Source organism: Triturus cristatus, chromosome 5_1 (assembly GCF_964204655.1).
Source record: "Triturus cristatus chromosome 5_1, aTriCri1.1, whole genome shotgun sequence".
In the NCBI taxonomy this organism is placed as follows: domain Eukaryota; kingdom Metazoa; phylum Chordata; class Amphibia; order Caudata; family Salamandridae; genus Triturus; species Triturus cristatus.
The window spans coordinates 463,212,270-464,365,702 of record NC_140587.1 but is presented as its reverse complement, the minus strand read 5'-3'; the positions used below and the strand labels follow the sequence as shown (position 1 = coordinate 464,365,702).

Genomic DNA, 1,153,433 nt, shown 5'->3' with positions numbered 1-1,153,433 from the left:
TCCGGGGATCCGGAGTGGACGCTGTTCATGATCTTGATGGTGTTGTCGTCGTTGATGTTGGTCCAGGAGATCAGGCGGTTGGTGCGGGTGGTGGTCGTGGGAGCGGGTGGTTGCCGGAGTGGTGACGGTGCTGAAGCTGTTGTGGATATCTGCGATCTTGCGATGGAAGAAGGTGGCCAGTGAGACGCACAGGTCTTGTGAGGGTGGGATGTTGTTGGTGTTGGAGCTGGGGTTGGAGAGTTCCTTCACGATGTTGAAGAGTTCTTTGCTGTTGTGTGCGTTGTTGTCTAGGCGGTCTTTGAAGGGGGTCCTTTTGGCAGATCTGATGAGGTGGTGGTGTCTGTGGGTGGCGTTCTTGTGGGCGGTGTAGCTTTGCAGTGTTCGTTCACGGATCCAGGTTTTTTCGAGTTTTCAGCAGGTTCGCTTGGAGGCCTGGAGGTCTTCGGTGAACCAGCTGGCTTTCTTGTTAGTGTGGGTGTTGGAGGGCTTCTTGAGGGGTGCGAGGGTGTTGGCGCAGTCGTTGATCCACTGTTTGAGGTTGCGATCGGCGGTGTCGGGGTCGGTCGGATCTGCGGGTGGGTTCTGGGCGAGGGAGGTGGAAAGCTGGTCTTCGGTGACTTTGCTCCAGCAGCGACGCTGCATCTGTTGGGTGCGGTGGTGTGTGGTGGGTTTCCTGAAGGTGAAGTGGATGCAGCGGTGGTCGGTCTAGTGGGGTTCGGTGGTGTGGTTGAAGGAGACGTGGGAGCTTGCGGAGAAGATGGGGTCAAGCGTGTGGCTGGAGGAGTGGGTGGGTGTAATGACAAGTTGTCTGAGTCCGAGGTTGGCGATCAGGATGGAGGAGTTGGTGTTGTTGTTCTCGAGGTGGAAGTTCAGGTCCCCGAGGAGGATGTAGTCCGTGGAGGCGAGGGCGTGTGTGCTGATGAAGTCGGTGATGGAGTCGCTGAACTGTGCTCGTGGTCTGGGGGGTCTGTAGATGAGGGTTCCTCTGAGGGTGGTGTTGGGATCGGTGTGGATCGGGAAGTGCAGGTGTTCGGCAGTGCTGAGGGTGTCGTCGGTGTTGGTTGAGACTTTGAGAGTGTTCCTGTGGACGATGGCGATTCCTCCTCCTACTCCATTGGTGCGGTCCCTGCGGGTGATTTTATAGTCTTCCGGGATGGCTATGGCGATGTCGGGTGCCGAGGAGGGGTTCAGCCAGGTCTCCGTCAGGAAGGTGACGTCTGGGGTTTTGGAGTCCAGAAGATCCCAGAGTTCCACGGCGTGTTTGCGTGTGGAGCGGGTGTTGAGAAGGATGGTTGGGTTCTTTGGTAGGTGGGTTGGCGGGCCAGATGCTGGTGAAGCTGCAGTTCCGGCAGGAGAAGGGTTCTTGGGTGCGCTTCGGGGCTGCCAGGCAGCAGGTGCGTGATCGTCTGGCGTTGAGTGCGTGGAGAGAGCTGGAGTCGTAGCAGAGGCGGTCATCGTGGCGTTCACGGGGGCCAGGGGTTCTGGCGCCGGGCGCAGTCCAGGTGCGGACGGGCACAGACGGGCTTGCCTTAGGCATGTCTACGGCGCACCAGCGTCCGCCATATATGGGGAGGAGGGAGGGAGGAGCAGCTGGGAGGTGGGAGGCGGGAGGTGGGGGCAGCGAATGGACAGCCAGGGGGCGGGGCCGTAGGAGATGCAGCGGCGAGAACAGGAGCGGTGGATGGCACGGGGGCAAGGGCACAGAATCACGGGGGCATAGAAGAAAAACGGGATACAGATCACGGGGCAGAGAGGAAAAACGGGACACAGATCATGGGGCACAGAAGAAAGCGGGACACAGATCATGGGGTACAGAAGAAAACGGGACACAGATCACGGGGCACAGAAGAAAACGGGACACAGATCATGGGGCACAGAAGGAAACAGGACACAGATCACGGAGCAGAGATCACGGGCCACAGAAGAAAATGGGGCACAGAAGAAAACGGGGCACAGATCACAGGGCACAGAAGAAAACGGGGCACAGATCAAGGGGGAACGAATCACGGGCACAGAAGAAAACGGGACACAGATCACGGGGCACAGAAGAAAACGGGACGCAGAGCTTACCTAGCAGCAGCAGCTGGGGCAGGGACAGGACGCACAGGCGGTGCTGTGCGGAGAGGGAGCGACCTACCTAACGAGGTCAAGGGTCGCTATGGTCCTATGATTACACCAAGCCACCAACAATGGGGCAGGTCTGGGCTAGGGTACAGACCAAAGCGAATGCAGTAGCCGTGGGGTGTACAGGTCGGAAGGGCGGCTTTTAAAGAATTGCAGACATATTTTTGGTGAGATGAGGACTAAAAAGGTTTTTTGAAAAAGAGATGGCATACTCCAACCCCTAAAAGGATGAGGAAGCTGTACCACAGTTCAGTCAATGTGGAAGACTGGGAGACATCAATGTATGGGATCTTGAATGTACTGCTCTATGTGATTTGGGTTTCTGGGTGTGCAAGTAGAGGTTGAGTAGATTGGTTGGCAAATCCCCATAACACTGAGTGGTGGAGATAAGGACGAGGTTTTGAAAAATATTATGGCTGCTCTGGATGTGGGAGATTAGAGCATGGATGAAAGAAGTAGACGGCCAATGAAAGAGGCTGATGAAGGAACAGAGAGAAAACAGCAGGCAGAATAATGTGGAAAAAATATGTGCATGAGTGCAATGGAAAATAAGAATCCTGCTAACTTGAATGCTGTGTCTTGTTTCCCTGTGTGTTTGCTTTTAATTGTTTCTTCTTTCCATTTATTGTGCATTTTTGCTTCTTGTAGCTGTTGGGGATTGGCGAGCCTATAGCTAAATGCCGCTGGCCTTTTATTTATACACTTGTTCACGTCACAGACCTACTGGAGTGTCAATGCTTACCTTTCTTGGGCTTGCGGAAGGGAGAACAAATCTTATGTTTTTTTCCCCTACAAACCAGACCAATTTTATTAATGGAGGGAATTACATATACCCCAAAGTTATTGATAATAAAAAGCGTCAACTTGGAATTAAGAGTTAATAAATCATCCAGAACCTTGACAGGACTCTTCACCTCTGCCTTTCTCGTCACTAATCCTAGACAAGACAAGAGTTGCAACTCCTTTGGAATTATGATATGGGCAGCTGCAAAGGCCTTTTATCTCGCATCCCCAGACTCCGATGGCCTGCAAATATTGGCTCTAATTGGAGGCGTTTGAAACAAAAAACATTTTTAGAACAGGACTCATTTAGAATCTGCTTTAGCTGATTTCTCGGGGAATGCTTTATCATTACCAATACAGTTACATAATGCGAAGACGGTGATAAATACGGGTTGGTGTCAGAATCAACAGCAGGGCCTCATGCTGACAGATGGTACCCTAGCACACACAGCTTGCACCTGAATAAAATCATCTGTCACATCCTGTCAAATATAGGCAAATAAAACACCCCAAAATATAACAGATATTGGCTTTGGGGAACTAAAAGCTTTAATGCAGATTTTCCACAGCTGTGTTGGGAACAAAATCATGATTTTATTAAAGACAGGAGGCAAATATTATGAGGGCAGTAAAGGAATAAATGCATAAAAATATTGGCCTCCCTGCCTTGATTTTTTGAAGGGCTCTGTTACTTTTCGGCGACACCAGAATGCTACTCCCAGAACTATATGCCTTCAACAAACTGGGAGTCCTTCCTCCATGATGAAGTGCTTTCCATTTCCTGGAGGAGAAAAGACACACGTTGGAGTTCGACTTTTACCCGGCATGACAGCAGGTATGCCGTCACTGTGTTACTATGAATATCACTGTGAGTGACAAGTAGATAAATCGTATCGGAGCCTAAACAAGGTCTGCTGGTTCTAGCCACACGACCTAATCAAAGATTTGTGAATAATTCGAGTACAATCAGGTAAAACGCGAATAGCAAAGGCCTAGGCTGGGAAACGCCTGAAGGGTGTTCCACAATGAGCACTTGCGGAGAAATTGAAAGGTTGGGTCCAAAAGGACAGACTTGATGTTTCAGAAGGCACAGGACTATGAAGGGGGAAAGACATTTAAACAGGCCTCGCTGCTTGATTGAACTGGCGGCACGTGCCGACCTTCGAGGTGATACCTGGGGTTAAAGGCGGAGTTAAAAGCCAGCTAACCCTGTGCTGGGTGTCACAGATGCATGCTTGTGTAGGTGTCCTAAAATGCTGTGACCTGACAAGTCTGAACGCGAGCCTCACGGTTAACATGTGGTTTGTGTTATTACAAATATAAACAAAAGGTGAAAATGAACCCGATTGGAAATATTTAGTCTCTTAAACACTCAGCTATTCAAAACTACATTTTTTCACATATTCCTTCTACTTACAGTTTGTTCGTTGTCATTTCCACACCACGCTGTTTCTCAATGCTTTCTTGCTCTGCGTTATTCTGTCTTGTATCTTGAAGTTGTCCTGGCGAAGTCTCCCAAGACTCTCTTTAGGCCTAGGTCATCATTTCATTGTGATGTCCTGAAGTGCCGTCAAATCACGTTTCAGCACGTCGCATCATAATGAAACAGTGCTTCTACCAAGAGGATCCTGGGAAGTACGGCTTCATTCGAATCCAACCACGTCAAAACAATAAAAAAAATGCTACATTTGTATTCCCAAACTGGGACTGTGAGGGTACAAATTGTGATGCACGTTAGCCGTGTGTGATCCATCAGTGCATAACGCATTCACTGCAGGGACCTGAGCTGACCTCATTTCCACAGGATTCCGAAGGACCACTCAGGCTTTCATCCTCCTGAGGTTAAAACGAGAACCCTAGAGTCGAGTAAAATAAACATCATTTTTACCACTAGGATACCCAAGGGGCGAACATACACATAAACTTCTGTCATGTAATGTTTACATTGTGTTATTTTTTAAAATGTATTCTTTTTAAGCTGTAACAGTGAAAGTCGATCAGGTAAACCTTACTGGTAGCTATATATTTTTGAGTGATTTTTACAGTGTATATGATTGATGGTGTACTAGTATCAGGCCACACTAAGCTTATACACTTGGGTACACAATCTGTATTTTACACAGTACATCATAACTATTTTTATTCTAGCGAAACAGAGCTGCCTCATTACCCAGGCCTATCTTGGGGGTCACTTCAGAACATAAGCAAGATAATGATAGCAATTCCATTGTGTCCAACCTGTTGGGATCTTGTTTAGTATTGAGTGGGAGGTTGGCTGGAGTTAGAATGTGGGGATTGTTGATGCTGGAAATGGAATACATGCCTTTGAACAAGGGCTACTGATCCAGCGGTGAACCAGCATCAGATACTCCAATACCATATACTCACGTGGGCCCATAAACACACATACACACACCTTGGCTAGTAAACCCGCTGGAGTCAAAGTTTGAGTTGTTTCTTACTTCAAGATTAGTTACCAGTCATTCTTAACTAATCTCTCACTGATCAAAAAGTTATTTCCTCTGGTCAATGGACCATTAGTTGAACTAGTTGATGGTGAAATTACATGAATTATTTCTCTTTATAATGAAATGACCACAGACTCGTGAAAATTTTAAAAGCTTTATCTAAATTAATTTCATGTGAACCATTCAAAGTACAGCACAGTCTCCGTCACTCATAGGAAGGAAGATTCAATTAATCTGTCAATCAACAAATAATCATACTCAAACAATGATGTTGCTCAGAAAAGAGAGGATAGAGAGAGGGAAAAGCACATCTGCACATTCCCGAAAATATATTTACCAAGAATGGTGTGAAAACCAGCCCCCTGGCCAAGGAGCTGCGAAGGGTCCCCCGGGAAAGATCAGGCGACAAAAGCTTCAGGACAGGAATCAGAACAGGATAGATGACCTCTCTAACACCGACGCTTGCGTAGCACCCCTCTCTGACACTCTCTCCCTACTTGAGATTTTTTCCGCGATCTTCTTCTAAATTAATTAAGTTTAGATGGATAGTTCTGCAATCGATTCTTCATTAGCATTCGCTTGTCATTCTAACAGCATCCCAAGCTCAGCAGCAAAACTCTGTCTCTGTCTCACTAAGTAACTAAAAACTACCTCAATTATACTCTTTGGTTTTCAGATACCACCCATTAATGTTTCAATATCACAGAATAACTAACTCTGATTGGACAGGCAAGAGGGGATGATCATCACACCATGCTTATTTTTCAATCTAGTCTTTTAGTCTATTGTTCAAAGAACCCACCCCTTAATTTTTATTCATAAATCTTTATTTCCCACCCGTATTCACATCTTATCAGACACAAAAGTATAAATTTCATATGTTCTCATTAATTTCAGAGGTTTTCGGACTGTTTCCCAGGGTATGTATCCTTTGCGACCTTGGACTGTGTTCAAGAGTCACATCGCTTCTTCCGGCTCGCTTACACCACGCATGTGCAGAGATCATGTGGGTTATGGACTCCAGACTCGCACGAGAGGCCCAAATGCATACTAATAGAAAAGTCAAAGAGACAAATATTAATTTCAAAATAAAATTGTTTCACTGTATACCACCTATCTCTACTCTAATCCCATTTACTTATAAATGCTTTCTCCGCATTTGCATTAGTAAAACAGCTTGGTTTAGTTCCAGCAGAGCAGATGCTTAGCATGTGAGCTTTTCAAGCAACCATTTTAAAAGCGTCTGCGCAGGCGCAAGAAATTCCCTCCAAGTGACAGCTCGTCATACTGTGTAGATGCAGTTGACGCATGCGCAATACGGTTTTCCCCGTTTAGCAGCCATTTTAGAATTTCACTCGAGTTACTTGTTAGTAAGACACTTAGGCAAGCTTCTCTATCTTATATGTCAGATTGTGATGCGTATTATTTTACACAATACATAGTTAATACAAGGTTATGAGTTAAATTAGAGTATTGCTTCTGAGCAAGTCTCTTTTCTACGAGTCCTTGCTCCATCAATCTCCTCTCTGATGGCATTTTTGAGCCAACACAAAATCACCCATCCCAACCAGATGGCAACTTTAGCACATCCTAATTCCCTTTCCATTCTTTTCGTTCTTGTCCTCATATTTAATTTTCAAATCTTTTATCTTTTGATATAATTCTCCTTTTATCTCCTCCAGCTGTATCTCTTCATATTTACTTTTCTTTTCTTTCCTTTTCCATTTATTTCATATTTCTTCCCCTTTTTGCAACATTCGCACCATATCATTATTGTTAAGACTATTATTGTTATACCAACTAAAGGAAATAATATTTGACCTATAATACCTTTCCCAAGATTAGTAAACCAAGTCCCTATTGAAGAAGCACTTTTTGTTAATCTCTCCCATACACTGTCAACTTCCAGTGGTTTCAATTCTTCTTGAAGTTTCGTAATATTCTTAATATATCCTTTAATTTATGTGCTTTTATCTGGTATGTAGGTGCAACAATGTTGCACTTTCAACATTTTACAGACTCCACCTTCTTTTGCTAATAATATATCAAACGCAAGTCGATTTTGCAAAACCATAGACCTAATTGCAACCATTTCTGTATTAATCTTCAAGAAACCTCCAGCAGTATCAGTCGATAGACGAACAACTACTGTTGACAATTGACAAGTTCTATGCAAATTCAGAATGACTCCCACTGAAGGTATCAATGCACCAAATATGTCACCTATTATTTCTGAAAAACAAGCTCTTTTTCTTCGTGTTAGTTCATTAGTGTTTTCATTGCTTCCAGTGATTCTTTTTATGTGATACATTTTGGGAAATACAATCCCAAGGTAGCAACTACCTTATCACCGTGCCGGCAGCTTATAATAAGCATTATTCCCAAATATGTAGTAAACACCAGGAAATACTGGATCTGTTCCTCCTTTTAGTCCCCAACCGCCCAGAATTAGGAAGTTAAGTTCACATTCACTGGAACCAATAAATACATTGTTATAGTCTGTTTTTAATCTATGAATGCAGGTTTTCCCTGTCTTTACAAAGTCTAGGGACATCGCAGCATGAGTCTTGCCACCTGTTAGACCTGTCTGCTTCTGAGAGTCCCCTCACACCATGATTTATTTTGTTCCCCCGTGCCTCCTAAAATTTGTCGCTTTTTATTTGTCTACCAGGACCTTTCTGCTCACCAAGTTCCTGGCACCTATGTACAAGGCGCCTGACGGAACCGGTGGCATTACACACTGAGGTTGTCAACCCTATAATGGTGGACACCATTGTCCCCTATGAGAGTGACTCCCATTGGAGTCCTTCTGACCTCTGACCCTTTGGAGGTTTTGGCGCACTTTGTGTAACCTGCAAACCTGACAGGAATCCCCTCAGAAGTTACAAGTACACAAAATGGCTGCCTTAGGAAGCCCCGTATGGTGGCTCCTAATGACCAAAAAGACACCTTGGAAGGGCCATGTCATTGACACAGCCAGGGAAGGTTCTAGAACCTTCTGGCTAGTGCTGGCACCCCAGGGCACTGGCTATAAAAGGCCCAGTCCATGACGGCCATGATGAGAAAAAGTGGAGAAGAGAAGAAACATAGAAGAGGACTTGACACCAGATTGACACCTGCCCTGTTCCCCCCCCTGAGGCAGCTGATAGCGCAGGCAGAAGTACAGCCGAGGTTGTTGGCGTGGACCCTGACTGGCGTTCCAGTCAGAAGCGCGAGCAGTGACCTCTCGCCTTCAGCGCCTGGCCAGCGAGTGCCCAATTGCCCCTCAGAGACTTTGGCCATAGTTAGAGCCTCCCCGCCTCCCCCAGTGGTGAGATCGCGACTGCGACCCTTGACAGGGCCCCTTCAACTTAAGGGCCTCCTGGCGGGCGTTCGGACGTCTCCGAACCCACCGCCGTCGAAGCGCTGATCGTGGACAGAAGGTGAGGTGCTGCGCTGGGGCGGGGAAAGGCTGGCCTTCATTTGGGCGAGAGTACGTCTCTGCCCTGCCCGAGTGACTTGGGGACTGTTGTTGTGGGCGGGAGCCCCCCCCCGTGAGTGAGATCGGAGGGAGGATCGCGGAGCCCCTGGAACCCCCCTTCGCCCTTGGGAGAAGGGCCATACCGACTGGAGCGCTTACCGGCGCAGCTAAAGTGAGGTGGGACCGTCTCTTCCCCTGAAGTTGCCGCATTGTTCCGGGACTGAGGTACGGCTCCAATTTTGAACTGTGCGCGCAGGTAGTTTGACCCCTCCGGCAGCCCTTTCAACGGTCTGAGGACTCGTGAACTGAAGCCGCCTTCGGAGACCCCGCCTGCGTTGACAGAAGCGCACAGACTCCTCCGGCCGCAGTAGTATTAAACCGGCTGGCCGCGGAGTGTAATTGCCGTAGTCATTGTATGTCTTTATCTTCCAGATACACGCGCAATATGCTTAAGTGCAACTAAAGGATTATCACGAGTATCTTGTGCCCAGAGAGCCCGAACCCGTGAACACTTCAAAAACTGTAAGAGCGCGCATTCCGCATTAAATGGCAATCTAAATGTGTTTACCCTGAAAGTGATTAATTGGTGGCAGCGATACCAGTATGACCCTGAGATATTTATGTGAAACGATCGGTATCTAACTTGCTATGCAACTGTGATGTTTTGCTGATATTTATTCCAGTCATTGCTGATATTTATTCCAAATGTATTGAATCCTGATATTTATCCAGTATATTTATTTATTAGAGTCCAACCATTTATTCCTACGCAACCAGTACACAGCTAATCAAACCCATGTAAGAAAGGTGAATGTGATTAACTAATTGAACTTCTTCCAACCCAGAGAACTTTTACATAAACGAAACGTATTTATCTATAACAGTGGTGTGGTGTCCTTCTTTTTATGTGGTGTGCAGGGAGTTATTATTTGGTCATAGCCGGCTTAACACAACAGCCTTCTACCGCCTTGTCACTCGAGCCAAGCTACCCCCCTTTGTGCTGGGCTTGCCCATCGCAGGTCCAACATAAAATTGGTGGCAGCGGTTGGGATTACGAGCCGTGCTGTTGTGAACCTCATAATAATTCAGTGTGCATCACAGGTACACACCCGGAGTATTCTCCCAGCGGCCTTCTAATTCTGTGATTTTGTTTTTTTTAAATTCTTTCCTGGAGGTGGGTGGAGGTGATCCTCAGAGTAAGTTCTTATCTTCATAACCTACTTCGGGGTGGTGGTCCACACTTTCAACTGACAAAAATGGAATTCAAAATGTCAGAGCTGGAGACCTATACTGTGGCACAGCTCAGGGAGTTCTGTCAGGAAAGGGAAGTGTTCGTTAGGCGAGGAGCCAAGAGAGAGGAGCTCCGTACTAGTCTGCGAGCCTGGGTGGAAGCACACACGGAGGGAACGGTAGAGGAGGAGGAATCAGACAGGGAAACTGTCATGGAGATGATTACAGAATGTCCCCTGGGGGTGGGTGCGATGTCTATCAGCCCCAAGGTAGCCTCACGGGAGGGCAGTAGTGTGTCATCAAGAGGGTTATCAGAAACCGAGTTAGCCGACAGAAGAGAGGAAAGACAGTTAAGGTGGGAGTTGGCCAAGCTGGAGATGGAAGGGAGGAGGATGGAACATGAGTTCAAGTTACGAGAACTCGACCTCAAGACCATTAACAATACTCCGGGGGGTGTCGAGTCCAAGGAAATTGCCAGGGAGCCCAGGCCCCATTTACCAAAGGACGTAGTCGCCAGTTATTCCGCTGGGGACGACATAGCCAAGTGGCTGGCAACCTATGAGGTCTCCTTAAGAGCCCATGGGATCCATGAGAAGCACTGGGGTGGTGGATTATACCGGTACATGCCTCCGACAGGAAGGGATGCCCTATTGGCCCTAGACCGGGAGGAACAGGTAGACTACCCCGCCATGAAGGTGGCACTCATTAGGAAGTTTGGGTTGACCCCGGAGAAATACCGGCAAAGGTTTAGGGGTAGCCACAAGCTGAGCTCACAAAATTGGGTTGACTTCCTGGATTTTGCCAAGAAAGCCCTGGAAGGGTGGGTCCAAGGTAGTGAGGTGGAGGACTATCAAGGGTTGTATGACTTAATCCTCAAGGAGCATCTACTCGAGAAATGCCTTCCCGAGCTGAGGCAACACCTGGTAGACAGCAAACTTACTTGCCCCCGTAAGCTTGCTGAGGAGGCGGACATTTGGGCAAGTACCCAAGTGTCCACGAAGGGGACTGGAGGAGATTCTCAGAAGTCCGGACAGGGCGCTCCCCTAAGGAAAGAGGGGGGAGATAACAAGAAACAGGAGTTCTCCAAAGGCCCCCAAAATAACTTTAAGGGGAAAAACACCTTTTCCAACTCTAAGGCTAACCCGCAGAAGAACCCTAACCCTGGCCAGAGTCAGCAGCCAAGGGTTGTCCATTGCTTTGAGTGCGGTGGTATTGGACATTACAAAGGAGACCTGAAATGCCCAAAGAGACCACCCCCTCCCGCTGGAGGAAAGGCCCCGGGAGTCGCTAGTGTAGCGCTCGGGGAGGAGATGCCCTTAAGTGAGGGAAGGGAGTGGGCGGGAGTCACCTTAGTGTCCCTGGGTGATCGGGAGATGGTTCCAAAGATCCAGGTGCCCTCGAATACTACCAAGTATGGGCAGTGGGTCACCATCAATGGCCATAGAGGGGAAGCTCTGAGAGATACAAGAGCCAGTACGACTATGGTAAGGAGTCATCTGGTGTCCTCGGATCAGGTGGTTCCGGGCGTACTTCATCCAGCCGCACTGGCTGACGGCAGAATGGGCCACTATCCTGTGGCCGAGGTTCCCTTTGAGTGGGGAAGGGTTGCAGGTCCACTTCGAGTCGCCGTAAGCCCCGCCGTGCCAGTCGATTGTTTGCTGGGCATTGATATGGAGCACAGTGCTTGGAAGGAGGTGGAATACCGGACTCATTCGGAGATGCTGGGTACACCTGATTGGGCCTGTGTGAGTACCAGGTCGGCGACTGCTCGGGAGGAGAAGTCGCAGGGGTCGGAGTCTGGAACAATGGCCCACTCCGTAGCTGCTGATGAGGGAGCATGCCGAGGACAGGAGGAGCCTGCCTCGACGTCCGTGCCCCGTGAGATGGATAGGCCACCTACGGAGATGGACCCGGAGTCCACGGAGGAGGACATGGTTCCGTTGGAGAACTTACCTATCCCCGCTGATTGGCGAGTGGAGGGAGGTCCGTCCAGGGAGGAACTGAGCAGGGGACAAAGGGAATGTCCCACCCTCAAGGGTCTGAGGCAACAGGCTGAAGCCCAAGCAGCGGGTAACGAGTCTGGGAACTATTGTATTTACTGGGAGGATGGCCTCCTCTACAGTGAACCCAGGGCGCCAGTGCACGGATTGTCACGGGCCCTGGTAGTCCCACAGTGTTACCGAGCCTTCCTGTTAGAGTTGGCTCATGAGATTCCCTTGGCAGGACACTTGGGTCAGGACAAGACCTTTGCCAGGCTTGTCCCCCACTTTTATTGGCCTCGAATGAGGGTGGCGTCCGACACATATTGTCGGTCGTGTGTGTCATACCAAGCCAGTGGGAAAACAGGGACGAAGCTGAAGGCTCCCCTGGAACCACTTCCCGTCGTTGGCACCCCCTTTGAAAGGGTGGGCATCGACATTGCTGGGCCCTTAGATCCACCGACAACATCCGGTCACAGGTTTATCCTGGTACTGGTGGATCATGCCACAAGGTATCCAGAGGCAATTCCTCTGAGAACCATCACTGCACCGGTGGTGGCAAAGGCCCTGATGGGGATCTTTACCCGAGTGGGTTTCCCCAAGGAAGTTGTGTCTGATAGGGGGACCAACTTCATGTCAGCATACATGCGGGCAATGTGGAAGGAGTGTGGAGTGACCTACCGGTTCACCACTCCTTTTCACCCACAGGCCAATGGCCTTGTGGAAAGGTTCAACAAGACGTTGAAGGGTATGATCAGAAGTCTACCCGAAAGCCTGCGGAGGAAATGCGACGTCCTCCTACCCTGCTTACTTTTTTCCTACAGGGAAGTGCCACAGAATGGAGTGGGCTTTAGCCCCTTCGAGCTTCTGTATGGGCACCCTGTACGTGGACCTCTCAGCCTGGTGAGGGACTCATGGGAAAAGTCTCCCCGGAAAGTTCCCCAGGACGTGGTGAGCTATATGCTGGCCTTCCGGAGCCAAATGGCTAAGTTGTGGAAGAAAGCTTCTGACAACTTGGAAGCCAGCCAGGCAGTGATAAAAGCGTGGTATGACCACAACGCTGACCCAGTGGAGCTGGAGCCTGGACAGAAGGTGTGGGTGATGGAACCGGGAGAGCTAAGCGCTCTTCAGGACCGTTGGACAGGCCCATATGAGGTATTGGAAAAGATGGGCAAGTCTACCTACCTGGTGGACGTCAAGACCCCACGGCATCCACGTCGGGTGCTGCATGCCAATCGCCTCAAGCCCCACTATGAGAGGCCCGAAGTCATGTTGATCCTGGTGACTGATGGATCGGAGGAAGAGGACACTGAGCCTCTCCCCGACCTGTTGGCGTCTCAAGAAAAGGATGGGTCATTGGAGGGAGTGAAACTCTCACCATCCCTAACTCCGGAGCAGCAGGAGGAATGCCGCCAGGTCCTGGGGTCATTCTCTCCTCTGTTCTCCCTTGTCCCGGGTAAGACCCATCTGTGTGTTCATGACGTGGACACCGGCGACAGCCCACCTGTGAAATCTAAGTCTTACCGGCTGTCGGACAAGGTGAAGGCCAGCATCCGAAGTGAAGTAGCTAAGATGCTGGAGCTCGGAGTTATTGAACCTTCAAGTAGCCCTTGGTCTAGCCCGGTGGTTTTAGTTCCTAAAGCTGCACCACCTGGCACCACGCCAGAATTGCGATTCTGCGTGGACTATCGAGGACTTAATTCGGTCACGAAGACCAATGCTCATCCGATCCCTCGGGCGGATGAACTAATTGACCGGTTGGGAGCTGCCCAATATCTGAGTACCATTGACCTCACAGCAGGGTACTGGCAGATTCCTATGACTGGTGGAGCGAGGGAAAGGTCAGCCTTCTCCACACATGATGGACACTACCAGTTCTGTGTGATGCCCTTTGGGCTCAAGAACGCTCCTGCAACCTTCCAGCGGCTGGTGAACATGATCCTCACTGGGAAGGAATCCTTCTCTGCTGCTTACCTTGACGACATTGCTGTCTTCAGTAGCAGTTGGGAGGATCACTTGCAGCACCTGCAAGACGTTCTCCAGGCCCTGGAACAAGCTGGTCTGACGATCAAGGCCAGCAAGTGTCAGATTGGGCAGGGGTCGGTGGTGTACTTAGGTCACTTGGTGGGCCGGGGAACGGTGCAACCCCTTCAGGCAAAGATTGAGGCAATCGTGGCCTGGGAACCCCCCAAGACCCAGACTGAGGTCCGAGCCTTCCTGGGCCTCACAGGTTACTACAGACGGTTCGTGAAGGGGTATGGCACTATCGTGGCTCCCCTTACTGAACTCACGGCCAAGAAGCAACCCAGGAGAGTCATCTGGACCGAGGCTTGCCAACGAGCCTTCGACACTCTGAAACAGGCATTGTGCAACGCTCCAGTTTTGAAGGCTCCAGACTTCTCGAAGGAATTCATTGTCCAGACAGACGCATCCGACATTGGCATTGGGGCGGTGCTATCGCAACTCAATGAAGAGGGTCTGGATCAGCCCGTGATCTTCCTGTCAGGGAGACTACTTCCCCGGGAACAGAGATGGAGTACCATTGAGCGGGAAGCCTTTGCCGTGGTCTGGGCACTGAAGAAGCTGCGACCATACCTGTTTGGTTCGCACTTCCTGGTTCAGACAGACCACGGACCCCTTCGTTGGCTCATGCAGATGAAGGGGGAAAACCCAAAACTGTTGAGGTGGTCTATCTCCCTACAGGGAATGGACTTTCGGGTGGAACATCAGCCCGGAGCTGACCACCCCAATGCAGACGGTCTCTCCAGGTATTTCCGCCTTAGTGTTGAGGACTCCCAAGGGGTTGGGTAGCTCTCCCCACTTTCAGCTGGGGGGGACGCGTGTTAGACCTGTCTGCTTCTGAGAGTCCCCTCACACCATGATTTATTTTGTTCCCCCGTGCCTCCTAAAATTTGTCGCTTTTTATTTGTCTACCAGGACCTTTTTGTGTGTTGTCCCATGGGGTTAGATGCTCCTTGACGCTCAGTTGCTCACCAAGTTCCTGGCACCTATGTACAAGGCGCCTGACGGAACCGGTGGCATTACACACTGAGGTTGTCAACCCTAAAATGGTGGACACCATTGTTCCCTATGAGAGTGACTCCTATTGGAGTCCTTCTGACCTCTGACCCTTTGGAGGTTTTGGCGCACTTTGTGTAACCTGCAAACCTGACAGGAATCCCCTCAGAAGTTACAAGTACACAAAATGGCTGCCTTAGGAAGCCCCGTATGGTGGCTCCTAATGACCAAAAAGACACCTTGGAAGGGCCATGTCATTGACACAGCCAGGGAAGGTTCTAGAACCTTCTGGCTCGTGCTGGCACCCCAGGGCACTGGCTATAAAAGGCCCAGTCCCTGGCGGCCATGATGAGAAAAGTGGAGAAGAGAAGAAACATAGAAGAGGAGTTGACACCAGATTGACACCTGCCCTGTTCCCCCCCCCTGAGGCAGCTGATAGCGCAGGCAGAAGTACAGCCGAGGTTGTTGGCGTGGACCCTGACTGGCGTTCCAGTCAGAAGCGCGAGCAGTGACCTCTCGCCTTCAGCGCCTGGCCAGCGAGTGCTCAATTGCCCCTCAGAGACTTTGGCCATAGTTAGAGCCTCCCCGCCTCCCCCAGTGGTGAGATCGCGACTGCGACCCTTGACAGGGCCCCTTCAACTTAAGTGCCTCCTGGCGGGCGTTCGGACGTCTCCGAACCCACCGCCGTCGAAGCGCTGATCGTGGACAGAAGGTGAGGTGCTGCGCTGGGGCGGGGAAAGGCTGGCCTTCATTTGGGCGAGAGTACGGTCTCTGCCCTGCCCGAGTGACTTGGGGACTGTTGTTGTGGGCGGGAGCCCCCCCCCGTGAGTGAGATCGGAGGGAGGATCGCGGAGCCCCTGGAACCCCCCTTCGCCCTTGGGAGAAGGGCCATACCGACTGGAGCGCTTACCGGCGCAGCTAAAGTGAGGTGGGACCGTCTCTTCCCCTGAAGTTGCCGCATTGTTCCGGGACTGAGGTGCGGCTCCAATTTTGAACTGTGCGCGCAGGTAGTTTGACCCCTCCGGCAGCCCGTTCAACGGTCTGAGGACTCGTGACCTGAAGCCGCCTTCGGAGACCCCGCCTGCGTTGACAGAAGCGCACAGACTCCTCCGGCCGCAGTAGTATTAAACCGGCTGGCCGCGGAGTGTAGTCATTGTATGTCTTTATCTTCCAGATACACGCGCAATATGCTTAAGTGCAACTAAAGGATTATCACGAGTATCTTTTGCCCAGAGAGCCCGAACCCGTGAACACTTCAAAAACTTAAATGGCAATCTAAATGTGTTTACCCTGAAAGTGATTAATTGGTGGCAGCGATACCAGTATGACCCTGAGATATTTATGTGAAACGATCGGTATCTAACTTGCTATGCAACTGTGATGTTTTGCTGATATTTATTCCAGTCATTGCTGATATTTATTCCAAATGTATTGAATCCTGATATTTATCCAGTATATTTATTTATTAGAGTCCAACCATTTATTCCTACGCAACCAGTACACAGCTAATCAAACCCATGTAAGAAAGGTGAATGTGATTAACTAATTGAACTTCTTCCAACCCAGAGAACTTTTACATAAACAAAACGTATTTATCTATAACAGTGGTGTGGTGTCCTTCTTTTTATGTGGTGTGCAGGGAGTTATTATTTGGTCATAGCCGGCTTAACACAACAGCCTTCTACCGCCTTGTCACTCGAGCCAAGCTACCCCCCTTTGTGCTGGGCTTGCCCATCGCAGGTCCAACACCACCTGTATAAATTCCCTCTTTCTCAGCCCTTAGTGGAATATGGGTTTTCTGTTCATTTGCCTTCCATTGGAAATCCTGTCTCCTTTCTTCAACTAAATTCAAAAACACTTTCTCTTCTTCACGTAATGAACATGTTAGGTTGTTCTTGTGTGCCTTTACTATATCTATTGACTTTATTGTTAAGAAAAATTCACCCATAAACTGTGCATCTAGACTACTATGCACTGGATTCATATTCTTTTGAATAGGAATTTCTGGAAACACTACATCTAAGTTCGAATAATAATACTGAAGTTTCCCTGTTCTATAAAATAGACTTGTCAGTATGCTATATGAAATACCATATGTTAACAGTAAATGGTGATATGTGACTCCTTCTGCTACTGAAGCTGGTAATTTCATACAGCGTAACAATCACTAATCTCCATTGTGTCTACATACTGAAACAATAATTTTGTAAATACATTTAAAGAAGTGTCATTATTTGTCACTGTGTGATGTAAATCTTTCTCATCATGATGCTTCTAACTCTACTCTATCTCCTTTCAGGTTAGCTGTCTTTTCATTAGTGTCTGTGTCATTCTTCTTGTCTGTTATCATAAGATAAGGAATTGCTACTGTTAAAAATAGCCACACTATGACCACTAATAAAATACTACATATGCAAACCCTACAACATTTCTTTATACAATTTCGTGTTGGTCTTCCAGCAACCCTGTCTTCAGCCATTTTAATCTAAGAAGATTTCTCTTCTTTTCTTTACTTTACTTTATGAATTTTATTTCTTTGTTACTTCAAGGAGGCCTCCCTTCTCTTCGTCAATCTGTTCTGCATTTACTTCTTCATCAGTTTCTTCATTTAAATCTAGATTCTCGAAGACTTCAAGCATCACATAGGTCCATTCAGGACCCTTGAACATATTGTTCAAGATTCTCAGTCTTTGGCTTCTTCAACTGTTTTTCACAGTTGACTGCCCAGACTGACTAGTAACCTCATTCACTTGTTCAGGATTTTCACTTGTTGTCCTCAAATGATATTTTAAACTTTTGACTCCACCTGGCCAGTTATCACCTTTTCTGAGCCTTTTAGCTTGCACTGCACTTTCACCTTCTTTGTCTCTTTCAAGAGCTCTTTTATTTTCGTTACGTTGTGGCACAATCTGATTTTCTTTTCTTTCAGAGTCACTCTCTATTTGTCCCTGTTCAGGTCTTTTTATTGTGGCTTCATCTGCCTGAACTTGTTCTTCTTCCACTATCTGTTCCTGTTCGGGCCTTATTTCAAATTGTTCTTCTTCCACCCAAACTTGTTCTTCTTCTCCTAACTGGTCCTGTTCAGGTCTAACTACAATTTGTTCTTCTGCGGCCTGAACGTGTTCTTCTATACCTGCCTGTCCCTACTGAGGCTCTTTTGTCTGTTTGCTTGCCTGAGTACATTTTTCTTTCCGTGTCTGGTCCTGCTCAGGGTCTCCAGTAGCTTTATTCACCCTTTCCTGAGCCTGTTCTTCTACACCTATCTGGTCCTCTCTAGTTTCCTGTCTTTCTAATCTTGTTCTGCTTTTTGTTTGAATAATCGCCTCAGGTATGTCAACCACTGGTATCCAGTCCTCCTGACTTGTGCTCGGTTGTTCTTTGTCAGCCTCTTCAGAATCTGTTACTCTAGATTCTTCGGCTACACAACCTTCAGCAGCCTCAACTGTTTGAGTCAGTTGCGGTCTCTCTTCATCAGGGGCTGGAACCCTCTTTGTATGGCTGGCATGAATCCAATTGGGCAAACCTGCACACATCACTGCTGTAGTAGTGAACAATATAACCTGCCGTGGATCATCCCACCTTGGTGCAAGGCACAACTCTCTGGTGAGATTCTTTACCACCACCCAGTCTCCAGGATTCAAATCATGTGCTTGATCCGGCTGCCTGGCAACTGTGTCTTCTACAACTTGGTGAGAGACAGAATGCACTAGGTCAGCCAATCCTTTGCAATAGTCTAATACCAGATCATCAGATATATTCAGCAATTTATGTCCTGGTATAAATGCTTGTCTCATTGCTCTTCCCATGAGAATTTCATGAGGACTCACTCCTGTGTTTCTGTCAGGAATACTTCTGAGTCCCATCAGTACAAGAGGCAATGCATCTGGCCAACTCAGTGATATGGATTTGCTAATCTTGACTTGATTGTGCCATTCTATTGCTCCACTACTCCAGAAGCCTCTGGGCGGTATGCACAGTGCAGTTTCTGTTCAATTTTGAATGCTTCACAGATTAACCAAATAATTTCATTATTAAAATGAGGTCCTCTATCTGATTCCAAAGTTACTGGAAAACCGAAGCGCGGAATCAACTCTCTCAACAATAATTTCGCAACTGTTATACTTTCATTTCTCCTAGTAGGATATGCCTCCATTCACCGTGAAAACAAACATACTATGACAAGGACGTATTTCATTCCCCTACATGGTGGTAAAGATATAAAATCTAGTTGCAATCTTATGAATTATCCTTCTGCCTTTCTGATTTTTCCCCAACTGACCACTGTTTTCCTGCCTGAATTTATTTGTTGACAAATTAAACATCACTGGCAAAGACTTTCAGCTACTACCCTCAAACCTTGGATTATACCAATCTTGTCTGAAAAGTCTGATCATGGCGTCTCTGCCTACATGAGTGTCTCCATGATACATTCTGGCCATTTGTGAGAGCAAGCAGTCTGGCATGACTGGTCGGCCATCAGGATAAACCCATACATCATCTTCTGTCCTCCTCTAACAACCTGACTTTATCCAGTTCTCCTTTTCACTCACTTCCACCTCATCCTGCAATTGTTTCACCCCATCCCATGTGTCAAAAGCTGAGAATAGCATAAGTTGGCAGCTGATTCCACATGCTTCAACCTTTTTGTTTATTGCCGTATTATTTCTTGCACAGTATTAAGTAATCTGGTCAGCTTATCGATTACCAGCCGCCACATAGTCATTTCCTGACTGGTCAGCAGCACACTTGACCACTGCTAGTTCTTTTGGCAATTGTATTGCTTCCAAGAGTTAATTCACAAAATTCCCATTTCTTATAGGAGATCCTGAAGAAGTCAGAAATCCCCTCTGCATCCAAAGCTGGCCAAAGTCATGCACAACCCCGTAACCATATTGGCTATCCGTAAATATGGTCACTTTCCAATTCTTCCCAATTTTGCATGCTTTTATTAAAGCTATAAATTCGGCTACTGACCTGACTCCCGGTAAACAGGATGCTTCAATGACCCCGGATATCTTGCAAACAGCATAAGCTGCACTCAGTCATCCTCCTTCGAGTCTTAAGCAAGAGCCATCGACAAAAAATTCATGCTCGGGCTCTTTCAGAGGCTCTTCCTGTATATCAGGATGGGGCTTAGTGCACAATTATGTCACGTCTAAGCAATCATGATCTACTTCATCTTTCACTTCTTCACAACGTGCATCTGGTATTAGAGTAGCAGGATTCACCATGGTGCACCTAATCATTGTCATATTATCTGCTCCCAGAATTATTCTTTCGTACTTAATCATCCGACTAGGGGTAAGATGCTGTGTTCGAGTTCTTGTTAAAAGAATCTTGACTGAATGTGGAACATAAACTTTCACCGGATGTCCCATCACAATTGACTCACTTTGCTCCAGACTCATACAGGTAGCAGCTACTGCTTTTAAACAGCCTGGTAATGCTGAAGCCACAGGATCCAAGGTAGCAGAGAAATATGCTACTGGACGTCGGCTTAATCCATGTCTCTGGGTTAAGACTGAAAGTGAACAACCCTCTCTCTCACACCAGAACAGTGTAAATTATTCTGTATAGTCAAACATACCTAGAGCTGGGGCCTCACATAAACAATTTCACAGCTTTACAAATGCTTCCACGCTTTCATCATCCCAAACTATTGGATCTTTCACTCTCTTTCATGTCATCTGAATCAATGGTTTTGCTAATAAGGAAAAACCTACAATCCACTGTCTACAGTATCCCACCACTCCAAGAAACATTCTGATCTCTCTTTGGGTCTGTGGTGACTGCATTTGCTTTATTATTTTAATTCTTTCAGGGGTCACTTTCCTCACTCCCCTTTCTATCTGGTGACCCAAGTACTTGACTCCTGTGCGGCAAAATTGCAATTTTTCTGGTGACACCTTGTGTCCTCCGTCAGCCAAATGATTCAGTAATGCAATTGAATCAGTAACACAGTCATCTCGGGATTTCGATGCTACAAGTAAGTCATCGATATACTGCACTAGAAATTAATTTCTGGGCATAACTAGCTTCTCGACACTTTTTCAGTTTACACTTGAGGAACTCGGTTCCATGCCAAAATACGATCAATCAATCAATTACTGTAAACAAGCCTGCATTCCAGGGTATCTGTTACAGAATCACTGCTGGATTTGGCACTACCGGACAACAAGGCACTACAATTTTGTTAATTTTTCTCAGATCCTGTACTATCCAGTACTTTCCACTAGGCTTTTTATGACCTATTATAGGTGAATTACAAGGACTGTTAATTATTTCTTTTAAGATGCCTTGTTTAATCATTCGATCAATCTCAGAAGCTACTCCTGCTTTGACTTCGGGACTCATTTTATATTGTCGGGTGTTGGGGTAAACTGCAACTTCTTTCACAGTCACTTTCACTGGGTCTACATTTGCCATTAGTCCTATTTCTTTTCCAGTGAAATCCCATACTTCTGGATTCACAGTTGTTCTTAGCTCTTCTGGAAAGTCATCTTTAGTCATTAAAGAATACATTTCATCTACCTCTATGCCTTGTTTAGCTAACATTATTTTATATACCATATCTTCATCAGGGGTTTGAAGAGCAACATCATCCGGTGTACAATAAATTGTGCAGTTCATTTTGCACAGCAGATCTTTTCCTATCAAATTCACTTGACTGGAGTCGCACACCACAAATTTGTGCAAGTCTTTAAAATTTCCGATGTGCACCTCCATAGGTTCTGTAATTGGGGTTCTAATCTGCTTATTTGAAACACCTACTACTTGGATGGCTTCTCCTGAGAGGGGTAGGTTTGGGATGTCTGCTGTTCTCACAGTAGAACGGGTAGCACCAGTATCCAACAGAAAAGTGATATAATTACCTTCCACCTTCCCATCAATAAATGGACCTGACTGATCTACCGGCAAGGATGTGCCAAGTACGCACTCCTCTTCCTCCCCCCTCAGGCACCGTCATTGTTCATGCTCACTGTCACTATTATTTTGCAAAAGGTATTGTGATATCACAGAATTTTTCTTACCACTTCTTTGAAATCCGGTGTCCTAACTGTCCGTTGGCTGGTTCACAAAATTTGGCATAGGGGAAGGTGGCACCTGACACTGCTGATTAACTACCTGCTGCAGTTGATTCATAAGTACCTCATTCTGCATCTGTGGATTTAAATTTTGGTTTGGCCCATTATTATTCAGAATATTCTTACACTCGTTTTTTCAATGTCCAAGCTTTCCGCACCCATGACAAAGAAACTTCTTCTTTGCATCCTCTCTATTCATTCATCCTATTAATTTACCACCACTCACTGCATTATCACTCTTGCCCTGTTCTTTCATCTGACTATCAGTCTGACTATTTAATTTAAGTTCCTATTGTTCTGCCAATTTTACTTGTGCCCACATAATTTTCTCTTTAAACTTTTTATGCCTGGCCTCAATGTCATCGCTACTGTACTTGGCGTACTTTAAAATATCATCAATGGGCTTTCCCTGCCAGCACAACATGTGCTGTTGGATCATGTGACTAATTTCTGGTTTCAGACCGTACACAAACCGATACACAAAATGACCCATATCCTTATCTCCAATGTTCTCAAAGCCACTATACTGTTTAAACACCTGCAACAAACGCTCATAATACGCATTAACGGATTCATTCGGCTCTTGGGTGGTTCTATCTATTTTCACCCAATCTGTTTGTTTAGGAGAAATGTTCCCTTTCAAGAAAGTAATTACTTGGTGATATTTCTTTATCACATCATCTGAGGGCGCTCCTGTTTTCGAGTCTCTTGGATATTCATCACTAGGCCAATCAACTGTGATCTTACATTCTGTCCATAAATCAGCAGGTACTTCTATGTCAAACAGACCATCCAAGTCTTTCAACAAAACCTTTGAAACCTTCACAAACCTTTCAACCTGTTTGTACCATTCAACTGGTTTCTCTCTCAACTTAGGGAAATCGTTTGTTATATTATGTTATGTTATGTTATGTTATGTTAGGTAAACTTGTATAGCGCGCAGCTGCCCCAGCGAAGGGGCGTCCCGGCGCTGGTAGCAGTGTCAGTAGAGAGCAGGGGCTAGACCGTAGGAAACAAGTGAGTTTTGATGGCCTTACGGAAGGTTAACAGGCAATCTAAGCGGCAAATCTGAACAGGAAGAGAGTTCCACAATTTAGCTGCAAGACAGCCTCCCGCTCTGAGGCAATTCAACCGGGGGACCATAGCCAGAAATTGCTCAGCGGAGCGTAGCTGGCGTGCGGGAACATAGGGGACCAACAAATTAGATAAAATCTCAGGGGACGAGAGTTTTAGTATTTTGAAGGTCAGACAAAGTGCCTTGAATTCGATCCTCTTAGGAACGGGTAGCCAGTGAAGGCGCTGCAAAGCACCCGACGTAGAGCAGATTCTTGGGAGCCTGAGCAGGACTCGAGTGGCTGCATTCTGGACTCGCTGAAGGCGATTTCCTTCCGCCTTACTGGCGCCTAGCATCAGTGAGTTAGTATAGTCCAGTCTGGACAAAATAGTTGCCTGTACTATCAACTGGCATGTGGCTGGGTCAAAGAAACCCAACATGGGCCTCAGACCCCGTAGAAGTCCGAAGCAGCTACCAGCGATCTTTTTGGTATGCTCCTGGAACCCAAGAGTGGAGTCGAGCCAGATCCCTAAGTTCTTTACCACCGGCTTAGGGGTGGGGGTGCTGCCCAAGGACGCCGGCCACCACTGCGTACTCCAGAGCCCCTTGTCGTTCCCCACCAACAGCACTTCTGGCTTGTTGGCGTTAAGTTGAAGGCAGTTGGTGGTCATCCAGCGTGCGACCGCCTCTAGCCCGTTCCGGAACTGCGTGGCGCCCCGAGAATGGTCGTCGGAGAGGGCCACCACCAGCTGCATGTCATCAGCATACGAAACCATGGTCAGGCCATGGTCCCGGGCCACTCCCGCCAGGGGTTGGACGTAGAGGTTAAACAGAACCGGGCTTAGTGCCGAGCCCTGGGAAACCCCCTGCTTGATGGAATGGGTGAGAGAGAGGAAGCGGGGGCAAAGACCTGGAAAGCTCTGTCAGACAGAAAGGAATGGAACCAATCCAGTGCCAGACTGACCACCTCCGCCTCCTCTAGGCGATGCAGGAGGATCTGATGGGAGACCGTGTCAAACGCGGCGCTGAGATCGAGCAGTATCAGAGCCGCAGTTTGTCCCTCATCCAGAATGATCCGCAGATGTTCACTCATCGCTAAAAGCGCAGTCTCGGTACTGTGACCGGGACGGAAACCATTCTGAGAGCGGTCTAAGGTACCGCTGTTGTTCAAAAAGCCTGAAAGGACGTAATTGGTGTGGGCCTCAGCAATTTTAGCCACCCACGACAAAAGATGTAGGTCGAAAATTTTCCGGCTTAGTAGGGTCCAGTGAGGGTTTTTTCAGCAAGGGGACCACTCTTGCTTGCTTCCATGGAGAAGGCACCACCGCCGTGTTGAAAAAGGAATTGATCATCTGACATAAGGGAGTGAGAAGTATCGGTAAGCAGTCTCTAAATTGGGCAGGCCTTGTGGGATCCAGAGGGGAACCTGATTTGACCTTCGTGCTCAATGTAAGAAGCTCGTCCTGGGAGATAGGGGGTGTTGCTGCCAAGGTAGCAGTGGGAGGAGAAGCTAATGGAGCCGCAAGGTCCATGGGGCATATGGGGAAGGATTTATAGATGGCTTCTACCTTCTGAACAAAGAAGGTGGCCTGATCCTCGCATTGCTGCCCAGACGTGATCATCGAAGTGGGGGGATGTTTCCTGTTTTTAAAGTCGTTGAGTATTTGAAAAATGCTTTTCACAGGGTTTTTGCTGGACTTAATCTCGTTAGTGAGGTAGGTCACTCGTGCCAGATGTATGGCCTTGTGGTATCGTTTAATCTCGTCCTGGTACAACTTTTTAGCCCCAAGGTTGTATTCCTTTCTCCAGGCCCGTTCTACCTTTTCGCATGTGCTACGCAAGGCATATTTGTAAATGACAAAATATCTTGTTGACTTCATGGAACATGAACATATCCACCACCAGGTACCTCTCTCATGGGACACAATCTTTCTACTTTCCCTGACTCTTTCAACATATATGCAGTAGACGCCTCCTTTGCCTGTACTTCCTCCTTTTTCTTTGTCAACCTGATTCTCCACTTGTCTATGTCTTTCCATTTTTGCAAAATGTTTATCAACTCCATTACTTGTAAATTCTTTCCGGACACATTCATATTTTCTAAATCTTTGTCAGTGAATTCCACTCGATATGGTTTCTGTAGTACTTTTGATCTCCCTATGTCTATCCCCATCTCCAAAGCCAGTTCTGTCAATTTTCATGAAACAACCTCGCATTCCTGGTTATACTCCTACATATAAACAACAACTCTTCTTCATTATAAGTGTTTATTCTCTCTATTCCCACATTTCCAGCTACCATTTCTTCCAATTCCAATTTCAATTTGTAAATATCTAAAATCTTTGGGGGTGAGCTTTGTTTCTCTATTCCCTGTGCCCATCTCTCCAGATCTTCTGGAGTTACCGCTGTTGCACTTCTGATTCCTGAGGATGTCACTGACCTTCATTCTTTTGAACTACTAGGTGTAACTCTTTTTGGGGTTTCATTTACCTGTTCCCTTATTGGCAGATCCATTAATGAAATTACTGAATCGCACTCATTGGCTTGATCATCAGTTATTACAATTTCTTTTCTAGGGTTTATTCAAAGAAGTGGTCTGACCAATACCAGCACGGGCTTTCGATGTCGTCAGTTCTGCTCCTCCCTACTGACCCCTCCTTTACAATTCCGCGTCAGTCACACACCTGCTGTGTTAACCTATCCCAGCATGGCTCTCTGTGACGTCTGTGCAACTCCGGCGACTGACCCCTCCTTCACAAGGTAATATGATAACTTTAATTCTTAATATTTTGCATTAATTAATTCTTCATTAGTAACAACATGAAAACATTCGCTACTCTGCCTGTTCCACTAAAAACCAAAAGGATAGATTAATTCTTTATACTGTGAGTAAAACCTTCCGCTTACTCTTCATACACTGCGAGTAAAACCTTCTGTTTAACCTTCATTGAAGCTGAAGAGAATCTGTTACTCCTTCAGTATTACCCTTTCTAGGTGATATAAGACCAAAGTTTCACTAGCGAACCCTTTTTGCTACCATTCACACTCACTTTTATACAAAATAGTTCCTAATTTAACACTGCCAGCCCTGCGTAGCTTCTCAGAGCTATTCCAACAGACAAGTCCACTCACTGCAGTGTGTCTTCTATCACCACCCTCTATTTATTCCCCAGGAATTTTCCAGACAACATAAAACTAGACGCTAACTCTGTTTGTTAGACATCAATCAATATATCATTAATCAATAGTTATCACCAAACTAGTCAATAATAACCATAACGCTGCTACCAGAAAACTGATCCAGCGGTGAACCAGCAACAGATACTCCAATACCATATACTCACCTTGGCCCATAAAGACACATACACACACCTCGGCTAGTAAACGCGCTGGAGTCAAAGTTTGAGTTGCTTCTTACTTTAAGATTAGTTACCTGTCATTCTTAACTAATCACTAACTGATCAAAAAGTTCTTTCCTCTGGTCAATGGAACATTAGTTGAACTAGTTGATGGTGAAATTACATGAATCATTTCTCTTTATAATGAAATGACCACAGACTCGGGAAAATTTTAAAAGCTTTATCTAAATTAATTTCATGTGATCCATTCAAAGTACAGCACAGTCTCTATCACTCATAGGAAGGAAGATTCAATTAATCATCACTCAACAAATAATCATACTCAAACAATGACGTTGCTCAGAAAAGAGAGGATAGAGAGAGAAAAAAGCACATCTGCACATTCCCGAAAATATATTTACCACGAATGGTGTGAAAACCAGCCCCCTGGCCAAGGAGCTGGGAAGGGTCCCCCGGGAAAGATCAGGCGACAAAGGCTTCAGGACAGGAATCAGGACAGGATAGATGACCTCGCTAACACCGACGCTTGCGTAGCACCCCTCTCTGACACTCTCTTCCTCTTCGAGATTTTTTCTGCGATCTTCTTCTAAATTAAGTTTAGATATATAGTTCTGCAATCGATTCTTCATTAGCATTCGATCGTCAATCCCATAGCATCCCGAGCTCTGCAGCAAAACTCCATTTCCGGATCACTAACTAACTAAAAACGACCTCAATTATACCCTTTGGTTTTCAGATACCACCCATTAATGTTTCAATATCACAGAATTACTAACTCTGATTGGACAGGCAAGGGGGGATGATCATCACACCATGCTTATTTTTCTTTTTTGATTTCAAAAGAATTTATTTTTTAAAAGATTAGATACAAACATAATATACAGGCAAGAATGATACAATTGATAACAGCTAAAATATATAAAATGTTAGGTTGATAATAACCAATAAAAATATATCTAAACATTCATTATTCTGAAAGTATCAGAGACATACGTCAATTGAGGAGGAAGCAATGAAAAACCGGGAGAAGTAATTATCAAAAGTATCATCATTAGATATTAAACTGGGGATAAGAGGAAAGAAAGGAAAAAAGCAAAGATAGAGAAGAGACAGGATAGAGAAGAGGAGAGACAAGACAAAGGGAGAGAAAAGAGAGGGATTTCCAAAGGATTCACCGAACACTCAAGACAACATTAAATAGACAAATCAAAGGGATATTGATCCACCAACCCCTCTGAGGCCAATTGCATGTACGTATCTAGCGCCAACCACACACCAGAAGATATAGACGGAGAAAGATGAGCATGCTCAACTGAAGTATGAGCACTACGTAGGAAAGAAACCCATGCCCACCAAGTATGATAAGAGACTGAAGAAAAAGATTTCCACTCCATGAGAATTACTTTGACTGCAACGGTTAGTAAAAGATCCAACAGTTGTACCTCCATGGAGTCTAGAGGCAATGGGACCGAGGCCGCCAGCGGGCCTAAAAGGACTAACGGAAATGAAAGTTGGAACTTAATATTAAAGATAAGCATGAGGTGTTTATGAATTAAACCCCAAAAGGGTTGGAGAAGAGAACAATCAAAGAACATATGCTGAAAATCGCCTGGTGCAAGACCACAACTCCAACATAAATTATCTTCCTTAAGATTTAACGAATACAAACGAGTGGGAGTCCAGTGAAGAAGATTAATAGAGAAAAACTTAGACTGCATTAAAGAAGGGGCAATTTTATTACGAAGAGAAAGCCTACCAATATCCTGCCAAGTGTCTGAAGAGATATGATCGGTAACATCATGTTCGAAATGATGAAGCCATTTTTGCTGTGTAACAGTTTGAGAGGGAAGTGTCGAGGACGATAAAAATTTATAAATCCTAGATGCTACATGACCAGATCTAACCCATAACTGAAAAAGCGTAATCGTAGGGGAAGAAGGATGCAGATGTACTTTAGCAAGTGCTACTTTTATCTTAAGGAAGGTATAGAAATCTATATTAGATAAAGAGAAAAGTTGAGCCAGGGAAGAGAAAGGGAGAGGATCATTGTTGGAATCATATAAATGTTTAACAAGTGAGATACCTTTCCCCGACCAATAAGACACCAAGTCTGGATCGATAGTAATTTTAATTTTGGAATTCCGCCAAATAGATGACCATCTAGTTTTATGTAATGGAATCGCCACTCTCTTATCAACCTTGCGAACCGCAGCAATAGTGTCTAGAATAATAGATCTAGAAAATGGAATAGAAAGGGTATTTGTGGTTAAGAAAGAGGCAGTCGGAAGAGGAGAGGCCAATTCCTGTTCTATTAGCAACCAAGCCGGAACATGCATAGAGGGAGAGGAAAACCAGAGCGCCCCCTGGGAGGCCAAAAAAGCAGACTGATATTTCCCCCAATCAGGAAGATTACAACCTCCCATATCATAGGATTTTCTCAAGAATTTATAGGCAATTCTAGCCCTTTTGTCATTCCATAAGAATTTGGAAGTAATTAAATCAAGTTCATGAAAGAAGGCATCAGAGAGCTGAACTGGAAGCATAGAGGAAACAAAATTAATAATAGGTGTTATCATCATTTTAAGAGTTTGGAGTCGGCCCCACCAAGAAATATGTTTCGGAGACCAATTTTCTAGAAGATGTCGTACCTTAAGAATAGTTTGTGATTCATTATATGTAACAGTGGCATAAAGAGTGGAACAAAAATAAATACCCAAATATTTTAATTGCTTAGATTGCCACTTAAAACCAGCCGAACCCATATGAGAGGAAAAACAGTAAGCATTTAATGGGAACATCTCGGTCTTATCCTTGTTCAGGGTATACCCTGAAACCGTTGAGAAAATAGAAATTGTATCAGAAATAGCAGGGATGGCGCGTGCAATATCTTCTGAAAAAATGAGAACGTCATCAGCCTAAGCAGCTGTTTTAATCTGATGAGATCCAAAAGAAAAACCCCTAATGTCTGGATGAACATCAATCATTCTGAGAAGAGGATCAATGGACAGCAAAAATAAAAGAGGGGACAAAGGGCAACCTTGTCTCGTACCCTGGCGGAGGTTAAAAAAGGATGACGTAGCTCCATTCACTCTTATGTTAGCTCGAGGCCTGGAATACAGAGACATAACCATACGGATAAAGGAATCACCAAGGTTGTGCGCACATAAAACGGCTCGTAAAAAAGGCCACGAAACCTTATCAAAGGCCTTTTCAGCGTCAAGAGCCAAGGCCGCTGCTGGAAGATTAGATCGCTTGGCGGCCCCGAGAATGTGACAGAAAGTACGAATATTATCACGTGCAAGACGGCCCTTCACAAAACCTGTCTGAGAAGGATGAACCAATTGAGGGATAAAGGATTCTAAGCGTTTAGCCAAAATTTTAGCAAAAATCTTAGCTTCCATGTTAAGAAGGGAAATAGGGCGAAACTTTTTGGGGTCTGAATGATCTTTCCCTTCTTTGGGGATTACTACAATAGTAGCATCAGCAGCAGAACCAGACACCGAGCCATCCTTAATAAAAGCATCAAAGACCAGTTGAAGTTTCGGAACAAGCACGGAGAGAAAAGTCTTATAAAACAAAATAGGATAGCCATCAGGGCCCGGAGCCTTACCAGAAGGAGTAGCTTTAATCGCGGAAATGTTCTCATCAGAGGTAATCGGGCAATTCAAAGAATTATTATCTTCCTCCGAAACAGCTTTCAAAGGAACCGTCTTCAAGAATTCCTGACAACGTTCAAAAGAAGCCTGAGTAGAGGGCGTATATAAATTATTATAGAAGTCGCGAAAGACCTCAAGAATTTCTGCAGTCTGGAATTTTTTCGTACCAAGATGGTCAGTAATAGAAGAGATTTGGGAGGATTTATAAGAAGATTCCTGGAACTTCAATGTAGCTGCAAGAATCTTACCCGCACGATTTTTTAACAACAACTTCTTAGATTTTTGAGCCTGAAGGCCAATATGAGCTCTCTTAGTAACTATGGTATTGTACGTGTATTTTAAGTTTTTAATAGATTGTAAATATGACTTATATATAGAATTGCGAAAAAGAGATTCCTGACGTTTAATCTCATCTGCTAAATCCGTGAGTTCCTTCTTAATGGCAGCATTCCTCCTTGACATACACTGAATAACCTGACCACGGAAAGTGCATTTGAAAGAATCCCAGAGAACCACAGGAGAACTAATTGATCCAACATTCTCAAGGAAAAACGTCTCAATCTCATTAGAAAATTCTCGAATCAGGGAGTCATCATGTAAAATTTCTGTATTTAGTCTCCAAGATCGAGACCTTGCTCTGGGGGCAAAAGACATTAGCGTGAACGTCACCGCAGCATGGTCTGAAACTAAAATGGGATGGATAAGCGGGGAAGAGGCAGATTGAACAAGCGAGGAGTGAACCAAAAGGTAATCAATGCGTGAAAAGGACGAATGAGGAGACGAAAAAAAGGAGAAATCACTGCCAGTGGGATTATGAAGACGCCACACGTCCTGGAGATGTGTCAGAGAGCACATATTAATCAGTTGTTTATGTGCTTGAGGGGGACGAAAGGTAAAGGCAGAATTCCTATCCAAAATAGGATCCATTGGTAAATTAAAGTCTCCCCCTACAACAAGATTGCCAGAGTGAGGAGTATTATTTAGCTTTTTGGAGATTACTTTCCAAAAAGACGGATCATCTTTGTTAGGGGCATAAATGTTCATAACAAAGAGAACAGCATTACCATCGGATATCTTAGAAAGTAGCCAACGACCCTCTGTATCCTGTTCAGAGGAAACAATAGATAATCCAGATCGTTTAGAAACTAAAGTAATTACCCCATTACGTTTACCACACGCATCTGAACACGCAACATCAGAAACCCATTCTTTCTTTAGAAACGACGCCTCCTTCACAGAGACCTTTGTCTCTTGAAAAAGGACAATATCCGAAGACAGGGATTTGCAGTAGTCTAAAATTTTTGACCTCTTGACTGGGTGATTTAATCCTTTAACATTAAGGGAGAGTATATTCAAACCAGACATAGAGCTAGCCTCAGGAAACAAGGATATGGCATATATAATATATGAAGTACAACTTCCAAAAAGACACGCCTCCAGACACTAGACAACAACACGAAACAAGGAGAATCCAAGGAGGAAATCCGAAAAGAAAAGGAAAAAGAAGAGGAAAAAGAAAGCAAGAAAATAGATAGAGCAGGAGAGATAAGAGCCCAAAAGGAAGGTCTGAAAAAGACCAAATTCATATCAGGGGGAGCATGGGAAAAAGAGCAAGGAAACCAACAGGAGGAATAAAACTCATCAGCATATATAACCCCAGACCAATACATAGCTGATTATGTGTAATTAAAAAGAGGAACCATCTAAAGGAGATAAACAGCACTTCATAATAATAAACTAAAAATACAATTCAATAAGAGCTAGTGAAAAACGAATCAAAACAACACTATAATTATAACCAAGCCAGAGTAGACATCATCAAGAGCAGAAAAGAAAAAAGAAAAAGAAATACAATACAAAGAATATTATATGGTACTTTATGAAAAGAAGATAAAAAAGAGAAAAGTGAAACATAGTAGAGAACGGAATGTAGTAAAGATAAGTATAACAGTCAATGAAGCTCTATGGCAAATAATTAAGATAAACGAGATTATATATCAGTATGTAAACTCTATAAATAAGCTTGTAAATAACTGACCACTGAAACATAGAATCCGTTACAACTAATGTAACTAAGAAAGGCGATAATGTCGTAGATATATGAGCATGAAAATAAAGAAGCATGAGCCCAACCAACACAGTGCAACGCTATACCTCCAATCTAGTGGAAGAAGACAATTAATAATAATTCTTAAACAGTCAATGATATAACAATAAGAAATATATAGACACTAATTATACAGAAAGAAAGATTATCTCTAATAACAGCAATTAATACTTATCTAAAAAGAATACTATGACTCAAATACATAACCAAACAATATACCAAAACACTAATAAACAATGGCGTACTCCAGATAAACGAGACAACCGAAGACGAAGATCAGACAGAAAGACCATAAACGAAAAAAAGAAGACCAAATCATACACACAAATTTGAAGAAAATTAAGAAGCCCTACAATGGGCGAAGAAACGGACCCGGACCAATATAGAAATGCACATTGGGGATGAGAAGAGTAATAAGGACGACAAGTGAACATAAGTGAAATAGAACCATCAAGAAATACTACCACGAAAAATTGGACGAATCATACGGTAGGACTGACGACAATAAAAGGCCACTACATTATAACGATAGGAATGAAAAACATAAGACAACAACAGCACGTCCAGAACATTGGACATTAGGACCACCACGCAGATCTAAGAGAGGGTAAACCTAATAGACCTGGCAAAGACAAAAACTCATTGCATTATGTATAGTCATATCAGGTGCCAGAGGAGCCAGGATCCAGCGAGGTCTCCATTTGAAGTTCCATATGCGATTCCAACTGATTATCCAGAAACGAGGCCAAATCAGCAGGTTCATCAAAGATTCTGGAGCGCCCTTTGAAAGTAATACGGAATTTTGAAGGGCCAGCAAAAGAGAAGGGAATATTCATCTCGGCTAAACGCTTCCGGAGATTAAGAAAGCCCTTTCTCCTAATGACCGTGTCTCTGGCAAAGTCTTGAGAAATTGAAATGCGATGGCCATTCCATGAGACAACTCTAACCTTCCGCATATGAGCCAGAATTTGCTCAGTGTGTTGATGGCGCAGTGGCTTGAAAATGATCGCTCTAGGTTGCGTAGCAGACTTAGGACGAAATGTGGGAACACGGTGTGCACGTTCCAGTTCAAAATCCCTTTGGAAAGAAATTTGCAGTGTGGAAGGAATCCATTGATAAAGGAAATCAATCATAGAAGATGCATCTTTCTCAACATCCTCCGGAAGACCAAAAATGCGCAGATTAGACCTGCGGTTACGATCTTCTTGCTCAGTAAGGTCTTTCCGCAAAGCTGCCATTGAACGCTCTAACTGTGAGAGAGATCTAGATTGCTTTTGCATGGAGTCCTCTGCGCCACTAATACGTGCTTCTGTGTCCGAAACACGAAGAGAAAGGGCCTTGAAGTCATTCCTGATGGCTAGCACCTCTACTTGCAGTAAATCTGTGTTAGTCTTGGTAGATTGCGCAATTTCATAGACCTCATTAAGGCGCGTCAGGATAGACTCAAGAGTGGCGCTAGGGTCCTTTTGCGCAGATTCAGGTGTAGGGGATAACTGTTTGGACCTTTTAAGAGACGCTTTAGAGTCTTTTGCGTCCTTAGCATTTGGTGACGGGCCCATATTCGCAGCCATAGAGTACACCACCTCAGCAGGAGCAAAAAAAAGGAAACAAGCAAAAATAGAGAGCGCGCTCACATCAAGAGAACGATAATAATGGCTTCTTCCAGGGCAGAGAAAGGAACCACCTCACAAAAATATCATGCCCTACAGATATCAAAAACGGCACCTTCCAACAACCAGAAACAGCCACGAAGTATGGAAATATCAGTCACCGAGACCTCCTAAGAGGGCGATGGCGGTGCGCTGACTAGAAATATGACAGTAGGAAACCAAACAATATGGTCATAACAGGCAGCAAAGCAGCAGGAGGAAATAATAAAAAAACAGTATAAATGTAGGAAATGTGAGCAACTTCACCAGTTCTTGTCAGTCCTTATTCATGGCAAATCCGTAGCAGTGACGGCGTCGTGCTGAGGAGAGAAAACATCCCACTCTTGAGAGAGACAAAATGGCGGCCGCTCGCAAAAACACCGAGCGCCACCTAAAAACGCCCGAAATATGGTCACCGGCAGCCTCAAAGATCAGGAAACGTCTCTCATTACATGCTTGGCAGCTTCATATCCATGAGGCCACCTTCACAAATGACCGGGGCAATCCGAGGCGACAGCAAACCTCCGTCGGCGCTTGCTCCAGCGCAGAGCTCAAGCACAAACCGCCATCTCGCAGCGGCGTGCAAGCCACGCCCCCCAACACCATGCTTATTTTTCAATCTAGACTTTCAGTCTATTGTTCAAAGATCCCACCCCTTAATTTGTATTCATAAATCTTTATTTCCCACCCGTATTTACATCTTATCAGACACAAAAGTATAAATTTCATATGTTCCCTTTAATTTCAGAGGTCTTCGGACTGTTTCCCAGGGTATGTATCCTTTGCGAACTTGGACTGTGTTCAAGAGTCACATCACTTCTTCCGGCTCGCTTACACCACGCATGTGCGGAGATCATGTGGGTTATGGACGCCAGACTGTCACAAGAGGCCCAAATGCATACTAATAGGAATGTCAGAGACAAATATTAATTTCAAAGTAAATGGTTTTACTGTATACCACCTATCTCTAGTCTAATCCCATTTACTTATAAATGCTTTCCCCCCATTTGCATTAGTAAAACAGCTTGGTTTAGTTCCAGCAGAGCAGATGCTTAGCATGTGAGCTTTTCAAGCAGTCATTTTAAAAGCGTCTGCGCAGGCGTAAGAAATGTCCCTCCATGCGACAGCTCATCATACTGCGTAGATGCAGTTGACGCATGCGCAATACAGTTTCCCCGGTTTAGCGGCCATTTTAGAATTTCACTCAAGTTACTTGTTAGTAAGACACGTAGGCAAGCTACTCTATCTTATATGTCAGATTGTGATGCGTATTTTTTTACACAATACATAGTTAATACAAGGTTATGAGTTAAATGAGAGTATTGCTTCCGAGCAAGTCTCTTTTCTACGAGTCCTTGCTCCATCACTAGGCAGGTACTGTGAGCCTGTGTTCCTGCCAGTCTGTTATAGGAGATACTGAAGAATAAATTACTTACTTCAGGAGTTTTGCCGTGAAGAATATCTTTTTACAACCCTTGATAATCCTTTGATGGCAATGAGGCCTTAGATAGACTACTTTCTCAGCAAACATGCAGCAGTCCATATTAGAACACCATTGAGCAAATTGTGGAGGCATGAGGGGCTAGTCACAAAGGTAACTTACAATTGTGAGTTAATTACCTGTGTAAATTTACTCTTACACCTTTTAGTAATTTTACTGCCGAAGGATATTCACAATTTGAAAGTGTAAAGTTACTCAAAAGTGTATACTTACATGTCTTTACCCCCTGAGATAAGGAGTGGCTCTAAATGTACGCGTGTAAGTTTCAACTGCCAAAAAGGAGCAGTAGTAAGTCCAGCACTACCCATGGCCAACTACTGATACTGCAAAACCCTTCCATAAAAAACAATGGAGATGGGAACTTACAATAGAACCTCACCACCCCCAAGGAAGTAATGCTAATTTATTTTGACTTTGTATATTTATATATATATATATATATATATATATATATATTATATATATAATGAACAAACGCCCTGAAGCTTTACAGAGCGCACTCCGCAGCGAGCCTGCCTTCCGGCCTTCTCTGACACCTCGTTTTCACAATCAGGAGTGATTAGGTTGCCTGACGCGTTTCAAGACCTTAAGTCTTTTCCTCAGAGGCAGCTTCTGACACGTAAGTACGAGGTACTCCCATTTATTCAAAATATGCACAACACATGATTGCTGTTGGCCCTCAGTGGGCTGTACCCAATTTAAAAATCGAGGCAATGCATGATGGACTTAGTAGTCCTGAATGAGAGTAAAAAACAGTATTCCCAAGGTTGGTTCCGTACTCAAGTTCATTAAAAAGTCAAATTAATTTCCTTAGTAGGAAGGCAGGCTAGCTGCCGAGTGCGCTCTGTAAAGCTTCAGGGCGTTTGTTCATAATAATATTTATATATATATAGATATATATATCCAAACGGCCAAAGTCAATAACGTGTGCTCTCAGTAAAACGGACCACACAACAATCCAGGATTCCAAGGGTGTTTAATCACAACACGTTTCAGCTTACAAAGAAGCCTTGTTCACGTGATAAAACAGTGCACAAACACATGACTAATAAAGCTTATGGCAGTTGACATGAACAAAGGACAAGGAAGGCAGACACTGCAGTCTAGTAAAGGAGAGCGGCAGACATATTGGAGTGGTAAGTAGCTCCTGGGTACTGCAACTGATTAACATTGCGCGACTGAGATGTGAATGCACAGACAGTACGGCATTAATAATTGAACTCGAAATCGTTATGTGGTTGAAGGATATTCCCGACATGAAGTTCAAATAAAAGTGATCATGAGTGATAGCATAATGCGAGTACATGAACAGCTGCAATAGTCTAATATACTCATACCATAGTAAGTGTGAGTCGCTATATGATAACGTATTCATAAGCTGGACTGCCCCTACTATCACAATGGAAATACTAGTGTTCAACAATGTCAGACACAAATTAATAAAGTAAATAAAGGCACGTGCCTAATCTAAAACATGATGTACACAAGTCTGGCTATCAAAATGTGGAGAATTCATTATCAACATTAGCAGTGCAAAATGTCTCATAGACATAGTGGGCAAGTGCCCATATATATTGTTATCTGTAATCTGACACAACAAAAATATTTGAACTCCACAGACGTCATGTCATACGTGCTCACAACCGCTGATCAGTCTCACAGGAGAAATATTTCACTATACTGTTTAGGTCTCGCCTGACCCAGCGCATGCGCTGGTCTGGCGAGACTTATTGAGAGGGCTCCAAAAAGTGCTACCAGGCCAGCCTAGAGCTACAGTGCATGTGCGCGGGCGCGCGCGCCGCACTTCACCGCAATTACTTTCACTTTCGCGGCGCTTTGATGTTTGATCGCGATCGCAATCACTTCCGCGGCCGCACGGCCACTTGTTTAATCAGTCTTGTGTCTTAATAATGCATCACGGTCATGAACAGTAGTATTGTCACTCATATAGAGATTCTTGTGATTCTTTTCTTAAGTAGACCTTTTTTTTGGACCTCAGTGACTTGCCATATGTTGCAATTTACATCATGTGGTTGGATGCCCCCGTTTTTCAAACCCTTCTGTTAAAACGTTTGCATTTGTGAGTACTGCATAGTGATGTAGAGATACCCACATAGCGCCTCAATGTAGCCTAAAGTTGTTGCAGCACATGGTAAGACTTGAAGGTTTTGGAACACATTACATTATCACCATTTACATTAAACAAGTCCACCTTAATTATTTTCTTCATAGGCACCTCTCTTGGCAAAGATTCCATTCAGTGAGTGTGCTCCGCTCTGCTGGTCGTGATACTATTCATTTATGACTATGCACCCTGGCACATGATGGATTTGGTTGCAGGATTTTAAAATATTATCATAAATAGCCTATGGCTTTGCTATTAAGACAGTGTGTTAAATAACACGTGTGTGGCCAGAGTTCAGCCTATTTCAAACCTTGTGAGAGTGCGAGCAGTTCTGTGAAAGAATGAAATGCGACGTGTCACTGGGGTGAGAGTTAGCAGTGTGCCTTTCTCGGCCAGCACAGGCTCACGCTGAGGGTGGTCATCCCAGCTCCCAGTTCAAGCAAATCTCCAGGTGTTCTCGCCGCTGTGTGAAAGGCTGTGCAATGCTTTGTTTAACTGGTGCTTGTAAAGAAAACTGACATGGAGCTGATTGAGGCCCTATTAGCAGCTCTGGTATGCGAGGCTTTGAAGTAAACAAGCATTTGCAATGCAATAGGTCTCGCATTTACGCGAGTTTGAGCTATAGGCATTGTAAATGACAATGCATTTTATTTATGTTTCAAAAATCAAAACATAAATAAAAGGCATTGTCATTTACAATGTCAATAGCTCAAACTCGCGTAAATGCGAGACCTGTTGCATTGCAAATGCTTGTTTTAATCTGTATTAAGTTTTATATGTCTTATATTTCTTTTTACTTTGCTTACAGGAGGAAAGGAAGGTGCCCAGGCACTGGCACCCACTCTTCACGGGCAACCTACCCTTTCACCTTATCATCACTGATCACTTTGACTGATCGGCGTTTGTGAGCACGTAGTACTAGTAGTTTGCGACACAGTGGCCTGTGCATTAAGACCTCTCCACTGGGTGTGGGGTTTTGTGTAAAACTGATGTTTGCATTAAAACCTCTTTCCAGGTAGACAAATGGTGTTGTTGTGGTTTGAAGTAGACTAGCCTGTATAGTTAGATGTCTTACTTTGGTCATTAGTGTTTAGAATAATTTTTAGAAGAGACAGTACTATCCCCTGAGAACTCTCTCCTGGGTGATAAGTGAGTGTAGTAGTTGATAAGGTTAGAGTGAGCTCTTACCTGTCTCCTTTTCTAATTTTAAAAATATGTAAATGGTATTTTATTAAGTATATTGAAGTTTACTTTACTGGATGATGTCATCAGTGATGCCACTGACCACGTCATGAGTGATGTAACATGTGAGGGAATAAGCAGTGCATTACAGGGTATGTAAAGAGTAGCTAGCTCAGGTAACTTTAACTGCTGAATTTCTATAGTTTTGTGTGTATAAAATCTGAACCTAACTATAATGTCCCGGTAGCATTTGGCTTTTTCATTGAATTTCTATTGCAGCCTTTGTTTTTTTCAGTGAATTCTGCATTTTTTAAATGCTATTTCCTCACTATTGCTTCCTAGTAAAAAAAATATTTTAATGAGTGTTACAGTTTTTTAAATGTAAATTGTACTACAATTTGATCCGTAAGTTCAATTTGGGAATATACATTTTCACAAGTTTATAAATACATTTTATTCACACATTCATTCTTATAATATATTTCAAAACTAAAAATTAAGATAAGGTAACTTATACGGTCATTCTTTAAGTGAGCATACATTCAATACTAAAACAATAACATATTTAATACAAACATATGCAATGACAATTTCTATAGTGTATCACTGCCTGTGTGTGGGTTTGTGAGTGGCTGTGTGAGTGACTGAGTGGCTGTATGGGTGTGCGAGTGGTTGTGTGGGTGTGCGAGTGCTGTGTGCGTCTGTGAGTGGGTGTGTGAGTGGTTTTGTGGGTCTGTGAGTGGGTGTGTGAATAGCTTAATGGTTGTGTGAGTGTGTGAGTGGCTGTATGGGTCAGTGAGTGGGTGTGTAATTGGTTTTGTGGGTCTGTCAGTGGCTGTATAGGAGTGTGAGTGGTTGTGTGAGTGTGTACGTGAGTGTGTGAGTATGTAAGTGGGTTTATGTGTTTTTTAATTGGTGTCTGGATCCGCAAATCCAGTCAAATTCACCTAAGTCTGTGAAGATCCGTGCAGATCCGCTGATTGCCATGCACTAAAAAAACATTTTTGCACAATTTCTTTCCCTGAGGGATCCCTCACAGACCCCTCAATCAGTCTCATGTGGTCAGGCTGCCTCTACCTCTATCACCTTTACATTTTATTTTCCACCCTGGGAGCCGTGTCCCAATGCACAAAATGATGGCCGCAACTTTCCTCTCAGGTTGTGGTCGACCAATCACGGCATTGCTGTTCGAGCGTAGATCAGCAGATCCGCCTTGGTAGATCCGTGTCTCTAGTTATACATAAACCTTTTTACTTTGATAACTCCAAAACTACTGAACAGATTTACACCCAATTACCAAAAAAACTCTTTCTGGACCAAGATCTTGCTTTCTGCTAAATCTGGTGTAATTTCGTTCAGCTGTTTGGGCTGTAGTCATGTCTAAAATGCCTATGGGAATTTGCATGAGTAAAACGCATTGTGGGACCCCCTTTTTCTCGGCTCCTGCTTGATGGATCACCCCAAAATTTCCATACAGCAGCTAGCTGAAGTGACTGCTGAACTAGTTTTCAAAATTGCATGAAGATTCGTCAAACTATGCCTAAGTTATTGGCTAAACAAAAAATGCTTTTCATATGTTAAATAGGTCCTAGCTAAAACAAAGGTGCGGACCACGCCGTGGAGTTCAGATATAGTGCTTTATTACATTAATCTGTGCATCAAATGTAAAAGCAAGTGCCCAGCCTGACGCGTTTTGACCGCGTTACGGCGGTCTTGATCACGTGACGCGCTGGACCAATAAACATCATTAAATAGTGATACAACCCATTGCAACCCTGTGGGAACACACCTATTAGTAATAGACATGGACAACATACTTCGAGGGCTCCTCTTCTCGTAATATAACAACAGAAGCTCAACTGTTTTTCTTAATTAATGATATTGAAAAAGAATAAATTATGTAGTGCAATGGATTGATCTAATAACACAAATACAGAATTGAGAACATATTGTCAAAGTGACCATATCATAATGTTCTTTTATACATATTGCATTAATAAACCATATAAATGTTACACCTCAAAGTACAAGTATGCTATCACTAAAATCCATAAAGTGCTGTGAAGATAAAGTGCAAGAAAAGAAAAGAAATTCAATAGATGTGCAAATGTCAACATTAATTCCTGTACGTTGTAATAGAATATATAAAACAGTCGCTTGCTGCATGTCCTGACATACAATGAATAAAGTGCAAGTGCACAATAAAATTACTGATAGAAAACTAGGGTGATCAAAGTTGAACCACATAACCACTAAATAGTAGCTATATTACATAAACTTCTCACTATTATGGATAAAGTGCAAGTGCACAGTAAACTAATGACAGTTACATAATTAGATATCACAAGATGATAAAAAGTCTTCTCATTGCGAAACGTTAATATTAACAAATGAGGATAAAACCAGTCTTAAAGCCCTCCTAAACCAAGTAAAACTAGGGAAACAGCATATGACACTACAAAAAATGGCATCCAAACTAAAAGACTGTACCTAGAAAACCATCTTATAAAAAATAACGAAGATCTTCTCCTGTGTTCAAACCATTTGGCATCTTGGTATCTAGTAGCATAATAAATTCAGATTCTAGCTCCCAAAGTATTTTTTTTTTATTGCCACCCCTGATGGATTTGGGTACTGAACCAACCACATAGTAACACAGATCATTGATGTTGTTATTATGGACAAGTTTCAGGTGACGAACTACTGGGTAATTTGGATCTGAATTCACAACTGCTCGTAAGTGTTGGAGTATTCTATTAAAAACTTGAAGTTTAGGGGCGTGGCTGGCAGCCAAGCAAAATAGCCGCAGCCTAACGGAGCTCCGTTAGTGAGGAAGCCCTCGCCACGCATCCTGAAACGAATCCTGATTGCAGAACGGCCGAGCGAGTGGGGAAATGCATCGGAAGCCGAGCGCTACTGTTTGAGGCATCCCGGGTCGGCCGGCGACTTGTGAAGCCTCAGAAACAGCGGTGAAGACTTGGCGGCCTGCGAAGCACAGCGGCCCTGCGGCCTGCAGTGTGCCGGTTCCCCGAGTGACGTCGGTGTCTGAAGTGCGGGCACGACGCTGAGGTCCGTGAGGACGGCCGAGGGAGCCTATGTGCCCCGACATTGCTCCGATCACTGGAAGGGCGGTGTGTGGTGCGGTGACACTCCGGTGGGGGCCCAGCGAAACTGGGTGAGACGCCGAGAGCATACACATGCCGCGGGATTAAGCCAGCCGGACCCACCTTCAATGCCTGCCTGTGCCGCCGGAGCCCTTTGCGAGCAACGGCTGCAGCGACTGCTCCTGGCCGAGTACTTTTGACCACGGATGCCTCTCAACAACACTGGAGAGGTAACCTACAGGGCCCTGGAGACGGCGCGGGCGGAGAAAACAGATGCGAGGCCCCCTGGCGGGGTTTAAGCTACATCCACAACCCAGCACATAACGGAGGTACTACGATTGCCTCCCCTGACTGCTACACACCTCAGCTCCATTGCCAATACTGGCCCCGCTACCTTATCTGCTTGCCCAATGAGACTTGCTGGTTACCTGGGGGCCTGACAGACTTCAGCATCGGGTCAGGGGGCGAGAAACCCGAAAGGCCATGCGTAACACACAAAAACTCGGCAGGCAGCGGTGAGTACCACCGCCCCCTTCCCCCTCCTCTTCTAAAATCTAGAAAGGGGGCAGACGATGGGCCAAGATGGCGGGGCGGGGCCCACGTGGGGGCTCGGCTGGGAAGCTCGATAAATTTGCATACGCCAAAGACCAGGGAGAAAAGCAACAGGACACACCCGCCCATGTAGAGACTCCAGCACAGCAGGGTCCGGACGCAGTTACACTCGCAGACATCATGGCTGCCCTGTAGCAAGTTCAATCCTCAATAGGCGCGATTTCCATGGACATTTCCTTAATCCGTGCCGATTTCGCTAAGCTCTCTGGGAGACTAACTGAAGTTGAATCCACGGCGCAGGTACTCGTGACTGACACAACAGTGCTTCAGCACCAGGTGCGTCAATTGGAACTGGATAATAAGCAAATACTGGCCAAACTGGACGACCAGGAAGGCCAGTGCACTAAAGGGTGAGGGTGAGGGTGGTTCTGTTGCAAAGACTTGTGGGACATGTAGTCACTGAGGTTAGAAGGGAGGAACCTATTTCTGAACCTAAGGGAGAATCCAACTAGGGAGTGTGTAATTGGATGAAAGTGCAAATTGATAGAAGCAGCTGTGATTGGTCTAATCAGTATTGAGGAAGAGTTTAAATTGTGAGCTCACGTGATATCTGGTTTAAACGGCAGTTATGAAGAAAGGAGAACACAGTTGTGAGGAGTAACCTTGGAACACGAGCAGGTAATTCTTTTCAACAAACGGAAATGAGGGAGGTTATTATTTCAGCTTCATTTATATTTTGGTTCACGAAAAGGGTTAGAGTTCAGTTTAGTACGAGGATAATACAGAGAATACAGGGTAATTTGAGAGTTTATTCATGCGGGTAAAACGGCAGGTTTAGCATCGAGGAAGGAGTGGGGGTGGTCTCCGCATGCAGTTAACTCTTGAGACGCTTACAATACCATGAGAGCACCGGGTTTGAATTAGGTAGTGTTACGTTTAGGACATCATTTCTGCTATTGTTGAAAGCATTCATGAATATTTACTATAGTGTTGAAGTACAAACAATTAACATGTTTTTTTTTCATATTGTAACAGCTCCCCCTGACGAAGGGTTTTAAAATAGACCCGAAATGCATTGGGATTAACAAGTTTTGTAGCTGCAAAACGTGAATTCTTGTTCCTACGTGACGTAGTAAGAGGCCTGGATTGGCACAACTGCCTCATATGAAGAATATGGGACTTTGGGCAGTATTATTGTGAATAAGAAAAGTCGAGTTGGATGAACTTTGGAGAAATATGGAATAAAAATATTGAATATGGAAAAGTTGTAAGTCACCTCTTTTGAAGCTGTGCGATTGGTTTTGCAACATAAACTTGCTGCAATTGCTCTTTCTGTAAATCACGTGCAATGAGGCGAGGCACGTTTCCAGTCTGCACGCAAACAGGATTAAATTGGAGAACAGAAAAAAATGGACAAACAATGGTGTGCAACTGCTTCACTTTAGTGCACAGACAATACTATTGGCCAGTTCTTATATAGGATCTTACGTACATGTCTCTCCTGTTGACTATATGTAGTGATCAATCTCACTGCATTTAGTTGTCCACAACTCTGGACATTGGTGGTAGTTTGAATCGAGGATGCACTGGTGGTAATAGTAGCTAGATCTTCTTCCCTGTTTTGATTATTGGCTCTGTTTAAAGCCACCTTAAAATCTTTGGTTTTGTAGCCCCTAGTGCTAAAACGTTGGAAGGCTTCTGACTGGCACTTGACTAAGTCAGCATCTGCGCTACAAATTCGCCGGATTCTTAGAAACTCTCCACAGGGGATTCTCCGAATGAGATGTTTGGGGTGGGAACTACTTGTGTGGAGTACAGAATTTCCGGCAGTTGTTTTTCTATAGAGTTTAGTTTGGATGGAATTACCTTCTATGTACAACTCTACATCTAAAAACTGCACTCACTCACTGTTTATATTAGCTGTAAAATTTTAATTGTTGTTGTTAACGGCATAGATGAATTGACTGGCCGATTCACTAGTTACTCTCCATATTAAACAAATGCTGTCAATAAACCTCCACCAATGGAGTACATGTGCATCATACATATCTTTGTGGACGGTCCTGTGGACATGCTCCTCCCACCAGCCAACGTGTAAACACGCATAGCTGGGAGGAAAGCATGCCCCCATCACCACCCCTCGTAACTTCTGGTAAATCTCTTTATTGAACATAAAGTAATTACTGGTGAGACATATCTCAATCATTCTTAAAATCATCTTGTTGTGCTCATAAAAATGAATACTGCGCTTATCCAAATACTCTCCTACTGCTTTCATGACATCTGAATATATATATATATATATATATATATATATATATATATATATATATATATATATATATATATTCACTGAAAAAACCATAGGTTTCACACATGTTATAGTTAGCTGGACATTTTACTGATAAAAAACCAATGAAATTCCCCCGTTATAGTTACTGTAGGCAACTATAACTCATGCGACCGCAATCCTCTGCCGATGCTAATACTGTATTTAGACACTTATTTGCCCATGTCTTCTTCCATTAAATTTTAGCTATACATATATTACAAATATTTTTTTTTCATAAAGACACATATGTCATCAGCAGAGGATTACGGTCGCGTGAGTTATAGTTGCCTACAGTAACTATAACGGGGGAATTTCATTGGTTTTTTATCAGTAAAATGTCCAGCTAACTATAACATGTGTGAAACCTATGGTTTTTTCAGTGAATTTGCAAGGTTTTTTAAATGCTAATTCCTAACTATAACGTGTGTGAAACCTATGGTTTTTTCAGTGAATTTGTACGGTTTTTTAAATGCTAAGTTACTTTACGCCATTTGTGCCGTGCGCGCCCACTTAACGCAGTTCGTTCCGTGCGCGCACGGTGCGCTTCGCGCACCGTGCGCGCACAGTGAGCACGCGGTGCGCTTCGCGCACCGCGTGCCCACGTTACGCTACATGGGCCATGAACGCACCATGCGCTTCGCGCACCGTGCGCACATGGTGGAAATATGATGAGCATCGCTGTGATATTTAAAATATGTGTTATTTTTATCTCTAATAAGCCATGCTCAAAAGGTGCCCTTCGGGCACCTTTTGCACACGGGGTGGGGAGAGTGTGGATATTTTATTATTTTTTTTTTTAATTTTTTACCGTACGCAAGCGTAGTCGGCGAAATTTGCGAAAAAATTAAAATTGCCTTTTTTCCCTTGGGGGGTCGTTGGGGAATCCATGGACATGGCTAGGTGCTTGGGAGCTGTCTAAACAGCCCCTTTACATGTTTTGGGGCTTTGTTTTTCCACCCCCTGTCAGAGTGCGAGAGAGAAAATGGCGGCCGCCGCTTCCTGGTTTCGACCGATTCGAATATTTACTAAGATCTAAGGGCCAATCAGAATCGTGCTCGCGCACGCCACTGTACGCGTACGGTAAGCGCACCGTAAGCGCACCGTAAGCTGGCTCAGATATATATATTGATTTAAAGGCTATTTTCTCAGAATCTACTGAACAGATTTACACCAAACCTACAAAAGGCACTTCCTTGACTTGAGGACTACCTCTCTGCCAAATTTCAAGTAATTCTGTTCAGCCGTTCGGGCTGTAGCTGTGTCTAAAGGTCCTATGGAAAAATGCATGGGAAAAACGCGTTTTGGGACCCCCCTTTTATCTCAGCCCCCGCTTGATGAATCCCCCCGAGACTTTCAGGATAGAAGCAGAGCGTAGCGCCCCACCTATTTTGAAAAATTCGCGAGGATTCGTCAACCGGCGCCAAAGTTATTCAAAATAGAATGTTGCGGATTTCCTATGGAAACGTGGTCCTAACTATAACTACCTACTGGCGACCGCCAGTAGGTAATATATATATATATATATATATATATATATATATTTATATATTCACACATACACAGGATTAGGCTTATATGTTATCAGCCTCGTGTTTGTTGTATTGGCTGGGTCACTAATATTTCCCTAGTTATGCCAAGCCATTCACTTATTCCCCATAATTTAGAAAGCTGTTGGGCCTGCGGTCGGATGATGGCATTACAGCATCTCCCCTCCAACAATCAGTCTTTGTTTTCTAGCTCTCCCAAATTTCAGGTCTCTTTATACCCTTCTCCTAATGATTCTCCATGGAGAGTGGAGGAGAATTTGTTGTGCAATCGTTCATATCTGCACTGTACAGATCAAACTATGATACACATTTGAAAGACAGCCAAATGTACTCAACTTTCCATCATTTGAAATGTGTTCTATGCAAAACCATAGGGGTTTACAATGTTACTGTGAGGTTTGAGATGGAAAAGGATACGTATGGGGGATTCCAATACTAATATCCAACACTACACCCGGAGATAGTGGCATGGTTCTGAGTTCCAGGAGCAGAGCACAAGCTCTTGACTGAGAGAAAATGGGAGAAAGGGTTAGAGAAGCACAGTCAGAGTCATCAGTGGTATAATACTAGCTAAAATGAGTAGTTCTTCAGACTCACATCTACGGGTACAAACCCTCCCAGTACCATGTAGATTAAAGGACATAGGCCATGGTTAATAAAAGGTGGAACCACTTCCAGCCACACATTTATTTACAAATGAGTGAAGTTTCCAATGGACTAGAACAGTCTTTTGCATTCATAAATATGCATTCTTCTTAAAAAAACAATGCATTGAATATGGAATTTCCCTTGCCTATTTTAAGAATCAGTTCCCTAGCGGTGTCTGCCATCCAGCATCTTTCTTAATGAAACATTCTTCTAATTGTATGATATTGTAATAAATCGATGCTTCAACCATATAATATGTGATTTTTCATAAGGAATGGAAGACAATAATTCAAACACCTGTACTTAAACCCTATTATAGAATCTCACTTACTTAGCAGTTTTAGATGAGCATTCAAATTTTATAAACAAAATATTTAAACATCATCAACTAGGTTCCATGGAACGTTTTGCAAATGTAGTTAGTGTAGAGAAGCCACCAATGTAAATATAGTTTTAAACAGTTCCTGTTCATGTCTTCAAAGCATCAAAAGCAATCAGTCATATCTGAAATTGAATACATTTGCTTCACTACCATTTTTAAATCAGTTAATCACATTAAATGTTCACCTAATTTTTTCTGCATCTATTTGTTATGTTATGTGAATTTGTAGAGCACGGCTCTATCATCTGTGAGGGTATCCAGGTGCTGAGCAGAGCAGGCCAGAGTGGGGGAGGAGGCAATCATGCCTGTTTCGTCTGGAAGAGCCATATCTTAAGGTTCCTTCGGAAGTCCATGAGGGAGGGGAGACTCTGATGTGTTTCGGGAGGTCTTGGTTGTGAGGTATGAGAAGTAGTGTCCTCCGCTTCTGGTCTTCTTGATGCAAGGGAAGTGTGATCTGGCCTGGGATGCAGATTAAAGGTGTCTGATAAGTTGGTAGAAGTTGAGGCAGTGGTTGAAGTAAGCTGGAGCGGTGTTGTGGAGAGCTTTGTAGACGTCGGTTGAACTTACATCTTTCCTGGACTGGGAGCCAGTGGAGAGATGTGGTTATTTCACAGGATGTTCAGGATGAGTCTGGCGGTGGCGTTCTGGGTCGTTTGGAGTCTGTGTAGGAAATGGGCTGGGATTCCAATGTAGAGGACATTTCCATAATAAAGTTTACTTGTGATAAGAACCTGGGTTATCATTTGTCTGGAGTTCAGTAGGATTCACTTGATAATCTTGCGTAGGATTTGCAGGATGTGGAAGCATGATAAGGGGATGACATTGATCTGACTGCTCATGGAGAGTGTGGTGTCCGGGAGGATCCTGAGGTTAGTTGCATGACCCGCAGGGGTGGGCCAAGTTCGGAGGGCCACCGAGAGGCATCCTTGGGGGAGGGGTTGTTGCCAAAGATTAGGACTTGGGGTGTTGTCTGTGTTGAGCTGGAGGCAGTTGTTTTTAATCCAAGCAGCGATGTTGCTGATGCAATTGGCAATGTTTGCTTTCGTGGTGCTGGTTGAGTAAGGAGAGGTTCAGCTGTGTGTCATTGGTGTAGGATACTATGTTGATGCCATGGGCTCTGACGATGTCTGCGAGGGGCATCATGTAGACATTGAAGAGTGTTGGGCTGAGCTACGATCCTTTAGGGACTCTGTCAATGAGTTTTCGGTTCTGAGGTATAGGAGAGAAGTCTAACTTGTTGAGTTCTGTCTGTGAGGTAGGAGCATATCCACTTGAGCACCGGTCGGCAGATACCCAAGAGCTCAAGTTTCCTGCTGAGTGACTTGTGGGAGACCGTATCAAAAGCTATGCGGATGTCAAGGTGGATGAGTGCGGTCATTTCTCTTTGGTTGAGAATGCTTCTGATGTGATCAGTGGCCGCAATGAGGCTGTCTCTGTGCTGTGTTTTTTTTTTTTAACAGAGTTTTATATATCGCAAACTTGACCCGAATCGGGTATCAGAGCGCTTTACATAGCACCAGTTGCATTACATGAGGACACATTCATTTTTGCTAGGCACGGGGAGATTAAGTGATTTGCCCTGAATCACAGGCTGTTCAGTGTCATTGGCGAGACGCAAACCCAGTTCCCCAGATTCAAGGTCGACCACCCTAGCCGTTAGGCCAACTCCTTTCCCATGGTTAGTGCGAAAGCCTGACTGAGAGCGGTTTAGGAGTTGATGGAGTTCTAGGTGGTCTGCAAGTTGGGTATTGAAGGATTTCTCCCTGACTTTAGCTAGAAAAGACAGGCACAAGATGAGTCTATAGTTGCTGAGAGTGTTGCGATCCGCTGTTGGTTTCTTTAATGAGACGCTGACTTCTGAATTTTTTCAGCACAATAGGAAGATGGCGGTGGTTATGACAATAGTGGTGAACACGGAGGAAATGATTCTTCCATGGTTTTATATGAAGTTGGGGCATATGCCAGAGGGGGCATCTGAGTGGATGGTTTTCATCAGGGCAGTGGTTCTTTGTTCAAGAGGTGCATCTAGTTGCTTAGCTGTTGTTTGGCCATGAAGGAGGTGTCTGGCTGGTCGAGGGAGTTCATATTGGGATGCAGTGATTCGAATCTGTTGGAGATCTTGGCAATCTTCTGTTTGAAGGCGTTTGAGAGGTCATTGCAGAGGGCTTGGGATGGGTTGATATTGTTGTTGTCAGTTGCAGGAGAACTTCTTGACAATGTTGAAGAGCTCTTTGCCGTTGTTGGAGCTGGCTTTGAGTCTGAGAGTTAGGGGCTTTCCCTTTGCGTCTCGTAGGTGTTGGCGGTAGAGGTTGAGGGTGAATTTGTATGTGGATTTTGCTGTGGTGTTTTCGGGGAGTCTCCATTTTCTCTCAAAATGTTTGCAGTGGCACTTGGACTCCCTGAGGTCATTCGTGTACCAGCTGGGTCATTTTGTTTGTCTAATTTGTGGTGGGAGCAGTGCAATTGGTGCAGTTGGTGAGCCATATATTGAAGAGCTTTATGTTGACATTGAGGTAACAAGTGTGGTTGGGTGGCTGTTTCTGTAGGGTCTTGATCCAGTTTTCTTTGGATATTATGCCACAGTGTCTTGATAGGGCTTTGCGTTTTAGTGGTGGGGTGGCTTGGTGGACTGGTATCTTGAAATGTATGATGTAGTGGTTGTATCATGTGAATGGGGTTGTGTGGGTGGTGGTGATCCTATTTTTGGAGGAGAAAATAGGATTGAGGGTGTAGCTGGCTGTGTGGGTTGGTCCTTGGATGAGCTGGCTGAGTCTGAGGTTGCCGAGGCAGTTGAGTAGGGCTGGGAAGTTAGGGTCTGTGGTGTCTTCCAGGTGGAATTTGAGGACCCAGAGGAAGATGTAGTTTGTAGATCTGATAGAGAGGGGGGCAATGAAGTCTGCGATGTGGTTACAGAATTCCACTAAGGGGCCCAAGGGATGGTAGACGAGGGTTCCCTCAAGGGTGCTGTTGATGGCTGTTTGTATTTTGAAGAGTAGGGTCCATGAGGTTGGTGTCCGTGGAGGTTGTGCAGTCAATCATGTTTTTAAAAATGATCGCAAGCCCTCCCCCTGGTTTGTGGTTTCAGTACTGGAATATGATTTTGTAGGAGGGATGGCTGCGGCAATATCCTGGTTGGAGGCTGGATTGAGCCATGGTTTGGGCAGGAAGAGAAGTTCGGATGTGTTGCTGTTGAGGAGGTCCCAGATTTCAGTAAAGTGTTTTCTTAGTGATCAGACGTTGTGGTGCATGGCAGACAGATTGTGTGGGGTGGTGGGGGTGGCGTACATCTGTTGTTTGGAGATGGTGGTGTGGGCACCTGAGGTGTCGCAGATGAAGTAGCAATGAGTGCAGGAAAAGGGGCCTACCGTGGTGCTGATGAATGCACGGCAGCAGCATGTTTGCCAGTGTGTGTTCAGTTCGCTGAAGACGGCGGGAGAGCAGTGGCGGTGTTCATTGGCTCAGGTGGTGGCTGTGGTTGTGGTGTTGCATTGGATTGTCGTGGGGCCACAGTTCCCGGCACTGGGCGTAGTCCACGCGCAGATGGGCTTGCCTTTAGGCATACCTTAAGCATGCCAGTGGTGCGTCGGCTGCATGATCTCGGTGCAGCCTGCATTAGGTTGGTCCTGGGGTGGGCTGGGCTTCTGTTGGTGGAAAGAACGGAAAGCAGGAAAAATCCAGGCTGGAAAACCCAGGCAAGGACAGTTTCACTTGGTCAAAAGGCGGCAACTAGTTCAGGCTGGAACAAGCAGGAACTGGAGGTCACTGGCAAATGGCAAGCTAGTTGCCTATGTGCCTACTAATGCGGTCGCATTGCGACCTGCATGAAGTAGGTCCTGCGGTGGGCAGGGCTTCTGTTGGTGGGAAGAATGGTAAGTGGGAAAAACCCGGGTGGGAAATCCCTGGCAACAGCGGTGTCACTTCATCCAAAGGCAGCAACTGGATCAGGCTGGAACAAACAAGAACTGTAGGCCACTGGCAAGCTAGGTGCCCAGGTGTCTACTATTATGGTTCTGCTGCGAACTGCATTAAGTAGGTCCTGGGATGGGCAGGTCTTCTGTTGACGGAAAGATTTGTGAGGGGGAACAACCCGGGCAAGAAAAACGGGCAGTGGCGGTGTCACTTAGTCAAATGGCAGCAACTGGATCTGGCTGGAACAAGCAGCAACTGGAGGCCACTGGCAAGTGGCAATCTACGTGCCCAGGTGCATACTAATGCAGTCCCACATTTAGTAGGTCCTGGGGTGGGTGTGGTTTCTGTTGGTGGGAAGAACGGTGAGTGGACAAAACCTGTGAGGTAAACAACCCAGGCATCGGCGGTTTAACTTGGTCAATAGCGGCAACTGGATGAGACTGGAGCAAGCAGGAACTGGAGGCCATTGACAAGTGGTAAGCTAGGTACCCAGGTGCCTACTAATGTGGTCAGACTGTGGCCTGCATTAAGTAGCTCCTAGGGTGGCCAGAACTTCTGTTGGCAGGAAGAACGGCGGGAAAAACCCATGCAGGAAAACTTGGTCAAAAGGCACCAACTGGATCAGGCTGGAACAAGAGTGAACTAGAGGCCACTGGCAAGGGGAAAACTAGGCGACTATGTCTCTTTTCTATTCAACAGCTTCTGGAGGAGATTTATGTATTATAGTTGTAGCAGTTAATTCAATAAAACCACATTTCATAACTTTCTGTCGCTTTGCATCTTTAAGAAAAATATAAATATTCCATTCTTTTTGCACTATGTATATGTGTTGAAAAATCATTCACACACTCTTGACTAAGTTTACCTATACAATCAAGCTGCACTCTGTTATACCTGTGAATTGCTTTACTAGCCTAAGGCCTTGCTGCTCCTTTATCAAATTGCTTATATTATATATTTGTTTGTGAACTTCAAACAAATGTTCACCAACATTTTTTAAAGTGCCAATATTAACCAACATTTGTACTTCATCATTATTCATTGCTCTTCACCAATTCTAATTTGGGAAATGAGAATAATTTTCTTTTGGTATAAAAGGTATTAGCAATTCATCAGTGCTAGAAAACAAGCTTGTTTCCTGTTGAATTAAATAATTTAAAAATACTTAATATTCTGGAAAATAATATGCTGGAAGCAAAGGATATGACTCCTTGAATCCGCCAAAGTTCTGTTACCCATACCAATTTTGCTGGTATAGTTGCATTCCAAGCTGAATACCATTTCTCTTCCAGGGGATCCTCATCAATAGTCATAAGCTCTGAATATTTCCGCCCATGTGCGGGGACCACTGAGTCATACAAAAAAAAAATATATATATATATTATTGTTCCACAAAATATGACAATACAGCCTTAATAGAAACAAGGCTAGACAATGCTTCCATAACTTGCATTTGCATTAATAAACATATAGTCTGTTTTTAATTCTCTTACATACATTTATAGGAAGAAAAAACAGGAAAGGAAAGAGGCACTCATACTCTCTTTTTTAATTGAACCAGCTGCATGTAATAGGACAGGCGCTGTTAGCCCATAGGCTGCATTGGAAAAGCACATAACAGCATATCAAATGGAAGAACTGGTGCCCTGCCTTTAAAGCAGCCATGAGCCCTAGCCTCCCATCATGCCTCATGGGTGACAGTTAGGTAAGTTGTTCTTTCTGGCTCCTTCAGTCAGGACCCTGAAGCTTCAGCTCTTACTTTTTTGTCAAAGCTTTTTCTTAAAACCTTGGTAGTTCCTTTTCACTTGATGTCTTACACCGATTGGAGTGAGGAGCTACCATTTTGTGACAACATTTTGGCTTTTTTTCTGTCAAAAGATGCCTTACCTGTTTGATCCTTGCCTTTCTTGTGGCAAAAAAAGGCTAAAACAGACACCCACTCTGTCCGTATAATGTCTCACAGACACACATGTTCCTGAGACCTGCCAGCATTGCAAGATCCTTTCCAAGCTTACTCTCAAGGATAGAGAGAGGATCCACCTGTATGGTCTCTTAGAGAGACAAAGGTTCACTGCATCCAGAGGAAGATCTCACTCGAGGCATAAGAAAAGGATAACCAGATCTACCTCCAGAAGTAAGATCCCTGTCTGTTCTCCTTTAATGTCGCACTCCGCGTCGAAAATGCCTCCAGCAGCGAAGAGAAGCAGGCTGGCATCGCATGGCTCACCGTCGACATTTCCACCGCAGTCAACTGTGTTGAAAATGACGGCAGAGCACCGCTTGTCGTCGAAGCCTACATCGTCGAAGTAAGCGGTAAGATCGATGTCTTCCGATCGTCGGCGTTCACTGTTGACACAAGACAGATCATCACGACGGCAATCGGCATCGGACCAACAATCTCCGGTGACGTCAACCCGGCGACATTTAATGTCGCAGAGTCGATCTCCGTTTGCGTCAACACAACGACGCTTAATGGTGAGGCATAGGTCTCCATTGGCGTCAACACAGAGACGCTCAACATTGAGACGAAGTTCTCTGTTGACGTCAACCCAGCAGGGTTCAACTTTGAGGCCCCTGTCCACGTTGACGTCATCGCGATGAGGATCAACGTCAAGACATCAGTCTCCATCGACGTCGTCTGAACGATGCGTGATGTTGAGGCATCAGTCTCCATCTGTAACACCACGGCCGACATCGAAGCACCAGTCTCCATCGGTGACACCACGTTTGACATTGAGAATTTGCACCCCATCAACGTCTTCCCAGCAACGTTAAATGCTGGCTCAAGGTGTGCCTCAGGTATAGTGGCGCTCAAAGTCGAGACACTCTGGGTCGATAGGACAGCGCTCCCCACCAGCATCTCCATGACGCTCAACATCCAAGCATTTAACGTCAAAAAAACACTCAGGGGCATATTATCAAGCATGGTGTTAAAATTATTGGCGCTTTAGCGGCAGAAAACTGCAGCTAAAGCTGTGATAATGGGCTTGATAATATGCCGCAGAGAATTCCCATAGAAGCCCATGTTGACACCAGAACATGGGCTTCTACTGGAATTCTCTGCGGCATATTATCAACTCCATTATCGCCGCTTTAGCTCAATGGTTACTCCATATTCGTGGCATATGCAGCCGAGGATAGGTTTCACATCAAGATCGTCAACACAGGTGCCACTGTTGTCATCAAACAGTTCCTTTTCACCGTCTCCTAACAGGCAAACAAAGATGGCGACGCTGCAAGACAACTCGACGATAAGGCCTGCCGCACAACAATAGCAAAGGGTGTAGAGATCCCCCGCTCCGAAGCTTCTGTGAACCTGTCTCCCAGATGGTTGTTACCAGTGTAGTGTAGTCCCAAAAGGACCCTGTCATGCAGGACCTACGACGTTTACGGATAACATATACTGTGGGTCTGGTGGCAGACTAACTCTGTACACCCTCGCCACATATGTTAGCCTATGGTTTGCATTAGCTAGCTCACAGTGCCACTAGACTCTCCTGCTATCAGAGAGATTCGTTTTTGGCAACCTGAGAACACAATAACCTCAGACTCGTGGAAACAATATATTACTTTTCACCCAGTCACTCGTGCTTGCTTGTTTTGCTCTCAGAGAGATACATAGAAGAAACAGTTGAGCGGTTTCACAATAAGAGTTTATTGTACCTTTGTTCTTCTCATGTAAGATATATGTGCTGCTATAACTGTAATACAGTAGCAGAGAAATAGAAGCAGCAGTACAGTGAATAAAAGTAGTATTGTTCTACCATTGTGTAATAGTTATGAACAGATACATGAATATAGAATGCATTTTATAAAATAAAGTGCGCACTCCTAAGATGCCTGACTAGATGTACCTAAGTTTACCTAGTAGGTGCTATAGAACCTAAGCCTGAGAGCCTAAGAGCCAAGAATCCCACTAGGCTTTCAGTCGAACCCCATTACCTTAATAGTGAAAGTGTGGGACTTCGTCCTGGACTTGAGCTGGACACCCCGCAAGGTATCGTCAGACCACTGTCAGCTGGAGTGATGGCATGCCTGAGCTGCAGCGTTTCTGGTCAGTGTGTTGGCCTCGAAGTCTCGGGTTCCTCCTGCCTTCTGATAGCAAGAGGTGCTGTATTTATACAGTCTATAAATGTGTGTTACCCATTGTTCAGTATGAGGATGACGTCGGGGATTAAACCTTGTGCGTTGATGGGAGAAGTGAAGTGTACCTACTGGAGAGTGTACTCATCAATTATTCGTATGCGCTAAGGATGACGTCTTAGCAATATCGATTGGGAAAAAAACACCCTCAGCATGGAACCAGGTTTAGTCCATAAAAGGCTACAGTCCTTATAAGGCGTTATGTCCATAAAAGGCATTCTGTCCTTATTTGGAGTTATGTCCTTATAAGGCTTGTTCATATGAAATAACGGGCGCTGATGTAGGGAAAGTGTTCGATGTTCCCGGACCTATAGTAGGGTACCGATATGAAATATAACACCCACTCCACCTTATATTTAATAATAATAATACACGTTTCTTGAAACACACAGGTATAACAGTGTCAGTGCATATAATTATCAAGCAATCAATTAAAATGTTTCTAAAAACGTTAAAAGCCGCTTAAAAACAGTTTAAAAAAAAAAAAATTAAAAAAATTTCAGGTAATGTTTGAAAAATGATGTAAATTTCCGCAAATCACAGTCCTAAATGAGTTCAATTACACAAGTTGAACTACTGTAAGCATTGTTAGAAGGCTATGCTTTGGAAAGTGTCAATTTGCAAAAGTTATTTTGAAAATAGAACGGGAAGGAAAAGGTTCCATAGTTGTTCCCAGCACACGGTGAGCCAGATTCAGATTAGAAGTCCTGGCTGGGAGACATAACATTATTGCTGCCTGCTATAGCAGGGGACAAACATTGAAGTACTTCACATAGCACGTCAAGTGTGCATAGATGTAACTCCTCCTGTCCAGTAGCTGGTGTGTACACTTGCGTTACCGGATTCAAAACCTCGGTGTCAATGCCGGAGCTGAAATTTTTTTTTTTTTTTTTTTTTAAACCTTTATTACAAAAGTCAAAAGAGTTACAAAAATGGGCCTACAACCTTCGGGCCGGCCGCTAGCAAACGATAAGAGCATAGAATACAAGTGGGAAACACACGCTGCAGCGTGAGAGAGATCACAGGAGTTGGAAAGAAAAAACATTGGCGGCCACACCGTCCGGACCCCCCAGATGGCGGTTCCATTTTTATGTAAGAAAGAACAAACAAATCCACAAGGCAGCAAGAAATCGAAGCAGCAGTATGCGCTCCCCCGGGGAGGACCCTACCGATACACAGGAAAAGCGGGGGGGGACAGGCCAGAGCGGAGACAAAGTGGACTCCGTACCCAGAACCAAGGAGACAAGGAGACTAGGGAGACGGGGCCAGTGCCAGTTCAGGCGTCAGCGGCGGGGTACAAATTCCGCCATGGTAGGAGTTCCAGGGGTCCCACACTTTCACCCATTTCCCAGGCTTACCTCTCGCGACATACACCACTTTTTCCCGAAACATACACCAATCCATGTTGTCCTTCCATACCGAGATCGTTGGCGACCTCTGGGAGCCCCACAGTTGCGCTATGTCACGCTTTGCCACCATATAGCCCAGAGTCACCCACCACGTCTGCGGCACTGAGTAATCAGTCGGCTCCCACACATTTAGCAGACACCTCCTCGCCTCAGGAAGCAGCGGCACATGTGTGACCGCCCGCAACACCGCATGCACACCACGCCAGAATCGCGCCACCCCCGGACATTCCCACAAAATATGGACGAAGGTCCCTAATGAACCACACCCACGCTTACACAACCCATCCACGGAATATCCCATACGCATCAGACCCGGCCCCGTAACATAGACCCTATGGAGTATTTTGAGCTGGACGAAGCGAAGGCGGGCCGGTATGGCCACCTCTTTCGGGGAGGCCACCGCAGACACCCAGTCCTCGTCGTCCAGCTACAAGCCATCGGCGACCCACGCCTCACGAAGGCTAGTCAACAGTCCCGAGCGATCGTTGATAAGCTTTTTGTAAATCAAGGAAATCGTGCCATCCGGCACATGCCCATCTAGCACTCTATCTTCCAGAGGGGAGTACTCCGGGATGGAGGCAACATCCGGGAATACGGAGACCAGCGCGTGACGGACCTGTAGATATCGAAAGTACTCCCTGTCCTGCAACTGGAATTCCGTCTGCAGCACATCGAATGTTTTGAATCCCCCCCTCGTCCAGAGATCGCCCACCCTGCTGATGCCTATCATGTCCCACTTCTCAAAGCCCTTCGAGGTCCACAGGGAGCCCAGCCGCTCAGAGGCATACAGTGGCGTCGCCCGGGTCAATCGATCCTTCCACCCCATCGCCAAGTTTGCCGCGTGCCACACCCGTACCATGACCCGCGTAGGGCCCGTCAGACACGCGTCGAGCGATCGAGAATAAAGCGCCCGATTGTAGTCACCACCCGGCAGTAATAGTTTATCCATCTCAAAGGCCGGGTTTAGAGCGGGCCCGTAAAGGCCGTGATTTATCGCGGCCAGCTGGGAGGCCCAGTAGTACCGTTTGATGTCTGGGAGGGCGACCCCCCCGTCATACCACGGGAGTGTCAGCTTCGCAAGGGCGATACGCGGCCTCCCATCCCAGAATAGTTGGCGCTGCAAACTCTCTACCTCGCGAAAGTAGCGCGCCGGGACAAGATCCATCGTGTTCTGTAAAGCATATTGGAAACGTGGCAGCGACATCATCTTAAACAATGCCGCACGGCCAAGCGTCGAGAGCGGCAAGCGCCTCCAACGCGCCACGTCCTCCTTCAGGCGCTGGAGGGGGGGGAGCAAATTTTGTTTATATCGGGCCTCAGCATCCAGGGTAATAAAGATACCCAGGTACTTAAATCCCTGCGAGGCGACCTGGATAGGGCAGCCCCGCGGTAGGATAGGAGTCTCCCCGGACAGGACATACACACAGGATTTAGCCCAGTTGATGACTAGGCCAGAATTACGGCCAAAGGAATGCAAAACATCCACTAATACAATCAGCGATTTACGCGGGGAAGCAAGGTATAAAAGGATATCATCTGCGTAAAGAGATACGCGATCCTCATACTCAGGGGTCCAACGGAGACCACGAATGGAAGGCTCCCACCGCAGCCACTCCGCCAGGGGCTCCAAGGCAAGCGCGCAGAGGTGCGGCGACAGCAGGCAGCCCTGCCGCGTACCCCTGCCCAGCTCAAACGGAACCGACACTCTACCGTTCACCACCACCTGCGCCAGAGGTCCGGAGTATAACAGTTTCACCCAGCCAATGAATCCCGGGCCAAAACCAAACTTCGCCAGCATCGCCCAAATATATGGCCACTCAAGCGTGTCGAACGCCATAGTGGCGTCCAAGGACGCCAAAATGGCTGGCTCTCGTATGAACGGGACCCGCGCGAGCACCCCGTGCAGACGCCGCAGATTAAGCGCGGTGTTGCGATGAGGGATAAAGCCGGACTGGTCCTGGTGAATCAGATCGCACACCACGCTAACCAGCCGATTAGCCAGCACCTTGGCGAGAATTTTGGGCTCCGCATTCAACAGAGAAATGGGCCTGTAGGACGTGACCCGATCCCGCGGCCTCCCCTCCTTATGAATAACCACGATAGTGGCCAGACGCTGATCCAGCCGGAGGGAGCCCGCCGAACGGGCCGCGAGGAAATAGTGCGGAGATGTGGCGCCAGCGTATCCGGTCGCAGCTTGTACAATTCGATGGGAAGGCCATTAGGACCCATGGCCTTGCCGGAAGCGACCGAACGTATGGCGAGGGCAATCTCCTCAGATGTAGGGGCGGCATCCAACGACACTTTATCCTCTTCCGAAAGGGAAGGCAGCGCAATGTCCCTGAGCAGAGCATGGGAATCCTCTTCCGAGCGGGAAGATACCGGGGAATACACCGACGGAAATAGTCTGCGAAGCAATCAACAATTTCACCCGGATCAGTGACACACACACCATCCAATTTCTCAATCGACGGGACAACTCGACTCGCTCTCTCCTTTTTATCCAGCCACGCAAGCAATTTACCAGCCTTATCACCCACATCATACAGTCTCCCATGCTGCTCTCTACTGAGGCCCCTGGCTGCCTCCGTGACGAGGGCCTTATAATCCGCTTGCTTGAGTCGGAGAGCATGTAATTTGCCATCCGTCACCCCACATTCCAGATCACCCTCCAATTCAGTTATCTCAGTTTCAATACGGGTCACCTCCTCCCGCCCGCGCCTCCGGGAATGGGAAATGAGGGACAGGGCCTCCCCCCCGGATTACCGTCTTAAACGCCTCCCACAGAGAGACCGCAGACGATACAGACCCCGCATTATCTTCAAAATACCGCTCCAGAAGGGGCGGAGCTTGGCTCTTGAAGAACATGGCCGCCTGAGCCCGGAGCTCCTCCGCACCGACACTTAATCCGTCATTTATCCTGTCACCCTTCAACACACACCTACTTCTACACGGCTAATTCTGGGTCCGAAAGCCTCGGCGCCCGGGATCTGAAGCCTGGGGCCCCCGAAACCCCCCCGTTCCTGGGCAGCGGAGCAGAGAGGCGAGCGGAGGGCTAGGCCCCACATCCCCGAGGTGTGCTGGACAGGGGGCGTGGCTGCGTCACCCTGCGTGCGGCTGGGCTCCACTAAGACGTGCCGGTCTCTGGAGCGGACGCGACGAGACTCGCCCGGCCCTCGGCTGCCTGGCATCGGAGCGTTGGCGGAGCGCTTCGGGTCCGGTGGAGATCGGGACGTCCCCTCGGGGCGGACCAGGGACCGGACCCGTCCGACAGCGGTGAGGAGGAGTGGGCCTCCGCGTCCAACCGCCTGCGCCCCGGCCAGACTTGACATCCTGAAGGGGCAGCGTGAGGCGGTGGCTGCGCCTACAACTTGGAGGTCAGTGTGCGCGTTGACGGCGGAGCCCCCTGAACGGCTCCGGCTCGCATGGGTGGATTCGCCGCGGCCCCTGCGGCCTGCTGAGGAGAGAGGACGCGCCTGACCGGGTCGTGCTGGCCCCCGGGCGACGCTCCCTTCGCACCACCTGCTGAGGCCTGAGACACTGACCTACTGGACGTCGCCCTGGGGCCTGGTGCTGCCTCCCCCTGACTCCTGTGCTGCCAGGTTGGGGGGGCGCTCGCGCTGGGATCCGGCCTGAACAGTGTCTCCCCTGGGACTGCGGGCCCTTGGACGCCGCGAGCGGCGGCTGTCGCGCCTTACCTGTACATTGACCATCCGGTGACCTGTTGGTTAACGGCTTCACGGCCCTGGTGCTTTGGGGGCCTGGTGCTGCTTCCCGGCTCTGGTGCTTCCTGGCGTCGGGTCTGGCGGTGCATCTCTGTGACCACCCTACACGCGGGACACGTCCGGGCGCGTCCTCGGTGCTTGCCTGGCGCCATGGGAGGGAAAGGCCACCGCGGTGGGGCGCAGGCCAAACTGGACAAATTTGCATTCCTACCGGATCGGAAGCAGTCCCCCCCCCTCCGACAAACCTGTGGAGTTTACCCTGGCGGACGTCATGGCCACATTGACGCAGATGCAGGCTTCCATCGGTACGATCTCCACGGATGTGGCGCTACTCCGAGCAGATGTCGCCAAAATCAACTCAAGACTTAAAGAGGTCGAGGCCACCGCGACGACCCTCACGCAGGACTCGGCGGACCACCACAAGCGCATACAGACCCTGGAACTGACGCAAAAGCAATTGCTGGCCAAACTGGAGGACCAGGAAGGACGGTCCCGACGCAACAACGTGCGGGTCGTTGGTGTGCCGGAGAGTGAACGCGGCCCGGCATTAGACCTCTTCGTGGAAAAACTGATTACTGACCAACTCCAGCCTCGTGGGCTCTCCAAGTTCTTCTCGGTGGAACGGGCCCACCGGGTGCCGGGCGGGAGGCCTCGGCCGGGGGCCCCCCCGCGCCCGATTCTGGCCCGCATTTTCAACTTCCGTGACCGCGATGCAATCCTCCAGGCGGCGCGTACGGCCCCCCCACTGCGGGTGGGAAACAGTACGGTCACCCTATATCCGGACTATACAGCGACGGTGGTGCGACAGCGGAGAGACTTTATGGCGGTCAAGGCGGACCTCCGCTCTCGAGAGCTTAAATACTCGATGTTATTTCCTGCAAAGCTCCGAGTGGAGGCGGAGGGGCGCACTTGGTTCTTTGCATCGCCAGCGGAGGCCTCGGAGTGGTTGGAAGGATGGCGTCCTGCTAAATCGAGGGGCAGGGGGGAGCATGCCCCTGGCGGCCTCTCAGCCTCTTCCGGGGACTTGGGTGTCGAGGAGTCGGGGGCAGGAAATGAAACGCCGTGAAACATGAAGGTATGGAGACGATCGGACTTGCTGTCACCCGGCGATCTGCGGCCTTGATGCTCCAGACGGCCCAAGGGGGCCTTAACTTTGCAGGAGGCTACGAACTCGGGGCCCCCGGCTAGTATCGGACATTTGACTGCTTGAAGGGACAAGCCTCTGGTGTGGGGATCGGCAGCTGAACAGTGAGCGGTTTTCCCCCCACACGCACGTAACCAGTTCATGGGAACTAAGCACTCTGCTGAGTTGGGGTGGCGGGTAGTTTTAAATCCGCATGGCAGGGAGGCAGGGAGGGGGGAGGAGGGAAGGGGATTTTGCTGTTATGTTGAATTGTGTTTTAGTTCAGGTTCACCTACCACTCACGGGCACTTCAGGCTGACTAGGCGAGCACAGGGGCACAGGGGTGGCATACTACAGTGGACTATCTCTATATCCCACCCTGTAGATGGCATCACATAGCTCTCCCCACGTAACCATTGACACAATGCCCGGCGTCCCTACTCAGCAGCGACGTCCCTCCTTTGCGGTCCTATCCTGGAACGTCAACGGTTTAGGGGACAAGATTAAACGTGGGCTGGTGCTACAATACCTCAAGCGTAGGGGGCCCGCGGTGGCACTCTTACAAGAAACGCACCTGGTGGGTTCTGCCACCAAGGCCCTGGATAGGCTTGGATTCAAGATGGCGACACACTCAGAGTTCACGACAGGTTCCAGAGGGGTGGGCATACTGATTAACAAACGTTTCCCCCTAATCCTTCTAGACTCCCGTAGGGACGAATATGGCCGCTTTGCAGCACTCACCTGCCAATGGGAGGGGAAGGTGTACAACCTAGTGACCGTCTACATCCCCCCTACACTGCACCAGGTCTCCTTTAGGGCACTGGGTGAATTCCTGTTGGCACTCCCGCATGGGGAACTTATCATAGGTGGGGACTTCAACGCAACCATGGATCATACACTTGACAGGTCGTCACACAGGGCACACGGGGGGGACACCTCCATTCTTACCGAATTCGCCGCCGCGCTAGGCCTGGTAGACACTTGGAGAGAATATAGGCCCAATGAGAGACAATACACCTTTCTTTCTGGCGCACACCGCACCCTTTCGCGCATAGACTACATCTTCACTTCGCCTGCCGGGTTCACTGGGGTGACCGAGGTGTCGCACCTCCCCAGGGGCATCTCGGATCACTCGCCTGTGGTTGTAACGTTTGCGACCAACGACCCGTGTAAACGCACTATGTTTCCGGTCCATCCCGGGTACCTCAAAATCCCTAAAATCAATAAGGCTCTCAAAACCGCGACCAAGCACTATTTCGCCGACAATGCTGACTCCGTCAGAAGCTCGGCAACCCTCTGGGAAGCCTTCAAAACTGTCCTCCGTGGGCAGGCCATCTCCGTCATCTCTGATCACAAGAACACCCAGCGGCAGGCGGTGCTAGAGCTGGAGCGTTCGGTAACCGAGGCCGAAACGTCCCATACACAACAAGGGGATGAGGATTCGGCGCATACACTCCGCATGGCGCAGCAGGAGTATAGGTCCCATCTATGGGAGGCAGCGCGTGCTCGGCAGGTGGCAACCCAACACACAGTCTATGAACTTGGGGACAAGGCGGGAAAACTGCTTGCATGGCTTGAGAGGGGGGACCGAGCGTCGCGATGGGTGGCTCGGATCCGGCTCAACGAGGGGGAATTTACTTCGGACCCTCAGCGTATAGCGGAGGCGTTCGCGGCCCACTACCAATCCGTTTATACGCCTGAGGCCTCCTCTACCGTGGCAGAAAATGAGCTATTCCTTCGGGACATCGTGATGCCGCGATTGACTTCCTCCGAAACAGAGGCCCTCGAGGCGGACCTGACAGACGACGAGATAACGCTGGCAATCTTGTCCCTTCGCACAGGGAAGGCGCTGGGGCCCAACGGGCTCCCGATCGAGTTCTATAAGCACAACTCCTCCCTAGTAGTCCCGCACCTGCGGGCCATGTTTAGGGATTGTCTATCTAGGGGGACCCTCCCCCTGGATCAGAGGATGGCTACAATAGTGGCGATCCCGAAACCCAACAAACCGGCGCACGAGTGCTCCTCTTATCGCCCGATTTCGCTGCTCAACGCCGAGGCTAAGATCCTGGCAAAGTTGCTGGCAACACGACTGCAGCCCTACCTCTCCACCCTAATCCACCCTGACCAGTCAGGCTTTATGCCGCACCGGAACACCGCTCTAAACCTACGGCGTCTGCATAGCATTCTTGCTTGCCGCTCCACGATAGAGGAGGATGCGGCCATACTCTCGTTAGATGCTCGGATGGCGTTTGACAGGGTGGAGTGGCCTTTCCTGTTCGCCGTTCTCCGCCACATGGGGCTTGGCCCCAAGATCTGCGCGTGGATTCAGCTTCTGTACACCCAGCCGCTTGCGCAGGTGGTGGTAAACGGCCGTGTCTCTGACCCCTTCCCTCTGGGGCGGGGGACAAGGCAGGGGTGCCCCCTTTCCCCTCTCCTCTTTGCCATGGCTCTCGAGCCCTTGGCGGCATGGGTGCGCCAGGATCCGGTGATCCGTGGCCTCAAATGGAGGCCAGACTGGGAGGATCGGATCTCCCTTTATGCAGATGATGTACTACTCTATCTGGCCTCGCCTGCGCGCTCTATCGCCTGTCTCCTCGACATATGTGAGTCATACGGGCGACGGTCGGGCTACGAAATCAACTGGGAGAAATCCATCTTATATATGCTCCGAGGCCCCCACGCCTCGGCCCCCGAGGGGATGCAATATTCTCGTGGCCCGGGAAGGATTCAAATATCTAGGGATATATGTTACTACAGAACGGGATAAATTTGTGGCCGAAAACCTAATGAAGCCCCTCCAACGGCTTCGTACTGATGTCAAGCACTGGCGAGCCCTGCCCCTGACCTTGCTTGGAAGGGCCTCGCTCTTTAAGATGCTCGCTCTCCCTAGATTCCTCTATGCGCTACAGAATACCCCCTTCCCGGTGGCGCCCTCTTATTTCACGGCTGTGAATGCGGAGATCACCCGTCTCCTTTGGGAGGACAGGGCACCTCGGATTGCGCTCCATAAGCTCACCAGTGGCTGGTACGTCGGGGGAATAGCCCTCCCAGATATTAAAACCTACTACTGGGCCTCGCACCTCATGATCATAAATCAGTGGCTCCATGTACCAAGCGACGACCCTGCCTACCGTATGGATAGGCAACTGCTGGCTCCGGGGGGGGTGCTAGGAGCCCTCTATAACCCTAGAAGAGGTCGTGTCCAGGCAGGGCCCGCAGCACACACCCTACAGATATGGTTTGCGGCACAGCGTGCGATGGGTTGGGCAGGTAGGATCACCCAGGCAACGCCACTATGGGACGCTAAACTGCTTGGGCTGCTGCGTACCACCAAGGGATTCCATCAGTGGGATCTAATTGGCATTTCGAGGGTAGGGGACCTTTGGCGCCGGGGGGAGGTGATCACCTTTTCCCAACTCCAGGCAGAATACGATTTGGCCAACACCGAACATTTCCGCTATTTGCAAATTCACCATGCACTTCGGACGGCGATTCCACTCGGGACTCGACTCCCTGAGTCATCGCCCTTGGAGGACCGGCTCCTCACTGAACATCTGATTCAAAAAGCGACGTCCCTAACATACCGGAAAATAATCAATAATCGCCCTGACCCCTTTTTGGTCCTTAAGGGGAAATGGGAGGCAGAACTTGGAGACCTTGACGATACTGACTGGCAGGCCGCGCTATCATCCCCCAGGGAGGTGGGCATATCGTCCAAATTAAGGCTAGTCCAGCTCAAAATTCTGCACCGCACATACTATACCCGTACACTTCTATTCAAATTACAGCGGACGGAATCCCCACTATGCCTCAGGAACTGTGGTCACGAAGGAACCTTCCTCCACACCCTCTGGGACTGCCCCGTCATAGCGCTTTACTGGAAGGGGGTGTTCCGTACTCTCTCCCAGGTGACCAAAATCCCCACCCTGCCTGAACCTCGGCTCTGCCTTCTTAACGTCTGGGAGCAGACCGACCACGTAAGAGTGGCCCAGCTCTGGGTGACATTGGGGCTCATGCTCGCAAAACGTAACATAGCCCAGCGATGGGGTTCCGGACAGGCACCGACCCTGGCACACTGGATCCGAGACATGGACCTTGTAATGGTGACGGAAAAAGCGGTATATGTACACAGAGGGTGCCCAAAGAAATGGTCCCAGGTGTGGGGTGGCTGGAATGTTTATAGGGGGAACATTTGCGAGCCCCCACCCGATGCACCAGAATCTGACCTCAGCGACCATGACTAGCTGCCCTGTCTCGCACATTGAGTGGGGATGGAGACTAATGTGTTTGGCCCTTTGCTTGCCTATTTATATTTGTACTGCTAGTGCTGACTTGCCAAGATGTATTCAAATCTGCTTTGTCCTAAGCCTTACACTGAAAGAGTGGTTTTTATTTTCTGTTTTGTTGAATAAACCAATAAAAAGATTTCAAAAAAAAAAAAATACCGCTCCAGAGATTTAACCAAATCTGCGCGAATTGAGGGGTCACGCAGATACCAGGGATTGACCGGGACCACCCTCCCCTCCCCCCTCGGGACAATGTCGAAGTGCAGCAGGAGCGGGGAGTGGTCCGAAATACCCCGCGCCAAATGTCGTACCTCCCCAACCCTCCCCGCCTGTGCCGCTGGCATCAGAACATAATCAAGCCTTGATAGACTGCCATGAGCCCCGGAATGAAAGGTGTACTGTATCTGCGTAGGGTGTTTCAGCCGCCAACAATCCACCAGCCCCAATGTATCCAAGAGGCCGGACAGCCACGCTTGGGCACGGGGGAGATCCCTAGGAGGGTGACGGTCCTCAATACCGGAAACTACAGCGTTAAAATCTCCCCCAACCACTAGAATCCCCTCCGGAAGGCCAAGGAGGAGGCGTCCCAGATCAGCGAAAGTAGTTGTTTGCAACCCTGGCGGTACATAAACAGAAACTAAAACAATCACTCTACCCTCCAATCTACCCACCAGAGCCGTGTATCGTCCCCTGTCATCGTGGAACACCTCATCCGTTTCAAACGGGAGCGAAGTTTTAACCATAATTCCCACGCCCCTCGAACCAGAGGTGAATCCCGAGTGGGCTATAAGGCGATAGCCCCGTCTATTCATAGCACGAAAGGAGTTTCCAATGAGGTGCGTTTCCTGCAGAAATACTATATCGGGAGAAATACGTTTTAAAAACTGCAGGACCACACCCCATTTTATCCTGTCCCCAGTCCATTGACATTCCAGGACAAAAGACTCAGTCCCCTACCCCCCATCATAGCCGAAATCGAGCCATCTCCCCCCAGGGAGCACTGTAGAAGTAGCACAACAATACATCTGCCTTGTGGTACAAATAAACAATACCCAACCCCAACCCAACAGCCCCAACAAAACTCCCCCCTCCCTGCACCCCTGCATGAGCCCAAACAGCCCCCCCAACTTGCAGTGTGCCTGTCGCCCCTATGTAAATGGAACTACTAAGACCCCCTAGAGGAGGAGGGAGAACCCCCTCGAGACCCAGCACAACCTCCCATGGAGGGGAAACAAGGCACAATAGGCAAAAGACCCTAAGCGTGGCCAAAAGTGACATCATCCGGGGTGAGCCACGGCGTCAGCACCTCAGACCCGGTCCGGTGAGCGATCACCTCCCGTCGCCCCCCCCCCATCCCGACCATGTCCCCCAGTCAAAGTGTCCAACCAGTCCCCGGCCATGTCAGGACGGTCAAAAAAGTGAGTGCGACCATCCGCCTCCACCCGCAGCCTGGCCGGGAAGAGCATGGCATATTTTAGGTTCATGTCCCGAAGCCGCCGCTTGACACCCAGGAAACTCAATCTCTGCTTCTGGACCGCCTGCGTGAAGTCAGGATAAAAGTTCACCTCCATGTTTTCCAGCCTAATCGGCCCTTGCAGTCTGGAAGCTTGCAGAATCGCATCCCTGTCCCGAAAGTTAAAAATACGGGCAATAAGAGGCCGCGGAGGGGCTCCGACCTTCGGCCTGCCTCCGGGAACTCTATGGGCCCTCTCCACCGCAAAGAATTTACTCAGCCCCTTAGGCTGGAGATGGGTAGAGATCAGGTCCTCCACAAAGAGATCCGCCGCCGACTCCTCCCGTCCCTCAGGCACTCCAATAATGCGGATATTATTCCTCCGGGCCCTGCTCTCGGAGTCCTCCAGGCGCTGATCCAGGAGCGCACTTGCCTGACGGAGCCGATGCACCTCCGTCTGAAGGGCCGCTACCTCAGTCGTGAGGCCCGACGCGGTGTGGGCCAAAGAGTCGACCCGGTCATTTGTCTTAGAGAGATCGGCTCTAACAAGGTTGACATCGACGAGGACCGCGTCGAGTTTATGTGCCAAGGTGTCGAATTGCTGGCCCACTGAGGTCTTCATCTCAGCAATGGCGCCCATAACATCCTGCAAAGTCAGATCCGCAGGCAAATCCGGGGCATCCGAGGGGCACTCGGAGGACCTGTGCGATCCGCCGGGAGACCCCTTCGGGAGGGTGTAGCGGTCCATAATGTTGGCCTGATGCGCGGTGCCACGCCGGGTAGACTTGGCCTTCAACCGATCCCCTTCCTGCTTCGTGGCCATCGTCATGTGGCTCACGACCTCACCAGGTACGCAGTGGAGAGCAAGCAATCAATCAAGGCCGAGAGCCCCGGGGGTCACCCCAGGACGGCAGAGCGGGCCACCGCAGGCAGGCAGGCAGGGTCTCCCAGCGAGGCCACCCCAACACAAAGAAACGCCGTAATCCCACTTGCGATGACGGCAAGGGGAGTCAAAAGCGAAAGTGAAAGTGCGGGGTACGCGACTCGCCAGGCCCAGCCCGCCGTTGTTGTTCACTTCGCCACTGGGTTACCCCCAAACTCGAATCCGGGGTCAGGAGGGAAGTAGGCCGCAAACTTCAGTCGGTGCTCACCCCGGCACCCGGGGTCCGATTCAAAAACGGAAAACGGGTACCACCTCGGCTCAGGCTCACCGACACAGTCCCCTCAACCGATGCAGGATGAAGACAGGATAAATGTAGGAGGTTGCGGAGGTCCTCGGGAGCCTCGCACCTACGCGGCCATCTTGGTTGCGCACTAGGCTCCTCCCTCCGGAGCTGAAATTTAATTCAGTCGTGAAAGGCACCTTCGGCTCCTCAAGGAAGGCATGCGTCAAGATGGGAATACGCTGGGGACTAAGTCGAGCATGGGACCACAAGGGCTCCAGCCTGGAGTCTAAGTCTGCTGGCGTCTCTGTCAGAGGGGTCAGACAGATGTCCAACTCGCATGCGCAAAACAGGCATAGGAAAACAGGTACGATGCAGTCTTCAAAGACTGGTCTGAAGGATAAGAACCAAGAAGCACTTAGCTCCCTTAGGCGAGTTGCACCTAGATGCTGTATCATGCGCTCACGGTAATGTCTTTCCAGGAGAGCTTTCGCAATCTCGCTGGCGGATGGTCCGTCCATTGCGCATAACGATAATCAGGATTCCAGCTACAGCAAGCAGGATCAGAGGTAGACCCCCGAAAATGCTTCCAAACACGGAGTGTATGAAGTTAGGTATAACTCTGAGGATAGTCTGGAATGTGCTAAGGAATCCGGACCCTATGGTCTTAAATAGGTGAATAATGCCACTCGTATCAGACATGTTAAAGATACGGCCCACCATTTCTACGAAATGTAGGGGACAATTAGTTCGAATTAGCGCCTGTATCTCATTCGAGGTCCTTGCAACCTGAAGTTCAAAGGTTTCTCAAGCGGAGGTCAGCGGCACGGTTTGCTGTAAAAGCATGGCTTTCATTCTGCTCAAAGTATCAAACTGTATATACGAAACATTCAGTGAACACCATACTAGCGCCTCCCTGGCTGTATTGTCGGAGGGAACAATACTTGCATACAGCAAGTAACACTGGTGTTCACGGTGACCAGATAGGCAATGCCTGGAAGCATGCCACAGCAACATTGATTTTTCAGCATCAAGTAACTCCCATTCGAACGTAACTTGAACACTGGCATTATCACGGCAGCTGGTGTTCCTTTCATGTGGCAAGACAGATTAGAAACTGAACCATTACAGGCTCCGTGCAAAACAGTATCTTGGCATATGAGAGAACCGCTTAAAGCGTTCTTGCAGTTAGTACCACTAATAAATACTTATCGATTCCCACACCGCCATCATAACTTATATGGTAACTTCCAGGATTTCTTAATGTATTGTTTACCCAGCCTTTCATATGTGCCTGCCTGCCTTTGTTCAAGGCAATAGTGAAACTGGAATGTAGTGACCGGGAGAGTGATTTGGCCATGGATAAGCCACTCAGTTGATGGAGATTTGGCTACTGTAAATGGAAGCCTGTCCAATTTTTCAATTTGCAACATTGTATATTTAGCTCCCCTTTGTGCTATCTCAATCTGTGTATCAGTTAGATTGTACTCTGAAAACAGAGGCGTACTGTTTATAAAACGCCAAGGCACAAGGGCTGCACACAAAGATTGTAGCGTCCAGCTCAATACCATAATTGAACCATAATAGAACATAACTGAGATTGGCTGTGTTGTAATATGACTAAATCCTGTTCCAGTATGTCAATAGCAGAAGATACAATGTTGCCCAATGAATATACTCTTGTAACGTCCTGGCTTTCTCGGGGTTGGGACAAACAGACAACGGACCAGAGAAAGGGAGGTTAAGGAGGATTTAATAAACAGATAAACAACTACAGACAACAAAGAATACCGGTACTGGAATCACCAGTTAAAGTACGATACCCATTCACAGCTCTTCTAACCGTCCTCCGCATGCACACCAGTCCCGGTATGCTCCAACGGAGGGCACAGTGCTAAGCAGTGGCCGACAATGCCACTCGACCGCTGTGAAGGGTAGTTCCAAGGTTGTGGAATATACGGGGGGCACGTGGGAGTCACCCGGCCGGGCTCTCTACCACCTGGGAACAGCCGCTCTACCAGTTTCCCCAGAGTACTGCCACAACACAAAGACGCTGGGAACACCTCCTAGTGTGCGTCTCTTGTATCCGGGTTTAAGTGATGATACCCAAGGTGGTGCAGAGAATGGATGGGAGCAGCCGCTCTACCTATCCCAGTTCTCCTACGAGTGTCGATGGCTAAGATGCAGAAACACCTCCTGGATAGCGTCTTAGCTCTAAGCGTGTGTTCACCCAAGTAACGAGGGTTGGGAGCTTCGGCTCGCACCAACCTCGATTTCTCCAAATTGTCAGGCCGTTGGGAGCTTCGGCTCTACCAACGGTACTTGTGCCCAATGACGTTGAATACGGCTCTCAGAACGGGACAGGACACGGGCAGGAAGCACACGCCAGCACCTCTCCTCCGCTCCTTAGAATGTTCCTTCCGCCGCTCCACTCTCCAACGGGTCCGTGTACCTCAACCAGGTACTCCGGCAAAGATCAGAATATCCGACGCCGAGTCCCAGTGATCTTCTCCTTAAGTAGTACTCTCGGCGTTGTATAACATGAAAACTAGGCGTTACCCTTGGTGTTATGTAACCAGAACTCTTGAGTTGCATAACATGCAAACTAGGCGTTACCCTTGGTGTTATATAACCAGAACTCTTGAGTTCCATGAGGCAATTGTTGCCGGAGGGCATTCTGGGAGTTGTAGTCCGCTCTCCTCCAAGCGCACCAGGTTCACGGAAGTGGCATCGTGGGAGGTAATCCATGTGCGGGAGGGGATTCCTGACAGTACATCCCCCTCCCATCAGCGCCCCCCATCAGGACCAGCACAGGAAGGATATCGACGATGGAACGACAATACCAGACGAGGAGCGTGAACCCCCGCCGCAGGTTCCCATGACTGCTCCTCGGGTCCGTACCCCTTCCATGCCACCAGATACCATAGTTTGCCCCTGCGCCACTTGGAATCCAAGATACCAGCCACCTCGTACTCCACCTCCGAATCCACAGTCACCGACACCGGCGTACGAGGCCTCACCGCGTTCGCGGGTTTCAAGAGGGAAACGTGGAACACGGGATGGATCCGCAGGGACTGGGGCAGGCACACTTTCACGTTCACCGGGCTGATGCATCGAAGGATCCTATATGGGCCCATGAAGCGGGGATGGAACACACTACTTTTCTTGAATCTCATGTGCCGTGTAGAGACCCAGACGTAATCTCCAGGTTTGTAGACCGGTCCAGGCCTTCTCCTCCTATCAGAAAAGGCTTTATACGTGGCTTTAGCCCCCTCCAGGGCAACTCGAGAACTCATCAAGGCCTCCTTGATGCGGGCCATCCTCTTGGCTGTTGTCGGCAATCTGTCTTCCCTGACCGGGTGCAGAAACGGCAAGAACCGGGGATGATGGCCGTATTTACTATAAAAAGGGGAGGCCTTGGTGGAACAATGTGTGGCGTTGTTGTACGCGATTTCCGCGATCCAAAGTAGGTCCACCCACTCATCCTTCCCTTGCTCTACAAAACAACGTAGATATTGTTTGAGCGACTGGTTCAGGTGCTCCGTCTGGCCGTCCGTCTGCGGGTGATAACTCGTGGACATGGCAGACTTGACGTGTAACGCCGAACACCAAGTTTTCCAGAAGTGCGACGTGAACTGAGACCCCCTGTCCGACACGATCACGTTGGGTAGGCCATGTAGTCTCACTACATTCTTCAATAACAACGACGCCAGCTCTCCTGCCGAAGGTACCTGTTTGCAAGCGAGGAAGTGCCCCATCTTCGTGAGATAGTCCACCACCACCAGTATGGCCGTCTTTCCTTGATCCTTTGGTAGCCCGACAATGAAGTCCAAGGATATGTTTTCCCAGGGTTTGGTCGGTGTAGGAAGGGGTTGGAGGAGTCCTTGCGCTCTTCTGTGGTCCGATTTCATGGATGCGCAAACGGTACATGATGAACACCAATTCCGGACGTCTGTTCTCATGGCAGGCCACCAGAACTGCCGTCCTAGGCTCGCTACTGTCTTTTCGACACCCAGATGGCCGGCACAGGGAGACACGTGGCACCAGGTGAAGGCCTGTTTTCGAAGCCTAGGCGTGGGTAACAACATACATCGTCCTTTCACCGGAATCCCGTCCTTCATCTGCCACTCCTTGTGACTGTGAAGCCACCTCCGCCACATGAAGGTATGGGTCCCCTTCTGGACCCCCCTGAGGAACGTCTGTGGTTGAATCACCCCTATCACAACTCCTGGAGGGATGATGGAATGTTCGGCAACCGGCTGCGGATCCCTGGCATTCGATTGCCTCGAAAGCGCGTCCGCTTTCCTGTTCTCCGTACCGGGTCGGTATGTGATGTGGAAATTGAAACCGGAGAAAAAGATCATCCACCTCATTTGACGGGGAGATAAATGCCGCGCCGCCGTCAGAAACTGGAGGTTTCTGTGGTCCGTATACACTGTAACCACGTGTCTGGCCCCCATTAACAAATGCCTCCACTCAGCAAATGCGTCCTTTATTGCGAGTAGTTCCTTCTCCGCAATATGGTAATTGCGTTCCGCGTCGTTCAATTTACGAGACATGTACGCCACAGGATGGAGCAAACCCGACACCTCATTCCTCTGAGATAGAATGGCACCCAGCGCCACATCAGAGGCGTCCGCTTCTACCACATAGGGTAATTCCGGATTCGAGTGAGCTAGCACCGGGGCGGTGCTGAAGGCCTTCTTGAGGGCCACAAATGCTTTTTGTGCTTCCGGTCCCCACACGAACTCCTGAGACTTCCTTAGTAGTTGCGTGATCGGGGCAACCAAGCCAGAAAACCCCTCAATAAAACGCCTATAAAAGTTGGCGAAGCCTATGAAGCTCTGGACTTCCTTTACTCCTCGGGGCACCGGCCACTCCTCCACCGCTCTGATCTTGCGTTCCGCCATCTCCTGTCCGTTGGGGCTCAGCATCACCCCAAGGAATTCCACTGATGTGACGTGGAAGTCACATTTGCTGAGTTTGCAGTATAGCATGTTTTCCCTCAGTTTTTTGAGAACCGCGGATACGTGCTGTACGTGTTCTTCCTCTGAGTTGGAGTAGATGAGTATGTCGTCTATATAAACGACCACGTAGATATCCAATACCTCCCGGAACACCTCATTGAGGAAGTATTGGAAGGCGGCAGGGGCGTTGCATAGTCCGAACGGCATGACGAGGTACTCAAAGAGCCCGAACCTGGTCTTAAAGGCGGTTTTCCATTCGTCGCCGTCCCTCATGCGCACTAGATGGTATGCCCCCTTGAGATCAAGCTTTGTGTATATTTGGGCCTTTTTTACCTGTTCCAGGAGAACGCTTATGAGAGGCAAGGGGTACCGGTTTTTTATGGTTATCGCGTTCAAGGCCCTAAAGTCCACGCAGGCCCTCAATTCGCCATTTGCTTTTGGGATGAAAAAGAAAGGCGATGCGGCAGGGGATTTCGACGGCCTGATGAACCCCAGCCCTAGTAACTTATCCAAATATCCCCGTAGATGTACATTTTCGGGTTCTGTGAGCGCATACAGTCTGCCGCTTGGAACGCTAGCCCCTGGAACCAGGTCGATTTGGCAGTCGAACGGTCTATGTGGAGGGAGCACCTCCGCTCGGATTTCATCGAAGACGTCCCCGAAACTGTGATACACTCTGGGCAGCTTTGCGGCCTTTTCTGCTGCCGTGGCGACAGAGTGCCCTTCGCCTACCTCACCTACGTGGGGGTCCTGCCGCATGCCGCACCATTGTTCACAAAACGGGGAAGTCATCTCAATGTGATGCATAGGCCAATCCACCGTTGGGTTATGTTTTTGGAGGCAGGGTAGACCCAATATGACCCCGTACTGCGGGGCTCTGATTATGCTAAAATCGATACGTTCGTTATGCAGTTTTCCGAACCTCACCGGTACTTCTCCAGTGTGCTGTCCGATAGGTCCGGTCACCAGACTTCTCCCATCCACTGCATACACCTCCTCTGGTATCTGTTTGGGAAGGAGAGTGAGACCCAGTCTCCGTGCTTCATTGTAGTCCATGAACATGCCCGTGGCTCCTGAATCAACCATGGCTACCACAGGTATCCACTGGTCCTGCACTCCTACGTGTAAGGTAATAAACAAATGTCTTCGCCCTTTTTGATTCGGGCTCAACATGGAAGGGATGTGGGTGTGACTCCAAGATGCCCCTTCCCTAGACCCGGAGTCCCTCAGTTTTCCGCCGGTGCGTCCACCACTGCTGTCACCGTTTTGTTCGCTCGGTATCGTGAGGTCTTTGGCTTGGCTGGACACTCGCGTACATAGTGCCCCTTTTTTCCGTAGTAAAGGCAAAGGCCTTGCTTGCGGCGTGATTCTTTTTCAGTGGCTGTAAGGCTCGCCCTTATAGCTCCTATGTCCATGGGTTCTGTCCTGGTGGAGGAGTTGGTCTCAGGGCCACCCATCGAAACATACGATGGCAGCGCTTTCCCTTTCCTCTTGTGATCGCCCTTTCTTTCGTTCAATCTATGGTCCAGCCGTAGCACCAGGTTGATCAAGCCCTCACATGTCTTGGGTTGGGGGTCGATTTGTGCTACCACATCTTTGAGCTCTTCGCTCAAGCCCTGGTGAAACAGCGCGGTTTGTTTGGCTATGGGCCACTTGGTTTCGGCCACTAACCGTCGAAAAGCATTAAGGTACTGCACCAGATCATTGTTGCCTTGCCTCAGCTCCAACATCTCTCGATCGGCAGTATACGAGTCCGCCCTTCGATCAAACACCTTCAAGAATTCCTCGCGGAAGGCTCCCCAATCACATAGGATAGGGTCATCCCTGCTCACCAGTGGGACTGCCCATTGCGCCGCGTTCCCAGCAAGATACGAGATCAGAAAGGCCACTCTGGCTTGGCTGGTCGGAAAGGCCTTTGGTTTGCAGGACAGATGCAGTGCTACTTGAGTGAGGAATACCTGCACTGTGTTGGGGTCTCCGCTGTACCTCTCTGGTGTCGCCAAAGGAATGGCTACGGGCATCTCTACCACAACCGCAGGAGCCGTGGCCGTGTGAGAGGCCCCCGCCTGTAGCGGATCGTTCTGCAGAGCGTCCAGTCTAGCCTTAACGTCTGCTGTTTCCTTTCTGGAAGCGGTGAGCTCGATTTGCATCGCGGCTAAGACGGCCAACACATCCTCAATCGTGGCCATGTCGTTCGCCCAACCAGGAGATAGTTATGGAAGAGGTTGGATATTATGTAACGTCCTGGCTTTCTCGGGGTTGGGACAAACAGACAACGGACCAGAGAAAGGGAGGTTAAGGAGGATTTAATAAACAGATAAACAACTACAGACAACAAAGAATACCGGTACTGGAATCACCAGTTAAAGTACGATACCCATTCACAGCTCTTCTAACCGTCCTCCGCATGCACACCGGTCCCGGTATGCTCCAACGGAGGGCACAGTGCTAAGCAGTGGCCGACAATGCCACTCGACCGCTGTGAAGGGTAGTTCCAAGTTCGTGGAATATACGGGGGGCACGTGGGAGTCACCCGGCCGGGCTCTCTACCACCTGGGAACAGCCGCTCTACCAGTTTCCCCCAGAGTACTGCCACAACACAAAGACGCTGGGAACACCTCCTAGTGTGCGTCTCTTGTATCCGGGTTTAAGTGATGATACCCAAGGTGGTGCAGAGAATGGATGGGAGCAGCCGCTCTACCTATCCCAGTTCTTCTACGAGTGTCGATGGCTAAGACGCAGAAACACCTCCTGGATAGCGTCTTAGCTCTAAGCGTGTGTTCACCCAAGTAACGAGGGTTGGGAGCTTCGGCTCGCACCAACCTCGATTTCTCCAAATTGTCAGGCCGTTGGGAGCTTCGGCTCTACCAACGATACTTGTGCCCAATGACGTTGAATACGGCTCTCAGAACGGGACAGGACACGGGCAGGAAGCACACGCCAGCACCTCTCCTCCGCTCCTTAGAATGTTCCTTCCGCCGCTCCACTCTCCAACGGGTCCGTGTACCTCAACCAGGTACTCCGGCAAAGATCAGAATATCCGACGCCGAGTCCCAGTGATCTTCTCCTTAAGTAGTACTCTCGGCGTTGTATAACATGAAAACTAGGCGTTACACTTGGTGTTATGTAACCAGAACTCTTGAGTTGCATAACATGCAAACTAGGCGTTACCCTTGGTGTTATGTAACCAGAACTCTTGAGTTCCATGAGGCAATTGTTGCCGGAGGGCATTCTGGGAGTTGTAGTCCGCTCTCCTCCAAGCGCACCAGGTTCACAGAAGTGGCATCGTGGGAGGGAATCCATGTGCGGGAGGGGATTCCTGACAACTCTGGAGGTCAAAGTAGTTGTAAACCCATTATCCACCACAGCAAAAGCTTTTTCTAAGTTTATACGGTCTATTTCCCGTATTCTTTCTGCAGCTTCTTGTTGGGAAATCTTCCAGATTTCATTATAGGCAGCATAAATGCCTGCATATATGAAACGTTCTTGACGTTGTTTCCTAGGTCCTAGCAAAAAGTCCCTAGGATCCATGTCTAGGTTTCTAGCCATTGTAGGCACAACTTCCCAACACTATAAGATGTCACTAGCCCTGGATGTTCTCGCTGTACATAACGTGGGTCTGGCCTATGCATATTGAGTCCCTCGGTGATGTGCAGGAACCTTTTATGACATGTGTTTGTATATAAGGGCCAAACCACGCACTCCTTCCAGTTGGGATCTGTTCTATTGTATGTCATCAAGTGTTGCCCCTTCCCTTTCAGAAGAATTCTGCCCACCATTGTGTGGTGTTGGAAACTTTGAAGTGTTCAGTTCCTTCATCTTGGCTATTCCTAGACAGGATGTTTGTTGCACAGTGTCATTTAAAAAGATTATCTGCTGTGGAATGAGGCAAGCTCTAAACAGTGCCTCTGTACCCTGGACTTGCCAGTCCTTTGAACCCCAAATCGATTTTGTGCCATAGGTCGAAACCCTGTTCAGACAATTGGGCCAAAAAGGAAGCAGAGTAAATCTGTTAAGTGTTTGTTGGCATAATTTTCAGTGCTGATTCTGGTGCAACCTTATAATAAAATGAGGCTGGATCTGTGATGTTAAAACCCTGAAAAGTATGCAAATGTTTGTGAGCTACTCTTCAGTGGTGGTGGGCAATGTTCCACTGTTGGTACTCAACCACATTCCTAGGTGAAATGGACTTGTGTAGGAAGTGATGGCCATAATGCTGATAGCAGTACCATTTTTCATAATCCGATGAACCACCTAACATTTCATTGTTAGAAAATGCAGCAGTTTTCTCTAAATCAGATAACATGTTATTAACTGTTTCAGTGTCAGTTTCATAGCGTTGTTGCTTAGTCCTTCATTTCTTACAGGTGGCTCTTCAAACATGATGAGTCTCTCTGTCTGAACTTCTTGAATTGTAGCTAGAGGAGGACGTCTGCTACATCGGAGTCCACTGGGCCTATTGTTCAGTATTGGCCACATAGTGTGGTTTGAATAAGTCAATTGAGACAAATCTTTTCTCCTTTTTTCCAGCAAGAGGCGGGAGTACCACAATTCTTGTTCCATGCACTGCAAGGGCTGGTACAGGTTTTCTGTAAGAAGGTCCAAATTCCTTTTTATCTGCAATGTTCTCTCTGACCAGATCCCTGACTTTTGGGATCCAGACAGGTCTTGCAGTGACTACCTTGACTTCCTCAGTGGCGGTCTACTTTAGATGGACATTGCTTTGTTTTGTCCTGGATTCTTTCAAATCCTGTAAAACAGCCAAACAATCATGGATGTTAAATGGTTTTTCTTCCTCCACTGTGCCTTCACAATCAAGATCAAATACCCACATTCGTGTCCCAAAGAGGACCTCATATGGAGTGACTCCCCTAGTGAGTTTCTTGGCTGGTTATTTAATGCCCGCTGAACCCCATACAGGTGTGTGAGCCAACTACCGCCCTTGCCTAATACCCTTGCTGTTAAAGATTGCTTTAAGTCCCGTTTTTTTCTCTCCAATTTCCCTCAGGATGATATGGAGATGAGAACCGCAATGCATCGCCCATTCCTTCCATGGCCTCTTTGTAAGCCCGAGAGCTGAACGCAGGGCCGCGGTCAGAGTGTAACGTGCTGACTGCGTATGTACTGATAAAGACTTGCAAATCTTTGATAACAGTTCGAACGTCAGCAGAACGCTGAGGCCAAATCCATAGGAATCTCGAGCAGGAATCCACTGCCACCATGATATACCTGTAAGCCCCATCTGTTAGTAAGGGGCTGCAGTGGTCCAAGTACATACATGCGAGAGGTTTGTCTGACTTTAGTAATGGCGTCTGTGCCGGGCGTGCAACCGTGGACCCCTTCATCTGCTGGCAGATGTCGGATTTGAAGACATGGGGCGGATTTACAAGCCCCTTGTGCCACTTTTGCATAATTTTTAACATGGGATAAGTGACATAAGGGCGGCGCAAGGGGCTTGTAAATAAGCCCCATAGTCTTTAGTTTGCTCAGTTAACCCTGGTCACCAATAGTGCTGTTTCAGTAAAGAAATAGTAGCCAAAACTCCTGTGTGCACAGAGCCCAAACCCTCGTGTGCAGCTAGTATTAATCCTGGCCTATGATCCATATTTGGTATTACTCGGTCCCCCACTCCAGGAATTTGAACATATGGAATGTTTTGTGCATCTAACTTGTAGGAGTATTTGAGTGGAAACTTTTTAGGTACTGCTGTGCTGCCTTTGCGTGATGCAATCACATCTATCATTATTTCTCCGTCTATTCTCGTTTGTGAACGAGTCAGCACAGACACGGAAACTGAGCAAACAGCCCCATTTGCGGCTTTATCAGCCAATGAATTCCCTTCAACGTGAACGCCATCACGTTGATGACTCAGTGTATGGATCACGCGAGTCCTTGGTAGTTTGGTTTTCAATTCCGCTACCTTTTCCCATAGCAGTTTATTCTTAAATGTGCCTCCTTTTGCATCTTTAAATCCGTTCTGTTCCCAATGTTGTAAGTACTCATTGTACGACTGTACACAGTAAAAAGAATCACACACGATAAGTGTGAGGAATTCGTGATCCGTATTTTTCAGTGCAAGTATTAGTGCTTTTAATTCTGACAACTGAGCCATGCAGTCTCATAGAGATTGCGTCTTTGTGCAGCTAGGATGCAATTTGCCATCATACATGCGACCTTTAACGATTGCACACGCTGAAAAATATTTCTGCTTACTCCCTATGACAGGTTGCGCAGATCCATCAGTATAGATAATATATTCATATTGCTCAAGAGGCAAGATTTCATTTGATAGAGGATATGATATTCTTGTTCATATTGCAGGAATGCTTGAGTTTTTAAACACGGATCAAATCTGTACTCAACATCTGTTGCAATAAGAGAATTAGCCCATTGTATCCACCTCGGATGTAACGCTTTCGCATTTGGGATGCTGGCCTTTGTGACAGCTTCTAAAGCTGGTACTGGGGTTACGACAATGATGCGCTTCCCCTGAGCCAGTTCTCTTTCTCTAGCCACCGCAGTCTGAACTGCGGTCAAGATTTTTTCTGTTGAAGTGAAACGCATTTCTGCATTTGTGTACAGGTGTGATTTGTATGCAATTGGTACAGTTTTCCCCTCATTTAAAAGTTTAATGTGTGTACCCGCATTGACCCGCTATGATTCTGATCACTAAGTGGTGTATGTTTACGCGTGTTTGTAAATGTTTGGAAGTCATCATGTCTTCCTGGATTAAGCGAAGAATATTGGTATGTTCTTGTGTCCAGTCCCTGGCTGAAAAGTCAGGTTTTATTAATTCATAGAAAGGTTTTACCCTTTGTGTGTAATCTAAAATATATGCCCTGCCGAAATTTAGAAATCCCAGTATTGATTGTAGATTTTTTAATGATTTTGGAGGTTGGAGCAGCGCACACTTCTCTAAAAAGTTAGCTGCCAGACTTTTGCCTTCACTTGACAGCTCAAACCCCAAAAATAGGACATTGAGGTGGGCTATTTTCGACTTTTTAAAGTTGAACTGTAGGAAAGTGGCTCTGTATATACTGTTCCCAAATAGGTACAGTGTGTACAGAGTCCACAGTCCCCAGAGGTTTGGCAGAGACTAAAGTTAGATATAACCTTACTCTCTAAAGTGGTACCTTGGTCGAGCAGTAAGGCAGTATCAGAGGACAGTGTAAAGCATTTGATGTACACACTCAGTCAGCAAATGGTCTCACACACTCAAGAACTGAACTCTAGGCCAATGGTTTGTACATAAAAATATATGGTTGCTTTATTTTAGAACCAACAAGAGGTATCAAAATATACTTTCTCAGAATGAGATGCTTTAGTTAAATGATTTGCAATAGGCAATTGACTTTTGAATGCATTAGTTACAGTTTGTTGCAATAGGCAACACAATTTCAAACACAATAATACATTGAGCTCAATGGGAACTATAAGTTAAATGCAATTGATTGCTTTCAGGATTACTTTTCTAACTCGAGGACTGGATCCTAGATTCAGTCCTGGGACAGTTCTTGGAAACAAGTGAGTAAATACGTTTTAGTTACTGTTGTGATTTATAAGCAATATTTTGGTATTTTAAAAGTTGACACAGAAACTTTTTCTAATCAAATTACCAATGTTATCCTATGGGAGGAAATTCACTTAGCAGGTAAGTGGGGTTATGTTTACTTTTTCGGGTTCAGTGTTGGATAATGGATCCAGCACTAGTATACCATCTGTAAGCAGTTGATAGAATGTGTTTAGGTTATACAGGCGATTTTTAACGAATATTTGTAAGTCTGCAAAATCGACAGAAGAAATTTCACAGAAAAACAGTCAATGGTTTCCTATGGGAGAAAGTTCAAGTTACCGGTAAAGTATGTTCTTGTTACTTTTGTAATCCAGTGCTGGGCTCCTAGGCTCAGTACTGGGACATCTATCTAAAACAGGTAAGTAATTACGTTTTCACAGTTGGTACGATTTTTAAAGAAATATTTGTAGTTTGCAAAAATCGACACTTAGAAGCAATTTCACAGAAAAACAGTCAGTGGTTTCCTATGGAGGAAAATTTAGTTAGTGGTAAGTATGGTTTGTAATTACTTTTCAGGGTCAGTGCTGGGCACCAAGATCCAGCACTGGGATCTCTCCTCATAGCAGGTGATTATTTCCGTTTTCGTTACTCGGTTGATTTTAGGTGAATGTTTTAAAGTTTAGTAACTCCACACTTAGAAGAAATTTCAAGTGAAACCAGTCAATGTTACCCTATGGAAGAAAAGTGAGTTATCGGCTTTTGGGTTAGTACTCAACTGGCAGAGTTAAGGTTCTGGGCAAAGACTCAGGGGTCTCCCAGGGTCAGGTAAGTACAGCTGTTACACCCTCAGCGGCACAGGGCCAGCCGGGTGCAGAGTGAGTTAGGCCCAATGTTATCCTATGGAAGGCAGGGGGCCCTTGGTTGGTGGCTGCTGGCTAGCATGCCACACAGCTGTGGGAGCCGGGCTCCTGGTCACTTGCTCAGGGCAAATGGGGAAGTAGGTAGGAGTAGAGGTTGCACAGCCAGGGGCACTCGGGCGGCTGGGTGCAGGGTGCTTTTGAGCCGTTGGGCGCTCAGTGGATTGCAAAGGAGAAGCTCAAGAATGAACAAAAGCTGCAAGCTCGGGACGAAGATTCTTCAGGTGCGACCACCACTTCGAGAGGTAAGATGGGTAGTTGGAGGATAGGTAGGTACCCAGGAGTTGGGCACAGGGGGACACAGGGCGCCGGGTGCAGGGGTTCCTTTTGGTATCAGGAAATCTTAACCTCTGTTGATTGCGGTTTGGGGGGGTTCCTGGTTCTGAGGCTGCAGGCGTCGTCAGGAGCATCGAGGTGGGTCCTTGGGTGTCGGATTCGGGATCACAGTCGCCGGGGGGGCGTCCTCGTGGTCTTGGTCCACTCCAGCACAGGCCCGGCTTGGCAGGTGCAGAGTGTGCAGGGTTCGCGGTTCCTGGCTGATGCCAGGGGTCAGTTACTTGCTTTGAGCAGTGCCACTGCTCGTGGGAGTCCCAGATGCTCAGAGTGACAAGTTAGCCAGGTCCTCCAGGGTTTGTGAGGTTGCTGGCCACGGGAGATGCCGAGATTTAGCAGGAGCAGGTTCGAGGGTCGAAAGGCCGGTAGGGCTGGGGCCAAAGCAGTTGGTGTCTTCCTCTTGTTAGCAGCTGCACGGCAGGTCTTCTTTCTTCTTGATCTTCTTTGCTGTTTCGGAATCTGGATCGAAGGAAGGTAGGTTCAGGGTGCCCCTAAATACTAGATTTAGGGGCGTTACACGTAGGTAAAGGGCAGGGACCAATGGGTCCTTGCCATGGGGTGGGTACACCCCCTATCCTGCCACTCTCCTGTGGGAGGGGGCAGTGGCCTAGTCCTGATTGGGCAGGGCAGAGCCCGGAGATGTGCTTCACCTCGCCTCCCCCATCTGAGGGGTGGGGTTGGCAGAGGCTGGCACACCCCCTTTCCTTCCTTGGGGTTTCCGGACAGTCTTCCCACCAGAGTGGGGGTCAGAACCGGTAGGGGCCAATTGCTGAGTACAGCAAGTGGTCTGGAGAAGCTCACAAAGGTGGTATGCCTTTGAAGCTTCCCCTGCCCATCCTGGGGAAGGAGACCTAGCACCTCGCCCAGGATGTGAATTGTTGCAGGCCCAGGAGAGCGGATGGCTCTCTACCCAGGGGTCCAGCAACATGTCTGCTGTGTGGCAGCCTAGGCAGCCCCTCAGACCAGACGTGGATTGTAGGTTAGGTTTCAGGGGGCATCTCTCAGATACCCTCTGTCGTGCATTGTACATTAAATCCCACACTGGCATCAGTGCGGGTTTAATGTGCCGAGAAGTTTGATATCAAACTTCTCAGTCTTCAGTGCAGCCATCATGGTGCTGTGGAGTTCGTGTTGACGAGTTCCCAGCACCATATACTCTTTTAATGGCAGCACTGCAATTACAGTGCCCAGGAATGGACCTGGGTACTGTAGGGGCACAGGGCTCATGCACCTGTGTCCACACCATTGGCATAGGGCACCCAGCTATAGGCGTGGCTGATGTATGCCAGGGCAGTGTGTGTTGTGGGCATGGCACACAGGGATGTGTGCCTTGTCCACTCTCTGTTTAGTTCTGCACTCAGACATTCAGCCTGCAAAGGCAGTGTGTGTGTGTGTGTAAGGGTACAGGGTCTCTAAGGGTGGCACAATAGGTGCTGCAGCCCTTAGGGGTCTTCTCTGGTCACAGTGCCCTGGGTACCTATGGTACCATTTACCAGGGGCTAACCTGTGGCCAGAGATGCCAATTGGGTTTAGGCTGTCATGCATTTTTAGGGAAGGAACACAGGCCCTGGGCACCTGATTGGCAGGAGCCCAGGGCACACTCCAAGTACATCAGCAATTCAGCAGAAAGTGGGGGCATACATGCAAGAAAGATGACACTTTCTTACATGAACTTATAGCCTTCTGCGGCAAATCCCATAATAACGGTGCTTACCCTGGTTAAGTGTTTTATTAAGTTGTCGTCAGTCAGATAAATATCATCCACATAGGACAACGCTTCTTCGTCAAAATTTTGAAGTAATTCTGTTACTCTTGCTGAAAATACACCTGGGCTATTTTTATACCCTTGTGCTAAACAACAGAATTGTCTTTGAGACCCCAACGCACTGAAGGCGGTCAGATATCTGCTTTCAGGCGCTATATTTTGGCAGAAAAATCCATTTGAGATATCAAGAGTGGTTTTGTATTTTTTGCGCACAATGTTATTCATTAATGCGGCACTATGTGCATTTTGGACAGCAAATGTCTTTGTGCATGAGTTTAAATGTCTGTAATCTAAAACTAGACGATATGTGTTGTCCAGTTTAGAGACAGGAAGCAAAGGATTGTTCATTGGTGAGGTACATTTTTCAATGACCCCTGGTGCTCAAGTTGACCTAAGATCTCCATGACCTGTTTTTTAGCTTCTTGCTTTATCGAGTATTGCCTTTGAGCTGTAAGTGAAACTTTTAACGGGATCACATGGTAGGTTGAGTTCTCATCCCACCCTGCGTGAATTTTGTACAGTGCTGGAGCTTGGGCTACTGCCCACTCCTCTGCATAAGCATGTTTTAAATGAACGGGTACAAAGTCGGAATAAGCAGGAAAAATTATTTCTTCTCCCCGGGGCACTCTTTTACGAATGCAGGCGGCCAATCTTGTTCTGCTAACAGGATGTCATAACCAGACGTTAGTTTCTTCCAAAAAAGACTTTTTACTTTCCTGGGCTTGTCCCCCTCCAGCCGGAGTGTTACTTCATATAACTTATGTGGGACGCTCACCCTTGTTTCCACTGTGATGTAATCATTCAACTCCGCTGTCACCAGAAATTCCTTCAGGTTCAGGCAAGCTTTTGTTACTTTGGCCGCACTGTATAGCATCGTCAGAGCCCATTCCCCGTTCAGAAGTTGTGTCCTCAGAATAATTCTGGGCATGTTTGATTTTCAGACCAGCAACTATCTTTTTCTAAAATTGAGGTTTTGGATTTTGTTTCTCTTCTTTTTTAGAAGTAAAGTCTTGGGCGCGCTGCTTGTCTCTGGACTGTGTGCACTCCTCTCTGTGTTCTGACCATCCTTCTCTTTCGGAGTCTTTCTTTGAACCCTGAAAGGAACGTGTATCAGTATCCTGATACCTGTCAGGTTTCTTAATATTATTCCTAAGGTTGTACATCTTTTCAGAGGGCTCCCTTTGGGGAGACCTACCTCGGGAATGAGATGTCTTGTCTTTAAAATTTTCTTTTTTATTATCCCACTTCTTTTTTGAAGAATTTGTTGTTTGTTTAAAAGTGTCCTTTTCCGGACTGCACTGTAGTTGAGCTTTTGAAGCTTTTCCCCCCAAACTATCTCTGCCTAATTCTGCATATGCAGTTTCTATTATTTGGGGTAGTTCATTCTCCTGTTCTAATGGTGTGAACTCCCTTAGGCATTGGCGGATTGCCACTGATGCTGCTTCCCCTTTAATGTTAGCTAGTATAATGGCTGATACCTGTTCGTAGTTATTTAATAACTTCATCCCTAAGTTTCGGGCAGGTTCTGCTCCATAGTCGTTTTGTATTTGTCTTAATACATCTGGCACTACTGCTAGTGAAGGAATACCATGTGTCCTGGTATATATGGCAGCAAAGACTGTACCTCATGAAGTGCAGCCCTCAAACTGTTGTGTTATCCCCATGGGCAAACAGATTGTTAACATTCTGTGTTTTTCAAATGGTTTTGTATTTGGAAATACTGCTTCTAACTGGGTTATTTTCTGAGTTACCCAGAAAGGAATTTGTTCACGTTTTGTGGGCACCTTGCCCATTACCGCTTGTAATGTTTGTGGAGTAATTTTAGTCCCCGAGCTCTGTGGAGGAGCTGCTGTAGTTGTAATTACTGTGGATTAGACCGCAAGTGTCCTCAAGACAAAGTTTGTCATGTTTCTGTAGAGTTTTATAAACTCTTTGTGCTGAACAAGTAGTTCATATTGTGGTATTGTGTCAGTGTCTGGATGTGGTGCATAGGTCACTAATATCGGCCATGTTGCTCCTGGAATCCCTAAAGGACCAAGCCTTGCTCTTGTTCTTATGTGGGGTAGGGCGCCATTAAACCAGAAAATATGTTCCTGGAAAGTAAGCGGAATGTCCTCAAAATGAGTGTAGACCGCTGGAATGTCATCATGTAAGTAATAATGAAAAGTTTTTGTTACAGCATCTGCTGCTGGGAATATAACCCATGAGTAGAATACCTCTGTTTTTAAATCTTTGTGCGCCTCTATCACGAATATTACTACACCTCCTCTGGGTAGTAACCCATGTTTGAGTAGTTTAACTGTTAAGGTTTGTCTTACTTTGGGTGCAATTTGTACTGCATCTGCATCAACCTCATTAGTTTGATTAGTTCCTTGATTTAAGACTCCTTCTTGGTCACACATCGTGTATAAGGCACGGAATTATTTAAAGGATTTATGCAAAGGTTTTATGCACAATTTTGGGAATATTTCCTTCAAGCTTGATTAACCAACAGCCAATAAATATAGTGTCTCGCCTACTCAGCTGTGGCGAAGTTTTTCCCACTTACTCCAGACGTCTCTGGGTTTTGTAAGTAGGGTCTCTGAGAAAAAGACCAAGCACGACTGGGTTACTCAGATTCTACTGTTGAGTAAGTGCGCCTTTAATATACCACGTTGGACGCCATGTAGTGTAGTCCCAAAAGTACCCTGTCATGCAGGACCTACGACGTTTACAGATAACATATACTGTGGGTCTGGTGGCAGACTAACTCCGTACACCCCGCCGCACATGTTAGCCTGTTGTTTGCATTAGCTAGCTCGCAGTGCCACTAGACTCTCCTGCTATCAGAGAGATTAGTTTTCAGCAACCTCAGAACACAATAACCTCAGACTCGTGAAAACAATATATTACTTTTCACCCAGTCACTTGTGCTTGCTTGTTTTGCTCTTGGAGAGAAACATAGAAGAAACGGTCGTGCGTTTTCACAATAAGAGTTTATTGTACCTTTGTTCTTCTCATGAAAGATATATGTGCTGCTATAACTGTAATAAAGTAGCAGAGAAATAGAAGCAGCAGTACAGTGAATAAAAAAATAGTATTGTTCTACCATTGTGTAATAGTCATGAACAGATAAAAGAATATAGAATGCATTTATAAAATAAAGTGCGTACTCCTAAGATGCCTGACAAGATGTACCTAAGTGTACCTAGTATGTGAGTAGGTGCTATAGAGCCTAAGCCTGAGAGCCTAAGAGCCTAGAATCCCACTAGGCTTTCAGTCGAAACCCATTACCTGAATAATGAAAGTGTGGGACTTCGTCCTGGACTTGAGCAAGGGATCGCCAGACCACAGTCAGCTGGAGTGATGGCTTGCCTGAGCTGCAGCGTCTCTGGTCAGTGTGTCGGCCTCAAAGTCTCGGGTTCCTCCTGCCTTCTGATAGCAAGAGGTGCTGTATTTATACAGTCTATGTACGTGTGTTACCCATTGTTCAGTATGAGGATAACGGGGATTAAACCTTGTGCGTCGATGGGAGAGGTGAAGTGTACCTCCTGGAGAGTGTACTCATCAATTATTCATATACGCTAAGGATGACGTCTTAGCAATATCGATTGGGAAAAACCCACCCTCTGCATGGAACTAGGTGAAAGGTTTAGTCCATAAAAGGCTACGGTCCTTATAAGGCGTTATGTCCATACAAGGCATTCTATCCTTATTTGGAGTTATGTCCTTATATGGCTCGTTCATATGAAATAACGGGCGCTGATGTAGGGAAAGTGTATGATGTTCCCTGGACCTATAGGAGGGTACCGATATGAAATATAACACCAGTACGTCACTGGCAGAATCCTTCCACTGCCCAAGTAGAGCAACATCTGGACTACTTGAGTCCTCTCCACGGTTCACCTCTGGCTCAGTTGGCACAGCCTGTAGCACTCTCTCCTACAATTTCTCCCAGAGGTCGGGAATGTGCTCATAGAGCAAGTGCTCCCCCACGAATGCCACGGCCAAAGACACCGGCACGTAGACATCGTACACTACCAAGGCATGGATCTCCTACGTTGGTCCTCCTCCAAGCATTGAGACTACTTTCCCATTCTGACGGACAGCCCACCTTCAAGGATCTCTCCAGTAGATGATTCAACACCTTCCACAAAGTGTTGGCTAGAGGGGCGCATAAATTGAATATTGATATGCCCACTGCTCAGGCAACATCCTCAGTCATTTTTGAGACTCTACACCAAATGTCAGCTGCAAGACCACTACTACCTTTCATTCCTGGGCTCCTTCAGCCGGGGATGGACACCTTCGTCATGTCGGCATCACTCAAGTCAGCCCCTGCAAGGATCTTGAAAAAATGCAAGCCACCAGAACAAGACCCACTGTTCTTGAGGGTAGATCCTCCACCAGATTCCATGATCATTGCAGCAGCAAAGAAGACACATGCAGTGGCATCCTCTTCTACTGTTCCACCAGATAAGGAGAGCAGATCCCAAGCCTCTTGGGGGAGAAAAGTGTTTGGCACCTCTGCTTCCTTCTTTTTATTTTTTATTTATTTATTTATTTATTTTTAGGTAGATTTAGATTTTATCAGTAAATTTTCATAAGAGTAAATACATCAATATCACGCATTTATACTGAGGAGTGAAGAAAAATCAAATGTATATCTTCTGTGCCATCAATTACCAAACCTCTAAAAGAAGACTTCAGGAAAAGAGGTGAACCATATCAGCTCAAAGGTACTCTCCCATGAGAGAAAGATGTCCGGGAATAGAGCACAGCGTATTCATCAGCCAGAGAAAAGCCAATAGAGTCCGCAAGAAACTATTGATTTGTCTCTCAGTCCGCAAAGTGCAAGATGAAAAAGCCAACTCGAGTCTCTCCGCCACACACTGTATATTTCTTAAGTTCCGGGGTGACACCTCCTGGATCACCTCATCTGATCACACCACTTAGTCCATTGGTCAATTCATATAGGGCGATTGTCATGTAACATTAAGAAGACACATTTAGTGGCAAAAAGGTGGTGATCCTCACGTAATTAGTGGCAAAAAGTAGTGATCCTCACATCCAACCATCTGAAAAAGTTTTTTTTTTTTTTTTTTTTTTAAAGTTTCCAAAACCTTTATTCAGCATGAACACGAGATACACAGCCCCACGCCTACAACCATCCTGTGGCCGGCAGCTTGGCACGAAACTGAAAGTGAACGTGAACACAGCTGCCTGCCTGCAACCCTCAAGGGGCCGGCTGCGGCATAGGAAATAATAAAGACAGTACAACATCATGAAAGACCATATCTCATCACCAACTGAACCTTTTGCATTGAATGATCTACCCACAGGAATATGCCTAATTGTAGCGAGGCAACCTATAGTCACGTGCAGACCTCTGCTTCCTTCTTGAAGGTGTTCAGTGCTCCAGCCGTTTTTGGGATGCTATGATAGGTCCCTATGGGATTCCCTGGAGAGATTCAAGGACAAGTTGCCCAAAGAAGAACGGCACAACTTTGAAGAAGTTCTCCAAAAAGGAGGCTTAGTGGCGAACCAAATGATTAGTGTGGCAGCAGATGGTGCAACTCTGGCGGCACATGCTTACGCACACAGAATATGTGTTAGACATTCGTCCTGGCTCCGACTTACTGCACTGAAGCCGGAAGCTCAGCAACGTATTTTGAACCTGCTTTTTACTGGAAATTCTTTCTTTGGATCCCATACAGATGATGAAATGGCCAAGATGAAGGCGGAACTCGACACTCTGAAAGTGGTGGGCCTTGAAGATAGGAAAGATTTCCATTATAGGTACAGGCCATACGATCACAGGCCTTTTCATCAGAGGGTTCAAGTCCCTCGTCCTGGTGAACAAGCAAGGAGAGACCCGATCTCGCCCCCTATCCCTGGAGGCTCAAGTGATTTGGCTCCTGGCCAGATGACTCTCCATTACTGTGGTTCACCTGCCAGGAGATCAAACACAAACAAGCAGACTCCATAAGTCATCACTTCGAAGATCATCAAGACTGGGTTCTGCAAAACGAGGTTGTGGCAGACCTTGTTTAGGGAATGGGCAGCCGCGTATCGATCTCTTTGCGAACGAGACCAACAAAAAATGCCAACACTTCGCCTCAAGCTATTACCGGCCAGGGACAAAGGGGAATGCCTTTTTGATCGATTAGACAGGGGACTTTTTGTACGCTCTTCCACTACTTCCTCTCATTCTGAAAGTCATAACCAAGATCTACCACTCCAGAGCGAGGAGGATCCTGATCGTTCCGGACTGGCCATGGCAAGGGTGCTACCCGGACCTCCTACACCTCTCAGAGCGTCCACACAGGAGGCTTCTGTGCTGGCCAGATCTCCTCTCCAAACTGAATGGGAGAACACATCATCCCAACCTTCCCTCACTGAACTTGGCTGCACGGCTCCTGAGTTCCTTCAGTATGGCCATCAAGGACTTCCTCAGGAGTGCATGAACATTCTAAAAGAATAGAAGAGACCTTCGACTCGACGCTCTTGATGCTTTTGAATGGATACAATTCTACATGTGGTGTGTGCACAAAGGGTTGCATCCGGCTGAAGGGCAAAAAGGAGGTAATCTTTCCATATCTCCTGCACTTGGCCAATTCAGGTTTGCAGGTGCTTCCATCATAGTACACCTTGCAGCCATTACGGCGTATAGAAAGACACCCTTCCAACCATCGTTCTTCCACCATCCAGTTCTTAAGGGTTTTTTGCAAGGGTTAAACAAAGTCGTTACTCCAGGTTGTTTCCCTTCTCCTCTCTGGCAGCTCAATCTGGTCCTCCCTAAGCTCATGGGTCCTCCCTTTGGGCCGATTCACAAAGCGACCCTGCAACATCTCACATGGAAGGCTGCTATCTCACTAGCAATCACCTCTGCTCGTAGGGTGAGCGAGATTCAAGCTCTCTGCTCTAAAGAGCCATGCACAGTTTTTCACAGCAACAGGGTAGTAATGGGAACTCACCCTGCTTTTCTGTCTAAGGTGGTGTCTGACTTTCACATTAATCAGACCATTTCACTTCACACTTTCTTTCCTAATTCCACCACATCAGCTGAAAGGTCTCTCCATTCTTTAGACCTTAAAAGAGTATTGAAATTCTACTTAGACAAGACTAAGGCCATTAGAAAATCTGATCAATTATTTGTTAATTACTGTTTCATTCGAACAGGTTTTCCAGACTCAAAATGTTCCATTTCCAGATGGATAGTTTCATGTATCAACCTAGTTTACCAGTTTTCCAAAAACCTCCTTGTGGCTACATCCAAGGCTCCCTCCACAAGGGAAAAAGCAGCTACAGTGGCCTTGCTGAACAATGTCCACCATCTCTGAGATCTGTAAAGCAGACACTTGGAGGTTGGTATAAACATACACAAGACACTGGTGTCTCGATTCAGATAGAAGAGCAGACACTCAAGTAGGCCAGGCCTCTTTGAGACACTTATTTCAATGCTGAGAACAGTAGCTCTTGTTTCTTAATCATTTGTCCACAGAGGTAGGGAATGGGCTTGCTTGCGATTTAGTGCTTATGACTATTGATGAGGATCCTGTGGAATCCAGACAGTACTCCATGGATTAGCACCATCCTTACCTTCTTTCTCCAGATATCTGAACAAACATGGAGGGACCCGATCCAGCTCCCGATCCCTGGAGTCTCAAGCAATTTGGCTCCTGGACAGACGACTCTCCATTTCAGCAGTTCACCTGCCAGGAGAACAAAACACACAAGCAGACTCCCTAAGTTGTTACTTCAAAGATCATCAAGACTGGGTTCTGCACGACAAGGCTGTGGCAGAACTTTTCACCTTTTGATGCACTGCCCGTAGCTCCAGCTTCCAGGGGATCTTCCTCAATAGCCATAAGCACCGAATCGAATAGCAAGCCCATCCCCTACCTCTGTACAAATTTTTAAAGCAAAAATACGATAAAGTGCATATTAACAAGGATGGTCAAGATATTATCAATGCTTTGCCAGTGAGCTTAGTCTCTGTAAATTAAATGAGTCCTGCTTGTCTTGGAAAAAGTACTATTTCCAGTGCTTTAAAAGTGTCCTTCTTGCAAAGTATGTAGTAAAGCAACCAGAAATCACCAGAAATCACCAGAAATCTCCAGGTGAAAAAACATATAGAGGGAGGCTGACTAGACCTGGTCACCATGGCTACAGCTTGTGGAGGAACACAGGGAAACTTCATAGCCACCTTGTTTGCAGGTAAGAGCTCTCATAAAGCCAGTTATTCTCTGCAGCATCCACATGGCAGAAGGTGGTACCCAGAAGAAATCAAACCTGGGCAAAAGCTTCTCAGCCAGACACTGGCTTCCCTGAAGCCCCATGCCTGTTCAGGAAGGTATGAAAAAAATCAATAAAATAAGTCGGGCCCATGTACCAAGAAAGCAAACACCTATGAGTGTTAACATATTTCATAGGCTTCATATTCTGGGCCACCATTTTCTAAGGCAAGAGGGGGTGTAGAAAACCTATGATGGTAAGGATCTGGTAAATGAGGCTTCATCCTCCATGAAGATGGTATACAGAGATGAAAGTTATGGGTTTCACTTGCTTATGTAAGGGAAAAGGTCCAAAATAGCATGTTCTCAATTGCAATGTTAGCTGATGAGTAGATAAGAAACAGGAAGATGTGTGTACCAATTGACCATTGTGGCTTTACTGTAGCATCTGAACTATGGCTTTAAGCTCTGCTTAATTTTCTCTGTCTGCCCATTGGAATGTATATGGTATCAGGATGACAGTGCCTGATCAATGCCTGATGTAAACAAAAAGGGTCTTCGGGAACTGAGAGAAGTACAGTGATCGTCAGTCTGAAATGATGGCATGCAGTCAGAATATATCAGACAGAAAGAGTGTCCCCTGGCAGAAAGCTGATGCTGTGGTTTTGAAAGGAGTAAAATAAGACATTTTTATAAAAGTGCTAGAGTCAGGATGATCATGTTAAAGCCGGTATATGGTGGTGTATACAGAATGAAATACGTAAATATTGCTTTGGTGTATGGGGATCAGCCTTAAATATCCACTCAGCTTGAAGGATAATCATTTGCCTTGGGAAATTACAGGCCATGCTATTAAGGGGTGAAAATATGTAGGGGGCACACCATGTGCCTCCCTGCATGCACACCCATGCACAGAGGCAACAGGGGGCCCTGTAGGGCCACCTTAGTCTCCTCACCGCCACCCTCTTCATGGCAAGCTCACCACCATGATAAGGGTATCAGTAAGAAAACTCATAATATGCTTGATGGTGCCGCAGTGCCACCACCAGCATAATACAGCCTCACACTGCTGTACCACCACAGTGGGATCAGGGATCCCCGGCGGTTGCAGCGGTCTTGTGGCGGTCCCACCTTCCTTATTGTAATACGGTGGGTGGACTACCAGTCTGGTGGTCCAGGGAACGCCGAACTTGTAATTAGGTTTTTAGACACCATCCTTTCCTGTTCAATAATCTAGTACTTCTGTTGATCGAAAAATAATATATTGTATAATAAATGTGCAGCATTAGCGTGTAGACTTTAATGAATATTAAATGTGTTTAAATGTAAAAATGGTAGTAGGCAACCATATTTACGCATATTAGGCCTCAATAGCTAAAGCAACTCTGCCTGAAAAGCTGACTTGACTAGAAACGCTTAATGTGCATAAAATGTTTATTTGTTGACCTTTTCATGAGCATGTTTTTTCATCATAAATAACATTTGCATAAATTGGTTTTCATATATTTCCACAGAATATTTCAACTTACACAAAGATCTATGTTAACAAATGATTACAAATTAGTTTTAATGGGGTAATGAAGAGTTCATGTATGAAGATGCAGCATTTTTAAATAATATGAATGGTTGCTGTGCTAAATGTTTTTTCGTTATATTGATCTATTAACTGCTACATAGACCAGTGTTAAGAGACTTGATATATTTGAAGGTTAGATATGTAGTTTATACGTGTAAAAGTAGACCTGAATGGGAAAATTACCCACATGAACTTAGAATTTATACAACTTAGTTACAAAATTAGCATTGCTGTCTGTGAACTATTGTATTCCTGTGAGAAGACGAGTGATCCTATTCTGAAAAGAGCATTGAGACCAGATTGGCTAATGGGAGACGGAAGGAGCAACATGTTGCAAAGCTTCAAGAAATATGTAGACTATAATAGTACGTGTTCCTTGAGCAGACCCACACTTCTCCATTTTACCCAGACCCAGAACTTATGCCACATTGCCTTGAGACTCTACTGAGTTTCTTGATCCTTTCTTTATGGAAAGTTCTGCTTTCAATTCTTTTTGATCAATTGAGCTGACTAAAATGCTGAAAATTTGTACATCTCTCACACTCTCTCGAACTAGAAACCTTTATGGGTGCCTGGCTCCTTTTGCTCTGATTCTTAAAAATAGGGATTCTTTCCTTTATGGAACGTGCTTATTGGATTTTACTGTGCCTTATTGCTTCATTATTGACGTCTAAGATTCTAATGACTAAGATTTATGACCTAATAAAGATGATTTACTAAAACATTTTATTAATAAACCCCTTGAACTCTTACCAAACTTTCTATATTGATTGATAATAGATTAGGGATTGTGAATATAAATTATGTGATGCATACCTCTTGATGTTCTGTAAAACAACCGCAAAGATCAATAGACCTCAGATGAAAATAGAACAGGAATGAACCCTCCTTATGATAAACTGAGATTCTTTAAATTGAGAGACGATTCCCACTCCAGCACTTCTTATCCTGCTGCTAATGTGATTGAACCTGCTAAGACTTTTTCTGAATTCAGTCGTAATAATGGGAGTTAACCCTTAAAATCATAAATTCTGTCAAGTACATTTGCCAGACAATCCCTGCCTAGCCTAAACATTTCATCTGATGGCAACTACAGCTACTCCATTTGTATGAAAATTTGCGAATTCTACACTTTTGTCAGGCACTTTTCCTACAGATTGGGAAAGGGCATGCATTGCCCCTCAATAGAAGAAACCATTCTTCAATGCTTTTTTTTTTTTTAGTTAAAGACCCATCTTGCTGAAAAAGTAGGCAGCATTCAAATCTCTCAGATTGGCACAGCTAACTCTCTGCATAATTCAGTACAAGAAGGGTTCAACTGCCTTCAACAAATGGAGGTGGTGCCTGTTGCAGATCAGAGCCCATGGTGCTAGAATCGGGCACCATTGCAATTCTTATCCTCATGACATCTATGAAGCCTAGTTATTTGATTCATTCTTTTTTGATTAATTCATATTGTTACTCTTTTAACGACATACGATACAGCTTATTCCTCAGATTCACACGCAAATGATTCTCTTGTTAGCATAGCACATTTTTTTCAATTTATACTCAAGCTCGCAATGATTTTTTGGGTCGCTCATTTCTTCTTTAACATGGAATGCACAGAGGGCCTCCACACACTGGGAGACGTTTCCAGCATCCCCTTGGGTACCAAGGCCATGAGTCTCATGAGGGTGTAAAACTGCACTTACCTAGCCCGGCCAAAGTTGACATCGTTTCTCATGCTATCGAAACCCACAAAGCTAGCAGCTTCAAGCATGGTATGGACGGTTCTGGGTTTAGTTCTTTGGCGGCCAGGTATAACTTCTTAACTGAAGGATGAGCACGGATTGAATAACCTGGCTCATGAGCTTTAGGGCAGATGGGGAGCCGACCTTTGCCCAGCGTGGTCTGGAAGTCGAGGTACGAGAATTTCAATAATGACCGAGTCCTGCAACTTACAGCTTGTCCATCTTCACAGAAATAATAAGCAATTGGTATCCACGTACCTAATCTGCACGCTTGAGGCAGACAGTTCAGAAAGTCTGTTTTTTTCAGCCAAATGAAAAAGCCGAACAAATCTCACCACAAATCAAAGTGAAGCAGGTCGCATCATAATTGGGCCCACGCAGCTCCACTTCCTGCTTAGTGAAACCTCAATGCGCTCTTCTCCAAACCCCTCCTACACGGAGACACTTCAGTGTTGCATCTCTAGGTGGAGCGTTCGGGCATTGCTCCATTCCCTCCCAGTTTGAATCTAAAACTGTGTGCTGCACAGCCGCCATCTCTCGCTGTGTACAAATATACACAAACTATGCTTGTTTTGACCGGTGAGGCGCACTCGGTCACCTTGACGTGCTCTAATTGTGTATTTCAAGCGTTTCTGAGAAAAGCTCCATGTAAGAGGTGGGCCTTTAAATGGGCGTCACACCTTTCTAACGAAGGACTGTCCGGCAACAGTCTTGCCAATGGCAAGGCCCAGTGTCGTATTCTCAGTGTGAAAGGCAGTGCAGAGCCCAACCGCCCCTCCTTGCAATCACACTGGAGATCTGGTAAGCTCAGGCGTTGGGCAGGGAGAGAGCTGAATGCCTGGAGACTGCATGGAGCATCAGCGAACACATCTAATCGGTGAACAGACAGGCAGCAAAATGAAGGCACAAAACTCTCAAATGGTGTGTACCTGCATGAGGGGGAGAGCACGTGCGTGTATGAGCACTTGTGCTAGCTGGCTCAGGGCCTTGGCATCTTTGGTGGGAAATCCTGGCATGTTGGAGCCATCATCACAGAATGGTTCCCCCCGAGTGAAACACTGGCACTGACACATACGTTGTAGTTCATCACATTTTGGGACCCACCATTAGAAGGATGATGCACATTCTGGGTTGGATAATAGGCCAGGCATGTCGCCTGATATTCTTTGCATTTTGATCCACACATAGTGTACAAGTGGCAATGCTGAGTGTTTTGGGGAATCTATGGCGATATGGGGCACATTGTTGGTAAAAGGCTGGGCCAGCACACTGGTGGCAATTACTAGAATTTGTGGACCACACATGACATATTGCTGGTAAATCAGGTGCAGCGTAGGGCCCTTGATTGGACCTAGCAATGGATTCCTATTCTCATATGCAGACTGTAACAGGACACATCTGATCCTATTAAACAAACAGAGCACCAGTGAATGTTTTACTTTATTTATAAATGTATAGCGCGCACTATCCTGGCGCAGGTACCTCTATTTAGACAAAGAACATACTGCTGTTGAGAGAAAGCCAGATCAGTGAAAACTACTAACACCAGGTGTTTATGGCATTCCTAAAGTGCAGTTGGTCAGCTGCAGATCTTGAAATGGATGGTAATTTATTGCTGAGCGCTCTGACCATAAAAGTTCGAGCGCCCTTCTTGTTTCCTGAACTTTGGCAATGCAGATGAGATTTGCAGTTGCCGGACGAAGGTTCCTCCTTGGAACATATCCTTTTAATCTTCTTTGCAGGAGCAAAGATCCCTTGCCCTGAGGCGCTTTAAAAGCTATGCAAAGAGATTTAAAGGCTATCCTTTGTTTTATGGGAAACAAGCGAAGTTCCTTCATAGCACTGCAGGAAAACGATATACTTGGCCTGTTTAGTGCCAATTTAACAGCTGCTGCTTGAACTCGATAGAATCTATTTATCGGATAGTCCAGTATTGTCAGCAACAAGGCCTTGCAGTAGTCAAGCCTACTTAATATCACACTTCGTAAAATCAACGTTCTAGCTTGAAAGGGCAGGGGCAGCAGGAGTTTCCTTAGACTCCAGAGAAATGCAAAGCAGGTAGCAACAAATGTATTTAAATGGTTTTCCAAGGATAGCTTATTGTCAAAGATGACCCCTAAGTTGCAAACCGTCTCTGAGAGTCTTAGCTCGTCATCATTTGTCAGCGACCAGAAATTCAAAGGAAGTTTCATGGGGGCTCTGTTATCTGAGCATCACAGAAACTCAGTTTTGTCCCCATTAATTTGTAAGGAATTCTTGTCTAGCCAATTGACAATGTCGCTTATCAAATTGTGGAAGACGTTTTGAGCATCAGACTTTTTGCTTTCAATAGACAAAATTAATTGTGTGTCAGTGGCATAGTTGACAAGCCTGATGTTATTGGATTGAATACGTGATGTTAGAGGCCTCATATAAATATTAAAAAGAATTGGGTTCAGTGCAGATCCTTGTGGGACTCCTTGTTCGACATTTTTTAAATCAGAGCAGTAAGGGGGTAGGGAAACTGCTTGGCATCGATCTGACAGATATGAGCACACTCAGTCCTGTAACACTAACTCCATTCATAGCTAGTCATGCCAGTAATGTTTTGTGATTAACCATGTCGAAAGCGGCTGACAGGTCGTATAATATTAGAAGAGCTGATTGACTGCAATCCATTGACTGCAATCCATCCTCACCTGGAATTTATCCAAATCCAATAGTAGTGGAGCTTTCTCACTAAATCATTTGTCTCAAGAATAGCTGGGTAATGTTAGTTTGCTTTTAGTTTAGTTTGTGGCTTTGTTGAGCGCATCATTCAACCCCAAAGTATCATGGAGCTAAAATCACCTCTACTCTAAGAAGCCATCTCAACTAGATACAGATACACTAAAAACAAGCATTGGCAGAGCCAATAGGTCTCGCCTTTGTCACCGGAAATAAGCAAGTTGACAGGTAGTCATGCAGATTTCCAGAGGTGCAGTACTGGATAATGAATGGATACTGTTTGCTCCGACTGGTGCAACCACCTGCTTGCATGTCAGGAGTGGGAGGGACAGGTGGCCAACGACAGTCAGCTTTAGGGTTAGGATATGCCGAGGGTCTAGGCCTGGAACCTCGGGGACACAAGCAGGAAGGAAGAGTCAAATGGTCATACATGAAACAAATGTGACCATCAGTCTGAGGGCATGCGAAGGAAAAAGATCACTTCACCCAAGGTTGCAAAAATGCTTGCACCTGTGTGGGCCAGGGTCAAATACCCAGGATTCAGTTAAATCGGACTTGAAGGCTGGGAAATTCACTCCGGAGGATGCCTCTTCTACTATAGCGAGTACGCTGCCGGCGCGTGGGGTCCGACACTATCCCTGCTTCACCTGGTCACCTTGGGTTACCCACCCCCAGAGGCACTATTCTTTAAACCAAATGACTCTTTTGCAATCCCCCGAACATTGAAAGCCTCCAGAATTCAGGCTTGTTCAGCTCCGACCCTCGGCCGGCATACCTATCGATGCACCATGTTCCTGTGTTATCAGCACAGGAACTCCAAATGCGCTCAGCCAACATGCTCCTGGAGCCAGCTCGGGCAGGCGGTCACAATGCACCTATCGCGCAATCTGCTCATAGAAAAACAAAATCAGATGGCACAGAATTGTCAGGATTTCCATAAAAGAGCATTTCTGCATATCCTTATTACTGGGATCGTGGTAAAAAAACAAGCACGAGCGCCTCGTGCTGAAAGATGAGGAGGCAGCAGGGGGAGGGGAGAGAGGAGGGGGTCTGCGTCTGTTTCCTTGCGGGAGCGAGCAGGAACCATCTGTTAATTACAAACAGATGGTTTCAAAGCTCGCTCCCGCAAGGGAATCGCCAAACGTGCACGCTTTGCCATTGAAAGCTGTTAGGTTTTAAAATTATTTGTGCTTGTTCAAATCACAACCTTCAAAACTGTTGTGGAATGCAACAGCAGCTTCCTGAACATCACAAGAGATCATCAGAACAATCTGGGAATTGTTGGCACATAAGAACAAATCATAACAACATAATTGGATAAGGATTCCAATAGAACCATGTAATTAGTTTACAACAGAGAGGACAAGATTGATCACTGGAGGACACTACAGTACAGGAATTGAACTGCAGAGGAAACAGAAGAGCGAGAGATACTTGAAGCACTCTATGAAATTAGAAACTATTGAGCCAGAAGACAGTACATCCCCTGATTCCAGTCTCCCAAAGATGCTTTAAAAGAACATCATGGTGAACGGTATCAAACACCCCAAATAAATCTCCTGAAACATATGACGATCAATAACCTAAGAAGCTTCTCACTAAATACAATTTGTAATATATAGATGTGCCTCCTACTACATAGTGATAAAAAGTACAGCAGCTCCTATCAAGTAGATGAGATCAGATGAAATGTTTCCTAGCATCATAACTTAAAATCTCACTTCAAAAAGGTTGATAATTTCACAGCCCATTAAATAATTTAAAGATAGTTGCAGAAACTTGAACATAATGAATAGTTCATAAGAAGTAAACATTTTTTAACCAATAATGCATAGAATAAATATTCAAATCCACTTCCACTGAGGTCACATTTATGATATACCAAAGGGTCAAGATGGTTCACTCTCCCACCACCTAGATCACGGCATTCCCAGTCACATCTACTTTTGTCAACACATTATGTGATTTCCAACAGTCAAACACTTCATGGGTACACAGACTGGGTGCGGTTCAGTTTTGTGTACTGAGGTTTGTTAAAATGGATATTCAGATTGTATTTTCACATACCTGACACTGTACTGTGATAGCCACCAGTCAATGCTTGCGATGAGACAGGCCTATGATGAGATGATCCGCGTGCCATGGTCACTATACCACTGCTGTAGTCCATATATGGCAAATTCCCCATGGACAAATAATCAATTACCAATTTATCACAGCTGATGGTTGTTTGCATATTTAATAACTGTTTCATTGGAACTAACATGTTATGCATACTACTATACAGCAAGAAAGTGTATCACAAAAATAGAAAACGTTAATAAATAGATTTAAACAAAAAAAAAAAAAAGGGTCAAGTTGGTTGCCTCAATCCCAATCAGGTTTGTTTCTCTTGAGACTTCAGATCTTGTGGTGAATTATCCAAATCAGGAGATGACAATCTTTTTACTCTAGTCTCAAGTGTATAATATCCTCTGCGTATCAGAAGTGGAACAACGCTGGAGAGGCACGGACTTAAGGAACAGACTTATTGACTATGGCTTATCTGCGATGTCACCTACTTCAATTGACCCCAGTCAAGTATCCTCTCTTAGGCTCATAGCAGATGAGGCATATTGTTGATGTTCCTGTGCAAGCAATGGGAAAAATGTTGGTCCAGGCATAATGGTTGCAATTCTTTTTAGTGGTGTAGCAAAGGTGCCACTGTGTCAGGAGTCTGGTGCTGGATGCCAGCAACCAGCTCTTTGCCTCCTGCAAGCCTAGATGCCTGTAGCATAATAATGTAATAAGCACTAGATATTGACTGGGGAACAATAGAAAAATGGGTAGGAATGGTAGAAACATTGATCCTAGTGGAACACTCACCAAGGCCCCTCAGGCAATACACCATTGCTGCAGAATAGAGGAGGTGTTCACTTCCCAGCAGGAAAACTTCCAATACAAAAGCTCCAGGGAAACTGAGGAAACGGCTTACAAAATAAAAGGTGAAATGCAGGTAAGACTGGGTGTTATGTTATGGTGACTTATAAAGCGCACGGCTGCCCCAGCGAAGGGGCGTCCCGGCGCTGAAAACCGAAAACTGTACAGCTTGTAGCAAACAAGACAGTTTATAACAGAGGGAAGAGGAATGTTTTCACAGCTTTACGGAAAGGCAGATAGGACTTTATACTGCGGATAGAAGTGGGGCACGCATTCCAGAGTTTCAAGGCCAGCCCACGGAAGGAGCGCCCTCCAGCACGGACCCCCCTCACCCTAGGGACAGACACAAGATTCTGTCCCATAGAACGAAGTTGGCGGGAGGGGATGTGAAAAGTGTGCAATATTGGCTAGAATAGATGGCGATGAGAAATTAAGAATGCAAAGGGCCTTGAACTCTAGACGCTTGGCCAAGGCAGCCAATGAAGGCGACGGATTGCATTAGAAGGAGGAGAGCTCGAGCCGCTGTATTCTGGACCCTTTGTAGTCTGACAATCTCAGACTGGTTGACCCCCAGATAGAGGGAGCTGGCATAGTCCAGTCTTGACAAAATCAAGGCCTGGACGATAACCTGTCTGATTGGGGGATCGAAAATGCCCAGCAGAGGTTTGAGCCCCAGCAATAGCCCAAAACAAGTCCCTGCCACCTTCTTGGTTAAATTCGAAAGCAAAGGGCGATATCAATTCAAACCCCTAGGTTTTTTACCACCTGTTTAGGGACAGGTGCCGGCCCCAGCGTGGCAGGTCACCAGTGCTCGCTCCACATCTCCGAGTCTCTCCCCACCAGCAGTACCTCAGACTTGGAGACAGTTGGCAGCCATCCACTCCGAGACAGCCTCAAGATCGCTATGGAACTTACAAGCGACTCGAGTAATGTCATCGGAGAGTGTGACTACCAACTGAGTATCGTCCTCATACGATACTACCATGCGCCCTCTGTTCTTAGCCACCATTGCCAGTGGTTGAACATACAGATTGAAAAGGGTAGGGCTCAAAGCCGAGCCCTGCGGTACCCCCTGCTTGGTGGCATAAACTCTGGAAACAAAGGGAGAGGCAGCAACCTGGAAGGTCCTCCTGGAAAGAACGGAGGCAAACCAGCCCAGGGTGGCACCCGCTATTCCCACCTCCTCCAGGTGCCTCAACAGGACCTGGTGGCAAACCGTGTCGAACGCGGCACTGAGGTCGAGCAGAATCAGTGCCGAAGTACAACCCTCATCCAGGGCCCATCTCAGATGTTCGGTGACAGCAAGAAGGGCAGATTCCGTGCTGTGACTAGAACGAAAATCATTCTGAGAGGGGTCTAGTATGTTATTTTTCTCCAGATACTCCGTCAAGATGGTATTGACGTAGACCTCAGAGATTTTAGAGACCCAGGGCTGGAGGGAGATGGGGCAGAAACTCTCCGGTTTGGCCGCATCCATGTTAGGAGGTTTTTTAAGCAGGTGGACCACCCAAGCATGTTTCCAAGTGCTCGGTACAACAGCCATTGAGAGAGATAAGTTAATCACATGGCTCAACAGAGGAATGAGCACAGGTAAAATTTTCATCGCATAGACCGGCTTAAGAGGATCGAACGGGGAACCAGACTTGACTTTACTACATAACACAGACAGCATCTCTTGGGAGATGGCAGGGAAAGTAGTGTAAGAAGTAGGAGGCCGAGCCACGGGGACAGAACCTGACACGACCAGAGGGAAGGATTTATAGATCTTCTCCACAAAGAAGGAGGCAAGAGCATCGCAAGAGCATCGCATTGCTCGTCAGATGATATTGAAGTAGCAGTCAGGGCTGTTGATGATTTCAGCTGTTTCAGTATCAAAAAGATACTTTTAGATTGATTTGCACTGCACTTGATCTCCTCCGCATAGTAAGTGGCCTGTTCCGACTGGATAGACCTATGATATAGGGCTTCTTCAGGTTAGGGTCATAGTTCCTTCTCCGTGCTCTCTCCAACCTCTTACACTCTATGCGCATGGAGGCGAGCTTAGCATTGTACCAAGGACTAGATTTGGTACTGCGACTATTAGACCAGTTTACTGGAATAAGAGTCAAGAGAAGGTGTAGTTTCTTTTCTGTAACTCCAGTTCTGTAGTAGGGGTATCTCTGTTATAGTCATAATCTAGTGAATAGTCCCGCCCATGTGCGTGGACCCCGGAGCAATAAAAATAATCTCTTAAGTTGTCAAGCCATGCAGACCTGCATCTACACTTAAGAGAGAATTTCAAAGACAGATAATGCAGCCTATATCCACAGGCTACACTGTCCAGTACTTCAACTAGAAAATTCCACCAACGTCCACAAACAGCACTGCCTGCCCAGCTTTTTCCACAGAGAAAAACCTGCCTCTACCAGCAAACGCCTCTGGAATGATAGAGAGGGAGGAATGGACAGACAAGCCCCATAGGCTGCCATTATGTGGCTCAGAACAGGATACTGTGCCTTTAAGAAAACTTTCCAGAACTTTTCCAGTATCCCAGAATGCACAGCAGGTTCCTTTTACTTTCAGTTCTTTTTGAAGGCGTAGCACGCCAGACCTGTAGCATTCCTTACATTAACATTTATCTCTCCACCGGGGAGTAGGGCGGGCGCTTATGACTATAACAGAGATACCTCTACTACAGAACTGGAGTTACAGAAAATAAACTACTCCTTCTGTAGTAGGGGATCTCTGTGTATAGTCATAATCTAGTGAATAGAATGGCAAGCCCATCCCCACACCAAAACGGCGGTGGAGAAGACTACAAAATAATACCACTACTGTGCGAACAAATTTCGCAGCGAAGCCTGCCCAACCTGAGCATCTGCCCTGGCATCCGTGTCCAGACAGTAATGCTCAGCAAAGGTATGGACCGACTTCCAAGTGGCCGCCTTGCAGATTTCTGCAATCGGAACATTACGCAGCAAAGCAGTCGTGGCCGCTTTGCCCCTGGTGGAATGAGCCTTAGGTTTACCCCCTAAGGTCTTATTAGCCTTTTGGTAACATAATTGTATACAGGACACAATCCACCGAGAGATGGACTGTTTGGAGGTAGCAAGACCGGTCCGGACTGATCCATAATTGATAAACAATTGGTCTGACCTACGAATATCTTTGGTCTTATCAAGATAAAACTTCAACACCCTCCTAACGTCCAGGGAATGTAGAGACCTTTCCGCTGGAGAAGAGGGATTCTGAAAAAACGTAGGTAAAGTTATGGTCTGGTTGACATGAAAATCAGATATAACCTTAGGAAGAAATTTAGGGTGAGTACGCATAACAACCTTAGCAGCATGAAATACCCTATAAGGTTCTTGGCAACACAACGCCTGAAGTTCACTCACCCTGCGGGCCGATGTAGTGGCCACTAGGAACGCCGCCTTCCAAGACAGGTGCTGCAACGAAGCCTTGTGAATAGGTTCAAAAGGCTCCCTCATCAATCTGGACAGCACCACATTCAATTCCCAGGAAGGCGCGGGACGTCTGACAGGAGGGAACACTTTCTTCAAGCCTTCCAAAAAATCCTTGATCACAGGGATCTGGAAAAAGGAAGTCTGTGAAGGGCATTTCCTGTAAGCAGTCAGAGCAGCGAGATGAACCTTAATGGAATGGAAATTAAGGCCAGACTGCGCCAAATGCAAAAGGTACGGAAGGATGACATCTTCTTTACATGTCGTCGGGTCCAAGTTCTTGGACTTGCACCAAATGCAGAATCGCTTCCACTTGTAAGCATAGGACGTCCTAGTGGAAGGTCGCTTAGCCTCCTTCAGTATATCCCTACAATCTGCTAGTAGATTCAAATGGCCATATTGCACTATCTCAGGAGCCATGCCGCCAAACCCAAAGACGAGAGGTTGGGGTGCACCAACCGCCCCCCGAACTTCGTGAGAAGGTCCGGCCTGCACAGCAGCCGTATGTGAGGAAGGAGAGACCGGTGAAGCAGGTCTGTGAACCACCACTGTCTGGGCCATTCCGGGGCAATCAGGATCATCCGCGCCCCGGACCGGGACAGCTTGATGAGCACCGCCGGAATCAGGGGAATGGGTGGAAAAGCGTACAGAAAGCTGTTCGACCAGTCGATCCATAGTGCATTCCCCAGCGTCCCCCGCTGGTAGTACCTGGATGCAAAGTCTCGGCATTTGCTGTTTTCGGCGGTGGCAAACAGATCTACGTCTCGAGTCCCCCACCTTGCGAAGACGTCCCCTAGTACTTCGTCGTTTATGACGCATTCATGGTTTTCCTGAATCCGTCTGCTCAGTGCGTCCGCCTGAACATTCTGCACACCTGGCAGATGCGTGACCGTAATCGTCAGTCCTCGGACCAGAAGCCAGTGCCAGATCGACTGCGCCTCCTGCGACAGAGTGCGTGATCTCAACCCCCCCCTGCTTGTTGAGGTAATACATCGTGGTTGTATTGTCCGTCTGTACCAGCAGCGAGTTGGTCTGGAAGGACGGATGGAAGGCCTTCAATGCCAAGTAAACGGCTCTGAGTTCCAAGAAATTGATGTGGTACGTCGACTCCAATGGGGACCACTTTCCTTGTATCTGTAAGTCTCCGGAATGCGCTCCCCAGCCCTGGAGAGACGCATCCGTCACGATCCTTTTCGTGGGAATGTCCTTGTGGAAGGGAACCCCCTGAGGAGATTTTCCGCCGAACACCACCACTTCAGCGACTGAAGAGCATGCAGAGACAGCCGTATCTTGTCGTCCCAAGAACCTGTCCTCTGATCCCACTGATCCTCCAAGCACTCCTGCAGTGGTCTCATGTGCAGCCGTGCGTGAGGAGTGAGGAAGATACATGAGGCCATCGATCCCAGCAGCGAAGACACCTTCCTCACTGTCGTCGATGGGGCGATCATAAGAGCCTGAGCCTTCCGAAGGAGTGATAACCGTCTCTCCTCCGAAGGAGACACGCTTGCTAACAGCGTATTGATGGAGGCCCCCCAAGTACTGTATGCACTGGACCGGAGTCGGGACAGACTTGGACATATTGACGTGCAACCCCAGCCTGTTCAAGAGAACGCACGTCTTCCGGAAGTGCGCTTGTGCTTCCGAGAAGGAGGCGGCCTTGATCAACCAATCGTCCAGGTACGGGTAGACAAACACCTTGTTCCTCCGCAGGTGTGCGGCTACCACCGCCATGCACTTCGAGAAGGTCCTGGGCGCAGACTTTAGCCCGAATGGCAGTACTGTGTATTGATAATGATTGGCGCCGACTTGGAACCGCAGGAACTTCCTGTGCTTCCCTGCAATGGGCACATGGAAGTACGCATCCTGTAGGTCTATGGCACAGAGCCAGTCTCCCCATTGCAGCTGTGGGTAAATCTGATGCAACGATAGCATGCGGAATTTCTCTCTGCGAATCCATTTGTTTGCTTGCCGCAAATCCAGAATGGGCCTGAACTCGTTCTTGTCCTTCTTGCGAACCAGGAAGAACCGAGAGTACAGACCTCTTCCCCTTTGAGACAGAGGTACGTCTTCCACCGCCTTCTTCCTCAACAGGATGTCTGCTGTGAGAAGTTGGCCTGATGTATGAGGTCACTAGTTCTAGTGTACACCTTATATCAGTCCAAACAACCCTTATGGTGATTGGTTGTAAAGTCAACCTTATAGACCAGCTATCCTAGTGGTAGCATGGACAAGAGCAGTCTTAGGCTAAACTCTGAATGGCATGTGAAGCCAGCTGTGATACCATATATAATCCCTTGAATACCAAATGAAAGGACACCACAACAGATATATATATAAAATAAAGTGTATTTATTCTAGTCAAACCCTCAGCACTCTTTATGAGATTAGAGGTAAGTACAACACAGTCTTATTCAAGCATACATTTAGTCACACAGGTAAGTAATACAGTTAGGCCCTAGGGGCCACACAAACCATATACTAAAGAAGTGGTATAAGGACCACTGTTACGGAAATAGGATAGGCCTAGGCCTAGGGAATCGCTGGGGCTACACTACACTAGCAACAGTTAGGAAGTGGGAGGCCCACGGGATTCAGGTGCAGAGTGGAAACACTCACGCGTAATGCGTAAAAGTCGATAGAATTACTAGCAGTTAGAAATTAACAGTTTAAGGACACTTCTGAAGCAGCTAGAGAGTCAAGACTCGGAAACTAGACCCTAGGATAGTCACTACCCTTGTGAGCACCGAAGTACCCAAGTTACCTAGCCCACGGGCTGCGGATGCATAGGTGTGAACTTGCGTCGGGTTTCGTCGTGGACTTCTATGGAAGCCTGAAGGAAAGTTGCTGACAGGCAGTCAGTGAAGAGTGTCCGGTGGATCCCAAGGCTGGGATCAAGAAGAGGAGAAGGGACAGAGTCAAGGTCACTAGCCAGTGACCACGTGGAACCAGGAAGGAACCAGGCGATGTCGTGAAGATTGCAGGTGAAAGGTGAAGCTTGTCGCTGCAGCCACGGCTACCAGGAGACGTTGAGGACGACCAGGACCAGGAGGCGAGCTGTCCCACGAAGGCTCTTGCTGTCGGCGGCGTCGAAGTCGAACTAGGACTCACCAAGCCTTGGCAAGCGGAACCCACGAAGAACGGAGGACTTGCTTCTGGAGGAGACCAGGAAGGTCTGGGGTGCTTCTCTTTTGCAAAGAAGCGGGAGCCAGTCTGGAGGAGCCGAACCAGCGGTGAAGATTTCAAGGTGTGTCGTCACAAAGGCCGCTAGCCAACGGGCAAGCAACCGGACAGACGCGCCAAGCAGGAAAATGCAGAAGGGCCCCACGCAGGACTCGTGGAGTGTGGGGGGCTGATCTTCAGTGCAGATGGTGCTTGGGGTTGGGGCTTCTCAATCCCCGGTGCACAACTTCGAGGGTGCCTCAGAAGCTGCGCTGGAAGATACTCGCCACTTTTCCCAGGTAGCCGGTCCCACGTCTCTCGTCGCCTCCACGGATCTCAGCTCGGCTGTGGATGTGGATCAGGGTCGGAGAAGTCTGGAAGTCAAGGCTCTGGTCGGGCTCTGCAGTCGGTCCCTCGTAGAACTTCAGCAAAGCAAAGGGTAGTCTCTTGATGGTGCCTGTTTGCACAGGGTAGCCACTCCTTGGCCACAAGGGAGATTCTTCAGTCTTCTTCTTTCGTCGAATGTCGAAGGTCCAGAGTTTCTGTTCAAGTTGCAGGTTCAGGATAATCTAATCTCCTGGGGCCCAGCTACCACTCTTATACTAATCTGGGGGGCTGGGTTACCTGCTAGGTCACGCCTTATGGGTGGGACCTGGGAGGGGGGTGGTTACACCCCCTTCCCTTTGTCCAGTTTCGCGCCAGGACTGGGGCTGGAGTGCCCCAGCACCGGTTTGAACTAGACTATGCATGGGACACCTTGTGTGCCCCAGGCATGTCTCATTCCTTTCAACCCTCCCTGCCCCAATACACTAAAGTCTGTCTGGGGAGGTGCTAGCACCTCCCCAAGCAGGAAACCTATTGTCCAAGCCTCCCTTGCCGGGATCACTCCCAGCAGCAGGAGGTCAGACTCGTGTCTGTGGCAGCAGCATCCATTTTGTGATGCTGGGGCTCTGGTTAACTTTAACCGGGGTAACTAGGTTACAACATGTCTTCTCCCTCTAGAAGGGAGGGATAATATCCTCATCCCCAGAAATGGGATGGGGGTATTATTCCAAAGTGTTAGACACCTTACACGACATGTTTTGATAAAGCCAAACCATAGTTACCATAACCGTTTAAGATTATAAGGCACTTTAAGAGTATATGGTAGGCTATATCATAGAACAGCTATAAGGACATGGTTCCGAAAGCTGCAGACAGGCTCAGCTCATGCTAGAGCACCATCTCACATGTTACCAAGCACTCTGCCTCCAGGATTGTTAAGGCCTGCCATAGGAGTGGCTGATAGGTACACATGTGTCTATATGTAAGTTAGGTATAGGAATACTACACCTAAGCAAGGAGTGATTAAATGACCTTGCCCCAGCTGAGTGATCAGCCAGTTGTGTCATAATGGAAGGCCAGGCCAGGGGTGGCATAATACATGCTGCAGCCCCTGGTAGGCCTAGGGTACACCTATGCCCTGGGTACCTAAGGTACACTGTACAGGGGCTAACAAGGTGATCCTATCCAAATGGGTTATGCACCTAAAGTACATAGTATCAATTTAGAGAGAGAACAGCAGGGCTGTGGGTCTGATTAGCAGGCCCACAGCCACATCTAAGTCGAAAACCAGTAAAGCAAAAGCAAAAAGTGGGGGTGAACATAGAAAGCAGACCCTACTCTCCTACACAACCCCCCCCCCCCCCCAAAACTTAGGGACATTAAACTAACCTTGACCAGTTGAGTCTTCATGTTCTAAGTGGAAATATCTGGAGAGTCCATCTGCATTGGCATGGTCAGTCCCAGGTCTATGTTCCACTGTGAAGTCCATCCCCTGTAGGGAAATGGACAACCTAAGAAGTTTGGGATTTTCACCCTTCATCTGATTTAGCCACAAGAGGGGCTTATGGTCTGTCTGAATCTTGAAGTGAGTGCCAAACAAGTATGGCCTCAGCTTCTTCAGGGCCCAAACCACAGCAAAGGCCTCCCTCTCAATAGCTGACCAACGTTTCTCTCTAGGGGTCAGCCTTCTACTTATAAAAGAAATGGGCTGGTCTTGACCATCTATATTAAGTTGTGAAAGAACAGCTCCCACACCTAACTCAGAAGCATCTGTCTGGACAATGAACTCTTTGGAGTAGTCTGGACTTTTCAGAATAGGTGCACTGCACATGACCTGCTTCAGGTCATCAAATGCTTTTTGACAGCTTACTGTCCACTGAACTTTCTTTGGTATTTTCTTGGAGGTTAAGTCATTAAGTGGTGTCACAATGGACCCATAGTTCTTAACAAACTTTCTGTAGTACCCAGTCAGGCCCAAGAAAGCTCTGACCTGAGTCTGGGTAGTTGGAGGAGTCCAGTCCTTTATGGTCTGGATCTTGCTCTCCAGTGGTTGAACCTGACCCCCACCAACTAGGTGGCCCAGGTATACAACCTTGCTCTGCCCTATCTGGCACTTAGTGGCCTTGATTGTGAGGCCTGCCTTTTGCAGGGCCTCTAAAACATTCCTCAGGTGGACCAGGTGATCCTCCCAGGTGGAGCTAAAGACAGCAATATCATCAAGATAAGCTGCACAATAATCATCCAACCCAGTAAGGACTTGATTCACCAACATTTGGAAAGTGGCAGGTGCATTCTTCAAACCAAAGGGCATTACCACAAATTGATAATGTCCTCCTGGGGTCGAGAAAGCAGTTTTGGCCTTTGCATTCTCAGCTAGTCTGATTTGCCAGTAGCCTGCTGTCAGGTCAAATGTGCTCAAAATCTTAGCAGCTGCCAGTCTGTCAAGGAGCTCATCTGCCCTAGGTATTGGGTGGGCATCTGTCCTAGTGACAGCATTGAGACCTCTGTAATCCACGCAAAACCTCATCTCTCTCTTACCATCTTGGGTGTGAGGTTTTGGCACAAGAGCTACAGGACTAGCCCAAGGGCTCTCTGAAGGTTCAATGACTCCCAACTCCAACATCTTTTGTACCTCAACTTTTATGCAGTCCCTGACATGGTCAGGTTGCCTGTAGATTTTACTCTTCACAGGCAGACTGTCACCTGTGTCCACCTCATGGGTGCACCAGTTTGTCTGACTTGGGGTCAGAGAGAACATATGTCTGTAGGATTGCAGAACCTGCCTGCAGTCCTGTTGCTGATGGACAGTGAGGCTGTCAGAAAAGACCACACCATCAACTTAGCCAACATCAGGGTTCTGAGTCAACATGTCTGGGAGAGGGTCACTCTCATCCTCCTGCCCCTCATCTGTAGCCATGAGTAAGCCCATGTCTGCCCTGTCAACATATGCCTTTAATCTGTTGACATGAAGCACCCTGTGGGGGCTTCTGGGAGTGCCAATGTCCACCAAGTAGGTGACTTCTCCCTTTTTCTCAACAATAGTGTGGGGTCCAGACCACTTGTCTTGGAGTGCTGCTGGGGCCACTGGCTCAAACACCCACACTTTCTGCCCTGGCTGGTAAACAGTCAGCACAGCCTTTTGGTCATGCCAAGCTTTTTGGAGTTCTTGGCTTGCCTCAAGGTTTTTAGAAGCCTTCTTCATATACTCTGCCATCCTGGAGCGGAGACCAAGTACATAATCCACTATATCAAGTTTGGGTTGTCTGAGAGGTCTCTCCCATCCTTCCCTTACTAAACATAGGGGTCCTCTTACAGGATGCCCAAACAAAAGCTCAAAAGGGCTGTAGCCAACCCCCTTTTGTGGGACCTTTCTGTAAGCAAACAGAAGGCAGGGTAAAAGGATGTCCCATCTTCGCCTAAGCTTGTCTGGTAAACCTTTTATCATTCCCTTTAGGTTCTTGTTGAATCTCTCAACAAGCCCATTGCACTGTGGGTGATAGGGTGTGGTGAACTTGTAGTTCACACCACACTCCTTCCACATTGCAGTCAAGTATCCTGACATGAAGTTGGCACCTCTGTCAGAAATGACCTCCTTTGGAAAGCCCACTCTGGAGAATACTCCAAGTAGGGCCCTTGCCACAACAGGAGCTGTTGTGGTCCTCAGGGGAATAGCTTCTGGATACCTGGTGGCATGGTCCACTATCACCAGTATAAATCTGTGCCCAGATGCTGTTTGTGGGTCCATTGGTCCTACAATATCTATGCCCACTCTTTCAAAGGGAACCCCCCCACCACAGGTAGTGGTATGAGGGGGGCCTTTGTGGTGCCACCTGATTTGCCACTGGCTTGGCAGGTGACACAGGAGCGACAAAACTCCTTGGTATCTTCTGACATATGGGGCCAGTGAAAGTGAGGGACAAGCCTGTCCCAAATCTTGTTCTGGCCTAAGTGTCCTGCAAGGGGAATATCATGGGCCAAGGTAAGAAGGAAGCCTCTGAACTTCAGTGGTATGACCAACCTCCTGGATGCACCAGGCTTGGGGTCTCTAGCCTCTGAATACAGTAGCCCTTCATCCCAATACACTCTATGGGTACCTTGAGCATTCCCTGCAGCCTCAGCAGCAGCCTGCTGTCTGAGGGGTTCAAGAGAGGGGCAGTCTAATTGAGCCTGCCTCAGATCTGCCCTTGAAGGTCCCCCTGTCCCAAGAAACTCAACCTGATCAGGTTCAAGTTCTTCTAGGACAGTTCCTTCAGGGCTCTCAGAATCATCCTCCTGGGAGGGCTGATCCACAACCTGAGGCAGGGGGGAAGGCACAGCCTTAACCCTACTGCTCTTTCTCTTGGGTTGTGACTGGTCCATAGTTTCAGGATCCAGCACTTGTTCAGTGGTGCACTTTTTGGCCTGTGACCTGGTCACAGCAAGGACATGTGCATCTATCCCCAGCATTTCTGCATGGGTCCTATACTCCACTTCAGACCAAACTGAAGTTTCACGATCATTGCGCAGTAAACACTCTACAGGAAGGTCTGAACTAACAACAACTTTCTTGAGGCCAGTTACCCCTCCCCAGGAGAAGTTAACAATAGCCACACTATGGGAGGTAGTGGCATTGCTAGCGTTGGTCACTAGGTAATTCTCACCTAGTATGATCTGTCCAGGGTCCACAAAGGCAGGTGTCACCATTGTGACACTAGCCCCAGTGTCCCTGTAGGCCTGAGCCATTCTTTGGTTGATAAAATGAGTCTGTCTGTACTTGCCCAGGTTACTGGGGCCTACAGTAGAGGACAAAGCTAAGTCCCCATCACAGATCAGAACAGCCTGAGTAGGTATCCTAACTAGGCCAGAATCCTCCTCAGTTCCCAGGGTTAACCCTACTACACCCTTTTGCTGGGAACCACCACTTACAGCTGGACTAGGGGGTACAGTTGCCTTAGGGGCAATGGTGACTGGGGGCTTATCCTTTTTGGTGCTCTCACTAAACCAATGTGAGTTTGACTTACAATAGTTGCACCATGGTTTCTTTTGGCCATCTTTCTTTTTATCCTTTTTGGGACCACCCTCCCCCTGAGCCTTTTGGGGGCCTGGTGAAGACTTCTGGTCTTTTTGTTTCTGATCATTACCCTTCTGGTCTGCCTTTTTCTGATCACCGCCCTGGTTCTGGTTTTTCTGCTTAACTCTAGTCCTGACCCATCTATCTGCCTTCTTTCCCAATTCTTGGGGAGAAGTCAGATCAGAATCAATCAGGTGTTGATGCAGTAGCTGGTTTTGACAGTTGTTAAGGATTTGTTCTCTCATGATCAAATTATACAATCCTGTATAGTCCTTAACCTTACTTCCTACTAGCCAGCCTTCCAGAGCCTTAGTGGCACAATCTACAAAGTCAGTCCAGTCCTGAGTCTGTGTCTTCTGGGTATCCCTGAACAACAACCTGTATTGTTCAGTGGTTAGGCCAAACCCATCAATTAGAGCACTCTTCAGGACAGTGTAATTGTCTGCATCCTCATCACTAACTGTGAGGAGCTTGTCTCTACCCTTCTCAGAGAAGGAGAGTCACAAGATAGCTGCCCACTGACTTTGGGGTACCTGCTGTACTTTGCAAGCTCTCTCCAAAGCAGTTATCCATTTGTGGATGTCATCCCCACACTTGTAGGGAGGGACAATCTTGCTCAGGTTTCTATGATCATAGTGCCTGTCTCTATCCTTAGGGATATTGCTGCCACCAGTGGGTTCTGACCCACTTAACGTTTGCTCTCTAGCCAGAGCAAGCTTCTCCTTGGCAAGGGCACGTTCTTCCCTCTGAATCCTCAGATTAGCTTCCCTCATTCTGGCTTCATGCTCCTTTCTCTCAGGGGAAGTCATTCCCCTGTGAGAAGAAGCATTAGAGATGCTAGAGACATGGGACTGGATGCATTCCCTTGAAGGGGATCTGTCTCTCCTGCTTCTCTGGTTAAGCCCACTTGGGGGTCTGTATGGGGGGGACCCCATGCAAACTCCCATGTAAGCTTAGGTTAGCCTGGCTAAGTCTTCCTACTTGGCCCTGGCTGTCTACCTCTTCATCTGAAGTCCCATCTGACTCATCTGTGGTGGGTAGACCCTCCTTTGTACCTAGGGTACTGGCCTGAGAGGCCCTAAAAGTATCATACTCCTCTAGGAGTTGTACTAGCTGAAGGAGGGTAGGGTTTGCACCCTGTTTTAACTTTCTGGAGGTACACAATTGTCTCATCTCCTGAAAAGTTAGGGTATCATATCTAGAGGGGGTCTTCTTCAGACCTGCCCCTCCTGAGAGAGCATCTACTTGATCTCCTCCCAGAGACATGATCTAGTGAGGGTGTGGTGTGTGCACCTACCTACACTAGTAGTTTCTACTAAACCTCTCTGGTAGTTGTAGTCAGGGTGTGTTACTCCCTTCAACCTACAACCACTAAGTCCAGTAGGACTTAAGTATTATAATCTATGTTATATGTACCTAAACAATATCTGTGTGATCTTTCAATTTAGTATCTCAAGATTACAATGGTGTTACAACAGCAAGCTCAGATCCCAACCGCTGCTCACCAATGTGAGAAGTTGGCCTGATGTATGATGTCACTAGTTCTAGTGTACACCTTATATCAGTCCAAACAACCCTTATGGCGATTGGTTGTAAAGTCAACCTTATAGACCAGCTATCCTAGTGGTAGCATGGACAAGAGCAGTCTTAGGCTAAACTCTGAATGGCATGTGAAGCCAGCTGTGATACCATATATAATCCCTTGAATACCAAATGAAAGCACACCACAACAGATCTATATATAAAATAAAGTGTATTTTTTCTAGTCAAACCCTCAGCACTGTTTATGAGATTAGAGGTAAGTACAACACAGTCTTATTCAAGCATACATTAAGTCACACAGGTAAGTAATACAGTTAGACCCTAGGGGCCACGCAAACCATATACTAAAGAAGTGGTATAAGGACCACTGTTACGGAAATAGGATAGGCCTAGGCCTAGGGAATCGCTGGGGCTACACTACACTAGCAACAGTTAGGAAGTGGGAGGCCCACGGGATTCAGGTGCAGAGTGGAAACACTCACGCGTAATGCGTAAAAGTCGCAGTTAGAAATTAACAGTTTAAGGACACTTCTGAAGCAGCTAGAGAGTCGAGACTCGGAAACTAGACCCTAGGATAGTCACTACCCTTGTGAGCACCGACGTACCCAAGTTACCTAGCCCACGGGCTGCGGGTGCATAGGTGTGAACTTGCGTCGGGTTTCGTCGTGGACTTCTATGGATGCCTGAAGGAAAGTTGCTGACAGGCAGTCAGTGAAGAGTGTCCGGTGGATCCCAAGGCTGGGATCAAGAAGAGAGGATACCTGCAAGCAGAAGGGACAGAGTCAAGGTCACTAGCCAGTGACCACGTGGAACCAGGAAGGAGCCAGGCAATGTCGTGAAGATTGCAGGTGAAAGGTGAAGCGTGTCGCTGCAGCCACGGGTAGCAGGAGACGTCGAGGACGACCAGGACCAGGAGGCGAGCTGTCCCACGAAGGCTCTTGCTGTCGGCGGTGTCGAAGTCGAACTAGGACTCACCAAGCCTTGGCAAGCGGAACCCACGAAGAACAGAGGATTTGCTTCTGGAGCAGACCAGGAAGGTCTGGGGTGCTTCTCTTTTGCAAAGAAGCGGGAGCCAGTCTGGAGGAGCCGAACCAACGGTGAAGATTTCAAGGTGTGTCGTCACAAAGGCCGCTAGCCAACGAGCAAGCAACCGGACAGACGCGGCAAGCAGGAAAATGCAGAAGGGCCCCACGCAGGACTCGTGGAGTGTGGGGGGCTGATCTTCGGTGCAGATGGTGCTTGGGATTGGGGCTTCTCAATCCCCGGTGCACAACTTCGAGGGTGCCTCAGAAGCTGCGCTGGAAGATACTCGCCACTTTTCCCAGGTAGCCGGTCCCACGTCTCTCGTCGCCTCCACGGATCTCAGCTCGGCTGTGGATGTGGATCAGGGTCGGAGAAGTCTGGAAGTCAAGGCTCTGGTCGGGCTCTGCAGTCGGTCCCTCGTAGAACTTCAGCAAAGCAAAGGGTAGTCTCTTGATGGTGCCTGTTTGCACAGGGTAGCCACTCCTTGGCCACAAGGGAGATTCTTCAGTCTTCTTCTTTCGTCGAATGTCGAAGGTCCAGAGTTTCTGTTCAAGTTGCAGGTTCAGGATAATCTAATCTCCTGGGGCCCAGCTACCACTCTTATACTAATCTGGGGGGCTGGGTTACCTGCTAGGTCACGCCTTATGGGTGGGACCTGGGAGGGGGGTGGTTACACCCCCTTCCCTTTGTCCAGTTTCGCGCCAGGACTGGGGCTGGAGTGCCCCAGCACCGGTTTGAACTGGACTATGCATGGGACACCTTGTGTGCCCCAGGCATGTCTCATTCCTTTCAACCCTCCCTGCCCCAATACACTAAAGTCTGTCTGGGGAGGTGCTAGCACCTCCCCAAGCAGGAAACCTATTGTCCAAGCCTCCCTTGCCGGGATCACTCCCAGCAGCAGGAGGTCAGACTCGTGTCTGTGGCAGCAGCATCCATTTTGTGATGCTGGGGCTCTGGTTAACTTTAACCGGGTAAGTAGGTTACAACATGTCTTCTCCCTCTAGAAGGGAGGGATAATATCCTCATCCCCAGAAATGGGATGGGGGTATTATTCCAAAGTGTTAGACACCTTACACGACATGTTTTGATAAAGCCAAACCATAGTTACCATAACCGTTTAAGATTATAAGGCACTTTAAGAGTATATGGTAGGCTATATCATAGAACAGCTATAAGGACATGGTTCCGAAAGCTGCAGACAGGCTCAGCTCATGCTAGAGCACCATCTCACATGTTACCAAGCACTCTGCCTCCAGGATTGTTAAGGCCTGCCATAGGAGTGGCTGATAGGTACACATGTGTCTATATGTAAGTTAGGTATAGGAATACTACACCTAAGCAAGGAGTGATTACACGACCTTGCCCCAGCTGAGTGATCAGCCAGTTGTGTCATAATGGAAGGCCAGGCCAGGGGTGGCATAATACATGCTGCAGCCCCTGGTAGGCCTAGGGTACACCTATGCCCTGGGTACCTAAGGTACACTGTACAGGGGCCAACAAGGTGATCCTATCCAAATGGGTTATGCACCTAAAGTACATAGTATCAATTTAGAGAGAGAACAGCAGGGCTGTGGGTCTGATTAGCAGGCCCACAGCCACATCTAAGTCGAAAACCAGTAAAGCAAAATCAAAAAGTGGGGGTGAACATAGAAAGCAGACGCTACTCTCTTACATCTGCCTCCGCCTGGAGCTCTCGCAGTTGATACTGTGAGCTTACCGGCGGAATCGCTGGAGGCGGGCTGATGAACCGAAGACTGTATCCATTGCAAACAATATTCAGCACCCACTTGTCCTGAGTAATTTTTCTCCACTCTGCCAGAAAAAATTGAACGCTTCCCCCCACTGGAGTGGGTAACGGTTGCAGGGGAAGTAAACGCTCAGGGCCGAGACCCAGCCTGGCCCTTGGTCGCTGTAGCGGACTGCTGGCCTCCTCTACCCTTCTGGCGCTTCTGGAAGGGTTTGCGGAACTGCTGCTGCTGTTGTTGCTGCTGTCCCGAGGCCTGCCCACGCCCTCTTCCTGCCGCCCCGAACCGTCTCTGGAACGGGTGCTTTTTCCTCTCAGGCTTCTCTAACCCGACAGCCGTCAGGGTCTCTGCCTCCGTCTTCATGCGGGCCATTTCGTCGTCCGCATGCTTGCCGAACAGGGTCTCCCCCGAGAACGGCAGGTTGGACACTCTTTGCTGTGCCTCCGGTTTGAGTGAGGTCAGGCGAAGCCAAGCGTGACGCCGTTGGTTGATGCCATGACAATAGCCATGTGCTGCTAACAGAGACACATCGGCCGCCGCGCTGATGATCTGATTCGACACCAGCATCCCCTCACGCAAAGTCTCCAGAAAGTCCTCCTTCTTGTCGCGAGGCAGCAGCTCCGCGTACTGCTGGAGAGACTCCCACAGGGCACGGTCGTAGCGCCCCAACAGAGCCCCGGCACTTGCCGCCTTCATGGTGGTAGAAGCCGTCCCACAGACCTTTCTGCCCGCCGAATCTAGCCAACGGCTACCCTTATCAGGCAGCACTGTCGAGGAAGGAGTGGTCGCATGCTGCTTCCTTGCCGTCACAATGACCGAGTCCGGTTTCGGGTCCATCCTCAGAAAGGTCGGGTCCGATTCCGGCGCCCGATACTTCTTCAGGAGCCTAGAGGGGGCTGGTTTCGTTACCGCCGGAGTGAGGAACAACTCCGTAGCGGGCTCCACCAATCCCGGCACTAGTGGCAGCAGGGGGCGAGACAGGTGCTTCTGGTGCAGCGTCTCGAAGATCACGGACGTCGTAGGTGTTGGCACCGTCACCGTGATCCCTAGTTTGGCAGCACCCCTCAGTAGCACCTCCTGGAAGGAGACTATATCGTCGACAGGCGATACTCCCGTCCTTGGCGAGTCCGACAGCGTCGGCGAGTAGTCCCTGATAGACGATTGGGTGCGGGATCTGGCGCTGCGCCTCCTGCGGCATCGCCCAGATGTCGATGATGCCCGTCCACGGCTCGGTGACCTTCCTCTCCGTCCGGAGCGGGAGCGCGATCTGCACGTCTGCGGCCGCTTCGGCGTCCTCTTCGGTGGCGTCGGATACCGAGGCAACGACACCGACCGTGGCGGGGCCACAGGTGGGCCCGACGGTGTATGAGGCGGAATGTTATGCGGTGGAGGAGGAGGAGGAGGCGGCGGTGGTGGTGGTGGTGGTGGTGGCGGACCGTATCAAAGGCCGCAGATCGATCTAGTAAAATCAATGCCGCCTTTCCACCCCTGTGAACCACCATTCTCAATTCTTCAGATACTGCTACAAGAGCCGATTCGGTACAGTGGTTTCCTCTGAAACCATACTGTGAGGAATCGAGAAGCTGGTTAGCATAAAAAAAATATATAACATTTCCTGATTTATAGCCCTTTCTGATATCTCCGCAGGAAGGGGAAGGCGAGATATAGGCCTGTAACTTCACACATCTTTCGGGTCCAATGAAGATTTTTTCACAAAATGCAGAATGAAGGCTTTTGTCCAGATAGCTGATAACTGTCCTGTGGCCAATATCTTATTTAGTAGATCTGTAAGCAGACCGGCTACTGATATAGAGTTCTCATGTAGGACCTGAGTGGGGCAGGGGACTTGGTGGAGTTAATGAGATGAATCACCTTTTCTTTAGTAAATATGCTACATTTTCCAAATTTTATAGAGTCTGGGCAATTGTGGATTTGTAGGGTGTCAAAACCCTCTACGGGCCAAAACACCTCCTGCACAAAAGGTCTTCTGGTTTTGATTGAAATCCTGGAAGATAAGATTGTCTTTGGCCTGAAAGAACTCTGCCAACTTTTTGCAGAAAGATTGGTCGGGGTTGAAAGTGCTGCCATTACTAAAATTAGAAAAGGACTTAACAGTTTTGAATAGTTTTCTGGTGGTATCCTTAGCTGAACTTATCTTTTCAGTGAAGTATTTGGACTTTTCTGCAATGATTAGTGCCTCATACTCCATAAGAAACCTTTTATATTTAGACTGTTTTTTCAGGGCAGTACTCTTTCCTCCATCAGCGCTCTTGGAGTCTACATTTCTGTTTCAAAGCTTTTAATTCTTGTGAGTACCAAGGGGCAGATTGATTTTTCCTATGGCACTTTATTAGTTTTTCTGGCACCAGTCTGAGAACTGCAGATTCTAACCAATGTGTACAATTCACTGCAGCAGTTTCCACGTTATCTGGGACTGGGTTTGAACTGGAGAGAATACCATTTAACTCATCAAAATTGAGGTTTTTCCAGGGACGGCATTTAAAGGTTCTGGATATATTTGTGCAGGGGCCCTTATTAGCTGGAACATTAAGTGAGAGAAAAATAGCCTTATGGTTAGGCCATACTATTGGCAAAACCTTATCTAAACTCAGATCATGATGGTTAGTAAATACTCCATCAAGTGTATGATTTACCTGGAGAGTGGGTTCCTTTATGATCTGTGCAAGATTGAAACTATTTAAGTTATCCACCAGATGATCAGTGTCAGGGTTGTTTTTTAAGCTCTAAATAGAAATTAAAATTGCCCATACTCGTAAAATTTGTAAAGTCAACACAGGATTTCATGTAATCCACTATCTTTTGGATAAAATTACCCCCAGGGCCTGGTGGTCGGTAAATAAGAAGGCCATGAAATGAACATGTATTATTCAGTTTCAAATTGAATCCAAGTGCTCCACATTCAAGTGAGTAGATGGCTGGAACATTGCTGTAATGTATTTGTGATAAACTATAAAATGCACATTTTCCATGGGTTTACCTAGGGAGCAAATGGGTCAGCTGTAGGATCCATATTAAGGGCCTAGCAAACTGTGAGGAACTTTCATGGTGGAATCCAGAAGCTTAGCCTCTTGCCTTCGGTAAGCCTATGTTTGGTGCCTAGTAAAATAAGTACTGGATACCTAACTCAGGTGGGGAATAGGAAAGAAGGGGCATGAAAGGGAGAAACACTGGTTCTGGAAAAATACTCTCCGAAACCCCTAAGGCAATACACCATAGCTGTAAACTACGGGAGGGTGTCAACAACAGCATAATTAAGTTCCACAGGAGGTATTACCAGCGCAAAGTAAATTAAGAATGGGTGAATCAGGAAGGCCCTGCAGGACATCCAATACACAAGCTTCAAGAAAACCAAGGGAATTGTTTATGACTAAGTTTCCCAGTGTTTACTGATATTTACATTTTAAAAGCATAATAATACAGAAGATTGGGCTTTCCAAGTGACTATCCACACCTTTGTTCACGATTTCTAGGCCAATAGATGTGCATACTGGCAGCATTCGGTGGTAAAAAAAATAGGATGAGATTTGCTTATCTGATTGCGCATCTCAACATATGCTTGTGCTAAAATGCTAATTTTTGCATGTGGGTGGACAGTTTTATTATATTTGACATTTTAATGTGCTAAAACCCGACTGGTGCCAAAGGATGAGTACACATTTATGTTTTCAATAATGTTGAAAATATGCAAGTTCTGACTTCATTTATTCACAAAACACTAAATAAATAAATATGAATAAATACCAACGAAATGGCTGAACTATAAATATTGATAAATAGAGACGGAAATGTTGCAAAAATAAATACCATGAAACTGGTAGCTCTAGTTAGGACTAAACGTTTAACGCCAGAAAGTCTGGTGCAAATTGAGAAAAGAGGCAGCAGATCTCAGCAAGATGCACAGTTGCAGTAACCGTGCAGTACTTCACCCTGCATTTGATATTTGCTCTGGAAGTCTTAACATGGAAGTTCACCACATGGAAAGGTGGCACTATCTTGGTTGGGAGAAAGTGGATTGCCTTGTAAACACCGCCATCATGGAACAGGCAAATTCCAATTTATGCATGCTGCTATAGGAAAATCTTATACTGGTGTGTTCATGTGGACAGATGTCCACATTTTTAACTAACCCTAGCAGTCAGTCCATAAGCAGTAATCTTTGCACTGTAGATGAAGGTGGTTTGCACCAAGGAGGACAGGGCTGGTGATGAGTACCCATGGTCGACTCAGGTGTTGTGCTGAGTACCAGACAGGATACACCGGCCCTCATGCAGGAAGGAAACCTGGCTCTGCTGCTCGGTTTGGTTCCTCATTGGGAATTATGGCTTGCAGGTTCCTGTGCCCAGCATCAGATTTCTGCTCTTCTCTTGCCATGGAGCTTCTGAGTTGCCAGCTAAGGAAGAACGGTAAGTAAAATAAGCATTTGCAATGCAATCAGTTTCGCCTTTGAGACCTTATATGTATTTAGCTGTGCAGCACATTAGCCTGGGTGCTGAAACATCTACTGTTCTTTACCATGGAGGGAAAGTAAGCACCAAACTGCATGACACGCCAGGTATGGTAACACATGGAGAGAAATATTGCCTTTCAGCGGTAAATGGTATAGTCCAAAGCTCTGTTTTTAATATCAAATCAGGGCTTTCGGTGGTCAGATCACTGAAAATACAAGATTTAAAAAAATAATAATATTGTCTACGGGTGCTCCTGAAAGACAATTTCTATGGACTGGAATCTAGAGAATGCTAAAGCGATACTGGTATTTTACTGACCTCTGCTTGCCGGTTTTTATCAAGAAAGTTAAATACAGGCAATTGCCAGAATTTTTTTTTTTAAATAAAGTCCCGCAGCAGAAAGCAATTCTGATATTTTACGGACCTCTGCTGGTTGTTTTCTATCAAGACAATTAACTAGAGGCAGTGAACAGACAAAAGTCCTTAAGCGGAAGCAGACAAGTCCTAGGGCTGATCTCCATAGCCCACAAAGTACATACACGTATAAATATATACTAAAGTATATAAGTATATACTAAAGTATATACAAGAGGTATATACTAAAGGTCTCGAATGCTTGACCTAAAAATTATTCAGTGTTGTTTTTCTGTGCATGTGTGAGTGAAAGTGTGTTTGTGAGTGGAGAGAGAGTATGTGATTGAGTGAGTGTGCATTAGATTTTTGTGTTCGAAAGTGTCAAAGATAATTAAGGTGTGCGAATCAATGATTTAGTGAGAGTCAGTATGAATAAGTGAAAGTGAGGGAGTAAGTAAAGCAGAATGAGTGAGAACAAGTGAGTGAGGAAATTATTGTGAGAAAAAGCAGGAGTGAGTCAGGGGTGCCACATTCAATGGAGGAGAAAGTGCAGTTGCACCAGGGCACATAGGGCCCCAGTGCACTGCACCTGCTGCTATTAAAGCAGAACTGTACCCCAGGAGTTCAAATCAGGCCCATGTGCACCAGCTGATTGTGAGAGTCCGCGATTGTGAAAGTGTGAGTGTGTGCAAGTGCACTTGTGGGAGAGAAACCGTAAGTGTGAGTGTATGGATACATTTGTGTGTGAAGACACCAAAGGCAAATTTGAAAACAATGAGGTAAAGCAGTGGCAAGTATTATACCCGCCACTTTCAGGGATCACCAGCCGCCACTGTTGAATTACCAACATTTAAAAGTGTGCTTCTAAGTCTTGCAACTTCTCTGCATCTGTTCACTGGTTACATTGTTTAGACCTTGAGATAGGGCAAGCTACCCACAATAAGGAGAACCAGGATTACGTTTGGGAGACTAGGCACCTCACTCTCCATGAATAACTATCCAATTTCATTATGTTCTGCTACTCTGTGTTAATCTTATACACTCTCTCACACCACTAAAAGGCCAATGACTTCTTCACCTATGTCACAAATTATTTCTAGACCACTAGTGTAGGCAACTACTGCTGAGCAATATTGAACGTACATTTCATAGGCTCGCACATTTGGAGTTTTTAAATTAAACCATGCACAAAATACACAAATCATTACTTCTGAATAACAATCTTTATTAGTCATGTTTAAAAGATACATTGGGTTCCTTATCCAGCATCTATGTTTGAACATTTATCATTGGACAAAGACACTGAAAGTTTATTAGTATTCTTGTGCTCAGAATCTTTAAAAGGAAGCATATAATGCTGTCACAAATGAGGATAATTTAAAATTATCTTATTTATCCCTGCACATTCTAAATGCATTATGCTACTTTCCGATTATATAATAAGCGCCTTTTAAAGTGTCTCTGTGGTACATTTAACAAATGGATGGCAACACTATCCACCGGTCTTTCAAGAACTCCCCCCTCCATCCAGTCCTTGTGAAATCACAAGAAAAGTCAAATTCATCATCAATTTGGTATTCACAATTAAACTCACTGAACATGTCTTTTCATAGTTGAGTTGAGATGGAATGTAGAAAGTGTCTATTTATATCTGATAGTCGCCAATGCCACTGACAAGCACAGGTCACAGCAGCACATTTCCCATATTGCATCCAACAGTCCAATTACAAGCCCATCTCTAACAAAAGACTGCCCAAACTTGTTTTAATATAAAATTAGGTCATATCAAATGGTTGCTTTAGAAACCTTTACTTTATCCCCTTCAGCCGTGGCTCTCCGTAGAACAACTTCTGGATGTAGCTTGGTAGAAAGATGCTTATATGGATTTCTCTAAAAAAGGACCTTCACCCAAGGGTATTCTAATAAGGCCCTGATCATCATCTTCAGGCTACCCACAGTGGAAATGATGCTTGGTTCTATTTCCTGAAGTTATACTGATTCAGGTGTGTTGTTTTCTAACCAGCATAATCGAAAGCGTACATACACCTTCTCAAATGATGTCTTCCAGCCGTTGTACGAGTCTTGCAAGTACACTTGAAACTTTAAATAAGGTTGCGGTGATCTTAGGTCAAAGATAACATAAGCATTTCAAACAAAATGCGTATTGCTTAGAATTTAATGCAAGCTACTTCAATAAAACTCACAGTTGCGAAGCCATTGTAGAAATACTGACACGCAGGTAGATCTCAAAACAATAAAAAGGAAAGGTAAGATAGAATATACACAGAACTTAATTGTAGCAAACAAGTATGACACATGTAAACATAGCCTCAGTGTTTGTAGGTTTGGAAACTAGCAGCAAAACAAACTATTTGCATATAATGTAGTGCAATGAGCATTTGTTCTTAAAGACAACATTTTTACGTTTTCCTCTGCTGACCTTTCTTCTTATATGCCTCCAACAGAAACTTGTTAGCGGAATATTTTTTTTAATGTCCATTCAGCACCTTCCAGAATCTCTATACTTCAGCATCACTTGTTATAAAGTACAACTATAAACAAGTCTATGCAAAGCTGTGCTCTGGATAGCTGACTTTTATGGCTCCCCAGTAACATGCGCGAATAAGGCAGACCACACCGAAAAGATAAGCAATCGCCCAAGAAACATATGTTGCATGAAAGCGCCGTGCAAACTCCTGTGTTCCAACCTGCAAAAAACACAAGATGATGGCTAGATGTTAGCAAACAGATTTGACGTCACAGAACATGAAAACACGGATTACAAATCTCAGACCTTCATATACCGAGGCAAGTTCCCTTGCATTATTACAACACAATTTGAATATCTGCCCACACATTACTAAGTCAATTAAAACACCCCCCTTATCAAAGTAGTGTTCCACCACAATCAAAGACGTGATAACCTTCTTTGTAGACATTCTGAATACAGCCCAAAACTCACAAGCGGAATGCATGATGCTCCAGACTACTTGGGAGAGCTTTCACCAACACAGCTAGCCATATTCTGGCTCTAGGCTTCGTCCACAATACCAATTCAGGGGTACGACTCCAGGCCCAGATAAAACATTCAGTGACCGCTGTTCCACAAGAAATACTATCCTGACATGACCCATTTAGACCTCATCCTATTCAGGTCCATGAAAAAGTAATAATCAGTTCTCAATGTTATAACACACAGTACAGTTCCTTCGTTGAGTACCAATGAACTCAAACCCACAGTGGATCCATTTGATGGTTTACATTGAGCTATTTCTACTGATCTATGGGCCCTAATGAAGACCAGAAGGATGCAATGAAGATCAAAGCACTGCAACCTGCTGCTAAGTTATGCTCCGCAACAAGAGCTCAAGGTAAGACTTCGCAATCCCTGGGTTACGTTTTTAAACATGAACCTCCTTGAAGATTCAGTCCAGGAGCATAACGCGGGCCGCCTCAGTGTGGCTGATGTCATAGGATATCCCTGCCCTACTGGTGCTCCACGGCCAGCTCTGCACTTTCTGGCAGGAACCTTTTCTTTAATTAACAATGCAGGGCATAAAGCCAGCTGGTGCCACAACTGAATGGAATTTTGTTGCTAGTGAAAAGGAACTGATCCTTGTGAAAAGGCCCCATCCGGGTCTCTAACTTTAACTAGGCACCAGGTCGGGCGGCACAACTGAGCCGTAATGAAGAGAAGTAGAAGTGAGATGGGAAATACAAGGGAGACGAGAAACAAAGGACAGGAGAGAGACTGAGGAAACATGAAACCTGGTACGTATGATACTTGTGAAAGGGGCACATGTTAAAGAGACATAGCTGTGAAAGAGCAATCGGAGAGTGACGACAAGACAGGTTATACATATATAAATAATGTAAGAGCAAAGAAAGATGACTGAGTAATTGTTGGTGGACACAGACCAGCAGTATTGTACCCATCATTCATACAGCAGGTGTGGTGACAGGAGGTTTCAGCAGTGAGGGCTCTACTGCTCCCCAAGGATGATTTTCTTTTTTGAACACCCAAATGAAGGGAATGGGCTCATATACCTGGATTATATTAGGGGCAATTGCACCATGGTGGGCCACAGTGGAAGAGATGAGAAACTATGGCAGGAAAGAGAGCAGTGAGATGTGGATGAGAGCATGCATGAGGAGAGGCCAAGTGACAGCAAGGACAAGGGCTTTGTGACCGACAGCGCAGTAGAACAAGTCTGACATATAAGACAGAAGAGGAAAAACAGATATAGGGAGACCAAGGGGAAAGTGACACGAGAGAGGAGATAAACAGTGCTGAGTTAGTAGGCACATTCTCTTACAAATGCCGTAAATAATGAATATTTTATCTTGCATGGTACTATGGACAAAATGATCTACTTCTGTTCGATAACAAAATGATGATCATGTTATAGTATATGATTGGTGCATATTCAATGTCCAAATGGTTGCTGTGTTCTTTAGAGGTTTGACGTCATTTTATTTGAACATTAAGATTCCCATGAGGGCTGCCCATGTTACATGTGCTCTTACTCTGCAGATTATTTAGGATACTGTGAGAGCACTCTTTTTTGTTCGCCTCCGGACGTGCAGCTGCTCCTCTTGCCTTTCGATTTCCAGAGTGACTGAAAACAGGCCTGTAAATCTTGTCACTGCGCTACTTTCATGTTTCGTTTTATTAGTTTCCTGCTTGTGGTAGCCTAAAGGCATAGTTCTAATGTGAGCATGCGTTTGTGAGCCCTTTTTAAAATTACTTTTTTTTTTTACTAAAGAGAAGGAAGCGTGAGTAGCTGTTTGGATTGCACAAACTTTTTATAGGATTTTGAATGCTGCGCGGCTTTTATTTTATCAGTACAGCACCCGCTTCAGGGACAACGCGCTTCAGGTTATCGTCTTCTTTCCTTACCAGCGCTGCGGAGGAGGGGCATGGCTGCTAAATTTACATTCTTCCTCACCACTGCAAGGAGCAGCCCCAGGGAACACGACCACCTCTGCCTTTCGTAGGCGAGTAGTGCCTCACCCCTGCAGAGAAGGCTCTGGCAGGCGGGACAGGGAAAGCAAAGACATGGGAGTTTGTCCTGGTTTGTTTCACCAGCCGTAGATGGCAGGAACTCCTTTGGAACGCACACTTATGAGTTCCGAAGCAGTGCCAGCCATCTTGTTTTTTTATGAAGCTTGTTTCACTCAGAGTTTAGCAGCAGTGAGTGTGTGTGCACAGCACGCTGGCAGACCGAGGCATCCACTCTTCTGCCCACACCTTCCGGACTGGTACAGAAGGGTTAGTTGAGATTAGTTTGATCCCCTCTGAATGTGGGCCCCTGAAGTTTAATTTACATCAAGAGTTTCTCTACTTGGCCCAGAGGCCTCCTTCCTCACTACGGTATGTGACAGAAAACCTCCCTGGTTATAGTTTGTGCCAGCTGGGGTTGCAGTGGTTGATGATAGCTTTTATTTAGGATCCTTAGTGCCTTGTCAGTGGCTCGGGGTGCAGCAGTCAGCTGACCATTCAGGTTTCAGGGAAAGTTAAACGCTGCACTTCAGATAATAAAAAAACATTTGTTTTGTTTTTCTAACTTTCTCGCTGTATAAAGACACCGCTGAAGGGCTCTGTCTGGAGTTTTATGGGGAAATATTTATAATGTACACTGGAGACAGTGGGAGTTCTACCCATTTTTGCTGCCATAAAAATCAAAGAGGTTTATTATTGTATTTACAAAATAATTCAGAAATACTAGCCTACCACGATTTCAGTTCATTTTTTATTTTTAAAGAAAAAACCTCTATTTGGACATAAGTGGCTGTGGGAAATGTTGAGGAAAAATGTGTAAATATTTATTCAGTTGTCACTTGCAGCATCAGTTTGTGTGCAGCCACCGGAAGGTACAGGCCCTTTTTGTGGTGACATTTGTCTCTTTAGAAAATGAATCAGTGTACTTTAGGTCTCGCCTACGCAGCGCGCATATGCTGCACAGGAAAAAAGACCTTTTGAAATCGATTTGATGGCAAAACGTGCACGCATTACATTGCTTTGAATGGCAACGCGTGCATGTTTGGCGATTCCCTTGCGGGAGCGAGCGGCACCGTATGTTAGTGTTGTAGTGACTGGTTGTGTGCTAGGTGTAATTTTGTGCAACAGTAATTTTATTTCCTATGTTCCAAGTACTATGTTCTAAGAGTGCTAATTCCGGACAACGGTCCATGTGGCCCTGTCCCCTGTACATATAATCCCTTGTAAATTCTGCCCGTGCCTGTTGGCACATTGTAGAGTGTGTGTTTTTATCTAATGTGTTGTGTATAATACAAAGGCTATTTTTATAGAATACCTTGAGTGGAGTTTCCTTTGTGGTGGGCCTTGGGTGTTGTTGCTGGGTGCGCGCGCAAACGCTTTACACATCGCCTCAGAGATAAGCCTGACTGCTCGTGCCAAGCTACCAAGGGGGTGAGCAGGGGTTATCTTTGGCGTGTAACTTCCTTGCCCTGACTAGAGTGGTGGTTTCTGCCTGACTTTGGCGCAAGCCTTAGCCAACCAGAAATCCCATTTCTAACAGTTAGCAATTATCGCGCTCGCTCCCGCAAGGTAAACGCTGCGTGTCCCTGCTCTCGGCCGCACTCTCCCCACCCCCTACTTGCGCGAGGCGCGCATGCTTGTTTATTTGTGTTGACAGCTTCTGGGATGAGGAGTTTTCTCGCTGAAATGTGTTACATCTGAATAAATGTATCCTAGAGTGTGGTCATTTCTTGCCTGCTAGAGGTATCTAATGCAGTTATGACAGGTTTGGCAACTACCCCAGCTCCCTCCCTACTCATATTTACGCCGTCGGAGGTAGAGTCCAGCTTTGCTCATGTTGTGCTGGATCAAGGGATTTGCGGGACTTCCACCATCCCTACAGGGTGGCACAGCAAGGAAACTATCGAGCCGATTGAGCGCAACTTTTCGTCTAGTCGGAGAACGAATTGGAAAGTGCAGTCTCTTGCTTAATTATCTACACAGAGTTATGTGAAAGTGTTACAATTAGGCATGAATCCCATAGCGACCCACATTCACGGCAACGCCGTGGCAGAAAGAGTTAAGTGGAGCTGCAGAAGTGAACAACACGGTTTGAAAAACTGATTTGGATATACATAATCAAGGACACTAACAAACAATGGAAGGAAGCAAAGAAAGACGTTTTCAATGACAATTAAGGCACAATAAGAGCACAGAGCAACAAAGCATTCATAACAGACTACCATGACCTTTAAAAAGAAACTGACCACCCTGGAGAGACTTATGAGAAGAGAGATAAAATACATGTTTGGAGATCTCATCTCTTGAGAACTATTTAAAAGTCAACAGGGTCCATAGAGCACCTTTTATGTTTGATTGTTTGGGTGTCTTGCCTACTTTATGACATCTTTTTCTGTTTTTAAGTCTCCTAATGAAAAGTGTTTTATTTGGGGCCGTAGTTCCTTATCTTATTAATCATTGTTTTGGATGTGATAGTCCAGGGGGCTCAATTTAGCTACAGCAGGACTACAAATCCCAGAATGCACTGATTTAGTAAAGGGAAGCTTAGGGCAGGAAAGACCGTCTGTAGGGTTGCTGGTCAGCGCACATGGCGACCTATAAAATAACCACACAGATGCCGTGACTGCTATAGTGGTCACTCATTAACCACGCCCGCTTCCCGGGCTACTTATTTCTTACTTAAGGCTGTGTGCCAGACGATACTTTGACACACGCACAAGGGGTCCAACCAACTATCACTCCTGTGCGTGTGGTGCCGTCTAAATTACCGCAACACTACATTCCTCCCATGCCATGTAAAAATAATATAATAACCATAAAGAATATCGAACATTTCAAACCTCTGTATACTAGTGCATCCGCATTCGAAACATTTCAACAGTTCCCATTCAGGATTACTCACGACCTCAGCACCTTCACCCACCTCAAATCAACTACAGACAACATCCTTGGCTGTCGCTGTGTTCAGTTGGACCAGTTAATCCAGACCTGTCAGCACTACAGCTCCTGGAATACATTACCTAGTTAATGAAAGGGAGTCGTGCAGTGCTGGTTGCACGGAGCTACGTGGCAGGAAATATTCAAATATTTCTGGTTAATGCCTGAATATAGTGCTTCGGTTTATTCAGCCTCAGGGTACTTACCATCCAAGCGTGTTTGTGTGTGTGTGTGTTATTTAGCAGCAAACCGCTTTCTTTTCTATCGGGAGTGGTTGCTTTCCCCTGCTGGAATTGTTCTCGGCGACGCACCCCTTGACAAGTGCCTCACGTTCCACAGTTAAAGAAGATGACATTACTCTGCTGTCGTAGACTGCATCCCTTCAGCGGTGCTAGGTGTTGGAGACGTCGCACAAGTTTGACCTGTTTACACTCCACTTGACCCAGGTGTGTAGGAACAGATAACGCGCGGGAGATCCTGCTGGGTTTGGCCCAGAGGCAGGAAGTGTCCATCTCGTGGCTGGAGGCCGTGCTGTCGGATCCAGGGTGTGGAGGGGAGTGAAGTTGGCTTGGTGTAAGGGGATTAGCAGGCCCTTCACTCATGGCCCATCAATCAGGCTTCGGTTCCTCGCTCCACTGCGCACCAGCATTCCTCAACACGTGCCACGGGCCCCTCTTTGTTAGGTTAATACAAGGGCACGTTAACTTTGCTTTAGGCGCGGGCAGATTAAGTGACTTGCCCAGGATCACAGGGTGTTAAACCAACGTCGGGACTCCAACCCGGTTCCAAAAGCGGCAGATGTAGCCCTTAAGCCACATCTCATCCCCTCCCTTTTCCTGTTAAGCTCTCAATTTGCACACTATTCTCCCCCTTTCACCTGCAAGCTTCACCCATCCCAAAGCACTTAATCGCCACTAACTAAACACTTAAAAGGTCCCAAAGGCGAGACCTATTGGCTATGCCAATGCTTGTTTTAATTAGTTTTGTGCTAGTGCAAAACATGTGCCAGTGGCTAGAACTCCGTGATGAAACTTCATCTCTGCTCACTCAGTGTAGCAACTTGTGCGACCCTACTTGCTTACATTTCTTATCTGCTTAATCCAGAAACTCTCACAAAGCAGGTTATTCACCTTATTGAGCACGGTGTAAAACTTAACCTTGGCTTCAGTCCATCAATGTTGTCAGCTGTTGAATTTATCACCACAGGAATTTAGAGGTTTGGATGTGGCACTGCTTTCCAGGTCAGTTTGCTATGTTATGTTCTAAGTTAGGTGTATTATGTAATAGGACAGCGTGATTCTGCAGAAAATACCCCCACCCGGGTTAAAATGTAATTATAATGTAAAATAAACACATGCAATGTAAATTGTGTACTGTCTGGCAGTTTTTGGACTACACATTATTTTATTCTCGGCACACACAACTACACTAAGCACCTGGCTGCTCTTCGTAGCAGACCCATGCTATATAAAATACCTAGGATAAGTACTTTATGATGCTGTAGTCCGTATACACAGGGCCACTGAAATTATGCCGCAGGATGGGGCCAAATTATGCGGCAAGGTTGAATAAATTATGTAGCAAGAAAAGGCAAATTATACAGCACAATGTAGCACATTGTTTAATAGTATTATGTCATTTTGTACTTTTTACCCTGGGCATTGGGTGCCAGTTTAATACCCAAATAAAGCAATAAGCAACAGAACGGTAACCAGTCAACCTTTGCAAACGACCTTGCACTGTGCAGTAACGTGCCACTGTGTTTTGGTAACTTTTAAACCATTTGAGCTAGAAAAAAACTTTTTTGTGGAACTCTTCAGATTATGCATCAGCTGATGGATTATGAAGCAAAGGCGGCAAATCTATAATTATGTAAAAATCGCTGCGGCCACTCAATCACATAATTACTGCAGCCCTACATATAAATCATGCAGCTAGTTCCAGATTGTGTTCTGGGATGTATGCAGTCTCAGGTCATATGTTCTGCTTTAGGTGAAGGCGCTGCCTGCTATAGAAGGTTCTAATTAGTTAATGTCCAGAAGCATAGTCTGGAATGGTTAAAGGGGCTCTGGGTGCACTCCCTGAACCCCTTGTGCTATGGGTTCTTTAAGCGGACAGCAGACTCTGGAAACGGAATATGGAGTGAATAATTCTAGGTGCAGCTCTGAATCGGAATATGTAGGTTAGTCTAGAACCACAGCACTTTAATGCTTAATATTTCAACTGTAAATCCTGTTCACATGCACTGGCACAGTGAGAGGGCCATCTAGAACCTAGTCAAGGTAGTTCAGCAGTGTAATGTTCTAGACCCCATGTGTGTTCTGAGTAGTAAGTTGATTGGTCTAGAACCTTGCGCTGAAGAATAACATGTTTGAGCTACCCAGCCGTTCCGTTCATCCAAAGAGCCAGGTCTTGAGATCCTTCCTGAATGTGTTCAGGGATGGGGCGCACCGGATGTTGATTGGGAGCTCGTTCCATGTTTTGGCCGCAATGTAGGAGAAGGATCTTCCCCCTCCTTTGGCTCTGTGGATGAGTGGGGTTTCGGCGAGGATGAGGTTGGCGGAGCGGATGTTTCTATAGGGTACGTGGAGGGTGATTCTGTCGTTGAGGTATTGGGGTCTGGTGTTGTGTAGGCATTTGTTGGCATGGGTGAGCATCTTGAAAGTGACTCTTCTCGATGGGGAGCCAGTGGAGATTCCGTAGGTGTTGGCTGATGAGCTCGTGCCGGGAGATGCCGAAGATGAGTCTGGCGGCGGTGTTCTGTATCGTCTGGAGCTTGCAGAGTAGGGACTTGTTTATGCCGGCGTAGAGGGCATTTCCATAGTCCAGTCTGCTGGTGATGAGTGCGTGGGTGACTGTCTTCCTTGACTCGGGGGGATCCATTTGAAAGTCTTACCGAGGATGCGGAGGGTGTTGAAACAGCTGGAGGCAACGAAGTTGACCTGTCGGTTCAAGAAGAGGGAGGATTCAAGTACGATGCCGAGGTTTCTGGCGTGGTCTGTGAGGGTCAGGGGACTGCCGAGGGTGGCGGGCCATCAGGTGCTGTTCCATGCCGATGGGGTGGTTCCGAGGACTTCAGTCTTTTTTGAGTTAAGCTTTAGGCAGCTGTTGCTTATCCAGGCTGCAACGTCTTGCATTCCTTCCTGGAAGTTGAGTCTGGTAGTGGTAAGGTCCTTAGTGAGGGAGAGGAACTGTGTAGTGCATCAATTCCTCTAGAACTGTGGAGCAGGATATTTGTGCTCTCGATCCCAGTGTGTTGTGGCACAGCAAATCCAGTGGTCCAGAAAAGTGTACTGGAACCCAGAATGTTCCAGTATTAGGAGAAGCTTTGTTTTACCTCCCTGCCCTGAAGTGAGCTGTGAGTGACGTGTATATGTGGCTGCACATTTCATTTTACACAAAGGCCAAACCATTCTTTTCATTAAACAGATAACTTACACTGAGAGCACTAATCACCCTAACAGTTGTAGTAATACTTGATGGTGCCCATGTTAACCCCTTCGCCACGGGGGTAATTCCCCCTTGGCACAGGGGGGCGGCGTGCAGCGCCGCGGTGCTCGTGCCGAGCCCAGCACGTCATGAGGCACAGTGGAGCTGTGCTCATGACGAGCTGTGCTTGTCACGACTCCGCCCACTGATTGATTCTCCAGCACAGGCGGGGAATCAATCGCGTGCGGGCGGAGCACAGCCGTTATGACGAGCCTAGCTCGTCATGAGCACAGCTCCACTGTGCCTCATGACGAGCTGGGCTCATCATGAGCATGCAAGAGGTTAACATACCATGAAGGATGAATGGTTATTTTTTGTTGAGAATCTGGTCTGAGCTGTACAGGTGCATCCTGGTAGAGGATACATTAACCTCCTAAGCTATCCCACCAGCTTCAGTTAGACGGAGAACTTGCCTGAAAAGCAGGAATTGTGCAGTGAATGCGGAGGCAGGAACAGAGTGCCCATGTTAAATCATTCATTTATTCATTCTGCTAAGAAAACTACTATTCGCCAGAGCTGTTGACTTATGGACAACCGCTTTTTAGGTTGAGCCAAAACATCTATTGTAGTTTTACAGTCGGTTTAAAAACTGCCCAGTAATTACCATTGGTTAGCTTTATTGTTACTCATTTGCTTGCTTCTTATTCAATGGATGGTCTTCATCTTCAGGGGGGTTTCCCTCCCCAGGAGGATAGCCTCTTTACAATCCTTTTAATGGCAAAGCACACAGGGTAATATGCTGCATGGCTAAGCACTTATAAGGCCTGAGAGGCGAGATGTATTGGCTATGCCAATGCTTGTTTAAAAGGTACCATAAGAAAGAAGTTTAGTTTTGGTGAGAGCATCTTACCTCCGATAATTGTAAGGCAGGCCCATACATCCTTTTGGAATATGACCCTCTGTATCTTCAACCAGCACTGCCTTTCCTTAGGAGTGTAATTGAATAAATTGCAAGTACATTATTTTGGAATAATGAGATTGGTGTTGTAAAAGTAACATTTTAGTGCTGCCCAGTTATTTAATGTTATACTATGAAAATTGTGTGCTTTCTTTGTCCAGAACATTATAAAAAGCCATGCTTTTTGAGAAACAGTCAACTATTCTGCAGACTTCTGCTCCGCCCTTTCATCCCGCCAGTGATGGCTCATCCAGGCACATCTAAACTTTCTATTGTGTGTGGCTGTCAAGGAGGAAGACACAAAGTCCAACTGTTAGCTATACCAAGTCAGGTGACCCATAGACAAGTTGCAGGCACTTAAATGCGTAGGGCAGTACACAGCCAACTTTCTAAAAGTGGCATTTTCAAAATTCTAATTTGCAATCCGACTTCACTAACAGAGAGGATTTTTCATTACAATTCCCAAAACACCAAACATAAACTGGTTACTTACTCCCATTTCCAAATTATCACCTATTAGATGTATTAAGGTAATTATCACTAGGTGTGGAAGAAGTAGGCCTTACAGTAGCGAAAAATTAATTTAGTTTTAGGAGAGCAACAGGACATGAAAAACTAAAACATGCATGTCCCACTTTTTAAATACACAGCACCCTGTCATCTGGTCTGTCCAGGGCCTACCCTAGGGGTGACTTAAATGTATTAAAAAAGGAAGGTTAGGGCCTGGCAAAAGGTTTATTTTGCCAGTTCGAAATGGTGGTTTAAAACTGCACACACTGGCTGCAATGGCAGACCTGAGATATGTTTGCAGGGTTACTTAAGTGGGAGGCACAATTAGTGCTGCATGCCCACTAACAACATCTAATTTACAGGCCCTGGATACAGGTAGTGCCACTTTACTAGGGACTTACAAGTGCATTAAATAGGTCAATTGGGTATAAGCCAGTTCTACCAGGTTTTAAGGAGAGATCACAAGCACTTTATCACTGGGAAATTGTGCAGAGTCCTAAAAGCACACAAAATGGGTCCAGAAAACAGAAGGGTGGAGAGACAAAGTTTAGGGATGACCCTGCAGAAAGAGCCAAAAGTCCAACAACTATTATTTGAATACGTCTGCATATACTGAGAACTGGAAAGCCTTGTTGTGCAAGTTTCTTTACTGGTTTTTACGAAGAGTTAAAGCTCTGGATTCTCCCTTACTTGCCTCTGTAATTAATTAGGGAAGGAGCTTTGACATCTATATATACACTTCCTTTGTGAAGAGTTATCTGTTTCTACGACCTTCATAGTATTGGTGGGTGAAGTTGAAAACCTCTGGACTTTAAATTTGTTTTTAAACTGTACTACTTGGTGAAGTTAAAAGTAACTAAATAACAGGCGATTTTGCACTACAGTGAAAACATTTCTGCTGCCACACTGGGCAGTGTGGCAGCAAACCCGTTTTCTACTGCTGAAAGTCCCGAAGTGGGACTTCTGTTAGAGAGATAAAATGAATGCGCAGCGACCACTTGATGACCATTTTGTTTCCCTTTTACCTCTCAAGTGATGGTAGGAATTCACAATTCAACACAGCCCAATGTCCTGTACATTTTGGGTGGGACACTGCTTCAGGGAGTCAGGGTAAAAGAAGGAAAGCTACGCCTACCTCAGGCACATGTGAGGAATTGAATACTTCTTTGTTAAGTGCAAACTTTCTTTCCAGAATTCACCAGACTATGTTGGTGTAATTAAAACCTCTCCTACCATAGTAGTTTTGGGAGCAATTGCTTTTTAGGCTCCTCCATGAGACGGAAGAGCATAATTGTACTAAAAGCAGTATCAGCCCATGGGGTGCACCAGTGCATCGCCCCAATGACATCCATACAAGACTTCTCAATAGCTATTAAATTAAAAAAATAACAAACTGTTGGAGTTTTTGCTTTCACATACCCTTTGCATGTATAATTGGTGAGGAGGCATGTAAGAAAAGTTTTCTTCAAAGCATTCCTTTCACTTGCCTCAGTCAGCTAAAGTAGTCTGTATGCAGCTTGTCCATCTTTCCTTATAGGCCCATTCAGAAGTTGGTATAGAGCATTAATAGGAACAAGAAGAGACAAAAAGTATGCTCTAGCCATATCTCAGCATCTGATTGGGCAATTTGAACCAAAGAGAGAGACAAGCTTGTGGATCTGGACTGGACAAGCAGGAGCTGTCCTTGATGACCGCTTATGCTTGTTCCTGCTTCTACATTGATTTTAGGATAGATTGTGTAATTGTTTCCCCCATTGCATATCTGCACAGGAAGGGACATCTCTGGATGTTCCATCATTTATCTGTACAGGAAGTGAGATCACTGGATTTCCCAGCCTTCATCCGCACAGGAAGGGGCATCACTGGTTTCCTGCCCACAGTATCCTGCACACCTCCCAGGACTTATTCAATGGACGGTGCAGCACGGACACGCAGCGGTCACGAGCAGCGGGTGAGCTACTGGCACTCCAAAGGCAAGCCCATCTGTGCCCATTTTACCTGGACTGCACCCAGTGCCAGGAACAATGGTTTGCCCTCTACCTACTAATACACTGCTGCACTCCTCCATGCTCCTAACCCTGGCCGCCAACTGCTGCACAGCTGCCACACACGGAGGAAGTGTTCACATGTTCCTCCTGCAATTTCACATTCACTCTCCCACACCCGTGACTCCTGCACCAACAGCACCCAGCCCCCTACTCGCTCACTCTCACATAAACTACCAGCTGCCACACATGGAGGAAGTGTTCACATGTGCCTCCTGCAATTTCTCATTCACTCTCCCACACCCATGACTCTTGCACCAAAGGCACCCAGCCCCCTACTCGCTCACTCTCACAGACCTGCTCATACAGACCAAACACCACCCAAAACACATGCCACACCCACATGCATTCTACTCAACACCCACTCGCTCACTAAACACACCAGAGATATGGGACCTACTGCAGAACCACACTCTGGACCTGCTCTTTCTAATGGAAACTTGGGTAAACCCAACCTCTGCACAGGATATTGCTACAGCCATCCCTGCCATCTACAAGATTGTTAGGCAAGACTGTTCACACAAGCCCATCGGTAAGGTTACCATTATATTAGAAAATGCCATTAGCTGCACCACCTACAAGGGCACCCCCACCAGCTACCTGGAATACCTCACGTTCAAGATGCACTTCATAGCCAACTTCCCCCTGGGTGGAACCCTTGTATAAAGACAACCAGGAACTCGCACCAATTTCGCCAGCAACTTAATGGACTTCATCCCACCCCTCATCATCAAAACCAGCACCTTCATCTTCCTCAAAGACCTTAACTTTCAACTAGAAAACCAGACTGACCCAAATTCTATGGCTCTTCTAGAAAACCTCGGAATCCATGGTCTCACTCAGCACGTTACCAAACCCATCCACACCGCCGGACACCTATTGCACCCAATTTTCTCCTCAATGAGCAACATCAAAGTCATGAAGCCTGCAACTATGACTGGGACAGACCCCCCTAATCAGTTTTGCATTACTCATTTCGCACCATCACAGACCTACCACCACTAAAACTGCCCGCCGCAGCTGGAAGAGCATCCCCAAAGAGAAGTGGGCTTCTGCCTTCTCTGAGCACCCGCCTAAGAACACCAGTGACTTGCTCAAAGTCATCCTCAAACCTCAACTGCTGGATCATTGCATATGCAAACAGCCTGGCTCCCCTCAAGTGTATCCCAAAGGCAAGAGGCCAACCACAGTACAGCTGCTACACATAGGAACTCAGGCTGATGAAATGCCATTTCAAGGAAATGGTGAACAAGTCAAGGCACCATAGATAAAGACATCTTCATATTGGCTCTATGCCATGACTGCCAGCAGATATGGGACACCAAGAGCACAGCTCTTGCAGATCGCATCAAATCCAGCACTAACAGCAGCAAGGAAATCTTTGCCATCATCAAAGATTTCATCAGACACCTCTACCACCTCCAGCATCATCACCCTCTCACAAGAACACTGCAACAAGCTTTCGGAATTCTTCTGTAAGAAAATCCCTTCCATATACAGCAACATCGAACCCTCAACCGTACCCCATTACTGACGCAACCGAACTTTCATAAAGACCATCCACTCGGAGGATCCATATGACCCTTGCCCCATCACATCCTTCAAAGCACTCCTTCCAATCAATGAAGCATTAAAACCCCATCCTTACTGCCTCCATCGACTCAGCCAGATTCCCAGACCCCCAGAACTATGCTGCCGTCATGCCAAACCATATGCTGACCATGTCACTCTTTCCAACTACAGACTCATCTCTCTTCTACCATACCCGGCAAAGGTGTTAAAGAAACTAATGAACCGACTCCTCACCAACCACCTCAGCAACCTCACAGTCCGGATTCAGGCCCGACTACAGTACAGAAGCAGCACTCATTGCCACCACAGATGACATCTGCATGATCCTTGACAGAGGAGGCATGGCAGCCCTCATTCTCCTGTACCTCTCTGAAGCCATTGACATGGTCTCACCCCCATCCTCACCAGGTGCCGGCACAAGATTAGCATCCATGGACCCGCTCTCCAGTGGATCTCCTCCTTCTTAACAGATAGAACACATGCTATCAGTCTGACACCTTACTCTTCAGAAGCCCGCAAAGTCATCTTCTGAGGTGGCTCAAGGTTCTTCACACAGCCCCAACCTTTTCAACGCTCCTTCCAGCCAACATCATCCATTACCATAACATCAACATCCTCTCCTACTCAGACGACACACAACTCATACTTTCCCTCTCAGGCACCAGAAACATGTTCACCGCCTGCATAACCGAAGTGGCTAATTGGATCAAGGCCAATTGTCTCAAACTGAACACTGACAAGACAAAAGTGGTGATCTTTGGCAAGAACACCTCACCATCGGACTGCTGACTGGATGAACACAGACCCAGACCCAGCGCCAAGAACCGCGCAATAATCATCTACAGCAAACTGGACATGACTGCACAAGTCAACGTTATTACTGCATTCTGCTTCCACACCCTGAAGATACTGAGGAAGGTTTTCAAATGGCTCCCAAGCAACTCATACCCTAGTTGTTATCAAGCTGTACTATGGGAACACCCTCTATGTCTGGATCACCAAGCGACTCACCAGAAGACTACAAACCATCCAGAGCTTGGCAGCCAGATTCATCCTCAACCTCCCACAAAGAACTTGCATCACACACCTCAGGGAGCTCCACTGGCTCCCGATACACAAACATGCTCAATTGAAACTCCTCATGAACACATTCAAGGTACTATACAACTCAAGTTACATTTCCTTCCAACAACCACAGAGACACCTCCGCTCCGCAGGACTCCTATTCGCACACATCCCTCACATACAAAGAACCAGGTTAGGAGAGCATGTGATCTCTTACATTGCATCTTGAACACCGTATTACCTCCCACCCCCATCAGAGCTTCCTTCTCTCCTTGAAATTCTCAGGAAGCTGAAGACCTGGCTTTTCAATTAATCAACCTACCAGAGGCAGGGCTAGGCACACGCGCGCACACATACACCTGCTCAGCACCAGGATACTCTTGTGGGTGATAGTGTGCCTTACAAATACACATAACATAACCGGAGAGCAGGCGATCAGCCAGTATCGTATGCAGGTAATCGCTACTGCTTCTGTGTTGAAAGTTGTTTTGGGAGTTGTGAAAAGAGCAGGTGTGTGTGTCTGACTGTAGATATAATGAGTTAAAGGGTGTTTATTTGTAGGACTGGAGGGGTAATGCTCCCTAGAACAAACTATAATCCCTACTTATATTAGATATCAGGAGAGGTGCCAGGTTAGCAGCGGCTCATCAAGAAAGTTCAACTGGCACATGAAATGTAGGCATCCCAAGAATGGCATACAGTTAAGGGGTTTCCCTCAAATGTCTATTCTATTTCTGGCCTCTGCAGGTTGGGCAATGTTAGACCTGGCATCTTTTAGTGGGTTTCCCCTGTCTTTTTGCTTCCTGACCTCCTGTTTTTGATGGTGTTTGCTGGTTCAGTGTCTCTACACACTTTTGTACTGCTGTTAAGTGCTGCAGTGCAAGTGCTGCAACTGTAAATTGGGTTATGATTAGGTCTCCATGATTAGCGTATTTGATTTACTAGTAAGTCTCTAGTACAGTGCACTGTGTGTGCCAGGGGCCTGTAAGTCAAATGCTACTAGTGGGCCTGCAGCACTGCTTGTGCCACGCACACAAGTAGCCTTTCCAATGTGTCTCAGACCTGCCACTGCAATGTTTGCGCGCAGTTTCTAACTGCCATGTCAACATTTTCTTACATGAAAGCCCCCCCTCAGGTAGGCCCAAGATAGCCCTGTGGGCAGGGTGCAGTGTATGTCAAAGTTAGGACATGTGCTGGTGTGTTCTACATGTCCTGATAGTGAAATACAGCCAAGCTCGTGTTTCACTATTGCAAGGCTATCTGTCCCATAGGTTAAGATGGGAGCTGCCTTGTAACATCTTATAAGCGTAACTTTCCATTGGGACAAGATAGAGAGATGGAGTTTAGGCTTCCCGAACTCAGAAAATTAAAAACAATACATCTTTTAGTGAAGATGCTTTTTATATTGTGCGTTTTAAAATGCAATTTTTAGAAATTTTTAGAAAGTGGGCCTTTTCTTGCTTAACCATCCTATGTGCCTCTGCCTGTTTGTGTATCCACCTTCAGGGTCGAAAATGACCGGATCTGGGGATGTGCATTCCCGCTAGACAGACACAAGGGGGAGGTTGAGCTGTTTTTCCTGGCTGACTCGTTGCCAGGCTGAATAGACCTGGCTGCATTTAAAGTAGTGGGAGGAGTTGATGCTTGCACCTGAATGGACAGTGGCTGCCTCTCACAAAGCTGTCTCCACCCACTTGGTGGTGGTAATCACAGACTCTTTAATCAGCTCAGGACTCATGCAAGTTATCATATTTTGCAGCCAAGAATACAAGCACAACAAATAAATGAACTCAGGACTCAAAGACTCTATATATCAGATCAAGGGGCTGAAACTACACAACAAATCTGCAACTAAATTATGGGGCATGCACTCAATTGATTCTATCTCCCTCCTGGAGTGAGCATTGCCTGAGCCAGGCAGGACCGGTTTATGTATGCCAGAGGAACTTTGTTTTTACCAACTTCAAAAATAAATGTGGTATAAATATTGGGGCCCTGACCCAAGGACTTTAGAACTCTTTGGGATTAAGGAATGCTTTACACATTGCCTCTGATATAAACCTGACTGCTTGGGCCAAGCTACCAAGGGGGTGAGCAGGAGTCATTTGAGAAGTGTAACTCCTTTATCCTGACTAGGAAGAAGGGTCCCCAACTTGGACAGGGTAACAACCTGCCAACTAAAGACCCCCATTTCGAACATGCAAGATATAGTTTTTCTGGAAAATATCTTAAACCAGCCTTATACTTCAAAAGAAACAACGTAGGGGTTGACATACGAGATACAATAAACTTGGAAGAAATCTCTTTAGCAAACAAATGGACCTACAGGATTGCCATGACATGACAGCTGTATTCCACTACTTGCGCAGGATCATACTGAACAATAACCATATTCCATCACCCACAAAGGTAATTATGGACATCAGATAACTCCAGCTTATACCTACCCAAGTAGCGGTAGTAAATATATACAAGTTTATTTAGACTTAATTATAAAATATTAAACCACATCTGTCAACAAAACAGATGAAGTCACTTAAAACCCTAAAAATTACATTAAATCAATCTAGCACTATATTGCCAGTGCCACTGCACATGTTGCATCAAAAAAAGCGCATATCGTCTAAAAACAACTTTTGGAGTCTAACCAGGTTTAAAAATTGGTACTGTATTCAAAAGTAATGATTATCAATCAAAGTGTGTACACTCTTACAGCACACCTTCAATCCCCGCCCACAATTCCAATCATCATTCAAGAACTCGTTCCTGTTCTTTCTGCATACGTAAACTAGATTTTGCCCTATTCAGAATTTCAATATTGCACAGGTATTAATGCATCAGGTAACTTAGAGAGACAGGGTATGCAGTTCAATTTTGCCAAGACTCTCTTAAGTAATCTGTTGATATATTTTGGATTAGATAACAAATATCTAACCCTGGATTACACTGAAGTCCTTTCTTTTAATTCTTTTTAGATAAAGAAAAGGGATCCTCAAATTTGAAATATTGTATGTTTAAATATTTGGCCAATCTATGAAGACTGTGCCTTATCTCTTTTGCCCAGTACTGTTCACTCTGACAGATTTCCTTTGGACAGAATGTTGACACCTGACATATAAGCTATTAATGACATGTGCCAAAATTGCACTCCTTTCTGGTCGAAATACTATTCCAAGAGTTCAGCCTTATATCTACTCTACGTACTTGTACACGGCTCCAGGGGAAAGTCCTAAACGTTTTTTCAGGCATTTACCTTCCAACTTCCCTCAGTTAGGATTAGAACCTCATTCTTATACAGGATTTGAGGTAAGACCATTACTCTATAAGCGGTATGTACTGGTTCCATAGAAGGGACACCGTAATCCCTCTCAACTTCTTTAGCTCCCACTGATGTCAGAGCTCAGGTTTTTATGATGTCTAAGTGCAGCTGCCAATTCAATCTATTATTAAAAGTCATTCCGAGATATTTGCATGAGGAGGTTTCATCAACCTTAATTTTCCCTACTGACCAAATGTTCCCTACTGTCAAAATGTAGTTTTTGTTTAATTGCTGGCCTCACAGAATTGATGAAATGCAGAGTTTCCTCAGCAGGGCGTCTTGGGTCACCTCCAAGATAACCAATAGTAAGCTATAACCAATAGTAAGCTTGGTATGTGTGCCCCCCCCAATTTGTGGAGAGTACGAGTAAGTGCTTCGTAAAATCTAAGGTAGGTTTGCAAGATACAAGGGATGTGCTAAGACACACCCCTGCCATAAGCTACTCTATTGAAATTGTTAAAACTAATGATCCATTTGTATCTAATTCCACGTTTGTCCAGTTCTCATGGTGTAATTCCATCAGCGCCACTAAAAGAATTCTTGGTATGTTCATGCTTTTTTAATTTAGCCCAAAGGATTACACGGTCACTTGTCCACGGAAAGGAAATCAACGAAGCAGCAGAAGAAGCTGCCTCGAGTTTCTATTACTTTCGGACCCATGACTCTCAGGCTATAGCAATGATCCATTGTTGACTGCCCCTCTTTGAACCTTTCTTGCTTGATTCGCGCAAGATCACCACAATCTACCCAGTCTTTCATATACAGCCGTATTAACTTTGCAAAGATTTTAGAGCCTACATATAGTAAACTAATTAAATGATAATTTTGGGGGTCTGCTGGATAGTCTTTCTTTAAAATTAGCTTTAGTTATAACCCCTTTCCAGCTTGGCGGAAAACATCCGCTTTAGGGTATTGTCTTAAATATTTCAGCAAACAATCTGCACCACCAATCTATATTTGATTTTATAATAATCGCTGGCAGGTGATCAGGTCCAGCTGCCTTTGATAACTTTAACGAGATTACCTTTTTTGTCCCATTTCTGGTCATGTGTGATAAAAATTCCTTGTCTGACCTAAACCACCAACTCTGGGGAGGCCTCACCTTATCTGCATATATCTCAGTCAAGTATCTTACACAATCTTCTTCCGGAACCACATAGATAAGTGAAAACCTTTTATTGTTAGCTCCTTTCTGGACCAGTTCCCTGAATATATTTTATCCTTTGTTGGCCAACAAATCTATCACTTCCTCCCAATTTAATCACTAGTAGTACATCTTGTTATTTATTAATGAAAGATATTGCGATCTAGTTTTGTGAATTGCCTAATACCAATCCTCCTTTGGTATTTTCCCTTTCTTTTAGTAAGCTTCTTCAGTTTTTTAAACCCCTGCACTGGTAATTAAACCAATTATGTTATTTGCGAATTTGTGGGCTCTTTTTAAATCCAATAACATGTTGATTATACTATGTCCCTGCCAAGCAGTCTACTACTTTCTTTATTTTAGCTGCTCACCACAAATTCTATCACCTTGATTAATGTCACTGCTAACTAGACTCTATGAACTTTCACGTGGGCTAAAGTGCTAGTTGCTAGACATCTAAGCTCATTACCCTACACTTGGCATAAGTAACTATCGGGGGTATCACTTGTTCACACGGTCTTATTGTCGAGTTTGGAGCCACTGTCAGAAGCCAAAATTCACTCCAAGAACCTGAAAAATGGTACACTACTCAAACAAATCATTGTTGAATAAATATATAGTTGTCAGAACCCCTTTCAGGCCACAGGTAAAAGCTACCTGATTTACATCTAGGGTTGTTATTGCTCAAAGCGATGGGCAGCTATTAAAGGCTTATAGTGGGTGTAATCTATTTAGAGGGTTCCATTTTTTTGTTTTTTTCCCTTTCTTGATAATGACAAAAAATAGAGAGAAACTATTTACAGCTGCTTTAAGGTTTACCTTTGTACCTTCTGATCATTTCGTGCAGTCTTTTAATAGGAAGGTTCATTCTTGATGCTACTTAAAGCAGGAGAAATGCTAAGCTTTATTCTTGACCCCCTCCTCTTCCTTACCAGATTGGTCTACCCTTTTGCTGCTCCTTTACTAAGGGCTGTAGAAATGTGGGTAACACCGTCCCCTTCATAGTATCTTCAGTTTGCAGGCCTAATCTTTCTTCTATCCCTGAAACACCGGACACTAAGGGGGGTGGGGGGGGGGGTCGAAGATGTCCTTTCTATTCCTCGTTTCTGAAGGATGGCTCAACCCCCCTTAAGTCTAACTTTCGGGATTGGCCTCCCCTCCCAACAATGCCTGAAGCATCTACTACCAAAAAGGTTTCATCTCCAATAATTAATATTTCACCTTTTCTTTTTATCAGGATTGGGACTTTGGAGAGGAAGACTGAAGGGGTCGCTGCTGTTCTTCCTCCTCTTTACAGTCCCTGGTTTCTTTTCCTTCTACTTCTACGGTTATCATGCATCTAACTAACAGGGGCGTGCTGGAACTCATTAAACTAAGAACTTTGGTAAATCTTTTTAAGAGGGTAGTCTGTGTTTCCATACCCTCACTGTTTACTACTACCAATGCTTTCAGAATGTCCTGTAAACATGTTTGCATGGGAGGAGTATTTTGATCACTTTGGAAGAGAGTACAGAGATGGTCTCTAAGTTATAGGATACTTGTTACTTGGCAGTTTCCGTGTACCAAACAATTGGGGTTTTCCAGGTTTTTCGAGCTGACTGAGTCTTGGGGACCCATTTCGTTGGGCAGAGCCTTCTCCACTGCGACTAGTTATGACTTTTGTACTAGGGCTTTGCTGCATTATTTGCGTGAAGCAAGGAAGAGATGATAAACGTGGAGTTGGCAGTCCAAAAATTAATCAGAAGATTGATTCAGTATTTCCTCTTCAACCTTATGAATCAGGGGATATTGTTAGAAGGCTTCTTCCTCCATTTGCTGAGCGGAGCCGATGACATGCCCCCCCCCCCTTTTTTCCCCCTTACTGTTTCCCTATACATTTTCCTATTGAGGTTGCTACATCTACAGCGGGCAAAGGATTTTGTATAGATTCAACCGACATGGGGTGAGTTTATAGATGTTTGGGCAGTTTGTCCACTTTTTCCTCCTCTGTTTGGACCCATAGGTTGCTGCCTTGTCTCTTTCCCATTTTTCCCTCCTCCTGTGCACTTTGATCCTCTAGCGTCTCGTCTTGGTCCCGCGCATCTACATACCTGTAGGCAGGACACGTATGGCAGAAACACTGTATATTCTCTGACAGCACCTCTGGTCTGGAGAGCGAGACTCTTCTTGAGGGTCTGTACTTTTACCTGAAATCAGAAGACTAGTAGGAGAATAAAAGTGTGGCAACAGAGACTCCCTCAATGTACCACCACAGCCGCTGCCTCCACCCTTTGGTCCTTTGTGGCCTTTAAAAAGATCTTGTGATCATGAAATAATTTTCCTTATATTCTAACTAGTCAGTAAGATAATTGTTGCCATTTTCTGAGGCCCACTTTCTCTGGCAGTCCTCCAGTGGCACTACCACCAACATGGGGGTGCCCAAGTGGTCCTGTACTGCAGGTGCCATCAACCTGCTACACTCCCCAATTAGGGCTGTCTCAGTTTCAAAGCACCAGCCTCAAATTCACAAGGGCATGCCTAGATGCAATTGCCGATATCACAAGCAAGTGAAGCAGAACCAAAAAACAACAGTGGCCATATTAAATATAGTGCCCCGGGGGCCCAACGGGCATTTGCGCCTGCTTTGCGCACCCCGTGTGGCAATTTGGCATTACAGAAAGGGCCGCACAGAGCCCTCTCTGTAACAGCAATAGCGCTGGTGCACATAATGGGCCATCACTGTCTTTAAGGGGCAAGCCTTCATTTGCATGGGGGCGTGCCCCATGCAAATGAGGGAATCCTTTTGCATCTGCGCCGTATTACCGGGGCGGGTGCAGAGGCAAAGAAGCTCTGAGAAGGCGCACTGACAGTGTGCCATTTTGAAAGGTGGTGCACTGTCAGACACAGAGCACCTTTAAATCAGCTGCTACGGATTTCAGGTGAATACACTGCCCTCAGGGCTCCCTGTGTTCGCGGCTGCCCTGGGGGCAGCGTTTTCATTGTAATAGGTTTTTTTTTCAGTGTTTGTGCACAATTTTAAAGGTGCAACAAGCGCAAACAATGAAACTGCGCCTATGCCATAATACAGCCCCAGATTTTCTTCCTGGTCTCTGCACCTTGTTTAAAATCCCGATCCAATCCAAAGTCTGTTGGGGGTGTGGCATCGCTTAGGAGGAGGCTGCCCTGGGGGCAGCGTTTTCATTGTAATAGGTTTTTTTTCAGTGTTTGTGAACAATTTTAAAGGTGCAACAAGCGCAAACAATGAAAATGCGCCTATGCCATAATACAGCCCCAGATTTTCTTGCTGGTCTCTGCACCTTGTTTAAAATCCCGATCCAATCCAAAGTCTGTTGGGGGTGTGGCATCGCTTAGGAGGAGGCAAAGTGGCAAGTCTAAAGTCGGATCAGCTGAAAAGCCAAAAGATGAGTGGGCATGAGCACAGCATGCACAACAGAGAGGGAGGCGTTTCACACACTATGCTTAAGAGAATGGTGGCCTGGCATCAAGATGATGCTAGGAAGGAACTAATGGTGACCATACTTGACATATTGGTACGTTCTGAAAATGTGTGACTATCTCAGCTATAATAGTGCCTCTGACTTAATCGTGCCATCACGGACATTGTAGATATTCTTTAAAATAGGTATATGACGATCCATTGCTCAACGGTGGCCCTGGCATTATTGGTGCCAATCCATGAAATGGTGAAAGCGATTTTGCAATGGCATAGCATGGCCCTGTAATGATGATCCAAATATTGACATATTGTGGATATATTATCATGGCTGTACCTGGCTCGTTGGTGGAGGAAATCAATGGGACATAATTGATGTCTCTGTTATTTGATGATAATAAATTGGCATTAAAGTCAGGATGTGCCCAGGAGTGGCATTGGTCGAACAAGAGAGTAATTGATGAACATGGCAAGCTGATGCTTGGAGTCCTAACATGCCCCTACTAAAAACGAATACCTATTACTTTGAGACAAAAATACGTTCTGGAAAATTAAGTTAACAAACTTTTATTTTGGGAAATTGGGCATATTTATCCCAAATAAAAAATCTCAATTAGAATGAAAAATTGCAAGATGGTGGTTGGCGAAGAAATTATTGCATTTCTGAAATCCATGTAAGACGGATACTTGCGTGGTAATTCACACTGAGTTTTGGAGTCTTACTCATGATCTAGATTCCCAAGTAACAGAGGGCCCTTACTGATTTGATTGTTATTTCCTAACACGCATATAGGCATCTCATCATCCGTGCTGATAAAGCTTTTTTAGATCATCACAGCTCGCCCCAGTATCTGAGCATGTAAGAATGGTGTCTGTTTTCTGGTTTAGTATGGTCTCAGTAGATTAGGGGTAGAACTACTGCATGGCCCTCTGAGAGTTTTCAAGACTATTAGCTAAGGCCTGCAACAGTGTGAATATACTTGTAGATGTCAGAAAAATTAAATCTAACTATAGATGTGAAAGTGGCTTTATACAGTTTGAAAAATTAAAGTTGTTGTGGAATGTCATGCCCAGATGTTTTAACTACTTGCATTACCTATCGGCATAAGTCCATTTTTAAGCAAACTATGCTGAAAAAGAAATGTTTAGCCACCATTTTTTTAGGTTTCACCTGCACAGCGCTTACGCTGTGCTTGTGAAATCTCTTGTATTTAATATATCTTAAAAGGAGGCTCTTACCAGTTCTCGTTGCCAAACTACTGTGTTCATTCATTTTTGTGAGGAACCTTTTTTTTGTTATCTTCCCCTGGCTGCACACATTTACAATACTTCTACTAAAGTTGCTCACACTGTTTATGCCCCATTTACTGTAAAGATAAGATCTCTTCCCACGGAAAAGGCAGCAGGCAGACAGCTTCCAACAGTATGGTAGAAGGTTTGCTTTTTAGGTCGAGGACTACCGGTCTGCCGAAGGCAGAACCGGAAGTCGAGATTTAATGTTTCCTAGAGTGGCTCCTTAGCCCGCCTCTCTTTTTGCCTCTCCTCCATTGGCTGGCTTCCTAAACGGAGGCCCGCCATTGGAGGAGAGAGCCGTCCCTCCAAATAGGCTCCGTCTTTTTCAGATTCGGGGGCGTGTTCCTTGCTGTTCTTTCCACTTTTTAGCCACGCCCTTTTAGAACAGCAGGAACACGCCCCCGAATCCGAAAAAGTTTCGGAGCTTCCATCCGCCATTGTTTTGCTGTCCTCTGGCCGTGAGGATCTTCGTGCTGTTGTGAGTATAGTTGGCGGCGCTGCCCTTCGATGAGCAGGGATCCGCACCGTGCCTTGGACGCCTTTCCCCCTTGTTAGACTCTCTCTGTAGGTGGGGCCCCTTACAGCTAGTAATCACTCCCGACATGAGACATAGCGTGTGCGAACACCATGTCACTCGGACAGCACCACTGACTGAGCGGTGCCTTGCAGCTTTGCGCAAAAAGGTCGCGAATCCGAATTAACTCATTGGTTCGATTGGAGACTCACCCTGTGAACAGCCTTGAAGCACACACAATGGTCTGCACCGATTGTTTCACCGAAGTGTCACGCTTGGAGCATTAGTTGTTTTAATAGCCCCGTTGGCTTTAACGGAGGCTCGCACCGGGGAATCGCCGTCATTATGACAAAAATATCTGGCCTCTAAATTCATCTAGGGATATAGACAAAAGTTTCGAGGCGTGCGTATCCTTGCTATGTGTTTTAGCTACCCAAGGCCAGGGGGGAGGGGTGGGGGCTGGCTTGAGGAGGGAGGGGGCTGGTGAACCTGTTGAACTGCTGAGTTTGAAACCAGAGAGCACGAAAGCCGAGTCCGGCTCTCAATCCGGAACAAAGGTTGTTTTCGGGTAGAAACCCCTCTTCGGGACCACACAGAGGTAAGGACACTCGCGCCCGGGGCTCTTAATAATTGCACATGTATTCGGACCTGTACAGCCACGCTGTTAGGATGTTTTGCGTTCTCAGTGCTTGGCGTGGTTTATTCCATTCAGTAGGAATGTGGTTCTCTCTCTCTCCTTTTAGTTGTTTTTAATTATCGTATGTGTTTTTAAACTACCATGGACGTTGTTTGCTCTGTACAAATGGTGGTGGGCTGTGTTAACCTGTTGGGTAGCAGAGACATGAAAGATTTGGTTGGTGTAGTTGATAAGGTTCGAGTCTCGGCGATGACTCCACATCCTGTGATTTTGGGCAAATTATTTAATCTCCCTGTGCCTACCAAAAATGAATGTATCTGTGTGTAATGAGATTGCTGCTCGTGTAAAGCGCTCCAATACCTCCGGATCGAGTTCGCGCTATATAAAACTGAAGAAAAAACTCCCTTGCATGCATTAACTAAAACTCTCAATGAGTGCGCGCAGTTTTGGGTCGCTTTCTTGCCCTTTCGGTGATACTAGAACATACATGCCAACATCTTAAAACTAGCAAGAGGCACATTTTGGAGAAAAAAAATCGAGTTCAGCATTGTTTCTCGGCGCTTTGGCGGTATGTCAGAACACCGAGGCTAATAATATAGACATGTATTGACCCCCACGAGATCGACGACTATTATATGGTTCGGATCACCATACTTGTGGAGTGAAGAGTCACTATTTTACCTCTCCGGTGAGGGAGTGGCCGCCTGGCCATTGGAAGGATGACGTGCGTCAGCCTCTGCTCCCCAGAGAGTCTCTGTACCCCCAGCCAGCCTCTGTAGATGCAGTACCCAGCCAGTCAGCACGTCCCTGCACCCTCAGCCAATCTCAGCGCTACCAGTCTCTGTACCCAGCCAGTCTCTGTACCCTGCCAATCTTTGTATTCGAACCAGTGACCGCATTCCCGGCCAATTCTCGTAGCCACAGCCCTGCGATTCTTCAGCACAAATATAATGAAGTCCATGTTCTCCACTTTAGAACACAATTAAAAAGTAAATGTAAGTACTGTAACACTTATTTGTATTCGTGAATGAGCTCAGAGCAAATGCACTTTCAACTACTTCTCTCTCTAAAAAGATCACTACCTCACTCTCTCACTCCCTCACTCTCTATATCACAACTTCACTCTCTCTCTCTAACTCACTACATAACTCACTCACTCTCTATCTCTCTACCTCACTCTTTCTATCTCACTAACTCACTTTCACTGTCTCTTTCACTACCTCTCTCTATCTCACTACATCACAACACCACTCTGCTTACATCTCACTACCTCACAACATCCCTCTCCCTCACTACATCACTGTTTCACTACCTCACTCTCTCTCACTACATAACTCTCTCTACCTCACTACTCCACTCTATCTCACTACCTCACTATCTCACAACTTCTCTCTCTCAAAACATCACTACCTCACTCTCTAGCTCACACCCTCACAACTTCACTCTCTCACTCACTACCTCAATCACTCTCTATCTCACTACCTCACTCTTTCTATCTCACTAACTCACTTTCACTCTCTCTTTCACTACCTCTCTCTCTATCTCACTACATCACAACATCACTCTATGCTTATATATCACTACCTCACAACATCCCTCTCCCTCACTACCTCACTCTCTCTATCTCACTACCTCACTCTCTATCTACCTCACTCTCTATCTCACTACCTCACTCTCTATCTACCTCACTCTCTCTCACTACCTCACTCTCTATTTCAATACCTCACTCTCTCTCTCTATCTCACTACCTCACTCTCTCTCTGCTAATGCAATAGGTATCACATATGCAAAAAAAGCTAATGCCAATAGAAATGACAATGCCATTTATTTAGGGATACAAAAATGATTAAAAAATAATGAGCAATACCAATAGCTCTACCTATAATATTGCCGAGACCATTGCATTGTAAATGCTTGTTATTACTTAGTTGTGTAAAGCAGATGCTTTAGCCTTAGAATGTTTGTGGCATTTCCTATTTATGCCTCAGTACCTTTCTTTGCTTTTGTAGGCGTTATCGGATTGATTTTTCAACTTAATGTATTTGGTCATTATGATCAAATTCTAAATGTTGCAAGAAACACTGCAAGTTAAAAATAAAGCTAATATACAAGAGCTATGCTATATTTGAGTACTTAACAGGCAGCCACAAGTGCAGTTACCTTGCAAACAGGGTCATGATTTGAATGGTGCAGCAGGTGCAGTAGCACCGGGCCCAAAAGTTGTCAGAACTCCTCTAAACACATAACACTACTATAATTGGCTACTAAACAGGCAGTCACAATTGCTGTTAAAAGGGACTTGTGTTGAATGGTGCAGCGGCACCGGGCTAAAAGCTCTAGGCGCCCCAATGAACACCTAATATTGATATTATTTAATACTAAACAGGCAATCACAATTGCAGTTACCTTGCTGACAACAAGGTAATGATTAAAATGGTGGTGCAGGAGGTGCAGTGGCACTGGGCCCAGAAGTTGTCAGAATTCTTCTAAACACCTAATATTGCTATACGTTAGTACTGTACAGGCAGACAAAATTGCAGTTTTCTTGCACTTAAAAGGGGCTTGATTTGAATGGTGCAGTGGCAGCGGGGCCAAAAGCTTTAGGGACCCCATTAAATGCAGAATATTGCTAAATGTTACTACTAAACAGGCAGTCACAAGTGCAGTTATCTAGCAGGCACTAAACCCATGATTTCAATGGTGCTGTAGGTGCAGTGGCACCAGGGTTGAAAGTTGTCAGAACTACTCTAAACATGACATACTGCTAGATTTAACTACTAAATAAGCAGTTACAGCATGCTACAACCTACAACAATAAACAGTGTATTATTAATCACATAGGTGAAACTCACCAGTAAGGTTTCAGATAGACAAGATGTTCCATGACCATAATGGCAACAATTGATGACCTACCTTCCCTTTACCTTACAACGGTCACTAGGCAGCAACACCACTCATTAAATGATCTTCAACAAAGTACAGTGAAACATATTGCTCAAGCACTTAGAACTGCGGATGACGATCTCATGGATTGTGCTAGACTGCTAGGTTAGTAGTCATAAGCCTAGGTACCTAAAGGGCAACATGGCAGTTTGTATACTAAGAATTGCTTCTTGTCCCTGAAATCTTCACAAACAAGATACTGCTGCAAGCTCACTGAAGACAAATCCCTACTTTGTACCTTTTTTGGCTTATACTGGGTTAAGGTCTGACAGGAAAGGCATACCCTCGAGGGGATGAATAGCACATAATAGAAAGTCCATTCAGTTGTGTTACTTTGAAAAATAATCTTGACATTGTTTTTTCTCTTAGGGTCACCAGGTTAGAATAAATACAATAACCATGCAGTTATAAACATAAGCAAGAATGGTACTTTGAGGTCAGCGTGTGAGTGCACTTGTTCTCTAAACGTGTATCATGAAATTGTTTACCTACAGTTAACTAGTCCAACATGGTCCTGCTAAGCTGACGCAGGAAACGCCCCAGTGACAGGAAGCTAATTGTCATATATGGGCTGCAGTGTATAATTGCTTCACCAACCTAAATGATTACATGGTGTGATACCATTATGTCCTGGCTAGACTGCAGTTATAAACCATTGAAGTAGCACATGTCAAAGAAAGGTCTTTAGCATGTAGAAAAAACCTTTCACATTAGTAAATTTCCCCCAAGTGTGCCATATACCAGTCCACAGGCTTGGTGCTTAGGGGTGTACAACAGTGTGACATGCTACTACCAAGTGTGCTGTATCAGTCCACAGAACTTGGTGCTGAGGTTAATAGAAGAGTGACATACTACATATTAAAGAAGAGAATTATCCCACAATGAAAAGTTACTCAAAGCTGTATAGTCCAAGTTACATTTTTTCCTGAGCAGGCTTCATTACAGATTTACGAAAGCTTTGCATGGGAAAAATGGTACACCCTTACTTAAAAGTCTGTTTTTACTTTTTGAGAAAAATTAAATTCAGTGGTGAAAGTAGATTCTAGATTAGTGTAACTGAAATATAACTTTTAAAAAGTGTACTTTGTGTCACCCGAGAGCAAACTGGAATTAAAAACTATGTGTAGGTCTTCCTTCACTCCAGGCCTCCAGTGATGCATTTTCCTCTTAATTAAACATGACCTGCTATCCTCTTGGAGGACAATACAGCCACCTTTAAGTGCAGAAAGGCGGAGGTGGCGATTGGCTGTTTAGGTCTCACCTACAATGTGCATGCGCTGTGCTGCAAGACGTATTGTTTACAATTTAGTGGGCTTACAGCCTGCCCACAGTATACCATTAGTTGTTTTGGTCGTCACTCTCAGTTGCAATCTTTCGATTCCTTAGCTCTCATAGGCTTCCTTTAATTTATATTGTTGGCTCCTCCCTTGAGTATGGGCCAAGTTCATGTGTTCTTCCTCATTTTTGTTATTTTTCCTCTTTTTGGGAAGCACTATTTTTTAAATTTTATAAGCGTATTAGTATTATTCCTAGACGTACAATGTGCTTTCCTGCTTTTAACATATCCATATGGCTTCTTATTTATGTTGCTTTCACTCCATCTGTAGTCTCAATTGATGCTTTAGATACTTACACCCACAACTATACTATGTCACTACACACTATGCCACGCCACTCCTCCCCACACCACTCCTTTCCAACCACTCCTCCCCATTGCACTCTACACCACTCAACGCCACTCCATGCTACTCCACTTAATGCCACTCTACGTCACTATTCACCACAACACTACACGCCACTCTGCTCCACTTTACGGTACTCCACTCTACACCACTGCACTCTATGCCACTCCACTCGACCTGACTCTATGCCACCCCACACAATGAAAGCCCACAGAAGGAAGGGGTGTGTGTCTCAGCCTTCCCCACGGTCACAATGGAATCACTATCAGTAATACTAGGCAAAGTCAAATCAGGTTCCCCTTTGTACCCAGCACCACCCATTATCCTGCAGCATGGAGCTTCCGAGATCTTTCCCACAATGCTTAGGCTCCTCAATCTCTTTACACCGGAACAGTTGCCTGGGCTTGGAAACAATCAGTGGTCAAGCCTCTGTTAAAAAAAATCTAATCTTGACCCCCCCCCCTTGTGCCCGGGAAATATAGATGCATCTCCTTGCTCCCAGTCATAGGGATGTTTCTGGAAAAACGCATCAAGCAAACGCTCTCTCTATATCTGGAGAAATCTTCTCGGTCCTGCGCAGACCGGTTTCTTTCCTCAGCGCAGCACGGAAACCACAATATTAGCAGTAATGGAAGAGTTGAAATCTTTCCTAGACAAAGGAGGTGCTACTGCTATCATTCTCCTCGACTGGAGCGGTGTTTGATACAGTTGATCATGAAACACTGATGAGTTACGTTGGAATAAAGGATGGTGCACTGAACTGGCTATCCTCATTTTTGACAGAAAGGTCCTTTCAAATTTGGGGTCCACCATGCTATTCTGATGTCCTCCCTCTAAACTGCGGGCTTCAGCAGGGCTCAGTATTGAGCCACACACTTTTTAATATCTATCTGCACCCTTTGGCAGACATAGTGAGGGAATTTGGAGTGCCAATTCCTATGCAGATGACACTCAATTGGTAGTCTCTCTGGCTCCAGGAGCAGGTTCACAACAACTACTAACCCCATGCTTGGAAAAAGTAGCAAGCTGGATGGCAAACTGCTCACTCAAGATAAGCAGACAAAACAGAGTTGATGCTGCTAGGAAACAAACCTGCCATTCCCTGCCTCTTGCATAAGGAGTTTAGGCATGAGGTTAGATAGTTCGCCATCTATTGAGGCCCAGGTTAAAAAACATACAACAACCTGTTTCGGCTTGAGCAGAATTTTGAAGAAAAACTTAGACCTGCTGCTCCCCACAATCCAGGTGGTCAGTGGTCCAAGCGTTGATTCTTTCCCGTCTTGACTAGAGGAACTCTCTTTAACTGGGCTCACCTAAATATATTATCAAGAGATTCCAGGTGGCCCAGAACATGGCTGCAAGGATCATTTTCAGACTTTCCAAATATGAATTGGTAAAAAATGCAAGGGCCTCCCTGCACTGGTTACCAGTGGAAGAGAGAGTCACATTTAAGGCACTCTATTTGGCACACAGGGTAATCAATCTCAAAGGGCCTCCTTTGATCAGCAATCTCCTGGTCTCTTACACCCCTAGCTGAACCTTAAGGTCCTCCAAAGCACGGCATCTAAAAGTGCCGCAAATACGAAGGAGCAGATGGGGAAGCAGATCCTTCTCGTACTCGATACCAAAGCTGGGAACTTAATGCCCCATGAGCGGAGAATGGAAGCCTTCAAGTAGCTACATGCTACATAAATTAGCATAGCACATAATGCCACTCTAACCTATGACAATCCACACCACTGCACTCAGCTCCTTGCCACTCTACTCCACACCACTTCACACAATGCCACTTTACGCCACTTCACTCTAATACGCTCTCCTATGCCACTCTTATAGCCATGTTAAACAGCAGCCACGCTGCTGGACAACACGGCTGAAAGACACTGGCAAAGCCAATAGCTCCGACATGGGCAAGCCCTATTGGCTAAGCCAATGGCTGTTTTCTCTCAGGGCCTGGAATGAGCATACTAATTAGGTGTGAGCTGTTGGCAGCCTAGAGAGAAATAGACAGCAAAATATCGAGTTCACATTGGTCTAATTGAATTCTTCACAGCAGGTTACAGAGTCCTCCAAGATGTGTACCCTACTGCCAATGGAGGGATGTTAATGGCAAGCAAGGGAAATGCCCTGTTGTAAATGGTCCACTGAACTATTTCAAGGCAAATACCAACTTCCTCGACCTCAGGGCCTTCTGCATACCCCAGCCAAAGGATGGAAGACCCATTGGGGCAAGTGGGCATCCCTAGCATGACCAAGTGGTACCAGCCCTGAAGAAAACACAGCAACTGAAGTTCAAAAACACGTCTGGTAACAGTTTTCTATACACATAATGCAGCCAGGACGGCTTCAGTGCAGCAGAAGGCACAGAAGACTGCTCTCCTTTTAGGCAGATTTTCACAATGGAGTGGTTCAGGTGAGTTTTTTTAATGGGTAAACCAAATGAGCGGTTTGTGATGCGGTCGAGCCAATCTTAATCACATTCCTGGATCCCCACTGTCAGTTCAAAACTATCAAGATTCTAAGTATTCAAATACTAGGATAGTAGCCCTCTGGCTCAGCAGCGTGGAGCACCTCTTTTCTTTGCAACTCCAACTCTGGCCAGCCCATCCAACTAAACTTTGACAGAAATCTCATCCTTTGGTAAAGGCCTTCTTTTGTGCTCGGCTTGGAGGTTTCCTTGTATAAATGGGAAAGCCACTACAAAAGGTATCAGGAAACCCAGATAACACACTTGGTAGTAATTGTTTAGTTCTTCTGCTCTGCATTGAATGTCCAGTCTTTTGAAAGAATAGACGGCACATGTCCACCGAGCTCACAACCTCTATAGACAACAAAAAAATCTGAGTTCATGATCATTGTTTTAATACCAATTTACATATATCCAGTGATATCAGCTTTGAAGCGGTTATTGACTAAATATTAGAAATTAAATGTTGACCATTTACAAAGTAAGCTCCAGTAACAAGGCTGCTGGGAACCATATAGTTCTAGATCTACTTGTTCCCATTATGCGGTGAAACTATTTCTTTCATCCTGCGCCCTTTCTCTTTATTCTGTGTAATTACATAAAGATATGTGCACAGCATATTGCCTTATCAAAGTCATTGATAAAGTGATTGATATGGGAACATAGAAAACAACAGATAGAGCACACATGGCTGGGGTCCTTTACAGAGCTACAACCACTGGACTGCTCAAAGTACCAGGAACAGGAAATCATGGTCAAAATATGAGCTCTTTATACAAACTATAGCACAAGTAACCACCAACAAAGCAGACAAGAGTACAGGCGCTTTTTCCGAAGCAAGGGTGCTCTCACCGTTAGGCCAATGCCGATGAAGATGCAGATTATCCCAATTGTAATGTAGGCACAACAGCGTCTGCGAGGAAGGGCACTACCAACGGAGGAGCTGCAGAAGGAAGAGGGTTTGTTTAGTAAATACAATTGAAACAATCAAATATACCACCAAATTCAGAAGCCCAATGTAATGAGACGTCCAGGATGCTTTGTCTTGAGATAAAGCAGGATGTTAAAAACATCTGTATTTCTATATATCACCATCTTGTTAGGAGGCTGCAATGCACCAAATGTAAGGCTAACCATCTTGCTAATATGAACGGGGAAAAAATGGCGGGCAAGAGTATTTTACTGTGGGGAAAAAGTTAAGCAAAGCACTGCTTTGCTAACCTCTAAGAATTCAAAGCTGGTATTTGGTGCCAATTTTGGTTTTTGATTAATAATAATATTACTAATTAGCCCGAAGGGATCCCAATGTCAAGTTCAATAGGGTACCAGCAGGATCACTGTCAGGGCATTAGTATTAAAAACGTTGTTTACATGTTTGCCCTGTACAGGCCCCAATGGAAGAAGGCACGTGGGCCTGTATCAGCTAAGGAGGACTAAACATTGAAAGAGTTACAGGTAGATAGAGTATGTTGCTGTGATTTACATCTTGTGAGCAAAACCAGGAGGATGTGCCAGGCTTGCATTACACAATTATCATAGTTTAATCACAAAAGCAAAATTTAAAATAAGCAGAAAGAAACATGCTAAATATTCTGAGGTAAACAAAACTGTTGAAATACCTCTGCGTGACCTTAAATCTTATGTCCATATATACCGGGCAGTGTTTACATTCCAACTGTCCTGTCAAAGGTATCACTTAAATCAAACTTTGAATATATCATTTTTCATCCGAGTACAAACCGATACGGTATTCGTAATGACGGCTGAAGCAGATGTTTCTAGTGTATGACAGCTGAAGCAGATGTTTCTAGTGTATGACAATACACGTTTACTTTTAAATTGTGGATATGGCGTCAAGAAGGAAGGATTTAAGTCACAAATAAATCTATGAGATTTTGGATTTTAATTATTTAGGACCTTGGACAAATATACTCTTAGGCAGTGTTAGCACTAAAGATTTTACACTAAGTAAAGATAGTCAGATTAAAGGCAAGGCACAAATCATACCTCCACAAAGGTTTAGTCAAGGAAAGTGAACATTTGCAGTTAAATCAAGGTAGCACCATAAGGATTTTTCCTGCAACAAACAATACAAGACAAATAGGCTCCAGGTCGTACTCAAATGTACAGCAAAATTAGAAAGAAAATCCGATTTCTTTCTTTGGAGAATCACAATAGTATCCAAAATGAAACCGATTCTAAACTGGCCATGGAATTTATTCATGACACAAGCATTTAGACAATCGCATGCATTTCTAGAGTTACTCATGAAGGTTTTGTAGCTGATGGTCTTAGACATTTGTTGAGGGATCTAAGTATCTTCTCCTAGATAATAGCAAGCGGACTTCACAAAGTGATTAAACTAAATCAGTTAAACTTCCTATTGACTTAAAAATCATAGCATAAGCAATCACTGTTTGGACAATTTAAAAAGAGCAGCATTAGATAAAGGCATACCCGTACTTGTACTGACGTTTACTTGACAAGCGGAGGGTTCACAGCGGCAATGCTAGTATGCAGTGCTCAGGCATTATGTTGACATCAGTGTTGTTTGAAGGTGAATTGCAAGAGCAAATGTGCAATACAGGCACACGCCTCACCTTGACAACAAGCATCACTGATGGGGATCACAGCGGCCAAGCGGTCAGCAGGTGCACAGGTTTTAGTGATCTTAGTGGTCTCAGTGATGCTGAAGGGGGATGACAGTTTAAAAGCGAAAAGCAGGCACATTGGCCTTAGTTAACAGGGGGCAGGGGGGAGGGAAATATCAACCGCAACGAATGATGCATGCACACAGGCCAAAAGACGAGATTAGTGTCACTTAATATAGGTTCTTCTTAGGCAATGCTGGGGTGCAGGCACATGGACGTCACACCAACCTCAGCACTGCTCGCAGTAGGATTGCACAAGACACAGTGGTAGTGAAAAACACAAGCTATGAAAAGGGATGGAGGTGGCTCACAATGGAAGTCACTGGTCGAGCGGTCAGTGGTTTGCAGGCTTCCAATCACTACAGGTCAGGAGCGTCCGTTCTCCTCAAAGCAGCACTTTGAAACACCATATGTGTATAACTATACCCAAGCCTCCACAATTGTTAGAAAGTGCCTCTTTTGACATGGTTAGCCCCCTCACTTTTTGCCTGGAAAATTATGTAGTTTCGATTGTAGTGAACAGGGTCCAGACCACCCAGGTCCCCTGTGCCAGTGCTTCTTCACTAAAACTGTTCCCCAATTGGCAACTTCAGCCTCCTGTAAGTCCCTAGTAAATGGTACCTAGGGGATTGGGAACTGAAGAGGGTCCCTTAGGGACCCCTCACCAAGGCCATGCCACTGCCCTTGCAGCTGTCATGCCCTGCTGCAGTGAAAAACAACAAAGACGACATGACACACTATGTGCAATGCCAACAAGCACTGCCTAAAGTATAAGTAAGTCGCCTCTCTAGAAGGCCACACAGCCCTAAGACAGGGTGCACTATATCAAGTGTGGGCATATCTGCATGAGCAGACATGCCCCTACAATACTTATGTCTATTCTTAGATATTGTAAGTGCTAGGGTGGAAAGAAGTGAAGACTTCGTATGGTGAGTTACTTCTTTATTAGGCAGCAGGACACACGGACATACACAATGCCAGCTCCCTCCTTCTCTCTCCTTCTCAACCGTCTTCCCCTCAGCTTCTGGAACTCCCGTCGAACCTCCACGCGAAGGTTCCATGTGGAACTCCACATCTAGAACCTAACACATCTTTCCCCTATACAGTTTAAAACAAATTACATACATACATGTTTCCCTAAAACAGCATAGCAAACCAAACTCTAACATGTCACATTGTTCATTAATACATTTCATAATCACGAAATTTGCAAGGCAATTTTGTTGACCTGGACGAACACTACCGAAGATGGGAATCTATAGATGTACTAGTTTGGCTAGAATCAGTAACAGGCCAATTGACACAAGATGAGTTACAGTGGTTAGAAACAGAAATCTTGCCCTTATTCCACCACCTTTCATCTTCCAATTGTACTGCACTCTTATTCGTTCTCACCACAAGTTGAGGTTGAGAAAACTTAGATGAACCTTTGGGTAAAATTCTAGAACATTTAACACGCACCCAATCTCCCACTTTAACATTCAGCTGTCTAGTGCTAGATTGAACACACTTCTTTTGAGCATCATGTCTTTTCTTATCAACCTCTTGCAATTTTGTTATAGGCACACTAAATACCCCCATCCATCCTCTCAATATTTTAGAAGAGGGAATTCGACCCCTGAGTAAAACAAAAGGAGAAACTCCTGTATCCGAGTTCAGAGTAGAGCGTACAGCCCATAACAGATTCTTAAGTTCTTTTTTACAATCAAGACCGCTAGCCTTAGAGAGTTGAATGTTGTCCTTAATCACCCTATTAAACCTTTCCACCAGGCCATTACTCCTAGGGTGATAAAGCGAAGTCTTGGTATGTTTTATGTCAATGAATTTTAAAAACTCCTCAAACTCCGAGGAGGTAAACTGGCCGCCATTGTCAGAAACAATTTCATCAGGAACACCGTCTCTTGCAAAAAGGAACTCTAAGAACTCTATAATACAAGAAGATGTGGGAACCTTCACAAACTTTAATTCTGGCCAACGGCTGTAATAATCCATGACCACGATACCATACTCTGACACACCATGATCCGACAACTTTAAGGGACCTATGAGATCAATGGCCAATTTGGACCATGGTTTTGAAGGAACTTCTACAGCCTGAACCGGACTGGGGACAGTAATTTAAGTTTTGTCACTGACAACACACTGCATACAATCCCTGACAAAATGTTCAACATCTTTGTCAAGGCCCGGCCACCAGAATTGCTCCCTAATCCTTCTTTTCATAGCACGCATCCCTATATGTCCTTCATGAGCCAGGGTAAGAACCTTATTCCTCATTGCTGTTGGAACTACCAGAGAAGTGGAACGAAATAACCAACCATTAATGATTGACAGCTCATCAAAAACATGTTTGAATTTACCAATAGAATCACAAAGAGATAATCCATTATTCCATCCAGTGTGAATCGTGTTCATTACCTCCTTGATGTCCACATCACTGGCATAAGCCTCTCTCCATTCTTCTTGTGAAATTGCACTACATGGATTAAAAATGGCAAAGCAAAATACATCACCTTCCTCCACCTCTTCTACTTCTTTTATGTTCTCACTATTTGGCAACCTAGACAGGCAATCTGCCACTATATTTTTTTTTCCTGGAACGTACTCCACATCAAAATTATGTTCCAACAATCTATATTGCCATTTTGCAATACGGGGTGTTGCCCTCTCCCCTCCTTTCGTGGTGAAGAGTTGTACTAAAGGCTTGTGATCAACCCTCACCATAAATTTAGAACCCCACAAATAGTGCTTAAAGTGAACAATTCCCCACCAACAAGCTAAAGCTTCGCGCTCTATTACCGAGTATGTTCCTTCTGCACCCTTAAGGCTTCTTGAAGCAAAGGCTACAACATCCTCCCTTCCGTCCCTGCGTTGCATCAACACAGCGCCAAGACCTTTCTGACTGGCATCTGTCATTAATATGGTCCTATCATTAATGTCAAAAGGTTTCAGAGGAATAGCATGAGCAACCTCATGTTTAATCATCTGAAATTCCTTGTTGCATTCCTCACACCATTTGAAAAGTACACTTTTCTTAAGAAGATTCCTCATGTGAAAAGTTTTAGATGAGCAATTAGGAACGAACCTAGCATAAAACTCGATGAGTCCCATGAAAGATCTTAATTGATCCTTGTCAATTGGAATACTGAAGTTTTCTATGGCTTTGATTAGGCTATCCTTTGGTTCAATCCCTTTATCAGATAACCTATACCCCAAATAATCCACAGAAGCTACGTCCATTTTACATTTGCTCACACTTAAGGTAACACCTTTTTCTTTTAGAGTATTGAGTACCTTAGACAACGTCTCATCATGTTGTCTTTGATCCGAACCATAAACCAAAACGTCATCCTGAAACGCCATCACCCCAGGAATGTTCTTGAACATACTTTCGACGATTCTTTGGAAAACCGCCGAAGAGGATGCAAGACCGAATGGCATACGTTTAAATTGGAACAATCCTTCAGGGGTGAGGAAAGCAGTGTAATGCCGCGAATCAGGATGCAACTCAACCTGGTGGTAGGCTGAGGTCATGTCTAACAAACTGAACTTTTTCCCATTTTTGAGGGTGCTGGTCATTTCAGTAATGTTTGGTAAGGGATGCTGATCTATCCAAATGTTTCGGTTTAATTCTCGAAGGTCCACACACATGCGAAGAGAACCATTGGCCTTACGCGCCAAAACTATGGGGAAACCCAATCCGAAGATTCTATGGACTCGATGACATCACTCGCGCAGAGTTTGTCAAGTTCTTTTTTGAGAGCTTCACGTAGAGCCAATGGTACTCTCCGAACTTTATGCACCACAGGTTTGCTTCCCTCAATTAGCTTAATTCTGTGTTTGAAACCTTTAATTAACCCTAGTTTATCATTAAAAATCTCAGGATGAGTATTCACCCATGTTTCATCCGTGAGTGCATGTACCAGAACTAAGTCTTTTTTTTAATATTACTTGTTCAGGGTCATTTGGATCTAACACAATTCCCAGATTACCTTGGTCTTTCCAACTCAAAAGACATGTGTCATCTTTAGCAACATACACGATTGTACTAGCATTATTACGCTTAAAACATAAGTTAGCATCAAATTCACCTATAACATTTATGTTTTTACCACCATACGCTATAGGTTTTACTAACGAATGTCTCAAAACATGGCCTTTAGCTTCGAACAGTTCTTCCCAAATTTTGACTGAAATTAAAGTAAATGGAGATCCAGAATCGGCTAGTACTTTGATGTTGACATCATTTACAGTTAGCATACATGTGGGTCGTTTAGCCTCTGACTCAATTATAGCAATGACATCAGCATTTTGGGCATCAAACAGTGTACAAATCTGTTCTTCTTCACTAGAAGACGATGTGTCCGAGGATTGTTCAATGTTCATGACTTTTTTAGTGGATGACGTGTTGGGTAGGCTCAAAGACATCTTGCTATTGGATCTGCAAGCACTTGCAAAATGTCCCTTCTTTTGACACTTGCTGCAGATTTTATTGAGAGCAGGACAAAACTTGGATTGCCCAGGTGGGAACTGCTCCCGCAACGGTAACACTCCCAACGTTTATTAGCTCTGGAATTTTTCTCAGTGTTGCGTTGTCCATCCTTTTTCTCTTTGCGTCTATCTTTTGAGAAGGAATTTGGTTTGGTTTTTAGTGAAGAGACTGCTTGCGCTTGACCCTCTGAACTAGTTATGGACATTTGTTCTAAATGAGAAGAAGTAATTTCAATCCTTGTGGCTATTTCGAGCGCCTTCTGTAGGGACAAATTAGGTTTGTTTAAAAGGGCTTCTTGAACCTTTTTACTATTGGTCTTTTCTACCAACTGGTCCCTAATCATCTCTTCTTCAACATTTTTGTAATCACACGATTCTGCTAAAATACGCAAAGCGCCAACATAAGTAGTAGCAGATTCACCAGAAAGTTGAGCTCTTTTCCTGAATTTATGTCTTTCTAGTGTTATGTTCTTGCATGCTTTGAACCATTATCTAAAGATTTAATAGCAGTAGAATAAGGATCTTCCGCACCATGAGCTTCATCTCCGCTTCCTTCGTCTGCGCTTAAAAAAACTACCACTTTTGTAGTATGTTTAAGAATGGTGCGACCTTCAGATCCAAGACAGTGCCTTAAAATCGAAAATTTCCTCTTTTGTGTAAAGGAATCGCCATCAAGAGCGTCAAGATATGCCTCAAAGCTTTCTTTCCATTTCTCCCAGTCTAATTCAGGAGAAGATGAGCTTGGAGAAAACGCTGGAGGGGCAGATATAGATTGTTGCATTTTTAGTGGCAGCTGTTTGCGTGAGCAATTAAAATGGTTAAAACGATAAAGGAAAATGGTTGGGAACTAAACTTGGTAGTTTTGTTGGCAATACTGTTTATTTATCCTTTTCCTTCCTTATTTCATTGTTACAAATTGAAGTGTGTAGATTCTTCAATATATCAGCGTGCGCATCGCTGTATTACAAATGCACTATTGCCCGTATACAGTTTAAGAGGTTGGCTTCAGCGTGCGTTGCTAAGCAACGAGTAAACGCGCTGGAAGTTCCGGTTTAAGCGTGTGCGTCATGCGTCATACGCAGAGATCGAGGAGGGGCGCGCGGTGCTGCACGCGATGAATCGCTCGCTTCCTTTATTGCCGCCACATACCTCAAAGTTGTGGAAATACACACCGCTACAAGGATCAATGTTGTCCGGATGCTTCAGACGTCGTGGGACACTCGGAAGCCGCTTATCTTGAAGATCTCCAGGGCTCCGTCGTCCAAAGCTCTCTCGTTGCACGCATGGACGTCCTGCTGGCCAATCGTCGCCAGTGAAAAGAAGTGAAGACTTCGTATGGTGAGTTACTTCTTTATTAGGCAGCAGGACACACGGACATACACAATGCCAGCTCCCTCCTTCTCTCTCCTTCTCAACCGTCTTCCCCTCAGCTTCTGGAACTCCCGTCGAACCTCCACGCGAAGGATCCACGTGGAACTCCACATCTAGAACCTAACACTAGGGCAGCCATAGAAAGTACATGGGCTGGAAACCCGACAACTTGCGTTCCCCAGCACCATGATGGCTTCTCTGAACCCAGGAGTGTTTGGTATCAAACAACTCCCCTTAATAAAGCCAAACTGATGTCAGTGTTGGCTTTATTAAACCATGTACTCAGAGGGCACCTCAAAGGTACCCCCTGAAACTCTGATGTGGTCTCTGACTGACTTTGGGTAGCCTGCCACCACCAGACAGGTTTCTAGACCCCTGGGTCGAGAGCCTCTGCTCTCTGTGGCCAAAAACAAAGCACATCCTGGGCGGAGGGGTCACATCTACTTCCCCAGGATGGGCACTGTACTCAAGAGGGAAGTTTCAAAGGCCTGACACCTTTGTAATGCAATCCCAGCCTCTGCTGCTAGCAACAGATGGCATCCCCAGGTTCAAACTCCCACTTTTGGCAGGAGAACTGGTGCAGGGGTGAAGTAAAGTACATTTCTCAGTGCTGGCCATGTTGAAGATGGTGGGACTTATCCAATCAGGGCTAGGGCTCACACAGGATGGGGGCATAATAGTGGGTTTAGCCAACCTAATACTCCCCTGTAACGCCCCTAAATATAGTACTTAGGTGGCTCCCCCAGACCCTGAACCTAGTTCCGGTCGACCTAAGACGAGAAAGGAAGATGACGACTCCATGCATAGAAGACAAAATACACCCACTGACTTGGCCCCAGCCCTACCGGCCTGCCTGAAGCTTCTAAGACACTGCAAAGAAAACTACCCCTGCCCTATACCCAGCAACGTACACAACCCAGAGGAGCACTGCCTGCCTTCGAAAAAGCCCAAGAAACCAAGACAAAGGACTCTGGTGCTCTCCGCTCTGCACCCGATGACTCCGGCCTGAGTCCAGGTGGCCCACCGGTCCAGTAAAGGTTCCCCAAGAGATCCTGAGTCAGAGTCCAACGCTGGCCGACCCCTCCTGGACTTCACAATGACCCCTGCACTTCACAATGACCCCTGCTGCGTAAATCCGAAGCCTACCTCCAACTGTGACCGGCTCTGATAAGAGAAACCCAATGTCAAAGGAAACCTCTGCACCTGCAGCCCCTGGGCCTTGAAGAGCTCAACCGATGGTATCTGGCGACCCACTACATTCCAACTTACTCTGCTGTCGCTGGTGTTCTTTGTGCAGCCTCCGGTTGGACGCCTGCAGCCCGTTTCCAAAACAGAGTTTCTACATTCACTTGCATTGGGCACCCGGCAACGTGTTTGCACCCTGCACCCGGCCATTCCTGTGCCGCAGGTGGTGAATATTTGCTGCTGCCTTGTGCCCCTTCCCTGTGCTTGCCTAAGTCTCCGAAGCTTGAGCCCAGCAGCCGCTTTATTTACCTGCAAGCAGCGTGTCTTCAAGCACCCCTAATCTCCATTGATTAATATTTGGCCCTAACACCAGATTTGACCGCTGCACCTAGCTGCCCCTGTGCCGCTGGTGGTGCAGTGTTTGTGCTTACCTGAACCTTGCCCTCTGCTGCGAAGGCTGCAACTGTAAGTTGTGTGCTTACCTGCAAAGGCACATTATTGTTTTCCTCCCATAGGTTAACACTGCAAAGACTGAAAATTGCACTTTCAACTTTTGAAACTGAAAATATTTTTTATTTAAAAACTTATTTGCTTTTTTGAAAGTTTTGTGGTCCTAGTAAATAAATATACCAAAGTACTATTGTTATAAATTGGTCCCCGATTTATTCATTGAGTGTGTCTCATTTATTGCCACTGTGAATACAACAAATGCATTAACACAACCCTCTGATAAGCCTAACTGCACTACCACAACAAGCAACAAGCATTTGCAATGAAATAGGTCTCGCATTTATAAAACTCTCATAAATGGGAGACCTACTGCATTTCAAATGCTTGTTTGCCTATGTGGCGTTTTCTCTTTAATATCGGCCGCGCCGCTTTCCTTAGACGAGACGCGTCTAAAGAAATTGGCGAGGCCAACATTAAAGTTAAAGCGCAGCCCGGGCGCTTTAATAAAAAAAATTTAAAAGCATTTGTTCGTCAAGTTGATAAACAATTTTTTTTTTGCCAAGTTGACAAATAATTTTTTTTTGTAAAGGCACCTCATGCCACGCCTTCACTTTAATGTCCGCCACGCCAATTTCATTAGAGACGGCTCATGTAAAGAAAGGTGCTTGGCTGATGTTAAAGTAAAAGCGCCGCATGGGGTGCTTTAAAGCATTTAATAAATAAAGAAAGAAGCGGGCAGATCTATTGAAAGTAGATATCGCTGGACAAATAAAGAAAGAAAGGCGCGCAGCCATTGCAGGAAAGCTCGTCGTGTCTGGAGTAGGACAAAATAATGAAAGAAAATAGTTCTCACAGACTAAATAAACATACCGTGTAACCACACAAGTAAAAGGTCCAGTCCTTATGGAAGGTTACAAATGCAGACAAGGCGTTACTAAGGAGGGACTAACAAGCTTATTAATGAATCAGAAGCAACCATTTAGAAAGGACAGTAACAGGAGCCAATTGAAAACATGGGCAGAGAGTGGGCAGAGCTCCAAGTTCATACCTGAGTACAGAATGCCTGCAGAGCAGCGCATGCACTGACCAGAAATAGAGCATCTATTTAGTCTCTGTACAACCTCTTGAGAACTTCTGGACTCACTACACACTATACCTCTTTTCGGTAGAGTATATGGTGAGCCAGTGTCTCACAACCACGCAAAAACGGACAGAAGTGCAATAGCTTAGTTCAAAACCCCTAATCAGAGGTCTGTGTGAGTGCTTAATTTGTAAAAAAGTAAGTGCCAGGGCCCTCACCAGGAGGTCTCTGCAGCTTGCACCACCCATCGCCCCTGTCATCGGTGCCAATGATGGTACCAAAACAACTACAAACCATCTCTCTCGCCTGCAAGAGCGACAGTTCAGATTATTCTAGATCCGCAAAGCTAAAGGAATGGCTGTGGAGGAAGGAATCATTTATTTTTTATGTAGATTTTATTCATAAACAACCGTTGTTCTGCTCATCTTTAAAATAAGATGAGCAGCGCCACCATGTGGCGACTGTCATAAGTGTGGTGTTGACAATTAAGTGCTGGTGCCGAGCACCGTAAACCACCGGCTCAAATTAAGCACAACACAGTACCTGTATGCATCCCTCACAATGCTGATGGCAAATAATTTTATCATATACATTCCATTCTGTCCCTTCGGAGAGCGATATGTCCAAGACTTATTTAACTCCATTCAAGGCACTGCTCCCTCTCTCCTTCTGCACCAAGAAACAATACAATAATCATTTAATAGCATAACAAAATATAAAGTGCTTATAACACAGTGGGAGAATGGGTGATCGGACGACACATATACAAATTATTTGCAGGAGCTCTGAGGGCATCATCACACCTCAGTGAGAAAACAGTCTGACAGTAGTGAGAGGAAGGAATGGGTCTATTTAGCCACTCCATAAAGTGCAAGTGTTTCAACCAATGAGATAGGATGCTGCAGAAAAAGCCACGTTTTCCAAACTTGCACCTGCAACAAAGCACCAAATGCACACACACATGTACTGTCAACACGTGCTGGCGGAAGGCCTTACGGCTGAAGCAACTGAAAGCAGATGCTCACGGGGAGCTTATCAATGGGTACCAGGGATACACCAATATCTAGCAGCCAGAAAGGTGAAAGAAACTCCGACATCACAGTAGAACACCCATAGGGTGCAGGAATCAACGTTTTCAGTATGCAACAGAGATATAGCGGGATAGCCATGCATCTGTGGCTCCTACACAGCCTCCCCCCACATCCCAGTACACCCCAAATCTACGTTTTCAACTTGCCACCATCGCTGCTAGGATACACCTCAATTTTAAGCCAGGGAACCTACACCGAAGGAATCTGCATCTTCATCACTGCTGACCAGGCACATTGCTGCTTCTGCTTCCTGCGGTCACCTCCACTGGTCCCTGGAGCAGCAGCTGTGCATCACACACATGCAGCCGCCGCCAGAGGCTGTGCGCACATAGAGTGGGATGCCAGAGCCACCTTAGCTTCCCGGATCCTGCAGCAGTCTCCCTCTGCCTTCCCTACCCAAGGCATGGCCGAGTGCACAATGTGGCCACTGTGCTGCTACCTGTCCTTACTTTCCCAGTCACAGTTTGCCTTATGCTACCTTTGGCTCATGACGGTATCCTGGCGCATTGGTGCATGGAGGAGTCAGGTGAGGAGTCTGGATATTAGAATCAGAGCTGCACTGAAAATCACTTGGACCATCGAAGAGGAGACAATGTATCTATGCTCTCTGGCTTCTGGAGGTACAATGCAGGCATTGGTACAATTCTGGGCAATGATGCCAGTGACTAAAAACCAGACCTCACAGTTTTTCTACTTTGCTCTGAGCTTTGCAAACCTGATGAAGTGCTGCATACCACCCAGGACCTGCAGCACTATGCATCAAAAGGTTGGGTGATAAATGACAGGACTTATCACCACAGTTCCTTGAAATGAGCCAATGACACAGAATACAGCTTGAGTTGAGAGCTTCATGTGTGGTGAGACTGCAGCACGGGTGTGGGTGCACGGTTCAAGGTGGCACATACTGGCCAGGGTGTCGTGAGCGCTCATCCAATCAATAACATCTTAGGCTGCTGCTCTGCAGGCATGATGACAATAAATCACACAAGAATGGTACATATGGTTCTTCCCCCTCTTCATCTTCATTTTTTTTAAGTTCCATCTTCCTGATGCGTCACAGCAAGAGCCTTGTAAGCCCTACTTTGCTGCAATTCAAGATATTTTGCGGGGGCTTGTAGCGTTAGTACCAAGTACTGGTTAAGGTCATATAAACAACCCCGTTTCTAATTACTTGAATAACAAGGAAATGAGGTCTCATAACTTATTTTATCCAAAGATGCCCATTAAACCTAAACACGTCGTATGGCAAGATTAATAAATCAGTTGCTGAACTACAAAACCTTTGCAGCTGCTGTGAATGCAACAACTAATTAATAACACGGGCCAACAACGAGAAAACAAAGTTTCAAAGCACTCGGCCACGAACACAGAGTAAATGAACTAATATGGCAAAAAGTGCGACCCAAAGAAATGGCCCAATAAATTCAGAAAAAGGCAAAGCCTGCATCGGGTCCTCGGTACCCTTTGACACGGTTTAATCTTATTGCCTGCTTTATTTGAAAGTCCCAAAGCGCTGGAAGTGTGAATACAACACGTCTACTCGTTCAGTTTGCAGAGTTAGTGGACACGTTAAGCATCTTTGAAACAGTGTGAAAATGCAATACGGCTGGAAACAAACTCCAATCGATGTATATGTGTAAAATGCATCGCATTCAGAGCATAGTTTCCCGATTTCGAGACAGTCAATTGAGTATCATGTTCCGCGGTTTTGTATACTTTGATCTAACATTAGAATGACTCTTTCATGTCGGCTCTGCGGTTCACATTCATGGCCTCAAATCGTCGATTAAGCCTTAATTCCCTCCACATTCACAAGGTCTGAAGACAGCCCTCGTGATTGAGATTCGAGAATTAACGCTGCGAGCGCTCGCGTGATCAGCGTATGGCGTGCTCAAACATTCCTTGGTAAAGGCGCGGCGGTGCTTTATTCACGCTGCCCGTCGACACGCTTTAAGGATGTCCCTCACGCCAACAATTCCCATCCCTCCTATGACCAATATCTGATGCTATAAAAAAAAAATCCAAAGCAGTAATGTCAAAAAGACTCAATGTTATTTATGGCTCTGGTACAGAGAAACGAGAGTGAGTGGCTGGATTCTGAATCGAGTAATTCACTGCTCCAACGTTAACCACTGTTGCTACATCATAAAGCAGTGGTCTTCAAACGTTGTTCTGTCAAGCCCCCCCCCCCCCCTCCCCCGAGCAAGATGTTTGGGGGTCTGCCCCCCTCAAACATATGAAAGTGCAGATTGAGACAAGGGTAAGAAGGCTAACTAAATCAGCAGTATATAGGGAATTCCACTGGGCAAAAGCTTCATCCAGGTTCTCTTACCAAAGCCTTATTCAGGCCTTCTCTGCAAAGCACCATCCTGACCTATACTCACAACATCCTATCCTGAAAGCCCTGCAAATTTGCACCCATACCATAATTGCCAAGCTTTCAGAATGCTTATGTGTGGCATTCCCATGGTTTCAGTGTGCTTAGGAGTGACATTCAACGACCAAATGTACGACACTTAGAGGAAGACTTTCCCATGACCAAAAACAAGCAATGAAGCGCATGGAAACAGCTAGATATCAGAAATTACACACTTTTAAGCAATGAGAAGCATTCAAAAGTTCTAGAAACTGTAAAAAAAAAAAAAACATTTGCAATGGAAGTTCACTAACCGACTACCCCTTAGTGACCTGGCCAATACAAAAATTAGCAGAACTGCCAGACACCAGCACTTTTTCCCCTTATGTGAACATACTTTAAACAGTAATAAGAAGAATACCCTCTAAAATGCGTTCTGGAGCTCTCTTAATACCGGACTGATAATAAAAGTAAACAAAGACTAAATAGCCATGGTAAACACGTATACAGATGTGTATATGTAAAGTTCTATTTAAGCATCCTGTTCAGGCATCTGCAGAATTTTGAAACCTGAAAATATCACCAGTATTTCTCCCTGGGAAGGGTGTCAACCCTACTGTCTGCTTAAAAGAACAACACAGCAGATAGTGACGAAGCCCACTGCAGGACCCAGGAGTGGCCACCTTCTAAAGACAGATGCTCGCCTGGGAAACAAGTCTGTATGCTGCCCTCAACACGAGGCGGAGGTGAAAAGGACCATTTCTAACCCGACTGTGGCCTCTGCTAGTGAGGAGAAAAATCTGCCTGGAGCCTGAAAAGATCCTCCAAAACATGGTCCTCGGTGTCATTTAGAGCGACCTCCTCCGAAGAATGCAAATGGTCGAATGTGGCATGAAAAAAAATGCCACCCCCCACATGCTGGCTAATGAAACTGAAATACTAAACACTTATGTATTACTAAAATACAACAGAAACCCATGCTTGAATTGTAAAACATCCACAGGCCATGTGTCACCTCTAAATCAAAGTGAGGGGCAGGTGCACTGTGACCATCCGCAGGTCTTTGCTACCTTATACATTTCCGAGGCTGTACCTGCTCTTCCTTACACAAGTCCAAGTCATTCTCAGGAAATGCCACCTGCCTTTAAAAAGAAGACCAAAGATGCACAATGACTGAGAAATGGTACAAAATGCACCAATGAGAACCACTAGTGCTTATGTTCTGGGGCTTCTGCTCGTCACTGGTGCCCCCCCTCCCTCAAGATGACTCCACCCCCCCCCCCCAGGGGCCTACAGTTTGAAGACCACTGTCATAAGGCATTCCAGGATCTTCTGGCTGGCTTCCATCCTGTCAGAGCAGTGCTGGAAAGCCGGGAGCACAGCTCCTGGAGGAGGGGGCACAGAGTGGTGGGAGTGGGTGGCAGGAGGTCATGTACTTTTGTCTTAAAATTTGGGACAGGGAGGACAGCCCATCGTATGCATGGTTCTCTATCACTCCTCTGCTCCTGGATTTAGGGGGCATACAAACAAAATTATAGATGGGTAAAAGGTGAATTATGGGGCTCTGAGTGACACCACCGACAACTCGAGCTTCGTTCTCTATCTGACGTCATGCAGAACCACTCGGAGAAAATAATTCCTGTAATTCACGGTTAGTCATCTATAATCCTTGTTGCTGTGCACGATTCTCATGGAGAGCCATTAGTGTGAGTGACTGGATTCTAAATCTTCTTATTCACTGCTGATGAATTAGAGAAATGGTGGGAAACAGAACTGGTTACCTCCTGATGCTACATCATAAACGCATACCCAGGCTGCTCTGGCAATGTCTCTGAGAGCATGTCATAGCAGATCCTGAAACCAGGGAGCACAGCTTCTGTGACAGAGGGCACAGAGTGGGCGGGTGGATAACAGGCGGCCAGGCATGTTTTTGTACATTTTGGACACAGATGAGAGACCATGCTATGTGTGGGTCCTCCATTACTAAACTACTCCGGCACAATAGTTGAACTCTGTGGAAGATGATTTTGGGGGCTATACATACCATAAAAATAGTTGATGGGTAAAAAGAATCACTGGAATGTTTTTGGCTTCAGGGTTCTAAGTGACATCAGACAACTTGACCGTCGCTCTCATTGTCTATTTGATTGATATCGCTTAGATCCCCCTTGGTGAAAAACATTCCATTAACTCAGTTATGCATTTATAAATTCTATATGTTATTATTTGAAATGTAAAAGATCCCACTTTCACCTGGATGAAGGTAAAAATCAACATTTTATACTTTTATTCTTCACAAAAGAGCAATGCAACATAGAATAAAATACAGTTCAACAAGGATGTGTGAATCACGCATACACAAAGTATCACCCATTTCACAATGTTATATTGTATGCAGTTGATGATGCATCCAACCTACTAGATCACAAACTGAAGAGAGTTCTATTAATGTAAACAAAAAACGCATTAGCAATACAAACAGGTCCACCCTCTAACTGAAAGTGCCTCTTCAGAGACAGGGGCGAGTTTAGGCACTCAAATAACTCACTGTACATGAACCTTGTTACTCATTGTAGCACACGTCGATCCATTAATATATCAGTGGATTCTTGAAGTCACCCACTAATAAATCTGCAGTAAAACATACACACACACACACACACTCAACAAGCAGAAGCAACACAAATTAAAAATGTAAGCATAGGAAAATGAAAGAAATGCTGCAGCCTAAATGTGGCTTGCATATCTTGCAATACCAAAGAAAAAATTAAATATAACAGAGGGAGGTTACCTTAGAATGGTATTGTACATAGTGTAACAATCCCCCTTTAAAGCCCTATTGGCTTTCAGGTATGCTTTCACAATAAATAGGAGGAATATTGCCTTTGTTGTAACTTTTCACACTAAACCAACCATACTTATGGCATCCAGCATGAATGGGGTTATTGAACCAATCTGGTGTATACATTTGGTTATTGGCTTACCACAATAACCAACTCAAGTCTATTATACTCAGCTAAGATTTCCCAGGGGGCAAGCATCAGGTATACAGTCATAACACTGCAAATTGGTCCAAAATTAAATTTGTCTGCCCAATTTAGGCTTCCCCCTAAAAGGTCCTTACAAGGATTACCACGGTGAAAATCTACACCCTCCAGTAGTTGGCAGAGTGTTCGGAACCTTAGACCAAACCCTTTGCCTACTATGGTAACTGGTAAGAATCGATGTAACAAAAAAAAGGTGAGTACAGGCCTTAAACAAGCACAATAACAATCCACCCTGAAAAGACCATGGCCTTTAACGTACACCTTTCCCAGAAAATAAGTCCGGTCTGCTGCCTTTGTTGTAACATTTCTTAAAAACCAGATCAACTTGATCATTAGCCCGTCACAATAACCTAACCGGGCCTATTGCATTGAACATTAGCTTTCTTACTAGGCAAAAAGTGCAGCACAAGCATTTGTTTTTTCAGTGGAAGCACACAACTTCTGTCCATCAAAAGCATGTTGAGAGGGAGAACGTGGCCGGAGCATCTTTCAATACTGCTTCTTAAAGGCCCCTTCAGCCAATGGGCTATTTAGATCAGCCTCTTTCAGACACTGGCTTAAGACATTGTCATGCACCAGGTTAGAGAAGCATTTTAATAATCAACGTCATGCTATTCGTTGATTGGCTGTATCCTTCCTGCTCCTAGATAGTGCTTGCACTACAATGCTAGATCGACTTTTCACTGAATCATCACACTTTTTCTCACATTCAATTATTTATCTCATGCAAGCAGTGTATGCAAAAACTAATACTTTTTTCACTACAGCAGGATTTTTAGTTTATTTTTTGTCAGTAACGTGCACCAGAAGGAAGGAGAACTGCACGTGTATACACGTTTGCATTAAGTGTACATGCTCCTGCTACGAACTTTTGATCTCAGGAAATTGATGTCCTTGTTAAACAAGAGGGAAGCAGGCTTTGGAACAACTGCACTTACATTGCGTGGGTAAAGCACCTATCATATGATCGAGTACTTTTACATTTCATTATCAACAGCAACAAAGCTACAGCATAATTTGAAATACAAGTACTGTAAGCCATGTTAGTTACAAATAGCACAATAGATGTATTGGGAGTGCACAATGATTTCTGATAATTGTTGTGCCATAAGGAACACTTCAAGGTTCTTTTTCCATCAGAGTCGTATTCCATTGCTGCTTAATAACTTTCGCATTTTATCGCTTAAGTTAAACTTCTGCTTTTTTTTTTAATCAAACGTGAGAGAAGCAACGAGAAGGTGCACTTAATTGTGCGATGTGTAGTTGCTGCCATAGTGAACATCTGCTCTCCGATGATGAACCAAAAGGTCTTATGCCTTTAAACAAGAGAGAAGCAGGTTTTGCAGAAGGGGCGCTCACATGGCTCTCATCCCATACCAGATATTGCCTCTGCACATAAATGCATAATATTTAGTCATCAGTTATTTTTGTAATACCATTTTCCTTACCACTTTAATTTTCACTTTGAACAACAATTAGCAACAAAGATTTTCTGTGGTAAGCAATAACTATATTTCAAAAAAGATGAGGCAATGCTTTGGAGGGTGCGAACAAGGCTAAATTCAAAAGGAGAGGGACCTGCAAGTAAGTGACACTTTTACACCACCCGGAAATGTGCATAACTCACAGCGTGAAAGCATCCCATGGTTTACATTCATCAAAAGATTCAGGAGAGGGACCTGCAAGTAAGTGACACTTTCCCACTACCCGGAAATGTGCATAACTCACTGCGTGAAAGCATCCATTGGTTTACATTCATCAAAAGATTCAGGAGAGGGACCTGCAAGTAAGTGACACTTTCCCACTACCCGGAAATGTGCATAACTCACAGCGTGAAAGCATCCATTGGTTTACATTCATCAAAAGATTCAGGAGAGGGACCTGCAAGTAAGTGACACTTTCCCACTACCCGGAAATGTGCATAACTCACAGCGTGAAAGCATCCATTGGTTTACATTCATCAAAAGATTCAGGAGAGGGACCTGCAAGTAAGTGACACTTTCACACCACCCAGAAATGTGCATAACTCACAGCGTGAAAGCATCCCATGGTTTACATTCATCAAAAGATTCAGGAGAGGGACCTGCAAGTAAGTGACACTTTTACACCACCCGGAAATGTGCATTACTCACAGCGTGAAAGCATCCCATGGTTTAATTTCATCAAAAGATTCAGGAGAGGGACCTGCAAGTAAGTGACACTTTCACACCACCCGGAAATGTGTATAACTCACAGCGTGAAAGCATCCCATGGTTTACATTCATCAAAAGATTCAGGAGAGGGACCTGCAAGTAAGTGACACTTTCACACCACCCGGAAATGTGCATAACTCACAGTGTGAAAGCATCCCATGGTTTACATTCATCAAAAGATTCAGGAGAGGGACCTGCAAGTAAGTGACACTTTCCCACTACCCGGAAATGTGCATAACTCACAGCGTGAAAGCATCCATTGGTTTACATTCATCAAAAGATTCAGGAGAGGGACCTGCAAGTAAGTGACACTTTCCCACTACCCGGAAATGTGCATAACTCACAGCGTGAAAGCATCCATTGGTTTACATTCATCAAAAGATTCAGGAGAGGGACCTGCAAGTAAGTGACACTTTCACACCACCCGGAAATGTGCATAACTCACTGCGTGAAAGCATCCCATGGTTTACATTCATCAAAAGATTCAGTGGCTCAACAGCTGTCCACAGTTCCTGGTGCTTGATCCCCTTCATGGTGTCTCACTCACAAAATATCCAGTGCGTCTTTGTCTAATACTGCCTGAAAATGTAAATGACTTAGCTATCTCTGAAAACAAGCATTGAGAAAATCAACCGGTCTGGCTTTGATGCACAAACTTGCATTACAAGGACAAGCCCTATAAAAGGAGGTCCTACCACTCAAGTGGGTGGAGAGTAAGGGACCTGCTGACTCCATGAGACTGCGTCCTTCTACCCGCGTGGTTGGTGGATGCATAAAAATAGTCGTGTCAATCATTTAGATATGATGGAGGACATGGAGGGCACATTCACACTGGTTACCCCTACAGCATCAGTGGGGCATGCATGCATATCAGCCATACAATAGAGAAACTCTGGTCATGCTCACTCATCTGATAAATGAAACCTACACAGAGTATTTCTTCTTTTTATACTATTGAGTTTTTATGCCCTCCCTTCATTGAGATGCATTCAATTCTAAGCTCAAAAGTCAACTTCAAAGTTCCAGCATACGGACAGTTTTTCTAGATTCACAAGAGAACTTCGACTCAGCAACTCTCGTTCGGGTGTGCATGCCAGGTCACACAGACATCAGAAGTACTTACTGTATTCTGAACAGAAGTACTTACTGAATGCCAGAAGATCACTGTGCCAAAAACAAAGGAGGATGGTCGAAGAAAAATCAAACACGTTTGTATTTCTCCGACAGATAAGTGGCCTATGCGATTCAGGCGCAATGACCAGATATTTCGTCATAAATAAATAAGTTCACAAGAAGTTATATAGCACATATAGAGCGATATCTCAAACATTTTTAACCAACGAGACAGCTATAAAAAAAAAAAGCACCTCAGGAAAATGGCTGACACTTTACATTTTTGCAAAAAAATAAACCGGCGTCCATAACATTTACACAGTTTTAAAATATACTTACACTTTCCTGCAGTGAGGACATTTTGCCAATGTGTTGAATCTCAACTCCATCCACTGCAAAAAAGAAAACACGGAGCATTAACTATACTATTAAAAATACTGGCGCTCTCAAGTTCGATATCTGTCACTACTTTCTACTGTTTGTGGCAATTTTCATGCTCTTCATGTAGTGGAGCTGTGCTATAAAGGCAAGGATATTTAGAGAGGTCTTCCATACTGTCACCAACATTGTATGTGGAAGAACAAACCAAGGCACAGGGCATCACATGCCAGAATGCTCCTATGTGAGGATGTATCTTTCAAAGAAAAAAAAGTGACTTACCTTCCGTAACGATGTATCTGTAAGAGACATGGGTTAGTTGTAGATTCCTTACCGTAGAATTTTCCCCAGGCTTCAGACTGGATCCGTAGATTTTTCTTAGCAGTACCCATGCACGTCGGTAGGTGGCACCGGACGGCTCTGCTTCCATCGTCGGCGTCATAGTCGCTGTGATGATGTTGCGGTGCCTACTTGGATGCCACCCCTGTGCGCTGACGTCAGTTCTGACAACCTTCCAGACCAGAAGTGCAGAGCCATGAAAGACACTGATCACTGGTGCGCCACAACTAGGGACCTGTAAGGGAATCCCTGTCCTTAGAAGTCAGTTCGCATAACAGGGTGGATGGGTGGAGCGGTACGGAATCTAACCTATGTCTCTTACAGATGCATTGTTACTGAAGGTAAGTAACTTGTTCATCTGAAAGAGACGGTTAGTTGTAGATACCTTACCTTAGAATAGATGCCCCAGCAATACAATCCCCGGAGGACAGTCTGCAAACCAATACACACCAGAAAGTCCTGGAGGACCAAACGGACAAAACAGCCGTCCCTCCGGACTTGGCTGTCCAGGCAGTAATATCTAGTGTGCAGAGATGCCCACATTGCCGCCTGGCATATATCAAGGAGTGGGACACCACATGCCAATGCAGTGGTTGCCTCTGTAGCCCTAGTGGAATGAGCATGCAGCCTTACTATGCGTAGCAGATTTTTATGCAAAGGACGACCCATCGAGAGATGTTACATTTTTGAACAGCCCAGCCTTTTTTGGCACCTACATATCCAATGAAGAGTTGATCATCCACCCGCAAATATTTGGTGCGGTCAAGGTAGAACGACAGCGCACGTTTAGGGTTCAGATGGTGGAGTCTCGCTTCCTTAGAAGGTTGCAGATGTGGGAAAAGGATGGGCAAAGTGATCGATTGTCCTACATTAAATTGTGTAACCACTTTAGGAAGGAACGAAGGCCTTGTCCTAAGCACCACTTTATCCAGATGCACAGAGAAGAAGGGGTTTGGAAGATAGAGCCTGAAGCTCACTCACCCTGCGAGCAGAGGTGATAGCGACAAGGAAAGCAATTCTCAGAGTGAGGAAACTGAGAGGGCAGTTGTGAAGAGGCTCGAAGGGAGCACACATAAGATATGTTAGCACAAGAGGCAAGTCCCACTGGGGCATTATGAAAGGAGATGGAGCAAAAATATGAGTAATGCCCTTAAAGAAACTATTTACAATAGGGAACTGAATAAGGATGGCTGATCTGGCAGTCGAAGAAAAGCAGAAATAGCAGCAAGATAGCTTTTGAGAGTGCCCAGAGCAGAACCCTGCCGGGCCAAAGAAAGTATGTACATGAGGACATCTGAAAGAGGGGCAGAAAGGGGATCCACAGTCTTTGCTGTGCGCCATGCCACAAACTTGTTCCATCTACAGGCATATACCGATTTAGTGGAGGGACGCTGGCTGGCAAGAGGACATTACAGACTTCGGGAGTAGGGTTAAAAGCTGTCATCTGTCGCTGCTCTATCTCCCCGCAAGGTGGTGGAGACTGGACAGGCTCGGGTGAAGGACTGACCCCTCCTGAAGCGACACAAGATCCTCCTGAAGGGGCAGTCTGATCAGAGGATTGATGGCCATGCTCAGGAGCTCTGGGTACCAGACTCTTCGAGCCCAGTCCGGAGTCACAAGAATAACTTGGGCTCGATTGCGCTTGATCTTCTTGAGCACTCAGGGCAAAAGTGGTAGAGGCAGAAAGGCGTTCAGGAGGCTGGAGTTCCACTCGTGCCGAAAGGCATTGTCGAGTGAGTGCTGCCTTGGAAACTCCGTACAGAAAAGCAGTTGGTCTTAACGGTTCTTCAAGTTAAGTATCACTTAGTGCCCGATATCACAAAAAACACACAATTACATTGATATTAAGCTTGTTTATATAGAATATTAATAAATCATTTACTAGACACATTAATTCATGTGACACAGATGCTCCACAGTGAGTGGAAAGTCAGTGTGGATAAGAGTGCTCTTGAGTAGATAAGAGAAGAATAAGAATTACAAGTAAAAATTTGAACAGAGTAAATAATGATTTCAAATAAAGACAGGCTGAGAATGATTTTCTTAAATCAAATTTTCGGACGCAAGACGCTCTGGTTGCAATCCTCTAATCAAGGATAAATAAAGCAGATTAAATCGGATTTTCAGAATTGACGTTCCAAGTCCATAATTATTTCTGCCTACGAACCAAAGAGATCATGTGGCACATCATCGACCTGGACCCTGATGAGGCCCTCTCCATCTTTCTCATTGAAGCTACCTAGCCCAAACCCAAGCTCGTCCCACAAGTAACTCTAGAGTGGGTTCAAGATTGCTTCCTTCTTGTCCTGAGGAAGCCCCCACTGGAAGGTTCTATTGGCCCTCCCTTCCTTCGGGCTCGAAATGTCGAAATTTTAACCCCATTGACCTGGAGTGAAAAAACGTCTCCACATGTAGATAAACACAGCATTCAAAAAGTGTATCAGATGACATGTGGAAAATTTGATTAAGAATATCACCCTCAGCCGGTCTTTATTTGAAATCATTGTTTACACTGTACATAATTTCACATGTTATTCTTATCTTATCTATTCATCAGCCCGGAGCTCCAGCAGGTTTATATGGAGCCCAGACTCTGCCGGAGACCAGACACCTCTGATCTCTGCCTCTCCCAGTTGGCCACCCCATCCCAAGAGTGAAGCATCTGTCACAACCGTTAGATGGTTGGGGAAGGAAGAGGGATTTGCCTCTGACACAAGCTTGGTTCGTTAGCCACCACTGCAGTTGTTGTGCAGTTCCCTCCGAGATCTTAACTTAGTCAGAAAGATTCCCCTGATGCTGCGCCCGCTGGAACTTTAGGTCCCACTGTAGAGCCCGCATATGCCAGCTGGCATGATCCACCAGCAGAATGCAGGAGGCCATGAGGCCCAAAAGCCTCAGGGTCATTCTCACCGAAATCTGGGATAGAGGTTGAAACATCGGTATCATAGCCCAAATATCCTGGACTCGGTGCTCGGGAGGATAGGCCCGAGACTGCACTGAGTCCAGAACAGCTCAGATGAAAGGGAGTGTCCGAGAGGGAGTCAGGTGTGACTTTGGCACATATATAGTGAACCCCAGAGAGTGCAGGTGGTCCGCCATAGTCTGGAGGTGCGAGAAGACCGCCTGGGGCGAGCCCGCCTTCAACAGCCAGTCATCGAGATAGGGGGGAAGACTGGAGCTCCTCATCTGCGCAGATGAGCTGCGACCACTGGCATTACTTTCATGAACACCCAAGGGGCACTGGTAAGGCCAAATGGGAGCATGGGGAACTGAAAGTGCTCGTGGCCCACCGTGAACCGTAGATAGCGTCTGTGTGCTGGTGGGACGGGAATATGGAAATAGACATCCTGCACGTCCAATGCAACCATCCAGTCTCCGGGAGTCGAGGGCGGACAGGACCTGAGCCAACGTGAGCATTTTGAACTTCTCCTTCCAGAGGAAGCAGTTGAGGGCCCTGAGGTCTAGAATAGGACGCATGCCGTTGCCCTTTTTGGGCACCAGAAAGTAGCGGGAATAACAACCCCGATCTACTTGTGGAGCAGGTACCCTCTCTATAGCCCCCTTGGCCAAGAGAGCTGAGACTTCCTGGTGGAGAAGCGCCAAATGATCCACCGACATGTGATCGAAAGAGGGAGGGATGGGTAGTCTCGAAGGGGAGGGAGTAGCCTCTTTGGACAATTTGCAAAAACCACCTGTACGATGTGATGGATTACCAGTGGGGGAGGGGATGGTGAATCCTGCCTCCCATTTGCCTTTGATGGGCCTGAAACGTCAGACTAGGAAGGTTTGGTGGCTGCGGTGGGAGGTGAGGGGGAGGGTGGACTGGTTCCTCGCTGGCTCCCAGACCCACAAGATCGCTGGGTCCCATGTCCGTGGCCACGTAGATGCTGTGCAGCTTGCGTGAACCAGTGGCTAGGCTGGGCATTGTTGGGCACCCCTTCCGTAGCCAGGGGAGGGATGAAAAGCAGATTGCAGTGGACGAGAAGGCGCAGCAAGGCCCAAAGATCTGTCCGTAGTCCGAGAATCTTTAAAGCGCTCCAGCGCCGAGTCTGCTTTGTCACCAAAAAGACGACTGCCATCAAAGGACATTTCCATTAAGCTTGACTGGACATCCCCCGAAAATCCAGATGTCCTCAACCAGGCGTAGCTCCCGCCATGGCAATCGTTCTGCCCAGTGAGTCGTGGTATCCAGTTCACATCTTAACGTGAATTTGGCTGCGTCTCTCCCATCTGCCCCTGCCTGGGAGAGAATGGCCCGGGCCTCCTCCGGGCAATGAGGCAGCATCTGTGAAACCGTATCCCAGATGGTATTGGATTATCGGCCCAAGTTGCACGTGGTATTCACGGACCGCAGTGCCAAGCTGGAGGAAGAGAACATGCACTTCCCAAGATGGTCCAGCTTCTTGGATTTCCTATCTGGAGAGGCAGAAGGGAATGTGCCCTTTGAAGAAGAGGCTTGGACCACCGAGCTCTCGGGGGAATGGTGTTGGGTTAAGAACACTGGCTTGCTCAGGGCCGGGCGGTGGTGGCAGGCAATCGTCCTCTCCACAGGAGCCCCTGGTGCCCATGAGAACATTGGTGAGGGCTTTGTTAAAGGGCACTAGGGGTTCAGAAGTGGACGCCGCAGGCTGTAGCACATCAGTCAGGAGGTTAGACCTGACTGCCACTGAAGGGAGCTCAAGGACCAAGACCTGGGCCACCCTGTGCACCACCACAGCATAGGACGCTCCCTCCTCCGTAGCCACGGCAGGGGGAGGAAGCAAGCCAGTGTCTGGAGAAGTGTCCAGACCACTGGCATCACCCAGGTTCTCTCACCAGTCCGGTTCTTCCAGCTATTCAGTTAACGGTCCAGCGACCCCTCCCAGCCCTCATCACCACCCTCTGGTCGATATGGAACACCAGGGATGAACAGAGGAACAAAGGTACCATCTAGCATCAGTTCCGACGTCAGTCGACGTTGGTCCGGCTCGGGGTCCAACTCGGGGATGAGGACAGCACTGGCTAGGGGCACGACCAGTGTCAGGGAAGATCAAGTGAGATCGACAGGCTTGGATCTGCGGAGGCTTGGATCTGCGGGGGCCTGCCTTGACCGGAGCCACAAGCATCGAAGGCCTGGGCCCCAAAACTGCTCTGTTGGTGACAAAGGAGCGCTGGCGGAGTGGAGCTGCCCAAAGACGAGGTCAAAGGCCTCGTAAAACTGACGGAGTTGGGCAGGGGACACTCCGGCTCCTGGAAATTGGGGTGAGGCACGGAGTCGTCCCTTAATCAGGCTCCGGAGACAGAGCCTTTGAGTGATGACACCCTAAAGCCCGCAATGGGGCAGCCAACCGATGAGGAGAAACTGAAGAGCACTTGTGCTTCTTCGCCTTCTTCTTGTGTTTGGACTTATCCGAAAACATCAACGACTTAAGAGTGCAACGAAGAGTGGGGGCTCCGAGAACGGCCTTGTGACCTTCCTCTTGAACGAGCCCTTGAATGACACGGAGCTGACCACCAAGCCTCCAGTAACAGTCAGCGCACGACTTCGGGCTCTAGATACCACAGGCACACGAGGTCGACAAAATGTAAAAAAAAGCTAGACGAAAAAGCAGCTAAGGGGTAGCTCTCTCTAGATCTGTGCTGGGCTGTCGTGGAGAAAAAAAAAAAAAAAAAAGAACTGACCTCGGCGCGCAGGGGCGGCGTCTAGGTAGGCACCGGAACATTACCCCAGCGATCACGCCGGCAGATGCAGAGTCCACCGACACCACCTACCGAAGCACAGGGGTACTGCTAAGAAAAATCTCTGGATCCAGTCTGACGCCTGGGGGAAATTCTAAGGTAAGGAATCTACAACTAACTGTCACTTTCAGATAATACTGATCAATAATTTAACAATCCTGTGATCAACAAAACAAGTAGGATAAAAATACCTTAAATCCTGGTTACTCGGTATCAAAGTGCGAAAAAGACGCTTGGGGAAATAACCCATTCGGTATGACAATCAATTACAAGCCAATATAATAACTAACTGCAATGGTATCTAGAATATCAATTAAGTTGCAACTCGCCAGAGTGTACTCCCATCATGTTCGTCTTGGCATAGAGGTGACCACAGATGTGGGTGCCTTGCACACACAGAGGGTAAAAGAGTTTAAATAAACAGGAATCTCAAGAGATGGTAAAATTGAGGGAAAACTGGTACCAGCACTTTGAAGTTAGACAAAAATGCATAAGCATTACCAAAACCTTGCAAAACTGCTACAAGAATCTGTCAAGCAAGATACACTGGGCTTAAAGTTTCTAACCAGGAGGAAAACTCAAACAGCAGTTGGCGGGATATGGGGGTTCCTCCCATGGCCACCCAAGACACATTTGTTTAAGTGCATCACTGGTGGCAAAAGTCCTAGAAACCACCTTATACGTAGGCAGGATATTCCTGGGTCCCTGTGTTTGGAGAATGGGATCACTACTCATGTCTCCAGGGAGTTCCACACTTCTGGGGTGCCCAGGAGGTGATGTTTATGCTGGGGGTGGTAGGACTGTCAAGATGTTTCTCTGGGTCTGCCCACCACCAATACCTCCACTGGTACATTTAGCTAACTGCTACCTCAAAAAGAGCCTGTGGCTCTCTCTAGTCAATAGTCTATGTGCCTTGCCTTTCTCAGTGACTGCCAGCATCAATGGAAGCTCTGAGAAGACATGCAGGATTGCACTCCAGTCCCTTGTTGTGGTCTCCAGATACCATAAGTAGATTGTAATATGAGAGGCAATTATTTAGCAAACGCAACAATTTGAAGGACACAGTGCTGAAACTTTTCAACCACTCATCCCCAGTCAAGAGATCTGGGTTTAGTCCATCGTTCTTTTGCTCAGTATGCCATCCCAGTTCGGACCCAGCCATATGCAAATCAGTCTTGACCCTGCTCCTCATGGGAACAGTCAAGCCCGAACTACCAGGAATTATGTATTCTGGCATTCCAGATAAGGGCACAGTTTAGTATCCAATGTTGAGCGTAGGACAGATTTACATTTATATTACAGGTAAATACCAACAGAATGATGGTACAATAAACTGTGTGTATTGGTTTATGGCTGTACAATCCTGGTTTGTTTAATAAAAGATCAACAAAGGTATACAGGTCAGCAAAATGCTTACATAGGAAGATGGTGGTGCGAGCGATAGAAAATGGGCAGACTTCTAACCCACCTTCTACAGGGCTTTGGAGAATTGAGAGATGAAGGGGAATGTTGGTTGTGCTCAGGCCACCTACTGTCCATCTCTTTTGTCAGCTCCGGCTCAGTACATTTCTGGGGCTCACAGCCGATTTCTCCAAGTGCCATCAGTGGCTCTGTCTAAGATGCTGTCAGCAACCAACAAGTAAATAAACCAGAAAGGTAAGCGACAATAACTCAATATTTAAAAGATAATGACAATGGCACAATGCACGTGAACATCTCTTGGAATTTACTTACAGCTCTTATTAGAGGTAAATGAGATCAATTTCAGCTAGAAGGAATAGGCAGAGGAAAGAAAAAAGAAAGGAAAGAACTTGATACAAAATTGTAGGAATTAGAAAACTGGCAGAAGATAGTAGCAGACAGGCCTTAAGTCAAAAATTACAACCAGTATTTTTGCAAACAGAAAAGATTAACAACCGACCTATGTACCAATAGGTGGGTTCTTAAAAATTTGAATTGTAGTGTGTCGCAATCCCACCTAACACATGAATGAGGTAGGTTAGAAATTGTGACTCACCTACAATTGGAGGCAATCGCAGGGATGGTGGATTGCTGGAGTTAGCAGACCATCATGTCTTTGATTACTTTTCAATACAGTAAACTTTTTTTTTTTTAAATCCAGTCTTTTTTCTTTAAAGGAAACAGGAGCGCGTTTAAAAAGAAGAGTTTACTTTTTTTGTTTAAGAGCTGGCAGTGCTCTCGTTGACCAGTGCCTATTCTTCAACAAACTTATTTTTTTTTTTTTTTCACAAAGGGAAAGGTGTCACAAGGGGGCCCCTTCTCTTTTGGAAATGCATTAACACCTCCTTTAACCTTTAAGATGTTGGTAAAATATCAATGTTTTGCGACCCGATTTCAGTTACAAAACACGATTCAGCATTTGGAAGGGATGCCTACAACACGCCGTTTAGAATATCGAACCGAAATTCAGCCACAATCTCATTTTCAGAGTTGTAAAAACATTTCAGACTCCTGAAAAGGGACTTGTACATAAGTAAAAGCATTTTAACAGTTGTAAACAACGAATTGGAGCATTTGTGAATGTTAGCACATCTGGCCCTAAATGACTACCTCACAAGGTCCAATATCCATACACTCAAAAAGGCAATCCAATCAATCCACTTTATTCGAATAATTAAAATCATAAAAGTACAAAACAACAACTACAGTCATAAACAGATACACCAATAAATACCAATATTAAAATCAGGCAAAAATATATCATTTAAAAAAGATTATTTCATAACCATAAGGCCAAAGATAACTAGAAATGCAGGATTACTATTATGTCTCAGCAAACCATATACTAACATATTTAAAAAAAAAAAAAATACTATTCTAGGAAATCAATTATACCAGTAAAATTATCCAAATAGGCAAATGCCGATTGCCTAGACCAACCTACCAAACTGGAAGAAGTCATCTCTAGCACCGTCAAAGTTCATGCAAACAATGCCCCCTGCCAGGGTGGCTTCATGCCTCTATCAACCTATTTCTGTGGGCGAAAGAACAACACTGATACAACCAAGATAATCAACTTTGGTCAGTAAGCTAAAAAAAAAAAAGCAGTGTCACTGGCGAATTAAAAATAACAAAGGGTTTCTTCCAACAAATACCTCGGTCACACTATGCCCCAGAAACAGGCAATCAAACAGTCTACCTGGTCATTGAATATCCCTTTTATGAGACTGTTAAAACTACTAAACGGGGCAGATTGGGCAAATTATGTAAAGTCATCAATTGTAAATTGACCCTGACTTTGCAGTATGGCATGGTGGACTAATATCCAATACAGGTCATATCAGTATATATTTCACTTACCAGATGCAACATCTCAAGCGGAACTTCATTTAGAGTGTACCTAAACAAGAGTTCAGCTAATGGTCCAAGCCAGATACCTCTCCTATTGCTCCAATCTGAACACAAACAGGGACTTTATAAAACACCTCACAAGACTGTATCATGAAAGGATTTTCTCCACGGAAATAGTTTTTGGAGTTATTGTGTGATCTAGAAGCCAAAGAACATTTGAATAGTACCCTTCCATGCAAGCTAACATTTGAACTATTGAACAAGCAGGTGAAGCTTCTATCAGGCATGCTGGACAGAAAAGAATTCAGAAATACGTCTCCCTCCAAATAGGCACTTGCACTTTACAGCACTACCAACATCACAGAATATTTGAGGCAACCATGGTTGCTGGAGTTGAAAAAGGCACCCAATGCTCAATAGATTTGGTCTGATACCAAGGGCTCACTGGTACGGCAGATTGAAGAGCGCTCCGTATAGGTTCTGTAAGTTATGTATGGTTGCATCTGAATCCTTAACTCTTATTGTATGCATCTGTCCCAAACTTCTGGAGTCAACAATATGTTTGCTCAAGCCTATATTTAGATCACTAAAGTTTCATACATGTGCCCTGGCTGTGGAGTCCTGTCCGACGGTTGACTCGGATCAGCTCACAGCAAGGGTTTTGAGGTTCATGAAGCAGGTAATCAAAGCATAGAATGACCAAGTCCCCACTGAACAGCTGGGTGAAGTGAGGAGCTTGACTGGAGGTCTGTGCTGTGGAGGATGTGGCATGAAATAAGCCAGCAGTCCTTCAACGAAAGATGACTTTAATCCGCTGTTTTCAAGCCTTACTGCACTTGTGATTCTTGCTTGACTTTCACTATAGGACAGATCATGGCACATCCACTATGGCTTTTGATACAGTTACTCTCATCGTTTTAGTCGCAGCTTTATTTTCTGCGCTAATATCTTTTGATATTAACGGTATTGGAACCAGTTTAGTTTATGAAGCAGATAAGACTTCTGCCCAAGTATGCAATTTTAATGGATGTTTTTAATTATGAGTTCTTACAGAGATTGTAGTGTGGAGAGTAATTGGTACATATTACGGGCAAAGGGTTTCAAAGGCGGGGATCACACGGAAGGTACGTGGGTTGCGCAAGCCCATTATTTAGTTTCTCAAAAACATAGCTAAGCTGCAATACTTAACATTTTTAGGACCAAATGTTGGATATACTTGAATAATGGCCATTGACTAAATGGTTCCACTAGTACTGAGGCCAAACTGCACGGTGCTAGTCGCAGACTTTAGAATATTGTTTTTTTGTAAATCTCAGCTATGATTTTTTGGTGTTTTATTAATGATTTGTAACGATTTAAAGAAATCTGACAATAAATACATTCAATTTCTATCTCATTTTGTTTCTCAACTACTAACCTTTACATCATTTGTAAAAATCTGCCACAAGCACACATATCATTGCCGAACCTTTGATACCCTCCCTCCAACAGCATTGTTTGGACAATCGCATTTGTAATTCACCTGTCATTGCTACTTTAACATCCCATTCTATCGCTATCGTACCACAGGCAACGTAAACTGCCCTAAATTGTACGTTCTTTACTTGTAATGAATCAATCAACTCGCTCATTATTTGTGCCCTGGATGATGTTGTTATGCTCTTGGTAATTTTATAAAGTAACTTAGAAACCTTATCCCAGAATAAACTCAGTTTAGAAAAATCAGCAATTGTATTTTTACTTGATGGATTTCCGTATCAAAATGCAAGGTAGATCTAAAGGTAATTAAATACTGAACTTGGGACAGATTCAAGCAGTCAGTTAATTTAGCACCCAAAGTGGTGTATGATAATCAGAAGTAGGTTAGAATTTCAAGTTAATAGAACACAGCCTGACATCTGGAATTATTCTCTCAAGATTTCACTGAAATATGTTTTTAATGATTGGTTAGGTTGAAAGAGCTGGGACATTTTGGTTGCAACAGCATAGCATCTTAGAAACCCACTAAACTGAGGACAAAGAGCACAGCAGAAAAATATGATGGGTAAGAAAAGGATTATAATAAATGTTTTTAAAGGCAGATTGCATACAAATTATACTAACGTTACTGGATGGTGTTGATAGGTCGTCGATTATTCGTTTCTTAACCTATGTGTCTGGCATAAGTGTCACATACTCTCCAGCATTAAAATGCTACTGCTATTGGGGTGGTGGATATGATTGGTCAGAGAGCAAAAGTAGTTGGAACACTTAATTTGAGAAAGAATTACACAATTCATTGGGAACTCTCTATCCAAAAACATTTTGGGCTTGTCTTAGGTTTGAAAGTAAAATTCTCAGAAATGAATGAATAGGATCATCAATACTATTACTGTTAAAATTGTTAGAATTACATAAGTCTTGGCTGCCATAATGTGCTACGAAAATATATTGGGAGAACCTAGATATTAGACGTAGAATTCCATCTATCCCAAATAACATTAATGTGGATACTACATTCGGAAAAGAACATATGAATTCTGAATAAATACGAAACATTCTCGGCAGCAGGGCTGTACAATAAATACAACTGAAATGTGGATCTTCCTGATTCACAAACACTATCAAACCATGTTTTGTTACTATGGGCGGCGTATAAATAAACAGCAAGTTTCTAAAAACTGTTGTTCATACTGCTGCCAGGAATTCACAGAGGTATTGGAAATTGGTCTCTGAAGACAAGGGAGACTACAGTAATTTCTGGACATTAATGCTTCAGTATAGTGAAGCCTTCTACCTTTGGACATATCTAGTTTTGGTTATTGTGGAAAATACTTTGAATACTGAGATGGGGGAAATATTTCATGAGCGGAGTCGTAATGGTGCTGCAGGTTCAACCTTTATTTGTAATGCCATGATTAAATCTGCCCCAACTGGTGGGGCAAAGACTTGGATTGAATGGTGGTGGCGATTTAGAAGTGGAGCCGTTGCAAGGCAAGCATCTTACATTTGATATTGATCTTCCATTCAATGAATACATCACTAGGAAACGTTTGACAGCCAAGTACCAGCTCTACCTCCTGACCAAAGTAAATCTGTTTCTTCCAGAAACCAATTACAAAACAACTGTGCAAGACTTGATACGTTCCCTCCTGGATGGATGAAACAGTGCTCAATGAGCCCCCACCCTAGCAACCCTGAAACGCATCCTACATATGGTTGCATGTCTTGTTAAGGGTCTAAACTAGTTCAAACACTTCTTTACAACATTGAAGGAAGTACACTTGCTCATTCTCCAGCCCTGTATCCTCTTCAAGGCCAGCTGCAACACCAAAACAATCCCACACTATTCCTCAACATGCCTGGACAAGAAACTACCCACCTATGGAGATAGCACTTCCCCAGGATATCATCAAACTGGAAACCAAATAATGCAAGAACTAAACCAAACAGTAAAATATTAGTCCTTGAGCCCAGAATGTGGATTAATAATACTAATTAAATTATAATAGGAGAATCTGCCATTCAGAAATAAACTGAAAACATCACTTCAAGTTGCATTGCCCTTGGAGCACTAGAACTCCCTATTACCTAGCAAAAGCAAACAACTGAATCATTCTTTGGGCTCTTGCCTGTGTTCAATAATCACTGAATATGTCATGAGTGATGTAATATGTGAGGTAATAAGCAGTGCTTTACAGGGCGTAAGTTATAGCAAGCTCAGGTACCTATAACTCCTAAATTTCTACGGTTTTGTGCTTGTGAAATCTGCACCCAACTAGAACATCGGTTTGACCTTTGTTTTTTCCAGTGAATTTCGAAGATTTTAAAATTGTATTTCCTAACTGTAACCTTTGAGAGCAGGTGCGCAAGTAGCTGTATGGGTCAGTTAGTGAGTGGGTGGGTGGGTGGGTAGGTGGGTGGCAGTATGGGCCAGTGAATGGGTGTGTGAGTGGCTGTATGGGTCTGTGAGTGGTTGTGGGAGTGGTTTTGTGGGTGCAAGTGGTTGTATTGGTCTGTGAGTGGGTGTGTCACTGGATGTATGGGTTTGTGAGTGGTTGTGAGAGTAGATGAATGGGTTGGGGACTGGGGGCTTGAGTGGCCGTATTTGTCTATGACTGGGTGTGTTTGTGTCGGTATAGGTGTATGAGTGGGTATGTGAGTAGCTGTGTGTGAGTGGGTATACAAAGTCACTGAAAAATCCAAGGGTTATAGGGACGTTATAGTAAGGATATAGAATTTAAAAAGAACAAATTCACTGAAAAAACCCAAAGATTACAGGGACGTTATAGTTAGGCTGACATTTCACTCGTACAAAACCACAGAAATTCAGCAGTTATAGTTACCTCAGCTAACTATAACTCATGCCCCCGCAATGCACTGCATATGACCTCACATATTACATCACTCATTACATGGTCACTGACATCACTCCTGACCTCTAAAATGACACCACTGATGACAACTTCCAGTGAGTAAGTGTTTTCCAAAATGTATTTCGTGTTTTATATAGATATTAAAGTAAGTGGCTAAAGGAGTGGTTGTATGGTTGTTGTCAGTGGGTGTGTATAGGGAGTATAGAGGAGTGAGTGGGTATGTGAGAGACTGTAAACATGAGTGAATGGGTGTGTAGGAGTTTTTGTATGTGTGAGCGACTGGTGGGTGAGTAGGTGTGTGAGTATGTGTATGGCTTAGTGAGTATCTGTGTATGTGGCTGCAATGGAGAATGAGTAGGGGAATGAGTGGGTGTGTGTGAGATTGAATCGATGTGTCAGTGGCTGTAATGTTGAATGCGCAGGTGCATAACGGAATGTGTGAGTGAACACTTATGTAAGTGTCTCTATGGTTGAGTGAGCAGGAATAGGAGTGGCTGTATGGGTATGTGAATGGGTGTGTACGTGGATATATGGGTGACTGAGTGGCTGTGCGAATGACTATGGTGAGTTAATGGATATGTAAGTGGCTGTATAGGCAGGTGAATACAGGTGTTGGTATATGTATAAGGTAGTTGGTGTGTGAGTAAATGTATGAGTGAGTCAACAGCTGTGTGAGTGACTGTATGGGTGAGCGAATAGGTGTGTCAGTACATGTATGAGTAAGCGAATCAGTGTGCGAGTTGTAGTTTGGGTGTATGACTGGGCGTTTAAGTGTCTGTGTGCATAACTAGATGTCCGAGTACCTGTATTGGTGACTGTGTAGGTGCATCAATAGTTATAAATGTGACTTACTGGTTGCATTAGTGGCTGTATGGGCGATGTTGGACTTGGCCCTTTTTGCAGCGTCATCCCAGAATTTTTTGCCTTCCTCCTGTATTGTTTCTGACCCGTTTGTGTTAGTTTTATGACTCTGTCCACTGCTGATCAGTGCTAAAGTGCATATGCTTTCTTTGTAAATTACTGTTATGGATTGGTTTTTCCATGATTGGCTATTTGATTTACTAGCCAGTCCCTAGTACTGTGGAAATGTACCTTTTTAGGGGTACACTGGTGCAGGGTCACCCTTTTGTCCACGGGTCCAGAGACCAACAAAATAGAGATCAGCACAGGAGTAGGAATAAATAACAAGTTTATTAATCATTCATGAGTGGGACCACATCCACAAAGCACTCTCAAGTGCTGCATGAGGTAGTACACTGAAGTCACAGAACACAGGTCTTTTATACAGGTTTTCTACACTGTAAGCATGTGAACAGAAATGAGAAGAACAAGTTTTAGATATAGTTATCAGCAAACAAGGGAAGATGAATAACCACCTGGTCAGCAAAGTGGGAGGGGGAGCAGAAATGCTTATGGCAGCAGTAAATGGTCGACCGTTAACATCTATGACCAGGTGCACTGACAGCTACAAACCCTCAGCACATACATTGCTTTTAGCCGAGTCAGGAGGTCAACAAAAACACAAGCAGAGTGGAAAGACTAGCAGCAGAGGACGGGAGAATTACGAAGCAAAAATGGCTGTAGCTTATGCGAAGTAAAATATTACACATTTCCACAGTACAGTGCAGCATGTGTGCCCAGGGCCTGTAAATCAAATGCTGCTAGTCGGCTGCAGCACTGATTGTGCCACCCACAGATGCAGCCTTAAAAATGTAACTCTGGCCTGCCATTACAGAGCCTGTGTGCAGTCTGGGACTTCCATGTCGACTTGGCAAGTGCACACGCTTGCCAGTCCCTAAACCTTCTCTTTTCTACATATTAGTCACCCCTAAGGTAGGCCCAGGTACCCCTGAGGGCAAGGTGCTTGTATGTGAAAGGTAGGACATGCCCCGATGTGTGTGGCATGTCCTGATAGTGAAATACTGCCAATTTCACTATTGCAAGGCTACCTATTCCCATAGGACAGAATTGGGAGTTTAGTATGCCTGAACTCAGAATGTTAAAGTGCATCTTTTAGTGAGGGTGATTTTTACATTCTGTGTTTGAAAATACCACGTTTAGAAAGTAGGTATTTTCTTGCCTAACCATCCAGTGTGCCTCTGCTAGGTTTGTGTATTGCAAGTCTGGCTTTTGGATGGCAGGGGCTGGGGAGGGGCAGCGGCTTCAGAAGTTTGAGGAGTCAGGGATAGGCTGAATATTCCTGGTCTGCATTTCGAGTGGTGGGAGGGGTAACACCTGCACCTAAATAGGGCTGTGTCTGCCTTCCAGAAGGACGGCTCCGCCCGTGTGGTGTGTCTGGAGCCAGGGCTCACAGTGACAATGGAGGTTTTTGTGGACTTGCAAAGTCCTCCACAGAACTGGTTTTGCTGGGTACAGACACTCTCTGCCTTCAGAGAACAAAGGATTTTTGGGTATAAAAAGAGGAGCCCAGACCCCAAACTTTTAGATCACTTCTGGGAAATCAAGAGGAACCTTAGCCAAGGAGAAGAGCCAGATAAGCTTAGGAGGAATATTGCCCCTATGCTGTTTGCCGTCTGGGGTTGGCCTGCAGTGGCTGCTTGCTGCCAAGGAAAGGAAAAAAGGACTTTGCTGATTGCTTTGTCATCTTGAGGAAGATCTCCAAGGGCTTGAAACTGAGCTTGCCTCCTGTTATGATGTCTCAGGGACACAAAGACTTCTCCACCTGCTCCCCTGAATTTCCTTGCTGGGAATTCCAACCTGCAAAGAGGTGCCTGCTGCTGTTTAGGACCTCTGGAGACTGGTTGTCGCTGGGAGCTGGAAAATCGATGCAACATCAAAGAAGTGTGACTCATCCGTACCGGTTTCCGACGCATTGCCGAAGTAACCGTCGCAGCGCCTGCCGCGGCACGAGAAATCGCTTCATGGCGCATCAGGTGCAGCGATCACCGCAGTCCGAGATTGCCGCACCGATTCCGATGCAAACCTGCTGTGTGGCTGCACCAAACCACGCATCATACCGGATCGACGCATCGCATCGAGGCGCCAAGACTGTCACATCATTGGCGGCCGCAGTAAGAAACAGACACATCAACTCTCCATGTAGTAAACAATCAACGCATCACCTTCCCTGCGGCCATTTTGTTTGTGTTGCGTGACGCATCCAAGGTACTTTGTGAGAAAAGTGTCGCATTTACAACTTGCATTGAACTGAACTATTTCTACCATTTGAAAGCCTTATCTTTAATACTGTAGTGTGGATTTTTGTCGTTTAGTCTAGTTTTGGTTTGGTTTAAAGATAACTTATTTTTCTGAACTAGTGGGGTGTCCATTTGTAGTGTTTTCACTGTATTACTGTATGTATTTTACACACTGCCTCTGAGATAAGGCTGTCTACTCATGCCAAGCTACCAAGGGGGGATAGCAGGGGTTATTTTAGCAGTGTATCCCCCTTACCCAGACTAGAAGCAAGGGTCCCTATTTGGACAAAGGTATCTACCTCTGCCAACTAGAGACACCCAGGCGAGTTGATGTGGGAGTGCTTCTTTGGACCAGTGAGTAGGTGTGTAATTGTTTGTATGGGTCTCTGAATGCATATGAGTGGTTGTGCGGGATTGGGTGTATGAGATCTTGTATTAGGAATGTAAGTGGATATCGGAGTAGTTCTGTGGATGAGGTCATCAGTGATGTTATTTGAGATGTCATGAGTGATGTAATATGTGAAGTCCTAAGCAGAGCATTGGGGGGCAGGAGTTCTAGTTAGCTGAGGTGGCTATAACTGCTGAATATCCGTGGTTTTGTACGAGTGAAATCTTAGCTTAACTAGAACGTCCCTGTAACATTTGTTTTTTTAGTGAATATATCACCATGTCCAATTTGTGGTAAAGTACAATGATGTAATACTACGCATTGTACAGGTCAATGCTTTGAAAATATGCGTAGTATAGGCATGCATGGTAATGGCAATTTATTTAGGAAAGAGTACAGGCTAGCAGGCAGAGTAATATAGCAGCAGAAAGCCGGGTAACAGAGACCCCTTAATGCATGAGAAATAGGATCAGCTACAAACTGCCATTCAAAACAAGTGTTTATTCCTGTGATTGACTTGGATTACCTACCAGAAAGGTATTTCCACAGTGTCCGCACACTACTCTGGTACCTTCCGGCTCAACTGGCAGGGCCGACTGTGCTGGCTGTTCCTCAGGAATAAGTACCACTGGGCCAAGGTTAATGATGCGTCTGCTGTGGAGAAAGCATTTAAATCATTCTTTCCAACTTACTGGAGATGCATTGAACAGCGGAAGCAGAGATGGAAGCAAATGGCATTTGTATAAACTAAATTTAGCTCAGACACCACCATGCACACATTTGTACAATTTCAGCATTAGCAGCTTTTACAAAAAGTAAATAATGCAGTAGCAGCCCCAAAAAAAGAAATCAGCCATTCTGCCTCCTTCCGGAAACTAATACTAATGCAGACCTTAAGACAGCAAGGATGAGGGAATGGCCAAAAGAGGTCCTTATATAATGAATGAAAGATGACAGAGAATATACTTTAGATCCACCGCCTTTGGCACATACCAGTTAGGTCTTGGGCATCCTATTCGCCGTGACGTATCCTTACAGATGAGTAGACAATTACAAGGACAGCGGACGTATTTCTTGCCTGGAGGTGGGTTTTTGATGGGCTGTAACAAGAGAAAGCATAGAGGTAAATTAAAATAATACTGCATTTTCCACTGCCAAAGAACCCTGATAGACTACTATGAATCGGAAAATATTGCACCACAAAAGAACTTGTGTTTTTTTATAATTGGAGTGATGCTGGTGATTTGGTGTGGTGTGACCCAAGGTCCATGGTCTAAGTGACAAGGCATATGCTCTGATACAAGACGGAATCTGTTCAAACTCAAAGAAAATTAGTAAGGAGATTGTTGTATTTGAAAGATACTCTCGTAAGGCAGGGGTCAGGCAGCCAGTTGATGTATATTAACAAGTTGTAGGTTTATTGAAGAAGATATAGCTTAGGTTACTGGGTTACAAGTTACATGGTAAAAACCGCACCAGGAGCAGAATCCTCATTCCTCAGCCCACTGTTTCTAACTGACACTCCTCCAGGCACTCATCAACATTCCACAACATCACACACTGACTGAGCAGTAGGGAACAGAGAATCTAAGGAGAGGATGCATTACAACTAACAGCAGGTTATAACATCTCCTTCCTACAGAAAAATAATAAAAATACAATAGGAAACATAAGATAGAAAACAATACAAGTCATATAAAGGATTCCAACCCTATAAATTATTCAGACTGGTCAAATAACAAAATCTTCACCACTTGCCCTCCTGCCGTGCACACTCGCTGGACCGGGGACATACAGTTAGCGCACCCTCTACTGCACACTTGCATATTGGCAGGACTAAGTAAATACATGCCAGGAGCAGGGAAATACACACGCCATCTACTGCCCACACATTGGAGAAACATACTACAAGCTCCCCCCTCTACTGCATACATTGCAGGCCCAGGGAACAAAAACACCCTATGCTGCATACTGTTGTAGGCTTAGGGACTAGCACTACACATCCACCCCCTACTGCATACTCATGCAGGACCAGGGATAACCACACTAACATGTCTCCTACTGTGCACCCTCGCAGGACCCAGGTCACATTTCGTACACTTACCCACTACAGCATACTCTTCCAGCACCAGGGATAATTACACTACAACATACCTTCTATTGCGCATCCTTGCAGCAACAAGGTCACAATTAATTCACACGCCCTCTACTGCGCAACCATCCACAGGACCAGGGACACAAAACACAGACTCAGCCATACCCCACCAGGAGCAGCGTTCTCACTTTTCAGCCCACTCACTCTGACTGACACTCCTACAGGCACTCACCAACACTCCCCGACATCACACACTAGCTGAGTAGCAGGGAATAGAGGATCTTTAGAGAGGATGCATTACAACTAACAGCTGGCTATAACAGAGACACTTCAGCATTTTCTCAGACATCCACAAATTCATTAATAAAGAAAATATTTCGATGAAAGTATTGCAACTGAAAATCGGATGGTATTAATAAGGAGAACCAGAAATATAGGATGGACAATAACGAAATGTGACCTAAAATTTCTAATTAGGCAGCTGCTCATCCACTTATTCTAGTGACTTTACAGATCCCTTTAATAGTGGGTTCTTATATAAAATTTTACAGGGTGACAAAAGAGAACAATTATTTCCCTATCCAGTAAAGCGAATGCTAAATTAAAGAAGCGAGAAGTGAAATTTAAAATCAGAACAGCGTGATGCCTATCGACTACCTGTTTGATTAGTGCTTTGAAGTTGTTTATCAGTTTGTCTAGTTCTTTACCTCGCAGTGTTACCACTGGTTGTCTGAAAACAAGATCCTTGCTAGAGGTGAATATATTCTAGAGTAGGTCACATATGCATCAGTAATGGGGTTGTAACAACACCACTTTGCACTAATACAAAAAATATAATCAAACTACAGAATCCATTTGCGCTATTTCAGCAGTTTCTGTAATTTGGAATGCAGTCAAACGGCACATGCTCCAAAATAATGTTTAACTCCAGGGCTTAATATTTTAAACAGATTATAATCTATTACAAGACGTTTGCTCAATTATGTTGAGCTTTTCCAGATTCCACTTTTAAAAGATGGCTAATCAAGGATAAGGATTTCTTTATTAATCCAGTTACTGATGGGGTGTTTGCGCACAACTGTGCTGGTGCGTTTGATTGTTTAAACGCATGTACCTTGGTAGTCTCTGTGCATTCGTGCGAAGAATGATTTTTTTAGCATGTTCAGGGCTAGGTTTTGGCACATACCAACCATTACAAAATGTGCTCAATATTTTGTTAGTTTGCACAATATTTTGTGTTTATTTTGCCCCCCCCGTTGTCTGTGCTTGGTATATTTGAAGCAGGTTAGAGTTCTAGTTTCCTTGGCTCTCTACACGCCCCCTGCCTGTACAGAGGGCTTCATACAGGATGCAGCTGCATGTCTGTACATCAGACATGCGCAACAGACATGCTAAAGGCAAGCTGGTCTGCGCCCAGTCGCACTAGGACCTCAGAGATGCTAAAGGCAAGCTTATCTGCGACCATTCGCACTAGGACCTCAGACATGCTAAAGGCAAGCTCGTCTGCGCCCATTCGCACTAGGACCTCAGACATGCTAAAGGCAAGCTTATCTGCGACCATTCGCACTAGGACCTCAGACATGCTAAAGGCAAGCTGGTCTGCGCCCAGTCGCACTAGGACCTCAGACATGCTAAAGCAAGCTGGTCTGCACCCATTCGCACTAGAACCTCGCCCAGTGACACCCCTTACCCAACCTCCCCAAGCCCCCAGTTGGCAGGATTCAGATCCGCTTCGGGACTCCAAACAAGAGCTCCTCTACCTACACCCTCCGGGTAAGTGCACACTCTTGGCAGACTCACTACTGAGTAAACAGTTCATTAGCCAATCCTGCTCTCAAGCGTTTTTCCCCCCCCCCTAGCTACTAGAGCTTTCCCTGGGGTTCTTAAGTGCACAGCCCCCAAGAAAGATAAGCTTTTCAGCTTTTATCTGATTACCGCCAGGTCCCGCCCTAAACACGAACAAGAGATCTGCGATCTCATTGCAAAGTTAAATTCTGGCACCTTTGTTCTTACTGAGACCTGGCTTAAAGATTGCTCTGCCACAACCATCACAGAGGTGGCTCCCAATGCTTTTGCTTTCTCAATACTGCTTTTCAAATCATAAGGAGAGAAATAGAAGAGCCTTGGCTATCATTTTATTTTTAAAAAAAGTCTATTCTTGTTCCATCACTACTATCTGCGAAATTGAATGCAGGGGCACTACATTGATCACTTACATTAAACCCCAATTTCACTGTTGGGTTCCTTGATATCTCGTGTCATTCACTAAAGATTTAATTGACTCATTAGCACCATTCTTTGTTAATACCTTCAACTTCACAATTCTAGGAGATTTCAATGCCCATGATGATGAATCTGCTGGCCCTGCTAACCAATTTCTTGACAAACTATCTGCACTCCATCTAACCCAAGTAGTCAAGTGTACCTCAGACAGAGCAGGTCATATTGTAGCTCTTATTTTTACCAATGAAGGAAATCTCAGCTGCTCTATTCCCATATCATGTCGTTGGACTGATCATATGGCAGTCCGTTTTACTATCCAGCTTCCAGCCACAATAGGCAACACATTACAACACCACAGCACGCAGAGCCTGGCATCAACTTCATGAGACACAATTCAACTCAGTGTTGGACACTAATCACTTGCAGCTAACATTTGAGACAGATGTTAAATTGCATCAAGATTTGGCATTTATGTGCCCTCGATATTGTCCCCTTGAAAAACAAGAAAAGTTTATTTAAATCTAAGCCAGCCAGAAGCTGCCCGTGCAGGTAAGAGTGGTTAGGGGAACTTGACAGACAACGACGAGGAAAAATAAAAATAAAAATGAATTCTTCCTCATCTGTTGAGTCCCCAACCCACCACGCCCCACCGCCCTTACCTGGACGGGCCACTCCTAAAACCAGCTCTCTGGTTTAATTCCAGTTCACTACCTTTAAAAAAAATATGCTGCCAACTTGAAAAAATAATGTCACTCTACCTTTAGTGAGGCAGATAAATATTTCCCTGAGCTGTGAGATTCTCAAGAAGTGCAATTCACGGACTTTATTGTTAAAAAAAAATGTCTTGCTATTCAGAATTCATTTTCTTCCACTAAGGAAACTAGCCTTGGTTTGACTAGTATGCAACCTAATGCAACCTAATGATGTCCTCATAAACTTCCTTTGCATCCCATATTCAGTAATGCTTATTCTCATGACGAAATGCACCTTTGGATCCATGCCCTCCCTCTAGCCTCAATCTAGGTAGTAGCACGATTTCCCCACTCTGTGCCAGATTTTGAACTCTTTAATTTCTCAGCCTCCTTACCAGATGCCTGGAAATTAGCTTATTTTACACCAACTCTCAAAGTGTTACGCTGATTCTAATATCCCAGAGAATTAGAGATCCATCTCTTTGCTTCTAGCACCAGTCAAGATACTGGAAATGCACAAATTGTCAACTTTCACAGTTTCTAGAAATCAATAATCTACTGGATCCATCACAATTTGGCTTCTGTGATGCTCACAGCACTGAATCCATCCTCACAGCATCTGAAGATCTCAAGCATATAATGGACAATGGTGGAACTACTGTTCTTGTTTTGTTGCATCTGTCAGCAGTATTCAATACCATATCCCACACCCTAAGCCTGGGCGGAGTTCGCGGAGTTACGCAATGCCAAACTCTGTGAATTGAAAAAAAAACTCCGCTAGGCGGAGCTCCGGAAGCAGCAGAGTGCATTAGATTAATGCCGCTCGCTGTGATTTTCAGTGCCGGGTGTTTGTCCACACTGTTCAATCATCACGAATGTCACCATGCACAGCACAAGCAGGCGCTGCTTCCTTTTTGCCGCTTGAGTAGATTTTTTTACCCGAGGTTTCTCAACGTGAATGGACGGTTTCTCAACGTGAGCGGTCGGGAGCACACGTGACCACTCACATTAAGAAATCTCGCCGCCCGCATTAAGAAATCTCGCCGCAAGGTTAATTTTCCACGCTCGCGTAACTGGACATTGATGATTGCGAACGAGGAAAAATCTTGCCAGGAGGTGGATTTTTCTCGCTCACCAACTTGATGTTGACGAGCGAGGAAAAGAAACTCTGCTCAAGTTTTTTGGAACTTCGCAAGCTCAGTGTAACATGGAGTGCGGAAAACTCCGCAAACTCCACGAGCAGAGCGTAGTTCACCGCCCAAGGTTAATTCTAATACAGAGGCTAGCAGATATAGAGATGGGCAAGGGCTGCCCTTGCATGCATTTCCAAAGTACACACCAATAGGTCTCAATCAGTGCATCTCTCTCCTTTATCCTCGGACACTACTACAATGGACTGTGAAGTATAACAGGGGTCATTTTTGGAGTCCACACTCTAACATCTATATGACCCCTCTAACAGCTCTGGTCCAGGGCTTTGGTTTTGAGGTGATATCTTTTGCGGGCGACAAGCAACTGATTTTTTCTTTTACAAACAACCAGAGCTCTACTCAACTTATGTTCTGGCAATGTCTAATATCAGTATGAAAATGGATGAATGAAAATCATTGCAGGCTGAACTCTGATAAAACAGAACTGCTGATATTTGGAAAAATAAAAAAAAACTAGGCTGATTCCTGGTCTCCTTCGGAGCTCGGTTCTTCCACATCTCCGGCCGAAGTAGTCCGGAATCTAGGAGTCAAATTTTACAAACTCTCGTTTAAACATCAGATTATTAAAAAGTCACCTCTACTTGTTTTGGTCTGCTAAAAATTCCCCACAAGGCATGAACATTCCTACCTTTTGCAACTAGGGAAACGGTTACCATGGATTCATAAATCCTAGACCATTCCCTTTACCTTGGTTTACCCTAAAAACGCATACCTAAACTTCAATTAGTGCAGAACTCGACAGCTAGATTATTACCTTATATTACCAGGCACTGTTCTATTTCAACTAACCTGAAGACCCTTCAAGGCTTCCAGTACTAAAGAGAATACAATTCAAGACTCTCTCCCCCATTCATAGAACAGTCCACCTACCGCTCAGGCATCCCGAGACTTCAAGACTTTAAGTTTCATATTCCAGCTAGATCTATAAGACCTGCTACTGCTTTTATAATTCTCCTTCCCAAGCTTTATACAGTCTGGCTTGGAGGATGAAGGGCTGCACTAGCAGGTGCTAAATTCTGGAACACCCTCCCTCCCTCTCCCTCACCCTCAGTGAATGGCAGACCACACTTATTTCTTAAAATTGTGTTTTAAAACATGGCTTTCTAACACCTAAGCCTTCACATGCTCTTCACTCTTCTCCCTTTCCTCCCCAGTCTGTTACTTTGATCTTACATTTCATTTTATTTGGAGATAAAAGCACCTTAAGACTCTTTCGAACATAAGTTGCGCTTTATAAATACAAATTCAATATTTTGTTGTATTTCTCAAGCTGACAAACCTAAAATTCAGAACATTAACTACTGCAAATGAACCAAATGAGGCCCTGAAGGACTGGAGCCCTAGGAAATACAGCCTGAATGATCAATTATGTACTAATAGCACACATCACTAAAGTGTGACAGAATCTTTGTTCATGGTAGACAGTTGATTACCAAACTCAATACGATAGGAAAGTTATAAGAATTATCCTTTTCTACTGCTGTATGACCTATTGAATCTACTGATGCAAGCCAGGCCTCCCTAGTTCAGACCGGTTGGGCAGTACATGCTGAGCCTGATGTTTAGTAATTATTTCACAATTTATTTACAAATTGTTTTTATTTCTCTTCCGTTTCCCTCACGCAGAAACATATCGGTCCAAGACTTGACCGCGTACTGGGTTCTTCTGGGTCTCCAGATTCTGGTTGTACCGGGTGGCATATATGGGTTCTCCATTGGGTCAGAGTGCCCACAGGTGACAAACTAGATGCAGTGCTTTAGGAAAATTAGAAAGCCACTGAAAGTGAAAAGCTGGATTAAAGTCACCGGTTTTGGTCAGAAGAATTACATGTGGGCTCTATGGAACTTACCAAAATGATATATTTACACATCTACACATCCTAAGGTTTTCAGCGTTGAGTGCCAGAGACCTCCACTTCCTTGGCTTGCCAAGCGATTGCACTGAACATGGCATTTGTCAGATTTTTAGCGTTTGTCCCCAAAACATGATGATTCCTTCCAGTGCGCCTTGTGAGGAACATATCCCTTCCAAAGCTTGAACCTCTTCTTGGTTTGTCTGGGTCTCTTGACCACAGAGGTACCAAATATTTGTTTTTTCTACTGGTTCAGGGTGCACACAGCATTAAGTTGCTGGCAGTGATAAGGATAATTTTGAAAGCAACTGAAAGCAAAATGCAAAATGCTAGTTTAGAGTACTTGTGGTCACAGGTGTGACCCCGATCCCACCCCACCCAGCTACATTGAAACATTCCACAACCATATATTTTTAACATCTACACATCCTAAAATTTCTATCACTTTGTGGCAGAAATTCCTTGCCTTGATACTGGTCAGCTGAACACATTGAACATGAGGTTTGCATTTTTTTTTTTTTAAATGCAATTGCCTCCAGTTTACCTCATTCAGGAGAATGTCCCCGCTAAGGAATGGCCCAAATCTGGGCTCCTTTTAGTCTCCTAGAAGTACCAGACTCGCATGGGCATTTCAATGGGTTTTTTGAACGGATCGAGACACTACCATCAACAAATGTATCTGATTGGGGAGCTTCCATTGGGTATGTCTGCAGTATTTGGGATGGGGCTTGGCCTGAAATCAGTGAAACCAACCAACAATGGACATTAATTAAAAGTAGAGGCCCGGGGAAATCCAAGGTGATGTGGCTCGTCTGAATCCCAGCACATTTGATTATCGAGAATGCCTTGCAAATATTGACGTATGGATGAACAATTTCTTCACTTTTTTGAGACCAAAAAACTCCAGAACATCTGGCAAATGGCAAACGTCCGTCCATCTAACATTCCTACACTTCTCCTGATAAAAACAGTAGCCGACGTGTCGGAGGGAAGGCTTATGCTAGGAATAGGAATATGCCAAAATGTTTAAGTTATTTATTTAAAAGGTTTTATACAGTGCTCTTTCCACCAGATTGGCATTAAGGCGCTTTACAGATAGAAACGAGAGCAACATATATCAGTATAATAGTGCAAAAGGTAATATGTTACTTTACCAGACACTATGAAGAGTCAAAACATAGTGATGCAACTGGGGTGTGGGGAAGAAAACGAGAGGGAAGATGAGTAATCAGGGAGGTGGGCAGGATACACAGGGTGTAAGAATAAGGTGAAACATACTGTTAAGCACCACAAGCTTTAGGAGGAGCTAGTTTATAGTACTAGATCCGAATTAAAAACCTTTAGAATATTTCCTCGGTCAAAGTATGGATTATGAACAGTTCCTGTAATAGAGAGGCGAAGGCATTGGACCTGGATCATCAAGATAGAATCTTAATGGGCACGTTTTTAGTCCTTTTCCTGAAAGTCAAAATGTTCTGTGCTGTTCTCAGGTGAACATTTAGAGAGTTCCAAAAGCTAGCGGTGGCAAGGTAGGATTTGAATTTCATTATTTGCAGGATTAGAAAGCTCTTACTTCTTGAATGTCATGAGCCGTCTGAGATGGTCAGGAGGTCCTCTAGGTTGTATCTGGGTGTGCCATGATATAGTGCTTTGTAGGTCAGACAGCATATTTTGAACAGGACTCTTTCTAGTAGGAGCCAATGGAGTGCTTTCAATATTGGAAAGAAGTGGTCAAACATTTTAGGCTCTGTGATGAAGCATGCTATGGAGCAAAAACAGCTTTTAACAGGGATAGGCTGGAAACCAGTAAGCCAGCTAGTGTGGCCCCTCCAGAGTCTTTTCTGGATATTTAAAGAGTGGAAAGCAGTTCTGAGTTGACTGTAGGGGTTACATTTTCTTTAGCAAAAGTAGGCGGAAGTTAGCTCATTGTGCCAACTTGTTCAAGTGGTGACAGTGAATGATGAGTCAGCGGTGAGTACTAGTGATACGACGCTCGAGTTATGTGTTGGGACAAATTCAGCTTGTTCATTGTCCAACTGAATTTTGGCAAGACACCTGGGGGTAACAACTTAACGACAAAATTATTAAAGAAGCACAGGGATATATTATCACCCAGATTGTTGGCAATGTATGAGAAAAGTGGATGGCTCCCTCAACTGACAAGAGAAACAGAGTGAGGACCCCTATAAAAGCTCAATACGGACATTAAATAAAGTGTATACTTATAGCTATTCATATTCCAGTGTCCCTAGTGCATTAGAACCAATGTGGGTATACGCCATAGAGAAACTGGACAGACCTCACATACATGGTGGATGTGATGGGAAAGACAGCTCACAGGGAGAAAGACTTGGCCATGGCCAGTGTCATTAGAACCCGAATAGGCATTTGACACCATCAGCGGGACATATATTTTTAGAGTACTTCATAAAATGGGGCCTGGTCCTTTATTTGTGGGATGGCTCTGATTGCTGAATTGTAATTGTGGAGTGAAAGGGAGAAAAAACTAGTGCTCTCTGATTAATGATATGTGCTTTGACTATGCTAGATTCTGACTATTAGTAGAGTGCATGTTCACCAGTGGTTTCTTGGCACTTACACAAACATCACCGACCGAGAACACAAACCTATATTACTTGCTATCATAAGTCAGTTTGAATTACCAAGTTTTCAGCAGTTTGCATAAGGTCCCGAACCCCAACTCCTACGGAATTTTATTGGGAAGGGCACCACGGAAAAACCTCGTCCTCTGGATCTGTCTTTGCTGAAATTTGGGACAACAAGATGGCTTGCCTCTGCTGATCTCAGGCTGTGGGACAGTATATACCTCAAATTCTCTCCACTAAAAAAGTGGTAGCAGTCTGATTCAAACTTTTAAACACCATACAACATACCTAAGAACACACAATAGAAATCTTGGTTTCCAACATATGGAGAGAAATGATAGGCTTGGGAAGATGAGTGGGTGAGGTCTTCATGCTGATAAGCTGGTTTTCCTGATTGACCTTTCACAATCTACAGACGATGTGTTAAATGTAGTAAGGCATGGTAACTAAGAATGAATTGGGATAAACCAATACTATACACTTTATGGCATGAACCTGAAGCTGGGTCATCACCTATAAAAATGGAAGCTAGGATCATTTTGCATTCTGGGGATCTGGATAACTTCACAAATTTATAAAACTTGATAGAATTGGGGATAACTCTACCATGGCCATTTATGAGTAGGATCATTTCAGCTAAGATGATGGCTCTGCCTAGATGCTTATATGCGTTTCACAGCTGCATGTGCCCAATGTAGCGTCCCCTAATAGGGTCCATCCCCCTTAGCACTGCTAAGACCCCAATGTCCTGGGGTTGTTCGGTTTTCAAGTTTTCAACATAAATAAAACAAAGAATGCTTCTCTGTGGATAAGCGATATTTATTCATTATCTGCCTTCTTCAGATTTAGTTCAACACATCGCTTAATTTCAGCAATGATATGTAAATCAGATTACACTGCTAGATACACCCATTCCTCCTTCCTCCATGCCGATGCATTTCGGGCAACGAGCCCTTCGTCAAGGGTTAGTTGGAGAGTACGTGAATCTTCCAGCGCTACGGAGCGGTCTGGTATGGTATGGTGAAACAGCTGCATGTGCACAAATACTAGCGGAACATTCTGTGAGTTTGATGGCTTGCTGAGATGTCCACTGTGGGGTGAGGCGAAGATTAAGTAGGTACATGGCTACTGACTTTATTTCTATTATATACAATAAAAACAGTTTGAAGACGTGCCCACCTCAACTCCACTCTGCATTATCATTACGGTACACAACAGTGCATGTCCCTATCTAAAAATTGTTGGATAAATAGGTCTTTCGTATTTTTATTTCCACTCTAGGCTTAAGCAGGATACGAACAGCCATTCGTTTTAAACATAGTCTCTCTGTCCCTACAAGTATGAGGTGCATGCTTTCCAGTGCCCGAACACCATTTCTATGCTTTAGACTTTGTTCAGTGCTGTACAATTTAAAAATCACATTTGCCACCTCCACGTGCACACTTCTACATAGAGCTGCACCCTCCAATCTAACTACTCTATATTCTGCTTCCAATTATTCCCTCTCTCATGCAAGATAAGATTTTAATTCCATCACAAACGTCTTATCTCGCAGCCTCAAAATTTCCTAAGAGCTACATCTTGAATAAAATCGAAGCGAAAAACTAATGTTATGCTTTGAAGGACTTGTCCAGCCAGGAAAGGTATATTTTAAGCTACTCCCTCACAAACGTGATTCAAGGATGTCCTCTTTAAACTCACAGCATAGTTGAGAAAAGGCAGCTTGTTGTCACAATCATGATCAAGCCGTGAAATGGGATTCAAAGGCGGCACTACTTGTTATGATTGATATGGCAGCATCACAATTCCTTGGCTATTCCCTGAACCCTCGAATAGAAAGTCAATGTGGGTGAAGGGGCACTACAGTTACCATTAAGGCACCACACCATCTTTAAACAGCGTCAAAAACATTACAATGCTAGACTGAGAGACACTACCACTTTCAGAAAACATTTTAAAGGTAGACATTCTCCTCAGGACCCGACAACAATCCTTGTGGAGTCCATGGGTTAATATTAAAAGACCCTTTATAAAGGAGCAACGTACTGTGAAATGTGACTTATTACCTTTGCATACCTGAGACTACTGCACTCATGTTCCCTTGCACATGATAACCCTGCCTGAAGGAAGGGCTTGTCTCCGATGTTTTGTAAACTCTTTCGCATCTTGGCTCCCGAGATGAGAAAGGGTTGTATGTCGGAATAAAACATGCCTTTAGCACGCATGAGTTATTTTGCAGTCTTGACTGACAACAAATACGTCTTTACCACGCATTCCATTACCATGCGTATTGTATGACGACATCCCTTAGGGAAAGCACTGGACTTTGGAGCAGTATAATTTACTATTCCAACTCTAATCTGCACAACAGTAGGAAAAGCGTTGGACTTTAAACTCCAACACTGCTTTACCTAAGGCATGTCCTTGGAACAATATGCATGGTAAAGGAATGTGTGGTAAAGACGCATTCGTTGTAAAGCCTTGGTTGTAACCACAGAGCGCAGTTCGCACCACGTTGTAAATGCGGTTTCCCAAGATAAAGTGTTGATTAGCTTGCTTAGTCGAAAAAGCTTACCATATTATAACTATCCGAAGATTGCCTTCTTCCTTTCTCATGATCTCAGACTTAGGCACCTATGTACTCCCTTTATGGTAAGAGGTGCTGTGGTCTTCATTGGAAGTGACTTGTACATTTTTATAATTCTATACCTTGTCTTTGCCTGTGGAGCTCGCACCCAAAGGTTTGATAGGGCACACCGTGGCCAATCAAATTAGTGATCACAGATATTTTTCTTTTGTTAAAAAACCCTTTCAGACTTCAACTGGCATCTGTGTATATTTTCTTTAACAGTCCTTTTGCATTGATGTTGTTAAGTACCGGCACCTGACTGAATGCGGGGAGCATAGTGCGACCCCAGGTGCTACAAACAAAGCAGAGGTCTTTTTTTGGGGGGGTGGGAGGGGTTGGGGGGGGGGGGGGTCACATGGCTGGCAATAGCCTGAAAAGTAAATCTCTGACCATGTCAGGCAGTGCTAGTGTACACTTGCAATTGTATGTGTGGTTATTGACTGTATAGAAATTAATATTATCTGCTGGTTAAGTGTTGATGGGATAAACTAGATCTGGATAGGAGCAAGGGAAGTACCAGGATAGCAGAAGTTAGAAGAGTGTGTGTAATCAACACCATAAAGAAGGGGGCTCTAGAAGTGTGAGGCGAGCGTGGGGGAGGCAAGGGGTGCTTAGTACCATTAGCATAGACCCTAGCAAATGAGTATATGAATAAAAGAGGTGCCCTGGAACTTCTGCAAGCCCAAAAAGCCTGCGACGGCAGAGGGGGTTCGGAACACAAAAGGTGGGTCAGAAATAATTCCCTCTCCCTCCCTCAAGAAGAAATGATAGGGAGCGCTGTTAGACTCACCTTTACTCTTCTTACCCTTCACTTCATGGCATGAACTGTTGCACAAGGGTAGCAGACACTTAACTGTGTATGAGGGAATTCAGGGAATTGGGCAGAAAAATCCAAGGATGAAAAATCCCCAGTAAAAGGGACTCCATGAGATATACCAACCGTATGGAGAAAGTATGTGCAAGTGTAATGAAGATTGGGTAGGTGCAGCAGCTCTGAGGATAAAGAGCATTTTACAGAAGGAGGTGACTTTGACATTGAGCGCTTGAATCCCCTTAAGAAACATTTAAAGGATCCGAAACATAAATCCAAGAACAATGGGCACCCATTTGAAAATTAGTAGGAAGACATGAATCTGAGGTGCAGCCATTTTAAAACACCCATGAGGAAACATCTATCAAACTAGTAAATTGAGGAACAGGGTAAGGACTTGTAGCCCAACTGCAACGCCTACTACTAATGTTCCCCCTAATCACCAGTTAAAACTCAGAGGCGGTAGAAGACAAGGAGGAGAACATATTCAATATTCTGATCTTCCCTATACCAGTGAGAGATGCCAACTACTTTGGCAGTGGATAGAAGTGCAAGTCCAAAAATGAATGGGAAACAACTAGACTGTCTATTGTACGCCGATGACTTAGTGATCCTAGACCAGACAGAGATGGGCCTACAGAGAAATTTAAATGCATTTAGTGAATATTGTGTGACAAAGCAATTAACTGTAAATATGGATAAAACCAAAATGCTGTGTTTTGGAAAGAGAGACCTGAGGTGTTACTTGGGCCCACCCAAATTGGAAATTGTATAAATATCTCATTGTTTGGTTTGACAAGTCTCTAAAGTGGTACACGCATCAGGAGGCCCAGAAAGCCAGAGCCCAAACATCAGTGTGTGGGATGAAAAAATGTACCCGCATTTATGGGGATATGTCCCACAGACCACTGATAAACCACTGATAAAAGCCTATAATGCTATGATACCCCCTCAACTACAATATGGAGCAGAAGTCCTCTGCTTAAGGGGTAAATGCAGTTGGGATATCGAGGAAGGGGAATGCATAGAACCCCTAATGTCATTACCAGGCTCATCTATGATCCAGGCAATTAGATTAGATCTGGGTATGACTTCATGAAATGTACAGGTGCAAGTGGCTCTATTAAGATTCGGGAAAAGATTGGGTACAAGAGAAGCCATGAAAGTGTCACAATGGTGTAAGAATGAGTCTCAGCATAGTGACACAAAGTGGGCCAAAGAGGTCAGAAAGAAACTGTTTACGGTCAGTGAACATCTAAATGTGAGAATTGATCAGCAGACTCTACAAATAGAAGTAACAGAGAGTGAACTCAGAAGTCTAGAGAAGGAGTCGTCTAGGATGGAAGACATGGGGTATATGAGAAAGAATCTGTGAAATTCATGATGAATAGTTGGGTGAAAGAAATTTGGTACCCCTATCTGGATATATTACCTAATCAATGGCTCAGATCAGAAGTATTAAGAATGAGAATCGGCATTAATCTTTGCATGACTAATGGGAGAACAAAAACAGAAATGATGCAACCGGACGGTAAATGTACATGTAGATTGGGCACAAAATGTGATATCTTACATATTTAATGGACTGCCCAAAATTGTTAGCTTTGCGAAACAGATTTTACATCCCATCTTTTTAAAATATGGTGCAGATTTGCATGCACAAGCTATTGAACTTCTTACAGATATGCCATACCTTGAAATAGCAATAGTCATTGCGAAGTATATGAAGGCTGTAAAACAATTTTTTATGTAATAGGAAATAGATGGTTGAAAGGTAGGATAGATGTTATGATGGATATGGATTTTAGTTAACTTTTACCTGACATATAGCTTTTATAAATATATTTTAGAAAAGGAATTTTTTGGCTGTTGAAAGATTTATGTTTATGTATAGGCGTGTCTATTGCTTATGTAAGGAGTATTGTGTAACTTTGAAAGGAAGCATAAGAAAATCTAACTATTATAATGGCGTTTGTGGATGAATTTGTATTGATTTTAGAAACTTTTACATAGAATGATGTGTTTTTATGTTGTTTAAAAGACCAATGGTCTAAATAAACGTTACTTTTGACTGACTGACAGTGAGAGATGCCTCAGTGTGCACCACAAGGCGTGCCTCAGGATGAAGCAGTATCCATCAATGGGCCTTCAGAAGGGGACAGACAAATCCAGTGCAGGTACTGCAGCACACAACAGTGTGACTGATAAAAGGAAATGTGCACAATGAGAAACGTACTACATCACACTTGCCACCCTCAAAGCAGTCTCACTCCGCATCCTACCATTTTGAAGTAAGGCATCAGAGTGGCTGGGCTTTAAGACCGACTATCACTCAAGAGAGTTCAAGAACATCCTCATGGAGAAGAGAAATTGAAAGAACACCTCAACTAGCCCAGGATACTCATTGACTAGTGGGGAGGACAGTGATCACACCAATGGTATTGGCCATTTACAAACAGATGCCCTTCTGCCAGACAAGAAAACCCAAGCAAAGGGGTATGAGGTTTGGTAACTGTACAGGTCCCTTGGTCTCCAGCTGACCTACTGCATATCAAATAACAGTGACAACTCAAAAGGTCAGTCAATTGCAGACTGCTTCTGAGTGTTATATACCCAACTATGCAGATGTCAATAAACTGTTATTATGCCAAGTGAAAGATCGATTGTTAGACAAGGTCAATTGGCCACAACAAGCACGCGATGATGAATTATCTCTTATTGCTCCAAGAGGTTGTGATAAACTGGCCTGGTAGATGCTGTCCACTTATGTAAGTGGGCACCTTGCACCAGTCCATACAACCCTTATGGTGATTTAAGAGGTCTCAAACAACCTTAGAAAGCAATCAAAGTGGTAGCTGTGGAGAGCAGACTTCAGGCTTAGTCTTGAAGGAGTGTAAAGCAGCTTCTTTTAGCAGAATGCAATCTTATAGTATAGATTAATTGAAAAAGAATCACACAAAGTAGTTATAAAATATGTATTTATTATATAACACTATCTAGTATATTACAGTATCTCCTACACAGAGATAGACACAAAGCACACCACAATACTTTAGCTAAGAAATCACAGTAAATAGCACTAATACACACTGAGCCCCGGGGGGGGGGGGGGGGGCGGAGGGGGGAAAGGGCCATCACATATACTAAGAAAGTGTTATAAGAACCACGACTCGAGTCAAGACAATGTCAAGAGGATGTAGAATTGCCACCCAAAGTAAGTAGATAGGGAACCCACGTAGAGCATGTGCAGTGTGTGAACACGACCGCGTGCTCCGTACAAGTCTATGCGCAAGTCGCGATTGAAATTTAAAGATTAGGGACCCTTCCCAGTGGACCCTGAAGAAACCCAGTGGAAGACAGAAGTTTGGAGAGCCACTCCACCCGTGGATACTGTGGTACCCAAGTTACCTACCCCAGGGGTGCTGTGTGCAATAGGTGTGAAGTGGCATCAGAAACCACTGTCAAACCCAATGGAGGACTTCAGGAAAGTGCCGCTGCTGGAAAAGGAGAAAATGTCCGGAGGAATCCAAACGTGGATTCTTGAAGAGGAGTACCTGAAAGCAGAGGGGACAGTGTCTATTCACTCAGGGGTGACCAGGAGACTTGGAAGACTGATGCGCTCCGATGTTGGGTGCTTGAGGGAAGAGGATGGTGACCTTGACACTGCAGCTGCGAGGACCAGGCGATGCTTAGGACAACCAACTGCAACCCACAAAGGAAGTCAAGAAGGTGCACGGTTCAGACCAGCAAGGTCCAGGAGACTCACCACGAGCAGGGGAGAGAGGGCAGGCCCCGAGCAATCAGGGGGGGCCAAGGAAAACAAAGGTGACCCTCAACATACTCCGCCACAAAGGAGTGAAATCGAATGCTCTGAATTGGCTGCATTCCTTCTTGAGTAACCGCACCCAGACTGTACATTTGGGCCAATCTCAGTCCAGCCCTACCTCCAATGACTGCGGGGTCCCTCAGGGCGCATCGCTGAGCCCCACCCTCTTCAATGTTTATATGTCATCTTTGGCTGACATTGGAAGAAAGTGGGGCATCGGCATGTGCTCATACTCAGACGATACGCAGTTAGTGGTGGCCCTAAACGAAAAACCTGAAATTATTAAAACTAAATTACAAGGCGGTCTTGCAGAAATGGCTCAATGGATGCACTCCCACTGCCTGAAGCTAAACGCTGGAAAATCGGAGATTCTCTTATTCGGGGGAGCCAAGCGAATCTGGGACGCCACGTGGTGGCCTCCCACGTTGGGCATGGCTCCTACCCCCAAACAACACGCTAGGAATCTGGGAATTATCATGGATGATGAGCTATCCATGAAAGATCATGTGCGATCCCTCTGTGGCAAGGGTTTCGCCATCTTGAAACTTCTAATGAGGCTATTTCCATGGATACCGTTGAACTGCAGACGCTCAGTCACCCAAGCCCTACTGGTCAGTCGTCTTGATTACGGGAATGCGCTATTTGTAGGGATGAATGAACACCTTTTTTCTCGCCTACAGGTACTGCAAAATGCGGCCGCCAAACTGATTTGCGATAAAGGCAAGTTAGACTCGGCATCAGAATGCCTGAAAACCCTTCATTGGCTCCCTGTGCGCCAGAGGGCCACATTCAAACTTCTCTGTCATGCCCACAGAGCCCTGCACAAGACCGGTCCTATCATGCTCCAGGACAAAATGGAATTCTACGTACCTACCAGGAACCTACGCTCCACTCTATCAGCACTAGCAAGGACGAAACGCATATATAAAGCCAGAACGGGCGGCCGCTCCTTTTCTTACTTAGCGGCCAAGAGATGGAACGAGCTTCCAGATGACCTCAGACATACCACCAATTATCTCCTGTTCCGTAAAAAGCTGAAAACACACCTTTTTCCCTCTTCCTACTAATATCCTTCTGTTATAACGATCAGCTGTGTCCATCTGGCTTAAGCGCCGTGATATCCCTCGGGATGAGTGTTGCGCTCTACAAATACCATAAATAAATAAATAAATAAATAAATAAATAAATAAATGGACCCACAGGCCAAAAGGCACAGGAGTCGCGAGAGGACCTCATGCAGCTCACAAAAAGTGGCAGGCCACGATGCACACTATGCGGTGTGGGTGAAGATTCTGGTCACTGGAGGTGCTCGAGGTTGCGACTACTTGGAGCCCGAAGATCTTTTTGCAAAGATATCAACAAGCCTTTGTAACTGCAAAGGGGACGGGGTACCCAGGTGTTTGGTTATTGCAACCCAAACAAGGACTACTGGCCTCAATCTTGGTAAGAGGGTAGAGCAGGCCTCAGGACCTGAGGAAAACCACCACCTGTGTTGTAGAGCCCATGGAGTCCGGAGGAGCTCGGGATCTGCAGGCCGGTCGTCTTCGTTGCGGTGCCCGAGAATGCAGGGGAGTGACTCCTTCACTCCAAGGGAAATTACTTTGGTTGTCCTTGATGCTTCACAGTCCTTGGAAGGTTCCTGTATGATGCACAGGCACAGACGATGCAGCAGACTGGAAGAGAGATGAAGTCAGGCCCAAACTAATTCCAGCGTGCCCAGACGGTAGAAGTGCAGAGGTTTCAGTTCTGAATCTTATCCTATGACAAAACTAGGGACCTACACCAAGGTAAGCCCTTACGTACCCTGGGGAAAGGGTTAGGAAGATTCAGGGGGCCCTCCCAGGGGAGGTTCTGGACACGGGGGAGGTTATTCCCATGTTCTTTGTCCAGTTTTGCACCAGAGCTGGATCAAACGGCTCCCAGGACTGTTTTGAACTGGACTATGCACAGGGACACAAAATGTGCCCCTCATGCAGACTTTCAGGTGCTGGCAAGCGCACCCACCCAGCCTAATACACTAAATCCTACCTTGGAGGTGGTCACACCTCCCTGTGTCAGGATGCCTATTAATCTGTCTTCTCCTGCTTGAGCTTGGCTCAGCAGCAGGAGGAGGGCAGAAATAGGTCTCTGGTTGGCAGCAACCATTTTGTGCTGTTCGGGACAAGAAGGCAGGTACCGGGAACACTGAGAGCCTAACGGTGGGCTCTTCCAATGCTTGGAATCATACCTCCTACACCGTTTATGGTGTGTAGGTATGATTCCAACATGTTTGATATCAAACATGATAGGATTAATTGCAGCCATTTTCAAGATGGTTATCATACCACTACGCGGTGCCCCTCTATATAGTACATGGCTGCATCACGGACAACCCGGTATAATGGACTCCGTAGGCTGCAGAGGAACCCTCTCACTTAGAACCAAGCACCCTGCCCTCAGGATTGTAAAGGCCTGCTATAGGGGTGACTTATAGGTTTTAAGTGGAGTGACCCTTAGATATAGTAAATCTATATCTTTACTTGCAAAGGCAGCAATGCCAGGCCTGTAGTTCAGTTTTGAATGGTCTCTCAGGGGTGGCATAATACATGCTGCAGCCCATGGGAGACCTCTGGGGTATCTATGCCCTGGGTACATGGGTACCATATACTAAGGACTGACAAGGGTACCCCAGTATCCAATCTGGAATGTACCCAAATACTGAACACAATAGTTGCGGGAGAAAGCAGATAGACTGGGGTCCTGATTAGCAGGATCCCAGTCAGACTAGTCAAAAACAGCATCACATCAAGCAAAAAGTGGGGGTAACCATAAGAAGCAGATCCTACTTTCCTATAGAGGTACATACCTCAATACTGTCATTGATGTATGTCTTGTGAAAAACAGTTGGACCTAGAGTAATGAATGCAAACAGAATAAAGTTGAAACTTCAATGGATTCCCTTAATAGGTTGAAAGATGTGTTTGATTGTATTCTGGTATCTCTAATGCTACAGAAACCAGTTGGAGTGGCATTTGTCCAACAATTATTGCCGAAGATACAGAAGCATCTGTATATCATGTGCATACAGTGGCAAACTGAAAGCCTTTTTGAGTTGGATTCAGTTGAAAACGATTGTATTACCATACAAGAAAGAAAGAATCTACTGAATTTGAGGTGCCTTTAAAATACGCAATATTTCCAACAATGATCTTAGGGCGTGGCAGAGGAGTAATTCTAAGGCAAAATAACTAAGGTGGGCAGGGAAGTGGGAGGCCCGCATGAAGCCAGGGGCAGGGAAAGTTATTCCACCTGCTGGTTCCTTCTGTTTATATTGTGGGCACTTGGGTCATTGGAAATGGGATCGCCCTACTTACCTCAGAGTTCACATGATCAGCCTAAAAACTGAATTTACACACTTAGCAAAACCAAAACCCCAACTTTCAGGGCAACCTAAGGGAACCCGACTGCTTTGTAAAAATCTAATCCTTGTATATTAGGGTGGGCTATATGTATGATGTGCTGTTAACAGAAAGCCAACCTTATGCCCTATTAATGCCAGCATGTCTGCATTGAAAACCTACAAATTTCCTTCACTCTCTCTATTGGGAGAAATGATGGATGAAGCTGGCAATTCCAACATGTTTTACTGAGGCGCTCTCTCTCTCTGGGTCCAATTACTGCTTGACTGCTAGGTTCTGGACTGGTCTGAGGTTTCTGTATTGACTTTGGTGATGCGTGATGTTAGCACGATTAGTTGAGGTGGTCGTGTCGTCACCTATGCCGAGAAACGTGAGCACGAGCCCTCAAGAAAGGTCACAAGGGAGGCAAAACCACATAAGAAAGCCTCCAGAGGTGGATGATGACTCCAGGACTGAGAACAGAAGAATATGGAATCAGGATATTGCAGGAAACGTGCAGAAAATTCTTGAATCGAATGAAAGTCATGAGGAAAAAACACTGTGGGACAAAAATCTGGAGCAAGGAGCAAAGAAAGTGAAGTACAATACTATAGACTATGTTGCTCCACACCTTGCCCTGAATTCAACAGCCTTTTATACTAAAGAAACAAGGAGTTACATCACAGGAAATACAGGAGCCATCTTGGATTGGGAAACAGCCTTAAGAACCCCCTGTGCTCAACACCTTGATTTGAGAATGATGATGTAGTCTAGCTCCATTTCTTCCTAGGGAAATACAGTACAGACACAGCATCAAGGAGGATTCCAGAAAGTAAGTATATAGCTTCCTAAAAAATTAAGCTTTAACAAACACTTTCTGCTCCTAAAATGTTCCACGTATCTGTTTAGGTTTTTAGGGGGGGAAAGCTGCACATATTCTGGACACCAGAATGCCATTACGGCATTTGTTGTATCCTCGAGGCACACCAACATGCATTCCTCTTAAGCAAAACCTCCCCAGCGAAACTACAAGGGAGGGGTCTCTTATGTAAATTGAAATGTACAGTGTATTTTACTTGTGATGGTGTCTACCTTTATGTGGTGCTTGGAAACGAGAATGCTATTCTGGCAATCTTGTGTGAAAACAAAGGATGATGCAGCAAATTCTGGCAGTCTTGCAAGAAAACAATGGATGATGTGGTAAATCTTTCAACGCCATCAATGTCTGATGTGCTTAATCATGTTCCAGTTATTATATGGTCTAAAAGCTTAATGCTGTGGGTTGTGTAATAACTGCTGAACCTGTGAGAATTAGGGTGAACCCTATGAAGAAGTGCCCACAATGCTGCACTGTGTGTTATTCCCCAAGGCAAAGGCAGGGATCTGTCCAGTTACTGCTGCTGTATGTAAATAAGGGGTTTTAGTGCCACTGTGTGCATTTCTAATACTCCAATTGTGATTATAACAAAAACTTATCAAAGAAACGTATTATTTGTGCAAGAATTACATTCCATAAATGCTGTGGTATTGCCAAGTATTCGAATTGTACCAAACCCCGCTACCATCTTATCATATATACCAACAACCACCGCATGGTTTATTGTTGTCAATATATTCAGGCTCTGATTTCTTCTCCATCCAGTAGATACATTTCAGCTTTCTCATTTTCTGGGTGCTAACTCATGTGGCCTCGTGTCCTACAGGGGTATATAGAGTCAAATCCTATCATTTCACAGGCTGTTGTGTAAGATCTGAACATCGTCAAACTCTAGGAAGGATCTACGGTAGTTCACTAAGCTGATGGCTTGTTAATTGTTTCTGATATACTGGGCTAATTCAAGGCTGAGTCCCAGTAACTGCTCACTGAACTGGACAAAATGGGGCAGAAAGGGTCTAAAGAAAAGGTACAATTCTGCTTACTTAGTCTTCGATATTAAGGCCATGACATCTCAGCAAGAGGGTGACTGGTGTCAGCAGACTACATTGAAGTCGTGCATGACCTACACAGAACCGTTACCATCTCACAGCTAACCACTCTTTTGGGGATTGTGTGATATTGTCGCCAATGGATTTTAGTATATAGTAATATGGTCAAGCCATTGCCAGGTTTAGTTAAGAACAATAACTTTAAACTATTTTCCTGGTCAACAGAGGCAGGTCAAGCATTTGTAACTTTTAATCAAGCATGTTCTCCCTACCTGCTTAGGGTTACCTGATTATTTATTGTTCTTGGTATAGCACACAACTCGCTCCAAATTGAGTTATCTCTGCATTTGCATTTGAGAAAGGGGAGTTGTGTCAAAACATTCATGTTTCTAACATCCTAAAAAACCTGGAAATCAGGGCAGGTACAAATATGAACAGGCCATTCATTCTAATGATAGAGGTTCAAGTATGAAAAAGACCTGCCTCCCAATCTGGCCAAGCGGATGCGAGAGATCTGCAGATTTTTTTTTATTAGAAGGCCTTAACTGTCTAGGAGGCTGTACTATGGAGTTGCCCATGATAGCAGATCCAGGTCATGTATTTACTGGTTTGCTTCCTTCTTCCACACTATTGCCCATCCGTATAGCCATTCCTGTGCCAATTGCCAAGCCAACAACATTACAAAGAGTAACAAAACCTGCCCCTGTCCACCATCCTCCATGGAGGCCGTTCATCCATAATGAAATTGATTCAATTAAAATGCCTCAATGTTGCTCTTATATCTATGCTCTGGTGCTAGTAAGCATGTTTTCAAGATGGACTGCATCATACCCATTCACTTGAGCCACTTCAACCACTTAACAAGATACTGCTTAGAGACGTTACATTTACACATAAATACTCTTCGTTTATGGAGTGAGAGGAACACTCCTTTTGTGCGGTTTGTGGTTCAAGAATTATGAGCAGGTCTAGGAATCAAACAACACTTTCATTGCGCTTACCTCCCAGAGTCTTCAGGGAGAGTTGAAAGGTTTAGTAGGACTCTAAAAATCAAGACAGCTAAGACATATAGTGAGACAGGGCTTAATGGGCCGAGGCTCAATCCTTGACAACACCGTGTTCCTGTTCCTGCACGTAACATGGTAGGTTTGTACCACATATGTTGCTTCGTCCTGACACCGTTTTCTTTTTTTTGATATTACACGACTGACAAGGAACGGAACTTGTCAGGCTGCTGGGGCCATGGGCGGTACAGGGGCTAAAAATAGAGGGGTTTCTTGACTTTCCCTCGATTATGTTTGGCACTTCATCTTCATAGACCCATTATTTTTAGAATTATTTTTGGCTTTATTCTCATTTTTATCGATCAAGCAATAGCATACCTAGAGTTTGAGGTTCTAACTTTGGTTTGTTAAATACTTAGCAGCATGGGTATAACCCTCACAATCTGCTTTTTGTTCTAGGCTCACATCTTATACCCTATTGTCAAACTACATAGGGTAACGGAATGGGCCCCATGTAAGATGCCTTTACCTCTTGCTTATAGGAGTGGAACTGTTGATTTCATCTGCTTTGGCCCACCTTAGTTGTGTGTGACCAGACCAATCTCTATATGTGGACGTATTTTGGAAGTCCGGTATCTGCTAATAAGACTTAGCCTTTTTCATTCAATCTAAGTGAGTATCACGTATTGGTTTAGATACTCCTATATGCTCTACAATTACATAAATATATGTTCCACGAGTACTGAGATACATCATTCTTTTCTCTGTTCAAATAGAACTAATACAGAGTGATCCAGTTGTCTGTTCTACAGCCATATCCATATGTTGATCATACAAATTTACTACGGATATTTTTGACGCCATAAGTTAGGAGCACCTCGCATTTGGTGGGTAACAGAAATTGCCCTTTATTAGGGCTCTTGTTATTCTCTAGGTTTCCATTGTACCTGCACATTTGTCTGTGGATATGCATGAACCACGTCTATGCTCACACGGCTCCTTCGAGCTTAAGGAGTTTCAATTGCCATTCACCTCTTTCCTGTTATTTTTGCTGATCTTGCCTATTTTTTGTTATCTTTGCTGATCTCTGACTTTTTCCTTGTAAGTCCTTTCTTCTCGCCCTCTCTCTGGTCTAGTTTTGGAGCATTGTTTACCTGTTCGGGGGCACTTACCTCCCTCTTAGACTTTTCATCAAAATTAACTTTTCAGATGAGGAGCGTCATAGTGTCTCATACCACACAGTAATGACATGAACTTGGATCTTAACTTTTAGTGTATTTTTTTATATGTATTGTCTTAAGTGGGAGTCCTTTCCTGCTCCCAATTCGGAACGGTCTATTTTTTTTTTTTTAAACTCCCATCAGGGGTACTCTCATTCTGGAGCCATATCTGTGATAGCCTAAGATCATATGCCTAGTTACCAAAGAACTAGTATAGATCATGTTACCCTAATATTGTTATACCAGCCATTAGACATACTGAAGCCAAACGTTCTCTCTGTAAGAGACAGTCCAGGGAAGTTTCACAGACTGCTCACTTCTTTGCTATTCTGTTCCCTTGTTACTGAGTAGCACGATCGATCACTAAGATCCATGAGGTTGTCAAAGTATTAGAGGAGGTACCAAACGCAATGCCATAAATCTAAAGTGATTTCTGATCAGCTGGAGACTCAAAGACCTGTAATTTTACAAAACACAATGGTGCAATCATAGTTGCCGAATTTTGTATTTTCATTCCACATTTTCTCTAGGCATGCATGAAAGTATTGAGCAAATATGTAAAAGCATTAACAACTTACCCAAGATAAAGGACTGGATGGGTTCTGAAGGATGGAGTATTCGGTCTAGGTTGAAAAGTATTTTTGGAGACCGGGGGAATGAAGATTTTTTAATTTGTGTTGGTCATCTTTGTCATCCTTAAATTGAATTAGATAATCTTTTTATTCTGTTCTGCCTCCATTAACAGTCTTATAAGAGGCACTGGTACATATCCATATTACCCCCGGAAAACGTTGGATGACTATGTTGGAATGGACTTTAAATAGGATTATGGTTCTTTAGAATGTTTTAAATCGGATAGGGAACTAGGGGTTAATTTTTTAATAGTCATTGATGTGGCTTAATCTGTGCTAATAAATAGCCCAAGAGAGGAATTGTGAGATATGAATTATTGCTTTAGCATAACTGTAACTACTGAAGACATGTTATCTTGCTCATGCTAGCGAGGCTTAAAAGAAATTCCCATCTCAGACATTAAACCTCTCCTTTGCATCCAGACGGTTTCTTGATTTGCTTGCTCAACTGCAAAAGTTTACATTGTTATAAGTATCCGAATGTTGTCTTCTTCCTTTCACAGAAATTTCCATAGGCACTAGTGTACACCCTTTGGTTTTAAAAGACATGTGATCTTCATTGGACACTTGTGTGTGCCTTGCTTGTGCAGCTCATTCCATAATGGCTTGCGGGAGGACCCCTCCCCCCCCCTAGTCTACTGAATCTGTGATTCACAGATATTCATTTTTTGTTGGTTTATAAACCTGTTAAAAAGATAACGGCACAGAAAACGGAGATTGTTCCAAGTACACTTTAATGGCCATCCAACTCTCCCTGACAACTGTCAACATTCCATAACAAGCACCAGCGGAACATACAGAGGTAAGGGGAAAGGAAAGGGGTGGTGTAGAGTACCAAGTGAAACAGAGAGATTACAACACATCTCCCTTATTTACCAACAGAAAACACATTGCATTTCGCAATCTTGTCACCGCTCCAATATGGTCCGTTTTCAAGGAGGACCACATTTCTGAATGTTTTTGCTATGCGACAGGGAGGGTAGAACTTGCTTGGAATGTGTGGCCCCTTTATATTCTTCTTCACCTGCACCACATCCCCTACCCTCCATCCTGGGGCTTTGACTCAGTTCTTTTGGTCATACCAAACCTTGTATTCAGCTTGGTGCAGTTCACTTTTTGGCTAGCTTCTACAGAATTGGGATTTGCCACTCTGCCCCCTTCCAACCAACTGGGGTTAAATTTAGTACAGGGTTCTCTTCTCCTGAGGGACACAAAGGGGGAAATACCTGTTACTAGATTAGGGGAGGTGTGGTATGCCCACAAACAATCCTGCAGGGATGATTCTATGTCCCAATCATTGGTAGAGGCTAGCTGAATGTTTTCTTTAATGAGCCTGTTTGCCCTCTCTACTAGACCATTGGCCTTGCGGCAGTACAGGGCGGTCTTCTCATGTTTGATGTTCAGTTTGGCTAAAAAGTCAATCATATGCTGCGACGTAAACTGTACTCGATTGTCATTGGCAAGGGAGGATGGTATGCCCTCCTTCGCAAAAACATCTTTGAGAAAGTCAAGAACGGCACCAGTGTTGGTGCGATGCACAAACTTGTATGAGATCCAATGGGAAGTGTAGTCGACTAAGACTAGCATGAACCTTTTCTGGATACCTAAATTGTCCATTGGTCTAATGACATCCCTGGCTAGCTTGCTCCAAGGCTTAAGAGGTACTTTAAATGGGGATAAGCGTGCCTTCCTCACAGTTTTGGTTTCGTCACTCCTGGCACAGCTTACACAATCCTTTACCACTTGCTCTACCATAGCATCCATTCTTGGGAACCAAGACTTCTCCCTCACCCTTTGTTTAGTAACGCTGTGCCCCAAAAGCCCCTCGTGTGCTAGTTCCACTATTCTGTTTCTAAGGCTTACAGGTGGTACGATCCTATTCTGACAGAATACTCTGTTCCCTATTGTGCTTAATTCATATCGGACTTCCCAGAAGTCCCTGAGACTATCCTCTAGTTCGCTGCACTTGCTGGGCCAGCCTTCTTTCATTACCACCTTAAGTTTGTGTAAGTGTTTGTCTTCCATTCCTTTTTCCCATTCCTCCTCCGTTAGTGCTGGTTCATCCACCACCATGATGGGGCTGTCTAATATTTCTTTGGTTTGTTCATTTTGCACCGGAGCTCTCGACAGATAGTCAGCACTTTTGTTTTCCTCACCAGGTACATACTCAACTCTAAAGTTGAAATTCTCCATGAAATTCTCCATGAAGTTGTCAAAGTATTATAGGAGGTACCATCTTCCTATTCAGGGACTGCAGTTTTCCGTAAAGATGTAAATAAGAGTCTTATGGTCTGTCCGAAAAGTAAAATTCAACCCCCACAGGAAAAACTTTAAATGCTTTACTGCCCAGAAACATGCCAATGCCTCTTTTTCAACTACGGAGTAATTACTTACCATCTTAGAAAGGCACCTGAAAGCAAACGCAATTATTTTTTCTCCCTTCCCATCTCTTTGTGATAGGGTGGCCCCTAGTCCTTTTTTTGACGCATCGGTGGTAAGTATTGTCTTTTTGTTAGGGTCAAAAGTGCCTAAAGCAGGTGAGTGCAATATCTCTTCCTTCAACTTTTCTACTGTGCACTTGTGCTGGTCATGCCATTCAAAATCTTTTTTTTTTTTTTTTAGCAATTCACGTAGAGGATCACACTTAGATGCAAAATCCTTGACTAACTTGGCCATGTATTCCATGAGACCAAGGAAAGACTTTAGTTTGTCCTTATTTTGAGGGTAGAGAACATCCTTGACAGCTCTAAGCGAGTTGTCTCTTGGTCTAAACCCTTCCTCAGAAATTGTATGGCCAAGGTAGTCGACTGAAGTCACTCTATTTTGGCACTTAGACTTCTGCACCGTCAACCCTGCTTCCATCAGCTTCCTGAATACAAGTCCAAGGGTGCGGTCATGGTCTTCCACAGAACGACCGTACACCAGAATATCATCATGAAAGCACATAGTATGCTCCACATCTTTTAGGATCTGGTGCATGATTTTCTGGAATACCACCACGGTGGATGCCAGCCCAAACGGCATCCTCTTGAACATGAAAGCTCCTTGGGGGTAATGAAAGCAGTGAGGGGCCTTGAGTCAGGGTGCAGGTCTACCTGATGGTAAGCCATAGACAAATCGATGACACTAAAGAATTTGGCCTTACCCATGGTGCTGAGCATCTTGTTTATGTTGGGGAGTGGGTACCTCTCAACCCAGATATTCTTGTTGAGGCTTCGTAAGTCCACACACAACCAGATGCCCTCCCCACTAGCCTTGGCTGCGATTACGACTGGCACCAACCATTCGGACATGTCTATAGGTTGTATGACCCCCATTGTGCACAATCTTTTCAACTCTCTCTCCAAAGGCTCTTTCATTTAGTGTGGTACTGGACGCAACTTGTGTACAACTGGTTTAGCATTGACTTGGAGTTTAATTCTGTGTTGGTACTCGCGAAGGAGTCCTAACCATCTTCGAACAGTTTGGGGAACTCATCACAGATGTTGGTGCTGAGGAAATTCCGATCTGTGAGCAAGACCTGTTCTTCCATGTTTGGGTTAAGGATAATGCCCAGCTCTTTTTGGTGCTGCCACCCGAACAAATTAGATCCTGTCTCCACAAAGTACACTTAGCCTACGGTGTTTCTTCCCTTGAATTCGATTTGCATCTCTTTCATACCTACAAGGGGTATAGGTTATTTGTTATAAATAGTGGGAAAAACGTCAGGTTTCTGCAAAGCTTTGCTTCCCTGGTCGTCAATGCACTTGAAATCTCTACAGTTCAATAATGTAAAAGGAGAGTATGAGTCAGCAAACATGGTAATGATTTTGTTGTCCAACTTAACTTCGCACTTTGGATAAATTAAATTTACAGTACCAGTGTTTTCTTTAATTTGGAAAATGTACTCTCTCTCACTGGACACGACATATTTTACTTCTTTACTCATGGTGCCCTCTACACTCACACCTTCTCCGTGATGAGGTTCACCTTCTCTGCATACCCTTGCAAAATGTCCCCTCCTATTGCCTTTCTTACAAGTTACACTCCAAGCTGGGCAATGGATGTTAGCAAGATGGTTACTGCTCCCACACCCATAACATCTGTAGTTTCTTTCAATCCCAGGGAGCTTCTGCATGTAATTCATACTTTGCACCTTATTTACTTCATAGATCGCCACTTCCTCTTGGATATTTGCTACCACATCTGCTGTGGACTTCATCTTTTATACATTTCGCGGTGTGTTCTACTGATTTGGCAATACTAACAGCTTCATGAAGGCTGGGATTCTTTGCTAACAGTTTTTCTTGGATGTGTGGGTCGTTAGTGCACCGTACTAATTGGTCTCTAATCAATGAGGCTGTCAGATTGCCAAATTCACAGAGTTTGGTGAGACCCCTCAATGCTGCAAAATAGTTTGTAACCGACTCTTGCTTACCCTGGGACCTGCTGAAATATTTGTCTCTCTCCAACACTACATTTATTTTGTCCCCAAAGTGTGTTTCTAACTTTGTCATGGTAGTGGCAAAATCATCCATACCTTCCACTGCCTCACCATTGGGGTTTTCTGTCTCAGGCAACGTTTCATCAATTTTGCGCCCCTAAACACCCAAATTGTGAAGGAGAATGTGCTGTTTGCGCATGGCAGTAAACCGTTCACCACCAATGGCAATCAGGTACGAGTCGAAAAGTTTGACCCACTCCTTCCAGCATATTTCTGGTTCTCCTATTTCATTTAGAAAAAGGGGTGGCTGGCTCATACTTGCCGCAAACATCATGGTACGATAAGATTTACCCCGCAGCAAAAATGATGGAAAAAAAATAGTTTTGGGGACAGAGGTGCAGGATATACTGTATGATGGAAAAGTTGCCTTCTAGTGGCCCAAAAATGAGATAAAATGATAAGGATGCAGTGTAACTTGCACAAAAGAATGCTAGTTCTAAATAGTCAAATGATAACCCATGAGCCAGTTTAAGAGGGGTGCACACGGTCTCTCAAAAACACAAAGTCAATAGTCTTAATCCATTGAAAAAAATAAAATACTGCAGTTACTCACACGTATCCTAGTCCATGAGCATAGGTATTAACTCACCACCCATTTGTAGATAAAACTGCCCCTGCAATACTTCTAATTATTTTGAAAAGGAAGGAGGTTCATCACAGAAGTGTGCGCACACTTCGCGGAGCAATTACCTCCTATTCCTGACTTATGAAGGCTTTACTTTGCCTATTCCTATGGCAACCATCCTCGTATGACACGTCAGGGAGACTCAGCAAAGCACACCCCCGGAAAGCGGTAGCATGCATCTGCGCATGTTCAGGGGAGAAGTGTCTTCAGACGGCGCCTGCTCGCACCCGCTTCCAAAGTTGACTCCAACGCCGGTCTGACTGGAACTCTCGTCAAACTTGACTTCAAGCGTGCATCGTTCCACTTCCTCACCTCACATATGCTGCAAGACTTGCTCTGCTCTTGCTGCTGACAGGAAAGTCCGCTTCCACAGTTGCCTCACACACGATGGCTCACCTCATCAAGAATGTGACTCGAGAACAGCATACCACAGGACGCCTCCCCTGAATTGCGCGAAGACACCCCATGATCGACAGGCAACCACGGAGTATCGCAATGAAAGATTTTCCGCTGATGCCAAAGTCGTTACTTGAGCGGACTGTGCAACCCTTGGATAATCTAGTTAAAGGTTGGGAAAATATCTTACTTTCCGGTATCAAGGTTCTTCCGATATCCGTTTGCGTCAGTTGTCCGATGTCACGTAGGATACAATTCATGGATGCTACATCTCATAATATGCAATTTTGGAAATACCTACGTCTTCCACGTATTACTTCTTCACGAACGTGAATGGAGCGAGCACTCGGAGGAGAGATGACCACAACTGCCTCCTACTCAGCAACTCGTCGCCAGTGTTAAAAAGATAAAGGCACAGGAAACTGAGATGGTTTCAAGTACACTTTAATGGCCATCCAACTCTCCTCAACAACTGACAACTGTCAACATTCTATAACAAGCTCCAGCAGAACATACCAAGGAAAGGGGGTGGTGGAGCGTACCAAGTGAACCTGAGAGATTACAACAAAACCCTTTCAAACTTTGAATGGCATATGTCCAGGTTTTCTTTAACAGAACCAATTGCAAAATGAACACATTCTTATATACAAAAATGCAGTGCAAATGTGCCCTGAAAGTGTTGGGAAATGTGATTACTGTTTAGCGATGTTACAATGGATAAATTAAGAGGTTCCATACATTAAGTCTAAGCTTCAACCACTTGGGTGACAAGTAGGTAAAGGAAGTACACCAATTAGCTATGAAATAAGTCCAGGCCTTAGTGGGGCCTAAGTTCAATGTAAGAGATAGACTAATGCAAAAGGATGGGTAATGTACAAAGGGCACTGCAAACAATAGGTGCATGGGTAAAGAGTAGCACAAGTCAAACTCAACCAATGGAGGATGGAAGACTAAAATTAGAGACGGTGGGAAATGTGACCCATTAAAGTTATATTCTGCCAACAATGAAAGAAACCCATCTACACAAACACATCAGTATTATAATAAGAGTCCGTCATGAGATGCTATTCGCTTTTATTCTGACTAATACAGTTGTTAAAGTAGAAAAAAGGAATCCAGGGCTCACTCGGAAATAAAGTATCACACTAGTTCTGTAATAATTTAAAAATAAAGGGATTAAGGATAATTGAGAGGGAAATGGGCAATAAGTACTAGAACATCAATCCGAGAAGATTGTGTCATGATAATTCTTAAGGACGTATGGTAAACAAGCAGAATACCGGGTCACCCGACTAATCTTCAACCCAACCGTCCAGGACTGAAAGCTACCTTGCTGAATACCTTTGAGTACGAAAAGCTTATAGCTGACTGTCAGTTGAATTAGGCCATCAGTGATGTCATCAATGACAATGTGTGATGAATTATGTAATGTTATATGCAGTGCACGAAGGGGACACACGTTAACGTAAGATCAGTAAACTATAACTGGCAAATTTCATTTCTTTTTTAAACAGTTATTTTATTATTACAATGTTCAACTAGAACGTCATCTTAACCTTTGTTTTTTCAGTGAGAAAAAAAAATATATATATAGCGCCACTAGGTAGTTCTAGTTCGGTCTTCTCTTCCATAGAAAGAGTGTTTTTGGTTTGCTAAAAACCTTGGCCCCATTTGACGAATATTCACAAAACTTTCCAAAAACAAAAAAGTACATCCACCTCAGCTTCTACCGAAGAAAATGGGGAGGGGGCTATGCGGCCCCCTGATTGAGCAATTAAAGGCCTCAGGAAGCCCACCCCGGGGTTGGTTACTTTAAGGGAGGGGGGCCGTGTGCACCCACCCACCTGAGCCATTAATGGGCTCAGGTTTCCCATCACCCGGGGCCAGCTCAGTAGCTAAACATCGGGAATACCCTCCTCCAGCATATAGTGGTTTCCCTGATTGCAGCGGCATGGTGAGGGAAACCTGCGTTTGTTCTCGCTTGATGGGAGCATTTTTGAAACTCCAGCCAAGCAGGAGCAAACACCAACTCTGCATCCAGAAGGTAGGAACTTTGAAAATGCTCCCACCTGCTGAGAGCAGAACTTTGATCTGTTACCCTGATGCACTGAAGTGGGCAGGGAACAGATCAAAAGATTGCTCCCACCCAGAGGGAGTGGCATTAAAAGTTGCTCCCTTAGAGTGGGCAAAAGGATGGTTCCCGCTGTGAGGAGCCTGCTGGGGCCGCTGTGTCCTTTGGGCACTCCCGGTGACCCCCGAGTGTACAGTGGGTGCCCTGGGTGGGCACCAGGTCACCCACCTTTAAATTGTGAGTGCCCCCAAAGATGGGGTCCCCAGGCCAAATTCGGCCTGGAGAGGGGAGCTATGTGCCCCCCATCCCTCTAAAAAGTATGCCGGGCCCCTAGGGGCTAGGGTTCTCAGGGCCAAAATCAGCCTGAAGAGGTGACTGCATGCCCCTCCTCCTGATAATCATGCGGGGCCCTGGAGGATGGAGTTCTCAGGGCCTGAATGAATTGGCCAGGGGAAGGTGCGGGGGTCATGTGTGCCCCCTCCCCTTTAAAGGAGTGGCCCTGGGGGGATAGGATTCCCAAGGCTTAATGAGACTCATAGAGGGGGGCATCCCTTTAATTAAAAAAAGACCCTAGGGATAGAGTCTCCAGAGCCAGGCCCTGTGGCCAATTCCGCACCGCGCATGGCTGAAAGACATGTGCAGGGTGGGGTTGGCTGCCTTTATGGGAGTTAGCCAAAGGGCCTGGCCTGCAGCCAACCCCTCCTCTGCACACGGCCAAAAACCATGTGCAGCATCAGGTTGGCTGCATGTGGGGGGTTGGCCACAGGGACAGGCCTGCAGCCAACCACCCGCTGCACCCGCCCTTTGACATTTGAGAGGTCATGAGTGATGACATAAATTATGTCATAGAACATGTCATGAGTGAGATCATAAACAGTGTATGGTTGGGGTGCAAGTTATAGTTAATGCTGCTAAATATAACAAGGGCCACTGGAAACATGCGATTGCATTGCTGCAGTAATTTTCGCATAATTATAGATTTATCGCATTGGTCACATAATCCATCATCTGCCGCTAAATCTACAGATTTTAACAAAAAAATGTATTTGTTTCGTACTCAAACTGTACAATAGTTACAAGAAAAATGTGATGGCACGTGTTGCTGCTCAGGTGGAAATGCCCTTTGCAAAGGTTGGACTGCACACCTTTCAGTTGCTAATTGCTATATTTGTATGTTAAACTGGTACTAATGCTCAGAGAGTGTTACCAAGATTAAAAATGATGAAACAAAGAAGTACTACTATTACAAAATGTGCCGCATTATGCCTGTTAGACCTGGCATCATTGGTGTGGGTTACCCCTGTATTGTTACCTTTGCCTCCTGTATTTTTGTTGGACTTCGTTTTTGCTGGTGTAGATGCTTTGGCAACTTTGCCACTGCTGTTCAGTGCCAAAGTGCAAGTGCTCCTTGTAAATTGTTATGGATTGGCAATTACATGTTTGGCATATTTAAATTACGGGTCAGTACCTAGTATAGTGCACTGTGTGGACCCAGGGCCTGAATCAAACGCGGCTAGTGGGCCTGCAGCACTGATTGTGCCACCCACCTAAACAGCCGGTTAATGTAACTCAGACCTGCCACTGCGATGTCTGTGTGCAGTTTGGTACTGCCATGTCAACCTGGCAAGTGCACCCACTTGCCAGGACCTAACCTTCCCTTTTCTTACATGTTAGTCACCTCTAAGGTAGGCCCAAGGTACCCCTGTGGGCAGGGTGCAGTGTATATGAAAGTTAGGACATGCCCTGAAGTGTGTGGCATGTCCTGATAGTGAAATACTGCCAATTTTGTTTTTCACTATTGTAAGGCTATCTGTCCCCATAGGATAGACTGGGGAGTTTGCTTATAACATCTTATTACTATTACTGCCCATGGGAACAAGATCGGAAAATAAAGTTTGATATGCCTGAACTCAGAATGTTAAGCTGCATCTTTTAGTGAGGGTGATTTTTACATTCTGGGTTTGACAATACCACTTTCAGAAAGTAGGTATTTTCTTGCCTAACCATCCAGTGTGCCTCTGCTAGGTTGTGTATTGACTGTCCGGCTTTGGAGTGACAGGGGATGTGCATTCTGTTCACACAGCCACTTGGGGAGGGTTAGGGGTGTCCTGCCTTTCCAGGGCGACTCAGGGCTGGGATGAATAGACCTGAGCTGCATTCAGAGTGGGGGGGAGGAGATTTATTTCACACCTGAATGGGCCTGGAATGCAGAGGACATGCGGTCTCCACCTCCTGCCAGGAAGCTGCACCAGGGAGGACAGAACTGGTTTTGGCTGGGCAAAGAGCTTGTCTGCCACAGAGAACAAAGTATGTTGGACTATTAAAAAGAGGGGCCCAGACCCCAGACTTTTAGATCACTTCTGGGAATCAAGAGGAACCTTAGCCAAAGAGAAGAGATGGAGAAACTGAGGAGATGTACTGCCCCTTTTCTGTGTGCGGTTTGGGGTTGGCCTGCAGTGGCTGTTTCTGCCAAGGAAAGGACAAGGACTTTGCTGTGTGCGGTGTCCTCTGCTTGAGGAAGATCTCCAAGGGCTTGAAGTAGAGCTTACCTCCTGTTCTGAAGTCTCAGGGACACAAAGACTTCACCCCCGGCTCCCCTGAACTTCCTTGCTGGGAGTTCTGACCTGCCATGAGGTGCCTGTATCTGTTTTGGGCCTTCGTAGGTTGTTCTGGCTGTTAGGAGCTAGAAAAACGTGACGCATCCGTACCAGTTTCCGACGCATCGCAGAAGAAACCGTCGCAGCACCTGCCTGTGGCTCGAGAAATCACTGCATGCTGCATCGGGTGCACTGATCTCCGAAGTCAGAGATCACCGCACCGATTCCGACTCAAGTCCTGCTGTGTGGCTGCAAGAACCCACACATCATCCTGGATCATCATATCGAGGTGCTAAGTCTGCCGCATTGATGGGGGATGCAGTAAGAAACGACGCATCACTTCCCCACACAGTAAGAAACGGACGCATCACCCACCCTGCGCAGCAGTAAGGAACCGACACATCACCTACCCCGAAGCAAGGAACCGACGCATCATCTTCCCTGCGTGTAAGGAACCGACGCATCACCTTCCCTGTGACCCTTTTTGTTTGTGTGCGCGACACATCCATGGTACTTTGTGTGAAAAGTGTTGCATCTGCAATTTGCTTTGAACTGAGCTATTTCTACCATTTGAAAGTCATTTGTATTACTATATTGTGGATTTTTGTCGTTTTGGTCTGGTTTAGATCAAGATTACTTATTTTTCTAAATTGGTGAGGTGTCCATTTGTAGTGTTTTTACTGTATTACTGTATGTGTTCACAAATGTTTTACACATTGCCTCTGAGAGAAGCCTGTCTGCTAGTGCCACGCGACCAAGGGGGTGAGCAGGGGTTATTTTAGAAGTGTATCCCCCTTACCCTGACTAGGGCGAAGGGTCTCTATTTGGACAAAGGTACCTACCTCTGCCAACTAGCAACCCCCATTTCTAACAATGCAGCATAGTTTGGGTTTTGTTGCCACATAATTTACTCAAGTGTTTATGAAGGACAAGGGTACCCCTTATGCGAACCTGGGGTGATACAATGTGGAAGAAAACAATGGTTCGGGATGGCCTAAGAAGGTCCAGTGCAAAGAGAAACCCTTAGGAGGGCGGATGATTTTGTATAGGTTCAAAGACTCATACGGGAGAATAATACTTAATATAGAGAAACAGGGGACAGGAAAGGTCAATATATGACACTTATTTATTGTACATAGGTTGAATTCAAGTGCTCACATATTTAGTGACAAAAAGCGTGACATGCAGGTGAGGGTGGACTTTTTAAAAAGGAGCATCGCATTGGCAACAATAGAGAACCATTTTTTCTTGGTTAAATCAGTACAAAAAAGGTTCAAGTTGCGTAAGGTCGACGACGTTTCGAACTCAATTATTTGAGTTCATCTTCAGGACAAATGTGAGCATATGAACTTGAGCATATGGGAGGTTAAGTAATGGGGTTGTCGTCATTTAAGGTTCTCGCGGGGGGTGGAGCGGGTCCTGGATGCGTGCAGCTGCGCGTACCTGCACGCATCCAGGACCCGCTCCACCCCCCGCGAGAACCCCATTGACTGAACCGTGTGCCGCCTGTAATGAATTAATTTCCCGGCACCGGAACCCCGCCTCCATACATTGAGCAGGTTGGACTAAGTCCGTTACTCCAACAACTGGTTTCTATCGAGACATTCACTGCAGATTAATTTCTCGGCACCGGAACCCCGCCTCCATACATTGAGCAGGTTGGACTAAGTCTGTAACTCCAGCCACTGGTTCCTATCGAGACATTCACTGCTGTGGCGAGCACACCGTTGCATCTTCCTTAAATGACGACAACCCCATTACTTAACCTCCCATATGCTCAAGTTCATATGCTCACATTTGTCCTGAAGATGAACTCAAAAAATTGAGTTCGAAACGTCATCGACCTTACGCAACTTGAACCTTTTTTGTACTGATTTAACCAAGAAAAAATGGTTCTCTATTGTTGCCAATGCGATGCTCCTTTTTAAAAAGTCCACCCTCACCTGCATGTCACGCTTTTTGTCACTAAATATGTGAGCACTTGAATTCAACCTATGTACAATAAATAAGTGTCATATATTGACCTTTCCTGTGCCCTGTTTCTCTATATTAAGTATTATTCTCCCGTATGAGTCTTTGAACCTATACAAAATCATCCGCCCTCCTAAGGGTTTCTCTTTGCACTGGACCTTCTTAGGCCATCCCGAACCATTGTTTTCTTCAACATAATTTACTCAATCCTGCTGCACAGTTTCAGTGGCCGGACTATCATTGCTGAATTTCTGTGGTTTTTTTTGTTCAAAACTTTAATGTGGTCACTGACAAAGTCACATAGCTATAACATTACTTTAACCTTTGGTTTTTCAGTGAATTTCAAGTTTTTTTATTTTACTTAAAACAGATCTTTATATCACACCTAAATAGAATGTATCGCTTACTGGCGCCAATAGGTAGTTCTAGTGAGGATCTAGTTTCCATAGGAAAAGAGTTTTTTTTACTTGCTTATAACTTTGGTGCAGTTTGACAAATCTTCACAAAAAATTCCCAAAAAAAGTGACCTCCTGATTCTAGTCATGCATGGAAAGTTTTGGGGTGATCTGTCAGGCGGGGCCGAGAACAAGGGGGAGGTAAAAAAGAAGTACGTTTCCCATGTGAATTCTCATAGAGAGTTTAGATATGACTACAGCCCGAACTGGTGAATGGAATTACACCAAATTTAGCAGAAAGCTAACTCTTGGTCCAGAAAGAGATTTTTGGGGATTTGTTTTAAATCTGTTCAGTAGTTTTTAAGATATTGAAGGAAAAACAAATATAGATATCTAGAGGAAGGGACCCTCCATGAATCTAACAGATCTCGTGCAGAGATCTGATAGGCTGCCAACACTTCTACCAGGAAGTGTTGGAAGTCATTTAAGGACTCTGACTCAGCAAGTCCCAAACAAAAAGGTTAAAAGGAATACCCTGACCCCCGAGGCCTGGTGCAGGAGTCCCCAGGGACCCTGCACAGGAAAAAAGCTTTTTTTTTAAAAACTTTTTCGCTGCAATTTCTTTTTTAAATAAACACATGGCAAAGATTTGTGTATTCCTGCAAACAAAAAAAGAAAATCAAGTGCGGTCTGCAGTCCTTGTTTGAATTTGAACCCCCGGGTGAGCCAGCTCCCGAGAACTTCTTGTTATATATTTAGTTATATATTTAGTGGGGAGAGGACGCATGTGACCCCCATTCACCATGGCCTATCTTGGCCCCGGGGACTGCGCCCACCCTGGGGTTTCATTAATAAATTGGAGGGGCCTGCGTAACCCCCCTCCATTGCCCCTAAGGGCTAAGGGGACCACCATCTCCCTGGGGCAGGCCCTAAAAAAACAAATTTGGGGGGCCCACCCCTGGGACATAGCAGCATGCGTTCACTAGGCTGGAGCTTTGAGAGCTCAAGCTAAGCAAAAGCAAACAGTAAGTCCACTCCCAATGGGCGGGAGCAGGAAAAATGCATCCACTCACTGGGAGTGGACATTTAATTTGTTTTCCTGTTGGCTGTCAAGCAGGCAGGAAAACAGATTAAATTATTGCTCCCACATGCAGAAAGCAACATTTTTGGCTGCTCCCTGCATGCGGGAGCAATGCTGGCTCCTGTTGGAGGCAGGGACCATAGGGGCATTGATGCTCCCCCCGCAGTCACCAGCACTGCACACGTTGTGCTCTGGGTGAGCTCCAGGGCATCCAGGATCAAGTGGCCAGGCCCTGTGGGATGGGGGGGTCCCAGGAGCCAAAATCGGCCCCCTCCCCTTCATAAAAGCACAAATCAACCCTACTTCTTGGGTTTGGGGAAGGCAAAACAAGTGTTTTCTCTTCCGTATTCCATGTTGAAAAACGAGCTGAAATCCTTAATAGAGGTGAATGCATCATTGATCTATTGGAGCACAATCTGATCTATTGTTACTATGACAAGAGGTTTCTTTCTTGTCTCCTGGTGAGAGCAGAGTCGAGGGTTCTCACTTTTAATTATCCTGAGCATGCAAATGCCCAAAATCATCTGCAAGCTCTGTCCGTTTGGTCCCACCCAGTTTTCCTTAGTAGTAAGCAAAGGTCTTCCCGCCTTTTCCCATGTTGATGGATAGCTTAACCAAAGGTCCCCCCCCAAGCGTGTTTCACGCCGATTTCGGTGATGCATTCTTAATGTAGAGGAATACGAGGACATCTCCACCAAACAAATAAGCTCTTATTTCATAAAGTTAAGATGAAGTACCCTTGCTTGGTGGTGATTCCCCTCTTTGTAGTATGGTTGTCTTATCTAGCAAGGATTCATGCTATCATAGATTTGTGGATCAAGACGCACAAGAATCACACTGCCGAAAGTACATGCATACAAGGTCACTGGAGACATTTCCTTGTGGTCCATTACGCAGCTGTAGTATAGACTATGCACTAGATATTACCCAAAGAGATAGCACTTACTAATTAATCAGTAGAAAGTATTCCAGTTGGGTACACATTTTGTGCAAAACTGTGGACTCTTGTTGGATAAAGGAGCAGGTGAGGTTCCGTGTTATACTCCATACAACTCTGAAGTTCACCAGTGATAGTTATCTCTGGTAACCATAATTCATGCCCTAAAGTGACTATAACTTGCGCCCATGCCATGCTGTGCTAATTTCCCAACATATTACATCACTCAAGACATGTTTTATGACCTCACTGGTAACATCACTGCAATATTTGAAATTACATCATTGATGACAAGATTGTGCCCACAGCCTACATTTCGTCAGGCTATGGTACTGTCTCCGAATCATTGTCTGTATTGCTCACCTGGTGCTTTGGGCCTAACCCTCGTAATGCAGACCTGAACGGACTGCCTGATGTGCATTACTAGGCACTGATCAGTGAGACAATTGGCCTGATCAAGACAAACTTTATCTATGCTTGTGTGAATATCACCACTGGTGCAAAGGTGAATAATTTGCTGTACGGCAATTCCTCCTTTATCAATCTGAGGAGGATTTATTATATAAGCTTAGAGTGCCTATACTCTTACTCTTTCTTCTGTAGCCATGCATAGGTGCTTTTACACACGGATGGTGACATGGTCAGAGCAATCTTTGCCATCTGTAAACACCGCCACAACACTCCCAAACTTCCACAATGCACTCACAGACTTCCTGTATGCACCCACACAAGCACTTAATTCTTAAGCATGCTATCATTGCTTTTCACTTCAAACTAGTGCTGCAACAAAAAGCTCTGGTTCTCTCACATGACACCAAACACTATCCATATAAACCCCATGTCAGACACATACTACCACCAACACCACCCTCATGGCATAGCATATATTTACAGTAGGGAAATGGGCCACTTCCATGCTGTGCAATAAAAATGCCATTACAATACAGTACAATACAATTATATGTTAAGTTCTTTTCAATTACAAATTGTTAAACTGGTTTAGTGATCCCTGGCAAATCACTCCTGGGGCAAGTAAAATATGGAAGCAAGCTTATAGAAGTCGTGCTTGGAAGAGAACAGGAGAGTCATATGAAACTTGTACTGTACAGAAATGCATTTCAATCTTTAGCACAGACAGAAAAGAGTCGTATTTAGAAAAGATCCCCAAGACAAAAGTTTAGAAAATATCCCCAAGACAAAAGATAGACTTCTGACTGCCAAGTTACTCATCAACTCATTTCCATTGCCAAGTTAACAGGGAAGGTGGCAAAGGAATAATGAACCACTTTTGTAAACTATATTGCCATCACCTATTTGGCCTCATAGCTGTCTCGACTTGCTGGCTATCATCATGCATGCCCTCTAACCAAGCTGGCCAGATGGATAAGACCAGCTATAGCTGCAACATTCTAGGTCTTTGGACATTTTTGGAACTCTCAACGCTTTACCAAGTTACATCGTCATTGATAGAGGAACACACCAACAGCATTGATCTTGTTTGCTGACTGTATTACCATTCCTCCTCCAACAAGACTTTGCATTCTACTCTTACGGACCCAGGTCCTGCTTGTACGACCCGTAGGACATCGGATACGCAGTCCCGGTTATCTGTGGCGCTTTAAAACACCCATATCAATAAACAAATCTCTATAAATAGGCCCTTGTGGTTTCCCAAGAAAATAAGATATTATACTTCTGGTTTGTGCAGGTTATAGAAATATTCAAAACAAATGTATTACTCCCAATAATCAAAAAGAACGAAATTAAATATTTTAAGTCGGGGCTCCAATTTCTCATAACCATTGCATTAGGAGAAGCACTTTGTTATGTGACGAATGTTCCAGGAGAGATCCTGCCACCAGATCCCACGAACCTCAAAAGTAAGCATAATTGAGGATTTCCAATAATCTCCAAGGAGAATACCTTAAATACAAAGACTAAGCCTACTGCATCACAGGAGGAATAAGAGGTTTCTCCTGCTACCCCCATGAGCCAATAGGGGTGTCTGTATATATTTGAGTTATATTTTACAGATTGTAGATTGCTAATGCGTGGAGAGTACATACATTGTTGTGAGTGGATAGTAATCCTATACATAGTCTCCTCTGCCTGCTGTATGTTTTCTGACAATGCCACCCCACCACCGTGGACCACTCAAAATTCACAAAGTTCTTTGCTTAAGGCAAGGTGTGGGCAATGGGCATAGTAACATACAAAAATATTAGTGGAACAGCCCATAAACTTTTTCAAGAAAGGTCAAGAAATCCACAAATTCACAATACAGTGTATCAGCGACATTGATGCCTGTGTTCTGGTACTGTCCCCATCACAATAGTGTTGTGCTTTCTTCAGATCCATTTCTCGGATCCATTTTCTACAATAAATGGAGGCATTCTCCGAACTTAACATAGCACCTTCAGTCATCACCTTTTCCAAATCACTGGACTGCATCGACGACCAACACCTAACTATGCATTATCAGGTCAGGAATAGGTATTCTTCCAACAACTTATACTGAAGTGGTGAGTTTTTCAACTTTCTGAACTTACTGTAGTGTTCGACACAGATATTCAGGTAAGCTAATGTAAGATGGAACAAACATCTTTCACACGAACTACAAACATGACACTTCTGATGTTTACCAGCGCAAAGAGGGGGTACACTCACCGTTGCTTCATTGCACATCGTGCACTTGACGACATGCTGATGTAGCTTCCCATCCAAGTTGATAAGAGCCTGGCACACGCGGCAGTTCACAACGGGGACACCATTTGCATCTGGACTAATAATGGCTGTATAAGGAGGCGGCAATTCAGCTGCAAAGACAATAATATTTTACATTAAAAACTAAAATAAAAATTCACACTTTGCAGAATCGCATTATTTGTTAAAGAAAATACATAGCTGTTTTAAAGGTTTGAAGCATAATTCTGTAAAATGTGCCAATACTGGAAGGTTAAATATCATCAAAGATTAAAAACACACGAATCATCTACGTCAACGTATTTGGTAGTGCGAGTCATGATGCTTGGTGAAAAGCACTTCTCAATTTCCGTTTATGAGGAGGAAGAAAAGTTTGACTCTGTGCCAGTGGTCTTTTCTTTCGAAATGCACTGTAAGGCAGCTCTCAGGTGCCCCACACAGGAGTGAAACAATGGCCCACGGGGCTCCTCTGTCATGGTGGGCCCCACAGACAGGCCAGCCAGACTGGAAGCAACAGCTGCTCCAAGTATTCACATTTCGCGTGCCAACATGCAACCGCGAGAAGGCGTGACAGGTAACCACTGCGGGGTCTCTGGGCGGCAGCAGGGGAGCGCAAACAGGTTTAAAACAGGGCGACCTCACCTATTCCGCCCAACTCTGTTGGCTGGCCTGCCTGTGACGCCTGCTGACGTGACCCGCCCAGCAAGGGGGCCAGAGGACTAGCGGTGGTCGAGTCTGTTAACATCCAGCATGCAAAATTCTTTGTTCAAATAATGGTCTATCTAAACAACATTCTGTTTAAGGCTCATCACGTGCCAGGTGTTTTCAATAACACAGTCGATGCATTCATCGTCTTGTCTCAAATTGCAAGACTTTTGGAGTTTCCATCTGAGGGGAGATGGAACCCACGCACTTTCCAGGACGTCTACGATATCTTGGAGTCCATCTCTCCTGGATCTAATCTCAGTCAGCATGGAGTGCTTTAAATGGGGAAAAATAGGTGCAGGTACTCATTAAAATAGAGGTGTATCAAGTGGGCGGGGCTAAGGGCAAAATAACATCATACATAGAGACTTCTGTACCAGTTGCAGCACATATTAAAACACATGACAAATGAGTTTATGCCAAAAAACACAGATTAACTCATAATACAAAATGAAAATCATGATGGCACTTTCTTCCGAATGGTCGCTGCGCACCTGATTGACAGTGCAGGGTCTGTCTAGAGACCCTGCCCTGTTAATCACAGCGTGGCACAAACCCTCTCACTCCCCCCTGCAGTTTGGGGACAATGAAATGGGCGCTGCTGGAATCTTCACCAGCAAATCTGTAAAAGGATACTTCAGCCAAGTTAATTACACGCTCCTCGGAGGCAGAGCGGCCTCTGCCCTGCACTGGAGCAGAGAAACCGAGACTGCCGTGCCCTGGATGAGGGTACCGGTACTCTCCCTGGCTACAGAGAAGTGCCGGTACTGACGGCAAAAAAAATCGCAAGTGCCGGTACTCAGTACCGGTCCATTTAAAGCACTGCTCCTAAAACAAAGAGGCCATACCATAAGGATTTTCAATGTTTTCTGACACACTGCATGCCGGTTGTGTGAGAACAGTTTGACAACAATTGAGTTTTACTGAACATATGCAGGTGGAGGGTAGATGAGTGACTTTTGCCAGACGCCACATCTTGGCAGTGGCATTCTTCGCACAGCTTGGGAGAAAGACTCCAACCCCTTCCAATCCTTTTAAGATTAGAAAGGCTCTTAGAGGGTGGGAAAGGAGCGAAGGGGCACCCCCACACTGGAGAAGTCCCATTGACAGACAGATTAGAAAATACTGGGGGTCCTGCACATGGTGTGCATGTCAGATTATAAACCCACGTTGTTCACCAGGGCATTCTTGCTTGCATTTTATGGGGCATTCAGGGTTTCAGAAATAGTGGCTAGGTCCAAGCAGGACTTTCAAGGGTCCTCCTTGGACACATCTCCTGATTGGGAGGGACCTGATCTTCACAGTATCTGGTACTACCACAAACTAGCTAGGAAGAGGGTGAACAAATTATTCTTAGGAAGGCAGATGGCATTTCGGGATGCCCAGCCACTGTAGTTGCCAATAATTAGCTATACTGTCCCTGGTATCTGCCACAACTCTACATGCTACCACTATCTTGAGGGGGATGGTAAGTTCGCCTTGTAAATAAAAGTTGTAATTGGTGCTGTATGGGCCTGTGGGGAGGTCCACCATGACAAAACAGTCATGATCATTTCTGCAGGATGTTGTGCAATGCGTAAATAGATGTGGGTAGAGGACTAGATGCATTGTTATGAAATGTTGTGTTTACAATGTTAATACGGCCTGAGGAGTTTTTCTATAGCCGAAAAAGGCAGTGAGTCTTAGTTCATTATTGCAAGCCTACTCTCTCATGTCTGGGGAGGCCAAACTTTGAACAATACTAGTTGGCGATGCAGCTATAGTGGCCTGCGAGATGGCTGGCAGGAAGGCAGACTGACAAAGTGGGCAGGATGCTGGCCTAGATGTTCATCACCTAACTGAAGCTCCACCCTCTCAAGACAGAATTCCTGTTATTTGCCAAGAACAACAAATAATATAAAGTACAAACCTCGTACAATGAGATGAAACTTGATGGCATCGAACCCCAATTTCCACCTAATGTCAAGTCACTTGGATTCTCCCTGGGCACCAACCTTACTCTCAAGGAGCACACTGCCAAAAGAAAAAGCAAAGATGACCTGGTACCAGATGTCTCTTCTTTCTTCCACAAAGACTTCAGAACTGATTTTCAAGTTCTCATACTTCTGTATCTGGATGGTAGTAATACCCTGTACCTAGGCCTCCTAGACTCCACACTAGCAGCCCTTTTAGAGGCATCCTACATGCCACAGCAGGTTTCATCCATGGCCTGAAGAAATATGGTAACATCACACCCATCTTGATGGAACTTCACTGGCTACCCTTGCTGACCTGCACATCTATAAAAAGCTGCTGCATCATTTTCAAAGCTATCACGACCAGTACCCCTTCTTATCTTGCAAGCAAACTCACCATCTCTGGTTTTTCTCAATACACCCACAACCAGGACAACATCAGACTCGAGACTAAAAACTAAGAAAAAAGATAAACAAAACAAGAGGTCTTTTACATCTATGCACCCAGGATCTGGACCACCCCAATGCTGCATATTTATCAGCACTACCCGAATGCTGCTCCAATTTAGGAAAGAGCTGAAGACTCACCTAACTACACCACAATGCATTAACCATCCACAACATAAAAGGTGTACTTGTAAAGCACACACTCACCCAGAAGGGCCTCTTGGCTCTGAATAACAGATGCTTATTATTACTCAACTCAGTGGTACTCATTTTATCGACGTCAGAAGGGTGAAAGACTGAGTGGACCCTCTGGGATTTGAACCGTTGACCATGAGTTCAAACACAGGCCCTTACAGTAGATGCATTAGTTCACTTAGCCACCAGACCCAGGTTCTTCTCCTATAACTGGAAGACTTGAAGCTTGTCTATGACCATGTACACCACTCCACTGCCTTTTGGATAGGTTTGCACTATAGAAATGCCATATGCACATACATATATACAATACAACTGACCAAGATTGTCAGGCTCTTTAGGTCTTCATACCTTTCCGAATGCAGAGAGAGGAAAAGATAGTACATAGACATAATGAGAGAATGCTCCAAAGAAAAGGAGCATTTTTTTCAACACTCTGTAGAATTACATTTACTCCAACCACCTTGTATGTGCAATTTTGCGTTTGCTGGAGGTGCATTAAGCAGTGAGGCTACTTTTGTTCTGCCCTAGAATTGGCCATACTTACTGGAAGCTACTAAGCTGGGTCATCGAACCCTGAATTACCCAAATGTTTTAGGTAATTTAACCAACATCCTAATTGAGCTAATCTCTTACGTTACACAATTTGCACTCAACCACGGCGGCACCACGGTATATTACAACAGAAATAATTTAGATTATAGTAACATAAAAATAACAAATGCATGCATGTGTTAATCTTTGTGCCAGTACCTTCCAAATGTTTGATACTTCAAACTTCTGTTTGCCATTTTAAAAACAGCTGCATACGTTTTGTTTTACAGTTATTACCGTCCTGCGTTTCCTCCCTTGCTGCGAGAGAGGTTGGTCCACACAGTTCCAAGTACTATTGGTTTAGAGGTTACATGTTCCTAAATGACAGAGGAAAGGGCTATGTGACTGAAATATCTTTTGAACACTAAGTAGCCACTTTAATTAGCATACATCTGGGCCCTTCATTTCTTCAGTTTTCCCGGTTCCAGGTCACAACACCAAGTTTAGGAGGGCTCCTCTGTACCCCAGTTGGACCATTTCAGCAAGAGGCCATATTTTTCTGACCTCGTTTCAAGGTCCAGATTTAAGAGCATAACTGGTTGGACAAAGACAGGATAGTCTGCATAATCAATTCAATCATCTCACATACCAGAAGAAGATCATTGATTCAAAGGCGGCTCTTTTACTCTTTGAAAATTATTTTGTGCTTTTGTTACCAATTTTGAGAGCTTCTAGGAACTAGACCACAGGGAGTAAGGTGCATCCTCTACTAGAGGGGTCCTAATGAGATACCAATAAAGGTTGACATCCAAATTGCATCATAAATGTCCACACAATGGAAGTTTTGCAGACCTCTTTCAAGCAGAGACCTGCAGTTTGTGGGGACCTCAAAGGTCTGTCAATGTTGTTGAGAGATTATTCCCGAGACTGTAAAAGGAGAGGTCCATGTCAAGGTGTGTTCTATGTGGAACAAGCCTTTCTGCAAACTGCTGTGCTCCTGTGCCTTTTAGCGGTTACACAGGAATCCTTAGGGACACGGAGGGCTGGCAGACTTTCAGGTCATGAAAAAGAAATAGATGTGTAAAGTGATGCTCGTGATTCTACTAATGACAAGTAACGGTGCTCCATGTAATCCACTGCAAAGGTCAAATTGGTCAGATTTAGCTACTACTTGCAAGTGCACACTCAGGAAGCAATGCCAGAAAAACTACTTATTTAGGTAAAATAGAACAACAGAATTGTAGCAGGTCAAAAACGAATAAAGCCCACGTGCAGTAGACACCACCAAAGATTAAACAAAGGTCCATCAAAAGCACGGCGACATAGGGAGTTCTTGCACTGCAGTTCCCTTGGTGGGATCATGCAATAGAAACTAGAATTGATGTCTGTCAATGGTACTTAAAGTTCCATTTTTTATTAGCGTAGTTACTTAAAACCAATACTACAAAATGTATAAACTATAAACTATAAAGAAATTTCCTTGTAAGTTATGTTATAGAATTTTTTTTTTTTTTTTTTTTAAAAGACTTTGATTAAAACAGTTGCACGTTCCATTGTAGTTTATAATTAGCAGTTCATTTGCTTCATGACTGCATCGTAATTAAGGCGTTTTCTTCCCCACCTGCCTCAGAAACTTTACCAGGCGGCAAATCAGCTGGGGTCCTCTGGTGCAAAGTAGGCCAGCACAGCTGGTCTCTGTGTACGGATGCCTCTTTGGTTTAAGAATGGTTTTTAAAGTTTTTTCGTTCAGCATTCAGTTCTTTGCAAGTGCAGAGTAGATGCAACATGTCCTCCTGTGCTGTGCCACATAAACGGCAGGTGGAGCCAGTTTGGGTCTTCAGCCAATGCGGAAAGTGCTTTGTGCATGGTAGCAGACCTTGTTGATACTTCCCAAATTGGATTTTGGGAGATCTAGCATACCCCAGGGCTAAATATTTTTGAGCAGCAGGAGTGGGATAGGTGTTCAGAGTCATCCAGCCATGTGACCTTTTTGATAAGTATGCTATATCCTCAACCCATGATAAAAGTTACGGATTTCCATACTAATTTTTTGAAAAGGCAGTGATTGGTAGGTGTTTCCCAGAGCTCGGTTAGGCCCAGGCTGGTCTGACTTGTTTGTAGATATTTTGCAGCTGGTGATGATGCTTGCTGTTGTAACTCGGACCACAAGTGCCAGTTGAGAGTTCCTGGTCCAGATTTTCGTACCTTGTTCCAAAAAATGACATATGCTCCTTGTCAAGCCAGGGTCTGCTTTTGGACACCAAACTCTAGCCTGATTTGTGCAGGCGAGGCGTATTTAGGCAAGCCAAAGATGATTCGATACGCTGTTACAACCGTGATGTCCTGTAGTTTAGAGTCCCTGCCCCTCTGTGCCTCCCTGCCGTAGGTTATTGTTGGTAAGAGTTTTGCCCATTTGACTGACTAATGGGAGGGGCGATGGGCCGCTCAATTTGGAGTAGAGATTTCTAATTGAAACTGCCAAATAGATCTGTCAGGAGTTACATTTTTTCCTGCAATGCAATTATTTTTATTACTTGTGATTGATTGCAGTCTTTGTAGCTTGAACTTGTAAAATACCTGGCAGGACAGTTTAAACTCTAAACACATTGTACAGAGGAAACAAGTCTGCCTGAAACAAAATCTCTGCCAGAGTACAATTTGAGGGAGGTCCACTAACAGGTTACTACTACTAAAACACTTACGCCCTAAAAAGTAGCATTGCAAGCAGTTTTTGATAATCTTTGCAATTGGCCGTACCGGTCACTTGCCTTTTAAATTCTCTTGTTCTCAGTTGTAGTATTTTACTGCCGCCAGCTCAGTTTAAAACTAATGCCATAGATGTAATTTTAAATTTTTCCGTAAACTCGAACGTCTGTTTTTATATTCTCAATGCTAGATTTGTTTTTTAAAATCATAGGGCATTTGTTTCTTCTTGAGAAAATCTTCTACTCGCTCTAAAGATAAAGGATAACAAAAATATACATATATTTACTCTTTTTTCTTCTAAAAGTAGAACTACATTTTTTATTTTGGCAACATATGAATTGTTAGCGTGACCCATGCATCAGTCCGTTGTGGTTTACAACATTTGCTTTGCTATGATAAATTCAAATCGAATGTTTTCTCAGGTAGGTCAAAGAGGCAGCTATGATCTTCCTACTGCTGCTTGCGAAATCTGACCATCAGTTACATCGCTGAAAGTTTATTTGACAATGTGATAACGTGGAACCTGCCTTTATGGACAGCCACAGCCTAGAAAACATGCAAACAATAATCATAACTTTATGAGAAGTTACAGTCTAATATGAGAAGCACCACTGGCGAGATGACAAACAGCTTTGTACAGTGGAAATCACCACAGATTATTGAAGCATACCCTAATATCAATGCAAGCAAAAGGGAATATTTAAGAAATACTCCCAAATTGTAGGCTACTGAAGTGTAATATCGATAGCGGACTGTGTTAACTGTTCTCTGTTGTCAAGAAAACAATACAAAATTGGATTAATGAAAAAAAAGAACTACTCCAATGCATATTGGAAGTACAGTGGTGCCCTGGTGAAGCGCACCCTCAATTCCGAATTTTTGCATCACTCACCAATTTGGATGGAACAGTGGTGGGTATTACAATATTTTAAACTGTGATTTCCACTGGAAAAGTATTTACTTTGGACACAATCAGCTACGGTACCTTTAATGTGTCTTTTGGGCATGCAGTTTTTTTTATAGAAACATGCATGGTGTGCTTCTGTGGGGAAAATGTTCATGAGTAATGTGCCAGATGCAAAAGTAGCATTATTGTTTTCATGAACTCTTCAGAACTGTATGTAAACTTTTTTTTAAAAACATTAACAAGCTTACCATACCCACCATTTTGGCCGAACTTTTAAAAAGCTTAAACATGGTCATGGCAGGAGAATACCCACAAATACATCTAGAGTGAGATAGGCGCTCTGCCTATGCTCACTCAAGTGCAATAAATAACTAGACAATAATATTTACCAGGGCTGCGTTTCACTTCTTGTCCAGCTATGTAATCGGGTATTTGCACCTGACCAAATTGGGAATGTGTTATTAAAAGATTACCCTGGAAACTCCTAAAACCGCTACATCTTTGAAATGATTTAATAAGGTGTCTGTAAATTTTTCTTCTTCAATTCAAAATTTCCAATAGTTTAAGGCAACTTACTTCAGGAATAATCGTTATATACAATTATCAAGTACACATAATTCTACATAAAAACATAGTATTACTTTGAAGCTGGGCCCATTTTGTTAGCAAACTGCGAGAAAAACAAAATAAATGGAAACCTGAGGAATGTATACAAAATGTAGTGATGGGTCGCCAAGAATTTGTGCTTTTTAATAGAGCTTTTCAATGCAAACAATATTATTCCCGTTAGATAAATCCAAAGAGACAAGTTAAGATTTTAGGAATTCATTTCATCCTATCATTCCTTTCTCTATTAAATACATCAACGTATTTATCCCCTTTTTATTTTGCAAAGGTTCATTCTTTTTATCAGTGTTGTCTCGGCAAACGCTTGTTGTGATGTCCAAGTAAAAAGAATTGTCAAATCTCTGCAAGCATTAAAACATGAATACAAATGTTGGCCTATACTTTTTACCCCTTTCCTCCTACATATTGCATACATTCAAACAGTGTCAGGTTATGCCTCAAGTTTCTCTTAGTCAAAGTATCAGTTAAGATATATCCTAACAGCGATGTTGGGACTGTTCAATAATTAATTAAATAAGCATAGCTTGAAGTTGTTCACTATCACCCTGAAGGTGCAGGACTTCACCAGTGGGACTACACTTCCAACACGGCAACCTGACAATTTATTAGGTTTCCCTTAAGCCAGTGCATGCACGGTCTGTTGCAAGGCATGTTATCTTACAGTGGCCTTAGAGTCTGTCCATTGCTCACCATTAGTTGGTTTAATTGTCACTCTCCTTTGCTTGCTTATTTGCCAGCTTCTGTAGATTATCCTTCCTCGTCTTCGGTTTGTTCCTACCCTGTAGCTTGGATACTCTGCACACGTCTTTCCACTGCTCATTTTTCAGGCCCTACTTTTTTCTGCATGTTTAAGAGCTCTTTGACAGTGTGTGTGTTTTCCAGCTGTCTCCTCATGTAGTTCTCCCCCTGCTTGTTCCTCTCTCACCATTCCTTAGTTGCAGTGAATCATTCCTTCGTGCCCATCTTCCCGTCCGATTGCTCCCCCACCACTCTCTTGTCCATTTGCTTTCCCAGGCACTCCTGCCAACACTCCGTTGTTCATGTGTTTCCACATTCGCAACCACACGCAATCCATTGTACATGTGCTACATCAACCCGAGCACCCAACCTCAGTTGTCAGCATGTTTCCTCAACCCCGCCTGCCCTCCGTGGTCAGCTTGCTGCCCCAGGCCACCCTCTCTTGTCAGCTTACTTCCCCATCCTCCCCTGCCCACTCTCCATTGTCAGCTAGCTTCCCCATTCCCTCACACTCCCCCTCCATTGTCAGCTTGCTGCACCATTCCCTCAGACCCACCCTCCATGGTCAGCTTGTGTCACCACCCCATTTTACTCACCCAACCTCCGTTGTCCGCTCACTTCCCTACTCCCACCCACACTTTGTGGTCAGCGTACTGCCTCAACACCTCCCACTCACCTCCATTGTCAACTTGTTTACCACGCCCCTCCGGTTCATTCTCCATTGTCAGCTTACTTCCCAAGCCCCTCCCATCCACCACCTGTTGTCGGTTTTCCTCCCTGCCCCTACTGCCTTGACTTGGTGTCCTTGTGTTTTTCCATTGGCTCGAGCTTGTCCTATTCCCCCACCCACATCTTTCTTTGCCACCCTCCATGTTGTCTCGTCCCCAAACCACTCCCCATTTTCATTTACATTTTTTAAAAGTGCAGTAACGCTGGTCAAGTCATATAGCTATTTAAATATTATTTTTAGGCATGCTGCACAGCATTCGCACTGCTGTACAGCATGGCTAAAATAATTGCCAAAATCAATAGCTCTCATAGGAGAGACTACTGGCTTTGCCAAGTTTATTAAGCAGTTACAAATGGAAAATCTTACACCTGCTATGTAGTTATACGACATGGTCCTCATTATTTACCATGGCTACGATGTAAATGGCGTATGACTGTTTTGCATAGATCAACAATCTGGGCTGAGGTCATCATTGTAGTAGGTACACTTAAAATATGCTGGCATAGACCTATGATTGTCCTCTCTGTAAATGACAAAAAATAAAGTTGCTGAAACCAGTTCTGATGGCTCCTTTTTAGTCACATCTGTAACTTTCACCATGATTGAAATTCACCAAATTGAGGAAACCAACCCAGTGAATGTTTTTCTTAGTGAAAATTCTGAAATGCAGTTTGCTTTGCCCCATTACATTTTTTGCCAGTCATCCGGACCTTTCCATCCTCTTTTTTCGGGGCGGGGTGGGGGAATATTCCATCTCCATGTTCCCGTTTAAACTAACCCTGTCTGCCTCTCGCTTCCTCAGATTATTCCCTTATTCGACATAACTCGCTAGTCAGTGTCTTTCTATTGTGGGTTCTGTTACAACTTCCCCCCATATTTTTAATCGTACACTTTAAGTTTTAAAATAAATAAATAAATCCTCTCTCCCTCCCCTGTCATGGCAGTGAGGCTCTTGACCGCTTTCTTCCCCTGCATTTATATGTCCCGGCTCGACACCTTTCACTTTTTTTTCTGCACTTAACATGAAGAGGCAAAAGGACGCAAGGTAAGTGGGGACGCTCACCTGATACACTCTCTGCCGTGAGGGGAACGGCTCGATCCTTCCTTTCCTGTAGTCACCAAAGGCCACGCCGTGAGGGAAACGGCTACAGTTTGGGAAAACTACAATCCCCAGCAGGCTCAGCGAGGTGCTAGCGGACCGCGTCAGACCAGCGCCAGGGGGCTACAAAGAGCGCTCAACCCTCACGCAGTGCGGGACGCTCACCTGATACACTCTCAGCCGTGAGGGGAACGGCTCGATCCTTCCTTTTCTGTAGTCAACAAAGGCCACGCCGTGAGGGAAACGGCTACAGTTTGGGAAAACTACAATCCCCAGCAGGCTCAGCGAGGCGCTAGCGGAACGCGTCAGACCAGTGCCAGGGGGCTACAAAGAGCGCTCAACCCTCCCGCAGCGCGGGACGCTCACCTGATACACTCTCAGCCATGAGGGGAACGGCTCGATCCTTCCTTTCCTGTAGTCACCAAAGGCCACGCCGTGAGGGAAACGGCTACAGTTTGGGAAAACTATAATCCCCAGCAGGCTCAGCGAGGCGCTAGCGGAACGAGTCAGACCAGCGCCAGGGGGCTACAAAGAGCGCTCAACCCTCCCGCAGCGCGGGACGCGCGCGGGCTAAGCCCGGGCAAAGGGCGGGCCGTCTACGGCCGTCCGAGACAGGAGGAGGCTGGGCCGGGCCATCCCCCTAAACAGTGTCCGGGGGTCAGTTTGACTTTGTACTATTTACTCATGTGGTAAATTCATGTGTTTTAGTGTTTCTGACATAACCAGTCAAACCCCTTCTTAACGTCGCTGTTTAATTTCAAGTATTTGCTTTAGTGGTAACTAGTTGTGATATTTACAAGGAAGATTTTGTGTGCATGCTCCTTGTGATTAAATCATGGGGAAACATTGTAAGCCCATTACCGTACGCCCAATGACTAGGCAATTAGCTACTTCGAACCCGCCGCTCCAGAGCCTCACAGCCATTGATAAAATGCTCCAGAAAACTATTGGGGTGGTGGCTTCTGCAATTGAAAACACTGAAAGGCGGCTGTCAATCACCCCTGCCATTCCCACTGCACCGTCCTTAGACGACTGTTCTGTAGATTTAGTAATTCAGGATGATGTGGAAACTATGTCGTTTATGTTGCCTTCCTTTACACATTTACCATGTGCCCAGATTCCACTTGATGAGAATGTGCCAGTAGAGGCTGCTTTGTTTACATCCTCGATGGTATCTCCAGTGGCACTTAAACCGGGAGCACGGCCAAAGAAAAAGAAGCTTGCTAAAAAAACGGTTAAAACTACAACGCCATCTTTATCTATTCCCGGTCATCTGGACACTGTTCCCCGTCCAGTAACCTCGGGTCCGCCATTGTGGGCTACCCATTTAATAATTGATCTACAGGCACACATAAAGCAGACTTTAAATGCTCATTTTAAATCTCTGTCGACTAGGATCGACAGATTAGTAACACTGATTAATAATAAAGGTGTAGGGAAAACTCAGTTAAATTCTGCTCCGCGAGATCCTGGTAGGTTGGGGGGCTTGGGTACATCTGACATGACTAGTAAAGCCACCCCACGGGTTCCTTGTACTTCTCAACCTATAAAACAAGACCCAGTTCAGCTGCCTACGATGATGCCAACTCAACCCCCAAATGCTCCTGATCCATCTTCCTGTCTTAACCTGCCCCGAGTTGCTACTGGTCTGGCCCCCTGTGAACAACCTCCTATCCTAAAGGCTCTTGGAACACGGAGTCTGGGGGCGGGTAGGCCTCAAGTTAACCCGCTTGTGAATTTTGGTAAAAAGGCTTTGGTCAAATCTCCTTCCTACCCGCAGTTACCCGCGTAGCTTCATCATACGTGGTGGTGCTTACGGGAGTACCTCCATTGTCTAGTGATGGGGGGAATCTTACTATGAATTAAAAAATAAAGTTATTTATTGGCTAAGTAATCATAGACCTCTGAATGGAGTAGGTTTGGGGGAGATTTTGTTTGTGCGGAGAGTTTGCTGGTTGGGGACTAGACCCAAAGGTATTTGTGGGGATTGTGTTAAAATTAATTTCAGGGACCCGAGAGTAGTTGGTCATATACTGGATCATGGAGGGTCGACTAAAGTAGGCTCTATTAACACCTGTCACTTGGGGTACTTTTATATGCATCCTCGTATTCTAAGGCCCTCGGAACGATCCTATTTCCATCAAGATAGCCAGGAATACGATTATAATATTCCGGTCGCTAATTCATTTAATGCACTTAGTTCTGTGGATTGACCACCACCATTGAGGCACGTTGAAGGAAGGGCCATGAATATGAAAGGGGGTCAGGCAATGGATGGCTGTAGTTCGGAGGTGGGTCTTCACAATTTGGTAAATGGAACTAGGTTAGGAGCAACAGTTATTCCTTTATCCCCCCAAAGTAACAGCCCAGTACGAGGGATAATAGAGTCAGGTACTCTAGACTTAATAGCATCTCCCTTTTCTGTTGCCTGTGAATTTTCTGAGGACTGTCCTTCTTAAGCAGCGACACGTAGATCCTTAGTAGGATCTTGGAATGTGGCTGGACTGGGGTCTAAACTCCCCAATCCAGAGTGGGGAGAGCTTATGGACAGCTACGATATATGTTTGTTTCAGGAAACTTGGCTTCGGTCCATCCCAGTGAGGGTAGGTTATGCGTCCTTCCATGCACCAGCGGTTCAAGGAGTTAGGGGAAGACCTTCGGGGGGATTGGCCATCTGGGTTGCCTCTCATCTTGGGTGTTCAGTTAAGACCATAGACACTCAGTGCCCAGATATCTTACGTTTAGTGCTCAACTTTTTTGCTGGCTACTCGTTGGTAGTACTTAATGTCTACTTGCGTCCCTATCCCCGCCAGTTGGGCTTATCGATTTTGGGTGCCTTAGACGTTCTTCTACACTCTCTTCCCCCAACGTCCCACAAAATGATAGGTGCTGATCTTAATTGTCATTTTGAACCCCTTCTTGGGATCCCTTCAGTGACCTCGGATGAGGATGAAAACTGTAAAATCCCAGACTGTATTATGTACCCGGAAAAACGTTTATTGCCTTTGGCCCTTGAGATTAATAAGTTAACTATTTTACATTCTCTTAGGGCCTGTAATGGCAGACTTCTTCTTGATGTCCCGGGTTCACATACTTTTAATAGACCTGGAAATTGTTCAACAATTGATTATATTCTGGTAAATGTGGAATTCTGGGGCTATCTGGGAGCCTTCTCTGTCATCCCTAGGGTTGACAGTGATCATAATTTACTGACACTAGAACTAGCAAATAATATCGGGGGTCGTAGTGTTTTTAGGGGTTTAGTAACTACTAGCAGTGTGAATTTGGTTCTAGCGGCAGGTGGCAGACGCATTAGGTGGGCAAAAATTGCGACAGAAGAGGCTAAGCTAGCGGAATTATACCGCCATGTTGCCTATTCTCTAGCAGAGGTCTCCCACCTCTTGAGTCTTAATGGAGATTCCTCCCAGCATTATCTCCTGGGCCTGCAGTCTATTCACAATAAACTCCTTAGTTCCATGGCCGGTTATTTTTACAGTACCACCACACAGAGGCCAAGGACAACTAAGAACGATCACTGGTATAACAAAAGCTGTAGGTTGACTAAGAGTGCTTTGATTAGGGAAGTAAAGTTGGGCACCCAGTCAAGTATCAGATCTGCGAGGGATAATTATAAAAACCTGATGAAGGAGGCAAAATCCGAGTGGGAGGACTCGAGGTGGTCAAGTATTAAGCTAGCCCTAGAAGCCCGAGATTTCAGGGTATTCTGGAATCTTGTTCAAGCTGGTTCGGCAGAAAGTCCATCCGCAATCATTCCCAATCTTAGCGAAGAGGTGTGGCTAGAGCACTTTAAGCCCCTCTATTCGCTTAGTAATTCCGATTGTGGAATAGACTTAGTAACCCAAACAAACGCTATTGCTATGGCTTACTCGGAATATGTGGACTCGGAGCCGAACCTGCACCCTTTTGGAAATCGAGCTGGCTCTCAGTAGCTTATCATTGGGGAAAGCTCCGGGCCTTGATAGGATCACAGGTGATTTATATCGAAGTGAACAAAAAATCTGGGCTCCTTACATCTGGGTCTATTTTAATGCTATTTTGCAGGGCCTCGAGATTCCCCAAACTTGGTTAGGAGCTGAAATTATACCTATCCACAAAAACTCTTCCCCCTTGGACCCGGCTAACTATCGCCCTATAAGCTTGTAGATGTTTTACAGAAACTGTTTGCCCGCATGCTTTTAACAAGATTACAGAGTTGGATGGAGGAATATCACATCCTAACTTCTCTTCAAACGGGCTTTCGAGCAAAAGTTTCCACTACTGACCAACTGTTCAGATTACAGTTGGTCTACTGGAAGATGGTTTCTATTGGAGCCGGCAATTTATACCTGATTTTCGTGGACCTTCGGTCCGCGTTTGACATGGTCCAAAGGGAGAAGCTCTGGGCGTTACTATTGGAGATGGGCGCCCCCCCTTATTTGTGTCATCTATTTAAGCGAATGCATGATGGAACATATGCAAGGGTGAGATACGGGAGAAGTGGGGAAATTTCGGGTCCATTCCCGGTTGAAAAGGGTGTGAGGCAGGGGTGTGTTTTGGCTCCAACATTATTTTCTCTTTTCATCAATGGGCTGATAGATCATTTATTGTGTGCTAGTAATCTGGATTCCCCAAGGTTAGCGGGGCGAAAGATACCTGCCCTAATGTTCGCGGATGACACGCTTTGTCAAAATCTTTTATGGGCATCCAGCGTACACTAGAGGCATTCTGCTCCTTTTGTAAACTAAGGAACCTGTAATTGAACCTACCCAAAACTAAATTCATGGTCTTCAGCTCTAGTTCAGCCAACTGTCCTCATCCCCAGATGGAAGGTATAGTGCTAGACCGAGTTTCTACATTTGATTATTTGGGGGTAACTCTTAATGACAAAATGAAATGGGAGTCTCATTTGGCGAAGGCCAATTTGAAGTTGACACAATCCGTGGGGGGTATTTTGAAGGTTTTTAATAACACTTCATCTAAACCCTTGGGCCCCCCTATGGAAATCTACAAATCCCAAGCAAGAGGGGGTGCGATATATGGTGCAGAGCTTTGGGGCCATTGTAGTATTGCCTCTCTAATTTTAACCGAGAACAGCTTTATTAGGCGGCTTTTGAAACTACCCATGAGTACCCCCTTAACCCCCCTGAGATGGGATTTAGGTCTGGTTCCTATTGAAGAGATTGCCCCAAATCGTCCACTCCTGTATTGGAGATGTCTCTGGTTGTGATCTATAGGCAGGACCTCAGTGATCTCTTGTCAAGAGGGAATACGGGGAAAATCCCATGGCTAATGCACATTAAGAACCTTTGCTATGCCTTAGGTAAGGGGGACCTGTGGACGACACCAGAGGAGTCCTGTGTTTTACAGACCAAGAAATCATTGAGCGCAGCTCTTCAGCATTATCGAATGGAAATATTATTAAATTCTTCCTTGGGTAGGCTTACTAACACCTTTTTGGACATTAAGATCAGTCCCCACTTTGAATTTTTTTGGATGTTATCCAGCCTTCACTGGCCAAGAAATTATATATCCAGTTCAGACATGGTTCTCTTCTTCTGAGGGCTTTAACTCATAGGTGGTCTAGCGCGCTCTGTCCAACGAGTTTTTGTCCAGATACTTGTGAGACAGAGTTGCATGTTGTGCTCTTTTGCCCTCTTTACATCAAGGCAAGAGTAAAATGGATTATCCAACTCTGTACGTCTAGGGGTCTCAGGGATTATCAGGAGGCATTTAGAATCCTCAAATACGATACTACCCCCATGATAGTGTTTGCGATGGCTAGATTTCTCCTTTCCATGTGGTATTCAATGTGTACAAAACAAAAAATTGACAGGCCATAATTTGCTCCTACTGAGGTGAATTTAGCGTTGTAGCGAAAGCGTTTTTAGTTATGAGATTTGTCCAAGGATGGGATGCTGTTTTACGTGTTTACATCCTCATTGATATTACTTGTCCTTTTTAATAATGTATTTAATTGTGTCTTAAAATGCTCATTTAACCTCTAAAACATGTTTTTAATTCTTGATGGATTGAATTACATTTAAATGTTCATCTTTTATTAATTTTATTGTAATATGTTTATGTCTTTTTATGGTATTATACCGAAATAAAAGTTTTTTGACTGACTGACTGTTAAGTGGCTGTGCTCTTCTGCCCCTCCCTTTAGTTTTTAGGTCTCGCCTGAGCCAGCGCTTTAGCGCTGCTCTGGCGAGAGCTAAAGAAAACGGGGATTTGGAAGTGCAAACGAGTGCTTTCCAGGCCCCCAACTACAGTGCATGTGCGCCGGGCGCGCACCATTTGGCAGCCTTCGTGTACATTTCGCGGGCGCTTTGATGTTCTCAGTGAGCCGCGCGGCCACTGAGAACATCAAAGCGCCCGCGAAATTGCTCACCATATGCCAGCCCCTCGTCAAGGCAGGAGTGCGGGGAGCTGGATTCCTTAGAGCGAAATGGTCCTTCACCGCGACTTTTATATTCCTGATTTTCACTTTTAATTTGCTTTTAATATTTATTTTATTTCCACGCTTAATGTATAGTGACTCGTTTTAGGCTTTCAATACAGCGCTGGCGTGGTTGTGGAAGTCTTAATTGTTTTTAACGGTGACATATCGTCGTGAACACACTCTGTCCGTGATGGGGAGACATGGGGTAACGGGGGAGCCCCCTTCACATATAAACCATCTATCTGCTGCCTGAACTTTTGGGGTCAACAAAGGCTTGAAGCTTAACGTAGGCAACGGCCAGACAAAACGTACCTTTATTTGTAGCACTTTGTTGAGGACGGTGTTCTTGGTCAATTGTATCAGTGTTGTGATAGTTCTATTGTCTAGGTACAAGGGATGTGTTTGGGGATTACATCTCTTCTCACTACCCTAAACTGCTATCAGACATAGCCCCCCACCCTGTTTGCCCTTGAACGATGTTTATGTTCTTCGCATCACAATGACAGGACCCCCCCCCCCCCCACCCCCCCCCCCTGCTTCTTTAGGAGAACTGGGCCTAGAGGGGGTGCGAATCTTTACAAAACAGGTAATCTAGTTTGGAGCGGCGATAAGACTTCAAACACCCCTGTGCCTCCGCCCATCTCTTCTGTTTCATGTCTAGTGCTACCCTTTGTCCTTGCCGCCCCTCCCTCCTCTTTGTTTCCGACGCCCCCTCCTCACGGGGTACCCTTGTCCTCCCTGTTCCAATCCCTGATCCGGCTGGCAGGGGGTCCTCTTACAGTTTCACTTGCTGGTTTGTTCCAGCGACCCCTACTAACCCCTCCTTTAGTGCAAAATTCAGCGACCAGTTGCACGTGTGTGTTTTTTTTCACCACTGTTTTAATTGGACGAAAAGGGTGTTTATGGTAGGAATCTTGTACAAGAGACTTGGCTAATTTAGAGAATGGCTTAAACCATCTCAACTAAAATCCTGACCAGTATTTCAATGCATCGTTGTGACCTTTCCCTTACTGCTGCCAGACATATCACACTACAGCAACCCTATGCCTGAAACAAGCCAGACCCATTGGCTTTGCCAGTTCTTGTAAGATGTATCAGGTAAATGAATAACCAGAGTGATTATGTTGTGAATACTCATCATTGAAAGTGTTTAAATTCTGCAAATGAGACCTTGTATTAAACTTCGCTAAGGTCTGTAAAAAGGGTGGTGGCATTTGGGGTGGTGCACACGCCCCGGCTCTCCCTATTGCACCACTTGTCTTCTTCAGTGTCTCACCCTGTTAGACATGTGTACCTGTTTTTTTCGCACATCTTTCTGCTTGTTTCTCATTTCCCCACAAATACGATTGGCACATAGGCAGCCATCATAGATTGAATGAGCATATAGTTTGCACAGCTGTATTATATTAAGCACTGTGGGAAACGTGCGCTGCTTTCTGCCTCCGCTCCCAGAACTCCCCATCCTGGCCTGTGAACGCCCACCTACCACCTAAATTCACTCAGACACCAAAAGGCGATTCAGTTCAAAGTATGTATGTACTGAAAGAGTCATATGTTTATTGAACAACAATACAGGAAGGCAACCTTTTGTAAAACAGCAAATACTCCAGGACAATGCAAGATTAAGTAAAATATAAACGGGGATTGCATTGCTGTAATCAAATTAAACATGATTTGTAAAGCGCGGCTAATCACCCATGGGTGTCTCCAGGCGCTGTATTAAATACCTTAAGGGTTTTCAGTCAATAGTTGGGAAAAGGATCAGTGCTTTTCTTAGTAAAGTTAGAGGCGTGGGTGTATATATAGAGCTCCAGGGAATCGTTGTCTGTTTTTAATTATTGCCAGGTGTGAAACCCTACAGGACCCGCCCCACCTAAAACATGCAGTTTGGAGGTAAACTCAGAAGTGATGGGTGTGATCTTTTCAAACGTCTCAGCCATTCCAGGCTGTATTCCGGCCCAGTGTCTCTCACCCACCATGACATGTCAGACACAGACCCCCATATGCAAATCTTGAGCAACTTTTAACATGAAGAGATCTGGTCTGCAAACAAACATTCAGTGTATGGTTAGTGTTTTTGTCCTCAGTCGGTTTCATTACACGTGCCGTTTTTTAGGTCTCGCCTGAGCCAGCGCTTTAGCGCTGCTCTGGCGAGAGCTATAGAAAACGGGGATTTGGAAGTGCAAACGAGTGCTTTTCAGGCCCCCAACTACAGTGCATGTGCGCCGGGCGTGCGCACCATTTGGCAGCCTGCGTGTACATTTCGCAGGCGCTTTGATGTTCTCAGTGAGCCGCGCGGCCACTGAGAACATCAAAGCGCCCGCGAAAGTGCTCACCATATGCCAGCCCCTCCCTTATCCCACTTCCTGCTTGTTTAGCGAGCAGTAAGTCGAAGGCCGTTTTAGAGGTAAGGAATTTTAGGAATGAGATCAGCAAACAACATTTCTCTACTCAGGCCACTGTCCACTTTCCTTAGTGAAATTGACAGTGTGTCTGTCTGATCTCTCTACAACATGTAGCTGATTAGTGTTAATAGACTAACATCGCAACGTCTTTTCAACAAACAGTTTAAAGTATGACAGTCTTAAAAATGCATCTAGCATGTTTTCAGTTTGTTGTAATATTTTTTAAGCATAGCTTTCCAGTTACTCTCACTGTGAAAGTATGACCTTTATTTGTTATGCCAAAAGAAAACAGTGTGTCCGTGGCATTTACAAAGTATTTTTAATACTTGGTTCTGCAGACCAATCGCCATGGCTTGTGTGGTTTTTAGCCTTGAATTTTTAGTCGACAGGCCTAAGCCCATGTCTTGTATACCTGTACGTGTATTTATATTTTTAAACGTCCCCGCATGCTTAGCGATGACTGTAGAGAATTAACTAAATGTTTTTTCTCCAGGGGCAAACACTACAGGCCTTTATTTGCGTAGCAGGCATCTATTTCAGAAGTGTGTTGTTATGGACAACGATCAAAACAATTTGTATTCCATAATTTTGAAATATACAACATGTCCGTCAGATTACCTGCCCTGCGAGCGCATATTTGGCAAAAGCAGATAAGTGTGTAGTGAATCATTTTTTTTTGTAACGGAGTTTTATATAGCGCGAACTTGATCCGGTATCGGAGCGCTTAACATAACACCAGTTGCGTTACATGAGGACACATTAATTTTTCTGTTCGGCACGGGGAGATTAGGTGATTTGCCCAGAATCACAGGATGTTCAGCGTCGTTGCCGCGACTCAAACCCGGTTCCCCAGATTCGCGGTCGACCGCCCTAGCCTCTCTTCATGTCGGGGGCACAGCAAAGAGTTACATTTCAAAGATTCTTTGTACACACATCTGCTAACAGTAGGCAAATTTGTTCCATCCAAATAGAAAGCAGAACATGACAGAGCAAGAATTACATAGAATTGTATGTTTCTTTGGAAGGACTGAATTTAGGGATCCAACTGAGCATGTTCTTGAACTTTGTATTCTGCTGTCACAGCGGGTGACTGGCAGACAGTTTTTCCAACGTTTCTAATTAAAAAAAACATTTGCAATGCAACAGGTCTCACATTTCTGCGAGTTTGAGCTATTGGCATTGTAAATGACAATGCCTTTCATTTATGTTTTGGTTTTTTGAAACATAAATAAAACGCATTGTCATTTACAATGCCAATAGCTTAAACTCGCGTAAATGCGAGACCTATTGCATTGCAAATGCTTGTTTTGTTTTTTCCACTTTCATGGAACGACAACCCTTTTAGCCCTTCTTTCCCCCCCCCATTTGTGATAAAAAAATAAGGCGTATCTTTTTTGATGAGGTTTGTCTGCCAGGTTTTGTCAAGGTGGAGTTCTCCATGAGAAGAAATCATCAAATTGAGAAAGTTCCACCTATGACACAGATTTCTGACAATTACCGAATTCTCAGCCCTCCCTTTAACCCACAAGTGCAACTATGATTTTCATAGTTTCCCGGGAAAATACTCTGTTAGCTTTAACCCTGTAACCACACCATTCACATAGAGAAATATCGGCTGTTCTACACTTAATTTTACTGTGACATTTCAGGTATATTCATTCAATTTAACAATATTTCACTTTATTTATGCGCCCTTTTTCGCTCACGTGTGAAGACTTCCCTTTAACTACTTTACATGCAAAAAGTAGAGGCTGCTGAATGTCTCGAACTATCTAAACCATTCAAGGCACTGTAAAGGTTTGCGAGTTCACAAAATCTGTGATGCCAGCTTTCCCAGGGGCACCCACTAGGTGAACAGCGGAAACGTTTTCACACTTGGTGGAAGTTCTGTAGGCGCAAATGGCATTTTTGTGGGAAACAAACGTTCCACAAATTTTAACAATTAAGAACTGGGGGTTTTGTGTACATAGTGCAGGGGTTACGTGCATCCAACAAATAGTACTGCATATCAGCCATAAATGGGAATTGTTCAAACAGGAAACCCAAGATGTAAAAGTAATCCCATCGTTCCGATATCACTACATATTGTCATACTTGGCACCTTTCTTCATCTGTCTGTTCTTCAGTTTGTAACTGGGACTGCTTACAAACGAGAGAATACTGGAGTGGACAACTTTAGTTAAAAAAAAGCTCTCATACCAATTTAGCACTTGCACTTTACAATCCCACAGATGTGTTGCAATACCTGAAGCAATCCTGGCCACTAGAGATAAAAAGACAATTTGAGCGTTTCCGATTTGGTCTGATTCCACTGATAGACGTTTGGTATGGCAGAATAAGGAGCGAATTGGATCGAGCATGCTGCCTATGTGGGACTAACCCCGAATCATTACCTCACATGGTCTTTATTTGCCCTAATACTTTAAGTTGCGAAAATTCTGACTTAGGCCACTATTGATATCTTTAAATATTTGCACTTGTAATGTGGTGGTGGCATTATGTCTGAAGGTGAATCGGGCCAGCTTTTATCACAGTTTCTAAAGTTGTCCACTAAATAGCTGGGTATCCAGGACGCGGATAGGTCTTCAGAGGGCGCTGATCTTCAAGGACCATGCAGAAAAGAAGCAGCTAACCCCTCTTTCTCAACACGCTTTTCCACCCCCATTTTATCTCCTTGTGATAGAGAGGCACCTAATTCTACTCCGGAGGCATCAGTTTGCAATATGACTCGCTTAGAGTAATCCGGGGTGCACAAGACAGGATCCGGTGTGACAGCACTTTGGAACATCTTGAAGACTTCGAATACTCTTTGGGAAGGTTGCTTTAATTCCTATTGTTTTGTAGTAAATCCATTAAGGGGGTTGCCAAGTGAGAGAACTGGGGAATTAATCTTAGATAATATCCTAACCAACCCTAAAAAAGCCTTGAGGTCTCAGTTTTTGGAAAAGAGACTTGTAGGATAGATGAAACGTTTTCAGCACGGGGTTGGATTGGTTCTTTCCAAGCAATAACCCAAGGTTTTAACTTGTTTAGCAACAAAATGACTCTTTGCTTGATTTACTTTGAGTCCTACTGTCTCTAACGCTGTAAGACAGCTCGCAGATGTCCAACATGTTTCTCCCAGGTTGGGCTGCAGATGATCATATCAATATATGGTGCTGCATAGGTATTTTGGGGCCACAAGACTGTTTTCATCATTCTTTGAAACGTAGCAGGGGCCCCATGCAACCATGATGGCAACACAGCAAAGTGATATAGCCCACCTGGAGTGGAAAAAGCAGTTTTCACTTTATCTTCAGGGTTGAGAGGGATTTGCTAGGACTCTTTATACTAGTCTAGGGTACTAACACACACACACTGTGCTGGCCCTAATCTTTTAAGAATTTCATTGGTGTGGGGTAATGGATACGTGTCGAATTTTAAAATTAAAGTCAATGCAAAAATGGATGGTACCGTCTGGTTTTGGGACCAGTACTATAGGGGAGTTCCATTCACTTAGAGATGGCTCTATTACCCCCATTGTTAACATCATTTGTACCTCTTCCTCAATGGCTTGGCAACGGGACTCAGGGATCCTATAAGGTTTAAGTCATACCTTCTTCCCTGGTTCTGTAACAATCTGTTGGATTACATTCGGTCTTCCTGGAGCTGTGGAAAAAATGCCTAGACAGGATTCCAATAGTTATGTCAATTCCAGTTTTATTTTCCCCATCTTGTTCTGTGTCTATGCATTTTAGATCTGGTTTCCCGATTCCTTTCCCAAAATAGAGAGAACCGGAAGGGGTCCCTCCCATTTTTTAAGCTAATTCACATGGTATACTTGTGACTCTTTTTGGAAGTATTGACTTCGAACTTAAAGGTCACTGTGGTCACTTGTTCTATAATTTTGTAAGGACTATGCCACTGATTTAATATCTTCTGGTCAGAGGTGGGTAACAATAACAAAATGTAGTCTCCTACTGAAAAGGCCCAGTGTTTGGGCTTTTTTTTTTTTTTTTTTTTTTTAAATCGTATTGCCCTTTTTGTACCGGTTATTCCTGCTCTAGATTGAGCCTCATCTCACTAATCTCATTCAAACAGGTTCTCAAATTGTTGCCATATTCTATGAGAGGTTTAGAGTAGTCGTTCTATTGTTCCCAATCAATCAAGACATTTGTAAAGCGCGCTACTCACCCGGAGGGTCTCAAGGCGCTAGGGGGAGGGGGGTCCGCTACTGCTCGAACAGCCAGGTCTTGAGTTGCTTCCTGAAGGAGAGGTGGTCTTGGGTCAGGCGGAGGTGGATGGGGAGGGAGTTCCAAGTCTTGGCTGCCAGGTAGGAGAAGGATCTTCCTCCCATGGTGGCTCTTCGGATGCATGGAACGGTGGCGAGGGCGTGGCTGGTCGATCGTAGCTGGCGTGTGGGAGTGTAGAAGGTCAGGCGGTTGTTGAGGTATCTGGGGCCCAGGTCATGGAGGGCCTTGTGTGCGTGGGTGAGGAGTCGGAACGTGATTCTCTTGCTGACGGGGAGCCAGTGCAGGTCTCTCAGGTGACCGGAGATGTGGCTGTGTCGGGGGATGTCAAGGATGAGTCGTGCGGAGGCGTTCTGGATGCGTTGGAGTCTGTTCCGTAGTTTGGCTGTGGTTCCGGTGTAGAGGGTGTTTCCGTAGTCCAGTCGGCTGGTGACGAGAGCCTGGGTGACCGTCTTTCTGGTTTCGGTGGGGATCCATCGGAAGATCTTTCGGAGCATGCGTAAGATGTTGAAACATGATGATGAGACGGCGTTGACTTCTCTGGTCATCGAGAGGGAGGAGTCCAGGATGAAGCTCAGGTTGCGTGCGTGGTCCGTAGGTTTGGGTGCGCTGCTCAGGGCGGGGGGCCACCAGGAGTCGTCCCAGGCGAAGGGTGATGATCCCAGGATGAGGACTTCCATCTTGTCTGAGTTCAGTTTCAGGCGGCTGTTCATCATCCACTCGGCTACGTCTTTCATCCCTTCGTGTAGGTTGGTTCTGGCGGTGGCTGGGTCATTGGTGAGGGAGAGGATCAGCTGAGTGTCGTCGGCGTAGGAGATGATGTTGAGGTTGTGTTGGCGTGCGATGGCTGCGAGGGGGCTCATGTAGACGTTGAAGAGGGTGGGGCTGAGTGATGGTCCTTGCGGGACGCCGCAGATGACTTCGGTGGCCTCGGATCTGAACGGGGGGAGGCGGACTCTCTGGGTTCTTCCGGCGAGGAACAAGATGATCCAATCTACAGCCCTCTCTTGGATTCCGATGTTGCTGAGGCGCTGTGCTAGGGTGCGGTGGCAGACAGTGTTGAACGCTGCGGAGAGGTCCAGGAGGATGAGGGCCGCTGTTTCCCCGTTGTCGAGCAGGGCTCGGATGTCGTCAGTGGCTGCGATGAGGGCAGACACCTCTCCAACTATATCCAATAAGGTGCGAGGTTTCGGACCAAATAATAAGTAGAACTGGAAAAATCCACTACTACTCTGCACTTTACACCAGAAGACGATCAAAGCCAACGGTAGCATCTGCTCCCACTTTCTTGCATCTAAATTAAAGAGTTTTTTTTAGTGTCTTCAAGGTGGCATTATATTCCTCAACTAGGCCATCAATTTGGGGACGATAGGCGGCTGTTCTAATGCGCTTGACTCCTAACTGTTTATACACTTGTTTCAAAAGCTTAGAGGTGAAGGGTCAACACTGATCTGTCAATATCTCTCAAGGGTAACCTACCGGAGAAAAGATTTCTATCATGGCCTTAGCTCTTTGAACAATATTGGGTTGTCTTAGAGGAACGGTCTCCGGTACCAGGTAGCATAATCTACCATAACTAAAACAAATCGGTATCCACTTCCAAAGGGAACTAATGGACCTAAAATATCAACCCTACCCGGGAAAAGGGTTAGTCTATAAAAAGTAATAGTTGCAAAAGGAGCTCTGAGAGAATGATACTGACTGTTCTTTTGGCAAATGGGGAAGTCTCTGCAATATATTTTTACCCAACTATAAATACCCAGCCACTAAAACCCCTCGGGGATAGCCTTTTCAGTTCTCTCGGAGTGGAACCTGGTTCTTGAAGGGTTAGGGAATTAGTAACAGTATGGGGGGCGTTTTCCTTCCCTTCCTGTATAGCAACTGCTCATGTTTAAAGAACTGGGGACCAATGGCCTGGAGATCCTTTTCGGCATTGGCTCTAGCCCAAACTTCACGGAAAAAGGGTCTTCTCTTTGCGCTGTCTTAAAGCTTCTATCAAACTACCAGATCTTCTCTTCTGTATATGTAGACAAGACGCTCTGCCCTTCTTGATGATCAGACCTTCTTTAGCTCTTGCTCTTCTTGTTGGAGGGAGGCCATTCTCCATCCCCCCCTGATGGTGAGCATCCTTTCACCAAGAATCCAGATCCTTTCCCAAATTCGCTAACTGGGTATCCTAATTTAGGCTAATCAGTTCCCACAATAAATGGCTCCGGTAACTTCGAGACTAATACTACTTGAAGGAGTACTGTGCTCCCTCCCCGACGTTGAAGATCTATTTTACAACAGGATATGTTTCCTGATCCCCATGGACACACTGAATGGTTACTACTCCTGTTGGTTCAGGTGGTTCTCCCGGAATAAGGTGTAGTCTCATTATGCTTTGCTTACAAGCAGTTCACTTTCATCAAACAATGATAGGGTGTTTGGGCTCCATGGCACGTGTATAATAAATGTTTGTTAGTCAAAATTCCATTGGTTCCACCTTCTGAGGACACTGCTGTGCTACATGTCCGATTACCCCCCAATTAAAACACTGCGGACCTGTTGAGCTAGTGCCTGATCTTTGATGTTATGAAATTTCCAGTGTCCCAGGGGTTTGTTGGGTGGTTCAGTTGTTCGTCCATGGAAACTCACAACCTCCTCTATGTTCCTGGGCTCGATTATAAGCTCATGCGATTTCTACATCGGTTTTCAGGGTTAAGTGGATAAGATGCCTTACCCACGCAGGGATGTGGAATTCCTATAGCCCAACGCCCGAGATATATTGTTTGGGATCAAGGGCAACAAGTTTACATGTGCACTTTGTACTCCGGGCACGTAGGCCCAACGTCCTACAGCACAAACCCTTTGGCTGCCATTTTACAGTACCACAATTCGGATCAGAGAAAGACATTGCCTGCAGTTAAGGTAATATTTGTGCCCAAGTGTTAATGCTGTTCAAACTCGTATTTATGGTTCATTAATGCAAAGCCTTTATTATTAAGGTGAGCACTCTAAGTAAATGTTGTGAGCTCAGACTGCACTACCGACAGTGGTTCCAGTACAAAAATGTGTACACCCGTTTTCAAAGTTTAGCAATATGAGGCTAGGTATAATGCTTCCAGAATGCTCTCTGATTAGATGCAAATTGAGGATTCTTTGCTTTCAAAACAAAATTCACAAAAAAAAGGAAAAACCATTTCGCTAAACCACTGTCAAATTTTAGGTACCGTCTCTTTGCAGCATCATTTAGTAAAATGTGTTGATGTTTGATAGCATTTCCTAAAAATATTTATAATAGAAAATCAGTGTAAGCAGTTTTAATAAGATTATGGGAAACATAAAAATAAACCAGCATTGGTAAAGCCAGTAGGTCTGAAATTGTTGGTCGGCCTTTTGGTTTTGCCAATGCGTGACTTGTTTTGGCATGGTTTTTGTAAAACCTCATTAGTGTGGGAGCTACCGTGCCCTCACCATTATAACAAAAATTGGCAAAAGCAAAAATTGTTTTGGTTTCAAAAAGCACACATTGCTATAGTAGTTCCTGGCACTGAACAAATGAATGTGTTGATCTGCTCCTTGTGAAAAAACAGAATGCTGTCAATCACAGTGTAGCTAGCCGATAGACAGAGTGAACTTTAATGAACACAACAGGCCATAGGTAACACCAGACCTAATTAGGGGACCAATTATTAAATAAAGTCTCAAAAAGCGCACCCATGTCCTTGCATTAGGTGCAGATATACAGCTTTCGGGAATTCACAAGACGTAACAGAAGTAGGCCAATAAATAGTACTCCTAGAGTTTTAGGAGTTTTCATGCGGTACTATGAGCAAGGCGAACCAACATTTACTGTACTGAGTAGACTCAGTCTCTATATTGTGACGTTTTGTTGACCTAATGCAAAGTTCAACTAAACTTGTAGGAACCGTATAACATCATGCCATCAACGTTCTAGTTTTTTTTTTTTTATCTAGTTAATGTGTCTACCGAGTAGTATTATTTTGTGTGCCCAACGCTCCTTTCCATGGAGATGTTCGTGGTGATAAGGGTTTATACTCTTTATTTAAATAGGAAGCACTTATTTATTGCTGTAGGCTGATCAAGCTTTGTCTTTTTAAAAGGATAGTTTTTCCTTTCTTTGAATTCTAATCATTAAATATGGTTCAAGCGGTGTTTATTCCTATTAATTGCAGATTAGCAATAATTAATTATTTGACTAGATAAGGGGTCGCCAACAGCCGTGGAGATGTTACCTTTGTGATTCAGGCTCATGAAGCATACAAATACTAAAATGTTATTATTTTTCTGCAGTTGATGCAAATTCACTAACGTTGCACATATATGAGAAGGCTGTTCCAGCAGCATATAGTCCTTATGAGTATTTAGGAATACCATTAACTTAAAAGTAACATCACAATTGGTTCCAAGGTGCCCTTTCCACACATGCTCCAAAATGTTAGACTTGGCCCTCAGTAACGAAGGGGCTACCTGCCCATTCTTAGCAGGCTATACAGCTTTCCCACAAACACATGCATTAAACCAGCAACAGATGCTTGCTCTATTGAACCATTTGATTAGATTATATAGACTTCTGATGCAGTACATTATGCATACCTTAACTACTGCTACAGTAAGAGCTCCCAAAGCTGGATTGGCACATTTTAGATGCGTCTGCAAATAGTCCAGTTATTATGAATGCCATTATGGGTAAAATCCCAGCCAAAAGTAATGAAATTGTGTTTTGGATAGCACAAAAAAACTAATCAGCTAGATGCAGTTTCCTCTCCCCATATGTAACTCCAAGATAAATGCAGAATGCTCAATATGTTTGTCACTTGGTGTGGTTCCCCTAGTTGAGGAGTGTAATACATGGGGTACTGTGTTTGCTTGCCTCTACCCCATTACACACGGTACTCCAATTGCTATTTTGTCTGAAGTTGTTGCACAGATCCAAACTGAATATGGAGCAGCCCTGTGAACTAGATTTGGGGATGAAACTCATTGGCAACTTTGCCACAGTGTCTTCAATTATTTTAAGGGATATCAGCGGGGAGGCAGCTTCTTTGGCGGTATTTCAACGGCTTGCTTTAGTTCCTGTTGTGGATCAGGAACGCGAACTGCCTATAATTTCTGAAACCTGTACAGGTAGGGATAGTTTGGGAACCAGGGCTAACAGGCCCCCACTTACAAGCAAGTCAAAAGCCAAAAATACAAAGCAAACACCAGAGTCCTGCAAAACGCTGGGATAAAAATAAAGAAAAGACTAGAGGTAAAATACTGACTGGATCGCCGCAACTGTGATAAAAGTATAGACTGATAGGTATCAGTATTCTGAGCCACATCTTCTCATTCAGACGGAGAGTGAGATATATCTCTATATATATATATATATATACACACATATACACACACACACACATATATATATACACATATCAAGGTGATCGCAGACAGGAGGAGCATGTGAAACCAAAGATGGACTCGCAGTGCTCCTCTGACGTCAGTATAAAAAAGGAAGATAAACTTTCACAAGAAAAAAAAAGCGCAATTTAAAAAGAAGAAAGTAGCAGGAATATCTGGTAATAATGCTACAAAGTCTCAGAACTTTCTTCATGACATGAGTGAGAACTCTTTGCAAGAGCACAGCAGAGATCACAAAAGTTCACTAGTTTCTGGTGGCGAGAATGACTGATACATATGTGCAAGTTCGAAACTCCAGATCAGTGGCCTATGCTTTGGAATGGGCTCTTGCATAAACCCTAGCTTTGTATCATAAACAGGAGGGTTGGGTTAAGGATTCACTTTATCATGTTATACCTATAAAGTCCAAACACACAGGTGCAAGCACCACATCCTATTAAACATGAAGCTAAACAGGAGATTCTATTACATTAAGAATATTAAGGTGTGATTGAGCTTAGTCTACCCTATGAATAATACTTCATTTCAGTGCATAAACCTGATCATTCTTATCATATTGTCTTAGACTATAGACATTTAAACACATGGACTTTTGGTGTACAGAATTTCCACAGCGTGGGCTTGATAACTAACAGTTTGCAAAAAATACAAAATCTACTTTGGACATTTCAAATTTTTTTTTTGTCACAATATAGCACTTGAAGTATGGAATCTGACTGCTTTCTCAACAATGGGAGTACAACAACGATTTTGTTGACACTCTCAGGGCTATAGGAACAGTCCAGGTCTGTTTCCAGTCCGAATAATGTCAATTTTACAAAAAAAAATAATCCCCCCCCCCAAAAAAAAAAAAAAGGTCAACTCAAGCATGGTTTACGTTGAAGATATTTACGTCACGGACAAGGTTTTAAATGCACACTTAGCAAGGGTGGTTCGTAATATTCTGGATTCGTTGAAAGTGGCTATAAATTTAATTTAAAAAAAAAAACATATCTAAAATTGCCTCTCTCAATGTCCTCTTTTTAGGATATGAACTACTGAGGCTGGCACCACATTTCTTGGAGAAAGAACTTTATTGCAACCACCGAATACGTGTAAAAAGCTTCAATCGCTTTTACGTTTTTCAAATTTTGGTAGAATGCATTTATTTATTGAGTTTTGTATAGCCAAGCTTGACCCAAGGCTATCAGAGCACTTTACAAAGATATCACAGCAGCAACATGAGATACATGTGGAGTAAATAAAAATGCATAGTGACAGTATATACACGTAGAATACAATATGTAGACAAAATAGTTCAGAGGTAGTTAAGATAAGGTGTTACATAGTTGGGGAAGAGTAGACTCACAAAGCTAGCACAGCAGCAATTACAAGAGTTACATATGGATTAAATAAATATACATGGTAGCTTAATGTAGAAAAATACAATTTACAATAGGATATGCAAATGACAGTTCAGGGGTGGGTAGGGTGCTACGGAGTTGGTGAGAGTAGAAGAACAGTTAACCCCCACCCGAGGTAGTGATTCTCAAGTTTTGGAGGGTGTGAGGTAGGAGCCTCAGGCCAGTCAGATGATTTAGGGGGGAGGGTTTAGGTATTTACTGAGAAAAATAAGTTTACGTTATATTCCAAGTGAGGGAATGATCGATTGACACCTAAACCCAGTGGCAGAGAGTTCAAGATTCTAGGAGCATTCCCAGAGAAGGAGCAGGTGCGAGATTTCCCTTTTTTGAATTTGGGCGGAATCAGGAGTAGAGTGTTAGAGCTTCGTAGAGGTCTCTTCTGGCCGGCTTTTGACAGTTTGTTTGCGAGGTAGAGTGTTTTTTCAGTGTAGAGATCTTTGTGGGTAATGAAGGCAGTTTTTAGTATACATCTTGCCTCGATTGGTAGCCAGTTGAGTTTGAGGGTGGGAGCGATGCGGTAAGAGCACCTCTCCCTCAAAAGTAGTCTGGACGCAGTGTGGTGTGTAGCTTTCAAAGGTATGATGTGTGCTTTTGGAGCGCCCATGATCATAGCATTACCATAGTACAACTTGGAAAGGACCAAGGATTGCATTGCAGTCTTTAGGTCTTCTGGGGGATGAAGGGTTTCACCTTTTTTATTTTTAAGGTGCTTCAACGTGTAGAAGGCACTTCTAGCTGAGGCAATAATATGCTCTTTTATGTTTAGGTTTCCGTCATGTGTAATCCCTAGAGATATGACAGGGTTAGAAATGGGCAGTTTGCAATTTAATGCAGAGAGGTTGTCGAGCCAGACAGCAGCGGGGAAGGACTTTTCTTTCGGTTGGATGAAGAGGAGTTCGGTTTTATTGGGGTTGAGCTTAAGGTGGTTGTTTGTCAGCCAGGACTGTACCGTGGAGAGAGTGCTGTTTAGGAGCTGGATATCTTTAGTTGACAAACTTTTAATGTAGAGCTGGGTGTCATCAGCATAGAGATGGAAGGCAATCCTTACCAGATTATGCACAACGGGTTAGATCACAGTACAATTTAATAAGTCCTAAATTTTCTACTAAAGATTGGACTACTGAAAATACTAACATTCTCCACAATTTACAAGCAGACATGCTTGAATATAAACACTTACATACTCGTGTAAACTCTAATAATTTAGTAATACGCATAATTGCAGGTTTTAGCGATTACACGTTTTATTCAATGAAGGAGAAACAGCACTGATTGCATATAAATCACACTTGTATTCCAATGTGGAAATGCGTTTCGAATCTACAGAAAAAGTTTGACTGCAGTTCAAACAGCTGTATTGAAGAAACAACCATTGGCACAGGGGAATCATATCATTTTTGTGTCTCTTGTTCTGGCTTTAGAAGCCTTCACTAAGGCCAGCAAGCATCCCTAATGCAAAAGCCTTACATCCTAAATGGATCCAGTGGGACATTTCAGGGTTCAAAAAAATCATAAAAATGTTACTGGACCTGTAGGTCTATTAAATTGAATAATCTACTAGACCCAACTGTAAAGTACTTGACAGGTGGCAGCTCAAAGTTGCTTTGCCCCAGGCTCATGTGATACACACATTGGCTGATAGAGCTGCTAAGGTGGCTGTTTATGTGGCTGCGATTACTCGTTCGCATGCGAGGATAGATGATAAGGTTATGGCTGCGGTCACTGCCTCAGCTAGTGGTGAGCTCCTACCCAAAGGCTATTCAGCTAAGAAATCCTTTTTGTTAAGTCCTCAAAATGATCCCTTTGCCTGCATTCCTCGAGTGATACCCAACCGGGACTGCAGGTTAGAGTTAGTGAGGATTTGGCATCTGCTCATGCTGGTGTGGCTGCAACAGTTTCTTTATTACAGAAACAATACTGGGGTTGGTGTCTCTATCGACAGACCAAAAATTATGTCCTTTGCTGTGACATTTGTCAACAAATTAAATGTTCCACCTTTGTACGCCCACCGCAGACACTACTTTTAGTCTCAAATAAGACATTACAATGTGTCTATTTCGATAATTGCAGACCGCTTCATAGGGATGGTTCCTTTAACTAAACCGTTGTGTCTGTGGAGTCTTGTTCTCCATTTTTCTTGTTCTCCATTTTTATGGGTGTGGCCACAGTGATCAGCTGATGCTCTGTTATGAAAGATTTGCAAGTCTTTATCAGTATATATGCAGTATTCCACTCTGACCAGGGTCCAGCGTTTTCCTTTAAGGCATACCGGGATACTATGGGCACCCTGAGTGTTGCCGTGCATTATTTTGCCCACTATCATACTGAGGGAAATTCAATAATGGAATGGAAGAACTAGGACTTAAAGCAGTCCTTAACAGCTAGAGTATTAGGATCTGGTTGTAGTTGGATCCATCACATGTGTTGGGTGTAGAGAGCATTAAATAATCTGCCTAGACAATTGTTGGGTGGTTGTACTCCATGAGGAATTCTCTTTAGGGCTCCAATGCTTGTTCCAGTTCTTGACAACTCTGGTGCAGTTGTGCTCTTTGACATGAATGTCTTATAGGAAATACAAGACTTCCAAGATGAACACTCCAATTTAAGTCTTAAACAGTTTGTCACTGATAAAGTGAAGTTGGAACCAGTGGCTTCTGGCTGGATTTCTAAAGTTTGGGGATCTAGTTCAAGAGAAGACTAGAGATATAAAAAATAAAAATTGGCCCGTCCTACAGTGCACCAGTGCCTGTTCTTGCCATTCAAGGTCCTTGAACTGCGATTTTGACACAGGTTTGCTGGTTGTATACAAAAATTACATTTCAATTGATTTGATCAAACTACACCATGAGGCCAGTCCTCAATAGTAGGCCACTAGGGTTTCTATGTAGTTGCTTGTCATTTCTCACTACCCTAAAAGAGATAACTCTACCTGCAATAAGTAGACCTAATCTTGGTGTCCCTGGCTGGGGACTTTAGATGCTGAACTTTCAATCATCCAGACTGATGATGAAAAAACACAGGATGCATTTCTGACACGAGTTTGCCATTTTCTTCTGCTGCTCCTTGCACTGAAGTTGTATATTACCAACCGCCTTTCGAAGCTTCGACCTGCTCTCCTTAGCTTGATGACGTCCCCGTTTTTGCTCAGACTGCCACTGGTCATTTTGTCAACACTGATGATTTTTATTTCGACTCTACACATTCATCCTAGAGTGGTGTGCATGGACTATTCCTTTGGCTGAAACAGACTTGACGGATTCCTTCTAGGTCCTTTTGCTGGATTTTTCTCACATTATTTCTTCCTGACCTTTGGATTACATTTTGGACAGTTCTTTCTATCGCTCAATGGTCACCATCTCCCTAATCATGTTGCTCCAGAACTGGTAGATAAGGTGCCCACTCCCCATTCTTCTTCACATAAGGTCCAAAGTCTTGTCCCTAGTGAACATTACAGCATTCCCTGCCCATGATGGTAGTAAGATTCCCCATGGCATTTTTGGTCCTACAAAAACATTGCAAATTCCTTATGTATTTAAAGTTGCTATGGACGATATAATTAGACCAGGTTCCTATTCTGATTAGTGGGAAGTTATGACTGTTACTAATGTGATCTCTGAACTTGAATCATATACAGTATTTAAAACTAGGATTTGCATTTGAATTCTGCAAATTGTGGTGAATCCTTTGGTTATCATTATGCCCATAATTTGTTTTACACAAAGCTAGTACTCCACGTGTTTTTAATTGTACGCAGTGGGAACACTGTTCAACACCACCTGTGTGTCGTTCCAATACATATTTTAAAAAGTTCCCTTATTTAGCCAGTCATGTTACTACAGACTCGGTTTCATACTATTATAATCTTATGTCTGAGAAAAATATGCTGACGCAAATAAAATTGATTTATTCGTATTTGTTTATTGCACAGCTTTCCCTACAGGGTTATGAGTACTGGAAAAATACTGAGCTGAAATCTATTTAGGGAACACGTGATTGGCAGGTCCAAGGCAGTGATGCTTTATTTAGAGCATGTCCGATTCCCCAGCAAATGATCTTTTAAAACAAAATATTACAACAGACTACATGTCTTGGGTTTAGCAAGGCTAAGAATTTAAATACACCAAGCATTCCCTCTATTGGTAGGTTTGATAACTGGCAACAGTTGGTACATTTAACAGAAGAGCAAATTAATGAAATGGTGCAGAACGGCAAGTACTATACTTCACTTATTGACTCAAATGGGTGGTTATTACGGGCAGTTGATACCAATGACTGTAATGTTAGTTTTTTAACTATACCCAGGAGTTTAAATCAAACAGTCCAGACCCGGGTATATTCACTCACAACACGTGTGGTAGTTACTAAGCATAGTGTGAGTAAACTCTGCCAACAATAGTTAGAACACTTATTATAAGCAGTTAAACACCACTTATCACTCCTTTCTGACAATATAGATTTACAGGATTTTCTGTCGTGTCCCAGATCTCCTTGTTCTAAATCATTTATATATGTCAGGTATAACGAAATTTGGAAAATTTCCCAACAAGAAGCTGCTGAACGTTTGAGACAGATTGATAGAGAAAATCTAGAAAAAGCTTTGGCTATCGATAAAAATGGATGACCAAATTGTCAACTCATATTTATTCATTGAATAATATTTCATCGGCATTCAATATTGTTCAAAATGATATCTATGCTTCAATGTCGCCAGAATCAGTTAAGATTGATTTTACAACGGAGTTGGACTTTCCAAGTTTTACAATCGAACTAAGTGAACAACTGAACTGTTTTTACCTTATAATCTGATGCGCATGCAAACAAGAACGGCAAAAAAAGAAGCCACTTATCCCATGCTTAATATAGAATGTTAAGAAAGTGCATTTTTCGGTTGTTGAAATACCATCTGCTATTTGGCTTATTCATGGATTTTATTTCTCTCCCAATTTCCACGGTTTATTTCACATCTTGTCATTTTTAAGTAGGCAAGTAAGAGGAGATAGGTGCACATTTTTTGAAAACTTTTTTACATGAAACTTGGTTTCTCCTCCATTAGTGCAGATGCATACACAAGAATAAAGGGGCCTTTGTTAGTTTAGGTGAAGGTGTTACTAGTTTGAGTCACTTGGTTTGTAAGGAAATTAAGCTTCATAGAGTTGGTAAAGTGTCAATGGTCAGTTTAGCGTGTTATTTGAAAGGGGTTCCATTTACATTGATCAAAATTGTTGCTTTCTAATGGAAGCTATTTAATTTTGAATGATCAGGGTTGTTGTGGGATGAAACCAGGTGTCCCTTAAGTGGTCACTCTTTCCAAGATTGTAATTTGCTATATGCATATTTTTATAAACTCCCACACATATAAAATAAGCTTTGATAAGTTGAGCAGACTGAATGGCTAGTTGTTTCAAAGAGATGTGGCTCTTACATCTGCTCGAGAAACGTTTGCTCTCCAACTTGCTGGTTCCTTTTTTTCAAGCGTTTTTGGAGGCATTCCAATAGTGTTATTGCCCCTTGTTGCTATATTGGTTCCATTTTTGTTACTCCAAAATGGATGTCCCACGATGAGGCCAAATGGAAATGGAACAACCACACGTACTTCTGTGTCATGAACGCATGATACAATAAATTAGAGTCGATATTACTGGAGCCAAAAGGTCATTGGTCTCTGTCCTTCTGGCCTGCACGATTGCAGAGTGCAGCCTGCGTTTCATGCTCTATGGTGCTCATTCGAGTGTGCTCTCAATTTTTTGCCTTGCTACGCACAAAGAAGAGGAGAGGGCGCTGGATGGAATTAATATCCCAGGGACTAGATCTATCCTGCAATCATACTATCAATGTGGGGGAAAACTGACTCGCTTTTTTGTTTACCAAACACTTACTGATCATCTTTACACCATTCCAGAAGAGTATTAATGCAATAATTCTGAGATTCAGCACTTCTTGAAGTGCTAACTCTTTTACACAATGTTTCTTACAAAAATCCAAATTCATTAGTATCAACTGTGCTGCCCATTGACTTGGGGACTGTGCTGCCATTGGCTTGGGGAGTGTTAGCCAAGGCATTTCCAATATAAGCCTACATTGTGGTGCATCGATTAAACCAAATCTAGTGTGTTCAAAATGATACTCACCAATTCTCAAAATTACTGGCCAAATATGGTAGCGAGCTGGTCCCGACGTCACAGAGGTTCCGTCTGCTGCTTTTACTTGCTCCGGTATGTCTTTCATGATACAGGGAATTCGCAACTGTCAAATTTCTGAACGATAAAATTCAGAGTGGCCCAAGAATGTAACAAAGCAGGAACATCAAGTACCTGACCACCTGCTAACTGAACGTGGACGCGAATGTTCAAATAAACTACAGAACTTTGTTGGGTATTGGCTAACACCACAGATCTGAGGGAAAGGCCTTTCTTGGATAAGGGACCTCATTCTTATTCGAGAGAACTAGTTAGCCGAATCTTCCTTGATATTGGAACCAGTTCACACCACTGCCTGATTGTTACTTTGTTACTTTGGCTCTTGCGCGACAATCTTTTATAAAATTCCCTTTTTCCTACAGTACATTCACAATTTTAGTCTTCTCTTTTCTCGCTCTTCTGTGGTCAAAGGATGTCATATTTCATTAACGTGAATTACCACTTCAAAATGTGAGCTTTTGCTCCATTTTTCTATTACAGGTTTGTTTGGTTGTATCACAATCACCTTACAGTCTGATTGAGGTCCATCTCCTTTTTGTTCAAACAATCTCTGATCAAGTTGTACAGTTAACTCTATCAACTCCTCACCATTACCTGACGATTCACAACTTGTGCCAACAAATCTTTCAGTCCACTCCTTAGTCCTTGATAGAAAAGGGAAGCTCTCTTTCCAAGAAGAGAATATTGGTTTTCCTGCCAAATAGTTTTGTCATTAATTTCTTCACATAAGTTAGTTAAATTATATAGAATCGGGTCATCTCTTTCAATTATGGGAATGTATAAACTAGCAGCATTTCCACCCCTGTAGAACACCACAAAGTTGTCTTGGTCTGTTTATTGAGGAACGCCAGTGGTTTACATGAAACGTGAAGCTTACATTGATCAATAAATCTGGTAGTAGTTTGTACGGTAGAGGGATAAGCATATTAAGACGCTGCACCCTGAACTCCAACCCTAGAAGGAAAAATGAGTAGTTGTGTGAGTAGACAATGTTTCAGAATCTACCAAGGGAGGAGGCAAAGTCCAAGGTTTTAGAGTTACTCCAGCTCTCTCACTACCCGTCTCAGTTTTATTTTGACAGGACAAACCTGCCACTTCTCTCCGAATTGACCCAATGGTAATGGTTTCCAAGATAGTAATTAAAACTCGGTTGGTGTCCATCGCTCAGGCTGAGAAGATCAACTTGGGCTAGGCAATCTGTCAGATACCACAATTTCTGAACAGAAAGTAACCAACCTGTGATAAACAGCCCGGCAGGAGCGATGCACAACGCTTGTCCTTCCTCACCCCCTGATGCTCAACCAAGCGAGTTGCACACAAAGCATTCATTCTGGAGGAACACCAAGGGAAATGGGACAAAATAAGAAAATAACCAACCTTTGACTGTATGACAGTTTCCTTGTATCACCCTTGAGGCTTGTTTGTCATCTGCTTCTCCTAAAGTCTTCTCTCTGGTCTCCTAGACCTCTGTCCTGCCAGATTTGGTCGCCCAACCTGGGTCACAGTAGTCAAACTAACTGTTCCAACTTTTCAAAGTTTCAAAAGATTTTGCTTGTTTGCAGTTGTATTTAAATGTTTTAATGGAGTCTAAAATCTGTATCGCTGGAACCGTCCAGTAGATTTTGCTCATCAAGGACACTACAAATTCATAACAAGCATTTGCAATGCAATAGGTCTCGCATTTACACGAGTTTCAGCTATTGACATTGCAAATAACAATACCATTTATTTTTGTTTTCAGGTTTAAAACATAAACAAAAGGCATTGTCATTTACAATGCCAATAGCTTAAACTCGCGTAAATGCGAGACCTATTGCATTGCAAATGCTTGTTTGTACTGCAGTGAGGGGTCACTCAAACATTGAAATGCAACACATAAGCACATAGAAAACATGGAAATGTCACACTTCAGCAAATTTAAACTTGGCAGCTATGCACTCACTGGCAGGGTTGGGGGGCGGGACCTGAAAGAACAATAAAAAATAGTTACCTAAACAAAGGATACAAATTAGCCAATTTAAAGGCTGGTTAAAGAGGCTGTTCTGGGAGAGGGGCAAACACAAGAGAAAGGAAAGCAATCGAGTAAGAAGCAAGCATATGAGTGAGAATACAGCAAACCAATTGTGAACAATGGTTGTACTCTAAGCCCACTATAAGTGTTTGGTAGGGTCCACAAGAGACTTTCGCCTACACAAAAGCTGTCTGGTAGGCAAATCCTGTGAAGGACATCACCGCACCCATTGTAAAAAATTATATTTTAGCAAACTGTGCTCGAAACACTCACCTTAATGCCGCCGCAGTTGTTTATGAATCATCAGTCTGCAGTGGTTTATGGATCATAATTGGGGATAGATCTCAAGCGAAGAACCGAATGACTTCCAACTCTGCTTTAGAATATTGTGCCATGCGACTACACTAAAGAGGAATGCTGGATTCGAACCATGCTGCCTCAACCGAGGCTTGATAAGCACGGAAGCAGAAGGAAAATTGAGGCGCAAAAGGTTGTTCCAAAGAGGTGTGACCCGCACAAACTGTATCAAACTGAGGCTTGAAGCGCTGACACTCAGCTTCCGGTCGAGGAAAAGTGATTCAGTCTGTAAACTGTGACTTTGGTCCTTTAAAATACGATACATGGTATAGAGATTTGGCCATAACCAAGTTCAGTCTAAGACGTGCACTTGTTTACTCTAGGTGCCGCGGTTTCAGAAGAAGGCCCAGGCGCAATAGACTTGCCTCAGACTGCTGCTAGACAGTGTCCGTTTGGCCCGTAGTTTTGGTTCCAAGACGGTGGCTGTCTGATTGAGCCATGTCTGATGAGGTGGCGAATTCAGGAGCTCGCGGGCGGCTTGCCAGGATCACAAGACTGATGGCAGAGTGTGGGCCAGAGGTGGGACTTTATAATATTTCACGGTAGGGATGCGAGGTGGCTGGTACGAACGGAGGGGGTTGCACTGGGAAATCGCCCACAGTGCCACCTGAGAAGTGTAAGTGTTAACACGCAGTCGTCTGATGTTGCTTAACGACGATGTGTAGTTGCTAGGCGCTGCCGTCTTCCGCCTCATAGTGAGGCGCTAAAGTAGTGTTATGATGCCTGTAATTGAGAACGAGCACACTGTGCCTCTCGAAATAACGTCCCCAAATACGCCGCACTTTATATAAATTAAGTACAAAATATGCTCTCAGGCCCCCTGTTTATAAAGGGGGGGAAATACATTTAACGGTTTGCAGAGAAAGTACAAACAATATATAACACGCACCGATTATTTTTGGCAAACATGACTGGAAACAAAAGACCTGGTCAGTGAAAGACTACTAAATTGATCAAGCCCACGAGATCGCTCCTTTTACCGCCAGTAATTTCCTATCTTTCTATGATATGGTAATTTTTATTTTCTTATACGCGGTTACACGTGTGGTAAACTTTACTTGATTCACAAAGTAAGACTTTAGGCAGTAACTGCATTAAGCTGTAAAGTAATATGCGTAGCATAAGTATTACTTTTGTCAAGATGTATTCCTCAAAAGCACCATCCATAAGGTCCTCCTTCTCCTGTCTCGTTGCTGCAACTGCCTGGTGACAATACCATGATTGCACAGCATCAGTGACATATAATATGCAATACATTGTGCGCAATGACAGATTCATTGGAGAGCACGAGATAGCACAGGCACTAGCGCGTGCTATGAGATATGCGCCTTGGAGTGTAATATGCACAGGGCAGTGTTGTGTAACCTAACTAGTCTCTAAAGTTGTAATATAAAATATGTGCTGGGGAGTGCAACGTTGCATATGCACTGTGACGAAGACATGGTTCCCAGATTGTAATATGTATGGCATAGCACTGTGCGTTATAACATAGGCATCGAGGAAGGCACGTTAGATGGGGCAATATAACCCGTGCGAAGGCAAGTGTGGCATGACATATTAACGGGGTGGTGTTACAGTGCACCTGGGCTAGAGAGTGTCATAGCATACGCACTAGCTGGTGGAATACAACACAGAGGTGTGTGGCACTCGGTGGGCACTGGTGGGTGTAACACAGCATTGGGCTCAGCCAGGAGCACGCTGTGACTCAAGTGAGGTTTGTCTCCTTTCCAGAGAGTAAAATAAAAAGTATTACACATCCGGCGGTGGATGTGTGTTTTATTAACCGTGAGGGGGGTTTCTTGCATAGTTTGGTCAAATTTTTGTCAAATCCCCTTTGAATGGCTTGGTGTGCATGTGTATTAATTGTGCCCGTCAATAGCTACCCATGTTTGTATAAATATTTGTAAACTGTTTATTATTTTCTTGCTCAAGGCATATACATTTCGGACATAATTGAGCAAATACATATAATCATTACCTTTGCATTGATGAACATTGTGGCACTTGTTACTATAAAATCGCAAACATTTCTTTAAACTGGCAAGTGTCCTCATATTACATTTCCAACTCTCCTCCGTTTTCATTGTCTGAGTCCTCCTCTACTTCAATCTCAGGGGGTTCACAAATATTTCCCCTGTATTTATTCCATGTCCCCCATATCTTAATCCATTTCCCGGGGCAACCCCTATTTACAAATACTGCTTTCTCTGCCACCATAGCCAAATCAAGATCCCTACACCAGACTGCCAATGACGGTGTCTTTCGCTCCCCACTTTTGTGCGATGTTGCGCTTTGCCACCATTATCCCCATTGTTGCCCACTCCTGTGCAGGGCGGGTGAGGTCATTTGGCTCCCACACATTTAGAATGCATCTTCTAGGCTCGGGCGCCAGTGATATTTCCACCACTTGTGAGATAGTCCTCATCACTTTTACCCAATATTCTGCTATCCTGGGACATTCCCACAGGATATGGAGGAAAGTGCCCTCCTCCCCACAACTTCTCAGGCAATACGGATGTGGTGCCGACCCTATTGTGTGTAGGACACATCTAGTGTAATAAGCTCTATGCAGGATTTTTAATTGTACCAGTTTAAGTCTGGACGGTATAAACACCTCCCGCGGGGATGCTAGTGTCTCTCGCCATTCATATTCGTCGAAATCGCCCACCTCTCGTGTCCATTTTTCCCTGAGCGCCCCGTGAGGGTCCGGGAGGTTGTTCACTATCTTTCTATATGTGAAGGAAATGGCTCGTTTATACATGCAATCTGTCAAAAGCCTATCCTCCAGGGGGGTGGCTTCAGGGACATCTGTGCCCGGCGGAATGGCCGCCCGCAGCGCATGTCTAATCTGCAGGTACCTAAAGCGTTCAGAGGGCGCCAGGTCATAATGCGCCCCAAGATGCTCGAACGTGGCTACCCCTCCCTTATGCCACATGTCACCCACTGTAGATATTCCAATTGCATCCCACTTCATGTTTGTATAAATAAACGACAAGGGTGTCTACTTGGAGAGGACCCACCGGCGGGGGCGCCGGGATTAGGCACGGTAGGGCGTCAGACACATCAGAGCTTCACTAGCGGTGTAAATACATTCCACGTGGATTCATTGTATGCATAGTCGCCTTTGAATGAATATCACGCAAATCGTCATGGTGATAGGTACATACGGTTTGTCTAGCATGTCCTAGGTGTTTCTATAGATATATATCTTTTTTAAAATAATAAAAAACAGAGGCCGGTCCCGGGTGAATGGGGTCCCTGGGGCCATAAGTGGCCTGAGGAGGGGGGCAACGTAGCCCCCCTCCTAAAGAATGAAAAAAAAAAAAAAAAAAAAAAAAAAAAGGAGGCCATGACCCGGGGGTTGGGGTCCCCGGGGCCGATTTAGGCCTTGGGAGGGCCACACTTATTTTTTTCAACAAAATAAATTAGGGTGCAGGCCCTGGGGGATGGGGTCCCCAGGGCCAATAAGTTAGAAAGAGAAGGGGGGCCACACACAGCCCTACTTCTTAAAAAAATTAAATAAATAAAAGGCCGGCATCGCGCAGGAGGCCATGCCCCTTTCCTTGCAGCACTCTGCAAACGCGCCCCCTGGCCAGTTGTAAGTTGGGGAATTAATTCCCCTTCAATACTGAGGGTCCCTGAGGGCCAACTAGCCCAACAGGTATCTCCAGTGTGCGCCAGGGAGCTGCGTTGCAGACAGGTGGTCCAGGCCATGCCCCTTTTTACACCTCTATGCAACGCAGCTCTGTGGCGATTACCGGAGGTACCTAGTGGGCTAGTTGGACCCTAGGGACCCTCAGGATTCAAGGGGACTTAATCTCCCAACTAAAAGCGGCCACAGGGCGTGTTTATACAGTGGTGAAGGGAGGGGACGGGGCTTGAGGTGACGTGTGCTAACAAGCCCTGTGGCGCATTTTAAGTTGGGGAAATAATTCCCTTTCAATCCTGAGGGACCCTGGGGGCCAACTAGCCCACAAGGTGCTACCAGTAAGAACCACTGCTCTGCATTGCAGAGAGGTGGTGCAGGCTGTGCCCCTTTTTACACCTCTCTGCAATGGCGCTTACTGGACGTACCTAGTGGGCTATTTTGCCCCTAGGGACCCTCAGGATTCAAGGGGACTTAATCTCCCAACTTAAAAAATGGCCACAGGGCGTGATTACACAGTGGGGAAGGGAGGGGACGGGGCCTGAGGTGGCGTGTGCAAACACGCCCTGTGGCGCGTTTTAAGAGGCAGTTTTAATCCCCTGCCCTATTATATACTAGGGGCTTACATAGGAGGTCATGCTAATCACAGGGGGACCCCAACGCATAGTGTACCCTAGTGTATGTAGGTGTTTTCACTATATTCTGAGTGTCTTTTAACATAGCACTGGCTCTAGAACTGGTTAGTCAGACTCAGTTACCACCAGTATCCGTCTGAAAAAGTTGAGGGTACAGGATGATTTTGCAACAAGGCTTCTTTCTGCTCTTCTGTTTGTTCTTTCTGCACGTTATCCTTCTTCCTGCACTTTTCTTCGTCTGAGGACTTCTGTGGCTTCTTTCTGCATTTCTTTTTTTTCCTTTCTGTGCGTTTTTTCTTCTTTCTTCACATGTCCTATCTCTGTAGGCATAGTTAGAAATTAGCATTTAAAAAATCTTTGAAATTCACTGAAAAAACCATAGGTTTCAGGTACGTTATAGTTAGGAATTAGCATTTAAAAAATCTTTGAAATTCACAGAAAAAACCATAGGTTTCAGGTACGTTATAGTTAGGAATTAGCATTTAAAAAATCTTTGAAATTCACAGAAAAAAAAAAACATAGGTTTCAGGGGCGTTCTAGTTAGCTGGACTTTTCACTCGTACAAAACCATTGAAATTCCCCCGTTATAGTTAGTTCAGCTAACTATAACTCGTGCGCCCGCAATGCACTTGTTGTAATTTACATTGTGCTTATTTGAGTGTGTATCTCTTTATGTGTGGCATGCGCTGAGTTTACTTTCAGGTATTGTTCTATGTTCTAATGTAGAACTGATGATGTAGTATTCCAGTGAGAGACTGAGTTGTTGTAGGAGTCTGGAGCTGGGAGGAATTCTGCCGTGCTGCTTCAATTAAAGCCTTTCAAGCCAACATTCATGCTTGTTGAATTTAATATTGGCGACGAGTTAAAGTCTCTCCAGTCAGAGAAGGCACGGGAACGGAGAGCAGAAGAATCCACGAAGGAATTTTGAAATAAAAAATAAATAAAAAAATAAAAAAAGAAGATAGCGTATTACAAGACGCAAGTAACATCGTTCTGGAGGGGGAGCTATCGGAAGGAAGAAGATTTACTGTGGAGAGATTCGCGAGGGAAGAGGCGAAACCACAAGAATAAATCGATTCAATTTCAAAAAATACATCTTGGTAACGTACCTCAAGAAGGAGAGAACGCTCGGGAGGAACGTTCGGCGTATCCAAGCACCGAGGAGGCGAGCGGAAGAGATGAGTACGTGTGGGAGCGTGTTTCAACAACGTCAGTACGTGAACGCATGGAACGTGTTGACAGAGCGTTACTAGGTTACGGGAAGAGAGGTGGGAGCTGTGCGTGGAAACCTTGTATGAGGGAAAGGAAGGAAGTGTACAAGGTGGGAATTCTTCCAATTCTTCAAATGCTCAAATGGCAGATTTTTTTTTTGGGGCCAGTGTTAACTGTGGTCATTCATTTCAGACTGTAACCAGAGTATGTAAGACGATCTACTGGTCTTATTTCAAGAAAGTATATTGCAGAAATCAAAAGAGTAAAGATAATAATTTTTTTAATTACGCTCCACTTATTTTCAAGGTTGTAAGAACAGTGGTAGCAGTTATTAAGTTTTTTTTTTTGGTGTCAAGTCATCTTAAGAAAAAAAAAAAAAAGGAAAAAAATAAATAATTTCAAGTGTTGTTAGGAAAATGCAGTTCGACCCTCCTGCAAAGTTTCTACAAAGTAAGGGAGATCCACCCCTACCTTGGTCAAGGTGGAAAGAAGAGTTTTTGACTTACATGAAGGCAATTGATGGAGAACGGATGGGGGCAGAGAGGAAAAAAAGCATTCTACTACATTGCTTAGGATCGGAAGGTCAAGACATTTTTAGAGCTCTTCCACAAATTACCGCACAAGTGGGGGAAGAGAATTTGAATGTGTACAATGAGGCTTTACAGAGTCTAGAAAAACGCTTCATGCCAACAACGAGTATTGCTTTGAACAGGTTCAAGTTCTATACTAGGGCGCAAAAGGAGGAGGAATCCTTCGATTACTTTTTAACGTCTCTAAGATCCTTATGTGTACATTGCAAATTTGGGGCTATGGCAGATGAAATGGTTCGGGATCAGATCATCGTGCATGTAAAGAACAAGAAAGTGCAAGAAAATATTTGGGTGATGGGAGATCCTAGTTTGACAGAAGCAATAGCTAATGCGAAGGCAGTGGAACAATCTGAAAGTTGGATGCAAACTATTAGGCAAAGTACTAAGAAGGGTGAATGCGTAGAAGAAGTGTGTGCTTTAAAAAATAATTCTGGGAGCAATACGCAGTCTGAAAAGGACGGAATGGAAATAGTGCAAAAGAGAGTTGTAAATAATAGATACAATGGTGGGAGTCCATTTAGAAGTAATGTGAACATGGGAGGACAAAATATGTGTTTCAGATGTGGGAGTAGGTCACATTTTGCATCATTTGCAGGTTGTCCGGCTATTAATAGACAGTGTAGGAAGTGTGGAAGAATGGGTCATTTTAGTATAGTTTGCAGGGAGATAAGGCGAAATAGTGCTTCAACATCTGCGTCTGGTTCTATCTCGACCATTAGTGGTACAGATATAGTGCATAGTGAGGAAGGAAAAGAAGAGACTGGTGTTAACAATGAATGTGAAAGAGGATTTGTTGTTTCCATCGTTAATTATGGTTCAGTAGGAGAGAAGGAAATACGTTTGGAGGCTCCAAAATGTATAGTAGAGGTTTTGGGTGTTGAGTTTCACCTTATGGCCGATTCTGGTTCGCCATGGACTATAATTTCGAGAGATTACTTTTTGGAAAAATTGAAAGATGTATGCTTTGGAAAAGTTCTACATGCAAACAACGTTTTTGCTGAAAGTTTTGATGGCACAAGGATTGATATGGAAGGGTATTTTAAAGTTTCTTTACAGTTCAAGAGCAGAGTTGCAGAGATTAAGTTATACATCGCTGTGAAGGGTGTAAATGTGTTAGGATGGCGTGACCAGTGGAAGTTAGGCATAATGTTAAACCCACGAGCTGTGGATCCTGTCATTTTAGGGGACAAATGTGAAATAGAACATTGCTGTTTTGGACCCAAATGTAAGAATGGGAAATTTGGTAAACAAATTTAAGAAGGTGTTCTGTGAAAATTTAGGAAGATTTAAAGATTTCGAACACAAGATCATTCTAAAACCTAATGCACGTCCAGTGGTACAAAAGTTAAGAGGGGTACCCATTAATGTGAGAGATGAGCTCAGGGAAAAACAACTTACGGATGAGGGAATTATTGAAGAAATCGAATCTTCGGAATGGGTTTCACCCATTGTTTTAGTACGCAAAGCTGATAAAAATTTGAGGGTATGTGTTGATCTCAGATTGCTTAATTTTAACATGGTGATCGATTGCCATCCTCTTCCAAACATAAACGAGATGGTGTCTATGTTGTAAGGAGCAAATGTTTTTTCAACTTTGGACCTGCGCTCTGCATATCATCAGATCTGTCTGTCTGAAGAGTCAAGAAATCTAACGGCATTCATTACCCCACAAGGTCTTTTTCGTTACACCAGAATGCAGTTTGGATTAGCTTCAGCGGCATCGGTTTTTCAAAGGGTGATGTTCAGAATGTTTAGAGATATCGATCATTATGTAAAGTGTTTTCAGGATGAGATCTTGGTTTTTTCGAAAAATGATGAAGAACATGATGCACATCTTAAGGAAGTTTGCAGTAAGTTGGAAATGAATGGTCTTACGCTCAAAGAAAGTAAATGCAAATTGTACAAGAAATCTGTAGAGTATTTAGGGCATACATTATCAGGCAATGGGGTTGTTCCAAAGAAGTCAAATGTGGATGCTATTATCAATGCTCCGGCACCCACAAACAAGGAACAATTATTGAGTTTTGCTGGTATGTGCGAGTATTATAGTAAGTTTGTTAAGAATTTTGCAAACAAAATGGAACCGTTGAGAGAGCTACTTAGGAAGAATGCTGAATATATGTGGAGTGGTACCCAACAAAGAGCGTTTGAAAACATCAAGCAAGATATAGTGCAAGCACCTACTTTGAAGCCCTTTTGTGTTAAGGAAGAATGCATCATAACTGTGGATGCAAGTTTGTATGGTATTGGGGGTGTACTATCGCAGAGGCACGGAAGGGAAGAGTGGAATGTGGCTTTTGCCTCAAGAACACTCAATGAGTCTGAGAGAAAGTACGCTGTGATTGAGAGAGAATTATTGGCGTGCGTTTGGGGCATTGAACATTTTAAATTGTATGTGTGGGGTAGCAAGTTTACGTTAAGAACGGACCATAAGCCTTTAGTCAACATTCTTTCATCTGGTGGAGGGTGGAATTCCACTGATAGAATTGCTAGGCTTTCTTCAAGGCTTCAAGAGTACAATTTTAAGACCGAATATGTGCCAGGGAAGAAAAATGTTACAGCTGACTTTTTGTCAAGACTACCGTGTGGTAGTAGTGGTGTGAATGTGGTGAAAGAGGCTGATTTTGTGCTTCAGATTAATGATGTTATCCCAGCACAATTGCAGGATATTAGTGAGGAGTTTTGGAAAGAGAGTGTGTGTGTAAGGATGAGGATTTGTTGGAGGTCAAGAAATTTGTGATGGAAGGTTGGCCTAATAAGCGTCAGATCAGATCTGAGTTATTGTCTTTTTTCAAGGTTGCAGATGAACTTTATGTGGAAGGAGACTTTATTTTCAAGAATTCAAAATGTATTCCTCCTAAGGGGATGCGGGATATTATCCTTAAAATTGCACACAAAACACATCCTGGAATTTCCTCAATGAAACGTCTGGTAAGGAATTTGTTTTGGTGGCCAGGTATTGACAGATTTATTGATGGTATAGTCAGAGAATGCGAGCTTTGTGTGTCTAGTGAAAGAATGTTGAGCGTTAGGACCCTACCTTTAAGAATGGTGGATTGGCCAAAGGTACCTTGGCAAAGGTTAGCTTTGATATTTCTGGTCCTTTTAATATGCTTCCTGAAAAGTGCAGGTTTGCTTTGGTGTTGGTGGATTACCATTCTAAATGGCCGGAGGTAAAGTTTGTGAATAGAACAACAACAGAAATTGTGGTAAATTTCTTAAAGGAAACGTTTGCACGTGAAGGTTGCCCTTCTTATCTTGTCACAGACAACGGTGTGCAGTTTAAGTCTTCTGAGATGAGGAATTTTGTTGGAGAGTGTGGTATAAAGCATATTTTCACATCCCTTTATGGGCCGCATGAAAATGGACAAGTTGAAAGGTTCAACAGAGTTTTGAAGGAGTTTGTGGTGGATTCAGTAAACTTTGGGGAAGATTGGTTAAACAGAGTTAGAGAAAAATTATGGCTTTACAGAATCACTCCTCATACCACTACAGAGGTTAGTCCGTTCAAATTGTTGAAAGGAAGGGAGCCAGCATCAAAGATCTGTCCGTGGTGGTTTAGAGAGAAGTGCACGAAAATAGACTCAGACAGTGTTTGTGTTGATGACATTTCTTTGAAAGTAATGAACAAACAAGGAAAGACTTGTGCGTGGTTTGATAAAAAATGGAAAACTCAAACACCATCATTTATAGTGGACGATTGGGTCAGGATCAAGAAACCTGGTATTCTTTGCAAGGGGTCTAGTAAATTTGGGAAAGCTATACAAATTAAAAGAGTTTTTAGGAATTCTGGAGCTACCCAAGATGGGAAGGTTTGGAATGTCAGAAGAGTTGCAAAGTGTCCTACCAGTGTAAGCAGGAATTTTTCCAATCAGGTTTCTGGTGATACGCTTCGTGACAATGAGTACAATGTTGGGGTTTCTTGTGAACCTAACAATGTGGGTGGAAAGAATCCTGTTGGGCCTAAGGTCAGAACATCAAGCCGCGTAAAATATTTTCCTAAAAAATTGAATGACTATATTTAGTTGCTGGCATTGTGTTTTGTTTGTTTTATCCTTTTTGCTTTTATTTTAGTTTTTTTAATTTTATTTGTTTAGGTTTCCTTTGTGTTTGTTTTGTTTAAAGGAGGGGGATGTGTTGTAATTTACATTGTGCTTATTTGAGTGTGTATCTCTTTATGTGTGGCATGCGCTGTGTTTACTTTCAGGTATTGTTCTATGTTCTAATGTAGAACTGATGATGTAGTATTCCAGTGAGAGACTGAGTTGTTGTAGGAGTCTGGAGCTGGGAGGAAGTCTGCCGTGCTGCTTCAATTAAAGCCTTTCAAGCCAACATTCATGCTTGTTGAATTTAATAGCACTGCTGATGACATCACATATTACATCACTCATGACATGGTCAGTGACATCACTCATGACATCACTGATGACATCATCCTTGTGATAGAGTGGCAGACCTCCTCTCCCCCTAATATAACCTTTGATATACACATTCAAAAATAGAACTAAAATTTTCAAAACAATGGACATACCAATACCAGTTACAACAACCTATTCAGTAATTCTAAGATCCACATACACATCCACTCATTCACCAACAGTCCTATACAGTCACTCATACATGTACTCAATCATATGTACTCATACACCGACACATCCAGTTACACAACGCCACTCATCCATAGAGTTACTCACACACATAGTCACTCATGCTAATAAAGAATCAAACATCCATTTACTTGCATATACAGTTATACACACACCACCACACTTACTTCTACAGAAACTTACACATACTTAGTCTTTTAAACAATCACTTATAGAAACACATACTTATTCATACAGGAACTCTTTCAATCTCTCACTCTCACATATACACCAATAGAGTCATATACTAGTTTAAAACATATGTAGTTACTCATAAAGACACTATTGAGACAGTCATTCACTCACTAACACACCGATGCACACACTCATCCACCCATACAGTCCTGCACACATGCTGTCTTCAATACATACAAACAGTGAGTCACTCATTCATGCACCTATGCACTACGTAATACCCCCACCGAACCATACAGTCACTCATACTGATACTCAAAAAACCAACTAATAACCTATATAGATACTCATGTAGCTACTCACCATCCCATGCAGCCACTTGTACACAAAGTGAGAGACTGATAGATACTTACATATTTAAACATTACTCACTAAGCTATGTATTCACGAAGATACAATTAATCAGTCAGTTATACAATCAATTTTTCCAAAAACAAATCATCCATTTAGACACTTATATACCCATTTATTCTTCCATGGACCTTGAGATATACATATATAAAACATATGTAATTTTCAGAAAAACACATTCACTGTATGATGTCATCAGTGATGTCATGAGTGATGTCACTGACCAGGTCATGAGTGATGTAATATGTGACGTCATCAGCAGTGCATTGCGGGCACGCAAGTTATAGTTAGCTGAACTAACTATAAACGGGGTAATTTCAATGGTTTTGTACGAGTGAAAAGTCCAGCTAACTAGAACGCCCCTGAAACCTATGGTTTTTTCAGTGAACATTATATATATATATATATATATATTATTTTATCTACTGGCGGTCGCCAGTAGATAGTTATGGTTAGGATCGCGTTTCCATAGGAAATCCGCAACATTCTATTTGGAATAACTTTGGCGCCGATTGACAAATCCTCGCGAAATTTTCAAAATAGGTGGGGTGCTCTGCTCCTTCCCTGAAAGTCTCGGGGGGATTCGTCAAGCGGGGGCTGAGAAAAAGGGGGGGTCCCAAAACGCGTTTTCCCCATGCATTTTTCCATAGGACCTTTAGTCCAAGCTACAGCCCGAACGGCTGAACAGAATTACTTGAAATTTGGCAGAGAGGTAGTCCTCGGGTCAGGGATGTGCCTTGTGCAGGTCTGGTGTAAATCTGTTCAGTATTTCCTGAGAAAATAGCATTTAAAAGCATATATATATATATCTATAAGCGCGCATGGTGAAAAACCTTAAAAAAAAAAAAAAACATCTTGGCATTTAAAAAACCGTACAAATTCACTGAAAAAACCATAGGTTTCACACATGTTATAGTTAGCTGGACATTTCACTCGTGAAAAACCATTGAAATTCCCCCGTTATAGTTAGTGTAGGCAACTATAACTCACGCGACCGCAATCCTCTGCTGATGACGTCCGATATTACATCACTGATGACATATGTGTCTTTCTGAAAAAAAAATATTTGTAATATATGTATAGCTAAAAATTAATGGAAGAAGACATGGGTAAATAAGTGTCTAAATACAGTGATGTAATATCTGACGTCATCAGCAGAGGATTGCGGTCGCGTGAGTTATAGTTGCCTGCACTAACTATAACGGGGGAATTTCAATGGTTTTTCACGAGTGAAATGTCCAGCTAACTATAACGTGTGAAACCTATGGTTTTTCACATAGGAATCATTGTAAACTTGGTACCCAATAGTAATCTATGTAATCCATGAAGAATAAATCCTACATTACCGACATGCTATATCTGCAAAAAGTTATTAAGGTGATCTTAATACAAACATGTAAATGGTGCATTACAAGCTTCACAGAACAGCGTAATAATATGCAAAGTAATATTGCACAGAAAGTAACACCTATGACAAGCATCGAGATTAAAGTGTCAAAACAGTAGCAATCTCAAATAGTGCTATCATACGTAGGTCTCCGTGTGTTTAAATTTACTGTTAAGCGGGACCACTCACGAGAAATATCTGAAAGTACCTCATGATCAGAAGGAAAGGGCTTCTTTCTGAAACAGCGGCATGTTGAACGCACGCCATACTTAATTATATATATATACACACACACACACACACACACATATACACCAGAAATACAAACCGCTTCCATTCGTAAGAGTGCCGTACGTAAGCGCCATCTTGAAGTAACAAGTCAACAAATATTAACCCATAATCATATTATTTACGTATACTTGCCATCCAAGAGAACCAATATTCGCCCCTTGAACGGGCTATCACAGAAGAATTCAGACATGTTGTGCGTAAGCGCCGTACCGGAAGTGCAAATATTTTCATTCATGAGCGAACTATCACAGAAGAATTCAAAACATGGCGTACATAGGCACCATCTTGAATTTCTTAAATTAACAATTACTAGCCAGGAACTATGTCAATACAAGTAATAAACACAAACCTACATTAACATAATAAATATTCATTACATTCAAAATGGCACATCTCTTACATGCCATTATCAAGATCTAAAAAATCTGCAGTACAGTCATTCATGGTAAAAATCGAACGAAATACGAAAGTTTGCACGAATTGTGTTCATGGACACCATGTTTAAAAGTCCAAATAACTACGTATACATACAAACATTAGCATTATAATTAACACCATTACCTATTTGTAATCCGGAGTGTATTTGCAAGTTCCATCAAAAGGATTCAACCATGTACACAGGTTTCTGATGGTAGCCTGTTCATCTAATCGCAAATTCTCAAACCTACTCCCAATAAGGTCAGCATCATTTATTACTATATTACAGCCTTAGGATACCAATGTAGAGGCATATTTTATTAGCATCAGGTTACATATGTTGATAGATGGTGTAAGGTACCAAGGGTGTGTGTTAGCATGAAAGTAAGGGTAGAGAGCATGCACTTAAGTGCCCAAGAAGTATTGGCATTCATTATCCATGTTGATAATTGGAATTAAGGATGTCAAGTACAATGACTCGTAGGTATCAAATAAGCACACATATTGATTGCATGACCAAATATGTTGTATGTTATTATCTGCAAGTGTGGAAAAATGTATGTTGGGAGCATAAGCGCCCACTGAAGGAACGTATTGCGGAACATTTCAGAGCTTTCAAAAATCTGGATGATAGATATCCTATTGGAGCGAAGGAACGTGTAGTACATAGTAAGCAATGGTCCTTCAAATTTCATGGTTTAGAATCTGTAATGCCTGATGTGAGGGGTGGAAACCAGGAACTCAAACCGAGATTGCGGTTTCAAAACATAGTAAAATAAAATACAAAAGGAACTTAGCCCGTTCTACTGGGAAAGCCTGATAAAAGGTTCTCGGTATCCCATTGAAGCCTGCAGAATCTGATGCCACGGACATCTAGATAGTTTAACTGATCACATAGACATCAATAAGCCTATCGTCATAAACCAGTCCCAATAGTACCGGATTACAGATTCTTTAAAAATGTGTACACCAAATCAAGCCAGTTTGCTGCAAAGTGCAGGAAACTTTAGAAACCCGTACCAGTTAAGGAAGCAACACGGGATAAAAAAAAAAAAAAAAAAAAAAGATTGCCTATTGCTACGGTTCAGGGTATCATGAAACAGTTTTCAATTAACAAAACAACATATTAAAACACATTAGATTTAAAATTAGATCCTACCAGCAAAGGAACATTCATTAATTTAGATTTCTTTAAAACCTATTTACGTTCACTATTTTTTGGGAAAGATCCAATCGCCTCCCTGCTGCTTTAGTCCATCTACTGTTGGAATACTCATGCAAAGAGTTAAGATTGGATCATGGTCAAAGTAGATATATCACCGTGTCAGTAAAACCACGGTACCATAGTCAGCTGTCAATATTGTCATATAACAAAATTGTGTTAAAACCCCAGGTGGGTCACCTGATACACAACCATTCATGACTGCCAGAATTAACACCCAACAGCCCAATCAATTAGGGGCCTGCTTCTCCTATCCAAATAAATAGAGTACCTGTTAGTCAATACCCCAAATGTAATCTAAATCAACCAGTGCCGATCGTGAAGAACTGATAGTACTCAGATGGAACATACCAGCAACCCCCCTACAAGAAGGTGATAATCAAAACATACATTTATATGAACCTGGTACATCGATTCTTTTAGAGAAAACTGGTGCAATCCCCCAATTAAAATCAAAAGCAACTGGGAAAAATGTAAAGAGAGAAACAAAATTCAGTGTTGTAGCAAACCATGAGATCATAGACATCAGATGGGTGACATAGCTTCAAAAAGACTACCAAAAAAAGTTACTAAGAAAATCCTCAAATTACTGGGGAAAAAATGTTCCTTATTGAAACTGATATAACACACCCACTATATATAGGTCTAAAGACTTGGAGCTCAATCCTCCCACTCAATGTTTTCAAACAGATTAGGTTACAGTTCCTCCTTCAGGGAATAAGGGGGTGGGTTGTTATAAGATAATAGTAAAGCAGGTCAGAAAAAGGAGTAGAGTACTTTGGGATAAAGAGGATATGTTGATTGTCCCAATACATTCAATTCTCTACATGCAACAATTGCCGCCCCATGACCTAAGCCCAAATTTTTAAGTTTTGTTTTACTCCACTGCTACAAGGAGAGTCATTAGTGCCATGGACTTGAAACCGGTAGAGTAGTTTAAACCCAACATTTACTCCTGGGATTTTCACCATGCACTAGTCGCTTTTTCTTATGCTGTCGTTTGCACCACAATTCAGCAGTTTTTAGATTATTTTTTCCACCACATTATTCTTGATGTAAGCTGGTCCTCTTCTATTAGAGGCAGGGGTATGTGGTTTAAAATCCTCATACCCACACACAAGCTTCCAGAGATCAGTAAGGCACAAGCCAGTTGTGGGTGACTTTCAATGGTATGCAAAGAAAGACAGATACATAATAGTAACTTAAATCAGGATATAGGATAACTAACACACTACATACTTGTGGCAGACCTATCAGTGGAGGTTTACTACCCATGAGAAGTTAATTCTTTTGTCTTGAAATATCGCAGGATTTGAAAGTTGTGTAGTTAAAATTAGAAATTGAAAGTTGTGTAAATTGTTGCATCTTTCTGATGCAAATGTTTTTGTATACAACAAATATGGTTAGTTAACAATTTTGATCTTTCAAACTTTGTAATCTATTATAATGCATCAATACCATGAAGGAATGAATATGCCAAGAATGGATTAGCTGCACGGTTTGATAAAAATGTCAGCTGGATTTTTCAAAGACTAAAGTTAAAATCAGTACTTTCACAAAAAAATGAATTTGCTTTGACTACCTTAGGTTTAAATTCCCCATTTCTTTTCAATATATATTCTCCCCCGGGGGAGAAACTCAGATTCCATTTTTGCTGAGACAAAGCTCACTGTATTTAGTCTAATGAATTTGTATAGTAACTGTCCCATTAAAATCGCAGACAATTTTAATGGTCTTGTCTCTTCACCTCTGCAGGAAATCCGCCTTTTTGCGTGGTCACCCCGGATTTTTCACCTTTTACTGGACGCTATATTTTTGCCGGCTTTAGAACTCTGTGCACAGTGTACCCCTGCTAACCAGTAGTATAGTGCCAGTGCACCACTTTTAAACATGGTTGATTTGGCATACTTCTAATTAGTATACTTAACTTGCCTACAAGTCCATAGTTTATGGTACATAATGTACCCCAGGGCTTGGAAGTTAAATGTCACTAGTGACCTGCAATATTGATTGAGCCAACCACTTAAATGGCAGTGCAAACAGGCTTCTGGCCTACCACAGTAGTCTGACTGTAACAGTACAAACCTTGCTCTGTCTGCTGTCAAAGTAAATCCCTTGTTGCTAGGTAACCTCCCTCCTCTTTAAATATAGGTATGTCACCCCTATATTGGCCGGTGACCCACTAGGTAGGCTGCATGGTATTTAAATGTAGGACATGTAGAAAATTGATGTTACCATGGCCCTACAGGACAAGCCCATAAAAGCTATTTTCACTGTGGCAGGCCTAGCTGTCTTATGTAGAAAACCAGAGTACAGATGAAAGTACTAATACTGCATCTCTGGAATGGGACTAGCTAGAAAAATAATGAAACAACAATTATCGTTCTTTAAAAATCAAACAATTGTGAAGTCGGATTTGTAAAGAATATCAAGGAAAAGTAACTTTTAGAAAGTTATCTTTTACCTATCCGAATTGTCAGAAGGCTAATTAGCATAAGCCACTGCCAGTTCTCAGCCTGTGATCAGCCTTTAGTAAGTATGTGATAAATGTGTGAAATACCTCCCAGGAACAAACAGGCTGACTTGAATGGGCAGAAATGACTCCTCTAAACTCACAAGAATATTCTGGGTGGGAGCTCTGGGCATTCTTTTTGACACAATAGTGTCAAATCTTGCTTGACAGCTCTTTTGATCCACATGTAACATATAAGGCACAGTTGAAATAGAGAGAACAGGATGCCAAGGCAATTCTTGTAGATCTCCTGTCTGGTTTAGGGACCTGGTTTAGGGACCCAGTTTATGTCCTACCAGATTATTGTCTCTGGGTTTGTTGTGGGTAAAGTGCCTGCCTCAAACTGAATTTCCGTTTTAGATGTGGGTGGACAGTAGAACTGCCATAGTACACTCCCCACATACCCCCCTCCCGCAAGCCCAAGTTTAGTCTGGCTGAAGCCTTTCACCACCTTAAAAATATCCTGACCTATGTCATTTTGGGCATGTTTGTAGTAAAGCAAACAGGAACTGCTGAAAAAGTGAGTAGGTTACCCTACGACATTTTACTCCATTGGTTAGGGAGGGACCAGCAGTCACCCCACTCACAAGCTTGTGGCAGTCATATATTTATAGCCTCCTAAAGTACCCTCTTCAGTACACTTTCTAGACCTGCGAAAGATCATAAGAGGGATGGACCTGCTATGTGTGATCTGGGAGGAGCCCTAAAGGACTGGGCCTGCTCCTTCTTGCTCCCAGGACAAATAAGTGGACTGAAAGGGACAGTTGGCTGGCCTACTGTGTGGCTAGAGCAGAAGTCTTCAAACATTCTTATGCTGTGCCCCCCCCCCCCCAATCCCCAGTGAAAATAAAAATCCACCGGGCCCCCCTCAAACATTTTCACAATTATTCTAATAAACTGGCACGGTTTAAATAGGTCTATACTAATTTAAACATTGCATTTTAAAAAGGCAACAGAACGCAAGTGCAATCAAATACTTATCATACTATTCTGTTCAGGCATATCATACTATTCTGTTCAGGCAGGCCTTACTAACTGCAAAAGTATCTGCAGTATGATTAATAGAAACAGGGGTGGGGGTTTTGAAGATTATTTGGAGTGCCTTCCCTTTTGACATCTTCTCCCAGCCAGGGTACAAATGACAAAAGATTCTACAATCACGCCGCGCAGTTCGTTAGGACTGTATCGAGTTTGGGTTAAGCCCTCCCTCTGCAATTTATGGACAAGTATTTAGAGCTTTGGACCTCGTTCAAAGATGGCCGCCGAGTTTACCGGACTAGCCCATTACGTTTGAAGTCTCGCGGGATCGCGAGATTTCGTCTCCTCACGAAGCGCGTCTTGCCGCGCACTTCAATTTGACCATAGTCGTGTGAGGGAGCTTTAGCTCACGCTCCTCACAAAGAACTTTGATATTTGGAAGAAACAGTTTGTCTCCACAGAACATTAGTCTGTGGTTGGAGACACATCTCTGAGATGATTGTAGACTCAAAGTCTGAGTGAGAGAAATAATCTTAGTCAGTTGGAGAACTGAACCAGAGTCGCGGAAGAAAGAAGAAGAGATACCAGAGTTCCAGAGTAACTTCCGTATTTCCAGGGTACTTCGTCCTCCGGTAGGCTTACCGTTGAGCAGGGGGTCCGCCTGGAGACCAGCAGCAGTCACGGTGAGAGTGTTCATTCAGTATCTCAAGTAGCAGAATCGGAGAGACAGTTGTTCCAGATCATTTGCCACTCTGCAGAACTTTGCTTCACCTCAAGCTCTGACTCCCCTTCCCGCCCTCAGCGCTTTTCCTTGAACTTTCCCTTCCTCTGTCTATCCTTCCCTGTCCCTTTTTGCGCGTTTACTAAGAGCAAGGGAGCCTCGAGACTTCACTGCAACTATCCTTCCAAGCAGTTAAGACTTGTAGCGGAAGAAAGAACTACAGGTTCTCAAAACAGCAGTTACAAACTGTCAAATCTGTTAAGACCATAGTCAGGTAAGAAAGAGAAGCAGAGTAATGATATGGTGGAATTCTGAAGGAAGTAAGTGAAGAGTAACCTAGTGTATTTCTGTGCTTATACAGGTTAATAGAAAGCCGTGAACCTGAACAACATCGAACAATATAAAGAGAGGCAATACTCAAGCAAAAGATCTGGTAGGAGAAAGGCTCAGATAGTGAGAGAGCGAGGAGCTAGAAATGTTAAGTAGGTAGAGAAGGTATTGAAAGGTATTTTGTCTCCTTCTGTGCATTAGGTCTCCCTGAAATCCCGCTGAAGATTGAGGAGGGAGCCAGGCCAGCTCGAGTGTCTCTTTCTCTGTCCAATTCCCCTTTCCCCCTGCCTGGAGCAGCTGAATTAACGCAGTGAGCTCTGGGAGGAGGGCATTGGGAACTTATCTTCATTCTGCCTCCGTGGAGAGTTTCCGTTTGGCCTTCCTGACAGATTGAAGTGCCCACGAGTTTCCTTCACCTGGGCAGAATGGCGGAAGGATTCAGTTTAAAGGCCTTAGGGGATATGTTGGAGGGGATTCAGAGGGAATTAGGCACCCTAAGTGATGAAAATAAGAGTTTAAGGCAGGAGGTTATGGCTTCAAGACAGGAGACACTGTTATTGTCCCAGAGAGTTAGTGAGATATCCTCAGGGGGAACCTCCGCTCAAACCTTTCCTAGTGATGCACAAACAAAACAAGATCCACGCACTGTAGCTCAGGTTGTACACTCCGTGTCCCCCATCATTCCTTTGGCCCCCCCCGAAAGATATTGTGGAGACCCTCAGAAAGCGCAGCTCTTTCTCACCCAATGTTCCTTACATTTTATGTGTCGTGCCAATTTATTCCCAGATGCTCAATCACGAGTGGCTTTTATTTTGTCCTATTTGGGAGGGGATGCTGCAAATTGGGCCATGCCATTAGTATCTCGGGACGATCCTTTTTTATATAATTTAGAACAATTCAAGACAGAATTTCTCAGAATCTTTGACAGACGTCGAGTCTCCCAGGCTACAGATAATGAACTTTTAGAACTGCGTCAAGGTAATAAGGATCTTATCTCTTACTTAACTCAGTTCAATAAACTATTGGTGGAGACCAATTGGCCAGAGGAGAAGAGATCAGCTTTGTTTTACCGAGGCCTACGTGATGATATCAAAGATACCTTAGCACAGATTCCAAAGCGACCTATCGAATTTTCGGAGCTGGTGGATTTAGTTCTTGAAATCGATTTTCGCAGCGCAGAGAGAAGGGGCGAAAGGAAGACGAAGGACTTTCGCTGGAATTATCCCCGCTTTGACCGAATGAAGACAGAACCCAGTAAGTCAACTGGTGGAACGGCAGAAAGTGAACCAATGCAGATTGGGTCTGTTCGTGGCCCTTTGAGTAAGGAAGAGAAGGATCAAAGAAGACTGAAGAAACTATGCATGTATTGTGGAGGATCTGGGCATTTTGTGAGAGAGTGTCCGAAGAGGCCGAAGACCCCAAATCCGGGAAACTCCCAAAACCATCTGTAGGCGGAGTCGCTCAGATGGCGAAGGAGAAAAATCAGACTCCAAGTGATCACCAGATTTCGAACACTCTTCAGACTCGGGCGCCACATTTAACCTTACAGATGAAATTAAGATTTAGGAGGCAAGAGCGGCAAGGAGTGACAATAATGATCGATTCAGGTGCCACTGGCAATTTTTGCGATATAAAATTTGCCAAGAAGATGGGAATCCAGGCTATGCGTAAGGAGCGGAAGGAATCAGTCCGGGCTGTAGATGGTACTAACCTCTCATCAGGTCCGATCACCCATCACACCGAAATGGTGGAATTAATTCAGTCCAATGGTCATAGTGAGGCCTTACAGTTCAACCTGATTGATGCCCCGCAGTTTCAGATAATTTTGGGACTTCCTTGGCTGACCCTGCATAATCCTACCATCGATTGGGAAGATCGAACCATCGAGATGGATTCCGTCTATTGTGCTGACCATTGTTTTTCCTCTGAGAGCGAGCCTCCCGAACCCTCTTTGGCCACCTTGCTGTCTTTTAGTGGAGAGTCTATTGGAGTAATAAACACCATGAAAATTCCAGCGGAGTATCTAGAATTCCAAGAAGTCTTCAGTGAACAGGAGGCCGAGAAACTCCCTCCACATCGTTCCTACGACTGCACCATCGACCTGGAACCTGGGGCAGCATTACCTTGTAGTAGGGTTTATGCGTTAACTGAAGCGGAGAACTGCTATCTGAAAGAATACCTAGATCGTTACTTGGCTAACGGATTCATTCGACCATCACAGTCCCCAGTGTCTTCGCCACTATTTTTCATTCCGAAGAAGGAGGGGTCTCTGAGAACCTGCATTGATTATCGAGCAATCAATCGGGTAACGGTCAAGAACCGCTACCCTTTGCCTCTAATTTCAGTCCTCCTAGATCAGATAAAGGACGCTAAGATATTCACGAAATTGGATCTTCGAGGGGCCTATCATCTCATCCGAATGAAAGAAGGCCATGAATGGAAGACTGCTTTTAGGACGAAGTACGGACTATTTGAGTATCAAGTCATGCCTTTTGGCTTGTGTAACGCTCCCGCAGCCTTCCAGCATTTCATCAACGATATTATGGGAGATTTGGTGGATCGGATCGCAGTGATCTATTTGGATGACATCTTGATATACTCCACTGATCCAAGAGAACATTCAAATCATGTAAAGGCAGTCCTGGAGAGATTGCGCAAGCATCAACTCTTTGTAAAACTGGAGAAATGCGCCTTCAATGTGCAAACTGTGGAATTCCTAGGTTTCGTGTTATCTCCAGGAGGAATCACCATGGAAGCAAAGAAGGTGCAAGCGGTGGTCGACTGGCCGTCACCAAAGGATGTGAAAGAGATTCAGAGATTCTTAGGATTCGCTAATTTCTATCGGCGATTCATCCAGGGATTCTCGCAGAAGATCATTCCAATTACCAGATTGCTGAAGAAAGGTGTGAAGTTCCACTGGACTGTGGAGGCTGAACAAGCTTTCGAGTTTCTCAAGACGAGTTTCACCACTGCTCCCATCCTGCTTCATGCGGACCCTACAGAACCTTTCTTTGTGGAAGCTGATGCTTCTGATCAAGCAATTGGTGGAATTTTGTCTCAACGACACAAGTCAACTGGGCAACTACATCCAGTGGCCTATCATTCTCGGAAACTGAATTCAGCTGAAGTAAACTACACCATCGCGGAAAAAGAGCTGCTGGCTGTGAAAGACGCCTTTGTCGAATGGAGACATCATTTGTTAGGGGCCAGACACACCGTTACCGTGTTTACAGACCACAAAAATCTTCAATTTCTAAGATCTGCAAGAACGTTGACTCCCCGTCAACTACGATGGTCTCTATACTTTGCAGATTTTGACTTTGTGATAACTTATCGACCAGGAAACAAGAATGGGAAGGCGGATGCCTTGTCCCGGATTCAAACCGAAGACACCGAACATTCTGTGACTCCGCAACCCATAATTCCTGAATCCAAGATTGTGTGTTCCATTTCTGAAGCCCATTATCAAGAAGCAATCCGGGAGCTAATGTCTGAAGCTGAGATGGCTGAGTGGGCCAGTCAAGAAGAGGGTCGGCAAGTAATTAATTCCTTGCCTTATCAAGACGGGGCTTTATACCTTCCTACTAAGGAGATTCAAGAACAAGTTTTAAAAGACTGCCATGATCGGCCGTTGGCTGGCCACAAGGGAGCTATGAAGACCATTGATCTGGTCCAGAGATACTTTTGGTGGCCAAATATGAATTCTCAAATTAAAAAATATGTAGAGTCTTGTGAGATCTGTGCCCGGGGAAAAGCTAGTAGGCAGGCACCACAGGGGTTGTTACAGCCTTTGCCCACACCACCGCATCCGTGGCACACCATCACCTTAGACTTAATAGTAGACCTCCCACTGAGTAAGGGTTACAACACCATCTTAGTAATTGTAGACACCTTCACCAAGATGAGTCACTTCATTCCAGTCAAAGGGATCCCTTCAGCTTCTGAATTAGCTCGCCTTTTCAGGGAAAACATCGTAAGGGTCCATGGAGTTCCCAAGATAGTGATTTCAGATCGGGGACCCAATTTGTGTCACACTTTTGGAAGGCATTCATGAAGGGAATGGGAGTGGAGGTCAGACTATCTACTAGCTATCACCCTGAGACCGATGGTCAGACCGAGCGAGTGAACCAAGAGCTTGAACAGTATTTGCGCTTGTTTCTCTTAGATCAGGGAGGTGACTGGCCAGATTTACTATGGATGGCTGAGTTTGCGCATAACAATGCCAAGCATGCTTCCACAGGGTATTCTCCCTTCTATCTAAACTCTGGGTTACATCCTAATCCCTTTAGTAATCAGGGAGATTTTGGAGTTCCAGCAGTCAGTGATTTATTCACAGATCTGAGTAGGGCTCGTAAATCTGCAGAATCCAACTTACACCAGGCTAAGGCAGGCTACAAAAAACAGGCAGACAAACATAGAAGGAAGACACCACAGTATCAAGTTGGAGAGTCAGTATGGTTGTCTTCAAGGCATCTTAGGTTAAAGGGAAATAGGAAGTTCCAACCTCGCTTCATAGGTCCCTTTGTCATCGAACAAATTCAGGGTCCGGTCACTGTCAAATTGAAATTACCTGCTCAGTTAGGAATTCATCCAGTGTTTCACGTATCCCTTCTAAAGAAGACAGCTCCTAACCTCAGACTAAACAGGCCTCCCCCCCCAGTGAGGGTTGACAAACATTTAGAATATGAGGTAAAGGGAGTGCTAGATTCCAAGAGGAGCAAAGGAACCCTACATTATTTAGTGGATTGGAAGGGGTTTGGTCCTGAGGAAAGGTCATGGGAACCCGCAAAGAATGTACATGCTCCTAAGCTAATTAGACGATTTCATGCACAACATCCCCTGAAACCAAGACCGATGGATCGGTCTTTGAGAGGGGGTACTGTCAGGATGGGGCTGAATGCTACAATCACGCCGCGCAGTTCGTTAGGACTGTATCGAGTTTGGGTTAAGTCCTCCCTCTGCAATTTATGGACAAGTATTTAGAGCTTTGGACCTCGTTCAAAGATGGCCGCCGAGTTTACCGGACTAGCCCATTACGTTTGAAGTCTCGCGGGATCGCGAGATTTCGTCTCCTCACGAAGCGCGTCTTGCCGCGCACTTCAATTTGACCATAGTCGTGTGAGGGAGCTTTAGCTCACGCTCCTCACAAAGAACTTTGATATTTGGAAGAAACAGTTTGTCTCCACAGAACATTAGTCTGTGGTTGGAGACACATCTCTGAGATGATTGTAGACTCAAAGTCTGAGTGAGAGAAATAATCTTAGTCAGTTGGAGAACTGAACCAGAGTCGCGGAAGAAAGAAGAAGAGATACCAGAGTTCCAGAGTAACTTCCGTATTTCCAGGGTACTTCGTCCTCCGGTAGGCTTACCGTTGAGCAGGGGGTCCGCCTGGAGACCAGCAGCAGTCACGGTGAGAGTGTTCATTCAGTATCTCAAGTAGCAGAATCGGAGAGACAGTTGTTCCAGATCATTTGCCACTCTGCAGAACTTTGCTTCACCTCAAGCTCTGACTCCCCTTCCCGCCCTCAGCGCTTTTCCTTGAACTTTCCCTTCCTCTGTCTATCCTTCCCTGTCCCTTTTTGCGCGTTTACTAAGAGCAAGGGAGCCTCGAGACTTCACTGCAACTATCCTTCCAAGCAGTTAAGACTTGTAGCGGAAGAAAGAACTACAGGTTCTCAAAACAGCAGTTACAAACTGTCAAATCTGTTAAGACCATAGTCAGGTAAGAAAGAGAAGCAGAGTAATGATATGGTGGAATTCTGAAGGAAGTAAGTGAAGAGTAACCTAGTGTATTTCTGTGCTTATACAGGTTAATAGAAAGCCGTGAACCTGAACAACATCGAACAATATAAAGAGAGGCAATACTCAAGCAAAAGATCTGGTAGGAGAAAGGCTCAGATAGTGAGAGAGCGAGGAGCTAGAAATGTTAAGTAGGTAGAGAAGGTATTGAAAGGTATTTTGTCTCCTTCTGTGCATTAGGTCTCCCTGAAATCCCGCTGAAGATTGAGGAGGGAGCCAGGCCAGCTCGAGTGTCTCTTTCTCTGTCCAATTCCCCTTTCCCCCTGCCTGGAGCAGCTGAATTAACGCAGTGAGCTCTGGGAGGAGGGCATTGGGAACTTATCTTCATTCTGCCTCCGTGGAGAGTTTCCGTTTGGCCTTCCTGACACCCATTGCGGAGCGTATTACTGCCGCTCATTTTTTTCTGCTGAAAACAAAGCACTTTTTTCAACATAATGCTTCTTTCGGCCAGAGCATGGCGCCCCACCTGGGATCACTTGATGCCCCCCTGGGGGAGCTCGCCCCCCAGTCTGAAGACCCCTGGACTAGAGGGAGACAACAAGCTGCAAGAGGTCTTTCCCTGGAAGACGTCAGCTGTTCAGTGGCAACTGGACAAGAACTGGACCCTGCTGCAGGCCTCTGCCTGATACCCTGCAATTCTTTAAGTGCCTCCGCTGAGGTGCTTGGGGCTTTCAAAGTGCACTCCTGTGGAAAATGGGATTTAAAGAACCAAGTCAGAAAGTAAAATCTTTAACCAAGACAAATTTGGTTGGTGTATCTGTCAACATCAATCAACACGATATAATTACACACCATGATAAATGCAGGCCCGACCCTGGCAATACAAATAAATGCAATGTTGATGTATGCCATAAAATGAGCCAGCATAACAATGCCAATACCAGTAGAAACAATGTCATTGTATGCCTCAATATATGCACGCACAACAATGTCAATATCAGTAAAGACAATTTCAATGTACGCCATGAAAACTGTACGCATAATACTGAGGATGTTGGTAAAAATAATATCCATGACTGCCATATTAATTGTACACATTTGCACAAACTCAAATGATTGCTGTCAGATTCACTCACGGTGACCTACCCATCAACCCAGAGTAAGAGATACATTAGTGAGACAGGCCCTGCAACCCAAAGCCAAGCGTACCGAATGACCGGTCACAGGTGGGATTACACTTACCTAAAGACAAACGCACACCCAGTGTTAAAAATGGGGAGTCTCTAGCTGGCAGAGGTAGGTACCTTTGCCCAAATAGGGACCCTTGCTTCTAGTGAGGGTAACACACTTTAGATAACTCCTGCTCACCCCCTTGGTAGCTTGGCACGAGCAGACAGGCTTATCCCAAAGGCAATGGATAAAGTTAAAGTATCTGTACCAACACTCACAATGATATAGTGAAAACACCACAAATTGACACCACACCAGTTTAGAAAAATAAAATATCTTTATCTACACTTGGATAAAATTTAAAAAATCCAACATACACATTTAAAAATACGACTCAAAAGGTTTCAAGAACTTGTACCATAGAAAACTATGAATGCGTGACTTTTACAAAATCACCTGTAGTTGCGTCAAAATTCACAAGGCAATGGGGCGTGTCCTGCAGCCAAGGAAGATGGCCGCACACTAGGAGAGCTGCGCTAGCAGATCACAGCAAATCACCCAACATCCGGCATCATCCGAAATTACAAGGACACCTACCGGCTCGTGCTGTAGAGGAGAAGTGGCGGGCAGCAGTCGGAGTCGTCCGGAACCGACCACGAGAGTCCTGCAGCGGTTGTTTGGTGGCCCGGGCTGTGCATCCTGCAGTGGGGAAATGGCGTCCGCCGCCTCGGAGTGCTGTTACTAAGTGAGCGTGAATGGTGGCAAGGACTGGGTTGATGCACCGCTGAGGAGTGCTGCGAGTGGGTATCGGCCCGTGTGGTTGTGGAGCTTTGGCGATCCTTTGCTGCGAGCACCAGGAGCGGAGTACAAGTGTTGCCCGGCCGTTGGTCTGACTGCCCGGGCTGCGATTCCTGCGGGGAGAAAATGGTGCCCGCCGCTACGGAGCTCCACTGATAGCACAGACCGCGATCGGCAGCGGGGCCCGGTGAGCTGTGAGCGGGCGGCTGCGGCACGACTGACGCCAAAGAGTTCCGTTGACAGGGGGGGGGGGGGCTGAGGCTAGCTCAGAGGAGAGCCCCGTGGGCGCGAGACTTGGGCGGTCCTGGTGGCTGCGGAACGCCGAAGGACTGGGGCTTGCTAGCGTACCTGTGGCACGGAGAGACAGCGACGAGCCAGGCGCAGGAGGGATAGGACCGCCGGGTCTGGTGGAACTGAGGCCCAACGGTGAGCAGTGTCTGATGCGGTCAGATTGGGGCGAAGAGTGGCAGCAGCGACAGCGGGGCCTGGAGTGACGGGCCTGGCCGGGGCCTCGGCGCCCTCAGACCCTGTGAGTGTGAGGCCGGTTGTGATCGCCCCCAGCCTGGGGTGAGTGGAGCATGGGAGGCACCCCCCAGTATTGTCTCCATGTTGACTTGGGCCCTACCCTGGTCGGGTGCGCACCCTGAGAGTGCAGCGGGTTTGCGCCTGACGCCTGTGGAGTGCCGCAGAGGGAGCTGGGGCCTGTCCAGCGGGCATCCCTGAGTTCCCATATGACCCATATTGGACTGGACTGGAATTGCGCTGCGGGGCTCAGTGAAGGGCAGCATTGTCACTGGCGGTTTGGGACAGAGGAGGAGTTCAACAAGCGGTGTACACCCAGGCATCGGGGGGCCCTGGCGGCGACTGGGCCGGACGTGCAATCCAGCCTGTGGGGAGTGAGGGCGAGGCACTAGACGCAGCCGGGAAAACGCTGCGGGCTGCTCAGACATTACTTGAACTAGGAGCCTGTCGTGAGACCGGGGGTTTCCTCCTGACCTGGGAGCCAGACGCGGCCAGGGCGCCGGCCACACAACAAGAGGTTAGAGTGCACTGTGGGCAGCGGGGGGAGTCCTGGCGGCCCGGACGACCGGTGGACCGCTTCGACTGCTCCGGCAGGGCTTCAGTCATGAGATGCAACAGGCTGACAGTGCAAGGCCAAACAAATCAAATCGACAAGTACACTGACGCAATGGGCAGAGAGGAGGGCCACCATGGAGCGAGCCAGCAAAGCGGGGCGGAGGATGACGGGCCTGACCCCTCGCTTAGAGACATCATGATGGCCATAAAGGACATGCGCGGCACTATGGAACCCAAGTTGGACTCCGTCACGGAAGAGGTCAACTTGCTCCGTGCAGACTTCAGAAAGATGTCAGAAAAAGTGGCGGAGGCGGAGAGCGGCATTGGAAGCCTACAGACCAAAATGAAGAGGCTTGAGGAGCAGGTCACCTCACTTACCAAAAATCAAACTAACATTGTGGCACGTCTGGAAGATCAAGAAGGTCGGGCATGACGCAATAATATCCGCATCGTGGGGGTCCCGGAGGGCCCGTCCGCAGACTGCTTCGTGGAGAACCTGATCCGTAAACATCTGAAGCCGAAACATCTCTCTAACTTCTTCTCGGTGGAAAGGGCCCACCGTGCGTGTGGGGGGGCGGGGGGGTGGGTGGCCCCAAGCCTGCCCCCCCCACGCACCATTATTGCCCGGATCCAGAACTATAGGGATCGAGACGCCATCCTGCAGGCATTGCGAGTGTCCGGATATTTGCAGTTGGAGAACGCTACCATTCGTTTCTTCCCAGACTTCACATTGCACGTTCAACGGGCTGCGCAGATCCTTCGAGGGGGTCAAGAGAGCCCTTCGAGACCAAGGAGTGAAATATATGATGTTGTACCCGGCGCAACTTAAAATCCGGGACGGCGAGAAGGCATATTTCTTTGATTCCCCGGCAGAGGCGAATGACTGGATGGAGGCCTGTCGGACCATGGGCCGTCAGAGTGGTCCACGACTATCAACTAATAATCGCATTGGCCAAGAAGTCCAGAATAAACGCACGCCACCACGAGAAACCTGAGAGCGAGCAGACTCCAATAAAGTGACTATTGTAGTGAAGGGTTGCACGGGGCGCTTGCTCAGTGAAGAGTGGGGGGGAAGCATGCTACCTGGGTCCTGGTATTTCCCAGAGTGCTGGGCAGGTCGCTCCGAGACTGTGGGCCTATTCAAAGTTGCAAGGTTGAGGCCTAATAGTTTTCACCTATGCAGGCAGAACAGCACAGCATTAAGTGTTGGGGAGGGGGCTGGGCCTCGAGTGGAGAGGAGCGGTCCTTTGAGTTGCTCCGACATTGGGGTGTGCACTCCGGCAATCAAGTAGGACTCTTTCTGCGAACTGCAGGCTTACGTTCCCTCGTTTGGTTGACATGGGGATGATGGGGCGACAGGCACTCTTCGAGTTTCATTGGTGGGTGGTTGGGGGCCCACTTAGCAGGGAGGCAGGTTTGGACTGGGGAGGGGGAGTTTATATTTAGCTCATGGTGACTCACATTCAAATGTATGGTTGTTTCATCAGGGGGTCATGCAAGGGATGAGGATAGATCCGAGATATCATGGGACCATGTACGGGAATGGGTGATCAGGTACAGATAAGGATGTGGACGTGGAACGTTAATGGTTTGGGCAATAGGGTTAAAAGGACATTGGTGCTACAGCACGTGAAGTGCCACTCCCCAGATGTAGTGCTCCTACAGGAGACACATCTTCGGGAGAACAGGTGCAAGGCCTTAGAATGATTGGGTTACAGGATGGTGGCCCACTCGGGGTTCACGTCCGGATCCAGGGGAGTGGGGATTCTCGTCCACAACACCCTGCCTGTGGTCATCACTGGCACATGGACGGAGGACTCGGGGTATGTGGCGTCTGTGGCAGCTAGAGGGGAGAGACGAATAATTGTTCTTAGCTCGTGTTATATTCCACCTGACCTGCATGCCCGATGTTTAAAAAACTGGGTTCACACTTGACGGACCTTCCCCAGGGAACACTCGTACCGGGGGGTGGGGGGGGGGGGTGACACACAAATGCGGTCATGGATGCCGAATTCGATCGCTTAGGGGTGAGGCAGCAAAATAAGGGAAAATGGGCCCAAGGGACTTAGTTACAGCAATGGGTCATAGTGACATATGGCGCACGCATCACCCCTCCCAAAGGCACTACACATTCTACTCCGCCAGACATGGATCCTTTTCCAGATTAAATCACATTTTCACGCGGGGAGACCAGCTGGGGGATTTTGCGGAACCCTGCATTATGGCCCGGGTAATCTCCGACCACTCCCCGGTGGGTGTGGTCCTCAAAGGGGCAACAACCGTCATGGCGGCCTTCCCTAGGATAGATCCATGGCGCCTTAGAGATGACTCCATAACAGACAAGTTTAGAGAATGTTCTCAACAATACTTTGCTGAGAACCAGGGCTCGTTGACTCCCAGCTAACACTGTGGGAAGCGTATAAAACGGTCCTGAGGGGCCAGGCCCAAGCGCTGATTGGGGCCCAGAAGAAGGAGGAATTGCTACAGATTCGGCAACTGGAAAAGGAAAATCGAGGATCTGGAATGACGGGCCTACGAGACTCCCTCGGCCACAATCTCGCCCTTAAGCAAAAGGAACTTCAGTCGCTGGCTGAAGGTGAGGCCCGAGCCTACTCCCTCGCCACGCAGCATTGGATTTACGACGCGGGAGACAAGTGCATGAAACTGCTGGCGTGGCTCGAACGCCGAGATAGGGAGCGACCCTGGGTGGCGGAGGTGAGGGATGGGACGAGGTCCTTGGCGATTACCGGTGTTGCCATAGCGGAGGCCTTCGCGTCGTACTATGAGGGGGTCTACTCACCGGTCTGCACCAGGACGGAGCTGGACTGCGAGGAGTTCCTACGCGACTTCGCGTTGCCCACACTGTCTCCGGAACAAACAGACCGCCTTGAGTCCGATCTCACGGGGGCGGAGCTGGGTGAAGCCCTCCACTCCCTTCAGGCAGGGAAAGCGCAGTGTCCCAAAGGGCTCCCTGTGGAAATATACAAGAGACAAGCCAGCGTGGTCATTGACCCTCTATGGCAAATGTTCCTCGAGGCCCGGGAAGTGGGGAAGCTCCCGCCGGATCAGCGAGAAGCTACGATTGTTGTCATCCATAAGACTGGGAAACCAGCTGACCAGTGTTCTTCATACCAGCTTATCTCGCTGCTCAATGTGGAGGCCAAGGTTTTGGCCAAAGCCTTGGCGACGAGGCTAATGTCGGTCCTACCAGACCTGATCCATGTAGACCAGTCAGGTTTCATGCCCCATAGGAGCACTCGGTACAATTGGAGACGGCTATATGGGGTCCTGTACATGACTGAGGCGGTGGGTAACGCTCAAACGGCCTTGATGGCACTAGAAGCCTCAATGGCCTTCGATAGTATCGAATGGCCATATCTATTCATGGTTCTCTAGAGGCTGGGCTTTGGCCCAGTTTTCTGTAGCTGGGTGCGATTGTTGTAAGAACAGCCGATAGCGAGGGGGAGGGTTAATGGAGAGAGGTCCCGAGCATTTCCCCTGGGCAGGGGGACCAGGCATAGATGTCACCTCTTCTTTTCGCCTTGGCTCTCGAGCCGCTTGCACACTGGATCAGGGGGGACAGGTCTCTCTGGGGCCTGGCGCTCAACGATGATTGGGAGGAGCGTATATCTTTATACGCAGATGATATCGTCCTATATATGGCCAGACCCTACCACACGATAGCGCAGGCTTCATCTTTTTGACATGTTTGGTAGCTACTTTGGCTACACAATCAATTGGGCCAAATTCCTCATTTATCTCCTCTCGGGCCCGCCACCAAGGATCCAGAGATGCTGTTCGGCCTCGATAGTGACAGATGGATTCAGGTATCTAGGGGTGTATGTCACCAGGGACAGGGCGGAGATTTTCACCAAAAATCTTGAACCCCATTTGGCGCGGCTGGCATCTGACGTGACCCACTGGAGGTCCTTGCCTTTGTCCCTAATTGGGGTGCTGCGCTATTCAAAATGTTGGCACTGCCGAGACTCCTGTACGTCTTGCAAAATACACCGTACCTGGTTCCAAGCGGGGTGTTTAGACGTATATCTCAGGCTGTGCAAACGTTGCTATGGGAGGGTGGAAGCCCGAGAATAGTGATGCAAAAGCTTACGAGAGGAGTGTACGACGGGGGGCTGGCCCTCCCGGATGTCCAATTGTACTATTGGGCCTCCCAGCTGCAAGTGGTTAATGATTGGGTTTATGCGCCGAAATCTGAACCAGCTTAATCGAGTTGATAGGTATGTTATTTTGCAAGCCATTCGTCTACTCGCGAAGGTTGCGCGGGGATTTGCCCTTGCACACGGGGGTGGTACTCCAATGCTGGCGGGAGGCCAATACATTTCTGGGGTGGGCAGGAACCCTAACAGGTAGGACCCCCCTACGGCTAGGGGATCACCTAACAGAAGTTAAGGGGCTCGTAGGCTTCAAGGGCTGGAAATTAATTTAGATTTAATACCTGGGTGACGTATGATAAAGAGATGCCCCTAGATCCTTCGAATATCTCAAACAAGAATACCAATTACACGACTCTCAGCATTATCATTACCTTCGCCTCATACACGCCCTGTGCTCTCACATACACCCAGACACTTCCATTCCAGAATATTCTTCCATGGAGGACAGGCTCCTTCTTGATCCCATCCTTGGTAGGCCAACGTCCACTATCTACCGTAAACTCATAATTAATATGCCTGACCCGCTGGTGTCCCTGAGGGAGAGATGGGAGGGAGATATCGGCCACCTTGGGGACGAAGACTGGCAGGACGCCCTGCAAAACCCTCGCGAAAATGCTATTCGGATAAGGTTCTGCCTCGTACAACTAAAAATTTTGCACTGGGTGTATTACCTGCGAACTAATCTATTCGCATCGGGTAAGAGCTTGTCCCCATTATGTGCGAGGGGATGCCAGGGGGAGGGGACATTCTACCATATGCTCTGGGAATGCCCGAACATAGTACCCTTTGGGTCAAAAGTAGCAAGCACAATGGCGGCAGTGGTGGGTTCACCGGTCCCGGTGGAGCCTAAGTGGCTTCTACTCATGATCAAAGGACCCACAGATTGGTCCAGATATCACGAGATCTGGTTGGCAATGGCAGCCGGTGTGGCGAAGCGCAATATTGCCAGTTGCTGTGGGGGTGCAGGCGCCCCCACAATGGGACCAGTGGCTCAGAGATCTGGACTGGTGTCAGAGGGCAGAGGAATCCATATACAAGTCCAGGGGCTGCGTGAAAAAATGGAAGAAGATATGGGGGCCTTGGCGGAGGTATTGAGCAGCATGGGGTGGGAAGGGGGGGTGGGGGTCAAGTGTAATCACACTATTGTACTGTCATGATGGCTTGCAACTGTACCATGCACGGAGGTTATCCTTCATGTCTTGTGAACACTGTTGTATACTGAATGAAAACATGAGCAAAGTTAGTAAAAAGATTTATAAAAAATAAAAAAAAATAAAAAAAATTCACAAGGCAAAAAAACCAGCAGACTGAAGAAGCGTCGAAAGCAAAGAGATGTGTCAGTTCCTGAAACCTCGGGGAGGCGATGCGACAGTTCTGCTGCATGCAGGAGAAGTGATGCCTCGATTCTTTGTAATGGTTACGGCTCGCATTTGATGCGTCGGGAAAACTTGTCACACATGGATGATGCGTAGAAATCCGGTTTTCTTCAGCCGCGACCCCTCGATGCCTTGATTCTTGCAGCAGCGACAGGCGCTGTGTGGGTTTTCATAGCAGCACAGCATTGCGTGGAAATTCTTCTCGCACCGTGGAGATGCATCAGAAAAACAGCTGCAATATGAGCGATGCTTCATTTTTGTAGTTCAAGTTCCTTCTCTCTTCTAACTACCAAACAGCAGTAACAACATCCAGAGGTCCAATACTGGCACAGGCCCCTCCTGGCAGGTCAGAACTCACAGCAGCAGAGTTAAGGGGAGCTGGGGTGAAGTTTTTGTGTCCCTGAGACTTCAGAAGAGGAGGCCAGGACACAGGCCCTTGGAGATCTCCTTCAAGCATGGGACATAGCACACAGCAAAGTCCTTCTCCTTTCCTTGGCAGCAACAGCAGGCCAACCCCACACAGAACACAGCAAAGGGACAGTACTTCTTCTTAGTCTCTCCAGCTCTTCTACTTGGCAAAGGCTCCCCTTGAATTCCAGGGATGATCTAAAGTTCAGGGGTTTTAGGTCTAATCCTTATACCCCAAAATGTAGGTGTTCTCTTTGTGCAAGGGTCTCTGAGCCCAGTCCAAACCAGTTCTATCCTCTTGTGCAGCTGCCCGACAGGAGGTGGAGACAGTATTGTGTAAGGTAGACAGGCCCTTTTCAGGTGCAAGGGAAATCTCCTCCCACCACTCTAGATGCAGACCGGGCCTATTCAGGTGCTAGTGAAAACTCCTCCCCCTACTCTGAATGCAGCACAGGTCTATTGAGCCCAGCCCTGACTCATTCAGGAAAGGCAGGACACACATCAACTCCCTGGTGGCTGTCTCGGAGAAAGCACCTCCCCCACCCGTCACTCCACAACCAGAAGGTCATTACACTAACAGGCAGAGGCACACAGAATGGTTAAACAAGAAAATGCCTACTTCTAAAAGTGGCATTTTCAAACACACAATTTAAAAACCATCTTTATTAAAAGATGTGTTATTAAATTCTGAGTTCAGAGAGGCTAAACTTTATTTCTCCATCTTTTCCCAATGGGAAGTTATATTAATGAGATGTTATAAATAAGCTCCCATTCTATCCTATGGGGCAAGATAGCCTTTCCATAGTGAAAAACAAATTTGGCAGTATTTCACTATCAAGACAAGTAACACACACAGTAGATGTCCTACATTTCACATACACTGCACCCTGCCCAAGAGGGTACCTTGGGCCCACCATAGGGGTGCCTTACATGTAGAAAAAGTGAAGGTTAGGGCCTGGCAAGTGGGTGCACTTGCCAAGTCGACATGGCAGTTACCAACTGGGCACAGACACTGCGGTAGCAGGTCTGAGTTACCTTTTCAGAGTTACTCATGTGGGTGACACAATCAGTGCTGCAGGCCCACTAGTAGCATTTGATTTACAGGCCCTGACACACTTCAGTGCACTTTACTAGGGACATACCAGTAAATCAAATATGCCAATCAGGGAGAACCAATTGTAACAACAATTTGCACAGAGAGCATATGCACTTTAGCACCGATTAGCAATGGTAAAGTGCCCAGAGTCCTATAGCTAACAGCCACAGGCCAGGAAAAAAAAAAAAAAGAGGAGAAAGGAGCAAAAGGTTTGGAGATAACCCCGCAAAAAGGGCAAAGCCCATGCAAGAAGCACTGGGAAAACCGTGCTGAAACTCCCATTGGGAATCCTGAACATTTGGGAATCAAATGACCTTACAGACATAGAACAACAGTTCACCACCCTGGGATACACCCTGGTTAAAAGAGCTGCAGACAAGCCGTTGCTGATTGGTTGGGTGCCAGAAATGGATAAATGTATGGTAGCTGAGAAAAGTCTACAAAACAAGAGGTTGCCCTAAGAAGTGGGATAGAAAATGAGGGGCCTCGAACGCCTATCGGGGAGAACTGTGCATTTCACCAACTGTAGAACTTGAAATGACACAAAGGAAATCCATGAAAATGTAATACCCGACTGTATTGTTGCATATTATACAGCATTTTCAATGACGAACTGTATATCATGATATCTGTACATGACAAATGTTCCAATTATCAATAAAATTTTTTACCCAAAAGAAAAAAAGGGGGCAAAGTCCAACACCCAGGGAAAACCCTTATCAATCCCACAGATAGGAAGTTACAATACAAACAGATCTGAGGAAATTGGCCCCATTAAAACAGGTTTGGCCAAAGGTGCGCGTTCCCAAAATACTACAAAGATAGATGCAACATACTGTTAGGAACACTCAGCTAATCAGGACACAGCATACACAACACATGTAGTGATCACACACTCCTCACATCGAACATCCGGACACATACACACCGGTCCATAATAGCTCTTTTTGAGGTCTAGAGCTACCTGCATCCCCCTTATCAGATGGGTATACTTATTGTTTAGGACAAGACCAAGAATACCAGATTTTTTTTTGTACCTCACGAACTGTATAAAATGGTCAGCCAAAACTTCTGTACAATGAGAGACTTTCTTCTGATGCAACTCTGTTGATACTCTTCCAGCCGCTGCTTTTAAACCAACTTGCTCCTGTTTTGCCAAACGCCTCGTCTTTTCATTTTTCAAGGAAAATTCATATCCAACCCACACTCCATAGCGGTCAGCCACTAATTGCACCTAGGTCTCGGTTTACCATGACCATTGACTAAAATTTTCTTTATGCTTTTTGCCTTCATCTATATTCAAAACTTGAAATTCCATATTTCCTGTTTCCCTTACTGGATTTTTGTTGTTTTGGTGTCATTTTGTTTATTAACTTTGAATCAGTTTTTCAAATTCATTTTTGAGTTGTTATGGTTTGCCATTTTGACTATTACTGTTTTTTGGCATTTTGACTTCATTACTGCCTTGGTGCTGCATAAATACTTTACACATTGCCCTAAATTAAGCCTGTCGGCTCTGACTTTGAGAGTTCACCCTGACAAGGGTGGTGATCCTTCTTTGAAGTGGGTACTCGCCCGCCCTAAATAATATTCCAATTTCCTACATCCTCTGTATACAAAATAAAGAAGAACTAACAAACCTTTTAACATTAACCCCTTCAGTGCCACGCCCTTTCCCCCTCCTGTGCCGGGCGTTTCCTTAGTGGGCGGGTTTCATGACGAGATAGTCTCGTCATGGGCACAGCGCGACCGTGCTCCATGTCGAGACTATCTCGTCATGGGCACAGAAGAGTTCAAGAATAATGGATCTCCGTATTTGTGGGCGAGAAGGGTGGATACACAGTGCTGATAGCTGCTCTTTACAAGAAAATGATTTAAAATATGTTAACTTCCCTTTAGCCAAAGCAGATCCAGCACATGCTCGGAGGTACACTTTGCATAACATCCCAATAGCTACTTAAGTACTAAGGGCATAATAAGCTGACAAAGATCTTGAAATGCACTACAACCTATTGGTCATTTTCGGGAAGCTGAATAGGTTTGAATAATGGGTTGGTGTGATCTTTAAAGATGTATATCTGAGAGGGTATAGAAATAAACATCAACCTATGTATGATAGGACTACAGCAAAGACTATTTACGTCCTACACCATGCAAACCTTTTTTACAGTATCTTAAACCTAAAGAGTTTGCTTGCTGCTAAATATTTATGTCCATATTCAGACCATATCTAAATCACAAAGTCTGTTCGCCAGCATGAAATGCACTGCAAAATGTGTTAGACAGGTGAGACCTTAATGGATTTAAGTTACAAAGTGAAAAGCCGATGATGTAGCCTTACAATACATAAAATACAGATAGATTATAAGAGCTGGCCTGATTGACTGCCTCCCCAGCCCCCTCCCTTAAAAACAAAACAAAAAAACACTGCCTTCAGTGATCACAGTACATCACAAAATAGGATGATTGCAAAGGGAAGACATGTCCAGTGCGTAAACTGCAACTTTAAAGAAACATCGTTTGTTCTGCATGATCAAAGATTCTTCTCAGGTATAAACTGATATTGAGTTGAGACATGTGCCCAGGTATAGGTTATAAACCAGTCAATTACACCTTTGCTCACCACTTACCTTCTCATAAAAGATTTTTTTTTTATTTGTAGGCCATGTGAAAGGATTTTTGACACGTCTTACAAGAGACATTTAAGAATTTCAGAATGGTGGCCAAAAACAGTAAGATGTGTTATGCATATTTCATGTTGCACGAGGTGGTACCTCCCGATATAGGAAACCTTGTTGCCTTAAATTTTCTGCCGATGAAATAAAGTGAACTGCCAAAGACTTTTGGTTTTCCAGGTTACCTGCCATACTTTAACACCTCTAAGAATCAAAACTATGTTGCTTATGTTGCATAGCCCAAACAATACAGTGTAGATTTCATGACGCCTTGTGAGAGCAAGCATTTGCAATGTAATAGGTCTCGCAATTGCGAGATTTTGAGCTATTAGCTTTGTAAATGACAATGCCTTTTATTTATGTGTTTAAAAAACCTGCAATAATAAAAGGCATGGTCATTTACAATACCAATAGGTCAAGGTTTCTAAAATGTGATACCTATTGCATCGCAAATGCTTGTTGTTTTCAAGTGCCTCATGCTGCGCTTTCATGTTAAGAGGCCACGCCCCTTTCTTTAGACGAACCGTGTCCAAAGAAAGGTCCACGGCCGCTATTAAAGTGAAAGCACGGTATGTAGCACTTTTACCAAAAAAAGCATTTGTTTGACAAGTTGACAAACAAATGCTTTTTTTTTGTAAAAGCGGGCATGGCGCGCTGAATGTTGCAGGAAGCATATAGTGCCTGCAGCAGGAGAAATGAATTAAAGAAAATAGTACTGAGACTAAATAAAACCTACCGTGTAACAACCGAAGTAAAAGGGCCAGTCCTCATGGGAGGTTACAAATGAAGACAAGGTGGTACTAAGGAGGGACTAACAAGCCTATAAACTAATCAGAAGCCAGCATTTACAAAGTAAAATGAAACAAGCCAATGACAAATATGGGCGGAGAGTGGGCGGGGCTTCAAATCCATATTCCAATACAGCATGCCTCGCAGTACAGCGCATGCGCTGCCCAGGCTCCACCTAAAAATTTATTTTTGAAATAGTTTGACGAAAGCAGTCAAGACCTTTAATCTCCAAGCAGAGTAAAAGCTTATTACCAAGTTGGTTCTTTTATCTTTAGAAAACCTTGATGCCTATTGAGAGATGGGGGGGTATCACCTAAAGTGATTGCTAAGTTTAGAATCAGTCTCCGTCACAGTTTTGGGCTGATTGGTATCCTAAATAGTTGAAGAGAGTGACCAGATCTACTTTACTACCTTAAACTGTGTTAAATGGTTGCTTGCCATGGGAACTTCATTGTAATGTGCCGCTATCCAGTAAAAATATTGCAGGATTTGTTGCTGTATCTAAAGTAAACAACAGAATACACTTAAAAAGTAGCAGAGCATCTCTCAACAAAATAGTCAAAGCAGAATGCAACACAACTGATGTTGCTTCAATACAACAAAATCACCCTGCAATAACGACATACAAAAACCCACTACACAAAAAGCAACAGAACACATCACCACCACAACAAAATAAATGTTTCCAAGTGTACTTGACGCACATTACCACTTCCATAATCCCATTTTCATAATACAGTGGGAATAACTGTTTGAAGTACTACCTTAACCTACCACAAAGGACATAAAATTACTCAAGCCAAAATTGCTTTGCGAGAGGCCCGGGATTTTGGAACTGACAAGGAAAGTAACTATTCTTCACCAGAACCTCAGAGATGGTAAAATGCATTTACTGCACAGAATCCCCTTCAGTTTGCGAGCTGGCTTGATTGTGAATGGCTGCTTGAAACCACGTTTCAACAACTTGTACATCCATAGTTCCAGTCAATTTGTATAGAGACAAAAAAAGAGATTTCTACACTATTCATTCAGTCCCCGATGCTCATCTCTGAATAAGAAAACACCGTTATTCAGCTCGCCTTATATCCTGAAGAACATCACGTCTGAAAGCGTTTCCTGGATGGGTGTGCATTAATTGTCTGAGTTCTAACAGCCATTGGATTTACCATTTGATTTCACCAGAAAAGGCACCCTATGCTAAAAGTCCAACGTATTCAACAGCCTGCTAGGCGGCAGCTTGTGCTACAGCCATGGTGGACTTTGATAAAGGCGCAATTTGGTGAGAACTATGGTATTATTAATTGATTTGCTAGAGAAGCTCAAATAAAGTGGGATCTCATCTGTTTGATTAAGATCAAGGATTTGAATCAAAAGCAGCTTACATTGCAACCCTACACTCTTTCCTACTCCCTGCTGACGAGAGGCAACTACCTCGAAACACGTGTCCAGGGATGGCTAACGCTATTCACACTTGCACTCACGACACGAGCATAGGTGTATCCGCCGACGCTGACTACAGGGACCACAGTTCTTTGGGGTAACACGCAGGTAGGTCAGCAGTGTGCGACCATTTTGATGTAACTAAGATCAAGGATTTGCTAGAGTTACTTGAGTTCTGTGATGTCTTATATAGGTGCTGTATGAATGTTATATAGTAGTACTAGTCTGTGGCCAAGAAAGAAAAATTCTGTACTTTGATTTCAACGGGCCGCATACACATGACGCTCTTCAACAAGTGAGTTGAAGGAAATCTAATGTCTCCCATGTTGTATATGTGCTGAAAGTAAACATACTAATGTGTATGGGCAGTGATAAGAAATGGTCCATCGCTTGATGTAGCACACAGGTACAGTCAGTGCTTGAAATGGAAAAATAGAAGTGCAGGTACTCTGTAGCAGAGTACCTGCTTGTTTCTGAGAAGTGCCGGTACTCTCCGATGAAAAGTATAGCATTTCTCTTGAGAAGTGCCGGTACTCTCCCTCTTAAAATAAAAAAATGCTGGTACTCCGTACCAGACAGTACCGGCCCATTTAAAGCACTGGGTACAGTTGGACGTAGAGAAAGGTTACAAGAGTGGAACCCAGAAAATATGGCAGTTGAATACAATATGCCCGGACTCTCTTAACCCTTTACCTGCAGAGGATACCTTCCCCACCCCCACTTTGCCCTTTTTAGGGTTCGCCTGCAGATAGCCTGTGCGCTTTCTGCCAGGGAAATCTCTTGTAGAATAAAATATTAAAGGGGGCTTAGCGCCCACCAATTACATACCAGTGATTGACCAGCATGTCTCTCTCATTTCCTTGCTTCTTATTGGTCAGCGGCTCCCTACTTCCTCCTGGGCTTTGAGTTTCTGTCCCTGCAGTAGAGCATAGATCAACTACAGTTTCCTCTCTGCAGCCTGTCCCTTCCACTGGCCGCACAGCTTCCTGAGGAACTTCTTTTTTACTTTTAGACCTGTGCTCTCCAAGAGTGAATGGATCTGCAGTCCGTCTGCACTCCCCCCCCCCCCCCCCCCCCACTGTCCGTGCTTTTCCTGACTTCCTCACGCCATCTGTAGTCTTGCCTATACCTCCATCCTCCAACCCTCTTGTGTTGCTTGGCTGTTCTGCCCTAGTTCTCTCCCTCTTCCCCCCCGCTGTTTAACCCCCATGGTTCCACTGCCATTTCAGTCCATCACAAACAAAAAAATGAACAAAGCCAAATAGCTCTCACAGAGCCATTTGCCTTTGTTAATGTCTTTACAGATGTTGCACAACAGCATGGGCTGCTGTGCAACATTGCTTAAAGTAAACAAAAAAAAGTGCTACAATGAGGCAAACATTTGCCATGCCATTGCTCTCCTTTTTATTTACTTTAAGCCATGTTGCATAGCAACCCACATTGCTGTACTAACATGTTAAAAAAAAATCGAAAAGGGCCAACAGGTCTCACATATTTGAAACTTAATGGCAGCCGCTTCTTTGAAGTGAAATAGGTCTCACATTTACAAGAGTTTGAGCTATTGGCATTGTAAATGGCAATGCCTTTAATTCATGTGTTAATTATCAAAACGGATAAAAGGCATTGTCATTTACAATGCCAATAGCTTAAACTATCGCAAACGCGAGACCTATTACAGTGCATATGCTTGTTTTTATATTTGGGACAGTTCACACCAATCTTCATGATTTGATTTCAGCTAATGGTATCCAGGCCAAATGTTCATCCTGTTTTCCCCACCTGTTGGGGATTGTAAAGGTATCCTAGATTTGTGGCTTCCACCATAGAGAACACAGCTAATTACTTTGCCTGCAGGTACAAAGTTCACCAATAGGTTATTGTACTGACAGAATGAGGCAACCCCATCCAAATAAACAGGCACGCTGCTGCAAATCCCCAAAGAGTACAAGGCTATCTTTTCCAGGGAGACAGAATTAGGACAGAACACAACACATTAAGAGCAATTTCAGCTTTGCTATGACATTTGAACAAAATAGTTGGAACAAACTCAGGACCCAGGTGAAGAATCGCCTTGTCTGGGAAGACTTGAATCTAGGGAACCTGGAAGATCAAAGCTCCCAAATCTCCTAACCTTCGGCAGAGAAGACGTGGATCAGAAAAATAGTCTTACAGTAGAGAAATTTAAGCGAAGCCTTATCCAGAGGCTCGAAATATGCTCCCTGAAACCCAGAAAGAACTAGAAGAAGGTTCCAAGGAGAACTCCGTGGGTCAACAGAACTCCCTTATGGTGAAAGGACATGGAAAGGCTTAAATACTGTGGAAAATATCCCAACGTTCGCTACTGGTTGCCGAATGAGTCTTCAAAGTGGAAGGAGACAAACCGCAGAAAGGGTATTCTTGAAGGAACTGAAGGACAAAAGCAGGGTCACATTCCCAGAGGAATAACCTTTCTACTCTAAACCAGTTCTGAAAGGAGGCCCGTGGTGATTACAGGCCTTAAGAGTAGACAACCTCCTGGAAACATGAATAGCTGTGGCCACAACTTCAGATAACCCCTGGTTCTAAAACCCTACCCCTCTAGACCAAAATCCAAGCCAGGCATCTAAAATGACTTGCTTTGCTGTCCATAAAAGATTTGAGTCTTCTGACTATCTTAGACACAATAGCCAGCGAAAAAGCCAGTGGTTGTAAGTTGCACTTAGATTTTGTTGTAGAATTTCAAGAAGCTTCAGAAGAGGATTCCCAAAAGTATAGCCTCTAAAAACAACTGGCACCACTTCTAGGCAGAACTTGTGCAAGAAATGCTGAGTCCGCCTGAAACTTCTAGTAAATGATGTGATTATAAAATAAGGCCAAATGATGTGCTAGTAGCCCAAACCAAGATGGCTGCCATGCATGATCAGAGAGATTAAGAAGCACATGAACACCTCCCCTGTTTCGATCCACCTAAGGGGGCAGTGAACTACAGATGGTTGCAGAGGAAGCTCTGTTCGAAACAGTAACCTTACCCCGGCCCGGCTCCAGCAGGAACCTAGAGGCAGACTTCCTCTGGCACTGCAACAAGTCTCAAAACCCGCAGACTGCCAACAAAGCCCAGCCCTCGAGGGAAGAAGACCCCATTATAGTACAAAACAAGGGTCTGAAAAGTAGACAGAAAAAATAATAATAATAAAGCAGAAGAAGGCTGAATAGACTATGGACCCTTAGATAAGGTGGCATATGTGGGATAACTGCTATTCTTTTGCGTTTGTACTGCTATAAGGGTGTCTACAAGGAGGGGGTCCTCCAACCTAACGAAGGAGACTACGGAGAGAAACGAGGAGGTAAAGTGTATGTAGCTACCCAGTCAACTTTCTTTAGAAAATGTATCACAGAACGTACTTATCTGTGTGTTTGTCCAATTCTGGTTTCTTTTCTCTGCCCAAAGCAATATTTTTTATTAAAATGTGTGTTTAGTAACTTTGCACATTTTCGTTTTTCATTGTTTTGTTTTCGTTTCATTCATTTATTGTCAAAACATTCTGATCAAACTAACCATTTCCTTAAGTAGTGTTAGGAAGTTCAAAAAATATAATCGCCTACTTTATATTTATTTTAAAACATGTTTTGAGCGTAAAATGCTTTTACGACTAGAGAACACTATAAAAGCCTACCCTGACCATCTACACACTTCTTACAGCCCGATTCCTGCACACTGCAGGTGGGATAGTTGATTAATCTGTGTGCTTCCACCTATTGGTACTCGGATAGCAAGGTCACATGCAACGCACTGCATGGTTGAATGGTATGACAAGCGAGTGTAGTTTTACTCCTTGGAACCGGAATGTTGGGGCACCCCTGCAGTATCGCTTACGACACATTTCATTGTAGAATGTGTAAAACTACAAGTGTGGTTTAACCCACTGGCAGAATCAACGTCACTACCTTTCCATTGCTTCGTGGGATGGGTTGAAGGGCAAATTTGGTTTGAGACTTTGGCACTCGGTATTGGGGTCACTTTTGCTATGCCATTTCCTGCCACGTCACTTCCGATGTAGGCCTTAGAAGGGGTTCATGGGGGCGGTCACTTCTAAGTCGAGTCTTCTCAGATCTGCCATACCACAGAAAATTGGTGCAGTTCCCTGTCACAAGTTGAAAATCACATGAACTTTTGAGTTTGTTCAAAGACAACTTATATGTGCAAAACATTCAGGTGCAACGTGTGTGCCAGAGTTTAAAGTTGCGGTGCACTGGCAACAAGGCCATAAATTGTTCACTACACAGTGCTCCATGGTTCATAAAAATTCACGGTATATGCTCACTAAAAAAAGTGTCAACTACAACATTATTACATTCTAGTCAACCATGCAGCTCTACAACTGGAGGAGATTTATCACCATTTGAAGGGAACTGTGTACTCCTACACTGCTAACTGGTAGGCTCATTGATGGACTAATGCTTTAAGAGTACCAGGCCCTAGAATTGACTAAGTTTGCTAACTGCATCATTGGTTATGGAAGGAAAAGCAACGCTTTCACTTAAAGAAGGAATTTGTATCCTGCATACAAGGCATTGGCTTCCTCTGCGCTCGGGTCTCTGAACAGATTTAATAAAGCACAGGATCCCGACAGTCGCAGAAACAAAAAAGTTTGTTGTCATGACACGTGATGAGCTACTTGTCCCCCGGCAAATGAATGACTCGGTGCAGGGAGTACAAACAACTCGGGGAATGCTAAAACCAACCACCATGCAAAAGACAGGGCAAGAATTGGTGTCTGCGGTTAGAAGAGGCAATGAATGAATTCTTTATCCATGAAAGGATTGTGCCACAAACATACTTTAAAGTAGTATGCTGTTTTAGCCACACGTTTCTCCTGGAAGTTACATAAGTGGTCATATTTAAAGATCACGACACGTTACTCAAAAAGGATACCTTTTTATGTCTTCCTACCTTTTTATGTCTTTTCTCCGAAAAACCATATTGCCACTTAAAGGCTGAACTGAATATTTAGAACTTTTTTGGCCTCATAAAGAACGGCCTTTCTCCGAAGTAGAATAAACGTGGCTTATGGGTTGTGTCGATCAAATAATTTGCTTTGTTTTACCTACTGACACGTGCAACTACAACCTGTACATTACATCGTACGGGATCTTCCAGAACAAGCAAACGGTGCCGTTCGTTACAGCCTCATAACTGGGCTACTTTGTAATAGGGATGTGTTTCCGAATAGTTGTGCAAATGAACACAACATGAGTGGTTGTGGGGTCGGGGCAGGGTAATAATATAAACAATAGGGTGCAAGGGTGGTATTCCACGCTTTGCAAATGAGTGGCTATAGACGCCTGAATACAGTAACTATAGCTCATCGTGCATGGTTCATGAATTTCGATACCTTTGAAAATACACCGATGACTAATGCTTTCTCAAGGGCTGCCCAATAACCCTATCTGTAGGCTTGACAGCTGGGTGCAAGATTACAGGAACGTCGCCCCATTAAAGCCCTCCTTATCTGCCATATTTCTGGACGAGGACAAAGCCTGGGACACACACAATGGGCAGCTTCTGCAGGCAAGCAGTGTTGCGGGATCTACCGGGGCAGGCTCTCCGCCCAGATCTCAAGTTGAGAGTGCGGGAAGTAGGCTATTGTAGTAGGGGAGGTTCCTCTTGTCTGGACGCCGGCTGGAGCAAGAAGAGGGCGGCCTTACCTCGGAGGTTGTTGTCGTCGATGTACGGCGGGGCGGTGGGAGTCACGTTGCCCGAGCTGGATGCGGACAGCAGCGGCGAGCGCTCGTCCACCCCGTCGGCAGCCATGACTGCTGCAGCAGCAGCTGAGCCTGCTCTGTCGAAGGGGGAGGGGCGGAGGCAGGACCGGGAAACAGCCTCAATCTTTAAGGTATTCTATCACAAGGGCAGCGGGAGATTTTGGGGGAGGCCTGGCCGAAGAGGGACTCCCGGGACAGCCCTGGTAGAGGAAACCGGAGGAGGATCACACGCTCCCCTCGTGTGTCACAAGGTCACGGAGTGAGACGTAAACACAGAGGGCAGGCGACAGGCATGGGAAAACCGAGCCCTCCGGCTCTGCGACAACGATGCGCGGGGTGGGCGAGCGCGGCGCCTCCACTCCCAATAACGCGGGGTTAAATACGAGTACATGTATTACTTGTCATTTGATGTGACATCTGGTGTGGAGTACGGGTTGCCCTTGGACTCCTATACAGAGAGAGGGGTGTAAAGGAGGCGAACTACACCTGCGTCCTACCGTCTGCTCCGATGAGCCACAGCCTCGACGCCTGGTTTCACATTTTGGCGGAGAGGTACAGCCAGGGCTTGAAGTGGGCCGGGTCCTTTATGCACTAGCAGTTCTTAAAAGCAGGTGCTGTTGATACGAGACCCTATCGGGCTCTCCGTTTTGCCCTCACTATCAGGAGGAAAAACAAATCTGGACTCTACAGCAGTACCATCCTTCACAGTCTATGATGTAACTTCAAAGAGATTATAGTGCTTTCATTCTCACCATTTCAGAACTGAAGCATTTTCAATAATATATACAATGAAGCCATAGTTGTTGCTTATTTATTTTATGCAACAAATAAACGTTGACAAAGTCAATAATCCTTGCTTGTTGTAGATGTAATGTTACTTGTATTATGTCTGGATGCAATGACAGAAGCAGCAAAATACCACTGGGGCGGCACACTATGGTAAGCACAGATTTTTAGCTTAGGAGTTTTAAGCCACGCCCTTTTTATATCAACCATGCCCTTTAAGACCCCTCCCCCCACGTTTTTCATCCCACTTAAAAGCCCTGGTTACAGCAACACCCGAAAAGAAAACAGCAGACGTTCAGAATGGGACACTGCTACACAGAAACGGCATATGCGGTGCGTCTTTTCAAACACACTTTGGGGCTTATTTACAAGCCCCTTGTGCCACCAGTATTTCACTTTTTCCCATTTTAACCCCTTGGGTGCGTGGCCGACTGATCACATGGCACTGGGAATCCCTCTGGTGCAGGCACCAGGGGGATTCCCTTCCCCCCCCCAACAGCCCCGGGAGCTGGGGAAGAGCTTCCCCAGCTCCCAAGGCTGTTTCTTTGGTTTCCCTGAAATAACAATCAGCGCACACGTCATGACGTCATTTCAGTGAAACCGAAACTGAAATGAGCCTGGAGGCTCATTTCAGTTTCACTTTCTACGTGCCCAGGGGGCTATCTCCGCCCCCGAGCACGTAGAAAGACAGGAGAGGTATCATTGGAAAGGGGAGTATCTCCCCTTTCCAATTGTACCCCTCCCTAGTGGATCCCTGCTTGGGGATCGCCCCAGGGGGGCGATCCGCAAGCAGAGATCCACCCACTAGGCACCAGAGAGAGGGGAGTGGCCCCTTGGGCAAGGGCCTTTGTTCCCCCCATAATTTTTGGGGTAAATTTGGTCTTTCTGCCCAAATTTATTATGTAAATTAGGGGTGGGGGCTTCCCTTCCCAATATGGGCATTCCAAAGCAGCCCCCACCCCCCTGCACAATTACAGTCTTTCTGCCCCCTTGGGTGCAGATGGGAGCAGTAGCTCCCAATCTGCCCCCCTGGGGGGGCAGAAAGCCCACTAGATGACAGTTTTTTTTTAACGATTTAGCGGAGAGGGCTGCCCAGAATGGGCATGCAAATACCCCCACCCTACCTCCCAAAGAAAACAAAAAACTTGCTGCTCCTACAGGAGGAAGATGGGGTCAATAGCCCCTGATCTGCCCCCGGGGCGGGGGAAGAAAACCCACTAAGCACCAGGGAGTTTTTTTTTTTATTATATAGGTAGGGGTGGGGGCTGCCCAGAGCGGGCATGTCAATGTCCGCCCCCCCCCCCAAAAAAAATATGCCACAGCCTTTCTGCCCCCCGGAAGCAAATGGGAGCATTAGCCCCTGATCTGCCCCCGGGGGGGGGGGGCAGAAAGTCCACTAGGCGGCAGCAATTATGCAGGCTTTTTTATTGGTAGGGGCTTCCCAGAATGGCCATCCCAATGACCCCACCCTCCCCCAAAAGAATAGCCACAGTCTTTCTGCCCCCCCCCCCTTGGGGGCATATCGGGGCAATAGCCCCAGATTTCCCCCCTCCCCAGGGCAGCAGAAAGCCCACTAGGCACTGACTTTTTTTCATGATGTGCCTACCTGTGGATTTTGGGTCTTAGCGCAGCCGGCACCTATGGAAATATAGCAAACCTGTACATTTTTGAAGACGAGACACCAAGGGGAATCCAGGACGGGGTGACTTGTCTGGCTTTCACCAGGTTCTGTTACCCAGAATCCCTTGCAAACCTCAAATTTAGTTAAAAAAAAAATACATTTTCCTCACATTTGTGTGATGGAAAGTTCTGGGATCTGCGTGGATCCACAAAATTCCACCCACCCTGTATTCCCCAAAGTCTTCCGAGAAAAATGGTACCTCACTTGTGTGGGTAGACCTAGTGCCCGTGACAGGAAACGGGCCAAAACGCAACATGGACTCATCATATTTTCACAGTGAAAACTGGCCCTTTTTTTCCAAAGTGCCTAGCTGTAGATTTTGAACCCTAGCTCTGCCAGCACCTGGGGAAACCTAGCAAACCTATACATTTTTAAAAACAAGACACCCAGGGAAATCCATAAAGGGGTGACTTGTCTGGCTCTCACCAGGTTCTGTTACCCAGAATCCCTTGCAAACCTCAAACTTTATCAAAAAAACACATTTTCCTCACATTTCTGTGGTGGAAAGTTCTGGAATATGCGTGGATCCACAAAACCACGCATGCCCCAAAGTCTTCCGAGAAAAATGGTACCTCACTTGTGTGGGTAGGCTTAGCGCCTGCGACAGGAAACAGCCCAAAATGCAACGTGGACATTTTCACAGTGAAAACTGACCCTTTCTTTGCAAAGTACCTACCTGTAGATTTTGAACCCTAGCTCTGCCGGCAACTAGGGAAACCTAGCAAACCTATACATTTTTTAAAACTAGACACCCAGGGAAATCCAGGGTGGGGTGACTTGTCTGACTCTCACCAGGTTTTGTTACCCAGAATTCCTTGCAAACCTCAAACTTTGTAAAAAAGCAAACACATTTTCCTCATATTTCTGTGTTGGAAAGTTCTGGAATGTACGTAAATCCACACATTTCCTACCACCCAGCGTTCCCCCAGGTCTCCTGATAAAAATGGTACCTTAGTCATGTGGGTGCCCCAAGTACCCGCGATGGACAAGGGCCCAAAACGTATTGAGGAGACATCAAAATGACCTATTACAAAACAACCTGGTTTTGCTGGATTTGCAAGGGGAGTCACCTGTGTTTTTGGCCCCAGGCCCGGCGACCATCTTGGGAAACCTACCGAACCCACACATTTCTGAAAACGAGACACCTGGGGGAGTCCAGCAAGGTATGGCTTGTGTGGATCCCCCAAAGTTTTACTACCCAGAATCCCCTGCAAACCTCAAATTTAGCTGAAAAAAATCACTTTTTTCTCATATTTCTGTGTGGGAAAGTTCTGGAATCTGCGTGGATCCACACATTTCCTACCACCCAGCCTTCCCCTAGATCTCCCGATAAAAATGGTACATCACTCGCGTGGGTGGATCAAGTACCCGCGACAGACAAGGGCCCAAAACCGACATTAAAATTACCTATAACAAAACAAGCTAGTTTTGCAAGGGGGGTCCCATGAGCTTTTGGCCCCGGGCTTGGCGGCCATCTACGGAAACCTACCAAACCCACATATTTCAGAAAGCTAGACACCCAGGGGAGTCCAGCAAGGTATGGCTTGTGTAGGTCCCCCAACATTTCCCTACCCAGAATCCCCTGCAAACCTCAAATTTATTTCCATGTGGGAAAGTTGTAGGATCACCGGGCTGACACAAAGTTCCTACCACGCAGCCATCCCCCAGGTTTCCTGATAAAAATGGTACCTCACTTGTGTGGGTAGGCATAGTGGCTGCAACAGGAAATGGCCCAAATCGTACTTTTGAGACTTCAAAATTACCTATAAAAAAACTACCCAGGGGGCTGTCAAGGTACTACGTCGTCTCTTACCTTAAGGTGTTTTCGAAACGTAGTGAAATTTCGCATGGACGCATGGGACCAACTTCCCAAATAACTAATTTAAAACTTGTAATTTTTGTACATACTACAAGATAAAAGTTATAAGTATACGACACAACAAACATCTATGAACTCGTGTAACACTTCATTTATAAAAAACTGGAAAGCAGCAGGAGCATTACAGAGTCCGAAGGGCATAACTTTATATTCAAAAAGGCCACATTTTGTGCGAAACGCAGGTTTCCACTCATTGCCCTTTCGAACTCTCACAAGATGGTAAGCTCCGCGCAAGTCCAATTTTGTATAACTGGTTGCCTGTTTTACCTGGTCCAATAAAGTAGGAATAAGAGGCAACGGATACCTATTCTTTATTGTGATGTTATTCAGCGCTCTGTAGTCAATGCACATGCGTAACTCTCCCCCCTTCTTTGGCATAAAAAAAAGAGATGAGGAGACTGGAGATTTTGAATGTCGGATAAAGCCATTAGCTAAATAATCATCTAATTAGGTTCGTAAATGTTCATTTTCTTTTTCCGTAAGTGCATATATCCTACTGCATGGTAAAGTGGCTCCCGGAATTAAATCTATCCTACAATCAAAATCCCTATGAGGAGGGAGAGTATTTGCCTTTCCTTTGTCAAAGACATCAGTGAGATCCGAATATTCAGTTGGTACTCCTTCAAGAAGTAAAATGCTAGATGATTCATTTGAAAAATCAAATCCTTGCACAGCATCTTCTTTGTTATGTTCCATAAAACAATGGTTAAGACACTGAGTAGATTTGAAGGTGATCGTTTTTGACACCCAATCTATGATAGGGTTATGTAATGTCAGCCATGGAATTCCTAGAATTAACCGAAACTGAGGTGCGTCAATTATGTCAAACGTAATGTTTTCTCTGTGTATGGGGGAACAATCCATGTCCACAAGTTCAGTTTGTTTTAAGATAGGTCCTGACGTGAGTTTTTTCCCCGTCTACAGCTCTCACTATCTCTGGGTGACTCTTGAGCCCAGTCTTAAACCCTAATTTTATTAAAAAGTGGGTATCAATAAAATTCCCAGTGGCTCCAGAATCAACAAGTGCATCAATATTCCAAGAACACCCGGGATTGGATAAGGCTGTTAGTTTTACTTTAATACACAAATGACGGCACCCTAAAGGTGACACAGTAGAGGCCAAGCTAGAGTAAGCACTCGACAAACCGACCTCCTCTTTTATCGAGTGTTCTAGTTTTCCGACTGCATATGAGTTAGTGCTACGTCGGAAGCCTTTTGTTTAGGTTTATTCAGAAGAGTAGAGCATTCTTTAACCCCTTCAGCGCGGCGCGGATTACCGCTCGGTGCTGAAGGTTCTATTGCGCGGGTGGGGCCATGACGGAGCGGTTCCGTCATACGCACAGCGCAACCGATGCACATGACGGAACCGCTCCGTCATGCGCATCGAAGGGGTTAACGAAATGACCTGTTTTGCCACAATAAAGGCACTGATTCGATTTCCCCCTTTTTTCCTTTTCTTCTCTAGAAAGGGGTCCTCGAATAGTGCCTATCTGCATAGGTCCTACAGAATCTGCTTTGGTAGGGACTTCTCTGATTGCTGCAGGTTTATCTTTAAATAGTAGTAACTTATGATCTGATTTCCCTCTTTCTCCTCTTCTTTCGGACAATCTGTGGTTTAATTTTACTACCAGGTCTATGAATTCGTTAATATCCTCTGGGGGTTCAAGAATCTGCATTACCATGTCCTTTAGTTCTTCCTTCAACCCTCTATAAAAGAGAGAGACTCTTTTATCTTCCGGCCACCTTGCTTCTAGCACAAGCCGATTGAACACAGAAATATAATGGAGTAAATCGGAAGAATCCTGTCTTAAATTTAAGAGTTCATTATCAGCAGATTGAACAAAAACATGCTTTGCAAAAATCTTTTTCATAGCATGTTCGAAATTTCTGAAATTGTATAAAATAGGGTCGTCTCTTTCAACCAAAAGAACCGACCAAAGAGCAGCATCACCACCTAAGTATGATAAAATAAAGTCATTGGGAAATGCTGTTGTTTTGGCTAAAAAATGCTAATGGCATTGGTTCATAAAGATGGAGAATTTATTACTGTCACCATAAAATCTCTCGGGTTGCGCAAGAGGTATTGGAACCGGGGTGACTACCTGAATCTGAGTTGGGGTACTTGCAGAAGAGGAGGCAGAGTCAGTAAACGTTTTTTTTTTTGAAACGTTGCGGGTTTAAGAACAGGTTTCTGCTGCATTGCACCCTGAAGAACAGATATATCTCTCCGTAAAGCAGCATTTTCTGATTTTATGTCATTTAACTCGGCAGCTATGCCTTGCAGAGGAAATTTGCGAGGTGGAATCCATTGCGTCCAGGTGAAATATTTTTCGTGGGCTTTGCCTTCTGTCAAGGTACTACGTCGTCTCTTACCTTAAGGTGTTTTCTGAGACATAGTGAAATTTCGCAGGGACGCAAGGGACCAACTTCCCAAATAACTAATTTAAAACTTGTAATTTTTATACATACTACAAGATAAAAGTTAGAAATCCGGGAGGAGGGCCGGATATTGGACGTGATGTCGTGTTCGGTTGTCGACCTGCCAAGATAATAAGACAGATTCAAGAAATCCACTATCTAAGTCTTTTTAACAGAGTTGTCATTTAATTCTTTCTAGCTCCTTCTGAAGTGAAACTGTTTACCAAAGTGGCCTACCTGTGAACAACACTTGTCTGGCCTACGTTCCAGTATTTTCTTGTCTCGTGTTGATGATGAGGGTAGATGTTAGTCAGGCATTTTTATAAACAACCGCAATAGACCGCACTCCGCTAGCCCCTCCTCCGGGTCGCCCCAAGGGAAGCTGGTACATGAAGTTCTTGAGTGGTTCACCCCAGTGGGTGCAAGTAAGTACTTGTTGAACTGATGATCTCTGATGGAGTTCTTGAGTGGTTCACCCCAGTGGGTGCAAGTAAGTACTTGTTGAACTGATGATCTCTAGACCCGATACATGTCCCGGGTTTTAAAATATCGCCTGAGACATGGCTCGGGTTTCGGGATAACTTCCCTCCTCAGTAGAGAAAATAGTCTTGCGTAGGGCGCCTTAAATACTAAAATGTACTTATCTCCTTCTTTTTGTTTCCTTTGAAGGTCCTGCCGTCGTAGGAAAGAGAGACATCAAAAGCGGAAGACCGGAGCTGTTGAAATCTGCCTTTAAAGATGTTCAGGTAAGTGTTGCAGGTTTCCATGCAGGAGGAGTTCAGATGCGATCCTTCGCGGGGAACAAACGAAAGGCAAAGCGCCTTCCAGAACGCTGGGTGCGATTTAAATAGGCAATCGCACCCAAGCGCTCATACGCTCCGTCAGCACTCAAGCGCTCGCATGCTCCGTCACGTAGTACGGGCGGTGCGAGCTAACTTCAGGTTTTTTATTCAGAAACGCGATGATACCCAAACAACAAGTTATGCTTGCAACGCGGTGAAAGTTCAAAGCACAATGTATCTATTCCACAGTGACCGCGAAACAAGAATATCCAACAATCTAACAATCTCAAAAAACATACGCACTATCATAGTTTCCTAAAACATTTGTCAGGGTTCATTATCCACAAATAAGTTACATAAAACATAATACACTATGGAAGTGCTGGAGCATGGGAGAGGGGTGGGCTTTTTTGCAATCAGAAAAGCACGTAGGTTATTCTACACAATGTAAGTTGTGGGACCAGCCCTACAACCCCAGTTGTCTTTCTTGACAGGGGCCCACGCAAGCCATCCCTCGTTGAACTCCTCCAGGTGTCTAGTTTTCAGAAATGTGTGGGTTTGGTAATTTCCCAAGATGGCCGCCGAGCCCGGGCCAAAAACCCTGGTGACCCCCCTTTGCTAAACCAGGTTGTTTTGTGATAGGTAATTTTGATGTCTTCTCGTTTTGGGCCCTTGCCTGTCGCAGGTACTTGACCCACCTACCAAAGTGAGGTATCATTTTTATCGGGAGACCTGGGGGAATGCTGGGTGGTAGGAAATTTGTGGATCCACGTAGATTCCAGAACTTTCGTACAAAGAAATTTGAGAAAAAAGTGATTTTTTTCAGCTAAATATGAGGTTTGCAGGGGATTCTGGGTAGGAAAACGTTGGAGGACCCACGCCAGCTATACATAGCTGGACTCCCCCGGGTGTCTAGTTTTCAGAAATGTGTGCGTTTGGTAGTTTCCTGAGATGGCCACTGAGCCCGGGGGCAAAAACCTAGGTGAGCCCCCTTGCAAAACCAGGTTGTTTTGTAATAGGTAATTTTGATGTCTTCTGAATACGTTATGGGCCCTTGCCTGTCGCGGGTACTTGACCCAACCATGCAAGTGAGGTATCATTTTTATCGGGAGACCTGGTGGAACGCTGGGTAGTAGGAAATTTGTGGATCCACGTAGATTGCAGAACTTTCCTACACAGAAATTTGAGAGAAAAGTGATTTTTTCATAAAAATATGAGGTTTACTGGGAATTCTGTGTAGGGAAACATTGGGGGATCCAAGCAAGCCATACCTCCCTGGACTCCCCTGGGTCTCTAGTTTTCAGAAATGTGTGGGTTTGGTAGGTTTCCTTAGATGGCTGCCGACCCCGGGACCAAAAACGCAGATGCCCCCTATGTATCCGAAAATGACCTGGTTTTGCAAGGGGGCGTCACATGAGTTTTTGGTCCCGGGCTTGGTGCCCATCTAGGGAAACCTACCAAACCCATACATTTCTGAAAACCAGAGACCCAGGGGAGTCCAGGAAGTTCTAACCCCACTAACGCTATCCTGCCCGGCTATTTGTTAATTAGTGTGGATAGGCCAATCGGTAGAGGCGGGGGGTTAGCTATAATCTTTAGGGATACTTTTTCATGTGTACCACTTCCCATTGCTGAAGTAGCGGGGGGCGAGTCTCTCGGCTTCCTTCTAACAGTGTCAGCTCATCAGTCCATTGCGGGTGTATTAATATATAGACCACCAGGGCTGGCAGGTACGTTTCTGGAGTCATTTATTTATTTATTTTATTTTATTTATTTATATAGCGCCAGAATCGACTCCCGAAGGAGTATCTCTGCGCTTCAGACGAGGAACACATATAGAATGCAATTGCAGCCTGAATCAGCAGGAGAAAAGAATAGTCTTGAGCAGCTTCCTAAATTGTAAATGATTGGAGCGCTGACGTAAATGCAGGGGGAGCTCATTCCAGTAGCGCGGACCGATGTAAGAGAGGGCCTTTCCCCTAGTCTTGCCCTCTTAATTCGGGGAACTTCTAAGAGATGTTTAGAGCACAAGCGGAGAGACTTAGAAGGACAGTAGGGTATGAATTTCTCCGCAAGATAGAAAGGGCCAAGATTGAAAAGTGCCTTATGAATGGTGCAGCAGAATTTGAATTTTACGCTTTGGCGTATCAGAAGCCAGTGAAGCTGAGAAAAAAGAGGGCGGGAGGCAGTCCTAGGGGCCACATTAAGGACTAGCCGTGCTGCCGTGTTCTGGACCACCAGTAATCTGCTGATTGAGGTCTAACTAGCAGAGATCAGCAGACCATTACAGTAGTCCATCCGGCTTAATATAAGTGCCTGGATCAGAGTCTTTCTGGTGGAGTCAGGAAGAAGAGGAAATACTCGGCGGAGTAGGCCCAGAGAGTGGAAGCAAACGCCAGCTGTCTGAGCGATGTGCTCTTTCAGGGTAAGGGCTTGATCCAGGTGAATGCCTAGATTCTTAATAGTGAATTTAGGGTCGGGAGGGATGCCAAAATCAGGCGGCCACCACTCGGGAGACCACAATAAAGGGGCCTCTCCGAAGAGCAAAATCTCTGTTTTTCTAACGTTACACTGGAGGAGATTACTCTTCATCCAGTGTGAGATGGTTCTCATTCCCGAAGAGAAGGCCAACTGTACCGACGGAGTAAATTTGTCAAAAGGGAAAAGCAGCGGAGTATCGTCGGCATATGATATTGGAGTAAACCCATGGGTCCTCTAGAGGTTGGCCATGGGAGCAACATAGATATTGAAAAGTGTGGGGCTCAGGCATGAGTCCTGAGGCACTCCCTTGGACTGTTCCATAGGTGCCGAACGATATGGGCCAAGATTGACAGTCTGAGAGCGACCGGATAAAAAATTTGTCATCCACTGGAAGGCCGAGTTTCTTAAACCAATCTCCTGCAGTCTTCTGAGTAATATCTGGTGTGAGACCATGTCAAACGCGGCAGATAGGTTCAACAGCACCAAAATTGTAGAACGGCCCTTATCTAGGGTTATCCTGATGTTATCGGTGACCGCTAGCAGGGCTGAATCGGTGCTGTACGTGGGCCTAAATCCGGACTGGGAAGGATCTAGACAACCAGTAAGTTCGACATGGTTTGAGAGATGAATGCTAATATGTCTCTCCAGAAGTTTACTCAGAAAAGGAAGCAACAAGATGGGCCAGAGATTAGACAGATCTGTCAAAGAGGCCTTGGTGTTTTTCCAAATGGGCATAACCAGCGCTGCTTACCATTCTGCCGGAACATGACCTTCTTGTACTGAAAGGTTGAGGAGATGTTCAATTGAGGGGGAGAGTTGAGTGGCCAGGGAAGTGACGACTTTGGCTGGGATGGTGTCAAGGGGAGACCCGGATTTAATTCTATGGATCAGGGTGATAACATCTGCCGAGGTCAGCGGGGGAAAGCTTTCCAGCGGCTGAGAAGTAGCCGGTACAGGTAAATCCATGGCTAAATGGGGCAGGTCCTGGCTACCTGACAAATTTTTTTTTAATAAATTCGCTCAATTTTCTGTGAGAAATATTGCGCAATGTTATTGCATAGTGTTTGCATAGGTGCTTCAAGGTTTTCACAAGCTTTGGGATTGGTGAAAGACTGGAGGATGCGATGTAGGATTTTAGGGGCATTGCCAGCCATATCTAGTTGGGAGACGATGAAGGTTTTACACGCATCTTTTATATTATTATGATATCTGGACAGAGTGGTCAGAAACTGAGTTTTATCACTCTCATCTTGAGTCGTGCGCCAGCGCCTGTCATATTTCCTGCAAAGTTGTTTTTGCACACGCAGCTGAGGGGAAAACCAGGCAGCCTGCGGCCGTTTGGAGTGGTTAGGGAGATGTATCAATGGTGCAAGATGATCAATCGTCTTAGAAAGTGCGGAATTGTATTTCGCCAGGGCTTCTACTATATTATCTGATGCGATAATCCGTGGTCTTAAAAAGGAGGCATGAAAGCTCTCCGGGGTGACTTTCTGCCATTGTCTACGAATATGGCTTGTGGCCGGATTTGGTCCCTTCAGCTTCCTTGGTCCCTGATTAGAATATTCAATTAGCGCATGGTTGGACCAGGTAAGTTGAAAGGGGGGCTCACATTGGAGGAGAATTGGAAAAAATAATGTCCAGTGTGTGGCCAGCTATATGAGTGGGGCCTGCATTGAGCTTAGATAAGCCTAAGAGTGCTAAGTCAGCCATAAGAGCCTGTGAATCAACGTTGGAGGTGCATTCGCTGTGAATATTAAAATCACCTAATAGCAGAAAATTGCTGCTCGCGATTACATGGGGGGCTATTAATTCAGTGACTAGTATCGAGAAATTGGCCAGAGGTCTTGGGGGAAGATACACTAAAGCTCCCTTACAGCTAACTTGGAAGAGAAGTCTATCCGGAAGACAAGTACTTCCATCAGAGCATTACAGCACTCGTCCAGAGGGGGGACATTAATGCTATCTTTATGCACAATAGCAATTCCTCCCCCCACTTTAAGTGGCCTGTCCATCCTAATGAATTTGTAGCCTTCAGGTATGGCTAATGCAATAGAGGGAACAGAGTGGGGCTTCAGCCAGGTTTCAGTCAAAAATCCCAGGTCAGGCTGTACAGAGGACAGAAGATCCCAAACCTCAGTGGAGTGCTTGGACAGGAAGCGGAGGTTGCGTGGCAAACTTTTCCATCCCGCTTGTGACTTATCTTTGACATTACCTATAGCTTGGACGGGGGGAGGGGTAGCAGGTTCAGAAATAAAGGAGCCCGTACTAGGCAGAGGGCGATATAGGGCCTCATAAATCTGCGCCGTCTGACCCACACTTCCCTGAAACTGGCAAGCTCTGCAGGTAAAGGGACCTTCCAAGAAAGACCAGGGCTCAGTCCAGCAGGAGAGTGAAGGCTCGATCCTCAGATCCAACAGCTCCTGTCTAGTATAGAACCTGAATGTGGATGGGCCCTTTTTAGAAGTGAATTGGCCAGAGTTCCTGGCGACGTCCAGGCGCGGACGGGCTCAGACGGGCTTGCCTTAGGTGCTCCCGCTGCGCGTTGTCTGAGGCATCTGGTTATATAGAGGGGGTTGGGGCACTAGAGCGCCAACCTCCCTCGCAACCGGAAGAGGAGTAAAGAACAGAGACTCCCTCCACAACAATCGAGCAGAGCTCGCGGTGGACCGGGGAGAGGAGAGCAAAGAAGGCAATAAGGTGAGCAGCAACAATAAAATAAAATCAAGTCTTTAGTTTTTAAAGATTAAAAGCTATGTGCAAAATACGCTACTCAGCACAGCAGCTTCTATCAAAGCGTAGCGCGCGTCCATTAGGACACGCCGTTGCCCCGGTAGGGCCAAGCACTGTGACTGCATGGTACTTGGCGTTTTTAACATCCACATGGACCAACTCACGGGTTCCGAATCCATGAGGATGTACGAATCCCTAACTATCTTAAATTTGAATCCCTGTGTCTCACTCTCCACTCATGATAAGGGTCACATTCTCGACCAGATTTTTTCGACGGCTAAGATTGAAATAGATGTAACTCTCCCCATTCTTTGGTCTGATCATTTTTTACTCACTTTTAAAATTGATAAGGAATTAGGAAGGTCTCAATCATGAGAAAGAGGTGTGGCGCCACGCCCAGTGCGACTGACTCCGGAATCCAGGGATCACGGTTCGATCCCCGGCGTCGGCGGCAGATTAGCCCAGCACCATGTGACTCTGGGCAATAGCTTGCTTAATCTTCCCAACGGCCCCCAGCACCTAGAGACCCTTATGGGTGATTGGTCGTGCTTTACATATGTGGATTATTATTATTCTATGGTAATCCGTGGGTAAGCTGTTTCGGGTCTTTTGATCAGCTCACCTCGGAGGCATTATCGAACTCACTTAGGCAACATCCGATCCCTATCAGTGGAAACATAGATAACGACATACGCTCTTTAGATAACTGACTCCTGGAGCGCTCCATGGAACTAGCCCCTCCTAAAACAAGAGTAGCTAAATCCTGCAGAGCCTCAGCCCCGTGGTTTACGGAGGCTCTTAGAAAAAGAAAAAGTGCATGCAAGCAGCTTGAGTGCGTATGGAGAAAGAATTTTAACCCCACAAATAACATTACTTATAAATTAGCGTTAAAAGCTCACTACGCCAAAGTCCGTGAGCAAAAAAAATTCTTCCTATCTACAAAAATTGAACAGGCTGGAAACAGAAGCAAAGAACTCTTTCAAATTGTAAAGGATTTTGCCAGCCCGAATGCTATCAATAGCCGCTTCATCCCCACTCAGGAATGGATTACCCTGATTGCGAAACATTTTCACAGTAAAATTACAACTATTCAAGATTCTTTTGGGGCTCGACCCCATGAATCAGATGGTGACTCAGGTTTGTCCTCCCCTGAAGCCCCTGATGACACTATTTTAGAAGGGGCTCTCTTACAGTTTCCCTCCATCTCGTTGGCTAAATCACTAAAAATTATGAGATCACTTAAATCTGGCTCCACTGCAGACCCCTGCCCTGCGAAAGTTCTGGCATCTATTGCCGAGGTGATCAACCCTGTGGTCAACTCGATTATGAACATTTCACTGTCCGAGGGTACGATGCCCATTAGCTGGAAAGATGGGAAAATTTTACCGCTTCTAAAGAAACCCTCGGCAGATCCTACTGTAGCAAGCAATTATAGGCCGAAATCGCTGCTACCTTTCTTGTCAAAGGCTTTGGAGAAATATGTAAATAATGTCATAACCAATTTTATAGAGGCCAATCATGTTTTACACCCAAGTCAATCAGGGTTCAGAGCCAACTTCAGTACGGAGACAGCTCTACTTGAAATTTCGGAAACGATAAAAAGCGCTCGATAGAGGAGGTAAAGCCGTACTGATACTATTAGACCTCTCTGCGGCTTTTGATACTGTACTGCTCGATTTTCCCGGCCCTATTGTGTTGATGGGTGATTAGGGTGACTTCAGTCTCTTTACCATTCAAGCCTAAGGGTTAGAGTAGTGAATGAAGTCTATTTACTAGGCACTTCGACATGATCCTGTGTTCTTCCCCATAGATTAGGGCTTGCACACATATCCTAGGGGATAGATTCGTTAGTATTAGGGATAACCTGCCCTGTAGTGAGGGTATTTCATGGAGCCGTGCTGAATTCAGGCCTGGTAGGCCTCAAACGGGAGAGACTCCATCTTTCTTTCTGCTCCGGCAGCTTGAGATGCTTCTAGGTTAAAGGGGATGTTTTAGTTATGAGGTGTTATTCGCTTGGAGAGAACCGGTTCAGACCGGCCCTTATCGAAGGATTGTATTTTTCTTCATGCCGAAGACGCTACATCAGGCCGGCCGGCTGGGAAAGTGTCCTTGGCACAGGGAGGTACAAGAATTTGGTGGGCGGCAGGTTACGGGCCGGAATTTTCCATGAGGAAATGCACCTCTATATTAGTAAAAGTCTGAGGCAGTTACGAGGCACTTACTTCAGTCCGTAGGCGGCATCTAGCCGTTAGCAGTAAAGCTACTACTTATTCCAGGGAAGACAGATGACAAACTTGAAGGCGGAGAAAAACCGAGAGACAGATACTCTTCTAGCAGAATTGCCAGAGAGGAGAGAGTAGCCGATAAGGAAGAGGTCCCAGTGACTCGGAGAAGGGAGCTACGGAGGTGTGATCTCCAGACGAGCCGAGGCACAGACGAGAAGGGAACCTAGATGACCATTGAGTGCAGGCTACACACGACTAAGGTGATGTCGACCCCTTTCTTATTAGAGTGTACAACCTAATCTTTCACTTTTCTTTGCAGGTTATGTGTTACACAGTAATGTTGTGTGATTGCGTATATAATAAATAATAAAGTATCCAGTTTGTAGTGAATCAACATGTGCTGCGTGTTCTTGTACAAGAGGGTAGCCTATTCTTCTAGTCAGCTGTGACTTGACATGAACAGATGTTAACCCTGATCAGGTAAGTGGTAGCTGAATAAGGGAGAGAGGAACCCCTCGAACCAGAGAACAGGTTGTGCTCAAACTGGCAGTTCTTGTGTGATCTGGTAAATAGTAAAACTGATTCCCCTGCTGTATGTTATGGTAATCATAGGATGAACTTGTGCTGAGGCTGCCGTCTGGGTAGGAAGTCCTGGGTCCGTCTGGGACCGCGAGGCTGAGGCTGCCGTCTGGGTAGGAAGTCCTGGGTCCGTCTGGGACCGCGAGACTGAGGCTGCCGTCTGGGTAGGAAGTCCTGGGTCCGTCTGGGACCGCGAGGCTGAGGCTGCCGTCTGGGTAGGAAGTCCTGGGTCCGTCTGGGACCGCGAGGCTGAGGCTGCCGTCTGGGTAGGAAGTCCTGGGTCCGTCTGGGACCGCGAGGCTGAGGCTGCCGTCTGGGTAGGAAGTCCTGGGTCCGTCTGGGACCGTGAGGCTGAGGCTGCCGTCTGGGTAGGAAGTCCTGGGTCCGTCTGGGACCGCGAGGCTGAGGCTGCCGTCTGGGTAGGAAGTCCTGGGTCCGTCTGGGACCGCGAGGCTGAGGCTGCCGTCTGGGTAGGAAGTCCTGGGTCCGTCTGGGATCGCGAGGCCGCCACTTATATTATAAGAGGTCTAGATATATATATATGGATATATATATATATATTAGGAATTCCCTGTCCTTAGGTGGTATATATATATATCGGTGGTTACTTGTTGTGAATAGGCCCTAGGGAGAGGGTAACGTTCTGGCTGGGTTAGAGAGGCTCTGATGAGCGGGTTCTATCTGATCCGAAAACCCAAGCAGAACAGATACCGTGCCCCATGATCTACTTCTGCACAGACTTAGGGCCTGTGGGATTGGAGGCACGGCACTTCGATGGCTTACTTCATATTTGGAAGACCGTCAGCAAACAGTATGGGCCCCTCCTTTTTAGGCCCTCATCCCCTCTATGAAAGTAGGAGTTCCACAGGGAACTATTCTGAGCCCGTCCCTGTTTAATGTGTATATGGCACCCCAGCACTTCTGGCAGAGGAATGCGGTGCCAAAGTAATATCCTACTCTGACGACACTCAGCTGCTGTTCATGTGTGAGAAAGACAGTATGCTGAGGGGAAGCGAGATAAACGCTTGCATGTCGATGGTATTTGCCTGGTTCAGACAGAACCAGTTGATGTGCAACTCCTAAAAATCGGAAATCATTTTCTTCGGGCATAATCCGAATGAGGAATGGAGCCAGTGGTGTCCTCAGCATATGTCCACTCCAGTCACCGCAGTCACCACGGTGAAAAATCTTGGAGTAAAATTAGACGCGGACATGTTCATGAAGTCTCCGGTCCAAACTGTGGCCGGGACATGCTTTGGACTACTCTAAATGTTGAGGAACTTTCTTCCTCTTCTGCCAATTCCTCACAGGAAAACTGTAGTCCAGGTCTTAATAAGATCCAGACTGGACTATGTCAATGGCCATACCCATGCTAGGCCCCAGGACACACATGACCCCTCACCTGATATCCTTGCACTGGCTTCCGGTGCGAAAGAGGATACATTTTAAAGCCCTAGTTCTGGCTTTTAAGGCTTTTCACAAAATAGGGGCCCCGTACATTAGGAACAGAATTCAACATTATGCTCCCCTTAGAACCCTGAGATCTTCCACTCAACGACTGTCGACGGTGCCAACATTTGCTCGCTCTTGCATAGGGGGCCGCTCCTTTCAGGTGGTGGCCTCACAGCTGTGGAACAGCCTGCCCCTTCCTTAAGACAGGTTCCGGATCTCCTCCGCTTTAGGAAAAATCTTAAAACTTGGTTTTTCCAACGCCAGTAGAGATCTCCATGTCAGCCTGTGTTCACTGTTTCGGTCTCTGGGTCTTTCTTAGCGCCGGGACACGCTGTGGAGTAGCCGTGCGCTTTACAAGTACCAAGTAACATAACATAACAACCTCGCTGGACTTCCCCGGGTGTCTAGTTTTCAGAAATGTGTGGGTTTGGTAGGTTTCCCGAGATGGCCGCCGAGCCCGGGGCCAAAAACCCTGGTGACTTCCCTTGCAAAACCAGGTTGTTTTGTTATAGGACATTATGATTTCTCTTCAATAGGTTTAGGGCCCTTGCCTGTTACAGGTACTTGACCCACCCACTCGAGTGAGGTACTATTTTTATCGGGAGACCTGGGGGAATGCTGGGTGTTAGGAAATTTGTGTCAGCCCGGTGAGCCTACCACACAGAAATTTGAGAAAATTTGATTTTTTTCATCAAAATTTGAGGTTTGCAGGGGATTCTGGGTAGAGAAACGTTGGGGGATCCACGCAAGCCATACCTTCATGGACTCCCCCGGGTCTCTACTTTTCAGAAATGTGTGGGTTTGGTAGGTTTCCCTAGATGGCCGCCAAGCCCGGGACCAAAAACTCATGTGACCCCCTTTGCAAAACCAAGTCATTTTCGGATACATAGGGGGCATCTGGGTTTTTGGTCCTGGCGTTGGCAGCCATCTAGGGAAACCTACCAAACCCACACAGTTCTGAAAACTAGAGACCCAGGGGAGTCCAGGGAGGTATGGCTTGCTTGGATCCCCCAATGTTTTCCTACCCAGAATCCCCTGCAAACCTCAAATTTAGCTGGAAAAATCACCTTTTTCTCAAATATATGTGTAGGAAAGTTCTGGAATCTACGTGGATCTACAAATTTCCTACCACCTATCATTCCCCCAGGTCTCCCGATAAAAATGGTACCTCACTCGGGTGGGTGGGTCAAATACCCGTGACAGGCAAAGGCCCAAAACATATTGAGGAGACATCAAAATTACCTATCACAAAACAACCTGGTTTTGCAAGGGAGGTCATCTGGGTTTTTGGCCCCGTGCTCAGCGGCCATCTTGGGAAACTACCAAACCCACACATTTCTGAAAACTAGACACCCGGGGTAGTACAGCGAGGTATAGCCTGCGTGGATCCTCCAACGTTTTCCTTCCCAGAATGCCCTGCAAACCTCAATCAGCTGTGTGCAGACAATGTTGTGTTGATCAGTCGAACCCCCATTGGTCTCCAGCTCCTGCTAGACACAGGCAGCAGTCACGCAGCTACTAACGGTCTAACGATCAACCAAGATAAATCAGGTAATGCGATTAAACCCAAAATAGAAAACATCAAGTTACCGCTGGCATTTAGGAGGTGCACCCCTAGAAGCAGTGGAAGAATATAAATATCTGGGGGTGATAATCGACAACAAGGGCACATTCAAAACACAAGAAATAAGGCATCAAGAGAAGAGGCAACTCAATAGCGGTAGCTTTAAAATCCATCAAACTCAAAGCTGCCGGCCCTAGCTTTATCCCACTATTACAGGTCTTAAAAGCAAAGCTTGGGAGCGAGTGCCTGAGGGGAAGGGATGCAGACATTCTGGGCCGTACACTCCAGAGATCATCAAGAATGATATTCAGCCTACACAGTTATGTCTCACCCGCACAAATCAGGCTGGAACTTCTCGGACTACAGTCACAAAAAATAGCCCACAATGGTGCCTATGTGAAATGCTGGCACAGGATTACAAAATCTGAACCAAAAACATTGAATACCCACCTATGGAACGAAACAAACTCAAATAAGGTATGCACAGCCATGGTCTACCTGACCGTATCAATAAATCGTCTAGGCCTGGAGGACCTCTGGGCGGCCGCTGGAACACATAATAGCTTAAAGCAACTTGTGAACAAGACAGTGAAGCGATTGTCAATAGTCGCGGACAAGGCAGTGCTCAAAGGAAGGGCCCATGGTTGGTTTGTGCTGCAGAGCTACACCAGGCCTCTTCCTCAATCCTATTTAAGAGCTGGCTTCAACAGGACAATAAAGGAAAAATACTTCCGCTCCCGAATGGGCATCTTACCAATCCTGCCGCATCTTCCTCCTTGGACGCATTTATCGACAGCGTCCAATTGCCGCCTATGTGGGAAAGCAGAAGAGAGTGTTCTACATCTATTATGTACTTGCGGAGAACTGGAACTTGAACGACGACTGTTTCTGAAACCCATCTTTAAAAACGAGGATAAGATCCCGTAAACAAGCAGTGAAGGCGTGCCCCGGGGGTGGTAACAAACAGCAGGCGTGTTGCTTTGTACGATTCATGAAGGTGTCAGGGGCAACAATTCAGAAATCCGGCATACAATTAACAGAATGGTAAACCTGGTTCTGCCACTTCCTGTATCCGGCACTCTGACAACAATATTGCTTTTTACTCCAATATTGTTTTTATTCTCCTTTTATAGTAACCACATATTAAAAAAACTCAGATCTCATCAGCACGGCTGTTTACCAAAACAAGAGACTTAAAGTCATTTATCTCCAAGCACATGGCACCAGGCACTTGAGACTGCAACACGCACACTTGCCATAAACCTGTTTAAGGTTAATAATGACACAGCACATACATAACGTTAAACTTTGAAATTCATCGCCACCGCCATTTACAGAAAAAAAAATGTCAAGCGTCCTAATGCATTTATCTTCATGCACAATGCACCAGCCACTTTATGAGATCGTAATATGCTGACTTGCCACAACTCGTCCAAGGTAAACAACTGCCTGTTAACTTAACCCCTTCAGCGCGGCGCGGATTTCCGCGCCACGCTGAAGGTTCCGTGCGCGGGCGGGGCCATGACGGAACCGTTCCGTCATGCGCACAGCGCAACCGACGTGCATGACGGAACCGTTCCGTCATGCGCGTCGAAGGGGTTAAACCAAGAAAGCACTCAGAATTCAATTCCTCAAAACGAAGTAATATGTCTGCAACTGCCATTCCACTGAAATATTGAGACTTATTTAGCTCGAGTGGAATATTTTATGCTTGATCATAATTTTGAGGCTTCGGCTTTTTTACTGCCCATCATTAACCAGGAATCAGTTGTTTTAAGCTATGTTTCTCGATCCCGTAATTATGGATCTTGCTGTAGTTCTGTTTTTTATTTGCAAAAGCGAAACCTGAGCTTCTTATTGTATGACATTGAACAGGAATCAGCTGTTTCTTTCAAGTTATGCTTTTAAATTTGTAAACATGGATTTTTTGATGCATCATATCGTTTAAGCGAATATTGTAAAGGTTTTTATTAACCTATACAAATAAACTACTTACTAGCTATGGATTTTGAACCCTAGCTCTGCCGGCACCTAAGGAAACCTAGCAAACCTACACATTTTTGAAAACTAGACACCCAGGGGAACCAAGGATAAGGTGACTTGTGTTGCTCTCACCAGGTTCTGTTACCCAAAATCCCTTGCGAACCTCAAACTTTGTCGAAAAAAACACATTTTCCTCATATTTCTGTGATGGAAAGTTCTGGAATCTGTGTGGATCCACAAAATTTCACTCGCCCTGCATTCCCCAAAGTCTTTCGATAAAAATGACACGTCACTTGTGTGGGTAGGCCTAGTGCCCGCGAAAGGAAACGGGCCAAAACGCAATGTGGAGACACCACATTTTTACAGTGAAAACTGACGCTTTTTTTTTCAAAGTGCCTAGCTGTTGATTTTGAACCCTGGATCTGCCTGCACCTAGGGAAACCCATCAAACCTGTACATTTTTTAAGGCTAGACACCCAACGGAATCCTGAAGGGGGTGACTTGTGTGGCTCTCATCAGGTTCTGTTCCCCAGAATCCCTTGAAAACCTCAAACTTTGTAAAATAAAACCACATTTTCGTGATTGAAAGTTCTGGAATCGGCGTGGGTCCACAAACTTCCACCCACTCCAGATTGTCCAAAGTCTCCCAATAAAAATGGTACCCCACTTGTGTGGGTGGGTCAAGTGCCTGCGGCAGGGAAGGCCCAAAACATATTGTGGAGACATCAAAATTACCTATCACTTAAGGACCTGGTTTTGCAACAGTGCTGTGCGAGGGATGGGCGGAAACAGAAGCGAGGAGGCTGGATTGGTGTAATTTTGGAGCATTTTATTGTCAAAAATAACAGTTGGCTAAAGCATATACAGGTATTCTCTTCAATAAAAGGGGCGAAGAAAAAAAAAAAAGTATATTTAGCCACGTAAGGGTTCATGTTCTTGATGTGATTACAGTTCAGTCCCAACAATATTCTGTTCTTCTCTTAATGAGGTTACAACGAAAAATAATCGTTTCTTCACTTAATTCCTTTGTTCTCTCTTCCCTCTTTTTAGGTACTCCGGCAGGCTGGAGGGGGACCCAGGAGACTTGCAGAGGGAGTAAGCAAACAGGACAAAGATGCGGTAAGTATAACTAGAAGTGCTTTTCTCGTTCTACCATTTTACCATACCCTGGTGGGAAGGGTTGTGCACTGGTAAGGAAGGTGGGGGAATCCGGTGGAAAAGGAACGAAAAAAAAAAAAACGTTTGAATGGGTGCTTGATATTCAGGCTCGAGATGGAGCAGCTTCAGGGAGTTATTCCCGTGCATAAAGAGGGTAGAGCTATAATACTTAGGAATGACGACGAAGGTGAGGATGAGAAAAAGAGAGGAAAAAAACAAATCACCCAACAAACAAAATGAATATCTAAGCACATTAGTATAGGTTTTGTTTCCCGTTACCCCACCTCCACCCTTTCCAACGCTTACGTACCGTCTCTAGCCACAGCTCTCCAGAGTTGCGGCGGTTGTTGAGCGTCCTCCGGTGACCACCACTCCTCGCTCCACACGCCCGTGGCTTCTTCGGCTCCGGTTTCCGTCTCAGCTACATCTTCCCTGGTGGCATCGCTTCTCCTTGCTTCTTCTTCCGGGGTCAGTTTCTTGCCAGCTTTCGTCTGCTCTCGAACTTCTCGTTGTCTTCCAGCTTTTGGTCTCCCCCTACAGTAGCTGATTGGCCCTCTTGTTGTACACTTCCGCTCCCTGATTTGTCCGTTCGGTGGGACGCGGAGATCCTTTCCTGCGAAGATGAAACAGCCCATTCTTAGTGTTTCTGTCCCCCTGCTGCCGTCGGCTGGAAACGGAAAAAAAGGAGACCGCAGGGCCATAACGGGAAGTAAGGCAGGCTTTAGTAGAAGGGCTCACCTGGGTTTTTGGCCTCGTGCTCGACCGCCATCTACGGAAACCTACTAAAACCAGACATCTTTGAAAACTAGACACCCAGGGGAGTCCACGGAGGTATGGATTGTGTGAACCCCCCAACACTAGGCCTACCCACCCAAGTGAAGTATAATTTTTATCGATAGTCTAAGGGGAGCACAGAATAGTAGTTATTAACGGTTGTCTTCTATGCATTTCTGCCTTCTAAATGTAAGACAGTGTGTAAAAAATAAATCATTTTGAACAATACTCTCTAATTCACATTCTCATATGGGTACCCACAAATTCAGAGATGCAAAAATAACCAATGCTTCTAAACTCCATATCTTGTTCCCATTTCAGATATGCATAGTCTGCCTGTTCCTGAAAGCTGGGAAGATGGTGATTTTAGCACCACAAACCCTTCATTGATACTATTTGTGGGGGGAAAAAACAGACGTTTTCTTCCGCAGCATTTCTTTTTCCCATTTTCCCCCCAAAACCCAGAATTTTGCTGTATTGTGCCTAATTTATCAATCCCCTCCAAGGTAATCCGCAAACCCTGGGTACCTTTAGAATCCTCAGTACGTTGGAAGAAAAGGATATGGAAAAAAAGCTATGGGACCCCAAATAGCCAAAAAAGGGCATGGCAAATGGGGGAAAAAAGGCCTGGCAGCAAAGGGGTTAAGAAATGATGAATTTGTATGCACTTTATGAATACAGAAAACAACAACATTAGTATGTGGGTTGTGTTTTAAGCCCTACATTTTATTTAGTGTGTATTTTGAGCTGTATATGTATGTATTTCTTGTAAGTTCACATCATGTAAAAATTAGAGGACACATTATATCGCATCTAATACTGTCAATATATATCATGAATTACATACCAAATGTAAATGATGTTTGCATGTTTATTACCCCACATATTACTCAGCCTAGATCAGGTGTTTTCAGCCAGTATTTTGGGAGCTACCAGTGGCTCCCAGACACCTTCAGAGCCGCTCACAGCCATGAGTTATTTTTCAAAAGAGCACAAGATCATATTTTCATTTCACAGTTAAGGAAAGTCTGTGTTCTTGTGACAACACGATCATCATGCTGCAGATAGCAGGGCCTGACAATGAGCCACGCTCAGTCAGATTTGTGGGCCAGGCTGGGACAGAGTCACAGTGGTGTCTAACTTAAGCACTAACTGTCTAACTTCAACTTACTAGAAATATTTAGGAGTCAGATATGTAAATGTTTTTGCCCTGTACTCAAGTGGATTAGAAACGTATCTTGGCCTATGTATTTACTTACGCTGTAGAAGTCATTTGTCAATCCACCAAACAATATCTTCTTAATGTCTTCAACAGCATAGGTATCTGCATAGTGTGTGATACATTGATAAGCTACTTCAGTACACAAGCCTTATAATTTTTGTACATTTGCCATATACTTTACTTACTTAAAGCAAATGTTACCATAGTGAAATGCTCAAACAAAAGGAAACTGCCTTTCAGTTTATACAAATATTGGTACAACTTGCAGTATTTGTTTTGACACTCATTGATTCATATTTTACTTTTTGAGTATGAAAATAATGCAGATTTGTGGGCCTTGTGATCACACGGTACAAAGGTATTTGTGGTTTATATCCTTTTTGATGACAAATTCACTATTGGAAACAACAAAGCTCAACCATTCTGAGGTATTAAATAGTTGCTGGAGAGACATAAAAATGGACAAGAGATACGATCATACTTGATATAGGAACTATCATAGGGAATTACAAAATTGAGACCAAATGGTTGCCTGCATGCATGAGCTAATGTTAATGTAGAACCAACGTTTGAGAGCCTTGAAGCAGGTGAAATATGGAAACTGTTTTGTGATCAAAGTTCATGATAAGTTTTGTTTACATAGATTCAGTTAAACTATTGTATATATAATTTCAGCATCATCAGGAGCAGGCAAAGGAGACATTGGCCACGGAGACAGGGAAGCAGCTGCCACTGACAACACCGACACTGAGGGACCCAGTGGCACGGAGGGTGAGGGGAGTGTAACAGAGACTTCCAGCTCCACAATATCTTCTTCAGAGGCCTCCACGAGTGAGCACTCCCTAGTGGTGGCGGACCCGACAGTAACTCCATAAACTGCATCCAGGCCCGCCTCCCAGAGACACACCTTCACCCTACCTCTTGAAACCCCCATTTAGCAAAACCTGCCTCCCTGAAAAGGGTGGCGTCTCCTTCGCTGCAGTCACCTCACCACATACCTTTGCCCCATCCCCCCCCCAGCTGCGCTGAGTGCAGAGACTACTGACCTCCTACGGAGCATCTCTATTTTTTCAGACTGAACTACTGAATGCCAACCAGTGGCTTAGCTGCCATAAACAGCAAATAGTAGTATACCAGGAAGGCATTCACAGTGCTAAATCTATCCCATAGAGGTCTTTTCAAAGTCTAGCCTCCTCACTGACCGCCGCGTCCCAACCATCCCAACCTTGAGCCCCACCTCCTGCCCCTTACCCATCCAAATTTCCTATTCCCAGACCTGTCCCAAGCGCTCTCACACCCTGCATGCACCCACTCACACAGACACAAGCAGCACACCTACACAAAAATACAAATACCACAAAAAACACAGGCACATGCCCAAACAATATACAGACCATACCCACAACCCACTACCATCACCACCAGCACACCCACAACCATCAAACCCACACCCATCACATCCATACCCCCAACCACCACTACACCAACAGTTACCACCCTACCCCTAAACCCACATGCACTACCACACCAGCACACCCAAAACCCCCACCACCACACCCACATTCACAAGTACCACACCCAGCACCTCAACAGCACACTTATCCACACACTCACACGCATTCAAAACAACACCCACAAAACACAAACACCCTCACTTACCTGAACAACGTACACCTAGGAAAAAACACACACCAAAACCTACACCACATAAACCAGACTCACATGCACCGGCAAACTCAATAGACACATGCACATCACCCACTGCCACTCCCTCTACCTCCCAAACCCAACTCCCTGCTGACCATCCTATCCATTTCCCTAAGAAGATTTACTTTTTACCCTTGCCCTTTTCCACAGCCTAACATACCCACCCCAAACGCCTAGCCACCCATTCCATAGCCCAACCCACCCCTCCCACATGCCAACCCACCCTTTCCAAAGGCAAAAGTAGTCCTCCAAAACCAAATACCACCCCTCTCAAACTCAAGACGACCCCCCCCCCAAGAAAGATCATTGAGGTGCTTGTTCTGTGCCCATGAGGTGCCCATTCCTGTGGAGGTGCCCCTTGACAGTGATTAAGGAGGCAAACTTAGTGCCACAGCAAAACAGTGCACGAATAGGGCACGTTACAACGCAAACATTTAAAACTCATGCCTTTACAACATGGTTTTTACATTGCAACATCCATTACAACGCATGATTTTACAATGCATGCCATCACAACGCATTTTTAGAAACTACATTTACAGCGCATTCCATTACAGCGCATACCATTACAGCGCGTGACACTTTTAGGGCAACAGTAGGGTAAGTGTTGTATAGTGTAGGGGTAAAAATTACCATTCCCACTCCAGTGAGTGCAACAGTAGTGTAAGTGTTGTATAGTTTAGGGGTAAAAATTACTATTCTCACTCCAGTGAGTGCAACAGTAGTATAAGTGTTGGATAGTGTAGGGGTATTCCTCATTACTTACCTTATAATGCGTTGTAATGGCATGCGTTGTAGTGACATGCGTTGAAATGGCATGCAATGTAAAGGCAGTTGCGTTGTAATGACTGCATTGTAATGGTTGTTTTCCCAGTGCACTGGACTTTTTAAAATATTTTCATGGACTGCCATTTGTTTATGATTTAATTTGAGAGACCTTTCTCCTTTTTCCTTTTCACCAAGTTAGTTCTGGCATTAATTTTCCTTGCGATTGTTTGAGTACTAGAAATGTTTCTGACTAAAATGTGAAGCACATATTTTTAGTTACCATTATGGCAGGAAATACAACATATTTATTAATGCCTACATTGTTAAGTGCAGAGACTGGTCATAATAGATGTGATGGTCATTTGAATTTAGTTGCAGACATACATCATGATAATGGACGCTTGTACCAACAAATAGCTGTTTACATTTATTATTTGAAGTGTTACTACAGGTGTGTTTGTTTCACCTTGTTTACAGATAAGAATGAACACACATGCATTACACCTTATAAAATAATGTGCCAATTGAAATTGAATACAATACAGGACTAGCACTAGACAAGTGGAAATATTACATGGATTAATATGTTGAATGATTCAAATTTGGGACTGACATTGATTTGACAGTTAATTAATAAGGTAAAGGTTACACCTTGTGCAGTGCCATTTCTACATCCTGTTACATTGCACTTATCCCAATGATGTGTAATGCATATGTTTATAATGTGACAATTTTCAAAATTTCTTAAAACACATCTGTATGTTAGCTTTTTGAGTTTTTGATTGATATAATTTTTTATGCAAGTGTCCATTTTTTAAGCCAGCTTGCACCAAATTTATACATACAATGTGATCATAAAGGTGTGTTTCTCTAAACGTCAGCATTACAAACATATGCATTGCACATTGGTATGCTATGGGTAGGGTTGTTGACTTTGCCGTCTTGCCATGGCATGACAGTGATCATAATGCCTTAACTCTGGAGCTGCAGTTGTCAGCCGCGTTGGGCAACCTTTATTCTATCACAAAGATAGATGATAGATTATCAATTAACAATGGTAGGCGGTAAGTAAGGTGGCATGGATCGAACAATCGCCTGAAAGAATGGCCTCTTTATACAAATCTATTATACCAACCCTTCTGGAACTAGTAAAGCTCACAACTGCAGATGGGTTTGTTGCATCACCCTCTGAAGTTGCTAAGATGCATGAGGCACTGACCACCAAATTGGTTGATTTAATCTAGCCAGTGGGCACTCTGAGAGGTGGGGCAAAGGTAAAACAACCTGGTTGAACTGCTGCTGTCGAGAGGCAAAGAGGGCCCTGATAGAGGCTATAAAATCTAAGAGCAGAACCCAAATCAAAATAGTGAGGGTTACTTATAAAGACACCATCACACTCACAAAAATATAATCGGAAACAGATCAATGGGCATCCCTGTAGCAGGCTTTAGCAGTAAAAGATATGAAAACTTTTTGGAACATCGTAAGCACAGGTAGTAGTATTAGAAAGGCGGCCCTAGAGCCCAGTATAGTGGCTGATAGTTGGAAAGAGCACTTATAGGCCCTCTATTGCCCGTCGGAGGCTGAGATTAGTACTCAGACCAGAGCAATCCAGCCACCACAAAATCCACACATAGAGACCCCTATGCTGACCCTGACAGAGGTTGTTAGTGCCATAAGAAAAATAGCCCCGGTAAAGCCCCAGGATTGGATAAGATACCCGGGGATCTTATCTGTGTTGAGCCCACTACTTAGGGGCTATAGCTATGGGTGTTTTTTTAAGTTTACAAGGGATGGCATTTCCTGCAACCTGGGCTGGAGCTGAGATTCTTCTGGTGTATAAAAAAGGGTCGACATTATAGCCTTTAAACTATAGACCAATCAGTCTGATTGATGTAACACAAAAAATCTTTGCTGGGATTCTATTGGATCGCCTCCAGACTTCGCTGGAGGAACACAAAAAAAATAAGCCCAGTCCAAGCTGGCTTCGGGGAAAAAACATCCACAATTGACCAAATATTTAGGCTCCAACTCCTCTATTGGAAAACGGTGCACCTGGAAGGTGGTAGGCTATATTTGGTCTTTGTGGATCTTAAAAGTGCTTTTGATCTGGTGCCAAGAGATGATCTCTGGGTAGTATTAAGTTACCTTGAAGTTCCCCATTATCTCCTGAATATGCTAAGAAGACTGCACAAAGGCAATCATGCTCAAATTAGGTATGGGAAGCGGGGGGAACTCACTTAATCAACAGAGGAGTTAGGCAGGGCTGGGTGCTTGCTCCCACCCTGGTTTGTTTCTACAGTAATGACCTGGTTGATGCACTGAGCAGATTGAAGGATATAGACGCTCCCAAGTTAGTGCACAAGTTATCCCGGCAATGATGTTCGTAGACGATACCCTCCTGCTTTCTAAGTCACCAATGGGCATCCAGAGAATTCTTGAAGGTTTTGGCGAGTTCTGTGAAAACAGGGGGTTGGAGATCAATATACAGAAGACGAAATATATGGTCTTCAACCCCGCTCGCACAAACCGCCCAAATCCCCACATGAATGGTATCCAACTTGAGAGGGTATTGGTTTTCGACTATCTAGGTTTTAAAAATGTACGAGTCCAGTGCAAATGTTAACAGACAAGTCAAAAGGTAACAAGTAAAAGTGGAGCCTACTGTTGATTCCATCCATGACGTGTTGATTTTGTTTGTCATCAAGCAGCAGCAACAGGACTTGGAAGATCTGGTCCATGGTGGAAAAAGAAGAGTGAATGTGAGAAAAGGTGAGTTTCTGCCTTATATCCCTTCCAAACCGCCAACTCGGGTGTGGAGGGCTTACGGCCACAGTCATGTTGACGGTAAGGCACATTGTGATTGGCCCGGCAGACAAACCGTATGTCCTCCTGCCGACAGCCACTTTTGCCTGTTGCGTCATCGACGTGGGTGAACATACCTGGCAGAGTCGGCGGCAGTCCAACGATCTTTCGTCCATGGAACCACCAGTATCTAATTAGAGCGGGCGGAGCGCTTAGTAGGCAGGCAGAGAAAACATCCAAAAAAAGCGGCAGTGGGACGAGGTCTGCCAAGATCTAAATCAGGCCTTTAGATTTTTGGGGTTCTTGGTAGATCCAGTGGAAGGAGAGTTGAGACATCCAAGGGACAAATTGAAAAGAATAAGGAAGAAGATTCTGAAGGTTTTCGATTTGGATCAGATTTCTCTGAGAATGTTGGCTCGAGTAGTAGCCTTCAACGTACAGGCTATTTTTCCAGGACCTGTGAATTATCGGGCACGTCAGAGATTGAAGGCAATGCATGTGAGGAGTGGATTGAGATATTCAGAGAAAATTGTTCTTTCTAAGGAAGCAAGGGAGGAACTTCAGTGGTGGTTAAGGAAAATGATGCTTGGAATGGGAGAGCAATTTTGGGGTAAAATCTGGAATTGGTAATAGAGTCAAATGCATGTTTAGATGGTTGTGGTACATGTTGTGGAGCTGTGTCAACAGTCGATCACTGGACAGAGAAGGAAAGCAAAATGGCCATAAATTGTGTAGAGTTGATAGCAGGATCTTTTGCGATAAGATGTTTCGCGAAAAACAAGGTAAGGTGTTTGCTTCTGTTAAGGATGGACAATGTTTCAGCTGTAAGATAAGTGAACAAGCTGGGGGGTTTGAGGCCAAATAATTTAGCAGACTTAGCAATAGTTTTTGGGAAGTATTGTCTGATGAGGAATTTATCAGTTTATGGGGAGCACTTTCTGGAGATGAGCAATGTGGTGGTGGATTGGTTTTCTAGACTCCAGCTACTGTAAGCTGAACAGGACCATTTTCTTACAAATAGAGTTTGGGGTCCTTTCAGGGTGGACTTGCTAGTGAACAGGTTGAATGCTCAGACGAGAAGCTTTTTCAGTTGACACTCAGATCTGGAGATGGATGATTCCGTCAGTTCTAGAGAGGTCTTTACCCTTATGCGTTTCCATTTTCGATGATTGCTCAGGTGTTTGAGAAATGTTTGAGGGAGGACTAGCTTGTAGGACTATTAATGTACATAAGTCAGCGATTGCTGAGGGACTTATTCTGGTGAATGGTTTGTCAGTGGGTCAGGACATCTTAACAAGGAGACTAAGGCAGAGCATAAGAATTGCAAAACTGTCAGTTTCAAGATATAATTCTATCTGGGATGTCACAAATGTTTTATCATGCATAGAGAGTTTGGGTCTGAATAGGGAGTTGTCGGTGAGAGATTCATCACTGAAGTTGACAATGTTATTGTATTTGGTCTTGTTTAGGAGGGTGTCCGATGTAAGGGCGTTTGATTTGGCAAGTAGGATTTTTACCCTGGAAGGTGTATGTTTTTAACTGACTAGGAGGACAAAAACAAATTCATTATTGATTTTTTTAAATCCATTTTTATGAGAATAAAAATCTGTGTGTGGCACGTTGTGTGAAGGAGTATGAGGGAAGGGATCAGGGTGTCAGGCCTTTGGGGGGGACACAGTTAATCACTTTGTTCAAAAGACCTATTAAGGCTGTGTCATCTCCCAAAACTTGCAAGATGGGTTAATGAGTGTAAGAATCTCACCTATGTTTTCCGCAGGAACGTCATGGATGTGAAGCAAAGATCCACAACTTCTCCAAATCACCGACTGCCCTGATATCGATACCCCCACAAGCCCGCCACCGCCCTTGAGGCTAAGACAGCGGCTGTGGCCACGGTGATCTCCGGCGGCGAAGTCAGATCCCGACTGTTTACGGAGAGCTCCTGGTGGAAGCAGTCGCGGCGCCCGTCTCTCGGTCCCACGGTGTTGAATCGTAGGTGGAGGCACTGAGCCGAGCAGCAGAATCAAGCTGAGGGTCGGCAGTCGACGCCCGGAGCTCGGAACTTGGACCGCGAGCTCAGTGTGCCAGCAGTGTGTGCGTGCGTGTCTCCTGCCATCCACATGCACGTCAGGCGCGCCGGGCATCCCAAGCAAGCGCGGCAGCTGCAGCGGTGGTAGGCCAGCGTGTCCATGGAGGCACGGCCAGACCGAGTGTGTTATCCAGGTCTTCTCAGGTGCCTCCACTTGCCTGCCAGCAACATTTCCCCCCCCCCAGCTCCTGCCCCACGCCTGCATTGCTGCATTCCCGCAACCCAGTGGTTGCATTGAAGACGGGCCCCAGCCAGCTCAGGGATTCCCCACCGTTTCCACCATTGACAGCACTTGTGAATATCGGACTGACTGCGATCCCTACACGCCCACGACCTCTACTGTCCGCTGCTGGAGTTGCGACTGCGCAGGAGCTCTCCAGAGACCGCCGAGGGTGGTGGTGGTGCGGTGCCTTTTGCCTGCCCTTCTGTTTGTGCACCTTTGTTCTTGTTTTCCCTGGCGGACCTGAGCGGATTTGCACATTTTTATTTTATTTTTATTTTAACATTTACTTAAGCCATCGCCTTGACATCACCTTGCCTTGATTTACTGCCCAATACATCTGCAGGGCATTCCCTCTCTTCCCCTCCAATAGCTAGCCCCCACAGTCCGGGTTGGCGGTGGCCCAGGGGGGACAGGGGAGAGGTGCACAGGTGTGCCAGAGGACACAGCCATACAGCACTCCTCTTTCTTAGGACTTAATCGCTGTTTTCGTCCTGTCTCCCAGCGAGGGAAGCCACATTTTCTATATGCATGCTCCTGGAAATCACCTGCTTCCGAAACCCTCTATTCATCTGTTTGTCACTAAGAGCCATAGAGGTCCACGCAGAAGCTGCGACTCCGGTGCTGATCCAGTCTGAGTTTTTCGAGTCTTAAATCCCCTAGACTTTGGGAGTATGAGATCAGGGCGCATCCGTGGGGTGCTCAAATCTGCCAGCAGAGCAGGCAATGTCAGCAGCAACTCAAGCAATTCAGCTAAGCGGAAAAGGAAGCTGAAATCCTTGGATTGTACAGAAGGAGAGCCGCAGGTTAAGACCAGACCGGCAATGCAGGTAGAGGGCACTATAATTGAAATAACATCAGACACAAGGAGGCTCAGCAACTTGACGCCAGAGTCTAAAACGCCAAAACATCGCCGCCTTCAGCCGAAAATTGACACCAAATTCTGTTTTTTTAAAAATGCAGGCGACACCCTGCTTTCACGCCCCACAGTACCCGCGGGACTTCAAACACCACTCCTCTCCTTTCTAGAGGACAAAGGAAAGGTGGAAGGGGACAAAGGGCCTACAGCTCAAGGAGTAAGGGGGGACAGCTCAATGACATTGCCACACGACCCAGCACCCGCCGCAAGCTGGAATCCCAAAATCGTGGAGAAGTCCTCAGAGATAAAGCTTAACGAACTGTACCCAGAGGCGCCACAAAACCCGCCTCAAGTTGGGGGGGCTAAGACCAAGTCCAACAGCGCAAGGGAGGAATGGGCCAGAAATACAGCTGTCCTAGGCAATTACAACCCTGCATATACCCATAACATTCCTGTGGCCACATCATCCAGGTCCCTCAACCAACACAAAAATGAAGGGGGCAACTGCGTATCACTAGAGCCACTGACCATCTATGAGTTAGATAATCCGACAGCTATCCTCTGGCCGGGAGCCAAAGCCGGCGCTCTAGGGAACAACCTGGAAAATAACACAGAGGGAACAAAGGCAATAGGGGGATTAACACCTGAAAACCCAAAGGACATGCCGGGTACAGAAATTGACGTACGTTCTGTCCCTACCGGACTTCAATGCAAGCCAGTGTTGTCTCAATCCAGCCTGTTGTTGGATGATTCAGAAGAACTGGACCAACACTCATATCTAGATAAGGAGGAGTGGGAAGCACTCCTGGCAGCCTATCGGGGGGACACGCATAGGAGCGAACCAGCAGAAAACCTAAAAACTGATGGATGCAAGGAGACAGTGGAGGGGTCGTTTGCGCTGCCCACTTGCACAATCAGTGAAATTAGAGTACAACAAGGGAAAATGAAAAAAATAGACAACGGCAACAAAACCGGCAGTGAGGCTGGCAACCTTAAAGAGGACGGGCAAGGTACTGCCCAAGGGGATGCATGGGCAAGTCTGCTTAAAACTGTGCAGCTCCTGGTTGAGGCTCTGCAATGCCAGACAGACAAAATGGACCTGCAATTATCCCTATTGAACACTCTGGCAGTATATGTGGTATTGATCGACGGTAAATTGGGAAATCTGAAAACAATGCTGGAAAGTACCCAGGACCACACCCCAGCCAATCCTCGAACCTGCGGATGCAGCCCAATTGTGGACAAACTGGTAACCCTTCCAGCGATGATGAGGGATCTATGCGCACAAATAAAAAAGACATCAAATAAAGAAAATATGCAGCCTTCAAATGGGCAAACCCTGCTTGGGCATGGCAAAGACGTAGTAACTCACCGGTTTGGGCCGATCAATGAGGAGCAAATACCAATGTTAATTGAACAACCAGAAGGGAATATCAACATCGATAACAGTAAGCAAACAATAGCATTGCCCCCTAGTCATGGACACACACCAGAACAAGCAGAAGCAGCCAAAGGGGAATCGAAACTAAATGCAAAACTAAGACGTGCACAAAAACGGAAAGGCCGGAACCAGAAACAAAACCTCACCCGGACTGGATTTCAACGACTCTTTGGGACTCCATTAGCTCAAGAAGGGACACCGCCAGTGCCCAGTGGGACAACGCAACAGAACATCTCTTCACCAGAAGTAATTACCAGCATTACAAACATGACTAGCTGCGCCCAAGCTCTACTAATCAAAAAACAAGAAATTAGTGTACCTGAGATGCACATGAGATTGCGGGAGTTGTCCCCCCTCAACTGTGTTTGGTGGGAAACCCCACTGCAAACTACATCAAAACTAGAATTGATGGAGAAATCGGGATGAGATCCCAAACCTCAGAGACCAACCAGGATCCTAGACACTTCAACATCCCATGGGCATCAATTACAAACAATCATGTTGCCGCTGGGAGGTACACAACCCATGGGAACCTGGATATTCCTATCAGCGAATATACAGCCAAAAGGGAGGTAGAGCTGTTACAGAACAGCCAGCTATTGCCCTTAGGCATACCAGCTCAAAAACTCTACGACATCTCAAACACAAAACCGAGCTAGCCTCGGCCCAAAACGTCAAGGAAGTCTAGGCCCCACAGAAGTGACCCAAATTGCACTGGGAAGCCCACAAAATAAGGCCAGTCGGCCCACCTTAAAAAATCACAATGACGCCTCTATCTGGTCAGGGGCAAGGGAAACAAACGCAATATGGTTCAAGCCCGAATACACCTCTAAAGGAAGGCACGATATTCTGAACCGAGGCAACATACTGTGGTTACTATCTCACATAACCTCACTGGCAGACATAACGACGACTGAATTGGAGTCAATAGAATTTATTAATTGCGGGGTCCTAACGGCAGGTGAAAAACACAAGAGCAACATGGACCTCTCCTACAATAGCACATAAAATACTCAAAGAAAGTGACATCCTAAAGTCTTGGGGGATAACCATCACCCCATACTTTAAACCAGTATATCCCGATCTGTTAATCCCAGAACCCCTGAGGGCCCCTGAGATGGCCGTTGGTAGATCAACAACATCAGTGCTGAGAGGAGCCATAGGGCACTGCAATAGCGACAAGATGCACTAACTTGAGGACTTAAGAAGCGGCAATGACCCCACACCGCAAGCTCGGGAAGAAGATATTAGATGGATTGCGAGAACCATAAATAACACAAGAGACTGACAAGACGATTGCTCGTCAAACACAGCAAACACATTAGGGACAGTACGGTTCTGCTCCTGTAACGTAAATGGGCTCGCCAACAAACTAGCTGATTTGGATTTCGTCACCTATGTCAGGGCCTTCGACATAGTGGCACTACAAGAAACATGGGTAATAGACCCGCCTCATCTCCAAGGATATCTGCGCTTTTTTGTAAATGCCACCAGGGGAGAAAAATACGGCCATCTGCAAGGCGGCTTGGTCACATATGTCGCTAACACAGTTGCCCACTCTGCCCGCATCTTTGGCTCCAGAATACAGTCAACTTTAGCAGTCACTATCTCCTTTCTATCACCATCATTAAACAAAATGGATTCCAGCATCATGTTGCTAAATGCGTACATCCAACCTAAAAACAAAATCAAACTAGTCAAGGAAATGTGCAATTTTGTGGAAACATGCATAAGTGAGGGACCCACAACTGACTTAACTGGGGACTTAAACCATAATCTAATGGGATCTTCCGTGGATGAAGAAGTGCTTTTGCAAAACGCAATCTGGAACATCCCGCAACAAGGAAAACCTCGCAAACAAACCAAAATAGGACAAATGAACGTGGAGGCTTTGGAACATCTCAATCTGAGGGCATTAAACGGCAGATCACCGAAAGACAACCCTCCTGTGATGACATATAGTTCCACAAAAACAAGTTCGATTCTGGACTATACTTTCGTCTCCCTAGGCCTCTTTCAACAAATTACATCGTTTCAGCTGGGTAATAAAGGCGACAGTGATCATCGGCCCCAAGAAATAGAACTAAGAACAGTTACTCCAACATTCAAACGTTGCAGGGAGCCTCTAGGATTAATTACCACCATCAACCTAAGAAGAATTAAATTCAAGATAGCCGCAGGAAGTGACATGCTTGAAATTGCAAAACAACATTATGCGGGGGGGGGGGGTTTCGGAGATGGTGAAGTGGAGAAATGGAGAAACTTCCTCTCGGCGATGGAGGCATATGCGACTAAGACTAAACCACCAAACCTACAAAGATTCAGCAGCACTAAACCAATATCATATAGCGATAAGCAAGAAATTAAGCTTGCAAAAAAAAGGATTAAACAATTACCGAGACACCTTCGACACAAGCCTAGCGATGAATTATATTTACAAGAATTACGGAAACAAAGGGCAGCCCTCAAAAAGATAAAAAGGGATGTGAATAGAGCTATGGAGGAGGATCTATGGGTTAAACTACATGCCAATGTCAAACATAACAATAGCACCAGATTCTGGGGTACCATAAACCAGTTCATCCACCACAATCACAACGGCGTCTCCACAAACATCACAGAAGAAGTCTGGGTAAAACACCTCAGGTGTCACTTTCAACAAGGCACTGAATACAGCGAGAAGCATCAAGCCTGCCAAAACGAACCCGACTTCCAAACAACACTCAAGGCTTGGGTCGAAATCTATCTCGCTGGGAAATCAGGGCCAGATCCTCCAACTGTTGGCCATCAAACGACCCAAATTGACGCCATCAAAAGGCAGATAGGAAAGGGGAGAAGAGAAGGTGCTCCTGGCCCAAACGGAATTCCACCAGTACTTTACAAACAGGAGGCAACTTTCTGGGCAGAAGCACTGGACCCTCTCTTCAGAGAAATCAGAACATTAAACATCTTGCCCAGCTCATGGAGAGGCTCAATCATTTCCCCAATCCATAAATCTGGCGACAAGTTAGAACCACAAAACTATCGCTTAGTGGCTCTACTAGACAACAAAGCAAAATTCTTTGCAGGCTTGTTACTGGAGGACCTTCAGGCTTGGGTGAAGGAAAAATCCGCAATTCCTCTACAACAGACCGGCTTCACAAAATCAGTTCGGACAACAACTAACATATTAAGCATGGCTATGCTTATGGACAAGGCTGCAGCCACACGATCATCTCTATACCTCTGCTTTATCGACTACAGGGCCGCTTTTGATCATGTTAATCGTATCAGACTTTGGTCCAAATTACATCATCGGGGGCTTCCTCAGCCCCTACTCAACTTGATCATAAACCTGTACACGAACACATGGCTACAGGTGAAGCTGGGTAATGGAACCTTCCTGTCAAGACACATTCCCACGGAAAAAGGTCTGAAACAGGGTTGTGTTTTGGCACCCACTCTCTTTAATCTGTACATAGCCGATTTAGTCCCGCTGCTAATCGGCTGTAATTCACACGCCCCCAAACTAGGAGACACAGCACTTCCCTGCCTCCTTTATGCAGATGATATAGTCCTGATTAGTAAAACAAAAGTAGGGCTACAACATCTCCTAAATACAACGCGGAACTACTCCCAAGCAAATGACCTAACGATCAACCTGGACAAAACAAGAACAATGATAATAGGGAATAAAAGGCGACAAACTGCAGCCTGATTTTGGGGAGAGACCAGAATAGAAGACACAATCGAGTATAAATACCTCGGCATGAAGCTGGACTCCGGTGGTCACTTCCTGGCACAGAAGAACAGCTTAAGGCAAAAAGGTTTAATAATAGCAACTTCCTTAAAAATCTTAAACTCAAAATTATCTGGCCCATCGATCCTGCCACTGGCAGAGGTGGTTCATGCAAAACTCTTACCAACAATCACCTACGGCAGCGAAGCACAGAAAGTCAGGGACGCAGAAATACTTGATGCCACAACAACCGCATATAGGGTCATTTTTGGGCTGCCGAAATATACTTCACCCGCTCAAATCAGACTTGAGTTTGGCGTCCTGAAACAAACAATTGCCAGACAAGGGGCCTTCGTCACTGTATTGGATAAAGTGTGAAAAACTCCTCGAGGAACGTTAAACGAACAGCTACGGAGAGAGCTACAAACGCACACTACATCATCAGCTGCGAAATATCTTCACATCAGCCTACACAAATTAGGGCTAAATCAACTTTGGGAAACATCGACATCCACCCTAACCTTTAAAAAAATAGTGTTGATGACGGTGAAACTACTGTCATGGCTGGAGGACAAGGCCGCACTCTCAAAGAGAGCCCATGGATGGATGACTTTGAACACATACACGAAGCCGGGTGCCCATGCTTACCTCAACCTGGGATACAACAAAAATATAAAAATTGCATTTATGAAATATAGATTTGGCCTGCTCCCCTGCACCCAGCATCTTCCACCTTGGTTACGTAATAAAGCAGGCTCTGTGTGCCGACTATGTGGAACAGCACAGGAAGACCTGCTGCACCTATTATGCTCCTGTAAAGAACTCCTCAAAGAACAAAAGAAATTATTGAAATAATTGTTTAATTTACGAGGGATTCGAACAAGGAGGCAAGCCCTGTTGGCATGCTTTGCACCTAGCGATCCACAACTGAACTGTAGAGCAGTACAATTTCTGAGACTGTGCGGAAGCAAAATGCCAGAAATGGAAATATCAAGAACTTAGCCTGAAAAAGTATAAGCTAATGTGCATGGCATCTTTGAAGACATTTGTTTTTATTTAAGGAGGAAAATTTGATAAGTCATTATGCTGTTATAGTTGTTCAAAACTAGCAAGTTTTATCGGCATGGTTTTAAGACATAAGCATTATGAAGGAACAAGTTTTATGTATGTACTTGATACATTTTTTACTGAATATATATATTTTTCTGTATTGTAATGGTTTTAATTGACTATGCAAATAAACATTTACTTACTTACCTACTTGCACCTGAAACTAAACAAGGTGGCAAATGGTAATCCTGGAAGAAGGGAAATAAAACAAGGGAAACGGGGGAAGAACTCCACGCGGTGACTCAGATAACCTCAGGACCCGTCAGGATAAGGCAAGAAGCTGTAGGCAGGAAAGAGTCAATACATAAGTAAGAGAATTGAAATGTATATTAACTCACTTATTTTTTTGTTCTTTCTATTCCCTACCTTATGATATTCCTTCTCCAGTAAACTGGACAGTAATATAATGGTGATTAGGGCTTGTGTCTGGTGTTAGAAAAGACAATTAAGTGAGGTAAGTAAAATAACTTTTTGTGTATGGAAAGACACTATATGCAAGGGTCTGTATATGTGCCTACCTGTTCATCTGTATTGTTCATAAAAAAATATCCCCACGCAAAACAGCTTGAAAATAGTAAAGTAAATACACCTTCACTCAGGTAAAAAACTGTTCTCACTTTTTCTCCTAGATCCTAAAGGGAGGAGCGGATCCCCACAGCGCCGAGAGCACAGGATCAGGTAAGTGACATAAAACAAAATATACTTGGAAATAATATGTTAGCGCAGAGCGCTGATTTCACATAAATCAATAAGGCTTCTTTGTCTTTGTTTTCTTCTCTCTTACTTAATTTATGCGTACTATTCTCACTTCATCTTCTAGATCCCAGAGGACGGCGCGGGTCCCTACAGTGCCGAGAGCACAGGATCAGGTAAGTGACATGTAATAAAGACTCAATGTAATAAATCAGCGCAGAGCCCTGGCACCGCATAGTTCTATGACGCTGCTTTATCTTTATCTTCTCCTTTCTTTTGGGATGCAGGAAACCGATGACCGGAACGAGATTCAGAGGGACGCCAGAAAAGGACGACCCGACACGAGAAACGCCGCGCAAATGCAGAGTCCGACGCGAGGAGCGCGATGACCCAGAAGAGGACAGGTAAGGTGACAGAGCTTACACAAACTAGAACGCGAAGCGCTGCTGATCGGGGAAGGCCGGGCTTTAGCTTGCCTGACCTGTTCCCGCGCATGCGCGTTCTGGATCGGTGGCAATTTTAGTAGTTCTTGGTCCCCACGTGCAATCGTAACAAGGAGGTGATGAGGAGAGCTGGTGTGGATGTGAGTGTGTTTGAAGCACATTTTATAAGTGGCCTCGAGAGCCTTTATGATAGGAGGCACTTTACAGGACACTTTGAGGTGTGCAGATTGGTCGAATGATGCAATTTTTAGGAGGTGTTATTTAAAACCTGTGGAGAATGCAGCTTGCTGTCTGATTGAGGAACTTTAAACTTGCATAATGTTAGCCTCTGGGTCTCGCCATAAAATGTAGATTTTCCACAGCCTGGTGGGCAGAAAATCCTGATTTCATTAAAGATATGTAAGCTAATATTATTCCTCCCTTGTTTCATCATTATTTTGCTTAACTTGTAGCCCATGGACAAGTTAATTGAGCTTCAGCTTTCAATTGTTTGAGAAGTTCAGTTGTCGACGAAAGATCGGAATGTATTCAAGATGCCTTACCAGAATCTGCAAAGACTGTTCTAGGGTTCAAGTAAATATTTTGTTGCCGTGGTTCAGTAAGCTAATAAAGAAGGAAGATTGCTGGGGGTTTTGGCCTTTTATTGAGTTACAGAATCTTCAATGTTTTCTAAGTTCTTTAAAGCAGCTACTGTGCGTAGTGGCAATAAAGGAGATTGCATAATTTTATTCTCCATGTCATTAATATAATCCAGATTTTGTGCCCACTAGGCAGTGGAAAATCTACATTTTGCTGGGCAATCCTCCATGTATATAGCATATGTGCAAACATGACCTAGGTAAACTGAACCTACTCTTCCTAATCCTTGTAGCTTGATTCTTGAAATTTAAGTAGAGCTCCTATTCCATGTGTGTGGTAGATTTATGGCTTACATGGTTTATTTGGCTGTTTTTGTTGGTAGAAGTGTATTCTCAACTGGAGATAAATAATACCATTGTTCACTTGAAGCTAGCCCAAACGTCAATGCTTATGGTGAACCCACCAATTATTATTTATAACAGTTTTTACTTACATAAAACCATTAATACAGAAGCTGAACTCCTGAAAAATATTAATTCCTTTACTTTACTCATTCAATTTACAAAAGAAATAGAAAAACATATCAGTTCAACGTAGGCATAATGTACTGCTGCTGGGTATGTTTAAGATACTTAAGCCATTGCAAAATCCATCATTGTAAAAATGTATTCAGTGTAGAATCAAGGCTTGTTTTAATATGGAAATGAAGAATCTACTGCCTCATTTATGAACTGCATGAAATCCACTGTTTTTATGTTTCAAGAACTTGCTTCACTTAAAATTGTAGATGCCTTTTTGCCGTGTATCGTTAGCTAGAATGAATAGAGCCTGGCCAAGCTGGAAAGAAAATGATGGTCATATTTATAAACTAATTCTTGATAAGAATACCTGCCTTTTTTCTGAGAGGATACGTATGCATACAACAAATGACACGGAAGTATTAAGAGTTTTTGCTTTCAAAAGGTGTAAAACTGGTATAAAAGAACTGAAAAATACTGAGTTAGTTATCCTCTATTATTATACTAATTATAGCAAGTCAGTATGCAGATCTCTTCAAAAGATGTCATTGTTATCTTAATCATTTCTTCGATAAAACAACAAATATTTAGCAAAATTACTTAAAGCCCTTAAGGAAAAAGAGGAAGAAAGTTCCCATCATATTTGTAAAATTTACAAAATATGGGGCATTCATCTAAAGGATACAATTGTAATTTCAATTAAAATAGAACACTTCAAAATATACCTTATTTTCCTTGTTTTAAGATTGATTTAAAATGTGTTCCTACTGTGTAGAAATCTAAACAATACAATAAAAAAGTCATAGTATGTTATGTTAATTTGTAAAGCACACTATCACATGCAAGGGTATCCGGGCACTCAGCAGATGTGTTTGCATAGCCATATCTATGGCAGGTTGGTTCATTGAAAAGCCTGTTTTTCAGCTTCTTGGGAACTCAAAAAGAGAGGAGCAGGTTCTGATGTGGAGTGGGAGGCCGTCCCATGCTTTAGGATCCATGCAAGAGAACGCCCGTCCTCCTGATCTGGTTCTGTGCATCTGCGGGATGTGTGCGAGTAGGAATCCTGTGGAGCGGTAGTGTCTGGGTTAGTGGAAGGGGATGCGACTGCTCAGGTAGGTGGGGCCTAAGTTGTGTAGTGCCTTGAATGTATGTGTGAGGAGTTTGAAATGATCTTGTTTTTGTATTAGGAGGCAGTAGATATCCCTGAGGTGTGGTGTGATGTGAGTTCTGTGTTGCAGGTCGGGGATGAGTTTGGCTGCTGAGTTCTGGATAGTTTGTACTCTTCTAGTGAGTTCTTGGTGATCCCAGCATATAGGGTGTTCCCACAGTCCAACTTGCTGGTGACTAGGGTGCGAGTAACTTTCTAGTATTGTTTGGAAGTCATTTGTAATTCCATGTAATCCCTATTTGTGCATGCCAAGTTAAAGCTAGTTTCTTCTGTAGAGATTTCTAATCTATAGGTATAGATCTCATCTAAAGCCCCCAAGTAAGTGTTTCCAGTAACTGGATGTATAGAACCATCACAAGATATATTTTCTGATCCAATTTGTCACCTCTTCAGTCCAACTATGCCCCAGTTAATACAGTCCTTATTCATTCATTTGTGCAATTTATCATATTGACAAAAAGACCGACTCATGAGGCATCAAATGTCTAAGGGGCATATTCACAAGGACTTATCGCCGATTTATCAGCACTTTAGCGCCACAAAAGTGACGATAGATTTTTCACCCTATTCACAAGCTGGTGCAAACTGCCGATATCACCAGTTTACCAGCAATAGCGGCCGCAAAAAACATCGCCGCGAATGAGAGCGACAACTAGCGACAACTAACGCTAATGATATGCAGAGTAGGCGTTCCCGTGCAAAAACGCACAAAAACACCACTTTGCGATATTCTCAATGGCCAGCCAGACCGGTGAAGCGATCCAAAAACAGGAGATAAGGCACGTTAGCAGCAGGGATTTAACACCTGCCTTCTAATGGTGTTAATTGCAAAAAGAACAATTGATGGACAGAATGCAGAACAATGTGATACATTCACCCCAGTACAGAGATCTGGGCCTAAATCCATAGTTTTTTTGCTCACCATGCCATTCCAGTTTTGACCCAGCCATATGCAAATCAGTCTTGACCCTGCACCCAATGGGAACAGTCCAACCCGAACTGCCAGGCCAGGTCCTCCCTGGACTGGAAACAAACATCCTAGGACGTGGGTCCCTTGCTCACTTTGCCACTGGATTCAAGCTAGCATGGCTGAAGAGGGCTGTTAGCCCGAAACCGCTCCCAGGATGCTTGTTTCCGGTCCAGGGAAGACGTGGCTTGGCAGTTCGGGCTGGACTGTTCCCATGAGGCACAGGGTCAAGACTCATTTGCATATAGCTGTGTCTGAACTGGGGTGGCAAAGTGAGCTAAAGAATGATGATGGATCCAACCCAGATCTGTGACTGGGGGTGAGTGTTTGAAAAGTTTCAGCACTCCGCCCATCATCTCCTTGTGTTTGCTTTCTATGGTGTTAAGCAGGATGACAACCTGCAGTATGAAAGGGAACCCAGCCCAGAGCCACATCTGAAGACCAACACATGTCATGGAGCTACTTATGCTTCTCAGAGACCCAAGAGGGCCACAATACGCACCGCCACCACCCCCAGGCACCCCCTGGACTACCCCCCTGGACTACCGCCTAGGCAGCGCAGAACAAGACAGCGGACGTTCCTAAAATGTACCAGCTTCACCGACTCAATGCAAGAGGATGCCATTGCCCACTACAGGCTCAAAAGAACAACCATACTCCGCATCCTGACCCACATTGCCCACAGGCTGATGGTACCAACACAGCGGACAACCAACATACCTCCGCAGACAAAGCTGCTGGCCTCTGGGACCTTCCAACCAACAACTGCCAGAGTCAGAGTAGTCTCACAGCCAGCCCTATCAAAATTCCCCACACATGTTTTGGATGCATGTCCACCAAATCAACGCCGGGCCCCTGTATCCACACCACACGCCAATTCCAATTCATAGTTTACCTGCCCAACCAACCCCAACCTTTGCCTGATGCCTCTGCGCTCCAGATCCAAGATTGCAGTCACTGAAACGGGGGTGCGCCAGGTCATGAAGTTCAGTAGTCAACAGTAGTGTAAAAACAATTCTTTATTACTAATACATAAATCAACAATACGAAAAGCTCAGCCAACACGTTCCATTCCCAACGGGGAACTACATCAGGGCAACGTGTGGATTCATTTAAGTGCAAATGCTGCGGGCACTCCCCAATACAATTCCATATTCCAAAAGTCAGTATCCAGAAACCTGTTGGAAGAAATGTTGACAATGGTCAAGCGTCCGTATAGTCACAAACGTAATATGGTACAGTGCATTGTACTTGGACAAACCGGAATGCTTACAGGTATGCTACATCCTGCATAAAAAAAACGTAACAGAAGTTCGTGTGGCCGTAACCTTTGTAGGAAAGAAAAGGAAGGTTACGACCACACAAACTTCTGCAAAGGTCATAATATGCAGGATTTATCATACCTGTAAGCATCATGGTTTGTATCGGCATGATACCTCTGCACCTTCATCTCCCCCCACACTGCGCAGGAACAGCTGGAGACCAAGCAAGGGAACTACGCCATAGCTTGCTTCCGGCACGTGTCGGGGGCAATTGACTGCACACATGTACCACTTGTGCCCCCTGTCGACACTGCACACAAACACCGCAACAGAAACCACACGCATTCCATCAATGTGCAGGAAAAAGTGGACCACCGGGGACTGTACACCAATGTCGTCGCCAACTTCCCAGGCAGTGTGCATGATTCCTACATCTCCCGCAAGTCCATCACCAACCGGCGCATTGAGGATGGCACCCATGGAAATGCACTGCTCGTCGGTAAGTACCAACTGAACACACCACTCGTACAACTCACAACTGTGGTAATTCAAATGTAACAAAAGCACATACAACATGCCAATCAACATGCCCTACCAACAGACACAACAACACAAGTAACTGCGGTAACCTTGGCCAGCCATGTAGACAAACCATCAATGGCATGGCACCTCAGCCACACAATTGCAGAATGTGGGGAGAAATGGGATTTCGCGCCACAGGCCCCAAGCGCACCCTAAGGCACCACAACGCGAAGTCGTGTGTGCTGGCTGCTGCATTCGGCCTACACTGCGGTCCAGCAGGGATATCAATTCGAATCGAATCTTGATTGGCAGGACGGCGTATCGAGGCCTACGCATCATCGCAGGCTGCACACCCGCTCAGCTCTTCGGGTGCCACCAACTCTGCAACGCAAGTCATCGTCCCGTGGCAGTAGGCCCGTGCTGGCCGCAGTGCTTCGGGTGCCACTAACCCAGTGCGCCACAAGTCTTGGACCCTTTATGATTGAGTCTCGTGGTGCGGACGCCATCATGTCACCTTCGGCAGTGGGGAATGTAATGTGGTAGGCCCTTTTTATTAGGCTGACATGTCCTGTGATGCTTGTGCAGGGTGGGTGTGGTGTGGGTGTAAACCAGCACTCAGGGAGTGGCTGGGGCATGCTGACAACTAGACCAGTGATCAGCAGATCACAACATGGAAGACCTGGCACATGTAGTTTTGTCGTCCCCCCCTGTAAGAGTAAGCAGAGTGAGCTGGCCTGCCGTACGCCAGTCCAGTGCCCGGGCGTGGTTCAGTTCTAGGCTGGACAAGGAAGTAACAAATGCGTGTGTCTCTATTGTAGTGTCGGCGCCACCCGGGCCGCCATCAGAAATGTTGCACCCTGTGACTCAAGTCCCACAACATGAGCAACATGGACGTAAGGGGGAATCACTGACCCTACATTCATCTGTACTTTCATACTTGAATGATCATAGACATGACACATCTGTGTGAATTTGAAAGTTTTATTCACATTGACTGGAGTGTTGAAGCTGGAGCAGTACAGGGCCATGCAAATCCCACTTTATATTGTTGCCCAGTGGAGGGCCAGCCAGAGTCCTTTAGGGAATGACAAGTTTATCAGAAGTGGTAGAGTTCAGTCCACAGTCTGCTTGTTGTGTCATTGGTAACCAAACAGAATATGACAGTCCATGTCGAGGTCCAAGGTGAGTGTCGCCGAGTGTATGGGGGGACAGTGGAAGGTGATGATGCAGAGTGCATAACCAAGCAGAACCAGGCCATATGGCTGAGATGAATGCTACCGTTTCCTTCTTACCACTAAGGCAAACTCATCCTCATCTTCGTCCTCTGATGTCTCATGTGCCTCACATGTGTGTGGTGGGGTTTTGTCTTCTGCACTGTGTGGCACTGACACATTAGGGGCCTGAGGTGGGATGTCTGCCGCACTGTGTGGCAGTGACACTTCAGGGGGCGTAGATGTGGATGGAGTAGTAGCATCAGCATTCATTTGCGCCAGGCCTTGTGGCAGCAATGCCATGATGAGAGTCTGCAGGGCATGGAAGATCCCAGCTACATCCCGCTGGTGTGCAGCCATGGCAGCCATTCTTTCTGCCTGCATCCACTCCATGTTCCTCCGCATGTGTCCCAACTGCCGTATGACATCGCTGGAGCCACTCGGACTAGACAGTTGTTCTTGTGTCCGAGTCAGGACTCCAGCGATGTCAGACATGGATCGTTGGAGAGCATGGAGCGGACTGTAGGTGTCCGTTTTGGACTGCAAGTGGTCCCTGATGGGACTTAGACACCCACGTATCGCATCTAGTTTGGGTGCCATGTGGTCGAACTGCACCCGCACCTGATCAGCCATCTTCTCCTGGCACCCTAACACACAGCGTTGGAAGGCCATGTGTTGTTCGTGGGGGTCCTGGGAGTCAGACGTGGTGGTGGGTGCTTCGTGGTCTGTGCATGGGGTGAGGTTTCCTCGATGCAGCTGGGCTGCCCTGCTATTGAAGGTGAGGTGCCGAAGCTGTCCATGAGCTCTTGGAGGGCGTCGAAGTGGAAGGTGTGGAGGTCCTCTTCGTCATCAGTGAAGAGCTGTTGGGTCTGCTCTGCTGGAGGTGTTGATTCTCCCTCTGTAATGTGAAGGGGAGATGCAGTTTAACATTGTGTTCACATGTATGTTGACGCATTGTACAAGTTTACATACAGACTGCATGTCACTGTACATTGTGACTGATTGGGAGGAGCTGCCTATTTGATGCATGACAGTGGACATTTCGACAACATCACTGATGTGTGTTTGTACTTGAACATTGCCATCTCACATTTGCCTGCTATGCCAAATGTAATTGGCCAGTTTCTACACACAAGTGGTAGCAATTGTGTCCTCTGTTCTGTTGTGTACGTGTTGCAGTTGTACCACATTGCTGTCAATGTTTATGTGCTCTGAATGTTATGTGTGTGTGCTGCATTTTGAGAGAATCGCCCCTGCTGCTCTGATTTTGCTGCCCCTTATCCCTTTCAGGCAGTGTGCCTTTCAATTCTGTGCTTATACAGTGGTGAGATGTTGCATACTTGGGTGAATTGGGCTCTTGGTGGGAGTTGGGACTCTGAGGCATGGTTTGTCCGCAGGTGTGTTGTTGACGTCAGGGGTTATTTGTGCACGTGGATGTGTCAGAGTGTGATCTGCTCCTTTACGGATGTGGTCCACACTCAGCCACCTCAGTGTCATGGCGTGCAACATGTCATGATATGTTGACTGCAGCCATGCTATTCGTCATGCAGTGTCACTTGCATTGTCAGTGTGGCTCACTGACACGCCGCTTTGCTGGGTTTGGCACATGTGCATGGGTTGGTTGTGAGATTGGTGATGTGTGGGAAGGGCCCCCTCTGGGCACATAGTCGACGGGGGCCTACTTGCTGTTTGTAGGTGTGCTGCAGTGTGGCAAGGGGATCAGGGACATGATCCAGAGTAATTATGGGTGTGCACTGTGCTATACTTAATTGTGCATGTGTGCCATTGTGCCCATCTCCCCCCGTCCCCGGTCGCTACTCACCCTGTTGCTGTTGTGTCTGTACTATTTTCCTTCTTTGCCATGTAAATATATACTTTATTTTCTGGACATATAATGGCATAAATTAAGTTCCTGCTGAAGCATTCTGAAAATTGTTTCTTGACAATTCTCGTCACCAGTGATTGCCCTCCCTTACCCCATGCACTGTAAGTTTGTATACGCTGCATTGGCTGCTAGTGTTGTAGCCAGTAATCATCAGTAGACCCCATATTTAGTTAGCGTACCTGACCAGAGTCTCTACAATTTTTCCTTTACGGGAAAACATTGTTTCAGGTCAATTCTGGGATTTTTACATGTTCTCATTTTTTTCTGTATTTACATTGGGATATACAGGATACTATATATCTATTATATATGTCAAAGGGATATGTTAGCCATTTCTGAGGTGAATGAATATCCCATGGCCACTCACTTCACTTTTAGATAAATATTCTCTTTTGCACATTAAGATTTTCTTGTTAGGGCAGCCCTGGCCAGCTTGCCAGTCAGCTAGGCTCAGACCCACCTAGCTGTCCAGTCCTGTACCTAGGACCATGCAGAAAGTAGCACTTACGCTTATGTTGAGTTATCAATACAAAACGGATACATTGTACCATTAGTAAACACAGCTCATATTAAACACGAGCGTTCATGAAGTCTGCAGAGGACATCCAGACATTTCATGTGGGATAACAGTGGCTACAGTGTCCAATGTTACTAATAGTTGCAACCCTATCACATTAGGTCTATAACTGTGTTTGGGGTCCACAATATAATGTGATGTAGTGTGTTGAAACTCATCTCATTCGACTTTGGCTCAGGGATTTGTCTTTCTTCCTCCATGCTCGCTGCTCCAGTGATATTGCTCCCATTCTATCGCTCGAGTACTGCAGTGTGATACATGTTGACACTATATTCCTTGAGGTATTTTTCTGTTATCAACATTTGGTAATACAGTTTGGCTCCTGAAAGAGGTCACTGTTAGCTCAGAATGTCCATGATAAAGACCTGAAAGAGTTTCCTCTCTCTTTACTAAAATAGATTCATTCCAGGGTTTATTGACCACAGTTCGGTAATGCATGACCACCTTTAGACCTGCTTTGATTGAGAGGACACCATTTTAATTGGTGCCCTTTGAATGTGTTCATGATGGCCTTCACTTTTCAACTTGTTCAGCTCAGTATGGACTCTGCTAAAGTAAATTACTGCATACGCAGCCTGATAGGGCCAGTGTTTAAACTGATGTGCAGATTACAGCAGAAGAACCAGTATTTGGTCTACCAGAAAGAATGATAGGCAATTTCTTCTTCAAGCAATTAACCATAGAAACAGTAATGTAGAAATAAGTCGGTTTATGCTACTCGGGGAAGCGTGGCTTAGCTGCAGATCATGGAGGATGCGTGACCCGAGGGCTCTGCAGCAGCCCGCACATGATCCTCACAAATCTGGCAGCTGGGGCGGATTGACCAGCCTGCAGCGGCCCCTCTGACATCCGTAAGCTGGGAGGCACGCCCTGACGGTGCTCGGAGCCCGTCAATGACCCTGGCTGAGGACGGCGACTTGCAGCAGGAAGCGAGCTGCAGAGGCCAAAGTAAACAGTGAGAGCTCCGTGAGCCGCTCCGTGTGTGGGGCCGGGCTCTGGACAGGTGGTTGCGGGCGCGCCTGTGCTGTGTGGAGGACCCTGCGGAACGGCAGCGAGAGGTGAGACGGAGGCCCCCGTGAGCATGGTGAAGATTATGGGGCTGGCGAGAGCTCTGGACATCACCTGCGAGATACGGGCGGGGCCACCCCATGGTCTCTCGGCCCGAAGTGTGCTGCGAATGGTGCGCGGCTTGGTGAGCCTTCGGCACTGCGGCAGCCTGCAAGGAGCTGGACTGCTGCCTGCACCCGCGGCGTGCACTGGCTGCCCCGGTTGGGAGATGATTGACCCCGAGGTCCCGGCCGGGAACGACACATCGGCGTCTGGAGCATACGGGAGGGCTTAGGGGTGTGGCGGCTGACCTGGCCCTAGGGGACAAGCCCTGTGAGTGACGATTGGTAGTGCGGTGGCCCTCTTTTCCCTCGGCTGAGGTCGTTGCCAGGCAGGGAGCAGGAGAAGAGGAGAGCTGGAAGCGGCAGGCCAGTGCTGAGTTGTTGTGACCACCGGCTTGTCTGAACACTGGTTTGACCTGGAGGCTCTGCTGCACAGTCCTAAGCCCCATCAGTGGCGGTGCCTGTGGGGAGTTTGAGCTGTGGCCCTACGGTGCTCCTGACCATCACTGGCGCGACGCAGGTGGGGCCCCTTCCTGATATGCGTCACAGCTGAGAGCGAGGTGAGACTGACCCTGGGTGAGTTTTCGCTGCTACCTTTACCATATTGAGGTGCACCCTGCGGACACACCGCGTGAGGTGCAGCGGCGAGCTCTGCGCAAGGGTAGATGCCGTGGCCCTGCAGTGCACTTGACTCTCACCGGGGTACCACGAGTTGGGGCCCCCTTTTGAAGAGCAGTAGCAGTAGCTCGCTGCTGGGCTTTGCTGCGGCACTGGAGCGCCCTCAGCGGAACTGGACTGATCCCTAAGACTGGAGTGGTGCCTGGGTGGCACGAGGGGGCGTTGGCTGGGCCGGCGGTCCCGGCTGGAGATAGTGTCCCGGAACTTGGGGCTTTTCCTGTGGGGCCTGGGGGCGAGTCAGATAACCCGCCCTCTAAGAACTAGGCCTGGAAGAGCCACTGGATGCTGTGGTGGCCCGCCTATCCTGGACTGTGGTTGCTGCAGCTTGCTGTGTTGGGGCACTGTGGGCCAGGCGTGACCGACTGGGGCAGAACTTCAGGGCCCGCTGAACACGGTGGCAATTATCAGTGAGGTGAGACAGCAACTCGGATAGATCGTCCTGGGGGATTGTGAGCTGAGCTGAGCAGCGGTGAACCTTGTGCCCCTTGCTGGCCTCCACCTACGGGGTGCCCTATACTCCCCACGTACCACCTGAGGGGGACATCATTTTGGGCCAGGGAGTCACTGGCACCATGGGCAAACCTAGGGGCTGCCAGACAGGGGCTTTTCAAGACCCAGAAGACAGTGCCCAGGAACAGTCGCAGTCCACCCCGGAGGATCTGGTACAACAACAACTCAGTAAAATACTGGAGGCCATAGCGGACACGAAAGTTACCTTCCACCAAGACATTAGTACTGATGCGGTGGGGCATGGCCTACTGCAAGAAGATCATAAGAAATTGTTGTAGAGGGTTAAAGAGACTGAGTCAAATGTTGCGGAACGTGCACCCGCACAGAAGGCATTGGAACAGCAGATGGGGGCCCTCACAGATAGGGTGTGCCTGTTAGAACGTAGGGCGGAGGATGCCGAGGGACGCAACAGGAGGAATAACTTCAGAGTCCTGGGCCTGCTGGAAGGGACGAAAGGTAGTGATATGGTATCCTTCTTGGAGCGATGGCACCAGAAGGTCTGTCCACCTTTTACACACTGGAGAGGGACCACAGGGTATCAGCCAAGCCGTTAGCCCCAGGGAGGCCTCCGTGACCTGTAGTGGCCCGACTGCTCCACTTCCGGGACAGAGACCTCCTCCTGCAAAAGGCGAGAGCGGAGGGCCCCTTCACTATCGACAACAGTAAGGTCTCCCTGTAGGAGAGTACGATCTGCTTCTTATGGTTACCCCCACTTTTTGCTGATGTTTCACTGTTTTACGACTTTAGTCTGGCTGGGACCCTGCTATCCAGGGCCCCAGCCTAGCTGCTTCCTCTCTAAATTGATTACATGTACTTTAGGTACACCACAGATTGGATTCTGGGGTACCCTTATAAGTCCTTAGTATATGGTATACTATGTACCTAGGGCATAGGTACCCCAGAGGCCTCCCAGGGGCTGCAGCATGTATTATGCCACCCTTGGGAGACAATTTAAAATGACACAACAGGTCTGCTATGGCAGCCTGTGTAGGGTGGTGTATGCACCCCTTACTCAGATATAGGTTCCCTATATCTATCCATATCACTGCACATATAAACCTATCAGTCACCCCTACGGCAGGCCTTATCAATCCTAAAGGCAAGGTGCTGGGTTTTATGTGAGAGGGTGCCCATGCATGAGCAGAGCCCCTCAGCAGCCTTCGGAACCTTTATTCCGGGGTTGTTTGTGATGCAGCCAAACCATATACTCTTAAGTGCATTATAACCTCGCGGTAAATGCTAACTTTGGAATGGCTGCATGGAAACATGTCGTGTTTGGTGCAGGAGGTATGATTCTAACCTACTAGAGGGAGAAATATGACAGCACCGGTACACCCGGTACCAGCTTTGCAAGCCCTGGCATCACAAAATGGATGCTGCCAGCCACAGACACGAGTCTGCCCTCCTGCTGTTGGCCGAAACTAGCAGGGGACGGCTGGACAATAGGTTTCCTGTCACAGTGAGATGTGACCACCTCCCAGACAGGCTTTAGTGTATTGGGGCTGGGTGGGTGCACTCCAAGAGTGCTTTGAAGTCTGCACTGGGGGCACATTTGGTGTCCCTGTGCATAGTCCAGCTCAAACCGGTTGCAGGGGCTGCCAGCCCCTCCTCTGGCGCGAAACTGGACAAAGGATATGGGTGTAGCCACCTCTCTGTCCTGACCCTCCCATAGGTGGGTCCCCAGAGTTTGTCCCCACCCCTTCCTTGGGTATAAAGTAGGAACCCCTGACTACAGGACTTTAGATTTACCTGGACAAAACTCTGCTACAGAATCCCAGAACTTCAATGATCTACACAACGTTGGATGACCGAGGAATCTCCCTTGGAGTGAAGGAGTTACTCCCCTGCTTGGCAGGCACCAAAGACGCATCTGTCCAGTTTGTATCTCCGAAGCACCTGAGGTCAATCTGTGCGCTCAGCAACTCTGAGGCCTGTACCCCTCGTGGAGACCATGCAACCCGAACCCCTGGACACGTGATCATTTGCAGAAGCATCAGCTTTGAGGCGACCTCTGAGGCTGAGCTTTGGGTTACTTGTAGCCCTGACCCCGAGCAGCAATTCCACTGAAGATTGCCGGCCTACACTCCACGAGTGTTCCGTGAGCTGGCCCTTTGTGTTTTCTCTCGCTGTCCCTTCGTGATCCCTGGTCCGTCGACCTGTGGGTCCCCAAGAAGGCATCTTTAACTTTAATTGGGCTTCCCTGGTTGCTCCAGACGTGCCCTGACTCTCCATCACTTGGGGAGTCTCCAGGCTCTTGGTGGTCCACACCAAAGCATGTTTTCTCTGACCGCATGGGTTGCAGTTGCCAAGGCTTGTTGGTGTTCCATCCGAACACTGACCCCCCAGCACTCGACATCCTTTGTGGGACAGCTCGCATCCGGATCCTGGTCATCGTCGACGTCTCCTGGTTTCCGTGGCTGCAGAGTCAAGATTGACCTCTTCGCACCTGAAATCGGTGGGCATTTGTCTATCGTGACCCTGGTCACTGGCAAGTGACCCAGACTCTGTCCCCTCTTCTTTCAGGTTCTTCACAGCTCCGATCCAGGCTTGGATCACACCAGATACTTTTCCTCTTCCCGGCAGCAGCACTTTGCAGCACATCGCCATTGAAAACGACAACGATTCCCGACACCATTTGACACCTATGCACCCGGCTTCCCTGGGTGAGGTAACACGAGTACTCCGGTGCACTCGTGGGTGCTGGCCCTAGAACCCTCTAAGTCTGAAAGAGTTTGTTCAAAGTTCTCTCCTAAGTGTCCTTAATCTTTAAAATTCCAACCGCGACTTTCCCATAGAATTGTACGGTGCTCTCGGCACTGTGTCTAGTCAAGTCGTGGTTCTTATACCACTTTCTTAATATATGGTTTGGTCTCCCCCTGGGGCCCATTGTATCTTGTGCTATTTACTGTAGTTTTAGAACTGTAATATTGTGTACCTTGCTCTCTAATCTCATAAATAGGTTAGCAGAGAGTGTTTAGTAATAAATACATATATTTTATATATATACCTTGTGTGGTTCTCCTTTCATTTGGTCATTCAGGAGGTTATAATCTGGTAAACCAAGCTGCTTTACATTCCTTCGAGACTTAGCTTGAAGGCTGCTCTCCATAGCTACCACTAGGATAGCTTTCAATAAAGGTTGTCTTAAACCTAATCATCAATAAGGGTTGTTTGAACTGGTGCAAGGTGCCCACTAGAACTAGTGGACAGCATATACCAGGCCAACTTCTCACACTCCCTCATCCCGGACTATACATTGGAGGTGCAGCGGAAACGGGCCTCATATCTAGAAATCAAGAAGGCATTAAGAGACGAAGGCCTCCAGTACTCCCTGATGTTTCCGGCTAGACTGCGCATAATGCTAGATGGGCGCACTCACTACTTTGACTGCCCCAAAGATGCCTGGGACTGGCTGGAAGCATACAAGTGTGAGACTCCACGGAACAAAGGCCTGGAGCTGTCGAGCGGAAGGCCACGGAGCTTGGGAAACGTCCGAGACGCCAGCCTCGAAGGGGTACCTCGAAGAAACTGTCCTCCTCGCGGATGGAGAAGGAGAGGGCGGAAGCGCTGCAGGCTGTGGCGGTGCTCATGCGGAGCCTGAGCCCGGCCCCGGAGGCAGGGGCAGGCTCCTCAAGAGAGACCGAAGACAATGAAACAGACACTTCCCACAGCGATAGTGTGAAGATGCCAGTAGGGACACCTAACACCGCGGACGATATTATTTGATGTAATTGGTAAGCTAAGGTGACCTTGATATTAAGAGGGTGCTGCCGAGTAGTTGGCTAGCCCAAGCCCCGAGCTGCCTTCTCATGTGTGGGGCTGGTGCGCTCTACTTGGTGGAAGCATCCTGTTCCAAACCTTCTTGGCTATCCCCCACTGAGTGCCGTACTAGGTTAGGGCCTCATTTAGTACTAATTGTTTCACAAGATGTTTGGGCGGCTGACCGTTGTCGGACTGCCCTGGGGTTGGGAAGTTGACCATCACAAGGGTCTATTTGTTGTGGTTCTTGACGAATGCAGAAGGGTGGGTTGGCGCAAGACTGCGGGGGTGACGGGGGGCTTCTCTCTGTGGGCTGCTTGGTGCTACCCAACACGAATGGCAGAAACACATAGGGTAATTTGTTTACTCACATGTAACATTAGAGGAATGGGGTCTATGGCAAAGCACCATAATATTTATTCATACCCGAGGCGTAGGGACATCCACATAGCGCTCCTTCAGGAAACCCATCTGAATAGCGAGGAAGCTAGGAAACTGAAACGCAGGTGGAGGGGCCAGGTCTTCGCGACCACCACCTCCTCGGCCTTTGCCAGAGGGGTGTTGATATGGGCCATGCCGGGGGTCCCCTTTACTGTTAAGCGGTCGTGGTTGGACATGGGTGGCTGATATGCACTGATCAAGGGGAGATTGGCGGGACAAGAGGCCTCGCTGGGTAACCATGACCAGATTGGCTTCTTGGACTCCTTCTCGGCTGTACTGGCCGATGGCTTAAGGGGAAGCTTGATTCTCGGGGGGGGATTTCAATTGTGTCGCAGATGTGGCCACTGACCGTTCACACTCTTCCTTACTGGGGTCTCAGCCATGCCGCACAGCCCTGGGGTTCCGTACATGGATTACACATTGGGGCCTCAAAGACACTTGGAGGTTGCAGCACAATATGGATTGGGAATTCTCCTTCTTCTCACCGGTACACCAAGTGCACACACGGCTTGATACGTTTTTGTGCTCCCCTGCTTTTAACGGCTCTATTAAACATACCGAATATTTAGGGTGTACACTATCAGATCACAGCTTATTGATAATGACACACCAGCCACCGGGACGGTGCCCCCGATCCCTACTTGGAGATTTAATCCGGCATTACTCGAAGATGCTTCTTTTCGCACATCACTGCACACACTCCTAGACACGTATTTCCCCATCAACGTTAATACAGCATCCTCCTCCCGAGTGGAATGGAAAGCATTTAAAATAGTGGTGCGTGGTCATTGGATAGGGCAGGCGACAGGGGCGCACAGGGAGCTCCGCTGGGAGATACTGGATTTAGCGGGGAGTATTCGCAGATTGGATAATGTTCAGGGTACAGACGACGATGCCCGTGAGGCACTGCAGGTGACGCAGGCTAAATATGACGATGCACTGGGGCGGTTGCGATGTTATAATCACAAGGACTATTTAGACAGGGTGCAGAGAGAAGAAGGAAAAGCGTGCCGTTTGTTAGCACAGTTAATTAGACCTGAGCTGGAGAATCTCCAATTACACAACTTGGCTTAGAAACTGGGGAGGTGGTGTACGACCCGGACGTGATTAACGACTCCTTTCTAACTTATTACGAGCAGTTGTACGCGGCCCCACCTGCGGCTCCCCGGCTAGTTGTACGAGAGTATCTGGAGCCACTCCCTCTCCACGTGTTAGAGGAAGACAACCGGGAAGAGCTGAGGGAACCCAGAACCTTACAGGAAATCAAAGCCGCCATTAATGCATTAGCGCCTGGCAAAAGGCCGGTGCCGGGGCCGGACGGCCTCCCGGCGGAGTTTTACCAACGCTATGCGGACCTGCTGGCGCCACATTTAATCCGGCTATACGCTGATGCGTACGAATCTGGGGAGTTGCCTAGCTCCACCCAGACGGTCCTAGTGAACCCTCTTCCGAAAACTAAGAAACCCGACCCCTCTCCATGCTTAACATGGATTTTAAGATCCTAAGTAAGGTATTGGCAGGCAGGGATAGCTCCACATATGAAGACCTTAATACACGCTGACCAGAACGGGTTTATCCCCTCTCGCAATACCTCTTATAACCTTCGTAGGCTCTACTCCGTTCTTTATCATGTCGAGGCCTTGACCAGTCACCAGGCAGCAGTGCTCTCTGTCGACTTGGAAAAGGCCTTCGACACGGTGGGGTGGGACTACTTATTCGGGGTGATGTTGCGAATGGGTTGGACGAGGATTGGGTGCGGCTTTTATATGCTGCACCTACGGCGTGGGTCAAAACAGGCAGAACAGTCTCCAGGCAATACAAGGTATCCCGCGGGACTAGACAGGGGTGTCCTCTTTCCCCCCTCTTGTTGGTTCTGGCAATCGAGCCCTTGGCTGAGAGGCTTCGTCAGAGAGGGATTGGGATTGGACTGGCTATTGGAGGACAGACACACCATGTTTCCCTTTATGCAGACGATTTGCTGCTATACTTATTGGATGCAGTCGCGGGCACCTCAGTAGCCATGCAATCCTAGACTATTTTGCATGCCTCTCCGGACTACGAGTTAATAAAACTAAGACATATCTGTACCCGGTACCAGGCCCAACACATAGGCCGGATGCTCTGATGGCGGATATATTGTGGGCTCATAACACGTTCAAGTACTTGGGCATACACATCTTCCACTCACTAGATGATCTGAAGGAGGGCAATCTGGGGAGAGCACTGCACTCGTTGCGTTCTTGTGCACAATTTTGGCGTACTCTGCAGCTACCTGTCATGGCTCAGGTCTCTCTCTCAAAAATGGTCATGCTCCCACGTTTGTTATATTTCTTTGTCAATCTCCCGGTCCTCATGCCTTGTGGTTGGTTCCGTCCCTAGAATGCCCTGTTGTGGGATCTGGTCTGGGGAGACGGGCGCCCTAGGGTGTTGCTCCAAACGTTACAACGCCCTATGTCAGAGGGTGGACTGGGAGTGGCGAACTTTGAATTTTATATGTTCGCTGCCCAGTTACAGTGGCTAGCGCAAAGGATAGAGGGTGTGAATGAGGAGGGCACCTTCCTGTCGTGCCAAGACTCCCATCCTAGTCTAGTAACAGCGAAATTGTTAATATTAACAACACCTACCCCGTACTGCTCCCTGTTGCAGCGCACAGCTTTCCAAACCTGGAGGCAATGCCAGGGCAGGGAGAGGCGCACCACCCAGTACACCCCCATGTTACCTCTCGTGGGTCTGCCACATTGCGATCCACAAACTATAATTACAAACAAGCAACTAGCCAACTGGTCCGAGGCAGGGTTAGATAATGTCGGGGACTGCTTCCTGGACAAATCCCTACTCCCATTCAACAGTCTTGTGGAAGACTGTGGTCTTTCTCCGGGCCAATTCCTGCGATATGGAGCCCTAAATCGCACATTTGCGCAGTTATGGAACAAGGGGAGAGACGAGCCAGAGACACACCCAGTACTACATGCTCTATTCACACTTGGGAAGCAGGGCATCTAGTGCATTGGTTCTATGTCGCCCTGCAATCAGCATCGGTGGGACCCTTAGATGGGTTACGGGCAAAATGGGATAGGATCGGGGGCAAGCACTCACAGATGCGGAATGGCGTAGGGTCCTACATTACCCTAAGAAGATCTCTCGCAACACACGCCTCAAATACATACAATTTAATTACACACCCATGGCTTACATGACACCACGCCGCCCTAATGTGACTTACAGAGGGGGGGGGAGTCCTTCCTTGCCGTCTATGCATGTCCCCAGATGCGGACTTCGGCCATATGACTTGGGACTGCCAAAGCCTGCGGCCTTTCTGGGAGGCTGTGCTTGGTAAACTCCCAGAAGTGCTGGGTAGAGCGTTGGCCCCAACAGTGCAGACTTGTTTGCTAGGTCCTTTCCCAAGGCCTCCAAAGCGTAAAGTCGGGAACAGTCAAATAGACCTAGCATTGGGCCTGGCTAAACGCAGAATTGTATTAGAATGGAAGTTGTTTTTCCATGAGAATTGCCCCTAATAAACAAAGTAGCATGTTGATAACCACTATTATACTGTATTCAGGACTGTTGATGGAATCTCTCACATATAATTTGTAGTGCACAACCTTAGTGGGACATGTACTAAGAATCATGGCCATTGCTTGAAAGTGTCAGTTAACTGATAGACAATTGCTAGAATGCGTTTCATCACATGCATAGACAGAGAATTGTGCAGCTGGACTAATCTTTGGTCTGGCTTCTGGACATTTAGCAGCGTTCCTCTTGAATGTGTTCTATTGCCACTAGATAATATATTTCTGATGTTGATATCTCGAGATTCTATTCTGTATGTTAATTAATACAAAATACCAATAAAAATACTTTGGAAAAAAAAAAGTCGGATTATGCTACTCAGGAAAGGCATCCATGAGACATTCAAAATGATTAGTTAGCAAGGAGGTTTCACCTTCGTAGCTTGTCAACCTTTTTGATTTGATTCTTCATTTAGTCAACCTACGGACAAGAGGAGGTTGGAAAGATGTACCGAATAGTCTCAAAAGGTAATCGATGCCTTAGGCTTAATAGTATATTTTATCTAGCTTGGCGATGAGGAGGGGAGTAGAGCTCTAATGTAAGAAAAGAAGACACAAGAAATGGAGACAGGAAAAAAAAGACATTTGTAACTGTAAACATGAAAAGCGTTCAAAAAAAGATAAAGTGAAAGATGTTGTGTTGCACTGAGTCAAAAGGCAGAATGATTGGTGATTAGCAGTGCTAAACAGCTTTGTAGAGGAGTATAAAGAGCATCAGAAGAAAGCCGTAGCGGTTGCTAGGGGGCAGTCATGGAGGGGTGGGCAGGGGTTAAAAAAAAAAAGGTAAAATCCACTTACCTGCAAGCCGCCTCCTCTTCTCTGTCCGACGTCCAGCGCAGGAAACCAGAAAACATGAAGCGCACAGGCTTCTCGACTCCTTTAGCCAATCACAATGCTGCTGTCACCAACATGTCTACAGCATCATGATGGGTCGGAGAGCCGTGGTTCGGCGCTGAAACAGGGACTGGTAGCCTGCGTGTGTTCTCCACCCAGGCTGTGCAATAACCGGTTGGAGAACATGCCAAGTGGGCATGACTGTTTGGCCGGCCCAAGACAGCTGGCCAAAAAAGTTATGCGCCCTTAGAATGTGCTCACCACTCCTTCCCCTGCTGTGTGCGCAGTCCAACCCCGCCTTGCACCTAAAGCCAGGACGGAAAAATACAATGATAATAACATGGTCTTATTATCATTTTATTTTTCCTGTGGGGAGACGCTCCTCTGCTTTAGCGGAGGAGCTGCCACTGGAAGAAAGTCAAGTGTGCCAGTGCTCACACTAATCAGCTCATGGTCCTTGGATAGAGGAGATCATTCGGAGAAAAGAGCAGCACTGTGTGGATGTACAAGCACAGCGACCATTACCTCCTCCTCAGTCTTCCTTGTCCCAGTCAATAACATGCTGAGCTGTCCTCTGTACAAAGAAGACCGACGCTCCACACGGTATTGACTATGCCGAGGAAGACAATATCTCAGAGTAATAAAGCTTACTGGTAAGTAATCCGAGTAGGACAGTTTAAAAGGGCTCATACATGTATTGTGTTTTTGGGAGAGTGTGTGGGCCCAGTTGAGATTTTCATTTGTGGCATTTTGGTGGGCGAGACCATTTGTAAATTGTCAACTGGACTTCTGTGTGACTACGAGTAGACCAGCAGTGAGTATGAAGAAGCTGATTGCCTTCACCTTTATTTGTTTACATAAGTGCAAGGCACCTGTGGGCCTGCCTTGCAGCACACGGTCCATCCATTCCCCTTCCGGTGTTTTGATTCAGAAGGTATCCAACAATAGGGCAACCCACTCAACCCCAAGGAATTGGGTATAATATATATCACAATAATAATCCTTGAGGATTTATTCAACTTCTGTTAATCAATTCAATAGTCACCGTAGTGAACTTAATTTACAAAAAACTCAGATACAGAAAGAAAAATACAAGAAAGCCACAATTCATTCTTTTGTATTTGCTTTTATCTGAAATTAATCTTTTTTTCGAATGTTTTCATTGATTTCATGCATAAACATACGGAATATACAAATCAAATTTGAACATTGGCAACACAAACTACTGTCTCAATATGAAACATCAGCAGTAGTTATTGACACTTTTCTCTCCAATATGTATCATCCACAGTTGGTCATATAACACAGACCATTGATTTCAACAATTGTAATGTATATTGACATCAAATGAAATTTATTTGCGTCAAAACAGTGTCATAGCGTCGACGTTTCGGTCTCCTTATCTGTAAGATTATCCACGAGACCATCATCAGGACCAAAGTTGCACCATGTATCTAATATAGAAATACATACGTATAATAAATAACACATAATTTTCAACAACATCTGAGTTTTACTTAAAGTATTGTCAGTACACAGAAGGAAGACAGGTCAGCAGGTGTGTTCCATTTACACCACCAGAACGGGTGTAGAAGTACTCAGTCCCCAAGAACTATATAGCCACCAGTGTACAAAACGCAAACCGCAATATAAGTGTAAGCCATACATAACTAATAGTGCCACACTTCTACCTTCCAAAAACACCCTGTAGTGCAAAAAACACAAATGTTAAAAAACTTTTAAACACTTACTCCTTCAATAAAGATCTCACTCTCATTAGATTGTCTCGTTTTTCAAGGAAGCACTAAATTTAAAAGACAACCAAAAATAAAAACGAGGGAACAAAATCTACAATCCCAATCACCAGAACAAGAAACACAACAATTAAATACCACTACAAAAAGCCGTTTACTTCCAAAGAAGCAGCTGCTTTCGTCTGCACTTCTGTACTCTGAAAGTAACCAAAAGCAACGAAGTCAAAAAATCAAAAAGTCAACTAAGACTCATCTCACTATATTCCCTAGCAGCTACAGACTCCTATATAGCGTGTCCAGCTTACCTCTTAAACCACCCAGTCGGCTTCTCTGGTTCCACTCGTCAAACAAGTCCGAGCAACAAGCTTGGGTTGGGGCGGAAGTTAGTTATTTAACAGGTAGCGTCATGGACTCCAAAAGATAGCCACCGACTAACGGGAATGGATCGGCCATCTTGGAGTGTAGTCCTCATTATATATAGCAATGGAATAAGAATAAAATCTGTCATTCAGGGTCTTAAACGTCACCCAATATTGACGAAAAATTACACAAATGCAATCTGGCAATGGGGGTTTACCGCTTAAACATTACCCCATATTAACGGATGATGGCAACAATTAAACATATCCGTTTTTCAAGACTATCGCTACGATATATCAAAGTAGAAAAACCAGTAGCAGTTGAAACATATCAGCTAAAAAGTCCCAATAGTTTATCTGTCACTCTTAAGTTAGAAAGTCTAAAACTAAATGGGACAGCACTTTCAAAGTTACAATGTCCAGTGTCCAACGGGTCAGCCTAACATTTCTTAAAACAGTTTATACACCGTGTGGCCAGTCTAACCGCAACGATAGAAAACTCAAAAAACTCTCAAAAACTCTCAAACAATGGGCCCAGAAATGCAAAAATAATCCTGGCTCACTGAAAACTCGAAAATCTCTGTACAGAAACTAAGGCCTGTCCTAGATGGCTATATAGTTCACAATGTTGCCAGAGTTTGCCATTCAATGTACGAATTTAATCCCCTCTCTACTGTTTTAGCAGACCAAATCCACCTGTTTTCCTTCAATGTAAGTGATCGATCCACATTTTGTCAACGTTTTGTGTTTTTTACAGTCTCTAACACAAACCATTTCATATCTGAGGGAGTATGTTCTTTTGTCATATAATGTTCCACCAAGGGTGCTGTGACAACTTTACATCTAATGCGTGATTGATGTTGGATTATACGCTTTTTAATCTCTTGTGTTGTTTTGCCAATATAATATAGAGCACAGGGGCATTCTATGCAATAAATCACATTCTTGGTAAGACAATTTGTATGTTGGCGCAATATCCATTCCTTACCATTTATGACACAAAATCTTACCACCGAAGTTGTAGGGCAGGCTACACAATGTCCGCAAGGGTAATGACCCATTAAGGGTGGTAATCCCCATAGGTTTGTCAAGGTAGCAGGAACTGGTTCTTTATATGCCCTCACAAGAGAGTCCCTCAGGTTTCTAGCCCTCTTGAATGCAAAACGAGGTATTGCCAACTGTGGTTCTACCTTCTGGATCAAATGCCAGTTTTTTGTCACAATCTTCTTTATTGAATTGGATTCGGTTCCGAATGTTGTTACACATGTGATGGTTTCTTGTGTGGTTACTGGGTCATCCTTAGTCTGTAAAAGTGCCTCCCTGTCGTAGTACCAGGCCCTTTTGAGGGAGCGTTTGACCAATCTATAAGGGTAGCCCCTCATCGCCAATTTAGTTTGTAATATTTTGGCTTCTCTGAAATAATCCTCCCGTCTAGTACAGTTTCGTTTGATCCGAAGAAATTGTCCAAACGGGAGGTTATCTCGTAAGTTACGAGGATGATGACTGGTGTACTTAAGCAATGTGTTCCTTGCAGTGGGTTTTGTAAATAGACTAGTGGATAGTCTACCTTCATCGTTCCATATCCTCAAGTCTAAGAAATGTATTGCTTGTTCGTCATACTCTAAAGTAAATTGTAGATGGTTATTCTGTCGATTAAGCCATGTATGGAACTCATGTAGTCTAGCAACTGATCCCTCCCATAACAAGAATACATCATCGATGTATCTAAGATACTTTTTTATCTCGTTCTCAAAAGGGTTGTTATTGTAAATCACTTCTTCCTCAAAGGCGGCCACATACAGGTTCGCTATATCAGGAGCAAAAATTGCTCCCATGGCGACTCCCTTGACTTGACCATAGTAGTCGCCATTGAACAGAAAGTAATTCTCTTCTAGTGCAATTCTTGCGCATTTAGTGATGAAGTCCGATTGTACTTGGTGGGGGCGCAATCTATGTTCTAGTGTAGTATTAATCACATTTAGGGCCTCTCCTTGGGGTATATTGGTATACAAGCTTTCTATATCCATCGTAACAAGGATATTTCGTTGTTTATTGAATGCTTGTCCTTCTACTGCACCAATCACGTGTGTACTGTCCCTGGTGTAAGATTTTGTTAACACTACAAATGGTTTGATGAAAAAGTCTACATATTCAGCCAGTGGTTGTAAAATGGATTGACAGCCCGCCACAATGGGTCTTCCGGGGTTTTTTTTATCATGTTTATGGATTTTAGGTAGCGTATAAAACGCCGGTATGGAAAAATCACTTTTATTTAAATAGTCAAATTCTTTAGGACTCAACCATAAATTGTCTCATCCATTCTTTGTGAGGTCAAGGATCTCTTTTCTAATCCTATCTGTGGGATCTTTTGTCAATTTGACATAGTGGATAGTATTATTCAGTTGACTTAGAACCTCAGAGTCATAATCAGTCTTGTCTTGTATGATGATGCTCCCCCCTTGTCAGCAGGTTTGATAATAATATCGTCCCTGCTGGCAAGGGTTTTCAATGTTAGATGTTCCTCTTTCGTGAAATTATATTTCACGTAATGTTTGTTTTTGAACATTTGTTCAATCTCCATCAAAACTACATTTTCAAAAGTAACCAACTCTTTGGGCATCAAGTTCGTAGATGGATAGAAGGTCGAGGGACATCGTAAAGCTGTGGCACTATACTGTGTTACAAATGGAGTTTTACTAAACATGTACTTCAGGCGAATCGTCTGATTGATTGAGAAGGGGCATGATGCCCACTTCATTTTGACCTGCACTGTTTGGATTTCCCAGAGTGCGTAGCAGTTAACATTTTTGTACCCCATATTATCACGGTCATGACAAGTGAGGTTTTACCTCCACCTCCCAACCTGGATAGGACTGTAAATAACATAAAAGAAAAACATGAACCCAACTGCATATGTGCGCTCCCAAATTAATCCCATAAAGATAGATGGTATCACTGCTACTTCCTGAAAATATTGAGCCCCAGAAAGACAAAAAGGACAATTGTCACCCTTCAGATGGAAGGCGAGTGCGGACTGTGACAGAAAAGAGTAAGAGGAGGTGTCACGAAAATTACTCATAGGTTAATTGGACATTACCCCAACATCCACTTATCCTTGTCATAACTTAAGAGGATGTAGCAACTATCTAGCGGATGCCCGTCAGAACACCCCACATGGAAAACATACATGTGAATCAACATGACAGTTTAATTTATAGGACTAAATCAACAATTTTAACTTAATTCTCAAATTCAAAACAGTTCAACAGTAGAAGCAGCACAAAATGCCACATCGCTCAAGAACGTATCGGAAACAAAACTTACAAAAATGTCCTAATAAGAAGAAGAAATTAAAGTATTAAGCATATCTCAGATGGTAGTAATTCAAATGTCGGCCCCAGAAACGCCTTTATATTCTGTTAAGGAGACAGCCTCCCCTCTTGATGACTGACCCTGAACAGAAAAGAGAAGAGGAACCGCAGTAGCAGAACAAGCCAAACAATAGTTGAACGTCCCTCCTTAATGGTAGTCAAAGACAGATGTCCTCCATGTGCCAGAGACCAAAGAAAACAAGAATCCAATTTCCTACAGGATCCTGTGTGAGTGTCATACACTCTCACTGCTCTCTCAACACCAAGAACATGATGCTCCTATCCAGATGGACACTAAGCCTCAGAAATCAAAGTTAGAAGGATACCACTCCCAGAGTGAAATGGCACCTGGATAAAACTGTAAACCTAAATGGTGGAGAAAGTCTCAACACCAACCCCTTTGGTATGAACCTTACAAAGGGGTTTTTGCTAAGAAGAGCTCCAGTCACCCCCAAATGCCTTCACAAGGTGATAGCTTCTACAAAGGCCATTTAAGAGTAAGAAAAGTCAGAGAAATCTCCTCTAAGCTGCACACCTAGGAGAAATAGAGGGAGATCCCAGAGAGAACCGATGGCCTATCCCTATGATGTGCCAAGCCTAAACCCCCAAAAAGACAGGAAGCATATTCATCTATAGATTAGAGATCACCCAGGAACTAAATCCAACTGGGGTCGCAAAGAGGATGGATCAAGACCCAAATAGAAACCATCATGTAAAAAAAATAAATCTTGAACGGCCACAATATGAAGGAAAGCCATCACTAGTGTTACCCCATATACAAAAATGCCTCAAAGGCGGTCTATAGGACTTAAGGGTAGAAGGCTTTCTACACATTTGCAATGCTCCTGACAGTTTGGACGACACATCCAAGTGAATCAAACCTCATTGTTCAGCCGCTTTGCCGTCGGTTTGAAATAAGCCACACACACTACCCAAATATTTTATTACCCCTATACACTACTCATCCCTGAACACTAAAATCCACTTATCACCCCATACACAACCCCTCCCTGAAAGCTGAAATCCCCTTACTACCTCTATACATTACCCATCCCTAAACCCTAAAACCCCTGTGGTGCCCTTATACACTACTCCTCTCTTTACCCTAAAATTCCCATACTCCCCATAGACACTACCCATGCTTGAACCATCAAAACCCCATGCTATCCCCAATCACTATTTCTGCCTGGACCCTAAAAACTCCTGACTAGCCCTGTACACTACGCATTCCTGAACTCTGAAAAACACTTACTACCCATCCATGTATCCTAAAATATACTTACCTCCATACCCTACCCATACCTGAACCCTTCAAACCCCATACTACCCTTATACACTACTCAGACAGCGGTAGGGTCTACTGACGCTGCTTGGTTTTTAATTGACTACGAGGTTCTCGTTTGAGTGCGCTTTTCTCCCGCAACTTACTTTTAAATTTGTATCTTTTGAAAGCATTTTTAAATCTTTTAAATACTGGTACCCTGTAAAAGTATCTCATTTACTTTTTACTTCCCTCCGCCTCTCGCCCCGTTCCGTCGCGGCTGCATTGCCGTTTGCGCAGAGGGCAGGAAGGGGCCTTCTGTTCACTTCTGTTTTCACTTTGTTTCCGGTGGGTGCGCAGTCTAGTCTCTGCATCTCACCTGCTTACTTAAACAATGGCAGAGCGGACGCACTGCAGACAGCGGTAGGGTCTACTGACGCTGCTTGGTTTTTAATTTACTACGAGATTCTTGTTTGAGCGCGCTTTTCTTCCACACCTTACTTTTAAATTTTAATAGTTTGGAAGCGTTTTTTAATCTTTTAAATGTCGGTACCCTGTAAATGTATCTCACTTACTTTTGTACTTCCCTCCGCCTCTCGCCCTGTTCTGTCGCGGCTGCATCGCCGTTTGTGCGGAGGGCATGAAGGGGCTTTCTGTTCACATCCGTTTTCACTTCGCTTCCGGTGGGTGCGCAGTCTAGTCTCTACATCCCACCTGCTTACTTAAAGAATGGTAGCGCGGACGTGCGCAGCGGACGTGCAGCTGGCGTGCCGAAGGTGCGCCAAAGGCAAGCCAGTCTGCGCCTGTCAGCATCCCAGACTAGGTATGAGTTACACACTACATTATAACCGTGAAGAACTGCTGGACGTGAAATCTCCCTAAATCTGCCATAGCCTAACCACCAATGTGGAGACCTGGGACAACTTTAAATGCCCCACGTGCAACTGGACGCCTAACCGGTTTTTAGATGTTTCTCCTTACTCTCCCTTCTCAATTAAGATGGCTGAACACAGGAAGAATTTTAGAGCTATTCAATTGAACACACGCTTGCTGCAAAAACATGCAGCTCAAATTTTTGATCTTCTGGTTCAGGAGGGTCCGGATCTCCTATTTCTCACTGAAACATAGTTAATCGAATCCTCTAATCCCTCCATTGCAGCTGCCATTCCTGAGGGGTATAAAATCCTAAGGAAAGACCCCCCAAATGGGAAGGGAGGTGGCCTCGCTATCATCTTTAAATTAGAGTTAGACTGTTACCCTCTCTCGTTAGACCCGATCGAAGGAGCTGCATGCCTGGGTTTCCACTGCTCCCTATCCCCCCAACAATGCTTAGCAGGGATACTAACGTATAGACCCCCAGGAGCTCTTGGCAACTTTTTGCCGTCACTGATTTAAGATATTACTCCCCTTGCCATTAAATACGATCAGTTCCTCCTTCTGGGCGATTGTAACATACATATGAATAAGCCAATGGACCCCAATATAATGTCCCTGACTGAAATTAAGGCGGCGTGTAATTTGACGCCGTCTATCTTTGCTTCCACACATATTTTGGGCCACACCCATGACCAGATATTCTGTCGTACAGAACTAAAAACTGACATCGCTACACCCATCACCTGGTCCGACCCCTTTCCTATCAATTTTAAGATACTGAACCTAAGCTCTGGCCGCCTGCCCAGGGTCCATTAGGACTGAACACAAATACAGAGCCTTCCATAAAATTTCCATCCCCACGCTGGTTGAGGCTCTGGAATTTAACGCGCCTACGCTTGCTGGTGATCTTGAACTTGACGCCACAGCACTGAAACACTGGCTGAGGTCCAACCTGGAAGATGCCGCCCCTCTGTCCTCACATACTTCAAGGAGGATATACCTGTCCGCTCCATGGTTTAACAAACCCTTAAGAGCAAGCAAAAGTACATGTAGAGGACTTGAAAGGAAATGGCGTAAACATTATTCACTGGAAGATAGGAAAACCTAGAAATCTTATTACCTTCTGGTAAAAGAGGCCTAAGGAAATCATTTACAGGCGAAGATAGACATTGCTCAAAATAAGGGAAAGGTAATTTTCAACATAGTTAAATCTTTCACCTACCCTTTGGCAATGAAGAAAGAATCAGCTTGCTCAGCTGATTTGACTCAGCAGGTTGCACTATCCTTTCACAATAAGATTGCATTGATTCAACAATCTTTCTCGAAAAACACCTAAGAAAACCTAGTGATTGAGCAATCTCTGATAAGAAAGGTAGTTGCTCCGCTGGCTCCCATGCTATTAGAGTTCTCTATAATGCTATTAGACGACTCACTCCATTACCTTAAAGGTCTCAGGTCCGGCTCTCCTATTGATGCCCGCCCTGCAAAACGTTTGGCTTCCCTTGCCCCTACGATTAATGCCACAGTAAATAAGGTACTGAATTTCTCTCTCTCTGCTGGGAAAGGGCCATGCATTTGGAAACAGGTCAAAATCCTTCCACTTTTTAAAAAAACCTTCTGCTGATCATAATGATCCTGCCAATTACAGGCTGATATCTCTCCTTCCAGCTCTCCCAAACGACCTTGAAAAACATGTGAACAAAGCCATTTCAGATCACGCAGAAAGCTACAGTCTGCTGCACCCGTCTCAATCTGGCTTCAGGGCTTATTTCAGCACTGAGACTGCCCTATTGGAAATGACAGAGTACATCACAGAAAAATTGGATCAGGGCTGTAGGGCAGTCCTGATATTACTCGATCTGTCTGCAGCATTCGATACTGTCCCACATGAGAGACTCACGGACAGACTGAGAAGCCTGGGAATCGGTGGGACAGCATTGGCCTGGTTGATTTCTTTCTTGCAGGACAGAGCCCAAGAAATATGGCTTCCCCCTTTTTCAGCCCCCTTGCCCAGCATGAAGGTTGGAGTTCCCCTGTGCTCTATTCTTAGCCCGACTCTTTAAACTGTACATGTCCCCCTTGGCATCTTTGGCAAACGGGGCTAAGAATTTATCCTAAGCCGATGACACTCAACTGATTTTCACCTGTGAAAAAGGAACTGATTTCGACGGTGTTAATATCAGAGCATGTCTTACAAAGGTGTTTCAGTGGCTCAAGGTGAATCAGCTGAAATGCAACTCGGATATATCTGAGATTGTCTTCTTTGCCCAACTCGCATCAGTAATTGGAGCGCATGGTGGCCAGAAGATTATTTGCCGCCTCACGTAGAGCAGTCATCTGTGAGAAACCTTGGTGTTTTCCTAGACAACACCCTCTCCATGAGGTCCCAGGTACACATTCTGGTTGGCACCTGTTTTGGCATTTTGCGTTTGTTAAAAAAAATTCTTCCACTTCTGACAGTAGAGACTAGGAAAATAGTGGTCCAGGCCTTGGTGACGTCAAGACTACGTAAATGCCTTGTATCTGGGCCTTCCCAGTTGCCTTATACAGTACCTGCAAGTAGTGCAAAATGCCACGGCCAGGGCGATCCTCAGACCCAAACGAAGGTCTCATATGTCCCCCTTCTTAAATCCCTCCATTGGCTGCGATTGAAAGAGAAAGGATAAAATTCAAAGCCCTTGTCTTTTTCAAGGCCATTTACGGAAAAGGTGCTAGCTACCTTAGCAAAGGAGTTAACCGCTACACCCCAGCACGGCCACTAAGATCTTCCTCCTCTGGCCTTGCCCGTACTCCCAAAGTACGCTTGGCCCGGATGAGTGGCAGGTCTTTTGGTTTCCTGGGGTCTCAGGCTTGGAACAGACTCCCTGCTACTTTGCGAGCCATCCCAGAACTCTAAGTTTTCAAGAAAACCTGAAAACGTGGCTTTTTAGGTCTCGCCTACGTAGTAGGCAAAAAGACCTTTTGCAATCGCTTCGGCTTTTCAGCCGAAAACGTGCACGCGTTCCATTGTCTTCAATGGCAACGCGTGCACGTGTGGCGATTGCCTTGCGGGAGCGAGCTTGACACCATATGTTTGTAATTAACTTACAAACACGTGGTGCCCCTGGCTCGCTCCCGCAAGGGAAACGCTTTGTGTGCTCTCGCACTCCCCCCACTTTTAACGCGAGGCGCGCGCACGCTTGTCTAATCTAAGTTTTAGCTGTTCTGTGCAGTCCATGTTTTGCCGCTTTACAGTCGGTAAAACTGAACTATTTACGAAGGCAACCGCCTTGACACATTGAGTAATTTCCAATTTCCCTGTCTCCACCAGTTAATAAGAAATATTAGCGGAAGCCAATGGACGCTTTTCGACACACTGATGCATGAAAACACCAATGCAGCGGGACGCGCTTCTAGGTGCCACAATCCGAATGGTACTTCGGCTTCGGCTCTTAATAGATGTTAGAGACCTTCCTTCTGCTGTAAAAACAGCCACCCACTCCCTTTCAAATAGTGCGGTCTTTGTGCAGCTGGCGTGGGGGCACCTACCCAGCACACAAGCTTGACCTCTGATCCCACTATCGCCCCAGTCTGAGGACCGGTCCCGTGCCCCCCGCCCTCCCCTCCTCCTCTTCTTGCTTGCACACACTGTTCTCTTGAGGGCCTGAATTTCACAGGCCCATTGTCAAGGCGAAGGCCAGGGGCCGCAGAAGCTGGAACTCAATAACTCCGATTCCGGAGTTTTACGCGCGGGTCTTGGCTTTCACTGGGGAGGGGGCGCCATGGAATTGTCTTATAGGGGGTGTGGCCGTGAGTCAGTCGGGGAAATAAATGCCATAGCCAAGCAGCACCCACGGGGACATGCGCTACTGAGTTGCTGAGACATGGGGATGTAAAACTGCACCAGCATTTTCACCAAGATGGACACGCGCCTTTTTAGGTCTCGCAGACCAAAGCTTCCGACTTTAGAGCTGGGTAACGACTTAATCACTTAATCTCCCGTGCCTACCAAAAAAACATTTGCAATGCTATAGTTTGAACTATTGGCATTGTAAATGACAATGCCTTTTATTTATGTGTTAGTTTTCAGAACTGAGAAATAAAAGGCATTGTCATTTTCAATGCCAATAGCTAAAACTCTCGCAAATGCGAGACCTATTGCATTGCAAATGCTTGTTAATACTTAGCTGCGTAGTCTAACTCCATGACACACGTGTCTGTCAGCGCCGGGACACTCTTGAGTAGCTGTAGCACTTTACAAATACGTTTTAATTCATTCATCCCTGAGTCCTACAAACTGCTAAATACCACCTATTTCTCAACCTTAAAACACCTTACTATGGGAAACCTCCATTACAAAGGGGATTTTACCATGTAGTGCCTTTACCACAATTTTTTTACCACACAAGTTTTTACCACGCATATGCCTTTACCATGCATGGCCTAACCACACATGCCTTAACCACACATTTAAGGTAAGTATAAACGTTTGTTTGTGTGTATTTGTGAGTGTGTGTGTATATATATATCTAAATCCCCTGCTTTGCATAGATCACATTGGGCACCAATATGACAAACTAATGATGTTATGTGCAAATGTATAACAGACCGCTTATCATTTTTGAATAGTTATTTTCCTAGGCTTCCGTTTTAGAAAATTGTTTTGCACAGATGTATACCACATCTTGTCCTTATACATGCTAAGTGCAACAGGTATCCTATACCTCATGTAACATGTGTTGGTTTAGTAGTGCATTAACGTACTTCACAGCAAGGATGGAATAATAATGATAACCAACAGTGTAAAACATGCTAATGTTCTGAGGAGTAAAAATGGTGGCATGTTTTGGAATGTGAACGCTCTAGCTGTTTTTAAATGGACACTAATGATGGACTTGTTCACAGGAGTTTAAATGGAGTGTTTATATGCAAGGACTCTATGTCCCAGCTATAGGCGGAAACGCCGAAATGTGCCGGCCACCTTTCCCCACTTGCACGAAAATGGTGCCAAGGTAAAATATATGAATCACTGATACCTTGGTTGTGTGCTACTTCCTTCTCCATGCTGAGGTTCTGGGGAAAAGTTTGTATGTATATATATATTCACTGAAAAAACCATAGGTTTCACACATGTTATAGTTAGCTGGACATTTCACTCGTACAAAACCATTGAAATAGTTATAGTTAGTTCAGCTAACTATAACTCGCGCTACCGCAATCCACTGCTGATGACGTCACATATTACATCACTCATGACATGGTCAGTGACATCACTCATGACATCACTGATGACATCTCAAATTACATCACTGATGACATCATCCAGTGAATCTGTGTCTTTCTGAAAAATAAATATTTTTTATATATGTATATATAAAGGTTAATGGAAGAATAAATGGGTATATAAGTGTCTAAATGGATGTTTTTTTTTGTAAAATCAATTGTATAACTGACTTATTAACAGTATCTCAGTGAATACAGTGATGTAATATGTGACGTCATCAGCAGTGGATTGCGCTCGCGCGAGTTATAGTTAGCTGAACTAACTATAACGGGGGAATTGCAATGGTTTTGTATGAGTGAAATGTCCAGCTAACTATAACATGTGTGAAACCTATGGTTTTTTCAGTGAATTTCTAAGGGTTTTTAAATGCTAATTCCTAACTATAACGTGTGTGAAACCTATGTTTTTTTCAGTGAATTTGCAAGGTTTTTTAAATTCTAATTTCTAACTATAACGTGTGTGAAACCTATGGTTTTTTTAGTGAATTTGTAAGGTTTTTTTAAATGCTAATTTATGTATGTATTATTATATTTTTTATATATTTATTTTACAATAAACTACCTATATATATAGTTATAGATTGACTGTATCCTGTAATATGGAATGGCTCAGCTCTTTTTTTTTGATTTGGATAAAGTTGAACAGCATAGTTAATATATTCTATAAACTTATAAACAGTTTAAAATGTTTTTTTGAATGGTTTTTCACGGTGCGCGCACCCCGTGATTTTTTGAAAAAAAAAAAAATGTTTTTTTCACCCTTCGGGGTCCTTCAGGGACCCCCTGACAAAGGCTAGGGGGTCAGGAACTCTCTACCCTGCCCCCTTTTCACGTTCTCCACCTTTCTTTTTCACTGTCACACACAAAATGGCGTCCGACACTTCCTGATTTCGACCGATTGGAATGTTGACTGACATCTAACCACCAATCAGAATTACGCTTGCGGACATTTGGTGCGCGCACGGTGCGCGCACGGTGCGCGCGTATAGATATTTATGTACTTTTAACTGCAATTTTCTCAGGAACTACAGAACAGATTGACACCATTTATGCATTAGGCACATGCCTGACCTGAGGACTACCTCTTTGCCAAATTTCAAGTAATTCTGTTCAGCCGTTCGGGCTGTACCTTCGACTAAAGGTCCTATGGGAAAATGCATGGGGAAAATGCGTTTTGGGACCCCCTTTTTCTCAGCCCCCGCTTGACGAATCACCCCGAGACTTTCAGGGTAGGAGCTGAACGGAGCGCCCCATTAGTTTTGAAAATTTCGCGAGGATTCGTCAACCGGCGCCAAAGTTATTCAAAATAGAATTTTCAGATTTCCTATGGGTACTCGGTCCTAACTATAACTATCTACTGGCGACCGCCAGTAGATAATATATTACATGCCAAATCAAAAGAAAATGTTGGGTGTAAACACAACATTTGCCGTCAGTCTAGTTTTCACGCGCCGATTGGGAGAAGAGGTCTCCATTATGAAAGATTATGCTGGCATAGGTCAACCTTTACTATTCAGGGTTTAATAGGTGTGCAATGGCGCTAGCTCACTGGCGCGTGAAAACTAGGCTGGTGGCAAATGTTGTGTTTACACCCAACATTTTCTTTTAATTTGGCATGTAATGTGGCATGTAATGTGACAAGTGCACAGGTGCGTGACATTTTGAATGGCAGCAAACTCGGCATTGTCAGAACCAGCGAAATCCGGGAACAATAAAGTTTTGACACTTGGGAACTGAGCGCAAGAAAGAAAATACTTTCTTAATCACAATTGCAGGAGAACGGTTCATTCACTGACATTCACACTCGTATTTAAAAAAGCATGTACTTACAACAGTTTAAACCAATATGAAGTAATATTGAGTTTTGTACAATGGTATTCCACTCGTTGAAAACGGAAAGTCTGTTTACACTTTCAATTACGTGCACACGTTAGGTCATGTTTATTTAAATCATTTTGAGCTCCAACCTCAACACCTGTGAGCAAGGGAACTTGGTTTCTGAAACGCGTTGAGTCGTGCATTACCGCAATAAATTTCTGCTGAAAGCATTTGGGTGCCGTGGATAGTTTTTTTTATGGAAATGATGGGAGTTGGAGATATATATATATATATATATGTATCCTGCTGACAGTCACCAGGTCACCAGTAGGTGGTTATAATTAGGACCAACGTTTCCATAGAAAAAGCATTTTTTGTTTTGCCAATAACTTTGGCGCCGCTTGACGAATCTTCACAATTTTTTTTTAAACTCCCACTTTCTCCACCACTCTGCAAATGCACCTCTCCGCGCACTGCTGGAGGGGGATGACGTCCCGATGGCTCCTGAGTGCCTCAGAACTAAAATTGACTTCATCCCCAACGAGCAGCGCACCAGGAGACGCATTTGCAGAGTGGTGGAGAAAGGGGGTGTGGCCTCCAAAGACCTCTCAACAATCCAGCTGTGTGGGACTTACTGAAGTTAACAGGAGTGGTAGTTGTCCCCCAAGCACGTCCTTGGGGGCCAACTACCCCTCCTGTTACCTCCAGTAAGTCCCACACAGCTGGATTGCTAAGAGATCTTGGGAGGACACACCCCCTTTCTCCACCACTCTGCAAACTCAGCTCGGTTGGGGGATGAAGTGCAATTTATTCCTGAGGGTTATTGGGGGCAAGAAGCCCTCCTGGTAGCTCCTCTAAGTCTTACACAGCGGGATTCCTAAGAGCTGGTCAAAGTCCCCGCCCCCTTTCTCCACCACTCTGAAAACATGACTACTACTTAAAAAAAACATAGAAATTCAATGGAAAAACTAAAGGCTACAGGGATATTATAGTTAGGAATTAGCATTTAAAAACTCTTAGAAATTCAATGTAATAACCAAAGGTTATAGGGATGTTATAGTTAGGAAGTGGGATAAAAAAAGGCCTTATAAATTCACTGAGAAAAACGAAGGTTACAGGGATGTTTTAGTTAGGCTGACATTTCACTTGTACAAAACCAGAGTAATTCAGCTGTTATAGTTAGTGAGCTAACTATAGCTCATGCCCCCGCAAGGCACTGCTTTTGACCTCACATATTACATCACTCATGACAAGGTCAGTGACATCACTGGTGACATCTCAAATGACATCACTGATGAAATCTTGTGTCACTGTGTGTTTTAAAAAAAGGTTATGTGTGTTAAAGATACATACCAATGGTGTATTGGTGAATCAGTGGGTGTATGAGTACCTGATTGGATGATTCAGTGTGTGCGTGACGAACAAGGTACTTACCTTCAGTAATAATACATCTGTAAGAGACATAGATTAGTTATATGTCCCTCCCTTAGAATTACCCCCAGGCGTCAGACTGATTCTGGAAAGTTTTTTCGTCAGCAGTAGCCCTGCGCGTCAAAAGGTGGCATTGGTTTGCTCCGCATTCGTCGTTGGCGTCATGGTCTCCGTGATGACTTCGTGGTAGCTACTTAGACGCTGCCCTCGCTCGCTCACGACAGTTCTGTACACGACTTTCCACGCCAGAAGTGCAGAGCCATGCAATACACTGGTGCACAAAACTAGGGCCCTGAACGGAAGTCCTTAACCCTAGAAGTCAATTTGCAGAACGGTTGAGGATGGGTGGGGCGGTAATGAATCTATAACTAATCTATGTCTCTTACAGATATATCATTACCGAAGGTAAGTAACTTGTTCATCTGAACGAGACAATTAGTTATAGATTCCTTACCAAAGAATAGATACCCCAGGAATACCAACCCTGGTGGTGGGTCTGCGAACCAAGTTCACACCAGAAAGTCCTGGAGAACATAACGGCCAAAGAAGCTGTCTCTCTGGACTTGGCTGTCCAGGCAGTAATGTTTTGTGGACGTGTGCCGCGATGCCCACATAGCTGCCTGACAGATGTCATTGAGGGCGACTCCACGTCCCAAAGCAGTGGTAGCTCCCGTCGCCGTGGTGGAATGTGTGCTTAGCCCCACTGGAAGCTCCTTCTTTCCCAAGGAATAGCAAGCTTTGATGCACAAAAGACCCATCTAGAGGTGGTCTGTTTGTGCACGGCCCGACATTTTTTAGCACCCACGTAGCCACCAAAGAGCTGGTCATCCACCCGGAATTCCTCTGTGAGATCCAAGTAAAATGAAAGCGCACATTTTGGATCCAGGCAGTGGAGCATCTCTTCTTCTTTGGAAGGATGTGGAGGCGTAAAGAAGGTGGGCAAAGTGAAGGTCTGTCCAATGTGGAAAGAAGTATCCACTTTGGGAAGGAAGGATGGATGAGTTCGAAGGACAACCTTGTCCGGATGAACAGCCAGAAAATGAGGCTTAGAAGAAAGTGCTTGGAGCTCACTCACACTGCACGCAGAGTTGATGGCCACCAGAAAGGCAGTTTTTAAGGTCAGAAGCCTGAGAGGACAGTTATGTAGTGGCTCAAAGAGAGTGCACATAAGATATGTAAGAACCAAGTTCAAGTCCCCCTGGGACATTACGAAGGGAACAGGAAGAAAAAGGTGAGTAATGCTCTTAAGGAAGCGATTTATAACAGGGGACTTGAAAAGAGAAGGCTGATCACGAAGCCTAAGAAAGGCTGAAATGGCCGAGAGGTAGCCCCTTAGAGTGCCCAGAGCAGAGCCCTACTGGGCCAAAGAAAGGAGGAACAAGAGAACCTCAGAAAGAGGGGCGGAAAGGGGATCCACAGCCTTTGCTGTGCACCATGCCACAAATTTGTTCCATCTGCAGGCGTATACCGTCTTAGTGGAGGGATGCCTGGTTGCCTAGATAACATCACAGACTTCGGGAGGAAGGTCGAAAGCTGGCAACTGTCGCTGCTCAATCTCCATGCAAGAAGGTGGAGGCTGGACAGGTTTGGGTGCATGACCGTCCCCTGCTGCTGCGACAGATGATCCTCCCGAAGAGGCAGACGTATCGGAGGATCGATGGCCATGTGTAATAGCTCGGGATACCAGACTCTTTGTGCCCAATCCAGAGCCACAAGAATGACTTGGGCCCGGTCGTGCCTGATCTTCTTCAGCACTCTGGGCAGAAGTGGTATATGCGTAAAGGCGCATAGAGGACCGCAACTCCACTCGCGAGGAAAAGAGTTGTCAAGCGAGTGCTGCCTTGGAAATTCCAACGTGCAGAACTGTTGGCATTGCATGTTCTCTTCGGTGGCGAATAGATCTAACCAAGGCTCTCCCCACTGCCTAAAGAGACCTTGCACCACGTCCGATTGAAGACGCCATTAGTGATCCATCATGCACCTGCGGCTGAGTTTGTCCGCCCTGGTGTTCAGTAAACCTGCCAGGTGTTAAACCACCAGGGATATGCTCTGACGTTCCAGCCATGTCCAGATATGAAGGGCCTCTTGACATAGGGTCCATGAACCCGCCCTGTTTGTTGCAATACCACATGGCGGTGGTGTTGTCCGTGAGCACCTGCACTACTCTTCCCCAGACAGAGAGAAGGAATGCTTTTAGTGCAAGACGAATCGCCCAGAAGGTTGATGTGATGCTCTGATATCCGCCTCCCCCATGTGGCCGCCCCATCCTAGAAGTGATGCATCGGTCACCACTGTGAAGTCTGGTTAAGGAAGGGAGAGGGATCTGCCGTTGACCCAATCCAGGTTCGTTAGCCACCACTGCAATTGGCGTGCAGTGCCCTCCGAGATCTGGACGCAATCGGACAGGTTCCCCTGATGCTGTGCCCACTGGAACTTCAGGTCCCACTGCAGAGCCCGCTTAAGCCACCTGGCATGATCCACGAGCGAGTTGCAGGAGGCCATGAGGCCTAGCAGCCTCAGGGTCATCGTGACCGAAACCCAGGACAGAGGCTGAAAGATTGGAATCATAGCCCAAATATCCCTGACTCGATGTTCGGGAGGATAGACCTGAAACTGGAACCCCTGATCTGCGCAAATGAGCTGTGACCACCGCTATCACTTTCGTGAACACCCGAGGGGCGCTGGTAAGACCAAAGGGGAGCACGGTAAACTGAAAGTGCTTGTGGCCTACCTTGAACCGCAGGTAACGCCGGTAGGCCGGCAGGACGGGGTTGTGAAAGTAGCGTCCTGCAAGTCCAACGCTACCTTCCAGTCTCCAGGGTCATGGGCAGACAGGACCTTTGCCAGCGGCAACATTTTGAACTTTTCCTTCCGGAGGAAGCGGTTGACGTTCCTGAGATCCAAGATAGGACACAGGCCCTTGTCCTTCATGGGCACCAGAAAGTAGTGGGAATAGCAACCATGACCTACTTCTGGGGCAGGAACTCGCTTGATGGCTCCCTTGGCCAAGAGAGCCATTACTTCCTGTTGGAGAAGGGCCAGATGATCCTCCAACATGCACTGGTACTGAGGTGGCATGGCTTGGGGAGTAGTCTCGAAGGGGAGATAGTAGCCCCTTCGGACTATCTGCAAAACCCACCTGTCCGATGTGATGGTGCGCCAGTGGGGGAGGTGATGGCGAATCCTGTCACCCACTGGCGACTGATGGGCCTGAAAGGTCGGACTAGGAGGCTGCTGCAGAGGGGACGTGGTGGACTGGCCCGCTCACTGGCCCCCAGACCGACGACTGTGGGTCCCACGTCCCCAGCCACGCAGGGGCTGAATAGCTTGAGCTGGCCTGTGGCTCTGGGTGGAACGTGGTGGGGCACCCCTTCCATAGCCACGGAAGGGGCAAAAAACAAACTGTGTAGGGCGGGTGGTGGAGAGGCCCAAAGACTTGGCCGTAGCCCGTGAGTCCTTGGAGCGCTCTAGCGCACTGGCTGCCTTGTCGCCGAACAGGCGACGGCCATCAAAGGGCATGTCCATCAGGGTGTTTTGGACATCCCAGGACAAGCCAGTCGGCCTCAGCCAGGCGTAGCGTCAAAGGGCTACCGACGTTGAAATTGTCCTACCTAGTTATTCGGCAGTGTCCAGGCCACAGTGATGGTAAACTTTGCTGTGTCTCTCTCCTTGGCAACTGCATGAGAGAGCACAGCCCGGGCCTCCTCCGGCCACTGTGGCAGTACCTGCACTACCCTATCCCACACAGTAATGCCCCAACAGACATGCAGTGTTTACCGCCGCAGTCCCAAGCTGGAGGAAGAAAATATCTTCTTCCCAAGATGGTTCAGCTTTTTGGATTCCCTATCAGGTGGTGCGTTAGGGAATGTGCCTTTAGACATCGAGGCTTGAACCACCAAGCTCTCAGGGGTGGGGTGTTGGGAGAGGAAAGTGGGGTCGCCCAGGGCCGGGGGGTGGCGTCGGGCAATCATCCTACCCACAGGAGCCCCTGTGTTGGTCCCGGACCAGGTGCCCAAAAGGATGTCGGCTAGGGCTTCATTGAACGGCTGAAGCACTTCTGTCAGGAGGTTAATCCTGACTGCCACTGTAGGTAGCTCCAGGTTGAGAGCCTCGGCCGCCTTACGCAACACCACTGCGTAAGATGCTCCCTCCTCCGTAGCCACGGTAGGAGGAGACAACATGCCAAGGTCTGGGGAGGAATCCAGACCCCTGGCTTCCCCCAGTTCCTCTCTCCAGTCCGCTTCATAACCCTTCCAGTCCTCCTCACCCTCCTCTGGTTGCCAATCTGGACTGAAAGGACCAGGGGAGAACAGGGGCACAAAAGTACCCACCGGTGTCGGATCCGGCGTTGGCCGACGCCAGTCCGGCTCCGTGTCTACATCGGGGTGGAGGCCGGGGTTGATGCCGGTTGGGGACACAACCAGTGTCGGCTGCAGACAGATGCAGGTGGAGTCGGCACCGGCGGCAGTTTAGTCAGGTTGACCGGCGCCGATCCATATCCAGGCCTGGATCCAAGGGGATCATGCGGTGCTGGGGCCAAAGCTACCTGCGTCAAAGGCCTAGGGCCCCCAGCCAAGTCCGTGGGGCCCGAAGGCGCGCCAGCGGAGTCAGACTTCCCAAAGATGGCATGCATCGCTTCGTAGAAACTTCGAAGCTGGGCAGGGGTTGCACCGGGAAGGGAGGGAAACCCGAAGTCGACCAAGTGGGCTCCACCGCGGAGCCGCGGCAGGGGCAACATCCGCATCCCTCGTCGCGTCGGACGATGGACGGGAAGAAGTCAAAGAGTGACGATGCTTCTTCGACTTCTTATTGTGCTTCGACATACCAGAGGGGTGCGAAGTCTTGAAAGAAGATTGGTGGTGGTAGCTCTGCGACCGGTCCCTCGACCTCCCACGCAACTGGGACCTCGAGCGGAGTGGACTGCCAGGCCTCGAGAAGCTTTCGGGACTGCTCCCGCAAAGACTTCGGATTCATGGCCCGGCAGTTGGAACACGACTTGGAGTGGTGGTCAGGTTCCAGACAGAACAGGGACACGTGGTGCGGATCCGTCACCAGGAACCGCAAGCCTTGAAACTGGGCATCCCTGACATGCACCAGGAGTCGAAGACTCAAAAACGACGTCGACACAAGTCGGCAAAAAGTCAGTCAAAAAGTGACTAGAGGATGTTTCTTAAGTTAATGTTATGTGATGCATGACTTTAAGAATCATCTCATGGAATGTTAAATGTTTAGGCGCCCCTATAACACGTCACAGGGTTTTATCTCATCTTTCCTCTTTAAAAGGAGATATTGTTTGTTGCAAGAAATACACATTGTTGATAAAGAAATTGCTATATTAAAGCGTCAGTGGGTTGGTCAGGTCTTTGCTTCTCCAGGGTCAGAAAAACATAATGGGGTGGCTATCTTATGTCAAAAACGTCTTAATATACAAATGCTTACTCAAGATGTAGATTGTGATGGTAGATGGATTACTGTTTCCTTACTTGTTGATAAAATCCCAATAACTATCGTTAATTTGTATGCAACTATTGGCCAGGAGTATTATCTAAGTTGATGACCTATACTGATGATTATTTGATTGTGGGTGGTGATAGCAATATGGTTCTTGTCCCAATCCTAGACAGACACTCAAAAACCAAATTCATGCCGTCACATACATTCTCAATTTACATCAACCCTTTCCCAGCGATCTCTTGTTGATGCTTGGAGATTATGTAATCCCAGCCTTCAAGTATATACTTTTTCTCCTGCCCACTTTTCTCAATCTAGGTTAGATTATATGTTTATTTCCAACAAGCTTACTCAAAGAGTTATTAATTCTGATATAGGATCTATATTGATCTCTGATCATGCCCCAGTCACTTTAGATTTAGAATTGCTTCCTCCTCTTGAAGGACCCCGACGGTGTAATATAACAATGCTCTTATGTAAGATCCACATTTCACACGCACTTTTGAAAAATGAAACCCCTGGGATTACTCCTCAAATTGTCTGGGACACTTTTAAAGCCGCCTCTAGAGATTTTATAATTAATTTTGTTTCTCAAAAATAGAAATTAGCTGCTCATAAATTAAAGACTCTCACTTCACAGATTAAGACTCTAGAATATTCTTATTATAAATCCCACTCTACAAACACTTTGAATGATCTGTTAAAAGCTAAATTTGAATTTAATCGAATCTCAACCGACAATGCTGATTCTTTTGCTACTCAAAGCTAGTGCGAAATACTATGGGGTCAAAATAAATCAGGGAAGCATTTTGCGAATTATCTTAAAATTAAGAAAGAACGTACTGGTATTGATTCTATCATCTCTCCTTCTAATCAAATTCTTTATAAAAGTGAGGATATTCTTTTAGAATTTACTAAATTTTATCAAACGCTTTATACCCCAGAAGTTCAATTGGATATACATGATGCCTCTATTTATCTATCCTCCACCTCAGCACCCTCACACCCTGATTTAAATGTTTCTTTATTGGAACAGGACATTCATAGTTAAGACATTTCTACTGCTATTCGCTCCATTAAGCATGGCAAAGCTCCTGGACCTGACGGTTTTACTATTGAATTTTACTCCCATTTCTCTTCTTTCCTTACTCCTAAATTACATCAATTCTTTATTTATTTCATTTCAACTAAATTATCCAGTGGTTCTTTTCAAGAAGCATTGATTTGCCTTCTTCCAAAAGAAGGAAAAGATCATAAATTCTGTAAACATTATCGTCCAATATCCTCGATTAATTTAGATTATAAGATTTTGGCAAAGATTTTAGCTCTACGCCTGGAGACTTTTTTACCTCATTTAATTGGGAAAGAACAATGTGGATTTATTAAAGGTAGACTTCTCTCTGATAACATTTGTTTATTTTTTAATGTTATTAGTTAATCCAAATCTTATAAATCCTCCCTAGCAGCGATCTCTTTAGACGCAGAAAAAGCATTCAATAGGGTAAATTGGTCTTTTATTTTTGCTACCCTCTCCTAGTTTGGGTTTGGTCCCAAATTCATTCAACATGTGTCCTTACTTTATTCTTCTCCCAAGTCCTCTATTCTTGCTAATGGTCTCATGTCTCCTTATTTTTTATACATAGTAGTGTACGTCTGTCAGAACCAGCTCTTCTCTTGCTGGCCGTTGACACAGGAGCAGAATGACGCAAGCTCCCAATTCCTCCTCCGAACTCCCCGGCCTCCACACAATCTAAATGCGTAGCCAGAAGAGCCCTAAGGGGGAAAGGGGAATTGGACAGAGAAGAGAATGCACACACTGGTGGTCTTTCTTTCTTCTTCTTCTTATGTAGTCTATCTTTTCTCTGGCTCTTGCTGTTGCTCGTGAGCTGTAAATAAACAATTACATGTAAATCACTTTCTACTTCCCTTCTCTTCCTACTTTGATCTTTCCTTATTCTCTATTGTACCCACCCTGGTGCTGTGTGCCTTTGCTTCTCTTCTAAGCTACTCGTTCTTCTGTTCTTAATGTTTTTTCACTGTAAGATAATAAACTTGTGTTATTATATTTCTTTCTTCCTTCCTGACCTCTCTTTTGTCTTTTCCTCTAGACTCACTTACAGGACAGAGAACGGAAGCCTTGGTTAATTTCTTCTTCTTCTTCACCTTTTATAAGTTTTTCTTATTCTCTAACTACTGTTGCTTCACTGTAGTTTTTGTCCCATACTATTCTGTGTCATTTGTATTCTGCCCTCAAGAGTTTCACTCCCTAAGGTATTTTATTGTCAGGAATCGGAATTCACTCGGAACTACTATAGTGTACCTTAAACCTTTTATTTTCAAGACTTGAGCTGACTCTAACTCCTACTAATAGCTGGCGCTACTCTTGTACTTGAGCTGACTTCTTCTTTGAACGCTGCGCACTCGTTCACTAGAACCGGTGCTTCTGCCAAACTCACGCTGTTGCTAAGTTCGGAACGTTTTCTCTGGTAGAAATTGGAACAGTCTTACTTGGGTTTGCTGGCTGCCTTCGAACTCAAAAATTCTCCTCAGAATTCTCGCGACACTTAGCTTCTTTTCCCTGACTAACGCGACGCGTTGAAGTAACCTCCTACTCCTCTCACAGTTCAGGTGAAGTGCGCAGCTCTCCGCGCGCCTCACCTGTATCACGCAAATCTGCCAAATCAACTAGAGCGCTAACCCATTTCTGATTAAGGAACGCTCTGCCGCCATATTGCATTCGACCTTGCACCAAATGCTGTTTACACAGTTTTGACAACACGGCCACCATCATTCCTTTCTTCTTGTACTGGATACCTTTCTTGACATGTGACCTCTTTGTTGGGGACCTGACAGTACCCTCCCTCAAAGATCTTCCTTCCTTCTGGATCTTGTTTGGAAATCTTCTGTGGAATTCTGCTACTAGTTGTGGAGCATTAACTTCAGACTCTGGCTCCCAGGATCTTTCCTCCGGACCATAACCCTTCCAATCTAGTAAGTAATACAACCTTCCATTTTGCAGTTTAGAGTCTAAAATCTGTTGAACTTCAAACTCATCTCCCTTCTCAGTTTGAATTGGCTTTGGGGTCTTACTCAATCTAACTTCTGGTTCTGCCTTCTTTAACCTCTTCGATGCCGATGACGGAACGGTTCCGTCATGCACGCCGGTTGGGCTGTGCTTATGACGGAACCGTTCCGTCATGGCCCCGCCCGCGCTCAGATCTTTCAGCACTGCGCGGGAATCCGCGCAGCGCTGAAGAGGTTAATAAAGAAACATGAAAGACTGGGTGTATACGTAACCTCTTAGGTAATTTTAGCTGATAATTTAAGGTGCTGAGTTTTTTCGCAATTGGATAAGGTCCAATATATCGTGGTTGGAATTTCCTAACCCCTTTTAATCTGATATTTTTTGTATTTAACCAAACCTTGTCTCCCACTAACAATTCTGGTTCTTTTCTTCTCTTTTTGTCTGCGTAGTGTTTGTATTTTGCCTTCGCTACTGTTAGATTTTTGATAGCTCTACTATGGACTTGTGTCAGTTGTTCTACCCAATTGGATACTGCTGGAACACCCACTTCTTGGAAGTTTAAGGAATGTTGTGGATGTCTACCAGTATTCAGAAAGAATGGAGTGTAACCAGTCGAAGCATTTGTAGTGTTATTATGTGCAAATTCTGCTGCCCATAAATAATCGGGCCAGTCTCCCTCCTGTTCTAAAAGACACAATCTCAGATATTGCTCCAGTTCCTGATTCGTGCGTTCTGTTTGTCCATCTGACTCTGGGTGGAAACTAGTGGTGTATCGATTCTCTATGTTTAAACGCTTGGTGAATGCCTTCCAGAAATGAGACAGAAACTGAGAGCCGCTATCTGACACCAAAATCTTAGGTATGCCATGTGCACGAACTACATGCTGGCTGAAAGCATTCGCTAAAACCTTGGCAGATGGTACCCCCTTTAAGGGCACAAAATGCGCCATTTTTGTAAAGGCGTCCACACACACTAGAACGGAATCATAACCATGACTAGAGGGTAAATCTACTATGAGATCTAAGGTCACAGTGTGCCAGGGAAAAGGAGGGGTGGGCAAGGGCTGTAACAGGCCTTGTGGACGTTTCCTTTCTGATTTTCCCCTAGCACAAGTCTCACAAGTCGCTACATACTGATGTATATCCTTGATCATGTTTGGCCACCAGAATCGTCTGCACACCAATTCTTTTGTCTTGTTAATTCCCTTGTGTCCTGATAAGATGCTATCATGACATTCTTTTAAAGCCTTCAATTGCATCTCTGGAGTGGGCAAGTATAATGCTCCATGGTGATAGGGTAGTCCTTCTCGCATTTCTCTTTTGGAATCTTCTTTTAACCAACTCCTCATCTCTTCGCAACTCAAAGGATCTTCTTCAATAAACGTGTGATTGGGATTAACTTTTTTGAGAAATCCTGAATAAATCTTCTATAGAAGTTGGCAAATCCTATGAAACTTTGGATTTCTTTAACTGAGGTAGGGGATTTCCACTCAGTCACAGCCTTTATCTTATGTTCATCCATGGTGATTCCTCCAGGAGCAAGTACAAATCCCAAGAACTCGACTGTAGTTACATCAAATGCACATTTGTCCAATTTGACAAATAACCCATTCTCACGAAGTCTTTGTAGTACCTTCTTGACATGTTCTTCATGTATCTCTACTTCTGTCGAGTAAATCAGTATGTCGTCAATATATACGATTGCTATTTGATCTATGCAATCCTTCAAAACATCATTTATAAAATGTTGAAATGCAGCTGGCGCGTTGCATAGCCCATATGGCATCACCTGGTATTCGAATAAACCTTGCTTAGTTCTAAATGCCGTCTTCCACTCATCACCTTCCCTGATTCGGACCAGGTGATAAGCTCCTCGCAGATCAAGCTTGGTATAGATTTTAGCTTCTTTCACCTGGTCCAGAAGAGTGGAAATCAGAGGTAAAGGGTAACGGTTCTTGATTGTTATTCGATTTATTGCCCTGTAGTCTATGCAAGTGCGTAATTCTCCATTTTTCTTTGGAATGAAAAACAAAGGGGAAGATACTGGAGACTGCGAAGGTCGAATGAATCCATTCTCTAGGTATTCCGCCAGATACTTCTTTAAATGTTTATCTTCTTGTTCGGTCAAGGCATAGATTCTACTGCAGGGTAAGTTCACTCCAGGTTCCAAGTCTATTTTACAATCATACTCCCTGTGAGGAGGTAATTTCTTTGCTTCAACTTCATTAAAGACATCCTGATATTCTCTATATTTTTCGGGTAAAGTTACTGTGTCTATCAAACAAACTGAATTTTCGTTTTCACTTAAATGATAAGCAGGAGATTTTTTTATTCTACTTTTGCAGTCTTTGAAACAATTTTCCTTGCAGTAATCCGAGTTCAAGGTTATCGTTCTTGCTGCCCAATCTATGGTGGGGTTATGCTCCGTGAGCCAAGGTAACCCTAAGATCAATTGGAACTGTGGGGCGTCTATTAGATTGAATTGTAATATTTCACGATGACCTTCTGTGGTTTCTAGATGCACTGGTTCTGTGTGACTCACAATGGGGCCTGATGACAGATTGGTACCGTCTACTGCTCTGACGGGCTCACTCTTCTCCTTTTGGATTGCTAGTAATCCAATTCTCCCTGCGAATTGTAAATCGCAGAAATTACCTGTCGCTCCCGAGTCTATCATCACTGCTATCTGACTCCTTTTTTGTTCTCGATAGCTCAGAGTGACAGATATCACCAAATGAGGAGCGGCTGCTTGCAAAGTATTTGCCAAAGCATGATTCTTTGGAGCTGAATTTGTTTCTGCAACCACCAGTCCAACTCTAGCTACTGGTGGCGCGTGGCGTTTTCCGCCGACTGCGTCTTGGGCTTTTTGGGGCAATCTCGAACAAAATGCCCACTTCCTCCACAATAGAGACACAATTTATTGTTCCGCCTTTTCTCCTTCTCCTCCTTTGTAAGAGGTCCACGGATAGTTCCTATTTGCATGGGCTCAATTCCGCGATTTGTATCATGCTCCTTGTGAGGCTCATATCTGGCTCTATCAAAACGCGGTACACTGGGTCGAAAATCTCGTTTCTTCTCGCCCCTTCTCTCGCTCTGGCGAAAATCAATCTCCAACACTAGATCCACCAAAGCGGAGATGTCTGTTGGACGATTGGGAACTTGCGCTAAGGCATCTTTTAATTCATCCTTTAGCCCCCGATAAAATACTGCTGCTCGTTTGTTCTCTGGCCATTCCGTCTCTAACACCAACTTGTTGAATTGTGCCAAGTATGCAACTAACTCTCTGTTTCCTTGTCGGATCTCTAAAAGTTAATTGTCGGTAGCTTGAGACACCTTCCGACGGTCAAAAATTCGCATGAACTCTTTCTTGAAGTCTTCTAAATTGAATAGCACAGGGTCGTTTCTGGTAACCAAAGGCATTGACCAAGCTGCGGCATCCCCACTTAGGTAGGACAGGATAAATGCCACTCGAGACTGCGCATCTGGAAACAATGCTGGTCTGCACATAAAGTGCAAGGAACATTGTGTTAAAAAGACTTGGGCCTTCTGGGGGTCTCCACTAAAGCGTTCTGGGGGTGCTAGGGGAATCACCGGGGATAAAGAATGTATTACTTGTGTGTTTACCCTTGACTGGGACGGAGCTGCTTCCTCAAATGAACCCAAAACTGGGGAAGATATCTTATACTCATCTCCCGCAACCAAACTCCCTATTCTTTGCGCCAATTCTGTGGTGTCCTTTTTGAGTTCCCTGTTTTCTTCTCTAACAGTAATTAATTCTCTTTGTATCTCATCCAAAATGTTCCCCAGCTTCTTTAAATCCAAACCTTCCGCCATTCTGCTCAGGTGCCTTATACCTCGTGGGCACTTCACTCTGTCAGAACCAGCTCTTCTCTTGCTGGCCGTTGACACAGGAGCAGAATGACGCAAGCTCCCAATTCCTCCTCCGAACTCCCCGGCCTCCACACAATCTAAATGCGAAGCCAGAAGAGCCCCAAGGGGGAAAGGGGAATTGGACAGAGAAGAGAATGCACACACTGGTGGTCTTCTTTTCTTCTTCTTCTTATGTAGTCTATCTTTTCTCTGGCTCTTGCTGTTGCTCGTGAGCTGTAAATAAACAATTACATGTAAATCACTTTCTACTTCCCTTCCCTTCCTACTTTGATCTTTCCTTATTCTCTATTGTACCCACCCTGGTGCTGTGTGCCTTTGCTTCTCTTCTAAGCTACTCGTTCTTCTGTTCTTAATGTTTTTTCACTGTAAGATAATAAACTTGTGTTATTATATTTCTTTCTTCCTTCCTGACCTCTCTTTTGTCTTTTCCTCTAGACTCACTTACAGGACAGAGAACGGAAGCCTTGGTTAATTTCTTATTCTTCTTCACCTTTTATAAGTTTTTCCTATTCTCTAACTACTGTTGCTTCACTGTAGTTTTTGTCCCATACTATTCTGTGTCATTTGTAGTCTGCCCTCAAGAGTTTCACTCCCTAAGGTATTTTATTGTCAGGAATCGGAATTCACTCGGAACTGCTATAGTGTACCTTAAACCTTTTATTTTCAAGACTTGAGCTGACTCTAACTCGTACTAATAGCTGGCGCTACTCTTGTACTTGAGCTGACTTCTTCTTTGAACACTGCGCACTCGTTCACTAGAACCGGTGCTTCTGCCAAACTCACGCTGTTGCTAAGTTCGGAACGTTTTCTCTGGTAGAAATTGGAACAGTCTTACTTGGGTTTGCTGGCTGCCTTCGAACTCAAAAATTCTCCTCAGAATTCTCGCGACGCGTAGCTTCTTTTCCCTGACTAACGCGACGCGTTGAAGTAACCTCCTACTCCTCTCACAGTTCAGGTGTAGTGCGCAGCTCTCCGCGCGCCTCACCTGTATCACGCAAATCTGCCAAATCAACTAGAGCGCTAACCCGTTTCTGATTAAGGAACGCTCTGCCGCCATATTGCATTCAACCTTGCACCAAATGCTGTTTACACAGTTTTGACAACACGGCCACCATCATTCCTTTCTTCTTGTACTGGATACCTTTCTTGACATGTGACCTCTTTGTTGGGGACCTGACAACGTCAGGGCTGTCCTCTTTCCCCTTTATTATTTATTCTTGCATTAAAACCCTTTATAATAAAGATTCGATCTAATACCCAAATTAATGGTTTTTCGTATGGAAATTCTCAACTTAAAATTTCAGTTTATGCTGACGATATTCTGTTATTTATGTCTCATCCTTAATCATCTTTACCTGCCTTTTTATTAGAAGTAGATAGTTTTGCAAAGGTTTCGGGGTACAGTTAAACGCAGATAAATGTGAAATTCTTCCCTTAAATAAGTTATGTTTCCACGCTGATTTCAGTGTGTCTTCCTTTCATTGGAATCCAACTCAAATTAAATATCTTGGCTTATTGTTCTCAGATTCTGTTTAGAACTCTGTCACTTTGAACTTGAACTCTTTATCTGCAGCTCTACTTGATCTTACATCTCGCTGGAATCCCCCGTTCTTATCATGGTGGGGTTGTCTCGATTCCATCAAGATGATGCTTGTTCCCGTTATATTATTTTATATCTCTAACATGCCTGTAAATATTCCCAAACATTATTTTTTTTTAAATGACTCAATTTTATCTAAATTTTGATGGAATGGGAAAAAATCTAGGATGTCTTTGTGTAAACTTAAAAAACCCAACCTTCTGGGGGGTGTTAATTTTCCAGACTTCATCAAGTATCATCAGGCATTCTGTCTTAAACAGTCGGCCTTTTTATTACAGGACAATGATGCTGTGCCTATACCTTTATGGGCTGACCTGGAGAAATCCTGTTTTAATCCCCTTTCTCTGTTGGAATGTTTGTCTTTTTACTCTAAACCTTCTTTCTTGTCTCCTCCAATTTTCAAGAATACATGCAGGATTCTGTCTCCCATTTTTATGTCTTTCCAGTCATCTAGAGAGAAATATTTTGCTTCCTCTATGTGGTATAATGTTTTGATTAAGATCAACAACAAAGTTATATTTTGGAAAGACTGTCATTCTAAGGGATTAAAACGAGTATCTCAATTATATCAGGATGGTTCCAGTCTTTTGTTGAAGCTCAAATTCTTTTTTCACTTCCGGCCTCGTATGAAAATAAATAAAGTTTACTTACCTCAGCAATACAAGAAACTTATCACAATCTTTCTTCTGAACTAGTATCTTTATTTTCTCCTTCTCCTCTTTGCATGTTATTAGGTACATTACCTTCTGCATCTCAAATATATAAGCATATACCTCTAATTCCAGGGGACAGGGATGAATCTGAAGTTGAACTTTGGTAGGAGATAGATCTTCAATCTACCTTTCCTACCTCTATTTGGAATAATATTTGGTCTAAAATAAGAAAGTCTTCTAGAGCGGCTAACACAACTCAAACATTATTTTTTATATATAATAGATTAATTATCACCCCTGTCAGACTTCATGAATTAGACCCTATACTTCCCCCAAATGTTGGTCTCGTGCTCACCCTTTTGCAGATCTTAAACATATTTTATTTGAATGTTCCCTTACTTATGATTTTTGGTTAAAAGTTTGGAAACAGATTCATTAAATTTTTAATTCCCACTCTCCTTTTAATTTTATTAATCTTTTTCTGGGAAGTGCTTCTGATTATTGGTCATCTCAATCTGATGATTTTCATATAATTTACTCCTAGCAGTAGCTTTCCAGCAAATTACCAAACGTTGGAAAGACTCTTCTCAAATATCCTTTCAAGCATGGTGGTACGGTGTATGTTATCACCACAGACTTGATAGGGCTCACATACACCCTGTTTTGTTAGCTCTTAAAAGAGATCTTCTATGGCTCCCAATCACATCTTTTTTTATCTGCTCACACCGCTAATTCTCATAAACCCCGAATTTAAGAAGTACCTAAACCTCCATGATGTAGTTTTGTTACAAATTCCTGTTCTATTTTATGATGTCATGTTTTATTAATCGGAATATTTCATTGCTTACCTCGCATTTGTTCTATTTATTGCTATCATTTCTGTCTCTCTGCTGGTGTTATAATGTATTTTCTTTTTTCATGATTATACTCACAATTATTTTTTATTGTTCTTTTAACTGGTATCCTTGCAAATTATTTTAATAAACTTTCACTTTAAACTTGAAATAGTGACTAGAGGTACTGCTCTCTCCGGATCTGTGCTGGATGGCGTGGAAAAAGTAAGAACTGATGTCAGTGCACGAGGACAGCGTCTAAGTAGCTACCGCAACGTCATCCCGGTGACCACGTGGCCAACGATGAATGCAGAGCCAACCGATGCCACCTTTCAACACGTAGGGGTACTGCTGACAAAAAACTTTCCGGATCCAGTCTGACGCCTGGGGGTAATTCTAAGTTAAGGAATCTTTAACTAATTGTCTCTTTCAGATTACCTGTGTAAGTGAGTGATTAGGTGTCTCAGTGAATGTATGGGCGAGTGACTGATTGTGTGAATGTCTGTATCTGACTGGCAGTTGGTGTCTGTGTGGCTGTATGGCTGTGTGAGTGGGTACGTGAATTTCTTTATGGGCGACTAATCAGTTGTCGGAGTACCTGTATAGGTGTCTGAGTGCCTGTGTGGGTGGGTGTGTGACTGCCTATATGGATGAGTGAGTGGGTGGGTGAGTCAGTGGTTGGATGGGTTAGTGAATGCATATGTGAGGGCCTGTATGGGTGTGTGTGTGTATGGCTGTGTCAGTAAGTGAATTCATGAGTCAGTGATATATGGGTGAGTAACTGGGTATGTGAAAGGCAGCATAAGTGAGTGATGGGGTATGTGAGTGACTGTATGGTGGAGTGAGTGAATGTGAGAATGGCTTTATGGGTGAGTGTGTGCTTCTGTCAGTGACTGTATAGGTGAGTGAGTATGTGTTAGTATCTAGAGAGGATGTAGCCTTATGGCTAGAGCGGTCGACCTCAAAGCTGGGGAACTGGGTTCAAGTCTCGGCAACGACGCTCAAAAGCCTGTGATTCTGGGCAAATCTCTTAATCTCCTGTGCCTAACAAGAATGAATGTGTCCTTCTGTAACGAGACTGGTGCTCATGTAAAGCGCTCTGATACCTGATGTCTCAGGTATAGTTTGCGCTATATAAAACTCTTTAAAAAAAACAACAAAAAAAATGAGTGAGTGTGTGTAACTGTATGGGTGAGTAAGTGGCTGTGTGATTGACTGTATGGGTGAGTGAGTAGGTATGTGAGTACCTCTATGGGTGACTGACTCAGTCAGTCAGTGGCTGTATGAGTGGATATGTCAGTGGTTGTATTAGTGAGTGGGTGTATGGGTGAGTGAGTGGATATGTGTTGATCTATGAATCAGTGAGTTGCTGTGTAAATACTGGTGTGGGAATGGGTTTGAGAATGTTAGTGTGGAAGTTGGAGTGGGTATATGAAAGGTTATATGGTGGTGTGAGTGGGTGCGTCAGAGTTTCTATGGATGATGTCATTGGTGATGTCACGGAGCATGTCATGAGTGATGTAATATGTGAGGTCATAAGCAGTGCATTGCGGGGGTGCAAGTTATGGTTAGCTCACTAAAAATAACGGTTGAATTTCTATAGTTTTGTACGAGTGAAATGTCAGCCTAACTATAACGTCCCTGTAACCTTTGGTTTTTTCAGTGAATATATATGTATACATGCACTCATATTTAAGGTTTTTGGTTAAGGGTTGTAGGTTTCGGGAAGGGTAGTGGTATAGGGTGGTAAAGGTTTTTTAGGGTTTAGGGATGGGTAAGAGTATTGGGGATAAAGGGGTTTTGGGGGTTTATGGGTGGGTAAGCATTTTGGGTGGTAAGGATGTTTTAGGGATTGGGGTGAGTAAGGGTAATGGGTAGTAAGGGTATTTTTAGGGTTTAGGGTCGGTAGGGGTATTGGGTGGTAAGGGAGTTTTTAGGGGTGAGTAGGGTTATAGGGTTGTAAGGGAAATTAAAAAGGGGAATCTCCCCCAAAATATAACATTTATAGAGATATATTATTTACCTGATAATATATATATATTTTACGTGGCAAACGCACTGAAGCTGAACACGGACAAAACTGAGGTCCTCATCCTCGGCTCCAACCCTTCAGCCTGGGACGACTCCTGGTGGCCAACGGCACTGGGGGCAGCCCTGATACCCACCGACCACGCACGCAACCTGGGAATCATCCTCGACTCAACGCTCTCTATGACCAAGCAAGTCAACGCCGTCTCCTCCTCCTGCTTGAACACCCTCCGCATGCTCCGCAAGATCTACAGGTGGATCCCGACAGATACAAGAAGAACAGTCACCCAGGCCCTCGTCAGCAGCAGACTCAACTACGGAAATGCCCTCTAAGCGAGAGCCCCGACCAAGCTCATCAAACGACTGCAACGCATCCAAAACGCCTCGGCACGACTGATCCTCGACGTACCACGCCAAGGCCACATCACCCCCCACCTGAGAAACCTGCACTGGCTGCCCGTCAACAAGGGGATATCCTTCAAGCTCCTCATCCACGCACACAAGGCACTCCACAAGACCGGCCCAGCGTACCTCAACAAACGACTTTCCTTCTACATCTCCAACCACCAGCTCCGCTCCGCCGACTTCGCACTCGCCACCGTCCCACGCATCTGAAGAACAACCACCAGCGGGAGGTCCTTCTCCCACCTCGCCGCCAAGACCTGGAACACCCTCCCACTGAGCCTACGAGAGACCCAAGACCTGCTGACCTTTACGAGTCTACTCAAGACCTGGCTGTTCGATCAGTAGCGGCCCGCCCGCATCTTGAGACCCTCACGGGTATGTAGTGCGCTCTACAAATGTTTGATTGATTGATTGTGTGGTACAGGCATATGTGTCGTAAAAACTTGCATGGTAAAAAATGCATGGTAAAGGCATGCGGGATTTTTTCCACTTTGTAATGTAATACAACTCCTTACTACCCCTATTCACTACCCTAAGCCCTCAAAACATTACTACTCATTTTATTTTATCCACACACAATACGGGTCCTTCTGGGGTCGGCAGCACGACATGCATGGTTAAAAAACGAGTTCAGGAGCACTTACGGGCCATCACTAACAAAGATTTGCATTACCCTATTGCCCGTCATTTTCAAGATAAACATCAATCTAATAACTCCCTTTTGAGATTTTTTGCCATTGAACAAATCAACACAAGCAAAAGGGGCGGAAATAGAGAGCTAGCGCTTAGGAAAAAAGAATCGAAATGGATTATAAAACTAGAAACTAGATTTCCAGGAGGGCATAATCTCGATGAAGAACTAGCGAGCCACCTGCATGATGATTAGATTTGCTGTGTATTTAATGCTGTGTTCATATCTTAGAACTGTATTGTAAATATTGTGTTTTTAACTGTGTGCTCTGTTTTGTTGTTTTTTAGGAGGAAAGGAAGGGACCCTTCACTTGCACTGGTGGGCATAGATTTCACGGGTACCCTACCCTTTTCTTCATCAGAATCACCTGAGCACTCTCCATCAAGTAAAGTGACGTAACAAACGTTTTATCTTTATCTTCTCAAATCTTAAATTTATTCACTTTTGTCTTGGTTAATGTTTCACTGTTCAGGACTGTGGATTTTGCAAAGCTACCTGGGGTCTTGTCTACAGGATTCATGTAAGGCATTTGCTTAGAGCCACTAGGGCGCCTATACTGATATGGTTCCACCGTTTGAGTATAATCTACACAATTTTCTAAAGGCACTAGCCTGATAAATCTTGTTCGAAATTTATTGATGTCTAAGCATTCTGACACACAATTACGGGTAGTCACAGTTGAATACCTTTCTCTAGATTAGAGATGTCATATAGGAATGTGCACTTGCGTAATCTAGACACAGAGTATCAAAATGGAAAATCATGTAACCTACCTATATACAATATACAAATTTATTTATTTTTGTATCTGTTAAAATTCTACTTCAGTTTTGCACTGAATATGCATTGGACAATGAGGCAGCATGGTTTATTAATTTTAAGTTCATTAATTGTCATCACAGTAGATATTAATGTATAGTTCTACATTGTTTAAGGTACTGTATACTTATTATGGTTACTCTTCCAAGATGGATGCCAAAAAACGGGGCAGAAATGGTTGCTCCGAATGTAGTGCCTTTTCTATGTTTTCTGTTTACAAATACACGCCATATAACACTGTGAAAATCGTGTGATCAAGACACTCCTGGTGTCGAAACGCGTAGAGGTTCACTTTATTAAACCTCTATGGTTACAATGGACTCCCGAGTGTGCGTCATTACTTGAGGAAACTTCTGATCATTTTATTTTATATGTAATACAGTTAATATAATTAACATACATTCTAATTTTCGAAAAAATATTGCATTTATTTTATTGAACTTAAAATCAAATTAATTTCACTTAATATTTAGTCACATATTTATTATCTAATGTATAAAAACAAATTAGCTATTATTTATTCATTTTTTTAAATAAATTATGTAACAGTAAATTAATATTACTTAACACTAAATAAATGTAACTTACAATTATAATAGTAAGTGTTCTAACCCGGACAATCAGGTCGCATCCCCACCTCCTAGACCTTGAACAGTCTTTCTCTCCCACAGTGGGCAGATTGGGAGGGGGCAGGTTTACCCTCAATCTTACCTCCTCAATCTGACCTCCTCTCCCTCGGGTCAGAGGCAGAAAAAAGCACACTAGACACCATGGATTGGATTATTTTTTCAATAGTAGAATGGGAAGAGGGCCCGCATTTCCTCGCATCATATCGCATCCATATCAATAAAGAGAGGGGGGCCATTAGCCGGTTAAGGTCCAGTGCCGTGCTCCAAGCACTAGACATGAAGTCAAACGGGGGACAATGTTCCTGAGGAGTGGTGCAGCGTGTCACCCACTCACTAAGAAAGGGGGAGGAAGGAAGGGATCCTAGGCCTAGAACACACTAGTAAGGGGAAAGAGCAAGTTTTGCCTCTTGTTGCCCTCACACACCCCGAAGGATGTCATGCTTCATCATCGGGCGTTTGCTCCTCGTCGGGCTGGCGCTGCAATGCCCTACGGGTCCCCCGAAGGGTCACTTAAGCAGAGATCTTTTGAGAACTGCCGTTTGATGCATGCGGGTGTGTGGGGTAAGTCCTATGTGGAGGGTGTTAAAGAGCGTGCAATGGTTTAAAACAGACTAAGAGTTACCAGAAAAGGTGTGTTTAATGTGACGGTACCTTTGTCAGAGTCAAAAACCCATAGGTTAAATGTAACCCCAATAGGCGCAATGTGCCCAGGTAATTAGAAGGTCAACATGTTTCACGACTGTGTGGTCACAGGGATCTGTGGCGCTTCATCAGGACTGGAAAAACATGGTATGGTGTGATGTGCACGTGAGTAGTGTGTAAAAGGGATTTTTAAAAAACTATAAGATCAGGGCAGGCCAAAACTGTGAACCCTACAGTTAGGCTACAACTAATTAGTGGATAACGCTCCTGATCGTGACCTAGGAAAGGAAGATAAACAACAAAGAAGACATACATCAGACATGTATATGAGGCATCATGGTGTGCCTCAGTAATGCTCAAGGAAACGCACATCGCGTTATATAGAAAAACATATGAGACAGACTGAGTTTGTAGTCCCATGGGGCCAATACCCAGCGCGGTAACTCACCAGGTGTGCACGGCAGGCCGGCTAGTTGTTACACCAAGGAGCTGGCGAGTACGTATGTGGCCCCATCAACACCCCAGGAGTAACCCATGTCGGGAGTGGTACCCTGAGCATAGGGGCCCAGTGTGTTGGACCAATAGCACACAGGTCATGCCAAGCGTCTGGCACATGAGGGCACTCACACCAATGGCGTGCTGTGTGTGGCTGGCGTGTGATGAGAAGTGACACTGCGCAGTACAGGCTCGCCTGGTACAAGCAAGCCACACGTGTAACGGGTCGTCGAGAGCCAAAGGAGTCTCTTACCCGTCGCTAGATACTGTGTGGTGAGGCCGAGGGCCCTTACCTAATGAGAGGAGAAGTGCTCCAAGGGCTAGTTGCGCAGGGTACCCGCACCTTACCGGGCTAAAGGAAAAAAGACAACATAATAGAGCAAAAATGTAAGAAACTGACATGCCCAAAATTCGGAGTCCAGCGACTTACTGTTCAGGTGTGGCTTGCTTGTACCAAGCGTGCCTGTAATGGGGGCTTGGTCACATGTAAATGAGGAAACACTTTGCTTTTTTTTGTGCTGTACTCAAAACTCAAGCACAGAACCAAAACACCTATGGAGAGGCACTTAGACTGCACCAAAGAGGTGGCACACAAAGTGTTCCCGAAGGTGCTCCATGTCAGGTGTGCACTGGGGTACCTGGCCCCACAGTTATCCCCAAGGCAAGTGTGTTGCCTGCAAGGAGATACCTTTCTCCAACTTCAAAAAGGACCAGCCTACCTCTACAGAAGAAATAGCTGTGGTTTCAGCCCAAGGCCCTGCCTTTCACTAATGTGTTCTCCTCAACTGTCAAGAGGTTGCACCTCTGCAGAGGACATTGTTTTTTTTGTAATTGGGCACACTGTTCCATGGTGCAAAAAGACTGCGCCTGATGTGTAATATAGACCCAGGGATTACTTTTATTTTAAAGAATGGGGTGGAAGTGGTCCATCCTGGCACTGGTCCACAATTTCCACCCCTCAAGCCCAAACAGTCTCTCTGTTCCCCCACCCCAGACCTAAACCCCATATACTACCGTCATATCCAACGCAAGTGAGAGATAATTTGCATCATTTGTGCATACTTTTGACATGTGGAAAAGCAGAGGGGAGGGGGGTAATCCCTTCCACTCTTTCTCTTTTGGCACTGAACCCTCCTATCTGCCTCCTAAGTGGGTAGAAAGATTGTCTGGTGCCATTCAGGCGAGGGGATGTAGCATAGTGCAAGAATGGGCAAGACCTGCACCCCATTCTGCTTCTCACTTATTTTACAGATGATCTGGTGAACTTTCTGTCCCCCCTGTAGCGAGCAGGTAGTGGTTAAACAGACCAGTCTGCTCACCTGGAGGTCAGTCAGTCCGTGAGAGCACTAGGATAAAAATGCAAGTAAAAAAGATATGGGTGTGGCTGAGACCCATTCTAGCAGCGGCCTGCCCCTAAATTCTTTGGCCCTCACACACTTTTTATTCTCTTCCTGAAGGGCAGATTGGTGCATTAACCAGTAATCTGCTCATCCCAAGGGGGGGAGAAAGCTGACCAGAGCATCAGAGTGAAAAAGTAGAAAAGTAATGAGGTGGGATGTGGGTCCATCATGGCATTGGACAACATCCTCTGGCACATGACGCCCAGAATGAGGGATTTACCTACTCTCCGATAGCCCGTACGTCACAATCAGGCCCAAAGAAATCCTAATTTTCATTCACTTGCCATGTGGGATTGCTGCAGAATGTGGGCTCAAGGCAAGTTTCTGCTCAGCAACATGATGAAAATAGTTTTTAGCCAATATTTGCAGGGCATAGTGTGTAAGAAAAAGCAGTGGGATCCATGTAAACCTCTCCATTCTGGTCTTCCCCAAGTGTCTAGTTTTCAGAAATGCCCTTGGACACACAGCCCCAGAACATGTAGAAAGAACATCTACACATCCCAAGATTTCTTTCACTAGAAGGAAGACCTCTCCTCTTAACGGTTGGCAGGAAAAATGTGCCCAACATGATCTTCAGCAACTCATACATGATTTTCAGCAACTGTTTTTTCCAAACTATGTTATTTCTTTCAGTTGTTTCTCATACAGGAATATATGCATGCTGGGAATTAAACAACATCAGAATTCCATTGGGTCTCTGGAGCATGAATATACCAAAAATGTATGAGTTTTCTGTCAGATAACGGTACCCAAAGGCAACCCATTTTGGATATTTGGAAACCAACTGAAAGGAAAATGGCAGTTTAGGTTACCTGTATTCTTGGTTGAAGGTATCACCCCTGGGCCACATGGAAACTTACCCCAACCATAGGTTTTCAACTCCTACATGTCATAAGATTTCTCTCCATGTGCCGGACCTCCCCAGCCCTGATTAACTGGCTGAAAACATGATTAACATGACATTTGTAAGATTTGTAGCAGTTTGTATTCCTAAACCATGGTAATTCCCTCCAGTCTTCCTGGAGGAGGAACAGGTCAGGAATGCTCTGATGCGACTTCAATTTAGGAAAAAGGTAAAGACATACCACTTTAAAGAAAACCACATCACAATGCAGTAACAGTACTCTCCTGTTCCCAGAATCCAGTTCTCTCCTACCACTTGTTGACTGCATGCTTCCTTTGACCTGTAAAGCACAATGCTGCCTTTTGGCCACATTTTCCTGTACAAATACCACATACTGCCAAACCTTCACCCAGATCGGTGTTCATCTGGGATTTGTAAGTGTCTGGAGAGCCAACATATATAGTTGCGCATAGCAGACTAGGTCTTGCCTGCAAAGAAATTAAGCCTCTGCCCCAGTGGAGTCTTGGTAGCTACCTAAACTTTATCTTCTGGTTCTCTGTGACAAAACCCATGACTATAGGGAAACCTACCACAACCATATAGTTTCTACACCCATAATCATCACCGGCTGTACGGGATTCTGCATTTAGTACATGGTTTCTAGGGTTTATGCAATAACTTGTTTCTCTTTGGCCACCTTCTCTCAGTAAAACTTAGGTAGTTCTGGTGGGTAAATATGTTCTTCCCTCTGCATCCCCCGGGTGTTGGGATAGTATGACAGCTAGTACTGTTCCAATAACAGAATTTCACTCATTACAAATCCCTATATTACATTTTGGAGTTTTGTCTGTAGTATCTGCAATTTCTTAAATAAATATAAAAAAAATACAACGAATATGATTTGCGTCATCTTTGCCTGGTGCAGAGTAGGTAATGAATGAATAAAAATACATGTTTTCCCGGAATTATGAATTCAAAATTGACAGAAATTATATCAAACAATATTTTTCATGGTAATATATCTTGAAGCGATTGTCTTAATTTCACTTCTGCTTGAACATTTTTGATGCACTTAGTACTCCATTTTTTGGTAGGAAATGTTACAAAACATCCCTCATGGCAAAGAACAGGCTTTGATAATGGGCACTGATCAGAAGCAAGTCGAGAGTCGTCCTTATTCTATTTTTCCAGCATATTTTGCAGCATTGCTGTTTGATTTCCTTGTGGTGGATGGCACCCTGGCATAATGTCGCTCTATGAGGCATATGACATTCTCTCACTTTTCCATCAGAGACTGCATGATGATCGCAAAGCAGGCCAGAAACAACAGTAATGTGGAACTTTAAAAATGTCAATATTTGATTCCTTGCTGCATTCTTCTGGAGAACAAATGATTTGTGTAGACTCACCTCTACAAAGTACATGGCAAGTTTTTTACACTGTGCTATACATTTTCTTGTAGCATTATATGAACCCATCATTTTATCAGTTTGGTTGATGCTATCCATGTACTGATTGTAGTCCTGGAAACAGTTTTTCTGGCAGGCACAACTTCCACTTTTGACTCATGGTGGATGGTCTTCAACAGATAAACATTTGGTCGATGTACTTGACAGCTAGGAGTTCTGTACATCATCTTGCCAATGTTTCACCTCGTTCAGTTTTGTTTACCAATTGCACTGGAAAACTCCTGCTATTTTGGTGTATTGCACAACAACCAAATTGTTGTTGGCATGCAGCGCTCTTAGTATTGACTGGAGAGTATAAAAAAACACAAATGGCAGCCACGATGTAATATTTGGCGCACCAAGTCCCAAACAGCTTTCTCTCAAATGACTTCCTTGCCAGTGCATACTTTGAAGTATTGTGTACATCTAGTTGAACTTGAAATAGCTTGTATATTTTCAGCCATGCCAGGAGTGCTTCAGGGTAAAGATTGTTTGAATAGGTCTACCATAGTGGAGCAGTAGAGACTCGCCCACTGAGATGTTTTTGGTAGGAGAGTACAGATCAATGGGACTGCACATAGAAGATGTGTAGCTGCTCATATTGTGGACCTCCTTTTGGGAGGGCCTCGCTGTTGGCCATGCAATGAAGAAAAAACGATATTTGCCCGTAGTTATTAAAGAAGGAAACTGAGGAGTCTTTATGCACCCCTGTTATCTCTTTCTGAACTCATCTTCCCTCTTTCTGTACCTTTCTTGCCTGGTCTGCATCTCACATGCCTCTTCCTGCACCTTTCTTGCCTCTTTCTGCACCTCTCTTGCCTCTCTGCACCTCACTTGCAACTTTCTGCACCCCTCCTGCTCTTACTTGTCTCAATGAAATGCCGGTTTGCACATGTTTAAAAAGAATTCTGAAAGAACAATAAATTAATGTAAGAGACCAAATAATCTATTCTGGTGAATAGCAAAGATGGTCATGCCGAGTCATGTCTTACCTAAAGTATCTTGAAAAGTTCTGTGCGAAACACGAATGTGATCTACTTCCGGGTAATACGCACGTGAGTAGACGGTAACGTATTTAAATTGTTGTGAAAAAGTCACGTGACTGATGTGATTAGAAAGCGGCAAAAACGGAGTCAATGAAAGTAATAAATGCAATGTTTTCCAAAATTGTAGCTATCAAAGAATAATAAAAATAAAAATAAAGATAAAAATAAAACGGAGGTCGCTTTGTTGACAACGCGTGTATGTTTCACAAGTCTGTATTACATGTGCTTACATTCATTTTGAGTGCTATTGGGAGACGCCCATTCACGAAGGATAGCGCTATTGATCAATTATTCTTATCCTCTCTCTCAGGAGGATTAACCCATCAGCACTAGCCACTTTGTCAACATCTTGAAACTTTTTGAAAATATTGCTCAAACAGAGTGCGTTTGTTTACTATTTGTTCTACGTTTATCCAGGAGCGTAGCCAGCCCTTGTTCACGCTCATAATCGCCATTACTGGTATCAGCGTATGACAGATATGGCAAATTCTCAGACCCTGTGTTCTTTTGCAACAACACTCCCCCTTTTCATTCTTGCTGCTGCTTTCTGACAGTGGTTTTTCTGTGGCCATCACGATTTTGGCCACTGGTTTAGATCTGAATCCTTTTGCCAAGATGTAAGATTTTGTTTAAATTATGTAACTTTTCGGAGTCCGTATTGATTGTGAGAGTGAAGATTTAGCTATGACAACCGGAAACAAATGTTCATAATAATTTCTCAGCCTGGTGCACTAATTACATACGTTTGAGCATGAAAGAGGAGCATGTGCGTTTGTCAAGGAGTGAGCAGTGTCTTTTTGATTGTTGGGCTTGTTTGGCTTGTGTGTGTGCTTTCCAGCTAGGAGTGATGGGCAAAGTAATAAGAGTGTGTACACTGCAGGTGTGCAAGAGTGGGAGAAAAGTGATATGCTGATTTATTTTCTAAATTGTGTGAAAACCCTTAGTGTTTTTGTGTGCGTCTCTCAGTTTTGTCTAGTTAGAGTGTAGGGTGAATTTTGTGTTATGGTCTGCAGTGACTGCAAGAATATTGGGTATGCCAAGGAGTGTGTATGCGTGTGAAAGGTGCACGTGTTAGTGAGGTAAGCGAGCGGTGTATTTTTATTCTAAATGATGATAATGCATTTACTTTGTTTGGTGAGCGTTGTTGTAAATTGAAACAACGATGTGATTAAGCATTTACTAAAGACATTAATTCCCCTCTTATAGATCATGTTTTCTCTGTTATGTTGACCGAAGTTCGGACTCCATTTTGTATTGTTATGCTTCCACGTGTTCCCCACGAGAAGAGTCCAGCCTCTGTGTTAGTTGCTCTTGTAATCTGCCTAGTAACAGTCTATAAATAGCTCCTTTGTCCATCTGGCACATGCCCAGACTTGACCACATCTGTTATCAGTTAGCCTTGCTTGACCATGTTTTCGCGGGCTCAAGGAGTGTGTTAGCTCCGCCCACATATTGATTCAGTATCGAAAATGACCATAAATGGTAATGTTCTTCAGCTTCATGTTGTATCCACCCACTTATGAGCCCCTCTGTTGTGTATAAAAGGGGACCGTGTACGCAAGTTCTTTGTGCTACTCTATGCAATACTGAAGAGTGTTGTGTGGATTGTAGGACCACCCTTAAGGGTTAATAAATGCTGTCTTTGTACTTTGCAGTTTCCGTGCCAACTTCCTTATAGATTCCATTACAGGAGAGCGAACCCTTGTGTCCTGCGGGCCTAGCTGGGGCCTGTATTCATCAATTGGCGCCCGTCACGTGGGGCTCATCGGCGACTCGGATGCTCGAAGGACTGGTCGCGACGAAGGTGAGGAACTTGGCCGGGGACGTGATCACTGCCAGCGGCGTTTTTAGCCCTGGCATCCCGAGGTTTTTCTTCCTTCCCTTCCGAGCTGACCGTCTGGGTGGCGCCGGTCCCCGACTGAGACCTCTTCTGTCGGTCCTGCCGTGAAAGCCGTTTGGGCGATTGTGGAGCTTGGCAGTTGGAATCTGGACTCTTGATTGGTAAGAACCGGTGTACGGTACTTGCTCCGAGTTTTTGAAGCCTGGTCCGGCTATTTGAGTTTGATTTGTGATGACTAGTCATATTTTGTATTTGTCTTTGTGAAAATATATGCGTTGCAACACATATAGGCAGGTAATGTGGAGAGATTTCTCCGGAGCTGTGTAACTTTGAACGGCGCAACGATTAAGTGCCATTTTTTCTATAATATTGCATATTTTGCATTATTCCTGAGCATGCCTGCTTTTAGCGCACTCCGTAAGTGGTGTTGCTGTTTTAGAAACCGGTTGAACCTCGAGGAATCTGCTCCAGCTCCCCCAGAGGGGACTCCTAATAGGGATATGTACGTGAAGCATGGTCTTTCTTCCATAATGTACAGCACAGTATGGAGGAAATATACAAAAAAAGATCCTGAGTTGCGATGGCCTTTGTATGGATCGTTTGATATACGTAAGATTGAGTATGTGGAACAGTGTATGTGCAAGCGGCGTGCTCGTCAGGATATGTTTGAGTGTGTGCGGTTGTGGGTGAAGGAGGTGCGTGAGCGAGAGAAGCGTGAGAAAGCGCTGTTTGATAAGGAACAACGGAAGAATGATCATGTGCGAGCCCAGGAAGCGAAGCGTCGGGAAGACAGAGAACAGACAGAGAGACAAGAGAAAGAGCGTAGGCTGCAAGTTTCGGGTCAATATGCTGTTCGGCAGCCACTCTATCCTGTCCTTAATAATCTTGATGATGATTTTTATTTACTAGATCGCTCTCCGCCCCCTTATGTTGGCGCATCTGCTCCGAGGCCACAAGATTCCGTCCCGGGTACGGGTAAGGTAGATACGCGGTCCATGTTATCGGCTGAGCATATGGCTGAGCTTCGGCAAATCTCTTTCCGTGCACTTAAGGGTAAGGTGTCCGTGGATGAATTGTTCCATACTTGGGGGTCGTGGCAGGATAGAGAGAGATTGTATTTTTTGAGTCATTTCGCTGAGGAAGTGATTGCTGCTTTTCGGAAATATTCTAGTGTCTTTGAGCCTGAAGAAGTGACATCGGATGCTAAAGCATTGCATGATGGTGTTTTTTCTCCCTTTAAGGCTCCTGATACGGCTCGGCGGCTATTCGCCTTGCGGGACGCGGTGCTGGCCCATAGAGAAAAAGCGCGCCAACGAGCAGGGGAGGAGACGCAGTCGGATTCGTGTACCGCAGAAGGCCACTCATCCACCTCTTAATCAGATAAGAGCGATCTAGTGCATGCTAAGCCAATGCGCGAGGCGGCGCCTTTGTATGTTCCTCCTAAAGGAGCGGGGACTAGCTCGGACATTACCTCCGCCGATGCTAAGGGATATTTTGTGTATAATTGGGTTTATACTCCGTGGCATAGAGCTGATGTGATGGCATTAAAGAATGCGCTGCCTGACCCCCGCAAGAATCCAGCGGCCTTCTACGAAGAAGTCGAGGGGGCCTTGAATTCTTGCGTTATGACTTTAGCAGATATAGACCTGTTCTTTGGCCTTATTCTACCACCGGATATGTGGCGATCTGTCCGAAAAGTAGATGATACAGTTGCCTTTAAGGCCCGGTGGTCTGACCTTGAGGATGAGGATAGGGAACGGAAGCCCGCGCAGAAACCGCCCCAGAGTATTTTAGATCTCCCTGCTGCTATTGTGGCTAAGCTGAAGACAATTATTCCCCCTAAAAAGATTGACTGGAATATGTTAGCTGCATGTAAACAGAAAGCTGGCGAGTCAGTTGCGGACTTCTTTACGCGCTTTGAGGAGACGTTTCATGATTTTAGTGGCCAGTCGCTTACTGACGATACGGGCCGCCACCTTTTTGCGGATAAATATGTGGCTAATCTGCTGCCGTCAGTTGCGGCCCGTTTAAAAGCGAGTGAAAGTTCTTGGTCCTCCGCTACACCGACGGCCCTCCTGACTATCGCCCAGTATTATGAGCGTCAGGAGCAAGAAGCAAAGGGCCAGGAGGAAAAGAAATCGAAAGATTTGAAAACAAAGGTGATGTTGGCACAAGTCTATGGCCCGCCCCGGCGGGGTAGTAATAGAGGTAGGGGAGGATCTTATGGTCCTCCCTCGGGCCGATCTGATTTAAATAGGAACCAATGTGCGTATTGTAAGCAATCGGGTCATTGGGCTAGGGACTGCCCGGTGTTGCATGCATCGCGTCAGGGGCATACCTATGGTGGCCCGCGAGGTAGAGGGGGTTTCTCGAACTTTCGAGGGAATTCTAACGAACAGGCTCGTTTTGACTCTGCTGGGCAGCACCGCGATAGATCAAACGTTTTTGATCGCCAGCATCAGTACCAAGCGTCGGGGATTGACCGGTCGGGGTACCATGACTCTCAGCATGCATAGGACTGCGTTGGATGGGGGTTAGAATCAGTTGAGGTGCCGGTCGATCAGAAGGGCCCTTATGTATCGGCTGAGGTTTTGGGCTCTACTGATCAGTTCCTAGTGGATACAGGAGCGACACGTAGTGCACTGTCTAAGCAATTGGTTCCGGGGGCTCCCCCATCCGGCTTAATGGTCACATCGGTAGGGTTTGACGGAACACTCTCCCGAAGCCCTCTTTCGCAGCCCCTCATGTTTAAAGTTGACTCTTTTTCTGCACCCTGTCCGTTTCTGCTTGCCCCGTACACACCGGACAACATTATGGGTCTTGATATGTTAAAGCATTTTAGGGCTACGATCCGTTGCTCCCCTGCTGGTGTACGGGTAATATTGAATGACAATTACCCCCGATCGGAACGGATGTGTACGATGTCTGAGGATGCGCTGTTAGCTACCCTCCCTCGTGCTTTGTGGGCAACTTCGGATACTGATGTGGGACAAATGGGGATTCCACCGGTCCACATTAGCGTCAAGGAGGGGGCGGTGTTACCACGCCTCCCACAGTACCGTATTTCCCAGGAAGGGGAGGAGGCTCTCATACAGATAGTGCAGGATTTGATGGCGGTAGGGGTAGTGGAGGAAGTCCCCTACAACCTTTGTAACAGTCCGATTCTTCCCATACTGAAAAAGGATACGGATGCCAGAGTTTATCGGTTTATAATTGATTTGAGAGAAGTGAACAAGATCGTGATACCTCAGTACCCAGTGGTTTCCGATATCACGACGTTGCTTACTTTGGTACCACCTACGGCGACTATGTTCTCCGTGATCGATTTGAAGAATGCCTTCTTTTCCATTCCCATTCACCCTGATAGCCGATATCTTTTTGGGTTTACATTAAATAATAGATCTTATCGTTTTTGTAGGATTCCCCAGGGCTACACAGAAAGCCCTAGCATTTACAGTCAGGCTTTGAAACGACAATTGGATTCTTTTGCTCTGCTCGAGGGGGTCGCCCTCATTCAATATGTCGATGACATCTTGCTGGCGGCTGACACCCTGGAGTTGTGTGAAAAAAGTACGTTATCCTTACTTTCCTTTTTAGCATCCCACAATCATAAGGTATCTAGGAAGAAATTGCAATTCTGTAGACCAAAGGTGACTTATTTGGGTCACCTTTTGTCTAAGGAGGGACGTGCACTCACACCGGATCGTATCCAAGTAATTCTGGATACACCGAGACCGTCCACACAGAAGGATGTGCGTGCATTTCTGGGTCTTGTTTCTTTTTGTAGACAGTGGATATTGGGGTTTTCGCACATAGCTAAGCCATTGTTAGCCCTCTTGACAAAGGACACGCCTATCCCAATCCCTTGGTCAGATGAGTGTGATACTGCTTTTCAGCAACTACGGCAGGCCCTTTGTTCAGCACCAGTGTTAGGGACCCCTGATTATGCAAAACCCTTTTCGTTGTATGTGCATGAGAAAGATGGATGTGCATTGTCAGTTTTAGTGCAGATGCACGGCGATAAGCAGCGCCTTTGTGCATATTTTTCGGCTGTACTTGATCCTGTCGCCCGAGCATTACCGGGGTGTTTTCGCTCGGTTGCGGCGACAGCTGTATCAATACGCCAAAGTGAGGGAATTGTGTTATCTCATAAGTTGTTGGTATTAGTCCCCCATGCTGTTGATGCCCTGCTCAATCAAACGAAGACGCAGCATTTGACCAGCGCCCGTTTAACGGGATATGAGTTGACGCTTTTGGCTCCTCATATTACGTTAAAAAGGTGCGTAACGTTAAACCCGGCAACATTGTTGCCATACCCCGAGACCCAGCCTGAGGCGCGGAAAGCGCATGATTGTATTCTCGTGACTGAGGAACAAACAAAGGGTCGTATTGATCTCCAGGATACGCCCTTTCCAGATGTAGATGGAGAACTGTGGGTGGACGGATCATGTCTGAAGCTACCAGATGGTACGACTTCAGCAGCGTATGCGATTACCACATTGCAAACGATAGTGGAGACAGCACGCATACCACAGAAATCAGCTCAAGCAGCGGAACTGATAGCATTAACACGAGCATGTGAGCTCAGTACAGGACTATGTGTGAATGTTTATACAGATAGCCGCTATGCCTTCGGAGTAGCGCATGACTTCGGCCTACTCTGGAAGGAGAGAGGGTTTTTAACGTCACATGGAGTACAGATAATGCATGGAGAGTTAGTTCATAATCTTTTAACCGCATTGACATACCCAAAGAAAATTGCCATCGTTAAGTGTAGCGCCCATAGGAAAGTAGTTGACAAAGTTGGAGAAGGGAATGCGTTGGCAGATCGAGTAGCACGGGAGACTGCGATGCAGCCCGGTGCTACTGCCATGTATGTAGTAAAGTCACAGGTGGAAAGATGGCATGATGCGAAGGAGGAAGTGCGAGAAATGCAAAGGACCGCTTCTGACAAAGAGCGGGAACAATGGGCTAGTGAAGGAGAACTGGATGACGAGGGCTGCTGGAGAAATAAGCAGATGGATAGATGGAAATTACCCACGGCCTTTGTACAACCTATGGTTCAGATGGCACATGGGCTAGCACATGTTGGAGCTTCCGCAATTGTGAAATTGCTTACTCAAGTCTGGGAGCATCCAGAGATTGCTAGCACAGCGAAGAGGGTGGTGCAGACCTGTATGATCTGCCTGAGGTATAACCCAGGAAAGGGTACTCGAACTCCAGCAGGAGGATTTGTGACACCTACTGCACCCTTCGAGGTTTTGCAGATGGATTACATCCAGCTTGAGCGCTGTAACAATCTGAAGTATGTTCTAGTAGTGGTCTGCGCTTTCAGCAAATGGGTTGAAGCGTACCCTACGAAAGACAATACTGCAATGACTACTGCGAAGTTGCTGCTGAAAGAGTTCTTCCCTCGATATGGCGTCTGTAGACTTCTGTGGAGTGATAACGGCCCTCACTTTGTAGCGGATGTTATAAAGTATGTCTTGAAGGGCCTAGGCATCACTCAGAAGTTCCACGCCGTGTTTCACCCTCAGTCTGCAGGCCTAGTTGAGAAGTATAATGGTACACTGAAGCTTAAGATCGCTAAGATTCAAGCTTCGACGTCTTTGACTTGGCCAGACGCTCTGCCACTGGCGTTATTGTCAATTAGATCGGTACCACACTCTCGAACTGGCCTTACACCTTATGAAATTGTCTTCGGACGCCCAATGAATATTTGGGGTCCACCAAGACCTAAGGCTATGTATGATGTACCTTGTGTAATGATGAGCGATTACCTGGCACAGTTAACGGATAACTTGGTTTCTATCCATCAACAGGTCCGAGAGGCGCTCCCTGATCGGTCTACCGGTGAAGGACATGGTCTCCGGCCTGGGGACCACGTGATGGTGAAAGTTTTCGACAGGACGAACAGCTTGGAACCGAGATGGGTGGGCCCTGAGCAGGTCCTCCTCGCAACGAGGACGGCTGTGCGAGTCTCCAACAGAAAGAATTGGATCCACTCCCTGCACTGTAGGAAGGTGCCGCCCGGATTGGTGGAACCTGCCGTGCTGACCGATCAACGAGAAATCTTGGCTGCAGAGACAGGCCGTGCTGCGGAGCCAAACGCCACCGAGGAGCTCTTTCCGGACCACGCGACTCCTGGAGGAAGGCGATATCATCTTCGACCAAGGAAGTGAGTTTTCCAGTACCGGGACATACTGTCAGAACGGCCCTTGGGTTAGTGAAACGGAGAGCCGATGAGGCAAGGGGGGGGGGGGATCAGCCCTGCATTAGTGTAGCGACACCCGTCTTGGCCCGCTGGTGAAGAAATCAACCGCTGCCCAAGGGGAAGAGTTCTGACAGACTTTTAGTTTCAGGAAGATATTGGGTTTCATTTTTACCTTGACATGGAGAAAAAGAAAATCCTTTGTGCATTAGGGTTCATGTTGACAGTAGCCATTGTTGGGATAACCACATGGTTCGTGGAGGATGTAACACCCGCTCGGAAGATTCTTGTGTTGACAACTCCGGTGCCTGAGGAACACTACTTTTATACATTACCGTATCAAGAGTTGAAGCATCGACAGTCTTACTTGAATAACACTTTCATCCAGATGCTGCATCATACCCACGTTGCTACGAATGCTACGAACTGTTGGATATGTGGGATGATGCCAGCTCATCAGAAGAAAGGAGGAACGCCATTTATACCACTTCCTTTCTCTCATAATGGCTCTTGTAGAGCATGGTATACTTTGCTTTTTGCTACTCGGAAACCGACAGTGGGACGATTGCTCTTCAGACTCAATAAAGAATGCCATCAAGACAAAAATGGGTATCCACAAGCGAATGGGACAATTTGGGAGTGGGAGGAGTACCGACCAGACAATGAATCCATTCCCTACATCTTCACGAACACAAGAGACACTGTGGGAAAGGATAGATTTGTAATTCAAGTAGCACAAGCTCAAGCGGACCTGTGTGTCCAGAGTGTGGGTTTTATCCCTGTTGGTGTTAGTGATTGTATTACTGTTTTGAATATTGATGGGTTAAACAATAGTACCTTCTTAGCCTCCCATAATACGTACTTTGTGTGTGGAAATAAAGGTTATTACCGTCTGCCGGCTGGGTGGTCTGGGGTATGCTATGTATCATTTCTATTACCTCCTGTATTCCTAGCTCCCGCATCTTATCATAAAGATCTGAAATTATTGAATAATGTGACTGTAAATAGGTATAAACGTACTTTATCACTTGACGATGTAGATCAGACTGATACCAGTCTGCAGCAGTATATTGATTTTAACTTAGGATTGTTTTTTTTTGTTGGAGCTGCCCTGAACAGTAGGAAGATCCGAAGATTAACAAGAGTGGTAGAAGCGGTGACAAATCAGACCGCTGCTGCACTTGGGAATCTTACGGAGGAATTGCAAATTACTAGAATTGTTGCATTGCAGAATCGTATGGTATTAGACGTTATGCTAGCTGATAGAGGAGGAGCATGTAAAATTATTGGAAGTAGCTGTTGTGTGTTTATCCCTGATCATACGCCATCAGTTTATAATGCCATCAATAAACTGCATAAAATTGCAGCTGAGATCCATACAGAAAACGGCACTTGGTCCTTTTCTGGATGGTTTTGGGCGTTAATTACTGCCTGGGGATGGAAGGTTCTAACTGGTCTCTGCATTATTGTAGCGGTTCTGTTTTCATGCTGTATCTGCATTCAGTGTGGTCCTTTACTCTGCTCATTATGTGTATCATTTTGTATCCCCGATAAGAAAGCTATTGCCAATGTCACTTATCAGAAACGTTTAGCTAAGGAAGTAGAAGAGATGATGATAATTGATATATATGATGATTATTCTAACAAGCCGGATGTCTTCAGTAAATGCTGAAAGGGTCGTCTGTTGTAAATTGAAACAACGATGTGATTAAGCATTTACTAAAGACATTAATTCCCCTCTTATAGATCATGTTTTCTCTGTTATGTTGACCGAAGTTCGGACTCCATTTTGTATTGTTATGCTTCCACGTGTTCCCCACGAGAAGAGTCCAGCCTCTGTGTTAGTTGCTCTTGTAATCTGCCTAGTAACAGTCTATAAATAGCTCCTTTGTCCATCTGGCACATGCCCAGACTTGACCACATCTGTTATCAGTTAGCCTTGCTTGACCATGTTTTCGCGGGCTCAAGGAGTGTGTTAGCTCCGCCCACATATTGATTCAGTATCGAAAATGACCATAAATGGTAATGTTCTTCAGCTTCATGTTGTATCCACCCACTTATGAGCCCCTCTGTTGTGTATAAAAGGGGACCGTGTACGCAAGTTCTTTGTGCTACTCTATGCAATACTGAAGAGTGTTGTGTGGATTGTAGGACCACCCTTAAGGGTTAATAAATGCTGTCTTTGTACTTTGCAGTTTCCGTGCCAACTTCCTTATAGATTCCATTACAGGAGAGCGAACCCTTGTGTCCTGCGGGCCTAGCTGGGGCCTGTATTCATCAGCGTGACTACTCTTGGTTTGCACTTTACGGTGTACAACAGAAGACTGAGTGAGTGAACTGGTATGAAGCAGGGTACGGGACGGTGCATGCACCAGATGTGCAGATTTTAGAGAAAAGAAAGAGGTTTTCTTTTTATAAATGACATGGAAACATGCTACTGCAGTTTGGTATATTGTTTCTCTATGTTTCTTGTTGGATAAGGGGGATGGACGACTGTGTGTGAAGTTTAGGAATGACTAAGTGTGTGTGTATTTTTGTCAAAAGTTTGGGTGTGTCAAAGCCGGTCTGTGGATGGTTGGTGAACGAGTGTGTGTAGCACTCTATGTGAGTGTTTGAACACTGGAGAAATTGTATACACAAAGTGTGTATCTATATTTTCTGTTTAGGGATGACGTGTGTTGGGTGGTAGTGCCTGCAAAGTGTCTGGAACGCAACATTTTGTATTGCCTTGTGTGTTTGCATTTTGCACATATCAGTGAGGGTGTATATGCACGCAAAGGTCTGCCAGGGTTGTCTAACTTCTGTGTTTAAGTGTCATAAACGTGTATGGGGTAGTGGGAATGTATGTGTAAAACAATCACTCTGAGTGGAGCATTGCATATTTGAAAAATCATTTTGTCTACTAAAAAGAACCAAAGGCATGTTTCCCTTTCCCTTTTTAAAGCCTAAAAAAATGTGTTTTTGTAGCCCCTTCATTTTAATTAGGACCAGCCTACTAGACGGCCCATGCAGTGATTGTTGCTGTGGAATATTGTGGTTTAACAAATATACAGAGGAGCTTAGGCCTCCCACTGCTCATCATAGGTTGACTTTCCTTGTCACGCTCATTTGCCTGCTTCTTATTCCTGTCCCAGCTTGTCAATCTTGTGTCTGTCTTTCCAATGGAGCATTACCTCTTTACCATGGCTTTGATTGGCTGGCATTGCTACTTGCTTCTCAAGCACTTCTTTTTTCCGTTTTTGTGAAACCCTCCACGAGTCCTGTGCTTCTCCCCATTGACTCCCAGCACAAGTGCCTTTCGTGCTGCTTTTCCATAACTCCCGACCTCCCTTGAGCTTCTTTTCCGTACCTCCTTCTCCTGTTCCTCCCGCTCTCTATGCGACACAGCATCGGGGTTGCTGTGAATCTTGGGGACGCGAGAGTGCAAGGCAGCACAGCTGATACAACGAACGGCTAATGCAAGAAATCCTTCAAACATGGGCAAGAGGGGCCCTGCCTCGCAAACTGATACACGCGCCCCTCCCCCCAATCGCGTGCCTTTCACTGCACTATGGCGTTATAGGTTTATGGCCAGCTTCTCTTCCAGTTCAACGTAGCCACGTTAAACGCATGCAAGTGAGGACAGGCCTGTTTCAGTGTACCGATTCCTGAGAGTCAAAGATGGAGACTGCAAAGAAGCTTACATCATTCTACATGTACATTTTAAAAAACTGTGTAACGCAGACTAGCAGCAAGGAATGTGTAAAAGTATATTCACTCTTCCACGAATTATAAAACTGCAGAATTTTTTTTTCCCACAGTGGCTCTCCGTTTCTACACTAACAGTGTCCAGGTGGATTTGGCCCCAGAGAGATGTGCTTCAGCAGCGAGATCAACAAAGCTTGAATAAGGGAAAACCGTAATACAGTTAACACGCACCATCATGCATATTTGAATAACATTGGTATTCTTTGAACCGAACTTAGTCAAACAATCGAGCATCAACACACCAAATGGTGTCAATGGAGGCTGAGAGACATGACAGACTAAATGGAGGGCCCGGGATCTCATGGAAGAACAGATACGGTTCTTGTCATTCCACCACCAAATACAGCAGCCAGGGTTTCAGTCCTTCCATTTGGATGTTCGAGATAGGCAGCCTGATTTTACCAACATATAAACTGCAGGGCGTCACCTAAAAAGCCCACATTCGGCATCATGTAGCAACCCGAGTACATGTTCCAAATCGAAGAAACCCATTCTGTACGAAGACCAAAAAGAAGCAAAAGTTCCCTAAATCATGGATTAAAGTAGTATCTATCCTAGTGAAAGACTGGTGTAGTGTTAGTTTGCGAAACACAGGAGTCAAAGAATGGCTTGCCTACTGGAGATTACGGTCTCCTGAAATGAGTGGCCCAAGGGAACAACTTTAAAGCCCAAGAAGCCAACCTTGAAAGAGGTCTATTTTTCATAGAAAGCCATGTAAATTATTGTGTAATGGGAGAAATATGGTCAAAAGTGCAGGCAACAACCGCAAGTTATGGTGCCATATGTAATACAATATTTAATAATTTTTGGAAAATGCCACTTGGAAATATTTACAGCTATGTCCGTTTGCCATTGTTGAACTGCTAAGATGCTGGATACAATAATTCACTCTGTAAATCAGGGGGAGTGCCTTGAATATGATACACTACCAAGCAATTCTCTGTGTTCCCAAGGCAACGCTCCAGGAGTGTGACATCCTTCCAGACAAGATGCTCTCAAAGGCCTCACTTTCCTTCGCACACTGGAGGATGCCAATATTCATACAGTACAGCAGGGCTCGAGTCGGGGGTACACGTAGGTATACTGCGTCCCCCCCACTCTTTTCACAGGGTGGATGCTGTCCCCCTGCCAAGAAGTTGGGCACCACAGAAATATGCTGAACCTGTCCCGGTGTAATTTTCAGACACCGGGATACGTTCAGCAGCACTTGCACATTGCCTGCTTTCCATTCCCAGCAGCAGCAGAGCTTTTTTAGGTCTCGCATAGCGTTGCAGTGCAACGCGCTGCTTCGCGAGTCATGCTGTATTAGAGTACATTTTATTGGCTGGTGTCATAGTCTATGGTAAATGCTGGCTTCCAATTGATAATGAGGCTTCTAAGTCCATCCTTGTTACCGCCCTGTCTCCTTTTGGGACCGCTCATCAGGACTGGATTGTTTACTTGCGGCGTTCTACTGTCTCCTTTATTAGACTGAAGGCACTATGTTTTGTCAGTAGCAAGTTGAACAGCTTGAAAGGCGGACAGTGGTCTTAAACCCATGTGCTGGTTAAACGAGCAGTGTCAAAACAATGGCTATCCCAGACAGCCCTGTGCCTCGCATCTCCTGAAGGAGAGGGCAGGGGCGCAGAGTCACATGATCGAGTCTTGCAGCCAGCGTCCCCCCAGGGACCTGCACTTTTTCTGACTTCCCGCCTTTCCTGACAGACTTTCTAGTGTCTGCTCCTTGATTCTTATTAGAACTTTTTTTTCCACAAGAGTAAATTCGACCCTCTCAGCAGCGAGGCCACGGATTTCATGAACGTGGTCTGAACTTGCCTCACGCCTCTCCAGCTGGCTTGAAGCAGGACGAGGATTGGGATCCTATTCCTTCGCTGTCATTTAGGTGCTTTTCTTAGCACCAAAGCCACACACACCCTTAATTCCTCCAGCACTTCAAGGCGCTTCATTTTATAGTGTTCCCATAATGTTGAATCTGTTTCACTCCTCCGCTACCGCTATGTTGTGAGCATTTGTATAGCGCTTTCTAGCATTAATATTTCAGTGAAACGCTAAAGTGAACCAGCTGAAGTGATAAGTGACTGTGGCCGTGCCCTGAAATGTGTGTTGTCCTGAAGTGTGCTGTGGAAGGAGGCGAGTGTTGAAACAAGAAGCTGGCATTGCTTCCAGAGCTTTGCTTCTTGACGCTTTCCTCTCTCTGGTGTTTATTCTACTTATTCCTGTTTCTCTCCAGACTTCCGTGATCTGCAAGGCTGCCGTCCATGCCAGGGGTAATATTGGATGACGTAGGGGGGCAGATTACTCCAGTCGAAAACGAGAGCTGGCATCTGTGTTTGTTTTGAGGGGGAAGGGCTTTGGAGGTCTATACTGGTTCGATCCACCCCCTTCACAGTGTTTCACTGACATGGCTGGTATTTTTATGTCCAGGTCAGTAAAAAAGGAATAGAAAATCAGCAATTCCTCTTTGAAAGATAAAATAAAAAATGCAGACAGACGCAGAAATCGCTGCATTAGGGCCATCGAGCTACACAAACCAGTGTTAAATGCAGTGGCGGCTGCCAGCTATGGGGACTGGGGGCTTATTGTGGAAATATAGAGAAAGAGGAGAAGAAACAAGCATTTGCAATGCAATAGGTCTCGCATTTAAGAGAGTTTAAGCTATTGGCATTTTAAATGACAATGCCTTTTATTCGTGTTTTAAAAACCAAAACATAAATAAAAGGCATTGTGATTTACAATGCCAATAGCTAAACTTTGCATAAATGAGAGACCTATTGCATTGCAAATGCTTGTTTCACCTCCAGCTGGGCCGATGTTAAGGGGCCTCCTTTTGTTTTTATATGCTGACTGGGGGCCGCCTGGAACCTTACTTTTAAATATAAATGCCACAGAGGGAAACAAAGACACACAGCTTGCCTTCTCTTCACAGGTACTTAACAGAGGCATGCTTTTGCCTTTGTTCTGTCCCTGTATATAAATGCAGACACTGTCAGATGGGTTAGTCTGTCCCAGTATTTACAGAAATAATTTAAAAAGCACTATTTTATTTCTTTTATAGCGCTACGTCGTGACGTCATGAGGTCATTTGCATATTGTCTTACTTGGTCAGTGCCCCCACTTCTTTTTATAGGACTTGTGCCATGCAGTACAGTAACCATCGCCTTCAGTGTCTGCATATAGACAGAGAATTATGATGGTGACCGGATTTAGGCTAGGGAGTCCCCCGGTGAGAAAGGGACATGCAAGAAGCAGCACTGCCAACAAGCTAGGATTTTGCAGCCAGGAAGGAGGAGAATCCGTTTACAGTCAAGCCTCTGGACCAAATTTAAGAAAGTTGGATACAAATCAGAACCCTGTGATTAACTGAATCAAAAGCCAGTCTCTGGTCTAGCAGCAAAATAGGCAAGGCTTGCCTAGATTACTTTTAAAGAGAGATCAGCAACCTACTGAAGAGTTGTTGTGTTGTTGCCACAGTATTGCAAGTGGGTGAATTTTAACAGGTAGGTTGGTGAAAGTTAAATGAGAGTTGTTGAAGGTAACAGCTCTCCTTGATAGCCAGAAACTGATATCTTTCATATAGGTCTTAAATAGGCTGCTGACCCAGATATGGGACCCTTAAGGGAAACAAGATTTCACACAATATGCTGGAAATAACTATTCCTCCACTATTTACAAAGATGAGTACATTCAGTTGCCATTAATGTGTTTCTTTTAACAAGAAAGCTTTGTCTCGGGTCTGGCTAGGTAGAAAATTGTGACTTTGTAAAATGATTAATCCAACAGACATTCCAGTAAAAAAATACATAACCAAACAATTTTTATATGATATGTACATATATATTTCATCACATTGCTGTGCACCTTGTGGCCGGGGCCAGCTCTCGCAGGCTGCATTGCGAGTTGGTTTGTATCATTTCAAACTTAATTCTCATTTTTTAACTGGGTATACTTCCCAGTCAATCTCCTGCTCACCATCAGCAGAGGGGTAGGACTTTGATAGCCCAGATTTAAAAAGTAGGTACCACCTTAACTAAGAAATGAAATGAAATGAAATGAAAATTGGTTTTTATATAGCGCGTGTTTGCCTTGGCGTCTTAGCGCTTACTGCCATTACATCTGGATCAGATAAACTTACGATTTTGTAGGGATACCTGTGAAAAGCCATGTTTTTAGTCCCTTTCTAAATTGTAGTAAATCGTTTTGCATTCTAAGATGCAGCGGCATGGTATTCCAAACTTTAGGAGCCAGGTGGCGAAAACTTCTGCCCCCCACTTCAGAGTCCTTACTTTTGGCACCACAAGCAGGTGGGCTGACGCAGAGCGTAAACGTCTCAATGGGACATACCGTTTACAGTATAGACCTATCTGCGACGGTCCTAGCCTGTGCAGGCTCTTATGTATCATGCACATTGATTTAAACTGAATCCTCGCGGTTATGGGCAGCCAATGTAGCTGTTCGCACGTAATTTGACTAATAGGGCTGTATTTAGGTAGATCCAGTAACAGTCTAGCAGCAACATTCTGCAGAGTCTGGAGCTTTTGGATTACATTTTTCTTGGCTCCAATGTAGAGTGAGTTACAATAGTCAATTTTTGACAAGATCAGAGCTGTTGCAACCATTTTCCTCAATGGCATGGGGATAAACGGAAGGACTTTTCTGAGGATTTTAATTGTGTAAAAGCAGGAGGAGGTTATACTATTTACCTGGTCAATAAGGGAGAGTTGGTCGTCAATGAGAATTCCAAGGTTTTTTGCCTTCTTTACTTGCTGGGGGCAGAGTCCTGCTGCTTCCGGCCACCAATTTGAGTTCCAAAGAGACATGTCTCCTCCAAACGTAACTACCTCCGTCTTCCCGGTATTCAATTTCAGGCAGTTATTTTGCATCCAGCAAATGATCGGACTCATACAGAACTGAAAACGCTCAGCCACAGTCTCTGGATTAGTGGCTAAAGAGATAATAATCTGTGTGTCATCAGCATAGGAAACAGCCTCAAAGCCATGTGAGCGAATTAATTTAGCCAGAGGAGAAACGTATCTGTTGAACAGGGTAGGTGAAAGTGCCGATCCCTGAGGTACTCCACATGGCATTACAAAGTGAGAGGATGTATGCTCATCCAATACCACAGCTTGCTTTCTATGTTTCAGATAGGAATAAAGAACATCTGCTGCTTTGTCCTTTATCCCCATCTCCGCCAGACGCTGAAGGAGAATATGGTGATCCACCGTATCAAACGCGGCGGATAAATCAAGCATTACCAATATAACCTTTCCACCTTGATCTAGGTGTAGTCGTAAGCTTTCGGTCGCAGCAATTAATGCAGACTCAGTGCTGTGGTGTGGCCTGAAACCGTGTTGAGCTATATCTAGTTTATTATTGTCTTCTACAAAGGACCGAAGTTCCTCATTTAGCACTTTTTCAAATACTTTTGAAGGAAATTGTAGGCTGGCAATGGGACGATAGTTGGCCACTTCAAGAGGATCAAGGGTGGGTTTTTTGATAATGGGCCTAATCAGAGAGTTTTTCCACCCTACTGGAAAATACCCAGATATGAGACTAAGGGATTCTACTATGAACGTGCCTTCAAATCCATATAAAAAATATGTTCAACTTACTTGTCTCTTAAAACTAACAACCATTTAACGGGGGAAACTCTCCTCAATCAACATGCTCTCAACACCAATAGGTCCTTAAGCTTGGCCAGAGTGGCTAGCTGTTGGAAAAATAACTAAATTAATCCCCTTGCTAAGGAAGCCATCGGCCAACAGATCGGTTTTGACTAATTTCAGACCAATTTAGTTATTGCCAGTTTTTTTTAAGATTTTGGAGAAGTGGGTCAATCGGCAAGTATCTGAATATATTTAACACCACCAGTCATACACCCTCCTCAATCTGGTTTTAGTAAGGAATCCCCTCTTGTTGAGGTCTAGGACACCATGAAGCTGGCTGTAGACCAGGGGGCACAGGTTGCATTGCTGCTTCTGGATCTATCAGCAGCTTTCAATACTGTGTTCCATTCAACTCTACTAAAACAATTGGGAAATATTGTCATTAGAAGTCCTGCATTGGTCTGGTTTTGCTCATTTTTATCTGACCGCAGCCTAGCGGACTGGATGAAACCATACTCCTCTGAATCCAAGCCTGTAGAGTTTGGCATTCCCCTGGGCTCTGCTTTGAGCCCAACACTGTTTAACGTGTATGTGACACCTCATGCCGTGCTGATCAAAGCCTCTAGTGTTTAGGTGATGTCCTACACTGACAATACACAGATTTACCTCACATTACACAGGAATGTTCCCAACTCCTTAAATACCTTTAAGGCACGCCTCTCAGCTGTGTTCCAAGGGATGTATCTGAGCAATCTGAAGTGCATTACTAGCAAAATAGAGATCCTGTTATTTGGCGCCTTCCCCTTTGTAGGGTGGCCACTGTTGGTCCAGTCATGTCCCGCCTCTATCAGCCTCTAATTATGAAGTGCGGAACCTCTATTAAAAGTGTCAAAAAGAAGTCATATTCAGAACATCTTAAATATTTGCACGGCCTTCCTATCAAGGACCTAATTCGGTTTAAAGGGCTCATACTGACTCACAAAGCCTTTCAACAAACAAGGCCATGTACTTGATGAATAGGATTAGGCTGTATCATCCAGCACGATCTCTGTGGTCATCTGAAGAGAACAGTATGGTGTAAACCTAATGTCCCTCCACTGATTGGTAATATTGTAAATTATATCACTCCACTGAGATTGGTCGGAGAACTCGAGGCTGTTTGCCAGTAGATGTATTAAATGTTCCCAAAGACAATGCTAGTTATGCCAGCGTGCCAAGACTCAAAGCTAAGAGATGCATCTTGATGCACATTAACAAGACCACCCCTTCGATGCTAGAACACTAGTGTAAACAGATTACTTGTTGCAACAAAGAGAAGACTTCTGGAGGCTTGTGCCATCATAATAGACACTGGAAAAGAGTTCCGACTACATTTTCTCCAGCTCTAAAGTTGGTAGGTGATATTCTTGCCACATAACACAAATTAGTGGATTTGTGAAAAACAGGCCGGTACCCTTGTCGACTGAATTTTACACTTCATTAGTCATAGAATCAATGCCTTATGATACTGGTATGTGGTTATTAGGGTAGGGCTAAACTAATGTTCTATCTTACGATTTAAAGGTGGTATTCAGGTACTGGTAAGTTCCACTGTTGATTCTGAGTAAAATAATGTTGAACAATAACTAGATCTAAGTAAAATGTTAAAAAATCGAAGCAGCTAATTGAAGAACAAGATGCAGTGATGAAACATTACACCCTTTACAAATGCTAGACTTCATATCAATTGTGGCGTACATCTGTAAAATACACACTTTATAGTATTCACCCTGTGATGTAAATTATGACATACATCTGTACAACGAACCTATTCTGGTAGCAGCATACCATGCCCTTGTGCTATTAGTAAGACAAACTCACTAATCACAACATTCACATTCATTTTGATCACACAATTTCCTCCAAGGAGCAGAAAACACCCACAGTACTATTAAAAATATAATATAAATGGTTGGAAAAGTGCTACATGTTTGCAATATATGCTTTTGATGCATTTAATAACAGACACGTCCATTTCCATGACCTACTTGAGTAATATTCCGTTTACAATTGTCTTTATTAAATGAATAACTGATTTTGGAATGCAAAATTGTTACCCATTACAATGCACCGAAGAATAACTGCAGAACTTTTATTATTTGGCTCTGAATTCCCGGGAAGCCTACTGCAGAATACGGCTGGCATCATCTTATGCCTTGTGATGTCATAAGTCATAGCCACAAGGACTTCTGATTTTAACAGACGTGTGCATCTGGAATTGTGGACAGTCAATGAGATACAATAAAAAAAATATTAGGATGCTGTTGTATGTGAAAACAACACAAATTGTCAGTTAGACATTTGAACAATAGTCAGTTGATTATCAGTAGTAAAATACTGTAAATAAAATAAAAACGACAGTCATAATTTATGCAAATTAATTATACAACTTTTTTTTCCACACAATAGTGATTTTTCTGTGTTGGTTCCAAGAAGTCCACAGCTATGCTTTAACAGTTACAGTATGTGGCCAATTAAAAACTAGCTATTTTCTGCAACTGTGTCCTTTAGTTGTTCCACAGAATTGTAATGTTCACCTAATCCATAAGCGTGTCGCATGTAACTGAAAGGAAAACAAAATACGAAATATTAAAGAAACATTACAGTAGTTGATAATTATTAATAATGTCAAAGCTTAAGTATTTATGTATCAAATGCATATTTATACATCAAAAGTTATTGGCGTTTACCATTCACCGATACATGGCTCAAACACTGCATGTTGTTCCTATTTACAAAAATACAACTTATATATGCACATGCAGTTCAAGGTCTTAGCTTCTCTTTCTAAATTGCAGAAATGGAGCGCATGGTAGACAGCGTAGCAAATACAGTTGTTTGGGTTGGTGTGTCCATAAAGCACGGCAAGGTGATGGAGCAAGGTTTCATATAAAAAGAGACTTGCTCGTATGCAATCCTCTCGAATAACCCGTAACATTGTAACCAACCTGTCTGTGAACCTGCTGTTTTAAAGTTCCTGTAATGCCTACCACAAGCATAGAACCCAAAAAAGAAAAGATAACAGATGATCAAGCAAGTGAATGTGAATCAGTAATATCATGAATGGATTTGCCCATAAGAGAAACAATGATGGAAACCCCGAAGAGAAATTTGCCCAGTTGTTTGAAGGAAGTTAGATTAGAAACATCATCAGGAACTAGAAGTGCCACCATAGTAACCCCAGAAGATATAGAGAGATGGTCTCAAGAAATAGAGAAGCCAAAATTATAAGACATTTTTAAATTACGTGTAGAATTTGAAGAAATGGTTGCTGGAAATGTGGGTCTAGACTGATTAAACACGTACAGTGAAGAAGAGTTCCTGTTTATTTGTAGAAGCATTACAAGAAACACAAAGGCATTCCATGAAAAACGGACGAATTTGGCAACGGAAATGGGAATTGACATGGGTAAGTCAAAGGTGTTGCAGAAACCATATAGAGCAGAATTTTCTGATAAGGATTTGGAAAACATGAATCTGTCTGGAAGAAAATTACAGATTAGGGAATTGTTATTTCTGCTAAAAAAAGTGAGGAGATCTTGAAAGATGGAAAGTTAGGTGGGCAAAGAAAAAGGAAGCATCACAGGTAAATCGAATGACATCTGAATATGCCATGAGAGAAACAGAAAAGGCTGAGAGGTTGTATCCGATGAGAGTGGTACCCGGAGGGGGGTACGTACATGTACCATGGACTAGATAGGATATTTTGTCATTTATGAATGATTTCCCAAAACTGAGAGAGAAACCAGTGGAGTGGTACAGACAAGTTGAGAGGTTTGTGAAAGTTTCAAAGGTTTTGTTAAAAGATCTGGATAGTTTGTTTGACATAGTAGTACCTGCGGATTTGTGGACAGAGCGTAAAATTACTATAGATTGGCCTAGTAAGGAGTATCCAAGAGATTCAAAGACAGGAGCGCCGTCAGAAGATGTAATGAAAAAATATCATCAAGTAACCACCTTTCTAAAGAGTAAAATTCCCCTGAAAGAAACTGATTGGGTAAAAATAGACAGAACAACCCAAGAAAAGAATGAGAGGGATGCCAGGGGCTGGCGTTGGCAGGATGCCCGACCTCTAATTGAACAACAGCGGCCAGGCGAGGTGTGAACTGTCGGACGGAGGATCCCGTCCTTTCACTTTCACTTTCTCGCCCTTTGTCTGCCTTGGCCCGGGAGTGCTTTCGGCTGCTTTATTATCCTCTGGACGCTCTGCGCCCTACCCTGGCTGGCTATTGCAGATCTGACTTCTCCTGCTCCCTCTACCTGAGAGAGGGCCGTCTTTTTGCACCGGACTGCTTGGAGCCAGACATGTCGGGTAAAGCAGAGGTGGATCGGCTGAAACCCAAGGCTACCAGGCGGGGAGCCTATACTCAAGCTAATAATATGGATTGGTATGCCCAGCAGAAGGGGTCGCCTGGTGGATCGAGCCAGTCGCTGGATGGACAGAAGACTGCCTCACCCCCGGCCTCGGGGCTCTCGTTGCAGGACGTCATGGGCGCGCTCGAAGGGATGCAGGCCTCGATTGGGAGACAGTTTGATGCCCTGGCGCACAAAGTGGATACCATCTTGTTGGACGTTAACCTGATCCGCGCGGACTTGGGCAAAACTAATGAACGGGTAAAAACCCTTGATCTTAAGACCACGGGCCTCGCTGACGATGTCTCGGAACTTCAGACTGAGGTTCGTAAGCTGTGGGCCGAGAGTGACCTCTCCGCCCGTAGGCTCGAGGACTTTGAGAGCCGGGCCAGGCGCAATAACGTGCGCATTATCGGGGTCCCGGAGTCCTCGGACGAGGTTTCTGTGGACCTTCTCGTGGAGGACTTGGTGCTTAACCATCTGAAGCCTAAGGGCCTTGGGAAGTTCTTTGCAGTTGAGCGAGCTCACAGAGTGCCGGGTGGGAGGCCCAAGGTGGGAGCTCCACCGAGACCGATTGTCGCCAGGCTCTTTCACTTCCGAGATCGGGACGCTATCCTGCAAACATCTCGGGTGACGGGCCCGGTCCCTTTTCAGAACGCGTCGGTGAGTTTCTATCCTGACTTCACCCAGCTGGTGCAAAAGCAAAGGCTGAGCTTCCTGGGGGTGAAGAGACGGCTTCGGGAGAGGGACCTGAAGTATGCCATGCTTTTCCCTGCCAGATTACGGGTGGTGTATGAAGACCGAACTTTCTTCTTTGAGTCGCCTGCTATGGCTGGACGCTTTGCCCCGACGACGGACTGGGGAGGATGCCGCCGCAGATGGGGACAGTGGCCGGGATGGGCAGGGTTGATGGCTTTGGAGCCGGACTGACTTGATTTGGTTCCGGATGATGACTTGAACTGATTGCAGTACAATACGGAGGGTTGCGGGAGGACGATGGGAGCTCTTTCCTCCCTCAGGGTACTTTTTGTAGATTTGGGTTTTGGTAGGGCGACAGGCACACGGCAAGTTGGGGGGGCTTTGTAAGCTGCAGCAGGGGTGCAGGGTGGGGGGGATAGTTGGGATTTTGGGTTTGTTGTTGGGGGGTTTGTTTTTGCAAGGCGCAGTAATCATTGTCAGGATTTTTCCATGGTGGCTCTTCGGGTATGGGGTGGGTCTCTTGTGGTGTGGGGATGGGGGGTAGGGGTTTAAATGTTCTTAGCTGGAATGTTAATGGTTTGGGGGATCGCATTAAGCGGGGGATAGTCCTGCAGTTCTTGAAACGGTCTTTGCCGGATGTCGTCCTACTGCAGGAGACACACCTTATAGGTAATACTTGCCATGCTCTTAATAGGAAAGGTTACAAATTCATAGCTCACTCGGGATTCTCCTCTGGATCCAGGGGTGTGGGCATCCTAGTTAGAGCTTCACTACCGTTTGAGGTGAACTCCACCATTGTTGATGATAGGGGGAGGTTTGAGGCGGTGGCGGGGAGGTGGGAAGGAAGAACTTTGGTTTTGGTTTCGGTCTATGTCCCTCCGGCCCTGCAGGCCTCCACGTTTACAGATCTGGGTAGGGCCTTGTTGGACCTCCCGGAGGGTATGCTAGTGGTGGGGGGTGATTTCAATGCTGTCGGCTCTGGGCTGCTGGATAGGTACCCGCCCAGGGACACCGGGGGGGGGGGGCTCAGAAGTGGCTTCCAGACTTTCTAGACACACTCGGCCTGGTAGACTGCTGGAGGCTCCGGCACCCCACACAGAGCCAATACACCTTCCACTCCGGGGCACATGGTAGCCTCTCTAGGATTGATTACCTGCTCACCCTGGCTGCGCATGCCTCATTGGTATCTGAGGCCAGGCATATGGCGCGGGGCATATCGGATCATTCGCCAGTGTGGGTCCGGCTGGATGTCGGGCGCGAGGGAGGGGGCAGGGTTGCTCCTATTAACCCCTGGTACTTTCGGGACCCCAAGATGCGCAGTGCGCTGTTGAAGACAGTTGATCACTTTTTTAAGGACAACCAGGGGTCCGTTGACTCGGCCGTGTCGTTGTGGGAAGCATTTAAGACCGTGCTGAGGGGAGAGGCCCTCTCCTTGGTAGTGGCAGCCAAGCGGCGGAGAGATGGCGAGGTTATGCAGGTTGAGGAGGAGATCGCAGCTTTAGAGGTGGCCCTGGAGGAGGAGGTTACAGAGGCCTCACTGCATGAGCTGAGCCTGAAGCAAGCCGAATATAAGGATCTGGTGACGAATACCGCCAAGACCCTCAGTAGGGAACAGCAGGGCCGCTTGTATGATTTTGGGGATAAGGCCGGGAAGCTCCTAGCTTGGCTGGACAAAAAAAGAACGGGTTAATAGATTGGTGCCGGAACGGACGAGAGAGGGGGGAGAGGTAGTTGTTGACCCTGAGGGGATAGTACAGTGTTTTTCGGATTATTTCCGTATGGTTTATGCCTCAGTTTCGGATAGGCCGACCGAGGACTCGCTTGACCTCCTGCGGGACATCGATCTGCCCTGCCTGTCTGACGTAGATAGGGACGACCTCGATGGAGACATAACGGTCGATGAGGTGGCGGGTGCCATCCGTGCGCTGAACTCGGGTAAGGCCTCAGGCCCTAATGGTTTGCCGATTGACTTGTATAAGCTGTTCCCGGATAGGGTTGCCCCTCACCTGCGCGCCATGTTTGTGGAGGCGTGGGGGGGTGGGTCCCTTCCGTTGGACCAGAGACTGGCGACGATTGTTGTAATACACAAGGAGGGTAAACCCCGAGATAAGTGCTCCTCCTATCGGCCAATATCACTCCTTAATGCTGAGCCGAAAATTCTGGCTAAAATTCTGGCAGGCCGCTTGGTCAGGGTGCTCGGAGACTTGATCCATCCGGATCAATCCGGCTTTATCCCGCACCGTAACACTGCGTTGAACCTTCGGCGCCTCCATGGAGTGATTGCCAGGGCGGGCACGATCCGAGAACCAGCTATTGTGGCATCTCTCGATGCCACGATGGCTTTTGATACGGTGGAATGGGCATATCTGTGGGCAGTGCTTGCCAAGTTCGGCTTTGGCCCTGGTTTTTTGAGCTGGGTGAGGTTGCTGTATGAGGGTCCCCTTGCGAGTGTTGTGGTAAACGGGCGGGCGTCGACTCCGTTCCAGCTTGGGAGGGGAACTCGGCAGGGGTGCCCCTTGTCGCCTTTATTGTTCGCCCTTGCCCTCGAGCCGCTGGCGGCGTGGATACGCTGGCATCCGGATATACGTGGACTTAGGTGGTCGCCCGAGCACGAGGACCGTATATCGCTCTATGCCGATTACATCCTGTTATATCTCGCCTCGCCCAAGAACTCGCTTATAGTGGTTTGTGACGTTCTGACGTCCTTTGGCAGGAACTCGGGTCTCGTCATCAATTGGAGTAAATCGTATTTGTATGTTCTGAGCGGCGAGGTTCCGCCTGTCCCGCGAACGTGTTCGATCCAGATCGCCCAGCAGGGCTTTGTGTACCTGGGGATTTTTATCTCCACTGACTCCACCCTGCGGTATGAGAGAAACCTGCTCCCCCCACTGGCGCGCTTGCGGCGGGATGTTGCGGGCTGGTGGAAGCTGCCGCTCTCCCTCGTTGGGCGCGCCGCCTTGTTTAAAATGATGTCTCTCCCCCGGTTCCTCTATGCCTTGCAGAATACCCTTGATTGGGTACCGGCCAGTTACTTTCGGGAGGTTGAAAGCCTCCAACGATCGTTGTTGTGGGATGGAAGGCCGCGCATAGCGATTGCTAAGTTGACGCTTCCGTGGTACGACGGGGGTATTGCGCTTCCGGACATTCGACGCTATTATTGGGCCACCCAGTTGAGCGCGATTAATCATGGTTTCTATGGTCCGGCTCTAAGCCCCGGCTATGCCATGGACCGATGGTTGCTGCGCGGCGGTAATTATCATAGAGCGTTGTACTCTCGGGCGCTGGACTCGTCCCTCACGGGGCCCACTGGGGTGGCGGTGCGCGTGTGGAGGTTGGCGACTGACTCATTGGGCTGGAAGGATAGGCTCACCCTAGCTACCCCGTTGTTTGAATCTGAAAAATTGGGGAGGCTCTGGCATACGAAAGGTTTTGATAAATGGGACTTGTTTGGAGTCTCCAGGGTTGGAGATTTGCTGATTAAGGGGAGGGTGAAGTCCTTTGAAGAGCTGCAGCAGGAGTATGAGTTGGGGAAATCCGAGTTCTTCCGCTATGTTCAAGTGCGTCATGCCCTGCGATCAGTTCTCGTAGACGGTGAGAAGGTGCCTGAGTCCTCTCCATTGGAGGATCGGATCCTCGACGGCCATATGCCGGAGAGTACGATCTCTCTCATATATAAGAAATTGATAAATGTTCGGGCGGACCTGCTGTTGGGGCTGAGGGACCAGTGGACTAGGGACGGGCTCGAACTGGATGACGAGGATTGGCAGTCTGCGGTCTCCTCTCCTAAGGAGGTCGCGATCCCATCACGACTGAGGCTGGTGCAGCTCAAAATACTCCACAGAACCTATGTCACGGGGCCTAGGCTGGTTCATATGGGATTCTCTGAGGAGGGTTTATGTAGGAGGGGCTGCGGTATGGTGGGTACCTTTATGCATATCATTTGGGAATGTGGCGTTATCATGGAATTCTGGAGGAGAGTCCATACGGTGATGGGGGAGGTGACGGGCATTGTTATGCAGCCGGAGGCGCGGTGCTGTCTCCTGAATGTTTGGGGGCCTACCGATCACGATGAGGGACAGACCCAGTGGGTGACCCTGGGTAATATGGTGGCTAAGCGAGACATCGCGCGCCTGTGGGGCTCAGCGGGTCCCTCCACATTGACTGCGTGGAAAGAAAACATGGACTGGAGTATGCTGAGGGAAAAGACAGTATATTGTGCTAGAGGGCGCCCCCGGAAGTGGCATGCCATTTGGGGGAGGTGGAACCGGTATAGGGGGGGCATATGTCTTGCCCCTGATTTGGATCCCCCCGATGAACAGCTCTCTCCTTAACATTCTTTCCAGCTTTTGTATATGTATCTGATTGTTAATTGACTTTTTGGGCCTCTGCTTTTCCCCCCTTTTTCCTCTTAACACAGTGTCGTGACTGTTAGACGAGGGGGGTCTGCTCTCCCCTGAGGGGCAATCACCAGTGGTATTCAGTGTCCTTCGCCTTGCTGGGGTTTTGTGTGAGTTTGTGTTTATTTAAAATAGAACCTTTTTTGCTTCTCCTCTATGCACTGTGGACGTTTCTTTGTTCTGCTTTCTCAAGGCTGCCGAACCTCCGGGATGTCGGCTAAATAGCTGTGTCCATGTTTTCAAGAATAAAGGTTTTCCAAAAAAAAAGAAAAAAAAAAAAAAGAAAAGAATGAGTCTGTACATGCCTACTACGAACGTCTTTCACAGGTGTTCAAACAGTATAGTGGGTTTGAAAGTTTAGAAAACAAGGACATGACTCATTTCGTATATCGATTTGTAACTGGGGTGAGATTGGATATATCTCAAATCATCATGCAGCACATGCTGTGTTGGCAATCAAAGCCCATTGATGACATTTTAAAATATGTTAAATATTGTGGGGATGAAATTGATAACAAACGAAAAGCCTTAGAATAAAAAGTAATGTGGGCTAAAGTAAAATTGGCTGAACAACAAGAGATCCAATTAAATAAACAGTCAGAAAATCAAGGAAGAGCACAAGGTCAAGGTGACAATAATGGGGGAAAACCCCGGGGAAGGTTGAATCGGGAAGAGGCAAAGAAAAGGTTTCCCTGTCACGGGTGCGGGAAGTTGGGGCATTGGAAAAACGAGTGTAAAGTCATACAAGTTAATAATGACCCGAATCAAAATTTAAATCCACAGACGCAGAATGAGGTGTTAATGAGTCATCAGCAACAGGTTATAGATTTCAGAGTCAATTTGCACCTGTCAAATTTTGTGAGTCAAGCCAAGTACAGTGAGGACGCCAGATTTCCAGAAGGAAGTGGTAAGAAAATTTTTGCAACATCACAGTTTCTTTTGCAGGACCCACTAATTGATTATGATCAGGAATGACGGTGCTTGAGGGGGGAGGAAGGGGAGTGCATAATTGGCGCATCCCTACCGGTAGATCAGTCAGGTCCATACGTAGAAGGTAAAGTAGAAGGGAATTATATCATTTTCTTGTTGGATACTGGTCTACTTTGTGAACAGCAGACATTCCTAACCTGCCCCTCTCGGGTGATGACATCCAAGTTGTAGGTGTTTCAAACAAACGGATTAGAACTCCGATCACAGAACCAATGGAGGTGCGAATTGGAAATTTTAAAGAAATGCATAGGTTTGTGGTGTGTGACTTAAGTCCTGTAAATTTGCTTGGAAGAGACTTGTTGTGTAAAATGAATTGCACTATATTTCGCACACCGGATGGTGTTGCAATACAAACACCAGATGAAGATGGAGTTACAAATTCATGTTAGCTAAACAGGGAACAGAAGTAAATGAATTGTATTCGATAATGACACAAACTGAATTACCTGCCGAAGTCAAACTGACTGTAAATGCAGAAATATGGGATTTTACTGGAACAGAAATAGGATTAATGGCAAATGTAGATCCTGTAAAGGTGACAGTGAAAGAAGGTGCGGTTTATCCGAATACCCGACAATACAAAATGAGTCCAGAAGTAAACGCAGGTGTTGCAGCAGAGATTGAGCGATTAGTCGAACAAGGCATCCTGAAAGAAATAATGAGTAGCCCTTGTAACTCACCTATAATTGGCATTTTGAAACCTAATGGGAAGTGTAGAGTGGTTCAAGATCTTAGGAAAATTAATAAAATTGTTGTACCATGTTGCCCAGTAGTGCTTAACCCTGCCATGATTCTTTATCAGATACCGTTGGTTCACAGTAATCGATCTATGCCATGCATTCTTTTCTATTCCATTGCATTCAGATAGCAAGTTTTTATTTTTGTTCAAATTTGAAGAGCATGTTTACGTGTGGAATCGTGTGATTCAAGGGTACACTGAAAGTCCTTCAATCTTTAATCAGATTCTCAAAAGAAGTCCAGAATCTCTTGTGGTGCCCAGAGTCAGTCCTGGTGCAGTATATTGACGACCTATTGGTGGCGTCAAATACACGAGATGACTGTATTACTGGTTCAATTGCATTGCTAAATCATTTGGCAAAGGGTGGACATAAAGAGTCCCCTGAAAAACTTCAATTTTGCAAAAATTCAGTCAAATATTTAGGACAAATAGAAAGAGGAATTAGAAGAGTGACCTCTGAAAGAATCAGAATAATAAGCCAAATGCAGTTGCCACGAACCTAAAAAGAAATAAGAATGTTCCTTGGAGTTGTAGGCTATTGTAGGCAATGGAGTGTAGGATTTGCTTTACTAGCTAAACCTCTAATACAAATGACCAGAGAGAGGGCAAAGGACCCTATAGCATGGAATGATGAAAGCATGAGATTTTTTAGAGAGTTGCGAGATGGTTTGAATGGAGCACCTGCTTTAGGAATGCCGGACTATTCAAAAGAATTTCTTATTCTGCTATGAACGGGGTATTTGTGCACTTTCAGTTCTAACACAGAGACATGGGTTGATGAGAAGGCCAGTAGCATATTTTTCTGCTACCCTAGATCCTGTGGCCTGTGCAATACCAGGTTGCCTGAAAGCTGTTGCTGCATCTTGTGTAAGCATAGACCAAAGTGAGTCAATTGTGATGGGACACCCTGTCACGGTGTACGTTCCACATGCAGTTATGATTTTACTGACCAGAACCCGAACGCAGTACCTAAATCCCAGTAGGCTGACAAAATATGAAAGAATAATACTGGGGGCTGAAAACGTGACTATAGTGAGGTGTGCTGTTCTCAATCCAGCCACTCTACGACCGGATCCTTACAAAGTAGAAGTGAAAGATGAAGTTGAACATGAATGTCTTGATGTGACTGAACTTAACACCAAACCACATCCTGACATACAAGAGGAACCCTTGAAAAATGAGGAGCATGAGCTATTTGTCGATGGCTCATGCATGCGACACGAGGAGGGAGGATTAAGTGCTGCTTACGCTGTATGTACATTAACTGGAATAGTCGAAGCATCCTATTTACCAGAAGTCAGATCTGCATAAGTAGCTGAGTTGATTGCTTTAATTAAAGCATGCAAAATTGGGAAAAATTGGAGAGTAATCATATTCACTGACAATCAATATGGTTATGGGGTTGTGCATGATTTTGGCCAACTGTGGCTGCAGAGGGATTTCCTGACTTCCTTAGGAACCCCTAGTAAAAATGGAAAATTTGTGAGAAAAGAGGTGGCCGTGGTTAAGTGTGCTGCTCACCAATCAGGAGATGACTATGTGACAGCCGGTAATAGATATCCTGACCAGGTTACCCAACACTGTGCGAGGCATAAAATTGCCCTAAACAAGCAAATCGAAACATGTGGAATCAGCTGCCAACTTATGCTACTTGCAGGAGTGGGAGCCTGGGAGGAGGTAAAGGATCTACAGGATGCAGTAGACATGAGAGAAAAGGAAGAGTGGGTAAAAATAGGATGTCAGAGAAGGGCAGATGATGGTGTGTGAGCATGTTATGATAGCAGACCAGTCATGCCAGACAGTATGCTTGCACCGATGGCTAGAATGTACCATGGAGACACACATGTAGGCAGAGATGCAATGATTCGACTTTTTAGACAAGATTGGTTTAACTCAAAGTTGAGGAATGTAGCAGAGAGCCTTTGCCAAAGATGTTTAATATATCAACAAATGAACCCTGGCAGGAAAACAGTGGTCTGTATGGGAAAGATTGGAAAGGCAGAGGGGCCCTTTGTAAGACTTCAATTAGATTTCATTCAACTGCCTGCTTGTCGAGGGTTGAAATATGTACTTGTCAGTTTGTTTATTTTCAAAGAGGGTGGAAGCCTACCCGACCTGAAGAAATGACAGCTTGACAGTGGACAAACTTTTAGTAAGAGAACTCATCCCTAGATTTGGTTTTCCAGTAACGATTGAATCAGATCGAGAGTCTCATTTTAATAATGAAATAATTTGTGGAGCATTCAAAGTCGAACAAAAATTGAACTGCGCTTACCGTCCAGAGGCTTCTGGGGTGGTAGAACAATTGAATGGCACAATCAAGTCAAGACTCGGAAAGGTGTGTGTATCCACCCCACTGGAATGGCCTTATACTTTACCTCTTGTTCTGATGGGACTATTTCAGACAAAAATACTGGATTGAGTCCCCATGAAATACTAATGGGAAGAGCAATGAGGCAAGCATGTGTACCAGGACACAAGCTGTTGAATATAACGGATGACTTGGTTTTGGAGTATTGCAAAGAGTTGGCTGACAGAGTGCGTTCTATCTCTCATCAGGTTGGGGAAGACGCTTTCAACAGACAGCTGAACCAATCGCAAGATCTGAATCCCGTTGACTGGGTAGTTGTGAAGAATCACACTCTAGAATCGTGCCTAGCACCGAGGTGGGACAAACCGCATGAAGTTATATTGACTACTTCAACAGCTGTAAAGTGTGCAGGATTGCCTAATTGGATCCATGCAAGTCATACCAAAAGGGTACCAGCTCCTGAAGAAGAAGAGTTTTAATTGAAACAAGAAATTGATGGTGCTGAAGGTTGTGCAGCTGAAGAACTTCCTATAGAAGATCCTGAGGTAGCTGCCCAAGAACAACCGAACACTTATCAGGACGACTGGATCCCAGTGGTGGACATACCTGAAGTACTTATAAGAACTAGAAGTCAAACACAGTTAGACAGAAAGAGAGTGAGGACCAGACAGGTGTAGAAGAACTCGCTCAGGAGAGTAGGGAAACTACTATTAGGGAGCCTGAGCAGGAACAGTTAAGGAAAGAACAATATACTCAGACAGAAGAAAACCAAATCCCCATTCCTGAATCTGAGGAGGGACAGCCAGGTTTTAGAGAAAATGTTCAGGCAGAAGAAGGTAAAGAGGTAAAAAGACCTGAAGAGGGCCAGATAGGCATAGAAACGCAAGTTCAGGATACAGAAGAAAAACCAGACATCACCAATCCTGAACAGGGTCAGATTGAGGTGGATGAACACATCCAGGCAGAACAGGCCAAAACAACAAGCCCTGGACAAGGTCAGATAGAAAGGAAATCTGAAGACAAAGCTAATCAATTTGTGCTGAAATCAAAGGAAAATAAAAGGAGTCTTGAAGAACCTGGCAGTTCAGTGACATTTAAGAAAAGTCAAAAAGGTGATAATTGGCCGAGAATTATCAAGAGACTGAGATACCGTCTTAAGACGATTAGTGAAGAACCTAATCAAGTAAACAAAGTAACTAGTCAATCTGGACCGTCCAAAGTAACACCAAAGCAAAGGGGTTGAAGACATTGAATAACAAGTTCAAGGGTGCTGAGTGGATATATGTTATTCTTGAAGACTTTAAAAATCTTGACAAATGAAGAAAGTAATGAACAGCTGAATGTTGAACAAATTGAGGAAGAAGTGAGACCGACTTGAAAGAGAAAAGACGCTTAAGGTGTTATCTCATACCAGGTTCTGAATTAAAGAAGTGATAATCTTCTTGTCCAAAATGTCTGACCATAAAGTTACTGGAAAACCAAAACAAAGTTGTATAAAGAAGTGTTGTAGGATCTGTATATGTAGTTTAATACTAGTCCTTATATGGGTAATATTAGCAATAGCTATTCCCTATTTGATGGTTACTGACAAACAGAATAGTACTGATACACATACAGAGGTAGCAAACATAAAATGAGATAGAGTAGACTTAGAAACACCAGATGAGCTAGATTTACATCACACTGTAGATAATAACGAGACTGATTTAAATGTATTTGCAAATTTCTTAGTACATTATGTAGAAACTATGGAAGTTAGTGATTGTTATGTTTGCATGCAATTACCAAACTCAGTAGCTGAAGGGGTAACTTATCATTTACCCTTGACAAATGGTATTTCATGTGGTGTATTAGCTAGTTTATGTTATAGAACTGGAAAGCTGCAGTATTATTATTCAAATGTAGATGTAGTATTTTCCGAAGTACCTATGCGAAAGAGTATGAATCCTGTCCTTAGTACTAAAGACTTACAATTCATGTGTGAATATTTCCTAACAATGAAGTCAATAGATATAGCCGACGCGCATAAGCACAACCTAACCTGTAAATTACATGAAGAAGAAAAGATATTTTTGAATTTAGTAGAACAAAAGAGACAGGATTTCCAAAGAAGGGCTTCTGAACCGAAACCTCAGATACCTAAATGTTCTGAAAGGGAAGACCTTTTAGCAACTCGCAAGACTCATGCTGCTATGTCTCTGGATTTTGAAAAGAAAGGGAAAATCTGTTTCCATAGATTTAAAACAGAATATAACAATGTATGCATCAGTTGGCAGACAGGGGACAATCAGCAATACTTATTTTGCTTGACCTGTCTGCCGCTTTCGACACGGTCAACCACAATATTCTGCTAACCCGTCTAGAGGAGGTGGGAGTAGTGGGCACTGCCCTGGATTGGCTGCGATCCTATCTATCCGGCAGGTGTCAAGCAGTGGCTCTCCCACCGTTCCAGTCAGCCTTCACAAACATCTGTCATGGGTGTTCCACAAGGATCTGCCATCAGCCCAATTTTATTCAACATCTATCTGAGCCCATTGATTAATACCATTCGGGCCCATAATGTGAAATTGGTAAACTATGCTGATGACACCCAGATCATTCTATCTCTTGATGGAACCCAACCTAATGCCCTGGAGGATTTTCATGAGTGCATGCACGACACTGCGCAGTGGCTACGAAATAACTCTTAACAAGTAAATTCGGATAAGACCAAAATTCTACACTGTGCAGTTGGGAAGGTTCCTCTGCCTCTTCCTTACAACATTTGGCCTCTTGGCACTCCCTTGGTGCCGTCTAAGACAGTGCCAAACTTGGGAGTCATGTTCAATGCCAACTTGTCATTGGAGACGCAAGTGAATAAGACGGTGGGGTGCTGTTTCGGCCTTATGAGAGCTTTAAGAAAGATCCTTCCATTGCTTCCAATCTCAGCCAGAGCCTTGATTGTTCAAGGCGTTATCTTAAGCACCTGACTATTGTAACGTCTTACTGTTGGAGTCCTTCAAATATCTGATCCAGAGACTGCAACGTGTTCAGAACACAGCAGCCAAACCAGCCCTGTCCAATGTGCCTAGCCGAGCTACATTGGCTCCCTGTGCAGCAAAGAATACATTTTGAATCCCTTTGCATTGGGTTTAGGGCGCTGCATGGACTCGGTCCTAAGCCACTACAGAAGAAACTGGTTTGGTACACTCCTACCCTGGAGCCTCCGTTCCTCTTCCGCTTGTCTGGCAAAGGTACCCAGGTTCTACAGGGCCAGACTGGGAGAAAGATCTTTTAGTTTTGCCGCCGCAAAACTCTAGAATCAACTTCCACTCGAAATCAGACAATGTAGTACCTTGTCCCTGTTCAGGTAAAGGATGAAAACGTGTCTGTTCCCCAGAAACTGATTCTGTCGTCTTTGAGTAATGTTCATCTTAGGCTCTATCTTTCTTGCTCCTTGCTAGTCTGTGTTCACGTATCTTTAGCGCCAGGGTACCCGTTGGGTGTTTGTCGCGCTCTATAAATGTTACATACAATACATTACAATTGATTCCAGTGAATGTGAACATAACTTCTTAGTAATTGGGGGATGGGGACTAAAGGGAGGAATTGATCCAGTATTTCCTGGAATTTATTATATTTGTGGAAACAAAGCCTATTTTAGGGTGTCTGATCACTGGTATGGGAGTTGCTATTTCGGAATAGTATTCCCTAAAGTCGATCATGTTAAGAGAATGACTGGAAGCAATAAGGACAGTAGTGGACTAACCAGGTATAAAAGAACTAGTTATTCTGAAAAAGTAGGTGATATTTTTGGTGCATTGATACCTTCAGTGGGGGTTCTGCTGAATTCTCGATAAATCTGTCAATTGTCAACAGTAGTTAATCGGTTATCTACTGACACTGCTGGAGGATTTTTACTGATCAATACAGAACTAGTTGCTGTCAGATCTATGGTTTTGCAAAATCGACTTGCCCTTGATATTTTATTAGCAAAAGAGGGTGGAGTCTGTAAAATGTTGAAAGCGCAACATTGTTGCACGTATATACCTGACAAAAATGTAGAGATTGGAAGATACATTAAAAATATTACACATTTGGAAGAGGAACTGAAACCACTGGAGGTTGACAGTGTATGGAAGAAAATAACAAATAGTTTTGCCACTATCAGTAGTTGGTTTTCTAACATAGGTAGGAGTATCTTAGGTCAAATATTATTGCCAATCATGGACATAACTTTATTAGTTTTGATGATAATGTGTTGCCGCAAATGCAGTGGGAAAAGAAAGAGGTACGAAGTGAATGAGAAGGGTAGGAAAAGAAAATTAGAAGAAAACGGACATGACGAATTGAAGGGAAATATCTACAAAAGAATGAAAGGATCACAGTTTAAAAAGGATACAGGAAGGAGTAAAAGATTTGAAGACATCAAAATGGTTGAATGCTAAAGTTGGGATCTGATTTAATAGAGGCTAGTGATGGCATAAAATTCCTTCAGAGAGGGGATTGATGGAGCAAGGTTTCATATAAAAAGAGACTTGCTCGTATGCAATCCTCTCGAATAACCCGTAACGTAACCAACCTGTCTGTGAATACAAATTTTGCACCACATTTTACATATCGTATCTAGGGGAAGCTTTTCTATGTGCTTTGCTAATAAGTAACCCGAGTGTCCTAAAATGGCCGCCAAAAACATGGAAACTCTTCTGCGCATGCGTCTACTACATCTACGTAGTATGACGTTTTCTGTCGCTTGGGGTGAAATCTTTGCAGCTGCGCAATAGCTTTTAACATGGGTGCTCGAAAACCTCGCATTAACGCACATGCTGTGCTGAAACTAACCTGTGCAAGTTTTACTAAGCCATTAATGCAAACGAAATATTAAGTAAATGGGGTTAGAGTAGAAGTAAGTGGTATACAGTGATTTCATTTAATTTTGTATTCTAACATGTTCTTCTCTGACTTTATTAATAGTTCGTATTTGGCCCTTGGAGGGTGACCACGTCTCTGTTTCCTTGTGGCAACTACGCATGTGTGAAAACCTTCTCGTTCTGAGACCAATAATGATGAAACATTCTATTACAGATTTATCGATCCACATATGAAATGCTTGTGGGAATAAAGCTTGTGGGTATTAAAATTAAGGGGCGGGGAATTAGACAACAGGACTAAAGAAAATGATTACACTTAGTATGGTGTGATGTCCTCACCCCATTGCCTGGCCCAATTAAATTGCGGGTGTACATGGAATTGAAACATTTGGGGGTGGATCATACATTTGAATTGGTATAACAGGTAAGTTCTATTTAGTTAGACACACTTGACCCACGAGATGCCGATGCGATGCTGCCCGAGTTTGCTGCAATCTGACTGAAGAATCCAACACTAGGGAAATTCGCAGAACTACTGAGGAGGCACATCTAGGAAGGGGTCCGGACGAGCCAGAGCCGGAGAGAATAGCACCAGAGAGAAGTGTAATGCTGGCGTTACACTAGAAGATGTCACCTTCCCGGTCCTGAATCCTTGACACTCTGATGTCTAGGTCCTCACACCATTCTAGGTAAATGTAATTGTGGGGTTACTGCGCCGTACTTGCTCTCTATTCTTTCTCTACTCAAGTACGGTCATTGCAAGAATTTAATTAATGCAAATTGATTATAAGCTAACTGTTCTATTTTTCCTGATGGAGAATTCTGGTATATCTATGTGTATTCTGATTTGACTCACAAAATTATTAATTCAGATAAACTTTTAAAACTCCTTCGGAGTCTGTGGTTCTTTGAATAAAAAGATAAATGTATTTTATTATTTCCTCCCTATTCTAATCTACTACTAGATCTTTCGAACGTGCATTTACTCGGGAGACAGGAATGGTAAGAATACTGGTGTAAAGGTTTCCTAGGGTAAAACAAAATTGATGGCCAGTGGATGTTTGCTAGCTCATTGAGTGTATGAATGTATATGGGCCCAAATGAATGTTGGGTGTATGAATGTGTAGAGCTGGTAAACTACGCTGCGTCAAAGGCGCCAACAGCACAGGTCATCAAAGGGAACCATACTGCTGCTCCAAACACAACTTATTTCCTGGAGACACACCACAGCTAAAAAAAAAATAAAAATAAGGAAAGTGCCCTTTTTTATGGTCACCCTCACACTTTTTTTTCCTCCAATACTGATGGTTGTTACTCTGAAAATGCACTTAAACCTGCCAACCAGGCGTCAGTGGTCTCTCCCTAAAATATAATAAATGTGACCTTTAACCCTCTTATAAGTCCCTGGTAAGTGGTACCAGTGGTATTAAGGGTTTGCAAGTTAAAGGGGTCACCAGGGCCTGAAGCACTGATTGTGCCACTCTGGCAGACTGCATGAGCAGTGGAAACTGCTCGAACTCAACGGTGCCCTCACCATGAGAGGCAAGGTCATAGTATTATTATTTTGTTTTAAAACACTTTTTATTGATATTTTAAGAACATATATAACAATCTTCGGCATTGCTTATAATGAGGATCAGTCCAGACATACATGTATATTCATTCAGCATCTGACATAATAATGCATTGACATGACAATATCCCGGATCACTTCTCCGCATCATCGCCCCATCAAGGACATCAATATTACCTAGCCCTCTACCGGTCTTCCCCCGATTTCGTCAGTCACTGACTTCTGAATCTGTGTCCTTCGGGGGTTCGCATATATTCCCTCGGTACGTGTTAATTCTCCCCCCCCCCCTCTATCGGAGTCCATTTTTTGGGGCATCCTCTATGTACATACACTGCCTTTTCAGCGACCATTGTGGTATCCATGTCCCTACACCACTGGGGGAGGGCAGGGGGCTGTCGGGATCCCCATCTCTGTGCTATGTTTTGCTTTGCCATCATCATGCCCAATGTTACCCATGTTTGCGCTGTATGGTTAAGATCTGTGGGTTCCCATATGTTAAGGAGGCATCTCCCTGGTTCTGGGAGAGTCGTGATTTTCGTAACCTGAGAGAGTGTACGCATTACCACCCTCCAATACTGGACAATTACGGGACACATCCATAGGGTGTGAAAGAGAGTCCCTTCCTCTCCACATTGTCGAAGATATAGCGGCGAATCTGTCCGCTTGAGTTTATATAGGAGTGTTCGGGTATAGTAAGTGTGATGTAGCATTTTTAGTTGTATCAGTTTGAGTTTTGATGGTATTGCTACCTCCCTGACGGACGAAAGGGCTTCCTGCCATTCTGTTTCGTCGAGTTCTCCTAGTTCTGCTTCCCATTTAGATTTAAGGGCTTTTAGAGGGTCTGGCTGATTATTTATAATTTTCTGACACGTTTGAGATATGGCTTTTTTGTTAAGGTGGTTTGTGAGGAGTCTATCTTCCAACGGTGAGGATTCCGCCAGCTGTGTGCACGGTGAGATCTCGGCCAGGAGTGCGTGCCTGATTTGCAGGTAGCGAAATTTTTCGGTGTTTGCCACATTCTCGTCGCCGCCCGCGTTTAAAACGCGAGCGGCGAAAAACGGCTATTTACCGGTTGCCTGAGGCCTTTGTGAAAGGATTCCTGTTAATCCCAGCGCCCGTCATGCGCTGCAATTAACAGGAATACTTTCACAAATGCACACAATCAGCACCCAGCCACGCTCTATTGAGAAAAGACATGCATCAAGTCCAGAACCACGACGTGTGCTTTACACATCGTGCTTTCGGACTGGTTTCATTTCTTTTCTAAATACAGCGCAGCTCGGTGCTGATTGTGGGCCATCGTGAAAATATTCCTGTTAATTGCAGCGCATGACGGGCGCTGGGATTAACAGGAATCCTTTCACAAAGGCGCAGTGGCATAGCTAGGGGGGGGCGGTAGGGGCGGTCCGCCCCAGGTGGCACTATTTTGGGGGCGGACAAAGGCATTCAGATAAGGCTCAGCTTGCTTTCGTGGACGTTCGGGGACGGGCAGAGAAGGAATAGGACTCGGGAAAAGTCCTCTTCTTTTTTGTGCTGGCAGCTGTCCCCCCTCTCTTCCTATTATTCCCTCTCTTTCTGTCTTGCTCCTCACTTACTGAAAACGGTAACTTGAAGAAACGGTTTACAGCCTCTCTTTCCTTGTTTCATTTAGTTGCTTCCCTGTGAAATGGATCCAAACAAGAAAAACACTCTTGTGAGAAATGCCCTTTTTCTGACATTTTTGTATTCCAAAGTGCAGCGGGATGGAGAGAACTAGAAGGTTTTAAATATGAAAAATAAATACATAACTAAATAAAGCAAGACAGTTGCAAAGTGGCCAGATTGGTTTTATTCGCACCCAAACACATCAGCAGCCTCACTTTACAGACTTTGCAGTGAAGCGCTACTTTTGTTTTCTAGTCTTTCCTTGAACAGCATTGTTGTCCGCAGGTGGGAAAGTGTACCATTCCTGGAGGGACTGCAATACCTGGTTGATGGGTGGATTGGAAAACAAAATGCATACCATGGCTCTGTTTATGGATGTGGTATTTTTAACCCATACTGCTTACGTTTTGTAAGGAAATAAGCAATGGACATTGAAACGGTTCCCTTCAGGGCCCTGTAGTCATGTCCTTAACTTTTCAGGTAAAACCACTCGCTGATTTCTGAATAGTGAGTGAGAGATCGTTAAGGTAACCATGTTGTTTCTGCTTACATTTCACATGCTTTACTTAATCTTGCAATCCCTATGAGTGATTGCTTTTACTTTTTTTTTAGGCAGCATATCACTCTTATCAAGTGCATAATTTAAATTGAGCCACATCCAAGTGTTTATAGCGGGCACAATTAGGTTGTAGCTGAAGGCAGTGCGAGTTTCTCTCAGTGGGGCAGTATGGTGTTCAGTGGGGGAGAGGATGTGGCACTGTGGCCAGAGCTGTCGAATTTGGAACTGGGGAACTGGGTTCAGCCTTCATGACCAGTCCACCAGACCACTCTACTGAGGGAGCATATTCCCATGCTAGACCAAAGAAGGCCCCACTAGACCTTAGAATGCTTGATGTCTTAGCACAAGCAGGTGTACCCTAGAGGTGTCAATTGTGAGTTAACCTTGAAGGCCTGTCCACCACAATCCATACTGAAGTTTATCTCCAGTCTTGCATGCAGGCCTACGAAGCAGCACACCCTAGAGCAACAGTGATCCAGTCACTGTGACTCTGTCACTGAGGTCACATGAACCTTGAGCAGGTTAGGGCGGTGCGAACAGTGTGACCGCACTGGGTACCTATTTCGGGTGGGTGCGTAGTGTTTGCAAGTATATTATGGTTTTAAAAAAAACTTGCTGCCTCCTTCCTGGTCTCCAGCAATTTTCAGAAACAATAAAAATGTCATGATAACTTCGGTGATTAATGTTCTTCCTAGAGAGAGATCCCAGTTTTGTCTAGTGGAAGGGTTGACTCCTCTAAAGGTAGCACAGAGGGTTAATGTGCCTGCTGCAAAGAACATGTACCATGCAGATCACAAAGTGCACTGCTTTAATGGGTGGACCATGATGAATGGTCATTTAATGTCAGCTGTAGATGATGGATCCCTGAACAGTGTCATGTATGTGCATGTTTGCATTGTGCTGAGGGGATTACCAGGTAATTGTTCACGCAGCTCTCTGATGGATGTCGCATGCGGTTTTTCTGAGTCCCCAGATAGATCATGCAGTCTGTGTGTTCTCTTTTGTACTGCCAGTCACTGGTGTATTCAACTGTGTAGCCTTGGACCGTGTTATCTATGTGTATGTAACTTGCATGATCGAGGTAACTATTAGCGGCGATACTACGTGTCTCTTGGTCCTCTTTCAAGTGCTTGCCGTCCTTTTTCCCCAGCAACCCCCCCTCCTAGGGGTGGCAATCTGAGGGATGGCCCAGGGCGCCACAAGCTCTAGCTACGCCTCTGCAGAGGCCCACAATCAGCCGCAGCCAGGATCCATTACAAATGCAGCAAGTCCAAAAGCACGAGTGTAAAGCACACGTCGTGGTTCTGGACTTGATGCATGTCTTTTCTCAATAGAGAGACGCTGCGGGCTGATTGTGGGCATTTGTGAAATTATTCCTGTTAATTGCAGCGCATGATGGGCGCTGTGATTAACAGGAATACCCACATAATTCACATGCAACATCCATGTACATAGCTGCCAAGGTGTCAGATTGCAGTGATGACCAGGGAAACCTATAAATATCAGAAATTACACTCTGTCCTCCCTAGAAGAGGTCCTTTCATCCCTCCTATCTATTAATCTCTCCACCCTTTAAGCCTTTCATCCAGCGTCCATTTCACCTGTCTATTCATGCTCCCATCCGTCTGCCTTTTCATCTAATCCATCCATGCTTCCTTTACCATTCCATCCATCCATCATTTCACCCACCTTTTATCAATCACCCATCGTTTCACCCTTCCATCCAGGTTTCCATCCATCTATCCAAACATTCATCCTTCAATCCATCCTTACGTGCACCCACCCATGCAAATATAACTTTATTCTTCCATCTCTCAAACCTTTCACCTTTGTATCCATCCTTATATTGACCTCTCCTTGTCGCAGTTTCTTCCTTCTTTTCATATTTCCTATATTTCATTCTTCCTTTCTGCCCTCTCTTTCTCTTTCCCTCCATTTCCCCTCATTCTTTCTCCATCTGTTATGGTTTCTACCCCGCATTTAGAAAAGAAATGCAGCAAGTTTTTATATAGTGCGAACTCAACCCAAAAGTATTGGAGCGCTTTACATGATTTATTATTATATATTTTTTTGTATGCATGGGGAGATTAATTGATTTGCCCAGAATCACAGGATGTTAGGCTGACCCGAAACTAAAAACCCATCTCCTAAACTGACAGCTCGAGCATTAAGTCACAACCCCAACCACAAGAGCGGAAGCATTTTCAATATTATATACAACTTGATGCAAAAAACAACCATTGACAGAGACAATAGTCTTGGCTTCTTGTAGGTGTAATGTTGCTTGTATTATATATCTGGATGCAATGACAGAAGCAACAAAATATCAGTAGGGTGGCACGCTATGCGATGCACATATTTTTAGCGTAATTGCTTTAAAGCCACACCCTTAATTGCATTGGTTACGCCCCTTTGAAAGATCCCCGAGTATTTTCATCTCACTCAAAGCCTTGGTCTACACGCGTGGTCAGGTTCTTGGCGCACATAGCCTTGGCTGTAGCGCACAGAGACCTTACTCTGCCGCACACAGAGGAAAATAATTAGAGGGAACATTGGCTGTGAGGCCCAATAGTATATTTTTATACTGGGGAGGGCGATGCCTCCATCATACCAGCTTCTTGTTAATTTATGAAGTGTTATCCGTGATGTTTTCCCCATCCATAATAGACTGGTCACTTCTGCGTTAATTGCTGAAAAGTATGTGCGGGAGACTGGAAAAGGCGTGTTCTGCAGTACGTAAAAGAATCTAGGGAGTGCCATCATTTTAAAGAGGGCCGCTCTACCCAGCAGTGTCAGTGGTAGGGAACGCCAATGCTTGACGTCACGTCGAAATCGTGCTAGAGGCTGTGTGAGGTTTTCTTCGATGAATTGTGTTCTGTCAGCTGTCACATATATCCCTAAATACTTGAACCCACCCTCTGCTATCTGTAGCATACACCCCCTTGGAAGCCGTGGTGGTGAACCTTGGAGTACATAGAGGTGTGACTTTGCCCAGTTGATGGTATATCCGGAAACCCAACCATATGACGTACATATGTCTAGGAGACAGTTGATCGAGCGCACCGGAGATGCTAAGTATAGCAGGATATCATCCGCGCATAGGGATATGCGGTCTTCCCATCCCCTTGCCCATTTCAGGCCACGGATAACCGGATCTTGGCGTATCCAGGCCGCCAATGGTTCTAATACCAGGGCAAAAAGAAGTGGTGAGAGGGGGCATCCTTGTCGTGTCCCCCTTCCCAGCGGAAAGGTGGTCGATATGTGACCGTTTACTACGACCTGCGCCAGTGGGTGTGTGTAAAGCAGCTTGATCCAGGCACAGATCTTGGGACCAATTCCCAGGCGTCGAAGGACTGCAAATAGGAAGGGCCATTCCACCAAGTCAAACGCCATTCTCGCATCTAGTGATAGAATGACGGCCTCCTCCTCTATAGTGGATCGGCGCGCAATGACACCATGTAGCCGCCGCAGATTAAGGGCTGTATTACGATTTGGCATAAATCCGGATTGGTCCGGGTGTACTACTGTGGCTAGATATGTCTGCAGCCTAGTTGCCAACACTTTTGCCAAGATCTTTGCCTCAGCATTGATCAAGGAGATCGGTCTATAGGATGCGCATTCGTGCAGTGGTTTGTGGGGTTTATGTATGGCCACTATAGTGGCCAGTCTCTGATCTCTGTGTAGGATCCCTTTTCCTAAGCTGTCAGTGTACATATTTAGTAGATGTGGTACAATCTGCGTTGTTGCTTTTTTATATAGCTCAACCGGTAGTCCATTTGGCCCCATTGCTTTCCCCGTGTGAAGTGCGGCTATCGCAATGTTAGTTCCTCAGGAGCCAGATATTTTTCGAGGGCTGCCGCCGCGGATGGGGCTAGTGTGGGCACAGCTATATCTTTGAGGAAGTCCAGATTGTCCTCTATGGTGTTTGTGGCTTCCGGGGTATATATTTTTCTATAATGCTCCGCGAACGCCTCTGCAATCCGCTGAGGTTCCGCCGTGAAAGTGCCCTCATCCAATTGGATTCGTGCCACCCATCTATTAGCCCGTTCCTTTTGTTCTAGCCATGCTAATAATTTGCCCGCTTTATCACCTAATTCGTATATAGTGTGCTGTGTTGTGGTGAGCCTATTTTTCGCCACTTCCCAGACGTAGGACTTATATTCCTGTTGTGCCATTTGTACCTGGTGTGTTGTGTTTTTGTCTACATGCAACACATGTTCCGCCTCCACCTGGGACACCCTTTGTTCAATACTATCGACCTCTTTTTGCTGGGTCTTTTTATGATCTGCTACCAGCGAGATTGCCTGTCCTCGAAGGACTGTTTTGTAGGCTTCCCAAAATGTCGTTGGGGATGTAACTGAATGTTTGTTTTCCGCAAAATATTGCTTAGTTGTTAGCAGAAGCGCTTTAGCAATTTTGGGAATTTTAAGGTACCCGGGAGAGAGTGGGAACATCCTACATCTCTGAGGGGCAAAAGCTGCGTATGTGATGAGGACCGGAGAGTGGTCCAGTCTAGAGAGGCTATTGTGCACCCCCGAATGGAATGTAAACTGTCGTTCTTCCGGACATCTGATTCTCCATACATCTATTAGCCCGAAAGCCTCCGTGATTTGGAGTAGTTTAAGGTTGGCAGTACTGGGGTCTCTAGGGGGCTGCCTGTTAATGGATGCATCCATCGTCGCGTTGAAGTCCCCTCCCATTATTAATTCTCCATGTGGAAGTGACAGGAGGAATTCCCCCAGGGCCTGGAAAGTAGTCTGATGCAGTGTTGGAGGGATGTACACCGTCACTATGTTGTAGACCTTCCCCTCCCACTGGCAGGTCATTGCAGCAAAACACCCTTGGTCGTCTTTGCGAGAGTCAGTTATTATCAATGGGAAACACTTATTCACCAGTATACCCACCCTCCGTGAACCTGATGTAAAGTCCGAATGCACCACCATTTTGAAGCCCCACCTATCTAGGGCTCTGCAGGCCGAGCCTGTCAAATAAGATTCTTGGAGCAATGCCACAGCCGGACCCTTACGCTTGAGATATTGCAAGACCAGCCCTCGTTTTATTTTATCCCCTAAGCCATTCACGTTCCAGGACAGCACTTTAAATAGGGGGTTGGGCGTTCGGAGATGCTCTATGATTGGTCCTATTTCAGCCGTTGGGGTCTAAATTCATGTCTTGTCTGTCATCCACTGTAATGCAAAACTGTGGTATGCGTATAATACCCCTCACATCAATGCCATAGATGCCGTTTGTCATTATCCTGTGTGTTACCACAAACCCAAAAACTAAACCAATAAGAAACTCTTGAAACTGTACCCATGCCCACTCCCCCCTCCCTGCCCGGCGGATTTAGAACTACCCGCCACCCCAACTCAGCAGAGCGCTTAGTCCCCATAACTTTATACTTGCGTAAGGGGGGGGGAAGAGTCACTTCTTGCCTTTCACCCTCTCCCCGGATAGGTCGTAGTTCAGTGCGAGAAACCTAAAATTCTAAATGCATGAGTCCCGTGCAGAGCTAATGTAAACGGACCCCTTAGTTGGCCCGGCTCCGTTGTCTTCAGCCATCACATGTGCAACACCTGTGAATCAGTCTGAAATGTTTGCTTCATTCTGCTGTTTGTTATCTGCTACTTCTGGGCCGGTGTCACCTGAGAATTTCGTTAACTGACTGCTGCTTGTGCACGGGACCCGTGCGTCTTGATTCCTTCGCTGGTCGCCAGCCCTCCAACCAGTCAGAGGCCTCCGCAGGCGTGGTGAAGAACCAAGTCTTTCTTTCCGCCTCTACTCGCAATTTTGCTGGGTATAGCATTGCATATTTGAGTTCACGGTTGCGGAGTTCCCTTTTCACATCCAGGAAATCACGACGCTGTTTTGTCACTGCAGCAGTGTAGTCTGGATATAGGGTTACAGTACAGTTGTCCACTCGTAGTGGGGGGGCAATGCGTGCCCTCTGTAGGATGGTATCCCGGTCTGGAAAATTGAATATGCGTGCCAGGATCGGCCGTGGGGGGGCCCCCGGTCGGGGCCTTCCCCCGGGCACACGTGCCCTTTCCACTGAAAAGAAGTTGGACAAGCCACGAGGCTGCAACTGGTCCATAATAAGTTTTTCAACAAAGAGGTCTAGGGCCGGTCCCCTCACGCTCTCCGGCACGCCCACCAGGCGTATATTATTCCTTCTGGATCTTCCCTCCTGATCATCAAGCTTGTCCAGCAGCTGTTTTTGCACCACTTCCAATGTTTGTATCGGTTTTTTAAAGGCATCTGTTTCTTTGGTAAGAGTCTCCGTGGTTGTTTCTACCTCTTTTAGTCGCGTGTTCATTTTAGAGATGTCGGCACGCAGCAGCGTGATATCGTTCGAGATTGTCCCTATGGATCCCTGTATCTGAGTCAGTACGGTCATCACATCTAGGAGGGTGATCTCCGGCGACTTGTCGGGTGGTAGATTTGGGCCGCAGGCGGCGATGACGCGTCCGCGCGCCCCTTGTGATAAGCATACATTTTCAGTTTGGTGTGAGACACCGTACGTTGCCCTCTGCCTCCCATGATGATCGGGCGGGTGATACTGTGATCCGGTACACCAGGGGGTACACCAATAAGGGGGAACCAGCAGTCACCACCACCGCCTGCCACGGGGAATTTCCCACGCGCGGCCTGTCGGTTTTACTGGTCCCTGTAGAGAAGATCTCGCTGGGGCCACAGAGCTAGGGCCTCCTCTCCTAGTTTTTACAGTCCGTAGTGCACCAGTGTGCAGCCCGGTCATTTCATGCAGTCCCGATCTTCCCCTGGGGTTGCCTTTGTTTGTCCCACCGGGTAGTCCCTCAGGAGGTCCCTCTCATTCACATATGTTAGGCACAATCAGACGGTACCTCCTGCTTCCACGCCGCAGCCAGAGCCCCGGGTCTATACCATGCCTCATGGGTCCGCCACATAGGGAGTCCCCCTGTTTCCACTGCCACCGCGTCTATCCACTCTCTGGCGATGTTTTCTAAACTCAGGGGTCCGGACAGCAGAAGGTGTGTATCTGGGGTCAATATAATGTTCCTGTCTCCAGCGCCGCTATGCCTTGGCCCTATATATGCAGGGTCTTTTCTGCGCTCATCGGCCTCTATACATAGTGACGAAGCATGGGGACGGCTTGTCTCTCTACCGCAATGTGCGTCTCGTTGCGAGTCTCTCCCGCAGTAGAACTCGCTATGTGGGGAGCGGCGCGGTTTCCAGCATCAGACCTACATGCGGCACTTCCCCCCTAGGCAGCGCGGAGCCCGCCTCGCCTCCTCGTCAGATTTCCACCTGGAGCAGCCAAGTCATTTACTGCAGTCCCGCCTCCGCACAGGCCACAGTCATCGATCGCGGGGATATTGAATCAGGGTGGTTGCATTTCGCGGGGCCGCAGGAATCTGTACAGGCACGCGCGTGAGCCGTGCATTCCTCGGTGTCTCTCTCTGCGCATGCCGAATCGAGGCCGCGGCTTGTCTGTCGTTGTTAGGCCTCAGGTGCGCTATCTTGTCGCGCCTCGCTCTGGATGCAGGGGCGGAACTGCCCCCGATCACCGCCCCGTTCTTCCGGGCTGTCACAACTGTATAACCGCTAGGTTTCACGGGCCGCAGAGGTTAGCACTTGCCCGTGCAAGAGTCGTACACTCCTCAGCTCCTCCCTCGGTACACGCCGAATCGAGGCCCCGGACTTTCTGTCGTCACTTGGCCTCAGCCGCGCTGCTCCGTCGCGCCTCGCTCTAGATGCAGGTACAGGGCTGGAACTGCCCCCGATCACTGCCCCCGGTCTTTCCGGGCTGCCGCAGCTGTATCGCCCCTCGGTTCTCGCCGGATTTGTGCCAGGATTGCTCGGAGGGTGGGTTTCAGGCACGGAGATTCCCTAGGCTGCGGCCATCTCCATTGGCTGCTGGCCACGCCCCCCCATAGCATTATTTTTAATATATGTCAGTCACTCCTAAGGTAGGTCTCCTGAGCCCAGGAGGCAGGGTGCATTATATTAAAGGAGGGAACATATAAGTGCAAACGCATATGTCCCTGTAGTAGCCACTTTCCATAGCCACTTTCCATTAAGGTCTGTTATAAGTATCCATGGAGCCACAGAATAACATGGGCTGGCCCCCAGGTCCCGAGAGATTTCCAGCTCCATTAGGCCCCACTGAAATAGGTCATGTCTGGTATCAAACAACTAGTCTTGTCAAACCCAAACTTTTTCCAAAGTCAGATTTGTTGTGACATGCACCCAGGTGGCTACCTTTGAGATAGCCCACCTGGGGTCATATTACCAAAGTGCCCAGGGGGCGCAACTGGCGTTTGACCCCACTTTGTGCACCCCTGAAGCACTTTGATATTACATACTGCTTGCAAAGCCCTATAAATAAGTAGCAATTTGTAAGGAGATAGATAAATGGCATCATATAAACCAGACACCTCTTTCCTGTTACTGAGACCCGCTGCTGTCATTTCATCCTGGCAGGTCGGACACAGACCAATGTTAGTGCCGGCCTGGGGGCCCACTGCAGATCCTGTGCTTAATCATCCCCAATCAAAGAAACACTGCAGTGTTGGGAAGATATGGAAGTCTTGCAGACCTTGTGAAATCCACAGAAAGACCAGTGAAGTGTCAGTTTGCTCCGTGCCTGAATGTTTAGGCCCCTACTATCTTTTCATTTATCTAGACTGAATTGAGCTAAGGGAAAGAGATACTGATCAATTAGCATTAATAATTTTTGGGTGGTTCCCTGTCAGTTTTACAACTGTTCCTGTAACACATTCACTTAGGGTGGAGGATATAGAGTAGCATAACGAAGGACTACGCAGACCACCACTGCTTCAGGTAAGTCCTTTGCGTGAAATCTCCAGGCCTCTTCCACCATATGCAAGTTTAAAGGTCACAATAACATAATTGGTAGGACTATTTGCGGCTTGTTTTTTTATAGAGCTAAAGCTCTCTGCAACAGGATGCTCAAATGTACTGCTGGAGGGGCTCTTTTGCCTCATTGAATCATATAGATTTAGTTAAAATGCTGATCAGCAAGGTCTCTATTTTCCATTACATTCCTTTCCCAATAAATCAATCTTTCGACTTGGTGCGGTTTAACTTTGCACACTGCAGAAAAAGGGAAGTTTTTATCTAACGTAAGAACATTATTTATACCTTTAATAAAACGTAATTTGTTGTTGAGTATTCTGTGTTCCACCACAAACCTGCCAACATTGTGAGATTTGGAAGGAACATATTTCTCACATACTCATTTTCCTCTTCAACAGTTTTTGCTCTTCTCCTTATTGCTCATACTTCCTTTTGTGCTCAGACAACATACCCATGCCACTCACCTGTAAGCACAGAATATCTTTGTTTATTGCTGTACATATTTTGACAGCTGTATGACCTCCTATGTGTTTTTCCAATATTGGCACATTACCCTTTTCAGGGTACTCTGCAGAGAGGCCAACGATTAAATGTACCTGTAGAGTGAACACCTTTATGACTCCGCTCCAGAGTTCAGCTCCAGAGTTCTAAATACTGCCCTGTTGCAAACAACCTTGACAACTTGAACTCACCCAGGTAGACATGTTGAGGCAGGATGTAGTAAGATTTTCTTTAATGGCTTGATATAGTTCAAGACCACACAGTAAGAATTGTTTTATAAATCTTGCTTTTCACAGAATTATTTATTGAAATTAGCTTTAAAATATGCCATTTGGCTATCTTTTTTCCAAAGGTTTCTCCAGAGGAGACCCCCCACCCCCTAACCTTCCATTTTGTCAGTCAGGCTCCCTCACTTTGTTTGCTCACTACTTAAAACTCACCCACAACTTTTATTCCTCACCACTTAAAAATGTCACCAGCTGCCACTGGGAACCTCTATGAGAGCCAAAGGCAAACCCGGAACTCAGTTGGACTAGAGGTACTAGTTCTCTGCAGCCCACAGGTACATCATGCTCCCATAACCAACGAATCAAGGCCATCAAGCCCGCTGAAGGATAGCCCAAAAGTAAATAGCACAGGGCATTGTGGGAAACGTAGTCCTGACCTCCAGCAAGTTTCAGGTGGCTACTGTTTTCCCCCAGACTCCAGGACATCAAAGTAAAACCAAGGTTAGCTTGCTGCTGCCAAGGTTTGTTGGTGGCCAGTCCTGGTCCTGGTACCCGCCTCGACCTACAAGTGATCGATTGTCACTAGTGTTTTTTTCCATTGACCACATTGCGTTGAAAGAGTGAAAGGCACCAATTTATTTTTCCTCTATAACAACGGTTATACTAACCTGATTGTCTTCTTTTTGGTGTCAACACTGACATAAAAATCTGCTTTATTTTTATTCAATGGTGTCGGAATTCTTTTGAGTCGTGTCAATTACTTATTTACTTATTGTCCATCTTGGTACTCTGAAACACTTAACAAATGTTCCTCTAGTAAAGCCTGACTGCTCTGTGTCACACTGCCAAGACTGAGCTAGGGATTTATTAGTGGGAATCCAAAGGACCTACTTGAGGTATTGTGAGAGACTTGCATAGTGAAGTTTTATTATTATTAATAATTTTATAAGGCGCACAGCTAACCAGAGGTTTCCCGGCGCCATTGGACACACGCGAAGAGAGAGAGAAGCATCTATTGGTTGAATAACCACGTTTTTAAGTCTTTACGAAAGTTGTTATAGATGGTTTCGTGCCGGAGTGGCGTGGGGAGCGAATTCCATAGTGAAGGGCCCAGGTAAGAGAAAGACTGGCCACCCATACGCGATCGTTTGATCCTGGGGACTAAAATTTAGCCTGAGTAGAGGATCAGAGAAGGCGCGTAGGGAGGTAGGGATGGCCTAAGGCACTTAAATACTGTGGCGCTGTGCCAGATTTGATCTTATGCATGTAGCATAGGGCTTTGAATTTGATGCGATTCTCCATTCTGAGCCAATGGAGGTCACGGAGAGAACCTGAAATGGAGGCCTTTCTAGGCACCTGGCAAAGCAGTCTGGCCGCCAAATTCTGTACTATCTGCAGTTTTCGAACCACCTCCTTATTGGCTCCTAAATACAGGACGTTGCCATAGTCCAGCCTGGAAGTATTCAAGGCCTGGATCACTGTGTGGGACTAGGCAACATCCAGAGTATTTTTTGAGCCATTTTAGGATGGTGAAGCAGATTGAGGCGACCTTGACTGCTTGCTGCCTCAGATAGCTGGTCATCTATGACTACGCCTAGATTGCGAACTGATTGCGCCGGTTGTGGAAGATCACCATTCAAGGAGGCCAATGTCAGGGGGCCCCAGAGATCTTTGTTTTTCCCAAGGATTAGAACTTCAGTTTTTCCTCTGTTTAATTTTAACCTGTTGGCATGCATCCAACTAGCTATCTTTTGCAGCCCTACCTGGAGAGATGACACCTTGGTGGACAGAGAGAAGATTAGCTGGGTATCATCAGCATACGAGAAGATGGATAGGCCAGCCTCTTCAGCTATTGTGGCCAGGGAACTAACAAATATTAAATAGTAATGGGCTGAGGATAGAACCCTGCGGTACTCCATAAGGAGAGGCATGGGCCTTAGAGCTTGCAGACGGGGAAAAGACCTGAAAAGTTCAGCAAGTCAGGAAGCTCATAAGCCATTTGAGTGCTGATCCGACAATGCCCAAGGATTGTAAGACTTTTAGTAGGGCAGTGTGTGACACAATGTCAAAAGCAGCACTCAAATCACGCAGTATGAGTGCCACAGTTTCAACCATGTCACGACGTTGGGGCAGAGTTTCTGTAACCCCCAAGAGCGTGGTTTCTGTAGAGAACCCAGCTCTAAATCCAGATTGTGATGTATGTAAGATTTTTTGGGAGTCAACAGCCTGCGTCAGCTGCTGGTTGATACGTTTTACAAAAAATGTTGAAAAAGCTGGAAGTGATGAAATCAGGTGGAAATTAGACAGTTCCGCCAGATCAGCATTAGCTTTTTTCAAAAGGGGGAGAACCATTGCCTGTTTCCATGCCGCTGGTACGGTTGCTTCATGCAGTGATGCAGTAAGCAACTCCATAATAAGTTTGAGTAATGATGGTTCCAATTTTTGGAGAATGGAGATGGGAAGAGGATCTTTGGGTGAGCCAGATTTAAAGCTATTTAAGATGCGGCTCAAGGAGGGGGTGTCTAGAGTCAACCAGATTTTTAGCGTATTAGTTGGCATGGTGGTCTGGGTCAACGGTGGAGTAAAACAGTCTGATGTAGAGGGAGCGCTCTTCATTTGCTGCTCCACATTAGTTGTCATTGTATTCAGTTCTATGTAGATTTTCTCTACTTTGCCAATAAAGAACTTTGCCAGGTCCTCGCATTTGGCTTCACTGAGCATGGGTGGCGCCAGGTGGCAGGTTGCTCCTGAAAGATCTTTAACTAATTTGAACAAGACTATGGGGCTATTATGTGCCGACGTAATGGTGTTGTTTACGTACTCAGCTTGGGCAGCATTGCAATGGGAATGGTAGTCCCTTTTTGCTAGTTTGTAAATACGTCTGGATTCAGGTGCATAGTCCTTCCTCCAACGTCTTTCCAGTGCTTTGCATTTGGTTTTTTCTACCTTTAACCTTTCCGAGAACCAAGGGGCAGGAGGGCGATGATTATTAATTTATTTGATAGAAGTTGGAAGGCTTGCATCAATAGATGTCATGATCCAAGTATGGATGGTGTCCTCATCAGCTACATTGATAGAGGTGATGGCAGGAATATTATTTGAGAGATGTTGATTAAAGGAATCTCGAAACCAGCTTCTTCCAGTTTCTAGACCCCGACTTGGTAGTTGAGATGAAAGCGTTTTCACACCGCAAATCTTGCCTCACCTTGAAACCGACCAAAAATAATCGGACCAGAGTATAGGGAGGGCTGCCTGGCATGAGTTACTAGTTAGATTGGAAAAGATGGGGTCTAACAAGTATCCCGCCCTATGGGCGGGACCTGAGTTGCAGAGTAGCCCATTCAGAGCTGCCAAATCTGCCATCAAAGTGGTGCTAATAGTGCATGTAGGGTCGTTGAAATGAACATTTAATTCTCCCAGAATTGTAAAGTTTGCAGCATCTAGCATCAAAGGGGCAATGAGTTCCGAAAAAGTCGCTGCCCATGGCCCTGCTGGCCCCGGCGGCCAATAAATCAAAATCCCTGAGAGAGTGAATTGAGATGTGAGAGCGTTTAAAAGAGCTGGTTTCACTGCCTTTAAAGGGTAGGTCCCCCCATTTGCAAGTATAAGCATTGTTAAAAATTAACGCAATAAGGAGAAATAAGGGTCTCTAGTTGGCAGAGGTAGATACCTTTGTCCAAATAGAGACCCTTGCTTCTAGTCAGGGTAAGGGGGAATATACACTTTAGATAACCCCTGCTCACCCCCTAAGTAGCTTGGCACGAGCAGACAGGCTTATCCCAAAGTCAATGTGTAAAGTATTTGTACCAACACTCACAGTGACATAGTGAAAACACCACACCAGTTTAGAAAAATAAAATATCTTTATCTAAACTTAACAAGACCAAAATGACAAAAATCCAACATACACAGTTAAAAATATGATTTTCAAAAGGTTTCAAGAACTTGTACTATAGAAAACTATGGATGCGTGACTTTTACACAAAGTACCTGTAGTCGCGTAAAAATTCACAAGGGCAAATAGCTGCAGAGTGAAGAAGCGTCGAAAACAAAGTGATGCGTCAGTTCCGGGGACCTTGGGGAGGCGATGTGACAGTTCTGCTGCACGCAGCAGGAGTGATGCGTTGAATCCGGTCTGTAGGGGGAAGTGATGCGTCGATCCTGGTCCGCAGGTGAAGCGTCAGGAAAACTAGTCACACTGGTGCGATGCGTGAAAATCCAGGATGCGTCGGTAATCGATGTGTCAGCAGCGAGTGGCGATGCGTTAGTTTTCTTCAGCGTCAACCCCTTGATGCGTTGAATCTTGCAGCGGTGACGGGCGCTGCGTCGGTTTTCGTAGCGGCACGGCGATGCATGGAAATTATTCTCACGCTGTGGAGATGCGTCAGAAAAACATCCGCAAGAGCGATGCTTAGTTTTTGTAGTTCTTCAAGTTCCTTCTCTATTACAGCTACCAAACAGCAGCAACAACCTTCATAGGTCCAATACTGGCACAGGCACCTCCTGGCAGGTCAGACCTCACAGCACCAGAGTTCAGGGGAGCTGGGGGTGAAGTCTTTTTGTCCCCTGAGACTTCAGAACAGGAGTCCAGCACACACAGGCACTTGGAGATCTCCTTCAAGCAGGGGACACAGCAAAGTCCTTCTCCTTTCCTGTGCAGAAACAGCAACTGCAGGCCAACCCCACACAGCAAAGGGGAAGTACTTCTCCTAAGTCTCTCCAGCTCTTCTCATTGGGAAAGGGTCCTCTTGAATTCCCGGAATGATCTAAAAGTCTGTGGTCTGGGCCCCTCTTTTTATACAGTAAATCTCTTTGTTCTCTCCTTGCTCAGGGCTCTGAGCCCAGTCCAAACCAGTTCTGGGGGGCACTATGCAAGTGCACAACAACCTCCATTGTTGGTGTGAGCCCTGGCTCCAGACACCACAGGGGGGCTGAGCCATCATTGTGGAAGGCAGGCCCAGCCCCATTCAGGTGCGGGTGCTATTCCTCCCACCACTCCAAATGCAGACCAGGCCTATTCAACCTAGCGCTGAATCATCTAGACTCTCTGGAGCCACTGCACATCCCCTGTCACTCCAAAGCCAGACAGTCAATACACATCCTGGCAGAGGAACACTGGATGGCTAAGCAAGAAAATACCTACTTTCTAAAAGTGGTATTTTCAAACACAGAATGTAAAAATCACCCTCACCAAAAGATGCATTTTAACATTCTGAGGTCAGGCATACTAAACTTTATAATCCTATCTGATTCCCAGGGGCAGTTCCGCTCATAAGATGTTGAAAAAAGAAACTGGCAGTATTTCACTATCAAGACATGCCACACACATCAAGGCATGTCTTACCTTTCCCATACACTACACCCTGCCCGCAGGGGTACCTTGGGCCTACCTTAGGGGTGACTAACATGTAAGAAAAGGGAAGGTTAGGACCTGGCATGTGGGAGCACTTGCCAGGTCGACATGGCACTTAAACTGCACACAGGAACTGCAGTGGCAGGCCTGAGACATCTGTTCAGGGCTACTCAACTACTACAAATAGTGCTGCAGGCCTACTAATAGCATTTGATTTACAGGCCCTAGCACACTCAGTGCACTTTACTAGGGGCTTATAAGTAAATCAAATATGCCAATCATGGATAACCAATCATAATAACAATTAATACAGGGAGCACTTGCACTTTGACACTAATCAACAGTGGCAAAGTGCCCAAAGCATCTAAGCCACCAAAAATGAAACCCAGCACAGCATCAAAAATACAGGAGATAGAGGCAAAAAGTCAGGTGAAACCACACCAAGGAAGCCAGGTCTAACACGTATCCCCTCCAGCTGAAAAGTGGGGAGAATTACCCATCCTTTTGGGAGTTCTCATCACTAAGGCGGAAGAACTTGCACAGACCATCAGCATTGGCATGTTCTGTACCAGGGCGGTGTTCCACCGTAAAGTCAATTCCCTGTAGGGAGATGGACCACCTCAACAGTTTTGGATTCTAATACCTTATCTGCATCAACCATCTGAGGGGCCTGTGGTCTGTTTGAACTTGGAAGTGAGTCCCAAACAAGTAGGGCTTTCGCTTCTTCAGCGCCCAGACCACAGCAAAAGCTTCCCTTTCGATTGCACTCCACCTCTGTTCCCTGGGAAATAGCCTCCTACTGATGAAAGCAACAGGATGGTCCAAGCTCTCGTTCAATTGTGAGAGTACTGCTCCCACATCATGCTCTGAAGCATCTGTCTGCACAGCAAATTCTTTGGAGAAGTCAGGTGCCTTAAGCACAGGCGCCGTGCAGATGGCAGATTTCAGGGCATCAAAAGCGGTCTGGCAGGCATCAGTCCAGATGACCTTCCTGGTCTGCTTCTTTGAAGTCAGCTCTGTCAAGGGGGAAACAATGGTTCCTTACCCCTTGACAAACCATCTGTAGTACTCGGTGAGACCTAAAATGGCTCTCACGTCTGTCTGGGTCTTGGGGGGCTCCCAAGCCAGAACGGTGTCAATCTTTGGTTGTGGGGCCCACCTGGCCGCTCCCTACCTGGTGCCCAAGGTACACCACAGACCTCTGCCCTATCTGGCACTTACTGGGCTTGATAGTGAGGCCTGCCTTTTGCAGAGCCTTCAACACTTCACAGGGGTATTGCAACTGTTCCTCCTAACTGGAGCTGAACACAGCAATGACATCCAAGTAAGCGGAGCTGAATCCTTCCAGTCCGGACAGTACCTGGTTGACCAGTCTCTGGAACATGGCAGGGGCGTTCTTAAACCCAACGGGGATGACCCGGAACTGGTAGTGCCCCCCGGTGTTGAAAACGCAGACCTGTCTTTTGCCCCATCATTTAAGGCAATCTGCCAGAACCCAGACGTTAAATCAAATGTACTGAGGTACCGGGCAGCGCCCAACCGATCCATGAGGTCATCAGCTCTGGGGATGGGGTGTGCATCAGTCTTGGTGACCGCATTGAGCCCACGGTAGTCCACACAGAACCGGAGTAGTGGAGTGGCACCTGCTGCAGCAGCTTTTGGCTCTAAGACCACTGGGCTAGCCCAGGGGCTTCTGGAGGGCTCTATCATCCCTAATGCCAACATCTTGGAAACTTATTCCTTGATGCTAGCCTGGACTTTGTCAGCCACCCTGTAAATCGTTTGCTTTACGGGTAGACTGTTCCCAGTGTTCACATCATGAACACACCAAGCAGTGATTCCTGGAGTCAGGGAGAACAGGAAGGTAAACTGTCCTAGCACCTGGCGACAGTCCGTCTGCTGCTCTGGAGTCAGGGTAGGAAAGAGGTTTACCCCATCCACTGACCCATGATGTTCCTTTGCTGAACTCCTCCTCCATTCCATCATCTGTTGCAAGGAGCAAGGTCACCTCAGACCTCTCAAAGTGCGGCTTCAGGAGGTTCACGTGCAGGACCCGCAAAGGGTCTGCAAGTCAACCAAGTAGGTCACCTCACTCTTGCGCCCCACCACCTCATATGGACCAGTCCACTTATCTTGGAGGGCACAAGGCTCCACTGGTGCCATCACCCACATTTTTTGGCCAGGCGACAACTCGACCAGAGTGGCATTCTGGTCATAATATCTTTTCATTTCTTCCTGGCTGGCTTCCAGGTTCGCCTGAGCGAGTTTCCTGAAGCATTGAGTCTGGTTTCTGAAGGCCAGCACTTAGCTAAACATATTTTGGAGGGGTCTTACCAAGAGTTTTCTCCCAGCCCTCCTTCACCAGACTCAGAGGTCCTCTCACAGGGTGCACATACAGCAGTTCAAAGGGGCTAAAGCCTAAGGACTTCTGTGGTACCTCCCTGTATGCAAGCAACAGGCATGGTAAAATGACGTCCCACTTCCGTCTCATGGGAGTCTGCAAGACCATTTATCATGCCCTTCAGGGTTTTGTTGAATCTCTCAACAAACCCATTCCCTTGAGGATGGTAAGGCGTGGTGAACTTGTATGTCACACCACACTCCTCCCACAAAGATGCCATGTACTTCAAAATGAAGTTTCTACCATGGTCAGAGACCCTCTCTCTGGGGAACCCCACATGGGAAAAGATCCCGATCAATGCACGACCCACCACGGGGCTGTGATTGTCCTGAGAGGGTAAGCTTCCGGGTACTGGGTTGCATGGTCCACCAAGACCAAGATAAACTTGTTGCCTAAGGCTGTCTTGGGTTCCAGTGACCCTACAATATCAATGCCCACCCACTCAAAAGGGGTGCTCACCAGAGGAAAGGGTTGGAGGGGAGCCTTACACTTCCCTCCACTCTTGCCACTTGACTGGCATGTCTGACTAGACCTACAGTGTGTTCTAAAGTGCCTTCTAATTTGGGGCCAGTAAAAGTGGGTGACAAGCCTCTGATTGGTCTTGTCGCACCCTAAATGTCCTGCTAAAGGCACGTCATGAGCCAAACCCAGTAGGAAGGCCCTGTAGCGCTCGGATACCACCAGCACACAGGCTGCACTGGACTCAGCGACCTTAGGCTCACTATACAACAATCCATTTTCCCAATAAATCAGATATGATACAGAATGATCACCTGCAGCCTGGTCTGCAGCCTGTTGCCGCAAACCAACCAGAGTAGGGTTTCCATCTGCACCTTGCAGAAATCCTCCCTGGAGGGACCCCCTTCCTGCTGCCGATGGGTCAGTCCAGGCAGGTCTCCCAGTTTGGCCACTTGTTCACCTTTGGGTTCCAGGTCATCCCCCTCAGGGTCTGCCTCCTCCTGGACCGTGGGAACTTCTGGGGCTGGTTTCCCATGCCCCCTGCTCTTCCTGGCAGGGACCTGGGCCACTGTTTCAGGCTCCAGGTCCTCTTGAGTACCCCTACTCGCTGCCATTGACCGAGTGGTCACCCATGCTCAGGCAGACCAAACATCTCCAAATGAGCTTGCTGTTCCAACTCCTTCCATGGGGAACTCTCCAGGTCATTGCCAAGCAGACAATCAACAGGCATGGATGGACTAAATACGACCATCAAGGAACCTGAGATCCCCCGCTCCCACTCGAAGGGACCCTGCGCTACCTTACACAGGCGCTCAGAGTTGTATGCAGCAACTACAGGGTGAAGCACATTGGGAATAACCTCCTCTTCAAACACCCATTGACACCCGACAGATGTTACACTGAGTTCTGGGTCTCGCAGCGCCTCCACCCTCCTCCCATTGATGGTTACCCACTGCCTGTATTTTTTAGTGCTCTCAGGCAGATAGGATCCCTGGACCATCTCTCTGCCTCCTAATGAGACAAGGGTCATAACTGCTGGCTCCCCACATTCACTAGGAACAAACTCATCCCCCAGCGCTACACTCACTAACCCTAGGGACGAGTGTACCTGTGGTTGCTAGAGGTGCCATCTCTCTGCCTCCTAATGAGACAAGGGTCATAACTGCTGGCTCCCCACATTCACTAGGAACAAACTCATCCCCCAGCGCTACACTCGCAAACCCTAGGGACGAGTGTACCTGTGGTTGCTAGAGGTGCCTTGGGGCACCTGGGATCATTCACCAGGTGGCCCTTCTGATTACACCTATACCACCTGCAGGACCCCTGTGATCCTGCCTGCCCCTTGGGGGCCATAGCCGTTTAGAACTGGGGGAAGGGAATCCTTGCCCTGGGTATGGTTTTGGGGCCCTCGAGTGCTCCTTTTGATTACCCTTGTCGCCCCCACTCTTCTGCTGGGGACCCTGCCCACCCTTGACTGGGTTACCCACATACCCCTCGTTAACCCTAGCACTAGTCCAGCGGTCTACCTCCTGGGCAAGCTTCCTGAGGACAATCAACTTGCTATCCATTGGATGCTGGCGCAGCTCTGGAAGACAAAGACTATTTAAGTGCTCCCATGCAATTAAGTCATACATCCCCTTGTAGTCCGTTAACTTGCTGCCCTTTATCCAACCATCCAGTGCAATAATGGTTCACACACTCCACCCATATATTGGACTCCAGCTTTTTGAAGTTCCTAAACTTCTCCCTGTACTGCTCAGTTGTGAGCCCTTACCTGAGGCATAAAGCCTCCTTCATACTGGAATAGGCCAGATTACCCGCCTCCTCCAAAGGTGTCAGGGTTTTCCTACCAGTGGCCTCAAAGTGTTTCCTCAGGCCTGCCCCCCCAATGCTTCTCAGGGACCTCATTCACAAACCATGCATAAATATCTTCACCCATCTGGTTATTTTGCACTAGGTCCTTGGGAATGTAAACAAACCTTACCCTCTTGCACTGGCTGTACGCTGCCAACATTTGAGCTAGACTCTACTTGCTTTGCTTTAATGTCCAGTTCCCTCATGCTCAACTCATGAGCCAAAAGCAATTTCTTTTCTTCCAAGGCATGCGTGTTGTTGCTCTCCTCTGCCTTGGCCAGGAGCCTCGATCTCCAACTCCTGCTCTCTGTCCCTTTGTTTCTCCTCCAATTCCTCTGGAGACAAATTTATAGAGGAATGATTGCTGCCATCCCTAGAGGCTGCTCTTCCAACAGGCAGATCCTGTGATCTGAACCCATCCCCTGGTGCATCCTCATCCACCTCTCCATCACCTGTCCCCTCAGCCTCTATGGTCTCCCACCAGGCCCCTAAGGCCTTCTGTAGCTCCTCCTCCCTGGAGCTGCTCCTCAGTGAACATCCAAAGTCTTTGCATAATTGCTTGAGCTGATCTACTCTGTAGGTATGCAACCTTTCAATATCAAACTCCAATTCTGCAGCCTCACTTGCTGGTTTACCTTTCTGAGACATGGTGCATGGATACTTTAAGGATCAAGCAAAAATAGAACCAAAATCAAAACACAGTATCTGGTTGCGTAGTGGTCTGCACTAAACTAGTGATGTACACCAATCACTGAGGGTCAAGTACAAATACAACATCAAATCCTCACCGTTGATCACCAGTGCTAGAATTGGAGGTCTCTAGTTGGCAGAGGTAGGTATCTTTGTCCAAATAGAGACCCTTGCTTCTAGTCAGGGTAAGGGGGAGACACTTTAGATAACCCCTGCTCACCCCCTTGGTAGCTTGGCATGAGCAGACAGACAGGCTTATCCCAAAGGCAATGTGTAAGGTATGTGTACCAACAAAACTCACAGTAACATAGTGAAAACACCACAAATGAACACCACACCAGTTTAGAAAAATAAAATATATTTTTCTAAACATAAGACCAAAACGACAAAAATCCAAAATGCACAGTTAAAAATATGACTTTCAAAATGTTTCAAGAACTTGTACCATAGAAAACAATGGATGCGTGACTTTTACACAGAGTACCTGTAGTTGCATCAAAATTCACAAGGCCAAACAGCCACAGAGTGAAGAAGCATTGAAAATAAAAAGATGTGTCAGTTCCTGAGACCTCGGGGAGGCGATGCAACAGTTCTGCTGCACGCAGGAGGAGTGATGAGTTGAATCCGGTCTGTAGGGGTAAGTGATGCGGCAATTCTTCGTGACGGTTCCAGTCCACAGGTGATGCAGCGGGAAGACTTGTCACACAGGTGCAATGCATGGAAATCCGGGATGTGTCAGTAATTGATGCGGCGGCGGAGGGTGGTGCAGCGCTGGTTTTCTTCAGCCACGACCCCTTGATGTGTCAATTCTTGCAGCGGCGATAGGCGCTGCGTCGGTTTTCGTAGTGGCGTGGCGATGTGTGGAAATTCTTCTCGCGCCTTGAAGATGTGTCCGAAAAACAGCCGCAAGAAGAACGATGCATCGTTTTTGTAGTTCTTCAAGTTCCTTCTCTCTTCCAGCTCCCAAACAGCAGAGGTCCAATACTGGCACAGGCACCTCCTGGCAGGTCAGAAATCACAGCACCAGAGTTCAGGAGAGCTGGGGGTGAAGTCTTTGTGTCCCTGAGACTTCAGAACAGGAGTCCAGCACACACAGGCCCTTGGAGATCTCCTTCAAGCAGGGAACATAGCAAAGTCCTTTACCTTTCCTTGGCGGAAACAGCAACCGCAGGCCAACCCCACACAGCACACAGCAAAGGGGTAGTACTTCTCCTCAGTCTCTCCAGCTCTTCTCCTTGGCAAAGGGTTCTCTTGAATTCCAGGGATGATCTAAAGGTCTGGGGGCTGGGCCCCTCTTGTTATACAGTAAATCTCTGTGTTCTCTCCTGACCCAGGGCTCTGAGCCCAGTCCAAACCAGTTCTGGGGGGCACTTTGCAAGTGCACAACAACATCCATTGTCAGTGTGAGCCCTGGCTTAAGACACACCACAGGGGGCGGAGCCATCATTGGGGCAGGCAGGCACAGCTCTATGCAGGTGCTGCTCCTCCTCACCACCACTCCAAAAGCAGACCAGGCCTATTCAGCCTAGCGCTGACTCATCCAGGCTCTCTGGAGCCACTACACATCCCCAGCCCCTGTCACTCCAAAGCCAGACATAATACACATCCTAGGAGAGGCACACTGGATCGCGAAGGAAGAAAAAACCTACTTTCTAAAAGTGGTATTTTCAAACACAGTATGTAAAAATCACCCTCATTAAAAGATGCATTTTAACATTCTGAAGTCAGGCATACTAAACTTTATATTCCCATCTGGTTCCCAGGGGCAGTTATGCTAATAAGATGTTATAAGCAAACTCCCCATTCTATCCTATCGGAACAGATAGGCTTACAATAGTCAAAAACTAAATTGGCAGTATTTCACTATCAAGACATGCCACACACATTAGGGCAAGTCCTACCTTTCACATACACTGCACCCTGCCCACAGGGGTACCTACCTTAGGGGTGACTAACATTTAAGAAAAGGGAAGGTTAGGGCCTGGCAAGTGGGTGTACTTGCCAGGTCGACATGGCAGTTAAACTGCGCACAGGCACTGCAGTGGCAGGCCTGACACATCTTTTCAGGGCTACTCATGTGGGTGGCACAAATAGTGCTGCAGGCCCACTAGTAGCATTTGATTTACATGCCCTGGCACACTCCGTGCACTTTACTAGGGGCTTATCAGTAAATCAAATATGCCAATCATGGATAGTCAATCATAATAACAATTTACGCAGGGAGCATTTGCACTTTTACACTGATCAGCAGAGCCCTAAGCATCTAAGCCAGCAAAAACGAAATGCAGCACAGTATCAAAAATGCAGGGGGTAGAGGCAAAAACTCTGGGGAAACCACGCCAAGGATGCCAGCTCTAACAAACACCTAACCAGTCTCACTGCATAATACCCCACATTCCTACATTACCACAGGTAAAAAATATATGTTTGCCTTTCATGCTGGTGGTATGTCTGTTTATAGCAGAACAAAGCAAAAACCAAAGGAAATGAAATGGCTAAAGAACGGTGATGGATTAAACCCAGATCAGTTGACTGGGGGTGAGTGCTTGCAATGTTCAACACTCCGTCCATCATTTCCTTTGATCCAGGGTATGCACAAACGTGAGTCCCTTGCTCACTTTGCCACTGGATTCAAGCAAGCCTGGCTGAAGACGGCTGAAATGGCAGAAACCGGTCCTAGGAAGCTTGTTTCCGGTCCAGGGAAGACATGGCTTGGCAGTTCGGGCTGGACTGTTCCCATGAGGCACAGGGTCAGACTGATTTGCATATGGCCATGTCTGAACTGGGGTGGCAGAGTGGGCTAAAGAACGGTGATGGATTAAACCCAGATCAGTTGACTGGGGGTGAGTGCTTGCAATGTTCAACACTCCGTCCATCATTTCCTTTGGTTTTTGCTTTGTTTATAGCAGAAACCAAGATCGCCACAAGAGAGTCCGGGCCCTTGACACGCAGTGACTTTGAATATTATACTCAACTTAACTGTGAACCAATTAAAAGCTTTTAAGACTTCTTTAGTGTAGTGTTCCTGCAAATTTAGGCATAATTTGGTAACCTAGTCCGGTATCCCTAGCAGTGTGTTAGTTTTTAAAGAAAGCTGTGTAGGCTGCACTCTGTAATCCGAACAATGCATTACCAAGGATTGAAGTAGGAAGACTGTTTGATGATTAGTTACAGTCAAAACATATTTGGAGTTGGAGTTGGCCTAACGGCTAGGGCGGGCAACCTCGAACCTGGGGAACTGGGTTCGAGTCTCGGCAATGACGCTGAACATCCTGTGATTCTGTGCAAGTCACTTAATCTCCCCGTGCCCACCAAAAATTAATGTGTGTCCTCATGTAACATAACTGGTGCTATGTAAAGCGCTCCGATACACGATTCGGGTCAAGTTCGCGCTATATAAAACTCTGCCAAAAAAAAAAAAGGCAACGAAAACCTTGTTAAAAAGAGAAAGAAAAATGGATGTAAATGAATTAGAGGAGGGACTCGCACATCAAAAACAAGAGAAGTGTTTTGACTTTAAAAAGGCTGTCAAATTCCATCTTACCAAGTTTTCTACAACCTTTGAACCCGTCTGATTTTAGGACTAAAGATCGTGATCACCCAAAAGACCACCCCAGCTACTGCCCAATTAGGCAGTAAGCAGATTGGCATAACCAGCCATAACGAATAGGCAGTGCTGCAGAAAATGTGCCATAGAGAGATCGCAAACAGCTTGAAGGGGCGTGGATCAACTGACCGCTCACATACAAGTAATTCAGCTATGCAAGTGCTCTATAAAATCACAACCTAAATTAGAAATCCCAGGAGGATCCAGAAACAATTTACAAGTCTACGTGATACCAATGTCCAACAGCATTTACCAGGTTTTCAGAGTTGTCAGCCTCTGAACCAGCCTGTGATTTGGTACACTTCCAGATCACTAATGCCTGTCCTCCGATGGAAGTTACATTACAGCCTTTTCAGTAACTACAAATGCAATGTGGACCCTCTCTCTTTGCTATGGAATAAGGGAAGAGTTTGTCAACTGAATCTCAATGGTATTAAGGAAATGTGATGAATTAAAAGTTGAAGTGAAAAAGTTTTGTTTGGATTACTCTTGAGGCTTACAAAAATGCTATGAATATCTTGTGGCAATGACTTAAAGGACTCCTTTTCATACAATCGTTAAGTTTCACCCAGTTATTGTAGCAAGAACAGTGCCAAAAAGGTAAAGTCACAGACTGGGATTTAACTTTAACGCGGACTTGGCTCCTGAATTATACGATGTACTCGCTCTGAACCATAACTTCTTCCTGCCATCATAAGTGTTAGGCTAAATTGGGACTACAACATTAGTCAGACGCAGTCAAGCAGGATTAAGACATGTGTTAAGAAAGATACATTCAGGCCAGGAACACCGATGACGAAGGTGTATGGCGGACATGATAGATAGGGGGCAGTTGTTAAGCTTAGAAGTTTAAAAGAGTTGATAGACCTGCCCACCTTTTACTGTTTTCTTCTGCTTTTGTGGGTGTTCAGGTGACATTCTGTAGCAGTATTTACTCAGATTAAGGATTGTATCTTGCTCTCTCTCATTTTCTTCATTCCTCCTTTTCCCAGAGTCTGGGCTTCCGGGTGCTAACCCTAGAAATGTGCCGTCAGTTGCACAGAACCAAGAAACTCAGACTTGAATCAAAGTTGCCCACCTGTGATTGTTAAGCTCTGCTAAATAAATACAAATCCACAGTTTTTTAATCTGTTGGCAACATTGATGGCTATAGTTTTTATCAACAGATGTCTTACTGTGGAAGCACTGCAGAAAAAGGCGATGCCTCATAAACAGACACCAAAGCATGTGACAGGAATTATCTGCCTCTAGGTCCAAAACGTGCACTGACTGACGGCCCATATAGCTCCACTCTTTTTGTCCCCTAAAATATCCTCCTCCACAGAAAAACGGGCTCTCAAATACAAATCCTTGTGCCACAGGTGATTCAAGTGGCATCCCCACAGACATTCACTCCTTTTGCCTCACCCTTGCTGTACCATAGATAGGATCTTAAATCGAGTATTCCTGACTCGGTAGGAACATAACTTTTTACACCAGCTAATTAACTTTCCCTGTGCTCAGGGTAAAGTGGCTTTAAATGCTTCTGCTTGGGAAATTATGCAGCCACATGCTACACTTTCATGATAGAAATAGAATGCATAATTCTGAACATCATTTTAAGATGCTCGGTGATTTGGCAGAAGCTTTGTATCTCAATCAGTGGAAAATGAGCTATTGAAACAGTGAAGCAGATATTTCCTATTTGTAACTGACAATTCACTAATCTGGAAGTGGAGGCAAAATGACCAAAGAAGAAGACGGTGGCCTTAGTCTACCACGGTTTACGTGAGGACTTAAACGAGAGTTTGAGAAAAATGCTGATTAGCTGATCTGGGCGGACTGTTCATGTGGTCCAACTTGACAGTGGCTTACACGAACGGAAGTGTAAGCATGGAAAGAAAACCCAGGCCTGCCTGCACATCCATCGTTTAGGCAGTATGAGGATAAAGGACTCGGGTGGATCAATCGAAAGACTATGCAAATAGCAGCCAAATGTAATTTCAACACACGAAAACGAATTAGAAGGCAGCAGCTCAATCAGCGACTGTAGTCTTTATTTGTAATCATAATTCTGGTTGAATCTTCCTAAAAGAATCCATGAAAAGGTCAGTCTCTCTTTCAGGGAAGCACTGAAATCCACTACTGAATGGGGGAAGTGAGAGCTGGCTTTCTATACATCATACACCGCTCAACCTCTTCTGAGCAAATTGTTTTAGTGCTTTCAGAGCAGGGTCCGAGTACATTTGTAGGTTCATGAGGCACGTACATTACTCTCTTATCTAGCTATCAGCCTGAAAAGAGATATTCAGACAGGAAGGGTCTGCTGTTTGATGAACGGCTTAGTTTGCCCACAACCCCCCCCCCCCCCCCCCCAAAAACGTATATGCTTCTTGTAGATGCAATTCTAAGATATGATTACCATTAGCAGGGTGTTACTGCTGAATTACAGCTGAAATGGATGTCAGCCACAGGCAAAGTACATAACGGGCAACAAACCCATAAAAAATGTAAAGCATTGCTGTAGCATATATACAAACCCACAAATCTCTGCTAACAGAAAATCAATTCCAGCTCCGTACACTGGAAGGGGTGTGTGCTGTACAGAAACTCCCGAATCCATGCACTGATCCCTTATTAGGTCGAGTATTCGAGACCTCTTGTATATACTCATACCCTTCTTATGACTTTATAATAAAGGAAAAACAAACCTAAATAGTCCAAGCCTCAATTGAAAAACAAAAAGGTAGTTGGCCTTAAAGTCAAGTATTCCACGGATATTGAAACACTGCTTTTGAACAGGCATGGGCTCTTATCACGCTGGAGAGCGCGGCAGAAGTCACAGTAGTTTGCCAGAATCATTATATGAATTGGAACTCCAAACAGAGGGGAATATACCACCACAAATGTTCTCTTCTAGAAGAACTTGTCAAATAGCTATGACATTCTCTCGGGTGAAAAGGATTGGCCACCAGAGTTTGTTATGGACTGCCCAAAAGGGGAAAAGATGATTTTACCCACCTACTCCGACCTTGTCCCAGATGCAGTAAGACATTCATACTCAAAGGAGTGGGCCTTAGCGCAAGCTCCAGCGTTATACCGCAACCATTTGGTTTGGAATGAAGAATATCCTTATTATATCATACCTGTGAGGTCAACCCCACAACCACAAAGACTATACCCCATTAAACAGGAGGCTAAAAAACAAGTTCGAGAAATCCTCACACAACTTGAATACCAAGGTATAATAGAAAGAATCACCTCCCCTATAAATAATCCATTGTTTCCAGTAATGAAACCATTCATATTGCCTAGTCTTAGATTACGGACCTTTGAACACTGCTAGACGCAAATTTGCTGTAAAAAGGTGCATAGCACGACACTAATGAATAATATAGTGCGTACAATATAAAAGCACATTAGATATTTCAAATGGGTTTTTCTGCCAAAATATAGAGCTTGAAAGTAGGTTCTTGACGGCATTCAGCGCCCTAGGTTCTCAAACACAGTTCTATTGATTGCCCCAGGGGCACAAGAATAGACCCGGGCTGTTTTCAGCCCACGCAACAGAAATTTCACAAGACTTTGACAACCAGGCCTTGTCCTTTGTAGAGGACATATACTGGACGGATGATGACCTACCAACTCACTTGGCTACAGTAGATCGCATATTTTGGGGATTTGCTTACAAATTTATATTAAGAAATTAAAAATTGCCTCTCTCAGTGTCCTGTTTTTGGGATAAGAGCGGTCAATTGACAAGCAGAAGGCTTGCAACACATTTCTTGGAGAAGTGTGGGCTGTTACAACCATGAAACACATTGAAAAAACTCCAACCAATCAATTGATCAATCTCCCTTCACCTCCCTGGTGCTCCTCCTTGCCAAGCGAATCCTCTGGCTGCCTGGTATGGAGCGGTACATAAATGGGATGCAGCGGAAAAAGACTCCGTCCGATATGAGGAGGTCCAGGGTATCCGTAAGCAACCTATCTCCCCTCACTGGACCACCCTTCTTTCACAGTTTCTGCAACACACTGGAAATGATAATCCCCCTCCCTAACAGCCACTGCGCTTATTCCATACCGGACATTGCCTGCTATAACCTCCCCATCAATTTCACTTATTTATAACACGTTGACATAATTCCTTCCTCACTGACAGATTCTGCCTGCACAGCCACAGTATCTCCCTCTAAGTTTGCTTTGCTGAAACAGATCCAGCCATATCCCTTCACCCCCTCTCCCCTACCTGAGACTGTATAGCTCACCTTTTGTTGTGCAGACTCGACAATTGCTTGTATATATATATACAAGTGCATGTTGTATATCACATGGCCCCCACTGTACTTGCTTTGCTGGACTTTCATGCTATGCTTCTATCTATATGTGTCAAATTGATACGGTATGGCAAACTGTGTTTCCATTGCACTATAATGTCAAGTCTACCTTTTTCCTTCATGTTTTAAAACCCAATAATGATTTAAAATAAAAAATAAATCAATGTTCATATAAGAGACAGTAAAAACACATAGCAAACAAAAGATTAAAGACATTTATTACATATTGCGATTGCCAAAACAGAACACAGATTCATATTTCTTATTGTCATAGCAGATCTCTGCCGGATAGCCCTTTGGATGTAGATTGCAGTTAGATACGATATCAGCAGATTTGGCAGAGACTGTAGATAGCTAAAATCAACTCTGGAAAGGTGAATATAAGCCTGTTTTAAAATAAGTAAAAGATAAAACCTCCTCAGAGAAGCATAACATTTACAGAAAAACTAAATGCAGCGTGCATTGCCCTGAGCAGCCATCACAAGGACAAACAGATACATTTTTAAAATAAGAACCCTAGGTGGGAAAGGCTGCCAAGAAGTGAACAGTGCCAAGCCTGAGCCTAACCAACAGAAAGCTATTGCGTTGATTCCCCACGTTAAATATGGAGCCAGACCAGAATTAGTCTGGATTTCTACGTATGCCCATTGGCCTCCCTATGCAGTCTGTTGTCCCCACAATGGGTAAGAAATGTAGTCTTAAATGCGATAGCAAAGCTTGCTTTAATGCTACCAGGCTACCTAAAAAATTCCTTTAACCCCACACTCAAGGGAGTTTCCGGCCTTAGAGGCTGTTACAAAGGTCAGCCTTCCAAACGTGAAAGCTTCACATCCACGATGGATACAAAGGACTGACTAACTCCCAGCAACAGATGTAGATTACATATTTCACACTAAACTACAAACACAGGCATATGTGCAATATGAACACAAATATTCTCTGCCCAATTAAGTCATGCCTCTAGATCAGTGGGATTATATATTCTACACTGATAGTTCTGCTCAGAACTGCCGTAGGGACAAAGCACCACTACTCCGGTGCGTGCACAGCAGTAAGGGTAGAATGCAGGATGGAGCATTCCACCCTCATAAAACCTATACGCAGTCACTTGGTAATTGCACAGCGCAGCTGGCTTAACTGAAAGCTCTAATTCAGGCACTTGAGAATATGGATCCCGGATTCCCCCCACTCCTAGTGTGTGATGTGTATGATTCGGTCCAGTCTTACAATGAGTACTTTCACTACTGGAACCAGAATGGATTCAGAGATTCCAAAGGGTACACAATAAACTATAAGCTGCTTTGGGGACAGGTGGCGAACCTAAAAACATGTTTGCCACTGACTCATGTGATATATAAACTAAGTCATCAGCGTGTAGGAATACACATTGTAGGGAATTCCTTGGATAATGAAGCTACAAAAGCAACAGTGCAAACTGCTATAGTCGATACAATTACTCGCTTTAGTACGAGGATAGATAGAGACATCAGGTAAGTTGTCAACGCTGCACGCAATGGCACCCTCTTGCCAAAAGGTTTTCCAACTAAATACTTATACTGGTTAAGAGTGCAAAACATTTCATCCCCTCATATTCCCGTAGAGGGGGATAGAGTAATCCCCTATTCCAATTGCAGGTTAGGGTTCATCCTAGCAGCACATGAGGGTCTAGCATCTGCTCACGCAGGGGGGGTGGTGGCTACAATTTCACTATTGCAGCAACGCTAATGACGGCTAGATTTGAACACCCAGATTAAGGATTTCACCCTTAAATGTGACATCTGCCAGCAGATGAAGGTTTCCCTCATAACGGGTCCACCACAGACACCTCTATTGATCTCAGACAAGCCTCTGGCTTGTGGCTATTTGGACCACTGTGGACCCTTACACTCAGATGGGTCTTACAAATACATCATGGTAGCAGTAAATTCCTGCTATTGATTCCTATGGGTATGGCCACAGCAATCGGCTGAAGCTGGAACCCATTATAAAAGACCTGCAAGCCTTCATCGGGACATATGCAATAGCCACATTCCATTTTGACCAGGACCCGGTGTTTGCCTCCAAGATTACAGAGACACCATGGGAAAATTGGGTGCGACTGTGCAGTATCGCTCCCCCATCATCCCAATGGAGACGCAGTAGTGGAGAGGAAAATCGATTCTTAAGGCAGTCTTTAACAGCTAGGGGATTAAGTTCAGGTGGCTGTTGGGTTCACCACCTGTATGGGGTCCGGAAAGTCCACAATCTGCCTAGAAAATCCCTGGGTGGTCGGACTACCTATGAGATCCTGTTCGGGGTTAAGAAGTGGGTTCAAGACCTTGACAGTCCGAGTACAGTAATGGTGGAAACGCCTTTAGATATCAGTGAATGTCTGGATATTTTACAGGAACTGAACTTAAGAGATGCTCAGAGCAACATCCAGCAGGAACGTTCCGCCACTGGTGAAGTGAAGGAAGCACCAGCAAAAATATTGGACAAAAAGTAATTTGGGCCATTCTACAGAGTGCCTGTACCTGTCCTTGCAGTTGAAGGTACAAGGACTGTACTTTTACTGGCCCTTGCTACTAGCAAACACAAGATATTTGTGTTGATAGATCTCATCAAACCACATCATGTGGCAGGTTCTACATAGTAGGCCAAAAGGGCACATTGGTAGATAGTTACCGGTCTTCCCTTACTACCCTACAGGAGGTCCCGTTGGAAGCTCTGACCGACGACGAAGCTTCTTCTCCCTGGCTGAGGACAGCTAACACTGAAGTATCACTTCTTGTTACATCAACAAATGCCATACATATCTGTTATTCTTTCTTACAGACCCCGAAGAGACAGGGCCAAGACTTCTCTAAATACAGCGCATATTTGGAGAGACGGCGAGGCGTCACATTAACACCTCCCAATCTGTAGTATTCCAAGCAAATGAATATCCAGGGCCGATACACTGGGCCCCTGGGCATACGCATATAGACTGACTGTTTCAATTACATAGGGAGTGTTTATCACGCCTGGAGCAGACCTCTCTCAGACGTGCAATATGGAGTCGGCTCTGGCGCAGGCGAGGGAGGAGACGCGGATGTGGTCACTTCTGCCGTTGTTACTTACCGGCTGTTCGCAATCTTTAAAATGGTGTCCTTACCTCGACAACTCCATCAACTACAAAAGCAACACCACCCAATCTCCACATCGTACTTCAGCAAAATTATTATGATACTTACTAGTTTAATGGGGCTGGGAGTCCACTCATTGCTTTGACTAAATGTTTTCAGCGGACATTAAGGGGAGGTATTGCAGCTTCTGACATGGACTCCTATTATTCGGTCTCTCATTTGCTCATTGTTAATGAATGGTAGTGTGACCACCAGGGAGGCCCAGCCTGTGCTGCGGAGAAATGGGCACCACTCCTCTGCTGGACTATCTCTACGAGAAACACAGGCAGTCCTCACCATATGGAGATCTACACTACACCGAATGGGATAGAAAGGAGGCTTACGGCTCAGACACCGCTGTGGCATGGCACTATGTTAATGCAAGTGGCTCACCTGGAAGGCTTTAGGATGTGGAACATGATTGGGGGATGTGATGTTAGACACCATGCAAAGATCCTTTCAGAAGTTTTAACAGGAATCCAGCCTCCATTGTAGTAAATTTCAACGTTATTTGCAATTACGTTATGCCCTTGCCCCATACACTGACAGTCTTGATTCCCTACGGAATATAATCCTCTGGAGCGTAAACTGCTTGCAGAGGATCTAAGAGACCACAAGCTAGCAGAACTATAACGCACCCTCCTTACATACAGCCCTCAAGCACTGCTGGCCCTACGTCTGGCCTGGGAGACTGATCTGGACACCCTCGATGTTGATTGGGTGGATGTTCTGAGATCGGCCAAGGAGGGTGCCATTTTGGCACGACTGCGGCTGCTACAACTAAAATACCCCCACAGGTGTTATTATACTAGACACAGATTATGGCACATGGGGTAATAGAATATCCACTATGCTAGCGATGTCATTCGGAGCATGGTTCCTTCATGCACACTGTATGGGAATGTTCCGTTTAATGTAGATTTTGGGATGGAGTGCTCTCCTGTCCGAGTTAAGTGCTCTCTTGGGTGATGCCCACAAATCCGGAGCAGACCCTCCGTCACAATATAGACAATATGGGGGCAATAGGTACAAACAGACACTCCTATTTCTTGGGCTGACCTTGGCAAAGAGGGACATCGCCAAGGAGAGGAAGGCGGAGACACATCCATCCTTGGCGGTGTGGAAGGGGGTCTGGACCATTGTATGGTCTTGTAGGTGACAGTGTACCAGGCCTGGGGTTGTCCTCAAAAGCATAATAAGGTTTGGCAGTGTTGGGCAGACTATCGGGGAATTGTCTTACAAAGTGGCCACTCGAAGAACTGTTTATTGATTGATCAGATTAGAGAGTATGAACAGGTGGGTGATCGAAGTGATGCGTGTGTATACTACGATGTCTAACATATATCCACATGCATGGTTTGGGGTGTGGGGCGGGTGGATTTTCTGTGAAGTTCTAGTGTTTATAGGAATAATACTAAGGAAGTTTATCCTTTCTGTATAAGTGTCGGCTGTCTAGGCCTTTTTGTAATTATAAAACAAAATTTGTCATAAAAAAAAAGACATACCTTATCACTTCATGGATTTACATTTGGATTACAATTGCATTACTTTTCCTTTTCATCAGGCTTGGTTTTGTGACTGCCTTTTCCCTGCTTCTGAACGGACACTATCTCCAAGAACGCTCTGCTGTCAAACGAGTTTTTGAAACCCCACTCTTCAGCAATAAGTGCAGAGAGACTGATTATTTCAGCTGTCTGGTTTCAGTTGGAATTGTTTGGGATAAGATAGCCTAGGATATATTTGGTCCAACTGAAACGTTACAAATACCTTATGCATTTCGTATTTCCTTGAAGGATGTTATCACTTCTGGTGATTATTGGAACATTAACACTTTGCATTAAATGCTTTCTGATTTAGATCACGATAAGGTTTTAATAGTGAGAAAATGTATGATGGATGAAATGTTCTGTTTGCACCATTTTGGTCACCATTATTAACAAAGCACGTACTCCACGTGCAGTATTTAATTACACACAATGGAACACTGCCCTATACCACCACAGGGTAACTGAGAAACATTTGCACAGAAGTTTTTTTTTTTTCAGGCCACAATCTAGCTGACTTAGAGTCTTACTATTATAAACTCACACCTTCACAGGCAAAGAAAACAAGGCTCACAGATACCAAATTGATTTATTCTGCATCTTTTATTTCCCAGTTGTCGATACAAGGGTTTGACTTTTGGAAACGGAGGGCACGTTTCACAACGTGCTTAGAAATGGGACATAAAATTAATCGCATTCCAATCAAAAGGAATGGTTAGTGTGGCCATTAGATACTAACGGGTGTCAAGCAAATCTTTTTGACAACACAAGAGGGTTTAGGATAAATACGCCAGACCTACGTTACATGCAGACAGAACATGCAGGAGTGGTCACAATATGTAGCGTTGGACAGTTGTGCCTGGACTGGCTAAGACATTCAATGTTGTCTGATGGGGAAAATGGCACCAGCATCTCCTTTCTGATGGCATGGCCATACAGGATTATTTTGTTAGGTCCTCAAAAAGTCACATCAAAAGCGCTTTCTGTATACAGTATACAATGAAGAGTGGAAGGTTTCACAGCTGGGATATACTGTGTGAAATTGACAGAGCAATTCTGGAAAGGGCTCTAGCAGTAGAAGACAATGGTATGACCACCTTATCCACTAGGATATATTCTCTGGGTAACATTGAGTCATCTGTTACCAACATCATACAGAGTGACATGTCTTCTTTGCAACATGGGCAATCACAATTTAGATCCATTATGCTACTAAATTGGACTCTACAGACACTACATACAGGTTGCGTCCTATGGGAACACCTAAATGCCAGTAGCTTGTTTCTTCCATACGATCTAACTAAAGAACAGACCATTATGGCTAAGAAAGAAGCAACATACACTACGTTACACATAGCAAAATGGCCAGTTACAATTGCAGAAATGGCAAGTGCAAATTGGATAATACACTGGTTTATTTTTCTGCCAATTTAAACTTTTCACTTCAAATACTGCTTGCAACACTATCAAGTAAGCAGATACGAAGCGCTAGCATAAGGGTTTGTACGAGAGTCATGGGTCTTATCTTTCAGTTATTGTTGTAGGAAAGCTTTCTTAGCAGGACAGACTTCAAGCATACTTTAGGCCATTCTTTAGTTTGCAGGGAGGTTAATCTCCAGGGAAAATTGTTAGATCTGGGGGTCTCTAGTTGGCAGAGGTAAGTACCTTTGTCCAAATAGGCACCCTTACTTCTAGTCAGGGTAAGGGGGATACACACTGTTGATAACCCCTGCTCGCCCCCTTGGTAGCTTGGCACAAACAGACAGGCTTATCTCCAAGGCAATGTGTAAAGTATTTGTACCAACACTCACAGTAACACAGTGAAACACCACAAACGGACGCTACACAAGTTCTTTATAAAAATATAAATCTCTTTATCTTGATTAGGCAGATTCAAAACGACATAAAACCAACATACATATGGATTCTTTCTTCAGCAATGTTTCTTTGGAATGTTTTTATCAAAAACGTACTTGTAACAATAAAGGTATTGGTTGAGTCTGTATGACTCTTGCTTCTAGCGTAGGGAAAGTCACTTTCAAAATGGTTCCCTTATCAATAAAATGCCCCCGCTGTACTCATAGCACGTAATGTGCTACCTTTGTTTGCTCAGTTTCACTTCGGTAAATCGCCCCCTTCACAATGCGGGAGTGCACGCCAGTCAATCACAGGGTTTAGCGCCCCAAAGACACGGCCTGCCGGTAACGCGCTAAAAAAGAAAACAAGTTACTTACCTGTAACTTTGGTTCTCCAGTATTGGTAACTTTCATAGATTCCCATAGCTTGTATCATTCCCCGTCATCGGAATGGGAGCCTCGGTAAATAAAAAATACCATAGCAGTAGGTACAAAAGAGTAAGAAAAGCTTAGGCCTCATCTCATTTTGTAGCATATCCACCTCTTTTTGTAAAAGAGACCAAAATAATACAACAACCAATCAGATTAGCCTCACCCCATAGAACCCTCCTGAGAGAACCTCAGAGCCTCAGATTTTCGTAGCCGTTGGGGAACAATATAACAGAATATGCTGAAGGCTGAGCTTTCCCAGGGGAGGAGGGTGGCGCATGGGAATCTATGAAAGTTACCAATACTGGAGAATCAAAGTTACAGGTAAGTAACTTGTTTTCTTACTCCAGTATTGGAACTTTCATAGATTCCCATAGCTTGTATCAGAATAGCTAGCAGTTAGGAAAAAAGGAAGCACATTTTGTGTAAAAATACATTGTATCACCTTGCATGTATATCAGCATGAGAAATAAAATTTACCAAACATCAGTCAGTAAATATCATCAGATACAAAATGTGCGAGCCAATAACAGGAAGGAGGGTTAGAAGGGAAAGCTCACCACTCACTGAAAGATTCCGTAGAACAGCCTGTCCCACTGCAGCATCGCTCCGCGTGGAAGATTCCAAGCAGTAATGTGTCGTGAAGGTATGAGCACTGCTCCATTTAGCTGCCCTGCAAATGTCTTTGATCGGTACTCCAGCGAACAGAGCAGCTGAAGACGAAACTGATCTTGTCGAGTGCGCCCGGACGCGCCCTTCTAGGGGCTTACCAGCCGCTTGGTGACAGTAGTGGATGGCGCTGGCAATCCATAGAGGAACCCCTTGTTTTGAAAGGGAAAAACCCTTACGAGTTGCACTGAAGGCGACAAAGAGCGGAGTAGATCTCCTGAAGTCCGTGGTGTGTTGAATATAACATTTTAAACACCTTTGAACATCTAGAGAATGAAGAGACCTCTCCGCTGGCGTTGTCGGTCTAGGGAAAAAAAGACTTCAAAATGACTGGTTCATTCAAATGAAAATCCGAAGAAACCTACGGGATGAATTTTGGATTTGTCCTCAGAATCAGGGTGTCTTTTTTGAACTGTAAGCACGGATCCTTAATAGTGAGAGCCTGAAGTTCACCAACCCTCCTGGTTGATGTTAAAGCGAGGAGGAGGGCCACCTTCCATGAGAGAAATTTAAGATCCGCCCTATGAATTGGCTCAAACGGAGGCCTCATGAGTTGAGCAAGGACCAAGTTGTGCTGCCACACGGGTGGAGGAGGTCGAACTGGAGGGAAAACCCTAAAACGTCGTTTTAAAAATTGTTTCACGATTCTTGCAGACCAAAGAGAAGGGCCTGAAGATGTTCGTCTGACCATAGAGGTCGCCGCCAGGTGAACCTTGATAGAAGAATGTGCGAGACCTGACTTGGCCAGAGACAAAATGTATGGCAAAATCTGATGAGGAGCAGAAGAAAAAGGATGAATGTTCTGTTGGCAGCACCATAGGCCGAAACATTTCCATTTTGAACGATGGTTTTATTCGTACTTGGTGCGCGGGCCTGAGCTAGCACCTCTACATTCTTGAGGGATATTCAAGCTCTGAAATTCTCTGTGCTCCGGAGCCACGCAGTCAACTGCAGAGAGCTTGGGTCCGGATGTACCACTTGGCCCTGGGACACTGTCAATAGAGAAGGAATTGGACGCAGGTGAATTGGGTGATCCTGGGAGAGCAAGAGAAGCTCTGTAAACCAAAACTGGTGGGGCTATACCGGTGACACTAGAATCATTCTGCAGGGTTCTGCTTTGAGCTTCCTGAGTAGTCATGGAATTGGAGGAAAGGCGCCTGACCAGTCCATCGAAAGCGCATTCCCCAATGATCCCTGATGGTGTTCCCAGCTTGCGTAGGACTGGCATTTCCTGTTCTCTGGAGTGGCAAACAGGTCTATGAAGGGTCTGCCCCAAAGATTGAAAACTCTCTCCACAGTGCGCTGATCCAATTCCCACTTGTGGCTCACAGATTTGAGACGACTTAGCGTATCCGCTGTCTTGTTGAGGGCACCTGGAAGATGTTCCGCCGAAAGTGAAATTTGGTGACGGATAATCCACTCCCAAATCTCTTGTGACTCCTTGGACAGCCGAAGAGACCTTGTTCCATCCTGCTTGTTCACGTAATGAATGGCCGTCGTGTTGTCAGTACGGACCAGGACGGTGGATTTCCGAATCCTTGGAAGGAAAGCCTGTAAAGCTAAACTAATTGCTTTTAGCTCCAGTAGGTTGAAGTGTAGAAGACGTTGCTCGGGCTGCCAGCGGCCGCTCACTTGATGATCTTGCAAGACCGCCCCCCAGCCTTCCAGAGAGGTGTCTGTGGTGAGTATCAACGGAGCTGGGGTGACTGTGAAGGTGAGACCCTTTGAGATATTGTCTTTGACCATCCACCATCTGGCTGCCTCGGTCATAAGGAGGAGTGATGAGTACTTTGTCGTAGAAAGAGCCACCTGCCTGGAGTCACTGCAAATCCAACTGCTCTTGAAGCGGGGGAATGCAAGATGAGATCGATCCTAGAAAAGATTTGTATAGTCGAACAGACAGAAACCGACTTGTTTGCAAAAGACGGGCGGAAGTGATCAGTATTTGCTGTCTTTCCTCTGATGGAAAAGCTTTGCAACAAGTTGTGTCCAGCATTGCCCCCAGGAACTTGGCCAACCTGGAAGAACAGAGGACTGTCTTGTCCTTGTTGAGTTGAAGTCCCAGATGACTGAAACGTCGAGTGAAGCTATCGACTGCTTTTGAGGCTGCTTGAGAAGAAGGAACTTTCACCAACCAGTCGTCTAGATAAGAAAAAACCTCTAGCGATTGTTTTCTGAGAAACGCTGCAAGTGGGGCCAAGACCTTTGTGAATATCCGCGGAGCGGATCTTAGTCCGAAAGGCAGGACCTTGAATTGAAAGTGGCTCTTGGCTACTGTAAAGCGTAAAAACCTCCTGTGGGCTGTGTGGATGGGAACATGGAAGTATGCGTCCTCGAGATCCAGAGTGGCCATGTAATCCCCTGGATTGAGAAGCCGCAAAATGTCCTGTAGGGATACCATCCGAAACGTGAGTTTTATGAGATAGGTGTTGAGCTCCCTCAGGTATAAAATTGGGCGCCATTTGTCTACGGTCTTGCGAACGAGGAAGAACCGGGAATAGAATCCCTTGCCTTGTTGGGAAAGAGGTACTGGCTCTATCGCTCCTTTGAAAAGTAGTTGGTGAGCTTCTAGCCATAGAAGGTGCAGATGTTTGGATTCGGTGGCGCGAGGGGCTCTGGATGGTGGCTGGTGTTGAAACTCCAGTGTATGGCCAAAATGGATGATATTGAGGGCCCACCGATCTGATGTTATGAGATTCCAGTTGTGGAGGTATTGTGATATCCTGCCCCCCACTGGTGTCACAGGGGGCAAAGGAACAGTAGACAGAGCCGGGAAGCAGCTATTGGCGCTTAGAGGAATCCCTCCCTTGGCGCCCTTGTCGCCCTCTAGGGGGTTGGCGATAGAAAGACGACGACTGGCCCTGTCTTTGAGAATACTGGGGCCTGTAAGACTGAGATTGTTGCGAATAGGAGGAATAGCGCTGCTGCTGGTATCCACCTCTATATGAAGAAAAACCCCTTCCTCTCGCACCACGGAAAGGTACTTTGCGGAAATGCAAAGTCCCAAGGGACTTCGCTGTTTCAGTGTCCTTTTTTATCTCCTGCAGCGCATCATCCACATGCTTTCCAAAAAGCATCTCACCATCGAACGGCAGATCTAGTATTTTATTTTGGACGTCTGGGCGAAACCAGGTGGCCCGAAGCCAGCCCTGCCGCCTAAGGACTGCCGCACCTGCCAAAGAGCGGAAAGCAGTGGTCGCAATGTCCATTGCGCAATCTATAATTTCTGAAGGTGAACGCTCTTCTTCCTCCAGGATTTTCTATGAGTCAGCCTTTGCTCCCTCAGGTAGCTGGTCCAACTACGGAGATAAATCGCACCGCATCTGGCGATCATATCGTCCCAGAATCGCCAGGGCATTAACCGCCCTGACCAGGAGGCTGGACATAGAGGAGAACCTCTTACCCACATTATCAAGGCACCTATCCTCTTTATCCGGTGGTGTGGTAAGGGGCACCGACGGATTCTTTGACTTCCTTTGGGCCGCTTGAGAAAATACAGAGTCCGGTTTCGGTAGACTAACCAGACAAGCAGGGCTATCTTCCGGAGCTTTGTACTTTTTCTCCAGTCGAGGAAGAACAGGCATGACAGTAGCTGGAGATTTTATTACTTTAATCCCCTCATTCCAGACATGGTCCACAATTGGAATAGAACGGAAAGACTTTTTATAAGGCTCTTTAAAATCATAAAGAAAACATTCCGACTGAACTGATGGTATGGGAAGATCGTAACGTTTGGATGCTCTTTCCATTAAATTGTGAAAAACCCCTATATCTGCTGGAGGAGAATCCGCAGGATCCGGAGATGGAGAAGCGGGATCCGGAATTATATAGTCATCCCATTCCCTATCTGGATCTGGGACTGAGAGTGTGCCCTGGTCATCATCCAATGAGTCATCATGAACTGAGACTACATTTTGTTGAGGTTCCACTGGATCTGGAACCGGAGCTTATGGAAGCAGAGGAGGAACAGGAACAGAAGGTTGTGGCGGAGGTGGAGGCACTTGCACCGACTGTTGACCTGAAGATTGAGATGGAAATCTTTTCCTATAATCCAGCAACATGAATTGTAAATCAGAAATCAGTGAAGCCGGCATAGCCACCATGCCCTGCTGCGACTGTTCCTGCCTGGTTTGCGGCAGATATTGTCCTTGGTCTACATAGTAGTCCTCAGAATCAGAGTCCTGATACTTGACATGTAATTGGGAGGGACTATATGCATCCCCGTAAGGTCCCTCATCTTCATGTGAAAACTCCTCCTCCAAAAGGAGTGCTGGAGGTAGTGGTGTAACTCTACGAGGAGAAGTCATCTCCGGTGGAATCTGGGTCTTTTTACTGAAATTGCCACACTTTGAATAGTCGATGAGATAGTCGACGAGGTAGTCGACAGCGGGACCGTCGGCGACGAAGGAGTGATCGTCGACGGAATCGTCGTCGAGACAGTCGTCAGTATTATGCTGGAAGCTGTTGATGTAGTCATCGACACCATCCTCGTCGTCATACTCCTCGACGTCGAGGTAGTCATCACCGTTGATGGCATGGAAACTTGAATCTTAGGTTGCATCGTCGACAAAGCTCTCGTCGACGAAGGTACCTGAGACGACAAAGCTCTCGTCGACAAGCCCATCGACGGAGCTGAAATCGACGTCGATGGATTTTTTGACGCTGTTGTCGACGTACCTCATGCTGTCGACGGGCGGATTTTCTTGTCAGCTTTCCCCTCAGGCAGGACAGAAGCTGTTTTTTTTAATAGTCTTGGCTTCTCAGCAGGTGGAGGTGAAACTGAAGGCCCAAAACTCGCCTTCTTAATAGAATGTGCCTCAGAAACCAGTCCTTCCCTCTCCTTTACACCTCGGTGAGGAGATTTGATGGGACTGCGCCTGTCAGACCTATCAGAGGTCTTTTGTAAGTCTTTGGCAGGGGGGCCAGAAGAAGTTGAAGGTGAAGAACTACCCCTCTTTTGAGATCTCCTCGAAGATGTTGCAGAGGAGGCATCATCACTGTCACTCGAAACCGGGTCTTTTCCTGACTTTAACTTTTGCAACCAGGTGAGCAAACGTCCCTCACGGTCTCTCAAGGTCTTTGAAGAGGAGGTACGACAGATCTTGCAGTCGGTGGCCTTGTGGTCAGGGTACAAACAATATATACAGTCCTTACGTTTCTCCTCCACATAAAGCCTCTTCTTTGAACAAGTAGCACAGGCTTTGAATAAAGCCTTTTTCTCCTTGTCAGACATCCTGAAGAATGCGGAAGAGAAAAACGGTTGAAAAAACACAGAAGTTGAAGAGAAATCTGAGCAGAGCTCAGTGGAGACTCCCTTGCACAACGTGCGGTAGAAAATCTGAGGCTCTGAGGTTCTCTCAGGAGGGTTCTATGGGGTGAGGCTAATCTGATTAGTTGTTGTATTATTTTGGTCTCTTTTACAAAAAGAGGTGGATATGCTACAAAATGAGATGAGGCCTAAGCCTTTCTTTCTCTTTTGTACCTACTGCTATTTTTATTTACTGAGGCTTCCATTCCGACGACGGGGAATGATACAAGCTATGGTAATCTATGAAAGTTCCAATACTGGAGTAATAACGGCTTTGGGCGCAGGCTCTAGTTATGGATCAGAGAAGTGTTACCGGAGGGCAGGATGGGGCTGGGAGGTCGGCGCTACGATCTTCCGTGAGGCAGCTCCTTTCCTTGAGGAAGCTCCCTGGCCTCGGGCGCAGCTCAGTTTTTCATTGAGGAGTGTGGGGAAGCCCTGGTCGCTAGGAGACGCCTCGTGCTTCCTCGAAACACAGCGCGGCTCCGTCTGGACGAGCCTCCTTGTTGCTGGGTAACCCGCGACGCTGAGCCAAATCCCAGCGCGGCTCAGTGATGACGTTTCGGACTCCGGGCCAGTGGCGGTGAATGACGGCAAGGGATTCTCGCGGCTCTTCTCCTCAGTGGACCCGGCCTCGGGCACACAGCTCGAGGTGCGGCGGTGAGCCCAAAGTAATCACACAGCAATTCTGGCAATCCTGGGCCGGTGGTGAAGAGATACCGGCTCTCAGTGCTTTTTTTCTGATCACGGGCCGGCGGCGGTGAGGCACGAAGCGCTCTCGGTACTGGTGGAGAGCAGACAAGCAGGTCAGCAAGCCGGGCTTTACAGCGGCACCAACGACGTCCTGGGAGCACACAAATAGCCCCAGAGACAGCAGGGACAGCGGAGCACAATTTTTGTAGGGTGAGTAGTAGAAGTCCTTTGCAAAACTTTTGTGTCCCTGAGTTTTCAACAGGAGGCCAGCTCTCAGACACAGAGCAATGGCAGGACTTTTCCTCAGTCTTCCTGGCTGTTCTTGGGCAGGGATTCCTTCTTGATCACAACATTTTTTCTAATCTAAAGTTTAGGGGTTCCAGCTCAGATTTTTATACCACAAAAGTCTTTGTTCTTCATATATGAGGGGTCCTGGACTCAGTCCAAACCAGTTCTGGGTGCACTCTGCCAGTGCACATATTCTTCCTTTGTGAGTGTGGGCCAGGGCCATCAGATGCACTGCAGGAGGTGGAGCCAGCATTGTGGAAGGCAGGCACAGCCCTATTCAGGAACATCTGAGCACGATCAGGGCCAGCAAGCTCACCACACGTTTGGTGCAACACTATCGAGACCAGCAGCATCCTTTTAGATCTCTAAAATGGGTCATTCTGGAAAAAGTTGTTGGTGAGATCGGCGAAATAGACAAAAAATTGGCTGTGAAGGAAGCTCGCTGGATCTACTCAGAGAAGGGGGATACCATTGGTCTCAATGACCAAATTGAGTGGAATAAAGTGAGCAGATAGGTGGTCATCTGGAAGTTTAGTATAACATCATATAAACCATGACCCCCATGACATTCGCCTTTCCTTAGATGTTCTATGCGTGATAATCTAAGTGCAGCACAATACAAACTAGGTGCAGCCTCATGATCTGGATTAATTGGGGGCGACCCTGTCTCCGACATGGTCTCTGCAGTGCCTGTGGGACAATTTTATGTTGATTGTTGTGTCCTCACCATATGCAATATTCTATGAGGCTCGTGATCCTGTTCATTTATCCATAAATGAGTTCTGTGCTACAGATTGGGGTACATTTTATTCAAAGAAACTTGATCTGATGAAATTGACTAATCTCTATTACAGTGTTTAGATGGCCGCCCCGTATTCAAGGAAACTTGAGTTGATAACATCGTCCAATTTCTATTACACTGTTAAGATGGCCGCCCCGTTTTCACCCTTGGGTCGGTATTTGTTATTGACCGGATGGTTGTTTCCTATATGGGCAATAATTATGCCCGGAGCAGGAAAATGATGTGGCATATACCCATGTCCTCGTTTGCAATAGGGAACATTCCTTCCAACTGGGCTCGTAATACCTGTAAATAAGACTAGTGACAGTTCTAACATGGCCGCCGTGTTCCCTATGAATATTGTGTCACGAGACGTGAAACCGGGGAGTCTCGCGAGACATGGGGAGGGCCGCCTTGAAAACAGATACGGTCGAGCACCAACTTGTTCCAGTGCTGAGTTTCCGCCTGGCTGTAAAGTTACAGGGTAAGCTGGGGTTACATAGGCCATTGAGATAAAGCTGCTCGTATTTTAGATCTCGACGTGGAGATTGATGATGGGTAGAATTCGAGCGCTGGCGTAATAATGCACATGCCAGACATGCCAGAGTGGTATTTTTAACGAAGCCTGGGGATGTAGGACGACATGGCTACGAAGTAGGCAGTTTGGTGGTACATTTTTACGAACGGGTGAACAGCCACCAGTGTGCTCTTTCAATTCGCCAGGTGAAGCACACTTGTGAGCTCTATGAGCTTTATAAAAATACGGATCGGGTTGAGTTGGGTTAAATATATGTCACCGATATACTTTTTTCACAGATACTTTTTTCACAGGTGCTGGCACTAACTACGGTCGTGCTTTGCAGAGCAGGAAGGCGAAAATAAAGAGGTTAGAACGCCCCTGCGACTGGTTGGTGGCTGGTATGAGGGCCCATAGCCCCAACTAGGTAAATGGCTCTAAGCAGGCAATCTTAACCAGGTGTGGGTTTGACATTGTACACATTTCCCGCGGAACGAATTAAGCTGTGTGTTGTTTTTGTGTTTGTCAGTCCGTTTTTAAAGGTGTGTGTCCAGGGAAGGTGATCTTTGACTCCTTCTTGCCCTGATGAATTTGCCTCAAATCAACTGGCAATGAAACATGTTGGCCGTCATTATCAAGGTATGCATCATGCTGTGTTTTTAAAGAGAGGGACAGACTCCTAACCAGAATAAATCATTACTTGAGAGTCTATTACCCCTCCCCACCTTTTCCTGTCCTTGTTTGCACAGTTTGTGTCTTTTTTGTTTTCACATTACACTGTCCTGTGTTTTGTGTTGTCTCACTGGACACTACACACCCTTTTTTTCCTTTGAGAGAGAGTCACCAATGATGAAACTGACATGAGCAAGCTGGTGAGAACCAACCAGTAGCTCCTCTGGTGGTGCGCACGTGAGGTACTCTCTCTCTCTCTACACATTTTTCACTTCTTAATTTTTTTGAGGGTCTGTGTAGAGTTTCTTTATCTTTGGACTGACTTCACTTTCTCTCTCATTCTGTTTCTCCACTTTGACTATATTGACTTTTACAATTATTAATTTGTAGCATTCTGGATGGGGTGACTCTATATAATATATTGAGCATGGGTGGTTAGTGGTAAAATACACTTCCTCCACTTATCCCTGAACAAAAATAAATGTTTGCTACACTGTGCCAGTACTTTTTGTGTTTAAACAGCCCTATTCAGACCCAGGTGCTACTCCTCCCACCACTCTACATGCAGATAGTTCTATTCAGCCTAGTGCTGACTCACCCAGCCTCCTGGAGCCACCCCAGCCCCGGTCACTCACAAACCAGACAGTCAATCCACAAACAGGCAGAGGCACACAAAGGTTGAACAAGAAAATAGGCACTTTCTAAAAGTGCTATTTTCAAAACTTAAAATTTAAAAACCTTCTTCACTCAAAGATGTTTTATTACATTCTGAGTTCAGGGATACCAGATTCAAACTGTCTATCTTGCTGCTATGGGAAGATATGCAGATAAACATATTACACAGCATTCCCCATTTTATCCTATGGGCAAGATGGCCTTACAATAGTGACAAACTATATTGGCAGTATTTCACTATCAGGACATGTTACGCACACTAGTACATGTCCCACCTTTCAAATACACTGCACCCTGCCTGGAGGGGAGGGGGGGGGGGGGGAAATACCTTGGGCCGACCATAGGGGTGTCCAATGTGTAAGAAAAGGGAAGGGTCAGGCCGGGCAAGTGTGTACACTGGCCAGGGCAACATGGCAGTTAAACTGCGCACAGGCACTGCGGTGGCAGGCCTGAAACACAATTTTAGGGCTACTCATGTGGGTGGCACAATCAGTGCTGCAGGTCCACTAGCAGCATTTGAATCACCAGCCCTGGCACACTCAGTTCACTTTACTAGGGACCTACTGGTAAAACAAATATGCCAATCATAGATAACCAATTACAATAACAATTTACACAGAGAGCATATGCACTTCAGCACTGATCAGCAGTGCTAAAGTGCCCAGAGTCCTATAGCCAACAACCACAGGTCAGAAAACATAAAGGAGGAAGAAGCTAAAAGTTTGAGATAACCCTGCAAACAGGGCCATTTTCAACAAGAATGTAATGTGTCCAAGGTGAACTTGTCATGTTATTGGAAAGGTACCCGGCTGCTGTGATTAGTCCCGCATTCAGTTCTCGAATAGGAGTAACTTGATGTTGAACAGTCAAGGTTGCTGTGGGATGAGACCAAGAATACCATATCTGGTGATGGTTTCTGGGGCCGTGACCTGTTGTGCACAAGTACCGTTTCCATTTGCCTGTACACTTAGGGATTCAACAATTTGACCTTCGATACAGATTTCAAATGTGAACTTCGATGCTGTAAGCAGACTGAAAACCTTACTGTTTCAGAAGTAAGTGGCATTGACATCTGCCCAGGAGATGTTTGATCTTAAAGTTGTAGGGTCTTCCTCTGAAATACAGTTGTTACTTTGCACAAATCTCCCACAACATTTTGGGGAGATAGTAAACTGCATTTTTAACAATGTCACCACTGCTGGGATAGCACACTTATTTAAGTCTTCAATTGATTCTTTTCGGTTAGTACCTTCCAGACAGTCTTTTGAAGTTATTACATATTTCACACAATCCATGCTGGGAAGCATTTTTGGAGCCTTAGCGCTTATCCTGTTTCTAATTGTTGGGACACTGATTTCATTCTATTTGCTCCACAATGGTCGTTCCGCCACACGACTAAATGGAAATGCCACTACCACATGTGCCATGAGAGAATGACAGTCCTTTGGCGCACCCTTGCTTCAAAAACGTAATGACACTTGGTTCTTGTCCTTTCAGCCTGTCTGGCTACACTGCATGCAGCCCGTATTCCATGGTCATCTGCGGACTTTCGTGTGTGCCCTGGATATATGGTTGGGGATGCAACCGGTTCAATCTACGGACATTATGCTACTGGTGAGTCCCCTAAAGACACCCGTGTAGAGATGCCGTGTGCGACTGCCGTTTCTACAGAACGCATATTATAAGCCTTTCTGGGATGCTTCAGCTCCTCGTGACATGGATCCTGGCTTGCCGTCTGCGGATGCACTACTGGCCATCACTCCTTCAGCGGCTGCTGAGGGTTGGATTTGAACAGGTTAGCTTCATGGAACTGGCGAGAGGGGTGCCAATGGAGCAGTCATCTGCGTATGCTGGGAACAGCATTATTTCATCTACTCCTCAGAACATTTAAACAATCTGGCAGTTTCAAGCAGTGGAGATTTTTTACATTTGGCTATGTTTATATTCCCAAAATTGCTTTTAGAAATGAAGTGTTTTTTAATTATCACTTTTTTCGATGACCATTTTTAACATGCAATTTGGCCTTGGCTATATGCTTTTTTTTTTTTTTGATAAACAGTTTTACTGATTTTTGAAGAGACAAATCGCAGCATGACACATTTGATCGCTGTTTCATGACATCATAGATTACATTAGCATTGATCAGGTTTAGGTAGGTTCCCCGGTCCGCAACCATAACATATAAGCAATACATTTGTGCATATAGGCGAGTTCCAATTATAGTCAGTCTAACTGGTTCATCCACTTACCCCATACCCTTTGGTATCTAGTAGGGCATCCCAGGCCTCAAACAGGCGTTTCTCTTGTGCGGTACACCAGTCCTTTCCCTGGCGCCATCTGGTTATGCTTGGTGGCTAGGTCTGCACCCATGTTGCGGAAATATCGCAATGGCTGTCCCCAGGAACACCCTGTCACATCGGGATCCGTCTAGGCCGTCCATTACTCCTAGAAGGAGTCGTATAGGGTCGTGGGGAACCTGCCAGCCCAGGATGTGTGTGAGCTCAGACTAGTATGCAGCCAGGCGTTGGTAGGTCCAGGTCATGTGGTAAAAGTCAGCCGACTCGTGGCCACAGCGTGTACAGTTCGGAGAGGGGCCTAGGCCCGCCCTGTAAAGGCGTTCGAGTGAGATAAGCCGTTTGTAAGTAGTATAGTTGGATAAGGCGGAGTCTGGCTGAAGTTGACAGTTTTGGGGGCCATAAGGGCATTGTGCCAGTCCTCTTCCTTCAGGTGGCCCAGCCATCCCTCCAACCGGGTCCCGAGTGGGGCGCGTGTTGTCGGGCTGTTATTAATCAAGGTTCGGTATATCCGGGATACCCCCCCTCCTTCCCCTGCCCCCTTCCCAGGTTTCCCATCATGACCAGAGCCTCTAGTGGGCTAAAGTCGGGAAGTGATGTGCCCGTTGAAATGTGCTTGCCTAGAGCATGTTGTAGCTGCAGGTGCTTGTAGAATTGAGGTATGAAGAGTGTGGCATCCCTGCAGGTCCTGGAACGTTCTAATGCGGTCTCCCACCCAGACATCGCCCAGTAGTGATATGCCAATATAATCCCATCGTTTGAATCCTGTGAGTGCCGCCACCTCTCCCAGCCACCTGCCCTACCAGAGGGGTGTCGGTTAGCTCAGTTTTTTGTCCCAACATGTGTGTCTCAGGGCCGTACGCCAGGCTATTAGGACCGCCCTGGTGATCGACAGCATTGCTGTGGGTATTGGGCTTCCATATAGGAATGCCTGAATCTGGAGAAACTCCAGGTCCTTGAGCTCTGTTCTATAGGCCGGGTCAGACCAGCCTCCAGTGAACCAGTTGTGGAGGACTATAAGCCGGGTAGCTATGTAGTATAGGTGAAGGTCAGTCATGCCCATGCAGCCATCAAAGGGCGACTCCGACACCGGACAAGGACGATGCGTGGTCTCTTCCATCCCCACAGGAACCTCGCGGCCACACCGTCCATTTCCCTAAACCAGCTGTGTGGGTATGTGAAAGGAGGTATTCTGGATGAGACAGAGGAAACGTGGGAGGATCATCATTTTAAACAAGGCCACTCTCCCCGGAGGGTTGAGTGGCAGGGTTTGCCAGCACTTGAGATCCTCTTTGGTTTTTTTAACCAATGGGGTGATGTTTAATGCCTATTCTAATTCGGGGAGCAGAGCGATCCATATCCCCTGATATTTCAAGGATTGTCGCCTAATGGGGATGGAGGTTTGCCAGTTGAAGCATTCCCTGGAGGGATGAAGGGCTACTAGGGTCGATTTTGCCGGATTAAGCTTGAGACGCTCTCAAAAGTTTGGAAGGCCCGGAAGCACAGAGGGCCGTAGTTGGCTGGGTCAGCCAGAAACAGCAGGACGTCGTCCGCATACAAGGCAATTTCGTCGACGTGGTGGCTCTCCCAAGCCCAAACCCAGATCAAGTCATCCAACTGAATGAGGCATTCCAGGGGCTCCATTGCCAGTGCAAATAGGAGAGATGAAAGGGGGCTGCCCTGTCTTGTGCCTCTTTGAATGGAGAATGCCTCTGACAGGGTTCAGTTGGTGAGCACTCTGGCTTTAGGTGTAGAATAAAGGACCTGGACAAAGTGTCTGAACTGCTGACCCAGGCTCATCATCTTTAGAACCTCCTCCAGGTAGAGCCAGTCAACCATTTCAAAGGTTTTGTCAAAGTCGACAAGGAGGAGTGTCAGGTAGGGTGTGAGATGTAGACGGTGTGATAGAGCCAGGTGGAGGCGCCTCAGACAGTGCCTAGTGCTACGTGCTGGCATGAAGCTGCATTGGTCTGGGTTTGCACAGGAGTAGACGTAGGCGTTCGCCAGAATCGTGGCATATATCTTCACTTCAGTGTTAATTAAAGAAATGGGACGGTAGTCCGCGCAGCATGATGAAGGCGTTGGGTTTTGGAGATCACCACTATAGTTGCCAAGTCTGTCTCAGGTGGAAAGGACCCGGCCTCGGCCATGCGTCAGTATAATTCAGCGAGATGGGGGCCCAGGAAGTCCTGATAAGCGGCATAGTATTCCTGCAGGAAGCTGTCTGGCCCTGGCGTTTTCCCGGCTTTCAACAAAGAGATTGCGTTGTGTATTCTTCCGGGGTGAAGGGAAGATCTAGGTCTGTCACCTCAGTTTCGGCGAGGTGGGGGAGCTGAACCCCCGCTTGGTTCAGAATATCCGGGAGGGAAGCGTCAGGCTTGCGGGCGGAGTATAGGTGGGCATAATAGTCTGCGAAAGCCTGCGCAATGGCAGGGGACGTGTGTTTAATGGTCCCTGAAAGATCACGGACTTCGGGAATTATTTGATTGGCCAAGGGATAAGAGACCAGGCTGTGGAGCAGCTGCCCGTTCTTGTCCCCCCAGCCATACACTCTGGCCACTGAGGAATGCCGCAGCGTCTTGGCTGATTACAGGTGGATATGTTTGATCTCACGTATGGCTGCCAGTTGCCTGTCACGCAGATCGCTTGGGGATTTACTTGGGGCTGTTTCAAGCAGTGTTGCTTACGCCTCAAGGAGGGTTAGACGCCTGGTCTGAGCCAGCCGGTGCGCTTGGACCTTGCCTCTGGCTACTCCCCGGATGGTAGCTTTACTTGTCTCCCAGAGGGTGCTCAGGGAGGGGACCGATCCCAGATTAACAAGGAAGTACTGGCGCAGCTCCTCCCCTATCGCTTTCTTGACCTCCTTGTCTTGCAAGAACCAGGCGTTCAATCGCCACAGTGGGCGGCATGTCAAGGGTTTCACCTAGGTGTAAGAGTAGGGCTGAGTGGTCCAAGACTCCCCGGGGGAGGACGGGAATGTGTGATATCTTCTGACAGTCAGAGGCAGGCATCAGGATCATGTCAATTCGTGAATGCGTGTGATGTGCCGCCGAAGTGTGAGTATACTAGGAGCTTCAGGGGTTCCAGATTCTCCGGACGTCACACAGGCCCAGGGCAGCTGTCCAGTCAACCAGTTTCTTTGAGTTTGTTATCCGAGCGGGAGTGGGTGTGCCAGTCGAGTCAAGCAATGGTTTCATGACTGTATTAAAGTTTCCCCCTATCACCGTCTGGCCTATGGGTAGGGCAGTGATAATGTCAGTGAGGTGATGCAGAGAGGAGGTGATCATAGCTGGTGGGATGTAAACGGATACCAAGTTGAGGGTGTTCCCTTCCAGGATCCCAGATAAGGTGACAAACCGGCCTTGAGGATCTGTAGTAATGTGGTTGGGTGTGAAAGGAAGTCCTCGTCGTAGCAGGATTGCAACCCCTCGAAGATATATCTTGCAAGGAAGGGGCATTGAGTTCCCAGGAGGTGGGTTCCCTGGAGTAGGAGTACGTCAGGGGTGTGTCTTTGGGCATATTTAAGGGCTGCTGTCTGTTTAATGCGATCTAGCAATCCATTCACGTTCCAGGATAACATTTGGAGGGGCTTACCCTTAGTGAGTGTTTCTGTCATACCGGGAGTGTGGAGCAAAGGGGACCTGGGGCAATGATGCCCCGGGGACTGGCGCAGTGTTGTGGAAAGGCGCAGATGCGGACCTCGCCTTGTGGGGTGTGTTGTCGCGGTGCCCACGTGATGACCAATTATTAAGGTGCTGCAAACAATGAAGAAAAGAAAAACATTGGCAAATCCCAACATAGAAGTTGATAAAGGACAACAGTCCTAACCCTCCCCGCCCCACCCCCCCCCCACCCTATACTTCTGGAACGGAAGCATCTGTCGCCGTGCAAAGTAAAACATAACTAGTCAAACTAAACTAAAACGTTTAGCAGAGAATTGCATGGTGAACCCCTCCACTATATCGGATATATTGTTAGCATTGACAGGTATTTCTAAGATCAGTGGGTCTATGGGAAATGTTTCCCAGGTCTCTTCCCAGTGGAGCCTCTCGGTTCCGCTCCTCAATGGTGGCATGGATATCTCAAATCACAGGGCTTCTGGAAAGATCAGAGTCAGTGGCTACCGGATCCATGGTTCAGGAGGGGGGACGCTGTGAGGAGGACAGTTCATCCGTAGAACCATCTCGGTGTCCGGGGTGGGGCGGCCTGACGGCCTGTGGTGACATCAGGTTTTCTGGCCTTCGCCTCAGGTGATTCGGAAGTCTCCTTGTGCGCTCTCAGGCCCCACGTGATTGCGTGCGCCTCCTACGTTGCTTGGGGGACAATGGACCAGTTACTTGTGATCTGGAAGGCCCAGGCAAGGACGTTGAGCGGGCCTGGAGGGGTCATTGTTCAGTGAGCCAGTTCCAGGCAGAATGTGGAGACTCAAAGAAGTGCGTTTTGTTTTGAAACACGACTCGGAGGCGGGCAGGAAGGAGATGTCTGTATTGAAGGCCCAAGTTGCGAAGTTTCCGCTTGACCACTGTGTAGGAGTGCTGCTGGGCCTGAACTTCCCTAGTGTAATCTAGGAAAATCATTATTGTTGGATTGTGGAACTTCAGGACACGTTGGGCCTGGGCCGCAGTCAGGATGGCGTCTCCGTCTTTAAATTTTAAAATTCGGACAATGATGGGACGATGTGGGGCGCCGGGAAGTGGTTTAAGCGCAAGAGATCAATGGGCCCACTCAATAGCGAACCATGGTGACAGTGCGTCCTTGGGCATCCACAACGCCAGCCAGTTTTCAAGGAAGGCCGCCGTTAGGTCTCGTTCGGGCCCCTCTAGGAATCCCACCAGGCGCAGGCTGTTGCGCTGTGACTGATTTTCTGTGTCTTCAGCCCTTCGGTGTAACTCCTTAGTGTGTGCTCGCAAGTGGGTTACCTGCTCTTTCAGTAAACGGATGTCGTCTTCAGCTGTAGAAATGCGAGCTGTAGCATTGCGCATATCTTGGAGAACATGGGCCACATCCACCCGGACAGCTCTGATCTTATTTTTCACGAGGCCTGGGACGTGCCAATAGCCTGTAGGATTGCAACGAGATCGGCCCCCGGAAAGATGAGGCCCCAGTCGCCCCCTCAACCGGGCCCGATTCGTTTGTGGTATACTGGTCCATTTTGGTCTGGGTGGTGGATGCCCTGGGGCCCCATCCTTCTCAATCTTGGACGCCGAGTGACGCCTGGGTCTGACTTCGTGGTAGCGTGTTGCAACGCAGGACTCAAGCAGGGATTCGGAGGGAGGCCACTATCCCCTCTCAGGCGGTGGTGTGGAATTGGATAGGATCTGGTCGTCTGGCCAAGAGGGAGTCTCACCGCGTACACCCGACCCTCCGGGGTGGCAGCCGCCGACAGCAGGATTAAGTCAGAGTGGGGCGTACCCCCAAGCTCCTGGTCAGGCAGGCTGGTTGGAGGTGGGAGGGTAGGTCCGGATGCCATGGGAGATGTGACGATCCTGGATGGAGCCTCGATGCGGGAAGCAGGTTCCTCCGGGCCAAGTCCTTTCCAGCTGTGAGACGGGGACGTTGGGGAGGGACCCAAGGGACAGGGGACGGACCCAAGGGACAGCGGGGGTCCCTCGCGTGGAATGCAAGTCGGGAGGGCCCCTCCAGAGTTAGGGCACAGCCAGGAGTATAGAGTCTGCAGGAGTTGTATCAGAGTCTCTCCACCCCTTTCCAATTGCCCCCGGGATCCCCCTCACCTCATTGTTGGTCCGGGTGGCCTCCGCTTCAGACCCGACCGATACACGCTCTGCTCCAGCAGCTCCCACAGGGCCCGGTCTGTGCAGTCTTTTAAAAATAAGGGGCCAGCCGCTTGAATGGGAACAGTGCACAGTGCAGTTCTCATGGTGTTCGTTGTGTCAGGGAGCCCAATCCACCCAGTTCTCTCGATGGCCTCCTCTTCATGCGTCGCCAGGACTGAGGCGCCTCAGGGCCTCCAGGGTAGGCCGGATCTCCGATCATCCCTCCATTTGAGAGGGGAGGGCCCCCACCGCTCACACTCACGGCCAGTCAAGGGCGTCTCTCCGGCACCACCGCCGGGCAGGCTCCACTGCCAGCGGGGCGTCAACGATAGGGGCTGATTAGGCAAGGGCACCTGAGATGAGCAGCCCGCTCCCAAACTTTCAAAGGGGGAGGGCCTCTGGGGAGCGCAGGACCGGGCAGATGCAGTGGTTCTTCAGTGTCCGTCACCGGATTAGAGGGTCCCCTCAGACTCCGCGTGTCAGGACCATCGGGGCAGGAGACACTCACCGCCGCCACCCGGAGTTCACAACAGGGAACACAGCATCTAGGTCGGAGACCACCACTCACTTCCACGGCCGCTCCGGCATCGGCAGTCAGATCCGCTCAGGCCTCCGTCATGCGGCCCAGGGCCCGGACAGTCCCTCTTCTCGGGGGCAGCCCCAGATTAGTCCAGCAGCAGGAGACCAGGCCGGGCCCCACCGGATTCTCCGCTTGTCTGGCCGCTCAAGGGGGGGGGGGGGGGGGGCCTGAGCAGCGAGGGCGCCTGGCAGCCGGGCCAGCAGCCGCACCAGGCACCACCAGGGAAACAGCAAGTAAGCTCACCTCTCCGTCATGTAGGACGCTGCAATTTTCAGGCCTCTGCAGCAACCCCGGATCCGGTGGGGGAACGGCAGCAGGGGTCGGGTTGAGTCGAGGCGGCACAGTGGGCAGATGTGCCGGACCCTAGGCGTCTGTCAGTCATCAGAGTTGGGGGGGTGTGCCGTGGTCCACTGTAGGCCCCCGGTGATTCCCAGGAGCAGGGAGGATGAGGTGCCTCGTCAGCGGGCCACAGCGAAGGCCTCGACACCAGAAGGCTCCAGATGGCGGCAGACAGGCACTGTGGATGTTTCAGGCACGTCACATTAACAGCGCCATATTAGCAGGTCAATTGCAGTCTGTAGGGCATAAGTATTACTGCCGATGGCTGTGGATTATGGAGCGGATGACGGAGGGGTCCGGAGCACTCCTAGAGTGCGACCGCCATGTTGACGCTCCTAGCCACGCCCCCATGCTATTATTATTAAAGACAAAAAGAACAATTGATGGACAGAATGCAGAACAATGTCATACATTCACCCCAGAACAGAGATCTGAGCCTAAATCCATAGTTTTTTCACTCCCCATGCCATTCCAGTTTGAGCCCAGCCATTTGCAAATCAGTTTCGACCCTGCGCCCAATGGGAACAGTCGAGCCAGCCTGAACTGCCAGGTCAGGTCCTCCCTGGACGGGAAACAAGCATCCTAGGACCAGTTTCGGGGTTTCACCCCCTCATCAGTCAGGACAGCTTGACTCCAGTGGCATTGAGAGTACGGGACCCTCGCTAGGCATACCTGTCCCACTCGTGCTCACAGTGCCACTAGATTCAAGCTAGCCTGGCTGATGAGGTGATGCTCCAAAATCGAGCTGTACTGTTCCCACAAGGCACAAGGTCAAGACTGATTTGCATATAGCTGGGTCCAAATTGGGATGGCATGTTGAGCAAAAGAACAATGGATTTAACCCAGATCTCTTGACTGGGGGTGAAAGTTTGGTTTGCTCTGCATTCCGTCCATCATTTGTGTCTCCTTTGCTTTCTAGCCTTAAGAGCGCCGGGTATGCCCAGACGCGGGTCCCGGGCTCACTGTGCCACTGGATTCAAGCCAGCCTGGCTGATGAGGTGATGCCCCAAAACCGGCCCCAGGATGCTTGTTTCGGGTACAGGGAGGACCTGGCTTGGCAGTTCGGGCTGGACTGTTCCCATGAGGCACAAAGTCAAGACTGAGTTGCATATAGTGGGGTCCAAACTGGGGTGGCATGGTGAGCAAAAGAACAATGGATTTAACCCAGATCTCTTGACTGGGGGTGAAAGTTTGATGTGCTCTGCATTCCGTCCATCATCTGTGTGTCTTTTGCTTTGTTATTAAAGAAACACAATGCTTTAAAGGTTTTACATGGACTCTATATTTTTTGGTATACATTTTAAGGAAGTTTTTTTAGTTGCCTCACATCCAATGAGTGGGTGTCATGTGGTCACACACAGGTCCAGACAGAAACACTACCATTTTACATGCTCATGTTAAAACTGGGCATCCTTTTTTGAACGTTGACACTGAACACACATTGTGTTTGTGTGCTTGCACAGATAATGTTCCATGAAATAACTATGCTTACATTTATACATCCTAGGCGCATTATCAGAGCCTTGAACATTCTGTATGAAAGCAAAAGTTCACTGCGCAAAATGATGTTTTTTATTATTTTTCGCTCTGCGACAGCTTTGTCAGGTAGGATCAACAATGGTAGCCTGACTTGAACTTCGGCATGGCAACATGGGCGATGTTTATTATATAAACAACATCACTACTTTGTTTAGTTAGAGGAGCTGGCACTGAGAAGTCGCCCTATGCGGGAATTCCAGCCCAGCGAATTCCTGTTTTACTCTTGCGAGGGATAAAGCCCAGCTATCCTCCAAGACGGGCTCCCTGATGACACTTACCACAGGTAAACGAGCAAGATAAATCACCCTACAGGGATTGTGGCAGATTCACGCACCCTAGGTACACTAGGATAGGTAGCGCTAGGTAGAGGTACAAAATATAACAGTACTTATATACTGTCAAGAATTCCTGTCATACAAGGGAAACACGCCCTTATGTAAACAGGAGAGCTGTTACATAACTCAAGGAAAACACGCCCTTATGTAAACAGGAGAGCTGTTACATAACTCAAGGGAAACACGCCCTTATGTAAACAGGAGAGCTGTTACATAACTCAAGGAAAACACGCCCTATAAAGGGAGGAACCGGGAGGTACAACGCTGTCGGATATTGTGTCCACACCGACGTACCTGCTTCGTGAAGAGCAGTGTTCCGGAGTGGTGCTCCAGTAAGGCAAGAACGGAGGTAGGTCGAGTCGTTACTCCCTGGGCCGTGTCTTGCCCCATCGTCACCTGTGAAGGACCCGGAAGCTCTACCGGTCAACCATTGAGCTTCGCTTTTTGACTCGGCTGAGTCCAAGCGCAGTGGCGCTTTTGCTGGTTGGAGTCGTAACTCCCAGCCCGACCAGAGACACAGGGACTGCCAGCTGTAACGCACACCAGGAGGTGTTTGCCGCGTTACAGACTCGGAAGTCCACAGGATCGATCGAGCGGCTGCTCTCGGTTCAGTCTTCTTGCTTTTGATTGGGGTATCGGTGACGCATCACCAGGAGGTGACTCCGCGTCCCGGTGCAGTCTGAGGAAGAGGTTGAGCGGCTGCTCCCTTCAGGTAGAGACCCCGGCTGGGTGTTTCCCTGACTCCTCGATTCTCCCCAACACTCTTCGTGCCCCTCACAGCCTACCGATTGGCATTGTCGGCCATTTCATTTCTGCCCTCTGTTGGCATACGCCGGGACCGGCGTATATGCAGAGGACGGTTAGGACCATCCGTGCTGTGGGCTGGTAACGTACTTAGCCTGGAGGATTCCAGTGACTATAACTTGTTTATTCTTTGTATTATATTTGCCTTCATTAAAACAACTAACCCTTCACTAGTGGTTGCGTCCTCATTGTCGTGTCTGTTAAACGATCCTGAGACGTTCAGGGCGTTACAAAATATCCGACCTTAATAACACTAACTGTCTCCCGGTCGATAACAGACATGGCAACACTTGATGATGTGCTGGCTGCTTTAGCGGCCATGCAAGTTGAAGTGGCTGCCTCTAGGCAAGAAACAGCCGATGTAAAAGCCAGACTGGATGCTATCCAATTGGACCCGCTCACGCCCAGCACCTCCCTCACGAATCAGACCCCTGCGGTAGTAGTGGAAATGCCGGTAGCCATCCCCTTGGCGACACCAGAGAGGTACAGTGGGGATCCTAACACAGTGCAGGTATTCCTCACACAAGTGGCGCTACATTTATCGTGCAAACCAAAGGCGTTCCCCACGAGTCAGGCTCGTGTGGCTTTCCTTATATCCTATTTGGCTGGAAACGCGGCACAATGGGCCGTACCTCTGGTGAGCAGGGACGACCCCCTCTTATGTGATTGGGGTGCTTTTCGCGAGGAATTCCTGAAGGTATTCGACAGAAGGGCTGACTCGTACACGGCGGACCGTGAAATGCTTGAGTTGAGACAGGGATCCAACGACCTGGTGCAGTATCTCAACGCGTTCCGAAGGCTGGTTGCGGAAACCAAGTGGCCTGTTGCTAAACAGACGGCGCTCTTCCATCAAGGGCTGTGCGATGAGCTCAAGGACGCCGTGGCTCATATTGACCCTCAACCCAAGACATGTGAGGGCCTTATCAACCTGGTATTACGGCTGGAACATAGGCTAAGTGAAAGAAAGGGGGATCATGGGAGAAAAGGAAAATCCCTTCCATCCTATGTGACGGTGGGAAGTCCTGAAACTTCCACCGCATCCAAGGGAGAACCCATGGACATCGGCGCAATACGAGCGAGCCTCACAGCCACGGAGAAAGAGTCACGCCGTAAACAAGGATTGTGCCTATATTGTGGCAAAAAAGGCCACTACGTACGTGAATGCCCTGCCAAACCGAAGACGTCACGTTATCGGGCCAACCGGTCGGTAACAGCCGTGGTGGACATACCGGCGGAAAACTAGAGGACTCCAAGACCAGAGAAGGGGCATCTCGGAGTCACTCATCCATCCCTTCACTTTCCAACTCGGTCACTAAGGGACAACGACACCTGTTTATCACGGTGCACGTGGGAGTGCATGACCAGTGGATACCCGTTGTGGCCATGGTGGATTCAGGGGCCACTGGCATGTTTATGGACCACAACGAGGCATGCAGGCTAGGGCTAGTGCTTCTTCCCAAAGCTGTACCCGAAGACGTCTATGCTGTAGACGGAAGGCGATTGGTGACGGGGCCCATCGGGCAGCACACGGGGGTCCTTCCGATGAGATATGGGTGGAACCATTTGGAACAAATCGATTTTAACATCATCCGAGCGCCCCAATATGGCGTCATATTGGGATTGCCGTGGCTACAGAAACACAACCCCTTTGTGGATTGGCCAACACATCGCATCGAAATGACGTCACCGTATTGCATCCTGCATTGTGGAATAAGAACGGAATCCCTTGACGCAGATGAGAGCGGGAGTCAGACGGTGGCTACAGCGGCAGAAAAAGATGTGGCTCTCCCCCAGGCTTATCACAGTTTTGAGGATGTATTTGATGAGGTGAAGGCGGAAGTGCTACCACCACATAGACAGTTTGACTGCCAGATCGACCTGGTGCCAGGGGCCAGCGTTCCCAGCGGCAGGCTGTATGCCCTGACGGAGCCTGAAAACGTGCATCTCCGGGGGTACCTGGATAAACTCCTCAAGCTAGGATTCATCCGCCCGTCCAAGTCTCCGGCCGCCTCGCCACTCTTCTTCATCCCGAAGGCTAATGGGGAGCTGAGAGCCTGTGTGGACTTTAGGGCATTGAATGCGATAACCATAAAAAATCGGTACCCCTTGCCTCTCATCAGTGTACTTCTGGAACAGGTCAAGAAAGCTCGTATCTACACCAAGTTGGATTTGAAAGGGGCATACCATCTGGTGCGCATGAGGGACGGAGACGAGTGGAAGACCGCCTTTAAGACCAGGTTCGGCCTTTTTGAGTACCTCGTCATGCCGTTCGGTCTGTGCAACGCCCCGGCAGCCTTTCAGTACTTTTTGAATGAGGTATTCAGAGAGGAGTTGGATATCTACGTGGTCGTATATATCGACGACATCCTCATCTATTCGTCCAGTGTGGAGGAGCACGTACACCACGTCAAAGCTGTGCTCCAAAAGCTGAGGGAAAACATGCTGTTTTGTAAACTCAGCAAGTGTGACTTCCACGTCACATCCGTGGAATTCCTCGGAGTGATGCTGAGTCCAGAGGGACAGGAGATGGCAGAACGAAAGATCAAGGCGGTGAAAGAATGGCCGGTGCCCCAAAGCGTGAAGGACGTCCAAAGTTTCATTGGCTTCGCCAACTTTTACAGGCGGTTCATAGATGGATTTTCAGGAGTGGTGGCCCCAATCACACAGCTACTGAGGAAGTCCAAGGAGTTTGTCTGGTCCCCTGAAGCGAACAAAGCCTTTGAGGCCCTGAAAAGCGCCTTTGGTAAGGCGCCGGTGTTGGCTCACCCCGATCCGGATCTCCCCTACGTGGTGGAAGCGGACGCGTCGGATGTGGCGCTGGGGGCTATCTTGTCCCAACGCAACCACGACACAGGGGTGCTTCATCCCGTTGCGTACATGTCCCGCAAACTCAACGACGCCGAACGCAACTACCATATTGCGGAGAAGGAGCTTCTCGCAATCAAGGACGCCTTCACCGAATGGAGGCATTGGTTGATGGGGGCAAGACATGTGGTATCGGTGTACACGGACCATCGGAACCTACAGTTCATGACTGCCACTAGACACCTTTCTCCCAGGCAGCTGCGGTGGATGATCTTCTTTGCGGGGTTCAACTTCCGCATCACATATCGGCCGGGGACGGAAAACCGAAAGGCGGACGCCCTGTCCCGTCAATCTGCAGTTAAGGAACCATTGCCTGCGACCGAGCGTTCCATCATTTCCCCGAGGATGGTATTGGGGGTTATCCAACCGGATACTTTCCTGAGGGGAATAAAGAGAGGGATCAGGTCATTCGCATGGCGGAGGTGGCTCCTCAGTCACAGAGAATGGCAGCTGAAGGACGGGATACCCCTGAAGGGCAGGTGCCTATTGATACCCACGCCTAGGCTAAGGAAACAAGCATTCATCTGGTGCCATGACTCCCCATGCGCAGGTCATTTGGGCTTTGAAAAAACGGTGGCTAGCATGGGACGGCATTTCTGGTGGCCAACCATGAGAGTGGATGTCAGGAGGTGGGGACAGGAGTGTCCTACGTGTGCTACCATGAAGGCCGACCATGGCCGAACCCAAGGGCTCTTACATCCACTTCCAACCCCGGATAGACCATGGGATAGCATATCACTGGACTTCGTGGTGGGCCTACCGGTAGACCAGGGGATGATGGCAATACTGGTGGTGGTGGATTACTTGACGAAAATGGGGCACTTCATCCCCTGCAAGAGAGTCCCTACGGCCGGGGAATTGGCGTCACTACTCCTAAAGAATGTGGTACGACTGCATGGATTACCTGGGGTGATCGTGTCGGACCGGGGGTCGCAGTTTACTGCGCAATTCTGGAAGACTTGGTGCACTGCGCTGCATGTTAAGACCGCCCTGTCCACCAGCTACCACCCTCAAACGGACGGCCAAACCGAGCGCCTGAACCAAACGCTCAAACAGTATCTGCGATGTTTTGTGGACCAGGGCAGGGAAGAATGGGTCGACTTGCTATGGGTTGCAGAGATAGCCTATAACAACGCCACTCACAGCTCCACACAGTCATCTCCGTTCTATAGCAACTATGGCCAACATCCCAGGTTCTTGCCATTTCTACATCCGTTCAGAGAGGACAGGATTCCCGCCACAGCGGACAGGGTGGCACACATAAAAGACACATTGATGCGCTCAAGGGCTGTCCTAATAGAGGCCAAGAGAAGATACAAGGCTGCGGCAGATAGGAAGAGAAGGCCCGGGCCACTGTACCGCACTGGAGACTACGTCTGGATATCCACAAGAAACATGAGGTTTCGAAAGAACAGTGTGTTCCATCCCAAGTACATGGGCCCCTATCGAATTACCAAGTGTATGGGTCCCGTGAACGTGAAGGTGTGCTTGCCCCAGTCATTGCGGATACACCCTGTCTTTCATGTATCATTGCTCAAACCAGCACCCTCCAAGCCGTCTGGGACACCTCGGCCGGTATGCGTGGAGTCGGAGGTGGAGTATGAAGTGTCGGGCATACGGGCGTCCAAATGGCGCAGGGGGAAGCTGTGGTACCTGGTTGCGTGGAAAGGCTATGGCCCGGAGGAGCATTCATGGGAACCGGCTGAAGGGGTTCATGCTCCGCGCTTGGTCTCCTTGTTCCATCGGCGTTTTCCTGCCAGCGCTGGACCCGTGGGGAGCCGCTGAGAGGGAGGATGTACTGTCAAGAATTCCTGTCATACAAGGGAAACACGCCCTTATGTAAACAGGAGAGCTGTTACATAACTCAAGGGAGACACGCCCTTATGTAAACAGGAGAGCTGTTACATAACTCAAGGAAAACACGCCCTATAAAGGGAGGAACCGGGAGGTACAACGCTGTCGGATATTGTGTCCACACCGACGTACCTGCTTCGTGAAGAGCAGTGTTCCGGAGTGGTGCTCCAGTAAGGCAAGAACGGAGGTAGGTCGAGTCGTTACTCCCTGGGCCGTGTCTTGCCCCATCGTCACCTGTGAAGGACCCGGAAGCTCTACCGGTCAACCATTGAGCTTCGCTTTTTGACTCGGCTGAGTCCAAGCGCAGTGGCGCTTTTGCTGGTTGGAGTCGTAACTCCCAGCCCGACCAGAGACACAGGGACTGCCAGCTGTAACGCACACCAGGAGGTGTTTGCCGCGTTACAGACTCGGAAGTCCACAGGATCGATCGAGCGGCTGCTCTCGGTTCAGTCTTCTTGCTTGTGATTGGGGTATCGGTGACGCATCACCAGGAGGTGACTCCGCGTCCCGGTGCAGTCTGAGGAAGAGGTTGAGCGGCTGCTCCCTTCAGGTAGAGACCCCGGCTGGGTGTTTCCCTGACTCCTCGATTCTCCCCAACACTCTTCGTGCCCCTCACAGCCTACCGATTGGCATTGTCGGCCATTTCATTTCTGCCCTCTGTTGGCATACGCCGGGACCGGCGTATATGCAGAGGACGGTTAGGACCATCCGTGCTGTGGGCTGGTAACGTACTTAGCCTGGAGGATTCCAGTGACTATAACTTGTTTATTCTTTGTATTATATTTGCCTTCATTAAAACAACTAACCCTTCACTAGTGGTTGCGTCCTCATTGTCGTGTCTGTTAAACGATCCTGAGACGTTCAGGGCGTTACATATACACGCATATATTCTTTGTAACAGCACGATGGTTGTATTGTTCATCTTCTTCCCCATTCTCGTGATGTTAATCATGTTATTCCGTTTCCTTCTATTGATTATTGCAGTTGAAGTATTTTACACAAGAATCACAATGCTTCAATAAATATTGAAACACCATGTTGTGTATTTCTTGTGCATCTCATTGGGTATGCACAAGTTAACAACCAAAAAGGTTCTAGATCTGTTACAACAATCTCCATGGGGATTCAGGATTGTCATGTTCTGAGGTTGCACATTCCACCTGTTACCATGCCAGGTTAGGGGTACAGATGGTGCATTGTGAGCTAGCAGGACTAAGGCCAAAATATCCTTATGGTGTGCGTAGGATCAGTCTTGCACACTTTTGATGTTCATGGTGTCCAACAAACGCACAATTTTACTGTGAATGTATAAGCTGTACGACACAATGTTGCGATTTCCTAACACTTGGCAGAAAGGGGTTTATCTAGTGCAGTAGGTGGGAGTCATCAGGTGAGGTCATGCATTTGTAAATTCACAGTTGGAAGGAGAATACTTTTACTTACACAAGGATGATTGGCTTGCTTGAGTATTCTTCACCAACAACAATGGGAGCAGAATCTGCTTGCACTACTTCAATTGGCGTTTTCAAAATGTGTGACAAAGCTCGTAGCTGAAAGAAAAGGACACAACTTGAAGAAACCTTTCTAAACTATTCAAGGGCTGGTTAGCAAATATGAATAAAGAGTCTGAGAAGCAGGTGAACTATAGTTTAAGAATGACCGGTCACTGATTTTGAATATGTAAGAAAACATTTAGTCAAGAAACAAGGGAATTAATTAACTGTTCGGCCAGAAATTGTACCAATTTGTTATTAGACATGCAAGAGTGAATCCAAATGCTTGTCCACCAAGGGCACATGGGCTGAGAGGATGTTGGGGAGGGACAGCAAGGACTAGGAGTACTGACATCACCTTACTTGGTCATTCTGCAGAACTCCATTTCAACTTGAGGGGAACTAGGTTCCTCGTGATAGGAACATGATATAGGTGAACCAAACATGATAAACTATGCAGAATGTCCTGGCTAATAGGCGCCTCTTTCAACCTGACATTTTCCTGGGTCACAGTTTGCAAGAGGAGTGGTCCATGTCACTACCTTACTAATGTATGCAATGAATGTGTGTCTCTGGATGACCACCAATGCTGCGTTTATGGTGGTTGAAAAGAAAGATTCTGAAATACATGAGACTATCTAGCTCGCATAAAGGGCCCAGGCTGTTTTCACTGCCTAGGGCAAGTCCAACAATACTGATGAACAGATGAGCAGCACATCTTTAAAAAACTTTCAATAAGTATTTCATAGATCTGTAAACATCAAGATTGCATAGTGTTACTCTGTTGAGGAACACTGTACATGAGTGATAAACAAAGTATTATTTCCTTGATTAAAGCTTCCGTAATAAAGGAAAAAAGCTGGAAAACTCTGTAGGGCTTCTTCTAGGAAAAACGTTTCAGAAGAATTATGGCCTAATAACAGAACGCCTTCTAGCTACACAACGATCATGAGGTTATCATCAGAGATATTGAAATGTGCACATGCCAACATTTGATGAACCAGGCTGTCGAGTTATTCAAGGGAAAGAGAGGGTAGGGTACATCATTCCGAGGAACAAGGCTCTTTAATTAGAGGAACAGACTTTCTGAAAGCCAGAACTGGTGAGGCAAAGCATGATAATCTGCAACAGTAAAATTAATGAATGTATGGAATGTCTTTAGAGTCTAATAAATGAGGCAAAATGTGTGAAAGGCACAAAGAAAGGAAATGTCTAGCATGAAGTCCCTTCCATGGCCTCGATGCCACTTCTAGCTTTGGAGCAATCTTTTGCAAAGGGGGCTTTGTTCCTCATCAGTCTATTTGAGGAACACTACTGTTATGGAAGAGGGATGGGGTGGTGAGAGGTAACTTGAGAATTGTGAGGAGGAAGATGAGGCTCGATTGACATATCTACCTCCTCGTCCTTTTCCCACATTTTACACCATCATTATAAGACCCTCTGGGATCTGAGTATCACCATAATGAGAGTTACCAATTGAATCAGGATTACAAATTCTGAAGGAGGATTTTTTTTTTCACCCGTCTGCATTTTGTCAGGAAATGTGAGGAAAACAAACAACTCTCACAGCACAAACATAACTAAATTTCTATTGGTGCTGCAATCCCACACCCTGGAATTACTGCAACCCTAGGTGATATAGGAATCCCCAAGCAGAATATCACCATATTGGAATTCCAAGAACCTCACGAGACTCCGTTGGATGCTAATGGAAGGATTTTACGTGTGATATTAGGATTTCTGGTTTGCATTTAAAACAGATTATAACCCATAAAACACAATCAAAGAGAATATTTGTTCTTTAGTAAGAACTGGAAAACACCACATTTTTGGGAACTTTTACTAGTTTGGTGCCCCCCTGGAGTCAAAGCAGTAAATGTGTAGCCTTACCAGAAAGTACTTTTCTGTGATGGATGTTCCTGCCAACATAAACCAGTTAACATGCCTTTGTGACAACCAGGAAAGTCTCCTGGCACTCGAGACACATTTCCAATCCCGTTTTGGGAGCAAGTCTCACCTCCTATTGCTTCAGCTTACTGTTCACTACAGATTGCTGTGTAGTGTTTAGCAGGCTTGCAGCTGAATTCTGAACAGAATTAGCCCAGGGCAAAGAGCACCATCATGTCACCCTTCTACACCGAGAGCAGGAAAAAGCATTGCTTTGTGAAAACCTCCGGTATCAGGTTTGTGGCAAGCAAAAATCTATGCAAACGGATCCCTCAAGAATCAATGTCTTTCCATAAAGCACTGCACCCAGTACTTGTGTTCTTAGTTTTACATCATTATAATCATTTATACACGAGCCACGTTACATTGAAAAAATAATCAGGGGCCATATCATGAACACATCCAGCGCTCACGTGCAGTCCCAGAAAGGATCCATGCACTGGTTTTGCTGGAACTGTGCTGCCTAGGTGCATATATTAATTTAGAAAATCTACGAGTTAGTATTCGCAACTACTACTCTGTTTCCTAGTATGTGCTTCAATAAAAACAGGTGCATGGACCCAAATGATCAAGTGAACTGACAAAGAACGCATTCATGATACAGCACTAGGATTAAAAAGTTCAACATTCATTCCAACTGCCTCCATGCCAAAATGAAGAATGAATGTCTGGTGCTGAAACAAAGCTTGCCATTTAGCAATAGATCAAACTACAGTGACTGCTTTCAGTGGAAACATTGGGCTGCGCTTTTTCTTTTCCCAAAGATGGAAAATGCACTTGATCTGTGGATGCACCACATGAATAAAAAAAAAAATCACCTAGGCACAGATCACAAATATAAAATAAACTTAACTTATGATATGAACTCTACAAGTAATGGATTCAAAGAATGCTGCAGAGAGCAGCACAGTTTGCTGTGACCAAAGGAACAAACAGTAAGAATACATTTATTAGTACAGTTTCTTCTTGGTATTCGGAAACAAAAACAGGGCGGTGTTGTAATGGCTTGCACTAACAGATCACGAAGCACCCCACGCAATATATTTCTTATGTCCAAAGTAGAAAATCTTAATTAATCCGATGTTTGACATTTTTCTGAATCACAGAAGCAGAAATGTGCATTCAATGTCCACCAGTAACATGTTATCAGCTGCAATCACATCTTAATAAGGTGCAACCATATCTCCAGCCATGCCTGACCTTCACATGGAGGTGGGGGGAGAGGACAGACCTTCTTAAAAGAGGTGTTTTGATTACTGGGAAATGAGACAGGCATGCAGGTGAGAGAAGTAAAGAAACACTTGCACCAGCACGGTGTCGTTTTACAGAGCAAAAAAATGGAGTACTACTGTTTTTACTTTTTTACAATTTTTGAAAACACCTCACAACAAATAGAAACTGAAAATAGGAAAACCTATGTTTTATTTTGTAGGACTTAAACGTTTGCGATGTTCATTAATAGCAACCACAAACAAGACATTGCAATAGTCAATTTTTGAGTTAATAATTGCCCTATCATTGTGGCCAAATCATGACGTATATAATGCAAACTTTTTTTGTAGCACGAGAAGCTTATAAAAGTATTCAAATGTGAATACATGGCAATAGTAGCATAAAAGAGTCACACCCTTGTGATGTTACTTTTACATCCATTGGCACACCTGTCCTGGCTAATCATATGGGCTTATATGAATCTATGTTTTTCTTTTTTTATTAAATAACAGAGGCATCCAGTAGGAATTTTGTTTTAATTATAATTAAAGCTTAGCCAACTCTCATGCACCCGATTCAGAATCACAGCACATACTTCACGGGTATGTTTTCACCTTGACCCTAGTTGAGGTATTAAACAGTAACTGTCTCATTGGAGTAGTTATGAAAACCTTACACCATGAGAACACAACTTGTGCTTATTTGTCAGCTAGTATTAGGTTACATGAACTCTACGGAATTATTTAAATCACACCATAGCTGTACCCGACATCCCTGTCATCTAGAGGACGGTCCAGGTGTTCAAGGTTTCGAAAAATATTGCAGCTTGAATTTAACTGGGTAGCTTTTGTGAAGTGTGATATACATAGGACATCGAATGAGGCGGTTTTGTTAACGGCCTAGTGAAGAGTGGCCTCTGAATAGTAACAGCATATGAAACTGAAAAATGGCACCTTTTTCTCGCATCAAATGTACAATAGCAATTCATACGTACTTCATCCGAACCCAAAGGAAATATATGTAAAAATAATAATTATATCCTTATCTATTATACAATCTATACAAGACACATCTCCAATTTCATAGTGAGATATTACATTAAAAGCAGCATTCTAGAAAATTTAGGAGCAGCAATTTGGCAGATACAGTACAAGGAAGATCAGTGCAGATAACTCCACACAGGCGACAGTGCAAAATACAACCAACAGTCGTGTGCAAGGGACAAGAAAATTTACATTGACAATTTCCCAATAAAGTATCAGAGTGTTAAGATGTATATGTATACTAAAATCTTTTAAAAAGTTAAGAAAAATTACAAAGAAATTACTGACAATAGACACTAGCATTAAATGACTGCTTTTAGAATTTTGTTCCTTTTGCGCCAAGTTGCCTGTAAAAACCTACTTACTGCAAATACAATTTTTGTACAAGTGTTGCTTATTAAGATCCTAAAAGCTACTAAGGATCTAGTTGTTCCTATATCACGATAATTTGGACGAATCCATTTGCGGCGAGAAATGTGGTATTCAGGGCAAAAAAAACATTCTGTGTATCTTATTCTCAACACTCGAGCCGCAGGGTGGACAAGCAATGGAATCTTGTTCAAGACGCCATTTATGGGTAAACAATCTTAGTGGGAGGGTGCCATAGCAAAAACACGTACAGACTCTTGGCAAGAGAAGAAGATAATACATCTAGAAATTGCTCAAACACAAGAAAGGGCTTAAAATCTTAAAACAGATTGGCCAGGGAACCTTTTGAGCTATTTGTTATGTAGCCATCGTTAATGTAAGTCCAAAGGTGTGCTTTCAGAATATTGAGGTCCGCTTTACGAATTGCAGTCTTTAAACTTAGTAAACCCAATTTCCCCAACCATATGCAAACAAATTTAAGCCAAGGATGGGACCTGGCCCGTGGAACTTCTAAGAAGTCTAAGTGAATCCTTATATTCTCCTAGCTCAGGAGTGATCCAAAGATGGACCAATACACTAGAACTTTTAATACAGCCAAGTCAACAATTCTTTTCAATCCCACATCCAAATATAGTGGGGTAAGGGGTGAGCTAGTTGGAACTGAATTTAACTTCCTAATAAAATAGTTTGTAGCTATAAATAGCGAATGAGTGTCAGCACCCCTCCAAATCTCAGCGCCATAAAGCGCTGCACCATTGGCCTTGGCACAATAAATTTCTAGCGCCGGTGAAACTGCATGTGATGTTGTTTGCTTGTGAAATCTAATAATAGCATTGGGTCTATGCTCAATTACAAGAGTACTCATTGCATCTGTTCTTAATCACATTCCTTTATCACTAGAGGCGAAGACAGCTCTCTCTCAGTTTGTTAAATTGAAAGATTTGATAACGGCAATTAACTTTTCATGAGACATTGCAAGAAACTCAAATAAGTCAATACTTGTCTCTATTTAGTAATTTTATGAATAAAAATGCTGCAGCTTGTTACACCATTCAACAGGCACAATGGATATGCTGTTCAGGGTTCCAGATTTCTCTAGTAGTTTCAACAAGGTTACAATGTTTTTCAAGTTAGACTTCATGAATGAAATTTGTGAAAATCTGACTGACTTTTTACATTTTATTTGTGTTAATTATTTTTCTGGACTAACACTGGTTTGATTTCTGTGCTATGCTTGTGCCACCTTTTGGGACATTTTAACTACGTTCACATTTACAGTTCTTATTTTTCTGTGAAAAACAAACAAGATTTTTTGACTCACTTTTACATGTTTTTTCACGTGTCAAAATAGGTAACATCAGTTGTTATTGTGTTAATCTGACATGTATCAAAATGTTCCCTCATGTGTAGCAAAATAAAGCCCACCTTAGGTTTACTCTTCTACTGTAGATGTGAGATTGCCATATCCCAAAGATTTTGGGAAAGCACATCACATGTAACCACTGACTTATCTGACTAGTTGATTTTCACAAATCCTTCACCGAGAGAACAGCAGTATTATGAGGAGCTGTCAAATGGAATAGATTCCTTCACTGGAATTATTTAGTGGTGTTTGGTCCACACTTTCTTTTGCGTCTTTACCATTTGTATTATTGAACCTTTTGCCTTACTCCTATGTTTTTGTTGATCTTGTTTTTGCCAGCCTTAGAACTCTGTGCAATTTACCACTCCTAACAAGTGCTAAAGTGATTGTGCTCTCTTATATAACTACTTGTAAGTCCCTAGTACAGGGTTACTACATTTACCCATGGCCTTTAAGTTAAATGCTAATAGTGGGCCTGACGCACTGACTGTGCCACCGACATAAACAGCCCTTCAAAAATGCCTCAGGCCTGCCATTGTAACCTGTGTGTGTCGTTTTTACAATGCCATTTACACCTGACAAAATAATTATTTTGCCAGGCCTCAACCTTCATTTGTAATACATATAAGTTACACATAGGGTGGCATGCAGTGTATTTAAAACGTTGGACATGTACTTTTAACTTCGGCATGCCATGGTAGTGAAAAACTCAAATTAGTTTTTCACAACAGCAACGCCTGCCTCTCCCATTGGATAACATTTGGTTAACTTATTAAATTCATTAAGCTGCAATTTCCTATTGGGAGCAGTTTGATGTCTAAAGAATCTTAATTTAAAATCCTTTTTAATGGTAAAGTCGGATGTTAAGTCACAATTCTGAAAATGCCACTTTTAGAAGATTACATTTTCTTCTCCTAACCAGTTGGTGCCTGCAGCCTGTTCCTGGGTCACATGACTAGGTGTAGCTGGCAGTTGGTCTTTGTGTATTGCTCCCAGACAATGAGATAAAGGGGAAAAGGTGTTAGTAGGAGGGGCCATCTCTGACTTGATGAGAGGAAGGAGCTGTCACCTACATCACTTACACATCACAAAGGCTCTGCCTAAGAACACTCTCAAATGGTTCAGCACTAGTCTATTGTGGCCCCAGACAAGCTGGGACCAGGGCAGGGAGGTAGGAAATTACACATTCCTCTGGGGGTGGAAACCTCCAAAACCTTTGCCTACTTCAAAGTGGAACCAGGTATAAATAATGGACCCAACTCTTCAGTACAGTTCTGGGCCTTTGGAAGACTCAGAAACACTGCTGTGCTGCTCTGCAAGAAGGATTGCTACTCCGTTGCCCTGCTGAGTCCGAGTGAAAGGACATGACCTGCATCTTGATCTCAGGAACAGCAGAGTGACTCCAGTTGGCTGGCCTCTTGACCAGAGCCTCATTCCATATAGTGTCAGCATGTTTTACAGTGAAACACAGTTTTACTATTGCTAATGTGTTACCTCACAACATCATCCAGGTCCTTTTCAGTTAACCTTTAAAATGTCTCAATTTTTCCTCAATTACTTGGTGTACATACTATCAACTGCACAGAGCTCTCCAAGGTCTGAGCTGTATTATTGTCTTTCATGCCTTGGTTTATTTATAGTTACAGCAAATGTGCTTTATTTCCACTGGCAGGCAAAAGAGGAGTCCTGACATGTATGTGGTGGCAGACATTAGTTTTGGAGAAAGTAACACGACGTAACCAGATACTCCACTGGTTGGTCTTTAGGAAAGCAAGTAATTCTGGTAAAACATTTTGATTTTAGATCCTCACACTTCGGCTTCCATACATTAAACAGATGGAGGAAGAGAAGCTGGTCATTCTTTTTTACTTAGACCTGCTGTGACAGAACGTTTTTGAGCTGGCATACTGATAGTAACACAAAGTTTAAATAGGTCCAGGGGTATACTGCATGGAGGCATAGACTAATCTATCAAATATGTAAATGTATTACCAATGCGGGGAAACCCAGCAAATATGTTACTATATTTAGGGATACCTGAGTGGTACATGGAGCAAGGAAATCTAAAGTTTACATAACTGTTGATTACAGAATAAAATATATCTGTAGGATACAAGAGATCACTTACGAGGTTAATAGGTGTCCTCTTCTACCTTTGCTTTCTTTGGTGTTGAAGGAAACTATTGCTCACATAAGGCTAACTGTGGATCAATATCTGGCAAAGGTTCACCTTCAGGATCTGGAACAGGCTCAGACCTAGGCAAAGAAATGGTATCCTTGATACAGAGAGGTCATTTAGAAACCACCCTGACATAGCAGAGTACATTACTGGCTCAGGGATATTTTCAACAGCTCTATAGCGAGCAAGGGAACTTCACAAAGGTTCACTTCTCCAGAAAATACTGAAAACAGCAGTACGCTGTGAAGGTGAATGGTACTGGTGTCAAAGATCAAAAAGAGAAACCATTCTTAGACGAGTTATGGATACCTTGACTGTAAAGACTGGATGCCCTGGCTAGGGTTCAGCAAGAAGGAGCTTGATTAGATCAAAACAAATCGTTCAGACACAAATTATATAATAAACAAAAGTCATCCAATGAGAATGGAGGATCTAGTGTTAAAACTTTGCAATTTGTAACTTTTGTACTAAAAAGCTGGCCAAGTAGCACAGAGAAAAACATTTAAATTTCTACTGGGATCCAGAAATGCTGATGAGCTGTGAAGGAACAAGCACTGAAGGTTAAGGTACAATCAACAGTAACAGAGTAGGCATACACAGAATGTTTGATCAAGCAGTATCCAAGGCCAGAGTGCCCACAAAACATTGAAATACTGCTTTACTTCTCAGTCTTAAGATTACAATTTGAAGGATGGTCTTCCTAAGCATATGCAACAGTTTAATTTTCCAAACTTTTCTTTCCTCCCCCTGTGTGGGCCAAGAATAGTTGATCATGCTCGGTGCAGGTGCAACAGTATAGTTAAGACTAGTAAAAACTGACAGTAGGACTCTAAGGGGACACTGCCTCTAAAAGGTGGGTTTTGGAAATGACCCATTAACTGCCTTGTGGATATGACTACAAGAGCCTAATCTCTCAGAGAATGCTCCGATCTAGACGGTGTGACTCTGAAGGTGCCCCTCGGTGGTATCTTTTGAACTGCAGCTAGTTAGAAAGATGTACGCATCAAAGGATGTGAAGTATTGCTTATCCCGAGAGGTACTCAAAAGTGAGGGTACATTAGAGATTTTCCAGTCCCCTTAGGGGCAAGAAGGCCCTTGGACCACACAAACAAGCACTGCAGCCCAATCACCAAGGCCAGAACCAAATACCTCTCACCTAAAGAGCTTATTTATATATTTATTTATTTATAAAGTTTTATATAGCGCAAACTTGACCCTAGAGGGTATCCGAGCGCTTTACAGATTAGTTAAAAAAGTAGAAAATAGATAACGATGACGATGTCCGTTGCAATCAGGAGTGAGACAGTGAGTTATAAACAAGTACTTAGGCGGCGTGCAAGCCCTGGTTGCAGAACAGCTGGTCAGATCAGTATACAGTGAATACGTTTGTGGGTTCAGGGTAGAGATTTGTTCAATAAAAGCAGTTTGACTTCTTTTTTTAATGAAGTGATTGAAGGGATCAGTCTGATTTCAGGGGGCAGGGAGTTCCAGATTCAAGGGGCTAATCCGGAGAAGGCTTGGTTGTAGATTTTCTTTTTTCGAAATTTTTGAGGTTTCAACAGTAAAGTGCTGGTGCTTCTAGATGATCTGCCACCGCCGGACAGTTCCAGTTTGTCAGCTAGGTACTTCGGTGTATTGAAGTGTAGGGCTTTGTGGGTCATGCAAGCAATTTTCATCTGAATCATTGCCTCATAAGGGAGCCAGTTTAGTGCCTTCAGATTTGGAGTGATGTGGCTGTACCTTTTCGATCCAGTGATAAGCCTTGCATCAGAGTTAAGGGATGCCCTTAGTGGAGCCAACCTGGATCTTGGCAGACCACATAGGCTAGCACTCCCATATTCTAATCTGGGGATAACTAGCGCTTGCACCGCTCATTTAAGGTCGTCGCATGGGAGAAAGGGTTTTATTTTTCTTAGAATACTCATTTGAGAGTTTGCTCCTCTGGTGGCTGAGCTGATGTGCTCTTGCATGTTGAGATTTTTGTCAAGTGTAATTCCTAGTGATCTTGTGGAATCTATAATGTGTGGAATGCAGTTGAAAACTGTTAGATGTTTCATCCAATCTTCAATGTTGAGGTAATTCAGTTTTCCGATCCCGTTCGTATTTAGCCACCATTTTGTGTTCCGCCACCATTTTGTGGTGCCCTCACTCAGGCAGCACGGTGAAGGAGGTGTTGTTTTCCCTCTTCCTACTGCAATGTGTCAAATAGCCTCCTACCTCTGTTTATAGCTGGTGTCAGGGTCTGGCCGACTCCACTAATCCTCGTCTGGTTTGACTGATCCCTGTCTCGACTATCTGTTGGTTCGCACCATTCTTCCCTGACTTTATCTTATCCTCTGGCCTTCGCTATTCTTTACACGTATTCTCTCATTTTACAACTGTCCTCCGGGGCATACAAACGTGTCCTGCCACCTGCAAGTCGACTTATAAACACTACCACTGATTAACTTGTGGGGAAGGGTGACAAACACAGTTGGAAGGGAGGCTTATTTGAGTTACTTAATATCTTGTTTTCACATTCTTCTCATTGGTTAACCCTGTATGCATTGGGAGTGTTCTTTGTGAATATGTGTGTTATAAAAGATTGTGCGCCACGAAGTAAAGTGGCAGTCTCCTAAGAGTGTACTTCTGGGACAACTGTACTTAGCTGCAGCTAATAAACCAAACCTTCTACGCCTAACAGAGTGTCTCATGTCTCTGTTCGACAAAGCAGGTGAACTCAGGCGACTAAGGCGTACCCTGCGCCGCCAGGCCCATAAGATCTAGGTTCTTCAATTCGGCACCCGAACGTGCGCCGGCTACAGAGGTAGCAGTTCTGCCCGAGGATCGTGAGGAGCCCCGCAAGAAAATTCTGGAGGAATCGCAAACCACGCCAAGCGACCCCTGTATGTCGAAGTGGTCCGAAGGTCTTTTGCAGCGCGGTTTCTCCTTTCTGACGGCTGCTGACGACTGCTGCCCTGCTTTGGTCCCTTTGATGAGGTTTGGTATCGCGAGACATTAGACGGGCCTCTGTTGGCGTAAGAAGACACTTAGTTAAGTATTGGTGGGTAGCTCCCACTATTTTGTTTTGATTTGGGTCTTTGATTCGGCTATTGCAAAAGCCGAAGCCGAGGGGTGAGTACGTTTGTGCTGTATTATTTGATTTAACCCCTTGATGTTTGTGAACAGTCCAGTGAAATAACGAGGCCTGGTCTGAGTAAGTTTAGGAAGTTCTGTTGCCTTGGTTGTAATAGGGATTCCCGGCTGGAGGACTCTTGTCCGATTCCTCCGGTTGGAACTCCCACCTATGAGCTTTATTCAAAACATGGTGTCTGCCCCATTGCCTTTAATAAGGCATGGATCCGATACACGAAGAACAATGGCGTTCTACAGTGGCCACAAAATGGTAGTTTTGAGCCTGACATATTAGACAATTTGGAAGCGATACTGTTCAAAAGACAAGCCCGGCCGGCAATGTCTGACTCTTTCCGCCTCTGGCGTAAGGAAGCCAGACAGAAAGAAATTAAGCAGGCAAAACGAGATAAGAAAGCACAAAATATGACGATTATACAGGCTGCACAGCAGTTTAAAGATAACGAGATTGATAATGCAATGGAAATTTCAGAAAGACAGCATCGTATGTCAATAGATAGATGCTATCCGGTGTTGCCTAATTCCCCTTCTGATAAAAGTAAGGATCTGGAGGAAGACCCTTTGATGTCTCACCTATTGAGATTGCCTCCGCCCTATGTACAAGGTGCTAATGCACACCCGTTGTTACAACCTGTTCAGTTGCCTGTTGTCCCCCCCACCTGTTCCGGTTCTTCCACATTTGCCCCTTCCGGTATTGCCACTCCCACCTCTTGTGCCACCGATTCCTTTGTCTCCATCTCCTGAACATCAATCTTCTTTGCCTTCGGCTCCCCTTATAACTGCCAGTTCCTCTCCTGTATCGCCTAATACCTTGTCCCCTCTCCTTATGTCTAATTCTCCTACTGTGCGCAAACGAATAACAGATACTGTCTCTGGTTTTTTTGTCCCCTTTCCTTGGGGCTCTGAACATGTCTCCGTTTTTTTCTCGAAGACAGTCTCGTAGTCAACTTCCAGGTTCCGACGAACGGGTGGTGTTGGACTCTCTCGCTCGCAAATGGATCGAGAAGGGTCCCCAGTATAGTGTGAAAGATATCATGATCACCTTTCATCAGTGGGATGCGCCCACACAGAGATGTGTATTTAATGTTGTGTGACACTCTCGCTAAAGGATGGGAGGATATGGATTTGGGTTTACTTCCCCAGGGTCTGTTGGATGTTCAGGCTAATTTCGATAAAGGACTCATTGTGGGTTCTAAGGTTGAGGACGCCGTAAGGACACTTGTTACTTTTAGGTCCTTATTTTCTTCACAAACTTTTCTTGATTCTGATCCTGATGTTCGGCAGACATTGAAACATTACCCAATGAAAGAGGCTCCTCCGATATGGAGGGAAGAGGTTGCGCAAGCAGGTAATAATCCAGCTATTCCCGCTCACTTCCAGCATATATGGGTACATGTCCCCTGGAAGAGATCTGATGTTTTTGCCCTCAAACAATCTTTACCGGATCCCCGTAAAAACCCTGCTGGTTACTATAAAGAATTGTCCCAGACTGTTGATGCCTGTATTATGAATTTAGCCGATATTGACATGTTGATGGGAAATGTAGTCCCACTAGCGTTATGGGCTCGGATTCGTAGAGAGGATCACGCTCAAGAATTGGGTGGTACATGGAATGCTATAACTGCCTCGGATAGAGCACAAGTGGGTGGTGCTAAGCCTGATGTTTTGATCACCGAACTCCCTGGTAGGATTATTACTTTAATGAAAACAATGATGCCCGCCTTACCAGTTAATTGGGATAAATTAGCTGCGTGTAGACAGAAGAAAGATGAGTGTCTCCGATTTCTTCACTCGTTTTGAGGAGACGTTTATTGATCACAGTGGTCAGGATATGACTACGGAGGGTGGACAGCGATTATTTGTAGATAAATTTGTATTTAATTTTCTCCCCGAGTTGTCACATAAATTAAAAGCCAAGATATTGGCTACTGCTCAATATTACGAAAACAGGGACAAAGAGGAAAAAGACAAGCAAGAGAAAAAGACTAAAGAATTAAAAACGAAAGTTCTTCTGCAACAAGCTTATCCTCCTCGCTCTGCTCAGCGCCAGTTTCAACAGCCTCCCCAGTTTCAGAGGGTGTTTCAAAAGCCTGAGCCCTATATTCCGCGGCCTTCGTTAGGTCCTAACCAATGCGCCCATTGTAGGGAGGAAGGCCATTTTAAGAATGGCTGCCCGGTTTTATTACAGCGTAATGGAGGACTATCTACGCCACGAGGTTGTGGTGGTTCCCAGTTAGCGCCCAGGGGTAGAGGTCGCGGTATGTCGCCCCAGACACAGCGTTCCCCTCCACCTCCACATTCTATGAACTACTTTGATCAGCAAAATACTCAGTCTACACAGTATTACAATGATGATTACTATGTTGAAGGTGAGAATGACTGTCTTCACGCCAACTAGGACAGCCATAGACAAAGTGAGGGGGTTGTATCGATTCCAGTAGATCAGAATGGGCCTTATGTTAATGTCACTACAATGGGTGTTTCAGAGCCATTTCTTTTAGATAATGGTGCTATGAGAAGTTCTATTATTCACTCCAAACTCCCTGGGGCACCTTTGTCTGGCTTAAACGTATCCGTAGGATTTTCTGGTTTGGATTTATTGAAAAGATTGCATGCAACAATATATTGTTCTCCTTCTGGTGTACATCTCGCTTTGGGGCAGAAACTGACTTCTCCAATGTATTTGTCTAAAGATCAATTTCCACCTGAATTGCTCTCTCTCCCTGCAACACTTTGGGCTACGGGTCCAAATGATGTTGGTTGTCTTGAGATCCCACCCTATGTCGTTACCCTCAAGCCCAATGCTAAATTGCCACGCATCCCTCAATACATAATTCCCAATGATGGTGAAAGAGCACTTTTTGCTATTATTTATGATATGGTTCAGAAGGGTGTGGTTGAGGAGACGAGGGGAAGTGTATGCAATAGTCCTGTTCTCCCGGTTCTTAAACGCACTGATCCTTCTCAGCCTCCTGTTTATCGCTTTGTTATTGATCTCCGGGAGGTTAGTAAAATTGTTGTACCGCAGCTTCCTGTTGTTTCAGATATCACTGCCCTGTTAACTATGATACCTGCCTCGGCAGCTTGGTTTTCTGTTATTGATCTGAAAAATGCTTTCTTCAGCATCCCCATTGCTGAAGAGAGTAGGGATATTTTTGGCTTCTCTTTAGGAGGCCAAGGTTTCCGGTTCAAGCGCGCACCCCAAGGCTATTGTGAAAGTCCCTCCATCTATAGCCAAGCTCTGAAGTGCCAGCTTGATGCTTTTCCTTTGCCGCCAGGTGCAACCCTTATTCAGTATATGGATGATTTATTGATGGCTGCTGATTCAGAGGATATTTGCAAGAACGTAACTATTGCACTATTGTGTCACTTGTCTGACCTTCACCATAAGGTTTCACCTTCTAAATTACAATATGCCCGCCAAGAGGTTACCTATCTAGGTCATCTTTTGTCGAAGGAGGGAAGGCGACTGACCCCAGAACGTATTCAAGCAATTGCACAAATGTCTGTGCCATCCACACAAAGAGAAGTGCGTGCCTTTCTGGGCATTACCTCTCATTGTAGACAGTGGATTCCAAATGTTTCTTTGTTGACTAAACCTTTGTTGGCACTCACTTTGAAAGACACACTCCAACCCCTTCCTTGGACTGACAAATGTCAGAAGAGTTTTTCTGATTTACGTGCTGCTCTGTGCTCCGCTCCCGTGTCGGGTACTCCAGATTACAGTAAGCCCTTCATGCTCTATGTCCATGAAAGAGAGGGTTGTGCGTTGTCAGTCTTAACACAACGATTTGGAGACAAGCAGCGGCCATGTGCCTACTTTTCGGCTACATTAGATCCAGTAGCCAAGGCATTGCCTAGTTGTCTTAAAGCTACAGCAGCAGCAATTTCTATTCGTCAATCTGCTGGCGTGGTGCTGGATAACACTCTTATTGTTATGGTACCACATGCAGTGGATACCTTGCTAAATAGGATGAAAACGCAGCATCTTACAAGTGCTCGCTTGTCTGGGTAGGAGCCGACGCTCTTGGCTAGTCATGTACACATCAAACGATGTAACACTTTAAATCCAGCCACATTGTTACCTCTTCCAGAGGAGAAAGGTATTCAGGAACAACATGATTGTTTTCTCCGTACTGAGGAGGAGACAAAAGGCAGGATTAATTTGAAAGATACACCACTAATGGACCCGGATGGGATCCTATGGGTGGATGGTTCTTGTTTTAAACTCCCTAATGGTGAAACAACTTCAGCTTATGCTGTTACTACCTTGCATACAATCGTGGAGACAGCACGCATCAAACATAATTCAGCTCAGGCGGCTGAACTGATAGCTTTGACCAGAGCGTGTGTGTTATCTAAGGGGAAGAGAGTGCATGTATATACCGACAGCCAGTATGCGTTTGGTGTGGCACACAGTTTTGGTCGTTTGTGGAAGGAAAGAGGATTCTTTACCTCCCACTGTACTAAAATACAGCATGGTCAGTTGGTAACTGACCTTCTTGAGTCACTTGCTTTGCCTACCCAGATAGCAATCATAAAGTGTAGTGCGCATAAGAGGATTACTGATGATGTTGGTCGCGGGAATGCTTTTGCGGACGAGGTAGCGAAAGAAACAGCCAGAGATGCTACAAGTCGCATGTATGTTGCGGGCCCTGCAAATTGGGTCACGGAAAAAGGAATGTGAGAGGATGCAATAGAAAGTGTGAGATCGATTCAAGGAGAGGCTACAGAGAAAGAGTTGAGTAAGTGGAAAGAGAGTACAGGAATGTTAGACGCGATGGGATGTTGGATAGAATGGTCAGAACATCAGCGTTGGCTGTTACCAGATGCCTATGTACTGCCTGTAGTTGCTATGGCACATGGTCCAGCCCACATCAGTGCGAAAGGAATATGTAAGCTTCTGGTTCCAGTGTGGCTGAACAAAGGGATTCCAAAATGTGCAGATAATTTACTGAAGCATTGTATCATTTGCTTGATGCATAATCCAGGAAAGGGAACCCCAACTCCAGCAGGTCATTTTGCTCCCCCAACATATCCTTTTGAGGTGTTGCAAATTGATTATATTCACATGGAACGATGCAACAATCTCAAATATGTTTTGGTGATGGTGTGTGCCTTCTCCAGATGGATAGAGGCCTACCCCCTGAAAGACAACACTGCTTTGTCCACTGCCAAAGTTCTTCTAAAAGAGTTCTTCCCTAGGTTTGGTTTGCCACGCATTGTCTGGAGTGACAATGGAAGTGAATTTGTGGGCCAAATTATGAAAAAGGTGTGTGCCGGTCTTGGTATCGGGCAGAAATTCCATGCGGCGAACCCTCCCCAATCAGCGGGTTTGGTAGAGTGCTATAACGGCACTCTCAAACTTAAGCTTGCAAAGGTACAGGCTAGCACGGGACTTGCCTGGCCCGATGCTTTACCTTTGGCTCTCCTATCCACTAGAACAGCTGTACATTCTCGTTTGGGACTCAGCCCATACGAGGTTGTTTTTGGGAGCCCGGCTAATGTTTGGGGAGTCCCTCGCCCTAAAAAGTATTCTGACATACAGTATCCAATGCGGATTGACTACTTACATGACCTCACCACTAAATTACGTGTTCTCCACCAACAGGTTCAAAACGCTTTACCAGAGGCCTTCACAGACCCTGGTCATTCTATCCAACCGGGAGACTGGGTCTGTGAGAAAAATTTTCAGAGGACAAGGAATTTGGAACCTCGTTGGAAGGCGCCTCGACAGGTTCTTCTGGTGACACGTACAGCAGTGAAAGTCGAAGGGAAAAAGAACTGGATCCATGGCGTGTACTGCAAAAAGGTGCCCTTACCCTTGCCTTTTGACCAATGGGTCCGTAAGGGTGTAGGTAATAGATGGAACTCGGTCAGAGAAAGAAGATGACGACGTTTTACAAGAAGCCGTACCGCCACATCTCCAATTGAACACTACAGATCCACAGACACTATTTCAGGACCAAACTGTACTGAACAGAACTCGATATAATTTAAGGCTTAGACTGGTCAAGGACACCTGAGATTCTCATGTCTTTCGTGACATGTATCATCTGTCCAGGTTGCAGGGTCATGGTAGGAGTCTTGGTTCGTGACCTGTATAGTGGCTAGGCCCCCAGGACTTTCAGTGTCATAGGACGGCTAATAATCACAGCCAAGTGAGTAAGGAAGATTGCCGTTAACAACAATTTTAGAGGATGGATGTCAAATTGGGAAAGAATAATAAGAAGGAAGAGATGAGAAAGAAATATTGTAAATTAGTGTACAGTCAATGTGGCATAACATTGTGTGTTCTTATGTTTTCTAGTATCTTATTGGCTTGTGTAGGTTGGCTTGTTCATACTATGCAGCACAAATCTGTCCCTACTTCTATTTCCTTGCCTCTTCATTCTACTATCTCCCCACATCAATTACATACGCTTCCCCAACATGAACTAATCAGGAGAACAGAATATTTTAACAATTCATTTGTCCAGTTGTTGCATCAACACCAATTGGTAGTCAACACAACCGACTGTTGGGTGTGTGGACTTATGCCTCATACCACAGACAAAGGGATGCCATATTTAGCCCTTCCATTTTCTTATGAAGGTTCCGCTTGGGCCCATTTGGTGATGTTTTCAAATGCATATCAGAACCGATTTAGACGTCCAGTTGGTTCATATGGTAGTGGGCAAGATTTTAGTCATAGTTCTCTGATAAAAGGAATAGTGGCTATGGCTAGAATTGTGGAGAATAGTAGGGTTCCGGTTGATGAGAAACGGGCATACGATGGTTGGAACGTGACTCGTTACGCTACTAGCCTTACAGATAGAGTTAAACAGGGAAAATCTCCACCAATTTGGACTGTGCCTCATCGAGGTAACTTTTGTTTACAAATGAATGGCCAGACTACTGACACTGGACAAGGAAAGAGTGTTTGTTCCCATACATACATTCACACATCTCAGAATTCACCACCGTTAGTACCATCCCAGGGCACGTATTTTGTCTGCCACGATAGAGCGTACACGTGGCTACCGACGGATTTTTCAGGAACGTGCTATATAGCCTTTCTTCTCCCCCCTACATACACTGCTCCTTCGGGACATCACAGAAACAGATATGGCAGAGGGATTATTGATTCTAAAGACACGGCAGGACAAGAGGGAGGTGATTTCCTTAAGGGATTTCTTCCTTTTTGGGGCCCAATGGCCAACAGTAGAAACATGAGACAATTGGTTCGTGTTGTTGAGACTACCATAGATGTCACTGTGGGAGCCTTGAGTAATCTCACAGCTGAACTTCAGGCGGATCGTCTCATGACATTGCAGAACCGGATTGCTCTGGATGTTATTCTTGCGGATCGTGGTGGAGTTTGTAAATTGATCGGATCTAGCTGTTGCATTTATATACCTGACGATGCCCCTACGGTATACCAAGCCATCTCCAAATTACATGTGATCTCCGAGTCGATTCATCAGGACGAACGAGATTGGTCTTTATTGGAATGGTTTTGGGGATTACTGTCCAAATGGGGATGGAAGGTATTAACATTCCTTGGAGTGATTTTGGCCATCATTTTTTCCTGTTGTCTCTGTATGCAGTGTGGCCCCGCCATCTGTGGTCTTTGTGCCACTATGTGTGTCGCAAGGCCTGTGTCACGGAAGACGGAGAGCATTAAAATGATGTTGCAGCAACAGCTTGATGACCTCATGGCCATTGACGTCGACTCAGATTAAAATGAGTCTGTGTGTCTTGCCTGAGTAATGGCAAAAGGAGGGTCTGACGTAATTCAGTTTTCCGATCCCGTTCGTATTTAGTCACCATTTTGTGTTCCGCCGCCATTTTGTGTTGCCCTCACTCAGGCAGCACGGTGAAGGAGGTGTTGTTTTCCCTCTTTCTACTGCAACATGTCAAATAACCTCCTACCTCTGTTTATAGCTGGTGTCAGGGTCTGGCCGACTCCACTAATCCTTGTCTGGTTTGACTGATCCCTGTCTCGACTATCTGTTGGTTCGCACCATTCTTTCCTGACTTTATCTTATCCTCTGGCCTTCACTATTCTTTACTCGTATTCTCTCATTTCACAACTGTCCTCCGGGGCATACAAACGTGTCCTGCCACCTGCAAGTCGACTTATAAACACTACCACTGATTAACTTGTGGGGAAGGGTGACAAACACAGTTGGAAGGGAGGCTTATTTAAGTTACTTAATATCTTGTTTTCACATTCTTCTCATTGGTTAACCCTGTATGCATTGGGAGTGTTCTTTGTTAATATGTGTGTAATAAAAGATTGTGCGCCACGAAGTAAAGTGGCAGTCTCCTAAGAACATACCGAGTGTACTTCTGGGACAACTGTACTTAGCTGCAGCTAATAAACCAAACCTTCTACGCCTAACGGAGTGTCTCTGTTCGACAAAGCAGGTGAACTCAGGAGATTAAGGCGTACCCTGCGCCACCAGGCCCATAAGGTCTAGGTTCTTCAATGTCGAGGGATGTTTTTGGTGGGGCAATGAAGAGGAATTCGGTTTTGAGCGAGTTGAGTTTAAGGTGGTTTCCGGTTAGCCAGTTTTGGGTTTTTAACACGGCCCAAATATATGGCCACTCCAAAGTGTCGAACGCCATAGTAGCATCTAAAGATGCCAAGATGGCCGGCTCACGTATAAACTCCGCTCTAGCAAGCACGCCGTGCAACCGCCTCAAATTCAGGGCGGTATTCCGATTTGGTATAAAACCGGACTGATCCTGATGAATCAAGTCGCCCACGACCCGAACCAGCCGATTAGCCAATACCTTAGCCAGAATTTTGGGTTCTGCGTTCAACAGCGAAATGGGCCTATAGGAGGCGCAGCGATCTCGCGGCTTCCCCTCTTTGCGTATCACAACTATGGTGGCGAGACGTTGGTCAGGGGGGAGGAAGCCCACAGCACGTGCCGCGAAAAACATGTCCCGAAGATACGGCGCTATCTTATCGGGACGCAACTTATATAGTTCAATGGGAAGACCAGTAGGACCCACAGCCTTACCAGAAGCGATCGAGCGAATGGCCAAAGCGATCTCATCTGACGACAACTTCGCCTCCATCAATATTGCATCAGCCTCCGATAGGGTTGGCAATGCAATGTCTCTAAGCAACAGATGAGAATCCTCCTCCGAACGCACAGAAACCGGAGAGTATACCCCGCGGAAATAATCCGCGAAGCAGTCCACAATCTCCACAGGGTCAGTCACACACACTCCATCCATTCTCTCCACAACGGGCACCACCCTGCTCGCTCTCTCCTTCTTATCCAACCAAGCAATCAACTTTCCGGCCTTATCCCCCACATCATACAATCGTCCTTGCTGCTCTCTACTCATCCCTTTAGCGGCATCCGTGACTAGCGCTCTATAATCTGATTGTTTGAGGCTGAGAACGTGCAATTTCTCATCAGTAACACCCCGCTCCAAGTCCTCCTCCATTTCAGCTATTTCAGTTTCCAGGCGAACCACCTCTGCTCTCCCGCACCTCTTAGCATGGGAGATAAGGGACAAGGCCTGCCCCCTGATCACCACTTTATAACCCTCCCATAGGGAGACAGCCGACGACACCGACCCCACATTATCATTGAAGTAGTGATCGATGGACTTGACCAGTTCCGCGCGGATCTTAGGGTTACGTAAATACCAGGGGTTAATGGGCGCTACTCTCTCCTCCGTTCCAGGGACAACCTTCAGTTGCAACCATATAGGGGAATGGTCAGAAATACCTCGGGCCAAATGACGCACCTCCCCAATCATCCCAGCTTGGATCGCCGGCATAAGCATGTAATCAAGTCTCGAGAGACTCCCATGGGCCCCCGAGTGAAAGGTGTATTGCGCCTGTCCCGGGTGCATCAATCTCCAGCAATCTACAAGTCCCAAAGTATCCAGAAAGCTACCCAACCAGGCCTGAGCCCTAGGGAGATCCCTGGGGGGGCGACGGTCCTCCAACCCGGATACAACAGCGTTAAAGTCACCCCCCAATACCAGAACCCCCCCAGGGAGTCCCAGGACCAGACGCCCCAAATCAGCAAATGTAGCCGTCTGCAATCCCGGAGGCACATAAACAGCAACGAGCGAAACAGTCCTACCCTCCCATCTCCCCACCAGTGCCACATAGCGCCCCCTATCATCGTGAAGCACCTCGTCCACCTCCAATGGGAGAGAGGCCCTAACCAAAATGCCCACTCCCCTTGAGCCAGAAGTGAAACCAGAGTGAGCGGCAAGGCGATAGCCCCGCCTATTCAGGGCATGGAAGGAGTTCCCAATCAATTGTGTCTCTTGCAGGAAAACAATGTTGGGCGAAATCCGTTTCAAAAACTGCAACACCACCCCGCGCTTGATCCTGTCCCCCAATCCATTCACATTCCACGAAAGGATTCTCAATCCCCTACCCCCCACCCCACTCCCGTGCATGATACCCACATCCCGGAGAGCCCAACCCGGACAAGTCAGCAGATAACTTCACATTGCCTTGCGAAACAAACAAACAGTCCCCAACACCCCCCCTCCCCCACAATCCCCCAACCACAACTCCCCCCTCCCTGCACCCCTGCTTGAGCCCAAACAGCCGCCCCAACTCGCAGTATGCCTGTCGCCCTAACATATACCACAAAAAGAACCCCAGAAGGAGGAAAGGGCCCCAATAAGCTCCCCACAACCTCCAAGCATTTGAAGGGCATATTGTGCCAAACTAGAGTCCAGTTGAGCCAAGGTACAAAACGTCACCAGTCTAGTCCATCACCAGGAACCAAGTTCTAGTCCTGCTCCGCCAAACCCTCTCCGCTCTCCGCCATCCGACCATCCCGATCCTGTCCCCGAGGCAGGGCATCCAACCAGTCTCCAACCGCCTCCGGCCGGTCGAAGAAGTGTGAGCGACCCCCGAACTCAACCCGCAGCCTAGCCGGGAATAACATCGCATATTTCAGCTCCATGTCCCTCAAGCGCCGTTTGACGCCCAAAAATCCCAGCCGTTGTTTTTGAACCGCTTGCGTGAAGTCCGGGTAAAAGCTGACATTAGAGTTCTCAAACTTCAGCGGCCCGGCCACCCTCGACGCCTGAAGGATAGCATCCCTATCCCGAAAGTTAAAGAGTCGGGCGATTATAGGCCGCGGGGGAGCACCCACTTTGGGCGCACCACCCGGAATCCTGTGGGCCCGCTCCACCGCGAAGAACTTGCTCAGTCCCTTGGGCGCGAGACGATTGATCACCAGATCCTCCACAAAAAGATCAGCAGCAGAGTCCTCAGATCTTTCCGGCACTCCAATGATACGAACATTGTTCCGTCTAGCCCTGCTTTCGGAGTCCTCAAGTCGACGGTCCGTCAGGTCACTGGCTAGCCGCAACCTACGGACCTCCGTCTTCAGGGCGGCCACGTCCACAGTTAGGCTCGACGCAGCCTGAGCCAAGGAGTCGGCCCGCTCGTTAGTTTTGGACAGGTCTGCCCTGACCAAATTCACATCGATCAGGACCGCGTCCAATTTATGAGCCAGGGTATCAAACTGCTGACCCACAGCAGCCTTCATCTCCTCAATGGCACCCATGACGTCCAGCAAAGTCAATTCTGACGATGGGCCTGAGACCTCTTTGGACCGCTCAGGCGATTTATGCGAGCCACTAGGGGATCCCTTTGTCTGCGCATAACGATCCATGTTATTGACCTGAGTATAGGCGCCCCTCCGGGTTGACTTGGGTTTCAACTTGTCTCCGTCTAGTCTCGCCGCCATCGTCCGGAGGCCACCAAGGCTGGCACCCGCCAGCACCAGGAATAAGGACCAGGCAGCTAATTCAATTGAACACAGCCGTCGTAGACAGTAAGCCCGTGTATAGTCCGAGAGTCAGGCCAGACACTCCGCCATCCGCGCTCCTCTGAAACACCGAAGTCCCTCAGCCGATATCAGCAAACAAGCTTGAAAACGAAAGTGAAAGTGCGGGGTACGTGGCAGGTCAAGCCCGGCATGCCGCTGTTGTTCACTTCGTACCCGGGCACCTCACCAACTCGAGGTCGGGACCAAGGCAAGAGCAGGCCGCAAACTTCGGAGCGCAACCATTCCGGTTCCCGGCGTCCGATTTGAATTTGGAAAACGGGTGGCACCTCAGCGCAAGTTCATCAGCAAAAGCCCGTCAAAGAAACCAGGATTAAGTCAGGATAGGCGTGGGAGGTTGCGGAGGCCCTCGAGAGCCGTAAGCCTACGCGGCCATCTTGGTTGCGCGCTAGGCTCCTCCCCCTGTAAAATCAATTGTTGTTCTTCTCTGTGTCCTTATGGCGGTCGATATTGCAGCGCATAGCCGAACACCTCTGCGGCGTCATTTGACGCAGTTTGGGGTGCCGGACGATGGGATGGCCGGTATTTTTGTGGTGAGTGCTGAGCAAACTATACGCCATATAGGACGCAAGAAATTCCTATTTCTATTTGGCAGCATCGTATTTGGTTTAATGGCGCCCTTCCCCATGCGGTTACACCGGTTAGAATGGGCCCTTTGTCAATTCCAGGAGCCTCTTGGCCGGATTTGCGCCTCATCCTCGGTATTTGAATGTTGCGGTGGATGAGTTGCGTGTCCTCCACACAACCCTGATTACTGTGTATAGGGCTTTAGTGCAATACGTCTCGCACAACGTGCAGGTGGGGGCACCTGCTGTTGCGGGTAAACCAGCTTGCCAGGTGGTGGTTGTTATTAGTCCCGTCATGGTTAATTCGGTAATGGGCAAGCGCCCCCAGAATAAGGACGATTTGCCTTATTGGCTTGCTGAGAAATTTGACAAGCTGGAAGCAGTATTTCTGCACTCTACTCCTGTGGAGAAACACAAACACAGGATCCTCACCATTAGTTTGCAAAAGGACTTAGTCCCAGAGGTGTCCGACTGTGACAACTGGGTTAAGGTTTTTGCAGCGGTCTACTCGAAGTGCTTCGGCACCCCGTCTATGGCTGTACTTCCATCCGTCATCAAACGTGTTCAAGATCAACACGGTCCGGAGGCGGCAGTCAAGTTGGGTATGCGGCTTGTCGGTGTGTTTGACGTATTTGCCACTCTCGTCCTTGGTAATCTCAAGGGAGATGCGGTACAATTTCAAGTGGCTAATGGCTTGGCCCGCGTCGATGAGCTCGATAAGCCCAGAGAATTGCCTAAACTTATTGCGGAAGCTTATAGAACTATTGGCCGCAGTAGTTGAGGGATTAAGCCAACTATTGTCATTCCAGACTTAATACAGCAGACTAAGGTGAGTTCGACTGTCAAAGACGATCGTCCAACTTTTCCTAAACAAAATTGGCGAACAAAGAAACAGGGAAAGCAGCAACAGAAACAGGCGTCTCGTCCTGCGTCTCCAGTATAGGCGAGTGGTGAACGCACATACGATTTGCGCGATCGCACTAATATTAGGTCACCTGATAGATTTCTGGTTACTGAACAACGTTCTCCTTGTTCTTCACAGGAAACATCGGTCTCACACTCCGGTGGTGGTCGGGGTGCCCAACAAGGACGTGAGCAGCCCCGTCAACCTGGCGGTAAAGGCAAGCAGGACGAGTTTGTACGTCACCGTCCCCCGTTTCAGAAGAAGAAAGTTGCTGCACTAACAGCAAGGTATGCCACAGATAGTGCGAACGCAGCTTCGGAACCTGACATGGGCACTAACGCTGCTCGACAGCACAGCGGAGGTTACAGTAGTGCGGCAAGCACTGCGTCCATATCTGGAGGCGACAGCAACTGACACGTTCATTACTTTAGAAACTGCTGACACTAGAGTGGCTCCCCCTGATAGACTATATGACATAGTCCTTTTAATTGAAGGTGACATACAACGTACAATACAAGGGATTTTTGGGGATAATCTGACCTCTTCCTATGATATTCTCTTAGCGGAGGCAGACTGGCCCCCGGCTTTCATTTTGGATGCTCCTAGAGGGGAGGAGGTAATCCTCCCGTCCTTTGCGCGCACAGTGCCAAAGGAGCACACTGAAAGGTTTGCCGAAGAGTGGGCTGAGGTGCTTGCCTTGGCGTTGTACCGTACTCAGGTTGGGTGGCATAAATTGTCTCCAAGCCATGAGATTCCTTTACGGTCCATGCCCCAGCCGCAGCCCCAATATCCCATGCGCTGCGCAGCTAGATCTCACGTCGCGGAAATCCTTGAGCAATTGGAATATCAGGGGGTTATTGAAACATGTGTGTCACCAATGAATAATCCTTTATTCACTGTAATGAAGCCTGATGGGTCGTACCGCCTAGTTTTGGATTACCGGCATTTGAACTCTCATTGTCGGATGTGTGCTGTACAGAATACCCAGAGTTCTGCCCTCGTTGATAGTCTCGTGAGAAAAAGGTTTAAGACCACACTTGACATATCCAATGGCTTTTACAGCCATAACCTGTCCTCTATTAGTAGTCAGTGGACAGCGTTTACCTCTGGCGGCAAACAAAAACAGTTTAAGAGATTAGCCATGGGCTATAAAAACAGCCCGGGCGTCTTTGCCGCACGTGTTGTCTCTCTGTTCGAGAGCATTGACCCTGATGCGTACTCGTATGTTGATGATATCTATCTCACGGACGACGAGTTGTGGCCGCATCTGTGTCGCGTTGATCGCATCATTGTTATGTTTGCAGACTTCGGTTACAAATTCAACTTTGCGAAGTCTCACATTGCAGAGTATACAGTGTTGTTTTTGGGCTACGACCTCAACAATGAGGGTCGAGGGTTAGCTCCTCACTTTCTGGAGTAGTGCGCATGTTTGCATGCTCCAACAACACTGAAAAAATTAGTCTTTGCTGGGCTTTCTGAATTTCGGTCGTACGTACATTCCAGATTATGCCCAGCGTATCAAGCCGCTATATGCCTTGGTACAACCTACTTTTTCCAAATCGAGCTGGCTGCCAGAGCATTTAGCTATTTTGCAATTTTTGCAGGCTGATCTTCTTGCTTCGAAATACTTACTGACATGTGATAACCACACTAACCTGGTAATACAAATTGTGCCGGGCGCAGTGGGTTTCACGTACTTAACGTTCAATGAGGGCGACACCGTCCCCATTGCATACAAATCGCATTTGTACACTTCGACTGAACTACGCTTTTCCTCAGTCGAAAAAGTTTTGACTGCAATGCAGATGGCGATTCTTAAAGAACGAGCACTGTCGCAGGGTAAACGCATGTTGGTGGTCACACCGTATCCTGCCCTGGAGGCAGTGGCGAAAGCCAGTGTACCCAATTCAAAAGCTTTGCATACACGTTGGATACAATGGGCCACTTTTGACATCGCCAGATGTCACCTATATCTTTGATGCCTCATTGCAGACGCAGGAGTACTTGCAGTATGAATTCGTTCATCCGGCTCCTCTGTCTTTGCACCCACTTGAAGATTACCATTGTGTCATTTACACTGACGGTTCGGCGCAACCGGCGACGGAATCAAAGCATGCCTATTCAGCAGCCTGCGCGATTGTGGCGGGTACTTTCGTGAATGGAGAATTCAAATCTGATGTCGTGCATACGCAGTCATTGGGTGATTGTACCGCACAGTTGGCAGAGCTCCGTGCTCTGGTGCTTGAACTGGAGTTTGCTGATCCTCGGGTTACTACTCTTATAGTGAGTGACTTGTTTTACTGTGTTCAGTCTTTAAACGACAATCTATTCTTTTGGTCTCAAAATGAATATCGTGATTCTAAAGGTAGCACAATTAAGCATAAAATGCTTTGGGTTCGAGTGGCAGAACTTAAACAACATCTGCCTCTCGTGAATGTAATTCACACTCTTGGTCACGAGTGAGTTGGTATCCACGCTGTCGGCAATATCTTGGCTGACGAGGCAGCGAAAATGGCAGTGGCGACATATCTAGTAGCAGCAGTTACAAGATCCAAAAGTAAGATCGAGGACGACATCTTGGCAGCTATTGCTGCTACAGAGAAGGGAAGTAATTACCCAAGAGGTTTCCCTTCTCTGTACTCTTATCATTTAAGTCCTGATAAAGTCCCCTATGTGAGAATTAACGAAGTTGGTGACAGATTGATTCCCAACGTGGACTGCAGACCTTCCTTGATAACAGCAGCTCACGAGGGTATGGCCTCTGCCCATGCCGGCGTTTCAGCTACTGTTACTCTCTTACAACAGCGTTACTGGTGGCGCGGGTTGTATAAACAAGCTCGCACTTATGTTCTTGATTGTGACATTTGCCAGCAGATTAAACCTTCGACTGTTGCGCGCCCACCACAAACTCAGTTGTATATATCTAATAAACCACTTGGGTGTGTTTATCTAGATCACTGCGGTCCTTTCTCCTCTGATACTGCGTCTAAGTACATCTTAGTTGCAGTGGATTCGTGCACACAATTTCTTTGGGTATGGCCTCAAAGGAGTGCTGATGCTCGTACTGTCATAAGGGATTTGCATGTCTTTGTGGGAATTTTTGCATGTGGTACCTTTCATTCTGATCAAGGACCTGCATTGTAGTGGAGCGAATGAACCGTGACTTAAAGCAATCCTTGACAGCCAGGGTTTTAGGCACTGGCCGGAACTGGTTTGCCCATCTGTGTAACATTCAATGTGCACTTAATAATCTCCCTAGAAGGTCTCTGGGTGGGCGGACTCCATACATGATGCTCTTTTGCATAAAAATGTTTGTCCCGGACCTTGATGGTCTAGACATGGCGGCGTCTGCCGCACCCTTTGACGTAGATGATCACTGTACTGTATTACAGAATCTACAAGTGACCAGAGACAGTCTTGCAACAGAACACTTGCCCTCCACATCTGATGCTGCGCTTCAGATTCCGGTAGTCGGCTGGCTACCTCGAGTTGGAGACCTGGTCTGTGAGAAGGTGGAGAACAAGAAGGAGTTTGGCCCCGCTTATCGTGCCCCGGTTCCAGTGCTTGGCGTGCAGGGTACAAGAACAGTCATTTTACCTCCACTTCCTGGTCGCAAGGATAACAGGTACATCTCCATTGACAGTGTCAAACTACAGGGAGTGGCCGATTCTTCTTAGTATGACTCCAGCGGTTTCTTGCCCTGCGATGCTGAGAAATTCTGTTTTGGCTCCGGCTTCTACCACCATGCCTGATATTGCTATCGAGATGCATACCATTGCTGATCCTTTGTTGCTACCACCGGCTGGTGGTCCACCTGAAGATACGGAGTATGCTTATCCTGCAGATGTGACATTGCCTGTTTTACAATCAACCGAAGTTACACAGTCCCGTTTCTCCTTTGATACTAACTCTATGACTTCCATTGCCCCGTCAAAAGTCTCTATTTTTGCTGTTTGGTTTAAGAGACATTTTTTAATTCTCCCTTGGACTTTCATTTGGCTGATGCTCATATGTATTTTTTTGTTTATGTCCATTGGATTTGTGGTGGTATTTTTTCGTCTTGTGAATGGACACTACCTTAAAGAAAGATCTACAATTGGACTAATTGATGGAACTTTGGCCTCCCACTCCTCCTCACACATCATGAAGAGAGACCAGACTTTTGTGAATATTACTGCCTGGCCTGTGTTAGATGGGATTGTGTGGGATGCTGTTAAATTTCAAATTCATGGACCAACTGAGGTTATTAATGTTCCGAATGTGCTTCGTGTTTCTATGGATGATGTTGTGAAACAAAACATCTGCTCTGATGATTGGGACGTTCAGGCCATAGAGGCACTGTTTTCTGATTTGAAATAGTATGCTGCATTTGATGCTGAAGATTAGTATTTAGACACTGCCAATTATGGGGAGCTGTTTTGCTATCAACATTATGGCAATCATTTCCTACATAAAGCCAATACGTATTGGAATTTTGTAAATTATACGCAATGGGAACATTGTCCAACGCCGATGCTAGTCAGCTCCAGCACGTTAGTGAACAAATGTACCTATTTTACTGATGTCAGTGTTTCGAACCCTGCCGCCTTTTATTTTAAAGTGGCAGCTGAGTCTGCCTCGAAGGTTAGGCCGACACACACTAAATTGTTGTATTCCAAATCCTTTATGGATGATTTGGCTATCAAGGTTTATGATCTGTGGAAAGCTACTATTGATCTTAAATCTGTTTGGGGATCTAAACCGTGGCAGGTACAAGGAACTGAAGCTTTGCATCGTGCCTGCCTCATCCCAAACCACATATTATTTTTGAATTAGACTATTTTTCATACCACCTGCTTTGGTTTGGCTACCTCTTAAAAACTGATTTCCCCCTCTATTCCGGATCTGGGTGCTTATCCACATTGGGATAATCATACAGATCTGTCCCTTGATGCGTTGCAGTCATACATTGCTAATACATCCTTCAATATTTCCAAATTACATTCTGAAGGATGGTTAACTTGGCAGACAAGCTCAGATTCCGGTCAACATCGTTTTTTGGGTCTGCGAACTGGGTATACGCAGATTCGCGTAGACCCCCGGTTTGAATCATCTCATTCTGTTACTACCTACTCTGTAGTGAAGTTATGCCAATCTTGGCTGCAACATTCCACCATGGCATCTGTTAAACTTCATTTATCTAAATTACATGACAAAATAGATTTGAATAATTTTGTTAAGGGTCCTGTAGGTGGCAGGTCCTCAAAGATATGATCACACCTTATAAAGCCCATAGAAACCTTCGTTCGGACAACGAACATCTGGCCACAGTGCCAAGATTCAAGAAGTCGCGCACCGGTGGCAGCCGCGTCTCGGTCAAAGCCGCCTCCAACTGGAACGCTCTCCCACGCCTGCTGCGCCTGGAATCTAGCCACGCACTTTTCCGCAAAAACTCAAAACCCTCCTCTTCCCCAAATAGTTCCTGGTTCCTGGTTTCCGCCTGTCCTGGATTTTACACTCATATAGCGCGGGGATGCCCTCGGGTCACCAGGCGCTCTATAAATCTCAAAATAAATAAATAAATAAGGTCCAAAAGATAGGTGTATGCTGTGTATAACGAAGTTTGGAAATTATCTCAAATTGAAGCAGCTTCCAGATTGAGAGCCATTGATCAGGCCAATTTGGAAAACGTTCTGGCTGTTATCGATAATAGCATTAACACCCTTTCTTCCAGAACTTACACATTAGATAATATTGTTTCATCTGTTGTTGATATTGTGCAGGATGATATGTCTATTTTATATCATGGTCAAAATCAATTACGTTCTATAATGCAGTTTGCATGGACTTTGCAAACATTAAAGGCTGGGAAGGTCCCGTGGGACTACATGAATACTTCATCTTTGTTCCTTCCCTTTAATCTCACTGCGAAACAACAATTCATGTCCATGAAAGATGCAACATATTCATTACTGCATATTGAAAAGTTAGAACCTTTACCTTTCTCGGTGGCCGCATTGAACTCAGCTGTGTGACTTATCCACGGGTCAATCACATTACCATTTCCTTTGTTTAAATTTAGTTTGTGCATGAAACATTATGCCTTAGGCAGATATGAACCATTAGGTACTGCTTTCCTGCATGAGGTTTGGTCACTCCCATTTACATACAGGTGCATGAGAGAAGGTAAAGAAGTTTATTTGAAGGGTGAGGAATGCACTTCCACACCTGATCACTCTGTAGTCACATCCAATTGCATGGGGCGTGCAATGTGCAAGCGCCTAATTTAGCATGCGTCCTGAAAGGGATTCCAGTGCCAGCTATTACACCCTCTTTCACGTTGCTAGCTAACGGTAGTTATTTGCTCTTAAATAACAAGGCTTGCTGCGGGATGCTAGTGGGAATTCCCTACATTGGGACTGTATCACAGAGAGTAGTCTGCTGTAAAAATGTCCTTTTCCCACCCCCGCATGGGCGGCTGGATGTATCCATCTGGCCTTCCATTCCAACCTTGAAAGCAGAGTTCAACAAGATGAGCAGAATAAGGGTGCTATTGTCTCAAATAGAAGTCGCTTTGACTTTCGTCCCGTGAAACGTTTGTCCTTCACGTAGCAAACACCCGCACAGAGGTGCATGCGCTTTTAAATACTGATCTCCCACTGCATTTCGGTGCCCTGATTCAAACTATATTCAATGCCTCGTCCACAGCTGGCTTGGCGCATTTTTTCAAAATTGTGGGCTCCGGCCTCGTGACCTCCTTCCAAACTATTTTTTGGTGTGATAACGGCATTTTTTCATTCTATTTTTTCCAGCGTCTTTGGCGGGCTCCCGTTGATTCTCGCCCTCACGGCTGGTGTGCCGTTGTTGATCTGCTTACTGTGCAATGGCTGCACAATTTGTGTCACGCGACAGCCTGTCCCGGCAGCTCCATCTTCGTAACCGGATGCTTGAATATTATGGAACTTTACCACTGGCAACCCTGAGCATAGCCTATGGATTGTCCTTCCGGTTTTCCTACTTTACATGCGTGCAACCTGTGTTTCATTGCCTAGATTGTCCTTTCGAATGGGCTCTGGATTTGTGCTTGTCAAACTCGGTGTCTCCTGCCCCGGATTATGATCGACTGATGTGTCCATTAGTGGCTCATGAGTTGGACTGTTCTGGTGTCAGGATTATGGCCTGTGGAGCGGCACATGGAGTCCTAGGGAATTGGGACATCGAAACGGCGGCTTGGAAGCTGTCGCTACGTACTGTGCTTACACATTGATGGATTAACTTGGATGTCGTCCAACCTTCCTTGCACAAACCACACTTTTTTTTTTGTGTGCTCCAACATCTGTGCTCGTTGAGCCTTTGCAAGGTGTAATGACTTCCCATTTTCTTTTTTCCCCATTCATTTTGGGGTTTTTTAACGGTTTTTTCTTCGAACTTTCATGCCCCTTTATTTGGATTTCCAATACAAGCACTTGGTTCCGCTCTGTCGAACTTGAACTCTGCGTTCCTTTCTTGTATTCCCTAATAATTCGTGGTCCGATCAAGGGGGGGGGGGGGGGGTGTAGTGGAGGCAGCGTGTTAGCATAAGCGCGTTAGATGTTAGAAATGCCATCTTGCCACTTTTGCTGCTTTTGCACACGACACTGCAGAGACATGTTATTATTTGAAAATTGCTTGCTGGTCTTTTCTTCACATGAGAACTGTCTGTTGTTCACATCCCTAGACGTGCACTGCAACCTTGGTCTGAACATTGTGTGCAGAAACAGTCTGAGCCACCAAACTATGTATGCTTTTGAGTTCAGGTTGATCGGCCCACTCTCAGATATTTGCAGCTGTGTGCGTGTTATGGCTAGAAAGTCGAGAGCCTTTAATACTGCAGTTTGCATGCATTACACACACATTCTGGAGAAGAACCTTTCCAGGCGCAGAGCAAAGCTGATCCTGTGATGTGATTCACCTAAGCTGATCTTTACGGTATGGGGTTCCCCATTCAAACCTAGAGACCTTATATTAGTATAATAATACTAGCTCACTAGTGAAGGGAGGGTGGTTGTATTCCACTGTCATTTGTAATATGATTTCTCCCTTCATTTTCTATGGCATTGTAACAATGCTGATGGTTTTGATTTTAATCATTTGTCTGCTTATGTTAGCCAAAGTACTGCATCTTAGGACACGTAGTTTATAAAATAACCATTTTAAACTTTACCGTGTCTCCGATTACTCTTGTTGTGGACTGATATGAGAATAATAACGAACAGGTATTTCTGATTCCCACCATTCCTGAGAGTACTCCAAGTCGCTTGTTCTGGGTTGTCTATACATTGGGAGCTGTGAGAGAATACGGATAACAAATGGGACACTGATGCTAGTCGGACTGGGGTTCTGGGTACTGAGGTGAGTTTTTGGTACACCGCAATTCACTGAGGTCCTGGTTTCCTGCGCATAGTTCTGTGCATGAGCAGAATCCCTACAACACAGTTTGAGGAAGCAGTTCACAGAGGGAGCTTTGTTCCTAATTTTGATCTGGCCACTATTTTAGTTCTTTATAGGAAGGGAAAACTACCCTAAAACTGCTCTTCCTCACACCCTACCCCCGATCAACTCTGAGTTGAACCTGTATGCCAAAATCTTAGCAAATAGGCTTCTCACGGTCCTCACAATGCTTATCCATCTTGACCAATGTGGAATCATCCCCAATCGCAATACACATCACTGAATTTGACGAGTGCAAGTAGCATGTACCAACACCGCATAGCTGACCTGGAGGCACTTATGCTTATTGACTTTTAGAAAGCATTTGTTTCTCTGGACTAGGACTTCATGGGGGTACTTGAATCCTTTGGATTTGGACCCTGCTTTCTTGCTTATGTTCGGGTACTTTATTCCCACCATAGGACGTAGGTCATGGTCAAAGAGGTGTTGTCGGATTCCTTCTTGATTCAGAGAGGTACCCGGCAGGGAAGTTCCCCCTCAACTTTGCTATTTACTCAGACGATAGAGCAGCTGGCAGCCTGGATCTGGTGCAACGCTCAGGTCCGGGGCTTCGACAGGGTGGCGTGGGGGGAGGTGGGGGGTGGGGGGGGGAGGAATAGCAAGGATGACCGCATCACCCTTTAAGTGGACAATATCCTACTATTTCTCTCAAGATCAGCAGAAACAGGCCCACAATTCCTTTATATCATACACCAGTATGGGCAGGCAACAGGCCTACGGGTGAACTGGGGCGAGTCTTTTCTACTGCCTTTGTCTGGTGATAGGGTTGTGTTTAACTGGCAAGATAGATTGCCAAACCACAAACATAGCTTCCAGTACCTGGGCATCCACATTTCCCTCCCGGGCTTCACATAGAAACTCAATATGAAACAGCTAGACTCCAAGATGACTCGCGATCTCATGCGATGGACAGCCTTCCCCTTAAAATCATGGGCAGAGTTGCCCTGTTTACGATTATGATACTACAGTGACATATATATTCAAGAACACCCCGCTACTGATACATCTGAACTGTGTTTGCAAAGTGGAAACTAAAATCAGGGCATTTCTATGGGCGAACTGACCCCCACGTTATTGCAATCCGCAATGCTACAATCTACCTGTGATGGAGGTGGCCGATCTCTCTGTAGACACAATTGTACCTCACAGCTGCTTGTCCTGAATGACTGGTTACATCGGGGATGCTCGGACCCCACCACAGCTTGGTGACCACCTCCCTGGGATGTGATAACATAGCGATGCTATATGGATTGCCAGCCCCCACAACACTACCAGCCACAACCAGGGTGGTGTTCCTAGCATGGAGGACGGCCCAGAGCTGGATGGGGTGAGAATGCATATTCATGCTGGAGCCACTACCCCACTACTCGGTGGAGGAGCCAATCCCTTGAACAGGTGGTGGGGTAGAAAGGCTTCGGGGGCTAGGATTGTATAGGCATTTCTACACTGAGTGCGTGAAAGGGGGTCTGCCATGAAATCCTTTGCAGGACTACAGATGGAATTCCAACTTCCCAAGTCCCAGTCCGTCCTGTTTTAACAGCTCTTTCATGCTCTCGACTCACACTGGGACATATTGGAATAGGTGTCAGAGTTCAATCCATTAGAGGCTAAGATCCTAATAGCTGCACTGGGGGAAGGGAGGTATCTTGCTTATTTACAAATCCTTAATGAGCCCGATCTCTTCCTGCCAGTAAAAGAGAGGTAAGAGGGGTGGGTAGGCCCACTGGATAACCGCGTCTGGAGAGACGCCAGAATGGCACGCCACACACTTGCCATTTCCTTTCCTCTCTGAGTCATACAGCTAAAATATCTACATACATGTTGCCCTTGAGGCTGTGGAAGGCACAGTGACGACCATTCCCCACCTGTTTTAAATGCTCAGAGGGGGATTTCTTCTACCCAGAATACACATGTAAAGAGATAGCGAGATATTGGCCAACCATCTTTACAACCCTTTCCCATGTATTGGGAACTTGGTTCACACCTATATCCCGCATTGCTCTTATGGGAATATTGGAAGACATGGGGGGGTGGGACCCCATGGTGGCCGCACCATGGTGGGTCTGGGCACCTTGCTGCCCAAAAGTGACATTGCCCATAATAGGAACTCCTGTGAAAACTGCCCCGTAGTGGTAACGCCATGGACGGCTGTGCAAAGTTGGAGGAGTCCGATTACGAGGCAACAGGTTCCCCATGAACGCACAATAAGGTTTGAGGCAAATGGAGGAGCTATTATGGACTCACGGGGTAATGATCCTGTGATGTCAGAGTGGTAATGCTGCCGTATATTTGTTTACACCCACTACTTCCATGAGTTTGTTTGCTACAAAATCTGAAAAACGGATAAAGTTGTTTTATATAAAAAAAAAATACTGCCATAAAATAAGTCAGGCGTGATAGGGTCACTAAAGCAGACAACAGTCCTGCATCTTTACCTGAACGTTTTGTAACAAAGAACCAAAGATTTTTAGTGCAAAGCAGCCTATGGGTTTTACCTCTTAAGATCCGCACACAGATCACGTTACTTAGGGCAGTAAATTACATCAGAATTGGACATTTATTTTTATCCAACGTAGAAGCTGAAGTGTCAGTGAAATCGCATGTAGCGCACACAGTGATGCACTTATCAGCTGTACTTTTGTCACCAGGTTTAATCTGGTTGAGTTGTTTTTACGAATTGTTGAATTCCTCTTCCATTAGCGCAGAGCAAGTAGTTGTAACAGGGTGAGTCTTTCGCGTTCAAGGTCAGCGCCAGGGGGTATTGCATTCAGCAAGTGGTGGGGGTCAGAAGGGTGTTGGACAGGGCCCTACAACGAGCAGAAGCCAAATTAGAGGACATATCCAAGAGGTGGACCAGGGGACAGCAACTCCAGCACAACTGTCGGCGGCAAAATCCTCCCATGCTGAAATGCTACGGGATTTGCGCAAATACAACTTTCGGGCATATGCGGCCAGGGCACACCGGGAGGGTAACAGAGCGGGATCACTTCTGGCGTGGTTGGTCAAACAGGACACAACATCGCCCCTTATCACAGAACTTATGGCCCCAGATGGACAGCTCAAACACTCCCAAGTTGACATGTTACACATCTTTCACGACTAGTACGCGGCATTATACCGATCCCCAAGTGCCGTACCACCCGGGGGCCTCGCTGGTTTCCTAGGTCAGGAGCCCATGCCAGGGATCCCGCTCACAGACCGGACGGAACTCGACAAGAAGATTAAACCGGTAGACGTGAAGCAGGCAATCAAATCTTTGGCCCGCAGGAAGGCACCAGGCTCGGACGGATTCCCGCTCGAGTACTATAGCGCGTTCGGGGCGCAACTGGCGCCACGACTGGCCGTCGTGTACGAGGAGGCGCTGGCCAACAAGATACTCCCAGCATCAATGCGCACATCGATGCTAGTGACCTTCCTGAAACCGCATAGAGACCCCGCGCTCCCGGCTTCATACCGCCCGATAACGCTCCTGAACTCGGACTGCAAGATCCTGGGGAAAATCCTAGCGGATGGTTATAGCCAAATACTCCCCACCTTGGTGCACCCCGACCAATGCGGGTTCGTTCCCCGCCGCAACACCTCACATAATTTACGTCGTTTCTTCCATATCCAGGACCAGACAAAAGAGCGTTTTCCCCGAGCGGCATGTCTGATTTTGGACCTGGAAAAGGCGTTAGACACCCTGCTGTGGCCCTATCTGTTTGAGGTCCTACAACACGTGGGCGTCGGTCCGACGCTTCTGGCCTACACCCAGCTCCTGTACAGAGATCTCACCTCTAGGATGAGACTTGGTAAACTCGTGTCGGCCCCGTTCCCGGTGTCCAGGGGGACCAGACAGGGATGCCCCCTGTCCCCACTCCTTTTCGCTCTAGCGATGGAGCCTTTGGCCATGAGACTGCGTCGGGAGGGGGTGACCTGGGGGGTCCCTATTGCGGACACGACCCATTGCGTATCATTGTACGCAGACGACCTCTTAATATATGTTCGAGACATCTCAGATGATCTCACACCGATATGGACCGTGCTGCGGGAGTTTGGAGAGATCTCGGGGCTCAGAGTGAACTGGGAAAAATCGTCAGTCTTCCCTCTGGGTGCTACAACGGAGCGGGTGGAGACAAAGCTGGGCCCACATAGGCTATCGTGGGATGAATCGGCCCCCAGATACCTGGGTGTGCGACTATACCACTCCCCCAAGGATCTCTTTGAGGGTAACCACCGGAGGGCGCTAGCGGGTTTGCGGTCGGCGGTGGGATTCTGGAAGACGCTGCCGTTGGCGCCCATCGGTCGTGTCGCCATAGCGAAAATGATAATGGTGCCGAGGATGCTCTATTGCTTCGCGAACCTCCCTATAGTCCCGCCGCGCTCTTTCTTCCAGGAAGTGGATGCATTATTGGCGACCCTGGTCTGGGGAGGGGGCCGTCACAGAGTGGCGTTGCGCACACTATACTTACCCACGACGGGCGGGGGCCTGGGAGCTCCGTCCTTCGAGGCATACTTCCTCGCGGCGCAGCTTCAGTGGCTGTCCCACTGGTCGGCGGGGAGGCAAATCGGAGAGACAATCACGGAGAGAGGCAGAGTACCCCTCCCGCAAATCCGACGACTGCTCCTACCAGGTACTACGCCAGTACGCACACACCCGCTGCAGGTGGCCATAGCCCGCAGATGCATGATGCGAGTCCATCGCTTGTCCAAGGGTCGACCACTCTACTCCCCCCTGCTTCCCTTGGTGGGACTCCCCCGCAACGGCGGATACTACACCGCGGGAGCCCTTCACGTGTGGACTGCCCACGACATCACAGAGATGGGGGCGTTGTTCCAGGAGGAGCAACTGAAGACGTTTGCCCAAATGATCGAATGGCACGATCTCCCTCCTGGACAATTCCTACGTCACAGACAAGTGATAGAAAGCGGCGGTCAACTCTGGAACCTGCGGGAGGGTGAGCCCCCGACACATCCGGTGCTGCACACCCTGTTGCGCATGGGGTCCTGCAGTCACCTGATCACGTGGCACTACAAGGTGATACGAGAACTGACAGATGTTTCCTTGGACGGGCTCTGGGGCGCGTGGGAGGAGGATGCGGGTCGAGAGTTCCACGACTCAGAGTGGCGCAAAGCGCTGGAATTTCCAAAAAAGGTGTCCAGAAACGCTCGGTTCAAAAATATACAATTCAACATCCTACATCGCGCGCACCTGATGCCAGACAAGTTACACCGATTCTACCCCGATACGCAGTTTCGCTGCCCCCGCTGCCAACTGTTGGACGCAGACTTCAAGCACATATTTTGGGCCTGCCCATCCATACAACGATACTGGGGCATAGTGCACCACATGCTCCAAGCGACGACTGATCTCCAGGTCGCCTCCACGTGGGAGGCATGTGCTCTAGGGCTCTCCCCGAAAAAGAAAACAGAAAAAGTGCAATGGAAATTTGCATCTCTGGCTCTCCTCCTGGCAAAAAGGAACATAGCTGTGCACTGGAGGGCCCCAGCGGGACCCTCGGAAGCGGCATGGAAGGGAGCGTTACAAAAATGGGGCGCAGCGGAGGAGGAGTCGATCAGAGAGGAAGAGGCGAGGGGCATCCGCAAGCACCCAATATCTATGGAGTGGGCCCAACTCCTCATACAGTTCAAACAACAATGCACGGAGGGAGAAGCACAGAACGCGACACAGCCTAACCCCAGCGCTCCTCCCACCCCCCCTGCCATTCGAGACCCAGAGATGATGGTGGAGGCACACTAACCACGTAGAGGACTTTGTTAGGAGAGCCGAGCGGAGACCCGGCCCCCTCTCGCGTGCCCACACACCGACCCTCTTTCTCCCCCACTGGCTCCCCCTAGAATGAGTCCGACACACCTACTCTTACTCAGCGCGCAGGCTACCGCGACAGCCCGTCCCAGCCCGCCCTACCCCCTCCCACCCCCCACCTGATCCTTTCACTAGTTTCCCCCCCTACACTACCCTTATACGTTTCCTCTTCTTTTCTCACAGCCTCTTCCCCCCTCCTCCCCACGGTTAACAGTTGAACCCATCGGCAGTTCAAATACCGATACCCTAGTTACTGACGCAATTTAATACACTCGTTATCAGGGAGAAGCTACACAGATAGTCGGCGGGAAAACCAGATCGACAGCGGAGAATCAGGGACACGTCCACGCCCCCGGGATGACTTCAGTGACGGTCTACTGGGATGAACTGATGGGAGGCGGGTGGACTTAGTATTAACAACTAGTCCCAGAGACACGACAGTCAATATAACTACCCTTGGAAAACGCAGCAACGATAAGTCATACTGATGCAAAACAAAAATGGATTCACATGTAATATGGTTGCCATGCATTGTGTTAATTTGTATGCAAAACCCTAATAAAAAAATGTAAACAAAAAAACAGGGTGAGTCTTTCTCAAGGTCAGTGAAGATTAATTGATAGCATACATTTTCGAGGGTAAGGACCACAGACGTAGGATTTTGGCAAGGTTGACTCACTCATGCAGAGGACCAGGATCTGAAGATCCAGCAGTGAGGAATGCATGGATGGTATAAATGGTTTATTGTTGCCTTCCTCCTCGTACGCAGATCGCCGTTATTGGCTCTGTCTGTTATCAAAACCACAAGGACTTGTTCTAGGACTTCAGGTAAATCTTTTAGTCAACATGCCCAGTAAAACACTATTCGTATTCATCTACAGCTGCCTAACGGAAAGCTGCCAGCACACTGCTATATAGGTTCTAAGCATCTAACACAGAGAGCCTGCGAAAACCAATATATACATGTGACTGTACTTGAGCGAGATGTTGTGAAACGTCATACTCCCAATGAACAGATTTTATTAAATCACCCTAAACTGAAGTCAATAAAAATGCATATGCTATATCTCTAACCAAACCATAAGGGCAGATTAAGAAATCTTAAACAGCCAAATCCATGAACTTTCAGAAAGTCCTATTGACCACATCTCATTCTGGTTACAAATAAACAGATTTTACTTGAAAAAATATTTAGCTTTGAAACAGAAGCAGGCAAATCAGATAAATCTAGAATATATTTTTTCTATAATATACTACTGAATCCAACTTTATTATAGAGTAGGATATAGTATAGAATAATCAGATGTTAACATGTACCTTTGTGCAGGCATCTGAAACAGCTTTGTCTTACATAAACTAAATCACAAAATAAATTAACTACATTAAATAAACAGCTAAAAAGTTCACTGGTTAGTGCTGCAAATTTTACAAGTTTCAGTATAACAGCAGTTTCACAAGTAAAAGTCTCCAAAGACATACCTCAAGTTGGCCTCCCCATGCAGGTGTGCTCTCTATGTCATCACAATATTTTTCAAATGCCTCTAGGAAAACAAAGGTAAAATGTAAACAAGTAAGTCATATTTCCACTAACCTATTTCATTAGGTGCGAAGGCTTTATTTTTATTGTGATTTTTAATAAACACTATACGATTCAGCGGTGCTCCAATCAGAAACAGACTTTTACACTGCACTAGTCTTGTGCCGGTAAAAAAGATTCACTACTGGTAAGAGTTCAGTAGAATCAATAAATGGAACTCTTGAGTTCTTTAAAAAATCCAGTGAAGTTCAATATACAGCTTTGCCTGCCAAGGATTTTAGATATTTTTCATCCTAAGTGAAACAATTATAAATATTATTTTGCAAATGTATGCTTGCTATTTTGATAAAGTAACTTAGCAGAAATGTGTAAGTAATGTCAAAGTTTGTTGTTTTAGTTGTTGGCTCAGCTCACTGGTCTTGAAGGTAGACCCAACATGCAAGTACCTTCAGATATCAAGGGATCATCATGAATGCCATCAATAATTGTGGTGGCCAAAGGATGTGTCTGGCAGGCTAACTATATTGTGTCCCCCCAATGAGTCCTATTTCTAGGCACTCTCATATGTTCTAATGACTTTGTTAGCACACGTGAGAGCATGTTGAAAAAAAATAAGCCAAGGTGATCTCAAAGTCTCCCCTGAAGATGAGGCAAATGCTGTAAACAGATACTCCGTGAGATTCATATCTTTACAGAATGCATACGACTGAATGTCACAGAGAAACTCTGACATCAGGTCACATGCCCTCAATCATATACACCAAGCATACTGTAACCCCACCCGTTCCCCAACTCATCACAGGGCTGGGAATGGTTTGTGTTGCTTGCTGACCCCACCCCATGCTGTGATGACTGATATGGGTGGTAGTTTTACAGAAGCCGTGCAGCCTGTATAGGGATTAACAAGCAGCCCTGGGAAATACAGGGCTGATGTTCTACATGCCTAGAGCGGCTTGAAAATGTGACGCTGCTTCATGTCATCAGAGGGCGGTCACCTAAGGTTTCCGAAAACTGAAGGTCAGAACTGGAGCTATGTTAGCCCTTCTTAGCTGCCTTACATTAAAACATAAATGTGATTTGGCACATCCTCACTAGTGCATGTGCCCATATGGAAGGTTCCTGGCTGCCCGTCTCCAACCTAGAAAACTGGGTGGGCAAAGCCCTAACACATTCTGCAAGGAACCACCGCTGGTACCAATGTTCTACACAGTGCACCCACCAACCTATTGGGATCTACTTCTTTGCGACCACGATATTGTGCTGGTTCCAGACACTACATTTTCCACCAATACGTTGAGAGTAATTAAATTAAGGCAATATTCAATATATAAGGGGATATTGTTCGTATTTAAGCCTCATTTAATCCTCCCTTCTAAGGTGGGTCTCCTGCAGCGCCACAATGTCCAAATGGTGGTCTGCAAGGTATTTCCAGACCTTCTGCGGCGAGTTAAGGCCTTCAACATTCCACATGGCAATCGTGACTACCATCTTAGCAACATGGGTTTACCTCCTTCTCTCTAGTCCGCCCACATGCTCCACCCGCCATATCTGGAAAAGCCAGCCGACCCATAAACCCCCGCCTCCCCGCAGCCCGGTTCAGCCGATCCACCTGCTCCAGTGATGTAGCATCCCAGTCAAGATCACCCTGTCCGTCTCCAACCACCACCCCCACCCCCGAAAATAAAAAAACAGCAAAACCCTTAACACAAATCGCAACAACATGAACATATGTCTAAATGACGAACAAACTCCGACCATTGTGGTAGCAAACGGTCAGACTCGTTGGCGGATGGCATGGTCAGTATCCCATCCGCGCCCGTCCCGGGACCCCTAAAGAGTCATAGATCGCCTCATGAAGTGGTTCAGCGAATTCGGTCGGTGCTAGTCTTGTCACAGATCAGAGGGGAGCAGAAGATGTTTGAAGGAGCAAGTTTCCTCCTGTGAGTCGGATCTGCTGATGCGTGTCTGGGCAAGGTTCCGTAGAGCCAGCAGAAAGCCAGGGTGACTGCGACCCTCCTCCGCCTCATCTACGATTCCTCCTGGAGCTCCTGGACAAGGGCGCCCGTCTGGGTCCGGGTCGGTGAGAGCCCTGAGAAGACCTGGGAGAGGGATCTAGATCTCCAGCAGGGAGACCCAGGAGTTCCAGACCTACCCTCAAATCCGTGACGTGATGTTGTTTATTATTATATTCAAAGCTGAGGCCAAACGGGAATGTCCATCTATATCGAACTTTCTTGTCGCGCAGGCTGGTGGTAAGAGGCCGAAAGTGTTGCCTCCTCATCAGAGTGGAGGGCGCCAGGTCTTGATGGATACTGCATGTGTGGTTCTGATAGGAGACCGCAGTGCACTTCCGAGCCGCTAAGAGAACAGCCTCCTTCACCTTATAGGAGTGGAATTTTACCAGTACGTCTCTCATGCATGCCTGTGTCCCCCCGGTGGACCTCCAACTCGGTGCGCCCTGTCCAGCTTTATCTTGAGGGTTTGGGGGCTCAGTAGCTCTGATGAAGTATAATTTTAGCAAATATTTCCCCATCTGGAAGTGCTATAGGGCAATAATTAGATGTCTGATTTCTAGGTCCCTTCACATAGATTACCACAATCAGAATCTCTTTCCACAAAGGTGGTACATTAAGAGTTGAAATGCACAAGTGGAACCGGAATGGACATGGAACCAATCGCAGATGTGGTTTGATATACAATTCTAGATATCGCATCAGGAACTTGGGCCAAAGAGGCATAGAATGTGGATTAATTCTGATGACCAATGCAATGTCAAAGGTGGTACATTCTTGTATATGCTTCAAATCATAGCATTATATGAGGAGGGATAAGGACGATACAAATTTTGAAAATGTTCAAACCACTATTGCTGGTTAATAGGAATACAGTCCTAGGCATAACTTTTGCCAGTTATCCAGGTCACTATTTGACAAAATGACCACCAGGTATCCATTTGTAAGACTGTCTGTATATCATGTCAATTCCACGCTTTCATTAACTAACAAGATCAATTCTTCATCAAATTATTCAATAAATTATTTATACAACACACATAAATCTTATCACTTTTTCCAATTTCTAAAGGAGAAATCAAACCACTGAAATCCCATACTAATAATATCCTCCAAATAAGAGCTAACGACTTAATGTTGTACCAAATCAATTCAAATTTTATAACTCTATTTTATAATATTTTAATAACACACTAGAGACAAAAGGCATCTTGTCCATAGCACAGATAAGTAATATTTTACCATAATGAACATATGCTCACATAAAAGGGTAACTTTTGTGTAAGAAACCATGTTTCATGCTGGATAGACATGCATAATCAAAGAATGATCAGCAACTGAATTTGACCCTCTCTTTACCCAAGAAGGTAAGTCAGCATTTTCACACATGTCTACTATGCAAGACGGGTAAATTCCTTCTTAATGCATATTCTAGCAATTGAGGACATGCTGGTCAGCTTGCTGGCTAATAGTAATACAGTTTACAATTCTGGATATTTAATTCATTCAAGTGTTACAAGTCTATTGGCTGGTTCACATAAGTTCACAAATATATGGACGCTGTAACCCGAACATTCAAGTTACCCAAAAGACAATGTTTTGTGCAAGTTGCACATAAATATCTTGAATAGTTTTCATTGTTTGCAGATAAAGCCCCAAATCATTTGTACATGGAAAATATAATCATTTAAAATATTAATTCCACATTTATTATATTGTGAGAAAGTAGAGAGTCTACGCGAGCAAGTGATTTAAATGAGAGAGAAAGATGTTCTAATAGTTCTGAGTCGCACTGCAGACCTAAATATGTTGGTTAGTGGATATTAATTCAACTTGAAAATGTGAAATGTTGTGTAACACAAAAACAGCAAACTGAAACTTGCCTTGGAAGATATTGCCATATACCTTTAGCCTATGTAGGGTTGGTAATCTATTATTTGGAGGTTGATATGTACTGTTCTTTTAAACTGTGTACAAATCCATAATGACAATATGTCTATACGATATCGTTTCTATATTCTTAAGTAAAGTTATAAACATTACTTAGAACAAAAGTGTGCAATTTTCATGGAAGATTAAAGACAACTTTAGATAGGTTACTTCCGGTCAAGATTTTGACTCATTTGATTACAGCCACATCTTTAAAGCACTTTAAAGATCAGGATATATTAACCAGATCATGCAAAACAAAAATGGAGATACCAGTACTCTGTGGGCGATTCACAGAGGCAACCACGAGCGTGACTAGGCAGTATTATGACCATGTATATCCCGAATGGCTTAGTATTAGCAGTTCCTTATGCAGATTGTTAAGCAGTCCGGGCCAGGCGTGGATTTGTTCCCCGGTTTGTTCCTGGACAGGCCAGAGCGGACTAATTCCCTGCCACAAGGATTTCCAAAGTCCAGCCTCTGCCAACCTATGCTCCACCTCCTGTTCCTGAGCTGCAACATTCAGTTTCTACATCTACAGACGGTGCCAGTAGTCACGTTCTCATAGAGCAGAGGTATAACCCAACCCCAACTGCACACAAAAGACTCCCATACACACAGTGACCTAAGTAGCTCAAACCCCTGGCAGGAGTGAGAGCAGTGGTCTAGGCAGGCACAGAGCTATAGAGTGTGGTCCTGCTCTTTTCCAGGGCACTCGATCTACCCATGACACTCGATTGGCATTCTTGGTATTTTGGGAGCTCAAAAAGTTAACCTATTGCATGTGTACTCCCAAACATTTCCCCGGGTGGGGGGGCACAAAGTACTGTCTAGGTCACTGGGATGGGGAATTTATACAGCCGGACGCACAGGACATATTGGTTAGGGTCAAGGGCAACAAGTGGTCATGTGTATTTTGTATGCCCAACCCCCTGCAGCACAAACCCTTAGGCTGCCAGTTTGCAGTACATATTATAGATCAGGGAAGGGAACTGTCAGCAGGTAAGGTAATATTTTTGTTCATATGGTAATGCTGTTCAGACTTGTATTTATGGTTCATTAATTGAAAGCCTTTATTATTAGGGTGAGCGCTAAAAGTAAATCTTGTAAGCTGTGACTGCACTACTGACAGTGGTTCCAGTATAAAAATGTATACACACGTTTTCAAAGTTTAGCAATATGAGACTACGTATAATGCTCCCAGAATGCTCTCCGATTTGATGCAAATATTTGCAGAAGCTTGAAAGCAAGATTGAGGATTCTTTGCTTTCAAAATAAAATGTTCATAAAAAACAAAAATGAAAGCAGGAAAAAAAAAATCCGCTAAACTACTGTAAAATTTCAGGTACCATTTCTTTGCAGCATTATTTGGTAACGTGTTGATGCATGCTAATATTTTTCAAAAATATTCATAATGGAAGAATCAGTGTAACCAGTTTAATTAGGATTATGGGAAACAAATATAAACAAGCATTGGCAAACCCAGTAGGTCTGAAATTGGTGGTCAGCTTTAAAGTTTTGTCAATGGGTGACTTATTTTGGCATAGTTTTCATAAAATCTTATTGGTGTGGGAGCTGCCAGGCCCTCACCATTAGAACAAGCTTGGCAAAAGCAAAAGTTGTTTTTGGTCTCAAAAAGCACACACTGTCACAGTTACTGGCACCGAACAAAACTGCTTTGTGTGCCGATATGCTTCTTGTGGAGAGAGCGAGCGAGCGAGAGAGAGAGAGAGAGACCGAATTTTAATAAACACAAAAGGTCACAGTCACGGTCAACGCCAGACCAAATTAGGGGCACCCACGGCATATGTCCTTGCATTAAGTGCAGCTATACAGCTTTTGTGAATTCCCAAGAATTTACAGAAGTAGGACAAGAAATAGTATTCATAGAAAATGTTTGTGAACTACATTTTAGCATGAACAAACATGCATGTGTAAATTTGCTCATGTGAAAATCGGAGTGTTTTCAAGTGCACTCCCCCCCCCCCCCCTCACCCTAACCACTTTTTTCCTAACTCTGGAAGAAGGTTTATGTCTGCCATGGTCAGGAGTCAATTTCCAACATTTCTCAGTATGGGAAAATATTAAAGAGTTGTTGAAAAACCTTACAACATGCAAGTTAGTAGGTTTGCACAGACTCAAAAGGGCATTCTAACCCTAGAACTATTGCCTACCACTACCTTCAGCCCCAGTATGTAGCTCTACAGAAACAGGACAAATGGGTTTTGTTACAGGACAAGTAGATTTATGAAGCAAGCTGCCCCATTGACAAGTAGATATTTTGTTAAATTCCACAACCCTGAGGTAATGCCTTCGAGCCGCACTTATGTTAGCAGGGTGAAGGTCAAGGTGATGAAAGGTGGGCGTAGGCAACGTGAAGCAGATGCATAGTGTGGACAACAAAATGAGGCTTGCTTTGTCATTATGCACTCTGTGGAAAATGAGCTAGTTTCTACTTGACGCATGTCAATCTAGAAAGTAATTTACAAATATTAATATCTTGTTATTCTTAATTTGCCAGATCTTATGAACATTATTAGAACTGTAAATAATTAGTGTATAATTATAAATATTTAGCAAGTGCATCACAGCTCGGACTAACAAATCATTCTTTTTCTGTCACCAGATATTTAACAGTAAAAAAAACTATTGAAATAGTCTCTGAATTTCAAATATTCTTAAAACAATTCCAAAAAGGAAGCAACAATTCCTAGCAAGACAAGCCTAGATCCCAGAGGTAGGTTCCGACTGCCACAATAAAGTATTATTTATTGCCTAGCAAAGTTGACATGGAAACTTATGCTACAAAATCCGGGATGGACACAGCATCTACAAATATAAGTAGAAGTTCAAGGCCTACGGTGAAAAACAATTTTTATCGATGGGGCACTGTCTCCACACATGCGGAGACTTTTTCAATAGACATTGCTGACACTTACACAGCGTTAGTAACTTGTGGTCAACATGTTTTTGGATCGGTCACTTCCGTCTCACCTACCCTGCTCTGTCCAGCCTGAATATTCAAAAACCAAGTGTCCCCCACCGCGTTCGGGATCCTCCAGTCCGCCTATGAAGTATTAGACTCCTCTATAGAGGTGAAATACTGCATTGGCTCCCTAATAGGGGGTCACCAGCATACTTCACTAGGTCATTCTCGAGTAGCGGGGAGACCTCCCGCCCCACTCAGGGGCATCACTGTTCATTAAGGTCCTGAAGAAGTGCCGCCAGACAGTTGGGCATAGATGGCACGAAACAGGTTGACCACGTGTTATTAACACTGTCCTCGTACCTAGGGACCACAAGATAGCACAACTGTTTTTACTTAGTCCTGGGGCCCAGATCTAATTACATTTGTTCTTTATGGGCTCCTGTGCCCATTTTAAGTCACTGTCTACACACTAGAACTCAACACTCATATTGCCCACTTGCACTCACCACATACAGCATCCTCAGATCAAAAGAACTCCGCTAAAGTATCCACCAGGCCCGTCAGACATTGCAGCGCCAGCCTGACGAGGAGCGCCCTATGATGAAGCAGGACACCCTAACAGGTGTGTGAGGGCATTATGATCTGAAATACAGATCTCCCAGCGACATTCACTCTGGCCTGAGAGCTCCAATTGGTGCATCTGCCTAATAGAGGAACTACCTCCTTTCTTTGATAATTCTGATGCTAGTCCTTGGAGGAGCGGAGGAGTAGGACCGCTCTAAAGATATGCTCTTCCGTCCCCCATTTTGATTTAAGGCTGCATGTGGCCTACAGGGAGAAAATGCAGAGTGCGTATGACTGGTTTGGTCGGCCCTTGGGCCGACCAAACAGTCAGCGCACTCAGAGTGGGCAAGCCACTCCTCCCCTGGGTCCCTGCAGGACCGGCCACCCGCCCGCCCCCAACCAGGCATACCCTTCTGCTTTCTTGGAGTGCAAGAAGCAGAAACATAAAATGGTATTAAAATACCATTTTATGTTTCTGCTTCTTTCACTGCGATAAAGCAGTGGGGCGACACTCCTACGCCCACGTGAAGGAGCCGCCCCTGGTTAAGTTATATGGCCTGCAGGCTTAAATCACTTATGAGGATAACATGGCTCCTCTCGCTCATTCACTAACACATAACTCTGAGAGTGCCTGCCTTCGATAGGAACCAAAAATGTCCTTCGGCTAATTAACCAGGTTCTTGTTTGTCCGCACTAAATCACAGTAGGCCAAACCCAGGAAACACAGTTTATGTAAATCAGTTGATTAAAAATGAGTTGAAGACTGGTACTCCTTGAACTTGTTTACCTTTGGCATACAAAAAAAATAGATCAGGGAGCTTTGCACAGAAGAGGGAGTTAACACTGACCAAAATGGACTAAAGTGTCTTTTTGTTGGTATGGCCTCTTTAACCTGAAAGGGGAATTGGAAGTAGGATACTTATGTTGCCTTAACGTAATTTCAACTGAAAAAACAAATGTGCAGGGGCCTACTTTATATTCTTTCGATCACAAAACCAGTGTTGATGATTGCTGTGCTTACTGACTACCATAATGACTAGTCTTGATTCCACCCTATGTCGCTTTCTTCCATAATCCTACACTCCAGTCACTTTACCTCACTCCTCTGGCTTGCTTTTCATTCCTGTTTTCTCACTTTCTCAGTTTCCTAGATCTTTCTTCCTCCTCCTTTTACTGCTTTTCTCTTGCTGAGCCAAAGTTTAATGATGAAATTAAGTAACGGTCTGCAAAACGAGTGCCCACCTCCTGCAACCACATGCACAAATTAAGCACTGCTTTTATGAAACAACCAAAGAATGAATTTGTAAAGAAAGAAGTGTGTACACTGGTAAGAGTTCAAAGTAATGTGACAGGAGATTAACTGAGTTAATGAGAACTTTGTGTCAAAAACTGAACACATCACCAAAACTAACTGTAGAAAATTGCTAGGTTTTGTAAGACATTGTACTAACCTGGTGTATACATATCTCCAGTATGAGGATTTGTTGAAAACGGCAAAAAATCAGATATGTGTTTTCGCATGTACTCTGCAGTTTGACGTCTTAGATTGGAAACCGTCCAACCACTGTCTCGCTCCTTTACCTGGTCCTCAACTGCTCTGTACATGCAGTGGCCATCTGAAGCAATCTGTTTAATACACAGTTTTCTAGCTGCCAGAATGAGTGAAAGTTGTTGGTTTTCAAGGTGCCTGGCTCCAGATAAATTTTCAATTTCAGCCTCTGCGATCCGTTCGTCCCTTTCCTTTTCTAAGGCAGCTTTCTTCTCCTAGGAATTTTAAAATGAATTGTGATCGTAAATATTAATTTCCAACATGTTTCACAGTGTACATTGAAAATATATGATAGACGCATAGTATTTTGATCAATTTTCTTAGTAGAAAGACAGCAGAGGAGTACAATTTTCCTATAATGATTACAAATTTTTCAATAAAGTACCCTCCCTCATAGGGCTTAAAAATAATGTATCCTTTTATAGGAACGCGACAGTAAACAAAATTGTATTTGAATTTTTTTTAGGAACAACTTTTTTGCCACTTTTATTATACAAGTATGATAAGATGAATGTTTGGCAAACCTAGTTTTCAAATGTTTTCTTTTCTATGCGACTGCAAGGAAGGTAAGATATAGGATACTTACTTGTAACTATTGTTCTCTAGCACTGGGATCTTTCATATATTCACATTTCTACCATTCCCTGTAGTTGGCTGGAATGCTCAAGTAATTCCAGATAGAAGTAAGCTATATTAAAAAGCCTTCAGGAAAAGAACAGAGATTTTCGTCTCACATTCAACTCATGCTTATGCCAATGATATTAATGTACAGAGTACCCCTCTCAACCGAGAGACCAACATAATTCAGATTTGGTAGTACAAGCATGTAAGACATGAAGTGGTCAACTTAAGGAAAAAATGAAGAGGGATGTTTGTGTGTGAATCTGTGACACAAACCAATGATGGAGAACTGTAGTTACACACAGGTAACTAATTTGTTTGCCAAAAATTGGCTAGATCTTTCTCAGATTGAAATGGTTTATTATGAATAGTGAGCAGTACAAAGCTCAGTAGGTGGGTAAGCAGTTTCATGAAGAACAACCACCCATTCTTTATCTACATATGTCCAGGCTGTATAATTTGTGAATGTAGCTCTACTTCTCCATGTGGCTGTTCTGTAGATGTCGGACAATGACTTCTAGCCAGGTACAGTATAACTAGTCAAGAAATGGTGCAATTGGGGGTGTGGCTAACCGCAGAGGAAGATGGCCGCTTCTTAGAGCGGCTCCGCGACTCCACTGCCAATCCCCCGTCTAACCTGCTCGAAATTCGCCTAAGCAACCCACATTAGACTCCTTACCCGCGGAGGCAAGGGACACATTCGAGACGTTGGAGACCTGAGGAGTCACACCGTCTGCTATCAGCCCCAGGGACGGAGCCTCATGCGGCCAGACGGGCAACTGAATATGCGCCCTTGATTCCGGAGCAGACCGAGCGAGGGCAGCAACTAGGGCGAGGCTCCAACCACTGCCAGGTGACGTGCGTGATCAAGACCAGAGGAGTGCCCACCAACTTAGGTATCGGGAAGAGAATACAGGCAACATCGGAGCAAGGCTGAGAGGAGCCCGGACTCGTCAATTCGGCATAAAATAAAAGAGGCAGGGTGGATCCAAGACTCGGACTGGTGTCAAGCTGGTTTGTCTACACAGGGAAAGCACCACTCCACACTAATCCCTCATGCACGAGCGCTCCCGAGCTGCAAAGGACCTTACAATTGTAACTGGAGAAAAGGGCAAACTTGGAGGAACCTCCAGGTGGCAGTAAACCAAACTGAGGCAGAACAGACGAGCAGTGGCTCATCAGAGTCAGAGACACGATCGGGGTAACCCACCACACCAATGTCAACAAGGCCGACTCCGTCATCGCACCCCACCTGCGGGACATCATCAACGCCTCCTTCGACACCGCCACCTTCCCAGAGAGCTGGAAGCACGCCGAACTCAGCGCCCTACTGAAGAAACCATCAGCGGACCCCACCGACCTCAAAAACTACCGCCCCATCTCGCTCCTTCCTTTTCCGGCCAAAGTCATCGAGAAAACCGTCAACAGACAACTGGCCGCCTTCCTCGAGACGAACGGATCCCTCGACCACTCGCAGTCCGGCTTCCGGGCCAACCACAGCACCGAGACCGCCCTCATCGCAGCCACCGACGACATCCGAGCTTTGATCGACAACGGGGAAACAACGGCCCTCATCCTCCTGGACCTCTCCGCGGCGTTCGACACGGTCTGCCACCGCACCCTAGTGCAGCGCCTCAACAACATCGGTATCCAGGAGAAGGCACTGGAATGGATCATCTCCTTCCTCGCCGGAAGAACACAGAGTCCGCCTACCCCCGTTCAGATCCGAGGCCACCGAAGTCATCTGCGGCGTACCACAAGGATCATCACTCAGCCCCACCCTCTTCAACGTCTACATGAGCCCCCTCGCAGCCATCGCACGCCAACACAACCTCAACATCATCTCCTACGCCGACGACACCCAGCTGATCCTCTCCCTCACCAACGACCCCGCGACCGCCAGAACCAACCTACACGAAGGGATGAAAGACGTAGCCGAGTGGATGACGAACAGCCGCCTGAAACTGAACTCAGATAAGACGGAAGTCCTCATCCTGGGATCATCACCCTCCGCCTAGGACGACTCCTGGTGGCCCCCTGCCCTTGGCAGCGCACCCAAACCAACAGACCACGCACGCAACCTGGGCTTCGTCCTGGACTCCTCCCTCTCCATGACCAGACAAGTCAACGCCGTCTCCGCATCATGCTTCAACATCCTACGCATGCTACGTAAGATCTTCCGGTGGATCCCCACCGAAACCAGGAAGACGGTCACCCAGGCCCTCGCCACCAGCCGACTGGACTACGGCAACTCCTTCTACGCCGGAACCACAGCCAAACTCCAGAAACGACTCCAGCGCATCCAGAACGCCTCAGCACACCTCATCCTAGACATTCCCCGACACAGCCACATCTCCGTACACCTGAGAAACCTGCACTGGCTCCCCGTCAGCAAGAGAATCACGTTCTGACTCCTCACCCACGCACACAAAGCTCTCCACAACCAAGGCCCAAGATACCTCAACGACCGCTTGACCTTCTACACTCCCACCCGCCAGCTTCGATCAACCAGCCACGCCCTCGCCGCCGTCCTCCGCATCCGAAGAGCCACAACAGGAGGAAGATCCTTCTCCTACCTGGCTGCCAAGACGTGGAACTCCCTCCCCATCCACCTCCGCCTGACCCAAGACCACCTCTCCTTCAGGAAGCAACTCAAGACCTGGCTGTTCGAGCAGTAGCGGACCCCCCTCCCCCAAGCGCCTTGAGACCCTCCGGGTGAGTAGCGCGCTATACAAATGCTTGATTGATTGATCAATTGATTGATTGAGCAAGACTGCCACAGAGGCATCAAGACAATCAGGGCAACAACAGAAGAGACACCCTGACACCAACTAAAATACAGTGAGAAGCCTGGTGCTGGCCGGGCCACACACTGTAAAATTAGTAGAGAGGGTCAGCTAAACTCTCGGGGGTGGGGGGAGCGTGGCACACGAGGGGGAACCTGACAGGCCACAGAGAGGGCCTCAGGCACCTACTGGCAGGCGGCAGTGACGGTCCCAGTGGCCTCATAATGACAGGAGGGAAGAGCATGAGGGTAACCCCATCAAACCAAGCTCAACAAATTTGCACTCCCTATGGGAGCAGAAGCCCAGGAGGGACCACAGGAGCACATATTACCCAACCCTTCGCAAGGCCTCTCTGGGGACACCTTATCCCTCCATGATATTATGGCAGCCATACAGGGGGTTCACATGGCCCTGGAAAGCCGCATGGCCTCTGTTAAGGCGGAGGTCTCACTGATTTGGGCAGACCTACGTAATATCGGGGCAAAAGTGAAGGAAGTGGAAGACTCAACAACGACCCTGCTTCAAGACACTAAAATCCTTAAGACCCTGGTGATCTAACTACAGATGGCCAATTTCACTCTAGAGGTGAGACTGGAAGACTACGAAGGGAGGTCTAGACATAACATCCGCATCCTCTGTGTTCCAGAGAGGGAGGAGGGACCGGCAATAGACTTGTGGAGGAACTCACCCTCAAGCACCTCCACCTGAAGGGCCTCTCTACGTTTCTCTCTGTGGAAAGGGCTCACCGAGTGCCAAGGGGCCGGGTCCGACCTGGTGCCTCGTCAAGACCTAACCTCGCCAGCCTCTTCAATTTCCGAGACTGAGGCATGATTCTGCAGATGGCACGCACAGCTTCAGCTGTCCTCTACAAGAACGCACAGATCACCTTCTTTCCCGACTTCACCCTAAAAGTCCAGAAAGTGAGACACAGCTTCCTGAAGCACTAAGAGACAAAGGGGTGAAGTATTCAATGCTCTTTCCGGCTCGATTGTGGATTTAGTTTGAGGGTAAAGTATGGTTCTTTATGACGCGGTGGGAGGTTCTGGCACGAAGCAGAGCCGTGAGAGACCGAGATAGACTATTTTAACAGCAGGAGATCAGCTGACTGATAAGACAGCCCAGGGAGGGGGGGGTCCCGAGTGAGTCCCTATGAAACGTACTGCCCGGGTTCTGTGGAGATGAATCAGGGGTGGGGGATTTCCCTTGTTGATGCAACCTAAAAGGTCCTGGCTGCTTTACGGTCTGCTCTTTCTGAGGCACGATCCTATTTTTTCATGATGATGTGGGCTCAGCCACCAATCAACTTGGACTGTTCAGGTGTTGGGAGTTAAAAAAAAAAAAAAAAAAAAAAGGTCTAAATTATCTTTGATGGGTTATAGACATGTCAAATTAGTGGATATGGATGATGATAATGAAGGGGTTGGAAGTGGAGTTGCGAGGGAAGTTCACATTCCCCCCCATGAGAGAAATTTTGGGAGGAGTCGAAAGGTGCTCTGCTGAGTTCAGGGGGCAAGCAGTTGTAAGTTTTGTCAGGCAGGGATGTGGGGAGGGGGGCAGTTCTAAAAGGAAAGGGAGGGGTAAAGTTCTAACGGGGTGTCAAAGTTCTTGTACTGCTTTCTTTTTCTTAACCTTATGCATTTCACAAGACAGATTACAGACTTAAATTATACCACCATTTCTCATTATCACTGTATCATACTCTACTGGGGTCACCCTGGTTGAATATCACAAGGTTCAGACCCCCGATAAGGCATCAGAGGCATGGATACACTTTTGCTTTTTCGTAAGTCTTCAGACACAGGCAGTAATTGCACACCATTATACTTCGCTCACCATGAACACAGTTGCTTTCACAACAATGATTTATAGGGTGATGGGTTCTGGACGGCCAGCACCCGGCGTCAAAACACATACCACTAATCCCCCAATGATGGGGCCCTCCCTCCCAGAGATGCGACTAATGACTTGGAATGTAAATGGGTTGGGAGACAAAATTAAACGCAGAATAGTACTTTATTTCCTAAAAAGACACTCCGCTGACATTGTATTACTGCAGGAAACCCATCTAATAGGCAATATGTGCAAAGCCTTAGACAGATGTGGTTACAAAATGAGAGTACACGCAGGATATACATATGGATCAAGGGGCTCTGAGATACTTATCAGAAAGTGATTTCCCCTTATAGTTGAAAAGGTGTGGTCTGATAGGCTGGGTAGATATGCAGCGCTTTCTAGGACATGGGCTGGCGAGGCGATCGATATTCTGTCATTTGACTCTTGCTGGCTTGGGAACACTCATGCTCGCACTCCCGACGGGCCAACTCCTGATAGGAGGAGATTTTAATATGGCAGTATGTGATCATTTGGATAGGTGGCTGCACAGGTCCCCCCCCCCGCCCCCCCACCCCACCCCACCCCCCGCCCCACCCCCCGCCAACCCATCTATTGGGTTTAATAGATATATGGAGTGCCCTAAATCCTAATACACAAGAGTACACCTTCCACTCTGGGGCTCACGGGAGTCGCTTGAGAATCAACTTCCTAATATCGCTGGCGCCACATCTCCTAAATTTTACAGAGGTGAGACACCTGGCAAGAGGTATTTCCGATCACGTCCCACTTTGGGCATGATACAGGATGTGAAACCCACATCATACTGGACCAATCCTTATCAATCCCTACTATATTAAGGTGCCAGTCATTAGAAAATGGCTTGTTGAGGCCACTAAACATTACTTTCAAGAACACACTCTGTTGCATTGTCAGTGTCTTTTTGTGAGGCATATAAAACAGTTCTTAGGGGACAGGCTCTCTCTTTCATAAGAAGACACAGACAAGACAAGAGACCAAAAGTAGCGGGACTCGAACAGGAGATATTAGACCTGAAAACCAATTAGTGGAAAATGACAATGAGAATACTAGACATATATTAACTCTGAAACAAAGGGAATATAAGGACTTACTGACAAAGGAGGCTAAGACTACTGCTACAGCAGCAATACATAGGGTGTATGAACTCGGCGATAAAAATGGGAAAACTTCTCGCATGGCTCGACTAACACGAGAGAGCGTAACGTTGGGTCCCGAATATATGTTTGAAAGAGGGGGGGCTACTCCTAGGTGCCCACGCAATAGCAGAGGATTTCGCAGCTTACTATGCCCAGATCTACTCCTCAGAGTCGATATATTAGAAACAGGACTTAATGGAGTTTTTAGTGGATATCCCACTCCCATCCATGACCCCAGAGGATACACAACTTCTGGATGAAGATCAAATGACCCAGGCAGTCAGAGCCCTTAACTCTGGTAAAGCATGGAGACCCAACGGTATCCCAGTAGAACTATACAAGCCCACAGGTTCCTCTACGGTACCGAACCTGTTGAAAATGTTTGAAGAAAGTAGAGACCAGGGCAAGATCCCGACTGATCAGAGACTTGCAACCATAGTCGTCATCCATAATGAAGGGAAACCAGTAAAATAATGCACTTCTTACCGACCCATCTCATTGCTTAACGCGGAAGCGAAAATTCAAGCTACGCTTTTGGCTCTATGTTTTCTCCCGATTCTTTTGGGCTTAGTCCACCCACACCAATCCGGCTTTATGCCAGGGTGTAACACAGCACTGAATTTAAGATGCCTTCATGTCATGCTAGGACGAACTCTCAGGATCCAAGAGGACGCAATAGTATTATCATTAGACGCACGCATGACTTTTGATACCATTGAGTGTCCATATCTCTTTGTGGTACTAAAGCACTTGGGTTGTGGACCTTGTTTTTTGGCTTCGCCTCTTGTATACAGATCCCTTAGCCTAAGTGGTGTTAAATGTAGAAACGTCTGTAGTCTTCTCTCCTGCAGCGAAAGACGAGGCAGGGATGCTCCCCATCTCCCATCATATTTGCCTTGATTTTGGAGTCTCTGGCAGCTTGGAATCGGGGAGATCCAATGATACGAGACCTACGACGGTGAAATGATTGGGAAGACAAAATATCATTATACGCAGGCGATATTTTCTCTTTGTGGCATCTCCGCAATTCTCTGTTGCCAGTGTTCTGAATATCTTCACAACCTTCCGCAGGTACTCTGGGTTCACAATTAATTTGTCCAAATCGGTCATATTTGTCCTTCATGGTCCAAGGCCTTATTTACTGTTAGGGTGCGAGCGCAGGTAGTTGTTGATGGGATTCAATACCTAGGTATATTTGTCACCACTGACCCGGCTCTATTTTATACCCGTAATTTACAACCTCCCCTGACCAGACTCAAGACTGACGTACAACACAGGTGATCGCTTCCCCTATTCCTATTGGGAGGAGCAGCATTATTTAAAATGAAGGTGCTCCCCAGATTCCTCTACCTAATGCAAAATTCGTCATTCCCAATTCCGGCTGCATATTTTGAATCAATAGTGTGGTCTGAAACCTCCTATGGGATGGGGGTCCCCTGCAGATCGCGCACAGTAAATTGACACAAGTTGGTATGATTGGGAGATTGCACTGCCCGACATCCAAACGAACTTTAGAGCAGCACAATTGACAATGGGTACACCAATCTATGTCTGAACTGGCCTATTGGTTGGATCGACTGGTTCTCCAACAGAGAGGAAACCTCAGAGCATTATATAACTATCCCAGACACCTCCCTCTGGAGGGTCCCACAGCTTTAACAATCTGTCTATGACACTTGACCCTCTGTAAGTTAGGGTGAAATAACAAAATCACCAGGGCAACGCTCTTGTGGGAGTCGGAACAGCTGGGCGCTATGGGGCGTAAAAACAGGGTTCGCTAAGTGGGAACTGATTGGGATCTCACTAGTGGGAGACCTTCACTCATGGACAAATGTTGTGCCATTCACAGAGTTACAGAGAACCTACGACCTGGTACCAACAGAAACCTTCCAATACATACAAGTTCGTCATACCATACAGACAGTGATGCCCAAGGAGACAATTCTACCACAGTCATCACCATTAGAATGTAGACTCCTAGTGGAACCCATAAGGCAGTCTTGATTACAAATCAGAAAATCATCAATAACGCTCCTGACACCCTAACACTCCTAAGGGAACACTGGTAGAGCGATATAGTAGATCTACATGAAGAGGACTGGCCAGAAGCACTAGCATCCCCTAAAGAGGTGGCCATCAGAGCTCGTTTTCGATGGGTCCAACTCAAACTTCTACATAGAGCCTACATCTCCTGTAATACATTGGTCAAAATGGGCAGGAAGATAGATTCATTTTGTAATAGAAGGTGTGGGGAGGAAGGGTCGTTTTATCACATTCTCTGGTCCTGCCCAAAAATTCTACCAAATTGGGAGGAGGTGGTACCCGGCATTTCATAGGTATGCGGAGAGAAACTCTATGGCAGTCAAATGGTGCCTCCTCAATGTCTGGGAGACTACAGACCTGGGAAGGGCAGACCAAACATGCGTTACAATAGGCCAGATGCTAGCGAAGGGCAACATAGCGCACAACTGGGGAGTGGAGGCCCCACCAGCCCTTTGGGAATCGAAGAATGACATGGATTGGTGTACGGTGGTGGAAAAAACAATTTATATATGCAGAGGGTGCCCCAAGAAATGGGGAAAGGTGTGGGACATGTGGAATGCTTACAAGGGGTATCCATGTAGTGCGCTCATGGGAAGGTCGTTACATTCCTTGATACATGAAGAAGAAGATTAACTGGGACCACAGAGGAGGCGAGGGTGGTGGGGGGGGGGGGGGGAGTATTCTGCTTGGACCTGAACGATCTGACAATATGTGTTGATATACTGCTCTATGTCCTAATATTTACAACATTGGTGTATTGCTTGTTTACATTTGCTGCCTCAAGTCAAAAAAAGGTATTTACAAAAAAAGAAAGGGTGCAATTGACTTTGGCATGGGAAATGGGTATGCAGAGATCAATGTCGTAATGTTCCGCTTAGAAAGTGGCAGCCCTTTTCCTACAGTCCAAATAATTTAAAATATCTGGCTTGCAAGAACCTAACAATGGCTTGCTTTTGCTGCAAAATTTGAAGAAATAAGAAATAAAATCACTGAAAATCCATGGACTAATACCCTCAGCAGGCAGGGATGGTGCCTGAAAGTGCCTGGAAATGTCTAGAAGTACTTAAAAGCAGAGTAGTTTAAGTAATTTATTGGGAACTATCACGGTGAATTAGTCAGGACAATAAAGAGTTGATAGCTACTTTCGAAAACAAAGCAGCATATTAGAACCAAGATCACAGTAGGCAATGCTTGGTATTGGACGGATTGTTAACACAGATAAGATTTTCTGAGAGGAAGAGAGTAGGATGCAAAGACTAGGATGGATGATTTCTATAAACAGATTATAAACAGAGCTGCCAGGGATCAATTAGTACTGAAGTCTTCATAAAGCACAATCTAGAAGAAAAAATGTCACAATCAAAATATGTAGAATCACGCATAGAGTACGCTGCCTGGGAAAGGGGAATGTTTTCCTAGCCCTTCTGACTTTTGAGAAGCACAGAGAAGGAACAATACAAAACTTAGTGCTCAACAGTCAAGAAATAAGCAAGACAATGTGATGTTCTGGGAGAAGTACAGCCAGACTCAGTTTTTGTAATTTAATACACATTACCATATGTGCATACTTGGCTACCTTTGATCTACTGGTATTGCTGTTCTTGGTCGTGAGCTTAGGTTACCCAGAGATGGCAAACGCTCTGGAGCTGCGTTGGGTCCTGCTTATAGTCTTGAACCATTTGACCTTCTGAGGGAATAGGAGCATCCCATATTAAATCCGGGCAGGTCCTTCACCAACAATTTGATGTTCTGAGCAATAGCACAGCACCAGAGTATCTTGGCTTTTTCTAAGAGTACTTAGGACTTCGAGCCCTCCGTTTGTTGATATGAAGATACCTCTGATAATTAAGATAAAATATGGTGTTAATTTTCTTGATCAGCAGTGAAGAATCGTGAAATCATTAGATAAATGTCTAAAGTCCCAAGCGTTGGCTTGCAACTCAAACATATGGAAAAGCTTGTTAGGTGCAAACATTTTTGCTTTTTCTGACCCAAGGGCTAGGGAGGCTAATTACAGGAGATGAGATCTCCATCCTTCCTGGATGTTGCTGGATTACATGAATTTTGGGGCCGAATCTTAAAATAGGGACCGGAGTGGCCTTTATGTGTTGCACCAACTACAGCACCACTGCAGTGCCTCCGCGGACTTTGATCTGAAACAATTCAATATTTAGCACCTGTTGGATAAGACACACAAGCTTTGACACAACAGGATGAGATGGATGCAGAAACACATGACCTAGAGGACAGACTTGTACCTGCAAGCCAAACAGGCTAGAAGTCTTTAACACCTGGGAACTAAGTTGATGGCTCTATTCAGTAATGCAAAGAGTATTTCTTACAGTAGTTATAAAAATGTAGTGATGTTTCTCTGTCTCTACTGGGACATGTGGCTGCTTTTTCATAAACTCTAGGTGAATGCAAAATGGGACAATCTACAAGACAGACACCAACGGTAACAGCACGCCACATTTGTTTGGAGTGTAAGATCTTCATGCCGATTTGGCCCTTGTAGATGGGAGTAAAGGAAGGGATTATGGCAGGTCTGAGGAAAAAGTCATGCTCTTTTAGAAATCTCCTTTACATGAGAGTTTCACCCCCCTTCATTTTCAAGGCTGTCTGACACAGGATAAACATTGCTGGGCCTGCGGTATACATGTGGGCAGCTGGCTTGCAACAGTGCTGCCGGGGTTAGTAACAGTGATAATCTCCCTTAGAGATTTGCCTACTTCTACCCCAGAACTGTTGGAGGTCTTCAAAATTGAAGAGTTCCCAGTGACATATCAGTTTCAACTTTTATGTTGTGGAGGGCCTAATTCACATGTGTGCCATTTTCCCCTTGAACGTGGGTATGCACAACTGTATTCTGAACTTCAAGATAAAAGGGCATACCACTGAACCACCCCTGGTGCCGCAAGACTGCTGCTTCTGTTTTTGCCTAAAACGCTTGTTGTGTCATCCACGAAGGAGTCCATTCAAACAGAAGTGTGTTCCCTTTCATGGAGTATCGCATTGGATTGGTTTTGTGTGAGCTCTAACCTTTTTCTTTTGTTACCTGGGGCAGGTCAAACCTCTGTCATGCATTTTCCACCAGGCTAGGAAACTGGGCTAAGTCATATTGTGTAAAATCCTAAGGTGCTGGCATCTTCTGCCCTTCTAAAGGGGGTTAAATAATCCTGCCAAATCATCATCATGTGCATCAAGAACTTTTTCCTCTTACGGTTCTTTATCTCCTTCCTTTTTATCTCCTTCATCCTCTGTGGCATCAGCCTCTGCATCTTGTGGTAAATGTGCAGCCCGCATGAGCCAAAAAGAAGGCGGTAATGTGGGGGGGGGGGTGGACACCACTGTCTGAACTCTACATGAAAGTAATGCATCTTACCTTGCTGTAGATAAATTAGGTCTGCAGGAACTGTTTCCATTGCTGGTTCAGGGCTTTGAAAGTAGTGACAATCCTCACATCCAAGCTGGAGGGATTTTCACCGAGACTCTGCCTCTTCTTGTATGTAAGAATGGTAGGTGCCTCCATGTCTTCTTGAAAGTGCACTTGGGTATCTACATAGTGATCTGGGTCCTGATGATCTTCATTTTCATTCAGGCGGAAGTGTACTTGGAGCTGTGCAGAGCTGTAAAAAGGTGTCTGCGGCCCCTGGGCCACCACTGACTCGTGTCTCATTTCCAGAATCCCAGGTATCTTATTGGGTGAGGTGCCCATCTGTCAAGACACATTAGGACTCCAGTAATGGTTATTTCTCTAGGTGAAGCTGTGGGTATTTGCAGCAATTTTTTCAAGTTGCTGCTGACAAAACTGTCAATGGTGAGGTAGTCGGAGGTGGTGGCAGCATTCCCACAGTCGACAAGGTGGCTGTTGAGGAGACTGCTATTGACAAAATAGGTGTTGATGGGACAGTTACTGAGGCAGCCCTCAATGAAGCCTTTGATGACCATAAGGTGCAGGTATCAGAGTCTTCATGGATGTACCTGTCGGCAATGTTGTTGCCAGGACTCTTATTTGGACAGGTTTTTAAACTTTAACCTTGGAAGCAGAGGAGAGGATCAGCTGAACTTCTGTTGGCAAATGACCAACCTCATCACAGGATCCCTTCGACGAAATAGGTTTTAGCCATCTTTTTAGCAGATTTGTTGACGCAAGTCTCTGAGAAGAAATCCCAGAACTGCCAATTCATGAAAAGGCAAATCATGCTTCCTCTTCTGTGCCTTTATCGAGGTGCAAGTGCAGCACTTCTTGCTGAATCTTCCTCACAGAATGGGGCATCCTTAAAGGTGGCTTTCCATTGGATAGAAGATAGCCATCTTTGTCTGAAAAAATTGACATTTATAGATTTAAGAATGGCCTTTGACACTGTAAACCGTGACCTATTGTGGCAGACATTATCCCAGGGCTGTCCAAAAATGTTAATTTCAGCAATTAAGCTTTTATACAGTGATAACACTTCTGCAGTTAGATATGGCCCAAGAGGAGAAATAAACAAAAGTTTCAACATCAGTATTAGGGTCAGACAGGGCTGCGCCCTGACCCCAGGTTTCTTTAATGTATTTTGTATGATGTGGCCAGTTATCTGAAGGCCTTAAATCTCAATGGACCGATCGCCAAGGGCCAAAAAATTGCAATTTTACTATTCGCTGATGACGTAGTGCTCCTGGAGTGCGCAGAATTAGCCATCCACAAGCTCCTGAAGGCATATGAAAGATATTGCAATATAAATAAATTACTGATCAATATCACGAAAACTAAATATATAATACTAAAGGGAAGTTCCAAATTGAGGACTCCTTCAAAATTTATGGAATCCCCCTGGCTCGCATTGAACAATATGATTACCTAGGAGTACGATTTAACTCCAATTTGACATGGTCTGCACAGCTACTAAAAGGAGAAGAGCTATAGTGTCAATATGCTGGGGTGTTCTTAGTTTTCCTAAAAGCATGGGAAGCAGATTGATTGGTCCTTCCCTTGAGCATGAGCCCTTGCGACAGGCCTTCATGGAGCAGAGTTGTGGGATTTTTAAAAGAAACTGCTTTCTATGCCGCCTACTCCTTCTGGGCCCAGGAACTCCAATGGATGCACTAAGGCATGAGCTCGGTGTTAAATCCGCGGAGCAGTTTGCAGAACTACATCCCATATTATATTGACTAAGAATATGGACAAAACCTAAGCTGAGTTCTTACCTGGACATTATACAAGAGGTCAGGCTGTATGCTTAGCGAGTAAAACTACCTTGGTTTAATCACGTGGCCAGAACCTTGCAAACCATAGCACGCGTGGCTTGCTGGCATGAACCAGGAAGGATACCTTTGGTCACGAGAAAGGTTTTGGCAATATATTTCCAACGATCAGTCAGGGAAGAAGATATACCTGCTTTGGACTTTTTAGCCCATCTCTACCTTTGAACGATACTTTGATATACTCTATCCACCCCTTAAAAGATCACTGTACATTTATTTCAGGCTAGGCCCTCTGCAGTAAAAGAGCACACTAGTTAATGGTAAAAGGGCAGAAGTTGCTCACCCATTTGCAGGTGTGAATTTTGGGTCTGGGGGGAGGGGGGGGGTCGGAATCTTTAATGCACTTTATGTTTTGCACTTTTACTCAGAAAGCTAGAAGAGACCATCTCTGCCCACCTTTTAATGCTCATGCGATAAGAAATTGCAAGGAGGCAATGCCTTTGTGTATACGTACTAATTTCTAGCAAATTTTTAACCAGGTTTTCCTCCTATATATGTGGCTTGGAAAGCAAGCAGACACATGCATTAACTATGTCATTCAAGGTCTCTTAATTTAGTTTTTAACCCACTCATTTTTACCTATACACCTGCTGTATACATTGCAGTTACCAGCGCCTCTCTATGGTAATGTTGCGGGGACATATTGAAATGCACTCTATTAGAGACTAAATTTGTCTTAGATTTTTAATTTATTACTGCTGTCATTTAATTAAATGTCATTCCGGATGACGGCAAGCAATGCTTTTTCTTAGGTACGAGCCCTTTAGAGCCGGCCGATGGCTAAATACTTGCACTTTCCTGGTTGTAGATCACCTAGAATGCTTTTAGCAGTAATGTAGACGGTTCTTGTATTTTTTAGGAACGTTGTTAATTTGTAATCATTAGGTAATCAAATCTTACATTATGTATATTTTGTTTTGTATATTGCATGGCCTGACTTAGACAGGCTGACATAATAAATAAAGAGTAAAATGTGCAAGATATTCCTTAGCACCAGGATATATATGTAAGCAGAATAAGTATTCCTTATGAAGATTGTCTGAGTGTATCTGTTTTAGGCTACTGGTAAACACATACTCCAGAGAGAGGCTTCTTCCCAAAATACGATCGGCCATTAATGTTGAAAATCCATTAAGAAATGACCCTGAAAAAGTTCTCAACACGAGACGATTACCTGCAACAGGACAGGCAAGCATTTCACAAGAGCAGTCCCACCAGAGTTGAGGAGCAGAGTTCCGAGGAGGCTCCCTCACACAACTTGTATTGCAAATCTGAACGATGTCTCTAGAGGAAAGGAGTGCTCAGTACAATTACCTCATTCGCAAAATATTTTTAGCATTTTTCAATAAAGGTGAATATTCTTTACCGGATTGGTACTTTAAACTTCGGTATGATTTTACTTTTTAACACAGAAGTTCCTTTTAAACAATATAACTGAAATATGTAAGACAAATCATACTAATAGACCTACATCGGTAGATACGGTTTAAAGTAACTGATAAATGAAACCAAATAGACAACTAAGGACATGAGTGAGATTAGGAAATTTTACTCTCTTTATTGTTCTGGGGTTTAACATAAAAAGACCATGCAGAACAAGCTGTATGTAAGAGTAAAATTTGTAATTTTGTTAATTCGATTTTTGATCAGGTTGTCTGTGCCGCCACAATAAATTGGGTGACTTTGTATATCTTAAGTTGCACTTAGATTTCCCTTTCTAGTCCTTCCCTTAGAAGAGACCTTTTGATTTTACAGAAATTATTTGAATAATACACTTACTTAAGGGGTCTTCCACCCACCTGTCTTTATCCACAGGTCTGCTGCTGTGTCATCCACATGTTGCTTCCATCTACTACAACATACAGCATTCAGCATGGGGCAACGAGTCAACCTACTTCAGCTACTGGTTAAATTCACTTTGAGTGACTGCATTTTGCTCTCTCACAAGAAGCACATTAGCACACAAGTTAGCTCCTTTCTTTGCCAGGGTGTTTGTTGTTTTTACTTTAGGATTATTTTAGTGTTGCCTTTGTGTTTATAGTCAGAGGAAAAAGCATGGCTCTTTATACCGGAAGTGAGATCAGACCGCATTCCACCCTTTATCATTTTCTGCCAATGTTATTGCGAATTCCTTTTAGAGTGTCCTATTTTTATCCAACTGCTGGTATTTAACAACATAACAGATTGCATCCATTTGAAAACTCTTCTGTATTAAGTTTTCTGTTTTTCTATTCATCCAGTACACAAGATGAAGACTTCAATACTAGACATGTGAATTCATAAGCGGACACTTCTTCAGAAAACCTTTATTCTGGATTCAATTTGATCAATGGCTCTTTAATAAACTTTGCCCAGGAAGAAAACCTACCTTTATCGTGTTTAATTTGCAGCACTTGTAACACTTTCTTTTTAGTTTCTTTCTTTCCTTGTGCCTTCTTTGTTTGTTTATTTCCTCCTTTCTTGTGTGCCTTTTTCCTCTTGCTTCTTTACACCTTCTTTCCATTAGTTCTTTTCCTGCCTTTTCTTATTTCCATATTTGATTTCTTCACCTCTTTCTTTCTCTTACTTTCCTTTTCTTCTTTTAATCCTTTCTTTAGTGCCTTCTGTCTTTCTAGCCTTTCTTTCCTTTTTTCTTGCTGTTTCCTTATCTTTCCATTTGTATTACTTTCCTTTGTTTCTGCCTTGTTTCCTTCTGTCTTTATTTTCTTTTCTTCCATCGGTCATTTTTTTCTCCTTCCCCTCTTTCACTTTCTTTCCTCCTGTCTTTCTTTCCTTCCTTCTTTCTTTTCTTCCTCACTTCTTTCTCAAAGTCAAGAGCTGACATCCAATGACGGAACAATGGGATTTTTTGTTCTGTGTTAGCCAAGACCTTTTGATTTTACTACAATGATGTGTAGGACAGTTACTTATAGGGGGTTTTAGCCACACTTCATCCATTTGTCCATGGTTGGTTCATTTACATTTTTCTCCAACCCACTTGAGCATGTGTCAAAGGGCAGTGTTAGCCCTCTTCAGCCCCTGGCTCACTTCCCTATCAGTTATGGCATGCCTCCCTTTCACAAGGAGCACATCCACAGAGAGAACTAGGTTAATGTGTGCTTTTTGAGACCAAAAACATGTTTCTCTTTAGTCAAAGTTTTTGTTTTAGGTCGAGCATTGCGATGACCTGTTGTATCGCTCTCTGCTGGGTTAGCCAAACCCACCCATTGCTATTGGCTGTTAGCTGCAGCATACAGAAATGCTTGTTTCCTATTGGTGCATTTCTGTTGAAGTCCCTCCTTCATGTGTTTAGCTCTCTGTCCAGCGATTTCACTCTGAGAGCATTTTCTTTGGCCATCACACAGTACAGCATGTGATGGCCTCTCTTCCCTCCTCCTATCTGGCTTTGCATATTGCTTTTTTGCAGTTTTATTCAACGTGAATTCGACTGGAAGGTATTTCGAGTGCTTTACATGAGCATTAGTGACGTTCTTCACTCCTCCCATCTGGCTTTGCATATTGGGCGGTTTTTTTTGCAGTTTTATTTAACGTGAATTCAACTGGAAGATATTTGCGAGTATTTTACATGAGTATCAGTGACGTTACACAAGGACACATTAATTTTCAGGTACGCATGGGGGGGGGATTAAGTGATTTGCCCAAAATCACTGACGTTGAGCGGACGCCGAGGCTCGAACCCGGTTCCCCAGAGCTCCAAAGTTGGCGGCGTTGGTCGTAAGGCCACATTCTCTCCCCTTGTTTTTGTTACTATATTGGGGTAGACCTCACCTTCCCTTAATCTGTCCATCGCAGCACTCACGATGCTTGCTACCTGAACTCTGGTCTCAGCCAGTGCTTTTTACAGCTGCCCAACACCCACCCGCCACACCACTTTCGTGCTCGCAGCCCTGCCATGGATGAGGGGAAGGAGGAGGAGGAGGAATCCGTGAACCTCCCCTGAGGCGCGGGTCGCAACGTAATTAAACTAAAAAGTACGCACTGAAGAGTTTTGTATGCACATCAGGTATTTTTTTATTCATATTGAATATATTAACATATATGCTTAAAAATACTTGGCTACTTTCAGACCATTTCGTATGTTAAATATGTTTCAAGCCATTCTCCCCACTGCACGGACGCCGCGCTTCATAGTTCACAGGCTCTCTGTTAATTAAAAAAGAAATAGGCGGACACTTGCTCCATTGTTTACCCTCCTCCCCCATTCATGCCCTTCATGTGGCTTTTACACGGAAGAATTTTGCATACATATAGGGTTGGATTGGAATAAAAAATTGGCCTGGCGTTCTAAAAAAGTGGCCCTCATTTGGGACTACGCCTTTTCGCAAAACGTTGCTTCAGTGCTTTAAGTATTATACCGAAATAATGTCGGGTTCTCTTAAATAAACAGGTTTTCTTAATTTCACTGTGATAAATAAAATGCAAATATTACCAGGACACTTTGTGTACATGGTGTGCCCATCTCGAGGCTGTGGTCGTAAGTTAAAGTTGCATGTGTAGAACTGTGCATGTACTTTGGGCCACGGGTGTCAGGCATTTGAACGTATGGGGCGCTTCAGCTGGGGCTACACCCACAAAAATGGATCTGGATAGCCAAGGGAGTCTAAGATTGTGCACTGACGGCACAGTTTCCCAGGAGGCAAGCTGCTGTTTCTTCTCCCTTCTTTCAGTGGACTAAGTACACAGATATCCGGAGCAGACATAGGTCACTCACACATGCCAGCATGGGGACTTCATCCTCAGGGCGCCCCATTCCTTTGCCTAATGCTCACCTTGCGCTAGTCAATATTATGTTAATATTAATATACCCTGTTTTTATAAGTAAAGCTTTGTACCTACAGATTGTCATTTTATGGCACTGTGAATGACAGTTTTACTCAACCCATTGCTGCTCGTTCAATTGACCTCAGAAGAATAAAAGAGTGAGTCGGTCCTGCTAGGATTAGGATTCAAACATGTGATGTGCCCCGAGTGCCCTTAGGTGATTACACACATCAGGTGCGACATGGCAAATTTAAAGCATTTGTAACGTAGTTTCAGGCTCCTGATACTGAACCAAAATGTCCTTGATGACACTGTTTTGTCTGCTAACATTATGAAAGTGACGGAAACAAACGAGGTTCGCTTCAAGCTAAGTTTTACTCCCGGGCATGAAAGGTAAACCGATTTCATACCATCACTGCTGTGTTTACATAGGGGCAAAATATAGGGTTAGATATGTAGCTGTTAAACGCTTTATTTTCAGCATTTTGATTTTCCACCATCCTGTTTAAAAGCGTTTGTCAGCACCGCCGCCTACCAGCAGCACCAGAGCAGTGTGCGCTTTAGAGGTTGCCTTAAATGCAATCCCATGTCACACACACATGGACTTCTTTGAAGCCTTCAGCTTTCCCGATCTTTCTCCATTTCTCTTTGCACCGGTCTGTAGAAGTCTCATTGTCTCTGCCCTTGTCTCTCCTTCCACTTCTTTTTATTCTGTGCGTATCTCTCCTTGCATTTCAGTCTCTCTTAATCTCAATGCCAGTTTCTTTTTCTCTCCCCTGCTTCCTTTCTTTTTTCATCTCTGTTTATCTTTATTCCTCCTATTTCTCCCTCTCTGTGCCATTGTCCTTTTCTTTCTTTGCCAGTCTTTTTACTGTGTCTCTCCTACTCTCTCTGTATGTTTCAGCCTTTGGACATTTTTGTTTTCTTAACTTCTCTTTTTCATCATATCTTTATTGTGCTGTTTCCATTTCCCCCTCTATTTCCTTTTCACCTCAGTTGTCCCCTTTCCTCAGATTCATTCCATCTCTGTTTCATTTTCCTCCTTTCTCTAGCATCCCTTCTCTTTCTAGATTATTTCCTCCTTCATTTCTTTGGTAGGTAAAAGACATTGTTATTTACAACGCCAATACCTCTAACTCTCACAAATGCGAGACCAATTTGCATTGCAAATGCTTGTTTTAGATTGGTGATGGACAGGCAGCTTTCCAAACAATAACGTTTTGCAAAAACCACTACAAAACAAAACTTGCCAAAAGGATGGCATACTACCCTACACCTCTTGGCTTTGCCAATGCTTTCTCATCATGGCACAACTCACTGCTGCAGACCAGGTCCTTCCTTTGTGTCGACTACTTGACACTCAATTCATGGAAGACTAATACAGAATTTCAAGGTTGATAGAAGGTCTGGGGGATCAGTCTTGGAAACGTTTACTGGACTAGCAATTTCCATATACTAGACAGCAAATAGAGCTTGAATGTATTCATCGCAAATGTTCCTGCTCTTTGTGCCCAATGTATTATGGGCTTCTCCGGCACAACATTTTGTAAGTGCCACTTCAACAGCAATCCATTCTCCACCTAATCTGAAATATATTTTCTGTCCAGAAAAAGTGCCCCCTCTATGTAAACAAAAACCAAGAATATGCCTGGGATAATGGCAAATGAATTGTTTGTTACCAGTGTTGGGACAAAGAAGAACAGTGTTAGAAGATGAAAATTACAGGAGAATTTTTTTTTTTAACTTTTGTACTCATTTGTGTTTCAAAACAGCAATCATTGACAAAACTGATCTTGCATTGGTCGGAATCTAAAACGGTTTCAAAACTTATTTGCATACCCGCCTCTTCTGTGCTTTGGTTACTCGTGGCTGTGTAGTTGTTAATCCTGAAGCATCAAGATCCAAATTTTCAATACCATTGGCTGCAGACTCCACCTAAGTAATGAAAATAAAATTAGGAAATTATGGAACCCAACGCTTTTGTGAATCCAAATAACTAGTTACGGATGGAAAAATGTCTGAATAAAATTATTCCTTGACATCATCAATTTATTACATGATTTTATGTTGAAAAACTAAAGATAAAAATAATGGTAGAAAGACGCTTCAATAAACGGGCAAATAACTCCATCCTTACTGACTATGTATGAAGAGGCCCTAGCCAAAGGCTCTCCATCCTACAACCGAAGAGGTTCAACAATTCCAGTAATCCGTAAACCTCAGAAGCTTCAGACTGACTGTTTGTCATATAGACCTATCTCATTAATCCATATTGAAAGAACACTACTGGCTAAAATACTCACCAACAGATTGCTTGCTGTAAACCGCACTCTCACACAGAGACCAAAATGGCTTCACGCCTGAGCAGAATGCACATTGCTATGGCTTTTGCCAGCATACTAGCTAGCTGGTTTGGAGTCCTTGGTCGAACCCAGGGCTTTGGTCCTTGCCTTTGAAGCAATTCATTAACCATTCAAATGTCATGTACTTTCCCGGATGAACTCGGTTTCCCCTCTTTAAGAAATATATCATGGGGTACCCACCACATGGACAGAATACCACTATATTTCTAGAACGCTGTAAACTCCATGCAAAGACTGATGCACATGTTTTAGATTTAGGGCGATGCCTCTGGCCTAAAGGTCAAATGGTAGAAATCAACCCATGTCCTGCTCACAGGTGTCTAAGCTAAAGTCCTAGCCACTGTCAATTTTCCATGGGCATTTGACCACTTGAGTATTTGAGCATGTTCATACTACGAAATGGACAGATGGATTGGGACTGAAATATTGCTTCATCATTTCAGCTCATTTCAACTTATAATAGCAAGCAGAAGCGCACTATACAAGATGATTCCTAACCCTCACCTCTTTTATATGCTGAAAAAAGTGTTTCCTAATGACATCCCACCAGGCTCCCTCCAGCCTCTGTTGGTGCTCTGCGGGGGTTTTTCAGTGGGCTGGCCAGAATATCATTCCAAAAATTTGTCATCAGCATACAAAGGGTGGATTAGGCCTTGTGGGTGCCAGACTTTATTACTGGGCACCAAAATAATATCTATAATTGACTGGCTCTTTGCAGACCGAGATGACCTCTTCATCAGATTTGAGCTGGACTTTCTGGGTAAGTATGTAGTGCTGAATTTACTGTATAGTTTTGTGGTGCAACAGGCCCTACTGCCCTAAAACCCCACAAAAACATTTCTAGCATGCCTGCACCAAGCACTCAAATGGATACTGTTAGAAATTGTATTTCTGGTTGGCTAGGGCAAGCGCCTAAGCCAGGCAGAAACCACCACTCTAGTCAGAGCAAGGGAGTTACACACTGAAGATAATCCCTGCTCACCTTGGGTAGCTTGGCACGAGCAGTCAGGCTTAACCCAGAGGCAATGTGTAAAGGGTTTGCGTAACACACACACACACACACAGCAGCAACACACTAGGCACACTACAAAAGAAACTCCAAACAAGGTTATATAAAAAATAGCCTTTGTATTATCCAAAACACATTAGAATCATAATCACACATATACACTGTGCAAACTGGCAATATTCACAGGGGATAACATACATGACAGGGCCAATCGGGACACTGTCAGAACCACCACAAAGCACAAGTAGTAAATAACACAACCAGTAACTACTGGTACAATAAGGACCTCAGCATTATATCACATTAGCATTAGGCATCATCATCAGCATAAATCACATTACTGAAGTGCACCGTTGTAACACTCGCAGGTGCATACATCACCTTTGGCATAACTGCATTATGCCTTCCTTTAGGGCCTTGCACCCAACCGGTACACACAAGTACCCAAAATGACCCCAGGCCAACTGGCCTTCTCTGGGGCTCAAATGCCCTCTGTCCCGAAATGTCAGGGCTTTAGCTGGGGCCTTCCACTGGCCCCCGGGTTGGCAATGCATCAAAGACAATGTGCACCACAAGTTGGAGGGGGGGGCGGAGGGGGGGGGGGGGGGGTGGAGGGGGGGAATGCAACTTGCCCCTCCTTCATCAAGAGAAGAAAAGGGCCCCAGTGTTGCAGCTGCCCGCGGTGCAGCTGAGGAATTTAGACAGGGCACCGCTGTGCCTCTTAGGTCCCATCTCAAGGGGCCAAAATTGCCCCAACGTTGCAGCGGCCCGCTCTCCTGCGGGGCCACTGAGGGAAACGGGCATTGGCACCAACAATGCCACTGAAGCCCCACTCCGGGACTTCTAAAACAAAAATTGTCCACAAGGTAATCGGCACCGGCACCATGGTGCCTCAGGGATCGCCAACACTGTTCACTGTGAGCCCCACTCACCGGGGCTCTTCGTGACTCCTCCGGTCCAGGAGAACTCCCAACTGCGGATCGGTACGGAGAGCCCTCGCGGCTCCGGTCAAGCCCCTCCTCTCGGGGCTCGACCCCTTCAACCTCACACACGGGCTCTCACGGCAGTCTAGGCCACAAAGGCAGAGTGGGCTCCCGCCGGTCTCAGGCCCCCACGGAGTGAAGTCTTAGTTTTCTTCCTCTTCGTGTGCACCAGCGCAGGGTAGGCTCCCGCATGGATCTCCGCTTGCTCTCCCGGTCATGGAGGCGAGGTAGGCTCCCGCCTTCCTTCAGGCAAAAGCTCCACCCCCAGCCAGGCAACCTCTGCCTGACTTCCAGCCTAGGTTGCAGTGGTAAACAACACGAGCCCACGCTAGGTGTCTTGTCTCGGCATCAATGCGGGTAGGCTCCTTCCCAAAGTGGCATAACTGCGGGGTAGGCTCCCGCTTCACTCTGATGCCATGTGGGGGAATCCCCATGACAGGATTCCCTCGGGACACTCCTGCAGCTCAGCTCTGCAGAGCATAAACTCTCCTCTCGTCCTGGAGCAGCGCAGCAGGGGCCAAAAATGCAGCGCTCACGAGGCGCTACAAGCCAAGAGTTCAGAGGGGTAAAGCTGGGCCCAGGCAGGCCAGCACACAGGGCCCTCCAGCAGGGAGGCAGTCCCTCGTGGCGGTTCCTCCTGGGGCCCAGCAGCAGCAAGTCCCAAAGTCACAAGGAAGCACCTTCACATGGGGTCACAGCCCCAAGATTTATACTGCATTCTTCCTTTGTTCTGCCCTTGGCAGAGGGCTTTGGGAATCAGTCTCAACTGGTTCTGGGGGGTAGTGGAGCACTTTGTTTACTGGGCTCCTCTTCTTGTCAGGAGGTGGCTTTGTCATCAGACACCACAGGGGGCGGAGCCAGCATTCACCCAGGTAGGCACAGACCTATTCAGGGTCAGGGGACTACTCCTCCCACTACTCCAAATTCAGATCTCCTATTCAGTCTAGCGCAGACTCACCCTGCCCTCCCTGGAGCCACCCACACCTCACCAGCCCCTGTTACTCCAAAGCCAGACAGGCAATACACATTAGGCAGGCAGACACATTGCACACAGAAAGGCCAACTTCTAAAAGTGGCATTTCTAAAATAGTGATAATAAATCTGCGCACACCAGTGCGTAGCATTTATTATTACTATTCCAAACATCCCAAACTTGACCACACTGCTCCCCTCATATCAGGAATTACCACTGAAACACTTATCAGGGAATCCCCAATGCATTCCTATGAGAGGGCAGCCTCACAGCAGTAAGAAACCAAAGTGGCTGTTTGTCACTACCAGAACATGTCACGAACTTAAGGTACATGTCCTACCTTACACCTACAATGCACCCTGCCCATAGGGCTAGCTAGGGCCTACCGTAAGGGTGACTGACATGCAGTAAGAAACATTGACATAGCCAATAGGTCTCGCCTGTTTGCAAAAGGAGTAGCTTTCAATAGTGCAGCGGGTGCAGTGGCACCGGTACCAAGCAGACCACGGTCCCACTTTAATCCCTATTAGTGGCTGGGATTTTACTATCAAACCAAAGGATGGAGGGTTGGTGTGGGGTACTTCTCACTTGCTGCGCCACTGTGTGTCCGCTGCACAGTGGGAGGAAGCGTGCTGTCACAAGAACTCGCGCTTTTTCCTGCCAATTGTTAATACGGAAATAATGCGCATCAAAATGGGGTGTAATGAATGAAGAGGAAACAGCTAAAGCAGAGCAGAGGAAAGTGAGAAGCTGAACGTGGATTTGTTGCATTGTTATGTTGTGCTGTAAGCTGTCAGGCAGAAATGCGATTGCGAGGGGAGAGCGACGGTGGCGATTACAGAGCCCTGCTTCCAAGGTTTGTGATTAAAGCAGCATGTTAATGTAAGCTTATAGAAACCAGGTGAGCTCCATCCCTGCCCTGATTAACGCAAATGCTGCGAATATCTGTAACTCGGGTAAAAGCAGTGAGTTTCTTTATGCTGAGATGTCGGCGCGTTCTGGCATTTTTCTGCAACTATGTTATGAAATTAATGTGTAAACAATACGGTCAGGCGGTATTGGTTTGGAGAGGGATTCCCAGTCCTCGTGTTGATTTTTCTCATAAATAAAATTTTGCCTGAGGACATTTCGGGACACATCATTCTCGTGGAGATGGGCGTGGCAATGCACAACACTTGCACGAATGGCTCAGCGAATGAATGCCGCCTTGTGCACCATTTATTCCACTGCGTGAAGTTAATCTCGATAGAGCTTTCTGACAGTCCTAACTGAAACGGCCTAACCCCTCCTTGACTCGTTTTATTATGATCGCCACCGGTAACGGGGTTAATGCACCGGTTTAGGAGTTTGTGACGCGCCTAAATAGTTTCACAGGGACATACTGTGTGATATCAGACAAATTAACTGAACTGACAGATGTCTAACCGAGAAGGAGGGAGCAAAAGGAGTCATGGGGCATTCAGGAAATCGAAAACAAGAAAAAAAAAACAGATGGCCCTTGCACGCGCCACAATGTGGATGCCGCCACACGCACGAGCGTACAAAAAGATCAGACCAATTTCTAAAGGTCATCTCATAGTGCAGCGCATGCGCTGCACTAGGCTCGACCTAAAAAGGGGGGCCACAGACGTGGCACACACTTTAGGTGTCACGACACAGCAGCAGTGAAACTGCCTACGCAGGCCCTGCAATGGCAGAGGCTTGAGACAGGTTTGAAAGGCTACTTTGGTGGGTGGCGCAAGCAGCGCTGCAAGCCCACCAGTAGCATTTAATTTACTGGCCCGATGAGATACAGCATTACTGGGGACTGACAGGTAAATTAAATACGCTAACCAGGTGTAGACCAATCTTGCCATGTTTATCACAGAGAGCACACGCACTTTACACTGGACAGCAGTGCTAAAGTGCCCAGTCATAAAACCACCAACACCATGTCAGAACAAGCATTTACAATGCAATGGGTCTCGAAGTGACATTATTTAAAGCTTTTAGCATTGTAAATTATATTGTTTTTTATATATTTTGTTTTTCTAAAAAGTATATGTAGCATCGCGCTACAAGTAATCACACACACTACTGGTGGTTGTAACTGGAGCTTTATTCTATACATCTAGCCTCGGCCCTGTCCCTAATCCAACTGCCCTCATCCTGTGTTGACTCCTCCTCTTCCCTTTACCCCAATCGCTCCGCCCCCCCAACTACTAGGCTGCTAACTGCATTACATCTCCCCTCTTCTTAATAAAACAAACAACAGTGCTTCAGTCCATCTCTTCAATGAGTCTCTTTGGTGGCTGGATATCACGACGTGGCCGCAATGACATGTTCCCGGTGGACACATTCGGCCTGGGCTCACTCTGCTGACCTCTTCCTTCTGTGGCACCAGGGTCAGGCTCTTCAAGTGCGGGGGTGCCTGTAGGGCTCATCCCAGGTCCCTGTATGTCTCGCGGACACCTCTTGAAGTGGGAGATGTTCCTGGTGATTCTGCGTTGTTCAGATTCCGCTGTCAACATGGTGCCCTTCTGTTGGGTCACTAACAGTGGCTCGTCCCGGAATCGGGAATCAGTCTTTCTCTGCTGCTCCTGTTTGATGAAGACGTGATCCCCTTCATGCAAGGATGGAGACCTCGCTCTCCTTTTGGCATCAGCATACAATTTCATTCTGTCTTTGTTATGCCTGTCAGTCACAGCCATTTCCTGGTGAATGTCGTTTGGCGATAACGCTTGCAAGGCACCTTCCCATGTTGGGATGCGATTTCTCATTGGCCGCCCTAGCATGAGCGTTGCAGGGCATTGTCCGGTGGTTGAGTGGGGAGTTGTCCTGTAGGCTCTGAGAACTTTATTCAGAGCTGCCTGTAGTTCTTTCTTCTCAGCAGTGGCGTGCTGAAATGTCTTTTTGATCGTAGCCATAAATCTTTCGATGGTGCCATTTGCTTGTGGCCAGAGTGGTGTAACTTTTCTGTGCTTGAAGTCCATGTGTCTCGCAAAGGCACTGAATTCGTGTCCATTGAATGGAGGCCCATTGTCCGTTTTGACTTCTTTGGGGACACCCCATGTTGCAAATACCTCATCCAGCACCTTGATAGTGCAGGAGGCACTTGTAGACGATATTATTTGTGCGATGGGAAATCGTGAATATTCGTCAATTATGGCAACCACATATTTCCCAGACTGCAGCGGTCCATAGAAGTCCATGGCAATTTCTTGCCACACTCCACTAGGTAGGGTGGTCATTTGTAGTGGTGCCGGTGGGTTGCTTTTGCTGGTCAACTGACAGAGGTGGCACTCCTTCAGTGTAGACTCCACCATTTGGTCCAGAAAGGGGAACCAGACGCGTTCCCGTAGAGCTCGCTTCGTAGATACTGCTCCTCTGTGGCCTTCATGGGCCAGATTGATAACTCCCTGCCGTAGTTGACTGGGGATGACAAGTCGTTGACCTCTTAGGATGACTCCATCAGTGGTGACCGACAGTTCATCGCAGACGTGCCGGAATGCTTGTATCTCTTTCCGGATTGTAGGGTCTGTGTCTTCTTCTTGCGGGTTATATCTCCATCTATTAGTGTGGATCCGGTGAAGTACCATTTGCAAGATAGTGTCTTGAGCGGTGACCTCCCGAATGACGTCCATAGGAATGTCAGGTGGCAATGCTTGGTCAGCCACGAAGTGGATATACTCCTCAGCGATCGATGGTTTGGAGTCTGAAGACGGCCGAGGGTGGCGGGACCTGAAGTCAGCCGGGTTCTCCGCCTTCCCCGGTTTGTGAAGAATAGTAAACGTGTACTCCTGAAGTCTGAGACCCCATCTCTCGATTCTCGGAGGCATCTTGGACGTCGGGTTGCCGTAGATAGTGACCAACGCCTGGTGATCAGTGATCAGGGTAAAGTGCTTGCCATATACGAAGACATGAAAGTGTTCGCATGCCCAGCCTACAGCAAGACTTTCCTTCTCAGGCTGCGAGTACTTCTTCTCAGGGTCAGACAGGCTGCGGCTGGCATAGGCAACGATCCGCCTCTGATCAGAGTCATTCTCATATTGAGCCAAGATGGCCCCCAATCCAACGGGGCTAGCGTCGACGGTGATCTCAGTCTTCCGTCGAGGGTTGAAGTATGAGAGACTGTCGGCCGACTCTACAGCGCGCTTGATGTCATTGAACGCCCGTTCACACTCAGGGGTCCAGTCAAACGGTTGACCAAGCTTGGTGAGAATCCGAAGGGGGTGACTGATGGTCGCATAGTCACGGATGTAGCGGGCACAGTAGCTGGCCATCCCTAAGAAGGACCTCAAGTCATTTACATCCTGCGGGCTCTTGGTGTTATTCAGGGTCGCGATCTTCTCCGGGTCCGGTTTCATGCCCTCGTCAGAGAAAATGTGGCCAAAGAATTTCAAAGTGGCCTGGTGAAACTCACATTTCTCCTTGTTCAGCGTCAAGTTCGCATCCAACAGGGCATGGCAAACGCGATCAAGAGCGATGTCATGCTCACGAACATCCGACCCATAGACCAGGATGTCATCGCTATAAGGTGTTGGGGATGTGTTGAATGATTTGACGGATTGCCTCCTGAAAGATTTCCGCGGCCGACGAAACACCAAAGCTCAGCCGCTTGTACCTAAAAAGTCCTAGGTGAGTTGCAAACGTGGTGATGTAGCGAGATCTGGCGTCTAATTCTAGCTGGTGATAACCTTTGTTCAGGTCTAGCTTTGAGAAGACCCTTGCCCCATTCAGTGCAGCAATCATATCGCTAAGATGCGGTCCAGGGTGTCGCTCCCTTTCAATTGCGGTGTTGGGTAGGCGCATGTCAACGCACAGTCTCACCTTGTTGGGGGTCCCTTTTTTAGGAACGATGACCACCGGCGACACCCAAGGGGTCGGGCCATCCGTGCGCTCAATGATGTCTGCGGATAGGAGTTCCTGAAGTTCGTCCTCGACGGCACTCTGAAGATGGAATGGAACACGTCGTGGGTGCTGCGCAACGGGTTTGATCCGTTCGTTAATGTGCAGCCAAATTTGACAACCTTTCAGCTTGCCTAAGCCTTGAAATAATTTGGGAAACTTGCTGACACAGTTCTGATTATCGTTGACTTTGAATAATATTTCCACCAGACGAAGACGCTCAGCCGTGGGGAGGCTAAGTAGGCAGTCGGCTTCAGGCCCTTTGATGACATGTATGACCGCCTGTATGGTGATGTTGTCATGGGTGAGTGTTGTGTGGAATTTACCCAGGCAGGGGAGTGGTTTTTTGGACATCCACGTGAAGACGCGGACCGGTGCAAAAGTTAGTGGGGGTTTCGGGACCATTTTCTCGTCTTCCGTGACTGGAATATAATTCAGCGAGGCTCCGCTGTCCATTACAAATTTGGTGTCGTGATTCCCTACTCTAATGTCTAGGCGTGGATACTTTTTCAGTTGATCAGGGTCCGCAATCATGTTCAAGTATTCCACAGTGTAGGTCGAGTCTTTGGAGGACGATGATCTTGAGTCCCGAGATGGGGATCTGCGTTCCCATCGTGACCCGTGTGATTCCCGGCTGGAATGTGATGAGCCTGGGGACCGCCTGGGCTCTCCTTGAACAGCTCGTATGTGATGTTTCCTTGTGTCAGAGCGGGACGATCTCGTTGTCTCACCTCGCCTTTCTTTGTGATAGTCCCCGCACATGGCTTCGAAGTGGTTGGATCGCCCACATTTCCTGCATCGCTGACCCATGGCCGGACAGGTGTCTATATGAGGATAGTCATAACCACACCGATAACATCGGTTAGTCCTTTCTGGCTTTCGGTCCCTTCGCCCCGTTTCTCTTCTCCTGTACTCCGGGCGTCGTTGGTGAGACGACGGTCTCTGTCTCCATTTATTCTCCCGCGAATACTTCCTTCTGCTACGAGGTCGTTCTTGAACACGGTGTGCTTGCTCCTGACGGCCGTTGTGTCCTGTTTCGATGGTGGCGGCGTGTTCTTCTGTTTGCTCGTATATACGAGTAATTTCTTCGATCTCTTCCAATTCGTGGGGTTTCCTCAGTAGCCGTCTCCTGAGTGTTTCTGAGTGACAGCCGTCTATGATTTGCGATTTGATGGCAGCGTCAGGCGAGAAGGTTTCAAACTCAGTGTCTCGACAGCCGTCGTAACCGGGTGATGAATGCGCTCATTGCTTCCTCTTTTCCTTGACGCGCTTGGTGGAAAGTGTAGCGCTCTTAGTCCACGTTTCTTTTATGGAGAAACTTTTCGTTCAGTGCCTCACGCACCTTGTTATATGTTCCAGTATCCGCAGGCGAAAAATCCTTGATAATTTTGCTTATTTCCCGTCCTGCTAGGTTGCGGAGGGCAATCAACTTTTCTTTGTCTTCCGTCACTTTAGATCCCTCGATATAGTCTTCGAAATCTTCCAACCATTCTTGCCACTTGGGGCCCATACTCCCTCCCGTGGTCACGGTCAGAGGTTCAGGAGCTCGCAGGTGTGATCCTCCCGCGACGAGGGGCTTCCGCTGTGGCGAGACGTTGGGGGTCACCATGGTGTTGTTGTTCACTGTTCACCCTTTTGTTGGTGCCTGTTTCTTTATGTCTTCTCACTGCTGCTTGCTTGTTCACAGTCGACAATGCTCGTTTACTTCTTCTCGCCAGTGTTTTATTCTTTGCTTTTGTTAATGCTTGTTTATTTCCATTCGCCAATGTTTGTTTACTTGCTCGTCAGTGCTTGTTTATTTTCCTTTTCGCCAATGCTTGTTTATTTGCTCTTGTCAATGCTTGCTTATTTCTTCTCGCCAATGCTTGTTTACTTGCTCTTGTCAATGCTTGTTTATTTCTTCTTTCCAGCCAATGCTTGTTTATTTGCTCTTGCCAATGCTTGTTTACTTGCTCTTGTCAGTGCTTGTCTGTTACTGTATGCCTGACTTCAAAATGGCCGCTCTACAACAATCAAGGGGTCTGTCTTGAAAAGTGCCCGACTCCAAGATGGCCGCTGTCACTACATGCACACGAGGCTTGTTCTCATGGCTCACTCGGTCCTCTTTTCACTCCGGACTCACCGGCAGGCAGCTTCAGAGGCAGCACACATCAGGACCTGCATCTCCCCACCGGCGGCTACTATCAGGTGAGGTTGGGGTGGGCTCCCGCCTTATTCTGCAGATTCCCGCGTTCCTTCGGGCAACAACGTGCCAAGACTCACTCATCTGGTGTGAGATCTTCCGACGTCGACGGGCACTCAAGCCCGGACTTCACGGTGCTCGGCGGCGCTCGCCAGCGGGCCTTCAGGGACAGCGTCCCCTACACTGGGCACTTCTCTGTCGCTCTCGGGGTGCAAGGCAGGGTCGGGGTGGGCTCCCGACTTCTGCGCTTATCAGCCTCCCTCAAAGCACACGCTTCTGGTGTGAGTCACGCTTCGGCGCGATCGCAGCGTTCTCCTCGACGTTGCCTGGGACAGGGTGTCCTCATGGGGTTCTTATGAGCGGTGGGGCTCGGTCATCCCACCCTCGTCGCCAGTTGTAGCATTGCGCTACAAGTAATCACACACACTACTGGTGGTTGTAACTGGAGCTTTATTCTATACATCTAGCCTCGGCCCTGTCCCTACTCTAACTGCCCTCATCCTGTGTCGACTCCTCCTCTTCCCTTTACCCCACTCGCTCCGCCCCCCAACTACTATGCTGCTAACTTCATTACATCATACAGTATATATTATCAATTATGCACCATTAGTCTGGAGAGGACACCCCACAGTCTGCCGGAATACCCCTGTCCTCCCCGTGATGCAGGCAGCATTGTGGCGCTTTAGGTAAAACACACTTCTAAAAACATGATATCACGCACGGCTTTAAGTGGGCTCTCCATTTTCGTCCTCAGTCTGAGAATAGAAAAAAAATCTCAACTCTGCAGCAGTTCACGATTTCTGATGTAAGTTTTATTTTTTTGCAGTTTTGTATTGCTAAACTGGAACTGCTTTACATAAGCACCAACAACATCATCATTAAATTTTTTTGTAGGCACGGAGGATTAAGTGATTTGCCCAGAAATACAGGATATGAAGCCCATGCTAAAACTGAAACCTGCTTCTTGAGCACCAAATTTGGCAGCTGTAGTCTTTACGCCACAAACTCGGGGTGCGGGAGGTCCTTTCATTGAAAAACGAAATATGAGCCACACAACACGTTTTTAGAAAGCCCCTGTGCACAAGCACGCCTGGGTTTGTGCCCCCTGCGATACAGGACACGAGCTGGTTGTTTTTATTTTTACAAAGGTTTTTGTGCACTAACTGCTCCGGGCTGAGGCGATTCTGTGTTCTAGTTGCCGTTTGTTTTGCTCTCCAGCCCACAAAGCTTTTGGGCCTCGGAGCCGATACAGTTATACTCTTATTTGAGCGTTTTTAAACGTGTTGGGCATATTCCTGATGTACAGCCAGTCATTAAGCAGGGCCGCTAAAGTTGGAATTATCATTCATGGCAGCGTTATTACCCGAGCTGATGCACATCTAGCGCCTCGTGCAGCCCACAGAGCTACGCTATTGTGCGTTCTCGTTAGTATTATGTAGCATGTTCTTAAGAATTGGGCCATGCTCCAGATTGTGACTGATCTCAAGACCGAGTTCACAAAGCTTAGGGCGCACATCCAGCTACTAATAACCTATTTCTAAACAATTATTCCTCATCTACAGCAAATTGGTCCCATTAAAGTCTCAACTTAAAACTCCCCTGAACTTTGAAAATTCAGTCTCTATAGCGAATCAGTGTCTTCTACCTTCAGTACCAACTACTGCTTTGTTGCAAAGGGGAGTTCCCAAAAAAGTGGGAAGGCTTGATCATGCACAGAACTTCCTCCCTTACTTTGCATAAACAATCCTATCCATCCTGTAAGGGGAACAGACACATTTATTTCGCCCGCCTAGTTCAGTTGCCCAGGCAATCTCCACCAATGAGTTTACCCCCAAGCAATGCTCCAGCTCCCTGTCTTCATTTAACAAAGCTTCTAATAAAGCCCCGCTGCTCTGTGGTAATGGCTCGAGTTGGGTTATATACAGGCACAATATGCCCAGACTCCCTCGAGGTACAAGAGAAGACGGTGATTCACTGATCAATACAGTGACTCAATGGATTCGGAACATTCACAAATGTTCTTCAATAATCCACTCAAGTATAGTGAGTGCCACTCGCTGCAGAGTACTCAGTAATGAATTATACTATGTCGAAGTTTTGCTGCCCTCCCGGGAAATGGTTGACGAGCTAACTGCTTTGGAGGTCCGGTTTTCCTCTCCAGTGTTTATCAATATCTGTTTAAAGTATAACTCACTTCTGGCAAAGATCAATATTCACCAGGTGGCGCAAAACACCACCCCAAATCCTTCAGAGGCATTGCACCAGGCTGTGGAAAGAGAGGTCTGACTTTGCATGTGTGAACTTATTTAACCTATTCCGCTGCCCTCTAAGATACCCAATGATGGATGAGTGGAACTTAGAACATTTCTGGGTTTAAATCCGACTCCCATATCCGACTTGGGGGAGTTTTGATGATTCCTTTGATATTGGTGTATTTCAAGAATACCGAAGTGTGGAGCCGGTTCATATGTTGGGCTTCGCAAACTTTTGCTGTGAACTAATTTCATAGAGAAGAGAATGGCCCGAAGACGGACTTGTAATATGGGTAAAAACAACATTTAATTGCAGAATCAAGAGGTTTCACGTGAATTCTTCTGAAATACTTGGTTGATTGATTATCTCAGAATATGAGCAGAATGTCTATATTTGTAATGTTTTTAACAGGACCAATGGACAGAATAAGGAACCTAGCATTCTCGCTAGTCTTGAATACTTTATCGATTGTTTATCTCCAAGGGGGCTAGTCATAGTTGCAGGTGACTTTAATGTTATTTTCAAGCCATTTGACAATTCTGATTTGGGTATTACAGAGGAGGAATATGCTGTATGGGGAATTCCGCAATTAGATCTTACACCAGTCCGTTCTATCTACCCAATTATTGGGGCGGACAATGAACCTTGGCCTCAGAGCATGCAATGACAGATCCCCTTCGGACTTAGCAGGTACCCACACCTTTAAGAGGCTCAACTGTGGCCGCATATGGTGTATATGAAGATCTTGGCACGAAATTATAGTGCTCAAAGCGCATTACAATTAATAATGAAAGGGTACCTGTCAACAAAATGCAATGTTCAGAACTCTAGGTTTCCAGGGAAACTGAACCTTTCAAATAACAAGCAGGGCCTAAAGTGGTCCTTTGCATCAGGTCAGCCCAGTCCATTTGCTCAAATTAATAACAAAGTGGTAGAAACCATTGAGAGCATGAGCCACATTGGGTCTCTTGGGGAAAGTGCAAACCCTTTACTCAAGTATCACGGTGACCTGTTTAATCATTTGTGTGAATTGTTTACTAGGGAGTGCAAAACTTAATCTAAAAAGAGATCAAAACATTCATGGTACAACAGGTAGTGCAGATTTGCCAAGGCAGCTTTAATTCAATCTATCAAAGGCAATGATCATGAGCAAATCATACTGGCTAAAAGAAATTACAAGGATGGGCTGCATAAAGCTAGATTAAATTGGGAGGAGGAAGTATGGAGTATTTTGGTAAACAATGCGAGAGCAGGTGATAAGTCATTCTGGAATACACTTGCCCATGGAGGTCAACATGTAACATCTCAGGTCTATTTCCATCTTCAGCCTCAGACATGGGTTGAGCATTTTGAAGGATAATACTCAGAAACTGGAGAGTCTCCAGGTGATACACCAAATCTAGAATTGTTAAACCCTATGATTTCTTATGTGCTCCTGTAATAACACTCAAGGAGTCTTTTAAAACCTTGTCTGCTATCGTCCCAAGGATGGGCCCTGGGCCTGATTGAATTCCAGGTGACCTGTTTGCTGCAGAACCATCTATATGTGGCCCATATCTTAATTTGCTCTCAAAATCCATCTTGGAGGATGGGTCTCTTCCTAAATCTTGGCATTATGCTGAGATTATTCCAATCTATAAGAAGGGTAGACGAGAAGAGCCCCACAATTATAGGCCCATTAGCTTGATTAATGGACTACAGAAGCTTATTCTGTCACCAAATCTTGGAGAAACTTACAAATTGGGCTACTGAGAACAGCATCTTATTAGATTTTCAAACAGGTTTCCATACAAGAAAAGCAGAATAGACCAATTTTTTCGCTTCTGTACTATATACTGGAAAAAGGTGATATTGGAAAAGGGATATCTGTACGTGGTTTTTGTTGACTTAAAATCAGCTTTCAACTCAATCACTGGCCACAAGCTTTGGGACGTTTCAGGTTCAATGAGAGTCCCAGACAATATCTTATATGTTTTAAATAAGATTACAAGAAACAAATTATGCCTGTGTTAGTGTGGCAATAGAGATTGTCTGTCTAGCTGTATATTGGCCCCAATCCTCTTTACATTATACATAAATGACTGAGTGCCTTACTCAGACTTCCCTGGCAATAATGCTCCAAATGTAGGTGCTTTTAACATACAGGCACTACTATTTGAGGATGACATGCTTCTCTCTAAAACTCCTGCTGGTTTGCAGGCACTTGTGGATCGCTTTCTAATTTTTTTGTTCTGAGACGGGGATAGAAATTAACATTAAGAAGACAAAATGTATTTCCTTTGACCCTCTTAAATCTGTTTAGAGATGCACCAAGGCACAGAACGGACTGCTTGACTAAGTTCAAGATCTGCTTTACTTTGGAGTCAGATTGACTAATACATTTTCTTGGTTGCTGCAGGTCAATAAGAGCGCATTAAAGCAACAACAGGAATCCAAGGCCATTATGAACTAGTTAATAACACCAAGACTAGAATAATTTCCCCAGCAGTAAAAATATACGGTAAAGCTAAGGTGTCGGCCCTCTATGGTTCAGAGCTGAGGTGTCATGCAAAGGACAAGAGTTTTATAGTGGCTGAAAATAAATGTATTAGGTCCTTATTAAATGTCCCACAGAGCGCCCCTGGCCTACCTAAGCTACTTGATGCAGGCGTGTACCAGATGTCCTCAGTAATCAAACTTAAACCCCTATTGTATTGGCACAGATTGTGGTGCACGGATGAGCTAGCTAGCGCCTCATAGGTTACCACATGGAAATACTGGCCTTGAACGGTCATTTGAAAATTCCCTGGCTAGTATATGTTAAAAGTATGTTATATAGCCTCAATCTTGTCGCTCTCTGGGACTCTCCTGCTGACTGTCTTAGTGTCAAGATCAGTGATCAAAGACAAATTAAATATTCTTTTTCTTTTATGGGATGAGGAAATACTTAGATGTAAGCTGGATAGCTTGACTGACCGATCTTTAGATCACAACGTTATCCCATTATTCAAACCTTTTCTTGATAAGATACTGTGTCCCCTAGCTGAGCAGCTGTACATTAAGTTTAGACATAGGATCCTGCCAATTAATAGCTTCTGCATCCGCTGGGGTGAGAAATATTGCACTAGCACTTTATGTCCATCATGTAGATTGAAGCCTGAAACCTTGCACCACTTTTGTGTAATGCTTTTGCATCAGCTCGCAAGAAGTTGATTAAGCCAGCACACCATCTCTTAAGAATCAAACCATATGAAATTTAACAGAGAATTTTCAGTACTCATGCCGATGAAGCGATCTACAGCAAAGTTGCTACATTTTTATTCTTTGCATGCGTTATACTCTCACAGCTTATATAAAAGGCTTGCGCTTTTTAATGCTGTTTTATTTAGGAAGTATTTTTAATTATAGACACCACTATTATTCTGTTGATTGCATTTTATACCTTTGTTGTTTTGTACAATGTATGTGTTGCACTTGGCCACTTTTGTGATACATCCTAGGTTGATTTGCCGAATCTTCTACAAGTTGAATTCCTGGCTGTTCGACCTATTGCCGAGTCTAATGCGGTTGTGATTAGTATGTGATTTTACTATTTTTGTTTCTATTTATGTATTAATTTTAAGGATTTTGAATCTGAAATAAACAAACATGTTTGAATACAAAAACATCTGGGAGTTGTGGTGGGATTGTGACTAAGGAATGAATCAAAGTGCCGTATAAATTGCTTGTTGATGCGATGCTACAATGTATGATTTATATAACAAGGTCTTTAACCGGTCTGCCTATATTTCCAATGAAGAACATATTTACAATATTTTCTTTTGTCTAATAAACTTAATGAAAAGAGCTGATAAAAAAATCATTATGGCAACAGAATATATGTACTTTCATTATGTTGACTGAATGAGGCAAATATATATTGCAAATTGTCATTACTGCAATGTAACGAACAAGACCATTTTGTATTGAAAAGAACAGCTGATTCGGTCTCTGTTAATACAACCTACGTAAATTTTAAGGAACCTATTTCGATGTTGGTCGGAGTTGCCTCTGACCAACACCGTTTCGGTGAGGGAATCGTCCGACCATAGGTCAGTGGTTCCGCACACCTGATTACCAATGCGACCGCACATGGTGAGCTCGCAAACTCCCATTTCTCTATGGAAGCTGGTGCGGCGGGTGGAAATCGCCTGCAGCACAAGCTCCTATTGAGAAATGGGAGTTTGTGAAAATCCCGGCACCATGTAGCAGGCACCTTACGGGGGTACAAGTTATAAGAAATCAGTCTTTTGATCTGCAAGATGAGCGTTGTATTACATTTTTCATTTATTGAATCATAAACAGCTATTAGCATACAATAAACTATTTCAACATTAATTCACATACAATACACATCTCAATTTAAAGAAAGTTGCTTTTTCCACAGTAAATATAATTTCCAAAATGAATGAATGCAACCCGAAACAGCTCAGAAGATTTCTAAATACACCACAATAAGAATAAATAAAATATTAATTATATCACTGAGCTAAACGAGAGGTAAATTACTAGAGGATATAGAGAGTTGTGTCTGGATTAATATTTGTGTTTAATATATGGGCAACCGATTATTCAGTAGGATTTGAGGGTCAATATAATGATAATTAAGTCGCCAATGCAAGACTGTGGCATGACCTTAATGATATTAGGGTCCAGAAACTTTTGATTAAGCAATTCATATCCCATGCTTTATAGAATTGTTAGTCTCTTTTTATACCGGTTATATTTTGGATTTTGTTAGTATTAATCTCTTTACTACTAAAAGGTTTACATGCACAGAATTCTCAGTAATTCCACAGAACGTTTGGGCAACACTAGGATTGTCTTCAACAGGATTCTAGGCTTTTTGTTAGTTGCTTTAAGCCTAACTGACCTGGTGAGAAAGTAGTACTACATGGAATGATTAGATCATTTGGCAATTTGCGTTTGAGGAGTTGTATTCTCACACTATACCAGAAATGGAAAAATCTATTTTTATATTTTGTAACTCTTAGATTAGCTTTCATCTTTAAATTTTGGTCAACAGATTATGAATGGGATTTGAGGTTAATTAAATATTAATAAAGTCCTCCCGCCGAGGCGAGATAGTAGAGCAACCTCATGGTACCAGGGTTCAGGAATTTTTGATGAGACGATGTGAATCCCTTGTGACATAGATCACATGTTTGTCATTTTTCTTTTTTAACACGGAGAGGAATTGTCATTTATTTTACAGAATGCTTTGAGATTAATAGGATTGAGTGAATACATCTCATCTAAAGTTTGAACAATGTTAATGGGGTAGGTTAATGTCTTCCATTCAATTTGGATAGAAATAACTTTTTTTTTAACTTGATGGAAGCCCTAATTGACTCGAGGAGATGGCACTTTGTCAACATACATAAACTGAAGTTAAATGGGCATTTATGCTATATATGGGGAAAAGGAGATTGGATTGTGAAGCAAGTTAGACACACCCAATGGGTAAACTGCATCTGTGATCTTTTCTCGCTTCCCACGATATATGAAATCCTGATTATTCTGGTTGTTTTGCAGGAGAGAAAGCTTAAGGTAGTCAGACCATGCCAGTTCTCTATTATTGGAATGTTGAGAGCAATACACGTGTTTCTATCTGTATCCAGAAGCCTGAGATTCTGGTAGATATGCGTGAAAGAATGCTTAAAGAAGTCAAACTGCACCATTTGTTCTCCATCTTTGGAATGAATGAGAGCGATACAGGTGTTCCTCTATGTGCGTGGGGGACACTACAAAGTTTTAATAATGTAGTTTTCCATTTAATTAATTTGAATGAACACACGGAGGAAATTTAAGATCAAATTCAGTTCAAAAGATTTCCTTGGCTTGATCTCCTAATCGGATACTCTTCACAGTATACAAAGTGTATAGTAAGTTCTCTTTATTAAAAGCATCTGATGGACACCTAAAATCTAATTAAGTCCGACACCAATGTCTAGTCTTCAGAATCATCACTTAAGATGAGCAAGAAGTCCTCACTTTGTTGTCATTTATGTAATGGTTGAATCTGGCTTTAGATTTATGATTTGCGATAGCTCTGTTATGAAGCCAGGGTTAGTGTACCCGTGTTATTTCATGGTTTCAATTGACAGACTATGATTGAGATTAGAATAATGATGTAGCACATATCTATTGAATATATAAGTATCCTGTGACTCAAGGTTCCAGTGAATGTTAGTTGGCGATTCTATCTTATGTACTTTTTACATTACCACAGTAAATCCAACTTTAGGTGATTATGAAAACCAACTAGGATGGTATCTGTTCTAACCCAGGACTTTTATGCTAGTGTGAAAACATTGTGCAGAGTGTTATATGTGGCTGTAATGCTTATCGGGTGTGGTTATCTTCCAGTCTGTTGGACAGCAGAGGATTGACCCTAAAAAATACAACCTACAACAGCCTAAAATAAGGCAGTATTTTAGCCCCATTATGATTCAGCCTATACATTTCAGATCTTTCAGCAGTGTTACAGCACAATAAGGGGATCCCCCAAAACTATCTAATGCTAAAATCGAATTCTTGGCATATTCTGATGACTTAGTCATACTTTCAATCAAACAGGGTGGCCTCCAAGAACAATTGACCAGAGTACACACCTACAACTTGGACAATACTTGCAGATCAACATTAAAAAAAATAACAAAATGTATGTCATTTGGTTGTCAAAGTCCCTGATACACCTAGTCCATAGGTTTGGTTAAATTTAGCATGCGTCAACCTATATATATTTAGGGGATACATTTGACAATGAACTAAACTGGAACGCCCATTTGGAACATCAGCGTTAGAAATTATGTGGCAATCGCAAGAGTGATAAAAATCTTTGCACTAAAATACGGTGGGGGTTCGGTGGATCCAACCTTAATCGTTGCAAATACTAAATTGGTACCAGTCTGTACATATGGATCAGTTTGTTGGCCTCCGGAAACCATAAGGAAAGTAGAAACACAGTATATGAATGGAATACGGAAGATATTCAACCAAAGGAAAGCAACACCGCCAAGTATGAGAAGATTAGAACTTGGATATGTCGCTCAAAGCCCGGATTACAATTAATCTTATCAACTATTACATAGATAGTAGAGGGGCAAATAATACTGTAAGATTTAACATAAATAAAGGACTGTCAAAACTGAACAGGGTTACATGGGTGGCAGAACATCACATTAAGGACAACTTGGCCAAGTACAATTTCCGACCATAAATCATTTGTATAAAATGACCAAAGTTACACAGAAGCCACTGTTATGACAGGAAACCAGAATGGCAGCTGCCTCTCAGATATTGAGAGGGTGACACAATATAAGAACCCCAAATATACACCTTAGAGTCATACACAACAGCAAGTATATCTAGACTTTAGTATCAACACAAAGGCAAAAATATCTTTCCTGCGTATCAGACTGCTACCTTTTGATCAGTTTGATGGATGATAGAGAAAACCCACCAGATCTAACAGCATTTGCCAACTCTGTAATTTGGAGAGGGGAAACTTTGGAACACATTATTTGCCTATGTCCAGAGTTAATGCATATTCGTAAGAAATATTTGAAACCGTTTTTTAAAACAGAAGGGAATAAGAACCATATCAGAGGCAATTTTATTCCGTTTTAGGAAGACCACTCCAAAATATGTGCGACAGACAACATTTTTAATCTTAGCAATTAAAAAGGTGGTAATGTAAATCTTTGAGGACACAATTGCGGGGAAGTTAGATCAATTGGAATGATTTCTTTTAATGCTTTCTAAAAGCCTTTTCGAATTTGCTCCGGATAATGTTAATTCTTTTACTAATTTTATTAAGCATGTATTTCAGATTGCATATGATTTTAGGTAACTGGAACAATAACGTATACTGATTGACTGAAAATCCTGCGGTCTGACATCTCAATCTAAGATGGTAAGTGACTTTTATGTCCACTGCTAATTGACAACTTTATCCATGCCCTTCAGTATTTTGCTTCTGGTTTTGTATCAGGATTGATGCTATAATTCATATTGTATTTATTCTGGATTGTGATGTATTTAGATTTCTATTGATGCATTCATATATATTTGTAATAGGTAACGGTGAGGCTCCTTATAAGCTTAAAATGAATTAAACTCAACCCCTAGGAAAAGATTCTATTTAAATGTTTGACTTCCTTTGATGGTATAATTTTTTTTATTTTGTATTGGATATCATCGATTTAAGTTCATTAAAGCTAGGATCTATTTAAAAATCTTGATATATCTCAACTATTGCTCTAAAGCCTAAGAATAAACTGAGCGAGTGACAGTTGAGCTATTGTATATGCTATTAGAATAAAAGACCATCTAATCCTTTAATTAGGAGATATTTGAAAGAAAGGTAGAACCAAAGAACACAGCTATTAGCCTAATGGTATGATTTTATTGGGTATAATGAAAGTGCCTCTTTCTTGAAAAGGTGCTGATGTATCAAAGGTAATCATTGTTATTAATGAATTGCACTGATGTGTCTAGCTATTGTAGTAAAATACCCCCCTTTTTTTTGTACACCGTCACCCCCACTTTTTGCCTGGTATCTGATGCAATTTTGACAGAAAGTGCACTGGGTTCCTGCTGACCTGGTCTCCAGTGCCAGATCTCTTTCCGTAAACACTGTATAATTGTTCCCAAATTGGAAATACGTTTAGCACCCCTGTAAGACCCTAGTAAGTGGTACCCCTGGTACCTCGGGCATGAAGTACTAAAGAGGGTCTCTAAGGATGGCAACATGTATTTTTCAACACTAAGACCCCTCAGCATGAGAGAATTGAAGACATGACATGTCACACCCCCTGTGTGCCATGCCTGCAGACACAGAATGCAGTATAGGTAAGTCACCCCTGCGGCAGGCATTACAGCCCTAAGACTGGATGACTGCTGAAGACCAGCCTGCCGCAGCAAACAGGTTTCAACCCCCTCCCCCCCCCCCCCCCCCCTGCAGAGGAGAGCCCAAGCTCTTTGAGAGCAGAACCAATGCCTGCTCTGGCTGCAGGTGTTGTCATATACTCTGAGCAGGACGGCTAGGTGTTAGAAAGTGGTTCGGCCACTCTGAGCCGACAGATTTGTTGAGCTTTTACTGTGGGAGAGCCTCATAAATTGGGACTCACCCACAGAGAACTCAGGATGAAAGAGACTGCATGTAGATTTTACTGGTGTGACTAGGCCGCTGTGCAGCAGCTGGAGTATGGGGCACCGGGCTGGTTACAAGCAGACATGTGTACATGCGTGTGCACACTTGTACAGGTTGCGCAGGGGAGATTCCTGGCGTGCGCAGTCTAGAGCAGCTACAAAGTGAATGGTGTGGCAGGACTTATGCAGAATTGGGTGGTGACACGGAATAGGCTCTATACAGTGAGAAGAAACATGGCAGGGAAAGTCAGTGTGCTTCACAGTGTTTATTCCATTATTCTCTTATGAGGATAGGGAGCACATGGGCTAGTTTCACTTTCCTAGGGCCTACAAATTCCAGACAAGCAACAAAGTCCACTGTAACCTATGTGAGAAGAAGTATTCTGCAGAGTCCAGAGTCATATTTTTACTGCTTTTGGGTCATCCAGAAATGTTATATTTCTCTGAGTCAGTCATAACCAGGGCCTGGCTGGGGGCGGACCTCAGCAGGCTGGATTAATGACCTTTCTTCCAAGAGCTAAGGCCTCCACTCCACGAAGGGAAGATGGGTGGAGCTACAGGCTTATCCACCAGCAGCTGTCACCTGGTGCCAGGCACCTAGCTGCACAAGGGAGAAGGCAGCTCTGGGGGGGTGGAGGGACTTTCAGAGACCATGTGGCAGGAGACCCTGGACGACGCCATCTTGAAACAACCCAGAGGCCTGGGCAGGAAGGAGGGAGCAGGGGCAGAGAAGTGATGTGTCGCTGTGTGATAGGGCACAGGAAGAGAAGCTCTCTCTGGGGAGTGGTCTGCTGAGGCAGAAGGTGCTGGAGCCTGGCGCAATGGGCAGTTGGAAGGAGGAACCCCCTGACTGTCTCAGGATCCTGAACAGCGCCAGGAGAAGAGACCAGGACCAGTGCGCAGCAGCAGGGGCCTCTGCGCAGGGTGAAGAGAGGCCCAGGAGACGAGCCAGGACAGAAGCTGGCGCAGGGAGCCAGTGAAGATAGCTCCTTGCTGAATGCCCTCTCCTTGAGACCAGGAGGGCGAAGGAAATTGCTCCCAGGGGCTGGGGTGCACCACCAGGAGCAAGAAGATGCCAGAATCGTGAAGATCGGTCCCCTGGGGGCTGAGAAATGCCCCCCAGAAGGTAGGCGACCTTTGACCTCTGGAAGGACCGACGACGAAGCGCGTGGGGTTCCGCCGCCGGTCCATGATGTGCCCCCGGGGTGGGTCAGGTCCCGGGGGCTGCCCCCAACAAGAGAAAGCCCGTGAACTGAGTCCCAAAGTGGGGGTATCAGGAGCCCACCCTGGCCCCCCCGAAGCCACGGGACGAGGGAGAGCACCGTCGCGCGTCCGCCTCACGGGAGGAGACAAAGCTGGGGAGCGCCATCGCGCTCCCCGTGAAAATGACCCAAGCGGGGTGCCAGGAGCCCACCCGGGCCCCTGCGGACTGTGGATGGAGGGGGCGCTGTCGCACCACCCTCGAAGATGTTCAGGGGCCTGGGATCCCAACTCCGGGCCCCGTGTGAGGAGGTGGAGGCTGGGAGCGCCGCCGCGCCACCCGCTGAGGAGAGCAAGTCGGGGAGCATGAAGGTGGCACAGGGGGCCCGGGACCTCATCTCTGGCCCCCGAAGAGGAGGAAGACAAGTCGGGGAGTGCCCCGTGAAGATGTCCCCAGTGTGCAACGGGAAGAAGAGGGGGGGGGGGGGGGGGGGGGGGGGAGTGCCATCGCACTCCCCCGAGGCCCAGCGAGATGAGCGTGAGCCTCCGTGTCTGGGCAGACCAGAATGCACACGCCGGCTCCCCCGGCCGCACACTGCCTGGAGGGAGCCAGCAGGGGCAGTCGGAGGTGAGCTCCCGAAGCCACAGGAGTCCTCACCAGAGGCACAGGGTCCGGGTGGGACCGGAGCCCCAAAGATGTCGTGAAGCGCCAGGTAGGACATCGCGGCTCTCCCCGGAGCAGCGCGGGAGCCGCTGCTCTAATATGCAAAAGTGCCCATAATGCCTTGCAGGCCTGCAAGGGCAAAACAGCGTTTCCTCTGGTTGTGGTGGTCCCAGGAGAACGGGGTCACCACCACACTTGTGCAAAGGCACAGGGGGAGCTGCAGGAGCAACGCAGTCTCCCCCAGCACGAAAATGGTTGTCCCCCCCCCCCTAAGTTTCATGGGGACTTGAAAAGAATAACCCCTCCAGGGCTCAGGCAGCATTTTAACACCTCTTGGGCTGGAGCTTTGGTTCTACAGCTGGGGGTGTTTTGAGAAGTGCGCCAAGTGATGAAGGGCTGAGTTGGGGATGACTGGAGAAGGGCATCCCCTGGAGGTGAAGAGGTGTAATTGCACCAGAACTGCATTTACTAGGTTATTTCCTTTAGAGGGACTGGAAGTCACATGTGTAATTTGGAATACCTGTGTAAAGTGATGTCATAGGCCAAATGGGGTTATGTTGTTCGACATTCCTGCTAGGGTGTCAGGGCTGTATATGCTTAATCCTGTGAGTTTATCTGTGATGCCTTTAGGGGCTGTCATTGCAACACATTCTAATGACCAACAAATGTGATGAGTACTGTCATTCTAAAGTGATGCTTAAACATGTATTCTTGCTGCTGCGCTTAGGTGAAGAACAATCCAGACTGTTAGCCCCTAAGATGTAGAGGTGTATACTGTATGGTCAGTGGGAAATGCTCAGTCAGGATTATGTGTCACCAGGCCAGGTTTGACTTTTATAAATGCTTGTGGAGGTAATGGGGTGGGTCGCCGCTGGGATGTGCAGGGCCCTCGCTCCAGGTTATGTTCAACTACCTGCATTAGGGGGCAAGATGATGTGCATACATGGGAGTGGTGGTACTAGACCGCCACCCCCTTGCGGGAGGGGTGGAGATGCTATGCAATGTCACAAAGTAATTCCAACAGCTTATGTATATTTGTGAATTGGTGCATAGTATTGAGTAGTGTATGTGTTTAATAAATGTAGTCTTACTTTTATAAAGCAAAGTACAGACTGGACAATCAATTATTGAGTGTTATTTCTGCGCACCTGTAATGGCGATCACTAGCCCACACCACCTCCCTTGAGTAAGCCTCAGACTGCTCTGCAACGCTACCCTCTGAGAGTCAGGCGGATCAATTGGGTGTTTGGTTCCCAGTGAAGGACAAATGTAGTCATGTTATTTGTGCAGGCCTCACAGATATTGCCTCGTTTTCCAACACTAGGTGATCAACATATCAAGGCAGGAAGCTTTAAAGCTCTGCTGCCTTTGATATGCGACCCAAGACTTGCCCAGACTGGGGAAATGCTACCTCCTACCCCGGGCCCACATGGCAACAGGACGGGTGGGGAAATTAGCTAGTCACAAGGTGTGTCCCACCATCTCAGGCAAGTACCACCCCTAAGGGGGGCTACCTGAAGTGGACATGACTTAGCATTCCGGTGGTCATATGCAGGGTGTAGACACCCTAAAGGTAAGTATAAGTAGCTTATTGGCTACTAACTGTCACTCCAAGTAAACAACTCTAAAATGTGAATGTAAGTGGCACCCCCGACACCAGGAACTCAGATTTGACAGATCAAGAAGAGAAGGACACAGAGAGCTGCAAGAACAATCCGTGGACCTTTGGTGCCAAACCCTGCTTGCTGCACCAAGTCTCGACAATAATGACCCAGCGACACGCCTACCAAGAACCCCGGTGGGTTGCCAGCACTTTGTAAATTGCTAGCAATCTCCCTTGAAGTAGAGGAGCAAAGTCTGGTCTGCTGAGTTGACGCTCCCTGGCCAGCCCGACGCAGAAGCTCAACAGGAAGAGGACCAGATGCTCCTGAAGGTCAGATCTGTCCACCCACCAAGTGAGAGGACACCAGGACCAACCAGAGCTGCACAGGACCAATGCTTGGGGTACAGCAAATCTGGAAACAAGCAAAGACAGTGAGAGTCCAGTCAGGACTCCAAGTCAAAGCAGCCTTTGAAGGACGTCAGTACTGCAGAGACCCACTTCCAGAGTGACCGAGTTGTCCTGATTTTTTCACCCTCAACCGGCGAGACAGACGACCGCAAGGCTCCAGGATGCACAGAGCCCAGATGACCTTATGGCTCTGCATCGGAGCCCTCCAGCCCGGGTACCAATGAACAGACTGTGCTTCCTTGTTCCCCAGACCCGTGTGACCCGTTGGAAGCAGGCCCCCTCTGCAGCCTGTTTTTAGGTGGCCCCTTCTCTTTATCAGAGTAGCGCGCAAAGCTACCAACGTGACCTCCCCCTTCCACCCAGATGCCCCAGGGCAGGTAACGAGAATCTGCTGGTAGTAATTTCGACCTTGTGCCCCTAAAATCCTAAATCCCAAGGAAAACCCCTAAAAACTGAACGCAAATAACTGTATGCTATACATGCCATTTCGCCCATAGGAAAGCATTGGGCGTAAAGATGCATCAAAGTGAACATTTTAATTACCTGCTAAAAATCTATATTTTTAAAAGTACCTACTTGCTATCGAAGTTCTTGGAACCAAAGTTCATATAAAAATAGGACTTACTTTTCTAAATTGTTCAGATTTATTTTTGAGTGTGTGTGTCTCATTTATTGCCTGCGAGTGGGTCAACAAATGCTTAGCACTACTTATGATGCACCTCACTGCTCGCCTACACTACCACAAAAGAGAGCATTTGCGATATTATTTGTGCCTCTGCAAACCAATCAGGGTTTGCCTGGACTCTTTACAGTGTACCTCTTTTTAGTCCACTATAGAGAGAGCCAGCTTCCTACAGCTAACTAAAATGATTTGTCTATATTTACTGCATCAAGTACTGTCTTACTTATTTAGAACATTTACCACAATTTAAGTAGATAATATGTTATACTTCGTATAGCCATGTTTTTACTAAATGGAAAATCATGTCTTAGCATTGGATATGGGAACATATTTATCTTCATTCTTTTTTCTTTGCTTGTGACTTCTGATTCCTATCGGACCTGAAGAAGCAGTTATTCTGTTATTGTCTGCAAAACACATGTTCACAATGTCCTTGTGACTGTTTTTTCTTATGATTTTTAAGAATTACGTGGTGCTCCTAACACAAGTTCTGTAGAGGGACGTTTCCCTTACTAAGCCTCTGTGTCTCCCCTAGAAGATGAACGGTCAATGCTTAACTCCTGGGTAATGTAGAACAAATGTAGGTACAGTACAAAAGAATTATTACAATCACAATAAAGATGTTAATGCCCAGCCAGAGATTTATGATGACACAACACTTTAATAATATCTTAACATATATAAATATATTTACAATATAAACAGGAGTGTCTAAAAGTAGTGTTGCAAAGTTTCTGGGTTGTCATGGCTGTTTTTTTTAAGCTCACTTTCTTCTGATCTTGAACTCGAACACTGGCACACATGTAGCCAGTGCCCAGCGCATGTGCTCTGACCCCTACAATATGTTAAAATTGGCTTAAAACCAGATTGGCCTTATAGAAAATTTAAATATGATAGAGTATATGGTTCAGAAATACACCCTTGGCATGGAAAATAAAAGTGACTGGTAGACTGCAGCACATATTGCACCATCCACAGTGACAACATGGCTTAAACCCTGCCCTATGTAGCCTGACAGCAGCAGCTTTACCGGATTGCCCTTATTTTAAACAATAAATAAGTCAACCCTAAGCACCCTGTGCTACCCACAAGTTAGGTAAGTATATAACCCCTTCGCCACGCGGCAAGTTCTGCCGCCGTGCGAGGGGGGGGGGTGGGGCTGGGCATGGCGCTCAGGTACCCAGGACGGCTCCCGGCCATCATAAATCACGGTGGGCGTGTGCTCATGATGGCCGGGAGCCGTTCGAACTCCGCCCACCAATTAATTCGCCCACACAGGACTACCGTGACTCATGACAGCCGGGAGCCGTCCTGAGCATCCATGAGGTTAAGAGTAGAATGTGTGTGACATTAGAAATGGCAAGTTTCCCCAATGACCAGGCCCAAAACTATATGGTCACTGGTCAGGCTGTAGAAAAAGTTAAAGTATAGGCTATGCACTTTAATCTATACCTTATTGCACGTACCAGCAACATACTATCTTCAGAGACTTACTTTCATATATAAAACGGTAAGTAAGATTTTTATTGAATATATAGGAAACGTAACCTTTTGAAGGTTACCCATACCCAGCATAAAGGTGCAGGAGACAAATTTCCATTAGCTCTCCAGCAACTGCCCAGCGTTTTTATGGCAAAATTAGGGGAAAAATTGCTCACAAAACAATGACAATTGCCTGGGAACGGGGAGTGTTTCCTTTCCCTGGCAGTAAGGCCAGTTGGGTTGGGCCAGGAACCTAATTACCTTCAAAGAGGCTTGCTCTGTCACAAACGTTAGGAGATATTTGGAATCCACCAGCTTTTGTTTCTGTACTCAAGCTGGCAATATACCCAGTAATAGAAAAGCTGCCTCCAGAACCCTTTATGATTGATCAGAGGACTGCTCCTTACCATGGCCAAACCTCTGGGTGGCCACACAAGCTATGCACAAGGGAAGAAGGGTTTCTCCATGTTGGATTTTGTGGGTGAGGGGGACTTTAGGATTGCTTGCAGTATGGCAAACAGGAAGGTCTGAAAAAATATGGGTAGGTTTGCCCGAAGAACCTTTGGTTTGGGAGTGCCCAGGGGTCTTCCCACCCACAGGCTGGTGAACTTTCTAAAGCTTCCTCAGAAAACTTTCTGGACCTGTGGAAGATCAGAAGAGGACTGGACCTGCAGTCTGACCTGAGAGGAGCCCTGAAGGATTGGGCAAAGAAGTGTATTCCAGGATTAGTTGGCTGACCTCCTGTGTAGTTACAGGGATACAACAAACGAACAGACCTTTTCTGTAAATACCCAGCTGACATGTGGCAACTAAAGCCTCTAAACACTAGTCCCCCGGTTCTGTGGGCCTTAGAAGTGTTCTCATGTGGAAGTTTAAGCAACCTACGAAAATTTAGACACTTTGAAAAAGAAAAAAAAAAAGAGAAACAAAAAAAAAAACCTCACAAATCAGAGGGTTTCCAAATGTTAAAACAGTTTTTTCAAATGTATTAAGCCCATTTAACAATTTTGAAAAGTTTCTGAATCGTTAAATGGCTTTAGGAACCCATACCAAATCTTTATTTGGAAGGGGAGTGTTTAGGGTGTACCTTCCAAAGACTGATTCCTTATGGTAGGTTTTAATGAATGAGACTGAAATCTGACTGCAAAACCTTAACATTTTACTCACACTTCAAACCTATTTGCAAACAGGAAGGGGTCCCCAACTGGACTCTTTTCCCCTTTGTGAATATTGAAAAAAAGATATTTAGGAGTAGGCAGTGGTCTATGGGAAGTTTACTTTCCTATTGTAAACGCCTCTAGTTTTCCTTTCAAGAAAACGAGCTGCATTAAAATATACATTATATATATATACACACACACACACATATATTTCTTCATTTTAAAGCAATCAGAGACATATTTCTTCATTTAAAAGCAAATCAGAGACATGTTGGTTTGCTGACCTCAACAGGCCACCATCTCTGTGATGGCAAAGAATCATAGTGGGTCGCAATTTGCGACCTACCTCATTAATACAAGGGAGTTAGAGGTCATTGTGACTCGCTTCGATATTTTGTGAACTGACCTATTAATACTTACAAAGTACCAAGGCATTCGACAAAAGAAGGCATGCAAAATACAACCACTTTTAGTGAATGCCTTGTACGTACATCTGGCCCCAAGTCCCACTCTGTTGTGGGACTTAAAATGTTTTCAGCAAGAAAGCGCAATAGCTCCAGCAGGGCCAACCTGCTTCCCGTTTCAGACCTTCAATTCCACAACAGTGGCTACAATTTTATCTGCAGCCTCTTGAAATAGGATTTTTCTTCTCCAAAAGTAACAAAATCTAATTTTGTGTGTGGGCTTAGACACTCTTGAAATTTTCTGACTTCCAAACATTCACTAGGACCAGTTTATTTGTTGTACCCAATCAGGGCTCCTTCCCTGTCAGCCTAGAACCACGCCTATGTGTGGTCTACAGCTTCCATAGACTATGGTCTCAAATCATGCTAAAGTCCTGGTCTCCTGCTTGTATGAACTATCAGTGGAGCACTCTCCTTTTGTTGCGGTTTTGACTTAAATCTTCAAATATTCACATCATCAGTTCTCCTTACAAGATTTTTCTTCTTATTTTACTTGTATAAAGTTTCTTTTTATTTTAAAATTATTCGCAGAATTGTATTGTGTTTTTATGTGCCTTTTTCAACAGTGTATGCATTGCTTAAATAACTTACACTTTGCCTTTGATTTAAGCCTGAGCGCTTGTGTCATATTACCAGGGACTATGCAGCCGTTTATTGTATTAAATTTGTATGACTTCTAGCAGGTAGTGACCTTATCCTTTAAGGTAGACATTTGTCACCCCAAATTATAATTAACTTTCCTACAAGCAAAAAAATTTACAAAATACAGTACAGTGCTCATTGAATAGAGTAGTAAACTAACAAAGCAATATAGCAACAAAAAACAAAGTCTGCCTGCAATACACACAAAATTAAGTTTGCAAAGTAATGATGATGGTAAAGGTCAGAACACAGTTCTCATGTTCGCAAAGCTTGGAGTACACCTGAAATGAAATCACAGAACCAACGCAATGCAGTACAGAAATGGCAATATGGGGATTAAGGGTTTGCACATGGCTAGCGACTGTGAACCCCAATTGATAACAGGTTATGGCAAGAACACAATCTCATGTTAAAATTGCTACTTTGCATAGGTAGCGTATAAGGTTTACTTCCCTTAAACATTAAAACATCTAAGCAACACCAATAGCACATAAAAGAACCTGCAATTTAAAGGAAGGGGACAAAGTCTGGGAGTTCATGTGCATGTTTGTGCATTATGGAACCCAATCAACTTCCAGGTTGAGGTGTGAAAAGTATGAGCAAACCCAAGGTCAAAAGGCTCACAAAAGGTCACAAGGGGCTCTAGCTTAGCTAGCTAACCAGGTAATGGGCAAACACATAAACAAGAAATGTTATACTTGGTAAAGAAAGTGAGTTCTGATACGGTAAAGAAAACGTTGAAGGAAAGAAAAGATTTTATGTGGAGGTCAGATCAATGTTCTAAAAGTTGAACCTGCAAATGTGGCCTCAGAGTTTGTTGCCTGTGTAGAAACACATAATCCCACTGGTAAATTAACTGATACATGGCTGCCAATTTATATAACAAAAAAAATAATCATGTTTAGTTTGCCTACTGAGATTAGCTAGGATACTACTTGAAATATTTTATATATGGATAGCAGGGAACAACACAATATCCTATAATTATATCTAAGAAGGAGTTTTGATGGTGCACGGTAAGCTAGCCTTCACTATTATAGCACAGAACAGTGTGGAGCATCAACTGGGACAACTAGACAGCGCATTCGTAGATTACTCTACATCCATCCTGTGAGCAAATTTAATGGATGCACCAATCTCACCATCAGCCATCAGAAGTGAAGTTTTTACAAATAATTGAGGGAAGATAACGCTCAAGAAAATTAAAGTGTGAATGGATCTATTGTGGTATAGGCACAAGACAGGTGCACAACCCTAGTCTTCAATCGACATACTGGATATAAAAGCAGAATTAATATAATCTACATCCAACAAAACACAAATTAACATCTGCAGTATATCTTTTGCCCATTACGTTAAATTATTTGACATAACTCTAATTGGCTCACAACGTGTCATTAATGTAATCCTAGGACACACTGAGAATAATTTCACTTATAATATATAAACAAAACTGAAACTGACATAGTGATATTTTGGGAATAACTGAAGAGGTTTAAACACTATAGGTATTTGCCCACTTAGGTTGATTAACTGCTTAAACTGCTTAAAAGGAAATATGAACATTAGCAAAGGATGCACAGTGCCGATATTGCTTTACTGATGCAATTTACACTGTGCTGCATGTATCATTAAACTGCTCTTATTTTAACAACTATTGCTTAAATCTTTTAAAATCTGCAATGAAAACACTGGATGTAAAAGAAAGTAATTAATATGCTTAGAATGTACTTATAAATTCTAATGCCAATGAGGTCATGAATGAAATGTGCCAATTTTCTAATAACTGTAATTGTATGCAATTATATTTTCTTATAGTTTTGTGAATGTTACCTCTTCATATAATGATGTGCTCATATGGGTCAAAATAACTAAAAATGATCAATTAGTAACAAAACTCCAACACAATGATAACAGAATTTAAGATGTGAATGTCCAGTTAGAGTTCTGTGGTATCACAAACCTTTGATAGGATTGTAACATGCAAAAATATATTTACATAAAAAAAATGGTGGACTCCAATAGCAGAAACTACACACAACACATTGATCAAACAATATAGCACTAAAAGCCAGGGTGCTCACTATAAACTCTACTGTCAACACTGTACTCTTTTTCCCCGACTTGAATGTCTGACGAAATGTTGAATCTGCCCAGTATTCACTGGGACACCCTGCAAGAAAATATATATGTGAATAGTGTTGCGTGTCTTCTAAAGCTGGTTCAAGTTAGGAGGAAAGAGCCTCCTCGTCACTATTGCCAATTCTTGATAAAGCTGTAGAGATTAACAGGAGCTGGGAAGAAAGGCACCAAAACTATCACAAGAGAGAGTAGAGAAAGAGCCAGCAAATAATGTTCCCTCCTCCAAGCAGGTGCATCTAGGGGAAAAAAACTGCTTCAGAAAAAAAAATTAGAACAAGGAATCTGGCCAAAAACTGTTTAAGCCGGGCGAGGAGAGCAACAAGTAAATACAGAACTTGAAAGAGCTGTGATGCATCGTTCTCAGACCAAAGCTTCCAACTACAAGTTAGGCAGCAAACGACATAACAGAAAATTGGTTGGAATAGACAGAGAACCTCTGGTAGCATTTGCTGGAAGGATAACCATCTTGGTTTGGTATGGATAGAAGGCTGGTTAGAAGTCTGGCTAAGCTCCCCTTTTTAGGACAATAGTGTTGGAAAGCATAGGGAGAAAATATGTATGTTTAAAATTATGCCCATTTTCCATCTGGTTTGTGTTATGGACTACACACATGGAGCAGCCCACTAACCACAAAATGCCTCAAAAGCTGCCATGGCCCCAGGAAAGCCAACACCAGCTTGCTGGTAAGGCTTCATGATAGATCCCCAGTGAAACTAATCTATAAAATCTGAATGCTTGTGAAGCTCAGACCATAGTTCTAATGTTCGCAAAGCTTGGAATGGAAAAGAGAACCAATGCAGTGCAGTACAAAAATGACAAACTGGTTGCCCATAAGTCGCAAAAGGCTATGGTTCACAAACCACACACAATAACACAGGATATTGTTAAGGGTAAACCAAAATGCCTCACTAAAATTCCACTACAAATGGAAAACGTTTTGAACTAGCATTTTAATTGTGTGCAAGTTTAACGTTTGAAAATCCAAACCGTTGACGACTGAAATTGCACTTTACAGAACTTACATTTGTAGAGGAAGTGAGCTTCCAATCCCTCTGTCTTTAGCACAGGGGGATTCTTGTTAAGTTTGGCATACAAGTCTTCCTCTTCATCAACTGCTGAATGTTGGACCTGGAACTTTCTGCAGGGTCATACCCAAACCTTTTGCCTTCACCCTCCTGTTTTCTGAAACCTTTTTGTTGGCTTTTAGGGCTCTGTGCACTTCACCACTGCTAACCAGTGCTAAAGTACTTGTGCTCTCTCCTTGCAACAATGGAGAATTGGCTTACACACAATTGGTACATTTAATTTATGTTTAAGTCTTTAATAAAGTGGTACTACATGTACCTAGGGCCTGTAAATTAAAGGCTACTAGTGACCCTGAAGCACCGATTGTGTCATCCACCTAAGTAGCCTTCTAAAGTGGGGTGTGGCCATGCCAGCAGTAAGGATGGTTTGTCTAGCATGAAGCTCTGTGACGTAGCCCACACATTCCGGTGCAACGGTGGTCCACGTGGCATGCGGAAAGCGATGCCAAAGTGACCCGGGGCAGAAGCAGTTCTCACCCGGTGTGTCTGCAGACCACTCCCATGTAGGAAACAGACAAGGCCGGGCGCGGGTCTGCGAGCAAAAGGGAGCTGTGGTAGGCCTCCTAAGAGCGGTAGTGGCAGGGTCTGTCGGCGAGCCTAAGGCCACTGCAGCCGGTTCCCCGCCGCGTTGGTGGACTAAAGATTTGCACTGTGCCTGTCTGGTCACTGCTGGCAAGGGTCTGGAGGGACCCTCAGAGGGTGAACAAGGCGGAGAGGACCGAGAACACCTCGGGGGCGCAGGGCCCTGAAGAGTGAGAGGCTGCTGGTGGGCAGCCCAGGGGAGTGAAAGTGCAAATCGCTATGCAGTCCCGGCGCCCCCCCACAGGTGTAAAATATCAATGAAATTACACCCCCTTCCCAGCCCCCCTCCCAGACTTCCTTTTGGTTCCTACTGATGCATCGGACATTTGGACCAGCGAGTTATAGGACGCATGGAGGTGTCTGGGTTGTAGGGGTCACATAGGTGTTGAACTGTGCATCTTCAACTATTGGACCCCCTTCACGGTCGCGCCTAGTCATTCATCATGGGGAACGGTAACGAACGGCAGAGCAGGCTGAAATTCGACCCCTGCAAAACTGCCCGGCAGGAGGCTAGACAACTGGCATCAGAGGCAAGCATGTCCCAGGTGGTGTATGTGGAAACGCACCAGGGGAAGGACCCCAATTTATTAGACCTCAATGCCGGGCTCCAGATCATTGATGCCAAAATTAACTCGAAGGCCACTAGGCCGGAGAGAATCACATTGTGTCTGGATACACATAACACCGGATTGGAGAGTACTGAAAGGCGCATTTCAAACTTGTAGGATGACTATCAGGATTGTGGCTTATGTGACAAAAATGGAGAGGAAACTGGTTGCGACAACGGTTAAAAATGAAGACCTGGATGCCAGATCGTTGCATATGATCCACATAGCCGGGGTGACTGAAAGCGCGAATATTGGGCAGCAGGAACAATTTGTTGAAACCTTGTTGCTGGATCTCTTTGGGAAGTCTGTTCGAAAGAAGCACAGGTCTCTACGGCCTTGCCTGCCCCCGGTGCCGTGCCACATCCTCGGATAGCCTGCCTGCTGAATTACAGGGAACGTGACAAGACTGCAATTGGCTCAAGGACATGGGCCTCAACATCGGGGATCTACATATTCCACACCCAAGCTGTCTATGAGGTCTGTAAAAGGTTTACAGATGTGTACCCTGCAGGCCTGAAAATTGACATTGTAGGGAAATCCTCAACGTTTAGCAGTCCTGCTGACACCTGCTCGTTATGCAAAAGGCATCTTCAGTCCAGAGCGTCTCGGCACCACAGGACTGTGCGGAGTGAGTAGCAGCCCTGGTGCTGTTTCAGGGTTACTGCCGGTGTCTGCCGCCACCCCGTCTACCTGGGCTCTTCTGGTGTGACTGACTCAGACACAGACACAGACACACACACACACACACACACTTTGGGAGTGTTGTCACTGCCCATGGTATGTATCCCCAAAGTTAACAAGGTAGGGTATCAGGGGGAGGGCACCACTGAAGGTTGGGATTCTCAATGCCGAGGGAGGATGAGTGGGAAACTGTTGACGAATTGAATTTCATAATATGGAATATAAGGGGCATATAAAACCCGCGCCAGGGAGGACAAATCCTCTGGTATTTTAGACCACCATAGATAACTTGCAGGAAACTCACTTCCCACCCTCAGTGCCCACAAGTTACGCTGCAAAGTGAAGCAGCCACAGATATTTTGCATCCTATAGCTCATACGCCAGGGGGGTTGGTATACTGATCCACAAATGGATCAATTTCAAACTCGGACGTCATGTGGACATGCAGCGGCGATATATTGTCCTGCATAGGCTTTTGGAGGACCACAGCGTGACTATGGTAAACACTTATGCACCAAACAGATACACCAGCCTTCTTTCATAAACTGCATCCGATCCTTTCTCAAACACCTATGTCCACTAGGGGGTGGGGCTCTAAATATGGTACTCGACATGCAAAAAAATATTCTGGTCCCAGAGGCGATACAAAACTGCACTCCCAGATAGCTCTGTCTGACATATTGGATGGACACACCCTTATTGATATGTGGCGCACCCAACATGCAGACGGACGGGAATATACCATTTGCTTGGCCTCACACGAGACATGCTCTCAAATAGAATATTGGCTAATTTAGAAAGTCACAGCTCCTGAGCTTTATAAGTAACACATTTAACACACGCTCTTTCTGATCACTTCCCACCCCAACTGATCCTAACTCTTCCAACTCCAGAATGTATCGCCCGCATTGGCACTTCCTCAGTGAGGCGCCTTATGACGAGGTGTTCCACACGGAGATGCGCGAGGCGGTTCTGAATACTTCCGTCTCAATGTGGGCTCGGTATCGCCAAGGCAGTTTTATGGGATACCTTCAAGACATACATTCCCAGAATTGCTATAGCCAAGCAGGCTGGGGTACTGAAATACATAAGGATGCAGTTGATAAAAATAGTGTGACTTTAAAAGTCTTGATGATACAGCCACCCATGCACCACAAGCGAAAGGCCATATCACCCAATTACGGATACTGAATGGTACGACTTTGGTAACTAACTAGGATATTACCCTAGATTATGAGAGGCATTATAGTCAACTATTCACCTCATATCTGAAGGTGCCTGCGGAGGCTACTCACATTTATCTGGTCACCCTAGACATGGTCTGTTTGGACAATGCTCCCGCCAGTTACTAGCTTAACAGATTACTACAGAGGAGATTTTAGCTGCGATTGAGACGCTGCCAGGCTATAAAGCACCAAGAAACGATGGTCTAACGGGCCAGTTCTATAAAACCTATAAAACCTACAAATAAGTGCTGGCCTGCACCTCTTGGAGGTGTACGTGGAGGCTCTAGAGAAAGGGATATTGCAGCAATCATTACGAGAAATGGTAATCACACTGTTGCCTAAACCTGGTAAGGACCCCGAAGTATGTTCTTCATACAGACCCCTAACACTGTTAAAAGTTGATAATATAATTCTGGCCAAGGTGCTGGCATCTAAGCTTTTTGAAGCAGCTGATCTCCCCAGCTTAATCCCCCACAGATTGACAGCCTTCAAGTTCCATACAGTCTCCTCAACACTGAACCAACAGAATCAGACATACATGGTGGCTGTGCTCCTAGAAGCCAAAAAGGCTTTTTATTTGCTTGAGTGGACTTTCCTTATGCTAATGCTCCCCAAAATAGGTGTGCCACAGGGGTTCATCAAGCTGGTTCTGCTCCTGTATATTTAGCCTTTAGACAGGGTACAGGTCAATGACCTTGGTCCAACCCCTTCCCTATATACAAAGGCACCGAGCAGGAACACCCACTTTCTCTTCTATTATTGGTCTTATCAATGGATCCTCTAGTAAGGCTCCTTGTGGGGAATCAGCTCCACAGGCGGCTAATCTTTTCTTTAGGCTGCCTCCTGCTATCCATGTATGTGGACGAAATCATACTCTTGGTGAGAGACCAAGCAGAAAATGTTGTCCCTATAGACTGCAACATAATCAAACTTGGTGGAGTCTCTGGAATTTCCATAAACTAGCTCAAATCCAAACTTATTTCTACTTACGGAAAGCATACTATATATGTTTTTGGAATTTCCTATCCGGTGGATGGCAGACACCATGAAGTACTTGGGAACTGAGCTTCATAGAGACAGGGCGACAGTGGTCTGTCGAAACATTGGCCCAGCTATGGTTCACTTATGTCGCAGATAAACTTTTGGATGAGACTACCGTTTAGTAGATTTAGTAAGTGCCAACTTTCAATTGGGAGCAAGTAGGAATGTCGAGTTTGGTGTCTAAACAATTGCAACTTAAAACCCTCTTTAATGGTAAAGTTGGATTTTATGTCACAATTCTGAAAATGCCACTTAAGAAAGTTGGAATTTTGTTGTCCTAACCATTTGGTGCCTGTATCCTGGGTCACATGAATAGGTGTAGCTGGTTGTTGTATTGTGACAAAGAGAAATCGGTGTTGGCAGGAAGGTCCATCTACATGATGAAGAGGAGGAGCTGTCAAATGCTACACTTGCACATCACAAAGAATTTGCGTAAGCACATTCCCGAAAGGGTTTGGGACCCAAGAGTAGTTGGGGCCAAGACAGGGAGGCAGGAAATTCCAAGCACCTTTGAAGGTGGACACTTCCATGAAGCTTCTCCTATTTCAAAGTGGGCACCAGATATAAATATTGGACCATCAGATTCAACTTTTCAGTACACCTCTGGGAGTACTCAGAAGGACTGCTGTGCTACTCTACTGCCCTGTTGCCCGAGTAAAAAAAAGAAAAGACTGGACCTGCATCTTGAACCTAGCACCACCAAACTTACTTCAAGGGCCAGTGGGCAAGTTGGCTAGCCTCCCGATTAGAGTCTCAGGGACAGAAAAGGCTCCAACCATCTTGAACCCAGCCCCTGAACTTGGTCTGCTGAGAGTCCTAAAAGGTGGTACCATCCCAGTCCTGGACCCTTGGAAGTGGGCCTGAAGGTGCTCTAACAGTCCAGCTCTGGTCCTATGAGCAGAACCACTGCAGCACAATGCATCTCCTCGCAGCCGCATCAGAACCACTGCTGAATGATGCATCCCCAACGCAGGACCTCACACCACAGAACTGCTGCTGCTAGACGCACCCCTCAAAGTGGGATTTCGCAATGCTATGCAAACCAGGATTTAAGGTACCTTGTTCAGCTGGCCTTACTTGGTCTCTGTATATGGCCTAACGTGACCTGGTCCATGTCCGGCGCAACCAGATAACCACAGCTGGCGCTTTGTGCTTCTAGGTACTATATTTACTTAAAAGTTAAACTGCATATCTCAGGTTCTACTGATTGAATTTTTACTGAATAGATCTCAACTAATTTATTACATTTTACTCTATTTTTCTAAGTTGGTGTGGGACTTTTCTAGTGTTGTGTTTTCACTTTATTACTGTTTGAAGGCTGCATGAATACTTTACACATTGCCTCTAAGTTAAGTCTGACTGCTTTTGTGACAAGCTACCAGAAGGCTGAACACAGTTTAATTTGGGGTTGGCATGTGTTTCACACCAACAGAGATTGTGGTTGCTAGTGGAGTAGGGTTTTAGCCCACTCAACCAGTAATCCAATTTGCTACACTGACTATCTCCCCTAGTTTCAAAACCGTGTGCAGGCATATCAGTGTATGTTAGTGATTCAAGCTAATGTACACAGAATGTGTAGTTTGAGATTTCAACATAGCACATATGTTAGTAAAGCAATACTAACAACCCAAAGCTAAAGCATTGCATCTGTAATATATCAGAAGATTTCAAACAGAACCTAGTACATAGTCAAGTAAATATATTACTGTAACAAAGTCAGTATAATGGGATGGGCAAATAGGATTAGGTTTTTGGGATGTTTGAAAATGTACACCCCCCCTTCCCCGAAGTCAAGACTGAATATATAGCAATCTACTGTTTTGTCATCAATGAGGCTAAAGAGAGCATTTTACCTGTGGTTGCTCACGGTCTTTTGCACTCAGTTGTTCCAGTTCTTCTTTGTGCCTTTCATCCAATTCTGCTTCTAGTTTGGCAATGTCTTCAGAAAGCTGCTTCTTTCTCTTTTTATCATTCTTAGCTACGGCATTTTTCATACTCTGAATTTTGGCTGAGAAAACATTACCTACAGTTAGTTGTGATTCAATTTTTTTTATTAACCAATAAACATGCATTAAATAGGAGGAAGGATCCGGTGACAATGCAAAACTGAGATGCTATCAACTTGGAAGTAAAATGACTGCCTAAGTAACTTACTTCAGTAACAGAAATATTCCCGCTACTTGGAGTGGACCATCAAATTATCAACTTTGATCTTAACTTTCACAACTCTACACCACCAACCTCCTATACTGACCAGACCTTAGAAAACACTGAATGTGGGCATATTTAAGGCAAATCTGTCAACTTAATGACTTATAATTACTATTAATCATTCCCATCAACAGCCTAAATTCTTTGATTAACTGGTTCCATAAATGTCTCACAAAAACAGAATGAGCTAGCCCGATATAGATCTATTATTGCAACAAAAATGTATTAAAAAACCCCGAAAGACAGAGAGGAAACTATCAGCATAAAATAACAATTGCAGTGACAGTACAAAATAAATAAAGCAGCCATCAAGAAAGCCAAAAGATCACACTACTCACAGTACATATAAGAGGCTACTAGTCAAACGAAGACACTCCTAAAAATCATCTATTTAAGACAACTATTCAAACTGTGGGAGCAACATGATGGCTTACCACTTTAATGAAATAGCAAACAGACTTAAAAATCACTTTCAATCAAGAACTATCAGTAACAGCCCTTTGCTCATTATCCAAACCTTAGAACTAGCCATTCAAAATGCCACATGATAAACATATTTTCCATGAAAAGACACAAATGATCTAATAAAGACTATGTGCAAGGCTGGATCACCAATTGACTCAAGTCCCTAAAATGTTTTCAAAAACATCCTCCTGGCATTGCCAGCTCTAAACCCAGCCAAACCACTCTCTCAACTCAAGAGTTCCACATTGAGTTGCTCTGTGGCTGACTTACTCAGTCACGGACACTACTAATCATCAGCTATTGCTTCAAAGGCTTCGCTATACAGAGTCCAAAGCACCGACCCCAACTGAATCAAGACTTATCTTGTACCAAGAAGACAAGAGTTGTTTATTTTGCTTTTTTTGCTTAAATTGCATTGTTGAAGTGGTGAAAATTGTATGTACGAGAGAATTTGCTAGCGAGAGTGAACTGCTGCAGGGATTGGGATCATCAGTCATAGTATGTCGCGCTAATATAGGTTGTTTAGGGTACTGCCCTGCTGTGATGGAGGACACTGTACTGCACTGTGATAGGTAATTTATTGTTTGAATATCGCATTGACATTGTTAAGTAAGTAAACATTTATAGAGCGCAACGAATGCGGAGGCGTCTTGGCGCTGGAGGTAGAGAGTGAATCATCTGAGAAAGGGAGGGGAGATATTTACTGTTTATCTGGGCGGAAAGAGCAAAGTCTTCAACAACTTCCCAAACGAGGATCTGTTTGATTGTAGTTAGCCCCTCCAACTGGCCCTTTGGATCCTAGGCATATGAACCAGTCCGGCATTTGCTCATTATCAGTCCCGCTGTTATTTCTTAAGTCACAGCGCCCTCCCCCAAATAGTGCTTTATGTACCAGAGTGCCTTAAACGTAATCCTTTGCTGGACCGGTAGCCAGTGGAGGTCCCTGATGCTGTTGGATATGTGATGAAATTTAGGGATGTTAAGTAGGACCTGGGCTGAGGCATTCTGCAGAGACTGAGTTCTGATAGCAGGCGTTTATCAATGCCTAAGAAAAGGACATTGCAGTAGTCTATTTTGGAAAGAATCAGGACAGCAATCACAGTTTTTTTTTCAGTTCTTGTGAAATAAAAGGGAGGATTTTTCGCAGGATTTTTAAAATGAAGAAACAGGAGAACGTGACAAGATGAATCTGTTCTGAAAACCTGAGCTGATCGTCAAACAGAACTCCTAAATTTCTAGCTTTGATGATCAGGTCCAGATGAGGCACTGCCTCTAATGGCCACCAAAGGTTATTCCAGAGTGTGGGTTCCTTTCCGAATTCTACCACCTCCATTTTATCAGTGTTAAGCTTGAGGAAGTTTTGATGCATCCGTCTAATGGCCTTCCCCCGCAATCTTGCTGTTTTTGGATTTTAGAAGTGGCCATAACTAAAGCTGATTCGGTTGAGTGATTTGGTCTAATGCCATGTTGGGTGGCATCAAGAAGATCATTAGACTCCAGGTAGCTCACCAGATCTTCATTCATGGATCTCTACAAGGTTTTAGCAGGGAGTGGTAGGCAAGATATGGGTTGGTCGTTTTTCACCTCTGTGGGATTTAGAGAGGGTTTCTTTTGTATAGGACAGATGTAACTTTCTTACAGGATGTAGGGAACACCCCCGTCACCAGAATATAATTTAGGAGCGGAGCCAGATGGGAGCTAACCAAGTCTGGTACCAAATGCAACACAGAGGGAGGACATGGATCAGTCGGGGAACCTGACTTAGTGAATAGAAGTAATTAATTTAATCGCTTAGGAGATAAAAAAGAAAAGCTTGATAGTTTACTAGTAGTCGCATTCCCTAAGGCAGTGTACTTGGTTGACACATCTTTGGCTGAGGCTAGTACATGCCCTGAGAGCTTCTTATAGACTACTTGCACTTTATCCTGAAAGTTAGCGACATTGTTGCAAAAGGTTTGATCAGGTGAAAATTGATTCTCATGTTGGAACTCAGACAGAGTTTTAACAGTTTTGAAAAGCCCTCTAGTAGACTTTTTATCTGCCTCTATTTTCATTGAGCAGTAGCAGGCCTTGGCTGCTTTAATTGCCGCTTTGTATTCTTCTGGGGCTCATCTGTAATTGTGTTTGCTCTGTTCGCTATAGTCTTGCCTCCAGGTACGTTCTAAGCGTCTACACTTGGCCTTTTTTGCTTCTAAGTTCAGTGGAATACCAAAGGGCTGAAGGTTGATTCTTGCGAAGTTTTGTCATTTTCTCTGGAGCCAGGAGATTGACTGCCGACTTAATCCAGCGATCAAAGTTGTCTGCGGCATTATTATTATCTTGATCTAGTGTAGGGGGATGTTTGTTTAGAGCCTCTTCTAAATCGGTTTTGTTGATTTTTCACCAAATTAAGAGCTCAGTGGCAGGCAATCTGTTATTTGAGGGCATTGCTGTCTCTGGAAGTAGGAGATTGAAGAAGACAGCACGGTGGTCCGTCCAAGTAAGTGGAAGTACTTTCTCCAGAGCAATAATGGAGTTAATAAAAATCCCATCTAATGTGTAGCTGGCCTTATGTTAGGGCTCTGTGATAATTTGTTTCAGTCCAAAACAGGCCATGCTATCCACCAGATGGGTGGTGTCTGATTTGTTTTTTGCATGCTAGATGAAAATGAAAGTCTCCAAGTAGGGTAAAAGTAGGAGAGTCTACACACGATTCCAAGATAGTTTGCAAAGATTGTGTAAATACAGGCCTGTGCCCCGGCGGATGGTAGATTAGAATACCTGGGAAGGTGTTTGTGTTGCTGAATTTAAAATCGAACATAAGTGCTTCTGAAGTTTGTGCGATAAATAATCGCAATACCGCCTCCAAGTTTTCCTTCCCTGTCTACGGATGCTAACTCGTATCTTGCTGGAATGGCTGCAATCCAGTCAGAATCGGATGTTTTATTAGCCCAAGTTTCTGTTAGAAATGCCAGATACGGGTTACATGTTTGCATGAAATTCTCAAACCCATATTTGTGTTTGATCAAGGATCTGGTGTTAAGTAAGATAAAGGACAGAGTCTTATTTGAAACTTTGGGGGAATTGTTTGCCCTCGGCAAAAGAGAGAGGCCTTTGCAGGGTTAGTCGTAGGGGAGAATTGACATTCATTACCATTGTACAGGGTATTACTCTTGTCACCACCCCATAGGGGAGTGTTGCAGCACTTAGCTTAATTAAGTGCTATCAACTGGTCACTGGAGTAAGTGTCGGGGGAGGAAAGACCAGAGGTCATGGCTCATTGAGCATTCCGGGCGCAGACAGGCTTGCCTTTGGGGCGCCGGCAGCAAGCCCGCTGCGCAGTCGTGTCAGTATGTGATCTTATACCTCCTGGGAGGTGGAACAGCTAGAACGCTGACCCTGCAATGGCAGACCTGCTCTTACATGCGGGCACCGCCGTCAGCAAACAGAAAAGAACACTAAAATCACGGTTAAAAACAATAAAATATATTGTATTAAATAGTTAGTACAGAGCGAACAGAGTGAGGCAGAGATTATCCCCGGTTTTTGGTCCGAGCACAATGCTGCACGGTCGCGTCAGCAAGTGATTTTATATCTTCTGTGAGGTGGAACAGCTAGAACGCTGACCCTGCAATGGCAGACCTGCTCTTACATGCGGGCACCGCCGTAAGCGAACAGAAAAGAACACTAAAATCACGGTTAAAAACAATAAAATATATTGTATTAAATAGTTAGTACAGAGCGAACAGAGTAAGGCAGAGATTACCCCTGGTTTTTGGTCCGAGCACAACGCTCCGATTAGTGGGTTTTCCATTATTAAAAGAATCAGAGAAAGAATTCCGGAATTTGTGGAAAAGAATCAAAACATTCGGCCATTGAATTTTGTTATTTTGCTGAAATCATGAAATGTTTAAAGAGTATTAACCTCTTCAGTGCCCATGACGAGATAGTCTCGTCATGGAGCACGGTTGCGCTGTGCCCATGACGAGACTATCTCGTCATGAACCCCACCCACTAGTGCAACGCCCGGCACAGGAGGGGGAAAGGGCGTGGCACTGAAGGGGTTAAGAATTCTGTCAAAGGGGATGTGACAATTATAGTATGGAAAGGTGAAGAGGCATTCCTGAGGGTACGCAGGAACATTATGACAACGAATGTGGGATTACAAACGCTTATGGCTTCATCAATAGAGCAAGATCACTGAGAATGATGGTACCTTGAGAATTTCAAAATATGGCACATTTGATCTGAGCGTTATTGAGGGATAAGCTTTACGAAAAGAAGTTCGAACCTAGGTCTAAACAGTATGAAGTATTACATATATGGAAGAACACAGCACATGCAAGGAAGAAAGAAAAATACCCGAGTTAGACTAGAAAAGCAGTGTGCAATTATGCAGATGCTCGATGGGATGAGCAACAACAATGATGGAGGAAAGCTATAGTCGAAGGGGCTAGGCTGTAAACAGTCATAACTACTGACAAACCAGCAAAAGGTAAGATATCCAAAAAGGAGAATGAGGAAGCTAAGAAGAAATCAGATTTTCAGAGTGATTCAGGGGGATGAAATATTAGACGCTTTGTTAGCTGTATCTCCACCACATGTGTCCCATGTAACTAATGCTGAGGAAATAAAAGTGGCTACAGCTCCAGCTGATCCACATTTAGTTCCACTTGAAAGACCATTACAATTGATACAGCCCATTGTCCAGCTGTTATAACAAGTATAGAGCCTACAAGAACTGAAACTGCTCCTACAATGATGCCTCTAGATGTTACTGCACAAATCGTAACTGTACCAGCATCTATGACTAGGGTTGTAACATCGCAGCCGCTGGAGATTTGCACACCTGCTACTCCTATGTAGTTCCCAGAACTGTAGCTCAAGGAGCTGTTTGAGGGTTTATCCAGACATAATTGAATTCATAAATTGTCACTTGGACACCACCACCAGCAGTTCAGTGAATAAAAGAAGGGAGAAGAATTTAGCTTACATCACCAATAATACAGGGTGAGATATATTAGTTTGAATATGGGATTTTCACCCATGGTTTGAAGAAAAGGCAGGGGATAAAAAGACGGGAGAGTCAGATTATCACGACACAACAGGAGAGACCACTGAATGTCCCAAGATTGAAAATAAAAAGTATAAACATATACACACACGGAATTGTTGCAGGCACACATGAGATATTGACAGATTTGCCTAAAAAAAAGAAAAATAGGAGGTCGATATTTCAAAAAGTGATCCATTTTAAGAAACATTTCAGGATACAATTAGATGAATCTATTGGGACAATGCGTTCATCAGGAGTGCGATTACACATCACAGAATTAATAAAATGCATTCATAAATTGGGTGATTTTGAGAAATCAGAAAATAAGTGGGCAAAGGAAATTGACAAGAAAAAGAAGCAATTGACGAGTCACAGACAGGCTCCCCAGATAAAAGAGAAACTTTGGCATATCCTTTGAGAGAAATACAAGTGTTCATCTACCTTGGAGTAGAGGATATTTTGCAGCATTTTCAAACAATTTTCTGAAATTTAGAGACAAACCTGTGCAGTGGCACAGGCAAGTTGACAGATTTGTTCAGATTTCAAAGGTGCTCTGGATTGATTTGAATACATGTTTTGACATTGCAGTGTCTGATAATTTGTGCACTGAACATAAGGTTGCAGTGCAATAGCCTACTGAAGAGCCAACAAGAGATGCTTGCACTAATGCACAATCTCCTGAGGTTATGGTGAAACATGAAGCAGTGATAACATTTCTGAAGGGTAAAGTTTCTCCAAAGAATCTTGACTGGGTAAAGATTAAGAGAAGCTCCCAAGAGCCAAAAGAGTATGTGCATGATTACTAGGAGTGGTTACTTCAGGTATTTAACAGCATAGTGGAAGGGAGTATTCTGATCCTAGTGATATGGGATTTTTTGTGTCTCAATTTGTTATAGGATTAGGACCAGATATTAGTACTCATACACAAAAGAGTGGGATTTGCTTGCAAACAAAGTTGTTGGATGAAATCTTGACATATGCAAAATATTGCAGTGATGAACAGGAGATAAAGCAAAAAAAGACAAAAAGAGAAATTTATGTGAACCTATATAAAGCTTGCTCAGAAAGGTTTCCAGAATAAGAATCGGTCTTTTGCAGAAAAATGCCAGTGGTATGCAAAGTACTGGGTTACAAGCTGGAGTACAAGGTATGCAAGAAGGTTTTTGTTCCACAGGGTAGAGGTAGAGTAGTTCCAGTTAATCCGAATTCTGGTGTAGACATTGCAGCACTGAAGAAAATGACCCCATGTCACCTTTGTAATAAAATCGTGCTTTGGAAGAGGGAGTGTAGATCTAATCCGGATACAATGAATGAAAATATTGAAAAGCAAGGAAGAAAGTAGATGCGTTCATCAGATGCAAATGCAAAAACAGGTATCAATGATGCAGGCCCCACACAATATGGGAAACCTCAGATTCAATCTAAATCAGATGCCTAAGGCAAATCTGAATCAGAACACATTTCGACAATTTCTGATGTTAGACAATGATGGTTTCGGCTCAGACAATTCCCAATGACTGTGCCGGGGGAGGGGAGGAAGATTGTATACATGGCGTAGTCTTGAAGGTAAACTAGAGTGTACCATTTGTAGAAGGAGAGGTAAATGGCCACCAAGTGTCATTTTTGATTGATACAGGAGCTACCGAATCCACTGTAAGAACCACGGATGTACCAGACCTACCCCTCTTGGAAAAGTTGTAGGAGTTTCGAATAAACAGATAAATCTACTTTTGAAAAAAATACCAGTAAAAATAGGATCATTTGAAGAAAAAAGTCAGTCTTTGATTCAAATCAGGTAAATCTGTTAGGTAGAGACCTATTGTGGAAGCTGAATTGCATGATTTACTGTACTCCAAATGGTGTAAAGTTTCAGACAATTGATGATGATATAGATTTCACAATAACCAGACAAGAAACAGCTGTAGGGTTCTTTACAGTGAGGACAGTGGAAGAGAAGCCTCCTGGTAAAAGAAACAGTAAATCTAAAAGGGTAGTATTTTACAGGGAAAGACATTATGCTGATTAAAGGCATAGAACCGGTTAGAATTACAGTAAGACCTAGTGCTGTGTATACGAGGGCACCACCTTACAATTTGACTCCAGAAACCTTATCAGGAATAACTCCTGTGATTGAAGATATGATGAAAAAAGGGGATTTCGAGGGAGATCATAGGACATCTTTGTAACCCTCCACACGGGTTTACAGAAACCTAAATGGAAAATATCAGATTGTGCAGAACCTCTAGAGAATTAACAGTACTGTTGTTCTGGGTTGTCCCGTGGTACCAAATCCAGCCACCATACTATTCCAGATTCCTTGCACTGCAGAGTGGTTCACAGTCGTGAATCTGTGTCCTGCCTTCTTTGCTCTTCCATTACATGAGGACAGTCAACAGCTGTTCACCTTTGTGTTCAAAGAAAGAGCTTTGGCAAGTTGCAGAGTTCCACAGGGGCATACAGAGAGTCCATCCATTTTCAACCAGATCTTGAAAAATAATCTGGAATCCCCGCAAATGCCTTACTGATCAGTTCTCATGCAGTACATTTATGACCTACTTATGGCATCAGAAACAAGGGAATTCCTTATGCCTCGGTCGCAATTCTATCGGTACCTCCAATTTCGCCATGCTTTGTCCCCTAGTTTGGAAGGTCTGGAATCTCTCCCTGAATTCAGCCCATTGGAGGTGAAAGTCTTCATGGGGGGGATCTGCAGACAAAGAAGATCTCCCGGATTTACCAGTCCTTAGTTATTCATTGCTCTCCCACACTCCAGAGGCTTCGGGGGGACTGGGAGGAGGATGTGGCCACGCTGGAGAAGGAGGACTGGAGGGAGGCCTAAGCGGCCCCACGGGGAGCAGCCATAGCGATGCGCCTTCGCCTCATCCAATTTAAGTACCTGCATAGGGTCTATTTTACTCGGGCTCGATTGTGGCGGCGGGCTTGATTGCCTCCCCGGAGTGTCTTTGATGTGGTAGAGAGCAGGGCACGTATATACACACTGTCTGGCAGGGTCTCTCCCTGGATCGTTTTTGCAGAGGGGTGTTTTCCTGCCTCTCGAAGGTCCTGGGATGGGAGCTCCCACGCATGCCACGGCTGGCCCTGCTTCATGTAATGGAGGGAATAGGGGGTAATGTTTACAAAGACATCTTCTGCTACTAGGCCTCACACTGGCGAAACGAGAGATCGCTAAGCCGTGGAAGGAGCGCAGGCCCCCTCGGTGACCGCATGGAAGAATGGTCTAGACTTTTGTATGGGACTAGAGCAGCCCATTTTCGTAGCTAGGGGGTGCCCACGCAAGCATTACAAAATATGGAGAAGGTGGGCGGATTACCAGGGTCTGTGGCTGGAGCCACCAGCTGTAGTGGAAGCTCAATTATTGGGGTGATTTCTGGTGCATATGGCTCTGTGGAGGTGCAGGGTGGGTGGGGACCTGGGGGGGGGGGGTGAGTGTTATCATGTTTAGACTCTTCCGTTCTATATGAAGGCTGTAGGCGGACTATGCGGACTCTGTGCGACCTAAGGGGGAGGGGCGCGGGGGGGGCGTTGTAATCCTTTGTATGATTCCGTCATGCAGTTTGATGTCACTTTCAAAAGTCGATTGCTCCCGTGGTAATGTATGGCTTGATCATGCAGTTGTCTCTGGGGTGCAGAGCTCTGCGACGTATTTGCAATCTGACAAATAAAAAATGTTTTAAAAAAGAGAAACATGAGAAGCATGCAAACAGGACACAATTGCTTGTGAATCATTTGGATGAAAACTGACAAGGTGTCCCCCGATAAACTGCAGTATTGTCAAAAAGAAGTCCAGTACTTGGAGCATATTACTGAGCAAGGAAGGTGTCACCCGAGAGAATAGATGCCATTTTAAAAATGAGCCCACCCAGAATGCAGAGGGAAGTCAGAATGTACCTTAGAATGATTCGCAACTATAGACAGTGGATACCAAACTTTTCCCTAATGTCTAAGCCTTTACTCAGGCTAATACACAAAGATGTGCCTGATCTGCTTCCATGGGATGGGACAACGAGTGCTTAAGAGCTTTCCTAGAGCAGAGAGAAAGTCTCTGTTGTGTCCCGGCAATAGGAATGCCCGATTACAGGAAGATGTTTAAATTATATTTCAGTGAGAGAGATGGCTGCGCTCTCTCAGAGCTTACATAGGTGCATGGAGAACCCCGGACACATGTGGCTTACTTTTCAACCACCCTTGACCCTGTAGCTGCAGGACTGCTCTGCTGCCTTATAGCGGTTACGGCTGTAGGGACTAGTCTTGAGAGGTATGAGAGCTTAGTGATGGGACATCCTTTAACTGCTATGGTCTCTCACTCCGTAGAGATCTTGCTTACAAAATCAATGACCCAATGTAGGAAGATGGGTTTCTGTCGCAGTAGCCCCCCACCCCACTTTTTGGCTACCACTTATGCACTTTGACTTGATGTGCCCTGGGTCCCTGCCAATCAGGTTCCAAGGGTCTGTGCTCTTTCCCAAAACTGTACCTTGTACCCCAATTAGCACCTCTTTGGCCACATGAGGATCCCTTTTAAAAATGTACCATCAGTACCAAGGGCACTGTGGCCAGGGAAGGCCTCTAAGGGCTGCAGCACTTATTGTGCCATCCTTAGAGGCCCTGTGCCTACCTACCTGTTTTTTTTTCTCTCTGTCTCTCTCCCCTGCGTGTTTTGGTGCAGAACGAAGTGAAGAGTCAACATGGCACACATCCCTGTGTGCCATGCCTACAACCCACAGTCCTGGAATAGGTCAGCCACCCCTCTAGCTGGGTGTACTATACCAGTGGTGAGGGTACAGGAGCATGAGGAATATGACACTTCACTCCGCCCGCGTTTACAACGCGTGCAATTACCCCGCATTTTTTACTTCGCAACAACTTTTACAACGCAGGGCTTTACACCCCAAGTCATTACAAGGCATTCCCCATTACAACTCAATTTACTAGTCTAACTACACTGGGGCGTTGTAAAGGGGAAAGCGTTGTAATGACTTGTGGTGTAAAGCCCTGCGTTGTAAACGTTGCTGCGGAGTAACAAATTACATGAGTTGTAACGCAGTCGGAGTAAAGGATGTTGACCGAGCATGAGCTCTGTACCCCTAGTGTCTAAACCACTTCTTTGACATTGTAAGTGCAGTAATGCCATTATGAGTATATGGTGCTGAGAGTTTATCACTACGAACTCCACCTAACCAGAATGGCTTTATTTAAAAATTGGGAAGTTTGGTATCAAACTTCTCAGCACATTAAACCCTCACTGATGCCAGTGAGGGATTTAATAAAAAAATGCACTCAGAGGGCATCTTAGAGATGCCCCCTGAAAAACAACCAGTCTCTGGTGGGTTCCCTGACTGGTACACACCAGCCTGCCACCACAAGGCACGTTTCGGGACCCCTGGGGAGGGAGCCTTCGCTCCCTTAACCCAGAAACAAAGCCTTTCATGGGTGAACATGGCCACACCTCCCCCAGGCCAGGACGAGCCATCTGTGGCAGGGGAGCTTCAAAGGCCTTGCCGCCTTTGTAATGTGACCCCCAGCCTTTCCTGCTATCAGGAGCAGGCCCCCTTCCCGTCTACCCTCCTTTTCGGCGGCAAAAATTAGAGCAGCCCAGAAGGTGTGCCCACCTCTGCCAACCCCACCCCTCAGGTGGGGGAGCCGAGGTGAAGCCCACTCTTCAGTGCCCACCATGCTCCAATCAGGATTAGGGATTTTGCCCACTCCCTCACGTGGGGTGAGCACACCCAAGGGTATGGTCACCCTTTGGCTACGGACCTCGAGACCCTAAAACGCCCCCAATATTTAGGGGGCAGCCCTGAACCAAGAAGGCAGATTCCAGCAACCTATGAAGAAGAAGGACGAAAGAAGACACCCAGCAGAGGAAACTGCAGAGAAGAACGGACTTGGCCCCAGCCCTACCGGCCCGTCTGCAGAGATCCTGCGCCAAAAATCGCCTTGTCCTGCAGCCAGTGACCTCCAGAACCCCTGTGAGGACTGACTGCCTTCAATAAAGACCGGATCTCCTGTGAACAGCAGCTCTGTTCAAAAGAAACTCCCAAGACAGACTCTGAGCCTGCTGAGGACAAAGAAACCCGACGCCTGGAACCACCACTGCACTCTATGTCTACGGCCTGAATACGGTTGGTCCATTGGTCCCTGCGAGGTCCCCCCATGCTTCAGAGTCCACCATGGGTTGACCCCTACAGGACTCCCTAACGTCACCTGCAGCCACTGCACGGAGCCCCCCCCAACCGCGAGTGGCCCGGTAAGGTGAAACCTGCCTCAAAAGACACCCCTGCATCCAGCCACCCTGCGCCCTGAAGAAGAGAACCAGAGGTGCACCTACGTCCCCTAGCCCTCCAACTTACCTGCCCAGGTGTTGGTTCCTCCCGGAAGTCTTCCTGCACCGAGCCTGAAGCCAAAATCCCAATCTGGCAACTCTCATTGAAAACAACAGGGCACCCAACGCCAAACAGCACCCTGCACCCAGCCACCCCTGTGCCGCTGCGTGTGTACTTTGGGTGCTAAATCGGATCCCACTTTGCCCTGAACCTAACACCAGGAGCTTTGCTCCCACAACCTTGTGGCCTGCTCCTGAGCAGCCACCAACCAGAGGCCCCCTATCCCTAATTAGATAACATTGGGCCTCAGCACCCGGCCACCCTAGGGTCACTGAGGGTGTTTCAAGAGTGCATCCTTGACCCTGGGGGAACCCTGGTGCTAACCCCAGAATACCAACTCCCTTAAACAAGTACTTACCTGCAAACCGTTAACTTCATTTTTCTCCATGGGAATACATTGACAGCTTTTCCTTGAAAAGTGTGGAGTTGGTTTGTATGGGACTTTGAAAAACCGCATATGTACAAAAAGTGAATAAGTTACATTTTCTCTAGGAGATGTCTCAGTGTGATATCTAGGCATCACAGTGATTAGCAAAAGTCATCTGAAAAGTAACGTACATAGTAATCTGTAAAGTAACTAAAAAGTAATTCTGAACTGTTGACTTAATTGTAGTTCAACCAACTGCATTTGAACCTGCATTCAACTGTAAAACATTGCATAGGATTTTGCAATGTATTTATTTCACTTACCTGCACCAGGCGTGGCTTGGTTCTAGAAATAAAATAACTAAATAATAATTTTGATACAAACAAATTGGTCTGAGTTCAGTCTTTGAGTGAGTGACATCATTTGCTGCCTGAGTGTGTACAACAAATGCTTAACACTACCTACTGATAAAGCCTTACTGCTCGCTCACACTACCACAAATAGAGAGTAAGGTGCTATCTACCTTTACCTCTGCCTACCTTTGGGGTTCCACTGGACTCTGTGCACACTATACCTTATATTGGTATAGTATATACAGAGCCAGCTTCCCACAATAGATGACAAATACTTGACTCGCCAGATATGAACAACAACGGTTATCAAAAAAAAATGTATTAAAACGTCAGATTCTAAATCCTTCCAACCCTGTCAATAAATGAAGATGTTGAACATGATTATCTAGATTTCACGGATTTGTGCACTAAGCCACGACCCAACATAAAAGAAAACTAACTGAGCCAGATTATGTAGTATTTGTTGATGGCTCATGTATGAGAAAAAAAAATGATGGTATCCTGAGAGCAGCTTACGCGGTCTGTACAATTCAAGTAATATAGTGGAAGCTTCATGGCTTCAAAATGTCACCTCTGCACAAGTTGCAGAACTGATTGCCCTTTCAAGAGCCTGCAGTATAATGGCTCAATTGAGGGAGACTGTATTTACAGATAGTCAGTATGGCTTTGGAATCATCCATGACTTTCAATAATTATGGTCCCAGAGAGGTTTCATGACCTCTTTGAGAATCCAGATTAGAAACAAGGCATATATATAAGACCTGTTAGATGCAAGTCAGCTGCCCGCAGAAGCGGCGGTAGTTAAATGTGCAGCTCACAGGAGTGGCAATTGATATGTCAAAAGGGAAAACAAATATGTTGACAAAGTTGCAAGGTACTGTGTGCTTATGACCAGCACATTTAATGGGACTTACACTAATGATTCGGAAGAAGACACTGCTTTGTCAATATTTTTGTCATTAGCTAATACTTGGAAAGAGTTCACAAAGAATTGCAGGAAAATGTTTCTGAGGTAGAGCAGCAGCGCGGGGTCTGAGCAGATTGTGAGTAAAATGCAAATGACATATGGCTCTCTGCAGATGGAAGATCAATATTACTAGACAGTTTATTATATCCCATGACACGACACTACCATGGTGGAACACACGTAGAGAGATGCAATGTTAAGTCTTTTCAGACAGAGTTGGTTGAATCCAAAGTGTACGGTGCCTGCAGAAGAATTGTGCCAAAGATGCGTAACATGTCAACAAATGAAAATGGGGGAAAAAGACACAAGTAACACTAAGTTGCATAGGGAGATCAAGTGTTCCCTTTAACAAGTTGCAAGGGGATTTTATAGAAATGCCTGTTTGCAACAGGTTGAGATATATCCTGGTTATAGTGTACATTTTCTCTCAATGAGTGTAATGTTACCCAACAAGGAGAAATGACGGTCTCCCTGAAGCTAAACTGTGGTTGTGTGAGTTAATACCTAGGTGCAGACTATCAGTTTTTCCTGGAACCAGATTGAGAAACTCATTTCAATAATGAGATCCTGAGAATCATTGCGCAGCATTACAGATTGAGCAGGGATCAATCACTGTAGCTTTTAACCAAAGGCTTCAGAAATAGTGGAGCAGCTCAACTGGACCATAAAATCCAATAAGCAAATACCTGAACATCTAATTCAAATAAATGGCCTGATGCTTTGCCTTTGGTGTTGACAAGTCTACAAAATATCCCCGCAAAGTGTGACCTCTACATGAGATTCTCATGGGGCATGTGATTAGGCCGACTTCTGTGCCTGTGATGGAGCGGGTAGTACAACATTTTGTATACCCCCCTAATTCTGCATGAATATACTAATTAAATAATTTATTAAACATAATATTATTAAATGAGTTTGCATGTTTTCTAATCAACATTATTAATTTATAAAATTACACGTGGGATTTGCATTTTGCATGGCTAAATAACTTTTATGACTAAAATCCGTACGCATACTAACAGTAGTATATGTAGTAAATAGAATACTGCATGATATATGTTGCTTTTGTGATAACTCTGTAATGTTGCCCGAGATGACAACAAATGGGTGAATATGAACGCTCTAAATGTCACTATAAGCTAGATAAATACATAGAGGGATTAGTAAGGGGTTAAAATTAGATTCATTATTTCTATGTATTAATTACTCTTTTGTGTTTGTTTTGCTTAAGTTATCCTTTGGGCCTAAAAACCAAAATGGCCGCCGACGCGACACGAGGTGATGGTCACTGCTCCACGAGGTTTGGAGTGAAGTGCGCTGCAGCAACAAAACGTCCCTGTGGCCTCGTCATGACATGTGCCTTAGTGTTCCCGAACAAGGCCACGGTGGGAACGCAGCCAAGCTGAATAACAAAGGACTCTTAACAAAACCAGAGTGAACGGACTTTGTGATGTCATCTTTGAACTGTACTGAGACTCCGCAGGAAGATCTAAACCGACCAATCACGACTGTCCAAATCTTACAATTTGTATCCCCTTTACCTCCATTTCATTATAAATTATGTGGTAGAATAGAGAGAATATCTCATCATCAACAAATCTTTGACGAAGACAATGGTGACGCTACTGCCTAGGGTGACCGATGCGTTCCTGAATCTTTGACGGACTAAATGCTGCCCATCATCTGATGAACTGCGAACTTATCTAAACCTATGGGCATAGGTAAATGCTTGCACGTCTCTGGACCTTGCCCATCCTTTGGGTCTGTAGCGTGCTTAGCGAAGAACTCTGATTTGCTATTGATCAATTGACTGCCAATTTGACTACGCGATGCGAATGACTTAGAGGACGCCCAATAGCCAGATTAGGTAAATATGGTGTTCTAAGATTTACATAAAATTGGATATAAACTTGCTAAATGCTGATTTGAACTTTTCAATAACTATTAGATAAACAGATATTGATTAACAAGAGATGCGTTAGTGTGATTTATTGAGGGAGGTAAGATCGAAATGTTGAAATGTGTTTTAGCTGGTTCTAAAATCATCATCAACCAATCCAACTAATTTGATCCATCGATCACATGGGAGGAGTGCCTTGATGTTTTAAGATTGAGATCTCCAGGAGAAAGGGTATTAATGTATAGATATGTAAATTATTTTTCTTTCTATAGGTCATAAGGTATTCCTTTCATGTTGAATGCTTGACCCGCTCATTACTCCTGTATGTGCAGACCAGAGTGAAGTGACGTGTGAATGTTGGTGTTATGGGCCCCACCAATGACTGCATGTGTGAAAGCTTTAGTATGATATCTGGACTGTGACGAAGGGAGGATATCGGTACGGGTCTCGTTCATTTCCCCGGTACCTAGGTTTCTGCGCTCCACCAGTTTTTCTGGTATCAGAGTTATGTTTTTTATTGTTTTGGTTTGAGGATTATTGCTTGTACATTGCTTATCGATTATTGATTGATATTGGTTTATGTATTGACACTCTATGTTGAGTCTCGTCAAGTTCTATGTTGTTGGCACGGCTTCTGGGATGTAGGAAGTCGGAAGTTTGTAACTGTTCCGTAGTAGAGTAGAGGTAAGCGCTGCTCTCGAGAAAGACGGAATTGTTGTTGCCCTGTAGGTACACAGGGGAAATGTGTAACGATTGAAGTTGCACGACGCATTGTCTGGGTTCGATTCGGTAACATCGTCGTGTTTTGCCATTAGAAACATCTCCTGTATGAAAGTAGTGTATGGTAGCGAAGGTCACCTGTGAAATTTTGGTCATAGGTACCAGGAGTCCAGAAGGAGCTCTGATAACGCTTATCACCGGAAAGGTAATGGGTGTTCCCTAAGCTTGTTAGAAGGATAAAGTAGAGGGAAGTGCTACTTTGTTAAAGAGTGTCATAATTCTGTAGTAGGACAGACTGTTCGCTGTTCTCGGGAAAGACAGAATTCTATGTGAATTAACTACATTTTCCGTATGAAAGTGCGTGAATAAAATAGCATTTGGGTTAATTGCGAAACTCTGGTTTTATTTCTCAGGAGCATTGGGTCTCCAACTAGGTGTCTTAATTCTGGAGAAACAGTTAGCTAATGCTTGCTAGAAGGGTAAGGTAGAGGGGATGTGCTACTTTATCAACGGAAGTAACGATTCCGTAGTAGGGCAGTGGTAATCGCTGCTCTCGGGAAAGACGGAATTCTTGTGAGAAAGGTCATTAACTATTCTTTGGTTAGCAAAGCGGACAATGGTGGCGTTTTTATGTCTTTACTAACAGATTTGTAAGTAAAAAAGAACGTAAGAAAAGTTACGGATAAAATTTTGTAAAGGAGGTGTCAGCAGGAGCAGGAGCTACGATAGCGAGAAAAGCTGATGTCAGAAAAGCTGCGCTGGGATTGGCTAGTCAGTAAGAAACGTAGACGCCCCTGATTGATGTGCTAGTGTATGTTGCGCTAGGAGTGGAGAATTACAGGGTGACGTAGACGCTGCTGATAGGTGCGTTAGTGTGAGTCGTGCTACGATTGGTTAAAACACCAGAACAGTCGTAAGGAAAGACTAGCGATACACGGAAGACAAAATGATGTATTACGATCCACCTGAAAAGGAGAAAAAGTCCTGGTTTGGAAAAAAATCAAGAAATTGTTTAAAAAGGATAAACCAATTGTGACTAGGGAGGGACAGATGCTTCCCCCACCGAAAACACCTGCATCCTTTATGGTTGCGAAATACGGATATCATACTTGTATTTGGTTAGATAATTGGGTAAAGTACACAAAGGATGATGGAGATTTGGCATTTCCAGAGCATGGTTCGTTTAATTTAGCGGTTTTGAGAAATTTGAGAGAGAAAATGATGAATCTAGAACCAAGACCTAGACCAATACAGTTTGAAGCACTAACAGAATGGGAAGATGAGATGCATGACACAGAGAGACAGAGGAGTGGTGGAAGATATAGATACATGTTTGGTAGATATGGGCATGAAAATCATGATGACAGAATGAGGAGGTGATGAAATGCAAGTATGACTGATGGTTTGTTTCCTGTAAGAAATGCTGAAGAAGTTGAAGGTAGAAAATGTACAGAAAAGAGACATAATATAGAATCAGGAGGGTATGGAGTGAATGAATCGGAGGATGATGTTCTTGACATGTTTTATAAAAATCCACCCCTGTATCAACCAGAATCTGAAATGTTGACACCAAGTGCCCCAATGAGAGAAACTTTGCGAATCATTAAGATTGAACCAGTAACCCAAGAACTAGGGAAAAATAATTCCTTCAGGGAGATAGAGAGAAAATCAGATGATAAAGTGAGTGGTGAAAATTCGGCAGCATTAGCAAAAACAACTTTAGAATTAACTGAAAAGATAAGGGAATTGACAAAATTTAGAAGCTGTGACTGTTCCTGTGACTACAGGCCCTGTGATGCCTATTTTTGATAAACAGAAAGATAGTGAACATTGTCTAACGGTCCCTTATAACAGTAATAAACAGACAGAGGCCAAAGCAAAGTTTAGATAAAAACCCATGGAGACAAACAATGACTGCGATCGAGCCAAATGTTCCTAGAAACCGGATATTAAGTCCAAAAATAGCAGAAAGCCATACAATGACTATGGAATCAGTATTAGAGACTCCAAAAGACTTAGAACAAGGTAATGGAGAGAAACCAGTGGGTCCTACTTCGGAAGAATAAAGCGAATGGTTGAGGAGTTTACAGAGAAAAGACAGAGAATTTCAATCGATAGATGTGGCCAAGCTACGACTGGTTCTGGAAGAATAGTAGGAACTATCCCCACAGAGAAGTTAAAAATGTATCAGGATGAGAAGTTACTACTTCTGTGCAAAAGTATAACTTGGAGAGCAAAAAATCTGCATGAAAGATTAGAAGTAGCAGCAAATGAAATGGGTATAGATAATGAAAAGGTAAAGGCTCTACAAAACCATATCGAATAGATTTCACTGAAAAAGATATTGAAAATTTGAATACCATAGGACGAATAAGTCAGATTAAGGAAATAATTATCTTGTTAAGAAAATGGGGAGATGTGGATAAATGGAGGAGCAGGTGGTACCGAAAACGTGATGATGCCTCAGATAAAACTTTTGAAGCTTTTCCTGTAAGAGAGAAAGAAAAATCAGCTACAGAGAAATTCCAGGAGGAGGATATGTACATGTTCCTTGGACTAGGCAAGATATTTTGTCATTTATGAATGATTTCCCTCGACTACGCGAAAAGCCAGTTGAGTGGTATAGGCAAGTGGACAGATTTGTGAAATTATCAAAAGTTTTGTGGATGGATTTAAACAGCCTTTTTGACATAATAGTACCTGCAGATTTATGGATAGAGTGTAAAATAGTGATAGACTGGCCTACAAAAGAATACCCTAGAGATCCAACGACAGGTACCCCTGATCCAGAGGTGATGAAGAAATATGAACAAGTCATTACCTTTTTGAAAAACAAGGTACCTCCTAAAGAAACTGATTGGGTAAAAATTGATCAAACTCATCAGGAAAGTAAGGAGTCAGTACACGCGTATTACAAAAGATTAATACTTGCGTTTAAGCAGTTCAGTGGTGACGAAAACTTGAGTGAAAAGGATTTGAGTCATTTTGTATACAGATTTGTATATGGTCTACGTCCAGAAATTAGTGAAATGATCAAGCAACACACTGTAGATTGGCAAAATAAGAAAATAGATGAAGTATTATGACATGCAAAATATTTTAGTGATGAAATTGAAGCCAAACAGCTAAAATTAAAAGAGAAAGCTATGTGGGCACAAGTAAAGGTAGCAGAAAGACAAGAAGCTCAGTTAATGGAACAAGCAAATAATACAGGACCCAGTAACAAAATTCACTCCTGGGAAAGGTAAAGGACATTTTAATATAGAAGAAGCTAAAAAGAAATTCCCATGTCATAATTGCGGAAGAATAGGGCATTGGAAATCCGAGTGTAAATTTCCCCCAAGTACTAAAAATTAAAATGCATCATTGAATCCACTGGTGCAGAAGGAGGTGAGTGGTCAACCGCAGCGACAGCAGCAGGTTGTTACCCAACAGAATCAGGTGCCAAAACCACCTTTTCCACAGAGCGTAAACTCACAGAAATACAGTAATGGGACAGGATTCTACAACGAAGAACAGGTAACTAAGTTGCCGCGCGCTAGCGCTGTTTCGCAGTATTGGCTACAACGCGATGAGTGCGAGTCAGAAGAAGGTTATTGACGGTGCCGAGAGGAGGAAGAAGAGTGCGTACTTGGCGCAACTCTAGAAGTAGACCAGGCAGGCCCATTTGTAGACGGAAAGGTAAATGATGAAAATATTACTTTCCTAGTAGATACTGGTGCTACTTGATCAACTGTTAGGTCAGCTGATGTTAAGAATCTTCCTCTCTCGGACGAAACAATCCAAGTAGTTGGTGTATCCAACAGACAGATTAAAACGCATCTTACAGAACCAGTGAAAGTTAGTATAGGGAAATTTTCTGAAATGCACCGCTTTCTTGTGTGCGATTCAAGTCCTGTGAATTTGTTAGGTACAGATTTGTTGTGCAAAATGAATTGCACCATATTTTGTACCCCTGATGGTATAGCATTTGAGACCCCTGATGAAGACATACTGTATAAAATGACTATGGCAAATAGGGAAACTGAGATTACTGAAGCCTATGCTGTATTTAACCCTGATGAATTACCAAAAGAATTGAAACAGACTGTAAAAGCAGAAGTCTGGGATTTCACGGGAGAAGATGTAGGACTAATGAGAAATGTGGAGCCAGTAAAAATAACAGTGAAAGAAGGAATAAGCTATCCAAATGTCCCTAAAAAAAAATAGACACCTGAGCTAATTGAAGGAATTACTCCCATAATCGAGAAAATGACAAAACAAGGCATTTCCAGAGAAATACTGAGTAGTCCATGTAATTCGCCAATCATGGGACTGAAAAAACCTAATGGAAAGTTCAGGATAGTACAAGATGAGAAAGATAAACAAAATTGTTGTATCATGTTGTCCCATTGTACCAAATCCATCTGTGATTTTGTATCAGATTCCCCATGATGCAGAATGGTATACAGTGATTGACTTATGCAATGTTTTCTTTTCCATTCCATTGCACACTGACAATTTTTGCGCTTCATTTTGGCGAACGTATTTTGGCTTGGTGCCGAATCCCACAAGGGTATACAGAAAGCCCCTCAATATTTAATCATATATTGAAAAAGTCCTTAGAAAGCCTAGAAATGCCCGAGAATTCAGTATTAGTACAATATATCGACGACCTGCTTGTGGCATCGAAAAGACGTGAAGCTTGTGTAATGGACACCATAGCCTTGCTGAATCATTTGACTGATGGAGGACTTAAAGTGTCATCATCAAAGTTACAATTTTGCAAAAAAGGAAGTAAATTATTTAGGCCATAACATTGAAAAGGCACTGAGAAAAACAACAATAGACAGAATCAGGATCATAAAAGGAATGAGAGCCCCCATGACGCACAGAGAGGGGAGAATGTTTCTTGGAATAGTTGGGTATTGTCGTCAGTGGATAAGCAACTTCTCCCTGATTGCAAAGCCTTTGGTACGCTTGACAAGAAGTGATGTGAGAGATCCCATTGAGTTGAATAAAGAAGAATTGGCAGCCTTTAAGCGATTGAGAGATGGTCTGTGTGAAGCGCCAGCATTAGGTATGCCGGATTATGAAAAGGAGTTTGAATTGTATGCAGTGAGAGGAATGAATGTGCACTCTCTGTATTAATACAGAAACATGGAAAACTGAGAAGACCAATTGCATACTTTTCATCTATGCTAGACCCAGTAGCTGTAGCCTTGACTGGGTGTCTGAAAGCAGTGGCTGCTACCTGTAGGAGTTTGGAACAGAGTGAAGGAATTGTGATGGGATATCCTGTGAAAGTGTTTGCACCTCATGATGTGTCAATCCTTTTAACAAGGAGTCGCACTCAGTTCATGACCCATAGTCGGCTGACTAAATATGAGAAATTCATATTAGGTGCAACAAATGTGAGCCTTGTGAGATGCTTGAATGTGAATCCTTCAACGTTGTTGCCTGATGCTGAGAATGTTGAAGTCAGAGACAAAGTGGATCATGATTGTCTGGATGTACTCTATTTCTGTACCAAACCACGTCCTGATATAAAAGATGTACCGTTGCCAGAAAGTGATTTTGTGATGTTTGTGGACGGATCTTGCTTGAGAACAGATGACAGAATGCTGAGTGCAGCATATGCAGTATGCACAGTTGCAGCAGTAACGGAAGCATCCTACCTGAAGGGAGTAAAATCAGCCCAGGTAGCTGAGCTTGTTGCTTTGACTAGAGCGTGCAAGATAGGAAAGAATGTGAGAGTGACTGTGATAACTGATCGTCAGTATGGGTTTGGTGTTGTGCATGATTTTGGCCAAATATGGCTACAGAGAGGATTTTTGACTTCGAATGGAACTCCCATAAAGAATGCTGAAATGGTTGGGAAGTTGCTTCAGGCGATACAGCTGCCTAAGCAATTGGCCATTGTAAAGGGTGCTGCACATAGCCAATCAAAAGATTACACTGCAGTCGGCAACAAATATGCTAACGATATGGCTCAATAATGTGCACGAAATCAGAATTCTATATATCGGGTGAAGGAGAGAGATATGAATTCTTGCACCCTAATGTTTGCTAACATTGTGGGTACCTGGGAGGAAGTGAGGCAATTGCAGAAAGAGGCAGGAGATGAGGAAATTAAATAGTGGGTAAAAGCAGGATGTGCACCAAGGGAGAAGGATCATGTGTGGGTCTCTCGGGATGGAAAAACAGTTATGCCTGATAGCATGGTGTCTGCCATGGCACGGATGTATCATGGACAGGGACACATAGGGAGAGACGCTATGATAAGGTCATTTAAACAAACCTGGTACAATGCAAAGTTTAGACTTGTAGCAGAGAGTCTTTGCCAAAGATGCCTTATATGTCAGCAGTACAATCCTGGAAGAAAAACAGTGGTAAGTCTAGGAACAATAGGTCGAGAAGGAGGGCCTTTTACCAGAATGCAGGTTGATTTCATTGAAATGCCTCCCTGCAACAGGTTAAGGTATGTTCTAGTGATGGTCTGTTTGTTTTTTAGATGGGTAGAAGCATACCCAAGAAGAAGAAGCGATGGAATCACAGTGGCAAAATTGCTTTTGAGGAAATTAATTCCCAGATTCGGGTTCCCAGTAACAATTGAGTCAGACAGAGGAAAACATTTTCATAATGAGATCATAAAATTAATTTGTGAAGCATTGAATGTACAGCAAAAATTACATTGTGCCTATCGCCCATAGGCTTCTGGTGTGGTGGAACAAGTAAATGGTACCATCAAAAACAGAATAGGGAAAATGAGTTTAGCCACGGGTATGAAATGGCCTGATGTCTTGCCTCTAGTACTCATGACTATTAGATCAATTCCAGACAGAACTACAGGGTTGAGTCCCCATGAAATCATCATGGGAAGAGCAATGCGTCATGTATTCATACCAGTCAACAAGCTTTTGCCTATAACTGATGACTTGGTTTTGGATTACTGTAAGGGCCTGGCTGATGCAGTTCATTCTGTGTTTCATCAGGTTGGAGCGGATGCCACTACCCTTGAAAAGAAGCAAGCTCATGATCTGAGCCCAGGGGACTGGGTAAGAATCAAAGTACACAGAAGGAGGAACTGTTTGTTCCCACGGTGGGGAAAACCACGACAGGTGATTCCTACCACGACAACAGCTGTGAAGTGTGCCGGAATAAAGAACTGGATTCATGCTAGTCACACATTGAGAATTCCAAATCCAGTGGATAACCAAGAGAGAATATTTCGATGAATCAGAAACAAGTTCTGAATCGGATGATGAAGAAACGAGAACAAGAGAAAATCCTGAAAGGGGGGGGAAACAGAGCCAGATCTGACTTTTGCCCCAAGAAGTGTTTCATTAAGGAGAAGGTTACAGATTTCTGATACCAGCTCAGACTCAGAGACTGAACAAGTAACTTTACGTTCGAAAAAAGAAAAAGACAAGGAGAAAAGACAAGGAGATTGTTGATAAAGAGGTTCCAGATGAAAAACTGAGAGAGATTCCACCTGAAATAACAAAGGTAGATGGACAGGTGCCAGATACAGAGAGAGAGGGAAAGATTCTTGCGGAAGACCCCCGAGGAGGTGTAGGGAACTCCAGCATCCAGTTAGAGGAAGGGACAAGTAGTCAGCAGGAAGATTGTGCGCAAGAAACCAGAGGAGGGACAGAAGTAGGGAAAACAAAAGAAGTGGTGGAAAGAAAAGCTGTTGAAAGTATAAAGCAAGTTGAAACAGAATCGGAGGAAAGTGAAGACGAAGTATCAGAAGGTCGAGTCTTGAGAAAGAGAGCATGGAGAACTGAAAAGAATGATAAAGGAAGTAAATTGAAAAGGTCGGCAAAAGATGAAATTTGGCCGAACAAGATAAAAAGGCCGAGTTATCGACTGACACGAGTAAACTCACCAAGAGCTGAACAGGGCAATTAAGTATCTAGTCAAGAAAAATCAAAAGACGAAGAAATAATTGTAATAGAGGAAAGCAAAAGAACAAGAAAGCCTAACCAGAAGCATAAGTTGCCGGAATGGACGTATGTGGCCCTGCCTGAAATAAAGGAAGAGGCGGATAGCCAAGAAAACCCAGAGGTGACTGTACCAGAAGTGGTTGAGGAAGACGAAGAATCGGAAATCCTGAGAGTTATCTTGTTCGATATTGGAGAAGAAACGGATGTTCAGGAAGTTCTGTATAAAGATTGTGAAGGAAAGGTGAAGGACGATCAAATGCCAAATTGAATAAGACAAGAATGCTGCTAATGAAAAGACAATAAAATACGGGAAAAGACAAAACTGGTAGAACCAAGTAGGACGATCAAATGCCAAATTGAATAAGACAAGAATGCTGCTAATGAAAAGACAATAAAATACGGGAAAAGACAAAACTGGTAGAACCAAGTAGGTGCTTAGAGCCTTGGGTTAGACAAACTAGTTGTGAAGTAGAAGAGGCTAGGTCAAAAGACACTGGTCATTCTTACAAAAATGGCAAATACAGATAGTAGAAAAGATAGATGTATATTCTTGAAGCGATGGTGTAAAATGTGTTGTTACTAATGCTTCTGTGGAGTGTACTAGCTCTGATGATCTCATTTAAGGTTATCATAGACACAATAGAAGGACATAGCGAAAACAAAACTAATATAGAGAAGATTCAAAAAGTAATTCCGACTAAAATAGATAGAAATTATTTGCATAAAGACAGGTCTATAACTGATTTTTCTAACAATGTATTTTCGAAACTACTATATGAATATGTAAAGACAATGGACGTAAGGGACTGCTACGTTTGTATGCAGTTACCTGTATCTGAGGGAGTGACTTACCACCACCTTCCAGTAACTTATGGAATAACATGTAGTGTAATAGCTTGTCTGTTTTACAAAACAGGGAAATTAGAAAATTATTTTTCAGATGTAGATAAAATATTTTCACAAGTACCTTCAATGAACAAACTAAATAAGGTAAAACCTGCAAAGGTATTAGGTGAATTTTTCTTAGAGACTAGAAAACTAACATTAGAATATATATTTTGAAATAATCTGACTTGTAGTTTAAAGAAAGAGGAAAAGACGTTCTTGGATATGGTTGAAAAAAGGAGATTGAAAATGCAAAAGAAAGCATCTGAGGGAAAAGCGGAAAAGACAGTCTGGGATGTTGAAATGGAAAAACACTTGAAGGGAGAAGCTAGTCCAACTATGGCTTTAGATTGGCCTCAGAAAGGAAAATTATTTATTAGAAGGAATCAAACTGCATATGATAATTACTTTGTAGGTAATAGTGAGTGCCATGATACATACCGAATCATGGGTGGATGGGGATCTAAAGGAGGAAATGATCCAGTTTTTCCTGGGTTATATTTTATCTGCGGGAACAAGGCATATTATCGTTTGCCCGACCATTGGTATGGCACATGTTATGTAGGTCTGGTTTTCCCAAAGATATTCCACATGGGAAGAGGAGAAGATGGTGTACATAAGTTAGGTAGTTATCTAGCACGTAGAAAGAGAGAATCTTGGTCAGAAATTGTAGGCGACATCTTTGGAGCATTAATACCAGCAGTGGGAATATCTCTGAATGCAAACAAAATTAGAAGGCTATCAACAGTAGTGGATCGCTTGTCAACAAGCACCGCTGGAGGATTTTTATTGGTAGATACTGAAATGGTTGCCATGCGTGCCATGGTAATGCAAAATTGACTTGCCCTTGATATATGATTGGCAAAAGAGGGTGGAGTCTGTGGAATGCTGAAAGTTCAACATTGTTGTACTTACATTCCTGACGAAAGTAAAGATTTGAAAACGTACATTAAAAATATAACTGATCTGCATAAGGAAATTGCACCACTGGAGGTTGAAAGTGTTTGGGAAAAGATTGGAAAGAAAATATCTTCTATTAAAGATTTCTTAGTAAACTTAGGTAGTACCTTTTTAGGTAAAATCTTATTTCCATTAACATGTGTGATTTTTATAGTATTAATATTAAGATTAGGATGTCTATGTCATAAAAGAAAGAAAATCCTGAAAAAGTTAAAGAGAAAATTTAAGAAGAAGACAGAATACGAGACAAGAGAGAGAGTTTGAAGAAGTAGAATTAGAGGAAATGAAGGAAAGTATGTATAAGACAGCCAGAAGAGAAGAAATTGGGGAAACAGAGATGTAAATTAAAGCAAGAATTCATTTCAACTCCATGAAATATTAATACAAAATGTTAATGGTGTGGTGATAAAATCACCAAAGGGGGGGATTGATGGAGAGGGTAGTACAAAATGTTGTATACCCCCCTATTCTGCATGAATATACTTATTAAATAATGTATTAAACATAATATTATTACATGAGTTTGCATGTTTTCTAATCAACATTATTAATTTATAAAATTACACGTGGGATTTGCATTTTGCATGGCTAAATAACTTTTATGACTAAAATCCGTACGCATACTGTGAGAAGTTGGCCTGATGTATGATGTCACTAGTTCTAGTGTACACCTTATATCAGCCCAAATACCCTTATGGTGATTGGTTGTAAAGTCAACCTTATAGACCAGCTATCCTAATGGTAGCATGGACAAGAGCAGTCTTAGGCTAAACTCTGAATGGCATGTGAAGCCAGCTGTGATACCATATATAATCCCTTGAATACCAAATGAAAGGACACCACAACAGATATATATATATAAAATAAAGTGTATTTATTCTAGTCAAACCCTCAGCACTCTTTATGAGATTAGAGGTAAGTACAACACAGTCTTATTTAAGCATACATTAAGTCACACAGGTAAGTAATACAGTTAGGCCCTAGGGGCCACGCAAACCATATACTAAGTAAGTGGTATAAGGACCACTGTCACGGAAATAGGATAGGCCTAGGCCTAGGGAATCGCTGGGGCTACACTACACTAGCAACAGTTAGGAAGTGGGAGGCCCACGGGATTCAGGTGCAGAGTGGAAACACTCGCGCGTAATGCGTAAAAGTCGATAGAAATAGTAGTTGTTAGAAATTAACAGTTTAAGGACACTTCTGAAGCAGCTAGAGAGTCGAGACTCGGAAACTAGACCCTAGGATAGTCACTACCCTTGTGAGCACCGAAGTACCCAAGTTACCTAGCCCACAGGCTGTGGGTGCATAGGTGTGAACTTGCGTCGGGTTTCGTCGTGGACTTCTATGGATGCCTGAAGGAAAGTTGCTGACAGGCAGTCAGTGAAGAGTGTCCGGTGGATCCCAAGGCTGGGATCAAGAAGAGAGGAGACCTGCAAGCAGAAGGGACAGAGTCAAGGTCACTAGCCAGTGACCACGTGGAACCAGGAAGGAACCAGGCGATGTCGTGAAGATTGCAGGTGAAGGTGAAGCTTGTCGCTGCAGCCACGAGGACCAGGGAACGTCGAGGACGACCAGGACCAGGAGGCGAGCTGTCCCACGAAGGCTCTTGCTGTCGGCGGCGTCGAAGTTGGACTAGGACTCACCAAGCCTTGGCAAGCGGAACCCACGAAGAACGGAGGACTTGCTTCTGGTGCAGACCAGGAAGGTCTGGGGTACTTCTCTTTTGCAAGGAAGCGGGAGCCAGTCTGGAGGAGCCAAACTAGCGGTGAAGATTTCTGGATGCGTCGTCACAAAGGCAACTAGCCAACGGGCAAGCAACCGGACAGACGCGGCAAGCAGGAAAATGCAGAAGGGCCCCACGCAGGACTCGTGGAGTGTGGGGGGCTGATCTTCGGTGCAGATGGTGCTTGGGGTTGGGGCTTCTCAATCCCCGGTGCACAACTTCGAGGGTGCCTCAGAAGCTGCGCTTGAAGATACTAGCCACTTTTCCCAGGTAGCCGGTCCCACGTCTCTCGTCGCCTCCACGGATCTCAGCTCGGCTGTGGATGTGGATCAGGGTCGGAGAAGTCTGGAAGTCAAGGCTCTGGTCGGGCTCTGCAGTCGGTCCCTCGTAGAACTTCAGCAAAGGAAAGGGTAGTCTCTTGATTGTGCCAGTTTGCACAGGGTAGCCACTCCTTGGCCACAAGGGAGATTCTTCAGTCTTCTTCTTTCGTCGAATGTCGAAGGTCCAGAGTTTCTGTTCAAGTTGCAGGTTCAGGATAATCTAATCTCCTGGGGCCCAGCTACCACTCTTATACTAATCTGGGGGGCTGGGTTACCTGCTAGGTCACGCCTTATGGGTGGGACCTGGGAGGGGGGTGGTTACACCCCCTTCCCTTTGTCCAGTTTCGCGCCAGGACTGGGGCTGGAGTGCCCCAGCACCGGTTTGAACTGGACTATGCATGGGACACCTTGTGTGCCCCAGGCATGTCTCATTCCTTTCAGCCCTCCCTGCCCCAATACACTAAAGTCTGTCTGGGGAGGTGCTAGCACCTCCCCAAGCAGGAAACCTATTGTCCAAGCCTCCCTTGCCGGGATCACTCCCAGCAGCAGGAGGTCAGACTTGTGTCTGTGGCAACAGCATCCATTTTGTGATGCTGAGGCTTTGGTTAGAGGCTAAACAGCAAAGTAGGATTTTAACATATCTCTCCCTCTAGAAGGGAGGAATAATATCCTCATCACCAGAAATGGTATGGGGGTATTATTCCAAAGTGTTAGACACCTTACACGACATGTTTTGATAAAGCCAAACCATAGTTACCATAACCGTTTAAGCTTATAAGGCACTTTAAGAGTATATGGTAGGCTATATCATAGAACAGTTATAAGGACATGATTCCGAAAGCTGCAGACAGGCTCAGCTCATGCTAGAGCACCATCTCACATGTTACCAAGCACTCTGCCTCCAGGATTGTTAAGGCCTGCCATAGGAGTGACTGATAGGTACACATGTGTCTATATATATATATATAAGGGTAGATATAGGCATACTATATCTAAGCAAGGGGTGATTACACGACCTTGCCCCAGCTGAGTGATCAGCCAGTTGTGTCTGATTGGAAGGCCAGACCAGGGGTGGCATAATACATGCTGCAGCCCCTGGGAGGCCTAGGGTACACCTATGCCCTGGGTACCTAGGGTTCACTGTACAGGGTCCAATAAGGTGATCCTTACCAATTGGGAATGTACCTAGGGTACACGGAGTCCATTTTAAAGAGAGAGCAGACAGCCTGAGACCCTGAATGGCAGGATCTCAGGCCAACTAAGTCGAAAAACCAGCTAGACACTAGGCAAAAAGTTGGGGGTAACCATAGTCAGATATCCACCTTCCTACACATACTAACAGTAATATATGTCATCATCATCAGCTTTATTTCGACACAATAGTCATAAAAGCACATACATGTAAAAAAACAGTAAAAGACAAATTGTAAAATATTACAATGAAAAGGCAAACATATGCAAAGGATATTTCATTACCAAAGCATAAATGGAAGATAAGAGATATCTGATAGCACATAGATTATAGGACCAGCAAAATAGGATCAAATAGCGGGCACATTTAGTCTTCTTATCCTCCACATTGATGCAAGAAATGAGGATACTGCAAACACTATTTGTCTAGATAAATCAATCTTAAGGACTCTGTAAGCTTCCCTACAGTGCATGAATCCAAGATTCCTACAAATAGGTATAATCCAGTATTTCCTGCTATTCTTATAGGCCGGACAGAAAAACAGTATATGTAAATCAGACTCTGATGCAGCATCGCAGCTAGGACAATTTTCCAGAGTGGTGACTGACCAATTGACTGTGTATGCTCTTACAGGAAGTGTGCCAAATCTCCACTGGATAAATAATTTCCTATTAAGATGGGGTCTAATCTCACTGAGTGCCTCTTCAAAGTGAAAATCATCTTTTGAGGTTAAAAAGTTTTTGGCTAAAGTAGAAGATTGAGATTTTGTAATAGCATTAGCTAATTTAGCCGCATAGTAAATAAAAGTCAATTTTTTTGCGGAAATGGTGAAACAGGCTGTCACTGGAGTTGACCAGAGATCAGAAAGTCCAAGAGCATCAAATTGGGTCCTAATATACTGAAACCAGGGAAATTTGCCTGCACTCGGGAAACTCAATATTTCCGCTAATTCATTCCTATAAGGCTGTAACTCCGGGGTTGTCCACATCCTTCTCCAGAAGATCAAGGGTTTCAGACCGAGGACTTCATCTATAGGACGTACACCTAAGTCAAGTCTTAAAGGAAGTAAAGGAGTGCTTTGAGGAAGTAATAAAAGGTGTCTTAAAAACTTGCATTCCGCACGTACAATCTCTGGGCAACATTTCGATCCCCAGAGTTCAGCGCCGTAAGAAATACGACCACGTGCTTGAAGTTTATATATTTCGAGTGGGGGCGCTGGTGGTTTTGCAGATGAAGAGTTATAAAACTTCATAATCCCACCAATTGACTGAACTAGCTTTAAACGGGCCTTGGTTTGATGAAGGGCCCAAGAGAATCCTTCATTTAGAGTGAGACCGAGATAGTCGAAGGTATTAACTCTCTCCAAAGTTGTATCACCTATAGAGGGGTTTGGACGTGTTTTAGAAGGTGGGTTGAAAATCATGAATTTAGTTTTCAATGTGTTGATTTCCAGCCCATGATCCAAACAAAATAATTCAAACGCGTCCAATATCCTCTGTAAACCAAAGGGGGATTTCGAAAGCAGGAGGGTATCATCAGCGAACATTATCGCCGGAACCCTGCTGCTAGCTAACTTAGGAGCATCGCTGTCTATAACCTTATCTAGGTAGGTGAAGGCTCCATTAACGTAGAGACAAAATAAAGTAGGGGCCAGGACACATCCTCGCCTGACTCCTTTCTCTACAGCAATAATATATGTAGTAAATAGAATACTGCATGATATATGTTGCTTTTGTGATATCTCTGTAATGTTGCCAGAGATGACAACAAATGGGTGAATATGAACGCTCTAAATGTCGCTATAAGCTAGATAAATACATACACATAGAGGGATTAGTAAGGGGTTAAAATTAGATTCATTATTTCTATGTATTAATTACTCTTTTGTGTTTGTTTTGCTTAGGTTTTCCTTTGGGCCTAAAAAACAAAATGGCCGCCGACGCGACACGAGGTGATGGTCACTGCTCCACGAGGTTTGGAGTGAAGTGCGCCGCTGCGACAAAACGTCCCTGTGGCCTCGTCATGACCTGTGCCTTATTGTTCCCAAACAAGGCCACGGTGGGAACGCAGCCAAGCTGAATAACAAAAGGACTCTTAACAAAACCAGAGTGAACGGACTTTGTGATGTCATCTTTGAACTGTACTGAGACTCCGCAGGAAGATCTAAACCGACCAATCACGACTGTCCAAATCTTACAATTTGTATCCCCTTTACCTCCATTTCATTATAAATTATGTGGTAGAACAGAGAGAATATCTCATCATCGACAAATCTTTGACGAAGACGACGGTGACGCTACTACCTAGGGTGACTGATGCGTTCCTGAATCTTTGACGGACTAAATGCTGCCCATCATCTGATGAACTGCGAACTTATCTAAACCTATGGGCATAGGTAAATGCTTGCACGTCTCTGGACCTTGCCCATCCTTTGGGTCTGTAGCGTGCTTAGCGAAGAACTCTGATTTGCTATTGATCAATTGACTGCCAATTTGACTACGCGATGCGAATGACTTAGAGAACGCCCAATAGCCAGATTAGGTAAATATGGTGTTCTGTGATTTACATAAAATTTGATATAAACTTGCTAAATGCTGATTTGAACTTTTCAATAACTATTAGATAAACAGATATTGATTAACAAGAGATGAGTTAGTGTGATTTATTGAGGGAGGTAAGATCGAAATCTTGAAATGTGTTTTAGCTGGTTCTAAAATCATCATCAACCAATCCAACTAATTTGATCCATCGATCACATGGGAGGAGTGCCTTGATGTTTTAAGATTGAGATCTCCAAGAGAAAGGGTATTAATGTATAGATATGTAAATTATTTTTCTTTCTATAGGTCATAAGGTATTCCTTTCATGTCGAGTGCTTGAACCGCTCATCTCTCCTGTATGTGCAGACCAGTGTGAAGTGACGTGTGAATGTTGGTATTATGGGCCCCACCAATGACTGCATGTGTGAAAGCGTTAGTGTGATATCTGGACTGTGACGAAGGGAGGATATCAGTACGGGTCTCGTTCATTTCCCCGGTACCTAGGTTTCTGCGCTACACCACCTGCAACTGCACTTTTGAACACTATAGATGACATGATACTTAACTACTGCAAAGGATTGGCTGATGTGGTGTGTTCCGTCTCTCAGCAGGTTGAAGCTGCCACTTTAAATCAGCATCAGGAACAGTCACAACCTCAGTCCCAGCATATGGCAGTGGTGAAGAAACACGTCAGGAAGTCTTGCAAGGAACTGAGATGGAAAGGCCCCTTCGAGATCATCCAAACGACAAAACACTGCTGTTAAGTGTGGTGGATTACCAAATTGGGTGCATGCTCCGCACCCCAGGAGAGTAAGAAATCCTTATGAATAAGTGGTGTTCTAAAAGCCAGAGTAAGCGGTGTTCTATGAGCCAGAACGGAGAACACCAGTGACACAAGCTGTAACCACATGAGAAGAAAGACAGCAAGGAGAGGAAATGGGGTGAAAAACGACAAGCAGTTGCACCAATTCAGGTTCCTGTGATCACACGAAAAAGCATCAATCTCTAGAGAAGAGATAAATGTCCCGCCTGAAGAGGCAATTGAGACAGCACCAGGGCGTCAAGAAGATTTGTGTGATGGAACAAGTGCTGAAACAAGGAGACACCCGAAATGCTGAATGGTCAAGAAACTATTGGTTGCAGAAAACTGAAATCAAGTGTGTCAAGCTGACCGCATACTACAAACAATTACTTTAGAAACAGAGTCAAGTGGTGTGGCACTGAAGAACAACAAATATTAAGGAAAAAGAGCACGAGAGCCTTGTCGAAGGTATTCGGCACCTAAATGGACTTACTACATAAAACAAGTATTAAATATGCCCATATAAGATTAGGGTGATCTAAATTCAGAGCTATATGTGCCCCAATTATATCATAACGGAGGAAAGTTGGGAGAAGCTGTTTGAAATGTCTTCTGGAAAGAAACAAAAAGTTTTAGAGACATCGTTACAGTGAAAAGAAGATGCAAAGACTAAAATTATATAATTTTTTAAAGAAGATTTCCCTAGGTCCAAAGCTGCAGAAGAAGTGTAGGGATAACATTTATAGGAAGAGGGAGTACGGCTAAGGATGGCCATACATAGATTGCAGTAAACATTGAGCTAACAAACTAATTGCTTTAAAATCGTTTGAAAATATCTACAAAAGAAACTGCTGTAAATTATCTGAATTGAAAAAAGTTGAATTATTGCTTCTATGTTTTGCTTAACGATCTGACTGCCAGTAGAAGCAGATGCAAGAAAGCAACAGGGCTTTGAAAATCAAACAGTTTGCTTACGCGGTCTGGTAGGCTTGACTTAAAAATTACGACTTCACTCTCCCTAATATGGCCGCCAACTAAGACATACATGAAGACGTATCCGCTCTAGTTTTTTAGTCGGAATATACAGGCACACTGATAGCTGCATTCATCGTTCTCACCCTGTAGCTCTTTCTTTTCCTTACGCTGTCGGCGTTGCAAAGCCTCTTCGGGAGAATCTGGTTCTTCCATGGTGGAGACACCCCTGAAAGGGGGAAGCTATAGTTCTCGCTGCACAGCAGGGTTTACTGTTCTAATAAGGTCGAAGGGACTATATGACGCCCGACGTCGCGCGTTATTAGAGTCATCCGAGTAACTGCTGCCCCCTTTCGGTAATCCTTTTGATTTAACAGAATTTGTGAGTGACACTCGGGGAAGGATTTGGGATAAAACTAGAATTACTCGTAGCCATCTTGAAATGGTTTCCAAATAAAATGGCTCCGTTAATATCTTAAAGCAAAATAGTGTTCATAGGAGTTCAAGTAATGAAACAACAATTAATAAAAACAAGAAACGAAAGTGAGCGGTGAAACTTGCTGAAGTTTTAGCTAATGTCAAGAGAGTAAGGAATATATTTTATATGCTCGTTAAGTATTTCCCACGGACTTAATATTCGTCCTAATAATAAAAAAATAAAAAAATCCAACATATTCACCATCATCCCGATATGAAGGAGTCGTGTCGTTGCATTAATACGCAGCCTATAGACTGTAAGACATTTAGTCCTTTCTCTCTCTTTACTTCCGCAAAAGCATTTTTGTCTCCATGGAGACAAATGTTTTTTTCCCATGGCCGACTCTCTGCTACTGCGGGCCCTTCAGGGCAAAGCTAAGACACTGAATCTAAACGGGAAGCATCTACAACGGGTGCCACGAGTGCTAGGTCAGCTGGTGCAGCTGGAAGTCCTGCACCTCAAGAACAACCGAATAACCGAGCTGCCAGAAGAAATCGCGGAGCTTTGCAGGGCAAGTATCCGTGTCCGAGAAAGACGCAGGGGTGGGCGTGTTCTGCATATAATATTACGCGTGACGTATGATGTGACGGCGACAGTTGGAGAGCAAATTACAGGTGGTAGGGGGTGTACTGTTTGACCAGTTGAGCTGTCACTGTAATGTGACTAGCATCACCATGAGGAAAATTAATGGCAGTGTGGAGTATTTGATGCTGGTGGATATGTATATCGCGTGTCAGGGTGATGGATGCGGGTGTACTGAGTACCCCCTGCTATTTTTTAGAAGCTAGACTTCGTTACCCTGATTCTGAGTCCAAGGAAGAGTTGCTTACGTGGTCTCCTTGTGCCACACATGCATCTCCTCATTTTCTTTTAGTGTATGCCCAGTGCGGCTTCCTGTTAATCCGTGCTAAAGCGCAAGTATTGAACGTGGTGAGCACCTAATAGCATATACAATAAGTACTATTCAATAGTTTAGTACCTGCGTACATTTTCCAAAATCAGTTATGTCTTATATGTTGTATTGTATTGTATTGTATTAAAATTTCATTTATATAGCGCTTACTACCCCTGATGAGGCGTTGAGGCACTTTTTTGGCAAATAGCACGCTACTTCGGAACCCATAAAGGATTAGTGTTGAATTAGTACAGTGAAATATGAAAGTAATTTGAGTGGTGGATATTAGTCAGTTATTTGGATTGAGAAGGATAGCGGAGGGACAGAAGAGGGTAAAAAAGGTTGCATTTATATAGTGCTTGTTACCCCTAATGGAGTGATGAAGCACTTTCTTGGCGAGTAGCACGCTACTCCGGAACCCATAAGGATTAGTGGTAAATTTGTATAGTGAAATATAAAAGTAATTTGAGTGGAGGATATTAATCAGTTATTTGGATTGAGAAAGATAGCAGAGGGATAGAAGAGGGAAAAAGGTTTGCATTTATATTTCTAAGAGGAGTAGCGCAGTAACCCCGTTGCAGTCAACTGTGTTCTTCAAGTCATCCCAGATGGCAAGGAGGGCAAATTCTGTGCCTCTTCCCAAACGGAATCCCGTTTGGAAGTCTGAAAGTATGGCATTGTCTTCAATGAATGGTGACATCTGGGCGAACGCTGCTCTTTCTATCAGTTTGCCCAGGAAAGGTCCATTTGTAATGGGTCTGTAGTTGTCAGGGTTCAACGGGTCCAAGTTTGTTTTCTTCAGTAAAGGGCGTATGTATGACTTTTTGAGTTCTCCTGGAAATATTCCGATATTTAAGGAATCGTTGATGATTCTTCTTACTGGAGTGACAGCAGAGGTTGTTAGAAGAATGGTATTAAAAGTTTGCGGTGGACACGGGTCAGAAGGGCTGCCGGCAGGCCTTCTTGCTTTGACATGGTCCATACATTCATCATGTGAAATGTGTTAGAAGGAACCGAGAGGCTGAGTTAGAGTATTCTTGGATTGTTGTTTAGTAAAAGGGTTAGCGCTGGGGCTTTGTCTCTGTTTTAAGTATGAGTCCAACGTGTCTGCTTTGTCCGTGTAATGATTTGCCAGTTTGTCTGTGAAATCTTGAGTAATGGGATACGTTCCCTCTACTCAATTTGGTTTACAAAATTATTTGAATATTTTATAGAATTCTGTATTTGCATATTTAACATTTTGAATTCTGTCTGAATAGTACCTTTTCCTTGCTTTTTTGATCGCTAACTTGTATAATGTTGATTTTCTGTAGGTGAAGTTCGTCTTATTTGTTTTTTGTTTTGAGCCAGGCACGTTGCAGCTTTCTAAATTGTAGTTTCTGTCTTTTATATCTGTATTTCTCCAAGGTGCTTGTTTTCTTTTTTTCTGTTGTGTGGTTTTGGGCGGCATCAGGATATCAAAAGCTTCCTGGAGCCACTCATATATATAGTTTTTGAACAGAAGTTATTGTTTCAAGATCTGTACTAGATTTTAGTTGTGTTTCTAAGTGTTCCAAATTGAGTTTGTTCCACGGCTGATAGGTAGATGTACGTAAGGTGGTTTTAGGTGAGTCGTTTAGTGTTGTTTTTTGATGGAAAGCAAGCAAATGGTGGTGTGACCGGAATTATAGTTTGAAAGGTAACTAGTTCGTTATTAGCAAAAATTACATCTAGGATATGTCCAGCGATGTGTGTGGGTTTGTGGACATTCTGATGCAGGTTCAGTGCGTCTAGGCCAGTGATTCTTGATTTTGGATGGATCATATTGGGTTTGTCAAACCAAATGTTGAGGTCACCCAGAATGCATAGGTTGGAGTGTATTGTTATAAGATTTGAAACTGTATCTAGAAGTGCATCTGGGAATGTCGCCTTGCTAGGTGGATGTCTGTAAAGGAGCAGGAAGTTACAGGAGGATGACAGTGTAGGATTGCCTCTTGTGAGAAGAGCTTCACAATTCTTTATGGAGATGTTGTCAACTTTAGTGATATCTAATGTTTGCCTGAACACAACAGCTAGTCGACCTCCTTTTTTGCCTATACGATTTTGGGTGATCTTTTGATAGCCTAGAGGAATGGCTTCATGCAGGACTGGAGCCTTAACATCTCCCAACCATGATTCAGTTATGAATAGTATGTCTGGTTTTGCATCAGTGAGAAAGTCGTAGATGTGATGTTTGTTTTGAGAGAGCGATCGAGCATTTATTAGTAGACAGTTTAGGGAATGTGCTTTGGTGACAGTGAGACTTTGTTTTGTAGAAGAGTGATCAGTATTGTGTGTGTTAGTAGCAGGTGCGTTGTTAGTGCTGGTATTATCTGTATTAGGATAGCAATCTTGTAGTTGTTCTGTAATGTGTTCCTCGTCCAGCAGGCTAAGAAGGCATTTTGACGGGTCTGTGTGCGTAAGTGGTGGAGACGGTGTTTGAGAGTGAGTTGGTATGCTGTGTTGTTTTTGTGGTGTAACCTTGTTGTGCAGTAGACATGGAGAAGCGAAGTTGTGGTGTGTGGCACGTTGATTATATTGTTTGCGTATGTTTAGGGCGGAAGGTGTATGAGTCAGTGGTGCTGGTGCAGCATGTGGGTCATATAGTACACTTCTAAATTGTCCAATGGATGAGAGGCGTTTGGAAGAGAGTTGCTGTATGTGTGTTAGGTATGGTGGAAGAGAGAAAGCTTGTCAATGGAGTTTGTTCATTTGTGTAGTTTGAAAGGTGGGTGTATGATTGTATTTTGTGATTGTAAGTATTATGAGGTGTTGTGCTTGAGAATTTTTGTTGTGCTGATGTGTGTGATATGTTTTGTTTTTGAGGAGTAGTAAAAAGAGATGCTGATGTATTTGTTGTATCATATGGATTTGTTTGTATACAATTGTTGGCGAGTAGAATTTGTAAGGTAAAGGGGGAAGTGATGTGTTTGTGAGTAGAGTGTATGTTGTGTGTAGGAGAGGATGAAGTCGATTTAAGACTGTTCATTTTAGACCTGTTTGCTGCAAGAGCTAAGTTGTGTGGTGCTGTGGCATGTAATTGTTGTGTTGTTGTGTTATTGTGGTAGAAAAAAGAGGAGGGTGTGGGTTGGACAAATGATGGAAGGATGAGTATGAGTTTGTTAATTATAAAAGGGGGGTCTGTTAGGAGTAGAGTGGGGAGTGTGTGTCTGGATGGGTTGTAGTTCAGTATGGTATGGATTTTGGCTGTGTTAGTGATGAGTGCATTGGTTAGTGGTAGAGGATAGAGTTTTGTAATCTTTGTAGGTGATGGTGGAAATGTGTGGTAGCTGGAATAGAAGGGTATATACATGTGGTTTGTGTGGTTTTGCAGTGTATGCTGGTACATTGATTTGTGCTAAGGGTTTGTTTGTAGTAAGTGTGTGGTGTACATTTGGTATGAGTGTGTTACTCTGTGGATGTGGATGGTGTAGGGTAGGTATTACTGAAAGAGAAAATGGGCAGCATTTCTGGCCCTAGTCCCGACCAGTCTCGAACAGGCTCAAACAGGCAACTTCCCTTTTCCTCTCTGCCCTTAGCCTCGACGCCCGGGCTGAGACACCCTAAGCCTTGGCCGTTTATAGCCCTAGTAGGCAGGTGGCCTCTTCAACCAATGGGAAACCTAGCCCTAATCCTATCCAATCTCAACACTAGCCCTAAAAGCTAGAACCAATAGAAGACCAGGACCTTACAGCCAATGTTAGCCCTAGTCCAAGCACCCAATCAGGTACAAAAACCCTAATCACTACGTCCAATAAAGGCCCTAGCCCTAGCAGTAGTCCCGACCCTAGTCCCAGCAACCAATGACACAGGAAACCCTAGTCCCTACTTCCAATAAAACGCCTAACCCATGTCTTAGTCCCACACCTAGTCCAGAAAACAATCACACAAGAAGCCTAATTTCTACTTCCAATAGAAAGCCTAACCTTAGCCCTATTAACAACCCTAGTCCCAGCAACCCTAGTCCCAGCAACACAGGAAGCCCTAGTTCCTACTTCTAATAGAAAGCCTAACCCTAGCCCTAATCCCAACCCTACATTGATTGAATCACAGACCCAGAAACCAATCAGAACCCTCAAATACCCAACCAATGAGAACACTAACCCTAATCCAGTAGAAACACCAGATACAACCACCAAGCAGTGCACACATTTACCAACCAATAGCAGACTATATAATGTCCCAGCGACCTCAGACAAGGTTTGCTGGCCAGAGAGTTGGAAGCTGCTCCTCTATTTAGAATCTCCTAGGAGACAGACAGGCTCAATCCACACTTTGGACTTCTGCAGGTAAGGGCCTAACAAACTTTGTTCTCTAAGAATACTGTTTGTATCAAACTTTACTTACTCTGCTAGACACAAAAACAGAGTGCACAATCCCTATAAAACACAGCATAAATAGCTCACAGCAGATTACTGCTGTCTCAGAGCACTCTCTGTTCACTCTCTGATGTAGAATATCTCTGTTGCTAGGGTGGGGGAAAAGGGGGGGTCTGGTTTCACTCACTTGCTAACACAATATGGAAGCTGGCATACATGACATACAGGTCTGAACAAGGGAGAAATTAGGAGGGAAAACAGATAATCACGTGGAATGAGAGGGAACAAAAACTACAGATTTTGGACTGCAAATTGCACAATTTAAAAGGTTAAATGATAACAGTCACAGGCAAGTAAAAACCACAAATTTAAATACAAAACCGGTGAGGAATTATGCAATCACGGGCAGGTTAAAACTAAAATTTTTAAACTGTAACAACCACAAGCAGAACAGTTATATAAAAAAAAAATATATATATATATATATATATATATATCCACACTGCAATCCAATGCGTAACACTCCCTTATGAACAGAGAAACACTGGAGCCACGGGTTTCTCGTGTGTTTATTAGCACCATTAGGTCCGACACGTTTCGGAGTTTCTTCACTCCTTTGTCACAGGCAAAAGTTAGTGTATCACCAAAGAAGACAGATCGCTGAAACACGTTTGTTGCTTTATTGCTGGAGAAATAAAGCTTTTCAAACGCCCCCGCGAGTGCTGATTTTCTTCAAAGAAAAAGAAAAGTAGCGATTATTTATTTATTTATATATATATATATATATTTCATCCAAAATGCCCCAAAGCTTTAGAAGCACACTCGACATTTCCCTGCCATACGGCGTAAGAGTGCAGCCTGCATTCCTGTTCCACTATAATACTTAGAATGCCAACGCGTTTCAGGGTTCCATTACCCCTTCTTCCTGGGCTTAAAACAAACAGCATTCAAAGCCTCGTTTTTTCGTTTCCGGTTTTTATTCGTGAACATCACTGCCCCCAGTGGGCATCGCTCAGTGCATAAATTACGATGCCTGGTGGGATATGGAGTCTCGTTACGGGGAAAAGTATTCTTCAAGTAAGTTCAAATGTACTGTTTGCATTGTAAAGTTAATTGTTGCCTTAGTAGGCTGCGTCCCAGGGAGCAGGCTTAATTTGCAAGGGAAATGTGCTGTTCCGGTCTTTTGAAGGTTCAAAATCGGCAGCCTCGCTCAGCTGGATGACATTTCTTGCCAGCTGGTCGATGGTGCAGCTTCCCACGGCCAGGACCGCCGTGACATCATCTTTCATCCAAAATGCCCCAAAGCTTTAGAAGCACACTCGACATTTCCCTGCCATACGGCGTAAGAGTGCAGCCTGCATTCCTGTTCCACTATAATACTTAGAATGCCAACGCGTTTCAGGGTTCCATTACCACTTCTTCCTGGGCTTAAAACAAACTGCATTCAAAGGCTCGTTTTTCTCTCGCGCCCGCAATCCTCTGCTCATGACGTCACATCACTCATGACATGGTCAGTGGCATCACTCATGACATCATCCCTGTGATAGAGTGGCGGTCGCGCGAGTTATAGTTATCTCAACTAACTATAACGGGGGAATTTCATTGTTTTTTTACGAGTGAAATGTCCACCTAACTATAACATGTGTGAAACCTATGGTTTTTTAAGTGAATTTGCAAGGTTTTTTAAATGCTAATCCCTAACTATAACGTGTGTGAAACCTATGGTTTTTTAAGTGAATTTGTACGTTTTTTTAAATGCTAAGTTATGTATGTATGTATTATTATATATATTTTTTTAAGGTTTTTCACCGTGCGTGCACCCTGCGATTTTTTGAAAAAAAATCAAATCTTTTTTCACCTTTCGGGGTCCTTCAGGGACCCCCTGACAAAGGCTAGGGGGTCAGGAACTCTCTACCCTACCCCTTTTCACGTTCGCCACCTCTCTTTTTCACTGTCGCACCCAAACAAACAAAATGGCGGACGACACTTCCTGATTTCGACCGATTCGAACGTTGCCTGACATGTAACCACCAATCAGAATTACGCTCGCGCACGTTAGGGTGCGCGCACGGTGCGCGCACGGTGCGCGCACGGTGCGCGCCTATAGATATTTATGTACTTTTAACTGCAATTTTCTCAGGAAATACTGAACAGATTGACTCCATATATGCAATATGCAAAAGGCACATGCCTGACCTGAGGACTACCTCTTTGCCAAATTTCAAGTAATTCTGTTCAGCCGTTCGGGCTGTACCTTCGACTAAAGGTCCTATGTGAAAATGCATGGGGAAAACGCGTTTTGGGACCCCCCTTTTTTCTCAGCCCCCGCTTGACGAATCATCCCAAGACTTTCAGGGTAGGAGCTGAGCGGAGCGCCCCATTAGTTTTGAAAATTTCGCGAGGATTCGTCAACCGGCGCCAAAGTTATTCAAAACAGAATTTTCAGATTTCCTATGGAAACACGGTCCTAACAATAACTATCTACTGGCGACCGCCAGTAGATAATGTGTGTGTATATATATGCAGGTGGTCCCCTCGGTTGAAAGCGACCATAACCTGCTTTCTTTAAGTATGGTTCAGTGGTGGCGTCACTCAAGTAAGGTTCCTATAAACCAAGTAGCAGCACCACCTGAGGTATCGGAAGTCTCCCCTTGTGGCAGGCGAATTAAATGGGCCAAACTGGTTTTATCAGAGGGGAAGGTAGAAGAAATAAAATCTCTCCTAAACCATACAGTACTAGACCTTGGAACATCGTTGGAAGGTGTGGGTAGAGTGAGTGGGCTCTTTGTCTCCCTGACTGATGCCTTGTCTAATGTCTTTACCCTTCATCATAATAAATTGGGTAATAAACTCTCTAAAAAACCCCCTGAGGGTTGGTATTCCCAACCATGTAGGGTTCTTAAGGCTAAGTTAGTTGAGGCGATTAAAGCTAAGTCCCGTCTTGAAATACAGGAAGCAAGGAGGGCCTACAATAACTCTCTTAAACTAGCCAGGAGGGAGTGGGAAGATAAATATTGGGATGACCTGCTCCAGGCCAGCAAAAGTAGAGACCCAAGGGCATTTTGGAAACTTATAAGTGCACGGAAAAACCCCGATGCACTTATGAGACCCTGTAACATCTCGCCACAAAGCTGGGTAAAGCACTTTGGGTCTTTATACCTCCCTCCAGAAGGGGACTGTAATGCGGGGATGGCTCTTACGCATATAATTGAACCTCATGCCTACGACCTCTTTACTCCGCTAGAACTTGAGGGGGTTATAGGGTGGGTAGCCCCACGCAAGGCTGCGGGTCCCGATGGCCTCCCGGGAGACCTTATGAGGGCATACCCAGCTGAATGGGCACGGGTCATAGCAGCGCTACTTAATGACATCATGATGGGAGGGGCAGTACCTGAATCCTGGAAAGGGGCGGTGGTGGTCCCAGTTTATAAAAAAGGGTGCAGGGAAGCTCCAGGTAATTACCGACCCATAAGTCTGATCGACTCCACCCAAAAGATAGCAGGTAAAGCTATCCTCGGAAGGATCCTCCATTGGGTGGAGGAGAATAAAATTCTCTCAGACTTTCAGGCAGGTTTTTCGGGTCGGAATGGGGACAATTGAGCAGGTGTTTAGGCTGATATTATTGGGGTGGAAGGTGGTGGAACTGGGCAAGGGCAGCCTTTATTTGGCCTTTATAGACCTGAAGACTGCCTTTGACCTAGTCCCCCGAGAGGATCTTTGGAGGGTACTTCTCGAGCTGGGCTTACCCCCTTACATCTTGTCACTTCTTATCAACCTTCACGCCCATACCTTTGCCCAGGTCCGCTGGGGTAAAAACGGTGAACTTACTGAGAAGATTCCAGTCTCCAGGGGCGTAAGGCAGGGCTGCGTTTTGGCTCCAACCCTATTTTCACTTTATGTGAATGGGGTGGTAAAACATCTCCAGCAAGAACCAGCCGACGCCCCCTGTCTCGGTGGAGTCCGGATCCCCACCCTGCTATTTGCGGACGACACGCTCCTGATTTCGAAGACCCCTCAAGGTCTCCAGAAATTACTAACACGATTTCAGGAGTTCTGTGATACAAGAGGATTAACAATAAACGTGGATAAAACAAAATATCTAGTCCTAAATCCTCCTAAGAAACTGGGCCGCCCTCCGACTCTAAACTCGACCCCCCTAGAGAAAGTAGCCGAATTTGACTACCTGGGTATCCGGATTACGGACAGGATGTCCTGGGCTAGTCATATTGATAAAATGATTCTCAGTCATAGGAGAGTGGGAGGTGCCCTTATGAGGGAGTTCAGGGCCTCTCCAAGAAGATCACTCACCCCAGTAGTTGACATTTACAAGACTAAAGTAGTGTCATCAGCCTTGTATGGGGCAGAACTGTGGGGCCATTGCTGTTTGAAAGATCTAGAGACAGCGGAGAGTAAGTTATTGAAATCTCTTATCTCTGTTCCCCTGAGTACTCCATCCGTACCTGTCCGGTTGGACATGGGCTGCAAAAATATTAAAGACCAGGCCCAGCTTCGCCCGCTTTTGTTATGGTCAAGAATCTGGAGGGGTGAAGAATTGAAATCTTATGCTGATGCCTTGGGAGAAATTATGAGTCTGGGGGGCTGGGCCAAAATAAAGTGGCTTAGAGATACCAAAAAGCTTTTGGAGAATGTCGGTCTAGGAGGCTGCTGGTCATCACGTTCATCCCCTACAAAAGAAGTTGTCAAGGCGCATTATTGGAACTGGTGTGCGGAGCGGCTAAATACCACCTCCAACCACTGCAAGTCGACTGTCGCCTTTTTGCAAATTAAAGACACTGTGGCTTTTGAACCCTACCTGGACTTGATAACTCTCCCTTGTGACCGAGCCCTTTATTTCAAATTCAGAGTTGGATGCCTCCCCCTAGGTGCATTGGTATCGAGTTGGTCACCTGTGCCCCGCATTTCTCCCAATTGTGCATGTTGCCCTAGCAAGGTTGAGACTATTGTACACGTTTTATTTGCTTGCCCGGACTATGCAAGGCCCAGGGGTGTCTGGTTGAAACCCCTCTGTCGCAATATGGGCACGCGTAGTCACCTTGAGGCCCTGCACATTTTAACGACGGACACTTCCCCCCTTTTTGTGTGTGGAATTGCGAAATTTTTAAAGTGGTCCTGGCTCATTCGCTGCAAGAGATTGTCAGTAGCTGTTTAATTCTTTTTTAGATAATTTATCATGGGAAATTTATGCCCTTTTTTATATTCTTAAGTACTTCATACTGGCTTCTTGTAACTGTGATTTTTATGTGTCTATTGTATTTTTTATGTGCTTACAAGATATCTTGCATATCGAATAAAAGCTTATGACTGACTATATATATTCACTGAAAAAACCATAGGTTTCTCACACGTTATAGTTACGAATTAGCATTTAAAAAACCTTGCAAATTCACTTAAAAAACCATAGGTTTCACACATGTTATAGTTAGCTGGACATTTCACTCGTAAAAAACCAATGAAATTCCCCCGTTATAGTTCCTGCAGGCAACTATAACTCACGCGACCGCAATCCCGTGCTGATGACGTCAGATATTACATCACTGTATTTAGACACTTATTTACCCATGTCTTCTTCCATTAATCTTTAGCTATACATATATTACAAATATTTATTTTTCAGAAAGACACATGTCATCAGTGATGTAATATCTGACGTCATCAGCAGAGGATTGCGGTCGCGTGAGTTACGAGTGAAATGTCCAGCTAACTATAACATGTGTGAAACCTATGGTTTTTTAAGTAATTTTGCAAGGTTTTTTAAATGCTAATTCGTAACTATAACGTGTGTGAAACCTATGTTTTTTTTCAGTGAATTTGTACGGTTTTTTAAATGCTAAGTCATGTTTTTATTCTTTTTTTTTTCAGGTTTTTCACCGTGCGCGCACCGAGCGCCCACGGTTCGCAGTGCGCGCTGGGTGCGCGCACCACGCGATTTAAAAAAAAATAAAAAAATGTTTTTTTCTCCCTTGGGGGTCCTTCTGTGACGCCCTGACCAAGGCTAGGGGGTCAGGAACTGTCCACTCTGCCCCCTTTTCACGTTCTCCACCTTTGTTATTCACCCCCTCAGACTGCGAAAGACAAAATGGCGGCCGACACTTCCTGGTTTCGACCGATTCGAATGTTTACCGACATCTAACAACCAATCAGAATTGCGCTCGCGCACGGCAGGGTGCGCGCACAGTGCGCGCGTATAGATATTGATATGCTTTTAAATGCTATTTTCTCAGGAAATACTGAACAGATTTACACCAGACCTGCAAAAGGAACTTCCTTGACCTTATGGCTACCTCTCTGCCAAAAGTAATTCTGTTCAGCCGTTCGGGCTGTAGCTGTGTCTAAAGGTCCTATGGAAAAATGCATGGGGAAAACGTGTTTTGGGACCCCCCCTTTTTCTCGACCCCGGCTTGACGAATCACCCCGAGACTTTCAGGGTAGGAGCTGAACGGAGCGCCCCATTAGTTTTGAAAATTTCGCGAGGATTCGTCAACCGGCGCCAAAGTTATTCAAAAGAGAATTTTGAGATTTCCTATGGAAACTAGGTTGTAACTATAACTATCTACTGGCGACCGCCAGTAGATAATATGTATGTATGTATGTATGTATGTTTTATTTTCACAAGTGCCCAAGGCTTAGGACACACTCACCAACAAGTACGGCAGCAGCGTGATGAAACAGCTTGAAGAGCCTGTTAGATAAGCCTTACGCGTTTCAAACTGAATGTTCTTGTTCACAGGCAGGGTGGCTGCACACATGCAAGAAGGCTACTGCTGATTAACACCTTTAATGTATTCACCTCCAATAGGTAACATGATAAGGCAACGCATTGTGGTAGCAGTAGTTTCACAACTGTGTCGCTCTTAATATCACTTTGTGCACACCATTGAAATAAATGTTGCAGTAACGTCCTCAAATAAAAATATATATCCAGCCATAAGTGGGCTCTTTTCAAGTTGTTCATTTCCGCTGCACAAATACAAAGCCAGCTGTTGGTCCGATCGGGGCCTCGTATTCACAAAGTCCCTGGCCCGCGTCTAATAGCGCGGTGGTGCATCCTCATGGCTGGATCGCCGTGCATAAATTATTTTCACTAGTGCCCAAGGCTTAGGACACACTCTGTCAGTTGCAGATAGATTGGACACAAACCTCAGAAGCCGGATACAGCAGGAGCGATGCAGGTAGCTCGGTCACCCTCTCCCCCTTAATGGAAGTACCCGAGAGCCGCCAGATAGTGCTCAACATTAGAATTAATGGGGTAACCCAGTAACCCTCAGAACCTGAGTGAGTACATGGAGCAGAAATATTGGTTCTGTTGGAAATAAGCTTAGTTTAAACAACACTACATGTGTTCAAAGACTGTTGAAAAAAGTGTACTTAATCACAGTTATACACACACATATAAAAACCATTGATTCAGGAAACACAAAATGATTTTCTTTTTCACTGTATTTGAATACACATAAATATTACTATAATACAGGACTGACCAAAAAACAATACATTAAACCACAGAATACTCAGTGACTAATAGTGCATAATGACATAACAATCAACACAGAATTGACATCAAAAACGACATATATGTACATTGGACAGAAATACACTTTGAACATGGATGATCCAAAATCAATAGCATATACCACCACAACATATATCCTTCAATATTTAAATGATGGAATTGCATGGATCAATCAGACAGGTAACGTCGACGTTTCGACCCTAAGATGACGTGTAGATTTATACGCATCGAAGTCGGGTCTTCATCAGGACAATAAAATATGTCAGCTTGCAATTACAAAAGATATAATCAAAAACTATGTGTGTGTATATTATACTTTTACTAATGTGGGTGTAGGACTAATGCTCACCTGAGGACTAGGAAAAGATAAATTATCCTTGGGTCGCATACGATGAAGTCAGTTAAATTCTCACTCAGTCAGGTCAATATATTCTGTAATAGATAATGTAAATTCACACTCGTGTATGATCTACCATGTAATCATTGCCGGTATCGTGAATCAACAATATCAGTCACATACCCTGAGATGTGTTTAATCCCTACACGAGGGACGGTGCCGTCAAGGCGATCACCGAAATCTATAAACGGAACAGACCATAGCCGGTCATATTGAATCTTTACATTTGTTAAAAACCTGACATGCAAGAGATAACCAACGTTTGAATTGATTAATATAGGTGTCCCTATCCAGAAGCCTTAGAACAATCTCTGAGTTATGTCTAGGGACTGACATCCATACACAATTCTTACTTAATTATAGCCAAACTCCCACAGGAGGGCAGGTGCAAACGTCTATACTGCCCCTTGGATATGAATATGAAGAGCACATGTGCCATTGTCGTTAATACATACTGACCTCAAATACTGATGGTACTTTCAAATTCAAACTTAATAAGCAAACACTAGCAGTGCGGGAAAAATTCATACCGCTATTTTAATAGAGGCATACAAATAAAGGAACTACTAGAGAACTAATCTGAATTCAATTGCCCCGTGCTTAAGGGACTCTAACTGCGAGCAAATCAGGAGTTATCTAAACAAAAAGCTTGAACCCCCGCCACGAGTCCGAAGCGTACATTTAACGCCTACATGCGATTCTAAACGGTCCATTACTTACTTTGAGCGCAATGAATGTGCTTCCGATTCCACACAAGCTGGACAAACAATGACCAAACGCGGGAAACGTAATCAGCAAATTTATGTACGCGCGCGAGAAATTGAAGACAGCTACTTAGAAAGCAAGGCATGGATTTTAGTCAGTACGCACGACACCGACGGAAACTACTTGTAAAGCAAGAGCTGGATTCAGTATCACCATAGCCCTGAAATCATAACTACAGAATCTCACAGACCCGAGCGGTATCTCACAGGTGTGTAACTTACATTGTAAATATAAATGGGCGAAACGATAGTTGCAAATCACTGACGGCCCGCATAGAACACAGCCTACACAAAAGTTCACATGAATGAGGAGAGGAAGGCCGTAAAATGTTGCATCGGCATTCCTTTCCCGATTAATGACCCAACTTTGAGTTATTCACAAAAAAGATTCACAGTGAGGCGAATCTCCCCCCCAAAATTATTATTTTTTTTTCTCGTAAAAGCAGCAATATTTATGCATATCTATAAGTACCCTAACCATGTCGAAAAATGCGACAAAAGGTGCTTTGAACCTTATTCACTCAAAATGAGGCGTGGTATTGTTAAACCACAGTCTCAATTCCAAACAAGTCGAGGTCAACCACACTGAGTGGGTGTAGGCCTAAACTAAAAGGAAAACCTTTAAAATGGAGCATTGAACGACACAGGGAACATCCAGGCCTTGCTCGCATAAGTCATCCTGATATATCGATGGAAAATAGGGTAGTGGGGAAACTCATCCCCGATGAATAACGAACACGTTATCAGTCAGAATCAATCCATGCTTACACGAATATATTGGTATGGTGTAATGAATCTGTTATGAAGGCCTACTGCGCTCTTATGCTATAATGACAAGGAGTCTTAGCTGTTCACAATGGTAATAGTAACCATATTAAAAAGCATTAGGTATAGCTTGAACATACCAATTGGTGGATTAAAGACAAGTGCACAGCTGTATTCAGGCAAGGCCCAAGTACAGGAACAGATTATGGATGGAATATTCATATCAGATATACATATTCAGTAGCCTTATTACAGTTCAAACTAATCACAGAACCACAGCATAAAGGGTATACATTTACAATTTACTCATTTGAATATAAGTCTCCTCATGTTCATTGAGGCCATGATTAACCGCCTCAAGGACATGTATCCAGCGGCATTCCTTATAGTTAAGGGAGTCAACAACATTGCCGCCTCTCTGATGTAAAACAATTTTTTCAATAACCCACCATTCAATTTGTTCATGAGTGTGACCCAACCTAGTGTAGTGTTCCACAAGGGGAGCTCCATGTGTCCTACATTTTACTCTACTTACATGCGGAAGAATTCTGTTCTTAACTTTTTGGGTCGTTTGTCCTACATAAATCAGTGGACATGGGCATCTGATTGCATAGATGACATTTTGGCTATTGCAATTCGTAAATTGATCAAGACCATATGTTTTACCCCGATGGACAAAGCTATTTCCAGATACCGTATATCGGCATGCTTTACAGTGGCTACACCTATGGTGACCAGTTATAGGTGGTAAACTGAGTTGTGATTTGATGTCAGGTTGGGAAGGTGGTTCTAAATATGAAGACACCACATGATCTTTGACATTCTTAGCACGTTTAAATGCAAATAAAGGTGGCTCGGGCATGTTGATTTCGGAACCTACTAAATTCCAATACTTTCTGATCACCCTTTTTATCTCATTGCTACGGGTGTTAAAGGTGGTGACACATACCAGCTTATCCACTTCTTGATTCTTTGGTTGTATCTCAAGCAAAGTTTCCCTTGGTCTATACCAAGCTCTTTTTCTGGCTCTATTGAGGAGTCCCTTTGGGTATCCTCTCTCCCTTAATTTGGCAATGAGGATGTCTGTTTCCTTGAAATAGTCCCCTCTTCTGCTGCAATTACGACGTAAGCGCAAGAATAAAAAATTAGCTAGCATTCGCGCCAAGAATTTTCAATTCTATTAAGGACACGGAGGCGAGGATTATGCTTCTCTTTCTATTTATTGCTACTCACAGCAGCCAATGAAAACTTTTCTTATGTAAAACAAACACCATTTCCCATGATGCATATACCACATCACTTCCTGCAGGGCCCCATAAGAGCCAGTAACACCGGAACCAGTCCTCTTTCTTTGCTCCGAACAAAAGTCCAATAAGTATTAAAGTTCAACAACAGCTTCCAACGTGGAAGAACACCAGACCAGCTGGGAAGAACGTCAATCTGCACACCGTATTAATCCATTTTCTTGTCAGATCCTGAAAGAACAGAGATAAAACAACCCGTAACTTCTGTAAAATCAGAATATATACACAACGGGCGGGCAAAAATTACATTACAGTAATTTAACCGGGTGGGATAATCCTCGCCTCCGTGTCCTTAATAGAATTGAAAATTCTTGGCGCGAATGCTAGCTAATTTTTTATTCTATTTCAGGACCGGAGGCTTCGTATTATGCTAGTTTAACGCTGATTAAAAACAACAGAGGATATATCACCCACCGGTTTGTAATAAAACTGCTTAAACGTTGATTCAGGCGACCAGTCTGCAGAGTGCATAATATCTTGCACCGTAGAACCCAGCATGAAAGTCTTAGAGGCCATGGCACCTCGAACAGAATGTGCACCAAACACCTGGGTATCCACCCCTGCTTCATGCATAACATCTTTGAGCCATCTGGCTATGGTAGCCGCAGTCCCAGGTTTATACGGTTTTTGCAGAGCTATTAACAATTGCACCACACCATCAGGCCTGATAGACCTGGTACATTCTTCATAAGCCTTGAGGCATTGAACAACACACAGTTTAGTATTATCGGGAAAGGCATGATAATCCACACTACGTGACATTGTTTTAGTCCTTGCCGTAATAGAGAATGAAACTCCCTCCGGAGTAAATACTCTACCTGTAATATCCAGTGCTCTCACATCTGAGGAACGTCTGCACGCCGCTAAGCAAAGCAACATGGCCAGTTTTGCCGACAATTGTTTCCTGGACAACCTGTTGTTGTCCGGCCAGTTATTAAACAGAGACAGAACCAGTGAGACATCCCACAATGAAGTGTACCTAGGTTTAGGAGGATTAGCTACTCTGATACCCTTTAGAAGTTGACATATTAAGGGATGCATTCCGACCGGCTTGCCCTCAATCTGAGAGTGGCCTGCCGAGATGGCGGAACGGAAGTTATTAACCGAGTGATACGCCAAACCCTGCGCCTTCTTTTCTGACAGAAAATTTAGAATATAGGGTAATCCTGCCCCCACGGGATCCACATGTTGTCCCATGCACCAGTGAACCCAGGCTCCCCAGGCTGAAGTATACCGCTTCCTGGTAGAGGGGGCCCACGCTTGATTGATGAAGCTTGCAGCCTGTTCCGAAAATCCTGGCATTTGCCAACGTTTAAAGTCTCCAGGCCATCAGGGACAGGTGCCCCGATAGGACCATCGGGTGTCTCTCCCCCTGAGGGCCCTGGAGCATCGTCGAGGACCATGGGATCCTCCTGGGGAAGTCGCAGCTCGCCTCCAGCAACCATGGGAACCATGGCTGCGACTTCCACAAGGGAGTCACTAAAATCACTTCTGCTCTCTGGCGCATCACTTGAGTGAATACGCGGGGAATGAGGATGAATGGTGGGAACGCGTAATTCAACTGCTGAGTCCACTCTTGCGCAAAGGCGTCCGTCTCCAGCGCCAGAGGGTCCGGCCTCCAGCTGAAGAAACCCGTCATCTGACGGTTCAGTCTGGAGGCAAACAGGTCTATCTCGCAAATCCCCCAAATCTCCTTTAGCCACAGGACCACTCGTGGAAGAAGTTGCCAATCGCTGTAGTCCCTGAGGTGGCGAGAATTCCAATCTGCCACCACATTGGACTGACCCGGAATGTATTCCGCAATCACCGAGATCTGTTGGTTCAGGCAATAATGCCAAAAGGCTTTCGCTATCTTCACCAACATTGAGGACCTCGTGCCCCCCAGTTTGTTGATGTATCGTACCGCTGATATGGTGTCCATCCGAAGAAGGATACAACATGAGATCCGCTTGGGAGCCAGTGTCCGGATCGCAAACGAACCTGCCAGGAGCTCGAGACAATTTATATGAAGATCCAACTCCTCTAGGGACCAGCGACCCCCTGTGGAAATATTTCCGCAGCGCGCTCCCCAATCCCAACGGCTGGTGTCGGATTCTATGACCACCTCTGGGAGAGAGCCAAAAATTGCTCTGCCGTTCCACGCCTCGACGTGGGCTAACCACCATTGCATCTCCTCCCTCACTTCTTGAGAAAGAGAGACAACGTCCATGTAGGAAAGGCCCTTTTGTAAGTGCTGGATTTTGAGTTGTTGAAGGGCCCTGTAGTGTAGGGGACCCGGAAATATCGCTTGGATGGACGACGCAAGAAGTCCCACTATTCGGGCAATCCCCCTGAGCGAGACCATCTGTTTGGTCAGGAACGAGCGAAGCTCCTTCTTTATATCCCGAAGCTTGGAAGTTGGGAGACTGAGTTGGGCCGTCTGCGAGTCTATGACGAACCCGAGAAAATCTATCTTCTGTGTGGGGGACAGGACCGATTTCTGCTCGTTGACCACAAACCCCAAGTTCTGAAGAATATGAATGGTCATGCGCAAGTGGAGCGCTACTAGCTCCTGAGATTGTGCCATAATGAGCATGTCGTCCAAATAGACAATCATGCGAACCCCTTGTTCTCTGAGGTAAGCAACGACCGGTTTCAGAACCTTGGTGAAGCACCATGGTGCTGAGGAAAGTCCAAAAGGAAGGACCAAATATTCGTACCATCGGTTCCGCCATTGACATTGAAGAAAGTGGCGATGGGGGCGATATATGGGAACGGACAGGTAGGCGTCCTTCAGGTCCAGCCGGACCAACCAGTCCCCCTGCTTCAGTAAGTCTGCCAGCAGATGGATGCCCTCCATCTTGAAATGTTTGTAGGTCAGAAAGTGATTGAAATTTTTCAAATTGAGTACCAACCTGTAACCACCGCCTTTCTTCTGCACCAGAAAAATATTGCTGCAGAAGCCGCGAGGGCCCTCGTTGCAAGGAGCTATCGCGCGTTTCTGCAGCAACTCTCCTATTTCTGAATCTATAAAATCGCACTCGAGTTGGGAAAAAGAAAGCTGCCTGGGACGATGTACCTGACAGGGAGTCTGAAAAAAGTCTAGGTGGAACCCCTGAACTGTCTGTAACACCCATGCGTCTTGTGAGATCTGAACCCAATTGTGATAGAAATACCGAATACGCCCCCCCAAGGGAAGAGGAAGTAAATCTGGAGCGCTCACCTGAAGACTCGGCGGCTTGGAATCCTCCACGATAGGAGCCCTTGTTAAAGCGCCGCTTGTTGAAGCGCTGCCTGGTGGGGTAGAAGGTGCCACCGCGGGTGGAGTCCCAATCCCCTCTGCCGCGTCCGAAATCTCCTCGCTGAGGACCTTAGGCATGCTGACGGCCAAACGAGCGTCCCCGACCTCGTCCGGCCCTGTTGAGAACACCGGCGTGGAAAACGCGTTTAATCCCGGCCTGAGCCTTGTCCAGTGTCGTGAACGTGCCTACGTACTTCGCAACGTCTTTGACGAATCGGTCCCCAAAGAGGTTGCCGTCCGCCAACGGCCCAGGTTCCGCCGCAGCCAACTCTGTAAGATTAGAGTCCATGCGCATCAATATCGACTTCCTGCGCTCCGTTGAAATCGCACAGTTGGCATTCCCGAGCAGGCAGATAGCCCGTTGGGTCCAGCCTGCCAGCACATGGGAATCAATCGTGCTCCCCGATTCCTGTGCCTCCAGAGCCATCTCCAATATTATCGCTAGGGGTCCGACCACGTCCAGGAGCTTATCTTGGCACCCTCGCCAAGCGCGATCTATCCCCTTCTTGGGGTCTTTGGCAAATATTTTCAGGAATGTTAGCATACTAGGATCAATGTCCGGCGTCTCCGCCACCTTGTCCGAGAGGTCCGGTCTGGGACATTCGGACCGCAGCCTGTTGCGCACCTCTTTATCAAAGCCCTTGCGCAAATTCTCGTGCAAGTACGCAGCCACCTCGGGGGCAGGCAACCAGACCGAGGATCTGGGGTGAACGATATCCGAGGGGTTGAATGTAAAGGGCGTGGGGGCCGGCGGAGAAGGCTCCACATGTTTGGCCTTCCGAGACTTCTTCCTAGGAGGGGAGTCATCAGGGGTGTCAGAAGAGGTGGAAGTAGACTCTGAGTCAGTATCCTGAACCCTCTCACGCTCTTTAACCGGGCGTGGAAGTGACTTATAGGAATCGGAATGCGGCCAAGACTTAGCCCGGGAGTCTCCTGACGTCCCCTCTGGCTGTTTAGTGAAGCCATTCTGCTTCGCAAATTTCTCCAGCTGCTTAGTAATAGGCTTTAAAGCAGTCGCCAAAGCTTGCTGTACAGTTCCCGGAACTGCTTTTTCCAGGGCCTTGTTCACTGACTCCTGAACAGAAGCGTCCAGGGCCTCAACAATATTATCCTCAATGGTAGGTCCTCCTACCTCCTCTTCATACAAGGTATCATCCTCCTCGTAATGCACCCAATTATCCATAGTGGACCCAAACTTGTAAACGTATTTGCTCATAAGGCAAAGCAAGGAGGGATAATCCAAGGGGGGAGCCAACCCACCGCACAGCAGCACCGGTACCTAGCTCCTCAGCAACAGCTGTAGATCAATTATTACAGCCCTCAGGGCGTAGTGGAGACAAAGAGCAAGAATCAGATCAAAGGAGGTGTGCTCCCTCCAGGCCCAGGTCGTTTTTGCAGCCAGCCAGGCGTCAGTAGTGCTCTCTGATGAAAAACGCAGCCTGAATGGCAAAAACGAAAGCAAAACCCCTAAAAACCAGGCAGTTGCGACATGCGTAGCCCAAATTCTACTAAAAATAGCCCAATTGGGCTACGCACGTGGAAACCCGATCGACGAAATAAATAAACAAATAAATAGGGCTCCCGGTTTCACTGGCAGATGAGGGGAGCCTGAGCGCCACGTGATTTTCCTACAAACACCCGCCGAAGGCGGGGCGGTACCGTGCCTGCTTTAATCTTGCCCGATATTGAACGCGCGCTCACGCGCTGCCCAGGGACACCGGCGTTGCGTTACGAATGCCGCCCCACACACTGCGGGAGCAAGCGTTGAGTCTGAGCAGCCCTCGCTGCTATTTACGCCCCTGACCCCCCCTGCTGTAACCGGGGACGCGTGGCGCCGCAGCGCGTCTGTCAGATGGGATTCGGGGACTGTAAGCGAGCGTGGTAACAGTTCACTAAAATCGCTTGCGCAACAAGTCTGCCAAACTAAACATTTGCAATCACAATGCCATCAGCTAATTATAAACATCAATAATGTCCCAAAGAAACGGAGCTCTCAACTTAACTGTCTGCGTGAGCAGCAAAGAAAGAGGACTGGTTCCGGTGTTACTGGCTCTTATGGGGCCCTGCAGGAAGTGATGTGGTATATGCATCATGGGAAATGTTGTTTGTTTTACATAAGAAAAGTTTTCATTGGCTGCTGTGAGTAGCAATAAATAGAAAGAGAAGCATAATACGAAGCCTCCGGTCCTGTAATAGAATTGTCCATACGGAAGGTTATCCCTGAGGTTCCTAGGGTGATGTGAATTGTATTGTAACAAGGTGTTCCTGTCAGTAGGTTTTTTGTATAGATTCATTACTATTTTGCCATTCTCTTCTTCCAATGTCAAATCTAAGAACGGAATTGAATCCTTGTTGTGAGTTATGGTAAATTGGATGTCAGTACTACAAGAGTTAAGCCAAGTCAAGAACGACATCAATTGATTCACAGTACCTGCCCACAGCATGACAATGTCGTCAATATATCACTTCCAAGCTGATATATTGTTGATGTATGGGTTCTGATCTGAGTAGATGTTCTTATCCTCAAAATGATCCATAAACAGATTCGCTAGACTCGGCGCGAATCCAGCGCCCATTGCTACGCCTCTGCATTGAAGGTAGAAGACATTCTGAAAGATGAAATAATTTTTCGTCATTGCAATCTATAGCAGTTGCACCAAAAATTCAGTAGGAACCCAGTGTGGTTTAGGACGAGTATCCAATACCTTGCTAATGACTTCAATTGCTTCTTTTTGTGGGATACTCGTATATAATGAGCACACATCCAGTGTAACGAATAATTGTGTGGATTTATCGAAGGGTTGATCCTCAAATAACTGAATAGTGTGCATCGCATCACGGAGATAAGATCTAGTTTCCTGCACAAAAGGCTGTAAAAAAATATTAAGGTATTGATTTAGGGGCTCCAGCACTGATCCACATCTGGATACGATTGGTCTTCCCGGAGGTTTTTGTAGATTCTTATGTATTTTGGGAATGGTATACATTGTAGGAATCCTCGGATTCGTTTTATTGAGGAACTTACATTCAGGTTCCGAAAGAAATCCCTCCAGCCACAAAGCTGAACCCCTCACGGAATTTAGGCAAATCGATAAAGATTGCTGGTTCGTTACGTACTTGTAATCCCTTCGGCAGACGTATCGTTGGTAATCTCTACATCGACTAATATGTCCACCAATGAGTTGCAAATGGGACCACTATGTTCCATTAATCAGAAAGACCCTATACTGAACATCTCAAAATACACATTGAGCAAGGCTCAACACGATGTTTTGGCACGTGGGTTGTCCTTTGTACCTACCTCCATACCTAATTCATTCAATATTAAATTGGAATTACAGCAATTTTTCTGAAAAATCCGTCTTAAACAATACTTCTTGGAGAAAGATGGCTATAATAAGAAGATAGCGGCAACGGATTTCCGTCCAGCATCTACATTCACACCAGCCGCGTACCTTATGAACGAAAAAATCATAGCTAACGAGAAAATTGTTGTAAGCGAGGTCATGAATTTATTGAATAATACAAAATACATCAGACACAACATCACAAAAGAGGAAAGACTTGCTCTCCATTCATTGAATGAAAATAAGTCCATTGTGATCAAGACTGCTGATAAGGGGGGAGCTGTGGTGGTACAAAATACAGAGGACTACGTTAATGAGATTAACCAACAACTCAGCTGTACGACCAGCTATGCACGGATCCCTGGTGACCCTACTAAGGAGATCGCTAAACTGATCAGAGACCTCACGAACCGAGGGATGGAGGAGGGATTTCTTTCGGAACCTGAATGTAAGTTCCTCAATAAAACGAATCCGAGGATTCCTACAATGTATACCATTCCCAAAATACATAAGAATCTACAAAAACCTCCGGGAAGACCAATCGTATCCAGATGTGGATCAGTGCTGGAGCCCCTAAATCAATACCTTAATAGTTTTTTACAGCCTGTTGTGCAGGAAACTAGATCTTATCTCCGTGATACGATGCACACTATTCAGTTATTTGAGGATCAACCCTTCGATAAATCCACACAATTATTCGTTACACTGGATGTGTGCTCATTATATACGAGTATCCCACAAAAAGAAGCAATTGAAGTCATTAGCAAGGTATTGGATACTCGTCCTAAACCACACTGGATTCCTACTGAATTTTTGGTGCAACTGCTATAGATTGCAATGACGAAAAATTATTTCATCTTTCAGAATGTCTTCTACCTTCAATGCAGAGGCGTAGCAATGGGCGCTGGATTCGCGCCGAGTCTAGCGAATCTGTTTATGGATCATTTTGAGGATAAGAACATCTACTCCGATCAGAACCCATACATCAACAATATATCAGCTTGGAAGCGATATATTGACGACATTGTCATGCTGTGGGCAGGTACTGTGAATCAATTGATGTCGTTCTTGACTTGGCTTAACTCTTGTAGTACTGACATCCAATTTACCATAACTCACAACAAGGATTCAATTCCGTTCTTAGATTTGACATTGGAAGAAGAGAATGGCAAAATAGTAATGAATCTATACAAAAAACCTACTGACAGGAACACCTTGTTACAATACAATTCACATCACCCTAGGAACCTCAGGGATAACCTTCCGTATGGACAATTCTTGCGCTTACGTCGTAATTGCAGCAGAAGAGGGGACTATTTCAAGGAAACAGACATCCTCATTGCCAAATTAAGGGAGAGAGGATACCCAAAGGGACTCCTCAATAGAGCCAGAAAAAGAGCTTGGTATAGACCAAGGGAAACTTTGCTTGAGATACAACCAAAGAATCAAGAAGTGGATAAGCTGGTATGTGTCACCACCTTCAACACCCGTAGCAATGAGATAAAAAGGGTGATCAGAAAGTATTGGAATTTAGTAGGTTCCGAAATCAACACGCCCGAGCCACCTTTATTTGCATTTAAACGTGGTAAGAATGTCAAAGATCATGTGGTGTCTTCATATTTAGAACCACCTTCCCAACCTGACATCAAATCACAACTCAGTTTACCACCTATAACTGGTCACCATAGGTGTAGCCACTGTAAAGCATGCCGATATACGGTATCTGGAAATAGCTTTGTCCATCGGGGTAAAACATATGGTCTTGATCAATTTACGAATTGCAATAGCCAAAATGTCATCTATGCAATCAGATGCCCATGTCCACTGATTTATGTAGGACAAACGACCCAAAAAGTTAAGAACAGAATTCTTCAGCATGTAAGTAGAGTAACATGTAGGACACATGGAGCTCCCCTTGTGGAACACTACACTAGGTTGGGTCACACTCATGAACAAATTGAATGGTGGGTTATTGAAAAAATTGTTTTACATCAGAGAGGCGGCAATGTTGTTGGCTCCCTTAACTATAAGGAAGGCCGCTGGATACATGTCCTTGAGGCGGTTAATCATGGCCTCAATGAACATGAGGAGACTTATATTCAAATGAGTAAATTGTAAATGTATACCCTTTATGCTGTGGTTCTGTGATTAGTTTGAACTGTAATAAGGCTACTGAATATGTATATCTGATATGAATATTCCATCCATAATCTGTTCCTGTACTTGAGCCTTGTCTGAATACAGCTGTGCACTTGTCTTTAATCCAACAATTGGTATGTTCAAGCTATACCTAATGCTTTTTAATATGGTTACTATTACCATTGTGAACAGCTAAGACTCCTTGTCATTATAGCATGATAGCGCAGTAGGCCTTCATAACAGATTCATTACACCATACCAATATATTCGTGTAAGCATGGATTGATTCTGACTGATAACGTGTTCGTTATTCATCGGGGATGAGTTTCCCCACTACCCTATTTTCCATCGATATATCAGGATGACTTATGCGAGCAAGGCCTGGATGTTCCCTGTGTCGTTCAATGCTCCATTTTAAAGGTTTTCCTTTTAGTTTAGGCCTACACCCACTCAGTGTGGTTGGCCTCGACTTGTTTGGAATTGAGACTGTGGTTTAGCAATACCACGCCTCATTTTGAGTGAATAAGGTTCAAAGCACCTTTTGTCGCATTTTTCGACATGGTTAGGGTACTTATAGATATGCATAAATATCGCTGCTCTTACGAAAAAAAAAAAAAAACAATTTTGAGATTCGCCTCACTGTGAATCTTTTTTGTGAATAACTCAAAGTTGGGTCATTAATCGGGAAAGGAATGCCGATGCAACATTTTACGGCCTTCCTCTCCTCATTTATGTGAACTTTTGTGTAGGCTGTGTTCTATGCGGGCCGTCAGTGATTTGCAACTATCGTTTCGCCCATTTATATTTACAATGTAAGTTACACACCTGTGAGATACTGCTCGGGTCTGTGAGATTCTGTAGTTATGATTTCAGGGCTATGGTGATACTGAATCCAGCTTTTGCTTTACAAGTAGTTTCCGTCGGTGTCGTGCGTACTGACTAAAATCCATGCCTTGCTTTCTAAGTAGCTGTCTTCAATTTCTCACGCGCGTACATAAATTAGCTGATTACGTTTCCCGCGTTTGGTCATTGTTTGTCCAGCTTGTGTGGAATCGGAAGCACATTCATTGCGCTCAAAGTAAGTAATGGACCGTTAAGATTCGCATGTAGGCGTTAAATGTACGCTTCGGACTCGTGGCGGGGGTTCAAGCTTTTTGTTTAGATAACTCCTGATTTGCTCGCAGTTAGAGTCCCTTAAGCACGGGGCAATTGAATTCAGATTAGTTCTCTAGTAGTTCCTTTGTTTGTATGCCTCTATTAAAATAGCGGTATGAATTTTTCCCACACTGCTAGTGTTTGCTTATTAAGTTTGAATTTGAAAGTACCATCAGTATTTGAGGTCAGTATGTATTAACGACAATGGCACATGTGCTCTTCATATTCATATTCAAGGGGCAGTATAGACGTTTGCACTTGCCCTCCTGTGGGAGTTTGGCTATAATTAAGTAAGAATTGTGTATGGATGTCAGTCCCTAGACATAACTCAGAGATTGTTCTAAGGCTTCTGGATAGGGACACCTATATTAATCAATTGAAACGTTGGTTATCTCTTGCATGTCAGGTTTTTAACGAATGTAAAGATTCAATATGACCGGCTATGGTCTGTTCCGTTTATAGATTTCGGTGATCGCCTTGACGGCACCGTCCCTCGTGTAGGGATTAAACACATCTCAAGGTATGTGACTGATATTGTTGATTCACGATACCGGCAATGATTACATGGTAGATCATACACGAGTGTGAATTTACATTATCTATTACAGAATATATTGACCTGACTGAGTGAGAATTTGACTGACTTCATCGTATGCGATCCAAGGATAATTTATCTTTTCCTAGTCCTCAGGTGAGCATTAGTCCTACACCCACATTAGTAAAAGTATAATATACACACACATAGTTTTTGATTATATCTTTTGTAATTGCAGGCTGACATATATTTTATTGTCCTGATGAAGACCCGACTTCGATGCGTATAAATCTACACGTCATCTTAGGGTCGAAACGTCGACATTACCTGTCTGATTGATCCATGCAATTCCATCATTTAAATATTGAAGGATATATGTTGTGGTGTTATATGCTATTGATTTTGGATCATCCATGTTCAAAGTGTATTTTTGTCCAATGTACATATATGTAGTTTTTGATGTCAATTCTGTGTTGATTGTTATGTCATTATGCACTATTAGTCACTGATTATTCTGTGGTTTAATTTATTGTTTTTTGGTCAGTCCTGTATTGTAGTAATATTTATGTGTATTCAAATACAGTGAAAAGGAAAATCATTTTGTGTTTCCTGAATCAATGGTTTTTATATGTATGTGTATAACTGTGATTAAGTACACTTTTTTCAACAGTCTTTGAACACATGTAGTGTCGTTTAAACTAAGCTTATTTCCAACAGAACCAATATTTCTGCTCCAGATAGTGCTCAACAGGCAACACAACCACAAGGGAAAGGGAACAGAAAGGGAATGAAATGAACCCAGAATGAAGCAGCGGCGGAACCCTCAGAAAGGCTGGTCTAGAGTTGAAGCCTCACTCTGGTTGTGTACCCTCGTGTACCCTGTAAGAGAAGAACACAGCGCCTTGTAGTCTCACTTGCTTATGCCAACACATAGATATCCATGCGGAGCGGTGCCTGACAAACTGTGACACTTACGTAACTACTAGCGAGGTCCTGCCGCGTTGCAGCCCCAAGGGAAATAACCGTATTCCCCCCTGCAGGCACTTGGCGTCGTGGTTGTCCTTACGGTGAATCACCTCGACGAGTTTGGGGGAGAACCAATCCACCCTCCTTCCAAAGTTCGATAGCGTCGCTCTCCAAGCCTTTCAACAGGCTCCAAGCGTGCTAGTGTACAGGATGCGACTACGCTCTCCGAGCCTTTCAGCCGGCTCCAAGCGTTCCGCGAAAACAAGAGTGTGGGCCCAGAGGGAGTCCCTCCGTGACTGCTCCTGTCACACGGCAGCCATGCAAACATAAAGTAAAAATGCCCAGAGAAGATGTGACGTGCTTCTCAGTGGCCACACCGCTTCTTTCGGCGTGCCTCAGGCGGGAGCCCCTGTCACACTGCAGTCATAAAATTAGAAGTAAACAAAATGCCCAGAGAAGCTGACGTGCTACAGGTGGGGTCCTTACCCGGAAATTTGCTGGCGTGGCTCCGCTTCCCAGCGCTGTGACCCAGGGGGCTGGGCACCGCTCGTCCGGCGTCAAGGTTGAGAAGTAACTCCTAGGATTGTAAAGAGCGTCTCCTGCGTGCTCCCAGCGGGATCTCAGCAGGAACAAGGTGTAGACTGCGCAGCGCGTCTGACGCGGCACACAGGGGAAATCAAGTAGTGATGAGTTCGAGTCCGTCTCGAAGTTCAAGCTAATCAGGATTGACAAGCACCTGAGCACGGGAAGGCGGGCCTTTATAGCCCGAGTTCCGATTGGATTCCGGGTCCTCTCACAGGGAGTTTGTGGTAGATGTAGTCCTGCCCGGTGTAACTGCCATTTGCGCAGTTACGTGGCATAGCCTACGGGTGGTTATCTTCGGCAGCGATGCATGACAGAACCCCCTCCCGACGCCCGGCGTCTCGATGGGCCGCCAGCTGTGGTTGGGTTGTTGTCGTGGAAACGCCTGAGTAGGCCGGGGCAATGTAGATTGGAAACCGGCTCCCACGACCGGTCCTCGGGGCCATATCCTTTCCAATTGATGAGGTAGTGTAGCCTACCCCTGATGCGTTTGGAATCGAGTACCTTACTGACCTCATACTCCTCTTCGCCGTCAACTAGGGGCTGGGGTTTGGAGAGCAATCTAGTGTGAGGGAGACAGGGCCTCAACAGGGACGCATGAAACACGGGATGGATGTGCCAGGAGGAAGGGAGTGCTAGCCTCATTGCCACTGGATTCACCACGCTCACTATAGGGTAGGGATCCACATATTTGGGTTTCAGGCGCGTGTTTCCCTTTAGCCGGAGGTGTTTCGTATCCAGCCACACACTATCACCTATGCTATAGGAAGGCCCTAAGGCCCGCTATCTATCAGTGTAGTGTTTGTCATGTTTTTGAGCTGTAGCTAGTTGTGACCTGGCTGTTTGCAATATTGTTCTTAGGTGTGCGTGGTGTTCTTAAATGGTAGGGTGTTTGGTGTGTAGAGGCCACTCAAACGGTAACATGTTTGAGTGGTAACCAGTCAGACAGTAGAAGGGGGAGCAATCCAGGGAGGAGTGTTCTGCGTTATTGTTTGCAAATTCTGCCATCCACAGAAGCCTGCTCCATTCTTCCTCATGTAGCAGCGTGAAACATCTGAGGTACTGCTCCAGTGTTTGGTTCAGTCTCTCTGTTTTACCGTCTGTTCCCTTGTCGGTGATGATAACTGCTGGAATCCCATGCGTGCGCACTATGTGCTGCAGGAACGTTTGGGCCAATTCTACGGCGGTGGGCAACTTGTCCATGGCGATGAAGTGACCCATTTTGGTTAAGTGGTCTACTACGACCAGAATGGTGTTATTGCCCATGCTTGGAGGCATGTCCACGATAAAGTCCATAGACAGCGTGTGGCAGGGGGCCGGAGGAACAGGGATGGGTTGGAACAGTCCGCTTGGTTTTTTGTGTTGCGTCTTTCCTTGCGCGGAGATGGCACAGCCCAAGACGTAGGTCACGGTATCCGGTCTCAATGTGGTCCACCAGAAGTGTCGCTGCATCGCTTGGGTTGTCTTGCGCACTCCCACGTGGCCCCCCAGTGTGGAATCGTGCACCCATTGCAGGGCTTGTTGTCTCAGCGACTCGGTTGGCAGGAACAGCCTCTTCTCATGGTATAAGAGGTGTTGCGAGGGGGAACGGTGTTGCGGGTCTTCTGCCACCCAAGCAAGCTTGTCTACCACAGCGGTTTGGTTTCTCACTTCGTCAATGAAGTCGCACTTACTCGTCGCTGCCAGCAGGTCTTCTGGAAAGGAGGCGTTTTGCAGGATGACGGGGCTCTCCTCAACTGGCGCATCACTTGTTTCGAATGGGAGCTGGGGTCTTGACAAGGCGTCGGCTTTTCTGTTTTGTGGTCCTAGGCGATACTTGATCACAAAATCGTAATCTGAGAAGAACAATGACCACTGAAGCTCTCTGGGGGTTAAGGCTCTGGCGGTCTTCAGAAATAGCAGGTTCCGGTGGTCTGTAAAGATCTTCACGGTGTGCCTTGCCCCCAACAGGTGATGCCTCCATTCCTCACACCCCTTTTTTATCGCCAGCAGTTCCTTGTCCTTAATACTGTAATTGATCTCACAGGCCAACATTTTTTTGCAGAAAAAGCAGACAGGATGCAATTGACCTGTATTGGGGTGGCGTTGAGAGAAGATGCCCCCTATAGCGTATTGAGAGGCATCTGTTTCCATCACAAAAGACCGAGTAGCGTCAGGATGTCGCAAAACAGGGGCTTTCGTGAAACAGCTCTTTAACGTCTGGAAGGCCTGTTCAGCGGACTCCGTCCAGAGGAAGGAAGCTCCTTTCCGTAGAAGATAGTCAAGGGTTGTATTATGCTGGAAAAGTCCTTGATAAAGCGCCGGTAGAAATTTGCAAAGCCGAGAAAGCTCTGCAATGCCTTTACGCTGGAGGGGGATTCCCACTGGATGATGGCTTGCGTTTTCTTGTCGTCCATGCATACCCCACCGGGTCCTATGACCTAACCCAAGAACCCCACCTCTGCAACGTGGAATAAGCACTTTTCCAGCTTGGCATAGAGTGCGTGGGCGTTGCAGAGTCCGAAGGGCATCACCCTATACTCGTACAACCCAGACTTTGTTCTGAAGGCGGTCTTCCGCTTGTCTCCCCACCGCACTCTTACCAGATGATACGCGCTCCGGAGGTCCAGTTTGGTAAACACTTTAGCTGTTTTCAATTGGTCCAGGAGAACAGGGATCAAGGGTAGAGGACACCTGTTCTTTATGGTCACTCTGTTAATCGCCCTGTAGTCGATGCAGCCCCTTAAGCCGCGCTCCTTTGGTATGAAAAAGATCGGCGAGGAGGCAGGAGAGGAAGAGGGGCGTATGAATCCGGAGGACAGCAATTCCTCCAGGTATTGCTGCAGGTACGTCGTTTCGGCCTCCGTGAGGGCGTAGAACCCGGCTGCAGGGTATGCTGGCTCCTGCCTCTAGCTCTATGACACAATCATAGTCCCTATGAGGGGGAAGCCTTCCTGCTTCTTGTTTATCAAAGATGGCTCAGAATCGTTCGTACACGGCTGGTAATGCAGAAGCACAACACACCGCTCGATCGCTGAATGCACTCGCGAGCTTCCCTGCAGGACTCGTCTCAGGGTTGAGAATTCTCACCTTGTCTTTGGTACAGTGTTCTCGACAGAAGGAAGAGTTCAGAGAGACGGTACTAGCGGCCCATCGTACCAAAGGGTTGTGAAGCGTTAGCCACAGCATTCCCAAAATGAACTTGAACTGAGGGGCGTCAATCAAATCAAACTGTATGTACTCTAAGTGGTTCCCCCCTACTTGCATTAGTATAGGCCTTGTATGGAAACGTACCGGCCGTAAGTCAGGGCAGAGCCATCCACTGCCTTCACCTTTTCGGGCGTCTCTTTTTGTTCACATGGTATATGGAGTTCCCGGGCGTACTGCTGGTCAATAAAGTTGCCCATGGCCCCGGAATACAATAGGGCATGAACCACCACCGTGGCAAGTCCAACACAACACAGACATTCATATGGGCTACTGATGATTGTAGAGTGTTGGCTACCACTGGAAAGACCTCTATCGCAGTCGGCCTCAAACAAGGGTTCTCCATCTTGTTTGAGAGTATCAGTTTCCCTGATGCTCAGAGGCGTGGTCCGCCACCGACAGGTTCTTGGTTCCTGGACCCCGTTGGCTCGCCGTCTTCGTTCTGCTTTTGCAGTCTTTAATAAAATGACCAGGATTACCACAATACAAGCAAAGCTTTTGACTTCTCCTTTTCTCTCTTTCAGCTTGACTGAGGGGCCCTCTGATCCTACCAATTTGCATGGGCTCGGCCCCCTCGACTGGGGATGGTTGTTCTTTGTGGGCTGGGCGGAGACGCAAAGGAGGGAACCTAGTGTCTGCTCTTTGTTTGTCCCCCTTCCTTTCTTCCTTTCTTGAAGCCGGTGATCCAACTGGACCGTCAGATTGATGAGTTTGTCATAAGTGGCAGGCAGCTGTGCCACCTGAGCTAGGACGTCCTTCAGCTCCCCTCTCAACCCCTGGTAGAACAGTGATGTTCTTTTCTCCGCTGGCCAATCGGTTTCTACCACTAGTCGGAGGTTATATAGGTGAGCAGGTCCTGCGAGCCTTGTTTGAGAGAAAGGAGTTCCTTGTCCAGAGATAGCTGATGAGCCTTTCGGTCGAACAACCTGCGCATCTCCACGCAGAAGTTCGGGAAGTGGTACAGAACCGGGTCGTCTCGTTCTATGAAAGGGAAAGACCAGCTAGCTGCGTTGCCTCCCAAGTGCGACAGACCGAAGGCCGTCTTAGCTTGATCATTTGGGAATACTGTTGGTTTACACAGGAAATGCAGTCTGCATTGTCCCATGAAGATTCCGAACTTCTTCGGGTCCCCGAAGAATCATTCAGGTGGGGCGAGAGGCAACTGCATAGGTTGTATGACATGTACGGTGGAGGGGTCGGTCAGAACAGGTGTGGAAAAAGAGGTATGCGGGAAGACCCCAGTGCCTTGTTGCCCCCCGAATGAGGTCTGTATTCCCCATTCAGTCGCTGGTGTCTGCTGCTTATATGAGGTGGGTGGGTCCATCCTTTAATGTAGGAGCCTCCCGTAGCCCCAGACAGCTTTTGACGAGACAGGCCTGCCACTTCCCGCCTCATGGTGCCCATCTCGTTTTTATGCACCACTTTCTCCTCTCTGAAGGCGTCCACCTCCCCCCGCAGGGCGGTTAAGGACTCTAATATCGTGGTGAGAACAGTAGCCGAGTCCATCGCTCAGGCTGTACGTATCCGTGGGCTTGTCAATCTGTCAGGTGCAGATAGATTAGACACTAACCCCAGAAGCCGGATACAGCAGGAGCGATGCAGGTAGGTCGGTCACCCTCTCCCCCTTAATGGAAGTACCCAAGAGCCGCCAGATAGTGCTCAACAGGCAACACCACCACAGGGAAAAGGGAACAGAAAGGGAATGAAAAGAACCCAGAATGAAGCAGCGGCGGAACCCTCAGAAAGGCTGGTCTAGAGTTGAAGCCTCACTCTAGTTGTGTGCCTTCGTGTACCCTGTAAGAGAAGAACACAGCGCCTTGTAGTCTCACTTGCTTATGCCAACACATAGATATCCATGCGGAGCGGTGCCTGACAAACTGTGACATTTACGTAACTACTAGCGAGGTCCTGCCGCATTGCAGCCCCAAGGCAAATAACTGTATTCTCCCCTGCAGGCACTTGGCGTCGTGGTTGTCCTTATGGTGAATCACCTCGACGAGTTTGGGGGAGAACCAATCCACCCTCCTTCCGAAGTTTGATAGCGTCGCTCTCCGAGCCTTTCAGCAGGCTCCAAGCGTTCCGCAAAAACAAGAGTGTGGGCCCAGAGGGAGTCCTTCCGTGACTGCTCCAGGTAGCCCCTGTCACACGGCAGTCATGCAAACATAAAGTAAAAATGCCCAGAGAAGATGTGACGTGCTTCTCAGTGGCCACACCACTTCTTTCGGCGTACCTCAGGCGGGAGCCCCTGTCACACTATAGTCATAAACTTAGAAGTAAACAAAATGCTAAGAGAAGCTGTGACATGCTTCAGACGGGGTCCTTACCCGGAAATTCGCTGGCGTGGCTCCGCTTCCCAGCGCTGTGACCCAGGGGGCTGGGCGCTGCTCATCCGGCGTCAAGGTTGAGAAGTAACTCCAAGGATTGTAAAGATTGTCTCCTGCGCGCTCCCAGCAGGAACAAGGTGTACACTGCGCAGCGCATCTGTCGCGGCACACGGGGGAAATCAAGTCCGGATGAGTTCGAGTCCATCTCAAAGTTCAAGCTAATCAGGATTGACAAGCACCTGAGGACAGGAAGGCGTGGCCTTTATAACCTGAGTTCCGATTGGATTCCGAGTCCTCTCCCAGGGAGTTGTAGGAGATGTAGTCCTGCCCGGTGTAACTGCCGTTTGCCCACTTAAGTGGCATAGCCTGCGGGTGATTATCTTCAGCGGCGATGCATGACACACTCACCAACAAGTACGGCAGCAGCGTGAGGAAACAGCTTGAAGAACCTGATAAATAAGCCTTACGCGTTTTGAACTGAATGTTCTTGTTTACAGGCAAGTTGGCTGCACACATGCAAGAAGGCTACTGCTGATGTGAACAGCTATTAGACGCGGGCCAGGGACTTTGTGAATACTGGAAGGATTCAAGGGGACTTAATCCCCCTACGTGAAACGCGCCACAGGGCGCGTTTGGACACTTGTCACATCAGGCCCCGCCCCCTCTCCGCACCTCTGTGCAAACGCACCCTGTGGCGCTTTTTAAGTTGGGGGATTAATTCCCCTTGAATCCTGAGGGTTCCTGGGAGCCAGCTAGCGTTGCAGAGAGCTGTAAAAAGGGGCATGGCCTTGGACCACCTCTCTGCAACGCAGCTCTGTGGCGTTTACTGGAGGTTCCTGGTGGGCTATTTGGCCCCCAGGGACCCTCACAATTCAAGGGGAATTAATTACCCAACTTAAAACCCACTAGGGGGCGCGTTTACACAGTGGTGAAGGGAGATGGCGGGCCTGATGTGACGTGTGTACTTATCCAATCACTCCGCCAAAACCCAAGCACTTATAAATTCACTGTGCACTCTCCTTGCAGTACTCTAATCATCCAATCAGTACCCATGTACTCATGCAATGACCCAGGCAGTAACACATGCACTGCTACAATCCCCTGAGCACTACTGATGCAGTCCCGCCATCTCATTGTCACTACCCATGCACTCCTCCAATCACTTAGCCAGCACCATGTACTTATCTAATCACTCCACCAAAACCCAAGCAGTTATAAAATCACCATGCACTCTAATCATCCAGTCACTACCCATGTACTCATGCAATGACCCAGGCACTAACTCATGGCAAATACAGAGGAGGTCATGCTAATCACAGGGGTACTCCAACGCATAGTGTTCCCTAGTGTATGTAGGTGTTTCATCTGTGTTCTAAGTGTCTTTTAGCATAGCCCTGGCTCTAGGGCTGGTTAGTCAGAGTTAGTAACCACCGGTACCCGTCAGCAAAAAGTTGGGGGCACAGGAGGACTTTCTGCTGCTCTGTTGGTTCTTTCTGCACATCTCTTGCTTCATCCTGCACTTTTCTTCGTCTTTCTGGACTTCTGGTGCCTCTTTCTGCATTTGTCATGTTTCTTTCTGTGCTTTTCTTCCTCTTTCTTCACATGTCCTACCTATGTAGGCATAGTTAGAAATTAGCATTTAAAAAACCTTAGAAATTCACTGAAAAAACCACAGGTTTCAGGGACGTTATAGTTAGTTGGACATTTCACTCTTACAAAACCACAGAAAATCGGACGTTATATTTAGTTCAGCTAACTATAACTCGCGCCCCGGCAATGCACTTCTGATGATGTCACATATTACATCATTCATGACATCGTCAGTGACATCACTGATGACATTTCAAATGACATCACTGATGACTTCATCTACGTGAAAATCTGATCCACCTTCTCACACTCCAATATAACCTTTGATACACCCACTGTAAAATACAGACTACTATTTTCGAAACCATCGAGACGCTGTTGGACTTGGCCCTTTTTGCAGGGTCATCCCTGAACTTTTTGCCTTCCTCCTATATTCTTTCTGACCTGTTGGTGGCTGTTTTATGACTCTGGGCACTTTACCACTGCTGATCAGTGCTAAAGTGCATATGCTCTCCCCATTGTAAATTATTGTATGGATTAGTGATTCCATGATTGGCTGATTTGATGTACCTGTTAGGCCCTAGTACAGTGCCCCAGGAGTGCCCAGGGCTGGTAATCCAAATACTGCTGGTGGACTTGCAGCACTGGTTGTGCCACCCACAGAAGCAGCCTGTAAAAAATGTGTCTAAGGTCTGCCATTGCAGAGCCTGCGTGCGGTCTGGTACTGTCATGCTGACTGGGCAAGTGCACCTACTTGCCAGTCCCTAAACCTTCCCTTTTCTTCATATCAGACACCCCTATGGTAGGCCCAAGGGCAGGGTGCATTGTAAGTACAAGGTAGAACATGCCCTGGTGTGTGTGACATGTTCTAATAGTGAATTACAGCCATTTTCGTATTTCACTATTGCAAGGCTAGCTGTTCTCCATAGGCCAGAATGGGCAGTTTGATTATTACATCTTATAATCCTAACTGACTCAGGGAACATGGTAGAAATTCGAATTTAGTATGCCTGAACTCAGAATGATAAAACGCATCTTTTAGTGAAGTTGGTTTTTAACATCCTGTGTTTGAAAATGCCACTTATTAGAAAGTAGACATTTTCTTGTCTAACCATTCAAACCTGCCTCTGCTAGGCTGTGTATTCCTTGCCTGGAGTTTGAGTGACGGGGCTGGGGAATTCCAGGAGACGGGGTGAGGTAGCCCAGTGGTGAATAGAGAGATCTGCATCTAGATGGGAGGGAGGAGTTTTACCTGGGACCTGAATAGGGCTGTGCCTTCCCTCCACCATGCCGGCTCCACCTCCTGTGGTGCATCTGATGTCTCTGCCCTGCACTCTGAAAGGAAAGAAGGAGTCAGGTAAACAAAGTGCTCCAGGAATGACCAGAACCGGTTTGAACAAGGCAAAGGCCCCTCTGCCCACGGAGGACAAAGGATTTTGGGGTATAAGTATTGGGACCCTGATCCCAAGAATTTAGATCACTTTGGGAAACAAGAAGAAAACTCTGCTGAGGAGAGGATCCAAGAAGAAGCTGAGGAGAAACTATCCCTGAAACTGGGGGATTGGCCTGCAGTGGTTGCCTTACTGCCAAAGGGAGGAAAAAGGAACTGTGTGTGTACTTTTGCTCAACTTGTGAAGGATCTCCAAGGGCTTGGAAAAGAGCTTTCCTCCTGCTGAAGTCTCAGGAACAACAGACTTCAACCACCAGCTCCCCAGAGTTCCTTGGAAGTGCCTGCTGCTGTTTTGGGGCCTTCTGAGGGACTGCGTGTCGCAAGGAGCTGGAAGCACGACTCAAGAAGGAGAAGCGTGCCGCCGTCGGAGCTGTTGTCGTCGCATCGCGTAAAGGGTGTCGCCGCTGCAGTTGTCGCATCAAGCGGAAGCGTCTCGCATCTTCGAAGAAGTGTCTCGCAACACCGAAGAAGCGTGTCGCCATCGCAGCCATCATAGCTGACGCATTGCACCGCATCAAGAGAAGAGTCTCGCATCGAGGAAGAAGCGTGTCGCCGTCGCAGCCGCTGCCGTCGCATCTGGGATGACGCCGCTGTAGCTGACGCATTGCACCGCATCAAGGAAAGCACCTCGCATCCACGGAGAAGCATGCCGCCGCCAAAGCCGCTGTCGTCGCATCGCGTAAAGGGGTGTCGCCGCTGCAGCTGACGCATCGAATCGAGTCTTCTCGCAACATCGGAGAAGCCTGCTGCATCTGGAAGATCTTCACGTCTTTATTTCTTTGCACCATACTTTCATCGCATCAACATCGTTGCAACACTTTCGTTGCCCTGCGGGTCGCATCTACAGGTACATTGACTTAAAGTGTTGCATTTAAGAACTAAAGAGAACTAAGCTAAATTCTACCATCTTAAAGTAACAGTATTGTGGATTTATGTCGTTTATGGTCTTGTGGTAAATCTATATAAAGAATACTTATTTTTTATATAAAACCTGTGTGGTGTCCATCTGTAGTGTTGTCACTGGATTACTGTATGTGTTCACAAATGCTTTACACACTGCCTCTGAGATAAGCCCGTCTGCTCGTGCCAAGCTACCATGGGGGTGAGCAGGGGTTATTTTAGGAGTGTACCCCTTTACCCTGACTAGAGGCGAGGATCCCTATTTGTCACAAGTGCATACCTGTGCCGACTAGAGACTCCCAAGTCTGACAGACAGGAATACCAGTTACTACATACACACTCACTGATTCCTAGATCTACACACATCCACTCATTCACCCATACAATCACTCATACATGCAGTCACTCATCAATACAACACTATCATATGCACTCATACACCTATACAGCCACTCACACACCGCCACTCATCCATGGAGTTACTCACACACCTAGTCAGTCATGCAAAGAATCAATCCCACTCCAATTTACTCACCTATACAGTTATACACACACCACCTCCCTTATTCATATAGATACTAATGCATTTTTATTCTCTTATATAATCACTGATACAAGTACACACTCATCCATACAGCCACTCTCACAATCACTGACTCTCATGTATAGTCGTTATATACTCCAACTCTCGCATACACTGTCTTTTATATGTGTAGTTACTAGGACATGTACCACTGAGACATCCATTCACTCACCAACACACCCATACACACAATCACCCACCTATACAGCTGTTTCCACATGCACTCTTGAACCCATACACCCAGTGAATCAACCACTCACACATCTATGTACAGAGTCACACACCTCCCACCCAGCCACACGCACACTCAGTCTCCCATACAAATACTCAGGCAACCAATCAATAACCCATATAGACACTCATGTAGCTACTGACCAACCGACGCAGCAGCTTACACAACAACAGACAGACTGATAAAGACATTCACACAGTTTAGTCACTAACCCATGCATTCAGTAAGACACATTTAATCACTCACTTATACAAAGTCCCTTGCAATACTTTTTAAATCAGTCGAAGATAGAAATAACACATACCTTTTTCTTATTTAGGGATTTTATTTAATTATAGGGGCACCTGGACACCAGCTGTTAATACTAGGAATTTGGCATTTGCTCGATCAATTGGTGCTTTGAAACAGTTCGCAAATAAACTGGGAGGTAGACCTGTCCGTATTTTAATAGACATTTATAAGGCTAAATGTGTTTCAATTGCTACTTATGGGGCTGGTATCTGGGGCATTGCAGACTGCCGGGAAATCCAAGTAAGGGAAAATATTTTCCTCCGGTATTTGTTAGCAGTTCCCAAGTCCACTTCTACGTATGTGTGCCACAAGGAATTGGATATAATTTATATATCTGATCTGATCAAAATTAGTCCTTTGCTGCTGTGGTATAAGATATGGACTTCATTAGCTACCACCTTAAATAGAGCTGTTTTATTTGATTGCATTAATCTTGAAAGAGCAAAATATATTCAGTGGCTATCATATATAAAAGTCTTTTTAACAAACATGGGCCTACTAGATTATTTTAATAACCCTACTTCACTTTCTACGATTTCGAGAAAGGAATTTAAAGGCCGCTGCCTTGCCTTCTTGGAAAATCAACGATGGCTTAAAGAAAGGACTAAAAAATCGGTCTCACAACATCAGTTATTCCTCCAGGGATTTGGACTACAGCTTTATTTATCGCCAGACCAAACTTGTTATGACAGAATGTTATTGGCCCGCTTGAGAACGGACTGTTATTATAGATTAATAACATTCCCTGATATAAACAACTGGTCGTCACAATTAATTAAATGCCCATGTGATGACCTCTCCGTCCAATCAACTATTCATAGTCTCTTGTTTTGTAAATTTTATGCGTGGGGGAGGAAGAGACACTTGATTCCTTTATTAAAATTCTGGGGCCTAAGGCAGTGTAGACCAGCTTTTATAAGACTGCTAATGCTCGAAGATACAATGACTATTAATGCTGTATCTAAGTTTTTAAAATATGTAATTAGATGCAGATCTTCTATGTCCTAGTTCCCTGTAATTTTATGTCTAAACAATAATATTTTATTATGATGTAATTATTTGGACTTATCCGTCTACTTTCTTTAACATGTGAATGTTGTATTTACTGTGCTTTTATGGTTTTAAATATGAAATCGAATAAAGCTATCTTTGACTTGACTTGACTTGACACTCACTTATACAGTCAGTCACGCCCTACTAAATTCTCCATCCAGACACTTACACACCCACTCATTCTTCAATACACCTTTGCATATATACAAAACATATTTAAAGTTTAAAGAAACACAGTCACTGGATGATGTCATCAGTGATGTCATTTGAGATGTCATCAGTGATGTCATCAGTGATGTCACTGACAATGTCATGAATGATGTAATATGTGACGTCATCAGCAGTGCATCTCGGGGGCGCAAGTTCGGCCGAAATTGTCTGGTTTTGTACGAGTGAAATGTCCAACTAACTATAACGTCCCTGAAACCTGTTTTTTTTTTAGTGAATTTCTAAGGTTTTTTAAATGCTAATTTCTAACTATAACGTCTCTAAAACCTCTGTTTTTTTCAGTGAATATATATATAGTTTGCGCTAAATAAATCTGCAAAAAAAAAGGATATATATATATATATTTTTTTTTTTGCAGATTTAAATAGCGCGAACTCGACCCGATGGTATTGCAGCGCTTTACATGAGCACCAGTTATGTTACACAAGGACACATTCATTTTTTGGTAGGCACAGGGAGATTTGCTGATTTGCCCAGAATCACAGGATGCTGACTTGACACCAAGGCTTGAACTCGGTTTCCCAGCTCCAAGATCGGCAGCTCTAGCTGTACATAGCTGCCAAGGTTTCAGATTGCTAAGTGTGCCATTTTCAGCATTTCAGTGTAATTAGGAGTGACATTTCAACAACTATTAGTGACACTATCTACGTCACCACTGACCACAGTCACCCCACCGTCACCAGCGAGTTAAGTGCGAATTCAACTATGTTGCGTGGCTCAAAGCTCCTGAAAAGTACTGTGCACTAGCAATGTACAAAAAAGTAAGTTCTAATAAAATGTGCATCTGTCTACTGATGTGAACTCACCAGCTGAGCTGAAGCCATTCTGCCAGAGCTAAGTTGGACCCTACTCTCCACGGCTTGTATTTATAAGCTACCACCCTTTATAGGGGGCCTAGCCCTATCAAAAGATTATTTGAATGCACCGACACATAGAAAGTGGGGTGTGATCTCTGATAACCAAAGTTCTGTAAAATGTGGAACAAGGGTCTAGGCGGTCAGTTTTTTTTTAGCCAGTTCCAAACACTACTAAGGCAGTGATGTTGACTTTTGTTCAATGCTGTTTTTACTTGCACACTAGCGGTGCCATTCTCTGAAACTATAAACACACTATAGTATCACCAGTATTTTCGGGGCCATTGCTCTCAACCTGTCAAAGTTGTGAGAGTCCCCTGACAATGAAATCGTAGGTCAACTCAAAATTAAGATTAAAATGTTTCTGGCAGAGCATCAAAGTTTTAGGACCTTGAAGTTGTTTTAGTGGAACCAGCCAGGCCCTCAAATGAAGGTCAGGTGACTGCAGACCAACACAGACAAATGGACGCAAATGCAGGGTATCGCGGTTCACTCAGGGCACAGAAAGCTTCACTCAGTCCACAAAAGTACCTGTATTCCTCATGGAAAAAAGGCACACTGTGCAGTTGAATTGTGCAGTCACCGTGGGTGCTACGATTCCTAACACTGCGGCTGCATGATTCTTTCTCGCTCAACCGTGAGCAATCAGACAGTCTCAAGTGCGGCCAGTGGAGGGGTCAGGTCCGGTTATGGATACCGCGTGCCAGCAGTTCTCTGCCATATTGCTGGTGCAGAAGTGTGTGCCACTGCAGGTACGCAAAAGGCCGCCGGGGGTCGAGTGACATCACAGGATACTGTGGCGTGGTGAGAGCTGGCTACCATTTCCCCATCAACACTTACTCTAGTGCAGATTATAAAAACACTAGGAATGCTGCCCCGCCCGCGTCTCTGGAGGGAGGAGTTGAATTAAAGAGTGCCTCACTCGACTCACAATGTAGTCACTAGTGATGTTCTAGTCACGTGGTGTCGGGTGCCTAAGTGTTACATTGTAGCACTGTGCACCTCTAGCAGCTTTAGGTCACGTGAATCAGAATGTTGGGTACATTTTTTTCAATGAAAGCAGCGGAGCCAGCCCCCAAGCTGCAAGCAGTGCGAACGGACTGGGCTGCCAGCTTTGCTTAGACAGAGTGCTAATTAAATTACTGTACTGCAGCGCTCCAGCTTGACAGCTGATTAGGCGCTAGAATGCATGATAATTATTTTGAATGTGGTGATGCGGTGACCAACCTTAAAATGCGTTAGGCTAACGCGTGATGCGTGGCACTCAGCAGGGCTGGCCATAAGGCTACATGCTTTCTTCTATTTCCCGTACAACTGTGTTTTCCTCCACTTATGTGCAATTGTAATTCCATTTATATAGCACTTACTACATATGACAAGGCGGCAAAGCGCTTTTTGTTGAGTAGCACGCTTCTCTGGAACCCAAAAAGGATTAGTGGTGAATTAGTATAGGGAAATATGAAAATAATTTGAGTGGTGGACAATTGAGTCTGTAAGTTCGAAGCAATAAGATTTATTACCTAAATAGCCTTAGGTGCAATCCAACAATCTTTCAAACGTCTAGCTATTCTTCCGAGCTCTTCTGTCTGATCTCTTCTCAAGGTTCCCGTGTGACAACAGGCTCCTCCACACGCAACTCTTCACATTCTACGCTTTCCAGCTATGCTATAACTAAGACAAATCAACACACCTGCCCTAAGACCCTTCTGTGTCTTGTTCTCCCTCTGGGCCTTTGTTACAATTCTAATTCTTTGTCGTCCCCCAGAATCTCAGTGCCTCTTCTGTGACTCCCATTTGTGTCTAGGCGTCCATTCCTCGTGCCTGTTCTGTGGCTAGGCTCAATCTTGGTTCCCTTCAGCATCGCTATACCTCCTCCATAGTCTCTATGTGTCCCTCTGCGCTCCTTCTGTCTCTGTGTAGTCATTCTTAGGCTTCCACAGGACTTCATCTGCAGCTACTGTAGAGTTGTCATCCAGGCTGTCAGAGTACACTTGCATGCAGGAAGGCAATTGCTGCTCATTCTCTTTTCCCCACATGGCAGATGCGCCTCTTCTTAGGTCTGTTCTACTGCAAACTTCAGCTGTCTCTAGTCAGACACTTTTGTTTGCAATAAGACCTTGCTTTGAGTCAGCCCCATGCTCATGACTGGATGCTTTTCTTGTCTATCTCAGCTGTGTGCGCCTGATTTTAAGACTTCATGCCCTATTCATGTGTTTATGCAGTCCAGGAGCATAACCGAGTCACAGTAATCTGACTGCATGGGTTTTATCTTTCCATTGCTTGCTTGAGGGGACACTTCTTTTATTATATACTCAGCAATGTATTGTATTGCACTGTATTTGAGTGCATGTTCCCCTGGTCTCTCTCCATCTTTTTCCTGACCCTCCCCCGCACTGTAAAGCACAGATCTTTTGTCTTTGTCAATGCTTATTCTCTAAGTAAGAAGTAACTTGATGCAGTTCCTATAGCACTCTGGCAGTCTGTCCCGCGGAGACGAATGGGCAAAAGGACTAGGGGTGAGAGGCTGAAGCAGGGAGAATCCAGAAGCACGACAGGAGTGTTCCCATTGTAGAGTACAAGAAGCTTTGTGCCATACGCACTCTCAGGTACACAAGTTTCTTCATCCCTCCCTCTGTGCTCTGGATGAGTAAAGTTCAGAAAGAAGCGTGCTGAGCCAATCGATGCCCTGAAAAGCCAGTGAAACAATGCAACAAACTGTCAATGATAAATAATACGTTACAAATGACAGATTACTTTTGCCTACTGTCATGCCTTGCAGCCCTCATTTTTTACATACATGACAACATTTTAGAAGAGGAAAGGGGAGAATTTTAAAAGATAAACGGGAGAATGATCCTCCCCCACTTACTTCTGTTGTAGGAGAGGCAATTTCAGGTGGGAGACAGCCAAAATAATCCCATTTTGCCTTCAAAAATCGGTAGTCTTACTCTGAATAGGGTGTATTGACGTGTATGCTATAGAGTCATTTCACATTGACACAATATTATCCATCCAACAGTTGGACACATATTCTATATCCTCGATTTCAGTGCTCCAAAGTTGTTATTATCCTTCATATATCTTTTGTTCACATGGTACAGCCAACAGTTTTGCGGTGCTTACACTGCTTCTTCATGGCTATAATATATTGCAATGTTTCCCAACTGAGGATCGTTAAGTCAAATGTCAGGCTATGCCTTCTGACAAATTGGGCCTACGTTTTTAACACAGAGATTGGTGTTTACAGACTCCTCTCACTTTGCAGTCAGGGAAAGAAAAGGAAAGTGAATTATGCAACAATCTTGCTGGGTTTCAAAGCGTGGAAGGAAAGGCTGTAGGATGTAATTTTTTGTAAAACACAACAAAATGTAAATGCCTATAAATGAACTGTAGACATTCAGCAGTTCGGAAAGCAAAAATGAAACACATTTTTTGTAATTCTGAAGGGTGATGGTAGCAAATGTTTTTTAATTGGATCAAAACATATCAAGACACTATACTTGGTAGTGCACAAATGATAATATTCACTGAAACTCTGTTTCTGTAAATCATTGTTTATGTGCAATATAGTTTCAACATTAAAACTGTATGTATCTGCAAACTTAGTGGCTGTTTCAATGGGAAATGTGTTGTCTGTAAATAGCTGCGCGCTGCCACACAATGCTTTAGTTATATTAAACAAATCACTGGCCTCTTGACCATTAATCCAAGGTGGGTCACAAATGTATTTTCATTCTAAAAAGTGGGTTGTGGTTCTAAAAAGTTTGGGAAGCACTGATACATGGTTTTTTAATGTAATGATTAAAAATGGCTTCTCATAGGTGCAAGACCATTCGTAATTGTGGTTACCTTTTAGAGATCTGTCTACCCAAGGCCCTGGGGTGTCGGGTGCAGGGGTGTCTTTAGGTGTCTCAGTCTTAAGACTGACAGGTAGTTTTAAGGAGTCAAAAGTCAACCTAAAGCTTGACAATGTTGTGCTTGATGCAAAGTGCAGATGCCAGTTTCATATGAACGGAACCCAGAATCAACAGGTTTATCTTACGAAGTGTGAAACAGAACTGAAAAGTTCTAAGGAGAAGCAGCGGTATCAACAAAGATGCCTCAAGGTATAGAAACAAAAGAGCACAACCTTCTTCTTCTCTTCTTCTTGGTCGGTACTTGTCTGAGGATGCAAGGTTCAGGGGTGCCCCCAAATGCTAGATTTAGGGGCATTACAGGTAAGTAAAAGGTTGGGACAAATGGGTCCCTTCCATGGGGTGGGTACACCCTCTATTATGCCACCCTCCAGTGAGAGGGGGGCATAGTCGCAATTTACTATGTACAACAGTGTCCGAGATACTGATTGCGATTCCCAATGGGGTCGCAAAATGTGAGGCATATTAATGAGGCATTCACATTTTGCGACCCCATTGGGAATGGCTGGCCCTCACAGGGAAGTGGCCTGTCTGCGACTGCTTTTAAATGAAGCAGGTATTTTTGTTTTTTAAATGCAGCCCGTTTTCCTTAAAAGAAAACAGGATGCATTTAAAAAAATATAAAATGAAACGTTTTCATTTCATTAGGTCTAGCATTCGAGAACTCTTGTATATACTTTAGTATATACTTTAGTATATTCTTATATGTGTATGTACTTTGTGGGCTCTGGAGATCAGCCCTAGGACTTGTCTAAATCCGCGTAGGGACTTTTGTTTCTGTTCAACTGCCTCTATTTAACTGCCATGATAGAAAACGGCCAGCAGAGGTCAGTAAAATACCAGAATTGGTTTGTGCTGAGGGGCCTTCTTATTTTTATTTTTCTGGCAACTGCCTCTATTTAACTTTCTTGATAGAAAACGACCAGCAGAGGTCAGTAAAATACCAGAATCACTTTAGCATTCTCTAGATTCCAGTCCATAGAGATTGTCTTCCACATGCACTCGTAGACAATAATATTTTTTTCAAACTTGTATTGTCAGTGATATGACCACTGAAGGCCCTGCTTTTATATTAAAAACAGAGTGTTGGAGTGTGCCATTTTCCTCTGAAAGGCAATATTTCTCTCCATGTGCTCCCATACCTGGTGTGTCATGCAGCTTGGTGCTTTCTTTCCCTCCATGTTAAAGAACAGTAGATGTTTCAGCACCCAGGCTAATGTGCTGCATAGCTAAATACATATAAGGTCCCAAAGGTGAGACCGATTGCATTGCAAATGCTTGTTTTTTAAGGGCAGGCAGTTGTCCATGGGACCACTGCCTGCCAATAAAAAATATTTTCGCATGCATTTGCAAAGGGGAAGGCGTCCCCTGGGGACCCCTTGCCATTTGCAAATGTATTAACACCTACATGAAGTAGGTGGTAATTGTGAGTGTTTTGCGCCCCTTCCAAATAGCGAGTCTCTGAACACTTTTTTGCCAGTCGCAATTCATTTGCGACTCACAAAATTGTGTTAGTACATGGCCATATTCATTTTAGCATGCGCAAACGGGTCGCTAACCCTATTAAGCATGCTAAACTTTGTCGTACATCTGGCCCTGAGGGTTGTGCTTTTCCTCGCCTCCCTCACCTTAGGAGTTGGGGTTAGCAAAGATGGGCATACCTCCCATCCTCACTTGGTTTTCCCACCGATTCTCCCGCCCAGTGTGGGGTCGGAACCGGTGGGGGTCAGTTGCTGGACGCAGCAAAAGGCCTGGGGAAGCTCACAAAAGTGGCAAGCCTTTGAAGCTTCCCCTTCGTGGACCCTGCCAATCCTGGGGGAGGAGTCTTTGCATCTCATCCCAGGATATGCATTTTTGCAGACCCACGAGAGCAGCAGGATCTCGACCCAGGGGTCCAGGAACATGTCTAGGGGTGGCAGCTGGAGAGCAGCCACTCAGCCTGGACACTAGTGTTAGGTTGTTTTTCAGGGGACATCTTTAAGATGCCTTCTGTGTGCATTTTTCAATAAATCCCACACTGGCATCACTGTGGGTTTAATGTGCTGAGAAGTTTGATACCAAACTTCCCAGTTTTCAGTAAAGCCATTATGGTGCTATTGAGTTCGTAATGACAAACTTCCAGTACCATATACTCTTAATGGCATTACTGCACTTAAAATGTCTAAGAATTGGCTTAGACAATGTAGGGATACAGGGCTCATGCACCTGTACCCTCACCACTGGTATAGTGCACCCAGCTAGAGGGGTAGCTGACTGATTCCAGGGCAGTGGATTGTTGGCATGGCCATGTAGACTCTTCACTTTGTTCTACACCAAAACACGCAGCCTGCAAAGGCAGTGTGTGCGTGTGTAAAGGTGCAGGGCCTCTAAGGGTGGCACAATAAGTGCTGGAACCCTTAGAGGCCTTCCCTGGCCACAGTACCCTTGGTATTAGACTGACCTATGGCCAAAGAGTGCCATTAGGGTTTTCTTTTCAATGAAGTTTAGAGAACGAACATAGGCCCTGGGAACCTGTTTGACAGGAACTCAGAGCACACTCAGTCAAAGCACATCAGCAGTTTAGCAAAAAGTGGGGGCAACCATGCAAAAGAGGGCATTTTCTTACACTGTTCTCATAGGAAACCGGGTCAAGACTGATTGCATATGGCTGGGTCTAAACTGGAATGGTGTGACGTGCAAAAAAACGGTGGATTTAACCCAGATCTGTGGCTGGCAGTGAATGTTCGATTGATTCAGCATTCCCTCCATCATCTGTTCTCATTACACAGTGCTTTAGTTACATTAAAAAAATCACCCGCCTCTTGACCCTTAAACCAAGGTTGGGTTGTGGTTCTAAAAAGTTTGGTAAGCATTAATATATGGTCCTTTTTTAATCTTTTGTATCATGCAGTATTTTTAATGTAATGATTAAAAAATGGCCATTCATAGGTACAAAACCATTCATAATTGTGGTGACCTTTTAGATATCTGTCTAGGATCAACTGCCTAAATCAAGCACTTCAAAGCCTCATTCCAAAATTATAGATTTGTTAATTTTGTCACATTCAATAGAGGGCACCCATTAAGGTCCACGACATACCTCCGAGATGACTAGTCAATTTAATTTATAAAACTTGTTGCTCTTAATCATTCCAAGAAACACATTGTGAGAAGCTGGCCTGGTATATGATGTGCACTAGTGTAAGTGGGCACCTTGCACAAGTCCAGACAACCCTTAAGGTGATTTAGAAGGTCTTAGACAACCTTAGAAAGCTATCCAAGTGGTAGCTGTGGAGAACAGCCTTCAGGCTTAGTCTTGAAGGAGTGTAAAGCAGCTTGTTTTACCAGAATGCAATCTTATAGTATGGCTCAAATGAAAAATAACCACACAAAATATTTATAAAAAAAGTATGTATTGATTATATAACACCATCTAGTAAATTACAGTATCTCCTACACGGAAATAGACACAAAGCACACAATACTTAAGCAAATAAATCACTGTAAATAGCCCTAATACACAGTGGACCCCAGGGGTGGACCAAACCATATACTAAGTAAGTGGTATAAGACCATGACTCGAGTCAGGACAATGTTGAGAGGACGTAGAATTGCTGGGGACCCATAGAACCATCCAAGGTAAGTAGATTAGGACCCCATGGAGAGCGTGTGTGAACATGACTGCGAGCTCCGTACAAGTCTATGTGCAAGTCGCGGTTGGAATTTTAAAGATTAGGGACCCTTCCCAGTGGACCCTGAAGAAACCCAGTGGAAGACAGGAGAGTGGAGAGTCACCCCACCCGTGGATACTGTGGTACCCAAGTTATCTATTCCAGGGAAGCCGGGTGCATAGGGGTGAAGAGGAGTCGGAAACCGCCGTCGAACCCAATGGAGGACTTCAGAAAAGTGCCGCTTCTGGAAGAGCAGAAATTGTCCGGAGGAATCCAAACATGGATTCTTGAAAAGGAGTACCTGAAAACAGAGGGCACAGAGTCTATGTCACTCCGGAGTGACTAGGAAGACAGATGCCCTCTGATGTCGGGTGCTTCTGCAGCTGTGAGGACCAGGCAATGCTGAGGATGACCAGGACTCGGATACGAGCTGTCCCATGAAGGATGTCGAGTGCTGAGGGGTCGGTGTCCACGAGAGCACCAACAAGCCTTGGCAAATGCAAGCCACGCAGGAAGTTAAGAAGGTGCACGGTTGGGACCAGCAAGGTCCAGGAGACTCACCACAAGCAGGGGAGTCAGGGCAGGCCCGAGCAATCAGGGGAGCCCAAGAAAATCAAAGGTAACCCTTAAAAGGACCTACAGCGGGAGACACAGGAGTCGCGAGAGGACCTCAAGCAGCTCACCAAAAGATGCAGGCCACAATGCAAATATTGCAGTATGGCTGAAGGTTCTGGTCACTGGAAGTGCTCGAGGTTGGGGCTACTCAGAGCCCGAAGAGCTTCTTGCAAAGATGTCAAAAAGCCTTTGCAACTGCAAAGGGGACATGTTAACCAGGGGTTCGGTTATTGCAAGCCCCACAAGGACTACTGGTCTAAAACTTGGCAAGAGGGTAGAGCTGGCCTCAGGAGCTGAGTAAAACGACCAGCTGTGTTGCAAAGCCCACGGAGTCCAGAGGAGCTCGAGATCTGCAGACCGGTCGACTTAGTTGCGGTGCCTGCGAATGCAAGGGAGTGACTCCTTCACTCCAAGGGAGATTACTTCGGTTGGCTTTGATGCTTCACAGGTCTTTGAAGGTTCCTGTATGATGCACAGGCACAGCCCATGCAGCCGACTGGAAGGGAGACGAAGTCAGGCCCAAACAAAGTCCAGCGAAGTCCAGAGTGCCCAGATGGTAGAAATGCAGTGGTTTTAGTTCTGAATCTTATCCCACGAGGAATCTATGGACCTACACCCAGGTAAGACCTTAAGTACCCTAAGGAGAGGGTCGGTAAGATTCAAGGGAGCCTCCCAGGTGAGGGTCTGAACAGGGGGAGGTTACTCCCATGTCCTTTGTCCAGTTTTGCGCCAGAGCGGGAGCCAACGACCGGTTTGAACTGGACTATGCAAAGGGACACCAAATGTGACCCTCATGCAGACAATCAGACGCTGGCAAGCACACTCACCAAGCCCTAGTACACTAACTCCTGTTGGGAGGCGGTCACACCTCCCTGTGACAGGATGCCTATTGTTCTGCCTTCCCTTGCTCGAGCTTGGCTCAGCAGCAGGAGATATCAAAGGTGCTAGCATTCGTTGCAGCTGTTTTCGAGATGGTCATCTCGCGATTACGCGCTGCCTCTCTATATAGTATATGGCTGCTTCACTCACAACCCGGGAGAATGGACTTCGTAGGCTGCAGGGGTGTCCTGCTAATTCAGGGGCACCCTCTCACTTAGAACAAAGCACCCTGCCTTCAGGATTGTAAGCCTGCTATAGGGGTGACGTATAGGTTTTAAGTGCAGTGACCCTTAGATATAGTAACCTATATCTTTAGTAAGTGGTGCATGCACCAACGTGCACAGGCTGCAATGGCAGACCTGTAGTTCCATTTTGAATGGTCTCTCATGGGTGGCATAATACATGCTGCAGCCCATGGGAGACCTCTGGGGTACCTATGCCCTGGGTACATGGGTACCATATGCTTGGGACTGACAAGGGTACCCCAGTATCCAATCTGGGATGTACCTAAGTACTGAACACACCAATTTAGGGAGAAAGCAGATAGACTGTGGTCCTGATTAGCAGGATCCCAGTCAGACTAGGCAAAAACCGCATCACATCAAGCACAAAAGTGGGGGTAACCACAAGAAGCAGATCCTACTTTCCTACACATATGTTGGCTGTACCCGGTGAAAGACAGATGCATGTTTGAAGGGTAACAACTTTGGAGTTGAGGATATGGAGATAGCTGGATGGATAATATTATGTAAACGTTAAATGCGAATAAATTGGAGAAAAACTAAGTTATATGGGTGTGTGTGTGTGTATATATATATATATATATATTTTTTTTTCTTTTCACTGAAAAAACCATAGGTTTCGGAGACATTATAGTTAGAAATTAGCATTTAAAAAACCTTAGAAATTCACTGAAAAAACACAGGTTTCAGGGACGTTATAGTTAGTTGGGCATTTCACTCGTACAAAACCAGAGAAAATTCGGCCGTTATAGTTAGTTCAGCTAACTATAACTCGCGCCTCCCCAATGCACTGCTAATGACGTCACATATTACATTATTCATGACATGGTCAGTGACATCACTGATGACATCACTGATGACATCATCCAGTGACTGTGTGTTTTCATAAAGTTAAAATATGTTTTATATATATGCCAAGGTGTATTGAAGAATGAGTGGGTGAATGAGTTGGTGTATAAGTGTCTGGATGGATGATTTAGTAGGTGCGTGACTGACTGTATAAGTGAGTGATTAAATGTGTCTTACTGAATGCATGGTTTAGTGACTGATACAGACATTCACACACTTTAGTTTGTCAGTTGGTGTGTAAGCGGTTGCATGGGTTGGTGAGTAGCTAAATGAGGATCTATATGGGTTATTGATTGGTTGTCTGAGTATCTGTATGGGGGCCTGAGTGTCTGGGTGTGACACTGTGCATAGATGTGTGAGTAGATGATTCACTGGGTGTATGGATTCAAGAGTGCATCTGTGATGGGCTTTATGGGTGGGTGAGTGTGTGTATGGGTGTGTTTGTATTAGTTATTGTATAAGAGTGTAAGTATGTGTTAGTATATGTTTGATTGTGAGGTGGTGTGTGTATAACTGTATAGGTGAGTAAATGGGAGTGTGATTGATTCTTTGCATGATTAACTAGGTGTGTGAGTAACTATGGATGAGTGGCAGTGTGTGAGTGTCTGTATAGATATGAGTGCATATGATAATGCCGTATTGATGGTTGGCTGCATGTATGAGTGACTGTATGGGTGAATGGCTGCATGTGAGTGTAGACTTAGGAATTAGTGAGTGGGTATGTTCTAACTGGTATTGGTGTGTCTACGGTTTTGAAAATGGCAGTCTGTATTTTAGAGTGGGTGTATCAAAGGTTATGTTAGGGTATGAGGATGTGCATCAGATTATCACGTGGATGATGTCATCAGTGATGTTATTTGAGATGTCATCAGTGATGTCACTGACCACGTCATGAATGATGTAATATGTGACGTCATCAGCAGTGCATTGCAGGAGGGGGAGTTATAGTTAGCTGAACTAACTATAATGGCCGAATTTCTCTGGTTTTGTACGAGTGAAATGTCCAACTAGCTATAACGTCCTATGATTAGCATGACCTCCTCTGTATTTGCCATCAGTTAATGCCTGGGTCATTGCATGAGTGCATGAGTAGTGACTGGATGATTAGAGTGCTACAAGGAGAGTGCACGTGATTTTATAAGTGCTTGGATTTTAGCAGAGTGATTGGATAAGTACATGGTGCTGGCTGGCTGATTGGAGGAGTGCATGGGTAGTGACAAGGCGATGGCTGGACTGCATAGGTACTACCTGGTTAATTGCAGGAGTGAATCAGTACTGTGTAGGTGGTTAGAGGTCTACATGGGTAGTGCACAGGGGATCGTAGCAGTGCATGTGTTAGTGCCTGGGTCATTGCATAAGTACATGGGTACTGAGTGGATGAAGAGAGTACTGCAAGGAGAGTGCATGGTGAATTTATAAGTGCTTGGGTTTTGGCAGTGATTGGATAAGTACATGGTGCTGGCTTGGTGATTGGAAGACTGCATGGGCAGTGCACAGGTGATTGTACCACTGCGTGTGTTAGTGCCTGGGTCATTGCATGAGTACATGGGTAGTGACTGGATGATTAGAGTACTGCAAGGAGAGTGCATGGTGAATTTAGAAGTGCTTGGGTTTTGGCGGAGTGATTGGATAAGTACATGGTGCTGGCTGGGTGATTGGAGGAGTGCATGGGTAGTGACAAGGAGATGACTGAACTGCATCAGTAGTGCTCAGGGAATTGTAGCATTGCATGTGTTAATCGGAGCGCACCACTAGTTTTAAAATTTTCGCGAAGATTCGTCAAACGGCGCCGAAGTTATTGGGAGAACAAAAAACACTTTTCGTATGGAAACAAGGTCCTAACTATATCTACCCACTGGCGACCGCCATTAGGTAATATATTATCTACTGGCGGTCGCCAGTAGATAGTTATAGTTAGGACCGTGTTTCCATAGGAAATCTGAAAATTCTATTTTGAATAACTTTGGCGCCGGTTGACGGATCCTCGTGAAATTTTCAAAACTAATGGGGCGCTCCGCTCAGCTCCTACCCTGGAAGTCTCGGGGGGATTCGTCAAGCGGGGGCTGAGAAAAAAGGGGGGTCCCAAAACGCGTTTTCCCCATGCATTTTCCCATAGGACCTTTAGTCGAAGGTACAGCCCGAACGGCTGAACAGAATTACTTGAAATTTGGCAAATGAGGTAGTCCTCAGGTCAGGTATGTGCCTTTTGCATATATGGTGTCAATCTGTTCAGTAGTTCCTGAGAAAATTGCATTTAAAAGTACATAAATATCTATAGCCGCGCACCGTGCGCTCACCGTGCGTGCACGGTGCCGTGCGCGAACGTAATTCTGATTGGTGATAACATGTCAGTCAACATTCGAATCGGTCGAAATCAGGAAGTGTTGTGCGCCATTTTGTGTGTGACAGTGAAAAAGAAAGGTGGAGAATGTGAAAAGAGGGCAGGGTACAGAGTTCCTGACCCCCTAGCTTTTGTCAGGGGGTCCCTGAAGGACCATGAAGGGTGAATTTTTTTTTAAAAATTTTTTTTTAAAATCGCGAGGTGCGCGCACAGCGGAAAAAAAATCATAAAAAAAATAGAATTAAAAATCAAATTTAAGTGTTTAGATGTTAAGTGGCTCTAAAAAGAGCCGTTGTGTTAATTGAGGGACAGATGAACAAAAAACATGGCAAAAATTATAGGGTGCTGCATGTGTGCTGCTGTATCTTGCTCTCTATTAGGGGAATGCTGGTGTCCCCATAAGAGAGAAGAGCATTGCACGCATTGCACCGTATATGCACCCTCTTAAACAGAGGGTGTATATCCAGAGGAACCAAAGCAGGTGAAGCTGCCGCCGCAGATGAAGTCCTCGGCTGAGCTGCCAATGATGTGCTCGGCTGAGCTGCTGCGGATGTGCTCGGCTGAGCTGCTGGAGGGTTTTCTCTAGAAGCTTGAGCATAAGCCACAGGATGTACATCTCTAACGTGCCTGATCATAGTGAAGATACTAAAAGAGTATTTCCTTTTAGGATCTCCTCTTGATAAGACACGATCACAAAGAGTGCAGGTGACTTTTGGAGCATTCACCTTCTTCTGCCCGTCTGGAAATGTAAAAAATTGCCATATAAAAGAGTCTTTCTGTTTCCTCTGTCTCTGTCTCACAAGGGTCTCCTGCTCACTCCCAGAAGATGACTGCTGCTCTGCCATTCTCAAGTACTGGAGTACTGGAAACTACTATAAACCAATGAAAAGTGTTGTTTCTGAATCACATGACCTGAAACTACTATAAACCAATGAAAAGTGTTGTTTCTAAATCACATGACTTGCCGTGCACGCACGGTGCGTGCACCAAGCACGCACGCATGCACGTACGAAGTACGCGCGCACGGAGCACGCACGCATGCGCATACGGAGCACGCGCGTATGGAGCACGCATGCGCACGTGGAGCACGTACGCATGCGCACCGTACGCTGACCGTGCGCGCACGGACAAAAACCCTTAAAAAAAAAAAAAGTGTTTATAGAAGATATTAATTATGCTGTTCAACTCTATCCAAATTAAAAAAAAAAAACAGCCATTCCATATTACAGGATAAAGTTAATCTATAACTATATATATAGGTAGGTTATTGTAAAATAAATATTTAAAAAATATAATAATACATTCGTAAATTAGCATTTAAAAAACCTTGCAAATTCACTTAAAAAACCATAGGTTTCACACACGTTATAGTTAGGAATTAGCATTTAAAAAACATTTGAAATTCACTAAAAAAACTATAGGTTTCACACACGTTATAGTTAGGAATTAGCATTTAAAAAACCTTGCAAATTTACTGAAAAAAACATAGGTTTCACACACGTTATAGTTAGGAATTAGCATTTAAAAAACCTTGCAAATTCACTGAAAAAACCATAGGTTTCATACATGTTATAGTTAGCTGGACATTTCACTCGTAAAAAACCAATGAAATTCCCCCGTTATAGTTAGTTCAGCTAACTATAACTCGCGCGCCCACAGTCCACTGCTGATGACGTCACATATTACATCACTCATGACATGGTCAGTGACATCACTCATGACATCACTGATGACATCTCAAATGACATTACTGATAACATCACTGATGACGTCATCCATGTGATAAATTACCACATCTTCTCACACCCTAATTTAACCTTTGATACACCGACTCAAAATTTAAGAGTTCCATTCTCAAAACCATACATACTGCAATACTAATAACTACATACCCACTTATTAACTCTTAGGTCTACATACACCTCCACTCATTCACCTGTACAGTCACTCATACTTACAGTCACTCCATACAAAACTATCATATGCATTTATACACCTATATAGACACTCACACACTACCAATCATCCATAGAGGTACTCTCACACCTACTCAGTCATGCAAATAATCACACTCCCATTTACTCACCTACGCGGTTATACACACTCAAGTTCACTTACTCATAAAAATAGTATCACATTCTTACGCTCTTATAGAATCATTGATACAAGCAAACACTCATCCATACAGTCACTCTCACAATCACACACTCTCACATCTACCCACTTATATACTCTTACACGCATATATACTGCCTTTCACATATGTAGTTAGTCACAAATGTACCACTGAGATATACATTCAATCCCTAACGCACCCATACATACACTCACTCAACCATACAGTCCATCACAGATGCACTCCTAAAACCATGCACCCATAGAATCCCCCACTCACACATCTATGCATAGAGTCACACACACCCTACCCACACAAACACTCAGGAACCCATACAGATACTGAGACAAGCAATCAATAACTCATATAGACACTCATATAGGTATTCACAAAACCATGCAGCCACTTATACACCAACATACAGAAACATACAGCCATTTACACAGTTTAGTCATTACTCTGCAGTAAGATACATTTAATGAATCACTTATAGAGTTAGTTACACACCACAGAAAATCATCCATTTACACACTTGTACACCCACTCATTCTTCAACAGGTCTTTCCCTATATATATTAAACATATTAAAATTGTTAAGAAACACATACTCAATGGATGATGTCATCAGTGATGTCATTTGAGATGTCATCAGTGATGTCATGAGTGATGTCACTGACCATGGCATGAGTGATGTAATATGTGACGTCATCAGCAGTGGATTGCGGGCGCGCGAGTTATAGTTAGCTGAACTAACTATAACGGGGGAATTTCATTGGTTTTTTACGAGTGAAATGTCCAGCTAACTATAACATGTGTGAAACCTATGGTTTTTTCAGTGAATATATATATATATATAATTATGTACCAAAGCACTCATCATAAAGTAAATAAATGGTGTTGTCACCATAAACAGTGATATCCTAAAGAACACAATCGGAGAACAGGAGTCAAAAATGTTTCCATTAAGCTTGTATTATAATCCACAGAAAAAACTGCCGACGTGTTTTCTCACACACGTGACTTCTTCAAGGCTGTGATAAAAAGGCTTGAAGAATACGTATATGTATCAAAATAATACATTAGCAAAACACACTTAAGTAAATGCATTTTTTATATTCTATTTACAACCATTATACTCTATATAGTATAACGTGAACATACTCCAGGAAGAATACTGGGAACCACGGTAATACCCATGTGAAAATAGAGTGCGCATTTAAACTGGGAACACCACCCAGACCAATAAAATAAGGGTGATAGTGCAAAAAAAAAAACTGAGAAATAAGCATGATTAATTTAAAAAGGTTAATCCAAGAGCATTTACCTCGAAGATGAATAAAAAGTGAGATAAAAAGTTACAACAAAAGAGAGTGATTTAACGAATAGTTGGTCATCAAGAAGAAAGAAGGAAGAAATTCTCTTGGGTAAATGAGACTGACCTAAATGGGTTTGTAATGTAGTCACGATCCTGTAGATCAACAAGCATATGTACAGACAATATCTATAACTGGCAAGGAGAGAAAAGTATCATATGTTTAGTCATCTAATCATTATTTAGCCAAAAAGGCGAAACTAACAAGTCAATTGTAATCCTCGTATCAAAATTACAATCGGAGCCTAAGTTAGGTATGTCATCCAACATGTCGTCAAAGGTGTCCAACTGTTCCAAACGGCAGATTTTCCAAAAATGTTTTCCAACCGGTCAATACTCAAAGAACACTGGGCCAGATGTACGACCTGCCAAATAGCGCCTCGCAAATTGTGTCGCTTTTGCGACTTGCAATTTGTGAGGTGCCATTTGGCATATACAACAGTGTGTTTGACACTGTTTGCGATTCCCAATGGGTTCGCAAATTGCGAGGCTCATGAATATTAATGAGCCTCTCACAATTTGCGATCCCATTGGGAATGACGGGCCCTCCCAGGGATGGTGGCCTGCTGGGCTCAGCAGACCACCATGTCTGGGACTGCTTTTGAATAAAGTGGCTTTTTTTTCTAAATGCAGCCCATTTTCCTTAAAGGAAAACGGGATGCATTTTTAAAAAAATGAAACTGTTTGGGGACCACTACCTGTCCTTAAAAAATAAAATTGCATGCATTTTCAAAGGGGAAGAGGTCCCCTGGGGAATCCTTCCCATTTGCAAATGCATTACCACCTACTTAATGTAGGTGGTAATTTGCGAGTGTTTTGCAACCGCAATTGTGGTCGCAAAACATTGGTACATAGCTTTGCGGTCGCTATTAGGAAGGGAATGCCCCTTCCTAATAGCGAGTTGCAAAACAGTATTTTGCGAGTCGCAATTTATTTGCGAGTCGCAAAATACTGTTTGTACATGGGCCCATGCTTTTTAGCGTGCGCAAATGGGTCTAAGACCCGTTTGCGCATGCTAAGAAGTGTCATACATCTGGCCCACTGTCCCAGAAAGATACAGTAATGTTAAAAAATATATATACCATTATTTAATTCAGATCTAGTTCGAAACCATGATTACTAAGATGCTCCCTTAATTTTTGCAGTAAGGGCTCTAGATACAGGACAAAAAGCATCAGCGATAGAGAGAGGGCACCCTTGTTTTATGCCCATTTGTTTCTCTATGGGTCATGTCACGTTACCATTCACTTGCTAATATTAGTGCTAGCAGAGGTTCAAATTGTTTTTAAAATGCTGGTATTTATCAAGCTGGACCTGGTGGCTTACCCACATTGACCTTTTTAATGGCTGTAAGGACTTCTGGTACTGCTATCTGTTCATCCAGGTGTTCGCTCTCCTGAGGGAACACTAAAGGGAGGGAGTCTTAATGTAGATGTGTTAATTGCCAGTCAAATGCTGTGTATATCCTTTTGTAGAAGGCATGGAGAGCTTGTCGTTTGACTTCGTCCTGCTCCGGGGTCTCCCCTTTCTCATTCCTGACTCTTGAATATAATTCTGTGCCCTTTCAGCTCAAAGTTTGCTATCAAGTATGGCTCCTGCCATATTGCCTCCCTCATACAAGCATTGGTCTATCCTGACCAGAAGGTAATTAACTTTCTTATATTCTCCGGTGCAGATTTGGCTACATAATGAAGTAAAATGTGTACTAACCTTCATAGGGGGGTTGATTTTATGGTTGTGCGCTAATGTTTCCAGCTCTTATTGGAGGCGTGAAGTTTAGCCTCTTTCATGTGGCGTAAGCAGCCTGCTTCTTGAATGAGTTCTTCCTCACTACTGCCTTAAGATTGTCCCACAACACTCTTGGATTGAGTCCCCTGGTGTTGTTTAGTGCGAGATACTCTTGAATATTTCAAGAATTTTGTGGAGAACCACTGGATCTTTCAAGAGAGAGTAATTTAAGCGCCCAATTCTGCCTGCTATCTTCCACAAAAGCACCCTCCGACTCACAACCACCAGCTCGGATGACGCCTCGCTGCCCCATGGAACACATCTACTTCAAGATCCAGCCCAACCCCAAAACAACATTCCACGGAACACTCGCCTACAGACCTCCTGGACCACACACCCTCTTCACCAACATCATCGCAGACCACACCACACCCCACACCCTTGCCTTGACAGACTGTGTACTTCTAGGACACCTGAACTTCCGTCTGGACAACCACAGTAATCCCAACACCACCGCCCTCCTGGAGAACCTCACCAACATAGGATTGAAGCAACTTGTTTCCACCCCCACTCACACAGCAGGACACACACTCGACCCCATCTTTGCAGGAGGAAACAACATTCGCTTCAGCCACACCACGGAACTGCTCTGGACAGACCACCATTGCATCCACTTCTCCTTCACAAAACCCACCGCTCACAATTCCATGCTCTGCACCCCACTCAGAAGCTGGAACAAAGTCTCTGAAGAGCACCTCACTTCCGCATTCACCTGCACTCCCCCCCACTACGACAGACGCCAACACAGCGGCAAGCAACCTCCAACAATGGATCGCCAACTGCGCCAACACCCTTGCCACCCTCCAGAACACCACAAGACGACACAATAAGAAAGCCAACTGGTACACCACAGATCTCCATGAATCCAAACGCTCCTGCCGACGACTACAGAAGAAGTGGAGAAACAGCATACACCCTGGAAGCACACTCTGACTACAAAGCGGCCATCACAGCACATCACAAACACATCAAATCAACAAAGAAAAACTTAATCTAAGACAGAATCCTCTCCAGCGCCCACAACTCCAAGGAACTCTTTGCCATCATACAGGAATTCGCCAAACCCAACAGCTAAACAACCGATGTCCCTCCCTCCCAAGACCTCTGCAACAAACTCAGCTCCTTCTTTCACTGCAAGATCAAGACGCTCTACTACAACTAGTAGACAGTGGCACAAAATTACCAACACCACTTTTAAAAATAATTTTTATTGTCCACCTTTTGTTTCTAACGAAAATATTGATACGGCGTTAAAAATTGTGAAAAAGCTATTGTGGAAACTATTGACAAGATTGCCCCTTTTAAACAATTTAAACCCAGACTCACAAAAAAACAAGAAATTTGGTTTACTGATCACCTTAGGACGTTAAAATTGCATGCCAGGAAACTTGAAAAGAGATGGAGAACCTCTCACTTGATCGAGGACAAAAATAAATATTGGGACTCACTATCTATATACCACAAAGCCATTCGTGTTGCCCGCAAGACTCACATTGCATCGCAAATCACAGCTGCAGGAAACTCTTCAAGGATTTTGTACCAAGTCCTACAATCCTTTGTTAAACCGGCAGCTTGTGAATCTTCGGACCTTGCATCCCAACAGCTGTGTGACGACATCTCTTGCATTTTTACGAACAAGATAGATACTATCTATGACAAAATAGTTTGCACCAATAACAAACTGACCACAGATATGGCACCTTTGGAAATAGATGCTGACCCCAATCTGAATAAATTTATGTTAAGCTTTTTTCCACCCATTTCTTTACAAGAGACATCTGCACTAGTATCACGGATTAAAAGTGGTAGCCCTGACGATATCATCCCAGCCAGGATTATGCCTGTCCTGACTGACGAGTTGTGCCCCATGATCCAAAGGTTGGTGAATCTTTCTCTGGGCTCAGGCACTGTCCCAAGAGAGTGGAAACGTGCTCTTATTAGGCCTATTAGGAAGAATACTACTATCCCATGGTCCGATCTAACAAATCTCAGGCCCATATCCCTTTTACCATTCTTAGGGAAGCTGATCGAAAAATATGTTAACGGTCATCTGTCCAATCATATCGAACTTGTTGGCGGCCTGGACTATTCACAATCAGGGTTCAGGCCGAAACACAGCACAGAGTCTACCTTGCTGTCTGTTACAGACGACTTGCATATGTATCAGGACAAGGGCTTCTCAGTAATCCTAGTTCTTTTAGATCTTTCAGCAGCGTTCGACACCGTGTCCCATACCATTCTTATTGACCGGTTGTCGAACGCTGGTATTGAGGATAAAGCCATTGATTGGCTAAAGAGCTTCCTGTCAGGGCGCTCCCAGAGAGTGATCATGGACACGTACCGATCAGCAGAGGTGGAGATATCGAAAGGGGTGCCACAGGGCTCTTGTCTAAGCCCTACCTTATTTAACATCTATGTGGCACCCCTGGCAAGAGTGATGCGCAGCTATGGATTCATTCCAGTATCCTATGCTGATGACACGCAGCTCCTCTTCCCTTTTAAGACCATGTCCGCAGAAATTAAAAACTCCTTTTCTGCGGGCATGAAGGCGGTGGCTAATTGGATGTCTTCCAACTTCCTGCAATGCAATGTCAGTAAGACGGAACTAATGCTGTTTGGAGAAGCCAAACTATTGTGGACCCCTGAATGGTGGCCCCCCGATTTGGGAGTAGCTCCAGAATCCAAACAGGTTGTGAAGAGTTTAGGGATTCGGATGGATCAAGACCTGTCATTTGGACAGCATGCTAACCATACTGCTGGAATTTGTTTCCATACGATTGGCCTGCTACGCAGAGTCTTTCCCTTACTACCGGACTCTTTCAGAAGAACTCTGGTCCAGACATTGGTTCTGAGTCGAATTGACTACTGCAATGGCCTGTTGCTTTCTGCCAACGAAAATGTGCTGGCCAAGCTTCAGGTCATTCAAAACACCGCGGCTCGTCTTGTCCTTAATGTTCCTCCAAGAACTGCGTCCAAACCTCTTCTGGAGAAACTGCACTGGCTTTCCATTCGCCAGAGATCTAAGTTCAAGTTATGCTGCTTGATCCATAAATGTTTAAATGGACATGGGCCTATTTATCTTCAGAACAAATTTGTTCCTTATGTTCCAAGTCGTTCACTTAGGTCCAGTAACTGTCTTCTTCTGATGACTCCCCGTGCAAAGAAATCTAGACACGGTGGTAAAGCGCTATCTATCGTAGGCCCTACCCTATGGAACAGACTTCCTCTTCATCTGAGACAGTGCAAAGAACATCTCACTTTCAGGAAACTCCTGAAGACTGTGTTGTTCAGAAACGAGATCTAGCTCCTATTATTCCTCTGTTTCTACCGGCTCCAGAAAGCGCAGAGATACTCCAGCTGGAGTCGATTCTAGAGCTATATAAACCCACAAATAAATAAATAAATAAACGACCTAGACCACGATACTGCCTCAACCCCTACCCCCACCGACTCCATCCAACAGACCCTGCTCACCTGGAACCCTCTCACCACAGATGACAGCTTAAAGACAATGAAGAACATTCACTCTGGATCACCTACTGACCCCTGTCTGCCCCACATCTTCCACAGGGCCGCGACTGCCATCGCACCCAAGCTACGCCAAACATTCAACTGCTCCCTCGAGACTGCCAATTTCCCCGATGACTGGAAACACACCGAAGTCACCCCCCTCCTAAAGAAGCCCTCCGCAGACCTAACGAATCCCAAGAACTTCAGGCCCATCTCTCTGCTCCCCTTCACCGCCAAAGTCATGGAAAAGGCCGTCAACACCCAGCTAGCACACTTCATAGAAACCAACAGCATCCTTGACACCTCTCAATCCGGATTCTGCAGCAACCACAGCAGCCCTCATCACCACCACGAAGACATACCCGCCTCCTCGACCAAGGCCATACAGCAGTCCTCATCCTCCTGGACCTATCAGCAGCTTTCGACACCGCCTCCCACGCACATTAGCCAACAGGCTCCACGACGCCGGCATCCGAGGAATGCCATTAGACTGGATACGATCTTTACTCTTGGGCAGAACACAGAGAAGAAGACTCCTGCCCTGCCTCTCAGAACCGACAGAGATCAGATGCGGAGTACCCCAAGGATCCTCCCTTAGCCTCACACTCTTCAATGTCTATATAGCCCCCCTCGCCACCATCGTCAGAAACCATGGACTCAACATCGTCTCCTATGCTGTTGACACCCAGCTCATCCCCCCCTCACCAAGGAACCCGACATCACCAGCTACAATTTCCAAGAAGAGATGCAAGGAGTCACGACCTGGACTACCAACAGCTGCTTTAAGCTCAACGCGGAGAAAACAGAAGTCCTCATCCTCAGCTCCACCCTCTCCACATGGGACAGCACCTGGTGGCCTCCCGCCCTCGGAAACCCATCCGCCCCAATGAACCACGCATGCAACCTCCGCATCATACTCAACTCCTCAATCTCCATGAATTGCCAGATCAACGCCGTATCCTCTGCATGCTTGAACACCCTCTGCATACTTCGCAAGACGTTCAAGTGGATCCCCCCGACTCCAGGAAAACCGTCTCCCACGCACTCATCACAAGCAGACTGGACTACGGAAACAATCTCTATGCCGAAGTCAACAAAAAACTCCTCCGCAAACTCCAGACCATCCAGGACGCCATAGCCAGACTCACACTCTACATTCTACGACATGACCACATCACCCAAAACCTCCGCGACCTCCACTGGCTCCCCGTTGAAAGAAGAATAACCTTCAAACTGCTCACACACCTACAAAGTGCTCCACAACACTGGACCCCAATACCTCAATGACCGAATCTCCTTCCATGCCCCCAAAAGAAACTGACCTTGCTTTAGCCACCATCCCTCGTTTCTACAGGACCAGAACAAATGGAAGATCCTTCTCCTACCTCCCAGCCAAGACCTGGAATGAACCCCCCTTCACCTCCAACGAAGCCCGACACTGCACCAATTCAGAAAGGACCTCAAGTCCTGGCTCTTTGGAAGACCCCAACGGAGCTGCTCACACCCCCCTCCTTCAGCACCATCAGACCCTCACGGGTGAGAAGTGCGTTCCACAAAATCCTGATTAATTGATGCCGCCCAAGTTGATGCCTTTCACCTCAGACCAATCGAACACTAGACTAGATGTATCGCGCCATGGCCAGATGTAGTTTGGGGTCCTTGAGCTACTTCTCAGAAGAGGCGTGCCAGTCTATGGTCAATTAAGATATGGTCAGTGTGTGCATATGTTTGATGTGCAATCTATGACCCTATTAATCAATTAGGCTTAGCTCTCTGAGTGTAAATTTAAAACCCGCTGAGAGAGCTGGTGTCTCCCTGCACTCTTGGGACTTGTCTTGCGTCGGTTGCATCACGCAATTAAAGTCTCTTTCAACAATGACTGGGCAGTCTGATGTTTGTACTATGATATCGATTTTTGGTACTCAGAATTTTTCTTGTACTACACTGGTCATACAGGGTTAAAATCGTCATCGGCCAGTTCCCCTTTGTCCCATGATTATTAGCCATCTATCTTCCTTAACGATTTTCACCTCCCTTTTCATTAATTTATGTTTATTCTGAAATATATTGGCAACTCCTACCTTTAAGTGCAAGAGATCTGTCTCTTGTAGGAGACAAATGTCTACCCCGGACATTCTAAGTTCTTTCAGTATACTCAGGTGTTTTGTGAGGCATTTCAGTGCCCCGACGTTCTATGTTAGTGCCCCCAATTGTGATGTCTTAGCCATTGGGAATCCTGAGTGTAAAACATATGTGTCAAATTAAAGCTCACTGACCCATCTCATCCTTTACAGAGATTTGGTGATGTAACAGTGTTCTATGCCCCAACCTGCATAACTTATTAGGGAAGTGTAAACTAGAAATTTTGTAACAAAACGAAACATATGAATCTGAATGCTGTAGTGGATGCGTCATCTTCTACCTTATTTATAGCATGTGTGGTGAGGTGCATCTTTTCCTCATCCTACCCTCCCTATTTTCACACGGGTTGGTAGTCTTTGTGAAGTGTATTGGTCTTGTGTGCGAGAGTCCCTACGTCCTCTGCTAGGCCCATACCTCCCGCCAATCTTTGGCTGTATTGTCTGGGTTTATTGTTGCTGCTTGTGATGCAGCTGCAGATAGAGTGGAGAGGTTCATCTCAATTTTTGCTTAGTAGAGAGAGTTCTGGACAATTACAAGAGACTAGGGGCCTCATTATGATGTTGGGCAGACCACCTCCGACAGGCTGTCGTTGGAGGTCTGCCCGAGATCCAGGGCATCAGTCCAACCGCCGCATTACGATGCAGGCAGTCAGAGCGATATTGTCGGGGAGGAAAGACCGCCGCATTCGACAGGATCAAAGATCCCAACGGGACAGTGGTCTGATTCCTCACCCTACTATGGAGACGGTGCCGGCGCAGCCACCGCCATATGGATTAGGAAATCCCTTTCCGACTGCCTGTTCATGGCGATCTCACCGCCATGACATTTAGATGTAAAGGGACTTTGGGATCCACAAGCAGACCCCCCGTTCCCCGTGGGACACATTTGAGTGGGTGGGGGGGACACAGGAAGTGCCCCCCCACATATTTATGTACCATGTGCCAGGCACCTTTTTCCTGGGCTGCAGCACAAGACGCACTAGAAAACAGCATCCTAATAGGGCAGGTAGGACCACCCACTCATTGTTGGATGGTTCCTGCCTGCAGCGATGACTGGCAGAAGCTCGTCAGACTGCTATCGTAATAAGACCCTTGATTCGGATGTGTTAAGCAAAATCTATTTGCTTGCTGCAATCTCTTTTCTGCAGCAGGCACTTTGCCACTCAATCCCAAATAAAGTGTTTTTTTGCATATAGTATATATGAAGGCCCTTCATCCATGTGCAGCCGATTCTATCTATGGTTTTCCTCCAGGCCACTTAAGCTCGCACACCTCCAGCAGATGAAGGCAGCCCATGAAGTCAGTTCATACAGGAAATATAGAAGAAGAAATAAGCAACTCTGTGTCATTAGTTCACCACAGCTGCCACTGTGACAAGACAACGAATAATAAAAGACTGCAAAGATGAACTGTTGCATGTCTCACCATAAGTAACAAACACCCCATATAGCCAGGGCAGCCAAAACTGCTTAATTGTTTCCAAGTATGTAAAGGGATTCATTGCCAGCATCAACAAAAGCAGCTGAATGGAACAAGACCTCACATGGGTGCTGGCTGTTGAAACAGGGTACAATTTAAGTAAGACTAACATGTAGTACAATATTCCCGACACAGGGTTTATTTTGTTTAGTGAATAATTAGTAGAATGTTTCTACACACATTTGCCTAAAGATATCATTGAAAACTGGAGAAGTTTTGAAGGAAGTGTAAAAGTCACAGGCATAACCCGAGTACATTCACAATCAGGCTGTGTTGTAGGGTCTACATGTGGCTCCAGTAAGGATGTTTATTAATCGAAGAGAAGGGACACAGGGAGACGCTTTGAGCGCAAGCCGACGGGTACTCTTGATGAATGTTTGACTACAGAGTCTTTCCTGCCCTGACACCCCTATGATATCTGTTGAGAAAACAAGTCATTTATGACCATACAAGGAAAAGGTCCTACAAATATGATCTGTATGGTTATGTGCATGTTTGTTATAACTTAATTGCACAGCAAACAGCTAAAACAGTTGCTAAAAGTAGGGTGACAATGAGGCCCTGAAGAAAGCTGATTGACCCTTCACGGACTACACAAAGGCTGAAACATGTTGATCTATCAGATGCCTGGGAACACTAATTCCTAAAAGCCTCACACAGTCCTTTTTATTTACCTAGCCCAAAATCCTTGAATACTAAATCTACCACATAGGATTATAGGCTATTTTAACTCACTCATTCAACCCTGCCTTCACTTAATTACAAATGCTTCGAGCCCACCTATTCACGTTCTGTCTCGGTGAGGGTCTAATGATGAAGCAAGCCACAGGTGGTACCTGTAGGTGAGAACAATATATATATATATATATATATATATATATATATATATATATATATATATATATATATAATACTTGACACCACTTAATAGAAGGATTTTAATCTGAAAAATTGTGAAGCGAGCACTGATTTACCTGGGTGCATTTTGCTCACCTATCTCGGATACATACAATAAATGCACTTTGCTAAGGATCTGGGTCTCTTCTCTCTTTATGTTTATAGAATCCAGTAAGCATGACCTTGGTGGACCTGCAGGAGATGGTGCGGTGGTAGTGGCACTAACACGATCTCTATCTCTAGTCACAGGACCAGCAACTGATACCAGAGTATCATCACTCTGGATACAGAGCTCAGGTCCCTGAGACTCTGGCAGTGAATGCACAACGAGTGCAATCTCACAATTTGTTTTGGTTTTCTCTTTCATCAGCCTTTTGTATTGGTTGGGTGGTTCTTGTACAATGTTGTTCAAATTATGAACAGGCCCCAACTGTCTCCTTCTTTACTAGTCTTGCAACATGTTCCAATAGGCACTCTATGTGGGTGCCTGAAGTCCTCCCTTTCAAGAGCCCTGCACCCATTCAAAGGGCTACTGCAAACCTCAAGGCCTTTATAAATGTGTGAGGCTTTCATTCTAACTGCATTTTGTGTCAAGGTGATGCCTTCATGACAGTTGTCTAACTATGTGACAGTCATGCACTATCTGGGCCTCTTTCTGCAGTCTACCTGCATACCTGGAGGTTTTCAGCTCGCGCTAAAATTAAACAATTACTAATCTTGGAACGCACCTTTGTAGAAGGAGTGGGGAAAGGTAAGTAGGATTATGGATGATAGTCCTGGGCATCTGCTAGCAAGCCATCAATCCTTTTCACTAACAGTGCAGTTTTCAGTAGGGCATTTTTAAGGGAACAGTGTAAATACGTGTCACTAGATGTGCCGTACCCTTGATGAGATAGGACCAATAATTCTGAGCTGGGCTTTTGTACTTTTTACAAGCTGTGCATAACACTTCTCAGTGGGACTTGCAAGTAATTAATGCACAGTAATACTTTTCAATCGAGCTGCAATATTTGTATTGATCAAATGTCAGCTGGGCTGCTATGCCTTTTGGAAAGTTGTCTTTTTCCATTATTCAGTGCCCCTTTGGCTGGTAAACATCCACCCAGCCATTTTTGAGCTATAACATAAAATGCGTGTCCATTGCACATATTGAAGTATGTATACTTTTGTAATGTTTCAAGCTTATAGATCACGGTCAATGTACGCGGCTCATGCACAACTCAGTGCATGTGCAGTGAGCACTCACGCAGGACTACCCCCATTGAGTTCAAACATTCAGAGGAAAGCAAAAGAAAATAAGGGAAAAAAAAGAAATCTGCTCTGTGAGCGAGCCGATGCTCCACCAAACGTAAGCCTGACCTCTTAATGAATATCGCTCTATGTTGATTTTACGGGATGGGCAAGGCAAGCGGCATGTGATGACCTGGTAATGCTTCAACTTCCTGTCCTGGCCATGGTCACGGGGGCTACTCATAGCACTCTAACCCCGCCCAACTGCAGGAGAAGTTAATTAACCCTTTCCTGGGCATTACCCAAAGGTAGGGGATGGTTGAACACCACCATTATCTTCCCAACTCAAGGGCTGAAGTGCAATTTAATATTGCATCTGTGCAGCAGTAGCTGGGCTTCTTTCTACCCAATACCCCCTTTGCCTTGTCACAAGGATGGTGAGTCTACACAAACCCTCCTTGCCTGGCCAAAGGAAAAGGAAAGTAACATCCTCGCCTTGCCCACGGGTAAGGTGAAAAGTACCCAACTTCCCTGCATTTTTCAAGTGTGTGGAGAGCCTGTATACTAACCCTCCTCCTTTTTCTTCTCACCTCGCCCAAACAACATTTTATGCTAACAAAGCCACCACAACACACCCACCATCATACAGCCAAACAAACCATATCATATGCCATCACATCCACCTCATAGACCAACACACCCACCCACATACACCAATGCACCCATCTTCATACACCCACATAAGTATCATCGTACACCAAATCATAGAGCAACATATTCCAGCACAGCCAAAATCATACTTCCACACAACTAATATAATATGTCAGCATGTGCAGCATCATATAGCCATACACCCAACATCATTAGCTAAAAAACATAGATCTACACAGCCAATACGATTCATCAACCCAGCAACCGTCAAATGTCAGGAATAGCAACATTATAACTTTATGCACCCAGCATCATACATCCACACAACCACGTCCATACATCAAGACACCCACCAGCATATGTCCACACAGCCCATATCATATATGCCAACAAGCCGACTATCCTACATGCACACAACTAACATCATGTATCACACACACAAAAAAAAACAATGACGCTTGCAAAAAAATATGTTGAAAAGGGGTTAAAATGGACAAAATGTGAACAGTGGCTTCACCGTACAAACTAAACAGTTATGAAATTCACACATTAAGTGTGTGTCGGAACCTCGCCATACTAAGTTAACCTTAAATTCTATGTTAGGATTGGAGGCGATTATTAGGCTTTAACTTTCTTCACTTTATTACATCCAGCAGCCATTAAAAGCTTAAACCATACAAGCTACATTTCCCATGATGCTTAGGGAAATAGAAAATGTCAAACAATGCCCAATTAGTGAATGTCCATCTAACTTCCCCCAATGACGCTCTATCTTCCTCTTTCTTTTCTGCTCCAGCAGCATTGAGATAAGTGTTTTGCTCTTCTACCATTTGTTTGGCTTAAAACTGTCTTTGCAAACTTATATGATGACAAAATGCAGTGAATATGGTGCCCGTGTGTGTAATTGTAAATGCACTGTACCTAATTAACTGTTGCCCTTTCAGCATGGCTGCGGGAACGTTCTCGTCCCTTCGTGGCTGGTACGGTGTCTGTAAAGCTGTAGGCACCGTGCGGGCTTTTGAACACCAGGGGAACCGGGTATTGAAATCTACGCACTCAGTACGTCTTGACCTCCTGAGTGGTTGGCGTTGTGGCATTTTGGGCCCTAGGCCCACATGCTGGGTGGAACGACCACACGGACACCGAAGTTAGGTACTGGAATTGGCCTCGGGCACGTGCGCCCGGCCCCTTCTATTAACAGGGTCACCTGACTGGTAACGCCTGTGGTGGGTGGGTGAATAGTGTGGGTTACAATCCTCGGTGGAACACTAGAACGTATCCAGCCGGATACTACATCCCTCCCAAACTTAAATTTAAAAAAACAAACAACAGTCCAACCTGGAACAAAACAAATAAACACCAATAGCACCAAATGGGTATCTTCAGGCCCCTAGCCAGGCAGCGCTGGAGCTTCGGACCGCACGATCAGGATGCCTTCATCTGCCTTGGCGATGTTCTTTAGACCGTCCTGGTCTCGCGGTGTTGAAATCTATGCATAGAGTTGCAGTGCTGGTGCATCTGGAGCTGAGGTGGAATCCACTCTGGAGGGTCTCTCAGGCCTCGGTGGATGACAGAACTTGCAGCTGTTGGAGACGATCTCTGTGAGTGAGGCCTTCCTTTGGAGGTAGCGTGCTCGATGGCCTTTTTTACCCCTGACTTCTGAGCGACGTTCGACTTGCTTCTCTCGCCCAGACTCCTCTCTCACTGGAGCCTCTAGGAGGGCTTTCCTGCTGGCTGCCATGGTACCGTGTGTACCGTGCTGGGCTTCATATGAGCTGCGCGAAGGCGTCGCTGAGGAACTGCCAACGGACTCACAGCCAAGTCGCTCATGTAGGCTCCGATGCTGGTGTCTCCATCTGGGTGTCCTCGCCATCCAGACTCCGGTTCTGCACCTTCCTCTGATGATCTTGTGGGTGACCAGTGTTCAACCGTGACCTCCATGCTTCCTGCGCCTGATGTGGAGCTGCGTCCGACACATCTCTCCTACTCGGACTACCTTCGCACGGGAACTCCATCGAGGCCCTTGTCCCCTGGACTGCCACGTGACCGCGTGAGCTGTGCGGGCCTTTGCGTAGGCCGCACTTAGGGGTCGCTGTGGAACTCCCAACAGGGCCGCGGCCAAGTCCTGTGTAGTCCCCAAGGGTGGATCTTCCAATGGCCGGGTGTGCTCGACTTCGGCAGGCTGTAAGTTGACAGGGGTGCACAAAGGTTTCTGGGTGATTCGCCTCCTTGATCTCCGGTTGTTTGGGGCGTGTGTGGATTCACTCGGTTGGTGCGATGCTCCTTGGTGATGATGCACCTGGACGGTGATAACAGAATGTTGGTTTTCTTCAGTGGGCAAACAGGCGGCAATCTTCTGTCGGGCTGACCTTAGGGAGTGAGGAGGACTTGAGAGACTGTGTGGCACCTCTTCGTTGTCTTCCGGCAGGTGCACTCCGAGGTGTTGTGCTATCGATACAAAGCAGCCGGTGACCGGTGAGAGGACGGTCGAACTGCGAAGCGTGGGACCAGGATGCATATCGCGCTTGCTAGCGGCTTACGGTAGGTCCTCCCGCGGAGCTGTTTCCAGTGACGTCTCTTCTCCCCGGTGGCTGGCTTGTGTGGATGAACACCTTCCTCAGTGCTGGTACAAGTCCTTGGTCCTGTCGCTCTTCTCCGTTCCATCTTGCGCGCCTGTGGTGGTTGTCTGCCCTGTGGCGTCATGCCACTGTTCTTTCCTCCTTTGCGGAGTGGCATCGTGCAACGCTATTCTCCTTCTTCCGACCAGGCTTTCACGTGGATGTGGAGTCCTGCCACCGGTCTCATGTTTGCTCCACCTGGACATCTCACTGGTCGCGTCGCTCTTGTGATGGTCTTTCCTTTTCTTTTGCGGACCTGACGCAGGCCTGTCCTGTCAATAGGACTTGTATGAACCTCTTGGGGACTTCCCGTAGCACCATCCCCTCCTCAGGGATTTCACGGTGTCCCTCTTCTCTTCGCTCGAGGGCATCGTGCTTGCACCTCTCGGCTACGCCGTAGTGGCGCCTGCTTCTTCCTTTCTTCCGGTGCACTTGTCCGGACTGGTCACTTTGCGTGACGGGCTCGTTTGTCGCTGTGCGACGTGACGTCCAGTCAATATTGTCAAACTTTTCCTCTGTCCCATTCACGGGCCTCTTCTTCATTCTTCTTGTCGGACCTCTTGTCCGGTCTCTTCTCTCTGACCTCGTCACTGGTCATTTTGCTCTCTGACCTCTGGTAGGTCTCCTGCATCGCAACCCTCTGGTGGGTCGGCTACTTCCTTGTGACCGTCTTGCAGGTCGGCTTCTTCATTGCGACCATCTGGCAGGTCGGCTTCTCTTTTGGTGCACATCCGACTGCGCCCTTCGTTCGCTTCATTGGACGTGCTGGCTGCACATTCTCTTAGGTCTGTCACCCCTGGAACGGTAGCAGCTGTCCCTGTGCTGCTGTGCACTTGCTTGGTGCTTTGTTCTCCTCTTCAACCTCGGTGCAGTAGAGATGTGGCTGCTCTCTGTACTGCGTTTAGCAGTGCTTCTCTGTGGAGAAGTCTCACTTTCCTGGGCTTCTGCCCATGCGGTCAAACTTGGATGCCTGAGTTGTCACCCCTCGGACTCTGTGCTCTTGATCATCTTCTTGGACGCCCTCTTCTGGCACTTGGCATGCTTGCTTTTCTTCCTTGCGGTGATGGCCGTTCATTGCCAGGGGTGTGTGGCACAATCTCCACCGCTGTTGCGCTTCCTTTCCTCTTGGGTGCCTTCCCATGCGGTTAGATGTCAGAATGCATGCATCGGTGCACCTTGGACTCTGCACTCTTGGTCCTTCTTCCGGGTGCTCTCTTCCGGCACTTGGTGTGCCCGTTCTGTAATTTGCGGTGGTGTCGGTTCGCCACTGAGGGTAGGTGGCGCAATCTTCTTGCTTTGGTGCTAACCGGTCAATGCGGGGTTTGTGCGTGCTGTGCCCAGTAGTCCTTGAGGCTTACTCGCTGTGTGGTGGGCCTTGCGGTCTTTAGCTGTGCCGCTTGGATGTAGCTGGATTCCTGGCAGTTTTTTTTTCCTTTGGGCCAGCTATAAGCTTCTTGTGGCTGTCTGAAGGGTTCCTGGTCCTTTCCCCTTAGAGCAAACAGACCGACATACAGGGTTTGGATGCGCTCTATTGGCCAGTCTCTGGATTGTGGCAGTGGAACTTGTGGGCTTTTTGCTGACGGTTTGTAGTCTCTCCCCATCAACATGACAGGCAGCCACCTTGGGGGCATGCATTCCTCTCCCAGCAAATGTGTGCTTTTCCTTGCATTGGGAAGTTTCTCAGTGTTTGTGGGGGAACATGGCTCCACTCCAGGTTCGTGCTTGGTGCAGTGGACATGCTTTGCTGTTTACTGTTGCTTGTGACCTTCTGTTGGCAACCATTCTGCCACTAAGCAATAATGGGTATGGCTCTAATCAGTAAGGCTGAGCCACTTTACAGAAAAAACAACAACAGATGCCAATACTGATAATAAAATCCTACTAGAATTAAACGCAGCGTAAAAGCTACATTTCGATATACACCGTCACTATTCAATAGTATTTATTCTTAGAACCACATTTTAGTTCATTTTTTTCTTTTTTACAATACAACACTTTTTGTACAAAACACCACAAAAATCTATACAGAGAGAGAGAATTTAGGAAAGAATTGTGAACAAATCACACAATGACCTGCCACAATTTGGCTTGTCTTACCACTCACATTCATATCTAATCAATCATACAACATTCCCCATTCACCAGCAACTCTCATCATCCACACAATGACATTCCACCTCCTTGGTTATCAAAAGATAATTATTCTTCAAATTTATACACCAAGGATCAGGAACCAAACAAAGAAAAAGCTTCAAATCCAACTTAGTTGTGCATACCAAAGAATCCCAATCTATTTATTCAATTAGATAATATTTAGAAATACACAACTCTACTGGCATTTAAAAAAAAATATATACAATTGTTTGGTAATATTTACCAAACAATTGTATATTTAAAAAAAAAAATGCCAGTAGAGTTGTGCATTTCTAAATATTATCTAATTGAATAAATAGATTGGGATTCTTTGGTATGCACAACTAAGTTGGATTTGGAGCTTTTTTTTTGTTTGGTTTCTGATGCTTGGTGTATAAATTTACTTTTGATAACCAAGGAGGTGGAATGTGATTGTGTGGATGATGAAAGTTGCTGGTGAATGGGGAATGTTGCATGATTGATTAGATATGAATGTGAGTAGTAAGACAAGCCAAATTGTGGCAGGTCATTTTGTGATTTGTTTACAATTCTTTCCTAAATTCTCTCTCTCTGTATAGATTTTTGTGGTGTTTTGAACAAAAAGTGTTGTATTGTAAAAAAGAAAAAAATTAACTAAAATGTGGTTCTATGAATAAATACTATTGAATAGTGACGGTGTATATCGACTTGTAGATTTTACGCCGCGTTTAAATTCTAGTAGGATTTGATTATCAGTATTGTCAACCATTCTGGGCAGAGGCATGAGCCTGTAGCTATACGCGCAGAACACTTTTTGCTTTGTTCAGCATCAGTGGGCCGTGCTTGACAGCCACGCAGGGTTGTTCTCTATGTGCCCGTGTGTTTTACTGTTGCCTGCAGGGGTGCTACAGAGTCTCTGTGCTGTGGGCAGCTATCTGTTTTCACAATCCCCATATCGAAGCCCCATACAAGGTACCGGCTCGTGGCATTGTAGTTCACCGGGGCTGCAGTCACTTTCTATACTTCCCAGGCTGGCCACGGCTTTCCACCAACTAGGCTGCTGGGGGCGATAGAGTGAGGTGAGCAGAGCTCTTCACCACGTCTTGCAGTAGAGCGACTTGTAAAACATTTAATTCCCTTTTGGGGCTGCCTCTCAAACATTTTCTTGTAGGTATGCAGTGCACTCAGGCAGCCGCTAGGTGGCACTTCTGCGCTAATCCTAGGCAGCTTTCCTTGAGGCTCGGGCCTCGTGCTGCAGGCACTGAATATGTTGGACCCTCACCTTCAAAGTTTTGGCAGCGGCCTTGATGCCGCGGGTTCTCTCGCCCACACGGGCCTCACAGGAGCAGCTGCAGAGGGTCAAGCTAAGGCCCAGCAGGCGCAGCCTCGCGCTGTTCGCCCGAACCAGGGTAAGAGTTATTCCTTGTTTATGATGGCTGTAGAGGCACACGTTCAGGGTAGAGGCAGCCTGTAGATGCTGGGCTGCCGATGGAAGCCTTTCTTCTCGCCGTTTTCTCTCCTTAGCTGTAGGCCGCAATGGGACGGCAGACGCAGGCATGGGGAGGTCACGCGATGCAGGAACGGCCAGGCGACTCATTTATTTCCCAAATATGCTACGATTGAGGCCGCAGCAGGCAGCCGAGGTACATCTTGTCCCGTGGCCTGGCTGGTGCTGTATTCTCTCTTGTTTTGGTCGCTGGCACAAGGGCTCAGTCTTCTACCCCTGCATGGGTGTTTTATGTGCGGGAGTGGGGGTCCACTACTCACGGTGCGGATCGCTTCTCCCATGCTCTGTTGGTAGCATATAGGCACCTCAAGCATCGATGGCCCACGGGGCTAGCTGTGTCACTTTCTCCTCTCCAGCTCTCTATCCCCAGGGCCGGTCAGCACGGCAGGGGCTGCAGGGCATGCAGGTGGGGGTTTACAGAACATTGCTGGTGGACACTGGCTTGTTCACTCTCCGGAAGGCTTTACTCTTACCCTGCGCCGATTACTGTCGTGCTGGAAGTAGGTGCGGGGTGCCTTAAGACCTGGCTACGCTTCTCCCCACCAGGAACAGCTGCCAGCACGCATGCAGGGCCGACCCCCTCGTCGCCATTGTGGCATTTTGGGCCCTAGGCCCACATGCTGGGTGGAATGACCACACGGACACCAAACTTAGGTACTGGAATTGGCCGCGGGCACGTGCGCCCGGCCCCTTTTATTGACAGGGTCACCTGACTGGTGATGCCTGTGGTGGGTGGGTGAATAGTGTGGGTTACAATCGTCTGTGGAACACTAGAACGTATCCAGCCGGATACTACAGGCGTGTCATTCACCGATCGCGGACGCTTGGTGAAGCGCGTCTGGCCACGATCTCTGGCAGGGGTGGTACAGTAGTGGGTTTTTTTGTCGGGGAAATCCACTATTTATTAAGAGCCACTGCTTGGAGCGGAACACCCGTTTTAACGCATAAGACTGGACTTGCTCAAATTATTTACCACGGACATACCCAGGCAGGTTCAGTTCCCTAAATAATATCAAGGGAGGACTGGTCCCAGGCCAATAGACCCTCAATTAATCCCTCGTGAAGCACTCTAATTACACAGGGTACCCCCCCCCCCCCTGTTTTTTTATTCCCCTTGTTTCCTCCAGGTTATTAAAATATTATTAAAATGGAGGATTCTGAAGACTTTTGTCATGAAGTGGAGATTACTTACCTCCCTATTGACTATCACTTTTGCCAAGTAATAGAAGTGTCAGTCTTTAAAGCGGTGTTGCAGTTGGTGGCGCCCTTGGAGAACAAAATAAAGCAACTCCAGACCCAGTGCCACCGATCCCTCGAGCAGAGGGAAAAATTAACAGGGCCTCAGGCCCCTTTACCTCCAGGGCAGCCTTCCACATCATCCCCTGAGTCCATGCGTGAGGAGCAGAATGGTGTAGATATGGATGGGTTTGCTTGCTTAAAAAAGGCATTCATGGATTCTCAGCCCGCTACTTCTAATCTAGGGGGTTCCTTTTTTACACCTGATTCTCCAGATCTGGCCAATTTGGTTGATTTCCCCACAAACCTCTGATGGGGATAGGGACCCTAGTAGACCCTGGCATCCTTCTGGGGCCCTCCTGCTACAGATCTGAATGCCCTTGATGTGGATGCCCAAGACCCGGCTCCAGATATGCTAAAACCAGATGACCTTTTGCATCCTGTAGATCAGCGAAATTGACCCCTGCCCCTAGGATGGCGTCCTACATAGCCACCAAATTGCGAAAGCCACTAGACAAAGAAGTAAGGAGCTGCCTTAAAGCAGAGTGCCCCAGACTGGTGTTAGAAGGGAAAGTGGCGCTTATGCCGGAGGTGGATACGAAGATGAACTTTTTTCTGGCCAAATTCATGAAGGATTTGAAATAGGGCATTGACCGCTCCTCGTGGTCATGCGAAGATAAATTGCTGGATATTACGGGTCTGTTGGCTAAGATCCTGGACATGGCGGAAGGCGCCAAGGCTTCAGGATCCTTGGTATCACCGAAAGGTTTTGTCCAGTTGTGCACATAGTTTTCTTAGGAAATGCAAACTGCACTATTTCCACTGAGAGGCAAAGGTCATTGTTAATAAAGATTGACCCCAAGTTAGATTAACTCTCCACCTTAGAAGCTGGTCCTACTGCAGAGGGCAACCTCTTTGGTGACCCTTTCATGAAGGAATTGGGGAAGTTCATGAACACATTCAATTCCCTAAATAAGGCCCAATCCTCAATGAAAAGGATATCCACGCCTCGTGTTTTTGCCGGAGCCGGTCGTGGCAGGGGGCTCTCGACCGGCCACGTTTACCACCAAGCCTCCTATAAAGGTACAGATTTCTACCCAACAAGGTCGTACCCTCGTTGGAGAGGTGCCAAGGGAAGAGGCAATGGGTCCTTTAATACCCCACAGGTGAGTTTACAGAATCTGGAGGGGACCAAGATTAGGGGCAGACTAGCTCTTTTCCCCATAATTGGGCGACCCTGACGACAGACGTTTGAGTTCTTCAGACAATCCGAGGTTTCCAAATAGAATTCTATGACTCTCCTTTCTAACCCTTCCGTCCCAGTCCTCCGTGCTTCCTGGCAGATCCAATAAGGCAGGTGGATGAGGAAATCGCCAGTCTGTTAGCGAAGGGGGTTATCATACATGTTTCTCTTCACCCCCATGGCTTCCTCAGAAATGTATTCCTGGTGAGAAAAAGGGCTGGGGGTTACTGCCCAGTCATAAATCTGAGGGAGTTCAACGAGTGCCTGGTATACCACCACTTCAAGATGGAAGGGGTTCACCTCCTCAGGGACCTCTCGCAGTTCTAGGACTGGATGGTCAGATCTCAGGGAATGCGTATCTCACAATTGCTATTTTCCCACCATTCAGGCGTTTTCTACAATTTCAGTGGTGGTCTCAGATTTTCAAATTTGTATCTCTCCCTTTCAGTCTGTCTTCCACTCCAAGGTATTTTACCACGGTGATGAGACCCGTGGTGGAGCATCTACGGTCTCTAGGCATCCGACTGAGAGTCTACCTAGACGACATTCTGATCATGAACCAATGTCCACGGCATCTGGTCTACCGTTTACAGATAACCGTCGACTTGCTGGAGTCTCTCAGCTTTGTGATCAACGGAACAAAGTCAGTTCTTTCCTCTTCACAGAACATTCAGTTCCTGGAGTTCATAGTGGATTCTATCAACGTTATGCTGGGTCTTCCCTTTCGGAAGCTCTCCAAGATCAAGCACGAACTCAGACGTACTCTTTTCAAGACAACGATCTCTTTACAGGCCATTTTTCCGGGCGCCTTACACTATTTGTGCTCTTCAGCACCTCAAAATTTCCCACTTGTGCAAGGGTTTCACATAGTCCCAGTTTTTCCTTATTTCGGAAGAGGTGAAAACAGAGATCCAGTGGCAGATCGTGCATATGGAAGCGTGGAACTGACGCGCACTCTTTTGCTCCCAACCCAACATGATAATGGCGTTGGATGCCAGCAGTTTGGGTTGGGGGGCTCGATGCGTGGAGTTCTCCACAGGAGGAAATTTGTCCTCTAGAGAACAGTCCCGCCACCTACATTGTCTGTAGCTGCTGGCAGGGTCGTTTGCAGTGAAATGCTGGACCAAGGACAGGGCTCACTGTTGTGTACTACTCAAAATGGACAATATAACAGTGGTCTGCTATGCCAATCATCTAGGCAGGACAAGATTGAAAAACCTGTCTGACTTGGCTCTCGATCTCTGGGAGTACTGCTTGACCAACCAGATTGCGTTGTTGGCAGAACATCTTCCAGGAGTCTTCAACTAAGTGGCAGATTTGCACCCCCATCATTGGCAAGAGTCGTCTTTGGAAGCTCCATCCGCAAGTATTTCAGCTGGGGAGGTATTGCAGTTGGAGTCCGTATCACGGAGCAATGGCTATAGATGCATTCTTCCAGGATTGGAGAATGAGGAAGGGTATGCTTTCCCACCTTTTGAGATGGTCATAAGAGTATCCACCCAAGTGCGGCAACAACGAGCAGATCTTGTGGTGATCACCCCCGATTTGGAGGTCGCAAGTCTGGTTTCCAGTTCTGATGGAACTTTACTGTGATTTTCCAATCCCTCTCCCACTATTTCCAGATCTTCTTCGAGATCACCAGGGCAATCCCCATCATCTGCTGGTCACGGGTTCTCTCCTTCTCATGGTATGGCGGATTACAGGCTACACGGAACGATCCCAGGACTTTGAGCAGAGGCTGTTTCTTTACTCACAAAGTGCTGGGCAGACTGTATCAACAAAAGATACCTCTCCACCTGGTCTAGATGGTGGGGTTGGTGTCATCAATGACAGGTGGATCCAATAACGGCTGAAGTATTCCACATTTTGAATTTTTTGGCCTCTTTAGCATCAGAGGGCTTAGCTGATAGGTCAGTCAACACGTTTAGATCAGCTATCTCAGCAGGGCATGTACCGGTGGAAGAACATCCCCTTGTATGCAAAATCCTTAGGGGTATTAGACTCTCTTCCCACCCCCAGAACCTCGATACTCTACTTTGTTGGACATGAATACAGTCTTAAACTTGTTTAAATCATGGCAGTCTAAGAAGTACTTCTCTAGGAAACAGATGTCGTCCAAACTGGCTACCTTATTGTGTTTGATTTCTTGCTGCAGAGTGTCAGATGTGAGAGCTCTGAATCTGACAGGTATTTACTTCAGAGGGAGTTACTTTTCACAGTTCTAAAAGAACGAAGTATAAATCAAAACTGTGTTGTATCTCTCTTTCCCAAATGTTCCAAAATTTTGTGTGGTTAGAGCAGTTAAAGCCTATGAGTCTATGACTGAAGATATATGTCCACAGGGTAAAAGGCAATTATTCATTGCTCTCACGAAGCCACACAATGCGGTTTCATCCACTGCTATTATCCGTTGGGTCCACTGGGGCATGCAGGAGGCAGGGATGGATATTTGCCATTTTGAAGCTTATTCAGTACAAGGGGTGATGGCCTCTACAGCCTTTACATTGGGAGGTTGTTTGGAGAACATACTAAACGCTGCGGATTGGTCATCAGACTCTACCTTTAAGAGGTTTTACTCCAAGCTGTTTATAAATCTGCATACCTTGGTGGTGTATAAGCTTTAAAGTAGCCTAATCCTTACCTCCGGTCCTGACATGGAATGGAAAATTTCCTAGCTATCGTAAAGGAAAGTTTCAATTCTATTAAGGACTTGGAGGTGAGGATTAGCCCACCCTGGTATTGGGCTATCCCTCCCGATGTATCTACATTGAGAATGTAAGTAATCTACTTTGAGAGTAGTATTATCAGCTTGTGATCTGTATCATGTTACTATTGGTACCTGTAATATAAAAATAAATGTTTGAAGAAATACCTTTAGCGATAGGTTGTTCTTTCGAGTGTTGTAAATGCTCCCTTTATTTCACAGGAACGGTAGCAGATAAACAGGGTTGAAAAGGGCACCTACCAGCTGTATTCGCAAGAAGAAAGACAAGGAAAGAGCGTCCTCGGGGGAAGTTGGATGGATGGACACTTACAGATTGACTGTTGTTGGACATTTTCTATTTCCCAAAGCATCATGGGAAATGTAGTTTGTTTGGTTTAAGCTTCTCATGGCTGCTGGATATAATAAAATGAAGAAAGGTGAAGCCTAATCTTCGCCTCTGAAACTTTCCTTTTACGATAGCCAGGACATTTTCCGTTCAAACTCTTTTATTATTACTTCTGAAGTAAAGATGTGTTGGAGATAATCAGTGATAACATTTACATTTATAAAAGGATGCATGATGGTGCGATTAGCATCTGGGAGTGTCATTGTAGAGGATTGGTAAATATTGGCACTGTGGTTGCATGATGGTTGTGTGTTGACATTTGATGGGGAGTGTGTGTGTGTATGGTGTATGATGTTGGATGTGTGTGTGCAACAGTAGGTGCATTGGCATGTGATGATGCTGTGGGTGTATGAAGGTTACTGTGTCGTATTTATTTGTGGTGTATGGATGTATATTGTGGGTATGGGTGTATTCAAGTAACTTGTGGTCTGATGAAGTGTGTGAGCATTAAGTGGTGGTTGTACAAGTATATAATGAACATGTGATGATATATGATGTTGGGCAGTTGGCAGTATGATGATGTATGATGATGGATGTGTCGGCATGATTTGGTGGGTGGACATAAGCGTACACATTAATGTAAGATGTAATTAATGATCATTTATATTGTGTAGTGGGTTAATTTGTATTTGAAAAGGTGCTTGACACCTAAAGATTCTATGCTAGAAGTAAGGGTGGGAGTCGAGGTTGACTTAGTACTTCAGGGTTGTTAAACACGGTGAATGCAGCAACTTAACTCATGAATTTCAAGACTTGTTCTCTTTCCAATTTTAATGGATTTTTTAAAATTATATATTCACTAAAAAAAATAGGTTTTAGGGAAAGTTATAGTTAGTTGGACATTGCACTCGTACAAAACCTGTGAAATTCCTGTTATAGTTAGTTCAGCTAACTATAACTCGCGCCCCCGCAATGCACTGCTGATGACGTCACATATTACATCACTCATGACCTGGTCAGTGACTTCACTGATGACATCACCCAGTGACTGTGTGTTTCTGTAAAGTTTAAATATGTTTAATATATATAGGGAAAGGCATATTGAAGAATGAGTGGGTGTATAAGTGTCTGAATGGATGTTTTACTAGGTGCGTGGGTTAGTGACTAAACTGTGTGAATCTCTGTATCCGTCTGTCTGTTGGTGTGTAAGCGGCAACATGGGTTTGTGAATAACTGCATAAGTGTCTATATGAGTTATTGATTGGTTGTCTGAGTATCTGTATGGGTGCCTGAGTGATTGTGTGGGTGGGGTGTTTGTGACTCTGTGCATAGATGTGTGAGTGGGTGATTCACTGGGTGCATAGTTTGAAGTGTGCATCTGTGATGGACTGTATGGGTGGGTTAGTGTGAGTATGGGGGTGTTAGTGAGTGAATGTATATCTCAGTGGTACATGTGTGAGTAACTACATATATGAAAGGCAGTATATATGTGTGTTAGAGTATATAAATGGCTATAAGTGAGAGTGTGTGATTGTGAGAGTGGCTGCATGGATGAGTGTTTGCTTGTATCAGTGATTGTATAAGAACATAAGAATGTGCTAGTATTTGTATGAGTAAGTGAGCTGGTGTGTGTATAACTGTATAGGTGAGTAAATGGGAGTGTGATTGATTATTTGCATGACTGACAAGGTGTGTGAGTACCTCTATGGATGAGTGGTGGTGTGTGAGTGTCTGTATAGGTGTATGAGTGCATATGATAGTCCTGTACTGAGTGACCATAAGTATGAGTGACTGTACAGGTGAGTGAGTGGATGTGTGTGTAGACCTAAGAATTAGTGAGTGGGTATGTAGTTATTGGTGTTGGAGTGTCTATGGTTTTGAGAATGTTAGTCTGTAATTTAGAGTGGGTGTATCTAAAGTTATATTAGTGTGTGAGAAGATGCATGAACTTATCACATGGATGATGTCATCAGTGATGTCATCAGTAATGTCATTTGAGATTTCATTAGCGATGTCATCAGTGATATCACTGACCATGTCAGGAGTGATATAATATGTGACGTCATCAGCAGTGTATTAGTTATAGTTAGTTGAACTAACTATAACGGGGGAATTTCACGGGTTTTGTACGAGTGCAATGTCCAACTAACTATAAATTTCCCTAAAACCTATGGTTTTTTCAGTGAATTTCTAAAGTTTTTTAAATGCTAATTTCTAACTATAACGTGCCTGAAACCTATGGTTTTTTCAGTGAATTTCAAAGGTTTTTTAAATGCTAATTTCTAACTATAGCATGCCTGAAACCCCTGTGGCCCTTTTAAGTTGGGAGATTAAGTCCCCTTGAATCCTGACGGTCCCTGGGGTCCAACTAGTCAACTAGGTACTTCCAGTAAGCGCCACAGAGCTGCGTTGCAGAGCGGTGTAAAAAGGGGCATGGCCTGGACCACCTCTCTGCAACACAGCGCAGTGGCGCTTACTGGAAGCACCTGGTGGGCTAGTTGGCCCCCAGGGGCCCTCACGATTCAAGGGGAATTAATTCCCCAACTTAAAATGTGCCACAGGGTGCGTTTGCACACATGTCACCTCAGGCCCCGCCCCCTCCCTTCACCACTGTGCAAATGCGCCCGTGGTGCGTTTTTAAGTTTTTGGTTTAAGTCCCCTTGAATCCTGAGGGTCCCTGGGGTCCAACTAGCCCACTAAGTACCTCCAGTAAGCGCCACAGAGCTGTGTTGCAGAGAGGTGTAAAAAGGGGCGTGGCCTCTGAACACCTCTCTGCAACGCAGCTCCCTGGCACATACTGAAGGTTCCTGGTGGGCTAGTTGGCCCCAGGGACCCTCCGTATTCAAGGGGAATTAATTCCCCAATTTAAAACGCGCCAGGGGGCGCGTTTGCTGAGTGTTGCAGGGAGGGGGCGGGGCCTAGCCGCGATGCCGGCTGTTAAAAAAAAGAAATTTTAAGAAAGGGAGCTGTGTGGCCCCCCTTCTCTTGCCCCCTTTTTTGTGTTTAATGTAAATGGGAGGGGGGCCGCATGGGCCCCCCTCCCGTGGCTGATTCCGGCCCGGGGACCCCATCCCCCGGGGCATGGCCAAACATATTCTTTTTTATAGGAAGGGGGGCTTCATGAGCCCCTCCTCCTAAGGCCTCTATTGGCCCCGGGGACCCCATCCCCCGGGGCCCGCCTTTATTTATTATTATTTTTTGGGGGGAAGAGGGCTGCGTGACCCCCCTACCGGGCCACTTCTAGCCCCGGGGACCCCATCCCCTGGGGCTTGGTCTCTTCTTTAAAAAAAAAAAAAAAAATTAAACAGGGTAGGGGGCCTCATGGCCCCCCTCCCGGGCCACTTATAGCCCTGGGGACCACATCCCCCGGGGCTGGCCCTCTCTTTTGTCGGACGGATTTGCGCACCCAGTGCAAATTCGACCAATTTGTTTAAAAAACAAAATGCTTTTTTTGGCCCTCGGGTCCCTGTGGTACCCCCTGAGCAGGCCTAGGGGGTCAGGGTGTTTCTACCCTGCCCCCTTTTGTTATTTTTCACCTTTAGTTTTTATGTTTTCTTGTGCCTCGGTTTTACTGAGGCACAAGATGGCTGCCAACACTTCCTGGTTTGAAGTGTTGACAGCCAATTAGAATGCAGCTCGTGATCGGCAGGGTGCGCGGATCCACCGCGGCCATAGATATCGAAACTTTTATTATTTGATTTTCTCAGCAACTACTGAATGGATTTACACCATTTTCAAAAAAAGGTCTCTTTCTGTCCCAAGGGCTACCTTTTTGCCAAATTTGGTGTAATTCCATTCAGCAGTTTCAGCTGTAACCGTGTCTAAAGTTTCCTATGGGAATTTGATTTTTTGACCTCTATTTTTTGAATTTCTCAGAAACTACTGAATGGATTTACACCATTTGAAAAAAAAAGGTCTATTTCTGTCCCAAGGGCTACCTTTTTGTCAAATTTGGTGTAATTCCGTTCAGCAGTTCAGGCTGTAGTCGTGTCTGAAATGTCCTATGGGAATTAACATGGAGAAAACATGTTTTGGGACTCCCCTTTTTTCTCAGCCCCCACATTCCGAATCACCCCAAAACTTTTAAGAGAGGAGCTAACTGTAACGGGCCATAAGTTTTGAAAATTTCGCGAAGATTCGTCAACCGGCACCAAAGTTATTGCAAAAACAAAAAATGAGTTTCGTATGGAAACTAGGTCCTAACTAAAACTACCTACTGGCGACCGCCAGTAGGTAATACACACCAACATCCCCTCGTACAGAGATGACCACTTGACCAGGACACTCCGGGCTGCTGAATTAATTTATAGATGCCTCTTCACCAACGCGCTTCGGCTTTTGCCTTTGTCACGGAGAGGTTCGAGAGCTTACACCACTCATTACATACATGAAATCATAATTATCAATGATGGACTGCAAACGTGTACTGTGTCACAAGAGTATCGAAAAAGTAAGTGTCATCTTGACATGCTTTTATTAAACGCCATCTTAACATGCTTTTTTAATGCTAAAGTCCATTGTAAACCAAATATATAAATTCATGTATGAGCAGGTTGTGCCTCTGATAAACGAGATCATAATCCAGTCACCAATTTTTGTTTTCATATAACATCAAATCACAACGGACCGACATGTATTCTGTGTTGGCTAATATAAACCAAAATATGTACATCGTTCCTGATCACAAAAGACTGTGGTTCATGATAGATATCTAGCCCAAGTGGGCTGTAATAGCAACAAGATTACATTGATGCAGTTCATTTTGTATGACTCTATATTCAAAGTACACTAAATGTTTACACTAACGCTATACACGATAATTGAAGTAATGTCTGGCCCAAGTGGCTAACTTTCTGATGCTTATCTCGAAACTGAACTCACTACCATATACTTCACCCTTGAACAGGAACGTTAGTCATCTTGCAACTCTCCATATTATCACATGTCCAAAACCTAATGGAAAAATATATAAATAATTATACAGTTTTAAAATGATGCAAATAAGAATCTCCATATCACTATTTCAGTTAAAAGAATTTTATCAGCTCTACCACCCACAGTGTTATACAGTGCCTGTACTTAAATAAAAAGGAAAACTAAACCAAAAGACTAAAAACAATATATTGAGGAGAGGGGGGGGGGGAGAAAAAGCTCCTACATCTGCTTTGTATCTCCTAATAGCAGTCATCATTCATTGTATTCTGAATAGATGTCTTGGACACTGATAGTCACACTCTAAAATCTTATTTTCTTGGTGATGGAGCTTGGGTTACCAGCTCGGGTTACACACATATATACCTAATACTCACCTGGGGCCAAAACATTCACGCAGATAAGCTAGTAAATCCCGCTGTCATCAATTTTGAGTTTTATCTGTAATTTGATATACACTTTTACCAAGTCTTACCAACTTGACCTCCTTAATAATTCCTTTACTCAATGAATCAGGTTGCTGAGATAGTTTAAGGTAGAAAATGACATTTAACTTTAAACTTGAAATAACCACAAACTCAAAAGTTTAAAATCTTTATCTAAATCAATAATTTTGTGAGTCAGAATCAGATACAGTTTAAACACCTTCTCTCAAGAGGCAAGATAAAGTCAAATATAGTAAGGTCATAATAATGATCAATGAAGACGGTACCTGTAAAAGTGAAAATGAGAGAGCAGGTACTAAGACAGTAGGCAGTATTATGTGACCTAGAATACCATTACCTATGTTGGAGAACCAACTACCTAAGCTAGAAATGTTATTTGTCAATTTCTTCCATACACTTTCAACTTCCAGTGGTTTAAACTCTTCTTCTAATTTCGTAATATTTTTAATGTATCTTCCAATCTCAACACTTTTATCTGGAATATACGTGCAACAATGTTGCATTTTCAATAATTTACAGACTACACCCTCTTTTGCCAATAGTATGTCAAGAGCAAGTCGATTTTGCATAACCATAGATCTGACCGCAACTAATTCAGTGTTGATCATCAAAAATCCTCCAGCAGTGTCAGTAGATAACCGATAAACTACTGTAGACAACTGACACATTTTCCGTGAATTTAGAAGAACTCCCACTGAGGGTATCAATGCACCAAAAATGTTATGTTATGTTAATGACACTTTTTAAGCCCGACAAATACCCGGAGGTGTCCTGGCGCTGTCTAGAAATCCTAAGGGTCAAACCCGAAAACCGAGCAGCAAAAACAAGGGGGTCAATCCAAACTAAACAGCCAAGTCTTTAGTTCTTTTCTAAAAGACATCAGGTCTGGCATGGTTCTAAGATAGAGTGGTAAATCGTTCCAAGCTTTTACGGCTCCATAAACGAAACTTCTACCTCCCATCGAGCCTTCCTGATACGAGGGACTTGAGTCTGTTTTGTTCCTTTGGAGCGAAGACTTCTTCCCGGAACATACCAAAGTATACGCTGCTTTAAAAAATCCGGACCAAGTCCATGCAAGGCCTTGAATGCCATAGACAATGCCTTGAAACGGATGCGGCTTTTTATGGGGAGCCAGTGTAGGGTTCTTCTTTCCAATGACACAGGAGAGAATCTAGGAGAACCCGTAAGTAAACGGACTGCCGCGTTCTGCAAAACCTGTAGTCTTTTCAGTATGCTTTGCTGCGCATTCATGTACAGCCCATTACAATAGTCGAGTCTCGTTGTTACCAGGGCTCTGACCACCATATGCCTGCTATTTTGAGGAAGCAGTGGTAACACTTTCCTCATCATTCTGATGGAATACCAGGTTTGAGATGTCAAAACATTTATTTGGTGCTTCATAGTGAGATTATCATCTAGTATCATACCCAGGTTTTTAACCTTTCTAGATGGAATTGGAAGGGAGCCCATGGAATTAGGCCAACAAGCAGGGGTCCAAAAATTGGCGCTATTACCAACCAGAATAACTTCTGTTTTGTCCGAATTAAGTTTCAGACAATTTTCGGACATCCAACTGCTCACAGCTACCATACACTCACGCAAACGCAATTCCACGTCAGCCTCTCCTCCTGATGTCAGTGACACAACAATTTGAGTATCATCTGCGTAAGAGGTGATACCAAAGCCATAGGAAGCTATGACGGGTGCCAAAGCGTGGACATAAATATTAAAAAGAGTGGGGCTAAGTGAGGACCCCTGCGGGACCCCACAAGGTGTAGAGAAAGGAGTCGACTGAAACTCCCCCATGGACACCACTTGTTTCCTATCGGCTAGAAAGGATTTGATAAGGTCTGCTGCTTTACCATCAATCCCACACCTATTTAGGCGATTCATGAGAATTGAATGGTGGACCGTATCAAAGGCCGCAGACAAATCAAGCAAAATTAGAGCAGCCTTACCACCCTGGTCCACAGCCTCCCTGATCTCTTCTGTGGCTTTAATTAAGGCAGATTCTGTGCTGTGGCCTGGCCTAAAGCCATATTGAGTGGGATCAAGTACTTGAGAGTCTTCCAAAAAGAGACTAAGTTGTCTATTAATACATTTTTCCACAAGTTTAGGGAGTGGGAGTCTAGCTATAGGGCAAAAGCTGTTAGGGGCATTAATAGGGAGATGAGGCTTTTTTAATAAAGGAAGGACAGATGCTATTTTCCAGTGCTTGGGGAAGGATCCAGTTTCAAACATCAGATTAAATAGACTGGAAAGCTGCAGAGCAATTGGTCCAGCAGCTGATTTAGCCGTCGCGATGGGGCAAGGGTCAAATGGAGAGCCCGACTTGGTTTCCAGCAAAATCTTTTGCGTATCCAATGCGGACACTGGCCAAAATTTGATCAGCGTTGGATGGGAGGCCTGAGCTGGCCCCGAGCCATCCCCGCCGATAATCGAGTTGGTGATACTTCTCTTATTAAAGGCCGTAAAAATGGTCTCCACTTTAGACATAAAAAACTCAGCTAGGTCATCACACAGCTGTTGACTGGGTTGAACAGGATGAGGCTTAGGAGCGGCCAACTTAGCCACTGTCTTGAATAACTCTTTAGTTGAGTTACTAGAATCCTGAATCTGAGCTGCAAAGTAGGACTGCTTGGCCATGAGAATAGCCTGTTTATAAGTTTGGAGAGAGCTTTTATATGCTTTTCTGTCACATTCGTTATAGTTACTCCTCCATCTACGTTCTCGCTGCTTACAAATTAGCTTTTGAGATCTAATCTCCTGAGAATACCAGGGAGCAGAAGGATGTGCTCTTTTAGGCCGCAGAATTTTTATGGGGGCAACGACATCACATGCCTGCTGCAGCCAGCTGGTATAATTATCACATGCTATATCCACATCACCAGATATACTGACTACATTTGAAGTCAGTAATTTGATTAGCGAATCTCCCTCCACCGTGTTCCATGCTCTAATTTTTATCCTGTCTTTATGTCCTGTAGTATGCTTACCAGAACCGTTAAATAAAATTTCAAATAGAACCGCGGAATGATCTGACCAGGCCAGGGGAAGAAGATTTTTAAAATTTATATTACATTTGTTGGTAAAAATACCATCCAAAGTATGTCCTCCCCTATGCGTAGGGCCTACTACCCGCTGCCTAAGCTCCAGAGGCAACATCAATTCCTCCAAGGCCCTGGTATCAGCATCCTCCGTGCATTCTAAGTGGAAATTAAAATCACCTAAAACTGTAAAAGCGTCAGAAAGGAGCCCCTCTTCCAAAAGCGTGCCCACGGACGCCAGGAATGCTGTTCTAGATCCCGGAGGCCTATATACTAAACATCCCTTAAAGGATTGGTGATGCGACAGCGTCAAATTAAAAAATAGCGCTTCGCAGGTCTCCATGGGAATTGGTTGAAAGGATGCTTTAATCGAGTGGTGGTAAATCACTGCCAGGCCTCCACCTTTTCTTAAAGGCCTATCCTGTGTATAGCAAAGAAAGTCCTGGGGGGTAGCATTCACTATATCTGGCCCCGCAGCCGGATCAGTCCAGGTTTCTGTGACAAACGCTATCTTAGCCTCGAGATCTTCCAGAAGCCTCGCGCACTCGAGGCTATGCTTAACTAAAGATCTTGCGTTTAGTAAAATACAGGTAAGTGACGGATCCGTCTTAATTTCTGCCTTTGGCTCCTTCACCTCCTTAATGGCAATGGGACGGTTAAAAATCCTTGGGATAGTAGACAAACAACCAGGGCAAAAGTCAGGAGCAATGGGTGGCAGTGCCCTCGGTATAAGGCAAAAACAATTGGAGGTATACCTTCTTTTCCTGAACCTCCGCAAAGTAGAGGAGTCATATCTAAGTACTGGTCTAGTGGCTGAATCAAGACCGGCATGGTCCCTGGCGCGAGGTGCGGGCCAGGCGCAGACGGGCTTGCCTTAGGCGCGCCAGCGGCGCGTCCGCTGCGCGCTCGCGCCAGCTCCTCCTTAAATGCGCTAACAGGGAAGCTAGACCGCTAACCTGCGTGCTAGTACAGGCGGTTCCACTTCCTGTTCCGCTTTCGTCCCCCGTGCCCCCGAATGTATATTAAAACTAATACCCTTCCTAAAATGCCAAGACACTGTCAGTTCAGTGCCCCTCTAAAACAATAGCGGCAATCAATACATATACAGTTTTAAAATGTGCAAAATCGCAATTCTACCCGCTCTGCTCACTCGTCTCCCGGCTCACGCCTCAGGAGATCTAGGACTCGCGCTCGCGCCAGCTCCTCCTTAAATGCGCTAACAGGGAAGCTAGAACGCTAACCTGCGTGCTAGTACAGGCGGTTCCACTTCCTGTTCCGCTTTCGCCCCCCGTGCCCCCGAATGTATATTAAAACTAATACCCTTCCTAAAATGCCAAGACACTGTCAGTTCAGTGCCCCTCTAAAACAATAGCAGCAATCAATACATATACAGTTTTAAAATGTGCAAAATCGCAATTCTACCCGCTCTGCTCACTCGTCTCCCGGCTCAGGAGATCACCTGAAATTTCTGAAAAACAAGCTCTTTTTACACGTGTTAGTCCATTATTGTCTTCATTGCTTCCAGTGATTCTTTGTACATGATAAACTTTAGGGAATACTATTCCAAAATAGCAACTCCCATACCAATGGTCTGGCAGCCTAAAGTAGGCTTTATTGCCACACACATAATAGATTCCAGGAAATACTGGATCCGTCCCTCCTTGATGTTCTCATTCACTAGAACCAATGAACACATTGTTATATTCAGTCTTTAACCTATGGAGACAGATTTTTCCTTCTTTTCAAAATCCAAGGACATAGCAGCATGAGTCCTGCCAGTTGCATAATGCTCTTCCTTTTCAGCCCATTTAGGAATCTGAGGTTTAGGTTCAACAGCTCTCCTTTGAAAATCCTGTCTCCTTGTCTCAACTAAATTAAAAAATATTTTCTCTTCTTCATGCAGTTTACAAGTTAAATTGTGCTTATGTGCTTCAGCTATATCTATTGCTTTCATTGTTAGAAAATATTCACCCATAAATTGTGAGTCTCTCGTACTAAGGACAGGGTTCATGCACTTTCGCATAGGAACGTCGGAAAAGATCACATCTACATTAGAATAATGATATTGCAATTTCCCTGTTCTATAAAATAAGCTTGCTAAAACACTACACAAAATTCCATATTTCAATGGTAAATGATGATATGTTACTCCTTCTGCTACAGATGCGGGTAATTTCATACACACATAGCAATCACTAACCTATATGGTCTCTACATATTGTACTAACAGGTTTGTAAAAACATTTGTCTGTATCATTTTTATTCACAGTGTGATGTAAATCTAACTCATCTGGTGCTTCTAATTCTACCTTGTCTCCTTTGATGCTATCTACCCTTTCATGTGTTTTAGTGCTATTTTGTACATTTGTAGCCATCAAATAAGGAATGGCCACTGTTAGTACTAACCATATCATGAGTACTAAAAATATACTACATATACATATTCTACAACATTTCTTAAAAAATTCGGTTTTCCAGTAGCTATATTGTCAGCCATTTTATCAAATGGCATAAGAAGATTTCTCTTCTTTATTCTAGTAATTTAAATTTTATGACAGAATATAAAGGGGAAAAATCTTTCAAGTTGGTCTCACTTCTTCATCAATTTTCTCTGCATTTAAGCTTTCATCATCTTCTTCAATTATTTCCAAATTCTCGAAATCTTCAAGAATAACGTACGTCCATTCGGGACCTTTGAATTTATTATTTATTAATTTAAGTCTTGGACTTCTTCATTTTGGTATTTCAGTTGATGGTCCAGATCGACTGGATACTTCGTCTACTTGCTCTGGTTCCTCTGTATGTGTTTAAACTGGTATTTCACTCTCTTGATAACACTAGGCCAATTATCGCCTTTTCTGATTCTTTAAGCTTGCACTGCACTTTCACTTTTTTCAAGTGTTTTTGTATTTTCATTAATTTGTGGCACAACTTGATTATTTTCGATTTCCGAATCCCTCTCTACCTGACCTTGTCCAGGGCTTATTATTTTGATGTCACCTGCCTGGATGCGTTGTTCTTCCCTAATCTGACCCTGTTCAGGCTCAGTTTTTTTTTAACAACAAATTGTATTGATGTTCCAAGGTACCAAATGGGCAAAGCCCGGTGAGCATCAAACATGCAATAATCAAATCGTACAAATCCAAAGCACCAGTTTTCATCCCTCTGAAAGGTCTGCCGAACATCAGACCCAATCCCCCCACCCCAGTCCACACAACACACACCCCATATACCACAGCACATGAACTACAAGCAGATATGCCCTCCCTCCCCTGCACACCTCGATTTCCTCAAACCGGTGAATTACTCACGACCAATCTATCTAAGGGATCTCTGGAGGGCGTGGGCCCCAATAGTGACAAGTCAATACCCCTGTTGGTGGCCCAGCACACCCAAATCTTCTTATGCGGGCAGCCACGTGCCTGAAAGACCGCAACCTCGGCCGACATACGGTGGTCCATCACCCTCTTCCAGACCCCTGTACTGGGTGGGGATGTATCTTTCCAGTGTTGAGCAATGTCACGTTTGGCAAGTGTGAGTCCCAGAAACAATAAATGGCGCTTATATCTGTTTCACCATATATTGTCAGTGCCATGCAGAAGGATCAGCCTAGGGTCAGCGGGAATATCCCACGCCAAAACCTGCCCTAGACAAGACTGTACACCTGACCAGAAGTGCTGCATCGCTGCACAACTCCATACAGTATGAAGAAAGGATCCCTCCTCGTTCAGGTTCAGTTTTGATTGTCTTTTCTTCTTCTTTTACCTGAACTTGTTTGGCTTTTCCTGTCTGGTCCTGCTCAGATCTTTCTGCTTCTTGATTTTCTTATGCCTGAACGTGTTCTCTAAAACCTATCTGTCCCATCTCAGACTCTGGGGCTGTGACTTCGACTACATCTGTCTGAGTAAATTGCTCTTTCCTTGTCTGGTCCTGCTCAGGTTTCCTAACAATCGTATTTTCACTTACCTGAGCGCGTTCTTCTGTTCCTACCTGGTCGTCACTCTTTTCCTTACTAGCTAATCTAGTTTGGCTCCTTGTTCTTACAATTTCTTCAGGTAACTGAACTATTGAGATCCAATCCCCCTGACTGGTGCTTGGTTGTTCTCAGTCAGCTACTTCAGAAATGTATTATTCGATATCCTTCAGCTGTACAACCTTCAGCCCTTTCACCTGATTGAGTCTGTTTAGGTTCTTCTTTGTCAGGTGCTGGTACTCTTTTAGTATGGCTTGCATGAATCCAATCAGGCAAACCTGCACATTTTACTGCTGTTGTTGTAACCAATATAACCTGATGTGGTTTATCCCAACTTGGTGCTAAGCACGATTCTCGAGTGTGATTCTTCACTACAACCCAGTCACCGGGATTCAGATCATGCGCTTGGTTCGGCTGCCTGGGGACTGCGTCTTCTCCAACCTGGTGAGATATAGAACACACTTGGTCAGCCAACTCTTTGTAATACTTCAGTACCAAATCATCAGTTATATTTAACAGCTTGTGTCCTGGTATACATGCCTGCCTCATTGTTCTTCCCATGATTATTTCATGGGGACTCAGTCCGGTATTCTTGTCTGGAATACTTCTAAATCCCATCAGAACAAAAGGTAAAGCATCAGGCCAGTCCAGTGGGGTGGATGCACACACCTTTCCCAGCCTTGACTTAATTGTGCCATTCAATTGTTCTACCACTCCAGATGCCTCTGGGCAGTATGCACAGTGCAGCTTTTGTTCAATTTTAAATGCTTCACAAATTAATTGAATTATTTCATTATTAAAATGAGACCCTCGGTCTGATTCAATAGTTACTGGGAAACTGAAACGTGGTATAAGCTCTCTTAATAGGAGTTTGGCCACTGTCAAGCTGTCATTTCTTCTGGTGGGGTATGCCTCCACCCACTTTGAAAATAGACAAACGATGACAAGTACATATTTCAATCCTCGACAAACAGGCAACTGAATGAAATCAATTTGAAGTCTTAAAAAGGGACCTTCAGCTTTTACAATTTTTCCCGTACAGACTATTGTCTTCTTGCCAGGATTCATTTGTTGGCATGTCAAGCATCTTTGGCAAAGACTCTCTGCAATGTTCCTGAACCTTGGATTAAACCAATCTCGTCTGAAGAGTCTAGTCATTGCATCTCTGCCTATGTGGGTGTCTCCATGATACATCCTAGCCATGTGTGCAAGCATACAGTCTGGCAATACAGGTCTGTCATCAAAGTAAACCCATACACCATCTTCTGCCCTTCTCCGACAGCCAATTTTCTCCCACTCTTCTCTTTCCTTTGCCTCTGCTTCATCTTTGAGTTCTCTTACTTTTCTCCATGTTTGTAATCCTGACTACAACATAAGTTGGCAGCTGATTCCACAATATTCAACTTTACTGTTTGCTGCCATTTGAAATTTTGCGCAGTGTTGGGCGACCTGATCAGCATATCGATTTCCTGCAGTCACACGGTCATTTCCTGACTTATGTGCGGCACATTTGACCACTGCCACTTCTTTTGGAAATTGTATTGCTTCAAGCAACTCTTTCACAAAATTTCCATTTTTAATGGGAGACCCTGAATAGGCCAGGAATTCTTGCTTTATACAGAGCTGGCCAAAGTCATGCACAACCCCGTAACCATACTGACTATCAGTGTAAATGGTTACTCTCCAATTTTTCCCATTTTTGCAAGCTTTAATTAAAGCTATCAATTCGGCTACTTGTGTAGATTTGACTCCTGGTAAATAGGATGCTTCGACTATTCCAGCCAATGTACACACAGCATAAGCAGCACTTAACCCTGCCTCCTCATGGCGCATACACGAGCCATCTACAAAAAGCTCGTGCTCAGAATCTTTCAAAGGCTCATCCTGTATGTCTGGATGGGGTTTAGTACTGAGTTCTGTTACATCAAGACATTCATGTTCAGTTTAATCTTTCACTTCCTCATTGTATAGATCTGGTAACAAGGTAGCTAAGGGTTAAGAACAGTACATCTAACTATGGTCACATTTTCCGCTCCTAATATGATCCTTTCATATTTCGTCAATCTGCTCAGAGTGAGATACTGAGTTTGAGTTCTTGTTAAAAGAATCACAATTACATGAGGGACGTATACCTTAACAGGGTGTCCCATCACAATTGATTCACTTTGTTCTATACTTACACACGTTGCAGCCACAGCTTTTAGGCATCCTGGCAATGCAGATTCTACAGGATCTAAGGTAGCAGAAAAATATGCCAAAGGTGTCGCATTAGACCATGTCTCTGTATTAAGACTGAGAGGGCACAGGTATCTCTCTCACAACAGAATAATGCAAATTCTTTTGAATAATCTGGCATACCTAGAGCAGGTGCTGCACATAAACAATTTCGCAATTTTACCAAAGATTGCATGCTCTGATCATCCCACTCTACTGGGTCTTTTGCTCGTTTCTTTGTCATTTGTATCAAGGGTTTTGTCAGTAGAGAAAACCCTACAATCCATTGCCTGCAATATCCCACAACACTAAGAAACATTCTTATTTCTTTTTGTGACTGCAGTAGTTTCATTTGCTTTATTATTTTTATTCTCCCAGTGGTCACTCACCTTAATCCTCGTTCTATTTGGTGTCCCAAATATTTTACTTAGTTTCTGCAGAATTGTAATTTTTCAGGGGACACTTTATGTCCACCTTTTGCTAGATGGTTCAATAGGTTAATGGAATCAGTTACACAGTCACTCCTTGTTTTAGACGTGACCAATAGGCCATCAATATACTGCACCAGGAAATACTCTCGAGGTAGTACCAATGTCTCAAGACATTTTTTAAAAATGTGGTTAAAGATCGAGGAACCTTCTGTGTACCCTTGAGGAGCGCGATTCAAAACATAGAATTTAAAGGAAAATAAAAACTGACTATCAGGATGTAGTGGGATGGAGAAAAATGCATGGCATAAATCAATTATGGTAAACCATCTTGTATTCCATGGCATTTGGTACAAAATCACTGCAGGGTTGGGTACTATAGGGCAACATGGCACAACAATCTTGTTTATCTTTCTTAAATCTTGAACTACCCAATATTTTCCGTTTGGTTTCTTAATGCCAATTATAGGTGAATTACAGGGACTACTCATGATTTCGTTTAGTATGCCTTGCTCGACCATTCGATCAATTTCTGCTGCAACACCAGCCTTTACTTCAGAACTCATCTTGTATTGTCGAGTATTTGGATAAACCGCACCTTCTTTCACAGTCACTTTAACAGGGTCTACATCTGTCATCAACCCTACTTCTTTTCCTGTAAAATCCCACACTTCAGGATCCACTGTCGTTTTGACCTCATCTTTGGTCATCACTGAATCCAAGTCATCTACTTCTGTTCCTTGTTTCGCTAACATGATCTTATTTATTCCATCTCCGTCAGTGGTTTGAATGGCAACACCATCCAGCATGCAAAATATGGTGCAATTCATTTTGCACAAGTCCTTTCCCTATAAATTTACAGGACTGGAATCGCACACCACACATTTGTGCATTTCTTTAAAATTTCCAATGCACACTTCCATTGGTTTTGTAATAGGGGTCCTAATTTGTCTATTAGAAACGCGCACTACTTGGATCGCTTCTCCCGAGAGGGGTAGGTTTGGGATGTCTGCTGTTCTCACAGTAGTTGAACGGGTAGCACCAGTGTCCAATAAAAAGGTAATGTCATTTCCTTCTACCGTTGCATCAATATACGGACCTGACTGATCTACCGGTAAGGATGCGCCAAGTACGCACTCCTTCTCCTCCCCTCTCAGGCACCATCATTGATCTTGATCTCCGAAATATGTATCCTGCAAAAGAAACTGCGATGTTATATAATTTTTCTTACCACTTCCTTCTTGGAATCCGGTGTCCGCACCGTACTTGGCTTGACTCACAAAAGTTGGCAAAGGGGCAGGTGGTAATTGATTCTGTAGGTTTACAACCTGCTGCGGTTGATTCATTAGCACCTCATTCTGCGTCCGTGGATTTAAATTTTGATTTGGGCCATTATTATGTTGTATGCTTTTACACTCGTTTTTCCAATGCCCTAATTTTTCGCACCCATGGCAAGGGAACTTTTTCTTGGCCTCTTCTCTGCTCAACCGCCCTTTCGGTTTACCCCCATTATTTTCACCCTGACCTTCGGCCTGGTCACCCCCACGCTCCTGTGCCTGCTGCCGCTCCCGCTGCACCAGCCTCCCGAGGGCCGCCGAGCCCACACCTGCTTTCCCGCTGCACCAGCCTCCCGAGGGCCGCCGAGCCCACACCTGCTTTTCCCACCGCCCCAGCCTCCCAAGGGCCGCCGAGCCCACACCTGCTTTTCCCGCCGCCCCAGCCTCCCGAGGGCCGCCGAGCCCACACCTGCTTTTCCCGCCGCCCCAGCCACCCGAGGGCCGCCAAGCCGGCTCCAGCGTTTCCCGCTGCCCCAGCCCGTGGCCCCGCCCCCGACAGCCGATTGGATCGCGCTCCCGCCTCCCCGCAGACCCTCCCGACCGGCTCCCTTCTTATGACGTCCCCAGAGCGACCGCGCAGCGGACGCGCGCAGCGGGAGCACCGATTGAGCGCCGAAGGTGCGCCAAAGGTAAGCCCGTCTGCGCCCGTCCGCGACCGGATCGCGCCCAGCGCCAGGACCCCTGGCCCACGAGGACCCCGACCGACCCGCCTGACGTACACCGCCGCCACCCTCATCGCACTCAACACCGGCCGATTCCCAGGATGCTACCGAGCCACACCACGACGCACCCACGGACCCTTCAGCTGCCACGCCTGCAAGTTCACCTGCATCCGGACCTGCCTCGCACCAGCACCCGCCAAGTCGAACACCAGCAGCACCCACCTCAAGTGCATCCTGCTCAACACCCGCTCCGTCCACAGACACGCCATCGAACTCTGGAACCTCCTAGACGCCACAGCCCCGGACGTTGCCTTCCTCACGGAGACTTGGATGAACGCCTCTTCAGCTCCCGACATCGCCATCGCCATCCCAGAGGGCTACAAGATCACCCGGAGGGATCGAAACGCCAACCAGATGGGAGGAGGCATCGCCATCATCCACAGGAACACCATCCGTCTCACGACCAGCACCGACAACACCCAGACCACTGCCGAACACCTGCATTTCCAGATCCACACCGACCCGAAGACCACCCTCAGAGGCACCCTGATCTACCGACCTCCGGGACCACGCACTCAATTCAGCGAGGACATCGCCGACTTCGTCAGCCCGCACGCCCTCCCCTCCGCTGACTACATCCTCCTGGGGGACCTCAACTTCCACCTGGAGAACAACAACGACCGCAACACCAGCACCCTGCTCGACAACCTCGCCAATCTTGGACTCAAGCAGCTGGTGTCCACCCCCACCCACCTCGCCGGACACACACTCGACGCAGTCTTCTCTTCCTGCACAGACATCGACTTCAGCCACGCCACAGAGCTTCAATGGACGGACCACAGCTGCGTCCACTTCACCTTCAAAAGAACGACGACCCACCACCACCAGCAACAGGCTGCCCGCAGAAGCTGGAACAAGATCACAGCCGACAAGCTCGCCACCTCCCTGAGCCAGCACCCTCCTGCCAGCTCAGCGAACCCCAGCCAGGCCGCCGACAACCTCACGAAGTGGATCAGCAACTGCGCGGACGAGCTCGCCCCGCTGAGGACCCCGCCCAGCAGACCCGGCAGCAAGAAAGCCCCATGGTTCACCGACGAACTCAAGAGCTCCAAGAAGAACTGCCGAGCCCTCGAGAAAGTCTGGAGAAGGGAACCTACACCGGACAACAGGACCTCCTTCAAGCTTGCCACCCGGAAGCACCACCAGCTGATCCGCGCCGCCAAGAAAACTGCATTCAAGGACCGGCTGGACAACAACGCACACAACTGCAAGGAACTCTTCAACATCGTGAAAGAGCTATCCAACCCCAGCGCAGGAAACAACGACATCACCCCATCGCAAGACCTCTGCAACTCCCTCGCCTCTTACTTCCACAACAAGATCGCGGACATACACAACAGCTTCAACAACCAACCAACGCACACCACGACCGAACAACCACCCCCCACCACCACCCTCCACGCCTGGACCCCGATCAGCACCGAAGACACCATCCGCACGATGAACTCCATCCACTCCGGATCACCGACCGACCCCTGCCCTCACCACGTCTTCAACAAGGCCGACGCTGTCATCGCACCCCACCTGCGAGACATCATCAACACATCCTTCGACACCGCCACCTTCCCCGAGAGCTGGAAGCACACCGAACTCAGCGCTCTACTCAAGAAACCCACAGCGGACCCCACCGAACTCAAGAACTACCGCCCCATCTCGCTCCTCCCGTTTCCAGCCAAAGTCATCGAGAAGACCGTCAACAAGCAGCTGGCCGCCTTCCTCGAGACAAATGGATCCCTCGACCCCTCACAGTCTGGCTTCCGAGCCAACCACAGCACCGAGACCGCCCTCATCGCCGCCACCGATGACATCCGAGCCCTGATGGACAACGGAGAAACAGCGGGCCTCATCCTCCTAGACCTCTCCGCGGCATTCGACACTGTCTGCCACCGCACCCTAGTACAGCGCCTCAGCAACGTCGGAATCCAGGACAAGGCTCTGGAATGGATCATCTCCTTCCTCGACGGAAGAACACAGAGAGTCCGCCTACCACCGTACAAGTCAGAGGCCACCGAAGTCATCTGCGGCGTCCCCCAAGGATCCTCGCTGAGCCCCACCCTCTTCAACGTCTACATGAGCCTCCTCGCGGCCATCGCACGCCAACACAACCTCAGCATAATCTCCTACGCCGACGACACCCAGCTGATCCTCTCCCTGACCAACGACCCCGCCGCCGCAAGAGCCAACCTGCACGAAGGGATGAAAGAGGTAGCCGAGTGGATGACGACCAGCCGCCTGAAACTGAACTCAGACAAGACGGAGGTCCTCATCCTGGGCTCTTCACCCTCCGCCTGGGACGACTCCTGGTGGCCTCCCGCCCTGGGCACCGCACCCAAACCGACAGACCATGCACGCAACCTGGGCTTCATCCTGGACTCCTCCCTCTCCATGACCAGACAAGTCAACAACGTCTCCTCGGCGTGCTTCAACATCCTACGCATGCTACGGAAAATCTTCTGGTGGATCCCCACCGAGACCAGGAAGACCGTCACCCAGGCCCTCGTCACTAGCCGACTGGACTACGGCAACGCCCTCTACGCCGGTACCACCGCCAAGCTCCAGAAGAGACTCCAGCGGATCCAGAACGCCTCAGCCAGACTCATCCTCGACATCCCACGAACCAGCCACATCTCCGGACATCTGAGAGACCTACACTGGCTCCCCGTCAACAAAAGAATCACCTTCCGCCTCCTCACCCACGCACACAAAGCCCTACATGACCAAGGCCCGAGCTACCTCAACAGCCGAATCAACTTCTACGCTCCCAAACGCCACCTCCGTTCAGCCAACCACGCCCTCGCCGCGGTCCCCCGCATCCGAAGAGCGACTACAGGAGGAAGGTCCTTCTCCTACCTGGCCGCCAAGACCTGGAACTCCCTCCCGACCAACCTGCGCCTGACCCAAGACCACCTCTCCTTCAGGAAGAAGCTGAAGACCTGGCTGTTCGAGCAGTAGCGGCACCCCCCCTACCCCCAGCGCCTTGAGACCCTACGGGTATGTAGTGCGCTCTAGAAATGTCTTTGATTGATTGATTGACCTTGCCCCTTCCTGTATTTCCTGCCTGCTTTTGTAACTGGAGTTCTTGCTGTTCTGCTAATTTCATTTGAGCCCACATCACTTTTTCGTCTAAATTCTTTTGTCTATTGTCAATTTCATCTCCACAATATTTTGCATATTTTAAAATTTCATCTATTGGATTTGCTTGGCAGCACAAATTATGCTGCTTAATCATTTCAGATATCTCTTTTCGTAACCCTGACACAAACCAATACAAAAAATGATTCATGTCCTTATCCCCAATACTCTCAAATCCATTGTATTGTTTGAACACCTGTAGGATGTGCTCATAGTACGCATGTACAGACTCATCCTATTCCTGAGTTGTTCTATCTATTTTTATCCAATCTGTTTCTTTTGGGGGAATTTTCCCTTTTAAAAAAGTGATTACTTGGTTATATTTCTTCAAAACCTCCTCTGATGGATCTCCTGTTTTCTCATTTCTCGGGTACTCATCATTAGCCAATCGATTGTAATTTTCCATTCAGTCCACAAATCAGCAGGCACCACTATGTCAAAAAGACCATCTAGATCCTTCAACAAAACTTTCGATACTTTCACAAACCTTTCAACTTGCCTGTACCATTCCACTGGTTTTTCTCTCAACTTAGGGAAATCATTTGTAAATGATAAAATATCCTGTCGGGTCCATGGGACATGTACTTAACCCCCTCCTGGAACTTCTCTCATTGGGTACAACCATTCTGCCTTCTCTGTTTGTTTCATTAAATATTCAGATATTACTCAGTTTGTTTGGGCTTCCTCCTTTTTCTTTGACCACCGAACTTTCCACCTGTCTAAGTCTCCCCATTTCTGCAATATAGTCATTATTTCTTTAACCTGAAATTTTCTTCCTGACACATTCATGTTCTCCAAATCTTTATCCGAAAATTGTGCTCTATAAGGTTTTTGCAATACTTTGGATCGCCCTATTTCTATTCCCATTTCAGAGGCTAAATTTATTAATTTTTCATGAAATGTTTTTGTGTTTCGGGTTATACTTCTGCAAATGAACAGCAATTCTTCCTCATTATAGGTATTTAACCTATCTAATCCTACATTTACAGCTATCATTTCTTCTAATTCAACTCTTAATTTGAATATGTCTAATAGTTTTGGTGGTGGATTTGGTTTCTCTATTTCCTGTGCCCATCTTTCTATATCTTCTGGAGTTACAATGGTGGCACTTTTTGATCGGGTGGATGTCTCAATTCGTACCTCTTTTGAGCAACCTGATGTGACTCTTCTGGGTGTGTCATTTATTTACCCTCATATCGGCAAGTCCATTAATGAAATTACAGACTCGCAATCACTAGTTTGGTCGTCAAATACTAGCTTCTCTTTTCTTGGCTCAATAATGGGTGTAGTCATGACAGGTGGTTTAGGACAATTTAATTTATCCTCGTACAATGGGACAACAGGACCTATGGTCACAGGTATAGTCAGAGCTTCTGGATGTGCGTTTAACTGTGTTATCTTGTGTATTAATTTGTCTCTATTCTTATTTATTGCTTCTTTCTTTTTCCTGAAGTACCCTTTCCATTGTTCTCTCATGTACTATTTGTGGCACTCAGGGCGTATCTAAAATCGGAGCACTCGGGGTTGTTCTATTAGGTCTTTCTTGATAAGGTGGAGGATTTTTCATTAAAATATCTTCTAAATAATCATCTTCTGAGTCTCCACAACCTGTTAATGTTAAATGCTTTTTCTTTTCTGTGCACTTTCCTCCTGTCTGCTCCTCAGCCATCAATACACGGTATAACCCCTCAGTTAACATGGCCTGCCTCCGATGTTTCATCTGCTTATCTCGTCTATTCCGCTCAAATGCCTCAGTTTCCCATTCTTCTAGTGCTTCATGTGGAGTTAATCTGGGTTTTAGCTCTAACTCATTCATTCTAGTATGCAAATTATGTAATATTCTTCCATTAAATGTTCCGTACTCTGGGAACGCCAGTATTCCATCAACTTTTGTATATTGTACCCAATTCTCTAACGATATGCAAGTATGATAACCATCATCATATAGGATGCGGGAGTTTTCGGAGGAGGAATGAGAATTCCTTCTCTAGTTTTAATGGGTTTATCCTTTTTAAAATAATTCTTAATTTTCTACATAAATTAAATTTTTCTTTTCTCTCCATACATTTTGCGTGATCTCCCTTTTATGTACTGTTCGTGGGCAAAGCCTAAATATCTTCTGTCTGGGCGAGTCCCTATTATTGTTAGATCGTACATACAAAATCCACTATCTATTATTATTCATGGGATTTCTATGTTTACAGCTATTCAAATGTCCGTCTTTCTTAATACACTCCTCCAATAGTATAGCGTCTTCTAGTCTTGCAACCAATCAAGGTTCGTTTTTCACTATGCGTTTTGCCAATACTAGCACGGCTCTCGGTGACGTCAGTATCACTCCTCACTACTGACCCCTCCTTCACAATTCTCGCGTCAGTCACACATCCGCTGTTTCAACCAAACCCAGCGCAGCGCTTTGTGACGTCAGTGCAGCACCCGCAACTGACCCCTCCTTTTCAAGGTAATACGAAAACTTATTTTCTCACAATTTTACATGCAATCTTCATTAATCAACAACATAGAAACATTCGCTTCTGTGTATGATTTTCTAAATTCAAAGAATAGTCAACCTTTTACTGCGAGCAAACCTTTTCCGCTTACTCTTCACACACTACGAGTAAACCCTTCCACTTACTCTTCACACAGGCATCAGAGAACCTTCTACTCCTTCAGCATTACCCTATCTAGGTGATATAAGACCAAAGTTTCACCTGCGATCTCCTTTACTACCAATTACTCTCACTTTTATACGAAAAAAAATAATCCCTAAATCAGTGCTTCTAGTCCTGCGTAACTTTCAGCACTTTCCTGATCTAGACCAGTAAACTCACTGCAGTATGGCTTCCATTCACCACCCACTATTCAATATTCCTGTTAAATTCCAGACAACATGAAACAATACATAAACAATTAACAAATATCGGTTGTTAATGCATAAATCAAATAATTCAATCCACAATATTCTCTACCTAACTAACTAGAACCTAACCATGCCTCTGCTACCAAGCAAAACTGATGGAGCGTGAGTTACCAGCTCGGGTTACACACATACATACATAATTCTCACCTGGGCCCAAAACATTCACACAGATAAGCTAGTAAACCCCGCTGTCATCAATTTTGAGTTTTACCTGTAATTTGATATTCACTTTTACCAAGTCTTACCAACTTGATCTCCTTAATAATTCCTTTACTCAATGAATCAGGTTGCTGAGATAGTTTAAGGTAGAAAAGGACATTTAACTTTAAACTTGAAATACCCACAAACTCAAAAGTTTAAAATCGTTATCTAAATCAACAATTTTGTGAGTCAGAATCAAATACAGTTTAAACACCTTCTCTCAGGCAAGATAAAGTCAAAAATAGTAAAGTCATAATAGTGATCAATGAAGACGGTACCTGTAAAAGGGAAAAAGAGAGAGCAGGATTCCACAGACAGTTTTCACAGAATTATATTTACCAACTCCTTGAAGATGGGCCAGATAGAATCTCCCAGGACAGGATGTAGACGGAGGATCGGGCAGATTCAGATATGGGAAGGTGACCTCTTCCAAAGTGCAGCACCAGCTTCGCACATCTCTCTGGCACTACTCTCCTCGAATGTCCCTCTTCCAAAATTCCCTTCTAGATGATTAGATTATTGATCAGTATCTCATTTTCTGGAGCAGAGTTTCTGGCAGCGTCTCGGACAGAATCTGTAGCAGCATACTTGTTGGGTCAGTGACGAGTCGGAATGATGGATCTGACAAGTCTGAAAATAGTCTCTAGCTAACTTACCTCAATTATACTATTCTGTATTTGTGTACCACCCCCAAAAGTTTCAATATTCATGTTTTCCCTTATTCTGATTGGTCAGGGCGAGGAGGTGAGTTCATCACACCATATAAAAAGTAATTTTTTCTCTTTGGACCATTGTTCTATGTTTCCGCCCCTTAATTTACTTTCCCATAGCTTTATTCCCACCCGCATTTCATATTATGATCAATACACGTTATACATTTTATTCAAAATTGTTGCTCTTGTCCGGGTCATTAGTTTGCTTTCCCAAGCGTCTTCGCCTAATGTGGCCTTGGCTGTGATTCAAGTGTGCCATCGTAGTTTCCGGCAAGTATCTATGCGGATGCGCGTGAATCAGATGGGGTAGGGATTTCAGTCACCCTCCGAGGCCCAAATGTGAACTAATAATGAAATCAGAAAAAGATATGTTAGAATGTGAATAAATGATTTCACTATATACCACCTATCTCTACTCTATCCCAATTTACTTATTTTAATCTTTTCGCATTAGTGCTTAGTAAAACTTATAGGTTTAGTTTAAGTGATAGCATGTGCATTTTCATGTGAGTTTCAAGCGGCCATTTTTAAAGCTATTGCGCAGCTGCAAAGTTTTGCTCCCAAGCACAGAAGGCGTCATACTATGTAGATGCAGTAGACGCATGCACAGTGAAGTTCCCGCATTTTTGGCAGCCATTTTTAAGACACTCGGGTTACTTGTTAGTTATACACATAGGCAAGCATTCCCTAGATACAGTATGTTTGTATGTAATGCAATATTAGTATTTACAAGACTTGTTGGTTATGTTGTTACATGTTATTTGAGAGGATTGCATACAAGCAAGTTTCTAGAACACGAAACCTTGCTCCATCATTGGTAACAATATATCTATGCCAGGTGTACTGCAAATGTTTCACTAGAGTTCAATCCTGTAGGCGTTAAAGTTTCAAAGTCAATGATATCTGGATTCTAAGATCCTCAATTTCTGTTCCCTGTCACCCTCTCTCTGTCGAATTCCTGTAGAGTCTACACCACAAACGACAAGAGTTTGTCGATCTGAGAGAGTTTCTCTTTCACCCCTTGCGTGCGGGTTTATTTCTCCCGCTGTGCGGGAGAAATAAACGGCGTCCGGGAACACGACGGCTCCCGGCCGTCGTGCGCACACGCCCACCGTAATGCACGACGGCCGGGAGACATCGTACGCACTCAAGGGGTTAAAATAACGAGGCACTGGGTTGTGTTCCAACACCCTTTTTTGGCCTTGTGGATTGTGCTACCAATGTAGTACTTTCCACACGGACAAACATGACAGTAAACACAGAAAACTGTGTTGCAATCAAAATTCTCTCTAATTTAAAATTCCCTATTACTATTTGGGACCCTTATTTTGGTGCTATTAGAAAAATGTATACAAGCCTTGCACCTCATACAACACAAGAAGCCTTTTCTATTGATTTTTTTTTTTTGGCGGGCTGCATTAGATGTAATTACTTTGTGGCTTAGATCATTTTTCAACGTCTACTTCTTGTGTTATCTGTGGTGTCTCATGCAAATATTTGTTCAGAACCTGGTCAGCCTGTAAAATATGCCAGTTCTTATTAAAAATCTTTATGATTTTGAATGCTTGGTTCGAATATGTAGTAAGGAATCTGACCTGGTTTTGTCCTCTGTGATTACCTTTTTTGAATGCAATACATTGGATCTGAGTAGGGTGTCAGCTCTAGCACTTGCTTGCTGAATGATTTTATCGTTATAGCCTCTTTCCCTGAATCTTTTGAACATCACTCCTTTTTCCTGCTCATATTCTTCTTTAGTGCTACAATTCCTTTTCGCTCTTGATAGTTTTCCATAGGGGATACTATAGACTTGTTTGGTGCGCACTGGTAGCATACAAGAGACTATTCCCCGCAGTTCTTTTGCAGTGTAATTTCGTAACTAGTAAGTTGTTTTGAACTACAATCTCAACATCTGAAAACACCATCCTCTTTTTACTCATATCTGCTATAAGATGGAGGTTGAAGTCATTCACATTTAACTTATTCACAAACAATACAGCAGAATTTTCATCTCCCTTCCAAATCATGAAAATGTCATCTATAAACCTGGTCCACAAGACAATATGGTTGTCCAACCCTTCCATTTGGGTAGACACCTGCTCCCCCCAGCAGCCCATAAAAAGATTTGCATAACTGGAGGCCAAGCAGGTGCCCATCGCTGTACTCTGGACCTGTTTATATAACCCTTGGTCAAAATAGAAAAAAACATTTGTCAAACAATTCCAGATCATATCAATAAGCATTTCTGTATGTAATAGTAAAGATATGTCTCTGGCTCGCAAGAAATGTCGAACTGCCTGTATCCCCAGGTCGTGTCTGATACATGTGTACAAACTCGCCACATTCAATGTCACTAGTAAACAGTCTTTTTCCCAGGCCACCCCTCGGTTAAAGTAAAAAAATGGGTGGTGTCTTTAAGGTATGCCGGTAAGGCTGTCACGAAAGGTCTGAGATAGTGGTCAATATATATTTTGAAGTTCCTTCTAGGCGAGAGCCATTTGAGGATACAATGGGTCTTCCAGGGGATTTCTGGGCATTCTTATGCAGTTTAGGCAACAGGTATAGAACAGGAATTATAGGATGCTCACACTTTAAGAATTGCAATTGTTCCCTTTCGATCAATCCCTTGTCCCTCCAGTCACACAACATTTCTTTGTCTTTCAGGTTGGATGACGTTAACTTCATCTTGTGAGATACCTTGTAACACAGTGGATCATTTAGTTGTTTCTTCCCTTCTGCCGAATAATATTTTTTCGACCAGACAACGACATTGCCCCCTTGTCTGACTGTCTAATTACTATATACAAGTCCTTCTTGAAATTTTCTAGAGCTGCCATTTGCTCACTTGAGAGATTCCTTCTGGCTCTACCTCTAGTCTCATATCTAAAACCTTTCAGTTCCTTCACAATACTTTTCCCAAAAACCTCCAAGGCATCACAATGCACAACTGGTATCAAAGTAGATTTAGGTTAAAATTGGCTTGGACAAACCGAGTCCACCCCCACACCTATCAATCAATCAATCAGTGACACTTGTAAAGCGCGCTACATACCCGTAGGGTCTCAAGGCGCTGGGGGGGGGAGGGGGGGGGTGCCGCTACTGCTCGAACAGCCAGGTCTTCAGCTTCTTCCTGAAGGAGAGGTGGTCTTGGGTCAGGCGCAGGTCGGTCGGGAGGGAGTTCCAGGTCTTGGCGGCCAGGTAGGAGAAGGACCTTCCTCCTGTAGTCGCTCTTCGGATGCGGGGGACGGCGGCGAGGGCGTGGTTGGCTGACCGGAGGTGGCGTTTGGGAGCGTGGAAGTTGACTCGGCTGTTGAGGTAGCTCGGGCCTTGGTCGTGTAGGGCTTTGTGTGCGTGGGTGAGGAGGCGGAAGGTGATTCTTTTGTTGACGGGGAGCCAGTGAAGGTCTCTCAGATGTCCGGAGATGTGGCTGGTTCGTGGGATATCGAGGATGAGTCTGGCTGAGGCGTTCTGGATCCGCTGGAGTCTCTTCTGGAGCTTGGCGGTGGTACCGGCGTAGAGGGCGTTGCCGTAGTCCAGTCGGCTGGTGACGAGGGCCTGGGTGACGGTCTTCCTGGTCTCGGTGGGGATCCACCAGAAGATCTTCCGTAGCATGCGTAGGATGTTGAAGCACGCCGAGGAGAGGTTGTTGACTTGCCTGGTCATGGAGAGGGAGGAGTCCAGGAGGAAGCCCAGGTTGCGTGTATGGTCTGTCGGTTTGGGTGCGGTGCCCAGGGCGGGAGGCCACCAGGAGTCGTCCCAGGCGGAGGGTGAGGAGCCCAGGATGAGGACCTCCGTCTTGTCCGAGTTCAGTTTCAGGCGGCTGGTCGTCATCCACTCGGCTACCTCTTTCATCCCTTCGTGCAGGTTGGATCTGGCGGCGGCGGGGTCGTTGGTCAGGGAGAGGATCAGTTGGGTGTCGTCGGCGTAGGAGATTATGCTGAGGTTGTGTTTGCGTACGATGGCCGCGAGGGGGCTCATGTAGACGTTGAAGAGGGTGGGGCTCAGAGATGATCCTTGAGGGACGCCGCAGGTGACTTCGGAGGCCTCTGACTTGTACGGTGGTAGGCGGACTCTCTGTGTTCTTCCGTCGAGGAAGGAGATGATCCAGTCCAGCGCCTTGTCCTGGATTCCGATGTTGCTGAGGCGCCGTACTAGGGTGCGGTGGCAGACCGTGTCGAATGCCGCAGAGAGGTCTAGGAGGATGAGGGCCGCTGTTTCTCCATTGTCCATCAGGGCTCGGATGTCATCGGTGGCGGCGATGAGGGCGGTCTCGGTGCTGTGATTGGCTCGGAAGCCGGACTGTGAGGGGTCGAGGGATCCGTTTGTCTCGAGGAAGGCGGCCATCTGCTTGTTGACGGTCTTCTCGATGACTTTGGCTGGAAACGGGAGGAGCGAGATGGGGCGGTAATTCTTGAGGTCGGTGGGGTCCGCTGTAGGTTTCTTTAGTAGGGCGCTGAGTTCGGCGTGCTTCCAGCTCTCAGGGAAGATGGTGGTGTCGAAGGAAGTGTTGATGATGTCTCGCAGGTGGGGTGCGATGACAGCGTCGGCCTTGTTGAAGACGTGGTGAGGGCAGGGGTCGGTCGGTGATCCGGAGTGGATGGAGTTCATCGTGCGGATGGTGTCTTCGGTGCTGATCGGGGTCCAGGCGTGGAGGGTGGTGGTGGGGGGTGGTTGTTCGGTCATGGTGTGCGTTGGTTGGTTGTTGAAGCTGTTATGTATGTCCGCGATCTTGTTGTGGAAGTATGAAGCGAGGGAGTTGCAGAGGTCTTGCGATGGGGTGATGTCGTTGTTTCCTGCGCTGGGGTTGGAAAGCTCTTTCACGATGTTGAAGAGTTCCTTGCAGTTGTGTGCGTTGTTGTCCAACCGGTCTTTGAATGCTGTTTTCTTGGCGGCGCGGATCAGCTGGTGGTGTTTCCGGGTGGCACGTTTGAAGGAGGTCCTGTTGTCTGGTGTCGGTTCCCTTCTCCAGACTTTCTCGAGGGCTCGGCAGTTCTTCTTGGAGCTCTTGAGTTCGTCGGTGAACCATGGGGCCTTCTTGCTGCCGGGTCTGCTAGGCGAGGTCCTCAGTGGGGCGAGTTCGTCCGCGCAGTTGCTGATCCACTTCGTGAGGTTGTCGGCGGCTTGGCTGGGGTTCGCTGAGCTGGCAGGAGGGTGCTGGTTCAGGGAGGTGGCGAGCTGGTCTGCTGTGATCTTGTTCCAGCTTCTGCGGGCTGCCTGTTGCTGGTGTTGGTGGGTCGTCGTTCTCTTGAAGGTGAAGTGGACGCAGCTGTGGTCCGTCCATTGAAGCTCTGTGGCGTGGCTGAAGTCTATGTCTGTGCTGGATGAGAAGACTGCGTCGAGTGTGTGTCCGGCGAGGTGGGTGGGGGTGGACACCAGTTGCTTGAGTCCCAGGTTGGCGAGGTTGTCGAGCAGGGTGCTGGTGTTGCGGTCGTTGTTGTTCTCCAGATGGAAGTTGAGGTCTCCCAGGAGGATGTAGTCGGCGGAGGGGAGGGCATGCGGGCTGACGAAGTCGGCGATGTCCTCGCTGAATTGTGTGCGTGGTCCAGGGGGTCGGTAGATCAGGGTGCCTCTGAGGGTGGTGTTCGGGTTGGTGTGGATCTGGAAATGCAGGTGTTCGGCGCTGGTCAGGGTGTTGTCGGTGCTGGTCGTGAGACGGATGGTGTTCCTGTGGATGATGGCGATGCCTCCTCCCATCTGGTTGGCGTTTCGGTCCCTCCGGACGACCTTGTAGCCCTCTGGGATAGCGATGGCGATGTCGGGAGCTGAAGAGGCGTTCATCCAGGTCTCCGTGAGGAAGGCGACGTCAGGGGCTGTGGCGTCTAGAAGGTTCCAGAGTTCGATGGCGTGTCTGTGGACGGAGCGGGTGTTGAGCAGGATACACTTGAGGTGGGTGCTGCTGGTGTTCGACTTGGTGGGTGCTGGTGCGAGGCTGGTCCGGATGCAGGTGAACTTGCAGGCGTGGCAGCTGAAAGGTCCGTGGGTACGTCGTGGAGTGGCTTGATGGCATTCTGGGAGTCGGCCGGTGTTGAGTGCGGTGAGGGTGGCGGCGAAGTACGTCAGGCGGGTCGGTCGGGATCTTCGTTGGCCAGGGGTCCTGGCGCTGGGCACGGTCCGGTCGCGGACGGGCGCAGACGGGCTTACCTTTGGCGCGCCTTCGGCGCACAATCGGCGCGCCTGCTGCGCGTGACCGCTGCGCGTTCGCACGGTCGCCATATAAGGCGAAGTGCGCGGGTGGGCGGGGCAGCTGGGAGGCGGGAGCGGGGAGGGAACAGAAAGGAAAAAGGGGCGTGGTCAGCGGTGGTGGCGGGAAGCGGGGAGCGGGGAGGGAAGGCGGAGGGCGGCGAGGTAGGCGGGCAGACAGGCAGGAGAACGCAAAGGGCTGAAACTGACTAGAAAAAAATACAGGCACAAAAGTCAGACAAAAGCTGCTAACACGGGAGGAAAATGCAGTTCAAACAAGCACAAATGCTAGACAAAACAAGCACAAAAGTCAGACAAAAGCTGCTAACACGGGAGGAAAATGCAGAAACTGACTAGAAAAAATACAGGCACAAAAGTCAGACAAAAGCTGCTAACACGGGAGGAAAATGCAGTTCAAACAAGCACAAATGCTAGACAAAACAAGCAAAAACAGACGCCAGCGGCGTCAGCCGGCAGCGAGGCAGGCAGCGAGGCAGAGGGCAAGGCGAGGGGGCACACACAGCAGCTGGTGGCCGTGCGGCGCGGGGGTGTCCCACAAGTGGGTCACACTCACCTGCGTCGCACAGTCGCCATATAAGGCCAAGTGCGCGGGTGGGCGGGGCAGCTGGGAGGCGGGAGCGGGGAGGGAACAGAAAGGAAAAAGGGGCGTGGTCAGCGGTGGTGGCGGGAAGCGGGGAGCGGGGAGGGAAGGCGGAGGGCGGCGAGGTAGGCGGGCAGACAGGCAGGAGAACGCAAAGGGCTGAAACTGACTAGAAAAAATACAGGCACAAAAGTCAGACAAAAGCTGCTAACACGGGAGGAAAATGCAGTTCAAACAAGCACAAATGCTAGACAAAACAAGCACAAAAGTCAGACAAAAGCTGCTAACACGGGAGGAAAATGCAGAAACTGACTAGAAAAAATACAGGCACAAAAGTCAGACAAAAGCTGCTAACACGGGAGGAAAATGCAGTTCAAACAAGCACAAATGCTAGACAAAACAAGCAAAAACAGACGCCAGCGGCGTCAGCCGGCAGCGAGGCAGGCAGCGAGGCAGAGGGCAAGGCGAGGGGGCACACACAGCAGCTGGTGGCCGTGCGTCGCGGGGGTGTCCCACAAGTGGGTCACCTATGGCATGCAAATTCAAAAAGAGTTCTTCATGACTCTCAACCTCCTCATCCATTTGAGCTAAGGAATGTAATAATCCTATACCCTCAATGCATAATCCATTAGATTTATCTTTCCCAATCTGAGCACTGGGTTTAGGTTGCTGTAGATGAAACCACTTTTTCAGTTTCAATTTCGTGAGAACACAGAATAAATCAATCCTAGTCTGTACATAATCAAGATTTGTAGAAGGACAAAAATATAAGTCTAAGGATACAAGCTTAATGTTAAGTGCTGATAACTGATCTGATAGATTAACTACAGTCATCTTGTTTTTCCAGGTCTTGTCACTTCCACGGGCTTGGCCTGTTCTTCTCTTCCGTCTTGACCTTGATTTTTTGTTCCTCTAGTTTTTCCTCGCACACCGCACCCCCTGCCTCTCGGAAAATCCTGATCCATTTGTTGTTGCTTTGACTTTTCTTTGTTCAATAGTTTAAATTGTTTCAGGAAATTCTTCCTGCTTGTATTGCCTGATTGTATACTTTGCGACAGAGTGTTCGCTGATGTATCAGGTGCATTAATATTTGGCACCTCACTTTCCTCTGTGGTTTGCTCCTCATGACTAGCAGTAATCATTGTATTGCTTGGATTGATTTGTTTCTCTCCTTACTATATCCTTTCACCATGTGTAGAGTATTTGGTCTCCGGTCCTACCCTGGCTCTCACAGATGTACAACACCTCCTACACACAGCGTTTGGCTGTGTGCAGCAAGAGTTGACTTGCAGAGCTAAGCCTTTTCGATACTTCCCTTTAACATTGCCCCGCCCTTTCTAAACTGCATGAAACTTGATTTTCCTGCTTTGGGCTTAATTTGCTGTTTGCCAAATGTTATTAATGTTCATCAAACTGTTTCAAAGTTAGAAGTTATTATTTATTGCTTCCCATTGAACGTTGCCCCCGATGGATCTGCTAATGAATCTGCTAAAAAATTGACATACCAATAGAAAGCTACATTTGCTAAATATCTAGCAAATTTTATGCAACTTTGTCAAACAGTGCTGAATTTATAAGCAAAATTATAATTTCTTTGACCCCCTTGTAAATGTGCCCCTCTAAATGAACTTGTATGACATTGAGAACACGAAGAGTAAGCAAAACTTGCTAAGTCTTACCTAAACTTGGTGTAGATACATCTAATAATGCCATAGTTATCAACAAACCAACAATGTTTAACCTTCCCCCACCAATAGTCAGCATGCCTGTATTTATGTACCATGCGGATTTTGGTACCTTAAACAACAAATCCGAATGTTATTCCCTGGAAACTTGCATTAGGTTCTGCTTATTGCACCCGATAACTCATGTACTCTGGGGTATTGTTATGTTATGTTATGTTATTTGAATTTCTAACGCGCACAGCTACTCCAAGGAGTGTCCCGGCGCGAGCATAGAGAAAACAAAGCATAACCTGACTTTAAACAAAAAGATGGGTTTTTAACAATTTTTAAAAAACTGCTGGATCTTCCACACAGTGAAGTACCAGAGGAAGCGCATTCCATGCTCGGGCCGCAAAAACGGCCCAGGAAACACCCCCTAATCGTTGTCGCTGGAAACAAGGGACCTTCGCCAGCCTGAGGACCGAAGAGCGCAGTATCCTCCCTGGGACATAGAAGGAGAACCGTTTCTGCAAATAGCAAGGCCCTAGACCATGCAGTGCCCGATGGGCTATAGTGAGAGATTTAAACATCACTCGCGCCCTCATCGGGAGCCACTGAAGGGAGCGTAGATAACCACGCACACTATCCCTAGGCGGGATCCCACCCAGAAGGCGGGCCGCCGCATTCTGCACCACTTGGAGTTTATTGAGGGAATAAGCTGGAATCCCCACATAGAGCGCATTTGCATAGTCCAAACGGGAAAGAATGAATGCACGTACCACAGATTCACGTGCGGCCTGAGGGAGCAGCGGGAAAAATCTTCTCAGGACTCTAAGGAGGCCAAAGCAGCAGCCCGTGAGTCTCTTGACTAGTGAAGGAAAGATTTTCATCAAACCATACTCCAAGATTCTTTGCGATCTGGCTATTGGACAATGGAGGTGGAAACTCGACTGGCCAGATCATGTCTCTAAACCCAACAGGGAAGTTACCAAACAAAAGAACCTCCGACTTTTCTTCGTTACATTTTAATTGGGCCTTCGCCAGCCACTTGAAAACCGAAGATAGACAAGACTGGACAGGGGCCACGGTAACCACGTTTTTATCCCAAGTGAACAATAACTGAGTATCGTCAGCATAGGCAATCACCTTAGCCCCCAAATCCTCCGCTAGAGTAACGAGAGGAGTAAGATAGATATTAAACAAAAGGGGGCTAAGGGATGACCCCGGAGGAACCCCTGTGGGGACCCGCTGGAGTGAGGAAGCAGCCGGAGGTAACCATACTTGCTGAACCCGGCCCTCCAAAAAGGACTTAATCCAACCCCAGGCTGAACTAACAACACCAATCTCCGCCAATCTGTCTAGCAATAGGGGATGGGAGACCGTATCAAAAGCATCTGACAGGTCGAGCAGCACTAAGGCTGCTCTCCCGCCGGCATCAAGGCACTCCCGAATCGCCTCTGTCACTTCCACCAAAGCTTCCTCCGTACTATAGGAGGGGCGGAAGCCCGACTGTGCTGGATGCAAGAGCCCCTCCCTCTCCACTAACTCAGACAACTGTCTGTTCACTATCTTCTCACACACCTTAGCCAGGCTAGGAAGGAGAAAGATGGGCTTATAATTCCCCGGAGTCAAGGGATTAAGGATAGGTTTCTTCAGGAGGGGGAGGATTTTAGCCTGCTTCCAAACACTTGGGACCCTAGCATCTCGCAAGGAAAGATTAATGATACTATTGACCTCAGAATTCACCACATCTGCCACTGAAGCCAATAATCTTGCAGAGCAGGGCTCCGCCGGTGAGCCAGACTTCAGTCCCTTCAGAATCCTCAACGTACAGGATAGATCAACCGTAGAAAAATTAGCCAGGAAGTGATTAGGAGAAATAACCTCAGGAATGGGAGAACGAGACGACTCAGATGAGGGAGAACACGATTGAGCACCAGGTCGTGTAAAGCTGTCATGTATCCCTCGGATTTTATCCAGAAAGAATTTGGATAACGTATCGCACCATGCCGCCGTCCCGGGCAGAGCGCTACTCTGTGCTGTCGGAGACATAAAGCTCTGTACGATGGCAAAGATCTCTTTTGAGTTATTGTGGGCCTGGTCGATACGGGCGGCAAAATACTCCCTTTTAGCTAGGGAGATCGCCATATAATACATTTTCTGGCCCTGCCTGAGCCGACCCTTAGCCACCAGACAGTATTTACTAAGGCGCCAAAAGCGCTCCAATTTCTTACAGTGCTGCTTCAGAGGTGTCAGCTCAGCTGTAAACCAAGGTTTGTAGGGAGACTCCCTAGAGCGCCTCCTAGAAGTGGGAATGGCGATAGCAGACATGGTGTCCAGCATCCAGTTAGAAAAGGCTGCAAGGCTCCCATCCAAGTCCTGAGGCAGGGACGGCCTACTGTCCACCAATGCCAAAGCAAATTTGGTGGGATCAATTTTCTTAAAGGGGGGTTTATGACAGACTACAGATCTAGAGCTCGGTAAGGCTACTTCCCATGAGAAGTAAGTCATATAATGATCCGACCAAGAGACAGGAAGTGTGTCATTAGCTTTGATAGGGAAATTAGAAAAAATAGGATCAAGAGTATGGCCCCCTTGATGGGTCACCTGTGTGACCCATTGGGAAAGCGGCGCTAGTTGAAAAATATCAAGGAACTCTATAGTGTCCCTAGAATCTTTTTGATCCAAATGGATATTAAAATCTCCAAGAATCAAATAGTGGGAGAAACGTAGAGCCCGCGCTGATACAGCCTCATCACAGGCCTGAAGAAAAGATTTCACCAAGCCTGGTGGACGATAAATCAGAGAACCTCCCAACGTAAAGTGGCTGAGAAACGAATACTAAAATCAAGGGCTTCACAGCCCCCCCATATACTAAGGTCACACTTACAGAGCTCCCACTTCTCTTTAAAAATAACAGCCACCCCACCTCCTCTCCCCTTAGCCCGTTCTAATCTACAAATTTTATACCCCCCAGGAATGGCCAATGGAACTATAGGATCAGAGGAGCTATCCAACCAAGTCTCTGTAATAAATAAAAGATCCAGAGAGTTGTCATCCAGTAACTCATCACATCCAAGTGATGTTTCTTCAGGGAACGCACGTTTATCAGTGCCGCTGAAATAGTAGGTACCCTCGTGGACCTACTCGAGGAGTTTGGCTCAAGACATAAATGAAACCCACAGCCCAAGCAAACACAATCTTGCGTCCCCCGTTAGTTAGGATAAATCTGGTGGTCACAGCTCATTCCCCTTAAGCGTTTAAGCGACTCACTCGAAAAACACCGGCGAAGAGACCCATCAAGGAGCTGAGGGGCAGCATAACTGGCCCCGGCCGCCGACAAGACGAACAGCATGCATTTAAATAGCTGCGGTGGCCAGTAGACTAGAGAGCGCCCAAGCAAAACAAAATGGCGCCTCTCGCTGGCACACCGGAAGACAGCCGGAAGTGAGGAACCCCCGAAAAGCGTAGTTTCGTAAAAACTCTGTCTGTCCCAAAAATTTTAATTGCATACAGAAAATGTGCAAGCAAGCGGTGATTTTAAAAGGGACTAAAAAAAAGTCACACACAGTAAATACAAGCAATAGCAGCAAAGATAGAGCAGCGTTAAAAGTAAAGTGCAGGGGGGAGGAGCCTAGCGCGTGACCAAGATGGCCGCGTGAGCCCGGAGCTCCTGAGACCCGCGCTCCCTCCGGCAAATATCCTGTGACGAATCCTGTCTTTCACACCCGGAATATTGAAGGCGAACCGTTGCTGAGGTGATTGTCGCTGTCCGGACTGAAATCGCCCACCGGACGCCGAAGTTGTGCCACACGGAAGGTCGCGGCCTGCTCCCCGGAAGATGCCCGGGGCTTGCGCTGGCACGGTGCCCGAACACTAATTGAACAACAGCGGCTGAGTGTGGGGCGAGCCATCGGAAGGACGGTGTCATCACTTTCACTTTCACTTTCCAGATTTCATCGCGCCCTGGCTTGGGAGTGCGCCGCGCCGGCCATTTGTCGCACTGTCTTCTCTGGATGGGCAAGGGTATTGCTCTCGGCTGCAGATCACGATGTCAACCAAATCGGAAGCCGAAAAACAGAAGCCCAAGAGCACCAGGCGGGGAGGGTACACCCAAACCAACAACATGGACCGTTATGCCCATCAGAAGGAGTCGCCGGGCGGCTCGGGTCGGCCACTGGACGCCCTGAAGGCCGGTCTACCCCCCGCTACGGAACCAACCCTCCAGGACGTTATGGGTGCCATCGAGGGAATGCAGGCCTCTATCGGGCGGCAATTCGAGACCTTGGCACACAAAGTGGACACCATCTCGATCGACGTTAACTTGATTCGGGCAGACCTGGGGAAAACCAATGAACGGGTTCAATCCCTGGACCTTAAAACTTCTGGCCTCCTGGGTGATGTCTCCGACCTGCAGCTGGAAGTCCGCAATTTGAGGTCCACGAACGACCTCTTTGCCCGACGGTTGGAGGACTTTGAAGGCCGGGCTCGGCGCAATAACGTGCGCATTATTGGGGTCCCGGAAAACTCGGAGGAACAGTCTGTGGACCTGTTCGTGGAGGACTTGGTGGTTAACCATCTGGCGCCCAAAGGCCTCAGTAAGTTCTTTACTGTTGAACGGGCCCACAGAGTCCCTGGTGGGAGGCCCAAGGTGGGGGCCCCTCCGAGACCGATTGTCGCAAGGATCTTTAATTTCAGGGACCGGGACGCCATTCTACAAGCATCAAGAGTGTCCGGCCCGACGGCCTTCCAGAACACCACTGTGAACTTTTACCCCAACTTTACTCAGGCGGTGCAGAAGCAGAGGCAGAGCTTCCTGGCGGTTAAGAGAAGGCTTAGAGGGATGGACTTGAAGTACGCCATGCTCTTCCCGGCCAGACTGCGCGTGGTGTATGAAGAGCGGACTTTCTTTTTTGATTCACCGGACATGGCTGGAGAATGGCTGGACACATTGCCCCAGCGACGGGCCGGCGGGGAGCATGCTGGTGGAGCAGAAGGTGGTGGTGTGGATCAGGAATGAGGACTCTGGTGCAAGATTATTTTGACTTTGTTCCGGACAGTGACTCGCAGTTTTTGGTTTCTCCGGGAGTGTAGTAACCCGGGGGGTGGCGGGGGTATGAAGGGAGCTTTCTCCTCCTCTGGGTTTCTTTTTGTAGATTAGTCTTAGAATAGGGCGACAGGCACACTGCAAGTTGGGGGGGCTTTTCAAGCTTACGCAGGGGTGCAGGGTGGGGGGTGGACTGGGACTGTTGGGATGGTTGTTGTTGGTTTTTGTTTTGCAAGGCGTAGTGATGCAAGCTTCTGTAGCTCAAGTGCGGTTCTTCGGGGGGGTGGCGGTCTCCTTACATTTCGGGATGGGGGGTAGGGGCTTAAAGGTACTCAGTTGGAATGTTTATGGCTTAGGGGATCGCATTAAGCGAGGGATCGTTCTGCAATTCTTGAAGCGATGTTCCCCTGATATAGTTCTACTGCAAGAGACGCACTTGATAGGCAACATGTGCTACGCGCTCAACAGGAAGGGCTATAAATTTGTCGCGCACTCGGGGTTCTCCTCGGGCTCCAGAGGGGCTGGAATACTTGTCAGGGCCTCACTGCCGTTTGAGGTTGCTTCCACCACTGTTGATGAAAGGGGGCGATTTGCGGCTGTGGCGGGGAGGTGGGAGGGCAGGACGCTGGTCCTGGTCTCTGTGTATGTCCCTCCTGGGCTGCAGCCCTCCACGTTTGAGGACCTGGGGAGGGCTCTGCTGGATCTTCCAGAAGGGATGTTGGTGGTGGGTGGAGATTTTAATGCGGTTGGCTCTGGATTGCTTGATAGACACCCACCTAGGAGCACTGGGGGGGCGCAGAAATGGCTTACGGATTTCGTGGATACTCTTGGTCTGGTTGACTGTTGGAGACTGCTGCATCCCACTCAGCGACAATACACCTTTCACTCAGGGGCGCACGGCAGTCTCTCCAGAATTGATTATGTACTTACTTTGGCTGCACACGCCTCCTTTGTGTCTGAGGCTAGGCACATGGCTAGGGGTATTTCGGACCATTCGCCGGTGTGGATCTGTATGGATGTTGGTCAAGAGATGGGGGGTAGGGTGGCCCCGATCAACCCCTGGTATCTCCGTGACCCTAGGACTCGTAGCGCTGTACTGAACGCGATCGATCGCTACTTCCAGGAAAACCTAGGCTCGGTCGCGTCTGCGGTGTCCTTGTGGGAAGCGTTCAAAATTGTGCTGAGGGGAGAGGCCCTTTCCTTGATAACGGCGGCCAAGCGTCGGAGGGATGCGGAGGTCGTGCAGCTCGAGGCGGAGATAGCGGCTCTAGAGTTGGCCTTGGAGCGGGAGGTTCTGGCAACAACGCTGCACAAATTGAGCCTTAAGCAGTCGGAGTATAAGGCCCTGGTGACGGACGCGGCCAAAGCCCTGAGTAGGGAGCAGCAGGGGCGACTGTATGATGTTGGGGACAAGGCCGGGAAATTAATAGCGTGGCTGGATAAAAAAGAGCGGGCTAATCGTGTTGTGCCAGAACTTGTTACAGAGGGTGGCGTTAGTGTTACTGAGCCGGATGGCATAGTTCAGTGCTTCGCGGATTATTTCCGTACGGTCTACACCTCGGTATCGGACAGGCCGGTTGAGGACTCGTGTGAGCTTCTGCGCGATCTGGCTCTGCCTTGCCTCTCTGATATTGACAGGGACGATTTGGATGGTGACATCACAGCTGACGAAGTCGCGGGTGCTATCCGTTCACTGCGCCCGGGCAAGGCCTCGGGCCCGAACGGTCTGCCAATTGAGTTCTATAAACTCCGTCCGGACAAGATTGCTCCGCATCTGCGAGCTATGTTTGTGGAGGCGCGAGAAATGGGATGCCTTCCCTTTGACCAACGTCTGGCGACAATTGTGGTCATACACAAAGACGGCAAGCCCAGAAATAAATGCAGCTCCTATAGGCCGATTTCGCTACTCAATGCCGAGCCGAAAATCCTTGCTAAAATACTGGCCTACCGCTTGATTAGGGTGATTGGGGACCTGATTCACCCGGACCAATCCGGTTTCATCCCGCATCGTAACACTGCGTTGAACCTTAGGCGCATCCACGGCGTGCTCGCGCGGACGGGGACGCTGCAGGAGTCGACCATTGTGGCTGCACTCGATGCCACGATAGCCTTTGACACGGTAGAGTGGGCATATCTGTGGGCGGCACTTGCAAAATTCGGCTTTGGGCCTGGCTTTGTTGGCTGGGTGAGATTACTATATGAAGGACCCTTGGCCAAAGTCGCGGTCAATGGTAGGGCGTCCTGTCCGTTCAAGATGGGGAGGGGCACCAGGCAGGGTTGTCCCCTGTCGCCGTTGTTGTTTGCTCTTGCCCTTGAACCACTGGCGGCATGGATAAGATGGCACCCGGACATAAGGGGGATCCGATGGTCACCAGATCATGAGGACCGCATCTCTCTTTATGCCGACGACATTTTGCTATACCTCACCTCCCCTAGGAAGTCTCTCATAGTAGTCTGTGACGTTTTGGCCTCTTTTGGTAGGAACTCGGGTCTCACCATTAACTGGGGTAAGTCGTACCTGTATGCCCTGTATGGAGACGTCCCTGTTCTCCCGCGGAATTGTTCGATCCAGATCGCCCGGGATGGCTTTTTGTATCTAGGGATCTATATCTCCGCCGATCCGATTGTTCGGTATGAGAGAAACCTGCTCCCTCCATTGACGCGCTTGCGGCGGGATGTGGCGGGTTGGCGGCGGCTGCCGCTTTCCCTCCTGGGCCGGGCCGCGCTGTTCAAAATGATGTCTCTTCCCCGCTTTCTTTATGCCCTGCAGAATACTCTGGAGCTGGTCCCGGCCAGCTATTTTCGGGAGGTTGAGAGCCTCCAGCGCTCGCTGCTGTGGGAGGGCCGACCGCGTATAGCTATCGCAAAACTGACCCTTCCGTGGTACGATGGGGGTATCGCGCTTCCTGACATCAGACGATACTACTGGGCCACCCAGTTAAGTGCTATCAACCACGGCGTCTACGGACCGGCGCTGAGCCCCGGCTTTGCTATGGACCGATGGTTGCTGCGCGGGGGTAATTACTTTAGAGCACTCTACTCCAGGTCGATGGATGGGTCCCTCACGGGACCGACCAAGACAGCGGTACACGTGTGGAAGGCTGTTACGAACTCGCTGGGTTGGAAGGATAGGCTTACCCGCGCCACTCCGTTGTTTGATTCCGATGTGTTGGGGAAACTTTGGCACACGAAGGGGTTTGAGAAATGGGATCTGATTGGGATTTCCAGAGTGGGGGATCTTCTTGTTAAGGGACGAGTGAAATCGTTTGATGAGCTACGGACGGAGTACGATCTGGAGGCTACGGAATATTTCCGGTACGCACAGGTGCGCCACGCTCTGCGGTCCGTCCTCGTCGAGGGGGAGGCTGTGCCCGAGTCCTCTCCTTTGGAGGATCGGATTCTGGATGGCCATATGCCGGAGAGTACAATCTCCTTAATCTATAAGAAGCTTGTTAACGTCCGGACCGACCTCCTCCTCGGGGTGCGTGATCAGTGGACTAGGGACGGTCTTGAACTGGATGATGAGGACTGGCAGTATGCCATTTCCTCTCCTAAGGAGGTCGCGATCCCGGCACGGCTAAGGCTAGTGCAGCTTAAGATACTTCATAGAGTCTATGTCACGGGCCCCCGACTGATTCATATGGGTTTCTCCGAGGATGGTTTGTGTAAGAGGGGCTGCGGGATGGTGGGCACCTTCTTACATATCATATGGGAATGTGGTGTGATTGCGGAGTTCTGGAAGCGAATTCATGTAGTGATGCAGGAGGTCACGGGCTTTGCACTGTTGCCAGAGGCACGGCGCTGTCTTTTGAATGTCTGGGGTCCTACTGACTATGATGCTGCGCAGACTCAATGGGTGACCCTGGGAAATATGGTGGCGAAGCGTGATATTGCGCGACTGTGGGGCTCTCAGAGACCTCCCGCCGTGGAAGCATGGATGGAAAATATGGACTGGAGCATATTTAGGGAGAAGACGGCGTACTGTGCCCGGGGGCGGCCTAAGAAATGGCATAAGATATGGGGGCGATGGAACCAGTATAGGGGGGATATATGTCTGCCCCCGGCCACTGAACCGTTGGAGGAGCACCTTTCCCCCTAGCCTTACTTCCAACTTGGGATTACTATGAGGATATTACGTTAGATTGCTAGTGCCTCTGCTTCTCCCTCATCCGCCCGATCGGTGGTTTTGTTCTGTGTTTGAGAATGGGGCTGCGCTCCCACCGGGAACTTGCACGTGTTTATTGGGTACACTGCCTTGCTTGTGTTATTTATTTTAGGTTGTTCTAAAAAAAGGAACCTTTGTCTTTTCCTGCACCAGAGCTATGGACACTTCCATGTGTTGTCCTTACTTGGCTGCCTAACCTCCGGGATGTCGGCTGAATAGCTGTGTTCCAGACTGATATAAATAAAGGTTTTTATAAAAAAAAAAAAAAAAGTAAAGTGCAGGTTCAATTTGTCAGCCCCTATTGTTATTTATGAGGTGCAATAAATATAGCACTTTCACTCGCAATCAGGCCAAGTGTCTAAATTTATTGCACATTTGTCAAACGGTGCTTACGTTGTAAGAAAGATTAAAAAAAATGCCTTTTCAAGATATATAAAAGTGTTAATACTTACAAGTTCACCTGATACCCTTTCCAAACGCTAATATCTCAAAAACCACTGAACAGATATACACCAACCTACAAAAAGGCATGAAAAAAGCATGCTTTCCGAGTGAAAATCTGCATTAATGAAAAGTTTTATGTAAATCTTTTCACAGGTTTTTCTGTAGTTGTGAGCATAATTTGTGAGGGAAGCTAAAATGTGAAAATCTATATTTTAAATGTCTGTCTACTTCACGGAATTGCATGAAAATTGTAAAGCTATACCTTATTTGCATATGTTAAGCCAGTGCCATATGTAGTGCAGATGCGTCCATGGGGACCAACGTTATAGGCCAATCAAACAATGGCATTTAAATTTAAATTGCAGCTGAACCTTATCTACACAGTGGCGACTTCACTGTGTAAAATATGTGTACGGATACACCTTTATCTAAATGCAGACATAGTACAATGTTGCCACTGCCACCAGACCTTCCTGCTCTGATTCATTAATTTGCGACATATGTAGAAAACCTGGGTAGCTTGTAGAGAGCGGATCTTATGGTTAGAAAACAGCTCTTGATTAGCAAGAACACCTGAACTTATACACCAGTGCATCTATTTAATCAACTCAATTTCAATTATCATGCCAAGGATTAATTAAATCATTCTTAACTGTAATGTAAAGGGTAGTTAAATTATGTTTGCTGTCTTAGTGATGTGATGTTTTTGCCCCATTAGTTGACAGTACTAAATTTGGGAAATAATGCCCTGGAAAAAGTTCCAGAGCAACTTCAATACCTTATATCACTTCGGAAGATTCACTTGTTTGGAAACATGATTGCCACAGTGTCACCTGATGTATTTGGTAAGTATTATTTTGTATACAAAAATTTGTGAACAAAGTTAGCTTAGAATTTGTGCGGAACTTTGATAAATAATGTGATTTAAACAAACAAATAATTTATTGTTTGGTAAATACTCAATTTTTATGTTGTGCAGTTATTCCCTCTCCAATCGGCATTTGAACCAGGTTTCAATCTGCACTCTTGTGTGTGCGTGTGCTCTGCATCCTTTGATAGGCTGTGTGAGACAGCATCATTTAAATTGATCATGTGGTACTGGTCTTCTTCAAAGTATGTGGTGTTTTACACAAGGACCTTATGGACCATTTGTGAACCACTGTTACTGGATAGGCATTAAAAACCCACCAAATTCATTCATAATTATCATTTAGGGGACTATTCACATTTAGAAATATTAGGATAATTGATTTCCTGCTATGCGTAATAAAATCACAGGTTTTGCCAAAAGATTTAGTAGATCCTATGTCTTCCAAGCTAAGATGACATATACTGGAACCTTTGCAGAAAAGTGCTTTTTGTGAATACTGTGCGAGTAATACAGAATGACCGATTTGGTCCCCACACTACTATTATTTATAGAATTATTTTGCGTAGTACCAAACATCTAAGTTTTTGCCCATGTAAGGAAAGTCCTACAGCTTATGACAAGCATAAGCAATGCTAAATATGGTTGACTTAAAAGGAATGTTCATGGTACTGTGAAGCATTACAAGTAAATAGCATGAAAATAGATATGTATTTGTGTGGAAGCAGAGAACTGTATAATAATATTGATGTAGGTTTAAAGGTCATGTGACAGTTGCACTGTCAAGGCAGACCTAAATATCCATGTACATTAATGACCGACCTCCTCTCACCTGTGCTGCTGCCAAAGGAAAAGACCACCCATCATTTAGTTATCTAAGACACTTTAATAGCATTTCAATGCCACGTATGTTCCCCTTAAAGTTCAACCTCAGGCAGCTCGATAAATAAACAAAATGATCACAGCTGCGGGGGGCACATGCTTTTTTGTGTAAGCACACAACTTCTGCACCATAAAAACACATAATCCTGGCTCAAAACATGTGGGCGGAGCCAAAGCCCCTCTCTAGTGATGCTCGCGTAATTATCTGACGATGGCTGGGCTGTCTAGCTAGCCCATAAAAAACCAGGTGAGTGCTCACAGAGGTAGTCTTACTTCAGTCTTTGGACTGATTTGAATTATTTAGCACATGTTCTCATTTTATCATCAAGTTACCATGTATACTATAAAATGCAATTTGTCATTCTGATCTCAAACGTCATTTCGACCCATGTATGGCACACCGTGTTTTTGTTTCTATAAATATGTTTTTGAAATTACTCTAGGAATAGTAAAAACTCTGCATTTCGATTGGATTGCAGCTCAAGCAAGAAACTAACAGTAAATAATGTCTGTGAAAATATTATCATTTAGAAATACATTATTTTTGATTTTTAATCACTTGTGTGTATTGTGGTGAACATTAACAATGGTTAATAAAAGTGTACACCAAGCAGTATGGAGAAAAACTGTGGCTTTCGCAGTTCTCGAAAACGAGCAAAAAGCATGTGTTCTCAGGGTGGCGTGCCATGTGGATTTGCATTTTTTAATGTTACTTCTGGATAATAGTATAAAGTAACAGATTAACTAGCAGGGCAGAGTGCGAAAAAAAGGGCAGTTGTGAAAATCTTGACAGTTTATAGTGTGTAGTAATTGAAGGTATTTAATGATGGCTCTTTCCTTCTGTGTCTTACAAAGAGATAGCGATCTCTGAGATGTGTGGTGACAAACTGTTTTTCAGCATTAAATCAATGAAAATTAGTAAAGAACTCATGATCAGTAATGTTTCCAAAGCAGACAGCCTTTCAAGCATGGATCAAATCTGGCCACAACATGAAAGAAAATGCTGCGATGGCCTTTACAGGATTCAGGGTACTTAGTCTCCTGTCCTGAAAATATATACAAAAATATAAGGGGGCAGTGTCGGGATACCCTGCCCTACCCTTTGGGGAATGTGACACCCCCCGCTCCCCAAGCCTCTAAAGGGTCCAGGGAAGCCTCCCCCCCAGGGACGGCTCACTTCTATAACTAGAATTAGAACTTCATTATCTAGAACTCGTTTTCTAAAATAACTATAATTTGCGCCATCGCCATGCTCAGTTACATCACTCATGACATAATCTATGACATCATTGTTAACATGACTGCAACGTCTGAAATTACATAATTGATGACAATACTGTGCATGGTGGGGGCGCAAGTTATAGTTACTTAAGGCATGAGATATAGTCACATGAGATAACTATAACTGGTGAATTTCACTGCTTTTGTTAGGTGAAAATGTCAGTTTTAAACATATAATTATAAACTAATTATAACGTCCCTTTAACCTTTGTTTTTTTCTTCATTGAATTTCTATGGGTTTTTTAGAATGGAAAGTAAGATATTATGACTTTTCCAAACTAATACTACACTTTAACCTTAGTTTTTTCAGTAAATATATATATATTTATATTTATAGATATATATAGAGATAGTTATATCACCTACTGGCTGTAGCCAGAAGGTAGTTATAGTTAGGATGTAGTTTCCAATAACTTTGGCGTCATCTGACGAATCCTCGCAAAATTTTAAAAACTAGTTCAATGGTCACTTTAGCTGCTGTCTTGAAAAGTTCAGGGTGATCCATCAAGCAGAGGCCGAGAAAAAGTGGGGGTCCAAAAATGGGTTTTTCCCATGTTAATTTCCTTACGAAATTTAGACATGGCTACAGCCCGAACTGCTAAACGTAATGACACTAAATTTGGCAGAAAGGTAGCTGTTGGTCAAGAAAATAACCTTTTTGTGAAATGGTGTGAATCCGTTCAGTAGTTTTGGAGTTATTTAAAGAAGTTTCCAGTTGTATATATAGGGACATGGTGGATCCGTGACCCCTCCCGATCTCATGCTGAGATCTGATTTGCTGCCAACACTTCAAACCAGGAAGTGTTGGCAGCCATCTTCAATCAATCAATCAATCAGGGGAATTGTAAGTGCGCCACTCACTCGTGAGGGTTTCAAGGTGCTGAGGCGGGGGTCCGCAGGTCTGTTTAGCCGAAGAGCCAGGTCTTGAGAGTCTTCCTGCAGGTATTCAGGGAAGGGGCGCGTCTGATGTCAGCAGGGAGCTCGTTCCAGGTCTTGGCGACAATGTGAGAGAAGGATCTTCTGCATGCTCTGGCTCTGTGGATGCACAGGGTTACGGCCAGTGCGAGGTTCGGAGATCGGAGGTTTCTTTTGGGTACACGGAAGTTAATTCTGTTGTTGAGGTATTTGGGTCCATTGTTGTGTAGGCATTTGTAGGCGTGAGTGAGGATTTTGAAGGTGACTCTTTTCTCCACGGGGTCGTGCCAGGGGATGCCGAGGATGAGTCTGGCAGTGGTGTTCTGTATAGTCTGGAGTTTGCGGAGTAGGGACTTGTTGATGCTGGCGTAGAGTGCGTTTCCACAGTCCAGTCTGCTGGTGATGAGTGCGTGGGTGACTGTCTTCCTTGACTCGGGAGAATCCATTTGAAGGTCTTGCAAAGTATACGGAGGGTTTTGAAGCAGCTGGATGTGACGGCTTTGATCTGTCGGTTCATGGTTGTGATGAGTCGAGTATGATGCGAGGTTCTTGTCGTGGTCTGAGGGGGCAGGTGGGCTTCCGAGGGCGGACGGCCACCAGGTGTTGTCCCATGTTGAAGGGGTGGTTCCAAGGACGAGGACTTCTGTTCAAGTCGTCGGCATAGGATACGATGTTGAGGTTGTGTTGTCGGACGATGGCTGCGAGGGTGGCCATGTAGATGTTGATGAGGGTCGGGCTCAGTGATGGCCCCTGTGGGACTCCGCAGATGATTTTCATGGGATCTGAGAGGAAGGCTGGTAGTCTGATTCTCCAGTGCGGAACGATTGTATTGAGTCCAGGGCTGTTCCTTGTATGCCGCTGTTGTGCAGTCTGGCGACTAGTGTGCGGTGAGAGACGGTTTCGAAGGCTGCTGACAGGTTGAGTAGGATGAGGGCTGCTGAGTGGCCTTGGTCTAGGAGGGTGCGGATGTCGTCTGTGGTAGTCATCCGCACCAGGGTAGTCTCAGTGCTGTGGTTGCTTCAGAATCCAGTTTGGGATGGGTCAAGGATGGCGTTCTCTTTGATGAATCATGTCAGTTCCCTGTTGACCGTTTTCTCTGCACATTTGGCTGCGAAGGGGAGAAGCGAGATGGGACAGTAGTTCTTGAGGTCGGTGGGGTCCGCTGTGGGCTTCTTGATCAGGGGCCTGACTTCTGCGTGCTTCCAGTCGTCTGGGATGGTGCCTGTTTTGAAGGTGGTGTTGATGGTGTATTGCATTTTATGTGCGATGGCAGCTGCGGCTCTGTGGTAGATGTGAGGAGGGCAGGGGTCGGTGGGGGCCCCCGAGTAGATGCCGTTCATGGTTGAGGCAGTGTCTTCGGTCGTGATCGGTGTTCAGTTGGAGATGGTGGGTTGGCTGGTGTTCTTGAGTGGCAGGGGGTCAACTGTGGCATCTGGAGGATGGTCGACGAAGTTGTCGTAGAGGGTGTTGATCTTGAGGTGGAAGTAGGTTCCAAGTTTGTCGCAGAGGTCTTGGGACGGGGGTGATGTCTGCGGCTTTGCTGCGTGGGTTGGTGAATTTCTGAATGACACTGTCGAGTTCCCTGGTGTTGGTGAAGTTGGCGAGGATTTTGTTGTGGATGAAGTTCTTCTTAGTGGTTCTGATTTGGTTGTGGTAGTCTGTCATGGCGTCTTTGTAGGTGGAGTAGTTTTCGGTTGTCTTGGTGTTTATCCAGTTCTTCTCCAGGCGTCTGCAGGTACGCCTGGCTTCTTGGAGAGTGGTGGTGTACCAGGCAGCTTTCCTGGGGTGCTGTTTGTTGGGGTTGCGTAGTGGGGCGATCTCATCTGCGCAGTTGGAGATCCAGGTGTGGAGTTCTCTGGCTACGACGTTTGTGTCGGATGCCCAGGTGTGGCTGTCTAGGGTGAGGGTGGAGTTGAGTTGCTCGTCGGTGACCTTGCTCCAGTTCCTCCATGGTGGGCGTGGGGCTGCTTTGGGCGCCTTGGGTTTGTCGATGGTGAAATGTACTCAGTGGTGGTCAGTCCATGGTGGTTGCATTGTGTGGCTGAAGTGGATGCTGTGTCCTGTAGCAAAGATGGGGTCGAGGGTGTGTCTGGCTCTATGGGTCGGTGTGGTGACGAGTTGTTTAAGTCCAATGTTGGTGAGGTTGTCATGAAGGATGGTGGAGTTGGGGTCTCTGGGGTTGTCGAGGTGGAAGCTTAGGTATCCAATGAGTATGTAGTTAGTTGATGCTATGGCGTTGGGTGCGATGAAGTCGCTGATGGCAGTGGCAAAGGGTGTCCGGGGGCCGGGGGGTCTGTAGACGAGGTTCCTTGGAGTGTGGCATTGTGGGTGGTCTGGATCTGGAAGTGCAGGTTTTCGGCGGAGGGAAAGGTTTCGCTGGAGGTGGTGAGGCAGAGCTTGCTCTTGTGGGCGATGGTGAGGCCCCCTCGCGGGTGGTTGGGGAAGTCCTTCCTCTGGATCTTGTATCCGTCCGGGATGGAGATATTGATGTGGGGGGCGGAGGAGGCGTTGGTCCACGTCTCCGTGAGGAAGGTGATGTCGGGCGAGAGGGAGTCGTGTAGGTTCCAGATTTCCATGGTGTGCTTGTGTACGGAGCATACGTGGAGCAGGATGTATTTTAGGGTGTCGCCGTTGCTGACGTCGGCGGTGTTGGAAGCCTACGTTGTGGTGAGGGTCTGGCGGCAGTGGAGGCAGGAGTACTGGCCGTGGGTCTTGTTCGGTGAGGCCTGTTGGCAATCTCTGAGTCTTCCAGTGTTAAGTGCGAGGGGAGTAGTAGTGGTGGTGTAGCGATGGATGGTCGGAGATCCAGGGTTCCTGGCGCTGGCTGCGGTCGGGTCACGGATGGGCGTAGACGGTCTTGCCTTAGGTGCGACCACGCAGCGGCCACCATTAAGTAGGGGAGGGTGGAGGGACATGCAGCAGGGGGCATGGTCAACGGGGCAGAGGTGGTGGCGGGAACGGCAGGAAAAAAGGCAACAAAACAAGAACGGAAGAGCACAATTTGCAATGAAGACAAATGACAACAAATGGCACAAGCAAGAAAACGAATAACAGTGAAAGGCACAATGTTAGACACAAATAACAGTAATGTAGGACACAAGATTAGACAAGAGGCACAATAGCTAGTATTCATAACTGAGATGGGCATGAGGCACAGCGGTCTCGAACCCTACTTGGGAGGAGATCGGGGATCTGCGGCAGAGCTCAGTGGAGCTGTTGGGAGAGAGCAGGCTCCAGACCGAAGGTCAGAGGTCTTGCTCTTGTGACTCGAAAAAAAATATTTAAAAGAAAAAAGAGGGCAGGGTAGAAACATCCTGACCCCCTAGGCCTCTTGTGGATCCCTCAAGGCCACCAAAAGAATTAAAAAAAAAAAAAGATTTTCTGCAGCAGTTGCTCTGTATCCGCGAATCCCGCCGAAATAAATAAAAACAATCTTAGGCTCCCATGCTTCATTATTGGTAGCCCCCTGGGTGCATTTGTTATTATAAGAGGGGGGCTGACGGGCCCCCCCCTCCTGGGGCTTAATAGTGCCTTGCGGATCACCACCTCCCCGGGACTTCTTTTTGAAAAGAAATGCGGGAGAGGCCCGAACAGCCTCCCCCTGTGCTCCGGAGACCCCCACCTCCCCGGGGCTCTTTGTTTAGCAAATGGGGTGGCAGCCCCGACCCCCCACAGCCCCGGAGGCCACCACCTTCCCGGGGCTTTAACTTTAAATATTGCGCGGGCCGTGCGGAACCCCCTCTTATACCTGGGGACCACCACCTCCTCTGGGCTTTTGTAAATTAAATGTGGGAGCCGCACAGCCGCCCACAGCCCTGGGGACCATTACCTCCCTGGGGCTACATCAACATTGGAGGGGGGCCCCCCCTCCTGGAGCCATAGATGGCCCTGAGGACCGCCACCCCCTAGGGCAAGCTCCTGCAATGCCCACCCCAGTACATAGCAGTTTGCTATGGTTTGGAGGGAGCACCACTCCTGCCAACCCTAGTGGATAGTGCCCTGCTTTAAGCAAGCAAGAGCATTTTGCTCTTGCTTGCTCAAAGCGGAGCAAAATTGGCTTTTACACACAGGAAGCTGCATGTTAGCAGCTCCCTATGTGTAAAAGCAATGCCGGCTCCCGCAGGATGCAGAGAACCAGCAGGGACTGTGGGGAACTTCAGGCTCCCCCGGCGGTCCCCAACAGTGGCTGTGGGTGCCCTGGGTGGGACCAGGGCTCCCACACCACAGGCCAGGCCCCGAGGGATGCAGCCCGATAGGGGGGCACCCCCCATTATTTATAATAAAATAATAAATATATGAAAAAGCCGGGTCCTGGGGATGGGGTCCCTGAAGCTGTAATGGCTTGGCTTGGCCCCACTCCCTATACATTTTATTTAAAAAAAGAAAAGGCCGGGACCTGGGGGATGGGGTCCTTGGGGCAGAATTGGCCTGGGGATGCGGGCCATTCAGCCACTTTCCCTTAAATTACTTCTTAAAAGTAAGTAAGAAATACCTCCTGCAAGTCGCTAGAGGTCACGCCCACCACTCTGCAAACGTGTCTCCTGGCATAGTGGTGGGTGGGGCATGAAGTCCCATTGTATCCTGAGGAGCTTTGGGGTTCAGGAACCCCTTTTGTTACCTCCAGTAAGTCCCAGACAGCGGGATTGCTGAGAGGACTTGGAGGCCAAGCCCCCTTTCTCCACCACTCTGCAAACGTGCCCCCTTTCTTCACCATTCAGCAAACGTGCCTTTTGACAAGCTGCTGGTTGGGGAATTAATTCCACTTTACTCCTGAGGGCCTCCGGACTAAAGTGAACTTCGTCCCCCAACCAATAGTGCACCAGTAGGGGCGTTTGCAGTGTGACGGAAAAAAGGGAGCGTGGCTTCTGACGACCTCTTAGCAGTCCTGCTGTGTGAGTCCTACTGGAGGTAACAGGAGGAGTAGTTGGCCCTCAAGGACCCTCAAGAGCCAAGGGGACTGCATCCCTCAACTAGTAGTGAGCCAGGAGCCACGTTTGCAGTATGGTGGAGAAAGTGGGCATGGCCATTGACAACCTCTCAGCAATCCTGCTGTGTGGGACTTACTGGAGGTAACAGGAGGGGAAGTTGGCCCCCAATTTATATATAGATCCTACTGGTGATCGCCAGTAGGTAGTTACAGTTAGGATGTAGTTTCCATAGGAAGACGTTTTTTTTGCCAATAACTTTGGCATCGTTTGACGAATCCTCACGAAATTTTCAAAACTAGTTTGCCGCTTAATCCAGCTGCTGTCTTGAAAGACTTTGGGTGATTCATGTAGCGGAGGCTGAGAAAAGAAGGTAGATGTTGGTTCAGGGAAGTGCCTTTTTGTGATTTGGTGTACATTGGTTTGGCGGTAGAAATGCTAAGAAATTTCCCGTTGTATATCTGAGGACACAGATGATCAGCAAACCCTCCCGATCTCAGGCTGAGATCTGATTGTCAACCAACACTTCAAACCAGGAAGTGCTGGAATCCATCTTGAGACTTGTTGAACTGAGTCACAGAAAAAAAACTTTAAAAAAAAGAAAAAGAGGCAGGGTAGAAACACCCTGACCCCCCTAGGCCTCTTTGGGGGTGGGTCCCACGGGGATTCCTCTGTACCAAAAAAAGCATTAAAAAAAAATGTGTCTGGAGTCGTGCTAGATCCACGGATCCCCCTGTAAAATCAAAAAGAAAACGAAGCGTGGGCTCCCGTGCTTAGTTATTAGTTGGCCCCCGGGTGGGCTAGATCCCAGGGGCATTGTATAAATAATGGAGGGGGGCACACAAGCCACCTCCTCCTGGGGATTCTTATGCCCGGGGATCACCACCTCCCTGTGCTTCTTTAACCAAAAATGAAAGGGAGGCGTGTTTATTTAATAATGGGCGGGGCCTCTTGGGCTCCACTAGCCCCAGACACTGCCACCTCCCTGGAGCTTTAATTGGAAAAATTGTGGGGGGCCACGTGACCCCCACAGTCCTAGGGAGTGCCACCTCCCTGGGGCAAAATCAAGAAAGGAGGGAGGCCAGGCAGCCCCCCCTGGAGCCATACATGGCCCTGGGGGCAGCCACCCACACAGGGACGACTCCTGTTATGTCTGGGGGTACCCACACCTGGGACATTGCTATTTGCTATGGCTTTCCATAGCAAACTGTGCACCGCTTTGAGCAAGTAAAAGCATTTTGCTCTTGCTTGCACAAAGCGGAGCACAATCGCTTTGACAGAGAGGGAGCTGCATGTTAGCAGCACCCTCTCTGTCAAAGCAATGCTGGCTCCGCAGGAGGCAGGGAGCCAGCAGGGACCGCGGAACCATGAGGCTCCCCCATTGTGCCCAACACATCTGGGACCAGGCTGGGTTTTGCGGGATAGTGTCCCCGGGCCGAAATCGACCCGGAAAAGAGAGGGGGGCGCACCGCCTCCCTCCCATTATATAGTTATTAAAAAAAAAAAGGGAAAGGCTGGGACCCGGGTATGGGTTTCCTGGGGCCGAAATTTGCAAGGGAGGGGGCCAAGCGGCACCCCTCCCATATTAAAAAAATGGCTGGGCCCGTAGGATATGGTCCCCAGGTCCAAATTGGCCCAGGAAAGGGGGAGCCACGCAGCCCTCTACCGTAATAAATAAATGCAAATTGAAAAGAAGGCTGGACCGGCAAGTTGCCGGAGGCCCCACCCCCTTTCTCTACCACTCTGAAAACGCACATCATGGCACACTGCTGGTTGGGGGATGAACTCACCTTGGCTGCAGAGGGTCCTTGGGGGGCCTACAAGCCTTCCAATTATCTCCGGTAAGTCCCACACTGTCAGGCTTTGGGCGTTCTGTGCCATAATTTGTTATAGACTAAAACAGGAGTTGAGTGCCTTCGGTAACGGGCCAATAGCCTTCTCCTTGTTACAGGCCCAGAACAACACTTTATACACAGTCCCTTGCGGGACGTTCCGCTTTCGTTGGCTGACAGGAGTCAGAATTTGTGGTGAACCACTTGCGAAGCATTTAAAAACGCTTCATGCCCTCAAGTCTATGCTTGCCTTACCGTACTTGTTACAAGACCATTCCCCCTGCCTGGCTGACAGCATCGCTCTTTGAATTTCCTTTGTGGCTCGACTGCAGCAGGCTTTCCTGAACTTGGATGACCACTCCCTGGGAGCCGCCGCATCGTCGACTTTCATTTCCTTTAATCCCGCTGGTCCTGTGTTTGGCTCTTCTGCGGTGGCAAACACACCCTGTGTTTCTCTCCATAGACATACTCTCTGGTATCCTGGGGAGTGTCTCCTTCTTCAATGCACCAAACCGGATGTTTTGACTTCACGTATATTCAAGAGGTAACATTTCCAAGCCCTCGAGCGCACCAAGTCTACTATAAAGGTCAGTGCACTGACTAACAACATTGTATATTACGATCAGCAGCTATTAATATTGAGACTCCCATACATGGGATTCCAATTATTTATTCAGGAATTTCTCTGATGTAAGAGAAAGTACTTGTTCTGAAAAAGCCCTGGTGGGAGTGACTTGAACTCCTAGGTGTGCCTTTGCCAACATTTGTCTTTGGGAAGAATTCATGCTGAGTGACACTCCACCCCCTAATATCCCATTGCGTCTTACTAAAGGGAGGGGAGGGCCAAATTTATCAGATCAAGCTGGTCAGTGCTAATAGTGTGTCTTGCTTGTTTATTACAGTTGGGGAATTCAGAAGAACCTCTGCCTTGTTTTGGGAATTCAGTCGCCGCTAATTTTGAGTTTGTTTGGTCTCTTAAAGAATCCTTCCCCTTGTCTCCCAGAGGTGAGTCGCCTATGAAAGAGATACATATATAACTCTCATGGAGGCACTGACTTCAGAGAGAGTGGGGGACTCCTCTTCGTTCCTGTGGATTCGGGCAATCCAGGTTAGTGGCTGTTCTGTGAGTGATAGACACAGTGTGATTGCTGAGAGGACTTCACAGGTAGTGTGACCATACATCCCAGATTTTCCCGGACAATCCTGGTGTCTTGACGCTTTTCCTAATTTGAAATACAAGTCCCGGTTTTTTGAGACAAAGGTCCGGTCATCCTGCAAAGCAGAATTAAAAGGAATGCTCTGCTCTCCGTTCCAAAACCCATCCAAAGTGTGAAAAATGTAAGTAATTTATTTGTTTCTGTCAGTCAACACATAAACTGGTCCTCTGCCCGCTCCCTGCAGAAAGTGAGAGTGGGGAGGAGGGCTGGGGGGTGCAGGGTGTAGGTACTGCCATAGCTAATATTAGCTAAAGGTAGTTTTTATAAATGTGTGCCTTTATTTATATACATATATAAAGGCACACATTTACATAACTATGTTTATACAACGTAAAGGTATATGTGTACAAGACGTGCAGCATATATATATATAGTAGTAGGTAGGTAGGTAGTTTTAGGACCATGTTTCCATAGGAAAAGCATTTTTTCACTTGACTATAACTTTGGTACCATTTGACAAATCTTCACGAAATGTTCCCCAAATAGTACTCTGGTGATTCTTGTTGTACATGGAAAGTTTTGGGGGGATTCGTGAAGCGGGGATGAGAAAAATGAAGTTGAAAGAAGGGTGTGTTTGCAATGTTAATTCTCATAGGAACCTGTCAACATGACTACAGACCGACACACTGAATGGAATTACACTTATTTTGGCAGAAAGGTAGGTGTTGGCGCACAGATTGTTCTTTTTGTTATTTGGTGCAAATCCATTCAGTAGTTTTTGAGAAATTGATGTTGAAAATTTTAGTGATATCGCTGGCCACGTATATTTCACAGCGATTTTGTGTGTGAGTTTTTGTATAGGTGAGTGAATGGGTGTGTCAGTGCATGTATGAGTAAGTAAGTGGCTGTGTGAGTATCTGTATAGTTGACTGAGTTGGTGAATCAGTGGGTGTAAATGGTAAGGGTGCAAGAGTGGCTGAATGGGTGTTTGAGCTGATACATAAGTGTATGGGCGAGTGACAGGGTACATGAGTTTGCAGTCTTGGTGCATCAATGGGTATATAAGTGGGTGTATGGGTGAGTGAGTGGGTGTATGAGTGGCTGTATGTGTGAGCGATTGGTGTTTGAGTAGTTGTATGAGTGAGTAAGTCCATGTGAGAGAGGTTGTATAGGAGAGTATGTGGTTCACTGAGTACTGAATAGTGAGTAAATATATGTATTAGTATATTTATAAGTAACTAGGCAGCTGTGTGTGTAATTGTATTGGTAAGTTAGTGGCTATGTGAGTGACTGTATGGGTGAGTAAGTACATGTGTGAGTAGGTGTATGGTTAACTCATTTACTGTGTCAGTAGCTGTATGAGTGGGTGTGTAAGTGTGCCTCCATCTCTATGACTGTATCTGTGAGTGGCTGTATTGGTAAGTGAGTAGGTGCATGAGTGCCTGTATATGTGAGTATTTTTTAAATTCTATTTCCGAACTACAACGTCTCTGTAACATTTGTTTTTTTCAGTGATATATATATGTGTGTGTGTATATATATATATATATATATATATATATATATATATATATATATATATATATATATATATATATATATATATATATATATATATATATATATATATATATATATACATACATACATACATATATTGCCTACTGGCGCTTGCCAGTAGGTAGTTATAGTTAGGACCTGTTATCCATAGGAAATCCGCAACATTCTATTTGGAATAACTTTGGCGCCGGTTGATGAATCTTCGCAAAATTTTCAAAACTGGTGGGGCGCTCCGGTCCGCTCCGGTCCGCTCCTATCCTGAAAGTCTTGGGGTGATTCGTCAAGCGGGAGCCGAGAAAAAAGGGGGGTCCCAAAACATGTTTTCCCCATGCAATTTTCCATAGGAACCTTTAATCGCAACTACAGCCTGAACTGCTGAACGGAATTACACCAAATTACACCAAATTTGGCAAAAAGGTAGCCCTTGGTTCAGAGTCGTGCCTTTTGGTTAAATGGTGTAAATCCGTTCAGTAGTTCCTGAGAAAATCAAAAGTAAAATCACATATATATCTGGGCGGAGCTCATTGTGAGATCTGATTGGCTGTCAGCACTTCATCCAAGAAGTGTTGGCAGCCATCTTGGGACCAGTATACATGATAGCACCTCATTGAAAAGCATTGCAGTTAATAGAAGGTATTAAGACTTTAGTTACATTACAAATCATTTGTTGATGGTACCATACTCATTTTAGGAATTGTGGTGTGTTCTAAGGTGATTTTACCATGTGAAAAGGCCTTCTTCTGGGATATCATGAATCATGTTTGAGAGAAAACTATTTTCTCATGCTTTTCCCACAGAGGTTTGGAAATTGATCTATAAGCTAAACTGAGAGCATATTTTCTGTAAATTCACATTATCTCTCTCAGTCATGTGAGAATGAAGTCTGACATTCTCAGTAAAACATGTACATCCAACAAGGGCAGAGACTGTCAGTTGATTCCTTTGTGTTCTACTGCAGCTTCCAGAGTGTTCTAAAGAACAACTAGAGCGCTAACGTATTGCACACCTGAAGCCATCTTGATTGGAATAAAGTGGTAACTCTTAAAACATTTAATTTAAAAAGGAACAAAACGAGGGGGTTCATTTTGCCATAGAAAGTATGATTAGTGCTGCAGAAAGAAAAATTAGGGCACATTTTGAGTGACTTCTCAAATCCTCTTCTATTTCATTTAAAAAGTCTGACATGCAGACTGAAACATGCACTTTTAATACCAGCAGCAGACTTCTGTGGTGAGCAGTAGCTTTACTACAGTGATTTAATGAGCAACTAGAGTGCTAACATTCAGAATTTATTGCAAATGTGTGACATATCTGAATACCTTCTTGATGGAAACAAAGTTAAACACTGAAAGCATTTCCTACTGAGGAGACTGCAGTAAATGAGGAAATTAGGAAACTTCATAACAAATAAATCTCTCAAGATGGCCACCAGAGACAAAAGAGCCCAAATGAAGCACAAATATCACCCAGATGTAGCCCACATGTAGCCCAATGGCAGAAGTGTGCTGAACACTTTTTATTTTTTGTGTTTTTGCAGTTTTATATAGTGCAGACTTGTCAGATATTGGAGTGCTTTACATGAGCATTGGTTACATCACACAAGAACAAATTCATTTTGGTTGTAGACATGGGGAGATTAAGTGATTTGACCAGAATCACAGAATGTCGAGCTGAAGCAGAAACTATAACCTGGTTCCCCAGTTGCAAAGTCTGCAGCTCTGGAAGTAACACCACATCCTCTCCCCTAAGTGCAACATTTAATCAAGTGGTCAACTGGATAAAAAAACATAAAGATAAAAAATAATTTAAAAGTGCTTTGTCGCTATTTGAAAACTCAGAAAATATGTCCTCATTTTAGTTTTTTAGAGCACTAACCATAATTTTGATGCAAATAAGACCCTCTCATATATGTAATTTCTAAAGGAAATGCTCTAGGTATTACAGTTTTGATTACATCAAGATGACGTCAGGCGTTCCACACTTTTTAAATAAATATAGAATGTTAGCAATCTAGTTGTTCGTTAGGATACTGTTGAGAGGCAGAGGCCAGGGGCACGGACTCTGAAAATTGAAGGCAGGTAGGAGGGTGCAGAGGCAACAATTTGACCACACTGGGCAGGCAGGAAGGGCAGTGGCAGCACAACAGACTATGGAGGGCAGTGGAAAGGAGGGCAGGGGCAACAAACCAACAATACAGGACTGGCAAGAGAGGCTGTGGTAATATAATAGACCATTGTGGGCAGAAGGAAGAGGCAGTGGTAGTACAACCATACATGCCAACAGACCCGATTCAGCCAGGAAACGTCCAATGTTTTTCAGCTCAAATGGGCTTTATTTGATCTGTCTCCTGTCTACAATCTCCTCTTTTTCAATGTAACTCAAAGGGAAAAATCAATACCCCAGTTTTTTTTCAAAATCTCCCTCTTACCAAGTTCAAAACGTTCGCAAGTATGGTACATTGGATCATGGAAGGCAGGAGGAATTGGGGTAGGGACATGGACTCGGATAACAGAGGGCATGAGGGACATGGAGAGGTGCACCAAACTGACCCTACAGGGCAGGCATCAGGGTTTGCAGCAGCACAATACACCACACAGGGCATGTGGGACGGGAGTGCAGCACAACAATCCATAGAAAGCAATAGGGAGGGGACAGGACCATGCACATGGACAACAGAGAACCGAGTGGAAAGAGGCAATGGTAGCTAGCTGACCATAATGGACAGACAGGAGAGAAAGCTGCAGCATAACAGACCATAAAGGGCAGGAGGGACGGATCAGGGGCATTACAATGGAACAGACAAGCCAGGCGGGAGGGAATAGGGGTCTGCACATGGAAACAGAGGGCTGGAGGCAAGGGGGCAGGGCAGGAGCAGCAAGATTACCATGGAGGTCAGGCAGGATGGGCACTAGAAGAAAGACACACCATGGAGAGCAACAGTGAGACTATGATGGAATACACACAGACCATGGAGGAAAGGTGGGAGGGGGCAGGGGCAGCTAGCTGACCACACAGGGAAGGTGGGAGGGCCTGTGGCAGCACAGAAGATCATGCATGGCAAGCGGGAGGGTTAGTGGCAGCACAATGGCTATGATGGGCAAGAAGGAGGGTGCAGGGGCATGCACAAAGGACCATGGAGGATAGAAAGGAGGGTCAGGACCTGGGCACAGACAAGAGAGTTCAGGGGAAGGGGCCTCACAACAGACCACGTGGGGCAGGCAAGAGGAGCAGTTGCAGCACAACAGACCAGGGAGGGCAGAAGGGTGTGGCAGTAAAATGGACCATGGAGGACAGGAGGAAGGGGATAGGGGCATGGAATGTGGACAGGCAGGGTGCAGCTGGCAGGGACAGGTTACAGTCATCTGACAATGCTAGGCAGGTGGGAGGGGAGTGGCAGCTCAACAGAACACTCAGAGTAAATAGGAGTGGCAGGTCCATGGAACATGGTGGGCAAAAAGGATGGAGCAGGGGCATGCACAAAGACATCGGAGGGCAGGGGGAAGGAGAATAGGGGCAGCAAGCTAAGCACAGAGACTAAGCAGGAGGTCAATGATGGGGCGTAGAATTGGGCAATGGAGGGCAGGAGGAGTGGACTGGTACATCATGCTAAATAGAGGGCAGTGGCAGCCATCAGACCATGCATGGCAGGAGGGAGGAGGCTAGTCCATGGATTCAGACAACAGAGGATAGGGAGGAGGTGGATGGGGCAGCAAGCTAACTGTTCAGAGAAGGCGGGTATTAGGAACTTTATTGTTTTTAAAATATGTGTCTGTGCGAACTACTTAAAATATGAACAAGTATGCAGCATAATCTCACTTTTATTCAGGAAGAAGAGGACGTTTGTGACTGTGACTCTGAGCTCACTTGGCAGAAACACCCCCTGATCCTCCACCCCCCATCGCAAAATGTAATGCCCGTGAAAAGGGTAGGTGAACGCAGTGTTATATAGAATATAGTCCTGAGAGTACGATTGAAATTGAAAACTAGATATAGCGTATGGTATAAACTATGCACCAAAAAGTGTGATATAAGATGAACCAGGGCGTGAAATATAATATGCAATACATTGTGCGCAATGACAGATTCATTGGAGAGCGCGAGATAGCACAGGCACCAGCGCGTGCTATGCGATATGCACCTTGGAGTGTAATATGCACAGGGCAGTGTTGTGTAGCCTAACTAGTCTCTAAAGTTGTAATATAAAATATGTGCTGGTGAGTGTAACGTTGCATATGCATGTGACAAAGATATGGATCCCAGATTGTAATATGTTTGACATAGCGCTGTGCGTTATAACATAGGCATCGAGGAAACAACAGGGCTATACCCAAATCACCCTATGATACTTGGGTATGGGAAACAATATATATGTATGAAAAAGAGTATCACGGAAACAATATATCTCACAATTGTTCATGAAAAAGGCACATTTAATTACCCCTTCAAAAATATCAAATAATCATATGGAATATATCTGGCATCATTTACAATATATCACAAGAAAACAGGCGTTTATACAAAGGAAGATACAAACACATATATCGCACAACATCAATTAAATGTCAAACAAACACCAATTAACCCAAAAGCAAGCAATTTTCAACAGTGTCCCCTTCTAAGTATCAGGCGGACCACTCGGAGGTAGTCAAACTAAAAAAGAGGGGGGAACACAAGCAATGGGGGCAACTATGACCCAAATGTTATTTCAGGTGTCCCAACGGCAGTCTGTGAATCACTGGAGTTCAGGTGACTCCTCCATCCAATATCTGTCGACGTGACCACGTTTCAGCCAAAGCAAGCTTGAGGCCTCTTCAGGACAGGGGTTAAATAACAACTAAAACAATAAAAGGGGAGGGGGGGAAATAGCATTAATCATATCTACAAGAACCCAGGACTGGGGGTGGTGACCAAGCCGTGCACACAACTCAAAGTGCTCACAACGGGACCTAAAACACCTTACATCCCAAAGTGACTTATAAAGGAAATTTATAAAGGAAAGGTAGAAGGGAGGGAAGGAGAGAGGCCACACAACACAGGGTGGCAGAAAGTATCTAGTGTCATCCTTCACCAAGGTGTACCTACTACCTAATTGTGTAGAAAGGTGACCAAATCTAAGTATGTATATGAATGGACCACCGTCCTGATGCACTTAATACATGTGCCAAATGCCAAGAACGGGACTGGGCACCTTATATCCCAACACCTACTGTCTAGATACACTTACATGTATCTTCTACATGTAGCACTTCCGAATCTACTCGCTCGATATCGAGGAAGTGTTCTGCCAATGACAGGCAAACAGAGTATCACTGGGGCTGTCAGGTTAGCCAATCAATATGCACAGCGTAAAAAAATTGCATTCATCAACCACTTAGGTGTTCACATACCTTATAGAACGCTACTCGCGCTTCTATTCAGGTCCTTCCCTAAAGATCAAACCACCGTTTCTCCACACAATTTCTACAACAAAAGGAAAAGGAAAACTAAATATAAATTGGAACTGCCTAATCTGCTCTGCAATTCTCTTCGAAGGTCTCGACTGTGAATTAAATGACACTTCACAGGGACGGCGTTTTGCCATTGAAAGATAGACTCTTTTTTTCCCTTTTGTCATTTTTTGTCACATGTCATTATTTTTGTGTTAATGAATGTTGATGTATGAATTGTATTGTTTTGTATAGCCAATATTGTTGAGGATGTCCGAGCCCTATATGGTGAGTTATTCAGAGGAGGATATTAACAAATTGAAGCAGATACCATCACTTCTGGGGGTTGACACCTCTGGATTAACGAACCTCAGTTCAGACAAGGGTGAACGGTTGATACAACTTAAAAAAAGAACACTAGGACACAATTGCATGCTCAAGTACTACTGGAATATTTAAAATCTAACACTATACCTGCAGGCTTGCAGGTTAAAAATATTCCTGTGATCTTTATAAACGATAAAACGTACTTGGTTGACTTTAGTGGGGTAGGGACCAAGTGTTCCCGGGATTGGATTGTGCTATCTATCCAAACTGCTTTAAGGATTAGTGAAGAAGAACTTAAGGAAATCAAGAGATTAGAAGAAGAAATCGGAGAAGATACCACTATAATAGACGCAAAATCACTGTTAGAAACTATTGAAAAAACATTAGCTGATTTTAAAACCCATACAGTGAATTTGAAAACTTCTAAAGTAGTGAAAGATATCAAGAACTACAAATTAGAGTGGGTATACCCTTACCTAAAAGAGGACTTTTTCAAGAATAATAATCCAAGTAATCTCAATTTACAATATAGAGGCAGATCCCGGACCAAATTTGTTACCTTTTCTACCTCCTCATCTGACTCAGAATCAGGAGAAGGAGCCCCTTTCCAAGCTTACCCCACATACCAGCCCTACTTTCAATATCCCCGGGCTTACCCGCACCCACCCCCTTTTTTAGACAGAGGTGGACCCAGGGGGCGCGGGTTCCGAAGAGGATGGCGAACACCGATGCCACAGAATCAGGAGCAGGGATTCTTCAGGACACGCCAGAGAGTGTACAGACGTTGAATCATAATGAGAGCCATAGTAATATGAGTCTGGAGTTAATGCCTATATACAATTTGTCCCAACACCCCTTGTCTGACGTGGAAACTGCTGTTCTCCGTAAGGGGTTGTCTTTTGTACCTACGGTTATGCAAGACCCTGTAGATACTAAAACTGAAGTGTTGCAGTTTCTCAGGAAAATACGACTAAAGATCTTTTTTTCGGAATATAATGAGAGTAATGAAAGAAACTTTAGTGGCCTTAAAAAGAAGTCTACTTTTTGCCCCCAGCGCTTAGCGATGCCTGAGGAAATTTTGGTCTTCGAAGACCAAACCTTGCGTGAAATAGATCTGTTAAACGCTAAACAAATTTCGTTCAGATCTAATTTCAATAAAAAAGAACAACTGGCGTTACAAAAACTAGCTAGTAACCCCCTTACGGTTATTAAGCCAGCCGACAAGGGCGGAGGAATAGTCCTATGGGACACAAAAAACTCCGATGAGGAAATTTTAAGGCAGTTAAGTAACAGGGAACACTATCGACCTATAATTGACAACCCCACAGCCAGACTTAAAGCCCAAATTCTTCACCTTACCACGGATGCCATGGAAGCAGGGTATCTATGTAAAAAAGAATATGAGTTTTTAAATGTCACCGAACAGAAAATACCCAATATATATGTATTACCAAAAATACATAAAGATGTTACCCAACCTCCGGGAAGACCTATCATTGCCGCTTGTGGCTCTATTTTGGAACCCCTGGCGAAATATATTGATGTTTTTCTGAAGCCATTTGTTCCACAGACCAAAGCGTATGTGAGAGATACGATGGACCTCATCTCCAAAGTGGAGCTCTCGGTGTTCGATGGAGACCAACAGTTGTTGGTCTCCTTGGACATCGAGAGTTTATACACGAATATACCACAAGATGAGGCACTGCTGGTGATGAGACAGGTATTGGACACCAGACCGAGACCGCACATGGTTCCTTCTGAATTTCTGCTTGAATTAGCTACCATCTGCTTAAAAAATAATTTCTTTTCTTTCAAATCTGATTTGTTTTTGCAAGTTAAAGGTGTAGGGATGGGATGTTGTTTCGCCCCCGAAATTGCCAATCTAGTGATGGATTTCTTTGAAAATAGGTACATCTTCAATGAGGAGACTCCATTCAGAGAACATATTCTTGAGTGGATTCGCTTCATTGACGATGTATTTATGGTATGGAAAGGCACACAAGAAGAACTGGAACAATTCCATATATGGCTAAATAACCGTACCCCTGACCTCAAATTTACCAAAAATGTGAGTAACACACGTATCAATTTCCTGGACGTATGGATCGTTGCTAGAAATGGTAAATTGGAAGTGGATTTATTCACCAAACCAACCGACAGAAATACTCTTTTAGATTATTCATCAGGACACCCTCGGAACCTCAGGGACAACTTGCCCTATGGGCAGTTCCTGAGGGTACGACGTAATTGCACAGATAAAAACGATTACTTCAGGAATGCCAAAAATTTACAAGACAAATTGGTAAAAAGAGGCTACCCTAAGCGATTGGTGAAAGGAGCACTTAAACGTGCTTGGTACACACCCCGTGAAAATCTACTTATACCTAAAACTAAAAAGGAATCCGAACAACTGGTTTGCGTACTGACCTTCAGCCCGAAAGCTAATAAGGTCAAACAGATTATTCTGAGAAATTTGAGGCTATTGGACCATTTAAACATTCCGAAGCCCTTGTTTGCCTTTAGGCGTGGCAGGAATTTGAGAAACCATCTTGTTAAAGCTACTCGGCAAACAGCTATACCCACTGACACTAGAGGTCTATTAGGGTTACCTAAAGTTGTAGGACACTTTAAGTGCAACAATTGTGTGGTATGTGTTCATACCAAGGATTCGAAAACAGCCATGATTCACGAAAAAATACACAAACAGTTAGTTTTTTCAAACTGTAATACGAAAAACGTTGTGTATTGCGTGACATGCCCTTGTGGATGTTCATATATAGGCCAAACCACACAAGCTGTTAAAATGCGGATTATCCAGCATAAATCTCGCATCCGATGCAAGACCTTGGGGGCTCCCATGGTCCAACATTTTTTGGAAAATGGACATAGTGAAAACGAGCTGGAGTGGACAGTTTTGGCAACAGTGAAGGCCTCTACAAAAACATTACTACAGACAAAACTCAATAGCCTTGAAGCACGCTTGATAGAAAGATATCAGACCTCCACTAGGGGGCTCAATGACCGCGATGAGGTTTGGTCACTGATTGGAAATTAATATCGCCATATCAAGACCATATTTGGGTGTTCTCTAGACAAATACTGTAAGGGCGCGCCATTTTGTAGGGTGCACCCGTTTATGTCAGCCTACTTTGTCCATGTTACATAGATACTGTTGTATGCCTATGATGTATTACCTGGGTGAGTCATCTGTAGGGCTCTCCTCCATATTTTGGCTTTGAAAAGATATATTTAATGTATGTAGAAATGTAAAATGTAGATTTGTACATATTGTATAGACTTTGTGTGTAGAAGGGAGGTGTGGGTCCCCCTGGTGAGTTGACCTGGCCGTGCTCACAATGCTCACTTAAAAAAATTTTTTTCGCCCCTTCCTGTTTTCAATAGGGACCGTTTCAGTTATTAGACTGGTTAAGCTGTTTGTTTGCGGTTCTCTAGTATTATTTGTGGCTTGATTTCACTTGCGCGCGGATTTGTACAACTATTAAACTCCTGTGGTGGATACAGTCTATCACCCTTTAATTCACTTTGGAATTCGCTACGATCTGACATTCAGAAGAGCTACGGGTGATGAATAGTCCTCTGTCTATGTTCTTGCAGGTAGAGGGAGGGCCGTAGGCAGAGCGTTAGTTGTTATATCCGGGTGTGACGCGTAACGTCCCGTTGCTTCGTTTCCATTTGTGGTGCGGACTGGCGTTTGGATTTTGTTACCCGTGCAGAGACTGACCTTCTTTTACAGAGTAAGTGTCATTTAATTCACAGTCGAGACCTTCGAAGAGAATTGCAGAGCAGATTAGGCAGTTCCAATTTATATTTAGTTTTCCTTTTCCTTTTGTTGTAGAAATTGTGTGGAGAAACGGTGGTTTGATCTTTAGGGAAGGACCTGAATAGAAGCGCGAGTAGCGTTCTATAAGGTATGTGAACACCTAAGTGGTTGATGAATGCAATTTTTTTACGCTGTGCATATTGATTGGCTAACCTGACAGCCCCAGTGATACTCTGTTTGCCTGTCATTGGCAGAACACTTCCTCGATATCGAGCGAGTAGATTCGGAAGTGCTACATGTAGAAGATACATGTAAGTGTATCTAGACAGTAGGTGTTGGGATATAAGGTGCCCAGTCCCGTTCTTGGCATTTGGCACATGTATTAAGTGCATCAGGACGGTGGTCCATTCATATACATACTTAGATTTGGTCACCTTTCTACACAATTAGGTAGTAGGTACACCTTGGTGAAGGATGACACTAGATACTTTCTGCCACCCTGTGTTGTGTGGCCTCTCTCCTTCCCTCCCTTCCTTTATAAATTTCTTTTATAAGTCACTTTGGGATGTAAGGTGTTTTAGGTCCCGTTGTGAGCACTTTGAGTTGTGTGCACGGCTTGGTCACCACCCCCAGTCCTGGGTTCTTGTAGATATGATTAATGCTATTTCCCCCCCTCCCCTTTTATTGTTTTAGTTGTTATTTAACCCCTGTCCTGAAGAGGCCTCAAGCTTGCTTTGGCTGAAACGTGGTCACGTCGACAGATATTGGATGGAGGAGTCACCTGAACTCCAGTGATTCACAGACTGCCGTTGGGACACCTGAAATAACATTTGGGTCATAGTTGCCCCCATTGCTTGTGTTCCCCCCTCTTTTTTAGTTTGACTACCTCCAAGTGGTCCGCCTGATACTTAGAAGGGGACACTGTTGAAAATTGCTTGCTTTTGGGTTAATTGGTGTTTGTTTGACATTTAATTGATGTTTTGCGATATATGTGTTTGTATCTTCCTTTGTATAAACGCCTGTTTTCTTGTGATATATTGTAAATGATGCCAGATATATTCCATATGATTATTTGATATTTTTGAAGGGGTAATTAAATGTGCCTTTTTCATGAACAATTGTGAGATATATTGTTTCCGTGATACTCTTTTTCATACATATATAGGCATCGAGGAAGGCACGTTAGATGGGTCAATATAACCAGTGCGAAGGCAAGTGTGGCAGGACATATTCACGGGGTGGTGTTACAGTGCACATGGGCTAGAGAGTGTCATAGCATACGCACTAGCTGGTGGAATACAACACAGAGGTGTGTGGCACTCGGCGGGCACTGGTGGGTGTAACACAGCATTGAGCTCAGCCAGGAGCTCGCTGTGACTCTCAAGTGAGGTTCGTCTCCTTTCCAGAGAGTAAAATAAAAAGTATTACACATCCGGCGGTGGATGTGTGTTTTATTAAACGTGAGGGGGGTTTCTTGCATAGTTTTGGTCTAATTTTTGTCGAATCCCCTTTGAACGGCTTGGTGTGCGTGCGTATTAAATGTGCCCGTCAATAGCTACCCATGTTTGTATAAATAAACAACAAGGTTGTCTACTTGGAGAGTACCCACCAGCGGGGGCGCTGGGATTAGGCACGGTAGGGCGTCAGACACGTCAGATCTTCACTAGCGGTGTAAATACATTCCACGTGGATTCATTGTCTTTTAATGAATATCACGCAAATTGTCATGGTGATAGGTACGTACGGTTTGTCCAGCCTGTCCTAGGCTGGACAAACTGGACAAAAAAACAAAGGCCGGCCCCGGGGGATAGGGTCCCTGGGGCCATAAGTGGCCTGAGGAGGGGGGCAACACAGCCTCCCTCCTAAAGAATTTCTAAAAAGGGTCCCTGGGGCTGATTAAGGCCTCGGGAGGGGGGCCATGCGGCCCCCTTACAATTTTTTTTTTCAAAAAAAAATTAGGGGGTAGGACCTGGGGAAGGGTTCCCCAGGGGGGGCACACAGCCCCCTTCTTAAAATAAATAAATAAAAGACCGGCATCACACCAGAGGCCACGCCCCCTCCTTGCACTTGCAGCACTCTGCAAACGCGTCCCCTGGCCAGTTGTAAGTTGTGGAATTAATTCCCCTTCAATACTGAGGGTCCCTGAGGGCCAACTAGCCCAACAGGTATCTCCAGTATGCGCCAGGGAGCTGCGTTGCAGACAGGTGTTCTGAGGCCATGCCCCTTTTACACCTCTCTGCAACGCAGCTCTGTGGCGCTTACTGGAGGTACCTAGTGGGCTAGTTTGACCCTAGGGACCATTAGGATTCAAGGGGACTTAATCTCTCAACTTAGAACGGCCACAGGGTGCGTTTACACAGTGGTGAAGGGAGGGGACGGGGCCTGAGGTGACGTGTGCAAACATGCCCTATGGCGCGTTTTAAGTTGGGGAAATAATTCCCTTTCAATCCTAAGGGACCCTGGAGGCCAACTAGCCCACCAGGTGCTTCCAGTAAGCGCCACTGTGCTGCGTTGCAGAGAGGTGGTGCAGGCCGTGCCACTTTTTACACCTCTCTGCAACGCAGCTCTGTGGCGCTTACTGGAGGTACCTAGTGGGCTAGTTGGACCCTAGGGACCCTCAGGATTAAAATAAACTTAATCTCCCAACTAAAAACGGCCACAGGGCGTGTTTACACAGTGGTGAAGGGAGGGGGCGGGGTCTGAGGTTACGTGTGCAAACTCGCCCTGTGGCGCGTTTTAAGTTGGGGAAATAATTCACCTTCAACCCTGAGGGACCCTGGGGGCCAACTAGCCCACCAGGTGCTTCCAGTAAGCGCCACTGTGCTGCGTTGCAGAGAGGTGGTCTTGGCCATTCCCCTTTTTACATCTCTCTGCAGCGCAGCTCTGTGGCGCTTACTGGAGGTACCTAGTGGGCTAGTTGAACCCTAGGGACCCTCAGGATTCAAGGGGATTTAATCTCCCAACTTAAAAAACAGCCACAGGACGTGTTTACACAGTGGGGAAGAGAGGGGACGGGGCCTAAGGTGACGTGTGCAAACACGCCCTGTGGTGCATTTTAAGAGGTAATTTTAATCCCCCTGCCCTATTATATACTAGGGGCTTACAGAGGAGGTCATGCTAATCACAGGTGGACCCCAACGTAAAGTAAAGTGTTCCCTAGTGTATGTAGGTGTTTTCACTGTATTCTAAGTGTCTTTTAACATAGCACTGGCTCTAGGACTGGTTAGTCAGACTCAGTTACCCCCAGTATCCGTCTGAAAAAGTTGAGGGTACAGGATGATTTTGCAACAAGGCTTCTTTCTGCTCTTCTGTTTGTTCTTTCTGCACGTTATCCTTCTTACGGCACTTTTCTTCGTCTTTGAGGACTTCTGTTGCTTCTTTCTGCATTTCTTTGTTTTCTTTCTGTGCGTTTTTTCTTCTTTCTTCACATGTCCTATCACTGTAGGCATAGTTAGAAATTAGCATTTAAAAAACCTTTGAAATTCACAGAAAAATACATAGGTTTCAGGCATGTTATAGTTAGGAATTAGCATTTAAAAAACCTTAGAAATTCACTGAAAAACCATAGGTTTAAGGGGCGTTATAGTTAGCTGGATTTTTCACTCGTACAAAACCATTGAAATTCCCCCGTTATAGTTAGTTCAGCTAACTATAACTCACGCGCCCGCAATGCACTGCTGATGATGTCACATATTACATCACTCATGACATGGTCAGTGACATCACTCATGACATCACTGATGACATCATCCTTGTGATAGAGTGGCAGACCTCCTCTCACCCAAATATAACCTTTGATACACACATTCAAAAATAGAAACAAAAATTTTCAAAACAATGGACATACCAATACCAGTTACAACAACCTATTCATTAATTCTAAGATCCACATATGCATCCACTCATTCACCAACAGTCCTATACAGTCACTCATACATGTACTCACTCATCATATATACTCATACACCTATACATCCTGTTACACAATGCCACTCATCCATAGAGTTACTCACACACATAGTCACTCATGCTAATAAAGAATCAAACATCCATTTACTTGCATATACAGTTATACACACACCACCGCACTTACTTCTACAGAAACTTACACATACTTAGTCTTTTAAATAATCACTTATAGAAACACATACTTATTCACACAGGAACTCTTCCAATCTCTCACTCTCACATATACTCACTTATATACACCAATAGTCACATATACTAGTTTAAAACATATGTAGTTACTTATAAAGAAACTATTGAGACAGTCATTCACTCACTAACACACCCATACACACACTCATCCACCCATACAGTCCTGCACACATGCTGTCTTCAACACATACAAACAGTGAGTCACTTATTCATGCATCTATGCACTACGTAATACCCCCCACTAAACCATACAGACACTCAGACACTCATACTGATACTCAAAAAACCAACTATTAACCTATATAGACACTCATGTTGCTACTCACCAACCCATGCAGCCACTTATACACAAAGTGAGAGACTGATACAGATATTTACATATTTAAACATTACTCACTAAGCCATGTATTCACTAAGATACACTTAATCAGTCAGTTATACAATCAATTTTTCAACAAAAAAATCATCCATTTAGACACTTATATACCCATTTATTCTTCCATCGACCTTGAGATATACATATATAAAACATATTTAATTTTCAGAAAAACACACATTCACTGGATGATGTCATCAGTGATGTCATTTGAGTTGTCATGAGTGATGTCATGAGTGATGTCACTGACCATGTCATGAGTGATGTAATATGTGACGTCATCAGCAATGCATTGTGGGCGCGCGAGTTATAGTTAGCTGAACTAACTATAACGGGGGAATTTCAATGGTTTTGTACAAGTGAAAAGTCCAGCTAACTATAACGCCCCTGAAACCTATGGTTTTTAAAGTGAATATATATATATATATCAGCAGAACGCTCGCTCCACTTCTCCTTGCTGGACTGCTGGAAAAAGCGAGAATGGACCCAATTTGGTGCTTATTAGGTTTTATTTCGCAAGCACAAGCACACCTTCCACCATGACGCGTTTCGGCAGCTCCTCTGCCTTGATCACATGACAGCGCTTACACGGGGAGGATACGTTTTTAAAGTGAAATTACATGGTCACATGGTGAGTAAACATGGAAAACATTGAAACGTTACTGCAATGTCTAATTTAAAAGACAGACCTATAGGTTTCACAATTTCTATCACTGACAAACCTTTTGTAAGAATACGTTTTTGACATGTCAATTATTGATAAACTCATACAACTTTGTGTTCATAGAGTCATATCAAACAATTAAATAATGGCTTAAATGCCTAGTGACTATATGTTTTCCGATTGTTTGCTTAGATTGTTTTACATGGGACCTGTGTGAAACTAAAATAAACCCGTGTAATAATTATTTTAAAAATATTAGTGAAGGAACCGGTGTATAAAAGAAATAATTTAAGTGCAAATATGTGCAAAAAGTGCTAAAAAACTTGTGCTGAGGGGCTGTGAAACTATATGACCTCCCTCAGTCTTTAATTGTAATAACGATAACAAGGATTATTTACTTATGTCCCAGACTATTCAATGTCTGAGCTGGATCTTCTGATAGAATGTATCATGGACTGGAGATATTCATGTGCCATGCGTTTGCTAGTTGAGACCGGTGTGGTATTATGGACAGACAACGTATGTAATGCGGGAGATTAAATGACTGCCATATATATATATACACATACACACACTGGGTGTCGCCATAGGTAGTTATATTTAGGACCTCATTTCTATTCAAAAAGCGTTTTTTCTTTTGCCAATAAGCGCTGATTGATGAATCTTCGTGAAAATTTCAAAACTAATGGGGCCATCCGGTCAACTCCTGTCTTAAAGGTTTCGGGGTGATTTGTCATGCGGGGGCTGAGAAATAAGGGGGGCCCCAAAACTCCTTTTCCCCATGTTAATTTCTATAGGAAACTTTAGACACGGCTACAGCCCCAACTGCTGAACGGAATTACACCAAGTTGGGCAAAAAGGTAGCCCTTGGTTCAGAAAGAGACTTTTTTTTTAGATGGTGTAAATCCGTTCAGTAGGTCCTGAGAAATTATAACAAGAAAAATATTGATATCTGAGCCCCGAGGAGGGTTTGCGAACCCTCCCGGGCACGAGCTTCACTCTGATTGGCTGCCAACACTCTAAATCAGGAAGTGTTGACAGCCAACAGTGAAATACAGGTTAAAAATCAAGAAAAGGGGGCAGGGTTGAAACACCCTGCCTCCCTAGGCCTGCTCAGGGGGTCCCACAAGGACCCCCAGGGCCAAACTAAGCATTTAAAAAAAAAAACAAATTGGCTGAATATGCGCTGGGGTCGCGAATCCGGCCAAGAAAATTTAAAAAACGAAGCACGGCCTCCCACGCTTCGTTTTTGAAAACCCCCGGGTGGGCCAGGTCCCTGGGGGCACCCACCAATTAATTTGCAGGGGCCCTCGGGGGCCCTCACAGCCCTGGGGACTGCCACATCCCCTGGGCCTTTTTAATTGTATGCGGGGGGCACTGCGGGGACTGCCACCTTCCCGGGGCTTTAAAAAAAATGAGTGTGGGGTCCGAATCCCCCCACGCTGACCCAGGGACTGCCACCTCCCCAGGGCTTTGATAATGAATCGTGGGGGGGCACAAGGCCCCCCGCAGCCCTGGGGACCACCACCTCCCCGGGGCTCTGTTTTTTTTGTTTTTTTTAAAAAACCTTTATTTTCAAAAGTCAGGACACAGCTATTCAGCCGACAACCCGGAGGTTCGGCAGCATCGATATATAGAAACAGAGATGCGTCCCCAGTACCATGAAAGGAGAAGTGCAAAGGTTCAATTTTAATTAAACACAAAAACGCACAACAAACCCCAGCAAGGCAAGAACACTGAAAGCCCATGATGAGCCCCCCAGGGGAGGCCGGACCCCACTCATCTAACAGTTACAGTACAAAGTAAAGAGGAAGAAGAGGGACTGTAGAGGCCAAAAAGTCCATAAACCATACTGGGCTGGAAAGAAGGTTAGGAGGAAAGCTGTTCCTCGGGAGGATCCAGATCCGGGGCAAGACATATTCCCCCCCTGTATTGATTCCACCGCCCCCTTATGGCGTGCCACTTCCGGGGGCGGCCTCTAGCGCAATAGACCGTCTTTTCCCTTAACATACTCCAGTCCATATTTTCTTTCCACGCGGTCAATGTGGGGGGCCCCGCAGAGCCCCACAATCGCGCGATATCTCTCTTAGCAACCATGTTGCCCAGAGTCACCCATTGGGTCTGCGCCGCATTATGATCAGTGGGCCCCCAGACATTCAGTAGACAACACCGCGCTTCCGGCTGCATAGCAATGCCCGTCACCTCCCCCATCACTGCATGGACTCTCCTCCAAAATTCCGTGATGACACCACATTCCCAAATGATATGCAGGAAAGTACCCACCATACCACAACCCCTCCTGCATAGGCCGTCCTCCGAGAATCCCATGTGAACCAGCCTTGGCCCCGTCACATACACTCGATGCAGTATTTTAAGCTGCACCAGCCTCAGACGCGACGGGATCGCAACCTCCTTAGGAGATGAAACAGCAGACTGCCAATCCTCGTCATCCAACTCAAGGCCATCCCTAGCCCACTGGTCCCTCAACCCCAGAAGCATATCCGCCCGGACGTTGATCAGTTTCTTATAGATGAGTGAGATCGTGCTCTCGGGCATATGGCCATCAAGGACCCGGTCCTCCAAAGGAGAGGACTCAGGCACCTTCTCACCCTCTATGAGGACTGATCGGAGGGCGTGACGCACCTGAATATAGCGGAAAAACTCAGATGGCCCCAGCTCATACTCCTTCTGCAACTCTTCAAAGGACTTCACCCTCCCCTTAATCAGGACATCTCCGACCCTGGAGATGCCGATCAAGTCCCATTTGTCAAAGCCTTTTGTGTGCCAAAGCCTACCCATTCTCTCAGATTCAAATAGCGGGGTAGCGAGGGTGAGCCTATCCTTCCAGCCCAGCGAGTCAGTTGCCATCTTCCATACTCGCACCGCCACAGCAGTGGGCCCCGTGAGGGACGAGTCCAAGGACCGCGAATACAACGCCCTGTAATAGTTACCACCACGCAGCAACCACCTGTCCATGGCATACCCAGGGCTGAGGGCAGGGCCATAAAACCCATGGTTAATCGCACTAAGCTGGGTGGCCCAATAGTACCGTCGGATGTCTGGGAGCGCAATGCCCCCGTCGTACCATGGAAGCGTCAACTTTGCAATAGCTATTCGCGGCCATCCATCCCAAAGCAACGTTCGTTGGAGGCCTTCGACCTCCCGAAAGTATTTGGCCGGAACCCAGTCCAAAGTATTCTGCAGTGCGTAGAGGAAGCGGGGAAGCGACATCATTTTGAACAGGGCCGCACGCCCGACGAGGGAGAGCGGCAGCCTCCGCCAGCCTTCAACATCCCGCCTCAGGCGTGCCAGGGGGGGGAGCAGGTTCTTCTCATATCGCACCGCAGAGTCCATGGAGATAAAGATCCCCAAATACACGAAGCCCTGCTGAGCGACCTGTATCGAACATGTTCTAGGGATCGGGGGAACCTCGCCACTAAGAACATACAAATATGATTTACTCCAGTTGATAACAAGACCCGAGTTCCTACCAAAAGATGTGAGTACGTCACAGACCACTATAAGTGATTTCTTGGGTGAGGCAAGATACAGCAGGATATCATCGGCATAGAGCGAAATACGGTCCTCGTGCTCAGGCGACCATCTAAGGCCCCGTATATCCGGGTGCCAACGTATCCACGCAGCCAGCGGCTCAAGGGCGAGGGCGAACAACAAAGGCGACAGGGGACAACCCTGCCTGGTACCCCTCCCAAGCTGAAACGGAGTCGACGCCCGACCATTCACCACCACACTCGCAAGTGGCCCCTCATACAGCAACCTCACCCAACTCACAAAACCGTGGCCAGAGCCGAACTTGGTCAGTACGGCCCACAAATATGCCCATTCCACCGTGTCGAATGCCATCGTGGCGTCAAGAGACGCCACAATAGCTGGTTCACGCAGTGTGTCCGCCCTGGCGATTACACCATGAAGGCACCGAAGATTTAACGCTGTGTTTCGGTGCGGGATGAAGCCGGATTGATCCGGGTGGACCAAGTCACCGAGTACCCTAATTAATCGGGTCGCCAGGATTTTAGCCAGAATTTTCGGCTCTGCGTTAAGAAGTGAGATAGGCCTATATGAGGCGCACTTATCTCGGGGTTTGCCCTCTTTGTGTATAACCACGATCGTCGCCAGTCGCTGGTCCATCGGGAGGGTCCCACTCCCCCGCGCCTCCATAAACATGGCGCGCAGGTGAGGGGCGACCCTATCCGGAAACAGCTTGTACAAATCGACCGGCAAACCGTTCGGTCCCGAGGCCTTACCCGAGTTTAACGCGCGGATATCCCCCGCCACCTCTTCAACCGTTATGTCACCATCTAGATCTTCCCTATCTATGTCGGAGAGACAGGGCAACTCGATATCACGGAGGAGGTCAGACGAGTCCTCGGGCGGCCTATCCGACACCAGAGGCATAAACCCTACAGAAATATTCCGAGAAACACTGTACAATCCTCTCAGGTTCCACAATCGCCTCTCCCCTCTCTCCCGTCAACTCTGGCACAACTCTATTGACCCGTTCTTTTTTGTCCAGCCAAGCCAGGAGTTTCCCTGCCTTGTCACCAACATCATACAATCGGCCCTGCTGCTCCCTACTGAGGGTCTTAGCGGCGTTCGTCACCAGGTCCTTATACTCAGCTTGCTTCAAGCAAAGCTCATGCAGTGAGGACTCTGTAACCTCCCCCTCCAGCGCTCCCTCCAGAACCGCGATCTCCTCCTCAACCTGCAGAACCTCGCCATCTCTCCGCCGCTTGGCAGCTACTACTAGGGAGAGGGCTTCCCCTCGGAGCACGGTCTTAAATGCTTCCCACAGCGACACTGCCGAGTCCACGGACCCCTGATTATCCTTGAAAAAATTATCTACTTTCTTTACCAGCGCGCTGCGCATCTTGGGGTCTCGGAAGTACCACGGGTTGATAGGGGCCACCCTTCCGCCTCCCTCCCGACCCAGATCCAACCGGATCCAAACTGGCGAGTGGTCAGATATACCACGTGCCATGTGCCTCGCCTCGGAGACCAATGAGGCATGCGCAGCCAGAGTGAGTAGGTAATCGATCCTGGAGAGACTACCATGTGCCCCGGAGTGGAACGTGTATTGGCTCTGTGTTGGGTGCCGGAGCCTCCAGCAGTCTATCAGGCCAAGCGTGTTTAGGAAGTCTGGGAGCCACCTCTGAGCCCCCCCTGTGTCTCTGGGCGGGTATCTATCCAGCAGGCCGGAGCCAACAGCGTTGAAATCACCTCCCACCACAAGCATACCCCCGGGAGATCCAGCAGGGCCCTACCCAGATCTGTGAACGTGGAGGCCTGCAGGGCCGGCGGGACATAAACCGAAACTAAAACCAAAGTTCTTCCTTCCCACCGCCCCGCCACCGCCACAAACCTCCCCCTATCATCAACAATGGTGGAGTCCACCTCAAATGGTAGCGAGGCTCTGACTAGGATGCCCACACCCCTGGACCCAGAGGAGAATCCCGAATGTGCTATGAATTTATACCCCTTCCTGTTCAGAGCATAGCACGTATTACCAATAAGGTGCGTCTCCTGCAGCAAGGCAACATCCGGCATTGACCGTTTCAAGAATTGCAAAACAATCCCACGCTTAATGCGATCCCCCAAACCATTAACATTCCAGCTTATTACACTTAAACCCCTACCCCCCATCCTCAAACGTAAAGAGGCCCACCCCACTCCCGAAGAGCCACCATGGAACAGTCCTGGAAAGAATCATCATGCCTTGCAGAAATAAACCCCCCAACAACAAACCCAAAATCCCAGAAACCCCCCCCACCCTGCACCCCTGCGGCAGCTTACAAAGCCCTCCCAACTTGCAGTGTGCCTGTCGCCCTACAAAAACCCCCAAAAATCTACAAAAAGTACCCTAAGGGAGGAAAAGAGCACCCCTCGTCCACCGCCGCCCTCCGCATTGACTGCACTCTATTCAAGTCTTCAAATATAGCCAAATCGAATCAGACCGGCTCCGAAAAATCAGCCCTGCCCATCCCGGCCACTGTCCCCATCCTCGACAATGTCCTCCCCCGTCCGTCGTCGGGGCAAAGCGTCCAGCCATTCATCGGCCATAACAGGAGAGTCAAAGAAAAATGTCCGATCTTCGTGCACCACACGTAGTCTGGCAGGGAAGAGCATGGCATACCTCAGATCCCTCTCCCGAAGCCGCCTCTTCACCCCCAGAAAGCCCTGTCTCTGCCTCTGCACCTGCTGGGTGAAGTCCGGGTAGAAATTCACCGACGCGTTCTGGAAGGGGACCGGGCCCGTCACCCTCGATGCTTGCAGGATAGTGTCCCGATCTCGAAAATGAAAGAGCCGAGCGACGATCGGCCTCGGTGGGGCACCCACCTTGGGCCTCCCACCCGGCACTCTATGGGCCCTTTCAACCGCAAAGAACTTTCCAAGACCCTTGGGCTTCAGATGATTAAGCACCAAGTCCTCGACAAGCAGGTCAACCGAAGCCTCATCCGAGGACTCCGGGACCCCGATGACGCGCACGTTGTTGCGCCTGGCCCGGCTCTCAAAATCCTCCAGCCGGCGGGCGGCGAGATCACTCTCGGTCCTCAGCTTACGAACCTCGATCTGCAGTTCCGTGACATCATCGGTGAGGCCCGTGGTCTTGAGGTCCAGGGTCCTAACCCGTTCATTCGTTTTGCCCAAGTCCGCACGGATCAGGTTAACATCCACCAAGATGGCATCCACCTTATGCGCCAGAGCATCAAACTGTCTCCCAATCGAGGTCTGCATCCCTTCGAGCGCGCCCATGACATCCTGCAGTGAGAGCTCCGGGGCCAAAGGCGAGGCCTCCTTCTGGGTATCCGGCGACTGGCTCGACCCACTCGGTGATCCCTTCTGCAGAGCATAGCGGTCCATACTATTGACTTGGGTATAGGCTCCCCGCCTGGTAGACTTAGGCTTCAGCCGATCCACCTCTGCTTTGCCCGACATGGTTGGTACCAATCAGGTCGGTTCAGATAAGACGGGTCCCTCTCAATGGAAGGAATCAGGGGTGATCAGTTCTGCAGTGGGCCACCAGAGTAGCCTGCAGAGCGTACATAGGGTAATAAAGCCACCAAGAGCTCTCCAGGGGCAGGGCTGACAAAGGGAGAGAAAGCGAAAGTGAAAGGACGGGGACCTCCGTCCGACAGTTCACACCTCGCCTGGCCGTTGTTGTTCAACTAGAAGTCGGGCATCCTGCCAACTCTAGCTCCTGGCATCCCTCGGAGGTAGGCCGCAATCTTCCGCCAGGCATAAGTCCGGTTCCCGGTGGGCGATCCGACCGCGGATAGCATCAATCGCCTCCCTGACAGGTCATCCACACGATGCCATGCATACCGACAGGATTAGAGACAGGATAGTCGACGGAGGGCACGAGGGTCTCGGGAGCTCAGAGCTCACGCGGCCATCTTGGTCAAGCGCTAGGCTCCTGTCCGGGGCTCTGTTTTTAAATAAAAAGTATGTGTGAGGAGAAGAGCCCCAACACGCCCCGGGGACCACCACCTCCCCGGGTCACATACTGATTAAAAATGCGGGGGTCCGTAGCAGACCCCCGGGCCCCGGGGACCACCACCTCCCTGGTCCAGGGAAGGAGGGTCACTGACCCTGTCCAGAGTGTTGTAATATGTGACGTCATCAGCAGTGCATTGCCGGGGCATAAGCTATAGTTAGCTCAGAAATGTGTTGATATGCACACAATGTCATTTCAGCATATCTTGCCCCGTGACTGCCATACCTGTATGTTCGTCAACGTTACTTGTTCATAATAAACAGACTTATGATCGCAAACATCAACATGAGCAATGGACTACACATTACTTTAAAGTGAAAGGCTATCAGCCATATTGATCTGGACACTTTGCGTATTATAATGGTTCTTACACGAAAGAAAAGAAACAAGCATTTGCAATGCAATAGCTCTCGCATTTGTGCAAGTTAGAGCTATAGACGTTGTAAATGGCAATGCCTTTTACCTATGCATTTTCTGATTGAGTGAAGTGAATGATTGTGGTGTGGAGTGGAAATGTTAGTTGTGGAGTTTTGTGTGGGTGAGTTGTGTGGTGTGGAGTGGATTTGTGGGTTGAAATAATGTGGTAAGGTGTGCAGTGGAATTATGTGGATAGTAATTGTATGGTATTGAGTGTGCTGGAGTTATGTGTAGTGGAATTTTGTGTTATGGAGTGTAATTATGTGCAATGGTATTTTGTGTTGTAATGTGGTATGTAGTGTTTTTTAGTTATGTGGTGTGCTGTTGAGTTTTGTGGCATGATGTGGAATTTTGTGGATTGGATGTATGTGTTGTGTTGTGTAATTGTGTTTTGTTGAATTTTGTAGTTAGATGAATTGTGTGGTTTGTTGAATTATGTGGTGTTGAATGGAAAAGAGTTGAATTGTGTGGCGTGGAAGTGTGTGGCATTGAAAAATATGTTAAATGCTATTATGTGGCATGTTTGGAGTGTATTTATGCAGAGTGTTGCTACGTGGCATATACTGGATTAATGTGGAGTGTATTTATGTGGTATGGAGTAGAATGTATTTATGTTGAGTTGAATTATGTGGTGTTGAGTGGTATTTAGTGGAGTGTAAGTATGTTGTGTGGGTAATTGTGTAGGGCTGAATTGTGGAATTGAATGGCATTCTATGGAATTATGTGGCATGGTGTGGAGATGTATTTTCTGGAGTGTAATTGAGTGTTTTGGAATCTTGTGTAAATATGTTGTGGGAAGTGTAATTATGTAAGTTAAAGTGGAATTATGTATAGTTGAATTGTTTGGAGTTGAATTGTGTTGTGTGGAATGTAATTATGTGGGTTTGAGTGGTATTAAGTTGTGTAGAGCGCTATTATGTCATGTGGGATTGTGTGGTATGGAGGGAAGTGGAAAAGTGGTTTTTAATTTTTAAGGTTGTAAATATGTGGTAGGGAATGTTGTGGAGTGGAATTATTTATAGTTGAATTGTGTGGCATGGAATTATGAGATGTTCAAATGTACTGTGTGTAGAAGAATTATGTGGTGTGAATTTGGGGAAGCCATGCACGCTATGGCTTTTATGTCATGCGGTGAAAAGTTGTCAGTTTGTTGGAAGAGGACTTCTTCGGAACAACTGAAATGCAAGCCTAAACCGTTTACAAGAGTGTGAAGGGAAAAGTTTGCACATGATGGGTAGCCAGTACATTAAAACAAAGTATAATTTTCCCCAGAAAAAGTATCACCTGTAAACATGTCTTTGTATGTTTTGGTTGGTGCAAGAGTTTGTTCCCATTTATGTAAAACGTGCACAAGTCACACACTACAGCGTTGGTACACAAGGTGTACATTGTATGTTATGGAGTTTTTAATTTTAAATGTACAATAAAACCATGCTGTCTTCCTTCAGAGTGCGCCTGTTCATGTTGAGTTCACACCTTGTCCCACACTGCAAATATACCCTGTGATGTAAAGCCACTGCAATTGAGAGAAACGTGGGGCTGTGGACCCCTCCCCAACCAAATACACCCACAGACACAAATTGCCTTTTACACAAAACTGACGGAAATGAATTATTATTATTTTCCTAGAGGCAAGAAGTTCAAACATGAGAAAGGGATCCTATGTTGGGGTGAAACTCCCCCTGGTTCTCATCGGGTGCAACACTTGGAAGTATTTACACTTCAGTAGCAGTAATTGTTAGTGAACAGCCTGCATTAGGAGTCCTTTGTCGCAATGACTGCTAAATTGGTAGAATTGCTAGCTTCATGGCAGCCAGTCGCTTCTGAATAGTAGCCATGTTTTTAGACATCGAGCTTGAACTTTTTTATATTTAAAGTCTATTTGAACCCTGCTATTGCCATGTAGGTGATCCGGCACCACTGAATCTGAATGAATGCACAAGGGACTGAATACCCGCATTCACTTTACAAATATCCTGGTGAATATTTTAGTGGTTTACTGTAATAAAGAGATCATAAGGTTTCACGCAGCGCACACCTTATCACTCCCCTTCCCACATAGTAAAATATGCTTGGAAATACACCTTGGAAGTGAATCAATCTCAGCACGAACAAGAAACACAATCGAATATTATACTGCAATCATCTAAAATGTGCATAGTGCAGATGTGGTTCTCGATCATCTCCGGTCCGGTCTGCATTGTACTCAGGTGGAGGAAGGTTGCTGCAAGAGGCCGAAAGTGCTCATCCATGGAAAATGTTAAAAGCTTTGCACATAATTGTTGCTCTCATGTAATAGTTTACACTAACCTGTTGCCTCGGTAAGATGCATGCGGTCACAGTCCATGCACTACAAAGTTTCAATTTAGGAAAATATTAATTAAGGAATTGCTATGTAATAGGTCTTGAGAAACAAAAGCAATGTGCCGATATTTTAAGTGGAAGACTACTAAAAAACATGCAAGTGTAGCCTTTTAATGATGATACCCGACTGTTTTCTTTGCCAATCCTGGCTGTATAACAAAATGACGTCACAAAGCTGCTTGGCGCGTTCACTCGGGATTAGGGAGGGGCCAGGTGCGACTGTTGTGGGAGGGGGAAGGGGTTCGGGAGAGACAGAAGGAGGTAACTGTGAAGCGGTACTTAAAATTAAAAAGAAAAAAAAGAAACCTATTGGCATAGCAAGGTGAGCCGTAGAAAACAGACTTAATTTGTGTTCAGTCCCAAAGCAGTTATTTTGTAGCATGCTATCCCCAGACCAGAAAGAGAGGCTGTGGTGCAGTTGTCAGAGCTGCTGACGCCGAAGCTGAGGATCCGTGTTCGAGCCTCCGCATCGGCTCAACATCCAATCATAAGTACTTCTCAGTATTCCACTTAATCTCCTGCCGCGCACACTACTACTTTTAAATTAAACAAAATAAATACAAACAATAAGTAGTACCTGTATGAAAACAGAGGTCCACTAATTAAGGGAAATTAATCTGTAGTTCAGCGGTGCTGCTGAACTTCAAACGGAAGTGATGTATCGCATGTGGGAACCAACCAGTAGACAGCAAAATAGAGCACTGCTGGACTCAGCCTATGATGAGTAGCAGGCTGCATCAAAGCCCTTTTAGTGATTACTGAATGTCTTACAGACAGAGCATGCGCTGTCATGTTCGGCCTAAAAAAGGGGTGGTAATATACACACACTATCCCTAAACAAAAGTTCTAGCAATCATAGTTCCATTCCATTCACAGCTCATTTGAGATGTCATGAGTGATTTCCTGAGTGATGTCACTGACCATGTCATGAATCATGTAATGTCTGAGGACATAAGCAGTGCATTGCGGGGGCATAAGTTATAGTTAGCTCAGGCAACTAGAACTGTTGAATTTCACTGGTTTTGAACAAGTGAAATCTGAGTCTAGCTATAACGTCCCTGTAATCTTTGTTTTTTTAAGTGAATTTCTAGTTTTTTTAACGTTAAGTAAAATGCCTATCACAATGGATGGTGGGGGGGTTGGAAGCAGGGCTTGGCCTGGCATTGTGGTGCCCCCACCCAAGCTTGCGGCTCCTGCCTTCCCTCCTCCTTGCCATCCATTGTCCAAGTCCATGCCCTTGCTCCCTCATTACAGCCCTGTGGGGCCTTTGTTCTTCCACTGGCCTCCCCGCCTTCTCTGAACAGTTAGCGTGCTGCCAATCCACTTCCTTCCTATCCTCTGTTGTCTGAATCCATGCACTAGCCTCCTCCCTCCTGCCATGCATGGTCTAATGTGCTGCCACTGCCCTCCATTTAGCATGATGTCCCAGTCCACTCCTCCTGCCCTCCATTGCCCAATTCTATGCCCCATCATTGACCACCTGCTTAGCTTCTGTGCTTAGCTTGCTGCCCCTACTCTCCTTCCCCCTGCCCTCCGATGTTTGTGTGCATGCCCCTTCTCCATCCTTTTTGCCCACCATGTTCCATGGACCTGCCCCTCCTATCTACTCTGAGTGTTCTGTTGAGCTGCCACTTCTCTCCCACCTGCCTAGCATTGTCAGATGACTGTAACCTATCCCAACCACCTCCACCCTGCCTGTCCACGTTCCATGCCTATCCCCTTCCTCCTGTCCTCCATGGTCCATTTTATTGCCACACCCTTCTGCCCTTCCTGGTCTGTTGCACTGCAACTGCTCCTACTGCCTGCCCTGCGTGGTCTGTTGTGAGGCTCCTTCCCTTGAACTCTCTTGCTGTGCCCAGCTCCTACCCCTCCCTTCTATCCTCCTTGGTCCTTTTTACATGCCCCTGCCTCCTCCTTCTTGCCCATCATGGCCATTGTGCTGCCACTAACCCTCCCGCTTGCCTGACCCCTCCCACCTTCCCTCCATGGTCTGTGTGTATGCCATTATAGTCTCACTGATGACCTCCATGGTGTATTGTGCTTCTAGTGCCCATCCTGCCTGACTTCCATGGTCAGCTTGCTGCTCCTGCCCTGCCTCCTTGCCCCCTGCCCTCTGTTTTCCATGTGCAGACCCCTTTTCCCTCCCCCCTGGCTTGTCTGTTCCATTGTAATGCCTCTGATCCCTCTCTCCTGCCCTTTATGGTCCGTTATGGTGCAGCTTTCTCTTCTGTCAGTCCATTATGGTCAGCTTGCTGCCATTGACTCTTTCCCCTCTCTTCTCTGTTGTCCATGTGCATGGTCCTGTCCCCTCCCTATTGCTTTCCATGGATTGTTGTACTGCACTGCCGTCCCGCATGCCCTGTTTGGTGTATTGTGCTGCTGCAAACCCCGATGCCTGCCCTATAAGGTCAGTTTGGTACACCTGTCCATGTCCCGTTATCCGAGTCCATGTCCCTACTCCAATTCCCCCTGCCTTCCATGATCCAATGTACCATATTTGCTAACATTTTGAACTTGGTAAGAGAGAAATTTTGAAAAAGAACTGGGTATTGATTTTCCCCATTGACTTATATTGAAAAAGAGGAGATTGTAGACAGGAGACCGATACAATAAAGCCTATTTGGGCTTAAAAACATTAGGCGTTTCCTGGCTGAATCGTGTCTGTTGGCATGTATGGTTGTACTACCAATGCCTCTTCCTTCTGCCCACAATGGTCTATTATATTGCCACAGCCTCTCTTGCCTGTCTGGCATTGTTGGTTTGTTGCGCCTGCCCCCTTTACACTGCCCTCCATAGTCTGTTGTGCTGCCACTGCCCTTCCTGCCTGCCCAGTGAGGTCAAATTGTTGCCTCTGCACCCTCCTACCTGCCTTCAATTTTCTGAGTCCATGCCCCTGACCTCTACCTCTCAACAGTATCCTAATGAACAACTAGATTGCTAACATTCTATATTTATTACAAAAGTGTGGTACGCCTGACGCCATCTTGATGTAATCAAAACTGTAATACCTAAAGCATTTCCTTTAGAAATTGTAGAAATGAGACGGTCTTATTTGCTTCGAAATTATGGTTAGTACTCTAAAAAGCTAAAATGAGGACATGTTTTCTCAAATAGCGACAAAGTTCTTTCAAATTATTTGTTATCTTTAAGTTTTTAATCCAGCTGAGCACTTGATTAAATGTTGCACTTAGTGGAGAGGATGTGGTGTTACTTCCAGAGATGCAGACTTTGCAACTGGGGAACCAGGTTTGAGTTTCTGCTTCAGCTCGACATTCTGTGATTGTGGTCAAATCACTTAATTCTCCCCATACCTACAACCAAAATTAATTTGTCCTTGTGTGATGTAACTAATGCTCATGTAAAGCACTCAATACCTGACCAGTCTTCACTATGTAAAACTGCAAAAAAACAAAATATAAATAGTGTTTTCCACACTTCTGTCATTGTGCTATACGTGGGCTACATCTTGGTATTTGTGCTACATTTGGGCTCCTTTTTCTCTGGTGGCCATCTTGGGAGACTTCAGTTCAATTCAATAAACTTTATTCGATCTGTTTTAGAAACATAGTTCATTAAAGTGTATATAAAACAGTAAATCCTCTTTCTTAATACAACACAATGAGAATGAATTAAAACCAGTAGATAAAAACAGGTGTTACAAAGCTCGGCTCAGAGCAACTTCAGTTTAACAGAATAGTAAAGTTCAATGTTTCTCAAGATCAATCTCATGTACTTTGTGCAAAATACGCAATAAGGGATCCAAGTACGATGCAACGCTCCAATACCTGACCAGCCTGCACTATAAAAATCTGCACAAAAACTAAAAATAAAAAAGTGTTTTGCCCACTTCTGTCATTGGGCTGTATGTGGGCTACATCTGGGTGATATTTGTGCTACATTTGGGCTCTTTTTTCTCTGGTGGCCATCTTGGGAGACTTATTTGTTATGAAGTTTCCTAATTTCCTCATTTACTGCAGTCTCCTCAGTAGGAAATGCTTTCAGCTTTTTACTTTGATTCCATCAAGAAGGTATTCAAATATGTCACACATTTGCCATAAATTCAGAATGTTAGCACTCTAGTTGCTCATTAGATCACTGTAGTAAAGCTACTGCTCACCAGGGAGATAACTGGAAGTCTTCTGCTGGTATTGAAAGTACATGTTTCATTCTGCGTGTCAGAATTTTTTTATGAAATAGAAGAAGATTTTGAAAGTCACTCAAAATGTGCCCTAATTTTTCTTTCTGCAGCACTAAACATAATTTCTACGGCAAAATGAACTCCCTTATTTGGTCCTTTTCAAATTAAATGTTTTAAGTGTTAGCATTTTATTCCTATTAAGATGTCTTGAGGTGTGCCATACCTTTGTCATAAGTAAGACTGTCAGCGCTCTAGTTGTTCTTTAGAACACTCTGGGAAGCTGCAGTGGAATACAAGGGAATCAACTGACAGTCTCTGCCCTTGTTGGATGTACATGTTTCACTGAGAATGTCAAACTTCATTCTCTCATGACTAAGAAAGATAATGTTAATTTACAGAAAATATGCTCTCATTGTAGCTTCCGGAGCACCTTTCAAACCTATATGGGAAAAGCATGAGAAAATAGTTTTCTCTCAAACATGATTGATATTCCAGCAGAAGGCTTTTTCGCAGGGTAAAATCACCTTAGAGCACATCACAATTCCTGAAATTAGTATGGTACCATCAACAAATGATTTATAATGTAACTAAAGTCTGTTATCACCCTTTATACGTTCTCCTTTTGGTGACCCTCAAAACCTTCCATTCACTACAATGCATTTTAATGGGGTGCTATCATGTATATTGGTCCCAAGATGGCTGCCAACACTTCCTGGATGAAGTGCTGACTGCCAATCAGATCTCACTATGAGATGTGTGGTTAGGCTCTGCCCAGATGTATACATTTTTCTTTCCTTTAATATTTAAAAAACTACAGAACGGATTTACATCATTTAAAGCAACTCTGGACCAAGAGCTACCTTTCTTCTAAATTTGGTGTAATGCGGTTAAGCAGTTTGGGCTGTAGCCATGACAAAAGTTTCCTATGGAAATGAACATGGAGAAAATGCGTTTTGGGACCCCCATTTTTTCTCGGTCCCCGATTGACGAATCACCCCAAAACTTTCAAGACCGGAGCTGACCGGAGCGCCCCATTAGTTTTGAGACGTTTGCGAAGATTCGTCAAACGGCGCCAAAGAAATTGGCAAAAGAAAGAACGCTTTTTGAATAGAAACAAGGTCCTAACTGTATCTACCTATTGGCATTGTGTTTGTGTGTGCACACGCACACACATATATATATAAATATATATGTATTTATTTTGCTACATTTTTAGCTATAGTTGGTTATAATAAATTATGAGTTTTTTTTGTGTGCCCTCGGGCCTTCTTGCCCCTTGGGTATTCTTTTTTTTTTTTTTTTTTTTTTTGAAACCGTTTATTACATGTTAAAAAAAGGGTTACAAGTATGGGCCTACAACCATCCGGCCGGCCGCTAGAGTGGCAGAAGCACATGACATACCTACAATAAGAGTCTCTTGGCGGTGCAGATCGGTAAATCAGGAGATATCAATAGCGCAGGCCACACAACTCCAAGCCCACAATACGGTTTCCTTTTTTCAAAACAGAACAACACAAAAAACCACACCCGCAAGGCAACCCGCCATCCAAAGTGACGGCACGTGCTCCTTAAGTGGGGGATCCCAACCAGCAGCCAAACTCTGAAGAGGGGAATGGGAATAGATCAGGGACAGGGGAACCACACGGCCGTGGCTGGGGGAGGGGGTCGGCTAGGGGGACGGAGCTGGTGAGGCGGCCGGCAGCAGTGGCGGCTCACAAATACCCCCGCGATAGGCGTTCCAGGGGCCCCAGATTTTCACCCACGCCCCAGGCTTACCCCTCGCCACATACACTACCTTTTCACGAAACATACAGCAATCCATATGTTCTTTCCAGGCCAACACCGCTGGGGGCCACTGGGATCCCCACAATTGAGCAATGTCGCGCTTAGCTATCATGTATCCCAGAGTCACCCACCGCGTCTGCGGGACCGAATAGTCATTTGGTTCCCACACATTCAGCAAGCATCTCCTCGCTTCAGGCAACAGCGCAACACGCGTCACCACACGCAGGACCTCATGCACACCACGCCAGAATCGCTCCACCTGTGGGCATTCCCACAGAATATGCATGAAAGTTGCCAAGGCACCACAGCCACGCTTACACAATCCGTCACCAACAAAGCCCATACGTAGAAGCCTTGGCCCCGTCACGTAAACCCGGTGGAGGATCTTAAGCTGGACGAAGCGAAGGCGAGCCGGGATGGCCACCTCCTTCGGAGAGGCCACCGCGGAAATCCAGTCCTCGTCGTCCAGTTCCAGCCCGTCGGCGACCCAGGCCTCGCGGAGACTAGTCAGCAGGCACGATCTGTCGTTGATCAGTTTTTTATATATAAGGGAGATCGTGCTGTCTGGGACATGGCCATCCAGCACTCTGTCCTCCAGGGGGGAAGACTCCGGAATGGACGCGACATCAGGGAAGACGGAGCCCAGCGCGTGGCGGACTTGTAAGTACCGAAAGTACTCACTGCCTTGCAGCTGAAATTCCGTCCGCAGCGTCTCAAAAGTTTTGAATCCACCCCTTGTCCAGAGGTCTCCCACTGTGCTGATTCCGATCGTGTCCCACTTCTCGAAGCCCTTCGATGTCCACAGGGAGCCCAACCTCTCAGACGCATATAGCGGTGTCGCCCGGGTCAAACGGTCCTTCCACCCCATCGCTGCATTAGCCGCGTGCCAGACACGCACCATGACACGCGTCGGTCCCGTCAGACGGGAGTCGGGCGCGCCAGAGTAGAGCGCTCGATTGTAGTCGCCACCGGGCAGGAGCATCTTGTCCATTTCAAATGCCGGGTTCAGGGCGGGCCCGTAAAGGCCATGATTAATCGCAGCGAGCTGGGAGGCCCAGTAATACCGTTTAATGTCCGGGAGGGCAACCCCCCCCATCGTACCACGGGAGCGTCAATTTAGCCAGAGCAATACGCGGCCTCCCGTCCCAGAACAGGCGCCGCTGCAGGCTCTCCACCTCACGGAAGTAGCGCGCCGGAACCAAGTCCATAGTGTTCTGAAGCGCATACAGAAAGCGCGGCAAGGACATCATCTTAAACAAGGCCGCTCGGCCAAGCGGCGAAAGCGGAAGACGCCGCCAGCGCGCAACGTCCTCCCGCAAGCGCTGGAGGGGGGGTAGCAAGTTCCGCTCGTAGCGGGCCTCCGGGTCTAGAGTAATATATATACCCAGGTACCGGAACCCCTGGGAGGCAATCTGGATCGGGCAGTCCCGTGGTAGGGCCGGAGCCTCCCCGGAGAGCACATACACGCAGGATTTCGCCCAGTTGATGACAAGGCCTGAGTTACGACCGAAGGAGCGCAAAACATCAACCAGGACAATCAGCGAGTTACGCGGGGAGGCGAGATACAAAAGGATATCATCGGCGTAGAGGGACACGCGGTCCTCATGCTCGGGGGTCCAGCGGAGACCACGGATAGAGGGGTGCCACCGCAGCCACTCCGCCAAGGGCTCCAAGGCCAATGCAAACAGGAGCGGTGACAAGGGGCAACCCTGACGCGTGCCCCGCCCCAGCGCGAAGGGGGCCGAAACTCGCCCATTCACCACCACCTGCGCCAATGGGCCCGAATACAACAATTTGACCCAGCTAATGAATCCCGGTCCAAATCCAAATTTCGCCAGCATCGCCCAGATGTATGGCCATTCAAGCGTGTCAAACGCCATGGTGGCGTCTAAGGACGCCAAGATGGCCGGCTCCCGCACAAACGGGACACGCGCGAGCACCCCATGCAAGCGTCGCAGATTAAGAGCCGTGTTGCGATGGGGTATAAAGCCAGATTGGTCTTGGTGGACCAAATCGCCCACCACGCCAACCAGCCGGTTGGCCAGTACCTTGGCGAGGATTTTGGGCTCCGCGTTCAAGAGCGAGATAGGCCTATAGGATGTAACCCGCTCACGGGGTCTCCCCTCCTTGTGGATCACCACGATTGTGGCCAGACGCTGGTCCGGCGGGAGGGAACCCTGCGAGTGGGCCGCCAGGAACATGGCGCGCAGGTGGGGCGCCAGTACATCCGGTCGCAGCTTGTAAAGCTCGATGGGGATACCATTGGGGCCCATGGCCTTGCCGGATGCGACCGAGCGAATAGCCAGGGCAATTTCGTCCGAGGTGGGAGGAGCGTCCAGCAAATCCCTGTCCTCCACCGTAAGGGAGGGCAGCGCGATGTCCCGAAGCAGGGCATGGGAATCTTCCTCCGAGCAGGGAGAAACCGGGGAGTACACCTCGCGGAAGTAATCCGCGAAGCAGGAGACAATGGCTTCCGGCTCGGTGACAGGCACACCATCCATCCCCTCAATCAAAGGAACCACACGACTCGCTCTCTCCCTCTTGTCCAACCACGCAATCAATTTACCAGCCTTATCACCCACATCATACAGTCGCCCCTGTTGCTCTCTACTGAGGCCCCTGGCCGCCTCCGTGACGAGGGCCCTATAGGCCGCCTGCTTGAGGTGCAGAACATGCAACTTGGCGTCTGTTACCCCGCTCCCCAGGTCACCCTCTAGTTCCGCAATTTCGGCCTCCACCCGGGTTACCTCCTCCCGCTCGCGCCTCCGGGCATGGGAGATAAAGGAGAGGGCCTCCCCTCTGAGAACTACCTTAAAAGCCTCCCACAGGGAGATGGCCGAAGGGACAGACCCCACATTCTCATCAAAGTATCTCTGTAAGGATTTGATCAAGTCGGCACGAATAGTGGGGTCACGCAAGTACCAAGCATTGATTGGAGCCACCCTGCCCTCCCCCCTAGGGAAGACATCGAAATGTAACAGTACTGGGGAGTGATCTGAAATGCCCCGCGTCAGATGGCACACCTCTCCCACCCTCCCAGCATAGGCCGCCGGGACAAGGATGTAATCAAGCCGCGAGAGGCTACCATGGGCACCCGAGTGGAAGGTGTATTGCCGCTGTGCGGGATGCTTTAGTCGCCAGCAATCCACCAGGCCCAGAGTATCTAAAAGGCCGGACAGCCAGGCCTGTGCCCGGGGGAGGTCCCTAGGGGGATGGCGATCCATAGACCCAGAAACTACCGCATTAAAGTCCCCCCCAACCACCAGCAGGCCACCCGGGAGGTCCAGGAGGAGGCGCCCCAAGTCCGCAAATGTAGTAGATTGTAACCCAGGCGGGACGTACACTGATATAAAAACAAACACTCTACCCTCCATTCTACCCACCAGAACAGTGTAGCGTCCCCTCTCATCATGGCGCACCTCATCAATCTCCAACGGGAGCGAGTTCTTAATCATGATACCCACCCCCCGCGAGCCCGAGGTGAAGCCCGAATGGGCCACCAAACGATAGCCTCGCCGATTCATGGCATGAAAGGAGTTACCTATAAGGTGTGTCTCCTGCAGGAAGACAACATCTGGTGAGATACGTTTCAGGTACTGCAGGACCACACCACGCTTAATCCTGTCCCCCAGGCCGTTAACATTCCATGACAACACAGTCAAATCCCTACCCCCCATCATACGTAGAAGCAATCAGTCGTCCCCCACAGAGCATCTCGAGAGCAACAATACAGTAAAGGGCTTGCCTTGCGGTGCAAACAAACAACACACCCCCCCACCCCCCCATCCCAACAGAACTCCCCCCTCCCTGCACCCCTGCATGAGCCCGAACAGCCCCCCCAAAGTGCAGTGTGCCTGTCGCCCCATAGATGAAAAACTAACTAGTCCCCCAGAGGAGGAGGGAAGCCCCCAACAGACCCCACACGACCTCCATCGGAGGGGAACATAAACGATCAGTAAATGGTACAGGAATGTTGTCCAGAGCAAGGCCTATTCTTCACCCCTCAGTTCTGATCCGGCGGGCCCTCCCCGCCAACCGCACCCCCCCCACCCCCTCGGCCCCGATCTCCAGGCAGAGTGTCCAACCAGTCCCCAGCCGCCTCGGGTCGGTCAAAAAAGTGCGTGCGCCCATCCACCTCCACCCTCAGCTTAGCTGGAAAAAGCATTGAGTACTTAAGGTTCAGGTCCCGTAGGCGACGTTTAACTCCGAGAAAACTCAATCTCTGTTTTTGGACCGCCGGAGTAAAGTCTGGGTAGAAATGCACATCCATGTTATCAAGCTTGACCGGTCCCTGTTGCCTGGAGGTCTGCAGGATAGCGTCTCTGTCCCGAAAATTAAAAATCCGGGCAATGAGAGGCCGCGGTGGGGCACCGGCCTTAGGTCTGCCCCCAGGGACCCGGTGAGCACGTTCCACCGCAAAAAGCTTACTCAGCCCCCGGGGCTGGAGATGGGTAAGGATCAATTCTTCCACAAAAAGATCTGCCGCCTCCGCCTCTCGTCCCTCCGGCACTCCCACAATGCGAACGTTATTCCTCCGGGCCCGACCCTCGGAATCCTCCAGTCGCCGGTCCATCAGGGCGCTCGCCTGGCCAAGCCGGCGCACCTCCTTTTGGAGGGCCACCACGTCCGTCGTGAGGCTCGTTGTGGTGTGGGCCAGGGAATCGACCCGGTCGTTGGTTTTGGACAAGTCAGCCCTCACAAGGCTAACATCCACCAGGACCGAGTCTATCTTTTGCGCTAGGGTGTCGAAGCGCTGGTCCACCGAGGCCTTCATCTCTGCGATGGCGCCCATGACGTCCCGGAGGGTCAGATCCACCGGTTGAGCAGATGCCTCCGTCAGGCCCGCCGGGGATGTGCGCGATGTCTCCGGAGATCCCTTCTGGAGGGTGTAGCGGTCCATACTGTTGGATTGAGGCGCCGGGCCGCGGCGGGTCGTCTTCACCTTCGCCCGGTCGCCATCCCTTGGGTATTCTTGCTTTACATTTGTACCTGGGATATCAACCCACTTAGGCTCTATTATGGGACAACAGCCAATGTGGCGCAGACTATGATATTCACATAACAGGAACTATTTATTGGTTCCCAGGTTTCAGTTGAACATGTGTTTGATTTTGATTTCCCTTTGAGTCTGCAATTCTCAGCGACACATAAACAGTTCATGGGATATGTTGAATGCATGCTCTACAAATATTGTTTAGTTAGAGGGTTTTCTCATTGCAGTCTGTTATAGAAATGAAGCAAATACCCTTTAACCATGTGTTATTATTTATGCACAGACTTTATTGCCTGGTGTGTTTGCGTGCACTTTGACCCAATATGATTTTGTATTTTATCAACTGATATTTTGTTATCTTGACTACACTCCAAGATGGTAGCCACAGTCATATTACATTTTGTGTCCTTTGTCTGTGTCTATGTACTATGGTTATTACTTATGTTTGTTGTTACTTTAGACTCTTTACTCATGATCAAGACACTGCTGGTGTTGAAACTCATTGAGTGCGTTGCTGAATAAACCTCACTTGGATATTTAACATGTTGTGTATATATGTATATATATATGTAATATATATATTTATATCTTACCTACTGGCTTTCGCCAGTAGGACCTCGTTTCTATTCAAAAAGCATTTTTTCTTTTGCCAATATCTTTGGCGCCATTTCACGAATGTTTGCTCAGGTCAGCTCCTATCTTAAAAGTTTCGGGGTGATTCGTTGAGCGGGGGCCGAGAAAAAAGGGGGGTCCCAAAATATCTCCATGTTAATTTCCATAGGAAACTTTAGACAAAGCTACAGCCCGAACTGCTGAACGGAATTACACCAAATTTGGTTCAGAAAGCGTGCTTTATTTTTTATTGTGTAAATCCGTTCAGTAGTTCCTGAGAAATTCAAAAATAAAAAATATGGATATATGGTGGCCGAGGGGGATTCGCGAACCCTCCCAAGCATGAGCTTCATTTTGAGAAAATACAAGAAAAGGGGGCAGAGTAGAAACACCCTGACCTCCTAGGCCTGCTCAGGGGGTCCCACAGGGATCCCTGGGAGATGTGGTTCTGGGGTCAGAAGTGTCCCAGGGAAGATGGGCCAAGCGGCCCCCTCCCGTAATTCAAAATATAATAAAAAAAATTAAAGAGGCAAAGCTTTGGGAGATGGGGTCCCCTGGGCCAAAAATGGCCTCAGGAGGGGGTGCCCTGCGCCCCCCTCCTATAAAGGTCAACAATAAAAAAATAGGTGGCCATGCCCCGGGGGATTGGGTTCCCGGGGCTGAAATCGGCCTCGGGAGGGGGGCCACCCACCCCTTTCCTGTTTTTTTAAAAACAAGTGTTAAAAAATGGCTCAGGCTGGAGTCCCCAGGGCCCAAAAAATAGTAAGAGAAAGGGGGCCACATAGCCCCCCTTTTTAAAAATATCAAAAGAAAAGAAAAACTGGCATCTTACTGGAGGCCCCGCCCCCTCCCTGTATCACTCTGTAGACGCGCATCCTGTCGCGTTCTGGGTTGGGGGACTAAGTCCCCTAGAGTCTTAAGGCACCAACTAGCCCACCAGGTACCTCCAGGTAGCCCCACACAGTGGGATTGCTGAGAGGTGGTCAGAGGCCACGCCTCTTTTTACACCCCCTGCAAGCACACCTCTTGGCGCACTGCAGGTGTGGTGATGAGGTCCTCTTGTGTCCTGAGGACCGCAGGACTAAAGTGGACTTCATCCCCCGAGCAGCAGTGCACCAGGAGGCGTGTTTGCAGAGTGGTGTAAAAAGGGGTGTGGCCACAGACCACTCTCAGCAATTCAGCTGTGTGGGGCATGCTAGAGATAACAGGAGGGCTAGTTAGGGCCCCAAGTATGATCTTGGGGCCCAACTACCCCTCCTGTTACCTCCAGTAAGTCCCACACAGTGGTATTGCTAAGAGGTCTTCAGAGGTCACGCCCCCCTCTCTCCACCACTCTGCAAACACGCCTCCTGGCACAGTACAGGTTGGGGTATGAAGTCCACTTTACTCCTCAGGAACTTTGGCGGCAAATGAGCCCTCCTGGTACCTCCTGTAAGTCCTATGCAGCAGAATTCCTGAGCGCTGGTCGGAGGCCCAGCCCTCTTTCTCCACCACTCTGCAAACACAACTACTAGTTAAAGAAGCATTTGGAATGTAATAGGTCTCGCATTTGTGAAAGTTACGGCTATTGGCGTTGTAAATGTTAAAGTTTTTAAAAAAGTTTTGGGGAGTGGATGTATGTTTTGTGTAGTGGAATTATGTGGTATTTTGTGCAGTGAAATTGTGGTTAGAAAGTATGTAGTATTTAGTGTACAGGAATTATGTAGAGTGGGATTATGTGTAATGAGAGTAATTATGTGGAATGGTAGTCTGTGTTGTGGCGTGGTAACCTCAGGTTTAGTCTTCCTCGTTTCCATAGAAGCTAAACTATGAACTCAATGAGACCAAAAAAAGAAGGAATAACTGAGGATCACTTCTGGACCTAGTCGAATTATGAGCAGGGCCACTGGAATTATGTGACTGTTTGGCTGCACCGACTTTCGCACAATTATACATTTTCCGCATTAGCCACATAATCCATCATCTGCTGCCTAATCTGCAGATTTGAACAAAAAAAACTTATTTCTATCTCCAACCGCTCAAACGTTACCAAAAATGCAGCGACAAGTATTACAGCGTGGTGGAAGGTCCTTTGCAAACCTAGAATGGTCACCTGTTACTTATTGCTAAATGTAGGTGTTAAATTGGTACTAATGATGTACAAGCCACTCTTGCTTCTTTCTGAGCCTCTCTTGCCTCTTTCTGCATGTCTGTTGCTTCTTTCTGCACCTTTCTTTCTTTTTTAGCAGTTCCCTTGCCTCTTTCTGTACATCTCTTCTACTTTCTGCACCTCTTTTGCACCTCTGCTGCCTCTTTCTGCACCTCACTGTCTTCTCAGTGCACCCCTCTTGCCTCTTTCTGCACCTCTCTTGCCTCTTTCTGCACCCTTCTTCCTGCACCCCTCTTGCCTCTTTCTGCACATCTTTTCTACTTCCTGCACCTCTTTTGCCTTTTCTGCACCTGTCTTGCCTCTTTCTGCACATCACTTGCTTATTTGTGCACCCCTCTTGCCTCTTTCTGTATCCCTCCTGCCTCTTTCTGTACTCCTCCTGCCTCTTTCTGCACCTCTGTCCCTTCTTTCTGCACCTAATTTGTTTCTTTCTGCACCTCTCTTGCCTCTTTCTGCACCCCTCTTGCCTCTTTCTCCACCCCTCTTCCCCATTTTTGCATCTCTGTTGGCTCTTTTTGCACTTCTCTTGCCTCTTTCTCCACCCCTCATCCCTCTTTCCATACCTCTGTTGCTTCTTTCTGTACTTCTCTTGCTTCTTTCTGCACCTCTGTCCCTTCTTTCTGCAACCCTTGTGCCTCTTTCTGCACCCCTTTTCCCCTCTTTCTGCATCCCTCTTGCCTCTTTATATACCTCTGTTCCTTCTGTCTGCACTTATTTTGTTTCTTTCTGCAACTCTCTTGCTTCTTTCTGTACCCCTCTTACTTCTTTATCCACCCCACATCCCCCTCTCTGCTCCTCTCTTGCTTCTTTCTGCACTACTTGTGCCTCTTTCTGCACCCTTCTTCTCTCTCTGCACTCCTCTTGCCTCTTTCTGCACCTCTGTTCCTTCTTTCTGCAATTATTTTGTTACTTTCTGCACCTCTTGCTTTTTTCAGCACTCCTCTTGCCTCTTTCTCCACCCCTCTTTCCCCTTTCTGCCTCTCTGTTGATTCTTTCTGCACTTCACTTGCCTCTTTCTCCACCCCTCATCCCTCATTCTGCACCTCTGTCCCTTCTTTCTGCAACCCTAGTGCCTCTTTCTGTACCCCTCTTCCCTCTTTCTGTACTCCGCTTACCTCTTTCTGCACCTCTGTTCCTTCTTTCTGTACTTCTTTTTTCTTTCCGCACATCTCTTGCTTCTTTTTGTATCCCTCATGCCTCTTTCTGCACCCCTCTTCCCTCTTTTTGTACCTCTTTTGCCTCTTTCTGCATCTCTGTTGCTTTTTTCTGCACTCTTCTTGCTTCTTTCTACACCTCTCTTACTTTTGTCTGCACCACTCGTGCTACTTTCTGCACCCCTCTTGCCTCATTCTGCACCTCTGTTCCTTCTCTCTGCTCTTCTTTTGTTTCTTTCTGCACCTCTCTTGCTTCTTTCTGCACCCGTCTTGCCTCTTTCTCCACCCCTCATCCCTTTCTGCACCTATGTCTCTTATTTTGGCAACCCTTGTGCCTCTTTCTGCACCCCTCTTCCCTCGTTCTGTACCCCTCTTGCCTCTTTCTGCACCTTTTTTCCTTCTTTCTGTACTTCTTTTGTTTCTTTCTGCACGTCTCTTGCTTGTTTCTGCATCCCTCGTGCCTCTTTCTGCATCCCTCTTCCCTCTTTTTACACCACTCTTGCCTCTTTCTCCATCCCTCTTCCCTATTTTTGCATCTCTGTTGCTTCTTTCTGCACTTCTCTTGCCTCTTTCTCCACCCCTCATCCCTTTCTGCACCTATGTATCTTATTTTGGCAACCCTTGTGCCTCTTTCTGCACCCCTCTTCCCTCGTTCTGGACCTCTCTTGCCTCTTTCTGCACCTTTGTTACTTCTTTCTGTACTTCTTTTGTTTCTTTCTGCACGTCTCTTGCTTCTTTCTGCATCCCTCGTGGCTCTTTCTGCATCCCTCTTCCCTCTTTTTACACTACTCTTGCCTCTTTCTGCACATCTGTTGCTTATTTCTGCATTCCTCTTGCTTCTTTCTACACCACTGTTGCTTCTTTCTGCACCACTCGTTCTTCTTTCTACACCCCTCTTGCCTCTTTCTGCACCTCTGTTCCTTCTTTCTGCACGTCTCTTGTTCCTTTCTGCACCCCTTGTGCCTTTTTCTGCATCCCTCTTCCCTCTTTTTACCCCCTCTTACCTCTTTCTGTACCCCTTTTACCTCTTTTTGCACCCCTCTTGCCTCTTTCTGCACACCTGTTGCTTCTTTCTGCACTCCTTTTGATTCTTTCTACACCTCTATTGCTTCTTTCTGCACCACTTGTGCCTCTTTCCACACTCCTGTTCCCTCTTTCTGCACTCCTCTTGCCTCTTTCTCCACTCTGTTCCCACTTTTTGAATCTCTGTTGTCTCTTTCTGCACTTCTCTTGCCTTTCTCTACCCCTCATACCTCTTTCTGCTCCTCTGTCTCTTCTTTCTGCAACCCTTGTGCCTGTTTCTGCAACCCTTGTGCCTCTTTCTGTACCCCTCTTTCTTCTTTCTGCGCCTTTCATGCTTCTTTCTGCACCACTGTTCCTTCTTTCTGTACTTCTTTTGTTTCTTTCTGCACATCTCTTGCTTCTTTCTGCACCCCTCTAACCTCTTTCTGTACCCCTCCTCCCTCTTTTTGCACCCCTCTTGCCTCTTTCTGCACCTCTGTTGCTTTTTTCTGCACTTCTCTTGCTTCTTTCTGCACTTCTGTCCCTTCTTCCTGCAACACTAGTGCCTCTTTCTGCACCCCTCTTTCCTCTTTCTGCACTCCTCTTGCCTCTTTCTGCACCTCTGTTTCTTCTTTCTGTACTTCTTTCTTTCTTTCTGCACGTCTCTTGCTTCTTTCTGCACCCCTTGTGCCTCTTTCTGCACCCCTCTTCTCTCTTTTTGTACCTCTTTTGCCTCTTTCTGCACCTCTGTTGCTTTTTTCTGCACTCCTCTTGCTTCTTTCTACACCTCTCTTGCTTTTTTTCTGCACCACTCGTGTTTCTTTCTGCACCCCTCTTCCCTCTTTCTGCACTCCTCTTGCCTCTTTCTGCACCCCTGTTCCTTCTCTCTGCTTTTCTTTTGTTTCTTTCTGCACCTCTGTTGCTTCTTCCTGCACCCGTCTTGCCTCTTTCTCCACCCCTCTTCCCCATTTTTGCATCTCTTTTGCTTCTTTCTGCACTTCTCTTGCCTCTTTCTCCACCCCTCATCCCTTTCTGCACCTATGTCCCTTATTTTGGCAACCCTCGTGCCTTTTCTGCACCCCTCTTCCCTCTTTTTGTACCTCTTTTGCCTCTTTCTGCACCTCTGTTGCTTTTTTCTGCACTCTTCTTGCTTCTTTCTACACCTCTCTTACTTTTTTCTGCACCACTCGTGCTACTTTCTGCACCCCTCTTGCCTCATTCTGCACCTCTGTTCCTTCTCTCTGCTTTTCTTTTGTTTCTTTCTGCACCTCTCTTGCTTCTTTCTGCACCCGTCTTGCCTCTTTCTCCACCCCTCATCCCTTTCTGCACCTATGTCTCTTATTTTGGCAACCCTTGTGCCTCTTTCTGCACCCCTCTTCCCTCATTCTGTACCCCTCTTGCCTCTTTCTGCACCTTTGTTCCTTCTTTCGTACTTCTTTTGTTTCTTTCTGCACGTCTCTTGCTTGTTTCTGCATCCCTCGTGCCTCTTTCTGCATCCCTCTTCCCTCTTTTTACACCACTCTTGCCTCTTTCTGCATCCCTCTTCCCTATTTTTGCATCTCTGTTGCTTCTTTCTGCACTTCTCTTGCCTCTTTCTCCACCCCTCATCCCTTTCTGCACCTATGTCTCTTATTTTGGCAACCCTTGTGCCTCTTTCTGCACCCTCTTCTCTCGTTCTGTACCTCTCTTGCCTCTTTCTGCACCTTTGTTCCTTCTTTCTGTACTTCTTTTGTTTCTTTCTGCTTGTCTCTTGCTTCTTTCTGCATCCCTCGTGCCTCTTTCTGTATCCCTCTTCCCTCTTTTTACACCACTCTTGCCTCTTTCTGCACCTCTGTTGCTTATTTCTGCATTCCTCTTGCTTCTTTCTACACCACTCTTGCTTCTTTCTGCACCACTCGTTCTTCTTTCTGCACCCCTCTTGCCTCTTTCTGCACCTCTGTTCCTTCTTTCTGCACGTCTCTTGCTCCTTTCTGCACCCCTCTTGCCTTTTTCTGCATCCCTCTTCCCTCTTTTTATCCCCTCTTGCCTCTTTCTGTACCCCTCTTACCTCTTGTTGCACCCCTCTTGCCTCTTTCTGCACCTCTGTTGCTTCTTTCTGCACTCCTCTTGATTCTTTCTACACCTCTCTTGCTTCTTTCTGCACCACTTGTGCTTCTTTCTACACTCTTGTTCCCTCTTTCTGCACTCCTCTTGCCTCTTTCTCCACTCTGTTCCCACTTTATGAATCTCTGTTGCCTCTTTCTGCACTTCTCTTGCCTTTCTCTACCCCTCATCCCTCTTTCTGCACCTCTGTCTCTTCTTTCTGCAACCCTTGTGCCTGTTTCTGCAACCCTTGTGCCTCTTTCTGTACCCCTCTTTCTTCTTTCTGCGCCTCTCATGCTTCTTTCTGCACCACTGTTCCTTCTTTCTGTACTTCTTTTGTTTCTTTCTGCACTTCTCTTGCTTCTTTCTGCACCCCTCTTACCTCTTTCTATACCCCTCTTCCCTCTTTTTGTACCTCTTTTGCCTCTTTCTGCACCTCTGTCTCTTCTTTCTGCAACCCTTGTGCCTGTTTCTGCAACCCTTGTGCCTCTTTCTGTACCCCTCTTTCTTCTTTCTGCGCCTCTCATGCTTCTTTCTGCACCACTGTTCCTTCTTTCTGTACTTCTTTTGTTTCTTTCTGCACTTCTCTTGCTTCTTTCTGCACCCCTCTTACCTCTTTCTATACCCCTCTTCCCTCTTTTTGTACCTCTTTTGCCTCTTTCTGCACCTCTGTTGCTTTTTTCTGCACTTCTCTTGCTTCTTTCTGCACTTCTGTCCCTTCTTCCTGCAACCCTAGTGCCTCTTTCTGCACCCCTCTTTCCTCTTTCTGCACTCCTCTTGCCTCTTTCTGCACCTCTGTTTCTTCTTTCTGTACTTCTTTTTTTCTTTCTGCACCCCTTGTGCCTCTTTCTGCACCCCTCTTCTCTCTTTTTGTACCTCTTTTGCCTCTTTCTGCACCTCTGTTGCTTTTTTCTGCACTCCTCTTGCTTCTTTCTACACCTCTCTTGCTTTTTTTCTGCACCACTCGTGTTTCTTTCTGCACCCCTCTTCCCTCTTTCTGCACTCCTCTTGCCTCTTTCTGCACCCCTGTTCCTTCTCTCTGCTTTTCTTTTGTTTCTTTCTGCACCTCTGTTGCTTCTTGCTGCACCCGTCTTGCCTCTTTCTCCACCCCACTTCCCCATTTTTGCATCTCTTTTGCTTCTTTCTGCACTTCCCTTGCCTCTTTCTCCACCCCTCATCCCTTTCTGCACCTATGTCCCTTATTTTGGCAACCCTCGTGCCTCTTTCTGCACCCCTCTTCCCTCTTTTTGTACCTCTTTTGCCTCTTTCTGCACCTCTGTTGCTTTTTTCTGCACTCTTCTTGCTTCTTTCTTCACCTCTCTTACTTTTTTATGCACCACTCGTGCTACTTTCTGCAACCCTCTTGCCTCTTTCTGCACCCCTGTTCCTTCTCTCTGCTTTTCTTTTGTTTCTTTCTGCACCTCTGTTGCTTCTTCCTGCACCCGTCTTGCCTCTTTCTCCACCCCTCTTCTCCATTTTTGCATCTCTTTGGCTTCTTTCTGCAATTCTCTTGCCTCTTTCTCCACCCCTCATCCCTTTCTGTACCTATGTCCCTTATTTTGGCAACCATCGTGCCTCTTTCTGCACCCCTCTTCCCTCTTTTTGTACCTCTTTTGTCTCTTTCTGCACCTCTGTTGCTTTTTTCTGCACTCTTCTTACTTCTTTCTACACCTCTCTTACTTTTTTCTGCACCACTCGTGCTACTTTCTGCACCCCTCTTGCCTCATTCTGCACCTCTGTTCCTTCTCTCTTCTTTTCTTTTGTTTCTTTATGTACCTCTCTTGCTTCTTTCTGCACCCGTCTTGCCTCTTTCTCCACCCCTCATCCCTTTCTGCACCTATGTCTCTTATTTTGGCAACCCTTGTGCCTCTTTCTGCACCCCTCTTCCCTCGTTCTGTACCTCTCTTGCCTCTTTCTGCACCTTTGTTCCTTCTTTCTGTACTTCTTTTGTTTCTTTCTGCACGTCTCTTGCTTCTTTCTGCATCCCTTGTGCCTCTTTCTGCATCCCTCTTCCCTCTTTTTACACCACTCTTGCCTCTTTCTGCACCTCTGTTGCTTATTTCTGCATTCCTTTTGCTTCTTTCTACACCACTCTTGCTTCTTTCTGCACCACTCGTTCTTCTTTCTGCACCCCTCTTGCCTCTTTCTGCACCTCTGTTCCTTCTTTCTGCTCGTCTTTTGCTCCTTTCTGCCCCCCTTGTGCCTTTTTCTGCATCCCTCTTCCCTCTTTTGATCCCCTCTTGCCTCTTTCTGTACCCCTCTTGCCTCTTTCTGCACTCCTCTTGATTCTTTCTACACCTCTCTTGCTTCTTTCTGCACCACTTGTGCTTCTTTCTATACTCCTGTTCCCTCTTTCTGTACTCCTATTGCCTCTTTCTCCACTCTGTTCCCACTTTTTGAATCTCTGTTGCCTCTTTCTGCACTTCTCTTGCCTTTCTCTACCCCTCATCCCTCTTTCTGCACCTCTGTCTCTTCTTTCTGCAACCCTTGTGTCTGTTTCTGCAACCCTTGTGCCTCTTTCTGTACCCCTCTTTCTTTTTTCTGCGCCTCTCATGCTTCTTTCTGCACCACTGTTCCTTCTTTCTGTACTTCTTTTGTTTCTTTCTGCACGTCTATTGCTTCTTTCTGCACCCCTCTTACCTCTTTCTGTACCCCTCCTCCCTCTTTTTGCACCCCTCTTGCCTCTTTCTGCACCTCTGTTGCTTCTTTCTGCACTTCTGTCCCTTCTTCCTGCAACCCTTGTGCCTCTTTCTGTACCCCTCTTTCTTCTTTCTGCGCCTCTCATGCTTCTTTCTGCACCACTGTTCCTTCTTTCTCTACTTCTTTTGTTTCTTTCTGCACGTCTCTTGCTTCTTTCTGCACCCCTCCTACCTCTTTCTGTACCCCTCCTCCCTCTTTTTGCACCCCTCTTGCCTCTTTCTGCACCTCTGTTGCTTTTTTCTGCACGTCTCTTGCTTCTTTCTGCACTTCTGTCCCTTCTTCCTGCAACCCTAGTGCCTCTTTCTGCACCCCTCTTTCCTCTTTCTGCACTCCTCTTGCCTCTTTCTGCACCTCTGTTTCTTCTTTCTGTACTTTTTTTCTTTCTGCACGTCTCTTGCTTCTTTCTGCATCCCTCGTGCCTCTTTGTGCACCCCTCTTCTCTCTTTTTGTACCTCTTTTGCCTCTTTCTGCACCTCTGTTGCTTTTTTCTGCACTCCTCTTGCTTCTTTCTACACCTCTCTTGCTGTTTTCTGCACCACTCGTGTTTCTTTCTGCACCCCTCTTCCTTCTTTCTGCACTCCTCTTGCCTCTTTCTGCACTCCTCTTGCCTCTTTCTGCACCTCTCTCCCTTCTTTCTAGATCCCTCTTGCCACTTTCTCCACTCTGTTCCCACGTTTTGCATCTCTGTTGCTTCTTTCTGCACTTCTCTTGCCTCTTTCTCCACCCCTCATCCCTCTTTCTGCACCTCTGTTGCTTCTTTCTGCACTTCTCTTGCTTCTTTCTGCACCCCTGTCCCTTCTTTCTGCAACCCTTGTGCCTCTTTCTGAACCCTGAACCCCTCTTTCTGCACCCCTCACCCCTCTTTCTGCACCTCTGTTCCTTCTTTCTGTACCTATTTTGTTTCTTTCTGCAGCTCTCTTCCTTTTTTTGCAGCCCCGTGCCTCTTTCTCCACCCCTTCCCTCTTTCTGCACCTCTGTTCCTTCTTTCTGCACTTCTTTTGTATCTTTCTGCACGTCTCTTGCTTCTTTCTGTCCTTCTCTCGCCTCTTTCTGTAATCAAATGGGAATTGCAAGCTGTCAAGTTTAAAGGTCTGCACGCTCTTGTGACCGAGGTATATCTCTATTTGTATATGTATTCTCACATGTGTTATGCATCTGAAGATGGTAGCTTAAAAAGTGGGGAGCTTCTTCTATAGGTGGTTAAATGTTTTTAGTTCTGCTCTGGTATTCAGTTGCACAGGCTTACATGTCTTGTATATATAGGTGTTATAGACCCCCTCATATATACTATTGAATACCCATGCACCCTGTATTAGGAGCAGAAAGAAATACATACACCTTTTTGTACACATATTTACACAGTATGCTGTTTGAAACACAGGTATTCAAGTATTTCTATATTTATTTTTATGTAACGTGTAACTCGGTAAAAGCAGAGACACGCATGCATACCTTCACAAACTTGGTCAGACATACAACAGTGATATGCTTAGGATTGCTGTTTTATATTTGATAGGCCTAACATTCTAAGCAGTCGATTAATAGTGAACCTTCAAGAGAAAAGTGAGGTTTTCGACATCTTGGGAGAAGGATTAGTGATCTGGCTACTTTGTATGAGTCTGTTGTAAGGTGCAGTCAAAGTAGGCTTCTTTCTTCCCCCGCTGTTGGTTCTTTCTGCACTTCTCTTGCTTCTTTCTGCACCTTTCTTCCTCTTTTTGGACTTCTGTTGCCTCTTTCTACACTTGTCTTGCTTCTGTCTGCGCCTTTCTTCATATTTCTGCACATGTCCTACCTATGTAGGCATATTTTGAAATTAGCATTTTAAAAAAACTTAGAATTTCACTGAACAAAACACAGGTTTTAGGGACGTTTTAGTTAGAAATTAGCATTCAAAAAACCATAGTAATTCCTTGAAAAAGCCACAGATTTAAGGGAAGTTATAGTTTGTTGGGCATTTCACTCGTACAATGTTCAACCCAACACACAAATTGGGAAGATGCTGCTAGACTACTCGACAAGACAGTCAAAACAATATGTTTTTATTCTATATTTATCCTTTTAGCTCTTTTTAGCATCTAGACACTAAGGAGGTTTTTTAGCACTTTCACTTTAATTGAGACACTAAGCACTTGTACACTTTAGTAGCTGATGTTTACATAGTACAAGCGGTTGAAATAATTGTTGACACAAGCACCTTTTTTCAATTCAGAATGGGCTCACTCTGAATATTCGATGAACCTAGTACTGTATTTGGCTTAATTTGCACATATTGTATTTTACAATAATGTTTCTGTTGTAAAAAGACTATACACACCAATAGAAGTATAGAGTCTTTATTCTTGACCATCCGCTCTCAAACTGCCTGGAGCTCACCTGAACATTCTAAGGTGAGCTCCCTCGGGTCATACCACTTACTGGTTGGGGAAAGGGGTGTTGGAACATACCAACTATGCTATTACAATAAGATTATAACACATCTCCCCTTGAAGGGATTACAAAAACATTGGGAAACAACGTAGGTTCACTCAGTGTTTACAACTCTGTCTTTGCTCCATGTCTGTCCGTTGTCCAGGCGAAAAACACTCTTACTTGTGCTTTCCACCCTTTGAGGTACCCCGAATTTGCTCGTTCCCGGTTGCACCCTACCAGGTTTCCTAACCCACACCTGGGAGTTGGGTTTTATCTCCACCTCTTTAGCTCCATGTTTCCCATCGTACCAAGACTTGTACTTCTGTTGATGAGACTCTAGACGTCTCTCCACTCGACCTAGGTCTGGTACAACTCTTTTTCCTCCCCCCAACCACCTCGGGTTCATCTTGGTGCTGGGTTCCCTTCCTCTGAGAAACACAAACGGGGATATTCCTGTTACCCAATTGGGCGTGGTGTGATATGCCCATAAGGCTTCTCTCAACTCTTCTTCCACATTCAACCCATTGGTGGTGGCCAGTTGTATCTGCTCCTTGATCATCCGATTCACCCTCTCCACCAATCCATTGGCTTTTGGACAATAGAGAGCAGTCCTCTCATGCTTTATATTGTGTTCTTCCAAAAACTCTCTCATGTTATCAGAGACGAACTGCACTCCATTGTCCGTTACCAGGGTAGCCGGGATTCCTTCATACACAAAGATGTTTTTTAGAAATGCAATGATATTGGAAGTTGTGGTGGACGCTGTGAACTTAAAATTCACCCAATGGGAAGTGTAATCCACCAATACAAACATAAACCTTTTCTGTGTCCCCAGTATGTCCATGGGACCCACAATGTCCATAGCTAGTTTTGTCCACGGAGACATAGGTACATTGACAGGGGCCAAAGGAGCCCTGTGGATAATTTTGCTCTTGTCACTTCTCACACAGCTGATACACTCTTTTACTGCGCTCTCCACCTCCGAATCCATTCTAGGGAACCAAAAGCAACTCCTCACTTTGTTCTTTGTAAGGCTCCTGCCCAGATGCCCTTCATGGGCCAGATCTATAACCCTTTTTCTCAACCCTTCCGGTGGGACAATTTTCTCCCCCCTTTGCAAGCGACCAGCTATGATAGAAAGTTCAAATCTGACTTCCCAGAAGTCTTTAATTATGTCAGGGACCTCCGACAACTTGTCCGGCCAACCCCTGACAATGAGTTCTTTTAACATACCCATGGCCTTGTCTTCCTCCATGCCCTTGTTCCATTATGCATCAGTCAGCGAGGGGAGATGCACCGCGCAAATGGGTACATCTAACACTTCCTCACTGTGATTGCCTTTGATTGGTAACCTTGACAAGCAATCTGCAATCACGTTTTCTGGCCCCGGTAAGTACTCCATTTTGAAACTAAAGTTTTCCAGCCCTAGCACCCACTTGCTTATCCTAGGGGACATATTTTGTGCTTGTTTAGGCGAAAACATGAATGTAAGTGGTTTGTGGTCTGTGTGAATGGTAAACTTGTTACCCCACAAAAAGAATTTGAAATGATGTACCGCCCAGAAACATGCTAATGCCTCCCTCTCGATGACCGAGTAGTTGCGTTCTGCCTCACACAAAGTACGTGAAGCAAACGCTATCACTCTTTCTTCCCCGTCACCTTTTTGGGACAACATGGCCCCCAACCCTTTGTTAGAGGCATCCGTGGTTAAAATGGTTCTCTTTTTGGGATCAAAAGACCCCAATGCTGGAGACTCCAATATGCACCTTTTTATCACTTCAACCATCCTACTGTGTTCTTCTTCCCACACAAATGCTGTATTCTTCTTCAGCAGCTCACGTAGGCCCACACATAAATCAGCAAAATTCCTGACAAATTTGGACATGTACTCCACTAAACCCAAAAAGGATTTGAGCTCCTCCTTATTAGTTGGGTGTGGGGCCTCACTGACAGCTTGGATTAGACTATGCTTGGGCCTGAACCCCTCTTTGGTGATGGTGTGCCCCAGGTAGTCCACGGATGTTACCTTTATCCTGCACTTGTCCAGTTGTACTGTTAACCCTGCCTCACTTAATCTGTGACACACTGCATGAAGGGTGGCATCATGTGCTTCCTCTGTGTCCCCATACATCAGGATGTCGTCTTGGAAGCAGAGTGTGTTCTTGACCCCTCTCAGAACCTGCTGCATTATTTTCTGAAACACTGAGGCTGCTGAGGCGAGACCGAAAGGCATTCTCACAAACATAAACGCCCCAAACGGTGACGTGAATGCCGTCAATGGTCTCGACATGGGATGCAGCTCTAATCCATTGTGCGTGCTATGCACGCGTGGGTTCGGATCCCATCCTCGTCGCCAGTGTTGTAAAAAGACTATACACACCAATAGAAGTATAGAGTCTTTATTCTTGACCATCCGCTCTCAAACTGCCTGGAGCTCACCTGAACATTCTAAGGTGAGCTCCCTCGGGTCATACCACTTACTGGTTGGGGAAAGGGGTGTTGGAACATACCAACTATGCTATGACAATAAGATTATAACAGTTTCTTTCATCACAGTTTTAATCATGCAATGTTTACGATATAATTGTTTTTATTGTGAAGCAAGCTAATTTGTTGATACACCAAATATAGAGTTAACTAATGGTATTTAAACTATGAGTTTTCCACGTAGTCATGTCGATCACACAATGACAATGTACAACAATTATTGAATGTGTATATATGGCATTAGCAAATATACATATCGGAAGGTACTCACAAGGATAGAAAACAAGCAGTATGTTGTCTATGTTTACAGCTAGACTTTTCTTTCTTCTTTTTTATGCACTTGTCACTTTAATTCAGGGTAAAATAATGAGATAAAAATCATGTGTTGACTGGTTTGCGCGTCATGTGACTAAGGCCCTCCGGGGCTGAAACGCGTTATGGCTGCCATGTAACCTGGTGGAATAAAACTAACTTCAAGCACTTACTCTGTGGTCCGTGCTCCATTTTGTCAACAAAAGAATCGCCAGCAGCAGGTGGAGTGCTCTGGATATTACAAGCCGGTTCCGTCTTCCCCGGCTTTTCACTGACCCCTTTTTGTAACGGGCAAGATGACTGACAAAGAAGGCATAGTCTGGAAGCAGACGTTTTCAATCGAATCCGGGAGGATTTATGGCTTGCTTACCCCCAGCAGTGACCATGACGGTCTCTATCGATCTCAGAGTGTGGCAGGCTAGGGTCGGAGGACGCGAGACACACCAGCATTGCAGTGATGGTAAGACTAACACACGCAGCGCTGGGTGAGAAGTTGTGATGGGACTAGAGGGGAAAGTATATACAGAGTTGTCAAAGACCCTCACACACGTCCACAACTCAACTTTAAACAAATTCCATAAAATGTCACCCGACGCGCTTAAAGATCGAGAAGCTGCAGCACTAGAGATGTTCGATGACACACGCAGTCTTAATATGAACTCAGTCCAGAATGCACCAGCGGTTATTAGCGTAATCAGCCTCAGAGAAAAAATCCTGCGTTTGAAAAAACTGATGAAAAGTGAACAGAGCAAATGGTGGGAGGGCAAGTCCCTCCAAAGATACTTGGATGTGGGAAGAATCCAACGAGGACTGAGGATTTTAATAGCGCCAAGTTACGAGACTCCCGACCCAAGAATGATGAAAGAGTGGGCTGAAACCAATCTGGAGTCCTCCAGAAAATTGGTGACGATACTTGTTAAATATGCCAAACTCGATCGCCTAAAATTACAGGAACAAATAGAAAAGTTAAATGATGACATAAGCCAGATAGGTCAGACCGAGGAGGAGACAAAATTGCGTGATGACATGACCAAAAGACTCCGGAAGGAAGAGGAGGAAATTCGGGAACGCAAGACTTTCAAGTTCCACAGGGACAAGGCCGATTATGAGTGGGCCACATCTATACTTTTGCAAAGAAATACGATTCTCTTAAAATCTCAAAATACAGCGGGAGAAGCACAGCCAAAACCAATATTGGCAATGCTAGGGGGGACATGTAGACTCCTCCTCTTCGGACCCAAGTTCAGCCCTAGAGAGCGAGACTAAGCTTCAACCGAGAAATTTCAGAGGCATGCAGGTCCTGGCAAAACTATCATTAGAACAAGAACTTGATTTTTTATGCGAAGAACGAAGACAAACTCTACGACCTTGACCCCAGCAAATCAGACAAGGAAAAACAACACAATTAGATGACGGGAGAGGAGACCAGCCAAACGAGGGAGAACAAAAAAGACCAAACACACGCAAATGGATACGCTGATAACAAGTACTGCAGTCTCTAACAACGCGGTCATCAATATGTCCAATGTTGATTTAAATGAAGCAGAAAAACAAATACTGTCCCTTGGACTATTATACTGCCCTAAAAAATCATTTAACTACGCAACAACAAGAATGGATATTTTCAAGGGCGTACGGAAAGTCAAACTTAAAAAAATCCTTCTATTCAAAGATAAGGCAAACCACGATACACAGAATGATGAGTTAAGTGAACAGCCACAAATATCGCCCCCTTTCAATCTAACCGCTTCATATTTGCCAATAATAGGAGATTTAGAGGAATTGGCCCAAGAAAATCTACAAGCGGCAGTGACCATTCCAACATCAGCAACAACAGAAGAATCCGGCATTAACAGGAATAAACCACAGATCGCGGCCACCATACTCTTCAAACCTAAATCAATATTTACTCTGATAATGGCAAGAGATTCGATCGATATATTCCATGAACAGACCGTCGCAGGTATACAACGTCTAAACCACAAAATAAGAGGATCCAACAAAGAAAAAAATAACAGGCAGGAAATTCAATACCACCAATTTATGGCTAAATTAAAGAACAATCCCAAGCTAATCATAAGAAATGCTGACAAAGGAGGCAACTTAGTTATATGGGGAAAGCAGAGTACTTGGAGGAAGCCACAAAGCAATTATCAGACCAAAATTGCTAGCGCAAGAGTGACATGCTGTCCTTAAAATCAACTTATAATACATACTATAATAAACTATAAGCATGAAAAAGTGCAGGCTTGCTTACAACGGATGAGTACAATTTTTTTTTAAATGATACACTAACAACTCCGGCCATTTACTTTATCCCAAAGCAACATAAGAACTCACTCAAGCCCCCTGGACGGCCAATAATATCTGCACGGAACAGTCTGACTGAAAAAACATCACAATATGTAGACCATTTTTTGCAGGAGCATGTCCAGTAACTTCCCTCCTATTTAAAAGACACTGGAGTTTTCCTAGCCAAAATTCAAGATTTTAATTGGCAAGAGAACTTTCTTTTAATAACTATGGATATCACGGCACTCTACACAAGCATCAACCATAAAGATGGTATGAGGGTGGTTCAGCACTACTTCAGAAAAAGATCCGCCCCACATGAGCGGCACAGCAAAATGCTCATCGGCATGATTGAATTTTGCTTGAATGACACTATCTTTTTTCCAGAATACCTTATACCAATAGTTATGCGGTGTAGCAATGGGGGCCAGCTTCTCCCCCAGCTATGCCTGCCTCCACATGGGTTGGTGGGAGGAACTGGTTCTACAACAAACCTATGAGACAGTATTACGAAGAAATGTAAAAATGTGGTTAAGATTTATGGATGATTTGTTCTTAATCTGGCACGGGACCGCGTCAGATGCACAGAACTTTATAGACAGTCTAAACAACAATGAGATTAATTTGGAATTTACAGCCAATATCAGCACAGAGACTGTAATCTTTCTTGATGTTCAGGTTTACATTAAAGAGGGCAAAATAGAGACCAGGGCACTTAGAAAACCTACGGCTGGCAACTCAGTGTTTTATGCAGCCAGTGCCCACCCACAACACCTCATACACCGTATCCCCAATGGAGAAATGATTAGATTGAAACAAATCTGTAGCAACCCAGAGGATTTAAGAATAGCACAACAAGCTAGCAAAGCTAGATTTCTAGAGAGGGGGTACACGAGGAAATGCATTGATACAGCGATTACCAAAAGTCAGATGTTGCATAGGGCAGATTTACACAAACACAGTCAACCCCAAACATCCACTCCAATATCGGTGGTAGTTTCAGACAGGCCAAACACCCCAGGGGACACATTCAGAATGATAATTGACAAGAGAAAGAAATGAACCTCATTATTCACAGAAATTGGCCGTTAGTGTTAAACGACCCAACTATAGGCCATTTACTACTGACCAAACCCGCTATCACTTACAGCGGAGCCCCCTCCATGAAAGATGAGTTGGTGCAGAAGAACCCAGTTAACAAAACTCCTGTGACTTGGCTGGCCCAAAGTAAAGGGTTTTATAAATGCAAATCATGCAAAGCCTGCCAACACGGCACCACTAGGTAAACATACAAAACACCATTCAGCAAACAGGAATATACCATCGATAAAGCCCTGACTTGCAAGACTTGCATATATATATATATATATATATATATATATATATATATATTCAAATTGTAGAGGTTGCCGCTCCGGTGGAACGCACTCGCCGGAGGTCAGGCCAATGGCTGGGCTGCTCCCTCAGATCTTCTCCCCACACACAAACGCTGCCTACGCGTTTCAGGACACCTCCCTTCCTCTGGGCAGTCTAAAACACAATGAGAGGCATCAGCAGTTATTTAAGGAAGTCCCTTCTTTATTTTGCATTTTCAATCCTAATATAAAATCAGGTAAGTAACTCTGTTGCATGATGGGACTGGAAGTCCTGATTACAATACCCATGTGGGTGCTGGCCTTCAATGCGTGCTAAAATTTCTTTGTGGGACAAACAAAGTTCAGAAAAGCGCCCTGATGATTCAAAAGGCCCCTCCAGCTCCGCTGTGCATTGCATGTGCATTGCTGCAGACCCACTCGGGTCTCGTGGTGGTGCGTAGCCGTGGCCTGGGCTTGGCCACAAATATTCAAATTGTAGAGGTTGCCGCTCCGGTGGAACGCACTCGCCGGAGGTCAGGCCAATGGCTGGGCTGCTCCCTCAGATCTTCTCCCCACACACAAACGCTGCCTACGCGTTTCAGGACACCTCCCTTCCTCTGGGCAGTCTAAAACACAATGAGAGGCATCAGTAGTTATTTAAGGAAGTCCCTTCTTTATTTTGCATATTCAATCCTAATATAAAATCAGGTAAGTAACTCTGTTGCATGATGGGACTGGAAGTCCTGATTACAATACCCATGTGGGTGCTTGCCTTCAATGCGTGCTAAAATTTCTTCGTGGGACAAACAAAGTTCAGAAAAGCGCCCTGAGGATTCAAAAGGCCCCTCCAGCTCCGCTGTGCATTGCATGTGCATTGCTGCAGACCCACTCGGGTCTCGTGGTGGTGCGTAGCCGTGGCCTGGGCTTGGCCACAAATATTCAAATTGTAGAGGTTGCCGCTCCGGTGGAACGCTCTCGCCGGAGGTCAGGCCAATGGCAGGGCTGCTCCCTCAGATCTTCTCCCCACACACAAACGCTGCCTACGCGTTTCTGGACACCTCCCTTCCTCTGGGCAGTCTAAAACACAATGAGAGGCATCAGCAGTTATTTAAGGAAGTCCCTTCTTTATTTTGCATCTTCAATCCTAATATAAAATCAGGTAAGTAACTCTGTTGCATGATGGGACTGGAAGTCCTGATTACAATACCCATGTGGGTGCTGGCCTTCAATGCGTGCTAAAATTTCTTCGTGGGACTAACAAAGTTCAGAAAAGCGCCCTGATGATTCAAAAGGCCCCTCCAGCTCCGCTGTGCATTGCATGTGCATTGCTGCAGACCCACTCGGGTCTCGTGGTGGTGCGTAGCCGTGGCCTGGGCTTGGCCACAAATATTCAAATTGTAGAGGTTGCCGCTCCGGTGGAACGCACTCGCCGGAGGTCAGGCCAATGGCAGGGCTGCTCCCTCAGATCTTCTCCCCACACACAAACGCTGCCTACGCGTTTCGGGACACCTCCCTTCCTCTGGGCAGTCTAAAACACAATGAGAGGCATCAGCAGTTATTTAAGGAAGTCCCTTCTTTATTTTGCATATTCAATCCTAATATAAAATCAGGTAAGTAACTCTGTTGCATGATGGGACTGGAAGTCCTGATTACAATACCCATGTGGGTGCTTGCCTTCAATGCGTGCTAAAATTTCTTCGTGGGACAAACAAAAATCAGAAAAGCGCCCTGAGGATTCAAAAGGCCCCTCCAGCTCCGCTGTGCATTGCATGTGCATTGCTGCAGACCCACTCGGGTCTCGTGGTGGTGCGTAGCCGTGGCCTGGGCTTGGCCACAAATATTCAAATTGTAGAGGTTGCCGCTCCGGTGGAACGCACTCGCCGGAGGTCAGGCCAATGGCAGGGCTGCTCCCTCAGATCTTCTCCCCACACACAAACGCTGCCTACGCGTTTCGGGACACCTCCCTTCCTCTGGGCAGTCTAAAACACAATGAGAGGCATCATCAGTTATTTAAGGAAGTCCCTTCTTTATTTTGCATATTCAATCCTAATATAAAATCAGGTAAGTAACTCTGTTGCATGATGGGACTGGAAGTCCTGATTACAATACCCATGTGGGTGCTGGCCTTCAATGCGTGCTAAAATTTCTTCGTGGGACAAACAAAGTTCAGAAAAGCGCCCTGATGATTCAAAAAGCCCCTCCAGCTCCGCTGTGCATTGCATGTGCATTGCTGCAGACCCACTCGGGTCTCGTGGTGGTGCGTAGCCGTGGCCTGGGCTTGGCCACAAATATTCAAATTGTAGAGGTTGCCGCTCCGGTGGAACGCACTCGCCGGAGGTCAGGCCAATGGCAGGGCTGCTCCCTCAGATCTTCTCCCCACACACAAACGCTGCCTACGCGATTCTGGACACCTCCCTTCCTTTGGGCAGTCTAAAACACAATGAGAGGCATCAGCAGTTATTTAAGGAAGTCCCTTCTTTATTTTGCATCGTCAATCCTAATATAAAATCAGGTAAGTAACTCTGTTGCATGATGGGACTGGAAGTCCTGATTACAATACCCATGTGGGTGCTGGCCTTCAATGCGTGCTAAAATTTCTTCGTGGGACAAACAAAGTTCAGAAAAGCGCCCTGATGATTCAAAAGGCCCCTCCAGATCCGCTGTGCATTGCATGTGCATTGCTGCAGACCCACTCGGGTCTCGTGGTGATGCGTAGCCGTGGCCTGGGCTTGGCCACAAATATTCAAATTGTAGAGGTTGCCGCTCCGGTGGAACGCACTCGCCGAAGGTCAGGCCAATGGCAGGGCTGCTCCCTCAGATCTTCTCCCCACACACAAACGCTGCCTACGCGTTTTGGGACACCTCCCTTCCTCTGGGCAGTCTAAAACACAATGAGAGGCATCAGCAGTTATTTAAGGAAGTCCCTTCTTTATTTTGCATTTTCAATCCTAATATAAAATCAGGTAAGTAACTCTGTTGCATGATGGGACTGGAAGTCCTGATTACAATACCCATGTGGGTGCTGGCCTTCAATGCGTGCTAAAATTTCTTTGTGGGACAAACAAAGTTCAGAAAAGCGCCCTGATGATTCAAAAGGCCCCTCCAGCTCCGCTGTGCATTGCATGTGCATTGCTGCAGACCCACTCGGGTCTCGTGGTGGTGCGTAGCCGTGGCCTGGGCTTGGCCACAAATATTCAAATTGTAGAGGTTGCCGCTCCGGTGGAACGCACTCGCCGGAGGTCAGGCCAATGGCTGGGCTGCTCCCTCAGATCTTCTCCCCACACACAAACGCTGCCTACGCGTTTCAGGACACCTCCCTTCCTCTGGGCAGTCTAAAACACAATGAGAGGCATCAGTAGTTATTTAAGGAAGTCCCTTCTTTATTTTGCATATTCAATCCTAATATAAAATCAGGTAAGTAACTCTGTTGCATGATGGGACTGGAAGTCCTGATTACAATACCCATGTGGGTGCTTGCCTTCAATGCGTGCTAAAATTTCTTCGTGGGACAAACAAAGTTCAGAAAAGCGCCCTGAGGATTCAAAAGGCCCCTCCAGCTCCGCTGTGCATTGCATGTGCATTGCTGCAGACCCACTCGGGTCTCGTGGTGGTGCGTAGCCGTGGCCTGGGCTTGGCCACAAATATTCAAATTGTAGAGGTTGCCGCTCCGGTGGAACGCTCTCGCCGGAGGTCAGGCCAATGGCAGGGCTGCTCCCTCAGATCTTCTCCCCACACACAAACGCTGCCTACGCGTTTCTGGACACCTCCCTTCCTCTGGGCAGTCTAAAACACAATGAGAGGCATCAGCAGTTATTTAAGGAAGTCCCTTCTTTATTTTGCATCTTCAATCCTAATATAAAATCAGGTAAGTAACTCTGTTGCATGATGGGACTGGAAGTCCTGATTACAATACCCATGTGGGTGCTGGCCTTCAATGCGTGCTAAAATTTCTTCGTGGGACTAACAAAGTTCAGAAAAGCGCCCTGATGATTCAAAAGGCCCCTCCAGCTCCGCTGTGCATTGCATGTGCATTGCTGCAGACCCACTCGGGTCTCGTGGTGGTGCGTAGCCGTGGCCTGGGCTTGGCCACAAATATTCAAATTGTAGAGGTTGCCGCTCCGGTGGAACGCACTCGCCGGAGGTCAGGCCAATGGCAGGGCTGCTCCCTCAGATCTTCTCCCCACACACAAACGCTGCCTACGCGTTTCGGGACACCTCCCTTCCTCTGGGCAGTCTAAAACACAATGAGAGGCATCAGCAGTTATTTAAGGAAGTCCCTTCTTTATTTTGCATATTCAATCCTAATATAAAATCAGGTAAGTAACTCTGTTGCATGATGGGACTGGAAGTCCTGATTACAATACCCATGTGGGTGCTTGCCTTCAATGCGTGCTAAAATTTCTTCGTGGGACAAACAAAAATCAGAAAAGCGCCCTGAGGATTCAAAAGGCCCCTCCAGCTCCGCTGTGCATTGCATGTGCATTGCTGCAGACCCACTCGGGTCTCGTGGTGGTGCGTAGCCGTGGCCTGGGCTTGGCCACAAATATTCAAATTGTAGAGGTTGCCGCTCCGGTGGAACGCACTCGCCGGAGGTCAGGCCAATGGCAGGGCTGCTCCCTCAGATCTTCTCCCCACACACAAACGCTGCCTACGCGTTTCGGGACACCTCCCTTCCTCTGGGCAGTCTAAAACACAATGAGAGGCATCATCAGTTATTTAAGGAAGTCCCTTCTTTATTTTGCATATTCAATCCTAATATAAAATCAGGTAAGTAACTCTGTTGCATGATGGGACTGGAAGTCCTGATTACAATACCCATGTGGGTGCTGGCCTTCAATGCGTGCTAAAATTTCTTCGTGGGACAAACAAAGTTCAGAAAAGCGCCCTGATGATTCAAAAAGCCCCTCCAGCTCCGCTGTGCATTGCATGTGCATTGCTGCAGACCCACTCGGGTCTCGTGGTGGTGCGTAGCCGTGGCCTGGGCTTGGCCACAAATATTCAAATTGTAGAGGTTGCCGCTCCGGTGGAACGCACTCGCCGGAGGTCAGGCCAATGGCAGGGCTGCTCCCTCAGATCTTCTCCCCACACACAAACGCTGCCTACGCGATTCTGGACACCTCCCTTCCTTTGGGCAGTCTAAAACACAATGAGAGGCATCAGCAGTTATTTAAGGAAGTCCCTTCTTTATTTTGCATCGTCAATCCTAATATAAAATCAGGTAAGTAACTCTGTTGCATGATGGGACTGGAAGTCCTGATTACAATACCCATGTGGGTGCTGGCCTTCAATGCGTGCTAAAATTTCTTCGTGGGACAAACAAAGTTCAGAAAAGCGCCCTGATGATTCAAAAGGCCCCTCCAGATCCGCTGTGCATTGCATGTGCATTGCTGCAGACCCACTCGGGTCTCGTGGTGATGCGTAGCCGTGGCCTGGGCTTGGCCACAAATATTCAAATTGTAGAGGTTGCCGCTCCGGTGGAACGCACTCGCCGAAGGTCAGGCCAATGGCAGGGCTGCTCCCTCAGATCTTCTCCCCACACACAAACGCTGCCTACGCGTTTTGGGACACCTCCCTTCCTCTGGGCAGTCTAAAACACAATGAGAGGCATCAGCAGTTATTTAAGGAAGTCCCTTCTTTATTTTGCATATTCAATCCTAATATAAAATCAGGTAAGTAACTCTGTTGCATGATGGGACTGGAAGTCCTGATTACAATACCCATGTGGGTGCTGGCCTTCAATGCGTGCTAAAATTTCTTCGTGGGACAAACAAAGTTCAGAAAAGCGCCCTGATGATTCAAAAGGCCCCTCCAGCTCCGCTGTGCATTGCATGTGCATTGCTGCAGACCCACTCGGGTCTCGTGGTGGTGCGTAGCCGTGGCCTGGGCTTGGCCACAAATATTCAAATTGTAGAGGTTGCCGCTCCGGTGGAACGCACTCGCCGGAGGTCAGGCCAATGGCTGGGCTGCTCCCTCAGATCTTCTCCCCACACACAAACGCTGCCTACGCGTTTCAGGACACCTCCCTTCCTCTGGGCAGTCTAAAACACAATGAGAGGCATCAGCAGTTATTTAAGGAAGTCCCTTCTTTATTTTGCATATTCAATCCTAATATAAAATCAGGTAAGTAACTCTGTTGCGTGATGGGACTGGAAGTCCTGATTACAATACCCATGTGGGTGCTTGCCTTCAATGCGTGCTAAAATTTCTTCGTGGGACAAACAAAGTTCAGAAAAGCGCCCTGAGGATTCAAAAGGCCCCTCCAGATCCGCTGTGCATTGCATGTGCATTGCTGCAGACCCACTCGGGTCTCGTGGTGGTGCGTAGCCGTGGCCTGGGCTTGGCCACAAATATTCAAATTGTAGAGGTTGCCGCTCCGGTGGAACGCACTCGCCGGAGGTCAGGCCAATGGCAGGGCTGCTCCCTCAGATCTTCTCCCCACACACAAACGCTGCCTACGCGTTTCGGGACACCTCCCTTCCTCTGGGCAGTCTAAAACACAATGAGAGGCATCAGCAGTTATTTAAGGAAGTCCCTTCTTTATTTTGCATATTCAATCCTAATATAAAATCAGGTAAGTAACTCTGTTGCATGATGGGACTGGAAGTCCTGATTACAATACCCATGTGGGTGCTGGCCTTCAATGCGTGCTAAAATTTCTTCGTGGGACAAACAAAGTTCAGAAAAGCGCCCTGATGATTCAAAAAGCCCCTCCAGCTCCTCTGTGCATTGCATGTGCATTGCATGTGCATTGCTGCAGACCCACTCGGGTCTCGTGGTGGTGTGTAGCCGTGGCCTGGGCTTGGCCACAAATATTCAAATTGTAGAGGTTGCCGCTCCGGTGGAACGCACTCGCCGGAGGTCAGGCCAATGGCTGGGCTGCTCCCTCAGATCTTCTCCCCACACACAAGCGCTGCCTACGCGTTTCTGGACACCTCCCTTCCTCTGGGCAGTCTAAAACACAATGAGAGGCATCAGCAGTTATTTAAGGAAGTCCCTTCTTTATTTTGCATCTTCAATCCTAATATAAAATCAGGTAAGTAACTCTGTTGCATGATGGGACTGGAAGTCCTGATTACAATACCCATGTGGGTGCTGGCCTTCAATGCGTGCTAAAATTTCTTCGTGGGACTAACAAAGTTCAGAAAAGCGCCCTGATGATTCAAAAGGCCCCTCCAGCTCCGCTGTGCATTGCATGTGCATTGCTGCAGACCCACTCGGGTCTCGTGGTGGTGCGTAGCCGTGGCCTGGGCTTGGCCACAAATATTCAAATTGTAGAGGTTGCCGCTCCGGTGGAACGCACTCGCCGGAGGTCAGGCCAATGGCAGGGCTGCTCCCTCAGATCTTCTCCCCACACACAAACGCTGCCTACGCGTTTCGGGACACCTCCCTTCCTCTGGGCAGTCTAAAACACAATGAGAGGCATCAGCAGTTATTTAAGGAAGTCCCTTCTTTATTTTGCATATTCAATCCTAATATAAAATCAGTTAAGTAACTCTGTTGCATGATGGGACTGAAAGTCCTGATTACAATACCCATGTGGGTGCTGGCCTTCAATGCGTGCTACAATTTCTTTGTGGGACAAACAAAGTTCAGAAAAGCACCCTGATGATTCAAAAGGCCCCTCCAGCTCCGCTGTGCATTGCATGTGCATTGCATGTGCATTGCTGCAGACCCACTCGGGTCTCGTGGTGGTGTGTAGCCGTGGCCTGGGCTTGGCCACAAATATTCAAATTGTAGAGGTTGCCGCTCTGGTGGAACGCACTCGCCGGAGGTCAGGCCAATGGCTGGGCTGCTCCCTCAGATCTTCTCCCCACACACAAGCGCTGCCTACGCGTTTCAGGACACCTCCCTTCCTCTGGGCAGTCTAAAACACAATGAGAGGCATCAGCAGTTATTTAAGGAAGTCCCTTCTTTATTTTGCATATTCAATCCTAATATAAAATCAGGTAAGTAACTCTGTTGCATGATGGGACTGGAAGTCCTGATTACAATACCCATGTGGGTGCTTGCCTTCAATGCGTGCTAAAATTTCTTCGTGGGACAAACAAAAATCAGAAAAGCGCCCTGAGGATTCAAAAGGCCCCTCCAGCTCCGCTGTGCATTGCATGTGCATTGCTGCAGACCCACTCGGGTCTCGTGGTGGTGCGTAGCCGTGGCCTGGGCTTGGCCACAAATATTCAAATTGTAGAGGTTGCCGCTCCGGTGGAACGCACTCGCCGGAGGTCAGGCCAATGGCAGGGCTGCTCCCTCAGATCTTCTCCCCACACACAAACGCTGCCTACGCGTTTCGGGACACCTCCCTTCCTCTGGGCAGTCTAAAACACAATGAGAGGCATCAGCAGTTATTTAAGGAAGTCCCTTCTTTATTTTGCATATTCAATCCTAATATAAAATCAGGTAAGTAACTCTGTTGCATGATGGGACTGGAAGTCCTGATTACAATACCCATGTGGGTGCTGGCCTTCAATGCGTGCTAAAATTTCTTCGTGGGACAAACAAAGTTCAGAAAAGCGCCCTAATGATTCAAAAAGCCCCTCCAGCTCCGCTGTGCATTGCATGTGCATTGCTGCAGACCCACTCGGGTCTCGTGGTGGTGCGTAGCCGTGGCCTGGGCTTGGCCACAAATATTCAAATTGTAGAGGTTGCCGCTCCGGTGGAACGCACTCGCCGGAGGTCAGGCCAATGGCAGGGCTGCTCCCTCAGATCTTCTCCCCACACACAAACGCTGCCTACGCGATTCTGGACACCTCCCTTCCTTTGGGCAGTCTAAAACACAATGAGAGGCATCAGCAGTTATTTAAGGAAGTCCCTTCTTTATTTTGCATCTTCAATCCTAATATAAAATCAGGTAAGTAACTCTGTTGCATGATGGGACTGGAAGTCCTGATTACAATACCCATGTGGGTGCTGGCCTTCAATGCGTGCTAAAATTTCTTCGTGGGACAAACAAAGTTCAGAAAAGCGCCCTGATGATTCAAAAGGCCCCTCCAGATCCGCTGTGCATTGCATGTGCATTGCTGCAGACCCACTCGGGTCTCGTGGTGATGCGTAGCCGTGGCCTGGGCTTGGCCACAAATATTCAAATTGTAGAGGTTGCCGCTCCGGTGGAACGCACTCGCCGAAGGTCAGGCCAATGGCAGGGCTGCTCCCTCAGATCTTCTCCCCACACACAAACGCTGCCTACGCGTTTCGGGACACCTCCCTTCCTCTGGGCAGTCTAAAACACAATGAGAGGCATCAGCAGTTATTTAAGGAAGTCCCTTCTTTATTTTGCATATTCAATCCTAATATAAAATCAGGTAAGTAACTCTGTTGCATGATGGGACTGAAAGTCCTGATTACAATACCCATGTGGGTGCTGGCCTTCAATGCGTGCTAAAATTTCTTTGTGGGACAAACAAAGTTCAGAAAAGCGCCCTGATGATTCAAAAGGCCCCTCCAGCTCCGCTGTGCATTGCATGTGCATTGCTGCAGACCCACTCGGGTCTCGTGGTGGTGCGTAGCCGTGGCCTGGGCTTGGCCACAAATATTCAAATTGTGGAGGTTGCAGCCCTGCTACTGGCCTGACCTCCGGCGAGTGCGTTCCACCGGGGCGGCAACCTCTACAATTTGAATATTTGTGGCCAAGCCCAGGCCACGACTGTGCACCACCACGAGACCCGAGTGGGTCTGCAGCAATGCACATTGCAATGCACAGCGGAGCTGGAGGTGCCTTTTGAACTATCAGGGCGCTTTTCTGAACTTTGTTTGTCCCACGAGGCAATTTTAGCACGCATTGAAGGCCAGCACCCACATGGGTATTGTAATCAGGACTTCCAGTCCCATCATGCAACAGAGTTACTTACCTGATTTTACATTAGGATTGAATATGCAAAATAAAGAAGGGACTTCCTTAAATAACTGCTGATGCCTCTCATTGTGTTTTAGACTGCCCAGAGGAAGGGAGGTGTCCCGAAACGCGTAGGCAGCGTTTGTGTGTGGGGAGAAGATCTGAGGGAGCAGCCCTGCCACTGGCCTGACCTCCGGCGAGTGCGTTCCACCGGAGCGGCATCCTCTACAATTTGAATATTTGTGGCCAAGCCCAGGCCACGGCTACGCACCACCACGAGACCCGAATGGGTCTGCAGCAATGCACATTGCAATGCACAGCGGAGCTAGAGGGGCCTTTTGAACTATCAGGGCGCTTTTCTGAACTTTGTTTGTCCCACGAGGAAATTTTAGCACGCATTGAAGGCCAGCACCCACATGGGTATTGTAATCAGGACTTCCAGTCCCATCATGCAACAGAGTTACTTACCTGATTTTACATTAGGATTGAATATGCAAAATAAAGAAGGGACTTCCTTAAATAACTGCTGATGCCTCTCATTGTGTTTTAGACTGCCCAGAGGAAGGGAGGTGTCCCGAAACGCATAGGCAGCGTTTGTGTGTGGGGAGAAGATCTGAGGGAGCAGCCCTGCCCCTGGCCTGACCTCCGGCGAGTGCGTTCCACCGGAGCGGCAACCTCTACAATTTGTATATATATATATATATATATATATATATATATATATATATTCACTGAAAAAACCATAGGTTTCACACATGTTATAGTTAGCTGGACATTTTATTGATAAAAAACCAATGAAATTCCCCCGTTATAGTTACTGTAGGCAACTATAACTCACGCGACCGCAATCCTCTGCTGATGCTAATACTGTATTTAGACACTTATTTGCCCATGTCTTCTTCCATTAAATTTTAGCTATACATATATTACAAATATTTTTTTTTCATAAAGACACATATGTCATCAGCAGAGGATTACGGTCGCGTGAGTTATAGTTGCCTACAGTAACTATAACGGGGGAATTTCATTGGTTTTTTATCAATAAAATGTCCAGCTAACTATAACATGTGTGAAACCTATGGTTTTTTCAGTGAATTTGTACGGTTTTTTAAATGCTAAGTTACTTTACGCCATTTGTGGCGTGCGCGCCCACTTAACGCAGTTCGTTCCATGCGCGCACGGTGCGCTTCGCGCACCGTGCGTGCACAGTGAGCACGCGGTGCGCTTCGCGCACCGCGTGCCCACATTACGCTAGATGGGCCATGAACGCACGATGCGCTTCGCGCACCGTGCGCACATGGAGGACATATGATGAGCAAACTCTTAAATCTGCTTTTCTTTTATTTTTTTTTATTTTTTTTACCGTACGCTTACCGTAAGCTTACGGTACGCGTACCCCGTGATTTTTTTTAAAATCAATAAATGTTTTTTTTGTACTTTTCTGTCCTTCTTTGACCCCCTTACAAATGTTAGGGGGTCTGTAACTCTCCTCATTGCCCCCTTTCCTTGTTTTCTCTGTTTTTTTTCTGAGTGAAACACACAAAATGGCGGCCGCCGCTTCCTGGTTTCGGCCGATTCGAATGTTTACTAAGATCTATGGGCCAATCAGAATCTCCTTCGCGCACGCCATGTTTCTTCCGTACGCTTACCGTAAGCTTACCGTACGCGTACCCCGTGATTTTTTTTAAAAATCAATAAATGTTTGTTTTGTACTTTACAGTCCTTCTTTGACCCCCTCACAAATGTAAGGGGGTCTGTAACTCTCCTCATTGCCCCCTTTTCTTGTTTTCACTCTTTTTTTTTCAGAGTGAAACACAGAAAATGGCGGCCGCCGCTTCCTGGTTTCGGCCGATTCGAATGTTTACTAAGATCTAAGAGCCAATAAGAATCGCGCTCGCGCACGCCACCGTACGCTTACCGTAAGCGTACGGTAAGCGTACCGTAAGCGGGCTCAGATATATATATTGATTTAAAGGCTATTTTCTCAGAATCTACTGAACAGATTTACACCAAACCTACAAAAGGCACTTCCTTGACCTAGGGACTACCTCTCTGCCAAATTTTGAGTAATTCTGTTCAGCCGTTCGGGCTGTAGCTCGTTCTAAAGGTCCTATGGAAAAATGCATGGGAAAAACGCGTTTTGGGACCCCCCTTTTATCTCAGCCCCCGCTTGACAGATCCCCCCGAGACTTTCAGGGTAGGAGCGGAGCGTAGCGCCCCACCTATTTTGAGAAATTCGCGAGGATTCGTCGACCGGCGCCAAAGTTATTCAAAATAGAATGTTGAGGTTTTCCTATGGAAACGTGGTCCTAACTATAACTACCTACTGGCGACCGCCAGTAGGTAATATATATATATATATATATACACAAACTTCCAACCACCAAATATACACAAGGGAGGAACGACACTCGACAGGGCTTGGGTTAATCAAGAGGTTGTTTTATTCCATCATGAAAAACAAATCGGTAAAATATATATTCTCTGAAGGAACCAAAGGTTACAGGGATGTTATAGTTAGGAAACAGATTTTTTTTTTTTAAACTTCGAAATTCACTGAAAAGAACCAAAGGTTACAGGGACATTATTTAGGCTGACATTTCACTTGTACAAAACCAGAGAAATTTAGCAGTTATAGATACCTGAGCTAACTACAACTTACGCCCCGCAATGCACTCCTTTTAGGACCTCACATATTACATCACTCATGACTCACCCCCTCACACCCACAGACCATGGGTGAAACCTCAGCAACATTCTGGACTCCTCCCTCGCCATGAACCACCAAATCAATGCAGTATCATTCTCCTGATTCCACATGCTCCGTTTGCTTCAAAATATCTTCAAATGAGTCCCCACTGAGTCCAGGAATACGGTCACACACGTGCTTGTCAGCAGCAGGCTCAACTACGGCAATGTACTCTACACAAGCATAATCCGAAAACTCCTAAAGAAACTGCTGAACATTCGGAATGCCTCCGACAGACTCCTCCTAAACATCCCCTGCCGCAATCACATCACCGGTCACCTGAGAGACCTCCACCGGCTCCCTGTCAATAAAAGAATCACCTTCAAGTTCTTCACACACGCCTACATAGCCCTCCACGACACCAGACCTGCATACCTCAACCACCTCCTCTCCTTCTACACACCCACCAGATACCTCCACTCAGCCCAACTGGCCCTGGCCACCATTCCACGGATCTGCAAGACCTCGGCTGGAGGAAGATCCTTCTCCTACCTCGCTGCAAAGTCCTGAAACACCCTGCCTCTATACCTCAGGCATCGCTGTTACTGCTCAATTCAGGAAGGACTTCAAGACCTGGCTCTTCAACTTAACCGCAATTCCCCTCTCACACTGTGCCTTGAGACCCTTACGTGTGAGTAGTCATGCTACACAAGTACCTAATGGATAATTGATTGAGTGGCTGTATTGTAAGGTATGCATCTGTGTGAATGGATGTATGGGTGAGTGAGCAGATGTGTGAGTGCTTATATTGATGTGTGAATGGTAATGCAAGTGGTTGTGTGGGAGTGTGTGAGTACTTGTTTGAGTGAGTAAGAGGCTGTGTTGACAGGCTGTATGGGTGAGTGTTCGGGGATATAAAGGTTAATAAGTAGCAGTGTGAGTAGCTGGATGGGTAAGTGACTGGTTGTATGAGTATTTCATGGGTGAGTGAGTGACTGTGTGAGTGCCTGTTTGAGTGAGTGGTTGTGTGCGTACTTGTATGGGTCTTTGGGTATGTGAGTGATTGTGTGGGTATGTACGTGGATATATGAGAGGTTGTATAGAGGTGTGAGTGGTTCTGTGGATGAGGTTACAGGAAGGTTATAGTTGGGTTCAGATTTTACACACACAAAACCATGGAAATGAAGCAGTTATAGTTATTGTTATCTCAAGTAACTATAACTCGTGCCCTAAGATAACCATAACATGCACTCCTGCCATGCACAGTTTTCTCATCATTAATTTAATTGCAAATGTTGCAGTTATATTATCAATGATCTCATAGAAGATGTCGTGAGTGATGTAATATGTGGAGTAATTAGAAGTGCATGTCGAGGGCGTGAGTTATAGTTATCTTAAGTCACCAGTAGGTAGTTAGAGTTAGGGACATGTTTCCATAGGAAAAGCTGTTTTTGACTTGCCACATCTTTGGTGCAGTTTGACAAATCTTCCCAACATTTTTCCCAAAAAGTGCCCAATAATTCTTGTGCATGGAAAGTTATATATATTAATTACTGGCGGTCACCAGTAGGTAGTTATAGTTAGTACCATGTTTCCATAAGAAAAGTGTTTTTTGACTTGGCTATACCTTTGCCGCTCGCTGACGAATTTTCACAAAATGTTCCCAAAATAATTGACACTCACTTCAGCTTGTATCTGGAAAGTTTCGGGGTGGCCCATCAAGTGGGGGCAAAACAAAAGGGGGGTCCCAAAATGCTTTCCCCCCCATGTTAAGTCCCATAGGAGTTTGGAACACAACTACAGCCCAGACCCGTGGACGGAATCACCCACAGTGGGTTGGGTGCAGGAGTATGTAGCAGGAGCTTGGTCATCCACAAGGATTTGGGTGCAGGGCCTGGCTGCAGGCCCAACCCCCACCAAGGGCAATACCTGGAATGGGGTTGAACTAGACCCTTCGTATTGTGGAAATATGGATTTTTCTGGTCAGTTATGTCCCCTATCTTGGACCCCAACGGTTTCATGTATAAATCACAAGTACATGTATGTTCCCTCCAGTTCTAGTTATGAAGACGCAAACACATGTGTGTCCACCGCCAACATGTCCTCTTTCAGATCCGCCATGAATGGGCCGGATATTCTATTTCTAAGTATGAAAGGCCACCGCCTTTATATGGTTCACTTATGCCATTTTACAGTCCAGGCAAGTAGGCCCTGATTCTACCATCAAGCTTTTCCTGCCTTCTGCCTCTGAAAGCTCCAGTCTGAGCTCGCATCTGTATCCATGAACTTTGTCCTCATTCTCTGCGCAGCTAACGGTGCCTGACATCAGCCTGTTGCCTGCCAAAAACTGTATTTCACCTTGTGATTATCTGCTCCGCTCCCTATCCAATACATTCCTGTCTAGTAGTTTAAGTAAACATTCTTCCAGCTACCGAGCAAAGGGCCCGGCTTCTCTGTCTTTATGCAAGTAATTCATAGCCCTGTTACTATGGAAGATTCCTGCCCTCGCATCTAGTGTAGACACTTAGACGCTTGTACACGCACTAATAGTCAGTATAGTCAGTATAGAATAAGATTCTACTCTAAGAGACCTCTCTTTTGGATAACATAGTTCTCTAAACATAGGATGTTAGATATGATTTGGGATTAGGTTGACTTGACCCTCCAGACTTCTGTCGCCACATGTAGAGCTAAATGTCAAGTCCCCTTCACCCCCTAGTTGCACGTCAATCACACGTCATGCTGCTGCGCGCGCATTTCTGCCAAGTATTTCTGCTGACATTGCGAAATTCTTTCATGGAACCACCCTATTATGACATCATACCTGATGACGTTCTTTAGTTACGCCCAGTTACCCCTACTTTAGTGACGCATGTATGTTCTTATCTTTACTATCAACTGTTACGCCTCCTGCATTTGTTTCACTGTAATGCCTATTGTATAAAAATGATTGTCTGTCAATAAAGTTGGGTCTTCACTTCCTGAACCTTCGTGGTGATGGAATCTGGAGCTCATCAATTTAAATTGATTATGGAATAAAGCCCGTTCCGAACCTCTAATACCACGGATTCTGCCTCTTATTTTACTGAGCTATTGTTATAGATTTTCCGCATCAAATTAAGTCCCGGTAATTAAATTATTTACCACATAAATGGCGCCCGAACAGGGACACTTTCTCATCTCACGCGCCGGCGGTGCGTTGCAGGCCCGGTCTCCTGTCACAGCTGGACGGACAACAACGCGTACCCACAGGATTTCCTGTATCTCCCTCCTGCCGAGCGGGGGTAACTGAGGCTGCGATCAACACCCAGACGAGGCGGTGAGAAGTGCGAAGTATCCCGACCAGAGCCTAGCTGAGAGAGCAAGATCCGAGGTATACAGAGGCCCACCAGTTTCCGAAGTTTCCGAAGTTCCGAGTCGAGTCCGGTCCGAGTTCAAGTTCAGTTCAGTTCCGAGGCCTTCCGTTCCGAGCTACCCGGTGAGTACCATTATCGGGGAGGCGTTCTGACGTGCACATAGGTTGTGCCGGTCAAGACGGGTTTGGGTACACAAATCCGGTCTGCACTGTTTCAGCGGTGTATCTGTACTGTTTAGCAGTATATCAAGTATGTCTAGTATATAATTCAGAATTTATCTAAGTTAGTACCGAGTATTATGCTTAGTGACTAGTTCCCTAAATGACCATCATTGTTTATTCATTAAATGTTAAATATTAAATGTTTTTAATACGTTCTGTATATTGTGGTGTGAATGACTGTTCGTTATTGTGTTTTATGGTATTAAACGTGTTCAAAATTAGGTATCAGATCAGTTCTCAAATATGCCGCTCTTTTCGAAATTAAGACAGATCACAACCAGAAAAGGGGTACTCGAAGAAGCTGTTCCCATTCCTCCTAGGGACACTCCAGGGTACTTCATGTATCATAAACATGGCCTAGACGCCATATTATTTCTTGATCTATGGGTAGACTACACCAAGGAATTACCAGAAAGTCAGAGGTGGCCCGCAGCTGGGACCTGGGATGCAGATTGCATTGTGAAAGTAGAAGAAGAATTGTGGAAAAGGAAAGCTAGACAATCACAGAAAGATGCCATTGAATTATGGCGTAAAGAATCATATAGACGTACAGAAAAACCACGTAGACAGGAAGAGAAGAGTAAGGAGAATTCAAATAAAGTTCGAGAAAGTGTATTAATTGAAGAAGGTACTCGAGTAAAGTCAGAACAAACAGACAGACAAAGAAATGCCCTTGTGAATGGTATGTATCCTCTTCTGGCCGAAGGACTACCTAAGGCTACTCCGGAGATACCAAGAGACTTGCCACCCCCATTGTTTCCGATAAAAGCACATCCCAAAGGGCATCCCAGAACCGCACAAGACGTTTTTCTTTCCTCTTATTTAGACGACGCAGCTCCCGAGTATGCTAATGCTGCGCCACATAGACCGTCTGCCGAGGGGGCTCAACGCCAAGACCCTCCTTCGTCTGTACCTCTGCAACAGCAAACCCCGACACAAGTTCCGGCAAGCACATCTGTTTCTACATCCGCATCCACACCCATGGTTGCTATATCCCGTTCAACAAATCCTTTCACATCCAGCACCCCAGGTGGTGCTACCGGAGGTACATCAAGCTTTTTTTCTACGCCACCCAGAACAAATAAACTTTCCTTTCAAGAATTAGCCCACCAACGTACGCCCAAACTAGTAACTCCCAGCACGCTCAAGGAACTTCTAATAGACTGTAGATATGACCCTGTGCCCGGAAAAGGGGACGAAATGATGCTGGCATCATTACGTATCCGACGAGCTGCAATATACTTAGGGAAGCTACCAGGAATGACTGCACATTTAGAAAATATATATCATTTTGTTCAGTCAGGGCGAGACCCTGAGAGTATTAACAGAGCCATGGAGTACCAAAAGGTGGAAATACAGGGGGAACTGTTACGTTTCCTCATAAACTGTGTGATCAGAAATCAAGATCAACCAGGGGTAAATTCGAAAGAAATGCAAATTCTTACTACATGGAGTCAGAATATATCAGAGGGGAGACATGATAAGCGATCATGCATAGTAGCTATGAGCCGAAAGATCCGCAAAGAAATAGAACGAATACACGAGGAAAGATTAGCAGTAGACGAACCAGAACAAACCGAGGACGAGGAAGAATTAGAACTGCCCACAGGACAGTTAGAAACTATGGCCTATGTAGGTAGAGGAAGATCTTGCAATAATACTAGATGCTTTACTGATCCGATATGTCCGATACGTTCAGATAACAACAGAAAATTCCAAACTCCTATAATAAATATAAGGTCCCCCGAACATTCATTCCAAGCCGCTGACAAATTACTCCGAGAACGAAGGGGTTATCATATACTCGATTCTATGGACGAACAAGAATTAGCCAGGTCAGCCGTTCACTGGGTTGATAGTCCTGGAAAATATGGTGATGATACACTAGCACATACGTTTTTGAACCTCGCCCCAGATGAACAGCGTTTAGCTGGTATCTATATGATTCAACAACTCCTTATATTATACAAAGGCCAACACTGCGATCCTGGTCCATTACCTGATATATTGACTAAATTACTCACGAATAAATGGAGAGGTTCAGGTACTGAGTTAATTAGAGAAATACTAGAATCCAGAAAGCAGTACATCCTTTTTGTATGTCCTGAACATGTCTCACTACCCATCAAGGAAAGAACGACGTATTACATGGATAGACAGAATCCCTTACGCGAAGTGCACCCGATAAAGGGTGATGACAATGAGTTTAAACGTGTGTTTGTATACACACCCATATCTAAAATAGAACTATTAGAAATGAAGAAAGTGGTACCCAGTCATGACAAAGACCCAGCGGGTTTCCACCGTGAAATTAAAGATATGTTACTCATGGGAGAATATACCTACCCTGACATTATGACAATATTGAAGGTATTAATGCCTGCGGGCATTTACGAAAAACTCAAGGAAAAGGATTGGGAGGTGGGAGACCAGAAGATAGATTGGACAGCATTAGAAAACGAAGAAAAAGCTCGAGGTCCAGGTTCAGGGCTCGGGGACAAGATCAAAGCACTACCAGGTCTACTAGTACAGGTACTGCCACGTTTATTAACTACAAAAAAGGAAGACTGGGGTGCAATCTCAGCCTGTAAACAAAAATCGGATGAAGACACTAGTGATTTTTATTCCAGATTTGAGAAATGTTTTGGTATAAATAGTGGAATAAAAGCAAGTAGCGAGTCGTATCCACATCTGTTTGTGACAAAGTTAGTTGAAAATGCCTTGCCCCAAGTTAAGAATAGAGTATTGAAGTTCGAGAGTACCTGGCAAGGTAACACTCCGTCACAAATGTTACAAATGCTACAGTATCATCACAATAGAATTAGAGAAGAACAAGAACATGAACATAGACGCATGAAAGATACGAAAATGAAAATGCTAGTTTCCCAGACAGTACCAACTGACGGTCATAAGAAGGGTATAACACAGTCCAGTGTTTCAACAGGTCCTGTTAAAGGGACGTGCAACTATTGTAAACAGCCAGGTCATTATGTACACGATTGTCCAGTTTTAAAACATAATATTGCCATAGGTAACGCAAAAGAAAGACCACGGCCACCTAGACAGGATCAGAACCAACAAGGAGCTCCGCAGCATGCACAGTCCATGCCAGCTCCGCAACAGTCTATGCCAGCTCCACCACCGCAGCCTATTGCTGCCACACAAACAACGACCCGACAGATGTACCAGAGCGCACAGTATGACTATCCCGATTATCAACGATACTCATGAAACAGCCTAGAGAGGGAAGTTGGCTTACCCCTTATTGAGGTCCCTGTAGATCAAGAAGGACCTTATGTACACTGAACTGTTAGGTCAAGATAGAAAATTCTTACTTGATACAGGGGCAAGTCGAACAACAATAAAACGTAGTGAAGTTCCAGGGGCACCCCTCTCAGGCACACAGAATATTTCCCTTGGCTTTTCAGGAAAACCTATCATTAACGAAGTAACACAGCCTCTTCCACTTACGATTGGTCCCTTGACACGAACTACAGATTTATTGCTTACTAAATCATGTCCAGAAAACTTGTTAGGCATAAAAACTTTGAAAGCTCTAGGAGCTATTATATGTTGTTCTCCGGAAGGAGTAAGATTGTTTTTACGTGATTTCAAAGGGCACTACGTGTCCCGAGACATGGATCACCGACTACAGACTTTACCGACACATTTATGGGCACAAGGCCCTACAGATGTTGGTTGCATGAACATTACACCATATCGAGTCACACTAAAGGCAGGAGTGGTACTTCCACGAATGCGACAATACAAGCTACCCCCAGATGCTGTAGTGGCTTTACTACAAATCATTGACGAGCTTATTACCCAGGGAGTGGTTGTGGAAACAGACTCCAATGTATGTAATTCACCGATAATTCCGATTCTTAAACGAACTGATCCAAAGGCTCCGCCAGTATATCGATTGGTTATTGATCTGCGCGAATTAAATAAATGCATAGTACCACAATACCCCGTAGTCCCAGACATTTCTTCATTACTGACAGCCATTGATTCCGAAGCAACATTCTTTACTGTAATTGATCTCAAGAATGCCTTTTTCAGCGTCCCAATAGATCCGGAAAGCCAATACTTGTTCGGATTTAGTTTAAATGGACGAAGCTTTAAATTCACACGCGCACCTCAAGGATTTACAGAAAGCCCCAGCATTTATAGCCAAGCACTGAAACGAGAACTTGACAGTATCCACATGCCAGTCAACACTGCCCTGCTTCAATATGTCGATGATCTGCTGATCACCGCTAGAAGCGAACCTGAATGTGAAAAAGCCTCACTGACGGTTTTACATTTTTTGGCCGAAAAGGGGCACAAGGTGTCCCCTTCTAAGCTGCAATTCTGTGTCCAGCGAGTTGTTTACCTTGGTCACTCGCTGTCCAAGGAGGGAAGGCAACTTACACCAGATCGCATCCAGCTAATTGCAAATATGCCGATACCCAAGACACAAAAGGAGGTGCGGGCTTTCATAGGCCTCACTTCATATTGTAGGCAGTGGATCCCTCAGTATGCATTTCTAGCAAAACCACTCATTCAATTGACAACACAGGAGGCAGCCACATCGACTGTTCTCCCTTGGACTCAGGAACATACACAAGCTTTTGAAAGCCTAAAGAAAGCCTTATGCCAAGCACCTGTTTTAGCAACACCATGTTACAATAAACAGTTTACACTCTTTGTTACAGAACGCGAAGGTACTGCCTTGTCAGTACTCACACAGGAACAAGCAGGATCACACAAACCATGTGCTTATTTTTCTAGTACATTAGATCCCGTAGCTCAGGCTCTGCCTGCGTGCTTGAAATCAGTGGCAGCAACAGCTTTAGCAATCAGACAAAGCGATGCCATAGTATTAGGACATCCATTGACAGTACAAGTACCACATGCAGTAGAGGTTCTCTTGAACCGCACACAGACACAACATTTGACTATAGCACGACTCACTGGTTACGAATTAACATTGTTTCAGCCACATATAGAAATCAGACGCTGTAGTACATTGAATCCTGCCACACTGTTACCAGTAAACGGAACAGACCCACTTGCACATGATTGTATTGAAGTTATCACTATCACGACGAAACCTAGACAAGACTTGACAGATGTCCCATTGTCAGATCCAGACCTGACGTTGTATGTAGATGGTTCATGTATGAGAACAAGTACAGGAGAGTTAGTGGCCGCGTATGCAGTCACAACAGACACTGAAGTCATTGAAACAAATCGTATTAATACTTTGTCCGCTCAAGCAGCAGAGCTCATCGCTCTGACACAAGCCTGTATTCAAGCCGTAAATAAAAAAGTCAACATATACACTGATTCACGTTATGCATTCGGAGTTGTACATGACTTCGGCGTGCTGTGGCGAGAGAGAGGTTATTTAACTTCTCACGGTGCCCACATTCAGCACGGACCCCTTATTCATGCCTTATTAGATGCAATACATCTACCCACTGCAATATCAATTATGAAATGTAAAGCTCATACGAAAGTTATTGATATCATTTCTCAAGGCAATGATTTAGCTGACAGAACAGCTAAACAGACTGCTCAAACTCAAACATCCGACATAACAAAGACAATAGTCCCGACACCAACACATTGCATGATGGTTAAGGATCCCGCTCTTGACGTAATCGACATACAGACACATGCTACACCAGACGAAATAAAGAAATGGACTGAATTAGGAGGGACCCAAACGGATCAAGGATGGATGACGAAGGAAAAATGTGTGTGGTTCCTTCCTGATTCAATGGTCCAAGTCGTTATTAACACTGTACATAGTCCAGCACATCTAGGAGAAAAAGCTATGCTAGACAGCATTCAACACATTTGGTTCACCAAACATTTACGAGCAGCAGCTAAACAAAAAGTCCGTACCTGTATGATCTGTTGTCCGTTTAACCCAGGTAAAAGCATTCCCGTAGAACAGGGTGGATTTCAGCCTCCTGATCACCCTTTTGAAGTCCTCCAGATGGATTATATCCAGATGGAACGATGTCGAGGATTCAAATATGTTCTCGTAGTTGTCTGTGCTCTTTCCCGTTGGACAGAGGCATACCCGGTTTCAGATTACACTGCCCCGACTACTGCCAAACAGTTAGTTCGAGAATTCTTCCCACGATACGGTTTACCACGTGCTGTCTACTCAGATAACGGCCAGCCGTTCTCCTCCGAACTAATGAAACACGTTTCACTTTTGTTAGGCTATCAGTGGAAGTTTCACTGTGTCCGACACCCCGAGGCAGCAGGTCTCGTGGAAAGACATAACCAGACCCTGAAAATTAGATTGTCCAAAATATGCAGAGAGAAAGGTGTCGACTGGGTAGTAGCCTTACCCGTTGCACTCTTTTATATGAGAATGGTAGCACACTCTCGAACAGGGCTATCCCCTTATGAGGTGATCTTCGGTAGACCACCAAATATGTGGGGGACGCCTATACCACGAAAAATAACTGATATTGACTGTAATATGCTGACAGATTACTTGGCTTCCTTGATGTCTGCACTACAATCTTGTCGTTCACAGGTAGCTGCAGCCTTTCCCGACAACACCGAGGTGAAACCCCATGACGTAATTCCAGGGAATTTAGTTCTAGTGAGGAACTTTGATCGGAAGTCTCAGCTTGATCCTAGGTGGAAGTCGCCTCAACTTGTCTTGCTAACGACGAGGACAGCCGTAAAGATCGAAGGTCGAAAAGGCTGGATACATTCAAGTCATATCAAGAAATTTCATGGACTACCGTCAGATGTAAACGACACACCTTGCGTGTCTTCCCCGAGTGACTCTAAACTTCCTTTGGTTGAATTGAATAGTCGTGAACTATATAAACTAAAACTCAGGTCTAACCAGTCAGGCAATTTGATTGTTTAAGTCCTCTCCAAGGTGAAGCGGTCGAATTTGTCTCTGACATGTATCCCTTAGACCTGTACAGAGAAAGAAACAAAAGGATAAAGCTGAAACGACATGCGTACTGTAAATCACTGCGTAGTCATTGCACAGTGACGTTATTAATTCTGTTTTCCTTAAGTCTTATAATAATTACTGCAAGTATATTGTTGCACATATATTATCCTATTTCTAGACATGTTTATAATGTTACTGCTGAACATTCTTTTAGTGAATTACCTCCGCATGAATTGTCTTATAGATTTGCGCTGCGCAATAACACTTTTATTAGTATGTTACATCATTCCCATCAGGTTAGCAATGCTACAAATTGTTGGATATGTGGCCGACTCCCTCCCTATCAGAACTATAAAGGAATTCTACCTCTCTTTCCATACCCGTTCACACACAACGGCTCCTGTGGAGCATGGTTTAGTTTAATTAATTCCCAAGATTCGAACTCCGCAGTTTATCAAGACAACTGGGTATGGGGAAATCTGAACTTAGTTTTACTCAAAGTCTGTCACCCCAACAAGGAGGGACTTCCCAAAAGAACAGGAACTGATCTAGAAAATGAAGTATATGGATTAGGTAATTTTACGCTTAATCTCTTGATCTTGAATGTCGAATCCGAAGCTACTCCAATTTTGCCCGCCATGTCAGTATTTCCAGTAAAAGGTGAATTATGTGTAAGAAAGAATGGTTCCATACACATGGGCCATAGTAAATGCACCACTGTAATAAAATTCAGTGATCAGGGCAAGTCTACATTTAGAGCTTCTCGTCATTCCTACTTTATATGTGGCCAGACCGCATATATACGCCTACCTCTAGATTGGGATGGTACCTGTTACATAGCATTCCTCCTACCACCTGTTTTCCTAGCTCCTCCTGATTATCATAGAAATACTCATTTAGTACACAATAGACAGCAGAGAGATCTCCCAATTGTCGATTACACTGAAACAGCATGGGAAAAATACACAGATTTCAATAAAGGTTTCTTTCCCTATATAGGTACAGTTACCAATAGTAAGCTGATACGTAGATTAACCAGAACCCTTGAAGCAGTAGTGAACGAAACTATTTCCGCCTTAGGCAATTTAACAGAAGAGCAGTCTGCTATGCGGATTGTTGTGCTTCAAAATCGTCTTGTCCTTGACGTCATCCTGGCCGATAGGGGCGGAGCTTGTAGGGTCATCGGATCAAGTTGTTGCATTTTCATACTAGAAAATTCGCCATCTGTATATAAAGCCATAACTCGCCTTCATAAGATTGTAAGCCAGATACACCAGAATCCAGGCACCTGGACTTGGTCCGGTTGGTTTTGGAGTGTATTATCTACCTTTGGATGGAAGGTCCTATCCTTCCTAGGTATTGGCTTCCTTATATTATTCAGTTGCTGTCTATGTCTACAATGTGGACCAGCGATCTGTGGTCTGTGTGCCACATCGTGTATTCCACCACCAAGATTTCATTCATCACGGAAGAAGAAAGAAGAACAAATGATGCTATATGAACAGATCGATGGATTAATGAAGATTGATATCTCTTGACGGGCAAGTAGGGGACAAGGAGGGAATGTGGAAATATGGATTTTTCTGGTCAGTTATGTCCCCTATCTTGGACCCCAACGGTTTCATGTATAAATCACAAGTACATGTATGTTCCCTCCAGTTCTAGTTATGAAGACGCAAACACATGTGTGTCCACCGCCAACATGTCCTCTTTCAGATCCGCCATGAATGGGCCGGATATTCTATTTCTAAGTATGAAAGGCCACCGCCTTTATATGGTTCACTTATGCCATTTTACAGTCCAGGCAAGTAGGCCCTGATTCTATCATCAAGCTTTTCCTGCCTTCTGCCTCTGAAAGCTCCAGTCTGAGCTCGCATCTGTATCCATGAACTTTGTCCTCATTCTCTGCGCAGCTAACGGTGCCTGACATCAGCCTGTTGCCTGCCAAAAACTGTATTTCACCTTGTGATTATCTGCTCCGCTCCCTATCCAATACATTCCTGTCTAGTAGTTTAAGTAAACATTCTTCCAGCTACCGAGCAAAGGGCCCGGCTTCTCTGTCTTTATGCAAGTAATTCATAGCCCTGTTACTATGGAAGATTCCTGCCCTCGCATCTAGTGTAGACACTTAGACGCTTGTACACGCACTAATAGTCAGTATAGTCAGAATAGAATAAGATTCTACTCTAAGAGACCTCTCTTTTGGATAACATAGTTCTCTAAACATAGGATGTTAGATATGATTTGGGATTAGGTTGACTTGACCCTCCAGACTTCTGTCGCCACATGTAGAGCTAAATGTCAAGTCCCCTTCACCCCCTAGTTGCACGTCAATCACACGTCATGCTGCTGCGCGCGCATTTCTGCCAAGTATTTCTGCTGACATTGCGAAATTCTTTCATGGAACCACCCTATTATGACATCATACCTGATGACGTTCTTTAGTTACGCCCAGTTACCCCTACTTTAGTGACGCATGTATGTTCTTATCTTTACTATCAACTGTTACGCCTCCTGCATTTGTTTCACTGTAATGCCTATTGTATAAAAATGATTGTCTGTCAATAAAGTTGGGTCTTCACTTCCTGAACCTTCGTGGTGATGGAAGCTGGAGCTCATCAATTTAAATTGATTATGGAATAAAGCCCGTTCCGAACCTCTAATACCACGGATTCTGCCTCTTATTTTACTGAGCTATTGTTATAGATTTTCCGCATCAAATTAAGTCCCGGTAATTAAATTATTTACCACATAAAAGGCCCAGTGTCCGACCACCTACTGCATGCAGTCAGAAGGTACAGTCATTGAGGAGTTGGGTAAATATGATTTTTTTAAAAACAGAAATTCACACAAAAAAGTCAGAAAACCACTGCAAAAAACAAAGGTTAAAGTGGCGTTATAGATAGGTAGGGTACTAGGACATTATAATTAGGCCTTGTAATAATGTAAATACTATAATTATAAAGCAAAACACTGAAATTCACCAGTTATAGTTACTTACTTAAATATAACTTGCGCTTCGCCATACTCTGCTTATGACCTCAAATGTTACATCACTCATGATATGTTCAGTGACATAATTGATGACATCTAGAATGACATCACAGATTACATCACTGATGACCTATTCAAACCTTTGACTTTTCAAATTACTATATTAACCAGTACAGCATTTGAGAAATAAAATTAAGTACTAAATAATGCAAAATCACATAAAGCATGACTTACCCTTCAGGCACACAAACCCCATTAGGTATACAAAGGTCGTCACACGCATAGCCTTCGCCCTGAACAAAACACTTTCTGGATAGCTGACCTCATGTGGTCAGTCAACAATATATAGGCGGGCAAGCCCCTGCTGCATATGGTCTTTGCCCTGTAAACAAATCTTCATAGAGAACCCACTCACCCCAGACACCAAAGCCCCATTAGCTGGCCAAGTCAGACCCCCAACATGGCTGAGGGACAATACGAGAGGGCCCCCAGGAGTCAAGAGACACATCTGAGCAATGCAGCACAAGCACACATCTTGAGGGACATCGGCACACCCCACAGTACACATCTTACTCTGGAAGGAGTACTGCAAGCGTTGGGAGGACCTTCATCAATGGGCCAGGAATAAGGCCTCAATATTTTTGGTTTGTCCTCCCAACTACATTATCTGCACCACTGCATGGCACCACCGCACAGGAGGGTCCCCAGAACACCCTGCCCAACTCTTTATGCTCAGTGTGAAGAGTTTGAGCAGCAGAGAAGTTGTAAGTGAACTATTTATTAACCTAAGAGTAGATGAGTATTGTCCGATCTGAAATTTGTTCTGCATTTCATGTCGACTTTATCCCTGTGTTCGTTTTGTTTATGACTGGAATGAATGTTTTCAAATATTAATAGTCATTTTAAATGTTGAATTTTCGTTTGATTAACATTTAAAGTTCGCGTAATGGAAATGCTTTTCAAACTTCTTAATTTGTGTCAATATTACATTTCTGACACAAGCTTAACCATTTTCATATGTAACATATCCATATTGTAAAAGTATATTTCTATAAGGCTGACATTCAATATATTTCACTTTCAAACACGCCATTTAAAAAACAAATACAGCAATATAAATAAAATTTGGGAATGGAATTAGTTAAATTTTATAATATAATTTTAGCAATGGTTTTGTTTTTTCCAAAAGCTTAATTTAGAAGATAGGTAACATGGTAAAGATGTTTCAAATAATTTGACTATATTTTAGACATGATGAAATGAAATCATGTGTCTCTGTACAAACATTATTAATATTCTTCAATGTACATTGATTTCTTTTTAAGATTTTGCATACCCATTAGCATTCTAGTTTAAGCATACACAATGTCATATCTTGTATTTAGGGATGGGAAGAAGTTTTTCTCCCAGACCGGATGGACATCTGGGTTGTGCCCAGGAACTTCATTAACTTCAAAGGGTGCCCATCCTGTCACAGGAAGATGTATCTCACACATGGGCCTGACCCCTCTTTTGTCCAGCTGTGCAGCCAGACACCAATCCCACAATAGAGAGTTTGTCCATTATCATTGCCACGCCTTAGTTGGCACAGAGGGCTCTGTACAGGGGAAGAATGGTTCTGCCATGTTGGGTTTTGGTAGAGAGGTACAGTGTGGGAACATTTCCAGTACAACAAACAGAAAGTGCTGTAAATGCAGGTAGGGTCAAAATGTGGCACACCCAGTATACCCTTAAGAACATCTCTGGACAGAAGACAGATGAGGGACAGCACCTACTGTTGTGACCTGTGAGGAGACCACCAAGGACTGGACCTGCTCCCACTGGTTCCCAGGGCGGAGAAGTAGACTATGGGTCAGTTGGCCGACCTCCTGTTGAGCTACAGTCTCAAAGCTGCAAGAAGCCCACTTTCCTGAAGATCCCAGCTTACTAGTTCCAAATGGACCTTCCCTAGATCCTGCTAGTGGCTGCTCCTAGAGTGAGTCCTGTCATATAGGTGGTGTCCCTTAGATAAGTGTCACAGTGTATTCCTCCTGCCGTACCGTAAAGCCTGGGACTTGAAAACATTTTTTAAAATTCCTGGCTGGAGACCAGACAGAAGACCGCACCTACAATTCACCAAGGGTGCATCGCCGATGGCCCTGACTTTGCAGCAGCTTCTGCTACAATCTTCTTCGCAGCAGCAAATCTGATTCAGTGGGCCCAACACCGAGCGGCATCCAATGTCACCCTCTGTGACTATATACCCAGCCTCATCCTGTTGAAGGAATCCGACTTTCAGAAAACAGACTAAGGGCCTGATTTAGATCTTGGAGGACGGGTTACACCATTACAATGGCGACAGATATCCCATCTGCTGAATATATGAATCTGATAGGATATAATTGGATTTATATTTTGGCAGACGGGATATCTGTCAACGATGTGACAGAGTAACCTGTCCGCCAAGATTTAAATCAGTCCTAAGTCCAAAAGTAGAACACTTCACTGGACCCTATGCTGAGCAGCATCCGATCGACATTAACAGCTTTGGAGGCACAAACTCCAGTTTTTTCTGCTTGGAGCTTTTCCCACCTTCATTGACCGCTTCCCTGAGACCTCGTCCTTCCACAATTTGTCGTCATTTAACTTACCTTTGGATCCAGGCTGCTGCCTTGGCCCTCTGAGGACCCTACCCTCTCAGAATAATTCTAAGTCCGAAGGTATCTTTGAACGGGACCTGTCTGGGTCTTGTATCTGACCCAAGCTCCATCGCGGTTGTCCGTGAACCTTCCCTTTGTAAGTTGTCCGCTGTTGGCGCTACACTCTTTTTGGTGCTAAATTTAATTAAAATATTTTAAATTCATACCTCCAGTTCCCTTTATTGGATATTTGTAGTTTTAGTCTCATTTTGTGAAATAAAATATTATCTATTTTTGTAAATTATAGTGCGATTTTTGTGTTGCATTTTCATCTTTTTTAATATTTTGCTGTTTCTGAATGCTTTACACATTTTCTTAAGGTAAGCCTGTCTGCTCTGTGCCATAGCTACCAGTGGTTGAGCTCAGGTTGAAGTTACTGAAAACTTTACTAGACCTAACAAGAATAGTGCCATTATTACCTGTGGTGGACAAGCAAACATCCCAACTAATAATCCATTTTCTCATAATAAATAAATAAATAAATATATATATATATATATATATATATATATATATATATATATATATATATATATATATATATATATATATTTATTTATATATATTGTAAAAATGCTTTCAACACAGTATAATAAATACATTTCACCTTAGAAAAACATTGTATACTTGGTTTTGTTAAAAATGTCCACAGCCAATAGAACTTTTGTGCTGCTCTCACATGAGCTGCAAACATCTTTTCTTGCTTTCTAACTTTATGCATTTTAGCCTACCACTCCTGAAATGTCAGAATTATTTTAGTTTTCCATCTCTGGAGAATTAATGATTGAACTATGAGCATCAAGATGAATGATTGTGTATTATCCTTATCTGTAAGACCCAATAAAGGTGAATAACCAATTAACACTATTGTAGGATCATTTGCAGATTGCATTTTTAATTGATTCAAACAGTACTCCAATACTCATTCCCTGTAATAATATAGACTGGAGCATCCAAATACAATATGAGACACGTTTCCCATTTCTCCTTGATCACATCCAAAACAAGTGGCTGTAAGTATGGGTTGAGCTAATTTAAAAATGAGGGAGTACAGTAAATTAACCACTTTGCATAAGATTGCATCTTATAGAGATTGACCCCTCTTAAGACTGAAAAATGTATTTTAATAACTTTACTTCACATCTCCAATGCCATTGTGATATTTTTATCCTTCCTCCATGTATCTGAAATTCTCATAAAAATATTTCTCTTTTGTGTTAACTAAATAACTTTTACAAAAGCCAACTGATCTTACATTCACCTTGTCAATTAGCTCTGAAATCAAATCCATATTAACAAAACAAGGTCTTTTGAAAGCTAAAGACACATTAATCATGAGGTTTTTCTCAGCACAATAGTTTGCAAAAGCCTCCAACGGTCTCTGCATACAAACTGGTGTTCGATCCATAATGATCATTTCATCTGCATAAATAGAAATGGTATTTCAACTTGTCCCAACCTTGGCGGAAAAGACCTGACTTTCATCAAGGTACTGGATATGTCTGCTATGTAAATAGAGAACAGAAAAGGGGCAAGTATAAAGCCTTGCCTCAAGCTATTTGAGGTTTAGATTTTTTTGTTTAGGGCCCCATTACTGTGCAGCTCTATTTGGGTTGATAAATCTGCAGCCCTTTTGAATCAGCAGAATGTTACGACTTCCCAAGGGCTGTGAGCAGATATCAGCAACAACCAAAATATTTCTACTAAGATTATTACAAGCATACATTACAAAAAATACAGCTGACTTCTTCCCTATGTTCCAATTCAAGAAAACTGAACCAAGAGCAGTTTAGGGAGCTAAAAAGGAATTGATGGTTGTATCTACTGTAGAAATACCCCCTTAACATCAGAAGAGAAAGCGCCAACTCCATTACAACGGTGTCTTCTTATTAAGAAGACCTGATACTCTATCTAACAGAGAACATTGATCAGGAGGCAGGACCAATAGCTGCACTAAAAAATCAGGGTGCATAGATGAGAAGCTATTTTTAATTTCAAAGGGCATTTTGGGTAAGATTAAGCAGATGAAGCAGTATTGGATAGAAACCACCAACCAGGTAAAGGAGCAATTTGATTAAATGGATGACAAAACAACACGCATTCTGGATAATCATGAAAAGGGAGCAACAAATTCCCAAGGGTGAAGATAAACTGTCCAAAGGCATAGATCAGGTAGGACATTTTGAGAAAGAGTTAGCATACCCGAAGAATAAGCAGGAAGAGTTGAAATTTATTCCTGATATTCAAATCTGAGATATTCCATTATGTAAAGAAGATGTTGCAGGTGCCAAAGCATATATTGAGGCATTAATAAGGATCTCTGTCATCCTAGACTAATCTCAAGATCAAACTATACAATCGACACATAGGGGTCCATGACACATTACCCCAAATGCAAAGTATCCTAGAACAGTGCTGATCAACATTTCAGATTATGCGGTCAAGTAACTGATACTCAATAGGGCAATTCAAGAAAGGTTGTTTGAAGTTCAAAAATAGGTTTTGTTTCTAACTTTTTCCACTGTGACTGCAGAAATGGGTGTCAGGTGTGTGGGTGTGTGTGTGATTTGGGTCAGGTGTATAGTATCCTAATCCTGCCCATGCGGAGGTCACCACAAAGTAGGTGCGACTTCAAATACGGTTGTAAAGTTACTAATAGTAACTTTTCAGTCATAAATGATGGGTAGAAGACTCCAGCACCTGAACTGAGGGGCTGAAGACATACAAGTCTACAGTGAGGAGTAACATACACATTGCGAATACCAAAAAGTAGTAAAGGTACTCCTAGTGTTGTAGTAAAGGTACAAATGACTATATGTCTAAACTGGGGTGGCATGGTGAGCAAAAAAATGATGGATTTAACCCAGATCTCTTGACTGGGGGTGAATGTTATTTGCATATGGCCAGGTCTAAACTGAGGTGGCATGGTGAGCAACAGAATTATGGATTTAACCCATATCTCTTGACTGGGGGTAAATGTTTTGATTTGTTCTGCATTCCGTCCATCAATTGTGTGTCTTTTGCTTTCTCGCCCTAAGTGCGCCAGGTATGCCCAGACGTGGGTCCTGGGCTCACTGTGCCACTGGAATCAAGCTATCCTGGCTGAAGAGGGGTGAAACCCCGAAACCGGTCCTAGGATGCTTGTTTCCGGTCAAGGGAGGACCTGGCTTGGCAGTTCGGGCTGGACTGTTCCCATGAGGCACAGGGTCAAGACTGATTTGCATATGGCCAGGTCTAAATTGGGGTGGCATGGTGAGCAAAATAATGATGGATTTAACCCAGATCTCTTGACTGGGGGTGAATGTTTTGATTTGTTCTGCATGCCGTCCATCAATTGTGTGTCTTTTACATTTACACATGAGCATTTACCTTTGTGAATAGTGGCCATTGACTTGTTTAAAACACATTATACTCCTACACCTAGAAAACAAAATGCAATAATGAATGAATGGGTCTTGTAACATTGTTAAGCTACTGATCCTACAAGTCAGTATTAATTTTTTAAGTCTGCTATTCAGTTATCCTTAATGTATTTGAAATCTTGAAAAGTGTTTTAAAGCAAAGATAATGTATCTTTGACTTTTGATCAATATATGGCTCAAATTAGTCAAAAGCAAATTATAAACTTCAATAATCTCAAAGAAAAGTATAAATCACGCTTAAGTAAATAAATAAATGTGCAAGCTTCCAAAGAATTGCTAAAATGTAATTATTACACTAACTGTGATGTCAAGAATGGTATATATTTTAAAGACTAATGCGTTTATTTTTAACAGCTGGATTGGAAAACTTGAATTTCCTCAATCTGAACAACAACATGCTTCAATCCATTCCCCCAGAAATATACAGGTACTTAGTGAAAAAATGCAATTCTTGTGTATGGTAACTTACCTTTTCCACTCATAAAGCATTAATATTGTGCTTTAGTAATCCAGTGCTTAAATTTATTGCAACTCCCAACAGCAAATCAAAGATATAATTGTGTCTTTATAAGTCATGTTATGGTGAATATGGCTTCTTTTGATTTTTTGGCAAATTTAATTCTCCAAAGTAGCTAATGAAGGTTTCAAATACCCGTAGATATATTTCAGATGGGCTACCATACAAGTATGAAAAGAGTATGGGCTTAACGTCATTTTGGTGCCAATCACCTCTCTCTTGAGTTAAATGATGTGAATTTTGACATGTTGAAGGAGCAGGGATACTCTAGCTCCATCAAATTTTAAATGCATGTATCCTCAGGTTGTTCTCCATGATGTAAGAGGAATCTGGAATTCTCGAATATGAGATTTTCTATTAGTATTTACAATTAAGGCACCTTTTGTCAGCATCTTTGTGGTCTAAGACAACACCCAATTGTAGGTCAAACTCTTTTCAATACCATCTAAGGAAGGAACTATTTCAGATCTTTATCAAGACTCGAAACTCCATTATTAAATTGAAGGATCTGGGCATAATTGAGATCTGGGCAAGAAAGCTGGTCCCTCTGAGACATGTACAGGCTCGCCATCTCATCCAATCTGCAATAAATGCATACTTTTTAAAATCCTTTTATACTGTACACAAGAAAGGCTGCATAGGATGAGTGGAACATCTCTTTGCTATGTACTCAGTTTAGTGGGGCTCTAGGCACCTTGAACATGTGATCTGGTGGTACACATGGTTCAATAGTTCTTTATTCATTTGAACATGGTTTCTGGAATTGGTATAGAGTCAAAAAGAAGATGGTGTTAAGGTGAGATGTCATTAAACATCCAAAGGGATTACAGGGTTTAATATTTTTATGGGTCACTAGTGACTAGATTGATTAATGCCCAGTTATAGAGATCAGAGGAGCCCCCAGGTAAAGAAAACAGAAGGACAAATCTGAAATATATATTGCTCACAATTGAATGTTTTACAAACAATTTGGCCAAATTGTTAAGTTCAGAAAGATATGTGGTATTTATATGAGAAATCTGAATCAAAGTAAGGGTGGTTTAAATGACCCAGTCACCCAATCCTGCTTATTAGCTCTTCCTTAAAGACAGCTATTAAATCCCCTGAAGCATGGTGTTTTTACAATCCTTTTGATTGGATGTCTTGCATCCTTCCACTTTTCTCATCTGGGATGAAAGGGGTTACTCTTTTTATTTTAGCACTCCATTGGAGTACCTGTGTGTTTTTACTCTGTCCAACATGGGCTGCTTTTCCCTATTCATCCCCACTCCCTGATTTCTTTGTGTTGCTCCCCCCGATGTGCTTTGCCAGGATTGACTGCAGAGCAGGCTTCATCTGCCTTCAACATGTTGAATGAAAGCCCGAACCCTGGCTCACAATAACAGCATTTATGGTACTCATTTATGGTACTGAAGGAGGAGGGGGGGGGCTTCTCCATTCAAATATGACTTTGTAAGAGGTGTTTCAGTTGTTAGTCATGTTGAAGGCAATCTGCAAGCAGCACTTCCTCAGACATATGTTTTGTTCTTTTAAGGACCTGCAAAAACTCCTGTGTGTTGTTGTCAAGACGCATCACTTGCACTAGGCTTTATAAATTCTGTTTCGTTTCCTGTGAGAAATTTGAAAAATAAACCACAGTTTATAAACATAGAAACTTTAGAATTCAATGTTTAGTTTTGAGATAATATAAGATATATTTGCTTTTCCTCTAGTATTTTGAAATGTTTTTTATTTTCTCTTTTAAGTTACAAACAAGCATTGGCAAAGCTAATAGCTGAGCACTTGCAATGTATAGGAGTTACCTAATGACTTTCACAGTGCTTATTTTAAGTTGAGGTCCTGCTCAGTTTGAAAGACAATATCCATATTATCTTATCCTTTCTTTCTTTATATGAACAATCTTTCTTAGACAGCAAATAGGATATTTCTGAAGTAACTTAATATTTATGAGATATTTGGATACTTTAAAAATATTTATTGAATATAACTAATATGCTCAATATATTTAAAAAAATGAACTGTAATGTAAACTGTATTGTACCAATTCAGTATATTGTATGGCAATGTGACTAAGTATGTGCTTCACTCTCTTGATGCTAAAAAAAACAATAAGGAGATCTAAAATAAGTATAGTAGTTTAAGAAAGACTCTCATCTGAATGAATACAGTGTACAATTTTTTACTTCAACCAAGTTCCACTTGTAAAAACCACACAGGATATAACATTGATTTGATTTCAAACCAAAAACCACAGAAAGGTTGTCTCTTTAGGACAGCAGAGATCAGGGAGTAAAGTGAAAGAAGCACAGACAAAGATGAGCAATCCCTCTCACTCCCCTTTCCCTTTCCTCTCCCATACCAGTTCTACTCTTGCTAATTCACTTAAAAGCAGGGATACTGGTGCTGCCTCTAACTACTTTTGGTGGATGACAAGACAAGACTTGCTGGTGAGCCCCTCTGCTCCATTAAATTGCCATGTGGGATTTATGCCCAGAACAAGCACAGAAAATAATCATGATACAATATTATCGTGGTCCAAATATCGACCACACAAATATCAACTTTTCATACATGTAAAGTGCAAACATTTTGACTACAAAAATATTGGCATCCAAAATATCAACAGTATAATGATAAGTGCATGTGTTTAATTATAATAAGGCTATCCTGTTTTAGGTTTAATCAGTGTAAACATATAAACACTGAAAAAACACCTACACAACCACAAACTAAATAGCATTCAAAGAAAGGAAAAGGAGCATGAATGAGTCATTTTTATTTCTTACTGACCGGGCCAATGCACTGTAACTTTGTAGCAGCAAGAAAGAGTGGGCAAACATTATTCTGCTTGAGGTTTGTTGTTTAGGGATGTCACTAAAATATTGTTTCTTCTTCCTTTTGCTTTTTTCAGTTGTGTGGTCTTTGGTCTAAAGATGCAGGGTTTAGTAGCATGTTTTATGTCTTGCTTAATTATTCTATAAACTGTAGAGAATCAGGAAATAACAAAATCATATTTGATATTTTAGCTACGTTTGATTTTTTCACTGATAGGTAAAATGGCTGGTTTCATAAGAATCTTTCCCAATATGTACTATCACATTTAGCCACAGAGAATGGGTAAAACCCCTTGATACACCGGCCCCCTTTTCTAGCGAGTCAATATTGATAGTAGGTGAATTGCAAAACACTCTAGGCTTTAAATATTCAATACAAGGTGTAGTGACAGGTATATGTGAAAAAAGTGCTGTCAACAAGCATCTGGAATAGTGGTGAAAACATGACACCAGTCTTTTGAAAAACATGGAACGCAGTGTCACTTGGAATGCTGCTGGTAAATGTTCTTACCAAGTTCAACAAAGATTGTAGTGATATTGTTTGCATTTGCAGTGATTCAGCTGCGTATATTAAAAGATTGTTTGACGACCTGTCAAAATCGATACTGGAGCTAAAGTGCTTTCCTTTAAGAGATCCTTGCCATTTGCTAGATATGCTGAAAGCATCTTTACAATCTTCAGAGTTACTGAAGAATGCTAATGACTTTTTTGTCCATTCGGTTGTTTTGATATGCACGGGAACTAAAATGTAAATATGTAAAAATGTGTGCTTTGTGTAGCATCAAAGAAAGATTCATTCCAACTGTGTCATTTAGCTGATGGTTCTCAAACCTAGAGGCCGTGAATGCTGCATTATTCCTGTGGCAACCTTTTACAGAATCTTTGCTGAGTGATGATGCCAAAGGCAAGAAATGTGAGGATCTTCGGTCTCATATTGATAGTGATGTGAAAAAAGTACAAGCATTGGCATAGCCAATAGATCTCACCTCTGGGACCTTATAAGTGTTTAGTCAGAGCTATTGGCTTTGCCAATGTGTTTAAGCTATGTTATGGAGCATTGTTGCTGTCGGAATTGCCTGACTCTGTGATGGGCGGCAAGAGGACAATCGCCTGGCCCAAGATGACCCACTCTGGCTCCAACTCGATCTCATAGAGATCCCTCTGTATCTATGACAGGATCACTCCCACTTAAATTCACCTAACCTCGTCAAGGGCCTTCTACTAGCGGAAATCCGACGGCCTACTGCTTAGCAAAGAGGAGTCTTGATAACACTCAGGAGTCTTACTACCACGCAGCAGCTGGTCCTACCTGACTCATTGATGATCGGCAAGGGGACAACACCTGGCCCTGCCAGAATCTGCCCCATTGAGATCCGTCTACCACTGAAGCCAGGATCAATTTATGAAAAGAAATACACCTAACCACTTCAAGGGCCACTAACCTGCAGTACCCTGACGGCCCTTAGTTCGCAGTGAAGAGGCGCCCTGCCACCACGCAGCAGCCGGACATGGTGATGGTCGACAGGGGGTCAACCCCCGGTTCTTTTATACTGCAAGGATGACCCTGGGTCCGCCCTAACGAAGCGGGTCCCCTCTCGGTCCTCCCATACTACACTGCTATAAACTCACCAGGCAATTTGAATCATTAGGCTACAGACCCGACCTCATCCACTAATGCCCCAGCGCTATGCCTAATTTGAAGATGGTCGCCCTCTGCAGTTCAACGAACACACCCGGACAAAGAAACTGCGCAAATGTGACATGGAGAACCGACGACAGGGAAACTACCCTGTGAACGCGTCAACATTTCGCCCCGGATGGCCACAACCGATAAGGTAATGGAAAAACTTATCCACAGCCTGAGCATCATTAACTAATCATTAACATACCTCCTATACTCGGCCCCTCTGCGATCAAAGCTGGCCCTGTCCGGGACTACGCACGGCTGACTCCTCCCCGCCGATGTGTACCTTCAACTTGATAATAAAGTCACACAACGAACGTCCATGGGACAGCTGTTAAACCCTACCTCCTTGACCTAGCCCAAAGAGACAATTTTAACTCCCCTCTAGCTGAACCGTCCATACACACCAAACGTCCAAGACACCCTTTCAGATTCACGCCCCCCCCCTCTTAGAAATCCAGCAATGTCACTGGGCACGCCAATTCCCTCCAACCACCTCACAGCGACCTTCCTGAAACCCCACGGCGCGAACTCCTTCGTGATTAGCTTCCCCCAACCTCTCTCTTAAAGCAAGAAGAAACTTCAAACATAGACTGATTAGACAGCACCCAGAAACACTATTCGCGGACACATACCACTGCTCCTCCAAAGGGCAGATTAAGATGGATTTCATCTTCCACACTGAAAGACCCGATAACTGGAACGCCACTTTCAGAACGCAACTTTACATCTCTAAAACTACAACTACTCCGCATAGTTGCAAACTAACGATCTCTCTCCCTAACTGCTCGGCAAGGGGCGGGAAAATGTCTGTGACCATCTACACTAACGGCACAGTCCTGATACAGGCAAACAATGAGAACCTAGAGGCCTTCGACTCCTTCTTCCCCACACTTCGAACCGCTCTCCCTCACTCGCTTCATCCCTCCCCGACCCATTTCTCACCCCCAGACAACATGCCCCAGGGTAAGCAATCTAACACCATCTCGCCCAACGCCACCACATCCTACTGCTTCGCCCCCATGAATTGTGACCTCCAACTCCCAGAGGAACGCCAAACTCAACTTCCCCCTATGATCCACCCTCATCAACAGCATGATCCTGCCCTGCCGACACTGATCACTAACCACACTAGCACTCCCGCAGACCTCAGGTGGACGAAACCACGACATGACCCAATACACCCCCTACCTAGGATCCCAAACAGAAGCAACATGGGTTATACAAGCAGCAATAGGCAACACTACTTAGTCACTACCTCCACCTCACAGGGGGACCCTACTCAAGATTCCCTCACCCCCGACCACGATAACATGGCGCGGTGTCTTGCTTCACTAGAAAGCCAGTTAGAAATGATATTCCGGGGCCTGAACGAAATCCTCACCAATCTCGACAAGAGCTGAAAGCCCCAGCAATCCCCTCCCAGGGCGCCCACTCCGTCCAGCTCCAACCACCCTAAGCGCCCTTCCGGACTCATAGTGACCCCGCAACACGAAGTCAGAGACCCTCCAGATTGGTCGCTGAGATCCCGTCACAGAAATCCACAGGAACCAAAGCCCCCTCGCCCAGGCTACAGAGACTCATAAAAACTGACTCTGTGATCCTGACATCAAGACCCACAAGAACCAAAGCCGCAATGTCCTTTGAATAAGTGGCCGATCTAGCCTCATCATACGACTCCCCTCCCACCGCATTGTTCTGCGAAGAAGGGGCCGATCTAGCCTCATCATTCGACTCCCCTCCTACTTACTCCCCTAAATCCAAGATCCAAGTGATCATCGGTTTCAGAAGAGACCGTCCCCTCACGAAACCCCCCCAGACCCCCGCCCTCCTCACCACCTTACCTAGGGCCCCCCCTGGAAAGAATCATAGTAAAAAAGAGCTTTCCACCAACTGCATGCTCATTAACTGTAGATCCGCCTCTATGCATGCAACTGAACTAGCAGAAGCCATCCTCTCGCAAGACATAGACATTGCGTTCATCACGGAGACTTGGCTCAATGATCTCTCCTCACCTTGCTTAGATATGCTTGTGCCCCCGGGTTTTACCATTCTTAACAAAGATAGAAAAGATCAACGAGGGTGAGATGTAGCTATTATTCATAAGGACAACATCGCCATCATGAAAATGGATTCTTGTAAGTACAGCACCTTTGAATGTCTCACCACCAATATCAAGACGAAGGATAATGGATCATTACTCTGCCACCTTCTCTATCTCCCACCAGGCAACACCCCCGCATTCGGGGAACATTTGGATGACCTGATTGCTCACTGCGCACTCGGGGACGCTAACAACCTAATTCTTGGTGACCTAAACCTCCGTTGGAATGAAACAAACAACCCGTTAATTCAAACGCTATCCAATCTTCTCCGTGACAATAACTTATCCCAACACTGCTCAGAGAAAACACACAATAAAGGAGCAACCTTGGATGCCATTATTGCTCAACAAGACACAATTACGATTGACCACATACTCCCCGTGGACTGGTCGGATCATCACATGATCTTATTCCACATTAACCAAAAAATGCTTTCCCAGCCACCCGTGCAAGACCTCCCCAAATGGATTAGAAACCTTACCAAGATTCCCATGGCCGCCCTAGAGGAAATACCAAGATTCCCATTGCCGCCCTAGAGGAAAGGATAAGCTTGCTCCTTCCCAGCGCCAACGACCACCTCACCTCAACTGAACTCACCTCACTCTATAACTCAAATTTGGTGGCCATGCTTGACCAACTAGCCCCCCTGAAGCTAAAAAAAAGCTGAGCCATTCTGTCCAGATCATGGTTTAACACTGACATCAACTCCGAAAGGAGAGAACTAGGAGCCACTGAAAGACGCTGGAGGAATAATCCTACTACTACCCTCCACTAACAACCCAAAACAGTTCGCAGGAAGTATAACAACCACATCAAGAACAAAAAATCCTTGTTCTTCCGCTTCGCGCTGGACTGCGCAAAAAACAGACCCAAAGACCTCTACAACATCATCAGGCAACAAACCTCCAAGCCCGCTACTTCCTCAATACAGGCGTCCAAAGAACTTTGTGACAACTTCGCCAACTTCTATAATGATAAAATCACTAAGATCAAACTCTCACTAGACACCAACAACACCCCCCTCACAAAGAACAGCTCGTCTGGGGCGGATGACATCACCCCCTTTCCCTCCACCACACCTTGGCTAATCTTCCGCCCCATTCAGGAAACTGAGATTATCAATCTCATCTCCACCGCCAAACCCTCATCTCATGTCCTAGACCCCATTCCCCCCCCCCATTGACCACAAAGCTGAAGCGCTCCCTTGCACCGCTCTGGTGCACGATCATAAACAGCTCCATGAAAAATGGAGTCATTCCAGATTGCCTTAAAGTGGGACAAGTCACGCCTTTGTTGAAAAAACCCGGCCTTGACATAGAGGATTTAAATAACTTTAGACCTGTCTCTAACCTTCCTCTTCTGTCCAAAACCCTAGAAAAATGCGTACTTCAACAACTAACCCAACACTTGGATAACATCAACCTCCTCGACTTCCATCAGTCTGGCTTCAGAAAAGGCTGCAGCACGGAAGCTGCGATCCTCAACATCATCGACAATATCCACAAATCACTCGACTCTGCTGCCTCCTCATTCTCCTTGACCTATCGGCAGCATTCAACACGGTAGACCACAAACTTCTCATTAGGGCTCCCCAAGAAAGAGCAGGACTTGGCGAGGTGGTCCTCCAATGGTTCTCTTCTTTCCTACACAACTGCACCCAAAAAATCAAAATCTAAAACTTTACGTCCGGCCTTCATCTAGTCAACAAGGGAGTCCCTCAAGGTTCAGTGTTCTCTCCGCAACTTTTCAACATTTACATGAAACCTCTCACCAAACTACTCAAAACACCAACATCCGCTTCCATCTTTATGCAGACGATACTCAGATCTACTTCGAAACCGCCTCCATAGGGGGCATTCAACGACTCAATGACATACTGAGAGATGTTCAACAATGGCTGTCAAGTAACCACCTTAAACTAAATCCCGACAAAACTGAAATACTTCTCATCTCAAACAAAGAGGAGAACCCCCAATTGCTAAATGGCTAAAAGCTATTGATGCACTGAACGGCAACCTCACCCTGGCCGACTCTGTCAAATCACTTGGCATCACGCTAGACCCGAAACTGGACATGACCATACACATCAAGAACTCAGCTAAGAGCGCCTTCCTTAACCTCAAGCTACTGAACAACATAAAACCTTTCATCCCGCCCAATGACCTTAAACATGCCACCCAAGCATTGGTGCTGTCAAGACTGGACTACGGGAATGCAGTCCTCTCAGGAATAGCAACATCACATCTTGCTCCCCTCAAAACAATGCTCAACGCGACAGCCAGAATGGTCACTGGAATCAAGAAATTCAACCACATTTCTCCTGCACTCAGAGAACTTAGGTGGCTCCCAGTTGGGCTAGTTTCAGAACAGCCTGTCTCACACACAAAGCCTTGCACACAGGCAAACCCAAATATTTGGCGGCTAAACTCAAAAAAAGCCGGTCAGGCCAGGAACCTCAGAAGCTCGAACTATCTTCTACTCATCCCTTTGAAAACTCAAAAACAAAAAACTGCGGCTCGATCCTTTGCATGGAGCGTGCCCAAAATCTGGAACTCAATTTCCCCTCACATTAGAACTATCCCCTCCTTTGTAAAATTCAAGAGTCAACTCAAAACCTTGTTCCTTGACGGCTGCCTAGGGAAACAATAGGAGCAGTCGGAGCCCGGAAGCAGGCTCTATGTCCGCAAGACTTCGAATCAGAACTCTCCGCCGCTGACCTTCCCTATTATTGTTTTATGTGATTATCTGCATTGTATCTGATGTAAAGCACTCCGAAACCCTCGGGTCTGGCCAGCGCTATATAAAACTTCTTAAATAAATTAAAAAAAAAAAATTGTGGCTGCTGTACAGCATGTTGAAAGCATATAATAAAAAAGTGCTGAGCATTTTTGTTACCTTGGATATAACTAAGAAGACAACAGAAGAGTGGAGGTTGGGAAATAGTACCTGAAGTACAACACGAGCAGCGGACATACACTAGGGGAGAAGCAACAGACGCCAGATTCCGGGGTCAGACTGAGGTAGTGCTCAATGATGCTGAGGTGGTGGTGTGCTAGTGCGGAGTTGATTCTCAGGTGACACTGAATGATACTCAAGTGATGCCGAGGTGATGCTGAGGTAGTGCTAAGTGATGCTGTGGTGCTGCACTGGTGCTCAGGTGGTGCTGAGCTGGTGCTCAGGTGGTGCGGAGTGATGCTGAGTTGGTTATGTGCTTAGGTGCTGTGCTGATGCCTAAGTGTAGGTACTAAATTGCTGCTGAGGTGGGGCTGTACTGTTGCTGTGGTGGGGCTGTGCTGGTGCACTGATGTGGAGGTGGTGCTTCGATCTTGTTGATGTTGTGCTGTGCTGTTGTTGAGGTGGTGCTGCGCTCTTGTTGAGGTTGTGCTGCTCTGTTGTTGAGGTGGTGCTGCGCTGATTCTGAGGTGGTGCTGCGCTGATGTTGAGGTGGTGCTGCGCTGATGCTGGGGTGGTGCTGCGATGATGATGAGGTGGTGCTGTCCTGGTGGTAATGCTCTGATGACGAGGTGGTGCTCAAGTGATGTTGAGTGATACTGCGGTAGTGGTGAGTGATGCTGAGGTGGTGCTGATTTATGCTGAGGTAGTTGTGCTGCACTGGTTCTCAGATGGTGCTGAGTTGGTGCTGTGCTGAGGTGATGCTGTGCTGAGGCTGGAGAAGAGCAGTGTGAGGCACAAGGACTGAGAATGAAGAGAAGAGCAGCATGAAGCACAAGGAAGGAGAGTGAGGGAAAGAGCAGCATGAAGCTCAAGGACACAGAGTGAGGAGAAGAGCAGCATGAGGCACAATGACACAGAGTGAGGAGAAGAGCAGTGTGAGGCACAAGGACAGAGAGTAACGAGAAGAGCAGCATGAGGCACAAGGAAGGAGAGTGAGGAGAAGAGCAGCATGAGGCACAAGGACAGAGAGTGAGGAGAAGAGCAGCGTGAGGCACAAGGACAGAGTGTGAGGAGAAGAGCAGCATGAGGCACAAGGACGGAGAGTGAGGAGAAGAGCAGTGTGAGGCACAAGGACAGAGAGTAACAAGAAGAGCAACATGAGGCACAAGGAAGGAGAGTGAGGAGAAAGCAGTGTGAGGCACAAGGACAGATAGTGAGGAGAAGAGCAGCGTGAGGCAGAAGGACAGAGTGTGAGGAGAAGAGCAGCATGAAGCACAAGGATGCAGAGTGAGGAGAAGAGCAGTGTGAGGCACAAGGATGGAGAACAAGGAGAAGAGCAGCGTGAGGCACAAGGAAGGAGAGTGAGGAGAAGAGCAGCATGAGGCACCAGCTAAGGAGTGCCCAACATCTGTATTTCACGTTGCAGACATGAACATAATTGCCATTGCTCTTGCGAAATGGAATTCCATTGCCACCAAACACCACAAGGTTATAGCCATGTAGCACAACTAAGAGAAGAACTATTTGGGCACAATTTTGGCAGAAAGTCAACAGCAAATCAGAACAGGGTGTGGCCGTAATTTTTTTAATGGTGGTGTTTCACTAATGCCAACAGGTCAGAAATCCTCATATTTAATTAGTAAAGTCTTTATCTGTACCACTGATTCTCCATTAATGTTTATAAACTAATACTGTCTACCCTGGTGGCTCTGTGAGAGTACGAGATTGCATAAGACACCCTGCCTAGAACTTTGATTAACAATAGACCCCTAAATCTAAAATATTAGTTTAGAAAACTTAAACATGCACAGGCACTTGTCTGAAATACAAATACATTGTAGCGCATTTTATACAAATACATTAAAAAAAATAAAACATATAACAAACATTTGTAATTTATATTAAAGATTATAACGCAACATGAACATATTATTATTATTTTGAATATAGAGCATAGTTTGTATTCAGCCATCACAAATATTACTTGAAGCTTTTGCAAAAATCAATATTGTTAAAATGCTAAAAACATAAAGATATAAATGCAAAAGAGAAATAATTAAAAAAAATTTTTTTTTAGAAATATAGAATTTTAAGTTAACTAAGTTCAAAAAATCTTTCAAAAGTTTCCAGGATAACGTAACATGTAATTACCTAACTCTAATCTAACCTTATTAAAATATAAATAAAAAACAACTGAAATACACTATTCCGACTATAAGCATACAATCTTAATGATGATATTATCGGTTTTTTTGTGCACTTTAAATGAGCTTCACTTCTTGTGGCAGCTTTCATTCAAGATGAAACGTTGCACTTTCTTCTTCACCCTCACATAATCTCCCAAGGGTGTTTAAATACAGCCAAAAATAAAGCCTCTGTGAGGCACCTGCCTGAAGAACAATGACAAATGTTTTTTTAAATGATTGAATGTGACGATCCTTCCCCCAATACTCACAAACACAGAGCCAGATTGATGGCTATAGACAGAGAAGAGGGAGTAGTGACCGAGGTTAGGTAAATAAAGTGTCCACAATATAATGGGACCGTGTTGAACAAATAAAAAGGTAAATGTTATTTTCTGGGAAAAAACAAATACCAGTGGACTTGTACTCCCAATGTTTAATCAGATGCTTACAAATAAAAATGTATTTGCTTAGCGTTAAGACCAGGGAAACAGAGCGCACCCATTGGAAAATATGATTGACCAAAGAAATAATCAAAAGCCTCTTTCAGCTGAAATACAGCACAGTCAAATAATAATATCATGGACACCGAGCTGCGGAGCATCCACCACTGAAGAGACCCGATAGTCACTAAGCCAGATTAAAGGCTTTAGACAGCGAAAAGGACAGTGACGGGGTTGAGTAAATAAAGGGACCACAATGGAATGGGACTGTGCCAAACAAATAGAAAGGTTTTTTTAAGAAGAAAAAAAATACAAATACCAGTGGAATTATCCCACTCCGAAGCAGTATGTGGGTTTCTGCACATGAACAGGGACTTATGTGAGAGAACAATGTTGAGCATTGTTGCCACACCCTCTGTGCACTTGGACCACAACAGCCCATGAAAGTGTTGCTTCACTGATTTTTGTCCCCAGTTGGGGTAGATAGCACCTCGGACTCTGACAACACGTGTGCAGTGAGGGATACGGGGCAGCTGACTTCATATGGCCACCAGGTAAGTAAGGCACTGCTGCGGACAGTGCAGACTGCAGCCGGAGGCTAAGAAGCGCCCCTGAGGGAATGTGAACAATGGCTTTGCGAACAGCAGGCTAAGAGTCTGCCGGATGGCGGGGCTGCAATGAGGCGGGCAGTGACCATAGCAGTTAAGTGCACCCGGTACCTTGCAGAGTGAGCCTGAATACACAGCGAGTGAGCTCTGCCACTTCAGTTATTTCCCACGTTGCTTTCAAGTTTCAGAGTCGACAATATGTTGCGCTGAAACGGGATGGGGGGCATCATAACCGGCAGAAGAAATACGCCAGCACCAAAAGAGCCAGTCGGGGAGGGGCGATAACCTTCAGAGGCAGACCTTCCTTTAAGAGGCAAAAGGAATGGAAGACAGTATGGGGGCAGACGCACAGAGAGAAGATACAGAGACAGCCTGAGGTAGGAGGGGCCATTCCACGCTGTGCCAGGAGAAACCGTGAATGCGTTGCGATGGCCAACCAAATTGAACAATGAGTGAAATCGCCTGGGAGGGAACCATGTTCCAAAAGGAGGGAAGGCAGCATTTCCGATTGCCACAAAAAAGAACCAATGGCAATTGAAGGTCTTGTGTGAAGCACATATTGTACATACATCAGGTCTTGCAGACAACGCATGTGCACTGCCTAGGTTCGACCTACCAAAACTAGAGTCTGAAAACACCCTTTTCTACCAAGTGTGTTCAGCATCATGGGTGTAGATGTGAAACATCTCCTTGAGAGTAGGCTGGGTGACACTTTTTAGTGACTCTGGCACTGCACCATGTCCCATGTTAGAGTGCTTGCCACTTGGTAAGCAAAGTAATGTTGAGGAACAATTCAGGGAATGTTATTTTACAATGTATGAGAAATGGCCTGCAGTGATGCATAGAAATGTCCCTTCACCAACCATGGCATTTGAAGTCAATGAAGCCTCACTGTGGTACACTGCTCAAGTTCTAGATCCCTTCCATAAAGGGGAATTTTCTCAGAAATGTTTAAAGTGCTGCTTCATTTTTGACCGCTTCAATAACTCTGAGGGCATTTGCGCCCAGTACAACAAATTTGTTGCAGAACCTGTCCCAGATAATCGCAATCTTCAGGTGCAGTGTTGGCATGGAAAGCTATGTCAGTGGCCAGAGTTGGCAAATTGTATGCTGGCTGTTTTGTCATTGCCCATCTCAAGTGACAATGTTGAAAGGGCCTTTTCACAGATAAAAGTTTACATAGGGAGGAAAGAGCGAGCGCACATAACCAAAGACTCACTGAAGAAGTATTGTATGGTGTGCTACAATAAGTTTGATTTGTAAAAATGTATTTGTACCTCATATAATTTGTACGTACACTTTATATATACTATGCACTATCAATGCAGAAAGGATAATAAAATCAAAATGTTCAATAGACACTGGAAAAACACGGTTTCTGTTGTTTTTAATGGTGTGAAAATATGTAACCACTGATAACCACAGTTTTGTAAGGTATTGAAAACACTGGAAAAAACCCCACCAGAATTTACCAAAACTATAAATTGCACACAGGAAATCCTAATTATAATTAACATAATTATAATTCAAGTGAAACAATTAAAAATAAATAGTATATTTAAAAATATTTATATACAAATATGCAAATTGATTTTTTATCTTTTAACATATATTTAAATATATATATATAACTTTAAACAACAGTGAATAAAAAAACGTAATATTGAAGTCTACATTATAGCACATTTTATATAAATACATTTAAAAAATATATAACATTAGTTATTTATATGAAAGATTAAAATATACTATTCAGACTATAAGCATACAAGCCTTGGAAAAAAGCATAGATTGTAGGGGTAGGGGCAACGCACATGTACTAATTTAACTTATAATAAACACTGGAAAATGCATTTATTTAAGTGGGTCAGATTTACTGTTCTAACTCCAATCCAACAATTATTGAGGAGAATCCATGCATTGAAGTAATCAAATTTACTATTCCAACCCCAGTCTAACAAACAGTGGAGATAGGCAAATGTATTATTCCAACAACACTAGGGAAAGTGTATGCATCAGTGGTAAGGCAGATTTACTGTTCTAATTCCAATCTAAAAAAATTGTAGAAAGTACAAACATTTGAGAGGACGGAATGAGATATACTTTACTACCTGCAAACATTGAGAAAGTGTGTGTAATATGGGAAAGGGTTATTTTATTAGCCTAACTCTAGCCTAACAAACAGTACCTAAATTTGATGGTTCATATACGCAAGTGATACAAATTCATATTAAAACTATTTAGCTAGCTTAAATAAAAAAACATGAATCCTATATATTTATTTACAAACATGAAAATTATTTTCAAAAGTTAACAAACATAAATGGATTGCACATTTTCCCAATTTATTAAATAAAATCATATTCAAAGTGAACAGTATCTCTCAATTTACCCACTAAACCCACCAACATAAAAGAAGAGCAATAACATCTATTAAAAACAAAAACAATACTACTCACGTATTTCCCGATATTACACCTATCTCATCCAAAAATAATTATAAAGTAAATAAATATGTAAAAAATACAAAAAACATTATCAAACATTAATAATTTACCTAAGAAACAGTGGACAATAAATAATATATACTTTAAAATTAAGAATGCCCACCCATCCCAAATATATACCATCTATAGGAAATAACTGAATGATTGTTTTAAAACAGGCAAAATATTTGTTTAAAATTAAAACTAGTCAGACATATAAAACAAATTATTTCCGAAATGAGCATATTTAATACATCAATCAATTAACATCAGTGTATGTATATCTTATTTACAATTTCCCAACAACCCAAAATTATAATGTATTAAATAATTAATATAAATAATTAGATTAATGAAAAATAACACATTAATCAATTAAAAATAATTGACATATGTTTAATAACACTACTGACCCAATCCTCTTGTTATCCTCACAGTTCTAACTTAAAATCTAATAAAAAATAACAGATTAATCAATGAAAATTAATTGCTATATAATTGTTAAAAAAACATGACCCACTCAATATCCCAATAACCCCAAAGAACACAAAAAATACATTATAATATTATCTGAAAATAGTTAAACACATTTCGCAATAACATAAATAATTATCTAAAACATAATACAACAACATTAAATGAATGATATTATAGGAAACTATATTTTAAACTTCAATATTATTAAAAAAAATATAAACTCACCTGCAGACATTTTGTTCACAGTATTTTGACCACAATATTATGGCCACACACTGAGTAGGTTTTAATGATTTAGGTGGCACACCCTAGCACATCCTCCTGGCATCTGCTCTAAGTTTGGAGGTGTGCACTAAATGTCTGCTGTGCTTGGGGTTCGAACAACCTTAATGTTGTTTCAGAGCTGTGGGGCATGATGCCTTCCTGCTCCTTCACCATTGAAGGGTCAGTGTGTACTGGGCTTGAGGCCCCGGCAAGCCTCTATATTGTAACAATTGTGAGTAGGGTGACACCACTCTGCGTTCTCACCTCCATAGGATCATGAAATAGATTTATGGTGGCCCTCTATGATGAGTTGGTAGTGGAGCTATGTTAATGCTAGAAAGCAGGGAATATTGTGAAGTCCCAGTAGGAGGAATGGCAATATTCTAAAAAGAAACATCATTCTCCTAGCCATTCAAAAACTTGTTGTGCAATCACATCTTCAGAAAAGCTGACGATAGATAGATTAATTAAATGAGCACATGCCACAGATGCTGTTGTCATCAGTCGGATACAGCTCAGGAGATTCTATGTTTACTAAAGTGACCTGTGCTTAACATGTAGAGCAGGGTCGTCTTGGTAAAGAGGGACACCGGAAAAGTATGAAGAGATATTTAGCACTGTTCAAAGAGTGAGGTATGGGCCCTTGATATTGTGTGCCTATCACATTAGGAGCATGCACATCCACTCTCATGGCCTTTGGCCATGTACAGCTGAAGTTGGGTGCTACTCCCAGGCAGCGGTTTTTGCACTAGGCATGAGCAAACTTTCCTGCGGGAGTTAAAATGGGGAAAGAAACGTTTTGTTTCACCACCTGTTAACTTTTTGTCCCCAGGCGCATCTTAATGAAACTTTACATGCCAAAATTCAGCTGACTGAGTTAGTAGATTGCCAAATTTCTCACAATTCCACTCATGGGAATAAATGTTATATGCAAATCAACAAATACCTTTTCAATGGAGTCATAATTACACAGTGGTGACCACTTTTTGTGTAGTATACATACATATATGCATAAATCTTTCAACCAGTTGATATTCCATGAAGACAGCTGTTAACATGTGCAGAATGTTTTTTTCTTGGTTACAGGACCCTGTCTTCCTAATATCTGTTGGACTTTGCTGCTGGAGTGGGAGCTTGTTATCCTCCACTCATTGTCTTAAACCTGGAATATTTATTTTCTCAACTTTAGTGCTGTCATGCATGCTTCTTTGGAAATAAGGTTTTGTAAACAACAATCCATACACAGTGGGTGTGATGTGAACTTGTATGGGCTACATTGCAGTGGGCTGCTCCTCAAACCTGCTATATTCTATATATATCATGTCATTGGGAGTCTTGGGTGAAGCTTTTGGTCACTCTTTGCACTGATTACTTTGAATTTCAAGACGGGCGGGCATGTGGCCTACCTTATTTTTCTTGTGTATGCATGGCACTTCCAAGGGCCTTTTATGCTGTCACAAAGGCACATGTCTAGGGGATGACCGACTGCTACTCTCTTTTGGAGCATGTGCATGCCTCATTTACAGTGGCACAAAAGTCTGTTAACTGTCTAGCATTGAAAGAAATTGGGTTCTTTGTAGACTGGTGTTGGAATTGGTCCTTTCTGGTTGGCTGAGGTGATGCTCTAACCAGGCAGAACCTACCACTCTCGTCAGAGGTGGGTGATTACACTTACTGTATAACCTGGATAGCTTGGCACTGAGCAGTCCGGCTTATCACAGAGGCAATGTGTAAAGCATTGGCACAGCCCTTATTCACTATAAATATATTGAGCATCACAAAAGAGACATTTGATGTGAATAACGTTTGTATTTATCACACATAATAATCAACACAGTACTAGGCCCAACCGTGTTTAAATTACATCATTAATATGCACACTTGGGAAAGTTCCTAATCTATCCCCCACAACAACCTTATGTGGTGCAACACGTTGCCAAACTTGGGCCCACCTTAGGCAATCCTGATTATACAATACCACACAGTTATGGGGTGCAACCAATGTTAAACATAGTGTTCATCTGGCAAGTAATCAACATGTAATGTGGCACCGCTGACTGGTGTCATCAATCAAAGGCAGTCTGCAGACACACACACACACACACACACACTCACTCACTCACTCACTCAGCACCGATAGATGGTGCAACGGGTATCAGGCCAGTCCGTATAGAACACGCTTGCACACATACAACGCACCCTAATGCGGTGCCTCTCATATCTGGCCAGTCAATCGATAACACACTGCAAAGACCCCATGTCCTAAGCCTCCCTCTAGCCCCCCCACTCAACCTCACTAACCTACACCCACAGAGGGGAGATAACCATCCCTCCCGTATACTAGGCCGTACTCAGCTGAAGTCACACTAAGCTCCTTACTACTAGTTTGGCAGCCCTCCTGCGGCACCACCACTGCTTTGTCCGCAGGAGAACCGCCAAGGCCGTGGTGTACTGCCTTCCAGATTCAGAGTTGAATCCAGGGCGGGCGGTGCTGCAGGAGTCTCACGGCAGTGGGATGTTAGGCTCATAGGAGAGACTAACATGCAGCCAGCCACCATAACAGCACCACATTAGCCCCCCTGCCTGCACCCCAGGCCCAGATCCAACAGGAGGCCCTGTTAGGACTAAAGGCAACTCGTAATATGCTCTGTGGTGCCAACAGCGGCACCACCAGTATATTCAGGCAAGTTACAGACTGCCGGCGGTCCGATCGGATGGACGCGCAGTGTGGCGGTGGTCGGAATGCCACCATGAGTATTCTGGTCCAGAGGAGCACCATACTTTTAATAAGGCCCTTAGTCAGGGTCCCAGGGAAGAAGGTGGGGGTAGGTAGTAGGATTAATTAGGAGACAGTTGGCAAATGGGGGTTGGTCACTGCTCGAGAAGTTCACCAACAGGATGTGTGCTGAGGGCAATATTCGATAACTCAAAAAGGGTTCCACCAGATGCCTTCTGATACCAGCCTAGCTCTGCGAAGCACAAACCATCCCATCCCATTTCGGGCAACAGTACCTGCCTGCACAATGTCGTCAGGCCGGGGGGAAGGAAAGGACAGTTGTTCCTCCCCACTGAGGGCCAGAAAGGAACAATCGATAAATGGGGTAGGTAGCAAAGAGACCTCTCGGAAGAAGAAGCACCCCTCATGACATGTCCATCCAAGTCACACCCAGGTAATTCCGGGCACAATGTCTGGCGCGCGATGATACGAACTACACCAGACAATTCCTGTCTCATGCAACGGAGAGTTGCAAATTCCGTGCCTCTGTGGAAATAAGGCACAAGGTCGGATGCACACTGAGATGGGTTGCACCAGACGATTCCAGTCATACACAACGATGAGTTGCAAATTCCATCCCTCCCTAGAAATGAGGCACAGCACCTGGTGCGCATAGTTACTGGTTACACCAGGGAATTCCAGTCACACGCACAGACACAGGTTCAGCAGTGCCACAGTAGGCGGAATGCGGCATCACTACAGGTTTGCACCTACCTCCGAGGGTCAACCTTGTGAATCAGACATTGCACGCAATGAGCGATCAGTCTGTGTGTTGCAAGTGAGGGATGTGCCACGATCAACAAAGCAGATCATGTGGGATTCCACAACAGGTGAATCTGCTTACCACCAAGTCACTTTCACACATTGAGGTCCACACAATGCGGGGGCCCCACTCTTGAGATGTGGCAATACTTTTGGGGCTCTGCACCAGGCAATCCAGTCTCTAGGCACAATTCAAAGTTTTACGCTCACACTGCACTGTCAGTTGGACTGCCGAGACAGGTCCTCCCTGGACCAGAAACAAGCATCCTGGGACCGGTTTTGTGGCATCACCCCTCATCAGCTAGGCTAGCTTGAATCCAGTGGCGCATTGAGAACAGGACCCACATCTGGGCATAACCTTAGGCCCAGGTCTCTGTACTGGGGTGAATGTTTGACATTGTTCAGCAATCTGTCCATCAATTGTTCTCTTTGTATTTTTCAGTTGTGACTCAGAAAATGATGTGGGCACTTAAGAGGGCACCTCTCCAGGTGTCACAGCAGATGGCATGGGTCCCTCTGGGGAGGTGTTTTGATGTCCCTGAGACCTCCACAGAGAACAGGGGACAAGTCATCAAGCCCTTGGAGAGCACACTTCGGGTTGTTACGCAGCAGCAGTTAGTCAGCCCAGGCCAGCCACTATTCGGACAAGGCGCATGTCCCTTTAAATGGCAGTAATCCTCCTTGTGCACAACAGAATCTTCTGGTAGTTTGCACCATGTAGTTCCAGGTTCTCACGTCAAGTGTATCTCTGCCCTGCTGAACTATGGCACCAGTAGATATACTGAAGTGTGCTTTTGAAGTCAGGGGTTGTCCCTTTGAACTATAGATGTCTCCCCTAAATTGTAGACCTATCTGCCACAAGGCCATTGAATGCAAATCCTAATCTCTAGAGGGACCATGATTTGGCTCCCGAGGCCAAGGGCCAGATGTACGACAGATTTTTGCATGTGCAAATGGGTTTCAGACCCATTTGCTCATGCAAAAATCCTGTGGGCCATGTACTAACACTAATTTGCGACTTGCAAAATAGTGTTTAGCGACTCGCTATTTTGAAGTGACCACACTCACAGTTGACCACCCTCCTTCAAGAGGTTGGTAAGGTACTCGCAAACTGGAAGGGGTGCCCAAGGGACCCCTTCCCCTTTGGGAATGCATGTGCAAACATTTTTTAAGGGCAGGCAGTGGTCCCAGGTACGACTGCCTGCCCTTAAAAAATGATAATGAAGTAAAACATTTTTTTTAAACGCTTTATTTAAAAGCAATCCCAGACATGGACGTCTGCTGACTTCAGCAGGCCACCATCCCTGGGAATATCCACCATTCCCAATGGGGTCGCAAGTTGTGACAGCCTCATTATTATTCATGAGGCATGCAATTTGCGACCCCATGGGAATCGCTACCTGTTGTACATTGGCAATTGCGAGTCGCAATTTGCGAGTCGCAATTTCCAGTTGTCATACGTCTGGCCCCAAGTGTCAAAACCTCTTCCTCGATTTATCCAGCTAGGCCCTCAAATGACAGAGGTCTAGTGTTCCAAATGAATGCCCAATGTTTATTGCTATCGCTGGGTAATGCACCGATGTGCCCCCCCAACCTCCAGTGTGAAATGTATTCAAACTAAAGGCACACAGATGTTGGGAACAGATTAAAAAAAATTACAACTTTCTAGAAGGGGCATTTCTAGGCTAGTAATGACAAAACCACCTTTTCCATAGTAGAGGGTTTGCCATTGTGAATCCAATTGTAGGAAACATCATGAGGCTGCACCCCTGCAATCCACTATTTCCCCCTGTAGTCCTTTCCCCTATTCTCCCATGTTAACCTTATGGAAAGAGCAATCCTCATGGGCAGTAAGAATTCACATGGGTATTCTTCACTCCCTGGGCAAGGCAGACCTTTCTGCCACCTATGTGCATGCCCTACCTTTTACCTACCACTGGCGTTACCCCTCAGGACTTACCCTAGGGGTGCTCTAGTGGTAGTGAAGGGTCCTCTCAGGACGGGCTAGTGACTTAGAAAAACTATCCTGAGCACCCCCAGGTGCACACCCAGGCCTGCAATGGCAGGCTGGCCACATGTTTGAAAACACCATAGTGCAAGTTCGCACACACAGGCAGCCTGCAATGGCAGGCTGGACAAATGTTTAGAGCACCATAGGTGCAAGTGCGCACACAGACCTGCAATGGCAGGCTTGACATATATTTGAAAACATCATGTAACCACCACTTCCTAACATGGATAGGGAGATTGCATGCACTTTCACCCTGCATTTACAGGGGTAATGTACTCAGAGCCCCAGGGCCTCTACAAGAGAATCAGCAAAACTCAGGAGGAAAAATCAAAAGGTTTAGGGAATTGCTATCTGACGAGTATCGGGGAGTGAGTCCTGGTCAAGCAGCAACCACATCCTTGTCAGAGTGAGGCACAAGCCAGCCCTAAATTAACCTGTACTCAACCCTCTGGTAGCTTGGCACAGAGAAGTCAGGCTTAACCTATAGGCAATGTGAAAAGTATTTGTGCAACGCTTCAAACAGTAATAAGGTGAAAAACACCAAATGAAAAGGATTTCACGCCAAGTTTGAAAAATAGAGTCATTTTTAATAAATAAAACAAGACAAAAATTCAATCAGTAGAACCGGAGATTTGCAAATTTGTAGGTTTTAGTGAAAAAAGTGCCAAATAAAAAAGCACCAACTGTGGATATCTGGTGGCGCTGGACATGGTCAAAGTCAAAAGTTCAGGTTTACGGTGATGGATCAGGGCCTGGCTACAGGTACCCCATTAGGCCCGCTAAACAAAATACCTTAAATCCTGGTTTGCAGGGCATTGCGAGGATCCATGCTGAAGATGTGTAGTGCAGCAAAGGTAATGCATCCCGTTGCGATGCAAAGTCTGGTGTGGGGGGTTGCGGCACACGGTCGGGGTGATACGTTGGTTCCTAATAGTTGCCATTGTCATGAAGACTGCCATCAATGAAGGATGCAAGGGCCTGCGTGAGGATGCGCATCGGCATTTCCGATGGACCACGCTTCTTTGCGATGGTTCCAATCCATGCAGCAGAGGCGCTGCATTGGTTATGCTTGGGATTAAGCTGTGCAGGAGAGATGTCAGTTCTGCTGGATCCATAAAGGCTGGCAGAGAACCTGAAAGCTAGTTCCAAAGGTCCAGGGCCGAGTTGGCACCCCTTGGCAGGGTAGACTCACAGATAGCAGAATCCAGGTGCAAGGTTGTTGTTAGCCTGTTGTGTGCTTGAGGCTGCAGATCAGGAGGCCAGCCATCTAGCCCTTGAAGGCACCCTGGGTCCTGGGTTCAAGAGATGCAGGTCCAGTCCTTCTCACCCTGGCAAGAGGGCAGCAGTCCAGCTCAGCGGCAGTCATTCTAGCAGCACAGCAGTCCTTCTTCATGGCAGAGTATCCACAGATCCAAAAGTGTACTGAAGTGGTGGTGTTTTAGGTCCAGTATATCTACCCAGTTATGCCTTTGAAATGGGGAGCAGCTTCTAGAGGGATGCCATTGGAGTGCACTGGTGCCCTACCTTCCTGGCCCTGGCTCCAGACTAACTACAGGGTGTACCTTTGTGTGAAGGCAGGAAGCACCCTATTAAGTGTAAGTGGGGCTATGTCCAGCTCCTCCTTGCGTCTGGCCAGTGAAGGCTCATCCATTTACACCTAAGCCCAACTGTCAGCCTCACCCAATCATGTGACCCAGAGACTCAATCTTCATTATCATGAAAGATGGAGGTAATATAAGTGGGTTGTGTTAAGTCGGAATAAGTGGAGTGGGAATGAATTATAATGAAGATTGAGTTTTACACCTGAGTTTTTCTTTTTCTTTAGTTTATAGCTCTCCAAATGTTCTGTGTCCTGAGGAGAACCCTTCAAGAAACTTATTTGGGTTTGAAACTCGACAACAGTTTTTTGTTAGCTAAATAGGTGTTGATGTTGATGTGTTACCACTTTCGCTGAAAAACCAAGTTTTTCTTTTTATAAAATGATTAGAGTGAGCGAAGGAGGGTCACTATTTAGCAGTTACCTCTGAAATCATTCAGAAATATAACCGAGAGAGACACTAGCCAGAGATATTTTTGCTATTATTGTGGTTGCAACATTTATACAGAACCTGAGCGATATGTGTTGCATGTCTTTTTCTTCAATGTTATGTATTTGTGTATTGAAAATGTATTATGTTATATGTATGTCTATTATTATTTATTGTGATTTCAGTGTATGTCCAATGATTTAAAAGGTTTTGTATGTGCTAAATCAAGAATTCAAAAAGGACTTGAATCTAAAACAAACAGAAAAATCAAAATTAAGAAATTAAATCATGTTTTTCAGATCATAGTAATTAGGTTATGTGATTTTGGAATTAAAGTCTGAGTGATTGTATATCAGTACTGCCATTCTCTGTGGTATTTTCTAGTATGAGGCCCGGCCTTACTGATTAAGGGCCAAACCCTTTTGTGGTTAACAATTTTTAAAGGGGCATTTTCGAAATTGTAGTTTAAGATCAGACTTCAACATAAGTTAGGATTCTTCATCACAATTCCAGAGACACCAAACATGATCCTGTTACCTGTTCCCATTTGGATATTACAATATAAAATGTAATACGATAACGCCAATGTTATCCTGTGGAAGAGGTAGGCTTTACAGTAGTGAAAAAACTAATTTAAGAGTTTTTAAATACACTACACTCTTCCCTCTGGGCTGTCCTGGGCCAACTCTAGGGGTGAATGATATGTATTGAAAAGGAAGGTGTGGGCCTGGCCAGGGCAAAAGGGCAGTTTAAAACTGCAATTACAGGCTGCAATGGCAGGCCTGAGGCATGTTTAAAGTGCTAGTTAAGTGGGTGGTGCAATCAGTGCTGCAGACCCACTAGTAGCATTTAATTTGCATGCACTGGCACAGGTAGTGCCACCTTAGCAGAGACTTACAAGTAAATTAAATATACCAATTAGGTATAAGACAATCTTACCATGTTTTAAGGAGAGAGCACAATCATTTGAGTAATGTTTAGCAGTGGTGAAGTGCGCAGAGTCCTAAAGCCAGCAAAAATGAAGTCCGCAAAACAGGAGGGTTGAGAGCATGGGAAACCCACGGAAAGGTTGTCAGGTCTAATAATCGTGCGGTGTTGTGAGTTCAGATTGGCAGCTATTGAAAGGAGGGCAGTGTGAAGGAAAAGCAATTGACCAGATTGTATATAGCAAGCGATTTCTTCTCAAGCAACATGGGTTGTGGAAATAAGAAACCAGCAGTGTTATCTGGGAAATGGGGTAGACCACAATCCTAAAGTTGTAAAACCAACTTTTCCCAAAAAGATATTGTAATGTAAATGAGTTCCTACAGAATGTTAATTGTTCATAACTACAAGATGATTATTCCTGAGAACCTTATCCAGCTTATTTTGTGCGGGTTCCTCTGTGTGGTTGGCACCTGAACTCATTTTTGTATACTGGACTTATTTTTCATCATCTTTATAGGAGAAGTAGTGATAAGGTGAGAAGCAGGGATTTTTAAAAACATGCATGTGTGAGATAGAAAGTGTAGGGTAGTGGCAAAAAGAGGAAAGAGGTGGAATCAAAACAAGGCATCCTTGGTATTCTGCAATCCTGGCATTGTTTACCTCAGGCAATTGACTTTGATGCAAACCTTTTGGCACCTGCCCATAAGCTTTAACAATTTAAGTACTAAGCACTCTCTTCATAGGAGAAGTAGTGATAAGGTGAGAAGCAGGGATTTTAAAAAACAAGCATATGTGAGATAGAAAGTGTAGGGTAGTGGCGGAAAGAGGTGGAATCAAAACAAGGCATCCTTAGTATTCTGCAATCCTGGCATTGTTTACCTCAGGCAATTGACTTTGAAGCAAACCTTTTGGTACCTGCCCTTAAGCTTTAACAATTTAACTACTAAGCACTTTCTTAATAGGAGGAGTAGTGATAAGGTGAGAAGCAGGGATTTTAAAAAACACGCATGTGTGAGATCGAAAGTGTATGGTAGTGGCAAAAAGAGGAAAGAGGTGGAATCAAAACAAGGCATCCTTAGTATTCTGCAATCCTGGCATTGTTTACCTCAGACAATTGACTTTGGAGCAAACCTTTTGGTACCTGCCCGTAAGCTTTAACAATTTAAGTACTAAGCACTTTTTTACTGCAGACCATCCCTGTGCCATGCCCCACAACACTCCCAACATCTCATTTACACCTCTCATGGGTGCAATGTATGCCTTCCTTCCTACATCTGAGCTTCTCTGAGCTTAATAGAGGAAGGTTCTGGTTTTTCCTGGACTTCTTACAGCATACCAGGCAGGTTTAGCCCTCCTTACTGATTTACTCTAATACGAGGACTGCAGTAAATGACACACATTTTTCTAGAAATGATTGTTAAAAGTGGAAAAAATAGTGCAAACACACCGGTTCCTACATATATTGTTCATTTTGAGGGTAATGATTAGTGTGATAGTGCTGTAAAATCGCAACACATAAAACCCATTACTGGTTACCTGTGGAACATTACCACATCAGTTTTCACACTGTGTTCATAATGAGGGCCAAATTATATGTTTATAGCAATGAAAGCCTTGCTTTTGTCACCGGCCTCATAAATAGTCAATTTGAATCCCAATATTTGTTAAAGAGCATTCATTTTCTTGTTGGATAAAAAAATAATAGAAATACAAATATTCTAATTTTGTGTTGCGGCAGCAAGAAAGCAACTAAATCAACTAAATAAAATAAATGTGAGTGTAATGGCTTACACAAAAATGTTTTTAAAAATGTTAAACCAGAAATTATTTTTTTCCCATTTTATGTTGTTAATATCAGTGAATGCGATGTCAATGTACACCATGATATATGCAGACACAACAGCGGCAATGCCAATACCAATAAATGCAATGTTGGTGTATGCCATAAACTATGCACCCATAACAATGTCAAAACTAGTAAAAACAATGTTGATGTTCACTATGACAACTGTATGCACAATAATGAGAACATCAGTAAATATGATATTAGTGACCACCATGTTTTATGTACACACAATAACAAACTTGTATTGTTGCTGTCAAATTCACCCAAGATGACCTCCCTATCAATCCCAAGTCAGAGATACGTGGTCAGACAAGCCCTGTGATCCAAACCCAGGCCTAACGATCGATAGGTCACAGGTGGGGTCACAAAGCCTAAAAACAAACACGCAACCACTGAAAAGCTCTGATCGATCCCACAGATAAGGTCCGAAGAAATTGGCTCCAATAAAATACGTTTGGCCAAAAGTTCATTTCCCAAAATACCACACATTTAGATGCTGCATGTAGTTAGCAACACTCAGACAATCAAGACACAGTCCGTGCCAGACATCTGGACACATGCACACTGGGCCTCACTAGCCACCTGTGTCCCCATTATCAGATGGTTGTACTTCTAATTTATAACTAGGCCCAGGACCCACATGCTCTCTAAGAATGTGAAATCGTTCTTTTGTACCTCACGAACTGTAGATATGATTGGCCAAAACTTCTGTACATTGAGAATGTCTTTAGACGCTACTTTATTGATTCTCTTCCACCCGCTACGTTTAATTAAACCAACTTGTTCCTGTTTTGTCAAACGCTTCTTGTCTTTTCATTTTTTCAAGGTAAATTCATATTCTAGCAACAATGTTAAAAGTTTATTCTTTGGATTTTAGCAGTACTCATGGGGGGAGTCACCATTCCCGCTAATGCTGTGATGCTGAGTTCAGTAATTGAAATTTGACGTAGGTACAGCATAAAGAAGCATTGCAAAACCAATAGGTCTGGCTTGCCTTTTGATGCTGAATAAAACATTAAAAAGTCTTCTGCACTGTAAAAGCAAATCAAAAACGTGTGTTTTCTGTACATTATGCATCTGAGAAAATTTACGGCCTGATTTAGGGTATGGTTTGATTGAGTGTGGTTCATAGGATACACCGTCACAAACGTGATGGCTGTTGAATTTGCCATATTACAGGTCCATTACGTCCTGTGCACTTCCAATTCCTCTGGGGCGGATTTTCCCATCTGCCAAACTCCAGATTGGGCTCTAAATGTATGATAATTAAGCATACATTTGTGAATTAAAATAGTTTATGATGCATTGAAATGCAAGCACTCTACTGGAGGGAGAATGATACACCAAACAGTGAAAAGCATGAGGTAAGAGACATACTTATCTGGGCAGAGCCTAAGCTCACTCTATGTATATTTTAAAGAATTGGTAACAGTGGGTTCTTCAGACAGCTGCGCTGTCAAGACATACCTACTAAAAATGTGCAACTAGTGAGAGAGCCTGTCTACACTGCTATTTGTCCTGTGGATGGAGTCTGAAAACCAGAAGAATTTGGGTATATGACTAAAGCACACAATTTACACATGTATTTCCTAATGGTATCGTGTTTTTTATTTCAGGTTGCAAAGTCTTGGATATCTGAGTTTAAACAATAATCAACTAAAAAGCGTTCCCAAACAGATAGGCCTGTTGCGAAGCCTCTCAGAACTCCATCTTGCAAGCAACCAACTTAAAACATTACCAGAAGAGGTGGGGTATATGATCAGTTTGACCAAGCTCTACCTGTCCAGAAACCAACTTGTAGACCTACCAGAAGTAAGTTGCTGATGTTTGGGGGTGCATTTTGAAAGCTCAAAAGACACTGTAAATGAATGTCATGCACAAGCTATTAGAGTGAAATTAAGTGCATACCAATTAAAAAAAAAATGCATATGATTTTTACATTGTTGGTTATCTTGCAGTTCTGCAGAGGTCACGTAGAAACTATAACTCATCCTTCATAGGAGAACATAACGTGACAAAACCTGAGGTAGTTATTCCTAGTATAGAGATATGTGTTATAAATATATATATTCACTCTGGAAAAAAAGTCAGTTATGGTTCTAGCTCAAATGTGTAAAAACAATGAAATTCACCAGTTATAATCAACGCATTCAACAAATGCCATAACCCGTGCCACCAATGTGTTCACTGGACTATCATCAAAATGGCACAGTCACACAACAAGAGATATGAAGATAATACCATTGTGAACCGCGCAAGTTATGGTGTGTGTTGAGTGCATTGATAAACTAACTGGTGAATTTTAGTGGTTTTGGAACCATAACTCACTTTTTAACTTTTCTTTTCAGTGAATTAATTTTTTTATTATGTTCTAAATTTCCCAGCAGCGCAGCGGGGGTTGGGCACAGGGCTTGGTCTGTGGCTAGGCCGTGTGCCCAACACATTGGCTCATGCACCTCCCACTCTCATGGCCTTTGGCCATGCACAACTGAAGTTATATGCAACTCCCTGGCGGCGCATTTGGCACTAGGCATGACCAAACTTTCCTAGGAGCTAGAATGGAAAAATACTTTTTTGTCCTCGGCTGGATCTTCTTGAAACTTTGCATGCCAAAGCTTAGCCAACTGATTTCCATGCAAATAGATGTAATAGGCAAATCAACAAATGCCTTTTCAATTACGCCATAATTACACAGTGGTCACCTCCCACTGTGTAATAATATATATACATATATATACGTACATTTTTCAACTAGTTGGTATTCCACGAAGAAAGCTGTCACTCAAGTAGTTGATTCCACTGTATTTTATTACATTCTTAAATCCTATTTAAAGAAAAGAGAAACAAACAACGTCTTCTTCTGTGAGGACGACATGACTAAATTCAGCAACACAGTTTGCAATCTTAGACATTTCTAAAACTACGCTCTATGACCAAATTTTACATTTTATCCTGGGGTTCATACAAATGTAACATAAACATAATTAATAGTGTACACATTCTTTTGCAATGTTTTATAAAATCGATATACTGACAAAATAGAAAAAAAAACATACATCATCGATCCATATGGGACGACTTAACCACAGACACACAAAGCATAATTATTAGCAAGTCAAAGTGACAATTTTTATTTTGATATTGATCTCAAAGAGGTCCATGTAAAAAATACACAAAAATCTACAAAAAACAGATCTCACGATTGATAATCTACAAAATAAAATACATGACAGAAGCATTCAATACACAGACACACTCCACGTAAATAAAAAGTCCTTGGACAAACAAAGTGCAAATACGCTATTGAATTAGTGAGAAATGCGAAACCTATCCAAGCGTAAGGAATGTAGCAGGGACAATAGTGCAACTCTAGTAGAGTACTTCAATATAATTCAGTGCAATCAGCTTTGCAAGGCAATGTAAATACTCTAAATCTAATTAGACTGTGCAAATCCTATCACCCTAAAAGACCATGGGCCAGATGTATCAAAGGGTTTTACCCATTCTGTGCCTATGGGAAAATGTGCTCATACATATGGCCCCAGATTCCTTAAATGTGGGAGCAAATACAATGAATATAATCCTATCTAAAAAATATTTAAGAATTGTTTTAAAACGATACACATTTCTGAACAAACTGTATCTGAGGGTGGTGCCAAAAGACAGTTCTGGGCCTCCACTGCTGAGGAAATCTTATTCTTTAGGAACAATGATCTTAACAGTCAACGTCGTAGTGAATGTGGTAGGGGACAAACAAATAACACATGATTTAGATCTAGAACATGGTTCCTACAGAGGTCACAGAGCGTCTCGTCCCTAGATAAGCTCTCCCATGCTCCTGTTATAATTCGTAGGGAGGAGCAAGTTCAGCCTTAGTAGCAAAATGGTTCTATGCACACCACGGGGAAGGTTCCATAGAAAATACGGTTGTTGTTTTTTTACATATGCTACTCTCCACTATTATATCATTCCTAATGTGCCAAGAGCACAGTACAATATCTCTTTCATGACTTACTTCATAAATTGTTTTTTATTCATATTTTTCAAAATAGGCTTTGGGAGGGGACCCGCTTCACTTTGCCCAATTCCAAACATATCCAGTGCTTTCACATAATTTGAGAAAACAGCGCTTCTCTCCGTCACTCCTTAAGACAAAAAAGGATTTCATGTTTTAATGCAGCCCTTATGGAGCCAGGATTGCTATTCAATATGCTATTCTCCCACCTGAAGCTTGCTGCCTTAGTGAACACATTTGTGGAAAGAAGCCCAAATTCAAGCCAGAGTGCAGATGGAGCGGCTGCACAATTCAAGTTACATATTTGTCATCAAATGTCCCCATCCACCTTCTCAAAGTAGGTCCAATACCGCTCATCCATTGATTCACAGGCATAACTCAATGGAGGCGGAATTTTAGTATTATGTACCACCAAGACTTGAGCAAAGTGTCTTTGCCCTCAACATTTATATAACCTGCCGATTGCGGAAGCCTGGGATATTGCCTTACTTCTGCGCTGACTAATGTGATTGCTATTTGAGCAGTTACTAGAAAAAATTCTACCTAAAAACGGGTACAACTTCACCACTTCTAGCTTGTCTTTCCCTAAAAACAAATGCAAATCTTTACTATCCCTACACCCCCGGGATCTAAAAACCATAAATTTGCTCTTAGAAATGTTTATCTTTAGGAAATGTTCATCATCGTAGCTGCCTAACTTAAAAAGATGCCTCTGTAAACCTATCAGGGTTAAATTTAGCAAGATAGCTTCATCCGCGTAGAGTAGACAACCCAGTTTCATTGTTCCTAGTTTTGGTGGGTCCCCCTTGCACTGTCCGACTCTGCTAAGCAAGTCATAGATATAAAGGGAAAAGAGGAGGGGCGCTAGTAAGCACCCTTGCTTCAACCCATTGTGGGTTTCTACTTTACTCGACAAGCCCTGGTTCCCTTTCATCAGGACCTGAGTCCAAATTGAAGAGTGTTAGGCAACAGCTAGCCTAAGCAAGTACGCAGAAATCCTCAGTATAGCCAATTTCCTCCACAGTGTCCCATGATCAACCCTGTTGAACGCTGTGGAGAAATCTATAAAGGCAGCATATAGAGCCATACCCTTACCCACTGGATACTTTTAAATCAAGGTTTAGAGTGCTGTACTATTGTCTAGTGTACCACAATGCTTAGGAAAGCCAGTTTGCTCTGCAGGGACAAGATTATTACCATACTCCAAGTCCTGAATATGAAGAACACTCTTAGCGAACGATTTCCCAATCACATCCAGAAATGCAATCTGCCCAAAGCGGATGGGAGATATTTTAGGACCCTTTTTATATAAATGCACCTCTGTACTTCCTTTCCAAGAGGATGGTGTAGTTCCATATGAATAACTGCTTTGAGTCGGCAATAGATCTCATTACTCCACCAGCGGCTAGGAAGCTCTATTTACAATATAGATATGGGGTGCTTCCACTTCGCTGCTTTACATCCAAGTGGAGAGACCAACAAACGATCCAGTGCCCGGCATGTGACCACCCTGAGGAAACAGAGCTCCATGTCTTTTTCAGTTGTTCTGGCTACCAGAAGGCAAGGAGACGTTGGTTGGTTCAGATTTGCAGGAATCTTGGCAGTAGGCGCTGCCTTGAAGCATTCAGGATTCTGAAATCTGACTCAAGCATTCCAATAGTATACTCGGTGGTTGGTTTTTTGTTTTCAATGTGGTGCACTAGAAGGGTTTATTTGAGATCTCGTAATAATGTACCGATTGCTCTGTAGCAAATGTGATAGTACAGTAAATTCACTAACCTCCTTGCTGTTTCATGTATAGTTTTATATATAAGAGCTTTTTGCTCTTTTTTATACAGAGGTTCTTTTTTAGCTAATTTATCTATTTATTGCACCATGCACTTTTCAAAGTCAATTGTGTAACCCCTGTCCAAATCATATATCTCAAAACTTAATGTATTCCTAAATTGAAAATGTGTGTATAATTATTACTGTTTTTTTGGGGTTTTTTTTTAACTATGACTGACAATACGATGAAATTTTAGATGTAAAATGTTTGCTCTGTGATGTACTTTTTAGGTCATTTTGTCCGAAATAAAGTCTTTTGAAATTGAAATTGAATAACACTATTGAAACACCGGATGGAGAAAAAACGGCCCAGAGTACCTAGCACCCTTAATAAAACTCTCTATCTCCTCACAGGAAGGAGGGTCATATACATTCAGTAAGGGAGACTCACCAAGCGACACCGACTGAAACCTGCCACTAAAATTTGATGTGTATAACTACGAGATATATTGAACCCACTCTGCGTCCGATATTAAAATGGCTTCAGCCTTAACTCTACAATCACAATATTCGACTATTACAGCCCAATATTTACTGGAGTCACCAGAAAGTGCGACTTCTCTCAGCTTAACCCATTTCTAATCCTCCTTCCCTTTACATTCGGACACCTTCAGTCTTGTTCTCACCCGCTTGAATCGATTGATTTCCCTTTGCCTCAGTAGTGATGACTGCTTAAATTGTTACCTTACTAGGGAGTTTAGCTCCTGATTTAGCTTTTTTATCTCCCAAGAGGTAGTCACCAAGGGTTTAGTTCTAGTTGCTTGTTTCTAATGAATAAATCTGCCTGTGGATTCCTCACCTTTTGAATTACCCTTACGCCAGCATTGTACAGAAACTTTTTTCTAGCTCTCCCACGTCGATGAGGACGTCACAATGGCACCATTCCGCTCGTGACACCGTATGACATCACAAGAGCCACAAGTAGACCTCGTCAGCGTGCTGACGTCCGTTCCCTTTTTTCTGCGCCATCGACATGCAACAGTTTTCTGGGACTCTCCATTTTCTTCAACAGTTACTTTGTTATCTGCTGTTTCCCTTAGTGTAGCAGTGCTATGGCGACATCGAAGAAGTCAGGTTTCAAGCCCTACGGAGAGTGTGTCTGTCACTGACCCCCATGAAGACTGTTTGTGGTGTCTTTCTTTGGACCATGACGTTGGAGGCTGCTCCAGTTGTCGGAAGATGAATCCAAAGGCTTTGAAGGAGCGTGAGGCTAAGCTTTTTATGGCAAAGGCAAAAAAGGAGAAGAGGAGCCGAAAGAGGTCAAAGTCAAAATCGAAGTTGTCAACTTCGCATACTTCGAAGTCGAGGAAACATAAGAAGAAGAAAAGGCACGGTTCCCGGCGTCGTTCATCGAAGGATAGAGCTTCGAGGTCACCTTCTCCGGCTTCGCGTCATCGATCTAGAGACTTCATGTCTCCGTTGCCTTCTCCTTCTCTTCAAGCGACTCCGGCTTACTCTTTGACTTCAAGGGGTTCTCCAGCGCAGTCACCGATGCCAAAGGGTTCTTCGGCGCCAAGGTTATCTCTGGCGTCGAGAGATTCTCAGGAGCCTAGGTTGTCTTCTCCTGTCCCTGCGAACTCATATGTTTTGGGTCCGACGCCCCAACGCCTATTTGGCCTAGAGTGGATTCAGACTCTGCTCCTTATCCGCCCTTTTCTGGACCTGGGTCGGATCCTTCGCATTTTCTTAATGCGATTTATGGCATGTTTGCCAGAGCAGCTTACCCTACCGGTGCACTGTCGGGACCCGTGGGTCCGCTTCCATTTAATTTGGGCGTTCCTCAGCAATATGCCCAGGCACCCTTCGTGCCCTTTATGCCGATGGCGCCATCTTGGCAGTTTCTGGCTCTGAGGTTCTCAATGCCATTTTCTCAGTCTCCGGTGCCATCTGGTGGACCTTCTTCCTCCGGCTTTGTTGGGCGCCGATGCCTTCATTGGAGGCTCTCCCATCGAAACCGGCGCCGGTGTTTCCGGCGCTGTGCTTGGCGCCGCCAACGCCGGTCTCAAAGTTGCGGTCAAGAAGAGAGGCCCAAAGGCTGTTGGAAGACGAAGACTTTCAGCGGGAGGAAACCAACGAAGGCGAAATTGATGAGTCTGTTGATGAGTTTGAGGCCCTTCAGGAGGCGAGTGGTCTAGACACTTCCCCAGAGTGGGAGCTTTCATCACCAAAGGCCTCTCTTTCTCATGATGTGGCACTTTATCATGCTGTTATTAGGAAGGCTGCTGAACTTTAAGAACTTCTGACGACTGAGTTCACGCCAAATAGTCTAACTGAAGTTTTACATTCCCCATCTTCTGTGGTTGAGCCTCTTTTGCCTTTTAATGAGGCTTTGACTGAGCCAATTCTTGAGGTGTGGCGGAAGCCTCTTTCTGCTCCTGCTGTTTCAAGGTCTGTGGCAAGTAGGTACAGGCCTGTTCCTGGTGATCCTGCTTTTCTTTCTGCTCATCCTTCACCGGAAAGTTTCGTAGTGCAGGCTTCCTGTACAGTCAACGGGATCTTTTCCTCAGGCTCTTGCAGACAGAGACTCTAAAAAATTTAAGCAGACTGCCAAGAAGGTCTTCTATTCCACCAAAGCTAGAGGTGTTCCGGTTGTTGACATTTGTAAAGCAGCAACTTGGTCCTCTCTCCACACCTTTGCGAAGCATTACTGCTTGGATTCAGAGGTTAGGAGGGATGGCCATTTTGCACGCTCTGTGCTGCAGGACTTTTTGATATGACTAGGTGAACACCCTCCTCCGGGACTGCTGTGGGATTCAATTCAAAAGGTGAGGAATCCACAGGCAGATGTATCCATCAGAAGAACAAGTTACTTACCTTCGGTAACGCTTTTTCTGGTGGATACAGTATCTGCCTGTGCGTTCCTCACTGACCCATTCTCCTCACCGTTGTCCACCTTTGTATACCAAAGGAGTTAGTTATTTGACATGGTTGTTTCCCTATGTCTTTTGATTGCCCTGCTATTGGTGTTTAGAAAATGCTTCATTTCTTTAGTTTTTCCTATTTTTCTTTTTGCTGTGTGTTTGCCGCGGAGGCACGGAAAAAATGGGTGGAACTGACGTCAGCATGCTGACGAGGTCTACTTGTGGCTCCGGTGACGTCATACGGAGTTGCGAGCGGAGCCGTACTATGTAACGTCCTCGTCGATGTCGACGTGGGAGAGCTAGAAAAAAGTTTCCGTGGAATGCTGGTGCAGGGGTAATTCAGAAGATGAGGAATCCACAGGCAGATACTGTATCCACCAGAAAAAGCGTTACCAAAGGTAAGTAACTTGTTCTTCTTGTTCCCACATGATCGAAATAAAGACAACTGCTTCTCAAACAAGGTCCTGCCAAGTTTATCGAAGTTTTGTTTGACCAAAAGGTACGCCCATTTGTTCCTTAATAATTAGTCCCCGGGGCAAAATGCGTAAGAAATTAATGGTGGGCCCAGTGGGGCCCCCCAGCCCCGGGGACCGCTACCTCCCGGGGCTAGAAAATAAATAGTGTGGGGGGGGCTGAACAGCCCCCCAAGCCCCAGGGACCACCACCCCCGGGGCTTTATTGATTGAGGGATGGGGCTGCGTGGCCCTCCTCCTGGAGCCCTCGAGGGCCCTGGGGACAGCCACCCCCCAGGGCCGGCTCCTACAGTGTCCTGGGGTGCCCACCCCCAGGACACTGTTGTTTGCTATGAGAGGGCAAGAGTCTCCTGCCCTCCCATAGCAAACTTCGTTTGGATTTTGAAAGAGAGAGCATGGAAACCTGCTCTCTCTTTCAAAATCCAAACCATATTGCTTTTCCACACGGGGAGCTGCATGTCAGCAGCTCCCCATGTGGAAAAGCAATGCTGGCTCCCGAAGGACGCAGGGAGCCGGCTGAGACCGTGGGGGTGTTGGGGCTCTCCCCACCGTCCCCAACGGTTTTTTATAAGGATAATAAAAATTAGTGATAGGGGCTCTTTTTTTTTTACGGTAAAATTAGGAGTTGTGCATCCTAACACGTTGGGTGTACGATTTCTCTCACGTAGGGTGCGCGGTTCCTAATGCGTTGGGTGCACGACTCCAAGCAAGAAAACCTTACATTTTTGGGAGATAAACATCAAGCATTTAAAAGCAATATAGGATGATTAAAAGTAAAAATATATGAATTTTATGAGTAGCTTAGATTATGTCTTCATTTAATATTTACATGAAATACATATATATATATGTTTTTTGACATTTAAAATATTTTGCGGGATTTGCGCATCCACCGCGTCAAACACGCACATGACGTTTCGCGGAAGCGTGCGAGCGTCACGTAACGTACTTCATACGTGTCGCGTATGGGCTTGGATTCGCGTACCGATTGCATAGCATTCGCGCACGAAAATACGTACCCAACGCATACCATACGCGGATCCTACACTACAATCGTAAAATGGTGACTATGTTCCGCGCAGGGATCAAGAAAGGTGCGCATAGGGTGCGCGAATCCCCCAAAAATTTGTAAAAATATAATAATAACCAAGTATTAAAAATATAGTTTACAAAATATAACAAAAAGTTTAAAAAATGTACAAATATTTTTTTTTAATTCATTAAAATAAATAATATTTTTTAATTTTTAAAAGAGAGAAGGGGAAAAAAAAGAAATCCTATGAAAATCATAGGTTTTAAGATAAGTTATAGATAGGAATTAGCATTTAAAAACCCTTTGAAATTCACTTAAAAAACCATAGGTTTCAGGTATGTTATAGTTGGGAATTACCATTTAAAAAACCTTTGAAATTCACTGAAAAAACCATGGGTTTCAGGCACATTATTTTTAGGAATTAGCATTTAAAAACACCTTAGAAATTCACTGAAAAAAACATAGGTTTCAGGGGTGTTATAGTTAGCTGGACATTTCCCTCGTACAAAACCATTGAAAGTCCTTTAGTTGGATCAATGTTCGAACAGTTCAAAGCGGTCCGGACCGCGCCACGTAATTCAAAATTGCAGGGACCAATCAAAGCCCTTGTTTGTTCCACAGTTTACCTTTTTTCTGTCTACACTATTTTGACAATATGCGGCTGGATTTATTTTTTTGACATTATCTCCATCAACGATTAGAATATCCAAAACATTGATCCAACCAAAGGACCTTTCAAATATTCTGATGAAACTTGTGGGAAATGGGAACCTAACTTTCCTTGTACGATAACAGTCCATCAATACGTTCAACAAGCCTTGATAATGTTACGTTAAGTAACGAAACACGTGTCTGCTGTTTTTGGCTACTTCATAACTGGACTGTCTCTGACCGTTCTCAATTGTCAAACTTTTGGAAAGTTCCAGGACTGGGACCTCCATTTTGACCTACGTATCTGCTCACAGTGCTCTCAGTGAAGAATATTATAAACCAATATTGAAAATTTGCACTGCACTTCAAATTACATACAATGTGTTTAGTTGTGTTTTGAAAAAGTTATACATGATACGCTTTGTGTTTGGTGTTTAAACCTATCAGTATTGTAATCTGACTCACATATAGCATTTTCTAAAAAAGAATAACGTTTTTTGGACTATATAATATTAAAAATTCCATATAAAAAATCATGTGCCAGTGATGTTCTCTATTTTCGAGCAAAATTTACCTCTCCCTTGCTTTTTTGTTCGATAGGCAAAACAAGGAAATTACCGATATAATGGCCTAAACAGGCCATTCCTGTCATACCTATCTATTTTCTTTTGAAGCTAATAATTATTGACTGTTAGAGTGCCGAGGTACAATCTTCCTTAAAACATATGTCTAAACAGGTTTTCCAGGAATACTTGTTTGCCATACATCCTTGGTAGTGGGATGTATATGTCACCTTGATTGGCACCCTCACTTGTATCTACAACATAACAAGAATTGCATACATTTTAGAATTTGATGTGCGACAGTTAAAAACCATCACTACCTCTATATGATATTGTAGAACCCATCTTGAGTCTGCCCTCCGCAATCTCAACTCTCTATCACCACCTCTCAGTTTAGATGATATCTGTTGGATTCCATAATATACAAATTTGTTGATGTCACCATTGTGAAGTTCCCAAATGTGCTTCGCTATTACATAAGTTAAGTCTTCCTTTGAAATAGTTTGAATGTGTTGTAGTACCCGCAGCTTTAATTTGTTAATGGTACTTCCTATGTTCATCATTCCATTTTCATACTCCAATGCATAGACTACATGAGTGCTTTCACAATGTATGTTTTCTTTGATCTTCTTCACTCTTCCATTGACCAATTTCACTTCCATTCTATTGTCGCCCCATGTGCATGCCTTACATTTAGTGCATTTATGGAAGCCAAATCTGTTCTTTAGTTTCCAGTTGCCTGAATGGTCTCGAGTTGACATATAACTGGGGACCTAATGAATGCATCTTTCATCAAAATCTTTTCTCTTCTGAGCAATTTCTTTTCACTCTCAGGTATTGGCCACAAGGTATGCTCCACTACCATAGTAAAAAAAGATCATCGATAAACCGCAGCTATAGTACCACTTTCTTTAGTTTTTCTGAGTTTCTTTCTGCTCCAACTATTTCAGTTTCCCAATAACCCATGACAAGATTGGCATATGTTGGAGTGAAAGAAGACCCCATGGCTGTCCCCTGTTTTTGTATATAATATTTTCCATCAAATACAAAAATGTTGTTTGTCAAGCAAAACTTCATGATGTCCAACAACATTTCTGTGTGGTCCAATAAACTGTGCGACCTTGATCTAAGATAGTGTTTGCTAGCTGCCAAGCCATCCTCATGCCTTATAGAAGTATATAAAGAGACAACATCCACTGTTTCCATTATATAATTGGGTTTCCAGGGGGTATCATTGATTCTATTTAGGAAATCCATGGAGTCCCTAATATAGGAAGGAAGACTTGACACAAATGGGAAGAGAAACATGTCCACAAATCTTGAAGCATTCAAAAAAAATAAATAAATCTTGAAACATTTTCTAAAAGGGAGTCACAGGAGCTCACAATAGGCCGTCCTGGAGGGTTATCAGCATTCTTATTGACTGTCGGCGGAAAGTAAATGGTTGGTAACATTGGATGGTCCTTCTTTAAGTAGTAGTACTCGTCATCTAGGATGTCCAAATATATATATATCAAAACAATACTCTTTTAGGGATAGAGTGCTGCATACATTATGTAAAAAAGGAGCAGAGAACTCTGGGTAGTTCTGTCAGCCTTATGATACCTCGGGATCGGTTCCCTGCATAAAAAGAGTCCACCTCCCAATCGCCTCAATTCTGCTTGCTGTTAAAGTACAGAATCTTGAGATAATTAAGCAGGTGAAGGAAATGATGGGAACAGCATGGAAGGAGACCGAGAATCTATTAACACCATTAATGATAGTTTGTCTCAGAGTTACATATATTCATCATAACTACAGCCACACATGCTACAAATGGATTATGACACATAACTTGTAAACATCTTTTAGTCACAAGTAGTGCTGTAGATTCACATGCGCCCACCCGCCTCTCTAGATGCCAGTTTGCACAGATATATGCAGCCTTCAAAATTCTGTATCTCATTTACATAACAGGCATGGTCACCATATTATCCAACTCACTACTCCAAACTTATTCTCTGAGTTAATTCCCATGATTGTCCATAACTTAAGGAAGAGTCACTAATAGTTTCTGGCTCAAAAAACTTCTTAGAAGAAAAACAAGCTGTAACAGTCCAGCCCTAACATTAGATGGCAGGAGTATGCAGAACATGTGAATATACATCACTGCATGTGATGAACAGGTGCTTATGGGGTAAGAAACAATACACACACACACATATATGTGTGTATATATGTGTATGCGCACAGACACACACACACACACACACACACACACACACACTGACATTCAGTCCTCATTCTTTGTATATTTAATTTCAGAAATTGCTAGTTTCATATCAAAATACAGGTGATTGTTACACAGAGATATATCCATTTACTATTCCACTAAGGACAGATATCTGAACAAGCTAGTTGAACCATATATTTTTACTTGTAGACCTCCACTTCATTTAGAAGACACCATTGACTGACAGAGAACATTGTGGAGTCCTGTGTCTCTGTTTTTGCCCCTATCCTCTTTACCCACTTCTACCACTGGCCCCCATGTTCCTGTGTATGTGGTCACTGGTGGGGGTGCTGAGAGACAGAGTAGCACATGACTCCAGCTGAATACTGTGCATAAGATTTGTGCATCCTTACATTTATGCCTTTTCAACGTAGTCATTTGGCAGAGCAAGTTCAAGGTGTTGGCCCTGAGCCAGATCTTGCTGGCCCTTTCCTGAATGCAGGATATTGCTTTGTGTCCCTAGATCTCCAGGATGCCTATGTTCTTCTTTCACTTTTCTCCACCCATGGACATTACCCATGGTTCCCAATGGGATCCCAGCATTCTCAGATTGCATAATTGATCAACTGGCCAGTTAAACCAGAGTCCCCCCTGTTGTTCGAGGAACACCTTCAGCGCATGATAACTCTCTCCCTCAACCTGAGCTTCACCATCAATTTCCAAGGATCTCACTTCTTTCCAATAAAGAGGTTAACCTTTGTAGGCTTGGTGCAGGAAACAATACACATGAAGGCTTTTCCACATTTTCAGAAAATCATAGATATTTGGGGGATGATTCTGAGATTTTTTACTATGATACCATATAGGGCAAGGAGATGACTAAACACGTATTTTCAATTTGTTATTCCTTGTATCAAGATCTCCTATATCTTAGCCAAAAAGTGCCCTCCCAAGAGCTTCTGTGCCCACTTCACAAGGGCCATGGCTTCTTCCATGGCTCTTACCTGAGACTTTATGATGGTTTACATCTTTGGGACGACCACATGGTTATGCCTTCATCCCTACATGTTGTTACTAAACAGTACTGCCTCACAGCTCAGGCACCTGTGTTGCATAAATTGGTTGATCATTACTATTCAGTCTAGTTTCCCAAGGGGGTATTACTCAAGGTGAGAGATCTGCAGGACGATGTATCCACCAGAAGAAAAGGCATTCCTGCAGTCCCTGCGTAGCGTGGGCATATTCCTAGTTAGGTATACTTTACGTAAAAAAAACCTAGAAATTCACTTAAAAAAAACAAAAGTTAAAAGTGACATTATAGTTAGGTGAAAATGTCAGTTACAATGTTACATTTTAAACTAAAAAACACTTAATTAACTATAACTTGCACCCTCAGCATATTACCTCAAAAATGACATAATCCGTTACATTGACTGTGACATCACTGATACCCTCACTCATGATATCTGAAATTAAATCATTGATGACAACACTGTGCATTTCAGTGAAAAAAAATAATATATATTACCTACTGGCTGTCACCAGTAGGTTGTTATAGTTAGGACCTAGTTTCCATAGGAAGAGCGTTTTTTGATTTCGCAATAACTTTGGCGCCATTTGACAAATCTTCGCAACATTGCCAAGACTAATGGACTATCCACGTCAGCTGCTTTCTTGGAAGTTTTCAGGGTGATCTGTCAAGCGGGGGCTGAGAAAAATGGGAGGTCCCAAAATGCTTTTTCTCCATGCTAATTTCCATATGAAACTTTTGACGCGGCTACAGCCCGAACTGCTAAACAGAATTACACCAAATTTGGACAAAAGTTATCTCTTGGACCGCCACCTCCCCGAGGCTATTTTTTATTAGAATGTGTGGGGTGGCTCCAGCCCCCCATGCAGCCCCGGGGACCACCACCTCCCTGTGGCTAATTTTGTGATATGCGGGGGGCCCATGTGGCCCCCAGTAGCCCTGGTGACTGCCACCTCCCCAGGGCTATATGCAAACAAGATGCATGGGGGCTCTGGCCCCCCCACATAGCCCCAGGGACTGCCACCGCCCCGGGGCTACTATGCTTAAATGAGGGGGCCACGTGCCCCCCGCTGCTCCGAGGACCACCACCTCCGCGGGCTTACTTTCAAAATGGGAGGGGGTGCATGGCCCCCCTCCTGGAGCCATAAATGGCCCTGGGGACCACCATCCCCTCAGGGCCGGCTCCAGCAATGTCTTGGGTGCCCACCCCCGGAACAATGCAGTTTGCTGTGGGATGGCAGGAGCAGTGCTCCCTCCATCCCAAAGCAAACAGTGTGCTCTGCTTTGAACAAGCAAGAGCATTTTTTTCAAAGCAGAGCACACTTTGCTCTTTACTCCCAGGGAGCTGCATGTCAGCGGATCCCTGGGTGTAAAACACAATGCCGGCTCCCTCAGGAGGCGGTAACCAGCTGGGAGCGAGGGGGACTTCAAGCTCCCCCGTGGTACCCAATGAGAGGCCATGCCCTGTGGAAGGGGTCCCGGGGGCTTTAAATGGCCTGGTGAGGCGGACCTTGCAGCCCCCCTCCCCTTTGAAGAAAAAACAAATGGCCGGGCCCCTAAATCGACCTGGGGAGGAAGGTCGTGCAGCCCCACTCCCTTAAAAAAAACCAAGATGGCCGTGACCTGGCGGATGGTGTCCCCGGGCAGATATGGCCTTGGGAGGACAGCTGCGTGGCCCCCCTTCCCATTTTATTTTATTGAAATAGAAACAAATGCGGTCCTGAGGCCCAAAAGGGTCAAGGGAAGGGGGTCCACGCAGCCCCCTTCCTTACAAGAAAAAAAAATGTAATGCCGGCAACTCACTGAAGGCCCGGCCCCCTTTCTCTACAACTCTTCAAATGCACCTCCTGGCATGCTCTTGGTAGGTGGATGAAGTCCCCTTTGCTGCTGAGGGTCCTTAGGGGCAACTAGCTCACCTATTACCTCCAGTAAGTCCCACACAGTGGGATTGCTGAGAGGTGGTCACAAGCCACGCCCCTTTCCCCACCACGCGCCTCTCAGTGCACTGCTGGTGGGGGGATGAGGTCCACTTGCCTCCTGAGGACCTCAGGACTAAAGCAGACTTCATCCCCCAAGCAGCAGTGCTCCAGGAGGTGCATTTGCAGAGAGGTGGAGAAAGGGGTGTGGCCTCTGATCACCTTTCGGCAATCCCGCTGTGTAGGACTTAGTGGAGGTAACAGGAGGGCTAGTTGGCCCCCAAAGACCCTCAATAGCCAAAGGGACTTCATCCCCCTACTAGTAGTTCGTCAGAAGGTGCGTTTGCAGAGTGGTGGATAAGGGTGGCGTGGCCTGCTATCAGATCTCAGCAATCTTGCTGTATGGGACTTACTGGCAGTAATAGGAGGGGTAGTTGGCCCCCAAGGACGTCCTTGGGGGCCAACTACCCTTCCTGTTACCTCCATTAACTCCCACACAGCAGGATTGCTGAGAAGTTTCTAGAGGCCACGCCTTGTTTCTCCAACACTCTGCAAGTGTACCTCCCGGTGCACTACTAGTTGGGGGATAAAGTCCCCGTGGCTCCAGAGGGACCTTGGGTGCCAAGAAGCCCTCCTGGTACCTCCTGTAAGTCCTACGCAGTGGAATTCCTGCAAGCTGGTCAGAGGCCCAGGCCCCTTTCTCCATCACTCTGCAAACGTGACTGCTATTTAAACAAGCATTGGCATAGCCAATAGGTCTCGCCTTTGGGACCTTATAAGTGTTTAGTTATCCAGCACAATATCCTTGGTGCAACAACATCAACTGTTCAGTATGGCTAAAAGTTAGTGGCGTGTAGTGTCCTAGAGTGGTGTGGGGGGAGTAGAGTGTCGTAGGCTGGATTTGTTGGAGTAAAATGTCGTAGAGTGGCGTAGGGGGAGTAGAGTGTTGTAGGCTGGATTTGTTGGAGTAAAATGTCGTAGAGTGGCGTAGGGGGAGTAGAGTGTTGTAGAGTTGACTAGAAGGAAGTAGAGTTCAGTAGTTCAGTGGCAGAGAGTGTCATAGAGTGCAGTGTCATTGAGTGGCATAGAGTAGAGTGGCATAGAGTAGAGTGGCATAGAGTAGAGTGGCATAGAGTGGAGTGGCGTACAGTGGAGTGGGGTGGAATAGGGTGAAGTGGTTTGGGGTGGATTGGACTGGATTAGATTAGGGTGGATTAGATTGGAGAAGAGCGAGTTAGATTGAATGAAGTGGGGTGGATTGGAGTGGATGGAATGGATGGGGTGGATTAAAATAGGGTGAGGTGGATTTGATTGGGATGGATTAAATTGGTTTAGGGTTTGGTGGATTGGATTGGGGTGGGTTGATTGGATTAGAGTAGGGCGGTTTGGAGAGGGCTGAATTAGAGTGGAGTGGAGGGGGTGGTTTGGACTGGGCTGGGGGTGGATTAGATTGGAGTGGGGTGGGGTGGATTGGATTGGAGTGGGGTGGATTGGATTGGATTGGAGTGTGATGGTCTGCATGGATTGGATTGAATGGGGTGGAATGGAAGCAGGGTGGGTGGGTGGATTGGGGTAGACTGAAATGGGGTGGATTGGAGTGGAGTAATTGGATTGCAGTGGGGTGGATTGGATTGTGGTGGATTGGATTGGAGTGGATTGGATTGGAGTGGGTGAACTCAACTGGGGTGGGCTGGATTGGATTGAGGAGGATTGAATTGAGGTGGATTGGATTGGGATGGCTTGGGTTGGAGTGGAGTGAGGTGGGTGGATTGAAGTGGGATAGATTTGAGTAGGGCAGATTGTTTTAGATTAGAGTGGGGCAGATTGGAGTGGGCAGACTGGAGTGGGTAGATTGTTTTGGATTGGAGTGGGGCTGATTGGAGTGGAGTGGATTAGAGTGGGGCAGTCTGTTTTGGATTGCAGTGGGGAGGATTGGAGTGGGGTAGACTGGAGTGAGGGTAGATTGTTTTAGATTGGAGTGGGGCAGATTGTTTTGGAGTGGGGCAGATTGTTTTGAATTGGAGTAGGACAGAATGGAATGTGGCAGATTGTTTTGGATTACAGTGGGGCAGACTGTTTTGGATTGGAGTGGGACAGATTGGAATGTGGCAGATTGTTTTAGACTGGAGTGGAGCAGATTGCTTTTTATTTGAGTGGGACATATTGTTTTTGAGTGGGACATATTGTTTTTGAGTGGGACATATTGTTTTTGAGAGGGGCAGATTGTTTTGGAGGGGCAGATTGTTTTGAATTGGAGTGGGACAGATTTTTTTTGGAGTGGGGCAGATTGTTTTGGAGTGAGGGAGATTGTTTTGGATTGGAGTGGGGCAGATTGGAGTGGGGTCGGTTCGGAGGATTCGAGTGTAGTGAATTGGATTTGATTGGGATGAGTGGTTTGGATTGGAGTGGGGTGGGATAGGGTGGATTGTATTGGTCTGGGGTGGATTGGATTGAGTTGGGCGGATTGGTGTGGGGTGAGGTGGGGTTGATTGGGGTGTCCTGTACGATTATGTGTTAAAGCATAATTGCAGACATTACACATAAAAAAGAAACAATCTAGCTTTGCAATACCATAATCTGCCTCTTTTGAGAGCAGTGCTCACAACCAAAAACATAAGAAAACATGAGTGCAAAGTGAGCAAAGAAGGCTTGTCAAACTCGTAGAGTGGCGTAGGGGGAGTAGAGTGTTGTAGAGTTGACTAGAAGGAAGTAGAGTTCAGTAGTTCAGTGGCAGAGAGTGTCATAGAGTGCAGTGTCATTGAGTGGCATAGAGTAGAGTGGCATAGAGTGGAGTGGCGTACAGTGGAGTGGGGTGGAATATGGTGAAGTGGTTTGGGGTGGATTGGACTGGATTAGATTAGGGTGGATTAGATTGGAGAAGAGCGAGTTAGATTGAATGGAGTGGGGTGGATTGGAGTGGATGGAATGGATGGGGTGGATTAAAATAGGGTGAGGTGGATTTGATTGGGATGGATTAAATTGGTTTAGGGTTTGGTGGATTGGATTGGGGTGGGTTGATTGGATTAGAGTAGGGCGGTTTGGAGAGGGCTGAATTAGAGTGGAGTGTAGGGGGTGGTTTGGACTGGGCTGGGGGTGGATTGGATTGGAGTGGGGTGGGGTGGATTGGATTGGAGTGAGGTGGATTGGATTGGATTGGAGTGTGGTGGTCTGCATGGATTGGATTGAATGGGGTGGAATGAAAGCAGGGTGGGTGGGTGTATTGGGGTAGACTGAAGTGGGATGGATTGGAATGGAGTAATTGGATTGCAGTTGGATTGGAGTGTGGTGGTGTGGATTGGATTGGAGTGGGGTGGATTGGATTGGATTGGAGTGTGGTGGTCTGCATGGATTGGATTGAATGGGGTGGAATGGAAGCAGGGTGGGTGGGTGGATTGGGGTAGACTGAAATGGGGTGGATTGGAGTGGAGTAATTGGATTGCAGTGGGGTGGATTGGATTGTGGTGGATTGGATTGGAGTGGATTGGATTGGAGTGGGTGAACTCAACTGGGGTGGGCTGGATCGGATTGAGGAGGATTGAATTGAGGTGGATTGGATTGGGATGGCTTGGGTTGGAGTGAAGTGAGGTGGGTGGATTGAAGTGGGATAGATTTGAGTAGGGCAGATTGTTTTAGATTAGAGTGGGGCAGATTGGAGTGGGCAGACTGGAGTGGGTAGATTGTTTTGGATTGGAGTGGGGCTGATTGGAGTGGAGTGGATTAGAGTGGGGCAGTCTGTTTTGGATTGCAGTGGGGAGGATTGGAGTGGGGTAGACTGGAGTGGGGGTAGATTGTTTTAGATTGGAGTGGGGCAGATTGTTTTGGAGTGGGGCAGATTGTTTTGGATTGGAGTAGGACAGAATGGAATGTGGCAGATTGTTTTGGATTACAGTGGGGCAGACTGTTTTGGATTGGAGTGGGACAGATTGGAATGTGGCAGATTGTTTTAGACTGGAGTGGAGCAGATTGCTTTTTATTTGAGTGGGACATATTGTTTTTGAGTGGGACATATTGTTTTTGAGAGGGGCAGATTGTTTTGGAGGGGCAGATTGTTTTGAATTGGAGTGGGACAGATTGTTTTGGAGTGGGGCAGATTGTTTTGGAGTGAGGGAGATTGTTTTGGATTGGAGTGGGGCAGATTGGAGTGGGGTCGGTTCGGAGGATTCGAGTGTAGTGAATTGGATTTGATTGGGATGAGTGGTTTGGATTGGAGTGGGGTGGGATAGGGTGGATTGTATTGGTCTGGGGTGGATTGGATTGAGTTGGGCGGACTGGTGTGGGGTGAGGTGGGGTTGATTGGGGTGTCCTGTACGATTATGTGTTAAAGCATAATTGCAGACATTACACATAAAAAAGAAACAATCTAGCTTTGCAATACCATAATCTGCCTCTTTTGAGAGCAGTGCTCACAATCAAAAACATAAGAAAACATGAGTGCAAAGTGAGCAAAGAAGGCTTGTCAAACTAGAAGAAAGTTAACTATAGAAAATAAATCTTTGCGATTTTGTTTGTCCTACTAGGCACATTTTTGCGAGTCACACACCTTCTGTTTGCAGGAAACTAAAAATTAAAAAGAACAAAATAGCACTTCAAACACATAAGGGAGCAGCAGACAGGCACTAATTAAGTTGAATCAACCAATGCTTGGTCCTCGCTCCAGAGAGAGGAACGGAAAAGAAGTTAGGCCTGACTTGATGAATTACGTGGCTGTAAAGAAGTGTGCCATGCAAGCCAACAAATGGTAAGCTTTGGGCAGGCTCCAAGCTCTTTTCTATATACAAGAGTGCTAGTGCATGCTTTCACAGGCTCGACCCTAACAAGAGTGTCTTGCAAGCGAGGTACATGCACTAGAGCATGCTTTTGCAGGCTTGACCGTAAAAATAACCAGAGGGATGTAATTACTGATGTTGCCGGAAGGAGGCATGCTGTATAAGTCATACACTGGAAAAATGAAATCATTGTTTGATGTGAAGCTTCGACGCCTCGACAGGGGTTGCAAACGCTAAATGCAATTGCACTTTCTAGTACTTTTGTTACATTAGGTATATTTTTTCACAGAAATATAACTGTAGCTAAAGAAGCTGCATATATCACTCCTCATCGGCCATGACATAAGGTGCCCCATCCATGATTATGCCTATCACTGTAGCCCAGCTCTGAGGTTTTGAAAAGGCTCTGTCCCCTGGTGGTAGCAGTCAGAAGGCCGGCCTGCTGATCGACACAGCTGGAACTATTCCGGACCAGCTACCAGCATTTAAAACCAGCCCCCCCAGCATAAAAATCGGCCCCACCCATCCAGCCTCCAGGGGAAACGGCCGGTGCCCGTTGGAGCCACTACAGTCATGGTTAGGAGCAACCTGCCAAGTGGATTAAGAGCCTCCCCCAGCAAAGACCTACTATAAACCATTATGGAAGGTTACTCCCTTACCCCCTCCCCCATGTGTGGGTTTGGGGGTGAGCGTCCATGACTGAGGCTGGGGTACTGACCCTCCTCCAGCAACGTCACTTCCAAGGTGAGGAAAGATTGTGTGGGTTATTTAAACCTAGAGCCCTTGAGGCGCAACCTCTTTGGGCGTTTTCAATGAAAATGGAACAGGGGTGTCAGGTTTTTCTGCTTTGGATTGGTTTGGTCAGCTTGGTATGGGACTGCTTAATACTCCAGGATTGGCTGCAGTGCTGAATTTGAGCCAGTGGTTTCCGGTGCTCGGCACCGGCTCTTAATTTTCAACAGCACACTTATGACACTCTGCTACATGGTGGCGCTGCTCATGTAATTTAGAGATGAGCAGAGCAATAGTTGTTTTTTTATATAATATACATTAATAAAAATTACAAATACTTGCATCCCCAGCCATTTCTTTAGCTTTGGGGACCTGGAATATTCTGGACTGTCGCACTTGCAGGCAACAGAGATGGTTAGTAGTTGGCTTGGTACTGTCATTGGCAGCAATGATGGGGCAATGAGTGATGCAAGCTGCAGTGGCCTCCTGGTCAGGGCCCTGGCACTTATTATTTCACAACTTAAGCTCTGATTGGCTGACTATTAGGCATTCTCAGCAAAACCAAAGGGGCTGATGGACGGAGTGTTGAACATTGCAAGCACTCATCCCCAGTCAACTGATCTGGGTTTAATCCATCATCATTCTTTAGCTCACTCCGCCACCCCAGTTCAGACATGGCCATATGCAAATCAGTCTGACCCTGTGCCTTGTGGGAACAGTCCAGCCCGAACTGCCAAGCCATGTCTTCACTGGACCGGAAACAAGCATCCTGGGACCGGTTTCGGGTTCATAACCCTCATCAGCCAGGCTATCTTGAATCCAGTGGCAAAGTGAGCAAGGGACCCACGTCTGGGCATACCCTGCCAACTTAGGGCGAACAAAGCAAAACCAAAGGGGATGATGGACGGAGGGTTGAACATTGCAAGCACTCACCCTCAGTCAACTGATCTGGGTTTAATCATCATCATTCTTTAGCTCACTCCGCCACCCCAGTTCAGACATGGCCATATGCAAATCAGTCTGACCCTGTGCCTTGTGGGAACAGTCCAGCCCGAACTGCCAAGCCATGTCTTCACTGAACCGGAAACAAGCATCCTGGGACCGGTTTCGGGTTCATAACCCTCATCAGCCAGGCTATCTTGAATCCAGTGGCAAAATGAGCAAGGGACCCACGTCTGGGCATACCCTGCCAACTTAGGGCGAACAAAGCAAAACCAAAGGGGATGATGGACGGAGTGTTGAACATTGCAAGCACTCACCCTCAGTCAACTGATCTGGGTTTAATCCATCATCATTCTTTAGCTCACTCCGCCACCCCAGTTCAGACATGGCCATATGAAAATCAGTCTGACCCTGTGCCTTGTGGGAACAGTCCAGCCCGAACTGCCAAGCCATGTCTTCACTGGACCGGAAACAAGCATCCTGGGACCGGTTTCGGGTTCATAACCCTCATCAGCCAGGCTATCTTTAATCCAGTGGCAAAGTGAGCAAGGGACCCACGTCTGGGCATACCCTGCCAACTTAGGGCGAACAAAGCAAAACCAAAGGGGATGATGGACGGAGTGTTGAACATTGCAAGCACTCACCCTCAGTCAACTGATCTGGGTTTAATCCATCATCATTCTTTAGCTCACTCCACCACCCAAGTTCAGACATGGCCATATGCAAATCAGTCTGACCCTGTGCCTTGTGGGAACAGTCCAGCCCGAACTGCCAAGCCATGTCTTCACTGGACCGGAAACAAGCATCCTGGGACCGGTTTCGGGTTCATAACCCTCATCAGCCAGGCTATCTTTAATCCAGTGGCAAAGTGAGCAAGGGACCCACGTCTGGGCATACCCTGCCAACTTAGGGCGAACAAAGCAAAACCAAAGGGGATGATGGACGGAGTGTTGAACATTGCAAGCACTCACCCTCAGTCAACTGATCTGGGTTTAATCCATCATCATTCTTTAGCTCACTCCGCCACCCCAGTTCAGACATGGCCATATGCAAATCAGTCTGACCCTGTGCCTTGTGGGAACAGTCCAGCCCAAACTGCCAAGCCATGTCTTCACTGGACCGTAAACAAGCATCCTGGGACCGGTTTCGGGTTCATAACCCTCATCAGCCAGGCTATCTTGAATCCAGTGGCAAAGTGAGCAAGGGACCCACGTCTGGGCATACCCTGCCAACTTAGGGCGAACAAAGCAAAACCAAAGGGGATGATGGACGGAGTGTTGAACATTGCAAGCACTCACCCTCAGTCAACTGATCTGGGTTTAATCCATCATCATTCTTTAGCTCACTCCGCCACCCCAGTTCAGACATGGCCATATGCAAATCAGTCTGACCCTGTGCCTCGTGGGAACAATCCAACCCGACCTGCCAAGCCATGTCTTCACTGGACCGGAAACAAGCAACCTGGGACAGGTTTCGGGTTCATGACCCTCATCAGCCAGGCTATCTTGAATCCAGTGGCAAAGTGAGCAAGGGATCCACGTCTGGGCATACCCTGCCAACTTAGAGCGAACAAAGCAAAACCAAAGGGGATGATGGACGGAGTGTTGAACATTACAAGCACTCACCCCCAGTCAACTGATCTGGGTTTAATCCATCATCATTCTTTAGGTCACTCTGCCACCCCAGTTCAGACATGGCCATATGCAAATCAGTCTGACCCTGTGCCTCGTGGGAATAGTCCAGCCCGAACTGCGAAGCCATGTCTTCACTGGACCGGAAACAAGCATCCTGGGACTGGTTTCGGGTTCATAACCCTCATCAGCCAGGCTATCTTGAATCCAGTGGCACAGTGAGCAAGGGACCCACGTCTGGGCATACCCTGCCAACTTAGGGCGAACAAAGCAAAACCAAAGGGGATGATGGATGGAGTGTGGCTCATTGCAAGCACTCACCCCCAGTCAACTGATCTGGGTTAAGACTAATTTGCATATGGCTGGGATCAAACTGGAATGGCATGGTGATCAAAAAAACGATGGATTTATGCCCAGATCTCTATACTGGGGTGAATGTATGACATTGTTCTGCATTCTGTCCATCAACTGTTGTTTTTGCATTTGTCACCCCGAGTGGGTCGGGTATGACCAGACGTGGTTCCTGTGATCTCCATGCCACTGGAATCAAGCTATCGTGGCTGAAGAGGGGTGAAACCCCGAAACCGGTCCTCGGATGCTTGTTTCCAGTCCAGGGAGGACCTGGCTTGGCAGTTCGGGCTGGACTGTTCCCATGAGGCACAGGGTCAAGACTGATTTGCATATGGCTGGGTTCAAACTGGAATGGCATGGTGATAAAAAAAAACCGATGAATTTAGGCCCAGATCTCTGTACTGGGGTGAATGTAAGACATTGTTCTGCATTCTGTTCATCAACTGTTGTTTTTGCATTTGTCACCCCGAGTGGGATGGGTATGACCAGACGTGGTTCCCGTGCTCTCCATGCCACTGGAATGAAGCTATCCTGGCTGAAGAGGGGTGAAACCCCGAAACCGGTCCTCGGATACTTGTTTCCAGTCCAGGGAGGACCTGGCTTGGCAGTTCGGGCTGGACTGTTCCCATGAGGCACAGGGTCAAGACTGTTTTGCATGTGGCTGGGTTCAAACTGGAATGGCATGGTGATCAAAAAACGATGGATTTAGGCCCAGATCTCTGTACTGGGGTGAATGTACGACATTGTTCTGCATTCTGTCCATCAACTGTTGTTTTTGTATTAGGCATTCTGAACAGGATGTGTGCCATGGAAACTTGGCCTTCCACCCTTTCTAACTTCCAGCGCTAGGTGCACAGCATTCTGCTTGACCTCCACTCATGTAGGCTGACGTCTGCTCCTCTCTTAAGTGTTTGAGCACTGTGCACATGTTTGTTGACAGAAGCATAGGTGGACGACCTCGGTGGCATAATGCAGGGTGAGACCGAGGCCGCATTGCAGCAGCTACGGATGGACACCACGTTCAGCGTCCTGAGGTGCGAGAAATAGTTGGAGCTCAGTGAAACTTCATCATTTTTGGTGCATATTCTAGCCTAGCAAACACATTCAATGCACATGCACCGGTGATGTAAGCTAGCAAGGGTGGGAGGCCAGATTACCACGGCAAACATCCTGTTTAGTACAGAGTACTAGGATTACAGAACCCTTCCCCTGGGTAACCAGATCACCCAAGCTCAAATGAAAGGAGTAAGCTAACCTGCAAACCAACACCTCTGCTCCATTTTCACTGTAAAAGCACAAAGAGAGCATGCCCTAGTGTTTTTTTGTTTAAAGCCTCTCTTAACCTTTTCCCTTCCTATAAGCAATAATGCCGGGGCAGGGAAGGGTGGGTCCTAAGCGCCCCATCCTTTGTGCCAGATTTGCGTCCCAATCCCACTCAAAAGACCGAAGAACGCTTACCTGTCACGAGGAAGCAACAGTGGGCTGGCAACCATCTCTCGTCCCCTGTATGACATGGACAGCCTTATTATCTGTGGACTTAGACAGGGTTGAAAAAATGTCATCTAGCATGAACAAAAATTTAAAAAATGGACTTGCATGATGGCACAGAAGCCTGGCCTGGAAGCAGCGTTTTAACATGGAGACTGCAGCCTGCAGCTGTCTGAAACAAGGCGCCTAGTATCCGAGCATTGTTTGTTTTCTATCGGTAAATAGTATGAAGAACCCCATGAAACAACTGGCGGAAGCTGTTTGTGGGTGGGAGTGTGTCTGCTGCAAGAAGGCGGGGGTAGTGTAAGTGCACGAATCGATGCCACCATGAAGGGTCACGAGGCATGCAAAGGCACGCCAAGATAGAGTGCTTGAGTTAACTGCGACTTTAAAAGGCAGTGTGGGTGGATGGCCTTTGGGCATGTTTACTTATATTTCAATTCAGATGGGATCCATGCTGCGCTGCTGCGCTCGCATGAAATGCACCCACAATCCCAACCGAGGTGGCTCTACAAGTCCACAGTTCTGACCTAGGAACAAGAAAGATTCACGGGGGTCATAGGTTACACATCAGCTCTGGTTGCCAGTGGATCATTGGCTGATGCCGTGTTCAGTTCTGCTGCTCACAAACGTCTGATGCAGTCTGGGTATGAGTTAGTGGCCCAGGTCAAAATCTCTTGACTGTAATATTTCACAGGGCTACGGCAGGCAGGCATGCTGTGCGTGTTAAGGGGCCGCAACATCCTCACCTCAGCAGTTCGGTAGCACAAGTTGTCTATCATGTCACTTAGTTTCCTGAGTGAAACCTAACCCCTTAATACAGTTGTACCTACCTACAATTTTGAAGTATGGATGGATGCCCCTCAAATTCTCTTGCACTGCTATCTTCAACTGTGGGGAGATATAGGAGACAAGATGTGCCAAGCACAGCATGGCCTTGCGTGTCGCAAACTCCATTATGCCTCGTGTTCAGCCACCCACCGCCTCCCTATCCCAGACTTCAGCGCGTGCGCGCCTCGCGCAAGTAGGGGGGGGGTAGGTGCTATCGAGAGCAGACAGCATTTCTCTTGCAGGAGCGAGCGGCGCCAGGAGAGATAATTGATAACACATGGCAAAAAAGCTTGCTCCCTCAAGGGAATCGCCAGACGTGCACGTGTTGCCATTGGAAGCAATGAAACGCGTGCACGTTTTTGCCCGCAAAGCTGTGCCAATGACTAAAGGTCTTTTTCCTACGCAGTGCATGTGCGCTGCGTAGGCGAGACCTAAAAACCTTAGAAATCTACTGAAAAAAAGAAAGGTTACAAGGACGTTATAGTTAGGCATTAGCATTTAAAAAACCTTAGTAATTCATTGAAAAAAACAAAGGTTACTAGGACGTCATAGTTAGCAAAAAGAATTTTAAAAAACTTTAGAAATTCACAAAAAAAAACAGAGGTTACAGGGATGTTATAGTCAGATTTTACTCATACAAAACCAGAGAAATTAGTCGCTATAGTTACCTGAGTTACCTATAACTCACGCCTCCACAATGCACTGCTTATGACCTCACATATTACATCACTCATGACATGGTCAGTGACATCACTGATGACATCACTGATGACATCAGTGAGTACATCATCCAGCAACTGTGAATGTTTTTTAAAAGATTATGAGTGTTAAATATATATACCTAGGTGTCCTGGGGAATCAGTGGGTGTATGAGTGACTGTATCGATGACTGTATCAATGAGTGGGTACGTGACTGACTGTATAAGTGAGTGAATGTATGGGGAGTGACTGGTTGTGTGAATGTGTGTATCGGTCTGTCAGTTAATGTCGAAGTGGATGCCTGAGTTTGTTAGTGGGTATGTGAATGGCTATATGGGTGATTGATCGGTTGTCTGACTATCTCTATGGTTGTTTGGGTGCCTGCGTGTGTGGGTGAGTAGGTGTGTGACTGCCTGTATGGATGAGTGAGTGGGTGAGTCAGTGGCTGTATGGGGTACTGAGTACATGTACGAGAAACTGTATGGGTGAATGAGTATCTGTATGGCTGTGTCAGCAATTGAGTGATTGTGTCAGTATGGGTGAGTAACTGAGTATGTGAAAGGCACTATAGGTGAGTGACTGGGTATATGAGTATATGTGAGAGCGGCTATATGGATGAGTGCATGCTTCTGTCAGTGACTGTATTGGTGAGTGACTACGTTTTACTATTTGTATGAGTAAGTGGGTGTGTGTAACTGGGTGAGTAAGTGGCTGTGTGATTGACTGTATGGGTGACTGTCTAGGTGTCTGAGTAGTTTTATGGGTGACTCACTCAGTGTGTGAGTATTTGTATGGGTGTATGAGTGGACATGTCAAAGGCTCTATTAGTGAGTGAATGGGTGTATGAGTGGCTGTATGGGTGAGTGAGTGGATGTGTGTATAGATCTATGAATCAGTGAATGGGTGTATAAGTACTGGTATGGATATGTGAATGGGTTTGTGAATGGTTTTGTGGGAGTGGCACAGGGTTATTAAATATTCTATAAGGGTGTGAGTGGGTTTGTCAGAGATGCTGTGGATCATGTCATCACTGATGTCAACAGTGCTGTTATTTGAGATGTCATCACTGATGTCACTGACCATGTCATGAGGTGATGTAATATGTGAGGTCATATGCAGTGCATGGCAGGGGCACGAGTTAAAGTTAACTCATGTAACTATTATGGCTGAATTTCTCTGGTTTTGTATGAGTAAAATCTGACCCTAACTATAACGTACCCGTAACCTTTCGTTTTTTGTGTGTATATATATGTGTGTGTGTGTGTGTGTATATGTATATATATATATATTCACTGAAAAAACCATAGGTTTCACACATGTTATAGTTAGCTGTACATTTCACTCGTAAAAAACCAATGAAATTGCCCCGTTATAGTTAGTGCAGGCAACTATAACTCACGCGACCGCAATCCTCTGCTGATGCTAATACTGTATTTAGACACTTATTTGCCCATGTCTTCTTCCATTAAATTTTAGCTATACATATATTACAAATATTTTTTTTTCATAAAGACACATATGTCATCAGCAGAAGATTGCGGTCGCGTGAGTTATAGTTGCCTGCACTAACTATAACGGGGCAATTTCATTGGTTTTTTACGAGTGAAATGTACAGCTAACTATAACATGTGTGAAACCTATGGTTTTTTCAGTGAATTTGCAAGGTTTTTTAAATGCTAATTCCTAACTATAACGTGTGTGAAACCTATGGTTTTTCAGTGAATTTGTATGTTTTTTTAAATGCTAAGTTACTTTACGCCATTCGTGGCGTTGCGCGCCCAGTTAACGCAGTTAGTGCCGTGCACGCACGGTGGTCACGCGGTGCGCTGTGCGCACCGCATGCCCACATTATGCGGGATGGGCCATGTACGCACGATGAGCTTCGCGCACCGTGTGCGCATGGGGGACATATTATGCGCATCTTTTTGAAATGTATTCTTTGTTAATTTTATATCTGTAATAAGCCATGCACAAATGGTGCCCTCCGGGCACCATTTGCACACGGGGTGGGGAAAATGTGGATTATTTTTGCCGTACCCGTACGGTAAGCGTAATCGGCAAATTACCGAAAAAAAAAATACTTTTTTTTTTTTGGGCTTGTGGGTTGTTTGGGGACCCCTATATCAATGCTGGGTGGTTAGGATGTGACGAAACTGCCTCTTTAGCCATTTTTTGGCTTCGTTTTTGCTGCCCAACTCAGAGAGCGAGAGAGAAAATGGCGGCCGTCGCTTCCTGGTTTCAACCGATTCGAATGTTTACTAAGATCTAAGAGCCAATCAAAATCGCGCTCGCGCACGCCACCGTACGCGTACGGTAAGCGCACTGTAAGCGCACCGTAAGCTGGCTCAGATATATATATTGATTTAAAGGCTATTTTCTCAGAATCTACTGAACAGATTTACACCAAACCTACAAAAGGCACTTCCTTGACCTGAGGACTACCTCTCTGCCAAATTTCAAGTAATTCTGTTCAGCCGTTCGGGCTGTAGCTGTGTCTAAAGGTCCTATGGAAAAATGCATGGGAAAAACGCGTTTTGGGACCCCCCTTTTATCTCAGCCCCCGCTTGACGAATCCCCCCGAGACTTTCAGGGTAGGAGCGGAGCGTAGCGCCCCACCTATTTTGAAAAATTCGCGAGGATTCGTCGACCGGCGCCAAAGTTATTCAAAATAGAATGTTGCGGATTTCCTATGGAAACGTGGTCCTAACTATACCTACCTACTGGCGACCGCCAGTAGGTAATATATGTATATATAGGTATATGTATATATATGTATGTGTGTGTATGTATGTGTATGCATATATATATATATGGGTATATATATGTATATATATGTATTCACTGAAAAAACCATAGGTTTTACAGACGTTATACTTAGGATTTAGCATTTAAAAAACCTTTGAAATTCACTAAAAAAAGCATAGGTTTCAGGGACGTTATAGTTATTTGAACATTTGACTCATATAAAACCAGAGAAATTCGCCTGTTATAGTTAGTTGAGCTATCTATAACTCGCGCGCCCGCAATGCACTGCTTATGATGTCACATATTACATCACTGATGACATCTCAAATGACATCACTCATGGCATCATCCAGTGAATGTGTGTTTCTATAAAATTTAAATATGTTTTATATATATATGCCAAGGTGTATTGAAGAATGAATGCATTTACAAGTGCCTAAAGGAATTATTTTGTATGTATGTGACTGACTGTATAAGTGAGTGATTGAACGTGTCTTACTGAATGCATGCGTTACTGACTAAGCTGTGTAAAAGTCTGTATTAGTCTCTCCATTGGTGTGTAAGCAACTGCATGGGTTGCTGAATACCTACATGAGTGTCTATATAGGTTATTAATTTGTTGTCTGAGTATCTGTATGGGTCCCTGAGTGTCTGTGTGGGTGGGTGGGTGCATGAGTCTGTGCATAGATATCTGATTGGGTGATTCAGTAGTTGTATGGATTAAAAAGTGCATCTGGAAAGATCTGTATGGGTGAGTTAGTGTGTCTATGGGTGAGTTCGTGAGTGAATAAATGTCTCAGTGGTATATCTGTGACTAACTACATATGTTTTAAGCCACTATATGAGTGTTGGAGTATATAAATGAGTATACGTGACACTAAGTTATTTCAAGAGTGAGTGTGTAAATAAGTGTCTGCTTCTATCCGTGATTGTATACGACAGTAAATATGTGTTAGTATCTATATAAATAAGTGATGTGGTATGTCTAAAAATAACTAAGTTGGTGTGTATAACTGTATATATGATTAAATGGGTATGTGATTCATTCTTTGTATTACTGACTAGGCGTGTGAGTAACTATGGATGAGTGGCAGCATATGACTGCATGTATAGATGTATGAGTGCATATTATAGTCCTCTATTGATGAGTAACTACATGTATAAGTGACTGGATGTGTGTGTAGACCTAGGAAATAGTGAGTGCTATGTAGTATATGGCATTCTTCTGTGTAGGGTTTCAGAAATAGTAGTCAGCATTTTAGAATGAGTGTATCAAAGTTTATATTAGAGCATCAGTATGTGCATCAGATTGTCACATGGATGATGTCATGAGTGATGTCATGAGTGATGTCATTTGAGATGTCATCAGTGATGTCATCAGTGATGTCACTGACCATGTCATGAGTGATGTAATATGTGAAATCATCAGCAGTGCATTGCGGGCGCGCGAGTTATAGTTAGCTCAACTAACTATAACAGGCGAATTTCTGTGGTTTTATATCAAATGTTATATCAAATGTCAAATGTTCAGCTAACTATAGCGTCCCTGAAACCTATGTTTTTTTCAGTGAATTTCAAAGGTTTTTGAAATATTAATATCATATTTTAATATTTATAAAACCTATATTTTTTCTAATATATTTTTTAATATTTTGGAACTCTATTATACTTCTTGTTTTTAACTTTAAAAATCATGTAATGTTTTATATCGTCCCCCAAAAATATGTATATTTTCTTTTTTTGGGGGAGAAAACTGCACTCCCATACCGGTAGCATACCAAGCTCCATCACCACACGAATCCTATCCGCCATATTGCTAAACTCGTAAATGATGCGCATTTCGTATCCGACGAGTTCGTGGCACCGAGTCCCACGAAACATCATATACGCATGAAGTCACCCCAGGTACTACGTTGGTATCCGACGGGTACGGAGTACCAAGCCACGTGTTACGTCATGTACATATGGGGTCGCGCCTGCTGCACGTTGCGTATTCGACGAGTACACGCTGCCAGGCCCTGTGTTATGTCACAGACGTATAGTATCGCGCCAGGTACGCCATTCCCTTTTTTTTGTCTCAAAAGTATATCTAAATAACTTTAAACAGTATATGAGAGCACGCGAAAATCTAAACTATTTTAAACATTTATATATTTCTAACTGTAATAAATTTATATTATGAAAAATATATTTTGTCAAAATCGCATCGGGTGCGGCCTCCTTGCGCGCTCAGTGTGCGATTGCCATGTGACCTAAAAAAAAGCATTTGATTGGTTCATAACATTTCCCATTGTAACAGTTGTACGACCCCACACATTTTACTCATTCTCTCTACAGCCTTTGATGAGAGAAACCTCTTCTGCTTAGAAAGCTTTTTTGAAAAGTGTTTTCCTGTATACACATATCTTATACTACACACAACATGCAACGATCATCTTTATCAATATTCATGCTCTGTACATTAGCCTTCCACGTGTGATTGCCATGCATCTCAAACCTTCCATCAAAAAACAAATATGTGTTACACGATGCCCCTGTTGTGTGTGTCTGCACATTATTGTGCTGCCTTTCAGCCTGGGTATTGCAGGCTCTAAGGAGCATCATCAGCCTCGGGCAGACTGCACATCCTAGATCACATGCCATCTCATTAACGATAGTTTCCGCCCTCCCGACACATGCTACACTAATCTAAATTGCACACTCTGCGAGGTCAAAACTACAAAAGAAACACACATAAGTACACTTCCTGGCCAGGCAGGAACTGAACAACGCCCAAGTCCCTGGAATAATTATTCACACCTCTATGCTGGCCTGGCGTACGCAAGCCCAGCCCACTTTGCGTACGTATAAATAGGATAACCACGACACAACACGTCCCTCTTCTTCCACACTACCTCAAATGATGTTGCCGCATCCACCTTGCATATCACAATGCGCAATAAAAAAAAGAAATGGATCCATGAGGTGTACTCCATCCTGCCAATCAACATGGGCTCTAAATTGTGAGCTCTACTGCCCGTCGTCTACGAAAGGGATCCATGAGGTGTACACTCTCCTACAATCAACACTCCATCTGAATTGTGAGCACTGCTGCCCATAGTGTTTGCTCACACAACAATGACAGCAGGTAACAAGAGCGGCCTGAGTGCACAGGGCCTCCAATTGGGTGCACTGCGGTGAGAGGGGTGGGGTGCTTCAGCCTAGCTGCGCAGGTCCGAGCAAACGATATTGCCATGTGCTATGATGTGATCTGTGACCTCATTCAGTCACATCTCTGTCTCATTTTAAAGACCTGCTGGACTGTACTGTAGGCCTGAGCCAGCGGGCAGCGCTGCTCTACAGACACCTCTTCAGCACGGTGCTGCGGGAGGGATGGGATGCATCAGCCAGACTGCGCACGTGCGAATAAGCGATATTGCCATGTGTTATGATGTGATCTTTGACCTCATTCAGTCACATCTCTGTCTCATTTTAAAGACCTGCTATACCATAAGGTAGGCCTGAACCTACGGGCAGCGCTGCCCTACAGACACCTGTTGAGGGCGGTTCTGCGGGAGGGGTGCGAAAAAGCGATGTTGCCGTGCGTAATGATGTAATCTCTGACCTCATTCACTCACTTCGGTATAATTTTAAGGACCTGCAGAACGTACTGTAGGCCTGAGCCAGCGGGCAGTGCTTCCCTACAGACACGTGGCGTTGGCTTTTAGGACACTGTAGTGAGCTCCTTACTAAGTGTACATGCACACAGGTTCCCGCCACTGCATTACACACGCACATTATGCTTATAGCATGCGCTCTGTTCCTTTGTATGTGAATGTTGGCATAACATATTATTTAACCTTGTGTATTCTCGTGCACTCCAACTCCTCTTTGAACCACGATTACCACTAACAGTTGGTAGATCGTACTTCAAAAACGAAGGATGCACTCAACTCCCATTTTCTATCAAGCTTGAAATAAACCTTCATTTACCTCCAGACATTTCCACCGTTAAATTATTTCTCCCTTTTCAGACATTCCATTGATTGCCACAAGAAGGGCGGAGCGGTAGCTGACCCCGCAATGATGCCCTGGCATTCTGACACCTTCCATCATGGTATCAAGACACCGTCCCCGACCAGAGACCTGGTCTATCGGACAAACATACCCCGGACTAGGAGCTTGCACCAACACGTCGTGGGACACACCAGTGGGGGCATGTGAGCAGTGAAGCCTCGGTGTGCAAGACCTACAATTGAGCACAGTGCGGGGGAAGGGGCTGGGGTGCAGCACCCTGGGTGCACAGGTGCATGCAATCGATTTTCCCGTAGCTAATAATGTAGGACTATATTATCAAACAACGGCAATAACATTATCACCACTTTAGCGACAGGAAACTGCCGCTAAAGCAACAATAAGGGGTTGATAATATGCCCTTGTAAATTCCCATAGAAGCCCAGGTTCACACCAGAACCTGGGCTTCTAAGGGAATTCACAAGGGCATATTATCAACCCCTTATCTCCGCTTTAGCGACAGTTTCCTGCCGCTAAAGTGGCGATAATGTTATCGCCCTTCCTTCATAATATGGCCCATAATCTCTGGCCTCATGTATTTAATTTTAAGGACTTGCTGAACCACACTCTTTCTCGCAGACCCCAGTGTCCTAGACAAATGGGTGATGTAGGGTAAACACTAAGGGCTGGGTGCAATAGCCCAACCCTCTGTCTCCTCCTCCCTCTCTTCTTTTGACTCTCCCTCCCCTTCTCCACCCACTCCCCCTGCCTTCCATTCTCACTATGGTCCTTTCATTCGGACTACCTTTCTTTACCTCTTCCACATAGCACACATACTTATGTTTCATTTTTGTCTTGCAGGTTGCCTACGCTGCTTCCACTGGAGTCCAACTCACGTTTTTTTTATTATACTGTTCTATTAAAGTTACATTTCTATTCATTTCTGTTTTAATAAAGGTTACTTATTTTTTCAAATAAATAACTGAGTGTATAGGTCTTCTTTTTCTGATGACACTTGTCTATTGTTTATTGTGAAAATCATCTGTTTATAGGAGATTTTAAGGACAACATTATTTAATATTAGAGTGCACCTACCAAACATAATCTAACTGATTATTAGACAAATGAAGCCTTGGTAATTGTATAACTGCAAGAGTTCTATGACTGTATCACTTTATAACACCATAAGTACTGCCCGTGTGATTACAGAACAAATAAGGCACTGCCTAGGACCACCGAGGCTTCAGGGACTGCCGAGGCCCTCCCTGCATATTTAAATAAAGACCCAGAGTGTGGTGAGCCCCGGACTTCAGTTGGCCTCGAACCCCCTGAACAATTAGTAAACAATACCCGGGAAGGTGCCACTCCCCTAGGCTGCAAAACGTCTCTGTGCCCTTCCTCGCCTAATTTACATGTGACATTAAGATCCCCAGTCCTACAGAGACCCCGCAATATAATAATTGGATTGGCCACGGAACCTTACCCATACACAAGGGGCCTCATTTAAAAGAATGGGTGAGACCCCGCTTTTTTTTTTGTTCTTTTCTCTCCATTTTTACCATCCGCATCCCCTCTATTACAGCAATACGAGGTTTTCGTTCTCTCGCCTCAAGTAGTCGAACAAGTATTTGCTATCACAGTGTGGAAGCCATGCACCACCCTCCAATAGCAAACACAAATGTCCAGCGAATGCACACCCCGGGACATTGTATGAGCTGCGCTTGAGAGGTCGCCCTCCCTACTACCATGATGCATTTGTTAGTATAAACGCATACTAACACTACTTACACACGTGTAGTACAGCGACCAGAATGTAGTGAAGAAGCAGAATCTAGAAATATAAATCCTACCAGAAGTTGGATGACATAGTTCAATGAGCCGACGACCCTGGCATGAGTAGAAACACCTACATGAACAAAACAGGTCTTCAGCACAACGCAAGCAATTTTGAAATATTGCTGAGTAGTGCCTTCTTTTTGCCTTCTCCCACTCGTCGCCAAATTTATGTAGTGAAGAGGCAGACAGCAGTGAATCCATTAAGTAGATTTATTACATAAAACAAGACACCTGAAACAACCACCAACAAACGGAGCAGACAGCAAAGTGTACAAACCCCGCAAGGTTTCCCTCATGACAGCCCTACATTCTAACAGTACATACTGAGGGCCAGATTATCAAGGAACTGCGTTAAAATTATCGCCGCTTTAGCGGCAGGAAACTGCCACTAAAACGGCGATAATGGGCTTGATAATATGCCGTAGAGAATTCCAATAGAAGCCCATATTCTCGTGTTAACATGGACTTCTATTGGAATTCTCTACGGCATATTTTCAAGCCCATTATCGCCGTTTTAGCGGCAGTTTCCTGCCGCTAAAGCGGCGATAATTTTAACGCCGTTCCTTGATTATATGCCCCTTAGATTCTAGTAGAATTACATACTAACATTCTACTATGACTTACAATGGAATACCAACAAAACAAAGAAAGAGTGTATCCTTGAAAAAGGAGAAATGTGTCAGAAAATAGGAGTCACTACAAGGTGATAAAAGAACCCTCACTCACCAACCTGGTTGGTGACATGCTTCATCATAGGGTCCCCACCAGAGATACCGAATGTATCTCGGGTGTGCTACAACGCTTTAATATAGCGGAGCGTATTGGTTGGGAATTGTGAATCCTAGTATGGCACGTGAATGGGAAATTAAAAAGAAGCCTTTGTCCACCCAATAATTTTTATTTTCGGAATGAAAGGCTCCTAGTTAAAAGCAAATGAAATGGATGTCCCTAACTGGAATTAATTTGACCAGTTACATCCAAAGAAAGGGCATATGGTCAACATGTTTCAGCTTCTATTATTTGGTTTAAGCGAAGCTTTCGTCAGGACCAAAGGGAAAAGCCACGGCGGTATAAGCATGCTAAGGCTTATCCTAACCTGTGGCATTTGTTGTGTACCATAACTCACGGTTGTGTAGAAACAAAGTTCAAGGATTTCTCGAAAGTTTCCAAGAGTCTGAAAGAACAATCAAGAATATATGTATTTGTAAATTTAAACTTGTTAGTAGATAATCAACCAAATTCTGACATATCTTGCTCACACTTAACATAATGTGGGGCCGTTTATTAATAACAGATAGACATCTTATTTAATTCTTAAACACAATATATACGTATTATGTTCATTATCTTTTAAGGCGATATTAGCCTATACAATACCAACTGTTATTACGATGGTAAGGTTTCCAAATGTTCTGAAAACATGACTTTAAGAAGCAGCGGTGTTATACGCTAGCTCAAAAGAGATGGCAGACTAAAAACAAAGTTTTTACAATATTGGAGAAAAAAGGACTTACATTACTGCTACGTAAATACTGCTCCTTAGGTGCTGCTGGGTGGCGGGAGCCTCATCAGAATCTAAAGTCATCGGTAGCAAAGAGAGTTAAATTAGCATCTCTAACTCTATGAGAACGCTAAAACCAAACTGCCACCAAAACGAAAAACTTACTTCGCAGAGGGTCGACCGCCAGCCATTACACCTAGAAGGTCCCAGCAGACCTGGAGATGAGAAAAATCTCCCGAGCCGCGATATAAATACCATTCTAGCACTTCCAAGCGACACCAAAAAAACGGTAAATTACTTCCGGGGTTGACATGGATCACGTGGTGTGTCAATTGGTACATAAACACCACACATAGGATAGCTGGAATGCTAACCACGCTAAACACAGCCAGCGCTCTGTAACGGGTCACGGGTCATGTGATATTTCAGGTTTGACGTGAACACCATTTGAAATAGAGCTAGAATGCTAACCGCATAAAGTGTTCCATTGTCAACCAACTTTATTCAAAATGGACCAAAAAATGGAAACGTCGGTAGCACAGAGAAAACAGACCAACTGGTACAGAAGAAGGAATCAAAGGGTGTTTAACAAATTTGTGGTCTTGTGATTGTTATCCCTATATAACTATGCACTGTCTCGCCTAAAGTAATTGTAAACAGTTTGCATTGACCATGTATAAGTGTCACCAAACTACAAATATTGTAGTTTAGTAACAAGGGAATAGCAATTGATGTTACAAAGAACCCCAAAAATGTTAACAGGAAAAAAGAGGGGGAGAGAGAAAAAGGGTTGTTCCCTATTGCCCTTAAATGAATGTCACTCGATCTCCTAGTGTAATGAAATTACCAGAGAGTCATAAATATTCGCAGGGGTCAGTGTCTCATTACTGAACACCATGGAATATTATCATTGAGACCGTGAATATTAGTGGATAATCGATAAATCCAGCGTTGCTCCTTTTCAAACAATAAATGCGTAGAAGATTTTTGCGTATTCACCTGTTCGATGGCAGTCCATTGCATATCATTAGGTGTATGATTGAATTTCAAGAAATAATCAGTCAATTTTGTTGTATTCTTTTTGCAACGGACATTGCTTCGATGTTCGCAAATTCGTTGTTTGACTTTGCGAGAAGTCATGCCAACATATCTTAGAGCACAAGGACATGTTATCATATACACCACATTGGTTGTATTACAATTTGTGTGTGATCTCTGGGTCCATATTTTGCCAGTCTCCAAAGGCAAGGTTTTAGTGGGTGTGGTCAAATGGCAAACACTACATGACCCACATGGAAAATGCCCAGTAACACGGGGCAAACCCCAGGGAGTCAGAACTGAAATATCCTCAGCACCATTAGTCTTCCTTGGTCTAGTATGTACCAGGGCATCCCTGATACTTCTCGCTCTCTTGAAGGAGAAAAGGGGTTTGTTCCATTTCAAGTTATTGCTCGTAAGAATACGCCAGTGTTTCTTGATGGAATTTGACACTCCGTTGGATGCTGTACTGTATGTAGTGACACAAGTCAAAGGGGCATCTCCCCTTGGTTTTTGTGATTCCTCTAAAAGAGCCTCTCTAGGTTGATTTCGGGGTCTTTTACAACTCCTTTTCAGGATTGTTTCCGGATACCCTCTATTCCTCAGCTTTTCAGCCAGATCTTTAGATTGTGTACGAAAGTCTTCAACCTTACTACAGTTGTGTCGTATCCGCAAATATTGTCCGTAAGGGAGATTTTCTCTTAGGGGTCTTGGATGAAAGCTGGAAAAGGTTAACAAATTGTTCTTGGCTGTCAGTTTATAATATGTTCTCGTGAGTAAGGCACCCTCTGTCTTTGTTATCACAACATAAAGAAATATAATTTCATGTTTATTGAAGGTGTGAGTGAAAGTCAAGTTGGGATCACAAGTATTGATCCACTGAAAGAAGTCCAAAAGAACACCTTCCGAACCCTGCCAGATGACAAAGACGTCATCAATGTATCTTTTCCCAAAAATTATATTGGATAAAAATGGATTGGCTGGTCCCAAGATGTTTTTACATTCAAAATCATGAACGTACAGCCCTGCCACACTGGGGCAAAGGTACTTCCCATCGATGTACCGGTGGACTGTAAATATAAGGCGCCCTTATATTCAAAAAAGTTTTTCTTCAATGCCAGTGTTGCACATTCAATGACGAACTGTTTCGGGGTCCTAAAATCCCAGGGACCAGACCCCAGAGCTTCCCCCAGGACCTTGATTGTATCATCCTGGGGAATGCTCGTATACAAACTCTCAATATCCAGAGACAGTCTCCTTACGGACAATATTTGCTGATACGACGCAACTGTAGTAAGGTTGAAGACTTTTGTACACAATCTAAAGATCTGGCTGAAAAGCTGAGGAATAGAGGGTATACGGAAACAATCCTGAAAAGGAGTTGTAAAAGACCCCGAAATCAACCTAGAGAGGCTCTTTTAGAGGAATCACAAAAACCAAGGGGAGATGCCCCTTTGACTTGTGTCACTACATACAGTACAGCATCCAACGCAGTGTCAAATTCCATCAAGAAACACTGGCGTATTCTTACGAGCAATAACTTGAAATGGGACAAACCCCTTTTCTCCTTCAAGAGAGCGAGAAGTATCAGGGATGCCCTGGTACATACTAGACCAAGGAAGACTAATGGTGCTGAGGATATTTCAGTTCTGACTCCCTGGGGTTTGCCCCGTGTTACTGGGCATTTTCCAGGTGGGTCATGTAGTGTTTGCCATTTGACCACACCCACTAAAAACTTGCCTTTGGAGACTGGCAAAATATGGACCCAGAGATCACACACAAATTGTAATACAACCAATGTGGTGTATATGATAACATGTCCTTGTGCTCTAAGATATGTTGGCATGACTTCTCGCAAAGTCAAACAACGAATTTGCGAACATCGAAGCAATATCCGTTGCAAAAAGAATACAACAAAATTGACTGATCATTTCTTGAAATTCAATCATACACCTAATGATATGCAATGGACTGTCATCGAACAGGTGAATACGCAAAAATCTTCTACGCATTTATTGTTTGAAAAGGAGCAACGCTGGATTTATCGATTATCCACTAATATTCACGGTCTCAATGATAATATTCCATGGTGTTCAGTAATGAGACACTGACCCCTGTGAATATTTATGACTCTCTGGTAATTTCATTACACTAGTAGATCGAGTGACATTCATTTAAGGGCAATAGGTAACTTCCCTTTTTCTCTCCCCCCCCCCTTTTTTCCTGTTAAAAGTTTTGGGGTTCTTTGTAACATCAATTGCTATTCCCTTGTTATTAAACTACAATATTTGTAGTTTGGTGACACTTATACATGGTCAATGCAAACTGTTTACAATTACTTTAGGCGAGACAGTGCATAGTTATATAGGGATAACAATCACAAGACCACAAATTTATTAAACACCCTTCGATTCCTTCTTCTGTACCAGTTGGTCTGTTTTTTCTGTGCTACCGACGTTTCCATTTTTTTGTCCATTTTGAATAAAGTTGGTTGACAATGGAACGCTATATGCGGTTAACATTCTAGCTCTATTTCAAATGGTGTTCACGTCACACCTGAAATATCATGTGACCCGTGACCCGTTACAGAGCGCTGGCTGTGTTTAGCGTGGTTAGCGTTCCAGCTATCCTATGTGTGGTGTTTACGTACCAATTGACACACCATGTGATCCATGTCAACCCCGGAAGTAATTTACCAGTTTTTTGGTGCCGCTTGGAAGTGCTAGAATGGTATTTATATCGCGGCTCGGGAGATTTTTCTCATCTCCAGGTCTGCTGGGACCTCCTAGGTGTAATGGCTGGCGGTCGACCCTCTGCGAAGTAAGTTTTTCGTTTTGGTGGCAGTTTGGTTTTAGCGTTCTCATAGAGTTAGAGACGCTAATTTAACTCTCTTTGCTACCGATGACTTTAGATTCTGATGAGGCTCCCGCCACCCGGCAGCACCTAAGGAGCAGTATTTATGTAGCAGTAATGTAAGTCCTTTTTGTCTCCAATATTGTAAAAACTTTGTTTTTAGTCTGCTATCTCTTTTGAGCTAGCGTATAACACCGCTGCTTCTTAAAGTCATGTTTTCAGAACATTTGGAAACCTTACCATCGTAATAACAGTTGGTATTGTATAGGCTAATATCGCCTTAAAAGATAATAAACATAATACGTATATATTATTATGTTTAAGAATTAAATAAGATGTCTATCTGTTATTAATAAACGGCCCCACATTATGTTAAGTGTGAGCAAGATATGTCAGAATGTGGCTGATTATCTACTAACAAGTTTGAATTTACAAATACATATATTCTTGATTGTTCTTTCAGACTCTTGGAAACTTTCAAGAAATCCTTGAACTTTGTTTCTACACAACCGTGAGTTATGGTACACAACAAATGCCACAGGTTAGGATAAGCCTTAGCGTGCTTATACCGCCGTGGCTTTTCCCTTTGGTCCTGACGAAAGCTTCGCTTAAACCAAATAATAGAAGCTGAAACATGTTGACCATATGCCCTTTCTTTGGATGTAACTGGTCAAATTAATTCCAGTTAGGGACATCCATTTCATTTGCTTTTAACTAGGAGCCTTTCATTCCGAAAATTAAAATTATTGGGTGGACAAAGGCTTCCTTTTAATTTCCAATTCACGTGCCATACTAGGATTCACAATTCCCAACCAATACGCTCCGCTATATTAAAGCGTTGTAGCACACCAGAGATACATTCGGTATCTCTGGTGGGGACCCTATGATGAAGCATGTCACAAACCAGGTTGGTGAGTGAGGGTTCTTTTATCACCTTCTAGTGACTCCTATTTTCTGACACATTTCTCCTTTTTCAAGGATACACTCTTTCTTTGTTTTGTTGATATTGATCTAGGGGGACTAAGAGTGGTTCCTTAGTTTTTTCACCCTCTCTCTCTTGTTGTTTTGAAGAAATTACAATGGAATACTACACAGAGCACATGACTTTACAGCAATAAGCTCATAGTTTCATCCACGAGTCTTGACACCGGTAAGGGTAAGACTTTCGCTTCCCACTCCCTATATTGTATAAACGTAAACTAACACTTCTTCCACAAATATGCTACAGCGCCCAGAGCACATCACTTTACAGCAATGAGCTCACAATTTAGGCTCACGGTTTAATCCCCGAGTCTTCACACCAGTAGGGATGAGTAGTTCGCTTCCCACTCCCTATATACTATAAACGCATACTAACACTACTTACAAAGTTATACCACAGCGGCTAGTATCCTACACCACCCAGAGCCCATCACTTTACAGCAATCAGCTCGGTTTCATCCCCAAGTCTTCACACCGGTAGGCGTAACTACTTCGCTTCCCGCTTCCGGTATACTATCAACACACAGTAGCGGTCAGTAGTTCCCTTCCCACTCCCTGTATGGTATAAACGCCTACTAACACGTATGCTACAAACACCAGACCACATCACTTTACAGCAATGACCTCACGGTTTAGACTCTTGGTTTCATACCCGAGTGTAGCACCATATCATATCACCACCATGCCACTCTGAGCAACACCGCACTTTCAGACCGTTAATAGTGATAACTACCTACTGTCGACCGCCAGTAGGTAATCCAGAACAAATTTCAATAGTTCCTTGATTCTTTTAGCTTTCAAAAATTCTCTCTATTACTGTCTTTCTACTTTTCCATATAAATAGTTTTTTTAATATTCAAGTGCACATCGAAGTCAGAAATGCAATGTATTCTATCAACACACTTTCTAGAACATTCTACAACACGTGGAGTTTAAAAGTTCATCAATTTTTTTTAAACCTAACGATATTTTTTTGCAACATTTTCTCGAACATTTAACGACACGTGCAGGTTAGAAGTTCATGATTGTTTTAAGTTCGAACAGTGCCTTCCCAAATGCAATTAGCAGGTGTGGTTGAGTTGTGCAAATTTTATCCTATAATATGTACTACAATATGTACGTGCAAACTGCTTTTTCTTAACCAATCACAAACATTCTTTTACACAAAACAAATGTGCACCCTACTTTTAAAAAACAATGCTTTTCATCTCCCAATCAGGTACAGTTTTGTATGCGAAAAGAAACTAGTTCCCCATCTTTAAACATATCTTATTCTACGAAGGAACTGCCTGAGCTATAGACATCTTTCCATACCTTTCAGCCATACCTTCAAAATGCTAGTGTCGGTCGTTGGACATAGCTATGTTTTCTGGTGCAAGGGGTATGCAGAACAGAGACGTATTGACTTAGACCTAGGTTTACAAAATGTGGACATTAAATGGTTTGGACAGAGAGGATTGAAGTGGCACCAATTGTTGCCTTTGGTTAAAACCTGTTTGCATCTCCAACACCCTGACCTCGTGATTGTGCACTGTGGTGGAAACGACCTAGGCACATTGACTGGGGTAGATTTGGAAATGCTTATGAAGGACACCTTTGGACAATTGATGTTACTTTTGCCTCAAACTGTCTTTGTATATTCCAATATATGCCAAAGACAGAAGTCGAAATGGTCCAAACAAATTTGTCCTCAGATTGAAAAATCTCGGAAAAAAGTCAACAAAGTTGTCTCTGCATACCTCAGAGACTACAAAATGGAGTCCATATACAACAACAACATACGTTTTGATATGGCGGATTTATACAGAAGTGATGGAGTACACTTCACAGATCAGGGAAACCGAGTTTTCCTGAATAACTTGAAGCTGTGCATCCGCACTTATGTGTAGCTCCAACTAATGAACACAAGGGCTCTTTTTAGAGCCACCCTGCAACTTACAACTTAGGCCCGCTATTTTAGGGCCAGATAACGCCAACTCCCGCACCCATGCCCAAATTTATTCTCCACACAGCTGTGGCGCAGCGGCCAGACCATCTCACTTTGCAGCACAGACCTCTCGCTTTGATCCCCAGCTCTACTCACCCATAGGGGTGAGTAGTTTGCGCTCTACAAATACCATATTGATTTACCTTTGCACTCCCTATACAACACCACCTAAGCACCATACACAAGCTACAATGTTCTAAACAAAAGTTCATCCAAGTACCTATAACTACATGCTGACACTACTTGCACAGATGTGGCACAACGGCCAGAGCACATGACTTCACAGCATATGACACACAGTTTGGGCTCACGCTTTAATCCCCAACTCCGGCAGCAGCTCAGCTTAGCAATATGAGACTCTCGACAATACCTCACATATATTCCATACCCCAGGACTTTCATACCAGTACGGGTCAGTAGTTCGTCCTAGTAGTTATAGGCACATCCGGACACTACTTCCACAACTGTAGTGTAGCGGCCACGGCACATGATTTCACAGCATAAGACATTCAATTTGTGCTCACGCTTTAATCCCCGAGTCCCGCACCAGCTCACCTTACCCGCATCAGACTCTACCCAATACCTCACTTAATTTCTGTAGCCCACCACTTACACACCCATAGGGGTAAATACTTCGCTTTGCACCCCCTCTATAGCACACCCTAACCACCCCACGGAGGTTACAGTGCTCCTACCCTCCTGCTCCCACCCTCCTATTTCCCACTTCTTTCCCCCTTTTTCCCCCTTTTTTCACTTTACTCGCCTCAACGGAATCACAAAATGGCAGCCAACACTTCCTAGTTGCAACCGCTCACACAGCTCGCAGCCAATCAGCAACAAGCTCGTGCTCGTAACGCCTCAGCCAATCAGATGGCAGAATTCCCAAATATCGATATCTGTAAATTTAGATATTTCTTAAAAACTACTGAACAAAGTTACACCAAATAAACAAAAGCGTGCTTTCTAGACCAAGACCCTTCTCCCTGCCAAATTTGGGGTAATTCCGTTCACTCGTTCGACCTGTAGCCTTGTCTAAAGTTTCCTATGGAAATTAACATGGAGAAAACATGTTTTGGCCCCCCCCTTGACGAATCACCCCCAAACTTTCAACATAGGAGCTGATCACAACCAAGAATTTGCTTTGAAAATTTTGCAAAGATTCGTCAATCGGTGCCAAAGTTATTGTGAATAGAATGTTGCCATTTTCCTATAGTAACTAGGTCCTAACTATAACTACCTACTGACGACTGCCAGTAATATGTGTATATATATGTATATGTGTATATATGTATGTATATATATATATATATATTCCCTGAAAAAACCATAGGTTTCACACACGTTATAGTTAGGAATTATCATTTACAAAACCTTGCAAATTCACTTAAAAAACCATAGGTTTCACACATGTTATAGTTAGCTGTACATTTCACTCGTAAAAAACCAATGAAATTCCACGTTATAGTTACATCAGGTAACTATAACTTGCGCGCCCACAATAAACTGCTGATGACGTCACATAGTACATCACTCATGACATGGTCAGTGACATCACTCATGACATCAATGATGACATCTGAAATTACACATTGTGGATTGCGGTCGCGCAAGTTATAGTTACCTGATCTAACTATAACGTGGAATTTCATTGTTTTTTTACGAGTGAAATGTACAGCTAACTATAACATGTGTGAAACCTATGGTTTTTTAAGTGAATTTGCAAGGTTTTGTAAATGATAATTCCTAACTATAACGTGTGTGAAACCTATGGTTTTTTCAGTGAATTTGTACGTTTTTTTAAATGCTAAGTTATGTATTAATTTTTATTTTTTTTTCTGGTTTTTCACTATGCGCACACCCTGGGCGCACGGTGCGCTTCGCGCACCGTGCGCGCGCGGTGGGCGCTCGGTGCGCTTCGCGCAACGACCGCCCACGTTGCACAGTCCATGCCGTGCGCGCCTCGCCTTTTTTTACACAGTAACATTTGTTTTTTTCTCTCATGTGGGTCCTTTAATTTATTTAATAAATGTGATTGTTACTTCTTTATTTATTTTTTTTAATTTTTTTTGCCGTGCGCGTACGGTAAGCTTACCGTACGCGTACCCCGCGATTTTTTTTTTAAATTATAAAATTTCTTTTTCGTACTTTTGGGTCCTTCTTGGACCCCCTGACAAACACTAGGGGGTCTGCAACTCTGTTCGTTGCCCCCGTTTCACGTTCCCCAGCTTTGTTTCTCAGTGCGAGAGACAGAAAATGGCGGCCGACACTTCCTGATTTCGACCGATTCGAATGTTTACAGTCATGTAACCACCAATCAGAATTGAGCTCGCGCACGGCACCGTACACGTACGGTAAGCTTACGGTAAGCGCACGGAGCGCGCTTACAGATATATATATTGATTTAAATTCTATTTTCTCAGGACCTACTGAACAGATTTACACCAGACCTACAAAAGGCACATCCTTGACCTGAGGACTACCTCTCTGCCAAATTTCAAGTAATTCTGTTCAGCCGTTCGGGCTGTAGCTGTGTCTAAAGGTCCTATGGTAAAATGCATGGGAAAAACGTGTTTTGGGACCCCCCTTTTTTCTCAGCCCCCGCTTGACGAATCCCCCCGAGACTTTCAGGGTAGGAACGGAGCGTAGCGCCCCATTAGTTTTGAAAATTTCGCGAGGATTCGTCGACCGGCGCCAAAGTTATTCCAAATAGAATGTTGCGGATTTCCTATGGAAACACGGTCCTAACTATAACTATCTACTGGCGACCGCCAGTAGATAATGTATGCATATATATATATATGCATGTATATATATATTTATATGTATGTATATGTGTATATGTATGTATATGTATGTATATGTGTATATATATATGTATATGTGTGTATATTACCTACTGGCGGTCGCCAGTAGGTAGTTATAGTTAGGACCACGTTTCCATAGGAAATCCGCAACATTCTATTTTGAATAACTTTGGCGCCGGTGGACGAATCCTCGCGAATTTTTCAAAATAGGTGGGGCGCTACGCTCCGCTCCTTCCCTGAAAGTCTCGGGGGGATTCGTCAAGCGGGGGCTGAGATAAAAGGGGGGTCCCAAAATGCGTTTTTCCCATGCATTTTTCCATAGGACCTTTAGACAGGGCTACAGCCCGAACGGCTGAACAGAATTATTAGAAATTTGGCAGAGAGGTAGTCCTCAGGACAAGGAAGTGCCTTTTGTAGGTTTGGTGTAAATCTGTTCAGTAGATTCTGAGAAAATAGCCTTTAAATCAATATATATATCTGAGCCAGCTTACGGTGCGCTTACGGTACGCTTACCGTACGCGTACGGTGGCGTGCGCGAGCGCGATTCTGATTGGCTCTTAGATCTTAGTAAACATTCGAATCGGTCGAAACCAGGAAGCGGCGGCCGCCATTTCGTGTGTTTCACTCAGAAAAAAAAGAGTGATAACAAGAAAAGGGGGCAAGGAGGAGAGTTACAGACCCCCTAACATTTGTAAGGGGGTCAAAGAAGGACAGAAAAGTACAAAGAAAACATTTATTGATTTTAAAAAAAATCGCGGGGTACGCGTACGGTAAGCGTACGGTAAAAAATAAAATAAAAAAAGAAATGAAAATCAGATTTAAGTGTTTAGATATTAGGGGGCTCTAAAAAGAGCCGTTGTGTTTATGAAGTGATTTTTTAGTGGTACCTACAAGTAAGTACCGATGCAGAGTCTAAGGTTCAAGAGGAAGACTCTGTTCCCTTCATCATTGAAGTGCACACCATCTCCTCTATAAATGTCTTGCATGTCATAACGCAAGTTGTTGTGGTAAATGGAACCCATACCATAGTCACGGAGGAAAGCAGAAACAGATTTGTTGACGTGTTTTCTTGCTTTGTCAATCTGCGGACAGAAATGATTGGACCAGTTCCATTTTTGCCTTTGGCATATGTTAGAAAACACAAAGGCAGTTTTAGGGAAAAGTGAAAACAGTTGTGCAAAGGTGTCCTTCATAAGCATTTCCAGACCTACCCCAGTCAAAGTGCCTAGGTCATTGCCACCACAGTGCACTATTATGAGGTCAGGGTGTTGGATGTGCATGAAGGATTTCACCAATGGCATCAATTGGTGCCACTTTAACCCTCTCTGACCAATCCATTTAATGTCTACATTTGGCAAAGCAAGGTCTCTCACCATACCTGTTTTCTCTGCAAACTTTTCACTCCAGAAGACATAGCTGTGCCCTACAATCCACACTGTGAACATCTTCAAAGGAGAACTGGATGCACTCAGGAGGTGTAATTCAGTAGAATGGCAATATGAAAAGAAAGACAGTTTGGAAATGGAGGCATACATATTTTTTTCATAAAAAAAAGAACTGATTGGCTGTTTCATACCATTCTAGAGTAAAAACTAGGCTGTATGTGTAAATTAATAGAAGCATGTTTTGTATTGGTACAGAAAAATGTGTTACCAAAGAACAGTACTATGGATTTGCTGTTAGGTTTGAAAAGTCAAGCACTCTTGCTCTGTGGAATTGAAACATTGTTTGGCGAACTTCTGACCTGACTCCACACAGCAGTGTTCCATGAGCTGTTGCTATGGTAGCAGGCAGAAGTCAAGTTGGGGGAAGGGTACTAGGCAGAAGTCAAGTTGGGGGAAGGGTACTTTTGGAAAAGGGTTGGTTTTCAACCAATAGAAATGTGTGATTACATTTGAAAAAAAGGGGCAAGCACTGAGATTTGAAACTAACATGTATATGTGTGGAAAAAGAGAGGGAAAGTTTGCCATTATCTGGTTCTGCTGAGAGGAGAGAGGTGTAAAGAACAGAGATCCTGGCTCTGATAATCTGCTGTTTGAGTGCCACATTTCTTTCACAACTAACTAATTTTAAAGGTGAGTTTAGAGTTTGAGAGGGGATGTATATGGTAAATTAAGAAATGAATAATAGAAATGCAATTCTTTTTGTTGAAGTTGTGTTTATTATTTTCTGTTTTGGGAGAAATTTAAATGTGAGGAACAAGTAAAATAATATGGACTATGTTTTCACAATAAATTAAGGTGTACTGGTATAATAAAAGAATAGTTTAAGGGTTTGAGGATGGACTCATTAATGCAAATACATTCAGCATCACTAAGGCTGGTTGCCCTTGCTGGAGTGTAGGCAGACACCCAGGTTACAAATGGTGCTGGTCTGAAAGAGCAGTTTGGACATGTGCTTTTTAAAAAATCTGAAAAGTGGATTCATAATGTGTCAGTCTGTAAAAGTGTTTATCACTTGCCAAAAAAAAGAGCAGTAAGTGTGCTTTCAAATTGGCAAAAAAAATTCGTTTTGTGACTAATGTGAAAACATGACTCTGTGTGCAAATAGGAATTACAGGCAGAGATTTATTGCGTATTGCTCTGGTGATTTCACAGTTGCATTAGAAGGAAAGGGGGAGCCATTTTTTGGTGCAGAAGCTGACTCTTAGCACACAGGTAGCTGCTTACCATGTGGAATCATGCACAGTATTCACAAGCGAGTGGGGTTTGAGGTTTCAGTCAGTAATGCAAATACATTCAGCATCACTAAGGCTGGTTGCCCTTGCTGGAGTGTAGGCAGACACCCAGGTTACAAATGGTGCTGGTCTGAAAAAGCAGTTTGGACATGTGCTTTTTAAAAAATCTGAAAAGTGGATTCATAATGTGTCAGTCTGTAAAAGTGTTTATCACTTGCCAAAAAAAAGAGCAGTAAGTGTGCTTTCAAATTGGCAAAGAAATTTCGTTTTGTGACTAATGTGAAAACATGACTCTGTGTGCAAATAAGAATTACAGGCAGAGATTTATTGCGTATTGCTCTGGTGATTTCACAGTTGCATTAGATGGAAAGGGGGAGCCATTTTTTGGTGCAGAAGCTGACTCTTAGCACACAGCCAGCTACTTACCATGTGGAATCATGCACAGTATTCACAAGCGAGTGGGGTTTGAGGTTTCAGTCAGTAATGCAAATACATTCAGCATCACTAAGGCTGGTTGCCCTTGCTGGAGTGTAGGCAGACACCCAGGTTACAAATGGTGCTGGTCTGAAAAAGCAGTTTGGACATGTGCTTTTTAAAAAATCTGAAAAGTGGATTCATAATGTGTCAGTCTGTAAAAGTGTTTAGCACTTGCCAAAAAAAAGAGCAGTAAGTGTGCTTTCAAATTGGCAAAGAAATTTTGTTTTGTGACTAATGTGAAAACATGACTCTGTGTGCAAATAGGAATTACAGGCAGAGATTTATTGCGTATTGCTCTGGTGATTTCACAGTTGCATTAGAAGGAAAGGGGGAGCCATTTTTTGGTGCAGAAGCTGACTCTTAGCACACAGGTAGCTGCTTACCATGTGGAATCATGCACAGTATTCACAAGCGAGTGGGGTTTGAGGTTTCAGTCAGTAATGCAAATACATTCAGCATCACTAAGGCTGGTTGCCCTTGCTGGAGTGTAGGCAGACACCCAGGTTACAAATGGTGCTGGTCTGAAAAAGCAGTTTGGACATGTGCTTTTTAAAAAATCTGAAAAGTGGATTCATAATGTGTCAGTTTGTAAAAGTGTTTATCACTTGCCAAAAAAAAGAGCAGTAAGTGTGCTTTCAAATTGGCAAATAAATTTTGTTTTGTGACTAATGTGAAAACATGACTCTGTGTGCAAATAGGAATTACAGGCAGAGAGTTATTGCGTATTGCTCTGGTGATTTCACAGTTGCATTAGAGGGAAAGGGGGAGCCATTTTTTGGTGCAGAAGCTGACTCTTAGCACACAGGTAGCTACTTACCATGTGGAATCATGCACAGTATTCACAAGCGAGTGGGGTTTGAGGTTTCAGTCAGTAATGCAAATACATTCAGCATCACTAAGGCTGGTTGCCCTTGCTGGAGTGTAGGCAGACACCCAGGTTACAAATGGTGCTGGTCTGAAAAAGCAGTTTGGACATGTGCTTTTTAAAAAATCTGAAAAGTGGATTCATAATGTGTCAGTCTGTAAAAGTGTTTATCACTTGCCAAAAAAAAGAGCAGTAAGTGTGCTTTCAAATTGGCAAAGAAATTTCGTTTTGTGACTAATGTGAAAACATGACTCTGTGTGCAACTAGGAATTACAGGCAGAGATGTATTGCGTATTGCTCTGGTGATTTCACAGTTGCATTAGATGGAAAGGGGGAGCCATTTTTTGGTGCAGAAGCTGACTCTTAGCACACAGGTAGCTGCTTACCATGTGGAATCATGCACAGTATTCACAAGCGAGTGGGGTTTGAGGTTTCAGTCAGTAATGCAAATACATTCAGCATCACTAAGGCTGGTTGCCCTTGCTGGAGTGTAGGCAGACACCCAGGTTACAAATGGTGCTGGTCTGAAAAAGCAGTTTGGACATGTGCTTTTTAAAAAATCTGAAAAGTGGATTCATAATGTGTCAGTCTGTAAAAGTGTTTATCACTTGCCAAAAAAAAGAGCAGTAAGTGTGCTTTCAAATTGGCAAAGAAATTTCGTTTTGTGACTAATGTGAAAACATGACTCTGTGTGCAAATAGGAATTACAGGCAGAGATTTATTGCGTATTGCTCTGGTGATTTCACAGTTGCATTAGATGGAAAGGGGGAGCCATTTTTTGGTGCTGAAGCTGACTCTTAGCACACAGCCAGCTACTTACCATGTGGAATCATGCACAGTATTCACAAGCGAGTGGGGTTTGAGGTTTCAGTCAGTAATGCAAATACATTCAGCATCACTAAGGCTGGTTGCCCTTGCTGGAGTGTAGGCAGACACCCAGGTTACAAATGGTGCTGGTCTAAAAAAGCAGTTTGGACATGTGCTTTTTAAAAAATCTGAAAAGTGGATTCATAATGTGTCAGTCTGTAAAAGTGTTTATCACTTGCCAAAAAAAAGAGCAGTAAGTGTGCTTTCAAATTGGCAAAGAAATTTCGTTTTGTGACTAATGTGAAAACATGACTCTGTGTGCAAATAGGAATTACAGGCAGAGATTTATTGCGTATTGCTCTGGTGATTTCACAGTTGCATTAGATGGAAAGGGGGAGCCATTTTTTGGTGCAGAAGCTGACTCTTAGCACACAGCCAGCTACTTACCATGTGGAATCATGCACAGTATTCACAAGCGAGTGGGGTTTGAGATTTCAGTCAGTAATGCAAATACATTCAGCATCACTAAGGCTGGTTGCCCTTGCTGGAGTGTAGGCAGACACCCAGGTTACAAATGGTGCTGGTCTGAAAAAGCAGTTTGGACATGTGCTTTTTAAAAAATCTGAAAAGTGGATTCATAATGTGTCAGTCTGTAAAAGTGTTTATCACTTGCCAAAAAAAAGAGCAGTAAGTGTGCTTTCAAATTGGCAAAGAAATTTCGTTTTGTGACTAATGTGAAAACATGACTCTGTGTGCAAATAGGAATTACAGGCAGAGATTTATTGCGTATTGCTCTGGTGATTTCACAGATGCATTAGATGGAAAGGGGGAGCCGTTTTTTGGTGCAGAAGCTGACTCTTAGCACACAGGTAGCTGCTTACCATGTGGAATCATGCACAGTATTCACAAGCGAGTGGGGTTTGAGGTTTCAGTCAGTAATGCAAATACATTCAGCATCACTAAGGCTGGTTGCCCTTGCTGGAGTGTAGGCAGACACCCAGGTTACAAATGGTGCTGGTCTGAAAAAGCAGTTTGGACATGTGCTTTTTAAAAAATCTGAAAAGTGGATTCATAATGTGTCAGTTTGTAAAAGTGTTTATCACTTGCCAAAAAAAAGAGCAGTAAGTGTGCTTTCAAATTGGCAAAGAAATTTCGTTTTGTGACTAATGTGAAAACATGACTCTGTGTGCAAATAGGAATTACAGGCAGAGATTTATTGCGTATTGCTCTGGTGATTTCACAGTTGCATTAGATGGAAAGGGGGAGCCATTTTTTGGTGCAGAAGCTGACTCTTAGCACACAGCCAGCTACTTACCATGTGGAATCATACACAGTATTCACAAGCGAGTGGGGTTTGAGGTTTCAGTCAGTAATGCAAATACATTCAGCATCACTAAGGCTGGTTGCCCTTGCTGGAGTGTAGGCAGACACCCAGGTTACAAATGGTGCTGGTCTGAAAAAGCAGTTTGGACATGTGCTTTTTAAAAAATCTGAAAAGTGGATTCATAATGTGTCAGTCTGTAAAAGTGTTTATCACTTGCCAAAAAAAAGAGCAGTAAGTGTGCTTTCAAATTGGCAAAGAAATTTCGTTTTGTGACTAATGTGAAAACATGACTCTGTGTGCAAATAGGAATTACAGGCAGAGATTTATTGCGTATTGCTCTGGTGATTTCACAGTTGCATTAGATGGAAAGGGGGAGCCATTTTTTGGTGCAGAAGCTGACTCTTAGCACACAGGTAGCTGCTTACCATGTGGAATCATGCACAGTATTCACAAGCGAGTGGGGTTTGAGGTTTCAGTCAGTAATGCAAATACATTCAGCATCACTAAGGCTGGTTGCCCTTGCTGGAGTGTAGGCAGACACCCAGGTTACGAATTAAAAAGGAAACTATTCATTTTAATTTTGAATAGGATGCGTACATTAGACAAAATGGTTAATGTACTGAAATCACATAGCAAAAGGAAAAGAGTAGTGAACAGAACAAACTTTTGTAAAGTGTTTTTAGGAAAATGGATGCATAGTTCAAGTAGTGAACCTTTTTTTAATGAAGAGAGTTATTTTCAAAGTAATAGTTGGTGCATGCAGTTGACACCAGAGGTCGTGCTTATGAAGTGAAAAATGGTTGCATAATGGAGAAGGAGATAATGGTTCCAAGAGATGAGGTACAAGTGATGGCGGATGAGGCTATGGGGAGACGTCCTAAAGCCCCAGTGTACACTTGGAATTGTAGTAGTATTTGCACTGTGCGTCAGGAATCTATTGATAAATTTCGTGAGTTTCTAAGAGAATATAGCAAAAAAAGTGTGAAACAGAAGATTAAGGTGCTTCAAAGTCTAGATCCATGCAGAGTGAGAGAGAATACTGGTTTGCAGGGTCATTCTCTGGCTTGTCTATCTAGAAAAGTGTGTAATAGTGTTTTCCATCATTTTAGGATGCTGGCTGTTCATCATACTGAAATGAGAAAGTTTGTGAGACGGTTGTATTTTGCTAAAAGTCCAGCAATAAAGTTAGATGAATTGAATAGGGCTCTGTTCCGTGGAACGGTATCAGATGTAGAGAAGGTTGTTGATGAAATTCAGTTTTGTTACTTTGGTCCTGAACAAAACAGTGCAGAGAAGGACACAGTAAATGAGGAAGAAGTGGAAGAAAATGTAGAACCCTCTGTAAGTAAGTCATTTAATGATCACATAACAACATTTGCAATAATCTCTAATGAAAGACCAAATATTACTTGTATTTGTTGCCGCAGAACTCATTATAGAAAACAAACCAGGTATGTTGATCTCTACAGAAAGAGTGAAAATGAAGATAATTATAAGTGGAAGGATTTTGCCACATATATATTTCTTGAAAATTGTTTTGAATTGGGTGAAGTTCAGCGTATTTGTAAATACTGTTACAACAAGTTAGAGGAAAATAGAATGCCGACCAGAGCTGTACATAATAATTTAGAATTGGATGCTATTCCTGCTGAACTTTCTGAATTAAATACATATGAGTCTATACTCATTCAATGTGTTCATCCGTTCCAGACCATAGTATGTATGGAGCCCAAAACTGGCAAATTACCTCCTTCAGATTTACTGAGAGGTTTAAAAGGTAGAGTGGTGTATTTGCCCTTGGATTTGAAAAAAAATATGGAAACTATTGATGCGGATACTTTGGAAACTGAACCATTGATTATTCTGGTTAATGGTGTACCAACAAAGAATAAGAAGATTTGGCAGGAGCTGGTAGATGTACGGAAAGTACAAAGAGCAAATTTGTATTTGAAAAGGAATAACAAATGGTATGAATCAATTTATATAGAAGAAGAAGAAGAAGAAGATTTACAAGAAGACACAGAAACACCAACTGGACAAATTGAAAAAGTGGACAAGTCAAAGGAAGAAGAAATTTATGAACATTTTAGCATACATCCTCTTCATTCAAAAGAAGTTATGGGAGACAATATTGATCTATTTCAGATGAAGAAAGCAAAAGGAACTCCCGTGAGTGTATGGGAGGAGAGCTTGGAAGCTCGATGTTTTCCCCAGCTGTTTCCTAAAGGAAAAGGAGGACGATACGATGAACGTCCGGAACAGATTCCAGCTTCTGAGTATCGGACTACAAGACTATATGCTGAAGATCCCAGATTTCGACAAAGTATTCCTTATTTGTTCCATCTTTTATTTGAAAGCGACTTGTCTGCACTGTCTTATGCAGTAAATCACATTTTAAAAAGTGGAGTACATTTACAAAATGTGTCTGCTAAGGATTTTATGGAGAAAGTGCAGCACCGAGATGATCATTTGGAAACACAACTGATCAATCTGATGGCTTGTCAGCGTGGGACAAATGAATATTGGTACCGACGCCATGGTGAATTAAAATGCATGTTACGGAATTTAGGAACTCCAACATGGTTCCTTACCCTAAGCTGTGCCGAGTAGGCTTGGGATGATTTACTGGATTTTCTATGAGAGGCAAATTCAAACATTAAAAACATCGAATACAAGACAGCAGGAGAACTGTGCTCATTGGATCCGGTTAATGTTTGCAGATATTTCAATCATAGATTTGAGGCTATGATGTCCTTCATCTGCAATAAAAAAAATCCACCTCTAGGAGAAGTAGTGGATTTCTTTTGGAGAAAAGAGTACCAGGCAAGAGGTGCTCCTCATATTCATATGCTGTTGTGGATCAAGGATGCCCCAAAGTTTGGAACAGATACTGATGAAGCAGTGTTATCTTACATTGAAGAATATGCAACATGTGCTATACCAAAAAGCACAGAAGAGAAAAAGTTAAAGGAGCAAGTTTTACGTTTCCAAAGTCATCGGTGTGGAAAATACTGTCGACGGAAATACAAGAGCAAAGATAAATACTACACTAAATGTCGATTTGGATTTCCTAGACCTGTTCTTTCAAATGGAAGAGTTAACAGTTTTATGTCATCTGTGAGACATACTATCACAAGAAAATCACCTAAGAATACCTACAACCTTAAAAAAAAAGAAGAATCAAAAAATATAAATGACTACAACCCAGTGATTTTATCCATGTGGAACGCTAACATGGATATACAGTATGTAGCTGACAATTCCATTGCTGTTGCTCGATATGTAACGTCTTACATTACGAAATCAGAAAAAACAGAATTGAAGGAAATGTGGGAAGAGATTTCTCACGAGAAAACTGTCAGTAAGAAGCTGTACAGTTTCAGTTTGAAGATGTTATCGCATCGAGAAATTGGATCCTACGAATGTTCAGATAGGTTATCTTCTGCAAGTCTCTACTCGAAATCAAGAAGAATAATTTGGGCAAGTTTAGGCCTTGCAGCAATGAGAAATCGGGTACTGAAATCTGTTGGAGAAATTTAATATTTGGCCGAGAATGACCCAGAAAGTACAGATATTTTGAAATCAAACATGTTGGACACATATTACCCAAAGAGAAGTCATCATCTGGAGAACATGTGTCTCTATGAAGTGCTGCAGAACTACATTTATTCACGGAAAGCCGCAGAAGACATCAACAATGGAAAATATAAAGTCATTGGTGAGGAAGGATGTTTGGTGAAGCAAACAAAAGGAAGTTTGATAAATCACCGGAAGCTGAGTTGCGACACTACTGACAAAAAGGAATTTTACTACTTGGCTCTTTTACAGCTGTTTAAACCATGGCGTACAGAGGATGAACTACTGGGAGAATTTCAAAGCTATGAAGATTCTTTTAATGCTTGCAAAGACAGCATACAATGCAATACATTCACAACTTATCTGCAAATGTTAAATGAAGAAATTGAACAGGAAACTACAATTGCAGCAGAAATAGCTAGAGACAGTTCTCAGGACAGCCAAAGTTCAGGAACACTCAGTCAAGATCCCCTAGGACAACCAATCGTTGAAAATGAAGCATCAATAGCCATGAATGAAGTGGAAACGGCTATGAATCAAGCTCAAGGAGAATTTATAGACTTACAAAATTTGGAAAGACAACTGAACGAAGAGCAGCAACAAATTTATGAAGAGATCAGAAACAAAATTGATCACGGATTTCTACATGAAAAAAAAGAGTGCTCATGCACATCATTTCATCCAATCAGGATGTATGTAAGCGGACAAGCTGGAACTGGAAAAAGTTTCCTAATAAAAGTCATCAGAAGCTACCTACAGCAAAAAACGGATTCTACTTTGTCTTGTGTGGTTACTGCTCCAACTGGGTTAGCAGCATATAACATAAAAGGAATCACTTTACATCGTTTGCTAATGTTACCAGTGGAGCATGAGAACAAAATACAATACAACAAGCTAACTGGAGAAGCATGCTTGGAAGTTTCAAGAGTATTGAAGAAGATGCAAGTTCTCATTATTGATGAGGTGAGCATGGTATCGAACTTAATGCTTGCCTTTGTGCATTTAAGAATGCAGCAAATTCTGAAGTCAGACTATGACGTGTTATTTGGAGGAAAACACGTCATAGTTTTTGGAGATCTTTTGCAACTTACTCCAGTTAAAGGACAACCAGTGTTTAATACTGTGACACATGAAGACACGAAGAAGTCATTGGGAAGCATCGGTAATACAAATATTTGGTCCTTCTTTGAGTACAAGGAACTTACAACTAATATGAGGCAAGCAAACGATGAAGAATATGGAAGTATTCTGAAAGATATCAGGATTGGACTACTCACAGAAGCTGGCAAAAAAGCATTACAGACTCGGCTGCTACATAATTTATTTCCAAAGGAAGAAATAGTTGCAGAGAAGATATACAAGAACATTGCAGAAAACAAAAGTGTCATCTGCTTAATGCCAACTCTACGTGAATGCTCAATATTCAATGAGGAGCTTTTGAAATTGGAAAAGGAAGATATCAGGAAATTGGAAGCAGTGGACAAAATTGAGGATGGAAGAATTACAGTCACATTAACAGGCACACTGAAAAATAAATTGGATTCACTAGAGAAGAAGATTTCCAAAACAGCTGGATTAGAAAAAAATCTATATGTTTGCATGAACTGTAGAGTATTTTTAAGGAGAAATTTGGATGTTGAAAAAGGTTTAGTTAATGGAGCTATGGGAAGAGTTGTGGGTTTTATTAATTATCAGAAAAAAGATGGAATTGAATGTTTAAAAATAAAATGTAATCAGATAGAAGAAGTTAAAGACATTTGTCGTTGTACAGTTCGTTTCATGCATGTGAAAGACTTATATGTACGTAGGAAGCAGTTTCCATTTTCGCTAGCATATGCTGTAACTATTCACAAGTCTCAAGGATTGACTGTAGATTGTGCATTTGTGAACATTGGTTCAACTGTGTTCAAAGAAGGTATGGCATATGTTGCTTTGTCACGAGTGAAAACATTATCAGGTTTATTCATGATAGACTTTGATGATTCAAAAGTTAGTGCTGATACAAATTGTGTAAAGGAGTATAATAGATTAAGAAGAAGCTATGCTCCTCATTTAGGTCAGTATCCTGTGTTGGAGAAACGTGTAGTTTCTCGTAAAAGGAGAAATGAGAATATCTGTAATGAAGATGTAGAGAGGAGGAAAAAAAAGAGGAGTGATGTAATTGCAAGCAAAAAGAATAAGGAAAATGAAGAACAGGTTGTAGGATGTTATTTTGAAAATAGCTCTGGTGTCAACTGCTACGCTAATGTAGTGCTGAATGTTGCATTTTATCTGGAAAGTTTGCAAGAGCAGATAATAGTAAATCAGGGAAAAAGATTCTGTTCTGTGCTGAGTCTCCTTTTTGAAAAGCTGAGTAATGATAAAACTCAAATAGAAAGTGCTACTGAAATTAGAAAAGGTTTAGATGTATGTTCAGGACGAACACAGTTTTCTCAAAATGTACAGCAAGACGCACAGGAATTCTTGATTTATTTTCTTCAGGTACTGGAAGAAGAAGGGGTTAACATTGAAAATGTATTTGGTCTCTCTTATAAATGGGAACATAGTTGTGAAAACTGTTATAATATATGTGGCTCTAATGTTGATTCTGAAAGGTTTATTTATTTAACATTGCCAGAGAGTAAAACAGTCACTTTTGCTAAATTAGTTAAAGATGCTAATCATAGCATGCAATGCGGTGAGTGTAAATCTGACATGTTTTCAACATTAATTTTAAAGGAATACAGACAGTATGTAATTTTAATGATGCAACGATGTAGAGCTGATGGTTCAAAATTGGATACTTTAATAAAGAAGTTTACAGGACAGCAATTATCAATTTCAGGAAAAACTTTTGTAACAGTTGCAATAATTTTCCATGATGGACCTACTGTAACTTCTGGTCATTACACAGTTTATCTTAAATGTGAAAAAGGCTGGACACTGTGTAATGATTCCCAATTGATTTTTAAGCAACGTTTGCCTTTTGATTTAGCAAATTCCTATCTAATCTTCCTGAAACCTAAATTTTAGAGAGATTTGACAACATCTGGACAAAACAATTTTACCATTTTATTGGATTACCATTTGGAATTTACAAATAAAAAGATTTAACAAATTATCATTTGGCCTAATGGAAAGGTAACCAATTGTAATGTGGAATTTTTCCATTTTTTAAGGAAACTTTGGAAAACCAAAAATTTAGAAAAAATCGGTAACATCTGCACAATTTAAATTTTGGAATGTTATTGGATTGCCATTGGAAATTTTTTCAAAAAAGATTTTTAAAATTACTATTTGGCCATGCGGAAAAGTAAACAATTCTATTGTGGACTTATTTAATTATTAATTAATCTTTGGGAAACCAAAATGTTACAGAGAATCGGTGACATCTGTACAATTTAAACTTTTGTTTTTTATTGGATTACCATTGGAAATTAAACAAAAAAAGAATTTTAAAATTACTATTTGGCCTAAAGGAAATGGAACCAGATGTATTGTGGAGTTATTTGACATATATTATTGTGATTATACTTCTGAAACAAAAATATCAGACGGTATTTTAAAGAAATAAGTATTGATATTTGATGATATTTTTTAAGAATATTATGCATTTCTATAAAGTTATGTTTATGCAAAAAGAGATTTTGGGCTTTTTTAAAAACAATCTTTGAGATTGTTAATTTTTTTTTGCCTGCTGTTAAATGATGAATGCAATTGCTTTCACAATTTATAGTGAAATGCAATATTTTCTGAAAACAGCAAAAAAAAGGCAAAAATATTTTTTGAAAAATATGTAAATATGTGTACTGTATTATTAAATGTTTTATTAAATATTAATACTTTTTTCTTTTTTTTCAGATTGAGATAGAACATTTTCGAAAACTAGAACCATTTTTAAAGCAATTAAAAAAAAATTAAATTAATAAATCTTTTTTTGAGTGGGTATGGTAAGTCAATAATGTCATGGTCCCTTTTTTCCACTTCTCTACAATCACATTTGCAGTTTTTAATTGTAGTCTCTCAAGGACCTTGTAATGTGATAATTGATTTTTAGTGTTTTTAAAAAAAAAATAAAAAAAATTACGCGTACCGTACGCGTACGGTAAAAAAAAATATAAAAAAAGTTTTTTAAAAAATATATAAAAAATAGATGAAAGGTAAGGTTGGCTCTTAAAAGAGCCGTTGTGTTCATGCAGGGACAGAGGAAAGAAAGATTGGGAATATTAGACGGTACGACAAGTGTGCTGATCTATTTTAATGTTCACTAGGGAAATACTGGTCTCCCTATAAGTAATTAGATCGTGACAATTGGCGCACCGTACTTCAACCCTCGCAAACCGAGGGTTAATTTCCAGAGGACCAGAAAAAGGAGATGCTCCCCCCACAGATGAAGGGCTCACCTGACCTGGAGAAGAAGGACTCGGCTCTGCAGATGATGGTCCAGGCTGAGCTGCTGTGGATGTGCTTGGTTGATTTACTGAAGGGTTACCTTCAGTAAGTCGAGCATGTGTCCTTCTGTGTACATCCTTAAGGTGTCTCATCATGGTGTGATTCCCAAAGGAATACTTCCTATCAGGATTACCTCTTGAAAGTACACGCTTACACAGCTTGCAAGTCACTAAGGGTGCATTTACCTTTTGCTGGCCTTCTGGAAAAGTAAAATACTCCCATACGTAAGAGGTCTTTTGTTTCCTCGCTCTCTGCCTCAAGGTAGTGCTGCTAGCCTCACTCTCAGAAGAGCTCTGCTGTTCTGCCATCGTATCACAAAGACAACCCAGCTCCTTCTCCTAAGGGATCACAAGCAGAAATGAGGGGAATGGGTGTGGTGTAGGAGAGTTCTAGAACTGAAAGTAGTTTCAACCAATCAAAAGTTGTGTTTCATGATCACATGACCTACCGTACGCTTACGGTACGCTTACGGCAAAAGTACGCATGCGCGTAAAAAAGACACGCGCTCGCGCGCATGCGCATAACAGTCACTCCCCGACACTTCCGCGTAACGTGCGCGTGTAGCGTACACGCGTACGCGCCCCACGCGGAGTACGCGCGGCTACGCAAATTGCGTAACTATACGCAAACAGCGTAGATAAATTACGGACATTGCGTAAACCGTACGCTTACCGTAAGCTTACGGTACGCGTACTAAAAAAAAATAAAAAAAAAGGAAAAAATGTATTGCTAATAAATTTTACCTGTTTATTTTATAAAAAATGTTAAAAAAACATATTGTAGAATTTTAAAAATCTAACCATAGTCTTTAAAAAAGGATAGAAAATTAAAATAAAAATATGTAAAAAAAAAAAGAAGAAAAAAAAAAAAAATTGCATTTAAAAAACCTTGCAAATTCACTGAAAAAACCATGGGTTTCACACACGTTATAGTTAGGAATTAGCATTTAAAAAACCTTTGAAATTCACTGAAAAAACCATGGGTTTCACACACGTTATAGTTAGGAATTAGCATTTAAAAAACCTTAGAAATTCAATGAAAAAACCAAAGGTTTCACACATGTTATAGTTAGCTGGACATTTCACTCGTAAAAAACCAATGAAATTCCCCCGTTATAGTTAGTTCAGCTAACTATAACTCGCGCGCCCGCAATGCACTACTGATGACGTCACATATTACATCACTCATGACATGGTCAGTGACATCACTCATGACATCACTGATGACATCTCAAATGACATCACTGATGACATTATCCTTGTGACAGAGTGGTAGACCTCCTCTCACCCTAATATAACCTTTGATACAAACATTCAAAAATAGAGACTAAAATTTTCAAAAAAATGGACATACCAATAACAGTTACAACAACCTATTCAGTAATTCTAAGATCCACATACACATCCACTCATCCACCAACAATCCTATACAGTCACTCATACATGTACTCACACATCATATGTACTCATACACCTAAACATCCTGTAACACAATCCCACTCATCCATAGAGTTACTCACACATAGTCACTCATGCTAATAAAGAATCAAACATCCATTTACTTGCATATACAGTTATACACACACCAGCACACTTACTTTTACAGAAACTTACACATACTTAGTCTTTTTAACAATCACTTATAGAAACACATACTTATTCATACAGGAATTCTTCCAATCTCTCACTCTCACATATACTCACTTATAAACACCAATAGTCACATATACTAGTTTAAAACATATGTAGTTACTTATGAAGACACTATTGAGACAGTCATTCACTCACTAACACACCCATGCACACACTCATCCACCCATACAGTCCTGCACACATGCTGTCTTCAACACATACAAACAGTGAGTCACTCATTCATGCATCTATGCACTACGTAATACCCCCCACCGCACCATGAAGACACTCAGACACTCATACTGATACTCAAAAAAACAACTATTAACCTATATAGACACTCATGTAGCTACTCACCAACCAATGCAGCCACTTATATACAAAGTGAGAGACTGATACAGGTATTTACACATTTAAACATTACTCACTAAGCCATGTATTCAAAAAGATACACTTAATCAGTCAGTTATACAATCAATTTTTCAGAAACAAATCATCAATTTAGACACTTATATACTCATTTATTCTTCCATCGACCTTGAGATATACATATATAAAACATATTTAATTTTCAGAAAAACACACATTCACTGGATGATGTCATCAGTGATGTCATTTGAGATGTCATCAGTGATGTCATGAGTGATGTCACTGACCATGTCATGAGTGATGTAATATGTGACGTCATCAGTAGTGCATTGCGGGCGCGTGAGTTATAGTTAGCTGAACTAACTATAACGGGGGAATTTCATTGGTTTTTTACGAGTGAAATGTCCAGCTAACTATAACATGTGTGAAACCTTTGGTTTTTTCATTGAATATATATATATATATATGTATGTATATATGTATATATACATGTGTATATATATATGTATGTTTATGTGTATATATGTATATCTATGTATATGTGTGTATATTATATATATCTATTCACTGAAAAAACCATAGGTTTCAGGGGCATTATAGTTAGCTGGACATTGCACTCATACAAAACCATTGAAATTCCCCCATTATAGTACTCATGATATGGTCAGTGACATCACTCCTGACATCACTCATGACATCTCAAATGACATCACTGATGACTTCACTGATGACATCATCCAGTGAATGTGTGTGTTTCTGAAAATTACATATTTTTTGTATATGTGTATCTCAAGGTCGATGGAAGAAAAAATGGGTATATAAGTGTCTAAATGGATGATTATATTTTTTGTAAAATTGATTGTATAACGGACTGATTAAGTGTATCCTAGTGAATACATGGGTTACTGAGTAATGTTTAAATATGTAAATATCTGTATCAGTCTCTCACTTTGTGTATACGTGACTGCATGGGTTGGTGAGTAGCTACATGAGTGTCTATATGGGTTATTACTTGGTTTTTCGAGTATCAGTATGAGTGTCTGAGTGTCTGTATGGTTCAGTGGAGGGTATTACTTAGTGCATAGATGCATGAATGAGTGTGTCACTGTTTGCATGTGTTGAAGACAGTATGTGTGCAGTACTGTATGGGTCGATGAATGTGTGTATGGGTGTGCTAGTGAGTGAATGCCTGTCTTAATAGTGTCTTTATAAGTAACTACATATGGTTTAAACTAGTATATGTGAGTATCGATGTATATAAGTGAGTATATGTGAGAGTGAGAGATTGGAAGAGTTCCTGTATGAAAAAGTATGTGTTTCTTTTAGTGATTTTTTAAAAGAGTAAGTATGTGTAACTTTCTGTAGAAGTAAGTGTGCTGGTGTGTGTATAACTGTATATGCAAGTAAATGGATGTTTGATTCTTCATTAGCATGAGTGACTGTGTGTGAGTAATTCTATGGATGAGTGGCGGTGTGTAACAGGATGTATGAGTACATATGATGAGTGAGTACATGTATGAGTGACTATATAGGACTGTTGGTGTATGAGTGGATGTGTATGTAGATCTTAGAATTACTGAATAGGTTTTTGTAACTGGTATTGGTATGACCATTGTTTAGAAAATGTTAGTTTCTATTTTTGAGTGTGTGTATCAAAGGTTATATTAGGGTGAGAGGAGGTCTGCCACTCTATCACAAGGATGATGTCATCAGTGATGTCATCAGTGATGTCATTTGAGATGTCATCAGTGATGTCATGAGTGATGTCACTGACCATGTCATGAGTGATGTAATATGTGACGTCATCAGCAGTGCATTGTGGGCGCGCGAGTTATAGTTAGCTGAACTAACTATAATGGGGGAATTTCAATGGTTTTGTACGAGTGCTGTCGCCAGATCCTCTGACCTGAAGTGATGCCCAGTCTTCGGGAACGAAGAGAGCTCTCCACACTCCCAAAAGACAGCCCCCCTGATATGGAAAAGAGATTCTCTCATACAGGAAGGCTAGCCCAGGGAGATGCGGGAACTGATATCCAACACAGGTAGCCTCTTCTGAATCCCCAAAAGGTTCAAGGAAAGCAAATTCAAAATGAGTGTCCTAGGAGAGAAAACAAGAAATGCCCAAATTAAATTATATCCCCTTAAATAAATCTCAAAAACTTCGTAAGGATATTATGCCTGTCCTGCAGAGACAGTCGTTCCACTTACCAGCCAGATTTGATAAGGAACGTATGAACTTTGTGAGTGATTCGAAGAACAAGGTAAATCAGGCACATCAGTTATTTTCTTCACAGTCCGCAGAAGATCAGATAAATCCCAAAAGGTTTGCTTTCAGTGTCCAAACATGTTTAAAGGCGTAAGTTCCACAAAAAGTCTGACTTTACAAATTCGTAGGCCTCTTAAGAGCATTCACAGTCTATTACTGAGAACATATGGAGATTTCCAAACATAGGGACTTTGGCACAAAATAAAAAAGCTGGAGTATGGTTCAATTTCCCAAAAGGCCTTTTATTTCGGGGGCGTTTATTCAGCCCAATGTTGCCGCTTGATATAGGGGGCCACAAATGTTCATGAATTGGCGCTTAAGCCCAAAAAAATAATCAGAGAGGTGCTACTGTAATAAACATGGTCGCGCATTAGATATATACGCGACCGCGGTTGCAGCAAGAAAAAGAATTTGCCGCAAATTCAATCTCAATGCGGCCGTGAAATCACTTTAAACGCGGCCGCGATTTATGGAGTTTAGGACGTTGCCGTGAAGTAAAATAAGAAAGCGGCAACAAGTTCAAAATGTATGTGACGCAGCTGCGAATTACCTTCAAACGCGGCTGCGGAGTCACACACTGCTCAAATAAAAAAGTAGGTGCTGCTCATTAAATGCCTTTAGCGCTACTGCGCAATAACAGGCAAACGCTCTATCCACAAAAAGAATCAGGGAGTGGTAGCGTGCCAGCTGGAAAAAGAATAGGAACAAAAAGGATTGGCAGCCCAAAAGAAATAGGATTTAATACCTCCACAGAAAAACAGGTTTCAGCCACAGCAAGGATGATCTCCACGAAGGAACAGGAAGTGGGCGTGGTCTCAAGGGTGAAGTTTCCAGAAGCCAAGCACTGGGTCCATCTGCTGGCCTGTATTTATACCCTTAAGGGAGCATATATAAATTCCTGTACTTCTTCAGCAAGGCAAGGGAATCTCGCAAAACGTTCTCTATCTCTGCAGAGCAGGCATTGCTACCCCTGACTAACAGTGGGGCCATTTGATGGTACAAGAGGCTTGAGCTGTGACAAGTGCAATGTCCAGCTAACTATAAAGCCCCTGAAACCTATGTTTTTTTCAGTGAATTTCAAAGGTTTTTTTAATGCTAATTCCTAACTATAACGTGCCTGAAACCTATGTTTTTTTCAGTGAATTTCAAAGGTTTTTTAAATGATAATTTCTAAATATGCCTACAGAGATAGGACATGTGAAGAAAGAAGAGAAAACACACAGTAAGAAAAAAAAGAAATGCAGAAAGAAGCAACAGAAGTCCTCAAAGTTGAAGAAAAGTACAGGAAGAAGGAAAACGTGCAGAAAGAACAAACAGAGGAGCAGAAAGAAGCCTTGTTGCAAAATCATCCTGTACCCTCAACTTTTTTCAGACGGATACTGGTGGTAACGGAGTCTGACTAACCAGTCCTAGAGCCAGTGCTATGTTAAAAGACACTTAGAATACAGTGAAAACACCTACATACAATAGGGAACACTATGCGTTGGGGTCCCCCTGTGATTAGCATGACCTCCTCTGTAAGCCCCTAGTATATAATAGGGCAGGGGGATTAAAACTACCTCTTAAAACGCGCCACAGGGCGTTTGCACACTGGTGAGGTGAGGGTGGGACTGAGCTGACTAGTTGGACCCCAGGGACCTGAGGGTCCCTGGGGTCCAACTAGTCCACTAGGTACCTCCAGTAAGTGCCACATAGCTGCATTGCTGAGAGGTGTAAAAAGGGGCACGGCCTAGTCCACCTCTCTGCAACGCAGCTCTGTGGTGCTTACTGGAAGCACCTGGTGGGCTAGTTGGACCCCTGGAGTCCTCACGATTGAAGGGGAATTTTTCCCCCAACTTAAAACGCGCCACTGGGCGTGTTTGCACAAGTCACCTCAGGCTCCGTCCCCTCCCTTCGCCACTGTTTAAACACGCCCTGTGGCCATTTTAGTTGGGAGAATAAGTCCCCTTGAATCCTGAGTGTCCCTAGGGGGAAATTAGCCCACTAGCTACGTTCAGTAAGCGCCATTGCAGAGAGGTGTAAAAAGGGGGACAGCCTGTACCACCTCTCTGCAACGCAGCACAGTGGCGCTTACTGGCAGCAACTGGTGGGCTAGTTGACCCCCAGCGTCCCTCAGGATTGAAGAGGAATTATTTCCCCAACTTAAAACACGCCACAGGACGTGTTTGCAGACGTCACCTCAGGCCCCGTCCCCTCCCTTCACCACTGTGTAAACGCGCCCTGTGGCCGTTCTAAGGTGAGAGATTATATCCCCTTGAATCCAGAGGGTCCCTAGGGTCAAACTAGCCCACTAGGTACCTCCAGTAAGCGCCACAGAACTGCGTTGCAGAGAGGTGTAAAAAGGGGCGTGGCTTATGAACACATGTCTGCACCACAGCTCCCTGGCGCATACTGGAGATACCTCTTTGGCTAGTTGGCCCTCAGGGACCCTCAGTATTGAAAGAGAGTGAATTCCCTAACTTCCAACTCGTCACAGGCGCGTTTCCACAATGGTGAAGGAAGGGGGCATGTCCTGAGTTGACATGTCTGCAAACACGCCCTGTGGTGCGTTTTAGGTTGAAGATTTAATTCCTCCTTAATCCTGCGAGTCCCTGGGGGCCAACTAGGCCACCAAGTACCTCCAGTATGCGCCAGAGAGCTGCATTGCAGAGAGGTGTTCAGAGGCCACGCCCCTTTTTACAACACTATGCAACGCAGCTCCGTTGCGCTTACTGGAGGTACCTGGTGGGCTAGTTGGCCCCGAGGGACCCTCAGGATTGAAGAGGAATTAATTCCCCAACTTAAACCGTGCCACAGCAGTGTCCTGGGGGTGGGCACCCCGGGACACTGCAGGAGCCGGCCCTGGGGGGTGGCAGTCCCCAGAGCCATCAAGGGCTCCAGGGCTCACAACATTTTCAAATCCCCGGGGGGTGGTGGTCCCCGGGGCTGGGGGGTCCATCACGGACCTCCAATTTATATATTTAGAGCCCCGGGGAGGTGGCGGTCCCCGGGGCATGTGGGGGGCTTGAGCCCTCCCACACAAGATATTTTATCAACAACAAAAAAAGCCCCAGGGGTGGCAGTCCCCGGGGCTGCGGGGGGGCAGTGTGCCCCCCCGCAATCAGAATTGAGTCGAGCCCCAGGGGGTGGTGGTCCCCAGGGCTCGGGGGGGCTTAGAGGTACCCCCAACATTATACTATAAACCCCTGGGGGTGGCGGTCCCAGGGGCTGCGGGTGGGCCGTGTGCCCCCGCAATTATTCATGGTTTGCCCCGGGGGTGGTGGTCCCCGGGGCAGTGTGGGGGGATTGGGCCCCCCACACTTTTTTTGTGCATGCCCCCGGGGGCTAATTAGCAACGAAGTGTGGGAGCCCGCGCTCCGTGTTTTTTTTCTATCGGCAGGATCCGCGCACCCAGCGTGGATTTTGACGATTTCTAAAAAAATTTTTTTTTTTGGGGCCTTGGGGGTCCTTGTGGGACCCCCTGAGCAGGCCTAGGGGGTCAGGGTGTTTCTACCCTGCCCCCTTTTTTGCATTCTGCGTGTTTTTTCTTCTGTTTCCTTGTGCCTCGGTTCTACCGAGGCACAAGATGGCTGCCAACACTTTCTGGTTTGGAGTGTTGACTGCCAATTAGCATACAGCTCTTGCTCGGCAGGGTGCGCGGATCCACCGCGCCCATAGATATATCTATGATTTTACTTTTGATTTTCTCAGGAACTACTGAACGGGTTTACACTATTTAACCAAAAGGCATGACTCTGAACCAAGGGCTATCTTTTTGCCAAATTTGGTGTAATTCCGTTCAGCAGTTCAGGCTGTTGTTGCGATTAAAGGTTCCTATGGAAAATTGCATGGTGAAAACACGTTTTGGGACCCCCCTTTTTTCTCGGGCCCCGCTTGAGGAATCACCCCAAGACTTTCAGGATAGAAGCGGACCAGAGCGCCCCACCAGTTTTGAAAATTTTGCATAGATTCGTCAACCGGCACCAAAGTTATCCCAAATAGAATGTTGCGGATATCCTATGGATAATAGGTCCTAACTATAACTACCTACTGGCGACCAGTATGTAATATATATATATATATATATATATATATATATATATTCACTGAAAAAACCATAGGTTTCACACACGTTATAGTTAGTTAGGAATTAGCATTTAAAAAACCTTGCAAATTCACTGAAAAAACCATAGGTTTCACACAAGTTATAGTTAGCTGTACATTTCACTCGTAAAAAACCAATGAAATTCCCCCGTTATAGTTAGTGCAGGCAACTATAACTCACGCGACCGCAATCCTCTGCTGATGCTAATACTGTATTTAGACACTTATTTGCCCATGTCTTCTTCCATTAAATTTTAGCTATACATATATTACAAATATTTTTTTTTCATAAAGACACATGTCATCAGCAGAGGATTGCGGTCGCGTGAGTTATAGTTGCCTGCACTAACTATAACGGGGGAATTTCATTGGTTTTTTACGAGTGAAATGTACAGCTAACTATAACTTGTGTGAAACCTATGGTTTTTTCAGTGAATTTGCAAGGTTTTTTAAATGCTAATTCCTAACTATAACGTGTGTGAAACCTATGGTTTTTTCAGTGAATTTGTACGTTTTTTTAAATGCTAAGTTACTTTACGCCATTCGTGGCGTGCGCGCCCAGTTAACGCAGTTCGTTCCGTGCGCGCACGGTGTGCTTCGCGTACCGTGCGCGCACAGTGAGCACGCGGTGCGCTTCGCGCACCGCGCGCCCACTTTACGCAGTTAGTGCCGTGCACGCACGGTGGTCACGCGGTGCACTGCGCGCACCGCGTGCCCACGTTATGCGGGATGGGCCATGTACGCACGATGCGCTTCGCGCACCGTGCGCACATGGGGGACATATTATGCGCTTCGTTGTGAAAAGGTATTCATTTGTACTTTTATTTGTTTTGTATGCCATGCACAAATGGTGCCGTTCGGGCACCATTTGCACACGGGGTGGGGAGAGTGTGGATAATTTTTTTTTTTTTTATAATTTTGACCGTACGCGTACGGTAAGCATAATCGGCGATTTTTCGAAAAAAAATAAAATTGTTTTTTTGGCCTTGGGGGTTGTTTGGGGACACCTATATCGATGCTGGGTGGTTAAGAACTGAATATACTGCCCCTTTAGATGGTTTTTGTCTTTGTTTTTGCTGCCCCCCTCAGAGTGCGAGAGAGAAAATGGCGGCCGCCGCTTCCTGGTTTCGACCGATTCGAATGTTTACTTAGATCGAACAGCCAATCAGATCGCGCTCGCGCACGTCACCGTACGCATACGGTAAGCGCACCGTAAGCGCACCGTAAGCTGGCTCAGATATATATATTGATTTAAAGGCTATTTTCTCAGAATCTACTGAACAGATTTACACCAAACCTACAAAAGGCACTTCCTTGACCTGTAGACTACCTCTCTGCCAAATTTCAAGGAACTCTGTTCAGCCGTTCGGGCTGTAGCTGTGTCTAAAAGTCCTATGGAAAAATGCATGGGAAAAACGTGTTTTGGGACCCCCCTTTTATCTCAGCCCTCGCTTGACGAATCCCCCCGAGACTTTCAGGGTAGGAGCGGAGCATAGCGACCCACCTATTTTGAAAATTTCGCGAGGATTCGTCGACCGGCGCCAAAGTTATTCAAAATAGAATGTTGCGGATTTCCTATGGAAACGTGGTCCTAACTATACCTACCTACTGGCGTCCGCCAGTAGGTAATATATGTATATATAGGTATATGTATATATATGTATGTGTGTGTATGTATGTGTATGCATATATATATATATGGGTATATATATGTATATATATGTATTCACTGAAAAAACCATAGGTTTTACAGACGTTATACTTAGGATTTAGCATTTAAAAAACCTTTGAAATTCACTAAAAAAAGCATAGGTTTCAGGGACGTTATAGTTATTTGAACATTTGACTCATATAAAACCAGAGAAATTCGCCTGTTATAGTTAGTTGAGCTATCTATAACTCGCGCGCCCGCAATGCACTGCTTATGATGTCACATATTACATCACTGATGACATCTCAAATGACATCACTCATGGCATCATCCAGTGAATGTGTGTTTCTATAAAATTTAAATATGTTTTATATATATATGCCAAGGTGTATTGAAGAATGAATGCATTTACAAGTGCCTAAAGGAATTATTTTGTATGTATGTGACTGACTGTATAAGTGACCGCCAGTAGGTAATATATATATACATATATATATATATATATATATATATATATATATATATATATATATATATATATATATATATATAATCTACTGGCGGTCGCCAGTAGATAGTTATAGTTAGGACCGTGTTTCCATAGGAAATCCGCAACATTCTATTTTGAATAACTTTGGCGCCGATTGACGAATCCTCGCGAAATTTTCAAAATAGGTGGGGCGCTCTGCTCTGCTCCTTCCCTGAAAGTCTCAGGGGGATTCGTCAAGCGGGGGCTGAGAAAAAGGGGGGGTCCCAAAACTCGTTTTCCCCATGCATTTTTCCATAGGACCTTTAGTCCAAGCTGCAGCCCAAACGGCTGAACAGAATTACTTGAAATTTGGCAGAGAGGTAGTCCTCAGGTCAGGGATGTGCCTTTTGCAGGTCTGGTGTAAATCTGTTCAGTATTTCCTGAGAAAATAGCATTTAAATCAATATATATATCTATAGTCGCGCTCTGAGCGCGTACCGTAAGCTTACCGTACGCGCACGCTGCCGTGCGCGAGCGCGATTCTGATTGGTTGTTAGATCTTAGTAAACATTCGAATCGGTCGAAACCAGGAAGTGTCGGCTGCCATTTTGTCTCTCGCAGTCTGAGGGGGTGAAAAACAAAGGGGGATAACGTGAAAAGGGGGCAGGCTGGACAGTTCCTGACCCCCTAGCCTTGGTCAGGGGGTCCCAGAAGGACCCCCAAGGGCAAAAATGTATTTAAATTTTTTTACAAAAAATCGCGGAGTGCGCGTAGCGTACGCGCACGGTAGAAACGGAAAAATTCCGCGCACGTTGCGTGAAGCGCACCGTGCGCGCACGGTACGCGCACGGTGAAAAAACTTTAAAAAAATAAATACATAAATTAGCATTTAAAAAAACGTACAAATTCACTGAAAAAACCATAGGTTTCACACACGTTATAGTTAGGAATTAGCATTTAAAAAACCTTGCAAATTCACTTAAAAAACCATAGGTTTCACACATGTTATAGTTAGCTGGGCATTTCACTCGTGAAAAACCATTGAAATTTCCACGTTATAGTTAGTGCAGGCAACTATAACTCACGCGACCGCAATCCTCTGTTGATGCTAATACTGTATTTAGACACTTATTTAACCATGTCTTCTTCCATTAATTTTTAGCTATACATATATTACAAATATTTATTTTTCAGAAAAACACATATGTCATCAGTGATGTAATATCTGACGTCATCAGCAGAGGATTGCGGTCGCGTGAGTTATAGTTGCCTGCACTAACTATAACGTGGAAATTTCAATGGTTTTTCACGAGTGAAATGCCCAGCTAACTATAACATGTGTGAAACCTATGGTTTTTTAAGTGAATTTGCAAGGTTTTTTAAATGCTAATTCCTAACTATAACGTGTGTGAAACCTATGGTTTTTTCAGTGAATATATATATCTCTTTTTTTTTTACAGGAAAAAACCAGGGACGTTATAGTTAGAAATTAGCATTTAAAAATGCTTTAAAAATTCACTGAAAAAAACATAGGTTTCAGGGACATTATAGTTATTTGGACATTTCACCCATACAAAACCAGAGAAATGCAGCAGTTATAGTTAGTTGGGCTAACTATAACTCGCGCCTCTGCAATGCACTGCTGATGATGTTACATATTACATCAATCATGACATGGTCAATGACATCACTCATGACATCACTGATGACATCTCAAATGGCATCATTCATGACATCATCCAGTGACTGTGAGTTTCTTTAAAGTTTAAATATGTATTATATATATGCCAAGGTGTATTGAAGAATGAGTGGGTGTATGAGTGTCTGGATGGAGGATTTAGTAGGTGCGTGACTGACTGTGTAAGTCAGTAATTAAACGTATCTTACTGAATGCATGGGTCAGTGACTAAACTGGGTGAATGTCTGTATCAGTCTGTCAGTTGGTGTGTAGGCGGTTGCATGGGTTGGTGAGTGTCTATATGGACTATTGATATGTTGTCTGAATATCTGTATGGATGCCTGAGTGTCTGTGTGCATGGGTGGGGGTTATGTGTGAGTGGGTGATTCACTGGGTGTATGGGTTTAAGAGTGCATCTGTGAAGGTGTGTATGGGTGGGCGAGTGTTTGTAGGAGTGTGTTGGTGAGTAAATGGATATCTCAATAGTACATGTGTAAGTAACTACATATGTAAAAGAAGTATATGTGAGTGGTGGAATATATAAATGTCTATATATGATAGTGAGTAATTGTGAGATTGACTGTATGGATGAGTGTATGCTTGTGTCAGTGATTGTATAAGAGAGTAAATATGTGTTAGTATCTTTATTAATAAGTGAAGTTGTGTGATTATAACTGTATAAGAAAATAGTGATTGATTTTTTGCAAGACTGACTAGGTGTGTGCGTAACTCAATGGGTGTGTGGCGGATTGTGAGTATCTGTACAGGTGTATGATTGCATATTTCAATGGCTATATTGATGAGTGACTGCATGTATGAGTCACTGCATGGGTGAGTGGATGTGTGTGTACACCTATAGATCAGTGAGTGAGTATGTACTAACTGGTATTGGTGTGTCTATGGTTTCGAGAATAGTAGTCTGTATTTTAGAGGGGGGGTTTCAAAGGTTATATTAGAGTGTGAGGAGGTGCATCAGATGATCACATGGATGATGTCATCCATGATGTCACTCACCATGTCATGAGTAATGTAATATGTAACGTCATCAGCTGTGCATTGCGGGGGCGTGAGTTATAGTTAGCCCAACTAACTATAACGGCTGAATTTCTCTGGTTTTGTATGAATGAAATGTCCAAATAACTATAACGTCCCTGAAAACTATGCTTTTTTCAGTGAATTTCAAAGCTTTTTCAAATGCTAATTTCTAACTATAACGTCCCTGAAACCTGTGTTTTTTCAGTGAATTTCAAAGGTTTTTTAAATGCTAATTTCTAACTATAACGTCCCTGAAATCTGTGGTATTTTCATTGAATTTCAAAGGTTTTTTAAATGCTAATTTCTAATTATAACGTCCCTGAAACCTGTGGTTTTTTCAGTGGATTTCAAAGGTTTTTAAATGCTAATTTCTAAGTATAATGTGCCTCTGTCCTATGGATTTTTAATTGACTACATATATACATATATATATTTTAAAAAAGTTTAGAATAATTTATAGTTAGGAAAACTATGTTAATTCTTTATATTTTAATTATTATGCAGAAGTTGCGCACCCTTCGCGCACCCTACATGATGGGTGCGTGCCTGGCCATTTTAGAGGTCGTGCAGGGGTCGCTACTTCAGCATAATTTGTAAAGTATGAAATATCTTTACGTTAATTATGAATAAAAGTTTTGCATTAAGTATTTGTTTAAATTTATTTACAAAAGTATTTTTAAACTATTATTTTCAATATAATCTGTTTGAAAGTAATTTTCCTATATGCACGATGTATGCGCGTAGTGTGCGTGACCCCTCCCCGCACGTATTCCCGGGGTCGCGCCGTGGTCGCGACTTCGGCTTATTTTTAAACTTGAAAAAATGACTATTGAAACTTTGAATATGATATTAGAGTGAACAGTTTTGCTAATATAATTATTAAAAGTTTATAGAAATTTCTATATATAGTGAATAATCATGTATTCGATATTTCGCGGGTGCGCGATGGGTGCATGACGGGTGCACGCACCCTACGCGACTTCATTTCAGCCGAAGAAAAAAAGAATCTGATTGGTTTAAATCAATTTCATTGTGGAAGAGGGAGGATCCATCCTCTTGAAATTCCCCTTATTTTTGTCTTTCACAGAGACAAGGCCCGTTTCCTATTTGTCTTCTTAACATTACCTTTTTGTGTGTTTGTTTATTTAAAAAAAAAAACTATGGCTTCCAGTCTTGCTGAATTAGATCCTTTGGCCATTGAGGAAGAAGAACAGATGGTGGACCAGGGCAAGAAGAAGAAGGAAAGTATTGTATGGGCTTTTTTCACCGTTCCTCATGGTGAAAAAAGGTGATCGCAAGTAAAGTTACTTGCATTATTTGCAAGAGAGTGCTGTCTAGAGGGTCCGAAAATATGTATTCGTACGGTACTAGCAGCATGAAGAAGCATCTGGAGACGATACACCCGGTACACATGGCAAGAGAGGAGAAGAGAGTTGAATGCTGCTGCCGAACGTGATCGCAATGCTCCATCTACGTCAGCACAGGTTCCACCAGCTCCAAGGCCCCACATTCTCCCAGAATTTTTAAATGCAGCAGTTAGTTGCATTAAGTGCAACACAAAACTCTGTATTGGAGAGCAGTGTGTGAACGTTATCTCTGCTGCTCTAAAGGACATAAATGTTAATTTTTGTTTTTAGAATGTGCTTTTGTTTTTCTGAGAGAGGTCGTTTCCTGATCTTCATTTTTGTCTGTTGCTTTTAAAATAAAAAACACACAAAGATAGTTACAAAATAAAAAACATTTTTTTAATTGTTAAGAAAAAAAGGTTCTTACGGAACCACTTCTACTGGTTAAAAAAAGAAAATTACTTAAGTGACTGATGGTTAGAGTACTGCAAGGAGAGAGTGTGGAGAATTTATAAGTGCTTGGGTATTGGCGGAGTGTTTGGATTAGTACATGGTAGTGGCTGCGTGACTGGAGGAATGCACGGGGAGTGACAGGTGATTGCTGGACTGCATGGGTACTACCAAGGGAATTGAAGGAGTGAATGAGAAGTGTGTAAGTGGTTAGAGGACTGCATGAGTAGTACATAGGGATTGCAGTAGTGCATGTGTTTGTGACTGGGTCATTGCACGGGTACATGGGTACTGAGTGGATAATTAGAGTACCACAAGGAGAGTGCGTGGTGAATTTATAAGTGCTTGGGAATTGGCGAAGTGTTTGGATTAGTACATGGTAGTGGCTGGGTGACAGGAGGAGTGCACGTGGAGTGACAGGGTGATTACTGGACCGCATGGGTACTACCAGGGGGATTGAAGGAGTGGATGAGAAGTGTGTAAGTGGTTAGAGGACTGCATGAGTAGTGCATAGGGGATTGCAGCACTGCATCAGTTTGTGACTGGGTCATTGCATGAGTACATGGGTACTGAGTGGATGATTAGAGTGCCGCAAGGAGAGTGCGTGGTGAATGTATTACTTCCTTGGGTATTGGCGGAGTGTTTGGATTAGTACATGGTAGTGGCTGGGTGACTGGAGGAGTGCACAGGGAGTGACAGGGTGATTTCTGGACTGCATGGGTACTACCAGGGGAATTGAAGAAGTGAATGAGAAGTGTGTAAGTGGTTGGAGGACTGCATGAGTAGTACAAAGGGGATTGCAGCAGTTCATGAGTTTGTGAGTGGGTCATTGCATGAGTACATGGGTACTGAGTGGATGAATAGAGTACCGCAAGGAGAGTGCATGGTGAATTTATAAGTGCTTGGGTATTGCCAGAGTGTTTGGATTAGTACATGGTAGTGGCTGGGTGACTGGAGGAGTGCATGGGGAGTGACAGGGTGATTGCTGGACTGCATGGGTACTACCAGGGGAATTGAAGGAGCGAATGTGAAGTGTGTAAGTGGTTAGACAACTACATGGGTAGTGCATAGGTAATTGCAGCAGTGCATGTGTTTGTGACTGGGTCATTGCATGAGTATATGTGTAGTGACTGGATGATTAGAGTACTGCAAAGAGAGTGTGTGGTGAATTTATAAGTGCTTGGGTATTGCCAGAGTGTTTGGATTAGTATATGGTAGTGGCTGGGTGACTGGAGGAGTGCACGGAGAGTGACAGGGTGATTGCTGGACTGCATGGATACTACCAGGGGAATTGAAGAAGCAAATGAGAAGTGTGTAAGTGGTTAGAGGACTGCATGAGTAATGCATAGGGGATTGCAGCAGTGCATGTGTTTGTGACTGGGTCATTGCATGAGTACATGGGCACTGAGTGGATGATTAGAGTACTGCAAGGAGAGTGCGTGGTAAATTTATTAGTTCCTTGGGTATTGGCGGAGTGTTTGGATTATTACATGGTAGTGGCTAGGTGACTTTAGGAGTGTACGGGGAGTGACAGGGTGATTGCTTGACTGCAGGGGTTCTACCTGGGGAATTGAAGGTGTGAATGAGCAGTGTCTAGGTGGTTAGAGGACTGTATGGATAGTGCAGAGGTGAATGTAGTACTGCATGGATAGTGTTTGGGTTACTTAATCTTACCTTTTTGATAGTAGTTATGAAAGACTTTGAAACAATTTTTGAAGTTCTTTTTTATAATGTAAATTTTAAATACTTTAAAGCTTTAGAACTTTGGTCTGTAAAAGAAAAGAAAAAATACAGTTATAACATATAATATTATAGTTTAAAGTACACAACATAATTTTAACACTACATAAAATATTCAGTTTGCCTTTTTTTCTGTTCTCAGAATCTATTGAATTTCACCATAAACAGTGATTTCAATGTTGCTCATCATGTAACAGCGGGCAAAAAAATACAATCAATAAGATTGTTAAAAAAAACTGATCAGTGTTCAATATATTTTCAACAAACTCAACTATGTGTTCAGATTTCCTAAAATAAAAATCCTCAATAATATGGCATATAATGCAAAGATCAAATATATGAAATGCTTCGTTCTAAGACAATTTTATAAATACAATACCAAAGAACAGAAAAGATAATTCAATCAGCAATACTTGATATCTTCCCAATAGTCTAAATGATGTTCTTGAAACCATTTGCAGTGAGAATACCAAAAATAAACTTCTTAATTCATATTAACATATTCCCAATGGACCGAATGATATTCCTGAAATCGTTTATATTGAAAATATCCAAAATAATCTCATTAATTCATATTGACATCTTCCCAATAGGCCAAATGATGCTCTCAGAACTTTGGCATCAAAAATATTAGGTATGAATTTGGTAATTCATTAGGCAACCGATATTTGAAAAGCAAATGGGCATCATTACAATGTGTCCATCCTTTATTGCACGTTAAATAGACAGTGTAGTGTTCAGATGTTGTAAAAGGTCCATCGTGAAAAATAATTGCTACTGCTTTGAAAGTTCTTCCTGAAATTGATAGTTGACTTGCTACAACATTTTTAATTAAAGTTTCCAATTTTCTTCCATCTGCTGTACAAAGTTGTATCATTAAAATTATATATTGTCCAAATCTTTCTATAAATAATGTTGATAACATTTCTGACTTGCAGTGACTACCCTTCATATTTTGATTAGCTAATTTAACTAATTTGGTAAAAGACACTGTTTTACAATATGGTATTGTCAAATATATGAATCTTTCAGTGTCTAGGTTAGTGGTAGAAGTAAATCTACAAATTTCACATTCATGTTCCCATCTCTACCGAACTGCAAACAGATTTTCAATTTGTATTCCTTCATCTCTCAATACTGCAAGCATAACCATAAGAAATTCTTGAGCATCTTGCTGTACATTCTGTGTAAATTGTGAAGAACCAGAATATATATCCAGAAGATTCCGAATGCCAGAAACACTTTGGATTTTAGTTTTATCAGTATTCAATTTTTCAAAAATAGAATGCACCAAGGAACAAAATCTTTTTTCACAATTCACCATCATTTGTTGTTGGAGATCTTCTAGAACAAATATGACATTCACAACTTCATTAGCATAGCTGTTGATACCTGAACTATTTTCTAACTGATATCCTACAATCTCTTCAACAGTGTCCTTTTTCTTTTTGTTTGGAATCTCAACATTCTCTTGATTTGTTTTCTTCTTTTCAACCTTACTACAGAGTTTCTCAAATGTTCGTTTTCAACCCACTACATGCTTTTCATAGACAGGATATTCACCTAAGTTCGGAGCATACAATCTTCTTAACCGATTATACTCTCTTACACAATTTGCATCTGCACTAATCTTTCTCTCATCTAAATGAAACAAATACAATCCATATAAAGTTCTGACTCGGGACAATGCAACATATGACATTCCCTCTTTAAACACGGTACTTCCAATGTTTACCACTGTCTACACTTAAACCTTGAGATTTATGAATCGTCACTGCATATGCTAAAGATAGAGGAAACTGTTTTCCACGAACATACAAATCTTTAACAAGCAAAAAATGATCAGAACAACGTTCAATCTGTTTTACTTCTTCAATCTGATCAAATTTGATCTTCAAAAATTCAATTGCATCTCTATTTTGATAATTAACAAAATCAACAACTTTTCCCATTGCTCCATTCACTAAACCTTTTTCCACATCCAAATTACGCTGTAAAATTACCCGACAGTTTTCACATACATATAAATTATTTTCTAAACCAGCAGTCTTAGATATAGATTTTTCCAATGAATCCAATTTTGTTTTTAATTTTTCTGACAAAATAATAGTAATTCCATCATGCTCCATTTTATCAATGGCTTCCATTTTTATTATTTGTTGTTTTTCCAGCTTCAAAAGTTCTTTATTGAATGTAGAACACTCTCGCAGTGTTGGCATTTGGCAGATTATATATTTCTTTGCTCCAATTTTTTTGTATATTATTTCCGGGAGCAACATTTTCATTTGGAAATAGGTTTGTAAATAGTCAACTTTGCAAAGCTTCTTTGCCATGTTCTGTCAATACACCAATTCTTATATCTTGAAGAATGCTCCCATAATCTTCATCACTTGCCTGTCGCATATTTTTAATAAGTTCTTTGTATTCAATGTTCACATTACCAATACTTCCCAAGATTTTCTGGTGTCTTCATGCACAAGTGTTTTAAAAACTGGTTGCCCTTTTACAGGAGTAAGTTGCAGTAGGTCGCCGAAAACTATCACGCTTTCCTCCAAATAACACATCGTATTCTGTTTTTAATATTTGCTGCATTCTTAAATGCACAAAGGCAAGCATTAAGTTTGAGACCATGCTCACCTCATCAATAATTAGAAGTTTCATTTTCTTTAGTACTGTGGAAACTTCCAAACAAGCTTCTCCAGAAAGCTTGTGATATTCCAACTTGTTTTCATGTTTAACAGGTAGCATTAGTAAGCGATGTAATGTAATTCCTTTAATGTTGTATGCTGCTAACCCAGTTGGAGCAGTTACAACACAAGATAAATGAGATTCAGTGGTTTTCTGTAAATAACTGGTTAAAACTTTAATTAAGAAACTTTTTCCTGTACCAGCTTGACCACTGATATACATTCGGATAGGTTTGAATTATATACAGTTGCATTCTTTATTTTCATTCAGTAAACCATGTTCGATCTGTTCTGTAACTTGCTGATATATGTCTTTCTGTTCAATATTTAGTTGCTCTTCTAATTTTCCCAACTCCATAATATTCTGTTGAGCTTGATGCATTGCCGTTTCTACTTCACTCATTGCAATTGCTGCTTCAATTTCAAGAATTGGTTCTCCTAGTGGATCTTGACTCAGTGGAGCAGAACTAAGACTATCTTGAGAACTGTCTCTAGCAATCTCAACTGCAATACTAGCTTCCTGCTCAATTTCTTCATTTAACATTTGGAGACAATTTGGAAAAACTGTGCATTCAATGCTATCTTTACATGCATTAAAAGAATCTTCATAGCACTGAATATCTGCAAGTAATTCCATTTCAGTACGCCAAGGCTTGAAGAGTTGCAGAAGTGCTAAATAGTAAAATTCCCTTTTATCAGGCGTATCACAACTGTTTCCTGTGATTAATCAGATTTCCTTTACTATGTTTAACCAAACATCCTTCTGAACCAATCACTGCATATGTTTCTTCATTTATGTTCTCTGTAATATTTCTCTTAAAACTGTAATATTGCAGCACTTCATAGAGACATATGTTTTCAAGATGGGGACTTCTATTTGGACAGTACGTATCTAACATGTTTATTTTCACAATATCTGTGCTTTCCGGTTCATTTAATGCTAAATATTCGATTTCTTGTATAGATTTAAGTACTCGATTTCGTGTTGCAGCAAGACCTAGACTAACCCAAATGATTCCTCTTGACTTTGAATATAAACTTGAAGAGGACAATCAATCCGAACATTTGTAGGATCCAATCTCTCGATGGGACAGCATCTTCAAACTAAAGCTGTACAATTTCTTACTAAGAGTCTTCTCGTAGGAAATTTCTTCCCACATTTCTTTCAACTCCGTCTTTTCAGATTTTGTTATCTATGATGTTACATACCGAGCAACAGCAATGGGATTAAGACTCAACATAGTGGATATCCATATTAGCATTCCACATCGACAAAATACTGGATTATAATCATTAATATACTTTGATTTTTAAATTGTAAGTGTTTTTTGGATATTTTCTAGTGATAGTATGCCTCACTGCTGACATGAAACTGTTGACGCTTCCTTTTGATATTACTGGACATGGAAATCCAAAATGACATCTGGTATAAAACCTTTCCTTCGACTTGTATTTCCATCGACAGTATTTGCCACATCGATGAGTATGAAACCGTAAAACTTGTTGTCTTAAGCTGTTTTCTTCTCTTGTTTTTGGTACAGTAAATTTAACATAGTCTTCAATAAATGATAAAACAGTCCCATCTGAATCAGTTCCAAATTTGGGTGCATCCTTGATCCATAAAAGCATATGTATATGAGGATCAACTCTAGCTTGATACTCCTTTCTCCAAAAGAAAAATCAATAACTTCTCCAAGAGGAGGATTGTTTTTATTGCAGATTAAAGACATCTTAGCTTGAAACCTATGATTAAAATATCTGCACACATTTACAGGATCTAAGGAACACAGTTCTCCAGGTGTCTTGAATTCAATGTTTTTAATATTTGAATTTGCTTCTCGAAGAAATTCAAGTAAATCGTCCCATGCGTATTCAGCAGAGCTTAGCGTAACAAACCACGTAGGAGTTCCTAAGTTCCTTAACATGCATTTAAGTTCTCCATGACGACAATACCAATACTCATTAGTACCACGCTGACACGCCATCAAATTAATCAATTTAGATTCTAAATGATCATCTCTCTCATGTACTTTGTCCATGAGTTCCTTTGCAGAAACATTTTGAAGAATCAACTCCTGTTTTTAATATGTGGTTGACTGCATATGAAAGTCCAGACAAGTCACTTTCAAACAAAAGATGAAATATATATGGGATACATTGTCGAAATCTTGGATCTTCTGAGTACAATCTTGTTGTCTGATATTCTGATGCGGGAATCTGTACTGGTCGTTCGTCATATCTTCCACCTTTTCCAGTGGGGAAGAGCTGTGGAAAGCAACGAGTTTCCAAACTTTCTTCATTTGGAATAATTCAGTAGTATTTCCCATCACTTCTTTGGAATGTAAAGAATGTACACTATAATGTTCATAAATTTCTTCACTTTTCGACATGTCCACCTTTTCAATTTGGCCAATTGAAATTTCGCTATCAATTCCTAAAACTATTTCTTCTTCTTCCACATACACATTTTTGTAGTAATCATTGTTTTTTATGAGATATAACGTCGCCTTTTGCACTTTGCTGGCATCTACTAATTCTTGACATATTTTCCGACTCTTCGTAGGAACACCATTAACTAGAATAACTACAGGCTCAGTTTCCTCTTTCTTTACACCAATAGTTTCAATATTTTTCTTTAAATCTAAAGGTAAATATACAACTCTTCCTTTTAATCCTCTCTTTAAATCTGTGGGAGGCAACTTACCTGTTTTAGGCTCCATATGAACAATAGCCTGAAACGGGTGCACAGATTGAATCAGAATGGACTCATAAGTATTTAAATCTACCAGCTCTGGAGGAATACCTACCAACTCTAGGTTATTATGTACAGCTCTAGCTGGCATTTTGTTATCCTCTAATTTGGTATAACAATATTTACAATTACGTTGATCACTACCTAAATCAAAGCAATCTTCTACGAGCAAATAAGTTGCAAACTCCTTCCACTTATCATTGTTTTCATTTTCACTTTTAAATACAGATCAACATTCCTAGTTTGATTTCTATAGTGAGTTTGTCGACAACAAATACAAACATAGTTTGGTCTTTCACAACAAATTACCTTAAACTTCATAATTTCTTCTTCAAACTTCTCAGTATTACTATCTTCCACGTCTTCTTCAACACCTACTTCTATCAAACTCTCACTTTCTCTACACACTTGTTCAGGACAAAAGTAACAGAAATCTATTTCATCAATCTGTTTTTTCTTTTTATAAAATGCTGATCTTTTTTTATATTTCTTGCCATCTTTTAATAAATTTTGTACTACTCTATTATGAAACATTTTTTTCTTTATTTCAACAAATTGATTATTTCTTCTTGTACCATAGATTGTTTTTTCAGAACATGATTTGCCACTAATTTGTCCTTTTTTCATTTCATTCTTCTTTATTCTTGAGGTATTCTTTCTACTTTCTACATTGTACAAATTGTTTCTAGTCCTTGAAAGTCTTTTAATAAATTATTTTGTTTTCTTACCGCAAGACTTTTTCTTTTTTTCCACATGTTGTAGTTCATCTAATTCTTGCTGTTGTCTTTTCTTTAAATAATACTCTTTCTTTTCTTCTTTCCTCTTTACTGTTTTTTTGGTCATGGTAAGTCTTTTTTAATGATGATGAACAATATCTGAAAAGAGATTACAAAAAAATATAACTTATTAATATAACTATATAGAAATATACTATTCTATTACTAAACAAACACGTTCTAAAAATAACAAATTAAATGCTTTGTTTTGAAATCACATTGGGTTTGCTGCACTATACAGGAACTACCTGGAATATTGGAGGAGTGAATGAGTACTGTTTAGGTGTTTAGAGGACTGTATGGGTAGTAGACAAGGGATTACAGAAGTGTATGAGTTAGTGCCTGGGTATCTGCATGAGTACATGGGTTGTGACTGCATGATTAGAGTACTGCAAGGAGAGTGCATGGTGACCTTATGAGTGCTAGGGTTTTGGCGCAGTGATTGCATAAGGACATGGGACTGGCTAGGTGATTGGAGGAGTGCATAGATAGTAACCGGGAGATTACTGAACTTTATAGGTAGTGGTTGTTAGAAATGGGGGTCTCTAGTTTGCAAGGGCTTGCACCTTTGTCCAAGTAGGGACCCTTCTTCCTAGTCAGGGCAAGGGATTTACACTCCTAAAATAACCCCTGCTCACCCCCTTGGTAGCATGGCACGAGCAATGAGGCTTAACTTAGAGGCAGTGTGTAAAGCATTTGCACATAACCCACAGTAATACAGTGTAAGCACTACAAAAGGACACCACACCAGTTTAGAAAAAAATCCAATATTTTTATATACTTAAGACCAAAAACGATAAAAAGCCACAAAACAGTACTTAAAAATCTTCAGTTATCAAAATAACCTTGTAAAACAGTTCCTTGATGTCAATAGCTCCTTACGGGGCTATCACGGCATCGTGAGCAAACAAATCCAAACACTTCTGGCTGACTGCGGCGTCGCGGGCCAGTTATGGCGTCGGGAAGACCCGCAAACAGTACCTTTCAGAAAAGCAGGGCGTCGATGACCTCTCAAAACCACGGCATCCGCAGGCGTCGGTTCCGGAGGTCGGTGCAGGAGTCGTCAGGCCCTCGAAGTCCCACGCGTTGCAGATCAAACTCCTCTTTGTTGAAGTCAAGAGTGATGGCGTCGGCAGGCGTCGGGTGCTGCGGTGCGAAGTGCAGCGGTGCGGCGGGTGGTGCCCTCAGGTCACGGTGTGAGCAGCGGCTCGGTGGCGGCATCAGATGGTGTCGTTGGTGAGACCAGGGTCACGGTGTGAGATGAAGGCTGTGCTCGTCACGATGCTGGCAGGTCATGGTGCAAGCAGTGTCGTCATCATTGCTAAAGCACTGTCGTCGGCTGACGAACTGGAGTCGATGGCACCGGCGTTGGTAGGCCAAGGCTGCGGTGCGGGATGAGGGCTGTGCATTGTGTAACTTTACGAGCTGTGAACCACGGTGCAAGCAGCAGCGTCGATTCCGACGTGGAGCGTCGCCGCCAGGGATACCAATGCGTCGTTGTGAAGCGAGGTGGTACGGAGTGCGGTGCCCACAGGTGGCGGTGTCAGCAGGTGTCGTCTGTGAGACCAGGGTCGCTTTGCGGCGGTGCCGTCAGGACACGGAGTTGGCAGCAGCATCGTCGACGTCATTGGGTTGCTTTTCTTCTGTTGCAGCACAAAACACACAGTTCCCAGTGCTGAGGGCAGAAGAGCTTGAAGTCTTTGCTGTTCCTGAGACTTCTTGAACAGGGGGCAAGCTCTACCTCAAGCCCTTGGAGAAACTCACAAAAGCAGATTTCAGAACGTTCAGTCCAGTCTTTTCACTGCCCAAGACAGAAGCAGCCACTGCAGGCCACACAGCAAAGCTCACATCAAAGCGGTAGGTCCTCCTCACAGCTTCTGCAGCTCTTCTTCTTGGCAGTCTTCTTGATCCAAAAGAGTTTTTAAATCTTGGGGTTTGGGCCCCGATATTTATACTAGCAAATCCTGTGTCCTCTGAAGGCAGAGGGGCCTGTACCTAGTTCAAACCAGTTCTGGATGCACTCTGCCAGTGTGCACTTTCTTCCTTTGTCAGTGTGGGGCAGGGTCATCAGACGCACCACAGGAGGTGGAGCCACCATTGTGGAAGGCAGGCACAGCCCTATTCAGACCCAGGTGCTACTCCTCCCACCCATCTATGTGCAGATAGGTCTATTCAGCCCTGTGCTGACTCACCCTGTCTCATGGAGTCTCCCCCAGCCCCTGTCACTCACAAACCAGACAGACAATATACAAGCTAGCAGAGGCAGTCTGGATGATTAGGTAAGAAAATACCTACTTTCTAAAAGTGGTATTTTCAAACACAGAATGTTAAAACCAACTTCACTAAAAGATGTATTTTGTCATTCTGAGTTCAGTCATACTAAACTCGAATTCCTACCATGTTCCCTGGGTCAGTAAGGATTATAGGATGTTATAATCAAACTGCCCATTCTGGCCTATGGGGAACAGGTAGCCTTGCAATAGTGAAAAAAGAAGTAGGCTGTAATTCACTATCAGGACATGCCACACACACCAGGCCATGTCCTACATTTTACATACAATGCACCCTGCCCACAGGGGTACCTTGGGCCTACCTTAGGGGTGACTAACATGTAGAAAAGGGAAGGTTTAGGGACTGGCAAGTGTGTGCACTTGCCAAGTTGACATGGCGGCCCCAGGCTGCACACAGGCTGTGCAATGGCAGGCCAGAGTTACACTTTACGGGCTGTTTGCGTGGGTGGCACAATCCTGTGCTGCAACTCACCAACAGCATTTGATTTATAGGCCCTGGCACTTGCAGTGCACTTTACTAGGGACTGACACATAAATCAAATAGGCCAATCATGGAAACACCAATCCAGAACACATTTTATAACAGGAGCACTTGCACTTTACCACTGGACAGCAGTGAGAAAAGTGTGCAGAATCATTACACCAGCAAAAACAGAGTCAAAACCGGGAGGTCAGAAAGCAAAAACTCTGGGGAAACACGCCAAAAGATGTCAAATCTAACACATGTCCCCTCCAGCTGAAAGTAGGGAGAACTACCCAACCTCCTGGGAGTTCTCTTCACTAAGGCGGAAGAACCTGGACAGACCATCTGCGTTGGCGTGTTCTGTGCCAGGGCGGTGTTCCACCGTAAAGTCCATTCCCTGTAGGGAGATGGACCACCTCAGCAGTTTTGGATTCTCACCCCTCATTTGCATCAACCATCTGAGGGGCCTGTGGTCTGTCTGAACCCGGAAGTGAGTCCCAAACGGATATGGTCTCAGCTTCTTCAGCACCCACAGCACAGCAAAAGCTTCCCTTTCTATGGCACTCCACCTCTGTTCCCTGGAGAGTAGTCTCCTGCTAAGGAGGCTAATCTAGGCCCTCTTCGTTCAGTTGTGAGAGCACCGTTCCCACGCCATGCTCTGAAGCGTCAGTCTGCACGACGAATTCCTTGGAGAAGTCGGGTGCCTTGAGCATGGGCGCCGTGCACATGGCTGCCTTCAGGGCATAAAAAGCTTTCTGGCAGGACTCAGTCCAGATCACCTTCCTGGGCTGCTTCCTGGAAGTCAGCTCTGTTAAGGGGGCAACAATGGTGCCGTAGCCCTTAACAAATCTCCTATAGTAGCCGGTGAGACCTAAGAAGGCTCTCACCTCTGTCTGGGTCTTGGGGGGCTCCCAAGCCAGAATGGTGTCAATCTTGGGTTGTAGGGGCACCACCTGGCCGCTTCCTTCCTGGTGTCCCAAGTACACCACAGTCAAAACCGGGAGGTCAGAAAGCAAAAACTCAGGGGAAACACGCCAAAAGTTGCCAAGTCTAACAGTGGTCAAGGGATTGTAGCAGTGCATCAGTTAGAGCCTGGGTCATTGCATGACTACATGGGTAGTGACAGGATGATTAGAGTACTGCAAGGAGAGTGCATGGTGAACTTATAAGTGCTTGGGTTTTGGCGCAGTGATTGAATAAGGACATGGGACTGGCTAGGTGATTGGAGGAGTGCATAGGTAATAACCGGGAGATTACTGAACTGTATAAGTAGTGCTCAAGGGATTGTAGAAGTGCATGAGTTAGTGCCTGGGTCATTGCATGACTACATGGGTAGTAACTGGATGATTAGAGTACTGCCAATAGTGCTGCCTATAATTTATATTCACCCCGGGGACCCCATCCCCCGGGGCATAACCTCACAGTTGGGGACCGTGGGGGAAGCCCCAATTCCCCCACTGTCCCGCCGGCTCCCCGCCTCCTGCAGAAGCCGGCATTGCTTTTCCACACGGGGAGCTGCTAACATGCAGCTCCCCTTGTGGAAAAGCGATCTGCTTTGGATTTTGCAGCGAGAGGAGGAAACCTGCTCTCGCTCCCAAAATCCAAAGCAGTGTTTGCTATGACAGGGCGGGAGCCGCACTGCCATAGCAAACAGCAGTGTCCCGGGGGTGGGCACCCCTGGACAGTGCAGGAGCCTGCCCTGGGGTGGTGGCGGACCCCAGGGTCATAGAGGGCTCCAGGAGGGTGGCTGCGCGGCCCCTCTCCCTACCATTCAAAGCCCCGGAGAGGTGGTGGTCCCCGGGGCTGCGGTGGGGGCCGAGTGCCCCTCGCGCTTGTTTGCTGAAGCCCCGGGAAGTGGCGGTCCCCAGGGCTGCGGGGGCCCCCATGGGCCCCCGCTAATAAATTGGCAGTGGCCCTGGGACCTGGCCCACCCATGCTTCATTTTTCTTTTTTTATTTCAGCGTGATTCGCGACCCCATTGCGATTTCCGCTGAAATTATTTAAAAAAATTATTTTTTTGTGGGACCCCCGAGCTGGCCAGGTGTTTCTACCCTGCCCCCTTTTCTTGTTTTTTTATGTTTTTCTACTGTTTTCTTGTGACTCTGTTCTACCGAGTCACAGGATGGCTGCCAACACTTCTTGGTTTGGAGTGTTGGCAGCCAATCACCGTAAAGCTCGTGGTCGGGAGGGTTCGCGGATCCACCGCGGCCATAGATATCGAAACTTTTTGTTTTTAAAATCTCCCAGCAACTACTAAACAGATTTCCACCATTTAGCAAAAAGGACTCTTTCTGTACCAAGGGCTACCTTTTTGGCAAATTTGGTGTAATTCCGTTCAGTAGTTCGGGCTGTAGCTTTGTCTAAAGTTTCCTATGGAAAATAACATGGGGAAAACGTGTTTTGGGACCCCCCTTTTTTCTCGGCCCCCGAAACTTTTAAGACAGGAGCTGACCGGAGCGCCCCACTAATTTTGAAAATTTTGCGAAGATTCCTCAACCGGTGCCAAAGTTATTGTGAAAAACGCTATACCTATGGAAACTAGGTCCTAACTATAACTACCTACCGGCGACCGCCAGTAGGATATATATATATATATATATATATATATTCACTTAAAAAACCATAGGTTTCACACATGTTATAATTAGCTAGACATTTCCCTCATAAAAAAAACAATGAAATTCCCCTGTTATAGCTAGTGCAGGCAACTATAACTCACGCGACCGCAATCCTCTGCTGATGACGTCAGATATTACATCACTGATTACATATGTGTCTTTCTGAAAATAAATATTTGTAATATATGTATAGCTAAAGATTAATGGAAGAAGACATGGGTAAATAGGTGTCTAAATACAGTGATGTAATATCTGACGTCATCAGCAGAGGATTGCGGTCGCGTGAGTTATAGTTGCCTGCACTAACTATAACGGGGGAATTTCATTGGTTTTTTACGAGTGAAATGTCCAGCTAACTATAACATGTGTGAAACCTATGGTTTTTTCAGTGAATATATATATATATATATATATATATATATATATATATATATATATATATATATATATATATATATATATATATATATATATATATATACATGCATGCCATGCACAGTATTGTCATCAATGATGTAATTTCAGATGTTGCAGTTATGTTATCCATGATGTCATAGAACATCTCATGAGTGGTGTACTATGGGAGGGAAATAGCAGTGCATGGTGTGGGTGTGAGTTATAGTTAATGCATAGTTAATGCATAGTTAATGCATGAGTGATAGTTACTTGAGATAACTGTAACGCCCCTTTAACCTTTGATTTTTTTTCAGTGAACTTCTAAGGTTTTTTTTAATTTAAAGTAACATATTTTACAGTTCTGAACTATAACATCGCTTTTTACCTTAGATTTTTTTCACTGAAATGTTATGGGTTGTTTTACAGAATTTAAGATGTCTATCGCCATGTGTGGCTTGGAGTTGGGTGCAAAGCCTCTTCTGTGGCTAGGCTCTATGCCCAAACCCTCTGCAGATCCCCTACCCCTCGCCATGCACGCCCTTCGGCAGTGCACAGCGAGGGGTTGGATGCAAGGCATGGCCACAGGCCAGACCCTGCGCCCAACTACCTGCTACCTCGCACAGCTATGCCATTTAGCAATATATACATTGCCATTTTAAATAAGGCAGACCTACTGGTCAAAGGCTCAGAATACCAAAATATAAATGTTGCTGGGCCTATTGGCTTTATCAAGGGCTCAGCAAATCAGCATATATAAAGCAGACCTTTTGACTTTGTCAGCACTTCACCAATAAGTGTAATCAGATGTATATTTCATAAATTCACACATTGCAATGTTTAATAATAGTGTTTGTTCCCAAAAATTTATAATGAAGCATTTAAAAAAAAAAAAAATATTAAACATATCTTGGAGTCTGTTTTTAGCATTTTTAGCCCCTGTACTCTATCTGAAACGCATACAGATCGGAGTGCTTTAAAAAACTATGGTAAACTTTCCCGGGTCATGGATTCAAGGACCCAAGAAAGTTACTGTGTGTTTTTCTTAATGTTGCTGGAGGGCTGCTGTGCTCCCCGCTGTCCCCCACAACATTAAACAAATGGTTGGTGGTGCCCCTACCCTTTCAAGGCACTGCCAGCAACAAAAAATATCATTTAAAAAAGCTGTTGCAGGGCATTATGTGATGTTCCTTGCAGGAGCAGAGAATAATAATTGAGCAGCTCCTCACGATAAATTTTTTGTTGATGGCCATGGGGGTGGAGGGTGCGAAGGCCCCTGCTAACTCCCCAGCCAGCAGCCATTGTGGAGCCAGTGGGAACCCGCCATTGCAGTATTTTCATCAGTGCCCACCTAGGGCACCCCCACCTTTTATTTTATTTGGGGACGGTGAGGGGGAGCCCTAAGATCCCCACAGTCCCTGCCATCTCCCCAGTCAGGACCCATTGTGTGCTGGTGGAAGCCAGACATTGCAGTTTTTTCCATTGGTGCCCAGGTGCTCACCGGGGGCACCCACATTTTTTTAAACGGGGACACGGGAAAACCCCACAGACTCTGCTGGATCCTCATCTAGCTCCTACTATGCTGACAGCAAGAGCTGGCTCTGTTGTTTTGCCCCAGGCAGGAGAAGCTTTTCTTCTCTACTCCTGCCGGGGCTGGAGCAAAGTTGTGGTCCCTGCCAAGGAGAGCACATGCACTTCCCTAAGCAGGGAACATAGCAGTGTCCTGGGGTATGGGGTCCTTGGGACACTGCACTCATGAGACCCTTGGGGATTGGTCTCTGGAGCCGATCTACTGCTCAACGATGGGGCTGCATGCCTCCCACCTCCAAACTTTCAAACTTGGCCTTGGGGGATTGGGTCCCTGGGGCCTCCATGAATCAAGAGGAGGGGTGCCACATGCCCACGTCCCCCAAAAAAACAATAGGCCCTAAAAGGATGAAGGTCCCTGGGGCCTAAATAAGGCTCAGGGAGGTGGGCTGTTCATCCCCCTCCCAATTTATAGAAAATGGTTCCCCGGGAAAGGAGGCCCCAGGCCTAAAAAAGGCTTGGCTAGCCCCCCTACCATTTAAAGAAAAGTGGGCCAGGGGGATGGGGTCACAGGGTCCTCCTAAAAATGGTTTGGGAAGGGGCCTGCACATCCTCCCTCCTCAATAAAAATTTAAACACTTTGCCCCAGGCCCTGGGCAACCCCGGTGAGCTCATATTTAAAAAGGTCAGGATCCTGCGTTTATTTTTTGATTGGCTCCTCGGTGCCAATTATCAAAATAATTACATTTTATTTCCCAGTGGTGTTCCTCTGGGGGACCCACCATGCCTAGAGAGGCAGGGTATCCGTACCTGCTCCAATATGTCCCTGAGTCCTAAAATAGCTGCTGCCACATCTATAGGACCTTCCCTTTTTCTCAGCCCCCACTAGACAGATCACCTCAACGGTTTTCAAGAAGAACCTCCACTAAATTAACTATTTTGGAGAATGTTATGTGAAGATTAGTCAAACGGTGGCAACGTTATAAGCAAAATAAAAAAAAAATTCTTATGAAAATTAGGCCCTAACTATAGCTACCCAGTGACGACTGCCACTACGAGAGATATATATTTCAATAAACGATCCACCCTCCTGTGGACAAACTTGGAGGCAAGTTGGTCCACAGGAGGGTGGATCGTTTATTGCAATGTGACGGGACTCACCACCGCGGTGGAGTGCACCCGGGACGCGTGGTGCGGTGTCTGGTTAACTTTCGTTGGATGCTATATATATATATATATGTGTGTGTGTGTATGTATATATATATATATTACCTACTGGCGGTCGCCAGTAGGTAGTTATAGTTAGGACCTATTATCCATAGGAAAATCGTAACATTCTATTCCCAATAACTTTGGCGCCGGTTGACGAATCATCATGAAATTTTCAAAACTAATGGGCCGTTCCCGTCAGCTCCTATCCTGAACGTTTGGGGGTGATTCATAAAGCGGGGCGAGAAAAAAGGGGGGTCTCAAAACTCGTTTTCCCCATGTTATTTCCCATAGGGAATTTTAGACACGGAATTACATTAAATTTTGCAAAAAGGTTGCCCTTGGTTCAGAAAGCGCCCTTTTTAAAAAATAGTGTAAATCCGTTCAGTAGTTCCTGAGAAATTCAAAAAAATAGTGGTCAAAAAATCATTTTCCCATAGGAAACTTTAGACACGGTTATAGCAAAAACTGCTGAACGGAATTACACCACATTTGGCAAAAAGGTACTGCTTGGCTCAGAGAGCAACCTTTTTAAAAATGGTGTACATCCGTTCAGTAGTTTTTGAGAAATTAAAAAATAAAGATAGTGATATCTAGAGGCAGGAAGTGTTGGCAGCCATCTTGTGCCTTGGTAGAACCGAGACACAAGAAAAGAGAAAAACAAACACACAAAACACGAAAAGTGGGCAGGGTAGAAACACCCTGACCCCCTTGGCCTGTTTAGGGGCTCCCCCACAATTTTTTTTATTTTTTTATTTTTTAAATCGCGGAATGCGCGGAGGATCCGCGGATACGGACGTGAAATTAAATAAAGCCCCCGGGTGGGCCAGGTCCCGGGGGCAGAAAAAAAGTGTGGGGGGCCCCCAATCCCCCCACACTTTCCCGGGGACCGCCACCCCCTGGGGCTTCAACAATGTCAGGAGGGGGGCCCTCCTGAAGCCCTGTGATGGCCCTGGGGACTGCCACCCCCCAGGGCCGGCTCCTGCAGTGTCCCGGGGTGCCCACTCCCGGGACACTGCTGTTCGCTGTGGCAGGCCGGGAGCCTTGCGGCTCCCGCCCTGCCATAGCAAACTGTGCTTTGGTTTTTGGAAGAGAGAGTAGGAAACCTGCTCTCTCTTCCAAAAACTAAAGCAGATTGCTTTTCCACACGGGGAGCTGCATCTTAGCAGCTCCCCATGTGGAAAAGCAATGCCGGCTCCCGCAGGAGGCGGGGAGCCGGCCGGACCGTGGGGGGGATTGGGGACCCTAGGGCTAGAAGTGGCCCAGGAGGGGGGCCACGCGGCCCCCCTTCCCCATAATCATTTTTTTTTTAAAACACGCAAATGCGCACCCTGCATTGCAGAGAGGTGTTCAGAGGCCACGCCCCTTTTTACACCTCTCTGCAACACAGCTCTGTGGCGCTTACTGGAGGTACCTGGTGGGCTAGTTGGCCCCCAGGGACTCGCAGGATTAAGGAGGAATTAAATCAGAATTGAAGAGGAAGTAATTCACCAACTTAAAACACGCCACATGATGTGTTTGCACACATATCACCTCAGGCACCACTGTGCAAACGCGCCCCCTGGCGAGTTGTAAGTTGGGGAATTAATACTGAGGGTCCCTGGAGGCCAACTAGCCTACCTGGTACCTCCAGTATGTGCCAGGGAGCTGCGTTGCAGAGAGGTGTTCAGAGGCCACGCCCCTTTTTACACCTCACTGCAACGCACCTCTGTGGTGCTTACTGGAGGTACCTAGTGGCCTAGTTGGACCCTAGGGACCCTCAGGATTCAAGGGGACTTAATCTCCCAACTTTAAACGGCCACGGGGCGCGTTTACACAGTGGGGAAGGGAGGGGACAGAGCCTGAGGGGACGTGTGCAAACACGCCCTGTGGTGAGGTTTAAGTTGGGGAAATAATTCCCCTTCAATCCTGAAGGCCCCTGGGGGCCAACAAGCCCACTAGGTGCTTCCAGTAAGGGCCACTGCGCTGCGTTGCAGAGAGGTGGTCCAGGCTGTGCTCCTTTTTACACCTCTCTGCAACGCAGATCTGTGGCACTTACTTGAGGTACGTAGTGGGGTAGTTGGACCCTAGGGTCCCTCAGGATTCAAGGGGACTTAAGCTCCCAACTTAAAACGGCCACAGGGTGCGTTTACACAGTGGGAAAGGGAGGGGATGGGGCATGAGGGGACATGTGCAAACACGCCCTGTGGAGCGTTTTAAGTTGGGGAAATAATTCCCCTTCAATCCTGAGGGTCCCTGGAGGCCAACTAGCCCACCAGGTGCTTCCAGTAAGCGCCACTGCGCTGTGTTGCAGAGAGGTGGTCCAGGCCGTGCCCCTTTTTACACCTCTCTGCAACGCAGCTCTGTGGCGCTTACTGGAGGTACGTTTTGGACTAGTTGGACCCTAGCCCTACAGCACCTCAGGATTTAAGGGGGCTTAATCCCCCAACTTAAAATGCACCACGGGGTGTGTTTACACAGTGGTGAAGGGGGGGACGGGGCCTGAGGTGACGTGTGCAAACACGCCATGCGGTGCGTTTTAAGTTGGGCAAATAATTCCCCTTCAATCCTGAGGGCTCCTGGGGACCAATTTGCCCACCAGGTGCATCCAGTAAACGCCACTGCGCTGCGTTACAGAGAGGTGGTCTACGCCGTGCCCCTTTTTACACCTTTCTGCAACGCAGCTCTGTGGCGCTTACTGGAGGTACCTAGTGGGCTAGTTGGACCCCAGGGACCCTCAGGATTCAAGGGAACTTAATCCCCCAACTTAAAATGCCCACAGGGCGTGTTTGCACACATGTCACCTCAGGCTCCCCCCCCTCCCTTCAACAGTGTGCAAACGCACCCCATGGCGCGTTTTAAGAGGTAGTTTTAATCCCCCTGCCCTATTATGTACTAGGGGCTTACAGAGGTGGTCATGTTAATCACAGGGGTACCCCAACGCATAGTGTTCCCTAGTGTATGTAGGTGTTTTCACTGTATTCTAAGTGTCTTTTAGCATACCACTGGCTCTAGGCCTGGTTAGTCAGAGTCAGTTAACACCAGTACCCGTCTGAAAAAGTTGTAGGCACAGGATGATTTTGTAACAAGGCCTCTTTCTGCTCCTCTGTTGGTTCTTCTTCACGTCTTGCTTCTTCCTGCACTTTTCTTCGTCTTTGAGGACTTCTGTTGCTTCTTTCTGCATTTCTTTTGCTTCTTTCTGTGTGTTTTTTCTTCTTTCTTCACATGTCCTACCTCTGTAGGCATAGTTAGAAACTAGCATTTTAAAAACCTTAGAAATTCACTTAAAAAACCATAGGTTTCAGGCACGTTATAGTTACAAATTAGCATTTAAAAAACCTTATAAATTCACTGAAAAAACCATAGGTTTCAGGGGCGTTATAGTTAGTTGGACATTTCACTTGTACAAAACCCGTGAAATTCCCACATCATAGTTAGTTCAGCTAACTATAACTCGCGCGCCCGCAATGCACTGCTGATGACGTCACATATTACATCACTCATGACATGTTCAGTGACATCACTCATGACATTACTGATGACATCTCAAATGACATCACTGATGACATCATCCTTGTGATAGAGTGGCAGGCCTCCTCTCACCCTAATATAACCTTTGATACACACACTCAAAAATAGAAACTAACATTTTCAAAACAGTGGACACACCAATACCAGTTACAAAACACCTATTCAGTAATTCCAAGATCTACACACATCCACTCATCCAGCAATAGTCCTATACAGTCACTCATGCATATAGTCACTCATCATATGTACTCATACACCTAAACATCCTGTTACACACTGACACTCATCCATAGAGTTACTCACACACATAGTCACACATGCAAACAGAGTATCAAACATCCATTTTCTTGCATATACAGTTATACACATACCACCACACTTAATTCTACAGAAACTTACACATACTTACTCTCTTAAGCAATCACTTATAGAAACACATACTAATTTATACAGGAACTCTTTCAATCTCTCACTCTCACATATACTCACTTATATACAACAATACTCACATATACTAGTTTAAAACATATGTAGTTACTCATAAAGACACGATTGAGACAGTCATTCACTTCCTAACACACCCATACACACACTCATCCACCCATACAGTCCTGCACACATGCTGTCTTCAACACATACAAACAGTGAGTCACTCATTCATGCATCTATGTGCTACGTAATACCCCCCACCGAACCATACAGACACTCAGACACTCATACTGATTCTCAAGAAAACAACTAATAACCTATATAGACACTCATGTAGCTACTCACCAACCCAGGCAGCCACTTATACACAAAGAGGGAGTTTGATACAGATATTTTCATATTTAAACATTACTCACTAACCCATGTATTCACTAAGATACACTTAATCAGTCAGTTATACAATCAATTTTACAAAAACAAATCATCCATATACCCATTTATTCTTCCATCGACCTTGAGATATACATATATAAAACATATTTAATTGTCAGAAAAACACACATTCACTGGATGATGTCATCTGAGATGTCATCAGTGATGTCATTTGAGATGTCATCAGTGATGTCACTGACCATGTCATGAGTGATGTAATATGTGACATCATCAGCAGTGCATTGCGGGTGCGCGATTTATAGTTAGCTGAACTAACTATTACGGGGGAATTTCACGGGTTTTGTACGAGTGAAATGTCGAACTAACTATAACGCCCCTGAAACCTACGGTTTTTTCAGTGAATTTCAGTGAATTTCTAAGGTATTTAAAATGCTAATTTCTAACTATAACGTGCCTGCAACCTATGTTTTTTTCAGTGAATGTATATATATATGTGTGTGTGTGTATATGTATATAGTATGAAAGGGAACAGCTCCATGGCAGAGGAAATTTGAGGCTGGTGAAGACTGGGTCGTATGAGGGAGAGGTAGAAAGCAGTTTGTTAGCCTCAAGAGGTCTAAAACAAAACACGAGCAGGTAGGGTAGGAAGGGCATTCCTAAGGGCACCAGAAATTCATGCATTACCACACTGGTTTAGTTTTCAACTTCTTAGTACAAGATACATTTGTCCAATATAATCTATTGTACCCTTCATAGTAACATTAGACTTGTTTCTCTGATTCACAATTATGACCATGTTAAGAGCAATTGACTGCGTTTCTTTATTCTCTGCAATTTGACCGTGCTTTCCTGTATTACTCTCTTCTAGGGACTTGGCAAGCTGAAACACCTAAAGATTTTAGATGTGGCTGGAAACCAAATTCGTTCTTTCCCATCAGCAGTAAGTATTTCTGATTAACATGTAATGTGCACTTTTTTTTGGGCTTTTTACTTCCCTGCCCTCTTGGCCCCTGAAAATAGAAATTGCTTCGCAGATGTTTTACCATGATTGCTTTGAGAATCAGGGGAAGAGGAGTAGAAGGGTTAGAACAACCTTTATGTTCCTCACTGGGCAACCTAGTTGGAATTGAATGACTAAATAAAGATGGGATAATTAAAGCGGCTGGTAGGCCTTTACTTTACTGATGACCAAGGTCCTTTGGATTACCTTTTACATAATAGAGTTTTATCAGTGGGAACTATTTCAGCAGAAATACTATTGGTATGTAATCTAACAAAAATAGTGTGAGATCTAGGCCGCAGTAAGCTGGAGGAGCCCTCTCATCGGTTCCCAAGAAAGCATAGGGCACAGCTGGTACCGGTCAGCTTGCAGACTCTGAGCTATCTTAAGTTTGCCTCTTAGAACTTTATTATTAATTCCAACTCAAAGTGTGCTTTTCTGTGTAGCTTAGTGATTGCTGCAGTGCTGGTCTGCCCTGTAAACTAATCATAAACTACAACCACACATTGTGAAGTAAATAACATTTTAGACACACGCTATCCAGCTCAACAAACATTAACGGCGCTTTTCTATTCCAACAAAAATTAACCTAAAGGATTCATGAATGTTCAATGGAATTGTGGCATGCATATTTCAAAGAAAGCATTGCGCGTTTGCGTATTGTCTTGGCCTGCCTACGCTTGTCCTTGCTTGCATCTTCTGCTCTCTCTCTGCTCACTATCAGTGTTCCCCCATGCTGTATTTCAATTTGAAACGTGATCCTTGGGAAGTTTTTTTAAATATATATTGGTGCAGTGTCTGAGCCAGTCTACTTGCAGGCTTGGCTTCTCATAGTGTGTCTGTGCACAAGCATGTGTATGCAAAGAGTGCAAGAGCGCAGGCTTACGCAAACAATGTGACAAGCAATCGGAAGCCCTTAATCCTTTGGACCCTCGGACTCAATTTACTCGGCATACCTACTCCAGGGGCGGGGTTGCTGATGCACCTTCTACCAGTGACTCTGGGCCATGCCGGCTCCTCGCACCGTTCCTGTCAGGATTTTTTATGAAGACACTGGCACTAGAATGAAAAATACACAACGTGGTTTTGCTTACAAGATTGTTTTCTTCGTTCTTGGCTGCTTTCAATATTGGAAGTGTCTCGTAACTGCTGCTGAAGATCAGGTACGCTAGGTGGTCAACAAGTGACCAAAACAACTCAAATAATTAAAATAACTAATCAGAAAACGAGACCAGGCATCCTTGTCCAGAGGTTACATGGAAAAGAAACTAAAGCAACCACACAAGGAGAGAGTTAAAATAAGAATGGGACCAAGTGAGTTCCAATCACCAACCAGGCATCCTAGCGCAGAGTTAAAAAAAATAATTATTTATTGACATTTCGTAGCATACAAGATGTAATTATAGTACGTGATTGGTATGCAATACAACATCATATTATTATCTTCAATATTATCAGATCAACAAGTCCCCAACAGAACCCCTTTCATATCGGGTCTCCTAATAAGTAGTAAGGGATAGTCATATTTGGAATGATCATGAAGTACACATACCCCCACCCCCGTGATGAAAAAGGGGCTCCCGTGACCATCACTCTGCTGTTCCCTATGGAGGGGTAGCATCTGTTCATTCTTTCAAATCACACACCATAGCCGCCCAGGCGCTTAGGTCATCTTCTAATTTGTCATCTTTATGGACATGTTTCATGCGTATCTCCTCCGCAGTCGTCCATTCAAAGAAACCCCTGGGCCAGTATGAGTGTCTCGGAGGATCCTATCCTAACCATTTAATAGTTATGCAGGGTTTTGCCAACAGGAGAACAAGTAAGACAAACTTTTTGCTAAGTTTTTTATGAGTAGGGAAGGGGATGAGACTTAGCAGTATCTCATTCTCTGTGAGCTGTATGTACATTCCCCCTAGTGGCTCTATTAACAATTCTTCGCACCACTTGCCAATAGGGTGTCAGTGTCACACTGAACCACAGCATGTGGATAAAGTCCGCCTCCATCCCTCCACATCATAGATAACTATCACTATAGGTTTTGTATATGGTATGTAGTGTCTTGGGAGAAAGATAGGTTTGGGGCACATAATTGTATTGTAATGACTTAAATCTGGCATTGGAGCTGACCAACTTCACCCCTTTGTGTACCCATTTCCAGTCTTTTGCAGCCATCAGGTCCTCTAGTAATCCTTGGGCAGTGGTTATATGAAAAAGAAACTAAAGCAATCATTCAGCAATCATTCAAGAACAGAGTTTAAACAAAATGGGGCCAAGTGAGTTCCAATCACCAATCGCAATACAGAGGATATAAGGAAATGCAAGGTGAGATGAAGACAATCTGATCACAGTGTAACAATCTTTGGGCCCAATTTACAAAGTGCCACCGAACCAACACAACTACTAACCATCACACTCTAGTGTGACAATTCAGACTAGTCCAGGCCTCCAAAGCTATAAGCATGGCTTGGGAAGCAAGTATTATTCATTTTTAATGTATATTTAATTCATAATCAACTTTTGCTCTGTTAATCTTTAATTTAGACAACCAGCGCCACTGTTTGTTAGACTGTCATGGGTGCCGGTTGACAATTATGTTCCAGTGCTGAGCACCGGAAACCAGCGGCTCAAATTAAGCCCTGAAAACCCTATTCTGAAATTGAAGCCAGGCACTGATGAGCAGGGCGTAGAGGGGGTTAAATAGAATAGAAATAAAAACACCAAAACAGAATTAAAATGAAAACCGAACAAAGAGAGATTCAAGTACTCCTCACAATATGCTGCTATATGGAAATAAAATATGGTCAGGTGAGATGAAAACAATCTGGTTGCAATGTAAACACTGTAGTGTAGCATGTTAACCAAATTACTGATTGATAGGACACATTTAAACATTCACTAAGGATTAGTCCATAATGGCCTAAATTTAAAAATCCAGTTAGAATTAATGAGTTATGGTGTTCTACTCTCTCTCTCTCTCTCTCTTTTGTCACGCAATGTATCAATGTATACATTTATTCAACTTTTCTTCCATCTATGGACTCACCCAATACCTATCCAAGTACTCAGTGATCAATGAAGAATCACTTTTACTCAGAAAATAGCCAGACCACGTGGTTTGCCAGTGATTGTTTGTGCTATTATTATTCATATTATCTCTACTGCTACTAACGGCAGTACTATTGCTACCTTTAGTGCTGGCACTGCTGGCATTAGTACCTCAAGTAATATTGGTATTCTTAATACCGCACCAGAAAAAAGGAAAAACAAGACAACAGGCCTCCATGTATGCAGTAGGATCTGGAAGGACATCTCTATATCTATCAGGACTGCCACTGATCAATTTAGGAAAGAACTGAAGATACACACCACTCTAAAGAACACTACATTTCTAAGCAGTATCCACCCTTTTTCACTCTCAGAACCCAGCAGCCCCTCCAAATTCTAGTTGACTGTATCTTTGCCTTTGACTCCATACAGCGCTCCAGTACCTGTGCTTAGTTCACACTAAACAGATGCTGCATACATACAAAGATACTACTTTTATTACTGTTACTACTCGTATGATAATTATGACTTTTTTCAGTACTACTGTAACTGATAGTACTGGTGGTAAACACTATTACCAGTGCTACCACTAAGTACTTGAACTTTTATTGGTAGTAAAAATATTCATGTCACCAGTAGGAGCACGGCTAGTAGTAGTAATATTAGGAGTACTATAAGTCGCCTTAGTAGTATTGATAGTAGCAATTGTATTAATAGTGTCAATAATAGTGAGACAGACACTGCTTCTTATACTCATGATAGGAAAATGCCAGTTGTGGGATTCTAGGTTTATTAATATAAATTATCAGGCCTTTTGCTACTAGTGGTAAGTTGTGGTGTACTGCTACTTTTGCTAGGAGTAGGGGTAGTACTAGCAGTATTTAGATAATATGGTCACTTCTATTAGTTGTATTAATATATAATCCAATTGTTATTATTGTTGCTATAACACCGATTAATTCTACTGGTATTATTAATATTAGTAGTAGTAGTAATAGCAATTTGAAAACAGGGCTAAATATAATGTTACTACTAATACCACTAGTATTAGTACAAATTGTAGCAGTAGTCCTAGAAGTAATGGTATAATAGATTACCTGTTGTACTAATGGTAACACTTTTACTGTTTCTACTACTAGTTTTAATTCTACTAACATTGCAATTTTGAGTGGTAATAGTACTAATAGTTTGGAAATAGGTAATTTAGCAGTACTCCTGGAACTAGTAGTTTTAGATGCTCTTAGTTGCTGTACAGACGTAGTAGTAGTAGTAGTACTAGGAGACAACCAAAGTATTTGTAGTCCTACTAGCAGTAGCAATAGGACCAGTAGTAGTGGTATCCATAATAGTAGTTATAGTAGTGATAGTATTGAAGTAATATTGCGATTACACTAGTCCTATTGAGCTAGTTGCAGAACTAGCAGTAATAATAGGGATCGGAATGGGATTTGGGGGTCAGCTTCAGTAGGTATATTGTTTAGGTGACACGATTTTAAGACAGACATGTCTTTGGAGGGGCACAGAGTGCAGCATAGGAATATGAGTTTATTTGTAGGGGTCATCAGGATTTTTAGGTATATAAACCTACTGGTGGGAAGAAGATGCATACCTTTACTTGGTACATTTTCTGTTTTCCTCTTGGAATGACACTTTGAATGCAGGTAGTCCACAGAATGGAGGTTAGACTATGATGTTTTTACTAAATATTTCATCTACATAGAGTTTTTGAAAGAGGTATATGGCAGGAATCAAACGTTTTATACAGTAAAGAACAAAATATTTATTTTTTAACAATAATACTGTGTGCCAATATATTACTTACAATATAGAACATAGATCTATATTATAACAGCATATTTTTCATATTAATTTCCATATCACATTGTTTTGTTGTCTTTTGCTGTCTTCAACATGGATTATTCCTCATTTTAAATACAATATATACAATATATAGAATTATAGATGGGTAACTGTGAATTACAAGGGATGATATTCCTTCAGGGGTACTGACTCCTGAAATAAAAAACATCCCCATAATTCACTTTTTATCCATCTATAATTTTATGTTCAGTATGGCCACCAAAATCATTTACCCCAACTTTCAACTGCTTTGCAGGGGCAGAGGAGTGACTGGGAGTAATGCATAACATGGCCCCTTCTCCCTGACCCAAAAGTGAAAAATAAAGACCTTGCTTGACAACATTAACCATTTCCCACCACCTGTCCTGCTTTCCCTCACCCTCTTGCAGCAAGCAGTGCTGTGCTGACAAGCTCTCAAAGAGCACTGTCAGCCTAGCCTGAAAGGCCTTTTGGACGTGCAACAGTAGGTAACGTGTTTTGATATGAAATGTTGCTATATCATAGCAGTGAGTTATCAGATTCAGAAACTGGTGTAAACAATAGAGGCTCTCTATGAAAGCCGTACATTACGTATACAATTGTAGATGTGTAACAGTGAATTACGGGGATGTTTTTCACCAGGGGTTCTGAGTAACGTCAAGTAGTAAAAGAGAGCGACGCTCAAGTTCTCTATGATGACAGTCAAAACCTCAATGTTAAAAACATCCCCGTAATTCACTTTTTATACATCTATAATTTTCTGTTATGTATGGCCCACAAAATCATCTGGCCATGCTTTTAACTGCTACACTGAGGCAGAGGAGTAATGCAAAGCCATATATAACATGGCCTCTCCTGCCTGTCCTGATTCTAAAACATAAACCTTACCCGCCACCCCTAACCAACCACACCACCTTCCCTGCCTTCCTTCCCCCTCCTGCAGCTGTGCTTTTTGTTTCCATCCAAAGCACTCAAGTAGAGGTTCACTGACAGGCTCACGGAGAGCCCTGGCAGCCTGACCTGGAAGCTCTGTATGACAGGAGAACACTAGGGGGCTGATTCCGATCCGGGTCGGAAAGCTCTCCGAATGAGCCGGATCCGGAGTGTTTTCCGACCGAGCCGGAGTCCTGCAGTCTGACCGAGCGAGTATGATGCAGCCGTATGCTGCCGGACTCAGTTCGGTCAGACTCCCATAGAAGTCATTGGGAGCCGGTCATACGACGCGTACATGGCCTCCCTTTGACTGAATGGGTACGTCTCGCACAAGGGCGCCCCCTACAGTGGGTACGCGTTGGTGCCATCCGCACCATACATGCCTGTGTTGGGGAGACCCTTGGGTCTCCCCCCCCTATGACCGAGTAGTAGGGCTGTGGGTGACAGGGGGTCCGACGTGGACCCCCAAAGGCAACTTCCCGGATGTTTTGCGAGCCGGACACTCCGGCTCGCACCGGCTGTCCAACACGTGCATCATACTGGCTCGGTCGTAAATCGCATCCATTACACGCCACGGTTAGCTTACAGCCGAGACGTACGGAGTGGTTCGGACCTGGAAACGACTCGGTCGGTGAATTTCACGTAGCTCGCATCGTACTTGCTTGCTCGTACAGCTGTACGAGTCGGGCAGAAAACATGCGTACGGCTCGTAGTTTTTCCAGCTGGATCGCATTCAGTGCCCTTCCGACCTGGATCGGAATCGGCCCCTAGGTAACAGCTTTTGTTATCAGCTGTTGCTATGTCGTAGCAGTGAGTTATCAGCTACAGAAACTGATATACATATAGTGACTCTCTGCCAGAGACTTACATAACAACGGAAAAAACTCTAGAATCTGGCTGTTCTTTGTCATGGCAGTGGATTAAGGCTACAGCAGCAGTGATCATTTATATTAGTGCACAGTAAAAGAAAGGTATGATTTATTGAAATTTCATTAGGGAACTTCAAGCGTAGTTGCTTTGGTGCGAAGACATTTTATGTTATTAACACTAAATAATGTTATTCATTATGTCAGTATCAATTTGTTTTTTGGACACATGAGTCAAGAACGTGGTTTGAATCATGTGGTCAGTTCAACTAAAACAGGTATGATACTTCCTTTCCACCACATCTTTCACAATTGTCTTTCCCTATATATTTCCTCCCGATGACCTGTCTCCCTGTCTCTCTCTCTCTACCTCCCCCCCCCTCTGTCTCTGAACTAGCTACCTTGGTGCATAGGTCAATTTCACTATGAAACTTAAATCCTTTAACTTTTACAGTGCCCCTGCCACTACATTCCGACCACTCAACTCATTTTTCCCGATTCTTCTTCTGTACAGCTAAATAACTTCTCAATAGGTTAGGGTTCAGCAAGTGGTGCTGTAATAACAACCTATTATTTGAATTTGTAGTACTTTTGTGCCCATTTTGAAGAAAAAATATTAATTGTGCTACTATAACACTTTACAAATTGTCTTAACACATAGCCACTGCATCCTACTCACCAAGCACGGTAGCTTTTGGCCAAACACAGAGCTAAATTTAAACTCCTCAACGTGTTCAAAATCTTCACTTCGTACTGACCTATATGTCTCAAGCAGGGACTCACACTTTGCCAACTGTAACCTTATCTCTGTTAAAAAAGCCAGTATGTGCTACCTCGTGGTTTTAGTGTAAAGGGTCTCTCCTCTGAAACACCTTCCATAGTCAATTTCAAGTCATCTCTTCATTTAAGTAATTTAAACATGCCGTGAAGCTTCTCTGTTGGGATGGAGAAAGGTCTCCTGCATGGCTCTGGATAGCATTCTGTCCTGCTCTGAGTTCATCATAGCAAACCATAGCAAAACCTCTGCATCACTCATGACAATCGTTTGTGCACAAGAGCCCTTTTCTGTGACATGGATCGTCACTTAGAGTAGGGCTTTCTGGTCTAAAGAGACACACTATGTGCACCCTTCTTACCAAGAGTGACTACCATCAGCTTCCTTGCTGACAATTATAAAATTGTAGTGGAAAGAGATGCATTACTTGCCTCTCCCGCAAGTTTAAAGTGGTTTGCTAGTCCCCTGCAATGGGTCTTTCACCCTTCAATGTGGGACTCGGATAACACATTTGTATACATTATTTCTGTGTGTAGTTGATGTATGTGAAGAGTGCATGACATGTGGCTGAAGCCACACTGGATTCCATTTTGTTTTCCCAAGATCCAAGCAATACCTAAGAGTCAGGGTGGAGAGAGCTCCACTCAGCAATGTGAATATCAGGGCTCCTGCAGGATATCATAGAGATCTTTCATAGTGGTTGATATTTTTGGATGTGGAGGAGAGGCCAGATATGGTCCTTTAAAGTTTAGAGAGTTTTGCCTGCCCTTTTTTGTTCAATTGATCTCTAGAATGGCTAGCCCCCACAAGTTAACTGGTAGTTAAGTGGGACAGCCTCCCATTCTTTTGTACTCTTGTTTTGGATCAATACTGACAGGAGACTCCAACCTCCACCTTACCTTCCAGCTAGCACCTGACAACAAATACTATGTTTGTCCAAATCTGAATGGATTAAGCAAAATGCAACAAATGCATAGAACTGGTCTCAGAGCTGACTGATGGAATAGACAATGCTGTCTTCATTTTTTGTATGGGACAGATGCTTCCAGACAGTGTGCCACGTTTTTTCTACCAGAATACAGCACATTCACACAAGTGGCATCGAAGAAACTCTCTGTGCTCCAAGGTTGGTGTAACTTACACTGGCTTCCTTTTCCATGTTTAAGACCCAAACCAGGGGAGTTCTAGCAGCCTACCAGGAGAAGCTGGCTTGACCCAACTTTGACGAAGAGCCCATCTCTGGTCAACTGTTCAGGAGGGACGTTAATGGTGCCCTTGTATGTGGAAGATTATACTCAGAAAGAAAAAGACTGTAAAGGAGCCGAGGGATAATGGAGGGCGGACTGAAGTCATCTTTAGCTGTATGGGGAAGGACATTTCGAGGACTTCTGGGAAGGTTGAAGCTTCAGAGTTCAGAGCATGAACTTCGATGTGTGGACCCAGAATCCAAGAGTACTATGGGACCAGACATTGCTTGCATATCTCTGAAGTTGTCGAGCACAAAAAAATCACCAGAGCGCTTAAATCCTTACCACGTCCAGAGGTTTACTACAAAAAACCTAAAATGCTACAGGAAGTGCCTCAACAACGGACAGGACTTTAATCAGTCCGGAGTAATCATCACTATGACTCTGGGTGGGCACCTGGCTTGTTTGGGAGGCGGTTATTGTGAGTGAGCCTGAAGAAAAACCCAAGCAGCACGAGCCCCTGGACTGTAAGTGCCATGACTCCAGCGCCACCTCGTCTTCAACTGGTGCCACCGCTGTTTACCTGAAGAATCGTCTGCATGAATATACGCCATAGACTGTACACTTGTAAGCTGGGCCGGGGCCGGGACTCTTCCATACGTGCTTGGTGGTCCTGGCTGAGCTCAGACCATCTAGGTAAGTTGCTCCCACTAACCAACAGACAGGGCAGGTACTGCCTTCCCTGAATGAACTGACATGGACAAAACAGACTATGTAAAGTGGCAAAGTTACCAAAAGCGGGAGAAAGGGCATTCTGTAGGAATGGGAGTACTCACCAGCATTGACATACGCCAGATCCGCCTTCATTTGGACCCCAGTTGTTGCAGAATCCCAGGAGAACCCAAGAGACTCTTTAGCTCTGGCATATGTGTTCCATAGAGAACTGTCCCATAAGAGAAGTACAGGCTGAATCCAGGCAATGGTTATAAAACACTGTTTAAGACCAGAATCATGACTGTTGTTCTTTGAGATCTATGTACTGTGTTCTGCTGTTTGTAAATAGTAAAATATTTTGTCTTTTAAAACAAAGCATTGATATATTAATCTCTAGTAGATTATTTATTGAGTTCTGAGTCTCTAACCCCACTCTATCCCCCTGAGTAATTCTTGGACTGCTCTACTACACATCCTCAGGCTCAGGTGCTAAATGGGTATACTTGGTGCACACTTTTCGGGCCCAGTAGTAGGTTATGCTGCAGAACACCAGTAGTAACTCGGCTCTAGTGCCACACTCTGAGTGCAGTAACCCCTGATTGCCCTGGGACTCCTGAAAACGTTCACACGCCCGGTTTACAGGGATGAAAGCATATATATGTGTATACCTCTAAATGCGTTCTTTTTTTAGTTATGTCTATATACCCATAACTCGTCACCTTAAATTCAGATATTTGTAACAACGATACTACCAAGTCAGCCAATGTATTAATAAATGCAAATACAAATCTTCAGTACCATAATATATTAAGCTCCACGTGAAAGTGGCCCATGTCAACATACCCGATGTTCTGCAAAAGAAAATCAAAATGTAATACATTATTGTTTTGCTCACCCTAATGTAGATTGTGTTTTATTAAAGATAGAGCAACTTCCACTGGAGGAGTTCTATTGTGAAGAAAATCCACTCTTACAGAAGCAGCCTGTACTATCCATTCACGAGGAGGAAATTCTCTCTCTTTCGGTAAATATTATAAACTTCAACATTTGCATAGTTTATAGACTTTTAGGAATATAAAATGAATTGATCTGTTTTCCCTCACCATTCTTACAGCCATTAATTATCCCCAGCGAGTTGCATGAGGAAAGAAAACTGTATGTAATCAATAGTAACGCAATCGGAATCTAATGTATCTTTTATGTTTAAATTTTGTACCTGGAATTCAACCATTTGGACAGCCGTCGTTTTTCAAGTGATATTTGGAACTAAAACTTGAATTGATTCCACATTGGCGACCACAGTCATAAGACAGTGACCCATAGGTAACTGTCTTACAAGTACAAACCTATGTGTTGCTTCCAATTAGTTTTTTTCCCGCAAAATTAATCAACAGTTTCTTTTATGGATTTATGTCAAAATTAGCATTGTTAGAAACGTGTTATTGCTCACCAATAGCTAGCTTTGTTTTAGGTGCCCAGGGGTCATAAATAATTCTAACACCTTCTTTCATCAGTAACTTTGTGTGTCGGGGACATGTAGAAATAGTTTCATGCTTTTCGTTTTCTAACAGTTTTTCACTAGTGTGCATTCGGTAGACCTGATGAGACAAGCAACGAAGACAGTTTTTAAGTAGTTTCAGCTCTATATTCTCAGTAGTCCTAGGAGAAGAAAGAGTAGCTGTGGGAACTTCCTTTCTCCTTGTGGCATTCCCAACCTATTCGTCTACACTATAATTAAAAGTGCTGTGTACTATACCATACCCTACTTTTCTCAAAAATAAATAGGTAGCTGCACGTACCTATTTTCCTCTTGTGGCCTTCTCGAGGGCTGACTTGTGATGTTGACTTATGGAGCACTGATGGCTCCTCCACTAAGGCAAAGGAGCGTTGCCCCACTGCTTTTAAGCAGTGTCACTAATAGAAAAATAAAATGACAATAACTCCAAGTTATTATCATTATTCCTTGTTGGGGCAGGGTCGCTCTGCTGACAGAGCAGGGGAGGGGAGGAGTGGTTTGAACTCCCTAAAGTGTGCATTAATGTTTGGCTGGCTCTCTGGGGCCGGCCAAACATACATGCTCAGTTTGTACGTTCTCCATGCAGGCTGCACTACAGGCTGAATGGAGTACATGCCCAGCCTCCCATTCTCTAGCTGAGTGCCGATCTACGGTGCCCAGACCAATCACAACGCTTCATTACAGCATTGTGATTGGCTATCGGGAGACTGGGAGCCGGGTGCTTCCTTCTTCGTGCCCTGGAAGCAGGGAAGAGGACCGAGAAGAGGCGGCGACGGTGGGCGGCAGATATGTAAGTGTGATTTTCTTTTTATTATTTCATTCTCTCCTCCCCCCCCCCTTGCCCCCGTGACCTGCCCCCCCACCACCTTCAAATGCCAGCCGCAACCGTTATGTAGAGTTCCCTTCCTTTGGCCGCACCCTTGGAAGTTTGCCTCTTAACCCCATTGCTCCATATGTCTGCCCTTCTTCTGTCTCTACGGTGGCTCATTGGTTTTGGGTATGCTTTGGGTACTGCCTCTAAATGAGATGACTCTGCCCCTCTGCCTCACTGTGTGTTTGTGAGATCCAAGGTGCTCAGTGTTTCCCTTGGAATGGACATTTCAAGGCGTCCCGTTCAGTGGCGGCTGGTATTTAAAGGCGGTGGGGGCGGGTCATGTGGGCGCAACGTTGCTGCCACCTCCTCTCAGTCATCTCCCCCGCTTCCAGGGCAGGAAGCAGGATGCACCCGGCTCCCAGCCTCCCGATAGCCAATCACAATGCTGCTTTGTGATCGGTCTGAGTTTCGTGGACTGGGGCTCAGCCAGAGAATGGGAGGCTGGACATGTTCTCCATACAGGCTGTAATGCAGCCTGCATGGTGAAAATGGAAAGTGCACATGAATGTTTGGCCGGCCCCAGAGGGCTGGCCAAACATTCTCGCACACTTTAGGGAGTGCAAACCTTTCCTCCCCTCCCCTGCTCTGTCAGCAGATTAGCCCCTCCCAGTCCCTGCCGCAACAAGGAAAAAATAAAATGATAATAACTTAGTTATTATTATTTTATTTTCCCTTCAGTGAAACTGCTTACAAGCAGTGAGGCGATGCTCCTCCGCCTTAGCGGAGGAGCCGCCGTTGGTCCCGTTCTCCCCAGAATGAACCCTTCAAGGCGTTCCATCCTTTCTCGAGGTTTTGGAGGCTGTGTGAATCCCAGATGGAGCAGACTTCTGGTTTCCTGTCCAACTCAGAACCATTGCCATGCCAACAAGGGCGTGCGAGGGTTGTCAGAAAAAGAGCTGATCTGCTGCTGACATGAATTGCATGTCGTAGAAGTTTAATGCTGGCAAGGTATCTGCTCCCTTGCCAGTGGCGAGCCCTTGAAGGTCTAATCGTGGCTCTTTCTGAAGCTCCCCATAACAGGACCTCTTAGTACCAGTAAGTATCAAATGGCTTTTTTAGGTTTCTCAACAAGCAAGTACAGCTGTGTGTCTGCTGACCTGTATTTATGAGTACTTTGCTGTACACTTAGATTTGGCTTTAGGTCTGCTCCTTTGCTCATGATTCAGTGATTTTCTTGACTATTTCTGCTCCCTTCTCTGTTTCTGGGTTTGTCCATACTTTCATTGGTTGAGTTATATTTTTTCAATGCAATCATTAGAAACTATTTTTTCTTTAGCATATTATTTATCTTTTAACTTCTAACACTCGATGGAAGAGAAAGGGAGGTCATTTCATTTACTTTTAAGCCTACCCTTTCCTGTTGCCATTTGTATTTGCGGATCTCATTTCTCCCTCCCTCCACTTGTTCTTACCAAATGTGTATCCGTTTCTTCGTTGCTCATGCTGCTTCCTCACTCTCACTCAGCTCTCCATCCCACCCTCTTTTCCCATTGCTTACCATTGCTTTGAGCGATGCTCTACCGTCTTGCTCATTCTCTGCCCGGACACCTCCGACCTGCATTTTTTTTCTTTCTCATCCCTGGTGTGTCATTATCTCTGCTCTGACTGGTATAATCTTCTCCCCTACCCCATTCTGACCGTCATTGTCATCTCTGCGCCTACCTCCTCACTCACGTTTGCCTGATCATCTCCGGCCTGCCACCTCCTGCCTCGTCATTGTCCTCTCCATCTGGTCTGCCCACCTCATCCTGCCTTATCATGCTTGTTGCACTGCGCACCATCATGCATGCCTCCTCTGGACCCCATCTAACCCCATTACTTTGGTGACTGTGCTATACACACAATAGCATCTCCTCATCCCCATCCCACTGCATCGACATCTCAACCTCACTCCCACTGACGCTGTCATCCTGCCAACTCCACTCCAACTCCTGACTGGTGTCTGTCAGGTCCTTCTCACTTTCTCCTGTTTTATAATCGTCAGCACCACCATGCCTCTTTCTGACTCCTCATACCAATGCTTCTCTAAAAAACACAAGTATGACCAATTGACTTGCTTATACGTGTCTTGATTAGGTGTGGAATGCCACTTTTAAAGCCGCCAGGCAACCATAGGCAAGTTTAATCCTAATAACAAATTGGTTCAAGCATCAAATTGCACCTGCACAATAGATGTATCACAGAGGGGCACAACCCTAAAATATAGCAACATTTTTTGCTTTGTTTTATGCTTCGCTCAGTTTCAGATATCTGAGATATGTTCATCCAGTAACTTCAAAATAGTAAAAATTCAAGTTGCGGGTGTTCCTTCAAGGATGACAGTCTCAAAAAAGAGTTCAATCTACATTGTAGTACTGAATTCCTTTCAACAGACCTTTAGCAGTCAAAATCCCCATATTCCTAAGATCTAACTGCACAAGTCTGCTTATTCCCTAACTTAATCATCTGCAACAGTTTGACCTCCCTTTTCAGTGATATTAGAAAAATGGGGTTGATTTGTCTGGTGGGAACCCTGCGATCATTTTTTAAGAGTACAACCTGGTAGATTTGTAGCTCTTCAGTCCTCAGTATTAATAGAGGAGTACTATGTCAAATTCTGTTAGTGTAAGTTGTATGGTCTCTGTGCGAGGCCTGATGCCATAGGGCCTAATTTAGACTTTGACGGACAGAGCACTATGGCACGAATGTGATGGAGTACCTTATGTGCCAAACTCTTGCCCTGCTTGCCTTCATTAGATTAGGGTAGACTGTCAGCATTCTGTCGGCAATGCCCCATTGGCTCCATCGATGGAAAGCTTAGCAGATAGTCTGAAGGAGTACTGGCTATCCGTGTATGACCATCACACTGTCTGCCTTACTTAAGGCTGACGGTCTGTTGTCCTTTTATAAGTCACTGCCAATGAAAACATGGCAGCAAAGAACAGTAAAATGAAAATAATAACTCCCACACTCCGGGAAATAAACTCCTGGACGAGGGGGTCATTGTTTTTTTTTCAAAACCGTACCCCTGTTTTGGGAGTTTGGTTTTGAAATACAATATCCGACGGCAGACGTCCACCAGACGTTTTATGCTTTAGAGGGACTGCCATGACAGCCGGTCCTCTAAAGGCACAGAGATCACTGCAGCATAGATCTTTAAATTTGGTAAGCATCAGGTTTGCAGATGTAATGTGTGGTGGTTCTGTCTTATCCTGGCCTCTGGAATACAGGTACGTAATATGGAATGTGAGATGGAATGCTGGTGATTGATGCATGTGAGAATGCGGGGGTCAGGTTAGGAAGCCGGTTGGAGGCGCAGGCATGTGCTGCGAGTGCCACGCTAGGGAAATAAGGAGTGAGGTAATAAAAAGGAATTTATGACTGCGGCTCATCTTTACATAATGTCCTCCACCTCTCTGATGGAGGAGTTGCTGCCTGCCTAATCCAAAATCAGTTCCTTAGTTGTTTCTCAGTTTTCTGATCAGGAAACCAGGCAAAGCACCAAATTAACATGAACATCTATGGCAAAAGGATAACTGTAGTTCAAATACTGGGGAATGCTTGGTACCCTACCTAATTATGAGTAACTTGAGTGGTTACCAGTAAAAGACAATAATGTTAACTGCCATTTGAGAACACCTCATGCCAGGGCACTTTGACACTCGTTGCATCAGTAGGTTCTGTAGGGACCTTTGCCTCTTGCATAAGACTATTAGATAAAACACTGTTCTGTAGGAAAGACTCCTAGTGAATATGACCTTTTCTGGCTAGCCCAACATCTGTTGCATGCCATCTTGGTCCTCCGTAGCTCCGAGGCTGCATAGAGCCTTGACCTGTCATCCTTTCCATGTAAACCCCCACCCACCCCTCTTGACAGGGAGTAGATGTGATCTAGTTTTGTGGCTGCTGCCTTTTGTGATAAATTAGGTTATTTGTTGAGGGGGATGAAACCCTACTGAAGTAACACCCACAATCCTTGTCAAGGTGAACCACAAAAGGACACTAAATCAACCTGCGCTTGGCACAAAAGCAGTTTGGTTTAAACTTAGAGGCAATATGTAAAGTATTTATGCAGCACACAAACCATAAGAACGTTCATATACAACCCAAGAAAACTCCCTCACCAATCTAGAAAACAGAGTCATTTTTACTGAATAAAAAGACACCAAAATGAAAAATCCAATCAGTAGAACCAGAGTAATGCAGTTTCAGAAATTTCACAGAAAATGGCTCTTTGAAAAAAAATAGCGCCAGTTATGGTTATCTGGTCACGCTAGACTTGGACAAAGTCACAAGTTCAGGCCTCCCAGTCCTGCTGAGATAGTACCTTGTATCCTTGAAACCAAGATGTGAGTTCTGGGTGTGATTGCTCCATGCTGTGTTGAGGAGCCCTTGAGCAAGAGTTGCGATGCGTGGTGCTACGTCGAGGAACACCATCGCTGGGTCCGTGCTGTTATAGCCACATATCAGGAGCTGCAGTGCTGACATTGAGATGCATCATGCTGCAGTGAGTTGATGGAGCCATCAGTCTGGGAATTTGTTACAGTGACTTGCGTCGATATGCCGTGTGCTGGTTTGGTGCTGGTAAAGCTGCCAATCAGGAGCTGCGATGCTGGGTCTGCCGTTGGTGTGGCACGCTGCATAGGTTCTGATGAAGCCACCGGTCTGGAGCTGTCAATGTGAGGACTTGCATCAAGATGCGCAGTGCTGTGTTGGTTCTCAGGAAGCCACCGGTCTGGAACCGGCAATGCAAGGACTTGCATCAAAATGCATCACACTGAGTCACACTGAGTCATGCTGCGTCGGTTCGATCAATCCTCTGGTCAGGGGCTGGTTGTGTTCCTGTAGCTCAGAATAGAAGGCCAGTCGACTGATGCTTCGGAAACACTCTGCTGGGTTCAAATAGCAAGGCAGCCCTTGGCAGCAGGACAATCCTCAAACAGCTGGGCAGGCCTCAAAAGGCTGGGCAGTCCTAAGGCAGCAGGGCAGTCCTCAGGTAGCTGGACGGTCCTTCTTGCAGAGACCACAGAGTGAATCCGAGGGTTCTATTTGAATACCTTATGGCAACTTTGAAGTGAGAGAAACTATTATACTCCCCCCCCCCCCCCACATCTGGTTTTGGAATTTTCTTCCTTCCCCTGCCTAGGCCCCAAGATGTCAGGGGTAACAAAATGCTAGTGTGAAGTTCTTTGTGAGTTCAGGAGGCAGGCCCTATTGAAATGCAAGTGTGGTAGGTGCTGGCTCCGTCCCCACCAATACCAATATTGTAATGATGATCTATCCTACCTACACCTAAACTTTATTGTATCACTGTCTGGAAGAAACACATGAAGGCAAATTGCCAACAACACCTAGTCATGTGACTCAGGATACAAGCTACAGGTAGCAAATGGTTAGGACAAGAAAATGCCAACTTTCTAAATGTGGCATTTTCCGATTTGTGACATAAAATCCTACTTGACCATTAAAGAGAATATTAAATTATAACTCTTTATAGACCACATATTATATTTATACCTTTTCTCAAGCACCAGTTATCCACTATTAAATACAATAAGGTACCCCAATGTTATTGTGAGGAGGTTGCCTCCATAACCGATATACCCTTCCTGCCATCCATCATAGAGCAGAACGACAACGATACGCGAAGGCAGGGAGAGAAAGAGTTAATCTCTTCCACTGCCTCTTATGTACAGGGAGGAGCCCCGCCCGGGATGAACAGGGGCCAATGGAATGCGAGGGACGCGGGACCAGTTGCGTATGAAGGGAACCCGGAAGATCAGCAAGGCGCTGTGGAACCGACGGAGCGGAGAGAACAGCAACGATGCGAGAAAGAGAACAGCGGAGAGGAGGAGTACCCAACCGACAGCGGAGGAAACGAGGAACCAAGTCCAGCCGCCGACCCTGAAGACACACCTGAACCGGGAGAAGACGAGACCTGGTCCGAAGAGTGGTGGACACCCCCGGAGGATGCTGATTTGCCGCCGCAACTCCGGAGAGTTGCGCCTAGCGCACTACATGATACAGGAGGGGGAGGAATAATTGGGGTCTAGCGGACAACTACGGGGCACTGTAAATGTATAGTCTTCTTGTGAGATCGGTTTTCCCGTCACTCGTATCCCTTCACAGACCCAAGCCGCATTATCACGAGCACATTGGTTTTTGTTTTCGCTCCTCTATACTTGGCACATTTCTTTTCCCCACTGAGGGTTTTATAATTCTACCCCTCTGTATTCTCACGTACCCTGTGTTCTCACAAACACCCCTTCCTTCGTTACGAGCCCCACCGTTCTTATACCCATTCTAAACCTAAACCTACGACACGCCACGCCACGACTTTTCCTTCTTGTTGTACAGCACAACGGGTGCATCTAGTTACTGGTGAAGGGTTCTTAGCAGAAACGCCAGAACAGAGAAACTTATTTCCTTCTCTCCTTTTCACTTCCGAGGCTACCTGGGGGAAGTCCAACCACGTCAAGGGTCGCCCACCAGCCAGGAAGAAGTTGATGAAGATCTCAGGAGAGAGGAGTCCATCATACCATGCTTGACTTGTTTTACGGAATGTTTTGCTTTGAATAAAACCCAGTCACAATTGATCATCCAATTCGGCCTCCTCGTTTTTCCTTTCGCCCCTCCCTCTCACAGTTATCCTATGAGAGAGGTAGGCATTGCAGTAGTGAACAACAAATTTAAGATTTTTTCATTAGAAAGACATGTAAAACTTAAGACCAACCTTTTGAGTACACCCTGCCCTATGGGCTGTTTAGGGCCTATCATAAGGGTGATGTATATGTATTGAAATAGAAGTTTAAGGCCTGGCAAATGGTGTGTTCTGCCAAGTTAAATTGGCAGTTTAAAACCGCACACAGGCTGCAGTGGCAGATTAAAGACATATTTTGAAGTGCTTCGTAAGTCGATGGCACAATAAGTGCTGCAGGCTCAATAGTAGCATTTAATTTTCTGACCCTGGATACATGTAGTACCACTCTACTAGGGACTTAAAAGTAAGCTAAATGGATCAATTGAGTGTAAGCCAATTCTACCATGTTTAAAGGAGTGAGCACACGCACTTTGGTACTTGTTGGCAGTGGTAAAGTATGCCGAGTCCTATGGCCAATGAAAACGAATTCAGAAAAACACCGGAGGGGAGAAGGCATAAAGCTTGAAGAAGACCACCCTAAGACTGACAAATCTAACACCTTTGTGATGTCATTTGTATCAAATCATGTTATGTTTGTGCCTAAATATTAAATATGTTTAACCTGGACAGACAAATTTAATTTTAACAAAAGAAGAAAAAAACACATGCATTGCAAAGTCCCTTTGCCAGGCAATCAGGTTTTTTGAAGTGTGCTTTCCCAGAAACTACTTCATTTTTTAGATTTTCCTACACTGCCATGGTGATATCTATCATTAAATGTACAGTACAGCCAGTGATTTTGCAATCATGTATGGATCCTTACACTCACAAATACTAGTGAGTGTTTGGGAAGATACCAACTCCTGCATACACTGCATATTTTTGTATTGTCAGGTCATGACAACATGATTCTGCTTTTTATTCTGAAATATTGTTTGTCTAACAAACACAACAAAGAATTGATACTTGTTGTTATCTGTTCTGAACTTTGTGTACCAATTTCACTCATGTGTATGTCATTGAAGATACAAACACTTCCACGCTCCTATTCATGCATTTGTCAGTTCACCTTTTTGTTCTCAATACTGTGCATCACAACTCTCAGTGTTTTGTGTTAAGGAATCCTTTTTGTTGGATTTCTCTCCTTCAGCTACTTACTGCTTTGTTAAGGACTTTGTCAGAACACTCGACTAAACCAATCACATATTGCCACTGCCCATTAGGAAAACTGAACCATTTAGCCTCTGCGTCTTTTATTTTGGAACAATCACAAACGTATATTGCTCATAGCTGCCCAGTGGTTAAATAACAGTGTAAACGGGTACACCTGCCACACTCCAAAGTGGTCTTAGTCAATCCTCAAATGCTAACAAACTCCTGAAAATGTAAAAATTGAGAATATTAAAATCACTAACTGTTGGAACGGAAAAGTCTTCTGCATGGTGAAATCTTGTACCCCTGCCCTGAGTGCACAAGTGTACTGCTTTGTGGATCCCTAATGCACAATTTTTGTCATAGACATACACAGATCATGCATGTGCGCAATGGCTAAGGCCTGTCTCACGAATTGTGATCTTGTTGGGCCGGTAGGAGTGCCCAAAGCGCTACCCTCATAGTGGTGGAAGGTTACCGTCTTCACCAGGAGTTAAGCAGTACAAGCGTGGTGGTGACAGCATACTGTGTAGTGATCAGTGGTAATGAACACAACCTGTTTATCCTATGTCACGCTCAGCTTCACATTGTGAGTGTGTGTGTTTGTAAATAACATACCCAGTGCTGAACATTGCGCCAGACTACGTGTATGTACTGAATGCATGTGTACATGTAATGATACAATGCGTGGAGGTACTAGTACTGAATAGTAAGTGCGTGTGAATGTACACTGAGTAAGTGTGCCTCCAATGGTACATTATGTGGAGGACTGGGTTCCATTTTGGGAATCCCAGGGCTGTCTAGTGAAGACATGTGGAGGAGAGGAATCCCCCCCAGACAGATTTGTGTATTGCTGCATTCCTGTGAGCTGGGAAAAGGAAGAGACTCCCTTTACACTTCAAAAGATTGTTCTTTGAATCAGTTATAGATCACTAGAAGGGGGTCTGGACACATCTCAGGAAGAGAAATGGAGCTGATAAGGGAATCTTAAAGAATAAGGCAGGGGGCTGGGATTAACCTTTTGAAGCACATATCACTGTTTATGACATCTAGGTGTTGTGAGTGGTGTTGTGGGACAATCAGCTTCAGAGTCTTGCCTGCTGTAAGAAACAACTTTCATGCGGACAGAAGAAAGAGAGAAGTGTCCACTTCAAAAGAAGCAGAACCCCAATATAAAACTTCAAAGACTCACGAGTAAATCACATTTGGTATCTGGAAAGGGACTTCAAGAAGGAGAGGTTGATTCCCCCAAAGTTTGTCATCTGCCAAGCATCCAAACGGGTTTTGCAAAAAGGGGAAGTTTTGCAGACTTCTGCCTGTGACCAGAACTAGGAGGGCAGGGCCTGCTAGCCTCCCTGCTGGATGAGGCGACATCACCCAGAGAAGCCAAGACCAACTGCCCTGGAGCACCAGCGTGTGCCTGCTTGCCAGGACCAGTGTGCACTGTGAGGAAGAGGAGAACGATGGAGAGAGTGAGGTCCAGTGAGGATCCCGACATGAGGACTCCCTGTGTGAGGTGGGAGGATTCGGATGTGCAGTGAACAGGTCATAGCCCATGTGCAGGACTGTTTTTGGTGACATCCATGTGATCTGGTTCCAATAGATACATGGAATTCCAATATGGCCGCCATAATACATCCCGGAAAACACAGTCGCAGCGTACTAGATGTTACTGCGTACGACGTGACAGCAGAAAAAGATGGCACAAAAGAGGAAGGGGGTTTTTTCCCAGGGGAAGGGACAGACGCGAGGAAGGGAGCTGGGATCCAACACGGCGAGAAACCGTCAGAGGCCCAGCAGAGGGAGAAAACATCAGAAGCGAGAAGCCCATAAAGACTGTGTTGCACAGCTGTCTCTGCTCACAGGAGGAGGCTGTGTACCCTGATGCCATGATCCCAAAGGGTTATGGCCAGAGACAAGTATTGGGCATGAGACGGGCTGTTAAAGAGGTGGTGGTCGGGGCTTTGGTCAAGCCCTGAGAATACACAATAGAAGACTTTCTACACCTATATTGCCTAAATTCTTTGTCCACAAACACAGCATTAAGCACAGTGGTGACCGGCACCATAGTTAATAGGAAACCTTATATATATATATATCCTCCTACGCAGGTTTCAAAAGCCACACCGACGCGTTTCGTTCTCCCCTGAGAACTTGTTCACGGTGATAACAGCGATGTTTTGCAAAGCCAATAAAAAACCTTTTTACAAGACATGTGACTATTTCATTTCATTGGTTTAACAACGCTATGTAATATGGGAGTTGTAGTAAATTGTGTTCTGTCTAATTGTTTACATGTCAGACCGGTGAAAAACAGTGTCAGAAATAAAAAATAAAAAATATATAAGAGAGGCCAAAAACCAAAGGAAGGCGACAAAAATAATGTTGCCTCAATTTCAATTATTTCAATTTTTCAATTTTACTTCTTCAACAATAATCATTTTACTGCCAATTTTAGTCCAATACCATATTTGTACTGTTTAGTTCATGTCCATTTCTGAGCCCTCCAATGGGCAACGCTATTTAATCTCTCAATTTTCCTTCCTACCATTGACGCCTCAGTTCGTGCAATATTTTTATTAATTTAGGACTCTGGTCGGGAGCCGAAGAATGAAATTCCCCACCGCAGGGGAAAAGGTGACTTACCACGTCTCGTTTAGTTGGAAGCTGCTCTGATCGCTGGGGAGAGCCGGCTGCACCACTCCGGAGAGTGAGTCTGATGCTGCTGCATGTACCACGAACAGTCCGACTTATTCGAGCAGGATCTGATCTCCCAAGTGCTTGTGTTCAGGGCAGCCACAATAATGCCGAACGCTTCTCTGCTGCAGGGACTTGTAAGATTTGAACTGGGTCTGCAGGCCCGGTAGATTCCTTGCTGAAGGTGCTGCTGGCCTATAGACACTTTTGACTAAAATCCTGAAAGGTCAGAGGGACTCTTGACTACTTCCTAGTAGTGTGCATTCCCTGGAAGTGGCCACTAGTGAATGGGGAATAACCCTAAACACGTTACATGAAAGAGGGTGGGACAGAGATTCGCCCAACTACTAGAGCCCCGACCTCAAGGGGAATTGTGTTGCTTCTGAATGTCTCATTTCTTTGCATGTTTAGTGTTAGAAATAAAATACTACTTTTTCTTATAAAAGCAAGTATTTGGCTGGACATTGATTTACTGTTCGTACTATTTGCACTTTGATTTAGGAGTTGTGTTCACAGACCTGTATCCTCCCTCCCCCTAAGGTAGCCTTGGCTGTTCAACCACAGCTACCACTGAAAGTCAAGTGCAGAAGGCATACTTGTCCCAGTTGAGCGGGATCCATAGTAGGTCGGGCCCTGGAACATCAGGAGAAAAAGACCTTAACCAGTATGGGTGAGCCCAGTAGCCCCTGCATCCCCTATGGCCCTCTGAAAGGGGTTCTGAAACAAACCCTCACAAACATGCCTGAAGTTCAACAGTCGCCCACTCAGAACGAACATCTCTGCAATAATACTCTTTAATTTTGAGGAAAAAACAAAACAAATAAACTATATGAATATAGGCGGCAATAAAAAAATGCAACTTAAATTCATAGCAATCAGCAGTAAGAGTTTGTATTCCAAAGTAGAAAGAATGATGTGGGTTCTTACAGTTCTGTTGCTCTGGTATTCAGCAGCTTATGGGAAAGTGCATTAAAAGGGAAGGCTCCGGTCTTGCATACAACTGAGCCACTTTGGCTCTCGAAGTGTTGCGGAAACCACACTGGCTACCAGTACACCTGTGATTCACAATGAAGCAGGGGTTAAGTCATTTCGGCGAGTAGTAAAACCCTCTTATTGCATTTTTTACTTCGATTTAACAAATGGCCATAAGAATAGGTGTTTATGAACGAATTCTGCATTAATGCGGGTTTCCTATAGGCCTGGGCAAAAATTTCGTTCCGTTCGCGGAAATTGAGATAATTTGACATTTTCGCATTCCGCGGAGAGCGCGAAAATGTCAAAATTTCCGCTTTCCGCAGCTTGGCGATAATTTGTTTCTTGCTCGCGCTGTAAAATAATACATTCTCGCGTGCGCGCGATCGCCTTACCTGAATCCCTGCGTTCGCCGACAAGTTTTCTTGATCCGGTCGCGTTCTCCATGAGATGTTGGATTGTTTTTAGCCATTTGCGCTGTCTCGCGACAGTTCGCGCCCGCAGTGACGTCATGCGTCGCGCGATCACGTCTTTCTTCTCGCGATCATGCACCGCGAGACAACTCAAAACAAGATGGCCGCGCCCGCGAGAAACCACATGGGTAAGTTGGCGACCCGCAACCATGCAGAAAATCTCGCGAACATGCGTGAAAAAAAATTCCGCATCTTCGCGATATTTCCGCTTGTTTGCGATAATTTTAAACATTTTCGCGATAATTTGCGAAAGTGGATTTCGCAAATTCCGCCCACCCCTAGTTTCCTATCACACCTGTAGTCCTGATTCCCTGTAACTTGAGTTTATGGCCGAATCAGGATTCCGATATGCCCTGTACTGAAGGCCCCCGAAGAAGAATTCTCCATCAGCTTCTGCCCGCACAAACTCGAAACCGGAACTGACGTCAAGGTGTCCTGATGGCAATGAGGAAAACAAGCATCAAGAGATTGTAACACGTGGGAAGCGTTGTGATGCCAATCCTCGCGGAATGAATGAAGGACTCTTCTTGCTCAACGGTGCACAGCAGGCACTAGTGATACTACATGATACTGCGTTTTCTGTCTAGTTTGTTCCAGTACCTGTTGTAGAAGTTTGTTATTTTCTTGAGCATAATATGAGACCTAAGTTAAAATTCTACGTAAATCGTCAACTAACAGTAAATGCCTTTACATGCTTTGAATGATTTATGCCTTTCTTGAGTAGGAATCGACCTATCTGAGTCCTACAGTTAAGATGTATTAAGGGCAGTGCTGTACACCTAATCAATACGAATATACCTTGATAACACTGCAATGTTGTTTATTGTGTTCTTGTGTTCAGTTCAGGCCTTGTTCAGAGTGAATGCTAAAGCAGATGTATGTTTCTGAAACATTTCAGGAGATAACTGCAAGATATATTCTAAAACATATCAAATCTCCAGACTCGATCCTACGCATCCAAATGAAACTTTATCCCGAAGCCAGGAGAATACTTTCGCAAAAGAACGTTTGTGCAGTATGTGGACAGGGGTTTCTGAATATGTGGCTGGAATGTGTAAAGTTTGTGGTCAAAACAAAGGTAATGATATTTGTTATTTACTAAAAATAGCTTAAAACTTTGGAGACGTTTCTCTCGCTATGTGTGCATTGAGAAGGTCTTGTGGCACCAATCAATAATATTGTTCATAGTCACAAAACACATAACTGACATAAGCAGGGCCCCTAGAATTCTGCAACAATATAGGGCCAAATTATGTGGCAGAGTTGGCTAAATTATGCGGCAAGAAAGTGTAAATTAGACGGCATATCGCAGCACATTATGTGTCTGTTAATATGTCTTAATTTTGGCATTTTAACATATATTAAGTACTGCCTGGGCAAACATTCACCTTTTTATTACTAGCGTTACACCTGAATACAGCAAACAGTAACTGAAAGATGATCGAATAACATTTTCAAAGGCTCTGTCTCTGCGAGGCCCTGTGAACGATGCATTGTTAGTGACCAAACGTCACTAACAATGCATCGTACACAGGGCCTTGAGTTAAAGCAAATTTACAAAAGTGTAATTAGACCGGGGGACACTGTCTTTTGCAAACACTGTCTGGGCTTTTATGAAACATGTACATCTTGAAATGTGCTTGTGCATAAATTGTGAGCATATTATAACTTCAAGTTTAGCGACACTTGCTGGGATTCACAAGATGTTGGAAGCATAATATATAGGACAAATAGAGGTCCTTTAAAATTCACATTTGTAAAAACCATTTCCTTAAGGTTTTTAAAACTTACAAATTATATATTCAACATTTGAAGTATAAACGGTAGACATTGCCGTTTATACTGGAGTGAGATACGAACAAATAAGTGGGGTTGAGTGAAAAAAAGATAAAACTTGACATTTATTTTACGTGATGTGAACAAGTCTGACACCACTTGTTAGGTCGAGCCTCGGCAGCGCATGTGCTGCTCTGCGAGGCATTCTGTATTGAGGTTAGGCATAGAAGCTCTGCCCATTTCCTGCCCATCTTTTCAATTGGTTCCTGTTACTGTCCTTGCAAAATCGTTGCTTTTCATTTGTGAATAGACTTAGTAGTCCCTCCTTGGTACCGCAGTGTCTGCATTTGTAACCTCCCATAACGGCTGCACTTTTTACTTGTATTGTTACACTGTCTATTTTTTTGAAAGATCTTCCCCTATTCCACCCAAGACATTGCAGCAGGCCACCTGCTTTTATATTATTTGTCTTTAAACTATAGCGTGGTCCGCTTTAACTATAGCGGCCGCGCTTATTTAAATATTTAATTTACAGCATGGGCGTCTTTCAGTTTAGCGGCCGTGTTTATTTAATTATTTAATTTACAGCGCAGGCCGCTTTCACTTTAGCAGTTAGCTTATTTATTTAATTCACCCCTTCGCTGCTAGACCTCCCCCCACCCCCGAGCTAAGGCTTTTTTGGGGCTATTTGGGGTAGTCCGTGCTTAGGCCCCTGTAACATTTTGTCCACATGAGGTATCCACGTCAAATTTGCACCCTTTTTTCCAATACCCTGAGGAGTCTAAAAGTACCCAGGGTTTGTGGATTTCCCTGGGGGGACCCAGAAATTAGCCAAAATGCAGCTAAATTTTTTTTTTTTTTTAATAAATGGGAAACAATTGCTGCAGAAGAAAGCATATGGTTTTCTCCCTGCAAATGGCATCAACAAAGGATTTGTGGTGCTGAAATCACCATCTTTTCAGCTTTCAGAGACAGTCATACATTTGCCAGGAAACCCAAATATTCTATACAGTTTTGGCATATTACTGGGACATAGCCTATTTTTCCTATTTTTTGTGCTTTCAACCTCCTTCCAGTTAATGGTAGAAATGGGTGTGAAACCAATAATGGAGCCCCGAAAACTATACATTTCTGATAACTAGACAAAATTCTTAATTTAGTAAAGGATCGTTTTTGTAGATTCTTCAAGGTTTGTTTTTAGAAACTAACGGTTGAAAATAGAAAATATTGACATTGAGTTGAAAAAACCAGCCATTTGTGCCAACGTGTTTACCTGTAACTTCTGCCAAGTATGAAAGATTTTTTAAAACATTATTTCGTTACATCTTCTGGACCCTTCAGGTTGTGGGGATATATAGGACTTGTAGGTTCACCAAGAACCCGAGGAACCCAGAGCCAATAACTGAGCTGCGTCTTGCAATGGCTTTTCATTGTGTACCTGGTATATAGAAATTCATTTGGTAAAATATAAAGAGTGAAAAATAGGTACCAAGGAAACCAATGTATTTCTGAAATAGGAACAAAATATAGAGTTTATAAGCAGTGGATTTTTGCACATCTCCAAAATTGTGGGTACCCATACAAGCATGTGAATTAGAGGTCATTTTTCAAAATGACTTCTTTTTTTTACAAATTGTCTTACATTTGGAAAGCAGAAATGCAAAGAAAGTCAATTAGTAATAACACTTGTTCTACTATTCTTTGTTCCTGATAAAAACGCTACCTCACTTGTGTGGGTAGGCCTAGTGCCCACGACAGGAAACGCCACAAAACGCAACTTGGACACTGCATTTGTACAGTGAATACAGACCCTATTTTTTCAAAGTGCCTAGCTGTGGATTTTGAACCCTAGATCAGCCGGCATGCAGGGAAACTTAGCAAACCTATACATTCTTGAAAACTAGACACCCAGGGAGATATAGCTTAGGGTGACTTGTGTGGTTTTCACCAGGTTCTGTTAATCAGAATGCCTTGCAAATGTCAAACCTTGTAAAAAGAAAATCATTTTTCTCAAAGTTCTGTGATGTAAAGTTCTGGAATCTGCATGAATCCACAAATTTCTACCCACCCCAAATTCCCCAAAACCTCCCAATAAAAATGGTACCTCACTTGTATGGATAGGCCTAATCCCTACAACAGTAAAGGGGCCAAAACGCAACATGGACACACCACATTTTTACAATGAAAACTGACCCTTTTTTTGCGAAGTTCCTAGCTTTAGATTTCGAACCTTAGGTCTGCCGGTACCTAGGGAAACCTAGCAAACCTATACATTTTTGAAAATTTGTCACCCCTGGGAATCTGGGATGGGGTGACTTGTGTGGCTCTTGCCAGGTTCTTTTACCCAGAATCCGTTGTAAATCTCAAACTTTGTAAAACAAAAAACGCATTTTCCTCCTTTTTCTGTGATGGAATGGCCTGGAATCTGCATGGATCCACAAAACTCCACCCACACTGCATTCCCCAAAGTCTCCCATAAGAAATGGTACCTCACTTGTGTGGGTAAATCTACTGCCCGCAACAGGAAACAGCCCACAAAGCAACATGGACACACCACATTTTTCCAGCAAAAACTGACCTTTTTGTGTAAATTGCCTGGCTGTGGATTTTGAACCCTAGCTCATCCAGCACCTAGGGAAACCTAGCAAATATCTACATTTTTTAAAACTAGACACCAAGGGGAATCCAGGATGGGGTGACTTGTGTGGCTCTCACCAGGTTCTGTTACCCAGGCTCCCTTGCAAACCTCAAAACTTTTTTAAAAAAGCCTAATTTTCCTCACATTTCTTTGATGGAAAGTTCTGGAATCTGTGTGGATCCACAGAATCATCGCGTCAACACAAAACCCCTGTTTTTTTATTCAGGGTGGGGGCTAGGGGCTAGAGGCTAAGGGGTCTCTAGGGTGAGCTTCCTTTCAAATTACTATGTGACACACAATTTAGCATCCCGAGTAATCTAATTAGTTATGTTACGTTACAGTGTCCCTAAAGGCACTACCTGATAGGAGTGCTGGACATATCAAAAAATCTCAAGGGCTGTCCTCACACATCACCAGGTGTCATGCTTCATCATAGTATGGCCCTAGCGCTCTAAAAACTAGGTTTGATAGAGAGCGGGCCTACACCTGAAGACAGGGAGACACTTCAAGTTTTTAGTGGGGGCCCACTTGAGTAGCGAGTTTAAAAACCAATGTGGGGATTAGGGAACTATTACCCCATCACCACTGTTACCGTCATTAACATGTTTCTGCCTATGGCTCTACTGAGTCCGCAGCATTCTTCAGGATGAACAAACGGGCTCCTGATGTGGCAATGTATTAAGGATTGCCTTGTAGTTAGGGTGACCAATGTCTACCTCTAATCTAACGCTTGGTTCATAGATACCTGTGAATACATAAATAGTTCATGGTGCCTTAATTAAAACGAGGACATAAGAAACGTTGTATATATAATAATGCTTGCATAGTATTGCATGCTAGTGTGATGTTGTGACACTGCAAACGTGAGGTAATAGTAAAAGCATTTCTTTACTCAATTGTGAGACCAGCTCACAACCATACCCCAATATAGGGTCTTCAATAATCCCATGGAAGAAGGATTTGAGGGATCCCTGTGGTCACACTCTGGGGAAGTAATCATATTTCAAAATTATAAATGTATATATTTGGGAAATTTAAGCATAAGTTAGACCATCATACACTTACTTGTGGTCAGCGATAGTCAGGACAACACTTATTTCCTCATTCACACTCTTACTGCTTCAAGGTGCGTGCCTCACCATACACCTACGTGCGTCCACTCTTTCCTCCCAACAATGTCAGAATGGAAGGCCTGGGGTGTATTTAAGATGTTCCCTTTTGCGGGGGAAGCAAGTTGCACTGCACCTCCGGTTAGTTTAGTCAGCGCAGGTGTGTCGACTCGTGATCCAGTGTCTGGTGTGCCGCCTGCCTGGACGACGCAGTTGGCGTAGTGTCTCCAGCCGACATGCACATCGGATCCGACAGTTCTTTCTGTGTGTACAGCTGTTAGTTATCCAGTGTCCCAAGCACTGCCTGACCGGAAGAGGCATGATGATGTAGTGCATTGGGTTCAGCAGTTTTATTTAAATTGGGCATTATCTCATGTACACAGCAATAAAGATACTTTGCTGATTGTTCCGGGGGCTCCTGAAAAGCATCTGGCGCCTTCTGTTTGTGCCATGCTCAATTAATTTTACACAAATCCCCAAAATACATTGTTTTAAAGAGGGAATAGATGAAGGTGTGCTTTGCATTTACAATCTATAGGACCCTACAGGTTGTTCATCATTCAGGGGGTGCCTGAGCCTTCAAATAAATTCAATCACTAAATGCATATGAGCCATGCTTTTTGTTTGCGTCATAGTTGTTTGTTGACATACTTATATCACAGAATGCCATGGTGTTGTTTAACCTTTTCTGGGTAGAGAAAAATGTTTAGGCAAAGCATAACGTGTCACAGGGCAGATTTTTACAATATCGTGTAAATTATATGTAACCAGTATATGATCCATACCCTTTGTCATTGTGGTAGGTCGGTTACTGGAAGGTCCCAATATTTTCTGGTTACATAAAAGGGGGGCCCTGGGGTGTCACGTTTACCAGCCGGATTTATGTACCTTGTGTGTTTTTTCATGGCCCTTTATGTAATTTGAAGTCAGGGGATTTCCTCATTCAGTCCTTTCTCCCATGTCCTCACACGATACACCCATAGTTGTTCTAGGGTCAAACGTTTTTTTATGAATGTTCTGGTGGTTCGCATTTATTTTTTCAAGAATCATCCACATTATATCCATGTCTTGATGACCTTTTTCTAGGTAGTGGCGTGTTAATTTTGTATTGTTCCTTTTTGCATTGGATCGTACTTCTGTGCTCGTTGATTCGGATCTTTATTTTTTGTGTGGTCATTCCCACATTGAATAGGTCACACGTGCAGGTTATTAGGTAAACAACATTTTCACTGTTGCAGGTTATCAGGTTCTTAATAATCCATGATCTTCCTCTCTTAATGTCAACCTCTTTTGTGATTTTCGTGAATTTGCCACACGGGTAGTCATCCACCGGCAGGTGGTTGTCCCATAATGTGGTGTGGGCGTTAGTCTGTAGTGGCAGTGTATTTGTGTGGATAGATTCATCTCGTATCCACAGAATTCCACCTACCCCACATTCCCCAAAGTCTCCCAAAACAAATGGTACCTCACGTGTTTTAGTAGGCCTAGTGCACGTGACAGTAAATGGGCCAAAACGCAACGTGGACACACTTCATTTTTACAGTGAAAACGGACCCTTTTTTTGCAAGGTGCCTAGCTTTGGATTTTGAACCCTAGCTGTAGCCTAGCGAACCTATACATTTTTTTAAACTAGACACCCAGGGGAATCCAGGATGGGGTGACTTGTGTGGCTTTCACCATGTTCTCAAATCTAAAAACTTTGTAAAACAAAAATAACACATTTTCTTCACATTTCTGTGATGAAAAGTTCTGGAATCGGCATGGATCCACAAACTTTCACCAACCCGCCTTCTCAGAAGTCTCCCAATAAAAATAGTACCTCACTTGTGTGGGTGGGCCAAGTGTCTGCGGCAGGGAAGGGCCCAAACATTTCACATTTCTTTGATGGAAAGTTCTGGAATCTGTGTGGATCCACAGAATCATCGCGTCAACACAAAACCCCTGTTTTGTTATTCAGGGTGGGGGCTAGGGGCTAGAGGCTAAGGGGTCTCTAGGGTGAGCTTCCTTTCAAATTACTATGTGACACACAATTTAGCAACCCGAGTAATCTAATTAGTTATGTTACGTTACAGTGTCCCTAAAAGCACTACCTGATAGGAGTGCTGGACATATCAAAAAATCTCAAGGGCTGTCCTCACACATCACCAGGTGTCATGCTTCATCATAGTATGGCCCTAGCGCTCTAAAAACTAGGTTTGATAGAGAGCGGGCCTACACCTGAAGACAGGGAGACACTTCAAGTTTTTAGTGGGGGGCCCACTTGAGTAGCGAGTTTAAAAACCAATGTGGGGATTAGGGAACTATTACCCCATCACCACTGTTACCGTCATTAACATGTTTATGCCTATGGCTCTACTGAGTCCGCAGCATTCTTCAGGATGAACAAACGGGCTCCTGATGTGGCAATGTATTAAGGATTACCTTGTAGTTAGGGTGACCAATGTCTACCTCTAATCTAACGCTTGGTTCATAGATACCTGTGAATACATAAATAGTTCATGGTGCCTTAATTAAAACGAGGACATAAGAAACGTTGTATATATAATAATGCTTGCATAGTATTGCATGCTAGTGTGATGTTGTGAAACTGCAAACGTGAGGTAATAGTAAAAGCATTTCTTTACTCAATTGTGAGACCAGCTCACAACCATACCCCAATATAGGGTCTTCAATAATCCCATGGAAGAAGGATTTGAGGGATCCCTGTGGTCACACTCTGGGGAAGTAATCATATTTCAAAATTATAAATGTATATATTTGGGAAATTTAAGCATAAGTTAGACCATCATACACTTACTTGTGGTCAGCGATAGTCAGGACAACACTTATTTCCTCATTCACACTCTTACTGCTTCAAGGTGCGTGCCTCACCATACACCTACGTGCGTCCACTCTTTCCTCCCAACAATGTCAGAATGGAAGGCCTGGGGTGTATTTAAGATGTTCCCTTTTGCAGGGGAAGCAAGTTGCACTGCACCTCCGGTTAGTTTAGTCAGCGCAGGTGTGTCGACTCGTGATCCAGTGTCTGGTGTGCCGCCTGCCTGGATGACGCAGTTGGCGTAGTGTCTCCAGCCGACATGCACATCGGATCCGACAGTTCTTTCTGTGTGTACAGCTGTTAGTTATCCAGTGTCCCAAGCACTGCCTGACCGGAAGAGGCATGATGATGTAGTGCATTGGGTTCAGCAGTTTTATTTAAATGGGGCATTATCTCATGTACACAGCAATAAAGATGATTTTTCCGGGGGCTCCTGAAAAGCATCTGGCGCCTTCTGTTTGTGCCATGCTCAATTAATTTTACACAAATCCCCAAAATACATTGTTTTCAAGAGGGAATAGATGAAGGTGTGCTTTGCATTTACAATCTATAGGACCCTACAGGTTGTCCATCATTCAGGGGGTGCCTGAGCCTTCAAATAAATTCAATAACTAAATGCATATGAGCCATGCTTTTTGTTTGCGTCATAGTTGTTTGTTGACATACTTATATCACAGAATGCCATGGTGTTGTTTAACCTTTTCTGGGTAGAGAAAAATGTTTAGGCAAAGCATAATGTGTCACAGGGCAGATTTTTACAATATTGTGTAAATTATATGTAACCAGTATATAATCCATACCCTTTGTCATTGTGGTAGGTCGGTTACTGGAAGGTCCCAATATTTTCTGGTTACATAAAAGGGGGGCCCTGGGGTGTCACGTTTACCAGCTGGATTTATGTACCTTGTGTGTTTTTTCATGGCCCTTTATGTAATTTGAAGCCAGGGGATTTCATCATTCAGTCCTTTCTCCCATGTCCTCACACGATACACCCATAGTTGTTCTAGGGTCAAACGTTTTTTTATGAATGTTCTGGTGGTTCGCATTTATTTTTTCAAGAATCATCCACATTATATCCATGTCTTGATGACCTTTTTCTAGGTAGTGGCGTGTTAATTTTGTATTGTTCTTTTTTGCATTGGATCGTACTTCTGTGCTCCTTGATTCGGATCTTTATTTTTTGTGTGGTCATTCCCACATTGAATAGGTCACACGTGCAGGTTATTAGGTAAACAACATTTTCACTGTTGCAGGTTATCAGGTTCTTAATAATCCATGGTCTTCCTCTCTTAATGTCAACCTCTTTTGTGGTTTTCGTGAATTTGCCACACGGGTAGTCATCCACCGGCAGGTGGTTGTCCCATAATGTGGTGTGGGCGTTAGTCTGTAGTGGCAGTGTATTTGTGTGGATAGATTCATCTCGTATCCACAGAATTCCACCTACCCCACATTCCCCAAAGTCTCCCAAAACAAATGGTACCTCACGTGTTTTAGTAGGCCTAGTGCCCGTGACAGTAAATGGGCCAAAACGCAACGTGGACACACTACATTTTTACAGTGAAAACGGACCCTTTTTTTTGCAAGGTGCCTAGCTTTGGATTTTGAACCCTAGCTGTAGCCTAGCAAACCTATACATTTTTTTAAACTAGACACCCAGATGAATCCAGGATGGGGTGACTTGTGTGGCTTTCACCATGTTCTCAAATCTAAAAACTTTGTAAAACAAAAATAACACATTTTCTTCACATTTCTGTGATGAAATGTTCTGGAATCGGCATGGATCCACAAACTTTCACCAACCCGCCTTCTCAAAAGTCTCCCAATAAAAATGGTACCTCACTTGTGTGGGTGGGCCAAGTGTCTGCGGCAGGGAAGGGCCCAAACGTATTGAGGAGACATCAAAATTACCTATCACAAAATGACCTAGTTTTGCAAGGGGGGTCACTTCGGTTTTTAACCCTGGGATCGGCAGCCATCTTGGGAAACCCACCAAACCCACATATTTCTGAAAACTAGACACCCGGGAGAGTCCAGGGAGGTATGGCTTGTGTGGACTCCCCAATGTTTTCCACCCCAGAATCCCCTGCAAACCTCAAATTTAGCTGGAAAAAAAATCCAATTTTTCTCAAATTTCTGTGTGGGAAAGTTGTGAGATTACCGGGCTGACACAAATTTCTTACCACCCAGCATTCCCCCAGGACTCCCGCTAAAAATGGTACCTCACTCGTTTGGGTCTGCCAAGTACCCGCAACAGGCAAGGGCCCAAAACTTATTGAGGAGACATCAAAAGTACCTATCACAAAACGACTTAAACTAGCTCAATTTGAGGTCTGCAGGGGATTCTGGTTAGGAAAACGTTGGGGGATCCACGCAAGCCATACCTCCCTGGACTCCACAGGGTGTCTTGTTTTCAGACATTTGTGGGTTTGGTAGGTTTCCCTAGATGGCAGCCGAGCCCTGAGCCAAAACCCAGGTGCCCCCCCCTTGCAAAACCAGGCATATTTGAAATCAATAATTTTGACAAGTGAAGTACCATTTTTATCGGGAGACATGGGGGAACACTGGGTGGTAGGAAATTTGTGGCGGCCCGGTGATCCCACAACTTTCTCACACAGAAAAGGAAGGAAAATGTGATTTGTTTTGCTAAATTTAAGGGGAACCTAAAAAACCAGACACCCGTGGGAGACCAGGGAGGTGTGGCTTGCATTGATCCCCCCACAGTTTCCTTCCCAGAATCCCAGAATCCACTGCAAACCTCAAATTTAGCTAAAATATAACATATTCCTGTAATGTCTGTGTGGAAAAGTTGTCGGATCATTGCATGGCACAAATTTAATACCACTCACCGTTCCCATCAGTCTCTCTATAAAAATAGTACCTTACTCGTGTGGATGGGCAAAGTGCCTATGACCTGAAAGGGCCAAAAAAGTGTAGAGATTCAGGGGGGGCCAAAGCAGATCCAAATGGGCAGTTTGTTATTAGTTTTTATGCTGATGCTGTTGTGTAGTTCCTATATTACCCATACGGGATCTGCGCGTTTTGGATAACAAATTGTGGAATTGGTGGTGGACTGATTCCGTGCATCCCCACCGGATACGTTAGCCTGTTTACATTAGCTAACTCACAGTGCCATTAGAATCTCCTCTTATCGGGGAGAGAATAGTTTCTGGCAACCTCAAAGCATGACAACCCTGATCCACCGGGATCGTGGAAACAATATACTACTTTTCGCTCAGTCACTCGTGCTCACTTAGTTTGTCTCAGAGATACATAAGTATTTTTTGAACAATTGTTATTCTAGTGTAGAATAGATGAGCTGCAACAACCATTAGACAGTAGTTGAGATATATAGTTAGCAATGCTACAAAAGTCAAGGGATGGTATAGTTCTACCATCTTGCAGAAATCATGAATATATACAAGTACATAGAATACATGATAATAAGTGCGTACTCCCACGATGCCTCCCTAACTAGTTGTATCTAAATGTACCTAGCATCTGTGTAGGTATTATGCCAAGAATCCCTCCAGGTTCTGGTCAACCCCATTACCTGAGAATTAGAGAATGTGGGACCCCGTCCTGGTCTCGAGTTGGACACCCCGCGAGGGATGTTAGACCACTGTTAGCTGGAGCGTCTGCATGCACAAACCTCAGTGTCTCTGGTCAGTATGTCAGCCGGGAAGTCATGGTCTCCTCTGTCTCTTTAAGAAAGACATGATGTATATTTACCCATAGGTCTCCCCAGGGGTCCTACCTTGCTGTGTTAATGTGTCGGCCTAAAGGATGACGTTGGCCCTGAATTTTATACATAGATACTATACAGGTGATGTCAGTCCTGCTGTTAATCCTGCTGTGCTTCCAAAAAGCCTCATGCATAAAGTTTGAGCTTCGAACTAGGGAAAAACCGCGTTCTGAATGCAGTGTCATATCTAGGTAAAAAGTCAGTGCCTAAGAACCGTTATGTATGTAATGTAGGGAAGAATATAGGTGAAAGGTTGTGATGCTACCTGCACCTATATAAGGTACCTATATGGAATATAATACCCACTCCTCTTTTGACTAGACGACATATGTAACCTATCGTTAGGTCTCCCAGTTTTATGGTATTTATTTTTTTACCGTTTCCGTCTGTATTTATCCATATTTATTTTTGGGGCATTTTTTCTGTATTTATCCACATTTATTTTTGGCACAAGTAAAAGACAATGCTACAGCTAGTATTTTTCCACATTTATTTAAATTGACAATGCACATATGCACTCATTTAAACTAACGATTTGTAGTGGCTTTAGCAGTGCTTTAAATGGTCCGGTACTGAGTAATTTGAAAAGGAGAGTACATGTGCTTCTCAGTTCTGCTATAAAAACACTTTAGGATAGAGTACAAGCACTTATCAGGAGCAAACATGTACCAGCGCTTCTGTATTTCCATCTAAAGCCAGCTCGAAATCTGCCTTCAAATGTCTATTGTTTTCACACAGAAAGTAAGGTTACCTATATTGGTGGTGGTGTGTTTGTGTGTAGATAGACAGACAGATAGATAGATCCCAAGCTTCAGTTCACGTCCTTTTGATACATATTATATATGTATGTGTAACAATTAAGGATGTGGCATGTAGTTTGGGAATTCTCTGCTGCCAAAAGCTGTTTTCAATACCCCGGGAGGGGAGCGTCGGCTCCTTCTCTGCTCATAGCTGCCAAGGTTTCACATTGCTATGTGTGACATTTTCATAGTTTCAGTGTAATTATGAGTGACATTCCAACGACTATGAGTGACACATTCTCACAAGCAAAATCAAGCAATGAAGATTAGAGGAACATATAAATATCAGAAATTACTATAGCCAGATATATAACACAATAACTAACATACCCTAAATCAAGACAAGACCTGTTGGTGTAGTGTAACTAATGCTTGTTAGCAGTATCAGATGAATGAGTAATTAATAATGTTTTTTGTTGTGAATTAGAGTTTAAAATCATGCAATTCTGGAAATATTAGACTATGATTTAAGTATTACTACGGTATGTGGAAGGGAAGCAGTCTTTGGAGTGCTTGAATCTATCACGTTTTTTCATTCATACTGTCCTTTGCATTTTTTCACTCTTTATACACTTTCATTCTTTCTCTTCCAACATCTCTCTGAAATTGTCCATAAGCACGTCATGTCAGTGTTGTTAAAATCTACAAAACAGATAGTAAAAGGAAATAGTCTTCGGGAATGCAATATGGAATAAAACGTGTGAAATGTGAATAGGGTGTTTAGTACTCCTTGAGAACTTCGACTTCTTGCCAGTCTGCTCTGCTGGTTTTGCTGCAGAGGAGACTGGCCTCGGTGGACAACGATCTGCTCTCTGAATCAGACCGGCTGCCTGGGACCAACATTATGTTTGGGGGGAGGAGGGGCTCCGCTGACTGCCAGATGACCCTTCGGTAATTGCAAGACAGGGGGGAAAACATCCTGCCAATACCACTTAAGTTAAGAGTCAGGGACAGCCTAGGGCAGCTCAGTTTAAAAGAACCAAACTGCCCGTTTCCACCTGGAATCTCTGCACTACTAGTGCATAGAAGTGACTGTCTGGGGTGCCTTGCTAGCATTTAAAACAGAAAGCGAGGCACTATCATATCTGTGTGACGCTGCAGCCAGTACCCCGTTCGGATACTGATCGCCAGATCATGTTGTTTTCTTTCATATGTTGAAGAGCACATGAGGAAAGCCTTTGGGGCGGCCAGCCCGAAGGGGGGCTTAATTAATCACAAGTTTTGATTTTTGCGTATTGTGCATCAAAAATAATAACATGATGCCAGCGCTCACCTCAAATCTATGTCACCCACGGTCAGCATTGATTCACTGGGTCGGTTTGCGGGATGATTAGGTTAGGCAGCAGTCGAAAGCCAGCAGCTCCCTCTGCTACAGGCTGCCCGGCAGCAGGCTCTCGACGGCGGGTCTTCCTTCCAGGACTGGAGCTGCTAATACGTAACACCAGGAGCCTCAAACAGGCCAAGAAAGAGCCGGTAAACAGACAGTAACAGAGAGGAAACGATCACACACCCCAGCCTCGGTTCTGGGATGAAATCTCCCAATCAATCAAGACCTCAGGGGATGCCGATTGTCAAGGTGGAAAATATTCATTTTTCTAATGCTGCAGCACTGTGAATTGAAGTGCTTAAAACGTGCACTGTATGGGGCCTGGGACAGGAGGAGTCAGGGGCGTTGGGGGAGGTTACGGCATTGGGGTGAAAGAACAATAAAGCCTCGTTAACAAGTAAATGGTCTTTCAAAAGACCTGTGAAGTGCTCTGTATTTATATGTAAAAATCCGTAAATCGGAAAACCGGGAGCCCTACCTATAGCGTACTACTAGCCTAACTAGATATAGGTATGCTCAAAGTTCATAAAACATTCGTTTTGCTAAAATGTTTAAAACTTCTAAAAACTTCTAAAAAGCTTTAAAAATCTTAAAAGAAAAAATGTTTGCAAACTATTGCTCTAAAAGTGTCCGAAGTTATAGTCTGAACCACTATAAGCATTAGAAAGCCATTTATGCCCAATAAATGAAAGGAAGTTAATTTTGTTTCTGAGTTCCAAATTGAGCTTGTTTAAAAAGGGCGATTTTTTTCCCACCACACGACGAGCCAAAATGAGTCAAATGTTTATGTGTCCTGGCTGGTAGATGCAACATTTTTGTTCCTTGCTTCTGCAGTAGAGGCCCCTGTAGCACCACGCAAAGCACGTCAATTGAGCACAGATGATGTTCTACGCTGTCCACAGCCAGTGCTGGGGCAGCCTGTGCGCCGTCCAAAGCCTGGGTGTCAGTGGAGGAGCCGCTGTCCATACCAACAGGTGCAGTTACTACCTGCAGTGGCTCAAGGAATGCCGCCATCAACATTGAAATATGCTGGGGACATTGCAGAACATGGGCCGTTATCGGGTCCAGTAGCGTATTCACGTTCGGTTGCGCACATGATGGGAGTGTCAAACAAAGTTCTAACATGCATTATTCTCCGCAAAATAGGCATCGGAGGACAGGTTAGATGGAGTCCATCCAGACTGGTCGAAATGACAGGAACCAAAATGCACTTGGTTCTCTTAGGCGAGGCGTGACTAGATGTTGTGCCATTCGGTCACAGTATTTCTGCTCCAGGAGAGCTTTTTCCATCTCCTTGATGACTGGGACGTCCATTGCGTAGCATATAGAAGGCAATCAGGATACCTGCTATTAGAAACAGGATTGGCAGAAGTCCTCAAAGATGCTTCCGAATACGGAGTGTATGAAGTTTGGTATAACTCCAAGTACCGTCTGAAAGGTGCTTAGAAGTCCAGAACCTATGGTCCTAAATAGGTGGACAATGCCAGTCGTATCAGACATGTTAAAGATACGTTTTACCATTTCTACAAAATGGGAAGGGCAGTTTGTATGAATAAGCGCCTGTATCTCTGCTGAAGACCTTGCGATCTGGAGATCAAAAGTCTCTTGAGCGGAGATTAAGGGCACAGACTTCTGTAAAAGCACGGCTTTCATTCTGCTTAGAGTATCAAACCGTATTAAAGACAAATTCAGAGAAAGGCCATAATGGCGCCTTCCTGACTGTAGGAGTCAGTGGAAACAATACTTGCATACAACAAGTAACCCTGGAGCTCACGGTTACTAGACATGCGATGCCCGGAAGCATTCCGCAGCCTTGATCTTTCATTCCCATTCGAAAGTAGTCTGAATGCTGGAGTAATCACTGCAGCTGGGGAACCCCTCAGATGACAGGACAAGTTCACTACAGAACCATTACAAGCCCCGTGCAGCATTATATCTTGACATATGAGTGATCCACTTAAAGCGTTCTCAAAGTTTGTACCGCTAAGAAACACTTCTCGATCCCCAGTCCGGCATCAAAATCTGTATGGTAATTCCCAAGATTCCTTAGTGTATTCTTCACCCATTTTTTCATATCTGCCTGCCTGCTTCGTTCAAGGCAATATTGAAACTGAAAAGTAGTGACCGGTAGAGTTATGCCATGGATTAGTCATTCCGTGGATGGTGATTCTGCCAATGTAAATGGTAATTGATCCAGTTTTTCGATATGCAGCATTGTATATTTTACTCCCCTTTGTGCCATTTCTATCTGTTTATCTGTTAGATTGTATTCAGAAAACAGAGACGTGCTGTTGATAAAATGCCATGGCACGTAGCTTGTACGCAAAGATTGCAGGGTCCAGCTTAACAACATGATAGAACGTAATTGAGATTGCCCGTGTTGTAATATGGCCAAGTTTTGTTCTAGAATGTCTATAGCAGAAGATACAATGTTGCCTAAGGAATATATCCTGGAGGTCAAAGTAGTTAACCCATTGTCTACCATTGCTAGAGATTTTTCTAGATTTATACGGTCTATTTCCAGTAGTCTCTCTGCGGCCTCTTGCTGCGATATTTTCCATATTTCATTGTAGGCAGAATAAATGCCAGCATATATGAAACGTTTCTGACGTGGTTTCCTGGGACCTAGTAACAAATCCCTAAGATCCATATCCTGTGTTAGTAAAGACAAGTGTTGTTTCACCTGTGTGAGCAATAAGGTTTTTAGCCAATCTTGGCACAACTTCCCAACACTCTATGACGTCACTACCCCTGGGTGTTGTCTCTGTACATGGCACGGATTTGGCCTATGGATTGTGAACCCTTCGGTTTTACCCATGAATCTTTTCTGACAACCATTAGTGTCTGTGGGCCAAATCAACCATTTCTTCCAATTGGGGCCTGATCTATTATATTGTATGATGTCATCTAATGTAATCCCCTCCTCTGATATTCCGTTTCCCTCAGTGTGTAATGGTGTTGGCAGCCAAGGTGTGTTCAAGTCTATAGTGTCTTTCCATAAGTCTTAACCCTGTTCAGACAACTTGGCAATAAGGATGCAGAGTTAATTTGTTTGGTGTTTGTTAACATATTTTTCTGTGCTGATGTTGGTGCAACCGTATAATAATATGAGACTGGGTCAGACATATTAAACCCTGAAAAATATGGAAACTTTTGTGCAAAAGTTTTTGAACTGCCCGTCGGCGGTGTTGGACAATGTTCCCACTGGTGGTATGTGAACACATTTCTAAGATTTGTAGATTTATGCATAAAGTGATTACCATAATGTTGATAACAATACATCGAGTCATAATCTGATGTGCCTTCCAACTTTTCACTATTAGAAAACACAGCAGATTTTTCCAAATCAGACAACATGTTATTAACAGTTTCAAAGACCCAATCATCGAAAATGTACTTGAGGTAATGATATCACTCAATGATATTTTGAACAAGAGTTGAATTCTTTTTAATTTCTGTTGGGCCAAATATATCGAAATCAACCTTGTCCCACACTATACCATCAGGTATAGGAACTGCTGTAATGTTCACTGATGACAAGTCTCTTTGATCTCGATGAGATGAGATGATGATTGATGTGGTTTTAAAATTAAATTCATATTTTGGGCTGCAGAGCTTTGCCGAATAAATTGTCCATTAATAAGCAAGTTAAAAACTAATACTAAGCCTAGACAGAAAAGAAAGAAAAGCACCCAAGAAATTATCCATAGTTCTACCCACGGTGATACCAGGTAAGTTCTTTTGAGAAAGTTCAGAAAGTCTTTAACTTGCTGCTTGTGTGATTTTTGGACTGGCATCGTTTCTGGTTCACTTGGATCCAAGGAAAACATATCAAAGTTTATGAAGTAGCCAGAAGCAGTTTGATCAATTGTTGGAATTGCATCGGGATTTGTTGAAATCGTAGTTTTCTCTTGTCGAGGCATGTTGACGTAAACATCAGTATTTGGTCTTATAGCAATTTGTGTGTTATTTTAAGTTTGATTTTGAAGTTGAACTTCGGGTTCAGGGGGAACGAGTTACATAGCCTTATTGCATAGTCCTTCATTCCGTACAGGAGACTCTTCGAACATGATGAGTCTTTCCGTTTGAACTTCTTGAATTGTAGCGAAAGGAGAGCGTCTGCTACTTTGGAGTCCATGAGGCCTACTACTTAGTATCAGCCACATAGTGTGGTTTGATTAGGTCAATTGAGACAAATCTTTTCTCCTTTTCTCTGGCAAGAGGCGGTAGAAGTACAGTTCTTATTTCTTCAATGGCTAGGACCGGTACAGGCTTTCTGTAAGATAGACCAAATTCTTTCTTGTCCGCTATTTCCTCTCTGACCAGATCCCTGACTTTTGGGACCCAGATAGGTCTTGCCATGACTGATTTAACTTCCCCAGTGGCGGTCTGCTTCAGGTGAACATTACTTTGTTGTGTCCTGGATTCATTTAGATCCTGTAAAACAGCCAAACGATCATGGATATCAAATGGTTTTTCATCCGCCACTGTGCCTCACAATCAAGATCAGGTACCCACATTCTTGTCCCAAATAGGACCTCATATGGAGTGACCCCCCCAGAGAACTTCTTGGCATGTAATTAAGGGCCTGCTGGACTCCATATAGATGTTTTACCCATCTCTCATCCGTGCCTAATATTCTAGCTGTTAAAGACTGCTTTAAGTCTCAGTTTTTCCTCACCACGACCGAATTTCCCTTGGGATGGTACGGAGAGGAGTACCGCAATGCTACATCCAATCCTCGCATCTCCTCCTTGTAAGCCCGAGAGCTAAATGCAGGGTCCTGTACAGATTGCGTATGTCCCTAGGAGGTCTTGCAGATCTTTTATAACAGTTTGAGCGTCAGCCGAGCGCTGGGGCCACACCCATAGGAACCTCAAGCAGGAATCCACTGCAACCATTATATATCAGTAAGCCCCATCTCTTTTTAAGGGGCTGCAGTGGTCTAGGTAAACACACACTAGTGGTTTGTCAGATATTAACAATGGTGTCTGTGCAGGGTGTGTTACGGTGGAACCTTTCATCTGTCGGCAGATGTCGCATTTCAAGACAAAGTCCTTAGTCTGCTTTGTTAATCCAGGCCACTAATAGCGTTGATTCAAAAGGGAAACAATTCCCATAACTCCAGCATGTGCAGAACCTATTCCTTCGTGTGCTGCTAGAATTAAACCTAACCTACGATCCACGTGTGAAATTACTCTATCCCCCACTCCAGGAATCTGAGCAAATGGAGTGCTATTTGCATCTAACTTGTAGGAGTACTTGAGTGGAAACTTTTTTGGTAGTGCTTTGCTGTTTTTGCATGAAGCTATAACAGCTACCATAATCTCACCGTCTATTCTCGCTTTAAAACGAGTGATTGCTGCTACGGAAGCCATGCATACAACCCACTTCGCGGCTTCATCAGCCAATGAATTCCCTTCAACATGAACGCCATCACGCTGATGACTCAGTGTATGTATCACATGAGTCCTTGGTAGTTCCAATTTAAACTTCACTACCTGTTCTCATAGCACTTTATGCTGAATTGTGCCACCTTTTGCGTCTTTGAACCCATTTTGAACCCAGTATTGCAAGTATTCATTATATCACTGCACACAGTATAAGGAATTGCACACAATTAGTGTGGGGAATTCTCGATCCATGTTTACTAGTGCCAGTATCAAAGCTTTTAACTGCCAACTGTGCCATGCAGTCTCCTAGAAATCCTGTTTTAGTGCAACTTGGATGGAACTTTCCTCCCGCATGCGGCCTTTAACAATTGCACATGTTGCAATGTATTGTTGCTTACTCCCTATGGCCGGTTGAGCAGATCCGTCAGTGTAAATGATATATTCATACTGATTCATGGGCATTATTTCATTTGGTAGAGGATATTCTTGTTTGTATTGCAGGAATGCTTGTGTCTTTAAATTTGGGTCGTACCTGTATTCTACATCTGTTGCAGTGAGAGAATTAGCCCATTGTATCCATCTTGGATGTAAGGCTTTAGCGTTAGGGACGCTTGCCTTTGTTGCAGCCTCTAAGGATGGGACTGGAGTCACTATTATTATTCATTTCCCCTGAGATAGTGCTTTTTTTCTTACTACAGCAGTCTGTACCACTCTTAGAATCTTTCCAGTAGATGCAAAGCACATCCCGGCATTTGTGTACAAATGTGATTTGTATGCAGTTGGTACTGTTTCACCTTCATTGTATGTCAGATAGGTGGACCCAGATTGACCCCCAATTATACGGATCACTTTGGTGCGTACATTTATGCATGCCTGTAAGTATTTTGAAGCTATCATATCAGCTTGTAAGGAACGAAGTGTATCTGTGTGTTCTTGTGTCCAATTTATCGCTGAAAAATCAGGTTTTATTAAATCGTAGAAAGGTTTTACTCTTTCTGCGCAATCCAAAATGTATGTTCTACCAAAATTTAGGAATCCCAGTATTGATTGTAGATTTTTTAACGATTTTATAGGCTGGAGCAGCGCACATTTTTCAAAAAAATTGGCTGCCAGGCTTTTCCCTTTACTTGAAAGCTCATGTCCTAAAAACAGAACACTGAGGTAGGCATTTTTTGATTCTTTTAAAGTTGAATTTGTAGCCCTCAGATACAAATCCCAAAATTATGGTATTCACTCTGTTCAAGTGCTCCTCCAGGTCATCGTCCGTCAGATAAATATCATCCACGTACGATAATGCCTCTTCATCTAATTTTTGAAGTAACTCTGTTAGCCTGGCCGAAAACAACCCTGGGCTGTTCTTATACCCTTGGGGGAGTCAACAAAATTGCATTTAGAACACTAGCGCTGAGAAGTCTGTTAAATACATGCTTTCAGGAGCTATATTTTGGCAAAAAAATCTATTTGAGAAATCAAGTGTTGTTTTGTATTTTTTCCGCACAATGTTATTCATTAATGCGGCACTATGTGCATTTTGAACTGCAAAGTCTTAGTGCAAGCGTTTAAGTGTCTGTAATCTAAAACTAGACAATATGTATTGTCAGGTTTCATGACAGGAAACAAAGGATTGTTTATTTGAGAGGTGCAAGTTTCAATCACCCCTTGGTATTCAAGTTGATCTAAGATCTCCCTGACCTGTTTTTTAGCTTGCTTTATTGGATACAGCCTCTGTGCAGTTGGAGTATTTTTTAAAGGAATTATGTGGTGGGTTGAATCCTTATCCCATCCAACATAGTTTTTGTATAATGCCAGAGCCTGGGCTACCGCCCACTCCTGCACATTTATGTGTTTCAAGTGCCTGGAAATATGATCTGAGAAGGCTGGTAGAATTACCGTTTCTCCTTTAGCGAATCCATGACGAATGCAGGCGGCCAATCTTGTTCAACTAACAAAATGTCATAGCCAAATGTAAGGTTCTCCCAAAAGAGACCTCTCACTTTCCTACTTTTGTCCCCCTCCATTTAGAGCTTTATTTCATATAATTTATGTGGGACACTTACTCTAGTATCAGGTGTTTCCACTGTGATATAATAATTCAAGTCTGCTGTCACCAGAAATGTTACTTCTGCCGCACTGTTTATCATGGTCAGAGCCCATTCCCCATTCAGTATTTGAGTCCTCAGAATTCCGGGCATGTCTGGTCTTTAGACCTGGAACTTTCTTTTTCTTGAACAGTGGCTTTTGCTTTGGCTTGTCTTCTTTTTTGGAAGTGTAATCTTGAACGTGCTGCTTGTCTTTGGACTTTGTATGCTCTTCTTGTCTTTCTGGCCGTCCTTCCCTCTAGGAGTTTTTCGATGAACTCTGAGAGGAACGTGTATCAGTATCCTGATACCTGTCAGGTTTCCTGATATTATCCCTATTCCTAAGGTTATACCTCTTTTTCGAGGGCTTCTGTGGAGGATATCTACCTCGGGATTGAGATCTGTTTCCTTTAAATGTTTTTTTTATTTTATTATCCCACTTCTTTTTAGAAGAAGCAGGTGTCTGCTTGGAAGTGTCCTTTTCAAGACTGCCCATCAGTTGTGGTTTTAAAGCTTTCCCCCCAAACTGTCTCTGCCTAATTCTGCATACGCAGTTTTAATTATTTTGGGTAGTTTGTGTTCCTGTTTTAAAGGACTGAACTCCCTTAGGCATTGGCGGATTGCCACTGAAGCTGCTTCCGCCTTAATATTAGCTAATATTATAGCTGACATCTGGGCATAGTTACCTTGTAACTTTATCCCTAAGTTCAGAGTAGGCTCTGCCCCGTACTCATTTTGTATTTGTCTTAAAACATCTGATATCACTGCTAATGAAGGAATACCATGTGTTCTGGTATAAATGTCAGCAAAGACTGTACCCCAAGTTGTACAATCTTCTATTTGTGGTGTTAGCCCCATGGGCAAGCAGATTGTTAGCATTCTGTGTTTTTCATATGGGGTAGTATTCCCAAATACTGCCTCGAGCTGTGTTATTTTCTGAGCAACCCAGAATGGCATTTGTTCACGTTTTGTGGGCATTTTGCCATCACTGGGTGTAATGTTTGTGGTGTAATTTTAGTTGCTGTACCCTGAGTTTGAGTTCCATTTATTGCAACTAGTGCTCCTTGGACAGTAAATATCCTCATGACGAATTGCGTCACATTTCTATAGATTTTAATTAAATCTTTGTGTTGTACGAGTAAGTCTGCCTGTGGCATTGTGCCAATGTCAGGATGTGGTGTGTAGGCCGCTAATATGGCCATGTTGCCCCCTCTCCTCCGAGCGGGCCTAATCTTACACTTATGTGGGGTAGGGTGCCTTTAAACCAGTATAAGTGTTCCTGGTACGTGAGTGGAATCTCTATGTCCTCGAATGGACCATATTCCACTGGTGCATCTCCTTCGGTGTAACAGTGAAATGTCTTTGTTCTTGTATTTGCTACTGGGAATGTAACCCACAAATAAAATACCTCTGTTTTGTTTGATTCCTGTGCCTCAATCACGAAAGCTACTAAGCCACCCCTAGCTGATAAACCATTTTCTAACAGTTTCATGGTGACTGTATTTCTGAATTTTGGTGCAATTTGTATTGCATCTGTATCTTCCTCCTCGTCTGTGAGTGGGAGGGCTAGTGGGTCTAAGACCGGGTTTGTCATTGTTTTTAGAACACTAAATAACTTTTCAAGGTAACCAAGATACGGTGTTTATACACAATTTTAGGAACAATGTGTCCTTCAAGCTTGATTATCCAACAGCTAATAAATAGGATTTTTCGCCTACTCAACTGTGGCGGAGTTTGCGCCCACCCACGCCAGACGTCTCCGGTGTTGTGTGAGATGGGGTCTCTGAGAGTAGCACGACTTAAATACTCAGATTCTACTGTTAAATAAGTACCCAACCAACGTTGGCGGCACCATGTCATGTAGTTCCTATATTACCTATACAGGATCTGCACGTTTTGGATAGCATAAACTGTGGGATCGGTGGCTAACTGATTCTGTGCACCCCCACCGGCTACGTTAGCCTTTTTGCATTAGCTAGCTCACTGTGCCACTAGAATCTCCTCTTATCGGGGAGAGAATAGTTTCTGGCAACCTCGGAACACGACAACCCTGATCCCCCAGGATCGTAGAAACAATATACTACTTTTCGCTCAGTCACTCGTGCTCACTTAGTTTGTCTCAGAGATACACAGAATAAACAGTCTGGACTGTTCAATAAGTATTTATTGAACAGCTGTTATTCTAGTGTAGAATAGATGAGCTGTAACAACTATTAGACTGTAGCAGAGATATATGGTTAGCAATACTACAAAAGTGAAGGGATGGTATAGTTCTACCATTTTGCAGAAATCATGAATATATACAAGTACATAGAATACATGATAATAAGTGCGTACTCCTACGATGCCTCCCTAACTAGTTGTATCTAAATGTACCTAGCATCTGTGTAGGTGTTATGCCAAGAATCCCGCTAGTTTCTAGTCAGCCCCATTACCTGAGAATTAGAGAATGTGGGACCCCGTCCTGGTCTCGAGTTTAACACCCTGCGAGGGATGTTAGACCACTGCTAGCTGGAGAGTCTGCATGCAGGAACCTCAGCGTCTCTGGTCAGTGTATCAGCCGGGAAGTCACGGTCTCTTCTGTCTCTCTAAGCAAGACACGATGTATATATACCCACAGGTCTCCCCAGGGGTCCTACCTTGCTGTGTTACTGTGTCGGCCTAAAGGATGATGTCGGCCCTGAACTATATACATAGCTATTATACAGGAGATGTCAGTCCTGCTGTTAATCCTGCTGTGCTTCCAAGCAGCCTCATGCATAATGTATGAGCTTCAAACTAGGGAAAACCCGCGTTCTGAATGCAGTGTCCTATCTAGATAAAAGGTCAGTGCCTAAGAACCTTTCTGTATGTAATGTAGGGAAGAATATAGGTGGGAGGTTGTGATGTTACCTGCACCTATATAAGGTACCTATATGGAATATAACAATGCTACTTTGGCCATCCACGCAAGTGAGGTATAATTTTTCTCTGGAGACCAAGGGGAATGCTGGGTGGTAGGAAATTTGTGCCTGTGCGGTGATCCTACAGCTTATCCACATAGAAATCTGAGGAAAATGTGACTTTGTAAGTAAATGTGAGGTTTGCAGGGGATTCTGGGTAAGAAAAGGCTGGGGCATCCATGCAAGCCACACCGTTAGCCAAGAGTAAGTACATGCACCCCACCATCCAAGCACACCACCAGTCAAGCGCCATCCACACACACTGCCAGCCAAGCACCATCCACACACACTACCAGCCAAGCGACATCCATGCACACCGCCAGCCAAGCGCCATCCACAAACACGAGCCAAATGCCATCCATGCACACAGTCTGTCAGCACTATCCACGCACACCACCAGGCAAGCACCACCCAAGCACTCTGCCAGCCAAGCCCCATCTCAGCACTCTACCAGACAAGCAGGGCGGACTGGGAACACCAACCAGCCCAGGCAGATTGCTGCTCAACAAGCCCTTTAATGGGGGGTGTGGCTTTTGTTACTGGGGGGGCAATATTGCAGCACTGCTGCAAAACCGACCCCCAGTGACAAAATACGGCCCCTTGGCCAGAAAACTGGCCCCCACCCCTCTGGCCCACCGAGGAAACACCCAGTGCCCGCTACAGCCAGTTCGCCCCTGCAGCCAAGCACCATCCATGCACACAGCGAGCCAAGCACCAGTCTACGTACACAGCCAGCCAAGCGCCACTACACGCACACCACCGTGCAAGCACCAATCTACACACATCGTCATCAAGCGTGAGTCCACCCACACCATTAGCCAAGTGCAGGTCAACACACACTGCCAGCAGAATGCCTGCCAAAAGTCAGTACACGTGGACCGTCGGCCAAACACCAGTTTACAAACACACAAACTCTCCCTCGTATCTAGTGGTTTTCTGCCCCCGCGTGGGCGCAGATGAGACTTAAAATATCACTGAAACAGCCAAAATGTGTGACTAAAAAAAAGGGAGCGCCCCGTGCCATTAGGGCTTCTCACTGGCATGTCCATAAACATATATCTAGTACCTAGTGAGCTTTTTGTCCCCCTAGGGCAGATAAGGGACTATTTCCCCCATCTACCTCCCAGTGGCGGGGGGGGGCAGAAAGACTCTGGCAATGTATTTGGGGGTGGGGAAATTGGCATGCTCATTCTGGGTAGGCCCCACCCTTACATATAAAAGAAAACATAATCCCTGGTGCCTAGGAGGCTATCTGCCGCCCCAGGGGGCAGATCAGGGGCTATTGCCCCATCTGCCTCCTGGGGAGGCAGAAAGATTGTGGAATTTTTGGGGTCAGTGGGAGCATTGGCATGCCCATTTTGGGCTGCCCCCACCCCTATACACAGAAAAAAATCCCTGGTGCCTAGTGTGCTTTCTGCCCCCCAAGGGGCAGATCGGGGTCTATTGCCCCCATCTGCCTCCCAGGGAGGGGCATAAAGACTGAAGGCTGGGGGCATTGGCATGCCCATCTCAGGCATCCCCCACTCCTAAATATGCCCTAAAAATAAATCCCTGGTGCCTAGTGCGCTTTATGCCCCCTGTGGGGTAGTTTGGGGGCTATTGCCCCTATCTGCCCCAGACTGAATATGACTAAATGTAATTGGGGGAGCAATGGCCCTTACCCAAGGGACCGCTCCCCCCTCCTGGGTGTCCAGTGGGTGGATCCCTGCTTGGGTATTGCTCTCCTTTCCAGTGATACCTCGTCTGTCTTTCTACGTGCTCGGAGGGCTGTGATAGCCCCACGAGTACGTAGAATGTGAAATTGAAATGAGCCTATTGGCTCATTTCAGTTTAGCTTTTACTGAAATGACATCAGCATGACGTGCGCGCTGATCATCAATCAGGTAAACCAAATAAACAGCCTTGGAAGCTCCTCACCAGCTCCCAAGGCTGTGTAGGGGGAAAGGGAATCCCTCTGGTGCCCGCACCAGAGGGATTCCCTGTGCCATAGCGTCAGATGCGTGGGAGCCGTCCAACGCACATGAGCACTTTTGCGTTGGATGGCTCCCGCGCGTCCGACGCATGGAAGGGGTTAACCGCACAGGCCACTTTCACTTTAGCAGCCACGCCACAGAACCATTTAAATTATTTTTTTTCGCTTTGGGTGAAAGCCACCATACACGCTTTCTCTTTAATGTTGACCACACCCCTTTCTTTAGACGCTGCTTGTTGTAACCTGCATACGGAGAGCAGTGGCTAAAGAAAGGTGTGCGGCTACCATTTGAGTGGTCTCGCATTTGCGAGAGTTTGAGCTATTGGCATTAAAAATTACAATGTCTTTTATATATGTATTGCTTTAAAAAGCATTGTCATTTACAATACCAATAGCTTAAACGCTAGCAAATACGAGACCTATTGCATTAAAAATGCTTGTTATACCTACTCTTAGGTTGAGTCTATGAGTCAGTAAAAGCTGTCTAGGGGCGAAAGATATGTTATGGGTTTACTAAGAACATATAGGTGTTATAGTCCGCCCATTGAATACCATTGGTTGACTTTCCTGTCACTCACATTTGGCTGCTTTTTACTTGATGCCTTTTTTGTCAATCCTGTGTTTGTCCCTGCCATGGAGCATTTGCTTTTTAGTCATCTATTTGACTGGCTAAATTCTATGCCTCCTATGCTTGCTTTTAGTGAACTACTTTTTTCTTTTTGTTTAAGTACTTCATAAGAGTGCATGTGTTTTCCAGCTGTCTCTCTCGTGTGCTTTTCTAACCTCCCTGCTCTCACTGCCCATGTAGTTCTCTGTATTCGTCCGCACTCGTGTTGCTCTCTCTCGCGCATGTGCTTTTAGCTTCTCCTGCAGGCTCTACATTGCTCTTTTCCCCCCACTTTCTTTTTCTTTTGTTGCTTCTCCCCACCCTCCTTGTTTTCCCCACCCCTTGTTGCTTCACAGCTGTTCACCATGTAGCTTCTCTCCCTTCCCCTGGGTTGCTGCACCCCCAATCAGCTCCTCCATTATTGTTTTATTTTTTTAAGTGATGTGCTTTTGTACTTCTTTTTAGGTCGCAGCCTAACGATTTGCTAAAGATATTGCTAAAGATATGCTGGGGATACTCAGAAAGTTGACCTAGGAATGCGTTTCACCTGTTGCTTACCATTGGCTTTGTGATTTGTAACTCACATTACTGGCTTTCTATACGCTGGCTTTATTTGCTTTAGGTTGTCCAGCTCAAGTTCGTCCCTCCCATTGCCCAAACCTTGTTTACTGTATTCTCCCACAAACTCGTAAAAATGCCTTTAAATCTTGTTCTTATCTTGTCACATTTGCTAAGCATTCAAAGACAGAGGCCGAATGTCAGGCAGCATTTGCCAGGGAGCTTGGTGTTTCTTTTCTTTCTCTGACCTCAAAGTGAGAGGATTTATGTGACAATCATGCTGGCTCCAGGGACGCTTGAGGAAGGCTGTCAATGTCATTTTTTTTTCTAGCGCAGAACACAATTTAAATGTCTGTAAATAAACTGTGCTGACGATCAAATCAATACATTGGGTGATGACATTTCCATACATTCTTATTTGTGTTTTGTATACTTTTATCAGTACAACTGTATGTGAGTGCAAATGTAATGCTCATTTCAATTGAAGATGTGTGGTCTGTAAAAGCAGTACACTATCATACCATGCATACTTCATGTTACAGCACTCTACTCTGCTCTGCACCACTCTACACCACTACACTCTACTCTTCACAACTCCACACTGCGACACTCCACCTCACACTGCATCACTGTACTCTTTTCTGCACTATTCCATTCCTCTCTACTCAACAGCACTCCAATCTACTCTATGCCAATGCACTCTACCCAACACTATTCTACCATGCAACACTATATTCTTCGCCTCTGCACTCTACAGCACTCTGCACCACTCCACCCTATGCCACCCTACTCTGCAACACTTCACTTTATGCCACTGAACTCTATGCCAGTGCACTCTACCCAGTACCACTCCATTGTCTGTCAGTTCACTCTATGCCAGTCCCCTCTACGCCACTCTAATCTAATCTAATCTGCGCCACTTCACTCTACTCTGAAACAATCTACTATACGCCACTGCTCTCGGCACCACTGCACTGAGCACCACTCCATTCTACACCACTGCGTTTATGCCAATGAACTCTGCAACACTTTGCTCAAAACCAACGCACTCTATGCCAATCTACTCTGCACCACTACACTCTATGCCACTGCACTCTGTCATTGTTCTCTGTCACTGTACTCTATGCCGCTCTATTAGACTTTGCATCACTACACTCTACGCCACTCTACTCTGCGCAACTGCATTCTACAACAGTATATTCTGCAATACTGTACTCTCTGCTACTCTACTTTATGCTGCTGTAGTTTATGCCGCTCTACTTCATGCCACTCTACTTCATGTTATTCTACTTCATGCCACTCTACGCTAGTGAACTCTAATCCACTGTACTCTGCATCACTCCACTCTACGTCACTACACTCTTTGCCAATTCACTCCAAGCCACTTAATCTTACCTGCACCACTGCACTCAATGACACTCTATACCACTGTACTGTATACCACTTTGCTCTACTCTGAGACGATCTACTGTATGTCACTGCAGTCTCCTCCACTCTATTCCACTCTAAGACACTGCACTATGTGCCACTTTACTCAAAACCAATGCACTCTACACCTCTGCATTGTACCCCACTCTACTCTACTCTGTGCCACTACACTCTACGCCACACCATTGCACTCTATGCCACTTTACTCTGCACCACTGTACACCACTCTACTCTACCCCACTGCAGTCTACTACACTCTACTCTGCAGCACTGAACTCAGCGCCACTGTACTCTGCGCCACTCTTTGCTGTTTTACAGTTTGCTACTGCACTCTACTCTGCACCATTATTTGCCACTCTAATCTACTGTGTACTACAGCACTTTGATACTGCACGCTGTGCTACTTCACTCTACATGTCTCTACTCTGCATCACTCTATACCAGTGCACTCTGCCCCACTCTACTATGCACCACTGCCCTCTTTGCCACTCTACACCACTCAAGTCTAGGCCACTCCATTCTGTAACACTGCACTCTAAGCCAATGCATTCTACACCACTACTCTATACAACTCCACTCTACCCTGCTCCACTCTACGCCACTTCACTCTACTCTAAAGTAAATCTACTCTACGTGACTTAACTCTCTGTCTTTGCACTTTATGCCACTTTGCACCACTCCACTCTATGCCCTGCAGTCAATGCTGCACCACTCTAATGTATGCCACTCTACGCTACTGAACTCTATTCCACTGCTCTCTACCCTGCACCACTATACCATACCATGCATCACTCTATTCTGGTTCACTCTAATCTGAAACAATATGCTCTACACCACTACAGTTAATGCCACTGCACTTTATGCCACTGCACTCTATTGTAAAACACTGCACTCTGCGTCAGTGCACTCTACACCACTATATTCTACAACATTCTTCTCTATGCCATTGCACGCTACATTACTCTACTCCTTTGTAATCTACTTCGCTGCACTCTACATCACTCTACTCTATGCCACTCTATTCTACTCTGCACCACTTTACTCTACGTCACTGCTCTCTGCACCACTCTATGATCCTGCAATCTACAATCTTGCTCTGTACAACCATGCACTCTACTCTGTATGACTGCAGTCTACGCCTCTGCCCTCTACTCTGCACCACTCAACTCTATGCCACTGCTCTCGGCGCCACTGCACTGAGCACTACTCCACTCTACACCACTGCGTTCTATGCCAATGAACTCTGCACCACTTTGCTCAAAACTAACACACTCTATGCCAATCTACTCTGCACCACTACACTCTAGTATATTCAAGACATGTTTATTTTCAAAACTCATACGCTAATATTTGGAGAAAATGGCTGAATTTCCAAAATATGTTTAAAGCTGATAGTCGAGTGATAAATCATGTACATTGAGGAGACATTTTACAAATTTTATGACCTTGATGCCCAAAGCATTACGGCTTTGGATGTTAGGTATTACCTATGTAGAGGCATAACTTATTGACAGAGGCTTTAACTATATCACTCCTGGCAATCATGCCTGATGCACAGTAGTGATCACCGCCAATAATCTTGGATATGGTGGTCACTAATGTTATCCTATCTGATGTGGTCACTAATATAACACTAATAACATTTAGTAGCTCTCGATGAGTTCCATTGAACAGAAGTTGCTCTTATTATAGAAAAGGTTGGAGACTCCTGCTTTATGTGCTACCTAAGAAATATGATATTCCATTGGTAAGAGATATTTATCCTAATATAGACGTATTCCAGAAGGAAGCACTATGTGTACTAATGTTATTAAGCATTTTCAACTTTTGTTCTCCTTTTTCATTACAGAAAATACGCTTATCAACCAACATGCACCTCTTACCAATTAGAGTTTTTCTTTGCTCCTACAAGTGCTTTAACCAAGAAGACCATGGATTATTTGGAGTTGCTGTACCATGAAAACCAAACAGTATACTGGAATGAATGTTACAACGTTTTATTGGAGGAACCTGCTTAGTACATTTCACACCATAGAAAAAATACATTGTTATAAAGTGACAATTTGCTTATTCCTAGATGCATTGTATGCATTTTGCCCATGTGCAGAAGTTATTATTGAACTGTGAAGGGATTCCTTCCAAGCAGGTTTTCTCTTCTGCTTTCACAAATATAATGTTAGGAAGTAACAAATGTAATTTTAAAATCTCAGGAGATTATGCTTGTAAAATGTATAAAGATCCCTGTGTCATTCCCTATAGGGGCATGTGATAAAATGGTAAATACACATAGCATGTATAAGATTGTTTCCCTGTTAGCCATGTTGACAGGTGGGCTTGCCATCTTTGTCAAAGATGTGTTTGAACATATGGCATATTTAGGATTCTCATCTACAGTGATGGAGATACAACATGGACATAGCCTCCTCAGATTAAAAATAATTTAGTCAACAGTTCATCAACATTCATTTGTGCTGGTAAACATTTTGCAATCAAATGTGGGCATTGAGAGAGTCCTTCAATGTGGGGGTAACTTGTCCTTGCACACATATCTAGTCTCCTTAACATGCAGGGTTGATGGATTAATTTGCATTTTGAGGACTTTCATGAAATTCTTTCACCATTCCCATGGTGGTCTTCCTTGAGGTGAATTCTAACAGCCACCCAAGACTGGACAGCTGTACTGCCACCATTTATAGCTGAGTCATCTCCAAACCTTGACACATTCTATGGCAGAGCTAAGAGTTTCTTCTCTAGTGGCACTTTTAAAATCTAGAATTTCCCAAAGTGGGCAGTCCTACCAGTGGACGTTGAGATGTTGAATCTGCCATTTTTTACCATTTTGTTTTACCAGACTCTTTGTTAGCAATGTCCCTTTAAATCTTGCCTACAGTATTTCTTCTTAAATTATTACTCTGACTGCAAAAAGGTAGTTAGTTATCAAATGAAAGGTTTGATCAATGCTATTGCTATTCGTTTGGGATTGAGATCAGGCAAGTGTTGCCTAATTTAGTATGGCTCTTCAGATTTTATTGGGTTTTACATATTTTATAATGTTAAATACTGAAGAACCTTATTTCATATTGACAGCTCTATCACATACATAACATGCTTTCTTGGATATAGATCACTTGGTATGCCCAGAATATGGAATTTTCTTTCTTTCTCAACAGTGTTGCTCCTTCTTACCATATCTTCCACTCTGAGTTGAAGAACTTTCTGTTTCTGGAGCACTTTGGATGATTATGATTCAGTTGGAATCTATCTATCCTAGTCCCGTGCTTTGTCACAATTAATTGCACTTTGAGTGAATGTTAACTGGATCTTGAAGTAGATTAGCATTGATGTTAGTTTTTTGGTGCTATACTTGGGCTTTATCGTTGTTATGTATAACTAACTGTTTTGAGTACTACTTAGACACACAGAGGTGGTTAATAGTGTGTCATCATGTTACTATGTCTGTCTTTTAAACATATTGGGGTTTATTTCCTGTCTGTTCTTTGTGTGTGTGTGGGTGGAGGTTGATGAGATGTAATTGGGTGATCTTTTCATTTTGATATGTACAAGAGGTTGTTTATAAAGTTATAATTCATTGGCATGTGTAAATTATATTTTTTATGATGTACCATACTAATCCACTAAATTAACATATTTTCTGTTTATCTATTAGGTTTGCAGCAAATAAAATGATAGAAGTTAAACTGCAGTTTAAGAAATGTGTTCAGTTCTTAACTAACCCCGTCAAGATTAGAAATGGAAGGCTACATACAGCAGTCATGGAGTGATAAGTTACCACCTCAGGTTTTTCAACGTAGCTCTCCAGACTGTTTTCTGTGAAGATAGTATCATTCAACCCAAAAACTCTCTTCACATGCAAAGCCATTCACTCAACAGTACTTACCCCTTACCCCCCCTTAAAAGCTCTGATACTGCTAAGAGACATAGGGCCTCATGTAGGAAGCCTAATACCGGTCGGTAACGGCCGATTTTCGGTAATTATACCGTTACCGACCGGTATTTAGGCTTTTGAGATGTAGGGGGATCATTTCATGATTCGGTATTTACCGAATCGGTAATATTACCGATTCGGTAAATACCGAATCATGAAATGAGATGTAGGGGGAGTGTGTGGTGGGTGTGGGGATTCGTTATTTACCACCAACTAAAGGTTGGTGGTAAATAACGAATAGGTGTAAAAAAGCATTTTTGTGCACGTTTGCGTGTGCAATGTGGCAGACATACATGCCCTTAGGGCATGTATGTGCGCCACATGTGCACACATGGCCGAATCAGGGGTGCAACAGGGTGTCAATGTGACACCCTGCCACCCTTGCATGTGCTCCCCCCATTACCGAATCGGTATTTACCGAATCGGCAATGAGGCTTACCTTCCCATCAATGGGAAGGTATGCCTCATTACCGAATCGGTAAATACCGATTCGGTAATTACCGAATTTCTACGAATCGGTAATTTTTACCGCATAAATACCTACATAGCATTTACCACTTCATAAATACCGAATCGGTATGATTCGGTATTTATGAAGTGGTAAATGCCAGGCCACCTACATGAGGCCCTTAGTGATTAAACTCAGGGCCGGCGCTAGGCATGGGCAGAGTGGGCAGCTGCCCAGGGCCCCGCGTCTGCTCGCAGCCGTGGGGCCTCGCACCTTTAAAGACTCCAGAGGTTCGAGGCCCAGGGGGCCCCCTGAGAGTTTATATGTTTTCTTTATTTTATCAGTCTCCCCTGCTGGCCCCTCCCTGTGGGCCTGATGGCTGCATCTGCATGTTGATGACAGCGCATTAGACCGGTACTTAAAGTGCGTGTGAAGTGCGCCCTGTATGAATGAAAGGCAGGATATCCTGCAGGGCGCACATCAAACGATAGATAATGTCGGCGCATCACAATGGAAACTGCTTACCTAGGAGGAGGGGGAAAGGGAGCAGAGAGGTGAATAAAAGGGGTAAGATATCATAAAGTGAGGGGGGAGCAGATAAGTGTGAGTATGGCAGTGAACCAAGAGGTGCAGGCAGAGGAGCAGAATCAGCATGTAAAGATGGATGGAGCCGGGTTTAAAGTGTGCTGGGTCACTGAAGTCTTAGACCCGGTAGTAAATTAAAATGGACGTTGAGAAAGGTGCCTATCAGGCCCTATATTCATGTTCTTACACGTAGATACAACATTAACGGTGCCGGCAAAAACATTGTTCCAGTGTCTGCTCAATGAATCAGTGGTTAATTTGTAAAAAAAAAAAGAAGTGCAGGGTCTCTTGTCAATAGGCTACTTCGACCAGGCCATTTCTCCTGTAACACTGCTTAACAAGGAACCCACAAACCTTACAAGTAGGGAGGGGATGTGGCTTAACAAACGCGAATATTTCTGTGTAAGTGTCCATTTTGCAGAGCAGTTTTGCAGGGAAGAACATCAGCATGAAAATCGGTACTTAGGTGACAATTTATGTCGCACGAAAGTTACAAAAACACTGGTGCAAAATGTATACTTGGTAAATAGAAAGTTGTTGTTCTTTCCTGCAAAACTGCTCTGCAAAATAACACTTACATAGAAATGTCTGTATTCGTTTTCGGCACGGAATTATGACATAATGAAGCAGCGTGAATCACACTGGCTTGGCTGGGTTCTGTTAATGAGAAAATTATCTTGTTAGGAAGAGAAAAAACTTGGCAAAGGGAAACCGGGAAAGTTTGTTGAATGGTGTAAATTGCAAACAGCACAACCCTTCTCATAATTTCTAGACTCAGCTGTGTTCATTTCGTCAGCCTATGTCTTTGCTCCTCCTGTTGTACTACTCTCAAAGTCTCTGACACACCTTTATACTTTATTCTTTTAATCATTTTCCTCACTCTCTCTCTCCCACTGCTCTCCTCCTTTCACCCATCTCCATCTATCTCCACTTCATTTATCTCCCCTCATTCTTCCCCTTCCGACTTCGGAGCTTGGGAATCAGGTTTGAGTCTCTGCATCGCCTCAACATCTTGTGATTCTGGGTGAATCATTTAATCTGCCTGTGCCCACCAAAAATGATTGTGTTCTTAACTAGTGCTCAAATGCCGGTGTTGATGATTAAGTGCTGGTGCTGCGCACCGGAGAACAATGGCTCAAATTAAGCACTGCGAATGTATAACACGTCAGCAGGGTCAGACTGGTCTATAGGGCAATCAGGCTGTGCCAGTCTAATCTGTCAGGCAGGGCTTTAAGTGGGCCAGGTCCTGCCAGTGCACAGCACCGACAGTTCTAAAAATCAGGTGCTGAGACGGGCCCGCTCTCCATCTTTGCCCTCACCCTCAGAGTGAAAAAATAAATCTTAACTCTGCAGCAGTGCCACCCTTCGCTGACTTTAATTTAACTTCGAGACTCGTTATAGTTCTTTCACAGTCTCATCATGTAAGAACGGAAGCGTTTTCAATATTATTTACACTAAGCCATAGATGTTGCTTATTCATCTTATGCACCTAATAACCACTGGCAAAGCCAATAGTCCTGGCTTGTTGTAGGTGTAATTTTACTTATCTGGAGGCAATGACAGAAGCAGCAAAATGGCAACACAAACGGGCCACCCTGGGTCGGACTAGTAACAACAGATTGCAAAGAGGTCTCTTTTTAAAGGACGAATTCCCTCACCCACCCGCAGGAATTCGCCCTGCCACATAATTTAGCCCTCTCCTGCCGCATAATTCCAGTGGCCCTGATGTTAGGGTAATCACATGGCAGTGATTTCGTTACTGTTTATGTTCCCTGTGTTTTTCTTAATCTTACATTCCCCAAGAGTGCTATTTATTTCCAGCATGTGTGTTTCTGTATTTCATTTCACAGCATATTACTCTTGGATGATGCACACTTTGTACTGAGTCCCCTCCAGGTGTTTATAACAGACTACAGTTGAGCACTTTGAAGTTGAGGCTCTCACACTGTGCCTGTCTGTAGGTCAAATAGGTTTTCAGATTACATGATCATTCAATTTATGGCCGCTCTGCAGAGCACAAAGAGCAATGGTTCTGCATTACAGTTGTGAGTCTATGCAAATGTGTGTGAAGGAGTTAATTATTGGTCAAAACAGTGACAAGATGAAAGTTAAATTATTTATTGTTGTTACTTTTTTTTAGCTTAAACATCTAACAACAATTGACAAAACCAATACTCCTGGCTGTTTTTAGGTGTATGTCAGTTGTTGTGTTAAATCTCTGGACTCAATCACAGAAAGCACAGAGAGGAACCAAAGTACCATTCAGATGGAACACTATGGGAATCACCGAAATTTATATGATGTGTTTAAGCTAAGCCCTTAATTACATAGTCCACACCTCTTTTAAAGACCCACCCATTTTTTTCAGCCCACTTAACGCCCTTGGCTGGCGGAAAGGGAGACAGGGGAAGAGGGGAGATAGAAATGTGCAGAATCAATGCAAACAAGGTGGTAGAGAGATAAGGTTTAGGGAATTGCATGTAAAAGACAACAATGTAAGAGGAACAGAATCCACACAAAAAAGGTAAGAGGCAGGGAGTCTGTTGAACTTTGAAATGCAGAGGTCCCTAATAAAACATACAATATTTTTTGGTGTGCCGGGCAACCTTTACCCTTCCCAGTGGTTTTGGGTATTAACCCACCCCAAGAATACTTGAAAAGTGGCAGGAGATAGTACTTGTGGCTCAGATTCCATAAATATGTGAAGCTACATGTGTGATCTATTCTAACCAGTCTGCACTACTTTCCTGTGCCTCATTCCCATGTAAGAACTGCACTCCGGTCTTTTCCCTTCTTCCTTCTGTAATCCCCACTTTCCCATGTGCTCCATTTGACCCTTCCAACCAATACACTTTCCTGTCTGCAACGTTCTCCCCCAATAATCACCTCTCCATATTGTGTACTGTTCTCTACGTGGCGGCTCCTCTACTAGGGCGGAGGATTGTCGCCTCACTGCTTTCTCGTAGTGCTAGAAGCAGAAACATAAAATGGTAATAACTACCATTTTATGTTTCTGCTTCTCGCACTGCGAGAAAGCAGAAGGGGTTGGTTTTGGGCAGGGCTGCTCTAGGGCAGAGGAGAACTGGCTTGCCCACTCCTGAGGGCGCTGACTTTTGGTCGTCCCTCTGGGGCCGCCCACACCAGTCATGCCCACTCGGCCCTTTCTCCATGTAGGCTGCAATGCAGCCTACAAGGAACAATCCACTTGCCACCTATTTCTGTTAAGTACTAAACCTCTGACTTGTGGATTTTATTGGGTCTCCGCTATTTAATCTTTATCGTCCCCAGTTAGCTTTACTCAAACAGTTCTTTGGTTTCTTGCTGATATCTTGTGCATATTGATACCCAACCATGATTTCCCCATTGGCAATCAGGTCTCTGCCGAAGAATATGTTTGTACGTGCATGCTAGCAGTTTATTTCTGAAATAAGACAAATTCATTAAAAGCTTATAGTGACACATCAAGGGTTCTCATTTTTAAAGGATCTCATGCCATATGGTGTTCTCTTTGGTGGCTGATGGAAGTAGGTCAATCGCCCACGTTGGCAGAGTAAGCAAAAAAATCTTGGATTCATTTTCTAGCATCCATGTTTCATCCACTTGCTTTTACTACATCCATAAGCTACAGAAAATCATTCCTTTTCTGCCCTCTCATCATGGTGAGGTTGTTGTACAGTCAATTATCTTCTCACTAGATTATGCAAATGCCCGCTTTCTTGGGCTTCCTGCCTTTTTGCATTCAGTACCCTTCAATCATTCAGAACTGTGCTAGGCTCCTCATCTGAGATGGCTGCATTGCTCTGCTATTTCCTCTCACCTTTCTGCTGTCTGCTGGGTTTTTGGTCTGAAACCCTCTATCTGCAAGTACAATCCATTTGTCATTGTGCACTGCATTAAAAAGATTCTCTCTTTCTACAGCACTCCTCATGTTCAGTCCAGAACTCCATACTCTGTGCCATCCAAACTCCTGTGCCATCCTAAAATTTAGATGGACCTGATTGGAGGCAGATCCTTCTCCTTTCTAGTTGAGCAGGTTTGGAACTAACTCACTCTTGAGCTATGGTGTAGCTCCAGTCTTTTGGAAAAACCTTTAAAACTGTCCTTTCTTCACATTAGTAAAGTCTGCACCTCTCCTTTGGACATCTCTTAATGTCAGAATCAGAATGCCCGGTTAGCATATCATTTTCATTCATCCCATTCAATAGAACAATAACCAATAATTCATTTAAACTACATTTAAACTTCATTCAATCTACTTAATAGCGATTTAATATCTATGTACATTTTATTAGGATTATTAATGCTATTTTGACCATTTGACTGATATCCAAAGTAGGTAAGTAGCTTCTTGCAAAGCAGCTTCATCAATGCCATATAAACAATGGCCAATTTATATTATTTCCTATGATGTCACTTCCTGTGAGGTTAAGTCGTATGCAAATTATAGGGGCCTCGCATGTTCCTATTCTCCCGGGGCCCCACATATCCTAGGACCGGCCCTGATTAAACTCCAACCTTTTTCCTTTCCATTCTTTTCTTACTTATTCCCTCCCCTTCAAGCCCTCAATAATCAAAGGATCTCTCTTCACTCACTAAGGCTGACCTCCTCCAAAATGGAGATTCTCTAATTCACCTTGCACCATGTTCAATATGATAGTCTGTCCATCTGAGCCGCTCATGCTACATCCCTCATCCAGAAATCCTGGAATGATTTTTAGCTCCACCATTTACCTTGTATTCTTTATGTCGACTACAACCATGGTGAGGTAGCGAGTGCACCTATTAATATCTGCTCCCACTTCTCCATCTATTTGACCCGGGGCTGAGTCAGTACTGTAGTAAAGATTTAGTTTAGTTACTGTAACTGCATCGTTGTCGATCTACCTCTGTTTTCATTCACATTCCTGTTGCTATTGGAGCAGGGCAAAGGCTGGTTCGCATATGGCTGGTTCTTATCCGGGGTGGCATGGTGGGTAAAAGAACAATGGATTGAAATGCTACCCCAAGTGATTACCAGTGGTTAGGAAATTGCAAACACTCCTCCCATCACCTTTTGTGTGTTTGATCTTAGTTGCTTTTATAAAGGGAATAATATTATAGCCTTTTAAATCAAATACAAGAGAAGGTTATGTGCAGCACATCTCCTGAAGTCATGCATTTCAAGGTGCGCTCATGTGTGATAATGAAGAAATAAGAGGTAAGTTGTAATAAAACATTGACCTAGTATTTAGCCTGGCCCTTTCTATAGGGTCACCCCAGAATTTTACCATTGTTTGCTGAACCCATTTTGTTGGCTTGTAAGACTGCACTTTTCCATGCTAAACAGTGGTAAACTGCTTGTGCTCTCTCTTTTAGTTATGATACAATTAGCCTACACCTAATTGTTACCTTTAATTTGCTGGTAAGTCTCAAGTATATGGTACTCCGTGTACCCTGGGCCGGTAAATTAAATGCTACTAGTGGGCTGTAGCACTCATTGTGCCAGCCACTAATGTAGCCCTTTAAAACATGTTGCAGACCTGCCACTGCAGCCTGTAGGGCATTTTTACAGGGCCATTTTGACTTAGCAAAATAAACCTTTGAGGGCCCTGTTTGATACTTATAAACCACATATAAGGTAGGCCCTAAGGCTAATAGGGCAGGGTGCACAGCATGTAAAATATAGAGCATGTGTGTTTAATTTTTACATGTACTGACAGTGGTTCCTAAAATTACTTTTCACTCTTGTAAGGTCTGTCTCTCTTATATTCCAACACTGGGTTACCTTGTTTCAATTAATAAGTGCTAACTTCAGATTGGGCGCAAATAGAACAGTTATGTTTACACTCAAATTAATTATTGTTTTAAATCCTCTTTAATGGTAAAGTTGGATTTTAGACTATAATTTTGAAATTCTGTGCACAGAATTATGCTTGGGAACGTAGGACCATAATAGGCAGGGACTGAGTCATCCTACCACCTGAGTAGCCATGAGCCCGGGACCGACTAGCTAGTGTCTCACTTGCCTTCCAACTCACACACAGAGGAACAAGTGATTAGACACCCCAGAACACAACACTCCCGACCCTCTCAGGAATCGCGGTTACAGGACACACCCTTTCGCTCTCACACTCGTACTAGTCCACAATAAGTTCTGACAGAGACACGAGGAAAGTTTAAAATGTTTATTTGAACTATTATGCTCTAGTATACAGTATATCTGCCACAACAAGTAGGAAAATGCTTAGTACAAATATGGTCACCATAGCAAGTAGTCCGTAAATCATAAATGGAGCTGTCATTATATACGACAGTGTAGCCTACCCTACCTCCCCTTCAAAAGATCATATATCAGAAGATCTCTGCATGATAGCAGCAGACCCCATACCATGGTATACACAGATGAAGGTTTTACATCTCAGGTGCTGTCACGATCCTTCCCCTGGAAAGGTCCCTCTCAAAGTATGTGTTAACTATATGTGCATACCCATATGACAAACGTATATGTTCCAAAACAAAAGTTGCATTTGCGTGCTTTGTCTAGGTGCTAGGGCCTGACCAGAACGGAATAACAGGGGGCATTGTTGTTCAACCTTGTCTACATGTTCAGACTAAATCCCTGGAAAAAACAGCAAGCAAAAACGACACTGTCGTCTGTGTGGAAGCGCAGTGTGGTACAAAGCAAAATATGTTTTTAAAGTAACGTGCGCAAAGCAGAGGACAGTCTGCAACGTGCTCATGCTAACATAGGGAGAAGGGCAATGGGCCTGCATGGGACCTATGACACCCTTCCCTTGGTCAGGACAGTAGCACTGAAAGACAACAGAAATAAGAGGATAAGCAGAACCAAAGCGCTTAACCCATTACAGTACTAGAGCATCTGAAAAATAGTATTGCCGAATGAGAAGGAAAGTTTTGGTCCCAGCATATCGCCGGGACCCAGAATGTAAGATGCCAAATGGAGCCACATCAATGCCAGTAAGATATCCGAGCCATCCAATTGAGCATGTCAAAGGAACAAACATGCTTCTCGTTTCCATTTGTCAATTGGACCACCCACGGAGAAAATGTGTTGACTTTGCTGAAACTGAAATCCAGGAGACACTGTGCAGTTGCACATGGCCCAGCTCTGGCCACTGGCCCTAAAGCAGGGTTGTACACAAGCCGCATACAGAAGGAACAGTCCTGGTTATGAGCCACAAAGAGACCCATCAACAGTTCGAAATTGAGGGCAGCATGAGATGGGGTTGCAAGGCAGAAAGGGGCACTGGATGCAATAAAACACATGTTGAACACAGATGAAGTAAGCATATTGGAAAGTTAAACAAAATTTGGCATCCAGAGCATCTAGAGGCAGCATTCCAAAAAGTTGTATCATTCGCTCATGGTACATCTGTAGAGATGCCTGTCCGGGCAGGACTACAGATGGAGTAGCCATTGCGGAATAGAAAGAACAGCACGATGATGCGGCAAATCAAGATGAGCAGCAGCGGGAACCCACCAAATACACTGGAAAAAAAAAATGTATAAAAGATTGGATTACTCCAAAAATAGTTTGAAAATAAGTCACAAAGCTTAAAAAAGTGTGCGAGGCCCGTGGTATCAGACGCATTAAATATTTGATGTATCAATTCCCCGAAATGGAGGGGGAGATTTGTGTTGAGCAATGATTCTTTTACTAGACGTTCTCGCCACCTCCAATTCGAAGGTTCTCATGTACTGAAGTGAGAGCAACTGCTTGTTGAAACAATTGTCTGTTAAGCTTATTGAAATCTGTTTTCAGGGTTGGAATGGAAGGCCACAATAAACTATCTACACTCCTTTGTGGAGGGGGAAGCAGGACATCGTTGCAAAAAGTAACTAACTGAGAATAAGACACCATGTATGGGATTCCCACCCGCAGACCGCAACAGTCGTGATTATTAAGAACAAGATAACTGTCATTTAAAAGCAATATGAGGGTGGGAATAGTGGCGGGAACAGGAGTCCCTTTCAAATAAAAAGCCAGATTGAGGGCAGAAACATTACAGGTGCTGTGGATTTTTACATGTTGACACACAAGGGAATGTCCAGCAGTGGAATCACATAGTTTGCCTGTAAGAAAAACCTCTCTTTCAGCCCGTTGACAACGATACACAAAAGGCAGGGACCATAACTCATGTGTGTAACTTCTCCCAAGGGGTTCACATCTACCTATATGGAAGTGTTTCACACAGACAGTAAATTGAAACATCAAGATGGGCAACGAGATAACCCTGTGTATTAACCAAACCGCAAAATGAGTTTTTTCTACAATAAAGAAAACCTGTTTGAGCATAGCATGGTTTAACTAGCGTCTTTTATAGCCATTAATTGCTGTTTGCATGTTAAATTGAATGGTAAGAACAATGCGCTACAATTCAGGTAATGCCAAGGCACGCGCCCATTTTTAAGTGTTTGCATTGTTCAACCAAATTGCATATGTGATCTAAGTTGATTTTGACCATGATACAAGATAGACACTTCATTCTGTACAATATAGATAACAGAAGACACAATATTATCTAAAGTATAAATACGAGATGATAAAGTATTAATGCTGTTGTCAACAACAGCAAGCACTTTTTCTAATTGTCCTGGTCAATTTGTCGTAAAAGCACAAGCTTTCATTTGCGACAATTTCCAAAAGTTATTATATGCAGCATAAACAAATTGTTTCAAATGAGGGGATTTTGAACCCAAAAGGAAATCCGAAAGTTTTATGTCTTCTGATAGAAGTGAAAGATGTTGTTTCAAGGGAGACAATGTGGAATGTTCTAACCATTGTTGACATAATTTACCTACAGAATAAGTGGTAACAGAGTTGAAATGTGGATAACGTGGATCAGGTCTATTTAATGTAAACCCTGAAGTAGTGTTCACGAAACGAGAATGACAAACAATCATGTATAAAGACCATAATGACCATCCAGATTGAGCTATCACAAGTCAAATTAAATGTACCATTTTGTATCATATTATTTAGTTGGTCTTCAGTATAATTTATATAAGATTACCAATTATCAAACAGGGCCAAGGATGGAATAGTGGGAGTTTTCAATTCTTTAATCTTAGCCAACTGTTCGACAGTGACATTAAGAAAAATTATTTGAGCAGGTATCAGAGATGCACGGATTAAGATTCAATACCTTGGACCTGCCAGGGCTTAGTACCCTATACTGATTTCAAATCAATATTATCTTTCCAATAATCATATCCTTTCAGGGCTAAGTTGTCAATAAAATGAGATGCATAAATTAACTTTGTCTGAGTAAGCATGTATTTTTTTGAAAGATTGGAAGACAATTTAAAATAATATGATACCGGGTCCGAAAGGCTATAGCCTGTAAAATGAGTGTACTTTATCTTTTGTGTGTTGGAACTACCCTGGGATGGAGTTGGGCAATGTTTCCACTGAGTATAATTAAATTGAGGGCCCTGTCCATTTGCTCTGTGCAGGAAATGATGTCCATAATGTTGATAAAAAAATCAATTGGCGTAGTTAGCAGAATTCAAATATAAATCCTCAGAATCGAAAACAGTGTAATATTGCAATTCTGAAAACACTGAATTCACAGCATTGACATCCCAATCATCTGTTTGCAACCCAGGAATTATCACATCACCCATACCAACACTGAATACATATGGCATCTGTAGGGTCTCCAGATGTACGTCCAAGGTGAAACCAGATAAGTGCGTTCAAGATATGAACACACAAATCTTCCCTGGTGGTGGGGATAAAACTGAAGTCAACAAAGAATTGTCTGAAGAAAAATTATTTTGATCAATTTAGTAACCAGAGGAACTCAGCTGAAATAACTGAGGCTGGGATTCTGGATTTGAACATGAGGCTTGCATTCCTGTAGGAGACTCCAGGGGGGATACAAATAAACGATTTCCATATGTAGAGTGTAGAAGGTAAAACAGATACCAGGTCAACTGAAGACTTGACATCCCCCTCCAGCAGCTGGGGAGAATCAGAAGGAACTGAGTTCACAATCTGTAAAGGAATATCCTGTCCTGGGAGACCGTGAGGCATACTATGAATTATGCAAAACACACAAGATGATGGACGGAATGGTGCACATTGGCAAAACATTCACCCCCAGTCACAGATCTGGGTTTAATCCATCGTTATTTTGCTCACCACGCCACCCCAGTTCAGACATGCCCATATGCAAATCAGTCTTGACCCTGCGCCTCATGGGAACAGTCCAGCCCGAAGTGCCAAGCCATGTCTTCCCTAGACCGGATTCAAGCATCCTAGGACCGGTTTTAGGGTTTCACCCCTCTTCAGCCAGGATAGCTTGACTCCAGTGGCGTAGTGAGCACGGGACCCACGTCTGGGCATACCCTTCCCACATAGGGCGAACAGCAAAACACACAAGATGATGGACGGTCTGTTGCACATTGGCAAAACATTCACCCCCAGTCACAGATCTGGGTTTAATCCATCGTTATTTTGTTCACCACGCCACCCCAGTTCAGACATGCCCATATGCAAATCAGTCTTGACCCTATGCCTCATGGGAATAGTCCAGCCCGAACTGCCAAGCCATGTCTTCCCTGGACCGGAATCAAGAATCCTAGGACCAGTTTCAGGGTTTCACCCCTCTTCAGCCAGGATAGCTTGACTCCAGTGGCGTAGTGAGCACGGGACCCACGTCTGGGCATACCATTCCCACATAGGGTGAACAGCAAAACACACAAGATGATGGACGGAATGTTGCACATTGGCAAAACATTCGCCCCCAGTCACAGATCTGGGTTTAATCCATCGTTATTTTGCTCACCACGCCACCCAAGTTCAGACATACCCATATGCAAATCAGTCTTGACCCTGTGCCTCATGGGAACAGTCCAGCCCGAACTGCCAAGCCATGTCTTCCCTGGACCGGAATCAAGCATCCTAGGACTGGTTTCAGGGTTTCACCCCTCTTCAGCCAGGATAGCTTGACTCCAGTGGCGTAGTGAGCACGGGACCCACGTCTGGGCATACTCTTCCCAAATAGGGCGAACAGCAAAACACACAAGATGATGGACGGAATGTTGCACATTGGCAAAACATTCACCCCTAGTCACAGATCTGGGTTAAATCCATTGTTATTTTGCTCACCACGCCACCCCAGTTCAGACATGCCCATATGCAAATCATTCTTGACCCTGTGCCTCATACTAATGAGTATGGCCATATGGTGTAACTTGAAATGTTCAATCGAAAAAAGTGATAATCTTTGTATCCAGGCAAAGGAGGTACAAATCACAGTTCGGGTACCCTGAAGACAAAGCACTGGAACAGGAGCATGGTAGGAGGGATCAAATTCTTTCTTGATTACCACCTTTTCACAAACTATATCACCAACTTTTGGGAGCCAGCCTGAAGCAGGATTTAGAACTGCTGCTTCTTCAGGTGAAGCTGAGGGCAAATGGGTTTTAGCCAGAGCATCATAACACTTTTGTAGATCCTGTAGGACAGCACAGTGGTTATCAACGTCAAATGTTGCGGCATCTGCCACAATGTCTAGACCTTTATGGTCTGGAACAAACATCTTGATACCAAAAATAATTTTGTAAGGGGTCCGCCGATCCAGAGATCTTCCTGGGAAATAATAAAGGGCACGTTGAACCCCATAAAGGTGACTTAACCAGCCACTGCCTGTAACTAATAGCCTTGCTGTTAAAGATTGCTTTAAGTCACAGTTAATCCACTGCACAACAGAATTGCCCTCTGGCCTATATGGAGATGAGAAATGCACCCTTACTCCCATGAATGTCATTGAATCACTGTAAGACTTAGAGGCAAAAGCCGAACCTTGGTCTGAATGAAAAGCACCCCAGGCATAAGTTCCGACAAAGACATGCAAATCCTTTATAACAGTGCGAAAGTCAGCAGAGCACTGCGGCCATCCCAGAGGAAACTAGTGCACAAATACACTGCAACCAAAATATATTTGAAAGCATTATCGGACATTGCAGGACTGTAATGATCAAGGTAAATGCAACCAAAAGGATGATTAGAAATAAGAAGATGAGTCTGTGGAGGACGTGACACAGTAGAAATCTTAATTTTCTGACAAACATCACAGCAAAGGACATATTTGCGAGTCTGCTGGTAAAACTGAACCACCAATATCATTATTGTAAAAGAGAAACAGTAGCCACTACCCCCCGCATGAGCAAAAGCCATGCCTTCATTGGCGGCCACTATAAGAGACTGTCTGCGGTCAAGGTTGGGAATTAAGCGATCGCCAACTGTAGGAATAGATACAAAGGGAACTTTGTCAGTAGTCAAGTGATAAGTATAACGAGAAGGGAAACCTTGTGGAAAAGGAGCACCCTCCCTAGTCGAGGCAATAGCTGCCAAGATGTCATCAATTTTAGTCATAGAACGAGTAACAGCGGCTACTCTAACTGTATCTACTGCAGATTTGGCAGACTCATCAGCCATTGAATTACCAACAGCGTGCGCACCCAACCGTTGATGTCCCAATGTATGGACAACATGTGTAAGGGGCAAGTGCTCCTTAAGGGCCGCCACCCAAACCCAAAGTGTTTTATGCTTTATTGTGCTAACTTTGTAATCCCGAAAATCATTTAGTTTCCCCAAAAATTAATTGTCATAGAATGATTGTACATAGTAAAAAGAATCCCACACAACCAGGGTGTGTTATTCCGGATCAGCATATTCAAGAGCTAAAAGGAGTGCTTTGCAACTCGGCCAACTTGACTGTGCAGTCCCCAAAAGACTGCTTGTGTACCAAGGTAGAGTGAAAAATTCCATCTTTCATTGTACGAACGACAATAGCTCAAGCTGCTGAATAAGCCTGCTTAGAAGCAATGGCTAGTTGTGCCCAACCATCAGTGTAAATGATACATTTGTACTCATCCAGAGGTGGAACGGAGAAAGGTAGAGGGTTAACATGTTCAAACTGAAGAAATTCTTGTGTTTGCAAAGAAAGGTCAAAAACAAAACTGACATCAGCCGATGTTAATGACATAGCCCATTGAATCCAACGAGGATGCTAAGCTTCAGAATTAGGGACACTGCCTTTCGTGACCTCCTCTAAGGTGGGCACGGGAGAAATGACAAAAATGCATTTACCTTGTGCAGAGGGCGTTCTTTTACAAGAGCCATCTGCACAGCAGTCAGAATCTTTGCGGTAGAAGAAAAATGCAATTCTGCAGCAGTATATAAATGCAATTTATAAGCTTTTGGGACTGTGTCACTCTCATTAAAAGTCACATAAGTGAAAGTGATCGCTCCAGGCAGAATCCGGATGACCAAATTCGTAGTATTCAATCTAGTATGTAAGTACTGCGTTTCAAGTAAGTCGGACTGTAAAGCGCTTAGCACCGCGGTTTGTTCGGGAGCCAAGAGGAAGTAGAAAAGGATGGGTGTATCAAAGCGTAAAGAGGTTTGATAAGCTGAGAATAGTCAGCAATGTAAGTCCTGCTGAAATTTAAGAAACCCAGCAGTGACAGCAATTTCTTTTAGGGTACATGGAGGTTGCAATTGAGCCCACTTCTCCAAACAAAAAATGGGGGGCCAAACGCCTACTCTCATTCGTCAATTCATAGCCAAGAAAATGAACGGCCAGAAATGCAATGTGCGACTTCGCAAAATTGATTTTGAAGCCTAGAGCTGCATATTGTGTGATGATGCGATCCAATTGCGCAAGAAAGGGATTACATTTATTATCTGTCAGGCATATGTCATCAACATAGGAAAAAGCATCAGAATCAATCTCATTTAAAAGAGACACAATACGTGCCACAAAAACACTGGGGCTATTCTTATACCCCCATGGGCAATCTCGTGTATCACCTTTGGGAGCCGAAGGTGCTGAATGCGGACAAGTCCCAGTTCTCAGGAGCTAGGTTATGAATAAAAAAGCAATTTGAAATATCCAAAGTAGTTTTATATCTTTTCCATATAATATTACTGATTAATGCTTTACTATGCGTGTTTGACACTGCATAAGTACGGGTATGACTATTCTAATGTCTATAATCCAAAACTATGCGATATGAACCATCAGGGTTCAAAACCGAAAAGAGAGGATTATTCATCGCAGAGACACAAGGTTCAATTACACCCTGATACTCCGATTGAGTCATAATCTCCTTAACGAACATCTTTGCATCGCGTTTAATTGGATTTTGAGGTTGAGCCTGAGGAGCAGAGCAAACACGCACAACATGCGAGGAGAATCCTTATCCCAACCAGCCTGGTTGCAGTATAAGACAGTAGCTAAGTCAAAAGCCCACTTCGAAGCATAGGCATTTTTAGTCTCATCAGGGAGGAATTGCGAAAAGGAAGGAATCATCACATACTCACCTTGAGGACAAACAAGAATAAATGGGGTGGGCAATCGACCTCCGCCAATAAAATGTCATAAGAAGAAGTCAAGTTGTCCCAAAAAAAATCACATTTATAGTTCGCTTAATGTCACCGTCAATCTGAATGTCAATATGATAAAGTCTATCAGGGGGAGCTACGCAGGTGTCCCTGGTTTCAACAGTTATAAAGGTGTCAGTTGCTTTCGCCTCCAGAAACTGGTGGAGTGTCTGGTGCACTACGGTAACTTCTGCTATCAAGGAGAGTCACCGCCCAACTCCTGTCCATGAGGAGGGTTCTCACCATCTGGGGCATATTTCACTGTCAATACGGCAACTTTTTTGTTTTAGAACTGGGCTCTATAGGTGGTTCCTCTCTCTTGACTTTCAGATCAAAAGGGTACTGCGGGTCCCACTTGGGTTGCGTGGATTTGCCCTGTCTGCGATCTTGCCGTCCTCCTCGGTCGTACTGCTTTCAAGTATATTTTTATTAACCTTTAAGTTAACAAATGTCTTGCATATCAGCTTGTAAAATAACACGTAGTACAGTTTATAACATATTTTAACTGCGCAGTATTCCAAAGCTTTCGGCATATAATTCACAGGTGGTTATCTGGTATTACCTTTAATGTACCATATTTTACTACACATACATGAGTGGACTACAATATGTGATCCAGGGGCACTGTAGTATTCCACGGGGCATAGTGGATCCCTGCACAGTTAGTTATCTACTTATGTGTGCAGCCTAACCTGGGAGAGGGGGTTGCCAGAGAAGGCTGTCCCATAGTGTTCAGCTCAGTGAGAAGAAAAAGAACTAAAAGCAAAAAAATAAATAACCAAAGAACCGTGCAGTGAGGTGCTCTAATGTTTATTCTCACCAGGGGTATGGAGAGAGGGAGGAAGTCCGGGGTGACCCCCATGGCAGGAGGGGGGTCCCTCTACTTCTCAGGTGCGGACGTCAACCCACCTACCGGGCCGAGGGTCTGTTGGTCCAAGAGGTGAACAGGCCGGGGATGTTATAATGTAGCTTGAGTGGCGGGGGGCTGGGGGATGAACCTCCTGGTAGGCCTGACTGCCATGCTCCTCAGATTGCCTGGCTACGATTGCTATCTGGGTTAGGGCTGGAGTCCCCTTCACTCTCCTGGGTCTAGTATCTCTCAGGGAGTTCGAAAAAATCCAAGATTTCACTCCATGGGCCTGCAATGGGGTGTTGCTGAATCCCTCGTGCATCCTCCCTAGCCAGGGCCCTCTCCTCTGCCCCCGCCCGGTGTGTCACATCCTGTTTCTAATCCACTATTGTGGGTCCCCTTGCCGACTCCCAGGCCAAGGCTATCCTCCATTTGGCCAGGATCAAGGCTAGGTCTACAAACTTTGTGCCCACCTTCCACTTGGGTGACCGATGGAAGCAACCCAACAAACACGTTTCAATCGTGTGTGTAAGGGTACTCCCCACTGTTGCCCCAGTCAACCCCAAGACTTCATCCCAAAATCTGTTTACTATGGTGCAGCCCCAAGTCATGTAGATAAAATCAGCATCTGCCTGGTCACACCTCTGGTAGTTACGTATATTACCCCCTATATGCAACACAGAGCCTATGAGGTGACATATATGTCAAAGGGGTGTAGTTAAATTGTATGTATTTCAACCTGGTATTGTGGGAAACCTTTTTAGGGTATGCTAAGATAATATTCAAGCCTGCGTGTGGGAGGGTCTTATTCAGTACGAGCTCCCATTTGTCACAGAGTTTTTGGGATAATTTTGCCAGGGACACATAGAGCCATTTCACCTGGGACAGTTCCCTCCCCAGAGTGAGTGTGGACTGTAATACTACATGGGTCTCGGATTCTTCCTGCCCTTTACCCTAGGGGGCCTTAAATGTTCGTATTAAGGCTTCGTATCACAGGAATTGTACCGCTTGGAGCCCTCAACCAGGTCCTCCGAGGGAATTAGGGTTGACTGTTGATAGCAATCCCCTACCGTTTTGAGCCCCACCTCAGTCCATGGCAATAGGGGTGGATATTCACGGCTGGGATTGCTGTTTGGCAGGCCGATCAGGGGCAAATCCGGGCCATATAGGGGAGTCTCCGGCCGCTTTGCCAAGCAGTGCCTCCAACACTGCTGGCCGGTGGTCTGTAACAGGAATTGTTGGCGAATCACCACTGTTGCATCAAGCATTTTGGCCAACAGCAGGGGGATGTGATCTCCAGCATTCGTCAGGTTCGTTCCTTCTGGGACTATACCCGCTAGCCACTGTGCCAGCCACTCCCAGGCCGCCCTCCTCCATAGGATGCTGTAGTGTGGTCAAGGACACTCTCCGCAGCCCCCCATCCTTTATGAGATCTCGAAGTAAAGAGTCAAGCTCCCGTCGGGAGATTGACAAAGAAGTATAGCAGCCATGGTAACATGACCATCTTGGACAGTGAGATTCGGGCCATCATCGGGAGACGTAGAGAGCACCAAAACGGCACACAGGCTCTGAGGGATCGGAGCGCCCTGCCAAGGTTCCCCTCCTGTAGGTCCTCCAGTAAGTGAAAAACATGTATTCCCAAATATTTAAAGGTGGGGAAGGCCCAGTTAAGGTCAAGTGGGAGATCAATAGGGTGGGAGGAGGTCAGTGACACTGGGAATAAGTAGGTCTTGTTTGTGTTGACCCATAAACTGGACATGCATTCAAATCTGGTTGGCAAGTCTAATGCTACTTCGGAGGCCCGTACTGCCTCATTAAGGTTTATCAGGAGGTCCACGGCGTAAAGCAAGATGACATGTTCATGACCTCCCACTGTTAACCCCACTCCCTTGCCGCCTTGACAGAACAGCACCGTCAGTGGCTCTATCACTAGTGCAAATAGAAGAGGTGACAGCGGGCAGCCCTGTCGAGTGCCGCGCAAAAATTTGGCATTGCGTAGTGACTACTTTTCCTGTCTTGACTCTGGCTGTGGGTTGTTCATAAAGTTCCCTCACCCACTTTACCCAGTACTCGCCCAGGCCATATGTGTAATTGTTTCAAATAAGAAGTCTCATCTAACAGTATCGAAGGCCTTCTCAAGGTCTATCGAAAGAAGGGACGCCCTGGCAAGGTGCCTCACATCCGGGTGGTACAGCACTAAGTACAATCTACGTAAGTTGTTTGAGGTGTTCCGTGTGGGGATAAAGTCAATTTGATCTGTGTGGATGAGCGTGGACATATGTGGTACAAAACGGAGTGCCAGGATCTTGCTTAGGATCTTAAAGTCCATGTTGAGCATGAAGCGAGGTCAGAAATCAATGACTCGAGCCCCCTCCCCAGTCGTCTTGGGGAGAGGAACTACCAATTCATCCCTAGCAGATGCTGGGAGTCGACCTAGGTGTAATAAATGGTGCATAAATGGTTTGCAGGCGAGGGGCCAGTTTCAGAGCATATAAAGAGTACAATTCCGCAGGCAGACCATCGGGGCCTGGGGTCTTGCCTTTGGCCATACTCCTGATTGCCACCTGGATTTCTTGAGTCTTGATGGCGCAACCCAGATCTGCCTGTACCTGCGGGTCTAGTATGACAATAGGTAACTGGGATAAAAATGTTCTCTGTTCTTCTTGCGGGACTTGTGGGGGTGTCATATACAAGGTTTCGTAATAATCACAAAACGGATATTAATACCATCTGGGTCATGAAGTGATTGATTCTTTCCTGTCCGGATATGTGTGATCGGGGAGCCCCGTATTTCTGATTTGATCAGCCATGCCAACAGGCGGCCAGGCCTCCCCTCCTCTTCATGCACCTTAGCAAGGAACCTCTTGTAATCTTCTCACCTCAGTTTCTCAAAGGTTGAAAGTATAATGTCTGTGTCTCCTTCAACAATACCCCTTGCGCAACGTCCTGGTCTTGTGTGTTGTCTAGCTTGTGTAGTTTAGTTTCTAAGTCCACTAGTTCCTTATGTAGCGCCCACTGCACTTTAATTGATTGCCCTAGACAAAATCCCCTCATGCCCACCTTGAATGCCTCTCATTCCACCAGGATTGTGTAAGCTGTGTCTGTGTTAATGGCAAAGTATGTATCTATGGTAGAGCCAAAGGACTCCTTAAAATAAGGGTCTTCCAGCATCTGCATCTTAAGCTGCCATAGTGGCACCAAAGGGTGTGTCCCAACTGGCTGGAAGGTCATCAATAAGGGGCTGTTGTCAGAGAAGGTCCGCCACAAGTACTCAGTGTAGGTGATAGGATGCCCTACATCAGGAGAGCAAAGAAACATGTCTATTCTGGTGTGCAACTGGTGGAGCGGGAGTAGTATGAGTAGTCTCTGTAGTTCAGGTGTTGCCTCATCCACATAGCCACTATCCCCCAACATGTCATCCATTCCTTGAATCCTGTCGCAGTATACGTAGCCTGGGCTCCCGGCAGTGTGGGGGTGGGTGGTGGGGGTGGGACCGATTCAGTGAGATGTCAGCGACACAGTTAAAGTCGCCCCCTATGATTACCTCCGTCCCCACTACTTTCGCTGTATGTTGAGAGGTCATGAAGGAAGGGTATTTGTTCCTGGTTGGGGGCGTATACACTGCCAAGTGTAATTTCTCTCCCGTACAGTCTCCCTTTCAGGAATAAGTATCTGCCCTCCCTATCTATTAGTGTGTGGACAGGTTCAAAAGGTACCTCTGCACGTACCCAAATTGACACCTCCCTTGCGTAAGCAGAATGTGATGTCGCAAAGATCTGTCCTCTCCAGCGTCTGCGTAACCTCTTTATTTCACCATGTGTGAGATGGGTCTCTTGTATTAGAGCAATCTATATCCCCCTTCTGCGCAGGTACCGGTGCATTTTATGTAATTTCGTGGCAGTCCCCATCTCCCTGATGTTCCATGCCATGAAATTCAGTGTATGATACCTAGGTGTCATTCAACGGAGTACAGCGCCAATGCCAGCCCACCACCTTGAACCAGGCTGCCTCCTCCTCCCCGGAACTGCCCAGCACCTCTCCTGCAACAAAAATGAAAAAAATGAAATGAAATGCTGCCCAAACTGTACAGGAAAAGCACTGAAAGGAACACGTTACTCCGGTATGAGAGCCATCACCCTAGAGCCCTCAGAGACTCTCTCCCATACTCCCAATTTCTGCGCATTAGACGCAACTGCTTTTCAAAGGAAGACTACTTCCTTGAAGCATCTACTCTTACCAACAAACTGAGAGCCCGTGGCTACCCCAAAAGACTAGTGCGGAATGCACAAAAACGGGCATGGTACTGCCCAAGGGAAGTCCTCCTATCACCAAAAATGAAAACCAATACCAATCGAATCGTGTGTATTACCACCTTCTCTCCTGCCTCAAACCCCATTCGAAAATCTATCCTACAACACTGGCCAGTGCTCAATGCTGGCACCCTATCACTGGAACGCCCTCTGTTTGCCTTCCCTAAAAACCGTAATCTCAAGGATCACCTTGTAAGAGCTGCACTCCCTTCTCCCCGACCAATGTCAACCTTGGATGAACTCTGGGGCCGTGAGCCCCTTATTGGTCATGCAAAATGTGGTAATTGTAATGTATGTAGTACAACCATTGAAGGAAAGAATTTTGTATTCAACAATGTTCCTATCAAGTTGAACTCTTTCTCCAACTGCAATACTAGCAATGTGATTTACCTAATATCCTGTCCATGCAACAAAATCTACATCGGCCAGACTACTCAAAAGGTGAAATTGCGCATTGGCCAGCAAAGGAGTAGAGTACGTTGCCAAACTCCAAATGCTCCCTTAGTCGAACATTTCCGGGAAATGGGACACAAAGAATATGAATTCAAATGGACAGTGATCAAAACAATCAAGCAGCCACCAAGAGGTGGGGACATTACTAAAATCCTGAACAAAGAGGAGTTGAAAATGATCATCCGTACTAATCGTATTAAGGATGGTCTCAATCGGATTGAAGACTGGACCAATCTCATTTAACCACCTCTTGCTCCTGAAATATTGACTTCTCACATTGTCCAGAAAGTTGTTGCTATGCTTCCCTGCCATTATGTATAATATTCACCTATAAATGTTTCTTTCCCCTGTTCCTCTAATTCTTACAATTTACAAATTATGATTTCGTCATTGTTCTTCACAGTGAGTTTAGGCTGTTCTGCCACCATACACAAGAATTACTACATTCCTTCTCTCTGTACCTCGGACGCCAGTCCGCATCTCAGACATTTTGTTGGTACTTATACTATTTTGCTGATACGATATCAGAGCTCCAATTGAAACAGTGTGTTGTTACTTGCATTGGCTTTTGTGGATACACTTTTAGAAATGTAATCGCTCCTTTCAATTTAAATGATCATACAAGCGGTTCCTCTACTACATGTTTTTAAATATTTTGCTTGTATTATCTTTTTATATTGCACTCTTTATTGTTGTTCAGTATACACAAATTGTCTTGCTTCACCGTTTACTGCCTTTTTCCCACCTTTCAATTTCTCCTGTCCATGACGCTTTTCTCTCCCTCTATTACACCCAACACTATCGAGTCTTCTCTCTGTTTCCATATTGCCCACTCCAAGATGGCGCTGCAGTTCCACGCGTCTCCCCACTGCGCACAACCTTGTGTTAAAACCCAGGCATACCCCTGCCTCCCTGTCACTCGGAATCCCTATTTTGAAGGACCTAGGCAGCATTGAGGTAAGCACTATCCCCGCCACACTTAGTTCGCTACCCCTTCCGTCCTGGCTCCCCGCATTGTCTGATATTCGCCCTTGTTTTTTCCCACCTAGTGCATTGCCACCCTGCCTCAATCCCATCCGCTGGATATTCACTCCTCGGACCTGAATCCCCGGCCTGTCCCCGCACAGGTAACATTCACTTTACTGCTCCTTCCTTTCATCCGTCACCCCTCCCCGCAGATTTCCTTATTCAGGTTAATTCTTCTTCTTTTTATTTCCTAGGTTAACATAAGCATCCCTCAAACGTAGACTTTTTATTACGGTCTCACCGTACTTCCTCCTTCCGGACACAAAGTTTAACTGAGTTTATTGGGTGAGCGCGTATTTTTAACGAGTTCTCTGTCCACTAGCCCTCACAGGCACGCCGCATGACTCCCGTCCCCGGCCTTCCCCCAGGCTTAAGAACACGGTAGATCCGATCACATTCAAGGACGTTACATACCGACTCCACATCGTGATTATTTTTCACTTATTCTGCGCTTGGCACTTTAGGCGCCACCATAATTGTACTAGCCAGTAACGGATCCCATGCATGATTACAGCCTAAATCGTGGTTAATCTAGGCAACCGCCGCGTTTGACTGGCCTCCCTGAGCAAAGCATCAAACGTTTGTCGTACGCTGCTCCGCCACCATACCCTCCCCTGCACGGTAGTATTCGCCCTACCATTAGATTAAACCACTATCCGAACATATGTACAAGCATGCAGTTGATCGTCGTACGCTGCTCCGCCACCAAACCCTTGCACGGAAGTATTCGCTCTACCATTAGATGAAACCACTATCCGAACATATGCACAAGCATGCAGTCGATTTTTCAGCAATTTTACAGCCCACTTGTGTCCGCTCGTGGCCATCGCACGCTCTTTTAGCCTTATATTAAGTAATTGTTCACCCCTTGACGTCTGCAGCGCCACCATTTTTCTGGCATGGAAGCACTCACCCCGGTAACTGTTGAGATCTTTTCCTCCGACTAGCTGCATGCTCACCTTTCAGCATGCTTACTTAAATCCCAAAAATCTTCCCCTTCTCTATATCAACCCTTTCTCTTTACTTTCACAGGCAATTTCTTATGCTCAGGCCAGCAAATTATTTTGTCCTGATGATAATCCTAGTATTTCACGACAGGATCGAAACGCCGTCGACCTAAGCAAACAACGTGCACATTAATCCAAAAAAGTGGAATTGTTGTTGTATAAAAAGCTTCTAACATTGGATAATGTACATAAGCTCTTCCCGTCTTGCCTGAAATGCCCTCTTGTTCACTTGTATGTAATTGATCTTTATGTGATGTCAGTTCTCCCTGAAGGATATAGGACTGTGTCCCACAAAAAGTATGTTTTCGTATCTGTGAATATTACATTGAAGAATTAAAAAGGGTTTGTCCGGCTGGACATCCCCCTAATATATTATCGATTCTGGACTATATTTACTCTTTCTGTATCCTCATTGTTCTAAGGACCATTGTTTCTTTAAAAATACTATTACCCAAGGTCCTTGATTACCTCGTTTGGGTTCCCTTGTTTTTTCAAATACAAACTGCAAACAGTGCATCTGTCTCAGCAGAAGGCCAGAACCAAATCTGGGTGTGGCTTCCTGATGGGGGTAGGCTGTTGTTCACATGATGTAGAGGACCTGCCGGCCTGCACCAGCCTGGTTCCCAATATCTCTAACCATTTGGTTTACGGCATCTGTGGAGCGTATCAGTTCCCAGTAATACTCCATGCCCGCTATCAGGGCCAACAGTTCAAAGATAATCCGTAGACCTAGGGGGTAACCTTTGGCAGCAGAATACTCTCTGCTCGAGACAAATCTGATTCAGAGCCCCCAAATCCCTTTTCTCGAGGACGAGCCATCCTCCGATCCCAGCTCCCCAGGTTTCATGATGTCACCCACCCCCTGAAGGGCCGCCGCTCCTTATTTCTCTGTTTGGGATGAACTCGGCTTCTTCGATGACTTGTGTTTGGGTCTTTTTCGATACCGTTTTCTGGCAGGGAGGTCCCGATTTTTCGTAGCTGTAACCATTCTTGAGGGCGAACCACCTGACTTATACGATTCGAGCCACTCCCAAGCCACCTCTGGGGTTTCACAGAAGTGGGTTTTCCCATCTTGAATTATGCAGAGTCTAGCCGGGAACGTTAGGGAGTACTGCAGGTCTTTGTCTTGCAGCACCCTCTTGACTTCTGTAAAGGAGGCTCACCGCCGCTGCACCTTCGGAGTGTAATCAGGAAAGATTGATAATTTACTGTTGTCAATCGTGTATGGGCCTTTATCCCTTGCTTTCTGTAAAAGGGTATCCGTGTCCGAAAAGTGTAATAGTCTTGCCACCACTGGGTGTGGTGGGCGGGGTCCCAGTGGACCTGTTCGAAGGTATAGAAAGTAGAAAGACTCCCTGGGGCACCGCGATGCAGGATCATGCTTCAAGGAAGGTCAGCATATCTGTACCCTCGGTTCCTTCCGGCAGACCGGCCACCTGTATATTGTTCCTCTGTTTGTGACCTTCGGCATCTTCTGCCTTGCACTCCAGGATACTGACACGGTACATGAGCTCCTCAACTGTGCGAGCCAGCATTTGTTGTGTGGGCTGCAGGTCCACTATAGAGTTTTTTACAATCTCCACTCTTTCCACCAGTTTACGATGTTCAGTGCAGAGCAGTCCAAGACCTACTGCAACAGTGCTGATGTCCTGGTGGAGAGTAGACTTAGTATCCGCTGTGGCCTCTAATATCTTAACCAGTTGCAGTTGGACTGGGTCCACCCCCACTGGAACCTCCATCTGATGGTCAGGAGCATCTTCCCCTCTGTCTGTGGCCGTCCCAGTCGTCCTTTCTCTGGGCTTCCGCATCTCAGACTGCACAGAGGTTATCGCAGGTGTGCAAGCCCAGCACAAAGTATCTGGTCGCTGGCATCCTTTCACACTCTGGCACTTCCAAACCCTCCCCGCATTAGACTGATGGACTATTAAGACCAGAGATTCTTAGGCTGGTGACAGGGAGGTCCAGCAGGGATGGCGGTGCATGTGTAGGTCTAGACCGCCAGGTCCCACGGTCATCCTCTCTACTCCAGGTATGTGCTTGGCAGCTAAATAACTGAGAGAAAGTGAGGGTCAATCTGTGAACCAACGAAGTGGGGGCCTGCAGAACCACTGTGCCGCCACCGCGTCTTTTCTGGCACCGTCACCCGCCAGGTCCAAACCTCCGTGCACTCGGTCGTTACCCCAGCTCCCGGGGTTAAATTGCCACTGCAGATGACACAGTGGGGTGTGTCCATACATTAAGCGGCCTCCAAGTGACTGCTGTTCTCCTGTGCAGACCTCAAATCTTCACGGGCCTGGTGTGGCACTCATCCAGTGACCCAGGTACAGAATCCACCAGGGTCACGACACCAGCGGGCACCAATGAGCAGCCCCTTGTCTCCTCAAGAGTGGTCCCACTCTACTCCACTCAGACCGGGTGGGGCAAGGTGCCACAATGCAGGAAAGGTCTGCTGCTCCAGAATAACAGCTTGCAGTGGTGAAATCCCCTACCCAGAGCAGGTTCGTCCCGAGCTCCAGGCCCCAGGTCAGTGAATGGGGGAAGGAGAGGGTCCACTCTTGGTGCAAGTGCGGTCTGCCAGTAGTTCACTTCGCAAGGGGGCCCGCTCCACCTCAGGATAGGCGGGAGCCACACCAAGCTGGGGCCTGCTGCAGCGCCAGACCCGCCAGCTATCACGGAGAATCATGGATTCAACAGGGCCTTATTGCTTGCCTTCCGGCTCCCACGGTGACTTGCAGCCCCAATGGCCTCTGCCATTGGATGTCCCCCGCTCACCTCATCAGGCACATCGTGCCTGGGATGATGCCACTCGTCACCGGTGTCTCCTGGGGGCCATCGAGCCCCCGCTGCTCTCCAGCCGCCGCTGGTCTGCAGTATTCCACCTCTGTGGACTTTCAAATGGAGCTCGATTCTAGTTTCTAGTCCTGATATGTTTATCACCACCATTCGCAGCCAATCACTGGTTCGCGGCTGCCACAGCGCCCATTTTTCTCGGCTCCAAACTTCCCTGATCTCTGCCTCATATAATCTAGAGGGGATATTTTACTTGTGCAACACTTATCGGCTCCTAAATCGCCAGATGACACAGGATGATTATCGGGCCGGCGTGGAGCAGCAGGCCCCCACATCCACCATTTTCAGCATCCAAGCCACATCCCCTCCTCGGTCATACTGTTGATCAGACAATTCCTGAAAGGAACGAGGAGAATGAGGATCAGGAACCTGAAACCTCTCAGGAGTTTTAATCTTAGAGCGATCATGTAAATCATATCTACGTTCAGAAGCGTCCAGTGGTGGGGAGCCACCACAAGACCTAGGCTTCTGTTGCTGCTTATTTTTGTCCCATGTCTTCTTAAGAACAACTGGATGTCCCTCCTTTTCGGGAGGGGGCTTACCCTGAGACTGAGTAGAAGGTCTAACTCCCAAATTATTGCATCCTAATGATGTATAAACATCAACAAAAATAACAGGGAACTCACATACCCGATCTATGCCTTCCACCACTTAAAGGCGTCGATGAACCATTAAAGCATCTGCTTCCCCTTAAATATTAAATAGAATCATTTTGGAGACCACAGGAAAAATACCTAATAACTTCATCCCCAAATCCAGGGCAAGACCTGCCCCATGCTCATTCTGTACTTGTTTGAGAATGCTCGGAAGAACGCTCATCAAGGGGGGTGCCATCCCAGAGTGTATACACCGATGCAAACACTGTCCGCCAGGTGTTGCAGTCGGCCAAAGGAGGGATTAGACTACTTAGCAAGCACATAGTAAGGATCCTGTGCTTCTCTACAGGATCCGTAGGAGGGAATACTGCATCAAGCCATTTCCTTTTCTGAGCAGTCCAAAACAGCAGCCCCTCACGATTTTGAGGACACCTGCCCATAACCGAATTAATCATAACCAAGCTAATCATAAGACCCCCACCATGTGCAGCCTGCACTGGAGGCGCAGCCCCAGGCGAAGCAAATAGAAAATTGCAGGCAACAAACCTGACCATACAACACATGTACTTCAGCCAAATTAGAGTTCAGATAATTAGGATGCGTTGTGAAGCTGGCCAAAACAGACCATGTGGCCCCATCAATACTTAAGGGGTCCATACAAACCAAAGCAATACGTTGGGGTAGGGTGCCATTAAACCAAATCGGGTGCTCTCAGGCTGTAAAAGGAACATCAACAACCGCATAAGGGCGAAAAGCTGCCGGAACAACGACAGGAGCATTAGCATGAAAATAATTATCATTCACATCCACTGTGGGAAACGTAACCCAGGAGTAAAACACTGCGAAACGGCACTCAGGATCCACTTCGACCACAAAAACCAGATACCCGCATTGGGGACTCCATGCTGCAACAAATGAGAATCAATTGAGCCATGAAGCCAAATAAAGGTATTCAAACGGTAGCACTAAAACATGTCAAAAACATTTAAAAATTCAAGCTTGGGGGTGTGGCCAAGCTGGCGGCACGGTAGGACGCAGGATTCCATCCCTCTGGCTTCCCATTCTCAAAAGCTTTGTTTTAGCCCCATCCCTGATCCTCAAGCAAGCAATCTGGGACCGGAGACCGAGAGGGACTGCAGCGGTGCCAAAGTGGAGTCCGCCTGCTGCCTCCGTCGATATACCTGGCCAGGTTCCTGACCGGACAGGAGCGGGCCCTGGCTGTGAATGTGGAGCGCGTCTGCCGACGGACCCCGGTGGAGACCGGGACAACGCCTCCCCAGAGCACTGACCTCAGGAGTGGCTCCGTCTGGCGATTACTCACGGCCCGCAATCGCCTTCCCTCCAGTGGCTTGCGGTGTAGCGGTGGCTGCCTCGGCCAATGATTGCGGAGAACTTACCATTTTGTCGCCTCCAGGTTCCGCTCCTCATTCTGGGTGGCCATGTTAGGAAACCGCCCAGATCTGCACCACAGAGACACGCACTGGCCTGCACCCCTGTAGCCCATGGCCTGATTTTCCCCCAGCAGTGGCCCGACTCTGCTGTAACGCAGCAGCCCAACCCACAACAGAGGCGCCTCCACTTACAACCCTCACCGACAGCTGTAAGTGGGGCCCCGTGGCCTCCCTGCTTGACACTTGAGCTACTTGGTTGCCTGTTGCCACGGATGGGGTGAGCAGCGGGACTGAGCGACTCCTGGGCAGTGAACAGCGCTCGACCCCCACTGGACGGTTCCTTCGACAAACGCTGCAACCTGCGGGCACAGCAGGCGCAGCGGGCTGGCATAGGCCTTTCGTGGCTGCGGCTTAGAGCGCATGCAGGCAAACACCGAGAAGTGGGGGGGGTGGCCGAGTGTGCACGGGGCCTGACACAGAAGAGACAATGGTCTTGATACACATCTGCCTCGCTGCACAATAGCCCCTCAACTGGATTGCCAGTGGCGACACCGAAGGCGACCTCCTACAGGCATCATCAGGCCCCATTGTTGCAGACCCCCTACGCGGGCCTGGCTTCATACCATGTCTTCAGCCCGTGCCAAGAAGGAGAAGTCCCTTAAAGACTTACTTCTCAAGCAAACTGGCGGCCCCAGCACCGCAGGTACCGCTCTTGAGGACACGAAACAACCGGTGGCGATGGAGGGGGGGTGATAACCCGGCCATGAAGACCTCCATGATGGAGGTGTTCACGGCTGTTAGACCTGTCAGCCCTAGGGTGGTCTTACCCCGTTTTTTTCCCTTTTCGCCTCATTTTTGCCACCTTTTTGTTGGACCTAGGCCTCTGGGCACCTTACCACTGCCAAACAATGCTGAGGTGTAGGTGCTCTCCCCTAATACCATGGCTGCCACAGGCCCCTGCTACTGCGGAGTGGCCATTGTACATACACGCACCAGTAGTTAGGATTAGGCTGGGACATACGGTTACTGTAACTTTGCCGTCCCGCCTTTATGTCACATAGACAGACATGGTAGAAGCCCCTGGAACCTTCCAGCCCAGGGAAGAGTTATACTTTGCCGCCTTTCAGGAGAGTCACCTGACCTAGGGGTATAAGAGGAAAGGAGGGAAACCTAACTAGTCAGTTGGGGCACCACCGGACCTGGGGGAACCTCTGCCGGAGTATTGGCTGTTGGGCCTAGGGGGGAATCTACACTACTGAGTCTGACTGAGCTTAGGCCCTGCTGTACCCAAGATAGCTGACGGGCTCTGCCAGCCTGCTGACCTAGCACAGTGAGGGGGAAACCCAGAGGACCAACTCCAGTGTGCCGCAGGGAAGCAGCCTGCCTGTTGCGCCTGCCAACTCAACCCCCACCCCTGCAACCTCCTGCAACTAATGCTTGCCACTGACTACCAGCGCTGGGAGAAGAAGCGCCGGCTACCTAACATCTGGATCTCCCCAACTAGCGCCGAGGAACCTGTGGGCGCTGCTGCCGCTGGGGAACACCAGGTAAAGCACTGTGTCCCTCCAAGCGCTGGACTGCCAACATCTGTTACTCTCTGCTAGCGCTGTGCCATCCAAGCGCTATACTGAAAAGAACTTGCCTCCCTTGCGAGCAATGCGCTGGCGCGCTCATACTGTGCCCCCCTCTGCGCTGAGAAACGGTGTGCGGAAGGTCCAGGATCAACACCGCTGCTCTGGGCACCCGGGATCGCATGCTGTGGGGCTGCACTCACCGCCGCTGCCCTAGCACCACTTGAGAAATGGAGTATCTCCGGCCCAAAATCACCGCCGCTGCCCCGGCACCACCGTGAAGGAGGACGCCCTCATCCTGTCCCTGTCGCGGCCCCCGAAGCTTTGGGTGGGCTGCTGCGGGACGGAGGAGGCCACACTAGGCCCGGGCCGCTCGAGTGCGCGTTGTCCGGCAACCGGGGCGCCGGACGCGGAATCGGCCGCGCCCCCTGTGAGCTACATGTGGATTGGCTCCCAGGCCCCGGGAGAGTCCTCTGAGATTAGCGCGCGTCGGAGTAGGAGCGCCGGAATCCCTTCTTCCTGGGAACTAACCGGCCGGCCGAGGAGAGCTCTGCCCCCCCAGGCGAGGCCCCAAGTGAGGAGAGGAGCGGGCTGACTGGGGTTCGGGGCGTGAGGCGCCCGCTGGCGCCGCTGTATTGCGGAACAGCTGATATGCCCAAGGACAGGATGGTGAGTCGAGGGGACCCCCGGGGCCTGATCACGTGATCAACTCCCAGGGTAGCGCGAGGACTGCCTGGGGACTGTGCCGGCGGGAGGGTCCTCTTCCCCACACCTGCCTGAAGTTTCTGCCCGGGAATTGTCCCCTGATCTGAGTGTAGAACAGCCATGGGTAAGGACGAACTCTGCCAAAAGAACCTGCACGCCCCCCCCCAAATAAAGAAGTCTTGAGACTGTGCCTTGATATCGCCTAGTGGGTAGCCCAGTACTATTTATACTGCAGCAGAAAGGGGTGTCCTTACTGAACCAGGGTCTAAGGAATATTGCCTGTAAGATTCTCATGCACAGGAAATGTCGCTAATGCTGAATACCTCCACACCCAGGGTGGCATTTCAGGAATGTGTGCCTAAACAATGTTTCCCATGTTAAATGTATATCTGCCATAAGGTCCTAGTTGATTGAATGTACCGGAATGAATTTAAACCTATGTTTTACCCTGCAATCCCTTACCTACAGTGATACTTGCTCTTAGAAAGGTTATTGCTACTGCCTTTTTCCGGCCTGCAGTTCTCATGCCCTGATGCACTTGAATGAATTTACGCATGTTTTAGAGTGAAATGAATTTGCTGTTGCCCTGAGATTATCTGCCCTATTTACTGAAATGAATTTACTGTTGCCCTGAGATTATCTGCCCTATTTACTTGCTCTGACCTGAATGAGATAAAGGGTCTTGTTTTACAAATCAGCCTGGTGTGGTGTCTCTTCATTGTGTGCGCATTACTGGGTCCGTGTGAGTGTGTGCTGCACAACTGCTTTACACATTGCCTTCGGGTGCCTTCCTGCCTCGAGCCAAGCTACCGTGTCCGAATCGGTGACCCCGGTTCTAACAACGGCCATCAAAGAAGATATCATGGACCTGAAGGGCCAGCTTGCTACGGATCTTAAAGAAAATTGTCCCGATCTAGACGAAGTGGGCGAACATGTAGCCACTCTTGAGCACGAACTTAGCCAAGAAGATGAACTCCACCAGCTACAGCAAGACATGATCCGGTTGCAGGAACAACATTTGGTCCTGCAGGCCCATACCGAAGATCTCGAGAATCGCTCTTGGAGAAATAATATACGGATCTGAGCAGTGCCCTGGTGAGCAGAAGGAGAAAACCTCCGGTCTTACATCTTAGCCCTTTTTCAACAGGTGCTAGGTGAGGAGGACACTCAGGATATTCAAATGGACCGGGTCCACCGTGTGGGCCTTGCCAGAGGAGACAAGACTCCTCTGCCAGACATCCTCGTCTGCGTACATGATTTCCAGCATAAGGAACAAATCCTACGCAAAGCCCGGGAATCACACCCTATCCAGTTTTGAGGTCACACCCCGGCGCTCTTTCAAGACATTGCGGCCTCCATCCTGACCAAACGGCGAGAATTCAGAACGGTCATCACCCATCTTCGCAACAGCGGGATTCCTATCCTCTTGGGACCATGCCTTCCACATCATTTTTAAGCACCAAGGAAAATTGAGACAGATCCGCTCCCTTTCTGAGGCACTCGGTGTGCTGGTTTTTGGAGCCACCCACGATCCCGGAACAGAAAGAAGGCCCTAGAGAACGCATCACTCGGAGAACCTCACGCTGGCAATTGGTTGGCAAATCGACATCTAACCTGAAGCCGGACCCAGAAACAATGGCCAAGGAACGTGAGACGGTCCTTTCCTTTCTCTCTCAGCCTCAGGAGCACCCGAACACCCCTGAGATTAAGTTGAAGCTCATCCGGGGTGGGTGTCCTGGAAAGAGGCCGGAGGGACACACAAGACTGCTCCCTGTCTCCCGCTGACGGATCGTTCACCGGTTGCCGATGCATCATCAGGTACTTTGGGTCGCGACTTGCTGCCAGTGCCATGAACCTGTTGGGTTTTTCTTCTACTGACAGACTTGTGTCTATTGTTATTTCTGGGGTTGGGGTACAGATGGGTATTTGCTTATTTTCAGCTGTTGTTGTTAATCTTATGTGGGGCCTCTGTACCAGCTCAGATGCCTCTGTTTCCCCCTCACTGGTCCTTATTCGCTCTCGTTCACCCTCAGCTCCTTTTTTCAAAGTGTATCATGGCTGTGCAACAGGCGCTGATCTCTGTTCCTGATGGGGAGGGATCTCAAGATTGTAAGTCTTAATGTCCGGGGTCTATATCACCCTGTAAAGCACTCTGCTATACTGTCCTTGCTAGGCCACACTGAAGGGGACATTTGCATGTTGCATGAGACCCACTTGCTGTCCAAAGACTCTGCCCGCATGCGCTCACGACGCTTTCCCCGCCAATGTTGGTCCTCAGACTGGACGAAGACGAATGGGGTGGCCATTCTACTAGGGTCGAAGTTTGAAGGAAAGGTGCTTTCCACTTTCTATGAGGCAGAGGGTAGGGTTCTAGCGCTCAGGGTACAATGGGGGACTACTATGCTAACTAATGAATGTATATGCACCTAATACACACCAGGAGACATTTTTACGCCAGCACATTGCAGAGGGCTTGGCCTCCCCCGACGCTGCGATAGTGGTGGATGGGGACCTGAACCTGGTCATGGACAATGACTCTGATCGGTCCGGCCAGCGGTATACACGGGGGGGGGGGGCGCCCTCTCCCCAGAGGGTAAACAATGGTTGGCTGAAAGCGTCATGTATAATGTTTGGCAACTTAAGCACCCGAGTCTCAGGGACTCCACATTCTACTCCGTAGCTCACAAAACTTCTGCACGTTTGAACATGTACCTCATCTCCAAAGCACTTTTGCCTAGGGTTAATGATGCATCTATAGCACCGCACTCCCTTTCCGACCATGCGCCAATTTCCATTCACATAGAGCCAGAGGGGGTCGGGTACACTCCGGCTAGATGGCGTCTATGGGTGGGTCTACTGCACTTGCCTAGCAATGTACGCGCGAAGATTATGTTATGTTATGTTATGTTAAGTTGATTTATTGTGCGCACAGCTACTCCAGCCAAGGAGCGTCCCGGCGCAAAGACAAGGAGGAACACAACACAGCAAAACAATGACGCCCAAAATAGACAACTAAAAGAGAAAAGTCTTAATCGCTCTGCGGAAGGAAAGCAGATCGTCTAACTGTCGGATTTCAACTGGGAGGGTGTTCCAAATTAGTGCAGCTTTCACGCTGAAGGAACGACCCCCCATCCGACAGAGTCTAAATCTGGGGACCACAGCAAGGGCCTGGCCCTGAGAACGGAGGCTACGAGTGGGAACATAAAAGGAGATAAGATTGGACAAAATTTCAGGGCCGATACCTCTAAGTATCTTAAAAGCCAAGCAGAGGACCTTGAAAAGAATACGCTTCCTTACAGGGAGCCAATGCAAGGATCGGAGGACATTCGCCACCGGGCAAAATCTGGGCAGGCCAACAATGGCTCTAGCCGCAGCATTTTGAACCCGCTGAAGGCGAGTTAGCTCAGCCTGATTCGCCCCAACCAGAAGAGAGCTAGCGTAGTCCAGGCGAGAGATGATAGTAGCCTGGACTACAAGCTGTCTGGTAGGGGCATCGAAGTATTTGAGGACTGGTCTAAGACCTCTTAATAGGCCGAAACAACAAGCAGCTGTTTTTTTTGTATGTCCTGCGAAGGAAAGGCCGGCGTCCAACCAGACCCCCAGATTTTTCACCTCCGACACAGGGGTCGGAGTGGGGCCCAGCTCAGAAGGCCACCACTGATCCCCCCAAAGCTCTACTCCCTTCCCAACAACCATCACCTCTGTTTTTGTGGCATTAAGCTGGAGACAGTTTTCTGTCAACCAGCAAGCCACCGCCTTCAGTCCGGACTGAAACCTAGGGGCGTCTAGATGGACATCTCCGCTAAGAGTAACCGCCAGCTGAGTGTCATCGGCATATGAGACCAAAGTAAGGCCCCACTGCCTCGCGACCTCAGCCAGCGGTCTCACGTAAAGGTTGAACAACGTGGGGCTTAGCGAAGACCCTTGCGGAACCCCCATGGCCAGAGGCTGAAAACTGGACGAGAAGGGAGGAATGGCCACACAGAAGGAGCGATTGTCCAGGAAGGAGCGGAACCACTGCAACGCCAGACCCCGAACACCAATCTCCTCTAGCCGATGCAGGAGGATGCCATGGGATACAGTGTCGAAGGCGGCGCTGAGATCTAACAATATCAGCGCCGCCGTCTGACCCGCATCCAACCTAGCACGCAGATATTCCACCATTGCGAGGAGAGCGGTCTCCGTGCTGTGCCCAGCACGAAAACCGTTCTGTGTGGGATCAAGGGCATTGGTCAGGGCTAGATGGTCCGACAGGGCCAGATTGACATGGGCCTCTGTCAACTTTGCCGGCCACGGTAGCAGCGAGATGGGGCGGAAGCTTTCAGGCTTAGACGGGTCTAAGGAGGGTTTTTTAATAATCGGAGACACTACCGCCTGCTTCCATTTAGTTGGAACTACCCCCGACTCCAGGGAGAGGTTGACAAGGGGGCGCACCACAGGGCGCCCCAAAAAGGTCTGGTCTCGAAAGAGAGCAGGCTTTACCGGATCAGATGGAGATCCTGATTTAACTTGCAAAGCAAGTTTGTCAAACCCATCAGAGGTGAGGGGGGGGAATGAAGGCAGGATGAGCTGACATGATGTCTCGATAGAACTTTCCAGCGGAGCCCCAAAACTAGGGAAGGCCCGATAGATGGCTTGGACCTTTCCCAGGAAATAAGAGGCTAGGGCTTCACAATAGGAGACCGAGCTCTCAGCTAAAGGAATAGTCCGTTTGGCCATAAGATCTTTAACCGCTTTGAAGATAGCCTTCGACGGGTTGATGCTCTTCCGAAATTCTTCAGCATAGAAGGCCGCACGAGCCCGACATACGGCCCGGGGATAAAGCTTAACCGAAGCAGCGTATGCGGCTTTTAAGTCGGCCCCGTAGGTCTTCCGCCATGCCCTCTCTGCCCGTCTACAGGCTCCCTTCAAGGCGCGTAAGGCCCCGCCATACCAGGGGCTAGACTCACGGGGGTTGATCTTAATTGATACAATAGGTATCAGAGCGTCCAGCGCCCTAGTAAGCCAAGAGCAGAAGAGATCGTATCCTTCCTCCACATTGTCCAATGTGCCCAAGGGTTCCACCAACAGAAAATGGTGAAAATCTTCCAGCCTGAGTTTGTTCCAAGGCCTCCTAAGCACCCGTCTGGCTGAGGAAATGGGAAAAGTCACTGATACGGGACACTGAATAGACACCAGGAAATGATCAGACCATTCTACCGGTGTAACTGCATTGACCTTGGCCTCAGTCAAGTTGGTAAAGAAAGGCTCCAAAGTATGTCCCCCGATATGCGTAGGCAATGAGACCAGCTGGAATAATTGAAAAGCCTCTAAATCCAAAGAGATGGCACAAACTGTCAAGCTGGACAATGTGTCGAAATGCAGATTTAAATCGCCCAGTATGGAAAAATTGGCGCAGTCAGTGGCCAGAGTGCCAACAGTATCCACAAAAGCATTCCTAAACGACACGTCACTGCCAGGCGGACGATATACCACCATCCCAGACAGTGTAAACTCAGGATTGACAGAAACTTTGAAGGAGGCACTTTCACAGCCAGCGATCTTAATGCTATTCCACACACAGGGAAAACAGGACCTAACTATCAGCGCTATTCCCCCACCTCTAGAGGCTCTATTCAAGGTGTATATCGAGTAGCCAGAGGGGCATGCCAGATTGAGAATGGCAGTATCAGCTTCCTGAAGCCATGTTTCAGTTATAGCCATAATGTCCGGATCTTCATCCTCAATGAGATCGAACAAATTTTGTTGGTGTTTCAGAATCGACCTCACATTCAAGTTCATGATCCGCAAAGCGGGAGAGGAGACCCTACTATGCTGGAAAACCGAGGGAGATTTCCGGGGGAGAGGCTTTGGGGGATCGAGTATCAAGCCGTTGCATGGACAACGGTATGGACCACAGAGAGGATGGATAGGCGGGCGCGCACAGCAGCAACTCACCTTGTTGAGAAGCATCAAACTCTCCCTGGAATACGTCAGCATGGCGACAGACACTTAGTTGAGCTCTTACGCACCCGAGCCAGAGCCCGCCACGTCCCGCACGGCCTTAGCGCGGACGGGCGCAGACGGGCAGGACTCTGGCACGACTCCGGCCACGCGAGGACACGCCCGCTGCGCGATCCCGCTGCGCTAGGGGAGGAGCATTAAATGCCCGTTCCCCCGCTGGCGCATGCGCAGTAAGCGCTGTCAGCCCGATCCTCGCACCCCAACCCAAGATGTCTGCCACCCCGGAACCAGCCCGCCAAACGGCGGTGAGGGCACGAATTACGGTGCAAGTGAGGGGGAGGTGAAGCGCAAGTCCGCAGACCTAAAAGAAAAAGTAACAGGTAAGAATTTTAAAATATGCGCGGCAGCGCCGTAACGCTCCTGCTGCAAACGCTCCTTGTCAGGGGGAGGGAAGGCGGGGACTCGCCTTAAATGCCCGTTCCCCCGCTGGCGCATGCGCAGTAAGCGCTGTCAGCCCGATCCTCGCACCCCAACCCAAGATATCTGCCACCCCGGAACCAGCCCGCCAAACGGCGGTGAGGGCACGAATTACGGTGCAAGTGAGGGGGAGGTGAAGCGCAAGTCCGCAGACCTAAAAGAAAAAGTAACAGGTAAGAATTTTAAAATATGCGCGGCAGCGCCGTAACGCTCCTGCTGCAAACGCTCCTTGTCAAGGGGAGGGAAGGCGGGGACTCGCCTTAAATGCCCGTTCCCCCGCTGGCGCATGCGCAGTAAGCGCTGTCAGCCCGATCCTCGCACCCCAACCCAAGATGTCTGCCACCCCGGAACCAGCCCGCCAAACGGCGGTGAGGGCACGAATTACGGTGCAAGTGAGGGGAAGGTGAAGCGCAAGTCCGCAGACCTAAAAGAAAAAATAACAGGTAAGAATTTTAAAATATGCGCGGCAGCGCCGTAACGCTCCTGCTGCAAACGCTCCTTGTCAGGGGGAGGGAAGGCGGGGACTCGCCTTAAATGCTCGTTCCCCCGCTGGCGCATGCGCAGTAAGCGCTGTCAGCCCGATCCTCGCACCCCAACCCAAGATGTCTGCCACCCCGGAACCAGCCCGCCAAACGGCGGTGAGGGCATGAATTACGGTGCAAGTGAGGGGGAGGTGAAGCGCAAGTCCGCAGACCTAAAAGAAAAAGTAACAGGTAAGAATTTTAAAATATGCGCGGCAGCGCCGTAACGCTCCTGCTGCAAACGCTCCTTGTCTACTGACTATCTGCAGCACAACAACACTGGGGATAACTCATTAGCAACCATCTAGGAAACCCTTAAACTGGTTATTCGAGGAGAGCTTATGGCACTTTCCTTAGCTGACAATAAACAGTGTAAAGAAGCCCGACAGCACTTTGAACAAGAAGTAGGAGAGTTGGAGGCTATTCATAAGCGTATGGGTGGCCCGAGAGTATGGAGGTCACTGGAAAAGAAAAGACTGCTCCTTAAACGCATAGACCTTGACAGGGCAGAATATGCTGTGCTTCGCCTTTGCCATAAGTTCTATCTGAGTAGCAATAAATGTGGGAGGATGTTGGAGCAGTGCTTACGAGCCAAAACCGTGGCAGCGGCCATACCATGCTTGAAGCGGCCTTCCGGCGAGGAAATACATTTAAACTCCCAAATAGCAGAAGAGTCTAGGCGATTCTATCAATCCCTGTATAGCGAAGGGGCGATCAGACACTCCGAGATAGGGGCTTTCCTGGAGTCAAGCAAGTTTACCCGCCTCCCGGAAGCCCAGGCGGAGCAACTACAAGACTCCATACGTCTGGATGAGATCATATCAGCCATTTCCCATCTAAAGCTAACTAAATCCCCTAGGCCGGATGTCTACCCGGCCCTTTTCTACAAAACATTCTGTAGGGAATTAGCACCTGTCTTGCCAAATTCTTTCTTAGACAGTGGTGCGGTCACGGACTCCATGTCCGAAGCCGCGATATCAGTCATCCTCAAGCCTCAAAGATCCTGGGCTGTGCAGCTCTTACCGCCCTATCTCACTGCTCAATATCGACGCGAAGCTCTTCATGGGCATTCTAGTGGCGCGAGTGGGCCCTCTCATGGCAGCTCTAATTGACCAGGATCAGGTGGGATTCATTCCCTCCCATCAGGGGGGATAATACAAAACGCCCTCTGCATCTCATGAACAGCATACATCGATCTCATAGGGAAGCCGTGCTGCTGTCCGTGGACGCGGAAAAATCGTTTGACTGGGTGAGCTGGGGGTACCCGTTTGCCACGCTTCGGAGCTTGGAGTTTGGAACTCGCTTCATCCAATGGGTTCAATGCATTTACCAAGCCCCCGAGCATTTGTCAGGGTACATGGAGTGTCCTCGATCCCCTTCGTGATTGCTAGGGGCACGAGGCAGGGGTGTCCACTCCCACCCCTCCTATTTGCCCTCTACATGGAGCCCCTAGCTCAAAGAATACGAGATCATCCAGGCATCCAGGGTCTCCGATTCGGAGGAGATACTCACAAGGTGAGCCTCTACACGGATGATATCATCTTATCCCTTGCAGAGCCCCTCACGTCTCTACCTGCGCTGGTGAGCAAATTGGAGTCCTTTGGGCGTGTTTTGGGCTTTAAGGTCAACCTTAACAAGTCTCAGGTGCTCAACTTGTCCTCGCCCCAGACACATGTAGACCTATTGCAAAAGAGCCTTCCCCTGCACTGGTCTAGCAACCCCGTGACCTATTTAGGTATTCTCCTTGCCCCCTCAATTCCCCGCACCCTAGAGCTGAATTACTCAACTCTGGTGGACCAGACTAGGAAAGCGCTGGATGGTTGGACTAAGCTTATTTTGGCATGGTTCGGGCGCATAGCTGCGGTAAAGATGACGATATGGCAGAGGATCCTATACCTTTTGCAGACTCTGCCCCTAGTGCCCCCACCCAAAGCGATGCGAGCCTTACAGCTGGCCATCAATACATTTATTTGGGGCAGAGTGAGGGCACGAATTACGGTGCAAGTGAGGGGGAGGTGAAGCGCAAGTCCGCAGACCTAAAAGAAAAAGTAACAGGTAAGAATTTTAAAATATGCGCGGCAGCGCCGTAACGCTCCTGCTGCAAACGCTCCTTGTCAGGGGGAGGGAAGGCGGGGACTCGCCTCAAATGCCCGTTCCCCCGCTGGCGCATGCGCAGTAAGCGCTGTCAGCCCGATCCTCGCACCCCAACCCAAGATGTCTGCCACCCCGGAACCAGCCCGCCAAACGGCGGTGAGGGCACGAATTACGGTGCAAGTGAGGGGAAGGTGAAGCGCAAGTCCGCAGACCTAAAAGAAAAAATAACAGGTAAGAATTTTAAAATATGCGCGGCAGCGCCGTAACGCTCCTGCTGCAAACGCTCCTTGTCAGGGGGAGGGAAGGCGGGGACTCGCCTTAAATGCTCGTTCCCCCGCTGGCGCATGCGCAGTAAGCGCTGTCAGCCCGATCCTCGCACCCCAACCCAAGATGTCTGCCACCCCGGAACCAGCCCGCCAAACGGCGATGAGGGCACGAATTACGGTGCAAGTGAGGGGGAGGTGAAGCGCAAGTCCGCAGACCTAAAAGAAAAAGTAACAGGTAAGAATTTTAAAATATGCGCGGCAGCGCCGTAACGCTCCTGCTGCAAACGCTCCTTGTCTACTGACTATCTGCAGCACAACAACACTGGGGATAACTCATTAGCAACCATCTAGGAAACCCTTAAACTGGTTATTCGAGGAGAGCTTATGGCACTTTCCTTAGCTGACAATAAACAGTGTAAAGAAGCCCGACAGCACTTTGAACAAGAAGTAGGAGAGTTGGAGGCTATTCATAAGCGTATGGGTGGCCCGAAAGTATGGAGGTCACTGGAAAAGAAAAGACTGCTCCTTAAACGCATAGACCTTGACAGGGCAGAATATGCTGTGCTTCGCCTTTGCCATAAGTTCTATCTGAGTAGCAATAAATGTGGGAGGATGTTGGCGCAGTGCTTACGAGCCAAAACCGTGGCAGCGGCCATACCATGCTTGAAGCGGCCTTCCGACGAGGAAATACATTTAAACTCCCAAATAGCAGAAGAGTCTAGGCGATTCTATCAATCCCTGTATAGCGAAGGGGCGATCAGACACTCCGAGATAGGGGCTTTCCTGGAGTCAAGCAAGTTTACCCGCCTCCCGGAAGCCCAGGCGGAGCAACTACAAGACTCCATACGTCTGGATGAGATCATATCAGCCATTTCCCATCTAAAGCTAACTAAATCCCCTAGGCCGGATGTCTACCCGGCCCTTTTCTACAAAACATTCTGTAGGGAATTAGCACCTGTCTTGCCAAATTCTTTCTTAGACAGTGGTGCGGTCACGGACTCCATGTCCGAAGCCGCGATATCAGTCATCCTCAAGACTCAAAGATCCTGGGCTGTGCAGCTCTTACCGCCCTATCTCGCTGCTCAATATCGACGCGAAGCTCTTCATGGGCATTCTAGTGGCGCGAGTGGGCCCTCTCATGGCAGCTCTAATTGACCAGGATCAGGTGGGATTCATCCCCTGCCATCAGGGGGGGATAATACAAAACGCCTTCTGCATCTCATGAACAGCATACATCGATCTCATAGGGAAGCCGTGCTGCTGTCCGTGGACGCGGAAAAATCGTTTGACTGGGTGAGCTGGGGGTACCCGTTTGCCACGCTTCGGAGCTTGGAGTTTGGAACTCGCTTCATCCAATGGGTTCAATGCATTTACCAAGCCCCCGAGCATTTGTCAGGGTACATGGAGTGTCCTCGATCCCCTTCGTGATTGCTAGGGGCACGAGGCAGGGGTGTCCACTCCCACCCCTCCTATTTGCCCTCTACATGGAGCCCCTAGCTCAAAGAATACGAGATCATCAAGGCATCCAGGGTCTCCGATTCGGAGGAGATACTCACAAGGTGAGCCTCTACACGGATGATATCATCTTATCCCTTGCAGAGCCCCTCACGTCTCTACCTGCGCTGGTGAGCAAATTGGAGTCCTTTGGGCGTGTTTTGGGCTTTAAGGTCAACCTTAACAAGTCTCAGGTGCTCAACTTGTCCTCGCCCCAGACACATGTAGACCTATTGCAAAAGAGCCTTCCCCTGCACTGGTCTAGCAACCCCGTGACCTATTTAGGTATTCTCCTTGCCCCCTCAATTCCCCGCACCCTAGAGCTGAATTACTCAACCCTGGTGGACCAGACTAGGAAAGCGCTGGATGGTTGGACTAAGCTTATTTTGGCATGGTTCGGGCGCATAGCTGCGGTAAAGATGACGATATGGCAGAGGATCCTATACCTTTTGCAGACTCTGCCCCTAGTGCCCCCACCCAAAGCGATGCGAGCCTTACAGCTGGCCATCAATACATTTATTTGGGGCAGCAAAAAGGCACGTCTGTCCGTCTCACAATTGGCACGACCCAAGGGAGAACTTACCGCTGGTCCACAGATACCTTCAGGCCACCCATCTCTGGTATGTGCTAGAGTGGAACCGCCCCCTTTCCATAAATCACTGGAACTTCATGGACCAGGCGGTTGCTGGAGTGAATATCTGGAGAGATATCTGGCTTCTGCGTAAAGCACAAGCTTGGGGCCTCTACTCCTCTCTTGTAACGGCGGCCACAATGAAAGTGTGGAATGAAGTAGCGCTAAATGGGAGCCTCACAACGTTCCCCTCCCCTATGACTCCGATGGTCGATAACCCTGACTTTTCCCCGGGCTGTAATTCCGAGAATTGCACAGCTTTGGTGGGAGGTGGGTTGTAAACACCTGGGTTACCTTCTCGATCTAGACGGCATCATTCCCTTTGCACAGATAGGTCAGGATTACAACCTACCACGTACAGATGAGTTCTCCTACCTACAATTACGCCACTGGGCTACCTCAGCAGCGTATCTACTGCATGCTTCTCAAAAACTTACACTCTTCGAGAGATGGGTGATGAGCAAGACCGATGATAAGCATTTGATAGCGGAACTTTATGTTCTACTTGCCCCAGGCCTGAGAGGGAGTCGCTCGAAAGGTCAGTTACGTTGGGAGGCAGAATTGGGGCAGGCCCTCACCGACAAGGAGTGGGACAACATTCATTATAGAGTTCACCACACTGCCTTCAATACTGCGGGGACTGAGTCTGCTTTTAAAGTAGCGTCTTATTGGTACCTCACGCCCACCCGTATCCATCAATGGGACAAGAACCAAACAGAGTAATGCTGGTGGGACTGTGGCTTGACAGGCTCCTTAGTACATCTTCTTTGGCACTGTACATAACAACATGATCACAGAAAGATTTTTTGAAATGTTATGTGTGGCAATGCAAAATTAAAATGTAATTGAATTTATTTTTAAATAAACGCAAAGAAATTTGTCTGAAAATATATACAGGTTTGAATACAAAGAGTTTGGATAAGAACTGATTATATATGAAGTATTAACCCTTTAATACTGTGCACGTATGAGTCCAAGTTACCATATGGAACTTGGCCATTTACACTTTCAGAAAGTTGGCATTTTCCTGCCCAAAGTTTCTTAGGCCTTTCTAGGAGTTTCCAGCTGACTAGGCTTGTTAATGTTTCCCTCATTGAGAATGTTTGTTGGGCTCCTCAGAATAACTCATCATAACAATCCTTTGATCTGTGGAAGTTTCTGAAGAAAGGCTGTCTGATGCTTGAAGGACTGCCCTGCAGCTTGAAGGACTGCCTTGTTGTCTGAAAAAGGAAGGTTGGACCTGCTTGCCATTAATGTCAGGCTACCCAGAATGACTCGAAGGATCAATTGGCTGGTCTCCTGTTTGAGCTGCAGGATCACAAGAGGCTTCCAGAGACCTGCCCTGCAACTGTCCAGCTGAGCAGCAACAACTGGACCTGTCTGGAGCTGCCTGATCCCTGATGCTGGCCTCTTCTGGAGTGAGTCCTGATCCCCCAGAGGTGCCCCCTAGGACTTGGACTTTTGGCTGGCCTCAGAGTGTACTCCACCCTGCCTAATTGAAAGGTTCAGCAGATCTGATGCAAATCGATGCAGGGCCCTGCAAAGCTGCGCAGCTACAAACCCAAGGCTGTAAATCCGAGATTGCTCAGCTTTGGTGGGAGGTGGGTTGTAAGCACCTGGGTTACCTACTCGATCTAGACGGCATCATTCCCTTTGCACAGATACGTCAGGATTACAACCTACCACGTACAGATGAGTTCTCCTACCTACAATTACGCCACTGGGCTACCTCAGCAGCGTATCTACTGCATGCTTCTCAAAAACTTACACCCTTCGAGAGATGGGTGATGAGCAAGACCGATGATAAGCATTTGATAGCAGAACTTTATGTTCTACTTGCCCCAGGCCTGAGAGGGAGTCGCTCGAAAGGTCAGTTGCGGTGGGAGGCAGAATTGGGGCTGGCCCTCACCGACAAGGAGTGAGACAACATTCATTATAGAGTTCACCACACTGCCTTCAATACTGCGGGGACCGAGTCTGCGTTTAAAGTAACGTCTTATTGGTACCTCACGCCCACCCGTATTCATCAATGGGACAAGAACCAAACAGAGTAATGCTGGCGGGACTGTGGCTTGACAGGCTCCTTAGTACATCTTCTTTGGCACTGTACATAACAACATGATCACAGAAAGATTTTTTGAAATGTTATGTGTGGCAATGCAAAATTAAAATGTAATTGAATTTATTTTTAAATAAACGCAAAGAAATTTGTATGAAAATAAATACAGGTTTGAATACAAAGAGTTTGGATAAAAACTGATTATATATGAAGTATTAACCCTTTAATACTGTGCATGTATCAGTCCAAGTTACCATATGGAACTTGGCCACTTACACTTTCAGAAAGTTGGCATTTTCCTGCCCAAAGTTTCTTAGGCCTTTCTAGGAGTTTCCAGCTGACTAGGCTTGTTAATGTTTCCCTCATTGAGAATGTTTGTTGGGCTCCTCAGAATAACTCATCATAACAATCCTTGATCTGTGGAAGTTTCTGAAGAAAGACTGTCTGATGCTTGAAGGACTGCCCTGCAGCTTGAAGGACTGCCTTGTTGTCTGAAAAAGGAAGGTTGGACCTGCTTGCCATTAATGTCAGGCTACCCAGAATGACTCGAAGGATCTACTGATTAGAATCTGACTATTTTGTGTCATTTTATTTATTAAAAATTACTTTATTTTTCTAATTTGGTTTGGGATGGTTTTGTGTTGTGTTTTGACTTTATTACTGTTTATGTGCTGCATAAATACTTTACACATTGCCTCTAAGTTAAGCCTGACTATGTTGTCTCATGCTACCAAAGGGTTAAGCACAGGTTAATTTTGTGAGTCTTGTGGTTCACCAGACAAGGTTTGTGGTTGTTGCCTGAGTGGGGCTTCCGCTTCTTTTACCCAATAACCCAATTTCTTACACCTAGGATCACACAATTTGGAAGCCGGGATTGATCCCTGGTTTTCTAATTGCACAATGTGCAGTTCAGTCACTCATTTTACATCAAAAACCAATGCTTTATTTTCAATTCTTGGCACATGAGGCTAGAGTGTGGGTCGCAGACAGAAGCCATGTGAAGGCACAGCTAATTTAGGGCTCTGGTATCCAAGAAGACCTTAAGCTAAGCCAGAGAACATAGATTCTGGCTCTAGACTTCAGTGACTGATCCCCCCTATCACATAATGGCATTTAAGGGGACAAAGGCATAGGAAGAACATGATGTGAGCCTGGCCAAACAATTTGGTGAAACATGAGTGCCAACACCACAGTGCAGGACTCTTTTGTTTCAAAGTCCATAAGCTTCTCACTACAGCCTATTTTAGTAATTGGGCCCCAACACCGGGTGTTCTCTTCCCCAGGGGTTAAATCCAATGATGGTTGATTACAGTCCTGTTTTTTTCACATTCCTCTTATCAGTGTTTAATTTGATTTAGATTCTTCCTTTCTCTGATTAAGGGGAGGCCAGGATTATTTATAACATGTCTTCTGGTTCCATGGTTTCCATCTTTCTCATTAAACAACTAGGGTGTGAGTGGTACCAATGGTAAGAGTCAGGGACTACTCTCACCGTAGAAACGCAAGGAATCTGCCAATATATAATACAGAGTTCATAACCGACTTATTTTCACAAAATGGTAAAGCCAGGATTAAATGTCAAGTCCCCTAGTAATTGCCTAAAATGTTTCCGCTGTACCTCGCCTAGTGAGGGAGGTTGGGTGTTTGTGTCTGCCTAACTCTGTGAATTGCACACCTTGTCAGGGGTTCTTTGTCAGAGAGTTTTGTAACAGACACTACTTTAGCAGAACCTTTTTCTAAGCGCTCCGTGTTTACAGATAGGAGAATGAAAGGCATATGGAGTTTGGGAGATCTAAGGTTCTATTCCATACCAATACATTATTCAGATTACTTTTTTACACTCATGGCTCACCAAAGGTAGTGATAGCAAGCAGAGAAGGCATACTCCAGGTCCAGTACAAGGACGGAAACTCAAATATGTGATAACACAGTATTGTCAAATATAAGTATCTTCAAGAGACTAGCACTACATATTTGATGTCATGCCAGTACGGAATGAAACCCTCAAAATAACTCTAGGACTCTGTTCGCTCTCCTATGCCCACATTACAACCTCTGCCCTCGACCCCGACCCATGCTGGCATCAGTGCGGCCCCCAGTCACTACACAGACCACACTGTTTGGACTCTGGGAAAATATATGCCACGCTTACACCATCTCGATGCGTGTACTCGTCATGGCCTCATAAGGCACTAATGTGTTCATTCCCCAGTGGTTGTTTCTGGTGGCCCTGTTTCGGTGGCTGCAAGCCAAACATGCAGTGATTATAAATCCTTGACTGGTAATTGGAGAAATGCACTCCAAAATATTCAGCAGTGTTTTATTATATTCCAGCAAACGTCAATGCGTTTTTGTGCCTGGTATTTTATTGCCTAGACGAATAGTGATGGAATGCTCGTCACTGCTGGTTGTTGTAAGAGGTTACATCATACAGTAGATAGTGAAAACACTCTCTCTAGTGATAGCGCCGTGCAATGTGAAAATAACACACGAGAAGATGAAATGCGACAATTCAGTGAAATGCAGAGGTGCCTGCATTATTATCACTTTAGTAAGAGCACATTTGTATTATTCAGTCTTTCTTTTCAGAAGCTGTCACTAGTACACGATGTTTTACTTTGATGTAACTAGCGGTGGGTGAAATACTTTTTTTTGTTTCATTTGCAGCCAACTGATAGAAATTGTCAATTTATCACCGTTTCCGTATCCACCTATCCCAGATTCAAACCAGCACTGACAGAACCAATAGGTCCCGCCTATACAAAAGCTATTCATTATGCCATTGCGTTTTAGCCATGTTGTACACCAGTGTGGCTGCAGTTCAGCATGGCTAAAAGCGAGTGGCATAGAAGAGAATGGCACAGAGTGGAGTGGCGTAGATTGGAGTTGCGTAGAGTAGAGGAGTGTAGAATAGAAAGGTTTAGAGTGGAGGATAACCATTACATGTGCACAAAAATACAGTTTTACTAATAAATATATCCAGTGCACAATGTGTGTAAATGGCAACCCTTAGTGTATTGATTTGTTTTGATCTCATTAAAAATTTTGGTTCCATCCCACTTCAGAATTATAAACAAAATGCGCTTTCCTAATTCTGAAATCTTTGCACAGTTCACTTACAGACATTTAAATGTTGTTGTGTGTTAGAAAAAAAATAACATCGTACAGCCTTCCTCCGGTACACTCGCTCCCTGTTCACAGCTTAATTGTCACATAAATCCTCTCAATTTGAAGTCAATTCAAATATCTTATTTGGTTTAAATAAAACCATAAAAGCACAATGACACAAGTTGTATTGCAGTTCATAACATACAATCAATATAAAACTGTATAAAAAACAGTTAATCCAAACAAGTGGTTGACAATGATCATCATACCTACTGCAATGTAAACAGTTCACAAATCTCTCTCAGCATAGCTCAGGTATGCTTTAACATCTTAAGTGGCAGCCAGAGAACACACACAACCAAACACACACACGCACGCACGCACGCACGTGCGCGCACACACACACATATATAAATATCCTCAACATACCTGCTCACACATAAGAACAGACTCCAGCACGCTCGGGCTCACACAAAGAGGGCTTTATTGTGGCTACAGTAACCAGGTAACACGTTTCAACCACAGCAACGGTCTTTGTCAAACCTTATGTTGCCGCAATTTTTGTTTCCTTTTTATACACCCACATAAAGTTTTAACAACCTTAAAGTGACAGTGCCCAAATTTCCTAATTAAAGTAACATGTGCATATTCACTCAAACGAAAATGACCTGTGCCAATTTGTAAATTCATCTTAACAAATAAATAAGTATAGAAACAAAATACTCTATACCAGTATGGAATTTTATCAAAGACAATAAACGTTAAAAATACCTTTGCATTGCCGACAACTGTTTACACAAATTAATCATTTATTGGAGGATTATTGTTGTATTGCACCAGTGTACTCATTCACCTAAAATTTCTTTGTGTTACAAATAATACACTTAATCATCCAATTCACTAAAAAGAATTGCAAGACACATAGTGTTTGTGTCTCGACATTACTACTAATGTAATCATGACCATCATACGGGGAAAGTGCCCATTAACACTCATTGATTACATATATCTGATATTCTTACTGATTGTAAACAAATCCACTTAGTGTTAAAGTGCAGTACAAATAGGTGAAACTTTTAAAACTTGGGTAAAACAGTATATGCAGGAGTGGACTTAGATAGTAAAAATCAGAAGCAAAAACATTAAGATTAGGAAAGTAAATTCTCAAATTTTAACATAGTCACATAATAGGTCCTTCTAGTTGCAATTCATAAGTGGACATGCAAATCCTCCTCGGTGTTAAGACCGTTGGGTATCTTGAAATTAAATTGCAAAATATATTGTGATTCCGATTGCCCTAGATGTTTCTCTCTATTACCTCCCCTTATTATTTTTGGCACCTGGTCTAACACAAAGTATTCCAAATCCTTCACTTTGTTGTCATGTACCTGTTTGAAATGCCTCACTACTGGATACGTCTGGCCTTTATTTTAATCGTTCTGACATGTTGTAAAATACACTGGTGTGCACGTAAAATAGTACTGCCTACGTATTATTTAAGAGAGCTACATCTCAGGGCATATACAACATACTGACTTTTACAGTTCAGAGGTTTCATGATCTTCCACTTTCTATCTGTAAAAGGTAAGGGCACTTCTGTAGTGTTGACGCCATAATTACATGCTTTGCATTTATGGCATCGTCTGAATCCCTTACTGTCTCTCAACCATGTTTCTTGTTGTTGTATGCCCGGACTATTGACCACAAGATCCTGCCTCATAGATTTTGCTTTGCGGGAAGTCATGAGGGGTCTGTTCTCTGTCTTTGTCCCTAAGATGGGGTCACTCCGCACTAAATGCTGATGTTTTTAAAAAAAGGGCTCTAATCTTTGGTGCTGTGTATTGTACCCTATAGCTAGTACCTTACCCTCCCGCCTTCTATTATTTTCCCGTGGGTTGTGTACCATTCCCTACTCACTTGTACTCCAAACTGGTGGTAGGCTCTCAACTTGGCAGGGATGAATGAAAAGCAGGTTTCTGGAGGTGGGAGGGAGAACGTTGCTTAATCCTTCTTAAGCGTACAAGATACCCAAAAACACTTAATCTGTGTCTGCTATTGTTTTTTGCAGTACAGTAAGTATAATCTTCGTCCTCCAAAGGCATCTGATAGTGCCGGTAGTCTCATAACCGATAACTGGACAAAAACATAAAAGTCAATGTTCATGAGAGCCGTTTTTCCTGATAGGGTAGTGCAAATGGGAATACGAGTCTTCGGGACACACAACCAAAAAACCTCAGTTCGTGAAGGTGATTCAAACTCCTTAGTTTTGGCTGCCACAATAACCGGGCATGTGCTCTTGCACGGGTATGGAGAAACACCGCTGAAATGTAACGCGTCCTCGCGTTACTCAGCGGCGGGTGAAGGCGGAACAGAGAGGGCGGGGACACGGGACGTCTGTTCACGTTGTAGAGCAGAGTATGATGACGTCTGCGGTCAAGGAGGGAGAAGGAGCAAAACGAAAACCTGGAACCGGGAGCCTGAATCTGTAGCGCGTCCTCGCGCTACTAACCGCTAAACAGCAATGCGGTCCGCTGGTTGAAGAAAGAGAACCGATGTCACTCCTTATATAGCGTGAAGTGGCACGCCCTTGCGCCGGACCATCGGAAGGTAAATGTAGACGTAGGTAGGAACCTACAGCAACGGGGTAGAAGGTATCCCAAATTGCCAGTAAACACTTGATACTTCACGATCCACTGGTACAGGGCAGGACTTCGTAGAGAGAAAGCCAAGCAAGTGGGATCGGGTCAGTACTGCCTAAATACCCTCCCACTCACATGACCGGCCCTAGTGCAGTATGGGACGGTACACAACCCCCCTCCCTGACAGAGCATTCTGGGACAGGTAGTTGAAGTTTTAGACATGAAGCCTGACCTCTAACAATTCCATTTCAGTATCCGGCACCATATTGAAGTGTAGTTAAACCATCTTAAACCATACCGCAGATACACGGCGGTATGGTTTAAGATGTCTTTATTTTATCTATTTTTCTCAATATGGGGAAATGAAATTTAAACACATCGTGAATGCATTAAATAAGTAATGCTTTTCATGCATCCTACATTGATACAAACGATGAGGATCGGAGTGTTTTAAAACTACACTCCAATATGGTGCCGTATACTGAAATGGAATAGTCCTTTGTTGATTTTTATGTTTCAGTATGTCACATGATTCACGTAACGTAATTTAAAGTATGCCGCTTCCTGGCGCGTTTTATGAAAACCTTCGACTAAGGCATAGCCGAAAGGCGTCATGTTTTTCATGTTCTTCGTGGCTGGTACGAATTAAAGTAATTTGAAGACTGCAGAAGTTCCCGTTGAGTGCTTTTCTGAATCTGTAATAGAGGAGGAGTGAGCGCGTATGTGTAAACGCAAATGCACCTTCATGTTGGAAGCACCAGTCCAGAGAGTACGCTGTCTTGAGGTGCAGTTTGAGCGAATATATATATATATATATATATATATATATATATATATATATATATATATATTTTCCACAAAGTGCCCAAAGCATTGAGAATGCACACAGCTTTGAAAGACCCATCCGGTTTATTTACACAAGGAAAACGAGCTTCAGTGTTCATGTAAGAGTCTTTATTCGACGCGTTTCAAGGCTCCTGCCTCTTAATCATGGATCTCTCACAAACAGTCAGCAGATGGCTCCGATTAAGCCTGCTTCATTTAAATACCCTCAGTGGGCCTCGCACATTGCGTGATTCTATTATTGCAGGCTGGGACTTGTAGTCTCAAGGAGTTAATTTTTACCTTTAGTAGGCTCTGCATTCTGTCAAATTAATTGTTACCTTCCATTAGGTCATGATGCTGAGCGCGTTTATTTTCTCTACTTTCGAAGTGCTGTAGAATGAGTTTAGGCGCAGTCCTTCCTCACAGCCTTTCCATTTGCAGTTTGTTCGGAAATGGTGCTATTCTCCACGGCAGGGCTGCCGTGATTAACATTTTCAACAAAGTGCCCAAAGCATTGAGAATGCACACAGCTTCGAAAGAACCATCCGGTTTATTTACACAAGGAAAACGAGCTTCAGTGTTCATGTAAGAGTCTTTATCCGACGCGTTTCAAGGCTCCTGCCTCGCACATTGCGTGATTCTATTATTGCAGGCTGGGACTTGTAGTCTCAAGGAGTTAAGTAGAGAAAATAAACGCGCTCAGCATCATGACCTAATGGAAGGTAACAATTAATTTGACAGAATGCAGAGCCTACTAAAGTTAAAAATGAACTCCTTGAGACTACAATCACGCAATGTGCGAGGCCCACTGAGGGTATTTAAATGAAGCAGGCTTAATCGGAGCCATCTGCTGACTGTTTGTGAGAGATCCATGATTAAGAGGCAGGAGCCTTGAAACGCGTCGGATAAAGACTCTTACATGAACACTGAAGCTCGTTTTCCTTGTGTAAATAAACCGGATGGTTCTTTCGAAGCTGTGTGCATTCTCAATGCTTTGGGCACTTTGTGGAAAATATATATATATATATATATATATATTACCTACTGGCGACTGCCAGTAGGTAGTTATAGCTAGGACCTAGTTTCCATACCAAAAGCGTTTTTTGTTTTCTCAATAACTTTGGCGTCGCTTCATGAATCTTCGCGAAATTTTCAAAACTAGTGGGGCGCTCCGGTCAGCTCTTGTCTTGAAAGTTTCAGGGTGATTCGTCAAGCGGGGCCGAGAAAAAAGGGGGGTCCCAAAACGCATTTCCCCATGTAAATTTCCATAGGAAACTTTAGACAAAGCTACAGCCCGAACTGCTGAACGGAATTACACAAAATTTGTCAGAAAGGTAGCTCTTGGTTCAGAAAGCGACCTTTTTGTTAAATGGTGTAAATCCGTTCAGTAGTTTTTTAAAATATTATGAGAAAATGAACTTTACATATCTGGGCGGATCCTAACCACACATCTCATCGTGAGATCTGATTGAGTGTCAGCACTTCATCCTGGAATTCCTGGCAGCCATCTTGGGACCAATATACATGATAGTACCCCATTAAAAAGCATTGTAGTGAATGCAAGGTTTTGAGGGTCACTAAAAGGAGAACGTATAAAGGGTGATAAACTTTAGTTACATTATAAATAATTTGTTGATGGTACCATACTAATTTTAGGAATTGTGGTGTGTTCTAAGGTGATTTTACCCTGTGAAAAAGTATCATGTTTGAGAGAAAACTATTTTCTCGTACTTTTCCCACAGAGGTTTGAAAGGTGATCTAGAAGCTAAAATGAGAGCATATTTTCTGTAAATTCACATTATCTTTCTCAGTCATGTGAGAATGAAGTCTAACATTCTCAGTAAAACATGTACATCCAACAAGGGAAGAGACTGTCAGTTGATTCCTTTGTGTTCTACTGCAGCTTCCCAGAGTGTTCTAAAGAACAACTACAGCACTAACAGTCTTACTTATGACAAAAGTATGGCACAACTGAATCCATCTTGATTGGAATAAAGTGGTAACACTTAAAACATTTAATTTGCACAGGAACAAAATGAGTGGGTTCATTTTGCCGTAGAAATTTTGATTAGTGCTGCAGAAAGAAAAATTAGGGCACATTTTAACTTCTCAAATCTTCTTCTATTTCATTGAAAAATTCTGACATGCAGACTGAAACTTCTTGATGGAATCAAAGTAAAAAATTAAAGTATTTCCTACTGAGGAGACTGTAGTAAATGAGATGATTAGGAAACTTCATAACAAATAAGTCTCCCAAGATGGCCACCAGAGACAAAAGAGCCCAAATGTAGCACAAATATCACCCAGATGTAACTCACGTATAGCCCAATGACAGAATGTCCCAGAGTGTTCTAAAGAACAACTAGAGCGCTACCAGTCTAACTTACGACAAAAGTATGGCACACCTGCAGCCATCTTGATTGGAATAAACTGGTAACACTTAAAACATTTAATTGAACAAGGAACACAATGAGGGGGTTCATTTTGCCATAGAAATTATGATTAGTGCTGCAGAAAGAAAAATTAGGGCACATTTTGAGTGACTTCTCAAATCCTCTTCTATTTCATGAAAAAATTCTGACATGCAGACTGAAACATGCACTTTCAATACCAGCAGCAGACTTCCTTGGTGCGCAGTAGCTTTACTACAGTGATCTAATCAGCAACTAGAGTGCTAACATTCAGAATTTATGGCAAATGTGTGACAATTAAAAATTTGAGAACAATTGTGACAAGAATTTTCAATTCTATTAAGGACAACGGAGGCGAGGATTATGCTTCTCATTTCTATGCTTTATTACAGCAGCCAATAATAAACAATCTTTTTTATTCAATGAAACTACAAAACCATAGAGACTGTCCCTATATAAGGTCCAACAGAGGCAAACACTTTCTCTTTATTTGCGAGACTGCGAACTGTTAAGTCCAACACCTTCAATAGAACACTTTATCTTGAACCGGATCCCTGAAGAAAAAACTTTCATAAGAACCAAACATCAGGAAGACCAACAGGGAAACTTCGGATCTGAGGGACGAGTCCCTGCCTTGTAATCCTAGCGAACTATCGCCACGCCTGGAGGGGGAGAGAACACTCCCAGCGATACCATGAAAGAAGAAGAAGGCACTTCTCACTTGACATTGGAATCTGAAACAAAAAAGAAAATTCCGTAAAGCATTTATCTCCAAACTATGTTCTATCATTAAGATCTTATAACCAGGGGGGGAAATATATCAAACAGAATGCAATCGGAATGCGATAATAGCAGTAACCATACATTCACATATATGAATCAAATAATACATAAGTTCCGGGTGAGATAATCCTCGCCTCCATTGTCCGTAATAGAATTGAAAATTCTTGTCACGATTGTTCACAAATTTTTTAATTCTATGTCAGGACCGGAGGCTCCGATTATGCTTGTTTAAAGCTTAGCCACTACCACTGATGCAACATCTACAATAGGTTTGTAATGAAAAGATTTAAAAGTAGACTCAGTTGACCAATCAGCCGTATTCATGATGTCGGCTAGACTTACTCCTAGGGAAAAAGACTTGGACGTCATCGCGCCTCGAACAGGATGAGAGCCAAACTTAGAGACATCAATGTCTGCTTCATTTATGAGCCAACGCACCCATCTCGCTAAAGTAGCCGGAGTCACCAGTTGAAAGGGTTTTTGCAATGCAAGAAACAGTTGACCTTGCATATCCGAACGAAATTCAGCTGTACTCACCTCGTACGCTTTTACACATTGTACAACACATCATTTTGGGTTATCTAGAAAAGCTGGATAAGACACCGAGGTAGAGTTACATTTGGTACGTCTGGAAATAGTAAAAGTGACCCCTTCCAGGGAAAAACGACGACCAGCCATATCCAAAGCCCGGATATCAGAAACTCTCCTGCAAGAGACCAGACATAACAACATAGCCAATTTGGCTGAAAGCTGTTTCCGCGACAGGTACTTGTTAACCGGCCAAGTCTCCCGAAACCGGAGTACTACTGAAACGTCCCACAAAAAAGAATATTTCGGACACGGTGGTCTGACCATCCAGATACCTCTAAGCAATTTGCACAACAAGGGATGTTCTCCCACTGGTTTGCCCTGTAGCTGAGTGTGTCCTGCCGAGATAGCTGACCGGAAATTATTCACTGTCCTATACGTAAAACCAGATGAAGCCAAAGAAGCTAGGAAATTCATGACCATGGAGACATTAGCTGTAGTGGGATCGACATCCCATTGAACACACCAGCTACACCACCCACTCCATGCTGATGAATACCGCTTGTGGGTATTAGCTGACCATACCTGTTTGATGAAGTCAGAAACGTCTGTCGAAAAGGCTTGGGACTTGCCATCTGTCCCTGAAACTCGGCACGCTACCAGAGGCAGCTGTCCTGCGTCTACCAATGGCTAAGGGACCTTGTGAGGGTCCAGCAACAGGTTCCATCTCTGTGGAAGGAGAATTGGTACAGCACAAGACATTTCCAGAACAATCGTGAACCATGCTTGTGCTCTCCACAATGGCGTAACTAACACCAGTTCCCTCCGTTGGCGTCTGGCTTGAGCCAGGACCCTGGTTATCATGACAAAAGGCAGGAAGGCATAACGAAGGACTGGGGGCCAGGTCTGAAGAAACACATCCGAGGCCAGAGCCTCCCGACCCAGACGCCTGCTGTAAAAATCCGGGATTTGTTTGTACAGACGTGACGCAAACAAATCTAACTGGCAAGGGCCTCATAAGAGATTCAACATCCGGAAAATTCGAGGGTGCAATCACCAATTGCTGTAGTCGCGTAGATAACGGGAATGCCAGTCGGCCACTTCGTTCTTGCATCCCGGGACAAATTCCGCCAATACTGACAGTTTGTGTTGCAGGCAATAATGCCAAAAGTCCTTGGCAATCTCCGCTAGGATGCGGGACCTCGTACTCCCTAGTGTGTTCACATATCGGACCGCCGATACATTGTCCATCCTCAAGAGGATGCAACAGTCCGTCTTCTGCGGGGAGAGGCTGCGAATCGCGAACGAGCCTGCCAGCAACTCCAGGCAATTGATATGAAGGGAGATCTCCTCCGGCACCCCATCAAGATCGGAACGCAGTGGGCTCCCCAGCCCCAGTGGCTGGCGTCCGACTCGATCACTATTTCGGGTTTGGAACCGAATATGGCTCTGCCATTCCACGACTCCATGTAGTCTACCACCACAACATTTCCAACCTCGCGTCCTCTGAAAGAGGAATCTGTTTGGCATACCCAAGGCTGTTGCGGAGGTGTTGAATCTTCAAGCGTTGGAGTGCACGGTAGTGAAGGGAACCTGGGAATATGGCCTGGATCAAAGAGGCCAGCCAGCCCACTACCAGGGCTATGGACCCCAAGGACACAATCTGCCTGTTCACAATCAACTTCAATTCCTTCTTGATTGCTTTGATCTTGTACGTGGGCAGGAGAAGCTGACAGCTGCATGAATCTACCTGAAAACCCAGAAACTCTATAGATTGTGTAGGCACTAGGACGGACTTCTGGGGGTTCACCATGAAACCCAGGGTCTGAAGTAGGTGGATAGAAAATTCCAGATGTGTTATCACCAATTGTGGACTGCACGCCATGATAATGACGTCATCCAGATAGACAATTAATCTCACTCCGCGCGAGCGTAAGGACTCTATCACTGGCCGAAGGAGTTTCGTGAAGCACCATGGTGCTGACGAAAGTCCGAAGGAAAGAACCGTGTAAGCGTAGTAAACGCCTTGCCAGAGGCACTGAAGAAAACGCCGGTGCGGGGCGTAGATGGGCACGGACAAATACGCGTCCTTTAGATCCAGCTGGACCATCCAGTCCCCTTCTTGCAGAAGGTCGCGTAGTAAATGGACGCCCTCCATTTTGAAGTGGCAGTAAACGATCCACCCATTCACCTCTTTGAGATTCAGTACCAACCTGGACCCGCCCCATTTTTTCTGGACTAGAAACACATTGCTGATAAAACCCCGAGGGTGAAACTGAGAGGCAACTATTGCCCCTTTCTTCAAGAGGGATTGTATCTCCTGCAATAAAAGTCTGAGATGAGGGTGGGAACTCTGGATGGGGGTTTCATACATTTCCAACTTGTAACCCTGCACCGTCTCTAAGATCCAAGGATCTTGTTAGAGCGTGTGCCAAGCTTTAAGAAAATACTGAATGCGTCCCGTCAACCTCACTTATGAACATAGGATGAGTCACACCTGTTGTTCCAGAATCTTGGTGGTTTCCCTGGTTGCCACCGAACTTGCCCCTGTGGAGCTGTTCCTCGCTCTTCGGGAGGGGCCGAAGCTAGAGTTGCCGGAGGAGTATTACTGATAACCTTCCCTGTGATGTTGCTGGCCACGTGGGACGCCTTGATTGTGACCTCGGCCGAACGACAGCCCTCGATTACGTCCTGCGCCTTATCCAGGCCGCTGAAAGTGGCCACAAACTTGATTAGTTCTTTCAAGAATGGTTGGCCGAAGAGGAGACCCTGGGCCACAGGTCCCGCTTCAGAGGAGGACAATTCCGCCAGCTTAGGATCTAGCTTGAGGAGGATAAACCTCCTCCTCTCGCTAGACATGGGGCAGTTGGCATTGCCCAACTGGCATACTGCTCGCTGTGCCCATCCGATGAGGTTGTCGGGATCTACTGTGGGTCAAGACTCCTTGGCCTGGAGACCTATCTTGAGGATTTTAGCCAAAGGCCCTGAAAAATCGAGTAGCTTACCCTGGCATGACCTCCAGGCACGGTCTATGCCCTTCTTGGGATCCTTTGAGTATTTTTTAAGGCATGTTAACATAGTAGGATCCACTTCGGGGGTCTCTGCTATGCAAGTGGCTAGGTCCAGTCTCGGGCACTCCGACTTAACTCGTGCCCTGACGTCCTTGTCAAAGGGACGTCGGAGGTGCGATTGAAGGTAGTCTGCCACCTCCTGTGAGGGGAGCCAAGCCGTAGAGTTAGGGTGGATGATGTCCTTCTGTTCGAAGGTGAGATGTTTAGGCTGTGAAGGAGACTCCACATGATGTTCCTTTCTGGTCTTTTTCGCTAGTTTAGCGATTTCTTCCTGATCGGACTCGCCATCAGTAGAGGAGTCTCCCTTCTCTCCCTGGGTAGACTCCATCTCCTCTGCCTGCGCCAGATAGGCATGGTCATTCGCTAAAGCTCTGGAAAGCCGAGTATAGTCGTCCGACTGGGGGTTAGAACTGTTCTTTTCCGTGATTTTTGGGTGGGTGTTTGTGGCCGGGAGCCATCCCTGCTCTAGCGCATAGTTATGAAGATGATGCAATCGCCCTGATTAGCGCTGAGCTAACGGACTGCTGCACTCCAGCATCCAAGGCCTCTACGAGCTCCTGCTCCAGTGAACCAGATGGTTCAGATTCAAAGTTATCCTCCTCCAAGAAATATTTGGCCATGGTGCAAGCAATAGAAGGCACCCAAATACACAATAGGTTATTCGTAGGCAGGAGGAACTATGGCACAACCGCAGGCAAGCCAGGCAGTCAAGCCTATGTCAATTGTATTATGTGGTGGAGGGAGGGCCTGCCAAAAACCTCTCTAGGCAGAACCTATGGCAATATTATCCAGCCCTCAGCAGAATCACAGAGTCGGGCGTCAGCGGGGGCTGTAAAACGGGCCAAATATTTGAATATTCAAGCGTTTACCACTTTGTACGCGATCCGAGTAATGACTGGAGCAAACTATGCCAAATTGGCCGCCGCGCATGCGTGGTACCGGCCGCCCGTGATAATGGAAAGAGGACTCCGCGCGATCAAACGACGCTCGGTCCTCGCTCCCAAAACTCCCACTCAACTTTGAAATAGACACGGGTGCAGCGCGCCCGGCCGGGGAGGCTGAAGCGCTCACTTAACCGCCACACACGCGCGCAAGCGCTCGGACCTGCAAGACAAAAGGTAATTAATCGCAGCGCACAGCAGGAATTGAGCGCCAGTCAGAATTAAGCATCAAGCGATCCACATATTAAACCAAGCATACTGTGTAGGCATACAAGATACAATCAGTGCCATCAAAACCCATGCACTACAATTTGTAGGCATATAAGACACCATCCGTGCCCTCAAAACCCATACACTACAATCACCAGAAAAGCAGTTAGGGAGAGGCACTTAACTGGCTGCGGAGCAGCAAAGAAAGAGGAAGTGTTTGCCTCTGTTGGACCTTATATAGGGACAGTCTCTGGTTTTGTAGTTTAATTGGCTGCTGTAATAAAGCATAGAAATGAGAAGTATAAACTGAGCCTCCGGTCCTGACCTAGAATCTGAATGCCTTCTTGATTGAATCAAAGTAAAAAACTGAAAGCATTTCCTACTGAGGAGACTGCAGTAAATGAGGAAATTAGGAAACTTCATACCAAATAAATCTCCCAAAGATGGTCACCAGAGACAAAAGAGCCCAAATGTAGCACAAATATCACCCATATGTAGCCCACGTGTAGCCCAATGACAGAAGTGTGCAAAACACTTTTTACTTTTTGTGTTTTTGCAGTTTTATATAGTGCAGACTGGTCAGGTATTGCAGTGCTTTACATGAGCATTGGCTACATCACACAAGGACAAATTCATTTTGGTTGTAGACATGGGGAGATTAAGTGATTTGACCAGAATGTCGACCTGAAACAGAAACTCCAACCTGGTTCCCTAGTTGCAAAGTCTGCAGCTCTGGAAGTAACAGCACATCCTGCCCCCTAAGTGCAACATTTAATCAAGTGGTCAACTGGATAAAAAAAATAACAAATCATTTTAAAGTGCTTTGTCGTTATTTGAAAACTCAGAAAATATGTCCTCATTTTAGATTTTTAGAGCACTAGCCATAATTTCGATGCAAATAAGACCATCTCATCTATGTAATTTCTAAAGGAAATGCTCTAGGTATTACAGTTTTTATTACTTCAAGATGACGTCAGGCGTGCCACACTTATGTAATAAATATAGAATGTTAGCAATCTAGTTTGATACTGTTGAGAGGCAAAGGCCAGGGGCACGGACTCAGAAAATTGAAGGCAGGTAGGAGGGTGCAGAGGCAACAATTTGACCACACTGGGCAGGCAGGAAGGGCAGTGGCAGCACAACAGACTATGGAGGTCAGTGGAAAGGGGGGCAGGGGCAACAAACCAACAATACAGGACAGGCAAGAGAGGCTGTGGCAATATAATAAACCATTGTGGGCAGAAAGGAGAGGAAGTGGTACTACAGCCATACATGTCAACAAACCCGATTCAGCTAGGAAATGCCCAATGTTTTTAAGCCCAAATGGGTTTTATTTGATCTGTCTCCTGTCTACAATCTCCTCTTTTTCAATGTAAGTCAATGGGGAATATCAATACCCCAGTTTTTTTTCAAAATCTCCCTCTTACCAAGTTCAAAATGTTAGCAAGTATGGTACATCGGATCATGGAAGGCAGGAGGAATTGGGGTAGGGATATGGACTTGGATAACAGAGGACAGGAGGGACATGGAGAGGTGCACCAGTCTGACCATACAGAGCAGGCATCAGGGTTTGCAGCAGAACAATACACCTCACAGGGCATGCGGGACGGGAGTGCAGCACAACAATCCATAGAAAGCAATAGGGGGGGACAGAACCATGCGCATGGACAGCAGAGAACAGAGGGGAAAGAGGAAATGGCAGCTAGCTGTCCATAATGGACAGACAGGAGATGAAGCTGCAGCATAACAGTCCATAAAGGGCAAGAGGGAGGGATCAGGGGCATTACAATGGAACAGACAAGCCAGGAGGGATGGAATAGGGGTCTGCACATGGAAAACAGAGGGCAGGGGGCAAGAGGGCAGGAGCAGCAAGCTGACCATGGAGGTCAGGCAGGATGGGCACTAGAAGCAAAACACACCATGGAGCGCAACAGTGAGACTATAATGGCATACACACAGACCATGGAGGGAAGGTGGGAGGGGGCAGGGGCAGCTAGCTGACCACACAGGGAAGGTCGGTGGGGCCGTGGCAACACAGAAGACCATGCATGGCAAGCAAGAGGGTTAGTGGCCGCACAATGGCCATGATGGCCAAGAAGGAGGAGGCAGGGGCATACACAAAGGACCATGGAGGATTGAAGGGAGGGGTAGGAGCTGGGCAAAGACAAGAGAGTTCAGGTGAAGGGGCCTCACAACAGACCACGCGGGGCAGGCAGGAGGAGCAGTTGCAGCACAACAGACCAGGGAGGGCAGAAGGATGTGGCAGTAAAATGGACCATGGAGGACAGAAGGAAGGGGATAGGAGCATGGAATGTGGACAGGCAGGGTGGAGGGGGCAGGGGTAGGTTACAGTCATCTGACAATGCTAGGCAGGCGGGAGGGAAGTGGCAACTCAACAGAACACTCAGAGTAGATAGGAGGGGCAGGTCCATGGAACATGGTGGGCAAAAAGGATGGAGCAGGGGCATGCACCCAGACATCGGAGGGCAGTGGGAAGGAGACTAGGGGCAGCAAGCTAAGCACAGAGGCTAAGCAGGAGGTCAATGACGGGGCATAGAATTGGGCAATGGAGGGCAGGAGGAGTGGACTGGGACATCATGCTAAATGGAGGGCAGTGGCAGCAAATCAGACCATGCATGGCCGGAGGGAGGAGGCTAGTGCATGGATTCAGACAACACAGGATAGGGAGGAGGTGGATGGGGTAGCAAGCTAACTGTTCAGGAAGGCGGGAAGGCCAGTATCAGAACAACGGCCACACAGGGCTGTAATAAGGGAGCAGGGACATGGACTTCGACAATGGATGGCTAGGAGGAGGGAAGGCAGGAGCAGCAAGATTGGGTGGGAGCAGCACAATTCCAGGCCAGGCCCTGCTTCCAACCCCCCACCATCCATTGTGAAATGCATCTTGCTTAACGTTAAAAAAACTAGAAATTTGCTGAAAAAAACAAAGATTACAGGGACATTATAGTTAGACTCAGACTTCACTCATACACAACCAGTGAAATTCAGCAGTTATAGTTACCAGAGCCAATTATAACTTACGCCCCGCAATGTACTGCTAATGACATCAGACATTACTTCATTCATGATATGCTCAGTTACATCAACTCAAATGAGCTGTGAATGGAATGGGACTATAATCGCTAGAACTTCATTTAGGGATAGTGTGTGCAGATTAACACCATAGGTTTCAGGGGCGTTAGAGTTAGGAATTATCATTTAAAAAACCTTTGAAATTCACTGAAAAAAACAGAGGTTTCAGGGATATTGTAGTCAGAAATTAGCATTTAAAAAACCTCAGAAATTCACTGGAAAAAAACACAGGTTTCAGGGACGTTATAGTTAGATGGACATTTCACTTATACAAAACCAGAGAAATTCAGCCGTTATAGTTAGTTATGTGAACTATAACTCACGCCCCCACAATGCACTGCTGATGAGGTCACATATTACATCACTCCTGACATGGTCAGTGACATCACTCATGACATTTCAAATGACATCACTGATGATATCACTGATGACATCGTCCACGTGATCATCTGATGTACCTCCCCACACCCTAATATAACCTTTGATACACCCCCTCTGAAATACAGACTACCATTCTCGAAACCATAGGCACACCAATACCAGTTAGTAAATACCCACTCACTGATTCATAGGTCTACACACACATCCACTCACCTCTACTGTCACTCATACATGCAGTCACTCATCAATATAGCCACTGAAATATGCACTCATACACCTTTACAGATACTCACACACCCCCACTCACCCATAGTTACTTACACACCTAGTCAGTCTTGCACAAAATCAATCACACTCCCATTTACTCACCTATACAGTTATACACACACCACCTCACTTATTCATACAGATACTAACACATACTTACTCTCTTATGCAATCACTGACCCAAGCACACAGCCATCCATACAGCCACTCTCGCACTCACTCTCACATATAGTCATTTATATAGTCCAACACTCACATATACTGCTTTTCACATATGTAGCTACTCACACATGTACCACTGAGTTATCCATTCACTCACCAACACACCCATACAAACACTCACCTACCCATACAGCCCTTCACAGATGCACTCTTGAAGCCATACACCCAGTGAATCACCCACTCACACATCTATGTGGGTGGGTGGGGGGTGTTTGACTCTGTGCATAGATGTGTGAGTGGGTGATTCACTGGGTGTATGGCTTCAAGTGACTGTATGGGTGAACGAGGGGATGTGTGTGTAGAACTAGGAATCAGTGAGTGGGTGTGTATTAACTGGTTTTGGTGTGTCTATGGTTTCAAAAATGGTAATCTTTATTTTAGAGTGGGTGTATCAAAGGTTATATTAGGGTGTGAGGAGGTGCATCATATTATCATGTGAATGATGTCATCAGTGATGTAAAGCTAGGTCTTTTTTCAATACCCCTGCTTTCAGCATACCTTTTGCACCAGAAAACATAGCTGTGCCCAATAATCCACACTGAAGCATCTTGAAGGGATCTCTGTAGGTAATCAGAAGATGTCTGTACCTGAGGTAGGCAGGTGGTAGAATTAAATCTATCTATAATGGTGGAGAAGATGCTACTTTTAAGAAAGTAGAGATTTGATTGGCTGTTTAAGAACATACTACATTCTAATATAGGGTGCATTTTACTTTGTTTAGAAAGCATGTTTCTTATTGGTTATTTTAAAATGTTTGAAAGGTACAGCAGAAAGGATAAGGGCATTCTTTGCAAAGCCAACCACACCTGCAGTTGTCATTTGCAACATTGTGTGGTGAACTTGTGACCTGGCAGCTAAGTTGAATGTTGCATGACCTGTTGCTATGAAAACTGATATTAAGGACAAGGGGTGAAAATGTCAGTTGAAAGGTATTATTCTCTGTGACCAAAGGAAAATCGTTTTTCAATTTGAAAAACACTGGGAAGCAATGTCATTTGTGGGTTATGTGTATATGTATGGAAAATTAGAGGGAAAGTTTGCCATTACTGGTTTTACATTGGAGAGTGCTCATCTACATTCTCTGTGTGAAAAAGAAAATCCTGATTGAGTGTGTGAGATTTTTCATTCAACAGATTTATTTAAAAGGTGAGTTATATTTTAAAGAGATTTATGTAATCTAAATTTGAAATTTTTATGAAACTTTGCTGGTTAAATTAAATTATTAGATGCACAGATATATATTGGGATAATTTTATTGTACTTAAAGTTTGTTTAAAAAATAGTATCTGCACTAATACATATATTATTTGGGGGCCGATTCCAATCCTGGAAAAAGGCTGTACGAATCGTTGTACGGAGCGTTTTCTCCATACGACTCGTACCCGGTAAACTCTTCTTACAACCTAGGAAGTAAGATTCGTACAGAAAGGCTTTTTCCGTACGAATCGTACAAAAGATCATATGGCAAAAAAAAACCAACGATTCTGACCCGAAACAGCTTGTACGCGACGTTCGGACGTATTTAAGCAGCGGTTTCCGGCCCAGCAAGTACGATTCGTCCCTACAGCACTACGTACGTCTCTTTGATTATGGGAGCGAAAAACAGCTGTGAAAGCAGAATCCTACAAACGGAGCCCCGGTACGCGACGTACACGCTATGAACCCCGTCGTACGAGTCATCCCGGTCCCCTTGGCCTACGACCTGGTGCACCGGACCCGACGCACACACCGCAGAAGGTGAGAACAACACCCAGGGGCCAGGGTGGGGGTGAGGGGCAGGAAACATATCCCATACCCAAAGCCAAACCTATAATATGGAGCCCATACATTACCACCAGGGTCTGGTCACTTGGGGAGCGTGTCCAGCAACCCCTGCGTACTGCAACAATGGAAGTGGACGTGTACGGTGCGTTGCACACGTACCCGTAGGCACAAGTACAATAGTCATACGATGCGTACACACGCAATGAATGGGGGGGTACGGTGCATTTCACACATACAGGTACAGCACCAGTACAACAGTGATATGGACCGTACACACGCAAGGAATGCGTGGGTATGGTGCGTTCCACACGTACCCCTACGGCACCAGTAGAACAGTGATACGGACCGTACACATGCAATGAATGCGTGGGTACGGTGCGTTTCACACGTATCCATATGGCACCATTAGAACTGTGTTACGGACCGTACACACGCAATGAATGCGTGGGTACGGTGCGTTTCACACGTACCCCTACGGCACCAGTAGAACTGTGATATGGACCGTACACACGCAATGAATGCGTGGGAACGGTGCGTTCCACACGTACCTCTACGGCACCAGTACAACAGTGATACGGACCGTACACACGCAATGAATGCGTGGGTATGGTGCGTTTCACATATACCCCTACGGCACCATTAGAACTGTGATATGGACCGTACACACGCAATGAATGCGTGGGTACGGTGCGTTCCACACGTACCCCTACGGCACCAGTAGAACAGTGATATGGACCGTACACACGCAATGAATGCATGGGTACGTGCGTTCCACATGTACCCCTACGGCACCATTAGAACTGTGATACAGACCGTACACATGCATTGAATGCGTGGGAACGGTGGGTTGCACACGTACCCCGTTACGGCACCAGTACATTTGGGATACGAGGCGTACACATGCCAGGAATTTGGGCTTACGGACTGGCCCTGCATGTTACCTTCATATTGGTGTGTGTGTAGGTCAAGCCCAGCAGTGTACTGCTCCAAGGGGGTGCGTGGGTGGGTGCAGAGGATTCCCAGCAGTGGCCAGCCATATGGGTGTGGCTGCAGATCAATACCAGCAGTGGCCACACATATAGGGGGGGTGCATATGATTCCCAGCAGTGTCCAGACATATGGGGGTGGGTGCAGAGGACTCCCAGCAGTGGACAGACAAATGGGGGTGGGTGCATATGACTCCCAGCAGTGGACAGAGATAGGGGGGTGGGTGCATATGACTACCAGCAGTGGCCTGCAATATGAGGGGTGGGTGTAGAGGACTCCCAGCAGTGGCCTGCAATATGAGGGGTGGGTGCAGAGGACTCCCAGCAGTGGACAGAGATATGGGGGTGGGTGCAGAGGACTCCCAGCAGTGGCCTGCAATATGAGGGGTGGGTTGCAGAGGACTCCCAGCAGTGGACAGACATATGGGGGTGGGTGCAGAGGACTCCCAGCAGTGGACAGAGATATGGGGGTGGGTGCAGAGGACTCCCAGCAGTGGCCTGCAATATGAGGGGTGGGTGCAGATGACTCCCAGCAGTGGACAGACATATGGGGGTGGGTGCAGAGGACTCCCAGCAGTGGACAGAGATATGGGGGTGGGTGCAGAGGACTACCAGCAGTGGCCTGCAATATGAGGGGGAGGGGGGTGCAGAGGACTCCCAGCAGTGGACAGACATATGGTAGGGTGTACATCATTATCAGATGACCACACCTACATGGTGCTATGGACGCATCCCTAACTTTTGACTATGATGATAGTGCTAAAACAACACATCACTGACAGCAGTGTCCCACTCCCAGGAGGATGGATGTCTTTCACCCACTGCATGACACACCACATGTGGGTGTGAGGACATATAACACATGCATACCCACCCATGGCGGATGCAGCACAATACACACCCTGATTTCATGCCACCAGACTGTATAGTCATGTAACTGCATACAAAACTAAGATAGCCAAAGGGAACACACTGTCACGCACATCCCAGGAGTGATAGGAATGTTCAGGTGCTGGTCCAGCCACCAAGATGTTGTCTCTCATGGAAGGAATAGGGTAGAATTCCCCTAGATACAATGCCCACAATTGTGAGTCAGGTGCCCAAATAGCCTGCATAACAAGTACCATTTGTGTGGTAGGCCGTGATTACACACATGCATAGTGCTGAAAAGGGGCAATTTCTCCCTGAAGGCATTCCTACATACTCAAAACACAAGTACAGTGACTAGCAAGGATGGCACAGACGATTCAGCAGGAGACATCAGTGAACAGGCATGGCCATTGTTGAAGGGTTCCGTCATCAACAAAGGAAATGTTGACACAGGTCAGCACAAAAATAGTGCAACTGTTTGCAGGGAAGATGTCAGGTGCCACAGAGGAAGGAACACTCCTTGGGACAATGTCTCAAAACAAAATGAACACACACTACCAATGATTCTTTGCAGACACATTGTGATGGCACACAGATACCATAGTCCACCTCATGACCATCATACAAAAACATTTCTCAGAACCCTAACACATTACCAGAACACCAACTCCAGGAGCCTCATCACCAACATCAAGTACCTGAAATGCAATAGTGTTGAAAGTAAAACAAAAGGCTTTATTCAGCACAAACCAAAAATTAAAAAAATTTGACTATTTACAAAGGCCAATGGCCAGTCCATATTTCAAGTCCAAGAGCGAACGTAGGGGACCCGTCTACCCCAGCTTGCCTGCACAAAGGAACCTCAAGGTTTGTCGACCGGGGGGGGCATCATCTGTGGCAGTACCAGGCACCGCAGGGACAGGAGGGGGATGGGTAGGTGTGGTGGGTGCAGGGGTGGACGTCTCCACCACAGGGGGTGGGGCAGCGCCAAATGTGGAGGTGAGCTCAGCGCTGCACACTGCTGCTAGGACGTCCATCCTAACCCCTGCACCTGAGGATTCCCCAGGGTCAACGGAGGGTGTGGTGGGCGAGGGATGGGCTGCAGTGCTCTTGGGGGAGGGGGTGGACATGGTGGGGGACTCAACTCCTGTGCCCGGGGACATCCTCGCCCGCTTGTGGGGTGGTGGCTCAGTGGGGGCGAGGTCCAGCTCACCCATAACGAGCTCCTTGGGTGAGCATTTGGCAGGTGAGCCAAGGGGAGTGGTTTTGGAGGAATAGGGTTGTGAGGACTGCGGACTGCAACTGTGGCTGCGTGTATGTTGTCTGTCCCCAGACCCTGTGGGTGTGCCTACATCCCCCTGAGTGTGCGTGCCAGGAGGCATGTGCTTTGCCTTACTTGGGGTTGTGCTGGCTGTGTCTGGTGGGGTGCGTGCCTGTGACTGTCTGGGTGTGCGTTGGGCAGGCATGGGAGAGGGAAGTGTGGATGGGTCCGGGGTAGGGGGGGATGGAGCGCTGCAGGAGAGTAACTGCTGCCGTCAGGGAAGAGTCCATGGACCGCAGAATCCTGCGTTGGTCAGACATTGTTACTGACATGCCCTCCATGAACGACACCATCTGTGTGAGCAGTTTAGTGTGTCCATGGAGGACATTCAGCACCGATGCCTGCCCAACCTGCAACTGTCGCAGTATGTCCACAGACTCTTCACTGAGGGCAGCAGGGGTGGCAGGGGGTGCGCTGCCTGGGCTGAAGGAGACATGGTGGGCCTCTGCACGGACAGAAGGGATGGGAGCAACTGGGAGGACCTCAATACTCAAGGTGTCACCACACTCAGATCAGAGACCTGTAAGTACTTTGGAACACAAAACGAAAAAATGTTTGTACCTTGGGACTCACAATACTTTACACAATCGACATGTTTTGAATGTGCCAATTCGCCATTTCGTGAAAAGAACACTCATGTGCCTGCGTGAAATATGTCTCACAAAGCGGTGCACACAAAACTACATGTACACTGTCATTGAAGAAGCTGGCACTTTTCTAAGAAGCCACTGTTAGAAATAAATGGTGTTGCCGAAAGTACATATACATGGGCCCACGGAGGTCTTAAAGTCTTGAGACTCGTTAGTTTGTATCACCAACAACAAAGGAGTCTCACAAAATCAAGACCACTGTGGGAATATGTATATGGAGAATCTGCAACACCATTTAATTCTAACAGTGGCTTCTTTGAAAAGGTGCCAGCGTGTTCCATGAAAGTGGAAATGTCGTTTGGTGTGCACTTCCTTGGGAGACTTTTTTCATGCAGGCACATCAGTGTTCTTAACACAAATCATCAAATTACCACATTTAAAACATGAAGAACTGTTGACAAGTGCTGTGAGTGCCAAGGTACAATTTGTTTAGAGTAACAACTTGAATTATGTCAGTTGTCACATGGCCATCCGTCACCTGATTACACAGTTGGCTACACATATGACCTACTGCCTGTCATCTGGAGTGGCACACATGTCCACACCCAGGACAATGCATAAGCTAATGGGCCTGCAATTGGGTTGTAAAAAAGGATAGCTGTACTGTGGAGACACCCTCATGGCAAGCCAGAATGTACACACAGATGTCAGCACACAAAGTCCAAACTGCATTGCATCTGAACCACACACAGGTGCCAAAATTGTATGAGCAGGAATCATGTTTTTAAAAAACTGACACAGGCTGCAAAGCACGAACATTAAGCACTGGCCAGCATCACAAGGGCACTGCACGGTGATTCTTTGTACAGCCAATTCTCACACAGAGGTCAGACCTGGCAAGGAAAAATCAGGGTTGCCCATGTAGGCCTCTCCCGCACACCCTCCCCCCTACCTGAGTCAATGTGATTGATACAGATCAAGAAGTGACACCTCTTATTCAGGGTTACAAAAACTGTGCAGCAAAAATTGCTACATTTACACAACATCACCTCGTGGGGCTGGCAACACAGATTTGTGACAAACAACCATCAACAGATTGTTGTGAATAGCCACACAGGCACTGCCCAGTGTGAGTATGCACAAGCAAAATGGTGTATCCCTGTCCAGTGGACACATGTAGCACACATTTGAAAAATGCAAACTAGGCCAGGGAACAATGCCACAGAGGCAGACCTATGCTGAACCCATAGAGAATGTGCACAGTGTTGGATGACACACATGATTAGGAGACCAGGGTGTCTCAGGGGACTGTAGTGGGCACACTGCTCCATGTTCCTGGAATGAGCTGACTGTACCATGAGCAACCGTCATGGCACTATGCATATCTCCCACTCATACACATCATGTGTGAGGCCACAACATTGGTCATGCATGGTGCAAGGGTGTTCAGTTGAAACCTCACACTCCTATGTTGAGAATCATCATCAGTGCCAACAAATATGGACCCCCAACATAGTGAACAGGTCATGGCACAGGCAAGGTACCAACACAAGTCACAGACCACCCTCCCACATGATGCAGAAAGCAATGTGCACTTAGAGTTTCTGGCACCCTAGATGACCATGTGCAAATGTGATTACACACAGACCAGGGGACACATGTCAAGGAGGGGAAGGGATGGAAAAGAGCACCAGGTGACCTTGGGGAACAGAAAATGAACTGCACATATAAACTCTGGGAGTGTATCCAGGCTACAGAGCACTTCCAAAAGCTGGTGACACATAACACAACAAACAGCCATGTACCTACCCCCTCCTTGCTGCAGCCTCTCCTGTAACTGCCTATTGAGGTCAGGGAAGACCACCGCCAGGACACGGCTCATGTGGGGGGTCAGGCATCGGCGCCCGCCGTGGGGGCGAGGAGTGTCGAGCCCCAGCTGGACCCAGGCGATCCGCCGGGTCCAGCACCGGATGTCCTGCCACCTTTTGCGGACCTGTGGCAGCTGCCGACTATGCTCCCCCGCAGTTCTCACGGCCCTGATGATGTCCCGCCAGATCACACCCTTCTCGTAGGTAGTTACCTGTCAGGATGACAAAGTGACACAACATCAATACACCTGCTCCATGTCCCAGAGACACACATTTAACCATCTTTTGAAATGTTGAACAGGGCATAGGATGAAGACAGGAATTGCTTCATTCACAATAAGAAATTGGCCTGTGTGCAAGCCCCAATGCACTACATGGCATTGAAAGTCAACAGGTGGCATGAGGGGTGCAACACACTTACTGATCATGCCACACACTGTGCAGCACATGCAACAGCAGGCTGATGGCCAGCACGTGCCAAGCAGTCACATGGCCCACTCCACTGACGCAACCTAAGCAGACTAGACAGACACACCCAGGCACAGATCACTAGCCTGTCATTGACAACAGCGGATACAACCCTCACTCTGCACATGTGCCATTTGCCAGTGGGCTGTCACAGGTGTCGTGCTAGCTCTGCAAGTCAGACAAACAGCACGGCTTACTTGTCACATCAGATGGGTAGATCTGTTGCCTCCTCCATGCATCTGTGGTGTAGCACTTCACATAGACACTCACCCACATGACAAGGAACATTCACACACATCAATGTCCATGAGGTCATACACATCATTTGGACACTCTCACCACAGGTCCACTCAACTCATACACATCTGTGGGTACAGTCACCTGTCACACCGGGGGGACCACTGAATCACCTCAGGACAATTGGAAAAAAAGCCACCAAGGATTTGCCAGGCTGAATGTGTCATGCACTATGCAGTGAATGTCACAGTAAGCACAATGCAAGTGAGGAGTGCACACAGGAACTATATCATGCTCTGCATGAGGGACATCAGCATGTCCCCCCTCTGGGACCCACTCTAAACAACACTGCATGTCTGTCCCACCTGGACACAATATTGACAGTCACACAACAGGTGCATAGGCAAAGGTAGTGGACTCAGCACTCACCTGCTCCCCTGATTTCCCATACAGCTTGGTGTACTGTGGGAGGAGGCAGTCCAGCAATGCCTCATTCTCCTCCATGGTGATTGGCTGGGCCCTATCCACAGTACGTGACATGGTCCAGAGGAAGCAGAGACAGCAACAGTGTGGTCGACTCTAAAGTTGTGCAGGCAAGTGCCCTCTCATGGGTTCTGGCTGCCTTATATCTGTCTTGCTGAGGGGCATTCATTTTGAGGAGTACATAGTGATTGGTCAGATTCATTAGCATCGTACGTTTACTCCAATCCCTTTAAACATACACCAATGACACGCATTCGCATCGTTCAAATTTTGAGCATCATGTCAAGTCACCAACCACTTTGCAACATTGTATTTTGTGGCCAACTGACCTTTCCAGGACACCTGATGGACACATTTCAACTGAAAACTCTGTATCCATGACAACCAGCATGCATTTAGGGCCTAATACTTGTCCCTTATGTGTCCCCTATGTAATTTTGAAATCCACACACAGGTACGGTGTGTTTCACACGTACCCCTACGGCACTAGTTGTACAGTGTGTTTCACACGTACCCCTACGGCACCAGTACAACTTTGAAACGTAGCGTACACACGCAATGATTGCGGGTGTACGGTGCGTTTCACACGTACCCCTACGGCACTAGTTGTACAGTGTGTTTCACACGTACAGGTACGCACTAGTTGTACGGTGCGTTTTACACGTGCAGGTAGGCACTAGTTGTACGGTGCGTTTCACACGTACCCCTATGGCACTAGTTGTACAGTGCATTTCACACGTACAGGTATGCACTAGTTGTACGGTACGTTTCACACATACAGGTACGCACTAGTTGTACGGTGTGTTTCACACGTACCCCTACGGCACTAGTTGTACGGTGCGTTTCACACGTACAGGTACGCACTAGTTGTACGGTGCGTTTCACACGTACAGGTACGCACTAGTTGTACTGTGCATTTCACACGTACCCCTACGGCACTAGTTGTGCAGTGTGTTTCACACGTACAGGTACGCACTAGTTGTACGGTGCGTTTCACACGTACAGGTACGCACTAGTTGTACGGTGCGTTTCACACGTACAGGTGCGTACTAGTTGTACGGTGCATTTCACACGTTCCCCTACGGCACTAGTTGTACAGTGCGTTTCACACGTACAGGTACGCACTAGTTGTACGGTGCATTTCACACGTACAGGTATGCACTAGTTGTACGGTGCGTTTCACACATACCCCTACTTCACTAGTTGTACAGTGCGTTTCACACGTACAGGTACGCACTAGTTGTACGGTGCGTTTCACACGTACAGGTACGCACTAGTTGTACAGTGCGTTTCACACATACAAGTACGCACTAGTTGTACAGTGCGTTTCACACGTACCCCTACGGCACTAGTTGTACGCTGCATTTCACACGCTTACAATGGTAATACAGGCGTACACATGCCAGGAATGGAGGGCTACGAGTCGCACAAGGATGTCCATCAAGTACTTGTCATTGCATACTTTCATGTGCAGGCCCTAGGTGTGGCAGCCAGTGATATTGCAAAGGTCATCTCATCTAGTTGCACAATTGATGTGTGATGACCTGTGGACACATTATGTGTGCTGGGGCACTATGTGGCACATATCACCTTGCCACTTGCCACATGTGTGTCTGTAGTCCAACTGTGTCATGTACAGCAGCAGTGGGATGGCGCAGTCATCAACACCGCACCTGTCTCCTGATGCCAGGGACAGGGACACTCTATCAACTGACATGTCACGATCAGCGTGACCCTTTGTGACTATGTCAGGTGTGTGTCATGTGTTCACATGACCTTGACGTCAGTGTTCCGTCAACTGCATCTGCTGTAGGTGCGTCCAACATGGGTCTGTGTGGAGATGGGCATGGAACCCATCTACGCACACCATGCCACATGTAGATTCCCACGGCTGTAGTGTCAGTGTGCATCGGACATCATATTTTCCCAGGCATACATGTCTGCGTTGTCTCAATGGCTGTGTTTTTCTGTTGTCATGTGTACCCCTTCATCGCAATGTGTTTGATATGTACATTTGACATTCCATGTGACCTGTGCGTGTGCCTTGCAGTCAGCTCTCTGGATGAGATGACATCCTTCCAATGCAGCTATGTGGTTGTGTGTCACTCCGGTGATATCTCTGGCTGTTCACTCAGACTGGCCCCCAGATCATTTCAGTGCATGTCATGTAGACTTGACAATCAACAGGTGTATCTGGCTTTTTGTAGGAGTGCCAGCAAGCTGGCATATGTGTCCTGGATGTATTGCACACACCCGACTCCATAGTTACCTGATGTGTACTAGCAGTGTAGCATGTGCTATGTTCATTGACATTGATGTTGCCCGACTCTCAATCTTCATTCTTCCAAACAATGTCTTGCAGGGCACCGTCTGTCCCAAGACCAATGCCAGACTTGGGTGCCATGAGGGAACGTGCCTGCATCCGCCGTTACAGATTCGCTCACCAGTTGATTGAGGACTTCTCAAACAAGCTGGCACCACACCTCCTACCGTGACACAGGTATCCTACTGCGCTGACCCCAAGATGAAGGTGATGGCAGCCCTATATTTTTTTGCCACAGGTACGTTTCAATTGACCATAGCTGCTGTTGGTGGGATGTCACAGACAATGTTCAGCCGTGTCCTGCGTGATGTTTTGGCAGCCATGTTGGAGCACCTTGATGAATTCATCAAATTTCCGACTCCTGAGGAGTTGACAGATGTCAAGGGTGATTTCTATGCCCTGGGAGGGATACCCCATGTAATTGGGTCCATTGGTGGGACACATGTTGCTTTGGTACCACCACAGGCACAGGAGCAAGCCTATCACAATAGAAAACATTACCACTCGATAAATGCCCTTGTGGTGTGTCTTGCTAACATGCCGATTTCCCATGTCTGTGCACGTTTTCCAGGATCAGCACACGATGCCTACATCATGAGGCGTAGCAGGGTGCCACAAATGATGCTGCGGTTGCACAACGAACGAGCATGTCTTGTTGGTGGGTATACTCTGTTTGTCCTGTGTGTTGCAGTATCTTTGGCTCATACGGCATCTACTGACCCACTTATTTACATGATGTTTCCATGTAGGGGACTCTGGCTATCCCAACATGCCATGGCTCCTGACACCTCTCCGCAACCCAAGAACAGCTGTAGCTCACCGGTACAACAATGCACACGGGCAGACCAGGCGAGTGATTGAGAGGATGTTTGGACTCCTGAAGAGCTGATTCCGGTGCCTTGACAAAACAGGCGGGTCCCTCCCATATGCACCAGAGAAGGTCTGCCAAATCTTCCTCGTGTGCTGCATGCTGCACAACATGGCAGTTCAGAATGCAGTGCCACTCATTCTGGATCCGGCTGAGCAGGAACATCCACCCGTGGAGGATCAAGGGCTTGGTCACGAGGCTAGTGTTGAGGAGGAGGAGGATGATATCCGGAGTCAGCTCATACGCAACTTTTTCTCATAATGGTGAGTCACTGGGTATGAGTGTGCAAGCTTGTAGCATTGAGTGGCATGTGTTGCAATGTGTGTGTCCAGCTGACTGAATGCAAAGTGACTTTGATGTGTGTTCGAAGTGTGTAACTCGAGTGATGATGTCATGCCACACAGTTTAGCAGGGAGACTTTCTTAGAAATTTGCATGTGTGCAACATTGTTCATGTTTCGTAAATGACCATGTGTGCGGCGAGAATTTTTTCAGGTGACTTCTTGTGTGTCTGCTATTCCTCATGAGGATTGCAACGTGTGCTGAATCAGCGTTCCATGCACGGACATGTGGAAATGTCAGTTTGGGTAAGGATTGCAGCAGGGCTTTTTGGTGTTGGTACGGGTTGGGAATGTGTGGGCCTGCTTCTGTGCATGTTGTGGTACCATGCATACATGTCTTCTCACCATGGAGCATATAACATGAAGCATCACTCCCATGACATGATAGTCACCCTTCTTGACAGTCATCTGTACTGGAGTGTGGCGTCTGATGAAGCCATCAATGTGTGTAAACCTTGCCTCTGAAACATTGCGGATGCTACGGGTGGACATAGTGTGGGACATCACAACAACAGGCTCTATGGGGAATTGCAGCCTCTCCGTGTGCAGCAGGATGTGTTTTGCTCATCCCCTTAACTTGTGTGCCAGTTCATTGGGATTTACATCATCCGTGTTGTGAAGGGGGGGGTCCAGAAAATGTCCCACGTGTTCTGTCAACTGACCTGTGAGTCTGTTCATATGGATGCATTTCCCTTTGTATGTGTTTGTGGCATAAAGGTGTTCAGCACAATCCAAAGGACCTCATCTCTGTCACTGCAGCTCTCTTGCCAGTTTGCATGCATCATCTATGGCATAATTGTCAAAGATTGAGCATATGTGTGTATGTGTACTTCGGCAACATGCATGCAGTTCTTCATGGTTAATGATCTCTATTGTGCATGAAGTACCTGGTTGTGTATGTATTTCTGCAGGTTGCTCCCCACAACAGGACGTGAACGCCTGCTGATGGCGTGTCTCCTGTGCGCAGGTCCGTATTTTGTCGCCTGATCCTGTGGCCGTCATTTTTGGTGATTGTTCATACATTTTCTTGGAGTGACCCATGAGTAACCTGACACTCCTTCCTTTACATACACCTGTTGCACTGTGCCTTTCTGACCTCCTTGTCTTTGTGTGCTACTTTTTGCCTAATTTCTCACCCCTTCTGCCTGCTGCTGCCTCACCTGCGGCACCGCCCCACCGAGTGACCTGATTCTGCAACCCACACTCCTCCAAAATGCTCCTCCCTTCCCCCTCCACCCATTCGAAATGCAGCCAGCAGCTTTTCTGTGCCACTGTTGCGCCAACGCCGTGCCAAAGGCAGGACCGTCTGCGCCTGCAACGGGCACAGTGCACGACCCTCTGGTCTGTGCACGACCCACATCACACAACAGGCTCATGCTGCAGCCACCCTCCAAGCAATGTCCTCCAGACAATCAACCGCCTGCTACCAGGCAACCCCTAAGCACACCCACAACACCTTCGCATGCAGAGTGTGCAACTCCAACTGCCTACACAGTGCTGCCCAGCCTACCAGACCCTGTCAGAACAACCAGGTCATGTGCCTCCGTCCACAAGCACGCCATTGGACTCTGTTACCTCCTCAACACACCAGCCCCACACATCACCTTCATGACAGTAACCTGGAAAAAAGCATCCTCAGCACACAACTTCCTCATTGCCATCTCAGACGGATACAAGATCACCCGCAGGGATGGCACCAACAATCCCGGAGGATGAATTGCAATTTATTCCCAATTACACCCTCAGAGTCACAAATCTGGGTTTGCAGCAACCCCCTGGCAACCCTCAGAGTAACACTCATCTACAGATCTCCAGGCCTACATCCACAATTCCGCTAAGCCATCAACACGTACATCTGCACGCACGCCCTCACCTCCACAGGCTACATGTGGCTGGGGGCCAGGAACTTCTTGCTGGTGGAGAACCACACCACCATCCATCGTTGGTCCATCAACATTTGAATCCATGTCTCCCACAAGCAACACACTGCCCCACACCCCGCTACCGATCCCCCAAATATGCTTGATGTAAGTCAACACAGACAAGCTGTGTGGGACACTCAAACCAACACCACCGCCACACCCTGCAACCTCACACACTGGATCAGCAACTGATTCAACAATCTTGCCACATTGACGGACTTTCCTGTGAAGCACAACAACAGTTGAGCCACCTGGGACAAGGCAGACCTACTGGACTCCTACAGATCTAGCCGGACTCTTGTGCAAACCTTGCAACACAAACAACCATCATTTACCTTACAGCCCTGGAAAACACCACACACAGACATCACCATATCATCAGCAAGGACAAGTGGAGATCCTTCAGATAGTGCCGAGGCACCAAAACACACGACATCAAGGAGCTCATCAGCATTGTGAGTGAACTGACAGCAGATCTCCATCCAAGACACCCCACCCTTGCAAGGCAGATCACATCCCTTGCAACTTTGTACCACCGCAAGCTCATGGCCATACACGACAGCCTTGGCACACAGAGGCAGACAGCACTATTATCCGCAGGAAAAACCCCCTCAGGTTCTGGACTCCCGTCAGCAGCAAATACACAACCTGGCTCATGTGCACCATCCACTCTGGCTCTCCATCAGGCCCCTTCCTACACAACATCTCAACCACATCATTCCCCATCCTTAAAGCCCACGTCCAGCGCATCATGAATGTCTCCTTTGAGTTTGCCACATTCCATGGGTGCTGGAAGCATGCAGAGAGCCTGGCCCTTCTTAAACAATGGACGGCATTATCGCAGGATCTCGTGGAATATCACCCTGCTTCCCTACCCAGAAAATGTAATCAGGAAGACACTCAACAAGCAACTAAACAAATTTCCTCCACGCAAACAGCTCCAGGCAACCAGCACCAGACCATCTTCAACAGTAATCACACCACTGCAACCGTCATCATTGCCACCACCGACGACAACTTTGCCCAGATTAACAATGGTGAGCCCACTCCCCTTGACCTCTCAACGGCATTCTACACCATGTGCTACCACACTGTCAGCTCACACATCTCCAACCCTGGTATCCAGAGGAAGGCCCAGGATTAAATCAACAAGTAGCTCACCAGCAAGGCTCAGGGAGTCGGCCTCCACCCTGCAGCATGTAGTACACTGGGGTCATCTGGCACATGCCCCAGGGCTCATCTCTCAGCGTGACGATCTTCAATGTCTCCATGACCCCCCTCTCCACCATCACATACGCACACGACCTCATCATCATCTCGTATGCCATTGACACCCAGCTGCTCCTCAACCTCACCAAAGACCCAGCCATTGCCAGATCCAACCTTCAAGAAGGCATGAGATCCGTTGACAAATGGCTGTACATCAGCCACCTGAGGTTGGACTTGGACAGGACTGAGGTCATCATCTGAGGATTGTCCCCTTACATCTGGGTCAACTCCTTGTGTCCCACCGGCCTGGGCACCACACCAGCACACAGTGGCCACGCACGCAAGCTGGTGTTCATCATGGACTCATCGCTCACAATTGCCATGCAACTCA

At 45.2% G+C, this 1,153,433-nt stretch overlaps 3 protein-coding genes and 2 long non-coding RNA genes across 7 annotated transcripts; 3 read left to right on the top strand and 2 right to left on the bottom strand.

The window, feature by feature from the left end:
- Positions 1 to 123,515: 123,515 nt before the first annotated feature.
- Positions 123,516 to 324,244, bottom strand: PIP4P2 (phosphatidylinositol-4,5-bisphosphate 4-phosphatase 2). Its single transcript, XM_085605302.1, has 7 exons — positions 323,952 to 324,244; positions 239,262 to 239,410; positions 196,927 to 197,033; positions 196,464 to 196,587; positions 178,625 to 178,677; positions 158,110 to 158,200; positions 123,516 to 125,015 (listed from the first exon to the last, which is right to left on the bottom strand). Exons 1-7 carry the CDS (start codon positions 324,055 to 324,057, stop codon positions 124,872 to 124,874), a joined length of 774 nt encoding a protein of 257 aa, XP_085461428.1. The 5' UTR covers positions 324,058 to 324,244; the 3' UTR covers positions 123,516 to 124,871.
- LOC146831070 (uncharacterized) lies at positions 324,032 to 352,959 on the top strand. The gene is made up of 5 exons (XR_014961521.1): positions 324,032 to 324,139; positions 331,442 to 331,518; positions 345,619 to 345,687; positions 348,398 to 348,493; positions 352,909 to 352,959. It is a non-coding gene; the product is annotated as an uncharacterized LOC146831070 (long non-coding RNA).
- Positions 352,960 to 363,066: 10,107 nt separating this feature from the next.
- Positions 363,067 to 416,420, top strand: LOC146831069 (uncharacterized). Its single transcript, XR_014961522.1, has 4 exons — positions 363,067 to 363,117; positions 363,260 to 363,308; positions 363,420 to 363,536; positions 414,924 to 416,420. It is a non-coding gene; the product is annotated as an uncharacterized LOC146831069 (long non-coding RNA).
- A 28,202-nt stretch (positions 416,421 to 444,622) lies between these two features.
- OTUD6B (OTU deubiquitinase 6B) lies at positions 444,623 to 670,884 on the bottom strand. Its single transcript, XM_085605301.1, has 7 exons — positions 670,664 to 670,884; positions 636,624 to 636,778; positions 597,116 to 597,211; positions 576,713 to 577,025; positions 567,770 to 567,831; positions 527,417 to 527,523; positions 444,623 to 445,198 (listed from the first exon to the last, which is right to left on the bottom strand). Exons 1-7 carry the CDS (start codon positions 670,731 to 670,733, stop codon positions 445,117 to 445,119), a joined length of 885 nt encoding a protein of 294 aa, XP_085461427.1. The 5' UTR covers positions 670,734 to 670,884; the 3' UTR covers positions 444,623 to 445,116.
- A 413-nt stretch (positions 670,885 to 671,297) lies between these two features.
- On the top strand, positions 671,298 to 1,075,396 carry LRRC69 (leucine rich repeat containing 69). Of its 3 annotated transcripts, none has more exons than XM_085605297.1 (8): positions 671,298 to 671,506; positions 794,005 to 794,131; positions 893,668 to 893,740; positions 921,775 to 921,970; positions 1,018,709 to 1,018,780; positions 1,029,125 to 1,029,226; positions 1,043,404 to 1,043,583; positions 1,073,543 to 1,075,396. In XM_085605297.1, the coding sequence occupies exons 1-8, from the start codon at positions 671,330 to 671,332 to the stop codon at positions 1,073,651 to 1,073,653; spliced, it is 1,038 nt and encodes a 345-aa protein (XP_085461423.1). In that variant the 5' UTR covers positions 671,298 to 671,329; the 3' UTR covers positions 1,073,654 to 1,075,396. The 3 variants fall into 3 exon arrangements, with proteins under 3 accessions (XP_085461423.1, XP_085461425.1, XP_085461424.1); XM_085605298.1 differs by lacking the exon at positions 671,298 to 671,506 and adding an exon at positions 677,219 to 677,304; XM_085605299.1 differs by lacking the exon at positions 1,043,404 to 1,043,583.
- Positions 1,075,397 to 1,153,433: the final 78,037 nt, after the last annotated feature.

Excerpts from the sequence above, each read along its gene's own strand:
- PIP4P2 (XM_085605302.1), bottom strand. The coding sequence starts at position 324,057 with ATGGCTGCCGACGGGGTGGACGAGCGCTCGCCGCTGCTGTCCGCATCC. Across the intron at positions 178,678-196,463 it reads ACTGTGGAAATACCTTTCTG|TGGATGGAGTTGAGATTCAA; the intron begins GTAGGTAATCCA and ends TCTTTTTTGCAG. Across the intron at positions 158,201-178,624 it reads TGTCCTCACTGCAGGAAAGT|CTCCTCCGTTGGTAGTGCCC; the intron begins GTAAGTATATTT and ends TTCCTTCTGCAG.
- OTUD6B (XM_085605301.1), bottom strand. The coding sequence starts at position 670,733 with ATGGAAGAACCAGATTCTCCCGAAGAGGCTTTGCAACGCCGACAGCGT. Across the intron at positions 597,212-636,623 it reads AAGACCGTGAGCAACCACAG|GTGGAGTCTGCAGCCAATGG; the intron begins GTAAAATGCTCT and ends TTCATTACTTAG. Across the intron at positions 577,026-597,115 it reads CCAAAGCACAGAAGAGGCGG|GAGAAGAAAGCTGCCTTAGA; the intron begins GTATGCAAATAA and ends TAAAATTCCTAG.
- LRRC69 (XM_085605297.1), top strand. The coding sequence starts at position 671,330 with ATGGCCGACTCTCTGCTACTGCGGGCCCTTCAGGGCAAAGCTAAGACA. Across the intron at positions 794,132-893,667 it reads AGTGTCACCTGATGTATTTG|CTGGATTGGAAAACTTGAAT; the intron begins GTAAGTATTATT and ends TATTTTTAACAG. Across the intron at positions 1,018,781-1,029,124 it reads TTCGTTCTTTCCCATCAGCA|ATAGAGCAACTTCCACTGGA; the intron begins GTAAGTATTTCT and ends GTTTTATTAAAG.